The sequence below is a fragment of the Pongo abelii genome, chromosome 3 (assembly GCF_028885655.2).
Source record: "Pongo abelii isolate AG06213 chromosome 3, NHGRI_mPonAbe1-v2.0_pri, whole genome shotgun sequence".
Lineage (NCBI taxonomy): Eukaryota > Metazoa > Chordata > Mammalia > Primates > Hominidae > Pongo > Pongo abelii.
The window spans coordinates 163,905,281-165,058,713 of record NC_071988.2 but is presented as its reverse complement, the minus strand read 5'-3'; the positions used below and the strand labels follow the sequence as shown (position 1 = coordinate 165,058,713).

Genomic DNA, 1,153,433 nt, shown 5'->3' with positions numbered 1-1,153,433 from the left:
AGGCATGAGTTGTAAAAGCAAGTGAAGGTGGTAGTCTATACATAAGAGATAGAGAAATGTAGGCATCGGGGTATATGATTGTAACCTGCATGGCATCGTTAGGTGTAGATTGTCTGCTGTCTACTGAAGGATGTTTGATCTATTCTAATTCTTGCTTTCTACTAGGGTCCACTGCTGACCTCTCTGCTGGGTAAACTTATGCATTCCTCTTTCTCAGCTTGGACAAGATGTGATTCAGATTTTCCCTTCCTGATAACTTGGCCTCTCTTTAGCCCTTGATAGTTCTGAGACACTTTTGAGACTTTTTCACACCCTCCATTTGCCCTTGGCCAAGAATGTTCACCCTGCAAAGCAGCAATAGCTTTGCCCCTGCTATGGCAGATCCCACAATTGGCCCATGGGTTCTCATCCCAGCATCTCTGTCACACAGGAATAGAGGGGCAGCCCTCTATCTCTGTGGCTGACCATGCCTCTCCACTGTCTCCCCTATATTAGATGTGGCCACTTGTTGGTCAGAGGCCACTCTGCAGAATGATGTCCTCTAATACCTTCAAATAGGGAATGTTCTTCCCAACTTGTTACAACCTCCTTATCCCACAAAGCCTTGAAGCCAGGAGGTTGGGGCACAGATCTGATTGCTAATATTCCTGACTTCTATCTCTATTTTCTCCCCCAAACCATGAGGTTGGAAAGAATGGGCTTTCTCTTTCTTTTCCTGCATGATGAAAATTTCTATTTTGTATCCTTCACTTCCTTAAAAGACTTTTGCCTTTCCATTTTCTTAAAGCTATGATTTGAGTGGGCCTAGGGAAATAGAAAACCTGTTTACCAATAGGGAACACACATAAGAATCTATTGAAAATATTTTTATCCTTGATATGCTCTGAGAATTAGAGATTTAGATGAGAACTAGGTGTACTCAGATTTCTGTGGGTTCAGTAGGTTAAGAAAATATGTAACACTTTCTCATAAAGTGGAAGACTAGAAATTAATATTTAACCCAGGCTCTAAAGAGAGAGGATTTCTTTAGTGATGAGAGTTATTCCTGGAAGTGGGGATATAGCAGTTTCATTCTGAGTTCTGGGAACACTTAACTCTTGTGTAGTAACTGAAGATTATACCCTTGTACAATTGCACTTAACTATTCTTCTACTATAATGTCTCTGCCCAAAAGTCTGTCACCTTTAAATTTATATGATTGTAGAGCAGGGACCTTGTCTTTTTTTTTTTTTTTTTTCATTTCATATCATTGTGTCTCCAGCAGTCAGCAGCATAATACCTGGCATGCAGTTAAGTGCTCAGAAGTTATTTGTTGAATAAAAGACACCATTTAAACCTATGGTTAACAAGTAATATTTCATTTTGAAAGTGGCAATATTATAAAAGGCCACAAGATGGGCTCATTACTCTGTGAAAGTTTGTGAAATATTCCTGAATCATGACATTAACCATTTTTAGGAAAAAAATGGGGGAGACTTCATATATGTTTCTGAACCTTAAGGAGGAATTAAAATACTTTTGGTGACAAATCCTAGCAACCTTTAGCCATTTTCTTAATGCATTTAAAAATTGCATTAAAAGAAAAATCACAGTATTATTTAATTATCATTTCCTGCTGCAGCTTTGAAAAACAACAAGGCTTTATCTTTATTGCTCTTACCATATTTTCCTTATTAGGAAACTGAAATATGTGTCTTGCTATTTATGGGATAATAAATTATATTTCTTGTTCTTAGTCTTCAAAATGTTGTTTGTCACTTTTTTTTTTCATTCAAAAGAGTAAGCTTCACCAAAGTGAATAGCCCTTTTTCCTAAACCAATGTGTTTTGAAAATTGACCCTATATTAGGAGATTCTAAATTGTTATCTCATTTGATATTTATTAACCAAATGAGGAAACTGAGGCTCAGAGAGTATAAGATTTGCCCAAGTCATCTATTATATAGCAAAGATGGTACTTAAGCTTAGTTTTGTTGACTATAGGTCTCAACAATTTCATTCCTTCAACCAAACATTTAATGAGTGCCCTGCTGGTGACTGTCACATGCCAGGGGTTTGAGACATGGAACTGAATAAAGCATTGTTTCTTTCCTGGAGAGCCTCTAGGTCTGTGGTGAAACTCTTCAGCATTCCAGAGAATGTCAGATGGTGTGTGTGGTGCTCCCGTAAGGGATTACAGAGTGCAGGTAGGAGTTGTGGGGAGGAAGGGGGAAAGGACTAACTAGTTGGTCTCCTGTCCTCTGTTTGTCTACTGGAGCTGCAGTCCCAAGCCTTGCTCAGGTATTGTAACATTGTCTATTGAATGGGTCCCATGAACTTACCTTTGACATGTTTTATTCATTTATTCAACAATATTTATTAAACATATACTGTGAACATATACTGTGTTCTAGCAGCTGGGTATATAGAGGTGAAGAAGGAGGAAAAGAACTAAATTTTAGTGGGAAGACATAATAAACAAAAATAAAAGCAAAAGCAAAAGCAAAGAAGCAAGAGAATATAAGCTGGTGATAAAACGAGGTGAGATGATAAACAGTGACTGAGGAGCTACTCCAGATGGGATAGCCTCTTTCAGTAGGTGGCATTCCAGCTAAGCCAAGAATGGTAAGGAGGAGCCAGGTTGGCAAATTCTAGGGGAGGGCATTCCAAACAGAGAGAACAGTCGGTACAAAGGCCTGAGGGGGAAAGAGGTTATTGCTGTCTCAGTTTGGGAAGAAGGAGACAGAGCTGTGTGGCACTAAAAGATTCATCCAATATCACCAGCTTGTTATTTAAGCAGCTGACATTAGCCATCTAATGTCCGGGCTTCCCCTGGAGATAAGCAGTCATTGGTGTGTGTCTTTATAACAGCTGCAGGAGTTGCTGCTCATTTTAAGCGACTGGCATGCACTGTCAGGCAAAAGAAAGAACTGCTCTGGAATTGGCTGTTCTTTAGCTGAGGAAATTTAGGATTATGTCCTCTTAGGATGGCTCCAAGCCAAACAGGACATCCTGGCATCTGAAGTCATGAAACAACTGGAATGCTTTTCATGTATTCAGCATGCTCATATTAACTATCTACTGCCAGACACTAAGTATAAAGTAGGAAACAATGTCTCTGCTTTCAAGGAGTTTGTATCTGATGACATTAAGGCCAGTTGTTGCAGAATGGCTTATGTAATTTACACATGGTTTGCTTAGGTTCTCTTTAGTTTATCCATTATTTGACTACATTTAGAACTCTTATATTTATTGGGCATTTGAACAAAGAGGGAAGTGACACCAATTTTCAGGATTTCAATTTTCCCACCACAATACCAGCTGAGCCCACCACAATTTTATAGTGGGAATTCTTCTCTTGAAGATACATGTGGTTTCAGTTATTCTTGCCTATAAAGATCTTGAGCATTACCACTGGCATCATTGATATCTGCCAGACGGAATGTCTTATTTCTACAGTTCCATTCTATAATGTGGATTCAGACTCACCCAGTGCTTTCTCATCCCTACTTAGCTTCTGTCTCTCAGGTCAGGGTCATTTCTACATGGTTCCTGGCCCCATAGTTTGTTATATGAGAAGCAGAAACATATCACTCAATGGCCTAAATCTCCTAAAGCCAATTGAAATCTTTCCATAATTTAGGCTAGCTAGAAGAAAAAGTCAGGGGAGAAAAAAATCAAACTACATCGTACACTAACCTTTTGACACAAGGGATGACATCACCTGTGTGAATATGGTATAATTTATGCCCTCACATCTTACTAATTCATTGGAAAATCCTCCTAATAGAACTTGAAACCCCCATAGAACAGCTATTTTACAATTTTTTCTTGTCATTGGAAGCAAATATTAACAGACTCTGTGTATGGTCTATTGTTCTTAATCAAAGTTTTGTAAATAGTTTCCTATTGCCTTTTGTTAGTTGTCTGTTGCTGCAATAGCAAATTACCACACATGTAGTGTTATGAAGCAACACACATTTATTATCTTAAAGCTCTGTAGGCCAGAAGTCTGACAACCGGTCTCACTGGGCTAAAGTTAAGGTATCAACAGGCTCAGTTGCTTTCTGAAGGCTCTAGGGAGGAATCTGCTTCCTTGCCTTTCCTGCTTCTAGAGGTCATCTATACCGTCTGACTTGTAGTCTCCTTCTTCCATCTTCAAAGTCAGCAACACTGCATCTCCATGACTTTTTAACCCTCACCAAGTCTCTCTTTAACCAAAGCCAGGAGAGTTTCTCCATTTTTAATTATTCATGTGATTAGATTGGGCCTACTTGGATAATACAGGCAATCTTTTCCTCTCAGTGTCTGTAACCTTAATTGCATTTTCAAAGTCCCCTTTGCTTTGCCATGTAAGGCAACATATTCATGTTTTCTGAGGATGAGAATGTAGACATCTTTGGGGCTATTATTTTGCCCACCATACCTTTCTCTAAAAAAAAAATATTAATAAGATGCATTGAAAACTGGATGCACATAACTCTTATAAATCCCCATTTCCAATGTTGATATATATGTATGTCTCTCTAAATAAAGGGAGAAAAAGTCTTCACTTTCTATCACAAATAAAGTGAGGGAAAGTTTTGATTAAGACATTTTGACTTTAAAACTTCCATCCCTTCCCCTCCCCTCCCCTCTCCTCCCCTCTTCTCCCTTCCCCTCCCCTCCATTTTTCTTCCTTTTCCTCCTGAATGTAGATGGAAGGAAATTGAGAGGAATAGCTGTGCTTTTGGCTACTCAGCTTCTCTTGTCTTCTTGTAACAAAAATGTCCTCTTAGCCCTTGGTGGGGGAAGTGTGGGTTCTATTTTTTAATTCATATCATGATATTCTGGTAGAGTTTCCAATCATAGTACTCCTCTAGCTCCTTGTCTCAGGGCTGTGCACGTGATTCAATTCTGTCCAATTAGATTATCATATTCCCCTGGACATTGTGATTGGCTCAGTAGTGGACATTTAACTTAAGCTGAGCCAACCAGAATACTTCCCTGAGATTTGTTTCCTAAGTACCTCTCTGGGGGAAATTTTCTCTTTCTTTCTTTACTGCAAGAAAGCTGAAGGGGTACGATTTAGAGCTGGTGGTTCTATGTCTCTCACCACTTGGGGAAACTAAGACTGATGAGAGATGATCCTGGGGAGTTACTCCTTGAGGTCTTCAAAGCTTCTTTGCTTCCTCTTTGAGTCTATGATTATGAAAGTGTGTTACTAATTAACTCCCTTTTGTTTAACCTTGTTTGTGTTGAGAGTTGTTTCTTGCAGGTAAAAAAGTTCCAATCAGTAGAGGTGGTTTTCCTTCTCCTAATGCCTATTTTCTTTGACTTTGCTACTTATCCTGTTAATTCATTGGGTTTCAAAGCCAAATCTAAAGTTGAGGATGTCTCTTACGGGAAAAAGATTAAGAAGTAATCAGAGGAGATTCTGAAATGAGTCCAGATTATATTGCTTATGCTAATTCTTGGTTACATTCTGGAAAACTTCACCCCCTATTTTATAATCCATTTTAGACTATATAACTCAGGTAATTAGAGAGAATTATGTACAGATGTCAGTAATCCTATGAATACAATGCAGTAATATGAAAGCTTGAAATCGGAACACTTTCTGTTTCCATTCTGTTTCAATTATCAAGGTTTCACAGTGAAATTAAAATCCTTAAAATAAAATCTCCCCTCTCATTTCTTTTTATTTTGCTTCTGGAACTAATATATTCCCAAGAAAACCTTCAAAGGCAAATTATTCTGAACTCGGATCTCTCATGCATCCCATTTTCCAAAGTTCAGTAAGTTACATAAGAACATTTTTATTGCAACCCCATATCTAGAACATTCTGACCCAAATATAGGAAGTGCCAATTTCCCTATATAATTTTGATTTTTCCCAAGAGTATAGTTCTGAGACTCAAAAATGGTTGTCCCTTGGTGTATGTTTTCAACATACAAGCAGAGATCCAGCACGTACTTTTTAATGCATTGCAATATACAATTCCAGAATGAATTGGTGGTTAGAAGAATGGCCCAACAACCATATGAAGTCAAGCTACTCACTTCACATTAAATCACAGAATGACCTCTAAGTGGAGGTGCTCATCTACATTTACTGAATAGGACATCTCTTCCATATTCTTTTGAAGTATGGAAATAATTCCTCTTCTCTAACCTGGGACGATCACCATCACAAAACAAATTTAGCTTTGTGCTCAAAATGATGTAGTAGTACTTCTACTAGCTACTGAATTGAGGGTTTGTCTCAGTTCCCTAAGACAAGAGACACATTTCATGTAGTAAATCAGAACCAGAACTACCTAATCCTCTTGGTAAATGGGAATAGTTCATCTCAGCACAGGTACTTTAATTAATTTATTTATGTAGTTGTTCACCATGTATTTGCTGAACATACGTTAGGTACTTTATATATAAGGTGGATAAAACAGACCTGATTTCTGCTCTCATTGAGCTCCTAGCCTAATTGGAAATGCAGACACCAAACAAATAACAAGTAAAAGTATAATTAAAAATTTTCCTGTGGCAGAATTCTGTGAGAGAGAATAATGGTAGGGGCACACTTTAAGTTGGGTAGCTAGGAAGACCTCTAGAAGAAGATGATATTTCATCTGAGATCTGAATTTGAAGGATGAAAAAGAACTAGTCAAGGGAGGACTATAAGGAAGAGGGTCCTAGGTGTAGAAGGAGCATCCAATGGAGAAGAAATAGCAATGTTAGAGGGTTATGGTTCAGCAAATAAATTGCAGTTCTTAAAGAACCTTATGTGCACTGTGATCTGGAGCTGGTGAGTGAGAGAGTACTAAGAGTACACAGAATGTACATTCTGTGTTTGAAGGAAGGGTAGGGAAGGCAGACAATTATATAATGCTTAGTTCATCTTAAATCAGGTTAAGAGTTCTAAATTTTATTCCAGGTATGTGAAGTTATTGAAATATTTTGAAAATAAGAGAGTCATTATCTCATTTACATTTCAAAAGAATCACTTCTGCTCCTGTTTGGAGAATGGACTGGAGGGCAATCATAGTCAAAGCAGGGAGACTTCTTAGGAGATGATTACAATATACTATACAGGAGATAAAATGACTTGGACTAGAGTAAGGCCAATGAAGATGGGAACAATCAAATGTATTTGAGATATGTATTTGAAGAGAGCATCAACAGATTTTAGTGATGGGTTGGATATGGGGAATGATGTCAAGAAATCTGCTTTGAGTGGCTGGATGGGTAGTGGTGGAATTTAGTGATCTGGAAAAGACTTTTGAAAGAAGAGATTTTGAAGCTAGGGCAAGAGTTCAATTTTAGAAATGTTAAGCTTGAAAATGCCTATGGTACATCTCAGTGGAGACATCAATTAGGCAGCTGCTTATACTAGTTCAGAAGTGAGTTTTGGGCTAGATATTTGAGATCAAAAGCACATAAATTCTGTTTTTTACCTTTTATCTTGAAATAATTTTGGACACACAAAAAATTGAAAAATAATATAAAAATCCTGTATGTATCCAGATTCCCCAAATGTAAACATCTTACATAATCATAGTATAATGATAAAACCAGGACATTACCATCAGTACAGCCCTATCTAACCTACAAACTTTATTCAAATTTTACCAATTATTCTTTTTGTCATCTAGAATCTAAATTTAGGACGTTCTTATGTTCTTTTTGTCATCTAGAATCTAATGTAGGATCACACATTGCATTCAGTTGTAATGTCTCCTTAGTCTGCTTTAATTTGGAATAATTCCTTTGTCTTTCATGACCGTGACATTTTTGAAGAGTATTGGCCAGAAATATTGCAAATGTCCCTCAGTTTGGGCTTGTCTGAATGAATCTATCTGCCTAAGTTCAAAGCATACATTTTTGATAAGCAAAATGTTTCAGAAGCAAAGAGAAGAGTGAACTGCTTGTGCTACTGAAAGAGTGGGAAGATGCGATGTGCAACTTCCATCACTTGCTTAAAAGAAAACTGCTTTCCTTGGATGTACTCCATTTCCTCCTCCTCTTCCCTGTGAATTGGAATGCAGGCAAGGTGATGACCGCTTGGAGCATAAAAATGAGGACAAAACTCTTGAGGTATGGAGCAATTAGAAGAAACCTGGGTCTTGGAAAAACCTCATGGAACCAAGCTGTCTCGTTAGCCTAGATCACTTGTCTATCTCTATGAGGGACAATAAGCTTTTGTCTTTTCACTGTATTTTAAGTCTTCTTTTTCATAGCACCATAGACTGCACCTTAACTAATATAATAAATAAAAGAGTAATCTTTGAGCACCATTACTAGCAGAGGAAGGCCTTCCTGCATCTTACCATTATTTCTGGCTACCAAGCTAGTGGGGAGGGGCAGAAGTGACAGGGTTAGGAATAAAGAGGAAACTCACCACATGTCACTTTTGTCTTTTATTTTTTCTTTTCTTTTCTTTTTCTTTTTTTTTCTTTTTTTTTTTTTTTTGGTGAGGTCTCACTCTGTCACCCAGGTGGGAGTGCAATGGCATGATCATAGCTCACTGCAACCTCTAACTCCTGAGCTCAGAGATTCTCTCACCTCAGTCTCCAGAGTAGCTGGGACTACAGACATGTGCCCCCTATGCCTGGCTCCCGTACCTCTCTTTTGCACAGCAGATTTCTCTTCTGAAGCACCTGAATGAGGATAACCTTTAACTTTTAATGAATTTCAGAGTTTTGACTATTACATGAGACCCACCATTTTAATTACTGAAATCAGATTAGTCTTGGGACTACAGAAATCAGAAGATGCTTATTATTTGAAATGGTGCAAAAGTCATCAGTCCTGTGGTAGAATTTCCTCAGAGGACAAGAAAGAACCAACCTAATACAATTTCAACAGGCAACAGGGGGCAGGTACAATTACTTTATTTGTACTTCATTCAGTTTCTTCTTTAAACATAATAGTTCCATACAAATTTGAAAACAAAAAGATTGAAAAATAATAAGCTTTCAACTAAATGTTAAAAATAACAAAAATAGAGTAAACCCAAACAATATAAAAGAAAGAAAATAATAATGATAGGAACATAAATTAAGAAAATGGAAATCAAACAAACAATATAAAATTAAATAAAGCAAAAGCAAATTATTGGAAATGATTACAAAATAGATTAACCTGGTCCAACACTCAACAAGATAAGCTAAGAAAAGTCATAAATAAACAATAGCAGTAATTAAATAGTAGGCATAATTACGTGTGAAGTAAAAGTAAAATGGTGAAAAAAATAGGAGACTACTATAAACAGATTTATGTTACTGGGTTAAAAAAGAGCTGGGACAAACACCTTTCTGGGAAAATGTAAATCACTAAAATTTATTAAAAAATAATTACAAAACCCAAAAGACTTATAAGCACTAAAAATTTGAACAAGCATTTAAATATCTACACACAACAGGGGCACTGATCTCTGAACCTTCTAAGGATGAGTTTTATGAAGGTTTTAAGGAAAAAAAAATCCCAGTCTTATAAAACATGTCTATACAATAGTAAAAGAGGATATATTCTTAATTTCCTTTAAGTCCAAGAACCTTGATACCCAAAACAGATAAGATACTATGAGGAAGAAAAATTAAAGGTCAGTCTCATTTATGAAGATAGTTGTAATAATACCAAAGAAAATATTTTCAAACTATATTTACTACTGAATAATAAAAATAAGACTTCTTAACCAAGCAAGGGTCACATCAAGAATATAAGGATGGTTTATTTGTGCTACTGAAAGAGTGGGAAGATGTGATGTGCAACTTCCATCACGTAGAACTAAAATTCTATAAAGTAATTTATTATAATCACAGACTAAAGACGGTTAAAACATAATACAGTAGCCCATTTGTCTTGTATTGCTGCTATAAAGAAATCACTACACAGTTATGAGCTTAAAACAACACAAATTTATTATCTTAAAGTCTGGAGGTCAGAAGTCCAAAGTCAGTCTCAGTGTGCTAAAATCAAGGTGTTGGCAGAGCTGCATTCCTTCTGGAGGCTTAAGGGGAAAACCTGTTTCCTTGCTTTTTCCAGCTTCTAAAAGCAGTCTACATTCCTTGGCCGTGGACGCATCCTGTACCTTCAAAACCAGCAGCGTGGTATGGTCCAATCTTGTTCTCTCTGACTCTGACTCTCCTGACTTTCTCTTACAAGGATCCATGGTTACATTTAATTTACCTAGAGAATCCAGGATATTCCTCCCATCACAAAATTACTAAATACATTTGCAAAGATCTTTTGCCATATAAGACAACATATTCACAGGCTATTGGGCTTAGGACGTAGACATCTATGAGAGCTGTTATTTTGCCTACTACATCTTAGAAAAAGAAATCGATAAAATACAACATGCATTCAAAATTTTAAAATAAACAGCAACAAGAAAACTTAGCATTAGGAATAGAAAGATATTTCTGTAGTCCAGTGAATGGTATCTTTAGGAACATTTTATTTTAAAATCAGGAGCTACACAAGATTCTTATTGTCACTGCTTCCATGCAACATTGTGCTGGAGCTCTTATCCAATGTAATAGATAAATAGAGAAAGAAATGATAAAGCACCAGACAAGAAGAAAAAAAATTTTAGACAGTGATTTTCACATAGAAGATCAAAGAAAATCTACAAACAAATATTAGAACTAATATGAAAGAACAGCAAGGCTGCTAGATACAAAATAAATTTATTAACATTGATATTGTTCCCATATACCAGCCGCAAACAAATACAAAAGGCAAAATGTAATTTTAACTTTTATTCAATCCCTACCTTATGTCATACACAAACATCAATTCCATGTAGATTAAGGACTTAAATGTTTAAACCAAAACTATGAAAATTTTAGAATTTTTATACCTTGAAGGCAATGTGAGAAATTAACTTTATAACATAAAGTAGGAAAGAAATTCCTAAATATTATTTTAAAAACGAGACCCATAAAGAAAAGACTAAGTTTGGCCACTTTAAAATGATGAATGTCTCTCTCAAGAGACACATAATGAGAGTGAAAAGACATCACAAGTGGGAAGATATTTTACAACAAATGGAATTGAAATAGGATTAATATTCAAAATACATAATGATCTGCAAATCAACAAAAGAGAGACTCAATAGAAAATGGAGAAAAAGTTGGAATATGCACTTTATAAAAGTGGATATTCAAGTGACTAGTGGAGATGTAAAAAGATACTCACATCATTAGAATTAGAAAAATACAAATTAAAACCACAACGAGATACCACTCTATATCCAACATATGGGACAAAATGGAAAAGCATTTTATCTTTCAGATGCAAAGACGTTTCAACATAAATAAATCCATAAATGTGATACACCACATAAACAGAATGAAGGACAAAAGCTATATGATTATCTCAATAGATGCAGAAAAAAATTTGACAAAATTCAACATACTTTCATGATAAAAACTCTCAACAAATTAGGTGTAGAAGAAATGTATCTCAACACAATAAAGGTCGTGTATGACAGGCCCATAGCTAACACCATAGTAAATGGTGAAAAGTTCAATGGGGGAGAAGCTTTTTCTCTAAGATTAGGTATAATACAAGAACACTCACTTTTGCCACTTTAACCAACATAATACTGGATATACTAGGCAAAGCAATAGAAATAAATAAAGGGCATCCAAACTGGAAGGGAAGAAGTAAAATTGTCTCTGCAGACAACATAATCATATACATAGACTCTGCAAAAAACTGTTGGAGTGAATAAATGAATTCAGTAAAGCTGCAAGATAAAAAATCAACATCTAAAACTTAGTAGCATTTATATATGCTAACAACAAACTATTTGAAAAAATTTAAGAAAAAAATCCCCATTATAATGGCTACCAAAAAAATCGGAATGAATTTAACCAAGGAGGTGAAATATCTGTATACTGAAAATTATAAAATGCTAATGAAAGAAATTGAACAAGACACAAATAAATAGAAAAATATCCCATGTTTGTAGATTGGAATAATTAATATTGTTGAATAAAACTCAAAGTGATCTACAGATTCAATGCAATTCCTATCAAAATTCCAATGACATTTTTCACAGAACTAGAAAAAACAATTTTAATATTTGTGTGGGACCAGACTAGAACCTGGATAGCCGAAGCAATCTTAAGCAAAAAGAACAAAGCTGGAAATATCACACTACTTGATTTGAAAATATACTATAAAGCTATAGTAATCAAAACAGTATGGAACTGGCATAAAACAGACACATAATCAATGGAGCAGAATAGAGATCCCAGAAATAAATCTACACATTTATGGTCAATAGATTTTCACAAAGATGTCAGTAACACACAGTGGGTAAAAGACAGTTTTTTCAAGCATTGGTGCTGGGAAAACTAGATATCCATATGAAGAACAATAAAATTAGACCCTCATCTCTTATCATATAAAAAATCCATTCAAAATGGATTAAATACTTAAATATAAGGCCTGAAACTATAATACTACTACAAGAAAACATAGAGGAAAAGCTCTATGACAGTGGTCTTGGCAATGAGTTTTTTGGATGCGACCCCAAAAGCACAGGCAATGAAAGCAAAATAGACAAATAGGATTACATCAAACTAAAAAGCTTCTTCACAGCAAAGGAAACACTCAACCTAGTGAAGAGACAGCCTACAGAATGGAAGAAAATATTTGCAAACCACACATCAAATAAGTGATTAATATCTGAAATATATAAGAAACTCAAACAACTGAGTATTAAGAAAACAGATTTCTTAAACGGGCAAAGGACCTGAATAGACATTTTTCAATAGAAGACATACAAATGGTAATCATCAGGGAGATGCAAATCAAAACCACTATAAGATTGATATGGTTTGGCTCTGTGTCCCCACCCAAATCTCATCTGGTAGCTTCCATAATTCCCATGTATTGTGGGAGGGACAGGTGGGAGATGACTGAATCATGGGGGGTTTGTCTTTCCATGCTGTTCTCATGATAGTGAATGAGTTTCACAAGATCTGATGGTTTTAAAAATGGGAGTTGCCCTGTACAAACTCTCTTTTTGCCTGCCACCATCCATGTAAGATGCGACTTGCTCCTCTTTCCCTTCCACCATGATTGTGAGGCCTCCCCAGCCATGTGGAACTGTAAGTTCAATAAACTGCTTTCTTTTGTAAATTACCCAGTCTTGGATATGTCTTTGTCAGCAGTGTGGAAACAGACTAATACAGAGATACAATGTCACACTCATTCAGATGGGTATTATAAAAAGATGAAACATAAGAAATGTTGTCTAGGATGTGGAGAAAAGGGAACTCTGCTAGAGGTTGGTGGGAATATAAGTTATTATAGCCATTACAGAAATCTGTATGGAGGTACCTCAAAAAATTAAAAACAGAACTATAATATGATCTGATAATCCTAATACTGGGTGCATATCCAAACAATATAAAGTCAGTATGTCAAAGAGATTTGCACTCTTGTGTTTACTGCAGCATTACTCACAATAGCTAAGATATAATATAAGCAAGGTGTTTGTCAACAGATGAATGGATAAAGAAAATGTAGTGTATATATACATGATGGAATACTGTTCATCCTAAAAAAAGAAGAAAATCCTGTCATTTGTCACAACGGGGATGAACCTGTAGAATATTATGCTAAGTGAAATAAATCAGGCACAGAAAGACAAATACTGCATGATATTAGTTACATGTGAAATCTAAAAATATAGAACTCATAGAAGCAGAGAATAGAATGTTGGTTTCCAGAGGCTGGGGATTGAGGAGATTGGGGAGATGTCAGTCAAAGACACAAAATTTTATCTCAGCAGAAGGAATAATTTCAAGATGTCTGTTTCCTATGTCTATTATGGTGACTACAATTAATCATTATATTTCATATTTGAAAATTGCTAAGAGAGATTTTAGATGTTCTCACCACGTGCAAAAAATAGGTGTTAACCGCACAACGGGTGGGTTCGATCACTTGGTGGTTGACAGTCCAATGACCACAAACAAGGAGGATTTAACACAGGGATTTTATTACATGCAATAAGTTAAGAGGACACCTGGGATATTTCCCAAAGCAGTGCCTCTCCAAATAAAGGTAAAAAATGTCTTGTATTGGACTAGCTAACCTTATGGATGTAGAGGTGCAGTAAAGGCAGTGCAAGCACAGTCACTGATCATGCCTCTACATACGTTGTATGTATAGAAAATGGTGAAAAACTCCTCCATAGGTGAGATCTTAGAATAGTAATGAGGAGAGTTCGCCAAAGTTCATCTCTAATTCAGGCCTTTCTGAGTCTAACTGGTTTTTGTTTTTTTGGGGCTGAACTTCTTCCTGGAACTGTTTTGAAACAATAATAACTCAAGATACAAGTTACAAGTGGGTACTTTTTCACAGTACATACCCCCAAACCCAGGGACTCTGGGTTACATAAGTATGTGATGTCATGCATATGTTAAAGAACTTGATTTAGCCATTCCACAATGTATACATATATCAAAAAATCATATTTTACACTATAAATATGTACAATTTTTACTTGTAACTTAAAAAATAAATAAAACTTTGTGGATATACAGAATTCACCATCAACTCAAACAACTCAACAACAACAACAACAAAACAAATAACCAAAAGCAGGCAGAAGAAGATGGAAAGAGCAGATTTGCTGAGTCTTCTCGCCTTCATCTTTCTCCTGTGCAGGATTCTTACTGCCCTTGAACATTGGACTCCATGTACTTCAGCTTTTGGACTCTCGGACTTAACCAGTGGTTTGCCAAGGCTCTCAGGCCTTCAGCCACAGACTGAAGACTACACTGTCAGCTTCCCTACTTTTGAGATTTTGGGACTTGGACTGGCTTTCTTGCTCCTCAGCTTGTTGTGGGACTTCATCTTGTGATCATCTTTACTTTTTCTCTGGATTGACTAAAAAGGGAGGGGCCAAGATGGCCGACCAGACCAGAAACAGCTGTGGTAGAGGCTCCCACTGAGAAGAAAAAAAACAGCAAGTGAATCCTGCACTAGCAACTGAGATATCCAGGTTCTCTCACTGGAACTGACTAGGCAGTTGACACAACCCATCGAGAATGAGGAAAAGCCGGGTGGAGCAACGGCCTACTGGGAACTACCCAGGGCAAGGGGATCCACCAACCCCAGCCGTGGGATGCAGTGAGTGATTGTGCTACCCTGCCCAGGAAACCATGCTTTTTCCATGGATCTGTGCAACCCGTGGATCAGGAGATTCCCTTGTGAGCCTGTGCCACCAGGGCCTTAGGTCTCCAGCACAGAGCTGTGCAGATTCTCTGCTGCTCAGCTGGAGACTGCCTAAGGCTACCGCGTTCCTGGAGGGAGGGCCGGCTATCGTCACTGCAGCTGCCTGCTGCCTAAGATGACTGAGTTTCTGTGGGGAGGGGCGGCAGCTATTACTGCAGCTTCGGTTGTCCATTTTCCCCTGCCGGTGCTGGGGAGACTGGGCAGTTTGAACCCAGGAGGAATTCTCCACAGCACAGCACAGCACAGCACAGCACAGCACAGCACAGCACAGCACAGCACAGCAGCTGTGGCAGATCATGGTCAGATTGCCTCTTTAGGCCAGACCCGGGCCCATCCCTCCTCACCAGGTGAGGCATCCCTGTGGTAATTTCAGCAACTTCAGCCAGAGGTTTACAAACAGAACCCTGATCTCCTTGTGGTGGAGCCCCAGTGGGGAGGGGTGGCTGCAGCCTCCATAAATCAGTGGACTTAGTCTTTTTCCCTCCTGGCTCTGAGGAATCCAGGCAGTCTGGATGAGTGAGATTCTCCTCAGCACACCACAATCCCTCCACCAAGAGGCAGCAAGAGTACTTTGTTACAAGGGTCCCTGATCCCATGCCTCCTGACTAGGTAAGACCCCCCTAACAGGGGTTGCTAGAGATCTTATACAGGAGCTCGCTGGCATCAGGTCGGTGCCCATCTGAGACAGAGCTCCCAGAAGAAGGAGAAGGCAGCCATCTTTGCTGTTCTGCACACTCTACTCATGACACTTCCAGGTGTGGGAGGGACCCAGGCAAATAGGGTCTGGAGTGGACCCCCAGCAAACCACAGCAGCCCTGCAGAAGAGAGGCCTGACTGTTAAAAGAAAAACAAAGAAACAGAAAGCAACAGCAACAAGAGCATCAACAAAAATGTCCTCACGAAAACTCCTTCCAAAGGTCAGCAGCCTCAAAGATCAAAGCTAGATAAACTAATGAAGATGAGGAAAAAAATCAATAAAAAAATGCTGAAAACTCAAGAAAGCCAGAGCACATCCTCTCCTCCAAATGACTGCACCATTTGTCCAGCAAGGGCACAGAACTAGGCTGAGGCTGAGATGAATGAACTAACAGAAGTAGGCTTCAGCAGGTGGGTAATAACGAACATCACCGAGCTAAAGGAGCATCTTCTAACCCAAATCAAAGAGGCTAAGAACGATGATAAAACATTACAGGAGCTGTTAACCAGAATAAACAGTTTAGAGGGGAACATAAATGACCTGATGGAGCTGAAAAACACAACACGAGAACTTTGCAATGCAACCTCAAGTATTCATAGCTGAATAGACCAAGTGGAGGAAAGAATATCAGTGTTTGAAGACTATCTTGCTGAATAAAACAGGCAGACCAGATTAGAGAAAAAAAGAATAAAAAGGAATGAACAAAATCTCCAAGAACTATGGGAATATGTAAAAAGACTGGACCTATGACTGATTGGGGTACTTGAAAGAGATGGGAAGAACAGAACCCAGTTTGAAAACATATTTCAGGATATTATCCAGGAGAACTTCCCCAACCTAGCTAGACAGGCAAACATTCAAATTCAGGAAATCTGTAAAACCCCAGTAAGATATTCCATGAGAAGATCAACCCCAAGACACGTAATTGTCAGATTCTCCAAGGTTGAAGTGAAGGAAAAAATGTTAAAGGAAGTCAGAGAGAAAGGCCAGGTCACCTACAAAGGGAAGCCCATCAGACTAACAGTGGATCTCTCAGCAGAAACCCTACAAGCAGGGAGAGATTGGGGGCCAATATTCAATATTTGTAAAGAAAAGAGTTTCCAACCCAGAATTTCCTCTCTGGCCAAACTAAGCTTCATAAGCAAAGGAGAAATATAACCTTTTCAGACAAGCAAATGCTGAGAGAATTCATCACCACCGGACTGCCTTGCAAGAGCTCCTGAAGGAAGCACTAAATATGGAAAGGAAAAACCGTTGCCAGTCACTACAAAAACACACTGAAGTACAAAGACCAATGACATTATGAAGCAACTACCTCAACAAGTCTACAAAATAACCAGCTAGCATCAAGATGACAAGATCAAATTCACACATAACAATATTAACCTTAAATGAAAATGGGCTAAACACTCCAATTAAAAGACAGAAAATGGCAAGCTGGATAAAGAGTCAATTGGTGTGGTGTATTCAAGAGACTTGTCTCATGTGCAAAGACACAAATAGGCTCAAAATAAAGAAATGGAGAAAAATTTACCAAGCAAATGGAAAACAGAAGAAAAGTAGGGATTGCAATCATAGTTTCTGACAAAACAGACTTTAAATCAGCAAAGATCAAAAAAGACAAAGAAGGGCTTTACACAACAGTAAAGAGTTCAATTCAACAAGACGAGCTAACTCCCCTAAATATATATTCACCCAATACAGGAACACCCAGATTTATAAAACAAGTTCTTGGAGAACTACAAAGAGACTTAGACTCTCACACAATAGTAGTAGGAGACCTTAACACCCCACTGTCAATATTAGACAGATTGTCGAGACAGAAAATTAACAAAAGTATTCAGGACTTGAACCCAGCTCTGGATCATGTGGACCTGATACATATCTACAGAACTCTCCACCCCAAAACAACAGAATATACATTTTTCTCAGTGTCTCATGGCACTTACTCTGAAATCGATCACATAACTGGAAGTAAAGCACTCCTCAACAAATGCAAAAGAACTGAAATCATAACAAACAGTCTCTCACATCACAGTGCAATCAAATTAGAACTCAAGATTAAAAACTCACTAAAAACCACACAACTACATGGAAATTGAACAACCTGCTCCTGAATGACTCCTGGGTAATTAATGAAATTAAGACAAAAATCAAGAAGTTCTTTGAAGCCAATGAGAACAAAGAGACAACGTACCAGAATCTCTGGGATGTAGCTAACGCAGTGTTAAGAGAGGAGCTTATAGCGCTAAATGCCTATAACAAAAAGCTAGAAAGATCTCAAATCAACACCCTAACTAACATCACAACTAAAAGAACTGTAGAACCAGGAGCAAACAAACTCCAAAGAAGACAAGAAATAACAAAGATCAGAGCAGAAATGAAGAAGATAGAGACATGAAAAACCCTTTAACAAATGAACAAATTCAGGAGCTGGTTTTTGGAAAAAACTAATAAAATAGACCTCTAGTTAGACTAATAAAGAAGAAAAGAAATAAGAATCAAATAGACACAATAAAAAATGATGAAGAGGATATTACCACTGACCCCACAGAAATACAAACAACCATAAGAGAATATTATAAACATCTCTATGCAAGTAAACTAGAAAATCTTGAAGAAAAGCGTAAATGCCTGAGCAATACACCCTTCCAAGACTGAACCAGGAAGAAGTTGAATCCCTAAATAGACCAATAACAAGTTCTGAAATTGAGGCAGTAATAAATAGCCTACCAACCAAGAAAAAGCCCAGGACCAGATGGATTTACAGCTGAGCTCCACCAGAGATATAAAGAGGAGCTGGTACCATTTCTTCTGAAACTATTGCAAACAATTAAAAAGGAGGGACTTCTCCCTAATTCATTTTATGAGACCAGCATCATCCTGATACCAGAACCTGGCAGAGATACAACAACAACAACAAAAAACTTCAGGCCAATATCCCTGATGAACATTGACGCAAAAGTCCTCAATAAAATGCTGGCAAACTGAATCCAGCAGCATATCAAAAAGCTCATCCACCATGATCAAGTCAGCTTCATCCCTGAGATTCAAGGCTGGTTCAACATACACAATTAATAAACATAATTAATCACATAAACAGAACTAAAAACAAGCACCACATGATTATCTCAATAGAAGCAGAAAAGGCCTTCAATAAAATTTAACATATCTTCATGTTAAAAACTCTCAATAAACTAGCTATCAATGAAACATATCTCAAAATAATAGGAGCCATTTATGATAAACCCACAACCAATATCACACTGAATGGGCAAAAGCTGGAAGCATTCCCCTTGAAAATCAGCACAAGACAAGGATGCCCTCTCTTACCACTCCTATTCAACACAGTATTGGAAGTTCTTGCCAGGGCAATCAGGCAAGAGAAAGAAATAAAGGAATTCAAATAAGAAGAGGAAGTCAAATTGTCTTTGTAGAGGACATGATTCTATATCTAGAAAACCCCATTGTCTCAGCCCAAAAACTTCTTAAGCTGTTAAGCAACTTCAGCAAATTCTCAGGATACAAAATCAATGTGCAAAAATCACAAGGATTCCTATACACCAAAAATAGACAAGCAGAGAGTCAAATCATGAATCAACTCCCATTCACAATTGCTGCAAAGAGAATAATATACCTAGGAATACAGCTAACAAGGGAAGTGAAGCATCTCTTCAAGGAGAACTACAAACCACTGCTCAAGGAAATCAGAGAGGACATAAACAAATGGAATATTATTCCATCCTCAGGGATAGGAAGAATCAATATTGTGAAAATGGCCATACTGCCCAAAGTAATTTATAGATTCAATGCTATTTCCATTAAACTACCATTGACATTCTTCACAGAATTAGAACAAACGACTTTAAAACTCATATGAAACCAAAGAGCCCAAATAGCCAAGACAATCCTAAGCAAAAGGAACAAAGTTGGAGGCATTATGCTACCTGACTTCAAACTATATTACAAGGCTACAGTAACCAAAACAGCATGGTACTAGTACAAAAACAGACACATACACCAATGGAACAGAATAGAGAACTCAGAAATTAGACCGCACATCTACAACCATCTGATCTTTGACAAACCTGACAAAAACAAGCAATGGGGAAAGGATTCCCTGTTTAATAAATGGTGCTGAAAGAACTGGGTAGCCATTTGCAGATAATTGAAACTGGACCCCTTCCTTACACCTTATACAAAAATTAACTCAAGATGGATTAAAGAATTAAATGTAAAACTCAAGATTATAAAAACCCTAGAAGAAAATCTAGGCAATACCATTGAGGACATAGGCATGAACAAAGATTTCATGACAAACACATCAAAAGCAATTGCAACAAAAGCAAAAATTGACAAATGGAATCTAATTAAACTAAAGAGCTTCTGCACAGCAAAAGAAATGATCATCAGAGTGAACGGGCAGCCTACAGAATGGGAGAAAATTTTTGCCATCGATCCATCTGACTAATATCCAGAATTTACAAGGAACTTTTAACAAATTTACAAGAAAAATACCCTTTAAAAAGTGGGAAAAGGACATGAACAGACACTTCTCAAAAGAAGACATTTATGCAGCCAACAAACATACATAAAAAGGCTAAACATCACCAATCATCAGAAAAATGCAAATCAAAACCACAATGAGATGTCATCTCACGCCAGTCAGAATGGCTATTATTAAAAAAATCAAGAAACAACAGATGCTGATGAGGCTGTGGAGAAATAGGAACACTTCTACACTGTTGGTGGGAATACAAATTAGCTCAACCACTGTGGAAGACAGTGTGGAGATTCCTCAAAGACCTAAAGACAGAAATACCATTTGACCCAGCAATCTCAATACTAGGTATATACCCAAAGGAATATAAATCATTCTATTATAAAGATACATGCACTCATACTTCATTGCAGCACTATTCACAATAGCAAAGACATGGAATCAACCCAAATGCCCATCAATGATGGACTGGATAAGGAAAATGTTGTACATATACACCATAGGATACTATGCAGCCATAAAAAGGAATGAGATCATGTCCTTTGCAGGGATATGGATGGAGCTGGAAGCCATTCTCCTCAGAAAACTAACGCAGGAACAGAAAACCAAACACTGGATGTTCTCACTTATAATTGGGAGCTGAAAAATGAGAACACATGGACACAGGGAGGGGAACAACACACCTTGGGGCCTGTTGGCGTGTACGGCAGGAGAGAGAGCATCAGGAAAAATAGCCAATGCATGCTGGGCTTAATACCTAGGTGATGGGTTGATAGGTGCAGCAAACCACCATGGCACACATTTTTCTATGTAACAAACCTGCACATCCTGCACATATATTCTGGAATTTAAAATAAAAATAAAAAAGCAAAACAAAACAACCACATCAAAAAGTGGGCAAAGGACATGAATAGACATTTTTCAAAAGAAGACATACAAATGGCCAATAAGCATATGAAAAAAATGCTCAACATCACTAATCATCAGATAAATGGAAATGAAAACTACAATAAGATATACTCTTACCCTATCAGAATGCTATTATTAAAAATACAAAAAATAGCAAATGCTGGTGAGGGTGCAGAGAGAAGGGAAGGCTTACACACTGCAGGAGGGAATATAAATTAGTACAACCTCTATGGAAAAGAGTATGGAGATTTCTCAAAGGACTAAAAGTAGAACTACCATTTGATCCAGCAATCCCACTACTGGGTATCTACCCAAAGGAAAACAAATCATTATACCAAAAAGATACTTGCAATTGTATGCTTATGATAGCCCTATTCACAGTAGCAAAGACATGGAATCACCAGAAGTGTCCATCAGTTGATGAGTGGATAGAGAAGTTGTGGTATATGTATACAATGGAATAATATTCAACCATAAAAAATAATGAAATTATGTCTTTTGCAGCAACATGGGAGAAACTTGAGACCATTATCTTAAGTGAAATGACTCAGAAACAGAAAGTCAAATACTGTATGCTTTCACTTATAAATGGGAGCTAGGTGAAATGTACACATGGAAAAAAAAGTTTGTGGATATAAAACACAATTAGCCTTATACCAGCTGTTTTTAATAATATGGAGCAACAGAAACTCTCAGACAGTGTTGGAGTGTAATTTGGTGTATCACTTTGAAAAACAGCTTTAAATTTGAACATAAGCAGACACTATGATTCACCATTTTCACTCGCAGCCATAGACCTTTGAAAAACCGGTATATTTGCCAGAAGATACTGCCTAGCGTTGTTCATAGGAGCATTATTTGTTTTAGTCCTGAAATGAAAATAACCCAAATAGTTATCTACAGGAGAACGGATAAAATTTGGCATATTCATACTATGAAATGTACCATATAGTGAAAATGATTGAATAACCATCACATGCATTAATGTGGCTGAATTGCAAAAACACGATTTTATTTATAGAGTTGAAAACCATCAAAACCTAATCAATGCATTGTTCATGGGAACATACACAGGTAAAAACACTGTAAGGAGAAGTACTGGAATGTTTAACACAAAATTTAAGATAGAGATTATAAGTGTGGAGGAGGGAGGCTAATAAGATCAGAGAGGAACACACAAGGTTCTGTTAAGTCCTATTTCTTGTGGAGAAGGAAGCAGACGGGTGTTTTATATTGCTGTTTTTAAAATCATGATGTTTCATATATCTTCACTTTGTATAATGTATTTCTTCCTCTGTTTCATTCACACTCACACCCACACTCATGAAATTCCATTCAGGTTAGCAATAAAAACTAAAAGTTACTTAAGAGTAAATCTATAAAAACCACATATAACTTTTATGAAGAAAATTCTGAAAGTTTCTTGAAGGGCATAGAGTGAGAAAATTATGTACAACCATGGCCCTGGAACTCAATATGGGTGAGTGAACTCAATATTGGAAAAGTGACAATTCTCCTCAAATTGTCCTTATAATTTAGTACAGTTTTTTAAATAGATCTTGATAAGCTGACCATACATTCTATTGAAAGGTAAAGGGTCCAATTTAGCCAAGATAAATTTGAGGTACAAGAATAAAGAAGAAAAGGTCATCCAACACGTATCAAGACATCTCATTTCCTTAAAAAAAAAAAAAAAAGACTTTGGGAAATGAAGAAATAGAGGTAACATTTGTAGGCAACTCTTTCAAGAAGTTTGGCTGTGCAGAGGAGCAAGAACACAATTTGTAATTTTTTCTGATACAGAGAAACATTTCACCTTATAGATCAGCTGCTTCCTGTGAAATTGAGATGTAGCTCAGGACACAGATAATGTAGCTCATGAAACAGATAATGTAGCTCAGGTTTTCCCTAACTTCCTAAGAATTGCCCAGGGTTCCTGTCACAGCAGATTCTTTTGTCACATCCTAGACCAATTGCATCAGATTATCCAAGGGTGGGGCCTGGGGATCTTTATTTCCAATAAGCTGCCAGATGATTCTTATGTTCTGACTAGGTCATATAGCACTGACCCCTCCTCCCCCTGGCTTTTTTAAGTCCTGGGATACATGTGCTGAATGTGCAGGTTTGTTACATAGGCATAAATGTGCCATGGTGGTTTGCTGCACCTATCAACCCGTCATCTAGGTTTTAAGCTCTGCATGCATTAGGTATTTGTCCCAGTGCTCTCCCTACCCTTTCCCCCGACCCCCTGACAGGCCCTAGTGTGTGATGTTCCCATCCCTGTGTCCATGTGTTCTCATTGTTCAGCTCCCAATTATGAGTGTGAACGTGCAATGTTTTGTTTTCTGTTCCTGTGTTAGTTTGCTGAGGATGATGGTTTCCAGCTTTATCCATGTCCCTGCAAAGGACATGAACTCATTCTTTTTTATGGCTGCATAGCATTCCATGGTCTATATGTGCCACATTTTCCTTATCCAGTCTATCATTCATGAGCATTTGAGTTGGTTCCAAGTCCTTGCTATTGTAAACAGCGCTGCAATAAATATACATGTGCATGTGTCTTTATAATAGAATGATTTATAATCCTTTGGGTATATGCCCAGTAATAGGATTGCTGGGTCAAATGGTATTTCTGGTTCTATATCCTTGAGGAATCACCACAGTGTCTTCCATAATGGTTGAATTAATTTACACTCCCACCAACAGTGTAAAAAGAATTGTTGTTAGAAATAAATGGTTAATAAAACATGTCTTGTGAAAGTTTAAATATAACTTTAAAATAAAAATGATCATTGAGAGAATATATATTTTCCATGGATGGGAATGATTTCTACAGAATTTGGAGTCAGCTTTAGTTACCAAGGGATTCTTCAGTAAAATTCTTTATAAACGTGTCTAACTTGCCAAATTAAAAAGGAAACTTAGATTTATTTATAAGAGTTATAAATATTTAATTGTGTTAATTGGTGTAGAAATGCTTTTCTTTTCTATATATTTTTATAAAAGAGGGAGACATAGTACAAATATTAGTTTGTGGTTTTATCCAACAAGATTTGTGATTCATGTGTTTGCATTTGTTACATTCAAGAGAGAAGCAGGTTTAGGATGTGGCAGAATAATTATAAAGGTTTCTGTCTCTTCTGAATTCTTACAGCCCTCAATTTGTACTTTTAGTTAAAGAGTGCTTTCATGGTATTTTTTCAATTACACAAATAATGTATGGATAGATTCTCATTGTAATTGATTAAAACTATTCAAAACATTAATAATGACTTACAGATGCGTTGTATGTGCTTACTTGGAGTATTTTGTCATGGATTACCTAATTTAATTCTCAGAATTCTCAGAATTTTGTGAACTATGCCCCATAATTATTTTACAAAAGGGGAATTACAGGTTTCTGCATCTGGAAAATAATAGAACTAGATTTTGAACCCACATAATTTGACTCCAGAGTACACATTATGGACTTTCTAATCTGATCACCAACCATACATGGAAAGAAACTTCAAAAACTCCCTTCATCCCCACCTTCTCTCCCTGACACAGAGATTAGCAGTCTCAGCAACTTTTCTGTGTCCCCTTCTCATTCCCCTTGTATGCATTTGTGTGTATAGCTATACCTATGCATATGTGTCTTTTATTAAACATAAGTGGGATTTATACCACAGATGGTTTCATGATTTGATTTTCTGCAAAATAACTCTTAGAGTTTTAAATTTCATTACATATAATCTACTACATTTTTAAAAAGTGGCTAAATATTCCATAGTACGTATGTAGCAAACCTTTTGAAATGGTTGCTGGGGGAATAGACAGACCCTTTCCAATTTTTCCCAATTATAAATGATGCTCTAATGACCATCCTTGTGCAAGGTGTGAATATGTCTGTAGGATAGACTCAAACAGAATGGCTCATAAAAAATCATATGAATAATTAAAATTCCAATAGATACTGCCAATCTGGACTTCAAAAGGCTGTGAAAATTTACACTCCCTGCCATCAGCAGGTTCATTTTCCCACATCTCACCAGCACTTGATATTATCAATCTCTGTAAATTTTTGCCAATCTAATGAGGAAATTAGATTTGCTACTTTATTTCTTAATTTCCTTTTTGTATCTTCTGTTTAATGCTACACGCATGCACCTGCTAAGGCAGTGCCTGACATATAATAACACTCAATAAATAATTGTTCAATGAATCGAAGAATAAATATATTGGTCATTTGTATTTTTTTGGTAATTTATCAGCTTATGTATTTTTTACCATTTTTATTTTGAGCTATGTCTTTTTCTCATGCTTCATAAGACACTTACATATTCTTGATGGTGGTCATTGTTATATATGCTGCAAATATTTTTTTTCTACTCTATTGCTTGATTTAACTTCATGGAAAATTTTTATTCAGAGGGTTTTATTATTTATTATTTATTATTATTATTATTTTTGAGACGGAGTCTTGCTCTGTCACCCAGGCTGGAGTGCAATGGTACAATCTCGGCTCACTGCAAGCTCCTCCTCCTGGGTTCACGCCGTTCTCCTGCCTCAGTCGCCTGAGTAGCTGGGACTACAGGCCCCAGCCACCACGCCCGGCTAATTTTTTGTATTTTTAGTAGAGACGGGGTTTCACTGTGTTAGCCAGGATGGTCTTAATCTCCTGACCTCGTGATCCGCCCACCTTGGCCTCCCAAGAGGGTTTTATTTTTTAAATATCAAATTTGAGTATCTTTCTCTTTATGCATAGAAAGGCCTTTCTTAGAACCAAAGGTGATAAAAATATTCTAGTAGAATTTATTCTAATATTTGTATAAATTTGTTTATAGTTCTTAAATTTATTTAATGTGTGTATGTCTGTGTGTGTTCAAATTAAGTGTGACTTTATGTTTTCCTAAATAATGCCAATAGCATTAAATTCTTCTACATTCATGGTATTGTTTCTTCCTTTGTCCCTTGCTTGGTTTAGGGATGAAGTATCTGATAAATTAGAGAGAGGTCTGCTGATGGATTAGAAAAGCCTTAAAAAGCTTGCCATGTGCCTTAAATTCTGTCCCCTATGCTAGGGTACTATTTTCAGAAGACCCTGTTCAATCTATATTTGCTACTTGGCAAATATAAAAACTGACATTGTGTCACCATCTTTTTGGGAAAAGCAGACTCTACCATTTCTGCCACCACAGGAACATCTAAAGCTACTTTGTGACTAAGAGTTTGAGTCTCTACCCTTACATTCTTTCTCAGCAGGTACATATTATTTAGTAAATCTGGTAAACTTGGGCCAAATTTTGCAGTAGACTTCTCCCTTGGATACTACCACTATGGGATTTGGATTCTTCATGGGTCACCAGCTATAAAAGGTCAGCCCTGCTTTTATCCCCTGTATGGTTCCTTTACTGCAGAATATTCCCAGCATGACTATCTGAAAGCAGTCTTTCAGAAACTCTACCAAAGAGACCTTGCCACAGATGGTGAAGACACAAAAGGAGGGAAAGCATACATTCAGAGTAGAGTCAGAGAACCTCTAATATGCCTTTTTAAAAATTTCATTTTTTACATTTGTCAATTTTTGCTTCTGTTGCAATTGCTGTTGACGTCTTCATCATGAAATCTTTGCCCATGCCTATGTCCTGAATGGTATTGCCTAGGTTTTCTTCCAGGGTTTTTATAGTTTTGGATTTTACATTTAAGTCTTTAATCCATCTTGAGTTAATTTTTGTATAAGGTGTGAGGAAGGGGTCCAGTTTAAACTAAAGAGCTTCTGAACAGCAAAAGAAACTATTAACAGAGTAAACAGACAACCTACAGAATGGGAGAAAATTTTTGCAAACTATGCATCTGACAATGGTTTAATATCTATAAGGAATTTAAACAAATTTACAAGAAAAAAAAAACAACTCTATAGAAAAGTGGGCAAAGGACATGAATAGACACTTCTCAAAAGGAGACTGCAGAATATTCCCAGCACGACTATCTGAAAGCAGTCTTTCAGAAACATAAATGTGACCAACGATCATATGAAAACAAGCTCAGCATCACTGACCATTAGAGAAATGCAAGTCAAAACCGCAATGAGATACCATCTTACACCAGTCAGAATGGCAAATATTAAAAAGCCAAAAGATAACAGATGCTGGCAAGGTTGTAGAGAGAAAGGAATGGTTATACACTGTTGGTGGGAGTGTAAATTAGTTCAACCATTGTGGAAGAAAGTGTGGAAGACAGAGATTCCTCAAAGACCTAAAGACAGAAATCCCATTCAACCCAGCAATCCCATGACTGGGTATATACCCAAAAGAATATAAATCATTGTATTATAAAGACACATACACGTGTATGTTCATTGCAGGACTATTCACAATAGCAAAAACATGGAATCAACCTAAATGCCCATCAATGACAGATAGGATAAAGAAAATGTGGTACATATGCACCATGGATACTATGCAGCCATAAAAAAGAATGAGATCATGTCCTTTGCAGGGACATAGATGGAGCTGGAGGCCATTATCCTTACCAAACTAACACAGGAATAGAAAACCAAATACTGCATGTTCTCACTTATACGTGGGAGTTAAGTGAAGAGAACATGTGGACACAGGCAAGGGAACAACACACACTGGGGCCTATAAGAGGATAGATATTGGGAGGAGGGAGAGAATCAGGAAAAAGAACTAATGGGTACTACTAGGCTTAATATCTGGGTGATGAAATAATCTGTACAACAAATCTCCGTGACACAGGTTTACCTATGTAACAAACTTGCACATGTACATGTGAACTTAAAAGTTAAAAATTTCATTCGTTTTTCTATCTGTGTGAATACTTTTGCCTATGTCCTTCCAAATTTACATTTTTTAAACTTCTCCCCATTGTGTCTTCTCTTAGAAGTGGAAAAGCTGAAGTTTTGCTAGTGAAGTCTGTGTCCTGAGTTGCAAACTGCTTTTCTTCATCTCATCTCAATCTGAGCTTCCCTTTTCCCCAGTTAAAGGAGAATCTGTCCTCCATGGTTTCTAGCTTTTACTGAATCAAATTTTTCCCCCCCTTTTTTTTTTCTGGCCTGGATTTTCCTCTAATTACACATTACACCGTGACCTCTCAAACCTAAGCCTTATTGTCTTCCTTGGGAGAAGCAGAGGAGTATCAAGTTTATCAATCCTACTTGTGATTTCATCCTTCTGTTACAGCTTCTCAGGTTGTGAGTTGTGATTTCATCCTTGTGTTACAGCTTCTCAGGTTGTGAGCATGTGCCGAAGTTTTATTTCAAACTTACAATAAGGAAGAAGCTTCTAAGAAAGCCAGTTCAAAGATTTCCTCTTGGTAGAGGCATCTTATGGGGAAATGCATGGTTATGTAATCATTATTAGATTATGTATTTTTAAAAAGCATGTATAGTTTAAGATCATTAGGCCTATTACAAGATGACTCAAGCTGGTGGTGTTACTCTAATTTCTCCAAAGGGTTCTTTTTTTTTTTTTTTTTTTTTTTTTTTTTTTTTATGACAAGGTCTCACTCTGTTGCCCAAGCTGGAGTGCAGTGGTGTAATCATAGCTCACTGCAGCCTTGATCTCAGGGGCTCAAGTGATCCCCCCGCCTCAGCCTCCCTGGTAGCTGGGACTACAGGCATGTACCACCATGCCCAGCTGATTTTGTTTTGTTTATAAAAAATTTCCAGAAGAGACAAGGTCTTTCTATGTTCCTCAGGCTGGCCTCAAACTCCTGAGCTCAAGCGATCCTCCCGCCTCGACCTCCCAAAGTGCTGAAATTACAGGCATGAACCCCTGCGCCTGGACTCAAAAGGAGTTTGAATCTTGTAAGAGTTTATTAGAAAATTACTTCAGCATTTTATTATGAATAATAGATATTTTCCATAAGGTGCTGCTAATTACATAACTCAGAGTTCTACCTCAGCTCAGGTATGGGCAATTCTCTCTCTCTCTCTCTCCTTTTTGATTTTTTGATAGAGTATTTCTTTTTTGAAGAACCATCTTGATCAAAAAAAAATTTGTCTTATCGCATTCTATCCTAAGTGTATTATGGAGTTTGTTGCTTAGCCACTTTTTACATCTTTCACAAGTGGTGGAAATTAGACATAGATTTAATTTGCACCATTACAATTGGCAGCAATATTTTTATCCACATTGTTAGTAGGCCATTAAGCCATTTTCTAGTTAACATTTCTAAAATCAGTATATGTCTTACAACTGAATATATATACGCTCCCATGCATACACCCACAGCCACCCTCCACACCCAATAGAGCCATTGTTGTATTGATGTTAGGTCTTAAATAAACTTAAAAAGTACATATAGCATTACACAAACTGGCCCATGTTGCTTTTCATTGTTAGCTTCCTGAAAGTAGGCTGTTTTTTGGGTTTCTTCATTGTTTAATCTCTTTCTTGTGCCTCAACTCTCAGGAGGGTAAGATAATATAGTCTAGTCTCCATTCTGTGAGAAGCTCTCACTGTTTGTTGATTGGAGTGAGAAAGGGGAAGGGAGGATTTTTTTCCTTCTTGGTTGGAGAAACAGGAGTGGCTGCCGCGCTGTGCTCCATATGGTATACCTTCTTCCCATACTGGTGATTCCTGGTTGCTTGGGAGCCTCTTCTCATGATGGAGATTCCGCCCATCCCTGTCTTGGGTTTGCAGTAGTTAATAACTCTATTCTTTCTTTCTTTGGGCGAGGCTACCTGAGTGTGTTTTTAGTCCGTGAGTGTGGAGGAAGGGAAATTGCCTTCATTAGTTCAGCCTTGTGGTAAAAACAAAACAAAACAAGACCCTCCCCCCAGCCTCCCCTCATCCCACCCCCCAAAAAAAGCTATAGAAAAAAATCAAGTTTTACCCTGCCAAGGTGATTGGTTCTTAGTAGTACTCTGGGTTATTATTCTGTTAAAGATGTCTCTCTCTCTTTTCTATCTGAATTATATTATGAAAGGTCCCGTTCCAGCTGGGGGCGGTGGCGCACGCCTGTAATCCCAGCACTTTGGGGAGGCCGAGGCAGGCGGATCATGAGGTCAAGAAATGGAGACCATCCTGGCCAACGTGGTGAAACCCCGTCTCTACTAAAAATATAAAAATTAGCCGGGCGTGATGGTGCATGCCTGTAGTCCCAGCTACTCGGGAGGCTGAGGCAGGAGAATCACTTGAATCCCGGAAGGCAGAGGTTGCAGTGAGCCGAGATCGCACCACTGCACTCCAGCCTGGCAACAGAGCGAGACTCCGTCAAAAAAAAAAAAAAAAAAAAGAAAGAAAGAAGGAAAGAAACAAAGAAAAATTCCCCTTCTGTAATCCCTTAATCACAGACCAGGCTCCTGAAGGAAAGTCATGAGGGCTGACTAAAAACCCTGCAGTGCTGCATATTGTATGCCTCATAGTATTGGGTGTGGTGCTTGACGCACACTTAGCAATGGCATCACATTTTGCTAGTGGTGGGTGCGTGTGGCAGGACTGGTGGCAGACAGGGCTTCTTATCAATATCACCACTGCCAGGAACTACTATTCATCAATCTTGCTATTCTAGAAATGAGATTTTCTCAGTATACTCAGAAATAATTTGCTGCTCCATTGAAGACTCATATTGACAAAATTCACATGATTTTAATAGATATACAAGAATGCTAATTAATTTATATTGGAGCACACCTGTTTGTGTAGTAACAAGAATACTCATAATCCTCTCTCCAAGACACCCTCCTTTCTAGTTATCCAGGAATCTGAAAAACTGAACTATTAACTTGGAGGATAGCTTGTATACCAGGCATCAGAATGAAAGCATAGAGTCAATATTTGGGGAAAATATTTTATCTAAGCTTTAGGAAATAAAAATGAAATCTCACTAGCCTATTTCTTTACCAAAAGTTGTTTTACTGATTGCAGTTGATTAAGATAATTAGTGCCCAAGAGAAAATTGGAATTAGGAAGCAGATAAAAAGGGGTTGAAGAGGGAGCTTACTATTGCAAGAAAAATCATGACATGACCATCTTATTAGTGATTAAAATCCATACATCCAAGGATTTTCCAAGAGCCCCAAACAAAATAATTATCAGCTAGAAATAGACTTAAAAAATCTTGCCTGGGCCTCAGATTTAAAATACAAAAAAATACTCAAGGAAGTAATTGTGAATAGAAGTAAAACATTACAAGAAACTACTTGAATATTAGAAATGTGATGAATTTTAAAAAGTGGTATAACTGAAAAAAATGACAAACCCATTTTTTTCTTTTTTCTTTTCTTCTTTTTCTTTTTTTTTTTTTTTTAACAAAAATAGAGACTTGTGAATGAATCTGTGCCAAGTTTGTTTAAAATGCCTACTTAAACAAGTGGGGATGTCAGAATGTCTGTAATTACTATTTCTGAATTTCCTGTAGAGCCTATTTTGCAATACTGTGTTTGGAAGTCTTTTACCCCAGTTTGTGAGGAGATGAGGAAACAAAGGAAATAAGCAGGCATGAAAAAAGAAAAGATTTAAAAATATAAGAATAAGAGATCTGAGTTGTACAAACACTTGAGATCATTAACATATATAACAGCTCTGTGCCATAAGAAAGTAATGGCTGAGCAGATAAATAATACAATCTGATTTTTTTGGTCTGAGAATAAAATAGTCATTGAATTTAATGAAAGACAGACATTTAGACAAACTGTTTGGATGAAAAAGGAGGGAGGAAAAGCAAGGCTTTAAAGGAAAAAAAAATCCAAATAGGCACCATAATATTGGGAAAGAGAAATTATGTAAACATCAACAAATTTGGATCTGCTATTACATTGTATCTTTTACATATTAGTGATTTTGAGAGAAATGTCAAGTTATCTTTGGTTTCTTGCCTATAAAAATGGGAAAAATATGCTCTTGGAATGGAGATTATGTCATGCTTCATGCTGTATCCTCAGCACCTAGAAAAACATGTAGCCTCAAGCAGGCCATCCAGGAATATTTTTTAACTAAATGAATAAAACTAGCAGTGAGTCTCACCTGACATCTTCAGGAGGATGTCAGGATCATCATGTTACATATGGTCAGAATGATGTACAATCATCAAAATTGTGTGAAGGAGTTTCAAATCTGTAAACAACAGGTAAATGAGGAGCTCTGTTAGAGATGAAGTCACAGCTCAATGGGAAGGGAAGTTGTCAATGCAGGGTGAGACTGGGCAGATCAGGAACTGACTGTGTAAAAAATGGTCACCTTCAATAATCATTGGAGAAATGCAAATCAAAACCACAATAAGATGCCGTCTCACACTAGTCAGAATGGCTATTACTAAAAAAATCAAAAAATGACACATGCTAGCAAGGTTGCAGAGAAAAGAGAATGCTTATACACTGCTGGTGGGAGTATAAATTAGTTCAAGCATTATGGAAAGCAGTGTGGCTATTACTCAAAGACCTAAAGACAAAAATACCATTAAACCTAGCAAGCCCATTACTGGGTATATATCCAAAGGAATATAAATCATTCTACTATAAAGACATATACACATGTATGTTTACTGCAGCACTATTCACAATAGCAAAGACATGGAATCAACCTAAATGCCCATCAGTGACAGATTGCATAAAGAAAATATGGTACATATATACCATGGAATACTATGCAGCCATAAAAAGAACAAGATTATGTCCTTTGCAGCAACATGAATGGAACTAGAGGCCATTATCCTTAGAAAACTAATGCAGGAACAGAAAACCAAATACCACATGTTCTCACTTACAAGTAGGAGTTAAATAACGAGAACACATGTACACATAGAGAGGAACAACACACACTGGGGTCTGCTGGATGGTGGAAGGTGTGAGGAGGGAGAGGGTCAGAAAAAAATACCTATCGGGTACTATGCTTATTGCCTGAATAATGAAATAATCTGTACACTAAACCCTTGTGACACGAGTTTACCAATATAACAACCTGTACATGTACCCCTGAACCTAATAAAAATTAAAAGAAAGAAAATGTTTAGGCAGACAAGTCATTGGAAAGCTCTTCATAAACAAGTTTTAGGAGAACTAAATTTATGTTCATACTGATTATAAGAACATGAAAGTGATTTTTGTTTTTCTAGGAACAGAAACAAACAATTGCTATTTAAAAAAGCAAACAAACACCACCTCTGGATTGATGGTTGTCAAAGAGAAACCTATATATATTAAAATACTTGTGTTATTTTCATTGCTATCATACTGACAAACCTCACCACTTGTACCGACTTTGAAATAGCACTGAAGCAAGAGCAAAATGGTTTTATTTATTCATTTTTGGATGGGTGCTAAGGATATTTTTATCCATAGTCAAGAACTAATTTAAAAGCATATTATTTGGTATGGAGGTGGCATGAAATAAAAAGAATACTAAAAGTTTCTATTTGTTCAGTTAAAAATTGGGAACAGACAAAGTAAATAACATATGTACCACAGTTAAGTAAATAACATATGTACCACAGTTATAGGTTATGGAAATTTAAGAAGAAAATAAATACCTAGGGAAAAGAAAGGAATAAACTCCATGAGAGAAAAAAGAAAAGGGATAGGGATGCTTGTAGGGGAGCAAACTTTCATCCTGAATGGTCCTGGCAGATGGTATCGGTGCTAACTGGCTGGATAGAGACTGAGGGGATGGAGACTTGTTCTATCTGGAAGTACGGAAGTGACTCAGTGCTAGCTCTTTGCTTCTATGGGACTAGGACCTTGTGTTGCCAGATCTTGTTTGTTTTTAAGAGGCATCTGAAATATGGAATGTTTTTAACATTCATACTTTATTTACATGTTGACATCAATTTTAGACTTTGAGAAACAGGGAGCACTCCATATAAAAGTATATATTTGAGGGTTGGATTCTTTAAGGCAAAGAGAGAATGATGGAAAAAGGCATAGGAATTTTGAGGTAAGAGGGGAAAGTGGAAGACAGCCAGGCAAGGAAAAGCAGAAATGAGAATGAGAGAGAGTAAGTGAAATATAAGGGCCTTTATCTCTTGCTCACCCTACCTAGTCTCCATCTCCACACACCTGCTCATCTAGACAGGAAACACCCTTTCCAAAGCCTCAGCTCCTTAAATCAGCTCAAGCATCTGCTCATTTGAGGCAGCGTCATTTTCCTCTTCCTCACCAAGTTGTTGGGTGAAAATGTACACCATGACCTTTAAGTGGTCCCACCAGTTCCACAGGTAGCATCCACAAGTTCTGCTGATGGTTTTGGACATTCTTTCAAAAGCTCCATACATTAGCCAGGCCTGGTAGCATGGGACCATAGACCCAGCTACTAAGGAGGCTGAGACAGGAGGATCCCTTGAGCCCAGAGGTTGAAGGCTGCAGTGAGCCTTGATTGTGCCACTGCACTCTAGCCTGGGTGACAGAGTGAGGACCTGTCTAAAAAATTTTTTAAAATGTCCCTCAAAATTCTTTTTTAACTGGCCTAATAAAATTTGGTTGGTATATGACCTGGCATTCCTTCTGGGCCTTGCAGTTCTTTCTAGTTGAGCTAGCTTTCTAGTCTTTGAAAGGTTATTTCCTCTTATTTATCTCTCTCTTTATTTTCCCCATTTTTCCCCTCACTCCTTTCCTCCTTTCTTCCTTTCCTTTCTCCCTCCTTCCCCGCTTTCCTTTCCCTTCCCTTCCCTTCCTTTCCCTTCCTTCTCTCCTTTCTCCCTTCTTCTCTTCTCTACTTTAAAAAACTTCTTTTGCAAATAGCTCTCTTAAATGGAAAAATCTGCTTTCACATTCCGTTAGCCTTGCTGCATACACAGACACACAGGCTTGGCATTTAAAATTTGACATACATTTATCTTGGGTTTACAATGAACTCTTCACAAATGTTTTTCAACTTCCTGTGGGTTATTGAATTTTTAAATGCTATTATGCAATTTTTCCCCTGACTAATCTTTAAAGATTTTTCATGTTCTTCTTCTATAATTAAATAACTAGGATGAATTTTTTTTTTCATTTTGCTTTCTCTCTTTCACTGGTTTGCTCAATTTAGGTGGCATCATCACGAATATGTATCTACGGCTCACACCACAATGCACTGTGCAAGGTGATGGTGATCTAGGGAACACTGTGATATTGTTCTTGTTTTCAAGTTGCCTGTAATCAATTTGGGATTGATCAAGATGGGAGAAAAGATACACATGAAAAGATAAATGATGATAGAAACTCATATATGCCAGGTGGCAGAAAAGTAGATGAATACTAAAGGAATTCAGTTGCTGAATGATTATTAGTTTGCCTGGGATAATCAGAGGAGGAAGGGTAGAAGCAAACACTCACTGAGCGTTTACTCTGTGATAGGCATTTCCCATGTGCCATTTTTCTTTTCTGTGTGTGTGTGTGTGTGTGTGTGTGTTTTGTGTTTGTTTGTTTTACGACAGAGTTTCATCCTTGCTGCCCAGGCTGGAATGCAATGGCATGGTCTCTGCTCATTGCAACCTCCGCCTCCCAAGTTCAAGCAATTCTCCTGCCTCATCCTCCCAGGTAGCTGGGATTACCAGGTGCCAGCCACCATGCCCGGCTAATTTTTTTATTTTTAGTACAGATGGGGTGTTACCATGGTGGCCAGGCTGGCCATTTTTCATTACTTAACTTTTTCAAAAAACTGGTGTAGTTCTAATGTTTTTCAAAATGATGAATCTAAGACTCAGATGGATCAAAGTGACTTTCCCAAGAACACAGAGCTAGTAACCTGAAGATCCAGGATCTGGAAGAAATAGTCATGACATGTTTGGGAGTCTGAGAGAGGAAGAGGATCCTTATGGGGTATAGGAGAGAGAAAAGTTTCAATGATAAAAACTGGATTGTACAATACTTGGAATGCCAACTTCTTAGTGTATACTTAGTGTGCACTAGAAGACGGTTCTATTCTAGTGAAATACTGTGCTACTTTACACAGGTAACATATCTGCTAAAATATTCCAATTTCAAATAGCAGTTTAGAAAATACATTCTACACATCTTTTTATCTATCAATTACTGGTCTAGATATCTACCCTGCAGAAATACTGGCATAGTGCACATATAAGGGGTTTATTATAGCCATTGCTTATAATAGTGAAAAGAGCGGAATTAACCTATGTGGCAGAGACTGGCTAGATGCATATAAAGCTTGTTTCCACTTCCTGGCACGAACTCAACCACATTTCCCAGACCTTTTGGTGGTCTATATGACCAGATCTTGCCAACAGAACTTGAGTAGGAGAGATAAATCACTTCCAGTGCAAGCAAGGCATAGAAGAGTGGGTGTGGCTTCACCTTTTCTCTTTCTTCTTGTCTGCTGGGTAAGGAAGGAGCCTGAGGCCTGAAGGGCCATGGTAAGAAGAACACCCCCTGTGACACACTGGATTGTGATGTGAGTTCAGCCATAAACTTTACTACTCAAAGTTTCAGCATTGTTTGTTTTAGGTGTTAGCCTATCATAATTAGTAAAAGCCGATATACATCTACAGGAATGACTTAATAACTTAGGCTTACTTCCATATTATGGACAGCTATGTGGCAGGTTGCAAGCATTGGGCAGATTTTTGATCCTGTCATAGAAACATCTCCAAGATATGTTGGTAAGCATGAAAAGCATTTCACAAAATAGTATGTGTAGTATCCCACTTATAAACACCTGCCATCTCAAACTGTTTGTGTGTATGTGTATGAGAACGCATACATAGAAAAACAGTTAAAAGAATACTGGACTTGAACAAAGGGGACCTTCACATTTTGCTCTATCTACCGTATTATTGGAATTTTTAAGGATAAAAACGTATGTATTATTTTTTAAATATAAAAGCCAAAAAGTTGTTCAGACATTTTTACAGGCTTGTTGTAAGGCTCAATTAATATAATAATTATAAAAATTATTAGGAGAAGTGCTAAATATATACCAGATGTTTTTATTTTGACAAACCTTTTCAAATATCTCTTGCTAAGATGTCTACTTAGATTTCTAACCAAGCTATAATTTTTTGTACCATAGGAACATTTTTCAAAGTTTCAGGTTGCTAGGCTATCTCAGCTGCTTAGTAAAGAATCACTGTGGTTACAATTTGAGATGCCTCCTGTCCTTTCGTGCTTTTTGCCTCACTCATTTTCCTCTCCCACTCAGTTCTTCTAGAGAGCAAATATTATTAGAGGGAGGGAAAGAGTTCTCTTTCCTCTGAGAGTGGCATATAAACTTTTTCCCAATTAAATAAAAAGATTCATAAATGGGGTTAAGAGGTGCTCACGTGACAGGAGTTTTCAGTTGTCTGCTTTGGAAAGAGAGGTGGTAAATAATGAGGATGTAATAATGTCAGAAGGAGCAGCAGATAATTCTAGTTGATTGGGAGACTTGAAGGCAAATGGAAGTTGTTCTTCTAATTAGTTTAAATAGCAATTAATTCAGAGGCAATTGGTAAGTAGACCAGAGCATAGGTGTAAATGAAAGTCCCCAATAAGAAGAAACTAGAGGAAGCAGCATGGACATGCATCAGAACTCGCCTGGATTTGAATCTTGATTTAGTTAACTACATCATACGCAATTTGGCAGGATAAAATGTTTTTCAAATACTTAAGACTGTGTTTGATACCCATGAGACACTCCATCAGTGTTTTTAAAAATGGGTTTTTAAGAACTGATTTTTAATGAGTATTACACTTAAAAATTATTGTTTATGTCACTATTCTGCTAAACAACTTTCTGTTTGTGAGGGTCATTCTCTTGTTTAGCCAATTTTATTTTGTTTTATATTTTATTTTATTATTTTGAGACAGGGTCTTGCTCTGTTGCCCAGGCTGGAGTGCAGTGGCACGATCACAGCTCACTGCACCCTCAAATTCCCAGACTCAGGAGATCTCCTCACCTCAGCCTCCCAAGTATCTGGGACTACAGGGATGTGCCACCACAGGCAGCTAATTTTTTTTGGGGGTAGAGACAGGGTTTTGCCATGTTGCCCAGGCAGGTCTCAAACTCCTAAGCTGAAGACATCTGCCTGCCTCCATGTCGCGAAGTGGTGGGATTACAGGTGTGAGCCACCGCACCCGGCCTCATCAGTTTTCATTAGTAGGAAATCTTAGGACCTGAGAGGAGGAGGAGGAAGGGAGACTGAGAAGAACAATGAAAGGATGAGGAGGAGATGAAGGAAAGAAAAGGATAAAATGGAGAAGGGTAATAGGAGGAAGAATGGGAGAGGAAGGGGACAGAATAAAGTGAAGGAGAAGGAGGAGAAATAAATGTGATTAAAGTCGCTTTTATTTGTGTGTCTAGATCACAAAAATGTTTTTTTAATGAGATAATAGGATAAAATTATTTCTGTTTTTAATGTAAATTTTTATGACAACTTTTACTTTTACATTGTCTAATTAGCTCGCAACTTATTCCCAGAAGTAATGTCTCAGTGGTATTATTATTTATAATGCTACCTATTTTATTAAAATTTAAATTTTCTTTGATTGTCCTGGCATTAATTTGCTAATCACATAAAAATATCTATGTATCAATATTTTCTGCTAGAAAGTTTAGAAAAGGTGTGGTTCAAATGTACTGATATATTGATAAAAATAAAATAAATTATTAAAAGATTACATCTAATTTTTTTTTTTTTGAGATGGAGTCTCGCTGTGTCGCCCAGGCTGGAGTGCAGTGGCACAACCTCAGCTCACTGCAAGCTCCGCCTCCCTGGTTCGCGCCATTCTCCTGCCTCAGCCTCCTGAGTAGATGGGACTGCAGGTGCCCGCCACCATGCCCGGCTAAGTTTTTGTATTTTTAGTAGAGACAGGGTTTCACTGTGTTAGCCAAGATGATCTCGATCTCCTGACCTCATTATCTGCCCGCCTCGGCCTCCCAAAGTGCTGGGATTACAGGCGTGAGCCACCGCGCCTGGCCTACATTTATTTATTTTATTTTATTTTATTTTTTTCACAGAAGAAATTATTTTTCGGAAAGTAAAGGATACATTCATTCTTTGCCTGGAAAAAGTGATTTTCCCATGGGACTCCAGGCCCTGCCTGGCGAAGTTCTGGGGGCAGATGTTAGAGGAACCTGTGGCCCTCAGTGGGACAGATAGCACAGACATTTGGCTGGAAAAGCACTTACATGATTAACACATTTCCTGTAGCAAAAGTTCAGAAGTTCTTTTTATCCTGAAGATCTTTCTGGTGTCCAAGAAAACATTTATCATTGAAGATAATTTGAATTTGCTAATTGAGCCCTAGGCCAATTGTTTTTTCACACAACTGAGATGACAGAAATTGGAAGCCAATCTCAAGTACTCCTTGGCCACACTCCCATCCTTGTACATGGTGAGATCTTTTAAAATTCTCTCCAGGCCTGATGTATCAAAGGCCATAACCATCCCTAAGCCCAGCATTTGTGCAGTGTTTTTTCCTCCTGTCCATACGCCTTGGAGGCTGGGCTGCCAGCCACCTCCACCCCTCCCCGCCCCTCTGTGCTACATGCCACTGACTCCAAGGCAGCAGCAGGCTCTCACCTCCAGCAAATCCACAGCACTGCTGTTGCCTTGTCAGGGAGGAGGACCAGGTAAACCGCAGGCCTCTTCCCTCAGGTATCAGGCCCCATGTTTTGATGGCCTTTCTTTGGCAAAGGTCACCTCTAGCCCCTCCATGAAGCATTTGGTCCTTGAACATTACGAACTACAGTGTATATAGAGTGTTATTTTAGGGGCATCACCCGAAAGAAAAAGACTGAGCCACATTCTCATGCTATGACACTACAGTTCCTAAAAACTGAGTTAGGGAAGCAGCAGGGAACACCCTGTGCCAAATAGTACAGGAGCTGCTGCTCTCAGCAGCGCTGGCCTGGCAACTGTGCAGCTTCAGATAGATATCCATGCTGGTGTCTCAGCAACAGGCACCCATCCTCCTCTCCAGATGCTGGCCAGCAAGTGCTCCTTCCAAGGAAGCCTCCTGGGAGAATCTAGGGAGCCTTTGAGGAACTGGGCAACGGCCCTGTGTGCATATGCCTAGCTTGAGACATGCCTGTGTGTCAGACTAAGCAGCTCTAAATAAAGATAGGAGCAGAACTGCTCTTTATTCAACAGTGCAGAACTGCCCTTTGTTCAACAGTACAGCAGTTTGGACTTGGGGCTTTTTCAATTCTAGAAATGGCATTGCCTCAAGAAGACTAACCGATGAAGCAAATATGAAGTAGACTTTGTTACAATTGTAATTTGTCACTCTCTAAAACAGGGTAACATGCCAAGACTATTCCACAGCACCTTTGCCAGGGAGACAGAGAACAACCCTTCTCAGAGCCAGTCCCTGCTCCCCAGCAAGCAGGGAAACTGCAACAACCAGGCAACCCACGCCAATCACAGGGGCTCCCACACTACAGGTCCGTTGGCCAAGGCCATTCCTTTCTCTCCAAGCATATCCAACTTGGGGACCCAAGCAGTGCTGCTGTGAAGACATGGCCAGTCCACTAAATGTCTACAAGAAATAACCATCTGTCACATGTAAACATCTTGCTGCTGATCCTCTCTGGATACAAGAGGCTAAGGGTGCTGGTGTTTTCGATTCTGGAGGCTTGGGTTGGGTGAGGCCATTCCTCAGGGTCACTGCAATTGAGAACACCGTGGTGACTTCTGAAACGTGTCCATCCTTCCCAGGACACAAAATGCAGCACCCCTAGGATGTGACCAGTGACAGCTGATGCACTTCAAGAGCTAATTGCAAAAGCTGGGCAGGTTCTTTAAAAACAAAGGTTAGTTCCCTGGCTGGGTGGTCTGACTGAACTGGCTGTCTGAAGAGGTTGTGGTTGGCACTGGAATTCCTCACCTGGAGATTTCCCCTGGCATTGTACTCATTGCCATGGAACCACTGGGGACAGGAGTTGTGTTCATGCTATTAGGGTCTCGCCAGTAGCCTGTATTTTAAAATAGACCAAATGAAAGATGGGCAAAACAATCCCAACTAGAAGCATGATAAAAAAAGACATTCCATCACTGAATTCCACAGTCTGCACCGTTTGTTGGCATCTTTCGAGGAGCTGGGAGCAGTTGCTGATAGGAGGGTCTCTATGCAGTAACTTTCCCATAAAAAGATTTCTGACTGCAATGCACACTCAATATTCTGGTCAATCTCCTTAAAGAAATCCATCAGTTGACTGGTGTGGGCATCAGTGTCTGTGACTGCTATCTGGATTTGGCAGTTCTATGGTCACTTAGGTCTCTGAAAATGAGCTCAGAAGGGGTTTTAGTTCTTTGTGAGTCTCTGTTAGGATCCCATTGTTTTTCACTGGAATCGTAATGGATTCCAAGGCATGTAAGTCTGAAAAGTCAACAACTCTCATGAAGTTGTTGACTTTGATATCTGTGACTTTGCAGCTGTCCTGCAAAGCCAGCTTGTTGAGGCTGTCCTCCTGGGCCAGCCCCTGCTGCAGTGGCACTGGCGCCTGCTCCTGGCTGGTGGGGCTGGTAGGCACTGCTCTTCAGGGCTCATTGTCCCAGGCCGCAGAACCACAGGGTGTGAGGGTGAGTTCCTCAGAGGAGTGCCCATTGGCATTCTTTTTTTGTTTTGTTTTTTGAGATGGAGTCTCACTCTGTTGCCCAGGCTGGAATGCAGTGGCGTGATCTCAGCTCACTGCAACCTCTGCCTTCTCAGTTCAAGTGATTCTCCTGCCTTAGCCTCCCTAGTAGCTGGGATTACAGGCATGTGCCACCACACTCGGCTAATTTTTGTATTTTTAGTAGAGACAGGGTTTCACCATGTTGGTCAGGCTGGCCCCTTCTGTGAAAGGAGGGGGTTCCTAAACGAAAGCTCACACAAAAACACACGCGGAGCAGCCAACCCCAAGGCTTGTAAGGGCGGGGCCCCAACATTCCACAAAGGCAGAACCTCAGCCACGTGGGGTCAGCCTTGGACACTCAGGGTCACCGCCCGTCCAGCTGCAGAAGGGTCGCCCAGGAGCCCGGGAATGGTGGCTTGGCCCCAAACCAAGGAGCGAGACAGACTGGGAAGCTGAGCCCACACAGACCCCCTAGCCAGGACTGTGGACCTCTCCTCCAGGCCAGGTACCTCAGCCAAATTTAAATTTATATTGTTGGAATTGTTAGTGACAGAATATACAGGTCTTATATAGGTTGGTGCAAAAGTAATTGCGATTTTTGCCGTTACTTTTAATAGAGCTCGTTGAGATGCCATGGTTTGTGATTTGTTGGTTGCATTGACTATTTCTCTTGTTTTCTCAATTCCCCATACCACACAAGAACTATTTTAGGTGTGTTTGTGTCTTAATATTAACTGTGCCATTTACCATTGCTACTTTATGTGTTTAGGTTTGTTGATTAAATGTTCAAAAAATTTCTGTGTGCTGCCCAACTTGATCTTGCAAGTGATTACTGGTAGGTAGTGAAAGTCTGACTGTATAACTTTTAAGTCCTTATCACATATGTAAGAGAAGTCTACACAATTATTCCTCATTAATATAAAGTTAGAAATATTAAGAATTCTCATATTTGAAGATAACATAAAGTACAATTTAAAGAAGTAAACTTGTAAATTCACTTGAGAACTACTATTAGTGACCTTCACTATCACACCATTTGGTGTGCAAGTTAAATTGCTATCTTAGAGTCAAAAAAATTTCCTTGATTAGAATGCATCTGCTGGAATACAACTCAGTGTCTTTGGGCCAACTGGCTTATTGTAGAATGAATAAAGAAAAGGCAAATGTAAATTAAGGGTCACGATATCAGCCATATGAGCACAAAATGTTATGGTGAAACTCAAGTAAGAAAATAGGCCAGGCATGGTGGCTCATGCCTATAATCCCAGCACTTTGGGAGGCTGAGGTGGGAGGACCACTTGAGGTCAGGAGTTCGAGACCAGCCTGGCCAATATGGCAAAACCTTGTCTCTACAAAAACTACAAAAATTAGCTGGGCGTGGTGTTGTGTGCCTGAAATTCCAGCTACTCGGGAGGCTGAGGCATGAGAATGGCTTGAACCCAGGAGGTGGAGAGGTTGCAGTGAGCCGAGATCTCACCACTGCCCTCCAGCCTGGGTGATGGAGTGAGACTCTGTCTCAAAAAAAAATAAAAGTGCGTGAAAATACTTTGCAAACACAAGGCATATAAGCCTTGATGAACATGGTTGATGGAAGATATTTCTGACGGCCTATAGGCAACTCAGAGGCATTTTCTTTCTTCTAGAATCTTCCCTGTTTAGTGGAAATTGGATGCCTGGAAACAAAATTTTCAGAATCCTGGCCAGCAGAATTCTGGGTTAGATTCTATCAATGAGAGGCATCTGTGTGTTATTTGAAAGACTAAAGACTGCTTCAGCAGCGGTGGATGGATTCATGAGGAGCAATCTGAGAGAGGCCTTTTTGTAGAGGTCTCTGGGCATTTACTTGAATATCACCCACCATGGAGCAAGAAGACCTATGTTCATTGCCAGCTATATCCTGCAATGCTTGTAACCTTTGAAGTTTCTGAAAGACACTGGTGACCCTGAGAGTTAGTGCTGGCTTTTTCTGACCTTCATTCCACCAGTCCTTCCACTGATTTTGTAATCATCGAAGTTACCAGATGTAACATCCTATTGCTTGAAACAGGTAAAATGAATTTTGCTTTTCTGAATGAATCCTGGCTGATTTGGGAAATAAGTTTTACAATCAAATATGTGACTATTTATTTTCTTTTTATTTGTGTATTATTTATAATATATTTAAGGCGTACAAGTGCAGATTTCTTACATGTATATATTGCATAGTGGTGAAGTCTGGGCTTTTAGTGTACCCATCAACCAAATAGTGAACATCATACCCAATAGGTAATTTTTAAGCCCTCACCTCCCTCCCATCCTTCCAAATTTTGTAGTCTCCAGTGTCCATAATTCCACTTTGTATGTCCATGTGTACCCATTGTTTAGCTCCTACTTGTAATTAAGAACATGCAATATAAGTTATTTCCCTTAAGACAATGGCCTTCAGTTCCATCTGTGTTGCCGCAAAAGATATAATTTCATTCTTTTTATGGTTGAGTAGTATTTCATAGTGTGTATGTGTATAAATAAAATATTTTCTTTATCTAAAATATTAAAATATTTTCTTTATTCAATCCTCTGTTAATGGACACTTTGGTTGATTCCATATATTTGATACTGTAAATATTTGATATTGTAAAATGCTGCAATAAACATATTGGTGCAGGTATTTTTTTTTTTTGAGACAGTTTCACTCTTGTCGCCTAGGCTGGAGTGCAATGGTGGAATTTTAGCTCACTGCAACCTCCGCCTCCCAGGTTCAAGAGATTCTCCTGCCTCAGCCTCCCTAGTAGTTGGGATTACAGGCATGTGCCACCATGCCTGGCTAATTTTGTATTTTTAGTAGAGACAGGTTTTCTCCATGTTGGTCAGGCTGGTCTCGAACTCCTGACATCAGGTGATCTGCCTGCCTCAGCCTCCCAAAATATTGGGATTACAGGCATGAACCACCGTGCCTGGCTGCAAGTATCTTTTTGATATAATGATTTATTTTCCTTTGGGCATATACTTAATAGTGGAATTGCTGGATTCAATGGAAGTTCTCATTTTAGCTCTTTGAGAACTCTCCATACTGTTTCCATAAATGTTGTACTAATCTACATCCCACTGACAGTGTATAAGCATTTCCTTTTCTCCACATCCTCACCAACACCTGGTTTATTTTTGACTTTTTAATAATAGCCATTCTGATTGGTGTAAGATAATATCTCATTGTGGTTTTAATTTGCATTTCTCTGATGATTAGTGATGTTGATTTTTTCCTATGCTTCTTCATCATTTGTATATCTTCTTTGAAAAATGTCTGTTCATTTCCTTTGCCCATTTTTTAATGGGGCTATTTGTTTTATTGTTGATTTGTTTGAGTTACTTGTAGATCCTGGATATTAGCCCTTTGTCAGATACATAGTTTGCAAATATTTTTTCCCATTCTGTAGGTTTTCTGTTTACTCTATTGATTGTTTCTTTTGCTGTGCAGAAGCTTTTTAGTTTAAGTCCCATTTGCCTATTTTTGTTTTTGTTGCATTTGCTTTTGAGGACTTAGTCATAACTACTTTGCATGGCCACTGTTCAGAAGAGTTTTTCCTAGGTTTTCTTTGAGGGATTTTTATAGTTTCAGGTATTATGTTTAAGTCTTTAATTTTATCCTAAGTTAATTTTTGTGTATGGTGAAAGGTATAGGTCCAGTTTCATTCTTCTGCATATGGTTACCCAATTTTCCCAATACCATTTATTGAATAGGGTGTCCTTCCCCTATGCATAGTTTTGTTGACTTTGTTGAAGATCAGTTGATTGTATGTATTTGGCTTTATTTCTGGGTCCTTTATTCTGTTCCATTGAGATCTGAATGTTTATTTTATTTTATTTTTACCAGCATGGCTATAGTAACCATACTGTTTTGGTTACCATAGCCTTGCTGTATAATTTGAAGTCAGGTAGTGTGATGCCTCCAGATTTGTTCTTTTTGCTTATGATTGCTTTGGCTATTCAGGCTCTTTTTTGTTTCCATATAAATTTTAGAATTTTTTTTTCTAATTCTGTGAGAAATGACATTGGTAATTTGATAGGGATTGTATTACATCTGTAGATTGCTTTGGGCAGTTTAGTCATTTTAACAATAATGATTCTTCTAATCCGTGAGCATGAGATGTTTTTCCATTTGTTTGTATAACCTATGATTTCTTTCATTAGTGTTTTGTAGTTCTTGTAGAGATTTTTCACCTTTCTGGTTAAATATACTCCTAGGTATTTTATTTTATTTTATTTTTTGTAGCTACTGTAAGATTGCATTTTTGACTTGGTTCTCAGCTACATCATTATTGGTGTATAGAATGCTATGGATTTTTGCAGGCTGATTTTTTATCCTGAAGTTTTACTGAATTCATATGTCAATCTAAGAGTTTTTTGGTGGCGTCTTTAGGGTTTTCTAGATATAAGATTATACCATCAGCAAACAGGAATAGTTTGACTTCCTCTTTTCATTTTTAATGCCTTTTATTTTTTTCTCTTGCCTGATTACTCTGGGGAGGACTTCAAGTACTATGTTGAATAACAGTGGTGAAACTGGGCATCCTTTCCTCATTCTAGTCCTTAGAGGGAATGCTTTCAACTTTTTCCTGTTAAATATGTTAGCTGTGGGTTTGTTGCATGTTGCCTTTATTATGTTGAGGTATGTTCCTTCTATGCCTAGTTTGTTGAGGATTTTTGTCATAAAGGGATGCTAAATTTTATTGAATGCTTTTCCTGCATCTATTAAGATGATCATATGATTATTATCCTTAACTCTGTTTATGTGACGTATCACATTGATTTGCAAATGTTGAACAGTCCTTGTGTCCCTGGGATAAATCCCACCTGATCATGATATATTATCCTTGTGATGTCTTGTTGGATGGATTTATTAGTATTTTTTGATGATTTTTGCATCTATGTTCATCAGTGATATTGGTCCGTAGTTTTCTTTTTTTGTGGTGACCTTGTCTGGCTTTGGTATCAGGGTGATATCAGCCTTGAAAAATTAATTAGGGAGAATTCCTTTCTCCTGGATTTTTTGAAATACATTCAGAAGGATTGGCATACGTTCTTTTTTATATGTTTGGTAGAATTTGGCTGTGAATTCATCTGGTCCTGGGCTTTTCTTTTGATGGGAGATTTTTTATAACTGATTCAGTCTTTTTACTCATTATTGGTCCATTCAGGAGTTTCATTTCTTCCTGGTTCAATCTCTGGAGCTTGTATGTTTCAAAGAATTTATCCAATAAAAAGCCATTGAATCCCTCAGGCTCTGTTTCAAATTATAATGCCCTACGTTCCCTCAGGCTCTGTTTCAAATTACAATGCCCACAAGCAACTATCCATCTTCTATCTTCCAATATCACCAGATCAGCATAAGGCAGACAAAATGAAGTTCACCCACAGTCAAGCTTTATGAATATGATCTAGTTCCTGTTTCTTCCTTTCCAAGGGTAACTGTCTCCCGCTTTGCACCTGGGGTGATTAACAGTGAAGACATCAAATTATATAACATTTTCTTTTATATTTGGGGAATTGGGAGGGTATTTGGCATATTTTATATTTGTCTACTTGAGAATAGACAAAGTGACTAGCACTCAAAAATTTTCATGATGTTGTGAAATTATCATCAATTTAATTTTTATCCTGTTAATTTTAACAAATTTATTATATCTAGGACTATTTCTATTGATTTCTTTTTTCTCCTGGTTATGAGTCAAATTACATCTAGTAATTTTTTATTGTATGCTTGATATTATAAAAGTCATGTTGAGAGTCAAAATTACGTTGTCTTTCTTTACAAAGGGTCGATTTTTATTTTGGCAGAAAATTGATTTATAGATTTGGTGATACTTTTGAGGCATTGTTTTCAGCTTTGTTTGTGTGGGTCTACAGAGGCCCTACATTATGACTAAGATATGCCCTATTTCTAAGTTATGGCTTTTCCGATGTCACATAAAAAATTGGTTTAAAAGATATTGAATGCTTAGAAAGTTGTATGAAGTCTATGAGTGGTCAGAATCCCAGCATTATATGATCTCTGGAATCTTTATTCAGCTTAAAGACTTCTAGTAGTTGATCCCCATCAGGGCTTGCAGAATTCCACCCTGTGCATATACAACTAAGGATCTGGCCAGGACTCAAGATAACTTCTAATATATTTATGTGTTTCCTTCTTTGCATAACCTCTTCCTCTCTGGCACCCTGTTTAGCCAATTCTTACTGTTTCAGCAATCCTTAACTCTAATATTAATATTATACATTCAGCAAGACTGATTCAGGTTATACCTCTCTCTAAGGCATTTTGAAAGTGTGCATAGAACCAAAACAGGAGCAGAAGTAGAACTTGTGTTATGTGTTTTTCTTCTCCCAAAGATCACTGTCTTATGCTTTCTTTTGTCTAATGCTTGAAAACAACTGCCTCATATATTTGCTCTGCTTTGTTGCTATTTACTGCAGGAGGGTAAACCTGATACCTATTAACCTATTATGGCTGAATTTCCAGATAACTTCTAGAAGTAAATCATATTTACCTTGTGCCATTCTCATGTGTAAATGTGATACAAGGAAGTTCTGTATCATGTTAATAGCATGGAGATGAATCTAAAATCTGAAAGAGATCAAGACCAAAAGAAATTGAGCCCAAAATACTAGATCAAGCCGACCTTGATGAACACCCTATTTCTGAATTTCTAGTTATAGGGAAATATAAATGTTTCCATTGTTAAATTCAATTTGAATTACATTTTCTGTTACTTGTAGGCAAATCATTTTAATTGATATAAGCCCACACATACATTTTTCAAATTATAAGTTAAATCATATTCTAATGAACTGTGAAAAAATATTCAGATTCTTTTTTATACTGAGTTTTTAATGTGTCAAACATTATATGAAATAAATGCTTCATTGGTTGGGGCTGAATACAATAGAAATTTTTCATAAAGTAACATTTACGCTAATTAAATCCTCAATGCTCAACATTACACAAATATTTATGTAACACTCTGCTAAACAATGGCAAAAAATAAAAATATAAAGCATGAGTTTGTGTCTGTGAGCACTTACATATATGTATATGTCTAGAGAAAGTTCTATAAAGATTAAAAGGAAATGCCAAAAGAAGTTACTATGGGTGATAGGATTACAGGTTATTTTTACTTTTTTAAAAGTAAAAGTAAAATTTACTTTTAAAATTAATTAGTAAAAGTAAAATTTACTAATAATTTACTATACTGTTTGAATTTTTAAAAAAACCTTATACTTATAATATGATACTATATTTCCAGCACTGTGATAAATGACACATATTAATTTTCCCTTTAATTTTAATAACAAAAGATAGGATTATATTATTCTCAATTTACTGATGAGGAAATCGAAGCTTTTATTTTAAGTAAATTGTTCAAGATGAAACAATGAAGGAGGTATTACATTTGTAATTAAAAATAGCAAGAAAGTTAATTCTTAAAAAAAATAATGAGGCGGGGCGCAGTGGCTCACACCTGTAATCCCAGCACTTTGGGAGGCCGAGGCGGGTGGATCACAAGGTTAGGAGATCAAGACCATCCTGGCTAACACGGTGAAACCCCGTCTCTACTAAAAAATACAAAAAATTGGCCGGGCTTGGCGGCGTGCGCCTGTAGCCCCAGCTACTCAGGAGGCTGGGGCAGGAGAATGGCGTGAACCTGAGAGGCGGAGCTTGCAGTGAGCCGAGATCGTGCCACTGCACTCAGGCTTGGGCGACAGAGCGAGACTCTGTCTCAAAAAAAAAAAAAAAAATTAAAATTAAATAATAATAATAACGATACAGGGATACATTTAATCAATGGAAAGATGCTTCTGATATGTTACGTGACAAAAAGCCAGTTGAAATACAACTATCTCACTATCTCAGAAGACCCTCATACCATCCTGGTTATAGAATGGGGAGGTTTTTAACATTGAACATGTGGCAATCTTTCTTCTCCTGGGAAAAAAAATGGACCAATGAATTAACATTAGCTTTCCTAAGCTCAGTACCACAACAGTTTAAGAGAACATAGAGGGTTTAAAAGATCTGTATTACAGCCCTGTCTTCTAGAGTTTTGGTTTATAGCTCTTTTAATGATTTTATTAGGGAACAAAAAAATTGCGCTTCAGTGCTTCAGTGAAGCCAAGAAGGTACAATTTGATGGGAATATGATACTGCTTTGAAGAAATTTCCAGATTGTACTCACAAAGTTTGAGTATAAAACCCCCCTTTTTGTCCAAATATTTATCCTGGAAAAGGTCCAGATGACTTGTATATTTGAAAGAGAAAGTCTCACTCGCAGATGGTTGAGAAGCAGTTTAGGTAATATCTGACCCAAACATCTGACCCGTCCTTAGGTCATGACCCAAGTCATGAACATGGGTACAAAATAGACAAACAAATCTGACTGAGCTCTCTCAGTATTCTGAAACCTCTGTTTCATTGTTTTGAAAAGAAATTGTCAGAGAAGATAACCTTGGTTTTGGCAAGAGTCACATGTTGTTTCTGCTAATCTGTGTTTATTCTTTTTTTCTCTAATGAATACATATTATTTATGTAATAAGGAAATGTATTATTTAAGAATTTTAGGATTGTTGTGAGTCTTAGCTATTATCTAGTTCAAACTCCTTTTCCTCCTTTACAGTAGAGTAGCCTGAGGTCTATCGAGAGCAAGTATCTGTCTCACATGGAATTTGTAGTGCTACTGCTTAGTAGTGCTTTGCTAAAGGTTTTGGCTGACACACTCTCTACAAATTTATTTATTACATAATACATTTTTTGCACCTTATCTGAGAGCTTCTTCAGATTTTTTTAAAAAAGGAGAAATCTGAACAATTTTTATATGAGTTTGAAATCTGTAGGCCCTTTAAAGCATTTTCTTTTTTTTTCTAATTGTATGGGGATTTCACTGTCAGAGATTTACGATGAATATTTTGTATCATTTTCTTCTTGCCATTTAAAAACGTTTCTGCTCAATCTCTAGCCCATCCAAAGACATATTTTGTGTCTTTTTCATTCTTAGAAGTTGCACTGAAGTGCTATTTCTGTTTTCTTTTGTGAATGAGATCTTCCAATATGAGGACTGTTTCTTTTGAATGGGGATTTATCTCAGTGGTTTACAAACTCTTAAAAACTTTGCAGATTCTGGCTTTTGAAGGTCAAGTACTCTTTGTACAAATAGCATTTCACTGAATGAGATCTTTGTTAACTTTATTTAGTATTTGTTTCAACTTTATTTTCTCTTGACAGCTTTATTATGATATATGACATAGTTATTTTCTTAGAGGGACCTAAATCACAGCATTCACATGCAGTTTTTTTTTTCCTTCATGAAGATTTTCTAAATTTAAAAAGTTTCTGTTCCACTATCCATTTTTGCATCTTTTATATATGTACTATTCAGGATTTTGTTTGATTGGAAGAGACAAAAATCCTGTCAAGAGTTGCTTAAAATATGTTTTTGTTGTTGTTGTTGTTGTTACATACAAGAAATCCAATGTGTATAAGTTAAGTTACTCAAGCATGTCATCAAATGCTGTGGCTTTTCCTATATTTTCAGTTGACCAACATTTATTGGTTGCTTTTTCCTCATGGTTACAGAGTAATTTCTGAATAAATTCTATCTAAAACTGAGTGAAGTTTTTCAACTTGGGGTTTGTTTCTCCTTTAAGGAAACAATGAACATTCAGTAAAGTGGGGGATAGATTTCAGAGGGGGTGTTTTGAAAAGGTGTTTGAGAAGGTGTAGAGATTGGTGAGAACTTTCTTCTTTTCTCCATCCATCTTTTAACTTTTTGTTTTAATCCAAGCCTGACCTTTGGTACCCATCTCCCTATCAGAAACAGGAAGCTAATCTCTGGAATATTGATGTCTACTGAAAAGTTGGAAACAGCAAGGTTGGATCTTAATCAATCATTAAATGGGGACCTTTTCGGTCCAGACTAGGTAATAATGAATAATAAATGTGTCTCACAAAATCCTGTAATATTGATGTTATCTAGAGCCCTCTACCATTTAAAGATCTGGTTCAACATGTCTGGAACCACCAGTTTACAACTTGTGAGAATCTTCTCCTAATTTCTGTGAATTCCTGTGAATTCTTAATCTTACTTCTTGTTTTTCTCTCTTTGCTTTTTTGCACTTGAGTTTATACTTCTGCACTTTTTCTTTTAAACCTCAAACTTAAAGATGAAGCTAAATTCTCCACAGTTTTTCAGAAAATTCCAATTCAATGTTTCATGAGCTCAATGTTGATATAGTTTGGATATTTGTCCCCTCCAAATCTTATGCTGAAATTGATCCTCAGTGTTGGAGTTGGGGTCTGGTGGGATGTGTTTGGGTCATGGGGGTGGATCCCTCATGAATGGGTTGGTGCCATCCCGGTGGCAATAAGTGTGTTCTTGCTCTATTAGCTGACTCAAGAGCTGATTCTTTAAAAGAGCATGACACCCCTCCCCTCTTTCTTGCTTCTGCTATCGTCATGTGAGATACTGGCTCCTACACCCCTTCCATCATAATTTGAAGCTTCCTGAGGTCCTCACAAGAAGCAAATGCTAGTGTCATGCTTCTTGTACAGCCCTGCAGAACTATGAGCCAAATAAATTTCTTTTCCTTATAAATTACAAAATATCAGCCTCAGATATTTCTTTATAGCAACACAAAAGCAGACTAAGACTATTATCTTCACTATAGGTCTTAGGGACTTTAATATCTATGATTTAGCCTTATATCATCTGGCCTCATGCTTGATACTGCATGGTCCTCTACAAGTACTCGATCAAACTGGGAAATTAATTCAGGCTCCTACCTCAGCTGCTCTTGTGGGGAACAGTCTCACCAGGAAAGCCCTTTTCCCAGATTTCCACACATTTTTGAAAATAAATCATTCTGTAAATTGATAAATCTATTAGCCAGAGATATTTTTGTTGATTTTGACAGAAGCGAAACTCAAAGTAATTAGGGAAAATTGGGAATTTATTAACTCATAACACTGAAGTATCTAGATATAACATTGCCTTAGTCAGAGTTTGAGCCAGGAACTCTCATGGCTGTATCAGAAATATGTTTGTGGAGACAAATCAGAAAAAAATATATTCTTGATACAGCCATGAGTGTTCCTTTTCCTAGTATTGCTTCACTCACAGACAGGCTATATTTTTGTTTGTTTTGTATGATTTTATTTTAAAATTATATTTCTTGAAATTGTTTATATTTATTGGATCTTTGAAAGCATCAATATATGATAGTTGGGAATCTTACAAGTTTTCTATCACAGATCATTTAGCCCCAGGATCTGCTCTTGACCAACTGTGTGGTCTGGATCAAGTCACTTAACCATATCTGTTAAATGGGAATAGTATTACTGGTCTCAGAGGATTTTTAAAAGATTAAATGAGTTGACTTATGTCTTAGTTTTTTTAAAGTTTTTAATTTTAACTTTTTATGGGTACACAGTAGGTGTATATATATATATATATTTATGGGGTACATGAGATATTTTGATATAGGCATACAATGTGTAATAATCACATCAAGGTAAATGGGGTGTCCATCACCTCAAGCATTTATCATTTCTTCATGTTATAAATATCCCAATTATACTCATTAGTTATTTTAAAATGTAGAATATATTACTGTTAACTGCGGTCACCCTGTTGTGCTATTAAATATTAGACCTTGTTCATTCTATCTAACTATATTGTTTGTACCCATTAACCATCCCCACTTCCCTCCCCATCCACTATCCTTCCCAATCTCTGTTAGCTATCATTCTACCATCTATCTCCATGAGTTCAATTGTTTTAATTTTTAGCTCTCATGTATAAATGAGAACACGCAAAGTTTGTCTTTCTGTGCCTGGCTTATTTCACTTAACATGAAGACTTTCAGTTCCATCCCTGTTGTTGCAAATAACAAGATCTCATTCTTTTTAATGACTGAATAGTACTCTAATATGTATATGTACCACATTTCTTTATCCATTTGTTTGTTGATGGATACTTAGGTTGCTTGGGGATGCAGATATCTTTGTTATACATATTTCCTTTCTTTTGGGTATATACCTAGCAGCAGGATTGCTAGATCATATGGTAGTTCTTATTTTAGATTTTTGAGGAACCTCTATACTGTTCTCCAGTGACTGTACTACTAGTTTACATTCCCACCAACAGTGTGTGAGGGTTTCCTTTTCTCCATATCCTCACTAATATTTGTTATTGCCTGTCTTTTGGATCAAAGCCATTTTAACCAGAGGGAGCTGATATCTCATTGTAGTTTTGATTTGCATTTCTCAGATGCTCAATGATGTTGAGCACTTTTTCAAAATACGTGTTGCCATTTGTATGCCTTCTTTTGAGAAATCAGATTTTAAAATCTGAGTATTAGATATTTTTTCCTATGGAGTTTTTTGAGCTCCTTATATATTCTGGTAATTAATCCCTTGTCGGATGGACAATTTGCAAATACTTTTTTCCATTCTGTGGGTTGCTGTTGATTGCTTCCTTTGCTTTACAGAAGCTTTTTAACTTGATGTGATCCCATTTGTCCATTTTTGCTTTGATTGCCTGTGCTTATGGAGTATAACTCAAGAAATCTTTGCCTTGACCAATGTCCTGGAGAGTTTCCCTAATATTTCTTTTAGTAGTTTCATAGTTTAAAGTCTTAGATTTAAGTCTTTAATCTATTTTGATATTGTTTTTGTATATGGTGAGAAATAAGGGTCTAGTTTCATTCTTCTGTGTATGGCTATCCAGTTTTCGCAGCAGCAGTTATTGAAGAGACCATTATTTCCCTAAGGTCCTTGGCATCTTTGTTAAAAATAAGTTCACTGTAGCTATATGGATTTATTTTTGGTTTCTCTATTCTGTTCCATTGCTCTGTGTGCCTGTTTTTATGCAAGTATCATGTGGTTTTGATTACCACAGTTCTGTAGCATAATTTGAAGTCAGGGAATGTGATTCCTCCAGTTTTGTTCTTTTTGCTGAGAATGGCTTTGGCTATACTGGGTCTTTCGTAGTTCCATACAAATTTTAAGATTATTTTTTCTATTTCTGTGAAGAATGCTGTTAGTATTTTGATAGGAATTGCATCAAATATGTATATTGTTTTGGGTAGTATGGACATTTGAACAATATTTTCCAACCGATAAATATGGGATATGTTTCCATTTTTTGTGTCCTCTTCAATTTCTTTCATCAGTGTTTTATAGTTTTCATTATACAGATTTTTCACTTCTTTGAATAAGTTTATTCCTAGGTATTTTATCTTATTTTTAGCTATTGTGAATTAAATTACTTTCTTCATTTCATATTCAGATGATTCACTGTTGGCACATAAAAATGCTTCTGATTTTTGTGTGTTGATTTTGCATCCTTCAACTTTACTGAATTTGTTTAACAGTTCTAACAGTTTTTCTTTTTTTTTTTGGTGGAATCTTTAGGATTTTCCAAATATGAGATCATCTCATCTGCAAACAAAGATAATTTGATATCTTCCTTTCCAATCTGGGTGCCCTTTATTTCTTTCTCTTGTCTGATTGCCCTAGCCAGGACTTCCAGTACTACGTTCAATGATAGTGGTGAAAGTGGGCATCCTTCTCTTGTTCCAAATGTTAGAGGATAGGCTTTCAGTTTTTCTTCATTCAGTAAGATACTAGCTGTAGGCATATTGTATATGGCTTTTATTATGTTGAGGTATGTTCCTTCTGTACCCAGTTTTTGAGGGATTTTTATTATGAAGGAATGTTAAATTTTATCAAATGCCCTTTCAACATTAATTGAAATGATCATATGGTTTTTGTCCTTCATTCTGTTGATATGACATATCACACTGATTGATTTGCATATGTTGAACCATCCTTGCATTCCTGGGATAAATCCCACTTGGCCATGATGGATGATCTTTTTAATGAGTTCTTGAATTCAGTTTGCTAGAATTTTGTTGAGGATTTTTACATAAATGCTCATCAGGGACATTGGCCTGTAGTTTCTTTTTCTGATGTGCCACTATCATGTTTTGGTGTCAGGGTAATACTGGCCTCATAGAATGAGTTTTGAAGTATTCCCTTTTCCTCTATTTTTTGAAATAATTTGAGTAGGAGTGGTATTAGTTCTTATTTAAATGTTTATTAAAATTCAGCAGTGAAGCTATTGGATTCTGGGCTTTTCTTTGTTGGGAGACTTTTCATTATGACTTTGATTTCATTACTTGTTATTGGTCTATTCAGGTTTTAGACTTCCTTATGATTCAATCTTTGTAGGTGGTATGCGTCTAGGAATTTATCCATTTCTTCTAGGTTTTCCAGTTCTCAAGGGGAATGATTCCAGCTTTTGTTCATTCAGTATGACGTTGGCTGTGGGTTTGTTATAGCTGGCTCAATATTCAAGTATAAGAAGGTTATACATCACTAAGCAGAGTCATCCCAAATAAAACTACCTCAAGACATTTAATAAGCAAACTCCCAAAGATCAAGGATAAAGAAAGGATACTAAGAGCAATAGGAGAAAAGAAACGAATAACATATAAAGGAGCTCTAATATATCTGGCAGCAGACTTCTCAGTGGAAATCTTACAAGCCAAGACAGAGTGACATGACATATTTAAAGTGCTCAATAAAAAAAGAAGTTTTATCCTAGAACAATATATCCGGTAAAATTATTCTTCAAACATGAAGAAGAAGTTGGATTTTTATCAAAGGCTTTTTCTGTATCTATTGAGATGATCATAGGGTTTTTGTTTTTAATTATTTTAATGTGGTGAGTCATATTGGTTTATGTGGAACCAACTTTGCATCCCAGAATTAAAGCCTACTTGATTGTGGTGGATTGACTTTTTGATGTTTTGCTGGATTCAGTTCCTTAGCACTTTGTTGAGGATTTTTGTGTCCATGTTGAGGAATTTAGCCATTTCCTCTAGATTTTCCAAAATGTTTGTATAGAGGAGTTCATAATAGTCTCTGGGGGATCTTTTAATTTCTGTGAGATCAGTTGTAATGTAATCTTAGTTATTTCTGATTGTGCTTATTTTGATCTTCTTTTTGTTTGTTAATCTAGCTAATCAGCTATCAATGTTGCTTATTCTTTTGAAAAACCAACTCTTAGTTTCATTGATCTTTTGTATGGATTTTTGGGTCTCAATTTCATTCAGTTCATCTCTGATTTCAGCTATTTCTTTTCCTCTACTAGCTTTGGGGTTGAATTGTTCATTTTTTTCTAGTTCTCCTACTTGTGATGTTAGGCCGTCATCATATCTTGATGTGAAGGCATTTAGTACTATAAATTTTCCTCTTAGCACTGCTTTAGCTGCCTCCCAAAGGTTTTGGCAAGTTGTATCTCTATTTTCATTAATTATGTATATATATATTTTTATTCTACCTTAATTTTGTTGTTCATTCAAGAGTTATTCAGAAGCAAGTTGTTTAAGTTCCATGTTTTTGTGTAGTTTTGAGAGATCTTCTTGGTATTTATTTCTATTTTTACTGCACTATGGTCTGAGTATATCCTTGTTATGATTTTGAATTTTTTGAATTTTTTGAGACTTGCTTTATGGCCGAGCATGTGACTGATTTTACAATATGTTCTATGTGCAGATGAGAAGAGTATGTGTTCTGTGGTTTTTGGATGGAGTGGAATATATATTCTGTGATTTTTGGATCTGCAGATGTCTATTATGCCCAACTGGTCAGTTGTTAAGTCCAGAATTTCTTTGTTAGCTTTCTGTCCCAATAATATGTCTAATGGTGTCAATGGAATGTTAAAGTCTCCCACAATTATTGTGTGGCTGTTTAAGTGTTTTCACAGGTTGAGAAAAACTTCTTGTCTTATATTGGGTGCGTATATATTTAGTTAAGTCTTTAAAAAAATTAAACCCTTTATCAATATGTAATGCCATTCTTTGTCCTTTGTAATTGTTGTTGGCTTAAAATTTGTTTTATCTGATATAGGAATAGCACCTCTTGCTCTTTGTTGTTTTGTGTTTGCTTGGTAGATCTTTCTCCATTCCCTTACTTTGATCCTGTGAGTATCATTACATGTGACATCTATCTCTTGAAGACAGAGGACAATTGAGTCTTGTCTTTTTATCCAGCCTGCCACTCTATGCCTTTTAAGTGGGGGTATTTAGACCATTTACACTCAGGGTTAGTATTGATATATGAGATCTCTATCCTGTCATTGTGTTGTTGCTGTTTGTTTTGTAGACTTGATTGTATAATTGCTTTGTATATTTTGTGGGCTACGTGCTTGAGTGTATTTTTGAGGTAGCAGGTTTCAGTTCTTTGTTTCTATGTCTTCTTTTTAATTTTTATTTATTTTATTAAAAAATTTTTTTTATTTCCATAGGTTTTTGGGGAACAGGTGGTATTCGGTTACATGAGTAAGTTCTTTAGTGGTGATTTATGAGATTTTGGTGCACTCATCCCCTGAGCAGTATATACTGAACCTAATTTGTGGTCTTGTATTCCTCACCCCTTTCCCACCCTTTTCCCCTGAATCCCTGTATTTGTCCATTTTCATCCTGCTGATAAAGACATACCTGAGACTGGGCAATTTACAAAAGAAAGAAGTTTATTGGACTTACAGTTCCACATGGCTTGGGAGACCTCACAATCATGGTGGAAGGCAAGGAGGAACAAGTCACGTCTTATGGGTATGGCAGCAGGCAAAAAGAGAGCTTGTGCAGAGAAATTCCCATTTTTAAAACCAGTAGATCTCATGAGACCCACTCACTATCATGAGAACATCATGGAAAAGACCCGACCCCATGATTCAATCATCTCCCACTGGTCCCTCCCACAACATGTGGGAATTATAGGAGCTACAAGATGAGATTTGGGTGGGGACACAGAGCCAAACCATATCAGTCCCCAAAGTCCATTGTGTCATTCTTAGGCCTTTACATCCTCATAGCCTAGTTCCCACTTATGAGTGAGAACATACGATGTTTGGTTTTCTATTCATGAGTTACTTCACTTAGAATAATAGTCTCCAATCCCATCCAGGTTGCTGTGAATGCCATTAATTCTTTCCTTTTTATGGCTGAGTAATATTCCATTGTGTATATAATCACGAGGTCAGGAAATCGAGACCGTCCTGTCCAATGTGGTAAAACTCCATCTCTACTAAAAATTAAAAAAAAAAATCAGCTGGTCATGGTGGCATGTGCCTGTAATCCCAGCTACTTGGGAGGCTGAGGCAGGAGAATCGCTTGAACCAAGGAGTCGGAAGTTGCAGTGAGCCAAGATCGCACCACGGCACTCCAGTTGGGTGACAGAGCGAGACTCCATCTAAAAAAAAAGAAAAGAAAAGAATGCCAATGAGTCATAGATTTGGTCTCTTTACATAATCTCATCATAATCTCATTTCTTGGACATTTTGTTTATTTTTAACATTCTTTTTTTCATTACTTTTGTCTGAGTTAATTTGAATTTGAAGAACTGGTCTTCAAGCTCTAAGATTCTTTTTTCAGCTTGAACTATTCTGCTGTTGACACTTCTGATTGTGTTGTGAAATTCTTGAAGTGATTTTCTTTTCAGTTCCAGAAGTTCACAGTTTGATTCTTTGTTAAAATGATTCATTGTGGTAGGGAGAGGGCGCTATTTAAAAGTTCACTATATAAAAATATTAGAGGAAATGAAAAATTACTTTATTAAATGAATTCTGACTTCTGTTTTGTGGTAGAGAAAGGGAGGAATTAGGAAATACAGCAGAAGAGAGAGAAACATGTAAAAGGAAAACTGGCAGAGATGGAAATTCTTCCGTTAAGAAGAAAGGGAGTACAGATTAGTAGGTATAAACTATTCTTATTACATTTCAGATTTTACTTAACTTCTGGGTTAGGCATTTCCATTTTTTCTCTTGAAATTCTTTGATTAGGATCAGTAAATATGAGACATTTAAGTTGCAATTTTCCCCCTTTCTGAACACATGGCCGACATTGCTAATACATCTATTCTTCGAAGTCTGTACGTAGCTTTAAAATGTCCTTAACAGGCTGCTCAAGGCAGACTCCACCAGTTAATCGAGTTGACATGCAAAATTAAACCTATTTGTTACCCTGATATTAGATGTACATTCTGACAGACATATAGGATCATGTCTTGGAATATTTTGGCAGCACCTAGTGCAGTGTTATGACATTGAGAACTGAATAAAGTGGATTTAGATTGGGTCCAGCCCATACACTGGGGATTCCTCTTATGAGATATAAGACTGTAAAACATATCCTGAGCTGACTTGGAGCAGTTAGATTATTTCATTCCTAATTATGTTAGGAAGTTAATGGGACAGCCAGCATGTCTTACATTTCCCCAGTCAACTGAATAGAATTCAACTGTTTAATTCTGGGAACTGCACAGTGGTTACTGGAATCTCCTGATTCTGAACTAAATGAACACTAAATTTGGATTAATTTGAAATCAGTAGAAAGAGGATGTTAGTGAAATTTTGTGTTATTTTTGTAAATATATTGATTAAATTTTGTAGAAGATGTTTTCATTTGGAATTGCAAAAGCAGCCACAAAAGTAGGGGGCTGAATGTTTGTAAGTTAAACATTATTTAGTTGGAGAACAGAAAAAAGTGATGTCCAAAAGGAGGACATAATTACTTAAATGGTAAAAAGAATAAAACTTGAAAAATTGCTAGAGGTACATAATGAGTCTGCGTTTTATCATCTTTCTACCATTACTTAAATGGTAATTTGCACCTTGAGTCATTAATACTCCATTTCCTCCAAATTATACTTATTAGATAATGTATCAAAGGTATTAATTTTATTCTATTACATAAAAAGTTCATTTACTTTAGGAAAATTAATATAAAAGATAGAGCATTCCAGTATTCCATTAAAAGTATATGATAAGCAACAGATGGTGTTAAAAACTTCAGACAAGTTTTCCTGGATATCTATAAAAATATGTAAAAAATTAAAACAAATGCTCACTGTTTCTTTAATTTATCAGTTTAATTTGGAAATTGTCAATTACAATTATCAAGTAGCTTTCAGGAGTATAGCCTCTGTCATGTTCAGTGGTGGAAATACTAAAAATATGAACTAACACAAAATAAGCTAAATGTTTATACCAGTGGTCAAAGAATAGGCTTACACTAATAAAGAAACTGGAAGGAGTGATCATTTTCTTGCAGCTTCCTTTTTATGAAAGCATGTGTTTGACTGAAGTGTATGTGTGTAAATTAGAAATTAAAGATGGCTTATAATAACAGAAAATTAGACCTTATATTTTTCATAAATTTTCTTTTAAATTTTAGAGACATGATCTTGCTCTGTCTCCCAGGCTGGAGTGCCATGGCATGATTATAGCTCACTGTAAACTTGAACTCCTTAGCTCAAGCAGTTCTCTTGCCGCAGCCTCCCTAGTAGCTAGGACAACAAGCTGATGACACCCAGCTAATTTTTTAATATTTTTATGGAGACGGAAGTTTCACTATTTTGCCTAGCTTGGCCTCAAATGATCCTCCCACGTCAACCTCCCAAAACACTGGGATTAAGGAGTGAACCACCATGTCTGGCCTGGTATGTATGTTCTTGATTCCTTTTTCCTGTAGCTTGGTTCTCTGAGACTCAGAGTACTGTTTATTTAGTGTTCATAGAAAGCTTCTACAGCCAGCGTCTGGAGAACTAAACCCGTTCCAATACTGTGCCTTTAGATTGAGCTGATCCTTCCACACATCATGTGTCCAATGCACAATAATTGTCGTGGAACTTTGCTTCTTTACTGCATCCTGCTACGTTCTGTGCTTACCTGACCCCTGAACTCTTGGCTTCACATCGTGTTTCTTTTCTTGTGCTTGATCTTGGACATGATGCATTATTTAGTTTCTTTCTGAGACTCTCAGCACAGCACTCTGTTTGTTTTATTTAAATTAGCCTCAGAGTCTCTTGATTTCCAATTGTCCCTAATAATCTTAGCCCAGAAGATCCAGCTGAGCTACCAACAGATGCTATTGCCAGATATATAACTATCTGCCCTGTCAGGCCAGAGCTGAAGCTGCACACCCCTCCTAGGGAAATAGTACTTTGGCAGAACCTCTCCATCTACCTCTCTTGGTCATGGCTGCACCTCACCCCTAGGGGCCTGAGCTGAAGCTGTGCACCACCCCCTAGAAAAATGGTGAATTGGTAGAACTCCATCTGCTCCTCCCAGTCACTGGTGCACTGTGCTCCTAAGGGCTCTGAGCTGAAGCTGTGGACTTCCTCCTGGGAAAACAGTGCCTTGGCAAAGCCATTCCATAGACTTCTCGCATCACTGCTGTGCCCTACCCCCTTGAGAGAGTTGAAGCTGTATACTACCACTGAAGGAAATGGTGCCTTGGCAGAGCTGCTCCATCTACTCCTCACAGTCACTGTTGCTGTGCCCTGTATTGGGGGAATGGAGCTGAACCAGTACACTACCTCCTCAGAGAAACAGTGGCTTGGTGCAGTTGTTCCATATGCCCTTCTGAGTCACTGTTGTACCCCACCCCTAGAGCCCTATGCTAAAGCTGCACACTGCCTCCAAAGGAAATGGTACCTCAGCAGAGCTCCTCAACATACCTCTCCAGGTTGCTAAAGCACCCTGAACCCTGTGTCAGAGTTGAAGCAATGCCAGGCATCCCAAGGAAATGGTGCCTTGGCCACCCAGAGCAGTCACACCCATCTGTGCCTGAGCTGAAGTGGTACCCTGTCCTCTGGGAAAACAGTACCTTGACCTACCAGAGCAGCTATGCTGCCCTTCCAGAAGATGGTGCCTTGGCTTCCTAGAGCAGTCACACATCACAATAACTAAGCTGAAGCAAGGCACTGCATCTTAGGGAAATGGTGCCTGGGCCAGAATAGTCTCACACCCTGAGCCTGAGTTGAAGAAGCATATTGCCTCCCAGGGAAGTGCTGCCTTGGTCACGCTGAGTAGCTACACATCCCAGGGTTAAGTTGACATAATTCCCACATCCTAGGGAAACCGAGCAGTGGCTGAGCTGAGACGCCTTGCCCTACAGGCAAAACAACTCTAGTATCCTGCTTACCTGAAGCTGAACTAGCTCTCTAAAGCCTGAACTTATGACATGCTCCTCTCCCTGGGGAGTGGAGTCATTGGTATGCTGCTCTCTGCCCACCAGAGCCCAAATGACAGCTGTGCTCCACCATGCCGCCACTGCACCTGGTCTCAGTGAGTTTATGATATAGCCACACCTCACCATCCCAGAGTCCAGTGTCACCACTCTACAGTGCCTTGTCCTCTGGGACCTGAGTTGCTACTGAGCCCTATTGGCTCAGATTCTCAAATTACAACCATAACTCCCTGGACTCAAAACTTCAGAGCACTCCTTTTTCTCTGGAGTCAGACAAGGGTTGTTTACTCCCTGGGAGTAAAATCAGAGTTACATCCCAGTACCTGGGCCCAAACTTCTATGAGTGCCTCAGAGTAACAGACCCGGGCTCTGTGGGCAACCAATATCTGACCCTGCCATAGAGAACAAACCTGCAACTCAATATGCAGGTGCCACAATAGGTTCATGAGACCTTGAGCCTAGGACCTGGGCCCCACAGCTGCTCCAAGTACCTGCACATGGAACCCAGCACAGCTGCAGCTGCTTGTAGGCCGTGTTAGACCTGATACAGGGATCCCTTTAGCTAAGTCTCTTCATTTTGGGTAAAATGAGAATAGGAGGTCCCCAAAGCCTTTGTCACTGAAGACCTTAACAACCTATTATGCTGCTGCCACTGCCACAAACTTTTACAACCTATGCCATGGAGATACCCTCAGTTGTTATTACTGAACACCACTGAAGAAGCTGCACAAAAACTATACCACTGTGTCTACCAGAGACAGAGTCACTATACCCTTTCCAACTGGTACACTAAGATATAATGGTAGGTGGAAGTCTTTCTATGAAAGCTACTCTAGAAAACTTAAAAGAGGAAATTATTCCACCAGATACATAGACATTAGTGCAGGGATAAAAGAAACATGAAAAAGCAAAAGAATATAAAGCAACCAGGGGAGCAGAATAAATCTCTAATAATAAACCCCAGTGAAAAGGAAATCTACAAATTGTCAGAAAAAGAGTTTAAAATAATAATCTTAAGGAAATTCAATGACATACAAGAAAATGCAGATACACAATTTAATACAAAGTACAATATGAATAAGAAATATTTTTAGTTCTCTAATGTCCAAGTCCTATGAAAAAGAAACTTAACAAACAGATAGATATCACAAAAAGTAACCAAACAAAAATTATATGGTTGAAGAATTCAATTAATAAAATTAAAATATACAATAGAGAGCTTCAACAGCAGACTTTATCAAGCAGAAGGAAGAATCTTTGAACTTAAAGATAAGTCATTTGAAGTTGCCTCATCAGAGGAAAAAAAATAAAAATAAAAAAGATTAAAGAAAGCCTTCATATTATGGGAGTCCCAGAAAGGGAAAGGATGGGAAAAAAACATAGAAAATCAATTTAATTAAACAATAGTTGAAAACCTCACAAGTCTTTGGAGAGATAATGTACAAATTCAAGAACCTCAAAGATTCCTAAATAGATCCAACCCACAAATGTCCCATCTGAAGTACATTACAGTCAAATCTTCAAAAGTCAAAGACAAAGAATTCTAAAACAGCAACAGAAAAGCATCAAGTCCCATATAAAAGAACTCCCTTTAGATTAACTGCATATTTTTCCACAGAAACCTTATAGGCTAGGAGAGAATGGGATGATATATTTAAAGTGCTGATAGAAAAACAATGATCAGTTAAGGATACCATATCCAACAAAGCTATCTTTCAGAAATGAGGGAGAAATAAAGTCTTTCCCAGACAAGCAAAAACTAAGAATTGATCACTATTAGATTAGCGTCACAAGAAACAGTCAAGGGAGCCCTGTATATAGAAGTTAAATATAATAATTATCATTATAAAAACACCCAAAAGTGTAAAACTCACTGGCAAAGCATATACACAAGCGAGAGATAAAAGAATCAAACTTCATTACTACAGAGAATGACCAACCTACAATAATAATCAATAAGAGAAGAAAGAAATGCATGGCATACCAATAAATAATAAATAAGCCACCAGAAAACAATGAACAAAATGACAGGATTAAGTCCTCAGCTGTCAAGAATAGTCTTGAATATAAATGGACTGAATTTCTTACTTAAAAGATATAGACTGGCTGAATAGATAACCAAACATGACCCAACTATTTGCTGCCTGTAAGAAACTCACTTCATTTGTAGAGATACATGTAGACTGAAAGTGAAAGGATGGAAAAGGTATTCCGTGCAAATGGAAACCAAAAGTGAGGAGTAATTATACTTGTATTAGATAAACAGAGCTTAATTCAAGTGTAGTAAAGAGAGAGAAAGAAGGTCACTATGTAGTGATACAACAATCAATTCAGCAAGAGAATATAATACATATAATATATATGCATCCAACACTAAAGCAGCCAGACATATAAAGCAAATATTACTAGATCTAAAGGGAGAGGTAAACTCTAATAAAATCATAGTTGGAGACTTTAATACCTGACTTTCACAACTAAAAAGATAATCCAGACAGAAATTCAACAAAGAATCGTTGGAGTTAAACTGTACTTTAGAACAAATATACCTAATAGACATTTACAGGACTTTTCATCCCAAAGCTACAGAATACATTTTGTTTTTTTTTTTTTTTGAAACAGGGTCTCACTCTGTCACCCAGGCTAGAGTGCAGTGGAGCAATCACAGCTAACTGCAGCCTTGAACTCCTGGGCTCAAGCAATACTCCTATCTCAGCCTCTTGAGTAGCTGAGACTACAGGAACATGCCACCATGCCTGAGAAATTTTTTGTTTTTTTTTTGAGATGGAGGCTCACTCTGTCGTCAAGGCTGGAGGGTAGTGGCGCGATCTCTGCTCACTGCAACCTCTGCCTCCCAGGTTCAAGCAATTCTCTGCCTCAGCCTCCCGAGTAGCTGGGATTACAGGCACCCGCAACCATGCCTGGCTAATTTTTGTATTTTTAGTAGAGACAGAGTGTCACCATCTTGGCCAGGCTGGTCTCGAACTCCTGACCTCATGATCCACCCTCCTCAGCCTCCCAAAGTGCTGGGATTACAGGTGTGAGCCACTGCACCCGGCCTTGCCTGAGTAATATTTTGTATGTTTTGTAGAGACAGGGCTTTGTCATGTTGCCAGGCTAGTCTCAAATTCCTGGGCTCAAGCAATCTTCCCACCTCAGCCTCCCAAAGTGCTGAGATTACAGGCATGAGCCCACATGCTTGGCTACACATTCTGTTCATCAACACATACAACATTCTCCAGGATAAGCTACATGTTAGGCCATAAAACAAGTCTCAACAAATTTAAAAGAACTGACATCATATCAAGTATCCTTTTTGACCACAATGGCATAACATTATCTATTAATAACAAGAGAAACTTTTGAAACTATATAAACACATGGGAAATGGAACAACATGTTCCCAAATGACCATTGGAACAATAAATAAATTAAGAAGAAAATTTTTGGAACAAATGAAAATAGAAACACAACATACTGAAACCTATAGGATGCAATAAAACCAGTAGTAAGAGGGAAGTTTATAGGAATAAACACTGACATCAAAAAAGCAGAAAGATCTCAAGTAAACAATCAAATGATACATAACAAAGAACTAGAAAATCAAGAACAAACCAAATCCCAAATTGGTATAAGGAAATAAATAATAAAAATCAAAGCACGAATAAAATAGAGACAAAAAATACAAAATGCCAATAAAACAAAAAGTTGTTTTTTAAAAAAGATAAGCAAATTCAACAAATCATTTGCTAGACTAAACAAGAAAAGACCCAAATAAATAAAATCAGAGATGAAAAAGAAGAAATTACAACTCATGCCACAAAAAAACCCGAAGGATTATTAGAGAGTATTACAAGCACCTACAGGTCAAAAAGTTTAAGAACGTAGTAAAAATTGATATGGTTTGGCTGTGTCCCCACCCAAATCTCATCCTGAATTGTAGTTCTCATAATCCCCACGTGTTGTGGAAGGGACCAGATGGAGGTAATTGAATCATGGGGGTGGTTTCCCCATCCTCTTCTCAAGATAGTGAGTTAGCTCTCAATAGATCTGATGGTTTTATAAGGGGCATCCCCCTTCGCTGGGCACTCATTTTTCTTCATGCCACCTCGTGAAGGTGTCTTGCTTCCCCTTTGCCTTCTGCCGTGATTGTAAATTACCTAAGCCCTCCCCAGCCATGTTGAACTGTGCATCAATTGAAGCCTTTTTCTTTATAAATTACTCAGTCTCAGGTATATCTTTATTAGCAACATGAGAATGGACTAATAAAGAAATAGTTAAATTCCTAGACACATACAATCTATCTAGATGGAACTGAGAAGAAAGAGAAGACATGAACAGACCATATGAGTAATGAGAGGGAATAACTAACAAAAAGTCTCCCAGCAAAGAAAAGTCCAGAACTAGATGGCTTCACTGCTGAATTCTACTAAACCTTTGAAGAATAATTAATTCCAACTTTTCTCACACTATTCCAAAAAATTGAAGCAGAGAGAATTCTTCAAACTCACTTTACAAAGCCTGGGTAACCCTTATACCAACACAAACCAACAAACAAACAAGCAAAAAACCAAAATAAAAACCAACAACAAGGACGCAAGAAAAAAGGAAACTACCAGCCAATATATCTGATGAACCTAGATATAAAAAATTTCAACAAAATACTAGCAAACTGAATCCAACAACACATCAAAAACATAATACAAACAATCAAGTAGGATTTATCTCAAGAATGTAAGGATGGTTCATCATATGCAAATCAATAAACGTGATACACCACATCAACAGAATGAAGAACAAAAAATATATGATTATCCCAATAGATGCAGAAAAAGCATTTGCTAAGCTTCAACATATCTTTTTCATAATAACTGTCAATAAATTAAGAATAGAAGGAATGCACCTCAACACAATAAAGACCATATGTGACAAACCCACAGCTAATATAGTAAATGGAGAAAAGCAGAAAGCTTTTTCTCTAAGAACTGGAACAAAACAATAATGCCCACTCTAGTCACTCTTATTTAACTTAGTACTGCAAGTACTAGGCAGAGCAATTAGGCAAGAGAAAGAAATAAAGGGCACCCAAATTGGAAAGGAGAAAGTCAAATTGTTCCTGTTTGCAGATCCAGATGATCTTATATAAAGAAAAATGTAGACTCTACCAAAATACTCCTAAAGCTGATAAACAAATTCAGTAAAGTTACAGGATACAAAATCAACATACAAAAAATTAGTAACATTTCTATACACAACGAATGAAATAGCCAAAAAGAAAGCAAGAGGACAATCTTATTTGTAGTAGCTGCAAAAAAATTTAAAATACTTAAGCATAAAATTAACCAAGAAGGTGAAAGATCACTACTAATAAAAATTACAAAAAATGGATACAAGAAATTGAAGATACAAACAAATAAAAAAACCTCATGCTCATGGATAAGAAGAATTAATATGGTTAAAAATGACCATACTACCCAAAACAATCTACAAATTCAAATTCATGCAATCTGTATCAAAATACCAATAACATATTTCCCAGATATAGAAAACAATTCTAAAACATGTATGGAGCCACAAAATACCCTGAATAGCTAAAGCAATCCTTAGCAAAAAGAGCAAAGCTGGAGACATCACACTACCAGATTTCAAAATATACTACAAAGCTTTAGTAACCAAAGCAGCATGGTAGTGGCATAAAACCAGAAACAGAACAATAAAACAGAATAGAAGACCCAGAAATTAATCCATGTATCTACAGCAAACCGATTTTTGATTAAGGCACAGAAAATATATGTTAGGGAAAAGACAATCTCTTCAATAAGCAGTGCTGAGAAAACTGGATATTCATATGCAGAAGAATAAAACTAGACCTCCATCAGTCACTCTATAAAAATCAACTAAAAGTGGATCAAATAACTAAATGTAATATCCAATACTGTAAAACCACTAGAATAAAATAGGCAAAATGCTTCAGGACATTTGTCTGGGGAAAGATTTTTGTGTGTGTGTAAGACCTCAAAAACACAGGAAACAAAAGCAAAAATAAACACATGGAATTGTATTAAACTAAAAAGCTCTGCACAGCAAAGGAAAGTTATCAAAGAGACAACCTAAAGAACTGGATAAAATATTTGCAAACTATTCATCTGACAAGGGATTCATATCCAGAATATATAAGAAACTCAAACAACTCAATGGCAGAAAAAAGACAATAAATAATCCTATTTAAAAATAGGCAAATGTGCCGAGTAGCCATCTCTCGAAAGAAGACATACAAATGGTGAACGGGGATATGGAAAATGCTCAATATCACTAATGATCAGTGAAATGCAAATTATAGGTTGGTGCAAAAGTAATTGCAGTTTTGCATTGTTGGAATTTGCTCTTTGATATTGGAATATATCCTTAAATAAATGTGGTTATGTTATACATCATTTTAATGAGCATTTCTTGCTTTATTTTGCTAATGACTTATTACTTGCTATTCATTTTATGTTTATTTTAGACTGTGGAAATGATGTTAGCCAAAAAGCAAATTCCACTGATTTTCTTATTCAAATTCAAAATGGGTCATAAAGCAGTGGAGACAACTCACAACATCAACAATGCATTTGGCCCAGGAACTGCTAATGAATCTACAGTGCAGTGGTGTTCAAGAAGTTTTGTGGAGATGAGACCCTTGAAGATGAGCAGCTTGCTGGCTGGCCATCAGTAGTTGACAATGACCAATTGAGAGCAATCTTTGAAGCTGACCCTCTTACAGCTACACGAGAAGTTGAGAAGAACTCAACATTGACCATTCTATGGTTGTTCGGCATTTGAAGCAAATTGGAAAAGTGAAAAAGCTTGATAAGTGGGTGCCTCATGAGCTGACCGAAAATTTAAAAAAAATCGTCATTTCGAAGTGTCATCTTCTTTTATTCTATGCAACAACAGCGAACCATTTCTAGATCAGATTGTGATGTGTGACAAACAGTGGATTTTTTTATGACAACCAGCAATGACTAGTTCAGGGGTTAGACTGAGAACAAGCTCCAAAGCACTTCCCAAAACCAAACTTGCACCAAAAAAAGTCATGGTCACTGTTTGGCCGTCTACTGCCAATTTGATCCACTACAGCTTTCTGAATTCCAGCAAAACCATTACATCTGAGAATTATGCTCAGCAAATCAATGAGATGCACTGAAAACTGCAATGACTGCAGCAGGCATTGGTTAACAGAAAAGACCCAATTCTTCTCCATGACAATGCCTGATCACATGTCACAAAACCAACGCTTCAAAAGTTGAATGAACCAGGTTTTGAAGTTTTGCCTCATCCACCATATTCACCTGATTTCTCACCGACTACCACTTCTTCAAGCATCTCGACAGCTTTTTGCAGGGAAAATGCTTCACACCAGCAAGATGCAGAATATGCCTTCCAAGAGTTTGTCAAATCCCAAAGCATGGATTTTTACACTACAGGAATAAACAAATTTATTTCTCATTGGCAAAAATGTGTTGATTGTAATGGTTCCTATTTTGATTTATAAATATGTGTTTCAGCCTAGTTATAATGATTTAAAGTTCACATTTCAAAACTGAAATTACTTTTCCACTAACGTAAAAAACTACAGTGAGACATCATCTCACAGTAGTTAGAATGGTTATTCCAAAAAAAAAAAATGAAATTCTGGTAAGGATGCAGAGCTAGGAGAATTCTTATACATTGTTGGTATGAATGTAATATAGTACAACTGTTATGGAAAACAATATAAAAAATCCTGAAAATGAAAGATAGTATATAATCCAGAAATCACACTACTGGATATATATTCAAAGGAAAGAAAATCAATATGTTGAAGAGATATAGGTACTTTCATGTTATTGCAGCACTATTCACTATAGCCAAGATATGGAATCAATTTAATTGTCCATTAACAAGTAAATAGATAAAATCAGGTAATATACACAACTTAGCCATAGAAAAGAATAAAATCCTATAATCTTGGCAATATGAATGACCTTGGAGGACATTATATAAAGTAAAATAAGCCAGACACAGAAAGACAAATACTGCATATTCTCATTCATATGTGAAAGAAAAAAAGTTGATCTCATAGAAGTAGAGAGCACAATAGTGGTTACTGGAGGCTGGGAAGAGTGGGGAGCAAAATAGCCGGAGGTAAGTTAGTGGATACAAAATTATAACTCAATAGGAGGAATAAATTATAGTATTCTATAAAACTGTAGGGTGACTATAATTAATAACCATTTATTGTACGTTTTCAAATAGCTAGAAAAGCATATTTTGAATGTTCCCTACACAAAGAAATAAATATTTGAGGTGATAAATATGCTAATTATCCTTAATTATTCTGCATTGTATGCATGCTTTAAAAATCATACTGTATTTCTAAAAATTGTACAATATGTCAATTAAAAAGAATGATAAAAGCAAAAAATCTGAGAATGAGAACAAAACATTTAGCTGATGAAAATTTATCTCCCCAAATAACCAAAAACAGAGGAAAACTGTAACCCAATACTTGCAATTCATTAAACATTTTTAAAAAGTATTTGTAGATGTAAAAAACATTCTTGAATTAGAAATTTCAAGTGCCAGAACAGAACTGGTCAAAAAGAAGACCAAAACCCCAGAAAATAGGAAGATGTAAAAGAAGAGTTTACCAAACATATGAAAGAAATTGAAGAAAAAAACAAAAATTATCTTTAAAATGAAGACTATATGACAAGGAACACAAGGGAGAATGGATTCAGCTGAAAATTTAGCAAGAGGGAATGAGAAAGGCACATAAATAGCCAAGAGAACAAGTATATGATAAAGCAGAAAAGGAATTAGAGAGAAAAATATATAGAAGATAGGCAAAGAAGATTCAATATACATATAATTGCACCTACAATTTTATTCTTGATAGTCAAAAACTGAAAACTCCCCAGGTGTCCTTCAATAGAAGAATGGCTAAAGAATCTTTGGCACACTATCACCACCACCACCACCACCACCGTAAAAATCAGAGTAGTTACATCACTACAAGGATCAAGGATTTCTGAGGGTTTTCTTTATAATGACACCCAATACCCTTCTCACTCCACTATTCCCAACTTCTGCCATCCATGAATCTGTTCCACATTTCTATAATTTTGTCCTTTAAAGAATTCTGTATGAATGGAATCATACTGTTCGTAAGGTTGTGGGACTGGTCTTCTCACTCAGCATAAAGCCCTGGAGATTCATATAAGTTTTTGCGTGTATTATCATTCATTCCTTCTTATTGCTAAATAGTATGGAGCTACCACAGTTTGTTTAACCATTCTTTTGTTGAATAACATCTGCTTTGTTTCCAGTTTTAGGCTATTATGAATAAAACTGCTGTAAACATTTGCATACAGGTTTCGGTGTAAGTATAAATTTCAAATTCTTTTGAATAAATGTCTAGCAGTGTTGATATGATTTGAATATGTGTCCCCTTTAAGTCTCATCTTGAAATGTGACTACCTATGTTAGAGGTGGGCCTAGTGGGTGGTGTTTGCATCATGGGGGTAGATCTGTTATGATTGGCTTGGTGCTCTCCCCATTGTTATGAGTGCATTCTTGCTCTGTTCATGCAAGAGTGGGTTGTTTAAAGGAGCTTGGCACTTCTTCCACTTTCTCTTGCTCTCCCTTGCCATGTGATACACCTGCTCCCCCTTTACCTTCTGTCATGATTGTAAGCTTCCTGAGGCCCTCACCAGGAGCAGGTGCCAGCGCCACTCTTCTTGTACAGTCTGCAGAACTGTGAGCCATATAAGCCTCTTTTCTTGTAAATTACCCAGTATCTGGTATTCCTTTATAGCAATGCAAAACGGACCAAAATAGAAAATTGGTACTGAGGAGTGGGGCATTGCTATAAAGACACTTGAAAAAGTGGAAGCAGCTTTGGAACTTCTGTGTCCTCAAACTCTTCCAAAAGAACGGGTTGATTCTTTCAGAAGAATTTGGAGGGCTCAGAAGACAGGGGGATGAGGGAAAGTTTGCAGCTTCTTAGTCGCTGGTAAGTGGTTGTTACCAAAGTGCTGATAGAAATATGGACAGTGAAGGCCAGGGTGATGAGGTCTCAGATGGAAGTAGCATTTGATATTTTCAATATGTTTTATTTCATCATTCTTGTAAGTGTGTAGTAATGTCTACTTGTCTGTGTTTTTATTCTGAATTTTTCCAATGGCTAATTAAGTTGAACATTTTTTCATGTGCTTACTTGCCTTCTGTATATCTTTGGCAGTGAAATATCTGTTCAAGCCTTACCCTTCTTCTAATTGAATTGGTTCTTTCTTTTTCACTCTTGAGTTTTGTCCATTCTTTATATATTTTAGATAACAGTTCTTTGTCAGATATGTGGTTTGAAACTATTTTCTTTCATTCTTTAGCTATCTCTTATCAGCTTAATAAAATATCTTGCAGAGAAAATGTTTTTAATCTTAATGAGGTCCAATTGATCAATTTTGCTTTATGGATGATGCTTTTGTGTCAAATCTAAAAATTCTTTGTCTATCCCTTAATTCTAAAAAGTTTTCCTATGTTTTTTACATAAGTTTTATAATTTTACATTTAATTCTATGACCCATTTTTAGTTACCTTTTTAAAACATAAGTCATGATTGTTAGGTCTTTCTTCTCTCTCTCTCCCTCTCTCTCTGTCTCTCTCTCCCTTTCCTTCTTTTTGTTATTGCTTGTAGATGCTCAATTGCTGTAGCATGATTTGTTGCAAAGGATATGTTTTAGATTTGGAATTGCTTTTGCATCTTTTTAAAAAAGTCATTTGCATGTATATTTCTGGGTTCTGTATTATGTTCCACTGACCTATGTGTCTATCCTTCTGGTAATAGCATAATAGCTTGATTTTTATAGCTATATAGTAAGCCTTAATATGGAGTAGAATGACTCCTTTTATTTTATCTTTCTTTTTCAAGATGATTTTAGTAATTCTAAGGACTGTGCCTTTCCACATAAGTTTTAACATAAGATTTTTTATGCATTAAAAGTTGATCTGGGATTTTGATAGGAATTATATTAAACTGATATATCAATTTAAGGATAATTAATATCTTTACTATGTTGAGTTTTCCAATCCATGAATATAGTATGTCTCTCAATTTATTTAGGTTATCTTGGATTTTTAAATCAGTATTTTGTAATTTTTCACTATACATTTTATGTACAGATTTTTCTATGTATCTGTATTTTTTATTTCTTTGGAATGATTGTAAATGATATTGTGTTTTAATTTTAGCTTTTACGTAGTCATTGTTAGTATATAGAATGTAATTGTGTGTGTGTTGAGTTTGTATATTGTGACCTTTTAGGACTATATATTGGTTTTTTTAAAAAAATAGTCTTTCTACCCAGCAATCTTATTCTCTTCAAATAAGAACAGTTTTATTTATTTCTCTTTAAACTTGATTAGTTGTATTACTTTTGCTTGCCTTATTTCAGCATCTAGAACATCCAGTACTGTATTAAATAAGTGTGGTGAAAGTGGACATCCTTGCCTTATTTTTGATCTTAGGGTAAACATTTATTCTTTCACCACAAAGTATAATATTTTAGTATGCTGTAGGTTTTCTTGTTATGGCTCTTCACTAAGTTGAGATAGTTTCCCTCTGTTCTTAACATCCTGAGAGTTGTTAAATGACCAAGTATTGGATCTTATCAATATGTGTTTTCTGCATATATTGATGAGATCATATGATTTTTCCTCTTTATCTTGCTGATATGGTGGATTGCATTGATGAATTTTCAAATATTCAATCAGTCTTTCATATCTGAAATATGTAGAATTCACTTTATTGTGGGATTCAATTTGCTAATACTTTGTTGAGGAAATTTTGTCTAAGTTCATGGGAAATATTAGTATGTAATTTTCTTTTATTTATTTATTTATTTATTTATTTTTGTTACTGTCTTAGTCTGATTTTGGCATCAAGACAATATTAGCCTTAATAAATACATTTGCAAGTGTTTCCTCTTTTTCTGTTTTAAGCTGATAACAACTTAACTTTAATTGCATGAAATAACTCTGCATTTTAACTCTACTGCCGACATGCATTTTATGTTTTTGATGTCAGAATTTACATCTTTTTATATTGTGTATTCTTAAACAAATTATTGTGGCTATTGTTATTTTTAATGGTTTTGATTTTAATGTTCATATTGAAGACATAAGTGATTTACACACCACCATCACAGTATTAGATTATTCTGAATATTACCTCATACTTACTTTTGCCAGCGAGTTTTACAGTTTGATATGCTTTTATGTTATTAATTAGCCTCTTTCTCTTTCAGCGTTAAAAATTTCCTTTGATATTTTTTGTAAGGCAGTTCTGGTGATGGTGAACTTCCTTGGCTTTTGTTTGTCTGGAAAAGTCTTTATCTCTTCCTCCTTTCTGGAAGTAAGATTTGCCAGGTAAAGTTTTCCTGATTGGCAGTTTGTTATTTCAGTACTTCGAATACATCATCTCACTGTATCCCTGCCTCCAAGCTTTTTGCAGATAATCCTACTGATAATCTTATCAGGGTTCTCTTGTAGGTGATGAGCTTCTTTTCTATTATTGATTTTAAAGTTCTCTGTTTGTATTAGCCATTTTCACATTGCTATAAAAAATATCTGAGACTGGGTAATTTATGAAGAAATGAATTTAATTGACTCACAATTCTGCAGGCTGTACAGAAAGCATGGCTGGAGAGGCCTCAGGAAACTTATAATCATGATGGAAGGGGAAGGAGAAGCCAGCATATCTTACAATGGTGGAGAAGGAGAGAGAATAAAGGGGGAAGTGCTATACACTTTTAAACAACCAGATCTCATGAGAACTCACTCACTATCATGAGAACAGGCAAGGGGAAATCAACCCTCATGATCCAATCATCTCCCACCAGGTCCCTTCCCTAAAATTGGGAACTCTTAACTTCAGGTGATCCACCTGCCTCGGCCTCGCAAAGTGTTGGGATTACAGATGTGAGCCACCGTGCCTGGCCAATGCTAGCATTCTTTTAATGGTGTATCATAAATTCTTTAGGCTTTCTTTATTCTTTTTACGTTATTTTTGTTTTTCTCCTATGACTAGATTATTTCAAATGATCCGTCTTTCAGTTTGCTAACTCTTCTCCTTAATCAAAATTATTGTTGAAGCTCTTTACTGATTTTTTTTTAGCTCAGCCATTGTATTCTTCAGCTCCCAAATTTTTGTTAGTTTTTAAATTACCTTTTTCTATCATGTTGAAGTTCTGAGTTTGTTCTTGTGTTGTTTTTCTGATTTTGTTAAATTTTTTCTGTGTTTGATTGTAGCTCTCTGATCTTTAGAGCAATTATTTTAAGTTCCTTGTCAGGAAATCTGTGTATCTTCATTTTTCAGAGGGTCAGTAACGGGAAGTTTATTGTGTTCCTTTGGTGATGTCATGTTTTCCTGATTCTTCATAATCCGTGTCGCTTTGCATGGATGTCAGCACATTTGAAGCAGGCACCACTTCCAGACTTCATGGGCTGGCTTTTGTAAGGAAAGGCCTTCATCTGTAGGGGGGTAGGTTATGCTAGGTGCACTGTTGTGCAGACACCAAGTGAGGGATTGTGTAGTGGCTCTGGATCTTGGGGGCAATGTTGTCTCATTGACTCAGGCAGCTGAGGTCTGTAAAGTTGGTAACCATATGGTCTTTGTGTAAGAGGTCTGTAAGAGGTCTGCAGTGGGTATAAGGGCTATTGTGGTCCTCAGTGGCACCTCCAAGTCCAGTGGGGAGAACCTGGGCCAGTCAGTTGTGGTAGGGTTTAGGGCTAGTTATGTGTATGTGCATGAAAGTAGGAGCCATGTTATAGTGCTGGACGCTGGCAGAAAGATTGAGGTTGGCTGTGCGTATGCACACAGCTGTGGGATCAGCTTCACACCACATTGGGACCCAGGGCTGGTAACAGGAGCCTTAGTTGCAGATGGGCATGTGAGCAGTGGCTGCTGTGGTTCCTGGGGACAGGGTACCTATAGTAGTAGCGGATGAGGGTGCTGCTACTTCAGAAGTGAAGCTTGTGAGGGCAAAAATTTTGTGTCTCCATAGCAAAAGTGTGTTGGGGGGTGAAGTGGCCACAAGGGCTATTGAGGTCCTCAATAGTGAAGGCCACTGGGGTCCTTTGCAGAGCAAGCCACTGGAAACCACGCTGAATGTTGCTGCATGGTTGACATTGAAAACCCCTGTCTTTCTTCTTTGTTCCCAGCTGTCTTCAGATGTCTCAGCTTTGTTGGTCTCCCCAGTGATCTGGGTGGAGTGAAGCCAAAGTGAGTTCTTCAGGCAATGCCCTGAAAGGCTGGGAAAACTGGTTGATCACTCTGCTCTCCTTTTCCCTGAGGGAGAGTTCACTCTCAGCACTGAGCAGTGCCATCCTGGGGGATGGGATGATATAGGCAAAAGGAAACTGTTCTTCCTACCTTTTCTGTGTACTTATTAACCAAGACAAGGTTCTTTTGCTCCACTGTGTTGCTGCAGCTTTTTAAGTGGACATCAGAGTGCTCCAAGCTATTTTTGTTTGTGGATAATTGGCTAATTGTTATTTTTTTGTGGGAAAACAAATGCTGGGGTCTTTTACTCTTGTTATCTTGCTGACATTACTCAGCTTTCACTTGTGCCAGTTGTTGCTTAACAGGTGACAATGAACTCTTCAACTTTTTATCAACATATAATTATTTTGCTAACTTACTGTGGTGATTATACATTAGATAGATAATTGAATTGAGTGGGTCATTTGACACCATGCAGAGTGAGTTAAAACCTATTATATAGTTAGTAAATATAAGGCATATTATAATATTATCATATGCTTCTTATTTCAAACCATGCCTACGAAAGATTGTGAGTTTACTCTGATGTGTGAGCATTTTGCCTCATGAATAACCACGAAAGTGTGGTCAGGGCAAAAAAAATTCTATCAAATGACAACTAAATAGTTAGATAACCAAAGAAGCTTAAAGTCTCCGTGTGATAAAATATGACAGTTGTAACTAGAAAGGAAGTCCACTATGAAGGTAATACATATATAAAATGTATTTAGTTAGGTGTTTTATTGTTATTTATGTTTGAGAATAATCAGCACATAATAGAAGTACAATAAAACAGGATGCATTAAATTAGTTGATTTAAGAAACTATGTCTTGGTTAATAAGCTATGTGGAGATACAAGAGATAAGTGGAAGAACTCTCGAATGTTACATCTTTGATCACAGAAATCAGGTGAGCAAAAAAAATTGGGCGTTGAAGCAAAATAAACTGCATAGAACTAAACTGTGCTGACATCACTACTACCCAACCTGGATATGGGAAGCTCTTGCCTCCACCCCATTCATCAATAATAAAAAAAAAGCCACATGCAACTAAAAAAATCATAAAAGCAAAGCAACATGTTGTCTTCAGAGCTTTACCTTGAAAGCAATGAGAAGGCTTTGGGAGTTTGGGAGAGTTTGGAGTACAGGACAAATAATGAAATCTTTGGGGGGAAATATAGGCAGTAAAAAAGAGATTTATTGAGTCTGCCAAGAGTATCCTGGATATGGTGTCTGTCATTTCTTTTGCTGGTATGGTTGGCTAGAATGTTTACCTCTCAGTTACCATGACTCTATGGAAGGAAATCCTAGGGAGTGGAGTAGAGATGCCAACTATAGAAGTGATTTTGTTATTGCTGACATGATGGAGTTGATTTGAGTCTTTTAATCTCTTCCAAACAACAAAGTCCCAGAAGTTCTAATTCTAAAGAGTGTTATAAATTAAAAATTTTGAGAAGCATTGCTGACTGGACTTCAAAGATTTGTGTCCAATTTTCTTCCCAACTGACTTGTAGGTATTGATCATTTGGATGTTAGCTTAGCATAGGGAATTTGGTGAGTTCTGCATTGGTGTAATGGAGACAGAGCAAATTAACTTCTAAGGAGGAGGAGCTCTGAAGTTGTAGGGAAGCTGAAAGCCGTGGGTTTGAAATACAAAGAAGATTTAGCTCAGAAGCAAAGCCAAGGACAAATAAATAGCACCAATGTCCTCATGCAGGTCTCCTAATCTGTAGTCCTAGACAAGAGAGCAATATATCCTGGTATCAAGTTTGGAGAAGTGAGCAATCAAGATAATAAATGATAAATATAACCATGTTACTGAGTTTGGTTTTTGACTCAAGAGTGTTTTCAGAGCCGACTAGGCAGTTGTAGTCATTTAACGTTAGGTTTCCGTAGCTGTGTGTGGTGGTGCCCCTTGCGATAGAAATACCAACAGAGAGGAGAAGTCACCTTGAAGCATGGTGTACTCCAGGTTGGAAGAGCTCTGAAGCCCAGCTTGTTGGACAACTTGAAGACAAATGCAAGGACTGGTGTTTGGAAAATAAAATAAAGAGAAGGCTATGAAGTAGAAGGAGGCACAAAGATAAATGGAGTACTGGGGGATAGAAAAGAAGATGTGTAAATAATATAACCTGAAAGTTCTGCTAGGCAGGAAAAATGTCTAAGTAGGATCCTTTAGGGTTTGTTTAGCTGTGAAAACTAAATGACAGTTATGGCCATGCTTAGTTTGATTATTCAGGTAAAAATTTTTTTCTGTCTCAACCAAACCATTGAGGAAATGTCTAATGATATTAATTAGCTATTTGAGATACTACGATTCACCCTTCATTTGATTAATATTTCGTGTTAGGAAACTAAGTCAGAATGTTTAGTAGAAAGATTTTCATATATCCAGTCCCTAAATTTGTTGGTAAAATTGGTTCAGCCTTTTTAATTTCTGATAATTGAAAACATTGCAGTGCATAGTTCTCATTTGTTATTTGTTAAAAGAATTTGCTTCTGTTGTCTTTTAAAACATTCCAGAATATATCCAAGATCTCTTTCTATTTTTCTTAGTAAAGGAATCTTAACCAATTGTTTTAAATTTGCATAAATTTAAGCACTGTTTTGCATTGAGTAGGGAAATGTGTCTTTTCCTACTTTTTCTAAAAACACAATTTAATGAGAGTAGTATTGAAATATAATGACTATTAGTTTCAAATATTACTACAATATTAAATAACTGGTAATTGTAAAATTTGGCCATCAGTCCTGTGTTACACAAACCCGAGTCACTTCTTATATCAATATCTTGGCTTCAAAGATGATAGCATTTCTCCCTCAAAAACTGCCATTACAGTTAATAAGTAATGTCAAAAGAATCCTTGAGAAAACTTAGAAGATAACATTGCATAGAAATGAAGATATTATTTATTTTAAAATTGGTTGCTTATTGTTTATCTTCATAATTAAATTAATTATGAGGCAGTGCTAACTCCTCAGATTAATATAATCCTTTGAAATTTAAATGAGTCATGAAATAAACTGTCAACTTAATGTGTTATTTTTTTCTTAAATAAAGTAATTTTTTTATTTACTTGCAGATATAATATTCATTGCAGATATAAGATGCTACAGGTTCATCTTGTATATTTTCTGCACCAGGTCTAGATTCAATTGTTTCTCCAAGAGCCCTTATTCCTTTTATTGGAGAATGGTATTACAAACTAAATCTGGGTACTAGATGTGTTCATTGGTATTCAGATGTTGTTGTTTTTTTGCCCTTTTAATTGACAAAGCAAGAAAATACATGGATGTATACTAACATGTGCATACACAACATATGTATAAATATCTACACATTCATATATCTATGTTTAGAAATATACAGAAATATAAACATCTCTGTGTATATCCATCTTTATCATGTTAAGCTAAACATGAGTTCATACAGATGTCTTCAACTCCGATTCATTACCATGCAGATCCTTCTAGCCTCCTGCCCTTCCTTATCTGTAATCTTTCACTCCAACACTGAGAAATTGGCTTTTACTACCTGGCATCTAATTAATTAATTACTTTCATTATACATGGATAGCTGTATCAGAATTATTAATCTGTACTTCGTTGGCAAACAACATTGTCAACTAGAGTACAATGCTTACAGTTTCTTTTGGCTTTCATTTTACAGACGCCAATAATTTCCAAAGTTACTTAGGTCAACACATCCCCCCAGCCCAACTTCTTTAGTGAGGTTGTTTCATATATCATAATACAGCTAGATGGTTTTGTCACATTCTATATTTTATTGTGAGATTCCACTGACCTCCCAAGATTTTTAAAATTTGCGTATATAAAGTCCATTATTTGTGTTATAATTATATATATATATATATTTATATATATATACATAGATATTTATTTTTTGAGAGAGCCCAGGCTGGAGTGCAGTGGCATGATCTCGGCTCATGACAACCTCTGCCTCCTGGGCTCAAGCAATTCTTCTGCCTCAGCCTCCCGAGTAGCTGGAATTACAGGCACGAGCCACCACGCCAGGATAATTTTTGTATTTTTAGTAGAGATAGGTTTCACCATGTTGGCCACACTGGTCTAGAACTCCTGACCGCAAGTAACTGCCTGCCTCAGCCTTCCAAAGTGCTGGGATTACAGATATGAGCCACCGTGCCCAGCCTTATAAGGGTTTTGACAAATGTAGAGTGTCATGTATCTACCACATACAGAGTTTCACTACCCCCAAAAAATTCCTTGTACTTCACCTATTTAAATCTTCTCTTTCTCCAAACACCTGGAAAACATCTAATCATTTAATCTTTAATTATAAATTCCCAAGTCTGAACAAGATGTAATCAAAATGTAAAAGATTTGCTAACAAAAAGTTCCATGTCTTTTTAAGACATTTAAAACTTAATTTAACGAAGTTTCCAAAGGCTTAAATATTTTGTGAGAGGTAGCCAAGAGGAAATGCATATCACCATTTGGAAACTCTTTTTTTTTTTTTTTTTTTTTTTTTTTTTTGCTGTTGCTTTATTTTTACATTAGTTTTATTACAAAATTTTGTAGTAAACATAAAATATTTGTACATTTAAAAAAGTTCTGTTTTTTTTTAAACTGGTAAAATATCATGACATATTTAAATGCAGTTATAAATGATGAGTGGAAAACAATCAGTTCTAAGCACATTTCCGTGTCATAGGTTTTTAATACAGCAGGAGCATTGTTTTTACCGTGATGATGGCCTCCATTAGAATTTTTATATGTACATATTAGAGACAGTGTCTTGCTCTGTCACCCAGTCTGGAATACAGTGGCACAATCATAGCTTACTGGAGCCTCAAACTCCTGGGCTCAAGGGACCCTTCCACTTTAGCGTCCCGAGTAAAAGGGATTACAGGTATGAGCCACTGTGCTCAGCTCAAAATTTGTATATGTATTATTACTGGAAAAACAAACACTTTTTTTCAGTGGCACTCATAATAATGTCAGATGTTTGACCTTCAATGGAATGGATTTCCTAAAGTCTCATTTTGGTTCCATAAGTTTTATGAAAAAAAATCAAATGATTATTAGCATTAACTCATTTTCCACTTGAAGGATCTGATGACACAGATATGAAACTGGCAAAACGAGTTCTTTTCGTGTTTTGCTTCTGCTAATGGGGCCAACCTATTAACAGCTATCACTTTGCTTTTCATACAAATACAGGAAAATGTGTAATGGAAAAATAAGCTAATTTAATATGGAAACAGTGTTATTTGATTAAAAAAAAACTAATCCTGTTCTGGAGAAACCAGAATATATGATTACCTCACTTATCTTCTCAGAATCTCAAAATTTCTTTGTATTCTTTTGCCAGTGTCCTCCTTCATCTCCCAACTTACCATTCTCAGGGACTATTACTTTACATTTTTCAATGTAAAAATTTTTCTTTTTGGAATTTACTTCTCCATTTTTAAATATGTGCAAACTATTCTCATGTTTCTTTTAAAATTTTTAGACACTGTCTATTGACTTCTTGTTATAGTAGATGAGAATTTTCTCTATCTTTTTTCTACTCTAATATAGTTAATGTTACAGTTTTTGGTTAAACCAGTTTTCAGTGTTTCCCTTATAAATGTGTGTGTGCATGTTAGTTTTTTTTTTTCTTTACTGCTGAACTCAAGCATTGTAGCATGATTAGTTTCCAGCCAGATATTTTCTCTTTGAATTTGATAATTGCCTCCCCTCCACCATTGACCTGGTTTTCTTTAAATCAACAACTCTTCTTTCTACCGCTTCTAACAGCTCTAGAAAATATCTCTGAATATAATTTTGAAAGCAGTAAAATTTTTCAGATAATCTGCTAGTAACGGTATCACCGCTTTTATTTATTTTTTAATAAACGCATCCTTTTAGGAAACTTGCATCTTTCTGTGCCCTGATGGTTTTCAGCGTAGGCTTCCTGCACGACTCTCAACTTGGGACTTCTTTTTGACAAGTTTGTACAAATTTCTTTTACCACTTTCCTCTGTTGGGTCTTCTGTTTCCTGGATTCCTGGTCTCTGTCTTCCTTTATGACTTCATTTTAGCGTGGCATACTTTTCAGTGGCTTCCCCAGAAAAAGTGCCTGAAAAGTTAAATTTTTGAGACATTTGATTTTTCCTCTCAACTGTAATACATTGCATCATTTTTTTCTAACATCCAGTGTTATTTTTGTGAATTCAATGCCATTTATATTCCTGGATTGGTGAAAATTACTAGTAAGAAACACCTTAATAACTATTGAGCATGTATATATTAATATGTGTGTAGTCTAGGTACTGCCTGGCTAGTGTTATAAGTAAAAAAAGAAACTAGTTTTGTTACTTGTAAATAAAAGAGTTCTAACAAATATATTTCTGAAAACTCAAAATATTTTACATTAACATTGTGTGTACTTTTCTATGTCATAACAACAAAACAACAACTAAAAATGTTGATACCTCTCTTCTATCTTTCAATAAAGAAAAGTTTTCTGGGCTTTGGTCTTTCTTATATAATATCAGACAATAGATCAAACCCCTAGAATTTGATAACTGGATGTCATCTAGGTGATGACCTATCAATGTTTTTCTTGTATTTATCAAAGATAACACTTTTTTGGCCAAGCATAGTGCCTCACACCTGTCATCTCAGACCTGTAAGAGGCTGAGGTGGGAGGATTGCTTGAGGCCAAGAGTTCAAGACCAGCCTGGGCAACTTAGTAAGACTGCATCTGTAAAAAATTAAAAAATAAAAAAGTTAGCCAGGCATAGTGGTACACACTTGTAGTCCTAGCTACTTGGGAGGCTGAGGCAGGAGGACTGCTTAAACTCAGGAGGTCAAGGCTATAGTGAACTATGGTGGTACCACTGTACTCTAGCCTGGATGACAGAGGGAAACCTCATCTCTATAAAACAAAGCAAAACAAAACAAAAACAAAGACAATCCTTTTTTATTATATAGTAAACACAACATATTTCATTTATTTCTGAAAGACAGTATTCATATAGGATTGTATTTTTCTTTTCAAAAATATTTTGGCCATTTATTCTCAAAAGAAAAGAGTAGCTTTATTGCTTAGTGTGTGTGTCTACACCTAAATACAGACATATCATTTGTATATGTGTGTATATATCTATATAAGTGCATATATCTGTGTAAATATGTATTTATATGTAATGCATATATATAAATTTATGTGGATATAATAAAATGTGACTATAAAACTGACATTTGTTACATTTATTTAATTTTCTGCATTTACCCTCATAAAGATAATACTCAAATAGTCTTAATTTAGATTAAAAAGTGCATATAAATTAAATGTAGAAAAATATTTTAATTGTATTGTGATCATCTCTTTACAAGACATGGAAATTTAGGCAGCCTTATTAATTATTTTCCTCTGCTTTTTATTAAGAAGAATTATAATTGAAACAGCTACATTTCAATACTTTTCCAAAGACTTTCAGGAAATGTAAGCCTTACTGGATTTGTAATTAAAAGGAAGTTTCTGGGTGACACCACCAAAATGGCAAATTAGGAAGCCCCAGAACCTCCTTCCACTACAGAGGCAATGATATAACAACAGAGGCACTGATGAACCAACCAATTGTGAGAAATCTAGAAACAAGTTAAGCAGCTCCTGCACTCCAGATGAATGCAAAACCAGCTGCATTAAATACAGTAGAAAAAAGTCTGTGGCACTCTCATATGGTTTGGATCTGTGTCCTTGCCATATCTCACGTTGAATTGTAATCCCCACGTTGGAGGTGGGGCCTGGTGGCAGGTGATTGGATTATGAGGGTGGATTTCTCATGAATGGTTTAGCAACATCCCCTTGTGCTGCTCTTGTGATAGTGAATGAGTTCTTGTGAGATCTGCTTTTTCTTTTTTTTATTATTATTATTATACTTTTAAGTTTTAGGGTACATGTGCACAATGTGCAGGTGTGTTACATATGTATACATGTGCCATGTTGGTGTGCTGTACCCATTAACTCGTCATTTAGCATTAGGTATATCTCCTAATGCTATCCCTCCCTGCTCCCGCCACCCCACAACAGTCCCCAGTGTGTGGTGTTCCCCTTCCTGTGTCCATGTGTTCTCATTGTTCAATTCCCACGTATGAGTGAGAACATGCGGTGTTTCGTTTTTTGTCCTTGCAATAGTTTGCTGAGAATGATGGTTTCCAGCTTCATCCATGTCCCTACAAAGGACATGAACTCTTCATTTTTTATGGCTGCATAGTATTCCATGGTGTATATGTGCCACATTTTCTTAATCCAGTCTATCATTGTTGGACATTTGGGTTGATTCCAAGTCTTTGCTATTGTGAATAGTGCTGCAATAAACATACGTGTGCATGTGTCTTTTTAGCAGCATGTTTTATAATCCTTTGGGTACATACGCAGTAATGGGATGGCTGGGTCAAATGGTATTTCTAGTTCTAGATCCCTGAGGAATCACCACACTGACTTCCACAATGGTTGAACTAGTTTACAGTCCCACCAACAGTGTAAAAGTGATTCTATTTCTCCACATCCTCTCCAGCACCTGTTGTTTCCTGACTTTTTAATGATTGCCATTCTAACTGGTGTGAGATGGTATCTCATTGTGGTTTTGATTTGCATTTCTCTGATGGCCAGTGATGATGAGCATTTTTTCATGTGTCTTTTGGCTGCATAAATATCTTCTTTTGAGAAGTGTCTGTTCATATCCTTTGCCCACTTTTTGATGGGGTTGTTTGTGTTTTTCTTGTAAATTTGTTGGAGTTCATTGTAGATTCTGGATATTAGCCCTTTGTCAGATGAATAGGTTGCAAAAATTTTCTCCCATTTTGTAGGTTGCCTGTTCACTCTGATAGTAGTTTCTTTTGCTGTGCAGAAGCTCTTTAGTTTAATTAGATCCCATTTGTCAATTTGGGCTTCTGTTGCCATTACTTTTGGTGTTTTAGACATGAAGTCCTTCCCCATGCCTATGTCCTGAATGGTATTGCCTAGGTTTTCTTCTAAGTATTTTATGGTTTTAGGTCTAACATGTAAGTCTTTAATCCATCTTGAATGAATTTTTGTGTAAGGTGTAAGGATGGGATCCATTTTCAGCTTTCTACATATGGCTAGCCAGTTTCCCCAGCACCATTTATTAAATAGGGAATCCTTTCCCCATTTCTTGTTTTTGTCAGGTTTGTCAAAGATCAGATGGTTGTAGATATGCAGCATTATTTCTGAGGGCTCTGTTCTGTTCCATTGATCTATATCTCTGTTTTGGTACCAGTACCATCCTGTTTTGGTTACTGTAGCCTTGTAGTATAGTTTGAAGTCAGGTAGCGTGATGCCTCCAGCTTTGTTCTTTTGGCTTAGGATTGACTTGGCAATGCAGGCTCTTTTTTGGTCCCATATGAACTTTAAAGTAGTTTTTTCCAATTCTGTGAAGAAAGTCATTGGTAGCTTGATGGGGATGGCATTGAATCTATAAATTACCTTGGGCAGTATGGCCATTTTCTCGATATTGATTCTTCCTACCCATCAGCATGCAATGTTCTTCCATTTGTTTGTATCCTCTTTTATTTCATTGAGCAGTGGTTTGTAGTTCTCCTTGAAGAGATCCTTCACATCCTTTGTAAGTTGGATTCCTAGGTATTTTATTCTCTTTGAAGCAATTGTGAATGGGAGTTCACTCATGATTTGGCTCTCTGTTTGTCTGTTATTGGTGTATAAGAATGCTTGTGATTTTTGTACATTGATTTTGTATCCTGAGACTTTGCTGAAGTTGCTTATCAGCTTAAGGAGATTTTGGGCTGAGACAATGGGGTTTTCTAGATATACAATCATGTCATCTGCAAACAGGGACAATTTGATTTCCTCTTTTCCTAATTCACTACCCTTTATTTCCTTCTCCTGCCTCATTGCCCTGGCCAGAACTTCCAACACTATGTTGAATAGGAGTGGTGAGAGAGGGCATCCCTGTCTTGTGCCAGTTTTCAAAGGGAATGCTTCCCGTTTTTGCCCATTCAGTATGATATTGGCTGTGGGTTTGTCATAGATAGCTCTTATTATTTTGAGATACATCCCATCGATACCTAATTTATTGAGAGTTTTTAGCATGAAGGGTTGTTGAATTTTGTCAAAGGCCTTTTCTGCATCTATTGAGATAATCATATGGTTTTTGTCTCTGGTTCTGTTTATGTGCTGGATTACATTTATTGATTTGCGTATGTTGAACCAGCCTTGCATCCCAGGGATGAAGCCCACTTGATCATGGTGGATAAGCTTTTTGATGTGCTGCTGGATTCGGTTTCCCACATTTTATTGAGGATTTTTGCATCAATGTTCATCAAGGATATTGGTCTAAAATTCTCTTTTTTGGTTGTGTCTCTGCCAGGGTTTGGTATCAGGACGATGCTGGCCTCATAAAATGAGTTAGGGAGGATTCCCTCTTTTTGTATTGATTGGAATAGTTTCAGAAGGAAAGGTACCAGCTGCTCCTTGTACCTCTGGTAGAATTTGGCTGTGAATCCATGTGGTCCTGGACTTTTTTTGGTTGGTAAGCTATTGATTATTGCCACAATTTCAGAGCCTGTTATTGGTCTATTCAGAGATTCAACTTCTTCCTGGTTTAGTCTTGGGAGGGTGTATGTGTCGAGGAATTTATCCATTTCTTCTAGATTTTCTAGTTTATTTGTGTAGAGGTGTTTATAGTATTCTCTGATGGTAGTTTGTATTTCTGTGGGATCGGTGGTGATATCCCCTTTATCATTTTTTATTGTGTCTATTTGATTCTTCTCTCTTTTCTTCTTTATTAGTCTTGCTAGCGGTCTATCGATTTTGCTGATCTTTTCAAAAAACCAGCTCCTGGATTCATTAATTTTTTGAAAGGTTTTTTGTGTCTCTATATCCTCCAGTTCTGCTCTGGTTTTCCTTGTTTCTTGCCTTCTGCTAGCTTTTGAATGTATTTGCTCTTGCCTTTCTAGTTCTTTTAATTGTGATGTTAGGGTGTCAATTTCGGATCTTTCCTGCTTTCTCCTGTGTGCATTTAGTGCTATAAATTTCTCTCTACACACTGCTTTGAATTTGTCCCAGAGATTCTGGTATGTTGTGTCTTTATTCTGGTTGGTTTCAAAGAACATCTTTATTTCTGCCTTCATTTTGTTATGTACCCAGTAGTCATTCAGGAGCAGGTTGTTCAGTTTCCATGTAGTTGAGTGGTTTTGAGTGAGTTTCTTAGTCCTGAGTTCTAGTTTGACTGCACTGTGGTCTGAGAGACAGTTTGTTATGATTTCTGTTCTTTTACATTTGCTGAGGAGTGCTTTACTTCCAACTGTGTAGTCAATTTTGGAATAGGTGTGGTGTGGTGCTGAAAAAAATGTATATTCTGTTGATTTGGGGTAGAGAGTTCTGTAGATGTCTATTAGGTCTGCTTGGTGCAGAGCTGAGTTCAATTTCTGGGTATCCTTGTTAACTTTCTGTCTTGTTGATCTGTCTAATGTTGACAGTGGGGTGTTAAAGTCTCCCATTATTATTGTGTGGGAGTCCAAGTCTCTTTGTGGGTCACTAAGGACTTACTTTTTGAATCTGGGTGCTCCTGTATTGGGTGCATATATATTTAGGATAGTTAGGTCTTCTTGTTGAATTGATCCCTTTACCATTATGTAATGGCCTTCTTTGTCTCTTTTGATCTTTGTTGGTTTAAAGTCTGTTTTATCAGAGACTAGCATTGCAACCCCTGCCTTTTTTTGTTTTCTATTTGCTTGGTAGATCTTCCTCCATCTCTTTATTTTGAGCCTATGTGTGTCTCTGCACGTGAGATGGGTTTCCTGAATACAGCACACTGATGGGTCTTTACTCTTTATCCAATTTGCCAGTCTGTGTCTTTTAATTGGAGCATTTAGCCCATTTACATTTAAAGTTAATATTGTTATGTATGTATTTGGTCCTGTCATTATGATGTTAGTTGGTTATTTTGCTCTTTAGTTGATGCAGTTTCTTCCTAGCCTGGATGGTCTTTACAATTTGGCATGTTTTTGCAGTGGCTGGTACTGGTTGTTCCTTTCCATGTTTAGTGCTTCCTTCAGGAGCTCTTCTAGGGCAGGCCTGGTGGTGACAAAATCTCCCAGCATTTGCTTGTCTGTAAAGTATTTTATTTCTCCTTCACTTATGAAGGTTAGTTTGGCTGGATATGCAATTCTGGGTTGAAAATTCTTTTCTTTAAGAATGTTGAATATTGGCCCCCACTCTCTTCTGGCTTATAGAGTTTCTGCTGAGAGATCAGCTGTTATTCTGATGGGCTTCCCTTTGTGGGTAACCCGACCTTTCTCTCTGGCTGCCCTTAACTTTTTTTCCTTCATTTCAACTTTGGTGAATCTGACAATTATGTGTCTTGGAGTTGCTCTTCTTGAGGAGTATCTTTGTGGCATTCTCTGTATTTCCTGAATCTGAATGTTGGCCTGCCTTGCTAGATTGGGGAAATTCTCCTGGATAATATCCTGCAGAGTGTTTTCCAACTTGGTTCCATTCTCCCTGTCACTTTCAGGTACACCAATCAGATGTAGATTTGGTCTTTTCACAGTGTCCCATATTTCTTGGAGGCTTTCTTCATTTCTTTTCATTCTTTTTTCTCTAAAATTCCCTTCTCACTTCATTTCATTCATTTCGTCTTCCATCACTGATACCCTTTCTTCCAGTTGATCGCATTGGCTCCTGAGGCTTCTGCATTCTTCACGTAGTTCTCGAGCCTTGGCTTTCAGCTCCATCAGCTCCTTTAAGGACTTCTCTGCATTGGTTATTCTAGTTATCCATTCGTCTAATTTTTTTCACAGTTTTTAAATTCTTTGCCATTGGTTTGAATTTCCTCCTGTAGCTTGGAGTAGTTTGATCGTCTGAAGCCTTCTTCTCTCAGCTCATCAGTCATTCTCTGTCCAGCTTTGTTCCGTTGCTTGTGAGGAGCTGTGTTCCTTTGTAGGAGGAGAGGTGCTCTGATTTTTAGAGTTTCCAGTTTTTCTGCTCTGTTTTTTCCCCATCTTTGTGGTTTTATCTACTTTTGGTCTTTGATGATGGTGATGTACAGAAGGGTTTTTGGTGTGGATGTCCTTTCTGTTTGTTAGTTTTCCTTCTAACAGACAGGACTCTCAGCTGCATGTCTGTTGGAGTTTGCTAGAGGTCCACTCAAGACCCTGTTTGCCTGGGTATCAGCAGCGGTGGCTGCAGAACAGCGGTGGCTGTAGAACAGCAGATCTTGGTGAACTGCAAATGCTACTGCCTGATCGTTCCTCTGGAAGTTTTGTCTCAGAGGAGTACCCGGCCGTGTGAGGTGTCAGTCTGCCCCTACTGGGGGGTGCCTCCCAGTTAGGCTGCTCGGGGGTCAAGGACCCACTGAAGGAGGCAGTCTGCCCATTCTCAGATCTCCACCTGTGTGCTGGGAGAACCACTACTCTTTTCAAAGCTGTCAGACAGGGACATTTAAGTCTGCAGAGGTTACTGCTGTCTTTTTGTTTGTCCGTGCCCTGCCCCCAGAGGTGGAGCCTACAGAGGCAGGCAGGCCTCCTTGAGCTGTGGTGGGCTCCACCCAGTTCCAGCTTCCTGGCTGCTTTGTTTACCTAATGAAGCCTGGGCAGTGGCAGGCGCCCCTCCCCCAGTCTCACTGCCGCCTTGCAGTTTGATCTCAGACTGCTGTGCTAGCAATGAGCGAGACTCCATGGGCGTAGAATCCTCTGAGCCAGGTGCAGGATATAATCTCCGGGTGTGCCGTTTTTTAAGCCCGTTGGAAAAGCCCAGTATTAGGGTGGGAGTGACCCGATTTTCCAGGTGCCGTCTGTCACCCCTTTCTTTGACTAGGAAAGGGAACTCCCTGACCCCTTGCACTTCCCACGTGAGGCAATGCCTTGCCCTGCTTCGGCTTGCGCACGGTGCGCTGCACCCACTGTCCTGCACCCACTGTCTGGCACTCCCTAGTGAAATGAACCCGGTACCTCAGTTGGAAATGCAGAAATCACCCGTCTTCTGCGTCGCTCACGCTGGGAGCTGTAGACCGGAGCTCTTCCTATTCAGCCATCTTGGCTCCACCCTGAGATCTGCTTCTTTAAGAAGTGTAGCACTTTTCCTCTAGCTCTCTCTTGCTCCTGCTCAGGCCATATGACTGTGCCTGCTCCTCCTTTGCCTTCTGCCATGATTGTTAGTTTCCTTAGGCTTCCTCAGAAGCCAATCAGATGCCAGTATTATGCTTCCTGTACAGCCTGCAGAACTGTGAGACAATTGAATCACTTTTCTTTATAAATTACAGATATTTCTTTATAGCAATGCGAGAATGAATTAACACATACTCATTGGCCATAGTTCCTCCCCTGGCTCAGTGTGGCACAATTAGGAGAAAAGCATTCATCTCCTGGCTTCTTTCTGGGGAGGGAAAAAGAAGACTAAAACATACATTCAAGAATTAGACATTTTAGGTGGCTACCCATAGGACTGGTTTCTGTCTTGCCTGAATCTAAATGCTGACAAGAAAGAGCATCAGACTAAGGCTTCTGAGAACTAAGGCAATGGTTTGGACTACTATACACTTGCCATAATTCTTCACTCCACTTAGCATGAAATCAGCTGGAGAAAATTCCAATGCCTGGCTGCTTTAAGAACAAAAAAAAAAAAGAGTGCTTCCAATGTTCTGACTTTTGAGGAGACTTCCTGAGGTACTAGTTTCTGTCTCACCTATCTCCAGATTACTGATGGAACCTGACACATTCTAGAAGCCTACAGGCTTCTGAGACCAAAAAGAGATTGGGCAGCTTGTAGCAGGTTAGAGAACGTACAAAACCCCACTAGACACCAGAATAAGGAAGAGATTATGAGCTCCTGAAAAAAGAAACTGGCACATCCCTCCAATTGGGAATTTACATGCAAAAATCCAGAGAAGATTACATACACAGATAGGGTTTGAGAAGCTTTCAGAATCTCTAGCCAGGATGACTGGAAAAAGTCTTTCTTTGTACAAAAGCAACCTATAAACACTGAAAAAGTGGCTATTTTTTTTTTTCAGATACACAGATCCCAACTCAAAGTTACAAAGCACACAAAGAAACAGGGAAATGTGGTCTAATCAAAGAAATAACATAAATCTCTAGAAAGTCACCTGAAAGAAATGGAGGTATATATGTATTATCTGACAAATAATTCAAAATACCATATTAAAGTTGCTCAATGAGGCATGAACAAAATGAGAGTATCAGCATACAGATGGAAAATACAGAAAAGAGCCAAGCAGAAATCTTAGGGCTAAATAATGTAATAACTGCACTAAAAAATGAACTAGGGGGGATCAACAGCAGACTTGATTGGGCAGAAGAAAGAATCACCTATCTTGAAGGCAGATCATTTGAAAGTATTTAGTCAGAGGAGGAAAAAGAAAAAAGAAATAAAAAGAGTAAGGAAAGCCTAAGGTACCTATGAGACAAACATCAAATGGACCTATGTGTATTATTGGAGTTATAGAAAAAGAAGAGAGAGAGAAAAAGGAAGAAAACCTATTTGAAGAAATAATGACTAAAAACCTTTCAAATCTGGGGATGAAGATGGATGTCCAGATTCTGGATCCCAGTGCATTTCAACTCGATAAACCTAAAGATGTCTACACTGAGACACATTATAATCAAATTGCTAAAAGTCAAAGACAAAGAGGGAATTCTGAAAGCGGCAAGATAAAAGTGGATCATCACATGCAAGGTATCCTCCATAAGACCGTTAGCAAATTCCTCAGCCAACCCGATGTAGGCCAGGAGGGAGTAGACTAAGACATTCAAAGTGCTGAAGAAAAAACTGCCAACCAAGAATGATATACTGCATGAAATGGTCCTTCATAAATGAAGGAGAGATAAAGATGTTACCAGGCAAACAAAAGTTCAGAGAGTTTATTACTGCTCTAGACCTGTCTTATAAGAAATGCTATGAGAGTCCTTTGAATTGAAACAGAAGGATGCTGGACATCAACACAAAAAGATATAAAAGTACAAACTTACTGGTAAAGGCAAATATATAGATAAACACAGAATAATTCTGTAATAGTGGTGCATTAAGCACTTTTAATTCTGGTGTAGAAGTTAAAAGACAAACTTATTTAGAAAACTAATTATGAAAATATTTTAATGGATATACAATATAAAAAGATGTAATTGTGACATCAATAACATAAAATGTGTGGAGGAATAGAAGTAAAAAAGTAAAGTTTTGTATGCACGTGAGGTTAACTTTTTATCAGCACAAAGTAGATTGTTATAACTATAAGGTATTTTATTTAAGTCTGATAATCTTAAAGAAAATTCTTATTGAAGATACACAAAAGAAAATGAGAAAAAAATCAAAGTATGTCATTACTCACAAAAAATCCCTGCAAAAGAAGACAAGAAAGGAAAAGAAGGACGAAAAAGCTACAAGACATACAGTAAATACTAGACAAAATGGCGGTGGTAAGTACTTCCCTATCAGTAATTAGTTTGAGTATAAATTGATTAAATTCCTCAATCAAAAGCCATAGAGTGCCTGAGTAGATAAAAAATAAGATCCAACCATATACTGTCTACAAGAGACTTACTATAGATATAAGAACACACAGAGGCTGAAATTGGAAGGATGGAAAAAATATTCCAAGGAAATGGTAACCAAAGGAGTGCAGGGTAGCCGTACTTATATCAGAAAAAATAAACTAAATAAAAAACTATAAATAACAAAGATGGACATTATACAATGACAAAAAGTAAATCACCAAGAATTTATAACAATTATAAATGTGTATGCACCCGACATTAGAATACCCGAATATATGAAGCAAACATTGGTAGAACTGAAAGGAAAAATAGCAACACAATTGTAGTAGATTTCCCATTTTCAATCATGGATAGAACATCCAGAGAGAAGATTAATAAGGAAACAAAAGACTTCAACAACAATAGAGACCAACCCAACAGCAGCAGAATACACTTTCTCCTCAAGAGTACAGGGAACATTCTCCAGAATTGATTGTGTTAGGTCAAAATACAAGTCTTAACAAATTAAAAAGCATTTATGTAACACCAAGTGCCTTTACTCACCACAGTGGAATGAAACTAGAAATTAATAGAATAAGGAAAACTGGAAAATTCAAAAATTTGTGTAAATTAAACAATACAACCTTGAAAACCAATGGGTCAAAGTGTAACTTCTAAGATTAATTAGAAATATATCGAGATATAAATGAAAACAGCATATCAAAACATGGAGTGCAGCAAAAGCAGTACTGAGTTATAAATGCCTACACTGAAAGAGAACAAAGATCTCAAGTACACAATCTAATTTTACACTTTATTACCATTTGACCTAGCAATCCCATTACTGGGTATATACCCAGAGGAATATAAGTCATTCTACCATAAAGACACATGTACACGAATGTTCATTGCAGCACTGTTCACAATAGCAAAGACATAGAATCAACCTAAATGCCCATCAATGACAGATTGGGTAAACAAAATGTGGTACATATACACCATGGAATACTATGCAGCCATAAAAAAGAGCGAGATCATGTCTTTTGTGGGAACATGGATGGAGTTGGAAGCTATTATCCTTAGCAAACTAATGCAGGAACAGAAAACTACCGCATGTTCTCACTTATAAGTGGGAGCTAAATGATAAGAACTTATGAACGCAAAGAAGGAAACAACAGATGCTGGTATCTACTTGAGGAGGGAGTTCTGGAGGACGGAGAGGAATAGAAAAGATAACTGTTGAGTTCTTGGCTTAATACCTGGGTGATAAAATAGTCTGTACAACAAACCCCCCATGACAGGTGTTTACCTATGTAACAAACTTTCACATGTACCCCAAACCTAAAATAAAAGTTTAAAAAATCTAGAAAAGGACAAACTAAATAGAAAGTTGGCAGAAGGAAGAAAACAATAAAGATTAGAGCAAAAATGAAATACAGAATAGTAAAACAATAGAAAAAATGAATGAAACTTAAGTTGGTAAAAAAGACCAAGATTGACAATTCTTAGGGCTAATTAAGAAAAAAGAAGACTCAAGTAAATAAAATCAGAAATGAAGAGGAGACATTACTATTAATACCGCAGAAATAAAAAGGATTATGAGACCACTATGAATAATTATATGCCAACAAACTGAATAACCTAGAAGAAATAGATAAATTTCTAGACTCTTACCACCTACCATGATTGAATCATGAAGAAATAGAAATTCTGAACATATCTACAACTGTTAAGTGATTGAATCAGTAATCAAAAATTCCCTACAAAGAAAAGCCCCAAAATCAAATGGCTTCACTAGTGAATTCTACCAAACATTTAAAAAAGAATTAATGCTGATCCTTCTATAACTTTTCCAAAAAGTTGAAGAGGTGGGAACACTCCCAACCTCATGAGGCCAACATTACCCTGATACCAAACTCATACAAAGACACCATAAGATGACCAAATCCCCATAAAATACTAGCAAAACAAGAAATAAAATACACCATGTCATATAGTATTAATGCCTGTGACATAAGGATGGTTCAGCATATGAAAATCAATCAATGTGATACAATACATTAACAGAACAAAGGATAGAAACCACAAGACCATCTCAACAGATGCAGAAATGCATTTAATATAAATCAATACTGTTTAATGATTTAAAAAAACTCAACAAACTAGGGAATAGAAAAAAAAATACCAATACATAATACAGGGCAGAAATAAAAGGCTCACAGCTACTCATCAACGAAAAACTGAAAGCTTTTCCTCTAAGATCATAAAAGAAGCAATTATGTCCTCTCTTGTTACTTCTATTCAACATAATATTGGAAATCACAGCTAGAGAAATTAGGCAGGAAAAAAAGAGGCATCCAAGTCACAAAGGAAGAAGTAAAATTATCTCTGTTTATAGATTACATAATAAAATTTGTAGAAAATCTCTTAACCCGTTATCAGATATATAGTTTGCAAATATTTTCTTCCACTCCATAGGTTGTCTTTTCAATGTTTTTTGAGTTTATCGATTCTTTCTTCTCCTTTGTCTAGTCTTCTGTTGAATCCTTCTAGTGAATTTTTCAGTGTAGTTACTGTATTCTTTTACTCAAAGATTTCTGTTTAGCACTTTAAAAATGCTTTCTAGCTCTATGTTGAAATTCTCATTTTGCTTATACATTTTTCTCCTGAGCTCATTGAGGATATTTATATGGTTAATTTGAATTATCTGTTAGATAAATCATACATCTCTGTTTTATTAGAGTTGGTTTCTGATGCTTTATATATTGTTCCTTTGTTCTGGCTGTATTTTCTTTTCTTTTTTTTCTGATAAAATGGCTTTTATTAATCTTCTAATGTTTTTATTTTGTTCTAGAATTATGATTAGTTTCAAGAGAGTAGCAAACAGGTTATGATCAGAGTTGAGTATTATTGCTATCCAGATATATTTGGTTAATGCCTGCTGTTTATTTCTTTTTTTTTTTTTGCAAGGTCCAAGAATTTTATTTAACAAAATTCAATATTTTTATTTTTTTATTTTATTTTTTTTCTTTTTATTATTATTATTATTATTATTATTATTATACTTTAGGCTCTATGGTACATGTGCGCAACGTGCAGGTAAGTTACATATGTATACATGTGCCATGCTGGTGCGCTGCACCCACCAACTCGTCATCTAGCATTAGGTATATCTCCCAATGCTATCCCTCCCCTCTCCCCCCACCCAACAACAGTCCCTGAAGTGTGATGTTCCCCTTCCTGTGTCCATGTGTTCTCATTATTCAATTCCCACCTATGAGTGAGAATATGCGGTGTTTGGTTTTTTGTTCTTGCGATAGTTTACTGAGAATGATGATTTCCAATTTCATCCATGTCCCTACAAAGGACACGAACTCATCATTTTTTATGGCTGCATAGTATTCCATGGTGTATATGTGCCACATTTTCTTAATCCAGTCTATCATTGTTGGACATTTGGGTTGGTTCCAAGTCTTTGCTATTGTGAATAATGCTGCAATAAACATACGTGTGCATGTGTCTTTATAGCAGCATGATTTATAGTCCTTTGGGTATATACCCAGTAATGGGATGGCTGGGTCAAATGGAATTTCTAGTTCTAGATTGTTTCTTCATTTTCCTTGACTTTTTGTGTTGGCATCTGCATATTAGGAAAAATAGACATCTCTACCAGTCTTCACAGACTGGCGTTGTATGAGAGAAGACCCTCACCAGTCAGCCCAGCCAGAGATACTGGGGGCCTCTCAAATGTCTCTGTATGCATTTTATCTGAAGTTGTGTTATCCAAATTAGCTGGATTTGCCAGCTTTTTTTTTTTTCCTTCAGGAGTTTGTAATCTCTTGCTCCCTCTGGTGTTCTGTGCTGTGTGGGTCTTCTTGGGCAGCAGCATGCCCCAAGCTCTTTTTCTGTGGTTGTTCTCAACAGTCCTTCCTAAGGCACCTAGAGTATACTGGGTCCTGTGGGTATTCTGAGACAGGTGAGAAAAACAAACAAACAAACAACAACAACAACAACAAAAACCATCCCTGAGGCAGTCCCTGGACAATTTGGAATGATGAATGAACAATTCAACTCTTTCTCTCTCCAGGGAGAAGTTGGGATTTGAGGGTTTTGCTCCACTCACTCAGGACTGAGCCAGAGGGAGGGCATATGGAAAGTGTGTGCATGCAAGTCCAACCTGCTGCTTTTGTTCTCAGTGGCTTCCAACTGGGGACCCTTCCTGACAGCATTCAGATTCAGCCAGGCAGAAATAAACCTTGGGCAGCACCCAGAAAAGTCATAACTTTTGAAGTATGGTCCAGTCCTTTTCTTATCTCCCCACGTAGAAAATTGGGAACTGGTTTTGTTATTGTTGTTGTTGATCATGTGGCTGAGAGGAGGGAACCTTGAATTTTTCCACCATCTTCAATTAGGCTTGTGTTGCTCTTGCCTGTGGTTTAGGAGCCCCTCAGTTCGTTTCCGGACTTCTCATACAGGGAATTGGTCCATGTATTGTTATTGTTGAATTTGTCTGTCTATGGGGAGGAGGACGATAAAATGCTTCATATTCCCCCATCTTTCTGATGTCCCTCCTTTTTGCCTTTAATTTAAAATTATTTATTAATTTGCTACTGTGTGCTGGGGATTGCACTGAACTCTGGAGACTCTGAGCTTAAGTTTCATTACACAACTTTCATGGTGTTTTATTCTTGTACTTCTGATTTTTTCTGTTTATGTATTGGTTTTCATGATAATTATTTGTTTATTTAGCATCTTCCTATGGTAAACATTGGCTCCTTTTCCTTTTTTGTTGTTAAAACATCCAAGATTTTAACATATTAGATACATTTCAAATTATTACAGTCAATATTCCTATCCATGCTCAATTTATTTCATTTGTGAGCTGTGGTACCCCTTTGAAGCTAGCTCCTGAATCCTTTTTATTGATATAATCCTAGAAAGCAGCAAGAGCCAAGACAAGGTCTGTTATTTCACTGCCCTTCTCCCATTTGTTCTCCTCTTCTCTGTCTATCTGCTGAATAGGCTCCCACAGGGATGGGGTGGGGTGCTTGGGGACTTCGAGAGAGTAACAAAAGCTTTACCACTCAACTATCATCGTCACTGATGTCTTTGTGAGCCGCAGACTGCCGATGTTAATTCTTTGGAGTGCCACAGAGACTTCTTCACCATCCTGGCAGTGTATCTGAGGTCCCTAATAGTGACGTCCTCTGGTTGTTCTCTTGTGGGGCACCTTTAAGACCATAACACCTTTTTAAAATAACTTCTAGTGAAGTCCCTCTTCTGCTGCCCTCTCTCCTTGTTCCTACTTTTGCCACCTGCTCAAGTCAGCTACACGGAATATGTGGCAGGTTCTCCCAAAAGCTCTCTTACCACAGTCTCCTCTGCATCTGGCAGGGCCAAGGTCCATATATTCTACGCTAATCAGACAGAGAAGGGAATGTCAATCGCCTCTTCCTTTAGGCACTCCTAATCTCTATAACTGGTTCTCTTGGACTGTCTCCTTAATTAGACTGAAGTGAGGAAATGGAGGGGGAAACCCATTATACTCTTCTCTCTTGGCTGACAGCTCACACCTCAGTTCAGTTCTGCAGTACATTAACTTCCTTTAGCATTGCTTTCTTTTAAAATAAGCTGGACATGGGTAAATGGGGGTGAAGGGATCAGGTCTGATTCTGATATCTTTTAGCAAGCCCACAGTGGATATTTGGCAAGTCCTTGATATTCTCTTTAAAGCAAAGTTTCTTTGAACATTTATCCCAAAGTCCCAGACCACAGGAATGTCTAATTCAAAATCCTATTTCATAAAGTTTTGATTTTTTCTTTATTTGTTAAAACATTTATTTTCTTAGAAAAATTATATATCATCTTGGCTTTTTGCTTCATAATCATTTTATGGAGTTATTTAGTGGGTGTAGTATATTTTTGTTTCAGCTCTTCACAATTGGCTCTTAATAGCCATGACATAAGGAACTTAAAATTTTGCTGAGGTAAGAATTTGGACTGAACAAGTCTGGGTCTGGGTCCAAAGCCGCTTTTATCTCATTGTGGCTTTGTTGTTCTCTACTTGTCAACAGTAACTTTGCAAGTGATGAAATGTGTGGTTCTTTGAGCAAAATGGCCATTAAGTGAGAGAAAACTTCAGCACAGTTTGAAAAGGCAGCAAAATTGCTGGGCAAGAATGTGCTGGGAATCACAGGGCTTTTTACTGAGGTATGATTTAGAGGAAAGCTGAGCTAATAGCTCAGTATTTATCATTCTGGAGAATAATGAATACCTCACAATATAACCAGAACAAAAGTCAATGCACTAACTATGCTATATCATATATATGTTTATTTTTTAAGTCTCTTTTATGTTTGTTGTTACAGTCTCTTATATTTGTGTGTGCATGCTTTCTTTTTTATTTCTTAGTATTAGTTTTCAGGGTTATACATAACTTTTCCTGGGAATCAGTTCTCAGTTTACTGATTTACCAGTTTCTGCATTTTTCATCAAATTCTTCCAGATGTTTGCTTGTTTTGCTCACTTCTGTCTTTCAAATCGCTTTTCAAATGTCACCTGTTCAGATAAACCCCTGTGAGTATTTTATCTAAAGTAGCTATTTCCTCCTATCCTATTTCCATCTCTGACTCCTTATCCTATTATATGTTTCTTTACAGCATTGATCTCTATATAATTGTTATATAAGAACTTGTTTACTTTTTACTTAGTTTACTTATTTACTTATTTATTGCTTACTAAAATGTAAGTTCCCTGTATCCTCAGTGCCTAAACCACTGTCTGGAACATTATAGGCTTTGTCAAAATATTTGCTGAATAAATGATGAATAAAGAGTAAATGATTTTACTCATCCTGTTTTCTTAAATGTTTTTCCCCTCACCATTTGGAGTTGAATTATGAGTTCATTTACTTCCATTTTTATTTAATAACCAGACATTTAATTTAAAAAATATTTTATGATTGCAGTTTTTATTTCTCTGTTCATCCTAGAGTTATTGAGCAAGGCAATTTTACATTTACAAGTGATTTGGGAGTTTTTGTTTAAAAGTTTTGTTGTTGATTACCAGTTTTCATTTTCAGTCAGAGAATGTGAACTGTAAAATATATTGTTTCTTGGCATTTATTGAGATTATCTTCATGAACAACTACATAAAAACATTTTCAAAATGTTCTCTGTAGAATAAAGTTTACTTTGTCTAATAAAAAACCTTACTAATTGTACTATTGAAATCCTTGTAAGACCTTGGTCAGTCTTTGTTCTATAAAAGAGAGTTTTAAATTCTCACAACAAAAATAATTTTTCTATCAGTGTTTGCCGTCTACTGCCAGCAAAGAAGTTCATGACCGATTTATCTTCATTGTAATTTAAATTGCTTATCAACAGAAATGACTATCTTTTTAATAGTTTACTAAATTCAATTTTACTTTGTTTGAAATTAATATTACTAGTTGCTTTCCTTTGGTCTGATTTTGCCTAGTCAATCTTTCTGTTTCCTTTTGTTTTTAGCATTTTGGTGTCCTTGTGTTATGTGTGAGTTTTGAAGCTGAACATTGTTAAATTTTGTTTTAATAGGCGAGTTCAGTTAATTTATTTTTTGTCCAAATTCTTTTGAGTGATCTTATTTCTTTCATCTTTCTTTTTTTATTTAAAATGTTTCTTTGCTGTTGCATAATTTTTTTCTCTGCTTCTCCTTTCACTTTTTCTAGTGATTGAAAGATAAACATCTTGTTTTATCTTCTTCAAATGGAAATTAATGTTAAAACTAAACTTTTTCTAGTTTAATATATTTAAAAATAAGAATTTTTGAGTCTAAATAAAATGAATGTTTTGGCATATATTTTTCTATTACTTTTTCTTGATTCTCCAAAGTAATCTAGATTTCTGAATGTGAATTATTATTTTTATTTCATTACAGATTTCAACTTTGTTTCTTTTTCATGCCTCAGTTTTGTTTTTAATTTGGGCATATATTAAAATTTAATTTTAATATATGGCAAAGACAGTAGTTAGCAAATTGAACATCAGTATTTGTTATCCTCAGCTCTTTAAAAAAATATACCTCTCCTTCATACATACAGATACATTCTGAGTTTTAATTGGTCATGTGTCCACTCAATTAGAGACTGTAGTTTCTAATCTCCCCGCAGCTAGGTGAGATCATGTGACTAAGTGTTGCTCCATTGGATGTGAGCAAAGCAACGTGTGCAATTTCCAGATCAATTTTATGTAAAGAAATTGATTGTTTTTTACCCCATCTTTTTCCCAGTTTCCATGGCCTAGAATATGGACATGATTGTCCATGCGAGCTCTCACCTTATTCATGAGGATAACACTGTCAGAGACGGCAGAGCAATTATACCGAAGGAATTGGGGTTTCCATATGACCTAATGGAGTGTCTGCCTCCCACCAGGAACTGGCTTCCTATCTCTAAACTCTTGTAAGAGAAAGTAAGCTGCAGTCTTGTTGCAGCCCCTGTATTTTGCAGCCTTTTGTTTTAGCTTCTTAACCTTTTCTCTAATACATCATATTTGCAGATATTTAATATTTTTAATTGCTTGACATAGTCCTTTTATACTTCTAGTTTCTCATTGTTACTTTTGGTTTTGCTCTCAATATTCTGATAACAAATTTTGTTTAATTTCAGGTAGATGTACTTAGGTGGTTACAGTCTCTGAGCCATTTGGCCATGTTATCTTGTCTGGGTATAAAATAAGTACCACATCTTTTATTTCCCCCAATTCTGAACACAGTTCTGGTATTCTGGGTTGAATAAGGCAGGCTGGACTTTTTTCAATTCTCCAAAACTATTTTTGTTGTCTTCCTGAATTTTTACAAAATCTTATGTCAGACTTTAAAAAATTTATACAGTTTATATTTAATTTAGCCTACTTTATATTAATTTTGTCTAGAATTTGGTAACCCTTTTTGATATATCAACGTCTATGCTTTAATTTTTTTCACTTAGGACATTATATTTTTCCTTTCTAATATCTCTTTGATGATTGCTTCTCTATTCTTATTTCTTTCTCAGTGGTGATTATTCACATGTTGAATTTTCTCTTTCACTGTGTTTATGATTTTCTTAGAGAACTTCTCTAGGTTGTTACTGATTACATTATTTGCAGTCTTAGTTCTGTCCTTTACATGTTCCAATGCATATTTTAATTATTCTATATTTTATTGTGCTTCTTTGGGATTTCTCTGTATTTTTACTTTTTTTTGCCAGATCAATTTTCATCTTATGTTTTATGTTTTACTTCACTGAGTCCATGATTACTTATATTTCATTGATATAATAAAACCAAAGAGAAAATAAGCTTTTATTTTACTTATTGGATAAATATTATTTAGAGATAGATATCTCTATATTTTCAGGGCAATAGCTATGTTATTTCTTACATATCACAGAGGGTTTTTTTTTAATTTTTAAAGATCCCTTTTTCCCCATTTCTGTATGATTTATCAAACTTGAATAAGAAATTATTTTTCTGGTCCTGGTATTTGTCAAGTAATGTGATAGTTTAATTCTCTTTCAGTTTATATATTACTATACCTTTATTGCTAGAATTCCCTTACGAACTCTTAAGTTTGTAACCAAGTTTGTGAGCACAACCTCTAACAAATTTCTGGTATATAGCAGACATTCATTTAGGGTGGCTTTGTTATACAAAGTGAGATTTTTTTTTTTTCTCTGAGTTTTTGGTTCTTAAAGTGTGAAGAAGTAAATTTATTTTTGGATATTTTGAAATTTGAATAATATGTTAGAGATAGTTCATTACCAGTACGATCTCTAGAGAGCCTGCTTCACTCTGCTTTTACTGAAGGCTGAACTTGCCATCAAGTCCTCTATGCACCACTACCTATCCTCTACTTAGTATTCAGCACTAGAAGTTGTTGCTTCCTTAATGAATGGATGTAGAGAGGTAAAGATGAATGTAATGAAACAATCTGCATTATTAAGTACCTAAGTGATGTGTTATGACCTTTTTCAATTCTTTCCCATAAAACTGAATTGCCATTTCAGAGGTCTTGTCAATGATTAAACCTATGGAAAGCATAATTGAGGGTAGACGATTGATTAATAATTGTTTTTTTACAAGTTTCTATTGCTCTTATCATTTTTCTCTTTTTTCTTTTTCTTTTTCTTGGCAGATCAGAAAATATGTGTCAGTTTCAGTTAGTTAGCATCATTGTAACCTAAATGTTGTAGTATTTCTCCTGAATTTTGTTTTATGCCTTCTGTGCTTTAGGGAGAATAGTTCTTATTTATTGGAACTAAAAAAAAGAATAGATTTGAAATTCAAGCTCAAAACCATGTAGAGCTGTCATTGACTTTTCCTAAGGTGTTTAATTGCCTGCAGGAAAGACTTGTTTTGTTTGAAAATTCTCTGAGCGTTCATGGAAATTCATAGTGGTCAATTTTGCATGTCACTCGGAGTATTGGGACTATTTCTTAGGCTTCCCCAGAAGTAAGTAATGTGTGGAAATAGTCACAGCGTCTTTAAACAAACATTCCTACAAAGGCAAAAATGCATTCAAAGACTATGAAAGATACAAATGTTTCTAACAGTTTAAGGCATAACCATTTTCTATCTCAAACTTTAAAATGCTTCAGTCACAAACGTTTTCAGGCATAACCTCTTACAGGATTTATAGAAGGATTCCCAGGAACTGAGAGGGCATATTTACCCTGGCTTTGAATGTCACATCTAACCAGATTAACACATTTAGCCTTTGGTTTTAGGTCCCAGGCTATCATATTATGGAACTGGTTTTTTTTCTAGAAGGAAGTGGCCAAGCTGTATTTCCTGCTCTTGTTCTAGTTCACTACTCCTCATCTTTGTCTCTCAAATTCTCACAGCTCCTGGTCTCAATGTGCTGACTTGTCTTAATCTTTGGCAACTGCATTATCTATAATCCCTGATTAAATACATAGTTTTTGGCCTCTAATTCCAACTTTGTTATCAGTTTCTAGCCTTCTTCATTACCTGACCTCTAACTTTTATCCAAGCCATACATTTGGTTGTCTGAATTTGGTTCTACTCCTAATTCTGTGATCTTCACTGCTGAAAGTCTTGAAATAACAAAACCATCGGCAAATTAATATTCAGCGTATCTGTGTGTTTACGTGTATGAATGTGATTATATCACAATTTAACAAAATGTTGATATCGCAGAATTTCCAAAACAGTGTCCACGATAGAACTGTCATTGAAATAAAAAACTAACAAAACAAAACAGCAGTACTTTTTGGACATGCACTCCTCTCTGTGACTTTCAAAAACTCAGTAAATTCTTTAAAGACGTCAGCATTGCAGAGAGAGAAGATTCTGCATGTACAACTCTTTGGATTGCCTCAGGCTCTAACCCAAGACCACACAGTTATGCACTATGCACCTCCTTTTTCAAGTTAGGGATTACTAAAGAATATTTTGTGTTATATTATTAGCCCCCAACTATATACACACATTGCCTGAGAAGTAATAAAATTACCAAATTAAAAGTATTACTAAGTAGAAAGAAAAGAGAAAGAAGAGGATTGGTAGGTTATATTTATGCTTGGGAAACTAATGTATTCAAAAAATAATGTTCTTATCTTGATAAACCTATTCTGCCTTTTAAAATAAGGAGGTTAATCTAGCTTAGTTGGTTTCTGGGGATTAATGACTGGGTTTTTAAAGATAACTTACTAATAATTCATATCCTCATAACATTTTTCATCTCTGTAGAATCATATTGTTCTTGTATAATCTATTTCATTTTTGAAATGTTGATAATCTATTCTAGGGAGCAAATGAGTCATGAGAGTGCAGGTGTATGACATTTAAGTGTTGGTGAACTTAATTTAGCACAGTCAGCATTTACTCTATAAGGGAAAAAAGCTAGAGTAGAGACCCCTAACACAGGCAGTAGTAATAGTGAGTAGAGGCTAATGATGAGTCTGTTATAAAGGGTAACTTACTGTGATTTTAATTTAAATATATCTTAGCATATTTATAAGGTAATTTTTAAAGTGTTCTGTATTTTGCTTTAAATAAAATTTAAAATTTCTTTGTGTATATTAAAGGTTTTTTTTTTTTTTGCGGTTTCACTCTGTTGCTCAGGCTGGAGTGCAGTGGCACAGTTGCGTCTCACTGCAACCTCTCCCTTCTGGGTTCAGGTGATTCTTGTGCCTCAGCCTCTGGAGTAGCTGGGATTACAGGCACATGCCACCACACCTGGCTAATTTTTGTGTTTTTAGTAGAGACAGTGTTTCACTGTGTTGGCTAGTGTTCACTGTGTTGTTGGTCAAACTCCTGACCTCAAGTGATCCACCCACCTCAGCTTCCCAAAGTGCTGGGATTACAGGCATGAGCCACCGAACCAGGCCAGCCAACATACCTGGTCAAAACATTTCTATATTTTACATAAATATTATTCTTCTCGGTTTATATTTGGAATTATTTTGATAAGTTTGCTACTTTCTGTTAGATCAACTTTTAACAATTTTCATTATAAGATTATCATTCTTGCTTTAGGGTTTTTTCGTCTTGTTTTTGCTTAGTTTGCCTTTTTAGTTTCTCAGTCATCGTGATTTTATCTTTCTGTCTCATCTTTTCTCAGTTATTGTGATTTTATTCATTTGAATTAATTTATCATTGATCTCCCAACTTTACTATTGTCTTTCATTGTTAATGTAGTGCTGGAAATGAAGCTTGTATTCTGTACGGTTGTTAAATAAAAGTAAGATAGGTCATTCATTGGGGTAGAGCTTTCTACCTCAGAATATGACATTTCTGTAGTACTTGTGATACCTAAATAGCTGTGAAATATCGAAAACAAAAGGCTCTTATGGTAGAGAGCAAGTATGACAAGGTTGCAAAGTACCCACCTCATGCCATGGTGACAAGAATACCAAGCCTAATATTTACTCACTATGGAGGAGAAGTGATGCACCCACTAATCTCTTGAAGTTTTATGTTAGTGTGCAATATTGGGCACAAGGAAATTTATTTATAAACTCATATAGGTTCTCACCAATTAATAGGGTGGTCAAAATAAAAATTGTTATAACTGAAAACTCCAGGGGCCGCTAATAAGAGAAACATAATATTCAATTTGCAGAAAGCTTCTAAGCTTGCTTCTGTGTACAGTAAAATGTTTTACTGAGCAAAGTAAATCAATAAGGATTAAGAAACATAATATGTAATAGAATACATATACTAAAAATTCTTTCTTTTCACATGTGGATTATTGGCTGGTTAAGATATTCTTCAGTATGCAACAGGATCAGACAAAACCAAAATGATATAATTTGTATTACTCTTTATAATTTGTTTTTAAAAATTAACAATTCAAATTTTATTTGAGAATTGAATTATGGTATCTATACGTGGCTGTAGTCTCAGTATTTTCCTGAGAGAGCAAATAAAGTCACAAAATAAGCCCGCTGAGTTATCATACAGCCAAGCTGTTGCCAAGCAATTTGGCTGAGATCTTCACCTTCCTTAAGTAGCTGAAACTCTTATAATTTTAAATCCAAGATTCAAAAACACATTTTGGAGCTCTTCCTACTGTGTGAACTTTCTTGATTCTTCCCCCCATTATTTCTGCCCAATAATCCAGTAGAGTTTGCTACAGTAACCTTGGGGCATGGAAAGAGGAAGCCATTAAATCAAGCCCTAATCCTCCTTTTGTAATAAAGCCTGGCCCAACAATCAGCTCATGTCTAAAAGATCACCATATTAGCATAATAACTAATGATTTTTTGTTTCATTCTCAGCATAATGGTTTTAAATTTAATATATTCAACTCATAGTCTCATTAGGGGCTGTTAGTACAACAAGGATGTTTGTGGAGCATAATTAAACAATGATTTAATCATAATATACTGTAATGCATACATTAAGGGGTTAGGCACGTTAAGTGGTTTGAGGAACAAGAAGAGAGATGTATAGAACCTTTAATTCTATAAATTTAGGCTGCACTTTTCATTTGAAAAAGTTTTGAATTAATTCATTAATTTCTTAAATTCTAAGTGAACCGCCTTCTAGTTTCAGGCTCCAAGAGGTCCAGCTCTGTTCTGAACCAGTTGTTTGTGAGGACTGTTTGGCTTTTCCTGGGCAGTGCAGAGGCTGCTCATGGATGCACTTCTTCTTTCCTAGGGTACTGGTATGGTCCACTTCACCAGCTTGGAGTATAAAGGAGTTCACATCTATTTTATTTTTCACATTGACACTGGCTGGGTTATTCATGTGCACAAATTACTAGAAAGTCCAGTATCTGATTCAAAAATTTTCTTCTTTTCCATCAAATTAAAAATTACTCATAATCCTTCAGGAGCTTAGTCAAAAGGATAGCACAGTTCTAAACTGTCACAGGAAAGAGGACATCATTGTATTGTGCTGATTTTGTTTCTGTTTTCACACGTTGCTGCTAAAAATGGAAAGTCTTATAATTTCACTGGCATCCAATTCACTGTTGCAATGCCACCACTGAAGATCTAGTAGTTTTCTAGTGTAGGGAGGGGATGTTTTATAGGTTTCTCCCTACACTGTTAAGCCCAGCTGGGCTCCCACTACTTATAATGATTTTAACATGAAGGATGGGGCAGAATTTGAGAGACTGTAGAGGTACTTCTAGAGAAGATGATCTCACTCCCTCATTGTGACACTTTGCAAGGGTGCTTCAGACTTGGGCTGCCAAGTTCAGCTTTAGTTCATATTCATATGCTCAGCTATTATACTCCAAATATGGGCACCTGTCAGGGAGCAGGCTCAGCAAGGAAGTCCATCCACAGATGCTGCTATGCTGCAATTAGCCCTTCCACCATGAATTATTGGTCCTGGCTGTGAGCTAGCTTACCAGTCCAGATGCCTTTCCCATAATGGTAATGTCATCCTTGGGGACTATTTTAAGTCATTCTTACTAGTGATACCATATTGAACAACAAGAAAGTTTCTAATAACAACAGTCTCAAAGAAGAATCAAATCTCAATGTCTGTGTTCCCTGGAGCTCTTCAACCTTACTCCTATGCAGTCGTATGCTTACATCCTCCATAGAGAACAGCTCTCTATACTAAAAGGTGTTAGTAGCAGTGGCTTTCATCTAATCACACAAATGCCATGCTCTACCATTCCCCCAAGGCATGGGGTGCCTACCTGCCTTGCATCAACATTACTAAGAAGTTCACTCAATAAAGAAGATAGGTTCTAAGTCTGTTTATATGTTTATTAAAAAGGAAATCCATGCACTGGATTCACCATTCCAAAAGTCCAAAAGGGCTTATTTTAAAAAGCAAATATTTTTCTTATTCTGTCCCTTGATCATCTAGTTCCCTTTTCCAGAGGTATGTATATTATTTAATGATACCATATACATATTATATCCATATATACACACACATATATACATGTTTAAATATATGCAACTAACCTATGTAGGTTCTACACTTTGATTCTACACTTTGATTTCTGCACTTTAAAATATCAAGTTCGTGTTAGTATATGTTAAAAAGTTGTGGTGGAGCTCTACCTGTCTTGCAGAGATCTACTTCTCTTGTAGCCATCCAGGACCACACTTCTGCCCATCTTCAGAGAGAAAACACTGAGAGTCAATTAAGAGGTGAGGTAGATGCTAAGGCTGAAGAGGGAGGAAGCTGGGAGCCCTGCGTAGAGTTGCTGAGTGCCAGGATGAGTTCCTGGTTATGAACAGCTCCTAGGGAATGGGAGCTGTGAATGCTCTGAAATACAAAACAGCTGTGTCATATTAAGTATTGCTCTGGACCACATTATGTTCCCTCAAAATGCATATGTTGGAGCCTTAACCCTCAGTGTGATGATATTTGGAGACTGGGCCTTCGGAAGCTAATTAGGTTGAGATGAGTTCATGAGGGTGGAATTTTCACGATGGGATTAAGTGCTCTCACAAGAAGAGACACCAGAGAGTTTACCCTCTCCTTCTCTTCACTATGTGATGACACAGAAAGAAGGCACTGTCTGTAAGCCAGTAAGAGAGCCTTCACCAGAACTTACCCTGCTGGCACCCTGATCTCAGGCTTCCAGCCTCCAGAACTGTGAGAAAGTACATTTCTATTGTTTAACCCACCCAGTTTATGGTGTTTTGTTATGCAGCCCAAGAAGACTAATATAAAGGTTGATTAGAAGTTAAACAGACCTCCTGAATGCTGCTCTGGAGTAGACCCTTGTTACCACCTGACACAAATTAACAATTCATCCTTCTAAGGCTAAAGCTTATACTGGCCTCTGAGTGGGCAATGGAAAACAATTGCTTATACAATGAGCTAATTGAACTCCTCTGAATACATTTTAATTGCTCTTTTGATAGTGAAGGTAACACTTCAGATCTTGAAAAGTTTTATGATTATGGGAGTTTTAATATTTATGGCTTTCAGAGCCCGAGTTACATTAGAGGTTGAATATTAGGACATATTAACTAAAGAGTCATCTAATTCCCCTAAATTTATAGACACATTCCTAAATAGGAAAAAATGGGAGAGCAACAGTGGAAGATACAATAGAATGTATACTTTGGAGCTGTGAAGAGCTAAGGCACCCATGTCTCTCATATTTGAGAAATACTGGATACTTTTTATGGTAAAAATACTTATGGACCCCCAGTGTTGACATAAATTACTATTTGTATAATCTTACATTGCTAAGTACACATATGTTTTATTTTTATCAAAATCAAAATTAAAAATTAAAAAGTTTAAAAATCTCTTAGAAAATCATTAGACTTATAGGAATATGCTCATTTATCCTCTGAGGTCTATGGACTTCCATTTGAGAAATACTGGTTTAAAACAGAGCACTTGAATAACCTTTTATCAAGTTACATTTAACCTACTAAAACTTTTGCTTATTAGTGATTTTTTTTCTTAAAAACTGAACAATAGCCAAGTTTGCCATGGTGCTACTCTCCTTAAACTTCCTCAGACTTGCCACCTTAGAATAATTTTTCAAGTGTTTTTCCTTTCACTCTGCCCTCCTTCTCCCTTTGAATTCCCTCTCTCCCTCCTTCTCTCCTTTCTCCCTTCCTTCCTTCCTCTTAGGTGCTATGTACCAGACCCTATTTCAAGTGCCTTAATGGAGCTTTCATATTAATGAGGTAATTTTGACAATAAACATGCAAATGGATAATGTGTCAAGTGGTCACAAACAATGAAGGAATTTAAAGCAGGGTAAAGGGAGATAGGGATTGCTGGGTTATTATTTTATAACTTATTTTATATATGATGATCTAGGAAGAGTCTTGGATAAGTTAACATTAGACAGAGAAGCAACTAAAGAAAGTGAGCATAATAGATAGCTGGGAGATATTCCAATGGTTAGTCAAGGTAGGAGCATACATGGCATTTTAAAGAACAGTAATGATGATAGTGTGGCTGCAGCCGAGTGGCTAAGAGTGACAGTGGTAGGAGATGAGCTCTAATAGAGAACAAAGGATAACACCTCATAGGACCTTGCAAGCCTTTACACTGAATTTGGCTTTTACTATAAATGAAATGGAAAACCATTAGAGGGCTTTAAGGAGAGAAGTAATTGTTGGGACAAAATTTCCCAGGAGTCTTTCACATTTCTGTACATCTTCAAAGGCATTAACAGATAATTTGCTCTGAACTATCTGTTTAATGATGTTTACATAGCAAGTAACCTAGAAAGATGGAGTTTTTTTTTCTTTTCTGGAGCAGATTTGTTTATATTGCTGAGTAATAAAGAAAGAGATATCTCCATCTGGAAAGGAGGAAAGGCAGTTTTGTCAGCAGCTACTCATATAACACCAGGACTTCCTAACATTTGTGCCCCTATCCTATAACAGACCTCACTTCATGTGCTGTCAATACCTGGCCCTACCTCATCCTGTGAGAATTGGGGCTTAGTGAACCGGTATAACAATGTTAGACTGACTATTATTAATGTGAGTAATAAATTATCTTTTGTCTCTGACCCAGTAGTTTTGTGTCTTCTCCCATTATTATGAAACTGCAGCAGGCTAACTTATTAGCTCAGAACACTAACACTTCCTGTTCTGACTGTAATCTGATCTGACTTACATTTGAAAGCACCATCCTGGCTTATGTGTGAAACATATGGTGTAGAAGGCCAATGGTGGAAGCAAGGAGATTGGTTGGTAAGCTCTTATAATAATTTTGGAGAGACATAATGGTGGCTTGAACCATTATGTTTGGTAATAGACATACCAAGGGTTTGGTAATAAATTTCATGAATGGTCTGAGAAAAAGAAGAATCAAGGATGATTCCAAGGTTCTTGGTGGGAGCAACTAGGAAGAATGAATGGAGAAGACTGTAGAAATCTTGGGGTAGAGATGGGGGAATTAAGAAATCCATTTTAATTATGTTATTTTAAAAATAACGGACATCCCATTAAAATGTAAATATACTATGTTTACTTATTATTAATCCCATAACAGATATGCAATAAGGAATTATGACATATGGCTGTTGGACATGTAGGGTTGGAGTTCAGAGGAAAGTTCTGGGAAAAGAAGATATATTTGGCAGTTATCCATGTATAGATGATTTTTCTTTCTTTCTTTTTTTTTTTTTTTTTTTGAGACAGAGTCTCGGTTTGTCGCCCAGCCTGGAGTACAGTGGTGCTATCTCGGCTCACTGCAAGCTCTGCCTCCCAGGTTCACGCCATTCTTCTGCCTCAGCCTCCCAAGTAGCTGGGACTACAGGTGCCCAGTATCACACCCGGCTAATTTTTTTTTTTTGTATTTTTAGTAGAGACAGGGTTTCACTGTGTCAGCCAGGATGGTCTCGATCTCCTGACCTCGTGATCCACCCGCCTCAGCCTCCCAAAGTGCTGGGATTACAGGCATGAGCCACCGCGCCCGGCCATAGAAGATTTTTTAAAGCTATAAGACTAGATTTCACCACTTTTGGAAGACTATAGATAAAGGAGGGAAGGTGTCTGATGACTAAGCCCTGAGTCATTATAATATTTATAGGCTGGAATGAATAAAAGGAAAAAAAAAACAGAAGAGACCCACAGTGAAGTGGGAGGAGAAATAAGAAGTGATGTTCTGGAAGCCTTGTGAAGAAAATGTTTCAAAGGGGGAGTGGTCAATTGTGTCAAATGCTGATGATAGTCAAATGAGATGAAGACTAAGAATTTATCATTGCACATACAATGGTGTGACAACTGGTGGCCTGATAAGCATAGTTTCGTTTAAGTAAAGACAAAAGCCTGTATGAAGTAGGTTAAGGTAAGAATGACATTCAGGATGGAATATTAAGTTCACCTATAAAGTAAAATAGAGATATGAGGCAATAAAGAAGGAAGAAGGATAAATATTGGGGTGATGTCTTTGACTAGGTGTAAGAGGGGATCAGACCTAGAGCACAAGAGAAGGGGTTAAACTTAGACAAGAGCATGTTATGATTTCTAATAACAAGAAAAAAGGCAGATATAAAGATAGATATGGCAATAGAACTGTGAAGATTTCTCTTTTGATATCACCGTATTTTCAGAGAAATAGAAAACAAGGTTATCAGTTGAGGGGAGATAGTATTGGAGATTTGAGGACAGAAAAGACATGAAATAATTATCTATGCAACTGGGAGAGTGAATGAGCCAGGAAAACAGCATGATTGCTGAGCAAGAGCCCTCTTGAGTTTAGGGATTATGAAATCAAAGGGAGAGAGTTGTGCATGGTTGTGTGTTTTTCTTCAGCCTCATTCAGTTGTTTAGGTGCAAGGGTGAAGTGGGTGATGATTTGAGCTTAGGGAACAATAGTATTTAGCCAGGTAAATATGTTGGAAGGAGAGGGGGATAGGCCACTGGGGGCATGTGAAAAGGAGTGATTATAATGGTGATCTATGGAATGTAATTTGTGTAGGCAGAGAAGTGAGAACATAATGGAGATGAAAGATATAAAAAGGATCAAAAAACTCACTAAAGCCAAAGGGAAAAGTTAAGCTGGGAACTGGGTTATGCAAACCTGCCTCCCGTTTTGTTCCTAAAAAGATAGATACGAAGATAAAAAAAAGCTACATACCTTCCTCACAATTTCCCTGCAAAGAAATTCCTCATGGGCCCCATGATCTTTATCCTAAAACAGTTCTGTTGAATTTCACCCTGGCAATGTAAATTGATAGCTTATCTTCATAGGTACGGGGCAAAGGATAGAACCTAAAGTCATTCTTCTGCTCACCTGAGACAAATGCATATCTATCTGTTGCTTCCTCTACCCTATAATTTATTTTATGTAAAAATGAAGATTCACAGAGCTAGATGATGGTATAAATGACTATTTCTCTATCCCCTTCTCTAATGTAAATTGTGTATTCAGTGAAAAGCTAATCAAAGACTCAAAAGAACGCAACCACTTGCCTCTTATCTACTCATACCCTTTAAAAAATTTCTTCCTCTTTCCCCGATACTCACTCTTTTTCCTTTAAATATTGTAGTTCCCAGACCCTCTTCAGAAAAACAGTGGACCACAATTTTTCCTGTAGATCTATGGTCTTTCCCGGGTGTGTCCTTAATCTTGGCAAATAAACCTCCTAAAATGATTGAGACTTGTCTCTGTCATTTTCTTTGATTTACAGGAACAATAAAAAAGTTGTTGGGATCAATGGATTTAAGGCAGAGGATTGATGTATTATCCTCTTGAGAGTGGGAGAACAAAAGACTGGAGGTTTCGGTTGAAGAGTTTATGGAAGGAATGCAGATCAGAGTGCAAGTCTGTTCTATTTAATCCATTTTGAATCCTATGTCCTGGTGTTTTTATACTTATAGCCCAGTCTGTATACTCGATTGCCTCATGCTTGAATTCTTTTTATTGCCTTCTCTGTTCTGTAAATGATGCTACTCACAGATCAGTGAGAAGCATCTTTCTAAAAAGCCAGTTTGATCTACAAATTTTTGTAGAAGTCTATAATGATTCTGGTCCATTTTCAAATTAAATTTTAATGTTCTTTACAAATAATATCCTCTATAACTTCTTTGTACTGTGGCCCTTTCCACTCCATTATAATTTTTTTCCATTTTGTACTTATAAATACAGCATGTTTTCCAGGAGCTTTCTAAATTAAAAAAAAAATAGTTTTCTCCTTTTATCTCCCTTCCAAATATATTGTTTCAAGAGAAAGCAGAAGCTTAGTCCTAAGGTTTCTTTTTTGCTGTTCCGTGGCACTTTGTGGTATCTTTTTACCACCTCTCCAGAGTAATTGCAACACAACCTCAGACCTTGATCTCTAAATTTTGATTTATTCTTTTGTGTGATATCTCATAGGCTTAAAGTGGAGAGAGTCAGGTTGTTTTTATCCAAATATGTGGTAAGATTCAGCAGGGAAGGCTTCACACATGCAGTGGGCTTTGTCCTTTCCACTCCCTCTGGCGTCTGTGTGCTGGTGGTTCTCTTTGATGTGTTATCAAGTAGTTCCAGACGGATACCTCACTCTTGTTTGCTTTCATTACTGTACATTGCTCCAGGTTCAGTGCTCTAATTGGTGTCTCTCTTTTTAAGGAGACATGGATTAGGACCTTGAGCTATTTTTTTTTCTACCAATTTGTTATTTGAAGTGATTAGTTCTCACTCCCATTTGACCTCTACTGTAGAACTTTGGGACTAACAGTACTTGGGTAATTTTTTACATGGTGAAATTTAAAGTTACTTTTATCTCAGGTCCACTCCCATCGGTTTTCCAGGATTTTCAGATAAACCACATTCTGTTTACAATGACAGTTTAAGAAATATTTTTCCTGGTATTTCCAAAGAGGGGTGCAGGCTCAACAAAGCTAAGTTCTGGCAGAAAATGATACTTCTGATTTTTGATTTATTCTTAAGATGCCTAATATAAGAAGCATTCAATAGTTACAGGATTTACATCCCTTGTTCCTTTTGGTGGGTGTATTAGTTTCTTAGGGCTGCTGAAACAAAGCACCACTAACTGGGTGACATAAAACATGGACATTTATTCCCTCACAGTTCTAGAGGCCAGAAGTCCAAAATTAAGGTGTTGACAGGGCCATGCTCCCTTGGAAGCCTGTAGGGAAAAATTGTTCTTGGCCTCTGATTCTGAGGCCTCTGCAGCCATGTGGAACTGTAAGTCCAATTAAACCTCTTTTTATTCCCAGTCTCTGGTATGTCTTTATCAGCAGCGTGAAAACAGACTTCTACAGTAAAATGGTCCCAGTAATGTGGGGTGCTGCTGAAAATATGGAAGTGACTTTGGAACTGGGTAACAGGTAGAGGTTAGAACAGTTTGGAGGGCTCAGAAGAAGACAGGAAAATGTGGGAAAGTTTGGAACTTCCTAGAGACTTGCTGAATGGCTTTGCTCAAAATGCTGATAGTGATATGCACAATAAGTTACAGGCTGAGGTGGTCTCAGATGGAGATGAGGAACTTGTTGGGAACTGGAGCAAATGTGACTCTTGTTATGTTTTAGCAAAGAGACTGGTGGCTTTTTGCCCCTGCCCTAGAGTTTTGTGAAACTTTGAACTTGAGAAAGATGATTTAGGATATCTGGCAGAAAAAAATTCTAAACAGCAAAGCATTCAAGAAATGACTTGGGTACTGTTAAAGGCATTCAGTTTTATAAGGGAAGCAGAGCATAAAAGTTTGGAAAATTTGCAGTCTGACTGTGGGATAGAAAAGAAATACCCATTTGCTGGGGAGAAATTCAAGCTGGCTGCAGAAATTTGCCTAAGTAGCAAGGAGCCTAATGTTAATCCCCAAGACCATGGGGAAAATGTCTCCAGGCCATGTTAGAGACCTTCATGGCAGCCACTCCCATCACAGGCCCAGAAGCCCAGGAGGAAAAAGTGGTTTCATGGGCTGGGCACAGGGTCCCTGTGCTGTGTGCATCCTAGGGACTTGGTGCCCTGTGTCCTAGCTGCTCCAGCTGTGGCTGAAAGAGGCCAACATACAGCTCGGGCTGTGGCTTCAGAGGTTGGAAGCCCCAAGCCTTAGCAGCTTCCATGTGGTGTTGAGCCTGTGGGTTCATAGAAGTCAAGAACTGAGGTTTGGGATCCTCCACCTAGATTTCAGATATATGGAAACTCCTGGATGCCCAGGCAGAAGTTTGCTGCAGGGACAGGGCCTCATGGAGAACCCCTGCTAGGGCAATGCAGAAGGGAAATGTGGGGTCAGAGCCCCCACACAGAGTCCCTACTGGGGCACTGCCTAGTGGAGCTGTGAGAAGAGGGCCACCATCCTCCAGACCCCAGAATGGTAGATCCACCTACTGCTTGGACCGTGTGCCTGTAAAAGCCACAGACACTCAATGCCAGCCTATGAAAGCAGCTGGGAAGGAGACTGTGCCCTGCAAAGCCACAGGGGTGGAGCTGTCCAAGACCATGGGAACCCACCTCTTACATCAGCATGACCTCATTGTGAGACCTGGAGTCAAAGGAGATAATTCTGGAGCTTTAAAATTTGACTGCCCCACTGGATTTTGGACTTGCATGGCCCTGTAACCCCTTTGTTTTGGCCAATTTCTCCCATTTGGAATGGCTGCAATTACCCTATACCTGTACTCTCATTGTATCTAGGAAGTAACTAGCTTGCTTTTGATTTTACGGCCTCAGAGGCAGAAGGCACTTGCCTTGTCTCAGATTAGACTTCAGACTGGACTTTTGGGTTAATGCTGAAATGAGTTAAGACTTTGGGGGACTGTTGGGATGACATTACTGGTTTTGAAATGTTAGGACATGAGATTTGGAGGGGCAGGGGTGGAATGATATGATTTGGCTGTGTCCCCATCCAAATCTCAATTTGAATTGTAGCTCCCAGAATTCCCACGTGTTGTGAGAGGGACCCAGGGAGAGGCAATTGAATCATGGGGGCTGCTCTTTCCTGTGCTAGTGAATAAGTCTCATGAGATCTGATGTGTTTATCAGGGATTTCTGCTTTTGTTTGTTCCTCATTTTCTCTTGTCACCACCATGTAAGAAGTGCCTTCGCCTCCTGCCATGATTCTGAGGCCTCCCCAGCCAAGTGGAACTGTAAGTCCAATTAAACCTCTTTTTCTTCCCAATCTTGGTTATGTCTTTATCAGCAGCATGAAAACAGACTAATACAGCCTCTTCCAGCTTCTGAAAGCCCCAGACATCCCTTGGTTGTAATAATATAACTTCAGTTTCTGCCTCTGTCTTTCTTCTGTGTCCAATTTTCTCTCTTCGTCATCAGTCCTATTGGATCAGGGATCACCCTAATGCAGTATGGCTTCATTTTAACTGCATACATCTGCAAATACCTAATTTCTAAACAAGGTCACATTCTAAGGCTCCAGGGGGAAATGCATTTTGTGGGGACATCATTCAACCCAATAGAGGGATTTAGAAAAGAGATCTATAAAAATTGTATTATAATCATTCTGTAGGAAGGTGAATGCTTCAGAGTGATGCTGTGCAATTTGGAACCCCCTTCACCACTCCCATCACCATCACTTAGCCCTTTTTTACATAGAGTTGACATTAAGGAATGTCACTTAAGATGCTTTTCTCTGAAAACTTTCTCCAAATACTAGGAAAATGAGTGCTTTGAGGATAAAAATGGCTTTGATAAAATATTAAGGTGAAAACATGAAGAAATGTCCTTTACTGGGTAAACGCCCTTTACCTGTGGGAAAAAAAATAAACTGTGAACATATTTTCAAGGCTTTAATTTGATCCACTTCTCTTCTCCTTAGTAGATGACCTAACCTATTACTTTACTAAAAAGCCAGCTTAAGTGAGCCCTGTCATCATGTGGCACTGCTTTTAGGGCCTTCAGTTTTTCATCCACGGCTCTGACCTCCTCCTCATTTCTCTCATGCCCCGCCGAGAGGAAGTGCCTGTCTCCTCCTGGCAGAGGCTGACCTTTCCACTTACGCTCTTAATCTAGACCCCTTTTCTTTCTCTGAGATCTTATTCCTTCAATTTTTCTCTTTTTTCTTTGTAAATTTAATCTTCCTCTCTACTAGCTCTTTCCTGTATGCCAATAAACACATTTAGGTCTCCATCTTCTGACAGACAACACTTTTTGACTCTGCCGCTAACATTTTCCTCAGGTCTCAACTTTTTTTACACTCTAAGCAGCATTTGACATCTTAACCATCTCCTCTATGATCTTTCTTTTCCCCATCTCTCGTTTCTTTTTACCTTACTAATGTTTCCCCCTCTCTCTCCTTCACGGAGTCCCCTCTCTCATACTGTGTCTTAAAATGGAAGTAATCCAAGATTTTCTCCTCAAAACTTAAAAAAAAAATTCTTTGATGATTTCTTCCTCTCTCACATCTTCAATGAATATCTTCCAAACCTAAACTTTTTACTCCCAATTTTTCATAACGCCCAGAAGACACAATAGCTGTAGCAATAAAAACAGTATTAGTTACTGTTTAATGAGTATCTGAGATGTGCTATCCATAGTGCTTTTCCTTTTCTTTTTTTCTTTTTCTTTTCTTTTTTTTTTTTGAGACGGAGTCTCACTCTGTCACCCAGGCTGGAGTGCAATGGTGCGATCTCGGTTCACTGCAAGCTCCACCTCCCAGGTTCATGCCATTCTCCTGCCTCAGCCTCCTGAGTAGCTGGGACTACAGGTGCACGCCACCACACCTGGCTAATTTTTTGTATTTTTAGTAGAGATGGGGTTTCACCGTGTTAGCCAGGATGATCTCGATCTCCTGACCTCGTGATCTGCCTGCCTCGGCCTCCCAAAGTGCTGGGGTTACAGGCGTGAGCCACCGTGCCCGGCCTTCCTTTTCTTTTTAAATAATATTATCTTATTTAATTCCCCAGTGAAGTATATAAGTTGGATGTTATTATTCACATTTTTTCAGAGAAGAAAACAGGCTTGAGACATTAAGCTGTTTTCTCAAAGCCACATAGTAAAAAAGCAAAAGTTCTCTGCATAGACTCTAGAAACATCTTAATAAGCTCACTGCATCTGCCTTACTTCCTATTTTTTGTTAATTACAACACTTGACTCCTTATTTTATTAATTTCAGGGCTCAGGTTCTAAATGTTAGGGTTTTCCTCCATCTTATCCTTCATAGGACTTCACACCATAACATAGTTACTTGCCAAGTTGTTCCTAATGTCTTGAATCTAGCCCTTCTTCTTCAGTTTGAACATTGCCACACTGTTTCAATCCTACCTTGTGTCTTATCTATTACAAAAGTACCTTTATTGTTATTACTCCCTTTTGCATCCTGTACTTAATGCTCTTACATGATTAGCCTTCCAGAAGCCCAGCTAGAGAGTGTCATTCAGTTTCTTGTGGTTCTTCAAAATTTTCTGCTGAATTAGATACTGATGCCTCAGACTAGGGGCAATATATAACAAATTAGAGTTTATTCCTATGATAAAATGAGAAAGTACACATAAAGTACCTAGCATCATGCTTGCATATAGAAAGGGCTTCATAAATATTTTATAATTATAACAACTTTGTGCTCTTCGCAATGTAATCTAAACTTACTCTTCCAGCTTACGTGTTCCAAAGCCTTCCCACCATACCTTCTATTCTAACAGGACAAAATAAGATGTATCAATTTTTCTGCTGTAGTGCTTTTATTTATGTTGTTTTCTTTCCTGAAATGTTGCCCTCCTTTCTTGTCATTGTTTATTTCTGCATTTGAAATCCTATCAATTACAGGTCCTTCTCAAAGGCCATCCTCATGAAAGTTTATTTTCCTAAGTGAATAATTTTTGGTCCAAACTGATAAAACTGTTTCCTTCTATAATACCATAATGCCTTGTCTATAACTCTCAGATGACAAGCAATGTAGAATGTATGGTAATACAATTATTTGGGTACTTCTCTCATTATTTTCTGGATTATAAAGCTTCTGAGGGCAGAACTTGCTTCTAATTAATTCTGCATCTTTGTAGAGCTGAACACAGTAAATTACCCAATACTTGCACTTGAAATAAGTTTGGATTTAATTTCTCTCATCTTCTCCAAATGTGCTAAGATAATGATAGGCTGCTACAGCAAAAAGACCTGGCCCCAATGAGATAGAAGTTAATGGCCTTGAGGGAGGCATGGGTCCAGGGGAGGTAGAGCACTCTGCTCCCTCCACAAGCTTACCCGGGACCCTGTGTGCTCTGTCTTTGTTTATCAGTCATTTCTTTGGTTGTTGCCTCATCTGTATGGTTGAAGCTAGCTTATCTGCCTCTTGTTTTCAATACGACTTGTGGGGAGAGAAAGAGGAAGTGGAAGAAAAGCAATTCCCTTGTAAGGAAGCACCACAGATGTTACACAAAAGACTTTTATTCACATTCCTGTAATGAGGGTTTTGTCACATGGCTTCATTGAGCTACAAGGAAGTCTGGGGCATGCAGTTTCCAGATGAGCATGTAGTCGTCTCCCTAAATACACAGGACATTTCTATTTCCCAAAAGAAGACTTGGAGAGTGAAAATTCAGGGACAATTAGCAGTCTTTGCCATACCTTCTTGTGAAATGATTTGCCATGTTAATATGTTATTTTTACTTTCATTATCTTCTTATAAAAAGAGCACTTAAAGATTGAATCAGTCTGAATAACTGGGGTTTTTTTTTTGATAGATGAATAGGTATTCATTAAGGCACAAACACTTTTTACTTGGCTCTTCTCAACAGAAATTGTTCAAAATGTATTGCCTCTTCAGTTAAATTACTGAAAATAATAATTTAACTTTTAAAATCATTTCTTGGATATTCAGGATCCTCTTTATAAACATTAACTATTTTACTGAGTTGAAGTGATGTCCTTGGACATGATGCTTCAAGTTCCTCTTTATAAACTTTCACTACTCTATTGCGATGTAATAAACTGATGCCCTTGGACACTCAGCAGGCATTTGTTCCTATACTCAATGTCCCCAGTTCTTTTACCTATTTTAAAATAATACCTCCCCTGCCTCCATGAAACTTTTAGTGGATACTAATGGCTTGTGTCAGTGCAATTTGCCTACAGAAACCCTTCTCTCTCTTTTTTCTTGCCTTTTATAATGTTTTATGAGCTTAGAAATTAAACAAACACCATGTGCGTGGCTCGGTTTTATGTGTTGTACATATTTTAACTCATTTTACTCTCATAACAACCCTATATGAATTATTATTATTTTCCCCATCTCATGAGTGATCTAACAGAGCATTGAGTTTAATTAACTTGCCCAAAGTCACAGAGTTTGTAAATAGCAGAGTCAGCATTCAACTCAGTCGAACTCCAGAGCCTGCATTGCACTGCCTTTAGGCTTCTTAGAATTCTGTCCTAACTAAAAATAAACAGATTCTGAAAGAGAGTGAGGGACATTCTTATATAAATGGCACTTTTAGCCTTCCAAGCATTTTCTCCTTGCTCTATTGCATACAGATTGACTCACAAGATAGACAAGCTTCATGTAGGTGAGGTGTTTTGGCCACTTTGGTTGTTTGGGCAGTTATGTTAGAAAGCAGTGAGAGCTTGTTCTATGCTATGAAAAGAAGAAGAATTATAAAGCAGGTGTTCAAAGGTAAAATGAAGTATTTCTTTTTTTCTACATTTGATATCACTGTCATTGGAAGATGATTTATTCTTTTTCTCACAGTGGCCAAACAGCAGTTTGCTTAATGGCTTCTGATTTGAAACCCACAGACTACTGTTTCACATATTGATTGTTTGCACCATCAGGAGAGAAAGTTTCAGGGGAAGAAAAAAAAAGTCTAGGGACTGTCACCAGTGTTTTTCTTTGCTGCTATAATATAGAAACCAGTTTCCAAACATGACTGATTCAAAGGAAAAAGGATTGTCTCTTGGTTGAGGAAAAAGGTGTCTACCTAATGTACAAAGTTGGTACTCTGGAAGGAAATATGCATTTGAAAAATGCAATGTAAAATATATGGCAATGCTTCTAACCTGAAGTAAAATGTGACACAGAGCATCTTAGAGTAAGAACATACTAGCTGGGAACACTGCCAAAAACCAAAGAAGAAAAAAAAAAGTTCTGTAAATGCTGACAGTAGAGTAGACGCTAAGATTGTTATAACCTCCACAAGATTGATATTTTTCAAATGGCTTCAAGGCTTTGCTAGGTTATTTTGATAACTAACATCAGGTTTTGGAGTGTGTCTTGGGTGTTTACTTATTTTTCTGATTTAAAAACAACCCAGAGCATTTTCTTTATAGCAGAGGTGAATATAACTGATTGAAAAATTAAGAATTCTCATCTCTTAGCTATCTCTGTCAGTGGTTTTATTATGAGACAGCAGCACATTTTGGAGGTCCACAGTTTGGTTTATTACAAAACAAGTATGATGGTAGAACTCCTGCACCTCATTAGCCTGTCAAAATGAGTAGTTACATTTATTTTTTCATATAACAACACATATAATTATAGGTTATAAAACTTGGACTGAATCATATAAAGGAAATAAAGTAGCCTCTATGGTATCAAAATGAGATGAAGGGTATAGTAGTCTAGTGGTAAGAAATTTTATATTTTCGAACTTGATATCATCAGACATGAATATTTCAACTTCAAACCATTAGACATCCCTATCTCCTTCTATTGCTTCCCACCTCACTCAGCTATGAGAACGTAAGTGTACCTTGATCAACACAGAGTCTCTTGAAAAGAAAAAGGACAATATTGAAGTTAATTCTTAGCCTATTGCCAAAATGTCTTTCAGCTAATACAGATTTTTTTTTTATACTTAATGCAATATGTGCCAGTGCCTATTTTCAAGCCTGGGCTAATAGCTTCAGAGTATTTAAACCTTTTTTAGAGATTACATCACTATTTTTAATGGGTGTAAGAAGAGATTGACCAAGATCAAAGTCAAATTGCTTGAGTTCTTATTAGAATTTTAAGTTGGTTTATTTAGCAATGTATATTGCACAATCTTGAGCACTTGATTTTATAACTTTGGTTTGATCTTTCGGATGGGATCATTGTTCCTTTGATCTGATCATCTGTATCAAATTACCTGTCAGAGGATGAGGTCATGCTTCAGCTGCTACATTCCTTTACAGGAAGGCTAAGTGCTTTCATTACAATATGTGATCATGAATATAAACCCAGATGCTAGCTGTTGCCTTGTGCTCTGGCTTTTGCGTTCATGATTTTTGTCTCAGTTTTCACCCCATGTAAGCCTAGATTTTAAAATCCATAATTTCACTACATTGCAAGAACAAAAGTACCTACTTACAACACACTTTAATAAATTTCCTAGAACTGATTGGAAATTTTGAAGTCACAGAGGTGAGTGCATTGTCATGGTCCTGCTTGCTTCATTTTACCTTTATTTCTTTCTGTGTCTCACTCTTTTTCTCTTATTTTACCTTGGAAATATCCAAACTCTGTCTTTCTATTATGTAGAATAATTCGCCCTCTCCTTCCAAGCTTTCACTGGCTGATGTCTAGGTCCTGGGGAGTTTAACTTTTACTCCAAGGACCACTCATAATATTTTTCCAGCAAAGAGAGCCTTTGTCCTTAGAAGAATGACGGGGTCAGCTATTCCAACTTTTAAACATCCTATTGTGGGTTCAGTAACTTTATTAATTTCTTTCTTCTTACATCTCTCTCTTCTCATTTCTTCTTCTTCCCTTTTCCTTTCATTATGACCCTCTCAGCCTCCATTCCCTTCTTTCTTTTTTCTTTTTTTCCTTCCTACTTTGTGCACCTAATATATACTAGATATTCTTTTAGGCATAGAGATAAGGAGGATGTATAAGACATGTCTTCACTTTCAAGAAGCATCAGCATAGAAGAGGAGATGAAAAATATACAATGTGGGAGGCAGAGAGGGAGGAGGAGGATTTAAAAGTCATTTTCATGGTTGCTAACGGTCATTTCAGGATTGCTTTGATGGAGATGCTATCAAGAGAAAACATGAGAGAAGGAGAAAGATTTAGGCAGAAATGATAAAGTTGGCTTTCAACATGTTAAAATTTTATGTATCTTCAAGACAACTAAGAGAGAAATTTAGTTTGGAGCTCAGGAAAGAGATTAAAGGTAGATTATAATTTTAGGAGTCACCAGTATATGTAGGTGAGATTCCCAGGGAGGAAAAAAGATAATAAAAGGAAAAAGGTACCCAAAAGGATAGAATCTTAAATAACACCATAGTTTACAGGTGGTCAGAAGAAGCAAAGGCACTAAAAGTAAAAGTAAACAGTAAAAGTTAAAAAAATTATGTGGAAACTAACCCAGACCGTTTCTAAACTCTTGCCTTCCTTGTATGACGTTGAGACCATGGACACCATGGATACAAAGGGAGTGATTTGCAAGGTAGGATGAGAACAGAGAATTGTACCTTAGAGGATGGACGTGGTTGTTCAAGAAGGAGGGAGTAATTGACAGTGTATAATGTTTCAGAACACTGAGTTCACTGAAGACTGAAAAGGGACGACTGAGTGAGCCTTAGCTCCTATTTGACCTATTGTTGTTGTAGATCATTTCTTCTTTCATTTCCAGTGGAGATGGAGGGCGGATGGTTACTATCTCTTGCTTTTCTTGCCGATGATTTCTTCATTGTTTCCTAGTCAGCTTCATTCTTTAAGTTTTGTGAGCCTTCTCAGAAATATATTCATTGCTTACTTCTCTGAAATCCCCATTGCATCTTTATCTCGAAAGAGTCTCACTAGTTGAATTGAACCTAATGCTCCATTTAACCTCTCTATGCTTTTATTAATTCATTTCTAAATAGCATTTGCTTAGAAGTATGCTGAACTCCTGGATTATACTCAACTTTTTGTGCCCTGTGATCTCTTGTGATCTTTTGTTTACATTTCTACATAGGCCCCAATGTTAGTATAACATAAGAACAACTTGTTTCAAATACTATTACAGAAAACATGAGTTTTTTGTTTTGTTTTATTTTGGCTGGCATGTGGAGGGATAGAGACTGAGTAAATATAGTTGAAAAGACAAGATAAAGACAATTACTAAAAAGATTTTTCAGTTAGCAGAACTCACACTGAAGGGTTCTAAAAGCATAATCAGTAATCAGTAGTCTTTTCAAATTGGTTATCATAAATTGGCTTCTCAGTCCTGCAAGGGCACAAGAAGTTGAAGAGATTAAATGCTTAGAGAGAGCAGAACATTGTTTTATCTTAAGTGATAAATTTCTTTGCATCTGACATCTCACAAAAAGTGATTTTATTCTGCTGTTTTCTATAAAATATGTGAATGGTTTTGTGATCATTTTACATTATTTTATTACTTTTATAAGGATCCTTGCAATAAATTTCAGTGTATTTTTTACAAGGAGAACAAAAAGATAAAATTGCAATGGAGCTGAAATAATTCTTCTTACATCTGAACATTCATGTATATGAGTTTATGTAAAACTTTGTGAGCACAACTCTAAAGATTTATTTATTTATTCCATCCTTTTTTTGGAATAAGGAAGGAATATATAGTATATTCCATATTCTTGTTAAAGTTGGGTGCCGAGGTTTCTATGATCAAGACTCTAGTCCAACTCTTAAACAAGTCAGCAGTGTTGGAGAAGAAGTTGCTGGTTATCCTGGCCCCAAGTCTTCAGGACCTTGAAGTTTTCCTTTAGACCCACCCATCTGAAGAAGATGCAATTGGTGGTAAGTCTTTAATCCAGAAGAGTTTTTCAGGCAGGTAGGTATGAAATGCTGGGTTTTTAAAAAATCATTTTATTATAATATTTTTCAAACATACAGCACAGTTAAAAGGACTTTACATTGAAAAAATATACAATCACAGCATAATTCTATCCTTTATATTGTCCTATAGGTGCTTTATCACTTAGGTATCTATGTATTCCCTTATTCATTAATCCATTTTATCTTTTTGATGCATGTCAGTGTAAGTTTCAGATGTCAGTGCAGTTCCCCCTAACTATTTCAGTATGCATCTAATTCACTAGGATTCAATATCGGGTTGTTGTTTTACTTTTTAATTTCATTTCTTTTTTTTAAAATTGAGAAAGAGTCTTACTCTGTTGCTCAGACTGGAGTGTAGTGGTGCAATCACGGCTTACTGCAATCTTCACTTCCCTGGCTCAAGTGATCTTCCCGGCTCTACCTCCCAAGTAGGTGGGACCACAGATGTGCACTGCCATGCCTGGCTAATTTTTTGTATTATTGGTGGAGACAAGGTTCCACCGTGTTGCCCAGTCTGGTCCCAAACTCCTGAGCTCAAGTGGTCCACCTTCCTTGTCCTCCCAAAGTGCTGAGATTATAGGCATGAGTCTCTGTGCCCAGCCTGTTTTTATTACACAAAATATATAACTAAAATGTACAAGTATTACCAACACCCTCACCAAGTTTTGACCAATCCATACACTCGTTGAAAGCAAACCCATATCAAGATACAGAACATTACCACACCCAAGAAAATTTCCTCAGGACCCTCTCCATACAGACCCTACTTCTATCCCCAGAAGAAAATACTCTAATTTTTTCTACTATAGATTAGTTTTTCCTATTTTAGAATGTCATATGAATGTAGTACAAAAATATGTAGTCTTTTGTGTCTGGCTTTTTTCCACTTAGTATTATATAATGCTTTTGAGATCCACCAAATTTGTTCCATGTATCTGTAGTTTATTCCTTTTCATTAGTGAATAATATTCCATTATAGGGATATACCACAGGTTTCTTATTTATTCTTCTATTGATGGGCCAGGACTTTTCCAATTTGGGGTCATTATAAATAAGATTTCTATGAATGTTATTGTATAAGTCTTTGTTTGTATAGAGAAATGGCATTCTCAGAGCTGGTGATGGTTGAAGTCACAGCCTGACTTGAAGGCCAGGTTGCCAGGAATATCTAGTGGGTGTCACAGTCTGTCCAGAATTGGTGGGTTCTTAGTCTCAGTGACTTCAAGAATGAAGCCACAGACCCTCGAGGTGAGTGTTACAGTTCTTAAAGATGGTGTGTCCGGAGTTTGTTCCTTCTGATGTTCGGACGTGTTCAGTTTCTTCCTTCTGGTGGGTTCGTGGTCTCGCTGGCTTCAAGAGTGGCGCTGCAGACCTTTGCAGTGAGTGTTACAGCTCTCAAGGCGGCGCCTCTGGAGTCCTTCGTTCCTCCCATCCAGAGTTGTTCATTCCTCCCAGTGGGTTCGTGGTCTCGCTGGCCTCAGGAGTGAAGCTGCAGACCTTCACGGTGAGTGTTACAGCTCATAAAGGCAGTGCGAACCCAAAGAGTGAGCAGCAGCAAGATTCATTGCAAAGATCAAAAGAACAAAGCTTCCACAGTGTGAAAGGGGACCCCAGCAGGTTGCCGCTATTGGCTCAGCCAGCCTGCTTTTGTTCCCTTATCTGACCCCACTCACATCCTGCTGATTGGTCCATCTTACAGAGAGCTGATTGGCCCATTTTACAGAGAGCCGATTGGTCCGTTTTGACAGAGTGCTGACTGGTGCATTTACAATCCTTTAGCTAGACATAAAAGTTCTCCAAGTCCCCACTAGATGAGCCAGACACAGAGTGCTGATTGGTGTATTTACAATCCTTTAGCTAGACATAAAGGTTCTCCAAGTCCCCACCCGACTCAGGAGCCCAGCTGGCTTAGCCTAGTGGATTGGGCCTGGGGCCGTGGGCGGAGCTGCCCGCCAGTCCCCCGCCCTGCGCCTACACTCCTCAGCCCTTGGGTGGTTGATGGGACCAGGGGCCGCAGAGCAGGGGGTGGTGCCCGTTGGGGAGGCTTGGGCGTGCAGGAGCCCACCGCGGGGGGCTCGGGCATGACAGGCTGCAGGTCCTGAGCCCTGCCCCCCAGGGAGGTGGCTGAGGCCCTGTGAGAATTCAAGCACGTGGCACAGGCAGGCCGGCAGTGCTAGGGGTGGCAGTGCACCCTTCACAGCTGCTGGCCCGGGTGCTAAGCCCCTCAGTGCCCTGGCCGGGCCCGCCGAGCCCACGCCCACCTGGAACTCACTCTGGCCTGCGAGCGCCAGTAGCCCTGGTTCCCGCCTGTGCTTCTCCCTCCACACCTCCCTGCAAGCAGAGGGAGCTGGCTCTGGCCTCGGCGAGCCCAGAGAGGGACTTCCACAGTGCAAAGGCGGGCTGAAGGGCTCCTCAAGCTCAGCCAGAGTGGACACCAAGGCCAAGAAGGCACCGAGAGCGAGTGAGGGCTGCTAGCACGTTGTCACCTCTCAACAGTCCCTTAGAAACGATGAATTTAGTAATACAGGGTATGGGGGATAGGGTGGGAAGAAGATTTGCTATGCTGCTATTGATAGCAGAAGCCGTGGATATTGGTAATTAAAAATGAAACATATCAAAGAAAGGCAGTGTAACTGATACCTACCTTTTTTTGGAAGTAAAACCTATAACCTTTCTATCATTCATTCATTCAATGCATATTTTTTGATGGCCTACTAATTCCCAGACTGTGTTCCAGGGGCTAGGGGTACATCAGTGAACAAAATAGCAAAAAATCCCTCATAGAGCTTACATTTTGATTTGTGGAGACAGAAAATGAAGAAAATAAATAGGCAATTAGTTAACATGTTATAAGACAGTATTATGGGGAAAATAATTCATGCTGTGGGTGAAGTTGTAAAGGGAGGGTCTCATGAAGAAGACAGCATTTGAGCAAATTTGTTTTTTAAGAAGGTAAGAGAATACACCATGTAGAAATGTGGGGTAAAAGTGTCCCAGGCAGAGGGGCAAGAGCTTGGTGGGTGCATTGCAGGAGTAGCAAGGAGATGACAAGTGAGGCTGAAATGAAGGGAATGAAGCACAGAACCATCGATGAAAGCAGAAAGGTAGAAGAGATACAGACCTTGCAGGGGGCTTGTCTGCTGTTTTAAGGACTTTGGGATTTATTCAAAGTCAGCTATTTATTCTGCAGAGCCACTGAAGGAATGATGAGATTGATTAGACATTTCTAAGATGGGTCATTCTGACTTTTGGTTGGGAATGAACTGAAGGGAGGCAAGAGTGAGTGGAGAGATCAATTGAAAAGATTCTTCACTAGTAAAGGCTATAGATGACTGCAGCTTGGCAAATTTATTTAAACTCTGAGCCTCAGTTTCCTTACCTATAAAATTGGACTAATAACAGCATTGACCTCATAGGGCTGTGAGTATTCGGTGTGAGGGTAAGGTGCAGCCATAATGCAAACTGCCTATCATAGTGCCTTTCCTATGGTGAGCACTCAACAAGGCTTCACTGTTTTGATATTATCATTGACTCAGGCTTCTGCAGGGGCTGAGATTGCTGCAAGAACAGTATGATAATTAATATGACAATGTTCTTTTATGTTGGCTGAATTGAGAGTGAAATAACATATTCAGAAGAAAATCTTTTTATGTTGAGTTGGAGTGTGTGTGTGTGTGTATGTATGTATGAGATACTGGTATTTCATGTGGGAGGGTGTTTAGATTTTATAGTTAGGTCTGATTATACCTAAATTTGAGCATGAGTAGAACCTTTCCTATGGCTAACGGTACAAGAATGTTGGGTGTAGTACAGATAGAAGGGGACAAAACGGAAGCTACAATGGGAAAAAGACAGCTCGGGATTCTTTTGGGGAAAGACTATAGTGTGTTTGTGTCTGACTTGGTAGTTCGTGTGTGTTTCCTAATCCTGTACAAGTTTTATTCATGTTTATGGTGAATGAATTTGCAATTGTGATTTATCTTTGCCCCTTGATACTTTTTGAAGTTTTGTCTCTGTATTTTAAAAGAATCTTTTCTTGCTTCAGTTATATCTAGTGGCTTATCTCAGCGAATATTTGCCCAACTGTCTCTGAAGAATTATTGTAACTCTACTCAAGCACAAAAGTTTCCCAGAAAACAAACAATAATGAACCTGACTAGGTATTATGTTGGGGCTCCTTCAGAAGTAATGGGCTAGACAATCTCAGAGGTATAATATTTATAAGACCATGATTCAATAGAAATTAACTAAGTGTTTAAAATAATAAATATTTTATGTCTAAGACAAATTGGATTTTAAAAGTCATCTAGACTATAGAATTGAAGTAAATAGTAAGACAGTTCACTCTTTGCTGCGAGAGTATGAGAGTAATGTGAAGATATCAGGAAAAATGAAATAGGTAGACAGGAAAAATTACTCATCAGGCTTAACTCTTCCTGAATTGCAGTTATAGGAATTAATTAATAATTAAGATGATCAAACCAATAGGAACATACACTTAAAGCAATTTTATAGGTATGTATTTAATTTACCACAAATTTAGGAGTTTAAAAATATGATTTTATTTTCCTACAACTGAAATTAATTTCTGCCCTGTTCTATTCTGCCTACTGGCACAAATTTAACCATTGTCACTTTAAGATAAACTTAGTCATTTCAAGAACTTCTCAAACCATACAGGATTTTTCCCTTTCCATTCTCCCCAAGAAGGTGTGTGTGTATACATATACATATACATATACATATGGTTTATTTATCCATCCTGGTACCAAAATCACACTGAACTAACTCTAACTCTTCAATCCTCTTCTGATTTGAAACTTTTTGATTGACCTATTTATTTTTATAGTCTTTGTCAATTTTTATTGATGTATAGCATACATATAGAAAAGTGTACTCTCTCTCTCTGTATATATAATACTTATACACACACACACACACACACACACACACACACACACACACACTGGGAGCTTCCTCCAGTGCTTAGCGCCAGAGGGCAGGGCATCTACTCCTCAACCATCAACTGTCCGTGCTGGCATCTGTTGTCACACCTTCCATCGGCTGATTTAGTTGTTGATATCCATTCTCATGCAAAAGCTAAAATCTGACCTTTCTGTTCTTTAAAAACTGTAATTCCTCTAGTGATGCAAAGGATGTTACTGACTCAGTATGAAGCATGTCTGTAAGAAGGCTGGCATCACTTTCATTCTTCCTTGTACATGAATGCTATTTCCTCTGTAAGTGATAGCCTATTTCATACTTCTCCCCTTAAATCTGGGCTGGCTTAGTTGACTCGCTGGACCAAAAGAAAGGGCAATAGTGGTGTTATAAGACTTCCAAGGCTAGATCATAGGAAGTATTGCAGCTTTTGTGTGGATCTCTTGGAATGCTCACTTCTGGAACACTGGCAATCCTGAGCTGCTATATAAGGAGTCCAGATACTCTGAGACTGCCATTCTGGAGAAGCCACAGGTGGTTATCCTGATTAACAGTCGCAGCTGAACCCAGGCAGCCTTGCAGTTATTCCAGCCGAGACATTAGACATATAAGTGAAGCTGTCTTGGACCCCATGGATAAATCCATTCACAAACTGTGTAACATCAAGTTACAGCTACTAACACTGTGGAGCATGAAGAATGCTCAGCTAAGCCTGCCCAAATTCCTGGCCCACAAAATCATAAGAGTTAATAAATTAGTTGTTTTAAGCCTCTAAACTTTGGGGGCAGTTTGTTATGTAGCAAAAAACACGAGGTGGGCAGCACCTTAATTTATATCTCAGATTTTAATTCTACTACCTAGTCAATACAGTCAAGTTGATAATGTAGCATTGATTTCACATTCTTTTGAGCATTGGGACCCATTGTCAGGGAAGTGGTCTTTTCCCCAGAGAACAAGGTTCACTCTGTAACTCTGTACTTAATCATTGTCTGCTGCTTTCATGTGTCACCGCTTGCAGACTTTCCAGAAAGCCTTTCTTAGGAAACCTTCACCAGAGTTCTTCTTGAGTTAGTATCCATTCTCTCTGCTTTGCATCCACTCCCTCAGTTTCTCTGTATGTTTTGATTATTTTGCCTAGTATTGTTATCTCTTTTCTTCTGTTTGTTTGGGCTCTGAAGTTTTCCAAGTCATGGACTAGTATCATAAATCAAATGACCCTACAAGTGTGCTTCTGATATTGGACACTCTATTCTGTTTCATAGGTTTATTTGCCCATTCTGGTGCCAAAATCACACTAAACTAACTCTAACTCTTCAATCCTCTTCTGATTTGAAACTTTTTGATTAACCTACTTATTTGTATCATCTTTGTCAGTTTTTACTGACATATAGAATACATCTAGAAAAGTGCACAAATCTTAAGTGTATAGCTCTATAAATTTTCAAAATAAACACACTTTTGTAACTACCATACAGATTAAAAATAGAATATTTAATAGTACCTGGAAAGCTTCCTTTTGCCACACTTCCACTCAGTACCCCACTGTATTTAGCATTTTAACTTTTATAACCATAAATCAGTTTTGACTCCTCTGAACCTTATGTAAATAAACTCATGCAGTATGTATTCTTTCATGTTTGGATTCTTCCATTGATCTTCCTGTTTGTGATATTTGTCTGTGTTGTACATGTGGTAATTATTCATTTATTTTAATTATTGTATAGTATCCCATTGCATGAATATATTACAATTATTAATACATACCATTATTAACAAACATTCAAATCCTTTACAGGTCTTGACTATTAAGTATAGCCAAATATGAATATTCAAGAGTATAAATAATCGAGTACATGACATTTGTACACGTTTTTGTCTGATATGTATTTTGATGTAGAATTGAAAGACCATAGGATATGTGTACATTCATCTTTGGTAGACACTCTAAAGCCATTTTCAATTTTCAGAAGAAGTTGTGCCAATTTACACACTTACCACCAGAGTATGAGAGTTTTTGTTGTATCATAGTCTGACCACTGTTTGGTTTAGTTTTTTGGTTTTTTTTTTAACTGTTAACTACTCTGGTGTATTTGTAGCGATTTTTTTATTTTGACTTTAACATTTATTTTACTGAAAGAATAATGATGCTAAACACCTATTGATTTGTTTATAACCATTTGATATCCTTTCTGTGAAGTACCTGTTTAAATCTTTTTTCCATTAATTGAGTTGTCTATATGTTTTTTATTGATTTATAGGAGTTCCTTATATATTATGGAGTGGAGTTCATTCTTTGGATATATGGTTGCAAATATACTCTCACACTTTACAGCTTGCTTTTTTACTCTCTTGATGGTAATTTTGGTGAGCAGAAGCTCTTAATTTTAGTGAAGTTAATTTATCACTCTTTTTCTTTATAGTTAGTGCTTTTATGCGTCCTATCCAAAAAATCTTTGCCTACGGTAAAGTCATTGTGTTAGTTTTCTATTGTTGCCAGATAAACTCAGCAACTTAAATAATATGATCTCACTGTCTCTATGTGTCAGAGTCTGAGGATGAATTAGCTGCTCAGGGCCTCACAAGGCTGAAATTAAGTGTTGGCTGGGCTGTATTCTCATCTGGAGACTTGACTGTGAAGAATCTACTTCTAAGTTAATTCAGGTTTTGGCAAAATTAATTTTTCTGTGACTGTATGAATGGATTTTTGCTGGCTTTCGGATGGTGGCTAACCTCAGGTGATGGAGGCCACTTGTAATTCTGGAGGCAGCTTGCACTTCTTCATCATGGAGACTTCTTCAATCAATCTTCTTACGTCATCAAGTCAAAAAGGAAAGTCCCTTTTTTGAGGAGGCTCCAGTCCTTCTTTTAAAGACCTTCACTTGAGTAAGTCAGACCATGTGGGATAATGTCTCTTTTGATAATAACTCCAAGTTAGTTATTATTTGAGGCTTTAATTACATTTGAAATTTCTTCACCTTTGCCATGTTCTATTAGTTAGAAGCAAGTCGCAGCAAAGGGGATGGGACTATATATGATGTGAACACCAGGAAACAGGAATTGAGGGGGCCCTGTAAGGGTCATGTCCACAGTCTGGAAGATTTTTTAAATGTTTTAGAAGTTTTACTGTTTTACATTTCACATTCAGTCTTAAAATATATTTGGAGTTGATTTTTATGTGAGGTAGGAATTAAGACTCATTTTTATATCATGTAGATTAACAAAAGACTCAGTAAAATTTATATGTCATACATCAAGTAAATATTTATGTTTGCTTCTTTTTCTGGATACTGGTTTTTGTTCATTGGTCTGTTTATATCTCCTGCAAGAAAATCGTGATTTCTTATTACTGAGGTTTATAATATGTCTGGATGTCTGGGTAGTGTAAACACTCCAAATTTATTCTTTAAGTTGTTTTAACTATTCTTTGTTTTTAGGATTTCCACATAAATCATAGAATAAGCATGTCAAGTTCTATAAAAACTTCTTGTGAATTTTTTTGGTATTCCATTAAATTTACAGATCAATCTGAAAGGAATTGTTAACTTTCAAAATTGAGCCTTTCAGTTCTTGGAAGCATTTGCTCTCTCTCTCTCTCTCTCCCCCTCATCTTTTAAAATTTATCTTAGTAATGTTTTATCGTTTTCTGTATAGAAGTCTTACTTATTTTTCATTAGGTTTATTTCTCTAGGAAGTGAACCAGTGGTTCTCTATGAGATTGGAGGTTTTCATTGCTCTCAGAAGAGCACATTTTTGAAGCATGAGGTAGTATTGAAAAAAAACACAGCTTTGCTAAATTCTTTAGTCAGAACCTTAAAATATAATCTCATTAATATAAATTGTGAATGCTCAGAAAACTAGAGACTCCAATATTCACATATATGCAGACTCAATTCCAAACCAAATCTAATAGCGGTGACACTGACAATAAGATATATATTCCTACGTATTTTATTTTGAATTCTGTTTATGTGGTGAATCACATTTACTGATTTGCATTTGTTGAACCAACCTTGCATCCCCAGAATGAAGCCTAATTTATTGTGGGGAATTAACTGATTGATGTGCTGTTGGATTTGGTTTGCTAGTATTTTGCTGTGGATTTTTGTGTCTATGTTCATCAGGTATATTGGCTGGTAGTTTTTGTGTGTGTGTGTGTGTGTGTGTGTGTGTGTGTGTGTGTGTCTTTGCCAGATTTTGTTATCGATATGATGCTGGCTTCATGGGATGAGTTAGTGGGGCATCACTTCTAGATATTTTTTGGAATAGTGTTAGTGAGATTGGTACCATCTCTTCTTTGCAAGTCTGGTAGATTTTGGCTGTGAATTTATCTGTTCCAGGGCTTTATTTGGTTGGTAGTTTGTTTTATTAGTGACTTAATTTTGAAACTTTTTACTGGTCCATTCAGGGTTTCAGTTTCTTCCTAATTCAATCTTGGGAGGTTGTGTGTTTCCAGGAATTTAGCCATTTTCTCTAGATTATCTAGTTTGTGTGCAAAGGGGTGTCATTAATAGTCTCTGAGGATTTTTTTGCATTTTTGTGGGATCAGTTGTAATGCCACCTTTGTCATTTCTAATTATGCTTATTTGGACATTCTCTCTCTTTTTCTTTGTGAATCTAGCTATCCTGTTCACCCTTTCAAAGGATACAACTTTTCATTTTATTGATTATTTACATGAAGTTTTGATCTCAATTGCGTTTAGGTCTGCTTTGATTTTAGTTATGTCTTTTCTTCTGCTGGCTTTTGGGTTAGTTTGTTCTTGTTTTTCTAGTTCCTCTAGTTGAGATGTTAGATTGTTAATTTGAGATCTTTCTAACTTCTTGATGTGTTTAGCACTCTAAACTTTCCTCTTAACACTGTTTTTGCTGCACCCCAGAGATTTTGGTGTATTCTGTCTCTTCTTTCATTTATTTTAAAGAGTATTTGATCTCTGCCTTAATTTTGTTTACTCAACAGTCATTCAAGAGCAAGTTGTTTGGTTTTCACGTAATTGCGTGATTTTGCGAGAACTTCTTGGTATTAATTTCTATTTTTATTCCACAAGGTCTGAGAATATGCTTGATATGATTTCTATTTTTTAAATTTATTGAGACTTGCTTTATGGCTGAGCATGTGGTTGATCTTAGAGTATATTTCATGTGCAGATGAGAAGAGCTTACATTCTGTAGTTGTTGGGTGGAGTGTCCTGTAGATGTCTATTAGGTCCAATTGGTCAAGTGTCAAATTTAAGTTCAGAATTTCTTTGTTAGTTTTCTGCCTGGATGATCTGTCTAATGCTGTCAGTGGGGTGTTTAAGCCTCCCACTACTGTTGTGTGGTTTTCTAAGTCTTTCCATAGGTCTACAAGTACTTGTTTTATGAATCTTGTTGCTCCAGTGTTGAATACATGTATATTTAGGATAGTTAAGTCTTATTGTTGGACTGAACCCTCTATCATTATGCAGTGACCTTCTTTTACCTTTTTTGTTGTTGTTGGTTTAAAGTCTGATTTATATGATGTAAGAATAATGACACTCGCCTTTTTTTCTTTTCTTTTTGTGTGATAGATCTTTTTCCATCCCTTTACTTTGAGCTTATGGGTTTATTACATTTGAGATGGGTCTGTTGAAGATAGCAGAAGGTTGGGTCTTATTTTCTTAATCGAACTTGCCACTCTGCCTTTTAAGTAGGATGTTTAGGTCTTTCACTTTCAAGATTAATTAATTTGTGAGGTTTTGATCCTTCCATGCTATTGCTAGCTGGTTGCTTTGTGGTCTTGATTGTATAGTTTCTTTGTAGGGTCTGTGGGCTATGTTCTTTGTTTTTTTTTTCTTTTTGGAGGTGGAGTCTCACTCTGTCGCCCAGGCTGGAGTACAGTGGTGCGATCTTGGCTCACTGCAACCTCCACCTCCCAGGTTCAAGCAATTCTTCTGCCTCAGCCTCCTGAGTAGCTGGTATTACAGGTGCCCGCCACCACATTCTGCTAGTTTTTTGTATTTTTAGTAGAGACTGGGTTTCACCATGTTAGCCAGGCTGGTCTTGAACGCCTGACCTCAGGTGATCCACCTGTGTTGTCCTCCAAAAATGTTCGAATTACAGGCGTAAGCTACTACGCCCGGTCAGCTATGCTCTTTTGTGTGTTTTTATGGTAGCAGGTATTGTTCTTTTATTTCCATTGTTTGGAATTCCCTGAAGGATTTCTTCTAAGGCTGGTCTAGTGGTAATGAATTCCCTTAATGATTGCTTATCTGAAAAATGTTTTATTTCTCTTTCACATATGAAGCTTAGTTTGTTGGGACATTAAATTATTAGTTGGAATTTCTTTTTTTGTAAGAATGTTAAAAATAAGCCCTCAATGCTTTCTGGCTTGTAGAGTCTCTGCCAAGAAATCCACTGTTTGACTGAGGACGTTTTTCTTTCTTTATTATTATTATTTTTTTTCACGTGATCTGGCGCTTTTCTCTAGCTGCCTTTAGGAACTTTTCTTTTACATTGACATTGGAAAGTCTGATGACTATTTGTCTTGGGGAAGGTCATCTTGTATAGTATCTTGTAGAAGTTCTCTGAATTTCTTGAATTTGCATGTAAACCTCTAGTAATATTGGGGAAATTTTTGTGGATTAAATCCTCAGATATGTTTTCCAAGTTGGTTACTCTCTCTCTCTCTTTTTCTCCCAGAATACTAATGAGATGTAGGTTTGGTCCCTCTACATAATTCCATATTTCTCACAGATTTGTTCATTTTTAAGATCTTTTTTCTTTACCTTTTTCTAACTGGATTGATTTGAAGATCTGGTGTTTGAGCTCTGAAATCCTTTTTTCAGCTTGGCCTAAGCTTGTTGTTAAGGCTTCCAGTTGTATTTTGAAATTCCTGTAATGAAATTTTCAATTCCAGAAGTTCAGTTTGGTTCTTATGTTGTATTTCAGCTGTTGGACTGTTTTCCTGGCTTCCTTGGATTGTATTTCAACTTTCTCTTGAATCCCATTGAGCTTTCTTGCCATTTAGATTCTGAATTCCATATCTGTCATTGCAGGCATTTCAATCTGTTTAGGACCCATTGCTGGAGAGCTAGTGTAATCCTTTGGAGGTAAAGAAACACTCTAACTTTTTGAATTGCTGGAGTTCTTGTGCTGATTCTTTCTTATCTGAAGGGGCTGATATTCCTTTTTATTTTTGAAATTGCCGTCATTTGGAGAGGGATTTTTGTTTTTATATTCTTGTTTTTCCTCCTTCAGGGTTTGGCTGTGGTGTATGCTGTGTATAGTTGATTTGCAAATTTTCTGGGTGCTTTCAGAGGGCCAAGGCTCTGTTCAGGTCTCTTATCTTTGGATAGTTTCCTGCATTGCATTTCACGGGAATTGCAGGTTGAAGGAATTTACTTTTGTTTGGTGGTAGAATTCAGACTGTGATCTAGTAGATGGGCCAGCAGATAGGCTTTTACTCAGGCATGCACCTCTTTTCTATTTCAGTGTGTTTGCAATAGTGCTGTGCACAGAGGAGATGATGGTGGGGGCAGTGACTTCCTCACCAAGTCTGTTCCTGGGTCTTGGGGTATCTCCCTTTCAATTACTGGCTCTGCATCCACATTTCTTAAGTGGACTGCACCCCTTTTCCCTTAGGGGTGATCTGAGTGTAAAGTTAGGTCACCAGGAGACCTGAAGTACTCTGGGGACCTGCTGGGCCTCTGAGCTTCACAGAGTCAGAGTGGATTGTGGGGTATGTCTGTTGTTGGTCTGGTGATGCAGTGGGTCAGCAGGGAGGATCCCCAGGCAGAGTATTTGCGCTGCAGGTGTGCAGCTGTGTGGTGCCCATGGCTTAAAGTTTTTAGCCCAGCAGATGACTGTGGTCCCTACATGGCTCACACTCCCCTGACCAGATCTTCTTCCGTTATCTGTCCCTGGAGCAGGCCTGACCAGGTAAACTTGTCCAAAGCATTCTCTGTCCATATTGTTGGACTGTTCCAGGTGTTACAGGCCTTGGGGATCCCTGGGGCAGAAGCTGCAGCTGGCTAACCAGCTACACCCTTCCTGGACCAGGCTTGTTAAGGGAAGGATGCCCAGCTCCTGTGTCAGCACATGAACCTGATCCACATTCTTCTCAGTGTTCTGAGAGCGGGGGCTCCTCCTCTGCTCAAGTTCAGACCACACAGCTCAGCTTGAGACCCCTGTGAGGTGTGTTCGAATCCTGAGGTGTTGGGACTGGGCATGTGGTTTTGTCCTCTGGCCCCTCAGGGTTGAGTGTTGGCTGTGCTGGGGGGCTGAATTTCTCCCAGATTTGCTAGTCAAACACTCAGCCAGGACAGTGGAGATTTTGCTGTGGGCACTCCTGCAGGAGTGACCAGGTAGGCAATCTTGGTTGAGGGGCCAGTGGACAAGGGGTTGCATGGATCAGATGTGCCCTGGTCCTGTGGGACAGGCAGCCTTGTTATCTCCCAGCCTGGCAGTAGCAGGGGCAGCAGACGCCAGACCAAGATAGAGAGCCTTGGGGGCTGGGCTCCTATGGTTGCATTTTATTGCAGGGGCTCTGCGCGCAGCATAAAACCTTCTCAGTTCTGCACAGGTTCGAGCTTTGACTCTGCCTGATCTCTGAGCAGTTCCCCCTTCCAATTCAAATGTGTATGGGGATCATGGGATCTCTTGTAGCTAGCATCCCAGAGGTCCATGGTGGGAGTGTGGTGCCATGGAGTTCCTTCCTCATTCCTTCCTTAGGATCTGTTTAGGACCAGGAGCTGGTCCTGGTGCTCAGCATCTCCATGCAACCTTCCCAGTTTCCTCCCTCTTAAATTGCAGTGTCTGCATTGTCTGTCTATTGACTTTCCGTGTTTTCTCTCAAAAGATCTGTTTAAGTGTGATGGTTTACTCAATATTTTGGTGGTGAGGTGGTTCACAGCTGCATCTACTCTACCATCTTAGTTTCTCCTCAAACTTTTTTTGTAAAGGGCAAGCTAGTAAATATTTTAGGCTTTCTTGGCCATAAAGGAAATTTTATTTCAAGTCCTTTTGTAGCATGAAAATAATCATCAAAAATATTTAAAATGAACAGGCATAGCTATGTTTCAATAAAACTATACTCACAAAACAGGTACGGGCTGGATTTGACCCAAGGGCTATAGTTTGCTAGCCTCTTCGTCTTAGACATTGTTTAGAAAATACTGAAATCTGATTGCAGTCCATCTAATTATAGGTATAGAGTGACTAAATGGTAAACTTTCCAAGCCACTGCAACTAGGGAGTATGCTTAATGTCATTCCAAAAGTATAAATATATCCACATCTCTGCTCAGTTGTGCGATCACACTACCTGACCTGACCTGTAGTGTTTGCAGTCTACTGTAAAGGGGAAAGAATCTGGGTCAGAACAGAGGTCTTTCCTTTTTTTGTATTTTTAAATTTATATATCATAGTTGTACATATTTTGGGTGCATGTGATATTTTGATACATACAGACAATGCATAATGATCAAATTAGGGTAATTGGGATATTCATCACCTCAAACATTTATCTTTTCTTTGTGTTTAAAACATTGCAATTATAGAACAGAGATATTTCTTGGCCGTATTCCACCAAGGTTTTTCACTGATTTTTTAATGAAGAGGGAAAGGAAAAGGAGATACCTAATATATATACAAATTCACATGTAAATGTATATTAGCACATATACTTATGCTTGAATTAATATACAGTAAAAATTCCCCTACATATTACATATACTTTTATTTCATTTGTGTAAACTTTTCTAGAGCTAGTTCTTCTCTTTGAGTATAAATCTTTAATGTACTTATTATGTGTAATTTGACTTATTTGTGAATATAGACACTATTAATGAGTATAAATAATTTGAATTATAGGAATTTTGCTACACAATTTTTGGTGTGCAGTGTTTTAGTGTAAATACATACAGAGATACGAAGTTATGAACTCAGAAGCTATTGATGGGAGGATGGGTGCAGTGCCTCACACCTGTAATCCCAGCACTTTGGGAGGCCAAGGGGGGCAGATCACCTGAGGTCAGGAGTTCCAGACCAGCCTGGCCAACATGGTGAAACCCCATCTCTACTAAAAGTACAAAAATTAGCTGGGCATGGTGGTGCATGCCTGTAATCCCAGCTACTTGGGAGGCTGGGCAGGAGAATTGCTTGAACCCAGGAAATGGAGGTTACATTGAGCCAAGATCATGCCACTGCACTCCAGCCTGGGAGACAGAATGAAGCTCTGTCTCAAAAAAAAAAAAATTAATCATTTAAAACAGTATATATGTTTTAATTACAGATCATAAAAGATGAGTAATAGTGGTAGAGAAAATACTCCCTGAAGCTCAGATACACCCTTGGTAAATAGGATACAAATTTGAATATTTGGAATACATATTAAGATAAATAGATAGCCTATTATTTCCTAAGAATTTCTAAAACTTTTGGCTCTCATTTTTGTCCAAGGAAACACATGGTGCAGCCTGTATATGGTCTGGGTTTATTTAGTGAGCTAAGGAATCAGGGGAGCAATTTGTGATTTCTATTTTTGGGACTCATTATTTTAACTTAAGCACCTTCCTTGACATACTGATAAGAATTTTGCAAAACACGGGCCATTAATAATTACCATGGAAAAGAGGATTTGTAATCAAATCAATGTATCATTCTTTCGATACTATTTCCCTCGGTTTGAGACTCACCATGTTCATGAATATATTAAGTGTTTCAAGAAGTCTGGAAGTTAAGAAATACTTTCATGCTTAGCCAAGGTTTCTTTCAAACTTTTTGGATGATGAAGTAGTTTTTTTTCCCCGATAGAATAGAATACTTATATACTGAAGTGCTAGTGTTGCAAGGAAGAAAAAAAAAAAACCCTTGGGAAACAGATTTTTTTTGTTGCTTGTTTGTTTTGTTTTGTTTTGTTTTTTTGAGATGAAGTCTTGCTCTGTCACCCAGGCTGGAGTGCAGTGGCTTGATCTCAGCCCACTGCAACCTCTGCCTCCCAGGTTCGAGCGATTCCTCCTGCCTCAGCTTCCCGAGTAGCTGGGACTACAGGTGCCCGCCACCATGCCCGTCTAATTTTTGTACTTTTAGTAGAGACAGGGTTTCACCATGTTGGTTGACCACCAGGCTGGTCTCGAACTCCTGACTTCAAGTGATCCGCCCACCTTGGCCTCCCAAAGTGCTGGGATTACAGGTGTGAGCCACCACACCTGGCTAGAAGCAGCTGTTTTAATCCATAATTTATTGTCCTGTTGTTTTTCAGAACTTCCTTTTCTTGTTTCTGACATTTCCAATCAAGATAGCTGTATTATTTTTTCTATCATTTCTAATAGATTTCTGGAATTGGTTGTCTTTCTGAATAACTTGGAGAGAGAAATTTATTCTTCTCTATATGTTTACTCTTCCTTGGTTGAAAACATTATAGAAAAGTCATATGTTGTGTTTTTATCAGCAATATTAAAAAGTGTTTTGACAAATAAATTTATTCCAATAAGTATACTGATTAGTAGTGACTTAGTTGAGTACTATATAGTACTTTTTATGTCTATGGTTTTAAAATTTATACAAATAATCTGTGGTAATATTCTCATTACTAAAAAATAAAATAACTAAGACATTTTTAGAATAAATATAAATTTTCCACTCACTAAAGATAATCTCTGTTATCAGTTTGCATTCTTTGGGGCCTTATAAAGTGCATTTAAAATATTTACTTTATGGCTTTTGAGTTTTATGATGTATGTAGAAATGTTTCCCTCTTCCTATGGTTTTAAATAAAATAATCATATACTTTGTCCTTAAACAAGGTTATCAGAAAGTCTGGAAACACAAGTAAGTATGCATAATAAATGGATTATTGATATTGTATTATAATGGATATGTTTCATGACATTGCATGATATGTTCAATGTGTTGTCACTCTTTAGTGCCACGTAGTTCAATGCATTATAAACTTGCAACTAATGTGTTTCATTGACATTATATTTCCATCAGTCCCTGAACATGCATGTGTGATGTGCTGATTTGTGTCTCTGATTTTCCTGAATAAACCTATCCCTTTGGCATATCTTAGAAGATATTATCAAAGCAGTTCAGTTTGTCTGTCATCTATCTATCTCCAAACTTATGACTATGTTGTACTTTTGTAGAAAAACTTTTTAAGACATTTTTTTCTGTAATCCACCTACAATTCAATTTTGTACATAGTGTGAAGATAGAATCTGCATTTACTTTTTTTTCCCCAAATGGTCAGTTGTTTTTATACCTTATATGGAGCATTCCACATAGAATCTATTTACAGGTAGAAGATAAAGGTTTATTAATCATCCACAAAGAGAAGAAAGTTGAAGATGTGAAGGCAGATGAGATGTTGGGGAAGAAAGTAGATATAGAGAAGGACCAAACATGTATCTTGAACCTTAGGACATATTTATCTTTAGAGAAAGGGAGCAAGAAAAGGAGTCATGCATGAAGTAGACAGAAAATTCAGGGAAGTTTCAAGATGAGGTCAGGGCAGCAGTAACTAGTGGAGAAGAAAGAATTTGTTGTGAAATGGGTAAAACAAAACATTTGATACATCCCTTATGCAGTTAATTGAATTCTGTGGTACAGTGTGGAATAACTGGATTTTAGATTATCTACAATGTATTCCATTGTTTCTGTCCGTGGACACAGATAATTTTGAGTTAACTGTAGACATAGTCTGTCTCTGGGTAATAAAGTCAAATTTTCTAAACAACAGATTTTAAAATGTTATTTTATTAAATTTTTATTTTTATGATGCAGTCAAAAATATTTTCAATGAAAACCAAGTGAACATACTATGATACAATGTCTATAAAAGGGCTTTCAATCTAAACAATCTATAAACATAAAAGATGTGATGTGTATATGTAACTCAGTTAAAGTATGTGGCATATTTGGCCAGGCCTCTTAGTATCACCATGTTTGTCAGCACCACAATATGCGATACAAGACATTTAAAGCTTGCTAATTCTATGTTTTTGTAAGCTAGTATTTCTGTCATCTCTTTGTGCCTCACTTTTTCCCACTTCTGTCTTCAAAAAGAGATTGAGAGAGGTAGTGAATGTATCCAGGTTTAGTTTGGACATACTGTTTGATCAGCCTGTAGCCATGCCTCAAAAGTGATTATCACTGTATAAATACACAGCAACACAGAACCACACTAGCCTTTACCAGCTGCCCTGGAAAGCAGCCAGTGTGCAAACAGTGCCGTGTGTGCCTCTTTGCCTGGTTGCACACTGGCTGAGGATGGATGCTCAGGACTCTGGAGCAGCTGCTTGGTGATAAGATGGGTGAAAAAAACCTCCACAGAGGCATTCACCGAGAAGCCCATCCGGAAATGTTGACATGACACCCAGGGGCTGCCATTAGTGATGAATGAGGGGTGTTGTCAGTGAGCTGACATGGCACATGGCATGTGACAGGGGTGTCTCATTTTGATTCAAGGTATTGAGCAGCCTGTGAGGCTAGGAAAATCAGCAACAGTGACAGGCCCTGCCTTGGTATGTGCAGTCAGAAAGCTGGGTTTGACCAGTGAAACTCTCTGTTTGGAGTAGGTTGCAGTTTCTTTAAAAGCTACATCCATAAATGTGGAAAGCAGCATTGCCAGAATCATTAACATCATATGTGAAAGAAAATGATGCACATCCATAAATCATACTAATGAATGCCAGTTAATAGTGATGTGCTGGATGCTGTGTTCCATAAAAGTCTTTCAGTCATTCTCTATCTGCTTATCCTTATTTATTTTCCTCATTGCTTCATTTTTGCCAGATATTTTATTATATGTGTTTATTTTGTTATAGGTTATTTCCTTCCAATCTCATCCCAAATGGAGGTTGCAGCAGGGTGGAGTCTTTGGACAATCTTGTTTACTGCTGCATCCCCAGTGTCAAGAATGCTGCCTGAACATAGAAAGTCTTCAATATGTATTTGCTGAAATAAAAGTAAAAATTCAGTCCGGTAAGTTTCTAGTGATCTCTCAGAATATTAGGGAGGTTCAAAACATCAATTTAGAATAAGAAATATGTTCATTTAATGAAATGTTTTTCTTCAAAGAGATTCCTAAATAGCTGAGTTTTATAGTATTCAAAATGTGTAATGCTGTATTTTTTTTGTAAATAGCTGTTTCTAATGGATTTATTAGTTAGCATTACAAATTTCACCAGTCAACTAATTGTTTTTCATGCACATTGCCACATAACAGGTTTTGACTAGATTTTCCTTTTCCCGTTTCCATTCCTCCCATCTTGCCCTGAAGAGAATGTTGTCACAACACAAAAACTATTCCAACTCACTGTCGATACGTTGATTGTAGGAAAAAAAATTATGTACTTGTTTTCATAGATTAGGTTTGTTTATATGCAAAAGGAGAGTGGAGAAATTTGAGTTTTTCTAGGTAGAGAAAACAGAATATTTGTAATTATGTTGTGGGGAGTGGTTGAGCTCTTGGCTTAGAGGTGTCCAAGCAGAGATGGTCTAAATTCTATTAGGGAAAGTGAGGCTGAGGACTGCTTCCAAGCCAGCCTGGGATTCAGTATTATCTGGGGCACACTAATAATCAGGCAAACACCACCCCCAGCCCTGCAACAGAATGAAACAAAATAAAACAAAAACAGATTACAAACCCCGTATTAGTCAGGGTCTTCAGAGAAACAAAACCAGTAGGATGCATAGAGATATACACAAAAGAGACCTATTATGAGGGATTAGCTCACTCAGTGATGGAAGCTGAGAAATCCCACAATCTTTTGTCTTCAAGCTGGAGGCCCGGGAAAGCCTGTGGTATAGTTCCAGTCCGGGCCCCAAAACCCGAGAGCCTGGGGATCCAGTGATATAGGTCCTGGTCTGAGTCTGAAGGCCCAAAAACCAGGGGCTCTGATGTCACAGGACAGGAGTAGATGGATGATGTCTTCGCTAAAGAAAAGAGAGCAAATCTGTCCTTCCTCTGCCATTTTTTTCTATTTGGACCCTCCATGGGTTGGATGATGCCCACTGCATTGGTGAGGGTGATCTTTACTCAGTCCACCAATGCAAATGTAATCTCTTCAAGAAACACCCTTGCAGACACACCTAGAAATACTGTTTTACCAGCTAACTGGGTATCCTTTAGCCAAGTTAAGTTGACATAAAATTAACCATCACAGCCCCTAGAGGTTCTTCTAATTCAGTATGTCTGGGGAAGAAGCACTGGACTCAATATAAAAACAGAAATAATGCACCAGGTGATTTTAATGAACATAAAATATTAGGAACCACATAAGCTGGAATTGAAATTTCAGGTAGAAAGTTGGACTGGATCAGGTTTTCTCAGATATTACCTGAGAGCACTTGTAATCATTTAGTCAAGGCTTTTTGCACTGAGAATTCTAATTCAGATTCTAGAGTTTGAATTCAATTATTTTTTGTCAGTTTATAATTTTTAGACATTTTAAACATGCTTTCAGATGATTTTTATTTTCAGGCACATTTGGGAAACATTCATCTAGAAGACCTTGAGGTCTCATCCAGCCCACATATTCTATAATTATTCAGATGCTTCTCTACCTTATCTGTGTGTCGACTAGCCTTTAAGTGTTTTATTTTTGCATTGGGAATCATATAAGTAAATTCATATATAGTGGTTTATAAATTGGGCAGTTTATGCTCAGCTTAACAACACATGCAGAAGAAAAGAGGGCTCATTTCATGTAAACTTCACTGTGGAATGAAATGCCCTATGGATCACTGGGCCCAGTAACAGTTTTCATTTATTTGCAAGCACGCTGTATAGTCTTGCAGTCTGTGGTGTTCAAAGGTTAAATTCAACAGCTAGACAAATGATGACAGTAACAAAGTTTAAATAACAAAAAGCTTGATGCATGAAAACCAAAAACCAATCTTGAATCCCTATAAAGCTACCAGTGCCAATTCCTCATTATATTTTTAACTACATCATGATTCTGCAACTTGAAATACCCTGCAAGTTGAAAAACAAATAGCCAGGACTTAGGGTAGTATTTCTCAATGACTATTCTGCTTTGAATTTTCATCTTATTTCTTTTTTACTATATATTTCAATTGAATTAAATAGAGAATTTTAATTAAGAAAAGAGTTCAGAGCCCTATTTTCTTCTCAGATGCTGTACTCTGTGGTCTAGTAAGTACTTTAATGAATTGTAACACTGCAAGATGTTTCCAGTTCCTTTACATCCTGAACTCCATTAGCATATATTTCTGCCAGACTTTCAAAATGGATTCCATTTCCCAAAATTGATATATTTAAAAAAAGAGCTTAGTGTAAAAACTTATTCCTATTCTAGTCTTATAAAGTGCCTAATTTAAGGTGTAAGTCATTCTTAACTCCAAGTAGGATTGAGCTAATTTTCTTCCTAGCTGTTTTACATAGGTATTCATACTGTGGAAGTCTTTGGGTAACTATTTAATCTTAATTTTAGGTCTCTAGATACTGCAGGTAATAACTACAGAAATATAGAATTTTGGAATTTGAAAGGATGTTCAATATAATTTATTATAACACTCAAATTTCACAAGTGAGCAATGAGATTCTGAAGGACTGAGTGACGTGCTCAAGGCCATTTAATTCATGGAAAGCCAATGCTAGTGCCTGGGAATTCAGAAGCCAGGTTCTAAGTTCTCCTCAACCCTCATCGACTTTAAGTGCCCTTATCCTAGCAAGACTTGTTGGTCCTGGATAATTTGTTTAAGGTATTCAAAAAGATCATTTTTGGTGATTTTGAAAATAAGATAATTCTGCTTATATACTATGTGCAAATATATTTTTATGTACACATATTATAATAATAATATCCATAACACATATTACATGTAGTAATAAAATGCCTCTGCACATCCAGGCTTAAAGATGATTTGCTTAAAGAAATATGTGGCTTTTGTGGTGTCTCTTTCCTTCTTTCCTCCTCTCCTCCTCCCGAACCTTTATGTCTCAGTTTAGGCATCCCTTCCTTAGGGAGCGTTTATGCGAATACTCTGAGTAGGTTCAGGAATGATTATTATATGTTCTTATAGCACCTTTTAACCTTTCATCACAGCATTTCTAACAATTGTGATTTTATGTTTGTTTGTGTGATTACTTAATTAATGTCTACCTCTCCCCCACTCTACACTGACTCTAACCATGTGAGGACTGAGGCACCTGCTGTTGCTCATGGCTACAACCTCAACTTCCCCCCCAGCTCCCCAGTACCTGGTTCAGTGCCTGGAACATAGTACATTCTTAGCATTTTTTGAATGAAATAAAAAATGAGTGAAATATCCTCTCTCCTAAAATTGACATGTTCTTGAAGTTACTGTTCTGTTTATTTCCTTCCTTCTAGTATCACATTTATGAAAATTAATTTTGATTAGTGGTTCTTACTCCACCAACTACAAATAGGCTTTATTCCAAGCACTTCCAAGTGGCCGCTGGCTGGGGTTCTCCTTAGTGGGGTGTTCCAGGGCATGCTGATCTGCAGGAATATCAAAGCCAACTTCCTGGTGTCCTGGAGCTAAAGAGAGGGAGGGAGGAGACCATGCATGATAACAAGAGTAAGACACTCTGCAGTCCTCTTAGCAGAAGTTTAGCCAGTGAGTAGAGCTCACTGTTCAATGTGGATTGTTCAATGTGGATCCTCAACATCCATCCTAGTCTGGAGGGGCATTGCCCAACACCTAAAGATGAAAGTTCCTGAGGCTCTTCTTACATACTTATAAAGTGAGAATATCCACCATTTAGTGTTAGCCGTAGGGAGATGACCATTTCCTTAGAGTGTTGAGGACATTCAATGGACACTATTGAGATAAGTCACAGTGACCCCTTGAGCAGACTGAGGCAGATGAGGTCCTGGAAGAGGAGTGAAGACGTCAGCCTGATAACTAGGTGGTTGAAGAAAGGTAGAGAGATGGGATAGCTGTGCCCATGACACCTAATCGAGGGTTGGCAGAAGATGTCACTGTACACATTTGGTCTCAAACCAAAGTGCAGAGGAAGATCAGCAAAGAGCATCCCCAGAAAGATCAGGTGTCCCCTCTTCCTTGTGGGATTGAGACCTCTGCCTGACCAGATCCACATGCATGCTCCCTGGAATGCCAGAAAGAAATGCCACCTATATGCTGTAGGCGACTTTGCCTGTGAAATACCATCTTTTGGAGCCCTGCCCTGAGTGTACATGTGCTTTGAATAAAAAACTAAGTTCCTACATTTCAGGGGAAGATTAATAGAGAAGGGCAGCCATCTTTGCAAGGGATTGCAGAGAAACTGAGAAGGTGAACCATGGACTGGAGGACAGGTACGATCCTTCTTTGTTCTGAGGCTGTGAAAGTCAGGCCTGGATTTCACAGTTTAAGATGTACAAGGTGCCCCTGCCATGTGGGGATGGTGAGAAACCCTGAGACAGATTCTGAACACAAGGTGGCTTCATGGGTCCAGGGGCAGCTGTATCAGGAAGTAAATTAGTTATACGCTAATCTGTATTGGGCTTTTTGTTATCTATGCATGCTCTGTGGAGCCTTGTGAAAGGTTGATATAAGCTGTGCTGTGGGGAAGTAAAGGAGGTTCCCATCTCCTGAGTGTTAATGGGGGTGGGTAGCCCTGCCCCTTTTCAAAGGTGGTGACAACAGCCCATCCCTATGGAGGCCTTCAGAGCCTAGCAGAGTAGTTCCCAGAGGAGGCTCACTGACAATGGTGTTGGCATTATAAGACTTGACCAGAAAGCTGGAGAACTCACTCCTGCACATGCACAAAAGCACTGTGAGATAACAGGGAACAGATTAGCTCCAGAAACCGGGCATTATGTGCATATTAAATAGGAACGTGACATCCTTGGTGCGCACTGGTTGGTGAAGGACAGACATCTACTGACAGTGAAAAGACTGGAGCTTAAGCCATATGAATTAATTTATCTGACACACAGTGTCAAGAGCACTGTGTCACAGTTCATTCCAAATGGTAGCTAACATTAATTAAGCACCTACTATCTGCCAGGCACTACTCTAATGGCTTCATGTGTATCGCCTCAGTCAATCCTCATAACCATCTTACTAGTTAGGTGCTTTTATTATCCCTGCTCTGCTGATGGCACTCTCTTGCTCAAGGATGTGAGTAAGTGAATCAGAATATGAATCCAGTGAGTCTGACTTCAGCACAGTGCCCTCAGTCATTACCTATAATTCCTCTCTACATCAGTCCGCCTCCATAGACAAAACTCAGTTTTGGCTTGAGTGTTCATATAAATAGCTCACTCAACAACAGACTACCTCCTGGTCATGTTGACATTATCTGGCACACATGGAAGAGTTCTCATCCTAAGCCAATCACCACTCACTGTACTAATTGCTCAGCAACTATAAGCACAGCACAGCAAAGGCCAACACTTACGTGTGTATGGCATGCAGGCACACACCTTGCCCACTCTTTTTTTTTCCAAACACTTTTAAAATCCTTCTCACTCATCATGTGTTCTTATCTCAATTTTTTTTCTTCAAACATGTTTACTTCCATGGCACCCTTCTCTCTTGGAGTTCTTTTTAGAGCTTTGCAAAATTTTATCAGTCTGCTTTATGGACTCCCTGCTCTCCTCCTCTTCCTGCCTTTCAAATGTTGATGTCCCAGGATTCTGTTCTCCTTCTACCTCTCTTGTCACTGTCTATGCTGTCTATGCTATCTTTGGGTAATCTCAATCACTTTCATGGCTTTGCCTATGAACAAGTTGCTCATAAATCCCATTTTTCTCTCTCATCTCACATCTTTTTCCTACTCTGGGGTTTATTGAGATTTAACTAAAAAAGATGTATGACATGTGGTCTTTTCCCTCAATGACATTTTAACTTAATTGCTATTCCATGTATTAGTGAGAAATAAATACTTACAGATGGCTGTACAGATACCTACTATCTTTAGGTATGTATTTAACTATTCAAAGTATTTTGATTTTTAGTTGACTTAAGAATATAACAATGAACATTTTGTAGTGTATTCAGATCATAACTATGTTAGATATTTAATGTGCACATTTAATTTTTATTGGTAATAAAAACCATAATACTAAAATAAGAATTAAAAGCCACTTCAGGGAATATAGAAATCTTAATTAATAATATTTTAGTTACATTTAATAGAATGATTCTTTGAAATTACCTTGTCTCAAAATTAAAACATAAAATGAACTTACATATATCCAGTTTTTAAAGCACTTTTATATATAGAAAATATACACAAAACTTAGTCATATGCAAAGTTTATATGCATAAACTTTGTTTTGCATATGTGGAAAACATATTTTCTCTGTAGCCATCTGTAAGTATAGTAACCAATAGAAAATGGAAAATTGTACTTTCTTTAGTCTGTAGATACATCCACAGGAATTTTTCCTTTTTTAAAATATAAAAATGAGTTAATTCTCTCAGAATTTTCTGTTACTAGTTAGTTCCTCTGAAGCTATATTGGCAGAGAAAAAGTGACTCTGGAATTATTCAGATAATTCCGGAAAATATTTTAGTTCCACACAAAGTGTTTAGTTTAAACCATGCAAGTTTGGGCTTCGCCTTTTCTCAAAGTTTTAAACTCAATTTTATTTGAATTTAATTTTTAAAAGTTGTCTACAGGCGATTTGGGCATAGAAGACAATTTAAGGACAAGCCGAGGAAATAAGTTATCTATTGTGACTCAGCATCATCATCTGCTGAAACCGTAAGATGACATATGCTGAAACATTCAAGTCACAATCTGTGACATCTTTACAAATTTCAATAAATAAGACAGAGCAAAATATTGTGCAAATATGCAAAATAACACTGTGTCGGCTCCTTGTAATCAGTGAGGCAAGTCTGTTTTAACTCCAGGTGTCTCCATAATCACAGCGATGGCCTTGTAAACAGGTAGTGATGTGGACAGAGCCATCTGTGCTGCTCTACAGACCCGCACAGAAGTCTACTGGAAGGGAGGAGCCCAAGGCGAGTCCACTGAACGTGGGCACTTCCCAGTAAGTACTCCAGCTGACACCCAGTTTCTCAATATTTGAAGAGAAGCTTTTGGAAATTAGGGGGCATGTGTGTGTTTGTGTGTGTGTGTGTTCCTGGAGGGGTATGTAGGGGTGCTCTTGCTAAAAGAAACCAGGCTTTCAAGGCTGTTTTCTCACTATGAATTGAACAAATATGACTTAACACTCAAATCTGAATAATTTTTTTCCAAGGTATTATGGGTTCTTCCACGAAAGCAGTAAAAACACTTGATTCACTGCATGAGAGAGCTGTAGGGAATTAAAAATACACGGTTATATTAGTTTTAAAATATTGTAGCCATTACACATGTATCTAGTTTAATGTTACCTTCTGAGTAGATTTTCTTTTTGTGATCCTCAACTCTCATAACATTTTTATTTAACTGTTTCAGTGTGATTTTTGCTGTGGTTTGGACTGCAGGGTTTGGACCAGAGCATTAAATGTGGAACAACAGTATTTTCTACCCTTGGCAGTGGTAGCATTGGAATTAAGAAAAGGAGAAAATGATCCCAGGGAAAACACAAATGAGATGTGAGGTCCAGCTGCTATTCTTACATGAGGAACCTCTTCCAATGCCATCCTTGAACATTCTAGAATTTATTTTTAATAAAAGGTGTGATTTGTATCCAGAAAAGTTTAATGCCTGGCAATATTTTTACTATTTTTCAGACTGCCAATATCCTACCTGTGTGTTACACTGACTGTGGAATGCAAAATATGCATGATTACACAGAATATTGTTATAGAGGAGATTTCATATGAAGGTTGATCTGCCACGTAGGCATTCTACAGGATTTTAAATCTTATTATATTGTTAAAGATGACATTTCATTTTGGCTTGTGCTTGGCATTCTGTTAAAAGTCAAACATTAATGAGAACTTGCAGAAAATTGTAGCCTGTTATGTTTGCAGAAGTGTGTTTTTCTGATAATGAAAGGATATTTGGAGACCTTCATGTAAGCTGTCTCCAAATGCCATAGCTTGTGTCTTCGTAACATTTCGTGATATTCTTCCCTACCCATCCCCTCTCTTGCCTCATTTCCACTTGACACCACTACTGACCAAATAGGGTAGGGAAAGGTTTTTGTTTTCTCTTTTTTACTTTGACCCAAACATAGACACACATGGTTTTCCTGAGTGCACCATAAAGAAATTGTGAAAGAACATTCAGATAAGAATTTCTTATGGGCTAAGGCAGTAACCTGCTTTATAAGCTATGGCTTCCTCATGTTCAGCTTGGCTTCTGAGTTTCCTTGCCTCACTGTGACACTAGTGATTAACTTAAGGAGTTTTACACTAGTCCTCCCATCTAATGAGAAAATGAGAGAGAACCCATTGAAAGGGGTGACAGCCAACCGGGACAGCTTCTGAAATACATAAATACATAGTAGGACACACCACTCCTAATTTTGTTTTAGTTGCATCTTTAAGACTAATAGACAAGAAAAGGGACAAGAAAGAACATTGAGAAAAAGAGAGATCAACAGGAGAAAGAATAAGAGTGTCAAAGAGGGATGCAGGAGAGCAATGATCAAGGAAGTGAGCCAGCAAGTATAGGTGTGATGACAGAAAGAAGTCTATATGACTTTCTAAAACTTTAATAAAGTTTCCATGTTTGCAAATTTTGTTATTCCCTATTGTACTACATGAGTCTGTACCTGTAGATCAATTAGAACTACCATGTAGAGAGACCCAATAAATGTAAATTCTGGGCCTTCCCCAGATTGTTCATATTTAATGTCACGAGATTTTTCCTTTCAGAAAGTTCTCATATTTCTGTTCCATTTGTGTCTGCTCTTACCTGTATCCAAATGCCACCTTATTTTCTGTTTTATTTCCCATGCTCATCTATTGGACCTGACCAGTGGTGCAGCTTCTTCACTTCTGAAAGTTGGTTTGCCTCTACCAGTTTGCCTTTGTCCTTTGATGGTAGTTACTTCTGTTTGTGTTAATAACCAAGACAAGACAATGGTTATTGTTATGGATACCATAGGTAGTCTGCATGGTGTATTTCGCAGCTTTGATTTGTTAGTGGGTAAACTCAAGTACCTTCTTAATCTCTCTAAACAAACTAGACAGGGCTCTATCAGGAAAAGATGGCACATTCAAATTGAGTAATTTGAGGAATGTACTGGTTTGCAATGATGGTTTGAATTCTTTATTCTTCCCCCACTTGTCCCCTCTGATACGTGATTTTGCAGAGTTTTTTCATTATAGGCAGGGTGACCTACCATATCTCCTTACCTCTTTTTTCTTTTGGCACTGGGCTCAACCTTGTGATTTGCTTTGGCCAAGGCAGTATTAGCAGAATGGATACAAATAGAAACCTGTGCACTGGGGCTTCCTTTCTTATGCCTCTTGCAACACCATGGGAGCATGCCCGGGATAACCTCCTGAAGGTCAAGAAGCACGGAGAACGGAGCTGAGGCTGTCTGAGATCAGCTATCAGACAGCTGTCAGACATACCCGCAACCCTGACCAAGGGTTCACTAGTTGATAGCCTAGCTGATACCTGAGATTCAAGCAATAAGTGCTTATTGTTGAATGCTACTGAAGTGTTGCAAATTTTGTTACACAGTATTGTGACTATAACATGAGAATTTAATTTGGGGACTTTTTACAAAAGTATGTGGGTAGAGTTTAGGAAAACCAGAGTTTAGAAGTAGTAATGGCAAGGTACATTTACCATGCCTATGCCTGAAGGGGCAAGGGGAAAAGGTGGTTACTAGAACTTAGAAAAAGAGAAATGTACATGGAGACCAGAGCTGAGAATTTGAAGTAAGAGAGGCAGGCAGCCTGTGATTACATTGCAGGGAGTTGGGGGAATAAATACCCTGATCTCACTCTCTCCACTGGACCCAGTGATAAATTGTTAGAGGAACTGGAGCCAAGACTGCATAAATATCCTTTCTGGGCAGTAGTGGTGTTTCAGTGACTGAGCTTAGCAGCAGATCAGAACCAGGGTCTAATAAGCCTCAGAAGGCCTGAGTATTTTCCTTTTCTTAGTGCATAGTCAACCTAGTAAAATGGCCACAGATATGTGTCTGGGAAGGACTGGGAAACACTCCTCCTTGTCTTGTATGGACCTTCCCCGAGGGTCCAAGCCTCTCCCTCAGTCAAGGCAGCGCCTCTGAGTTTGTGAATTTGATTGCCCTGGTTGGATAAAAGACCGTAAATCCCTACTCTGGTGATTTAAATTTCTGATGACCATATCCAGAATATTTCTGCCAACACACGTACAGATATACCTTAATTTACAGCCCATCTGCTTCATATCTAGGGATTCCATGATCAATTTACCATCCCCACAAATCCCTCTGGGCCAAAACAGTCTGGCCCCATTTTTCCCAGAGGCTTATTGTTTAATTGCATGTACCTTATTGCTTATGGTTAGTGCAAATGCCTTGTCTCTACCCCTCTGGGATCCCATTATTTCCACTGAAATCAGGAAGACAAATTTTAATGCAGCATCATTATCTCTGGCCAATACAGTTTTTCAGCCTCTTGGTGTTGTTCTCATCAATGCCTTGGTAAAGGAAGCATTCTCTGGGCAGCCCGTGGATTATGGTTAGAAATGTTAAGCAAATTACTTATAACAGATTCATTCCAGTCTCTCATTTACCATCAGAGCTTCTTCCTCTCTAGTACTCAAAATGTTCCAGCATTTTGACCTCAGTGATGCAGAGCAGGGGTCAGCAAACATTTTCAGTAAAAGGCTAGACAGTGAATATCTTAGGCTACGAGGACCATATAGTCTCTGTCTCAGTTGCTCAGCTCTGTCATTTTAGTTCACAAGTAATCTCAGATAATATGGAAATAAATGAATTTAGTTTCATTCGTATGAAGCTTTATTTACAAATACAGATGATGAACAGGATTTGGCTCATGGGCCATAGTTTGCTGACCTCTGACATAGATAATTTTGAGATTCAGCTTCAATTGACCAGCTTATCAGACTATTAACACCACTGCCATGTTTATGACCTAGTACATTTTTCTTTTTTTTATTTTTTATTTTTTTATTTTATTATTATTATACTTTAAGTTTTAGGGTACATGTGCACAATGTGCAGGTTAGTTACATATGTATACATGTGCCATGCTGGTGTGCTGCACCCATTAACTCGTCATTTAGCATTAGGTGTATCTCCTAAAGCTATCAAAAAACCAAACACCGCATATTCTCACTCATAGGTGGGAACTGAACAATGAGAACACATGGACACAGGAAGGGGAACATCACACTCTGGAGACTGTTGTGGGGTGGGGGAAGGGGGAAGGGATAGCTTTAGGAGATAGACCTAGTACATTTTTCTTGAATCCTGGGTGAACAGACTCTTGACAATTAATTCAGCTGGGTCAAACCTTATGCCTCATTCTTCCTGATACTCAGAATCTACATCCATTCATGTTTCCCTGCCCTGCCATACACGTTGCATCTCTTTCAGTGTGTAGACTCTATCCTTTGGAGCTGTTCTTGTATTAGTCTGTCTGAATTATGTAAGGGCTCTACCTCTTGTTAGGGTACAGAGTCCATGAGAGAATTTGGGGTGAATCATGAGAATAGGCATTAGTTTGTGAGGGGGCAACTATTTCTGGCCAGTCATCGAAAACCTTTTATTCAGGAATCAGCTAGGTTACTCTGTTTCTGTTTCACCATCCTTTCTCTCTCTCTCTCAGTATATATATTTGTATTTATATGGGCTTATTTTCCTTATGTGTGTTTAAACTTTTTTTCCTGAGCCATTTGTAAGTTGAGACTTTGTACCTTTTTATCCCTCAATAATTCAGCGCGTATTCCTAAAAAAGAACATTATCTTTATTGTCAAGATCAGGAAACTTAATATTGATACAATGCTATTATCTAATCTACCGGCTATTCAGATTTCATCAGTCTTCCTATCCAGTGTCTGTTATGGCTTTTCCCTGGTTCAGGATCTATTCTAGGAGCATGGAAGTTCTTACGTCTCTTTAGTTTCAATCTATCTAGAACAGTTCCTCAGCCTGCATTTTTCTTGACTTTGATGATTTTATTATTATTTTGTAGAATAATTGAGTTAACTAAATTATTTTGTAGAATGACATTTAACTGGGGTTACCTGATGTTTTCTAATTTTTTTTTGTATTTAGTTATTTTTGGCAAGAAAACAACTGAAGAGATGCCATCTACTTCTTAGGCCATTGTACCCAAAGCCACATGATATCAGATTGTTCTAATACTGGTGATGTCAGGATTCTCCACTGTAAATCTACTTTTTTGGTAATTAATCAATATCTATAAAAAGATATTCTGTGAATACATAAAAATATTGTTTCATAGCAAGATTTTACTTCCAGTTTTAGCATCCATTGATGATTTTTACAGTCCATCTTTCTTTCTGCATTTATTAGTTGTCATTATACTATAAGGGAGAGATTTTCCTTTTATTTACTTACTCATATCAGAATGAATTCATGTATTATTTTATTCAGTGGATTATAATCCATTACCATCATTAGTTTGCTGCTCAGATTGTCCTAGATTTGGCCAATGGGCCTTTCTTTAGGCTGGCTTCTGTGACTTTTTGATGTGGTCCTTTGATTCTGTCAACATTTCCTGACTTTCTGGATAAACAAGATGTTCCAAGCTCATCTTGTACTTTCCCTAAAGCAGCCCTGAAATCAACCATTTCTGCAAAGGATCTCTGGATCGTTTTGGTAAGAAATGGCATTTAGAAAGCAAAAACTTGGCGTGAGATTTCTCATTGCTACTATGAGTCATTGTTTTTAGGCCTTCTCAGTAGGCAGAGACAGGGTAAATGTGTGCACTATATATGTATAAATCTGTGAGGTCTGTAATATCTTAGACACAGATCAGTTATAGCAAATCCTTCTCTATTCTGAGGATACCCCTTAAGATGGTAGTCCTGTAGACTCAGGTAACTTTTAGGAGTGCTAGTTCTTGGATACTTTATAGTTCTTGAAGGATCCCTTATTAATCATATAGACACACAAAGTTTATTTGACCTAACTTAAATAACCAACAAATATTAATTGAGAAATTACTATGTCCTTCCCTCCCAGATTTAGTATTATTTTTAAAAAATCACCTAGTGATTTCAGAATGCACAGAGACGTACTGTAGGAAACACATTCACACAATTCCAAGAATATGGTGAAGTTACCAGAGTAAATAATTTATATCATATCTTTGAAGAAAACTCTCAAGCATAATATGAGATATAAAAGTTTGCCTTAAAAATCAAAAGAATTCGTTAAAATTATTTCTGCTTCTAGTTTTAGTTCTTGATTTAAAAAACAATGCACTATAACATTTTGTTGTCTGATTATGTAACTATATAAAAATTAATTCTTCCAGTGGACATTTGAGTTGTTTCTGTTTTTTTTTTATTGTGAACAATATTACTATGAATATTGGTCTATATATTTCCTGGAGTTTCTCTTAAGAATTATAAATACATTACAAATACTTTAATGCCAAGTTGTGGTCTAAGATTCATGTTTCAATTTACATCTTTACTAGAAATATATGTATAAGAATCCTCATTGCTAGTCTTACCATTTCTTATCAAACTTATTAAAAAATTGTTTTTGCCAATATCACAGTTGTGCAGTGTTATTTCTTAGTGACTTTAGTTTATATTTCTTGCAGAGATGTTTTCATTTTTTATGCCTGGAGTCTTTGGGTTGCTCTTGATAGGGGGCCACCTGAACCTCTTTGTACAGCCAAGTGGGACTGTAGTTCAGCTCTTCCACCTTGAGGAGACGAAAATAGGTTTCTGACCCATTGCTATTACCAATTTACATTGACTCCAACATAACATTGGCATTTTGTTTGCTTGTTGCTGACATTTCTAACCTTATTTTACTATTTTCCAATAGATTTTTCTTTCTTTCTTGTACCCAGCAATGAATTATAGTATTTTATCTGGGACCTAGTTGTATTAATACCGTAGTAGAAGAGAGCTCAGAGAATCTCTCCCTTTTAGGTCCAGAAGCTGAAGTCAATGATGTACGTACTGTTTTGGTTTTTTTTTTTTTTTTTTTTAAAGCAATATCCATAAAGATCACAAAACATTCCTTTCTCCAAGCCTAAACTTTCACAGTCTGTTTTGAATTTCATCCCTCTTCCAACTCAGAGCTGCATCTACTCACATTGAATGCCAGGAGAGTAGAGTAAACATTGTCAAGATTGAGAAAGGAAATTTACTTATTTTAACCTTTGCTATTTGCTCAAAAGCTTCTTGTGTCTTGCAATCCTTGGCATTCAAGATTGAAAGATTCAGGCTTTCCCAGTCACCAGTTTAATTATTCCTTCCTCAAGGCCAACAGTTAAAAGCCTTGAATCACATGATTCCAAAAGAGTAGGAAGTAGAGATAATTGGAATGGGCAATGGAGTGAGCTCTGTTTATTGTGTAATGAAATTCAGACTGGGGTATACCCTGGTGCACACTTGGGGACTCTAGAATATTTTTCCATTTCTGTTGAAGCCATGTTCACAAATGGAGCCCCAACAGATTCTTTTGGCCTCATGTTCTAACCCTGACCCCACGCACTCAGTGCTGTTAACCACATGGAATGCTTTATACTTCACCTGATACAGAAGACATTTTCCACCTGTTTTGCTGGTGCTGTGCCTTTTGCATGGACTGCTCTCCTGCTCTTCTCTTTCTGGTAAATGCTAAACCTTTCTTTCTGGTTCAGGTTAGATTTTCTCCTTTTTGATCTTTTTCTTGCTTCCATGGCACTTTTAAAACATTGAATTATGTCCCCCTGGTTTGAAAGTACATTTCAAAGCCTGGGAATGTGACTCCCCAGAGCCTTACACAGAACTGAGTATGAAATAAGTGTTAATAGTTGATAGGTGTTAAACGAATAGCTGAAAAAATGAAGAAATAAATGGCCAGATTACTGCATTTTTGGAGGGGATTTTGAGGCCAGATTGAAGCCCTCCAGAATGATCAGAAGAGTGAGAACTATCCTTAAAATCTGCTTAATGAAACCTGTGGAATGAGGAAAAGAAGCTTCTCTGGTTCTTCACAAGCCATAAGTCCAATTGGACAGTGTCGTTCTTTTGCACCCCAGAAAGTGAATGGATGGGAACTAAGTGTGTGGCTGCTTCAATTTGGTGTGTAGGTGGACATTCAGCAAGCTCTCGAGGCTCTGCCAGGGTACTCTCCCAGGAAACATCAACAACACCTAAGAGTGTGGAGCATGTTACAGATAGAGCTTCAGGACCTCATGTTCCCTGCTGGTGGATGGGAAGAGTGACCTGCAACCCTTCTAACCTGTTTCTGGTAAGGTCTTGGCCTTTACATTCTAACATTTTTCTTTGAGTTAGCTCTGACTCAGATTTCAGAAGCAGACTGATGACCACTTTGTGTCTGAGATTCTGGCCAACATGTTTTAGACATTAGGGTGTCATCAACTTTCCATCAAATTTCTGTGACCCAGAACCTCCATGCCCCTTTCACATGCTCACAATGGAGCTTTCTCCACTCCTCTTTCAGCAATTCTTTGAGTGATGCCATCTTTTTTTTTTTTCCTCCACAGAATCTCACTCTGTCGCCAGGCTGGAGTGGACTGGCGTGATCTCGGCTCACTGCAACCTCAGCCTCCCAGGTTCAAGCAATTCTCCTGCCTCAGCCTCCTGAGTAGCTGGGATTACAGGGCCTCACCAGCATGCCCAGCTAATTTTTTTGTAATTTTAGTAGAGATGGGGTTTCACCATGTTTGGTAGGCTAACCTCAGGTGATCCGCTCTCCTCAGCCTCCCAAAATGCTGAGATTACAGATGTGAACCACCACACCTGGCTGTGTGATGCCATCTTAACCCTGTGGGGCGAAACTGGGGCCTGGGAATAAGTCTTAGAGGTGTGACCCAGCTTCTTGTTTCTCTCACTGCTAGGCTTCTTCTGAGTCTTTTGATAATGAGGAGAAAGATATGGAGCAGAAGTGATTAAATGATTAGAACTCGCCTTGGCTTCCAGACACTGAAAAGCTGCTGTTGACTTCTCCGTGTGTAAACTACCTGCATGCCTGTGCTGGATAAGCCTTTGTATGGAAATTGATAGCTGAGTTCCTCATCCAAGATTTTTTCTTGCTAGTTTGACATGTTCTTAGCTGTAGTCTTAAATGTTCTCATGAAATTATTCATTTTCTAAAACAAAGTTTTCCTTCCATGAACCAAACAGGAAAAATCCTTTTCATTCTTCGGTCTCTATGGCCCAAAATTCAGCTGAAATTCAACCACTTAAAAAGTGCTAACATTGGGGCCGGGCACGGTGGCTCACGCCTGTAATCCCAGCACTTTGGGAGGCCGAGGTGGGCGGATCACGAGGTCAGGAGATCCAGACCATCCTGTCTAACACGGTGAAACTCCGTCTCTACTAAAAATACAAAAAATTAGCCGGGCGTGGTGGCGGTCGCCTGTAGTCCCAGCTACTTGGGAGGCTGAGGCAGGAGAATGGCGTGAACTGGGAGGTGGAGCTTGCAGTGAGCCAAGATCGCGCTACTGCACTCCAGCCTGGACAACAGAGCAAGACTCCATCTCAAAAAAAAAAAAGTGCTAACATTGGGATGGATTCATTCCAGTTAGGAGGTGATAGTCTGGTGATCAATTTAATCAACAAATATTTGCTAATAATCTCCCTCCTTCCCTCTTTCTCTCCATTATTTCCTTCATTCCTTTATTTCTTCCTTCTCTTATTTTCACAAATGTTTATTGAACACCAAGTGAATAATACAAGCTTTCATGTTATAGACAACTGTTAATCTAATGGTGAGGTGATTGAAAAGTACTTTCTGGGATGGGTCACTCCATTCTACTGCAAATAGACTGTAATTCCCTAGGTTTTAAGTGTTTCAGTGTTTTAAATTTGTAGGGCTCTACTAATATTGCTTAGCATTGAGTGACCTAGCATAGAAAATCCCTTCTTTCAGCTATCTTGATTTCAGACTTGATCGTTCATCTCTCAGAATAGTTCTTCACCAGTGTTCTGTTGGGTAACCTGAATAAAGACTGCAGATTGTACGCTTCATCATGTGTTTTTGTCTAGACCTGTGTTTCTCAAGGTCATCAGTCACATGAAAGTCTTGTTAAATCACAGATTTGGGGGCCTTACTACTCTGAATCACTAGCTATTAAATTTGGTTCAAGAATTTTCATTTTGAACATACTGAAGTGATGCTGATGTTGCTCATTCTGGGAAAATGTTTAGAAAACCACTGGCTTACAACATTGTGACCAACTTAGTCCATTTTCTGCAGCTGATGATGTGGTGTGTTGGGACACAGGCCATGCTACTGCAACTAAGGGAGACTCCCAATACACAAATTCAATCAAGAGAGAAGTTTATTTATTTCTAAAGTAACTGTCCAGTGGAAAGTAGTTCATTGTTAACGGGAAAGCTCTAATTTTCTCAATCTGTGGTTTCCATCGTTGTCCCAATCATCTCTATTTCTAAGGAAATGATAAGGTGTATGGAGAAGGTACAGGGCAGGCAGCACTGGCTCTTAGGAGATACCTGGATGTTGCATATATCACTTCAATTCCTACCTCATTAACCACACTGTCACTAGCTATACCTGGCTTCAAGGAGGCTGGATCCAGGTGGTCACAGGCCAACCAGAAATGTTGTGGATCTTATTACTAAAAGGAAGAAAGGGAGAACGTATCTGGGTAATAACTTGTTGTTGCTGCCTCAACAGATATCCAGCAGGTAATATCTATAAGGGCAAATGATATGAGATAATGACATGGAACCCACAAACCTTGTATGCTGGGAGGAGTTGGTTTCTGGATTGAATTTGTAAGTTGGTTTAGGATTAATTTGGAGTAGGATTTTGACGTGAGTATTAGTTAACCTGGGGTGCACTCATTAATCAGAGAGAAATTATGCAGTAAATGCTATTCTTTTATTATTAAAACTTATAGTGACACTCAAAATTTATTTTTCTTAATATGTGCTGTTGGCCAGTGGTATGGTTTGGATTTGTGTCCTCACCCAGTTCTCATGTCAAATTGTAATCCACTTGGTAGTGGATTGGTAGGGCTTGGTAGGAGGTGAGTGGATCATGGGGGCATATTTCTCCTTTGCTGTTCTCACGATAGTGAGTGAGTTCTCATGAGATTGCATTGTTCAAAAGTGTGTAGCACCTTCCCCTTCTCTCTTCCTCCTGCTCTGGCCATGGAAGATGTACCTGCTTTCCCATTGCCTTCTGCCATGACTGTAAGTTTCCTCAGATCTCCACAGCCATGCTTTCTGTAAACCCTGCAGAACTGTGAGCCAATTAAACTCTATTCTTTATAAATTACCCAGTCTCAGGTATTTCTTAATAGCAGTGCAAGGACAGACTAATACAGTCAGTCATTATTTATTTTTGTTAGTTTATCTTACATCAATAACAGCCTTTTCAGTTAAGATCTGCACTGATGAAAAGACAAAAAGTCTAGAGAGGTTATTGGTATTAGAAAAGTGTATTTTACTTCATTCAACATGGGTAGCATTTTCAAGCTCTGAAAAGGACTTTTCTATGTACTTAAAAACGTCTTAAGGCCTCATATTTCTCCTCTAATCAAGTAGCAGGGAAATGTATTTACTTCTATTCATGAACATCTAAATGCTATTGTTGGTAATTCACAATAATTTGATAAGAATTTGAAATGAAGGCAATATTAAAACTACAATGTGCACAATAATAAAAAGTGTAATGGTGGTTTTGACATTACCATTTCTGGCTAATATTAGGATTGGTGCCAAAAAGAGATTATTTTGACACTTGAAATATTATAAGAATGATGAATTACATCTACTTGACATTATCATTTATGATGATGCTTATTTCCCTTAATTTTAATTCTGAAGGGTAAGATAAAAAGTTAGTCTTTTTTGGATGATTAAAACACATTTTTAATCTAATTTCCCTAAGCCAAATAGAATGAAGATTTGAGAAGTTATGTGGAAAAGTCAGCAATATTTTTAGATTACTTTATAATGTACACACTGCTACCTTATTTACTTTTCATGTAGTACCTGGGCGTATCATTATTTTTTCCATTTTACAGGGGAATTAAGTGAGGTTTAGAGATATTAAGTACAATAATTCATTCAATAGAAAACATTCACTTGGTAGAAAAACCAGGGATAAGGTGATTTCTGTCTCCAAATCTTGTGTACTTTGTATACCACTCTGCTTCTCATTATAATTAACAAGTAATCATGATAATTTATACTTAAACATACACTCTACTATCTGTCAAATTACTCAACTTATCACCTTAGTTTCTAGTACATATTTCCAAAAAGAGAGTATGGCATGCCTTTCTTCTAAGATTAAGCTTCCTGTAACTGTTATTAAATGTGTTCATGTTTATGATCCATGTTGAATGCTGTTCATTGTGTCTCCAGATTTGAGCTCTGGGCAAAGATTAATATGCTCAAGATTTATAGATAGAGTCCAGGCTCCTGCTGGAGGGTTATTTCTCAAGTTCTAGCATCTCTGTTGACTTAAGGACCAGTCAACATGAGAAAATGGAGCCCACTAATTTTGGTAAGTTAAAAACATTTCTTTACAATTAACATTTTAAAATTAAAAATTAAACCAATTAAATATAAAGCATAGACTTTCTAAATTTATAGTTTCTTTTTTCATCTCAGTGAGATCACATTGCTTTAACCTTTCCCTAGAATAACAATATCTGGTTCAGCGATGGATATTTTGAGCTGCTGGTTAGGATTCACATCTTTTTTTTTTTTTTCTCTTAATTTCTTTAAAACCTCTAATTTGCAGGGGTTTAGGGAATATGTCAAAAGTTCTAGATATTCAGATCAATATATATCTAGTGATTTTGCAGATTTTTTTTTAACTGAAGACAACATTAATTGCTCCATTAGATACGGTTATAAGCAGACCACACTCAGAAGTAGGGAAATCAAGGAAATGTTTTATTTTGGGAGGTGAGGTTGATGGGCCTCTAAATTTACTCTGCAGTTTCATTTAACTCTGTTCTGTATCAGAATTTACACATGATAATAAAGTGTTTTATAACATGTAGCATGCAAAACATGTTGTCAGTTTCTGTTTCTTGGTGTGAAGAAAATTATCCAACGTTATAAAAGTTAAACCCTTAGAGATAAACCATTTATATCACAGTTTGTTTTTCTTAAGAAACCCTGATATCTTGTCTTTAACATGTGGCAATGTAGTCTCTTGTCCTTGCTGACCATTTCTTTACATAGTATGCTGAAAATAAAGTTCTCAGAGTCTCCCTGTTTCGGACATTGGTTACATTTTGCCTACCTAGCCCCTTTAGCACTTCAGTTTGATGAATGAAATACAATCTGGTGGGACTCGTTATCAGGTCCCCGTCTTCTACAATTTAAGGTGAAATATTTTAATCTTGTGTAGAGGTAAAAAGAGAGTTAAACAGCTGGCCTTCTGTCTCATCCCAGCGGCAGGCTTTCACCAGCCTGGTCCTGATTTGCCACAAATGCTGGACTTCTGATTCTTAGCGTCGGGAGCTGATTTCATTCCTTCCCATTCTCAAAGGTCCTTCTGTAGCCTGCCATCAATTCTGTAAGCTTTTTTTTTTTTTTTTTTTTTTTTTTTTTTTTTTTTTTTTTACCATTTTAATAAGTTTACTTTTATCTAAGTCAGTCAGAAATTGGTTTGGTTGTTTGTAACTAAAGAACTTTAACCTAATTATATTCAAAATAATTGCTATTTTCTGCAACACTGAGTCAACCACATTTTTAAAATGAATACATCAGGATATTTCACTGATTTTTTGGTGAAAAAGCTTAGTAACACCCTTTCTTGCTGCATAGCTAATGATTGTTATTTAAGTGCTAACCCCAACACACCCTTTCTAGACTATGCCATCCCTCAAAGAAAATTGTAGCTAATATTTTTAAAAAGGTCTTTTGTCCTTTAGTATGAAATCTTAGAGTTAAATGTGATAAGAAGTCATTACTTTTTCCTCTTAGATAATTAAATTATCTAATTTTTAATTGTTGAAATTTAATTAAAAATTTATTTGATTGTAATGGATTATTTAAACTTACCATATTATAAGAACTGATTTATAAATACATCAGTGGTTTCATCCAAATGCAAGATAATATACATCTATGTTTGTAACTCCACATTTTGTGCCACTGATACTAGGTGATATCCAATAAGTTCATTTCATAAAAGGAATTTTACCAATAACATAGGTTCTGTTTTCTTTTTAGCACAATATTTTTTATTAACTTTAGAGACTTGTTATGAGCAATAAGCTTTCTCTATTTTCACTAGATGATGTGCAATATGAATAATGCTCCTGTAGTTTTGTCTCTTCTCCATCTTTAGTAATATAACCAATTTTTTTTCCGTCAGTAGCATCATATTGTAATATCTCTGGAAAAACACAACTGGTTTGCGAAAGAGACCATGTGATTTATTTGAAAATGAAGCAGAAGCCTTTACAATGTTTTATTGAAACTGCCATGGGGACCAGAAGTGAATGGATCACAGGTCCAATAAAATTCACTATCGAGGCTTATACAAATAACCACAGCTGAAGATGCAATTGTCCCAGCCTATTCTGTATATTCATATTCATCTTGTACGTTTATGATATTATCTAAGCTGTAATATTTAGGTTAATATTTTCTTCAGTACTATTATGCTTTAATAAGTCAACTCTAAACTATAATTTCTGCTTTCATGGTTTAGCAATTTGACATTAGCAATAGTAATGATAAACTGCAGTAGAAATAACAAAAATTCAAAAATAAAAAATGTAAGTAATAAGGACACAATTGATGTGAATACATGTTTGTTTAAATGAAATACAGCCTGTTAACTGGATGTTAGCTATGATTAATAATCAGCAGAATACTCCTAATATATATGCATATTTTAAGGATAGAGTGATTTCCAAGAAAGTAAAAGAATTCTCTTTGAATTAATAATGTACATATATATGTGTGTGTGTATATATGTGTGTGTGTGTATATATATATATGTATGTATGTGTGTATATATATATATGTATGTTATTGGTTTGGCTTCTCTGGAAAACCCTGACTAATACACCAAGGTCTTTGGTTTCTTCCTGTTATGACTCTGTCTTTCTAAGATCTATTTTAAAAATACCCAAAGCTATAGCTTGATGGGCAGAGATACACTAAGGTTACACCACATTTTTAACAGAGTAGGTTTCTGACATTATAAAGCCACTGAATCCATGGTTGCGAGTACACCCCACAAAGACATAGGAAGTCAGAACAATTTGGCATATCCAGGCCATTTATTGCATCAAGCTGCATCATATTTGACCGGCAACCTGGTCAATATAATCTGCTGTTGAGATCACCATCACAAATAACTATGTCAGGGGAAGTAACATACAAAAAAAATTTGAATTTGTGTGGACTGCAATTTTTACAATTATGTGGTTAAAAGGACTCATGAGACTCTTCATGCATACTCAATGATATGGTTTCGCTCTGTGTTCCCACTTAAATCTCACCTCTAATTGCAATCCCCATAATCCCCACATGTCAAGGGCAGGACCAGGTTGAGGTAATTGGATCATAAGGGTGGTTTCCCCCATGCTGTTCTTGTGATAGTAAGTGAATTCTCATGAGATCTGATGGTTTTATAAGCATCTGGCATTTCTCCTGCTTGCACTCACTCTGTCCTGCCACACTGTGAAGAAGGTGCATATTTCTCCTTTGCCTCACACCGTGATTGTAAATTTTCTGAGGACTCCCCAGAAATGCAGAACTGTGAGTCAACTAAACCTATTTCCTTTATAAATTATCCAGTCTCATGTATTTCTTCACAGCAGTGTGAGAACAGACTAATAAAGAGAAAGGATATGGTACAGCAAGAGAAAGAAGATACAAAACCAGAGAGTCACAAAGCTTTCTGGTAGAGCTCCCAGGTTCCTTTCTTAGTCACATAGGACTTACTCTGTCTTTGGATTTTTAGCCACCAATATATACGCAAGTTGCCTTGATCTTTGGGAAACCAAAGTCCTATGTAAGATGTCTTTTAACCCTCTCTGGCCACATAGCCCAAACAAGGCTTCATGACCAAGCTCAAAAACAGAAACTAAGAGAACAAATAGAAACTAGGTACAAACTATACTTTATCTATAAACAATGCTAATAAACTGGCACAGGTTGTTCCTGTCTGTTTTGGATTCTAGCTCAGGACTACATTCATAGCTACTTAGTACATTTCATTCAAGTTTTGCCAGTGATCAGCCCTGATATGGTTTGGCTCTGTGTCCCAACCCAAATCTCATCTCAAATTGTAATCCCCATGTGATGAGGGAGGAACCTGGTGGGAGGTGACTGGATCATGAGGGCAGTTTCTCCAGTGCTGTTCTTGTGATAGTGAGTGAGTTCTCATGAGAGCTGATGGTTTTAAAGTGTGGCGCTTCTTCGTTCTCTCTGTCTCCTGCCACTATGTAAGATCATGCCTTGATTCCTCTTTCCTTCCACCATGATTGTGAAGCCTCTCCAGCCATGTGGAACTGTGAGTCAATTAAACTGCTTTTGTTTATATAATAAATTACCCAGTCTCAGGTAGTATCTTTGGAGCAGTGTGAAACAGACTAATACAAGCCCTATCTATGACTGAAAACATCTCTGGAAATAAAGACAGCGTTGCAATAGATTAGTGGGATTAAACCTGTTCTTATACCATCCACCCCATGACTCTTAGTTGAGTTTTCTTAATTACAAATTGGCCATCGTTGTTCTTCTTTCCACATTTTATGACATTTATAGAACGGAGAAAACAGAAATATAAATACTAAGCTACAAATCATTTGTGTCATTCAATGAAGTGTAGTTATTACTTTGAAGAACCATTCAGCTTTTCAAAAATATTCCAGCATAAAATTGTTGATAATTATATACAAGCCTGAAAACTCTTGTTTTTATATTAAAAGATCATGAGTAGAGTATTAGACTACAGCAACTGGGGAAGTAGAAGATCCACGTTAGGAATGCACAGCAAATTCTTACGTGTGAATATTTGAGTGAATAGATGGAGCATGGTGGCAGCATGGAGTCTGAAAGAGGCAATGGGAGGAAAATAAAGATTTATTTGGCCCAAGGAAGATCAGGAAGCAGGTGGAGAAAGGACTCAACCACAGAACCATAGTTAGGAAGCAGTGTTCTTATTCACAGGACCATCGCAGAGCAAGGCAAGACCTCAGGATGGACATCAGTCAATATCTCAAGATTCACTAATTTGAATTTAGTTACAAGAAGGGTTTGGTGCCTAGGGCGGAACTAGGACATTAGAGAATCTATTAGTTCTTTCACTTACTTGTTCATCCATTTTTATTCATTCAATACATATTTATTGATTAGCCAGTATTTGTCAAAAAATTAGGTACAGAATACATAGAGTTGGAAAAGACAGAAAAATTCCTGTTCTCAAAATGTATAGTCTGGTGAGCAGCTAAGGAAAAGATTACCTTGATTTTAAGCCAGTGAGCTTCTGATGTAGTGCTGCTTTAATCCTTCCCAAATAGGAATAACATGGGTTTCAGGGCCTAGAGTAGGAAGGATGCTGAAGGAGAAGGCTTAGCCTCCCTAAATTTGGGCTTTAGAGAGATGTTCAGGCAGAAATTCAAGCAGATCACTTCACTGCCTACCTCTTTAGAATGGGAGCTAAGAAATTATACAGTTTGTGTTGAAAATCTAAATTAACATAGAAAATTCAGACTCCCAAATCTTCTATTCCCATGCTAGAATTATGTCTTGATGTAACTGGCTGTTTTAACATTTCACTTGCCTTTGTTATTATAAACCTAGACTAAAATGAAGCACAGACGGAGAAAGTGTATAAGTTTTTCCTCCACTGATGGCTGTTTTTAAAAGCAGATGTTTAACAAAGACTCTGTTCAAGCATTGCAGATCTGTTATAATAGTCAAACTTTAATATAATCCTGCTTTACCACTCAATATGATAAGTACTTACTATATACAAGCTCTATGGGTTAAGAGATTCAAACTTAAAGATAAATATCTTCTATCAACAACAGAAATGTAGCTTTTATATTATCTTACTTCCTGGAGCTTTCAGAAGCTGACTTGTTTATTTCACTTTTACTTTATTTTTAATACTAAAATAGTGAGCCCCAGTCCACATAGTTACACTTGATAACAGTAAAATCAGAAACTTGGCTAGCCAATCAAACTTCTCATTGCTTAATGGTAAGGAAAAGAAGCTTTATTTTCATTTCATTAAAACATTGACTGCTACTTTATTCTCTTAAAGAAATAAAATAAATTTTTAAGGAATTAGTTGGCAGTTTTTAAGACTCTTATGCAAATTGGTAGCAAAGCTCAAGCAGTTATAAAAGAAACAGATAACTATTAGAAATATTAAAAACTGGAGTGCTTTTACTTATATGCACATATGTGGCTACATTTAAAGGTTGAACATGAACCAAAAGCTTTCTTAGGAAAAAAAGAAATTTCTGAAGTACATGTAGTAAGAATAAAATCAGAATATTTGGGAAGAAAATTTGAGGGAGAAAATGCAAAATAAATATTCTGGGACCTTAGAGAAAAAACTGGAATAACAATAGATTGTCAAATAATCAGAATGTAAAGGGTAAAAAAAGAAGGCATCAAATGAGAAAGAGTGGACTCATGACAACTTGGGTAGTTCCTGTTTTTCTTTGATAGAAACAATGGATCTCACCATCATACTCAAATCTGTAATAATAGCTCCTTGTCACAAGAAATTCATCCTGGATTTGTATTTTGGTTTATGCATTTAAATGCCACTTGTTTTTCTTTTGATGAATGACCTATCTATATTTCAAAAATGTAGACCTTATTTTCAAAAGCTATCCTTAAATAGTATTTTGAAATACAGTGATATATTTTGAGAAAAAAACAAACAAATAACAGATTTTCTAACTCTGGAATTCTTGGCTTATTTTTCATTTGTTTCAATTATAGAATCTAATTGAACAATAATTCCTGCACATTTCATTATAAGAAAGACTATGTAGCAGATGCCAAGGTTAATTATTGGATGATTGAGTCCACCAATGAATGGGGAATGTTGTAATTAGGTACAAAAAAGTGTGAAATTGCACTTTTTGTGATGTGCGAAGCCATATTTAAAATGCATATGGCTACAAATAAACAATGAGGAATAGAAAGCTTTGCATTCAGTATCTTTAGCTGGGCTTGGCATGCACCAGTTGGTTCATAGGGAGAAAGCTTAGTTGGCATGTCTCAATGCTGGATTGAGGTCTATATTTAGGAGTGGACTTTCATTCCTGGGAGATTAGTATCCAGGCAGTGAACAAAACATTACAATATAAAGCACAACTTTACCATGGGGAATAAGAAGTTTGAATTTGAAATGAAATGAAACTGGCTTAGTTATATAGCCTCCTTAGGTATGCTTACGAATTTTTTGGATCTTGATTTCTATAAAACAAAAATGTTGGATTCCATGGTCTATAAAGTTTTTCATAACTCTAAATTCTGCAATTTGTTTCTAAATTCTATAGCTAATACCCTTTCTAGACAACTCTTTATTGTGAAAGAAAAATCAGATTTCACTTTTGGCCACTGATACTTTAGAAGAATGAGTTAGACAGATTTTAGATACTGATACAATTATATTCTGCCCACTTAATTTTAATAAAAGGATTGGTTCCACTTCTATTAATATTAAATTCTCATATCAGAGAGTGTCATCAGTAAGATGACAAAATAGAAAATACCCTGGCATCACTGCCCCCACATTATACAACTATAAACTATTCAAAGATGAGAATGCCACCCAGACCAGAACTCGGGGGAGAAGTGGAGAAACCCCCTAGACTCATGAAATCAAGAGAAGTCATGACTGGTAAGAGAAATGGTAATTTCAGGCTGTATCACCCTGTCCCCCAAGCCAGCATAATGCCATTCGCAAAATGTTTTCTTAGATGCAAAATTTGCTAAGGTAAGAGTTGGGAATTAGAGGTAAATATTCAATTTCCACACTGGTTTGAGAATTTTCATAAGAAGCTCACTCTGGTTCTGTCCCATAGGAATCACTGAGAGTGCCAGGAAGACTGAACAATGTGGGGTAAATTGGGAAAAGAGCAGGTCACTAGTTGCAGTGACTGGCATGTGGACCGTAGTGGCTATTCAGCACTCTGATTATCAGGGACACCACATTGAAGAGACTGACTGGTGCCATAGTGCTTCAGGGGACACAATACATAAGAAAACCTGAATCCCTAACCAGATTTTACACAAAGCCCGGGTTTTTGCTTGGAGACTTATCATGGCCCAGAGAGAACTAATAGGTTCTATGTTTTGGTGCCTGCTTAAGTTCTCCTCAAACTGAGAAACAACAGCAGGGCAGCAGTACAGTTCCAGAGCAGTATTTGAGCATCTTTGTTCAACATAAGTCTTACCCAGACTGAGAAACAATGACAGGGTAGCAAGTTACGGCCAGTGAAATGTGCTTACTGTAAGTTCTGGTGCTTACTGTAAGTCTTCCTCAAAAAAGATGTGTGTTTAAATACTGATCCTAAGAAGTAAAAGTCTAAGCCCACGAAAGAACATCTTCAAAATGTGGAAGGGGTGGATGCCTCCTCAAAGGCACAGAATCAGCATAGAGATACAAGAATTGTGCAAACTTGGGAAAATATGACACCACCAACAGAAGCCAACAAAATTCCAGCAATAGACCCAGAAGAATTGAAGATCTGTGAAATGTATGGCAGAGATTTCAGAATATCTTCTTAAGGATTTTCAAGGAATTACAAGACAATATAAATAAAAAACTGAATAAAATTTGAAAACAATCCAAGAATGAAATGAGAAAATTGACAGATAAATAGAAACAATTTTTAAAAACCCAACAGCATATATATATATATTTTTTTTAAATACAAAAACTGAATTGAATACAAAGACCCATTTGAAAGCTTAGACAGCAGACTTGATCAAACACAGGAAATAATCAGCAATCTTGAAGACAGAACACATGAAATTGCCCAATAAGAGGTGCAAAAAGAAAAAGGAATAGAAAGAGTGAAGAAGGCCTACAAGAATTATGGGACACCATCACATGAACTAACTGTCGCATGATTGGAGTTCCCAAAGAAGACAAGTAAGAAAAGGCATTGAAAGAATATTTAAAGAAATAATAGCTGAACATTTTCCAAATCTAGACAAAGATGATAGCATCCACATATAGGAAATTCAAAGGTCACTAATGACATTCAACCTAAAGAGGAATTGTCTTAGGCATATCATAATAAAATTAGCAAATTCAAGGATAAAGAAAGATATTCAAAGTAACAAGAGAAAAGAAATATATCACATTCAATGGAGCACAAATATAGCTTTCAACAGTTTGCTCAGCAGAAACCTTACATGCTAAGAGAGAGTAGTATGCTATATTCAAGATACTAAAGGAAAATATTGTCAACCAAATATACCATACCCAGCGAAGCTATTCTTCCAACATGAAGAAGAGATAAAGACTTTTCCAGATAAACAAAAGCTTAAGGAATTCATCAACACTGGAACTGTCTTACAAGAAATGTTAAAGAAAGTTCTTCAATTGGAAAGAAATGGACACTAATGTGTAACAAGAAAATATCTGAAAGTATAACTGTCACTAGTAAGAGTAACAAAACAGACAAGTTCAGAATACTGTAGAACTGTAATCATGGTAAGTAAACCACTTACATCTTAAGTAGGAAGACTAAAAGACAAAACTTAAAAACAATAATAACTACAACAATTGATTTAGAGATAGGCAATATAAAAAGATACAAATTGAAACATCAAAAAGTCAAAATATGTGGAGGGTATGATGTTAAAATATAGTTTGTTGTTTATATTTTTCTTTGCAATCAAAGTTAAGACACTATCAGTTAAGAATAACCTGTTAGAACTGTAAGATGTTTTTTTGTAAGCCACATGGTAACCACAAAGCATAAATCTATAATAGATACATGAAAAATAAATAGCACAGAATAAAAACATACTACCAAAGAAAAATAACCACAAACAAAAACAGTAAGAGAGGACTGAAAAGGAAGAAATGATCTACAAAATAACCAGAAAACAAGTAAGAAAATGAAAATAATAAAACCTTACCTATCAATAATAATTTTGAAAGTAAATTGATTAAATTCTTTGATTAAAAGACACAAAGTAACTAAATGTATTTAAAAAGACCAAACTATATGTTTTCTACAGGACACTGGCATCATTCACCTTAAAGATATGCACAAACTAAAAGTGTAGAAATGGAAAAAGATATCCTAAGCATATGAAAACCAAAAAGAGAAGGAGTAGCTGTACTTATATCAGATAAAATGGGCTTTAAGTCAATAATGATTTTTTAAAAAAGACAAAGCAGGCCATTATACAATGATAAAGGAGTCAATACAGCAAGAGGATATAATAATTGTAAATATAGATGAACCTAACTCAACATTGGAGCACTGAAATATATAAAACAAATATTATAGACCTAAGTGGAGAGATTGCAATGCAGTAATTTTAGGGGCTTGAACACCCTACTTTCAGCAATGGACAGGTTATCCAGAAACAAAATCAGCAAATAAATTTTATAGTTAAATTGCACTCTAGGCTAAATGGACCCAACGGATATTTACAGAATATTCCATGCAACAGCTGCAGAATACACATTTTTCTCAATAGCACGTGGAACATTCTTCAGGATAGACCATATGTTACATTACCAAACAAGTCTTAACATGATTTTTTAAAAAGTTGAAAAAATCAAATTTGTATCAAGGATCTTTTCTAACCACAATGGAACAGAACACTATTCTAAAAATTAATAACAGAAGGAACATTGGAAACTTTACAAATTCATGAAAATTAAACAACATGCTTCTAAACAATTAATGGGACTGTGAAGAAACTTAAAAGGAAATTCAAAAATTTCTTGGGATAAATAAAAACCGAAACATCATACACCAAAATTTATGGGGCGTAGCAAAAGCAATTATAAGTGGGAGGTTTATAGTAATAAGCACCTACATCAAAAAAGTAGAAAGACTTCAAATAAACAACCTAATGATGCACTTCCATGAACTAGAAAAGCAAGAATTAACCAGAGTTAGTAGAAGGAAAGAAATAATAAAGATCACAACAGAAGTAAATGAAATAGAGACTAAAAAAATACAAAAGATCAATTAAATAAAAATTTGTTTTTTGAAAAGATAAAATTGACAAGCCTTTAGCTACAGTAGGAAAAGAAAACCTAAATAAATAAAATAAGAGATTAAAAGGGAGATACTACAATTAATAACACAGATATACCAAGGAGTATAAGAAACTATTATGAGCAACTATATGCAATCAAACTAGAAAACCTAAAAGAAATGGATAAATTCATAAACACATAAAATCTGTGAAGATTGAAAAACGAAGAAGTAGAAAACCTGAATATATACAATGACCTACAATGAGTAAAGAGATGGAAGCAGTACTAAAAAGTCTGCCATCAAAGAAAAAACAGGACTTAATGGCTTCACTGCTAAATTCTACGAAACATTTAAAGAAGAACTAATACCAATTGTTTTAAAAAAAGAGGGACAATGTACAAATTCATTCTATGGGGCCAGCATTACCCTGATACCAAAAGCAGACAAAAACAAATGAATGAAAAAAAGAAAGAAAGAAAGACCAAGAAAACAAGAAAGAAAGAAAGATAAAAGAAAGAAAAAAGAAAGAAAAAGAAAGAATCAGAGCGAGAGAAAGAAAGAAAACTACAGGCCAATATCACTGATGAACATAGATACAAAAATCATCACCAAATGACTAGCAAACTGAATTCCACAACACATTGAAAAGATCTTTCACCAGGATCAAGTGGAATTCATTCCAGATATGCAAGGATGGTTCAACATATGCAAATAAATAAGCATAATATATCACATTAACAAAAGCAAGAACAAAAGCCATATGATCATTTCAATAGAGACTGAAAAATAATTTGACAAAATTCAACATCCTTGTATGACAAAAACTCAAAAAACTGAGTACAGGGGAAACATACTTCAAGATAATAAAGTCCATGTATTACAAACCCACAGCTAATATATATTGAATGGGGAAAAACTGAAAGCCTTTTTTCTAAGATATGGAACAAGAGAAGGATGCCCACTTTCACCACATTTATTCAGCATACTTCTGGAAGTTCTGGCCTGAGCAATTAGTCGAGAGAAAGAAATAAAGAACATCCAAATAGGGAAGGAAAAAGTCAATTTATTCTTCTTTGAAAATGACATGATCTTATATATTGAAAACCTAAAGACTTCACCAAAAAAAAAAAAAAACAAACTGTTGGAACTAATAAATGAATTCAGTGAAGTTGCAAGATACAAAATCAACATACAGACATCAGTAGCATTTATATGCACCAACAGTGAACAACGTGAAAAAGAAGAAAGAATCCCATTTATAGTACCTACAAAAAATAAAGTAGGAATAAATTTAACTAAAAAAGTGAAAGAACTGTATAAGAAAAACTATAAAACACAGATGAAAGAAATTGAAGAGGACACACTAAAAAGTAAAAAAAATTTCGCATACTTATGGTTTGGCTGTGTCCCCACCCAAATCTCATCTTGAATTGTAGCTCTCATCATTCCCATGGTTGTAGGAGAGACCAGCAGGAGATAATTTAATCATGGGGGTGGATCCCCCATACTGTTCTCCTGGTAGTGAATAAGTCTCACATGATATGATGGTTTTATAAGGGGTTTCCCCTTTCGCTTGGCTCTCATTCTCTCTCTTGCCTGCTGCCATGTAAGATGTGCTGCCATGTAACATGAATGGAACCAGAGTTTGTTACGTTAAATGAAATAAGCCAAGCATGGAAAGACAAATATCATGTGTTCTCACTCATATGTGAGAGCTGAAAAGTTCTCACTCATATGGAGGTAGAGAGCAGAATGATGGTTACCAGGGGTTGGCAAGTGTAGGAGAGGGGAAAATGAGAGGTTAGATAGAAGTTAGATAGAAGAAATAAAATCGAATGTTTAATAGCACAGTAGGGTGACCACAGTTAACAACAATTTATCGTATATTTCAAAATTGCTAGAGAAAAAGATTTGGAATATTCCCAACACAAATAATAAATGTTCGATATAATGAATATTCTAATTACCTTAATTTGATCATGACACATTATATACATATATTAAAATATCACATGTGGCCGGGTGTGGTGGCTCATGCCAGTGATCCCAGCACTTTGGGAGGCCAACGCGGGTGGATCACCTGAGGTCAGAAGTTTGAGACCAGCCTGATCAACATGGTAAAATGCCATCTCTACGAAAAAAATACAAAAATTAGCCAGGCATGGTGCCAGGCACCTGTAATCCCAGCTACTCAGGAGGCTGAGGCAGGAGAATCACTTGAACTTGGGAAGTGGAGGTTGCAGTGAGCTGAGATCACACCATTGCACTCCAGCCTGGGCAACAAGTGCGAAATTCCATGTCTAAATAAATAAATAAATACACCTCACATGTACTCTATAAACATGTATAATTATTATGTATGAATCATTATATTTGCATTCCAGACAGCAAGAAGAAGAAAGGAAGACGAGCATATTTCCCTTTAAGGACATTTTCTGGAAACTGTAAACAACATCTCCACTTACATTGCAGTGGCCAAAATTTAGCACTTGGCAATATTAAATCGCAAATTAGGCTGAAAATGTCATTATTTAGAGTAGTCACATGCTCAACTAACAATTAGGGGCTCTAATAAAAAGGTATAATGGTAAAATAGATATTAGGAAACACTGCCTATTTAACTGAATAAAAAGCAGAAGCTACAAATGTGGGAAGTGACCATTTTTTCCTTAAGTTAGCTAGTGCTTTTAAAAAATTAAGAATATGAATAAAGCACTAGCTATATTTGGAAAAAGTAGTGAGAAAACATATGTGCACAGAAAAGAAAATATCAAAAAGTGAGAAAGTACAAATATACAAAATAAGAATGGCAAGGCAGGATAACTTTTGTAAGAGTAAAAAATAGAAAATGTAAGAGATTACTTTGCAGATCTCCTGTATAAAATATATATTTAAATGAATTAGATGGTTAATTTTTATGAAAATAGTTTTATCCAGCATGTTACCTTTTAGATAGAAAGGTTAGGTAGATCAATTTGTATAGAAGAATGAGACAAAGTTATAGAGGAATTACCCCACAAGAAAATATTGGGCCCAAATGCTTTCATAGTGAAAATCCATCAAAATCTAAAAGATCAGATAGCTCTAATGCTATACAAGTTGTTTTGAATGATAGAAATCAATGAAAAACTTTACATTTCTTTTTTTAAACATAAAATAATGATATGTACCCTTGATAAAAATAGTACAAAAGAAAAAGTCACAGAACAATTTCACCGATATTGATACACAAGTCCTAAACAAACTATTAGTGAACTGAGTTTAACAACACATTTAGAAGATAATGTGCTAGGGCCAAATGGAATTCATTCCAAGAATGCCAGATAGATTCCAAATTAGGAGATTAATTAATATAATATGTCATATAAAGTTCTAAGAAGGAAAATCTTATGATTATCTCAATAAACGTTGAAAAGCCTTTGACAAAACTAAACTCTTATTCTAGATAAAAGCAAAAGCATACAAATATAGGAATTAATAGATACTTAACAAGTTTTTTAATATTATATATATGAATTTATGAGATATATAAATTACATACAGCATATAGTTTTCTGTGTCTACAAATCAATCAATTGATCTATTGATCTATCATTACACATCTTAATTCTAAAGCTAGCATTTTACTTTATGGTAAAACTAAAGGAATCTTTACAAAAATACACAGAAAAGAATACCCATTACGTCCATTATTATTTAACACTGTACTGGACATATCAGCTAATGCAATTGTACAAGAGAAATAAATTAGTGGCATAAACATAAGAAAAGAAAATGTAAAACCATTTTACTTCTATTACACATACCATGGAAATATATCTGAAAAATGCTAAAGAATAAATAATAAAATTCAACTTTTATGATGATGATTAATGATACCTCAAACAATAAAATAATTTGTAAATGTAGCAAGATATAAAATTTGCATACAGAAATCAGTAGTTTCACATACACAAATTATAACCAGTAGAGGGTATAATGGTTGAGAAATGCCATTCACAATGAAGAACACAAAAATAGTTATAATTCTGGCTGGGTGCAGTAGCCCACACTTGTAATCCCAGCACTTTGGGAGGCCAAGGCTGGTGGATTGCTTAAGTCCAGGCATTTGAGAATAGCCTGGGTGACATAGGAAAATTCTGTCTCTACTACACATTACAAAAATTAGCAGTCATGCTAGTGTGCGCCTATAGTCCTAGCTACTTGGGAGGCTAAGGTGGGAGGATCACTTGAACTCCAGAGGCGGAGGTTGCAGTGAGCCACAATCATGCCACTGCACTCTAGCCTGGGCAACAGAACAAGACTCTGTCTCGAAAAAAAAAACAAAAAGAATAAACCTGAGAAAAATATGTAAAATTTATGTGCAAAAAAAAACCTCTAAAACATTTTTGAAAGAAAGAATTAGAACTGAATAAATGAAAATTTTTTTTTTATTTTTTGATAGGATGATGCAGCATCATCAAAAAGTTTTTTCTCTGTGATTCATTTAATGCAATCTCAATTTTAAAACTAGTCTTTTTTTTTTTTTTTTTTTCTGAAGCTAGACAAGTTAATGCCAAAGTTTATGTAGAAACATAAACATAAACTGAGAGTGGATGAAGGGAGGACACAGATGCTGGGCTGGAGGGGGTGGAAGCTGGAAACCCTGCATGAGTCTACCATGCAGTGGGACTCCTTCCTATCCCGCAGTGACTCCTGGGGAACTAGGGAGTTGAGCAAGCAATGAGAAACTCTCTGTCGCCACGGATCTCTGGAATCCTGCCAACGGGAGACTCCATGACCCCCACAGACACTGGAGCTGACAGGGAAAGCTGCTTAGAAAAATAGTAGGGACTGAACTCTAGACAGTTGGGAGCCCAAACAGTTTGGCATGGGAGCATCTGTAGTGGAGCATGCCCAGGACACCCATCCCCTGAGGCTCGCCTTACTCCTCCAGAAGACTTTAGCTCTAGAAAAACTGTTGGACCTGAAAAGTCAGGATGGTTTTGTCCATGAGATGAGGCTGGTCCAACCTGGGCATCCCTTTGTCTGCTGACTTCTCCTGAGGACCCAGCCTGGCCACACCTGCTTGCAGTGCAACCTCAGATTCCCAGGTTGGAGGGTTCCTGGGGGCCTGCATCATAGCTCCTGCACAGATGGACTATACTTGACCAATGGAGAACTTCACTACAGCACCCCGGCAGATGCGCACAGGCATGCCTGTGGCCTCCCCCAACCACAGCCTCCTTGGAGTTGCTTGGCCTGCATGCACTCACACATGGCCATCCCTCACATTACTCTCCCACCATGTGTGCATGCTGGTGCACCTTGCCTTCCTTTCCTTGTCAGCATGCATGTGTGCATGCACCCTGCCCACCATGCTACAGCTGCTGGCATGAGTACACCCCCTCCCCCAATTCGCCTGCTGTGCCACCATTGCTGTTGGAGTATTTGCAGGCACAGAGCCTGCCAGTGCCCCACCCAGCACCAGTGTGAAACTAGGCAGGGAGAGCAGGAAATCTGTCCTCACCCTCAGCAGTAGCTGCTGTATGTGTGAACACGTGCATAGAGGGTACACAGGGCACTGGCAGGCACAAGACTGTGCCTGCCAGTGCCCTGCCCCTGTGCTAACACTACTACCAGTGCAAACATGCACACAGACGATGGCAGAACCCCTGGCCCTCCTGTGCTGTGCTTCTACCACTGTCACTGTGAATGCCCACATGGAGGCTGGCACCCCTCCACCTGCCAGAACCCTGCTACAGCTTATGAATGTGCACACTACTGTGCTGCTGCTGCTGTTGCTGCCACATGCAGTTGAGGACAGATGCTGCTGCTACAACCTTACAAAGCACTGTGGCTGGAATCACTCATTGGAGTGTTCTGAGTAGTGGTCCAGGAACAACTCAACCCCTCCAGCATGGCATGTTCCTAACCTTGTGGGGACACAGAGCAAAGCCAGAGGCCAGATGTCAGCCCCCAAGAATTAGAGCTTGCAGTCCAGGAGTCCTGAGCTGAGCCTTGGCTTCCTAAAATTCTCCAGAAATGAAGACAGTTGACAGAACCCACCTTATACCACAATCAAACCCCCAAGGACATTGAATAGGATAAAAGAAAAAAAAATCGAAAGGTCAGCAACTTCAAAGATTGAAGAAACATCAGCCCACAAAGATGAGAAAGAAGTAGTGCAAGAACCCTGGCAACTCAAAAAGCCAGTGTCTTACCTCCAAACAACCATATTAATTCCCCAGCAATGGTTTATAACCAGGCTTAGGTGGCTGAAATCACAGAAAAAGAATCCAGAATATGAATAGGAATTAAGATCATCAACATACAGGAGAAAGTCATCCATTCCCATGAAGTTAAGGATTACAATAAAATGATGAGCTAACAGATAAAATGGACATTATAAAAAAGAAGAAATAATCTGATCTGATAGAGCTGAAAAACACTCCACAAGAATTGCATAATACAATCATAAGTATTTACAGTAGAATTGACCAAGCTGAGGAAAGAATCTCAGAGCTTGAAGACAGGTTTTCTGAAATAACTCCATCAGAAAGAAATAGAGAAAAAACAATAAACAAGAATGAACACAATCTCTGAGAAATATGGGATTATGTAAAGATAAAAAATCTACAACTCATTGGCATCTCTGAAGAGAGAGGGAGAGAAAGCCAACCAACAATATGGGAAACATATTTGAGGATATTATCCATGAAAATTTCTCCAACCTCGCTAGAGAGACCAGCATTTGAATTCAGGAAATGCAGAGGACACCTGAGAAATACTGCATAATAAGACCATCTTTAAGACACATAGTCATCAGATACTCTGAAGTTGAAATGAAAGAAAAAATGTTAAAGGCAGCTAAGAGAAGGAACAGGTCACCTCTGAAGAAAACCCCATTGAGCTAATAGCATGCCCATCAGCAGAAACCTTATAAGTCAGATGGAGGTCCTAAATTCTGCATTCTTAAAGAAAATAATTTTCAACCAATAATTTCATATCTGGCCAAACTAAGCTTAATAAGGAAAGGAGAAATAAGATTTTCTCAGACAAGCAAATGCTAAGAGAATTCATTACTACCAGACCTGCCTTACAAGAGGTCCTGCAGGGAGTGCTAATGTGGAAAGGAAAGACTGTTATTAGCCATTACAAAAACACACTTAAATACATAAACCAGTGATACTATAAAGCAACCACACAAACAAGTCTGCAGCTAACCAGCTACAACATGATGACAGGATTAAATCCACACATACCAATATTGAACTTAAATGTAAATGAGCTAAATGCTCCAATTAAAAGGCACAGGGTGGCAATTTGGATAAAGAAGGAAAACCCAATGGTACGCTGTCTTCAAGAAACCCATCTCACATGCAATGACACACATAGGCTCAAAGTAAAGGCACTGAGAAAAATTTGCTAAGTAAAGGGAAAACAGAAACAGCTGGGGTTGCTATTCTAAATTCACACAAAACAGACTTAAAACTAATAACGATCAAAGATAAAGAAGGACATGACATAATGATAAAGAGCTCAATTCAATGAGAAGACCTAACTAACTAAATATATATGCACCCAATACAGGAGCACCCAGATACATAAAACAAATTCTTAGAGGCCTATGAAGAGATTTATACAACCACACAATAATAGTGGAGATTTAACACCCCACTGACAGTATTAGGCAGATCATCTAAGCAAATTAAGAAACATATTTGACACCTTAACTCAACCCTTGAGGAAATGGATCTAATAGACATCTACAGAACTTTCTACCCCAAACCAATAGAATATACATTCTTCTCATCTGTACGTGACACATCTAAAGTTGACCATGCAATTGGTCATAAAACAACCCTCAGCAAATACAGAGAAAAAAACCCTCAAAATCATACCAACCACACTGTTGGACCACAATGCAATAAAAATATAAATGAATGCTAAGAAAATCACTCAATCCATACAATTAAATGTAATCTGCTCCTGAATGACTTCTGGGTAAATAATAAAATTAATGCAGAAATCAAGAAATTCTTTGAAACTGATGAGAAAAAAGATACAACATATGAGAATTCCTAAAATACAGTCAAAGCAGTGTTAAGAGGGGAATTTATAGCACAAAATGCTCACAACAAAAAGTTAGAAAGATCTCAAACTAACAAGCTAACATCACATCTAGAGGAACTAGAGAAAGAGGAGCAAACCAATTCCAGAGCTAGCAGAAGAGAAGAAATAACCAAAATCAGAGCTGAGTTGAAGGAGACTGTGACATGAAAAAACACACAAAAGACTGGTGAATCCAGGAGCTGGTTCTTTGAAATAATAAGATAGAAAGACTGCTAGCTAGATTAATAAAAACAAAAGAGAAAAAATTCAAATGAACACAATTAGAAATGACAAAGGAGACATTTCCACTGACCCCAAAGAAACACAGAAAAGCCCTCAGAAACTATTACAAACACCTCTATGCACACAAGCTAGAAAACCTGGAAGAAATAGATAAATTTCTGAAAACATACAGCCCCCCAGATTGAACCAGGAAGAGACTGAATCCCTGAACAGATCAATAAGAAGTTCTTAAATTGAATCAGTAATAAAATGGCTACCAACCAGAAGAAGCCCAGGACCAGATGGATCTATAGATAAATTCTGCCAGATGTCTAAGAAAAAGCTGGTACCATTCCTACTGAAACTACTCCAAAAAATTGAGGAGGAGGGACTCCTTCCTAACTCATTCTATGAGGCCAGCATCATTCTGATGTCAAAACCTGGCAGAGACACAACAACAAAAATTTCAGGCCAATATCCTTGATGAACATAAATACAAAAATCTTCAAGAGAACACTGGCAAATGAAATCCATCAGCACTTCAAAAAGCTAATCCACAACAATCAAGTAGGCTTTATTCCTGGGATGCAAGGTTGGTTCAACATACTTAAATCAAGAAATGATATTCACTACATAAACAGAACTAAATGCAAAACCACATGCTGCAGAAAAAGCTTTTCATACAATCCAACATCATGTTAAAAACTTTCAACAAACTAGGCATTGAAGAAACATACTTCAAAATAATAAGAGCCATCTATGAAAAACCCACAGCCAACATCATACTGAGTGGGTAAAAGCTGGAAGCATTCCCCTTGAAAACTATAACAAAACAAGGATGCCTTCTGTCACCACTCTTATTCAATATAGAACTGGAATTCCTAGCCAGAGCAATTGGGCAAGAGAGAGAAATAAAATGCATCCAAATAGGAAGAGAGGAAATCAAACTACCTTTGTTTATCAATGATATGATTCTATGCCTAAAAAATCTCATCATTTCTGCCCAAAAGCTCCTTGATTTGATACACAACTTCAGCAAAGTTTCAGAATACAAAATCAATGTACAAAAATCAGTAACATTCCTATACACCAACAACATCCAAACTGAGAGAAAAATCACAAATCCAATCCTATTCACAATAGCCACAAAAATAATAAAATGCCTAGGAATACAGCTAACCAAAAAGGTAAAAGACTTCTAATATGAAAATTACAAAATACTACTCAAAGAAATCAGAGATGACTCAAACAAATAGAAAAACATTTCATGTTCATGGATATAAAGATTTAGTGTTTCAAAACGCCATACTGCACTAAGTAATTTACAATTTCAATGCTATTCCTATCAAACTACCAATGATACTCTTCACAGAATTAGGAAAAGCAATTTTAAAATTCATATAAAACAAAAAAGAGCCTGAATAACCAAAGCAATTCTAACCAAAAAGAACAAAGCTGGAGGCATCACATCATCACACCTCAAACTATATTACAAAGCTACAGTACCCAGAACAGCATGGTCCTGGTACAAAAACAGACATATACTGCAATGTAACAGAATAGCAAAACCAGAAATAATGCTATACACCTATAACAGTATGATCTTTGATAAAATTCACAAAAATAAGTAATGGGGAAAGGACTCTATTCAACAAATAGTACTGGGATAACTGGCTAGCCATATGCAGAAGGCTGAAACTGGATCCCTTCCTTATTATACCATATGCAAAAATTATCTCATGATCAATTAAAGAGAAATCTAAAACCAAAAACTATAAGAACCCTGGAAGATAACCTAGTGTATTAGTTCGTTCTCTCATTACTATAAAGAACGACTTGAGGCTGGGTGGTTTATAAAGAAAGGAGATTTAATTGACTGACAATTCTGTAGGCTGTGTAGGAAGCATAGCTGGGGAGGCCTCAGGAAACTTACAATCATGGTGGAAGGGGAGGCAGGCATGTCTTACATGGCTAGAGAATGAGGAAGAGAGTAAAGGGGAAGGTGCCATACACTTGTAAACAACCAGATCTCATAAGAACTCACTCATTATCATGAGAAGAGCAAGGGGGAAGTCCATCTCCATGATCCAATCACTTCTCACCAGGTACCTCCTCCAACCTTGGGGATTACAGCTTGACATGAGATTTGGGTGGGGACAAAAATCCAAACCATATCAGTCTGCCCCTGGCCCATCCCAAAACTCATGTCTTTCTCACATTGCAAAGTATAATAATCCCTTCTCAACAGTCTCCCAAGTCTTAACTCATTTTAGCATTAACTCAGAAGTCTGGAGTCCAAAATCTCATCTGAGACAAGGCAAGTCCCTTCTGCCTATGAACCTGTAAAATCAAAACCATGTTAGTTACTTCCAATATACAATGGGAGTACAGGCATTGGATAAATACACCCATTCCAAAAGGGAAAAATCAGCCAAAACAATGGGGCTACAGGCCCCATGCAAGTCAAAAACTCAACAGGGCAATCATTAAATCTTTAAGCTCCAAAATAATCTCCTTTGACTCCATGTCTCACATCCAGACTGCATTTATGAAAGAAGTCAGCTCCTAACGGCTTGTGCAGCTCCGCCTCTGTGGCTCTTCAGGGTATAGCCCCCTTAGCTGCTTTCAGAAGCTGGCATTGGGCACCTGCAACTTTTCCAGGCACAAGGTGCAAGCTGTCAGTGGATCTACCATTCTGGGTTCTGGAGGATGGTGGCCCACTTCTCACAACTCCGTTAGGCAGTGCTCCAGTGGAGTCTCTGTGTGAGGGCTCCAATCCCACATTTTCTTTCTGCACTTCCCTAGTAGAAGTTCTCCATGAGGGCTCTGCTCCTGCAGCAGACTTATGCCTGAACATCAAATTGCTTCCAGTTATCCTCTGAAATCTAGGTGGAGGCTCCCAAACCTCAAGTCTTTCCCCCTGTGGACCTACAAGTTTAATACCACATGGAAGCCACTAGGGCTTATGCGTTGTATCTTCTGGAGAAGTGGCCTGAGACATATCTGGCCATTGTTGGAGCTGGAGAAGCTTTAAGCCATTGTTGGAGCTGGAGAAGCTGGGATGTGGGGAGCAGTGTCCCAAGGTTGTGCAGAGCAGCAGAGCTGTGGGCCCAACCCATGAAACCATTCTTTCCTTCTAGGCCTCCAGGCCTGTGATGGGAAGGGCTGCCTCAAAGGTCTCTGAAATGCCTTTCAGGCATTTTCCCCATTGTCTTGGCTATTAACATTCCGTTCCTCTTTACTTATGCACATTTCAGCAGCCAGCTTGAATTCCTCCCCAGAAAATGAGTTTATCTTTTCTACCATGTAATCAGACTGCAAATTTTTCAAACTTTTATGCTCTGCTTCCCTTTTAAATATAAGTTCTAGCTTCAGATCATCTCTTTCTTCATGCATAACAAAAGTGACCTTGGCTCCAGTTCTCAATAAGTTCCTCATCTCCATCTGAGACCTCCTCAGCCTGGATTTCATTGACTGTATCACTACCAGCATCTTGGTCATAACAATTTAATGAGACTCTAGGAAGTTCCAAACGTTTCCTTATCTTCCTGTCTTCTTTTGAGCTCTCCAAACTGTTTCAACCTCTGTCCATTACCCAGTTCCAAAGTTGTTTACACATTTTCAAGTATCTTTATAGCAATGCCCCACTTCCCAGTACCAATTTTCTGCATTAGTCCATTCTCACATTGCTATAAAGAACTACCTGAGACTATATCATTTATAAAGAAAAGAGGTTTAATTGACTCATAATTCCACAGGCTGTATAGGAAGCATGGCTGGGAGGCCTCAGGAAACCTATAATCATGGTGGAAGGTGAAGGGGAAGCAGACACATCTTACGTGACTGGAGATGGAGGAAGAGAATGAAGGGGAAGGTGCCACACACTTTTAAACAACCAGGTCTCATGAGAACTCACTCACTATCATGAGAACAGTAAGGGGGAAATCTGCCCCCATGACCCAATCACTTCCCACTAGGCCCCTCCTCTAACACTAAGGATTACAGTTTGACATGAGATTTGGGGTGGAAACACAAATTCAGACTATATCACCTAGGAAATACCATTCTGGAAGTAAGACCCAGCAAAGAATTCATGACAAAGATGCCAAAAGTAATTGCAACAAAGATTGACAAATGAAACTTAATTAAACTGTAGAGCTTCTGAACATTAAAAAAAATACACACAAATTTAAAAAAAACCTATCAACAGAGTAAACAAATAACCTACAGAATGGGAGGAAATTGTTGCAAATTATATATCCAACAAAGGTCTAATATTCACTATCTATAAGGAACTTAAACAAATTTACAAGCACAAAACAAACAACCCCATTAAAAAGTGGGAAAAGGACATGAACAGAAACTTTTCAAAAGAAAACATCCATGTGGCCAACAAGCATATGAAAAAATGTTCAACATCACTAATCCTTATAGAAATGCAAATAAAAAACACAAGGAGATACCATATCACATCCATCAGAATGTCTATTATTAAAAAGTCAAAAAATAACACATCCTAGTGAGGTTGTAGAGAAAAGGGGATGCTTATGTACCGATGGTGGGAATGTAAAGTAGTTTAGCCATTGTGGAAAGCAGTTTGGCAATTTCTTAAAGAACTTAAAACAGAATTACCATTTGACCCAGCAATACTATAATTGAGTATATACCCAAAGAAATAGAAATCATTTTACCATAAAGAAACATACATGCGTATGTTCATTGCAGCGCTATTCACAATAGTAAAGATATAGAATTAATCTAAATTCCCTCAATGGCAAACTGGCTAAAGATAATGTTGTATATACACAATAGGGAATACTATGCAGCCATAAAAGTGAATGAGATCTTGCCTTTTGCAGGAACATAGATGGAGCTGGAGGCCATTATCCTAAGCAAACTGACACAGGAAGAGAAAACCAAATGCCACATGTTCTCACTTATAAGTGGAATCTAAATGTTGAATATACATGGACACAAAGAAAGAAACAAGAGATATCAGGGCCTACTTGAGAGTGGAGGGTGGGAGGAGGCTGAGGATCAAAAAATTATCTATCAGGTACTATGCTTATTACCTGGGTGATGAAATAATTTGTGTACCAAACCCCCACAATGCACAATTTACTTATGTAATAAATCTGTACATATACCCTCCTTAACCTAAAATAAACTTTTTTTTTTTTTTTTGATAGAGAGTCTCGCTCTGTTGCCCAGGCTGGAGTGCAGTGGCACGATCTCGGCTCACTGCAAGCTCCGCCTCCCGGGTTTATGTCGTTCTCCTGCCTCAGCCTCCCGAGTAGCTGGGACTACAGGTGCCCACCACAATGTCCAGCTAAAATAAAAGTTTGTTTTAAAGAGTATCATACAATAAAAGGTAGAAATAAGTAAAAACAATTGAATATAAAAGAATAGTAAATAAAATTACTGAAATAGAAAAGTTATGGAAGATCTAGACCTTCAGATATTAAAATATAAAATTATAAAGCCTCCATAATTGAAACAGTAAATCACTCATAAATAAATAGCTTTGCAGAATCAGATAGAAAGTCCTGATACAGACCCAAATACACATGGAATTACTGAATATAGGAGTAGTGGCATTTCTAATCATTTGAGCAAAGATGAACCTTAAATAAATGGTGCTGGTATAACTGTACAGTCTTCTGGGTAAAGATAAAGTTTGATCCATGTCACACGCACACAAAAACCTCCAAATGGATGGGAGATCTAAGTATTAAAACAATACGAAACCATATAAACACTAGGAGAAAGTGTGGGTGAATTATTTTATAATCTGGGAATAGGAAAAGGCTTTCTAACTGTGGCTCAAAATTTAGATGCAATAGAAAAAAGATTGATAAATCTGATTACATTAAAAAACCTTCAGCCTGGGGAAAAAACCTTTTTTTTTTCTATATTATTAACATGGTAAAAAAAACTACAAACAGGGAGATAATATTGACATATATTTAGAAAAAGAACTAATATCTTTAATACATTAAAAAACTTAAAAATTGAAAGAGACCCTTTAAATTCACTAGGTTGACTATAATCAGTAAGACAATGAAAAATATTGGTGAGGATTTGGAGAAACTGGAATTCCCCTTCATTGCTGGTGTGAATATGAAATAATAGAGCACTTTAGAAAATAGTTTAGCGGTTGCTATGCTTTGAATATTCTCTCCAAAACTTATGTTGAAGCTCAATCCCCAATGTAACAATATTTAAAAATTGTGTCTTTAAGAGGTGATTGGGCGATGAGGGTTCTGCCTTTATGAATGGATTAATCCATTCATGAATTAATGACTTAATAAATTAATAGGTTATCATGAGAGTGAGTCTGATATAAAAGCCAGTTTCGTTGTCTCTCATGAGTCCTTTTGCGATTTGTTTCCCTGTGCTAGTTTTGGATGCTGCAGAGAGTCTCCAACAGCAAGAAGGCAATCACAAGATGCAGCCTCACAGCCTTGGACTTACCAGCCTCCAAAGCTGTAAGAAATAAATTTATTTTCTTCATAAATTACTGAATCTTAGGTACATTGTTATAGCAACACTAGATGGATGAAGACAGCAATTCTTCAAAAATTTCAAGAGTTACCATACGATCCATAATTCTACCTCTAGTTGTATTTTATTTTTATATATAATATATATATATATATACACACACAAAAATTGAAAACATATGCCCAACCAAAACTTACACATGCATGTTCACAGCAGCATTATTCATAATCGCCAAAAAGTAAGAACAGGGCCAGGTGAGGTGGCTTATGCCTATAATCCAAGCACTTTGGAAGGCTGAGGCAGGAAGATCACTTCAAGCCAGGAGTTTGAGACCAGCCTGGGTAATATAGCGAGACCTCATTTCTTAAAAAAAAAAAAAAAAATTAGTCAGGCATGGTGGCATATACCCGCAGTCTTAACTACTTGGGAGGCTGAGTGGGGAAGATCACTTGAGCCCAGGAGGTTGAGACTGCAGTGAGCTATGATTGTGCCACCGCACTCCAGTCTGGGCAACAGAGTGAGACCCTGTCCCAGGAAAAAGAAAAGTAACAGCTGAAATGTTCATCAACTGAGGAATGTATAAATAACATGTTTGTGATATATCCAAACAATGTTATAATATTTGGCAATAAAAATGAATGAACTTACAGTATATACTGCAAAATAAAGTAACCTAGAAAACACCACGCTATATGAAAGAAACCCCCTACAAAAGGCTACATATTGTATCACACCATTTATAAGACATTTTCTGTGTTTTAGAGCATTCAGGCTGCTATAACAGAATACCATAGACTGAGTAGCTTATAAACAACATAAATTTATTTCTCATAGTTCTGGAGACTAGAAAGTCCAAGAACAAGGTGCTGGCAGATTCAGTGTCTCGTGAGGGCCCTCTCTCTTATTCATCAGCTGTCCTCACTATAACCTCACATGGCAGAAGGGGCAAGGAAGCTCTCTCCAGCCTCTTTAATAAGGGCACTAATCCCATTCATGAGCCCTCATGACCTAATCACCTCTTGAAGACCCACATCATCACTTTGGGGGTTAAGATTCAACACATGACGTTTGGAGGAACATAAATATTCAGTCCACTGCATCCAAAATAGGCAAATCCACAGAGACAAAAAGTAAGTTTGTGGTTGCCAGAAGCTGAGAAGAAGGGTTTATGGTGAGAGTAACTGCTAAGGATGAGGGTTTATTCTCAGAGTTACAAAAATTTGGAATTATATATCTATCTGAAATTACAAAGTAGTGATGGCTGCACAATTTTGTGAATATACTAAGAACTACTGAATTGGACACTGTAAAAAGATGAATTTTGTGGTATGTGAATTATATCTCAACAAATTATTTTTAATGAGGGGGAAATCCCAAAAACTAGATCACAAAATCTGCAAATGACATTCATTTTAAAATGTAGATTTTGTAAAGACCACTACCAATATTTTTCTCCATACTAATGATCTATTTAGATTTATCTCTCTTTTGGAATCTAATTTGAATAATTATGTATTTTCTGAAAAAAGCTAATTCATTCAACTTTTCAAATTTACTTGAATGGGGTTTAGCTCATAGTTTTTCTGTGATATATTCTAAAATATTGGTTTTGTTTTGCTTCTCGACTTAGGGTTGTTTAAGACTAACAACTCACAGTTAGTTCTTAAACCAGCAGCAGATCTGGAATATGGTTAGCAATGAAGAATGTTGAATCCCACTCACCATCTATCTAATCCAAGTCTTCACTTTGACATGTGATCTGCAGCAGGTCTTCTCTCTGGTTCATTATATGTATAGCTTTATATATTTTCCTGGGCGTTTGAGAAGAAAGTGTTGACACCTAACATATTGTTGAATATTTATCTGTTAGAACTACCTTATGTGTTGTTAGTTAGAGTCTCTATCCCTTACTTTTTTTTCTCCTTGTTCTCATAGAATAGGAAAGCTAAATTTTTTTTCATTTTGTTTCTATATTCCTGGTGTTTTCTGTAGTTTTTCTTTATTACTTTTGGTGCTATGTATATTCTGTAATACACAAATTCATGACAGTTTATCATGAATTTTTTCACCAGTTTTGTTGGATTTTATTACGTAGTGTTTTCAAGAATGGTTCGTGGTGCTATATTCCTTAACTTCTTTACACTGGAAATTGTTTCCTTTGAAAAATTCTTGGCGATTTCTATTATTTCTCTGTCAACTTTGTTGAATGCTTCCCAATATTCTGCTGTTAATTCCTATGAATAATTTTGAGGCCAGCCTAATCTTCTCCCTTAAAAATGAGTTAGTCTCTTGCTTGTATGACCAGAAGTTTGCCATAGTTTGACCTGCTGCCCTAGGATTCGGTCTGATTTCGCATTTGCCTCACATTTTTTATTTTTATTTTAAAATAAAGTAGTATATAAATAGTTGCATGAAAATAATCTTGGATGAATTTTATAAACTTTCACTCTATACTTCCAGCCTCCACTTTGAAATGTGCTACTTATGCATGTACAGTGAGCAGAGTTAACATACAGTTAAATCTAAAGGTTGACAGGCAATAACACATTTTACTAATTTTGACTCTTTCCATATATAACGTGATATCACACTTCCCTTTCAAGTTCAGTAGGTGGGGCATGTGCAGTTGAGCACAGATAAATACAAAGAGTAGGGATAGCCAACTCCATTGGTCTCCGGTGATGGTGGGAAAAATATTCTTTGCTGCTGTCTCTGCTTGGCCACTGGTGCACTAGTCAGTTGTACTGTGGCCTGTGCCGAATTTGCCTTTGAGCTACATAAAGCAGCTTTAAGAAGAGAAGTTCTTTGTAACTCTTGTAGAGAAATTCTTGCAGTAGCTCAGACCAAGGGCAGAGGCTGTGCTGGATATATGGAGATAATTGGTTGCATCAGTCAGGAATTCCTAGAACTCAGAGAAGCCTGAATGCCCCAGGTCTTTTTCCTCATGAGTTGACATTTGCTCTCCCTCAGCAGCTACATTCCTGATTGCCATCTTCTTTTTCCCCTCCATTCTATGGCATCTGCTTCCGGCAAAGGTGGTATGTCTGTCTCGCTCATTGTTCAGCTGTCCTCTTCTCACTCAGGGCTGTTGAATTAGGCACAGGAATGCATCTGGTCTTCTCATATTCTTAGCTCCATGCAAGGGTCATTGGTTTACTTCCTCATGGTACTTACTTTTGGGGAGCTCCTTAGGGTGTTTGAAATTTGCATAGAAATATGCTCTTCTCAAAATCTTTTCTTGACTTGGTCTTAAATTTGGTAGGTGTTTTCAATAGATTCTGGGTTAGGCTGTGTTGTTTCCTAGTATCACTAAAAATTGTTTTTCTCTCTGCTTTTAATATTTGTTATTTTCTCCAGGTTTTGGTGAATAAAATGGGGAAGAGAAATGCCTTAATACCTCTGTTTTAACTCTATTTTGGCTTCCCGGTGGGCTTTTTGGTGGCTATTTTTCCTGTACAAAGACCTAGTCTAACCTACTACCTTGTTTTCCTCTGGATTAATTTTCTCTCTTTCCATACTTCTCTCTTTCTCTAATACATATACACATACTCAGACATATAAACTCACTCTAAGATCAGAGTAGAAAATGCTTTTTTTTTTTGGATGAGGTAAGTAGTAAATACTTGTAGGTTAGCAGTGAAGAACTCTGTGATTTCATAGTGAAACAGAATAAGAGGAAATAAATAGCACAAAAAATTGCTGAGATTGACTTAAGTAATGCTTTTTGAACTCTATCAGCTGAAGTAGGCTTTTTCTCTCTCTCTAAATCTCTGTTCCAGCTTATTACCTTGCAAGTCTGATGTTGCCTAAATAAAGAACAGATTCTGCGAGTCTTTATAAATGAACTTACAATGTCCTTCAAAAAACACTGAACTATGATTTCTCAAGGAATTTTGAAAATAAAATAGGTCCATTTCCACTTAACTGCTCTGATACTGACACTCACAAAATATAAATAAAAAGAAGAGATACTGGAACTTTGTTCAATAGTTCTATGTTCATTGGCTTCTCTTTTAAAGGTGAGATAAATTTTAGAAAAGTACTTTAAACACTAAAATCATAGGATGCATTCTAAGGGAGACCATATTTCATCTAAATCATATGGAGAGTTATGAATAATTGGAAGGATTTTGACCTTTAGTTTGAGTGAAATAAGAAGCAAGTGTGAAGTTTTGAAGAGTAACACAATATGACATAACAGGATCACTCTGGTTGCTGTGTGGAGAAAAGACAGTGAGTGCAAAAACAGAGACATCAATTAGGAGGCCAATGAGAGAACTTAGATAAGAGATGATGCTGGCTTAGATCAGGGTGGTGGCAGTGGAAATAGTAAGAAGTAGCAAAGTTAGGAACATACTTTGAAGACAGTATTTGCTAATGGACAAGATGTAGGATGTGAGCAAAAGAAGGAAGTTAGGGATGAGATTTAGCTTTTTGTTCTGAGAAACTGTAAGAATAGAGTTACAACTACCTGAGAAGAAGACTGTAGAAAAATCTGGTCATGAGGGAAATAACAGGAACTCACTTTTGGACATGTTTTGTCTGAGATGTTTATTAGACAGTCAAATAGAGCAGTTGCGTAGGCAGTTGGGATATATGGATCTAGAGTCCAAAGAAAAGGTTTTGCCTGGAAATATAATTTGGTATCATAGCATATAGATGGCATTTAAAGCCATGAGTCTGGATGAGATCACTACGGAGTGAATGTAGAAGGAAAGAAGAAAATCTTGGGTACATCCACTTTTAGAGTTTGGTAGGTAATGAGGAACCATCTAAGAGATAGAGCAGAACAAAAGGAAAACCAGGAGAATGTAAGGTCTTCCTTCAAGGAATAAGGAGTGATCAACTGTGTCAAATGCTGATGACAGGTCAGGTAAGACAGGGACTAAGAATTGAACATTGCATTTAGTAATGTGGAGATCCTTGGAGATTTTGAGAAAAGCTGTTTATATTTACATGTGCATATTTTTAAATTAACTTATTCTCTTTTATGAGTATCCAAGCACCACAAAACAGACACTGTGTTTTCTTTGCTCACCAGAATATCCACCACTTAATATAATAAGCATGTGTAAGTATTTGTTGAATAAGCATATTCACTGAGGATGACCAAATTTTTATCTTTATTTCAGATCTTGTTCTGAGTTCCTAAATAATATATTAAACATTCATGGGAAATTCTCTCCCTGGATTTTCCACAGTCACCACCAATTATTAAGGGACTACTACAGACCAAACTCTGACCTTGGTCTTGGAAGTAGAGAAACAAATTAAATAAAATCACCTTCCTAAAGAAGTTTGTCATAACTGGGGAGACAGACAAATGAACGGACAACTAAAATGCCCTTGGATAAGTTTAGTGATGAAAGTGAGGGAACTTTGTGAAGATGTGGAAAGAATACCAGGTGGGCCCAGGGGTGAAGGTAATGGGAATGTGGGGAGGTGAAGACTTCTCAGAGGCCACATCTTTGAGCCTAGTTAGCAGGCATCATCCAGGTGAAGGCATATGGGAAAGGCAAACCACAGAGCAGCATGTGTGAGATATGTGGGCGAGAACAGACATATCCTACAAATAGATACATATATTTCTTCTCAGCTTTTTTCTGGTGTGAACCCACCCTCCCATCCCTATGCCTCCCATCTTCTCTAGCTCTATTCTAGGTTTTTAAATTCCTAGTCTGTTTACTTCTTTCCTCTTTCCCCCTGTTCTACCCCCTTATTTGTGGCTGACTCCTCTTTCTAGCATAGTGCTTTTTCTGATTTCCGATTTCCTAGGCAGAAGCTTACTTCTTTGATTTAACTTTGAGTTCCATCTGATAATTATCTTCCTCCGTATGCAGCCCTGAGTGATATGCCTGGACTTTAACTCCTTCTCCATTTTTTCCTTCACTCCAGAGGGGCCTGAGACTCACATTGTTTCTCTTTCCTCTTTCATGTCTTCTTCAGAATCATATTCTCTAGTAAAGCCTGACGACCTGAAGTTTCCTAAATGTACCATTCTATTTAAAGCTTCTGAATGTCTCCTATGCCCACCGTGAGCTTCCTCCCCAGCACACACTGCCCTCCTCTGGTGACTTACTTACATTCATTCTGCAAGGTAACTAACACATTACCTCTACAGTAATGCTTTATCAATATAGGTTAAATTAGGCTACAGTAACAAATACAATTAAAATCTGTGATTTAACAAGACAGAAGTAAATTTCTTGCATTTGGAATATCCTGCATGAGTCTGAGAGATGATCTGAGGAGGCTGTCCTTTTTGTAGAGGCCTAATGTTGCAAGATCTTTTGATCTTGCAGGAACTCCACATCAACAATGGGAGCAGGTTCCCATTGGAGCAGGTAAAGGCCATGGCCATGGGGACTGGTAAAGAGAGCATGGAAAATTGTGCACTGGTCTATTAAATGCTTCTGCCTGGTAGTGACATGTGTTGCATTTGATTACATTTCATTGGCATGTGTCCATGCATATATTCAAAGAGGAATGTGCCCTGAAGGGAAGGAGAACCAGAAATCTTAGTGATTACCAGTAATGTCTACTTTGTGGGACATATTAGTAAACAGTATTAGTGAAGACAGCAAAGGAAATTCTGTGGCATATTGGTTATCATTAGTAACTTATTTACTCTGTAAATTATATAATTTCTCTCCACCTTTGTTTCCTCAGCTCTAAAAATTGGAAAAACAAGAGCACCTACCTTAAAAGAATCATTGTGAGAGTTAAAGTGCTTAGAAAAGTACCTAGCACAAATTAAGTTATCAGAAAAATCACCATCAATTTTTACTATGAACTCTTCCTTGAGCTACTTGCCTTATCACCCCACCTTGCTGAATGAAATATTTTTTCCTCTATGTTTTTACTTTTACTTTTTTTGGTGCGCAATCATACATAGGTCCCTTTATCTCGCAATTGATTATTTGTTTGGATGAGATTATGAGTTTCCTAAACCCCAACAATTTTGTCTATTCAACACTGTACTCTGGAATTTAACACAGTGCCTACCATAGAGTAGGCAGTCCATATATGCCTTGTGCATGAATGAGTAAGGAAACAAAGGAATGAATGAGCTTGTAGTTTCAAAGCTCTGCACTGGTGAATAATAATGTTTAGTCTTATAAACTCTTCCTATCTTTTTTTTCTAAAGTTCCACCATTTGATGATATTTGAATTCCGAAACTACTTGTAGACAAATGTTAAAAGAATGGAAGCATTTTTTGTCTGGATATTTCCATACTTACAGGTATGCTTTCCTTATTCAAGACCTCAACTATGCTACTCACCATGGCCCACCAGCTAGCAGCCTCAGTATCACTTGTGAGTTGTGATGCTGAGACTTACTGACCCCACACTAGACTTACTGAACTTCAGACTCCACCTTAGACTTACTGAATCAGAATCTACATTTTAACAAAATCCCAGGTGATACATATGTGCACTAAAATTTGAGAAGCACTGGTTTACAACACTTACTGGAGTTGCCAGAATGAGCTTATGTACCGCCCCATTCATGTGAGCTAGAGACTGAGAGAATTCAGCTACGGTGAAGTTGTTTTGGTTGACATTGTTTCTTCTGGTTGATTTAATACTGAAGAAAAAGCTTGCTTCAAATAGATCTAATATTAGCAGAATATGTTTAGTATTTGGGGCATTATGAATTTAGAAATGCTTTGCTTGGGAAGTTAAAGGGTTTGACAGTTAACTTGATTAGTATTAATTGACTTTTTTGGGGGGATCACTAAATGTAAAAAGCATACCTGAGAGAATGAGGAGGGGGGAAGGATGTTGTGTAAGTAACAGGTGGCTTTTGTCAGATGGTTTTATGACACGTAAGGTTGAGGTATTTCTTCTATACATTAGCTGACCCTTACAGTGTAGAAGATTTTATATTGCTTCTTCTATAAATTAGCTGATCCATATATTATGGAAGACTTTATATAAGTTCTTCTGTAAATTAGCTGACCCTTTATATTGTAGAAAACCCTGTATAGGTTCTGTGAAAGAGCTCAGGCAGCTTGACTTCATGTATGTCTATAAAGTGAGTAGTAATGGATCCTGGATAAAACCTTAAAAACATATTTTTAAAGTGTGCACAAACTGTACTCCCTGCTGTAAGTATCTTTTATGTGAATGATTGACGGTGACGCTTGATGTCTGCAATGACTCAAAGCAGGGAAGAGACTTGCCACAACTAGCTCACACATGAGCGGGGAACAATAGGGAAGCCAACAGAATCCAGCCAAAGAGGGATTTGGCGTTATTTTAAAGTTTCTATTTCAGGGACCATCAAATGACAAGTTTTACCCACAAGGTCTTATTTCATGATCTTCCTTGAAAGTCTGTGTAGAAGGAAATCTCCTATCCGCCCTCATAATAAGTAATACACTGCAGCATAGGAAATGCTAGTGCAGGGTTATGTGAGGAATTTCTTTTCTATGTGAAAAATTGCCAGAAAATTTCTTACAACTTTAAGGGTGCTTTGGGTTTATAGGAGATAGTACAGGATACTGATAGGGTTCTATATACATGTGGTCCATAGTTTTTTTTTTTTAAGTAGTCACCTCTACCTAAGAATCATCAGGCTAGATTTGATCCCCATAATTGCTATCTTGTTCTTAGTAGCTGTACATTTCTGGGCTGCTGAGATTGCGATATTCATTTTGTTTTACTCACAGATAGAAAAGCCGTTAAAGATTTATTGGATAATATATTCATAAGCAAGTGATAAACATTCAATATTATCTATGAAATGAAAAAACACATGCTGATTTTTATCATATTTTTCTTGCTTCTTTAGCATACCTATTTCCTAGAAAATGTACCAAACATAAAAGAAACATGTTTACCAGGAGATACTGCTGCATCTTTTTAGCAACCATAAGAAACAGTTTGGCACAGCTATTTTAACTTGTTTTGATGGATTAAGTGGTACTTATGACAGCAATTTCCTGAATAGTTGATTATTTTGTAATGTTATTATGAACAATATATGGAAAACATCTTTCTGTTATGAGAAAGATCAGACATTAATGATGAAATAACTGAATGGAGATATTTCTGCCTTAACATTTCTTATTGATGTGTTTGCCAAAAATATTTCTATACTGTTATCTCCATGACATGGTGCTAAATATATATACTTTTTACAAAATCAAATTTGTCATGTTCATATATAGTACTTTATGTACATTGTCATATCCCTACAGTTACCAGTCTATCATAGTGGCTCATAAACAAAGTTTGTGTTTTCTCCTCTTTGTTGTTATGTGAAAAACAAAGCACTTGCATAAGTTAAAAAAATAACGGGTAAATGAAGCTTTGAAGGCAATTGCTTGTTTAAGAAGTAAACGTCAACTATAAGTGAATAGAAAAGCCCAAAATAGTCAAAACAATTTTAAAAATGACAACGTTGAAGGTCACTTACATTCCAATTTGAAAATTTATTTTAAAGAAATTCCAACATTCCTACATATCACCATGTCTGGTTCTGATGCCTGCTCTGTCTCTAGCAACTGTATTTTTTGCCTTTGGTAGGCCTTGTAATTTTTTCCTTGTAGCCAGACATGATGTACCAGGTTTTTGTTTTTTTGTTTTTTTTGAGACGGAGTCTCGCTCTGTCGCCCAGGCTGTAGTGCAGTGGCGCAATCTCGGCTCACTGCAAGCTCCACCTCCCGGGTTCCCGCCATTCTCCTGCCTCAGCCTCCCGAGAAGCTGGGACTACAGGCGCCGCCACCTGTAGTGTTTTTTTGTGTTTTTGTGTAGAGACGGGGTTTCACCGTGTTAGCCAGGATGGTCTTGATCTCCTGACCTCGTGATCCTCCCGCCTCGGCCTCCCAAAGTGCTGGGATTACAGGCGTGAGCCACCGTGCCTGGCCTGTACCAGGTAAACAAAATCGCTTGAAATAGTCCTTTAGAAATGTGGCAGTGAGGTGTTGGGGGAGGCAAGCATCATTCTATAGTTTTGTGATTAGGTCTTTCAGTGGACATGTGCCACTGGACTTTGAGCTTCACAAATGTTTCTTGATTTTTAATTCCCCCTTGCAAGGTGGAGGTGGTTATTTCCTTCTCCTGCAGGGAAAGCTAGAGCAGGTTGCACTCCCCTGGAGTTTTTAGATCTCAGAGTTGTCCACACTGAGCTTCCAGAAATTCATCAATGACAGTTCAGGTTTTCCTACCCTAACACTGATTCCTGCCGTGGTTTCCTGAGTGTCTGCTATGGTAAGCCATGACTCCCTTCATTGTCCTACCTATCTCTCCAATCCTGGGGGCTGCAGTTTGCCCTGTGTCCTCAACTCTTTTATGGATGCTAAAAAAAAGTTGCTGATTTTTCAGTCTTTTTGCTTTTTTAGTTCATATGAGGACAAAGAGGCAACTTCCAAGCTTCTCACATGCAGAACTGGACCAGAGTATTTATTAATATAACTTTATTGAAGGATACTATCGACATCATATAATTCATCTATTTAAAGCATACAATCTAATGATTTTTTAACCAAATTTACCAACTTGTATAACCATTATCATAAATAAGTTTTAGAATACTTCCATCACCCTGATAATATCTTTCATATTCTTTTACTGCTAATCCCCATCTTCATCTCCCACACCTTGTCCTAGGCAATCACTAATTTTTTTCTGTTTCTATAGAGTTTGATTTTTCTCAATATTTCACAAAAATGAAATTATACAATATGTGATCTCTTGTGTTTAGCTTCTCTCACTTAATGTAATGTTTGAAGATTGGTTAAGAACCAAATGTCAGTGATGAATAAAAAGACCCAAAATAGTTATGTCATAACATGTATCAGTGGATGTTATATGTCATTCTTTACATAACATTCTGTGTACATGATACAAAGAATGTATTATTCTTTCTTATTGCTAAATGGTATTCCATTGTACAGGTATACTACATCTTATCTATCCATTTGTCAGCTGATTGATACTACATTGTTTCAAAGTTATGGATATTATAAATAATACTGTTAAGAACATTTATGCACAAATCTTTGTCTGGATATATGTTTTATTTTTTTCTTGGATAGATACCTCAGAGTGGAATTCCTGGAGCATATAGCAAATTTATGTTGAACTTTATAAGAAACTGCCTAATTGTTTTCCAAGGTAGTTGTACCATTTCATGTTCATATCATAAAGTAGGAAGCTTCCTGATCTCTATATCCTGGCCAATACCTGGTATGGTCTATCTTTTTGAGTACAGCCATTCTAGTTGGTATGAAATGGCATCTCATTGTGGTTTTAATTTGCATTTCCCTACCAAATAATGATATTGAGCATCTTTTCATGGGATTATCAGCCATCCATACATTGCTTTTTGTAAAATATTTATTCAAATTTGTTGTTCATGTATTTGTTTAGTGGCTATTCAAATGTTTATATGTCATTATTAAATTGTATGTTCTGAATATACTTAAAAACTCAGATAAGTTTTGCATATATTTCCTTCCTTTCTGTGGTTTGCATTTTTATTTTTTTAATGGTATATTTTGAATTTTGAGGAAATCCAACCTAGTACATTTTTTATAAACCATGCTTTTGGTGGTGTATAGTATTTAAGAAATCTTTACCTAATCCAAGATCTCAAATATTTTCCCCTATGTTATCTTCTAAAAGTTCTATTGTTTTGGCTCTTTAAATACATGACCCATTTTGTGTTAATTTTTGTGTATGGTGAGAGGTGAGGGTATAAGTTCATTTTTAAATTTTTTGACATATGGATATCCACTTGTTGAAGCAACATTTGTTAAAAAGTGAAATGAATGTCTATAAATCTATAAACAAGAATATGCTTATTCTTATGCCAACAACACACTGTTTTGTTAACTGTAGTTTTATATTACTTTTTTTTTTTTTTTTGAGATAAGGCCTCATGCTGTCACCCAGACTAGAGTGCAGTGGCAAGATCGGGGCTCACTGCAGCCATAACCTCCCTGGCTCAGAGGATCTTCCCACCTCTGCCTCCAGAGTAGCTGGGGCTACAGGCATGTGTCACCTGGTTAGTTTTTTTTTTTTTTTTTTTTTTTTTTGGAGAGATGGGTTTTGCCATGTTGCCCAGGCTGGTCTCAAAGTACTATGCTCAAGCAATCTGCCTGCCTTGGCCTCTGTATTAGTCTGTTTTCATGCTGTTGATAAAGACATAGCCAAGACTGAGAAATTTACAAGAGAAAGAGGTTTAATTGGATTTACACTTCCAATGGGTGGGGAAGCCTCACAATCATGGTGGAAGGCAAGGAGGAGAAAGTCATGTTTTATATGGATAGCTATAGGCAAACAGAGAGAACTTGTGCAGGGGGAACTCCTCCTTCTAAAACCATCAGATCTCATGAGACTTATTCACTATCACCAGAACAACACAGGAAAGACTTGACCCCATGATTCAATTACCTGCTACCAGGTCCCTCTCACAACATGTGGGAATTCAAGATGAGATTTGAGTGGTGACACAGCCAAACCATATCAGCTTTCCAAAATGTTAGGATTAACATTTAAGAGTGAGCCACTATTCCTGGCCTAGTTTTATATTACATTTTGAAATTGAAAGGTTGAGTCTTCTCACTGTGCTCTTCTTTTTTAAAAAAATTAATTTAATTTAATTTAAAGTTCTGGGATACATGTGTGGGCATGCAGGTTTGCTACATAGGTAAACACGTGCCATGGCAGTTTGCTGAACTTGTTGATTTCTGCCTTAATTTCATTATTTACCCATCAGATCTCATGAGACTTATTCACTATCACCAGAACAGCATGGGAAAGACCTGACCCCATGATTCAGTTACCTCCTACCTGGTCCCTCTCACAACATGTGGGAATTCAAGATGAGATTTGAGTGGGGACACAGCCAAACCATATCAGCCTTCCAAAATGTTGGGATTAACATTTAACAGTGAGCCACTCTTACTGGCCTAGTTTTATATTACATTTTGAAATTGAAAGGTTGAGTCTTCTCACTGTGCTCTTCTTTTTTAAAACAATTAATTTAATTTAATTTAAAGTTCTGGGATACATGTGCAGGGCATGCAAGTTTGCTACATAGGTAAACATGTGCCATGGCAGTTTGCTGAACTTGTTGATTTCTGCCTTAATTTCATTATTTACCCAGGAGTCATTCAGGAGCAGGTTGTTCAATTTCCATGTAGTTGCGTGGTTTTGAGTGAATTTCTTAATCTTGAGTTCTAATTTGATTGTGCCGTGGTCTGAGAGACTATTTGTTATGATTTCAGTCCTTTTGCATTTGCTGAGAAGTGTTTTACTTCCAATTATGTGATTGATTTTAGAGTAAGTGCCATGTAGTGGTAGGAAGAATGTATATTCTGTTGTTTTGGGTGGAGAATGCTGTAGATATCTATCAGGTGCACTTAATCCAGAGCTGAGTACAGCTCCAGTATTGAGGGATTTTTTTTTTAAGTTTATTAAGTGATCTTTGTTGGTTTAAAATCTGTTTTGTCAGAAACTAGGATTGCAACCCCTCCTTTTTTCTGCTTTCTACTTGTTTGGTAAATTTTCTTCCATCCCTTTATTTTGAGCCTATATGTGTTTTTGAACATGAGTTAGGTCTCTTGAATACAGCACACCAGTGAATCTTGACTCTTTATTCAGCTTGCCATTCTGTCTTTTAATTGGGACATTTAGCCCGTTTATACTTAAGGTTAATGTTGTTATGTGTGAATTTGATCCTGTCATCATGATGCTAGCCGATGTAGTTGCTTCATAGTGTAATTGATCTTTGTACTTCAGTGTGTTTTTGCTGTGTCAGGTAATTGGTTTTCCTTTCCATATTCAGTGCTTCCTTCAGAAGCTCTTGCAAGGCAAGCCTGGTGGTGATGAATTCCCTCAGCATTTGCTTGTCTGAAAAGGATTTTATTTCTTCTTTGCTTGTGAAGTTTAGTTTGGCTGGATATGAAATTCTGGGTTAGAAATTCTTTTCTTTAAGAATGTTGAATATTGGCCTCTGCTCTCTTCTGGCTTGTAGGGTTTCTGCTGAGAGGTCTGCTGTTAGTCTGATAAGCTTCCATTTGTAAGTGACTTGGCCTTTCTCTCTGGCTGCCCTTAACATTTTTTCCTTCATTTCAACCTTGGAAAATCTGATGATTATATGTCTTGGGGTTGATCTTCTCATAGAGTATCTTAGTGGTGTTCTCTGGATTTCCTGAATTTGAATGTTGGCCTGTCTTGTTAGGTTGGGGAAGTTCTCCTAGATGATAACCTGAAGTATGTTTTCCAACTTGGTTCTGTTCTCCCTGTCACTTTCAGGTACCCCAGTCAGTCATAGGTTCAATCATTTTACATAATCTCATACATAGTTCTTGGAGGTTTTGTTCATTCTTTTTTATTCTTTTTTTTTTTTTAATAATCTTGTCTGTCTGTCTTATTTCAGTATGATAGCCTTCAAGCTCTGAAATTCTTTTTTTCTGCTTGGTCTATTCAGTTATTGATACTTGTGATTGCATTGTGAAGTTCTCGTGTTGTGTTTTTCAGCTCCATCAGGTCATTTATGTTCCTCTCTAAACTGGGTTATTCTGGTTAACAGCTCCCGTGATGTTTTATTATGGCTCTTAGCTTCTTGGCATTGGGTTAGAACATGCTGCTTTAGCTCAGTGAAGTTCACTATTACCCACCCTTTGAAGCATACTTCTGACAATTCATCCATCTTAGCCTCCATCCAGTTCTGTGCCCTTGCTGGAGAGGTGTTGCAATCATCTGGAGAAGAGGCACTCTGGCTTTTTGAGTTTTCAGCATTTTTTTATTGATTCTTTCTCACCTTCATGAGTTTATCTAGTTTTGATGTTGGAGGCCACTGACCTTTGGATGGGGTTTTTGTGGGGACACTTTTTTGTTGATGCAATTGTTGTTGCTTTCTGTTTGTTTGTTTTTCTTGTAACAGTCAGGCCCCTCTTCTGTAGGGCTGCTGTTGTTTGCTTGGGGTCTACTCCAGATCCTATTCTTCTGGGTCCCTCCTACAATTGAAAGTGTCACCAGTGGAGGCTGCAGAACAGCAAAAATGGCTGCCTGCTCCTTCCTCTGGAATCTCTGTCCCAGTGGGACACCAACCTGATGCTGGCAGGAACACTCCTGTATAACATGTCTGGTGACCCCTGCTGGAGGGATCTTACCCAGTCAGGAGGCACGGAATCTGGGGCTCCCTTAATGAAGCACTCTGGCTGCCCCTTGGTGGAGGGGGTGCACTGGACTGGGGGAAATCCTACTTGTCTGGGCTGCCTGGATTCCTCAGAGCCAGCAGGGGGAAAGACTAAGTCAGCTGATCCATGGAGACCATGGTCACTGCTCCTCCTAGGGGCTCAGTCCTAGGGAGTTTAGAATTCTGCCCCTAAACTCTTGGCTGGAGTTGCTGAAATTCCTGCAGGGAAGCCCCACCTGGTGAAGAGGGATGCATCAGGGTCTGGTCTAAAGAGGCAGTTGGGCCATGAGCCACAGCCACTGCGCTGCATTGTGGGTAATTCCTTTTTGATCCAAACTGCCCAGTCTCCCCGGCACCAGCAGGGGAAAAATGGCAGGCTGGAGCTGCAGCGGTGGCTGCCATCCCTCCCCTCAGGAGCTCAGTCACCTTAGGCAGCAGGTAGTCACAGTGATGATGTCTGTCCCTCCCCTGCAGAGCCTCATAGTCTTAAACAGTATCCAGCAGAGTGGCTGCTGAGAATCTGCATAGCTCTGTGCTTGGGACCAAAGTCCTGGTGGCTGGCATAGGCTGACGAGGAGGATCTCCTGATGCACGGGTTGCACAGATCCATGAAAAAAGTGTGGTTTCCTAGTCAGAGTAGCACCATCATTCACCACCTCCCTTGGCTTGGGCTGGGATCTCTTCTTGCCTCTGTGTGGCACCCAGATGGGCCTTACCACCCTGTTTTTCCTCACTCTTTGTGGGTTGTGCCAACTGCCTAGTCAATCCCAATGAGAGAACCTGGATACCTCCGTTGCCGGTGCAGGATTCACTCATCATTTTTGTTCTTCTTGGTGGGAGCCACCAACCACAGCTGTATCTAGTCGGCCATTTTGGCCCCTCCTTACTTGTGCTATTCTTTTCAGAATTGTTTTGTATATTCTAGACATTTTGCAATTTCATATACATTTAAGGTTATCTTCTCAATTTGTGCCCCAAAAAAGCCCACTAGAATTTTGATATATATTGTGCTGAAGCTATAGATCAATTTTGGGAGAATACAGTCTTAATGCTATTGAATATTTCAATTAATATATAAGGAAAGTCTTCCTAATCATTTAGAAATTAATTTTCTTCAGTAATGTTTGTAACTGTTAGTGTACAAGTCTCTCACTACTTGTGTTAAATTTATTTCTATGTATTTATAAATATATATATATTTATCACATCTGAGTATTTTGGAGTCTATTATGATCAGAGGTGGTTTTTAAACTGTGTATCCAGATATTAAAAGTGCTTATGTATGATAATGTAATAAGAAGTGCAATTTTATTTTTAAATTTTGACCATATTTTCCAAAATTTCCAGAAAGTTCATAATTATTTTTAAGCTGGTGACATTCCAAACATAATAAATCAACAATATAAAAAAAGAAAGGGAAAACCTTAGCAATAATATTAAAGCTATTACATATTGCACTCTTACTATGTACCAGGATTTTTTCTAAGCACTTTATATGTTTTACCTCACTAAAACCTGTCAATGATCTTGTGACTTAGGTCTATTATCATGTCTGTTTTATTGATATAAAAACTAAGGCACAAAGTAGCTAAGTGATTTGCTTAAAGTCTCAAGGTTAATAAATGATAGAGCAGTATTTTGAACTGGCTCTTGATCCTATGCTCTTAGCCACTTAATATTGAAATAAAATCCATCAAAATATTAATAGTAGATATCTCTGTGTAGGTTATAATAGGTTTTCTAAATTAAAAATGCTTTTCTGAATTTACCAAATGAATATTAATACTTCTGTAATTATAGTTTTTTAAAAAACCACGAATAATTTAGTGGTGAACTCTCTTCATGGAATTTTTTTTTTACCAGATAGATCAGCTTGAAACTTACAGTCATCAATGGTGATTCAATGAGAAAAAATCTTTTATGTTTCTCTATAAAATACCTATTCTGTCATAAAAAATTTAAACTTAGAACTTGTGTTACTTTAACAAAACCACAAGTAATATCAATAGCAATTATCAGTAGGGTAACAAAAAGTGCACATTCACATATTCAATAAATATAAATAAGAAAAGGAAATTCAAATATTTTTAAACAATTTATTTTTCAAAAAGACATGCAACTCATTTTCTTTTATTCATATACAGTTAAACAAATTTTATGTAACATTTGAATTGACATTTTCCTTCAGGTTTCTTCTGTTTTTGTGTGTTGTTAGTGGACAGGCTTTTTAATGTCCCAGAGTCATAATGTCATTGGAAAAGCATTGTATCCTATAATAAAAAATTGCTACCTCTCTAGTTGTTTTGCTCAGCAAAGGCATAGGGCATGGTGTCTTTTAGAGACATTGCTCCTGAGATGGGAATAAAAGATTTTGACCTTTTATTATAGCATTCACGAGTCAGAAGAACTTCATTTATTTTAGGTAAAAAGCAAAAAGAGCAAATTGCCTATTTTCAGTAATTCAAGAGTGACTGGAGTCACCTACAACTTGCCAGTCAACAGTTTTTTTAATAATGTTTCTCATTTAGAAGAACTATTGTTTCACTTGTCTTTAAAACATCAGCGGCCCTTGGCTAGCAATTTGAATATACATACATTGCACACACACAACTATATGACCATAAGCACTGGTGAACTGTAGTCATAAAGAGTACTACAAGACTGTGTGAAAATTTTTCTCCTCTAATGGATAGGACATATTCTTCAAACTGAGAAATAATTCAGAAATTGACTCTTTTTTTAATTACACTTTAAGTTCTGGGATACATTTGCAGAATGTGCAAGTTTGTTACACAGGTATATACAGGCCATGGTGGTTTGCTGCACCCATCAATCAGTCATCTACATTAGGTATTTTTCCTAATGCTATCCCTTCCCTAGACCCCAACCCCCAATAGGCCCTGGGGTGTGATGTTCCCCTCCCTGTGTCTATGTGTTCTCATTGTTCATCTCCCACTTATGAGTGAGAACATGCGGTGGTTGGTTTTCTGTTCCTATATTAGTTTGCTAAGAATGATGGTTTCCAGCTTCATCTGTGTCCCTGCAAAGGATATTAACTCATCCTTTTTTATGGCTGCATAGTATTCCATGGTGTATATGTGCCACATTTTCTTTATCCAGTCTATCATTGATGGGCATTTGGGTTGGTTCCAAGTCTTTCCTATGATGAATAGTGCTGCAATAAATATATGTGTGCATGTGTCTTTATAGTAGAATAATTTATAATCTTTTGGGTATATACCCAGTAATGGGATGGCTGGGTCAAATGGTATTTCTAGTTTTAGATCCTTGAGGAATCACCATACTGTCTTCCACAATGGTTGAATTAATTTATACCACCACCAACAGTGTAAAAGTGTTCTTGTTTCTCCACATCCTGTCCAGCATGTGTTGTTTCCTGACTTTTTAATGATCGCCGTTCTAACTGGCATAATATGGTCTCTCATGGTGGTTTTGATTTGAATTTCTCTAATGATCAGTGATGATGAGCTTTTTTTTCATGTTTGTTGGCTGCATAAATGTCTTCTTTTGCAAAGTGTCTGTTCATATCTTTCACCCTCTTTTTGATGGGGTTATTTGTTTCTTTCTTCTAAATTTGTTTAAGTTCCTTGTAGATTCTGGATATTAGCAGTTTGTCAGATGGATAGATTGCAAAAACTTTCTCTCGTTCTGTAGGTTGCCTGTTCACTCTGATGATAGTTTCTTTTACTGTGCAGAAGCTCCTTAGTTAAATTAGATCCCATTTATCTATTTTGGCTTTTGTTGTAGTTGTTTTTGGTGTTTTAGTCATGAAGTCTTTGCCCATGCCTATGTCCTGAATGGTATTGCCTAGGTTTTCTTCTAGGGTTTTTATGGTTTTGGGTCTTACATTTAAGTCTTTAATCCATCTTGAGTTTATTTTTGTGTAAGATGTAAGGAAGGGGTCCAGTTTCAGTTTTCTGCATATGGCTAGCCTGTTTTCCCAACATCATTTATTAAACAGGGAATCCTTTCCCCATTGCTTGTTTTTGTAAGGTTTGTCAAAAACGGATGGTTGATCAGATGGTTGTAGATGTCTGGTGTTATTTCTGAGGGCTCTGTTCTGTTCCTTCGGTCTATATATCTGTTTTGGTACCAGTACTATGCTGTTTTGGTTGCTGTAGCCTTGTAGTATAGCTTGAAGTCAGGTAGCATGATGCCTCCAGGTTTGTTCTTTTTGCTTAGGATTGTCTTTGCTATATGGGCTCTTTTTTGGTTCCATATGAAATTTATAGTAGTTTTTTCTAATCTGTGAAGAAAGTCAATGGTAGCTTGATGAGGATAGCATTTAATCTATAAATTACTTTGGGCAATGTGACCATTTTCATGATACTAATTTTCCCTATCCATGAGCATGGAAGGTTTTTCCATTTGTTTGTGTCCTCTCTTATTTCCTTGAGCAGTGGTTTGTAGTTCTCCTTGAAGAGGTCCTTCACATTTTTTCTAAATTGTATTCCTAGGTATTTTATTCTCTTTCTAGTAATTGTGAATGGGAGTTCACTCATGATTTGGCTCTCTGTCTATTATTGGTGTATAGGAATGCTTGTGATTTTTCCACATTGATTTTGTATCCTGAGACTTTGCTGAAGTTGCTTATCAGTGTAAGGAGATTTTGGGCTGAGATAATGGGGTTTTCTAAATATACAAACATGTTGTCTGCAAACAGAGACAATTTAACTTTCTCTCTTCCTAGTTGAATATGCTTTATTTCTTTCTCTTGCCTGATTGCCCTGGCCAGAACTTCCAATACGAGGTTGAATAGGAGTGGTAAGAGAGGGCATCCTTTTCATATGCCAGTTTTCAAAGGGAATGCTTCCAGCTTCTGCCCATTCAGTATGATATTAGCGTGGGTTTGTCATAAATAGCTCTTATTATTTTGAGATATGTTCCATCAATACCTAGTTTATTGAGAGTTTTTAGCATGAAATGGTGTTGAATTTTATCGAAGGCCTTTTCTGCATCTATTGAGATAATCATGTGGTTTTGTCATTGGTTCTGTCATTGGGTGCATATATATTAAGGATAGTTAGCTCTTCTTGTTGTGTTGATCCCTTTACCATTATGTAATGCCCTTCATTTTCTTTTTTGATCATTGTTGGTTTTAGGTCTGTTTTATCAGAGACTATGATTGCAACCCCTGTTTTTTTTTTTTTTTTCCTTTCCTTTTGCTAGGTAAATATTCTTCCATCCCTTTATTTTGAGCCTATGTGTATCTTTGCACTTGAGATGGGTCTCCTGAATACAGCACACTGATGGGTCTTGACTCTTTGTCCGATTTGCCCGGCTTTGTCTTTTAATTGGGGCATTTAGCCCATTTACATTTAGGGTTAATATTGTTATGTGTGAATTTGATTCTGTCATTATGATGCCAGCTGGTTATTTTGCTCATTAGTTGATGTTATTTGCCCGTTAGTTGATGCAGTTTCTTCATAGTGTCAATGGTCTTTACAATTTGGTATGTTTTTGCAGTGGCTGGTTCCAGTTTTTCCTTTCCATATTTAGTGCTTCCTTGAGGAGCTCTTGTAAGGCAGGTCTGGTGGTGACAAAAAATCTTTCAGCATTTGCTTGTCTGTAAAGGATTTTATTTCTCCTTCTCTTATGAAACTTAGTTTGGCTGGATACAAAATTCTGGGTTGAAATTTTTCTTTTTACAGATGTTGAATATTGATTCTCACTTCTTCTAGCTTGTAGGGTTTCTGCAGAGAAATTCACTGTTAGTCTGATGGGCTCCCTTTGTGAGTAACCTGACCTTACTCTCTGGCTGCCTTTAACATTTTTTCCTCATTTCAACCATGGCGAATCTGACAATTATGTGTCTTGGGGTTGCTCTTCTTGATGAGTATCTTTGTGGTGTTCTCTGTATTTCCTGAATTTGAATGTTGGCCTGTATTTTTAGGTTGGGGAAGTCTCCTGGATGCTAACCTGAAGTATGTTTTCCAGCTTGGTTCCATTCTCCCCATCACTTTCAGGTACACCAATCAAACGTAGGTTTGGTCTTTTCACATAGTCCCATATTTCCTGGAGGCTTTGTTCATTCCTTTTCATTCTTTTTTCTCTAATCTTGTCTTCATGCTTTATTTCATTAAGTTGATCTTCAATCTCTTATATCCTTTCTTTCGCCTGATTGATTTGGCTATTGATACTTGTGTATGCTTCACGAAGTTCTTGTGCTGTGTTTTTCAGCTCCATTAAGACATTTATGTTCTTCTCTAAACTGGTTACTTTTGTTAGCAATTACTCTAACTTTTTTCAAGGTTCTTAGGTTCTTTGCATTGGGTTAGAACATGCTCCTTTAGCTCATAGGAGTTTTTGTTTCCCACCTTCTGAAGCCTACTTCTGTCAATTTGTCAAACTCAATCTCCATCCAGTTTTGTTCCCTTGCTGGTAAGGAGTTGTGTTCCTTTGGAGGAGAAGAGGTGTTCTGGTTTTTGGAATTTTCAGCCTTTTTGTGCTGGTTTGTGCTCATTTTCATGGATTTATCTACCTGTGGTCTTTGATGTTGGTGGCCTTCGGATGGGCTTTTTTGTGGATGACCTTTTAGTTGATGTTGATGCTATTCCTTTCTCTTTGTTAGTTTTACTTCTAACACTGAGGCCCCTCTGCTGCAGGTCTGCAGGGGTTTGCTGGAGGTCCATTCCAGACTCTGTTTGCCTGGGTATCTCCAATAGAGGTGCAGAACAGAAAAGACTGCTGCCTGTTCCTTCCTCTGGAAGCTTCATCCCAGAGGGTCACCACCAGATGCCAGCCAGAGCTCTCTTGTATGAGCTATCTGTCAACCCCTGCTGGGAGGTGTCTCCCAGGAGACCCGGGGGTCAGGGACCCACTTGAGGAGGCAGTCTGTCCCTTAGTGGAGCTTGAGCACTGTGCTGGGAGATCCACTGCTGTCTTCACAGTCGGCAGGCAGGAATGTGTAAGTCTGCTGAAGATGTGCCCACAGCCGTCCCTTCCCCCAGGTGCTCTGTCCCAGGGAGATGGGAGTTTTATCTATAAGCCCCTGACTGGGGCTGCTGTCTTTCTTTCAGAGATGCCCTGTCCAGAGAGGAGGAATCTAGAGAGGCAGTCTGACTACAGTGACTTTGTGGAGCTGCAATGGGCTCCACCCAGTTTGAATTTGCAGCTTTGTTTACACTGTGAGGGGAAAACCACCTACTCCAGCCTCAGTTACGGCAGACGCCCTTCACCCCACCAAGCTCAAGTGTCCCAGGTAGACTTCAGATGGCTATGCTGGCAGCGAGAATTTCAAGGCAGTGGATCTTAGCTTGCTGGGCTCCTTGGAGGTGGGATCCACTGAGCTAGACCACTTGGCTCCCTGGCTTCAGCCCCCTTTCCAGGGGAGTGAATGGTTCTGTCTTGCTGGCATTCCAGGTGCCACTGGGGCATGAAAAAAAAAACTGCTGCAGCTAGCTTGGTGTCTGCCCAAATGGCCACCCAGTTTCGTGCTTGAAACCCAGGGACCTGGTGGTGTAGGCACCCAAGGGAATCTCCTGGTCTGCGGGTTGGGAAGACCTTGGGAAAAGCATAATATCTGGGCTAGAATGCACCATTCCTCACAGCACAGTCCCTCTAGGCTTCCATTGGCTATTGAAGGGAGTTCCCCAACCCTTTGCCCTTCCTGGGTGAGGAGATGCCTCGCCCTGCTTTGGCTCACTCTCCGTGGGCTGCACCCACTGTCTAACCAGTCCCAGTAAGATGAGCTGGGTACCTCAGTTGGAAATGCAGAAGTCACCTGCCTTCTGCATTGATTCACTGGGAACTGCAGACTGGAGCTCTTCCTATTTGGCCATCTTGCCCAAATTTCTTTCCGGAAATTGACTCTTACATGTAAAATAACTAGCACTTCAAGCCTCCATTGAGTTTAATGTTTAAAGGTGAAAAAAAGTCTTGAGATCTATTTGATATTAAATCAATGGGCTGACACAACTTGCTCATATATAAAATTAAGTGCATGCATACTGTTCTGCACCTGCTTTAATTTTAAAGGAAAAAAATAGAATAATAACTGGAAACCTGTAAGAAAAAATTTTGCCCATCTTAATCTCCAAGTTGTATTTTAAAGCCTTATGTAAATAGAAAGCTGTATTCTCTCTTGGGCTTATTTGGACCACATGGAATTATTGACCTAAAAATTATATAAATTCAGAAGGTATTTCAATTATCCTGTATCTGCACAGGCCAAGAAGAAGCAAGTCTTAGTATGGCAAATGTTGTCAGTAGGATTCACCACTGCCGCTCTCAACAGTCCATATAAATTGCCGCATAATTAGCCCAGCTGCAATATTCCATCGATCACGAAGACAAGCTGCAGAGAACCAAAGCCATTGATTTTGCCTGCTGTGTCGTACTTTGCTAACCATGTGCAGACCTGGATTTAAACACAGGGGAATGCAGAGCCCACCATGTGGCTTGCTTCTGCATTGGCAAACAGTGTGGGAACAATTAAAAAGGGAATTCTGAACAACTAGAAATGACTGTTTTCAAAAGCCTGAAAGTACATGGGGTGTCCTTGGAACCAGAGCTATCTGAGGGGCCCACATTTCCTATTACTGCTGATTAGGAAGATAGAATTAATTAATGCCTCTCTTAGTCAAGACCCCTTTAAAAGAAAAGAAGAGTGACTTAGGGATGATAGTGGTAGTAAAGGAGACTACATGTTGTTTTTAAAAAAAGCATGGAAAGAAAAATTTTGAGTGATATTAATAACTTGGGAAAATTATGTAATCTCAGAAAACTAACCTGGAAGCCATCCAAAACTTATTTTTAGAATCAAACATGCCAGACACATTTAGACAAAACCAATATTCTAACTCATCAAAGATAGAAACTTTGCAACTATATGCTGGAGACCTAATCTCAAAAATATATATAACAGTTGTTTTAGAACAAAATGCATATTTTATTGGTGGCAAAAGTTACCAATTTAACAAAAATGTCAAGTACAAATAAAACGAAATCCTTACCTTCCTTACCTAATCTATATTCAAATTGATATTGTGCATAAGATCAAGAATATAATCTGTGATAGACCAGTTATTAGGAAGATTCAACATAGTTTGACAAAGCTACTATTTTCTCCATGCTCCTTTTAAACTCTGGTATGGCCAGCACAGAAGGGTCCTAGGGTAGTGAGGATAAATTTAATCTGTATGTAATTTATTGACAGAAAAAAAAACTTTGAAATCGAATTACATGTAGAAATAAGCTACATCGTTTGTTTTGTATGAGATTCTTCAGAATTTTTTTTTTTTTTTTTTTTTTTCTGAGATGGAGTCTCGCTCTGTCACCCAGGCTGGAGGTGCAGTGGTGCGATCTCGGCTCACTGCAAGCTCCACCTCCTGGGTTCACACCATTCTCCTGCCTCAGCCTCCCCAGTAGCTGGGACTACAGGCGCCTGTCACCACGCCCGGCTAATTTTTTTGTATTTTTTAGTAGAGACGGGGTTTCACCATGTTGGTCAGGATGGTCTGGATCTCCTGACCTTGTGATCCTCCCGCCTCGGCCTCCCAAAGTGCTGGGATTACAGGCATGAGCCACCGTGCCCAGCCAGAAAAATCTTAAAATCAAACACAAAGACACCAGAGTAAGTCAAGGGGTTTGAAGGAAAAGAGATTCATTAATTAGGGTAGACCCAGTTAACTGAGAATGGATCAGCACAATTAATATTCTTTTGGAAACAAGAAGAAATATTTGAATCAGAAAAAGTATACAGCTTTGTACATGCATCTGATTTAAAAGGAAGGTTCAAGATATTGTTTAGTTTCTGGATATGACTTGATAAATACTAATACCAAGTCATACCAAGAAACTAAAGTTTATAAGAGAGGAAATGGATTTCTCTGAGAATTTGGAATAGTAATTTATTTAGATTAATGCCACTAAGACTTATTATCAATAGATCATGAGACTTGATACAACATAGCATTGAGATTGGATATCTTATCAGTGCCTGAGATCTTTCTGTGGGGTAAGTGCTGTGAAGACAGCAGCAGAGGTAGGAAATGCTCAACCTCGTAAGCAGAAAGCTACGTGCACTTAGTATTACCAGGAGAGGCACACAGAAATGCTCCAGGAAAGTAGTTCTTATTGAGGAAGAGTTTTAATACCAAATAATAGGATGGTGGATATTTATCTAATGGATGGTATGAACAGCCTAAGAGCTGTCAATGTAAGGACATTTAGCAAGACAGATAGGTTGACATCAGGAAATCTTGTCAGCAGGTAGCAGGGTTCCAATCACAGGAAGTGTCCAGGGAGAGAACTGTCATGGATAGTGCAGACTGGCTTGCTCAGAATTGATTCCCACCTCTTTCTAGTGCGCCTTTCTACACTGCAGAGGCTGTCGAGCTAAAATCTGCATTTCCCACATTTCTGGATGTAATGTATGCTCTGCCAACCAAATGGCCTCACATAAGACTTAAATCTAGAACTGAAATAAAAACGAAGGGAAACTCAACAACATAAAACCCAAAACTCTAATCAAAAATGGAAAATGGACTTCGATAGACATTTCTCCAAAGAAGATATACAAATGGCCAATAAGAACATGAGAAGATGCTCAGTGTCACTAATCACTAGGGAAACGGAAATCAAAGCTACAATTTGATACTCTCTCACACCCATTAGGATGGCTACTATTGACAAAATAGAAAATAAGTGTTAGTGATGATGTGGAGAGATCGAAACACTTGTGCACGGTTGGTGGGAATGTAAAATGACGCAGTGCTGTGGAAAACAGTATGGCAGCTCCTCAAAAAATTAAAAATAGATTTACCATATGATCCAGTGATTCCATTTCTGTATATACATATAAATGAATCAAAAGCAGGGCCTTGAGATATTTGCACACTCATGTTCGTAGCAGCATTAGTCACAATAGCTAAAATATGGAAGCAAACCAAGTGTCCGCTGATGAATAAATGCTGCAAAATATGGTATACACATATGAGGGAATATCATTCAGCCTTCAAAAGGAAGGAAATTCTGATATGCACTACCACATAGATGAACCTTGAGGACATTATGCTAAGTGAAATAAGCCAGTCACTGAAAGACAAATACCACATGATTCCACATATATGAGGTACTTAGGGTAGTCAAAACCATAAGAGACAGAAGGTAGAAGGGTGGTTATGAGGGGCTAGGGGGAAGGGGAGATAAGTAGTAAGTTAGCGTTGAATGAGTCGGGAGTTCTAGTTTTTATAAGATGAAAAGAGTTGTGCTGATGGATGTTGGTGATGGCCGTGTAACAGTGTTAATTTTACCCAAATTTTAAAAATTAGACAAAAAATAGAGGGAAAGGTGGCATGAGGTGCCTACTTTTGCTGGTGCAGATCAAAGTGGGAGTGCTTTGATCTTGAGTTAGCAGCTGTCATCATGGCTTATTGATTTACCAGGCAGCTTCCTGATTATGACCATGGCAACAGCATTTTGGGTGGTCCATTTCAGCATCATGATTTAAGAGATTTTTCTGGAAGATCAGTCTAAAGTCTCTTCAGTTTATAAACAATTTTATACACCATTTCACAACTCATAAAACAAATTTCTTTCTGTTGACACAACCTAGAGTGGTTTTTGTTCTGTACAATTAAATCCCAATAGAGTAATTGCTGTCTCCAGTGGTTGCAAGCAACAGACTCTCAAAGAAATGAGCTTCTGTGATTGGTTAGCTGACCAGTTTGAACTGCAGACAGCTAAGATTCTCTGAGCATTATAATTGGTACATGCTGTTACTATATTAACTTACATAATCACTTGGGGTTGTTTAGAATAAGAAATCTATCAAAGGTGATGTTTTGAAGTGTTAAGTAATGCTGATCATTATGGGAAAAATAAAGAATGTAATGATTGTTGTGTGTGTGTGTGAGGTACTGAAGTTTTTCCTCTGTTTCAAAAAGCTTAAAGAAGAAATGATAAAATGGGACTTAAAGTTCTCTGTTTAAAGCATGGTCAGATAATCAAGGAACTTCTATGGTTGCCTTCAAGAATCTCCTCTGTCTTGTAGTTGCTGAACTGACAGAGCCAAAAAGCAGAACCAGTGTGCTTCTTAAGTTGCTAAACTGCAAGGCAGGATGAATTCATACATTTAAAAAGCTTTCTATGTGAGCATTAGGACGTTTATTGGAAAGAATGGGACCAGGAAAACTGAACCAGGGACATGTGATACATTCTTATGTCTCCAAGTACCTTAAAAACTCAAATTTCACTAAGTATTTCATTTTATTTTATTTTATTTTACTTTAAGTTCTAGGGTACATGTGCACAACGTGCAGGTGTGCTACTTACTTATACATGTGCCATGTTGGTGTGCTGCATCCGTTAACTCGTAATTTACATTAGGTATATCCCCTAATCCTATCCCTCTCCCCTCCCCCCACCCGATGACAGGCCCTAGTGTGTGATGTTCCCCACCTTGTATCCAAGTGTTCTCATTGTTCAGTTCCCACCTATGAGTGAGAACATGCGGTGTGTGGTTTTCTGTCCTTGTGGTAGTTTGCTCAGAATGATGGTTTCCAGCTTCATCCATGTCCCTACAAAGGACATGAACTCATCATTTTTTATGGCTGCATAGTATGCCATGGTGTATATGTGCCACATTTTCTTAATCCAGTTTATCATTGATGGACGTTTGGGTTGGTTCCAAGTCTTTGATATTGTGAATAGTGCCACAATAAACATACGTGTGCATGTGTCTTTATAGCAGCATGATTTATAATCCTTTGGGTATATACCCAGTAATGGGATGGCTGGGTCAAATGGTATTTCTAGCTCTAGATCCTTGAGGGATCGCCACACTGACTTCCACAATGGTTGAACTAGTTTACAGTCCCACCAACAGTGTCAAAGTGTTCCTATTTCTCCACATCCTCTCCAGCACCTGTTGTTTCCTGACTTTTTAATGATTGCCATTCTAACTGGTGTGAGATGGTATCTCATTGTGATTTTGATTTGCATTTCTCTGGTGGCCATGATGATGAGCATTTTTTCATGTGTCTGTTGACTGCATAAATGTCTTCTTTTGAGAAGTGTCTGTTCATATCCTTTGCCCACTTTTTGATGGGGTTGTTTGATTTTTTCTTGTAAATTTGTTTAAGTTCTTTGTAGATTCTGGATATTAGCCCTTTGTCAGATGGGTAGATTGTAAAAATTTTCTCCCATTCTGTAGGTTGCCTGTTCACTCTGATGGTAGTTTATTTTGCTGTGCAGAAGCTCTTTAGTTTAATTAGATCCCATTTGTCAATTTTGGTTTTTGTTGCCATTGCTTTTGGTGTTTTAGTCATGAAGTCCTTGCCCATGCCTATGTCCTGAATGGTATTGCCCAGGTTTTCTTCTAGGGGTTTTATGGTTTTAGGTCTAACATTTAAGTCTTTAATCCATCTTAATTAATTTTTGTATAAGGTGTAAGGGAGGGATCCAGTTTCAGCTTTCTACATGTGGCTAGCCAGTTTCACCATACGCAAATCAATAAACATAATCCATCATATAAACAAAAACCATGTGATTATCTCAATAGATGCAGAAAAGGCCTTTGACAAGATTAAGTATTTCTTGAAAGCAGAAGCAAACCTGTTTCCTGTTTTATGAGGCTGTTTCTTTTTGGCCTGAGGGCCCTGCAATAACCTCACTGGAGAGAGTTAACCCACAAGGAGGTGTCAATCCTCTCTACATGCCCTACCCTCTAGCATTTCCTTCCAATCCTTAACTAGAATCAAATCCAGCATGGTGATGTGGTGGCAAACAAACACCAAGTCAAAGCTGAAGGGATAAGTCTTACCCAACAAAAAGAATCACAAGAGTTTGCTCATATGCAATGGCAAAAACCTGGAATATGTGTGGCAGTGGATTTCAGTGGCTCCAAACCAGGAAGGGAGAAGCATAATTTTAGATTGGGTTGAATATTTTGCATTGAGTGCACTTGCCAGAGATTCTGGGTTCAATATGCTCACTTGAGCAGCTCAGAGTGTTTGATAGAAATGTGGGTGCATTGGCAGTCAATGCTTAAGTTATGATGCCAGAAATTTCTTGGGATAATGTAGAGAAATGGATGCAAACATAAGGAAACATTGGGGTATATTTATCACATGCAAATCACTCATCTATACTAGTTATGCCTCACAAGAGGGCCCAGAATTTACCTTCTTCATTGAGGTACTACTTTCATCAAGAAATAACTTGATAAGTACCAGAATGGCTGTCCTCTACAGGCCAGACCTGATGGTTGTAGGAGCAGCTGCCAAAGAAAAGGACTCTCTGATTTCCATAGTGGGATGGGGACCTAGGTAACAGAATGATTTCTATGGGGAGATAGGGGCTTAGATGGCAGAATGCAAAGGACAGCACAATGATAGGGCTCAAAGACAGAGGAAAAGTAGGTGTGGTTACTGTAATATAACGATAGTAGAACTTGAATGATGATCACAAGGTTTGACTGGGAGTGGCTAATGGAGTGAGAAGTTTCTAGGACTGAAAGAGGAATGCAGCCATTATCATCCCCTTTGATCTGTATAAACTGAAACCAAAGCAAAAACAAAACTCTAGGTGATCTGAGGAACTACAATGAAGAGTTATGGTCCTATTACTGGTTCATAGACCCACCGCCCATAAATGACGGGGAAGCCAGGAACTCTTGAGGAAGTACCCTATGACAGTGCCACAAGCATGTACTGTACATCTTCATTCTCATCACCTCCTGAAAAGGACTTGTAGTCATCTCTCAGCAAAACGAACCACCCAGATCTCTGGGGAATTACTGACATGCGCTCTAGCTAATATCAACCCTGGGGGATCCAGAATGCCACTGTGGTCCTCTACTCTGAGGAGGCTTATAGGGGTCAGGGAGTCTAAGTAGGGATTTTGTCTATGTTTGCCTCACAGTGGGACAATGTGGACCCATTGGTGAATTTTTCTGCATTTACTTCCTTAGTTTCCATTTGCAAAGTTGGAATAGACATACTCGTCAACATCTCCACATCGGCTTTCTGAATCACGGAGTGAAGGCTTTGAAGGGCCAGAGAAAGCCTCTGTGCTAAGGATACTACCAAAATGCCACACACCTGGAGGGGTTGTAGAGATCAAGGTTGCTATTAAGCAGCTGGAAAAGGTAGGGGTCATAATTCTTATTACATCCCCCAATTTCTCCACATCCTCATTAGGTTCTTGCATCCTCATTAAGCTTTCCCGTTTGACTGGTGAGAAAATAGATGGGTCTTCGGAATAATAGCAATGGATTATCACAAACTTAATGAGAGAGTGATTCCTGTTGAAGCCACTGTTCCATATGTGGTTTATTTTCTGGAGCCAGTCGGCACAGACTCTGATGCCTGATATACAGAGTTATCTATCAAGTTGGCAAATGCTTTTTAAAAAAATACTCCAATAAAAAGAGACCGCAGAAGTAATTTCCTTTCAACTGGCAGGAACAGTAATGGACTAAGGGCTACATCAACTCTCTCTGGCTCTATGTGACAATTTAGTGTAGGGATTGGCAAACTTTTCCTGTAAAGGGCCAAATAATAAATATTTTAGGCTTTGCAGGCCACATATGGTGTCTGTTGCATATTCTTCTTCTTCTTTCTTTTTTTTTTTCAACTTCACAAAACAAAAACCACTCTTAGCTTGCAAGATTTACAAAAATGGGGTGCAGGTCAGATTTGACTTCCAGGTTGTAGTTTGCTGACCCCTAGCTTCGCTCACATGGACTTTGGCCATCTCACCAGTCCACAAAACATCACACTGTTAATTACTTTGACACCACTATTAGTATGGAACCCAATGAGCAGAAGGTAGCTTAGATGTCTTAATAAGACATTTTGATGTCAAAGATGAAAGATAAATCCTTTGAAAGTTCAATGACCTGTCCAAGATATAAAGCCAATTTTCAAAAAGTTGTTTTTAATGTGGGGGTTCACCAACAAGGAAAAATATAGTCAGTAGAACTGGACACAGGCTCTGGGAGGGATGAACAATAAATGTCTCAAACCTGGCTCTTCCAGTATCATGTGTCTGTCTTCAACACCCTCTCATGAAGGGCCTTTGGAACTGAGAAGTGTCAAAAGGCTCAGCTGCAAGGAGAGGAGAAATGCAGTGGCCAGGAACTGCAGGCTTTGATAAAACAAGTCTCTGAAATATTGATTTTGAGCCTCTTCACCAATAAGCCATTTGGTTTGGGAATATTGTCTGTCACTGAGATAGAAGCCAGTCACATTTACCTTTAATTTTATTCCTCAGATTCCCAGAAAAAAAATCTACCTACAGGTGATATAAAAATAGCTACGTCTCAAGAAAATTTAAAAGAAAGAAACATTCAGAGATTGCTGAAAACTATGTAATTATGTAATTGTGCAAGTAGGAATGGCTTTTCTTCTTTATTCAAGAACAGTTTAAATTGGCTTGTACATTATAAAAATTTAGCCTTTCATCAATACTTGGATAAATAAACTGCAGCTTCCCTGGAATATAGATTATCAAGAGACAATCAAGCTGTGGTTTACTATTTCAGATAGTATGCTTTCTCTTTCAGAACTAATAAAAGCCACAACTGCATGTTTTATTATAGAAAGCAGAACAAAGACCCGGCAGTGTTCCTCTCATTTTAGAAAGATAAAGCTCCACAATTAATAGCATATTAGGAGTTTGACCTGAACGGTAAGAGATTTGACTTTCCTATGCTGTTTTGGCTTAACCCCATCTATAAGTGTGGTCTGTAGTGGTGACAAGTACTTGAACCTCTCTCTTTGATTCCATGACCTTTAGTAGAAACATATTTCACTGTATGTGTGTATGTTTTCATCAAAGGCTACTTTCTTATGTGAATGTGTATTCATTTCATTAAGGACCTCTGTTAGCCTGGTGGCTAATATCCCCTTCAAGCTGAAATCCCCAGCTCACAGCTCTCTGCTCTCAGACACAATGCTAGGATGCTCTTTATATTTTTATTTTTATTTTTTGAGGAGTTTCATTCTTGTCACCCAGGCTGGAGTGCAGTGGCGCAACCCTGGCTCACTGCAACCTCCACCTCCTGCATTCAAGTGATTCTCCTGCTTCAGACTCCCGAGTAGCTGGGATTACAGGCACCCGCCACCATGCCTGGCTAATTTTGTATTTTTAGAAAGACAGGGTTTCACCATGTTGATCAGGCTGATCTCAAACTCCTGACTTCAGGGGATCTGCCCACCCGGCTTCCCAAAGTGCTGGGATTACAGGCTTCAGCCACTACACCCGGCTAAGATGCTCTTTAGAGCATGGACATCTGATCTAAGGCTAGCTTACTCATGAATGGGTCTGCAACCTATGAGGCAGCTTGCTGCAAGAGGCTCTGTTTTTAACAGGAGAGATGTTAATGACCTCAATCTAATGCTATCCTTTGCAATTTAGACTGAGGAGAATGGAGATCATTCAGTTAGTGGGAGGAGAGGAAAGGGTTAATTCTAAATAGAAGCACAGTCAATGAAAATTGCTGAGAAGTATTAATTATCCAAGGGAAGCATGCAGAAGATACCAAGACTGTGGTCCTGGATGGCAAGTTCCCCAAGTTTTCCTCATTCCTCCCCTCATAGCTATGTAGTAGAAAGTGACTGGGACCCCAGTAACACCAATGCCAGCAACTTCTCTGGCAGAGAAAAATAACAGATACAGGGAGAGGGGACCCACAATTACAGGCCAAATACCGCAGACTCCTAGTATTTCATGTTTGCCCAGTGTGTCTGTATTCCTTGTAACTATCACCCAAATGTTTGCAATTTCTTCAGCTTTCAAGGATCACACTTCCTTTAACAAACAAGATTAGTTAGGGCTGGCATCCTGTTTTATTTTAGGGAGTCTAGTATTTTTTTTTTTTGATTCAAAAAATGTTTATATATTCCACCCATTTGTTCTGGTTTGGAGAGCCCCTTTAAATAATCATCTTCTGGTTCCAACACCATGGCTGGTTTCTCCAGACTGTTGCTGCCTCCTTTGCTCATCCTGGGAAGGAACAAAGTTATCAGGTTAGGCTAAGATTCTGTGACTGACTCTACTTTGCACCTGGGAGATGGATGGTAAGCACAGGAAGGAATGACAGTGGAGGAAGAAAAAGAAAAAAAAACATGCGATTTCTTAGTCTTCTATACTTCTAAAGTCCTTCATGAAGAGTACGTGGGATGAGGAGTGTTATGCATTTAATTTAATGTTTTTTCCTTCTTTCCAAATTCATATGTTGAAATTCGAATCTGCAATGTGATAATCTTACGAGGTGGGGCTTTGGTTAGTAATTAAGTAATTAAGTCATGAGGGTGGAGTTCTCATGAATGAGATTAGTGTCCTTATAAGGAAGAGGCATGAAGAAATGATTAGTCTGGCGAGACCACGTGAAGATATGATGAGAAGATGGCTGTCTATGAATCAAGAATCAAGACACAGAACCTGCCAGCACTTTGATCTTGGAGTTTCCATCCCCCAAAACTGTGAGCAATAAATGTTTGTGGTTTAAGCCACCCAGTCTATCATATTCTGCTGTAGCATTCTGAGCTAAAATATGGGGAAGGAGCAAATGGGGGTGCTGAAGGGATGCAGCTTGTTCTGCCAACATGTTACAGGCAGTATTTCCCAGTTTTGAAAGAAAAATACCTTTGGTCATGGGTTCCCTTCCTGGGGTCCCGTTCCCCTAAAGTCTTTTGACGTCCCGCAAGAGGCAAATCCAGTTTCTCCCTTATCCACTAACCCTATCCCTCAGTTCAAAACCTTCCTCCAAAACACATCATGCTCATAAATTTGGTAGGACCCAGAATCATCTAGAAGACAACACTTTTCATCATCTTACAGAGCTGTTTGCCCCTTCCCACTATTTTGGAACTCCCACTGTAGAATAGAATTATTTTTGACTTTACCATTACAAAAATCCACAAAGTACTTTTTCCTAAAATAGAAAAAAATTTGACCACATGGTTCAAGTTAAACCTCCATTTGGAGAACTTGATAAAATGTCACAGTTTTAAAATAGTGGTGCTTCCCTTGCCTTCTGTTCCCACTCACCCCGGCATATCCCATCTATCAAAGTTTTAAAAAATACTTGAGTCTACTCTCAGCTAGAGCTTTTGGGTATAAAACCAGAAAACGGTAACTCAGATGGAGGGGGAAGTTTATTTTTATATTACAGAAAGCATTAAGTGAATCATTTATTTGTTTTTATTATAACTTTCATGAAACTAAAATTCAGTCCTGTAAAATGTAACTTTATTTTAGGCCAAAGAAAATGGTTGTCTTTGGTTGTCTATTCACATTGATGAATTTTCTCAACGTTTTTCTCATGTTTCAAATGATCCTATTTGCCCATAAGTGCTGTGTTTCAAAGGAAAAACATTTTTGAGCTATCTATAATGATTTCCCAGCTTTTAACTTAGAGAATGTTACAGTGATTCTGTGTGAGAAGCTTATATTCTATTTACAGAGAAAAATATCTGTAACGTTATATTTTTCTGGAGTATGCTGTAGACACAAACACTCCAGTGTATATAAAAAAAGTTACTCTGGAATGTCTAAAGTTTTAAAAAAGTTAGTGATTCCACATTTGCATACACAATATACATACATACACAGTCACATATTTGTGTAACAATGGATACTGCTTTTGAAGTATTCAAGATGAATTTTCTCCTTGTGGTAACAAATTCTTTCTCTGAATCTACTCTCTGATTATCGTCCCAAGAAAGGGAAGCACAAGTGACACCAGAGAAAGAGGAGGAGATGATGTAGGAGCCTTGGCGAATAGGGTGGGAAAGTAGAAAGCTGGGAGAGGAGAAAGGGCAGAAAATGAGGAGAAGGAAGGGCAGGAGAATGGGGATTTTCCTTGTTCCTCCTTACAGGTTGATTGGCAGTGGGAGAGAGTAGATATAACAAGATACAATATGAAGAACTCCAATCACAATGGGTCTCAGAAGTCTCACACCCCGCATGGTGTAACATGCTAGAGAGTGTTGGCAGAGAGAAGTATCTGGACGGATATACCATGCAGAGATGCAAGGTTCCTGATGACCTGGTGGAGCAGGGAAGGGTGCTGAGAAAGCCATGGATCAAAAGGTGCTGATCTGTGGTGCGGATCCCCATCCAAATAGGGAGTCCAAAACAGCCAAAGAGGACCCCCCAAACTGACAGATTTTCAACAAGTTAGTGAGAAGTTCAAATTGGATCTAATTTCACTTAAAAATAAATAAATATAATATTCCCTGGATTTCAAGCTTTCAGAATTTTCTGGGGCCTTTGTATCTGTTGCATAAACCTAAATAAAACATGGTTTTACTCTTAGAAGGAGCTTGCAACCCAGTGAAGGAGACAGATGGGTAAACAAATACAGTGCAGTAAGAGATACAACCAAGTAAAATGCTCAGTGCTAGGAGACCACAGAAAAGGATTAACCAGGCAGTCTTCATGGAGTAGGTGATGTCCCAATCAGACCTGAAGGATAAGTCTACCAGGAGGGCCTTACTCATGCCTGTGATGGGATGCCTGCCAATTATGTTCCCTGAAATTCTCCATCTATCAAATGCCGCTTCATGAAGATTTTTCTGATCCTTCCAACTCGATTTGGTTTCTCCTGCCTTCTAATATTCATGGCACTTCCGCTTACTCTATTGATACATAATATCTCACTTCATTTTGTACCTATTTGTATACTTGCCTTGTCCCCTCAACTAAATTATATCTGCTCATCCCTGTGTTGCCACATCCCCTTACCTTGTGTGTGCTAGACACTGTTAACCTAAGTAACAAACACAGAGAGGCTCTCTTAAAGAAAAAGTTACTTATTTGAGAATAGAGCATTGCAATGGGAATATGTGTGCATGTCATAGAAACCATGTGCATATTCAGGGTGGTAAAGAAAGTCAAAGGTTTTTAAAGGAAAAAGGAGGAAGATTACACAACTGATTCGAAATGATATTATTTGGCTACAAATACCAGTACCAGGGATGATTCCAGGCTGGGTTGAACGGGCAGTTGCAAGGCAGATGTCCATGCAGAACTATTTCTTGTGTAAGGTTGTGATGGCCTAAAGTGCCAGATTGTGCTTTTTGCAGAGCTCTTTGTGATAGTTTTGTTATGAGGATACTAGTGTGGGAACCCTTTCTTCACGGCCTTCCCTGGCTCTATTTGTTAGGGAGGTTTTTTTTTCTTAATTTAACATTAGTGTTTGACATCTGTTATGGGCTGAATTGTGTCCCCCTCACCCCAGAATTCATATGTTGAAGCCCTAGCACTCAGTGCCTCAGGATGTGACTGTATTTGGAGATAGGACTTTTAAAAGATGCTTAGGTTAAAATGAGGCCATTAGGCAGGCCCTGATACAATCTGACTGGCATCATTGTAAGAGGAGGAAATTTAGACACATACAGACACATCAGGGTTTCACATGCACATTCCATTTTGATACTGATAACTTTCACACACTCAATAAATATAATGTTAGAGTAAACCAAATAGGAAATAAATAATAGAAGATAGGTTTACGAAAATCAACTTTGACTCTACCAAACAAGGGAGACAAAATGTGTGCCCTTTTCACCTTTTTATTCCCAGAGCCAAGCACAATTTGTGGCAAGTAATAGATGCTCAGTGAACACTTGTTAGAACTGAATTGAAGATGTAGGAAAGAGGGTTGTAAAGATAGACTGAGAGTTAGAAGTGGTTCTGCCGAGAGTCTCTGTAACAAACTCTCTGGAAAATTCTTCTCTTATATGGCATGGACTTTAGCCAGATTCTCCAGAAGGGTGTTAATTTTCACAGGTGTGGACCAATATTTCTATGACAAATGTGAGGTTGTAGGTAATGGTGAAATAGCTAGCCTAGAACACAAACGTTGGAGGATTTCATGAGGACATTCTGCTGTTGCCACGTTCATCTCCATCTTCTTCAGTCTCAGCAAAAGACTATGGGTAAAAAAAAAAAAAAGTAGCACAAGATGGACAGCAGGTCATGTCCTCGTAGTGTCTTCAATTTTTGGTCACTCTAGGAGGAAGGGACTATTAGCCCTAGTTTTACAGATACGGAAACAGAGGCTCAGAAATTTTAAGGCACTTAGGAAAGGTCACACAGCTGGTGAATGTGGCACCATGAATGGAGCCCTAATTTGTCCAATTCTGAAGCACGAATTTTGCCTTGATGAACAAATGAAGGAGAGGAGTCTCCAGAGATACAGGTTTAACTAAGAGGTTCTAGTTTCTCCTGACATCTGACCAATTCTTCTGACTTGCTCTGGTGATTACAGTTGGTCTATTTCAGCCAAAATCAGGTCACCAGGAGATGACAGAGCTGGATTATACCAAGAAAAAGAGACCCGGGATGGTATTTTGACAAGATGATTAGATATAGAGAAAGTTTTGAAAATAGGTGAGAAGAATCTATTTATGTCTTTAAGTGTGGAAGATAAGATAGAGACATTGATGAAGAAAATGTAACAAAATATTCAGAGGTAAGATGCTCACTTCTGGAAAGAACGAGTGGCTCTCATCAATCTCTCTGATTACCGCAAACATTTCCTAAAATGTGTCTGATATATAAGGTTCTTTTCCATTTTATGCTGTTAGTGACATAATTAGGTAATAAAAAAGTGTTTGGATGAAAATGGGGAGAGTAAGAAAAATAATTAATTCAGATGCTTTCTTTTTTGAAGACTTCTGTTAAAAAAAAGCTTCCTACTTCTTGAAATGAAGCAGCATAATGCTGTCACCTTCAATCCCCCTAAATTTGAATATAGCTGTCTTTACCTAATGCTTATCTATAATTTTTCCATTTGTGATTTTATTCTTTTGCTGGCATTTGCTAAACATAATCATGTAAGCTATTATGTTGTAACTTACAGATACTACTCTCTTTAAGAAAACAGCATTTCAGGACCAGATGCGGTGGCTTATGCTTGTAATTCCAGCACTTTGGGAAGGCCGAGGCAGGTGGCATCAGGAGGTCAGGAGATGGAGATCATCCTGGCTAACACGGTGAAACCCCATCTCTACCAAAAATACAAAAAATTAGCCGGGCATGGTGGTGTGCACCTATAGTCCCAGCTACTCGGGAGGCTGAGGCAAGAGAATGGCGTGAACCCGGGAGGCGGAGCTTGCAGTGAGCTGAGATCGTGCCACTGCACTCCAACCTGGGTGACAGAGCGAGACTCCATCTCAGAAAAAAAAAAAAAAAGAAAGAAAATAGCATTTCAAACAATACATCAGTTGAGAATTATATATATTAGCAGATTTTTTTTCAGTTAAAAATATTTTTCCTACAACGAGCTTTAAAGAATCAGATCATCTAGGACAAATATTCTTAATATGGAATCATAGATGCTATTCAGGGGTATCAGTGAGCTTCCTGAGAAGGCATTAAAACATGAAATATAAAAGGATATCAGTTAAGTTTTTAAACCTTGGATATAAAAAGTGGAACATAATTTTTCTACCATAAAATTAACTTAATTAAAAGCCCCTATTTGTACTCAGAAATAGCAAATTTAATTTAGTTTTCTTAGTTGTATCCAGTAATCTAAACCAAGTCTACCCTGGTTTAAAACTTACTCAGTTTAAGTATTGCTGCCCCTCCCTTTTTTCCTTCTCCTTTACCTCCAGGGGAGCTTGTTGGTACAGGGGAGACTTACGCAGCATCATGACACTGGGGGACATGTCTGTCATTTTCTGAAGAACTGACTTGGCTTCCATTCTAGAGGTGTGAATGAAGATGGCATTACTCTAGTGCATAGCCACTGACTCTTCTGAGGTCATTTCCATGGCAATTGTAGCCATACCTTTATGTTTCCATAGACAGGCCATGCCCTTTCCTTGGCATTTAATCTGGTTGCCCTCCCAGGGGACCTCTTGGTGATTACCTGTCCTGCTGGCTGTCACTCCTAACTTCCAGGCCTCCTATAGCCCAAAGGAACCACAGCCTCTTCCTCGTCACTTAGGCAACAAAATCCCAGGGATCGTTAGCCCTTTAGGATACTAGATAAGGCATGCTAGCATTTATATTCCCACTTTACACCCTTGCCTTCTCCATACTCCAAGGGGAAAAGAGTACAAGTATTTACTCTTGGGTCTTCTTTACATAAGGGAGAAATTTATATCCAAACTTCATCCCCAGACCCTTTCTGGAGTTTTTGTAGTGCACATTTGTTATGGGCTGAATCTTGTCCCCCTCAAATTCATATGTTTGAAGCCTTAGCACCCAGTATCTCAGAATATGACTGCATTTGGAGATAGGGCCTTTAAAAGACAATTAGATTAAAAGAGGCCATTAGGGCAGGCCCTAATCCAATCTGACTGGTGTCATTATAAGAGGAGGAAATTTAGACGCACACAGACACCAGGGCTGCAAATGCACACAGGAAAGACCACCTGAGGACACAGCGAGACAGCAACATTTGCAAGCCAAGGAGACAGACCTCAGAAACCAAACCTGCCTATTCCTCAGCCTTTGACTTACAGCCTCCTGAACTGTGAGAAATACATTTCTATTGTTTAAGCCACCGAACCTGTTGGTAATAGGTTATAGCATCCCTAGTGGACGAATACAGCATTCCCCACATTATAACTCTCTCCCCTCATTCTAAGAGCTCAGTCTTCATTTCCTACTACAGCTTATTTAGGATTCATTGGAGCAGGAGCTGGTGGAAGAGGGAGCTAGTTCCCTGCATTCACATATGTCCCCCACCCCAATCCATTTTTTGGCTTGTACATACTGGGCATTTTGAAGGTTTTAAGAATCTGGAGTCTTTATTTCATTTGTTCAAATAGAAATGACTGGGGGAAGACAAGAGCAATATAAAGTGTTAAGTTCCAGATCTCAAATAAATATGTCATATAACATCCCATTGTAACTGTGTGTGTGCATGCTCATATTTTTCTGGGAAATGAGTCCACAGCTCTCCTCAAATTCTCCAGTGGATTTATGACTGCAAAAATGTTAAGATTCACCACCCTATTATATTTGAAATATGACTCATTTTCAAATATATGATTTACATACAATTTTACAAATATAACCACTATGCAAAGTGCGAGAGCCACGAATATTTATTTTCAATAAATGTAAAATTCTAGCACACTCATTTGTTTTATTTTAAAAATCTCATTTAATTTGCCATGAAAAAAGAAGCTAAAGTAAACTGTCTGTGAAAAACTTGATTTCTTTCTCGTATTCACCCAGCCCCATGCCGAGAGATCATAAAATCATACTGCTACTTATACTGGGAACAGCTATCTTCGAGTACTACCAGCAGTAAGAGGCATTCCATCTTATTCAATATTCAAACATGCATATGCATTAATACACCATAGACATTATTGCTTTTTTAATATTTCTTTTTCCTACTTTCTTTTGTCTTTTGTGTCAATGTTGATGAAACAACCAGGAAGAGGAGATAGTAGTGGTCAGGAATGACCTGTATTCCTCCCCTCATTTTGGAATTTTCATCCTTTTTCTTCTTGTTCAGCCTACCACTATAATCTACCTAATTACTACAGTAGGTGCTATGAAAATGTCACTTGATTACTATCCCTGGCCAAGGTTGTTGGCTGGGGTTTGGTAGCTGGAAGAATCACAGTACTTGGAGAATTTAGAACTGGTTCACAAGTTATAAAGCTTAAGAGTCGTTAGCCACCATGCAATTTAGTGCACACCAGAGAAGCAGAGAGAGAGATAATGTATGTGGGGAGAGAGAGAAAGAGGGAGAGAGATAGAGAATGGAACAGTTAGTGTAGTGGGGGAAAAAAGACAGAGAAAGTTCTAATGGTCTGTCTCTGTTTCCAGTCATTCTTAGTGCCCAGTTGCATTCTTGTTTTGGGGTTCCGTGGGGCAGCCAAGTATGTTTACAGTCATTTACCCTTTTTACTTAAGTTAGTTCTTATTTCTAACAACATCCCCCTTAATTTAAATACACACAGACATACACACACAATCATACACCCAAGAGATGATGGTAATGTATACATACAAAGTTTCTGTAATTTTTAAGTTTTTAAAAATTGAGATGAAAACAAGGACTTACTTTACAAATTATCATTAACATAACTGAATAAGCATTAAAAAACCTATATGATGCTTGGTGCTATATTCTAGAAGAGATTTTGAATAGTGAAGGATCATAAAAGTAGATATGATATCATATTAATCTCACCTGAGATAAAAATCTAGAGGAACAATGAATCTATGGAGAGAGTGTAGGCTGCTTCACTGCGAAGGCGAGTGTGACACCAGCCCTGTAGATCCTGGCTTGATTTTATTGCTTTAGACAGCAAGGTAACTACAGGGTACAGGGAATCACCTTTGACTTCTGGCCCTACAAAGATATTTCGAAAGGAAATGAAAAATATTTTGTCCTTCATTGGCAAACGGAGTTATGTTTTGGGGGTACAAATGGGCAAAAGTTCAAGGTTTGTAAAAGTGAATGCTGAATGAGTTTATTAAACCATGGAAGCATCTGAATCCTCCAGGCTTATTCAAGGAAAAAGCCACCAAATAACTAAAACAGGTAAATATCAGGATGATTGATGGATTTTTAAAAATGCCTTGTGGTACATGCATCTGATGGCATCCTGATTCATATTTTCTCTTTTCCCAGAATTCAAACTTCCTACATGATGTACACAAGCAAGTCACATATTCTTCAGCCGCCCTGTAAAAGGACTTTGTCAGCATGGTCCATGTCTGGACTTTAATTATAATAGGGTCCTCTAAGCATCTCACTTTAAACATTCATTTCCATAGAATCAGTAACTGCATTTATTTTACAACTCAGTCTTTTAGGAGGTATGGTTTGGTATTTCTGGCATTGCTGCTGTAGTCTTCATAAACACACACATGCGCACAGACACACACACACACTCTTCCACTTAAAGTTAGAGGACAGATATGTTAACCATATTTCCAATTTAGTAGCAAAGCTCTGACATCCTAATGTTCTGATATTATTTCAATCTCTCTCTATTGTGAGAAAAATCAGAAACTGCCCAGTGAGAAAGTTGTATCATCTTTCCAGCAGATCTCTGTGAACACGGCTTACCCATTGCCTGGAGATGGGTGTGTTCAGTGCTGCCCCATGGAGGAGAAATCTAACTGTGTGAAGGCTTCTCAAAGCTGATCCACATCTTGACAGAGATTATTTGTTCCTCACTCTCCTATCTCTCTGCATTCAGCTCACTTGGGATAGAGGATGAGCATAGGAGAAAAAGCTTGAAGAGAAGCAAAAGGAAGGGATTCAGGGGCGTCAAGCAGTTTCTGGCCTATAGTGCTTATTAATTGATCCTATAAACATTCATTGAAACTACAGAATATTAGGTATTGTCCCAAGCTCTGGGAGCAGACTGGTGAAAAAAATAAATGAAACGAACAAACAACCCACCCCCCAAAAAACAAAACAAAACAAAAAAACCCAAAGTCCCTGTCCTCATTGGCAAAGCTTATAAGGTGGTGGTCAAAGGTTTGAGGAGTGAAAGGATGCCTAGATGCAGGCAGTGACAGCAGGGGTGACAGCTGGGTGTACATACAGCTTCCTGGTTTATGAAACTGTTAAGCCCCGACTTAACCCAAATTGATTTCACTGTCCCGACTTTGAGATTCCAGTCTTTTTGCATGGCAAATGTAACACTTGTGTACAAGCATTCGTACACTGCTTTATTTAAAATGTGAATTTAAAGCGCCCTCAGGGAGAAGGGCTGGGGTGTCTTGATGGGCTGGCTCTGGGCACCTTTACCTTTGAACGGCTCCGTCAAAACCTTTCCGAGAGAGCCGCCAGGTGGCACCTGTAAAGCGCAGATGGGGAGAGTCATTTGCCCCACACCCTGCACAGCCGGGAATAACCAGGGTGCGTGCTTTCCCCTGTGGGCTTGTTGGCTAGGAAGTGGGGGAGTTTTAGTCTCAGTCCAGACTGCTTGCTTACATACCCCGTTTTCCTGATACCCCAACACACTCAGGGCGGATTTGTCCCCACGCACCCGGGATATCAAAGGCATGTCATACGCTAGTTGGGAGCATCTCGGCCTCAGTCACCCACCGCGACGTGGGGACTGGCGGTGGGTGGCCGAGAGCTGCTCTGAGCTGGTCTCCTCAGCCCGACCTCCGCCCGGGGCAAGGGGGAGGAGGCGCAAGAGACAGAGGTCCCAGCGCGGCTGCAGACGGGGGTCCAGCAGGCGTGAATGGATGCCTAGACGCAGGCAGTGACAGCAGGGATCCCAAGCCCCTTCAAAAAACCCTCGGTCTAGGGACTGCGCTGCCATAGGCCGGGGTCTGGGGCGCTTTCTTCCTCCCGCGGGTTCTTTCTCTGTGCTTTCTCCTGCCCCCGCAGCAGCGTGGCGGCCTCGGGTCCCCCCTCGTCGCGGTTGCGGTGATCCCACAGCCCAGTCTGGGTGGCCGACCCAGCGGGCAGAGGGGCCGCAGAAAGGGGTCGGGGTGCGGGGTGTGAGCACACGGAGCCAGCGTGGTAATTTCGGGGTGGGCAGCCGGGCCACCGTCTCCGCTCTATCAGTAGCGGGAAGCGAGCAGCGCCAGTTGCGCGACGGTCGCTGGTGACATTGGGAGGAGACCGCTTGGAGAGAGCAGAGGAGGAGGAAGAGGAGCGGGGAGGGTGGGGGTTGGGGTGGAAGAAAGTAGCAATTGTGCCAGGGGGCGTGTGAGCAGCCGGAGAACCAGCCGCGCTGGTGACAACTTCTCTGGGGCGCGAGCGGGGCTGGTAGGCGAGGAGCGAGCAGGGAGCGCGGCCGAAGCCAGAGGCTAGGAGAGCTGCTGGAGCCTCGTGAAGCTGCGGCCGGCGCCCTGCGCCGTCGCCGCCGCCTGCTAGTTTCCTCCGGGTTCTCAGCCCCGGGTGCTGAGGCTTCGGTCTATAAATAGCAGGTTACAGCTCCTCCTGGGCGCGCACACGCTCACACGCTCACAAGCGAACGCAGGAAAGTCGGGCTAAAAGTGTCTGCTGCTGCTGCCGCCCCCTACTCCGCCTCCGGGAGAGGTAATTACCCGCCTGGGATCCTAGGGCTTGGTGGGGAATTTTGCAGGGTGGGGTGGCTGATGGTGGGTAATCCGGGAGGCGAGGGAGCGTGTCTGAGAGCGTGGCGGCACGTCTTGGAGGGGGGAGCCTGTCTGTTTTGCATCAAGTTTCTCAGTCTTGCAGCCTCCATCACCCCTCCAGCTCTTTAGCTTAAAGGGTGGGGTGTGCTGTCTCTCCTCGGCTACTGGGGTACCCCTGTCACCGCGCCTACCCTCTCGCCCAGCGCCCCTCTGCCCAGCGCGCGCGCGTTTTCGCATTCTCACTCACACACGCACACTCTCCGGGCCCCCGTGGAACTCTGAGCTCTGGCCTCGCTGACCTTCCAAGGCTGCGCCCACCTGCGCTGTCCCTGAGAGACGCTGAGGTTGGCCGGGGCACTCGCTCTCACTCCCAATCCTGATGATCGCAAGCTGCCGCCGCCGCCGCCAGCCTCCAAAGAAGTCCTTAAGGAATAGAGGCAGTGGTGGGGAGTGAGGGTGACTGATGTTGGTGGTCCCGGTTGCCTTGTTTTTTGTTTTGAAAATAAAGAGCCCATCTCCTTGACCACCTTCATCCCACCCTCAATAACTAATTCTGGCAGAGAAGCCTGGCATGTCTTCTCTCGGCCATCAGGCAGCATCTCTTGTCCTACCCCAAAGAGATGTCGCTGAGAGGTTAGGGCCTTGGCGCGAGAGTGCCTGGGTTTGGAGGGGGGAGGTCATTGTTTCGGGTCTGAGAACATGCTGCAGGCTCCTCAAGCTCTCTGGCACTCTGGCAGGGCCCAGGGCCGGGGAATGTCTGGAAGCCTGGTTCCTGAATGTACTTTCAGGCTGGTAGCTGATTTTTCAGCTGGTAGCTGTTTTTCCCCCTCCCCACGCTTCTGAATTCTCCCTTCCTTGGGGGCAGTAGTTTCTGCTCCTGGGGAGGCGGTGGAGAGGGGCCCAGCAGTTTCTCTTTGGGGACAAGAGGGTGAGGAAGCACATATTGATGAGGTTGTCGCTGCTGCTGCACAAAACTTACTGGAAAAACCCGGTAGCATTTTCTATTACTCTTGTTTTAATGATGTAAATTTGCTCCTTTTCCTCTTTTATCTTCTCCCTAACCAGAACTAGTTTTCCTTTCTCTTTCTAGAATGTTATTTGAGGTCATTACATTTTATGACTCCAGATGTTACATTTTGCATATTTCCTTCCTCTCAGTATGACAGACAGAACTTGTTTATAAAGGTGTGGCTCTGTAAGTAAAAGCCTAAAGACAGAGGATAAATTCATCTTCTCTCTCTCAAGATGAGCTCCAGATAGTTCTTCTATAGGTGTACAACTACATTTCAAAGACCTTGCTTGAAAAAGGAATTTTCTTAATGAGTTCTGGACCAGAAATGGTAGTAATCTGACTCAATGATAAAGCAGCACATCAGGTGCAAGGAATCATCAACAGGGCAGCTGGCTGATGATGTGTAAGAAGTTGAGTAAAGCAAGGACTGGGCAAGTGGGCATTGTCAGTTCACATACTATACAAAGAAATGCATCCTCTCCTTTACGCATTGATGCACATACATGCATTCTATGTTCCTTTGTGATATAATCCTGTAAAGCATTGATAGGAAATGATCAATAGTTTTGTGAAAGGTACATGGGCATTGAAGGTTGAACCTCGTGAATTTGTAGTAATGTAAAATGCTATTGCAAAATGGATTGCTTTTTCAGTGTATTTCCTTAAAATGTGATTTAGAAGATTGTCCTTGAAAGGTTATGAAATGTGTGTGTGAAGATAGGCTAAATGCTCAGTGACATTAAGAAACATGTTTGCAGATTGAAATACTGCTCTTATTCTAGAAGAGTTTTCTCTTTGATTAAGCAAATCAATATTTATTTTTGATAAAATAATGATCATTATGATGTGCATATTTATAACTCAAATTTGCTTTTGACTCTTTATAAAGTGTAAGAACAACCAGATAGACCATTTAGTCTTGTCCCTCTATTTAAAGTAGCATGCAGTCAAAGGTATAGGCAGAAAATACTTTTAAAATGTTGTGTTTGAGCTTCAGTTTGGGGCTGCAAATTGAATGGCTTCATGTCTCATAAGATTTTTGTCAAAATACTAAATCGCTCTAATATCATAGACTCATCAGTTAAACTTGATTATAAAATAATGCTATTATATTTTAGTTGTGTGAAATGGAAAATCATTAAGCTTAGGGAAAAGCCAGATATTCGTTCTAAATTGTGCAAATTGAAAGTAATTAATTCCTTTCTGAAACCTTGGAGCATTTTCTAGTATAAGTACCATAAATCCCCAGATGGGTAACAAAGTTAACTTTCACTACCTTGAGGGAGAACCCAAGATGACAATTCTCTGAAAGACAGAAAAAAAACCTGCCAACTGATCTTAAAACTCATAGTGACCAAATGAGTGGCAGTTTCTAGGTAAGTATTTGACATCTGAGAACAAAAAGTTAAAGAAATTATGGAATCATAATTAGTGAGTAAATTGCTTACTGAATATCTATTACATTTTCTTATTTCATAGTGAGTAATGCCAAGTAGTACTAATATTAGGTATACAAATATCATACCTAATCTGTATAAAATAAATTCTTGTCTTTCACAACTATGGGGATTTTAATAGATAGAAATGCCCTGTTTTAAATAATCTCAAGTTAAATGTTCAGCTGAAAGCTGTATGAGTCTCTTCTGTATTATGTACCTTAGTTTTTCAACATGTCCTGTATATCTTTCTAAAGCCTTAAGGAATCTTTTCCATAGGCCACTTTGTTAATACTTTTAAAAAATGTTGAGTTAGAAACCTTTGATTAGAGAGCTCTTTAGAGCACACTCTAATCATATATACTATAATATTTAGGCTTCAGAAATGAGATTATTAAACAAATAATTTTAGTTTAAACATTTATTTTTAGATAAATCCAAATGATGATGCTATGATTGAATTTTGTTGTGCAAGATGCATATCGTCTTTGTGTTCTAAAAACTTTAGAGCAGTATATACCTAGAAGAGATCTGTATATATCTAGAAAAGACATTAAGATATGTGCAAAAATTTTAATTACTCTTTCAGTCTCAGGCACAATGGTCACTTGAATCAAGCTGTGTTAGTTTATTGTTTTAAATATATTTTCACTATCTTGTAGATTAAAAGAAGCATTTAAAATGTTTAGGAAATTTTATGGACTACATTATATATAATTTATATACATATATTTATATATATCCAGTATATTATATATAGTGTAGATATAATTATATATCTGAATATATAATCATATATTTTTACATATATCATAATTTATATATATTTTGATATATATGATATATATAAATTTATATATATCATATATATCATATATGTATTTATATAATTATATATTTATATATACCAGTATATTATATTATGTTAGGATTATTATATATAAATATATTATATATTATATTAATATATTATATTAATATATATTAATTAATATATTAATATATTATATTTATATATTAATATTATATTATGTTATGTTATATATTAACATAATATATTATGTTAGGATAATTATATATAAATATATTATATATTATACATATAATATATACAATATCTATATCATATATATCATATATTATATTATATATTGTATATAATAGATATATTATATATTATATATTATAGATATATAATAGTTTTTTATGTAAGGCACAGTTGTACTCACTATCTTATTTCTTATTTCTTGGAAGTATCTTGCTATCAATGGTATACCATAAGGCCAATGGAATATCTAGGAGCCAGAACTTTAGATTTTTTTCAATGGACTGTGTAATTTCAGCAAACATTAGCTATTACAATAGATGTCATTCCAGCATGATGTGAATTGGGTTTCAATACAGTATATGTCCTTAAATAATATATTTCAAACTGAGTTTCTTGAGTTGCAATATTTTGAGTAAATTCTACCTTGTGTATTAGGCAGCCATGCCAACTTGGTGTCCCGATTTTAAACAGCCCTATGAAGAACTAAGTGAAATAGAATTGGCACTAATTTGTTTAAATTGATTAAAGGAAATTTTGAGAAGTTTTTCAAATCATGTGGTTATGGTTACACATTTCTTTGGGAATTATCTAAATCAATAATATTCAAGGGAATGAAAGCAACATCTCCTCCCTTAAAAGGAGAGCATCTATCTATCTATCTATCTATCTATCTATCTATCTATCTATCTATCTACCTACCTATCTATCTATCTATCTATCTCTATCTATCTTTACATGCTCTTCTGGTTATGAAAATAAAGCAATACAACAAACAATGGTGAAATTACTCAATGTTTTTCTTTGTTGTTTTACAAGGATATAAAAGTTTGTGAGATACACAGACAACTTTAATTGTCATGCTGACTTCTAATGATTGGAGTAACCGCATCAATGTAAAGCATCTTCCAAGATCAAAAGAAAAACATAATTTTTAAAAATTTTCATTTACTAGTTGTTTATAATAGATCATTTATTTATACATTTTAAATAGCTTTGAAGGAGAACTTCGAGATTTTTATGTTTCTCAAAAGAGAGTGTGAATTTTTAAATGTTAAGCAAGAATGATTTACAGGGAATCATCTTAATATTTTTTACTATGAAAAATTTGACAGAAATATGAGCCTTTCACCTTTCACCTTAGTTCTTAGAATAGATAGTTGTAGTGCATTAAGTAGATCAGACTTGGGGACTACCATTTTAGCATACAATGAATCAAATAGAATATACTCCCTGACCATCAATAGCAATCTTTCCTTTAGTTCTTTCAAAATCGTTCTCATTCATTTTCATGGGGCTTTCCTTTCTTAGCCAAAAGATCAGAGATGTGCTCTAGCCATTAGAACAACCAAAACACAAAAACTATTCAATCCTGGGAAAATAAAAAATGAAGTAGGACTAAAATCCAGTGGGATCTTTAATTGAAATTAGAGCCTAGAGGTGCGTGGAGATTATGGCTATCTCCAAGGAAGCTTTAAAGTACTGTTAGTGATCAGTTAACACTCTATGATGTCTTTTTCGACATCTTCTTATGTGAAACTTGCTAGATAACCACATATTCCACTTAGAGATTAGCATACATCACATTCATAAGAGAATAGCTGCATAGTTGATGCACAGTAGTTAAAAATCACTTTTTTTAAAAAAGTAAAAATTTCTTGTTTTCATTAACAAAACCTGCAAATCACTTTGTTTTTAAAAAGAGAGGATGTCTTTATTAACAAAACTTGCAATTTTTTATATTAACTAATCCACTCAGATCTTTTAAATTTTAATTTGAGATGGGTATGATTTTATGGTATATGTCATTGCATTTATTTCTAATAGCATTCTTATTTTGAAGGAATAATGAATAAATTATTTTAGACCTGTTGTTCTGAATAAATTTGGTTTAAAATATAGCATTTCCACTTTGTTGAAGACATCCATTGTGCATTTGGTGTTAAAGAGACATTTAGCACTAGGTGGCAGTGTGCAATGCTTAGAAACCTTGAGTCATTTTAAGTGCAATATATTCAGTTTTTTAAACTTTTCTTTTAAACATAATTTATTTATATCACAGTGAGTTAATAAAGTTAAAGTCAACAGGCACCTAAATTCTTAGTAGTATATTCAGAAGATCGATTATGGGTAATACTTTAAAAATTTGATTGTAGTATTTAACACACTCTGCTTTTATGTGAGATCCGCTTATGTGAAGAACTGTTAGGAATTAATTAAATTAAATATGCTAAAATTCTGTTTGCGTCTGGGTAAGAGAAAGGAAAAAAGAAAATTAAATGAACATGATAGAAAAAAAACCTTATGATTATTCTAAAATAGATATTGTATTAACCGTTTGCATTTTTAATCCTAATCCCCTCACAGCATCTGCTGAGCAAATTCTTTTTTTCTAGAAGTCAAAGACTATAATTATTAATTTTTTTCTGTTGCATTGCCCTTGGAAGAATGCAAAAAAGTGCAAATTACCTCAATGACACTTCAGCAGATCCCCTAATGTCCTCTGTTATAGTGATGACCTGGTCACCAATGACCAAATTGAATCAGCCATGTAGTACTATAATTTATTGGTTACAATGACAGCTGAAACTTGTTTTACAATTTCTTCTTGGTTAATCTGGATATATACACCCCTGCCTTTGGCTGAATAATTAAATTATGGGACAGAGCAGAGTAAATTAATTTATTCTGTCATCTGTGCATCAGAATGCGATCTCTGTATTGTTTAAGTGTCTGGTTGGAATGTCCTCAAGATCAATGTGGTGGACATTTCAGCTGTGTTCACTGGATGTGGCTATTGTAAGAATGGAGAACAAAGAAATTAAGTTAATGAACCCAAATTTGGCATAATTAAGAAATGCATTTCCTTTTTTAAAAGCTTTTTATTATGTAACATTTCAAAGGTAGAAAATAAGAGTAGTACAATGCACTCCCACATACCCATCAGCCAGTTTCAATAACTGTCAAATTGTGGCCATTCTCATTTCATTTACAATCCCACTCACATTTTCCCTCTTAGGAGTTTTTGGAAGCAAACCTTAGAAGTTACATCAAAAGAAATACACTTACAAAGCAGTTATTTACAAATATATTTATCATACAAAGGAAAATTTAAAAACTAATTCCTATAGTAAAAGCACTACATATTTTACTTTAAAAGTCCAAACTCTTGGCATTAGGCAAATTAAGTACTTGAATTTGTTACATGATTGAGGTATAGACTTCAGTTTATGTTGTATGTCATTTTTTTTTTTTTTTTTTTTTTTGAGATGGAGTCTTGCTCTGTCACTCAGGCTGGAGTGCAGCCTCTGCCTCCCGGGTTCCAGTGATTCTCCTGCTTCAGCCTCCTGGGTAGCTGGGATTACAGGTGCACACTACCATGCCAGGCTAATTTTTGTATCTTTAATAGAGATGAGGTTTTACCATGTTGGCCAGGCTGGTCTCGAACTCCTGACCTCAGGTTATCCACCCGCCTTAGCCTCCAAAAGTGATGGGACTACAGGCATGAGCCTACCAGACCCAGTCAAAGTTTAACTTTTATAAGTGGCAGACATTATAGATCTAGCAGACCCATGGAATACAAGAACTTAGCTTTTCATGAGTCAAGGTTTTACCACCCATCTTTAAAGGTACATGACATATAGTAAGCTATAATTTTACTGAGGTATGAATTTAAGTCACATCCTTTTGGAGACTGAACTTTCAGTGAGTGAGTCCAGCTAGTGGCCTGACAGCCACACCCTCATGTAACTTGAAGCACTGGTTGACATATTCTGTCACTTTCTAGGGCAGTCTGTGGTGAGTGTGTTTGAGAACTAGGGAATCTGAGAAATTGTTTGGTTCTCCCCTTGGAGAATGTCATTGATCTCCTGAAATACACCTTTTGGATTTCATATAGAGTTGAAGTTTTAAATGAATAGAACTTTTTCAGATTTTAAAAACTTGATGATAACTACTATGTATGAATCTTTGTGACATTAAGTATCTAAAAGCAAATATAATTCCATTGTAAAAAAATTTGTAATTTGTACCTAAAGGTTTTGTGCCATGGCATGTTTTTTATACTTCCAAGTTATATAGGGAGCAAAGCATATGTATAATTTTAATATTAGATACATACTTTTTTGACTTTTTTTGAAATTTACTGCAATATTTTTTTCATAAGGTATGTTTTAAAGACTGCCTCCCAATTTATTCATGGTATTCATATCCTTTTTCCCATTTTATATTTTGGGTAGAAGTAGAGAAGAGTATACACTCAGATTAGTGTAAGCGAAATAATTGATACAGCTGGCTTCTACTCAATTTCTAGGATTTCTTTCTTTTTTTTTCCTACTCTCTATTTTTCTGATTATAAATGTACTAAGTCTCCATTGAAAAAAAAATGGGAAGTGGAGAAAAGCCTAAAGAGTCAGAAAAAAATCATCAAAAACAATATTGTTAGAATTATATCATATTTACTTCTAGAGTTTTTGTGATTCTTTTATATAAGTTGAGATATATTATGTGTGTGTGTATGTGTGTGAAAAATGAATGCCTGCTTTTTGTAGCTTAGAATTCTATAGTTCAATTCAATTGAATTATTGATTGAGTCTCACTATTTGCCAGGTACTGTGATAAGCTCTGTTCTGGTTCACAGCAATAAATACTTAAAAAAAAAAACAAAAAACACCACTTTCCCATGGCTGTAAGCACTTGTCTAACTTTTCATTGCTGTTTAATAGTTAGGCCTATGAATTATTCTCAATTGTTTAGCCTTCCCTCTCAACTTAGACCTTAAGATTATTGGTAATGTTTTTGCTATCACACTGTGATGGATATTTTCTGTATGATCTCATTTTTTTACATTCCTTGTCTATTTTTCTCATTATTTTTCTTAGGAGTGATTCCTAAATGTGATATGCTGGATAAAGGGTATGAACCTTTTAAAAGTGCCTTATACATATTACCAAATTGCCTTCCAGAAAGCTTGCACTCATTTCATTCTTTTTTTTAAAATTATTATTATACTTTAAGATTTAGGATACATGTGCACCATGTACAGGTTAGTTACATATGTATACATGTGAAATGCTGGTGTGCTGCACCCGTTAACTCATCATTTAGCATTAGGTTTATCTCCTAATGCTATTCCTCCCCCCTCCCCCCACCCCAAAACAGTCCCCAGAGTGTGATGTTCCCCTTCCTGTGTCCATGTGTTCTCATTGTTCAATTCCCATCTATGAGTGAGAACATGTGGTGTTTGGTTTTTTGTCCTTGCAATAGTTTACTGAGAATGATGATTTCCAATTTCATCCATGTCCCTACAAAGGACATGAACTCATCATTTTTTATGGCTGCATAGTATTCCATGGTGTATATATGCCACATTTTCTTAATCCAGTCTATCATTGTTGGACATTTGGGTTGGTTCCAAGTCTTTGCTATTGTCAATAGTGCCGCAATAAACATACGTGTGCATGTGTCTTTATAGCAGCATGATTTACAGTCCTTTGGGTATATACCCAGTAATGGGATGGCTGGGTCAAATGGTATTTCTAGTTCTAGATCCCTGAGGAATCGCCACACTGACTTCCACAATGGTTGAACTAGTTTACAGTCCCACCAACAGTGTAAAAGTGTTCCTATTTCTCCACATCCTCTCCAGCACCTGTTGTTTCCTGACTTTTTAATGATTGCCATTCTAACTGGTGTGACATGATATCTCATTGTGATTTTGATTTGCATTTCTCTGATGGCCAGTGATGATGAGCATTTTTTCATGTGTCTTTTGGCTGCACAAATGTCTTCTTTTGAGAAGTGTCTGTTCATATCCTTTGCCCACTTTTTGATGGGGTTGTTTGTTTTTTCTTGTAAATTTGTTGGAGTTCATTGTAGATTCTGGATATTAGCCCTTTATCAGATGAGTAGGTTGCGAAAATTTTCTCCTATTTTGTAGGTTGCCTGTTCACTCTGATGGTAGTTTCTTTTGCTGTGCAGAAGCTCTTTAGTTTAATTAGATCATTCTTTCTGGAAGATATGAATCATTTTGCCATCCTCACCAGTATTGAGAGATTTTTTTTTAAAGTTTGTTAATTGGAAAGGTGAATGTGATTGTAACAACAACAACAAAAAAAGCTAAAATTTATTGAGCCCCTCTTATAGACAATTTACCATGCAAAACCTTTATGTTATCTCATTTACTGTTTGCAACAACATAAAGGGTGGACAATATTTTCATTCTTATTTTAAATGTTCGAAAACTTATTTTTTGAGAGGTTAAGTGACTTACCCAAGATCACACAGCAGGTAAGTGATAGAATTGGGTCTTGGACCAAGATCGATTTTACTCAGAAGTCTAGGCTTTAAAGTCCTATGCAATATATCCATGTAACAAGACTGTATTTGTACTCCTTAAATTTATACAAATAAAAGAAGTACTATGTTCTTCTACTATTGTTTGAGATTGAACATTTTTGAAATGTGTATTTTTATTTGTACTTCATTTTGTAGTGCTAATTCATATCTTTAACCTGTTTGCATATTGAGACCTTGGTTTTCCTTTCATTATTATTATTATTATTACTATTATTTTTGAGACTGGGTTTCCCTCTTGTCATCCAGGCTGGAGTGCAGTGGAGCAATCTCAGCTCACTGCAACCTCTGCCTCCAGGGTTCCAGTGATTCTCCTCCCAAGTAGCTGGGATTACAGGCACGTGCCACCACGCCCGGCTAACTTTTGTATTTTTAGTACAGGCAGGGTTTCACCATGTTGGCGAGGCTGGTTATGAACTCTTGACCTCAAGTGATCCACCCGCCACGGCCTCCCAAAGTTCTGGGATTACAGGCATGAGCCACCATGCCTGGCCCTTTCATTAATTTTTAAATGTCCTTTACATATTAGGGTAAGAATACCGACCTGTTGTCATTTATGTTATTAATATATATTTTTTAACATACAAAAGTTGAAAATGTGTTTATGGATGAGTTGAATGTCGTATCTCTTCTGTGTGTGTGTGTGTGTGTGTGTGTGTGTGTAGACAGTACTTTTTCATTTACCTAAACTAGGTTTAAATTTACCTAAATTGTTTTTCTCTTAGAAAAATTTATATCTAATTCTTTAATTATTTTTTTCCTCTCTAGTCTATACAACACTTTTTTTGTTGTTGTTATATGATGTGAGATAAGGATTAAATTGATTTTCTTCTTAAAAATAGTTAAGCGTTTTTCCAACAGCAGTTTTTAAATAATTCCTCTATTTCCCACTTGTTTGTGTTTCTATTACCTCATATTACATTTTATTTTTCTAGAGGTTTACACTCACGCGCACACACACAACACACACTTACACACTCTCACCTAGATTTCTGGTTCTGGTACATTCATTTAGTTATACCAAACAAGCTTAAATGTCATTGCTGTTTCCTTAATATCTGATAGGATTGATACCTTGTTCTTCTTGATTTTCTCTGATGTGTGTGTGTGTTTGTGTGCCCCTTTTAAGACATTCCCACTGATATTTCTTCCAAACTAATTTTAGAATAATGTTGTAAAGCTGTGCCAAAATATTTTTAGATTTTAATTGAAGTTTCATTGAGTGAATAAATGGAATCGAGGAGAATTAGATTTCAAAATTTAGTCTTATTATCCAGTAACCTGTGGTATCTCTCACTAAAGATTTGATTTTTGGGAACTTTTCATGCCATATGCAAAGACTCATGCTAGACATCAGTGATTTTGCCAAAACATTTTCTTTTTTCATGCTTCACTCTTCAAAAAGACTAAAGAATTACGCACCATACTCTATGCCCCATAGCCCCCCGTTAGCTTCAATCATTCGTGTTCACATGTTTGGCCTAATGGTGTCTCATGGTCCTCCAGGAAGGGAAACATGAAGCTTGAAAATGTTTCTTTACAATTTCTAGGCCACAACTCTGCTCTTGACATATATTTGTCTTAAATTATTTTACTTACATTAACCTAAGAAGATATACTCGGTATAAATATTTAAAGAATGAGTACGAATAATAGTTAATTTCTTAAACAGCTCACTCAGGTGTCATAACATTGTCCAAAATTATCTATTACTTTGTATAACAACAAAACACAATGCAGCAAACATTGCTCAGTGTGATATTTTGTTTCCATTTCAAATCTGACAAAATTATCCCGAAAATAATAGACTTTTGGCCCATTACAATAGAGTAGAGAAGTTGGATATCTAGCCTGAAACTCTAGTTCATGTATTTGGGTCTATATTCTAGTTATAGACATTTTTTAAAATGAAAATAGTCCAGAACTATTTTCATACATATAAGCTGTTTATGTATTTCTTAAATGCTGTATAACTATATACTATAGTTCCTTTCTTTGACCTTGGTATACGAACAAATTTACTTATTAAAATCACGCAGGAGAGAAAGCCTTGCTTTTGTTAAGAGCCCTGTGGTTTATCCTGAAGCTGAGATTTATTTATCTCAGGCTAGTGGGCCCTACATCTCCTAGTGCTCTGTCTCAGGAAGCTGCATATAGATAAGACGGATAAATATTGTGTGGAAGCATCTTCAGGACTACTTATCTACTCCTCAATTCCAGCTGTGTTGTTTCCAAGGGCAATTCTTCTGTGTGGTGGGAATTGTGTGTCTAAATTACATGCGAGCTATGAGCTTTGGGAATGTGGAAGGACCATATTTACCTTTCTGCCTAAAACTGCAGGGGATTCCACATGGGTAGGTTACCAAGTCAGATTCTACTACTAACATCCACTTTCCTTTTCATAGGCTAGATAATTGAGCTCAGCAACAAATGAAAACAGGTGAAGAGCTTATAATTTCCTTTTGTTAAGATTCTAGAATTTCCATGCTTCGGTTTACATGTTTCTTTTGGGTTGAGTGTTTGAAGCAACAGGAACAATGCCCTAGCAGTGATGAAAAGCCCCTCAAAACCTCAAGGGAGTTTTTCTCCCACTTATTTAAATTTTCTTGTCAGAACCTCTTAGGCGATGTGGTACCGATAAAGAGTGCGTGTGAGAGAAAAAGAGATCAGTGTAGATACTGCAGAATAAAAACATTGCAATGGGATTCTAAATCATACTACATTTAACTTGGAATCCTAACTTATACAGCCATGTATTTTCTGTTTCCAACATATTGGTCCACAAAAACATTAATTATAATAAAAAAAGAGAAGATTTTATGGAAAATACAGTCTTAGTTCAAGAAGGTACCCTCAAGGACCTCTAGTTTTACTATTCCCATGCTCCATTTTAGGATGACCAGCATCTCGATTTGGTTGAGACTGAGGAGTTTCAGTGCCAGCACCAGGAGGTACCCAAGCAAATGGAATGGTTGGCCACTTTGTCTCCACAAACAAAAAAGTATAGGGAGAGCAACAGGTAGCAATTTTTAAAAAGTCCGTTGTAGTTAGTAGAAAGGAGTGACAGGTTTTGGTATTTGAAAGTGTTACCTGAACATCCTATGAATAATAATCACCTCAGAGATGTTACAAAATCTGGATTCATTGTCCTTTGCTGGCAGAAACTGGGTATTTCTTATTTATGTGCTTATCCTTATTTATTCATAATTTATTCCTGGCATACTTCCAAAAGTGATTTGAGATGGCTTACAGTAAAACCACATATAAGAATATCAAGTTTTTACGGCAGTTCAATAATAGTGTAAAATATATATTTTGGAGCTTGGCTACACGTTAGCATGCCTTTAGAATTAAATTTGATAATATGAATACTAACTAGTACAAAATCTGAGGTGCTTTAGGTAGAAAAATATATTGGGACATTCAAAAATCACTACCCAGATTCCCATGATTTTGGATAAAAAGGTAGCTATTATTTGAGCAATTATTTGGTGTTATAAAGTTCCCACCAGATAGTCTGGGTGAGCTATTGAGGTGAGGCCTGGGATAGAAGAGCTTTGGGCTCATCTAAATAGGAATGGCAGTTTTGTTCACATGTATGCTTTTGATTTTGGCTTTGCACATTCTAGCATTAGAAACAGTTGCTGGAATGCAACTGAACAAACTTGCATTTATTAAAAAGACCTGGTGCTGGCTGAGGTGGGAGGTTCGCTTGAGCCCAGGAGTTTGAGTCCAGCCTGGATAACATAGCAATACCCTGTCTTTAAAAAAAAAAGTCATTATATTCTATCTGAGTCTTTTTTTCTCCATATATTGTATAAGGATAATAACTATTTCACAGATTTGTAATAATAATTAAGTGTGATTGTCTAAAAATGACATACATATAAAATTATAGTATTAATAATATCAACAGCTATTAATATAATTGTTATTGTTATATTCTATACTCGATGATCATTTAGGATGCAATTACAGCTTTACCTGTATTCATGAGAAACTATATAAATTCATCTTGGATGATGTGGGTGGCTGAGCATATTTAATGGAGAAGAATATTTACTCTTACTTAGCTGCCTGTTAAAATGTTGAATTACAAGTACACTCAATTGACTCTATGGGTATCATAAATAAAATTGCTGCATTATGTGTAGTACCCACCTAGAGCTTCTAGATGACAAAAACATATTTTTTTTTAAATTGAACTTAACTGTCTTTAAACAAACTATGTCTATTCACATGTCATGGTCTCCACCATTCCCTATTGTTATATACCTGACCCACTTCACTTGTGTATATTATTTGCCTGTCCCTAAAAAAACTTGAGTCTTCCAAACTAGAAAAAAAAAAAAAAAACTAGAAAAAAACCTTCCAAACTAGAAAAAAACCAAATGGATTACATTTTCCCCAAACAATCCTTTGTGCGTATTATCACGTAAAACAAGGCTTCAGCAAAAGGGAAGCAACATACACTTCACTGTTATGTTTTCTGACAGTGTTTTTATTCAAATACACTTTATGGCTGCTTAAGACCTAAAACTTGACTTAAAAATGATTGGTAGACTTGACATTCTTTTGTGAAATTTAAAAATCCAGTAAAAATTATTTGTGTGTGTGTGTGAAATGGATTAGGTATAAGACAATGGGGGGGAGTAGAGACTGTGATATGTGAATAGACATGATCTGTCTAAAAGCAATTAAATTAAATTTAAACAAATATTGTTACCCTGATCTGCCTAAAGCAGTTTAAATTCATATACTGGGTGTTCTTCACTTGAGCTTCAATTGATGGGAAAGAAAATGCCCTTTGAGAGTGGCTTACCACTGTGGTGGCCGGGGCCAGGTGGGCTTCTCTCCCTTGCGGTTATGAAGTTGAAGGTGACTTCCAGTTCAGAAAGGCTAAAAGCAATTTATGTATCTGTAGGATCCTTTGCTTTGCCATTTGTCTCTTCTTTAAATTGGAAAATGGTTATTTAGCTCTGACTGGATCAATCTATTGAACATCTACATGCTGTCTGAAGATCCTGTGATGACAATCATCATAAAATTGCCCAGGAATTGGAAATCTTTAATCATGCATTTTGAACATTCTAGCCATTTTTTTTTCATGGCCTAAAACACATTATAGTTGGAAGGAAACATCTGTTGCTTTTCATGAGAGCTTTGCAACGCAATATGCTTCATTTACACGGTCATTTTATGTGCATCAGGCACACTTAAAAATTTTACTCGTCACTGAATTTTCTACTCGGCACATTCCACATAAGTAGAAATAAATGTTAACCTCCGTCAAATCCACTGGTTAAAGTCATCCGTAGAAATTGGCAGCTAAATGTAGAAAAACCACTGTACCTGCTGGATTGTTTTTCCCTCCTGCTGTCTTAGAAGATATATCTTGAGCACAAAATATATTTTATTTTTAGGAAGGATTTGTTTACGCTGGATGGTGCTAATGCTGCTAAGGTTTATTTGTACCATAGCTACTTATAGTGCAGATACCATGGGAATTTATACATACTGTAAGGACAATATATAGGAAAAAAATAAGTACACCTTGGGTGGTAACTCTTCATTAAAATAACCATGGATTAAATCTCATTCTATGAAGCATCTTCTATTTCTTAATGGAGGACTGTTGTGAACTAACATTGCATGAACATTGCAGATTTATTTGCTGATGTGTGAGGTGAAGTTTGTTTGCAGATTATTCAACATAGAGGCTTAATCTTGGGAGGAGGAAAAAATGCTTTTTGAAAAATATGAGAGGAATTTGTGTTTTTAGCCTAATCATAATTCATTGAAAACACAAGAGAATCTGTATGTACCATGTTCTTTAAATTAATGGATAGTGAGGAATCTTTCTTTACCCTTGTGAATCCTTGTAGAAGACATTTGCAGAGAAATTACCAGAGCTTCTCTCCCGTGGGGAGATTAATGTTTTAATATGCAAAAGCAGACAAGTCACAATTCTTTTGCTCAATGGCACTCTGAGCTGCACAGTTTTACTGCTTTATTTTTCCCTTATATCCTATCTTCCTGAAGACTTCTGTGCAGTCAAATAGAGCCACTAAAGCAAAGCCATATCTGGTCTGCACTTGAAGACTCTGCTATATAGAACCATCAAGCAACTGTGACTTAGATCTCATGGAATAACTATCTACATGGCAGTGTTGAGATTTTCTTGCTTATCCATTTCTTTGGAATTTATTACTCAATTTACTGGCATCAAAGCTGAGTAGTAGAAAATGGGTGAGGGGAGGATGTATCTTTAGGTCCTCTCACATCTTTGTTTCCAGAAAAAGTAGAAGGCAATAAAAAGCAGTTCCTTTAATAACCCACCACCCAATCTACTACACTCTTGCATCTATTTTTTTTTTCCCCCTTTTTTGAGACAGGGTCTCACTCTGTCACCCAGGCTGGAGTGCAGTGGTGTGATCTTGGCTCACTGTAGCCTCTGCTTCCTGGGCCCAACTGATCCTCCCACCTCAGCCTCCCTAGTAGCTGGGACTACAGGCGTATGCTACCACACCTGGATAATTTTTTCTTTTTTTTTGCAGAGACAGCATTTTGCTATGTTGTGTAAGCTAATCTCTAACTCCTGGACTCAAGCAATCCTCCCATCTCTGCCTCCTAAAGTGCTGGGGTTACAGGCATGAGTCACTGTGCCTGCCCCACTCTTGACTCTTGTTGCCATTCTCTTCTTTCTGCATGGGTAAACTAAGCCCTGAACCTCTGCATTCAATCCTGTTTCCTCCTGCAGTCTCAGGGATCTCTATGTGGCCATTTTTCCTTGTCTCCAGTATCTTCACCTCTCCTTCTCATCTGCCTCTTTTCTTCGAGCAGGGAATACGCTCAAGATTTCTACACATTAAAAGATTAAGACTTCCTCTCCACTCCATATTCCCCTCTAGCTAGCCTCTTTTCTCTTCCATGGCAGAGCCAAGGATCTTGGCAGAGGTGGTCAGCATTCGCTATACCTTTCCATTTCATTATAGTCTGGACTCCACCTCCACAACTCCAATGAAATTGCTTTTGTCAAGATCACTAAAAGAGAGAAATTGCTTTTGTCAAGATCACTAAAAGAGAGAGACTTCATATTACATTTCATAGGTACTTCTCTGTCTTCATTTTACTTGACCACTTGGCAATATTAAATTGTGTTAATCCCTTAGAAAAATTCTTGGTTTGGTTTTCTTGATACTGAATTTTCCTTTTATTAAATTTAATTTTTGAATATAAAATATCTTGGAGATATATATGTATCTATATATGTGTAGATACATATATCTATAACCATGAGATCAGTTTGGGTAGACCTGACCTCTTGTAATGTTGATGATAACCTTTGTATTCATGAACACAATACATTTCTCTCTTCCACAATGTCTTTCAATAGAGCTTAAACATTTGCTCTAGAAAGGTCCTCTACATCCTGTGCCAGATTTATTCTTAAACATCTCATTTTTATTGTAGTTATTAAAATGGTATAATTTTTAAAATTAAATGTTTTAATTATTTGTTAATGGCATATAGAAATATTATTGATTTTAATGTATTGACTTTATCAGTCCCTTTACTAAATTCTCATGTTAGTTTTTTTCTGTAACTTTGGTATTTTCTAAGTAGAATATTTGTTGTAATAAAAGTCTGTTGCTAGTAAATGTTCTTGATTTCTGTTTATCTTAAACTGCTTTGTATGGAGTTTGCTGTTGAATGATAATGTTATACAATTTCAACTTGACAGTTTTTCTTTCAGCACTTTGAGGATCTTGCTCCACAGTTTTCTGGCTTCTATTGTTACTATTAAGAATTTCACTGTCAGTGTAATTGCCATTTCTTTGGAGTGCTCTGTCTTTTCTTTCTGGTTAGGATAAAGGCTAACCACAAGGAATAGTGCAGAAACTCAGGAATAGCAGCAACAGAACTCTAAGTGAGGGAGAAGTCACTGGAATTAAGAAGAAGGGAGGCTTTGTGGAGCAGGTCCACGTAGAGGGAGCAATGACTTCTGTCAAAAGGCACAGCCAGTCCTGGGGACCTCACAGGGCAAAAGCCAAGGGCATAAATACCCGGACTCACTCTCCCTCCTCCCTCTGATCTACCTGTGCTCCACATTGGCTAAAGTCCATCAGAAGTGAGGGGTCATTATATGATTGCTGCGATGATTCCTACAGGTCAGCTTTCTGATGGCAGAGAGCATGGTGGAAAAGCTGAGAAGAGTGGATTCAAGTCAACATAAAATAATCAGCCCATGATATTTTCTTTTCTCTTCAAACTTGTCTAGCCATTTTTGACTTCTTCCTCCTTTTTCGAATTTTAATTCTGTCTCTTATTTCTTTGGGCACTTCATGCATAGTTATTTATGTTGTGTCTGTTAGTTCTGATATCTTAAGTCTCACTCTCCCTCCTCCCTCTGATCTACCGATGATCCACCCTGGCTAAAGTCCATCAGAAGTCAGGGGTCATTATATGATTGCTGCGATGATTCCTACAGGTCACCTTTCTGATGGCAGAGAGCATGGTGGAAAAGCTGAGAAGAGTGGATCCAAGTCAACATAAAATATTCAACCCATTATATTCTCTTTTCTCTTCAAACTTGTCTAGTCATTTTTGATACTTCTTGCTCCTTTTTTGAATTTTAATTCTGTCTCTTATTTCTTTGGGCACTTCATGCATAGTTATTTATGTTGTGTCTGTTAGTTCTGATATCTAAATCTTGAGGTTCAATAACTTTTGGTTGTTTCTGCTATCTCTTGCTCATTATGGCTTGTTTTCTTGAGTTTATGTTCATTTTTCAGTGTGAGCCCACTCTTGTCTAAAATTAATCTCTGCTATTCTTAAGGGATCTGAGTTGAGGAACTTTTTCTCCAACAAGGATTTGCATTTTTTTTCTGTAAGATATCACGGACTTCCACTAGCCCTCTCTGTCTAAACAGTCTTTTAAACCTTGGACTCATGTAAAAGAATGACTATATGTACAGCATTTTAGATAAGGTTATCAATTTTTTTCATGCTCAGAACTATGGTAGAGATCAACAGATTTCTTCAGCTGTTCCTTTTTTGATAGGCAGAAGTCTTCCAGCCCAGCTTTTATGGACGATATTTCACTTTTGAGTATTGTGTATGCTATATGGGGCTCAGGTCATCCACTCCACATAACATAGATTTAAGGCCTTAATATCTATTCTCATATACCTGGACATTAAACTCCCCAAAGGCCTAGTTTCCTGGCATTTTATATTTGTCTTATCCTTTTTAAATTTATTTTAATTTTAATTTGCCACGGAGAGATTTTCTTTAATTTCTTGTGAGCTCAGCATTGTATATGTTATGGCAATTTGTCTGAAATCTAGGACTTTGATGTGAAAGAAGATCATCAGTTCTCCCATTTATTCACCCTTTTTCTTGCCTTGTCACCCTTTGCAATATCATTTTCCTGATTATCCTTTAAGTTTTGGGTACCTCAGAGTTCTGTTCAACTCCCTCTTTCTATATCACCTTACACTTACAAATTCATTATTATTTAACTCACAAACTACCGTAATCTTTATGTGGGCGGGAATTGTTTTGGTATTTTTCACCAATATCTCCTTAGTGTTTAGCATAATATCTAGCACATAGTTCTTGTCCAATTCATATGTGTTGAATGAATGAGAGAAAGAAAGGACCATTAACGTGTCTCAACAGAAAATGATTAATTTGTTTTTTTCTGTAGATAGGGAGGGTAGAACAGCAATGGAATCGTAATGGATAAATATTTTCATTTTACTTCAGTTTCCTGAAGTTTGCACTTCTCTTCAGGAAATATATTTCTGACTCTAAGTTTGTCTCTACCTTCATGCTATAGACAATGTTAAGTATGTTTACCCCTTTCTTAAAAATATGTACAGCTGTAATGTACTTGGGCAAATTCTAAATTGTTTCTGTTCATGATGAGACTTTTCATTCTCCCCAGGGGGATATTACTGCACCTTTTTTGGTGAATGGTAACAGATCATTATTGGCTTTTTTCCAATTTATACGAGGACCTTCTAGTTTGTGTGTGACTTTGTTAAGTTGGATGACTGGACTTGAAGACTTAGGTTCAAGTGGAGCAGATAAAATAAAATTAAGTTCTGCAAATATTCAGAGAATACAACACTAGAATATGTAGACGAGCACTTGAAGTGCACAGAGGGATAGGAGTAGGGTGAAATCTGACTTTATCAATATTGCATGGCTCTTATGCTAACAACATGGGGCTGGCTGGTGTGTTTAAGATTCTTCCCACAGAGGATAGTATGAAGAACAAGCTACTGCTGTGTGGGGTGAAACCAAAGACTGACCCTCAAAATAAAGCACTTGCGGCTTTTCCAAACAACAGGCCTAGAAAGCGAATGACTATTAGGCACAGTTTGGCAGGCCCTGATTTGCGTTCTACAGTGAGGTTTGAAAACAATGGTGGAGAAGGTGACTTTGGCATAATAGGGGCTACCGAAAGGCACCAATAGGCCTGTGGGCAAAGAGATGCTGCTGCAAATTTCAGTAGCTACACAGGAAAAGCTATTTCAACAACAGCGACAAGCTTCCAAGGGCTTTTAAGGACGAAAATGGTTATTGTGCTTCATCTGGGCTATTTTAAAGAGCTTGCTGGGTCATTCATTCTTTCTGTATGTTAGAAGCTGAAGAGTTGAGTTTGTGAAGACCAAAGTGGAGAGAGCTCTTATCAGAGTGAATGGAAACACAGGCTTAGCTGGCTGTGAGTTTCCACAGAGAAACAGCAGTTGAAAAGAACAGTATCTTGGGTGAGGACACTGTAACCAAAATATCAGAGAGGCAGAACTTGTTCAGGAGGGCAGATATTGTAAAATTTTAAATTTTAATTTAAAATTTTAAGAGATTTGAATGGGAAAGTTTTGTTTGTTTGCTTTGGTTTTATTTGTGTGTGTGTGTGTGATTTTATGAACACAATTTAGCATTAGGAGAATGGAAAAGGGGACAGGATTCAGTGCCTACTGGGACTCAGATTTGAGGACACCAGGCAAAATCTGCAAGGGCAAATCTAAAGGACATGTACTTCTTAGGTAATAGGCTGAAGCCAATGCTATTGATTCTTGTGCAGTGTCCTGAAATGCAAGAATAGTAAAAACGAAGAACTTGGCCTATGAAACTTAAAGTGTAGCTTAGCCTCATTCCCTTGTGCAGCCAAATAAATTTACAAACGTAACCAGCTGAATTCTGGGGAAAAGATACATCATGTTCAAATTTTGGCTGTCAGAGCTGGAAAAAGAAAGATGTGATTACCGTTTCTCATATATGTATGTATTTCATGGATGAATTTGTTGAGTAACTTTTACTCAAGCTATTTGCATCAAAATTACATTTGAGCCTATCAATGGCAATGCGACAACACAAACAAATTAAAAATCAGTGTTTAGAACAGGGCATATAAACAAAGGAACATGTGAAAAGGGACATTTATTTTCCATATCTGTAAAAACACGAGATAAGACAAAGGGTTATTGAGATCTCTTCTAGCTTAAGCATTATAGGACTTTTAGACTCTACATTTTACATTTTAGTTCTTATTTCTTCTTTGCTGTACCCTATACTATAGCCAGATAAGACTACTTGATTTTTCCTAAACACATCTCCTATTTTTTTAAATATTTTATCCTTTCAGAGCACTCTTCTATTCCAATTCTGCCTCTCAAAATTCTACCCATCCTTTAAGCTTCAACCCAGTTCATATGCCAGCTTTTCCACAAAGCTCTCCCCATATGCTCTAACTCAAGGTGATCTCTAGGTGCTATGCACAAAAGCACTTGTGGCTCTAATACTTTCTACATGCTTCTTTGTAGTATGGTTATTTCTTTATATGCCCACTCTTAATAACTCTACTAGATTATAAGCTTCTTGGGGTCAGAGATTCCACTGTTGGATTTTCAGTGATACATGATATGATATGATATGATACATATATATAGTGCCTTTGCACATATATGTTGACTAGAAAGTTTAGAAAGAAAACAACTTGCTGGTAATAAAGTCAACCAGACAAAGTTACAGTAAAATCTTCAACCTACGTAATACATTTAGTGAAAACATTCAAATTTTGTGATTTAGCATCTAAAACAAGTGAATGGGAACTTTCCTGGACATCTCTATTTCCAGATGGTGATAAGTTAGATTATCAGTACTTACATTGTAGTAATTGTAGTAACCACATCCTCTCTTGGAACAAAAGTACTAAGGCAAAAGAAAGGCAAAAGAAGTCAAAGGGAAGAAAAGAGCCTATTGCATTCACAAAATGCAAATAGCCTGCCCTTTAAAATATGTCAAAGGAGCATGGTTACTAAAAAAGTCTGACATGTACTTTAGTTCATCAGTGAGAACTAGCACACAAATCCAAGGATGCAGTGCTATTTCACAAGGTTGTCATAATTTTTTTCTCCTCCAGTATATTTCCTAGTTTAAATTCTCTAGTGCCAAAGTGAAAAAAACTTAAAAAAAGTCAACACTTTGTCAGTGAAAGTATTTGCAAACCCAAAGACAAATATTTCCATTTTAAACTATATATTTCCAATTTATATTATAGAAATAAAGATATGATTTTTTAAGTTCTAAACATTTTTTAACAAAAAAGGATCCTTTTTATTTAAAAAATTCATTTCTGTAAAGTAGAATAATGTTGAAGTAATCAAACCATCTTTTTGAGAGAGAGGCATTCAACCCTTGTATCTGAATAAAGAAATGGGGAAAATGAATCAGAGTTGAGGTTGCTATGACAGCTCATAACTAAAGAAATTCATTTTTCTGATACTGTGCAGAGAAAGCTTCTGGATTGTGCCTTTGAAGGGAGTGATTCATACCAGAAAAGTCATAGCTCTTGGAGTTAGAATTACAGTTATGGTTAACTCTCAATTTTAAAGTAATTGCTTATTTAATTGAATAGGTTGAAGGCAACACTTAACAACTACTCTTAGCCTGTTATAAAGTGTTTTAGAGCCACGATGATTTAGAGGATGACAAGGTGGAAAAGAGCCTAGAGGACTATTTTGGCCAGGGTTCTCCAGAGAAATAGAACCAGTAGGAGAAAGAGATAGAGATAGACAGATAGATAGATAGATAGATAGATAGATAGATAGACAGACAGACAGATAGATAGCTAAAAGAAGATTTATTATGGGAATTGGCTCACATGATTATGCAGGCCAAGAAGTTCCACAATCTGCCATCTGCAAGCTGGAGATCTTGGAAAGTGAGTGGTATAATTCAGTCTGAGTCTACAGGCCTGAGAACCTGGGGGGTCATGGTTTAAGTCCCAGAGTCTGAAGGCCTGGGAACCAGGAGCTCCCATGTTCAAGGGCAGGAGGAGATGAATGTTCCAGCTCAAGCAGAAAGAATGACTGTCTATTTCCTCTCACCTTCTGTTCTATTCAGGCCCTCAATGGATTGGATGATGCCTTCTCACATTGGTGAGGGTGGATCTTTTTTACTCAGTGTAGTAATTCAGTGCTAATCTCTTCCAGAATCACCCTCACAGACACACCCAGAAATAATGTTTTCTGGCTATCTGGGTATCCTTTAGCTCAATCAAGTTGACACACAAAAATAACCATCACAAGGACTGACTGTTCTTCCATACTGCAACCTTTGCTTTCTCATTGGAGCCTCCAAGAGTAGCAAGAATAGCTTTTATCAAAACACTATCATTCTAACTGGAAAAATCAAAAGTCAGTTGTGTCCTAAAGACAGCATACTTTTTTGTGAATTAGTTTTGAAAGTAGAGATCATTTGAAAGACAAAATATTTGATGACTTATATGACCTATAAACAGCAATAAAGCTGTTAATGGAAAATGAATCTTCATCATTTACGCTATCAAGATTAACAGAAATTTAATCTATGATTTTGAAAAGACTACATGTTAAAATTGTGTCATCATCTTTACTCAAGTGGATTGTTTTGGGAGTGAACAGATACTATTATATTCTTGCAGTATTTTTCCATCTTTTATTATTATTATTATTTTATTTCAGATGCTTTGGAAGTATTTTACATCTTAATGGTTTGTGTTCATGTTAGAAGAAACTCTACTTTTTGAAGAGGAATAAATGCTGTGAAAGAGAAATAAATGAACAATGTTATCACTATAGTATGCTACTACAAAAAGTCCACTTCATTAATATCTTGGGGAAAATATTTTAGCTTGCTTCACCAAATACTTCTGGCTCTCTGCCTTCTGAGCTTCACAAGATTGTACTTCCTAGCCCCTTGTGGGTGGGTGGCCAAGTGACTAGTTCTGAGCAGTGACTTGTGAACTAAAGTGGCCTTTGTGTCACTTCTTTACCTGAGCATTTTACTGCCAGTGTGTCACCCTCCAGAGCTCGTTTGTCCTTTGCTATGATTACAGATACCTTTTGAGATGGTGGCCACTCCGTCAACCCAGATCCAAGAGTAGGAGATGCAGAGCAGGTCCTGGAGCCAACACATGAGAAACGTGTAGTGAATGAGAAAGAAACCTGTGTAAGAAGACAGGAAGATTTTGGAATTGTTTGTGAACATAGCATAACCCTGCATATTGACTGAAACAGAAGGAATTCCAAATTTTAAGACTAGGCTAGGAGACTATGTAAAAATGGAGAGAATGTCCACTGTTATTGTTGAGGGGATCTGAGTCACTTTTTTCATGTAACAGAAGGCAATATATTCTGTCTGGTCCTTTAAGACAGTGGTTCCTATCCTTTTTGGCACCAGGGACCAGTTTCATGGAAGATAGTTTTTACACGGATGGAGTCGGGGTGGTGTAGATGGTTTCAGGATGAAACGGTTCCACCTCAGATCTTCAGGCATTAGATTCTCATAAGGAGTGCATCCCAGAACCCTTGCATGCAGAGTTCACAATAGGGTTTGCTCTCCTATGAGAATCCAATGCTGCCACTGATCTGACAGGAGGCAGAGCTCAGGTGGTAATGCTCACTCTCCTGCAGCTCACCTCCTGGTGTTTGGTCTGGTTTCCAACAGGCCACGGACTCGTACTGGTCCATAGCCCAGGGGCTGGGAACCCCTGCTTTAAGGCACAGTGTGTAAGCCATTGTTTCCTCATCTATGAAATGGGAGTGATCATCTTAGCACTTACCTCCTGAAGTTGTGATGGTTAAATGATAATGCACTTAAAGTGCTTGACATAGTGCTGCACAGTAAACATACCGTGAGCTTTAGGTTTTACTGGTTTTTGTGATTAGAGTTGAAAGGAGTCTTGAATTCTTCTAGCCAAACTTCCCAGCTGCTTGAGAAATCCCTTTTGTAATATTTTTGGTGGGTAGCTCTCCAGCTTTTGCTTAAAATCTCCAGTGACAGGGAACTCACTTCCTTGTAAGGCAGCTGACTCTTCTTCCATATGTGGGAATGAAGGCCATCTTCCCATGGCTTCCACCTATCAGTTCTCACCCTGGCCTTTAGGGACACACAGGTAAAAGCTAATTTTTCTTCCAGAAAATACTGCTAGTTCCTTTAGCCGATCATTAGATAACAAGACTTCCCCGCACCCTCACTTCTTCTTTGACGTAACAGTGACTCCTTTTGGTGTGTGTCTAGACTGAAATACAGACTGCTGTACTAGCATAACAGTCAGACTAGTGTTTGTTGAGGGCTCACTACCTGCCAGGCTGTGTTCTCTCCACAATTCTATGAGGTAATTCTTGTTATTATATTCAATTTATGTTTAAGAAACTGAGAAAAGTAAAAAAGATATCGTTCTATTTGTTTATTGTTGAATACATAGGAAAGTATTTGTATATCTAGTTATAACTGGAAATTCACAAAATAAAGAAAATAAAAAATATGTTAAATAAGGCTACATAGTTATGGCAATTTGAAAAATAAAATATACCTACTAATATCATGTTAATATTAATTAGGTAATAACCAATAATATAATGTAGAAAATGTACGTTATTGTTATGCTTATATTGGTAACATTTTGGATTATTCTAAGCAACAAAGAAAGAACGTTGTCCTCCAAAAAAGGTATAGCCACCATGTGGTGTCATTTTAATTAAGGCAGTGTGTATTTCTAATATAATGTAAGAAAATAGAAAACTAACTAAAATATAAATCTAACTGCTCCATGAGAAAATAGTATATAAGTCAAATAAATAAATCCACTCAAGAGAACTTAGGCTCAAGAGAGTGTAATAAATAGTATATCTTCAGTGAAGTTTTTAATAATGTTATTACTAAAAATGTGAACTAAAAATAAAGAAGCAATTGACCAAGTTCTCAAGAGGCATTATAATTCCTAGAGAAATAACTGACCAAAGGAGCAAGCCTGCATATTGTGAAGATAATTCACACAGCTTACTAATAAAATGCAGGAGACAGACAAAATTCTTAACTGACTATAACCAGTATAAAGTTGTAATAGAAATCATGAGAAAGAGACCACTTAAAATTCATCAAATACACACGATCAACTTTATAAGACAAAGCACTGAAATTAGAATAAAAGGACTCAGACTAAGCTAAATAAATTCTTTCCTTAAGCTTCAAGGGTCAACTTTTCTACATAAAAAGATGAAAAACAAACAAGAAAAGCAAGCCAAGTGATTATACATACAGAAAAGGAGCAAAGGGAGAAACTGTTACAATACATTGCAATCATTCATTTGAATAAAGCATTCCTATTTTCCTCCTAAACACTGTCACAGCTTGGATGGGCAATGAACTGGCTAACTGAAATATGGGAAGTTCTGCCTTTGTATACAATATATTTGTAATTCTAAGAACCTACTCAAAATTTATTACATTTATGTGACCTCAAAATGAGGAAGGATTTTGTCTTAGTCCATTTTGTGTTGATATAAAGGAATACTTGAGGCTGGGTAATTTATAAATAAAAGAGGTTTATTTGGCTCACAGTTCTGCAGGCTGTACAAGAAGCATGGTGCCAGCATCTGCTGTGAGGGCCTCAACTGTTTCCACTCATGGCAGAAGAGGAAGGGGAATCAGCGTGTGCAGAGATCACATGGTAAGAGGGGAAGTGAGAGAGAGAAAGCAAGGGAAAAGAGGGAGGTGCCAGGCTCTTTTTAACAACCAGCTTTTGTGGGAATTAATAGAGCAAGAGCTCATTCACTCTCCCTTCCCCAGAGAGGGCATCTATTCGTGGGGTATCCACCCTCATGACCCAAACACCTTTCATCAGGCCCCATCTTCAACACTGGGATAAGACTTCAACATGGGGTTTGGGGGGATGAATCTCTAAAGTATAGCACATTTATTCCAATACAATCTAAATTAAGCCAAAATAATTCAGGTTTTGAGACAATAGCCTAACCTGGAGGTACACTGTTTTATGTTGGACTTTCAGGAGCAGAACCTGAGACAAGGATTCAGGTGCCATTATTTATTGAGGGAATGCTCTTCAGAAAGAGGCTATGAGGGAGGAGGTGATGCAGGCTGGGTAAGGAAGGGTGATTTCAAGTAAATTTTAGCCTTGGCTCGAGGTAGATTCACTGTGGGACTGAGAAGAGGGACTGTGGAGGAATGAAACACACCATAAGCCACGTTATACTTTGAATTGCCAGCCAAGGGTGTCTGTCAATAATTGGCTATGAGCCCTATGAACTGTGTGTGTGTGTGTGTAACTTCCCTGGTGAGGTGGCCCCCTATTGGCACTGGCCTCATAAAGAAAGATCTGGACAGGACATCAACAAAACCTCTACCACATACATGTTTGAATTTTGGTTTTACCAACTTACTACGGCCTTCAGAAATACATTTCCTATATGCCCTTCCCGAGAGAAAAGGAATGCAGATAGAATTTGCAGCACAAAAATTATACTAGTGTTTCACCCAGATTGGTAGATAGCTGTAGATTTGGATGAAGTGGGTAACAGTCTTCATTTTGAATTCCAGTTTCATAATCCCCTAAGATTCACTTTGAATTTTCTAGTTGCCATTTTAAGACCTCCCATTTTGTGTGCTCAGTTTCTTGCCTTGTTGCTTGGTGACTCAGATGTGAATTAGACCCTGTGTTCTGCTGTCAGTAGGGACAAATCTTTCCAAGTTGGTTGGAAATGGATGAAACTTCTCAGCACAATTTCTGCAGGCCATGTGATAAGGACAGGGTAAGGACTAGGAGGACCCCAGATGTAGCCCTTTAGGCCTTTTGGTCTGTCTTTGAAAGGGAAATTGTTTACTCAAGCTACTAAAGCTGTTTATTACTTTCATCAGTATATACTGTGTCCTCAGTTCTTGATATTTCTTTTACCCCAAGCATTTCTACCCCGAAGGGTGGGAATACAAGTGTTCGGGCTTCTCTTCCTTCTAGGGTAAATACTAAAGAGTAATCCCAGCACACAATGCATGACCGGAGCCCTTCATCTCTCAACAAAGATTCATCTTGAGCCTATGGGAGCCAACTGCTCTTTTGGTGCTGGGTATAAGGCAATAAACCAAATTGGAAAAGTGCTTGTCCTCTTGGCATACACGTGCTAGTGGACCAAAAACTCATAAGCAAATATGACATCAGTGGAAGAGACACACTCTGGGTAAAAATGCAACAGAATGAAGATAAAAATAAAACAGGAATGTTGGGTGGTTGCTATTTTATATAAACTAGTAAGGGCGAGGGGCTCGCTGATGTGAGAACAATTGAACAGTGACCTGAAAGAGTTGTGGTGGTAGAAGATAGTTGTAAGCAGCAGGCACAGCACTTGAAAGTGTATAGAGGCAGCTGCTGGCTACACGGATGGGGGCAGGAGGTGACCCCAGGAGCTCAACTAGCCACAAACATTTTTATTGCTAATGCTGTATCAATTTCCTTTCTATATTGTCAATGAAATGTTTATAATAAAGATTTTGAAGTATATTATTTACTTTATTCAAATTTTGATTCCTATAGAAATTGTAATTCTGTTGAAATATAGATATAGATAGAACTTGAAATACACACACAGACACACACACATTTAAATTGCCTTCCTTTTTTGTAGAAAAAACAAGCCCTGGAATAGCCTCTGAGAGAAAAAGCCATGGAAATTTTACTTTGATAAAATGCCAGTAATGGCATAAAAAGCTGCCCTGGTGTTGTTTCTGGGAAAGCAGGCATTTCTCAACGAAGGAGTGATGGATGGTCTTTGAAGTTTGAATGATATCAGAGAGGAAGTGAAAAACTGGCCAGGCAGGGGAGTAGGGGATGCTCAGTGACTACATGCAAGCTGCACATAGTTCAGGTTCTTCTCTCACACTTTTTCATACGATGCCAAGAGGAGCTGGTTTCTTATCATCTTTGCATTCTTTAACATTATTAGAGTTCCATTTCCTTACTATTTCTGAAGACTTGATATTTTTTCTGTCCTGTTGCTTTCTTGTTACTTAAATGTTTTATTCCTCTCAATTTTTCTCTTTCCCTCCCTTTCACTCTCCACTTCTAGAAAGTGGGCCATTTATTTTTCTAATTCTAGTGAAAGGAAAGCAAAATACCACACAGCTAAGTTTATCTAAGAAGTCCCAATTTCCTGGTGTCTTTTGTTGTTATTTTGGTTTCCTTTTAACGTCAATATATAGCAGTTATAAAGTAGGTTTAGATGTTTTTATATTTTTAGTCCAAATAAACCCGAAGTATAAAGTTGCACAATATGATGATGGAAGAGACCCAGGAAATGTTAATGTTAAGTTATTTAAAACTCATTTAGTTCTAGTTGAAAGCTGATTTCCTGGGCGATGTGCTGCCAGTGAGTCTTAATCCCTGGCTTCATGGTTTGTGGTTTATGTGGGCTGGCATGCTAAGCATTTAATCGTTAGTCACCATTCTTTTCTGAGGCCTGTGTGGCCAAGGCATTATTGTCACCCTGTCACTTACCTACACATGCCCCTTGCAAAGGAGGTGAATTGGATCCATTAAAAGTGTGAGAAGAGCTGGGAAAGGTCTGATGCAGCTGTACGTTCAAAGATTAAAGCACTCCATATGCAGTTTGACTTTGTAAAGCTTGGATAATCGAGGAGAAAGCAAGGGGACTGAAGAGGTTTTGAGTGGCCGGCTCACTTGTCTGATGGAAACTCATCAGATACGTGACTGATAATTTTATTTCACACATCTTTAGTATTATGTTTTAAAGTTTTAGAGATGGCTGGAAGCCTCACTAAAAAACTCTCATCCTGTAGTCAGAATGATCAACCACCTTGTTAAATGAATGAGTGCAATACAAGGTATAAGAACAGGCTTATCAACCACTGAGGAACTAATGAAATCCCATTTCCTCCCTGATCCCCATCTTCATTGTTATGTCCTTTATAATTTTTTTATCTAGGACAACCATGTTGACAGAGAAGGACTGGTATGTATTAGTATTTTAAAGAGTTTTATTTAAACTGAAACCATTCTTATATCAATTCTTATTATACTAACTCATATTAACTTTACTCAATGAATCTGCAAAGACCCTATTTCCAATTAAGGTCACATTGTGAGGTCCAGGTAGACATAAAGTTTTGGGGACACTATTCAACCCAGTACACTTCCCCACAAAACTCTAAATGTATTTGAAAGCATGTATTATACCTTATTTGTTTCCCAATATCTTGAGTGGTATTTGGAACTCACTAGGTACTTAATAAATAGTTGTTAAATGACAGTTTTACTTTGAACATCCAAATATACTATTAAGAAAAAATAACGGGTACCTAAGAACATTTCCATGAGGGAAGAGTAATGGCTGAATATGTGTGTGTGTGTATGTATATATATGTATATATATTTCTGTATGCATACGCATATGTAGATATAGGTATATTTTTATATATTTATGCACAACTTTCTAAAGAAGTTAGGCACCATGGGATATTGTTATTATTTGGTTTTTTTTAAGATGAGAAATAATTTAAGTCTGTTGCCCTAGAGAAATGACTGGAAGTTAAGATTTAATGGGAGAAGAGAATATCCTTTAAGATTGTTACTAACTCTTAACTTCAAACGATCTTTAAAGGGAAGATCTTTTTCCTTCTCCCACTAACTCTTAACTTTTCCTATGACAGAATATTTAACAAAAGGGTATGGAAATTATAAAAACATAATTTAAAAGGGTATCATGATAATGTTATTGATGCAATAATTTCTTATGAAATGGAAATTAGCAACTTTGAGTTTACCCTGACAATTTATTCTGAGAAATATCTTCTCTAAATCTTACAACCCTAAAAATGAAGAATGGAAAAACAGCCCTTCAATAAGATATCTATTCCTAGAGGCTCAATCTTGGGTACCAAGGCAGAGGTATTTCCCCAAGAGGGCGTGCTAGGAAGAGAAGCAGAAGACATGCATTTCTTTTCTGTCCTGGAGTGAGTCAGCCTGCTCACTTCTCTGACATCAGTCTGTTGCCACAGAAACACTGGTGGGGACACACATTTTGCATTATGACTTCACAATAGAAAACAGACCTTTATTTTTCTTTTGCTTCTTTACACAGTAGGTGGACAAGGCCTACAGTGAAAGGAAAAAAAGCATCTTGTTTGAGTACAAAGTGAGCAATTTACAAAAGTGGAAATAAAATTAATAACTACCTATAGAAGAAAAATGAGGTTTTCTGGAATAGGTTTCTCACCTACCCTTTAAAGCAGGGCACCTTATTTTTTGAAATGTGTTTTCTTCCAATCACCTGATTTGGGATAAAGAAAAATAAGCAGAGAATGAAGCAAATACATATAAAAATATATATGGAATTAAGCTAATGTTTTGTTAAGCTTTACTTATATAATTTGTCTTCATAAGATTAAAAATCTAATGACAACTAGATCCCTGCAGAAAGACATAGTTTCTGATGTCAGATTTGATTTTTTCATCACAGCTTACATTTAAAAGAATGAATAGCATGAAGGTAATTGTTTTTTTAAACAGAAACCTCTGAGTGGCACAATAGAGTTATGTTAGTATAACTTTAGTTAAAGTAAATCTTATCCTAGAACAGTATGGGATTTACAAAAACATTAAGGAAATAGAGTTTCCATGCATCCCACATCTGATTTCCCCTATTAATAACATCTTACATTAGTATGGTACATTTGTTACAATTAATGAACCAGTGTTGATACATTATTAACTATAGCCTATCCTTTATTCAGATCTCTTTAGTTTTTATCTAATGCCAGTACCTCACATTATATTTTAGTTGTTATGTCTCCTGAGGCTCCTCTTGGCTGTGACAGTTTCTCAGATTTTCCTTGTTTTTAATGACCTCGAAATTTTGAGGAATACCAGTCCAGGCATCTTGTAGGACACCCCTCTAGAGTAATTTGGTGTTTCCTCCTGATTCCACTGGGTTTATGCATTCTTGGGAGGAAGACCACAGAAGTAAAATGTCAATCTCATCACATCATATGAGAAGTACATATTAGCCACATGGCTTAACACTGTTGATGTGAACCTTGATCACCTGGTGAGGTAGTGTTTATCAGGAGTCTCCACTGCAGCACTCCAGCATTACTCTCTCCCTCCTCTTTTCCACATTGGACTTGTAGGAAGGGAGTTACTGTGCACAGCCTACACTTCAGGAGTGGGAATGGGGGAGCTTAGGCTCCATCCCCTTGAGAGTAGAGTGTCTGCATACTTTATCTGCAATCCTTTTTCACAGGAGATTTGTCGCTTCTATATTTAGTCCATCATTTATTTATATCACTGTGGACTCATGCTTATTTATTTTATGCTTTGGGTTATAATTGCATACTACTTTGTGAATTTTATTGCTCCAGCTTTTCCAGCTTTGGCATTGAGAACCCTTTCAGTTGCTCCTGAGTCCTATGTGTAGCTTTTAGGTCAGCCAAAATAAATTAAATGGTCCATGACATCTCTTTCCCTCTTCATACAAAAACAATAACTTTATAAAATAATTTTGGAGAAAAACACAGAGATTACATGGCCAAGGTAGTAGTAGGTAACTGAACTAGATAGTGGTATCTATTTTCTATCTTTGTTTTCATTTTTATCTTAGCATTTTGTTAATTTATACTGTCTCAAGAAAAAATAAACACATTTTTCAATTCATGCTAACATGTTTGCCAATTATTTCATGCTTTAAGTAGTTTTCCTTTAACTTCTGGGATGTTGGGGCAAAGGCTGGGGATGTGGGTGATGAAGAAACATTCTCCCCATTGCCTGCAGCCTTCCACTGACATTTTGTTTTTGCTTGAAGATATTGTACTTAAAATACAATCTCCTCTAGAGAGGATGCATGATTCTCCTTTTCCCTGTTACCTGCTTTCTCACCATTTTTCCCCTTCTGTCTTTTGCACAGTAATGGTGGAACACCCTGATAGGGGAAAGGTATGTCCCATTTTTCAGCTACTTCCCAGTAAGAATCCCCTCAGCCTGCAGCTGAAAGCACTCTCCAGTCAGTCCACATTTGAAGGAAGGTTGAGCTCCTTTCTATAACTTTTTCTTCCTCTCAGGGGTAACACCAAATTGGGAGCAGTCTGGTGATTTGGAATAGAATGTTTTGGGGTTTGATTAGAGAAACTGGTATCATGACTTTTAAAGCAGTTGACACTGTTTTACTGAGTACTCGAATTTCAGTTAAGAATATAAATACTGCCCAAAGACACAAAGTGCAGCATAATAAAAGGAAGGGGGAGATATAAGAGGTTACGTCAGTTACTTTGTTGTTTCCTAGGATATAAGGCCCCAATATATTATAAATCATTGATTTAGTATTCATGTATTTTGTTGGTTGCACTGTGATCTTTTTAGATGAAAGTTTTTATTAGCTCAGATCTATAATCTGTGCCATGAGAAAGCTTTGCCAACTTATTTTATGTGATATTGTTTATTTCTTTATTGCTTTATTGCCAGTGACAAAGTATAGAGCAAAGCTCCATTGAATAACCCCGAACATCATTCCATTTCTTAGTAACACAGGGACAAACGAAAGACAAGAAAAAATTGATATTAGAGAAACATTGTGTTATACTTATTTACTGCATTAACCCAACTGACTCCTACAAGTAAACTCTGGGCTCTGTTCATCCAGAGATTTTTGGCTCCATGTGATGATTTGTCTGGAGAGGTTTGTTTTCTAGGAGATCTACTGGCATTTCTTTGTTTATCTTTTATCAAATAAATGGGGAGGAATGACAGAGCAGGTTGCTATAAGAATGTCCAGAATAAGATATTAGTTTCCACTCTGAAATGACATAATGTTTATGAAAAGATTATAAGGTTGTAAGATAGTGTCATTTTTACTCATCATTGGCTTGGGATATCAACAGTGCATGTATGAGTCTCTTTTCTGGGTTTAGAAAGAGTTCATGTAGTACTAGAATGGAGTGGAAGACATTCCTTCTACAGCGAGACTGCTTTCAAATTTCATGTTCAACATTTTTAGGAGTTAGCTCACAAGAACATGAGAAGCTGAGGCAGGGGATATGGCATTAAATTCCTGGACTGCCTTATGTTATGAATATAAATTTGATGTTGATCATAGCAAAGCCTTTTTTTTTTTGGCATCTAAAGGACAGATGAAAATCCCCCATCTGTGACTGGTAAGATGTTCCAGATGGGTATTCTAATAATTATAAAGGATTGTCATGCTTTTACATATACAACCTATCAAATATACATCAATGGAGAAGGTGGAAATTCTATCATCCTAGAGTCTGTAGATTCTAGAAGTCTTTATTGCTCAAAAATATTTCACTAAAATTAGGTGTTCTAATGTCTTTTTTTTACCTTATTTTGTTATAAAAAAGTATAAATAGGACATCAATAATGTAATATAATTGTTTCCAGTTTTTTTCTTTATGGTAACTTAGATATTACTTAAACCCTTTAAACATCCATGCTGTTTATTTCTCAAAATGAATAGCACGTGCTTATGCCTATTACAATACAGTAGGCAAGAAGACAAACATTTTGGTAAGGATGGGATTGAATAGAATTTAGTGGAATTTGTTAAACAGCTATATTTATTAAAATGCACAATACTATTTTCTAACTTTAAAGGGAGGAAAAGCAAAACAAAAACAAGAACCTTGATGATGAAGCATCTGTCATGACATACAGAGCCAGAAGCAAGTGCAATGTTTCTCTTTGAGAACCACAGCTATGAGAGGAGTGTGGCTTCCGGGGCAGTGTAGGAGAGGTACAGTCCTGAAACCTCAAACTCTTTCTTCACTGACAAGGTTAAAATACCATGGGTGCGTGGGCAGGTGCATGCTGGTAGATATATATCATTTCCTGGAGGGCCTGCTATCACTGGAATATAGAGTTCAGCAAAGAAGTATGCAATAACTATAAGAGGCTTTAATTTTTATTAAGAAGCTCTCTCTCTCATTAGATTTTAAGCTGTTTGGGAGCAGGTATTGGGTAACTACTCATCTTCATACATCCATGCAATTCTCGTGGTGATCTAGGACAGTCTCAAAAAAGATGTTTTGTGAAATAGAATTATTGAGTTTGGATTTAGGGAGACCTGGGGAATGATACCTGGTAGTTAGGTATATATTTATTCAATTATTTAATCATTGATTGCATAATATTTCGAGAACTACTATGTGCCAGCAGTGCGCTTTTCTTTGGGGATATATTGGTAAGCAAACAGAGATATAGGTCCTAATCCTCATGGAGTGGGGAGCTGATGAGAATAAAATGAAGAAATGATATTCAAAATATTAATTGCCAGATGGTCAGCTGAGTTATAAAAATCAATGTCCAAGCAAAATTTTAAACATAATTATTTTATTTTCTAATCTAACTAAGTGACATATCTAAGACTGCTTACCAAGTGCTATAAATAGGAATGCAAATTGTTAGTCACATCATTCTAATAATTTTCAAATCATCAGTTAATTTTTTGATTGTATCAATGTGATATACTATTTCTGGGAAGCTGTCAATAACTAGAATGCCCCTTTCTGAATCATGACATAGCAAATTACATCAAGCTTTCCATTGATATCCCCAGTAAGTGCACCCCTAATCAGCATGTTCATGCAGTTGGAGGGTGGCTGGCATAATGTCTTTGGGTCAGGACAGGCTATGAACCTGGATGTCAGTAATTCCCTTCAGTGCTGGAGCCCAGGAAGACTGACTTGGCCCTCTCCTCTGTCAACAACATCTGCACTAATGCTGCCTTCCTTGCCATCAGCAGTGCTCTCTGCCTGCATTATGCTCCTCTGAGGCAATGATAGCCACTGCCTATGATTCCACTACTACTTTGGTGTGCTGAGCATATATATGCACAGGTGGAGGTAGGGAAGACATCTGCACCTGCACTGCATTGAGCCCCAGTCTCAGCCTCTACTGCTGCAGCAATATCTTTAAGTGACTCCTTATAAGACAGTAAGTGTAGAATTTAACAACTGGATTGAAAGTAGATTAGTATTTTAACAACCAGTGCAGAAAAATGTCAGCAGTGCACTTACGTAACATTTTTCATTTTTAAATGGCTAGAATAGAACCTCCTTCTGTCTGGACATGTATAATTAGTTAAAAACAAGAAGAAATACTTCTAAACCAATGTATTTTTTGAATGACAATTTGTATGCAAGACACTTTTCTTTCAGACAAGAGGATTAGGGGTCAGATCTAAGTATAAGTATAGGATACATAAAATACCAACAAGATTCGGTCATGGAAAATTTCTTTAGTGACTTTAAGATTACAATGTGAGATTAATAACAGCCTTATGTATGACCATACCTACAGTATGAGCATATGGCTTACAAGTTAGTCAACTGTATATTGAGGTGACAGTCAAAGCAACTGGGAGAGTCCTTTTTGCTCCATAGAAATTTAATAGATGTTAGGTGAGCTGATTTTATGAAATCACTGGTTAGGTACTAAAAATATGATTGTATATATTAGCTGTGGCCCGATAACTGAAATGTTAATCTCAGTAGATTACTACTCATACTTATAGCAGTAAAACATTTATATTCTGAATCAATGAATAAATAATGCTGATGGATCAAGGTGTAGTTCAGGATTATGGGTAAAAATGCTGATACCACAGGAACAAAGGCACATTCTGAACTCTGTGTGGATGCATAGTGAACAAATGTGAAGAATACTATTCTATAATTAAATAATAAGTGGCAGCCTCACTGATGCATGTTTGATGACAAATTCTTTTTTATTTTTGGCAAAATATGCATAACTAACATAAAATTTACACTTCTAACCATTTTAATTGTATAATCCAGTGGCATTAAGTACATTCACATTGTTTTACAATTTGATTTTTTTTTTTTTTTTTTTTTGAGATGGAGTCTCACTCTGTCACCCAGGCTGGAGTACAGTGGCGCGATCTCGGCTCACTGCAACCTCTGTCTCCTGGGTTCAAGCAATTCTCCTGCCTCAGCCCCCCGAGTAGCTGGGATTACAGGCACCCACCACCATGCCCAGCTAATTTTTGCATTTTTAGTACAGACAAAGGTTCACCATGATGGCCAGGCTGGTGTCGAATTCCTGACCTCAGGTGATCTGCCGACCTTGGCCTCCCAAAGTGCTGAGATTACAGGCATGAGCCACCGTGCCTGGCCGATGATAAATTCTTAAGACTAAGGCCATGTAATATCCCTTGGATTTTTTTTTTCTTAAACAGGAAAAGCCAAACCTTTTCCAGAGTCATTGGCTGCAACTTGACTGTGTCCTGCTGACTCAGGGAAATCAGTCATAAGGAGAATACAGGTGAAGAAAGACCATGGATAACTTATGCAACATTCACCACTGTTAAATAAGCTCTGATATATATTCTAGGATGTTTGTACAATTTTTTCTTTGCATTTGAGTCAGTACTTTTTTCCCAGGATGACAGAATATAATTACTAGCTTGTAAATGAAGATTCAGTCTGTGAATCTATCCTCCATAATCTCCATTTATACCAAATGGGTGGCGTGCGGTACCTATTACTATAGAGGTAACTGGAGCATCAAACATTTGTCTTAAATGTAATGTTGAAGGTATTAGAGACTAATGGATCTCTGTAACACTTGTTAGAACAGCTGGAATTTTAGAAGGCCTTTGTTTTTTCAAAGAGTGAAATGAAAATTAATTACTAGGTCTTAAGAAATATGCAAAGTCAGGATTAAGATTTAGCACTGCTATTTAGTCCTCTTAACATCTTTTCTTATATTACATCAATGAAAATTAAATAAGAAGGAAGTATATATACCTACTATGTATCCACAAAAATAAAAAATAAGAAATAAAATTATATTTTGGAATCTTATAGGTTTTACATCTTTTTAAATAAAAATATTGACCATTTTCCCTCATGCTTTTTTAACATTAAAATTTTTAGCATTAAAATTTATTCACCATGTGCTTGATTCCAAAACATCATTCACTGATAAAAATCTAATCCATTTACTGATAAGGTTAACATGTAATAAGGTTTTTAATCACTTATATACAAAGATTCCTGCAAATGAAAAATTAAAAGGATTTTGTATATTTCACTTAACAAACTGAATATTTGATTCTAATTTTTGAACATTGTATTCTGATATTAACAAATCCACAATTATTTAGGATAACAGTATTAGCTGTTTAGGCAGTCATGTCATACTAAAAGATATAGATGATTTTCATCCTAAAATTCTTCAGATTCAAAATCTTTACTATAATAAGTAGTGAGTTATATAAATATTCTAACATTAAAAATTAAAACATTCTGAAAAGATTATTTCTTATGTGGCAATTTCTATAGTGTTCTGATTGTAAATTAGGTGAATAAAAATAGAGAATGATAGGGACTTATGTTTGCATTGTCAAAGGCTATTTCCACATAAACAGTCTCTGTTAAGTTCTAGATCCTCCAGTATAACTACCTCTGAGTATACTCAGTTATATTCTTATTAATTACTTATGCATATTATTTATCTAAAGTAGTCTGTTGCCCTGAAAAAAAGATGGGTACAGTGGGAAGTACAGCTGAGATTAGATTCAGTCTCTTAATAAAGGTTGTGTGTTGTTTTCTTCCTGACTAGATGATTCTTTGAGTCTTGAAACAGGTATTATAAATCATTTGAGAGACTTTCTGTCTGTCATTTTCTTATGTATCTTCATCCGGCTTTCAATTTGAGAAGTTTTGTGAATTATCTGCATTTTTACTGTCCATTTAAAAACCTTCAAGAAAGAATCCTAGGAAGTCTCACCTGTTATGAAACCTTATTTGGTAATTATTTTCAACATTTGTTATTCAGCAAAATGAAACAAGAAAAAGAACAACTACTCTCCCCCTAAGAAAGAATCTAGTTGGTGGATGGATGGCTGTTTTTCTTTGTTTCTTTTCGTGTGTGTGTGTGTGTATTTTGTCATGAAGCTCAATGAATAACAGGGCTCCTTTAGAGAAATAGCAAGAGTTCAGTAAAGTCTTTTATTTTAGGTGGTAATGGAAGATGATGGAACTTGGCAACTTAAATATTTATAACGAAGTTGGAAAATCAAAACACCACCTGTGGTACCTGTGCAACCCTTGCATAGTCAAATGAATTTTGAATAACATATAGACAAATCTTAGTTTTCACATAGTTCTAGTATAAATGTTAGCATATTTAGATAAAATATTGTTTCAAAATGCTAGGGCAGCCAGGTTAAATTGATTCTTACACTCTTTTATTCTTACAGCTAAGATACTGTCAGAAAAATAAAAGTTGTGACATTGTAGGCAATCAGGGGCTACTGAAAGTCACTGTGTGTAATTTACTGTGCGTGTCGCTGAGTAGGACACAAAGATGAACCCTAAGGAAATATCGTTCTCATCATATCTCAGTGGATGGTTGCACGCTTTAGTCTTGCTCCTTCCAATGTGTATTCCACATTGCTAACCAGGTGCACAGATGCATCTGGCCATATGTTCTCCCTGCTGATAGATAGTCTGGCTCCACATCACTCCAAGATGAAGTCTAAACTATGTAGCATAAACTGTCTAGGCCTTTGAAAGTTTGATCATTGCCCTCCCCCTCCCATACTCCCTTTGCCCTTTGAATACCACTTTCCAGTTTAGCAACACGTTGTTCTCCAAACTCATCTTTGTGCTACTTTACACATTTATTAGTTTGCACATGCAATCTCGTCCTCCTGGAATGTTCCTCTTCTCTATTCCTATGGTCTGTTTTCAAAATTGGTATAAGATACCACCTCTTTGGGGAAGTTTCTTGGTGCCTTTTTGTTACCTTTATACATATCTATCTATCTATCTATCTATCTATCTATCTATCTATCTATCTATATCCCATGTTTCACGCCTCCCTTACAATATTTGCTACCATGGAAGGCAATGGCTCTGGCTAATAAGCAAAATCAGCACTCAGTGTTTGTTGGATCATATTGAGTTGAACTAATTGTGCTTACGCATCATTTCTAGATGCTTACAGACACAAAAAATTTATAGCAAAGCAAAAGGAACAGCTCATGTAACATCACAATCATGTAGCAAAGCATCAAATATGATTTTTTGTTGGATAAACATGTTGAGGGGCAGACATGATAAGAATGGCAGTCCTTGGAAATGAGGCTGCTCACCCTGTTCAAGCTCTAGGGAGACTTCATGTTTGAATTTTTCTCTCCCTCACTCTTTAGCTTGTTTCTTTTTCTTCTCTTTTCTTTCTTTCTTTTTTTTTTTTTTTTAAACAGGCTCTTGCTGTGTTGCTCAGGCTGGAGTGCAGTGACATGATGTCAGCTCACTGCAACCTCCGACTCCCAGGCTCAAGTGATCCTTCCATCTCAGCCTCTTGAGCATCTGGGACTACAGGCACATGCCACTATGCCAGGCTAAGTTTTTGTATTTTTTGTAGAGACGGGGTTTCATCACTTGTCCCCGGCTGGTCTTGAACTCCTGGATTCAAGTGATTCACCCCCCCTTGGCCTCCCAAAGTGCTGGGATTATAGGCGTGAGCCACCTGTTCCTGGCTGAATTTGTTTCTTAAGATATTATTCTGCAGTGTTTTAGAGAAAGGTGTTTCTTTTTAAAAAAATGTATTTAAATTTTTGAAGAGGTAATACATATATATTATCAAGTGCCTGAAAATGTAGTGCACACACGCATTTATATGTTCTTTTTTCCTCTTTTTTTTGAGACTGAGTCTCACTCTTTCGCCCAGGCCAGACTGCAGTGGCGCCATCTGGGCTCACTGCAAGCTCCGCCTCCCGGGTTCACGCCATTCTCCTGCCTCAGCCTCCCTAGTAGCTGGGACTACAGGCCCCTGCCTCCATGCCCAGCTAATTTCTTGTATTTTTAGTACAGACGGGGTTTCACCGTGTTAGCCAGGATGGTCTCAATCTCCTGACCTCGTGATCCGCCCGCCTAGGCCTCCCAAAGTGCTGGGATTACAGGCGTGAGCCACCGCACCCGGCCTCTTTTTTCCTCTATTTTTAAGCAAAGAGAATGACATACTTATTCATACTCTCCCATACCTTGACTTTATTCACTTAACAATACAGTTGAGCCTTGAACAATGTGGGATTTATGAGTGCCAACACCCGTGCAGTTGAAAATGAATGTATAAATTTTGACTCCCCAAAAACAACAACTAATAGCCTACTATTGAACGGAAGTCTTCCTGGTAAACAGTCAACTAATACATATATTGTATGTTATATGTATTATACACTGTATTCTTACAATAAATTAAGCTAGAAGAAATAAAATGTCATTAAGAAAATCACAAGAGAAAATATACTTATTACTCACTAAGTGGAAGTGGATCATCATAAAGATCTTCATCCTCATTGTCTTCACATTGAGGAGGCTGAGGAGGAGGAAGGAAAGGAAGGGTTGGTCTTGCTGTCTCAGGGAAGGCAGAGGTGGAAGAAAATCTGCATGTAAGTGGACCCATCATTTCAAACCCATGTTGTTCAAGGGCCAACTGTAATTTATATTCCGCTACCTCAGTAAATCTCATATTTATTTTGGTAGTTTTTCATTGGACTTTCTTACTCTAGTTGTATAATCCTCTTATCTACAAATAGTTCTAGTTTATTTCATCCATCTTTTTCTATTTATAATGTCTTTCTACTTATAATTTACTCCCCTAATACATCTTATATAATGTTAAGTATTAACAGTGATTGCGGACATCCTTTTAACTTCTGTAGTGGAATGTCCCCAGTGTTTACATACTAAGAATATTTTTCAGTGAAATTATGTTAAGTATTTAGCCATCAATTTTCTATTTAGTTAAACATTTTGAAAGAATATGTATTTATTTGTCAAATGGCTTTTTAGTGTCTGTAGAGATTATCTTGTGCTTTCTATTCATATTTATTAATATAACCATTCGGTTGTTTATCTTAAAAGATCAGTTGAATGCTGCGTGTCAGGTACTATTGTAGATGAAAGAAATATAGTGGTGATTGATAAAGATAGAGTCCTGCCCTCTTCGAATTTAGGCGAGCATGGTGACTCATGCCTGTAATCCCAGAACTTTGGGAGGCCGAGGCCAGTGGATCGCTTGAGCCCAGGAGTTCGAGATCAGACTGGGCAACATGGCAAAACCCCATCTCTACAAAAAATACAAAAATTAGCTGGACGTGGTGGCACAAAACTGTAGTCTCAGCTGCTTGGGACGCTGAGGTGGAAGGATCACCTGAGCCAGGGAGGTCAAGGCTGCGGTGAGCCATGATTGTGCCACTGCACTCCAGCCTGAGTAACAGAGTGAGACCATGTCTCAAAAAACAAAAAACAAAAAGCAAACAAGCAATTCTTTGAGTCAGTTCTAGAAGGTGATATCAAAATGCTGTAGAAAGTGCTATAGAATAAAGCAAACATACAAGGAGCAGGGAAAGCGAATCAAAAGTGTCAAAGTGAGGGTAGGACGGTTGTAACTTTAAGCAGCACGGTCAGCATAAGCCTTACTGTAAGGGAGACACTTAAGTGAAACAATGAAGGAGGAGATGAAGGATTCAACCCTGTGGTTACTTGAGGGAGGTATTCCAGACAAATAAGCCGGGCATGTTCCTCGATTGTTTGAGAAGCAGCAGAGTGCACAGTATGACCTAGAGAGAATAAGACCCAAACGCAGCAGGTGCCAGATTATATAAACCCTTCAGGTTAGTGTAAGAATTTTGGCATTACCATGAGTGAAATGGGAAGTCTTTGGCAGGTTTAGAGCAGAAAAGTCATGTGATCTGACTTCAATGCTAAAGTGATACATTTATTATAAATAGTATATTTCCTATTAGAATAAGCCATATCTGGTCACGATGTGCTATTTTTTTTGAAGTAATAATGGATTTTGTTTGCTATGATTTTATTTATTTATTTATTTTTTATTTATTTATTTATTTATTTATTTATGATGGAGTCTCACTCTGTCGCCCAGGCTGGAGTGCAGTGGAGCAATCTTGGCTCACTGCAACCTCCACCTCCCGGGTTGAAGCGATTCTCCTGCTTCAGCCTCCTAAGTAGCTAGGATTATAGGCACATGCCACCATGCTCAGCTAATTTTTTTGTATTTTTAGTAGAGACGGGATTCCACCGTCTTGGCCAGGCTGGTTTCGAAGTCCTGACCTCATGTGATCCACCTGTCTTGGCCTCCCAAAGTGATTTTCTCAAGGATTTTTACATTGATAGTCATAAGTGAAATTGGTCTGGATGGTTTGTGTTTTCACTGAGTAATCCTATTGAGGATTAACATCAGTGTCTCGCTTACTTCATAAAAAGAATTGAGAGGTTTCTTTTCTTTTCTTTTTTTTTTTTTGAGTTTTATTGAATTCCCCTGGGAAGCCAGAGACATATTTCTTATATCATCTATTCCTGCCTTAGAACACAGAAGGGAAGTCCCTTTGTAGGGTTCTATCTCTGTAGTAAAATTAAAATATAAAGTGTTAGAGATAGTTTTTTTCCCCTCTTTTATGAAAAAAAAATGTAAAGAAGAGTCTTTGTGTCTTTGTGGAAGTTTTTTCCTTATATAACAAGGAAATAAAGAACTAAAAATGATTTTACTGACAATATTCAGCAATTTTCATGTCAAATTCAACTAATAAAAAAGGATTTCTGAGTATCTACTGCCTGATTATTAAATGAATATATTCTTAAAATTACACTATCTATACTTATTAACTAATTGATGTAATTGATGGCTCCTGCAAAAACCCATTTTATTGTATAAGGTTCTTTAAGGAACTGGTTTTTGATGTTTCATTTCTTTCTTTCTTTCTTTTTTTTTTTTTTGAGACAGAGTCTCACTCTGTTTCCCAGGCTGGAGTGCAGTGGTGCAATTTCGGCTTACAGCAACCTCCGCCTCCTGGGTTCAAGCGATTCTCCTGCCTCAGCTCCTGCCCTGTAGCTGGGATTACAGGTGCTCGCCACCATGCCTGGTTAATTTTTGTATTTTTAGTAGAGATGAGGTTTCACCATGTTGGCCAGGCTGGTCTTGAACTCCTGACCTTAGGTGATCCACCTGCCTCGGCCTCCCAAAGTGCTGGGGTTACAGGGATGAGCCACCGCACCCAGCCTGATGTTTCATTTCTTACATCCTACCAGACACTGCGTTCAACTTCATTATTTTGCACAGGGAAGGCACAAAAATAGTCAATACCACTTTTAAAATTATTATCATTTTAAAAAAAAAGAAACTGAAAGAGGAAAAACTCAGCCCAGGTTAAAAATTGGAGTTTTTCAGCCTCAGTAGGCTGAGTAAGTTGACATCTTAGCCTGTGTTTTCAAGGTAATTTCCATACCATTTTAGTAGGCGAATTCTTTGAGAAAAATGCTAAATTCTTTTGAGATGCTTTAACTTCAGAAAATAGGATTCTTAACAACTGAATGTGGAATTTGGAATAAACAGTGAGAGATTATTTATCTCTCCTATAGCAAGTGAGTGGATAAGGGATTCCAGGATTCCAGGTTCACAAACACAGACCTCTGGGAAGGCTTCTCTGTGATTCTTTGGCCCATCTTTGGGACTCTCAGTCTCACAATATGGCACCAAAGTATCAACATGGCTTCTCATTAGTTCTCACATTCAGGAAAAAAAGGTAAATTGTTCTTCATACTTGTTTTCTCTTTTTATCTAGAAGAAAACCTTAGATACATCTTTGTTGGATATGAATAGGTCAAATGCCTACTGAACAGTCTCTGGCAAAAGGAAGTAGAATTACCGTGACTTGCAGGTACCATCATGATTCACTCTCTGGGGACTTGCCACATTAAAAAACCTGTTGGGGCAGAAAGGGATGTGGCGGAGTGTGGGATGTCTTCTGGATAAGCTTTCAAATATCTGCCTCAATACCTGAAAGCCAAACCCTAGTGACCTCTGAGGAGGATGAGATCGTCTGTGATCTTTTCATTTCTGTATGTGACCAAGTCCTACCAATGATTTTCCTGGTCCCTAACTGAGTCTTTTTTAATCTGTATGTTGATGACACCTAGGTCAATTTCTCCAGCCAAGCTCTCTTTCCTGAGATTCAGATCCATGTATTTATTTAACTATGGAGTATTTACCACAGGCATGTAGCATGATTACAAAAAAAACTCAACAGGACCACAACAGAATTTGATATTTTTTTAGTCTATCCTGCTCCTTCTCTTGGATTTCCTACCTCGAACAATGGCACTGTACCTTCCCAAATACTGAAACTAAAAATCTGGGAGTCACTCTGACTTACGCTTCTCCATTATAACCTATATCCATCACTGAATTTTAAGATTTTTGCCTTCTAAATATCTCTCAGAATCTTTCACTGACATCCGTCTGTACTGGTTTTCTTGGGTTGGCATAATAAAATACCACAGATTGTGTGGCTTAAACAACCGAAATTTATTTTCTTACAGTTCTGGAGGCTGGAAGTCGAAGATGGAGTTGGCAGGTTTGGTTTCTGAGGCCTCTTTCCTTGGCTTGCAGATGCCTCCGCTCGCTGTGTCCTCATACAATCCTTCTTCTGTGCACGTGCAACCCTGGTGTCTCTGCACGTATCTAAATTTCCTCTTCTTATGACTCCAGTCAGATTGGATTGGGGCTTGCCCTAATGGCCTCATTTTAACCTAATTGCCTTTCTAAAGGCCCTTTCTCCAAATACAGTTACATTCTGAGGGACTGGGGATTAGAGCTTCAATATGTGAATGTTTTTAGGATGGGGGGATAATTTAGTCCATAACACTGTCCCTGTTCTACTGTCTTAACTTTGGCCATTATCATCTCCTGCTTAGATTACTGCAACCACCTGTTTTCCGCTTTTGACCATACCTCCAGTTTTTTCCTTATTTTCCAACTATCCTGTTCTTTATGTCTCATCTTCATACTCCATGTTTAAATACCTCCATTTGTTTATTTTTTTCACTATTTTAATCTGCTATGTAAGGCCCTTTGATCTGTCTCTGGTCAGTCTTTCCATCTTTATCTCTTGACAATTCCTCCTCCAGCACACTCTTCATCAAATCTATTTCCAGCCAACATGGATCTACTTCAGATCCTTTAAGTGACCTTCTCTACAGATGGACTCTCAGACACCCCCTTTGTTTGTTACTCATTTCCAAAGTTGAATAATGTGCTGTCTTTTGTTTATTCCCTCTTCTTGAGTTCAAGGCTACCAGTTAATCATCTTTTTTTTTTTTTTTTTCCTATAGTCTAATGGGTCTTTTTATTTGCCTAATATTTTTCTGTTAAATTCACGTACAATTACGTTTATTACATTTAATCACTTAAAGGGAACATAAGAAGTTCCAAGCATAGTACTAAGGAGGAAATACTAAAAGGGATCCCCAGCATGTAACACACAAGTAATTAACATAAATCCCTGAAACAGAAGTCAGTATTATACTGTAACATCCTGTGGTGTTTTAGGGTTATAAGCTAGCTAACATAATAAGGTTACTTAGTGCTTTGCCTTTAGAACTTAAAATACTAAGAGATCCAAGCAAATTTTTAGGGTTTTCCCTTTCCTTTCAGGAATCTGTATATAAATCTCATGAAAATTCAAATTCTTTAATATCGCTTAATATTTCTGGTGCCAATTTCCATTTGATCATACATATATTACACCATTATCTTAACTTGATGCCATGCAAAAATCATTATGATAGGAGAGAAAACATGATTTGTTAAAGCAAATTCTTTACAGCCTTGTAAATAAGTACTAGTAGTTTGTATTTGACTCAGAATCTTTACCTGCTTTACTGCTTCCATGTAGATATGCTGGCCATAAAACAAATGAAACCAGCAGTGTGTTTGTTTGCCTGGTATAAATTATTACTCACTTTTGGGAGAAAGGAGATTGCTATTTCTGTTATTGCTAAGGTTGCTGTACGTACATTCAACCTAAAAGGCATCATGTTTTCTCACTCATTTTCAAAGCGCTGACAAAGAACTCTCACCTATCCCTTTTAATTTTTTGTGCAAAAACATTTTATATAAGTCAAAGAATCACCCTGCTTAAATTATAATGCTTTTCTAATTATTGTATTCAGAATGATCTTTCTATAGTCTAAATTTATTGGACTTCTTTTAGATTCAGTATTTATACTTCTGGAAATTTAAGCTGTGAAAATAATCCAAAAGAGGCAAAGATTTTATGTATAAGAGTGTTCATTGCATCATTATTTATAATCTGAATAATTGATATATTGGAAGAACACAAAATACTTATTGTAGAACAAGAGTTCATTAAAATTTGATAAATAAAACATGTAAAAGATATTCATAAAGAAATTTATATGTGGGAGGAATACTTTTGTTACAATATTTAGTAAAAACAAAATAGGGAACAAACTTGCAGATACACTAGATCCACTATTAAAAACACACTATGTATAATATATACAGGGAAAATATGTGGAGAAATATGTTGCAATGTTAAAACTGAGCACCTTCAGATTATAAAATTATGAGGTTTATTATCTCTTCTATACTTTACTTTTTGAATTTTCTACATTTTTATTTACTATTTTATAATCCTTCAAGATTTACTTAAAATGGTATTTTAAATTAATAGTTATTTTAATAGCATACATATTTTTATATTATTTTTTTGAAAGTAGAATGCAAAATATTAGCTGTGTTGTAATTTCAGTATGTTAAATAATAGAGATAATTGCCAAAGTATCAAAAGTGGTTGCTTCTGAAGGGTGGATTATGATCATTTGTAGTGTATATTTTTTGGAATTGTCTAATTTTTCCACAAATATATACCTTTTTATGTGTACAATTTAAAACTGTTGAAAAATGCACATGACTGTTTGAAATATATTGAGACCGATGAGTTTTAGAAACTAATGAGGAGAAAGTAATCCTGAAATATATATGGGGAAAAGCAGAACAAGGGGTTGTGTAAGTAGCATTTATAAATAATGTTAGTCTTAAAGCTTTTAACAGAGATTGAATTTGAGAATTCCTTTTTTATAATGATATCCCATGGACATTCGTCCCAATATTTAACTCTAGTGTTTTTGTAAAATTTAATTCATTCTTTAAAAAAAATTAGCAATGTATTATGTGCTCATGGGTAAAGTCCAGTACTACCAAAGTGTTGATCAAGGAAAGCACCAGTCTCTCATGGTCCGCATCCTACTGCTCCTATAAACACTTTAACCATCACACCATTTCCGGTTTTTGTTCTCCTATTAGTTAATGCTATAACTTTAGTATACTTTATACACACACACACACAGAAATATATACACATACATGCACATTGTATACTTTATATGTACTTATATATGCTTTAAATAAATAATATACTAATTGATTTATCAACTTTCGACATTATCTCTACTTCTCTACTTCTTACTGTGAAATATAGTAGTTTATCTCATTATACAATCTCCCCCACACAATTCCTTCCCCTTTTTAATTTTGAATGTAACATATTTCAGAAAAGTTCTTCAATTATGTATCTGCATCACTTTTGATGATACACTTTAATTTCTACTCTTGTTCTGTAGTCTTTATATGGAGACTCCTTATTCTTCATGTTTGGGGGGGATATTAGCACCTCTCCTCTTTCCTACGTATTTACTCAACTCCATCTTCCAACGTCTGTGAGCTATAACTTCACTCGAACATTATTAAGGTAAGTAGAAAACATTCACATTCTGTTCTGAAACCATAATAATTTTTTTTTCATGCTTTAACTCTAAGTAAATGCTAAAGATGATGAGCTAAGATTATTCCTTCTTCATGGGCCCAATTACCCACTTCTTACGCCTCTTGAATCTGTCATCAAGGTCAAATGAGTAGTGTTGTTTTCTTGTACTCTGCTAATTGCTCAAAATCATGCCACATTTTGGGTTGCTTTTTATGTGTAAAAATAGTTTTCTATTTTTCCTAGTGTTTCTCTTCTTCCCTCTCATGTCCTTCCTTTGGTCACAGTAAAGAAATAGGTGCGTTTTTGTAATATCAGTAATTTCATTTGACTTATTTTTGTTATATTCATTAGAATCCATGTAATTTTTGTGATTTGAGATTTTTCTATTGATGGTCCAGTGTTTTTCTGTCCCAATTGAAATCAGTTGTTCTTTAGGCTTTCTGCATAAGTGATATTTCTTTTCACTTTATTCTGGTTTACTTCTGTTGTTGTTGTTGTTATTTCTTGTATCTTTCCCTTTCTTGGTTTCCATTCTTGTTTTGATGAGACCATCCTCAAGTGACTTCCTCAGAGGAGTATATGGCAGATAAATTTCCTGAATTCTTGAATGTCTGAAAACATATTTATTTTACCTCACATTTGAAAATAGACAATTTAGGTTTAAATTTTTTTCCCATAAATTCTTAATGCATTACTCTAATTTTATTTTATAACATTTAATGATAAAAATGGCAAAATGATTGCCATTTTTTTTTGTTAGCAATCTTTTATTATTTTCTTTTACTTTGGAAGCACTTAGGATATTCCCTTTATGTTAGGGATATAAAATGGCATGAAAATTTGTCTAGATTTGTTTTCTTTTATTAGTTTGGGAAATTCGATGATTCCAAATATTTTCTGTCTTCATTTTGTAGGAGTTCAATCACCTAGATATAGATCTTTTATGTCTCTTCTCTCTTAGCTCAAATTCTCTTCTCTTTGCCTTTTTGCTCTGTGTTCCAGGAAAATTCTTTGACTTTATCTTCCTGTTTTTCTGATGGTAATCATGACTGACATTTATGGAAGCTTTTTTTGCAATCTTATTATATAGCAGATTTCTTGTTTTATAGATGCTATGTTTCAAAAGGCAATAGAACGTAAGTCTAAGAATAGAGATTTTAGAACACCTGGGTGCCTATCTTGGCTCAGTCACTTACTGTGTGACATTAGACATGTTTCTTAATTTCTTTGAATCTAGAGTTCTCTATCTGCTTTTTTATAAGGACACTAGGAACATTTCATTAGATTAAGCATGTCAAATTCTCAATTCAGAGCATGGCACATAGTAAGCTCTAAATAAATGCTAGCATTTTGCTTTCTTGAACTTCACTGATGAATATAATCTCAGTTTTTCTATTTGTCTTTCTCTTTTATGGAGGCAGTATGTTTAATTATTTCCAATTTTCTGTTTATGTTTGAGAATATGGAACTAGATTCATCATCTTGGTAGGTAGTATAATTTTGTTCTCTGCTATTACACACACACACACACACACACACACACACATCTGTTTTCCTCATCAGTTTCTGTGAATAGGGAAGCCTTTTGGAAACTCTCTGGATGTGGATAGGTCTTGTAAATATCAACGGATGTTCTAGGGTGAAAGAACAGAAACCTTCCTCCAAGGCTGAGAACTCATAAATCCCAGAATAGGTAGGTGCCAACTTCATTAGCAATAGTCTAGTTTCTGCAGCAATTATTTAAATCTGAAGAAATAGCTCTTTTAGACTTTTTTTTTTTTTTTGCCTGAATATAAATGTTAAGCTGCTGGTGGCTCTACCTTTATGTTTTGGCAGAAAGAGGGGATCTCCATGGGTAGCCTTTCTGCACACAGGCTTTTACCTCTTCTCTGTTCAGCATCCTTTTTCCCTGCTATCAACTGTGTCTGCTGACTTTAGCACAGACCATGTTCAGAGTACTCATTCCCTGGTTACAGTCTCTTCTCTTCTGTTTTATTCTTAACAGGTTTCCAGCAACTTTCTCCCTCTTAGGAATTTAATAATTTGACTGCCGAACCCTTGATTCTTTTAATATATTTTTCCCTTTTATGTTGATTTTTATCATTTTCATGGCACTGTTGTCTTTGAACAAATGAGAGACAAAAATTCTGCTCTGTCCTTCAAATTGAACAAGAATCCTCCAAGTCTGTTTACTTCTCCTTAATTCATTCATTTTACAACCTATCATTCATTCTACAAGCATCTCTTAAGCATGTTTAAATGTCCTTGTCACCTATGAGAAGATGGATGTAGGACGATGATTATCTTCAAGATTCTCACATTTATTATATCATACATGAATACTGTAACCAAATTTAACAATAAAGGGTTTTATTTTAGGAGGAATGGATGTAAAATGCAATGAATATGGAAGGATTGTACATTTTTCTCATATTAGATAATATTCTTAAATTGGAAATAGTGATTAAATTAGGCGAGAACATTTAGGAGGCATATTAAATTGACACAGCAACTATGGAAGTTTTAGAAAAAGGATTTGTAGTGATAAGAACAGTAGGATATAAAAGATTTTAAAGGTAGTTGATTAAAGGTATAATTTATTAATCTAATTTATTTGTATTGGTTGTAGAGAAGATTAAAGCATTGGGTGAGCAGAGATGACATAGTTTTTTTGGCCTCATTGATGGTTGCTTTGGTAATAATAGATACAATGATATTGGTGAGAATAATGATGATAATTAGCATTTTTTAACCTCCTACTATGCGACAGATACTGTTCTAAGCTCCGCTATGTTTTTCACACAGCCTCTTGAAGGGAATACTGTTAAAATTCATTTTACAAACTGAAAAACAGCTTTAAAAAGGAAAAGTTATCAGCCCAAGGACATTAAGAGGAACTTACAACAGCACTACCTCTTTGTTTTATTTTTGTTACCTATTTCAGAAAAACAACAACAAAAAAAAACTATAAAATATGCATAAGGTATACAAAGTGAAAATACAGCAGTTTCTGACACACCCACCACTCAGGCTAAGAAAGAGAACAATTGCCTTTGAAGCTTCTCGAGTGCCCATCCGGTTGGCATCTGTCTGTGCTTCCTAAGACATAAATACTATTTTGAAGTTTGTGGCTATAGTTTCCTTGCTTTTTCTTTAGAGTTTGTCTGCATTTCTTTATCCTAAAGAATATCTTTTTTGGTTTTTCATGCATTTAAAGTTATATAAATGAAATAATTATGTTTGTCAAATTCTTCTGTAACTTGCGTTTTCACTTAATGTTATATGTCTAACATTCATCTGTATTATTGCATGCACCGGTAGTTATTCATTTCTAAACAGTATTCCCCAAAATGAGTATACCATGCTTTATTAATCAACTTTATTCCTGAATTATATTTGACCATTACAAATAATGCTGGATGCATATTCTTGTGCATGCTCCTATGCATGAATATATATATATACACACATGTATAACATGAAAAAAGTATATACATATACACACACACCTAGGATTTGTATTGTTAGCTTACAGTGTATGAATGTCTTTACATCTTACTGCATAATACCAATTTGCTTTCCAAATTACATTGCCCAAATTTCGCGGGTTTTTTAATTGCTCCTTTTGTGAAGAGTTGTGATATTTCTTATTAGTCATTGTTTAATTGATTGGCATATGAACTTTATATATTTATGCTAATATTTTAATATATTACAAATATTATCTCCCAGATTGTGCCTTGAATTTTTACTTTTAAAGTATGATATCTTTTGATAAACAGAAGTTCTCCATTTTGATATAATCCAGGATATCTTCATGATATGGGCTTTTTATGTTTAAGAAATCATTCTTTACCCTAGAGCATTAAGTATATTATGTTCTCTTGTTTTTTTAAAATTGTAAACTTTCATCTTTTACCCTTAGTTCTTTAATCCAGATAGAATTTTTTGAGTATGGTATCAGTAGGCATCTAATGTGATTTTTCTTCCACTTTGTCTCAGCCTCTTTTACTGAAAAGTCCATCCTTTTTCTACCGACCTTTAATTCAGGCCTGTAATAAATCAAGATTCCATATGTCTTTGATCCTGGGTCCTTCTTACTGCTGCCATTCTATTTGTCTATCCCTAATCTCCACCATCTTAAACTACAGCCTGATATTCTGAATACTTTATTTATAGCTTAAAAATTATAAGACTTGATATCTGGCAAGACAGGTCCTCCTACCTTGTTTTTCTTTAGTAATGTCTGGACTATTCTCGATAATTAGTTCTTCCAATAGACACATTTTGGAATTAGCTTGTGACAGATAGATACATACATACATAGGTAGATCCACAGATGGATAGGCAAATATTTAGGTAGATAGATACCACCACTGTCACCAAAAATAACCCACTGATTCTTTGTAATTGTATTGATTCTATAGATCAATTTGAGTAGAACTGACATCTATACATTGTATAATTTTCCAACATATGAATATGGTACATCTATCCATTTGTTTAGTTTCCTTTAATATTTTGTAAAGCTTTATAGTATTTTCAGAAATGTATTGCATATATTTTGTTAAGTATAATCTTAACTACTTTGTGGATTTTTTTTTGTGCTATTTTAAAGTAGCATCTTTATTACATTTTCTGACTCCTTGCTGCTGGTGTTTTGAAATGCAGTTGGTTTTATATTGTTTTGTTTTCAGTAACCCTTCTAAAATGTTTTATTAATCCTAGTAACAAATAGAAAGTGCTTAGCTCTGCACACTATTCGTTTATTTTTTCTTTTGTTTGATGTTTGAAATCACAGTTTTATATGCACAATTGATTAAAGTGCTTGGTATTACCGCCATCCTTTGACTAGGACTTTGAGGCCTCTGAGGAAAATCCTTACAGATACATTTTCTTACTTGCAGGGCTTGAACCCTAGCTGCTGCAACAAGCATATCATTTGCTTTGTTTTGCCCTGAATTGTTTTTGTTCTACTAACCATTGCTTCGGAATATGCATCCTGCTCATAGTTCTGCTTCTCTATTCAGCTTAACACTAACTGAGTTTCTATTGTGGCTAAATATTGGTCCAGACAGTGGATTGGATGCTAGGGATACAAGAATGGACAAGTCAGTTCTTGTTTTCTAGTAACTTAGAGTCTAGTGGACTTTCTGGCTGACTTGTTCCTTATTAATTGTTTATTGCTAAGGGTAATTTATCTTCTTCAGGAAGTTCCACTTCTGATGGGCAGTTACTAGAAGCAAAACATCCTTGTGGGTATTCCATATATTTTTATCTTGGGAATTAAACAAATAAACGTGTGTTATTGATTGGTCCATCCCTGATTCTGTAGCATTTTGTCATTTGCTCTTTACTTCAGAGGGTATCTTGGGATAGTCAAAGAGTTAGAAGATGAGTATTTCGATGGAATGGATGTTGAGTCTTCTACCTCCTGAGTTTGGTTGCCGATGTCTGTCTAGTAAAGGGAGCGTTGGGGCCAAGACTGGGGTATAGAGAACCTTACATGGCCCAATCCATTTTGAGATCTCTTTTGATAATTTTTTATCTTGCATTTCTAAAAATATCGTGGGCACTTCATTTTCAATTTTGAAAGTCAGAGCGGCGTTTGAATTAAGTTTGGTATTGTTTTCACATCAACCCTTTACCTATGATATGGAGAGAATCCATCCCCACTGGCTTTGTGTGGCCTGGAAAGCTGCTGTGCTTAGGTGTGTAGTGATTTTTCCACCTGAGAAGACTCTCAGGACATTTTCCATTCTAAAATTAATGAGAATATGGCCAAGGGATATGTCACTTTTTCTGAGTACATGGTAATGGGCTTATTAGTGTCCCTGTTTAGAATCACCTTAGAGCAGTTTCCATAAGCTAAGAGAAAAAGCCCTTGGGGCAATGATTAAATAAACTATCGTATATTCATATGATGGAAAATCATACAGCACCTAAAAGCATTCAAAGAATTATTAATGTTGTGAGAAAATGTTTGTGATAAAATGCTAAGTGAAATTAGCAAAATGAACCTTTGCTGTGTGTTTCATATTAATATTCACTGAGAAATATGAATGATTCTTGTATTTTTTCTGTTTTTTTCTCTTTTAAGTTTTCTAAAATTTATATGTTTTTTTTTGTCAATTGGAGTAACATTTTCTAAAAAATAATAAAAATTTATGTATTTATTTATAGAGTCTCACTCTGTTGCCCAGGCTGGAGGCACCATCATTGTTCACTGCAGTCTCAAATTCCTGGGCTCAAGAGATCCTTCTGCCTCAGCCTTCCAAGTAGCTGTGGGACTACAGGCACAGGACCACCACATCTAGCTAAAATTTATCTTGGCTCCTCCCCGCTATTTTTTTTAAAAGAAATTATCCCATTAATACAACCAGTGTGATGAAATGAGGCATTGTAGGGTTATTTACTTGGGAAATTTAAGAATTTGATCAACTTTAAACAATTCTCTCTTGGTTACTATAATTTGAAGTTCACTTCAGAATTTCTTGTCAACCATACGTGGGTGCCAGGATTGTTGGAGGTGGGCTGTGAGCAGTGCAATGCGATATGAGAACATCTGGGTGGGAAATCAGTATTTAGGAGGATCAATGACAGTGGTAAGTTTAGATAGCAGTCAATGGATGAGTAAGTAGCAGAGCCTGGGTGTCAGGGTGCACACTTTACAGGAGGGTGGTGGCTCTAGAAATAATTATAGCTGAAAACGAATGCAAAAAAAAGCCATTCATGATCCCTGAGGATGCACCCCAGGGGGCTGAGGTATTAGGAAATTCTTATGTAGGAAGATATGGGTAAGATATTAAACTAGTCACTGAACTGAAGCTAAATCATCAAGAAGAAATCAAGACTCATGTTAGTGGCAAGACATGGTATAGGCCTATTTAAAGCCTTAATGCTGAGTGGACACAAAATAAACTGCGTCATTCTAATCCTCCCCAATCTATCTACCCCTTGCTGGCTGCTGTCTACACACACCTTTCATAGAATTTACCTTGTGTTTGAGCAGTAGATAATGAGCAAATGCTATAGGCAGAATCTCATCTTAATTGCTGCTGTTATAATCTCTGACCCTTTAGTATACAGCCATTTCCTTCTCCTGGAAAACTGCTGAAATGAAATGAAATGAAACAAAAGCTCTTATAGAACAGCAATATTTAACAGTCCCTTTCCACACAGCAGTAAATTTCTGAAATGAAGCCTCCATGCTTTGAAATTAAGCTTTGGTGATAAAACCAGAAAGTCATGCCCTTTCTTCAGCATCTGATTTTAGTCAGATCATTGCAATATTCTCTATCTCTATTTCCTTTCTATAAATTCATGATATATTTTTCTCCAGCTTTGAAGTCCAAGTTCAAAAGGTAATAATGTATGTGAAAACATCAAGTTTCACCAAATAGTTATGTTTTATATAGATGCTAGGTATTAACATTATTATTCTTTAATTAGAAGTTCTTAAATGTGGGCAGGTTTCTGAAAACTTGCAATGGAGTTCGTGTTTGGTGTTAGAGAATGGGAGTGGGATGAAGTGTGGGGTTCATTAACTGGTGCACCCATTTGAGATGTTGGGCTTCATATGTCTCCCTTTCAAGGTCTTAAAGGAGAAAAAAATAGGACATTGCTGGAACTTGGTTTATTTTTAATATAAGGAAAAAAAGGACCTCAATTTAAAACAATATTCTTTTCTGCATCAAATAGAAATAGATATTAATATATATTTTTAAATAAAGCAGTTTAATAGTTAATCAATTTAATTACATAAGGTTTGTTTTTGTTTTTGTTTTTTGTTTTTTTGCTTCAGTTTGTTTCTTTCTTCTATATAGGCCTTGGGCTTTGAAAATCTATTAAAACTTTTCTAGTTTCCATGCCAGCATCTACTATTTTTTGATGTTTTGATTATGGCCATTTTTGCAGGAGTAAGGTGGTATCACGTTGTGGTTTTGATTTGCATTTCCCTGATCAGTAGTGATGTTGAACATTTTTTCAAATGTTTGTTGGCCATTTGTATATCTTCTTTTGAGAAATATCTATTCATGTCCTTAGCTCACTTTTTAATGGGATTGTTTGTTTTTATTCTTGCTAATTTTTTGTGTTCATTGTAGATTTTGGATATCAGTCCTTTGTCAGATGTATAGATTGTGAAGATTTTCTCCCACTATGTGGGTTGTCTGTTTACTCTGCTGACTGTTCCTTTTTAGTTTAATTAAGTCCCAGCAATTTATCTGTGTTTTTATTGGATTTGCTTTTGGGTTCTTGGTCATGAAATCGTTGCCTAAGCCCATGTCTAGAAGGGTTTTTCCAATGTTATCTTCTAGAATTTTTATAGTTTCAGGTCTTAGATTTAAGTCCTTAATCCATCTTGTGTTGATTTTTGTAGAAGGTGAGAGATGAGGATCCAGTTTAATTCTCCTACATGTGGCTAGCCAATTATCCCAGCACCATTTGTTGAATACGGTGCTCTTTCCCCACTTTATGTTTTTGTTTGCTTTGTTGAAGATCAGTTGGCTGTAGGTAATTTGGTTATTTCTGTGTTCTCTATTCTGTTCCATTGGTCTATGTGCCTTTTTTTAAACCAGTACCATGCTGTTTTGGTGATTATGGCCTTTTAGTATCGTTTGAAATCAGGTAATGTGATGCTTCTAGATTTATTCTTTTTGCTTAGTCTTGCTTTGGCGATGTGGGCTCTTTTTTGGTTCCATATGAATTTTAGGATTGCTTTTTCTAATTCTGTGAAGAATGTTGATGGTATTTTGATGGGAATTGCATTGAATTTATAGATTGCTTTTGGCAGTATGGTCATTTTTACAATATTGATTCTACCCATCCATGAGCATGGGATGTGTTTCCATTTATTTGTGTTGTCTATGATTTCTTTCAGCAGTATTTTGTAGTTTTCTGCAAGGAAAATTACAAAATATACCCAACTGCCTTCATTAGGTATATTCCTAAGTATTTTTTTGAAGCTGTTGTAAAAGGGGTTGAGTTCTTGATTTGATCCTCAACTTGGTCACTGTAGGTGTATAGAAGAGCACTGATTTGTGTACATTAATTTTATACACTGAAACTTTGCTGCATTAATTTATCAGTTCTAGGCACTTTCTGGAGGAGTCTTTAGGGTTTTCTAGGTAAACAATCATATCACCAGCAAACAGTGACAGTTTGACTTCCTCTTTACTGATTTGGATGCCCTTTATTTCTTTCTCTTGTCTGATTGATCTGGCAGGACTTCCAGTACTGTTTTGAAGAGGAGTGGTGAGAGTGGCCATCCTTATCTTGTTACAGTTCTCAGAGGGAATGCTTTCAACTTTTTCCCAGTCAGTATTATGTTGGCTGTGGGTTTGTCATAGATGGCTTTTATTACATTGTGGTATGTCCCTTGTATCCTGATTTTGCTGAGAGTTTTAATCTAAAGGGATGCTGGATTTCATCAAATGCTTTTTCTGCATATATTGAGATGATCATCTGATTTTTGTTTTTAATTCTGTTTATTTGATGTATCAACTTTATTGACTTGCGTATGTTAAATCATCCCTACATCCCTGGCATAAAACCCACTTGATCATGGTGGATTATCTTTTGATCAAAAATTGGATAAATAAACTGTGGCATATAAATACAATAGAATACTACTTAGCCATAAAAGGAATGAATTAATGGCATTCACAGCAACCTGGATGAGACTGGAGACTATTATTCTAAGTGAAGTAACTCAAGAATGGAAAACCAAACATCATATGTTCTCACTTATAAGTGAGAGCTAAGCTATGAGGATGCAAGGGAACAAGAATGACACAATGAACTTTGGGGACTCAGTGGGGAAGGCCAGGCAGGGTGGGGGATAAAAGACTACAAATTGTGTGCAGTGTATACTGCTTGGGTGATGGGTGCACCGAAATCTCACAAATCACCACTGAAGTACTAACTCATGTAACCAAATATCTCCTGTTGCCCAATGACCTATGGAAATAAAAAAATTTCAATAAAAAACTTTTCTAGTTTCTCTAATATCTTAAAGACCATTCAAATGTTACTAGTAGGTGACATGGCAGAACGTTTCTTATAAGGCTTTGGAAACCCACAGTTTAGTATCAGGGTTATCTTAGAAAGTCCATCTTCTATTCTTTTATATGAGCATTTTTTAATCTTATACTTTTACTACTTTCAATATGTTTTATAAAAAGTTAACTAAAATTTTATTTGAGAATTATCTTGAATTTTTTGGAATAAAGATGCATTATTAAAGTTATTAATATTGCCTATTTTTTAAATTATTATTTGCTCTAAATGTACTAAGTGTTTATTGGCTTGAATATTATAATTGCTATGCTCTGCGCCACATGGGTCAGCGTTTTTGAGACATTGTAAACAGGATAATGTCTATATTTTATAAGCTGGCTTTAAGGCTTCCCGCAACCAGAAGCGCTCCAATTGCTCCCATCTGAACTCCCAGGGTTTTCCTCCACTTCCTCTGAATTGCTCTACTCTCTGTGCTCATCACATTTCTGCCCTCTTCCCCTCCACCTCTCTAAATCTTGCACTAGTTTCTCTGTGACCTATTTTCTGATTCATCAAGTCTACACCAGTCTCTCAGAATGTTTATAGCAGTTATATTTACTTGGTGCTTATTGTAAATTACTATTTGCCTTTTTATGTGTGTGTTCTTCCACCTCCATTTTGACAGTAGATTTTTTTGGAAGGCAGTCACTATCTCCTATGGGATATTTTTATTCTTTAAACACCGACATACTACTTTACCCAAAGCAGAATCTGGATATAAATTTGTAATTAACCATTGTAATTCCCAACTATTGCTGCATAAACAGGCACAGCTGACTGCTCAATGTATAAAATAAGTTGGTAATATGAATATGAATGAAACCCAGCTTATAGGTGTCTCAACCCATTTCGTGCTGCTCAAACACAATACCAGAGACTGGGTAACTTACAAAAAAAAAAAAATCAGTTTTTCATAGTTCTAGAGGCTGGGCAATCCAGTATAAAGGTGCTAGCATCTGGAGAGGGCTTTCTTGCAGCATCATCCCATGGCGGAAGGCAAGCATGTGAGAAAGAGTAACAGGGGACAAACTTGTTCTTTTATAAGAAACACACTTCCACAATAATGGTATTAATCCATTCATGAGGGCAGAGACTGCATGGCCGAATCACCTCTCACTAGGCCTCACCTCCCAACACGGTTGTATTGCAAATTAAGTTTTCGACACATGCTATTTGAAGGATAAATTTAAACCCTGGAAATAGGATTTCTTATTATCCTGAACCTGGCATTTATTTTAATAGATTTTCTTTTTAGAACTGTTTCAGATTTACAACAAAATTGAGAAGATAGTACAGAGAATTCCTACATACCCCATGCACACAGTTTCCCTTATTTTTAACATTTAATATAATTAATCAACAAATATTGATAGATTATTATTAACTGAAGCTCATCATAATTTACACAGACTTTTAAAGTTTTTACCTAGCATGTATATAGTTTATTTTCCGGGATTCCATCCAAGATACCACATTATATTTACTTGTCATGTCTCTTTAGATTCCTCTTGATTGTGACAGTTTCCCCCTCTTTAAATTTTTGACAATTTTAACAGTTTTGAGGATTACTGGTTAGGTATTTTATAGAATGTCTCTCAATTTAGACTTGTCTGTTGTGTTTTCTTGATTATACAGCAGCTATGCTTTTAGGGGCAGCTGGGAGGGAAATGACAAAGGTAGAGTGCCTTTTTTATCATATCATATTGAGGGTACATATTGTCAACATGATTTATTGCATATAGACCTTCATGCACCTGGCTGAAATACTGTGTGTTGTGTTTCTTCACCGTACAGTTACTTTTTCTCTCTCTCTTCATTTTCATATCAGTCCTTTGGAAGGAAATCACTGTATTCACTCCACACTTAAGGAGCAGGGAATTATGTTCCACCTCCTTTAGGGTAGAGTATCTACATAAATTATGTGAATATGTCTCTTATCTCCTCCATTTATTAATTTATTAAGTCATTTATATCAATATAGACTCTTAGTTATTTTATGCTTTGGGTTATAATCCAATATGAATTTATTTTTTGCTTAAATTGTTCCAGCTTTGGCCAAAGGGAGCTCTTTAACTTGGCTCTTCTGCCCCTTTGGTATAGTCCCATCAATATGAGGTTTTAGTTTCTGTTTTTAAGCACTTTCTTACTTACTTGGACTACAAGATGCTCTAGCCTAATCTTGGATATTTCTTGCCTCAGTCCTAGAATCAACCATTTATCCAAAGAGCCCAGGTTCCTTTCAGTTGAGACTGGTGTTAGAAATCAAGATTTGGGTGCTATGGATATTTGTTTTTGCTGGGGTGTCATTTCATTTAGGTCCTGTCAATTGCCAGAACAAAGAAATATGTTTATGTACTAACCTGCATGCACATGCGCACACTTCACTTACCTCTTGCTTGTATGATTTCAGATGAAAAGCTTGACGTCATATTTATCCCTATTTCTCTAAATGCAAGGTGTCCCCTCCAACCCCCTGGCTTCTTCCAATAATTTCTGTCTTTGGTTTTATTTTGTTTGAATATGACATGGCTAGGTGTCGATTTTAGGGGATTTATCCTGCTTGGTGTTCTCTGAGCTTCCTGAATCCATGGTTTTGATGACTGTCATTAATACTAGACAGTTCTTCCCCCTTGGTACTTTAAACATCTCTTCTGCTCCTTTTTCTTTTTCTTCGTTTTCTAGTATTCCAATTGTATATATGTTATACTTTTTGAACTTGTTTCACAATTCTTGGATATTCTGTTCTTTTTGCGCTTGACATTTTGGTTTTGGAAGTTGCTATTATTATATCTTCAAATGCATGGATTCTTTTCACAACCATGCCAGTCTACTTACAGGCCATCAAGAGCATTCTTAATTTCTATCATAGTGTTTTTGATTTCCAGCATGTTCTTTTGATTCTTTCTTAGCGTGTTCATCTTTCTGCTTACATTATCCATATACTCTTACTTGGCTACTTTTCTCATTAAGGCCCTTAATATATTAATTATAATTATTTTAAATTTTTTATCGGATAATTCTAAACTGTTTTATCTGAATCTCATATCACAGTTGCTTTATGTCTTCAGACTGTGTTGTTTCTTCCATTTAATCATGACTTGTAATTTTTTATTGAAAGACGGGCATGATGTATTGGATAATAGTAAATTTAGGGGGAAGTTTATGTTTTTCTGACAAGGAACTTAGCTGTGTTTAAAGTTCGCTATAGCTATAGGTACCAGAGGCTTAAATTTCCTCTAATTTTCCTGTTCTTTTCTCCTCTGTTGTCTTTGAGTTTCCCTGAGAATTCCTTTTTGAGTAGAATCTGTGTCTTCTTGATCTTCTAAATATAATTCACTATTACTATGCTGGAGCCCTGTTGACATTGCTGTACAGGTTTGAGTAGGGAGTGTATTCTATAATCATTTATTTATTTATTTATCATTATACTTTAGGTTTTAGGGTACATGTGCGCAATGTGCAGGTTAGTTACATATGTATACATGTGCCATGCTGGTGCGCTGCACCCACTAACTCGTCATCTAGCATTAGGTATATCTCCCAATGCTATCCCTCCCCCCTCCCCCCACCCCACAACAGTCCCAGAGTGTGATGTTCCCCTTCCTGTGTCCGTGTGTTCTCATTGTTCAATTCCCACCTATGAGTGAGAATAATCTTATGATTAAGTCTGTCTTTTAGTAGGCTATGTACCTGGGCTGTTACCGCCACAAGTATTTCTTAGCTCTTTTTTAGATTATCTCTGTAAGTGAGACAGGAAGCCTAAAGGGGGCTGTTTTTGAATAATGACCCTGCTCTTAGGTCAGATAAAACTCTGGCAAATTCTTTTCTGGAAGACTTTGGTATGAGGAATGCCATGGATACATTGTAAAAGGGTTACTCTTCTCTTTTCTCTGAAACAAACAAACAAACAAACCAAAAAAACCATTTTTCTCAGATCTTTACTGTGAGGACCTGTTTGGGTTCCTGGAGGTAAAGTCTACCAACTTGTGGGGTCTTCTTAAATTTGGTCTCCAGGAGTTTCTCACTCTCAAGCTAACCTACATGTATCCTCCAGCAATTCATCAAAATCATCAGTTAAATGCTTCTATAAATTGATGGCTCCAGCAGCTTTTGCTCCAGGTAAGCTCTTCTTGGTTGTGACTCTATGTATTTGCCTGTCCTTTCAAATTCTGGGGTGGTGGTTTGCCCTGTGACCTCAATTTTCTGGTCGGTATAAAAAAAGTTCTTGATTTTAATTTTTATTTATTTATTTATTTTTGAGGCAGAGTTTCTCTCTATCACCCAGGCTGGAGTGCAGTGGCATGATCTCAGGTCACCACAGCCTCCTCCTCCTGGGTTCAAGCAATTCTTCTACCTCATCGGCCTGAGTAGCTGGGACTACAGGCACATGCCACCACGCCCGGCTAATTTTTGTACTGTTAGTAGAGACGGGGTTTCACCATATTGGCCAGGCTGGTCTAGAACTCCTGACATCAGGCCATCTGCCCGCCTCAGCCTCCCAAAGTACTGGGATTATAAGCATGCGCCACTGTGCCTGGCCACATTCTTGATTTTTAGTTTGTTCAGTTTTTTACTTGCCCTAAGCATGACAGTGATGACTTCTAAGCTCTTTACATGCTGGAGGTGAAACCAAAAGTCTCTGGCATTTTTTTTAGATTGAAAAGTCTTAAAATTTCTTCTTCTTATAAACTAATTTGTCTCATTCTTTATAGTCCAGTGATGTGCCTTTACCTGTTTTCAAACATTCTGTCTTTCCTCTTACCCTGCTCTACATTCACTATTTGCCACCCAGAATCTGGTACATTAGGTGCTTAACCCACCTCAATAATTGGTAAGAAAGAGGTGGGGAGGATTGGGAGAAGCAAGTAATACGCTACATGAAGTGTCATTACACTCTCTATTCTTTTTAATGCATATTTCTGTCATTTTAATGTTTTGCAGAGTACACAGAGGATTCTAAATTTTTGTTTATCATAATCCCAGTGTTGCAAAATGTGATATTTAATAAAATTAATCTTCCACAAGGGATACATAAAAGTGAAACTAGAAACTAAAAACTAAGAGAGAAGAGGGGAAAGGAAGCCAGGTCAATAAAAACCGTCTATGCATGGTGCTTCAGTACTTCCCGTAACATAAATATTGCCAATATGGAAGATACCCAATTCCAATTTAATTTAACATAAGCTTGCTTTAAAAAAGGTTAGCAAGACAAAAGTGAGAATAAGTCATTTCAGCTGAACCAGTGACCAGTAAGTAAAGCAATGGACTTTCTGTAGTAATTCTTTAAAGGGCAGTAATTAGATTCTTATTGTTACATGCTTATTTTCTTATGCAAAGTCCATTTCCATGGGGATTTCTTTTATTTTAGTATTATATTCTATATGGTTAATATTGCAGTATCAGTGGCACACACCTTACGTGACGATGTAAATCCTAATTTATAAAGATTTATTTTCCACTGGATGTATAAATTGTATGATCCTTTGCAAAATCATCCAATTTCTAATTTTATATCTTTGGTTTTTTAATACTTCTCCAGTTTCACTAAATCACAGATGGGAAATTTTCATTAATTCTACTACAATCAATCCAATTCATGTTTTTATATTATCCATGCCAATAAATGGTCTGAATATTTCTGGTGGCAGGAAACTAATCACTTCTTAAGATGATCCATTCCATAGTGAACCACCCTGGGTGTTACATGGTTCTCTCATAAAGTGACTGAAAGCTGTTCCCTCCTTTTTCTGTCTTTAAGGGGTGAGAGCCTGTTCTCAGCAGTACAACCAGTGGGATGTGGGGAGGTGAGCCCTGCCTATGGAAATAGGATCAACACTTGAAAGATGACTCATCAGCAGAGGAAACATGTGGACAGGAGAGTGCAAGTCTCCTTATGATGTGGAGGGAGAAGTAATCCCTTACATCCTCATAGCAGATTTGGCGGGAGAAGTACTCCCTTACATCCTCATAGGATAAATCTCTAAATGAAACACCTCATCCTGTTCCCACTTTCCTAACAACCACTCTTTCATTGACACCCAGCCCCATCACTATCTTGTTGAAAATCTGCCAAGTTTTGAGAATATCTCACATGCACCTAAAGAACCACAGTAATGATACCATGCATTGTTATAGCACTTTTTAGCTCACAAATTCAGTGAATATTATGAGATTGATTTCTCTAATGCCTCTAAGGTCTCGAGATAAATGAGCTCATAGGCACTTTCTATATTCTCATTAATTTTATATTCACAACCGAAAAAGAAGCAATCACATAGCTTCTGACACCTTTATGAGAAGTATATTAAGATCGGATTCAGTCTAGACAGAATCAAATTTTGGTTAAAATTGGAAATTCTCTTTTTTTTGTGTTTTGAGATGGCGTCTCGCTCTGTCGCCCAAGTTGGAGTGTAGTGGCGTGATCTTGGCTCACTGCAACCTCCACCTCCCGAGTTCAAGCAGTTCTCTGCCTCAACCTCCTGAGTAGCTGGGATTACAGGTATCCACCACCATGCCTGGCTAATTTTTTGTATATTTAGTAGAGACAGGGGTTTCACCATCTTGTCCAGGCTGGTCTTAAACTCCTGACCTCGTGATCTGTCTGCCTCGGCCTCCCAAAGTGCTGGGATTACAGGCATGAGCCACTGTGCCTGGCCTGGAAATTCTCTTTCTTGAATTTATTAATGCCTTAATTTCTTAGTGCTAAGTGTATGTGTTCACAGCATGTATCATGTTAAATGTGCTGTGATTTTATGTTCTATTTCTTTCACCATTTCATATTTTGATTAAGTCCTGTAGATTCTATTACTGAAAATTCATTTGAATCCATTTCCTTTTTTCAATTTCCTCTGATATTCAACCTTAGTTGAAACTCTCATGACCACTCTTCTGGGATGTTTTTGAAGGTCAGAGATGAGAAAGTCTACTTGCTTTTATCATAGTGAAGATACAGATACTTAGCTTTATGGAATTGACATTAATAAACTGTGAAAATAATGTTTACTTTAAAGAAAAGATATAATTATGTCTAAATTGAACCTGAACTTATCTAAGCTGTCATTGAGGTGGCAGAGGTTGCTCTATTCTTTCTTGGCTGTGAATATAAAAGTAATGGCATTTATTTAGTAAATATGGGCTCATTTCTCTGAAGTGCACTGCGATTTGGACACATCTTCTCTGATCTGCTGCAGCCTTATTTTCTGGCTCAACTGCCTTGAAGTTTAGTCTCTGGTTCCCTTTCACTCCCTTTTGTGATCTCTGTCACTGTGACTCTCTTCTGCCACACAGGTTTAACTATTAGGTTGGTGCAAAAGTAATGGCAAAAACCTCAATTACTTTTGCACCAACCTCATATATTTTCTTGGTTTTCTTTTTATCTTTCTTCCTTTCCCTCTTTCATTCCTTTCCTCCCTTTATTCATTTTTATTTTGTTACAATCAAATATTTAGTTTTCTGTTGTTTAAAAACCAGATGTACCCTCCTGATCTCTCAGATGGAACAAGAACCAGTGTCTCATGGTTTTAGCCACTACCTTTTATGTTATAAACACGGAACGAAGGACAAGAGGGAAGGGATGCCATACCAGTATTGACCTCAGTGTACCATGTTGGTACAGACTAATAAATAATAATAGCGGCGAGTCATGGATTTGTAGAAAGGATGGAAGGAAAGACTTTCTGATAAGATAGTAAATGTATCACTAATGTGTCATTTTCTTTTATTACAACTTCCTTTGGTCTGTACTATTGATGGTTTTAAATGTTATGAATTTGTGTAGACCCCAAATCATGTGCAACGGGCATTCCAAAATTTTGTTTATAAATTACTGACTTGGGACTTTATATAATTAAAACATTCTTACCAATGTTGTTTGGGGTCCTAGGATACCCTAAAAAATATCATTCAACACACAATAATGAATCTAAGATATATATTTAATACTTTTAATACTTGTTACTGGCATTTATAAAATTTTCTCAGAAAAAAAATATTGAGTTTTATCTCAGTATGCCAAGGAGATTTGGCTGTGATTCTGTTAGGGACTGAGTTGGAAGGGGTTGTAGGAGTGAGTCACCTAAAAATCAGAGGCATGTTAACTCTATTTATGCATATAGAAAGTTATCTTTTCCATTTACATAAAAATATGCAAGCTGGTAATTTGGCTTACTCTCTAGCAGCTACATTGATTCCTATATTCATGGGGGTGGACAAGTATAAATGCTTTGAATTTAGACCCTCAATTGCCTAGCTGTATGTATGAACCAATCTCACATCCTAAATTATGTCATATGTTGCTTACATGAGATTTTACATGGTCAGGAAATCACAAGTCATGAAAAACTGTAGATCCAGAAAGAATATATTGAAAATTAAATAACCCTCTACATCCTTGGAAGGTAAACTATATGAAATTCTTTCTAAAATAATGATTTTCAACAAAGTAGTGGTGGTAAGTTGCATGCTTGCCTTGTCAGAATCATAAACAACGTGAAAGATTGCTTTAGTTCTTAATGTCTCCTTCCAACCCCCAAGACACACTCAGCTGAGAATCTTCTGTGGTAACTCACTGATACTGATGGAAGTGTGCCATATTGCTCAGGAGTACTGGTTAGGGAAAATTCTCTAATGATGGGTTTATAAGAGAAGGGTAATCAAATGACAGAAATCTATGTTGGAAACCTTGAGATGTTTCAGAATTTGTGCTATAAAACTTTATGTAACTTGCTGATTTTTTAAAATAATAAAACAGGAATAGATACCTGAAAACAAGTCATGAGTCTCAAAAGAAATAATTTTGCTTGACCTGTAGCCAGCGTGTTCTTGGATGATTAAAATTCCTATATTAGTTGTGTTTGGAGAAAAAAAGATGAGTAAGGAAGGATGGGTGCTTGAGGCTGATGGCTCAATAAAAAGCAAAGACTGAAAGAAAGACAAAAAAATCAATATATATTGAATACCTATTGCTAGGTCAGAGACTTCCACATATATCATCTATTTTAAATTTCACAATTCTCCGTACTGAAGCTTACAGCATGTTGTTTTCTCCAAATGAGTATGTTGAGGTTCAGCTTAAATAATTTTCTCAAGGCATGGCTAACATGGTATAATAGTAAAATCTGGCCTCATGATTTTGAGACCTGTGCAGTTACACAAGGCCATCTTCTTAGATGGGCCCCAAACTTAGACGGGCTCTGCTGTCACCGTCTTGAAATTCTTAAAAATTTTTGAACAAGGAGCCCACATTTTCATTTCATACTGAGTTTTACACATTATATAGCCAATCCTGCTGGTAGGCTGTGCCACTCTTTCCATAGATAATCTCTAAAGACACACTGTGAAAACTCTTTCCTGTAAAGCAGATGTAGAGATAGAGAGCCCCAGGGCAGACACAGCCAGAACTTTGTGTTCTGGAATCAAGATTTAGGCTTGGGGGATGTGGCTCCCTCAGAAGAAGTATCATTGCCTCATATGGTTGTATAAGTAGTTTCTGGGTGCTAATGTGGCTTGATGCATTAATCAGTTTTCTATGGTTGTGTAACAAATTTAGTGACTTGAAACAACACACGTTTATTATCTCACAGTTTCTGTGGGTCAGGAGGTTGGGCATGGCCTACCTGGATCAGAGGCTCAGGGTGTCACTAGGCTGCAATCAAGGTGTTGGCTGGGCTGCATTTTTTTCTGGAGCTTAGGACCTCTTCCAAGATCATGTGATTATTGGCAGAACTCAGTTCTTTGGTATTGCAGGACTCAGGCCCTCAACTACTAGAGGCCACCCACAGTTTCCTGATATGGGCTCCTCTCTCCATAGGCAGTTTACACATGATTGCTTCTTTAAGGCCAGCAGGAGATTCTCTGCTTCTCTCTTTATCTCTCTCCAGTCTTCTGTCATGTAATTACAAGAGTTACGCCCTATTATCTTTGCCATATTCTGTTGGTTAGAAGCAAGTCATAAGGCAGGAGTTTATGCCAAGGTCTTAACACCATGAGGCGGGGAGTACTGAGAGGTCACCCTAGGGGCTGTCTATCACATATAAAAGTCCATAGTTGTAGAAAGCTCTGCCTAGTTGAGCCACTGCCTTAACACAGACTGGTAGGACCACCAAATTTTGGACATGCATTCATGAGTGTAAAGAAGGCAGTGGGGAAACTCACTCCCCATCTTCACCTCTATCATGTATAATTTTTGCATTGCTTTTTAGTTGCTTCAGGAATAAATCAGATTAAAAGCAACCTTGAACTGAGTTCCAGTCACTACTCATGATCATTTTCAAATTCAGGCCAGAATTCATGTGTGGACTAGCTCGCTAGAGCTTTCCTAGAGCTTAATCTCAGGTTTGTGTGACTCTAAATTTTATACTCTACACTGGGATAGATCCATGTCTCTAGGCTCTGAAATTTATACAATTTGTGGTGTCCCATTTGAGCAAGAGAACACAAAATTATAATGTACAATATTCAATATGAATAGAATGTTTAAAATGGAGGAGAAATCACAACAAATCATTCAAACCTTGGAGACTTGGGTGTCTATTTTCTAAGATATCTAAGCACTTTGCCAGAAATGTTTATGTAGAAATACTTCCTGTTTGCAGCCCAGTTTCCTTGCATATATCTAGAATATTCTATAGTTCCTGGCAACTTCCAATACCCAAGAAAGCCAGTGCAAATGATGAGCACTGAAGCTTCATTAGCTTCCCTGGAATTGTGCCTCTGCTTCCCACTATATCCTCAATATTCAACAAGCAGTCCATGGACCAACAGTGTTGTCACTTGTGGGAGTGTATTAAAATGCAAAATCTCTGGCCCCTTTCATACCTGCTGAAGAAAAACCTTCATTTCAGTGAGATCCTTGGTAATTATATGCACATTAGTGTTTAAGAAGCACCACCACATTATACCACATACTGAGCAGCACTACTTCCTCTATGAGCTACACTCAACTTGTGTTTTCTTGGTCAAAGTGAGTGGGTAATAGACCTTAGCCCACAGCTGATAACAATCTTGAAAAGACATAATAAGAGCCAGTCAAACTGCTTTGAATTAATACAAGTCTCCAGGGTCAGCCAAATTACATCGTTGGGGTAGAGAAATAATTTATAGCTGTGATTAGAGAAGCACTGCCAGTAATCTGAAGAATCACAGAGAACCAGAGAGGTGCCTTTTTTTTCAAACGAACAAAAAGATGAATTCTGAAAATAACTGGGTAGTGAGCCTTAACAGCAATTTCCCACAAAACTCTGGAAAGAACTATTAAACGAGTAACTCATCAGCTCTTAGAAATAGAAATGGCAATCACCAGGAATCATGCCAAATTAATTTCATTTGTTTTTTTATAATGTGCATCTAAAACTGGTAGGATCTGGCAAATCTACAGGCATGGTAGTTTCTAATGATACCTTTACAGATTATATGCAGAAATGTGGTACAAATAATAGCACAGCCAAATGAATGCATGATTGTTGAATAATTGTCTAAGTTGAACAAAAAATAGTTTAAGGAAAGAAGTTTGAAACAGTTTGAGGAAAGGAGTGGGTCCCTGTGTCAGTCAGAGTTCAATTATAGGAGGAGAACCCCTAGGAATGATAAGAAATAAGGGATTGCTTATAGGGATTTGAGGTTATGCAATTGTAGGAACTAGCTGAAGCATAAGGCTGTTGCTTCTGCATTTGGTGCTCACCTTGAAGTGAGCATGGCAGGAAATCTGGAAGAAAAGATGGATGTGAAATGGGAGAGAATGAGGAAAAACCTGAATGTGTGAGGATGATTTGGATCCTGTGTCAATCTCTCTAAGTTTCCAATTCCAACGATGCAGGTATCTGGAAGGAAACAGAGTAGCTGAAGGAGCTGTAATCTTGGCAGCTGCCATGTGCCGATGAGGCCAGCTAGCAGATTCAGGACAGATCTGTAGGAACTGCAACAGGGCTTAGTCCTACTCCAAATCTTCCCAGCATCAATATGGCCGCTGCTTCCCTCTTGACTTCCAATCTCCATAAATTTCTCTTGTGGCCAATCTTAACCACGATGGAAAGGAATTATGGGAAATGTAGTTCCCACATAGCTGAGTTGACACAGTTCAAAGCTATAGAGCCATACAGCCAACAGAGCTCTGTCCTTGGCCCTGTCCTGCTGATTGCACTTAATAATGCAAAGCTGTAAATGATAAAAATATGCTAGATGGCAGAACTCAAAAGATAAATCTTGATAAACTGACTTCTCATGCTTCAAATATCACATTTAATGTGAGAGGCCCTTCTTGACCATGATCAATGAACTAGCATCTCAGCCCTCAGTGTTCCCCCATGTATTCCCAGACATTGCTCTATTTTTTCATAGTACTTATTATAATCTGTTATATATAATTTTTTATTTATTTATGTTTTGTCACCTCCATTAGAATGCAAGTTCCATGAGAACAAGGACATGGCCTGTTCTGCTCAATGCTCAATTCCCAGTACCTAAAATAGAGGGGCACACAGAAGGCATTCAATACACACTTGTTTAATGAATATTTAATTAAATTTGATAAGAATAATTGTCAGATTGTATATTGAGAAATAAAAAATCAGCTATGTGAGTAGAGAATGGAAACTATCTAAATCAGAATAATTAATGAGAGAAAATAGTTTTAGGCTTTTCTCAATAGCAAGCACAAATTGGGCATCAGGGTATTGAAAAATTAATACATATATCACTAATATTAGTATAAAGGAAGTAATAGTCACATTGTTACAGGATTCCTTTTGTGCCACTTCACCAGCCAGAAATATCTGCAGCCACTGCCACCTCTGTCTGGTCATCACTTGGGCCTACAGGGCTCACTCTGCCCACTTGGATCCCATGCCTGCTGTGGCACTGAGCTCAGCCTGTGGATGGACTGGGCGTGCCATGAGCAGCTTCCATGTTGGGCTCTGGTACCTAGATGAGAGGAACATGGTGGGGCCCGAAAACTTGGAGATACCAGCAATTGCGGAACCCCAAGGGGTGTTACAGCTCTTTCTCAGGGTGTCCGAGGTCTGAGTCCCCAAGAAATATTACAGCTCTTCACTCTGGTAGCTTGGCAAGTGGAAGCATGTTACAGCTGTTTTATTCCTGCTGCCTGCAGCTCTGCGAGTTCCAAGTTTTTGTCCTGAAACCAAGAGGGATGAGGTGCACAGACACCAGAGGGTGAGTAAGGCAGAGAAGAATTTCACTGAGTGACAGAAGGAACGCTCTCAGCTGTGAGAGGGGACCCTGAAAGCAGGGGTAGCTCTCTGTGCGGCTGAGTCTGGGCTTTTTATGGGCTTAACATTGGGGAGTGCTTGCTCATTGGTCCATGGGTGGGCTTGGAAAAAGCACCATCCGTTGGTTATGGAACCAATATATATACAGAGAGGGTAAGAGGGGGATAGAAGTTCTCACTTTGGTTGTGGACTCTATCTGGAACTGGCAGCTCAGTTTTCAGGCTTTAAACTGTCTTTGGCTTGAAGGTTGGGTTTCACCAGGGACCCATCCCTGTCTGTTTAGGAATTTGCCTGTCTCCTGTCGATATCAACATAGTACTCTATATCAGTACTCCCCAACCTTTTTGGTACCAGGGACCACTTTCATGGAAGACAATTTTTCCACAGACTGGGAAGGGGTGGGGAGGTGATGGTTTTGGGATGAAACTGTTCCACCTCAGATCGTCAGGCTTTAGTTAAATTCTCATAAGGAGTGTTCAACCTAGATCCCTCACATACACAGTTCACTATTATTCGCATTCCTATGGGAATCTAATGCCACCGCTGATCTGACAGGAGGCAGAGCTCAGGCGGTAATGCTTGCTTGCCCACCACTGCCTTCCTGCTGTGTGGCCCAGTTCCTAACACTCCACAGACTGGTACCAGTCCACAGCCTGGGGGTTTGGGACCCCCATATACGCTCTATATGAAAAGACATAGATATATTTTAAAATACAAAGATCCACCATATCAATAGGCTAAAAAAGAAACATTGTATGATCATATCAGTTGATGCAGAAAAAGCATTTGACAAAATCAAATACTCATTTATCATAAAAACTCTTACCACATATGAATAGGAGTATTCTCAAAATATCATCTGCAAAAAAACCTACAGTAAACATCATGCTTAATAATGAGAAATGAGATGCTTCCTTCCTAAATAACATATCTGATAATGGACTTCTATCTAAAATATATAAAAAACTGAACATTCAAACAATCTGATTTTTTAAATGGACATAAGATCTAAATAGACATTTCACTAAAGAAAATATACAGCATGGTGGCTCATGCCTGTAACCCCAGCAGTTTGAGAGTCCAAGGTGGGAGGATTATTTGAGTTCAGGAATTCAAGACCAGCCTGGGCAACACAGTGAGACCCCATCTCCATTAAAAGGAAGGAAGGAAGGAAAGAAGGAAGGAGAACAGAACGGAAGGGAGGAAGGGAGGAAGGGAAGGGAAGGGAAGGAGGGAGGGGGGGAAGGAAGGAAGGAAGAAAGGAAGGAGGGAAAGAAAATATGCAGAGGGTAAATAAGCATACAAAAGGATACCCAACATATCCATATGGATATAATAAATGATTTAATAAGCACATAAATGGTGGACAAAGACAAGTATCTGATGCAAATGAATTCTAAATATTATATGCTGATACTCTACCTTCATGAAGTTTGAGCATAACTATCCATTCTTTAACTGTGTGCTCTGTATAATGACATTGGTTCGAAGAGTACAGTAAAGAAGAATGCATGGAGGAGAGTAACTTTACAAAGGAGAATCCTGACAACCACTGTCTCACCAAGTGATCAAGGTCACCATCAACAGTGATAAATCATGTTCATGGTATGTTCCCTTGATACAATATGATGAAAATAGCACTTTTACCACTGGTTTACCTCCATAAGCCTATAACCCTATTTTAATCTTAAGAAAATCATCAGACAAATTTCTGTTGAAAGACATTCTACAAAATACTTGACCAGTATTCCTCAGAAGTATCAAGGTCATAAAAAACAAGGATCCCTGAGAAACTGTCACAGTAAAGAGGAGCCTAATGAAATAGCTAGATGAAATCTGGACATTAAAAACTAAGGAAATCTAAGTAAAGTACGAACTTTAGTTAATATATAATATCAATATAGGTTCACTAATTGTGACAAATATCTGTACTAATGTAAGAGGTTAATAATAAGAGAAACTGCATGTGCAAGGTATATGGGAATTCTGCCCTATTTTTGCAATTTTTCTGTGAGTCTAAAACAGTTTCAAAATAAGGAACTCATTTAAAAAAGAGACAAACATGATGTGCAGAAGACAAAATCAATAAATAACTCTGGTAACTTGTAAATGGAACAGATGATTAAAAAATGAAAGAGATAATATTGATGAAGTACTTATAATCAAATAAGTGTTTATGAAGTTGTTGTAGGTGAATTACTTATAATTACTGCCTTCAAATATTTTAGATGTTGTATGTAAAGGGATCATGATCACTTTAGTTTCCAGTGGCAGAAAAAGAACAAATTGAGCAAAGTTCCATGGGAGCAGATTTCAACTTAGATTGAAAGAATAATTTTATGATTACTAAGCTGTCCAAATATAGCTCACCTGCCTTTGGAGAGGATTGCAGCACTACCTTTTAATGATCTTCAGACATAGGCTAAAGAAATGTCATAGTGAAGAACAGTTGTACAAGAATGAGCCTGAAGGTGTCTTCATCTCAGATGCTGTGATTACTGGTGCGTTAGCCAACACCTCCACGATTGCACTGGTTCAGACAGCTCCAGGCAGACCTCAGAAACAAGTTATTTACTTATGACATCCAGATGGCAAGTTTTTCTCTGATCATTTTGGAATTACACAGTCTGGATAGAAAGGGAGAAATAATTGTTGAGCACTGTGAGGAACGGATTAAAGAAAAGCCTCTGAGATTTTATTTATGTACATGCACTCTTCTTTTCTCTTAAGAAAACTAACAAAAAGTTAAAGGTGACAAAATTAAGACATAAAACACCACCACGGTTTTAATATTGGATGTTATCATCTCAGTTTTAAATACTATGTGGTAAAATGATGCTTGAGGCTAATTCCAGTGAATAGGAATAACTTTTGGAGGGCAGCGCTACTGTTATCCATGGAAACAGATGGCTCTTACTCTCCAAAAATCCAGATCAATTTAATTCTCTTCTGGGGAAACAACAACAGCAGAAATTTTAGTCACCACCCTTCTGATAATACTGGAGAAATAGTGTTTTCTTGCTTATGTGTTTCCATGCCTGTGCATTTCTTCTTCACACATCTCTACTTTGTGACTCATGCTTTAAAAAATTACAGAACCTCAGGAATACAGAAATGAATATGAAATTATGATGTCTTATGTCACATCTACCCTTTAAGAAGTGTATTGCATTGAAGCTCAAGCTGCTTTAAAACTTTAGCTCTTCCAGTAAAAATAATTGAGCTTGTAGATAGTAAATCTTACATCAAGAAATATCCTAGTATACCGAATGTATAGAGAGTAATGTGTGTACATTTGTGTGTGTGCATATGTGTAGCTCACGTGAATTTTAATAATGAACTGTATATTCCATTAGACAGTTCTGCCACTTTAAAATATAAGTACATGGTAAGTAGAAAATCTGTCATTTATAAGCTCTGTATTTGTTGGCAGTGGTTTGCATACAATAATAAATGTCAGTAAGGTAATTTTTTAGTAGAAGATACCAACCTTTGGATTTTATGTCTGCTCTTGTGCCACACTAGAGTTCTAATATATTTTGCTAATACTATTTATTAATATTAACTCATTTCTTCCTTATCTCTAGTCTAGGAGGATGCTTTCATTTTTACTTTCCAGCATCAGTTTCTAAGAGCATCCATTTCCTAAGTCCTTAAGATTTAGACCCTATTAACAATTGTACTGTTAGATTGTGTCTTTATTTATTTTTTTAATTTTTAAACTTTTTTTTAGACAAAGTTTCACTGTCACCCAGGCTGGAGTGTAGTGGTGCAATCTTAGCTCACTGCAACCTCTGACTCCCGGGTTCAAGCAATTCTAGTGACTCAGCCTCTCAAGTAGTTGGGATTACAGGCGCATGCCACCACACCCAGCTAATTTTTTGTATTTTTAGTAGAGACAGGGTTTCACCATGTTACCCAGGCTAGTCTCGAACTCCTGAGCTCAGGCAATCCACCTGCCTTGGCCTCCCAAAGTGCTAGGATTATAGGCGTGTGCCACCACGCCTGGCCAGATTGTGTCTTTAAAGCATCAACTTTCATAGGGTGAATTTTCCTTCATACATTACCCGCACTCCTTTGGACAGCCACTTTTATTGTTTACATGCCAATTTCCCTATGTAGACCTTAGGCTCTTTTACTGTTGGGTTTGTGTTGTGTTTATTCGTTTATTCCTTCTTGTGCTGTGATGGGGTTTTGCATTTGCTTTTGCACCTTCCTGCTACTGCCCACACTGGACTTCAGCTCCTTCCCTTTTCTTCCACCTACTGATATCTATGCATTATTTAAGGGTCATCTGAAATGCGATAGTCTGGGAGAAACAGATTGTTCACAGATTGTTCAGTTGGAATTAATCACAACTTCAACTCTACTTTGCTTCATTCTCTTTCACAGCTATTTCCTTCTGCTGTGTATTTTACTTATTGATGCCTCACTCCCACCCCAGAGACACACGCCTCCACACACTCTGCTGTAAGCTCCTTAAGGACAGGCCTCCTGGTTATCCCAGCACAGGATTAGTACCTTCTTCACACATCACAGATACCTCATAAGTGTGAATTGAATGAATGACACATTTCAGGGCCTTATTAAGATCGTTTCAAAACCATCTATTCCCTGGTGACTCACAAATTTATATCTCCAACCTGGACTTCTCTTTACCTATCTTGTACTCACATATCCAAGTATCTACTTAATCCCTTGGCTGTCTAATTAGAATCACAAACTTAACATGACCAGAGAACTCTTGAGTTTTTTTTTCTCTCCTTATCTCAAGTAAAAGTCCATTTGCAGCCCTGCAGTACTGTTCTCTCAGCTCATTGACAAATCTGTTTTTCTTCAAGTGAGAGAGAAGCTCATAGAAAATGGGAAGTCATTGGAGACGAACTTCATTATTTTAGCTCTTTGAACTCAGCCTTCAAATTCTGGTATGATTTGTGATGTGAAAAAAAATTACATTAAAAACTGACTGAGTTATCCTTGCAGAATACTGATAACAGTTGTTTGCTTAGTTGGTTGGTTGGCTTACAAAATCAGATCATTTCTTGGTCACAAGAGTTTCTCTTGTGGTTTTCAGGTACAACCAGTTATAGCACTGCAGTACTGCTCAGGCCAAACCTAAGCATAAGCCTTGATTTCTCCTTTCCACACTGTATTCATGAATAAGTCCTGTCAGTTCATTACCAAAATATATCTGAGTCTTACATATTTTTACCATCTCCTTTTCCATAGCTTTGTTCCAAGCCACCATCATCTCTTACCTGGAATAGTACCACCATATTCTTTCCTGAACTACATTCAGAGCCTCCTGATTGGTCTACCTGCCTTCATTATTACTTCCCTAAAATTGGTTCTCCATACATTTGCCAGAGAAACTTCTCTAGGGTGTACATCAGATCATAACATTCCCATTTTAAAACTTCTCCAATGGCTTCTACTTAGAATTAAATGTAAATTTCTAACTACATTATCCAATGGCCCACTTAATCTGACCCCTGAGTAACTTCTAGCTTGTCTCTCTCCTTTTTGTTCATGTGGTATGGTGACATTTATCCACTTTCTGTCCCTCAAACATGACAAGGTAATTTTTTCTTGTATAGGAACTTCGTCCTTACATTTTGAGCTCAAAATGCTTTTCTTTCAGAGCTTCCCCTTCAAGTCCTCAGAAGTCTTCCCTGACCACCTTGGATAATGAGCACCCTGTGATTTCAAATTCTCTGTAGCCCATAATGGGTGCAGGATGCGTTTGTTACCTGCACTTTCCAACTAGAATGAGATATCTACAATAGTGCTTGCCTTAATATGCATTTATTGACTGACTAACTGCTAGACTAATGCCATCTCGGTGACAATCTGCCTTGCTGTCTAGATGGCCGGATCCTTTTCCTGTGTTAAGAACTGTGCCCTGTCTTGTAGCTCTCTATGCACATCACAGCCTTTTCTTATGCTTGACTGTGAGCCCCTTGGAAGCGGATACCACACTTATATCACCACTGCCTCTCAGAGAATGCGGCACAGATGGAGGATGTGTTTTCTCTTTAATTCTGTAATCACTCTTTCCTCTTTCATTCTTTTTCTAATGGAATTTCTTGTTTGTTATAGGAAACTTAAATTCCTATTAAAACCTTTTAAAACTGAGATTGGGGAATTCATGAAGCCTATAATTGGTAAAAGAAACTCTGACCTAAGGTACTTGCCTAATGAAAGAATGTGGTAGGAGGGCAGTGGGAATAGTTTCACTTAATAGAGGAGATGAAGATTTGATGCTCCTGGTGCCAGTTTATTAGGCAGGAAAACCAACGCTATTAATTCACTGAAAAAAATGATCTGTCAGAAAAGTTCGTCTTCTCTATAAGCTGAGAGACTGGCTTAGGTCTTCTCACAAATTACAGCCCTTTTACTTACATTAACATGATTAAATGTTTATCTTTATTATAAAATTTTAGATAATATAACTTAATATTATACATGAAACATTGATATTGGACCAAGGTTGCTGGCTTTACTTCCAACCAATGGAATACTTCAGGTTCTTTGGCCAACTCTTGTGACCAAGAAGTGATCTGATTTTGTAAACCAACCAACCAACTAGGCAAACAACTGTTATCAGTATTCTGCAAGGATAATTCAGTCAGTTTGTAATGTAATTTTTTTTCACACCACACGTCATACCAGGATTTGTAGGCTGAGCTCAAAGAGCTATAGTTGGTCTTCAATGACTTCCCATTTTCTATGAGCCTCTCTCTCACTTGAAGAAAAACAGATTTGTCAATGAGTAATAATACCCAATGTGTGGGTCCAAAGGTATTTGCACTTTTACTTTTATGATTTTATTTTTTATTTTTTTGAAACAGGGTCTCACTCTGTCGCCCAGGCTGGAGCACAGTGGTGGGATCTCAGCTCACTGCCACCTCTGTCTTCCTGGCTCAAGCGATCCTCCCACCTCAGCCTCCTGAGTAGCTGAGATTACAGGGGTGCACCACCACACCTGGCTAATTTTTGTATTTTAGTAGAGATGGAGTTTTACCATGTTGGCCAAGCTGATCTCAAACTCCTGACCTCAGGTGATCCACCTGCCTCAGCCTCCCAAAGTGTTGGGATTACAGGCGTGAGCCACCATACCTGGCTGGTATTTGCACTTTTAAAGTAAAAATTCCTGAGAAGAACAATCACTTAAAAGGAATGAATCATCCATAGGGGAATTTCAGACATAACGTTAATTCACATCATATCGTTAAACACCCACGTGCCATGGTCCTAATGTCTACTCTAACGATAATATAGTAAATTAGCGGAGTTAAAAAATGGTTGCATGTAGCTTAGTTATAGTTTACTAAAATATCGCAGGTGTACTTATTAAGGTCTGGTTTCACTTTGGGATCCAGAAAAATCCTGCAAAGTGCCTAGCAGAGCATCGTGGGGACCCCTCTGTGCCTTTCTCACCTCCCTTTGGCTGAGTTCACAATGGACATGAGTAGAGCAGCTGCAGAGAGCATGCACTAGGTAGACCCTTCAAAGCCAAAAGATTCAAAATGAGCTCACTATTTTCTTCTTCCTTCTTTAAGACGCATGTCCCTTATTTATTTCCTGTTTGGTTGACAGCATTGCTAAACAAGCAACCACTTAACACAGAAACCTGGGGTCATCTCAGAAACGTGATTCTTTAATTTCCATGTATATCCGGTCATTAAAACTTATAAATTTGACCTCTTTTCTTCACTACCACTCTTCCAGATTAGTTCAGATCTTCACAACATTTACCTTGGGCGATTGTAATAGAATACCATCTCATCCTTTCTGTATCCAGTATAGTTTTCCACAAATCGATCCTCCATACTTCTAGCAAGTTCCAAAAAACAAATCCTTTCCTTGTTCCCTGCTGCCTGTAGAATTAATCTCAAACTAAGGCAAATGTAGCTCTTTATTCTTTATGACCACATCTTGACCTCTTCATGGTACAGCTTTATTTTCTGACAGTCAGCGATGGAATTCAATGTCTTGACCTCTTTGATCCCCTGGCTGTTCTCTAAAAGCTTCATGTTCTTTCTTGCTTCTGTGACTTGCTTCTGTATATGTTGCTCTCAGTACTTGAAATGCACATCTCTTGCTATGTGCCAGCTTTGCTCTAACCACTTGACATGAATTACTTTATTAAATTCCTACAACAATGCTCTGAGGCAGATAATACAGCCACTGTCTTGTGTCATTGTGACTTAACTCTGATTTCAGTCATCTCCATGGCCATTCCTGAGGCCACTCCTACGTGACTGCTAAGATTGTGTTCAGATAGCACATCCTCTGGGAAATCTTTCTGACTGCTATGATCTCTGGGCAGAGTGTGTTGCTATCTACTTTGTGTAGCAATTATACCCAATGTATACGTTTATCTTGATGTCTAGTGCTTTGACTGACAAATGCTTCTTTGCTGCCTATAGTACACTGTGAAGAGACTGAGAGCGGTCTTTAGTATTTATTTATTCACTTAATTTATTGTTATTATTTTTGTATCACATGGTACAGCACCTAGCGTCTGGTAGGCACTCAGTAAATGTTAAAAAGAAAAATCACAGCTGACATAATTGATCCCTTGCTATATGCCAGGTTTGTTCTAACCACTTTACATAAATTACTTTATTAAGTCCCTACAACAATGCTTTTGAGGTAGACAACACAGCCAATGCTTCCAGTGCCCTGTGTCACTGTGACATAACTCAGATTTCAGCCATCACTATGGCAGAGAGTTTTCTGTGAGCTCAGACTTGTGCTGAGTGTCTCATCCCATGCACAAGTATCAGTCTGCCTGTTCAGGCCTTCTCTAAGTGCAGGAAGTCACTAGATCTTTTTAATGTCCTAGCACAGAAGTGAAGTGGATTTAACATTCTCAGGGCAACCCTCAACCACAGATGCACAAGAGCTGGTGGGTAAATTCTCTAGCTTCCCACCCTTTGAATGGACACTTCTAAGAGGCATTCTGTATACTCTTGGAAGTCTCAGCTGAGTCAAACTTCCATTGCTTATAGAAGCAACTTCTATAATTTACTCCTATTATAGCTCTGTCTCACTCTTTTCATTCATAACTCCTTCCAGAGGCATCTCCCAAGCCAAATACCTGCATCCAAGATCTTGTCATGTTCTATTTTGGAGAAACCCAAGTGAAGATAAGTACTACTATTATCCCCAATGTATTTGAAACAGAGGCACAGAGAGGCTAAGCTAAGTAACTTGCCTAAGACTTTACACCTGGAAAGTGAAAGAGACTAGATTTGAACTCAGATAATCTGGCTGCAGAGCCAGCCCATTCCTGACGATCACTCTATGCTCAATGAGGTTTATAACAGATGTAGGGGTCTCAAACTGTCTAATATTACCTACCTACCCTTATAATGTTTAAAACTTGTCTTGGCTGGAAGGTTAAGTTTTCATATGTCTTTCCTAGGTTTGGAAGCAAGGGCATACTGCTTCTTTAGATTTTCACCCTCTTTCAAATGAATTGCCACTTTTAAGCTCCAAAGTGTTTCCCCACCCCCTCCCCCGGAAGAAGAACAATCCAAAAGAGTGACAGAGCAAACATTAAAGTATTGTAACTTCCCACTTTCAAAAGCTCCATGTTTAAAATCTCACATTGGAGGGCTTTGAATAGAGGCAGTGTGAAAAGTGGAATGAGTGTTTAGATTATCATTGAGGAAACCAGTGTTATCTGAATCGCTAACTAGGTTCATCACCTTGGGTGGCTTTATACCCCAATCTGGGCCTCAATTTTTCCTATTGTGTAAGATAAAGAGTTTGAGTTAAAGTGGCTGCTCTTACTGTTTTTAGAGTCATTAAGGATCTTCTGAACTCTATGTATATCATCTCTATTATTTCTCCTCCCACTCTAAATGCACATCCACATGTACATGTATTCTTCCTTGAGTAATTTCAGACGCTGGTGTCATCTGTGGATCCTCCGGGGTTAAAAATCCATGGACACAATCTCTAAATCCTATTCCAGTTCCTATGGTCTTAGATAAGGAAGCACACATTGATTTCATTTTGCTTTAGATTTTTTTTTGAGAAAATACTTTATGGCTGGGCATAAAGGTTCATGCCTGTAATCCCAGCACTTTGGGAAAGAATCACTTTGGGAGGAGAATCACTTGAGGTCAGGGGTTCAGGACCAGCCTGGCCAACATGGTGAAACCCTGTCTCTACTGAAAATACAAAAATTAGCTGAGCGTGGTGGTGCACGGCTGTAATCCCAGATACTCGGGAGGCTGAGGCAGGAGAATCACTTGAGGTTGCAGTGAGCCAAGATCGTGCCACCATTGCACTTCAGCCTGGGTGACAGAGTGAATGAGACTCCGTCTCCAAAAAAAAAAAAAACAAAAAACAAAAACACCTTATGCTTTCTGCTGTCAGACTCACCATAAATGAATTATTTAATGAGTCCAGGTGATTTTTAAAATAGACATTAGTGAGAAGAAACAAACATTTATATATTACACCTTATTCTGTTGTTATTCTGTGTTTGAATATTTTATTTTGCCATGACAGTGGATATGTAAATGATTGACTGATAGGCACACCCTACAAATAATGTTTGTTGTACAATATAAATAAAATTTAATGTAATGAGAACATGATGGATAGGTATTCTGATATTTCTATTTCTGATTCCAATATCTGTGATTAAGATGTTTATGCAAATATTTCACTGCTCTGGACTTTTCTATAAGTTATATTGATTCAATATCTCTATTTTCTTTGGAGAGGAAAATCTCATTAAGTGAGAATCTAATGGGCTGGAAAAATTCAACAGACTAACCTCAGATGAAGTAATATATTTGTTGAAAAAAATAGCACCTGTTAGCTGGAAAATAATGATACATTGACTTACATTGTCCTGTATTTGATAAAAAAAAAAAGAAGCTTTTTGCTGAGTTTCTTGCACAAGTTTTATGAGCTGGATTATAGCTTATAAGAGATGATGATCAGAAAAATAATGCTGGATTTTAGTTCATGTTTATATAAATAAAAGAAAGATGTTGGCATACTATGTTGTTAACTGGTTTAACTGATATCTCCCTTAGAAGTGACAGAAAGAAGTTAACAGTGAAAATCCTTATAATTTTCTGGATCTATCCAAAGTCAGTTCTATTTCGTTAATTTTATCTTCAAGCAAATTTTCTCTCACATGATTGTTTGGAGGAGAGTGGGGAAATACATCTGTTTTCAATTACAAGGACCACCTTCCACCTGTCTACTGATTTTCCATTACAACCCTTCCTCTAAATGCAGTCAAAGTGGTTGGTCCAGTCTGAATTTCTGTGCTGTATTTGGAAAGAGTGTTTTGGTGCAGTCCACCACTTGCTGTGCTTTAGGACTCATGATATACTCAGGTGGTCACAACTCTTGTGTAATTTTATTTTGCAGAATTACACATCCAGCCCTTCAGTGCCACCCCCACCTATGAGCGCCTTGTAGACTTCATTTCCCTCACCTGTGCTTCTGGATCCATGCTTAATCTTTTAAAAGCTTCAATATCTTTATTGCCTTGCTAATCTCTAATTCGGGGTCATTCCATTATCAACTTTTTTCACTGTCAGATTACTAAGCTTTGTTGCAGAATGCCATGACATTTTTTGGACTGAGGTCTGTGCAGCATCATGATCTCTCACCTCTGCTGTATCCTCACTGTGGCTTAATCTCCTATTTCTCTTACTTTCTAGGATATTTCTCAAAGTAATTGCACCAGATGTTTTTCACTTTTTTCAAACACCTGATTGCACCATCCCCAGAGTAGATTATTTACTCTTAAGTGAGTAAATCTCATATGTCCCTAGTCTTAACGAGTTTCATGGTTCCCTTTGTCTTTTCTAACCAAGCGAACGTCTTAGCCTCATATTTAAGAGCCTCCGTGGTCTAGCCTTAAGCTCCGTGTTCTAGCATGTGTATCTGAGGATCTCCAGCCTGTTAAGGGTCTCTTGTCTTCAGAGTAGATCTTGATTAACATTAATGTCAGGAGGTGGGAGGGTGGGGTAGAGAATGGAAACTAACGCTGGGTGTTGCATAATAAAGAAATCCTCAGAGATTTAGGACATTGTCCTCTCTCAGAAATATCTCTGGAGGAATAATGGCTGCTATGAATTCTGATATGTTCCTAGGAGAACAGCTGGTTTCTCTTTGTTCTTGTCAAAACAAAATGGTTATGTTCACAGGGTGGGATCTCAGTATCATTAGAGCCCCAACTAAGGGTTTTTTTTTATTTGACAGTAACTATAACATCAACAACTTCTCTGATGTCAGCCCAGTATGGTGCTGTGCCAGCTATTTTCTGACAGTTGCCTTGAATTTTTTATTATTGTGTAAAGCAAGAAATGACCTTTGAGGATTTCAGTATCTGTTTGATGTATGTGTTCATTCATATACTTTTCCAACTATCATTTTAAAAGTCAAGAAATGAACCTAAGAGTTTAGTGAGAAAAGAGCTTCTATTGTTTTCGGTTTGCTTGTGAGTTTTTACTTACAAAGTACAGATTAAATGCAGTTTGTATTTCAGATGTAAATTATATATTTTTATTGCATATGCATGTGTAATTTTGTCTAACACATCAAAAAGGGGAATAAAAAATATCTTGAGGATGTGATGAAACTTTTTGGAGAAAAGAAAAATTTACACTCTCATAAATAACCAGCATTCTGTCATAACTTTTTGAACTTGAAATAAAACATCTTAAAATGAATAAGCTCAAAGAATTTTAAAGAGCAGATTGAGCTTTTAGGCAGCATCAATGAGTATGTTGAATCATTAATTTTCTATAGAATTTCCTTTCTGTTTCAATTTTATGAGAGGTTAGATAATTTCATGTCTTGACTATTGACATTGCTTCTTTGCTGATTTTTTAAAAAAATTTTTACAAAGCAAAATTTGTAATTTTGTCTTTAGAAAATTTCCTAACCACAGAGATGTATGGCATAAAAATTGAACCATAGTTAAAATTGGTTCAGGCATCACTTTTACTTTGGTAGTATACACAGCTAGCACACTGATTGGTGGTTACTAGTTTCTTACTTCCTTATGATATTATTTATTTGTTCTTTAGACAAGCAACAAGTACAATTTGAATATATTTATGGCTTCCAAGTTTTTCCTTAAGATCTGATGTTATATTATGTTGTAATTCTCAAGCTCAGTTTCCCTTCTCAATCATGGGTTGATTTTTCTGGTGAAACTCTTCCATCCTGTTTATTAGGACAATATGTTGGTTCTTCATAATGTTCTGTTGTTTGTTTCTTGGTTTTACATATTGTTATTTAGTGTTAAGTCTAATCAAGGGGAAAATTAATTAATATCTATCAAAATATTATTTCTCTTAAATTTGCCATTTTAATTTCATCAGTAAAATGTGTTAATGACTTTTAAAAAATTATGAAAGACTTCTGTTAGTGTTAACAACTTAACATACTTGGAGAGAGACTTAGAATATATTTAAATGTAGGCTTCTAAGCAATTTTCACAATATTATTTAAGATTGAAATAAGATAATGTAGTTGCAAGCAAGTAGAAACTGATGCTTAGAGAAATTAAAGGACTTCTCCAAGATGACAATTGTAGTCCATTCACATGGCTGTAACAGAATACCTTATGTTGGGTTATTTGTAAACGACAGGAATTTATTTCTCACAGTTCTGGGACATCCAGGCTGAAGGCAGCAGTAGATTTGGTGTTTGGTGAGGATTGCTCTCGGCTTTCAAGATGGCGCTCTGTTGCTGTGTCCTCACATGATGGAAGGTGGGAGGACAAAAAGAATGGACAGCTCCCTCACACCTCTTTTATAAGATCATTAATCCCATTTGTGAAGGCTCAACTCTCATGATGTAATCACCTCCTAAAGGCCCTACCTCTTAATGCTATCACATTGGTAATCAAGTTTCAACATTCAGACCATAGCAGTGACACAGTTACCTGCTAAGATTTCATTCTTGTTCTGATATTGTTTCTTGCTGCTCACATATCCTCTTCAAATATATGGCACACACACCACACCACATATAGAATGCTTTCTACTGCAGTGATGATGGACGATAACGTACTTGTTGCTTGTCTGTTAGAAAAGTACACTGCAGTGGGTTAGATCTAAACTAACAAGACAGGGAAATTCATGGACAAATTTGATCTGGCTTGCTGAAGAGTGCTTCTTGTAGGATTGCTTTACTGCTCAGCAATGTGCCATAAGCGACCTTTATCCAGAGGCAGTGTCACTCAGGACAGCTATTTTTACTCTTGAATAAGCTCACCTCATAGGATTATGGTGGCTCCCACAATTATGCTGAAAATTTTTATCACTAGGATGATCTGTCTTCCCAAAGTTTTTCTTCTGACCTTAGGGAAACTCTGTGCATATGTATTTGTGTGTGTGTTTGGGTTGGGGGTGCAGTTAGAGAAGTGAGGTGGGTGTGGTGATGGCTTTCTATTTCTCCACTCTAGTATTAACCAGTGTTTCCACGAGCCCTGAAGGCTCTATGATGCTTACAGAATTTGAGGGAGTTGCAGAATGAGAGCCAGGGCACATAACACAGACATGTAGAGTGTGTAGAGTGCATCAAAATGAAGAAATGAGAAAAAGCATGGTGTGTCTGCATTTGGCATAACATCACAGACAACTCTCTCTGCCTGAGAAGATTAAGGGCAGTCAACTCCAAGCCATGGCCTCAAGTTATGCAACACATTTTTCTTTTACATCCAATTGTGTCGCGGTTTCATATTGACTCTAGAAGATCAGAAATGATCATTTTTGGCTAGGAACCATAATCTGGCTAGTTCCCATATCTACACAGCTGGCCCTCCTGTATTTTGAGAGGTTTTAGGAATGGTTTATGCTCCACCTTGGCTAGAATTATGTTATCTTGTCTTAAGTGTCTGAATGTGACTGATTTGTATTTGAATATATAAAAAGTCTGGGCTGCCCCAATGTTCCCTTTTAACAGAGAATGTCTAATGTAATTTACTTAATGTAATATCTGACAAAAAGGGCTGGTGCAATCTTTCTATTTCTGTCAATGTGTAGAAATAGAAACAAATATAACAAGTGCTTGGTCAACTTGACAATGACTTTCAATTGAATTTTTCTATTATAGTTTGGGCTTTAAAAATCTCTTACAACAATTATTACAATGGCATCCACTGTGAACACTCTTTTTATAAAATTCAAATTTAGTAGAAAAAATATGACTCAGTTATTTGGCAAATATTGGTGTGAATACTAAAATGAACACATTTCTCAATCTTGGCCACATACTGATGTACGTTTTTGTGTAGAAAGGTTTTCATGGTACCAATTTAAAATAAATTATATGATATAGTACATTTTTTCTATTCTCAAATGGGGAGATCAATATGGAAAAATGTCAAAAGGAACCTATGCACAAAACTTCAACACATTTTCCAACTTGCAGAAGGACTGAGGACTCCTGTTAGCATGACCAAGAGGCAAAGTGGAGAAGGCTGCAGAATACGATTACAAATGTTCAATAAGGTGTGGATATTTTTTAGCAAAAAGCGAAAAACAAAAATAAAAATTACTTATTTTATGACAATGTATTTATATAAGCAAAATAATTAGGTCCATATCATGGACCCACGATAATGAATGCTACGTCCTGGGCCAGAGAAGCTTCTGTGTGAGTGTGTGTTCATGTTGCAAGATTTGGGAGAATACGAATAAATAAGAAATAACAGAACACTGTGATGTATACTATATTAGTGGGTGAGACCAGGGTGCTAGGTCTAGTGTTCATTTTGGGGAATACCTAACCCGGCTTTGGGAAGAACGTTCAGGGAAGAATTCTTGAAGGTAATAACTTGTCATCTAAAACTTAAAGAACGAGTACAATTTAGGCAAAGTAGAGGAGTTGAGAGTAGAGAGAAATAATTGCCAATGATGTTCCTGGATGTGGTAGCACCATTGCTAGGCCAAAGGCAAAGGAGAAGGCATGGTTTGTTCAGGGAACACTTTTCTTCATAAAAAGTCTGATTTTCAGTGGTTTTATACAAAATTTAATATAAGAATAGGTAGAATCATTAAAATGATCAGATTCACTTTTTTTTCAATTAGCTGTTCTTATGTAACATGACTTTCCCAGTTTTTTGAGTCAGTAGTTGAAAGTATGATTTTTCAGCATAATTGATTGCTCTTTAAGAGTATTGTGGCTCTTCAGCATAATTGATTTCATCTCTGGAATTGGTTTTGCAGGCTTTTACATGTGTTGCCACTAACTAAAAGTATACAGCTGGTCATTTATGTAAATTGTCTATTTGAATAAAACAATAACCTTTTACAATAATTTATATCCTTTTGCTATGTTTTTCTACCAAGATCTCTGATTTTAGTTTCCTCTCTGAATCTCTTTTGTTATTTAAAAGATGTTTTGTCCTCCCCATGTGTGACATGGCAGAGAAGCTATTAAAATGATATATTACTGTTCTTAAATATGATGGCATAAGAATAGCATTTTCCAGATTTATTTGTTCAGAAAATGTGTTCTCAAGTCCATGATACTATCTACTTAATGAGAAATGTAGGTTTCTGGATATTTGTGAACTTTGGCAGTTGTGTATTTAGCGACTGCACTGACAGATCTTGGTTTGAGGTACTTGAGCTTGGCTTTAATTAACTGAGGTAAAATATCATAAAAAATGCCAATAAATAGATTTTCTGGTTTTCTGTCTGCAGAGAAGAAAATCAGAGGACTTTTCTTAAACGTTTTTTTTAAGTTTAGGAAAAAGCCCCCCTTTTCTTCTGCCCCTTGGAGAGCTGAATCAATAATTCACATGTTCTTTTTTTGTTTCTTATTATCTAAGTATGTACCAGAATTGCTTCACAGGACAATTAAATTTTTTTTTTTTTAAAAAAAAGCTCTATATAAGCTCTGGGGTAAGTTCTGGTTGAGAGGCAAATTACCTTTGTGATCTTGGACACATCACTTAACTTCCTTGTGGCATAGTATGTTTGCTCCATTCATTTATTGAATCAAAATATATTGATTGTTTACCATGTGCCTGGTGTTATATTCAACTTTTCAGGGGGACTTAGGAGTGAATTTTAGAACTTAGTAGCAGAAATGAGACACATACAAAAATTGTTATTAGGCAACACATACACACACATGTAATTCATGCAAAGCAGAACATTTTAAGTACTACAAGAGACTTAATATAAGATGCAGTAAGACTTCTTGGGATAGGTAATTCATTTTGAGTTGATGTCATCAAAGATTTGAGGAGGAAGGATTTGGACTAGTTCTCTAATAGAGTTTGGGTTCAGGAAGATGTGGAGAGAAGATGAAATGGTGTTAGAATCTGAAAGAACCATTTTAATGTAAGCCTTGTTGCCAGGAAACTTGGAACTTGGAAGGAAACTAAGGTTGAAAATTAAAGTTGGTGACAGATCATTGATCTTGAATACAAAACAGGGGTTTAGCGTTTATTTTGTAGAACTTCTCTGAGATGTCATTAAGGGTTTGGCTTTGTCAAGACATTGGTTCAAGTGCTTTCTCTTCTACATACTAGTTAAATGCTTTAAGTAAGTCAAACTAACTCTTGAGAAACTTGCTTTCCTCATCTATAAAATGATAATAGCCATCTCATCTTTCTAGGTTTCTGTAAGAATTAGTAATAGCATGCATAAAGAGACAGTCACATAGTAGTTGTTCACTTTGTATGAGCAATTGTAATCTATACAATGAAAGGCTTTTAACAAGTGAATTTTTTTTTTTTTTTGAGACTGAGTCTCACTCTGTCTCTCAGGCTGGAGTGCAGTGGCACATTCTCAGCTCCCTGCAACTTCCACCATATGGGTTCAAGCAAGTCTTGTGCCGCAGCCTCCTGAGTAGCTGGAACTACAAGTGTACACCGCCACACCCGGCTAATGTTTGTGTTTTTAGTAGAGACGGGGTTTCACCATGTTAGCCATGCTGGTCTCGAACTCCTGACCTCAGATGATCCACCTGCCTTGGCCTCCCAAAGTTCTGGGCTTACAGGTGTGAGACATTGTGCCCGGCCTTAACAAGTGAATTTCAAGGTTGCTTTCTTTGTCATGTTTCTGTGATCTCTATGTGACATATTTGCTCAGAATATCATAGAATTGCAGAGTCCATAGGAACCTTAGAGGTTTTCTAGTCCACTCCGTGTTGAGGGCAAGTGTCCCCTTTACAACCTTCCTGATTTTATTCTATACTATCATGGGCCTCTGGGGGAACTTACAATTATGAGAGCATTCACTCTTTTCCAAAAACTGTCGTTTTCATTGCTGAATATTTAATGGCTTGAAAAGTTTTCTATCTATTGATCTGAGATTCTTTTGCCTGGTAACATTCATACATTAATTCCCTAATTCTTTTATTTCAGAGATAACAAATGACAGCAACTCTTCACATGTCAAACCTTAACTATTCAACATAAATATGTTACTTTCTTTCATGAGTTCCCCCTATGTCCTTTCACTTCTAGACCAAATATCCTTGGTCTTTCATCTATTCCTCCTATGCTGTGATTGCAAGATTCTTCACTTTTATGGTTGGCCTCCTTCGGCTGCACTTCAATTTTTAAATATCTTTTTAAAAACTATTATCCCAGAACTAAATAATGTCCCACTGATGAAATCTATTCAGAGCTAAGTACAACAAATCTTGCTTAATCTAGAATCTAGACCAGTGTCACTGCCTGTTGCCTATGGAGTTTAAAAAATGCACAAAGCCAAGTCCAATCCAAAAATATTCTGATTCACTAGGTCTGGATTTGGGCCCAGATATTGGCATTTTAAAAAAGCACCACAGAAACAATAGGAACTTTCACTCATTGCTGGTGAAAATACAAAATAGTGAAAATGCTTTGGGAGACAGAGAGTTTGCTACAAAGCTAAATATATTCTTACCCTAAGATCCAGCAATCATGCTCCTTGGTGTACACCCAAATGAATTGAAAACTTATGTTCTCATAAAATCTGCACATGGATGTTTATAGATTTATTCATAATTGCCCAAATTTGGAAGCAACCAAGGTGACTTTCAGTAGGTGAGTGAATAAAGAAACTGTGGTAAATCCAGACAATGGAAAATTATTCAGTGCAAAGAAGAAATGAGCTATCAAGTTAGAAAAAGACACGGAGGAAGCTTAAATAAATATTGCTAAGGGAAAGAAGCCAACATGAAAAGGTTATATGCTGTATGATTCCAACTACATGACATTCTGGAAAAGGCAAAACTATGGAGACAGTTAAAAGGTTAGTGGTTGCCAAGAGTTTCAGGGAAGAAGGGATGAATAGGCAGAGAATCAGGATTTTTAGGGCAGTGAAGCTATTCTGTACAATATTGCAATTGTAGGTATATGTCATCACATATATGTCAAAACCCATAGAATGTACATCAAGAACAGACCCATAGTAAGCTATGGACTTTGAGTGATAATGATGTGTCATTGTAGATATCCGTTGTAAAAAATATACCACTTTGATGTGGTTGGATAAAGAATGAGCTTGGACTGTTGATAATATCAGGGTTGTGTGTTGTAGGGGAAGGGGATATATAACAACTCTGTGTACTTTCCACTCAATTTTGCTGTGAACATAAAACTGCCCTAAAAATAAAATTTACTAATTAAAAGCTCTACACATAACTTTGATATCTATCTGGGGCTGGAAGCCATAGATCTAGACACTATATTCAATTAATGAAGGTAAGATACCATAATGTTTATTGATTGCAGCCATACAACACTATTCATTATGTACCAGATTTGGGAATAGTTAAAACCAGTAGGACTCCTTTTTAGATTTTTCCAGAATTTGTACACTACATTTTCTAGGACATAAATCTATGACTTTACATTTATTCTTATTACATCTCATCCTGGCCATTTGTAGCCATTATTCTATATTATCATTGTTGTTTTCAATTTCATGTGCCTAATTCAGGTTATCCTAAAAATTCATTAGTTCTGGATAGGCATTCCAGAATGATAAATTTTACAAAAGCTATTAATTCAGGTCTGTTCTTTATTTATCATACACTTTTCTTATGATTATAGTGTGTTGTCCTTACTCATCTATATTTGACATATCTGTTAGTATGCCTAATACTTTGAATCACCTTTCCTTTCTAAGTTATAATAATCCATGCCCACAGAGTTTGGAGCTGATAGAGAATGAGCTTGGAATGCCGTAGAGTAAGAGAAGGAGCCTCCAGTTTTATCAGTAAAGTTAGGCATTTTACAGCTGTTATCAAGGATCTTATAAGATGATATTGCTGTAGCTTAGTTGGGATGATTTTGGCTGCAAGTATTAGGATCTCAACTTAGAGTGTCTTAAATAATAAGAGGATTAATTGTCTTACCTAGCAAGAACCCTAGAGGTAAGGCAGTTTCAATTTTGTTAACTCTGCAGTTTTGTAATGTCATGAAAATCTTACTTTATTTTCATCTTTCTACTCTGCCATCTTCAGCAATTCCTTTCACGCTAACTTCCTTCATGGTCCCAAAATGGCTGCTACAGTTTCATAACATGTAGACATGACAACATCGAGGAGAAAAAGAGGAGCTCTTTCCTCTTCATCTCTGTTTAGAATCTTTTCATCAGACTTCCTCTCTTGTCTCATTCATTCGCCTGTACTATATCAGATACCCCAGAATAAAGCAATCACTAGCAAGAGGATCTAGACAAATTTTGATTCCCCTCCAGGGTCGAGGGCTGGGACTGGATCTAGAGATAAGGCCATTGGAGGATGAGATACCTAGTAAAAATTGGGGTTTAATGAACAAGACCTAAACAAAATCGAGATTCTGTGAGCAATAGCAAAGGTGTTTGTGGGGAACAATTTCTTGGTGAGAAACTACCAGTGTTTGTTATGCTACTAAAGCTCAAAAACATTTTCTATTTTTAAAGAGTATATATTGTAATTATGCTACTAAAAATGTTCTCCAAATAGTTGAGATTCTGGCTTTTTGCTGAAGACCAAGCAAACATTTTATAGGGCAAAGTTAACAGGATAAACTATTATACTGATCACATGTTACCATTTTATTTCTTTTTAAAGGAAATTAATTAAAGCCCGTTTTAAAAAAATAGTTTGTGCATGGCTCCAGATTAATTTTATATCTGTGATTGTTGGCTTTATGTAGAGTATTTCATCCTTGCTCAGAAGGGACCTTTAGCTCTCAGAAGTAAGAGCTTCTTTGTTTTTTTTCTTTAGTCTCTCTTACAATAACTCTTTTTAAAAGGAGTGAAAATTATAGCTTTGTGATTGGAAGTAATGGAAAAATAGGACTAATTGAGACTGCTGACAGAGGAAAGCATCTGGGAGAGGAAATATAACTTTCAATGAGCTGGATAGTTACGCACAAATTAAAAATTTGTTTGAAAAAGTTCATATGAAGTCAATGCAATATTATTTTTAATTGATCCTAGTGAAATCTAGGGTCCAGAAACAGATAATGATATAGACATAGAATATAGTCTGAGGAATTCATACACCATGAATTATTCAATGCCCTTCAGAAAGAAAACTCTAGGTGAATGAAAGTCAGTAACTATTACTTAATTTCAATGCTAACTTAAAGAAAAGATTAACAGATTTATGAGGATACATAGAATAGAAATGTGTACCACCTATAGAAGAAAATGGGATCAGTCATCAGAATGAGAGTTCCCATTCATTGTGATTGAAGTATGTGTGCAGGAGTCACCCGCATTGTTTCATTTAATCCTTACAACCCTTTGAGGCAGGTGCAATATGAGGCAGGTCTAAATCATACAAAATTAAGTAATTATAAATTGTGATGTGCCATACAAATGCAACATATTTTTAGTCCATGTTTTTCTGCACACATGTCAGTCTATTGCTGGGCCTGCTAGCTCCTCTTAATTCTAATGTGAATACACAAAAAGCCCATGGATCAGAGTTTAGCTATATAAGAAGCATTAAGCAATTTTATCTGACACCTATTCTCAATACCTCATCATATTTAATAAATTCACTAAATCAGGAATGAGTTTCCAATCAAATTCACTAGCCAAACCACATTTTGAGACTGAATCTGTTCATGTTACAGATATGCATATAGTTTTAAGGTTGGCAAATAATACAAGAACCCCCATACCCTGAGATAATAACTTTGAATTTAAAAAAAAATTTTTTGATTTGGGAAAGAATACATTTTGCTAAGTAATGTAGACCTGTGTTTAAAATGCTACTCCAAGAATTTTTAAAGACTGGATATGGCATAACTGTTAAAAAAGATACAACATGATAGTGAATATTGACGTAGGCAGGGAGGAGATACAGAATGAAAGAAAAAGCAGATATATACCACAACATGCATTAGGTTTATTCACATACAGACACATGATTTGGGTTCCAAGCAATTCTTTTTGTTGCTTGTCATTACTTGGGGTCACTGTTACTTCAGCCCAAATAAAAAAGCTCACTAGTAAAAGATGTCCTGGAGAACAGCATGACTCATTTAATTGAGAAATTGAATGCAAAAGAAATTCTGTAGCTAATAATATTTTGGAGTTATGTTTGAGAATCCATGGAATTATTAAAGGTATAAAAGGAAATTCTGAATGAAAAATTCACACTCATCATTCCAGATCAGCGAGTTTGGAAACAAGCACAATTGGCATCTATGGCATTAAATACGAACTTACTTGGAATTGCACCATTGTGATTCTGATTTTTCAATTGCTGAAGGTGGAAATCAGTCACGAAGGTAATGCCTTCTAGGCTTTTCTTAAAAATTATTAAGAGCTGGATTGGGCGTTTGTGAAAAAAGGAAGGAAATGAAAGAAAGTGGAAGGAGAATTATACTTGAGATTTCAGGAAAGTGGGAAATGCTATCTTCAGAGTTTTTAAAATAAAATTACATGTAATAAGTATATTAGCTTTTTGTAATAATTTGCATAAAAATGATATGATATTGTTCTTAATATTTTCTTTGTCATAGTCATACTGATATAAAGCTCATCTTTTTTGTACATAGGAGGGAAAACAATTTATTTAAAATGTTTTATTTTCTCTTTGAGAAGCATATTCTACTATAGGTGAGGTTTCAACAGTAAAATTAATCCTTAAAGTAAATTTATGGAAGCTTTCGGGTTATCTCTATTTGAAAAGACATGTACTCCCAAGTGTCCCTAGATCGCAGTAAGCCTTAAATCTGGTCAAGAGCAAATGGAGAGGGGGGGATCACATTTGTTTTGAGAGATTCTCCTGGGCTGACCTGGTCTTTATCATACCAGCTGGATTGCTGATGTTGAAATGACAATCAGTATATTAACAAAAAATCAATTTCAGCTTCACTATGAAGTAGGTTCAAGAGTAGGAGTAATCCAACAATATCAAGCTAGCTACCAAGTAATATTGGATATATTTAAATATTGTGTGATAACGAGAATGAGAAAGACATACTACATTATTATTTTTGACCACTCCTCCATGTACATTTAGAAGTTTAACCTTGAAAAAAGTAAGCATTTGAAATAAAATTGTCACTTTATTACAGCAAGATGTAACTAATTGGTATAAGTCCAAATCTGGTTGGTGTAAGAACAGTCTTACAAAACTATTGTGTTGAGTATTTTTTAAATATTACATCTCAGTAAAATGCTTATTCTTACTAAAAAGTTCTGATTCTGTCAGAATAAAGGCTTTATCACGTGTCTTGAGGCTTGGAGCTCTCCTCTGCACTGAGCTGTTTCTGCCTAGGCAGGGTGTGCAAGAAATTATTTATACTTTTCTGAACCAGATCTATAGATCGTCACTCAATGCCTGGCTCAAAGAGATACTTAGGAAGTGCTTCCTGGGTCACTGAATTCTAGTAACTCTCTATTAATACATGCTGTTCCTTCCTTTGTTCATAGGAAAAAAGGAAAATTTGCTTTTCTTCAAAGACCTCTCAGGATGTACAGGAAAATGTGGCTGATAAAGAAGACACATCTGGTCTTCCTTTGTTGGGGAATTTATAGGAGGTCGAGTCTCAGCTGTCGGGCCGCTAGTAACTGATAATGTAAAATATGACGTTATGTGAAGAATTACAGAGGCTCTGTAAGATTCCTGTACAACTCTTGCTGCCTGACAGCTGCATTCTGTAACTCTTCCAAGGAAAAAGAAGGACTCATTAAGTCCAGAATTTCCTCAGCTGGTTGCTTAAAATCAAACAGTAAAGTTGAGAAAGGACAAAGCTTTCCTCTTCTCCTCCAGCAACCAGCAGGGTGTTCACTTTTGACACATGAAAGATGCATACTTTCAAGCCTTAGGGACAGAAGCTTGGGTGGAAATTCAGGTTGTGATTCTTGAGTCTAGAGAAGTTAGATCTGGAAAATATCAGTAGTTGGGGAAACTGAAGACCCGTGTGGCAATTCAAGCCGATCTTTAGGAGAGGATTGCCAGGACAGCTTCCTCCTGGATCAGAATTTTATTTCCTAGGCCCACATCTCCTTGCCTGTGAGGCACCTTTGGCCTCCTAAATCTCTGCTCTCCACAGGGAACAACTTCATTTTCTTTTTCAGCTGGATGTGATGTGATTCACTGATCTTCACTTTATGTGGCTAGCTTCCATTGTACAGCTCTAAAAAAAGTCTACTTCCTTAAGTAGGTCTTAGAGGAAACTTCAACTTAGATGCCTCTAGGCTTATAGAGTTTGTGTTTTAGCTTTATATATTACAAGGCAGGCCCCTAGATAAAAATAAGATAGAATTACATGTTCCAAAAATGTTAAGTTGTTTAAAATTTAGACCTTTTAAAAAAGTGGTTGTATACAAGATATGATACGCTTTGGGGAGGGTGAAATAAATTTCAGAAATACTTGGAAAAATACTAAAGTAGAGATATGGAAAGCAGGAAATATGCAGAGTGAAGCACATCTAGATTGGCAATGAAGCAACTCAAATTTCAAACTAATTGTCTCTTTTGGACAGTACATCAGGCCTTGGGGATAGTTTTGTAAGAGGTTGTCTCTTCTCTGTGTCTGAGTGATATTGTGTAATGATTGAAAAAATTATAGTGTCAAATGTGGAATAAGTGATAGAATCGTGTCTATCACATCACTGTTCTCTGATGACTGACTGGTATGTTCCAGCTGACTTCAAGATAGTTCTCTCTTTCATCATAGCTCCATATACTCCAGGCAGAAGCTATCTGCTTAGAAGACAGCCTTATTGAATAGAGCATGGCATATTAATAGAATCACAGAATCATGTGTCTTGAGGAGGCTATTAGGAAATGTGAATTTAAAAAGCAGAGTGTTACTGCTTCTTGAAGATTTTCAGGGATGTATATTACATAGGTTTTTGGGGTAAAAGAGAGAGAGTGGGGAGAAAGTATGTGTTAGGAGATGCTTTTTTATCTTACAGAAAAATATACCTTGTTTGCCTGTTTAAACCCATTTTATATTGCACAGTCCTCCACAGATGTATTGCAAAAATCAGCTAATCAGCATCTGTCTCCTTAACACTCCCTCTCCATACTTGAGGTCAATTGTCGTCATCAGGCTTGTTTTTTTTGACACAGTTAACTTCATTACTTTGGCTTTTTATGAAAACAAGGAAACAAAACTTTCTGTTTGCCCGTTAATTCACTTATACTATTCTTAGAGCTCACTTTTAACATTTGATGAGTGCAACTACCTTCACATAGTTCTAACATGGAGCTTACATGGATCCCTTTTTGTCATATTTCTTCTCAGTATTTCTCAACATCATGCTATTTTTACAGCTGTACTCAAAATTTGCTATTTGGCTGCAGTGTACTTAGGTCTTTCTACAATAACTGTATTTAGTTCTTTTGCTTACTGTATGAATTCCTAACTCTTCTGCTTTTTGAGAATGTTCCTTATTAAGTTTTCTCATCTGATATTTTACATTTAGTCTCCCTGTTTCTAGGTTATCCCGTGTGTTTCACATTAAATGATGTAAAAGACAATAGTATTGATCATAACCCTCCACTCCTCAGAAATTGTTTAAATAATGTTTAAATTCTATAACTTGGCATCCAAGACTGCCCATTATCCAACTTAAGAGTTACTCAGCATTCACTTCCAATCTGATTAGACCCATCTGTCAAGGGGCCCTTGTAATTGGACCCCTCAATCAAGCAGCAATGCTTATGCTGCTCCAGCACCACCTGCTCTCAGACCTCTTCCCATTACATCCAGGTAATCTGAAGCTCACCCAAGCTTTGTTCCCAGCTTATGTGCCACTTTCTTAGTGGAAACCTCTTCTATGTATCTACATACATATCATGACAAACTATGAGTGAGAGTTACTGGTGGCCATAAATGCTAGGTTTAGTGAAAGAGACATCCTTCCTGACACTTGTCATTTAAAAAAAATCATACACACATTAAAGAATGATTCTTTAATCATTCCTCTTTCATGGGGCAGTTTGGTCATTTTTTATTACTTTCAATTATAATGGTGCTGTACACATGATTACACCTGTGAAGTCTTTTCTGTATTTTTCAGTCTCTATATCATTAGTTCATCTGCTTTGTGATTTATCTGGAGAAAGTTGGCCTTTGAAAATTTACATACTCCCTAAATATTTTGTAGGATCATTTTTTTCCACATATGTATTGATATTCTATATATCAAAGTTTTATCTTTATTATATTACATTTTAGTGTGCAATTTTAAAATGTACTTTATCTGGTGTCTAATGATTGTGCTTCATCTCTTGAAGAGTCAAGTTATTGTCTCATTTTCAGATGGGATGAAAAATACTGTTTTTATATTAAAATTGGTTTTAATTATTTGATGCTTTTGAAACGCATAGCCATGAGGTGGTGAATTATGAGTTTATAACATTTTTTCCACACTGACATCTTTAGTAGTAGTAATTATTTTTTCATCTATTATTGTGTTGCTCTGATTTGGGATTTATTAAAGTTTTATAATTGTTTGATTTATTTTCTTGACTATCTGTTCTCTTGTATTAATTTAATTTTCTATGTTGAATACTTATAGTTTCAGTAATTGTCACTTTGTAATGTAGGTTAACATCACATAAAATAAATGTGTCACAGCCTTAATATTATTTTTATATGATTTTATCTGGGTTTTTCTTCCAAAAGAATTGTATCAGCACTGTGTAATATTGTTGTTCTTGTAATCCTATTAATTTTTATTTTATACAGCAAGGTGGACACGACTTTAGAATTATTCACCGTTACATTTTAAGGTGAACTGGATCTTTTATCGAGTGGATACCTTTTTATCCCCAGTACTGCCTTTAGTCTTAAAATGGATTCTTAAAATGATGGCTACCTCATTTTCTTTTACTTCTTTTAATTGGTTTACTCTTTTGATTCATCCTTTGTATCCAGTATTCCTTTGTAAGTTTGACTCTTTTGAAGACCATATTGTTAGATTTACTTGGTTACTTTTTTGAAGTCAGAAACTTTGTTTTTTAAAGAACATGTTTAGACCACTTTTATGTATTGTCTTACCATATATATATAAATAAACATATATATGTTTTATATATATGGTAAGACATTATATAATATATATTATATATGGTAAGACATTATATATATGTTATAGATTATATATGGTGAGACATAATATATATAATATATATTATATATGGTAAGGCATAATACATATAATATATATTATATATATGGTAAGACATAATATATATTTTATATATATATATATTTGAGACAGAGTCTTGTTCTGTCACTCAGGCTGGAGAGCAGTGGCACAATCTTGGCTAACTGCAACTTCTCCCAGGTTCAAGTACTTCTTGTGCCTCAGCCTCCCAAGTAGCTGGGATTATGGGTGTGTGTCACCACACCTGGATAATTTTTGTGTTTTTAGTAGAGATGGGGTTTTGCCATGTTAGCCAGGCTGGTCTTGAACTTCTGGCCACAAGTGATCTGCATGCCTTGGCTTCCTAAGGTGCTGGGATTACAGGCCTGTACCACTGTGCACGGCCTGTCTTAGCTAATATATTTGAAAGTCCTTCTGCTGTTATTTTGTGCTTCCAATTTGTCTTTTGTGTTTTTTCCCCTTATACTTTTTGTTTTTCCTCTTTCTGCCTTCTTTCTCGGTGGGAAAGTTTCCCGTTACTATTAAAGTTCTTTAATAGAGGGAAGAATATCATTCAATTTTCTATTTTTTTTCTGATTCAGTTTGGATAAGTTGAGTTGTTTAGGAAATGTCCATTCCATTTGTTATTAAATTAATTGACATAAAGTTGTTCATTATATTTTATTTTCCATTTAATATCTGTAGAATCACTAGCACTATGTATTCTTTAATTATTAATTTTTACAATTTTGTTTCTTCTTTTTTCTGATTACTTTGCTGGGAGTTTACCAATTCTTTTTTTTTTTTCTTTTTTAAAAAATTTTTTTTTTATTACTATACTTTAAGTTTTAGGGTACATGTGCACAGTGTGCAGGTTAGTTACATATGTATACATGTGCCATGCTGGTGTGCTACACCCATTAACTCGTCATCTAGCATTAGGTATATCTCCTAATGCTATCCCTCCCCCCTCCCCCCACCCCACAACAGTCCCCAGAGTGTGATGTTCCCCTTCCTGTGTCCATGTGTTCTCATTGTTCAATTCCCATCTATGAGTGAGAACATGAGGTATCTGGTTTTTTGTCCTTGCGATAGTTTACTGAGAATGATGATTTCCAATTTCATCCATGTCCCTACAAAGGACATGAACTCATCATTTTTTATGGCTGCATAGTATTCCATGGTGTATATATGCCACATTTTCTTAATCCAGTCTATCATTGTTGGACATTTGGGTTGGTTCCAAGTCTTTGCTATTGTGAATAGTGCCGCAATAAACATACATGTGCATGTCTTTATAGCAGCATGATTTATAATCCTTTGGGTATATACCCAGTAATGGGATGGCTGGGTCAAATGGTATTTCTAGTTCTAGATCCCTGAGGAATCGCCATACTGACTTCCACAATGGTTGAACTAGTTTACAGTCCCACCAACAGTGTAAAAGTGTTCCTATTTCTCCACATCCTCTCCAGCACCTGCTGTTTCCTGACTTTTTAATGATCACAATTCTAACTGGTGTGAGATGGTATCTCATTGTGGTTTTGATTTGCATTTCTCGGATGGCCAGTGATGATGAGCATTTTTTCATGTGTCTTTTGGCTGCGTAAATGTCTTCTTTTGAGATGTGTCTGTTCATATCCTTCGCCCACTTTTTGATGGGGTTGTTTGTTTTTTTCTTGTAAATTTGTTTGAGTTCATTGTAGATTCTGGATATTAGCCCTTTATCAGATGAGTAGGTTGCGAAAATTTCCTCCCATTTTGTAGGTTGCCTGTTCACTCTGATGGTAGTTTCTTTTGCTGTGCAGAAGCTCTTTAGTTTAATTAGATCCCATTTGTCAATTTTGGCTTTTGTTGCCATTGCTTTTGGTGTTTTAGACATGAAGTCCTTGCCCATGCCTATGTCCTGAATGGTAATGCCTAGGTTTTCTTCTAGGGTTTTTATGGTTTTAGGTCTAATGTTTAAGTCTTTAATCCATCTTGAATTAATTTTTGTATAAGGTGTAAGGAAGGGATCCAGTTTCAGCTTTCTACATATGGCTAGCCAGTTTTCCCAGCACCATTTATTAAATAGGGAATCCTTTCCCCATTGCTTGTTTTTGTCAGGTTTGTCAAAGATCAGATAGTTGTAGATATGTGGCGTTATCTCTGAGGGCTCTGTTCTGTTCCATTGATCTACATCTCTGTTTTGGTACCAGTACCATGCTGTTTTGGTTACTGTAGCCTTGTAGTATAGTTTGAAGTCAGGTAGCATGATGCCTCCAGCTTTGTTCTTTTGGCTTAGGATTGACCTGGTGATGCGGACTCTTTTTTGGTTCCATATGAACTTTAAAGTAGTTTTTTTCCAATTCTGTGAAAAAAGTCAATGGTAGCTTGATGGGGATGGCATTGAATCTACAAATTACCTTGGGCAGTATGGCCATTTTCACCATATTGACTCTTCCTACCCATGAGCATAGAATGTTCTTCCATTTGTTTGTATCCTCTTTTATTTCATTGAGCAGTGGTTTATAGTTCTCCTTGAAGAGGTCATTCACATCCCTTGTAAGTTGGATTCCTAAGTATTTTATTCTCTTTGAAGCAATTGTGAATGGGAGTTCACTCATGATTTGGCTCTCTGTCTGTTATTGGTATATAAGAATGCTTGTGATTTTTGTACCTTGATTTTGTATCCTGAGACTTTGCTGAAGTTGCTTATCAGCTTAAGGAGATTTTGGGCTGAGAAAATGGGGTTTTCTAGATATACAATCATGTCATCTGCAAACTGGGACAATTTGATTTCCTCTTTTCCTAATTGAATACCCTTTATTTCCTTCTCCTGCCTAATTGCCCTGGCCAGAACTTCCAACACTATGTTGAATAGGAGTGGTGAGAGAGGGCATCCCTGTCTTGTGCCAGTTTTCAAAGGGAATGCTTCCAGTTTTTGCCCATTCAATATGATATTGGCTGTGGGTTTGTCATAGATAGCTCTTATTATTTTGAGATATGTCCCATCAATACCTAATTTATTGAGAGTTTTTAGCATGAAAGGGTGTTGAATTTTGTCAAAGGCCTTTTCTGCATCTATTGAGATAATCATGTGGTTTTTGTCTTTGGTTCTGTTTATATGCTGGATTACATTTATTGATTGATTTGCGTATATTGAACCAGCCTTGCATCCCAGGGATGAAGCCCACTTGATCATGGTGGATAAGCTTTTTGATGTGCTGCTGGATTCGGTTTGCCAGTATTTTATTGAGGATTTTTGCATCAATGTTCATCAAAGATATTGGTCTAAAATTCTCTTTTTTGGTTGTGTCTCTGCCCGGCTTTGGTATCAGGATGATGCTGGCCTCATAAAATGAATTAGGGAGGATTCCCTCTTTTTCTATTGATTGGAATAGTTTCAGAAGGAATGGTACCAGTACCTCCTTGTACCTCTGGTAGAATTCGGCTGTGAATCCATCTGGTCCTGGACTCTTTTTGGTTGGTAAGCTATTGATTATTGCCACAATTTCAGATCCTGTTATTGGTCTATTCAGAGATTCAACTTCTTCCTGGTTTAGTCTTGGGAGAGTGTATATGTCGAGGAATTTATCCATTTCTTCTAGATTTTCTAGTTTATTTGCGTAGAGGTGTTTGTAGTATTCTCTGATGGTAGTTTGTATTTCTGTGGGATTGGTGGTGATATCCCCTTTATCATTTTTTATTGCGTCTATTTGATTCTTCTCTCTTTTTTTCTTTATTAGTCTTGCTAGCGGTCTATCAATTTTGTTGATCCTTTCAAAAAACCAGCTCCTGGATTCATTAATTTTTTGAAGGGTTTTTTTCATCTCTATTTCCTTCAGTTCTGCTCTGATTTTAGTTATTTCTTGCCTTCTGCTAGCTTTTGAATGTGTTTGCTCTTGCTTTTCTAGTTCTTTTGGTTGTGATGTTAGGGTGTCAATTTTAGATCTTTCCTCCTTTCTCTTGTGGGCATTTAGTGCTATAAATTTCCCTCTACACGCTGCTTTGAATGTGTGCCAGAGATTCTGGTACGTTGTGTCTTTGTTCTCGCTGGTTTCAAAGAACATCTTTATTTCTGCCTTCATTTCGTTATGTACCCAGTAGTCATTCAGGAGCAGGTTGTTCAGTTTCCATGGAGTTGATCAGTTTTGAGTGAGTTTCTTAATCCTGAGTTCTAGTTTGACTGCACTGTGGTCTGAGAGACAGTTTGTTATAATTTCTGTCCTTTTACATTTGCTGAGGAGAGCTTTACTTCCAACTATGTAGTCAGTTTTGGAATAGGTGTGGTGTGCTGCTGAAAAAAATGTATATTCTGTTTATTTGGGGTGGAGAGTTCTGTAGATGTCTATTAGGTCCGCTTGGTGCAGAGCTGAGTTCAATTCCTGGGTATCCTTGTTAACTTTCTGTCTCGTTGATCTGTCTAATGTTGAGAGTGGGGTGTTAAAGTCTCCCATTATTATTGTGTGGGAGTCTAAGTCTCTTTGGAGGTCACTCAGGACTTGCTTTATGAATCTGGGTGCTCCTGTATTGGGTACATATATATTTAGGATAGTTAGCTCTTCGTGTTGAATTGATCCCTTTACCATTATGTAATGGCCTTCTTTGTCTCTTTTGATCTTTGTGGGTTTAAAGTCTGTTTTATCAGAGACTAGGATTGCAACCCCTGCCTTTTTTTGTTTTCCATTTGCTTGGTAGATCTTCCTCCATCCTTTTATTTTGAGCCTATGTGTGTCTCTGCACGTGAGATGGGTTTCCTGAATACAGCACACTGATGGGTCTTGACTCTTTATCCAATTTGCCAGTCTGTGTCTTTTAATTGGAGCATTTAGTCCATTTACATTTAAAGTTAATATTGTTATGTGTGAATTTGATCCTGTCATTATGATGTTAGCTGGTTATTTTGCTTGTTAGTTGATGCAGTTTCTTCCTAGTCTCGATGGTCTTTACATTTTGGCATGATTTTGCAGTGGCTGGTACCGGTTGTGCATTTCCATGTTTAGTGCTTCCTTCTTGAGCTCTTTTAGGGCAGGCCTGGTGGTGACAAAATCTCTCAGCATTTGCTTGTCTGTAAAGTATTTTATTTCTCCTTCACTTATGAAGCTTAGTTTGGCTGGATATGCAATTCTGGGTTGAAAATTCTTTTCTTTAAGAATGTTGAATATTGGCCCCCACTCTCTTCTGGCTTGTAGAGTTTCTGCTGAGAGATCCACTTTTAGTCTGATGGGCTTCCCTTTGTGGGTAACCCAACCTTTCTCTCTGGCTGCCCTTAACATTTTTTCCTTCATTTCGACTTTGGTGAATCTGACAATTATGTGTCTTGGAGTTGCTCTTCTTGAGGAGTATGTTTGTGGTGTTCTCTGTATTTCCTGAATCTGAGTGTTGGCCTGCTTTGCTAGATTGGGGAAGTTCTCCTGGGTAATATCCTGCAGAGTGTTTTCCAACTTGGTTCCATTCTCCCCGTCATTTTCAGGCACACCAATCAGACGCAGATTTGGTCTTTTCACATAGTCCCATATTTCTTGGAGGCTTTGTTCGTTTCTTTTTATTCTTTTTTCTCTAAACTTCCCTTCTCGCTTCATTTCATTCATTTCATCTTCCATCACTGATACCCTTTCTTCCAGTTGGTCGCATCGGCTCCTGAGGCTTCTGCATTCTTCACGTAGTTCTCGAGCCTTGGCTTTCAGCTCCATCAGCTCCTTTAAGCACTTCTCTGTATTGGTTATTCTAGTTATACATTCGTCTAAAGTTTTTTCAAAGTTTTCAACTTCTTTGCCTTTGGTTTGAATTTCCTCCTGTAGCTTGGAGTGGTTTGATTGTCTGAAGCCTTCTTCTCTCAACCCGTCAAAGTCGTCCTCCCTCCAGCTTTGTTCCGTTGCTGGTGAGGAACTGCATTCCTTTGGAGGAGGAGAGGCGCTCTGCTTTTTAGAGTTTCCAGTTTTTCTGCTCTGTTTTTTCCCCATCTTTGTGGTTTTAACTGCTTTTGGTCTTTGATGATGGTGTTGTACAGATGGGTTTTTGGTGTGGATTTCCTTTCTGTTTGTTAGTTTTCCTTCTAACAGACAGAACCTCAGCTGCAGGTCTGTAGGAGTTTGCTAGAGGTCCACTCCAGACCCTGTTTGCCTGGGTATCAGCAGCGGTGTCTGCAGAACCGCGGGTTTTCATGATCTGCGAATGCTGCTGTCTGATCTTTCCTCTGGAAGTTTTGTCTCAGAGGAGTACCCGGCTGTGTGAGGTGTCAGTCTGCCCCTACCGGGGGATGCCTCCCAGTTAGGCTGCTCGGGGGTCAGGGGTCAGGGACCCACTTGAGAAGGCAGTCTGCCCGTTCTCAGATCTCCAGCTGCGTGCTGGGAGAACCACCGCATTTAAGTCTGCAGAGGTTACTGCTGTCTTTTTGTTTGTCTGTGCCCTGCCCCCAGAGGTGGAGCCTACAGAGGCAGGCAGGCCTCCTTGAGCTGTGGTGGGCTCCACCCAGTTCCAGCTTCCAGGCTGCTTTGTTTACCTAAGCAAGCCTGGGCAATGGCGGGTGCCCCTCCCCCAGCCTCGCTGCAGCCTTGCAGTTTGATCTCAGACTGCTGTGCTAGCAATCAGTGAGACTCCGTGGGCATGGGACCCTCTGAGCCAGGTGCGGGATATAATCTCCTGGTACGCCGTTTCCTAAGCCTGTCGGAAAAGCGTAGTATTGGGGTGGGAGTGGCCCGATTTTCCAGGTGCCCTCTGTCACCCCTTTCCTTGAGCAGGAAAGGGAACTCCCTGACCCCTTGCGCTTCCCGAGTGAGGCAATGCCTCGCCCCGCTTCGGCTGGCACACGGTGCGCTGCACCCACTGTCCTGCGCCCACTGTCTGGCACTCCCTAGTGAGATGAACCCTGTACCTCAGATGGAAATGCAGAAATCACCCATCTTCTGCGTCGCTCACGCTGTGAGCTGTAGACCGGAGCTGTTCCTATTCGGCCATCTTGGCTCCTTCCTCGGTAGTTTACCAATTCTATTAAACTTTTCAAAGAACTAACCTGTGTTTTTAAATTTTCTCTATCATTTGTCTATTTAATTCTTTGGCTTCTGTTCTGATTTTTGATATTACTTTTCTTTTCCTTACTTTGGGTTAAAATTGCTCTTCCTTTTTTCATTTTTTTAAGTCAGAAACTTAGATTTTATTTTCTAGTATAGATAGGCATTTAAAGCTACAAATCTTCTAATCACCATGCTAGTTGTGTCCTCTATTACTCTGTTGCATTCTTAACATTAAATTTCAAACATTTTCTAAGTTTCTTTGTGATTTCTCTTTGGTCTATGGGTTATTTAGAAGTGGGTTATTTAATTTCTAATTATTTGGGCTTTTTGTATATATCTAATTGTTATAGATTTTTAAGTTAATTTCAGTTTAGGAAGAGAACATACTCTGTGAAAATTCATTCTTTTAAGTGTTTTAAAATTATACTTTAAGTTCTGGGGTACATGTGCAGAACGTGCAGGTTTGTTACATAGGTATACATGTGCCATGGTGGTTTGCTACACCCTATTAACTCATCATCCATATTAGGTATTTCTCCTAATGGTATCCCTCCCCCAGCCCCCCCACCTCTCTGCAGGCCCTGGTATGTGATGTTCCCCTCCCTGTGTCCCTGTGTTCTTATTGTTCATCTCCCAGTTATGAGTGGGAACATGCAGTGTTTGGTTTTCTGTTCTTGTGTTAGTTTGCTGAGAATGATGTTTCCAGCTTCATCCATGTCCCTACAAAAGACATGAACTCATTCTTTTTTATGGCTGCATAGTATTCCATGCTGTATATGTGCCACATTTTCTTTATCCAGTCTATCACTGATGGACATTTGGGTTGATTCCAAGTCTTAGCTATTGTGAGCAGTGCCACAGTAAACATACATGTGCATGTGTCTTTATAGTAGAATGATTTATAATCCTTTGGGTATATACACAGTAATGAGATTGCTAGATCAAATGGTATTTCTAGTTCTAGATCCTTGGGGAATCACCACACTGTCTTCCACAATGGCTGAACTAATTGACACTCCCACCAACAGTGTAAAAGTGTTCCTATTTCTTCACATCCTCTCCAGCACCTGTTCTTTCCTGACTTTTTAATGATCGCCATTCTAACTGGTGTGAGTTGGTATCTCATTGTGGTTTTGATTTGCATTTCTCTGATGACCAGTGATGATGAGCTTTTTTTCGTGTTTGTTGACCACATAAATATCTTCTTTTGAGAAGTGCCTGTTCATATCCTTCACCCACCTTTTGATGGGGTTGTTTGATTTTTTCTTGTAAATTTGTTTAAATTCCTTGTAGATTTTGGATATTAGCCCTTTGTCAGATGGATAGATTGCAAAAATTTCCTCCTATTCTGTACGTTGCCTGTTCACTCTGATGAGAGTTTCTTTCACTGTGCAGAAGCTCTTTAGTTTAATTAGATCCCATTTGTCAATTTTGGCTTTTGTTGCCATTGCTTTTGGTGTTTTAGACATGAAGTCTTTACCCATGCCTATATCCTGAATGGTATTGCCTAGGTTTTCTTCTAGGGTTTTTATGGTTTTAGGTCTTACGTTTAACTCTTTAATCCATCTTGAGTTAATTTTTGCATAAGGTGTAAGGAAGGGATCCAGTTTCAGCTTTCTGCATATGGCTATCCAGTTTTCCCAACACCTTTTTTTAAATAGGGAGTCCTTTCCCCATTGCTTGTTTTTGTCAGGTTTGTCAAAGAGCAGATGGTTGTAGATATGTGGCATTATTTCTGAGGCCTCTGTTCTGTTCCATTGGTCTATATCTCTGTTTTGGTACCAGTACCATGCTGTTTTTCTTACTGTAGCCTTGTTATATAGTTTGAAATCAGGTAGCATGATGCCTCCAGATTTGTTCTTTTTCCTTAGGATTATCTTGGCTATGCAGGCTCTTCTTCATTCCATATGAAATTTAAAGTATTTTTTTCTCATTCTGTGAAGAAAGTCATTGGTAGTTTGATGGGAATAGTATTGAATCTCTAAATTACTTTGGGCAGTATGACCATTTTCATGATATTGATTCTTCCCATCCATGAGCATGGAATGTTTTTCCATTTATTTGTGTCCTCTCTTTTTTCCTTGAGCAGTGGTTTGTAGGTCCCCTTGAAGAGGTCCTTCACATCCCTTGTAAGTCATATTCCTAGGTATGTTATTCTCTTTGTAGCAATTGTGAATGGGAGTTCACTCATGATTCCACTCTTGTTTGTCTATTATTAGTGTATAGGAATGTTTGAGGTTTATTTTCTAGTTAGCATATGTCCTATCATGATGAATATCCCATGTGTTTTTAAAGGGAATGTGTGTGTAGTATTTGTTGAGAATAGTATTCTATAACTACCAATTAGGTAAAGGTGGTTAGGTAGTGTTATTCAGATTTTTTTCTTAATAAAGAAATAAAGAATAAAGACTTTTCATCTCTTCTTATATTAATTACTGAGAGAATGGTTTTACAAACCTTCAACAATGATTATCAATTCGCTTATTTCTGCCTCTAGCTTTATCAGTTTTTGTGTTATGAATTTTGAACCTCTTTTATTAGGTGCATACATATTTAAGATTTTCATATCTTTCTGATGAGTTTACTCTTTTATTATTTTGAAATACTATTTTTGTTTCTTGAAATAGATTTTGTCTTTAGATCTATCTGTCTCATATTAACATAACCACAACAGCTTTCTTATGATTCCTGCTTATACTATATATTATTTCCATCTTTTTATTTTCAACTTATTTGTCTTTTCAAATTTAAATTGACTTTTTTGTAGGCACTCTTATTATACAGGACACTTTATGGGAACTGAAAAGTGACATCATAATTCCCATAAAGTCTCCCGTATGGAGTATTTATTCCAAGGGTTACCAAATGTTTTCTGTGAAGGGCCAGATAGTAAATATGTTAGATTTTGCAAACCATACAGTTTTTGTCAAAACTACCGAATTCTGCCATTGTAGCATAAAAGCATTTATAGAAAACATGTGAATGGTCAGGCGATTTTTTTCCACAGATATTTATGAAACAAGTGGGCAAGATTTTTCCTGCAGGACATAGTTTTTTGACCCCTTGTTTAGTTTTAGTGTAGTTACATTTCTCTCTCTGTTTACATTTCATGTAATTATCCATATGGTTGTGTTCAAGTCTATCATCGTCCTATTTGTTTTCCTTTTGTCCTTTGTTTTTGTTTTGTTTTTGCTCCTTTTCTATTTTGGGCTAATTAGATATTTTTAAATATTCTGTTTTATTTACTTTATTGGCTTCTTAGCTCTTTTAAAAAATTCTATAGTGTTTAAGGTTAATGCTATCCTATTCTCAACTTTTAAGATCTATTTAGATTCAGTGTTATTCCACTTAACACCTAACCCTTCACAGTTCCAGCTCCAAACCTGATGATTCCCACTTCTCAGTTTCTACTTCCCATTTCCCAAATATAATAAACATTCAACAGTAAAATTCTGTTAGCTTGTCCCTTATCCATTGTACCTTCTTTTGCACATCTTTTTTGTATACTAAAAACTCTACCTTGTGAAACAATTATTACTTTTATAAAAAAATAGCCTATCTTTTAAGAAAATAATGAGGAATAACATATTTATGTCTATTTATTTTTATGACTCTTCCCATCTATGGACATGACTTTTCATATAGTTTAATTTTCCCTTTTTTATTTAGCATTTTTTGTAGTTTATGTTTGTTGCAAATAATTTCTGATCTTTTGTTTATAATAAAATGCCCATTTTACCTTATTTTTGCAGGATATTTTTATTAGATATAAAATTCTCAAGTATTTTTTTTAGCATGTTAAGGATATTGGCTCGTTGTTAGCTTGCCTACCTTGTTTAGATGAGCAGTCAGCAATTATTTTTTATTATTGTTCCCTGTAGAAATGTTCCTTTTCCTCAGATTGCTTTATCTGTTGTTTTCAGTGGTTTGATCATGACGTGTTTGGGGATTTCTTTAATTTGATCTTTTTTAGGATTTTTTCAAATTCTGGATCCTATAAGTTGATTTTTCCCCATCAAATTTAGCATATTTTCAGCCATGATTTCTTTAAATACTTTATATTCTATTTTTTTCTTCCTAAGACTACAATTATACTTATGGTACTTATTGGATATTGTCCCCCATTTCTGTTCATTAAAAAAATAAATTGTGCCTTTATCCTTCAGATTGCAGAACTTCAGCTGATTTCTCTCTTACCTCACTGACTCTTCTACTATTTCTGGCCTGCTGTTAAACTCATCTAGTGAATTTTACATTTCATTTATTGTTCTTTCCATTATAGAGTTTCTATTTCCCTTTTAAAATAGATTTCATTTCTTTTCTGAGAGTCATCATCTGTTCTTTCATTAAGACTATATTTTCCTTTAATTCTATGAACACATTTTCTTTGGTTTTTTGAATATATTTAAATAGCTGATTTAAAGTCATCATCTGCTAAATGCAAGACCCATGCCATCTCTGGGTCAGTTTCTTTTGATGGCTTTTTCTTTACTATGTGTCACTTTTTTATGCCTATCTAGTAATCTGGTAATATAAGCAGTTATACATGATAAAAACGTTTAGTAGATGATCACCTTGAACTCATGTATCCCAGGGTATACATTTTGTTAGGGCAGACCTTTGGAAAACCTTACATGTGTCAAAAGCCACTCTAACTGTTTCACTTAATCTCTGAACTCTATGTCTCCTGTAGATCTTGTCAAGATTTAGCTTTAAGTTTGTTAGGGTGAATCTAAAACATATCTTACTTTAGCTCATTATCTCTACACACAAAGCACGACTCATAAAGCAGCCAATTTCTCAGCTTGCTGCCTGGGGTATTGGACTGCATTAATGAGGTATCTCCGCTCTGGGTGACATGAACTCCAATATCCACTGTCACTGCTTGACCTCTAATTTCTCTAACATCTCTCATGCATTCTCAATCAGTAGCAGTAACTCTCTAAAATGCCTCATGTATTCTTGTCCTGGACATGTATAGCTCAATCCTTGGCCAAGAACTCACAGGGAATTCTGCTCAGATATCTGAAACCTCCCTTCTGAGCAGCTACTTCCTTTCTGGCTTCTTGCCTTGCATATTCCATTCACTTCAGCTTCCTTGAACTCTAATCTCTGCCTTCTAAGAGCTGCAGGCCCCTTTGCTTTGCTTGGATTCCAGCTTGCTTTGCTGAGGTTGGAAAGTTATCACTAAAGAGATAACTGGGACTATTATGGAGCTTTCGTGTTACTCATAAAGTACAGTTTTGTGCTGCATGTTGTGCAATGCTTGAAAATATTTTCCCAATATATTTTGGCCACTTTTTGGTCGTTTGTACAGAATGGACTAATCCAAGACAAGTTACTGTTATAGCCAGAAACAGAAATTCCTCATGCCTTCTTTCTGATTGAGGTTTTCTATTTTCTTCTGTTCACTCTGCTGGTTTGAAGTTAATACACTTGAATTCTATTTTATAGAAATTAACCTTAGAGTCATTACTTTCATAATCGGATTCTAAAGTTAATTCGTCTCTCTCGTCTCCTTCTCAGTATTGCAAGATATTATAACGAAAATTTTATCACCTCCCTCTTTTTTGGTACAATCACTTAGCTCTACATTGTTTTGTTGTTTATTGAATTAAACATGATTACTTTAAATAGTTATTGTTGATGAAGTTTACCTACCTATTCACTATTTTTTCCAGTTCTTCTTATATCTCATACTTATCTGAGATTCTTTTCTTTCTGCCCCCAAATCTTTCTTAAAATTTCCTTTCCCATGGGTCATTTGGTTGTAAACTTTGTTTTGATTCATCTGAATATATATTTACTTCATTTTTGTTCTCAAATGATAGTTTAAGAATAGAGTCTTAAGTGACATTTTTTTCTCACTACTAAGACTATATTTTTTCTACAGCCTTCTGACATCCGTCATTGCTTTGAAAATCTGTTGATATATGATATATTTGTGATTTGTTTGCTGGTAATTGTCTTAGTTTGCACTTACTAGAGCCAACTCAAGATGGAGATTCTCAGTTTTGTTAGTTGGAATCAGAAAAATAAAAATAAAAAAAAAAAACAAGATAGAGCAGGAAAATCGCAAGTTAAAGATGCAACTTAGCAGAAGATCAGCCTGGTCCCAGAAGCAGCTCTGCAACCTGAGGGTTCCACAAAAATGTCCCACATTCATGCTAGGGTACTGACCTTTGGTATCCTTTTATAAGTCATGCTTTGGCTGTGGGCTGTCCCTAGAGGGAGTATGAAACTTTTGAGACATTTTCAGTGATATGAGGACAATTATCAATAGGAGGGTGAGTGTGGGTCTACTGTTTTGGTGAAGGAAATCTGGGTAGGGCACCAAGAGTCAATCTGTTATTTCAGGCTGTAAGAAGATCTCTTTGTCCTTGGTATTCTACTGTTTTACTAGTTTCTTGGTGCAAATTTCTTTTTATTTATTCTGCTTGGAAAACTTTGTTTCCTGAACCTGAAGATTTAATTATGGAAAATTGAAACTTCTTTTTTTAATATTTGTCTTCTAGATGACAAAATTTAAGAGTAAATGCCTCCTTAAACTTTTTGCCCTATTCCCTTGCCATGACCTAGGCCTGGCCCTGGTCTCTCCATTCTCTCTTCTCTCTTCTTCAGGGAATCTGATTGGTCACAAATTAGAACTTCCTATTTTCTCTTCCATCTTGCATAGGTTTTATCACTTTTTCTGTCTTTGTTTTATGTAATGATTCAAATGTATTTTTCAGTTTATTAAGTCCCTCTCTGAAGTTGTACCTAATTTTCTTCAATGCATCTATGTGATTATAATTTATTTATTTAATTTTTAATTTCTAGAAGTTACTTTTAGTCTTTTAAAATTCTAATTGGTTTTAATATCCTGTTATTTCTTTGTTATATCTTTAGTTTCTGTAAATGGTTTGCATGTGTGTTTTCTCCAAATGTCATGTTGAAATGTAATTCCCAGTATTGGAGATGGGACCTGGTGTGAGGTATTGGATCATGCGGGCAGATATCTCATGAATGACTCAGCACTATCCCCTTGGAGTAAGTTCTAGCTCAGTTAGTTCACATGAGATTTGGTTGTTTAAAAGGGGCTGGCTCCTCCTCATCTCTCTCCTACTCCCACTCTTGCCATGTGATGTGTCTACTCCCACTTCACCCTCCACCATGTTTGTAAGCTTACTACTATCCTCACCAGAAGCCAAGCAGATATTGGTGCCATGCTTGTATAGCCTGCAGAACTGTAAGCTAATTAAATTTCTTTTCTGTATAAATTACCCAGTCTAAGGTATTCCTGTATAACAACACGAGAATGGCCTAATACATTTCCTTTTTTATACTCTTAGGGATTTTTAACACACTGATTTTATTTTGTGTTATCTGACTGTACAAAATCAGAATTCCTTGGCAATCTAATTCTAGTGTTTGTTGCTTCTTTGGACTTTCCTTTATAAAGGCTTACTTTTGGGTAGGTTGTGTAATTTTGGATTGTGAACTTATTATTTGTTTATTTAAAATTCTGGGAATCCTGAGATGTCTAAGATGAGATTATATTCCTTTGAAGAGGATTTACTTTGCTCTTTTAAGTTAATTTATCTTCTGGAAGACTTTTGGGACTTATAAACACTAGAAAACAAAGTTCAAAAGCCATGGGGGAAGGATTGTGGATTATGCATTTTTAGAAGAATTCCTTTTTTTGCTACTCCAAGCCAGAAATGTCACAAATATTTCCCTTGTCACTTACCCCTGTTAAGGGGCAATTTTTTTTATTGTCCACCCTTTTGGACTTTGAGTGTTATAAACTCCAACAGCTCATCTTCTGCAAGCCCTAAAATCTTCTCCACTATTTCCTGTAAGGCTGTTAAAATCCAAGTTTCCAAGATCCTAGTGTTAGTAAACACCACCAATGTACCCATAATTTTTGCACTAGGATGTTAACCATTGTTTCAACTCTGACTTCATTTTGCCCTTGTGAGATCATCCTTACTTTTTTAAAATTCCAAAGTGCTTTTTAAAGTATGTTTGTTGTGTTTTATTAAGCATTTCTAAATGTTTTGAAGCAGAAGAGCGTTTTAGAATTACTAGTGTCTATATTGCCAGATGCATAAATCTACTTATTGAGCACAATGTAGTTTTTATTTTTGTTTCCTTTTTCTGTCATACTTTGATAGTGGGATATGGAAGTATTCAACTATAATTCCATTTGCTTAGATTGTTTATTTTCTGAATTTAGATTTTTTGGGTTTTCTGTGCTTATGTGCTTTCCACATTGCAAAATTTGTTTCTGCTGAATTATTTCTGTTGTTTATGTTCTCCATCAAAATTGTTGAATCCTAGAAGAATAGAGGCAAAGACTGACAGTTAATTTTATCTAATTTTTAAAATGTTAATTCCTTTGCACACCTAAATTTGCATACTATGTTTTATACATGCTTTAGTGCATTATGCACATAAACTACCTACTAGTAAGAGTTCCATCCTCTTTGGGCTAAATCAGAAATGTTATGAAAATGGGAAAAGTGTTCTTCATGTCTCTTTTCAATAGTTATTGTGAAGAGTAAGAGCAATAATATATATGTAAAAGAAATACCAAGTGATTAGTTTGAGCAAAGGCTCAATAAAAGGTGCTCGTAGCATTTCTTAAATATAATGTGTTATTTCAGTTACATTGTGGATCCTTAAAATAACGTATTATTTTTTCTTTCATTGCTTTTAATCTAATGACCTAATGAGTTATTGGAGCCTCCTGCATTGATGCTAAAATTTCTGTGCTATTGATGTCTTTTCTAGGCTCTTAATGTTCCTCTTTCTGTCTGTCTTTGTGGGATGTGTGTAGTGCTTCTGTCTTTTCACATTTTGTGGTGGTGGTGTGTGTATACCAGTATATTACATTGATAATTTTTTTGATATTTCAATCGAATTTACTGAAATATAAATCTCTAAGAGATAAATATATTCATTTTACATAACTCTGATATGGTTATCACATGTGACACAATTAAAATTAACTCATTACCATCTAATGCCCATTCTATAGGCAAACAGTTCATATTTTCCTATTGGACAAATTCTAAACAATTACTTTCCTTGATACCATATACTCAAGTAAATTAATATTCTTATCCTACTTAGCTCATATATTGGAAAATCATTCAAGAACCAATGCAAAAAGATAAAGTGATAAAGAAATTTCATAATTTCTAACAAGATATGGGTACTAGAATTTTGTTAAAACAGTGAAAAGCACTTACCAACACAGAATTTTGCCTTAATTTAAAAACTGAAATAAGATTGATTTTCTTTTGCATTAATTTACTGTTTTTGAAGTTTATTTGATGGTTTTCAAAGGGGTATTTCTCTTTGAGGGTTTTATTTTGTTATTATATTTGGTTTTGGACATTGTTGATGGTGATTGTTTTAGCCAGAAGCAAGAATCCTGTATTACTACTAAGTCATCTTTCTGCAACTTCTTCAGGACAGCTTCTACAAAAAACAAGAAACCCTTAGGGCAACTCGTAAGTGAATACTTGATAGCTAAGAAAACCTGAGAAGAATTTCCACAAGACTTAAGATGAACATTGTGAATACAGCAGATAGTATAAAATCACACAGGATTTTGAGAAAATAGTAGCTCCTCTACTACTGATCTTTTAACTTAGGAACTCTCATAGACATTTACAAGGCTATGCACTGGAGCTAAAGTATGTCAGTTCTGTGTATTATTTCCAACTGATAGCATTTGTAGACACATATGGGGAATACAGAACCTTTCAAACAACTAGTTTTGCAGACAGCCCTTGGAATCTAATATGTTTATAAGAAGAGAAGCTTCTTTTTTTTTGTTTTTATTATACTTTACATCTTAGGGTACAGTGCACAACATGCAGGTTTGTTACGTATGTATAGATGTGCCATGTTGGTGTGCTGCACCCATTAACTCGTCATTTAACATTAGGTATATCTCCTAATGCTATCCCTCCCCACTTCCCCCACACCACAACAGGCCCCAGTGTGTGATGTTCCCTTTCCTGTGTCCATGTGTTCTCATTGTTCAATTCCCACCTATGAGTTAGAACATGCCGTGTTTGTTTTTTTGTCCTTGAGATAGTTTGCTGAGAATGATGGTTTCCAGCTCCATCCATGTCCCTACAAAGGACATGAACTCATCATTTTTTATGGCTGCATAGTATTCCATGGTGTATATATGCCACATTTTCTTAATCCAGTCTATCATTGTTGGGCATTTGGCTTGGTTCCAAGTCTTTGCTATTGTGAATAGTGACACAATAAACATACATATGCATGTCTTTATAGCAGCATAATTTATAGTCCTTTGGGTATATACCCAGTAATGGGATGGCTGGGTCAAATGGTATTTCTAGTTCTAGATCCCTGAGGAATCACCATACTGACTTCTACAATGGTTGAAATAGTTTACAGTCCCACCAACAGTGAAAAAGCGTTCCTATTTCTCCACATCCTCTCCAGCACCTGTTGTTTCCTGACTTTTTAATGATCGCCATTCTAACTGGTGTGAGATGGTATCTCATTGTGGTTTTGATTTGCATTTCTCTGATGGCCAGTGATGATGAGCATTTTTTCATGTGTCTTTTGGCTGCATAAATGTCTTCTTTTGAGAAGTGTCTGTTCATATCCTTCGCCCACTTTTTGATGGGGCTGTTTGCTTTTTTCTTGTAAATTTGTTTGGGTTCATTGTAGATTCTGGATATTAGCCCTTTGTCAGATGAGTAGATTGCAAAAGTTTTCTCCCATTCTATAGGTTGCCTGTTCACTCTGATGGTAGTTTCTTTTGCTGTGCAGAAGCTTTTTAGTTTAATTAGATCCCATTTCTCAATTTTGGCTTTTGTTGCCATTGCTTTTGGTGTTTTAGACATGACGTCCTTGCCCATGTCTATGTCCTAAATGGTATTGCCTAGGTTTTCTTCTGGGGTTTTTATGGTTTTAGGTCTAACATTTAAGTCTTTAATCCATCTTGAATTAATTTTTGTATAAGGTATAAGGAAGGGATCCAGTTTCAGCTTTCTACATATGGCTAGCCAGTTTTCCAAGCACCATTTATTAAATAGGAAATTCTTTCCCCATTGCTTGTTTTTGTCAGATTTGTCAAAGATCAGATAGTTGTAGATATGTGGCATTATTTCTGAGGACTTTGTTCTGTTCCATTGGTCTATATCTCTGTTTTGGTACCAGTACCATGCTGTTTTGGTTACTGTAGCCTTGTAGTATAGTTTGAAGTTAAGTAGTGTGATGCCTCCAGCTTTGTTCTTTTGGCTTAGGATTGACTTAGCAATGCAGGCTCTTTTTTGGTTCCATATGAACTTTAAAGTAGTTTTTTTCCAATTCTGTGAAGAAAGTCATTGGTGGCTTGATGGGGATGGCATTGAATCTATAAATCACCTTGGACAGTATGGCCATTTTCATGATATTGATTCTTCCTACCCATGAGCATGGGATGTTCTTCCATTTGTTTGTATCCTCTTTTATTTCGAGCTATCTATGACAAACCCACAGCCAATATCATACTGAATGGGCAAAAACTGGAAGCATTCGCTTTGAAAACTGGCACAAGACAGGGATGCCCTCCCTCACCACTCATATTCAACGTATTGTTGGAAGTTCTGGCCAGGGCAATCAGGCAGGAAAAGGAAATAACGGGTATTCAATTAGGAAAAGAGGAAGTCAAATTGTCCCTGTTTGCAGATGACATTATTGTATATCTAGAAAACCCCATCGTCTAAGCCCAAAATCTCCTTAAGCTGATAAGCAACTTCAGCAAAGTCTTAGGATACAAAATCAATGTGCAAAAATCACAAGCATTCTTATATATCAATAACAGGCAAACAGAGAGCCAAATCATGAGTGAACTCCCATTCACAATTGCTTCAAAGAGAATAAAATACCTACGAATCCAACTTACAAGGGATGTGAAGGAGTTCTTCAAGGAGAGCTACAAACCACTGCTCAATGAAATAAAAGAGGAGAAGCTTCTGTTTTAAGGTCTCAATAATTAACTCAGTAAAATTAAATAATATTCCAGGCAGGAAAGCTGATAAGGGAGTGAAGCATTCCATATTATTAATTATAACAGACTAGAACACTTAGTGGTAAAAAAAATTACAAGAATAAGTTTCATAGAAATTAGGGAAATAAATTAGTTGAAGGAAGAATTAAGAAAGCCCTAGTTTAGAGCACTATATCATCTAAAGCAAGTTTCTGAAACTTTAATATTCCTTCTGATCATCTGGCACACTTGTTGAAATGAAGAATCTGACTCAGCTGGTCTGGGGTGGAGCCTGGAATTCTGTATTTCTAACGAACTCTAGGTGATGGTGATGCTGCAGTTTATGGATCACCATTTGAGTATAAGAGATCTAGACTCTCAGAATTTGACTTTGGCAATGGTGTGACATAGAAGATAAGAAAATATGTAATAAAATACCTAAAATGCAATTCAGAGAATAGTAGTGGATGTGTGTGTGTGTGTGTGTGTGTGTGTGTGTGTGTGTGTCTGTGTGTTGCAATGTATAGAATGATATACGTAAATTTGTTTAAACTCCTAGGTGATAACTACTTTAAATTAAAGATATAATATGTTTAAAATTCTAATGAATGCATGAAAATATAGAAAATAGCAAAGGCATACAAAGAATAGAATTTGTGGGGGACATACATTTAAAGTAAAATGAGAAATTTCACAGTAAGAAGTAAGAATACATTCCAATAATAAGACATAAGGACAGAATTTGTGTTAGAGTAACAGGTGCACGTGTGGAAAGAACTGCCGCACATTAGCTCAGCTGAGAAGTCAAAGGATCGGGGTTTGTGGCAGCTCCCTGACTTCAAATCTTACCTTTGTTCGATGGCTGTGGCTCGGGCAACATGGTAACCAAACTGTGCTTCAGCTTACTCATCTATAAAATGGGGATAATAGTGTAATCAGCCAAGAAGGTTGTTATGAGTATTTAATATGCAAGACAGAAACTTAGAGCAATGTCTGGCTTCTGTTTGGCAGTACTGAAGGATTAGTTTTATTATTACAATAATGATCATAATGTTATTTCTAAAAATTTAAGACTAAGAGATTTGAAGGATAGTTAGTTCTCAGAAGATAGAAGCTGGCCAGGCATGGTGACTCACACCTGTAATCCCAGCACTTTGGGAGGCTGAGGTGGGCAGATCACTTGAGGTCAGGAGTTCAAGAACAGCCTGGCCAACATGGTGAAATCCCATCTCTACTAAAAATTACAAAAATTAGCCAGGCATGGTGGCACAAGCCTGTAATCCCAGCTACTCGGGAGGCTGAGGCAGGAGAATTGCTTGAACTCGGGAGATGGAGGTTGCAGTGAGCCGAGATCACATCACTGCACTCCAGCCTGGGTGACAGAGCAAAACTCAGTCTCAAAAAATAAATAAATGAACAAATAAATAAATAGAAGCTTTCTTGAGTCCATATTGCTGCTAAATTCTCTATGGGAGAAAAATGGGGTTATTTATTTAAATAAACAATAGGGAGTGAAAAATTATGATTAAGAAAATGAAATTATCATTGACAGAGTATATCATTTAGAGAAGGATGTTGTCATCAACTAGGTAAAAATCTGATTATTAACATTTAAAAAGTAATGGTAGACTTGAATTATTCTTAGGATTCAGCTTCTCCATGTGCTTTAAACATGGGACTTAGCTTTGTTGTCTTTGTTATTTTATTTCTTCCTTTCTTCTGGCATGGATTAAGCATATATTTTTAAATTCCTGGGCCTTGATCATTACCTTTGTGGTTGTTCATTATTGATGATTGATTTAAGTATAATTATAATTCAGTAAAATTTTTTCTATCTTATTGCTTGTAGACAGAGACAAAGAGGTGTTTATTGTATTTCTTTTTCTATTTGTATTTTCTTTCCAAAGTTTAAATGCAGACTTCTAAAAACCTACAATTACAAACATTTGCTTTACTTGTGTTTTTCTTTTCTGAAAAAAAAAAATCCTTCATAAACTTAATAGGCAAGAGAAAATTAGATAGGAATCCAATTGGTAGAATATTTAGTGTTTACAAAAGGAAATAATTTCAGAGGTCAGGCATAGCACTGAAAGTCTGATGCTGGGTATTTCCTGGCTAAAGTTGCCCAAATTTTAAGAATTTCTCAAATATATATACTGTTAAGTATACAAATATGCTTTAAAATTGAATAGACATATATTCTATGCTAAATTAAACATACATAAAGATGATTAAATAAACTGAGGAGAAATCTAAGTCAAAAATATTAAAAACAAAATGTATTCTAGGGTAAGACTGCTGTCTTCAGGCGCAGCCCTGAAAGGTGGGTTCTCCAATGATCACACCTGTAGTGCTAATGAAGAACACCTGCAGATTGAAATCTTCCCTCTTGTTTCTTCCTGGTTACCTTTAAAATCAGGAATTATTTAAATAATCGGCCAGGCATGGTGGCTAATGCCTGTAATCCAAGCACTTTGGGAGGCTGAGGCAGGCAGATCATCTGAGGTCAGGAGTTTGAGACCTGTCTGACCAACATGGTGTAACCCCATCTCTACTAAAAATACAAAATTAGCTGGGCGTGCTGGCGCATGCCTGTAATCCCAGCTACTTGGAAGGCTGAGGCAAGAGAATCGCTTGAACCCAGGAGGCGGAGGTTGCAGTGAGCCGAGATCGCCCTATTGCACTCCAGCCTGGGCAACAAGGGTGAAACTCCGTCTCAAAACAAACAAACAAACAAAATCTAATAGTGCCCATTTTTTAAGGGCCATAGACAGATGAATTTGGATCTTAATGTCACTTGAAAAGTGTATCGAAGGAAAACATGCATACGGAAAAGTGAGCAAAGCTTAAGTGTACAACTCAATACATTTTTCGCAAAAGGAATATACCTGAAGATCAAGAAACAGAACATTTTCTGCACCCCAGAGGCTCTCCTCATGTCCTCTTTCAGGTACTGTATCCTCCTCAGAGTGTTTCCTCCCACTTTTATATAAATGTATACTAGTTTTTCAGGGCTGGCATAATAAAATACCATAGATTGGGTGGCTTAAGCAACAGAAATTTATTTTATCACAGTTCTGGAGGCTAAAAGTCCAAGATTAAGGTGCCAGCAGGGATGATTTCTCTCAAGGCCTCCCACCTTGACTTGCAGACAGTATCTTCCTGTGCCCTCACAGCCTGTGCTCATGCATCCCTGGTGTCTTTCTCTCATCTTACAAGGACACCAGCTGTATTAGATTAGAGCACCACTCTAAAGACCTAATTTAACCTTAATTTTCTCCTTAGAGGCCCTATTGCCAAAGACAGTCTAACTGAGTGTTAGAGTTTTGCCATATGAATTATGAGGGGATGCAATTGAGCCCATTACAGAATGTTTTCCTATAGTAGATACTTTTTCCGTGTGACTTCCTTCTTTAACATGGTTTGTGATATTCATATTGTTCATGTAATCAGGGCTTCTTCAGTCTCATTAATGCATAGCATTTCGTTGCATGAATATATCTTAATTTATTAATCAGCTTTACTGTTTATGGAAATTTGGGTTATTTCTAGTTTATTCTTATTGCGAATAGTGCTACTGAGAATATTCTTGTACATAATATTCAGCAACTTTTATAGTGGAATTGCACAGCCATAAGGTGAGATACTACCAAAGGAGAGATACTACCAAACTCTTTTCCAAAATAATTACATGAATTTCTACCCCTACCAGCAGGATATGACAGTACCATTCTTCCACATCCTTGCTAACTCTTGCTATTACCTTTTTTTTAATTCAGCCTCATTTGTCTGCTTATAGTGATATCTCATTGTAATTTTAGCTTACATACCAAAAGACTAATAAAGGTGAGGGATTTTTAGGATGTTTATTGAAAATTTGAAAGTCTTCTTTTGTGAAGTTTATATTTATGACTTTTGCCCAATTTTCTATTCAGTTGTCTCATTTTCTTATTGATTTATAAAAGTTTATTATATATATTCTGAGTATTGCAGGTTTCTTTTTATACTCCATGGCTTGTCATTTCATCTTCTACTTGGCATCTTTTGATAAACAGAAGTTTTTAATTTAAATGCAGTCAAACTTTAATGTTTTCCCTTGACGGTTACCACTTATACTGTTTAAGAAATCACGGTCTGCCCCAAAGGGAAAGATATTTTCTTCTAAAAGCTTTATTGTTTTGTTTTGAACATGTAAATGCACAACCTTCTGGAACTGATTTTTGTATATGTAGGAGTCAGGATCCACTTTTTCCCCACAAATGGATGTATAATTCATTCAGCACCATTTAGTAAAGAAATTGCCCCTTCTCTACTGTTCTACATTGTCAAACTTGCCATAATTTACTTGTGTAATTTGTTGTTATAACTTGTGTGGGTTTGTTTCTGGACTTCCTCTTTTGTTTCATATATGATTTGTCTGTACCAGTTACTGTCTTAATTACAAAAGTTTTATAATAAGTTTTGATATCTGGCAATTTAAAAATTCTAGTTTTGTCTTCCTTGGCTAATCTTGGTCCTTTGTATTTCTGTACAAATTTTAGCTTGTTAATTTTTATATTAAAAAAAAGACTACTGGGATTTTGGTTGTGATTACCATGAATATCCAGATTAATTTGAAAATTGACATCCTTATAATATTGAGTCTTCCAATGTATGAGCATGATGCATCTCTCTCCATTTATTTTTGTCTGCTTTATTTCCTTTAAATACTATTTTGTAGATTTTTGGTGTAGATATCATGAACATCTTTTGTCAGATTTTATTCTGAGTATTTGAGATATTTAATTCTCTTTTAAATGTTATAATTCTTATTTTTTATTTGTTCATTATGGTAGCTTAATTTGTTCTTGTAAAATAACTCTGAATTCAGTAACATTGCTCAATTTACTAATTAAATCTAATAGTTTTCTGCGGACTCTTTAAAAATGTTATTTTCATTTTAAATATATTTCATCATTTATTAAAAGAAATGAATTAAAATTATTTTCATTGATATTTCTAGTGAAAATAAAATTGGAATTTTTATTTTAAAATATTAATTGAATAATAATATTAACTTATAGTGAAAAGAAAAGCTGGACTATAGATGAGAGTGTGGGATAGTTCATCAGCATGTGAGTAGATGCTAGAAAAACTGGAACCATTGCCTGTTCTCTGTCTTCATAAGCATAATACTCTTCAGTAAATAAGTCTGCCATTCTGGTCTTTAGTTTTTATATCTATAAAATAATGATACTGTACTACAGAAGTTTAAGTTCTTTTTTATCTGGGATGGATGACTGAGATAACTTTTTGCTAAATGATTGTGCTTTAGACTTTTTTCCTTTTCTGCTTTTTCTTTTATAGTCTTGGGATGATGGGGATAATGGGCCTCATGTGATCTCATTCTGGGACAGGGTACTAGGTGGGACAAAGTCCACCTGCACTCCCCTGTCTCCTATTCACGATATTTGAGAACGTCTATTGCTCCTGGATACCAGGTGTTGGCTATTGAGATGATGCAATTTTGTCTCAGGTTCATCTCTTTAGAGACTGTCCTCCACTAATGCACCCTAAGTGTTCCTATATCATGTTAAATGTTGGATGATGTTTTTTTCCCCTAAAAATCTCAAGTTCTTTTGAGTCTATGTCCTGAAAAGCCATCTGCTAGTCCTAATGCTTCTATTACCTTTATTCCACTTTCTTGTGGGGGGTTTCACTTAGAAAGAAGGGAAATGAGGTCTTCATGTTTGACCTCCTCTGTTTCTTTTCTTCTTGCCTATGCTCTTGAGCCTGGGGTAGTTTTTTATATTCTTTTCTCCTCTTTTAGCATGGCAAAAGTCCTTGATCTAGTTTTCTAAGTCTGAATTCTAATATTGTAATGGAAACAGGAAAAGCCTTTTTATCAAGATCATTGTCTTGCTATATGGATCCAGAATTATTGGCAGACGTCAAAATGTAGACTGCCTTTTTTTAAATTTTATTTATCTTGTAGCAATCTTGATCTTTTTAGAGGCAAATGCTATGCCTGGCAGAAAGGTGAGGTCAGACACAGAGAAATGCAAAAGGATTGCATTCAGATATATTTCCAAACAACATCCTTGTTATCCTTGTTATATAATGTCATATCATATTTCTCATGTTATTTTGTTTTCTGCTTCTTTTCCATCTGACATGTCCAAATAGTGTTTAAATGTAATGTGGCCACGGACACAGGGAGGGGAACAATACACACTTGGGCCTTTCAGGGGAGTGGGGCGGGGAAAAGGATACCATCAGGATAAATAGCTAATGCATGTGGGGCTTAATACCTAGGGGATGGGTTGATAGGTGCAGCAAACCAGCATGGCACATGTTTACCTAAGTAACAAACCTGCATGTCCTGCATCTGTATCCTGGAACTTAAAATACAGTAAAATTAAATTTTAAAAAAACTTGGTGTGGCAACAACTGCTATGCCACTGCTATGAAATTTCTGTCATAGGACATGGAAGGATATTATGCCACATAAGTCAACTCTGTCTACCTACATTAATAGATATTTAATAGATAGCAATTGTGTCTGCACTTAACAGGTACCTTCTCCATATATGCTGATCATTGAGTTTAGCACAAAAGGAAAAAGGTGAGAGGCACAAGTTATAACAACTGTCCTTGAAGAACTTAAAATATATCTGTGGAGACATGACAGCACAAGACAACCCAAGAAGGCAATGTAAGTTATAGACATTGACTATAATTGCTGCACAAGGTAGAAGAACGATAAAATCAACAGAGTCCAAAGTACCTGGAGATCACTTTCTGGAGAAGTTGTCCTTAAAGCTTTGACAGGGCAGTAAATTTGGAAGGTGCTGGAAGTAAGAATTGAACCACAAGCAGAAGGAACAGACCTGAAGAATGGAACTGGGATAGAACAACGTGGCAGCTGTTAGACACTCTGCTTGACTGAATAACAGAGATTATGTTGAAGAACAATGTAAAATTCATGGAATGTATAGGACATCTTTAAAAAAATAGTATATCCAGAAGACATATTGTATAATTTTTAGCTGTTTCCCCCATGAGTTTCTTAAAACACAAATTGTGAAAAACTAATATCATATGATGTAAAATTGGAAAACTTTGACCCCTTAAAGCAATAGCTATCATCAGATACTAATGTGATTTATAAACCAGATCACCTTGTAGAAATTCCCTAGTGGGAGTGTAAGAACTGGGTAGATACCTCCTACATTTCCAATCCAAAAGGGCTTGGAGATCTGGAGATGAAAGGAAGATTTTATGGAGTGAACTGAAGGTGTACTCGAAATATACACAAGGAGAGATAGTGTAGGGTGTTTTCCCCCTCAGAACTAGAAAGAGCTCTTCAAGGAGACTCTCTAGGGAGTTTAAAAGGTATCTCTTGAAGTTTTGAGGTTTTAGTGGAGACAATGGACTGGTTTCTGATTAATTCAAAGACCAAAGATGAGGTGGTGAGCAGCTTATGGTACAGCAAAGTAAAGATTCTGAATGGGGATTCATCTGTTTTTCAGGGGTTGTTAGATTCCTCTGGAAGAGAGGTGGGCCACGAATATGAAAGAGCTGTCATGAAGTTGTCCTAGGTATTTCCTTAAGGCTTCCCAGCAACTGAACTGGTCTCAGCTGACTAGTGACTGTGGATGGAGTAAGTAACAAAGTGAGACAGTATGACCTGCATCAAGCATAGTACAGGTGAAAGGTCTCCAGTGATTGGAGGTGAGGATTACTGAAGAACCATGGAAAGCTCAAACGGGGAGAGAACCAACTTTGCGCCTGCCCCAAAGAGGGAGCCTTCTTGCTTAGTGAGCAGAAAGTAAGCACTTTCCTGCTTCATTTACCTCTTGTTTCCTCACCTTTCCTTTTTCACTCCACTGCTATATTCCAGAGGCATCAGGATCCAAGGTTCACTAGCTGGAAAAGAAGGACATGGGGGAAAAATAGGGACCAACAAATTCCTTTCCATTGGCTATTGGCTCCCATTTGCAGCAGATTCTAGCTACAGGAAACTGTTAAAACTGTAAGTCAGTTTGTCATGTGCAGCTGGGTGTTCTGATTTCTAAATTGAGAATGTGTTTGATGAGCTAGCAGGGGTCCCCAACCCCCAAACTGTGGACAGGTAACTGTCTGTGGCCTGTGAGGAACCGGGCCACACAGTGGGAGGTGAGGGGTGGACCAGCAAGCATTACTGCCTGAGCTCCCCCTCTTGTCACATCAGCTGCGGCATTAGATTCTCATAGGAGCATGAACCCTCTTGTGAGCTGCACATGCAAGGGATCTAGGTTACGTGCTCCTTATGAGAATCTAATACCTGATGATCTGAGGTAGAATGATTTCATTTGGAAACCATTCCACCTCCCCCATCTTTAGAAAAAATTGTCCTGGTGCCAAAAAGTTTGAGGACTACCAATTAAAGTAACCATAAGATTTTTTTAAAAAAATAAGTTCTAAGTGATCAGAGTCTAGATAGAAGCCTGATTCTGGTTGGCCAAAGACACATGTTGTTAGTTTCTTTGGCTGCCATAACACATTACCACTAATGGAGTAGCTTAGAACAAGAGAAATTTAGTGTCACATTTCTGGAGACTAGAAATCTAAAATCAACGTGTCGGCAGGGCCCTGCTCTCTCCGGAGGCTCTAGAGGAGAATCTGTTTGATGCCTTTCTTTTAGTTTCTGATGTTGCTGGCAGTCCTCGGCATTCCTTTGCTTGTAGATTTATCACTCCAATCTCTGCCTGTCTTGTCATATGGCACTCTGTTTGTGTGTGTCTTTGTGTTCACATGGCATTCTCTTCTCCATGTATGTCCATCCCTCTGTCTCATCTCTTCTTATAAGGTTGCCAGTCATACTAGATTAAGGGGCCACCTTATTCTAGCGTAACCTCATCTTAATTTACATCTTAATTGCATAAAGATTCTTTCCAAATAAGATCATATTCAGGGTAGGACTTCAACGTATCTTTTGGGAGTACATAATTTAACCCACATCAGATGTTATGCAGATTTTTGTCTACTTGATGCCTGCACCTGGAGTTAGGGATTGTTGTTGGTATGAATCAAAGTTTCTTCCTAATTTCTTTATTTAGAAGACATATATGCTGTACTCTTTCAAAATATACAGTGTGAGGTTCTGAGTCTGAACCAGTGTTTCTTAGTCAAGCCCAATCAGGGCTCAGCTATTAGAAATGCCACTTTATATTTTGTCCATTTCACTCCCAGTGCTGTTACTAATGTTTCTCTTCTTTGACATCCTCTGAGCATTTTAACAAGAAATTGAGAAGACTCCCAATGGGCACGGTAAGTGGACCTTACATTAATGTGGACTTCCTTTATTTTATGCTTCCAGTTTTTGTATGCATTACCCCATCTTCCTGGAAAGACATACCTGCTTACCTGTCTGTTAGGCTTAGTACTTTAGAGTTCTCTTTTGTGAAATTTTCTTAGACCAAACAGTGCTGACTGTCAGCCATGTGCACCAGTTCAGCTATTCTGACTGATTTTTTGGCAGGTGGGGGACAGGAACTCATTCTGTTGCCCAGGCTGGAGTGCAGTGCTGCAATCTCCGCTCACTGTAGCCTCTGCCCCCTGGTCTTAAGTGATCCTCCCATCTCAGCCTTTCGTATAGCTAGGACTACAGGTATATGCCACCATGCCTGGCTAATTTTTGTTTTTGTAGAGACAGGGTCTTGCCATGTTGCCCAGGCTGGTCTTGAACTCCTGGGCTCAAGCAATCCTCCCACCTTGGCCTTCCAAAGTGCTGGGATTCCAGGGGTCAGCCACTGCACCCGGCCCTGACTTATCTTTTAAGATTATGTTTTAAATCCTTTTCTGACTCCAGAATATTCTTTTAATACTTTCTGCTCCTTCAAAATTCTATGTACTGTCTAATGATGATATTTTCACCAATTACTTGACATATTTGTCCACAGATGTGTTTCCTCCACTAAACTGTGCTTTTCTTGAGTCTCTTTTTGCTTGCTGTGGTTTCTTCAGTCTGTCACAGACGTTGGCTTGCAGTAGGGGCTCACCAGGTGTTTTCTGAATTGGATGGAGTGTTCATAAGAGTAGATAAGGGCCAGTTGCTTTAAATGAGTCTTGAAGTATATCACAATTTCTTGAAGGCCTTCTTCAAGCTAAAGTTCTCAGCAAAATCAAGGGGAACCACTGCAGTCGAGCAGTTGACAGCTTACTAATCTTCTTGAAATACTGCTATTCAATCTTTTTCACCCACCTGCCTGAAAGACCCAGAAGGACTCTTTCTTCCTTCATCATCACAGTCTAATTAATCAATAGGCAAAATAGGTGATGTCCAGTGTGATATGACTTAATCATTATATTGTGTGGTTCACTAGGGCAGTGATTCTCAATGGAATAGTAAGCCTTTTTTGTTGTTGTTCTTTAAAGGACAGTGATAATAATAGGAATAATAATAATGATATTATATTAGCTAATGCTTTCTCATGCTTAGCTTGGTACTGGGCTATGTTCTTTATCACCTCCGTGGGGGATAGGAAAAAATACCATTCCCATATTACAGATGAAAAATGAAGACTTACAGAATTTAATTTATTTGTCCAAAATACACAATTGCTGAGATGTAGTGATTGCAGTTGTATCACTATTCTTATGACTGCTTTAGTCAATTAATCAATGTTGTTTTAAACTGTTAGCATCTTCTATTCAGCCAAATAACTTTCTTAAGGGGTGAATTTAAAATTCTTACCTATCTATGTGACAGTCCTTTCTGGAAAGCTATTGCTCAGGCTTGAATTTTGTATCCTCCAATCTGAACATTTAGATAATGATGCAATAAAATATTGTATGGGATACTCCTCAAGATTGTTATACGTTAAGGGAGGGAATAAGATATATTTTCGTAACTTTTGACTTCGATAATGTACTTTCCTCCTCGTTGCAGCACAGAAAAGCTCTGAAATTACATCTCATAAGGAAGGTAATCTGCAATTATTTACAGTTATCCCACAATACCTCATTTTATTACTTTGTGGAAAGACCCAAACTTTCATGAATATTTTAAAACCCATGCTCACTAACAGTGGAAGGAAAGTCAGTTTAGATAATTTTAAATTCCATTTCAGTCCATTGTATTCCAAGTAAATGTTTTGTCCTGACATGGCTTACATCTCATCTTTTGAAATGATCGAAGCTAATGCCTTTTCTCGCTCGAGTGCCAGTCTTGTTCACATGTGAGAGAAGAAAGAGAAGCAAAGAAAACAGGGCTGAGTATCTGCTGCAGTCACCCACGTTCTCAGCTGTAAGGGAGAAAGGACATTTGGGGAAGTGATTTGGCATTTAAAGCAAGTGTTTCCTGAGGCAGCTGCTGAATGGAGCTGAATATTTTGTTAAATGATTTTCTTCTCTGACCTTTATTACTAATGAATCTTCTTTAAGAAGCATTTAAAGAGGAAAAAAGAAAGGTTGTTTTTATTAATCTTCTTTCTCTTTTCCCATAGAACACAAAGAAATGGTGTTACCTGGCAAGAGATCTTCTGTCTTTTATGAAAAATTAGACAAAGGTAATGCTTATTTTGAATTGATATTTTTTCAGTCTGTATAACTCTACATGAAACTAGTTGGCTTTCCTTGATTATTGGTTTTAGATATTGAATTACCCATCAAAAAAGTAAATTATTATCTGAAAAGCCAAGGGAAGGCCTTACGATGATCATCAGATTGATAAAGTGAACAGTACATTTTTAGATATATAATAGCTTTTCAAAACATTGTGGGTAGTGGTTAATTTTCTGATACCATTTTGAAGTTTATGTTAACATATAAACAGGATCTTGAGTATTAGATTGCAGTCTCTTTGGAAATAACTCCAATTAGTTTATCATATTTACAAATGATAGGTAATAACAGCATTAGACCCTTGTTAGGGTACAATGATAAGATTCTTTGTGCCTTTATTTGGCATTAGTCAGATGACTTTATGTATTTTTTTGAATATACAAAAAAATTTCAGTATGAATTTCTAGAAAATGTCATCAAGCTTTATGAAGACACCCTCATACAAAATACATATTTTCTTTGGAAAGATTGAATTATATCATGCAGTTGTTGAATAGCATGCCTGATTATGCTTAACAGATTGCATATTTAGTTGCTAAATTTTCAAATCACTATGTGAATTATTTACATATGTTGTTCTAAGAATATGAAAACTCATGCAAATATTCTAATGACATACGCATGTACACAAAGTGTGAGTACGGCTGCAGATAAACAATGTGTGTATGTTTTATGAATAAAGCTACTATCTCAAAAGAGATTTTTGCAGAAAAGTTTCAGACAGTTTAGAATTTTGAAGGAAACTGAGACATCCATTGAGTCCTGTCTACTTATATAGCTATGAAGATGTGATGACACTGTACGTTCATGAACATATATATTAATGAAATGTATTATATATTTTTATATTAACTAGAATTCACTGGGTTTTATTTTTGACAAATTGCTGAATTTCTAAAAATAAATGAGTGCTGAAATAAAGGTAGCATTTAAATGTAATGGACATCAGCAGAAAACTTGTTTCTGAACTTTGATTTGCAGTTGAGCAAAAATAAATTGTTAAATTTGAATTACAAATGTGATATATTTCCACATATTTCTGGCTTCTAGGTAATTCTTCAAAACAGGTGTAAACCCCTTGAGAAAATAGCTTCTTTTCCTAAGGGTAGTCACCCTATCCAAGTTTTATCTATACTGAAATGTTAATTCAAATTAAAATATTCTTAAATGGTTAATGAAGTTAATTGAGGATTGTCTTTTACATAGAACTATTAGCTTTGACTCTCTAAATAGGGACATTATAAAGAGATCAAATTCCTAGACAATATGTGGGAGAGGTTGAAGCTGAGCTGTGTGATGTAGGCATAGGGAGATAAATGTTAGAAAAGTGCTTGTTGAAGGCGACTCAATGGAAGATGGCACAGTAAAGAGAGAAAGAGAAATATCCTGAATGAGATGAAGCCAATGAGGAAGGTCAGGGATCCATGTGCTTTAGAATATAAATAAAGCAGGCAGAGAGCACAGACTCTCCAGGTTGCATTTGTGTGAATTTTTCTTTTCTCAGAGATATGTATATACTAATATACTCATTTTTAGGCTTTTATTTTATTTATTTAAGCAATATATAAGCTTATTTTGAAGTGAATGTAACAAAGGAAGACTTAGGGTGAGGGAAAGTAATTCCCATTCACGGGATAGAATTTTCAGCATCAGTATACCCGGAGTAACAAAATTTTTTTTCCATTATGAAAATAAAGGAATCATTCTGTGTATTGCCAAAAATTGGCATGACACAACTCCCAAGGTGATTATGATCCAAGATATGTATGTTGTTGTGGAGGTTGGAAGTGAGATATGGAGGAATAGCTAGGGATGGGAGAACTATGGCCAGGAGAAATGACGTTTATGTCAGTATCTTTCTGGGCTGGTCCTATAGATTTGTTCAACTGGGGGTGTTTGTAATCTCATAAAATTCGTATTAATAAGATAATACACGCTAACGTACTAACATTCTGCCTATTATCTCAGATGGAATATGTGCCTTTAAATTTCAATGTTTAAATAGTGGAAGTTTAAGACATACTAGTGAAGATGTTATTTTTAAACAAATGGAACCATTCAGCTTTTCTTAGTATACATGATGACTAACACATTCGTTTTGTGTAGGATTAATTCTGGCAATGGGCTCAGCATGCAATCTGTTGGATTAACAGACACTTTTATGTGTGCAGATACCTGTGAGTTCTACATTTGACTCTTTTAAAAAGGGCATTTAAACAACTTTTCATGTAGTGTTTTAATGTGAAGTTATTGGTTATAAGTTATAGTTACAATTTTCTTAATTTTGTCATCCAAAGACAAAGGCAACTTCAATTAGTCAGATTAAAATATCTTTCAATATACCCGGTAGGTATACCGTGGTAGGATTACATGTAAAAATAGAGACTGTGATTCTGTTGAATTTTTACATAGGTTTACATGTCCTGGAAATAGATCAAATTTCAATTAAGAAAATTTCATGGCTGTAATTATATTTTTATTATGCAGGAATATTAAATTTTATTCTCACATATATTGAATTTTTCTGGAGGAAATTGAAATAGCATATTAAGAATTCAGCAATTCTTTTATGTACTGTAGGTTTACTATATTTAAGCTTTCTGTAAACACAATTTTGAAAATTGAAAAGAAACTGGGTTATAAGGCTACTGTATAGGGTTACTTATGTTCAAGGACAGTAAGAAATAAGTTGTAAATATATTGTTTACAGATTGGTTTTATTTTGGTTTATTATCTGATGTAGGAAATGATAGAGATGTGATACATGTTGAGATTTAAAAGGATACAAATCTTGTGATATTTTAAGAGTTTATTACAGATTATATTTTCTATTATTTATCGCATATCTACTATAATAACAAATGAAAGTACAGCATCATAACTTGCAGGTTGATTGATAAGTTAATGACCATGCATTTAAATGAGAGTTAGAAATAGTTTAAGGCTAGTGATGAAAAGTACATGTAAATCTCACAATGCCGAAATTAGGTGCTATGTCTCATATATACCATACAATGCTTTACAAAAACATAGTTATAACATCAGGCACAGTATGCTCCCAATGAGTATTTAAACTGCAAATCAGAGAATAAATCATTGAACATTTTTATGGAGAAATGATTAAAAAGTAATTATTAAAGAAAAATTTACATGAAAAGAAGCTGTTATGGTAGTTTTTAAGAATTTGGCTTTTATGATTTTTTTCATTTGCAAAAAGTTCTTGGTCTTCTTAACTCTTCTGGGTATTAGTTTCTGTGCAATATTTTATCTGTTTGAAACTCTCAGAACTATAAACCATAGCATTGTCTAGAATCAGCTCCTGCTACTGTTCAAGTTCTTCCGTCAATTCCTCAGCTATGTTTCTTACCTTATTTATGTCTCTCTTAACCCACATACTCCAAACATTCTTGTCTTTGCTTAGGTTTAAACTCGGCTTTGAATGTCCGGTCTGCTTCTTTCTTTATTCCAAAAACTATGTAACCTTAAAACTTCTCTTTAAGATGCTTTCTGAAACCTTCATTATATTACAACTATCTTTCTCCCTTAGCCAGCCTACGCTACATTCACTCACATTTAGTTGTGGTATCTGCTATACTGTCACTGATTTGCATATTTTGGTATATTCTTGTGTGTATACATATGTATATGTGTGTGTATATATATAATTTGATATCATATATAAAGGTGCACACACACACATGGATTTTTTTCTTCAATATAATTGTAAAAAAGATCTTTCTGCCAGCCACGTTTACTTTTCCTTATGAGTAAAGCAGACAAATTTTGAGTGAATGAGCTCCTTGAATCTCTAGGATTTCCATTGAAGGTATATTTAAAAGATCTCTTTGTAATAAGAAAGTTATAATTTTGCTATGTTTTGTATTAATTAGGACTACCTGGAGAACCTACTCTGATTTTATGACATCTTTTTTTTTAAGATGGAGTCTCTCTCTGTCACCCAGGCCGGAGTGCAATGGCGCGATCTCAGCTCACTGCAACCTCTGCCTCCCAGGTTCAAGCGATTCTCCTGCCTCAGCCTCCCGAGTAGCTGGGACTACAGGCACGCGCTACCACGCCCGGCTAATTTTTGTATTTTTATTAGAGACGGGGTTTCACTGTGTTAGCCAGGATAGTGTCAATCTCCTGACCTCATGATCCACCCACCTCGGCCTCCCAAAGTGCTGGGATTACAGGCGTGAGCCACAGCGCCCGGCCTTATGATATCTTTTTAATAAGAATAAAATCTAAATTCAAATCAACTAATTTATAACATCACTGCAGGAACACATTCTCTTCACCAAAGGGAGACAGCCTAATTCTATCACTCACTGGCTTTGTGCCACTCCATACATCATTGCAGAAAAATCTATCCTGCTCTACCCAACAAAGGCATTTTTGTGCAAGAGCATACACTCTGCTCTATAGTGGAGTCTCTCTAGGCTAAGATCCTAAAAGTACTTAAATGCCAGGTATGGAAATGGAGTAGGGTCATGGTTATTTGGAAAGCTGAAAAGAAATTAGGCCTCTTGGGGTTGGGGAGAAGCCTTTGGGAACTGGGGCTCTCAGAGAATTGGCAATTCCCAGTAAAGGACTAAAGTCTTTGAGGAAATTGGTTCCTTTAAGGCTTTAGCAGATCTGTTCATTTTTATTTCTGGTTTTGCAGCACTAAGATTACTTTGGAAGGAGAATCACATCATTGAAGACAAAGTGATCTGGGCTACAAATAATTGGTAACATGTCCACTAGATTTTGCAAGTACACGCTTGAACATAAATGTGTGTTTGTTCTTCTCTCTCTCTCTCTCTCTCTATATATATGATGCTGAAAATCACACACACACACACACACACACACACACACACACACACACACGCGAGATGCACTCCAGCCTGGGTGACAAAGTAAGACCCTGTCTCAAAAAATAAAAAATAAGAAAACTGTATATATATATTATATATATATATATATAGAGAGAGAGAGAGAGAGATTTTATATATATATGTATATATATACACATATACAGTTGGCCGTTCATATTAATGGGTTCCACATCCACAGATTCAACCAACTGGGAATCAAAAATATTTGGGAAAAAAAAGACAATAAAAAATAATACAAATTAAAAGACAATGCAGTATAACAACTATTTACATAGCATTTACACTGTAGTAGGTATTATAATCTAGAGATGATATAAAGTGTCTGGGAGGTTGTGCGTAGATTACGTGCAAAGACTATGCCGTTTTATATAAGGGACTTGAACATCCACATATTCTGGTACATTGGGAAAGAGGAATCCTGGAACCATACCCCACCGGATAATGAGGGATAGCTCTCTATATTTTTAATGAATTTGATGTTTTAAAAAGTATGCCACTAGATGTCAGCAGCAACCTCCTAGGGTTTCTGTGACCTTAATTTGCTAACGGTAAAAAATGGTACTTCATTAGAACATCTTACCTGAGAATAGTAGGTACTTAATTTGAAAGTTTAAGAACTATTTTTTTGCCGTACAAAGAGTATGAGTGCAGGCATAAAATATTTTTGAATTATTTTCTAAACCAGTTTCTGTTTACATGTAACAAGTTATTTTTACTTCCAGTATTCTCTGTATCATTGAGATGGCAATGAAGAATTGTGGGTGAACTTGAGTAATTTGTCAGGAATTGTACCTGATGCCAGAGTTCTAAACTTCTGCTTTGATGCTTTATGATTCATTTATGCCATCATTGGATGAGTATTTGTGCTTTGGTTTTGTTTCATTCTGTTTTTGTAAAAGCATTTGGTGCTATAGCCCATCAGAAGATTGTGTAGTATTAATTTTTTGGCATCCACTTCTGTGCCCTTTTTACTTAGTAAATTTTATCTTTAATTTTTTTCCTTAATAATTTCTAAACTTTCATGGATCTCTGTTCAGTTGTTACAAGGTACTCAACTTCTGGATAGATGCCATAGAGTATTATGAATGTTTGCTCATGAGTTGACAACATAATCTAGAAATAAGAAAAAATGATATTTTCCATGAATTATAGTACATATAATTTTTTAGTCCTTAAGAATGAGTAAAATTATCTCATTTTTTTCAGAAATTAATAAGAAAATTATAGGCTGGGTTCAATGGGTCATGCCTGTAATCTCAGCACTTTGGGAGGCCGAGGCGTGCAGATCACTTGAGGCCAGGGGTTCGAGACCAGCCTGGGCAACATCGTGAAACCCCATTTTTACTAAAAATACAAAAATTAGCTGGGCATGTGATGGGCACCTGTAGTCCTAGCTACTCAGGAGGCTGAGGTGGGAGGATCGCCTAACCCCCGAGAGGTCGAGGCAGCAGTGAGCTGTGATCATACCACTACACTCCAGCCTGGGTGGCAAAGTAACACCCTGTCTCAAAAAATAAAAAATAAGAAAATTGTAGTATTGGCCAATGTTCAATAGATACTAATAATGTTATTTTAAATAATGCCATTAATTTTTTATAAGGTTAGGTTTACATTAGCAGGAAGATTCAGTCTAATTTGTTGGATCTCAGGCATGATTTAGAAATCAGTCATAGGTGATGGGGTGTGAGTCAACCAAGTGTAAAGCAGATTTGTAAGTGATAAAGAGAAAGGAAGAGTTGTTCCCATTTCTCTCCCTTGGAAAAAAATCTGCTTTAAATCCATTCAAGATGTAAAGATAATTATAAAAACATTTGCTTTCCTGAAGCACATTGTACCAAGGAAAATATTAATGTTTCTTTATCTTTATCATGTTTAAGATTTTTTTAGTTGGTATAGTGAAATGGGGCTAACTGAGCTAGTTCATAGGCTCAGGGAATATGTACTTTCATACTGAAGTTGTTACATTTGAGGATTATTGGTTTAACTTCATAAGATTAACACTGAGTTTCTTAAATCTTACTGAGTTTTGCATTTCTATTTTAGAACTACCAGTAAAAAGGACTTAACAGGATTTTCCCCAAGACTTTTATTGTTATTCTTTAATTATGTTTACAGGTGATGAGGCAGACATTTGAAATCATGCTATAGTTACTTGGCATATGAACATCAAGCTAATGCTGTACCTTTCATTCATGAATAGCACTTGCTCATGGCCCTGACTACCTGTGCCATGAGAAAGTGCTATTCATGAACAGAAGGCACAGCGCTAGCTTAATGTTCAGTAAGACACTCTTATCATTGAGCCTGATGCGGAAGCACAAGTTTGCTTGATCTAGAATAGTCCAGCCTATGCTTCCCATACTTAACTCTCTAGAAGGGACAAGGAATAAGATCTGACTGGGGCATCTGTCTTCAGTCTGCCACTTTCTTCATAATTTATTGTTAAATGACAACTGCTCATGAGGTATTTTGAATAGAGAGGCTGCCAATTTTAAACAAACTGTTTTAACTCCACTTAAAAAGCTAACTTCCATTTCTATATGTATCAGTGCATTTCTTCTCAACATGTTCATTTGCTTGTACATTTATGTGGATTAAGTTAAAACAGAGAGAAGGGGTTTTCCTTTGGGCTATTTCATAAATTCAAACACCTCAGTCTGACATTCAAAGACTGCTTTTCCGCTGCTGCATTCTAAATTTTCTCAACCTCATTTCCAGTCGATTCCTCACCCAGATGTTGCATTGTAGCTATACAGCCTGGTTGATCTCATATGTGTATGACTTACTTATTTCTGCCTTGATGGCTTTGCATTTACCATTCTTTCTACCTAGAATTTAACTTTTTTCTCCCCTTTCCTAACATCTTGTTCTTCATTTCAGAGACAGCAAGGTGTACAAGGGGCAATTCTTTTTTTTTTTTTTTTTTTGCTTTCTTTTTTTTTTTATTATTTACGTTAAGTTCTAAGGTACATGTGCACAATGTGCAGGTTTGTTACATGTGTATACATGTGCCATGTTGGTTTGCTGCACCCATTAACTGGTTATTTACATTAGGTATTTCACCTAATGCTATCCCTCCCCCAATTCCCCACCCCACGACAGGCCCTGGCGTGTGATGTTCCCCTTCCTGTGTCCAAGTGTTCTCATTGCTCATTTCCCACCTATGAGTGAGAACATGTGGTGTTTGGTTTTCTGTCCTTGTGATAGTTTGCTGAGAATGATGGTTTCCAGCTTCATCCACGTCCCTGCAAAGGACATGCACTCATCCTTTTTTATGGCTGCATAGTATTCCATGGTGTGTATGTGCCACATTTTCTTAATCCAGTCTACCATTGATGGACATTTTGGTAGCCAGATAGTTTGGGTTTGAATCCCAGACTGGTAACTTCTTAGCTTATTGCTGCCTGGCTGAAGCAAGCTATTTAAGCTCTGTGTCTCATATTGCCTTCTTCTGCAAAACTGGGAAAGAAAGATTCTTACATAATTTAGTTACTTAAGTGAGGATATTAATAGAAACTTAGAATAGTTACTGATACATAGTAAGTAGTTAATGTATATTAGCCACTATGAATTCCATCAAGTCAGTTTCAAAATTCATCCTCATAAAATTTAGTCTCAAAATTTACTGTCCTTCATGCAGCCACTAATCTCGTTAACATGTATTTCAAGGTCTACCTGCCCACCCTACCAGTACTTTTACATTTGGTAATCTATACATTTTAACCACTTGGTATATTAATTTCCTCATCAATAAAAAGGACAATAATACTTGCCATGGTCATACCTAGGGTTATTATGAAGACAAAACTAGAAAATAGAAATAATAAGATTGATCATAGTAACCATTTATCCTGCTCTTATGTGTGAGAAACCAAATTAGAGGTTTTACTTATGTTAACCTATCACTTAATACCTTATCGTCATGTTGGTAGCAGGGTTCTAAGAAAGAGAAGGCAGAAATGTGAAAGAGCTCTTGAAGCCCAAGGTTCAGAACTGACACAAATTACTGCATGCTACTGACCATTACAATTGGTTGGATAGAAGAAGCAGGAGAATTGAGGTAGTTTCACAATGAATATGCCAGAAATCCATCCTACATATGAAAAAACTTAAACACAATGAGATTTAAATACTTGCTGCTAAAGTAGACTTGGGACCTCTACCTGGCCTATTAGGAAACTTTACTTTTCAGGACCCAGTGATTCTACAAGGATTGGGCATGTGCCCTGAGCAGAATTATTCATAGCCATAACATGAGAAATGCTATTTAAGAGAGAAAGATTCTTCTTTTAGGATCAAAATTGTCAGGATGTTGACTTACGGCAGCCAGTACTTTTTTGTTCTGCCATTTGGGGAAGATAATGAGACAGTTAAAAAATTAAAAGAAAAAAATTGAGAGATAAGAAAGAGCCACGATACAGAATGAATGAGCAAGTATTAGGAAGATGCGATAGTATCATTTGGGTCATTGAATCTAGCCATACTTGAAGCCTATAGCTTGCTAATTTTTATAGAATATGTATGTGTATGTTATTAAACAGGTTTGACTAAGGTTTCTTTTATTTGAGCCCTAAACAATTTTAATTAATGACAATGGATTAGTTTGCAAAAATGGCCACAGCAATGTCTCCAGTCTCACATGTTCTTCTGGAACCTCGTTGGCATCCCCATCAAGAGGTGAGGACTATTTTCCCCTCCCTTGAACCTGAGTGGGTTTTTGTCTGCTCTGATAAGCACTGGAGAAGTAATGCTATGTGATCTCCAAATGTAGGTCATAAAGTTGACATAGAAGCTGCTTGCCTCTCTCTTTTTTGGGACACTGTCCTTAGAATCTGGCTATCATGTTGTGAGAAAGTCCAGGCCTAATGGAGTAACCATTTGTAAGGTGTTCCGGCTGACAGTCCAGCTAAGGTCTCTGCCAACAGCCAGCATCATTTGCCAACCATGTAAATAAACAAATCTTCAAATGGTCTCAGCTCCTAGCCTTGCCACAGCCCAAGTGATAATGAGCGAAACAGAGAAAAGCTATCTCCCCACGGTCCCAGCCTAAAATGCAGGTTCATTAACAAAACAAATGTCAATATTTGAAGCCACTAAATGTTGGGATAATTTGTTAGGCAGTCATAGCTAACTGAACACTAACTTCTCCCAGAGCTCCTTCCCACGTCTGTCTTCTGCTACACTTGTCAGACCCTGCTCTACCCGGTACTGCCATTCCACTTTCACCTATGCCTTTATTTCTACACACTTTGCCTTATCAGGTGGTTATAGACATTTTGTATTCAGTATTGTATTTCACCGGCTTTGTGATATGCTCTTCTTGGATGAAAACGGGGTTGGAAATCACCATGTTACTCTATGCCCCCTATTAAAAAGCTGGTATTCCAGCTTGACAAATTCTACTCCTACTTTCTAGCTCTATGCTAGCGAATAGCCACTAGGCACATGTGATTATTCGAATTTGAATTAAATTCAAATTAAATAAAATTGGGAATTTCTTTACACCAGCCACATTTCAAGTGCTCAATATTTATATGCAACTACTGGCTAACATACTGGACATTGCAACATTATAGAGCATTTTAAGCAACTCACTGTTCTATTAGATGATACTGCTCCAATTTGCAAATCACACTTGTAGCCCAAGGCTAAATCCTTTAAATACTAGGATTCAATGATGAAAATCTTTTTACCTAGAGCAGAGAGCTCAGAAGGATTTGGTCTGTCTTACTCAGGTTTGAGCTCTGGGAGAGGACAGAGATGAAAATCTCTACTTCAGTTAATAGGGTTATGTTTCATTTATATTCACATGAAAAGACTACCTTTGGTAGACTTATCTAATTTATTTCCCAGCCACTGGACATTTGGACAATTGTTTATTTTCTTGTTAACATTAGTTATATATAATAACATTTCTTATTAACATTAGTTTCTGTTCGTCAGTCCAGTCTGATTTGTAGAAGAATTCAATTCCCAGAAGATAACCCAGATATCTTTTGCAAATATTTGGGGCCCTTGTTCTCCCAGCAGAGGGTCCTCGTGAGCACATAGGGCTCCTGTTGACTTGAAAGTGAACTCTGGCTGTGGAGTGGATATTACTCCCTTAAAAGAGAAAAAGAGTAACTTCAAGGCAAAAAGGGCCTTTATTCTCCCTGGGTGTAAGTTTCCTTAAAAGCTTGTTTATTGATTTTTCTTGTAACAACTGAGCTTGCAAGCTATAAAACAGAAAAACAAAAACAAATAGAAGCAGGGAAATAATATCAACGATCAACAAGTTTATTCATCAGCTTTATCTCATTTGTAGTCAGTCACCACAGGCCTGTGAAATAAAAAGCACCACAAGCTGCAATCCCAGTTTTTATTATGGAATCCATAGACTTTAGCTGATCAAAAGGGAAAACAAACACTTCAATTTTCAAGCAAGGGTCCATTGTCATTAAAAGTGATTGTGCCTGAATTTATGTCAACATGTGAGGAAAGTGCAGAAAGTGAGTGAAAAGAAGAGAATACGGTTGAGGGCGTGATGCCTGGTACAATGACAGTGGCACCAATTTTGATCTCTAATTAGTCTCTCAAATTGCCTGAAATACCCTCTGCTAATATTGTTCCTATAGGAAGACATATTCCTAAATTTATGACCCATGTGATAAACCTTTAAGAAAGTCCTCTCATCAGGTAATTTTGGAAAATGCTGAATTTTATATCCCCCTCCTGTAATTTTATGATGCACATTAGAATATTAGTCTCTGAGAAATCTTGCTGTAAAGAAATCTGTTTAACTTTGTTTAACCCAGCATTTTCTCAGGTTGGTGGACCATTAAGCCTTCTATATTTTAGTATATGTTTTCATGTAATACTCATTGCATCTAGTGGTACTAGCTTTCAATGAAGCACATTGTAAAATGCTGCTTTAGAAGAAAACATGGTTTCCTAAGTGGGCAGCCCAAAGTTTACCCAGGGAAAGGGTAACACTTTAACACATTAGCATTTGTTTAGACAGATTGGCTTTCCTAAATGAGCAGGATCTTAAAACCCCGAGGATGTAGAAGAGGCCAGCACATATTTCCTAAGGAGCGCTGTTTCAGGGGACTCCAGGGACACTCAAGGGTGGACAACCATATCTGGCAAGGCCTTTTATGGGACATGAGGCTTTCAGAGCTATGTTTCTGGAAAGGTTGATTTTGGAAGGCATCAAATGGGAGATTATTAGTTCAAGAAAATTTAATAGTGCCACTGTGTGACTTTCAGAGAATGTTCAATCACTTCCTTTTCTCTTTGAGTAAGTATTTCTCAGAAGAGTAGACTTCTCTGACTGTTTCTGCTTTCTCACCAACCATTTACTCTTTGATCCACAACAATCTTTCACTTACTCTCTCATTCCAATAGAACACCACTTTCTCAGATTTTCCACTTGCCAAATGCAGTAGACTCTTTCTGGGTGAACTTACTAGCCTCCTCTATGATTCTGTATTCTACCTAAATGCTTTTGACTTCCATATTTCTAGCTCTAGCCCAGGCTACACTTTGAGCTTCAAAATTGTATCCCCAGAGACATCTCGAACTAATGTTCAAAATTGATCCCATAAACTTGTACTTTCAATCTCTTCCTTCTATAGATTATTTGAAGACCATCATCCACCCTCTTAACCAAGCCAGAAACCTTGGAGTCATCCTTAATTTCTCTTTTGCTCTTAGCCTCTTCACAATTGATCAGCAAGTCCTACTGGTTTTGACAATTGTCAAAATATTGAGATATATACATGAGAAATGCTGTTTAAGAGAGAAAGATTCTTCTTTTAGGATCTGTCCCATAATTCCCATTTCTTTCCTTTCCTTAGGCTCTAGCAAAACACTGGCCTCAGAGTCAAAACACAGCTCTTCCACCTGATATATGGAGAGCCTGGACATGTTTGTTATTCCCCTTAATGTCTTATTTTCCTCATCCGTAAGATGGAGATAATAGTAAAACCTAAGGGAGTGATTGTAATTTTGTGAAAATTAGATGAGGATAAAGTGGGGATGTTGAGAGAAAATTAAGTTGTTTTCTTTCCTCTCCCTAGGAATGAGGGCTGGGGAGAAGTACTTATTTATTATTAGGGGAAAAATCTTAGTGGGTTAGTTGACATTTATATAGTAACAAATATCTCTTTAAAATGCTATAGTAGTGAATAAAAAAGAAAACAAGTACGTTTGTGACTGGCTAGAATTCACGAGACAATAATTTATCAATTTTTTTTTTCTTTCAATATACAATGGTGGGCTGTTGCCAGGAAAATAAAAGAAGGAAACTAAACTATCTTTAACACGTTTTAGGACAATAGAAATGATCTCGTGTGTGATGGAGTAGATTAAAAGGAAGGACCCAATGGCAGCATACCTTGGACATTTGGATTATCTGTTCATCCAGGCTCATGTGTAGGTATCTGCACCTTGTAGGGTCAGCCAGCAGGAGCACAGTTAAGGGTAGGATTCAGATGTCCTCATCTTTTAAGACCTGGCTATTAATTTCAGTCAATTTCATATAAACACCTCTTATTTTTGCCTAGTGGCTATCTTAGTCACCCTACTGCTATGACAAAGTGCCTTAGCTCGGTTAATTTATAAACAATAGAGACTTATTTCTAACAATTCTAGAAGCTGGGAAGTCCAAGATCAAGGCATATTTGGTGTCTGGTGAGGGCTAGCACTCTCTTGCTACATCCTCACATGGTAGAAGGTGCTAAAGTGATGAACATCTCTTTTGGATCTCTTTTATTTATTTATTGTTATTATTTTTGAGACAGAGTCTCACTCTGTCACACAGGCTGCAGTGCGGTGGCACAATCTCAGCTCACTGAAACCTCCGCCTCCTGCATTCAAGCCATTCTCATGCCTCGGTCTTTCGAGTAACTGGAACTACAGTCATGTGCCACCATGGTGGGCTAATTTTTGACTTTTTAGTAGAGACAGGGTTTTGCCATTTTGCCCAGGCTGGTCTCGAACTCCTGCCTTCAAGTGATCTGCCTGCCTCAGCCTCCCAAAGTGCTGGGGTTACAGTCATGAGCCACCGTGCCTGGCCTACACCTCTTATATAAGGTCATCAATTTCATCCATAAGGGCTCTGTCTTCATGACTTAATCACTTTCCCAAGGCCCCACCTCTTAATGCTATTACACTGGCAAATAAGTTTCAACATATTCATTTTGTGGGGACACATTCAGACCATAGCAATGGCTAAGAGTCCTTTTTAAAACTATTAGTGAGAGATAACTGAATAGCATAATACACATAGCCATGTGTACTCTTGGGTCTACCATGATAAGCATAATAATAAATGATTGATGATAGCCACTCATTCTTTTAATAAATATTATTAGTCTTTTTCTATGGGCCACTGATTCTGGATGCTGGGAATATAGCAGTCTACAAAACAGAAATTACTGTGCTGCTCAATCTTACGATCCAGTTAAAGAAGACAGGCAGTAAACAAATAAGTATAAAGTATTCTATAAAGGGGCTATGGAGAAAAGTAAAGCTGGAAAGGGGTTCAGACTATGTTGTGGTGGGGCTGGAGTTATATATTTAAATACGGAGGCCTGGGAGGCCTCTCTGAGAAGATTCTATTTGAGCAAAGACTGGAAGGAGGTCGTAGGACCAAAGAGTGGTTTTGATAAAAGGAATCAAAACCTTTGATCTGACTTTCCTTTCACTAAGGCCACTCTAGCCACTTTTGACAATCAACAGAAGGAAAGATCTAGGCAAGAGACAATAGTAATGGGGCCCAGAAGAATTGTTGGAAGGGACATGTTGCAGAGATAAAGTTCAATTTTAGTGTATATGGCTTCTCTAAGGCTCATGCTCTCTTCTGCAGAAGTGCCAGGATTTGAAGAGTAGTGTCAGGGAGAGACACCAAGGAACAAAAACTAGAGAGAAATACCAGAGTGATGGGAAGAGAATCATTTGTGTTGTCACAAAAGCAAAGACAGTGCAAGTTTTAACAAGACATGAACAATGTACACCACTGCAGAGAATTCAACTATGAATGTATTATATCTGAAGGAGATACATCAAATTTGACAAATAGAAGTTAATTTGTGGCATTTTCAAGGGTAGTTTTAGTGGAGTTACTAAAGCAAAAACAACTGATTGAGATTGGGAAGTAATGAGGTATAGGTGGAGGATATAGATTGCTCATTCATGAAGCTTGGTAGACACAAACAAGTGGCTTTCAATATGTGAAAATAATATTTTGTTACCTGAAAACTACTTTTTATATGTGCAGTACACTCATATTTTCCATTCTCTTCTTTATTATCTTTTTTAAAAAATGCTATATTTTATTAAATTGATTTTATAACCCACTCTAGGGTTTTGACTCATGATTTCAAAAACATGATCATATGTAGCAATCAGGGATAAAAGATTGCCTCTTGGAACCATCGTCCACATCCTCTACCATGTTTATCAGTATCATATCTTGGCCATTTTGATGAAACTTTCAGAAACATCATCTCTCTCTTACATATACAATTTTTACCCTTCAGTGAATAGTCACAAACTGGAAATCAATAGGAAAGCTAATCCAAATGTATTCTAATATCATTAAGACTCAGTATACAGTTAAAGGCATTGGCTGTGCTCATAAATTTGTCCTGCCAACAAAAAATATGGGCAAGTTTCCCTACTTTGATTTTATTCTGCCTCTCTGACCTCTGAGATGGACATCCATGGCCTAGAGCAGACAGAGTTAACTATGCTGGAGAGCTTTCATCCCTATTGAGATCTGGAATGTACCCTTCTTGAGCAGTGTTTGGCATATACTAGAGGCTAATACAGATTTGTCAAATAAACAAATAGCATTAAGTAATATATTTTTTGAAAGTCCGAAATATTGTATAGGCCAATAGAAATGATTATTTCCTCCTGGGCTGTAAATCTATGCTAATGCAATACTAAAGCTTATAGAACAATATGAAAAATAAACTTGAAAGGAAATGAGAGGTGGGCAGTAGATAGAGGGGGTTACAGATCAAAGGACAATTTCCCCTCTGAGACAAAGCAGGTAATAAGTTGAAAAGAAAGGGTATTAGTCCATTCTTGCATTGCTATAAAGAACTACCTAATACTGGGTAATTAATAAAGAAGGAGGTTTAATTGGCTCATGGTTCCACAGGCTGTACAGGAAGCATGGCCAGGGAGGCCTCAGGAAACTTACACTCATGGTGGGAGGAGAAGAGGAAGGATGTACATCCCAGGAGAAAGAGTGAAGGGGAGATGCTACATCGTTGTAAACATCCAGATCTCATGAGAACTCACTATTATGAGAACAGCAAGGGGAAAGTCTGCCCCCATGATACAGTCACATCCCACCAGACCCCTCTTCCAACACTGGTGATTACAATTTGACATGAGATTTGGGCAGGGACACAAATCTAAACCATATTATTTCACCTCTGGCCTCTCCTAAATCTCATGTCCTTCTTACATTTCAAAATGCAACTATCCCTTCTTAACAGTCCCCCAAAGCCTTAACTCGTTTCAGCATTAACTCAAAAGTCCACAGTCTGAAGTCTGATCTGAGACAAGGGAAGTCCTTTCCACCTAAGAACCTGTGAAATTATAAACAAGTTAGTTTCTTCTAAGATACAATGGGAGTATAGACATTGGATAAATGCACTCATTTCAAAAAGAAGAAATCAGCCAAAACAAAGGCACTACAGGCCCCATGCAAGTCCAAAACCCAGCAAGGCAGTTATTGAATCTTAAAGCTCCAAAATAATCTCATTTGACTCCATGTCTCACATCCAGGGCACTCTGATGCAATGGATGAGCTCCCAAGGCATTGATCATCTCTGCCCCTGTGGTTCTGCAGGGTACAGCCCCCTCCACTGCTTTCACAGGCTGGCTTTGAGTGGCTGCAGCTTTTCCAGGCACATGGTGCAAGCTGTTGGTAGATCTACTATTCTGAGGTCTGGAGTATCCTTCTTCTCACAGCTCTGCTAGGCAGTGCCACAGTGGAGACTGTGTCTAACCCCACATTTACCCTCCATATTGCCCTAGTAGAGGTTCTCCATGAGGGGTCCACCCCAGCAGCAGACTTCTGCCTGGACATTCAGGTGTTTCTATACATTCTCTGAAATCTAGGCAGAGGCTCCCAAGCCTCAACTCTTGCCCTCTGTGCACGTGGTTTAACACCATGTGGAAGCCACCAAGGGTTATAGCTTATACCCTCTGGAGAGCAGCAGCCTGAGATGTACCTGGGGCCCTTTTAGCCACAGGTGGAGCTGGAGTGGCTGGGATGCAGAGAGCAGTGTCCTGAGGTTGCACAGGGCAGCAGGGCCCTGGGCCCAGCCCACAAAACCATTCCTCCCTATGGGCCTGTGATGGGAGAGGCTCCCTTGAAGTTTTCTGAAATGCCTTTGAGGCATTTTCCCCGTTGTCTGGGCTATTAACATTTCATCTTTACCTATGCAAATTTCTGCAGCTTACTTGATTTCCTCCCCAGAAAATGGGTTTTTATTTTCTACCACATGGTGAGGCTGCAAATTTTCTAAACTTTTATGCTCTGCTTCCCTTTTTAAAAATAAGTTCCAGTTTCAGATCATCTCTTTGCCTACACATATGAGCATACGTTGTTAGAAGCAGCCAAGCCATATCTTGAATGCTTTGCTGCTTAGAAATTTTTTCCACCAGATACCCAAAACCATCACTCTGAAGTTCAAAGTTCTCTAGGGCAGGGGTACAATGCCTCCAACCTCTTTGCTAGTGCATAACAAAAGTGGCCTCTGCTCCATTTCCCAATAAGTTCCTCATCTCCATCTGAGAGCACCTTAGCCTGGATTTCATTGTCCGTATCACTATCAGCATTTTGGTCACAATAATTTAACAAGTCTCTAGGGGGTTCCAAACTTTCCTTTATGTTTCTTCTTCTGAGCCCTCTAAACTGTTCCAACCTCTGTCCCTTACCCAGTTCCAAAGGTGCTTCTACATTTTCAGCTATCTTTATAGCAATGCCCAGTTCCTGCTACCAATTTTCTGTATTTGCCTGTTCTTGCATTGCTATAAAGAACTACTTGAGACTGGGTAATTTATAAAGAAAAGAAGTTTAATTGTCTCATGGTTCCACAGGTTGTACGGGAAGCATGGCTGGGGAAACCTCAGGAAACTTACAATCATGGCAGAAGGCCAAGAGGAAGGAGGTACCTCTTACGTGGCTAGAGCAGGAGGAAGAGAGTGAAGGGGGAGGTGCTACACACTTTTAAACAACCAGATCTCATGAGAACTCACTCACTATCATGAGAACAGAAAGGGGGAAGTCCACCCTCATGATCCAATCACATCCCACCAGGCCCTCTTCCAACATTGCAGATTACAATTCAACATGAGATTTAGGTGGGACACAAATCCAAACCATATCAGAAAGACATAACTAAGGGGCCTTGATAGAGACAAGATAATTAATGGGATGGCACTGCATTAGGAAAAAAGGTGGGAGGATTCCTCTTAAAGAAGAGAATGGCCACCTCTCCTTTGAGGTTGAGGGGTTCCAATTATACTTAAGTTTGTAGACTGAGAATGGGAAGACAAGGAGGTTGTTTACTAATATCTCTAAGTTTCTATATAAATTAGGATCTTCTGCTGAGAGTAAGAGAGTGTATGTCAAGAGTGGTTGAGGATAACAGTGAAGTTTTGGAGAGTAATTGAGTAGAAGAAGATGCTGATCCAGTGCAGGGATTGGTGGACTTGACAGTTTAGTACTTATCTATTCACAACTTACAATTCTGTCTCCTTTCTCCTTGGTTTAAAGTTAAGATTATTAATTGATAATTCATAGGAGCCAGACAGAACCCATAGATTTGTTTTGTTTGTTTCCTGTTATTTTAATAAGCCAAGTTTTAAAATAAAGAGCTTCATATGCAAATTTTAGATTTCCAGGTGTAAAGAATAAGCCGGAAGATCTGAAATAATTCACTGGAGTTGAGCAACATCTAGTGTCTTTAGACAAGGCCTGTATTCTCCTTTAAGCTCAGCCCCTTACATTACCCAGCAAATGCGTAGCGTATAATGCATATCACTCATCTGTGAGGCTTGTCTGGCCTGTGTAGGTGTATGAATGTGAGATCCCTGCTTTAAACTTCAGCCAATGGGATTTGTTTTTGAAGCATGCAGTAAAGCCAGGCTTGCTTGTTTAGCCTTAGCCTAGGATGATTGCAGCTTAATGGATTAGTGGTTTTTAATGTCAGGTCATCAGCTCTGGTGGCTGAGCTCTGGGTATTGAGTCATGTCAACAAAACACACGAAACAGATGGATAAACAAACACATACCCCTAGCCAGACTAGACAAAGGACAGGATGCTCCTTTTCTCTCTATAAGGCCATTAAGCAGCCGAACTTATTGACTGATTGATTGATTGATATAGTGTCTCAAAATTGTTATCAAATATCAATCATGAACCAAGTACAAAGGTAAACAAGATACATATCCGCCACTCTCTCACAGAGTTTAAAATCCAGAAAGGGAGACAGACAGCCAAACAAGTGTAGCTGTGCTCTGGGTATGCCAAGTTGCTATGCGTATTCACAGCCAAGGTAATGGCCTTGAGGGCTTAGGCCTGACAGTGTTAGCCAGGCAAACAGGAGTGGGAAAGATGTTCAAATGTGGATAATTGCATTTGCAAAGTTTGGAGATGTGAAAGCATGAAGTTTAGGTAGAATGGAAGCAAATTACCTGTGAGTATAACAGGACAGGAGGAAAGGTTGAGGGATGAGGCTGGGAGTGTGGCAGAGGCCAGGCCATGAAGGAGCTGGTGAGTCACCTTGATGGACTTGGATTTTGTCCTCTGTGTAACAGGAGCCACCAAATGGTTTTAATTTGGTAGCTTTATTACATTTCTATTTAGGACAATCACTCAGGTTGCACTGTGGAGAATAGATACCAAGGAGTAAGGCTGGCAGCCTGGAAACACTGTCTAATGCAGTGTACTGAGTGCTTAACTATTTGACAGCATTATAACAATTGTACATTATCTTGTACATTATCTCATTTAATTATTAAGGTAATCCTGTGAGGCTGGAGTTTATAATAATGCCAGCTGTAAAGAAGAAGAGATGAAAGCTTAGAGACATTAATAGATTGTTGAAAGTAGCACCGTGAATGAGTGGCAGAGGTAGGAATCAATCTCTGCCTTAGAGACTCATGCTCAGAACCATTAGGACATATCACTCCAATTGCAGCTTCCCAGGAGCAATATATGATCGAGGGTAGTAGAATGGCTGAAGAGAAATAATCTACTCTTGGAAATCAGGAGAATATGATTGACTTTGTGTGTGTGTGTGTGCGTGTGTGTGTGTGTTTGGGGTGTGAATGGGTAGAGAGACTTGGTAGGAAGAGAAGGATAATATGCAGAATTTTTACTGATCAATTAAGTTCATGGCTTCAGTCATTCACTGAGATACACAAAAAAAGGAGAGTCAGTCTATGGGAGATGATACATTCAGTGAATGTGCAGGATTGAAAGCCCACGCAAGTGCCTGTGGAAGCTGTCAAGCGGAGAAGCATGATCTGGATTTGCAATAGAGAACTGATGGTCCTGAACATCACGGTTCCCATCTAATCCAGGGCAGTGGAGGACATTTCCAGGAAATATGTGTAGATTGGAAATAAAATATGACCAGGAAGGAATAGTAGTTTAAGAACAGTCAGAGGAAAAAAGAGCCATTAAAAGAGATTGAGAACAAAAGTCTGAGGGAAAACCAGAAAGGGTATGGTGAATTTCAAGGGGATAAAGGCCAATAAGAGTAAATGTTTCTGTAATGCTAAATAAGATAAAAACTGAGAAATGCATTAAATTCAGTGGTTAGTCAAGGGACAAAGTGATGGTTAAGCAGGCACTAATCAGGGAAGGTAGGAGCAAAAGCCAGATTACTGTGACGTGAAGGATGGGTAGGGGGTGAAAAATACATACGAAATTGGCATTTATGTCAAGAGGTTTGTGAGTGGTAAGAATAAATGCAGTGACTATCAGGAGCAAGGGCTTGAGGGAGAGTTGTTCTTGTCATTTGTTAAGAATAAAGGAATCATCAGCATGTTTACGTGGCGATAGAGAAAAGTGAGTAGAAAACAACGTGAAAGATGCAGGGAAAAAGAATATGCAAATGATAGTGATCTTTGAGCAATTGGGAAGGGTATCGTACAGAGCATTGGAGGGAGATTAATTTTAAATTTAACTTCCCCACGGTAATGGGAGGAATGAGTAAAAAAATGTGTAGAAGCCTATGAATGTGTAAGTTTTGTGGCAAGAAGTTAAGGGAATCCTGCGTAATGGAGGAATTCATTCTGTGAAGTCATAGAGGCCATACATGTCTTGTTTAGACAGGATTTAAATAAAGTTGATGTCTCAAGGGGTAGTTTTATCAAATTATATGTAATTCATATATCATTGTACTCACCATTATATAACTCAATGCAATTAATTTTTATAGTAAATTCTTGTGGCAGAAGTTCTTTACTGATTGGTTGCTGAAAATTAGCTATCTCAAAATGTTTCCAATATGTTATTTATCAGTCTCACTCTGTGCCTCCCCTCCACCACCTCACCATCATGCCCCAGCTTGTTTTGTTTTGTTTTTAAAGGTTTTCTTCATACATGCTCTCGAACAAGTTCCTGCGGTTTGTTCATTCCGGCCGCCTTATCTTGCCATCCTGTTGCATCCTGTGTTGCTGGTGAGGCCTTGAGTCCTCTGCTCTGTGAAACACAGCTTCTTCTAATAGATATTCCTACTGCTGCACTCTCGTTGGTTTTGGGGAGGTACCACCCCATTTTGCTTCTAAGGTCAGTCCTTTCTCCTGGCTAGTTAAGTGCCAGATTTTGGATACACCATCTCCTTCCACACTTTGAAGGGAATGTTCTCATATTGGGCTGCACCAAATGGTGGAGATCCGGCAATCAGCCACTCTTCTGAGTTACTGGTCTGGTACTGCTAGTTCACTTGTTGCCTGAGTTAGCCCCCTTTACCTACTGGAATGCATCTGGTCTTCTTTATGCTCCAGAGTTTGGTACCAATGCATTCTGCCCTCAGAGAGGAGCCCATTTTTATCCCAGGATGAACTACTTCTTAGGGGTATTAATAATTGCAACATTCATTCTTTCGGAAATGATGAGACATGCTGTAGTAAATTAAGCTGCCCCAGAGAAAACAAGCTTTTTATTTATATACTCATAAACATCAAACCCTGTGTTCCAAACCTGCTAATTTGTTTAATGGGACTCACTGGACTCATCACCAAATTTGGGAGCACATTTTTCTTTTATTCTCCTGAAGCTCTTGTTCTCTCTAGCCTTCTTAACAATCTGTTTAAGGCTAGCATTGACATCTCTGCCCCTCATAATGTTCCTTTAACAGTACTTCTGCCATAATAGTATCGTGACCTAACCATTGAATCTAACTTGCTGCAGAATGTATTATCATTATTGTAAGGTATTTATCTTTTTAAAAACGGAAAACTATTTATTAATTTAAAATTGTGAGATTTCAAATACATATTTGTTATTTATGAGAAAGTGGCTATGTTTGGAAGGCCCAATACAACAAGTTGAGGACATTGTAAGAGTTTCATTTACATTAACTAAAGGATAAAAATGGCCTTGAAAGACTCACAAAGAGGGCAGGAGAGAGAGTAACAGGTTCTGTACCAAGTTTTTTCACAATCTCTTCCTTTTAATCATTACATATTGTCTTCCTTTGGCAGGTGAGGAAATCGAACTGATACAAGTTAAGTAACTTGCACAAAATAACATGGCTACTAAGTTTCTGAGCCAGGCTTAAACTCACATCTTATTAATTCCAGAGCAAGTGCTCTAGATAAACTCGTTTTTCTTCAACATGATAGATATTAGCACTTGTTGATAAAAACATCTTCTTCAATGTTATCTAACTTCAGATGTAGTCAGCACCAAAATCACTAATGCTATGCAACCAAATTAGGGAAAAATTTTTTTTTGCAGAAATCAATCTTTATTTAAAAATGTTATAGTTTGTGAACCCAAAGTATATTCAAAGTTCATTCTTTTTTTTGCGACAGAGTTTTACTTTTGTTGCCCAGGCTGGAGTGCAATGGCGTGATCTCGGCTCACCGCAACCTCCGCCTCCTAGGTTCAAGTGATTCTCCTGCCTCAGCCTCCCGAGTAGCTGGGATTACAGGCGTGCACCACCACGCCCGGCTAATTTTGTATTTTAATTTTAGTAGAGACGGGGTTTTTCCATGTTGGTCAAGCTGGTCTCGAACTCCCAACCTCAGGTTATCTGCCCTCCTTGGCCTCCCAAAGTGCTGGGATTACAGGCGTGAGCCACCATGCCTGGCCTCGAAGTTCATTCTTTAAATCATAATCTAGTGAAGAGATTTCTATTTTTATGTTTTTGAAATAAGTAATTAGGCTTTCTGGAATATGATAAAGACTGGAATAAAAAAGAGTAGATGATTTTTAAGAGGGCCTCATCAGCAAGAATTCTGTGAACCACACACAAGAAATAAACTTTACCCAGTGCCTATATGGAGTCTTTTGTGTCTAATTGTAACAGACAATTTGAACTTGAAAGAATGATTTTTTTTTAAAGAAACTGCTAAAGCTTAAAGAGGACAAAGCTACGAAGCACAGAAAAGATGACAGGGTCTGTGTGTGGGGTTACAAGCCAGGAAAACCTTATACTGGTTAAGACTTCTAACAGATTGCTCAGGCTCCTAACTTAGGCTTGACTTGGCTAGGCTTTAGTGTGAGTGGGAGCCTAACTCTTTCTAGTAGTCTGATTTCACCTAGTTCATTTTGTGTTGAACTCTCATAATATGTAATAAATGTGAGTACATTTTTAGTACTAGTATATATAGTATAGTAGACATCAAAATATCTAGAATATTTGAGTAAATACAAATATTTATTGTGTTCATTCAATGTTGAGAAACTTCTGTAGTTCACCTACGTAGTCAACCTACCCAAGTGTCTATTTGATAGATGTCTAGAAGGGCTTATCACCTACAGGACCAGATTTTCAGGCTCTGCATAGTCGACTGTGTCCTCTGCACATCAGGGTAGAGGTACTAACTCCTTACTGCTGAGTTTGATTATAAGCAATGGTTCAGGAAGGTATCTAGTAGAAGAAATGGTAACTTTCAAACTAGTGTTTAACACAAAACTCCACAATTTCATATATATTAATGTGTATTTGGTGAAATAGAAACAAGCCCAAACTGTTACCAAGACAAATCCCTTTTTCTTTCCATGAAACTTTACCTTTTTTTTTTTTTTTGGCTGCTCGGTGCTGCTTGTTATTATTTTTCATTTTCAGCATGTATCTGATGATCATGCCAGCCTGATTGCACCAGTTAGAGTGTGGCTGCCTTTGACCTGATTGGATCCGTGTGGCATTCCTTTAAGGAGCCTTAGAGTTGACCTTCCTCATTCTCCTGGCTATAATACATCGTTTCCACCCTCTGTTTTGGGGCATCTCCTACTGTGGAGAGGCTGGCAGGAGGGAGTACCTACTAACCACTATGGAAACCAAATGGGTGGGATATCCTCTCCTCTTTGGAACAGTCAGTGGCAATTATGACATACCTTGTTTACACCTGCACTTTTCTGAAACTTTCAAGTAGAGGCTGCTCCAGGAGTGGCAAGCAGACCGGTTTGCTCTTGCCATATAAACTTTTCTGTGATTTCTGCTTTCTTGGGGCTCCATTCCTCCCACCGTTTCCCCAAGACTGGCCCTCTAGCCTTCCATTAATGCTGTTATCTTTCCAATAAATTTTCTTATGGATTAAGGCCAGAGCCTATTTCTTTTGTTTTTGATCTATAGCCCTGACTGATACATGATCTTAACCATAATGTGTTCTGAGATAATAAATGTTTAAATCATCTGGGTATCAATATTTTATAAGATTTTAGGTATAATATTATCTAATAATCCTTGGCCCAGATAGTTTTTATATTGAAAACTGGTGTAAAAATATAAATTCATTTCACTGATGCGCAAACACAAAACCACACATAATTTCACAGAAAGGTCATGTGACCTACTTCTAAGAAAAGATTATAATCTGAGATAGGAAAATGCACCTGCTGCAAAAATAAAAAAAAAATGTTTCATGCAAATAAGACAGGGCAAAAACGTAGTTAAAAATTGGGCAAGTGTACAATGACTACTTGTTTTCTTTAATAAGATTGCTCTTTTCTTTCCCAAAAGATGGAATGAAGGGGTTAATAGAATTTAGAACAGATACTTTGAAGAAAAGAAGCAATTCTCTATCCTACTATGGAAATAAGTACAATTCTATAGGAATCTGATTGACTGGTTTCATCTTCAAATCCTATAGATTGAGTTGAAGGAATACAAGATACACACAAAAAAGAATTATAAAAACCATATTCAACTCAGTACTGTGAATTTATAGAAAAGAGAAGCCATAAATGTGTCCAACTAGTGCTCTCATTATTTAAGTTAAATTTGATGCCTTCATTTTAAATAATAAAAAGTTTATTATTACCCATATCCATGTATTGTTCAAATTCCTCATTTATTGTGACACTAGGTTTTTTTTCTCCCTGTTGCGGTTTTAGAAGTTACTACTTGGCATCATCAAACTTTTGATAAAGTGATGAGTGCCAAAGCTTGATTGGAATGGTTTCAAGAAAGGATTGGAGAAGAAAATTTGAAAGCCATGAGTATAGGCAAATCTAGTAAGATGCTTTACTATACAGGGAGAGAGAGAAAGAGGGTGGTTGCTGAATAAAATTTTTTTGTTTTGTTTTTTTAAGATGGGAGAAGTAACAGATTATTTGTATACTGATGAAAAAGAACTAGTGGAGAGGGGAAAACTGTAGAAAAAAATGCTACAATGATGCCCTTGAGTAGGCAAGAGGAGTTGAGATTTAGTATAAATTGGAGTTGGTTTTAGACAAATGCATATAGAGTTGACTCACAATGATGGAGAAAAGGCAAGATATACAAGTGCAGATGAGGTTGTTAAAAGGGTCTAGATATTGCATACCTTCTGATGGGAACTTGCATATCTTCCAATTGCTTATATTTTCTTACAGAAATAGGAAGCACGGTGTCAGAGAGACATAAAGATGGAGGGTGTGTCAGATGTTTAATAGGAGACAAAAGTATTTAATAGAATTTGAGGTATATGCAAGAGTGAATGGATCAAAGATGTATAGTATATTTGCCATTGAAGATAGAGATCATGGATATAAAGCAACGCTGGCCAGTATGGTTATGGAATTTTCTCCGGATGCATTCAACCACACAGGTAAAAGGACAGAGTAGGTGGAGAGTTAGTTTTACCAAGCTCATGATTTTCCCAAGTGAGCATAATGAAGCGCAAGAGAGTCATGGTAGTTTGAGGTATAAAGATGTGGCTGAATGCAATAAACAACCATGACATTTAAGCTGGATAAGAATGGAAATGAGGACATGAGGAGGGAAGGTATATTGAAAAGCTGGTTGTACAATGGATTGTAGACGTCAGGGGCCAAGCTGAGCTGGAGAGAGCCGTGCTGTGCTACCATGCATCAGAATAGCTGATTATGACAATAAACCATAATGAAATAACGGTCAAACATTTAATCACTCACTGTGATAGTATAAGCAACAGGCTAAACCAGAGAAAGTTCTGACCACTGTCTCTACCACTTTCCACTTCCACCCCACCCATGTACCGCCTCTGTCCATTTTACCCGTGAAACAGTACTGGATATCTGAGGGTCAAGTCAATCAATAAACGTGGGGAATTGCTTTACTGCTGAGGGAGTCTTGAACAAAAGTCTCCTTTAGTTTTATATACTAGGGGCCCAGGGAAAAGGGTGAAAAGGAAGGGGTAAGAGTAAAAAATTATTGAGCTAGAGTGGAGAAAAGTGTCTTCAAGGTTCCCCTCCAGCTCCTCCAAATGATAAGTTCTTAGCAGAGGTTCCTGAAGGCCTTCTTGCTGAGCTAAGAACACGGATGTGCATGAGAGCATGGCCAGCCCTGGGGGCTTGAGTCTGTGACTGCAACTCCTTTCAGCAATGCACTAGCTGCACACCGAGTCTGGTACAAGGAATGTAGTTCAGGTCTGCCAGGAAAAGTCTCTGTAACTGCCTGGGGTTAGGCCTGAAAGATCACAGTAGGTTTTTAGCCAAAACCCAGATTCCTCAGTAGATCCTGATGCAGCTTAAAGATTGTTGGACACAGAATGGGAGTTAGAAAAATTAGGAAATGAGATGCTTGTGATTGAGATCTGGAGAAAGTCCAGATATTGGTAGTGACAAGATCTAGGGTCTGGTAATGAAAATGAATAGTCCTAATAAAGTGGAGACAATCATTTAAGACAAAAGGCAAGATCATATCTGTGGCTATTGAAATCTCAAATAGTTATGACAAGAATAACACTGGAAGGAGAAATGGTGACCTGTCCTTTCAGTGCTAAGATTTAAAAATTAATCTCATATGTCTTTTTTTCTATGAGAAATAGTTTATGAAAACTCTATTGATTTCAAATCAATAAAAATGATGGATTTGTTTCAGAAAAAAATTGTTTATAAGTTGTAAGATCTGTAACTGAATTGTTTTCTGTTACTGGTAAGGGCATGTTCATGCTAACAGTAGCCCTATAGCTGTGGCTACTTATCTTAATTAAAGCCAAGATTTATTTTAGCTTGAGTGTTTTATAAGAAGATTAGAATTTTAAAATCTTCACGGCCAGTCTTCATGCATTATACTCTTTTTAAATTCAAGCATGTTTCATATTATAAGAAGCTAACCTTAAATTATAGCCCTTTATTTTGTTAAATATTCAGTATTCTAGGAATTTGAAATTCTCAAATGTAGTCTTTAAAACTCTGAGTTTATCTGATAAGGATTTTATTATTATTGTTATTTACATATGAATACAGGAACAAAAAGTGATTTAAGTAAGTCATGGCCTAGAAGGGGATTTGTAATGTCTTTGCCCTGTTTAAGAACTTTTACCCATGCCTCATGATCTAGGATTTCTACTTGATCCAGCTTGGAGATCTGAATAACTCATGATATTGGGAAATTTCCATGACGGCATTTTCTTCAGTTCCTTGCTCATAGCTCACCTTTGTCTCCCGTTTTTCTTGTAGGTTTCCAGTATATGCTTTGGCCATATAAAGTAATAAAGCAAATAAGTTCCTATCATTTAATCATATAGAAAAGCCCACTAAGAATCCATTGTCCAAATCTTGTTTGATTGAGATTGATTGACAGTTTTATGTAATTGGATGACATTTTTAAGAGAAAATCAACAGAACATTATCACATGGTTAAAGCCTACTGCCAGAAACAATAAGCTTGGCTTACCTATTTTGTTAGAGTATTATTTTGATTTATTCACTCATGTATATAATTCACTTTCACAGTTGATCCCAGACTCTGTTTTTATGAATGGCAACTCAGAGAATTTAGGTAGCTTTTCTGGGAGCAAGGTTGATGGCATTGATGTGGGTTGGGGAAAGCCTAACAGTATTAAAAGGGAGAATGATATAGATGTTGTTCGTCCCATGTTCAGTTACAGATGTGTTTTCACCAAAACCATATAATTTAAATGTCTCCTTTTCCTGGAAAATATGAAGCATTGTACAACAGGTAATTTTAATAACAATGTAACTTAGGCTGCTTATGATTGACATCAACATCACATGCATACAATATGATTGCAAGAATTTTTTAAAATGCATCATTGGGATAATAAACTGTAGCTGACATCCTTTTAAACTAAAAGCAGGTGAAAGCTTGCCAGCTCCCTTACTGTCTTCCACTCTCTCTGACTTACTGTTCTAAGAATAAACACATACAGTGGAGTGTGCGGGGCTGCACACTGTGGTTTTATCTACTTCCTTGCTAGAGGAAAGCACTGTTATAAAAACAAGTAAAACATGCAAAGGGAAGTAATTTAATAAGTAATTTTACAATAAAAGAATGGAACTATAAACTTGTTTTTCTTGGACAGCCTTGGTGTTATCCAATTTGCCCTCTTACTAAGCCTCTTTACTGGCTGGTTGTAAAGGACGTGGTGAATTAGGATCAGAAGTCGATGGCTGTGTAGTGCCTGGTTTTGAAATGTTTGGAGAACAACGTAAATAGTAGCTGATGGCAAGGCAGAGGGACGCAGGATTGAGTGAGCACTGCAGATGCCAGGATGACCCAGTTTCAGTGGGTGTAAGCAGTGAAGTAAGCAACAAAGTTGGGCAAGCACTGAAGGTGTAGTTTGTGTAGGAGACAGATGTCAGGGTTGGGGTGGGGAAAGGGAGTATCTGTACCACAGAATTAGAGCCTGGGTCAGTTAGTGCCTTGCACTGATATTTGTGTATATTTTGTCCCCTCAGCTAGATGTTATTACTCTTTGGGGGTGGTATCCTTGTTTTATAATTGTTCCCTTGACCTGCTGGGCACAGTTATGGAACAAAGTGGGTTGTTGCATGAGGATCTCTTAAAAAGTTCTCTTGGGGCTTTCTGGCCCCTTGAGGATGGTAGGACTATGCTAGTAGGACCAGGCACACTCTCTGTCTTATCAGACATATGGAAAAGCGCACAGAGGAAATGATCTGTTTTAGAATCAGAGTGTGCCTTAATCCATCTAATGTGCTGGTGTCATTATTTGACTTCCTAGACTGTAAACACTGCCCTTCTAGGCTCCTGGGACCTTTCTAACTTTTCCTTGTCTGATAACTTTGTCAATACTCAACATTTTCTTGCTCAATCCAGGGGCACCTGTCTAATTCTCATAGTCCCAGCTGGCTCTCCTTGAACTTGATCTGTCATCTGATCCACAGTGTCTAGGTTTTGGGTTCTCCTGGCCCATCTTTCCCTTGAGATCCCACATCAAGATAAGAAACACTGCCTTGAGCCTATAAGGGTTGAGGGGAATTTGTAGTCCTCTGGATATCCATCTTAAAATATGCCAATTAAGTATATTTTGGGGTAAAATATTCTGATTTCCTTCAAGCATTATGCCTGACAACTAAGATTTGATTGTAGCAACTTAGTGCTCTGTTGGATAGAGCACTGTCATTGTCTTAATGAGCATTATATAACTGATTTAAATTCTATTGCACAGTTTATTAAATCGTATCTGTTGGGGTAGGTTCCTGCCTTTGAGGCATGCTGCTAACAACATGATGGAACATCTTATTTTTCTTTCAACTAGTTATTTTCATCATAAATTTGTGCATAGTATTTTAAAAATAAACTAATTATTTTCAGATAATTATATTAGGAAAGTGACAGCTGCATTACATTCTATCCTTCACTTGAAAAGCACAGTAAGAACTAAGACATTTAGATGTTTTACATAGGAAATAATATTTTTGGCATTATTAAAATTCACTTCTATGTATTAATTTAAAAATTTTTATTTTTAGGGAAACAAAATTGCTATTCAATTTGGCAGAAGGTTTGTTTTGGGATTTCTGGCTAACAGAATCTTTGCTTTAACTTTGGCAAGGCTGTTTGAGAATTAGCTTCAGATTAGGGATCCTTCAGTTCCTGGGTCATTGTTGAAACTCAGTTCTAGAACTTTATTATCTTTGTGCTATTCTGAAATAGGGTCAGTGATCTTGATGTCTCCATAAGGGAACTTATTTTGTCAGGTAATGCTTTGTACAATTTATACATAATTTTATAATTTTACTACTTGGGAATAAGTGTTAATACTGAAAAAAAGTGAATGATTATGAAGGTGTTGTAGGTACATTAACTTGTGTTGCTATTTGTGCAAATATCCTTGACTTTATAGATGCAGAATAATACCCCCACCCCCACCACAAGACCCTATTTTATTACTGGATCAATAGTGACATGTAGGGTTTTTAAACCAGAAAGTGGTTTTTCTTATGTTTTTGCTCCCAGTAGAGAAAATATTTTTTCTGAGGGAATTTTTAGTTGATATCTCTCCCTATACATGAAGTAAAAGCAAATACTTTTTCAAAAATGTTAAGGGAAAGTGTAGGGGCCATAGGCTCTTCTCAGGGTGAACCCTCTAAGGGTTCACTGAAAAATTAGTACAATTTTAATTAAGTATCAGATGTGGAGCTCACCACAAAGGACAAAGCTGCAGATAATGTCTGACCCTTCCCATCATAGTTTACCCTGCCTATTAGTTTAGAGCCTAGAATCGAATGCCTCCAAAACAGACAAGTTAAACAATTCTAAAAAATATTACAGAAGTGGTTTATAACCTTAAAACAAGTAGCAAAGACAGTATCTGACCTGCCTGACCAGTTTTGACCAAATGTCTAATTTGGAAGACATTTTTACTTTATCAATAATTTTAAAATTAGCTTTATTTATTAAAGATTATTAAAGTCATGTGAACTAAAAGGCATTTGAGTTAAAGCATTTTTTTTTTCTTTTTTGTTTTTTTTTTGAGACAGAGTCTCACTCTGTCACCCAGGCTGAAGTGCAGTGGTGCAATCTTGGCTCACTGCAACCACTGTTTCCCGGGTTCAAGCTATTCTCTTGCCTCAGCCTCCTGAGTAGCTGGGATTACAGACATGTACCACCATGCCTGCCTAATTTTTGTATTTTTAGTACAGACGGGGTTTCACCATGTTGGCCAGGCTGGTCTTGAACTCCCAACGTCAAGCGATCTGCCTGCCTCGGCCTCCCAAAGTGCTGGGATTACAGGTGTGAGCCACCATGCCCAGTCAGCTTTCTTTTTTAAAAAAATTTTAATAAAATGCTTGATTTAAGCACTTACTTTTTCTTTAAACCAATAAATTAGAGCCCTTTTATTTATTTTAGTAGTAAAACATCACACATTACCAGTGTAATTACGTAGACATATAGACACATAGAGAGAAGCAGATCTTATAAATTTGTAATATTTTTAATTTGCCAGTTTTCAAGGCATTTTCTTCCTACTTTAGACTGTCAATTTCTTGTTTATCTGTTACTTTGCTCTTGGTAATTGTTAGCTAGGCAACCTTAAGTTTGCATTTTTAAAGGAACAGCTAAGATAAAACAACATATATCGTTTGAATTTTGATATTTTGAAAGCATAGCATTAAGACATTAGGCCTGAATATTGTACCATCATTTGTTCAAACCAAGGGAAAAAAATCGTGTAAGTAAATTTTAGTTAAGAAGGTGAGGAAAAGCACCTCAAATAAAGGTATAGCTTATAAATTTAAAATAATGGTTAAGAGTTTAATGTATGCAAGCAGACACCCTTACAAATGGAGAGTTCCTTAAAGATGTCAGGATTTTTTTTTTTTTTTTTTTTTTTTAGAAAAAGGCGTTTTAAGATAGCCAGCTAAATGCCAGAAAGTTGTAAAATGGCTTTTTAACTTAGCTTATTTCTTAATTAGATTACTGGTTTTAGGGTAGAGCCCTTTAAGGAACTCAGCCTAAGAAAGCAGTCAGTCTTTAGGGCCTAAAGGATGCTTTTCTTATCCAAACACTCAAAGAGGAGCACCCTGTAGTAATAACTGTTCACTGTAAGCAACTGCCATCAGCCATTCTAAAAGTGTATTTCTCACCTAGCCATGACACATACCAAGGTTAATTTTTTTCATAAAGTAATTTCTGGTACCCCCCAAAGCCAAGAAGATCAGGAAATGCAATACAAAAGAGAACAGAATTTTAGATCTGAGATGACTCTGCCCATTTACAGCTCTGGGGATTCCCTAAGGAAAAATAGCAGTTACTACCAAAAAGGAACATGTGGCACCTTTTTCTGTTAATTTCTCTCTTTTTTTTTTTAAGGCATCAAGTTGTTAGAATTTACTATGTATGTGTCTGTCTGTCTGTCTATCTATCTATCTATAGAGAGAGACTAGCCTAAATATAGGTTTTAATTAAGTCAACTTTTGACAATAGAGCTCTTAAAAAATCCTCTCAAACCTCTTATTACCAGAATTTGGCAGGGACAAAGAGTCGATATTTTAAATCACACAACTGTCAAACCAGAAAGGACTTGTTCCCTGGCCAGGAATTGAACCTAGGCCACCACAGTGAAAGGGCAGAACCATAACTCCTGGACACAGAATGGAGTGGTCTCCGTTGTTCTTCCCAGAAGGAATGTAAAGCAGGCAGTTTTGACCTTGAATAGGATTTTAACTTTGTTTTAGGTCAGATCTGCTCGAAAGAATAGCTATGACATTACTTTGTGTCCATTTAATTTAACCTTTCCAACAATTGTTTAGAATAAAAGATCTTTCAAGTCTTTTTTATTTTCAGTGATGTACCTAACTCCAACGGTGGCTCAACCCAAAAGCCTTTTTATATAAAGCTCAGGTGTTAATTTTTCAGGTTTTTGCCATATTAGCAAGAGGTATTCCTGAAGAGGGTATAGAGGAGGCAATTCCCATGATCCCTAAAAATTTACCTAAGAAATAGACTTAAGATAGCAAAAGACAAAAGCCCAGTATGAAAGGGATCTTTTAATATAAAACTGCCCTAAGAAGTTGACATGTTCAGAACGAAGAGTGTGCTGTTTAAAATATTATGTGTCTCAGACACCTCATCCTTTCAGGCAGCCACGTGAGGTGAACCTGAAAATTTATACCCTCTGGTTGGTGGAGACTAAGAGAGTCCCCCACTTAGTCATAAAGTCAGGCTCTCAAGGACATAGACAAGAGGGAAACCTCATCTGGTTTTTATTTCAAGGACCCCAGCAAGGTTTGTCTTAACAGACCCCAGTCAACTCAACCATTAAACTGACTAGTCTACAGGGCCAGCTCAAACAGCAGGCTTATGGGGTTCCTAGGCCCGAGTTCTACCCTATAGAACCCTTTTTTATAACAGAACCAAACAGAAAGATAAAGGCAAAGAAAAACAGCAACGACAACAAAAAAAGGCTATTTCTGAGAGCAAAAGGGATCAAACAGTATGAATATTCATAACACAAAGTACCAAAAGTATACCAGAGTCACTACAGCTCAAGGCTAGTCATACAAATCCTTTTTTCCCATTAATCAAAGCTTTGCAGAGGAGAGAAGTGGAATTTTTACTGCCCACTCACCAGAATGCACAGAGAGAGAGATGCCAGGAGCCTGGGCAGGGAGCAGGGGCAGGTAGCAAGAAACTCTCACCCCTTTGCCGGCAAAGCAGTTTCCTGGTTTCTCTTCACTTTAGCTTCCAGGAGAGAAAAGCAGCTTTGAGATTCTGCTCATAGGTGGAAGAGACTTGCCTTGTCCCAGATGAGACTTTACACTTGGACTTCGGACTTTTGAGTTAATGCTGGAATGAGTTAAGATTTTGGGGGACTATTGGGAAACCATAATTGTATTTTGCAATGTGAAAAGGACGTGAGACTGGGGGGTTGGGAGCAGGGGCAGAATTATTATTGGTGGAAGAGATCTGAGTTACTAGTGGTGTATCCATGTGGGTTTGCAGCAGCTTCAGTCCTTGCCTCCTCAGAAGAAAGAATTCGACTGAGGGGCATAAAGCAGAAAAAGAGACCGAGGCAAGTTCCAGGGCAGGAGTGGAAGTTTATTAAAAAGGCTTTAGAACAGGTGACAAAAGAAAGAACCCTTGGGAGATATCCAAATGAGCACCTGAAGGTCAAAGAGAGAAAAAAAAAAAAAAAAAAAAGAGGGCGTTTAACCTTAATCCTAGGACTTCATAGGCTGGCCTCTTTCCCATGATTCTTCCCTTAGGGTGGGCTTTCCGCATGTGCAGTGCCTTTCCTGCCCTTGGGAACTGAGCATGTGCAGTGTGTTTAGGAAGTTGTACACATGCCTGTCTGAGGCTTTCTTCCTTTTATTGGTGGAGTATAAGCAGAAGGTTATATTTATGTCGCCATTTTGTCCTTAGTGCGCATGCCCAGGAAAGTTATTTTCTTTTCCCCCCGGCATCTGCATTCAATCAAAGCTTTAATGTTAATAGCTGTGGATCATCAGGAAATGGCCTCTCCTTGGTCCCTTGGGTGGGCTGCTGAATTATCGTTTCTAGAGAGGCAGTATGATAATTGTCAAATCATCACTTTGTATTCCTAGTGGGTGGAGAGAGAGCCCTCTCCTGCTCCGCTCATGCCTAAATATAGTTTGGATATTTGTCCCGCCCAAGTCTCATGTTGAAATGTAATCGCCAATATTGAAGGTGGTGCCGGGTGGAAGGTGTTTGGAGCATGAGGGTGGGTCCCTTATGAATGGCTTGGGCCATCCCCTTGGTGGTAAATGAGCACTGACTCTGAGTTTACATGAGATTCCGGTTGTTTAAAAGTGTGTGGCACCTCCTTCACAATGTTCTCTTGCTTGCTCTATTACAGGAAAGGGGTCCCAATCCAGACCCTAAGAGAGGGTTCTTGGATCTCACACAAGAAGGAATTCAGGGTGAGCAAGTCCGCAGTGCAAAGTGAAAGCAAGTTCATTAAGAAAGTAAAGGAATAAAAGAATGACTACTCCATAGACAGAGAAGCCCCGAGGGCTGCTGGTTGCCCATTTTTATGGTTATTTCTTGATGATATGCTAAACAAGGGGTGGGTGATTCATACCTCCCCTTTTTAGATTATATAGGGTAACTTCCTGATGTTGCCATGGCATTTGTAAACTGTCATGGCGCTAGTGGGAGTGTAGCAGTGAGGACGACCAGAGGTCACTCTTGTCATCATTTTGGTCTGGGTGGGTTTTGGCTGGCTCCTTTACTGCAGCCTGTTTTATCAGCAAGGTCTTTATGGCCTGTATTTTGTGCTGACCTCCTGTCTCATCCTGTAACTTAGAATGCCATAACCATCTAAGAATTCAGCCCAGTACATTTCAGCCTCATTTTACCCAGCCCCTGTGTAAGATGGAGTTGCTCTGGTTCACACGCCTCTGACACTTCTGTTTTCACCATGTGACATGCTTGCCTCCCTTTCACCTTCTGGCATGATTGTAAGCCATAATGAGGGAGTCCTGAGACCTCCCTAGGAGTTGAGCAGATCCTAGCACCATGCTTTCTGTAAAGCCTGCAGAATCATGAGACAATTAAACTTCTTTCTTTAAGTTACCCAGTCTCAGGTATTTCTTTGTAGCAATGAAAGAATGACTTAATAAAGGGCCATAGGCTCTTGGCCCCCTAAAAGTTTGCTGAAAGGTCACTGACAATCAGCAGACTGATAAATAAAAAGGCATATAAATGTATTTAATGTGTATACATGAGAGCTTTCAGAATGAAGACCCAACTTCTCAATGAGTTATAGAAACTTATATATTATCTTGAGGTTACAGAAAGAATGAGAGCTTCTATCTTGGTAAAACAGATTACAGGAGAAGGGGGAAGAGGAATCCTATGGAGGGCAATAAATAATCACTAAGGAGAATGAATGACTGAATTGGGGAACAGAAATTAACTTGTAAATAGTTTTCTTTAAAATTTAAATGGTCCTTAGAGACAGTCATTATACTTATAAAAAGGTCTGTTCATGTGTGATCACCTCTTGGTCATCCTTTCTACAGTAAATCTTAAAATATCAGAGAGAGGAAAAAAAACCTGTTGTTCTCCTTGGTGAGTCTGGATCTTAGGCAGATAAAGAAACTTCAGTTTCTTTGGGAGGGACAGTTGTGAGGGAGGGAAGGCCAAAAAGACCTTGAAGCTTCTTTAGTTCATTCAGTATGTCAAAATGCCATATTTTCAGGCATTAGTCTCTGAGCCTCAACAAAAGCCAATTTGATAACTTTATTTTTTATTTTGGTTTTTTTTTTTTTGATTTTAATTTTTTTTGGAGATGGGGGTCTCGCTTTGTTGCCCAGGCTAATCTGGAACTCCTGGGCTCAAGTGATCCTCCCGCCTAGGCCTCATAAAGTTGCTAGGGTTACAGGCATGAGCCACCCCACCTGGCCCAATTTGATACCTTTAATCTGAGAAAATGTTTAGGGTAACTGTAAATCTTGTTGGCAAATAGAAGGTGAAAAATTATTAAACATTGAAAGGATACTTCCTATTAATATTCTCTATTTTTTATCCTCAATATTTATTTCTACTCCAGTATTTTTTGTTTGTTTTAGTGATCTATTTAGAGTAACAATAAGGCAGGTGAATCTGCCTTTTATCAGTTGATTTTTCAGTGAAACTTCACAGGGCAAAGTGGAAGGGTCCCCTTGGCCCCTTCTTGATAACCTAATCTGATTTGTGTCATCTGTGGCCTCTGAAAAAAAAAATCTTTAGTGGGACAGAGAAATAATTAACATCTTCCATGAGGTTTCTTTTTCCTGTGAAGACCCAGTATGATTCTGTTTTGGGAACATTCTGTAATTCTTCATAGATTTTTAAATTAGAAGGGAGTGTCTTAGTTTCTCTTATTTATCCTTCTCCTTTCAGAGGAGACAGCAAGACCCAGAAAAGTGAAGAACCTGCCTGAACATGGTCAGTGGCAGAGTCAGAAGTGGAACTCAAGCCTTTTGCTTGTCCCTCCATGTTTTTGATGCAGAGTTTTTATATAGCTCCTCAATGGGAGGAAGGGACAGAAGGGGCCCTGCAGTCCAAGGTCCGTGGTTTAGAAAGTTGGTAGTTGAGAAGGATCCATGTCACACTCCCTGTTTCCTGAGCTACCCCCAGGAAATACAGAGAAGAGTTTACTCAGTGATCAGAGAGTAAATGGAGGTTTTCTGAGTCAGGTAACCAGAATTCTGAGTTTGTGTTGTTTCTAAATCTGGGTTGTTGATGGAGAAGTAGACTGGATTTTATTAATACTTGCAAGACACAGGGTACATTTTTTTCCAGTGGTTTTCTTTCCCTTGTTTGATTTTTATAAAGGTACATCATGGTACCCTTGTTTGATTTTTATAAAGGTACATCATGGTACAAGCTGAGGAGTACATTATTCATCAGGGGAAATTTTTCTAGAGCATCTGTTTTTCAAACATAGGCCTAGGATTGTGTGGGTCCTGATAAGCAAAAATTAAAAAAAAAAAAAAATCTTTGCCCTTGTCGGCATTTTGGACCCACTGTTTTTGACATTTTTTCAAAATGCTTCAACCTCACATTCAAGTCTCAGTGTAAAAGGGGCTATAATTTTCCTTTGAGTTTTCTCACTGGGCTTTTAGAGTTTGATAGGAAACATGGTGATAGTTGCAACTAAAGAGAATGCTGAGATGAGAAGGAAAAGAGACACATTGGGGGGCTGAGATGCGCTTAGAGCTCCATGGTCTCGTGGGAATGGATTTAAACCAATGGTTCCCACCGAGTTCTTAGTGCTGTCAAGTTCTGCAGGTCAGCTAGTCATCACAGGCTGGATCATATATTTTATGCGCATTCAGCATTATATTCAGAACTTGAAATAGCAGTGTGAAAAAGAGATAGATGCTTTCTATAATCAGCTTCTGGGTATGCATTTCTAAAAATAGCTTTGAGGGACAAGGTCCTGGACTCTGTGATTTCTAGTTTCTGGTGGTGGGGGTGAGGAGGAAGGTGCTGGGGTCCTCAGGACTTATTTCTAAACCCTTGCTGTGCTGTACAAAAAGGTCAATTTTAGTATTCACTGGGATAGAAAAGTGGGTATTGGGAGTCATTTAAAAAGTCTAATGAAAGTTGAAGGCACCCGGGGAGGTTCTCTTGGAGGAGTGGGAGGCAACAATTTACAATTCCTTCTCCGGTCCTTTTTGCCAGTTCTCCAGCAGTTCTCTGCAGGGGAGCCTGGGTTTCTTTCAAGATTGTTTCAATGTTAAATTGACACTAAATCAAGAGCACAGTAAGTCCCAACCTAGTCTTTTTAAGTGGAGAAAATTTTGAAGGCAGCCAGGGCTCCTGTGGGGAGTGGATGCAAAATCAAGGAGGCAGCAAATAAAACCACTGAAGAGGGTGGGAAATTGGAAGCAGAAATTAAAAGGCTTTTACATTTCTATAAAAATATGTTGTTTGTCCTCATATGTCTTTTTCTCACTGCATCTTCTAGTATTATTTGTTTTACGTGGTGAAGAGCTTCCCTAGTCCAAAAGAACAAACATTACCTTTAAAACATTTTCTCCATGCTATGTTCCTTTATCTACCTGCACAGCACCTTGTTGGCTCAAGCTCTCAGCCCGTGTCTGCGTGCTTTGCAACACACCTGAGTCATATATTCATGGATCAATGAAAGACGCCGCATGCTATCTTAAGAGGGTGCTAAGAATCAGATCCTGACTTGAAGTCATGGTGCTGATTGATGGTGACTAGATCTCTTTTTGGTAAAATATAGCTAATCATGTCACTCAGTTGCTTAATAAAACTCAAAAGCAATATACAGGACAGTGCATCATGGAAACGATTATTAAATATATGTGTCACTTAATTTTGTTATGTAGACAGTAGTTGCGATCTGTCTATCTTGCAAGATAAGGAAAATCTGTTTGACTTTTTAAATTGCATGAAACCAGAACTTAGTACTTAGTGAGAACTTGGTTTTATAGGAAAAGGGGAAAATAAATCTCATTTTAAAAAATAATTAGTCTGCTGTGCATAAACATGTATATTTATGTACGGCAGAATTTGCTTAATCACAAATGTTTATCTCTAAAAACTGTGAGATATTTTAATGCTTTAGAAAGGGAAGTATATTATGGGTCATTTTATACCATCCATTTAGGTTACCTCTTTAAGAAGTTTCATATAACAAGTTTGCAGAATTAATGTTGCTAGGTAGAGAAATACCACTAGCTCTTCAAATATTTTGTTGCTTTTTGTTTCAAAATGACCCCTAAACAAAGAGTTTTGGAAACTGTTAAAAGAATAATAACTTCTTGGTTTAAACCTAACAAAAAAGTTATCATGGGCAATTTAGCACTGATTGTTGAAATCACTAGTTGAAAGTAACAGATTGCAATTTCAAAAAATGTCATTTATTTCACAAATATTCATTGTTTGCCAATGTGCTGAGACCTTCATATGGTCCTGGGTGCTATTCCATACCCAACAAACATGTAAATTAATTGGTGAGAATGATTTGTTTCTTTGTAGTGGAGATACAAGATGCAACAGGGATGTAAATAAAGGCAATGTAAAGAGTGATGTTTTTTGCCTTCATCATTCTGGATGGAAAGACCGTTTGCCTCCTGAGAATATAACACCCAATGGGTTCTCCTTGCCCGCTGCCTAGACAGAGTTGATTTATTAAGGGAGAAGAATTGCAATAGAGACAGAGTTTAGCTGGCTGTATGGGAAACCAGAGTTTTATTATTACTTAAAACAGTCTTTCTGAAAACTCAGGGTTAGGGGTTTTTAAGGATAATTTGGTGGGTAGGGGGTTAGAAAGTGGGGAGTGCTATTGGTCGGGTGAGAGATGAAATCATGAGAAGTCAAAAGCTGTCCTCTTGTGCTGAGTCAGTTCCTGGGTGAGACCAGATGAGCCAGCTTATCGACCTGAGTCATGCCAGCTGATCCATTGAGTGCAGAGTCTCCAAAATATTTCAAGCACTGATATTAGGTTTCACAACAGTGATGGTATCCCCAGGAGCAATTTAGAGAGGTTCAGAATCTTGCAGCCTCCAGCTGCATGACTCCTAAACCATAATTTCTAATCTTATGGAGAATTTGTTAGTCCTACAAAGTCAGTCTAGTCCCAGGCAGGAAGGGGGTTTGTTTTGTGCAAGGGCTGTTATCATCTTTCTTTCAAATTTCCTCCCAAAGTTAGTTCAGCCTATGCCCAGGAATGAACAAGGACAACTTGGAGGTTAGAAGCAAGATGGAGTCAGTTAGGTCAGATCTCTTTTACACTCAGAATTTTCTCAGTTATAATTTTTGCAAAGGTGGTGTCAAGAAGGCTTCAGGGCATGTAGGAGACTGGAAAAGATATGGGAGGACTTTTGGTTGGGTCTTGAAAGATAAATGTTTTCCAGAGAAAAGTATTATGGGAAGGAATTTCAGAACAAGCAAATAACATGTACAGAATGACGAAGGCAAAAAAAAATCACTCATGGTGTATTTGGAGGAACGGTACACAGTCCTGCTGTGTTTTCTGTTGAAAGTTTGCTCTCCTTTCAGCACTCACAGAGAAAACAAATTCTCTTTGTGTATGAGAATAGAAAGACAAGGAAATAGTCTTCAGTCGCCTACTAAACACGATGACTTCATATTTATTATGTAGTTGATTCTGGTGATGAAGTGAATCTGGAAATTGTTATAAAGAGAAAACTAAAATAATCGTAATACTGTATGGAAGGGTTAGGCCCCTTCAGCGGAAAGCTGAGTACAGCTTTGGTATCTAGCTAGAGCCTGTGGGTCATGAGTCAATGAGTAGGGAGGATAGTGTTTTCAGGTAAGATTTGTGTTTCTTTCAAGGCAAAAACACAAAGAATGAAGTTTAGTCAAGTGAGTGATAGTGGAACAAGGGTTTCATAGGACAGGGTAGAAAGGACTAAGTGAAGAGAGAAACACATGAGGGTTGTTGAGGGGACAAGGCGGAGATTGGATAGTGTCATCCTGGCAGCTTAGGTGATGCCAGAACCTGACAAGGATGAAAAGTTTGGATCTCGGGTAGGCGTATGGTGCCTGAGAGTCCCCCAACATCCACCCTGCATAGAGTGTCTCAGCAAATGTCAACTGTGTCATTCAGTCATCAGGGCTGTGTCTTCTATTCCTGGTAATTCCATGCCTCCCACTTACTTGCTCTTTCTGACTGTTATCTCCCTGCTCAGCTTTGCCCTGCAGAACCCTCAAAAGTCACAGTACCTGGGCTAGCCCAAGGCTTCCGTTTTTCCTTCAAGGATTTTTTTTTTTTTTTTTTTTTGGAGGAAGGATAATTGGGAAAGAAAAAAAAATTAGTGGCCTCACTATTCCTGCATCCTGTTTTGCTTTGAATCCCAGAAAGTTTAAAGCCAAATTTGTTTCCCAGCTCAACAATTCTACAAGAGCTTGTGCTTTGCATTTCTTTGTGCAAGTCCTAACCAGACCCTTATTTAGTTACCTATAGTTATTTTTGCCTTTTCTTGATTTTCTCATTCCTCAGTTTTGGGCTTTGGTATTGGAGTTATTTTTAAAAGCGCTCTGAAGCACTTTTGGAATGTGATGAAAATTAATAAGTAAAAATAATCAAAAACCTTTCTAAGTTTATGAGTCCTCAGGTATAATCCTCCCAGTTCTCTGCTTTGGAGCACATTCTTGATTCCTCATCAGTCGGTCAATTCATATGCTCTTTTGTTTGGTGCTTTTTCTTAGTAACTCTTAGCATCCACATAGCTTCCAATAAAAAAGTCCCCCATCTTGTTAGAAACAAAGAAACCCTTTGTTTCTTCCCAGTTTTCGCAAGAATCCCCAAGAATTTTTTTTTCTCCTGAAATTATCGCTGTTTCCCACATACCAAAAAGAATACCTTGCCTTTTTCTCGCCCCAAAATCTATTTTACTCCTAAGAATAAGTCTTGGTCTCTATCCCCTATCTCCAGTGAAATGAACATTTTCTGTTTCCAGTTTTTCATGATTTGGCTGTCCTGCTTTCTCATCTCTAGAGTAGAGGTAAAGGAGGCACAGAATCATCTCTGTAGGGGTCATTTTCTCTTAACAAAGGTTGATTTTTTCAAATTATAAGTAGCACATGAAATCCAGGAATAAGCAAAGATTATAACTGATAAATAAAACTGTTTTTGAAGTATGCTATCTGATCTATGAAATGCATTTTGTACTATAGAAGCTCTACAGTATTTGAGGATGAAACTTAGTAGTGATGTTCAAGTTCAGAATGATTAATAGAAAATGTCAAAGATGTAACAATATTTTGGGGATCCTTGATTTTTCTTTTGTGTTAAAATGGTGTGAGGTGGTTATTGCCCTGTATTTTGTTACATGACTCAGTGGCACATTAGTTCTTTGACCTCATCTGTGCTCCAGCCTTCATTAGGAGTCCTGACCACTGATTGTCAGGGTAGCACACACAGAGCCAACTAGACTGTTGGTCTGGCCCTGAACTTGGGTTTTTTTCTTTTGGCTTTGTCCCAACATGCCACCATATATTGCTTATTCAAATTGGCAGCAAAGGTTATTAGAATCAGCATTTCTCCCTAATAAGGGTTCTTAATTTACAATTGAGTTTTTGGCTTTGTCATTCTCTGCTTAAGCTTGTCTTAACTTTCACTTTTTGTTATTTGAGGCCTTGACTAACAGCCTGTATTGTTCTAGCATCTTGAATTCTAACATTCTAGATAATTTCACAAATTCTTATGGGTCATATAGGGAGTAGAAAACGCAGTCCTAGACTCTTTGAAGCCTTTGCAGTCCCAATTCCAACCTGGCTGTAGAGTCATGAAAGTCCAGTCAACAACCTATAGGGATTTTGGTGTATTCAAAATTCAAAGCGAGCCTTCTAGGCTTTGTTAACCTATGATTTGTAGTTTGCTGTAAACGTCAAAACTCTAGTTTTCTAAATCAAATATTTATTTATAGCTTATGTACTCAATTTAACCAATCTTTTGATATTTATATAGCCATGTATAATTTTTATAGACTTACCTATTTAAGTCAGTTGTCTTGACACATATTTTAAAAATGTTATGAAAAAATGTGCACATGGAAACCTATTTATTTATTGAATAATAATTTTTTTTGAGATAGGGTCTAACTCTGTCTCCCAGGGGGGAGTGCAGTTGTGTGCTCACAGCTCACTGCAGCCTTGACCTCCCTGACTCAGTTGATTTTCCCACCTAGGCCTCACAAAATGTTGAGATTAGAGGTGTAAGCCAATGTGACTGGCGGAAACCTATTTAATTTTAGACCAAGTATAATTGCTTTGGAAATTTAAAGGTGGCTTTGCTTAAAAGTGAAACTCTTGACCACTTGTATTTTTAGAAATGACTGAAGATAGCAGAATTTCAGCAGAAGTAAAGTAGACCATATGAAAAAACTATACTGTGAAATTTGTCCCATGGAAGTCACTAAAATATTTATTGTTTATACAATACTTTTTTCACCACTGAATAGTCTTTGAAATATTACTCACTAAAAATGTCTCCCCAATGAAGGATTATTCTAAAGTGCAATTGGCTTTTTTTTCTCCTCTCTTCAGTCAAAGAGGATCTATAAAATGGTAAATATTCAAATGTTCTTCTTGTAAAATACTATATATTTGCCTGTCTCAGGCAAGTATAGAACTCTGTTGGCAGAAGTCAGCTTCTGCTTATTAAGTAATATTGCTATGGCTTGTAAAATTGGAAAGAAGCATATCTGAAGCTGCAGCATTCCTTTGATATATCACTGACTGTTATGCCTTTCGGAATTATTGAGGACATACTTAAGTCTGAATCAGGGAATAATGTCAGAGAAAATAAATATCTACGTTTTGGCAGCAGTTTAAAATATATTAAATTTTAGAAATGTTCAAAGTCACACACATGTTCTTTGATTTATTCCCTTTTATTAATATATAACCAGCATGCAGTGTTCAAACTGACCTTTTGAGGTTTGGATTATCACTCTGGCTAATTTTTTTGTAGTCTTATGCCAATTTTGTCCAATTATAATTTTGCCAAGTCATTAATAATGTGAAAGTGCCTTTTTTTCTCATATAAGAATAATGTGACCAAGACATATTTAATTAAATATATCTCAGCTCTTCATTTTAATCTGAATATCAAGGATACCTTTTCAAAATATCCTTTTCAAAGGCTAAATATCAAGGATACCTTTTCAAAAATAATGTCCCTGAGGATTCAGGAAAAGGCAATTAAATATTAATGGCATGTACTAAACCTTAAGTTATTGGCTTTTTTATTTTTAAATTATTACATTTCTATCACCCTCCTAAATTCTCAGACCTTTCTCAGTTTTATGGCTGTTGAGCTATTTGGGAATTATTGATAGTGGAGTCATTTTGCCTAAGTAGGAGGGAGTGGGTATGGGGGAGAGAGGAGAAATTTTTATTGAAGACTTCATTCATATCATTAACTTAGACTGATCTCCCGTCTGAGAATATTCTCGTATTTCTGCAAATAACCAAGCATGTGCTCTTGGACAAATTCTATGAGCCTTTTTGACTTTTCTATGTTGAGTCTCCACAAAGGGATTATTCCCATGCAATCCCTTTTGGGAGCGCTATTCAGTAAGGCCCATATTGTGTTCTAAGGATGTCTCATTTTGTATCGTTTCATAAAACCCACTAAAAATCTTGGCAAACCTATATACTGGGCAACCTTGTTGGCTGGCAGCAACTCTCCCACTTGCAAACATGATGACCACAAAAATTCCAAACAAAGTTTTATTATTGCATACAAATTGGAGGAGTTTTGCAATGAACAAATGAACAAATCCAAGTTATACCTTTCCAAACTTATTTCTTGTCTTTTCATCTCCATATATCCACTATGCTTTAGCCTCCCCAAATAACAGCTAGTCCTGGAACACACCATGTTCTCCTTTGCCTTTGTATGTTTGCCTGAAATCTCCAAAAATCCTGTCACTGTCTGATAACTATATACTTACTCAGTTTTCCTGACTCAACTCAAACACCAATTATTCTGTGAAGTTTCCAAAATTTCTCTCCCTTTCCCAAGCACAGAATGGTTTTGGTCTTCCTTTTTTTAAATCACCTTATACTTATACGTTTTGCAGTACTTAATAGATTGTATGAAGACTTACTGGCTTGTTTACACATGTGATTCATATGTCCTCAGATCTTTCCATCCTAGAGAGTAAAATATAGGTTCACAATAACTGGCCAGAAAGGCATTGTCTGACTTCATTCCCAAGAGTTGGTAGTCATGGGGTTGTCTCCCATGAAACCTATTAAGAAACTTAAGAAACCTGTGCAAGAAACTTAATAGGTTTCATGGGAGACAACTCCATGACTACCAACTCTTGGGAATGAAACTAGTCTTGCTAGCTTCTAAGCGGTAGATAGCATTTTTCTCTTCTACAGCATGTTTCTCTGATGGCCCTGGGAAGCCACCAAAGCCAGATACTCTGTGCTGCATCTGTTTCCCTCCACATGGAAACGTGTCTGGTGTCCTGTTTAAATGACCATGCTCATTTTGTACACCAGTGTCCTCCCATTGCCTGATGGGGAAAGTCCTTTCACTCTCTCTAGTACTTTGTTTTGTTCCACTGTTACAAAAAAGTCCTGTTTTGTGCTCTCAATACCTTACATAAGCTTTTATAGAACAACTGGTATTCCTCCTCTCCTGCCAAAGAAATACAAACAAAGCACGTTGAGAAAAGATATCCTTTTATTTCAGGGTGACAACATTTAATTACAAGGGGTTGCTTGTATATCTAATGTGCATGTTTTAAAGGAGACTTAGGAGTTCATGGGCATTATGACTAACGAAGCAAAAAATGAATAAGACAAGCTTCAGCTGAGCTAACCTTTGCTTATCTAGGAAATCATCTATCTCAAATACTAAGAGACACATCTTTTTGAGACTGTCCATTCAGCACATATATATGTGTATATGCATATACATAATATATAATTATTACAATGCATTTACTGTACAATATACTCTCCTTTACTGTTCCAAAAGCTAAAGTACCATTTTTATACCTACTAATCGATATCTTATAGATGCCAAAGGTACTTTATATTAAGTATTTTTTATAACATGAAATTTCCAAAACAGAATACTCTTATTTTTGAGGATAAAATCCCAAATATCAATTCATTGCCTTTCTCTCAGAGTCCCATGATCAGAGTCCCTGGATGGAGCACATTTTTAACTTCACACATTAATACTCTGAGAGAATATTTTCTGCTCTCATGCAATAGAGAAAACCTTTCATGCAAAGATACAGTCGTTATAGTCTTTGCATGAAAGTGACACTGTTTTAGGTATAAAATGTTATTGGTGAATTAGTAATGCTATTTTAGTGAAAAACACAATATAATAATTATTTTATCAGTGATGTAATTTAATTACTTTCAAGGATATTATTGTATTTGCAATATATTATAGAAATATCCCTTCTTTTTCAGAGTTTTTTTTTGATTGACACGAATGACACAGTCTTCAAAAAAAGATATAACACTTTAGATTTTTAAAGAAAAGCCATTTCTTTTATAATCCGTGTTCAAGCTTAGATTGAGTAGGTATTGTTTTAGAACTAAAAGGGAGGAGAGAGAAAGAGAGAGAGAGAGAGAGGGTGAGATTAAGATTCTTGCCAAGTAATTACATTAAATATTCTCTCCGGAGGGGAAATGTGTCAAAAAAAAAAACCTAGAGAAATTGTGGAAATTGGTAGAATAAATTAACTTCTTGTAAAATCATTTTTCCACATCATTATAATATTTGTTTTCAAATGTCAGAAGCAGATGAAATAATTTTCCTACAGATATTGCTTCAAGGAAAAGGCTAGAACTCACAGAGCACTAGAAGAACAAAGGATACAGACATCCCAAAGGTGTACATTAAGATTAAATTTGCACGTTGAACAGGAGAAGAATTACGCTTTATGACTGAACTTTTGAGTTGTTTCTGCATGAATTTTAGGTAGGTATACATAATGAAATATGGTAAAGCATAGACAGCAATATCTGCCAGCCATATTTATTAAGATGGAATGCACATGGAGCATTAGGATGCCATACAATACAATTTGTCATGTTGAATTTTAAGAAATTTCAAGGCAGATTATTAGAAAATTAGGACAAGTCACCTGCCTTCTTCTTCTTCTATTAACATTCCTAGTATTGCTATTTTTTCTCTCTCATCATTAGCAACCTTCATTTCTTTGGTGTTTGCAGACATCCACTACCTTGAAAAACCTTTTGGTTTTCGTTTTCTTTCTTTCTTCCTTCCCTTCTTCTCTCACTCTCCCTTCCTCTTCTATCATGCTCTCTCTCGCTCCATCTCGAGTTATCCAGATGTTTTCTTTAATGCCAAAATTAATGCCACTTTTAAATTTATTATTTGATTTTAAGCTTTAAACACCTGACCTTTTCTGCCTTGTACTTCACCTGTATTTAGAATTTTGTGAAGTCTAGTTTGGTTCAGTGGGCTCTTCTCCATTTAAGACCTTAGGTCCTGGCATCTCCAGGTTAGGTGGAATCACTTGCTCTGAACAGGATGCTTCTCTTCACTATGTGATCACAGGCCTATAATGGCTGTGCTAGGAAACGACATTGACTTCAGATCCATGGCTCATTAAAACACTGTACAGAGTTTCAAAAAAGGATGCTAACATAAGTGTGCCTTAGACTGTTTAAAGGGCCATGTAATTGCAGTCAATAAGAATATATACTGAGTAAAACTATAGGAAAGTAGGATTTTATGCATGCAGCTGACATAATGTAATTACATGCATTATATATAGACTTGAATGAAAACTCAACCACCGCAGCAGCCTTTCGTATAAATGGGTCTTGACAGGACTATTCTTCTCAGCTCCTGAAAAGGGGTTTCCTCAAGAGAATTTATTAAAGGGGAAATAATATTTGGATTTTCTGACTTTCATGAATGTCTGTAAAAAGTGTCTGGCTTACTTTTGTGTCATGGATGTTTGAGTGTCGTGGGTGTTTGTAAAGCCCATCTACTATGATAACCATGGGAAGTGAACCATGGCTGCCTAATCAGCTCCAGTTTGTCCTGGTGTTTCAAGAACCTAGTCCTAAGCCCAAAGCCAAAATGAGATGCTTGGGAGACAGAAATAGGGAGACAGTTGGTGGAAAGGACATTTTTAGTATTGGCAGCCTAACTGTAGAACTGTATTTGGTGAATCAATACATCTCTAGTAAAAATAATTAGTATTAAAGGTGCTTTTTTAAAAAGTGACTTCCACTTCTAAATAGCATGCAGGTAACTCGTTAAATAAAGAGGCTTAAATTATGTACTTGCTGAAAACTGTTTCATGTCAAGTAGAACCCTTTGATTCTAGAATTTTGCATCTTTTTATTTTCATGGTTATTTATAGATAAATACCCAGCTATAAACAAAGAATCAGGTTGTTTAGCAATGTATATTTTCGAGGGAGAAGTAAATGCCTTTTTGATTTGGAAGCAAAGTTAAAACAAATTATCATGTTAGCTGAAGTGCTTCCCTTGAGGGATATGATAGGTAAGAATGGGCAATAGCATTTGGCACGGTGTAGGTAATTTTGGAATGCAGTGTAGCTAAGAAATATTTTGATTTGCTTTCCTATTGATTTCTTGGCTGGGGTACTTGGCACAAAATGAGGAACTCAAATTAATATAAATATGTGGAGTTTTAATATTTTATGTTAAAATGCCATTTTAAAATTAGTCTAAAAATAATGAAGTCTAGTTTGAATTCACTGGCTAAGATTTGTAACTAGTTTCATGCACAGTGATGTTATAGCTCTAAATCAGAACTCAAAGTGGATGAAGGGTATGGCTAGCTAAAACCAGCCAGCTTGTCCATTGCTGAATATAAAATGGAATAGATAAAAGAGAAGCCAGGTCTTCACTAAGAGTTGCCATTTATTTCTAAATTTGATTGCTGAAGTCTCTAATGTCTAGATAATACCATCGGGTATCTATTTTTTTTTTTTAACGTTTTGACACAGGGAATACTATTGAAGGGTATACAGCTCTATTAATGCCCACTTGCCTGACTGAGAGATAATTCTCTCTTGGTAAATGATGGTGATCATTAGTATTTCCTGAGTCAGCATTGAATCTCATATAAATAGCCTGAAAAGTTATCCGATAGTACTCTCTGCTAGATAAGGGCATGTCAACTTTTCATCTTATAGATCTTAATCCTGTATATGGGTTTGAGGTGTTGATGGTGTCACAGAACAGACTGCCTATGGTTAAATGCATGCCAACCACATGTGACCCCTGTAATGGTGTTTATTTTAATTGTCACTTCTCTACCTTACTACACAACAACTATATTGGAATACATGTGTTACTAATGTGAAATAAAATTCAGGAGTAATACAATCTACCTATACATAATTTTAAAAAACTCTAGTGCCATAAATTAAACATTAAAAAGGAAATAAGCTATTATAAAATAATGTGCCTAGCAATAGGTAAATACCCATGCAAGACTTTGCCAGAGGACAAACAAATACCCTCGCTATTTCCAAGAAACTTTTAGGGGACTGCACTAATCTCATTAGGATTCCTCCTTTAGAGAAATTGTACTGTGTCTTATCAAGCCTTTGAGGTCTAGATAGATGTTTTCCTGACTTGCTAAGGCAGCAGGACCCTTTCCTCCAAAGAAATCACATGCAGGTGTATAATATATAAACCTGTCTAAAGCACATAAAAGCCCTCCTGTGCTTCCTGTAAGTTGTAATGGCTTCTTTCTGAGAAATCTCTGGTCCAGGGGTCTGGATAGCTACTTGTGTCAGTGGTCTCTTGAGAGGTAAAAATAAACTGAAGTAGATGAAAGGAAATCTGTTTTTATTAGTAAGGAAATGACTTCTTCCTTAAACTTTCTTTTCCTTTTTTGGTTAGAACAGTAGAATAATTTCCCCAGTCTTATTACTGAAAGGAATTTTTAAGGATTAGAGAAGATAAATTAATGTATCTTGGAAAGATGATTCAGGAATATTTTATACAATTAATTATTTGTTGCACAGCTAAAGGAAAAAAAAACAAAAACACCACAACAAATGTTTGAGTAGATGAGACATTCAACTTTCTAAATGCTCCAAGGATGGTCTAACTTCAGATCAGCTACTCATGTTTAAGATGAAGCCATTTGAGGACAATCTTTCTAGCATTTCTTCCAGTCCAAAACACAGATTAAAAATTTAACTTGTGAATGGATGTATGATATAAACAGTTTTTCTTTCACTAACCCTTTTTATATCTTCTTATGTTGAGTGTCAAGTCTGTCTTCTAATTAGTCTTTCCTGGAGCAGCGTGTCATAGAATCATAGTCTTTTAGAGCCAAAATAAACCTAAGGGATACCTAGTTCAAAATCTAAATTTTTAAAATAAGTAAATGAGGCCAAGAGGTACGAAGTGATCTTCTTAAGATCACACACACTCAGTTGTCTAATGGGAGACATGTATGTGCTGGCTACAGACTATAACACCATCTAATAGACCCCCTCTCAGGAGGGGTTTGAATATTTGTTACTACTTGCGTATTATTGGGTATCATGAAGTAAATATTTATTCTAGCAAAATAGGATTTGTTTTGTTAACTGGCAGGAACCAGGCTTGTTACAGGACTAGAGGGCTAATACGGTAGACCCCTCTGAACTGACTCAATTTTTATTATATCTCTAATGGCCAATTATTAGGCCTGTGGGTTTAATGTAGGCAGCCTGTCATCATAGTATTCTAATAAATAATGTCATAATAGTCTGCCTTCATATTTGTATTTCTACTGAAAAGAAAAATTTATATTGTTACCATTAATTGGTCTCAACATGACAAGACTCTTTCCTCATATGCTCTACACCTTTTTTTAAAGTTATTTTTCTTCTTTTAAAAGTTTTTTTTTTATTATACTCTAAGTTCTGGGATACATGTGCAGAACGTGCAGGTTTGTTACATAGGTATACGTGTGCCATAGTGGTTTGCTGCACCATCAACCCGTCATCTACATTAGGTATTTCTCCTAATGCTATTCCTCTCCTAGCCCCCAAACCCTGGCAGACCCCAGTATATGATGTTCCCCTCCCTGTGGCCATGTGTTCTCATTGTTCAACTCCCACTTATGAGTGAGGACATGTAGTGTTTGGTTTTCTGTTCCTGTGTTAGTTTGCTGAGAATGATGGTTTCCAGCTTCATCCATGTCCCTGCAAAAGACATGAACTCATCCTTTTTTTATGGCTGCATAGTATTCCGTGGTGTAATGTGCCACATTTTCTTTATCTAGACTATCATTGATGGGCATTTGGGTTGGTTCCAAGTCTTTGCTATTGTGAACAGTGCCACAATAAACATGCATGTGCCTGTGTCTTTATAGTAGAATGATTTATAATCCTTTGGGTATTACATGGTAATGGGATTGCTGGGTCAAATGGTATTTCTAGTTCTAGATCCTTGAGGAATCACCACACTGTCTTCCACAATAGTTGAACTAATTTACACTCCAACCAACAGTATAAAAGCGTTCCTATTTCTCCACACCCTCTCCAGCATCTGTTGTTTCCTGACTTTTTAATGATCGCCATTCTAACTACAGTGGGATGGTATCTCATTGTGGTTTTGATTTGCATTTCTCTGATGACCAGTGATGATGAGCTTTTTTACATATGTTTGTTAGCTGCATAAATGTCTTCTTTTGAGAAGTGTCTGTTCATATCCTTTGCCCACTTTTTGATGGGGTCGTTTGTTTTTTTCTTGTAAATCTGTTTAAGTTCTTTGTAGATTCTGGATATTAGACGTTTGTCAGATGGATAGATTGCAAAAATTTTCTCCTATTCTGTAGATTGCCTGTTCACTCTGATGATAGTTTCTTTTGCTGTGCAGAAGCTCTTTAGTTTAATTATATTCTATTTGTCAATTTTGGCATTTGTTGCCATTGCTTTTGGTGTTTTGGTAATGAAGTCTGTGCCCATGCCTATGTCCTAAATGGTATTGCGTAAGTTTTCTTCTAGGGATTTTTATGGTTTTAGGTCTTACGTTTAAGTCTTTAATCCATCTTGAGTTAATTTTTGCATAAGGTGTAAGAAAGCATTCCAGTTTCAGTTTTCTGCATATGGCTAGCCAGTTTTCCCAACACCGTTTATTAAGTAGGAAATACTTTGCCCACTGCTTGTTTTTGTCAGTTTTCTCAAAGATCAGATGGTTGTAGATGTGTGGTGTTATTTCTGAGGGCTCTATTCTGTTCCATTGGTCTATATATCTGTTTAGGTACCAGTACCATGCTGTTTTTGTTACTATAGCCTTGTAGTATAGTTTGAAGTCAGGTAGTGTGATGCCTCCAGCTTTGTTCTTTTTACTTAGGATTGTCTTGGCCCTATGGGCTCATTTTCAGTTCCACATGAAATTTAAAGTAGTTTTTTCCAATTCTGTGAAGAAAGTCAATGGTAGCTTGTTGGGGATAGCATTCGCTCTATAAATTACTTTGGGCAGTATGGCCATTTTCACAATATTGATTCTTCCTATCTATGAGCGTGGAATGTTTTCCCATTTGTTTGTGTCCTCTCTTTTTTCCTTGAGCAGTGGTTTGTAGTTCTCCTTGAAGAGGTCCTTCACATCCCTTGTAAGTTGGATTCCTAGGTATTTTATTCTCTTTGTAGCAATTGTGAATGGGAGTTCACTCATGATTGGCTGTTTGTCTGTTTTTGGTGTATAGGAATGCTTGTGATTTTTGCACATTGATTTTGTATCCTGAGACTTTTGCTGAAGTTACTTATCAGCTTAAGGAGATTTTGAGCTGAGACAATGGGGTTTTCTAAATATACAATCATGTCATCTGCAAACAGAGACAATTTGACTTCCTCCCTTTCTGTTTTAATACCCTTTATTTCTTTCTCTTGCCTGATTGCCCTGGCCAGAACTTCCAATACTATGTTGAATAGGAGTGGTGAGAGAGGGCATCCTTGTCTTGTACCAGTTTTCAAAGGGAATACTTCCAGTTTTTTCCCATTCAATATGATATTGGCTGTGGGTTTGTCATAAACGGTTCTTATTATTTTGAGATACATTCCATAAATACCTAGTTTATTGAGAGTTTTAGCATGAAGGATGTTGAGTTTTGTCAAAGTCTTTTTCTGCATTTATTAAGGTAATCATGTGATTTTTTTCATTGGTTCTGTTTATGTGATGGATTACACTTATTGATTTATGTATGTTGAACCAGCCTTGTGTCCCAGGGATGAAGCTGACTTGATTGTGGTGGATAAGCTTTTTGAGGTGCTGCTGGATTCGGTTTGACAGCATTTTATTGAGGATTTTCACATTGATGTTCATCAGGGATATTGGCCTGAAGTTTTATTTTTTTGTTTCTTTCTCTGCCAGATTTTGATATCACGATAATGGCCTCATAAAATGAATTATGGAGGATTCCCTCTTTTTCTGTTGTTTGGAATAGTTTCAGAAGGAATGGTACCAGCTCCTCTTTGTACTTGTGGTAGAATTCAGATGTAAATCTGTCTGGTCCTGGACTTTTTTTGATTGGTAGGATATTAATTACTCCCTCAATTTCAGAACTTGTTATTGGTCTATTCAGGGATTTGCCTTCTTCCTAGTTTATACTTGGGAAGGTGTATGTGTCCAGGAATTTATCCATTTCTTCTAGATTTTCTAGTTTATTTGCATAGAGGTGTTTATAGTATTCTCTGACGGTGGTTTGTATTTCTGTGGTATCAGTGGTAATATCCCCTTTATCATTTTTATTGCATCTATTTGATTCTTCTCTTCTTTATTAGTCTGGCTAGGCTAGTGGTCTATCTATTTTGTTGATCTTTTCAAAAAACCAGCTCCTGGATTCGTTGATTTTTTGAAGGGTTTTTCATGTCTCTATCTCCTTCAGTTCTGCTCTGATGTTAGTTATTTCTTGTCTTTCACTAGCTTTTGAATTTGTTGGCTCTTACTTCTCTAGTTCTTCTAATTGTGATGTTAGGGTGTCGATTTTAGATCTTTCCTGCTTTCTCTTGTGGGCATTTAGTGCTATAAATTTTCCTCTAAACACTGCTTTAGCTGTGTCCTAGAGATTCTGGTACGTTATCTCTTTGTTCTCATTGATTTCAAAGAACTTATTTATTTCTTCCTTAATTTTGTTATTTACCCAGTAGTCATTTAGGAGCAGCTTGTTCAGTTTTTGTGTAGTTGTGCAGTTTTGAGTGAGTTTCTTAATCCTGAGGTCGAATTTCACTGCACTCTGTTCTGAGAGACTGTTATAATTTCCATTCTTTTGCACTTGCTGAGGAGTGTTTTACTTCCAATTATGTGGTCAATTTTAGAATAAGTGTGATGTGGTGCTGAGAAGAATGTATATTCTGTTGATTTGGGGTGGAGAGTTCTGTAGATGTCTATTAGGTCTGCTTGTTCTAGAGCTGAGTTCAAGTCCTGAATATTCTTGCTAATAAATGGCATATATTTTTAATGTTACTACCAAACTCACTCTAAACACTCATGGTTTTTTATCAGGAGTAAACATCTTAAATAGCTGGGGAAATGCAAAGGTTGCATAAGCCTAGACTGTACCTCAGACTTACTCAGAGAGGAACTCTAGAGATGGGATGCATGCAGGTACATCTTCAGACAAAAGACCCAGGAAACAGATTCTGAGCAGATTTACATTCAGGAAGTTTATTGGAAAGTACTCTTGGAAATGATCCTGCATGAAAATGGGAAAAGCAGGTGGGCAGAGGGAGAAGTTGAATTGAAAAGTAATTGCAATAGAGGCCTCAGACCACCCATAGGGAGAGGCTTGGAAAGTCCCTGGAATGACCAACCCTTTGAACTTGTCCTGGGATTAGAGAAAGGACAGGGCTTAATTACTGGATGCAGACTTTTTCTGGGTAGAGGTATAACTTGAAAGAGGCAGCTCCCATCTGCCATCTAGGTTGTGCCAAGAGAAGGATGCATCTATAAGCTATTAGCAGCCAACACTGCTGGCAGCTGTGGCAATGAGTTCCTGGGACCTGAAAGGGTAACCTAGGTGCTGTATCATGGGTCCACCCAGATTCACTTGCTTTACATAGTAATTGACCTCATCTAGGAATAGCTCTTTCTGGATTAGAGGTAGTCTCTCATCCTGGGGAAACATAAAAGAGGAAAATTAGTCTGACGAACTTGTTCTGTGCCTGCAGCAAAATTTGAGGCTGCAACTGACATTCAGGGTGTCCTTCATCTTCTGTTCATTCTGATTTACACTCACTCTAGACTGGAACCTCTACTGTTCAAGGCCTTACCTGGTGGACTGACCCAAATCCCTAACAGGTCTGAGCCCCTGATTCCTATGACCTTCTCAGGCCAAGGTACACTACTGCACTTGTGTATTTACCATTAACATTGGGTGGGAGAGTACAAGGAAATACCCAAGGGATCATCAGGTTGCAAACGTATTATTCTCTGCCCCAACCTTCTTGTGGCAATTAGGACTGAAGACATTAAAAGAAGTGTGACTTTTTTTTTCTTTTTTGTCTCCTGGTTTATTGGCATGAAGAGCCCAGAGTGACTAGCAACACTCATACGGTAATATATAATAGGACTTTCTCTGAACTTTATAAATGCACTATCTCTACTTTAAAAATGAAAATAGATTCAATGCAATTTCAATCAATATCAAAGTTATTTTAATAGAAATTGGTAAATTGATTTTAAAATCTGAAAAGTCAAAGTAACTAAAATAGCCACAATAATATTTTCTAAATGAACAACGTTAGAAAATTCACACTGTATGATTTTAAGACTTTGTATTAACTAGAATAATTCAGTGAGTGTGGTCTAGGTAAAGAACAGGTATATAAGTGGCTAGAAAAGATTGGGAACTTCAGAAATAGGCTTACAGAAATAGGATGGCCATGTGATATTGGCAAGGGTGCAAAAATAATTCATTGCAGAAAGGCAGTCTTTTTAATAAAAGATACTGGAAAAACTGGATATCCATTTGCAAGATAATGAACTCCAACCTATACCTCACATAATATACAAACATTGACTCAATATACATCATAGACATAAATAGAAAATCTAAACCATAAAACTTCCAGAGGAAACTATGGAGAAAGTCCTCAAGACTTTTGATTATGTAAAGATTTCCTTAGCTATGATACTAAAAGCAAGATTCATAAAAATTATAAATTAGACTATCAAATTTGGAATCCTCTGCTTCTTGAAAGACATTATTAAGAGAATTAAAAGGTGGGAAGTAAATATTTGCAAAACACATGTGATATGGAAATTGTGTGTAGAATATATAAATAACTTTCAAAATTAAATAAGAAAACAAAATAACTGAATATAAAGAAACATATTTAAAGAGACACTTTGCCAAAGGAGATATACAGATGGAAAATAAGTACACAAAAAGATGCTCAACATCATTAGTCATTAAAGAAAAGCAAATTGAAACCACAAGGGAATACTACTAAATCAACTAATGTCTGCAACAAACAAACAAACAAACACCACCAAAAAACCACTGTACCTACCAAGGTCTGGCAAGGATTTAGAATAGCTGGAAGTCTCAAACATTGCTAATGTGAATGCAGATGGAAGAGCCACTTTCAAACACAGTTGGGAAATTTCTTGTAAAAGTAAACTTACACTTATCGTATGACCCACCAATCTCTCTCCTATTCACTGAAAACAAATGAAAACTTATGTTCACACATAAGTACAGAAACACTTGTAAATGAATATTTACAGCATCTTTATTCACAATAGCCCAAAATGTAAACTATGAAAATGTGTTTCAACTGCTCAATTGATAACAAAGTAGTACTTTCAAACAATGGAATACTACTTAGCATAAAAAGGAATTAACTACTGATATATTTAACAACATACAGTATGGGAAATGAAAGACATCAGACTCAGAGGGTTACATGTTTCATGATTCCATTCTGGAAAAGACAAAACCATAGGACAGAAAATATTATCAGTGGTCGCTAGGCATCGAGAATAGAGTAGGAGTTGACCTCAGAGGAGCATGAGGCAATATTTTGGGGTGATGGAATTGTTCTATATCTTGATTTAGTGGTTACTCAATTAAGATACTTGATAAAGCTAGTCAAATTATACAGTAAAAGGGTAAATTTTACAGTATGTAAATTACACCTCGGTAAAATGAAATTTTAATCACTTTGATGGGAATTTTATTATGCCCTCTGGTGGAAGTGTTACTATCTTGGAACTAAGACCTCCAAACCTGCTAAGTCTAAAGCTATGAGGGTGATATGCACAAATTTCCCAAATGTCACTGGCAATAGTAGTAAGTGGGACAACTTCTACTTTATCCCTTGGTTTCTGGACCTGCAAATTCCACTGAACTGGTATTGTAGCACCATATAATGAAATTGCATTTGAGATGAGCCTTGAAGGAGCCAGTTGCAACAAGTTTATAAGGTGGGAAGGATTCCCAAAGGAAAAAGCATTGTAAGAGCAAAATATTGGAGGCAGGAAAATACACAGTGTGTTTCAGAATCCATTTCATTGGAGCACTAGTTACACATAGGACTATATTGAGATGAAGGCTGCAAAGGAAAGTTGGGTCATATGATGTTGTGCTGAAAAGGTTGTATGTAATTCTGTAATCCATTCAGGGCTTTGAGAGACAAATTGGCTGATGATAGCTGCATTTTAGGGAGATTGGTGGATCGCCAGGCCTTAGTATAGATTTACATGGTTCAAGAGAAAAGGTGGTTATAATGATCCTCTGATTTTCCATATGACAAGCCGGCAACCTCTCAAAACTTTGGTGTTTTTACCTACATCTATGTTCTTTTCCCCATCTAGTGCCCTAGAAATAATTATCTTCCACACTGGGCAAAATTTAAGAGCTAGTTTAACGTTTTAGGTAAATTTACATTAAGATTAGGGTAGTCTTGCTTTTTCCCTGTAACTGACTGTATGTCTAATTATCTAGGCTTCTAGCTTCCCCTCTCTCTTTAAAAAAATTAATAGATAAAATTGTATGAACTTACCATGTACAGCATCATGTTTTGAAGTATATACATATTTGTGGAATGACTGAGTCTAATTAATTAACATGTGCATTATCTCACATAGCAATCATTTTGGTGGTGAGAACAGTTTACATCTACTCTCTCAGCATTTTTTAATAATACAATATATTATTAAACATTGTTGCCATGTTGTGTAATGATCTCTTGAACATACTTCTTCTATCTAACTGGAATTTTGTATCCTTTAACAACATCTTCCCAATCCCACCCGCAAACCACCACAGCCCTTGATAGTCACCATTCTACTCTCTTCTTCCATGACATCAACTTTTTTCTATTTTACATATGACTGAAATTTATGTAGTATTTGTTTTTTTTGTGCCTGACTTATTTCACTTAACATAATGTCCTTCTGGTTCATCTGTGTCCTCACAAATGACAGAACTTCCTTCTTTTTTATGACTGACTAGGATATCATTGTGTATAATACCACATTTTTTTCTTCACCTATTTATCCACTGATGGACATTTGCTTAGGTTGATTCAGTACCTTGACTATTGTGTATAATGCTGCAATAAACATGGAAATGTAGATACCTCTTTGGGATCTTTATTTTAATTATTTTGCATATATAACCAAAAGTGGGGTTGCTGGATCATATGGTAGTTCTACAGCAGTCCTCCCTTATCTGCAGGACATGTTCCAAGGCCCCAGTGAATGTCTGATACCACAAATAGCACCAAACCCCATACATACTATGTTTTTTTGATCTGATAACTTAGATGGCTACTAGGTGACTCTTAAGTGAGTAATGGGCAAGTAGCATATACACTGCGTGTATGTGTATACACAGCATGTGATTTCAAACTTATGAATTGTTTATTTATGGAATGTTTTATTTAAAATTTTGACTATACTTGACCACCAGCTATGAAACCACAGACAGTTCAACTTTGGAGAAGTAGGGGCTCCTGTATCTTCAAATTTTTTGAGGAATCTCCATACTTTTCTCAGTAAAGGCTGTACTAATTTACATCCACAACAACAGGATACAGGGTTCCCTTTTCTCCATCTTCTGCCCAACACTTGTTATCTTTCTTATTTTTGATAATAGTCATGGCTATGGCTACTGCTTTTGCTGCCTGTGCTTTTGGGGTAGTATCCAAAACGTTACTGACCAGACCAATGTTACGGAACTTTTCCCCTATATTTTTTTCAAGTAGTTTTATAATTTCTGGTTTTACATTTAAGTCATTAATCCATTTTGAGTTGATTTTTTTTTATGATGAGAGAGAAAGGTCTAATTTAAGTCTTCTTCATGTGGACATCTAGTTTACCCAATACCACTTATTAAAGAACTGTGCTTTATTGTATAATCTTAGTGCCTTTGTCCAAAATTAGTTGGCTGTAAATGTGTGAATTTATTTCTGGGCTTTCGTTTCTGCTTCATTGGTCTCTGTGTCTGTTTTTATGCCAGTACCATGCTGTTTTGGTTACTACAGGTTTGCATCATATTTTAAAGTCAGGTAGTATGATGCCTTCAGCTTTGCTCTTTTTGTTTCAGATTACTTTGGCTGCTGGGGGTCTTTGTGGTGTCATATGAATTTTGGGAATATTTTTTATTTCTGTGTAGAATTATATTAAAATTTTGATAGAGATTCAATTGAATTTGAAGATCACTTTGGGTAATATGAGCAATTTAACAATGTTAATTCTTCTAATCCAAGAACACAGGATATCTTTCCAATATCTTTCCATTTATTTGTGTCTTTTTAAAGTTCTTTCATCAATATTTTATGGTTTCAGTGTACAGATCTCTCACCTCTTAGTTAAATTTATTAATGATCATTTTATTTATTTATTTTTATTTTTATTTATTTTCTTTTGAGGCAGAGTCTCGCTCTGTTGCCCAGGCTGGAGCACAGTGGCACAATGTCTGCTCATTGCAAGCTCCACCTCCTGAGTTCACATTCATTCTCGTGCCTCAGCCTCCCGAGTAGCTGAGACTACATGTGCCCACCGCCATGCCCGGCTAATTTTTTTTTTTGTATTTTCTAGTAGAGATGGGGTTTCACCATGTTAGCCAGGATGGTCTCAATCTCCTGACCTCGTGATCTGCCCACCTTGGCCTCCCAAAGTGCTGGGATTACAGGCATGAGCCACCGCGCCCAGCCATGATCATTTTATTTTTTAGTAGTTATTGTAAATACAATTGATTTCTTTTTTGGATAGTTCACTGTTAGTGTACAAAAGTGCTACTAATTTTTGTATGTAGATTTTGTATTCTGCTACTTGTCTGAATTGTTTTTCTAGTTCTAATAGTTTTGGGGTGGAGTCTTCAGGATTTTCAATATGTAAGAACAAGTCACCTGCAAACAGGGACAATTTAAGTTATTCCTTTTTGATTTGATACTTTTTATTTCCTTTTCTTGCCTAATTGCTTTGGCTAGGCACTCTAGTAGTTAAATAACTCTAGTTAAATAGAAGTAAATATGAGCATCCTTCTCTTGTTATGGATCTTAAAGAAAAAGCTTTCAACTTTTTTCCAGTGAGTATGATGTTAGCTGGAGTTTTGTCATATGTGACCTTTATTTTGCTGAGGTTCATTCATTCTATACCTAGTTTGTTTGTTTGCATAAAAGGAAGTTGGATTTAAAAAAATTTTTTTTGCATCTATTGAAGTGATCATATGTTTTGTACTTCATTCTGTTAATGTGACATATCACATTTATTGACTTATGTATGTTGTACCATACTTGCATCCCTGGGGTGAATTCCACTTGATCATGCTGTTGAATTCAGTTTGATATTATTTTACTGAGGGTTTTTGCATTTATGTTAATCAGGGATATTGTCCTGTAGTTTTTCTTTTTTGTACTTTGTTTGGTTTTGATATCAGGGTAATGCTGGCCTCATATAATGAGTCTGAAAATATTCATTCTTCAATTTTTGAAGAATTTGTATTAGGTCTTCTTTAAATATTTGACAGAATTCAGTAGTAAAACTGTCAGGTCCCAGACTTTTGTTTCATGGCAGAATTTTTATTACTAATTCAATCTCTTCTTACTTGGCTTATAGCTTTTTATATGACCAAGATTTATCCTTGAATCATCATCATAGCACTTAGTTTCTGATTTGCACCTCTATACTCAATCCTTTCTATTCAGTCATCTACTGTGAGGCCTCCTTCTTGAACAGAGAGATTGGAGTCTGTCTTCGTTCTTCATTATCTCAATAGCCTTATATTCTTCGCTATCCTCCAATGTACTACTCCTAGATCCAATTAGCAAGGGCTGGCCGTATGTCAGGATCCTATTTTGCAATCTCATTTAATTCTCAAAATAACCCCCTAGAGATATGCTCTTAGATGGAGACACAGGCTCAGGGAAGTTAAATGACTCATTTTTCTATGCAATTTGTAAGCAGCTAAGATAGGACTAGATAATCAGTAGTTTGACTCCATAACCTGGATTCCTAACATCTCTAATGTCCAGGTTGCAGCCATATTGAAACAGGCCAATACAGTGCATTATAGTTATTGAGTTGGTAGTCTGCACTTTATGGAGCCATATTCTGCCAGCATCAAGAGGTAGATGATGGTGGAAGCAGCCTCCAATATATAGATATCAGGTCGTGACCAACTGGGTCAAGATTCTAGAGAAACAAACTGCAGCACAGAGCAGAAAACAAGAAAAAACTGAAATGTGAAGTTTGAATAAATACAGCAGGGACTGAGAAGGAGGGCTACAATTGAGTAGACACACTGATTCTGAGAGATAATGCTTTTCATACTATGTAGGGAATAAGTTTTACTGATGCCCTCATCTGATCATGGTTTTGAGCCTATTATGCTGTTAGTATGATCAGCATTGCCCCAGAATTTAGGCTTTCAAATGCCAGACCACAGTGATTGATCCAGGCTAAGGGAGGTAGATGTTGACAATACATATCATGTTAAGTGATTTCTTTTATTTATAAAGTCCACGTTTTAAAATATGGGTGTACTTTTGTTTGTGATTTACAACTGAGCTTCAGCAGCCATTGAAATCTGACAGAACGCATGAAAAAAGTCTCAGGTTGTGTTGACCTTCCATTCATATAAATAGTTTGTTTATTGAACAAATGAATATTAAGGGTTATTAGTCTTTCTTAAGAAATGTTAACAAATTAAAAGGTTGATAGATTGCATTTGTCTTCATCCTTTTGTTCTCAAAGCCAGTGCTGGTGATGTAATTGGACATTAACAAACAGTAGGTGTTCAACAGCAAGAAAAGTACACACACATGTGCACACACACACACACATAGAGAAGGCCAATACCACATTAAAAATTTTAATTTTCAAGAGCTAAATATTGAGATATTCTAATATTTGGTAGGGTTCTTTTTTGCTTGATATTGTATTATAAGATTTTCATTAATATAATAAAATATTAAGAAAAAATCTGATTTTATTGGCCATATAATATTGTTAAATAAATATTTGTTAACTCATATAACTTTGCTTTTGTGAAAGTGACAGCTTTATCTCTGATTACTTTTTGTTTTTATTTACCTCTAAACTCTTTTTTATCTTTGTATTTTTAAGCTTTACTTTTTATATGCATTTCTTGTAAATAGGTTTTTAAAACTTTATTAAATGAATCTAAAATTGTATATACATTTTTACTCTTGTTGCAAAAATAAAGTGTTTCTTGCAGAAAAATTAGGAATTATGGATCAATTACACAAAAATAAGCAATACCTTCCTAGTTCTTAATATTTTGATTTATACTTTTCCATTTATACATATATATACACACACACAGATATATACACATACAAGTATATGTAGTAGTCCCCCTTTTTGTGCTTTTGCAATTTGCAGTTTCAGTTAACTGTGATGAGTACCATATAGTAAGATATTTTTAGAGAGAAATAGAGAGGCCAGATTGACATAACTTTTATTACAGTATCTTGTTGGAACTATCCTATTATTTGTTATTGTTTTTAATCTCTACTATTCCTTGTTTATAAATTAAACCTTATCATAAGCATGTATACCTAGAAGAAAACATAGTTCAGTGCTATCCATGGTTTCAGGCATCCACTGCGGGTCTTAGAACATAGCCCTCATGGACAAGAGGGGACTACTGTACACACACATACTTATATATTGATTTATCAAGCAAAATAAGTGTTATAAATATGACATTAGTTATTTTTGGTGCTTTTTTATTAATAAAATCTGAATTTTTTATCATTTCACATAGGTTATGAAAATATTTTCAATGGCATACAGTATCCCACTTGTATCATTTTTTTACACTTCTTTGACTACGTTATTTCCATTTTTTGCATTGGTAAACAAAACTGCAGTGAATGACCTTGTAGCTAAATCTTTGACACATCAATCATTATTTTTTTGGAATAATTTTCTTTTTCTTTTTCTTTTTCTTTCTTTCTTTTTTTTTTTTTTTGAGTCAGAGTCTCGCTCTGTCACCCAGGCTGGAGTGCAGTGGCATGATCTCGGCTCACTGCAAGCTCCGCCATTCTCCTGTCTCAGCCTCCTGAGTAACTGGGACTACAGGTGCCTGCCACCATGCCCAGTTAATTTTGTTTGTACTTTTAGTAGAGACAGGGTTTCACTGGGTTAGCCAGGATGGTCTCCATCTCCTGACCTCATGATCCTCCCGCCTCGGCCTCCCAAAGTGCTGGGATTATTAGCATGAGCCACCGTGCCCGGTCGGAATGATTTTCTAGAAGTGAATTTGTGAGACAAAAGGCATATGGAAGTATGGTCATGTGCCACATAATGACATTTTGATCAATGATGGACAGCATATCCCATGGTGGTCTGATGAGGTTATAATATCATATTTTAACTGTACGTTTTCCATGTTTAGATATGTTTAGATATACAAATGCTTAATTGTGTTACAATTGGCTATAGTACTTAGTTCAGTAATATGCTATACAGGTTTGTAGCCTAGGAGCAATTGGCTGTACCATAGAGCCTAGGTGAATAGTAGGCTATACCACCTCAGTTTACATAAATACACTCTATGATATTGGCACAATGATGAAATTGCCTAACAATACATTTCTCAGAACATATTCTGCTGTTAAGCAAGGCATGACTACATAAGGATTTTGGTTGAAAAAAGCAAAATTTAATTTCTTACTTTATACATCTTGTTTTCTGTTTTCTGTATTTTCTTGTAAATTTCTGTGCTCTTAGAATTCTGTTTTTTATATTTTATTAATTGAAATACATCTCATTTCTATTGATGCTTTCCTTTAAATTAAAAAAATTCTTAAAACTTAATTTTTATAATTATAAGTATTACAAACTGATTATTTTACTGTTGTCTTTAGTCTTCATTATTTGTTATTATTTGTTGTTAGTCTTCGTGTTTCTGAATGGAAGTGACGTAAACCTGATTTTGGCATTCTAATGTTTTAGAAATGATCTAGTATCTCACCTTTGGCCTTTGAATTGTCCCATTTATATATTATGCAGTGCCAGGTATTGGATGGCAACGACCTGTTCTAGGCACAGAAGGGGACAGCCCAGACTTGGGTGAGACCTTGGTGGAGTATTAGACACAAGGTTGAAAAGGGACCTGGCCTTAGTGGGGAGAAGAGATGGCAAAGAGAACCAGGGGCCAGCAAGCCAGGTAAATAGCTTGGGTTGGGCATAGGAACATCTTGGCAGTGTGGGACATGGCTTAGCCTGCTACTGTCAAAGTCCTGGCATGGCTGGCATGTATGGTGGTGAGTAGGGAAAATCTATAAGATGCCTCTCATAGTCTTCCTGATTGGGCCCAAACTGAAGCTGTTAAGTGGGCCAGGTAGATCCCTCAAATAGATAATTAGAGTCTTCAGGCCAGAGAGTTAAGTGCATGGCATTCCTCAGATGAAATCGAGTTCATGAATTGCCTCAAAGAATGCAGATAACCAAGTCATTCCTCTGATACATTTCATTTCTTAGTCATCTTTTTGGAATATCTGGAAATATTTTCCCAAGGTAATTACTTCATTTAAGCAAACATTTTTTAAAAATACATCTTGAGTTTCTTTCTATAATTCATCATCTTTTAATTTTATCAGAGTGAAAATTTCCACTTACTGAAAGATTTTTCTAAATTTTCAACACATTTGTCTGAAAATCTGAAAACTACGGTGACAGTTGCTATAGAAATTCTTAGAAATGAATCAAAACACAATTAAAATGGTCTTTCAGCTTATAAATTTATTCAAATATATTAATTTTACTTTATGAAAAATAAATGGTCTTTTAAAAAATATTACACATAATTACTTTAGCAGCTTGGATATATTTCAAAAAATATACAGTTAAGTGACCTTTTAAAAAGACCTGCTCCTTATATTGAAGAAAACCTGTCCATTCTTACTCTCTAAACAGAGATGCATTTCTTACATTACAATGTCAACTTAGACAGTTCTTAAAGATGTCATCCATTTAATTCTTATCTCTCATTTTGTTTCTAAGCTTCTATTTCTATTAATATATCTATATTAAAATGTGTAATCACAAATTTCCTTGAACTTCCAAATCTAATCTTAAAGACAAATGAAATTAATTTTATTATCCTTCAATATACAGACCTGTTCTCATTATTCTAATTTATTAACAATGATATTGATTTGTTTCTCTTAGTTCTTGAATATTTTTAAAGAGATGTAACATTTTTTTCTGCCGTGACCTTTTAACAGATAAACAAAATAGATATTAAACATTTCAATAAGAAAATGGAAATGGAATAACTTGCCTGACTACTTCTGATCTAGAAAAACACCCATTGTACTTCATACCTTTCTCCCACTTTCACCTCCATCTATGCTTTTAATGTCTTTCAATTTCTCAGTTGGTAAATTAAGTTTTTCGTTTATTCTGATAATTTGTTTCAACAAGAGACCCCCAACTTGTTCCAGTAACTTTTAATGCTTAGGAAAAATGTGACTATTAATATTTATTAAATGTTTTAGACTAATGAGATGACTTTCAATCGTTATAGCATTTTAATTATGAGACCAGCCCATGTATTTTAAGATTATAACTATTTCTCAAACCTTTCCATAGCCAGGAATTTTTAAAAACTCCAATATGTCAAATTTTCTTTTACTTTACTTTTGGATTTGGATTTATAGGGTTACTCTAGCTGCTCCAATGAATAAACACCAAATTTTTAATTTTTTACTTCTTTGAGTCCAATATGAATATTTCTGATTAGTGGGCAGTTTTTCTCCATGGAATCATTCAGGGAACCCAGGCTCTTTCCACCTTTTGATTCCACCATACCCTGGTGCCTCTGAGTTCTCCATCTCAGATCTATCTGCTGCTTAAATGCTTTCAGCATGGAGGTGACACAATCTCTTCTCAAGTTCCTTTGGTGGGGGCTAGCACATGGACAAACCTGAATCCAGGGTAGCTAGGAAGTGTATCTCTAATTGTGCAGCCACCTCCCCATGTCATCAACACCATGCTCTGAAATAGAGAGGGGAGAATTTTTGGTGGACAATTAGTTATCAATGCCACAGAAAATTAAAAATGTGAGTACGTACCCCAAAGGTAATATAGGTGATGCTCTCTAATAATGAGACAATAACAAGGGAGCATTAAGATTGTGCAGAGTTTTCAAGAACATGACCACACATGTGCAGTGTCAAACTTTGTTCAACCTCTCCCACTCTTTTTTTTTTTTTTTTGAGGCAGAGTTGCTCTGTCGCCCAGGCTGGAGTGCAATGGCGCTATCTTGGCTCACTACCAGCTCTGCCTCCCAGGTTCACGCCATTCTCCTGCCTCAGCCTCCCGAGTAGCTGGGACTACAGGCGCCCACCACCACGCCCGGCTAATTTTTTTTTTGTATTTTTAGTAGAGACGGGGTTTCACCATGTTAGCCAGGATGGTCTCGATCTCCTGACCTGGTGATCTGCCTGCCTCGGCCTCCCAAAGTACTGGGATTACAGGCGTGAGCCACCGCGCCTGGCCAACCTCTCCCACTCTTCTGACCAATTATGCTTTAGGGTCCTGTTCACCTCAGTCCCCATCTGATCATTTGGAAGACTTCAACCTAAGGTAACGTCTCCTGAGCTCCATATGCATCTACTACTAGCTTCAGATGGACTGTCTCCTGTTTTGAAGGAAAGACTTACCGTATCTGTAACTTAAGGTGAAGAAGTCTTTTCTCATTGTTTCCTAGTTAGTAGCTGTAGTGCACTATACCTGAATGAGGTTGAAAGATTTCTGTTTTAGTCATCCTTAAGATCTAACAAAGCATGAAAGAAAGATCCCGTTGTATTTTTAAAAAGGGTTTATTTAAACTCTGAAAAAATTGCTAAATTTAGAAGTCCACAGTGTTTAACTATTATAAAAGATACAATATTGCAGGTGGAGAGACTCTCAAACGTTACCTACTACTGTGATTGTAACCTATTTTTCAAATTCTACCACATCTTGTTTATATCCATTTTAAGAGCTTAGTATTAGGAACCTATTTAATGTACGACTAAAATTGTTTATGCTGTAATTAAGCTCATTTCTTCTTGTGCTCTTCTCCTACAGAATACAAACAATCGCTGGTTACAGTTGGCCTGTTGAAATTCATTTTATTACTGCCCATATGTTTTTATGTTCTTATTGATAAATGTAAACCTCCCTGGTATTGTAGGACTTTTCTTAGTTTAGCTAAAGACTGGGTTCTTGTCCATCCCAAGGCCACAAAAATTTAGGCTCACAGACAGTTTAAAGGGTAAGCAAAACAGGGTTTTATTGGGTGAAAAGGGAAAAAAACGGGTGGGGGAAACACCTGCCTGGCGTTCGAATCCCAGGTCCACACAGGAAGAGGACGAGGCAGGCTCCTCCCTGCTTCAAATGGTGTGAACTTCCCAAGGCTCCACCCCAGTGTGCAGGCTGCTTGGAGCTTCTCCAGGAATCCCCTCCCACTGGCTGTCTCATTCCCCCCTCTAAAGAAGTACATCTAACTGTGGTTAGATTGAGGATAAGGATGAAGACTGATCTTAACCGCTTCCTGCTGACAGGGGGCGCTGTTTTGGGGAAATGGCAGTCAGAACTCCCTCAGAGGCCGATCTAAGGGTTCCTGGCAGAAGGGGCCATCTTCAGAGGCTCTGGTTGCGTGACTGTTTGGAGTTTGATGGCCTGAAGGTAAGAACAGACAAACCCAGTTATTAGAAAACATGTATCAAAATGTAACAAGGGGAGGGGTAAGGACAGCTCAAAAATCCTGAGGCCCTTTACCAGTTTGCATGGGGAGAGGGAGGCCAAAAGCCTGACTGGTTAAAATCTTTACCCTTTTGCTGGCATGTTGGGCTTCTGGGCTCCTTCCCCTGGGCCCAGTCCTAAGGCAACCAGTTTCAGCTTTGGGGAATTAACTCTTTCCAGTTTGGAAAATGCATCTGAGGGGAGTGTCCCATAGTACAGAGACACAATTAAATATCAGTGAAGAGAGAACCAAGGAGGAGAAAGGAATAAAAAGAAGATGCCTTTTAAAGGAGTTCCAGGAGTTCAGGATACATTTTTAAGGGGTACAGACTGAAGATGAATGACTACCCATCTAGAAAGAGGGGAGTAGCCATCTCTAGTTCCCTTCTCTTCCTAGCAGATACCCAGGGGTAAGTGAGGGAGAGAGAGAACAGCATCCTCTTTCCCTCTTCCATCCTTGCATCCCCAAGTCCTGGTGACCTTGGCAGGTCTCGCCATGCAAAGCAGCTTGTACCCATGAAGTGGGGGGTGGGGAGGGGGTGGCTAGAGAAAAGGAATTATCTGTTCTCACCTATGTCTCTTTCCCACCTAATGTCGGTAGCCTTGGAGTTCCCTAGACCTCATTTATGCCATGGATATTAACCTGGAAGCTTGGGGTTGGCTTAATTGGCAGAAATCAGCCACACTCACCTGCTCTGTGCCTTTTAACCTCTGTTGTTATCTGCCTCTGGATCCCTTACATCCAGTTTTCCTTCCTAGGGCTTTGAACCAAAGCTTAGAATTGAGTCTGGGACAAAACTGTATCTCGGGGTGGGGGTGGGGTTGCATGGATGCCTTATCATAAGCCGAATGCTAAGGTGAAGCTGTGGAATTGAGTCCTCCTCCAACAAGGGAGAGGAAAGGATGTCTTGTGAGACACCCAGATGAGTGTTGGCGATAGTTATGCTTGCTAAGATTTGGGTGCGTGGTGCTTGGCTTTGGTTAGCTCCATTGGTTTTACTTTACCAAAAGGAAACCTCTGAGTGATGGGCATCCTATTTATTCCCATCACCTGGCAGGATTTGAAGGATAATTACTCAGAACTAGAATATTTATCAGGATTTCTACATCACCCATCCCTCATGTTCTTTCTGAGCTGCAGCTAGAGATTGCTGGTTGGTTCATAGGAACAAGCAGGGTTAGTTTCAAATGTAGGCAAAAAATTAAAAACACCTAATGAGTTTAGAATTTAATGACAAATATATAAGTTTTGAAACAATTTCTCTCTCTCCAGTCCTCATTTTTTTTTTTTGAGACACAGTCTCACTCTGTCACCCAGGCTGGAGTGCAGTGGCGTGATCTTGGCTCACTGCAAGCTCCACCTCCCGGGTTCATGCCATTCTTCTGCTTCAGCATCCCAAGTAACTGGGACTACAGGCACCCGCCACCACACCCGACTAATTTTTTTTTTTTTGTATTTTCAGTAGAGACGGGGTTTCACCATGTTAGCCAGGATGGTCTCAATCTCCTGACCTGGCGATCTGCCCGCCTCGGCCTCCTAAAGTGCTGGGATTACAGGCGTGAACCTCCACGCCTGGCCCCGTCCTCATTTTTGTTAAAAAAAATTATAGGACTGAATGGTTTGCAAAATAGAATTTAGTCTTAAACTTGGCCTGATTATTTGCATAAAGTGCAGCAAGAATGATTATTTCTACATAGGCCTTTTGGATTGGCTTTAAAGGAATTTTGTTCCACAAGGAGTCTCAGATAAGAACTTTTAAAGCCAAGCCCAACCATGGGTTTGTGTCCTCAAACACCTGTGAGTTGGGTGCTTCTGTCCTCTTAAGGTAGATAAACTTGGAGCTCCTAGAACTGTTAGAAAGTGACATTCTTTATTGACCACAGGTCAGGAACCCTGTACAGGGACTGCATAGATGAGGTATGAGACCAGTTTCCCCACTGGGCTTTTATTGGCTCTGCAAGTCAAGATCATCTACTTGAAGGGAAGCATATCCTTCTAGTTAAAGCCTTGGTAAAATAACCAATTCTTCCAATTCCATCCGGTTGCAACAGAAAAATGGATTCTTATTGCACTGATGCAAACAACTATAATGCCATAAGTTAAGAATGCTCACAGATAATTTCAAAATTCTAGAGGAACCAGGCGGAGAGAAACAAACATGCTCCATATCTTGATCACAGGATTATACCTTGCTTAATTCTTAAAGGCTGTAAATCATTCAAAATAAGTTTCCTTGACAATGAAAAACAGAACAAGGATAAGCAATATTTCAACCAAAAGTCAAAAAGGTTGCTTTAGTTTTCTGAGTTTAGTCCATTTAGTTAGCCCTTGTTTTACTTGATATTTGTGAACATTTCAGCTCTTCATGAGTCCTGTACATTTTCCTGTATTCCAATGTTACAATATCCAAAGTTATCAGAAGCCTGTATTTAAGAGCACCTATTACAGTTTTGTAGCTTATTATAAACCATTTTTTGAAAAGGATTAAAGCAAGACAAGAATTGTCTGTGAAGAGCAAAATGTTCAGTGAGTTACAGTTAGAAACACAATTGACAAATTTGGTTATCTTCATGGTTTATAATAACATAACCTTAATTGTGATTGATAGCATATTGTTAGACATTAGAATTTTAGAAATCCCATGCAATTTTGGAACATATGTGAACATTATTTTCTAAGAAGATTGAATAACATTTTGGCAATCCTATGTACCTAAACATGTCAAATGATCCTGTTTACCTCTCTTTTTTGGACACTTCGGGGGCCTTCTGAAGTAATTGAAAAACCAAGTGTCAAAAAAGACAATTTTGAAACTTAAATTTGATTTTCGGAAGCCATTAAATATCTTTCAGGTTTGAAACACTTGATATTATGAAATAGAATTCCAGATTACCATGTTATTTATTTTTCCAAAATGATGACTCAGAAATTTTAAAGCAGCAAAAACATTTTATAACCTATTTAGTCAATATGTTTACACAAAGAACCTCTTTGAAAGATTAATTTCCACAGTTCTTTCACCACTTCTTTGAACCTTCAGCTTTTTCCTAATTTAACTCAAAACAATTCTTTAACCCTAGGCAAAAGTTTACATCTTCAAGCCTTCTTATAACCTTTTACTAAAAAACACATTTTACTGTTCTTACACACACTGCATGTAAATCTATTTCTAGTAGTTTCAATTAACTCCTAGCAATTTTTAACTTTAAGATAAAACTTGGTAAGTTGCTTTGTGTGCTAAGTGCAGCCAAGGTTTGTGTTCTTAGTTAAGGGCGTGATTAGTTCCATATGTCCACACCTTACCAGTTGTGAAGCTGGCAAGTCGAATAGATCTCAAAACCCAAAAAGCAGTTTGTAACCTCAAAACACTTAACAAACCTTGCATCTGACCTGAATTTTACCAGTGGTCTTTAGGGCTGTTTATATTTCTTAAAGATTAAAGTCATGTGAACTGAAGGATACCACAGCTTTTATCTTCCCTTTAAAAAATATTAGATCCAAGCGCTTGTTTTTCTTTAGGCCAAATTAATTAGAGCTCTTTTTACAGATATCACACACAGTACACACATAGGCAGAGGACCACCCAGTCACTGGGTGCAGCCCTTTAAGAGGCAGTGCTAGGAAAACATGCAGATGTCTAATCTGAGAGGGCTCATCCCCTCAGACAGGATTGCTAAACAAAGCCTTGCCAAGTGGCTACTGGCCATGCCCCCAGGATGTAAAGCAAGATGGAAGCTTGCAACACAAACCATACAGACGTGTAAAGTACACCAGATTGGCCACAGCCAAAGACTAGCACCACAAATCCTTTTCCACAACCAAAACTTTACAGAGAGTACAAACAGTGATAGTTGGGGGGCCTGACCCAGTAAAAACATCTTCTAAAAGGAAAAAAAAAAATCTTTAAGGGCTAACTTGTTGACGACGTAGAGAAGGAGAAAGAACAAAAAAAGCAGTTTAAAAATTCCTGGGGAAGAACCTCTTATTCTTGTGCAAATGGTTCCTCCACCAGGGAGACAAGTTTAAGCTTAATTGCCGTCCAATAGAGTTACACCCCTTGGCCAAGGAAGGGGAAGACTGCAGCAGTGGCAAGTGGTTAGGACCAGCCAGCCGGCTGTGTGGGATCCTTGGGCCATGCATCCCAGTCCCAGCAAGGCAGGCAGCTGCTGCTCAGCAGTGGGTCCCGAAAAAGGAAGGAAAAGACCATGAAAAGGCCCAGGAGCCACAGGGGGTAGGGGCATGGTTTTCCCCACTGTCAGAAGTCCCAGGATGAAAAGGCTTAGAAGCAACAGTGAGAGGTTTTGTGTCCCTATTTCACTCACCACTTCTCGAGCCCCATGTTGGGCGCCAAAAATGATGCAGGACTTTCCTTAGTTCAGCTAGAGATGGGATTCTTATCTGTTTCACAGCTATGAAAATTTAGGCTCACAGACAGTTTAAAGGGTGAGCAAAACAGGGTTTTATTGGGTGAGAATGGAAAAAAAGTGGGCAAACTGGCCAGAGTCTCTCCACTAGAGCACTTCCCACCTGGTGATCAAATCCCAGGTCCACACAGGAAGCGGAGGGGCCAGGCTCCTCCCTGCTGCAAATGGTGTGAACTTCTTGAGGCTCCACTCCAGTGTGCAGTCTGGTTGGTGTTTCTCCAGGGACCCCCTCCCACCTGGCTGTCTCACTACAATTATGATTTAGTATTGCCTTTAATATTCAGTATTTATTTTACCTGTATGTTGTATTTCAGAATTAATGATTAATCAAGTATACAAATGTCATTATGTCACTGTCAATATTTAAGGAATGGTATTAGTCATCTAATTAACAGTAGGTCTGCTTTTGAAAACCAACAAAAGTGCAAGAGGCTTTTGAGAGTGCAAGTAAAAATAGAAAATAAATTAGAGTAGTTGGAATCTCCCATACCCTTCACGTGGACTTTAAAAGGAATAATGTACACAAATGAAAATAACCAAGTAAAATTATTAGGAATAAGTTTGTAATCTACAGTATGTTGCCACAGATTCCAATTTTTTTATACTCAGATAATTGTGCCATTCATTAGCTTTAAAGAATCCTTTTAAGTCTTGTTACTTAATCATAGACTCATGCTAGTTAATTATAGAAAATGTAAGGTGCTGGGTTTTTAAAAAAAAATATAATTCATTCAGGTACCTGAAAGCACTTAACATACAGGTTGTACAAATTAGCTGCACTTCACAGATAATTTTGAAGGCAAATATTAAAAATGAGCATATGGATGATCCTTTTACTTAGACTTGGGCGAAGTCTGAAAGAGTTGGGTTCATTGAAACCATGGTATGCTCCATAACACAAAGAGGACTCACTGAAGATGGAAAATTTTAATCTACTATTCCCTGTAAATGAAAGCTTAGAAAATAAAATGACAAGAATTGAATAAGTGTGAAGATAATGGAGCTCACCTACTGGAGCTTGACCATCAGGTGAGATGATTTTCATAAGCATCACTCTAACCAGAAAAATTGACGCTATACAGCAATGATAAAAGGATATCTAGGAAGGTTTTTTATTGTTGTTTTTTGAAGAACATTAACTACTGAAACTATGCTTTCATGCAATGAATTAGAAGACAGAAACTCTGAATTCTAGATCAAATTTGTAACTTTTTATCTTACTGTTGCTGTGAGAATTGAGCAAGATAATGTATCTGAAGGTGACTGTTGCATATACTAGATTCAGGAATCCTTTCAATTAAGTGCTTTCTCTTTTTGGGAGCTATATAAAATCTTATCCCCCATGGGTGCACAGGGAGTGATCCTCTGTGTATTGGACTGGCTTGAGTAATTGTGTCACTTTGTGCTTTGGAACATTATTTTGAAGACAGGGTCTCTACCTTATTTACTATTTTAACCACCTCATTGCTGAACACAGTTCTTAAATATCCTCAAAATTATTTACTGACTTTAATTGAATAATTGAGTTTCAAATTAAAATGGAACTGTGGTCTGACTTTGTCTCCTTGTCTCCTTTGTAATGTTAGATGGAAGAAGCTATTCAGGGAAGGAGTGACTTCCAGCTTTGAAACAAGAACTTTAGAAACTTCAGAAGCATATGGAAAAGGAAACAAGAAAAATGTAATCAAGCAAGCCTCTTGAAATGATACAATAATATTGTAGCAGAATTAGATCCATAGAATTTATACAATTAAATCCATAGAGTTTGTAACTATCCTTAAGATCAATTTATTATCACTGTGTCTGCAAGGAAGTGTGGAGAGCAGAGGAAAGTGACCAATGCCCTTTATGGTCTCAGTTCTCTAACTAATTTTATTTTTTCTTTTTTTTTTAATTATACTTTTAAGTTCTAGGGTACAAGTGCACAATGTGCAGGTTTCATACATAGGTATACATGTGCCATGTTGGTTTGCTGCACCCATCAACTCGTCATTTACATTAGGTATTTGTCCTAATTCTATCCCTTCCTGAGCCCCCCAACCACTAACAGGCCCTGGTGTGTGATGTTTCCCGCCCTGTGTCTTAAGTGTTCTCATTTTTCAGTTCCCACCTATGAGTGAGAACATGCGGTGTTTGGTTTTCTGTCTTTGTGACAGTTTGCTGAGAATGATGGTTTCCAGCTTCATCCGTGTCTCTACAAAGGACATGAACTCATCATTTTTTATGGCTGTGTAGTATTCCATGGTGTATATGTGCCACATTTTCTTAATCCAGTCTATCATTGATGGACATTTGGGTTGGTTCCAAGTCTTTGCTATTGTGAATAGTACCGCAATAAACATATGTGTGCATGTGTCTTTATAGTAGCATGATTTATAATCCTTTGGGTATATACCCAGGAATGCGATCATTGGGTCAAATGGTATTTCTAGTTCTAGATCCTTGAGGAATCGCCACACTGTCTTCCACAATAGTTGAACTAATTTACACTCCCACCAATAGTGTAAAAGCATTCCGATTTCTCCACATCCTTTCCAGCACCTGTTGTTTCCTGACATTTTAATGATTGCCATTCTAATTGGTATGAGATGGTATCTCATTGTGGTTTTGATTTGCATTTCTCTGGTGACCAGTGATGATGAGCATTTTTTCATATGTCTGTTGGCTGCATGAATGTCTTCTTTTGAGAAGTATCTGTTCATATCCTTTGCCCACTTTTTGATGGGGTTTTTTTTTTCTTGTAAATTTGTTGGAGTTCTTTGTAGATTCTGGATATTAGCCCTTTGTCCAATGGGTAGATTGCAAAAATTTTCTCCCATTCACTAGGTTGTCTGTTCACTCTGATGGTACTTTATTTTGCCATGTAGAAGCTCTTTAGTTTAATTAGATCCCATTTGTCAATTTTGGCTTTTGTTGCCATTGCTTTTGGTTTCTTAGTCATGAAGTCCTTGTCCATGCCTATGTCCTGAATGGTATTGCCTGGGTTTTCTTCTAGGGTTTTTATGGCTTTAGGTCTAACATTTAAGTCTTTAATCCATCTTGAATTAAGTTTTGTATAAGGTATAAGGAAGGGATTCAGTTTCAGCTTTCTACATATGGCTAGCCAGTTTTCCCAGCACCATTTATTAAATAGGGGATCCTTTCCCCATTTCCTGTTTTTGTCAGGTTTGTCAAAGATCAGATGATTGTAGATGTGTGGTGTTATTTCTGAGGACTCTGTTGTATTCCATTGGTCTATAAATCTCTTTTGGTACCAGTACCATGCTGTTTTGTTTACTGTAGCCTTGTAGTATAGTTTGAAGTCAGGTAGCGTGATGCCTCCAGCTTTGTACCTTTTGCTTAGGATTGTCTTGGCAATGCAGGCTCTTTTTTGGTTCCATATGAACTTTAAAATAGCTTTTTCCAATTCTGTGAAGAAAGTCATTGGTAGCTTGATGAGGATGGCACTGAATCTATAAATTACCTTGGGCAGTATGGCTATTTTCACAATATTGATTCTTTCTATCCATGAGCATGGAATGTTTTTCCATTTGTTTATGTCCTCTTTTATTTCGTTGAGCAGTGGTTTGTAGTTCTCCTTGAAGAACTACAGTTCCTTCACGTCCCTTGTAAGTTGTATTCCTAGGTATTGTATTCTCTTTGTAGCAATTGTGAATGGGAGTTCACTCATGATTTTTCTGTTTGTTATTGTTGTTTAGGAATGTTTGTGATTTTTACACATTGATTTTGTATCCTGAGACTTTGCTGAAGTTGCTGCTCAGCTTAAGGAGATTTTGGGCTGAGATGATGGGGTTTTCTAAATATACAATCATGTCCTCTGCAGACAGGGACAATTTGACTTCCTCTTTTCCTAATTTAATACCCAAATTTCTTTCTCTTGCCTGATTGCCCTGGCCAGAACTTCCAACACTATGTTGAATAGGAGTGGTGAGAGAGGGCATTCTTGTCTTGTGCCGGTTTTCAAAGGGAATGCTTCCAGTTTTTGCCAATTGAGTATGATATTGGCTATGGGTTTTTCATAAATAGCTCTTATTATTTTGTGATACATTCCATCAATACCTAGTTTATTGAGAGTTTTTAGCATGAAGGGCTGTTGAATTTTGTTGAAGGACTTTTCTGCATCTATTGAGGTAATCATGTGGCTTTTGTCATTGGTTCTGTTTATGTGATGGATTATGTTTATTGATCTGTGTATGTCAAACCAGCCTTGATACCAGGGATGAAGCTGACTTGATCATGGTGGATAAGCCTTTTGATGTGCTGCTGGATCGAGTTTGCCAGTATTTTATTGAGGATTTTTGCATCGATGTTCATCAGGGATATTGGTCTAAAATTCTGCTTTTTTTGTTGTGTCTCTGCCAGGCTTTGGTATCAGGATGATGCTGGCCTCATAAAATGAGTTAGAGAGGATTCCTTCTTTTTCTGTTGATTAGAATAGTTTCAGAAGGAATGATACCAGCTCCTCTATGTACATCTCATAGATTTCAGCTGTGAATCTATCAGGTCCTGGACTTTTTTTTTGGTTGGCAGGCTGTTAAATATTGCCTTAATTTCAGAGTCCGTGATTGGTCTATTCAGAGATTCAACTTCTTCCTGATTTAGTCTTGGGAGGGTGTTGTTTCCAGGAACTTATCCATTTCTTCTAGATTTTCTAGTTTATTTGTGTAGAAATGTTTATAGTATTCTCTGATGGTAGTTTGTATTACTGTGGGATTGGTGGTGATATCCCCTTTATCAGTTTTTATTGCATCTATTTGATTCTTCTCACTTTTTTTCTTTATTATTCTTGCTAGTGGTCTATCAGTTTTGTTGATATTTTCAAAAATCTAGCTCCTGGATTCATCTATTTTTTGAAGAATTTTTTGTGTCTCTATCTCTTTCAGTTCTGCTCTGATCTTAGTTATTTCTTGCCTTCCACTAGCTTTTGAATATGTTTGCTCTTGCTTCTCTAGTTCTTTTAATTTTGATGTTAGGTGTTGGTTTTAGATCTTTCCTGCTTTCTCTTGCAGGCATTTTAGCGCTATAAATTTTCCTCTAAACACAGCGTTAGCTGTGTGCCAGAGATTCTGGTACATTGTCTCTTTGTTCTCACTGATTTTAAAGAACTTATTTATTTCCTCCTTAATTTTGTTATTTACCCAGTAGTCATTTAGGAGCGGGATGTTCAGTTTCCATGTATTTGCACGGTTTTGAGTGAGTTTCTTAATCCTGAGTTCTAATTTGATTGCACTCTGTTCTGAGAGACTGTTATGATTTCTGTTCATTTGCATTTGCTGAGGAGTGCTTTACTTCCAATTATGTGGTCAATTTCAGAAGAAGTGCAATGTGGTGCTGAGAAGAATGTATATTCTGTTGATTTGGGATGGAGAGTTCTGTAGATGTCTATTAGGTCTGCTTGATGCAGAGCTGTATTCAAGTCCTGGATATGCTTGTTAACCTTCTGTCTCATTGATCTGTCTAATATTGACTGTGGGGTGTTAAAGTCTCCCATTATTATTGTGTGGGTATCTAAGTCTCTTTGTAGATCTCTAAGGACTTGCTTTATGAATCTGGGTGCTCCTGTATTGGGTGCATATATATTTAGGATAGTTAGCTCTTCTTGTTGAATTGATCCCTTTACTGTTGTGTAATGGCCTTCTTTGTCTCTTTTGATCTTTGTTGGTTTAAAGTCTATTTCATCAGAGACTAGGATTGCAACCCCTGCTTTTTTTTTTCTTTCCATTTGAAGGTATATCTTCCTTTTTCCCTTTATTTTGAGCCTATATGTGTCTCTGTACCTGAGATGGGTCTCCTGAATACAGCACACTGATGGGTCTTGACTCTTTATCCAATTTGCCAGTCTGTATCTTTTAATTGGGGCATTTAACCCATTTACATTTAAGGTTATTATTGTTATGTGTGAATTTGATCCTGTCATTATGATATTAGCTCGTAATTTTGCCCATTAATTGATGCAGTTTCTTCATAGCATCAATGGTCTTTACAATTTGGCATGTTTTTGCAGTGGCTGGTACCGGTTGTTTCTTTCCATGTTTAGTACTTCCTTCAGGAGCTCTTGTACAGCAGGCCTGGTGGTGACAGAATCTCTCAGCATTTGCTTGTCTGTAAAGGATTTTATTTCTCCTTCTCTTATGAAGCTTAGTTTGGCTGGATATGAAATTCTGGGTTGAAAATTATTTTCTTTAAGAATGTTGAATATTGGCCCCTACTCTATTTTGGCTTGTAGGGTTTCTGCTGAGAGATCCACTGTTTGTCTGAGATGGGCTTCCCTTTGTGGGTAACCCAACCTTTCTCTCTGGCTGCCCTTAACATTTTTTCCTTCATTTCAACTTTGGTGAATCTGACAGTTATGTGTCTTGAGGTTGCTCTTCTCGAGGAGTATCTTTGTGGCGTTCTCTGTGTTTCCTGAATTTGAATGTTGGCCTGCTTTGCTAGGTTGGGGAAGTTGTCCTGGATAATACCCTGAAGAGTGTTTTTCAACTTGGATCCATTCTCCCCATCACTTTCAGGTATATCTATTAAACATAGACTTGGTCTTTTCACATAGTCCTATATTTCTTGGAGGCTTTGTTCATTTCTTTTTATTCTTGTCTTCTCTAACCTTTTCTTCTCACTTCATTTCATTAATCTGATCTTCAGTCACTGATACTCTTTCTTCCACTTGATGGAATCGGGTATTGAAGCTTATGTATGCATCACGAAGTTCTTGTGCCATGGTTTTTAGCTCCATTTAAGGTATTCTCTACACTGTTTATCCTAGTTAGCCTTTCATCTAACGTTTTTTCAAGGTTTTTAGCTTCCTTGCAATGGGTTTGGACATGCTTCTTTAGCTCAGAGAAGTTTGTTATTACCGACCTTCTGAAGCCTACTTCTGTCAACTTGTCAAAGTCTTTCTCTGTCCAGCTTTGTTCCATTGCTGGCAAGGAGCTGCGATCCTTTGGAGGAGAAGAGGCACTCTGGTTTTTAGAATTTTCAGCTTTTCTGCTCTAGTTTCTCCCCATCTATGTGGTTTTATCTACCTTTGGTCTTTCATGTTGGTTACCTACAGGTGGGGTTTTGGTGTAGATGTCCTTTTTGTTGATGTTGGTACTATTCCTTTCTGTTTGTTAGTTTTCCTTCTAACAGTCAGGTCCCTCAGCTGCAGGTCTGCTGGAGTTTGCTGGAGGTCCACTCCAGACCCTGTTTGCCTGGGTCTCACCAGCAGAGGCTGCAGAACAGCAACTGTGGCAGAACAGCAAATATTGCTGCCTGATCCTCCCTCTGGAAGCTTTGTCCCAGAGAGGCAGCCACCTTTATGAGGTATCTGCCGGCCCCTACTCGGAGGTATCTCCCCATTCGGGTACACAGGTGTCAGGAACCCACTTGAGGAGGCATTCTGTCCATTCCGAGAGCTCAACCACCATGCTGGGAGAACTACGGCTGTCTTCAGAGCCATCAGACAGGGACGTTGCTGCCTTTTGTTCAACTATGAACAAAAAAGAAGCTGTCTGCTGCCTTTTGTTCAACTATGTCCTGCCCACAGAGGTGGATTCTATAGAGGCAGTAGGCCGTGCTGAGCTGTGGTGGGCTCTGCCCAGTTTGAGCTTCCTGGCTACTTTGTTTACCTACTCAAGCCTCAGCAATTATGGACACCCTTCCCCCAACCAGTCTGCTGCCTCGCAGTTTGATCTCATATTGCTGCACTGGCAGTGAGTAAGGTTTCGTGGGTGTGGGACCCACTGAGCCAGGCATGGGAGAGAATCTCCTTGTCTGCTTGTTGCTAAGACCTTGGTAAAAGTACAGTATTCGTGTGGGAGTGTCCTGTTTTTCCAGGTACAGTCTGTCACAGCTTCCCTTGGGTAGGAAAGGGAAATCCCCCAACCCCTTGTGCTTCCTGGGTGAGGTAACACCCCACCCTGCTTTGGCTTGCCCTCCATGGGCTGCACCCACTGTCCAACCAGTCCCAGTAAGATAAACCAGGTACCTCAGTTGCAAATGCAGAAATCACCCATCTTCTGCATCAATCATGCTGGGAGCTGAAGACCAGAGCTGTTCCTATTCGGCCATCTTGGAACCCACTTACGTATTTTTCTGCTAACCTATGCCAATGCAGTTTCATAGTCTTGCAGTGGAGGCAAATGTTACTTAGGGAAACTAACCCAGGAAATACTTTTTTGTAGAGGAGATGGTGAAGAGAAGCAGTGAGTTCTTAAGAAATTAATTTTAACTCGTTTCAGATTTTGGGTCATTTGGAAGTTTAGAGTTGAACTCAGATTGAATGGTGGAGGAAAAGAGAAAGAGAAAGAAAGGGAGGAGGAAATGTGTGCATGTACACAGTCAATCAACTGATAGTCACTTACTACAAATGGTGGAAAACAGCGGTAGAACAAAAGAAAGTAACCTTCATTAGCATCTGCTTTGGTCAAAGCCCTGAGCGTGGTGCTTTATATCTGCAGTCTTACTTGATTCTCACATCAATCCAGTGTGGGAGATATCATTACCTCCAAATTGCCTGTAAGAAAACTGGTGAAGTAATTTGCTTCAGCTGACTATGCTGATAAGGGAAAGAGGGGATTAGAATTCAGATTCATTTCAATGTTCATGCCCTTTTAGCTGCACTGTGCTCCCTCTCTCTAGCTAGGTATTTTTGAATTTACTGGTCTCACACATGGTTATCAGCAAGCAGGGAAGAAAGAAAACACCTCTCGGGACACTGTCTATTTCTCCACACACAATTGGGCAGGTGTTAGGCACCATTGTGAAGTGGGTGAGCATTGTCTTCCATCCCCTCAAGTTATCATTGATGGCCTTTCTACTCTTTCTTGGCGTACTTCTTCCTTCATGCCCTCTTTCTATCTTCTTGTACCAATAAAAGTAGGAAAGGGTTGGTGTCAGACATTATATGCACAGGTTTCAATCCTTGCATTAACTGAATTTCATTTCCAAATTATTATTTTTAAAGTAATACATGTGCTTAGTTAAAATTTACCTGAAGATAAAACAACAATGAAAAAAAACCAGCAGGCCCTGCTCTACCCTTCCTGGACCCTGATTCTCATGTTTCTGAGGGAAATTTGGTCAACTGCTTTGGCCATTTATTTTGGTATTTTCTTATTTTTTCCTTAGTAACAGGCCTACACAGCTGCATCTTTATTTATGCTCTTAATTTTAAGCATTATCTATTAACTTCTCTTTATGGAAGATGATCCTTATTTAGGCCTAAGATTTTCCCCTATGCAAAACTTTTTTATCCACCAGTAAAGTTATAATTACAGTCCTCAGTGAAATCATTGTATTGTGTTTACAGTTTAACATGTTGCTCACAGCTGAGCCACCTAGTATGTTAAAATTTCATTCCTTTTTGTGTAAATCGTTCTATCTTCCTTGGTGTTAATAACTGCTGTGTTTGGTTTGCTTAGTTTTGTATGGTCCAAACTTCTGAAGAGCACCCTTGCTCCTTAGAGAGGGCCTTCCTGGAGCACTCTGTCCTGGTTTCAATCTAGATTGGTTACTTTCTACACCTGAAGTCCAGTGGTCCTGCAATTTCCTCTCACTGAGGGATTTCTTTGCACTTTTCTTTGTTGCAATTCCTGTTACCTGAACCTGTCATGTTCTGCATTTTTTGGTTTATGCTTTCATTGGTGAAACACATTCTCCGTTATTTTTTAATAAATGGATACTTAGGAAGTAAAGCCTTTGAATTCTGGCATGTCTGAAAGTGTCAACATTCTGTCCTCATAATCAACTGTCAGTGTGGCTGGGACTAAAACATTTTTTCACAGAGTTTTGAAAGTATCACTTCATGGCATTGGAAGGTGTTTCTTCTAACATTCCAATATTGCTATAAAGAAATCTGATACTATGCTGATTTTGGATCTTTTGTCTGTAATCTTTTTTCTTGTTTTTCTTCTTCTTTTTTTAAAATAGGATCTTCTTTGTAGCTGATAGTCTAAAAATATTATAATGACTTACTTTGATGTAGATTTCTGTTCATTCTCTGTGTTAGGCTGTTAGTTGTGTTAGTTTTTTGTGTTGATGTTTAAAATTTTTTTAAAAATCAACTTCATTGAGATATAATTTACATACAATAAAATGCACCAACATTAAAAATACCATCCAGTGGTTTTGATAAATGTATATACTCATGTGACTATGACTCCAAACAAAATGTAGCAAGGGTCCATCATCCAAAAAGGTGCTCTTGTTCTCCTTTGCAGTCATCCCTCAGTTTACCCCTGGCCAAGGGGTACTACTGATCAGGTTTCTGTTACTATAGAACCACTAACTGCATATTTGGGTTTCTTTCTGATTGTATAACACAGGTCTCTGTTTTTTCATTAAAGTCCCAGCCTTTGAAAATGTGTTAGTCTCTCTCTTCCTAAAAAGGATCTTTTGTTTTCCTTATTTCTTCCTCCTTGTCGCTGCTTAAATTCTCAAGATGAGTCAATGCTTACAGTATTAATTAGGCCAGATTCCATTTTCGGGGGGAAAAAAAGAAACCAAAATGGCAGTGGCTTATAGATAGAGTTTATTTCTGCCTTCTGTAACAGTGTGAACAAGAATTCAACAGCTGATATAACCGTTCCAATGGCAGGAACTCAGACTCCTTTTATCTCATTGTTTTGCCAGCCTTAACATCCGGCTTCTGCCTTGTGGGGTAAAAATATCTCTCTAGCTCAACTCCTCATGGTTGCTTTTCTAAAAGTGGGAAGGGGAGAAGAGGATGTGGCTAGCACAGAAGTTGCAAACATCACATTCTATTGGCCAAAATTTAGACACATGGCCACACATAACTGCAAGGAAGAGTGAGAAATATCGTCTTATTAGGAAAGCCACATATCCAGCTAAATTTAGGGGTTTTATACTAAAAGAAAAAGGAAGAATGGATATTTGGAAACAAATTAATGCCTCCACTGCCTTGATTTCCACTCAATTTTTTTCTGACTTCTGCCTCTACTGTTGTACTGACATTATCCATGCTAAGAGAACCTCTACATCCTAATGGTCAAATCATGTGACTGCTTTTCAGTTGATAGAGCATTTCTTTTATTAAAATTTTGTCCAATTCTATTGATTATAAATTTTCTGAAACTCATTATCATCATTTACAAATGTCCTTACTTTTTGTATTGTTTAAATTATGAGACAGAATTTAAAATTAACAAATGAGTCTTATTATTTAATACCTCCGTATATTTTTGTTTGTTGATGACTAATAGCATACACTGTCAACAAAGTTTTAGATACATCTTGATTTTTAGTAATTATATAATCATCCATAACAGATCTTAACATGTACTTTTTCTTTCTCCATAGTATAAATTAGTACATAAAGCTAAGATGTTTGAGATGTTTCTCTTTGCTCTTTTTTTTTTTTTTTTTTGAGATGGAGTCTTGCTCTGTCACTCAGGCTGGAGTGCAGTGGCCTGATCTTGGCTCACTGCAAGCTCCTCCACCACCCAGGTTCAAGTGATTCTCCCTGCCTCTGGGATTACAGGGGCCTGCCACCACACTCCACCAATTTTTGTATTTTCTTTTTTTTTTTTTTTTAAGTAGAGATGGGGTTTTGCCATGTTGGCCAGACTGGTCTTGAACTTCTGACCTTAGGTGATCCACCCGGCCTACCTCGGCCTCCCAAAGTGCTGGGATTACAGGCATGAGCCACTGCACCTGTCCTCTTTGCTCTTTAAATTCAGTTACAGAATGAATAAAAATTTTTCCTGGAACTGAACGTTCTGTCACTGAAGTTAACTAAAGCTAGTTGACAATAATATCATTTTAATCACCAAACTTTGGCAAAATAAAAAAATCCTGTCTTAAACAAAGTTTTAGTAATCTAAGCAGAAACCATTATCCTGTGATATAACTTCTTATCTCTTTTTGGCTCATAATTGGAAAGATCTTGAGATAATCAGACTGCAGTGATCCTGACAGGATAAGCAGAAACAGATCTTCTTTCCTCCTTCTCCCCCTCCTCCTCCTCCTCCTCCTTTTCCTCCTCCTTTTCCTCCTCCTCCTCCTCCTCCTCCTCCCCCACTCCTCCTCCTCCCGACCCCCTTCCTTCTCTCTCTCCTCCTTCTCTTTCTTATTTTATTTTATTATTTTGTTTGAGACAGTGTCACTCTGTCACCTATGCTGCTGGAGTGCAGTGGTGTAGTCACAGCTCACTGTAGCCTCCAACCCTTGGGCTTAAGTAATATTCCTGCTTGTCTCCCAAGTAGCTAGGACTATAGGCACCTGCCACCACACCTGGCTAATTTTTTTAGTTTTTGTAGAAACAGGGTCATGCAATGTTGTTCAGGCTAGTCTGGAACTCCTGGCCTCAAATGATCCTCCTGCCTTAGCCTCCCAAAGCACTGGGATTACAGGCATGAGCCACTGCACCCAGCTCCAGATATTCTTATGCGGGAAGTTGATGTAGCTTTTCACTATTGTTTCAGTTTTCTTGATCATGCTGTGTTCTGGTGTGATTCCGAATGGAAAAATGCCATTCAGCACCATACTTACTATTTAATAATTTGTTGCTTTAAGCTTTTAAAATTGTATGAAATCCTCACTTAAACCTCTGCCCAATTAGCTATTAAGTATTTTCATGGCAAGCTTTGAAGAAGGTACAGGCAAATAGGGCTGAGCTGGTTATATTCCAAACAATGAAGTGAGATGAACACTGAACAAGGAGCTGTTACAGAGTTATCTTTTTTGAAAAAAAGTTGAAATATAGCAAAATATAGAAAAATTCATAAAACAGAAAACTTTCTTCCCAATGATTTATCAAAGTGAACACCCCTGCAACCATCATCAGGTCAAGATTGCCAGCGCGTTAGAGGCTTACTGTCACCTCCATTGAATTGCTCCCCTCCTTAAATGTAATAATTAGCATTACTTCATTTTATTCACATCTTTTGTTTTTCTTTATAGTTTTACTGGATAAGTATGTATCCCTAAATCACTTTATACGGCACTTTCTGTTTTTATCTTCCCTGTATATAAATATTATAAAGCATACACTATTCTTGTCTATCTTGTTTTTTTCCACACTTTTTACAATATTCATCATGTTGTTGTGAGAAGTAGTTTTTAAAATTTTTGGCCCTGTTTGCAGATGGCATGATTGTATATATAGAAAACCCCATCATCTCAGCCCAAAATCTCCTTAAGCTGATAAGTAACTTCAGCAAAGTCTCAGGATACAAAATCAATGTGCAAAAATCACAAGCATTCTCATACACCAATAACAGATAAACAGAGAGTCAAATCATGAGTGAACTCCCATTCACAATTGCTTCAAAGAGAATAAAATACCTAGGAATACAACTTACAAGGGATGTGAAGGAACTGTAGTTCTTCAAGAAGAACTACAAACCACTGCTCAATGAAATAAAAGAGGACACAAACAAATGGAAGAACATTCCATGCTCATGGATGGGAAGAATCAATATCATGAAAATGGCCATACTGCCCAAGGTAATTTACAGATTCAATGCCATCCCCATCAAGCTACCAATGACTTTCTTCACAGAATTGGAAAAAAACTACTTTAAAGTTCATATAGAACCAAAAGAGAGCCTGCATTGCCAAGTCAATCCTAAGCTCAAAGAACAAAGCTGGAAGCATCATGCTACCTGACTTCAAACTATACTACAAGGCTACAGTAACCAAAACAGCATGGTACTGGTACCAAAACAGAGACATAGACCGATGGAACAGAACAGAGGCCTCAGAAATAATACCACACATCTACAACTATCTGATCTTTGACAAACCTGACAAAAACAAGCAATGGGGAAAGGATTCCCTATTTAATAAATGGTGCTGGGAAAACTGGCTAGCCATATGTAGAAAGCTGAAACTGGATCCCTTCCTTACACCTTATACAAAAATTAATTCAAGATGGATTAAAGACTTACATGTTAGACCTAAAACCATAAAAACCCTAGAAGAAAACCTAGGCAACACTATTCAGGACATAGGCATGGGCGAGGACTTCATATCTAAAACACCAAAAGCAATGGCAACAAAAGCCAAAATTGAGAAATGGGATCTAATGAAACCAAAGAGCTTCTGCACAGCAAAAGAAACTACCATCAGAGTGAACAGGCAACCTACAGAATGGGAGAAAATTTTTGTAATCTACTCATCTGACAAAGGGCTAATATCCAGAATCTACAAAGAACTCAAACAAATTTACAAGAAAAAAGCAAACAACCCCATCAACAAGTGGGCAAAGGATATGAACAGACACTTCTCAAAAGAAGACATTAATGCAGCCAACAGACACAGGAAAAAATGCTCATCACTGGCCATCAGAGAAATGCAAATCAAACCACAATGAGATATCATCTCACACCAGTCAGAATGGCGATCATTAAAAAGTCAGGAAACAACAGGTGCTGGAAAGGATGTGGAGAAATAGGAACACTTTTACACCATTGGTGCTAACATAGTCAACTGATCTTTGACAAGGAACAAAGGCAATACAATGGATCAAAGATAATCTTTTCAACAAATGGTACTACAATAACTCAGGCAAAAAATTATTTTAGACACAGATTTTATACCATTCATGAAAATTTACTCAAAATGAACCATAGACTTAAATGTAAAATGCCAAACTATAAAATGCCTAGAAGTGAGCATGGGAGAAAACCTAGAACTTGGGTATGGTGGTGATTGTTTAGATGCAACACCAAAGGCACAATCCATGAAAGAAATAATTGGTAAGCTGGACTTTATTAAACTGAAATTTCTGCTCTGCAAGACAATGTCAAGAGAATAAGAAGACAAGCCGTGGACTGGGAGAAAATATTTGCAAAAGACAAATCTGATGAAAGACTGTTACCTAAAATATATAAAGAATTTTCAAAACTCAACAATGAAAAGACCAACAGCTTAATTTTTTTAAATGGGCAAAAGACCTAAAAATATACCTCAAGAAAGAAGATATATAGATGGCACATAAGCATATAAAAAGATGGTCAACATCATGTCATTAGAGAACTGCAAAATTAAACAACACTGAGATACCACTACACACCTTTTTGAATGGCCCAAATCCAAAACAGTGACAACACCAAATGTCGGTGAGCATATGGAGCAACAGGAACTCATTTGTTGCTGTTAGGAATGCAAAGTTATGCAGCCACTTTGGAAAACAGCTTGGCAGTTGGCTACAAAACTAAAGATACTCTTACCATAAGATCCAGCTATCATGCTCCTTGGTATTTACCCAAATGAATTGAAAACTTATGTTCACACAAAAACTTGCAGATGAATGTTTACAGCAGCTTTATTTATAATTGCCAAAATTTGGAAGTAACCAAGATGTCCTTCAGTAAGTGAGTAGGTAAATAAACTGTGGCGTATTCAGACAATGGAATACTATGCCATGCTAGAAAGAAATGAAGTATCAAGCCATGACAATACATGGAAGAAATTCAAATGCATATTATTAAATGAAATAATCAAATCTAAAAGGGCTACAAACGATATGGTTTTAAATATCGGGCATTCTGGAAAAGGCAAAACTATGGAGATAATAAAAAATGAGTAATTGACAGGGCTTGCAGGGTCAGGAGGGATGAATAGGCATGACATAGGCAATTTTTTTGCGGGGGGCAGTGAAACCATTCTGTACTGTACTACAATGGTGTATATCCTCATTATACATATGTCAAAACTCATAGAATATACACCAAGAGTGAATCCTAAGGTAAACTATGGACTGGATGATAATGATGTGTCAATGCAGGTTTATCCATTCTAACAAATGTACCATTCTGGTGCAGGATGTTGATAATGGAAGAAGTTTTGTGTTCAGAAAGGGATGGTACATGGGAACTCTATGTACTTTCTGCTCATTTTTTGCTAACACCTAAAACTGCTTTAAAAAATAAAGTTTATTGATAAATAAAAAATAAATTTGAGAGTATGACCCATTTAGCAGAATTTGAGTAATGTACTTTAGCCATGTTTTTAGAGTATTTTCACAATTAAAATATCATCTATAGGAAGAATCATTGAAAAAGTGTTGTCAATTGTAGCCATAAAATAAAATCCTACAATTACAAGTAATTTTATAAAAATTTAAAGATAAGAAGACCATATTCAATAAAAATAATATTTTCAGGAAATACCAGTGACATGATATTAGTGGGAGAAAGGGAGCTAATAAATGGACTAAAGTATGTGAATATATAGCAAAAGTAATTCTGCTTGTATGATTTTTAAGATTTAGATAATCCATATAGAATATTTTTTTTACGTGTATACCATTTTAGGTTATTTACATTTTTTAGGAAGAGTGTGATGGAGAAAATTGACCAGGAATATTTTATAAGTCCACTAATAAACTAAAACTAATACCTCTTGGTCAATAAATCACTATTTATTTAGTGCCTTCTTTCACTGGACTAACAATAATTTGGCTACCCTATCTATGAATTGGGAAAAATTTGCAACTCAATGATACTGAGACTTTTAATTCATGAAAATAATGGTTCCTTCTATTTACTTAGGTTTTCCTTAGTTTTTCAAAATTTTTTATTTCTTCATATAGGTTGTACACATTATTTATTATATTTATTTCTAGGTATTTGACTTCTGTTGCATTTTAATGTAAATATTACCTTCTGTATTAGTCCATTCTCATGTTGCTATAAAGAAATACCCGAGACTGGGTAATTTATAAAGAAAAGAGGTTTAATTGACTCACAGTTCTGCATTGCTGGGGAGGCCTCAGGAAACTTTCAATCATGGCAGAAGGCACCTCTTCACAGGGCAGCAGGAGACAGAATGGATGCCGAGTGAAAGGAGAAGCCCCTTAAAAAACCATCAGATCTTATGCGAAATGACTCACTACCACTAGAACTGCATGGGGGAAACTGCCCCATGATTCAGTGATCTCTACAGGGTCCTGCCCTTGACATGTGGGGATTATTATAATTCAAGGTGAAATTTGGGTGGGGACACATATCACCTAAAATTATTTTTATTTCTGGCATATAGAAATGCAATTATTTTTGTAGATTTTGTAGAAATCTTTCAAAACTTATTAATTTTTTTAAACTTTTATTTTAGGTTTGGGGTACATGTGAAGGTTTGTTTTGTAGGTGAAGTCATGTCATGGGGGTTTGTTGTACAGATTATTTCATCACCAAGGTATTAAGCCTAATAACCATTGGTTATTTTTTCTACTGCTCTCCTTTTTATCACCCTCCACCCTCAAGTAGACCCAAGTATCTATTGTTCCCTTGTATGTGTTTATGTGTTCTCCTCATTTAGCTCCTATTGACAAGTGAGAACATGCAGTATTTGGTTTTCTGTTCCTGTGCTATTTTGCTAAAAATAATAGCCTCTAGCTCCATCTGTGTTCCCACAAAAGATACAATCTTGCTCTTTTTATGGCTGCATAGTATTCCATGGTGTATATGTACCACATTTTATTTATCCAGTCTGTCATTGATGGGCATTTAGGTTGATTCCATGTCTTTGCTATTGTGAATAGTGCTGCAATGAACATTAATGTGCATGTGTCTTTATGGTAGAATGATTTCTGTTCCTTCAGGTATATATTCAGTAATGGGATTGCTGGGTCAAATGGTAGTTCTATTTTTAGTTGTTTGAGGAATTGCTATACTGCCTTCCACAATAATTGAGCTAATTTAAACTCACACTAACGGTGTATAAGTGTTCCCTTTTCTCTGCAACCTCTCCATCATCTGTTATTTTTTTAACTTTTTAATAATAGCCATTCTGACTAGTGTGAGATGGTATCTCATAGTGGTTTTGATTTGCATTTCTCTAATGATCAGTAATATTGAGCTTTTTTCCATATGTTTGTTGGCCACATGTATGTCTTCTTTTGAAAAGTGTCTGTTCATGTCCTTTGCCCACTTTTGAATGGGGTTATTTTTCTCTTGTAATTTTTTTTAAGTTCGTTATAGATGCCGGATATTAGACCTTTGTCAGATGCATAACATAACTAACTTGTTAATTTTCATGCATCATAGAATCTTTTGAATGTTGTTAAGTACACAACCATATTCCTGGTAAATAATAATATTCTCATTTTTTTTCCAATTCTTATACCTTTTATTGTTTTTCTTATGTTATTATACTGACCAGAACCTCCATTACAGTATTGATAGAAGTGGTAATAGTGGTTGTACTTTTAAAAATTTCCAGTCTCAAAGAGAAATCTTTCAATATTTCACTATTGAAAGTGGTATTTTACATAATTTTTTCACAGATCTTTTTTAGCAGATTAATGAGAGCATCTAAGAAATTTTAATCAGGAATAAATGGTAAATTTGGTAAAATGTTTTAATATATATGGAGATAGTTATATGATTTTATCTTATATATTCTGTTAATATGCTGAATTGCAATGTTAATTTTTACGTGTTAAGCTCACCTTGCATTCCTTGGTTGAACTTGGTTGTGTTGTATTATAATTTCTATATGTTGTTGGACTTGATTTTTCTTACATAAGGTTTACTTAGTATTTTTTGCATCTATGATCCTGAATGAAATTAGACTGTCATTTCTATTTCTCAAAATGTTCTTGTTTGGTTTTGGTTTTAAAAAAATGAAGAATTTGAAAAGTGAATTAGAAAGTATTTTCTCCTTTTCCTTACTCTGAAACAATTTGTGAAAGAGGTGTATTTTGTCTTAAGTGTTTTATAGAATTATCAGCGAAGCCATCTAAATCTGGAGTTCTTATTATGGGTCTAATTTGCTAATAGTGATAAGATTATTTAGATTTTCTATTTATTCACGTGTTAGGTTTGGTAACTTTTAAGTAATTTGCATTTCTCTTAAGTTGCTGAATTTATTTGCATTAAAGTGTTTCTAATATCTCCCCCCAGTCCCCTGCCTTTTCCCCCCACCTCCCTCCTTTTTATTTGACACACGGTCTTACTCTGTCGGTCAGGCTGGAGTGCAGTGGTATGATCATGGCTCACCAGAGCCTCAACCTCCTGGGCTCAGCTGATCCTCCTGCCTCAGTCTCCCAGGTAGCTGGGACTACAGGCACATCACCATGCTCAGCTAATTTTTAATATCTACCTTTTATCTTTTAATGGGTTTTTAGGGTTTTTAGTGGTGCTTCTCTTTCAATTAATCTATTTTATGTTATTTTATCATTCTCTCCAAGTTTTTATCAATTTTGTGTCATTTTACCTTTTTGATATTCTCTAATGTGTTTTATCCTGTATAATTTTACCTCTTTATGAGTTCCTGCCTTTTACTTTTTAAATTTTACTCTCTTCTTCCAACTTCCTACTGAACAATTTGCTCATTGCTTTCAGTCTTTTTCCTTTCCCATTATATCCATTTAGGAATATAAATTCTCCAACAATCATGATCTTAGCTGCTTAAATGCACTATGTACACATACTGTTTTGTATAATTTTAATTCCTTTAAGTGTGTTAAGATAGTCCAGCAAGTGATCAGCTTTGGCAAATATTCCAGTGGTTTTGGAAATAAGTTTGTTCTGCAGCTTTTGGGAAAAGTGCTCTATGTTTTTCAGTTAATGGTATTGTTCTTCTACTTGTATTTATCTTCAGTATTTACTTATTTATTATTTGGTCTATTTTTTTTATAGTGAGAAGGCTGTGTTAAAATTTTGAATTGTTATTGAGTAGTTTTCCTTTTTTCTCTAAATATTTGCTTTCTATATTTTGGAACTATAGTATTAGGTGTTCACAAATTTAATATACTTTATATATTCCTAGTGAATTAAACCTTTTGTTGTTATGAAGTGTCTTTTTTGTCATTAGCAATTTTTCTTGACTTAGAGATTGCTTTTTCTGATAATTATATGATTATACCAGCATTATTTTGAGATTATTTGCATCACATATATATTTCCCTTCTTTTGCTTTCAACTTTCCTTTGTCCATATAGTTTACATGTTTTTTAAATTGATATGTTTTTATTTGATCTTCTTTTATGTTTAAGATCCAACCTGTTTATGTTTATTATTATTTAAATTTTGTTTTCAAATCTACCATCCTTCTGTGATCCTTCTGTCTTTCCTTAACTGTCTTATAGTGATGAAGTATTATTTTTTATCAAGTTGAAAGTTGTATATTCTTCTACTATTTTTAGAATTTATTCTAGATCTCACAACATGCATCTTTTACTTCTGAAAATTTAATATTAGTTGATATTCTTCCTTCATTACTGATAATATAAGAACCTTTGAACATTTTAACTCAATTTATTTTGCCTTTTAGTATATGCTATTATCATTGGGTATTTAATTCTTTTTCTATATTTAATCTGAAAAGTTAATATTTGTATTTTATAGCATTGATATTTATGTAGATATTCTCATATTTATTATTTTTATTGCTCTTTATTTTATTGTAAACTATAGTTACCATACTGATCTATCAAATGCTAGGTCCTATTATTTCTTCTGTCAAAGTGTATATTTGAACCCATTAATCAATCTCTCTTCATCTCCCCCCTCCTCACAACACTCCCCAATCTTTGGTAATCACCAGTCTACTCTCTATCTTCATGAGATCTACTTTCTTAACTCCTACATATGAGTGAAATCGTGTAATATTTGTCTTTCTGTGCGTGGCTTGTTTCACTTAGCATAATGACCTCCAGTTCCATCCATGGTGCTGTAAATGACAGAATTTCATTTTCTTTTTTTGGCTGGACAGTATTCCATTGTGTATGTGAAAACAAAGGTGACCCCATGTTAGATGCTAGTCTGCTGTGCTGACTTCTGTTAGCCTCAGTCCCATGAGTGCCTCCTAATTCTACTTAATTTACTGTCCTTAGTGTAAGAACATGTCAAACCTTGTTGTTGTCACACAAATTATAGGCTATGACGCACATAGCATTCTTGCCTGTTTGAGAGAATGACAAGAATTGTCTTTAACTGTCTTGCTGGAGCACATATACCCTTTCCCTGTGGTATATAACCCTTGGGTCTGGGAAGTAACAGTGTGGAGATCTGTCTGTCTTGCTGCCTTTCACAACCATGCTTCTGTCTGTAAGTTCCCTCAATATATCACCCAACACTGACAAAATGAATTTGTCTGCCTCTTTTTTTAGTTTCCTGGCTCCTTTGGCACTTAAGGGTCACTTTGCATATGTGGCCCTTTCAGAGAACATTTATGTATATGGGTCTGTTGCTGACAAATTTTTATAGATTGAATTTATTTGTAATATCTCTGTTTCACCTTCATTCTTGAAGAATATTGTATTTTGGTAGAGAACTCTAGGTTGGCATGTATTTTTAAGCATATTAAAATATTTTACGTGTTCAGCTTCCTTTTTTTTATAGATAAGTTAGCTGTCAGCATAATTGTTGCTACTTTGAAGTTAATCCTCTCTTTTCTACCTCTTAAGATATTTTCTTTATCTTTAATTTTCTGTAGGCTTACCATGATGTATTTAGATGTAGATTTTTTTAATTTGTCATGGTTCCAGTTTTGTAAGATCTCTTGAGTCCATGGCTTAATGTCCTCAATAAATTTTGGAACGTTTTTAGTCGGTATTGTTTCCAATAATGCAATTATCCCTTTCTCCTTCTCTTTTTGTTTTGTTCCAGTTACCCAAAATAATAAACCATTGCATTATATTCCCTGTTCCTTACCTTCTTTTTGGCGTATTTATCCTTTTCTCTCTTATGCTTCATTCTACACATTTTCTTGCAAGTCATTTTCAGGGTTACCAAATAGTTCTGCAACTGTTGCTGTTTTGCTTTTAAACCTATCTATTGAGTGTTTAATTTTAATTATCATACTTACTAGTTCTAGAATTTTCATGTCACCATTTTTTATGGCTCCACTTCTCTGCCAAAATATCCAGTCTTGTCCTTCTGTCTCTTTGAACATAATAAGCTTAGTCACTTTAAAATCTATCCTGCTATCTAGAGGTCATATTACTCTGTTTCTCTTGTATGTTGTACCTGGAGGGTTTCATCCCTGTTGATTTATGGCCTTGTGTCCATATTTTGGATTATATGGTAAAATAGTATTTTTTAATTGGAGAAATAATTTGAGTCCTAGCATGATGTCATTTTTCTGCAGAGAGGATTTATGTTAGCTCCTGCCAGGCACCTGTTCACACTAGAAATACAGGAGTGCCTCAATTCAATTCTAAGTATGATGGCTTGAAGCTAAGCTGCAGTCCCAGTAAAGAGATGTTCACTTTTAATTCAACATTACTTCTAAGATTAAGCCTTTTCATGTCTCAACCCAAAGAGATAGATTTACCTACCACCTCAGCATAGTAGGTAAGAGTACTGTACCTCAATCCCATTTTTCGTAGTGCTGTGAGGCTATATAAATTACTTCTTAGCTGAACCTCCAGATTTCTCAGAAAAGTAGCTCCAAAAGTCAGGCTTATCTTCCTCTTCTTCTGTCCTCCTAAGTCTCCTGACCTGGTAATTATTCACTTTCTTGTTGCTCTGAAAAGACTTAAAATGCAGTATTTTTTATAACATCTTATCCAGATTTCTAGTTGCCCTCAGTAGCAGTATTAATTTGTATTAACCAGCCCGTCATTAACATAAGTAGAAGCCTTAATAGAGTTTATTCAGTTTACATGTTAAAAACCTGAATGCTATCTCACCTCCCAGAAGAACATAAACATCACTAATGTGTTTAGAATATAAAAATAAAGTTCCTGAAAATTTTTAAATATTTAATTTGATTTAAAAAATAAAAGATAAACACAAAACACAAATGTACTGTTTTGGCTGCAAGTAACAGAAGTCCAATTTTAATTAGCTTGGGTATGAAAGCATTGTCTTATTTAACCACATTCTTAGAAAAAACTATAATAGGAACAACTAGATTAAAAGCACAAAACACTGAGGAAGATATCTCCCTTGGTTTTCATGCCTCTTCTGTTCTTTAGATGTTGAATTTACCCTACTTTGGACAAGCTTTTTCATCATGGTGGGAACAGAACTACTGATCGCATTGGGCTTACATATTGCCATCAGAAAGGAGAAAAGAAGCTCTTTTCCTTCACTTCTTTTTCCTTCCATCAAAATTCAATAAGAAGAATCCTAGCAAATGTTCAGACAATGTTTAGTGTAGGCCCTATGCCTGTCTTTGGATCATCACTGTCCTCAGTTTCTGTAGTTTGGCTTAAATCCTACATCCAACTTTGGACGCATTACTCTGGTCAGTTTTTCTAGAAGGGGCTATTCTAATTGGCAGCAGCAGATGCTAGCCTCGGAATCAGGATCTGTATATGGAAGAAGAGGCATGCAGGTGAAGGGCAATTGGGCAGAGGACAAGAATAACCCCTATATTATGCTGCATCAAACATTTCACAAACAAGTTCCATCCTGCTTCCAACATTACATTTTACTATTGCCCCCTCACACCTTAATTCTTGTCACAGTGAACTTCTCACTTTTCCCTCCAGGTGTGTCATGTTTTTTCATGGCTCTATATTGTTTTCTTGACTAGAAATATGTTCTGTTGTGCAACCTAGCATTGCCTGAATGTTGTAAAGGCCCAGCTTAACAAAACACCCCAGTGTGTTCTCTCTGCCCCTCAAACACACACACATACACACTCATGAATACACTCACACACTCTAGGGTTTCCTTTATCTCATCTAGAAATAAACAATCTCTCCTTCCTAAATCAGAATCTCTGTATTTATCCTGTTGAAGCTAATATCATTCTTGTTTATTTTCTTATACCAAACTATGATCAACTCCAATTTAGTTGCCATTTCTTATCTCATATATACTCTCTTACAGTTTGCCACACCTAAAACAATCCATAATCATTTGTTGAATAAGTAAATGAAAACTGGTGTTTTGCAGGAATTCATGCTCAGCTCAATAATCATTCAATATTGATTGACTGCCAATTCCCTGGGAAGCAGTTTTAATATATGCTCCAGAATCTCCTCACTTTTCCAGAAGACTTGGGCTGAGAGAAGAACCACTGGGCACGCTCTTTACCTATTAATTACTTTTGTTTACATCCTTAGTCCTGGAAGGGAACAGCATACTCTCATCAGAATAGTATATTCTGTTTCTGGATTATTAATTGCCAGAAAGTGGGTTACATTCTGCTTCCATAAAAAATGGGTGAGAATAGAGAAGAATAAATAAAATGTGAGAGAGGTGGATTTTGTTTCTTATGGACATATTTTGACTGCACAGTACTGGATTATTTCTTAGGAAAGAAGTATTTTGTGTTATCTCTGATACTTTGTTTGTGCTCCTCCCCAGCACACCTTCCCTGTGATGCAGGCTGTGCGCTTATTTGCGTTTATCTTTTGTTTGGGCGGAACTCCTATGGGAGAATAAAACTGTCATAGAGAATGAATATATCTTCTCTGCAAAGAAACTAAACATTAGGAATTCTGTAATATTGTGGGGCCATATCTTATGAAATGTCTATAAAAAAGACTGAATCAAAGAAAAATATAAATAACCTATGCACCCATGGGAATAATCACGGCAGGAAAATGGTGCGGTAGCAAGTGACAATCAAAGAACAAGTCTTAAGAGTGGTGCAATTGACTGAAGTGCACTGACACTGCACAGAGGTACCGAGACTGGAGAGTGTCATTTTAGGTCACTTTATAGTGTCACAGTGAAGGGCTGTTGTAGTAGGAGACTGTGTGTCAAAAACTTCAGTGATAGAATATACAGCCTCTTACAAAAGTCTCCCAAGCAGGATCCTTTCATCATACCTAGCTACTTAAGGCTTTCATTTGGATGAGAAACACATCGAGAAAACACAGCTTTGTGGGTGTTTTTGGATAGTGATATATACCAGAGAATGGAAGAAATACCTTACAGCATCAAACACTACTAGTTTATTTGAGGAAATTTCAGCAAGTATTAAGAACAATTAACTTATTCTGCCATTTTGGAGGAGCTAGTTAGGATTTTTCAAGTAGAAAAAGACAGAGTGAATATGTTGGTTTCTTCTTTTATTGGGTAGCAAATTCTTACAAACTCAGTGGCTTAAAACAATGTCTACGCATTTGTTCATGGTTCTATAGGTCAGAAGTCTGGGTGTGGTGTAACTGGGGTCATTGCCCATGATCTCACAAGGCTGAAATCAGATGTGAGTGGAGTTTAATTCATACATGGAACTTAGAGCCCTTTTCCAAGTTCACATCATTGTTGGCAGAATCCAGTTACTTATGATTGTAGAACTGAGACCCCTGCTTTCTTGTGGGCTGTTGGCTGGGGGTTGATCTCAGCCTCCTGTGGCTTCTCTCACATCCTTGCCACATCACTCTTTCATTTTCAGAGCCAACGTTGGAGAATCTCTCATGTCAAATCTTTCTGACTTTAAGGAGATCCCTGTCCCTTTTAAGGATTTACCTAATTATGTCAGGCCAGTCCAGGTAATTTTCCTTTTGAATAAAGTCAACTGATTATTAGCCTAATCATGGGGATGATAGTCCATCATGTTCACAGTTGTGCTCACATTCAAAAGGAGTGAATTATACAGGCATGTATAATGAGGAATGGAAATGTTGGGACTGTCTTAGAATTTAGCCATCACCATGGATCCCTGTTTTAGGAGAGTGACTCTGGCAAAATATGAAGGACAGGTTAGAAAGGTATGAAGATATTGCCAAAAGGTGTCAGCTTGTGTATCAACTCCAATCATGTGGTGAGGACTTTCTGGGGCATGGTGCTAAGGGTTCACCAAGCCAGGAAGATTCCTGTAATTAGGCAAAGAAGGTAGGAGTGGCAGCAAATGCACTTTGTTTTCCCCACCCTTTTAGGGATATTCCAGTAGTCCTAGAAATGGATGGTGTCAGACTGAATTGAAGCAGGTACAATAGGAGTAGAGAAGATGCAGAAGATATACAGACTCTGTGTATATTAGAGACTGTGATAGATAAGCCTCAGATAAGGAAATCAGAGGGAGAAGTAAAGGCGATTTGACTCTGGAGTTTCCATTTTCAAGTGATCTCCATAGGTCACCTCAGAAAGTCAGAAGCGTAGGAGAATCTGGGATATGAGGATATTTAGGAGGCTATAGAGGAGTGTCAAGGGCCAAAACATCTCTTTGGGCAGTAATTTATTCCCATTGGCTTAACACATAATTTTTTAATTGATTGAGGTGAAGGTTGCACAGTGCTATGAATGTATTTTGTATGCTTTAAATGGGTGAATCTTATGATATGTGAATTACATCTCAATAACACTGTTCCAAAAAATTTCTGTAGTACAGGACTCAAAATGTGTTTGACAGCAGAAATCTTTTTTAACAATAACAAAATAAGGGTCTAAGATGTCGCTGAGGTTTTATAGTAGACTCTATTTTCTACAGAGACCATGATTGGTTGTGCCAATCAACCAAGTTCCTTCTCTTGGATCACCATTGATCCTCATTGATTGTCTTTGAGGTTTGTCTTGCTCCCCTTGCCTGTCATCTTCTTTTGGTCCAAGGAATTTCCCGCATGATATTTTCTTCTCCTTCTCCACTTAGGCAGTCTCATTGTCTCTTCTTGCATTAAGGCTATTCATTTACAAGGATGGAAGTGCAAAAAGTTTTATTTGCTCTTCATTGTATGCCCCATCTCTTTTATCTGCCCAATTCCCTATTGCTTTAACCATTACAAGCAAGTATGACATGCACACTGAGATGTTGGGAGCACCTGGGCATCTTGGTACAGGGCCCTGGAGAGAGGTTAAGGGATGGAGACTTTTTTTTTTTAATGGAAGCTTTTACTGTTGATTCACATCAGCATTATAAAGAAATCCCTGACTTTATCGAAGGGAAAATGTAACGAAAAGTATCAGTGTTAACAATATGGTTTTATTTACATCATTAATGTTTGTAGCCTGGGCCCACATTGAGCTTTTTGGGAGTCCAATGAGATTAGTTTGCCATAAAAAATGCAAAGCTGCAGTTACAGCAGCAACCATTAATTGAGCATCTATCCTGTGCCAGGTCATTTATACATGAAGAAATAATGATGAAGCTGTTTAAGCACATGGACTTTAGAACCAGAATGTTTGGGTCCAGATCTCAATTTTCAATTTACTTACTGTATAACCTTCATTAAGTTACTTAATCGTCTGTCTTAGTTTTTCTACCTATAAAAGTAGGCTATTAACAACACTTGCCTCTGGATTTTTTTCTTCAGACAAGTAAGTTATACTACTTAAAGCATTGAGAATAATCATGTGCAACATGGCAAACAGTAAATGTTAAATATTATTGTTTATATACATAATTATATTTTATCACATAATATTTTTATACAATTATAAGGTACATGTGATATTTTGTTATGTGCATAGAATATGTGATTACATCATATTTAATCCACATCATTATTCAGCAAGGTAGGATTTTTCTATTTGTGAGAAAACTGAGATTTAGAGATGTTAAAAAATAAATGCTTGTCAAATCTCTCAGAGTGAGAAGAGAGTGAAGTTGCAATTTAAATCCCACTGAGTAACTCTTACAATCATGTCCTTTCCACTCTGCCATGATCTGAATTTATCTCTTATATTAGTATTAAATACAGATGATTGACATCCAAAAATATTTCTTTTCCTTCTGAATCTGGGCTAGATATAATTGACACCCATCTAAAGCAATTTCAAGTGCATAGGGACTGTATAAGTGGTGGGTGGTTGTAATCATCATCTATTTTACCATGAGCTATTTAGAACTGGCCTAAACAGATATAATTTTCTAAATCTTTTAGTAGATCTACATCACTTACCTGTCTACTGCTAAGTTTCTCACAAACAGTATTCTATTTTTTTGCAGATTCAGTCAATAATAATAAGAAGGATTTACACTCCATTCTTATTTCTTTATTTTATGTTTATATTTGGTGGTAGAAAAATTGCATGATAAAGTAGCAGACCACTCAATAATCAGAATCAGTGAATAATAGACAAAGGAGCTAAAATGTCCTGCATTTTGTTATTGATTTCCTACTGGATATAACTAAGACATTATAGTATGAAAATCCAGATACACTAGATTTAAAAAAAAAAAAAGCTCCTTCAATAGCATTTAAGGATTTTTTTATAATTTACTTTTTTGATTTATAGTTCTATGAATGTTAACACATGTATAGACTTGTATAACCACCAACACAATCAGAATACAGTACAATTCCATCATCTAAAAAACTCCCCGAATGGTTATGTTTTAAGTGAGTCTTTGAAAAAAGTAAAATGGTTAAAGTCAGAAACACAAGAAGTAATCTGAAAATAATGAAAAAATTAAAAACTTGAACAAAATCTGAAAACTTGAATTTTTCTTTTGACTCTGCTGCTAATTAGTTGTAAAATTCTATGGGAATTCTTAACTTTTTTTCATTTTTAATACTCATATCTTTATTTTTTTAACTCTTATTTCAGTTTAATGCGTACATGTGCAAGTAGGTTCTGCAGATAAATTGCATGTCATGTGGGTTTGTTGCACATATTATTTCATCATCCAGTTAATAAGCATAGTGCCTGATAGGTAGTTTATCGATCCTCACTCTCCTCCACTCCATCCTCAAGTGGGCACCAGTGTCTATTGTTTCCTTCTTTGTGTGCGTGTGTACTCAAAGTATAGCTCCCATTTATAAGTGAGAGCATGCAGTATTTGGTTTTCTGTTCCTGCATTAATTAACTTAGGATAATGGCTTCCAGCTCCATCTATGTTGCTGCAAAAGACATGATCTCACTCTTTTCTACAGCTGTGTAATATTCCATGGTTTGTATGTACCACATTTTCTTTATCCAGTCCACAGTTGATGAGCATTTAGGTTGATTCCATGTATTTGCGCTTGTGATTAGTGTGGAAATGAACATATGTGTGCATGTGTTTTTATGGTAGAGCTACTTACATTTCTTTAGGTATATGCCCATTATTGGGATTGTTGGGCCAAATGGTAGTTCTGTTTTAATTTCTTTAAGAAATCTCCGCAATGCTTTCCACATCCCCACCAGCAGTGTATGAGAGTTATCTTTTCTCTGCAGCTAGCATCTGTTATTTTTTGACTCATAAAACCCAGTTTCTTCATCTTTAAAAAACAAGGTTAGGTTAAATTAGTCCTACTACTCTTACTTGGTTTTAAATTTTAGGACTATGATTCTGTGTTAAATCATGTGAGCTCAAACATTTCAGAAAGTATCCTTACTTTGTTGCAAAATAAATGTGTCTCTCTTCCTTTCCTTTCTTATCCACTTCTGAGATATAATCTCTAATCTCATATTCATTTCTTCTTTTGGGGGGTATTCCTGTGGTAATAACACTTAACATGATATCTGCCCTCTTAACACATTTCTAAGTGGACAATACAGTATTAACTGTGGGCACAATGTTATATAGAAGATCTCTAGAACTTAATAACCTTGCATAACTGAAACCTTATACCCATTGGATGGCAATTCCCTATTTCCCTTTCCCTCTTATCCCCTGGCAACAACCATTCTACTCTCTGGTTCTGTGTATTTGAACCTTTTATATAACTCCCTGACTCTTTTATATAACTCCTTTAAGTAGTATTATCCAGCATTTATTCTTCTGTGACTGGCTTATTTCACTTAGCATAATGTCTTCAAGGTTTATCCATGTTGTTGCCTATGGCAGGATTGCCTTTTTTTTTAAAGGCTGAATCATATTCCACTGTATGTATATACCATATTTTCTTTGTCCCTTCATCTGTCAGTGGACATGTAGGTTGTTTCGACATCTAGGCTATTGTGAATCATGCTTAGTGAGCATGGGAGTGGAAATATGTCTTTCAGATCCTGATTTCAATTCGTTTGGATAAATATTCAGAATCAGGATTACTGGATTATATAGTATTTCTATTTTTAATTTTTTTTTAGGAGTCTCCGTACTGTTCTCTACAGCAGCTGCCCTATTTTACATTCTCAGGACGGCACAAATAATCAGTTTCTTCACATCCATGCCAATACTTCTTATTCCGTCTTTTTCGATAAAAACCCACTTAAGAGGTGTGAGGTGATATCTCAATGTGGTGTTGATTTGTGTTTCCTTGGTGGTGAGTGATGTTGGGCAGCATTTCATATATCTGTTGGCCTTTTGTATGTAGTCTTTGGGGAAATGTATATTCAAGTCATTTGCTTATTTTTATTTGGCTGTTTGTTTATTTATTTATTTATTTTGCCATTGAGTTGAAGGATCTATTTTGGATAGTAATCCCTTATTAGATATAGTATTTGCAAAAAATTTTCTCCATTCCACAGATTGTCTTTTCATTTTGTTGAGTGTTTACTCTGCCGAAGCTTTTTAGTTTGATATAGTCCCATTTGCCTAGTTTTGCATTCATTGCCTGTGCTTTGGTGTCATATGCAAGAAATCATTGTCAAGACCAATGTTATGAAGTTTTCCTCTATTTTTTTATGAGTATTACATAGTTTGGGCTTATTTTTAAGTGTTTAATCCATTTTGAGATTTTTGTGTGTATGTGTATAGTGTAAGAAAAGGGTCCAGTTTTATTTTTTGCATGTGGGTGTCTAGTTTCCCCAACACTGTTTGTTGAAGAGACAATTGGCCTTCCCTTTGGCATATCCTTGACACCTTTATCAAAAATCAGTTGATCATACATGCGTGGGCTTATTTCAGGAGTTCTCCATTCTGTTCCATTGGTCCATATGTCTTTAATTATGCCAGCAGCATACTGTTTTAATTAGAATAGCTTTGTATTATATTTTGAAACCAGGAAGCATGATTTCTCCTGCTTTGTTCTTCTTACAATTGTTTTGGCTATTCAAGGTCTTTTGTGGTTCCATATAAGTTTTAGGGATTTTTTTTTCTATTTCAGTAGACAATACCATTGATATTTTGATAGGTATTGCATTGAATCTGTAAATCAGTTTGAGTAATATGGGCATTTTGACAATATTAAGTCTTTCAATATTCATTTCTTAATGTTCCCCATTGGATATATTGCTATAGCACATAAAGTATATAAAATCTTTCTTTAATTCCCTTTTAAAAGGATGATTTGAATTACCATTCCATCATTGTAATGACATTTAGCCATAATGCTTCTTAAGCATGATATTTTTATTGATAAATTATAATAATTTGGACTAGCTCATTTCAACAAAAGGAGACAAAACCTGAAGAGTGACAAGTGACATGAGAATCTCCAACTTTTATGCTGTTATCTCTATTGCATTGCCTGGAAATTGTGTTAATTCAATCCAACCTGGCAAGGTGAGAGATGCTAAGTGCATCCTCTAAACAGGGTTTTCTATAGGATTTATATTGTGACTATTTTTCAACAGGTGACTTAATCAGGGATATTCTCCCTTTTCATCTGTGCTGTTTTCTCTGAACTCCAAGAGTCACGTGCTTGGGAAGCAGACAGACAGTGCCTAGGATAATGCCAGCTCGTCGTTTATTGCTCACCGGCTAACCTTTATGAAATTAATGGCAGAGCCTTCTCTCTTTATGTTACCCAAACTCATGTCCCTGATAGCTGCTTAGCATCCACTCGGGGTGTGAACATTGTGCTAGAGTTGTCTCTCCAGCTGTGAGCTTTTGCCTCTGATGCTGTCCTGGTCTTGCTGAAGGGAGGGGAGATTATATTCTGAGCAGCAAGCAGTGGTTGCTGCCCTTGAGCATTTTACCTCCAGCTGTCATCCCTGTGACCTGAGGGAAGGTGGGTGCAGATCAGCTATGGGTGTGTGTGAGTTGGAGCGAATGCATGTCAGCTATGTTCATCTTTCCACAGCCAGGGAATGGATGAGATCTGCCTTTTTTGTGTGTCAATTTGTCAATAGAAACAGTGCGGCTCTAGGCACAGAGTATTCTGGTAGGCTGGAAACTCCTGATATTCCAGGAAAGCCACTGAATAGAATAAATGATAATGGGTTAGGAGGGTGAGGGTTCTCAGTTTATGCATGGTTGAGCAAATAGAGGGCTTATTTTTTAAATTTTTATTCTATTTTTTTAGATCTTAGAGGTAAAAGTATAGTTTTCTTACAAGGATAGATTGTGTAGCTGTGAAGTTTGAGCTTTTAGTGTGCCCATCACCCAAATACTGTACAATGTACACAATAGGTAGTATTTAATTCCTCATACCCTTCCTACCCTCCCCACCTTTAGGAGTCTCCAGTGTCTATTATTCCACTCTGGCCACTCATATATACCTGCTCTTTAGCTCCCACTTACAAGTAAGAACATGTGGTTTTTGGCTCTGTTTCTGAGTCATTTCACTTAGGATAATGGCTCCCAGTTTTATCCATGTTGCTGTAAAAGACAAGATTTCATTCTTTTTTATGGCTGAGTAGTATTCCATGGTGTATATATAGCATATTTTAAATTCAGTCATCCATCAATGGACACTTAGGTTGATTCCATGACTGCTGTTATGAATAATGCTGCACATGAAAAGATGCTCAACATCTTCAGCTTTCAAGGAAATATAAATTAAAACTAAAATAAGACAAAGATGTATGCTCACCAGAATGGCTAAAATTTAGAAGTGTTGGGGTACAGAAAATAATTCCCCAAAATATGGCTCTTTAACATGCTAATAAGCACCTTAAAAACTGAGAGGTCTCAGAAATAAGCCTCAGAACCACTGGCTCCCTCCGACCTCATCTTGCCTCCCTCTCTCTGATCCTTTTTACAGAAGCACTGGGAGATATTCTCTCTGAAGTTTCTTTATCTAAGAAAGCTTATTTCCAAAAGAAATGTGTTGTTTTAAGACTCCCTCTCTAGGAATCTCATCAAATAACCGGGAAAGATCAACTACCAGAGAAGAGAATCAACTGGGAGTCATCACCACACTGAGACAGACATTTCATCTATTCTGAGGGCAGCACCAAGAGATTTCCTTGGGTGAGGGTTGGGGGGCTTTATCTGCATAAAAATGTCAATCTTCGTTTTTATGTAGTTCTGCCCCTCACCTTGTCCATCTAGCTTCCAAATAGAAACATTTATAAAATAATATCTAACACCTGAGTCCATACATCTCTCCCATATAAAGAGATTATTTAAGCCTCAAACATATGGCCCCTCTTTAAGTCTCATATTTTGTATATGACTTCTGTGTTTAGGCACATTATGAATTTGTATGCCTTTTTTTCTCCTATTAATATGGCTTTTGTCAGTTTATTTTCAGTGAACCTTCAGTGGGCAGAGAGGAAGCATTCTCTCAACCCCTACGAAAAAGTGAAACTGTCAAGTTGTAAACTAAAAATAAAATCTTAAGTCCCCCACTGACTGAAGAGACACCTTCTTGGCCAAGGGGACCTCAGAAAAACCTTAAAAACTGAATTCCCAGCCATGATGGGAAGGGAGGTCAGACATACCTTGTTATACCCTTTCCCTTTTGGAGTTTAGGCACAACTGACTTGCATTAATAAAAATTAATAAAAATAGAGATCATGAGACTAACTAGATGGACTCTTTGTGACAGTAAGATACCGAATCATAAATAGGACCTAAGGCCATGCCAGACAAGGGTTAACTCACACACACCTACAGGTCACTCTGACCTAGTTTATTGGTTAACGGACTTCCTTATCTTAACTTAAAACATTCCTTTCTGCTGACTCCAAATTTGTAGACAAAGCTTTACTCCTTTAACCAATTGCAAATTAAAGAATCTCTTAATCCACCTATAACCTGTAGATATCTATCTTTTTGGACCAAACCAACATATAACTTCCATGTATTGATTTATTACTTTGCCTGTAACTCCTCCCTTTCTAAAATGTATAAAACCTCCTCCCTTTCTAAAATGTATAAAACCAAAGTGCAGTCTAACTTCTGCAGATGCACTTTCTCAAGATCTCTTCAGATTGTGTTCCTCAGTACACAGTCAGTCACACTGATTCAGAACTAACCTTTTAAAATAAAAATAAATAAACAAATAAAAAATGAATAGTGCTGCTATAAACTTATGAATTCAGGTTTCTTTCTGATATAATGATTTCTTTTCCTTTGAGTGGATACTCAGTAGTGAAATTTCTGAATCAAAGCATAGTTCTATTTTTAGTTCTTTAGAAATCCCCATACTGTCTTCCATAGAGGTTGTACTAATTTAGATTTCCACCAATAGTCTATAAGCATTCCTTTTTCTCTGCATCCTCACCAACATCTGTTGTTTTTTGACTTTTTAGTAATAGTCATTCTGACTAGGGTAAGATGGTATCTCATTGTGGTTTTAATTTTCATTACTCTTAAAATTACTCATATTGAGCATTTTTCCCACATGTTTATAGGTTACTTGTATGTTTTCTTTTGAAAAAATGTCTGCTCATGTCCTTTGTCTACTTTTTAATGTGGTGGTTTCTTTTTTGTTGAGCTGTTTGAGTTCCTTTGGTTCTGGATATTAGCCCTCTGTCAGAAGCATTATTTTCAAATATTTTCACTAATCCTGTAGGTTGCCTGTTTACTCTGTTGATTATTTATTTTGTTGTGCAGAAGCTATTCAGTTTAATTAAGTCCTATGTCTGTATTTTTGTTTTTGTTGCATTTCCTTTTGAGGACTTAGTCATAAATTCTTTGCCTAGGTCAATGTCCAGAGGAGTTTTTCCTAGGTTTTCTTCCAGAAGTTTTATAGTTTCAAGTCTTACATTTAGGTCTTTAATCTATCTTTAATTAATTTTATATACTGAGAGATAGGGGCCCACTTTCATTCTTCTGTATATGATTATCAAATTTTCCCAGCATCATTTATTGAACAGTGTGTTCTTTCCCTATAGTATATTTTTGACAACTCGCTTGTAGGTATGTAGCTTTATTTTGGGTTTGTTTGTTTATTTGTTTGTTTGTTTGTTTTGAGACAGAGTCTTGCTCTGTCACCCATGCTGGCTGGAGTGCAGTGGCCTTCGCCTACTGCAAACTCCATCTCCCGGGCTCAAGTGATTCTCCTGCCTCAGCCTCCTGTGGCTTCTTTGTTTTGTTCCATTGATCTATTTTTATACCAGCACTATACTGTTTCAGTTACTATTGAGGACTTATCTTGATATTTATTTGCTACCCCTTCCTATAACCATCACCACTGTGTTTAAGTTTGTATTAACTAAGAATCTTACTATAACATGGTGGGATGCAGTGGAAGTTTGGCTCTCAATACAACAAACCCTTTATATTTGTGAATTTGGCCTTGGAGGACTTACCATTTGCAAATAACCTTGAAGATCATGATATCTGATTTTTTTCCATTTAAGGTATGTGAGTAATATGCACCATGAGGCTGATGTGTAGGACTAAGTTATTAAATGACAAGTGAATCTAGCCAAGCACCCAGCATCTAAATATTGATGTTTTTTACGTTCTCCATTTGTTATTGTATAGTTTTGTGTTAAATGACTTAAACATTTCTCTTTGTAATGTGATGGAAGGATATATTCACAGAACATGAGATTCTGGACAGAAATTATGTCTATGAAAAGTCAGGGGTCTTTACAAAGATACATGTGTTGTGAATTTTAGATTTCCCAAGGATCTGTAGCCATAGCTACATACTGAGAGTCTACTGCAGTATAATCAGTGTATGTATGATGGTAACTCATGAAATTCTATTGATTTCCAGATATAGATGACCTTGGCAGGAGCATGTAACAGTCTTTTAGTTTTGTAATCTCCAAACTATTTTATTGTATATCCTGTGAAAAATAAAGAGCATGCATTTGTTATCTTCATATTAATATATACCTTATAAAATGTACTACTCACAAATCTATATGTATCAGTTTCACTTATGTTCAGCTGCATATTGCAGAAATAGTATTTAAAACAAATAGTAGTATATTAAACTAGATGGAATTGTATCTCTTTTCCGTGTGAAATCTGTAGGTTGACAGTCAAAGACTGGTAGATCTCTGATCATCAGGGAGAAAAGCTCTCTCTTTATTGAATGTCTGTTCTCAACATGGGTCTGCTCCCTCATGGTACAAAGCAGCAGCTGGATCTCTAGCCATTACATTCACATTCTAATTAGCAGGAAGAAAGAAAGGAGAAAAAAGGCCACACTTCCCTTTGAGGAAGTTTTCTATATGGCACTTACATTATTTCTGATTGCATATAGGGGCCAAAACTTAGCTAGAAATAAGTCCAGGAAATAATAACTTTTAATTCTAAGTGACAACATATTGAGCTAACAGTCAGGGTTCTGTTACTAAGTGAGGAGAGTGCTATAGACTGAATGTTTCTTTTCCACCAATTTCATAGGGTGTCAAATCCTAACACTCATGGTGATGATATTTGGACATGCGGCCTTTGGGATATGATTAGGTCATGAGGGTGGAGCCTTCACAAATGAGATTAGTGCCCTCATAAAAAGGCCCCAGGGAGTTTTCTTTCCCTTTCATCCATGTGAGGTTATACTGGTCAGTGCATAAATAATTGCAGTTTTGCCATTACTTTTCAAAATGGCAAAAACTGCAATTCTTTTTATACCAACCTAATCTCAGGATTTCTGTAAACCAGGAATTGGGCCCTTACCAAACGCCAAATATGTTGGTATCTTGAACTTGGACTTCTTGGCCTTCAGAACAGTGAGAAATACATTTCTGTTGTTTTTAAACTACTTAGTCTATGGCATTTTTGTTTTAATAGCCAAGAAGGACCAAGACATAAAGAACAGATATTGCAGTAGGCAAATAGCAGTCTCTACACACTATATGTTAAAAAATTGTGAGGCCTAGTTACTTTCTTAGTTATTCTATAAAAACTAAATATAAGCAAGAGTCTTAATATTTTCTTTCTGCATAAAAATGAATCATCTCATTTACCAAAGTGTGGATCACTCACTTCAGAGGCAGAAGCAGCAGGGAGAGTGAGCTTCCTTTGCCAATTCCTTGGCTATTCCTAGAGAGCTGCAACTAGCAAACACTCTTCTCCTTCCTCCATTTTTTTCTCCTGAAGGTGGTTAATTGGGCGGAAGAGGGGTGATCACCATACCTGCATGTGCAAATAGGGTATGCAAACCTATTGAGGTCCAAAAAAATAATGCATGTAAACGTGTGTATGCTATACAGTGAGCTACAGAAACCTGTCCTTAAAGAGGGAACTTCCAGGCCAGATGCAGTGGCTCATGCCTATAATCCCAGCGCTTTGGGAGGCTGAGGCTGGTAGATCACCTGAGGTCAGGAGTTTGAGACCAGCCTGACCAATATGGTGAAACCCCATCTCTACTAAAATTACAAAAATTAGCCAGGCATGGTGGCATGCACCTGTAATCCCAGCTTCTTGGGAGGCTGAGGCAGGAGAATCGCTTGAACCTCGGAGGCAGAGGTTGCAGTGAACCGAGATCACACCACTGCACTCCAGCCTGGGTGACACAGCCAGACTGCAGCCTGGGTGACACAGCCAGACTCCATCTCAAAAAAAAAAAAAACATGGAACTTCCAGAAGGAAAATTAAGTGTTTGAAAAGCCAATTTATTTTTTGCACACAAATAATTTTTTTTTACAAACGAAAAAATAAAAGATATATATATTTTAATGTTAGGCCAGATAAAAGTGTTTAATTCATAGTTATGAGTATGTTATATACTTACCATTACTTGCTTTTCCTTGAAGCTAACAAAACCAAACAAACATGAAATATTACAGATACTTATAAATACCAGCATATATTCTGGTATGGTTTGTGTCTGTGTCCTTGCCCAGATCTCACATCGAATTGTAACCCCCAGTGTTAGAGGCGGAACCTGGTTGGAGGTGATTGGATTATGGGTGTAGATTTCTCATGAATGGTTTAGCACCATCCCTTGGTGCTATTCTCCTGAGAGTAAGTCAGTTCTTGCAAGACATGGTTGTTTAAAAGTGTGTAGCACCTCTCCTCTCTCTCTCTTGCCCCTCCTCTGTCATGTAAGACGTGCCATGCCTGCTTCCCCTTTGCCTTTTGCCATGATTGAAAGTTTCCTGAGGCCTCCCTGGAAGCCAGGTGGATACCAGCATCATTCTTTCTGTATATCCTGCAGAACTGTGAGCAAACTAAATCTCTTTTCTTTACAAATTACTCAGTCTCAGGTATGTTTTTGTAGCAGTGCAAAAATGGACTAATACATATTTTGTGGTGGTCCAAGAAAGCTTTTGAACTAAGGTTTCAGCATCAAAATCCTAGTAGATTTAAAAATTGGTGAACTTGAATCTTATTTTTTTTTAAAATGATGCTTCCATTGGCATGCAACTTTTCAGTTTGTAATGTGTGGGTATGTGTGTACACATACATATATATATTTCTCAGTTAATTTTCAAAAATATTCTCAGGGAAATAAGTTTAAGATCAATATAGAATCAAATAATTTCAAAGTTGGTGATCACGTGTTCTAAACTTTTGAGGTCCATAAAAATAATGCAGTTTTTCTAATACCACACAACTAATTAGGAGTATAGCTATAAACATAGATATAGGGAATACTCTGTCTAAATTTTTTTAATTTACAAATATGAAAAGCATATGCTGTTAAAATAAGTGTCATTTTATTCTGAGTCTTATTTATTTATCCTCTTAATTTTTATTAAATATACAATCTTAACAGTGTTGGTTATATTAAAATTACACCATCTAATGCAGTAGTCACTACCCTCAGATGGCTATTTGAGGTTAAATTAATGTATTATTCTGTTCTCACACTGCTAATAAAGACATAGCCAAGACTGAGTAATTTATAAAGGAAAGAGGTTTAATGGATTCACAGTTCTACATGGCTGGGAGGCCTCACAATCATTGTGGAAGGCAAAGGATAAGCAAAGGCACGTCTTACATGGTGGCAGGCAAGAGGGCTTGTGCAGAACTCCCATTTATAAAACCATTAGATCTCGTGAGACTTATTTACTACCATGAGAATAGTATGGAGGAAACTGCCCCCCTGATTCAATTATCTCCACCTGGCCCCACCCTTGACACATGGGGACTGTTGCAATTCAAGGTGAGATTTGGGTGGGGACACAGCCAAGCCATATCAATTGACTAACATAAAAAAATCTATATCCTCAATCCCATTAGCTAAATTTCAAGTGCTCAGTAGCCAGATATGGGTAGTGACTACCATATCCACCAGTGCAAATTATACATTTCCATCATCTAGAAGGTGCTATGTTAGAAGGCTATTCTATTCACTACTTCTTAGGAAATTATAATTACATTCTGTTTCAGCTGGTGCATGGGAGTGTTATGAACAGTGAGCAAGCAAACTAGCAGTATCAAAAGGGCTGAGAAAACAGTTGACTCTTCAAGAAACAGTTTTCCTATTCAAGAGAAAATGAGTATGTGTGAAATTAGAATAATAAGTGCAACTAAGCAGATAAGTGGTTTTTAGGAAGTCAGCATCATGGATATTTATAGATGGTATCTTAGATAAGCTTTTTTTGGAGAAACATTTTGAATCATAATTTTTATCAGTGATAAAGCCTTTTGGAGATAATATTAGAAGTATTCATTTCAGGGACCTGTCAGTAAAGTTTTAAAGACTTTGAATTAATATGATATCTAACAATGTGAGGCTAACATGGTAATCTTTTGAGAAAAGGGGAAAGGGAAGTATCCCAGAGAAACAGGAGAGAAAACTGTTTTTTTTTTCTTTTAGAATAAAAACGCACATTTACTTATGTGCACAGAATTACATACTTAAAACCTCCGTTCTTTTTGAGCTGAAACATTCAAATTGATTTTGGCTGATGAATTAAATGAGCCTCTCAGCAATTAGTAGGCAACCTCAGCATGCTCTGATCCTTCCACATGCAGCCTTTTGGTCTTAGTGTTAATTACAATAAACATAAATATTTTAATAATAACATAAATATAAACATAAATATGTTTAATAATATTTTCCATTACTGGAAAATTATTTGGAGCTGTAAGCAGGGAATCTAACTGAAGAGAGAAACCTCAGAAAAGCAGTAAGAGAACAAAATTATTAGGAAATATGGATTCAAAGAAAGGAAATCTCATTATAGAGTAAGAAGAAAAAGGCACTTCATGCAGCGAGACTGAACTTCCTTTGAAGCATAATAAGAGTTTGAGAGGGGAAAAAGGAAGGGAGGCTCCTCTAAGTCGGGGATGAGCAGTCCTGAAGATTCAAATGTACACATAATATGACAAGAGTAGAGATTGGGGAACAGACCCTGAGGAAGCATGATGGGAACAAAAAGTGTGTGTTTGAAGTTAGTATAGCAGCACTGGCTAGAAAGGTGAGATACAGCGAAGACAGAGAGGATCTTGAAAGTAACAATTAATGGCTGTGCATGCAGTTGTCAAAGGCAGCCTCTGTTGAGATTTTGGTTGGAGAGGGACTCAACCAAACTGGTCTTTCCAGATGATAAGTCCTGGAGGGTGTTGTACAGAGTAGGTCAGAGGGAGAGCGAGTGGAGACCAGAGGGTACTTCTGTAACCTAGGAAGTCCACAAATATTTAATGAGCACCTACTATCTTCCAAGTATTTTTCTAGGCATTCTAGGCATTGGCAATACAGTAGAGAATATGCCAGAGATGGATTTCAAGTGCAATGGGTGGAAGATTATAGGGTATTAAGAAAGAAAAACATAGTTAGAAGCTATAAAAAACTCATAAATCCTGCATGTTCCAGAATGTTGGCACCAAGAAAAGATATTTTTTAGGCCATTAACATTGACATGTTTGTTTTTAATACATTTTCTTCCAACTCACTATAACGCCAAAGGTGTGGTATTTTCATGAAGGTGAGAGAGTAATTGCCTTTATTATTGACTTTTGTCTTATGCAAAAGAGTCAATAAAGGAAAGAAGTCCTGGTAATGCTGCCAGAAAACTCCAAAAGGAAACCTCTGCCTTCATTTTTAGGAAATCATTAACTAATGGGCAGGTGCAGCAGTCACTCTACTGTTCATAATTAGAAGACAATAGGCCCTTGATGATTCATTCATTTATTTAAAACAAAAAACCAAACAACTTCTTTAATGCTTATGCTCTGAAAATATAGCAGTAATTATGTCAGATAATGGAAAATGTTTGGGGTGGCAGTGTGCCTGGGAAGCATGGAACAAGGTTGGATGCAGATGTCCTGGGAAGGTTTCGTGGTGTCTTTGTCCATAGAGGAAGCTATTGCCATTTGCCCCATAGAACAGGAATATAACCATTCATGTTGAGAAACTGATTTATCGAGGAATTGAGGGCAATAGTGGAATAATGTCTTTTCCTCATCCCTAGCAGGCTTTATGACTTCAACTCTCTTGATCCTGGAAGCTAATAAGTGTTCTTCTTTTTTAAAAAAGTATATTGTTTGTCTTAATTTGTATATCTTCTCTATAATTGCTCTGTAAAGCAAGGCTAATGTGAATGTGCAAAATAAAATTGAAAGTACTGTAAATCTGTACACAGAGCATTAATATATTAATTTTAAACTTGTACATAGACATCTGGAAAAAATAGTGTTATATTTTTATTTTGGATCAGCTGGACAGACCAGAATCCGAATCCGATATATATTTTCTAGAGACCAAGAGGTTTGGATGCAGACTAATAATGATGGTATCAAGCTTTATGTCAGCCAAGACTGGAGCACTTAAGAAACATGTAAAGCTACATATACATATAAATAGGTGGCAATTTCTAAATGCCTCATATTAACTTACCTAACTAGAGGATGTTCAGAGTGTATAGTAATGAAAAAGCTACTGCTATAGCCTTTAATAGAGTAATTCATTTAAACATTTGCATATATTTAATTAACTAGTTTTATGTAAATAAAATCTTATCTGCTTTCCATATAGTACCACAACATTCAACAAAAAGGGAATGATCAATTTAATTATTGAATATCTACATGATAGATTTTACACAGCATTAAAGTTTGTCTTTTTATTTTTTATTTTTTGTTGAAAGATGTGGGGATATATTTATGCAAAAAATGTTGAGCAAACAAATTTGGATACAGTATTATATTTTCATTATAATACCGTATATGTAAAATAGAAAACAGTATTACCAAATATAAGTTAATAATCATATTAACATAATGTTATATAGATTTATTTATTTATATATTTAGGTTTCTAATTATAATGATTATACATTATTGTTTAATAAGTAAAAAAGCAAAAGTAAAATTTAAACAATCTATTACTTTTCTTTGTGTTTTAAAAAATTTGCCTTTGATTTTCAAATACTTAAAAGACATGTATGCACCACAGATAATTGAAATTGTCATTTTCAGTAATTCTTACTTGATTTGAGTCCAGAGTAAACTGATTTTAGTATTTTTGTCTAATGAAACAGAAATATTGCCAGCAGCTTCCTCATGGAATTTTAGCACTTTCAAGGCCAGAGTGTTGCATATGAAAGGACTGAAAAATTCCTTTAGGCAAACATTCTTAAGGATCCAAAATATTTGAAAATGTGTATTTGAACAGCTGTGTTTTAATCTGATATTTTAAAATTGTTTAATGCTTCTTTTTTACCCTTTTATTGATATATAAAAATTTACACATGTATAGGGTACATGTGAGTTTTTTTATATGCAAAGAATGTGTAATGATCAAGTCAGGGTAACTGGGGTTTATCATGAGTGATAAACCTTGAGTTGCTTATTATTTTTTTGTGTTGGTATCGTTTCAAGTCCTCTCTTCTAGTTACTCTGAAATATATGTAATATTGTTGCTAGTACCTTGATCTGCTGTCAAACATTTGAACTTATTTCTTCTATCTAACTGTATGTTTGTACTCATAACTGACCTCCCTTCATATATCCCTTCCCCACCCTTCCCAGGCTCTGATATCTATCATTCTAGTTCTATTCTCTATGTCTATGAGATTAAAGTATTTTAGTGCCCACAAAGGATTGAGAATACACAGTGTTTGTCTTTCTGTGCCTGGCTTATTTCACTTAACCTAATGACCTCCAGTTCCATCCATGTTGCTGCAAATGACATGATTTCATCCTTTTTAAATTGCCCAATAGTATTCTATTGCATATGTATACCACATTTTATTTATCCATTTGTCCACTGAAGGGCCCTTAGGTTGATTCAGTATCTTTGCTATTCTGAATAGTGCTGCAATAAACATGCAAGTACAGGCAGTTCTTTGATATATTGACAGATATTTGGATAGATAGTAGTGGGATTGCTGGGTGGTGCAGTAGTTCTGTTTTTTTGTTTTTTTGAGAAATCTGCATACTGTTTTCCATAGTGGTTGTACTAATTTAGAGTCCCACCAGCAGTATATGAGTTTCCTTTCCTCTGCATTCTCACCAGTATTGTTTATCACCTGTCTTTTCTAACTGGAGTGAGATGATGTCTCACTGTAATTTTGATTTGTGTTTCACAGAAGATTAATGATGTTGAACATTTTCTCATATATCTTTGACAATTCATATGCCCCCCTTTTTTTTGAAAAATGTGCATTCATGACCGATGCTAACTTTTTAATAGGATTACTTGTTTTTGTACTATTGAGATGTTTGAGTTCTTTATATATTTTGAATAGCAGTCCCCTGTTGGATAAGTAATTTGCAAATATTTTCTCTCATTCAAGAGGTTGTCTCTTCAATGTGTCAATTGTTTCTTTTGCTGTGTAGAAGCTTTTTAGTTTAATATAGTCCCATTTGTCTATTTCTGTTTTTATTGCCTGTGTATTTTAGGTCTTAGCCATAAAACCTTTGCTTAGCCAGTGTCCTGAAGAGTTTTCCTTGTGTTTTCTTCTACTAGTTTTACAGTTTCTTCTAGTTTTACAGTTACATGTCTTCTATTTAAGTCTTTAATCCATCTTGAGTTGACTTTTGTATATGGTGAGAGATAGTGATTTAGTTTCAGTTTTCTGCATATGGTTATTCAGTTTTCCTGGCACCATTTATTGATAATTGGTCAGGTCACAATTTTTGTTTATTTGGAGTCAATCTTGGTAGGTTGACTCCAAATACATGTTCCTGGTGACTTTGTCAAAGATCAGTTGGCTATAAATATGTGGATTTATTTCTGGCTCCTCTATTCTGTTCCATTTGTCTATGTGTCTGTTTTTATACCAATAGTGTGCTGTTTTGGTTACCACAGCCTTCTAATAGGTTTTGAAATTAGGTAGTGTGATGCCTCCAGCTTTGTTCTTTTTGCTTAGGATTTGTTTGGCTATTCAGGCTCTATTTTTGTTCTATATGAATTTTAGGATTGTTTTTTCTAATTCTGTAAAAAGTGACATTGTTGTTTTGATAGAGATTGCATTGAATTTGTAGATGGCTTGGGAAGTATGGTCATTTCAACAATATTAATCCTTCCAATTCATGAGCGTGGGATGTCTTTCCATTTGTTTACGTTCGCTTCAATTTCTTTAATCAGTGTTTTGTAGTTCTCCTTGTAGAGACATTTCACCTCTTTGGTTAAATTTATTTTCAAGTGTATTTTTTGTAGCTATTATATATGGGATTATTTTCTTGATTTCTTTTCTGACAATATCAGTATTGGTATATAGAAACATTACTGATTTTTGCACATTGATTTTACATCTTGCAACTTTACAGAATTTATTTGCAGTTCTAGGAGTTTTCTGTTGGAGTCTTTTGGTTTTTCTAAATATAAGATCATGTCATCTGGAAAGAGACAAATTTAACTTCCTCTTTTCCAATTTGGATGCTTTTTATTTCTTTTCCTTGCCTGATTGCTCTGCTAGAACTTACAGTATTATGATAAATAGGAGTAGTAAATTTGGGCATCCTTGTCTTGTTCCAGTTCTTAGAGGAAAAGCTTTCAACTTTTTCCATTCAGCATGATGTTAGCTATGGGTTTGTAATATATGGCTTTTATTATTTGAAAGTATGGTTCATCTATACCTAGTCTGTTGAGAAGTTTTTATCATGAGCAGATGTTGAATTTTGTCAAATGCCTTTTCTGCATCTATTGATATGATCATAAGATTTTTGCCCTTTATTCTGTTGATGTTACATATCACATTTATTGATTCGCATGTATTGAACCATCCTTGCATTTCTGGGATAAATTCAACTTGATCATGTTGTATTATCTTCTAGACATGTTGTTGAATTCAGTTGACTAGTACTTCATTGAGGATTTTTTGCATCTATGTTCAGCAGGGGTATTAGCCTGTACTTTGTGTGTGTGTGTGTGTGTGTGTGTGTGTGTGTGTGTGTGTGTGTGTGTTCTTGTCTGGTTTTGGTATCAGGATAATTCTGTTCTTATAAAATGAGCTAGGGAGAATTCCCTCTCTTTCAATTTTTTTGGAATAGTTTGAGGAGAATTGGTATTAGTTCTTCTTTATATGTTTTGTAGAATATTACACTGAATCCATCTGGTCTTGGGCTTTTCTTTCTTTGGAGACTTTTTTGTTACTGATTCAGTCTTGCTACTCACTATTGGTCTGTTTAGGATTTCTGTTTCTTTCTGATTTTATTTTGGTAAGTTTTATGTTTCCTGGAATTTGTCCATTTCTTCTAGGTTTTCCAGTTTGTTCTCATATAGTTGTTCATAATAGTCTCTGATGATCTTTTTTTCATTTCTGTGGTATCAGTTGTAATATCACCTTTTTTAATTTCTGATTTTTTTTGTCTCTTATCTCTTCTTAAATGAGTAGGCATTTTATAAATTTTGTTTATCTTTTCAAGGAATCAGCTTTTAGTTTTGTTGATCCTTAGTATTTTTTTTCTTTTTTTCAACTTTTATTTTAAGTTTGGGGTATATGTGCAGATGTGCAGGTTTGTTACATAGGTAAATGTGTGCCATGGTGGTTTGCTACCTGGACCATCCCATCGCCTAGGTATTAAGCCCAGAATCCTTTAGCTATTTTTCCTGATGTTCTCCCTCCCCCCACACCCCTCTCTGACAGGCCCCAGTGTGTGTTGTTCCCCCAATGTGTCCATATGTTCTCATCATTCAGCTCCCACTTGTAAGTGAGAACATGCGGTATTTGTTTTTCCTTTTCCGCATAGGTTTGCTGAGGATAATGGCTTCCAGCTCTATCCATGTCCCTGCAAAGGACATGATCTTGTTCCTTTTTATGGCTGCATAGTATTCCATGGCATATATTTACCATTTTCTTTATCCAGTCTATCATTTCCTTTGTCCAGTCTATCACTGATGGGCTTTTAGGTCGATTCATGTCTTTGCTATTGTAAATAGTGCTGCAATGAACATATTCATACATATATCTTTATAATAGAATGATCTATATTCCTTTGGATATATACCCAGTAATGGGATTGGTGGGTCAAATGATCTTTCTGCCTCTAGGTCTTTGAGGAGTCACCACACTCTCTTCTACAATGGTTGAACTAATTTACACTCCCACCAACAGTGTAAAAGTGTTCCTTATTCTCTGCAATCTCACCAGCATCTATTGTTTTTTGACTTTTTAATCATAGCCATTCTGACTGGTGTGAGATGGTATCTCACTGTGATTTTGATTCACATTTTTCTAATGATCAGTGGTGTTGAGCTTTTTTTCATATGTTTGTTGGCTGCATCTATGTCTTCTTTTGAAAAGTGTCTGTTCATGTCCTCTGGCCTGCTTTTTAATGGGGTTGTTTGTTTTTCTTGTAAATTTGTTTACATTCCATGTAGAATAAATTTTAAAATAGTTTTTTCTAATTCTCTGAAGAATGTCAATGGTAGTTTCATGGGAATAGCATTGAATCCATAAATTATTTTGGAAAGTATCGCCATTTTTACAATATTGATTCTTTCTATCCATGAGCGTGGAATGTTTTTCTATTTGTGTCCTCTCTGATTTCTTTGAGTAGTGGTTTGTTGTTCTGCTTGAAGAGATCCTTCACTTCCTGTGTTAGCTTTATCCCTAGGTATTTTATTATTTTAGTAGCAATTGTGAATGAGAGTTCATTCATGATTTGGCTCTCTGCTTGCCTGTTATTGATGTATAGGAATGCTAGCGATTTCTGCACATTGATTTTTTTATCCTGAGACTTTGCTGAATTTGCTTATCAGCTTAAGAAGCTTTTGGGTTGAGAAAATGGGGTGCTCTAGATGTAGATCCTTAGTATTTTTAAAATCTCTGTTTTATTTTTTTCTTCTCCGATCTTTATTATTTCCTTTCTTTTGCTAATATTTTTTTTTTTTTTTTGAGGTGGAGTCTTGCTCTGTCGCCCAGGCTGGAGTGCAGTGGTGCAATCTTGGCTCACTGCAAGCTCCGCCTCCCGGGTTCACGCCATTCTCCTGCCTCAGCCTCCCAAGTAGCTAGGACTACAGGCCCCTGCCACCACACCGGGCTAATTTTTTATATTTTCAGTAGAGACGGGGTTTCACCATGTTAGCCAGGATGGTCTTGGTCTCCTGACCTCATGATCCACCCACCTTGGTCTTTCAAAGTGCTGGGATTACAGGCGTGAGCCACCGCGCCCAGCCGTCTTTTGCTAATCTGGAATTTGTTTTGTTTTTGTTTTTCTAGTTCCTTGAGGTGCATCATTAGGTTGTATATTTGAAATCTTTCTGTTCTTTTTTTTTTTTGACATACGAGTTTATTGCTATAAACTTGTCTCTGCTTTTGCTGTGTCCCATAGGTATTGGTATGTTATGTTTCCATTTTTATTTATTTTAATAATTTTTTTGATTTTCATCTTAATTTCTTTATTGCCTCAGTAGTTGTTCAGGAGCGTGTTGTTTAATTGCCATGTTTTTGCATAGTTTCCAAAACTGCTCTTGGTATTGATTTTAATTTTACACCATACTGTTATGAAAATTACTTGATATGATTTTAATTTTTTGAAAATTTGTTGAAACTTGTTTTGTGGCCTAACATATAGTCTATCCTGGAGAATGTTCCATGTGCTTACAAGAATGTGTATTCTTCAGTTGTTGGATGAAATGTTCTGTAAATGTTTGTTAGGCTTATTTGATCTAAAGTCCGGTTTTGCTTGCTTAAGTCCAATGTTTCTTTGTTTATTTTCTCTCCTGATAATCTGTCTAATGCTGAAAGTATGATGTGGAAATTCACCCATTATGGTTGCATAAAAGTCTCTCTCTCTCTAGAGCTGGTAAGATTTGTTTTATGAATCTGGGTGCCCCGGTTTTCAGTGCCTATATATATTTAGAATTTTTGTATTGTCTTGGTAGATAGATCTCTTTATTATTATATAATGCCCTTTTTTGCCTTTTTTTCCCCGCTGTTAGTACTTAAAAGTCTGTTTTATCTGATTTAAATATAGCTAGTCTTGCCTGTTTTGGGTTTCAGTTTGTGTGGCAGTATACTTCTCCAACCTTTTACTTTATATGTGCCTCTATAGATAAAATGTGTTTCTTGGAGGCAGCATGTAGTTGTATCATTTTTAATCTAATCAGTTTGTCTATATCTTTTAAGTAGAAAATTTAATCAATTTATATTCAAGAGTTGTTATTGATATGTGAGGTTTTGTTTCTGTTGTATTATTAATTGTTTTCTGGTGGCTTAGTATAGTCTTTATTCTTTTTCTCTTGATCGTCCTTGTGATATGCTTTTTCTATGGTAGTAACTATCATTTGAGTCTTTTTTATTACTTATTTGTACATACTTAATAGTGAGTTTTATATTTTCATGTGTTTTCATGATGATAACTATTATCCTTTAACTTCCAACTTTAGGATTCTCCTGAGCATTTCTTGTAAGTCAGGTCTAGTGGTATTGAATTACCTCAGCATTTGCTCATCTGTGAAATGGTATTTCTTTTCATGTATGAAGGATAATTTGCTTGATATAGTACCCTTGGGCATTAGAGTTTTTTTCAGCCTTTTGAATATATCCTCCCATTCTCTCTTGACGTGTAAGGTTTCTGCTGAGAAAGAGATCCAAGTGGGCAACTTGAAGAAAAGGTGCCTATCATTGATTTTAGACAGTTTGACTATAATGTACTGCAGAGAAGATTTGTGGCATTGTGTCTGATTAAGGATTGCTGGGCCTCCTGAATCTGGGTGTCTAGATCTCTTCCTAGATTTGAGAAATTTTCTTCTATTATTTTGTTGAATAGTTTTTTGCACCCTTTTCTCTTTGCTTTGGGGGACATCAATAATTCACATATTTTGTCACTTTATAGCTTCTCATATATCATGAGGACATTGTTCATTCTTTTTATTCTTTTTTATTTTTATTTGACTGGGTTACTTCAAAAAAACATGTCTTTAGGTTTTGAAATTCTTTCTTCTGCTTGGTCTAGTCTATCATTGAGTGTACCTTGTATTTCATTAAAGGAATTCTTCAGCTCCAGAATTCTATTTGGTTCTTTTTGAGATATATATCTCTGGTAAATTTCTCACTCGTAGTATAAATTGTTTTTTTCTGATTTCTTTGTATTATTTTTCACAATTTTTTTATCTTACTGAGATTTTTTGTATGTTTGAATTCTTTTTCTGAGATTTTGCAATTTTTCTTTTATTAGGATCTGTTGCTAAGAAATTCTTATATTCCTTTGGATGTGTTATTATTTTCTTGCTTTTTAATGCTTCCTGTGTCTTTATGTTGCTGTCTGTGTTTCTGGTGTAACAGTGGCTTCTTCTAGATTTTCGACTTTACTTATATAGAGGAAGACTTTTTCCTGAAGTTCTAAAAATTGTGTTGTTTGGGTAGGGCTCTTTGGCTTTGATTTTGGGTGTGTGCCATAGCATATTCTCTGTATGATTTTTTTTGGCTGTAAATAGTAGTATCTGTGATTTCCTCAGTAGTTTAGGGTACAGTTATTAATGAAGGCTATGGTGAATCTTTGCTGAAGACAAAGATGCCAACTAGGACAGTCTTTGGGCCCCAATTGGTGGCAGCAATGGGCTAATATTGGGTGGCTTATGTTGGCACTGGTGTTAGCAAACAGTCAGACTGATGCTGAGCTTGCTTGGATTTCAGTAGTGGCAGCAGTGGGTTGGGTGGGTAAGAGGGTACTCAAGAATCTGGGAACCATTGTGGTGTAGTCGATGGAAGTAGCTGTGGCAAGATGATCAACTGGGTCCCAAGACATACTTACTGGTATTGGTAGTGACTGTGGTATGGTGTCACTACTGACAGCCCCAGAAACACAATTATCAGGCTCTCTCACTCTCTGTGGCAGCAATATCACAACACTGTACAAAGAAGGGGATGGATCCCACCTTTCACATGCAAGCCTGAGCATGGAGGCCATGCAACCAGCAAGGGTGCAGTTGGCACCCTCAGCCCCAAACAGGCAGCCCTCTGATTCACCTACCTCAGCCTCTAGCAGCAGCGGTAGTGGTAGGCCTGCAGTACTGTGTGGAGGGGCAGAAGGAGTTCTGCTCTCTGTGCACGAATCTGAGCACAGAGGCAGCTCACAGTGGGAGGGGCTCTCATTCTCTGCTTACAAGGCCAAGCACAAAGGTTGTGCTGCTGCTGAGGTTGGGGTTGCTTGTCTCAGCCCCAAAGGGAGCTCCTGGGCTCTAGAAACATGTGCTTTGGTTTCCTTTGCCCTAGGGGCTGCAATTTTGGGCATTTATACTGTCATTTCCATGAGGAATTGTACTCCCTGTGGGCTGGAGTACTGGGGGTTCTCCAGCATCCTTGGGTCTAGCCAGTGCTGTGCCACTGTAGTCCTTTGGTGGGAATGGGAAATGTCAATGGGGACTTACAGGATGTGGATATATGTGGGATGTTCCCAGGCTGGATTCTGTCCTGTGATGGCTACTTTCTCAAAATGGTGCCCAGTTGCAGCTGCTTAAGTCTCAGAGGTGAGGAGGTGAATGACCTAGTGTGAGTTCCCTGTCTGGTATAATGCCCTTGTGGTGTCTCCGAATCATCATCCACAGTAGTGTCAGGGGTTTATGTGAGTAAAAGAACTCTCCTTGGTTGGGATTGCAGCAGGCTGCAGTGGGGATGTGGACCACTGAAGTTCTCTCACTTACCCTTTCCCTGTAATACCAAGCCCCTGGGGGCTCCTGGCCAATATCAGCTGAGCTGGCTGCATGCTTCCCTCTCCTTCTGTGCCTCTAGTGGTCCCCATGAGTTCTCTGTTGGACTCTAGTGTCCTCTCCTAGGTGTTCTATTCATGGTATGATTATTCGTAATTTTGGTTTTTCTTTCTGGGGAGGACAGGTGTGCAATGTTTCTAGTTAGCCATCTTGAGCTAGAATTGCTTCACTTTTCTTGATGCAGGAAGACTGTCTTCATTTGTTTGTTTGTTTTGTTTTGTTTTTTATACTAGAATAGTGACAATTCTACAATAAATTTTCTGTGGAGTTGGGAACGTTTTGTTTTCAAACTGTAAATTCTTGTTTATAAAAGGGAATTAGCTCCCAGCTTGGAGGTATTTTAGTTGCTGTTGCCTATTATAGATCTTGTTGCTTCAGAAAAAGACACAGTAGTCTTAAAGATAGATAAATAGATATTCTATCACAGTGTATATAAACTGTTAATGAGTTACCACAGATTCTTAAATGACTTACGATAGTCATTAAGCTTCCCCAAATAGAAAGGGGCTTACAGATTCAGGGATTTATATGCAGCATGTCTGATTTTGAAACCTGCTGACAACCACCTTCTAGAATTTAATCCTACCTCAGAGGGGATTTTCTAGTTTAGGATAAAGAGGAGTTCTGAGTGATTCAAGGAGTCATTCAAGTGAAAAATCACCTAGTAGGCTTCACTCATCTAAGGCCTACTTACCTCATTATTTATCTCAATTATTATTTTTCTGACATTATCTGAAAAGCATAGACAATTTATTATGAAATGTTTAAGAACAGCTAATCCCTACCCCCAGTAAATGGTGTCACCATTGATCCACATAGTTAAGATAGTTCTGTTAGTTCATTGTTCTCCATGTGTGAAAACATGAAATCTGCAGATCTTAAAGACTCTGAAGAAATCAGAACCTTCTTCATTTGAACATTAAGACAGATAATAATAAACAGGAACTCCTACAAGTTCTGGGGGTAAGATAGTCCTTGAATTGCAGTCCTGGTCCTGTCAGTTACTATTTGGGAAAACCTGGGCAAGGAATTTATTTTCTCCAATGTCACCTATATCTCTGTGTTTTGGGGAGCTGGATAAGATTATGTAAATCCTCTAGTCCAATACTTAGTCCATCATAATTGTAGCTTTTACTACGTAACAGTGGCTGTGGAGCCTAGGCAGGAAAACATGTTGCTCATTTGAGGGTAACTGAGATGACAGTAACTTTGGAGGCCAAAACAAAAAGCAGAAAATAAAGTACTTCAATCTGCGTATTGTGAAGCGTGCAGGGATATGAGAATGGTCCCTGACTTGATACAAACTCAGTCTTCTACTTTATTGATTTCTACAAAGAACTGGCCAGGGCAAGCTTGCTGCTTTAGCTGATAGCAGAGAGGCCATGGGCTAAGGATTGTGGTGGTTTTAAAACCTGCACAGTCTTTAAAACTTGGTATTTTAGATGAATCCCAAATGGCTTTATTGTTGTTATTAAACTACAAGTATAAATGGGAAGTTATCTTTCTTACCTTTTTTCTCCATTTGCAATTTTAAACATTGTTTATCACTTATTATATAACAAACTGACCAAAACATACTGGCTTAAAACAAAATGTGAGTCACTTTTCTCACAAGTTTGTGGGTTTCTTGGATAGCTCTTCTGCTGGCCTTACCTGGGCCCAGTCACTCAGCTGGTGGTCAGCTAGGGCTAACCTTTGCTAGGACAAATTGGCCCAGCTACTGAGGGCTTCATTCTGAGCTTCTTCGTATGTCATTGGTCTCAGGGCAGCATTTTAAGAGGATAAAGGAGGAAGCTGCAAAGTGCCTGGAGGCCTAGGTCCCAAACATCACATAATATCACTTCCTCCACATGTTTCTGGCCAAGGCAAGTCACAAGACCAGTCCAGATTCAAGGGAAGAATATAGATTTTATCTTTAATGGAGTAAGTGGAAGAATCATATGACAAGCAGGCATGGGAATAATTATTGTGCTCTTTTTTTTTATTAAAAAAAGAAATATGGCTGGGTGGCGTGGCTCATGCCTATAATCCCAGCACTTTGGGAAGCCGAGGCAGGCATTTGAAGCCAGGAGATTGAGACCAGCCTGGGGCAATATGGCAGAACCTTGTCTCTACTAAAAATACAACAATTAGCTGGGCATGGTGGTGTGTGGCTGTAATCCCAGCTACTCAGGAGGCTGAGGTGGGAGGATGGCTTGAGCCCAGGAGGTGGAGTTGCAGTGAGCCAAGATCGTGCCACTGCACTCCACACAACAAGACTCCATCTCAAAAAATAAAAATAAATAAATAAATACATACATAGAATCTACCTCAGCTTTTCATAAAGAAGTAGTCAGGTAGATTTATAATAAGGAAAATGATGCTAAGTGACCAAAAAAGCAGGGAAAGCTACTGCTGTGAAGAGCAAAGCAAAATTTGCTCCCTCAAATGACTTAATTACTTGTACATTGACAAGCTGATTGTTTACCTTGGCCAGGGTGACTGTATGTCCAGGTTTGTTCAGGGCAGGTCTGTTTGTTTACTTTCCCAAAGTAAAATAAAAAATAGTACTCTCTCTTCTTCTCAAAATAACCAATTTTTGCTGGATAAACATAAAATAAATTTTCTGTTCCCATTAAGTATAGTTCAACTGTATACATTTGTACTTTGACATTCCATCATGCTATGATAAAAATAATTTTGACTAGCCTTTGTCCTTTATACAGTACCGAGGACATTTTCAAGGACAGGTGTATTCACAGAGGAGAAATTTTAAAAATTCCACCATTCTAGGGCCTCTGTCATTAATATATTAATTTGTAGCTGTAGAATCTGTTAGCAAGAAGATGGCTGTTGAGCCCAGACTCTTTGTGGGAGCTGCCTAAGGAGTCACTTCATCCAAGGGCAAGAGTCAGGAACAAATAGGCAGCGACAGGAAATACCACTAAGAGAGTAAATGCTCAACATCTACCTCCCTATAACTAAAAATTAGGTAATGTACCAAATTTATGTAATTTCCACTATTACAGAAAACTTATGTAACTAGGCATTTTATGTAAAATACAAACAAAATGCAAAATAATGACAATAACCGAAACAATGGAAAAGTCATTACAGCTAATAGTCAAAGAAATAAAAATGAAGCAACTTTGAGATAGTGTTTACTGCATTCTTGCTCTGCCTTTTTTTTTGAGACGGAGTCTCACCCTGTCTCCCAGGCTGGAGTGCAGTGACGTGATCTTGGCTCACTGCAACCTCTGCCTCCTGGGTTCAAGCAATTCTCCTGCCTCAGCCTCCCGAGTAGCTGGGACTACAGGTGCCCACCACCATGCCTGGCTAATTTTTTGTATTTTTAGTAGAGATGGGGTTTCACCATGTTAGCCAGGATGGTCTCGATCTCCTGACCTCATGATCCACCCGCCTCGGGCTCCCAAAGTGCTGGGATTATAGGCGTGAACCACCGTGCCCAGCCTCATGCTCCCCTTTTATTGTCCTCCAGAATTATAACATCTAAATGTTTGATATAATACATGTAGCTAATCAATGAGAGGCAATAATAAATGGCCTAGCTCCCCAAAGTCAGGCTGTCTGTATTTAAATCCAGTTTCACTCCTTACTAACCATGTAATTTGGAGCAAGCTGCTTTCTCTCTGTGTCTATTTTCTCATCTGAATAAATGGAATTGACCATAATATCCACCTTACAGAATTTTTGTAAGAAACAAATGAATTAATAAACACTTGAAAAATATTAGCTATTATTTTATTGCTGTGGGTCTCGGACATTGATGCAAACCTTTTAAAATGTAAAATGGCAATGCATATCAAGCACTATAAAAATGTTCTTTACTTTGCCTCAGTAAACACATTTCTAAAAGTTTACCTCAAGAAATAATTCAACAGAAGAATAAAGATCTACACTGGGAAATGTCTGGTGCAATGTTATTTCCTCTTTATGACAAATGCTGTCAATTGTTTCATTTTCCAACATTGTTTACAATGCTTGAGTTAACTGGAATTGTTAATATTTTTATTCTCATGTTACAAATTAGAAAACATGAATTCAGATTCTGGTAAATTTCTAAATGTGCACCAATCAGTAACTAGTTCAATTTATTATGGCATACCAATAAAATGTATACTATCTAGTTATTAAAAAGAATTAAGAAAATCTGGTTGTAGAGATATGAAAAGATCTAAGATATAATAAGCAATAAAACAAATAGTTCAATACCATTTAAAGTGTGATCCTGTGCATGTGTGTGGGGGTGTGTGTGTGTGTATGTGTGTGTATTTATGCTGAGAACATTCTGGAAGAATATATAAATAACTATGGAGTGGGAAATAGAGTGAAGGGATTCTTTGACTTTTTGTTTTATATGCTGCTTATTTTCTTAAATGAACATGGAATAATTCAACGACAATATTGTTATAAAAGGAGAAAAATAAATTCTATGGAGAAAGAGAGAAAGTGGAAGAATGGAAAGCATGCTGTATTCTAGGTCCCATTATGGCTAAAAGTCCATGGAGTTTTACTGGCACCAGGCTACAGGGTGGTGATTTTTGCCAGCCGTATGCAGTGGCCTAGGGTCCAGCAATGAGAAAGTAGAGAGTTGATTGATATAGGATTGAAGTTTATATCAGGAAAGTGAGATGAGAAAATTGAAGATATTGGCCAGAGAGTCATTAACATGATGGGTAGTTCTGTAGATGGGAAGAATAAAGGTCAAGTGGGGGTTGATAGGGAGAAAGAAAGAGGTCAAGTGGTGATACATTCTGAGAAGTTTAAAGAACAGAAGTATAAGAGGTGACTGAGTGAGGAAACTTGCAGGGGAGGGCGAGGAGGTCAGTTACAGGCATAGAATGTTTGAAATAATCCCTTCTAATCTCTCTATTTTACCTCATCATCTGTGAGGATTAAGCTTCCTCTGACTCCCTAATGCACTGTTACTACCTCAAATTTTAAATAAATGGCAAAAATTATGCAGACTAGTTTTTCCCCAAAATCCTCCCTTTCATAATTTAATTTACACTACCACCTTTTTTTTTTTCTTTTAAAACAGGATCTCACTGTATCACCCACGCTGGAGTGCAGTGGCATGATAATGTCTCACTGCAGCCTTGAACTCCCTAGCTCATGTGATCCTCCCGTCTCAGCCTCCTGAGTAGCTGAGAGAACAGGCATGCACCACCACACTTGGCTAATTTTTTGTTTTTATTTTGTAGAGATAGGGTCTCACTATGTTGCCCAGGCTGGTCTTGAACTCCTGACCTCAAGTGATCCTCCTACCTCAGCCTCCCAAAGTGCTGGGATTACAGGCATGAGCCATCGCACCCAGCCTACCATGGTCTTTGATCCTATAAATTCAGCATTTCCTTACTCCAATCCAACAAGAATAAAATCAGTCTTATTTCAAGGTCTTTCCTGAAAAAGGCTTCAATTACTTTTCCACACTATGCTTCCACTTAAAAAGAAAAAAATGATGACTGCCTAAGTTCAAATCTCTCATACAATATTAAAAGAAAATATTTCTAGTCTATGGGTAGCAGGAACCTTGAACTGATTCCATAGAAATAGAAAAAAGAAAACTTAATATACACTCATTTACTTAAATTTGTTTATTGAATGATGGTTATTTAAGATCCTTTGAACAAATAACACAGATCTTTGTCATTTGTTGCTTTTTAAATAACTTTCTTATTAGTAGAAAAATAAGACTTTTTTATTTGAAAGTATCTGTTGAATTGTTTCATTTACCTTAAAAAACAAGAGAAGACAGCCAAGTGTCAATGTGCTAAGTGCTAATTATTATTTTTCAATCTTAAAACAGTGAAGTCGAATATAATAGGAAGCCTCTGGAGAAACCATTCTAAAAGCAATTGTATATTGGAGTTCTAAGGAATGGTTGGTTTACACACCTACATTCTTGGGCTGTCACCTGGGAAAAATTATTTGGAAAAACACATATTTGCTGCAACTCAGCTTTAAAATAAACTTTTAATTTTAGAAAAAATTTAGATTTTCAGAAAAGCTGGAAAGGTACTATGCAAAGTTCCCATGTGTCTCATATAAGCCTTCCCCTATTATTAACATTTTGTGCAAGTATGGTACATTTAGTATAATTAGTGGACTAATATTGATACCTTATTTTTATCTACAGCTCATACTTCATTCAGATTTTCATAGTTTTACCTTTTTGTTCCAGGATTATATCCAGGATACTACATTTTATTTAATCATCATGTATCCCTAGTTTCTTCTTGGCTATGACAGTTTCTCACATTTCTTTGTTTTTATGACCTTGACAGTTTTGGTCAGGCTTTTTGTAGAATGTCTCTCTACTGGAATTTGTCTGGGACTTTTCTCATAGGTCAGTCTAGGGTTATGTGTTTTTATGAGGAAGACCATTCTCATCAACATCATATCAAGGGCACATATTATCAACATTACTTAGCACTGTTGAGGGTCATGTGGATCACTTGGATAAGACAGTGTTTGTCAGGACCTCCCATGTAAATTTACTCTTTTTTTTCTTCTTGCCATAGTACTTTTTGGAAGGAAATCACTGTACATAGACCACATTTAAGGAGTGGGGAGTTCTGCTCCACCTCCTTGAGGGCTGAGTTTCTACAAACATTATTTGGAATTCTTGTGTACTGAAGATTTGCCCTTTCTCCATTTATTTGTTCAATTATTTATTTATATCAGTATGGATGTTAGGTTATTTATTTTATACTTTGGGTTATAATCTATTATTGCTCTATTTATTTAGTTGCTCAAGTTTTTGTAACATTGGCCACTGGGAGCACCTTCAATTGGCCCCTTTGTTCTTTTGAATAAACCTATCATTAATTTTTTTTTTTGAGGGGTGTGTGAGAACAGGGTCTTGCTCTGTCGCAGTGGCTCGATCTTAGCTCATTGCAGCCTCGACGTCTCAGCCCACCCCAGCCTCTCAAGTAGCTGAGACTGCAGCTATGTGCCACCACACCTGGCCAAATTGTCAAGGCTGGCTTAGAACTCCTGGGCTCCAGTGATCTGCCCACCTTGGCCTCTCAAAGTGCTGGGATTACAGGTATGAGCCACCAGGCCTGGCCTGAGTTTTTTCTCCTTTTTTCTTTGATTACTTCTTTTCTCTCTGGAACTACCAGCCTCACCTTCTATACTTCTTTTCACATCCAGAAAATTTTCTATTCATCTATTTCTCTAAGTATCCCTAGTTCTTTTGTTTTTTGTTTTTTGTTTTTTTTTCGGAGAATGATATTAGAAGAACCAAGATCTGGCACTGGCTGTGCTTTGTTGCTATTGAGGTGTCATTGCAACTAGACCCTGTTTCATTGCTACTAGACTGTGTCCATGGACAAAGTAAGGAAATGCATGTTTTTAGGGTAATCTGTATATATATACACATTTATGAATATCTTTTTATGTAACCTCTATATATTATATATAATATTAAGCTAAATATTAGTTTATACCTATTAATCTAACTCTAATCCATTAACAGATGATCATTCTAGCCTCCTCCTATTGCTAATCTGTAATCTCCCTTTCTAACAATGAGAAATCTGGCTTCCAACATACGTCATGTGTGTCCTTAATTTTTCAATTTTGGCATACACATATATTAGTATTAGAATTGTTAACCTAAACTCCTATGGGCAAAGCAATTTTATCAACTAGAGTATAGTGCTTATATACAGATACTTTTGTCTTCAGTCTTAATCACTAAACACATTTGTAAAGTTGTTTGGTCAATACCTTCTCTTACCACTCTCTTCAGTGAAGTTGTTTTATACATTTGTAATATATAAATTCTGCATTGTATCTTGGGATTCCCCTGATCTCCTAATTGATTTTATAACAATTCTGCATATATTAAGTTTCACTTTTTGTGCTGTGAACTTTTATGGGTTTTGAAAAAGGCATAGTGTCATGTATTCACCATTATGGTGTCCCACAGAATAGCTATGTAAATACTCCTCTAAAATTCCCCTGTGCTTCACCGATTCAGTCCTTCCTGCTTGTCTCATCAGTTCCTGGTGACTAATGATCATTTTGCTATATTTATAGTTTTGTCTTTTTTGGAATATCATATGTAGTCTTTTCAGAAGGGATTCTTCCACTTAATAATATGTACTTAAGATTTATCTGTGTCTTTCCAAAGTCTAACAGCTTATTTTTTAATTGCTGAATATCTCATTTTATATTTCATAGATGTACCAGTGTTTGTTTTTCTGTTTTTCTATCAAAGGTCATTTTGGTCGTCTTCCAGTTTGGGGTGATTACGAATAAATGTGCAATAAAAATTTGCATGTAGTTTCTAGGTAAACGTGCTTTCAAATCAGTTGGGTAAATATTTGGAAGCACAATTACTGGGTCATATGGGAAGGTTATCTTTAGCTTTTCAGAAATTGCCAAATTGTCTTCCAAAGTAGTAGTACCATTTTGTATTCTCACCAACAGTGAGTGTAAACTACTGTTTATCTGCATCCTTACTAGGAATTGGTATTGTCAGTCTTCTTGGATTTTAGTTATTCTAATAGGCATGTAGTGGTATCTTGTTGTTTTAATTTGAAATTTCTTGAGGAAAATTTATGTTGATCAGTTTTTCATATGCTGTTTGACATCTGTATTCCTTTTTAAATGAGCTATCTGTGTAGATCTTTTGCCCACTTTAAAAAATTTCTTACTCTTGACTTTTAAGAGTTGTCTGTATATTTTGGATATAAGTCAGATATGTGTTCTGCAAATATTTTATTCTAGTCTGTGTCTTGTCTTTTGATACCTTAATAGTGTCTTTTGCAGAGGAAGTTTTTGATTTTAACAAAGTCCAATTTATCACATTTTTATTTCACAGCTTGAACTTTTATGCTTATATCTAAGAACTCACCACCAAATAAAAGGACATCAAGTATAGCTTTTGCATTCTACATTTAGGTCTATGTTTCTTTTTGTTATGGAAGCCTTGTGCTTGGTTATTTTTATGTATATGGATGTCCGGTTGTTCTGACACATTGTTGAAAAGACTGTCTTTTCCCTGCTGAATTGTCTGTTTCTTTGGAAAAAAATCAGCTGGCTATGTTTGTGTGGGTCTAGTTCTGGGTTATCTATTTGTTTCATTCTTCCATTTTTGTCTACTCTTTTGCCATTACAACACAATGTTGATAACTGTAGTTTTGTAATAAGTCTTAAAATGAGATAGTATGAGTCCTATAACTTTGTTCATCTTTTTCAGTATTGCATTGAGTATTCTATTTCTTTGGCTCTTCCATAAAAAATTTACAATCGGGTTGCTGTTGTTGATATCTACAAAATTAATTGCTGAGATTTTTGGGGTTTTGTTGAATCTATAGACCTGTTTGAGAAGAATTAACATGTTGATAATATTGAGTCTTTCAATCTATGAGCGTGGGATATCTTTTCATTTATTTAGAACTTCTTGTATTTATTTCATCAGATTTTTATAGTTTTCTGCATATAGACCTCACACATATTTTGTTAAATTTATTCTTATTTTATTTTTTGGAATTAATAATTATATAACATAAAATTATAAAATTTATATATTATAAAATTATAAAATGTTTAACATGAAATTCAAGTTGTTCATTGCTAATGTATAGCAAAGAAATTGACTTTTGTATATTAACCTCATATCTTGCACCAGTGCCACACTTCCTTATTTGTTTCTGTAGTTTATTGTTCTTGTTATTAGTTCTTTAGTGTTTTCTACATATAAGCCATGTCATTTACAACAAAAACAAAAGACAAATTTATTTCTTCTCTTTACATTTGGCACATTTTATTTCCATTTTCTACCTTAACTGTCTAGGAATTCCAGTATGAAGTTGAATAGGAATGGGTAAGAGGATATTTTTGCCTTTTCCCTGATTTTAGAGGAAAATTATCTAGTTTCTTACTATTAAATATAATGTTAACTGAAGGTTGTTTGTAGATAAGTTAAATAAATTCTGCTCTGTTACTACTCTGCTGAGAGTTTTTATTTTGAATACATGTTGAATTTTATAAAAATGTTTTTTCTGTATTTGATTAAATCATATAGTTTTTCTTATTTTTGCCTGTTGCGGTAGTGAATTACATTTATTTTCATATGTTGACCCAGACTTGCATAACTGAAATAAATATCACTTTTTCATACATAGTTAGATATGATATTCTATATATTTTTGTTTAGCATTTTTGCATTTATATTTATGACAGATATTGATCTATGCTTTACCTTTCTTCTAGTGTCTCTATCTAGTTTTTGTATTAAAGTAATTCTGTCATAATAGAATAAGAGGAAGTGTTCTTTCGGCATCTACTTTCTGGAAAGGATGGTTAAGAATGAATAAGATCTAATATTTGATAGCACAACAGGGGGATTAGAGTCAAAATAATTTAATTGTACATTTAAAAATAACTAAAAGAGTATAATAGGATTGTTTGTAACAAAAAGGATAAATGCTTGAGGTGATGGACATCCAATTTACCCTGATGTGATTATTATGCATTGCATGCCTGTATCAAAATATCTCATGTAACCCGTAAGTATATGCACATACTATTTACTCACAAAAATTTTTCTTAAAAAAGAATTGGTATCATTTCTCCTTTTAATGTTTTGTAGCATTCACAAATGAGCTCATCTGGAACTGGTACTTTTTTTTCAGAAGGTTATTAATTATTGATTCAATTTTTTAAATAGATAGAAGACTTTTCAGATAGTAAAACCCATTTATAAAAGGGCATTCTTTTTCAGCACCATTTTAAAATCACTACAACCCAGGTAAGATCAAACATCATAAATGTATACCTAATCACAACCACCAAAAATGGTAGGTGTTATGGAAACCAGTGATATAAAAAAAAAATGACCTCTTAAAAATGGATGGGGTATTATCTTCTTTCTTCCTCTCATTTTCTCTCCTTACTACCCACTGGCCATTAGAGGATAACCCTCTGTGTTCCCTGTGGTTAGTTTACTTCTATTTAAAAAATCAGTTAATTCATAGTGGAAAAAGATTCCACCAACTCAACACAAATATATCCATAAACTTATTCACAGTTTACCATGTGATTCCCATCAAAGCCTCCCCATTTTGAAAATAGCATTCAAGGTCCCATATGCTCTCTGGCCTCAGTTCTCAATATACCTCTTCTCACATCCTACACTTCCACCATATTTCAGAATTTGTAGTCTTACTAACAAGCACTGCCCTCCTTGACTTTCAGGCTTTTGTACATGCTATTTCTTTACTTGTAGCACTCACTTGCCTCTTTCCTGGCTAGTTCAAATACACTCTTCAGATATCACCTTGAATATCACTCCTCAGAAGTCTTCCTTGCCTTCTCATCTCATTAATTCTCCCCTTCCTCCTCACAGGGTAAAATAAGTGCCTCTTCTATATACTTTCTCAGTATTATATATTAATTTCTATAACTTAAAAATACTGAAACTTCTTCCTTACCAGCAGTACTTAAATACCACTAGCCTGTGTGTTATTCTGAGTTTATAATCCCCAGCACCTAACTGTTAGCCTTGTGTGTTGCAGGTGCTTGTTAATGGAACAGAATGTTAAAATGTGAGCCTTTACCTGTTTTCAAAATGCTGTTGGGAATAATGGAGAAGGCAAGAATCTACCACTTTTACAGAGCATTGTTAGTTCATTTATCCAGGACTTGGAAAATATATGGTTCCAAATAGGTTCTGAGACATTTTGTCCCTCTCTTGCCTCTGGGTTATACACAAGGAGACTTAGGGATTCTATTTTGTTGTTGTTGTCATTGTTGTTGTTGTTTTGTTTTTTGAGACAGGGTCTAGCTCTGTTGACCAGGCTGGAGTGCAGTGGTGAGCGATCTTGGCTCAGTACAAACTCTGCTTCCTGGGCTCAAACAATTTCCCTGCATTAGCCTCCTGAGTAGATGGGACCACAGGTCCGGAAGCCATTATGCCCAGCTAATTTTTGCATTTTTAGTGGAGACAGCATTTTGCCTTGTTGCCCAGGCTGGTCTCCAACACCTGAGTTCAAGCAATCTGCCTGCCTTGGCCTCTCAAGGTGCTGGGATTACAGGCATGAGCCACCACTCCTGGCCCAATTTAAGGATTCTGTAGAAAAGTGTTTAGTTATTTCTCCTAATACCTAATGTAAATGATGAGTTGAAGGGTGCAGCAAACCAACACGGCACATGTATACCTATGAAACAAACCTGCACATTGTGCACATGTACCCCAGAACTTAAAGTATAATAATAATAATAATAAAGTGTTTAGTGTAATTTTTTTTGAGGATAGTCATAATGTTATCTCTAATCTCTTATGCTCTCTACCTCCTAACTCAAGTCATGGAAAGAGATACTTCAAAGAAACAACTCATGACCCTAGAGTGTGGAGGACACATGGACCACCGCTTGATTTACATGTAGTAAAATCTAACTGTGAGCAGCTTTCTGGAACTTCTCCTGATAGCGAAGCAAGAGGAGGGGGCCACGTGCTGGACTTTCTCCAATAGTTGAGCAAGAGTATATGACAGTGGATATGACTACTTGTCCTGTGGGCTTGCATAGCTTTGAAAATGCCTCAGACAAGAGATTTGCTGTCCTGGATGATCCCACAGAGAGAGTTTGTGTGGGCTGTCCCACCAGAAGCAATATCTAAAAGGGGAGGTGTAGGTGTTAAGCCAAGAGAACATCAACTGTGCTAGGAATGTGTGGTAGTAGATTTCCAATAGGCACTTCTCTGAATAAATCATAAAAGCACTCCATAAAGAAGAAAGAGCATCTTCCAAAAAGTGAGCATTTGACAGCCAAGAAAGAAACATAGGCAGTATTAAATAACTAAAAAACAAAACAAAGATCTTGTTTTCTAACATCATTCTTGAGTGAAAGGAACCAAGAACAACTGAATTTAGCTTGAGTCTAGGGCTAAGACAGTGAATGCACAAAATAGGCCCTAAGCATCTCCTCCTTCCAGAAAGTGAGAAAGTAATAACACTACCAATACCACACAACAACAACAGCAATCCCATCCCTTCATTCCTCCCCCACCACCACACACAATGCTAGGGGTGTGTCGAAGGGGTCCAGGAGCCAACTGAAAGAACTTTCAGTGGTCAAAGCTGGAAGAATTTTAGCAACAAAATGAAGTAATTGGCTTATAACTCAGTTTAAAATAAGTACCCATGATTCTATACAGTTATGAGTAAATGACTGAATAAATAAATGCGGGAGAATAGCTAAGTCTCTCATATAGCAAAATTCTAAATAATTTCTGTAGATACTCTGCCCTCAAGGAGACGGAGCATAACTCCCACTCTTATATATGGTCTGCACTTAGTGACTTTTTTTTTTCCCAAAAAACTACCATAGGGAAAGGAGAAAAGAAGGATAACTTTAGAGTAGAGAAACCAGACAAAAAATGCCTTATCCAGGTGATTAAGGTCAAATCAATAGTGATACGTCATACTGATAATATGTGCCTTTGACATGATGTGATGAGAATGATACTCCACTTCTGTGGACTTCCTCCCCAAATCCTGGTTTAATTATGAGAAAAACATCAGACAAATCTCAATTGAGAGGCACTCTACAAAATAATTGACCAGTCCTAAAGCTTGTAGTAGAAAACTGGAAAAGTCTGAGAAAGTCACAGACAAGAGGATCCCAAGGAGATACAATATCTAATTAAAAGAAGGTGTGTGGGATGGAATCGTAAAACAGAAAAATGAACTAAGAAAATCTGCATAAAGTCTGAACTTTAGATAATAATAATGTATCAATGTTCATCAATGTAGATAATAATGTTCCTAATTATAACATATGAGCCATATGAATGAAATATGTTGATAAGATTAGAAACTGGCCATGGGATATATGGGAACTCTCTTTACTATCTTAACAATTATTCTGATTATCTAAAACTGCTCTAAAATAAAAAGATATATTTATAAAAATGTTGTTGTAAAGAAAAGAAAAAAAACTCTTATTCTCTTTTCCTTTATGCTTGCTCCCTGTTATAAAAGGAGAGTACAGGGCATATAGAATAAGAAGGGCCAAGGACAGAACCTATACCCTCCTTTTCCCCCATAGGTTTCTAAGGCTGAGAGGCAAGAGCTAGCGAGGGATGAAGAGAAGAATTAAACTTATTGAGAGATTGAAGTTTTAATTTTGATTGGAATAGAATTATTTAATCATTAAATTAAATTAATTATTTAATATCTAATAATGCCACTGTTAATACCAGAAAAAAAAATGGAAAATGCTATGGGAACTTTCTGAGATACAATTTGGGGAAAGAAAGGATTACCCCAAAAAAAGTAGAATTGAAAGTTACTTTATGAGCAGAGTAATATTGTTTCTTGATTCCACTCTACACATGTAAGTAGTTCAATATACTTGTTAAATTAAATATTCGTCGAGTAAATGAGTGCATCCACACATAAACAGGCATTTCAGCTTCACGCACTGTTTGAATATTGTACCCACCTTACAGTCATCACCATTGTTTGTTTGCATTCACATAGTTGCTCAGGACCTCGGTCTGGAAATCGGAAAACCTTGATGAGGTTTGCTTGAGGTGAGGGACTGGAGAAGCCAAATGGTTGGAAGGGATGGAAGGCATTTCTTCTCCATTCAGCTCCATGACCTGGGTTGATACCTTATGGAAAGAGAAAGAAAGCTCAAAATAATTGCTGCAACAGTGCGGGCAAGGCTACCTTTTCCTAGTGGGATTTAGCCAGCAGGAGAGGTAAGTGGGGCAGGAATGAAAAGGGAGAATAACTGCCGTTGGTAAAGTCCCTTTCTAGACTCTCAAAACATAATTGACAGCATCTGTGACAGGCGCTATTTTCTTGGGTGGGCAGGTAAGGTCTCAAAGTTACTGTAGTTTTGACCTAAAGATAAATTTGACCCCATCTGAAATGTAAAATAGCATGGCTAGCAACATTGGGGATACGCATGTATTTTATTTGATCACTTGGTGTAAGAGATCCAATGTTATTCTTATATCCATTTTTATGACAAAGAAATTGAGGTTCAGAGTTCAGATTTCCTTGAGGTCACACAGGTAATAAACTAGTAAAGGTTAGACTCAGTCTTAGCAATTCATTCTCTGCATTTCATATATAAAACTCAATATAAATTGTCATTAATTTTTGGTTAGACAAAATTATACATTGGTTGAGCATCAATAACAGGACACGCAGTAAGCAAAATGCCAAACTTTCAGTGTGTTACCACATGTTCATGGGGACTGTATTAATCATTTTGGTTTTATAGGGAACTTATGGGGGCAGTTGTTCAGTTGTTTGTTTCTGACTTTAATTTAGCAGCCACAGATCAGCAAGTGTGGAAAATGCCAGATGGGGAAGCTGCACTGTGCCTCCAGTGAGTGGCCTGGCCCATGCCCATTTCATGAGAGTTTGATTTCACACCCGCCAAACTCATTATTGCAAGGTTTTTACAGAAGACCTCCTTTCCTCTTTGGTTAGACCATTTTCTTCATAGATTGATTAAGCTACTATTCATAGCTAGCACCATCCCCTTCATGAGTCATTGAATTCTTTCTGGAACATCTTGAGTTCCAGGTGACATAAATTTCAATTTGCATCTTTTCTGCCCAGCTTCTCCCACACACATGAGAAAATATTGTTCGAGCATATTACTGAAAGTTTCATAGACCTCTGGTTACCTGGGTTTTTACCATCCACTTGAACAGAACCTAGGTAGAGGAAAAATAAAACTGCCTATGCTCCTTTCTCTTATATATTTTTGTGGCTTCACTTGACAGCTTTAATAAATGTAGGATACAAATTCTAGGTCCACTCTTGTACCTTTGAAAGCTAATTTACACTTTAGTAACATTTACTTTTTTACAACCTATAGCCATTTGTGAGTAGATTTTTTTTTTTTAATCCATTAGATGATTATGTTTTCAGCAGATTAGGGAAATGAGTGGAGAAGGTGTTCAAGACCACTTGGGTTTTTACAGTAAGAACAAATTGGCAGCAGCAGGTGTAATGTGTTTGGGAAGAGAAGCAGCATGTACAGCATGTGCATGCCAAATTGCTAGCTAATACAGCAGTTGCTGGCTCCTACAATGCACAGTTGTAGCACATATATATATTTTTAAGTAGGTTTTTTTCCTCGCTGTGATTAATTTTCTTCCATGTAACACAATTGAACAAGACTGTGAGCCTCTCTCATGCCAGCAATTACCTCTTGTATTTTTTAAATAGCATCTACAGCCCCATTCCCTGCCCCTGTGAATTCAGGATCAGATGGTATAGGAGTCTTATCATTACAGGTCTCTGGGATAATCTCATATGCAAAATGATATGCCTGTACTGATGCTCAATTTAGAATAGTTGTAGTCCTCTGTTTTCCCATCAGGTAATCTGATGGAAAATGAATTATTGGAAATAATGATAATAGAAAGAATGGAACTTCTATCTATTTCCAAAGTTCATGGATAATTGTTGTCCACTGACCTTGATGATTTGAAAGCTAGTATATCAATCAATAACCTATTAATTTGACAGTAACTTGGGTAGTTTGTTTGCTTGCCCTTGATTTCCAGTAGGACTTGGGAAGCTGGATCAGAGAGATAACAGCTGTGTAGAAATACTTGAGTGCTTTTCCTGTATAGCACAAAACTTGGAGAAACAGCGTCAAAAGCTTTTTGAGAAATATAAAATATGTACTTATTTTTGTCCTTCTGGATTTTATATCCTTTCTGCAAAGAGTAAACAAAAGTATATTTTTTTAACCTGATGCATTTTTCTCTGCTATGTTATTTTTGGTCCTTTTCTTTATACCCCCAAATAATGACAAAACATGGCACTCTTTTGCCCCTTCAAGAAATAAGTCCACATGTATTTCTGACATATTCCTTCCAGAAATCTCACAAAGACAAAGTGAGAGAAGAGGTCTAAGTTACACTTTGCTCTAAGGATAAATCCCATACATATTGTACAATTAGGACATGTCCTGCACCTGGGCCAGACTCCGTGTAATAAGATATAGTTCCATATAACAATGCATGTATGAAGCCTGATGAGTTATGAAACAGCACCTTGTAATCTACTACAGAAGCTGAAATTGTGTGGGAAGTGGATTAAATGATTTTGACCCAATTTATTTAATGTATCTCCCTCTGTCAGGTTTAACTTTATCCAGTAAAATAGAATAGATTCTGCCTTTTCTAAGTCTTCAAAAATGTCTCAGGCATTTTGGGGGGAGGAGGTGAAGCTAAAGAGAAAATCTGATTTTCAATACATGTTTTGTCTTCTTGTAATATTTGAACACCAAAAATGGACCACATGAACACATCCTTTGTAACCTGTGTTGGGACCATTTTTCTGAGTAGAACCAACACCTAGATTTTCATCACAGCTGTCGTGTGAAGTCTTTAATTCTCAGTTCTCTCAAATTAACTATATCTCTTAATTAGAGATTCCTAAGAAAAATTTAACTATTAGAATTATCTCTTCAGATGCATGTTTAAAACAGGAAGTAACATAAAGAGAGAAAATTGTGTGTTGGGTTGTTTCATGTTAAGACTGCTAATATTTGCTGAGCACAATGTGACAGATGCTAAGTACCTAACATGGTTTAACTCATGTAATCTACAAATGCAATAACCCTTTGCTGCTTTTGAAGTTAGAAAATTGAATCTTAGCTAGCACAGCTAGTAAGTGGCAAAGATGGGATTTGAACCCAAGTATTTTCTCCCCACCCAGTCTTCTAGTCCTGGGGCCTACTTTCTTAACCACAATGTTCTCCTGGGTAATTCCTGTATGTGTCAGCTACTAGATGGCATCAAAAAGAGCTGGACTATTTTCATTCCACAGCTCCCTCCACCCCATTGCCTCTGCACCATATTTTCAGGTCCTCAAATAGAGCAAAGTCTGCGTATCTTCCCTTGGGGGTCTCTGCATTTGCTGGTTTCTATGTATTTGAGTTTCCCAGAGAAACAGAATCAATAGGATATCTATCTATCTATCTATCTATCTATCTATCTATCTATCTATCTATCTATCCATTCATCCAATCTATCTAATTTATTATGAGGAATTGGCTCATGTGATTTGGAGTCTGGCAAGTCCCACGATCATCTGAGTGAGTCAGCAAGCAGGAGACACAAGAGAGCTAAGAGTTTAATTCTAGTCTGCAGGCTGGCAGTCACGAGACCCAGGGAGAAACATGTTTCCATTCATGTCTGAAGGAGGGGAAAAAGCCAATGTCCCATTCAAAGGCAGTCAGGCAGAAAGAATCCTCCATTACTTGGGGGAGGGTCTAACATTTTATTCTATTCACTTCCTCAACTGATTAGATGAGGCCCACTCACATTACAAAGGGCAATCTGCTTTACTAAGCCTACCAATTTAAATGTTAATCTCATCAAAAACCAGCTGTATAGAAACACCCAGAATAATGTTTAACTAAATATCTGGGCACTCCATGGCTTAGTCAAGTTGACACATAAAATTAACTATCATAGTTTGATTTGGAACCACTCTTCTTTCCTTCTTTGCACAATCATCTCTTTCTTATGCTTTGAATGAAATGTTTCTAACTCTGAAAGGCCATCTTTGACCACTCTATATAAAACAAGTTTCTTCTCCCCTTAATCCACTGACATTATCTCCTTCACAGCATTTATCACTTTTTATAACTCACATTACAAATGGAATATGCATTTATTTGTTTACCTATTTAACACTTGCTTCCCTCCCTACTTCCCCCATTTAAATGTTGGCTGTATGAAAGTAGAGAACATGTAGACTTTGTTTTAGGAACTCTATTCTATTAAATAAATGAAGGCAGATGTTCAATACAATATTTAACACATTAGGTTTAGCAAAATTGTGGTTATTGTTTGTATGTGTGTTTGTCTTTTTTGGTAGAAATAGGCAATAAAACATATTCACTTTTTAGTTACAAGAGACCACAGTAACAGATTCCCTGGGAACTTAAATTTAAGAGGACTATAATTTCTCTCTGAGACTTAAAATTTCACATGAAAATGTAATAGCTCATAGTCAAGATGCTTAAATCACTTTAAAAAGTTGTAGCAGTAAAGTGAGGTCCAATTGTAAGCTCATTCATATTGTAATATTTCTAAAGGACAGCATTTGTTAAGGGCTGAAATATGTCCCCCCATTCATATATTAAATCCCTAACCCCCAGTACCTTAGAAGATGACTATATTTGGAGATAAGCGTTGAAAGAGGTGATTAAGTTAAAATGAAGCCATCACTGTGGCCCCTAATCCAATCTGACTCGTGTCCTTATAAGAAGAGGAAATTTGAACACACAAAGAGAGACCAGGGATGTCTGTGCTCACAGAGGAAATACAATGTGAAGATACAGGAAGAAGACAGCCATCTATAAGCCAAGGAGAGAGGTCTCAGGAGAAAACCAACCTGCCAGCTCCTTGATTTTGGACTTCTAGCGTCCAGAACTATGAGAGGATAAATTTCTGTTAAGTCACCCCGTATTTGATATTGTGTTAGGCAGCCCTAGCAGACTAATACAGCATCTAATGATCAGAGAAAAGTTGGAATCATAGAAAAATAAGATAGTCACAAGGCAAATCTCATCATTACAGGTTTAAGCATCACTCAAGGAAGAAAGACCACGGCATGTGTGTATCCATTTTGTTGACAAGATTTTCTGTGATAAAGATGAGGTGAATTCATCAGCCAGTCTCAGCCTGATGCCCTCACATCTTCAATTTTTTTGTCATTCACAAAATAAACATCATTACGTATATGGCAGACAAACTGCTAAGATGGCTCCCATAATCCTCAGCTCCTGGTGTTCACACCTTTGTGTGGTTTTTACCTCTCCTAGATTGTGGGTAGAACCTGTGACTTTCTTCCAACCAACAGAAATTGGCAGAAGGACAGGACTCACATGGTTACATGAGTGTAACATGTTAAGTAATATGTGTTTATGTTGCATGAGATTATAGCATCCATCTTGCTGGAGTCTCTTTTGCTGGTTTTGAGAAAGTAAACAGCCATGTTGGGGAACCTATGTAAGAAGGAACTGCAGATGACCTCTAGCGACTGAGGGCAGCCGCTGACCAACAGCCAAAAATTGGTGATTTCCAATCAGAATAAGAGAGACAAAGCCAGCATTTATTAAGTTCAAGGCACTGTTCTATATGACTCACAAAAGCAAACTCAATTCTAAAGATGGAAACATAAATTATGCCCCTTTTACATACAAGAAAAGCTAGCACTGAAGGCCAAAATAACATGTAAGTTCTTATAACTGGTAAATGATAAAGCTGGGACTTTGTGCTGACTTTCATATAGCAAAATGTCTTTCACAATACAACTAGTCTCAATCCATGACTCCATGAATTATTTTCTTCTTTCTCTTCCCATTTATATTTCCCCTAATAGACAGAAAAACTCTTCTAGGACAGGAATTGTGTTATGTGATTGTATGTTGTCCATAGAGAATAGCATAGAATTAGACATAAAAAATGCACTAAATTTTTTTGCAGAAAAAGCATACAATGGTATCTTACTGAGTATCTCTTCCTAATTCTGCCATCAGTGATCTCACGTTGGTAGGCTTGAAATTGGACATGACAGGAGGATTTTCACCACAGACACTGAACACTACACATCAAGGCTTGACTTACTGTTTTCTTGATTATCTAGATTTAAGAAAATGGTGAACAATATGTTGATCATGCAGATTAAAGGTAAAAGTGTTTAGCAACACAAAAAATGTGCATATAGTTGAATTGTAGTTATAGGTTGGTATGGATACAAGAATAGGCAAAAATCTAGGAAAGCATTACTTAAGAAATCAGTGACTATATGAAATTTAATAGACTATTGGATACTTCATTATTTGTAAATTATGTGACACCTTTGTATCTGTAAGATTTATAATAAACGTACATACATATTTATGTTTACATGCCTATGTGTATGTGTACATGGACACATCACTCTTAGTGCAAGTTACTAGTTTCTTTATAGCTTTTTAAGTAAAATGTTTACAAATAGCATAAACCTTACCATGGAAAATATAGCACATTCTGCGGATATCTAGAAGGTGTGTTAAATACTGTTATGTTTGAACTTTCCTTGTATTTAAACATTCTAGATTTGGACTTGATATTTGTATTGTAGTGGGTGTAGAGGGATCAGATGATAGGTTGTAGTGCAAATCCTTGAGTGTCATTGCAAACTACAGGTGTGCTTTTGGCTTAAAAGGTGTAACTGAAAGGGCCTTATAAATGACTTTGGTGCTTTTTTTTTCCCCTTGGAGATATGATTATATGAATTTCTTTTATGGCTTTGGTATTTCTACTTTAAGTTATCTGTAATATTATCTCCAATTGTCAATAGATATTTCTCATACTGTATTTTTTGTATATTATTTTCAAGTGGAATCCATGGTGCAGATAAGGAAGTTAAAAAACATGTTAGGAAAAAAAAATTGGTCATAATGTAGAAAGACATACCTATGATCTTCCCAGGTAGATTGCATAATGTTGAGGTAAAAGGCAACTTTTTATTTAAAAAATACCTTTTCTTGAAATGTAAATGAAGTTGTACTTTGGGCTTAGTAGACACCATTTCCAAAGAATAAACACTTTTATTTCTGCCCTTTACAATTCTGGAACGTTCCTCTACTAGAATGCAATTGTACTAGATCAGGGATGTTTCCCTGCTTTTTTCACTGCCATATCCCAGCACCATGTAAATATTTGGTGCATATTAGAAGCTCAATAAATATTTACTAAATAAATGAATTAGCCCCAGGTAGATATTGAGTGGAAATGCAGCTGTGTTACACGTAGGCTATTGGGAAATCAATAACAATATCTAGGCTAGTTAAAATACATTTGAACGCGGACCCTACAATGTGGTGTATTTGTAACAGCTATGAAAGGGCACAGGTGGGAATTCAATCTCTTAAATGTAACCTGAGCACAGACAATATGTGGTTTTGCACACAGAACCTTGAGTTACTTGAGTAACTAGGCAAGTGATATTTACAGTAACCAGAGGGTGAAAAGGATGTAATGGTAGAGTGTAATTATCATAGCTTCTTTTTTGTGACATAGCATTGTTTATGTCATATTTGTACTACTTCTGGTTTCATGTCAGCTTTTCAGGAAGATCTATATTGACATGGGCATGAAATTGAAGCAGATGATACTAGCCAATAATAGTAATGTTTATTGAGTGTTTCCAGTATGCCATCCCTGTCCTAAGCACTTTACACTCATCTCATTATCTCATTTAATACTGACAAAGGTTTTGTGAATTACCTATTCTGATTATTTCATCATGTTGATGAGAAGCGAGGAACTCAGAGGTGTTTATTATTTTTCCTTGTAGAGCTTTTAAATTCATGATATAGCAGCAACAGAAATATATGAGACAGATAGTAAGGTATGGTGGAGAAAGTAGAAGGTTTATAGAATTAGCTAATTAATCTTTGTCAACTCACAACGCACCCTGGACCTCAGTCTTCTCATCTGTAAAATGACAACAGGTCTTCAAAATCCTCTGTAGTTTGAAAAAACATTTCTATGACTCTTGTTTTGATTTTTTTCTTGAGTGAGTCCACCTATTCTTTCTGTCCAATGGAAACTTTTGTTCTTCATTTCCCCCTTTTTGTCTTTTTTCCTTCTGTTTGGCCTCTCATCACGATTTCACTGCACTATGGGTCAAATTGTATTTGGGACTGAACTGAGAGCCAAATAACGTGGTTAACATTTCCTAAGGGCAACCATATTTCACAGTAAATTTTCCTTCTTTCGATCCTTATAAGAATTGAAAATCAGTTCAGCCAGTTTAAGGATTAACAGTGCTCTTGTTGGATAGCTCCAAACTCTCAGTGCTAGCGAAATGTTATTTAGGGAAACTGTTCTGGTTTCAACTAAACCTACATTTTCATTCATTCATCCATCCAGGCATTTCCTCACCCAGTCACATAACAAACATGCACTGAAGCCTGCCTGTTTGAAGCTTCATTCATAGTGGGTCACAATGAGTGTTACCTGCCTTCCCTTTAGGGAGCTGTGCAGCTGAAGGCAGGGCACCACTGTATAAACAAACAAACAAAGGTATGCTAGCTTGTTCAAGTACGTGCTGTATAAGAAGCACGCACTAGTTATTATGGCGATATGAGAAAACTTGCTGAATTATTACTAAAAGAGTCAGGGAAACTTTATTGAGGAGAAGATATTTGTGTTCAATTCTGACAATTTTGAAAAGTATTCTGTTGACACATTGGTAATTTTCTGTTCCCCAGTGACAGCATAACAGAAAGTGACATGAGAACATGGTGTTTCAGGGGAAACTCACTCTGTAAGCTTCAAGTAACTTTCTCTGGCCAGGGTAAGGCTGAAAGTGACTCAAGATAGCATTTAATGTTAGTAGGGCCTAGTCATAATGCCCACATGAGAGAGAAAATAACTGCACAGAATTCTGAAGGAAGAGAGACCATGACGGTCTGTGGCAGTGTGAGGAAGCTTGGAGGGAGTGAGGGATTTTAATGGGACCTTAAGCAGATAGAGGATTGTCAGAGATTTTAGGTCAGGAACAGAATAAGGAGGCTGAAGAATATACCATGTTGAGATTGCAGAGTACAGAGGAGGAAAACAGTTCCCTCCATGAGTTTGTAACTGTGGAAGACTAGCTTTACTGGAGTGGAAAACTTAGCTGGAAACAGCTGGATATCATGTTGGAAATGGATGAGTCCAAATTTTGTAATGTCTTGAAAGTCTTATTAAGGCTTTTGGTATTGATGAAAGCAACAGTCCAAGAGTTAAATGGTTTGAGTTAGAATTTTAGCAATGGGACTTTTTACCCTTTGCCTCTGTCACGGATAATGTCATATTTCCCCATCAGTTTATTTCAGGCAATCAAAGAATTGCCTGAAATAAGAATATATATAATATAGAATATATATATAAATATAAGAATATATATTCTTATATTTATATATATAAATACAAATATATATTTATATATATTTATATATATTTATTTATATATTTATATATTTATATATTTATATATATCTATATATTTATATATCTATATATTTATATATTTATATATTTATATATTTATATATTTATATATATTTATATATTTATATATTTATATATATTTATATATATTTATATATTATATATAAATAAGAATTTATATATTTATATATTATATATAAATATATATAAGATATATAAGAATGTATATATAAATATAAGAAAATATATTCTTATATTTATATATATAAATATGAATATATATAATATATATTCATATTTATATATATAAATCAGAATATATAATATATATTCTTATATAAATCAGAATATATAATATATATTCTTATATAAATCAGAATATATAATATATATTCTTATATAAATCAGAATATATAATATATATTCTTATATAAATCAGAATATATATTATATAAATCAGAATATATACAATACATATTCTTATATAAATCAGAATATATACAATACATATTCTTATATAAATCAGAATATATACAATACATATTCTTATATAAATCAGAATATATATTATATAAGTCAGAATATATACTATACATATTCTTATATAAATCAGAATATATACTATACATATTCTTATATAAATCAGAATATATACTATACATATTCTTATATAAATCAGAATATATACTATACATATTCTTATATAAATCAGAATATATACTATACATATTCTTATATAAATCGGAATATATACTATACATATTCTGATATAAATCGGAATATATACTATACATATTCTGATATAAATCGGAATATATACTATACATATTCTGATATAAATCGGAATATATACTATACATATTCTGATATAAATCGGAATATATACTATACATATTCTGATATAAATCGGAATATATACTATACATATTCTGATATAAATCGGAATATATACTATACATATTCTGATATAAATCGGAATATATACAGTATATATTCTGATATAAATCGGAATATATACAGTATATATTCTGATATAAATCGGAATATATACAGTATATATTCTGATATAAATCGGAATATATACAGTATATATTCTGATATAAATCGGAATATATACAGTATATATTCTGATATAAATCGGAATATATACTGTATATATTCTGATATAAATCGGAATATATACTGTATATATTCTGATATAAATCGGAATATATATAATAAAGTATATATAATAAAATTTATATATAATATATAATAATATAATACATAATATTATAATAATATATATAATAATATAATAAATAATATATATTATATATAATATATAATAATTTGTATATATTGTAAATATATAATTTGTATATTGTATATATAATAAAGTAATTTGTATATTATGGAATTCTATGCAAATAAGTAGATACATAAGTAGCCAAGAAGTTTTAAGTAGAGAGATATGAGAAAATTGGAGAATGTAAACAGTCAATGGAATGCAAGGTAGATTTGATAAGGAAGAGATTAAGGTCAGGAAAACAGGCAATGGTGGCAGTAATCCAATATTGGAGAATGTATTCAGTGATGTTTTTTGTGACTGTGCTTAAGCTAAACTTGGTCAATGTGTGATTTAGCACAAGGAACCTGTAATGATGTGCTAATTCCCCACCACGCAACTGCATCCTTTTACCAAACTAATATGGCCCAATCGAAAGGTAATAGATGGAGGTTTTTAAAAATGGAACTTGAGGGTGGAAAGCTGACAGATACAGTAAGATTTAGAAACAGGCAATAGAGATAACTTATCTCTGAGCCAGGTATATGAGTGATTTTTTAAATTTTCTTCTTTGAGCTAGAAAACCATGATATTCTGACCCAAGAACAAAATTCTCCTCTTCCTGCTGTACTATTTTATGTCTCTGATATGGATGCAAGACCTAAATGGTTGTGGGTCCTTGAGTATGGAAGAGAGGGAACGGTTTTTTAAAAGAAAAAAGGAACTGGGTAGCACAAAGTGCCGTGATGTGGCTTGGCTCTGTGACCCCATCCAAATCTCATGTCCGGTGTTGGGTGAGGGACCCGGTGGGAAGTGAATGGATCAAGGGGGCGGATTTCTCCCTTGCTGTTCTTGTGATAGTGAGATCTGGTTGTTTAAAGGTATGTGGCACTTTCCCCCTTAGCTCTTGCTCTCTCTCTCTCTCTCCCCTGCTCCTCCATGGTAAGACGTCCTTGCTTCCCCTTCACCCCTCTGCCATGATTATAAGTTTCCTGAAGTCTCCCAGCCATGCTTCCTGTAGCCTGTGGAAATACGAGTCAACTAAACCTCTCTTCTTCATAAATTACCCAGTCTCAGGTAGTTCTATAAAGATAATTGTAGGGAGAGAAGGATATATATTTATGTATTTATACATCTGTATATTTATATATAATATATAAAAGCGTATATATGTATATGTATTAACATCTACTGAGTACCTATTTAATGCTTGTTAGCTATTCGTTGTATACTTACTGAATCTCAATCATGGTACTCATAAACATGGAAGGTAATTATTATTTTTCTCACATTGTACAATTAAAGAGGGGTACTGAGAGTGTAAGCATCGAATCAAAGAGTTAATAACACATCATTAACTTATTATCTTTTATCTGGGAGCATTCTCACCCAGATAAAAAATTCTGTTTTCTGAAAAATCTGGGATCACTAAATCCTTATTCATTTCTCTCTATCCATTCTAATCCTACTACAAGCTGAGAATTAGAGTCATTTTCTATAAATAATAACATGCAAATTGCTCACTGATTTGTGCTTTTGTCAAAATATAGTGTTGTGGTTGTTAGAAGCAATGTTGTGGTTGTATTTGGTGTCTTTCCAACTTCCCACCAACTCTTCAGTATCCTTAAGAGACTACTACACCAGTGTCAGTGTAACTTCTCACTTCTTACTGGAGAAGCATTCAGGAATGTAGATACCCCACAGCTCTCTCCACAGGTACACCTTGTTCTCAGGTTCTTTCTGTGGGGGACACAAATGCGCCAATGCTCAACCCTTCTCAGGAAACTTAAGGTAAAATCATATCCTTGCACTTTAGCTGTTGAGCAGAATTTCATAGTTTTACATGCCAGTGATACAGAGCTTTCTAGACCTAATTGAATTCAACAACAGAGCAGTATGACAAGCAATCTTCAAAGACACAAACGGCTTTGGAAAGAGAAGATAAAAGTAATGAGACCTACTACTGACAATCCAAGAAAATGAATCTTTAGCATTGGCTGTCTCTCTGGAGCAGCAATATGCAACTGAAGAATGGAAAAAAAACGGGGAAATATTCACAAACTTATTTTAGTAGCCCTGGTACAAACCAAAAAAGCAATTCATTCATTTATTCACTGATTTATTTAATTTGCAAATATTTACTGAGTGCTTTCTATATACCAGGCACTGTTAAATACTGAGTAACAACATAGCCTTCAAAAATACCAATTGGCTAAAATACGGGTCTTAAAAAAAATAAATAACTTGTGCTCTGTTTACTTTTGGAATAATCTGATTCAAATTGACTCTTTGCCATTCTTTGCCAAAACCCTCAAAATATTATTTTATTTAATTCTATAATTGTTAGCAAAACTTACTTTTTCATTTGTTGGGACAATGTTTCCAGTCTATAGATAGATGTGAAATAGTGTTATTTTTTGCTTTTTTATTGCAAGGAAATAATTATGCTACTTATGTAAGAATTTATAAAGACTGAGCACATGTAGTAAGAATAAAGTATTGTTATCAAGTGAAACTCAGAACAAAGTTTCTCCGGCATTTATGATTATATATAATCATTACTGGCCTGCTTTAAGGATAAATGTTATCAGTATATGTGAATAATGATTAGCTGACTTCTTTCATATAACCAAATTAAATGGAAGTCAATGCATAGGTTAATTTGCTTGACTACAGTAATCATTTCACTGTATACATGTATATCAAAACATCAAGTTGCATGTCTTTACACAAATTTAAAACTTTTTTTTAAATTGCTCAGGATAACTCGGTTGCTGGGGTTATAAGTCAAGGTGTGGGATCCAGATTAAGAATGAGTGGGAGGAAGAGAAGAGAAAAATGAAGGCAGGAGCTGGGTGGATTGGAAGCTTTTCTGGGGGTGCCAAAGCCCCCTTCCTCTTTTCCCTCTTCACCCTCTGCCCCATTCCATGCTCTGTCATTTTTTTTTTTTTTTTGAGAAACATGAAAAGACTGAGTGAGGACTCCTGTAATTCTTTGGGATAGTCTCAGGAAAGGGTAATTTCATGAGGTAGGGGTAGGGTCATGAAAGGATACTTTTTAATGGGAGACAGGGAGAAAAACAGCAAAGCAATTATAAGATGCAACGTTAGAATAAGAGAGAAGGTCTGATGGTAGACTTCGGGTTTTTATAGGGTAAAATATTAGTATGTCTTTCTTAGGGGTGAAAGTGGGGTTGAAGAGATGTAGCAAAAAAGAAATTAGGCTTGACATGAAAGGAGAAGGGAAGTAAAATTCATTAACATTAGGGTTGGGTGTGCTACAGGTATGCAATGGGTGGTGAAATCTATGATTCTGAGTTCATCTGAGGTCTGTAAAAGCATTTTGTTATTTGAAAAAAACAGTTAAAATGACTTAGATTGTTTAAAAATTGCTAACAAATTTTTTTATTCTTCTTTCAATATAGTTTAAATGGCTTAATTATAGAGCATCTTCTGGGTGTTAGATTTCCTATCAAGTTCAGAATCAAGTCAGATCGTGCCTTCATGTAGCTTATAGTCAATTGTAGGGTATTATCTCCCCACTCAAATTAACTAAAAATTATTTTTCAGCCAAACTTTCCATTTGTATTTTATTCCTTCCCCACCCAATTAAAACACTTTAAGAAATGTTACCCCATTACTTCCCAATGGAAAAAAAATACAATAAAATATTACTTAATTAATTTTTTTATTGTGTTGAAAATTTTCAGTGGCTATAGGAACAAGTGTAATAAAAGCTGTAAGTTAATTTTCAAATGAATGTTCAGGGATTTAAAAAAAGAGGAAGAATATGAGGCTTTTGGGATGTGGTTGTTTAGCAAGAGAACATATTATTAATGTCATTGAAACTCACTTTATTATTGAGTATGAAATGAAATACATAAAGAAGCAATGTTAGTTTATTTCTGTTGGTTCATAGACACAGAAAAATGATGTGACTTCTTAAGTATATATTGTTATTCTCAATAGGGAGGCACAAACTAATTTTTCTCCTTAGTTTTATTTATTCTTTACTTCCTGCATTTTTGGAAGAGGGGTTCTTGTTGATCCTTGCACCTAGCTACTCAACTAAGACAATAAATTATATTGGAGGAGGAATGGAAGAAAAATAATGTTGATTTTATTTTATTACCTATGTATTTTGTACACACAGAAAATTTACATAGAGAGGTGGCATTTGTTAAATATATGAATTTTTAATATATTTAATCACTGTATTCTTTGTCAGTGGTAAGAGGAAAGCATCCTTCATTTTTCATGTAGACCTTTGTTTTATATGAAAGCTTTTCAGGGAAGAAAGCACAGATTCAATGACCTATCAGAATGCGAATTTGGATGTTAGTGATAACTTTTACATTGCAATGAATCTTCTTAGAATATAATCCTCAATTTTGAGTTATCTATACCTTAGAGAAATTTTTACAACTACATTGCAGAGAAAGGAGCTAACCATCAGCATACACAGTGTTAAGGGTAGAGATCCCGTTAGAGACTGCCTGAGTTTCAGTCCTGTCTCTTTTGCCCAGTTTCTCCCTTCTGTAAAGTAGTCATGATAACAGAGTTCACCTCATAGGTTTGTTTGTTATGCAAATTCAGTGATTTAACATTTATGAAACACTTAGAACAGACTTGGCACATGCTTAGCACTACATGGTTGGCTGTTAATAAGCAAAAGCAAGTAAACCACTCCTTTGTGGGGTAGAAACATATTTCAACATAGAGAGGAATATGTTGTTTTTAGAAAAAAAAATCCATGTTTATTTGCAGTGGTAGATATTTTGCATGTTCATTTGCTTTTCATTTTTGTGTACTGGTTTCCAATAATGTGATATTTTTATAATATATTTCTTAGATGCTGATGTTATCCCAAAAACTTTTGTTTCTACTTTTTTTTCTTTTTGAGTTTGCTACATATTTTATTTATTTATTTATTTTATTTTATTTTATTTTTTATTATTATTATACTTTAAGTTTTAGGGTACATGTGCACAATGTGCAGGTTAGTTACATATGTATACATGTGCCAAAACTTGAACATGGCAGATGGTTTACAGTGCTACATAAGAAGGACTTTTGTCTAATAATGTTTTCATTAGGAAATTGGCTCTGCTGTGGTGGTAATAAATGGTATAGCATGGCTAAGAAATTTATATTGTCTGTTCTACAAACCCATGACATTGAACAAACAATGGACAGAATTATCCCTCACCTTTCCTAAATACAAGGCCAAAGTTAAGATAAAGGAAGGCTATGTACTTTTCCCCTTTCTTCTTGCCATCCAGTGACCATCTAGAATTTGTAAGGCAGAGAGACAGACTGTGTATGTGTGTACAATTGTGTGCAGTGTAGCAAATATTATTTCCCATTATTATTCATACAGGCTAAAAATTTACATGGTGTATTTAAGTAATTTGTTAATCTTATCTCTGATTTATCTAAAACATTTTAGGTAAACATCACAATGTTTAGTTTAAATTCTAGTCTCACCAGTTACATTTGAAAAGGTTAAGTCTTATGACTTGTCAGTATTAATAATCCATTTGCAATTACCATACTAATTTGTTCCATATACCTATAAAATATTTCTCTGAGCTACTAAATTATCACCTACTGAGAAGTTAAAAATATCTATTTGATACTTTTTCCAACAGAGAAGCAATTCTGCTTCAATCTTGAGTGGTGCTAAATTATATATTGAAATATATCCTATTAAGTAATATCACCTTTGTAGCTGTTAATCATATCCATGATTATCTAACAGGATTATTAATGTATTTTTTTCTGCTCTCAATATATCGATGATGGCAAAGAGACCTTTTTTTGAGACTTGTCACTGTTCTAATGTGGATATTTTTGGAAAAATACATTAAGTACTCAGGTTTCATTAACTTCTTTGGGATACTTAGATATGTACATGATATAAAAGAAAGTGAATAAGGAAGTGGTGATGATAACAATGAAGTCCAATATCTAAATCTTTTCCTTATTTCTTCATTTAATTATTGCTTAAACATTTCTAAATCCTATTTGTATATGAGGGAAAACAGGAAGAGTTACATGCCAGCAAGCCGATATCTGGGTGATTCAAGCATTCAGGTAGTTCTGTGGCAGACTTTGGACCTTGGTAAGTCACCAGAAGTGAAGAAGGTTCAGGTCTTACAAAGTAAGGCCAGAGTTGGGAAACACCTTGAAAATGAAACAAACGACTTGAGAAAAAGAACTTCCTTGGTAAGATCAGACTGCTCTTTCTCCCTATAATTTATAATTCTGTCCAGCAGCAAATGGAAAAAAAAAAAGAATAAAAAAAGGAAAAGGGGAAAGAATAATCAAAGCCAAACTAGAATCAGAGGGAAAGAATGCAGAGGGGAAAGGTTCAGCCTTGAGCTCACAGTCTCTCCCAGTTTAGCTCTGGAACTGTAATCCTTTAATTGAAGCCTTGCTCTGTTCCAAAGCATTCAGCTCATATTAACAAATCTCATGAAATATTTGAAAAATATGATTGTTTGAGCCAAACAATGTCTTAGGTAAATTTGTGTTTTAATTGCAAGCAGCTAGAGTATGCCTTGAGACTACTTGAATTGGAAATGGTTTTCTTTTTTTCTTATTCCTTTACAGGAGCATAAGTAAATAAAGAGCAGTAATGGAAAATCTTCCTTACAGTATGTAATGAACTACAGTTAGAGAATTATTTAAGAATGTGATTACTTTGTCTGTGGTCATTTACAAAGTGCTGTGTTTATGTAGGAGATATGCTTTTTAAAGTGTACCTCTTCCAATATGTATATATCTATTTCACTGTTATTACAGGTATCAGAAATAAGAAAAAATATTTATTGAGATAAACTCACTTATTTCAGCATATATTTATTCAACATTTTCATGTATTACCTAAAATGAAAGACATTTCTCTTGTTCATTCTACCTTTTCTACAGAAGGGCTGAGCCTCCCTGCTTCTTTTAACTTCATCATCTTCCTTTATCAGAAGGCTGAAGGGGGAGATAATGAGCTAAAGAACAACTTTCACCACCCACTGGGAGGGAACTACTGGAAGAGTGACTAGTTGTAGCTAGTGATCAGCGACGTCTGCCCTGCCCTTCCTTTCCTGTCAGGGCAGCTGTGCTCTTGGACCCAGTGTGTGAAGTGATGGGTCTTCTGCCCACCCTCTGAGCTGACCTCAGTTGTGTTGCTGTGTATGGATTCGAATTTATTCAAAGAACGATGTACTTCTACAGTGTAGTTATTCAGAATGCAACACTTTTGCCATTTTATATAGGAAATGACCGAAAACTCTAGCTCCTGACTGCTCTTAAAATAGGCTGAGAGACCTAGTGAAAATTAAATTACTTATACCAATGTCTTTCCCATCTAACCTACATATAAATATTTGTGCAGGATCAGATACCTGATCTGTAAAAGGATAGCGTTTGAGGGGATGGTCTCTGAGATGGACCAGGCTCTGACAGTCAATCACGTGACTATCAAAAACCTTACAAGGCTCTGAACGTAGTCCTTACTTCTATATAAAGCCCAATGGAACTCACAGATGAAAAGGGAGCTTCACTTATTCTTTGGCTTTTTAAAAAAATGAGCTGGTTATAACTTTGCACATAAGTCTAATTGTGCACTTAGAAACTGATAGTAATAGAGGTTTACGGTTCTTTTTAACCTCTTGGAGAGTCCCAATACACACAGAACATTATATGGGCCAAAGAAACTTCTGAACCTAGAAGTGGGGTTTAAATACTGATTCTGCCTTTTACTGGCTTTGTAACACTGGACAAGTTACATATTCTCTGTAAACCAAGTGTCACATCAAAGGCAATCATTCCTATGTGTTATCCCTCTTTCCCAGATAGCAATCTTACCTTTTCTGCTGCCTACTAGACATTCTCTTTAGGATATCTCAATAATACCTTCAAATATCTGGCTAAAACAGAACTCCCTTCTTTGAAAGTACAGGATCACATTCCTTCTGCTTCCATTGACTCATCTTCTGCATAGACACCCAGGTGCCCAGTTTAGTAAATAAGACTCTTTTTTCCCCTCCTTTTACATCTCCTTCACATTCAATGAGTGCAAAAATCATTGTCATTATTCTTCATCTTATTTCTGTGTTAACTTTCCTTTTCTCCATTTCTATGGCCATTACTCTGGTTGAGATTATTATGACTATGTGCCTGAAATAATGTAATAGATCACTTACAGGCATCAATGCCTTCCATAGCTTTCATTTCCACCCCCTTCATTTTGTATCCTACCTTCTGAGGCCAGTTTAATCTCCTTGAGGCACAGTTTTCATCCTGTCATTTTTCTTCTTAAAAGTCTTTAAATGGATCTCTTTGTGAACTGAATGAAGGCCAAACTGAAAGTGCCTCTAACACATATGAGTGTACGTACATTGGTGTGTCTCTTATACTAGGTCGATGAAGCTCTGACATTCAATGCACTTTCTCTGATGTTTTCTCATATTTAAATTCAGTTTTGCATTTTTGGCAAGGATACCAAAAAGTGAGGTTGTGACCTTCTCAACATATCTTATCCGAAGACTCTTGATGTCAATTTATTCCATTACTGAAAATGTTAACTTTGATCACTTGGGGAGGGTGGCGTTTGCCAGATTTCTTCACTGCAAAGGCACTATATTTCTTTGTACTCTATAAATATCTCATGGGAAAATAATTTGAGAGAATTTAAATATCCTGTAATTTATCACACCTTTGCCACTAATTTTAGTACCTGTTAATGATTCTTGCCTGAAACAACTATTACTGTGGTGTTTGCCAAATGGTAATTTCCTGGTTCAATAATTCCTTAACTTAGATACAAGTTGAAGTTTTATAGTGAGGAAAAGTTTTCTTTTCTCCTTTACTTATTCATTCATTCATTTGTTCACTCATTTATGTTAGTACAGACACATGAACCCTTATGTTATTCCATGGGTTATAATCCATTATGAACAAGATTTATTTTGTTATTCAGTGTTTCCATATTTGACCTTTGGGATCACCAATCAAGTTGGCTACTTTGTCTTTTTGAAATGTGCCTATTCTTTCTTTCTTTCTTTTTTTTTTTTTTTTTTTTAACTCTTTGGTGTTTTCTAGCACAAAATATTTCAGGCTCATCTTATTTTTTCTCCTTTAGCCCTGGATTCAGCTGTTTCTCCAAGGAGTCATAGTTTTCTTATATTGGAGAGTGGTATTTAGAAACCAAAGTCTAGGAATCAGTTGGGCTCATTGGTGCAAGGGCATTCAGAATACCTGGCCAGTACTCATGAAAATTGTCAAGGTCATAAAACACAAAGAAAGACTGAGGAACTGTTTCATATTTAAAAAGACTAAGGAAATAGGACAACTAAATGCAAAGTGTGTGTTTGGATTGGATCCTGATCCAAAAAAGAGCATTGGTGGAACAATTGGAGAAATTTGAATATGTTCTATAGACTAAGTAATATTCCATATTATATTATAACCTTATATATTTTGTCCATACCAGAGACTGATTTAAGAAAAATCAGTCTTAAATACTGACCTGAAAATAATATGAGAGTGCCCGAGTTACTCCATTTTTTTAAACCACTACTGGACTCCTCCCATTCCCTACAGTAATATTTTTCAAAGTGTGGTCCATGAACAACCTGCATCAGATACTCCAACATTCCATATTAAAAATGTAAAATTTAAAAATTTAAAGCCCAAAGTCTGGGCTCCATCAAATTGCTGAATCTTAATTTATGGGTAAGAGAGTCCTCAAAATTTCTATTCAGGTGATTTTCATGTGCCCTACTGTTTGAGGACTACTGGCCTAAGCCTCTATCAATATACTTCAATCCAAGATATTTATGGGAGCCTCCAGTCTTCCATGGTCTGGTTCTTACTAACTTCTGAGTTTCTATTTTTTCTTTCTTTCTTTTTCTTTCTTTCTTTCTCTTTCTTTCTTTCTTTCTTTCTTTCTTTCTTTCTTTCTTTCTTTCTTTCTTTCTTTCTTTCTTTCTTTCTTTCTTTTTCTTTCTTTCTTTCTTTTTTTTGCCATTCCTTAAGATGCTACATGTTTCTGCTATAAATTCCTGTACCTCCCTGCTTATGCCTTGCTATTTCACTTCTTTATACCTTTATCATATCCTCTGCCTGACATAACTGTCCCACCTTACTTCACTTGATCCACTCATCAATCTATTTTAAGTCCTCACTGAGGTGTTCTCTGCTCCAAGCCTTCCTGGCTTCCCCGGGTAAACTGCAAGCCTCACATTACGCACCAGGGAGTTCTGTTTCCCCAAAGGATTATGAATAAGCTTTGTTAGCGTGCTTGCACATAGTTCCTATTCAGTAAAGTTTTAGCAAAATGGGTTAATAACTAACTGACTTGCGGGAAGTTTCTATATGGAGTCTATCTACTATCTTTTGTTGTGTGAGAAATCATTACTAAACTTAGGGGCTTGAAATAACAACTGCTTGTTTGGCTCATAAATCCATGGGTTGGAAATTTGGTCTAGGATCAGCTGGGTAGTTCTTCTGTTGATACAATTGGACTAACCCATGTGTCTGTGGGCAGCTGCTGGTCAGTGAAAAGCTCTGCTTTGGGGTATTAGCTGACTGTTGGGTAGAGCCATAGCCATAGCTGTGCCATGACTCATCCACTGGAAGGCTAGACTGGACTTGGGCTTGTGCAAATGGAGGTGGCGGGTTCTCAGAAAGAGAGATAGAGAGGGAGAAGTGAGAAAGAAACTGCAAGTTATTTTCACGCTTATGCGCAGAGCTAGACAATATCATTTCTGCCACTTTCTATTAGCCAAAGCAAGTCCCAACACCACCCCAAATTCAAGAATGGACAAATAGACTCAAGTTCTTGATTGGAGGTACTCAAATGTATTATGGCCATTTTTGCAATCAACTCCATGGCTCTAATGCATATGAATTGATGATCGTAGTTTACAATGTAACTATAAACTGGATTCTAATTTTCTATTTCTATCATTGCTCTATTGCCTTATAGATAGGCCTCATTTCATTTTAGTCTTCAAACCATTCTGTTACAAAATGTTGCTGCTGCTTTTCCAGCACTGTCACCTTATTCCTCTTCAATTTGCCTATTCTGGAGAACCCTTTGCATCTATTTATGGGAAACACAGATAAGGATGTACTATTCATTTAAATACTTGGATTTAGTTACATCTTAAAATGAAGCCAACACTCTCAAACACAGCAAACTGTGGACTCTAAGTATGACACTGGACATGTTGCCAATAAAAAAACACATCATTTTTGTAACCTTGGTTTTTTCCTTTCATTGTCAGTTGTTCTGCCTTAAAAAAATTGACAAAATCCTGCTTTCATTCTGTCATATCAGTTGACCTATTTTCTTTGTAAAAGCAGTGTTCATCTTTCTGCCTAGCAGAGGTACTCTTCACTACTAAATACAGCTGTCTTTAAAGGCACAGCCATCTTAGGGGCATGTCCCTTGGCCTCTTTACTGGTAGGGTGAGAGGTGCTTTGACTTCAGTTTGTGTGTTAAACTCTAGCATTTATTATTGACATCTGCACCTTTGTATCCCAATTTCCACAGTCATTCTGGGAAATTCAACTACACTGGCATTTAGTTTGATTTTCTTATCCACCTTAGAAAAAAAAATAGCAATATCTAACATTTTGCAAGTAACATGAGAAGAGAGAATGGCATGGAAATTATTAAGAACTTTTGGTTTTCTACCCTAGGGACTTTTTCTTTTTTGCCTATTATCTCTCTATTTTTTTTCTTATGGATTCTAAATAATACTCGTAGAAATCCTTTGTTTTGTTTAACACAAAATGGATTTTGTGCAACCACTTGGGAACTGGACAATTTTGTTTTCAAAAAGCAATGGGATGTCTTTCTTATTTTTCAAGGACACCTTGGCCACAAGTACTTTCCTGCTGTTGGTCTCCTTGAAGCTTGGCATCCAATCCTGGTATTCATTGAGGGAAAAAGTCCTAGAATTTGCTTTGTGACCTGGGCTGTATGGGATGTAAGCATATGTTACAAAACTTAATGCATAAATCTGCTACTTTTGATACAGTCTGGCTCATGGAGAGATGGGATTTAGCTTCTTGTAATGAGAATTTGATGTGGCTGGAAATTGAACAGAAGCATCTTTTTGTTGAAGGTACTGAGGCTTATAACAATCATTCAGTGGCAGAAGTTATTGTTTTTCACATTACTTTTCAAATAGAAAACCTTTCAAAGCTTCACGAGAAAATACCTATCTTTGTTCAAGCAACAAAACGCTTGGTAACTTTTCCTTTACATCCACTTAAAGCAAAATGATGTAGTGAGAACTTCCTACTCTACTTTAAAGATATACCTCAGTTTTCCTCTATCTTAAAACCTTCTTTCCTCTTCCTAGGTCAGAACTGCCCTTTTATAAAATTTCGCTTTTCCTCTTTCTCCCCCTGTGAGAAGTGAGGATCTTAATCAAAAGAAAAAAGGAAAAAAGAAAAAGAAAAAGAGAAGGAAAAAATAATGCTAGATATAATACTGCCGAAGGTTTGAAATGAACATAGAAACTCTTTGCAAAAAAAATTATTTTTCAGGCTTTAGACAGAACCTTTTTTACAGTGCGCACATAAACATTTCAGTCTTACAGATCTTAAAAGAAGATGAGCACCAAAAAAAAAATTAAATTCGATAATGAATTGACGTTGGAAGAAAGACATTCTATTTCTTTCTCCATTCACAAATCAACTTTAGAAACTTTAACAAGTCAGCCAGGCGCGGTGGCTCACGCCTGTAATACCAGCACTTTGGGGGGCCGAGGAGGGCGGATCATGAGTTCAGGAGTTTGAGACCAGCCTGGCCAATATGGTGAAACCCCGTCTCTACTAAAAATACAAAAATATTAACCAGGTGTGGTGGCTCACTCACATCTGTAGTCCCAGCTACTCCAGAGGCTGAGGCAGAAGAATCACTTGAACCCGGGAGGCAGAGGTTGCAGTGAGCTGAGATCGCGCCACTACACTCCAACCTGGGCAACAGAGCAAGACTCCGTCTCACAAAACAAACAAACAAACAAAAAAACAAACAAACTTTAACAAGTCATGTAAACTTTCTCCTTCAATGTTTCCATTTATAAAATGGGTATCTAGACAAGTGAAATAATTTTGTGAATTAATTTCTTCCTCAAAAGTATTTTTTAATCTCAAGTATCTTTTAAAACAGTATTATATTTTATTCTTCCATAACAGAGGCTACATCTAGAAAAATCAGTGAGTAGAGAATTTTATAATTATTAATTTGGTCTTCTACCACATTGAATAAAAAAATTAAATTATGATGTTTTGCAGAAGTGTAAATTATACTATTAGTGAGTTTAGCTCTAACATGTATTTTCTGTTATATTTAAGTGCTGTCTTATTAAATACTTTTTTGGGGAATTCATAATATGGATTTAGCTGTAATTCCCTGTGGAAAAAACAAATGATAATGAAAAGGTCTTTTAGTTTTCACCAAAATGACAGTCAAGATTTCATCAACCTATGTGAGACTGGTTTTTTAAAAATTAGTAGTTGTGATGGTTAATATTGAGTGTCAACTTGACTGCATTGAAGGATGCAAAGTATTGTTCCTGGGTGTGTCTGTGGGAGTGTTGCCAAAGGAGATACATTTGAGTCGGTGGACTGGGAGGGGCAGACACACCTTCAATCTGGGTAGGGACCGTCTAATCAGCTGTCAGCACAGCTAGGATAAAGCAGGCAGAAGATGTTGGAAAGGGTAGACTTGCTGAGTCTTCTGAACTTCATCTTTCTCCTGTGCTGGAGGTTTTCTGCCCTCGAACATCAGAATCCATGTTTTTCAGCTTTTGGACTCTTGGACTTACACCAGTGGTTTTCCAGGGCCTCTCGGGCCTTTGGCCACAGATTGAAGGCTACACTGTTGGCCTCCCTACTTTTGAGGTTTTGGAACTTGGACTGGCTTCCTTGCTCCTCAGTTTGCAGACAGCCTATTGTGGAACTTCACCTTGTGATCGTGTGAGTCAATTCTCCTAATAAACTCCCCTTCATATGTACATCCATCCTATTAGTTCTGTCCCTCTAGAGAACCCTGACTAATACAGTAGTAGTAGTATTTGTGAGCTTTCAGAATTAAGAAATATCTTAAATTCCACAGACGAGCCTGATTGTCTTTTGCCCATGCAGTGTCACAGCTTTAGAAAAGAGGGCCGTGTCTAGGCTGACCCTTTTCCGGCTCAGCATGCTTAGGAGAGGCACGTGGCTGAGGCGGGGAAGGAAAGCACAGGCTGTTAGCATTGAGGATTAGATCTCACTATAGTGCTTCACTTCCATAGCAATCTCAATAGAGAAAACATGTCTTGATAAACCCCCTTCTGTGAAACTGGAGAGGAACTATTTGTTTATGTTTATTTCCTGCTGCTTATCTGATGTGATGTCCTGAGATGTGATGAGGCTTTTAGAGATACCAGTCCTCATATACCACTTAGATGCCTCTAGGCAAGTGAGATGGACAGAATGGCATTAGCTCTATTCTTATTGTAGATTTTTAAAGTGTATAAAAACTATGTTCATGAGTGAAATGTAAATAAGTAACAAACTTTTTTTCAACATAGTAATAGGAAGAATATCAAGCAAGAATAAAGGGAAATTCAATGGCTTTCTCTTCTTATTATTTTTAGTATACTCTTGGCAGAATGTTCAATTTATACATTGAGAGTTTAAAGTATTTTAATGACATGTCTAGTTAAACTAGTGACATAGATTATATATATATAGTTATCATAGGTTTGTGTTTAAAGGGCTATGATTACAAGATAAATATGTGTAGAAGTGTGGGTGACACTCCAAAATTAAATCACAATATTGATAAAAACTTATGCATATGGTTTTGCTGTTTTCAAACCTGCTGTCATGTTGAAATAATAAAAATAGCAAGACATCCTTGCTATTTCATGCTTTTGAATGTTATATGCTATTACATGTAAAAATGAGAAGTAAGTGCCCCATTTTGCCTCTCATTTTTTAAATGAATTTCAAGTGAGTCTCAAATGAATCTCAAGTTTCATTTTTTAATGAATCTTGATTCATTAAATACAAGGTACATATTAAGAATTAAATTTGAATAATTCTGAAGCCACAAAGATAAAAGAAACAAAAGCATAACAGTGAAAAAAACTTGCAACATCACCGCCACTCTCTGATATCTTAGGTTCTCTCAGTTTTTGATGAATGCACTGCCATTTTATGACCCTATTAGTCCATATTCATTCCTTTTTATCACATTTATTGCAAATCACTTTGTTTACTACCAACTAAAAATAAGAAGCACTATAACAACTGAGAGTTCATTAATCCTTTAACTGACACAGTTGCAAAAATTCCAGAGTTGTGTCGACTGAAATCATTGTGCACCAGACATTATTAGCATTCCTGACCTACAGTTCTCCACTTTTGGCTGCATGGAGAAGTTGGGCTTCGCAGCATTCTAACAGATGGGTGGGACTCTGTGTCTACTTCTAGTTAATGAGCTGAGACAGAAGGGGATATATGTCAGTTCCAGGCTGAGGCGGTAAAAACCCCATGTGATTATTCAGTCTTCACCTGACAGGCGATCAAGGACACATACTCCTGATGAAGCTTCAAAAAATTGAGCTTTTTTTTTTTTTAGAGGGAGTCTTGCTCTGTCGCCCAGGCTATAGTGCAATGGCGTGATCTCCACTCACTGCAAGCTCCGAATTGAGGCTTCCTTTAACCCAGGCCTCCAGTTTCTACACATAGTAGATTTTTCCCCACACTGCCCCCACCAACACCCACTGAATTATACCAAGAAGGAGAAATAAATGTATCTTGTGTTAACCCACTGAGATTTCCAGATGAATTTGTTAACAGTGGCATACCATAACCTGAATAATACCTATGGATTATAGAATTTCTTCACTTTTAGGCTTTATATTTAGATATATTAGTAATAACTTTTTCTAAAAGAAGATCTATTTCCTCCTTAACTTTTGGTTTTTGTCTTTCTTTTTTCCTTTTTTTTGCTGCCAAAACCAAATTGTCAAAGTCTTATTTGGGGCAGTCAGGATGATTAAATTTGGAAGTCAATGGGAATATAAGGAATTGGGTGCAGGACAAATAAGTGCTATGAATCCAGAGAACAGAGCAAGATAAGACTGGATATCTGTCAAACCACAACAGACAAAATGGACAACAAGTGACCTGAGTACACAGACTGAGCTCAAAATCTAGGGATCAAGGTTTTGAAAAGAGCTTGGACAGAGGAATTATACCGTGATTAAAACTTGTGGGCTCTTCCAGAAGTTTGAGATGATAGGTACAGTACAGAATTTAAAATGAAAGAATGGGACCTGTGTCTTAGGATGGAAATGGGCAAATAGGATTACCATGGTTGGCACCAGAGATGCAGGTCAAGAGCTGCAAAGGAAGTAGAGCCTGAGATGTAGAACTAGGAAGTGAGGTCAAAACAGAGTTTAGAAACAGGATTGACTTTGTCGTTGAACAGTTCGTTTTGTGGCAGCCTTATGGCCCTCAGGGGCAGGACCAGAATGTAGAAGGGGTAATAGGTGAATGAGCCCATAGATAGAACTAGAAACTCTGCAAGAACAGACATCAGAGCTCATTAGAGAGGGGAACCCTACTCTTTCTGATAGACCTATTTTAGGGGGCTCAATTCCTTTTTATATGGAATATAAATTATTTTAGTTGCATCTTATATTTCATCACTGGTATTACTTATTGTTACCTCTAATATTTTTTCTATTTTTTAGATATCTATAACAACTTCCGACATGTTGGGGTTAATGTTTACCAAGGCTGTATCTTAAACAGGTTTTGCGCTGTGGTGTGGAACTGTGCCTGGACATCGGGAGTATGAGTCTGCAATCCTGAGTGTATTCCCAGATTCTGCCACTAACTCTTGCCCATGGACTGCCAGCTGGGCAGGTGGCCTCTCTGGCCTCAGTTTCTTCTTTGTGGAGGCTGTGTGTCTGTGTGTGAGTGGGAGATGGGAGATGGTAGACTAGGTGAACTTCAAGGTCTGTGTGTCTCTCCAGGTCTTTGAAGTAATTCTTTACAGTGAGTCTGACTTTCATAGAAGTTTCATTTCTGGGAACTAAAGGAGCTTTTACATACTCTTCTTGTTCTCCTCTTATTCATGTTGCTCTTAACATCCGAATCTAAATTTAGTTCAATTTTTATCCATTCTTTATGTTCTTCTCTCTACAACTGTTTCCCCGAATTTCCCATCAGCTGCCCTACCCTGGAGAACTGCCGGCCTTCCTTCTCCAGCGTTGTCAGCAGTTGTGAGTGCTTAAAAGATGCTCACTCCTGCACCAGCAAACCTCTCCAGGCAGCCTATTTGAAAGCATCTCTTAGGTGCAGCTGTGTGAAAAGTTGGCGAGGGATATAATGTTGGAGGTTGGCTACTGGTCCTCCAGTGGTCACGACAGGGCAGCTTTGAGGAGCAGCTTTGTGCTGTATTGGTTTTGATGTATCTAATAAAGAGAAGATAAAGCCTCTTCCAGCCCTCTGTCTTCTATTCTCCTGACTGAATATATGAGGAGATAGCAAGGTTTCCTAGGTATCAGCTTAGATGATAAAAACTGCAATCGATACTTTCCCCTGCAATTTGCGTGCTTCTTTCAGGCCCCTATCCCTGCTACTGCAACTGCTAACCTTGTCTTTCCGACTCAAATTGGAAATAAAACTGTCTTAGGTGATTTAAAACATTTTTTTTCCTAAATAACACATCAGCAGGAAATCATCACATGCATACCTCCCCCTCTTCTCAAGGTTAACATCCAAGGCTGGACTAATGGTCTTTTTCTCTCTGACCTGAGCTGCCTCTCCTTCCCAGGGGACCCCATTTTGGTCATTGGTACCCACTTTCATCCCAGCCTCCAAGCCTCAGATTCTTTCTTTATGCCTCTTTCTCCTTTATTCCCAGAACTACCCAAGTATTAAAATATCTTTTTTTTCCCCAATCTTCCTTTTCTTCTATTTAAATTACCATAATTCTAACCCATGTCCTCATTTTAAAAATAACAGTTTTTCTTCACTTACATATAATTAGAACTCCTGTCTGGAGTCAGGGACCCAGTAATGATTTACCTTCATTACCAAGGAGTGATGTGGTGTTGTTCCCACACAGTTGGTGACAGTGGGAACACAGTGTACTTGTGCCAAAGAAGTTTCTTGGTCTTGCTAGTATAAAAAGAAGAGACTCATGTGACTCATGCTCAGGAGCCACACCTTTGACCAACCATAGAAGATAGGACAGAGTCTTCCTCTACCTGGCTAAAGATCTGGATTCTGATTGTAGCTTTGGCTCTTAGTTTGTAACACAATGAAGTTCTGAGCCTCAGTTTCTTACCTATCAATTAAAAGGTTGAAATTTATCCCATCTTTACAATCTTGTGTCTGTATCCTCATAAGTTACCCACAGCTAAGAACTCTCCTCGCTTGCTGAAAAGATACATATAAATCTATATCTAAATACACACACACACACACACACACCACATGCACTTTCTGCTAGTAGACAGAAACATAGAAATGCTTAAATTTTTTTTTTTTTTTTTTTTTTTTTGAGACAGAGTCTTGCTCTGTCGCCCAGGCTGGAGCGCAGTGGCACGATCTCGGCTCACTGCAAGCTCTGCCTCCCGGGTTCACGCCATTCTCCTGCCTCAGCCTCCCGAGTAGCTGGGACTACAGGTGCCCACTACCACGCCCAGCTAATTTTTTTTTTTTTGTATTTTTAGTAGAGACTGGGTTTCACTGTGTTAGCCAGGATGGTCTCGATCTCCTGACCTCATGATCCGCCCACCTCGGCCTCCCAAAGTGCTAGGATTACAGGCGTGAGCCACTGCGCCTGGCCAAAATGCTTTTTAAATGTTTTTAACCATCTTCAAGGTCCTCACCCTATGAAAGTTAGCTCTGGAGTCTATATAAATCAACTGTAAAATACCCATTTACAAATATTCAGTGTCTAATAAATACATGAGATAGACTGAATTGTAGCCAAATCTTACAGATTCTCCCTCCTTAACATCTTTCACATTTGCCTCTTTTCTCCAATGCTATAGCTGCTCTCCTTACAAATAAATATGCTTACACCTCTCACCAGGGCTGCTGAACTAGCTTTCTAAATATGGTATCTTTGCCAAAGCTTTGCCAAAGCTTTTTCAGTCTACAATTTGCCCTTCACAGTGTGCCCGAGTGACCTGTAGAAGTCCCAGTGGCTACACTCTGATGGCTTGAAGCACATCTGCAGGTTCTGTTTCCCACTCTGTCTCATAACCCATCTCTTCTGGGTTGCTATGTTTCACAGCCATCCTGCAGGCTGATATTTGGATTCTTCATGGCTTTTACTTTTAACCTTCTCCAATTGGATGTGTTGGATTCTCCTCAGCTACATGTGGTGCTTCCTGGGGCCAGTCTTTTAAATCCTGATCGCTTGCCATCCCCAAGGCCCTTAGGACCCCAGCATGGATGCAGTTGATGTTAAGAGAGTATATAGGAATTTGTAGGCAAAGAGTTTGGGGCACAGCTTTTCCCACAGAGGGAATGGCATCCGCTGAAGCTCATTGGTGGGAAAAACATGGTATGTTTAATGCATCATTTTTCAAACTCTTTTTGGATGTGGTCTTTGATTACAAATATGTTGTTCATCATGAGTGCAGTACACAAACATTTGAAAGAAAAGTTCTAACAAATAACACTCTTTTTTCTCCTATTACATTAAAATGAAATTATGACTTTGACAAACTAAATTGTTTTCACACCTTACTAAAATCCATTAGTGAGGTTGAAAACACAAAGACACTAGTTTAAGGTTCAGAGTGGATAGAGCCCAGGGTATAAGGGGTAGTTTGATGTAAGGTGAAGCCAGAAAGGGAAGCGAAAACAAATCTCACAGTACCTTGTCCAGTAGTCAAGCTTGCCTTTCATTAGCTTGAAATCCACTAAAAGGTTTAAATAGGGGGCACTTGGAGGGTGTGACATGAGCAGAGTTGCTTTATATTCCTACTGATTTGAGGAGATCAAGAATAGGTATGGGAGACCAATTAGAGGAATTTCTTTTTTTTTCTTTGTTTCTTTTTTTTTTTTTTTTTTTTTTTTTACTATTGCAAGTGAGAAAATAATAGTAATGGACTATGGAGTTGGTGGAGGAGATGGAAAGGTGGGCAATTTGAAGCTCTTTAATAGGAAACATTTGTCATTCTGGGTGATGGTGGATCTGGAGTGGAAGGAAGTGGATGACTCTGGCTTTTTTCTTTTTCTTTTTTTTTTTTTTTTTTTTTTTGAGATGGAGTTTCACTCTTGTTGCCCAGGCTGGAGTGCAGTGGGCAATATCAGCTCACTGCAACCTCCTCCTTCAGGATTCAAACAATTCTCCTGCCTCACCCTCCAGAGTAGCTGGGATTACAGGCGCCTGCCACCATGCCCAGCTAATTTTTGTATTTTTAGTAGAGACAGGGTTTCACCATGTTGGCCAGGCTGGTCTCAATCTCCTGACCTCGTGATCTGCCCACCTCAGCCTCCCAAAGTGCTGGGATTACAGGTATGAGCCACCGCTCCCAGCCAACCTGGCTGTTTAGCTAGTGGAGTACGACTGACGGTACAGCCATTCATTGAGAAATGAACACATAAGAAAATCAAGGGGAAGGTATGTCTTGACATGGTCTTTTTCCAGAAGCAGACCCCAAGACAGGTTTAAGGGCAAATGTTTTATTTGGGGGTTGGGACCAGGAAACACCAATGGGGAGTGAGGAAGTAGGACTGAGAAGGGAAGACCAGCAATAAAAGTTACATTATCAAGGTATTTACCTCTGTGGAGTACAGTAGCTTATGCCTGTTGGGGAACCCTAGAAGCCAGCATGGAATATGTCTCAGCGTATCCCATCTGAAGGAAAAGAGAACTGGGGTATTTATTCCACAGTTCCTCTCCTGTCAATTATGAGTTGACTAGCAGGCAACTAGCAGGCTAGAGTTCTCTAGCCCTTTGGCTTGTCATGTGGGGTAATCACAAAATCATAAAGCCAAGGGGATATGAAAGGGCATAGAAAGCAATCTTTTCTACAAGCTACTTTGTGGAAGGTGAAGATGGAGCCAGCATCTTGAATTTAATTTTAGATTTATTGCACTTGACCTAACTTTTCAGACATATAAATAGAGACATCAAGTTGGATACATAAGTCTAGGTTTCAAAAGAGAGTGGGAATGTGGAGTCTTCTGTGTAGAGGTGATAATGAAAGCAGTGGTTAATATTGTTTATTGGAAGAAACTACAGGGTGAGGAAACAAGAGAGCTTCTGACTCTGCTCTGAGAAATCTGGGCATTGAAGGGCCAAGTAAGGGAATATAGTACTAAAAAAAAGCTGAGAGGAGTTTTAGAAAAACAGAAACCAGAGAAATTCAAACCTTAAAAACCAAGGGAAGATAATAGGGTAATACTTAGAGAAGAAAGGAGAGGTCTTCAGCACATAGTGTTGTTTAGAGGACCAGAAATGTCTATTGTGTCTTGCATAATGGAAATTTATTGATCTCCAAAACAAGCTATTTTGGTGGTGCAACGAAGGTAGGAGATATAGAGAGCATAATGATTATGACTGGACTATAGAGCAGGACTGCCTGTGTTCAAATATCTGTTCAAAGCTGTATGACTTTGGGCAAGTAACCTGCCCTCTCTGAGTTTTAGTTTTCTCATCTCTAAAATTGGGATGACAATTATTCCTGCCTGTAGAGCTGCTGTAATATTAAGACATAATGTAATAAAATACTTACAGCAGTGTCTGACAGATGGTAAATATTAAATGGTAGCAATTGTTAATTTTATTCTTTATATTCTCAGAGAGTCAATGTTGCCTCCTTCTCCAAATTCTCTCTAATCCTTGGTATTGCACTTTCCAAGAATATTCCTAGGGTTTGGTGATATGAGACACCTACAAAAGACTCAAAAACCTACCTAATCACCAATCTGATGTAGGAATTCATTTCTCTAAGCCTGTGCTCTGATAGGCAGTGCAGGGTCCCAGTAAGTAACTTCTTCTTCTTCTTCTTTTTTTAAGACTTCAAGTTTTAAGGAATTCTGTATATAATTAGGTTAGTTTACTTAATAAACTTCAAGGTTCTATATTGTGAGGAACCCAGATTAGCAGCCTCAGCATCATTGGGAAGCCAGTTAGAAATGCATAATCTCAGGTTCTACCCAGACCTACTAATCAGAATCTTCCCTTCAGCAAGAATTCTAGTTGATTCACACGCACATCAAAATTTAAAAAGCATTGCTTTTGAGAGCTCATTTAGCATTTCTTACACTTGGTTTTCTGCCACAAGCATTCAATTTCAAAGAGCCTCCTTACTCAAATTCTGTAAGAGTGATTTCAGAGTACTTTCCACGGCTTTCCTGTGACTCTGTGGTAGAAATCCCAGGACTCTGGTTGATGCTGAGTCAATTGCTACTTCTCTGAAATAGGTCCCCCGCCACTGGACATTTATATGCGTCTAGTTCAGAACTAGAGCAGGGATTTAAACAAGGTGCAACTGTCTATTGCATCAGAGTTCAAATGAACCACAACAGGACCTAAAATACAGCCCTAGTGTCAGCTAGAGTATTTCTCACCTCAAAAATAGATAAAATTGGCTCAAATTACTATTCCATACCCTAGGGAAGTCTTATGCCTTCTTGCCATCCAATTTTTTAAAGTTTTCTATATGTAATTGACATTCTCTTGGCCATATGTCACTCTGAGCTTCTGCTTCCACTGAGTTGGTTTAGTTTATGTATCAGTTTGCCAGTCTAGCATCCTGCTACAGTTCCACTGCATGATAACACAGATACAGAACTCAACACTTCTCTCACTTTCCAGAAAAACAAATAAACAGAAACACTCACACAAGACCTTTGTGTATATGACAAATTATAATAGGTTTGAGGAGATGGAAGGGATTTACATCACTGAAATGCAAACAATTTAATAGTAAAACATTTAGGCAATCATCATTTTAAAATGTGCTTTTGGACATTTTTACACCTTGAGACCCGGGTTCCTGCCTTGTCTTGTTACCCTCCCTCTCTCCTCCCTTTTATTTCTGTGCAGTCCAAGAAAGGAAATCACAAAAGGAAAATGGCCCCACGAGTTCTTTCCATCTTTTAGTTCACTTTAATTTAGTATTTAGGCTCCTTTTGTAAGCCCGGACTCTGCTGAAGCTTTGAAAAGGCTACTTGCCATGCCATGTAACCAAAAATGGAGTCAACCCCCTCAGAAACACATGGATTGAGTATGGGGACAAGGGCCTCGTCCAAGGAAACTGGATGCTGTTGCCAGAGAAAGAATGTGTGCTTGCTGGGCAGCCATAAAACAACAAATGGCCACTTCATAAAACCACAAATGTTCGCTTCTTCTGGGCAGAGTCGCCTCCTCTTTCCTTTGTTTCCGTGACTCTTTACGATTCCTTGGTTAGAATATTTACCAGTTTGTGTTATCACTTCCTATTTTGTATCAAGTTATGTCATATGTGCCAGGCAAACTACTTGTGATTTATGTACTTTAACTCTTTCATACTCACAACACCATCAGCAAGGTAAGTATTATTTTTGTCATTTTATACTTGAGGAGACTGGAATTATGGAATTTAAGTTTTACCCATAGCGACACAGCCAGATAATTACCCAGATAGTTTATTTGCGTATCTCTCTCCCTAACTAGACTGGGCTTTTGTGGAAGTAAGAACCATGTTTTAATATGTGGCTTTGAAGTACTTGGTCCCCTAGTACTTTGCAGGGCCTCAGTAATTGTTTGAATTGAATGAACACTTCAAAGGTACGAGGGATGAGAGAAAAATCCAGTTTCTTGCCAGTAAAGTAAAAAAATGTATATATATGCGTGTGTGTGTGTGTGTGTGTGTGTGTGTGTATTATGACAAAAGTGAGAGATCAAGACATAGGAGAGAAAAAACTTGAAAAGAATTTCTATTCTGGATAAGTTCCCTTATCTCAGAGAAGTTGAACTCTCCTACCTCAAAGAGATTAAAATAAAGAATAAGGTATGCCTGCCCTCTTGAGCCACTTCTCTACCAAGATTACTAACATCCTGGTTTGCTCATTTTGAGTTCACAGACCTTAATTATGTACCACACAGCATGAATCATCCTGTCTGTTCCTATGGAGAATATCAATTTGTCTTCTAGACTATGCAGCAGAGCAAAGCTTCCTTCTGGCACTACAGGAAAGAATGAGGAAGAAAGCACAATAGAATCTCCTGTGCCCGCCAGGTAGTGAGCATTTTCTACCCTGAGATGATAATAACCTGACCTATGACCACCACTTGGAGCACTAGGCTCTAATACTTGACTGTTTTAATCAGAGGCAATATCCTTGTTGTTGTGGCACCCTAGACAGGTCATTTACCCCCTGGGAGCCTCAGTCATCATTTTAAACAAAAGGACAGTTGTTCCTGACAGTGAAAATTCACCAACCTGCTAGAACAGGCTCAAATGCACCTGGCTTTTAAAATGCCATTTCCCTCTCCTCCTAATACACTGGGCTATTGCCTTATCTATTTATTCACATGGAAACCAAAGCATAAAGTAACATCTCACCTACCTGGAATTTAATTGTTCTGAAACCTCAAAGAGCTCTGGAACAAAGCCAGGAAGAGATATTTACCAGGAAGTAAGCAAAGATTTCTAAACTGCCGTAGGCCCCTGCGTCATAACCCATGCCTATTACCTGAATGTAAGCCCATCAGGTTACTTACCAGATCTCAATGACACCCCTGTTTAACCATCCAAGGAGTGAGTTCTTTTCTAAGCCAGAATTAAAATAGGATAGTTGAGGGGCCATAAAAAAGGCACACAGTCTCTGCCCCTTTCGTTGTACTTATTTTCAATATATGATCACCCTGGAGAAGGTAAAGACATCTTAGTCATTGGAATTCACCCAGATCACTTCCCATGGCTTGCTCCTTCCAGCAACTCATACCTGGTGTTTGGTTTCTGCACCTACCCCTCACTTTGGCTCTGCACCTTCAACTCCAGCATTTGGTTAGACTCCTTCACTGGGGAGCCAGGTTAGATCACTCTCCTAAATCTTCTCTGCACATGCTCCAGAAACTGACATCCAGTCATTACCCTCTGATGGTCATGGGCTCCCGTGTCCTCCCACATTCCAGAACTGCCCCACCTATCATTACAGTGCACAGTATGGGAGGATGATATTTCATCACCAACAATAGTGACGGGAGTGAACATAGACCCTAACCAGGGAGAAGAGAAAAAAACTACAAAAGGCAGCAGAAGAACAAATGAAAGCATAGGTGATGATGCTGTGCAGTGCAGGTTAAGTGAAAGGATTCTGGATAAGAAGTTGGGAGACCTGGGGTAGATAACTGTTGTGTCCACTTAATTAAATCACATCACTCTTCTCTCGACGTTAGTGTCCTCATCTGTAATTGAGAAGGCTGGACAAGCTCTCAGGTCCCATTTCATTCTGACATTGTGTAATTCTAGAGGCAATAGAGAGTACCCATTTTTGAGGGCCTCACAGACATAATTTTATTATAGCACAGTATAATAATTAATATTCACAATGATGACTTTGGGCCATCAAAGAAAATTGCATTATGTTTAATGTACTTTTAAGGAAGCCTTATAAAATTTAATACATTTTAGAATGATTTTCTGTCAAAACATTAAATTAATATATATATATATGTATACACACACACACACAGAGACACATCTGTATGCACTATATTTGGTACTTAAATAGGTAACCCCTCTGTTATTCTGAAGACGTGTCATCTTGGATGACTCACATTTCAAGGATTCTGTAGAATGAAGCTCTATTGTATCTACAAAACAATTGAGCAAAATGACTGTTTCATACTGAGGTGTTTACCAGTACCAGAAAAAAATGTTCCAAATTAAATAATTTAGGTGAGTTGTTATGGAGGCAATTAAGTTTTAATATGTTAACTTCATGTCATATTTCTTCCCTCTATAAGACAAGAGCACTTGAATTAGCTAGCCTCTTCTAGGAATTTATATATGGATCTTTTCATTTTTATTTCAGAAAGTAGACTTTTCCTCTGATGACCTTTTTTGCCTCTCTGTTTGGATGTTTATATTCTTTGAAATACTTTGACTGTTGTTCCATTACTAACAGAAGGGCTTAAAACTCTCGGGTCACTACTTGCAGTTTCTACACATTAGCCATTGAGTCTGTGACTCTCTCAACATTCTCTCATGCTGGAAACATTGCTCTGTCATGACTAGTACTTGGCAACTTGGTTCTTCCACCATTTAAGCTTTCCAAAGAGATGTCTGCCTCTATTGTACAGAAGTCTGAGAGACTGTCTACTTTCAAAGCTGTTCATTTGGGCTTCTCTCCAAGCTTAACGTTGGCCAGAGTCGCAGCCTATTTTCCCGCCTCAAGTGTAACCTCTATTAATAACAAGCCTTAGCTTGTAGCTGTCTTGAAGAAAAATGTTTTAGCTTTTCTCTCAATCTTTAAGAGTTCAAGCTCTCAAATAAAACCTGGTGGCAATAAATTCATAAACTTGCATTGTTTTTGCCTGAATATTCCAGGACCAATGATTTCTTATGAATTCCCATAATATTTTAGTCTTAAGAAGAGACCAAGGTATGATACATGAGGTTCTAAACTGGTCCCTAAATTTGTTTTCCACAGATAAGGAAATAGAACACAATAAAAAGTGAGGAGTCGTTTTTTCAATGTAAATTATTAGAGATGACATTTTCCTTTCAGGAAATGTAAAAGCAGTATTTTTCTACTAGCCAGTGTTTGAGCCTCATTCAACACACTGTCGCTTCAGCCAAGTCACTTAACCTTCATGGTCTTCAGTTTTCCTGAGACATAAAATGGGGCATAAACTCTGTGACCTCCCACAGTCCATTTGGCTCTTTTACTGTCTGATTTGCTAGTGATCCACAAGGTGAAGGACACTTTTCTCTTGCCAAATTTTGCTAATTGGGTTGCAGAAAATTAGTGCAGGGTTTTGGAACCACTCATAAGTATTTATGTCTAGGTATTGCTCAGGCAGTCTTTCAAGACTTGAGGGGTCAGAAGCTGAAGCATCCTTCATTAAATCTGTGAGATCCCCAGAGCTTGGTGAGAGGGTTAGGGCATGCTCTATTTTGTCAGGATATTTTATTCTTAAAAAAAAAAATCTTGGTAGCATACTTAGAGACCTCAGACTCCAGAAATACTACTTGCACACAAAACACTTATTTGGGGATATGCTCTATGAATTTGCAGGATGTAATTGTCTAGCTTTTTGCAAGCTTATTTACAGTCCTCATTGCCATGGGAAAGTAAAAAAAAAAGCACTGGGATCAGGAAGAGGGGAATAAACAACATATGTATTGCTATACAGTAGGAAATATGCAGAGAATCAAAAGTATGATTTCAAAGAATCTTGAATGAAACAAATGGTCAAAATATTAAGTTAACTGAAATAATCTAGGTAAAATAATTTATATTATGATCATAATTTTGAAAAAGAGCATAAAATGTTGCTTACATCTGGATGGTAAAGTTGTAGATACTTTCTATATTCTTTATGTTTATCTGTAGTTTCTTAATATTACTCAGCAAGCATGTTTTACTTTTATAAATGGGAAAGTTAGTTGTATTAGGAATTCAGCATCCCTCTCAACCACTACTACTACATCCTCAAAGATGCATTTTGTCCAAGTTGCATTAGTGTTGAATGGTGGGACTTTTTTAAATTAACAGACAATATGAAGACTCTACTTTGAAATATTGCTTTAGTATTCCCATATTTAAAATTAACAAAATTACTAAACAACATTTAAGCACTGGCACTTTCACTATCAAGCGTGACTCTTAGAATATCTCCATGTTGACATGTAATCATAATTCTCCTAACTTATTAGTGGCATATCAAGACAAAGAACCTGGGATTCTGACATCTGTTCTTCATGATGCTATCTAAGGCTTCAGGTTTCTCAATTTTGGACATGTACTATGGTTGAAAGTCGTTCCTTTGTGGTATCTTACTCTATCAAATATACAATTTCTAGATAAGGCACATGCATGCTATGTTCATTGTGTATTATTCACAATAACAAAGAAATGAAATAATCCTAAATGCCCATCAATGATAGACTGGATAAAGTAAATGTGGTACATATACACAATGGAATACTATGCAGCCATTAAAAAAACAATGAGATCATGTTCTTTGCAGGGAGATAGATAGAGCTGGAGGCCATTATCCTTAGCAGACTTACACAGGAACAGAAAAACCAATACTACATGTTCTCATTTACAAGTGGGAACTAAATGATGAGAACACATGGACACATAGAGAGGAACGACACACACATTGGATCCTTTCAAAGGTTGGAGAGTGGGAGGAGGAAGGGGATCGGGAAAAATCACTAATCGGTACTAGGCTTAATACCTAGGTGATAAAATAATCTATACAAAAAACACCCATGACACAAGTTTACCTGTGTAACAGATCTGAGCTTGTGCTGCTGAACTAAAAATAAAAGTTAAAAAAAATGTATTAAAAAAACTGATTCTTGAAAGATGAATGTCCCAGTCATGACCATTATATATATATATATAAAATCTAATATCTCTTGTTCTTTGCGCAGGCTAGATAAAATAGTATGTGAAAATTGAACATAATTGCATACAAAGGAGGCTTTCTGAGAACTAGAGGATGGATAAGTAATTGTGGGCGTATGAACTTACCTTTTAGGTAAAAATTTAAAAAAGAGCTCTATGATGGACTTAGCCTCGTTTTCTCTTTGGTTATCGTAGATATTGGTTGAGTTTCATCTCTGAATCTACCTGTCACATAGTACTAGCTCAGTGACCCTCAGTGAGTCACTCAGTTACCTTTTCTGTGTTATAGTTACCTTCTCTGTACAATGGGGATGATAGCGTTACCTACCTCATAGCGTTAATGACAGCATTATGAAAATTCTCAATATAAAGTACTCAACAATAGTCAGTGTTTGGTACAAAATAAATATATAGCACATGTTAAATATTATTAAGTTTAAAACTGCTATATAGTAACCACATTAAATCTTTGCCTCATTGTGTCCTGAACTAATATAAGTGCCATTTTCCTTGATATATTTTATTATAATACTGTATACCAATTACTCTTGGAACATTAACACAGATACACTTAAATAAAACAATTATTTCTGTTTTTTTCTTACACACATGTAATCAGCATCCCTGCAATTTAAAATATAGATTTGTATAAACAATGTAAGTAACTGGTACAACTCTTAGAATGTAACCATAAAATTTACATGTTTTTTTTCCCAGTGTCTATATAGAATATATTTTAGTAAGAGAAGTTTTTTCCCCATTACTGATTGAAAACTTCAACAGGTTTATTACTCTTGAGTAATAGGAAGTTCTAAGGTCACTTTCTACACAAAATAGAGTCACAATTCAGAAAATAGGTTGTCTAGTCCAATTTATTAGTCAGCACTCAATCTTCATTTAGTCCCCTCCTCTGGCAGGGGCAGTCTCAATTGACCACCTGTCTGTGGGGAATCAAGTATGGTCAGCCTGCCCTGTCTCATACGGGCCTCTCCCTCCCTCTCTGGAGTTGTTGCTTCCAACCTTCCAGAGTCACAACATGATGGCAGGAAGGAATATAAAGCACGAAGGTTGTTCTTTCTTGAGTGTAACATCATAATATGCTTTATTCTTTCTGTTCTAGAAAATATTTTTAAATTTTTTTTCTCTCATGTATGCTTCTGATGGTTCTTTGGAAGGTCTCATGTGATGGCAACCCCATGACTTGGGAAATGCACTGCATCCTCCAGCTGCAGCAACCAGCACAGCTGGCTGTAGGCCCTTCAGGGTGGTCTCTTTCCATGCTCTTTCCTGTGTTTTTCCACTGAGAAGAAGCACCTCTAGAACAGCTTTCTGTCATGGGTTTCCACATCTTATCCACAATCAAACACTCATGAATTTGTTCCAATGCACTTTGAGAGCCGGATTGATTCTAACACAATAGTAACGCTTCTGGTTATTCTGCTTCTTAGTCATGGCATCTCTCATTCTGTAGACTTTACAGGAAGAAGTCAGATCTCAGTCCACTATGTTCCTACACACACATACACACATACACACACACACACCCCCATGCAGTATTTGTGCATTACACTTCCTGAGTAGGCCCCAGAGTCTCTAACTAGGTTTTAGTTGTGTAGCACAGCTTTCTCCAAAGAAAACTTCTACACATATTCCTCTCCATAAAAATCCACTTCTTCTGCCTTTTTAAACCTACATGTAGGATGAAGGCTATATCAGCCAAGCAGCAGGCTTTCGGGATCTTGTTCTGAGGCTCACTTCTGGGTGGACATTCCTGTACTTACTCTGATATCTCTTTTCATTAGTATCTTGGTATCTTAATTTAAAATCATATGTAAAATATAAGGAACAGCTAGGACTTTTTAATACAGTTTTAAAATATTTAAGAAACATTTCACTAACTATATACAATATATTTTCTGTTGAGATTCCAGGTTAAAAATTACCAGGGCCACAAAAAATCTTATGGAATTCAAACTTTGGGTAATAGTTAAGATTTAAAAAGGAAAAATGCTGTGCAATGAAGAAGAGCAAACATTACTGAACGTCATTAGAAGGATTTTTTTAAATGCTGACTCTACAATTGAATTTTAAGATTAAGAAAAAACCACTTATATTACAATGAAGTAAAATGACCTTTTAGCTACACAGTTTGAAGTTTCACTAATGGATTTAGCTCCGTCAGAAAGAAAAGTTTCATTTCATTTTCTGCCTATCATCCACAAATATAATAGATTATTATGCTAAAGGGGAATTAATCCTGTGACAGTGGAAATGCTTTTGCATAAAATTCATTTACTTGGAAACAGAAGCACTCATATTTACCAAATGTGCAGTTAGCTAAGAAGTAGAATGGTAACAGGACAGTTAAGCCTTGGTTAGAACAAGCACACCACTAAACTTAATTGGAAACAGCATTTATTTAGTGATTAAAATAGAGAGACTGAAAATGTGAGCCACAGTAATGCAATGATTCCTCTTGGGATTAATACATTTAAATGTAAGAATATTGTGCTTTCATTTGTATGTGTAAACAAGGTGCATTCTAAATTGTGCACATACATCAATACTTTGAGAAATAGGTTCCAATTCTGTTAATGTAATTTTAGAACCTGAAAGTATGATATTTCCAGAGGGTGTTTTCACTAATAATAATAAGATACCCCTTTAAGCATACATATACATTTTTTTCTTTCTCTGAACATCTACATTTTTTCCATTACGTGATCAAACCAGTTGATGTTGATTTTGAACACAGAAGATTTACAGTGTTGCCACTATAAAAAAGGCAGTTTCTTTCAGTGAATTGTCATTGGTATATGTAGCATCTTATTTAATCTTACTGAGTTATGAGTATTAGGAGATGACAATCTAGTTATTGATTTGACAAAATGGCTTTATCGCTTTATAGTATTTCTAATGTGAGAAGGAAATGAGCTTCATATGAAATTGGTTATTGAAAAAAACAAGTGTCAAAGAGCTATGGCTCTGGACATCAAGATTAATTTGCAGTCCAAGAAGGAAAAACTACTTCATATTTTATTCTTTAATATTCAACTCCATAATCCTGGAATAAGTTTCAGATACTATCCTAAGCAATTGCTTCATGTGTATTAATTAAGTAAAAGCAAGAAAGATTATTTAAAGATTAGCAGAAATTTAAATGTTGTATCAGACACATAAAATTTGCTAGTTTTTCTCAAACAGTTTTTATATAATGAGATGATTTATTCACTTTCTGACAAAGAATGCCTTATTTTCCTACAATGGGGAAGAATGTTTTTGATTATTGTATCAATGAGTTTCTAATCAGAACATAGAAACCATACATTAATTTGAACACAGCAAGTCTCATACAAGAATTATATCTATAAAAGGGGATCGGATTAACGAATAAAAAGGACTCTAAGAAATATAAGAATAATATATGTTAGTAGCAACCACTATTATCCAATAATAGATGTAAGGAGATGGAGCATCCAAAGGGTTTCATCGCTCCCTCCTGAGATCCAGAACTTTTTGGAGAGGGTCAGCCATGGTCATGGGATGACAGAGAAGTTACCATGGTGCCATGCAGGCAGAACTTGCTGGAAATGTGCACTCTGGAACTTGCAGGAATTCCACCCTCTAGGGTTCTTAGGGAAACTGTTCACAGGGAAGCAGTATCCCCAGAGGCACTCTTCTATAAAATCTCTTGAGAGTTTTGCTGGGAGAAGCTAGTGGGTGGTGGGTAGTGGTGGCCATCATGATCTTCACGAGCTGGTCCCTGGAGAAGCAGCCAATAATGCAGGAGCTGGGCACTGGGGAAGCCACATGCACTGCAGAAATAAGCTGGAGCTGAGAACGTTACATGTGCTCCAGGAACTGGGTGCTGGGGAAGCCAAGCATGATATAGGAGTTGAGTGTGTGAGAAGCCAGCATTCATGCTGCAGGAGCTGAGCAAGCACACAGGAACCAAGAAGAAGAAGTCTGCAGTGCCCTCTACCAACAAAGCCTAGCATCTTACTCACTGGCAAAGAAGAAAAATATATTTCAAGAGCTCAGCTTCATTTCTGCAAAGCAAGCATTGAAGGGTAGATTTGGAGTTGTGAGGCAATAAATTGATAAGCAGCACAAATATTTAAAGAAAAAAAGTGCCTAGTCTTTTGGCCTCAAATTGGACAGATTCTTTTAATCCCTAGGGGTTTGTGCATTGGGGCCAACCCCTGTCTTTTCTGGGCTCCAGTGTACAAAGGGATTTAGTGAAGAGTAGTAGCCAGCCAGAACCCTTGTAGACATTTGCTAGTACCTAACATCTTTCTCTGGAAAGATGTTAATTTTCTACTTATTGCCAATTGCCTGGATTTAAATCTGACTTACAGCTATGTGAAGATTTCTCTACACCTCAGTTTCTTTATTCATAAAGGAGTAATAATTGTGGCACGTACTTACTGTTTTTACTTTTTTGAGGATTACATGAGCTAGTTAATTCAAACTATTTGAGACTTTAATTCTCTTTAAATGTCATCTATTTATGATCATCTCAATATTAGTTATTGATACTGGTTATGACAAAATCAAATCAGCTTTTGTCCTGAAGGGATGTTGTCTTTAGGAAGTCTCTTCTAATAGTTCCATAGGATGTGGACTGGTAGCATCCCAAACAATGACTACCATGTCTTGCTGTCTAACATAGTGGTAAATCATCTTTCTTACTTTAAATATATGCAAGAAGTGAAAAAAGCACAATAAAAATATATTTGTTTGTGGCCAGAACATCTAGTTTTCAATCTGTAACTATTATCGGTGTGATTGATCTTTGTTTAACTATTTAACCCCAATGTTTTCTTCTGTAAAGTGAAATAGTGTGTGTGTGTGTTTATGTGTGTATGCATATAGAATATGCCTTCTCTCTCTCTCTCACACACACACAGACACACACCTTACAGTGCATAAAATAAAATGATGTATTTAAAGCACTATGCACCATTCCTAGAATATTTGTAGCACAACAAAGATGTTCAATCCATATTAGTTACTTTTAGTATAAAGTAAAACCTTCTGTAGACACACAGACTGCCTCAGGACTTCATCTGGATGGCAGATGAGTATTTCTATTCCCAAGTTACTCTTACACTCTAGAATAGTTGGAGAAAACAGAGAAATGAGGGTAAGCTCAGTGTGGAAGATATAAAAACTAGAAGCAGGATTGCTAGATATTTTAACACAGGTTCAGCATCTTCACACAGAATCTTCAGATGTGATAGCTCCTGAGAGTTACCATTTTCAGTATCACCCTATGAAGCCTCCACAGGAAGGTTTCATTGAGCCTGGGTGAAAAAAAAAAAAAAAAAAAAAAAAAAAACCACAAAAAACTTCCCTCTTTTCATACAAATGTGATCATACTATTTGGAGATTAAATAGTTTGGCCTCAGTAAATGAAAGGAAATTTTCCTTTTTTGTCTGGATTTTATTATTCAGGGTCTCCACTTTAATCTCTGTGACATTCAGGGTGATATGATAAGGTAGTGTGTTTTTCTGATCTTCAAATGATAAAATGGTTTTGGAGTTCTTTTTATTTCATTCCACTTGTATTAAAATAATAACTGAAGCTTGTCTGGTATTTAATAGAGGAACTGTGTAAAAAAGTATTTCTCCCTAAAAAAGTGATTTGGAGTTAAAAAGGACAGAAAAAGAGGAATTGAAGTTGAAATGTTGAAAAAGATATGTGTTTCCAGTAACTAGCATGAACATTTTATTTTCATATTCAATTTCTTCCTGACATTGTTCATTTCACTAAAAACTTAGTAATTTTTTTCTCTACATATTGATAGTACTTCTAAAAGTCATCTAAAGTGCGCTAATTCATTTTATCATAATTACATAGCCCATCTCTTGCTGTCAGTTCCTGTTTGTCCCAAGGAACTCTTTAATTGAATAATATATTAAACAAAATAACAAAATATAGAACAGATTCAAAACAACAAAATATGTAACATCAGAGCTGGCGAATGATGTTTATTCGGTTTAACCAATGTCCTGCTCAACAGTTTTTCACAGGCTTCCGTGGAGAACCACGGAAGAAACTTTGAACGTTGGAGAAGGTTTTGTTCTCACAACAGCAAGATTCAGTATGAGAAATAATAAACTACAGCAAAAGGAAGGGAGCAGCAAAGGGAAGAACACCTTAAATTGTGTTCTTTGCTAAGACCATTGATCAAATATTTAGATTGAACCATGTGGTCAGTTCAATAAGTCAATGCAGTTGAGCTCCAGTAATGTGACTTCCATGGAATTGATGAGCTATTAGAATTAACCTCATTGATGGGTTGGTTGACTAAACACAGATAAATCTTCAATGATGAATAGTTCTTCCTAGCAAAATTCCTCAGTCAAATATACCTTGAAGCATATTCTGCTTCACTAGGGAACATTTTTGTTGTTGTTACATTGTCACGTTGATATGCAAAATAAATGCCATCTGACTTTGACTTTCTCAGAAACTCAGGAATCTGGCAGTATATATATATATTTTTTATTTTCTCAAAGAAAAAAATTTGCTACTTAGAGGGAAATAAAATCCTAAATTGTTTATATATATATGAAAAATAACAATTTTGTAATTATATATAATCACAAAAAGAGGCCTGAAAAGGGCCAGGATCAAGTTTAAACAGTTTTTTTCGTTGTCTTGTACAAATATTTGAGGTTTACTTTTAGCTTTTTTGAGGTATAATTGATAAAATTTCCAGCCTCACCATTGTCACTAATTTTATCTCTCTTTTTTTTTTAAACGGATTCTTTCTTTTTTACCACATTGGCAAGAAAATGCATGGTTCATAATTATAAGTTGAAGGAAGTCTTATTTCAGTAGGACACATGTTTTGTTAAAACAATTTTGGGAAAAATATTTTTACTTTCCTTAACCTTCACTTCCATGCCTGCAATATGAACATGTAAGTACCCACTACTTATATTCAAAATAGAATTTCAAAGTGGTTTCTTCACCAGGGTGCAATTTCTGTACTTCTCAGTGTTCATAAGAGAACACTTCAAATTACTTTAAGATAATATTTAGCATGAGTTATATTTTCTTCAACTGGCATAGACAATGAAGGTATCCTTTTATGATATCACAAAGAATATCATATCTAGTGTTATTGGCATTTAGCATAAATGTGAGTTTGCTTAAAATATTATGGTTGAAGTATAAAGGTTCATGGTTGTTTTAATTCCCGTTACTACATCTGTGTTTTAATATGTATATATACTCACATGCATATAATTCTGATGAATTTACTATATCATAGTTACGATATCAACATTATTTTGATACATTTCTGCCCTGTCACAGAATTTGCAAGAAATTATTGTCAATGTCTCACCACTTTTGCCACACTCCAGATTGTTGGCTGCCCTTCTTGCCATGTGGATTTAACCAATTTAGCAATCAGTGTTGAATAAGTTCTGTGTTTAAAAATAATGCTTACAAAGAAGGAGTATGGGAAACCACTTACATGAGGATTTAGGTGGATAATTAGCAATCAAAACCAAGCTGTGCTATTTAGTGCCTGTTCTATAAAGGTCATGCATAATAAGCATGATTGTTTTCCAAAATCCTCAGGTCTAGGTAAGGGTTTTGTTGTTATTTTTTAAGGTATGAAAGTTCTCCAACACTTTTTAAAGTTAAGGTATTAAAAATGATATTCTTGAAACAAAAGTTTTTACATCCTGAACTCTAGCTTACTTCAGTTTTCCATTGCTTACTCTAGCTTACTTCGGTTTTCCATTGCTTCCTCTTTGAAACCCAGATTTGAAAAATTCAAAGTAAGTTTTGCAATAATTATTAAATATTTATGGGGTTCCTGTGGTAAGATGCTTTTTGTATTTTCCCCCTCCGTAAATGCAGTCACACACACACACACACACACACACACACACACACTCATATACACATACATACTCACAGACACACATACATAAGCAAAGTGTTTAATGCAACCAATTTTTTATCTCTCACCATTAAAATGAAATGAGGCTGCAAAAAACATTATTCAAGGACCTGTTGTCCATCATTTTGCCTGAAGTTTCAACTTCTAAAAACCTATAACCTGTCAACAACATTAGGTGAGGACTTACTTTACGTGTGTGTATGTGATTGTGTGTGTTGTGAGGACTCACTTTATGTGTTTGTGTATGTATGTGTATGTGTATCTCTCTCTCTCTCTCTATATATATATATATATACACTGTATGTGTATATATATATATATACTATATGTAAAATCTCTGGTCTCTGATAACTGGGTTTTTTTTTCTGTTTTGTTCATTTCAGCAACATCTTAGACACAGGCACTCAGCCTCCATCTAAGGTATATACTTTGATCTCCCTTTAAGAGCCCTGTCCATCCACTCTCACATTCTACCCAGGTCCTACTTCTGCCACTTCCAATACCATCTCTAGAAGCCTATATTTACTGGCCACTCAGGACTCTGAAGCTTTCAGTTTGAATATATATCACCAAAGTTTTCCCTTGCTACCTATGAATCGAACAGTTGTCCTGGCCAGGGGCGGTGGCTCATGCCTGTAATCCCAGCACTTTGGGAGGCTGAGGCAGGTGGATCACAAGGTCAAGAGATCAAGACCATCCTGGCCAACATGGTGAAACCCTGTCTCTACTAAAAATACAAAACTTAGCTGGGCATGCTAGCACGTGCCTGTAGCCCCAGCTACTTGGGAGGCTGAGGCAGGAGAATCACTTGAACCCGGGAGGCAGAGGTTGCAGTGAGCTGAGCTGAGATCACGCCACTGCACTCCAGCCTGGTGACAGAGTGAGACTCCGTCTTGAAAAGGAAAAAAAGAACGGTTGTCCTGATCATTCCCCTGGTGATTCTGCCTGTCTAGTGCCAAGTTCATTGATAATCAAAGGGGCAGGCTACCAGGGAAGTTTCAAGCCTTCTGGGTACTGAGATGGCCCCTTCCCATCTTTAGTGTCATTGCCTAGATTCCTTAAGTTCTGATAGGAACTGTTTGGTGAAGTGCAGGAAGAGACAACTTCAGCTCTAAAAATGCCAGGGCACACCACTCTACGTGCAGCTGCCACTTCTTTTTCTTTGAGAAAATAACAATTTTGCTACTTAGTGGGAAATAAAATCCTAAATTGTAGAAAGACAGAAAATGATGATGATATAGCCTTTTGTTGATTTTCAGGTGGTTAATTATCAGCTGAATTAATGGTCATTTATCTTTTCCCTGCTTAGAAATGTTTCGGTTTCAATTTTTAGAAGTTAAAATCAGAAATGCTTTCTGAAGCAGAGAATGGAGAAATGGAGAGCAGCTAATTATCAAGGCACACAGAGAAAAGAGAGTTTAAGCAAATCAGTCAGCATTGTTTATAGAAATATTAAATATAAGACTTTGTTAGATTTCATGAATCAAGTATTGAATGTTAATTTTAATTCTTATACAGATAATTGGGAAATTTATTTCTATGCTATTAATCTATCAACAATCTTACTTACCCCCTAAAAATTGGGCAATTGTGCTATAATTATATAGTGATGAGACCTCTTGGTCCTGCAGAGTCTTGCTCTGTGGGGAGAAATGCAGTCAAATTAAGGATAGAGCAGAACCCTCTAAATAGGTCCCTAATGCAAAGGCCCTCCTTGCCTAAGTCTAAGGACAGTACAGGGCGGGGGATACAACGCATGATGTAGACATAAGGAGTCTGAGAAAAGGATGGGACATCCAGTTGGAAATGTTCTAGAGGGAACTGAAGATATCAGCCTGGAAATTAGAAGTACACGTGTAAATTTGGGAAACTTATTTTAGAGTTGATAACTGAAGACTGAAGATTGGATGAGATTTCTATGGAAAAGAGTATGGAGTGGAAAAAAAAGAGAATGATGATTGAATCTAGGAAATATCCACACACATATTATTAATTGATTTAAACAGTCATTATCATGACAATAATTATAATGTATTGATCCCCTACCATGCACCAAACAGTTTGTGTGGATTAGAACGTCTTATCCTCACAATCCCTTGAAGTAAGTGATATTATAAGCCCTTTATTACATATGAGAGATTCACTATAGCTCAATTAGTGTTCTTGCATTTATTCTTGATATATCAGGAGTAGCACCTGTGGCTGAGCAAACTGCTCACTTTTGCTACGCTGCAATAGAGTTAGCTCTTACTTATGTGCAGATCCTCCCAAGGAAAGTCTAAAGATCTGCCATATGCACAGAAATAGGTAGTGAATTGCCCAAAGTACAGGAAGTATTAAATCTCTGCTTGGAATTTTGTTTTTGTGAAAAGGACATAAAAATTGTTGACATTTATCTGCAAGCAAGAAAAACAGATGTAGCCAGCTCTGTGTAGGAGGATAAACTAAACTCTCAGCTTTCCTGTCTCTGAGTTGTTACTTAACTCAAGGGACAACATCAGACAAAAGATGTGTCTCTAGATGCTCAGGGACTTTTGTTGAATCATCAACTGACTCATGAAGTGCCTAATGTTTGGCATTGCTGAACAAATTATACATAAATATAGTCATTTATACAGTCCCTCAAGATAATGTGTACTTCCTTTTGATAATGTATGATAATTGATGTTATTTCAGATATTGTTAATATAAGCATGAGACTGGAACATGCTGTAGAATAAACTCTTACTTCCCCAGGGAACATATTTTAATAACAAATTGTATTATTTTCAATAACAAGTAAATAGTGCTATACCTGTAATAAAGGGTAAAACAGATGTTTTACTTACTCTTAGATAATTATAGAAATACATGCAGATTTTCTTCTTAGGTCAAAAAAACATAAAAGGAAATTTAAGAGCAAGGAAATTAAAGAATTTTGAGTACAGAGAGTACAGAAAGGAATTCTAATGAATTGAAATCTGATGACACTCTCCAAACTTTGCATCATTAGTCTCTTTTATTCTATTTATTTAAATATTTATTATAAGTATATAATTTATTAAATAATATATCCTATTCATACCATAAGTAATTATACTTATAAATATATAGGCATTTGTCATAGTCCATTTATGCTGCTGTAAGAGAATACCATGGACTGGGTAATTTAGAAAGAACAGAAATTTATTTCTCACAATTCTGGAGGGTGAGAAGTTCAAGATCAAGTCATCAGGCTCTCTACTTCCAAGATGGCCCTTGTTGCTGTGTCCTTACATGGCAGAAGGTGGAAAGGTAAGAGAATGCTCCTTCCAACCTTGAGCACTTTGATAAGGGTGCTAATCTCATTCACAAGGGCAGCACCTTCATGACTTAGTCACATCCCAAAGGCAACATCTCTTAATACTGTTGCACTGGGGATTAAGTTTCAACGTAAATTTTGAAGGTGTCACCATCATCCAAACCATAACACCACCATAGCACAGCAATTGAAATTATTTTTCATGACTTGAGTTTCCATATATATATATATATATATATATATATATATAAATTCAGGATGGGCTAGGTTATGCTAGAGAAATGAACCCCTTCAACTTTAAAGGGCATAAAACACTAAAGGCATTAATTGTCAATCAAGATACATATCCACAATGGGTTGGCTGGGGCTCTGATCCATGTCTCTAAAATTAGATACCCAGGATCAATGAGTTTCTGCCATCTGCAGCAATGCCAGTGCAATGGCAATGAGAATGGAACTTGGCAAATTGTCCACTGGCTGTCAAAGCTTCTATCTAAAAATGACACCCATAAATTCTACTAACATTTCATTGGCCAAAGCAAGTTTATGACCATGCCATCCTAATCAATGCAGTCCCACCATGTTCCCAGAACTTGCACTGATGACTACCACATTAGTTGTCCTAACTATATATTCAAAGACACAGATGTGGGATTTTGGATTTGGGTGTTCATGAATTGCCTTCACAACTTTTCAAAGTGGGTCGTCTTCTTATAAACATGGTTCTTTATTTGCTTAAGCATTTTGCTAATGCAGTCAAGGTAAAATTTTTATTATGTTTTTGCCCTGATTCACTAACTTTGTTCCTGAATCTCGAACTGTTTTTAGTCTAATCTTTTATAAAGTGTGATACAGTAATTATGATGAGTAATTGAGAATAGATTTACTCCTTAAAAATGTCAACAGCAGTTCCTACTATGTTCTTGGGGTGTTGTTGAGTCATCCTGTATTATAAAGCTCAACATTATTTTTGTTTTTTAAAATAAATATTTTTTATACATTTTAGAATCCAGGGCAACAGTAATTCTTCTTTCTTAAAAATCAAAAGAGATGGTTGAGAGCTTATTGAGTTGAATCTTTATACCAAGCAAAGATCAGATGAAGACTCAACATACAATCTTCCTAAAAGGAAGTACCTTTTTTCCTCACACTGATGTCAGAGTAGATTCTGTCTTTTAAGTAGAGCTTTGCGATTGCTACAGAGCAGTGGAAACATTTGTCTTTTGTATAATGCATACAACTGAGATTGAGCTCTTTCACATGGTGAGACTGATGATATACTTGTAGTATATTTTGAACTTTGACCTCCAAAGATAAAATGAATGCCATAATCACATTTCAGACCTATAATTTTAGGGCACTATAGTACTGGAATGTTTTTCTGATTCGCTTATTTTAACTGAGATCATATTTTTGACATGCCTTTCATTTGCTTTCTAATGCATTAATTAGTGGCATCTGAATCTCTCTCAGCATTAATATTTAAAAACTCTAATTCTTGGCGTTGTGATTTACAAGTGCTAACATAAAGCAAAACAAAATTGTAAGGTTTTCTAAAAGTCCACAAGGCAGTAGGTGAGCAGATGAATGAACTTTGAATAAGATTTAAAAAATCTGAATTTACCCAGCCTGTCTTTTTACAAGTGTCCATTTCATAATTACAGTTTATAATTTAAATATCTACATGTTGAGCATAGTTTTTACTTTAAGTATTTTGTCATATTCCATTTTTACACTCATTCTTCTTTTGATAGATGTTTTACTTATTCTGTTTTTGAATAATTTGCATATACATTTGTTATTCATCAAGTAGTCACTGAGGTCCTATCTTATTCTGGCGGGCTATTGTTGTTCCTTCTCTATTGAAGCTTGAAGGCCAGTAGTGAGGGAGGCACCATTACTCAAATAATCACACAGATTGGTTGAAAGTTGCTATCTTGATGAGTGCTATGAACTAGGGAAGCCAGGGATGATTAGAGCATGTAACGGAAAGATTTCACCTCCTTGGATGGAGGTTAGGAAAATATTCCCTGAAAAAGTAAAGCAGAATGGCCAGAGACTTGAAGGATAAAGAAGAGGGTATGAGAGTAAAAGGTGTCCCAGCAGGGAAACAGCCCCTGCAAAGATCTTCGACTGGGAGGGAGCAGAGTTATTCCTGGAAAGGCCACAGTGAAGAGTAATGAGAGCAGGGGGTGCTGCTGCTGAAGTGGATGGAGAGGCCAACTGCAGGCATATGCAGGCCCTCAAGTGGTTTTTTTCATTATCTTAGGAACAACTGGAATCCTTTGAAAGTGTTTAAGCGGAGGGAAATGTTACCTGATTTGCGTTTCTAAGAGGATCCTTCCTACTACTTTGTTGAGAAAAAGCAGAGCGGGATAAAAGTGAATGCAGAAATCAATTTGAAAAATATTGCAGCAGCCTGGGCTACAGATGATTATATGAACCAGGATGGTGGTGGCAAAGAACAGGACAGGTCAATATGTCTTAATGATAATTAGAAAAGAAAATTAACATGGTGAAATTGGATATTAAAAAGTAAATCAATAATGTTTATATTTATCAGTTATATTCAGCTTACTCAATATTTTAAAATTAGTATTTTGAGAAGCAACTAAGAACTGGCCGTTGTAAATGTCACTAACAAATTCTGGCTCCTTTGTTGAGAAATGGTCTACCACTGACTTGTATCTTACTATATTTGGGTAGGGTCTTTCCCCTTAGTCTGAGACTGTGGAATTGACAGCAAATATGACCTTCAGGCAGGTTTGTTAAAAAAAAAAATCTACTCAAAAGAAATTTTATTCCATTCAGAGAATAACTGTTATTTTACTAAAGTGTGGATTATATAATAAATCATGTTGTAATAATGTCGAAATCTACATCATCAACATAGACTCAGAAAAGAGAAATTATTTCTCATAGACGACACAAATGTCCACAGGCAAGCTACATGTGGCAGCTTTTCCCAACACCATTTCAAGTTTTTGATGCTAGATAAGCATGTTTTGATTACATGTGATTCATCATTCTACTGACTGATATCCAACACTTCCCTAAATCACAGAATTAATTTTCCAGTAAAACCTATTCATTCTGGTACAAACATATTTCAACTGAAAAGTTAAGCAGAGACTTCCCCTCCCTGTCTCCCCTCCCTTCTTTCCTTTTTTTCTTCCTTTTTTTTTTTAAATCATCTCTTCTTCTCTTCCCGTTAAGAGTGACCCCTTTTAAGTCATGACTATTAGTAATGACTTTCACACCCACATCAATCTATTAGTATATCTATTGACTTTATTTTCAAACTGTAGCCAGAATCTAGACAATTCTCCCCCCCTCTACCTTAAAGCTCTAGTCCAAACCAACATCTGCTCCTTCCTTTGTTATTATAATTACCTTCCAACTACTCTTCTGGCTTCTATCCTTGCCCCCAGGGTTATATTCTTCCCACAGCAGTCAGTAACCTTTAAACATATAACCTGTATCATAACACATCTTTTGGTTAATGACTTTGTGGCTGCCCACCTCAGAGTAAAGGCCATGTCCTTATTGTCATCCTGATAGCTCAATCTCTGACCTGTTCTCCTCCTCCCCTCCTCCCCTGCTCTCTAGCCCACACTGGCCTTCTTGCTCCCTCAGACATTTCAAACATTCTCCCACGTTAAGGCCTCTTCAGCTGCTGTTTTCAATGCCTGAATGTAGTTCCTCCAGATATTTTGATTTGTTCCTTCACTTTATTCAGGCATCTATTCGATTGTAGTCTGATCAGAGAGACCTATGATGAACACCCTATCTAAAACAGCAGCCATCAAATCGTTCTCAATTATTTTTTTCTGCCTTAATTTTCTTCCTTATGTGTATGTATGTGCGTGTGTGTGTATATATATATATATATATACATATATATATCGTTTAATATCATTTTCTGATAATCATGGATATTATCCTTTGATACTACACAAGAATTCTGTGATAGTTTCCCAAAGGTTAATAGCGACTTAGAATCTGAAACCATATGAACAAACTTTTCATATTGTTACATCAGATCCATTGGTCTTGCACTTTAAATGGATACATGCATGATTCCGTAAAAGCATCCATTGGTCATTTTTAAAACATTGGCTCACTGTGGTTTCACGGATAGGAGAAATGCCAACACATTTCATTTTGCAACATCGAAAACCCACATTCTTTAATATTGCTATCAATTTCCTTAGAAAAAATTTTCTTTCGAAAAATTGTTTAGACACTGCTGCCAGATACAGGTTTTCCAAAATTCTAATATTCATTCAAATATTCAAAATCTGTAATTGGCAACAAACACAGTCCATTATTTTCCTTGAAGTGACAAAACTCACTTTTTTCATTTTCAAGAAATACTCAATTCTGCAAATACCTGCAAATACCCAAGCCTGAATAACTATAGCTTGTCTGTTAATTATGTTTTCAGGTAAAAACAGGTTTAAATAAGAAGAGCATCTAGTTCAGCTTGCAACACGGTCACACAAGTGCTTTGCTTGGAGATGACTATTGTGGGAGGGGAATTCTGACTTGGTCTCACTGATCCTGGCTCATGATCTTGTGTAATTTCCTCTCCTTCAGTATGGGCTGAGCCTAGTTACTTGCTGCTAACAAATAGAATATGACAAAAGTAAGAAGGTGTCACTTCTATGATTAGATTATAAACGACTGTGATTTCTGTCCTGCTGGACTTCTCCCTCTAGCTCTTCCTCATTCTTGCCTGGATAGAGGGCAATTTGCAAGGAATAGAGAGTGGTCTCCAGCCAATAGCCAGCAAGGAACTGAGGTCCTTGGACCTAAAACCTGCAAGGAACTGAATCCTACAACAACTACATGAGTAGGTTGGAAGTGTGTTCCTCCCTATTTAGGCCTTAAGATGACTCTCGCCCCAATTAACACCTTGATTACAGCCTTGTAAGCACTTGAGCCAGATAAGAAGTGTATGAATTCCTGATCCACAGAAACTGAGATAATAAATGTTTGTTGTTTTAAGCTGCTGTGTTTTGGGGTAATTTGTTACACAGCAGTAGATAACTAATACAGTTCTCTACTTCACCATGTAATAGAAGTACTTTATATACTTTACGCATACTTTCAACTCTTGTCATGTAAAATAGTAAAATGAGTGTTTAAGGGCCAAGACAATAAAAGTAATAATTTTATTGTTTCATCAAAGATAGTCTCGAGTGAAACTAGCATTTTAGTGCACGATAGTAAATTATGCAAGGTCTACTTGCACATCTTGGTTCTATTGCCTTGATTTATTCTAAGGCAATTTTACCCACCATTGTATTTGTACCACCAGTGCAAATACATATCAACAAAGTGAAAAAGAACACACGTTAACACAGCTAAAAAAAAGGAAAAGAAAAAAAATTTAAGACAAATAATGAAAAAAACAGTCAATGTAGTAAGAATTGCCTTGACTTCAAAGACCTCCTGAAAAAAATTCTAGGACCCCTATAGATCTGAGTATTACACTTTCAGAACTGCTAATCTAGATGATCTCAATTATTACATCAGATGAATTGTTAATTTCCTATCCCTAGTCTATATGTTACAACATAGTAAAATTGCCCTAGGGAAAGGCAATTAATGCTCAATTCTCTTCGTTTTAAAAAAGAAAATTGGATTTTATAATGTTTTGAAATTCTCTCTATAACTAACTTTGTTTATCAATTCATGACTGTTGAAATGTTGCTTCACCTCAGTGTTCACTGTCCACTAGTCCAAGATCAAACATATCGAAGAACAGTTTTGACTCTCACTGTTAACTTGCTGCTAATGCTTTCCGCATCTTATTAACTATCAAGAAATATATTGTAGATATGTTTTTGGTATATGCATATATGTGTGTGTGTATGTATACCTGTTTGATTTTTATTTTGTACAAATTCTATAAAAAGGTTCTGGTACGAATTTGAATATGATTTAAATATACTTACACATACATATTTTATTTATATTTTATTACTAATATTGGTATAGTTAATAATATTACTTATGATGAGGAATTTAGAAAATAACTATGTTTAAATGAAAATATTATATATTATCTTTTCACCAAGATAAAATCATTGCTAGCTGTTTTGTCTTTCATGCAGTTGAATTTCGTATGGGGCATATTTTAAATTTTCTATTACAAAATTAATAGGCAGTTTCAACTTTAGAACTTGTTTCAAAACTTCTAGCTGTGGTTGTAGATAAATTAAATAACACAAGTAAATTGATTTTATTGTGAAGAATCATAATTTCACATCACAGCATTATCTGTCTAAAATATTTGAAATTTTAAAGCTTTTTCATTGCAGATTAATTTTGCCTATATCGTTAAACATGTTACATAAATTGAGAATTTTAAAATATGTTTTATTGGCCTACTTTTTACATGACATCTTATATATTTTATAGATTTTGTTTCACATGTATGCATGCATGCAATACAGAAATTATACAGCAAAAGGAAAAGCATACTGAGAAACACTAAAGAACTAGCTCATATTTATAAATAGTAGGAGTGACATGTTTCAAACCTCTGAAAATTGATTTTGTTTCATTAAACATGGATTTGCGGATGTTACAAAGAAGTTCACACTAGTTTAAAATCCAGGTGATATCTCCGTGTGCATCCTGCTCCAGAGCATGCCATGGTCGATTAACTTATCTCTGATGTCTATACAATTGATCCTGTAGCCACGGCTCAACTGATCCTTTACAGCTGGAATTGATGCATTATGGCCAAAATTAACTCACTGGTCAGGTCTCTGACAGGTTATTGAAGGGAGAGCTCTCATTTCCCCACCTCCACTTCCACCACAGAATCAATACAACTAAAGAAATACTGTGGAGAAATCTGAAAATAGATAGCACAACAGGGTGACTATAGCAAGTATTTTGTGTGGCTGGCTACTGCTCTACTCTTTGTGCACTTTTGCAGCTATTGCATACGAGATGAAATTTGTTTTATAGATAAAAGGGCTTTTAAATAGTACAGATACAGCATGTTCTTTGCAGACTGCTGTCTTTCTGGTGCCAGAAAGGGAAGTCACTAGATACACACATATTGATAACTATTTTATATTTAATGGCCAGGGATTCCTACTATTAAAATCTGGGTTCTAGGCTATTACTATTTTCATTTATTATTGATAAAGCACTGTAAATACACATGGTATTTAATATTACATGAAATCGTGCCAGACAAATTACCTTCCCTGCAGATACTTAAAGCTAAAAGCAGGAGGAGAGCAATGCAGGAGGGACATTGTGGGAAGAGTGGAGACTGATTAAGGGTTACAACCCTGGCATTGCTTTGCCAAGTAGGTGGATTGCAAGGAGAATTTGAAAGCTGAGAAATTATTCTGAGATTGGGAAGCTTTTCAGCAAAATAAAACCTATAACTGAAAGCAAGTAAAGACATCAGAAAAGAAGAATTTCAGCCCTTTGCATGACAAGTGTACATCTTCAGTTCTGATATTCCTCTTACATCATGTTCGCCTTGTGTCTCAGCATCACCTCCCACTCATCATACTCCAAACATGCTCCATCATATTCTCAAACCTGAGTATGCATTCGAATTATCTGGGGGCTAGTTAAAACATGAATTGTTAGTCCACATGTCAGAGTCAGAGTTTCTGATTTAGTAGGTCTGGGGTTTGTATTTGCATTTGTAATAAATTTTCAGTAATTGTTGTTGCTGTTCATGCTGGAACAACTTTGAGAACCTCTGTCCTAAACCACTACCTTCAATTTTTGTTATATCTTGTCCTCCAAACCACAGCTTGGAATCAACTCGAATTCTCATCTTTCTAGTCAAGTGATGCCCCAGTTTACCTTTGCTTTCCTAGGAATTCCATCTTTTCTTTTCAAACTGACAGCTACTAATCAGACATGACTGCTACTAGCAACAAGAAATCACATGATTTCAATACTACTATTTTGAACACCATTTACGTGCAAGATACTATGATAGCCACTTTAAAATATAGTAGCTTGTTAAATAATACTATTTAGATAAGTTGTATTAGCTTCATTTATAGGTGAGGAAATTCATTTGTAGTAAGATTAATTCACTTGTAATGGGTATTACAGAAAGGATATAAATGAAGGTCAGTCTGACATGAAAACCCATCTTCTTATTGTGTCCAACTTATATTCAGATGCCACCTGAGGCCACCACTTCTTTCAGGCAGCCCTTCTTGTATGATTAAGCAGGTGATATAGTAAACTTTCTCCTTTCTCTCATCTACTAGTGATATCCCCTTTATTATACAGACTTGGTATATGATGAGGTAGCATTGGAACTCAGTACCAAAGGGATAGATTAACCAAGAAATATCATTGGAAAGGCCAGGAGTGGTGTTGATTACCTGTAGTCCCAGCTGCTCAGGAGGTTGATGCATGAGGATGTCTTGAGGCCAATTCAAAGCTGCAGTGCTCTGTGATCATGTCTGTGAATAACCACTTCACTCCAGCCTGGGAAACATAGGGAAATCTCATGTCTTGGGAAAAAAGAAAAAAAAAAAGAAGGAAAGAAATGTTCCCGGGACAATTAAATGTCTACATGACACAATAGTAGATGGAATAAAATTCTCAATTTGGAAAATAAAACTGAAAATTTTAGAAGAAAACATGAGATACTGAAATACAAACTTTAAAAATTGATAAACATAAAAACCTGTAAAAATGCAACAAAAGAAATGGTAAATAAAATCAAAGGTAAATCATAAACCAAAAAAAGTTGGCAATATTGTCATTGTTTTACATATATGCATATTGAATCCAGCAGAGGAGAAATAACTTGCTCAAAGCACACAGCCAGTCAAGTGACAGGGCAAGATTCTAATCCACTGTTGTGATATAGATATTAGGATGAAGAATGTTTTAGTTAATTCACCACTCTGTGTTTTTAAATGATTTCTCAATACCAAACAAATTAACTCGTATTTTGTGGACTCTATTTATACAAATACAATTTCTCAGTTAAAGCAGACAAACTAACTCTATATGCATTATCATAGATATACCACATAAACGTAAATATTGAATAAGACTATTAAGACTAGTAATTCACAATGTGTACAAAATGATATTTTTTAAGTTTAAAACACACAGAAATTTTATGTATTATTTGTAAATACAAATATATTAATCAAAAGTCTAAAATCATGGACAAGAAGAATGCATACCAATTTCAGAATACTGGTAATCTCTGAAGAAGGAAGAAGGAAACAAAAGGGGTCAGGGTGGCCTTAATTGCATACGTGATGTTTCACTATTATGTAGCTTTAAAAATCTGAACCAAATATGGCAAAGTGCTAATGCCTGTTAGATTAATGTGGCCCATACTTGTTTTAGTTTTTTCTCTTCACTTTTCAAAAATCTGAACCAAATATGGCAAAGTGCTAATAATGCCTGTTAGATTAATGTGGCCAGTACTTGTTTTAGTTTTTTCTCTTCACTTTTCAGAATTTTTGAAATTTTTTATGGCTAAAAATAGAAAATTTAACAAAGGTTTTTCATGGGTTGAAATAAATTTTGGATATTCTTGGTTAAAATATGAGAATTTTCTTTGCTGCAAAACTTTTCCATCATTAATATGCTAATGGAAATATGAATTGCCAAGAGGATAATGTGCTATGAAATATTTCCCAAACTTATTTTATCATGGAAGCCTTTTATTTTTGTCTTAATGAAACATCTATTAACAACTCATGGATATTTTGGGAAATGCTGTTATACATCACAGCACTTAATTTTCCCTAATTGTTTCGTGTAATTTAACTTAATTTTCCTGATTATATTTTTCATCTCTTTGATACCAAGACTGAAGTCTTGTTCCTTTTAGGTAGGCATATAATGGATATAAAAGTAATACTTTGATGGGTTTGATTGATTTTTCTGAAAAATTATTGTGTAGGTCATCATACTTAATGTAGGTTTGGGGTCAAGGGAGAGAATTAGTAAAAATTGCCTTTGCACACAGTTTTCTATGGCACTAAAAAACAAATCTGAGGAATGCAAAGATCATAAGGTCAATGGTATTTATTTTCAAACAAATGGAATATATTTATGCCAAAACTTTGCCAGACCTGTTTCTGTAGACATCTGTCCTTCATTTATTCATTCATTTATTTCAACAAGTATTTTCAAATAATCTGAGGAGAAATTATACTTTAATAATATATGGGTAGTAGATAAAATTCAGTGCATCAGATTTCTCAGAATTATGTCATCAATAATTTCTCAGAGTAATATAACTCAACCCTTTTAAAACTATATTAAGCGTAAGTCCAATTTACCATTGTATTTAAATAATTGATTCATTTAAATATTTTTGAATACTATACACATCTTAAATTCATTGGTTAGCAAGGGTACAATTTTAATACAATAATAAATAAAATAAATAGAATTGACTAAGCAAAAATTTATTGACTTGACATTTTATTTCTTACGTATTGCCACACATATAAGGCTCCCTTAGCCAAGTTAATGTCAGAAGCAAACACCTCTCATTCCTACTCCTTCAATAATTTATAAATGTATTAATATGGGTATTAAATGAAAATATCAAATTTTTAAAGTTATGTTTAAAGATCTAGTACCTATGATGAATAGCTAACCCTTGTCTATCTTAATGTTTCAGAAGAGCAGTCTGTGATTCTCGTTTCCTAATGATTACCTTTTGTACCATTTTGTATTTGGTAAAATTATGCTGCTATTTGTTGAAGGATAAAACGTTTAAATCTCATTTTTTATAAATTTTATTTTGCTATAATTCATGCTGCTCTAAAAGTTGTTTCATGGACTTATACAAAAGAAAACATCTGTGCTTTGCAGAAATATAATTTGTATAGAGTTAAAATCTTATTGTAATATAATTTAATACCTTTAATATTGTTTAGGTTAATTTAGAACCCAGATTTTCATAGAAGAAATTTACATCAATTCTAATAAAATAATCTGTGTTTTCAAACCATTATTGTATTGGAAACTAATACTGAAAACAGTTTTTAATCAGTTCATTACAGAGATTATTCAGGTATCCAAAAGTTTTCAAAGATGTGATCTTTCATCTGCTTTGTCGTTTTAGTCTTGGAAATATAGTGATATAAAGAGTAAATGTTTATCTTCTCAAATTTTGTCATATTTTAACATTGATCTGAAATGTTAATGATAAATTAATTTTTATGTAAGACAAAGGACAGATGGAATGAATAATAGATTATGTGCTTTGAGTGCTTCTGGTAATGTTAGTACTTTAGCATTTTTATATAACGTGATCATGACTCATAGTGAAGTTACAGTTAATAATTGTGTAAAAATTTTCTGCTGCTGAAGGAATTCATATTTGCTTTAAACTGTCTTGCTACAGCTTATCAGTATTTCAGGCAGATGTCCCTCTTAACTGTGTAACTCATTTGTCTCACTACCAGCTGAAATAGTATGAAACAACTCAATTCTGCCAGTTAGCAGAAGTCAACGACAAGACATTAACTCAATGCTTATAACCACCTGGGTAATAAAATTATATCAGCAGTAGTCTGCTTATGCTACTGTAAGAAAATGGAATGATGTATTGTGCTACAAATTAATTAGCATATATACGTTAATGAAGATTAAACATGTGATATTTAATTTTGTGAATAATTTCTTGTATGAGGAAATTTTACAGATGGGCCTCATTATGTATGCAGGTGTAGCAATGGACACAAATACCTTAGAGTTTTAATTCCTTAAAAGTGTGTGATTATCAAAGTGTACACACCCACCTATTGCTCCTAGATATTTTCCTGTGCTCCTATACGGAGGACTTGCTTGAAAGATGGTGGTGTGTATGTTAGGGGGTGGCAGAAAGGATATATACACATGCAACACAAACCTTGTATAGAGTAAAAAATTAGAATGAAGAATGTCTTAATTATCTATTGCTTTGTACCAAGTGGCCTCAAAACTTTGTGGCTTATAGCAATGAACATTTATTATCTCACACAGACTCTGGGGATCCAGAATTCAGGAGTGGCTTGACTGAGTGATTCTAGCTTGGCAGCTCTCATAGGGTTACAGTGGAGATGTCAGCTGGGGTTCCAATCATCTGAAGGCTTGACTGGAGCAAGAAGGTCTGCTACCAAGCTTGCTTAATTATGTGATGGGCAGTTGATGCTGGCTCTCAGTTTCTCATCACATGGGCCATTCCACTGAGCTACTTGAGTGTCTTTTTTACATTGCAACAGGTTCTCCTAGAGTGAATGATATGAGAGAGTAAGGTAGAAGCAACAATGACTTTTATAAACTAACCTTGGAAGTCATACACTCTCATTTCTGCATATCATATTGGGTATGCAGGTTAGCTCTGATCAGTGTCGGGGAGAATTATGTGAGCGTGTGTGTAACAGAATGTGACAATCATTAGAGGAAGTCACCTTAGAGATTGGCTACCATTGGTGGGGAGGGAAAGACATTGCATGCATATAATTTTAAAGAACTGCTCTATCTTAATTATAATTCAGGGTAATGAAAATATCAATCACTAAAAATAATTTCTGACTGATTTCTGCTAGGTGAAGTGTCACATGCTTTTTTATATTAATGTTTGTGCTTATAAGTCACTTGTTCATGCCAATAACTGTCAATCAGGTTATGTGGATGGAATTTGTCATTTTATACTGGGAAAACTCTGGTGTCACACATCAAGATGGTGCCAGAGTTATAATTAGAGGAATGATATTTAGGGTTTCTGACTTTTAATCTTTGGTCATTGCCTCCTACCAGCCCAGGAGTGCCCCCAAGAGATTATTTTAATGCTAATTGCTGAAATAGATCAATATATTATGGATTCACCTCCAGCCATTGCTCTATGAAATTGTAATTCAGGAAGATGTCAACTTATTGTATCTATTCCACTGGTACATGGTATGTGCTCCTACGTTTTAAGACCTTTGTGACACATTGTGATAATTAAACAATAAGATTTATTAGTAAAGACAGTGAGTAATTTACCTCTACATACATTTCACTATAAACATCAAGATATGGTAAAAGGAAATACATCCATCGATACCAGACCTGCTGAATTTTAGCTATGAATCTGTACTTTCAATATAGAAACCAGAAGTGGAGGTGTGAAGAGCTATTGGCACTATTAAGGTATATTAGGGGAGAGGGAGGGAGTGGTGGCCATGTTTTTTAAAAATTGTGGCTCAGGGTATTGTTCTTACATCTCTTTCAATGGAAATAGACTCCATTCTCATCGCTAGGTGGGCTGCTAAAGTAAATGGCAAGAGCAACTTAAGATGTTTTGAGGAGGAGATGTTAAGGTCAGTTTAGAAGCTCACTTTCTTTGTTTAAGGCTAAGACATATTCATAAGATGCACTGTTTCTGATGAATGGCTAATTTGATTGAGGGGAGTGCAAGGATGCACCTGGTATCTCTTTACACCATAGGATTACATTTCCTGGATGTATTTTACTACCCAGTTCCAGGAAGCCAACTATCTAGTATTGTCAGCTGCATAACATTAGATATTTTTGTATTTAATTAGGCTAAGTGTCTGATTTACAACACCTGAACCAAGGCTTCAGCATGGTCATTCAACTCAAAGAGACCAACACCCAACATGAATAACTCTGTTACTGTCCTGCTACTTGACACTCATGGTGCTTTAATAGACCCAATGACTATTATTAGAATAAAAATACTGTTCTACTTGCAAACTTCAATTACTGGAAAAAAATTTGAAGAATAATTTTCACATAGGCTTGTTGTGGGAGCAAATAACTCCTTTTTGACTGCTGTAGAATTTATTTCCTGGGCCTGGTATGCAGAGGGTGGAAGGTGGGAATTGTGAAGGTTATGCTGCATTTTTTTTTGTCTAGTCATATGCAAACTAGATCAAGAAATTAATGCTCTGCTCAGATTCTTGGAATGGTGAGTTGAGAAAAGTTTAATAAAAGAAGTATTTACAAAGATGTGGTTAGAGTTTAGGGAAAATAATAGACCATGGTGCAATGCCTCTGTGAGTGTAACAGTAGCGAGCTGTTGCTATCTCTGGGTGATTAGGGGATGATTAGAGTCCAGAGTGGACTGTGTCATTTGACAGGAGCTGTAGCTTTCAACAGAGGGATGCAGCCAACCAGTAGTAACCTGACGGGGTGGGGGGGGGGGGGGGAAACAGGAGAATGAATGCCCTGACCTCATTGTCCTTTCACCTCTAACTGATTCTGTCCACACAAACTCCAGGGCACAGAGCAATGTGTGGATCCAAAGGGACAAAAGGAAGATACCAAGCACAAAAGCATACTTAAAATTGGCAGGATTAATATCTAAATGCCTTTGTTTGCCTTATTTCACTGAAACTAAACATTGTGTGGTGATCTCTGGAGCTAGATTGTCTGGGTTTGTATTCTAGCTCCAACACTGACTTTGGGCAGGTGACTTACTCTCTCTGTCCCACAGCTGTGAAAGAAGATGATTATGGGGCTAAGCTGACAGGGTTAGAGTAATGAATAAATGAACCTATGTGTGTAAACACTTGAACTAATGCCTGGCCCATAGTAAGCATTATACCTCTTTACTGTTATTATTAAATCCCATATCCTGTAGTTGCTTGCTCCTTTTTAAGACAAATAATGTATACTGAATTAAGTTGGATTTCTGTTCATAGTGACTATATTTCAGTATTCCTTTGGTATTGGGCTATATCCTGGGATTAAATATCCAGTTTGCAGTAATAGAATTGAGATCCTCAGAGTCCTCACTTTCAGCAAAAGAAGAGATCTTTTGCTGAAAACCTTCCCCTGAATATCTTCATGACAACCAAGAAATCTGGTGAATTTCTTTTCTGGAAAAGTTGACTGACTGGATTGCCCCTTTGAGAATTAAATTTTTGGATGGAAAAGTTTAGTCAACTGCTCCTGCTTTCTCCAATAAATGAATCCCTTCAGGAGCAGCATTTTAAATGTGTTTATTGCACATAATGGTAGAAAAAACAAAAATGAATCTTTGACTTAGAACAATGCCTTTTCATGAGATTTATTGTCTAATTAAGCAATTTCCAATAAAACAAGCATTTAAATTTTTTCAAGAACAAACATCCATAATAATATTAAAAAGTAGCATGAGAAAATCACACTATAGTTTAGAGGGCCTGCATTCACATCACTGGCTCTGTGGTTTTCAGACTTTGGTTTTAGCCATGGAACCCTTTGAACATCATATCCTTACACATATGAATTATATGAAAGAAGGAGCCTTCTGGCTCAAGCCCACCTGATGAGCCCTGTTTCCCACTGCTCTGAGTTAACTCCAATGGAGGGGGGCTGGGTTGCTGAGGAGGACAGTGTGAGGGCTACCTTATGAGTCTCTGAATTCCCTTATATCCTTGGGTGCAGGACTTAGTCACCCCCTTGTCTTTTGGAGTCCTATTTCAAGTGCAGAGTTCTGGACTTCAAGACAGTCTTCTCTGGAAATATTTGTGTTAGTGTGAAAAAAAAGTCATTTAATGAGGGCTTTAAGAACAGAAGGAAACACCAGAGAATTTAGATAAGTTGATCAGCATTTCGTTTTCGTGACCCACCATGATTGCATTGGAAACTTGACAAGAAGCCTGTGACCAAGAGTTAGTGGGTTTCAGGAGTTCAGGCTCCCGACATCCCATGTTAAACAATTCATCTGAGTGAAAGTTGATGAATAGCCCTTCTTAGATGACGACACACAGTCTTCCAGGCAAGAGTTTCAGGAGGCCATTCAAAGAGTAATTTGGCATAACTAAATTGAACCTTGTTTTTGCTACTACTAAGATCTTTATATGCATACAATATTTAAAACAACCTCAAGGCCAGGCATGGTGGCTCACACCTGTAATCCCAGCACTTTGGGAGGCTGAGGCATGCGGATTTCCTGAGGTCAGGAGTTTAAGACCAGCCTGGCCAATGTGGTGAAATCCCATCTCTACTAAAAACACAAAACTTAGCCAGGTGTGGTGGTGGGTGCCTGTAGTCCCAGCTACTCAGGAGGGTGAGGCAGAAGAATCACTTCAACCTGGGAGGCAAAGGTTGAGGTGAGCCAAGATCGTGCCACTGCACTCCAGCCTGGGTGACAGAGTGAGACTTCGTCTCAAAAAAAAAAAAAAAAAAAAAGAAATCGGGGTGTGTGGAGGGGATGGCAGTGTATACCTCTCTTTCTCGCTCCCACTATTAATTTATTGGAAGCTTGTTTTATGTCAGGCTATAAGCTGAGTTCTCTACATCATATTTTATAAAACTAATAATATTATTATTGTGATAAGAAAATTGAAGCTGACCTAAGTAGCTTCAGTAAGATCTTACCATTAGCATCCATTCATAGCCCATGCTCTTAACTACAGCACTAAATGCATTATACAAACTTGACAAACTTCAGCTCTACAAAGTATCACAAAAAATAACAGCAATATAAATTTGAAATGTCAAGGATCATAGTAAATTTATGGTAAAAATTTATGGCAGAAAACAAAAGACAACACAGATTTTATTCAGATTATATGTTTCTACACCATTGGTTGAGAGTTTAGGGAGGAATTTGGTCATAGCAGTTCTCATTGTGATTGGTGAATGATGTAACAAAGGCATTGGCTTCTAAGTGGCTTTCAAAGAAAGGATAAATTAAAATCGAGATGGACCTTGAGGAAGACCACATGAGGGCTGATGGGGAAGAGGCATTTGAAGGTTTGCTTATTCTTTTCCTGTACCTTCATGAAGATGTCTGTTCCAGGCAATTAGGAATATTCAGGAAGGTAGCATTATTCCACTTTTCCCACATTTTCATATGCTTGAGAGTTTCATATGGCTGATTTCTACTTACCACTCCGTTCTCGTATCAAACATTGCTTACTTGGAGATGGATATTTCACAGGCACTTCCCCCTTTCTCCTCTCTAGCCAGCTCCTCTCAAGATGTTAGAATCTTGTGACTAGTTTTCTTTCTCCAAAACAAGAATCACTATCTGAAATTACCTGGTTGATTTTTTTTAATTGTCTGTTTCTACAAAATAGAATATAAAATCCACAAAGCAGGCATCTCGTTGCTGTGGCCTAAGTGCTTGTGCTTCCCTAGAATTCATATGTTTAAATCCCAATCCCCAATGTGATGGTATTAGATGTTGGGGGCCTTTGGGAGGTGATTTAGTCATGAAGGCAAAGCCCTCCTGGATGGGATTAGTGCCCTTTTATAAAAGAGACCCCAGGCCGGGTGCAGTGGCTCATGCCTGTAATCCCAACACTTGGGAGGCCGAGGCAAGTGGATCACCTGAGGTCAGGAGTTCTAGATTAGCCTGGCCAACATGGTGAAACCCCGTCTCTACCAAAAATACAAAAATTAGCTGGGAATGGTGACAGGTGCCTGTAATCCCAGCTACTCAGGAGGCTGAGCCAGGAGAATCGCTTGAACCCAGGAGGTGGAGGTTGCAGTGAGCCGAGATTGCGCCATCGCACTCCAGCCTGGGGGACAAGAGGGAGAGTTCGTCTCAAAAAAAAAAGAGAGAGAGAGAGAGACCCCAGAGAGCGGCCTTGCCCCTCCTACCATGTGAGGACACAGCCACAGTTTACCAGACACCAAATCTCCTGGCACTTTGATTATGTACTTCCCAGCTTTCCCCCTAACACCCCCCAGAACTGTGAGAAGTAAATTTGTTTTTTCATAAGCCACCCAGTGTATGGTATTCTGGTAAAGCAGCCTGAATGGGCTAAGACACTTGTCTTTGTTTCTTTCAGTGTCCGCAGAATCTAGAATAGTGTCCAGTACATAGAAGCCAGTGCATACATATTTGCTCATTAAATTAATATTCTGAAGCTCTTGAAGTGCCCTGTCATATTATGAATTTCAGCCACATACCATTTTAAATGAAGTTTATAAAGAGTTCTTAATGACATTTTAAAATTCTTAATATATGTTGTGAAAAAATTAAAAAGCTATATGTCAAATTTTTAACAGCTTTTGCTTTCAGATACCTTTTTGAGTTGCACATTAGAGACTGCCTAGGTAGTTGTGACAATTACAATAATGGTATGATGATGATGATGATGACGACTAAAGTGAGACATAATAAAAGACAGCAAAGAAAGGAACAGAAAATTATGGGGAGGTGGGGATATAAGAATTATCTGCTACATTTTTTTTCTCATAAACTTGCCCAAGCTCAAGTAGTAATATTTACATTATCAGTCTTTTCTTGGTCTTTTAGAAGATGGGATATAGAAAAAGGTATAGGAAAATCAACCAACACAATCTGAAAATGTTATATTATTTGGACAAATGGTGATTAACTTGGAACTTGATGTATTACTAATGTTTTAGTAATATCGGGTTTATAGTGAGTATATAGATGAGATCATAATCTTTGACCTGAGTTACAAAATCAGCTAGCTGGACTGTAAGTTGATGAGGGTAGGAACCCTGATTTTTTCAGTTGCAACTGTATCCTCAGGGTCTGGCATGGTGCTGTATACCTAAAAGGTACTTAGCTATTTTTTAATGAGTAATAAACTGGTCATGGGATTTTATTTCAAGATATGAAGACAAAAGTTATTTTCCTGCTGTATTACGATATTCTTATACCAAATTTTATACTATTATCTTGCTTTTGAGGAACTCAGATTGAGCAATGACTGATTTCTTTATTTCACCTAGAGTCAATTGAATTGGGTTAGCAATTCATATTGCTTCATAATTTAGTGTCTTATAAATGGCTATGGCAGATCAAATTGCTCCAACTTAGATATATAAATGTATCAAACAAATCTCAAAGTTTTGCTGGAGTATTGTAAGAAAAGTACAAAAATTTAAAAATCAATTTTAGAAGTAACTTTAAAGCTCATCTTAAATGTTATATTAAGGGTGTAGAGGAAATTGTTTTATTCTAGCCATCAATTATGAAAATACATGCAAATATTCTTTTAACTCTATCCTATAGTGGTAATTGTTATGAAGCCTTCTATTTTTTAAAGCATTGGTTCTCAAAATGGTTGCATATTGGAATCACCTGGGAGAGCAATAAACAATACTAATGCCTGAGTCCCAGCCTAAGTGTTCTGATTTAGTTGATCTGGGGGGCAGTCTGGGGACTGGAGTGTTTCAAAGCTCCATAGGTTATTCTAATGCCCAACCAAAGGTAAGAACCACTGATTTAAACTCTTAACACACTATCTACTTACACTGTAGCATTGTTTTCCAAAAAAATACTGACTTTTATTAGCTCACGACCTGTAATGGGTTCTGATTTACAGGAAGTGTCCTTCCAAACAATGTCTACAGAGGATTTCTAGATGATAAAAAATTTCTCTTTTAGATAGAATGACAAGCAGATTATTTGCCTTCCTGTTAGGATTATTGTAAAGGGTAATTCCATAGCTTCTGTAGCTATGCTGCTCTTTATGATAATTTTTTTTTTAGTTCTTCTTAGCATTATGTCCTGATCTGTACCTCACTGAAGTTACACCTAATGTCCTCCTTTTCAAAAGTACATTAGGGAGGACTAGCACTTTAGAGATTTTATTCTTTGACTTGAAATTTTAGAATAAAATTGAAAAAAAAGAATGTATGAGAAAGTTAAAATAGGAATAGTATATTGAACAAACCAAAATGTGCCCTGCGGAGCTCATAAAGAGAAAAAGAAATTTGAAAATTTTAATACAACTCTGCTTTATACAGGAATAAAAAATGAGGTGAAATATCCTTCATTTCCCAGGAATTCAGAAACTTAAGTCAATTCAATTTGGAACTGACAAGTCTATCTGAAGAAACAATTAGTTTAGAAAATTTGGAAGTAAAAAATCCATTGTATTTTATCTTTAGGTTTATTTTAGTTTGGTGATTTTAAAACATTCTTTGCCTATTGTTTTAAAAATTAATTGTTGAGTGAAAACTAATGGGATTTCATAATTTTACTTATCATATACTAATGCATTTTAAAGTTTCAACTATAGTTCTTGAGGAAACTCAGATAATCTTGAACACACTGAAAATAAGGAGTAAGACTAATACAAGTAATAGAAGCTCTAAATGTGGGACAAATAAAAATATAAGGCATGATATTTAAGGTCTGTTACTCAATATGTAGTTGATGAAAATGCATTAGAACTCTATATTACATAATAAGCCAAATTAATTTGCATGTGAGCTACCTACAAATATTTTGAGCTAGCTTATCCTGATACAGGTTTTCAAGCTATGTGCAAAAGAGGCGTTTAATTATTTTATTGTGTATTTGCCAAATAAAATGAGATCAATGTACCACAAGTGAATTAAATTTATGTTTGTTCTTTATTATTGCTGTAATAACTGCTTTTTTAGTAAATGAAAATGAAATCAGGTAACCTACTAAAGTTTTCTTGCCAGCTACTGAAAGAGCATCTGCAAATTTAGTAATTTCTCTAAGGAGAGTATAGGCTAACTGAAGAGCTATTCCTTTGTCAGTGATATATGATAGCTGGTGGCATCCTGTGTTGGATTAATCAGTTATTATTGTGTAAATAAATGAACTGATATGAACCTCTAAAGCAGATAATGGCAAAGTGGCAGTTAATTATTCTATATAGACAAATTAAACATCTAATTAGATTCTTACTAGGAAATACTTTCATGTTGATTATGAATCCAAAGTGACTCAGCATGCCCACAAACTAGATTATCTGGATCTTAAGTTATCATAAAAATAATGGTGTTGGAAGAGTTGGTTTGCTCTCAAAATATTAAATGATAGGCCTAGACTTAATTAGATACCATTTATTTCCTCATTATTTATGAAGTAGTAAATTCTTAGATTTCCCATTTTCTCTTCTTAATGTTGCTTTGTATTATCATACATTGAGTGCTTACTGTGAGTCAGATACCGGGTTAAGCAGTGAGCATGCATCATATTATTGAATCTTTACAAACATGCTAAGAGGCAGGGGCCATGATTCCTCCTTTATACTCATGAGAAAAATGAGCCTGAGAGTTCAATAACTGGTCCGTGGTTTTAGGCCTTACATTTAAGTCTTTAATCCATCATATTTAAGTCTTTAATCCATCTTGAGTTAACTTTTGTATAAGATGTAAGGAAGGGGCTCAGTTTCAGTTTTCTGCATATGGCTGGCCAGTTTTCCCAAAATGTGGCACATATACACCCATGGAATACTATGCAGCCATAAAAAAGGATGAGTTCATGTCCTTTGCAGGGACATGGATGAAGCTGGAAACCATCATTCTCAGCAAACTAACACAGGAACAGAAAACCAAACATTGCATGTTCTCACTCACAAGTGGGAGTTGAACAGTGAGAACACATGGACACAGAGAGGGGAACATCACACACTGGGGCCTGTCAGGGGATGAGGGGCAAGGGGAGGGATAGCATTAGGAGAAATACCTATGTAGACGACGGGTTGATGGGTGCAGCAAACCACCATAGCACTTGTATACCTATGTAACAAACCTGCACGTTTGGCACATTTATCCCAGAACTTAAATTAAAAAAATAAAAATTAAAAATAACTGGTCCACGTTGCCACTGTCAGGAAGTGACAGAACCTGCACACTGTCAGCAAGTGGAACATGTTCTGAATCAAGCAAGATATGGACTTGTTTAGTGTTAACATCATTCGATACTCTGTAAATTGTATTGGTTCCACTCATGTTTCTCAATGGTATTCTCTTCAAAAGTTATTTATCAGTTGCTGGCTTTTGTTGTGTTTTGGTGTGGGCTTTTTGGTACAACCTCATTTCCTTGACCAGGATGAAGCCTAGGAAGAGTGCTCTTAGGAGTCTAATTATGTATAGCTGAGTTTCCCAACCATGGCTTTAACATTTGGATTAAATTATTCTTCATAGTGAGGGGCTGCCCTGTGCATTTTAAAATGTTTAACAGCATCCCTAGACTTTACCCAGTAGATGCCAAACTTCCTCGTTTTTTTTGGGAAAACCAAGAATGTCTTCAGAGAGTTTGCCAGATGTCCTGTAAGGGGCAAAATTGGCCTTGGTTGAGAACCACTGGTTTATATAATCAAGAAAGGCTATTGGATAATTTTGCCTAATCACAACTATCATACCACTATGCCATGGTTGAAACGCTATAAGGTGTTGTCAAAGAAAAATTGCACTGCGTGGAGTTAAACAGGCAGCGAAACTTTTTACAAGACTATTGTAAGCCAGGCGCAGTGGCTCATGCCTGTAAACCCAGAACTTTGGGAGGCCGAGGGGGCAGATCACTCAAGGTCAGGGGTTCGAGACCAGCCTGGCCAACATGGTGAAAACCCGTCTGTACTAAAAATACAAAAATTAGCCAGGCATGGTAGCACGCACCTGTAGTCTCAGCTACTTCGGGAGGCTGAGGCAGGAGAATCACTTGAATCCGGGAGCAGAGGTTACAGGGAGCCAGTTGCACCACTGCACTCTAGCCTTGGTGACAGAGCAAGACTTTGTCTCAAAAAAAAAAAGACTATTGCAATAGGGGAGAGTGATTAAATTCAACTCTGCTGAAACAAGAGGCAGAAGAGTTTTTAAACACTGGACTAGCTAGTGGAAATGTGCTAGAGGATTGTAGGGGCAAGGCTGGTCAATGTGATTAGGCCATCTGTGTTTATTACTAATTGGAGCTCGTGGAAGTTAGGCTCCTACCCTCGTTTCTTGATGCTTCCATGCCAAGAAGATGGCCCCTAAATCCTTGAGAAGGACATTCCTTGGTTGTAAAACTGGCAAGAGACTGAAAGAAGATCTATATCTCAAAGTGGTAGCAAAAGAATTTACAACCTTAAGTTTTCTAAGGTTGTAATGCTTTAAGAAAAGGGAGGTCAGGGGCCTATAATCTGTAAAAACCTGTCTGAAGTTTAGTCTAGCTGAAGGGAATGTTAAGGCCATTTTGGGTTATGATAATACTTACATAATTAGAATGAATCTGGATATGTCATTAAGTCAATAGTCAGGTTTGGAACTTATGGAATCATCACATACTCTCAGCAAAGGAAGTCTATGGAGGGATCTGGTATTGAAGCCTAGGCCTGCTTTACTGCCCTGAGACTATTCCTACCTCAGTTTCTGTATCTTTATCTTGTAGAGCTGGCAACTCACATCCAGAGTTCTGCCAACTCCAAGTTCAAGCTGCTGATAGTCTCAGCAATGATGATCATGCATTTCCCAAACTGAGATTCATTTTAAACAATTGCGAATTGTTTAAAGGAATCGGGTAGATGCTGTGTCTTTTTTTATCTTTCATTCCCAAGGCCTGACACGTAGTAGGAACTTTATCTAGTTGCTTGCTTCATGCACAGATGATACCTAGGTCTCAAATTTCCTGAATATTTATCTATATTAGAGTTATCTTGCCTCTTACCTGTTAAATCACAAGAAAGCAGAAATAGTAGTCCCCTGTCCAGGAGACATTTTCTGGATTTATCCACCAGAGGCATTGGAGCACAGCAGATACAACAAAGTTCTGGAGTCTCTGACTGATTTCAACAATCAATTTATTCCATGGCAATTTAATGAGCTAGTACTGAGTATTTAGCTTGAGCAAAATACTGTGCTAAACTCTGGAAATAAAACACAAATAAGACACCATGCCCATCCTGAAGGATCTCACTGTTTCAGAGGAGTCTGACTATCCTCGTGGCTATAATACTGTATGATCAATGGGCTTTAAGGGCTATAGGAGCACGGAAGAAAATATGAATTCATCTGGAGACATTATCAAAGACATTATGGAAGCAGGATCGTGGAAGGTGAGACTAGAATGCTGGGAAGAATTTCAAAAGAGAACAATGTATGTGAACAATGTCAGCCACAGCAGATGGAAGAAGTACTGTTTCTTAAGTTACCAGTCAATAAGGGATAATTATGAAATAGTCTCATCTTTTCTCCAACCACTGTTCTCCAACAGGCTTTGTTGGATCTCCCTTCTCTGCCCCTGGAGAATATCTCAGAAAGATCACAGAGCTTTTTTGGAAATAATAATAGAGCAGTCATTGGATATTAGGACTGTCATTTTCAAATATTAAAAATATAGTATAATCATATATCATAACTTTCACCTCTAATCCCATTGAAGGCATCTCCCTGTCTTTCTAGCTCAGTTCTGACACAAGAATTCCCCAGACCCACAGTAAGAAAGGAGGGTCCTTGTCTTTTTTCACTCTTCCTCCACTTTGCTCTTATGTTCCTTTTCCCTCATACTCCAGCATGGAACTAGGAAACAGAAGTAATGAGACAATGTCTCCCTGTCTGGTGCTCTTGTAAGCCGGCCTGGTGCCATGTGCTTCAGACGCCCAGTTGCTTAGTTTTTCTATAACAGGCTGCTGCTTGAGCATCATCTGAAAGTGAGGAGGTGAAAAGCTCAACCCTTCTTTCTTCTAGGCTAATAAGTTTTCTCGAAAACTCCATTACCTAATCAACTTTATATCCATTATATAGTTGGTGATAGGTGAGGAAGAAAGGAGGAAAGGACATGTTTAGATTTATCTCAGCAGGTCTGGGTGGGAGTGCCTGGCACCTCTCTATAGAATGTGTGAACATTTATCATTTGCTGTCCTCAATTTTAGGACCTCTGCCAAGACTCTTACGGCAATGGAAATTTCCCATTAAATATCCTGCTACTTTTAAATTTGTAGAATATTTATTGTTTGTGGGACACTTGTATACATTGATGGCAGCCAGCTTTATTAGAAAAAGTCTAGGGTTTGGAACTAGCCATACCTAACATTAAAACAAACTTCAACACTCATTAAACTATGATAATATTAATTTCTTTATCTTCAAAATGGGGAAAATAGAACATACATTTTAGTGTTAATGCACATAACACAGAGCCTGGCATGTGGTGGGTGAAAAAAAGAAATGCCTCTACCTCTTCACTAATAGCAACTCTTTGAGTAGGTATTGCAGGAATTGTTTGGAAAATAAATACAATATCTGGTTATAGGAGAATTGTTGAAATTAGATGAAAGACAGATTTTGAAGATCTTGAATGCCATGCTAAGGATTTTAACTTTCTTGTATACCAAAACAAAACCTAAGAAGGAGGATTTAAACATAGTATCATGGTTTCCAATCACTTACACCTGAACCTCAAAATCATCTTGCTCTCTGCCTTTCCATCTACTCTAACCGGGACCCAAATCTGGCCAATTTGCAATAACTACAATAAGAATGATAGTATTAACAAAATATTTATTGAGCTCTTACTATGTGGCAGGCAGTGCTAAACAGTTTAGTTACATTGTTGCATTTTATTTTCACAACCTTACTTCATGGATGAGGACATTTTGAGCCTGAAAAAGTGAAAAATGCATTGGGGGTCTTACCTCCAGTTGGTGACAGAGCTGGGATCTGAACTCCAGCCATCCAGCACCAAAGCCCATGGGCCCACTCCTTTCCTTTTAACTCCTAAACATAGCCAGATAAATTTTCCTAGTCACCGAGGAAAAAGCTTTTAAAACAAAAGTCATCACCATTTTTAATGATAAAAATTATATTCACATATGTAATTATATTCACATATGTAATTTTGCATATTTGCACAGTTTTCTTTTCTTTTTTTTTTTTTTTAAATAGAGCGTCACTCTGTCACCCAGGCTGGAGTTCAGTGACACAATCATGGCTCACTGCAACCTCGAATTCCTGGGCTCAAGGGATCCTCTTGCCTCAGCACCCTGAGTAGCTGGGACTACAGGCATACCACTATACCCACCTAATTAAAAAAAAAATTAATTTTGTAGAGATTGGGTCTCACTATGTTGTCCAGACTGGTCTCAAATAAAACTCCCACCTCAGACCCCTGAGTATCAATTTTTTAATACAGTATCTTTCCTATTTTTTTCTTGGCCTGATTTCTCCTTGTCCTCAATCTTCAGCACAAATCTCTATAGCAATCACATCACATCACGTCACGCAAGCAAGGTAATAATTGCTTGTGTCGTCCTAATGTTTATTCTTCCATGTTTCTCTTCATTTCATATACTATTAATAATATAAATATGTTTATGTGATTTGTAATCATTTACATTGCACATATAGGTGATGTTTTACACATTTTTCTGTATCTTTCTTTTCTGATTCAACAATATAGTATGAAAATACTTCTAGATCAACTGGTAAAGCTCTCATTCATTCTCTTTAATGGCTGAATGATCTCTTATTGTGTGGTATATCATCACTCTTTCAGCCATTCTTTTATATATGAGCATTTGCTTAACAAGGTTTTGTCTCTGTGTTTATTTTTGGTCAAATGAACAGAAGAACAATAATCATCTCCTAGATAACTATTGATGCACTAGGACTTTTATTCTATAGGGCATATAGAAAAGTATATGTACTTATAATTCTAACATGTTGCTAGATGGCTTTCCAAAAAACAAGTCATCTTCACACTTCACACTCCTGGAAGTGTATTAGAGTTTCTTTTTTCCTACATCCCTGCCATTATTTGGTGTTAGAGCTTTTTTAATTTTTGGAAGTCTATTAGGTATAAAGTGACATTTCACTGTGTTTTATTTGAGTTTCCCTCTTGGTAAATTTAAACATCTTTTTTTCCTCTGTGAATTGTTCTTTCATAGTCCTTTCTATGAAAGACTATTTCTATTTCTATTGAGTTGTCTTCTTATTAATTTTAATAGTATTTTGAGTTTCTATTTCTATTTCTATTGAGTTGTCTTCTTATTAATTTTAATAGTATTTTGCATATTGTGGATAATTAACCCTTGGTCTACCATTTGCTTGGCAAATATATTTTTCTAAATCTATCATTTGTCTATTGACTTGTTTGCCTCAGAAAATACCATGTAATCAAATAGGTATATAAGTTATGGGATTCCAATTTTGTCTAGATTTTCTTTTCTGTTTATCATAGGTGCTGTCTCCTAATGTTTTTGTTTTGTTTATAATTAAGTCTATAATGAATATGGAATTTGTTTTTTGTGCATGGTGAAGGATGGGAATAAATAATTTTTAGATACCTAGTTGTGGCAGCATATTTATTTAATAATCTGTTCTTTCTCTACTGATCTTATATAGCAAGATCTATTTCTAGGTATTTTCTCATTCCATTGATCTGTTTATTTCTATACCAGTGCACATTGATTTGGTAATAATACCAAATAATTTGGCTTTATTATAAGTTTTAATTACCTCCTTATTGGTCTTCTATTACATGATTTTATTGGCTATGATTAGGCACCTATTCTTCTTGTAAATCCCAGATTATATTATTCCAATCTGCTTTAAGTCCTATTGGGACTCTAATTGCAATTCCATTAGATGTATGTGCTAATTTAGGGGAAAGATATTATTTTCATACTATGTCTTCCCAACTAAAGACCTTCTTATTTGGTTCAGATATTGTTTAATAACTTACAATACAATTGTATGGTTTTGTTCCACATAGCATATGTCTCATACTGTTTTTATTAATTTCTCAGTATTTTGTAATGTTTATAAGTACTATAATTATTATATTTTTCTCATTTTAAAGTTTATTATTGCTAAAGAAGATAAAGGCTTTTTAAAAAATATTTATCTTGCTTCAAACTGCCCTACTGTACTCTTTCATTAACTCTTACTTTTTACTGTCCCAGCATTCATGATCTGGTATGTTTGACCCAACTATTTCAGCCCACTCACAAGTATTTGGTTGATTCTTCTTCCCTCATTTTGAGATTTCTGATTTGGTTGTTTGGTTAGAGTATTTTTACAAGTATTTTCTTTATTCACCGTACATGAATGACACTCTATATATTATTGCATATACATAAATATTGTTATTTCACTCTAGTGAGTAATGGATATCTCGGCTGGTAAAACAATTCTGGTGTTGCCAGGCTTGTCTCTCAATTTATTATAAATTTTATTCCAATGTCTTATAGCTTCCAAGGCTTCATATGACAAATCTCAGTTATTATCGAACCAAACTAGGGTTCCTCTTGCCTGGCAGAGTAAAGTCAGATATCCATGCTGAGTTTTGCAGTAGGAGAAAGGGAGGTGTTTATTTGCAGGGCAGGGAGCAAGGAGAATTGGAGAACTGATGCTTAAGTTCTGACCTTCCTGATGGCTTGAAAGTAAGGGTTTTTAAAGGTGTGGATAGCCAGGCATGGGCTCACACCTGTAATCCCAGCACTTTGGGAGACCGGGGCAGGTGGATCACCTGAGGTTGGGAGTTCGAGACCAGCCTGGCCAATATGGTGAAACCCCATCTCTACTAAAAATACAAAAATTAGCCGGGCGCCCACCTGTAATCCCAGCTACTCGGGAGGTTGAGGCAGGAGAATCTCTTGAACCCAGGAGATGGAGGTTGCAGTGAGCTGAAATTACATCATTGCATTCCAGCCTGGGCGACAAGCGCAGAACTCTATCTCAATAAATAAATAAATAATAAAGGCAGAGGTAAATTCAGGAAAACAGAAGTTGCAAACAAAATTATAAATCAATAATACATGGAGTTTACATGTTGGTTTTGGCCCAAAAGGGTGGGACATCTTGAAGCAGGAGATTACAGTTCATAAGTACATTCAAAGATTTTCTGGCTTTCAAGGCTAAGGCTAAAAATTTGGGTTCAGCAGAAAAGAACGTTAGCTTTGGGTCCTGGGTGTGACCTCCTCCAGGCGCCTCAGGAAGAAGTTTAGAACAAGAAACAGTGGTCAGAGTTCAATCCTCAGTTTCCCCTTATCTGAAGCTTAGACACCAGAGGATCTGTTTGGTGGGGTCTTGAGTTTCTGAAGAACAACTCGGGGACATATATTAAGATGTTACCTTTAGTTTTTATAAGGAACCAAACATCTGACAAATCTGATGTCCTTAGCTACTGTTTTAAACTGTTATTTTACCTTCTTGCTTATCAAATCACTTATTTACTTCTTAGAGCTAGCTAGGTGCCTGGAACTTCCCTTGAAGGAAGTAGAGATTTTCCTTGACTTCCATGCTCGCTGGTGGAGGTGGAGGGGGACTTCATGGGGAGCATAAAGGCTTCTAAAAGGGATTCCTACTCTATTTCATGGTCTGGTATTCTTTTTTCTTAGGTAACTTTTTCTTTGTGTTTTTAAGCTCATACAGTATTTTCTTTGTTTTCCAACTTCTGGACTTTTAGTTGCACAGGCCCAGGGATATATATCTTTTTTATCATGAAGTCTGGAACTTAGTGAACCACTTCAATTGCTTATCTAGATTTTTTCTTCACCTCAAGAAAATTCTCTTCTATTATTTAATTGTCACTTTGCCTTCATTAGTTCTTTTTTCTCTTCTTAAAATTCCTCTTATTTGGATATTAGATCCATTGTATTTATTTTTCAAATCTTTTATTTTTTTCCTCATGTTTTCATCTCAATTGCTTTTTGTTCTGGATTTTATAACTCTTGATCTTGATCTTCTAAGACACTCTTTTTGTTTCTGGCAGTGATAATTCACTTCTTTACTTCATTTAATAAAGTCTTTAGTTTGGAAATCAAGTGGGATTTTATTCCAATTTCCATTTGTCTTTTCCAGAAATACTACTTCTCTGGGCAGATTGCTCTTTCTAATTTTCCTGTTACCTCTGGCTGCTAATCAGTTAAAATGGTTTGTGAGTCTTCTTTGTTGTCTCAGTTCTTGTTATTAGGATATTCCACAAAGGGTTAAAGGCGCTGGCTTCTGTATTTGTAGGCCTGTTATATAGGAGCCAACAACTGGCAGTCACCTGATGACCTAGTGAACATTAGCAGAGGTTGGTAAATGTGATTAGGCAATCTGTGTTTACTAATTGATGCTTATGGAAGTTAGGCACGCACCCTTCTACAGAGACTGAGAGATTGGGGCACTATCTTTTTACTGTTAGTATGTTTTATTGTGGTAAATATATGTAACATGAGATTTACCGTTGTAACAAATTTTTAATTTTACAATACAGTATCGTTAACCATTAGCAGAATGTTTTATGGCAGATCTCTAGAACTTTTTTATCTTGTATAACTGAAACTTTGTATTTATTGAACAACTCCCTATCTCTTTCTTACCCTAGCCCCAGGCAACTACCATTCTACTTTCTACTTCTATGAGTTTGTCTACTTTGAGTAGATCATATAGGTGGAATCATGTAGTATTTTTCCTTTTGTGCCTGGCTTATCTAACGTAGTAAAATGTCCTCCAGATCCATCTATGTTGTTGCATATGACAGAATTTCCTTCTTTTCTAATGATCTTGAAGAGATATTAGCAGTCCCATGTTCATTGCAGCATTATTCACAATAGCCAAGGTGTGGAAACAACCTAAATGCCCTCCGTGGGTGAACAGACAAAGAAAATGTTGTATATACATGCAATGTAATGTTATTCAGCTTTTATAAAGAACACACTACTTTTCCTGATGCTTACATTTCAAAGGGATGACTCCCAGGTTCTTGAGAAAGGCATTCCTGAGTTATAAAACTGGCAAGAAGCTAAGAGAGACTTATATCTCAAAGGAGTAGGGAAAGAATTTACAGGCTAGAATCTACAATTACTACTGCTCCTGATAAAGCCTCTCAGTTTTCAAGTCTCTAGTTTTCAAGTCTCTTGTAATGTCCTGGCCTTAGGGGCAAGGAGTCTCACCCACCTGATGGAGCTACTCTATCTGACAAATGTTCAGGAGACCCAGCAGTCAGCCTTCTTAGGAATATATAGGTTTTAAGTGCCAAGTTTATCCTCAAAAGCAGTTTATTGGGCTTAAGTGAAGTTCCTCAGAATTTTGCCAAGGTCTTCCCTCTAGAGAGAAAAGCTCATTAGCCTCCCTAGCTTGTGATAGTCCTAGCCATTAGTTTGACTCAGAATTGGCCAAATGTTTAGAGCTTGTTGTGGAGGAAAAGGGAGCTCCTGGATTTATTTTGGTGTATTTTTAGAATCCTCTCTATTTCTCTTACATTTCTAAGGCTGGGACCAGGCAGGAGATTTGGCCTCAGGCCGTCATTAGTGTTTTCAATGAGGGTTGTATTATGGAGTGATAGTGATAGGGTTTTGGTCAGATTGCAAGGTGGGTTAGGAACAAAGAAGTAAAGGTAGGGGGTTTATAGATTACTCTTTGTAGATGTAACAGGTTTTAAATAATTTCTTAACAATCTGGGAGGTCTGATCTTTTCTACTGGTTAAAGGGAAGGATACTTGGAGGATTGTTGAATTAGTAATTGGTATCTTTCAGCAATAATGACTCCTGTGGGTTGATGGATGACAACATCCTCAGAATAACTCTAGTTTCCTGTTACGTCTGAACAGTCACATATTCAGTTTCTTGATAAAATGGTTCTTATTTCTGTTCAGTATGTCTTAGACAAAAAAAAAATAGTTTGTAAATGTAATCACAAGAAAATGCAAAATTATCTCATAATTTGAGTAACACATTAAAATCTTAATCGCCTCAATGAGTCTGTCCAATAAGGCATACTGTAGTTTATATATACAAACACAATTTTAACCTATTCTAAATTGTGTTTTGAATTATTTTGTGCCTTCGTGAGTTTCTTGTTAAAATCACTTCTAATCAAATGGGCTGTGCTAACAATAACTCCTTGTTTTCAGATATTTGGTTATTATTATTTTGCATGGTTGAGGCCTTAATTACATATTTTTTTTCTCTGAGTGCTGGATTATTTGCTTCTTGCTAAGTCAAGTGAACAACCAGAGCAGTTCCCCAGTGGCATTAAAACTCAGTTTCAGCTCCCTAGATAGAATAAATGTTTTTATGGAGTATTTTTTCTTTATCTTTGCAGATCCAAGGCAGATCACAGGAATGAAGGAGTGTTTTCTGCTTTACCCAACTACAAAGGTCCTGATAACCAGTCCCTACAGGGAAAAGTCTTTCCAAATAACTTTTTGGAAGGCTTTCCACATTTTGGAAAATTGCATTCCATTCTTAAACTCTGAAAGTAAATATTTACAGAGTCACACAGATTGCATCTATATTTGACAATCTAACTCACAATTGCGTCTTCCAGTGTTCAAATAATACATTGTAAAGAGTATCTTCTAAGCTAAATCATAGTATTTTAAATTAATTCCTTTTTAATTTTTTAAATCAATTAATTATTTTTAATTGCCAGTATAAGACACATTATTTATTTTCTTTTGAGACAGGGTCTCCTTCTGTCACCCAGGTTGGAGCAGTGGTACAATCTCAGCTCACTGCAACCTCCCCATCCTGGGCTCAAGCAATCTTCCAATCTCAACCTCTCGAGTAGGTGCTACTATAGGCAGATGCCACCACACCCGGCTAATTTTTTTGTGTTTTTTGTAGAGACGGGGTTTTGCCATGTTGCTTAGCCTGGTCTCGAACTCCTGGACTCAAGCAATCCTCCCACCTCCACCTCCCAAAATGCTGGGATTACAGGTGTGAGCCACAGCACCTGGCCTAAATTAGCTCCTTTTTTAATAATACTTTTTAAAAGGAAGATTCTCTGTAATGACAGTTGACTGTCTCAAAAAATCACAGTCATCTTCAACTTTTAAGGTAGCTCTAATTGTCTCAGTTTATTTCCATCACAGTGCTTTGTGGTAAATGACTTTTACCCGTTAGAGGAATTATGGGTAGGGGTTGGTAGATCTGAGTTGTGATCATGTGTTGCTTGGGTTTGCATTTTTGACACTGACTTATTCCCCTGATGAACTCTCTCACGAAAAGTTTATATGTGTGTATATATGTATACACACACAGACACACACACGTGTATACACACACATATGTACACATGTATACATACACATATGTACACATGTATACATACATATAGGTACACATGTATGCATATATGCACACATGTATACATGTATGCATACATACATATATGTACACATGTATACATATAGGTACACATGTATACACACATATAGGTACACATGTATACATACATATAGGTACACATGTATGCATATATGCACACATGTATACATACCTATAGGTACACATGTATACATACATATATGTATACATGTATACACATATGTGTGTGTATATATATACACACACACACAAAATACATTGCAAGATAGAAATAAGGTAGTTGTGCTATAATTTCAAGTTCCTTTAAAGGCTCATAAAAATAAATTGTATATGCATAACATATGCTTTGACTACAGTTTTCTCTTTTCATTCACAAATACCTTTCTCATTTTCTGGGCCAAGTGAGGCACAGACCACACAATTCCAGGTAGTCATCTACTTCAGCTTTTTTTGAAATGATTTTTTTCATCTTCTCTACTTGTTTTAGATGTGTAGAGGGTGGACTCCTTAATGGAGGTTAAGCCATGGCATTTTTCAGGTGGCAGTATGCCAAGAATGCTACAGGCTTTCTATGCAGTGACTGAAGCTAGTGACAATATACTGGTAGGAGAAAATTAGGACTACTACTGGGAAATATTGTTGTTTTAGAATAATTTTGAAAAAGTCAATGAAATTAAAATCAAACCAATAATTTAGACATAGTTTTACTTATGTTTAAGTATAATGCTGCTTATTGATTTAATTATTTATAACTTTGATGCTTTTAGCCTGTGTTTCAGCAATAAAGCATTTGCTTAAATTTTAGGTGAGGAAAAGATTAAACACTATGAAAAATCTTGTGGATTTATGAACCTACTTGGAAGTATTGGAGATCATAATCACTTCTATATAAATTTGAGGTTTTCATTATTAACAGATGTAGCTTTGATTCTGTATTATACTTTTTTGGGAAAATGATTTGGTTATGGGAACATATTAGACTAAAAATTGGTTTTAATGAATGTCAAGATAACTATAATTTATCATATTGCATTGCTGGTTGGCTTGGCTTTGTTATTCTAATAATTTTAGTGAGGCTAGGAGATGTGGGGCTCAGCATCATTTCTCACCTCACATTAGTCACAACTAGAGTAATGGGATGTGACATAGCTAATAAAGCATCAGGTAAAAAGGCCTGTTTTATGTGGGCATGCTAGAGAAACAGGGTGGCCACAAACATTCAGATGTGGCTTTTTATGGGAGCCAATGTGATGCAGAAAAACACAACTCTAACCAATCCTCTAAAACAAACAAAAAGCCTCATCATCCTGTTAATGATAGATTCATCTTATTCTGATTGTATAGCATGAAACAGCATTTATACAGATATCCTTTTTTTCTTCCCCCCCTTTTTTTAGCTATTTGCCAGTTTATAATTCTATCTCCTCGAAGAGTGTGAGTGAATCTACATTAGTCCTAATTTGCTTTATAAATCCCAGTCTTAAAGTATATCTTTTGATAAAACATTCACTGTTGTGATGAAGTTAAGACAATTATTTACTCTAATGAACTGAAGCAGAGATGTGAATAATTGAAAGTATGAGTAATCCAAAGTCATTTCACATTATGTTTCCTATAGCTGGAGTTAAAACAGAAATAACCAAATATACAGGAATACATTTGCTGCAAGTATGGCAGAATTAATACCTTTATTACATAAATAATTTATCTAAAACAATAGGAAACAATACTCTCACAAAGAAAGGAAAGAGGTCTGAGAGAAAATACAGCCAATGGAATACATACAAATGGAAAGTCTCATGTGTTTTTTGGCTGCATAAATGTCTTCTTTTGAGAAGTGTCTGTTCATGTCCTTCGCCCACTTTTTGATGGGGTTGTTTGTTTTTTTCTTGTAAATTTGTTGGAGTTCATTGTAGATTCTGGATATTAGCCCTTTGTCAGATGAGTAGGTTGCGAAAATTTTCTCCCATTTTGTAGGTTGCCTGTTCACTCTGATGGTAGTTTCTTTTGCTGTGCAGAAGCTCTTTAGTTTAATTAGATCCCATTTGTCAATTTTGGCTTTTGTTGCCATTGCTTTTGGTGTTTTAGACATGAAGTCCTTGCCCATGCCTATGTCCTGAATGGTAATGCCTAGGTTTTCTTCTAGGGTTTTTATGGTTTTAGGTCTAACATTTAAGTCTTTAATCCATCTTGAATTGATTTTTGTATAAGGTGTAAGGAAGGGATCCAGTTTCAGCTTTCTACATATGGCTAGCCAGTTTTCCCAGCACCATTTATTAAATAGGGAATCCTTTCCCCATTTCTTGTTTTTGTCAGGTTTGTCAAAGATCAAATACTTGTAGATATGTGGCATTATTTCTGACGGCTCTGTTCTGTTCCATTGATCTATATCTCTGTTTTGGTACCAGTACCATGCTGTTTTGGTTACTGTAGCCTTGTAGTATAGTTTGAAGTCAGGTAGTGTGATGCCTCCAGCTTTGTTCTTTTGGCTTAGGATTGACTTGGTGATGCGGGCTCTTTTTTGGTTCCATATGAACTTTAAAGTAGTTTTTTCCAATTCTGTGAAGAAAGTCATTGGTAGCTTGATGGGGATGGCATTGAATCTGTAAATTACCTTGGGAAGGATGGCCATTTTCATGATATTGATTCTTCCTACCCATGAGCATGGAATGTTCTTCCATTTGTTTGTATCCTCTTTTATTTCCTTGAGCAGTGGTTTGTAGTTCTCCTTGAAGAGGTCTTTCACATCCCTTGTAAGTTGGATTCCTAGGTATTTTATTCTCTTTGAAGCAATTGTGAATGGGAGTTCACTGATGATTTGGCTCTCTGTTTGTCTGTTATTGCATGAAAAAATGCTCACCATCACTGGCCATCAGAGAAATGCAAATCAAAACCACAATGAGATACCATCTCACACCAGTTAGAATGGCAATCATTAAAAAGTCAGGAAACAACAGGTGCTGGAGAGGATGTGGAGAAATAGGAACACTTTTACACTGTTGGTGGGACTGTAAACTAATTCAACCCTTGTGGAAGTCAGTGTGGCGATTCCTCAGGGATCTAGAACTAGAAATTCCATTCGACCCAGCCATCCCATTACTGGGTATATACCCAAAGGACTATGAATCATGCTGCTATAAAGACACATGCACACGTATGTTTATTGCGGCATTATTCACAATAGCAAAGACTTGGAACCAACCCAAATGTCCAACAATGATAGACTGGATTAAGAAAATGTGGCACATATACACCATGGAATACTATGCAGCCATAAAAAATGATGAGTTCACGTCCTTTGTAGGGACATGGATGAAATTGGAAATCATCATTCTCAGTAAACTATCGCAAGAACAAAAAACCAAACACCGCATATTCTCACTCATAGGTGGGAATTGAACAATGAGAACACATGGACACAGGAAGGGGAACATCACACTCTGGGGACTGTTGTGGGGTGGGGGGAGGGGGGAGGGATAGCACTGGGAGATATACCTAATGCTAGATGACAAGTTGGTGGGTGCAGCGCACCAGCATGGCACATGTATACATATGTAACTTACCTGCACATTGCGCACATGTACCATAAAACCTAAAGTTTAATAATAATAAATAATAATAAAAGAAAAAAAAAAAAAGAAAAAAAAAAAAAAAAAAAAAAGTTGATTTCCTTGCAGGTGGATACCATAAACATGGTGAGGTTATGCTAATGCCTCATAGAGTGCTATATGCATAGTAGCACCTTGATATAATTGGGGAAAGAATGACCACATGCTAAATGAAGGAAGTAAATAGGGACACATTACAAGCTTTCCATTCTTTCTTCATTAAATAGCAATATGACACATATATTAAATTAAAAAAAAAAAAAAAAACAAATGGAAAGTCTCATATGCTAATGGTAGAAAAGTAAATAGAAACTACCATTTTGGAATCTTGTTTGACTGTAGCTACTAAAGATAAAAATATGTGCGTGCCCCATAATCCAGGAATTTTACTACTGTATACATTTAATAAACATGTATTTACATATTCACAGGATACATTTATGATAATGTTCAAAGCAGCACTATTCATCATAGCCACAATGTGAAAATTTCTCAGATACTAACAGTACAATACATAAATAAATTTTGGTGTAATCATACAATGGACTAATTACAGTAATGAATATGAACATGCAAAAAATAGATGAATATATAAAAAGAACAATATTGAGCAAAATTAACCAGGAAGAAAAAAATACATACTTTGTAATTCTACTTATAAAAAATTAAAAACAGGCAAAACTAAACTTCTGCTTCAAAGTAGACTAGTGAGTAATGTGAGGCCAAGAAAACTGCTGATTAAACTACAAAAGCTGAATAAATTACAAAAATCATATTGTTAAAGATAACAGAAAACTGAGAAATCAAGCAGTACTAGATGCACTAAAAGTTCAGACAGGCGAAAACATTTCAGAAGTTGCTGAGGATCAGCAGCTGTTTGTTTCCCTGGGGCATTTGCCTATATGGGCTGAAGCATGAGGATTAGGTATTCACCTAAGCAAAGCATCACTCCTGGGAGAAAAAGATCAGCAACGTTTTGGTGCCCACTCAGCACAGAAGTAACAAAATCAGAGAACAGATAGCTGGTTTATAATTCAATACATTCTGAGGTTTTGAATGAAACTAAAGTGCTAAAGCAAAAGCCTCTGAAAGTCATAGTAAAATTATTCTCACCTTTATGATGATTAAAAGTCTGAAAATCCTGGTGGTAAAATCAGTAATGGTGAAATGACAATGCAGAGTGCTGGCACCTTTTTCTTAAGGATGCTTAAGGATTTGGGGGTTAGCTGGAGGATAAGAATCCAAAGTAACCAGAGGCAGAAGGTGGCTACCAGAGGACAGAGAAACCAGAAGAATATATATATATATATTTGCCATTTATCAACTCACTATTTTACTATTTATATGATTAACACACTGTCATAATGTTTACCATAACATTGATACAACTGTTGTGGAAATAGTTTGGATATATATTTATCTAAAGATATATATGTGTTTGTGTGAGCATGTATATGTGTGCGTGTGTGCGCGCTTTATATGTGTATATATAGAGAGAATTCTTTTGTCTCAAAACCGATTAGATTTGAGGAGAGAAGTTTTTTGGTATTTTCAAGAATCAGAAATATTGTCCTATTTATTAATTTTTCTAGGAATCAATCCCGAGGAAATGTTACTAAAGTTTCTAAGAACTAGTTTTATAGTTTCACATATAATAGATAAAGATGCTTAACTAACATATGTATTAATTAATACAAAAAAGTTTAATGAAAGCACTACATTGGAACTTTGTAGAATATTAGTCATTAAGATGTCTGTAGAAGATTTCTTCGATCCTTGAAAAAATAACTGCTTTCCAAGCTATCCTTCCACTGTACAAAACTACAAAACTGGACAAAATATAGTGACTGCCTACAGTTGTTGGGCAACAGACATTGAGCTAATTTATGCTGTTGAATGGGGAAAAAATGAGGTTCATCTCACATTGTTTTAAGTTCTCTGACTTGGAGCAAAAGAAGAGATATTAAGCAGAGAGTGGAGATCTAATTGAGGAGGTAGGGCAAAGACTGAATTTGGGACTGAGGTATCCTATGAAAAGATAGAATGAGATTTATGTGGGACTAACAATAAAATTTTTAAAAGATGAAGAAAAAATATTGAGAGCAGCTGGGGAAAAATGCATATTACCTAGAGGACAATTATTGTCCAAAGATAATAACAGCCAGGAAACAATAGAATCGTATCTTTAAAGTTTTGGAAAGAAAACAAAAGCTATCAATCAGAGTTCTATATTTAATGAATGTATGAAACAAAACTGAGAGTAAAATAGAAACATTTTCCAATTTGAGAGAATTCTTTGTCTGCAGAATTGCACACAAGGAAAGCTAAAGTAGGTTCTGCTAGCTGAAGAGAATAATAGTTGTATTGATGGGAAAGAATGGAGAACACAAGAAATGGTAAATCTCTCTTGGTAAATTTAAAAGCCTGTATTTAATGGTTTTATTATTTTTCAACTGAAAACTGTTTAGAATAAAAATAATATTATCTATAGTGTTTATAATGTATGGCAAGAACAGCACATTAATAACAATTAGAAGTAGACAATTCTAAATTAAGGGTGCAAATTGCAATCTTCAGAGTCATGTATTAGTCTGTTTTCATGCTGCTAATAAAGATATGAGAGACTGGGTAATTTATAAATGAAAGAAGTTTAATTGACTCACAGTTCAGCATGACTGGGGAGGCCTCAGGAAACTTACAATCATCATGGAAGGGGAAGCAAACATGTACTTCTTCACATGGCAGCAGTAAGAAGAAGTTCTGAGCAAAGGCAGAAAAACTCCATATAAAACCATCAGACCTTGTGAAAACGCACTGTCCCAAGAACAGCATAGAAGTAACCACCCCCATGATTCAATTATCTCTCACCAGTTCCCTCCCATGACACATGGGAATTATGGGAACTACAATTCAGGATAAGATTTGGGTGGGAACACAGCCAAACCATATCATTCCAACCCCTGGTCCCTCCCAAATCTCATTTCCTCACATTTCAAAACACAATCATGCCTTACCAACAGTCCCCTAAAGTCTTAGCTCATTCAAGCATTAACCCAAAGGTCCAAGTCCAAAGTCTCATCTGAGACAAAGTAAGTCCCTTCCACCTGAGCCTGTAAAATCAAAAGCAACTTAGTTACTTCCTATAAAATGGAGTTACAGGCATTGAGTAAATACAGCCCTTTCAAAGGGGAGATTGGCTAAAACAAAGGGGCTACAGGCTTCATGCAAGTCTGAAATCCAATAGGGTAGTCATTAAACCTTAAAGTTCCAAAATGATCTCCTTAGGTTCTGTGTCTCACATCCATGTCACACTGATGCAAGAGATGGGCTCCCACAGCCTTGGGCAGCTCTGCCCCTGTAGGTACAGCTCCCCTACTGGCTGCTTTCACAGGCTAGTATTGAGCGTCTGTGGCTTTTCTAGGTGCATAGTGCAAGGTGGCGATGGATCTACCATTCTGGGGTCTGGAGAATAATGGCCCTTTTCTCACAGCTCCACCAAGCAGTGCTCCAGTGGGGACTGTATGTGGGGGCTCCAACCCCACATTTCCCTTCCACAGGGGTTCTCCATGCCCTAGCAGAGGTTCTCCATGAGGGTTCAACCCCTGCAGCAGACTTCTGCCTGGACATTCAGGCATTTCCATAAGCCCTCTGAAATCTAGGTAGAGGTTCCCAAATCTCAGTTCTTGACTTCTGTGCACCCACAGGTCCAACACCATATGTAAGCCACCAAGTCTTGGGGCTTGCATCCTCTGAAGCAATGCCCTGAGCTATACATTGGCATCTTTTAGCCACAGCTGAAGCTGAAGCAGCTGGGATACAGGGCACCATGTCCCAAGGCTGCATAGAGCAGGGGTGCCCTGGGACTAGCCCAAGAAACCATTTTTGCCTCCTAGGTCTCCAGGTCTGTGATGGGACAGGCTGCTGTGAAGGTCTCTGACATGCCCTTGAGACATTTTCCTCATTGTCTTGGTGATTAACATTTGGCTTCTCATTACTTATGCAAATTTCTGCAGCAAGCTTGGATTTCTCCCCAGGAAATGTGGTTTTCTTTTCTATTGCATCCTGAGGCTGCAAATTTTCCAAACTTTTATGCTCTTCCTCCTTTTCTATGCTTTGCCTCTTAGAAATTTCTTCCATAGATACCCTAAATTATCTCTCTCAAGTTCAAAGTTCCACAGATCTCTAGGGCAGGGGCAAAATGCCACCAGTCTCTTTGCATAGCAAGAGTGACCTTTACTCCAGTTCCCAACAAGTTCCTTCTCTCCATCTGAGACTACCTCAGCCTGAACTTCTTTGTCCATATCACTATTAGCATTTTGGTCAAAGCCATTCAACAAGTCTCTAGGGAGTTCCAAATTTTCTCACATCTTCCTGTCTTCTGAACCCTCCAAGTCTCTAGGAAGTTCCAAACTTTCCCACATTTTTCTATCTTCTTCTGAGCCCTGCAAAAGGTTTCAACCTCTGCCTGTTACCCAGTTCCAAAGTCGCTTCCACATTTTTGGGTATCTTTAGAGCAGTGCCCCTCTCTCTGTGGTACCAATCTCACACTGCTAATAAAGACGTACCCAAGACTGGGTAGTTTATAAAGGAAAGAGGTTTAGTTGACTCACAGTTCAACATGGCCAGAGAGGCCTCAGGAAACTTACAATCATGGCAGAAGTGGAAGCAAACAAATCCTTCTACTCATGGCGGCAGCAAGTAGAAGTGCCTAGCAAAGGGTGAAAAGCCCTTTATAAAACCATCAGATGTCATAAGAACTCACATGAACAGCATGGGATTAACTGCCACTATGATTCAGTTACCTCCCATGGGGTCCCTCCCAAGACACATGGGGATTATGGGAACTACAATTCAGATGAGATTTGGGCGGGGACACAGCCAAACCATGTCAAGTTACTATTTTTAAAATTGTATAAAAAGGTATAAAAATAATTTAAAAGCAACAAAAGAAATAGAATATATGCTGGTCTGTCCTCCAGTACTTGTTACCTCTTGCCCTTTTGGCAATAGCCATCCTAATGTGAAGCGATATCTTACTGTGGTTTGAATTTGCATTTCCCTAGCGACTAGTGATGGTGAGCATTTTTTTCATATACCTGTTGTTCATTTGTACGTCTTCTTTTGAAAAATATATATTCACACTCTTGGCCCATTTTGTTTTTCTTTGAGACAAAGTCTCACTCTGTTGCCCAGGCTGGAGTGCAATGGCACAATCTCGGCTCACTGCAACCTCTGCCTCCCGAGTTCAAGCAATTCTCCTGTCTCAGGCTCCCGAGTAGCTGGGATTGCCACTGTGTGCTACCATGTCCGGCTAATTTTTTTTTTGTCTTTTTAATAGAGATGCGATTTCACCATGTTGGTCAGGCTGGTCTTGAACTCCTGACCTCAGATGATCCACCTGCCTTGGCCTCTTAAAGTGCTGTGGCCCATTTTTTAATGAGGCTTTAGTTGCCTGTGTTTTGGGCTCACATATAAAAAATGTTTGTCCAGATTAATGTCAATAAGCTTTTTCCCTATGTTTTCTTCTAGTAGTTTTATAGTTTCAGATCTTATATTTAAGGTTTTAATCCATTTTGAGTTGATTTTTGTATAAAAGGTGAGATAAAGATACAGTTTTATTCTTTTGCCTTGTACGGTGTTAATGGCAATGTAAATTATTATAGCCATTGTAGAGAACAGTGTGGGGGCCCCAAAAAAATTAAAAATAGAACTACCTTATGATCCAGAAATTCCACTTCTGAGTATATATCTAAAGTGTTTGAAATGAGTATGTTGAAGAGGTATTTGCACTGCCATGTTCATTGCAGTATTATTCAAGATATGAAAGCAACCTAAGTGATCATCAATGAATGAATGGTAAAGAAAATGTATATATACACAATGAAGTATTATACTATTCAGCCTTAAAAAGTAGGGAATCCTGTCATTTGCAATAGCATGGATGAATCTGGAGGATAATATGCTAAGTGAAATAAGTCAGACACAGAAAGACAAATATTGCATGATCTCTTTTATATGTGAAATCTAAAAGAGTTATAAACTCATAAAAGCAGAGAGTAGAATGGTGGTTACCAGGGGTTTGAGTGGTAGGCTGGAGTAGAGAATTGTGGAAATGTTGGTCCAAGGATACAAAATTTCATTTGGACAGCAGGAATAAATTCAAGAAGTGTATTGTATAATATTGTGACTATAGTTAATAACAAGATATTATATTCTTGAAAATTGCTAAAAGAACAAATTATAAATGTTTTCACCACAAAAAATGATAATTATGAGGTAATGGATAGGTTAATTAGCTTGATTTAGCTATTGCACAATGTATATGTATATCAAAACATTGTATTTTACACCATAGATATATATAATTTTTATGTGTAATTTAAAAATAATAAAAAAAAATAGACCAGGCATACAGGTGGTTATTACAGGTGGTTCAGGCCTGTAATCCCAGCACATTGGGAGGCCAGTGCTGGAGGATCACTTGAGACCAGGAGTTCGAGACCAGCCCCGGCAACACATCAAGACCCTGTCTCTACAATATATATATATATATAAAAATTAGCTTAGGGTAGTGGCATGCATTTGTGGTCCAAGCTACTCAGGAGGCTGAGGTGGGAGGATCAATTGAGCCTGGGAGGTTGAGACTGCAGTGAACCATGTTTGCTGTTTGTGCTCAGGCTCATGCCAGCCTGAGTAGCAGAGCAAGACCCTGTCTGAACAAAAAAAAAAGGAAAGAAAATAATTATAATAAAACCATAAAACCAAAACCCTCCTTCCCCCCAAAAAAAATGCTGTCTATAATACAAAGAGATCTATATACCTTGAAGTAAAATGATGGGAAAATATATAACATGCAAACATAATCATTAGAAAGTTGATTTAGCTATTTTACTATCAGACAAAGTGAACTTTGAGATAAGGATTATTACCTGAAAAGGAAGATAAGAAGGTCAGTATATCAGATGTCATAACTATTCTACATTTGAATGTACTCTAATAACAAAGCTTAAAAATTAGCACAACCAAAGAAAGAATACACAAATGCCCATAGTATTTTTAACATTCACTCTCAGAAATTGGTAGGTTCACTAGACAAAAAAGCCTAAACACCATCTACGCCAGGTGTGGTGGCTCACATCTGTAATCCCAGCTCTTTGGGAGGCCGAGGCAGGCAGATCACTTGAGATCAGGAGTTTGAGACCAGCCTGGCCAACAGGGTGAAACCTTGTCTCTACTAAAAATACAAAAAATTAGCAGAGCGTAGTGGCACATACCTGTAATTCCAGCTACTCAGGAGGCTGAGGCATGAGAATTGCCTGAACCCAGGAGGCAGAGACTGCAGTGAGCTGAGATTGTGCCTCTGCACTCCAGCCTGAGTGACAGAGCGAGACTCCATCTCAAAAAAACAAAAACAAACAAAAAACACCATCTATCAAATTGATCTAGTTTATATACGTAGAATACTATTCCCAACATCTCCAGAACACACATTTTTCTCAGGTGCATATAGAGCACTCACCAAAATAGAGCACATGCTGGGCCATAAAAGAAGGTTTCAGTAATTTTAAAAAGATAGACATTTTGCAGAGCAGTTTTCTCTAGCTACTGTCCAGTAGATTTAAACTAGGAAAAATTAAAAGACATCTGAAAAATTATCAAATATTTGGAAATTAAGTAGTATATGACTAAATAATTTGTGGGTCAAAGAAGAAATCCCAGAGAAAATTAGAAAATGCTTTAATCTAAATAAAAATTAACACATAGATATTAAAATTTGTGGGGAGAAGCTAGAAAAGTGTTTGGGAACAAATGAACATTTTTAAATGCTTAAAATAGAAAAGATAGCACACTTGATATTAGTTAACTAAGTTTTCACATTAAAAGGCTTGAAAAGGGAGAGTAAATTAAAACCAAAGTAAGCTGAAGAAAGAAATCATAAATACTGTAATCAGATAGAAAAAGTGAAGAAAAAATAAAAGATTAGAAGTTGTTTTTTAAAAAGATCAATCAGAAGGATGCACCTCAGCAAGACGGATTAAGAAAGAAAAGTACACAATACCAATATTGGGTTTGACAGAGAAGACAAATATGCTAAAGATATTAAGAGGAATATAGGGAGTATTATGAACAATGACCAACTTTAGGCCAGTAAGTTCTATAATTTTAGATGAAATGAAGAATTCTCTTAAAAAATCACAACTTAACAAAATTGACATAAGAAAAAAAATATATAAGCAGTCCTGTAACTGGTAAACAAATTACATTTGGAATTCAAAACATTCTCATAGAGAAAACTCCAGGTCAACAGGGCTTCACTGGTAAATTATAGGAAACATTTAACGAAGAAAAAATTACAGTCTTATATAAACTTTCATAAAGTATAAGAGGAATGAGCACTACACACCTGATTTTACAAAGACATCATGATTCTGTAATCAAAGATATTTGAAGAAAGTACATTCCATTATCCCTCATCAAAAGAGATAAAAAGCTCTTAACAAAATATTGGAAATCAATTTAATTATATATAAAGAGGATAATATGTTATGAGCATTTGGAATTTTTCCCAGGAATTCAAGATTGGTTCAACATTTAAAAATTAATCATGTATTGTATAACATTAGCAGAAGAAAGGAGGAAGTTATATGACCACCTCAATGAAGGTAGAAAAAGCACTTGAAAAATTCAACATTCATTCATAATAAAATCTCTCAGAAGTCTAGGAATGAAAACAATTTAATCTCATGTGCACATCTATCATATAAAAACTCTACAGCAAACATTTTTAATGGTGAAATTTTGAATACTTTCTAGCTAAGGTCAGAAACAGGTTGTGTCTGCTTTCTATTCAACATTGTACTGAAATCCTAATCAATGCAAAAAGACGAGAAAAAGAAGTAAAAGGCATCACAATTCAAAAGGAATAAGTAAAACTGTCTTTATTCACAGAATATACGTATTTGCAGAAAATCTTGACAAATCAAAAAGGCAACTAAAAGTAATATGTGCATATAGAAAGACTACAGGATGCAAGGCCAATTTTATACAAATGTATTTCTCTATTCATACAGAAACAATCTGCAAATAAATTTTAGATTAATTGTTTATGATAACATCCCCCAAACATAAAATACTCTGGGAAATTAATAAACACGTGCAAGATTTCTACAGTGAAAACTATAAAATGTTGCTTAGAGAATTTAAGATTTTTGTTTCATGTTTATTCCATGGATTAAAAAACTCAATTTTATTAGTTCTCCAAAAATTGATATATAAATTTAATGTAATTTCAATCAAAATACTGACAGATTTTGGGGGGCTAGGGTAGAAATTGACAAGCTAATACTAAATTTATATAGAAATCCACAGGACCAAGAATAGACAAACATTTTGAAGAAGAACAAAGTTAGGGAATTTATATTCTCTACTTTCAAATTTTACTATAATGCTTCTGTAATCCAGACATTGTGGTACTGGCATAATGTATTAGTCCATTTTTGCACTGCTCATAAAGACATACCCGAGACTGGGCAATTTACAAAAGAAAGAGGTTTATTGGACTTACAGTTTCATATGGCTGGGGAGACCTCACAACCATAGCAGAAAGCAAGGAGGAGGAAGTCACATCCTTGCTGCCTGGATGGCAGCAGGCAAAGAGAGAGCTTGTGCAGAGAAACTCCTGTTTTTAAAACCATCAGATCTCATGAGACTTATTCACTATCATAAGAATATCACAGGAAAGACCCACCCCCGTGATTCAATCTTCTTTCACCAGGTCCCTCCCAAAACACGTGGGAATTATGGGAGCTATAAGATGAGATTTGGGAGGGGACACAGAGCCAAACCATGCCACGTAAGTATAGACAAATCAGTCAGTGGTCCAAAACACAGTGTCCAAAAGAGACCTGTATATAGTGGTCAGTTGATTTTTGGCATAGGCATCAAGGCATTTACTGAGGAAATGCTTTGCAATAAATATTTTTGGAACAACTGGATAAACCTATGCAACAAAATGAACACCAGCTTTTATTCTCACTAGATAAATTATATTCCAAATTGCAAGAGCTAAAATATAAAACTTTAAAAAAGAAAACAAAATAGACTATTTTTATAATGCTGTACAGCAAATAGTTTCTAACATATGACTTAAAAAGCACAAACCATAAGTGGAAAACTGATAAATTAGAGTTTCTATATATAAAAAACTTCTGATTTTTGAAAGATACCATTAAGAAAATGAAATGGCAAGCCACAGATTAGGAGAAAATATTTCTGACAAAAATATATATTTGACAAAAGATTGTATCCAGAATATAATAGTAACTCCTATCACACAATAATAGAAAATAAACTTCCTAGTTAAAAATTAAAAAAATATTTGAATAGTTCTCAAATAAAGATGTAACAAATGGGTGACAAGCATAATGAAAATGCTTAAAACTAAAAGTCACAAGAAAAAGCAAATTAAAGCCACAGTTACAACTACATATGGATGGAATATGTAATATTAAGAAGTCTAAATGTTGGTGAGAATGTGGAACAAATGGAATTCTTATACTTTGCTAGTGGGAGTAGAAAATGGTACACCACTTTGGAAATTCCTAAATCTTGGTAGTTTATTGGAATATAAGTTTATTTCTTTTCATATAAATTCCAATCTGGCTATTGCTGGTAGCTAGAAGGCTTTCTATATAGTCATGCAGGGATCTAGGATCCTTTCCTCTTGTGACTTGGCACTTCTTGTCTTCCTCATTCAGCTAATGGAGACGGAAGGAGAACATGGAGGATAGCATAGAGGGGTTTTGTAGGCCAGACTTGGAATAAATATATGTAACATCTACCTGCACTCTGTCAGCCAGATCTCAGTCACCTAATTGCACAGAAGGCTGGGAAGCATTGTTTACATGTGTGTAAAGGAGGAAAGGGGAAAGGATTTGGTAACTAGCCAATTGTAGCCTTATTCGTAGTGCTATTTAATAATGGGTGTATGTGGGAGGTAATTTGTATAATGAGAACACTAGTTTATGAGTGTAATTACCAGTTCTAGTAGTAAATGTATGTTACCTTGGACAAGAAATTTTTTAAATGGTAGATTAAGAACATAGCTTAGAATCACATTTGTTCAGTTCCCTATTTCTTAACCTGAGCCTTTAATTAAACCAGTTTGTGCAATGGATCTTACAAAACAGGGAGCTATTTATGTATTTTCTAGTTCTTAGAGATTAAACTTTTACTTCCGTAAAGTAGAAGTCATAATATTTGCCCGTATTCATACTAGTTTTGTCCTGAAGATCAAAGTAGAGTCTCTGAACTATCAAAACTACATTATGAAAAATGAATTATTTTCCTTCTTAGCTGACAAAGGAGTATTGATCTATGTAATGCTGACATAAATTCAGATCTTGGAAAACAGAGCCCTTGTAGAATGAATATCATTATTTGTTGCTTTTTGTGGCTCAGAGATGAAGACTATTAGCCTAAAAGCTAAATACTTAAGGTTGGTTTGTTTGTCTTTTTTAGGAGAAAATTTTCACTCCAAAGAAGTGTTCTGAAAAGGTTTAAATGAAGATTGAGACTATGCTGGATTCTGATTGCTTTGTTCTCTTCTCTCAGCTTTCTGGCCTAAGATCAAAGTCTCTTCTTTCAAAGCAACTTTGTATCTCCCTTAATGTCAGGTTAAAAAATTTATTGGTGCATGCTTTCTCTGGAGGCTACTTCTATTCCCTAGAAAGAAGCAAACTAATCTCCTAAAATCCCATGCAGAACAGGGATTCTCTGATGAGTGGTCAGATATTTCTGCTTTTGTGCACCCAAGGACAAATTAAAATTCTGAAAACTTCAGTTTCCTTTTGCTTATACAGATATTTTAAAAATATAGAGCTTTATTTGTCAAAAACGAAATACGGGACCCCTATTTGCAATTATTTTTATAACATCTAAACAAAGAGACCTTTTTCTGAGGATTTCCTTAATAAATGATGAGAAAACATGGACACATAGAGGGAAATAACACACATTGAGACCTATCAAAGGGTAGATAGTGGGAGGAGGGAGAGATTCAGGAAAAATAACTAATGGATACTAGGCTTAATACCTAGGTGATGAAATAATCTGTACGACAAACTCCCATGACACACATTTACCTATGTAACAAACATGCACATCCTGTACATGTACCCATGTACTTAAAAGTAAAAAGAAAATAATAATAAATAAGTAAAAATGTTCTGTTTTAGAAAATTACATATCAGCTATTGTTTAAATTGCTTTTTAAAAATATTTTGGAATATTTTGATAAATTGATGATCTATCAAGGCCCTTCTAATTCTAGTGTTTCATTGCCAACAGAAGCCTTACAGGATGGTTTCTGGAGGTTGTGGCTTTCAACCCTAAAGATAGGCTATATACAAGCTTTCCTTTAATAACTGTGTATGACTGAATTTTTCATAAATTTCACACATTTTTATATGCATGTATATTTCCAGAATATTCTTAATTGGTGTTAAAAAATACTAATAATTTTATTTTTTCAAAGCATATTCCTTTGCCCTGATACTTTGAGATTTGTTGAGCAAATCTGTATTAATTGGTAAGTTATCTTAATTTTCAAGTTGCTCATTTTTATATTGTTGCTCTTCTACAGCTTTCGTTTCCAAGTTAGCAAAGTCATACCATTTTAACCTGGCTGCAAATGATAGCTCTCACACTTCATTCGCCTGTTTTAGGTGTTCTTTTCTGCATCTTCTTTAATTGTAAATATTCTTCTTAAGTTATAGTGGTAAGAAGTGTACATGATATCCCAGGACAGGAAAAGTTTTTTGATATTTTTGCATTAATCCTCTCATGATGCATAACAGTCTCTAGCTCTTACCAACTTCTCTATCACCAACATCCACCAGGACCCATGCAGCCATCTAAGGATTCCAGATTCCATCCACCTCTTGCTAATTAATTCAGAGCCCTGGATCCTATGGATATATTTTCTTTCCGGTATCACATTTTCCTTTAATATCCAAATAACAATAACTTTCAGTACTCATTCAACACAATAGCAAGAAATTCAGGTCCCTTTGTAAGAATTTCTGATACTCTCCAGTGAGTATTTTTGAACTCAATAAATCTATTCTGGTTGCTGCTCATCACTTCAGATAAGGCATCTTCCCAGCTTCCGCTAATCATATCATTTCTTTCATCCTGTCTTAGCTCCCTGCCTCCCAGTTTGATCTAAAATATGTACACAGGCTCTACATGCATCCATAAAGCACACAATTTCAACTTTACACAATTGACTAAGACCTAGAGAAACTATGATGCAAAAATAAAAACCTGAAACTGAATATCAGATATCACTGCCCCTTTAGTCCATTAGTAATATCTACTCACAGAGAGTTCGGGGGAGCTATCATGGCAAAGTGGTAAAGATCTTAGCTAAATAAACGGTTGCCACTATTATTTTTTGAGAATGTTCAGCACAATGTCTGAACAGAATTACACTCACAAATGGAGGCTGCTGCTGTGATGTTAGCACCATGATTGTGTGCTTTGAATATCTAACTAATGCCATTGTAAGACCCTTGGCATTGACCTATTGAATGCAAAAAAAAAAAAAAAAAAAAGCATAGCCTGACTCCAGTCATTATTACTGGTTCCTATTATGGGCATTTTTATTTTTATATCACTGGGGACAATTACGTATCTCCAAATAATTCTTTTGCAGACTCCTTATTTTGGGGAGACTACGCATAAAGAAGAAGCCAAAAACTAGCTTTGTATTATAATCTTTGTCCATACTAAAGACAATTTTTATGTCATTAAATGAAATATTGCATTATGTATTTATAGATAATCTTATATATGACAGTCATTATTTCAAACTCTGGAAATAAAATTATTTTAAAATGCACATGATCTCTTCTCCTTATAGAATTTATAACCCAATGGGAATTGTAAACTCTTCATTAATGAATCACACAAATAAATATATGCTATGAGACAAAGGAGAAGTACTAGATGCTGTGGAAGCAAGTGATGGAGAATTAGACCAAGTCAAAAAGGTCAGGAAAGGCTTTAATCTCAGTACAAAGCATTGGCCTATGATTACTCCTCTGGTTTATGGCTGCCATAATAGAAACTGATACATACAGAGCCTATTTATATGCTTCAAAGTGCTAATCAGTGTCTCTTAGAGAAAAGAGAGTCCACCACAAATACAAATTCTTTTACTTTGAAGTTATTAAATAATCAGAAATATTTAGTGTTGAAGTTCTAAGGAGGGATGGTAATCAATACATTTTGTTTTATTTTCCCTTCATGTTTTGGAAGCAACTGATTAGTAGGCATGGGAATCAGGCAAATGAAGTTCTGCGTAACAGCTTTATTAAGGTTAAAAGCTTAATTGAATAATATGATATACTTCATGCTTTCTAATATTTCATTCTGGAATTAACTTATCTACCCAGACAGATAGGCTTCCTGTGTGGAGCAGAGTTCACTGTTATGGGCTTACCATACATAGGAAGCAATAAAGGAAGGTAGTTTCTTCAGAGTAAAACAGAGAAGCCCAAATGAGTAAGGAGGGAAGAGAAGGACAAGAGTGTTCTCTAGTGGAGTTCTATTAGCAATAAAATTCCTAAGGAATAGAAGACCCCCACCCCCAGCCATGTTCTCTTTCTTTCCTTCATGCATTTAGACATAACAGTCAAACCCTATGGCTCACCAGTATTAAAGGTGGCCCTTATGGGAAAGAGACTGTTGGTTCCCAGGAAGTCCTGCTCTCTATTCGTGAAGTTGAGAATAGCACTGCTCCTTTGTGTATCTGATGGGGAGTTTGCCTTTTAATTCTGTAGCTGTATTGTCCAATAAATTAGCCACCAGCCACTTATGGCTATGTAAACTCAAATTACATAGAAGTCCAGTTCCTTATTAACACTAGGTACATTTCAGTGGGAAATAGTCAGTTCTCAATAGCTAGTTAATACTAGAACGGAACAGATTATAACATATTTGCACTATCACAGAACCATCTATTGGCTAGCACTACTCTAGAGGGCACTGAAAAAGTGAGCTCCAGGACCTTGCTGTGCCTTATGCCAAAGCCCATTTACTTTGTTTTTTATCCCAAATTATACCTAGCCACATGCCAATATGTTTCAAGAGAGTTAATACAACTGTAACACATAACAAATATGCTTCGATAATACAAATTCAATAAATAATTTATAAAAATATTATAAAATCTCTAACAAAGGAGAAATTATATCCAAAGATAAAGCTAAAATAAATAATTAAATAAATACACTTCTAAATATTCCTTCCCTCAATTTCTCACTCTGTGCAGTCTCATTAGAGGGATTCCACTCAGAAGCATGGATAGAGTTAGGTGATTTTAGTGGTTGTAGGGGTTTGTAATAGTGTGGTTAGGACCCTATGTTCTACCTGGTGATTCTCTCTGTTTTCCTTTTTCACCCTTTTCAGGCCTTAAATATATGTTGTGTCTTTAGGGGTACTGGAAATATTTTCTTCTACCTCTCCCTTTTTCTAAAGGAGAAAGATCAGTTTCTAGTGTTCATTCCCCCACTGTTCTCTCACTCATTTGTGGTACGTTCAGAAGAGGATTAAACAGTTTAATCTACTTTTTTTTTTTTTTTTTTTTTTTTTGAGACAGAGTCTCGCTCTGTTGCCAGGCTGGAGTGCAGTGGTGCGATCTTAGTTCACTGAAACCTCCGCCTCCAGAGTTCAAGTGATTCTCCTGCCTCAGCCTCCCGAGTAGCTGGGACTACAGGTTTGTGCCACCATGCCCAGCTAATTTTTGTATTTTTAGTAGAGACGGGGTTTCACCATCATTTCTGATGAGCATTTTCACCTTTCATTATGTGACTATAAAAATAACACCCTTAGACATTCCCTCTTCTATATGACTTTTGCGCCAAAGATATTTCTGCTACTTTTCATCCAAAACTACTTTCATCCTGTATCCCTATTGTCTAGTCTCCCTGAAGTGCCTGCTGCTTATAATCACCACACTCTTCTGATTATCCTCTTGTCTTTAGCTATTTTAGATGCGAATTTTACTAAATACCTTATTTATCATCAACTCATTTGCTTTACCCACTTCATTATTTAGATATCTAGAATTTGTATGGACAAATGCATGCTACCTGCCGTGGACCCATTGAGCCTCATAAAAATTTAACTATAGTGGACTATGGTGGAGATGGCCAGATGGCCAGCAGAGATCCTTGTTTTTTTCCAAGTTGTATAATTGACTTCTCAGACTACCTTGCACCAGTTGAGTAATGAGACACTTACAGACATGACCTGTAAAGTACTCATTTTCCCTCATTCCTAGTCTCCTGGCTGGATGCCCATATTGAGTGTGACTAAGTGACCTGTCTGCAGTGTGGTGGGGTCTCTCTCAGGCTAGGTTTCTGAAAAACTTCATAAAGCAGAAAGGATCCTCCCCACCCTCCTGCCTCTGTCAGGCAAAAATTGGATCTATGAATTAATAACATAAACCTAAGTGACTGAGATTTTGTGGTTAGCTATTACTAAAACTAGAATTTACCATAACATATACAAACTAAAAAAATTTTGAACAACTCAATTAGGAGAAAGGATTTCCAATTAGTGTAAGTATAGGTTTTGTAGTCATTTATGTCTTTGCAATCTTTCTATATTTGGCACATGTAGATCTGTTGCTTTCCAAAAGCAGAAAAAAATGACTATCTGGAGTGGCAGTCAGAAGGATAACTAATGATAGTCTATTTTGATTTCAGCTGCAATTAATACTTTTCCTATACATTAGTTAAGAAGGAAATATTCTTTCTTAACTTTTATTTTAGGTTCAGGGGTACATGTGCAGTGTTATATAGATAAATTACATGCCAAGGGGTTTTGGTGTACAGATTATATCATCAACCAGGTAATAAGCATAGTACCTGATACGTAGTTTATCAGTCCTCTCCCTCCTCCCACCCTCCATTCTCAAATAGGCCCCAGTATCTATTCCCTTCTTTGTGTCCATGTGTACTCAATATTTAGCTTCCACTTAAAAGTGAGAATATGTGGTATTTGGTTTTCTGTTCCTTCATTAGTTCACTTAGGATTATGACTTTCAGCTCCATTCATTTGCTGCTTAGGACATGATCTCATTCTTTTTTATAGCTGTATAGTATCCTATGGTATATATGTACCATATTTTCTTTGTCCAGTCTACCGTTGATGGGGATTTAGGTTGATTCCATGACTTTGCTATTGTGAATAGTGCTCCAATGAACATTCATGTGCATGTGTGTTTATGGTAGAATAATTCATATTTATTTGGGTATATACCAAATAATGAGACTGCTGGGTCAATTGTTACTTCTGTTTCAGGTTCTTTTTTTTTTTTTTTTTTTCTTTTGTTTTGAGCATAACACCAAGAATTTATTATATTTATTAAAATGTGTGCATTATTTTGTGTATCTATTTTGATTGTTTATGAAACAAAAAATAGAATGTAACAGTATGTGATTTACCAATCTTTAAACGAGCAATAGCATTTCTGCATTTTTTTTTTTTTTTTAAGCGCAGGTATATTCTTTTTTTTTTCCTCTTCTTGTTCTTCTTCTTCTTCTTATTATTATTATTATACTTTAGGCTCTATGGTACATGTGCGCAACGTGCAGGTAAGTTACATATGTATACATGTGCCATGCTGGTGCACTGCACCCACCAACTCGTCATCTAGCATTAGGTATATCTCCCAATGCTATCCCTCCCCACTCCCGCCACCCCACAACAGTCCCCGAAGTGTGATGATCCCCTTCCTGTGTCCATGTGTTCTCATTGTTCAATTCCCACCTATGAGTGAGAATATGCGGTGTTTGGTTTTTTGTCCTTGCGATAGTTTTCTGAGAATGATGATTTCCAATTTCATCCATGTCCCTACAAAGGACATGAACTCATCCTCTTTTATGGCTGCATAGTATTCCATGGTGTATATGTGCCACATTTTCTTAATCCAGTCTATCATTGTTGGACATTTGGATTGGTTCCAAGTCTTTGTTATTGTGAATAATGCCGCAATAAACATACGTGTGCATGTGTCTTTATAGCAGCATGATTTATAGTCCTTTGGGTATATACCCAGTAATGGGATGGCTGGGTCAAATGGAATTTCTAGTTCTAGATCCCTGAGGAATCATCACACTGACTTCCACAAGGGTTGAATTTGTTTACAGTCCCACCAACAGTGTAAAAGTGTTCCTATTTCTCCACATCCTCTCCAGCACCTGTCGTTTCCTGACTTTTTAATGATTGCCATTCTAACTGGTGTGAGATGGTATCTCATTGTGGTTTTGATTTGCATTTCTCTGATGGCCAGTGATGGTGAGCATTTTTTCATGTGTTTTTTGGCTGCATAAATGTCTTATTTTGAGAAGTGTCTGTTCATGTCCTTTGCCCACTTTTTGATGGGGTTGTTTGTTTTTTTCTTGTAAATTTGTTGGAGTTCATTGTAGATTCTGGATATTAGCCCTTTGTCAGATAAGTAGGTTGCGAAAATTTTCTCCCATTTTGTAGGTTGCCTATTCACTCTGATGGTAGTTTCCTTTGCTGTGCAGAAGCTCTTTAGTTTAATGAGATCCCATTTGTCAATTTTGGCTTTTGTTGCCGTTGCTTTTGGTGTTTTAGACATGAGGTCCTTGCCCATGCCTATGTCCTGAATGGTATTGCCTAGGTTTTCTTCTAGGGTTTTTATGGTTTTAGGTCTAACATTTAAGTCTTTAATCCATCTTGAATTGATTTTTGTATAAGGTGTAAGGAAGGGATCCAGTTTCAGCTTTCTACATATGGCTAGCCAGTTTTCCCAGCACCGTTTATTAAATAGGGAATCCTTTCCCCATTTCTTGTTTTTGTCAGGTTTGTCAAAGATCAGATAGTTGTAGATATGTGGCATTATTTCTGACGGCTCTGTTCTGTTCCATTGATCTATATCTCTGTTTTGGTACCAGTACCATGCTGTTTTGGTTACTGTAGCCTTGTAGTATAGTTTGAAGTCAGGTAGCGTGATGCCTCCAGCTTTGTACTTTTGGCTTAGGATTGACTTGGCGATCCGGGCTCTTTTTTGGTTCCATATGAACTTTAAAGTAGTTTTTTCCAATTCTGTGAAGAAAGTCATTGGTAACTTGATGGGGATGGCATTGAATCTGTAAATTACCTTGGGAAGGATGGCCATTTTCATGATATTGATTCTTCCTACCCATGAGCATGGAATGTTCTTCCATTTGTTTGTATCCTCTTTTATTTCCTTGATCAGTGGTTTGTAGTTCTCCTTGAAGAGGTCCTTCACATCCCTTGTAAGTTGTATTCCTAGGTATTTTATTGTCTTTGAAGCAATTGTGAATGGGAGTTCACTCATGATTTGGCTCTCTGTTTGTCTGTTATTGATGTATAAGAATGCTTGTGATTTTTGTACATTGATTTTGTATCCTGAGACTTTGCTGAAGTTGCTTATCAGCTTAAGGAGATTTTGGGCTGAGACAATGGGGTTTTCTAGATATACTATCATGTCATCTGCAAACAGGGACAATTTGACTTCCTCTTTTCCTAATTGAATACCCTTGATTTCCTTCTCTTGCCTAATTGCCCTCGCCAGAACTTCCAACACTATGTTGAATAGAAGTGGTGAGAGAGGGCATCCCTGTCTTGTGCCAGTTTTCAAAGGGAATGCTTCCAGTTTTTGCCCATTCAGTATGATATTGGCTGTGGGTTTGTCATAAATAGCTCTTATTATTTTGAGATACATCCCATCAATACCTAATTTATTGAGAGTTTTTAGCATGAAGGGTTGTTGAATTTTGTCAAAGGCCTTTTCTGCATCTATTGAGATAATCATGTGGTTTTTGACTTTGGTTCTGTTTATATGCTGGATTACATTTATTGATTTGCGTATATTGAACCAGCCTTGCATCCCAGGGATGAAGCCCACTTGATCATGGTGGATAAGCTTTTTGATGTGCTGCTGGATTCTGTTTGCCAGTATTTTATTGAGGATTTTTGCATCAATGTTCATCAAGGATATTGGTCTAAAATTCTCTTTTTTTGTTGTGTCTCTGCCAGGCTTTGGTATCAGGATAATGCTGGCCTCATAAAATGAGTTAGGGAGGATTCCCTCTTTTTCTATTGATTGGAATAGTTTCAGAAGGAATGGTACCAGCTCCTCCTTGTACCTCTGGTAGAATTCAGCTGTGAACCCATCTGGTCCTGGACTTTTTTTGGTTGGTAAGCTATTGATTATTGCCACAATTTCAGATCCTGTTATTGGTCTATTCAGAGATTCAACTTCTTCCTGGTTTAGTCTTGGGAGGGTGTATGTGTTGAGGAATTTATCCATTTCTTCTAGATTTTCTAGTTTATTTGCGTAGAGGTGTTTGTAATATTCTCTGATGGTAGTTTGTATTTCTGTGGGATCGGTGGTGATATCCCCTTTATCATTTTTTATTGCATCTATTTGATTCTTCTCTCTTTTTTTCTTTATTAATCTTGCTAGCGGTCTATCAATTTTGTTGATCCTTTCAAAAAAACCAGCTCCTGGATTCATTTATTTTTTGAAGGGTTTTTTGTGTCTCTATTTCCTTCAGTTCTGCTCTGATTTTAGTTATTTCTTGCCTTCTGCTAGCTTTTGAATGTGTTTGCTCTTGCTTTTCTAGTTCTTTTAATTGTGATGTTAGGGTGTCAATTTTGGATCTTTCCTGCTTTCTCTTGTGGGCATTTAGTGCTATAAATTTCCCTCTACACACTGCTTTGAATGCATCCCAGAGATTCTGGTATGTTGTGTCTTGGTTCTCGTTGGTTTCAAAGAACATCTTTATTTCTGCCTTCATTTCGTTATGTACCCAGTAGTCATTCAGGAGCAGGTTGTTCAGTTTCCATGTAGTTGAGCGGTTCTGAGTGAGATTCTTAATCCTGAGTTCTAGCTTGATTGCACTGTGATCTGAGAGATAGTTTGTTATAATTTCTGTTCTTTTACATTTATTGAGGAGAGCTTTACTTCCAAGTATGTCGTCAATTTTGGAATAGGTGTGGTGTGGTGCTGAAAAAAATGTATATTCTGTTGATTTGGGGTGGAGAGTTCTGTAGATGTCTATTAGGTCTGCTTGGTGCAGAGCTGAGTTCAACTCCTGGGTATCCTTGTTGACTTTCTGTTTCGTTGATCTGTCTAATGTTGACAGTGGGGTGTTAAAGTCTCCCATTATTAATGTGTGGGAGTGTAAGTCTCTTTGTAGGTCACTCAGGACTTGCTTTATGAATCTGGGTGCTCCTGTATTGGGTGCATATATATTTAGGATAGTTAGCTCTTCTTGTTGAATTAATCCCTTTACCATTATGTAATGGCCTTCTTTGTCTCTTTTGATCTTTGTTGGTTTAAAGTCTGTTTTATCAGAGACTAGGATTGCAACCCCTGCCTTTTTTTGTTTTCCATTTGCTTGGTAGATCTTCCTCCATCCTTTTATTTGGAGCCTATGTGTGTCTCTGCACGTGAGATGGGTTTCCTGAATACAGCACACTGATGGGTCTTGAGTCTTTATCCAATTTGCCAGTCTGTGTCTTTTAATTGGAGGATTTAGTCCATTTACATTTAAAGTTAATATTGTTATGTGTGAATCTGATCCTGTCATTGTGATGTTAGCTGGTTATTTTGCTCGTTAGTTGATGCAGTTTCTTCCTAGTCTCGATGGTCTTTACATTTCGGTATGATTTTGCAGTGGCTGGTACCGGTTGTGCCTTTCCATGTTTAGTGCTTCCTTCAGGAGCTCTTTTAGGGCAGGCCTGGTGGTGACAAAATCTCTCAGCATTTGCTTGTTTGTAAAGTATTTTATTTCTCCTTCACTTATGAAGCTTAGTTTGGCTGGATATGCAATTCTGGGTTGAAAATTCTTTTCTTTAAGAATGTTGAATATTGGCCCCCACTCTCTTCTGGCTTGTAGGGTTTCTGCTGAGAGATCCACTGTTAGTCTGATGGGCTTCCCTTTGTGGGTAACCCGACCTTTCTCTCTGGCTGCCCTTAACATTTTTTCCTTCATTTCAACTTTGGTGAATCTGACAATTATGTGTCTTGGAGTTGCTCTTCTCGAGGAGTACCTTTGTGGCGTTCTCTGTATTTCCTGAATCTGAATGTTGGCCTGCCTTGCTAGATTGGGGAAGTTCTCCTGGATAATATCCTGCAGAGTGTTTTCCAACTTGTTTCCATTCTCCCCGTCACTTTCAGGTACACCAATCAGACGTAGATTTGGTCTTTTCACATAGTCCCACATTTCTTGGAGGCTTTGCTCATTTCTTTTTATTCTTTTTTCTCTAAACTTCCCTTCTCGCTTCATTTCATTCATTTCATCTTCCAGGGCTGATACCCTTTCTTCCATTTGATCGCATCAGCTCCTGAGGCTTCTGCATTCTTCACGTAGTTCTCGAGCCTTGGTTTTCGGCTCCATCAGCTCCTTTAAGCACTTCTCTGTATTGGTTATTCTAGTTATACATTCTTCTACATTTTTTTCAAAGTTTTCAACTTCTTTGCCTTTGGTTTGAATATCCTCCCGTAGCTCGGAGTAATTTGATCGTCTGAAGCCTTCTTCTCTCAGCTCATCAAAGTCATTCTCCGTCCAGCTTTGTTCCGTTGCTGGTGAGGAACTGCGTTCCTTTGGAGGAGGAGAGGTACTCTGCTTTTTAGAGTTTCCAGTTTTTCTGCTCTGTTTTTTCCCCATCTTTGTGGTTTTATCTACTTTTGGTCTTTGATGATGGTGATGTACAGATGGGTTTTTGGTGTGGATGTCCTTTCTGTTAGTTTTCCTTCTAACAGACAGGACCCTCAGCTGCAGGTCTGTTGGAGTACCTGGCCAGCCGTGTGAGGTGTCAGTCTGCCCCTGCTGGGGGGTGCCTCCCAGTTAGGCTGCTCGGGGGTCAGGGGTCAGGGACCCACTTGAGGAGGCAGTCAGCCCGTTCTCAGATCTCCAGTTGTGTGCTGGGAGAACCACTGCTCTCCTCAAAGCTGTCAGACAGGGACATTTAAGTCTGCAGAGGTTACTGCTGTCTTTTTGTTTGTCTGTGCCCTGCCCCCAGAGCTGGAGCCTACAAAGGCAGGCAGGCCTCCTTGAGCTGTGGTGGGCTCCACCCAGTTCAAGCTTCCCAGCTGCTTTGTTTACCTAAGCGAGCCTGGGCAATGGCGGGCACCCCTCCCCCAGCCTCGCTGCCGACTTGCTGTTTGATCTCAGACTGCTGTGCTAGCAATCAGCGAGACTCCGTGGGCGTAGGACCCTCTGAGCCAGGTGCGGGCTATACTCTCCTGGGGCACCGTTTCCTAAGCCCGTCGGAAAAGCACAGTATTCGGGTGGGAGTGGCCCGATTTTCCAGGTGCCGTCTGTCACCCCTGGAAAGGGAACTCCCTGACTTCTTGCGCTTCCCGAGTGAGGCAATGCCTCACCCGTGCTTCAGCTGGCGCAGGGTGCACTCACCCACTGACCTGCGCCCACTGTCTGGCACTCCCTAGTGAGATGAACATGGTACCTCAGATGGAAATGCAGAAATCACCCGTCTTCTGCGTCGCTCGCGCTGGGAGCTGTAGACCGGAGCTGTTCCTATTCGGCCATCTTGGCTCCTCCCCTGTTTCAGGTTCTTTGAGAAATCACCACACTGCTTTCCACAATGGTTGAACTAATTTACATTCCCACCAGCAGTGTATAAGTGCTGTCTTTTCTCTGCTAATTCACCAGTATGTTATTTTTTGACTTTTTAATAATAACAATTCTGTCTGATGTGAGATGGTGTCTCACTGGGGTTTTGATTTGCATTTTTCTAACAATTAATGATGTGGAGCATTTTTTTCATATGTTTGTTGGCCACAGGTATGACTTCTTTTGAAAAGTGTCTGTTTGTATCCTTTGCCCACTTTTTAATGAGTTTGTTTGTAGCTTGTAAATTTGTTTAAGTTCCTTATAGATGCTGGATATTAGAACTTTATCAGATATATAGTTTCCAAATATTTTCTCCCCTTCTTTAGGTTGTCTGTTGACTCTGTTGATAGTTTTCTTTTCTGTACAGAAACTCTTTGGTTTAATTAGGTCTCATTTGTCGATTTTTGTTTTTGTTGCAATTGCTTTTTTTGTCTTCATCATGAAAACCTTGCCGGTTATCCTCCACGGTTTTTATAGTTTTAGGTTTTACATTTAAGTCTTTAATACATCTTGAATTGATTTTTGCATATGGTGTAAGGAAGAGATCCAGCTCATTCTATGAGGCCAGTATTATTCTGATATCAAGACCTGGCAGAATCACAACAGAAAAAAGAAAACTTTGGACCAATATCCTTGATGAACATAGATGCAAAGATCTTTAACAAAATACTAGAAATTGAATCCAGCAGCACATCAAAAAGCGAATCTACCATGATCAAGTAGGCTTTATCTCTGGAATGCAAGGTTGGTTTAACATATAGAAATCATTAAATTTGATTCATCATATAGACAGAAAAACAAAAACCACGTGATTATCTCAATAGATGCAGAAAATGCTTTCAATAAAATTCAGCATCCATTTACATTAATAACTCTCAATAAACTAGGCATTGAAGGAATATACCTAAAAATAATAAAAGCCATTAATGACAAACTCACAGCCAACATCATATTGAATGGGCAAAAGGAGAATTCCCCCTGAGAACTGGAACAAGAAAGATTCCCACTCTCATCACTCATTCAATATAATATGGGAAGTTCTAGCCAGAGCAATAAGAGAAAGAAATAAAATCATCCAAATAGGAAGAGAGGAAGTCAAACTAGCTATTTGCAGGTTTTATAATTCTATACCGAAAAAACTTCAGTCTCTGCCCAAAAGCCTGAGATCTGGTAGACAAACTTAGCCACATTTTAGAATACAAAATCAATGCACACAAATCAGTAGAAATGGCCAGGTACAGTGGGTACCTATAACCTCAGCACACTGGGAGGCCTAGGTGGGCGGATTGCTTGAGCTCACGAGTTCAAGACCAGCCTGGGTGGCATGGCAAAACCCCATCTCTACTAAAAATACAAATATTAGCCAGGTGTGGTGGTGCATACCTGTAGTGCCAGCTACTCAGGAGGCTGAAGTGGGAGGAGTCCCTTCTCTTTAATTTTTTGGAATAGTTTCAGTACAAATGGTATCAGCTCTTCTTTATATATCTGATAGAATTTGTCTGTGAATCCATCTGGTCCTGGGCTTTTTATGTTTGGTAGGATTTGTATTACTGATGCAATTTCAGAACTCATTATTGGTCTATTAAGAGATTAAATTTCTTCCTGGTTCAATCTTGGAAGTTGTATGTTTCCAGGAATTTAGCAATTTCTTCCAGGTTTTTAAGTTGGGTGTATAGAGTTTTTCATAGTATTCTCTGAGAGTTTTTTGTGTTTCTATGAGGTCAAGTGGTAATGTCTCCTTTGTTGTTTCTTATTATATTATCTTTATTTGGATCTTCTCTTTTTTTCTTTATTAGTGTAGTAAGTGGTCTTTTATTCTTATTTATTTTTCAAAAAGCAACTTCTGGATTTGTTGATTTTTTTTTTTTTCATCTCAGTTTCCTTCAGATCAGCCCTCATTTTGCTTATTTCTTCTCTTTTGCTAGTGTTGGGGTTGGTTTGCTCTTGTTTCTCTAGTTCCTCTAGGTTTGATGTTAGATTTTTAATTTGAAATCTAACTTTTTGATGTGGGCATTTAGCACTATCAAATTCCCTCTAAACACTGCTTTAGCTGTGTCCCAGAGATTCTGATAGGTTGCACTTTTATTCTTATTAGTTTCAAAGAATTTATTGATTTCTGTGCTCATTTCCTTGGTTACCAAAAGGTCATTTAGGAGCATGTTGTTTAATTTCCATGTAACTGTATGGTTTTGAGCAATTCTCTTAATATTGTTTTCTATTTTTATTGTGCAGTGGTACAAGAGTGTGTTTGGTATGATTTTACTGTTTTTGAATTTGCTGAGTATTGGTTTATCACCAATTGTGTGGTTGATTTTAGAGTATGTGCCATGTTCCGATGAGAAGAATGTTTTGGGATGGAGAGTGTTCTAGATGATATTAGCCCCATTTGGTCAAATGTCAAGTTCAGGTCTTGAATATCTTTGTTACTTTCCTGCCTTGATAATCATTCTAATACTATTTGTCAATGGGGTTTTGGAGTCTTTCACTATTATTTTGTGGTAATCTAAGACTCTTCTTAGGTATCTAAGAACTTGCTTCATGAATCTGGGTGCTCCTGCATTGCGTGTGTATACATAGGATAGTTAGGTCTTTTTGTTGAGTTTGACCCTTTACCATTTTGTAATGCCCTTATTTGTCATTTTTGATCACTGTTTGTTAACATCTGGTTTATCTGAAATTAGAATAGCAACCCCTGCTTTTTTCTGTTTGCTTGGTAGATATTTCTTCATCCCTTTTCTTTGAGTTTACGGGTGTCACTGCGTGTGAGATGGGTATCTTGTAGACACTACAGTTGGGTCTTGCTTTTGTATCCAACTTGCCACTCTGTGCTTTTTAATTGGAACATTCGGTCCATTTACATTCACGGTTTGATCCTGTCATTGTGTTGTTAGCTGGTTATCATGCAGACTTGATTGTGTGGTTCCTTTATGGTTTATGTACTTAAGTATGTTTTTGTGGTGGCTGGTAACAGTCTTTCCTTTCAAGATTTAGCACTCTCCTAAGAACCTCTTATAAGGCAGGTCCGGTGGTAATAAATTCTCTTAGCATATACTTTTCTGAAAAGTATCTTATTTCTTCTTTGCTTATGAAGCTTAGTTTGGCTAAATATGAAATTATCGGTTGGAATTTCTTTATTAATGCTGACTATTGTCCTCCAGTCTGTTCTGGCTTGTAGGTTTCAGCTGAATGGTCTGCTGTTATCCTAACGGAATTCTCTTTGTAGGTGACCTGTCCCTGCTCTCTAACTGCCTTCAATATTTTTCCCTTCATTTCAACATTGAAGAATCTGATAATTATGTCTTGGGTATGGTCTTCTGGTGTAGCATTTCACAGAGATTCTCTACATTTCCTGGATTTAAATGTTTGTCTCTCTAATAAGGTTGACAAAATTTTGTGAATGATATCCTCAAATGTTTTGCAAGTTGCTTACTTTGTGCTTCTCTTTTTCAGTGATGCCAATGAGTCATAGATATGATCTCTTTACATAATCTCATATTTCTCAGAGGTTTCATTCATTTTTCTCTATTGGTTTTGTTTGTTTTTTGTCTGAGTTAATTAAGAGAAATGGTCTTTGAGCTCTGAGATTCTTTCCTCCTCTTGGTTGATTTTGCTGTTAATACTTGCAATTGTACTATAAAATCATTGAAGTGGATTTTTCACTTCTATCAGCTCAGTTTGTTTCTTTCTTAAAATGGCCATTTTATCTTCTAGTTTCTGTACCATCATATTATATTTCTTATATTCATTGAATTGGGTTTCATCTTTCTTTTGAATGTCGATAATCTTCATTCCAATCCATATTCTGAACTCTATTTCTGACATTTCAGCCAATTCAGCCCCGGTAAGAACCATTTCTGGGTAAGCGGTGTGGTTGTTTAGAGGTAAGAAGGACACTCTGGATTTTTGAGTTGCCAGAGTTTTGCACTGTTTTTTTTCTCATCTGTGTGAGCTGATATTCCTTCAGTCCTTGAAGTTGCTGTCCTTTAGATTTTTTTTGTTTGTTTGTTTTGTTTTGTTTTCTTAGGGTTTTTTTGTTTGTTTATTTGCTTTTATATTCTGTGATGCCCTTGCAAATTTGCTTGTGGTATAAGATGAGTTCAGTCGACTGGTTTTGATTTTATTCTACTCCTGGGTCTTGGAGGTGTCCCCTCCAGTTATTGTCTCTATGCCCAAATTTCTTTTGTTAAGTGTTCTGATCCATGCGGCTCTCTCAGGTAGGGGCCACAGTTGGCAGACTGGCCATATCTTTTCTGGGTCAGTTCTAATCTGCTGTAGTTGTGCTTCCTGGGAGATCACAAGGTTGCACCTGCCCACAGAGTGCAGACAGAAGAAAAACTGCTGGTCTGGAAGCTCTAGCAGGTGTGGCCTATCTGGCTATGAGAGATGGGTGTGAGTGGAGTTTCTCACCCTACCATCCAGGTGGTTTCTGGGGCAATAGGAGGCTGTGGTCCTTGGCAAATTTAGGTAAAAGTAAAACCGCTGGGCTGGAAGCTCTAGCAGGTGTGGCTTGCCTAGCTAAGAGAGGTAGGGGTAGGTGGAGTCACTTATCCAGCCTTCTGGATGTTTCTCCAGACAACAGGAGGCTGTGCTCTCCGGGTGAGTTCACATAGAAGTGGGACTGCTGGGCTGGAAGCTCTAGCAGGCGTTTCCTGCCTGGCTACCAGCAGCAGGAGTCAGTGGGGTAGTCTGCCCTACTGTCTGGGTGTTTTCCTGGACAACAAGAAGTTGTGCCCTCCAGCTAGGTTCACACAGAAGTAGGACTGATGGGCTAAAAGCACTAGTTGGTGTTGTCTGCCTGGATACCAGCAGTGGGAGTGGGTAGGGTCACTCACCCTGTGGTTACTCACCCTGTGGTCACTACCCTACTCTACAGGGTTTTCTCAGGACAACAGGAAGCTGTGCCTGCCTTCTGAGCTCAGACAGCAGAAGGATCACTGGGCTGGAAGCTCTAACAGGCATTGCCAGCCTAGCTACCAGCAGTTGGAGGCAAGGGCAGGGTCAATTACCCTGCTGTCTGAATGTCTCCTGGGACAACAGGAGGCTGCACTCACTGGCTGAGTTCAGACAGAAGAGGGATCATTCGGACTGGAAGCTCTGGCAGGTATGGCTAGCCTGGCTACCTGTAGTGAGAATGGACAGGGTCACTTGCCCAGCTACCTAGATGTTTCCCAGGACAACAGGAGGCTGTGTCCACTGACAGTTCAGACAGAAGTGGAACCACTGGACTGGAAGCTCTAGCGAGTGTTGCCCACCTGGCTACTAGTGGTAAGGGTGGGTGGGGTCTCCTGCCCTGCAGCCCGGATGTTTCCTGGGACAACAGGAAGCTATGCCTTAAGGCTGAGTACACACAGAAGCGGGAGCACTAGGCCAGAAACTAGCAAGCATTGCCCACCTGGCTATCTGTGGCAAGGGTGGGTGGGGTCACCTGCCTTGTCATCTGGGTGCTTCCCGGTATAACAGGAAGCTGCACTTTCCAGCTGAGTTCACAGGGAAGTGGGTCTGCTGGGCTGGAAGTTCTAGCAGGTGTTTCCCATCTGGCTATCTGTGGGGGTCATGGAGTCACCAGCCCTGCTGTCTGGGTACTTCCAAGGACAACAGGAGGTGGTGGCTGCCAGCCAAGTTAAGGCAGAAGTGGGACCACTGGGCTAGAACCTAACAGGACCTTGTCCGGTGAGCTGGGTGGAGCAATCTTACTCCTCTCAGGCACCACAGCTGCAACCTCTGTTGGGGCTATTGTGCCGGTGATGGTCTGCTCTGGGGCCAAAGTCTTTCAGAGTTCCCCTTGCACTTTGAGAGTTGCCTCCAGAAAACATCTGCCTCAGTCTAGAAGCATGGTGGGGGGCCGTGGAGTGGGCCAAAAGGATGCTCTCATTCCCAGTCTTGCGTTTGTCCCTGTAGGTAGTATGTATCCCCAAGAGGGGTCTTACTCATCCTTTTCCATTTTGGAGAGGTTCTGCTGGCTCTACGTTAAGCCCAGACAGGCTGGTGTCCTGCTTTGCTCCTTTCTACTCTCTGTGTTCCTCTGCTGCCTTGATGGATTCTGATGTGGTTGCTCAGATGATCAGCCTGCAGGGTCAGTGCTCACTAGCCCTTTTGTTTCCTCTAGAAGTAGCACTCGTGAGCTGCTTCTAGTCTGCCATTTTGGCCTTTCCCCCAAAAAGGAAATATCAACTACAAATCGGATGACACTGATCAGTTTTATTAATTTTACTTAGTCATGTAGCTAATGACAGGGATCTAATCTTTATTAGAAATCAAGTCCCCAAAGTGTGATGTTCCCCTTCCTGTGTCCATGTGTTCCCATTGTTCAATTCCCACCTGAGTGAGAATATGCGGTGTTTGGTTTTTTGGGGACTGTTGTGGGGTGGGGGGAGGGGGGAGGGATAGCATTGGGAGATATACCTAATGCTGGATGACGAGTTGGTGGGTGCAGCGCACCAGCATGGCACATGTATACATATGTAACTAACCTGCACATTGTGCACATGTACCATAAAACCTAAAGTATAATAATAAAAAAAAAGTAAAAAAAAAAAATAAATAAAAGATCTTATACATATAATTAATCTATCCGAAAATATGATCTTTCTGTATTGCATTGTGCCTTTGTGGACGTCAGTATTATCAAATAAAAATAAGTTCAAAAAAAAAAAAAAGAAATCAAGTCATCAAGTGTTGAGAGTCTAAATTGTCTTTATTATTTATTTTATCTGAGAGACCTTGATTTTATAGGTAATAGGATTTAGGAGCAGTACCAAGACTGATAATTGGTATTGCCAGAGTTCTAGTTTAGTGTAGTTTTTACTATTTTGTTTTAGGCATCTACTTCAAGAAAAATTCATAAAGTAGGAAAGTTTTTCTTTTCAAAATACAAATGTCTGCATTTTGTATTAGATTCCAAATTTCCTTTTAAACTATGACCTCATGCAAGTTTGTATTCTTCTGATGGGAGTCAAAGAAATAATGATCTGAAGAGATACAGTGCCTCTGATTTAGTAATGCACATCTCTGCTTTGGAGCAACAGGTGGCCTATGGAAATCATAGATTGATACAGTATCAAAGGAAAAATTTGTGCAGTAGATATGAGAGTCTTTTGAGTTGGGGAGCTATGTAATAATTCTGAGGCACTGGTATTGGGGATCTAAAATGGGAACATAAAGAATATTCATATATTGGAGATACATTCGGGGAAAAATATTTCAGAAATATATTTTCTTTTTCAGTATTAAAGAGGAACTTTTAACAGTCATATAATCAAGAGACAGAATGTCTGATTTTCTTCCAGAGATAGTACTTACTGGATTCAATATCACTGACAATGACAACTTGGTCAGGGTATGGGGTAAAGGTAATTGAAATGGCAGATGGGTAATTGGACACAATGACTTTTTTTTTTTCCTACAATGATCTTTACAGTACTTTTGTAGCTTAAGATTCTGAGATATGCATGTTTTTTTTTCATTTAATGTTATAAGCTACTGAAGATAAATTAATTGTTCAGATTTTCTTTTTTTCTTCATAAATGTATTATTTTCTCTTTACTAAGTAAGACATACTTTTCCAAAGAATTTAAGAATTCCTAGAAATGTTTAGCAAAGTGAAAATTTCACTGCAGTTTTGCCACCTGTACAGTCAGGTTCCTTAGTTGCAGAGAATATAATCTAGCTTGTTTAAGGGAAAAGGAATTCCTTTGAAAACATTAAGCAGGGTGAACTTATGCAATAAGTGTACTGCTAAGGCCCACAATGCTTTGAAAATCTGAAAAAGAAAATAATTTGTAGGTTGAAAATTTTTTATTACATATTAATATATCTTTATACCAATGCAGTCATAAAATATTATTATATAACATATACATGTGCGTGTGTGTGTATACTATGGAGGAAGGGGCTGGTGAAGGCAAAAGTGCCTAGGATCCACTAAAATCCTAAAGAACAGAGGCTCAGGCTTGGATTGCGGGGGCTCAGGCTTGGATTGCGGGTGCTCAGGAGCTCCAACCCCAGCTAAATACACATGAGCACTGCTCCAAAGAAATCTCACTGTGACTGCTGCTAGCACAGGTACCTCTGCCCACACTGCGGATGCTGGGCCTCAGGGCAGAACCTCTGCCCCCACTGTCTTAAGAGCTGGCAAAGGTGTCATCTCTCAGAATGGGTTGCCAGATGGATTCTTTTTCTGAGCTGAAGTCTTGAACAATGGTATCAGAAAAGCCTAGGCCATATATTTGTTCTGTATGTATAAGGAAGACTAAGAAGTGGATTTCTAGCATCCGTCTTGGTGATGTGTGAACTTGTAAGGTAGGATGTTTCCTTGACGTAGGAGAGATGTTCCAAATGTTTTGGACAGCCAAATCCACCACACAAAAATAACTACTGCCAACACATTGATGTATTCGCATTTAGACTTTCTGGTATGCTAGGTTTTGTTTTCATTTAATGCTTTTAAAAAAAAGCTATAGCTGTAGAAACATGAACACTTACTGTGAGATAGGTACAGCTAACATTGTTTGAATTACCTATTTTGATCATTAATTAAAAATAACAGCATTTGGTGATAGCCAGTATTGTTATTTTCCCATTTTATAGATGAAAAAAGCAGACTTAAAGAAGTTAGGTAACTTCTTCACGGAGATAAAGTTAAAGAATAGTAAGATGGAATTTTACATGGAGTTTTACCTGCTACACAAACCATAGTCATAAATGAGATGTACAATTTTTAATACAGCCTTTTACATTTAACATTTTTGTATAAGCCATTTTAAACTCTTCATTAACGTCTTTTTAATAGTGACCTAATATTCCATCAAGTTAGTTAATGCAATTTATTCAAAGATTTCTCTGTTGTTGAATATTTAGGATGTTTCCATTTCTTTCCTACTTTAGTCATATTGTGGTAATTTGTGTATATAACTTTTTTCAATATTTAGGATTATTACTCTAGAATGGAAACCCAAAATTAGAATTACTAGATCAAAGAATATGAAAACATATTTTGAGAAGCCAATGTCACACTTTAATGATGAAGAAACAAGCTCATTAATTTGTTCAACATTCAACATATTTATTGCATGCCTCCAACATGCTGGCTTTGGTACCTGTAATGTCATGATAAATATTTGACAGTCATTTGTCTAAACAGCATTACTGTACAGTGGGTATTAAAATAGGATGTGCCTGAAATGAGCATCTTGTGCTAACCACATATGGTGAGAATGCTTCCTAGATTTTCTGGGACAGGGTAGGAACACTTTTAGAGTTCTTAGAAAATACTCTTGGGAATGTAGGAAAGTAGCATTCAAAGCAATCTCAAAATAGCATCAAGTATGAACTTTTTCTTCTTTGCCAATTTGTTAGATGAAATACTGTTGATCATTGTTTATAATGGTTATTTCTTTGAGTATTAATGAAGTTGAACATTTTTCATACGTTTATTCATGAATTGTTTCTTCATTGTGAAGCATCTTTTAAATATTTCTCATTTGATAGTATTTGTACAAAATAGATTTTTGTATATTGCCTTTGTTGCAAATAATTTTATATCTGCTTCTATTTTTTTTAACTAGGGAAGTTTTTATGTAGCCCAATCTGCCAGGCATTTTCTTTATAATTTCTTCTAGCACTTATAAGCTTCAGAAGTAGGATTTACCACTCCAAAAAAATGTAAAAATAATCAATTCCATTTTTCTTTATTTTTTATTTTGTATTTTATTTGTATTTACTTCCATAATACATCTGGAATTTATATCCCTGTCTAATGGGACATAATTGATTTTATTCTAAAAAGATAGGCAACTGTCTCAACAATCATTAAATACTTCATTTCTTTTTTATAAATTTGTGGTGCTCACTTTATTATACACTGGGTTTAGGTTCACTGTCTATATGCCACCTTGAAGTCCTATGCCCATTTATATTAATTTCAATTGTAATAAAAATAATTGTTAATTTTTCCCCACCAGACATCTGAAGGAATTATATTGTCCCTTTAATAATTAGTGCAGTGCTTGGCATATGACAGGCATTATATATTTGTTGAATGAACAAATGCATAAAATTGAATGTTTCTGGGATACCCATGTTTTCCCACTAATCTGTAAATCACTTTCTCAGCCATTTCTTCACTGTGTTATGTGTTATGTCACAAAATATATTTTATCATTAGAGCAAAACATTTTATTAATATTCAGAATATTCTTTATGATCTAGAATACTTTCTTCAAATGAACTTTGGAAAATTTTAAGAGCTTCTAAAATTACTTTCATTAGAATTTTCGTTGGAATTATACTAAAAATATAAATTAATTTGGAAGGAATTGATATTTATGCTGTAAATATTTCCCCACTTACACGTGTTACAGTTCTTTACTTCTCTTTATAGCTTCTTATAATTTTCCTTACAGAGTTATTCATAATTTCCCTATTGATTTTGTTGTTACTGCTGTAGTAATTTGGATTATTATTGCTGCTATTGGGAGCTGCATTCATTTGGAAATTTTATTTTCTATTTTTTGCTATTATATAGAAAAGCTATTGCTGCAAATTTACCTTGCATCCTTGTACTTTGAGTTATTTTATTAATTCTAACAGAATTTTTTTCTTTTTTTACAGTTTTTCTGTTGACCTGAAGGCTATGTTGATAATGCCATGTCAGCTTAATTCTACTTTGCCTTTACAATTAGGGATGGAAACTGAGCAACAACTATAAGATTTTTAAAACCTTTGGGAAATTAGATTTAATTTTAACATTTATCTTAAAAATAGTTTAATCTGGATTCTAGTAACTATATGTGAATAATTTCCAAGACACATATTTTAATGCTGGACCTATTAGGGAACAAATGTATGGGTTCTCAGGACCCATGAAAACCTGTCGTCTTAGTTCATTTATATTGCTATAAAGGAACACCTGAGGCTGGATTATTTATAAAGAAAAGAGGTTTATTTGGCTTATGATTCTGTAGGCTTCGCAAGAAGCATCGAATGAACACCTGCATCTGATGAGGGCTTCAGGCTACTTCTATTCATGGTGGAAGGGGAAGGGGAGCCAGTGTGTGCAGAAATCACAGGGTAAGAGAGGAAGCAAGAGAGAGCAAGAGGGGAGGTTCCAGGTTCTTTTTAAGAATCAGCTCTTGTGGAAACTAATAAAGTGAGGACTCACTTACTCCCCCCAGAGAGGGGCATTAATCTATTCATGAGGAATCCACCCCCATGACTAAGGCACCTCCCATTAGGCTTCGTCTCCATCATTTGGGATCAAATTTCAACATGAGGTTTGGAGGAGCTAAGGTCCGAATCATAACAGCCATATTGTAGAATTTGCTGACTTACATGGCATGATCTCTCCTCGATCTCTTCTAAATTCTATCTCACTCAGCTTCTGCCTTTGCTATAATATCCCGAAACCTCTCACTGATGTGGGTCCTTAACCTGGAGTTATTCAGGCTATTTGGGGTCAGCACAAGGCCCAGGTTTCTTCCATGGGGTAAGATAGAAAAGACAAATAGTCAGCTCTGACTTTAGCTATATCCCCATCACACCAGGATCCTGGGGTAGAAAAATAAAAAGGATGTTATGAAAACCTCATTCAGGGCTGTGTTAATTTGCTTTTGTATCATGGTAAAGAAATACTTGGAGCCGGGTAATTTATAAGCAAAAGAGGTTTAATTGGTCCATGGTTTTTCAGGCTTTATAGGAGGCATAGTACTGGAAATCTGCTCCTGATGAGGTCTCAGAAAGCTTCCACTCATGGTGGAAGGCAAAGGAGGAGCAGTCACATGGTGACAGGGGAAGCAAGAGAGGGAGGGGAGGTGCCACTTTCTTTTAAATAACCAGATATTGCATGAACTCAGAGCAAGAACTCACTTATCACCAAGAGAGTGGTGCTAAGCCATTAATGACGGATCCTCTTCCATGATCCAGTCACCTCTGATCAGGCCCACCTTCAACATTGAGAATCACATTTCAACATGAGATTTGAAGGGGACAAACATCCAAACCATATCATTTTGCCCCTGGACCCCGAAATCTCATGTCTTTCTCACATTTCAAAATACAATTCATGCCTTTCCAATAGTTCCCCAAAGTCTTAACTCTTGCAAGCATTAACTCAAAAGTCCCGAGTCTAAAGTCTCATCTAGAAATTAGTTCCTTCCATCTATGAGCCTGTGAGATTTAAAAAACAAAAAACAAACAAACAAAAAAAACTAGTTATTTACTCTCAAGATACAATGGTGGTACAAGCATTGGGTAAACATTCTCATTCCAAAAGGGGAAAAATTGGCCAAAAAGGGGGGCAATAGGCCCCACACAAGTCAGAAACCCAGCAAGGCTGTCATTAAATCTTAAAGCTTCAAAACAATCTCCTTTGACCTCATGTCCCACATCCTGGTGTGAGGGCTGGACTCTCATGGCCTGAGGAAGCCCTGCCCCTGTGGCTTCTGTGGCTGCAGTCCACACGGCTGCTCTCCTAGGCTAGAATTGAGTGCTTACAGCTTTTCCATGCTGAAGCTGCAATCTACTGGTGGCTCTACCATTCTCAGGTCTGGAGGTCAGTGACCCCCTTTTCACAGCTCTACTAGGCAGTGCCCTGGTGGGGACTCTTTGTGGGTCTCCTCCTACATTTCCCCTCCACATTGCCCTAGTAGAGTTTCTCTTTTGGGGTTCTGCACTGGTGATAGGCTTCTACTTGGGCAACCAAACTTTCCTATACATCCTCTAAAATCTAGGTGGGAGTGGCCAAGCCTCCTTCACTCTTGCATTCTGTGCATCTGCAGGCTTAACACCATGTAGAAGCAATCAAGGCTTATGGCAGCTTATGCTCTTCAAAGTGGCAGCCTGAGCTCTACCTGTACCTGAACCCCATTGAACCAAGGTTAGAGATGGAGTGGCCAGGTTGTGGAAAGCAGTGTCCCAAGGTGGATCAGGGCAATGGGGCCCTGAACCTGGCCCCTGAAACTATTCTTTCCTCCTAGGCCTCTGGGTCTATGATGGCAGGGGCTTCCTTGAAGACTTCTAAAATGCCTTTGAGACCTTTTTCCCATTGTATTAGATATTTGCACTTGGCTCCCTTTTAGTCATGCCAATCTCTCTAGCAAGTAGTTGCCCTGCAGCCTGCTTCAATTCCTTTTCTGAAAAATAATTTTTTTTTCCCTCTGCCACATGGTCAGGCTGCAAATTTTTCAAACGTTTACACTCTGCTTCCCTTTTAATTGTAAGTTCTAACTTTAAGTCATTTATTTGCCTTGTATCTGATTTAAGTTGTTAGAAACAACCAGATCACATATTGAATGCTTTGCTGCTTAGAAATTTCTTCTGCCAGATACCCTAAGTCATCAGTCTTAAGTTCAAATTTCCACAGATTCCTAGGACATGGACAGAATGCAGCCAAGTTCTTTGCTAGGGACTAAGAAGGGTGACTTTTATTCTGGTTCCCAATAAGTTTCCCATTTTCATGTGAGATCTCTTCAGCCTGGGCATCACTGTCTGTATCTGTGTCAGCATTTTCGTCACAACCATTTAATCAGTCTCTAAGAAGTTCCAAACTTTTCCTCATCTTCCTGCTTCTTCTGAGCCCTCCAAACTCTTCCACCTTCTGCCCATTATCTGCTTCCAAAGCTGCTTCCATATTTTCTGGAATCTTTATAGTAACACCCCATTCCTTGGTACCAATTTTCTGTCTTAGTTTGCTTTTGTGTTGCTATAAAGGAATTCCTGAGGCTAGGTAATTTATAAATAAAAGAGATTTATTTGGTTCACAGTTCTGTAGGTTCCATAGGAAATGTGGTGACAGGATTTGCTTCTGGTGAGGCCTCAGAAAGCTTCCAATTATGGTGGAAGGCAAAGGAGAAGCAGACACATAGATGGTGAGAGAGGGAGCAAGCTGGCGAGGAGCTGTCACACTCTTTTAAACAACCAAATATCATGTGAACTTGGAGCAAGAACTCACTTATCACCAAGGGGATGTTGCTAAGCCATTCATGAGGATCCTCCCCCAGGATCCGGTCACCTTCTACTAGGCCTCATCTGCAATGTTGGGAATCACATTTCAACCTGAGATTTGGAGTTGACAAACATCCAAACCCCATATCAAAGGCCACAAAAGGAATGGATACAGGGACCAAAGAAGGTGCTGGCCTATATAGAATAAGGTAGAAGCACAATAGGAGGCCACCTCAATTTTTTGGAATGTTCTGCATTTTAATTCTTAACAATAATGTTCAATTCAGTTTAACACCCAGAAGTTGTTTAACATAGAAATTCGAATTTTCTACTGAAAGAAAACTTCTGTGTCCTAATTAAAGAAAATATCCTATTTGGTCATTTATCATGAAGATAATGATAAATGTTAAATAAGGTCTTATTTGCATTAACTCTGTGGGATGTGTACTTAAGGTGACTATACACTTCAGTGGGTTTTAGTAAATATTGGCTCTTGCTACATGATGGGAGCTGACAAGTAATGAATGACCCCATAATGGGTACAAAAAAAAAGTCTGAAAGACTCAGGCTCACATAAGACAGTTGATCTTTCTGCATCATAAACTTTTGTCCTTTGGACTTGCACAGTTATCCAGTTTATATTTGATGTATTTATTCATTGCTGTATAAAGTGTTACCTGTCTTCTGTATGCATTACTGGTATTTAAAAAATTATTCAAGGGCTTCTTTGGACACTATGGACTATATGAGACTATGTTGGCCTCTGTATGTTCATATTTTACTTGCAAGGTAAGCTCATCACCTTTGCAGAAGTAGTGTCAACTAAAACATCCAGAAAAGATGTGCAGTCTGTTCTGTTAATAAGGACAGGACACTGCCATCTACTCTGTACAACAGAGCACAATGCTTAGCTTTGGGTAGATTTGAATAAGATGAAAGTTAAGTTATGATTTTGTTCAAGTGTTAAAATAAAACTATCTCAGACACTTAAGGACCACAAAAATTTAGACCAAAGTGTCTTGTAAATTCTACCTGATGAAAGTTTGATATAGCAAACATATGACTTTTCTATATTATTTTCTGTTTTGAGTTTAGTAATAAATAAATGGTTTGTATTTTCTTTAGTTGCAACTAAGTGATCAGTTTCATGATTTCTCTTATTATGAAACATGTTTTTTTTTTTCTTAGCACTTATCTTAAAAGCAACTCTGGGTCCACTGAGCTCAAAAAATGAGAAATCTAAAGAAACATTGGAATATTTTGTTTTCCCCAAATTAAATGAGTCCTGGTATAATTTAAAGCTTATTCTTTGTAGTTTCACCTTCTTATATTGAAAACAATACAGAATGATGAGAGATATATGATAACGTGAATGAGAAAATTTTACATCTCATCTGCATTATTGACATTACTAGGGGAAGGTTTCTTTCAAATAAGATACAATGGTTAAAGAACAACTTTAATCCAATGAGTTACTACATCTTTTGACCAAATAATATAAAATCTTGGTAACTGATAGTAAATTTACAATTTGAAAACTATTCCTGATAATAAAATAGAGAAAAGAACCAGGTAACATTTTTTATACACATATTGAATTATATATAATAGTAAATTGTTTTCTAAATAGCATGATATATAGTGGTAAAATGCCCAAACTCTGGAACCAGATCAGTGGTTTTAAATTCAAATACTACTCTTTACCTGTGGGACTCTGACTGAATTACTTCATCTGTCTTTGCCAAATTCTCTCTATATAGTAATAATGGTACCTCCCTCATAGAGTGGTTGTATTGGGGGTCCCCAAAACTACCTTTAAGCTGAATGTTTTACTAATATATCAGTCTGTTATCATGCTGCTAATAAAGACATACCTGAGACTGGGTAATTATTTATAAAGGAAAGAGGTTTGGGAGGCCTCAGGAAACTTACAAATATGATGGAAGGAGAGGCAAACATGTCCTTCTTCACAAGGTGGCAGCAAGGAGAAGCACAGAGCAAAAGGGGGAAGATCTTATAAAACCATAAGATCTTGTGAGAACTCACTCATTATCACCAGAACAGCAGCACTGGGTAACCACCCCCATGATTCAATTACCTCCCACCAGGTCCCTCCCACAACATGTGGGGATTAAGGGAACCATAATTCAAGATGAGATTTGGATGGGGATACAGCCAGACCATATCATCTAAGATACAGAAAAGCTGTATAATCATAGTCATGCTTTAATATAGCAAAAGTATACAAATTAAGAATAGCAAAGAGAAAAGTTCATGGTGCAAAGTGTAGGAACAAACTCCCGGGTATCCTCTCCCAGTGGAGTCACATGGAGGTGTGATGAAAGCTGCTGGCAAAATGATATATAACCCATGAAGTGTGGTAAACCAGGGAAACTCAGCCAAGCTTTGGTTTCTAGAGTTCTATTAGATGTCACTCACATAAGCATGCAGCACTGGATGATTCAGACACCAGAACCCCTTCCCACAAGCAAAAATAAATGTTCATCATAAATCACATTTTAGAATAAATTTATCTGATCGAACTGAAACAACATAGCCTAAGGCCTCATGCAAACAAAACACTCTTATCAGGTAGACTTTTCCAGGATTTCAGAGGTTATCTCCCAGAAGCTAGCTGAAGGCCAGACCTGAAGATTCACCTTTCTTTGTGATGGGCAGAGTTTGAGTAACTCAGGCCTGCTGAGTTAACCCTTTCTTGCCAAGTAGTTCTGAGGAACAAATGAGTTAATCCATGTAACTTAAAATAGTGCCTGGCACAGGATAGTACTTGGCACACTTAAGCAGCAAACAAGGATCAGTTATAATTTATTCTAGAGAGACTTTACGGGCTGAATGAAGCTGACTAATTTGGGATAGAAATAAGAAATAGCTATGTTCCATGAATCTTGTGATGATGGTAAATCCCCAAGTTTGAATGATGGGCATTATAAGCATATTAAACACTTTACCTATGGGTGCTTTAGTAAGAAAATTTCAGTAAACACTAAATACTGACTTTTTTTTCATTTTGTTTTTTGCAGAGCCTTGAAATCAGCAAAACAATAATCAGAGAGCAGTTCTGTCAAGGAAAACAACATAAATCAGGTACAAGAGTTATTCTTAACACGTAACATTAACACGTTATATTCATTTAAACTGATGATTAATTCGAGCTTATTAACAAAATATTTTAAGATAATGCCAGTTAGGTGTTTTACCATATGTGTGACTGCATGTTACAGATGACTGGCCAAATTTTATAGATAAATTACTTTCTATAAGTACATTAAACTAATGTTGAGGGTTTTAGTTAGGCCAGGCCTAGCTTAGGCAGAAATGTGAAGAAATTAAGAAATTAATATTATTACTTCTTATTAAATTAATGCATATGCACTAAAGTTTTGTTATTTGGGAAACACTCATCTGTAAGGTGATGTTACAGAATTGGACAAATCAGGCAGTACTTACAGTGCAGTAGAGGAGATTCAGTAGATATCGATATATAAGTAAAAGCTGTGATAAATGCTGTGATGTAAAATAACAGAATTCTATGGGATAAAATATTGGGAGACAAAGAGTCTACTGTGGATTGGGTAGAAAGAGGCTATTTCTCTGGAAGATGACATTTAAACTATAACCTAAAGTATGAGAATAAAGAGTCCCAGGCAGATGGAACAGCATGGAACAAAGAAAATAAATAAAGAAAAAAAGAAAGAAAACAATTGAAAGAATAGTGTGGCTACAGCAAAGTCACAGAAGGGAAGACAGATATAAATGAAGCTGGGTTGAAAATAAGATGAAAAGCCCAGCCCCACAGGCCCTTAATATCCGTTGTAAGATGCCTCTGGACTTGCTCTTCTTGCATTTCTGTGTGATGTCATTTGGTCTTCTCTCCTGGTCCCCTGAATATAGATGCTTTCGAATCTGTCACCTGACCTCACCTTACCCCAGCATGTGTGTGTGTGTGTTTGCACTTTTATTTAACTTAATATTTCCTGAAGTCATTTCCAGGATTATAAGGATTATATTGGGAAATCTTTCAAAAGTTTACCTCTTGGGAATATGCATTTTAAGAAGTTTCTTTTGTACCTGAGACTGGCCTGCTTTTAGGGAGCTTGACCTATCTTATGGCTATGAGCACTAAACTACGTTAGATAATTTTCTAGAATCTAGATAATGCAAGCCAGAAAAAGTCTGTTTGCTTCATTGGTTTATTTTTTTCCAGCTGAAGATTTTTCTTGACCTTAATTATATGGTTAATTGCCTCAAATCCTGATTATACTTCGCATGTGAAAACAGCCTCAGGTATCCAGAACAACTGGAGTAAAAGCTTCCTAAATAATTTTCAACATTAGCATTAGTAATATTGGTTTTCTTAAACGGAAAAAAACTACACAAATTGCTGTTTTCATCTCAGTTAATCTGAATCATATTTCTTTCCTTTGAAAATGCTTATTCTCTTTGATTTATAAAGTTTTATAATGCAGGCTTCTGAAAAAGTCTTAAAGTAAGGCAAATGACTTGGGGTAATGCCTACTTTAGTACTTTGAAGAATGATTTGATCTCTAAGAAATAGCTATGTTCCATGAATCTCACTCTGTCACTCAGGGTCTCACTGTGTCACGCAGGCTGGGTTGCAGTGGCGCAGTCATAGGTCACTGCAGCTTCGACCACCCAGGATCAGGTGATCTTCCCACCTCAACCTCTCTCAGTAGCAGGGACTACAGGCATGCACCACCATGCCTGTCTAATTTTTTGTAGAGATGGAGTTTCAGCATGTTTCCTAGGCTCGTCTTGAACCCCTGAGCTCAAATGATCTGCCCATCTTGGCCTGCCAAAGTGCTGGGATTATAGGTGTGAGCTACCATGTCGGGCCAATGATTTGATTTGATATAAAATGTGGAGATTTTGTCTTTGCAGCACTAAAAGTCTGAAAAACCCAGAGTTGACTTATGCTTATTCTGGAAGAGAAGTTTTCAGCATATGTGTTGGAAAGGGCATCAACTTTTTTAGACCAATTCAGCATCTTCCAATTAAGTTGACTGTTATTAAAAACTGAGACAAACATCACAGAATTTCCTAGGATTTCATAACTTACAGGCAAAACGGCTTGTTTCATTCCAGAAAGACAAGAGACAGCTGCTTTTTAATTACTACTCTTGCCGTTTGCTTTCTACTAGAGATGTGTCTCAAACATGGAATCTAATTAGAAATCTTAATAGAAAATGGATTCTTAAAAAAAGAAAAGAAAGAACATAGACCAACATTGAAACATAAATGTAGGAAGAAAAGCATCATATTCCAGCCGGATTGAATAATCACCCGTCTGAAAATTAGTTGGCGTCTGGGGAGCATGTTATCTGACACCAAACTGAACTTTACTGTTTCCTCTTTCAGGAGGAATTTTCCAAACCAAATAAGGAGTCTTGTAATCTGTAAATTATTGTTTTCAGCGATTATGTTTTTCTCGGGATAAAAGCAATGGTTGTGAATTTTGAAGCCTGGGTTAAATCCCAGCTGCTTTACTTGTTTCTAGTGTGACCCTGGACAAATTTTGTAACTATTCTTAATCTCAGTTAACTCTTCTCTAAAATGGGATTTGCAAATCCTGTTTTTTCAATATTGTTACTGTCTTGTTGCTCTGTTGACTGACACATTGACTGGTATGTAGTAGCATATCTAGATATAGTAAGTTCTAGAAAGGAAGGGAAGGAAGTTAAAAAAAGCAAGGAGGCTAACTTTGAGAACATATATCTAAGACAATATTGCAAATACAAAACATTGAGAAAGTGCTTATTCTGTACACTGGAGGCAAAGACTTAAAGGCACATTCATTTATCCTTTTATTAAAAGTATTTTTTCTTGTAGATGTTCTAGATTCTGCTATCCAGATTTGAACTCCAATTAGAGACATAGTAACGTATAATTTCTGAATTACTCACAGCACATTGCATGCTGCTAAGCTTGATAGATGCTCAATTAATATTTGATTGATTGAGTGAAGCTATGAACTAACAGTGCTAGGACGCAAATAGCCCACATTGTCCTTTTCTCTGGTTTACAAACATCGTATCTAACATCTAGAGTTAGAGAAATTACACTTCTCTGTGATTTTTTTCATTCATTGATAGTAGAGATTCTAGCCAGACTGAATAATCACCCATCTGAAAATGTGCTGCTTCTGCGTGCACTGCTACCATCAGATTGGCCAGTTTGCTATTATTTGTGTATATTCCACATTACTACATTTTTGTCTTTACTCACATTTTTAAATCCTCCATTGTCAATATTCTCTTCCCTATTTTCTTTCCCATTCTTCTTCCTTTCTTCTTCATTTCACTCTTCCTCCTCTTCCTTCCTTTTATCTACCCTCATGTTTTTGATGCAAAAATTTATTAAATTCTTATAAAAATAATTGCCTCCATGAAACTGTCCTAGATATTTCCTGAGATAATGATCTTATCACCTTTTTTTTTTTTCATTTGTTTGTTTTCAGGCACTGCCCTTTGATCCATATCTGTGAAAACTGAGCCTGAAACACAGCCTGAAACACAAGCCACATAATATGTTAATGCCTCTTTCCCTCTATCCTCTACTCTACCCTGTTAACCTTTACTAACAAACAAAAACAAAAACACCAAGGGAATGTCCCACTGGCAAAGCTTGCAGCTTCCTTCCACACTGCTTTCTAGGTTACTGGTGGGATGAATTTAGGCCGTGATCACCAGGCTGCAGCCATATCAGTTGTCTGAGTCAGGGTGGCTTTTTGAATGAGTCCTTAATTTTTGTTCCTGCTTTCCTGAAAGTCAGGAGCCAGGCTCTGCAGCACAGTGAGCTATCTGTCTTAATTCCCAGGACACCTGCCCGCATCACTTTCCTTGTGGCCTTAACTTACTTTGAGTATTTCTCCCTGATTTATGACTTGGATATACACAGAATGCTGAGAACTGCTCTTCCACAGAAGCCTGTTCTACTGTTTCTCTATCAGCCACACCAAACCCAAGGGAGCCTCATTTTTATTGATGTGTATTCAGATCAAATTGAAGTGTATCAATTAAGTCGTGGCGATGGGGACTCTTGGCTCCTTTATAGACGAGTGAATATTTCTGTCCCAGTTTTATCCTTCTTACTGCCTTGTCAAATTGATTTCCGTTTGTTCCTTTTTTTTATTCCTGCAATTCTTTTAATTGATTTCACATTTGTTATTATCAAAGCTTTCGAGTTGTTCCTCTCTTAGGCCGTTTCCCGCTCTCCTGGCCATGTTAATAATAAATATAATTAAAATAAATAATACCATAATATTTAATGACCACTTCTAAAATATTGTTTGTTGTTATTCACTGTTTAAAATTTGCATACAGTAAATTTTTCACCTTTTAGCATACAGTTCTTTGAGTTTTGACAAATGCACACATTTGTGCAGCCACCACTACAATCAAGGCACAGAACACTTAACATTATCCCATAAAACTTCCCTCTTCCTGTCCATCTATGGTCTAACTCTTTTGCTTGCTTACTGGACTTTTTCTATACCTATAATTCTGCCTATTTTATTTATGCCATTAAAATAGAATTATACAGTACACAGCGTTTTGAGCTGGCCACGTTTTACTTACCATATTGTGCTTGATGTTCACCCATTTGTCTCTTTATTCCTTTTTAATTTTATTTTACAGGTTTATCACTGTAAAATTGTCCTTTTACTATTTGAAGATCTTTAGGGTTGTTTTGGATTTTTAGTTATTTTTAAAAGCCACTAAAAGCATCTGTGTCCAGGTTTTTGAGTAATCAAAGATTTCATTTCTCTTGACTAAACACCTAGAAGTTAGATTGCTAAGTCATACTGTAGGTGTGTATTTAATTTTATAAGAAACTACCAGACTGGGGCAGGTATGGTATCTCACGCCTGGAATCCCAGCACTTTTGGAGGCCAAGGTGGGAAGATTGCTTGAGCTCAGGAATTTGAGACCAGCCTGGGCAACATAGTGAAACACTGTCTTTAAAAAACAAAAACAAACAAACAAAAAAACCTACCAGATATTTTCCCAAAGTAACTATACTATTTTGCATTCCCACTTGCAGTGTATGAGAGATCTGTACATTGGAAGGTTGGTTAACACCTTTACCAGAGATTGGTATTGTCAGTCTTCTAGAATGATTGATAGTTATTCTAATATGTATGTAGTGATAGTTCTCTGTGGTTTTAATTTATATATTCTTAATGACTAATGACACAACATTTTTTCCATGTGCTTATTTAGCATCAATATATCCTATATGTTTTCTTTGGTGTAGTGTCTATTTAAATTTTTTGTCCATTGTTTTTTAGTGAATATTTTTGTTTTCTTATAGAGTTTCAAAAGGTCATTAAATATTCCATATTGAAATTCCTGATCACATATAAGTTTTGCAGATATTTTTTCCAATATGTAGCCTGTCTTTTCATTTTCTCAACAGTGTCTTTCACAGAGTGGAAGTTTTCAACTTCAATAAAGTCAATTTTACAAATGGTTTTCTTTTATGGACTGTACTACGTTTTGTGTCATATTAACAAATCTTTACCAAAGTCTATAGAATTTTCTCCTATATTTTCCTGTATAAGCTTTTGGTTTTAGGTTTTGTAATTAGATTATTAATAGTGAGTTGATTGTATAAGGTCTGAAATGTGTTTTTTTTTTGTTCTTTTGCACATGGGTATTCAATTGTTACACTATTTATTTAAATAATTATTTTTTCTATCCATTGTATTGCCTTTGAATCTGTAAAAAAATAATTGATTATGTATGCATGTATTGTCTCTGTCTTATTATTCGGTAACTATTCTTCTTCCAAGGTCTTGTTATTTTTTAAATTAAGTAGTTTGAGTTCTCTGATTTTGTTCTACTTTCTCAAAACTGTTTTTGCTATTCTTTCTTTGCCTTTCCATATATGGTTTAGAATTAGCTTTTTCTTGATATCTACTAAAATTCTTGCTTGGATTTTGATTTATTTACATTCAATCATCTATAGATCAGTTTGGACAAAATTGACCTTTTACCAATAATGAGTCTTCTAATCCATGAGCGCAGTCTCTCTATTTAAATAGATCTTATTTTATTTCTTTCATCAATGTTTATAGATTATAGCACATAGATTCTATATAAAGAACAAAGCGGAATGAAATTTTATGTTCTTTATATTTTATATTCTATATAAAGAACATAAAGAGCAAAACTGGAGGAATCACATTACCTGACTTCAAATTATATTACAGAGCTATAGTAACAAAAACAGCATGGTACCGGCATAAAAACAGACACATAGACCAATGAAACAGAATAGAGAGCCCAAGAACAAAGCCACACACCTAGAGTGAACTCAGTTTTGACAAAATTGTCAAGAACATACACTGTGGAAAAGACAGTATTTTCAATAAATGAGGCTGGAAAAACTGGATATTCATAAGCAGAAAAATGAAGCTAGATCCCTATCTCTCACCATATACAAATCAAAATGAATTAAAGATTTACATCTAAGACCTTAAACTATAAAATTACTACAAGAAAACATTGGGAAAACTCTCCAGGACATTGTTCTTGGCAATATTTCTTGAGGAGTACCCCACAAGCATAGACAACCAAAGCAAAAATGGACAAATTGGATCACATCAAGTTAAAAAGTTTCTGTGCAGCAATGGAAACAGTCTACAATATGAAGAGACAATTCACAGAATGGGATAAAATATTTGCATACTGCCCATCAGACAAGGGGTTAAAAATCAGAATATATAAGGATCTGAAACAACTCTATAGAAAAAAAATCTAATAATCCTATCAAAAATGGGCAAAATATTTGAATAGACATTTCTCAAAAGAAGACACACAAATAGCAAACAAGTATATGAAAAGGTACTCAACATCACTTATCATAAGAGAAATGCAAATCAAAACTGCAATAATGTATCATTTCACCCTAGTTCCACGCTTTTTATCCAAAAGACAGGAAATAACAAATGCTGGCAAGAATGTGGAGAAAGGGAACCCCCATACACTGCTGGAGGAAATGTAAATTAGTACAATCACTATGAAAAACAGTTTGGTGTTTCCTCAAAAGACTAAAAATAGAGCTACCATATGATCCAGCAATCTCACTGCTGGATATATACTCACAAGAAAGAAAAACAGTATATAGAAGAGGTATCTGCATTCCCATGTTTGTTATAGCACTGTTCACAATAGTTGGAAGCAGCCTAAGTGTCCATAAACAGATGAATGGATAAAGAAAATGTGGTACATATACACAATGGAGTACTCTTCAGCAATAAAAAAAGAATGAGATCCACTCATTCACAACAACATGTATGGACCTGGAGATCATTATGTTAAGTGAAATCAGGCAACCTCAGAAAGACAAATATCATATGTTCTCACTTATTTGTGTGATCTAAAAATCAAAACAATTGAACTCATGGACTTAGAGGGTAGAAGGATGGTTACCAGTAAGCTAGGAAGAGTATCTTTAGGGGCAGGTGGGGATGGTTAATGTGTACGAAAATAATTAGAAAAAATGAATTAAGACCTAATATTTGATAGCATAATAGAGTGACTATGGTCAATAGTAACTTAATCGTATATATTAAAATAACTAAAATAGTGTAATTGAATTATTTGTAACACAAAGGATAATTGCTTGAGGGAATGGATGCCACATTTGCCATGATGTGATTATTTCACATCATGAAATAATGAGGTTTTGATACGTCATAAATACATACACCTACAATGTACTCACAAACATTTAAAATATAAAAATTGTTTAAATTGTTTAAACTGTATACCCACAGAATTGTATGTGCAACCATCACGCAACCAATATGGGAACATTTTTATTTTTTCAAAAAGAAACCTTACACCCCTAAAGCCATCACCTCAATTTTGCTCCAACTTCCTCAGCTCTAGGCAGCCATTAATTTACCTTTTGTCTCTATAGATTTGTCTCCTCTGAACATTTTCCATGAATAGAATTATACAATATGTGGTTCTTTCACATAGTATAATGTTTTCAAGTTTCATCCATGTTTGCAGGATGTATCAGTACTTCATTCTTCCCTTCCTACCTTTGTTTTGGTATAATTGAAAATAAAAATGGTATATAATAAACTCACTTATTTCTAACTTTCTTTTCTAGAAAATTTTGGAATTTCTATGTAAACAGTTATGTTGTCGTCTGCAAACAGCAATGGCTTTATTTTTTGCTTTTCAATATGTATGTCTTTTTTTTCTTTTCCTAGCTTTATTGCATAGGTACCGTACCTCCAATGTACAGAGGAGAGATTAAAGTGAACATCCTTGTCTTATTCTTATTTTTATGGGCAAAGAATCAAGGATTTTATCATTCACTATTCCCATTATCAGATTAAGGATCTGGCTGTCAGTTTTCTTTGTAGCTTTTAACTACGAATTCAATTTCTGTGAAAGGCATAGAATTATTCCGGTTATCTGTTTCTTCTTGAGTGAAATTTGGTTGTGTCATTTAAGTAATTGGTCAATTTTATCTGTTTTTTGTTTACCTTCATAATATCAGAATATTTCCTTATCATATTAATGTTTATGGTCTATAGTGATATCCTCTCTTCCATTCCTGATACTGGTAATTTATATATTTTCTGCTTTCTTTGTCAGTCCAGACAAAGAGGTTTTGTAGAGGTAATTGTAGAGGTTTATCAATTATATTAACCTTTTCAAACAATTAATTGTTGATTTCATAGATTTTCTCTATTTTAAATTTTCAAAGCATAGCTCATTTATTTGAAACTTCTTTTCTAATGTAAGCACTCTATATTTTCCTATGAGCAGCATGTTAGCTGCATCCAACAAATCTGATAAAGGAGTGTGTTTCCTGGTTCCCAAATGTTTGTGTCTTCCAGATATTTTTTGTTATTGAATTCTAGTTTAATACCATTGTGGTTTAAAAACATTATATGATTTCAATTTTTTTAATTTTTCATTATTTTATGGTTTATGTCAAAGAATGGGCACTATTCTTTGATCAAAACCACGAGAAAACAAAGGAGGAAAATGAAAACTTCATTGTACTAAGGTTAACTTCTCCAAATTTTAACTCCTTTCAACAATTTTCCTGTTTAACTTATTTTTTTAGAGTCCTTAGGTAGCTTGCTTACTGTATTTACTCCTAATCAGTGTGAAGTATAACCTTTAGCTGCCCTGATGCGTCTTGGCTAGAAATAAAACAATTAACAACTTTGCATGTATGAATTCAATTCTCTCCAAAATTAGATATTACCGTTTTCCCAATTTATTATAAGGGGGACTAAGGAACAGTATGGCTAAGTAAATTGCCCAAGGTCCCAGAGTAAATGAAAAGGCCTAGGCCGTTTGGATCCATAATTGATCCCAACCACTTTGCTGTACCTCTCTCATGTTGAATTACTATAATGATAAATGCCATATGACATGACAGGGATCCAGATGAGCACTGCAGACTAACATAGTGTTAATGAATACAGGAAAGACTCCAAAACAATAAAAAACAGCCATTCAAAAACAAACATGTTAACTTGCCTAGAGAAGGAAACAAAAGCTTGTCAAGAAATTATCAGAGTAGTTCATGAAGTGGGAAAGAATCAGTGGGTTTTAAGTAGTAAACACGTTCAGGGGTTGGGAGGGTATATAGGGAGGTGTGTAGAAATGAGTTTTAGGTTGGTTATGCTAACTAATTACAGATTGAAAGCCAGTACTCTGGCAAGGGCAGAATGTGAAAGGAAACTTTTCTACTTACAACAATAAACTCGATATAGTAGGTGCTCAATAAATTCATATGACATGACTTAATCATGATATTTACTCACTTCTGACACGTAGGGTCAAAACAATCCTAAAAGCTAGTGATCTTTTACTTGAGATTAAGAACATGGGAAAGGAAGAAGGAAAGTCTACATATGTTGTTTTTTTCAGTGTTCAGTGACATAAATCATATCATACTTTTACACAAAATTTGAGCTCCTATCCTTCTACTAGCTCAGTGGCAAGCCTTCATATACCCCAGTTCATCACAGACAATTAACCTATGTTTCACAAGGCATTTGTTAAATTAGTCCATGATTTCCTCTAGTCCCATGAGTTGCTCAGAGAAATGCTGAATGAATTTGCAGGTGGAACAATGGCCTGGAACTTCATTGTTTACTCTATTTCTTCTTGTAGATATTCCGCCCAGTCGAGTTTAGCAGCTAAATTTTTATTTTTCATTTTTTTGCTGTTATTCTCACGTAGAGCAGTATTATTGAATAAATATTTTAAGGTAGACTGCGTGATTGTGTACATATTGAAGAGTAAGGAAACTGCTTGTGGTAAAAAGAATTAAGATGCATTATGTGTATGCAGTAGACAATAGGGAAAGAGAAAACTTAGTTATGTCATATTATATTCTTTGCAGATAACCTCAGGCACTCTATGAACTTCTCTGGAGAGCTAAAGTGAAATTACAATAATCACGTATATATATTTTTTCTTGCCCCTGCCATAATAAAAAGCAGAAGATAAAATTTTAATTAAATTCATTATCTGTCTTACTTTGAAATGTTAAATTTCAAAATAAAATGAGTAATCCATCATCAGAAACTATAGATAATTTAGTCAATACTAATTTGAACCTGAAGTATCATCATAAGGAATTCAGTCAGCTCTAGGAATTAATAATTTGTGATGATGTCTATTAGAAATGTCCTGAGGATACAATCAAAGCTTCAGTTTTAGTTTTGCTTTAGCACATGTATTTAACTGATCTTGGGTACATGTGTATGGCTGTGTGCATAAGGATTTTGAAACATCTGACAGTGCTGAGGCCACACTTCTTTAGAGTCCTCTACTTTGGTGCATGCGAAAAAAGAATCTCCAGCCAAATTATAATTTTCTTTATGTATTTCTGCTTCCTGAGATAGGATGCTAGAAGTCACTGTATTTGGAATTTTCAGTTTGTTTGAAGAAAAGTATCAGAAAAAAACCTGTCACCTTAGGTGTGGACAATATATTATTTTCCTTTACTTAGATTTCCAGAAGATGTCAGAGAAAGGCACTGAAAAGTCCTTATCCATCCAGAAAACTGTTATATAACCCTCATGTTCCATTTTTTTAAACCTTTGTTGTGTGATAGCAATTTTATCTTTTCAAGTATATTTGGGGCTCAAGGCTTCACAATATTTTGTTAAGTAGGCAAAATCCAACGTGTCAGGTGAAGTATTTATAGAAGAAAAAGTTTCCATGAAGTTTGTCTTTTCGAGAACATCCAGTGAAAGTTTCTATCCTTTAGATGACATGTGAGAAGCAACCAAAAGTGTCATACACTGAAGAGCAGAGTAAAAAGCTCACATCAAAACAAAAGGCCTCTTTAATCCCCGTATGGCCACTGGTCAGCTGGATACATGAAAAACTCTTCAGATTTGTCTCTGAGCCTTGGTGTTCCCATCCCTTAAAGGAGATGGCTACCAGTTTCTTTATACCTCTTCAATTCTACGTTCTGTTGAAACATTTTACCCCCGTATTTTAAAGATTTAGCTAAGCCCTTTCGAAGAGCAGATGGAGATTCCATCAAGCATGTGTTCCCATCTTCACTTTGTAATTCTTCAGGATGCTTTCCCTTTTGCTGAATGACACAGAACAAAATCTAACGAGTCAGATGGCTGACTCACTGTATTCCCAAAGTGGGTCCATGTGCTTTTCTTCAGGACATCGGGTCACTGTTGGAAACACTTCAAATTCTGGTTTAGATCTGATACCATTTGAGTTATCACAATTAAGGGTGCCTCGTCGATGAGTTCATGTCCTTTGCAGGGACATGGACAAAGCTGGAAACCATCATTCTGAGCAAACTATCACAAGGACAGAAAACCAAACACCACATGTTCTCACTCATCGGTGGGAACTGAACAATGAGATCACTTGGACACAGGGTGGGGAACATCACACACAGAGTCCTGTCGGCGGGTGGGGGGCTAGGGGAGTCATAGCATTAGGAGAAATACCTAATGTAAATGATGAGTTGATGGGTGCAGCAAACCAACATGGCACATGTATACCTTTGTATCAGACCTGCACATTGTGTACATGTACCCTAGAACTTAAAGTATAATAAAAAAAAGGGTGCCTTGTCACAGAGATAGACAGAGCACCCCCTTCACTTCATATACATTACTCTTATCCTAATTTGAAACAAGTGAATAACAGAACTGATCTCTGATTTACAATGAACCAAAAGCTCAGTGCTTCTGTTTGTTCAGCTGAGGTCTCTGCCTTGCTGCTTTGTGTGCTGTCCTTTTAACTGTCAATATTTTGCCAGTTCCAATGATCATGGATTACTCATTGTGATTTGGAATCGTTTCTTGACTGGGATTGTGATCTCCAAAAGGCCATCCTATAATTTAAAGAAGCAATAAAAGAAACTATTATCTCTTTGTTAAGTAACCAGACTTCTGGGTCTGGAGAACTGGATGTATCCAATCATTAGAAACTATTTTCAGACTGGGTGTGGTGGCTCATGCCTGCAACCTTAGCACTTTGGGAGGCTGAGGCAGGCGGATCACTTGAAGTTAGGAATTTGAGACCAGCCTGGCCAACATGTTGAAACCCCATCTTTACCAAAAATACAAAAAAAAAATTAGCCAGTCATGGTGGTGTGTGCCTGTAATCCAGCTACTCAGGAGGCTGAGGCAGGAGAATAGCTTGAATCCAGGAGGCAGAGATTGCAGTGAGCCATGATCGTGCCACTGCACTCCAGCCTGGGCGACAGAGTGAGACTCCATCTCAAAAAAAAAAAAACAACAACAGCAACAAAAAAAGCAAACTATGTTCAAACACCAGTGATTTTGAATCTTTGTTCTTGATGTTTTTGTTCTGGCTTGTCCACAGAAAGTATATTTGCATCAAGAACCAGTAAAAGAACCAGAGATGAGTATGTCACAAACACACAGGATACTATAAATAAGATCATAAATACACCTATCATGTTTTGATTTTCACTTTTCTGTCTATGGGTTGTAGTACTTGGATATTAAATGCTGCATTGATAGGTTATCCTTTTTTTTGGGGGGGGGAGTTATTTTTAAGAATAATATAAATAAAAACAGCAAATATAAATGTCTTCTAGTCCTCCTTCTTTTTTTCTATTCCTCTGCCCTAATTTCTTTCTCAAGAAATAATAGAAGTTTGAAAATTTTTGTGTGTGAAAAGCAGGTGACATATAGAAAGAGAAAGGGCTCTAGAATTGGAGACTCCAGTTCACATCTGTGTTTCTCCAATTAGTGAGTGGATCCTGGAAGAAATTACTTTGTAATCTTTAGTTTTTTATCTGGAAAGCTGAAGTTACTGAATAAATTTATTACAAAGATTAATTTAATGCAAATAGAATGATAACATAGAGCATGGCACATAAACGTCCTCAGAAAATTGTGGCTACTGTTGACTAAAACGAATTTCACAAACAGCAGTAAAAATAGAACTCTGTGGAGATTATGGATGGATATTAGTAGCACCTCTCCTGATTCGGTATTTCCAAGGAGGAAAGGGAAGTGTGATGTTCTAGTCAATGGTATTTTATAGAATTGATTCTATCTCTGGTCTCTCTCTCCCTCTGCATGTTTCTATGTGTCACACTAGTTTGAACTGCAGCGTGTCCTAAAACCCACATTGCTTTTAGTGAATTGTTAAATTCTAGATGATCCCGCTTTGATGACATTAAGACACTAGTTATTATTGTGAGCTGTGCTTTAACTGTCCTTGCCAACCTCCAACACATTCCTAAGTTTGGCATGCCATGAACTGGCTCTGTTTAGCCCCAGAGGTACTTTGGTCTGTCTTTGCCAGGGGCTGAGTGGGGTGCCAAGGGTTGGGCAGCAGAGCTGAGGCTGGGGAGAGCAACGATGAAAGGGAGTGAGAGCTGGGGACAGAATCTAGCCTGGGTCAGGGCTGCTCTATGGCAAGGGTCCATCACAAAGAGGTCAACTTCTTATAGAGGATGAGAGGGAAGGTGAGTGTCCAGCACCAGGGAGAGAGAACTGAGATTATGACACCCTGGGCAGCCTGGGAAGTGCTGATGGTATGACATGAACCAATTGCTGGAGAGACTGAAGCCTAGGCTAGAAGCCAGGACAGCTCCAGGCAATAGTCTAGAAAGTCTGATTAAGTAAACATGGGTCTGTAGCCCACATTGGCTTTTTATCTGGCAGAATTCCCTATTCATCTCTTTTGCTTTATGAGCCTAGAATCTGAGTGGTCTTCTGTGCCTTAATGTGATGCTTGTCAAGCTTAAGTGTGCATAAGAATCACCTTTGCTAAAACGTACTTTTTTTTTTTTTTTTTTTTTTTTGAGACAGAGTCTTGCTCTGTCAGCAGGGTGGAGTGCAGTGGCACGATCTTGACTCACTGCAACCTGTTTCCCGGGTTCAAGCAATTCTCCTGCCTCAGCCTCCCGAGTAGCTGGGATTACAGGCATGTGCCACCACACCCAGCTAATTTTTGTATTTTTAGTAGAAACAGGGTTTCACCATGTTGGCCAGGATGGTCTCAGTCTCTTGACCTCATGATCCACCCGCCTCAACCTCCCAAAGAGCTGGGATTACAGGCGTGAGCCACTGCACCTGGCCTAAAATGTACATTCTAATGTGGTAAGTCTAGAGTGTGGCTCAAGGTTCTGCATTTCTAATAAGCTTCTGGGTAATACAGATGCTGCTTGTCCAGGGACCATATTTTAAGTGTCAATATGCTTACAGACTGTTACTGTTTGGTTTTGCTAGATCCGTGGGTCTTCTCTGTCTGTTTGATGTCAGTGTTGCTTCCTTGTGGTAAAGAGGAGAACATCACTAACTAGTTGCAGTGTTAGTCTGCAGCTGGACTGCTTGCCTTCAGGATATTTTGTCATACTGGAGCCCTGACAACTCGCATCTTTATTCTTATTGTGACAAAGCAGGTCCTCACTGAATTTAATATTGCTAGCAAAACCATACTGACATCCTGGAGAATTCAATTGTCTCCTGATGCGATTGGTTTTCCTGGGCAGAAACGTTTCCCCATCCATGCATGTACATCCATTGCCCTGACGGGATTTATCTTCTGCCTAGTCAGGGGTCTCCGTGAGAAGCCACCAGGCCTTTAACCTTTAAATTCATGCTTGATTATTTTTTCAGGTAAAATACGGAATTTGCCAATTTATGCCATTTTCCACAATGAGAACCTTTCTCCTGAAACTTTATTTATTTATTTATGTTACTTTTGGATGATGTTAAATTAGGATACATTCCTGTTATTGGGCACAGGGGCCTGGTTGCAAAATTCTGAATATAGTTGTCCTACAATGATGGTAGCCTTCAAAGTAGTTTTCCTTGTTCCCAGTGAGAGGAAAGGAACAGAAAAGACAGAGGCAAATCCCCATCTGGATCGTATTTCTGGTTTTACCTTTTCTTGACATTATTTAGCATTTGGCTGATCTTTACTTAACCAGATTTTCTAGGTGTGATCCTATCCATTCACACTCTATCTTGCAAATTCCAGGTGTGTAGAAGGTTTTTAAGTGATTTGACATTGTGAAATATATCTAGTTTACTAGAATGAAGTCCTGGCTTCAGAAATGTTGTGACGTTGTTGTGACGTGAACAAGTTTAATGCTTCACTGTTGAAAGGTTACATCATCAGCATAACTGAGACTTGCTCAGTGTTTTTTTTTTTTTTTTTTTGGAGATAGATAGGAGATAATAATTGATTCAGCACTTTATATCTAAGCACTGTTTGGAAACCAAAACAAGAGCCATAGGTGTGTAGCATCATCAAGCATCCAGCACTCCATGCCTGGACATCAGCCTGCACAGGCCAGGAAACCTATTTAACCAGAGGTCCATTCAGCACCCAAGAATATAGCTAATCATGTGATGCCTCACATCCCTGTCATCCTGAGATACCACCTACACCACAGGCACTTTCTGTCATTTATCTTTCCCTATTGTATTATCCTCTTTTGCTATGAACTTAGTTGGCCATGACTATCTTCTCCCAATCATCTCACTTTTAAAATATAACATAATGTTCATGGAGTCTTCTGTTTCTATCAAAAACAGTCTCTTTCACCTTCCACTTCTTTGGGGAATGTTTTGTTTGTTTCTTTGTCTTAATAGAAACCTGGCTTTATTCTCATAAGGGCTACCTCCTTGCTGCCTCCTCTCATGTAGGCAGGCCACACATCAGAGAGCCCAGAGGCAGGGTTACCATTTTCCTAGTGCCACAAGATGCCCTTTAAGTTGTAATAATCTCATTTATGATTACAAATGCCTAGCTATACATATCTTCACTCCTATTTATTATGCTTATTGTTCAAACTCCTGGTCCTCCGAACTTTTCTACTAGGCACACAGTCTTTCCCTAGTCCTCAGGCCCTGACGGTGATCCTTCAGGGTGATTTCAATTTTCATGCAAGTTACTCATCTAACACCATTGATGCATAGTTTCTTTGTCTTGCTGGCTCTAGAGACTAACAACACCACTCCATTTCAGCCACTTATTTACTCTGTGCCTGTACCCTGAACTTCTCACTTCTCATCACTTAGACCTGAATACTTCTGTCATCTCCCAATAGATTAAATATATTACATCTTTCTTCCTTAATGGCTTCCCAATCCAGCCTAGAGACCGTTTGGTCACATTGTGAATACTACATTCTGTGCATCACTCTTTTCTCACTGCACTAGCAGGCAAAATCCCAACACTACGTCCACTATACTGTCCTTCTTCTCCAGGCTGCCAAGCACTGCTGGAGAAAGCCTCACAGCTAGTCAGACTGAGGCCCCCACAAGTCTGTGGTCTCCAGGCCCCGCCAGATCCATACAACTTCCTTGACACATGCTGGCTTGTTTCCTCACCCAGTGTTTATAGAAACCAGCTAAAAACTCTGCTCCTACCGCACTGCTTCAGAATTTCCTCTCAACACACAACTCTGCCTCTTTTTAGTTCAATTCATAATGACTATTTAAAACATAACAGATATAAAGAAAAACTTTTTTTCCTATTACCCATTTTAAGAAATAAAACTGTCCTGATACAGTTGAAGAATACTTGTTCCCCTCCCTGATCACATTTATCATGCTGCTCCTTAATTTCTCTGTAATGTACCTCTTGTGTATGTACCCTTAGGCAATATATCAGGTTATTTTTAGTGGAAAAATTAGCAATTACTTTTGCACCAAGCTATAGAACCAAAGAGTATTGTTTTACAGTGTTTAACAATGTCTGTAAGTGCCATTCTCTCTCTCTCTCTGTCTGCCTTCCTGCCACTCACACCTTCTTTTTCCTCAGTACTTTGTGAAGTTTATCTATGTTGCTTCATAAAATGAAGAGCTCCTCATTTTCTCTACTATAAAGAATGAATAAATCACAATATATTATCTACCTTCTTGTTGACGGACACTCAGCCTGTTTTCAATATTTTATTAGAACTTGATTTGCTATAAACATTCTCCTAGTTATCTTTTGATATGCATTTGTAAGAGTTTATCTACATTATATGCTTAGAAGTGAAATTACTTTTTAACTTTACTGGGTATCACCAAATTATTTTTCATTGTGGTTGGAGTACCTGCAGTTTATAAAAGTTTATATTACTCTAAATCTTCATCAATATTTGAGGTTTTGAAACTAAAGTATTTACTTATTGATAGTTATATTTTATATATAATTTGGTTTTAGTTTACATTTCCCTGATACTAGTGAAGTTGATAATCATTTAATATGTTTCTGAGTGATCTGTGTTTAATATATTTGAATTACTTGTTTTTATATTTTGATAGTTTTTTTCCTATTGTTTTTACTTTTTATTGATTTGCTCACATGATTAATATATTCTGGAAACTAAATCTTCATCAACTATGTTTATGACACATATTTTTTTATCCTGCTTGTTTTAGATTTAATTTGCACTTTTTCTAGTTATGAAGTAAAAGCTTAGATCATTGATTTGAGACCTTCTTTTCTGACATAAACATTTAATACAACAAATTTTCCTCCAAGCATATTTTGATACGTAGTTTAGTGATTTTATTTTGGTTCAAATAAATATAAATGTTCTTTGTGACTTTCTTTTTGCTTTATCAATTACTTGAAAATATATTGTTTAATTTTCAAATATTTTGAAATATTCTAGATATGTTTGTTAGTAATTTCTAGTTGAATCTCCTTGTGGTCAGAAAATGCACTTGTTATGATTTCATTTATTTTAAATTAGTTAAGGTTTCTTTTATGAGTCAGCATAGAAGCTGTCTTAGTGAATATTCCATAAGCACTTTGAAAAAATTTGTACTCTATTGTTAGGCAGAGCATTTTATAAGTGTCAGTTAGGTCAAGTTGTCGGTAGTGTTGTCTAAGTATTTTATATCCTCACTGATTTTCTGTTTACTCTGACAATTAGAGGAATGTTTGTGTCCTCAAGTATTGTGGATTTGTCTATTTCACTTCCGTCAGTTTTTGCTTCATCTATTATGAAATTTTTAGGTACATTCACATTTAAGATCGTTATGTCTTCTTGATGAATTAACCATTTTATAATTATATAATGTGCATGTTAGCATTCCTTAATGTGAAATCTATTTTGTCTGACATTGATGTGGCCACACCAGTTTTCTTGATGTTTTGTTCTTGTATTTGATGTTTTTCAGTATTTTTGGCAAATTCAGTCATTATCTGTTCAAATAATTATTCTTTTCTATTTTTTCTTCTAAGATTCAAATAACATATGTACTAGACTGCTTGAATTGTCACAGTCTACCGTGGATATTCTTTTATGCTTTTTTACTTATCATGCTTTTTCACTCTTTGTGTTTAAGTCTGGATAATTTCTTTTTTTCTTTTTTTTAATTATAATTTAAGTTCTGGGATACATGTGCAGAATGTGTAGGTTTGTTACGTAGGTATACATGTGCCATGGTGGTTTGCTGCACCCATCAACCAGTCATCCAGGTTTTAAGCCCCGTATGCACTAGCTATTTGTCCTAATGCTCTCCCTCCCCTTGCCCTCCACACCCTGACAGGCCCTGGTGTGTGATGTTCCCCTGCCTGTGTCCATTTGTTCTCATTGTTCAACTCCCACTTATGAGTGAGAACATGCGGTGTTTGGTTTTTTGTGGCTGTGTGTGTTTGCTGAGAATGATGGTTTCCAGCTTCATCCATATCCCTGCAAAGGAAATAAACTCATTCTTTTTTGTGGCTGCATAGTGTTCCATGGTGTTTATGTGCCACATTTTCTTTATCCAGTTTATCATTGATGGGCATTTGGGTTGGATCCTAGTCTTTCCTATTGTGAATAGTGCTGCAGTAAACATACATGTGCGTGTGTCTTTATAGTAGAATAATTTATAATCCTTTGGGTATATACCCAGTAATGGAATTGCTGGGTCAAATGGTATTTCTGGTTCTAGATCCTTGAGGAATCACCACACTGTCTTCCACAATGGTTGAACTAATTTACACTCCCACCAACAGTGTAAAAGTGTTCCTATTTTTGTTCATCCTCTCCAGCATCTGTTGTTTCCTGACTTTTTAATGATCAACATTCTAACTGGTGTGAGATAGTATCTCATTGTGGTTTTGATTTGAATTTCTCTAATGACCAGTAAACATGAGGTTGTTTTTTTTTTCATGTTTGTTGTCTGCATAAATGTCTTCTTTTGAGAAGTGTCTGTTCATATCCTACGCCCACACTTTCTGATGGGGTTGTTTGTTGGCAGCCTAAAGAATGGGAGAAAATTTTTGCAATCTATCCATTTGACAGAGGTCTACTATCAAGAATCTACAAGGAACTTAAATGCATAAGTCTGGATAATTTCTATTAGCCTGTCTTCAAGTTCACTGATTATTTCCTTGCCTGTGTCAGACCTACTGGTGAGCCTGTCAAAGGCATTCTTCATCTCTGTTACTATGTTTTACTTACATTTCTAGTATTTTGGTTTTATCCTTTCTTATAGCTTCTATCTCTGCTAAAATTCCCCATCTGGTCATGCAACTTGTCCACTTTTTCCACTAGAGTTTTTAGCATATTCCCTTTCTGTTAGTTCTAACACCTGGGTAATATCTGAGTCTGGGTCTCTTGGTATATATGTACATATTATTTTTTTGCTTTTGCTTTTGACACTTTTTCATCCTTCTCCTCTTCTGCCCCACTTTTCCTTCTCTTCCTCTTCTTTCTCCCTCTCCTTTATCTTCCTCTCTTCTTCCTCCTCTCTTTATTCTACTTTAATATTAAATTGTGCTTAGAGTGTGGTTTGGATGGCTGGAGACTGCTCTCCACTCTCCACTCTCTACTCTCTACTTTAAGCTTTCTTAGAAGTTTCTACCTGAGAGAGGTTCATTATTTGTGCTTGCACGCCCCCTCTGGTGGGAGGTAGCCTTCTGTCACTTGTTTCTTGGTGTCTCAGCCTGGTGGTGGGGGCAGAGGCATTCTCTATCGTCATATTTCATGCTTGGTTGTAGACAGGCCCTATGTTCTTGGGTCTTGGGGTGGGACTTTATCAGTGATCCGATCACTCTATAGTAATAAAGGATCAGAGGATCTCTAATGGTGTCATCCCAGGAAGATTTACTGCTCCTCCCTTTCTAATTTCAATGAATCTTCACCTAAGGTCAACAGGGTCTGTCATTTTTGTTCTGTAGGAAAGAGGATCCAAGTGGGTCTTCGTACTTTTCCTGCAATGACTGCTGTTCCCCTTCAGCAGGCATGTACCTCAAAGGGACACTTTCTCCAGGCACCCACTCTGCTTCCAATCATTCTCATGGGCATTTGGGTGAGGTCCATAAAGAACACCCTTTAGTCAGTGCAGAATACTCTTGAGTAAAGGCTCCCAGGAGTGTTATATTCTCATGCTAGCCCACAGATGACATTATATATTTTGGTTGAATTCTTATTACCAGCTTTTTTGAAGTCTGATATGGTTTGGTTGTATCCCTATCCAAATCTTACCTTGAATTGTAATAATCCCTATGTGTCAAGGGCAGAGCCAGGTGGAGATAATTGAATCATGGGGTCAGTTTCCCCCATACTGTTCTCATGGTAGTGAATAAGTCTCACGAGATCTGATGGTTTTATAAATGGGAGTTCCCCTGCACAAGCTCTCCGTTGCCTGCTGCCATGTAAGATGTGCCTTTGTTTCTCCTTTGCCTTCCACCATGATTATGAAGCCTCCCCAGCCATGTGGAACTGTGAGTCCATTAAACCTCTTTTCTTTATAAATTACCCAGTCTCAGGTATGTCTTTATTAGCAGTGTGAGAACAGACTAATACAGGGCCTGACATCTCTTCTTACCATGCTCTGCTCCATGGAGACATGTAAATTTCCTTAAGTATCCAACTAGTTGGTTGCCCTGAGACCTCATCTGTTTTACTAGTTAAGGAAAACTTATGATTTCATGCATCATTTAAGTTTTCCTTGAAGTTAGGGTGGGAGTCATTCTTTATGTCTTTGTACATCCTAAATGGACACTGGAACCTTCTATATTACAAATATATTTTCCTAGTCTGTGGTTTGTTTCCTCACTTTTTGTGACATCTTTTTCCCACAGAACATTTTAATTTTAAAGTAGTCAGATTTATTCATCTTTTTCTTTTTTTCTTCTCTTTTTTTTTTTTTTTTTGAGATGGAGTCTTGCTCTGTCGCCCAGGCTGGAGTGCAGTGGCATGATCTTGGCTCACTGCAACCTCCGCCTCCCAGGTTCAAGCAATTCTCCTGCCTCAGCCACCCATATAGCTGGGATTACAGGCACATGCCACCACGTCCAGCTAATTTTTGTATTTTTTGGTGGAGATGGCATTTCACCATGTTGGCCATGCTGGTCTCGAACTCCTGACCTCATGATCCACCCACCTCAGCCTCCCAAAGTGCTGGGATTACAGGTGTGAGCCACTGTGCCCGGCCCATGTTTTTCTTATGGTCTATGCTTTTGAAGTTGGGTTGAAAAATCTTTTTCTACAGTGAGTTCATAAATACGCTTTTTTATTTAAGAAAACAAATACAGCCATTGGTAAGAGCATCATCAATTTCAGATCATGCTTCATTTTCTACTCACCTTACTTTCTTTAATTATAGTGGATTGTACCAACTGGATTTTCCTTGCTTGTATCTCCTTAATGTTCAATTCTATTTCTCTCTCTCTCTCTTTTCTGGCCATGTTACTTCAGCATTTAAATGTGCTCATGTATCCCAATTATGTAAAAAAAAAAAAAAGCTTTATTATTATTATCATTATTATTATACTTTAAGTTTTAGGGTACATGTGCACAATGTGCAGGTTAGTTACATATGTATACATGTGCCATGCTAGTGTGCTGTACCCATTAACTCGTCATTTAGCATTAGGTATATCTCCTAAAGCTATCCCTCCCTCCTCCCCCCACCCCACAACAGTCCCCAGAGTGTGATGTTCCCCTTCCTGTGTCCATGTGTTCTCATTGTTCAATTCCCACCTATGAGTGAGAATATGCGATGTTTGGTTTTTTGTTCTCGCTATAGTTTACTGAGAATGATGATTTCCAATTTCATCCATGTCCCTACAAAGGACATGAACTCATCATTTTTTATGGCTGCATAGTATCCCATGGTGTATATGTGGCACATTTTCTTAATCCAGTCTATCATTGTTGGACATTTGGGTTGGTTCCAGGTCTTTGCTATTGTGAATAGTGCCACAATAAACATATGTGTGCATGTGTCTTTATAGCAGCATGATTTATAATCCTCTGGGTATATAACCAGTAATGGGATGGCTAGGTCAAATGGTATTTCTAGTTCTAGATCCCTGAGGAATCGCCACACTGACTTCCACAAGGGTTGAACTAGTTTACAGTTCCACCAACAGTGTAAAATTGTTCCTATTTCTCCACATCCTCTCCAGCACCTGTTGTTTCCTGACTTTTTAATGATTGCCATTCTAACTGGTATGAGATGGTATCTCATTGTGGTTTTGATTTGCATTTCTCTGCTGGCCAGTGATGGTGAGCATTTTTTCGTGTGTTTTTTGGCTGCATAAATGTCTTCTTTTGAGAAGTGTCTGTTCATGTTCTTCGCCCACTTTTTGATGGGGCTGTTTGTTTTTTTCTTGTAAATTTGTTTGAGTTCATTGTAGATTCTGGATATTAGCCCTTTGTCAGATGAACGTAACTCAGTGGCCTTATCTGCTTGAGAAATAACAGCTAAGTGGAGTGATGACACTGTTCCCTCTGTTGTTCCTACCTTCTGCTCCTCCCATCACTGACCACGCCTTTTCCAACTAACTTCTTTCCTTGTCCCCTTAAATATTTTTGCACCTTAAGGTTAATTCCTGAGCCCTCTCTTCTTCTCACTATACGCATTTTTTTCAGTGCCTTCATGAATTATTTGGTTTTAACCATTAGCCAAATACACTTAACCAAAGGTACTTCTCTAGACTTAATATTTCTCCTGAAAATTTAGACCCATGTGTGTTTCTATTTTAAGGCACCTCAGAAACAACATGAGTAAAACTAAATTAACTATACTTGACTAAAATTTCTTTTCTTTTATTCTCTCCTGATAGGTTAGTGGCTTGTAATTTACTAGGTAGCATGATCTTTCTCTTTTGCATGAATTCAACTCTGATATCACATCTAATTCTATCACCAACATCAAGTAATTCTATTTAATAACTTAGAATCTAGACTCTGTTCTCTAATCGTATACTTCTATCTTGGCTTAACCATCATTATTATTTTATTTTCCTTGAATATTAACCTCTAAATAGGTTGCTTTTCTTATCAAGCTACCACCTTTCATTACAGTCTTTACTTTGACACTCTAGTGGACTTTCTAAAATTCACATATGATCATGTCACTCTCTTGCGTAAGTATATCTAATGTGGCTTCTTTCTGCTCTCATAATTAAGCTTATTCTCTCTATCCTGGCCTTCAAGCTTTTTCTCTGATCTCCGCTTATCTTGCTAGTTTTTCTCTGGAAGCAATTCTCATTTCAGATAAGGAATAACCACCACCATACACACAAAAATCTAATGGACAACATGAGGACAGTGGTTAATAATAGTATTTTATTCAGAGTTTTTGCTAAATGAGTAGATTATAGCTGCTCTTGCCACAGGGGCCAAAATAGGTAAATGAATAAGATGATGAATATGTTAATTTGTTCCACCATAGTAACTATTTTGCCATATATGTGTATCTTATAACATCATGTGCATATCTTAAATATACACAATAAAATGTATTTATTTTAAAAAAAGAAGGGGATTAAAGTTTTCAAATTGAGTTCTAAGAATGTATTTTTAAAGCTCCATGAGAGAAAAAGCAAGGGCAAGGAGTGAATAACGGGCAGGGGGTTAATAGGGCTTGTATTTCCCAGCCCACCCCAAACAGAGCAGCTCTGCTTTTATCTGTTTTACATATAAGCCATTATATTTCTTATGAAAAAATTTCATTGACAGGATAAAAAAATTAGGAAAACCAACATCTTGGATTTAGCCAAACTGAACTATTTGCAGTTCTCTGACTTGTCATATTCTTATTTTCCCACATCTTTCATTCCTGCTGCTCCGTTGGCCTAGAATTGCCAGGACTCTCCCCTTCACGTAGTTCACTTCCTGGAGCCTCTTCCATGCAGTCATCCTGGATTTATTTGCGCCCTTATTTGGTGCTCTTTCCTTCTGCCCTATACTTTGATAATATCCCTTTCATGGCAGTTATCACATTCCACTGTAACTATTCACTTGATTTCCTCCTACTAAGACTGAATTCTTTTAAAGGCCAATCCTAAGTTATTTATTTCTGTGTGCTCAGTGCCTTGCACATGGTGACTTCTTAATAAATGTTTATTTATACAATAAATGGACGAATAGATTTATCTAGTGTTTATTGGAATCAATCTTGTTGCTATGGGGAAATAAAGAAGAGAAACAAATTTACATTCTGACAGAGTTATTTTATTAAAAAGCAGAGAAAAAAAGTATATATATAAAGTAGAAAATAAACAGTAATAAATTATGTGAGATAAGTTACTAGGGGAACTTAGGAGAGCATGGTATTGCTTTCAGCTGAAGAAAGAGAAGTCATCATGGACGAGGTGGCACTTAAACCTGGCCCATAGAATTTGAAGGTATGTCAATTAGGAATGCATTTGAGGATGATAGAATGGAATGTAGAAAGCCATTGTGTGTAATGTGACCCGTTTCTTCTGCATATTTGATATCATAGGTTGTCATCAACTCAACTCCATAATTGGCTCAGAGAGAGTTTTAAATTTTGGCTAGAAGCCAATAGGGAATACCAACATTAGAGAGTTTCTTTCTTACTTGTATGCTGCTTCATAGGAGGAAAAATTGATTAAACTCTTGAGTTTGTGCATTCTTTTGTTCATGTCTCAGGATTTCTGTTCTGTCAAGAATCAGCCCAAATAAATACACACACATATAGATAGGTACATAAATTAATAAAATGTGAAAGAATCCATGAAAGAGGGAACATATTCCCATAGTAGCATTTACTAAGTGTTTGTGTCAGTTTAGGTCTTTCAGAAACAGATGCCAAGATGAAATGAGACATGGGAAAGATTTATTGGGAGGACACTTGAGAAGGATAAAGGTGAGAGAGCAGGGTGGGAGAATCTTCAGACTGTAATACACCTGTATGACACTTCTGCACAGAGACGGAAGGGGGAGAATTACACAGGAAGAGCCTCAGACTATAGTACAGCTTTAAGAAAGTCTTGGCCAAGCTGATGGGAAGCCCCAGAACAAAGATTGCTTGTTAGCAAAATCCCGTATCAGGCAAAAATGGCCTGACTATAATACTTCTGCCATTTGTAGGCACTGAGAGTGATCCAGGAGGCACATGGCCTCCCTGAGGGCCTTGGAGTACTCTGCAGACATGGAGGCTTGAGGCTCAGACACCCGTATTTCTCACAGCAGGTCTCTTTATGGGACATCTGAGTGGTGCACCCCATGGTCCCACAGTGTGCATTCCCTAAAGGTTTAACTCATCTATAGTTTTTATGTCTGTGATTTATTCACAAGAAATTTATAAATAATTGTTTTAGGCTACCAAACATCTTTACATGTAGAAGGCATTTCATGTCTTGATGGGGTTCTTTGTTTATTTCTTGTAAATTTGTCTAAATTCCTTGTAAATTCTGAAAATTAGGCCTTTGTCAGATGGGTAGATTGCAAAAATTTTCTCCCATTCTGTAGGTTGCCTATTCTCTCTGATTGTAGTTTTGTTTTTGTTTTGCTGTGCAGAAGCTCTTTAATTAGATTTTATTTGTCAATTTTGCTTTTGTTGCAGTTGTTTCGGCAATTTCATCATAAAATCTTTGCCCATGTCTATGTCCTGAATGGTATTTCCTAGGTTTTCTTCTAGGATTCTTATGGTTTCGGGTTTTACATTTAACTCTTTAAACCATCTTGAGTTAATTTTTGTATAAGGTGTAAGGAAGGGGTCCAGTTTCAGTTTTCTGCATATGGCTAGCCAGTTTTTCCAGCACCATTTATTAAATAGGGAATCTTTTCTCCACTGCTTGTTTTTGTCAGGGTGGTCAAAGATCAGATGTTTGTAGATGTGTGGTCTTATTTCTGAGGTCTCTATTATATTCCATTGGTATATTTGTTGGTTTTGGTAACAGTACCATGCTGTTTTGGTTACTATAGCCTTGTAGTATAGTTTGAAGTCAGGTAACATGATGCCTCCAGCTATGTTCCTTTGCTTAGGATTGTATTTGTTATACAGGCTCTTTTTTGGTTCCATATGAATTTTAAAGTAGTTTTTTTCTAATTCTGTGAAGAATGTCAATGGTAATTTGATGGGAACAGCATTGAATCTACAAATTACTTTGCACAATATGGCCATTTTCACAATATTGATTCTTCCTATCCATGAGCATGGAATGTTTTTCCATTTGTTTGTGTCCCCTTGTATTTTCTTGAGCAGTGGTTTATAGTTCTCCTTAAAGAGATCCTTCTTTTTTCAGTTGTTTAAAATATTGAAGGAATGGTACCAGTTCCTCTTTGTACCTCTGGTAGAATTCAGCTGTGAATCTGTCTGATCCTGGGCTTTTTTTGGTTGCTAGGCTATTTATTACTGCCTCAATTTCAGAACTTGTTACTGATATATTCAGGGATTTGACTTCTTCCTAGTTTAATCTTGTGAGGGTGTATGTGTCCAGAAATTTAACCATTTCTTCCAGATTTTCTAGTTTATTTGCATAGAGGTGTTTATAGTATTTTCTGATTGTAGTTTGTATTTCTGTGGGATCAGTGGTGATATCCCCTTTATCATTAAACTAAGCTTATGAAGCTTAGTTTGGCCAGACTTGAAATTCTGGGTTGAAAATTCTTTTCTTCAAGAATGTTGAATATTGGCCCCCAATCTCTTCTGGCTTGTAGGGTTTCTTCTGAGAGATCCGCTGTTAGTCTGGTGGGCTTCCTTTTGTAGGTGACCTGGCCTTTCTTTTTGGCTGCCCTTAATATTTTTTCCTTCATGTCGACCTTGGAGAATATGGTGATTATGTGTCTTGGGGCTGATCTTCTAATGGTGTATCTTAGTGTGGTTCTTTGTATTTCTTGAATTTGAATGTTGGCCTGTCTTTCTAGGTGGGGGAAGTTTTCCAACTTGGTTCCACTCTCCTTGTCTCTTTCAAGTACTCCAATCAGTTGTAGGTTCAGTCTTTTTACATTGTCTCGTATTGAAGATTTTGTTCCATATTTCTTGAAGGTTGTGTTGGTTCCTTTTCATTCTTTTTTCTCTAGTCTTGTCTGCCTACCTTATTTCAAGAAGATAGTCTTCAATCTCTGAAATTATTTCTTCTGCTTGATTTATTTGGCTATGGATACTTGTGTATGCTTCACAAAGTTCTTGTGCTGTGTTTTTCAGCTCCAGGTCATTTATGTTCCTTTTTAAACTGTTTATTCTAGTTAGCAGCTCCTGTAACATTTTATCATGGTTCTTAGCTTCTTTGCCTTGGGTTAGAACATTCTTCTTTACCTCAGCAAAATTTGTTGTTACCCACCTTCTGAAGCCTACTTCTGTCAATTTATCCATCTCATCCTCCATCCAGTTCTGTGCCCTTGTTGGAGAGGTGTTGCTATCATTTGGAGGAGAAGAGGCAGTCTGGCCTTTGGAGTTTTTATCTTTTTTTTTTTTTTTATTCTTTCTCATCTTCATGAGTTTGTCTAGTTTCAATCTTTGAGGCTGCTGACCCTTGGATGAGGTTTTTGTGGGGACATTTTTGTTGATGCTCTTGTTGTTGCTTTGTTTGTTTGTTTTTCACTAGTCAGATCCCTCTTCTGTAGGGCTGCTATGGTTTGCTGGAGGTTCACTTCAGGCCCTATTCATCTGGTTTGCTCCCGCACCTGGAGATGTCACTCGAGGAGGCTGGAGAACAGAAAAGATGGGTGCCTGCTCCTTCCTCTGGTATCTCTGACCTCAAGAGGCACCGATCTGATGCTAGTAGGAACGCTCCTGTATAGGGTGTCTGATGACCCTTGTGGGGGATCTCACCCAGTTGGGTGGCATGGGAAGCAGGACCCATTTAACAAAGCACTTTCGCTGTCCCGTGGTGGAGTGGGTGTGCTGCACTGGAGGGAAACCTGCTCTTCTGGGCTGCCTGGATTCTACAGAGCTAGCAGGAGAGAAGACTAAGTCTGCTGGTTCACAGAGACTATTTCCACCCCTTTCTCTAGGGGCTCAGGCCCAGGGAGATCAGAGTTCTGTCCCTGAGCACCTGGCTGGAGTTGTTGCAGTTCCTGTAGGGAGGCCTTGCCCAGTGAGGAGGGATGGGTCAGTGTCTGGCTTGAAGAGGCAATCTGGCCGTAGTCTGCCACAGCCAGTGTGCTGGGCTGTGGGGAATACCCCTTGGGACCCAGTCGTCCAGCCTCCCTGGCTTTAGCAGGGGAAAAGTGTGGCCTAGAGCTTTAGTGATGGCTGCCGCCCTTCCCCACTGGTAGCTTAGTGTATTAAGTAGCTAGCAGCTGCAATGTTGGCTCCTGCCCCTCCCCTAAGGAGCTCATAAGGCTTAGACAGCAAGCAACAGCAGCAGTGGTGAAGCTGCCCCTCCCCCGGAAACTTGGCTGACTTAGACAGATTCCAGCCAAGTGGCTGTTGAGAATCTGCATGGCTCCGTGGTTGGGACCCTAGGCCCCAGTGGCATGGGTTCATGAGTGGGATCTTCCAATCTATGGGTTGCACAGTTCCTTGGAAAAAGCAAGGTTCCCCAGGCTGGATAGCACAAGTCCTTCCTGCCTCCCTTGTCTGGGTATGGGGGCTCCCCTGCCCTGTATGGCTCTCAGGTGGGCAGCCACACCACACTGTTCTTCCTTTTACTCTCTGGGTCATGCCAACCACCCATCAGTCCTGATGACAGAACTGGATACCTCAGTTGCTGGTGCAGGATTTGTATGCTCTTTTGCTTCTTTTAGATGAAAGCCTCTGATCACCAGTGCTTCTAGTTGGCCATCTTGGCCCCACCCCAACCTCCCAAATAAATTCCTGTACTTTTATTTATCTTAAAGGGATAACTATGTAGGGATTTTTTAAGCATTTCATTAAAAATGATTTTTTTAATCATTTAAATCATTATTTTAAATCAAATTTTTAAATCATTAAAATTTTAAATCATTAAATCAAATTTTAAAATCATTTAAAATTAAAAAAAATTAAATTTGTGGTAGGAATGGCAAGTTTCATTCTTATTGAAAGGACTTTTTTTTCCTTCATATTTTGGTCATGATAAGCACCACTAAGTGAGAGCACAAAACAAAAGAAAACAAAACTAATGAATAAAAGTTTTTAACTTTCTATCCACTACTGTTGAAAACACTTGTGTTTAAGTATCTTTATGCTAACTCCCCTTTTCCCTGCTTCTTTTCCTAAGATAGTGCCACTTGTGTGAGAAAAAGGGTCTCTCATGACCATGTGGCATGGGACAAATGGAACTCCTTGGTCTCATGTTGTTACTGGGTGGATATTTGCTTTTGTCCATTGAGACACAGCAATCCTGGCCGAGTCACTGCTCCCCCATCTGGCTGGAGTAACCTGTAGCCTAAGCTTGCCCAACCTGCGGCCCCAGGATTGCTTTGAATGTGGCCCAACACAAATTTGTAAACTTTCTTAAAACATTATGAGTTTTTTTGGTGATTTTTTTTTTCCTAGTTTATCAGCTATCTGGTAGTGCATTTTATGTGTGGCCCAAGACAATTCTTTTTCTTCCAATGTGGCCCAGAGAGGCCAAAAGATTGGACACCACCCTTGCTACATAGATTGTCCTCTCTCATGGTTTCTGACTAACTGGGCCTCATCTTGTCTCTAGATGGCAGAGAAAACTTACTGAGTTTTGGCCATATCCTCTATCTGCTTCTTGGCCTAGAAAGCCAACACTATAACCTCTGGCGCAGAGTCACCGTATCCCTTTTATCAAAGACATGTGCTAGGTCTCAGCTCAGCTTCCTTTTTATCCACACTTTGAGAGCCAGTAATCTTTTCTCAGGCTCATCCCTGAGTGAGAGGAGCAGAGGGAAACGCTGGGTTTAAACTGAGGCCCTGTCCCTCTGCCCATCTACTTGATGGGCTGTCTTCCACTCCCAGTAGAAAGTTCAATGTTTCCACAGGGACAACCTGAAAGACGGCTCCTCCTATATTTGCAATGGAGACAGGACATCAGTTGCCATCCACCAGTGAGTTCTCCTCCCTTCTGGGATTTAAAGTCCTACAGAGGAGCACCACTCCCTGAACCCTGACTCGGTCTCCCTCACCTGTCTTTGTCTACCTCTGATTCCAACTTCATGGATTTCAGGAGTGTCTTCAGCTCATTATGTAAAAATTTTGGAATTTGACCATCCAGGTACATCACTGTAGTTCACTAAATGAGAGGTAAAGGGTTTAGCACACCTTGTTTCTTCAAACTGGTTTTGCCATTTTCTACACTGGACTAAAAAATATCATGTCTTGGTCTCTATAGATGATAGTGAGGTAAAAACTATTGTAAATAAGTTGCATTATTTAATATTTGCAAAGTGATTGCCCTCATTACAACTTTTTACATGTAATCACTAAGAAATCTGACACCTCTTTTTGCTCCTTTCATCTTCCGTACTTTTTATTTTAATCCCTTTATCTTATTTCTTTTAATCTCCATTTCCTTTTTTTTTTTTTTTTTTGAGACAGAGTCTTGCTCTGTTGCCCAGGCTGGAGTGCAGTGACGTGATCTCAGCTCACTGCAGCCTCCACCTCCCAGGTTCAAGCAACTCTCCTTCTTCAGCCTTGTAATCTCCATTACCTTTTTTAAAAAAGTCTCAAATTTGATGAGAACTCTGGTATATGACACTGTTCCTGAAATATGCTATTAAAAAGGAACCATAACAACTAAGGGCATTCTCCTTACACAAATCTCCTGTACCTGCAATTTGCCACCAGAACACTATCTTGACATGAAGATGCTATTTGATTTACCTATCACTAGTGAGTGAACAGCACTGTACTAATATTGAGCACATCACATTTGCCCCTTCATTATGTAATGTCTCCAATTTTTCGATATGTGTTGTTAGTCTTGTCTTCCTAATTAATAATAACCTTCTTGCATGATTTTATGTGTCTGTCAGATTGCCATTTATAATGTAAGTATACAAAATATTAACAAATATCTGTTATTGTAGTGGTCAGTGAGAAATATTGTTCAATTAAATATAACTGAACTATAACTACCAATCATCTTTTGTCCCTGGGGCAGGGTGAGAGAACCAAGAGTATTTTCTGAGTATGATGGCCATTCAGCTTGTACCTCTTCTGAGTAAAATAAAAGATGTGAGAACTGGCCTGAGTAGAAATATGCTTAAAAGCTATCTCTTTTAAATATGCTTGTGGTATACAACAACCACAATCTATTATTGTGGAAAAAATTTTGCAAGTAGGCACAGAAAATAAACTGTTGTATGTTTTCATAACTATAGGTAAATGCTCTATTTAACAGCTAAAAATGCAGTTACTTTCTTGAGCTTTGTGACTAATTCCTTCTGAAGTGTGTGCTTGGATAACAAGTACCAAATCTTCAGTTTGTCTTCAATGAAAATAAACAGAATATCAAGAGGTTATCTCATAATTCTTGTTTTGTATATTTAACTTCATTCTCTCTAAAATTGAACTTATTTTCACTTAGCGAATTAGCTTTGCATGGGTAGTATGCTTAAAATGGGACCACATTAATGAGCCTTTGTAGACGTCTTATGTCAGGCTTCTCCTCCCATCCTCAAATTATACAAGTGCGCATATACCGATACACAGAGTTATTTATTTCATTAACTATTCACCGATAGTGTGCTGAGGTGTTATTTTGCTAGGATTCATCATACTGCCTCCTTTTCACATTTGAAGATGACTAATCAGGATTGTGGGTTGAGTCTTTGGTCAAGAAATATAGAGAAGTTAACAAATGATATAGTCCTCATGTCCAAGTCACACATGCCTTGCAGTCTGCTACAGATATTATCTCACCATTAGCATTTGTCATAGGTCTTTGGGAGAACGTGGTGCTATGAATGTGTGTGTTCTTATCAGAAAAGACTTCTAAATTTAATGGTAAAAAAATTAGGAAGCATGATCGTTGTTCAAGCTTTATTATTAATTCAAAACATAATTTTCAAATTGATGGATTTGGTCTAATTGATGGTGCAATAGCCTTCTACCCCCAGAAATATTTTTGATTGTATCCTTAGAAGCCAATATGTATTTATCCATAATTTTATTATACTATTTTCTAAAAATTCAAGAAGCTTTTTGAATTTAATTTCTGCCACATTTTTTTAAACTAGAGCTGAATTATAAATGAAGCCACTTTACCAAGAACCGCAAAGAGTGAGGCTGTTGGTTTGTGAAGTTTGAGACATTATTAGTTTTCTAAACCAAACTTGATTACTGCTATCTCATTAGATGGCATTGGGCAGACATTTAAATGTTTTTATACATTTTAATTCAGCTGGTAACTTGATTTAAAACAACACTGATTTTTAAAAAAATTTATTCTTGGTCATATATATCATGTAAATATCAAAATGAATTTGTAAGTATTTGAGGCTGTCTGTATGACAGGGTATTAAATTCTTGGAGACTCTTTCTTTCCCCATGCTAATTTTCATCAATTTTCTATTGCTTTAATTTCCCCTTGAGCTTTAGCTTTTTAGAAGAATGATTCATTCTTTTTAGCATATACCATGATCGTTAAACAATTACACCTTTATCAAGTAGAGCAGCAAAAGACTCCATGGATAATAATGAGGTTGGAAACTCTCCTGTACAACCTGTTGGCTCATCTTGGAAGAAGAATGTCATGCCAAATTATTTTTTATGTGTTCAGTAATCATGTTCTAACAAGGGTGGATGGAGAGATGAGCATAAAGGGCAATTCTAATGGAAAGAACGATAGTAATATTCACCTTGCCAAAACATGGTAATGTCTTGACAAGATACTACATGCCCTTGCTGCTAAATTAGGTTTTATACTAAGTTAGCAGCCCCTATAGCCATCCACTATCTTACAGAATGAACTAGAAGAGAAATAATATACCTTTCATGTTTTAGAAATCTTTCATATAACTATGTAATAATTGCTTTGAGAATACCTATTAAACCTAGACTTTATGATGCATTAACTGTGTGGAATGGTTCTGAAAGTATGAGTGGAGTAGGCAGGAAGAAAGTTTATTTGAATGTAGTTGCAGTCTCTACCTACCTTTAATTTTTAGCTTTATACTGAACTCCAATATGACTGAAATTTTAACTTTTGATGTTTCCTAGGTACAGAATTTCAGAGTGGGATATCAGATCTTTAGTGGGAAGATACATCTACATTAAACCAGAAATCACTAGAAGTGACATTTGGACAAGAAAATTTGGAAAATTTTAAAACTGTGAAGGTTGATCATGGAAATTAAAGAGGAAGGGGCATCAGAAGAAGGGCAGCACTTTCTTCCCACAGCCCAGGCCAGTGATCCTGGGGACTGTCAGTTTACAAGTAAGTATGTGTGTATCCCTCCCTGTTTTTGCATCTAAAGATGCAAATTGGGTCGATGAAACATACACATACATATATGCATTCGTAGATTCATAGGAACTTTGATTCTAACAAATGGCATCAAATTACCAAAATACTTTTCCTTTGCACTGTTTACCTTGGTGGTGTGAGTGTATGATATGCCTCTCATCTTTTATCTTGGGTAAGATAGATGATAGTCCATGAAATGGTTAAATATCAAATTACAAGATCAAAGCTCTTGAACATATATTAAGAGCCCAATGAATACTTTTTAAGTATACCTTCTAGACACTAATACTTTGTAAGAATAACTGGTATTTATATAATCTTATATGGGAATATTTTTTATACTGTAGAAATTCTCTCTTTAAACCCAAAAGGTAGTTAAGTTGAAAGCATTAAGAAAAAAATGGTTACACTAGAAATTTAGACTGTCACTGCCATACCAGAGAGCCCTAGGCCACAAATATAGCGCCAGTGAAGATTTGGCCAAGTTTGCATGTGAACATTAAAATTGGTTTTGTATTACTCAAGTAATTAAAATCTTTGGAAGAATTGTATGTTTTCTTTTATATTTAAAATTCTAGGGTTTGGGTTTTATTGTTTAGCATGAATTATGCCTTTTTCTTTTCTTTTCAGAAGATTCCTGTAGTTCAATTATTTAACACTGGCAAATATATGCCTAACCTTCTCTTTTAATTTACATTATAAAGCTAATCTTTAGAAAATTGTATTGGTTGGATGCATTTTTGAGAAATCTGGTTATCAATGTTTAAAGCAGAGTTAATTGTTAATGACCTTTTAAAAAAACCCAGACATTTCAAGTTCAGAAAAACCTACCTAATGATTGTCACCTTAACCTCTCTTGAAAAATCTAAAATTGTTAACCAAAGCAATTGCTAAATGTCAGCAGGAGAAAAAATATACAGTTACTGTGCAAAAATAAATAATAAATAACTGAATGAAAAGCAGTTAATTTTTATACAAAAAGGTGATTCTTAAAATATACTAGTGACCAAATGCCAGTAAATTTAAATAGTATCTGATGAATGCACCAGCAAAAATAAGCAAGGAAAGGATTTGTATAATATTCTTTCATTTATTGCCAAATAGTTTACTTTTTCATACATGTTAGTTTTGCTTCTTTGGCCACCCTTGAGTTGTAACAAATGGCGTCCCGTTCATACATCCAGTCATCCACTCTTGTTTAGGCAGCTCCTACACTGTATGTGGATTTTAGGCATCTACCCATATCACTTCCCACAATCTGATCACTCTACCTTCCAGCCGTTTGATGGTTCCATTTCTGTACCTTTGTCCCCAGACTCACTTTCCCTCCTAGCTCATCTTAAATTATTTAGCCATCTTATTATATTTTTTAAACATTGCTGACCAAAGGAATGGAAACCTTTTACAAAATGTTGGTTTGAGCTATTAATAAATTAACAGAATAACCAGCACTACAATGTCCATCATAACCTAGCTGAAGATACCTCTTTTGTTATTGATTTACTGTTTACAGCAGGTTAGAGTGGCTTGGAAAAAAATCCATTTAAGAGAGTATTTTGGTAAGGGAGTTCTTTATGAAGGATCCACTTCTGTCTACATTGCATCCAAAAGAGTTAAACACAATTGTAAAATATGTTTTATGTTTGCCGTGGCTTACAAAAACATTTCTTGGTTTCTTTATAACCATACAGATAAAATGACCAATCAAATCTTAACTCACATCTAGTTCTGCAACAAATATTATGCCCTGCCCTGAGAACTGATTATTTATAACCCTGATAAACCAAGTTTATTCATTCTGCCACATATTGTATTTATTCATTCTGGTCACGATGAAGCATAGTAATATATATTGACATATTCTTGATAATTCAATTTTTTAAAAATCTGAATTTGCTCCTATTATTTATAGGTATCCAGAAGACTCCAAATGAACCACAGTTGGAATTCATCCTTGGTAAGAAATTCCATCTTATTTATATCAATAAATAGAAGAATTTGTGTAGTAGTTTGCAAAGTGTAGGTAGATTGCTTACATCAATACATATTTGACAAATTTTTATGAACATTGTTCTATTTTTAAAATTGTTCTATAAGGTAGGTGTTATTTTCTCCAAATTTGTAGGAATTAACTTGCTGCCCAAGGATACAGGGTTCAGTGGTGATAGTTTTGCCTTTCAACCAGATCTACTGATCGCACATTCCATGCCCAGCACTCATTCTAACATAGTGACTGCATTTTGTTGCTAACCAGCATTCCTGCAACTCTGTTTGTCTAATTTTCTATACCTGGCCTGGAGACTGGCCACCTATAATTTCTCTTTGTGTTCTTTATGGCATTTCCAGGATTCTTGCCCATTTCTCTCGTATTCAAGAACGTTCCCTGACTCTTCCGTATTGATTTTTGTGAAAATGCCAGTGACATTTGAGAATTTAACTTTCAATCAAGCTTTGACTTGTTTAAGCAACTCTAAATATCTGTCATGTGTAAAAATTTATAACTTTGTCCAAGAATGAATTAAAAGTGTGCATTTTGAGACCACTCCACTACTTAACTAATGAGTGGAAACTACTTTATATATGAATTAAGTATGGCTGCAAAAATACCATTAGGAAATTAGCTACAAAGAGGTACTTAAGGTAAAAATGTGGTTCATATGAACTATATAGACTGGTCTTTTTTTTTTTTTCCTGTCATGGTTCTGAAATATTTCGGAAAGACAGTAGTATTTTTACATTTTATTTTAAACTAAGTTTTATAGAATAATACATGCACATATTCAATTTCATATACAGAGACCACATATAGTATTATAGTATCAAAATCTTTACATATTAATATATATATTTTCTAAAGTTTTGGGAGCAAATTGAGATATATATATACTCTATACTGAGTTTTAGTGGTCGGAATTTCTAAGTATTTTAGGAACATGCATTTTTATTATGTTTTAAATTTATATTTTTTGCTAAAAATATTTTATTTTAAAATGACTTATTGAGACCATAATTGGTATGTAATTCATTTTTTGAACATTCTTTTTTACAAATATAGCTAAAAATGTGCTGTAAATTAAATATTAAAGATTTTTAAATATTTCCAGGTATTAGAAACAGGCAGAAATGTGAAAAACTCAAAAAAATTTTATAGTATCAAAAATGAGGCCATTATTTTTTTCTCCCTCTCTCTCTAGAGAGTTTTCAGATTGTATCAGATATAAAAAGAATGTGTTTTGGGAAATGGAGCTGAAGAGCAAAAGAAAGGCTAGGCACTCTTCACTCGTACAACTTGAGCTTTCATCTATCCATCTTTCATTTTTAAGAGAAGAAACTCACTGTTTACCTTTTTGACAGTACTTCTGAAATGTGAAGTTTCATTAGAGTGATTTGATATATTTCCAAGCACAAATAAAGCTTTCTTGTTTGCTTGCTGGAGAAAGAGGGAATCTGAAGGAGCAGAAGCAATTAGGGTGGTAATTGTCAGGCAAATGTGGTGGCCAGCCTTCAAGAAATGGCATACTTGAACCAAATACCTGTCTTCTAGTGCAATTAAGAGAATCTTTCTTGTTCAAAGACCTAACTATGCTGTTTGTTTAGAAAGCCAAGTAAATTTCAGTAACAACACCATCATCACTTATATTTCCGGTTTTGAATCAAGAATTAAGAGATTAGCAGCTGCAAGAATTTATTCATGATAATGTTCTTCCAGTATAAAAAAACTTCAATTTCTTTTTTTATATTTATTTTTAAAATACACTAAGAAACAACAACAGATAATTTTATCTTGTCAAATGGCAAGAAATGCTTGATGAGTGAACACAAGTTTACTAAAAAAAATACTATTTCAAGTCATCATGGAACTGTGTTGTTGATCCTAGAAGACACAGTCCCCAAACTGTTAGGTTCCTTAGCACTTTAAGATCTTTAACTACACCATTTCTTGAAGAATTTTTTTAAAAACTACTCTTTCAAGGGTCTTACAGATAAACCCTTGGATGTTTTACTGTCCATTTTGTCATTTTTTTCTTTGAGATTTTTTAATTCCACAAATCCTCCGACGTCACCTATTATTGTATGAGTAACTTCTATTCATTTCCCAATGAAAGAATAATAGCTTCTTAAATATTTTTATCATGTTTAAGGGTGTGCATATTTATTTAATCAGAAGTAAAACAAGAACAAATTCTAGGAAAAAGAAATTCGGTAAGGAAGAGGGCTTTTTCAACGAATTTTAACTAAATCTTTGATATTTGATTCTCTACTCTTAACCAAAGTATTCAAATTATTTAGGAATTTCAATGGCCTTGCTTTTTAAATTAGGAAAACAGCCACACCAATCAATTTGCTAGGTGCCATATTGCTTTGTGTAAGTTATTTTCCATCAAGGATTTGTGTCTGCTTTGTTTGTGTGCTGCTATATAATAATTATGTCTTGCTGAAGTTCTTCTGCTTATTGAATTCCTCTGCTGAAGTTCCTTACTTATTCAAATAAGTAAGGTAGGAGGTACTTAGTCAATTGAGCAAGCTAATTGGCTAAAAGTGTCTTGAGCACAAGATAAGCATGTACTGAAAAACTGAGTATCTCTTGTCCATTGTTAACTGTATTTCTAATGGTTGACTACATTTAAATTAAATAATTCACTCCTACAACTGTAACTCTGTTTCCTCGTATTTTGTTTCTTTGAGTGTGTCAATACTCTTTATTTTCACAAAGAAAGAAATAATTAAATACCTAAGAGAACACTGAGTTTGTTTATGGTTTAATAAAATTGTTTTGATTTCAATAAAGCTGACATTTACGTAGAGGGATCATTTCTTAAAAACTAAGAACATTTCTTTATGGAAACAATTGTGGAAAATGTATAAAGAAGATTAATCTTGACAAGTATATAAAATACATTTCTATGAACTACTTTAAGGTTTTTCTCCTGATAATTATTCGCCTCCACTTATTATGTCTAGGGTCAATAGAATGCTTATGAGAATATGTCTTCATATTTTTATATGTACACCACATATACTATAAATCCAAAACAATAGATATTAATACCTATTAAATACATAGGAAAGAATGGCATGCATATGTTTGCATATGTGTTCCTTGTGTTCTTTCCTTGATGCTCTGAGGTAATGTTCTTGAAATTAATTCCTTGATGGCTAATACTCAATGCAAGCCAAATGACCAGATATGGGGTACAATAAAATATACATTTTGTACATGTCAACAAGCTTTGGGGTTGATTATGATAGGAATGGGGGCTTGGAAGCTAGAGAGAAAGCATTAATAAGCACAGGTCATTTATTCATCTAAATTATATTGGGAGAGGCATAGAAAGCTTGTATATAAAATCATTTCAGATAGTATTAAGTTCTATGTAGACAGAAAGACTAGGCCACTGGATAGAACATATCTGGGGGAGAGGCACTTGACTTGGGCGAAAGAGGGACACTTTAGATATAGTTTTCAAAGAAGACCTCTATGTGCTTATGCAGGGTGTGGATACTAATTTGGATATTGTTCATATTGAGCCTAAGAATTGGGTTACGTTCCAAGTAGGAGGGAACAAGCTATACTAGACATTGAAATGACACATAATAGGGTTCTTATAATGGGAATACTGGGATCGAAGGGTAGTAAATTAGGTTAGTGATTTGACCAGGAATGAAACCAAGTTATACGTTGTTCTGGTTTCGAGGTAAAAAAAAAAAAAAGCCACAGTGAAAATGGCAAGATAGTGGAGGACCATTTGCTGGGCTACTGGAATCCCAAGATCAGAGTAGGACAATTGCAGGATAGACTAGATGCTGAGCTAGTGAGATGTCATTCTCATACTTCTTGTATTGTCCCCTCACTTTCACACTTACCTAAGCTGCAGCTATCTGAATAATGGGATCAGGCCTGGTGATTGGATGCTGCTGAACATCTAGTGAGTAAAGGATGTAGAGACATGGGATTTGAAGCCAACCGCTTGTTAGATCTTTTGCCTTTTGTGGAGCTGTTTTATTTTAAGAATCCATGTATTATGTGTAGAATAATTTTCTTTGAAAAATTTTTTCCTTTTAAATTTAAAATGTGCTGACTCCTTCACCATAGGTTTCACTAGCACATAAAATAGGAGTAACCCATGATTCAAATTATTTAACAGAGCCTTTATTTCTTGGTTTTCTCTAAAATGGGTAAATCTACATTAGCTGGAATAATTTTATATTAATATAGCAAAAATTATCACAAAAATAAATAATAGGCAATGTAGAAACACATCACAATTATATCTAGAATGTGGCCATCCATCATACATTTTTAGACATATTTAACCCTCTTTTTCCTGTTTCACCATCTCACTCCCTGTCTTTTCTTCTATGTCAAATTCAGGAGGGATGAAAGAAAGTAAAAGCCACTGTATTTCATCCCCAACTCAGAGTTGATGAATATAAGTTATTATTTCATTTTTAGAGTGAAACATATATTCATAAGATAGGATATTAATCAGCAATTAAAAATCATTTATCAGAAGGATATTTCATCACACAAAAGAATATGAAAGTTTTAAAAGCAGGATAATATGCACAATATGGCCTTTATTTAATTATCTGTGTCTGTGTGTGCAAGATAACAAGATTGGAAGGTGTGTGTATCTTCAATCATGGTTCTCACCAGTTGGTAGAATTTTTATTTCCTTTGTTATGCTCTTCTATATCTTGTAAGGTCTTTGCAATGTACACATGTAAATTTCATAATCAAGTGTTGTTGTTGTTTTTAATAAATAACCTGAATGCACTGAACAAGAAAAGTGGCATATCTTAAGTACAATTCTACTTTTTGCCTTTAATTAACTCTAAATAGAATTAGAGAAATTAAACTACTACTCTTGAAATCATTAAAAAAACAGTTAACAGCTAAATATTTCCTAGAGTATCTAAGAATATTAGGGATTGCATAAAAATTTTATGAGAAAGAGTAGTCACTGAGGCTAACTAAGGAAGACTGACTAAAGCCAATTTTTGAAGAAAGGAAACAGGATTAGAATAATTAGAGGAAAGGGGAAATTACATTCTAGAGTAGGAGAGCTGTATGAGCAGATGGTTGGTGTTTGGAACAAGATGAAAGCTCCAAATTCAGAACATAACAAAAAAGACACACAATAAATAATTATTTATTATACAAGCTACATATAGAAAGGCCCGCCATCTTGTATTTCTAGAAGGAAAATGAAAACAGTATTCTCCTCAAATAGGATTCTTGATTAATCTACATCCTGATCCTTTGGAAAGAGTGGTAAGTACATAAAAAATACATAAAGGTTTTTTTAATAGGAAATTAACTTCATATTCACTCTGTAAGCCACCACTTGTAGAAGGTCTGTTTTTTTTCTATGGAAGTGGATGATTGTAAAAAGTGTCATGTGGATATGCAATTCAGTATACATCTGTACCAGGTAAATGACGTGTACCGTCCTAGAGTTTAATGATTAAAATTCAGTTTTTTCACAACAATATGTCCTGGTACAATGACAAGAGGTCCTTAGGTAGGTTAATTCAAATATTATAGTGGCTATAAATAAGGAGTGCTTATCCTCTTTGGTGGTTAAGGCTTTGTCCTGGAGGGGGCTGATTCTAAATACTTTGTCTGTTAGGTCATGTATTAAATAATGTGAACTGATTTTGGATTTTATATATGCAGGTACTGTATTTTAGTAGCCCATTTAGGGGGAAAAAAAGATAAAATCATGTGATCAGTTTTCTGTGCTTGGTATTTAAAAATGTATAGAAATGTGCCCCAACTGACAATCTGCACAAGAAAATGTCTCATCGCTTTACAGACACAGCATTTACAACTTGCAAGGGCCTTCATTAACCTGAATGTCAGGTCCATTCATACTTTATGAATTACTATAAATCAGGCATTGTTTTATATGTTTTTCTAAAAGGAAAAATCATAAGAGGCCCAACTTATGAATTATCTTCTATATTCACAATCCTACTCTCTTGCTGGTCTGTGTTCTATAAATGATTATAGAGCTCTGACTTTTTTAAAACTCCAGTGGGAGAATGGAGGGTTTTAGTATATCTTCTTTAGTACTTTTGCCTTCTACATGGCATGCTAGCTGAAGGGAATACCAAGCACAGAGGTATATTTTTGCATTTATTCTATTGATAAAACTCTTACTTCACCACATAGGATACAATAAGAGAAGCAACTGCTAAGAATTAAACAAGGCCTGTGCTTGCCTTATTTAATATTTTGCTGCCTCATTATAAGTTGACTGCCATCCATTTTCTTGATTCTGTTTTTTTGTTTTTTGTTTGTTTGTTTCTTTTTAGATAGGGTTTCACTCGGTCACCCAGACTAGAGCACAGTGGCATAATCATAGCTCACTGCAGCCTCCAACTCCTGGGCTGAAGCAATCCTTCCACCAGCAGCCTCCCATGTAGCTAGGACCACAGGTGCACATGACCATGCCTGGCTAGTTTTTTCATTTTTATTTTTTGTAGAGAGGGGGTTCTCAATATGTTGCCCAGGTTGGTCTTGAACTCTTGGGCTCCAGTGAATCTACCACCTCAGCCTTCCAAAGTGCTGGGAGTACAGGCATGAGCCACCACACCTAGCCTTCTTTCTTCTTATAGTATAACACATCCCTCATAAAACATTGCATTTCCCTGAACTACCATTTTCTGGGCACCTTCTAATGACAAGTCATTGTTCAAAGCCCTAGGAGGACACAGCAACAACTACCATTTTTTCAGCATCTATTATGGGCTTAACTTTACAAACAGCATGTCATGTATTTCTCACCACAACTCTACAGGATAATAATATTAAAAGTAACTAGCATTTATTGATTGCTTACTTGTTTGCCATATGCTGTTCTAAATAATTTACATATATTAATTACTTCTTATCATTTCATTATGAGTAATTGCTCTTTTATCATCCCTGATTTCTATGTAAGAAAACTTAGATATAAACTGGTAAAGTAGTGAGCCTAAGATTTGAACCCAGGAGTCTGAGCTCATACTATAATATCTCTCCCATATTATCATTACTGGACAGATTAAGAATCCTAGATTCTCAAAGGTCTACGTTCTAAAGATCTTACAGAAGTTGAATGATGGAGTCAGGATCTAAGCTGAGTTTTGTCTGATTCGGAGGCTCCTGCTTTTAACCATCAGGCAATATCCCCCTCCTCATTGATTCGTACTTCCTAGGAGTTTTCAGGAGGTGATGAGGATAAACAACTTTAATAATGCCAGGCAGATTGTGGTAAGGGCAAAATAAAGGCATAAACCAAAAACTATGGCAGCGCTGAGCAAGTACAATTCATTATAACAATGGCATCAAAAACAGCATCTCAGAGGAAGAGGCATTTGGACTAAGTCTTAAAGAATGAGCAGGATTTCAGTTGGTTTAGGAGGAACATGAGAGAATTCAGAAAAAAGAAATAGAAAAATACATGAAATCCTAGAGCTCATTTTCCAAGGTGATGCATTTAATGCTCATTTACATTTCTCTCTTTATTGCTTATAATTCCACTGTAAAATAAATTAAAGCTCTAGAAATTCTCTTGCAATATTCCATAATTGTTGCATGTATATCGGAGACTCATTTTAAAATTCTAAATGAACACAAGTCTTTAAACATCTTTATTGCCACCAAATTATATGTAGGTATCATGAAGTATTGAGTCTTACTGCCTCTGGGGCTGTGCTAGATGAAACTCAGAGGAGGCTCAGGCCCTGCTGAGCTGGGGGAGGATTTTTTAGGCAGGCTGTGCCTCTAATTGCCTACTTATATAGACAATAATTTTCCCATTGAGCCTTTCTTTGAGCTGTGTCAATTTTGAGAGCATCGGATAACTAGCAGTACTTTTGAGGGGATATTTTTCAGAACAAGCATTCACCAACAACTCAACAACAAAAATAAAGACAACAAATAGAAATGGATTTGCATTCCAGGCTGAAACTGAGCCTAAGTAGGGAGGCAGTATAGCTTCCAACTAAGAACTAGGAGTATGATGCCAACTTGCTAGTGTTTGAATCCTATCTTTGCTACTCTATAGCTATAAGGCATTAGAAAACTAGCCCAATGTTTCTGAATTTCTATTTCCTATCTGGAAAATGGGAAGGATATTACTATTTACCTTATAAAGTTTTTGTGATGATTAAATGAGTTAGTGTAAGTGGTTGGCTAACATGTGATTAATATTTCCTTGAATAAATCACTTTATCACACTCAAAACTTCCTTGAGCAGGGAGTCTAGCCACTGCACTTTTGTGCATAGTAATTGCCATCACTTGCTGAACACCTTCTAAGCACAAGGCATTAAACACTTTTGACATGTTCTCCTTTGTTCCTATTACAGGCTCAACAGTTGCTTCCCATTACCTGTGTTTCACAGACAAGTTCATTCACTTGTGTGAAGGCCTATATCTAGAATGTAGAGCAATCTGGATTTTAATTCCAAAGGCCATGTTCTTTGTGGTCTATGATTAAAAGTACAGGAATGGGAAACAGAACCGCAATAAAAGGTTATCTAAGGCCTACATGAGGTTTTTGTACTTCTGATATAGTTATTTAATTGAAAGAAGAGAAAATGAACCAATTAGAGCTTCTTTACACATCGGTCGGGTGGGTAGTGGTTTTCTGGTGGCTAAGATTTAGCATGTTCTGCAGTTGGATTGTAGCCTGTTCTTAGTGACACTGGTTTAAATTCTCATTCGGTGCACCCTGCAGATATGAGATATGATACATCAGTTAATAAACGAGAAGTATATAAGACCTCAAACTTTTCTCTCCCGCTTCTCCTTGCCAGGACTATATCATTTAACTGAACTGTGTTGACATAAAATAAATCTATTCTTCTTGTCATGTTTCTTTCTAAGTAATACAATGTAGGAACTTTTTAATTGAGGGATGTCTTTAATCAGGTTTAACTTCACAGGCTTAAATTGATTATTCAACATGAATTAAGCAAATTATTGATCAGTTATTTTTTCCTAGATGTTTCCTTTATACCTTTTTTTTAATTTGTCTTTCATCCATGACCAACATATCCCATACAGTTTATTTCTATTTCTGTGTGGTTCACCTAATTACTTTCTCCCTCCATTGTCTAATTACTGGGAGCATTGCTCACTGAAGCAGATCCCTCTGTGCAGCATCTGTTGCCACTTAGGGGTAATTGAGGAATCAGGACTACCTCAGGGCTTTGTTTATCAGATGCTTTTGCTTTCTGTAAAATCAAAAGCCACCAGGGTTGGGAGAGAGAGGGGTCCCCTGATGTTGCTGTCTGTGTGGTTGAAATTTGTCAGTCAGTCTTCTTGTTGAGCAGATGGCATCCAAATGTATCCTAAGTCACTTGGGGACCATGCCACGGGGACATGAAGAGACCTAATGGAGTGCAATGCAAGATTAAAGATAAGTTCTCTTACATTTCTATTGTACAAAACAGTCTTTCCCCCAAATGCTTCTTATTTGAGCTTTTGCAGTTGGCAAAGGCAATGCTATTCCTATTTTGTAGTGGGAGAAACTAAATCTTTGAGTGGTTAAGTGACTTGCCTGCAGTGACATTTCTGGTAGAAGAAAGCCCAAAGCTTGAGTTCTCTGTCCCTTACTCCTCCATCACCTCTACCAGTGACAAAGAGATTATTCTCAGCTGTTATCCACAGTGATAAGGTGACAGAAGTCCGTTTGAGTATATGGGTATTCCCAGGTCAAAATTTGCTCAAATTTAGAATGTCAGTTTTATCCCAATGCAAATTACTTTTCCCTCTAAGCAATTCCAAGGCCCACAGCCTTAGGTAATATTTATAAGCCTTTGTTTTCAAAATTTGTAACTCTTGCTCTCACTTTTCCACAGAGCTTTCCACTTCCATATTCAACTGGCTACCAGATAACACCACTCGCTTGTTTAGGAGGTATCTTAAAAATTTTAAGATGGCGAAAACCTGAGTTTTTAAATCTTTACTTTTGTCCCCCCAAATATTTTATTCCCCCATTATATCTATCTCTATAAAGCACACCACCATCCACTTAGTTACTCAAATCCCCAAACCATAATGCCTTCTTGATTCTTCTTTTTCTCTAACCTTACATTAAATCCATCATCAAGTCCTGTAAGTTCTAGGTTGAAAATATATTCTGAATTTCATCACCTCTTTCCATCCCCACCACTGTTCTTCAATTCCAACCCATTGTGAACTCTCACCTGCGCCAGCAGGCAAGTCCTCGTGAGTCTGTTTCTATTCTTGTCCCTGCTCAGTCTCTTCCTGATGGAACAGCCAGTCTTCTAAAAATGGAAATGTAATTTCTTTACTCCCCTAGTTAAGATCTTCCAATGGCTTCAATTTTACTTAGAGTAAAATCAAAATGGGTCTTAAGGAGCAGGCCATTCTTACCTTACCTTGTGTTAATTTTCTAGCTCACTATCAACCCATGGGGCTTCTTTCTGCTTCTCAAATAGGTCAGATGTTTGGGTCTTCATACTTATTGTCCCCCCTTAGCTGGTTCCTTGGTATGTTTTAGGTCACAGCTTAAATGCCACCTCATCAGAGAACATTTGCCTGATCTACCAGTCCTTAACACTCTCAAGTTTATTATACTGTTTAGAATTCTCACTGTTTTTTTAAAAAATTTCTTGTCATACTAGACTATAAGCACCATAAAATGGGGAATTTATTTTCTTGTTCAATGCTGTGAAACTGTCATCTAGAATCATACTGGGCACATCTGGACATTCAATAAATGCCTATGGGCTGATATGCATGAATTCCATTGCTTTATCCTCACACATTTATTCATAAAATAAATCAATATATTCATATATTCCCTTGAAATGTTTCATAATTATTGCCAACACAATTATTTGTAAAAAGTAATCCATTTTAAAATTTCAAATGAATATAATTATTTAACCTTTAAAATTTCGTTATTTGCAAATGAATATATTATATTTTAGAGAAATAGAGTCTTTCAGCCTTGGGCTTCTTTTAGAGAAAATTGACAAGAAGAATCAGCTTATAGGCTGAGGTGAACAAGTTGAGTTCTATAATTAGACTGCATATCTGTTGACAGTATACCTGTGTAGAATTGGGGAGCCAAAATTATTGCAATGTAACCTGAAGATTCCTATGTTATGACAGCATCAAAGAAGCAACCAATCTTCTTGCAGAAATGTTCTTAAGAACAGACATATACAAATAACAACAAGAACAGACAACTGAAATAATAGAAATAGACTGACATAGGGAGATTTGAGCTTAAATTTTAGCTTACAACATGTGCCCGTGAGGGAAGTCAGGGCCGGGCTGGTATTTGGGCTGCCAGCCTGAGAGAGACTTTGGATCCTGACACTGCCTCAAAACTCCTGAAAAATTCATCATTCCTGGGTCGTTTTGCAAACTAAATCAGACAGCATCCCTAAAGCACTAAGAATAGTGCTAGATGTGTAAGTGATTCCCCAGTGGTATTATTCTAATTATTATCTTGGGTTAATCCCTTTCTGTCCCTGAAACTCTCATTCCTTATCTGTGAATTTTAGATAATAGTTCCTATTTTGCAAGTTGTTTGATCTAATATAGATGAAATTGAGAAGTATATTACTAATACATTGTTAGGAATTTAATACATTTTTTCACACATTTTATTTAATTGGATCCACACAAGCACTAAGTGAGAATAAACATAATTATCATCCCCATTTCCAGATGAAGATACTAAGACTCCGTAACAAACCCAAAATCACACAGTCAGGACTGAATCTATGGCCCTCAACTTTTGGCAATTTGGGACGTAGAGCAAGTAAGAACTGCCAAGAAGACCTTAAACAGAAGGGAAGGTGCATCATATTCTCATCTTGCCTAGGCTACAGTGCATCCCGGAAGAGGTTCTTTTTAATTTAATTTGAGTAGTGTAAACTACTCTTCTGTTCTGAAACTTCCTGTATGCCTAGGGCTCTGAAGCTTTCTACTTTGAGCTAGCAGCCACTCTGCTGAGCTTTCATTTGAACTGCTCTCCCTGGAGATCCCAAACATTATGAGAAGTATGCTCTTTTTTCCTTCAAACACTGATCCTCTTAGAACTACTCTTTCCCACGAAGTTGTCTGATCTAGGTTGCTTTCACAAACTGTTGAATTGGTGGATTTTGCTCCAAATAATTAGACCCTCTGCTTTCCAGCCAGCCCAGATTTGCTTTCTCACTTATAAACTCCTCCTTCTCTTGGTTCTTATATCCTGGATCACTAGTCATTTCTAGCTTTAGCTTATCTGTATGAAGCTTGTTTTATTTCCTGTGAGTCAACTATCTTATGACAGAAGAATCGACACCCTCAAAGCCCTAGTTAGTCAAATGAATATTGAGATTGTCTTTTGCCTACACAGAATCACACATGATTGATGACTGAAGTGAAACTGGAGTTATCTTCTTTAAGCGCTTCAAAACTGGTTCTTGCCCAAAGGATGATCTAGATGGAGACAATAAAATGAGAAGCTCATTATGCCCCTAGAATGATCTATTTTTCTTATTCTTCCCTATTCGTCTTACTTCCTAATCTGTCTTTTTGTGTGTCTTCAATTTAATAATTTAATTCTACTGGTAAAATATTTGGCATTCGAGCAATAGCATATTGCCATTAAGCCCAAACAAATTTTCAGGAAAAAAAAGTTACTTAAATAATTTTTAACCTTAATTTAGACACCACTTCCTAAAATTCAAGCCCTTAACCGCCATCTGCACAAAGCAATTCTCCTGAAATATTTTGGTTTGGAAAAGCATGCTCAGGATTTGGTAAAACCCAGACCATGAGTCAGTGTGTTGTATGTGAAGTCATCTGGATTGAACAGCTGCCTCCATGTCTGCTTGCTACCTCCTGCCCAAACAAATTCCCTCAGGAGACTGTCAACTCCTCAAGACAATATTCCAGGCCCCTATTTTTCTTTTTTTTTTTTTTTTTTTTTTTTTTTTATTCTCCCTCAAACTCCTAAATACCTACCTGATATCATTTTTTTTATTATACTTTAAGTTTTAGGGTACATGTGCACAACGTGCAGGTTAGTTACATATGTATACATGTGTCATTTTGGTGTGCTGCACCTATTAACTCGTCATTTAACATTAGGTATATCTCCTAATGCTATCCCTCCCCCCTCCCCCCACCCCACAACCGTCCCCGGAGTGTGATGTTCCCCTTCCTGTGTCCATGTGTTCTCATTGTTCAATTCCCATCTATGAGTGAGAACATGTGGTGTTTGGTTTTTTGTCCTTGCGATAGTTTGCTGAGAATGATGGTTTCCAGTTTCATCCATGTCCCTACAAAGGACATGAACTCTTCAATTTTTATGGCTGCATAGTATTTCATGGTGTATATGTGGCACATTTTCTTAATCCAGTCTATCATTGTTGGACATTTGGGTTGGTTCCAGGTCTTTGCTATTGTGAATAGTGCCGCAATAAACATACGTGTGCATGTGTCTTTATAGCAGCATGATTTATAGTCCTTTGGGTATATACCCAGTAATGGGATGGCTGGGTCAAATGGTATTTCTAGTTCTAGATCCCTGAGGAATCGCCACACTGACTTCCACAATGGTTGAACTAGTTTACAGTCCCACCAACAGTGGAAAAGTGTTCTTATTTCTCCACATCCTCTCCAGCACCTGTCGTTTCCTGACTTTTTAATGATTGCCATTCTAACTGGTGTGAGATGGTATCATTGTTGTTTTGATTTGCATTTCTCTGATGGCCAGTGATGATGAGCATTTTTTCATGTGTCTTTTCTGCCTGACACCATTTTGTGCACTCACTCGGAGTCCAACCATCTTGAGTCCACTCCCCTTAGCCATCCACCTTTGGTAACTGAAGCCCTGACTTTCCTGCCACCCTTCCTGTAACCTTTCTCCACCAGCCACACTGGCCTCATCTTTTGGTTCAGAGGTAGGTCAGGGAAGCAGCCCCTCCCCAATAACCTATGTGCACTGCTGAATCCACTCATGGGCCATATGCTTGTACTGGACAGAAATCCTATTGGCTCCCATATCAGTGGTAGTTGTTCAAAAAAATGTTGCCACCTTGGCTCCTGGAGAAAGGGTGGTAAAAGGCTTAATTAAGGTGGTTCCTTGCATTTCTTTTTCCACTTACTTCTTCAGCCTAATCCTAACACTACAGGTTTCCATGAACCGACTCACAGTATTGCTTTTAGTATTCAGGGGGACCTGCTTTCCTTCTTGGAATAACATTTTCATCCTTTCTTAAGCAGCACATATGTTCCCACTGAAAAGAGCAGCAGAAAGCTGCAAACACTTGTTGTTTCCAAAGTGGAACTTGGATTTGGAGCATGCACAAAAAGAGCCAAGTCTGAATGCAACGATAGGCGGTGCTAGGCCAGCTTAGAATTTATGGCGTGAAGTGTGGGATATCAAAACCAGAAAAGATGTGGGCACAGACTTGTTTTTATTTCAATTGCTTGAGGATGGAGTCTCAGCCACCTAGGTAATATTCATGAAAGCAAGACAAAACAGGATTTTCTGAGGACTGACCTGAGAAACTAAGGGAGCAGGGCATAAGCTTGAGAATGGGAGTCTTCTGGTACTGACAACAATTATTTGAACCAAATTTGTTCTTTTCATATGCAAATAAGCTGTCTGCTATACAGCTGGTATCTTCATTTTTCCCAGCACAGACAATCCAAGAGCATTTCCCAAGAGCACCATTGTTCCAGGCAGAGGTTGTGTTGTTTTTCTTTCCCTCTTGATTCTTCAGTGATACTTAAATTGAGAATTGGTACTGGGTGTGAAGTTTATTTTAGTATCAATAATATTCCCAGCTAAAGAAGTGAATTTTATCTTCTCAGCCATTTTTTTTTCTTTAAAAGGCCAGCACATTTCTATTTAACACACACACAGACACACATAAAATATGGTGACATGTTTTAATATTGTTGTGTTACAGGATGGTAAAAAAATAACAAACTTTATTTCAGGGCTTATTTCCCAACAATCTGAATCTAATGTTTTACTTCAAGGAAATCAGTTTAATTTACAAGTGAATCAGTTGTAAAGAAATGTAGGAGCAATGGTGCTCAAATCTCAATGTGGCAAGAATTCTAAAGCAATATTTCTACAATAAAATCTCTTAAATTCCCTCTTGCAAATTATTACCTATATTCCTCAATAACTCCGTCATCTGTTTTCTCCCCATGGTATTAGATTCATCCTTTCCTCAAGTTTTATTTGGATTCTATTATCAGAGGGTTGAGAGTCTTAAAATTCTTGTTGCAAAGCTAAATCACCATTGAATATGCAGACAACCAGACTAAGCAGAATGACATTATTGAAAACAAATTAACTCAGATTGCTGAATACTAAGCTATTGGTTAAATAAAAAGATAGTATTTATCTTTGAGCCAGACACTGTAACCACAAATATTGACTGGCCGGTTAGTTAAAAATATGAATATGGAACTAATGGAACTATGAGGCAGCAATAGGCATGTTGTTCTAGATGTGAGCTAACAGAAGGAAAGGGTCTAAGGCCAATCCTTCCTGGCACATATTAAGCATTTAGCAAATTATGCTTCCTGCCACTCTGCACCCTTTGCATGTTTTATGTATTATCTTTAATAATAAAAACCCTAAAATATGGAAAATATTAGCATTTTATGATTGCAAGGTAGGAATACTAGTATCTAGCATTATTTCAATATGCCTAAGAGATTCTTGCATTAGGATGGCTTTATTTATTTGTCTGTGTGTTTATTCACTCATTTAGTTTATGTGTATATATGTGCTGATTCCTTAGGTTAATTTCTTTTCTTTCGATCTTAAACATTGAATTGCTTTTATCCGCTGACCTTTTAGAAACCTAAAATTAGTACTATTATTTTCCCTTATATGCATATTGTCTTTCTTGGAGAGAAAGACCCTGACTTTGAATTTGGGACATTATTTTTAGAGCTTAGTGCCTTAAAAGATAAAAGAAAACAAACTAGAAAAACCCACACATTTTCTAATTTTTTAATGCCAACTTTGATGCATTTGTTCTTATTTTTCCAACAAATATCTCTTATGTTGGCAGCGATGCATGGTCCTTTAGGAAGTGCATGCTAATTAAAATCTCCCACACAAAAGTTAAGGAGAACATAACACATTTTTGTTTTGTTTCTATAAAGACTTTAAAACCAGTGAACTGAGGGGAGAAGCTGTGGTTTGTTAAGAGCAGTGTGTGCTTGACTCCTAGAGTCCCAAGTCTTATAAAATATGAGTGGTGACTTTGATGACCTCGTCTTTCAGAGTGATGAGAGAAACATATGTTGGAGAGGAAATATGAGATTGCAGAGAAGAGAAGAAAAAAGAATAATGTCGAAGGAAAATTATAAAAAGCCGGCTTGTCCGATTGAAAATAAGCTAAAGTGAGAGGAAGGACAAGATGAGAGCTACTCTCAATGAATTAAAGACTCAAAGATTTTACAGAGAATACAGAAGAAAGATGGGAGGATATATATTCATGGCCATAAATCAACTCAGCATGATATAGAGCCACATTCTTCTAAGAAATAACCATAAACAGATAGTCAGTAGTGAAGAGAGTATTTCCAACTACTTGTGCAATTCTCATTGTGTGGATATTAGTATAGGCAGGGACACTGTACATTCTGCCATTTTACTATATATGATTGAATTATCATGGATTTTAGTGCACTGAGCGTAGGAAGCATCCTCTTCTGAATGTACTCCGGGGATCTGAACTGGAGAGGTTGACATCCTAGGCTTCAGAAAATTGCTGTCTTAAAATTCTTGAGGGGAAGGAAGAATAAAAAACAAAAAAAGGCAAAGGAGATTAGAAATAGAAAAGCATATTATACTAATAAAGTAATTAGAGGGGCTATTAGGCTTTTTAAGTGCTCTATATATCTTTTAATGTATGATGTAAACTGATTGAATCTAGATGTAATCACTGGTATAGAATGGTAACTGTGAAATAATATAATGGAGTCCAACAATTTATTGGACTGGAAACATAACCTAAATTGGCTTATCAGTTGATTAGTGGAATCTAATTTTCTGGAGTACAAAGAGGAAGGATACATATGTGACAGTTTTGAGAAACCCAAACAAACATTAAGAATTTGTGAATAAAAAACTGCCCCCTAGGCTGCAAAAGTCTTTTGCACATCCTTAGGGAAATGATGGTGAGATAAGAATGGTGCTATTGAGGGAGGCGGGAAGCCAAATGGTATTTCCCTAAAGCTCTGGGTTGTTTTGTTTTGTTTTTGAGACAGAGTCTCACTCTGTCACCCAGGCTAGAGTGCAGTGGTGCAATCTCAGCTCACTGCAATCTCTGCCTCCCTGGTTCAAGTGATCCTCGTGCCTCAGCCTCCCGAGTAGCTGGGATTACAAATGTGCATCACCATGCCCAGCTAATTTTTGTATTTTTTGTAGAGATGGGGTTGTGCCATGTTGGCCAGGCTGGTCTCAAACTTCTGACCTCAAGTGATCCGCCTGCCTGGGCCTCCCAAAGTGCTGGGATTACAGGCATTAGCCACTGTGCCTGGCCCCTGTTTGAATTAAGGCCACTTTTCTATTCTAGGATGCCAGTGTCCTCTGTACTCTGGTCCTTTTTGCTCTTAACAGGCATGGATTTATCTCTCCCATTTCTCCTATGCAGTGTCTGTAGAAGGGTATAAGAGGTGAGCTTTCATTAGATTCGAAGGTATGCTTCTATCTGACTATATTGGGCTCTAGCTGTAACATTTAGTTTTAATTGCAAGAAAAAGAAGCTTTATTAGCATCCATAGTCTTCCTTTTTGATGAAGGAAATGTACAGAGCACAGAAGCAACTCTTTCTCTGACCCTTTGAGACATCTCAGTAGTTAAGCAAATGCTCCCCTGTGGGCCATCATCCACTGAGTAGTGGAACCCTAACCTCCTAGTTAAACCCCTGCTTAAAGGGTGAGTTGACCATTTCCATATAGCACATATGCTGGGAGAGAGAAAGTCAAGTTTGCTTTCTCCATTGTTAGTTTCTCATTTGGAAGTACCTCATTAGAGGTGAAAATTACAAGTGCAAGTGTACACATCTGATTTCACAGAAAGAAGCATATTAATGATGCCTCTGATTTTCACAATTAACACATGATCTAGTAAAGAGCTTTTAAAAATGTATATTTAGCTATCTGAAAATAAGAAGGTAAAAAAAATCACAGGTATGTATTTAACAAATGCTTTTATTGGAAAAAGAATAACTTTATATAAAATTAGGACCAATCTGGAATATATTGAGCATATGATTAGTATAAAAATATAGGCTAGATAAAATCCATTTTTTGTGTTAATGCACAGTATAACTATATTTATATTAGTGTCAATAATAATTTAAAGGGATTCATATATTAGCATTCTATATACATTACCTTATTGTCTTTATAGCAAATTTATGAAGTGCATTCTTTTACTTCCATTTTACAGATGCTAGAATAGAGATTCAAAGAGACTGAGTAATTCATCCAAAGTCATACATAGCTCTCTCAAATAAGGTTTTATCTTAAGTCAAAAAAATTTCTTTATCCTCCATTCACTATTGTATGTGGTTTCTCCTCTAAGTCTAAATTTCCTTTGGCTAATTTTGAGTACAGAATTGTAGAGATGTGGAAATTCTTGTCATATCCCCCCCACTGATTCCCACCCACCTGTGGCCACTGCTTTGTTCTAGAAGAAAGAGGATAAATTTTGTTAGATTCCATTAACAATGAATGGCAAGAAGAGAGATGAAGTAAGAGTGAGGCAAGAGAAAAGACCTCACTTCACAGAAGAAAGTTTTCTTAGGGGGGAAAGAGATGGTCACTTGGGGTTGACCACCAGTTCACAGTGCCTCAGTGGTTCACACCACCACTCTCGCGAAAGCCTGAGGCAGGCAGCTGCTTGTTGACACCCCCCTTGTCTAATGTATGCTTTACAACTACTTGAATTCGAGCAGTGTTGCTGAACTCAAAAGCACCTGAATGAACAGTTGTGTTCTACTTCAAATTGATTATTGCTGAGACTGAGCTCTCTGATGTGAGTCAAGAGGTATTTTTAGGCTTCCAGCCAAAATTGGTTGGAATGATAGAAAGGATCATGGACTCAATAGCCTTTACCTGATTTTGAAATAATGGCTACAGGAAGCAGAAACTGATATTTTATAAAAAGCAGTATTTTGGTGTAGACAGTATCTTTGATTTCACAAAAATCCTGAAGAGCCCTGCTTTTTAGCTCTGGGCTCTCCAATGAGAACTACTGGAGCAGAAGATAGTCTGTGCCATCTTCCTAAGAGGCTAGGTAGTAGCTGTAAGCATCAAGACCAGAATTTGGCAATTTCTATTCCTCAGAAAAACTTCTGGCCAAATCTATCAAACAGATGTATTTTGTGCGGCTGTTCCAGTGTTCACCTGCACAGTGACTGGGGATTTCAAGCTTTGGAGAAATCCTAAAATCAAGGACACAGTGGGCCTTCATTTTTTCAGGCAATGACTTTATATAGAGGTTCCATCTTATGTCATAGCGTAAGCTTTCCAGTTTGTTCAGTGCCTAGCCCTCCCTGGACATATTGAGTCTTTATTTATTTATTATTTTTTGAGATAGGGTCTCACTCACTGGAGATATTGAGTCTCTTTATTTATTTATTTATTTATTTATTTATTTATTATTTTTTGAGAAGGAGTCTCGCTCTGTTGCCCAGGCTAGAGCGCAATGACGCAATCTCGGCTCACTGCAACCTCCGCCTCCCGGGTTCAAGCGATTCTCCCACCTCAGCCCTCTGAGTAGCTGGGATTAAAGGCACCCACCACCACGGCCAGCTAATTTTTGTATTCTTAGTAGAGATGGGGTTTTGCCATGTTGGCCAGGCTAGTCTCGAACTCCTGACCTCAAGCGATCTGCCCTCCTTGGCCTCCCAAAGTGCTGGGATTACAGGTGTGAGCCACCGCATGTGGCCCCCTCCATTTATTTTTATTATTATGCTTCCACTGAGGATTTCCTTCTCGTAGAGTGAAAGCTGCCTGGCTCCTGTACAAATATGAGCTGGGGATGCCTGTCGGCATCTCACTCACAGCCACTCATAGTAGAATGTGAACCCTCATGTTTCTAGTTACTATAGCAAAAGTAATCAGGAAATAAAAAGTCACTTATTGCTCTTTATTTTTTTTCTGATGACAAGTCACAAATTATAGTTTAAAAATATATTCCTTCTGTATTATTATTTTTCCCCCATTTCAGCAAAAAATACACTGGAAACAAGCACACTAGAATCCCCACCTATCAACATCCTGCATATTTAAACTCCTGAGTTCTAAGAACACTTTTAAACAATTCAATACTAAACAAAGCCATTAAGAAGGCAGAAATAAAAGTAAAAATCTACTGATGAATGAAGGATTGCAGTAGCATTTGTTTGTTACTGACCGTTAGATTGAAGTGGGTAGAATTCTTAAATAAAACGAAACAGAAGCAAAATCCCAAAGCATTGCTTTCTTTTAGTCTTCTGAGCTGAGGAAGGCCACAGATGCAGGCCACTCCTAGAGTAGAATTATATTTGGTTAATGAGCAGTGGTAAGTATTAGCTGGAAGGCAGATATAACTTTTTATTTATTTATGAGACAGAGTCTCATTCTGTCACCCAGGCTGGAGTGCAGTGGTGTGATCTCAGCTCACTGCAACCTCCACCCCTGGGATTCAAGCGATTCTTGTGCCTCGGCCTCCCAAGTAGCTGGGACTACAGGAGTGTGCCACCACGCCCAGCTAATTTTTGTATTTTTAATAGAGAAGTTGTTTCGTCATGTTGGCCAGGCTGGTCTGGAATTCCTGACGTCAGGTCATCCTGGCCTTGGCCTCTCAAATTGCTGGGATTCCAGGCATAAGCCACCTCACCCATTCACTTTTTTTTTTTTTTTTTCCTGAAAACAGATTTTTCACGATTCTTTATTGGCTGCTAAATAATTCTCATACAGATTAGATTTTATAGTGATCATATGAGTAATATCTTCACAAAACAGTCCAATCACTCATTATTTATCAGCTGTCTGGTGGGACTGATGCAGTATGTACAGATCCATGAAGTGAATAGGTTTCACCTTATGAAATGCAATGACTCATGTACTAATTTAGTATTTATGAAGAAATATTGGACCTGGTAACATCTTTTAAAAAGCTGAGTATGACTGAGTCAATAAAAACAATTTTACACAATAATAAAACACCAGATATTGGTAAATGTTGATATTAATATATATTAGTATGATATTAGTAAACTTTTTTTTTGCATAGAAAAGTCCATTTATAAAAAGGCCCAATTTCCTCACTTCCACCCTGAGAAGTAGGTAGATAGATGAGGCAATTAAGTGTCAGAGTTTGTGACTTACTCAATGCCACAGAACTAGAAAGCAGGAAATCTAGGAGTACAGCTTAGGAATTCTGCCTGATCTCGGGTTCTCTCCAAGATATCATGCTGCATACGACTTAGGGTACAGTAAATCCTCTGAGCTGTAGGAAGAAAAAAGTGCAGCCCAAGATGTAACTATTATTGTTTTCCTGACAACATGTAACCGTATTGTTTTTAGATATGGAATATAATAAAAATACAAAGCATCATCATTATTTTTATCAGTATTAGGGAATGTGCAAATTGGGTTGGACAGAACATTTCAGTGTAATAGACATTTTCTCTGTTTTTATGGGGAGCGAGTGTGAGCGTCTCTCTGATAAAATGGAGAACAGCTGCTCATTTCTGGGAAATAACCACAGCCCACAATCAAGTCTGATAAGAACTCAGAAAAGAAGTGACTTATTTTGAGCAAAGGTGTCATGAGCTCACAAGGTAAAAGATGGGGCTACAAGCAGAAAGTGGGCAAGATGCCTGTATTTGAAACACAGTGGCCTCACCTTTAAAATTCTGACAGATATATGTCAATATCAGGAAACGGAAAAAGAGCTGTTTACTGTGAGCAGAAAACCAACAGTTGAATGTTATGAGCAATAAAATTAAACACATTCATATTGCAAGGAAATGATCAAAATAACCACCAAAGAACAGTGAAAATCTAAATCTAGCTTTTTCTTTCCTTCCGGTGATATGTTGACATTATTGAAACCTGGCATCAGTATTTTTTAAAACTGTAAGTCTCTTGGGTTGAGTAATAATTGTGGTGTGGCGGTGGGTCTTCCAAAGAGAGGTGCCATTGTGCAGGAGAGCAGGTCAGCATTCCAAGAAGAGAAATGAAGCCGGTGGTGTAGGATGTAAGCTACCAGAGAATTCTAGTAATGTAAATGTGAGCACTTCATGTTTCCAAGCCTCTAGTTCTAGTTCTATGTAAAACTGAAATAATTCAAAGCACCATTTTAAGGAATAGAGAGATAATTAGCAAAATGCCTCAAAAATATTAAGGGTTAAATACATTGTAGCTATTATGTTTTTTTCCATACATGCTTTCGTAAGCTCTCTTCTGTTACTAGACGCATGTGGTTTATATAAGGAAAAAAAAGTATATGACAAAATGCCATACAGAAGCAGCAGGATCTGAAAGTCTGGCAAGAAGTTAAGCAGTTAAATAATTTTCCCAGTGTTGCCTAGCTATTTGAACTGGACTAAAACCAAACCTGTTTCATTCCAAAGTTCCTGCTTTTTCTATCTCCTTGTACTTCTAAAAGAGATTATGTGTAAACAATTGAAAGGTGATAATTGAATCTATACTTTCCTTTGCTTTCAAGTTTCAGATTTAAGCCATATTACCTTTGTACCAATGGTAAGGACCTTGCAAGCTCTGACCACAACATACCTTAAATACCTCATTTTTCTCTCCCTTCCTGTTATGGTCTGAGAAGTGGGGTAGGGATGCTATAGAACCCTGCAGGCCCTCACCATGAAGTCAAGGACCCAGGGCTACTTCCCCCATCCATAGCTCCAGCCTGCAGCAAGCCACCAGCCCAAGTTAACTTGAACCACCTCTAGTGAGGGCACTTTACATCTCAGCAACTCAGCTGAGGGGAGTAAAATGATTATTTCAAAGGTGGGAGGCGGGGGTGGTGGGGATAGAGAGGAAAGTCGATTCAGACTTGCTTAAAAGGAATATTTTTCTGGATTTTTCTTCCTCAAATTGGGGGAATGATATGTGAGAGGAGAAAATATTCAAGTAAATATGGTATGGTGGCAAGGATCTGTAATATGAGCCTGGTGTCTCAAGGGAAAGTTCTTAACTTTTGTGGCCCCTGGGCAAGAATTAACCCATCTCTTCCAGGCTTAGCTTGAATTCCAGACCCAGGGCTTCTTAGGACTTTCTTTTTTGACTAAGGCTTGAAATTTTGCAAAGATTGCAAGAAACCCCCCTGCTTTTTTTTTTTTTTTTTTTTAATGTTTTGGCTAGAAGCTGGGAGTGAAATAACATAAAATGTTTGTGTATCTGCAATAAAAGTTACCTACACTAGTTTACGTATAAAAAAAAAAAAAAAAAAATCCTTCCTCTGCTTCCTCTTCCCCTGCTTGTGTGCTGTTGTGGTTGAGAAACTGCTCTCCTTGTTTCTTTTGGTGTGTATGACTGTGGGAGGCCAGTTCTAGTGAATACATAGGTAAGGACCAAGTATGAATTAAAACATTTGATCTAATCCAACGCATGTCAATAAGGAACACCAAAGTTTCCCAGATATGGCCCAAATCAACTTTCACATCCTCAAGGAGTGTGACTTAAAGCCCAGGGCTTAATGACTAATTAAAGTCACTGAGGTTTCTGAGCCATGTGTGCATAGTCACGCATTAGAGCTGGGATCTCAGACCAGTCAAGACTTGCATGAACTGCAAATGTGGTCAGTGGAAATGAACTCTCAATTCAGCTCCACAGCACGTGACTTCCTATTTCTGTAAGGTACTTCCAAGGGACTTCCTCTGTAAAAGCAGCCTGAGCTCCAGGAGTTTTCCTTCAGTGCTGTAGCTAAGTTTACTTTCAGCCCGGCGCAGAAGTTTTCCCTGAGATATGGTGTTAGTTTCTTTTCTTTCTGTCTCCTCTGCCGTTGCCAGCATGCAAGGATCTCGTGGCTCCTGTCCGTGATCGTAAACTGAATACACTGGTGCAGATCTCCGTAATCCACCCCGTGGAGCAGAGTCTGACAAGATATTCCAGCACCGAAATTGTGGAGGTGAGATGCTGTGTGCCTACATTAATCTCTCTCTCTCTTGCTGGCTCGCTCGCTCGCTCTTGCTCTCTCTCTCCCTCCCCCCCCAACCCCCGCCCCATCTCTGGATTTGAATGAACAGCTGAAATAAGTTAGTTCGTAGTCTGTAGCAATGCTGCATTACCATCCTCTGTCATTAAGAAGCACATACCTGAGATTATTAAGCAATGCATTGGTAATTTACTAGAACGAACAAATGACAAAATAACTTGTCTTTTTTTTTTCTTTTCGTAAAAAGAGCTTATTTTTCTCCCAAAGATAGAAAAAAAAGTTCCCACTTTAAATTCTCATATACAGCATAGAATAAAGAAAAACAACATACAGACTTTAAATTGAAATAAATAAATATTTATTTTGAGGAAAAAAAAAGGAAGTTGTACAGTACCCAGAGAAATTTTAAACATGTTAAGTGTTTTTGCTTTTTTTCCCCCCGGTATTCTTTAGTCTGTGGAAACTTTATATTCTCTGCTGTTTGTCTGTCTTTCAACTTACGATGTTTTTCAGGGAAAAGTAGATAATTAATTTGACAAACTATGTTTTTAGGCAAAAGGTATAAATATTACTCATCAGATGGGAGGTTTCCTATTTACATTTATTATTACTAATATAACATTCAAAATGTCAAGAGGAAACTTGTTATTGTGTTGGATCAGATTCAAAAGAGGAAGTGTTTCCCTTTTGATTATTTTGTTCTGATCACACATTTCACAACCTTAATGAATGAGAGATACTTATTTAAACATCTGGGGCTGGAGAAAGTATAATCTAAACTTCTTAAGATTTGCTTGTTTTTCTTAGACTTGTGAGCTGCATATGTTTTGAATGAGGAGTTTCTCTGTAAGAACCTAACTAGCCTGCCCCAGACCTGGCTAGCTCAGGGCTGACCGCCTGCTTTGATGCAGTGGTGGAATAAATGATTCAGACTGAACGGGAGTCATTTCTATAATGGGAATGACCCAGATACTGCATGTAGCCCTGAATATGCCCTTTGGAAACTTTAGGTTCCAGTGTTGGTATAATATATAGTTAATGCTATAGTTCAATTAACAAAAATAATCTTATTCATATGAATACAACTTAACTAAAATTGTAAGTTATTCATTTTATATAAAAAAGTTAAAAATTCTGTTATTTAAAAAATATTGCCAAAATTTACTTATTCGCTCATTTATTTTTGATTTTTTCTTAGTTTTCATTTTATTGTGATAAAATACACATATTATAAAATTTACCATCTCAACTATAAGAAATGTCTTATTTTGGCACATTTTAAAATATTGTATTTGAACATGTTTTGCTGTTTTTGGTTGTTTTATTCACTGCCCATTCCAAAGTGTCTGATGCAGTGCCAAGCAAAATGTATTTGTTGAATAAAAGAATGAATGAATGAATTACTTGGACTTCCAGAAATTTCCATAGACAATTAGTTTATAGAACTCTAGCAAACATCTCCATGGTATTCAGCAATATATATGTATAAAATTTAATGCTGGATGTCAGCTCTAAAAACGAATTCTGAGGCATTGAAATATCCTGTGCACTGCATCCTGAGCTAGTAATTTTATAGCCCCAAATCCACCATATTTAGAGTTTCTTTCATTAGTTTTCAAGTGATTCTGAGGAAAAAAAAAATCATAGCTGAACATCTAAAAACAAATGGACACTATCAGAGCATGACTTTCAATTGAATCATTACAGAAAGGAAATAAATGGAAGCATAAGATTACCACATGGTTCTTTTGGAGAAAATAGCTTCATTTTAATTTGATGAGTCAATATCTCAGATTATTTCCATAAATTACAAGTTACATTTATTAAGTGTATTTTAAATGAACGGACTAACCCTAAAGAAGGGTTCTGTAGATAATAAAAATAAACTTTTTCAAGACAGCTCTGACAATGGTGCAGGTTCATTTACTATCAGCAGTTGTATCACTTCCTTAAGGCCCTGGGCCATGTTGTTGCCCAAGAGCAGGATTTGACAATTCAGATCTCTTCTAATAGAACTATTTCCTCGAAAAACAGACTCAGGCACACTTTCTGCATTCTCATGTGTCACTTGCGTGCTGCCAACTACAGTTGCTGCCTTATTGAATCAAAGTTGTCTGCTTGTGCTGTTACAGGGAACAAGGGACCCACTGTTTTTGACTGGTGTCACATTCCCATCTGAGTATCCCATCTATGAGGAGACCAAAATAAAACTAACAGTCTATGATGTCAAGGATAAGTCTCATGACACCGTAAGTACTGGCACTTCTTTCTTTCTTTGGGAAAAAGTTGTGCTTTTCCACACGATTGGATTTTTTATGTAACTGACATTTTTCAAAGAGGATATTTGCACTGTGTTCACGATTGTCTTATGTTTATCGTTTATTTTTTCCCCCCAAATATGTTTGGCTTGTTGCCAAATTGGCAATTGGTTAGGAGCAGAAGCTTTTGGAACAGATTTTTCTTTTTCAGGAGAACTGACTTGATCTTTTGGTTTACACTTTGTTGTTGTTGTTTTCAGCAGAGTGGTAATATTGTGGGTGGAAAGCAAATGGAAATTAGGCAATATTTAAAACTTTCTTGATAGTGTAATTATTCTAAAATAGGGGATTGACAAAGTGCTCTACTTTTACAATGTATTGCATACCGTATAGAGAGAAACGGACTACATTTTTCTTGATATTGTTACTGGCACCAAAGCAAACAGAAGGTAATTGGAAACAGTAGGAAGAAGCTTTAACTGCTCTCTTCAAGAAGGCCAGGCAAAGTCCCAATGGTCTTTTGTCCTAGATTCTTCAATCTTCCTAACTGGTCTGCATATTCCTCCAATTGAATCATCCCTCCTGGTTAGGCACTATAGAGGACACTCTTAAAATTCTTGGACAGGAGAAAATGCTGTTGGGGAGGTAATGAAAAGGGGAAGGCAGTTCTCTCCTTTAAATTTCTTCCATTAACATGAATTTGTATGTGTCTTCAAGGCAGGGAGCTAAGAGAGACTTGACGGTCAATATTGTAGCATGAGGCAGTAAACTCTTTAATGGCAGGTGGACCAGTGGGTTCCAGGAGAGTTCTGGTTGAAGCTAACGGATGCTGCTGGACCTGGGGAATCCCAGAGTGCCTTGTATAGGGAAAATGTCACTTTGAACTCTGCTCTCACTTCGGCATTCCTGTTTTGCTGGTGACTTTCTCTTCTTTCCATTCTTTACCACAAAATTTAGTCTAATAGTGGGAACATTTAATGGAAAAAAATATTTTATATTGAAGGGATTTCTGTGCATCTTAGCCCTGGAAAAGTTCATTTCTTTAAAATTGCAGAACAAAGACTCAAGTAAATGCACAGCATATGTACATGGAAACAAAACAGTTGTGGCTATCGGGTACAATTCTTAAGAAGGCAGATTCTCAGCCTTATTGTCTGATTCCGTTCCATTTACTGGCTTTGGGAGAGGAAATTCTTGGTTCCCCTGTTTTATCTTTTAAAATACTTACCTAATGGGATTGTTGTAAGGATTAAATTAATTAATATATGTAAAGTGTTTACTGACTGTTACAGAGTAATTAATAAGGGTAAGTTACTGCTATTATTGCTGTTATTGTTTTGGCAGCTGCCTCATGCTTTCTTATAAATAGTAAAAATCAATTAAGGGAATATTAACCAAAATAATTTTCTATATTTACTGATTTTGTTTTTTCTCAAGTGGCCCTACATTTGCTGTTTATTACTTCTTTGAATAAAAAAGGTAAAAATTTGGGTTAAAACTGGCAACTGAAAAATATTTGCCTGGGAGTTTTGTCTTTTCCTTTCCAACCTCTGGTTTTTGAGGTAATGTGAAAAAGGAGTAGACTGCAGCTGGGATATTTAGACCAGCTTTGATAAATTATGCCCAGAGCTCTCACCCACTGTTTATTGTTGTTGTTTTTGTTTTCAACCTTCTGCCAGAGAAGAGAGAGAAATGGAGGAAAAGGTGAAAGAATCATAAAGTTGGGGAGGAAGGAGATATAGTTCAAGTGGAAGGTGGGAGTGGGTGATGCAACTGTGCAGAGAAATGATCAGGACAAAAGGAAAAGCAGAGGAGAAACTATAGGATTTTATGTTCTGCAAAGCAGCTGATTAAATTTAATTCTCCAACAGTCCTAAGACATAGGGTGGGGCATGGAAAGGGCTGAGTTATAGGAACACTGTGCTACAGAAGTGAAAATGTTGCCCCTAAATTCTTGGGTTTGTGAAGTATTTAGAAGTATCAGAGTTAGAAATATTACATGCCAAATGTGTTTCTATCTCCTTCAATCTCCTTCATTTAAAATGTGCATGAATGTTAATGCTTTGGAGGTAGACAACTAATGTACTCATTAATTATGCTTTTTGTTGACTTTAGTTCTGGAAACTAATTATTTGGGGTCTTTTAAAGACTTTCTTCCTTGATCAGAGGTGTTATGGCATAAAAGTACGGAATGAACTGGAACCCCTACTGTGAAGTAAGACTTGTGAAACTTGAACATACTTAAGAAATACAACCAGATTGCATTTATCAAGCACTGTTAATTAAGGCATAACCTCTTCCTTAACATAGCTAACAATTAGCTTTGGTGATGGAAGTGTAAATAGAAACACAGTAGATTAATATGCTAATAGTTCCTATGGACATGTGGTCTTTATCTTTGCCCCTTTCTTTCATTTCTTAAGTTTTTCTTTAAAGTGAATGATGGAGGAAAGCAGCAAGTGGCTTAAAGTACAGCTTATAATTATAAGCATTCAACAACCTAAATATTTTAAGATCGTAATATTCTTAAGGCATAAGAGATGAGATTGTGAATATTTGTATGTTTTGGAAGGTTAATAAATTGTGTGCATGTGTTTTAAGGTAGTTTAAATATTTGGTCCTAGCAAACCATTGATCATACTAGACTGATTCAGGACGAGCAGATCTTCTATATTGGTTGAATACTAATTAGTTGAGTCAGATGACTAAATTGCTTGTGTTTTCCTATTGAGCTTATTACTTAGAGATAACCAGTGAAATAAACACGTTACTTTGCCATTTCATATCATTTGCATACATATTTGTACTAGATGTTTTTAAAGAGAAATGATGGCCTTTTCTCTGTGCTTTTGATGCAGATGTTACCTCACTAACTAGTTGTTCTTGTGCTCCTCTAAAAAACTGGATCTAGGATTGATTATCTTAGTAACTTCAGCAGAAATGCAATTAATCATCATAATAAATGAAGTTGATTCAGAGTAACTATTGTTTCCTTCTACTACATCCTTCATCCTTCCATTCACTGCCATAAGTTGGCAGACGGATAGAGAATGCTTAGCAGGTGGGGGAGGGGTGGGGCAGACGGAGTGAAGGGTCTTTATGTATTAGTATTAGAGTGATCTCTTGATTATTTTCCTCACTATAAGGAAATTATTTTCTCAGGATGAGCTGCCATAACATTCCACTGTCTGATGGCAATTTTAAAGCCTGAAATTGAAGCCCATGGCTAGGCTATGAGAACCCTAGTTCATATAGTAAGGTTGATATCTTCTGGATGTATATTAATTTTAGGCTTTATTTTAAAACTGCTGGAAACTGAAACATAGACAAAAGTATTTTCAGGACATCATTTACAATGTTTAGCCCTAGAGTCAAGCTGTGGGATTCTGAGTCTTTCATATGTTACGGCAGAAACCTAAAAGCAAGAGGAAATTGGCTGGGCACAACGGCTCTGTAATCCCAGCACTTTGGGAGGCTGAGGTGGGTGGATCACGAGGTCAACAGATTGAGACCATCCTGGCCAATATGGTGAAACCCCATCTCTACTAAAAATACAAAAATTAGCTGGGCGTGGTGGCACACGCCTGTAATCCCCGGTAGTCAGGAGGCTGAGGCAGGAGAATATCTTGAACTTGGGAGGCAGAAGTTGCAGTGAGCCAAGATTGCATCACTGCACTCCAGCCTGGTGACAGAGCGAGACTCCGACTCAAAAAAAAAAAAAAAAAAAAAAAAGGGCAAAAGGAAATTTAGAAAGGAAAACATCACCATAAAACTTTGTCTCTTTTTCCCATTCCTCCCATGCAATATGGTGCTTTGGAAGATATTGATGAGTAAGCCTCTTCCAACACCCTCTGAGGACAGCCATCAAATCTGCAAACATATATTAGGTCACAAAATTATTTTTGCCCATGGTAAAAGTTTGAATTTCTACTCTATTTTGCAGAAGTATACATTGACTCCCCTCTTTTTGCTCTGAAAGTAACAAATGTTTGTGGTACCATCAGCTTGTTAAATTCTTTGCTTATAGGACAGAAACTGGTATCCAGTAAACACTGAGCATTTCTCAGGGAAGGATGTAGTCCTAAGACATTTTTTTACTGCCAGTTACTAGCAACCCTGTATTTGAAACTTTCAGAAAAAGTTATCAAGATTGGATGTACATATTACATAATGTGTGTTGTGTTATATGCCCAGGGCAGTTTAGTTCTAGAGCAGTTCCCTAGACAGTAGTATGCAGTTCATTTTTTATGTTTTTCTATGTAAGATAATGTTTTGCATTTAATTTATTTTTATTTCACTTGATTTTCTAAATTGGCTTCTTAAGAAGCTTAAGTCTAACTATACCTATTGAGATACAAATTCTGATAGTTGGCTTTCTTCTTCATCTATAAGATATGGTACAGTGGGTAAGGAAAAATAAATTGAGATTGTTTACTAAGTATATGCCAAGCACTATGTTTAATATGTTTTATATATATATATATATATATATATATATATATATATTTTTTTTTTTTTGTGACGGAGTCTTGCTCTGTTACCCAGGCTGTAGTGCAGTGGCACGATCTTGGCTCACTGCAAGCTCTGCCTCCCGGGTTCACGCCATTCTCCTGCCTCAGCCTCCCGAGTAGCTGGGACTACAGGTGCCCGCCACCAAGCCTAGCTAATTTTTTTTTGTATTTTTAGCAGAGACGGGGTTTCACCGTGTTAGCCAGGATGGTCTCGCTCTCCTGACCTCGTGATCTGCCCGCCTAGGCCTCCCAAAGTGCTGGGATTACAGGCGTGAGCCACCGCGCCCAGGCTGTTGTATGTTTTTTTAATCTCCATAAAACTCCTTTGAGGAAAGTATCATGCCCATTTTAAAGATGAAAAAATTGGTATTCTAAGAATCTGAGGAGGCCGAGTCTGAGATCCTTTATTTTTTCTAGGCTATGTTATGGTACATATATTGTCCATAGGATTTCTCTCACTTTTATTTCCCCACAGTAGTATGGCACTTTTATTTCAATTGATAGTTTCAAAGCACTTTTTTTTTTTTTTGAGACGGAGTCTTGCTCTGTCACCAGGCTGGAATGTAGTGGCTCAATGTTGGCTTACTGCAACCTCCATCTCCCAGGTTCAAGTGATTCCCCTGCCTCAGCCTCCCGAGTAACTGGGACTACAGGCGCCCGCCATCACGCCCGCCATCACGCCCGGCTAATTTTTTGTATTTTAGTAGAGACAGGGTTTCACCATATTGGCCAGGATGGTCTCATCTCCTGACCTCGTGATCCGTCCGCCTCGGCCTCCCAAAGTGCTGGGATTACAGGCACGAGTCATCACACCCGGCCGCACATTTCTTTTGAAGCTTACAAGTTGATCAACTACGAAAACAAGGTCAGTATTCAACTAGAGGAGAAAAACCTATATCCAAAATTTTTAGGCACTTAAGCATATATAACTAATTGAAACTGTCCAAATAAATTTTATAATGAAGTGGTCAATTATTCATGGGAAAAAAAATAGCTGTTATTACCTGTTGTGAAATACCTGAGTTTATGTCTCAAACTTTTGCTTTTGTTCCATAGGCCTTGTTTTTTCCTTTTTTAAAATGTGTACTACGTGGTTCCCTCAACCTGCTCATTCACTCAGCCTCTGCCTTTTGAAATGCTCCTGTCTTCATTGTGACATAGTTTGCAAAGGGAGTTACAGATTCCATGTAGAGGGAGATGAGGCTTCTAAAATGTTGCTACCCTTTATAATTAAGTTCACTTACCTTGTTGATAAGTGGGATTTATTTACAAAGGACATAATTTTTAAATTGAGATATAATTTATATGTAACAAACTGGACAAATCTTAACTGTTCTGTTCCATGAGTTTGACAATTGCATATGCCCATGTCACTTTCATAAGGCAAGATATAGTCCATTTCCATTTTTCTAGAAAGTTTCCTTCTGACTTTCTCCAGCCAATTACCACCCCATACAACCTGAGGCAAACACTTTCCTAAAGATCTGTTTTGTTTGCTGTTGAAATTTATATGAATGAAATCTTATAGTTTTGCACTGTTACATCTAGTATCTTTTCTTCAACATGTTTTTAGATTAATTAATTTCCTGCATGAATCATTAGCCCATTCCTTTTTATTGCAGTCTGTTGTAGTGATATACCACAATTTGTTCATTTACTTTCTTACTGATGGGCATTTATGTTGCCTCCGATTTTTGACAATGATGAATAAAACATCTATGAACATATGTTGACAAATATTGGTATAAAATGTGCTTTTATTCTTCTGGGTAAATACTGAGGAGTGTAATTTCTAGAGTATAGGACAGATTCATGTTTAAGTTCCCTAGAAACTGTCAAATTATTTTCCATATTGATTACATGACTTTTTAGTCCTACTCCTAGTAATTTGAGCTCCAGTTTCTCCTCCAACACATGATATTGCCAAACTTTTCCATTTAGCTATTTTAGTGGGTATGAAGTGGTATCTCATTGTGGTTTTAATTGGCATTTTCCTGAAGACTAATTATGTTGAGCACATTTTCCTGTGCTTACTGGCCATTCCTCTCTTTTTGAAAAAATGAAGTATCCAAGTCTTTTGCCTATTTATTAAAAAAAGTGTTCTTTTTCTTGTTGAGTTCTCAGAGTTCTTCGTACATTGTGGATACAAGTGCTTTTGTTGTGTATAAGTGTTAGAGGGTTTATTAGTCTTTGGCTTAGCCTAATACTTTCCTTAATAATACATTTTGTTGACAAAATTTTTTTTAATTCTGATTAAGTCCAGTTTATCAATTTTTTCTGCATTCATGGTTAATCCCTCTTTTTAAAAATACTGTAGTAAGAACACTTAACATGATATTTAACCTCTTAAAAAATCTTAAATATACAGTACAGTATTTTTAACTATAGGGATACTGTTGTACAGCAGCTCTCCAGAACTTATTCTTCTTGCATAATTGGGACTTTATACTAATTAATTAGCAACTCCTCATTTTTCCCTTTCCCCAGCTCCTGGCAATCACAATTTTACTCTCTGATTCTATGAGTTTGACAATTTTAGATACTTCCTCCTGTAATTAGAATAATGTAGTATGCATCCTTCTGTGATTAGCTCATTTCACTCAGCATAATGTCTTAAACTTTCATCCAGGCACATATTATGGGATTTCCTATTTTTTAAGGCTAAATAATATTCCATTTTATATGCCACATTTTCTTTATCCACTCATATACTGATGAACGTTTAGGTTGTCTCCACATCTTGGCCATTATGAATAGTGCTGCAATGAATGTTGCAGTGTTAATATCTCTTAGAAATCCTGCTCTGTTATTTTGGATAAATACCCAAAAGTGAGATTGTTGTATCCTATGGTAGTTCTATTTTTAATTTTTTGAAGAAAGGTCTGGGAAAAGTCTGTCAACTCTCGGATTTTGTTTTATTTTGGTTTATTAAACTCGGTTTCCTGATGAGTTTAACAAAAACTATTATTTTTATAGTTCGCTTGACTTCTCAGTGTTAGAATGGGGGTAACAGTCTCTAGCAACTTTTAATATTTTAAGCAGAAGCAGAAGTATTACATATTTATGTTATTTCTTTTAGCATTGATACTACTATCCATACATTTGCATTTTCATTTCTGCCTCTTTCATTTCCTTTTCTCTGGAATTTACATATCAAAGTACATTGCACTCTGCTGATGCTCTTCACATTGTTTCTCCCTTTCTGTCATATTCCTGTCCTCTCTGTTTTACTATTATCTGCACTCACACAGTAGTTGTTCTCTATCATCTCTTCAAAAACTATGTTTGCTTTGCTTTTTTGTTTTGGGCTCTCACAACAGAGGAAAGGATAAGCATTGACACTTTCCACAAGGAAATAATGATGTTTGCATGGAGAAAGACTGAATTTTTGATGGTAGAAACGGAAGTAAGTTTAATTATGAATTTCTTAAAAAATAAACTTTGGTCATGAAACTAAAAGGAACTAGAAGAAAATGTAGGGGAAAAGTTCCGTGACATTTATCTGGGCAAAGATATTTTGGCTATGACCCCAAAAACATAGGCAACAAAAGCAAAAATAAACAAATGAGATTGCATCAAAGGCTTCTACACATAAAAGGAAGCAATTAATAGCATGAAGAGGCAACCACGAATTGGAAGCATTTGCAAATCATACATCTGATAAGGGGATAATATTCAAAATATGTATGTAACTCAAACAACTCAATAATGAGAAAACAACTCATTTAGAAAATTGGCAAAGGACCTGCATAAACATTCCTCAAAAGAAAATATACAAATGGCCAACAGGTATATTAAAAAAATGCTCATCATCACAAATCATTAGGCAAATGCAAATTTAAACCATAATGAGATATCACCTCACACTTGTTAGAATGGCTATTGTCAAAAAGACAACAATTAATGAGTTGTCAGCAAGGATATAAAGAAAAGTGAAACTTTGGCCGGGTGCGGTGGCTCTAGCCTGTAATCCTAGCACTTTGGGAGGCTGAGGCGGGCAGATCACGAGGTCAGGAGATTGAGACCATCCTGGCTAACACGGTGAAACCCCGTCTCTACTAAAAATACAAAAAATCAGCCGGGCGTGGTGACAGGCGCCTGTAGTCCCAGCTACTCGGGAGACTGAGGCAGGAGAATGGCATGAACTCAGGAGGCGGAGCTTACAGTGAGCTGAGATTGTGTCACAGCACTCCACCCTGGGCGACAGAGCGCGACTCCATCTCAAAAACAAAAAAAAACAGAAAAGTGAACCTTTGAACACTGTTGGTGGGAATGTAAATTGGTACAATCATTACAGAAAAAAACACTATGGCGGTTTCTCAAAAACCGTATGATCTACTGCCATATGATCCAGACATCCCACTTCTAGGTATTGTTAAAGGAAAAACTTCAGCCAAATTATATTTAAAGGAGTCTAATTGAGCAATGAAAGATTCAGAATCAGGCAGCCCCCAGAATCACAGCAGATTCAGAGATTCCAGTGCAGCCACATGGTGGAAAAAGGTTTATAGACAAGAAAAGGGAGGTGGCATACAGAAATCAGAAGTGAGGTACAGGAACAACTGGATTGGTTACAGATTGGCATTTGCCTTATTTGACCACAGTTTGAACACTCAGCAGTGTATGATTGGTTGAAGTATGGCTGCTGGGATTGGCCAAGACTCAGCTATTGTTGCAGACACATACTCCTAAGTTTTCAAGCTTGTGGTTGCCGTTCATCCACAAGGACGCAAATATAGGGCAGCGTTCTTCTCAGGCCGTATTTGGTTTGCTTTAACAATTCCTCTTTTTTGGTCATTTTCTCAATTTTGAGAGATTGACCAATACTTTAGTCATTAATGTCACTCTTACCAGCGTAAACCCACTCGGAAACAGTAGACCAGTGAGTTTTGCAAAGGTAGGAGCAAGGACTTGAATAGAGGGTACCTCCTTATGCTGAAACATCCTGTTTACAGGAGAAAAACCAAACCTGGTCTGTTCTAGGATCTACGTGTCTCCTTAAAGTCTTAGTTTGATTATGTTATATTTAGCATAAGTGACTCCATTTTGGTTTGGTTTGGTTTGGTCTGTTGGGTCCTAGTGCATGAGCTCGGTCCAAAACAATGGCCTCCCATATATATTTTTTTTAGTTCCCCCTTTTTGGTCAGGTTTTCACTTAGGTGAGAGTGTGACCAAAACTCAGGGCCTTGGCACCACTCTCAGTTACCATCATTTGGGGTTTTCAGCCTCGGCATGTCATTCATAAGTTAAATGTCTTCATGGTCTTACATTTCTTTCAGCTCTTGTCATTCCAGTTGAAAAGAGACCATTTGACATTTTAGAGATGGGTTCATATAAACATTTAAAATATTTGAGAGAGTACAGCACACCAGGGAGATTATTTTTACAACTATCAAGAGGGTAATACTAAGAGTTTGGAGTATGCTCCTTACCCAGGGTCCGCATAAACCACATCACCTAAAACCAAATAAAGAATGATGTAGACAAAGAGTCTGCTCCCTTAACTAAGTGGTCTTTTTGTTAATCCCCTGCAACTGAATTGCTATAATACCCAATGTTTTCTCCGTAGGTCATAATTGTCAGCAGCTGCACAGATACTTTTCTGTTTAGCCAACTCTATTATTTAGCATAACTTTGACAGGAGAATTTAAAGCCTGTTGTGTAAGTATAGCCTTTACAGTAGAATCTGCTATAGAGCCTATTGTAAGGGATACATTTCTAATCATTGCCTTTTTTACTCCAACCATGGAAAATAGACCTAACAAATGATGCCCTTCTAGAAGAGCGAAAGCCTCCCGGCAATGTTCTTTTTAACCCATGCTGTGGGTTAAGAGGAGTGAACCAATGTTCTGTTTCTGACTGATTGTGAGGCAACATATGTACCATTAAAGTTTCTCACCTATATTGAGCCTTCATCTTTATCAAAGTATAAGGTTATCCATGTATAAGGCTGGCTGCAAAATCCTTCACAAATAAAAGTATACACCATAAGTGCACGTAACAGACCCCCTTTTCATTTCTATTGTTCATAGAGGCATAAACAAGGAAAAAATATTCAAAGATAAGAGTCTTATGATAGTAGAAGTCTTTATCTATGATCTTGGGAAAAACTGTTCACATCAAGGATGCCATCTTTTTCTGGGAAGAAATTTTCCTGGTTAGCTTTACCTAAAGGGGTTCCAGTGGGTATACAGTTCCAACAGTGTGAAGGGACCATTCTCAGTTGTGAGATTATAAACCCAAGGTTCACAGTCCTGAAGTTTTGCTGTAGTGTGGATGTCAAAGGCAGTCTTTCTCTGATATTCTCAGAAGATTTGATCTTTGGGTTCTAGATTGCGAAGAGGTTGACTGTCCTCAGTGAACCATAAAAAGCTTTCTTTTTCTGCTGAAAATACACTGTAGCATAATAATTTACTTTTATAACATCAGCCCTCTTCCATGGGAAAGCATTTATACAATCAGAAAACATGCATTGAAAATCACAATTGAATAAAATCCCTTTATAAAATGTTTATAAACAGCCCATCAGGCAACCAAATGTACCTGAAGCTTTGATTGTTTTCTCAGGAATATGGGTTGACAAACCAAACATTGGTTATAAACTATTTTAGGAATTTAGAAGTCACTATGGCAATATATTCAATTTGGACTATTTTATCTTTTCTGTGATGAATAATGGAATGCAGAACTTTTAATAACAATAGCTTTGAGGACTCAAGAAAGATAAGATGGCCATCCCGGTTCTCCAAGAGTACATGGGTTCTTTTTGTTTTTGTTTGTTTCATTTTTTGTTTGTTTGTTTTGAGACAGAGTCTTGCTCTGTGGCCCAGGCTGGAGTGCAGTGGCATGATCTCAGCTTGCTGCAACCTCCGCTTCCTGGTTTCAAGTGATTCTCCTGCCTCAGCCTCCCAAGTAGCTGGGATTACACATGCCAGCCACCACACCCGGATAATTTTTTTCTATTTTTTAGTAGAGATGGGGTTTCGCCATGTTAGCCAGGCTGGTCATGAACTCCTGACCTCAGATGATCCACCCACCTCGACTTGCCAGAGTGCTGGGATTAGAGGCATGAGCCACCATGCCCAGCCGAGTCCATGTTTAACACTGGACTTTTTCCTCTTGAATACCAGTTGTTTTTCCAATTTAGGTGCCTAGCACTGGTAACTGATGGGTTGTTACAGGTAATTTAGCTTAGACCATGGAATTTATTCAAATTGTATATCTAAACAATTTTAGTATTAGCTGATTAAGTATGAAAATCTGACAAAGTATTTTCTTGGTATTCAAATAATTTTTGTTATACTTGGGTTAGCAGTTTTATAAAGCAGTCAGTCTTTTCATTAAAGTTTCAGGAATTCTTACCAGTCCAAATGACATGAATTTAAAGTTACTAGAAACCTGTATTGAAGAGTGCTTTTCAGGGTCCTTTCCATTCTTTTATGAACCTCGTAAAAGACACCATATTCTAGGATTTTGCATGCTTGCGAAGTTTTCAGAAAGTGCATCAGCATTATGCAATTAACTGTGGAAATGACTCTAAATGGTCATAGTTAAAGACACAATTGACAAGGCAATTTGATTATTTCTGTGGTCTACATTAACAACATAATAACTATAATTATGATAGCATATACTCAGACATATTAGAATTTCAGAAATCCCATTCAACTTTGGAAGATATTGATGACATACACTAAAATATAACCCAGAGAACATTAAACATTATGTTTTATTTTGAGAATGCTTCCCATATATCTAAACATGTCAGATAATCCTGTTTACCTCTCTTTTGAATGTTTTAGGGGCCCTCTGTAGCATCTCAAAAGTTGTAAGTCAGAAAAGATAATTTTGAAGCTGAGATTTGATTTGGGAAGCCTATCAAATATGTTAAATGTTTAAAACACTTGATATTATGAAATATAATTTCCATAGTCCAAGTTACCATAAGTCATTCATTTAGCCAAAATGTGTGAAAAAATTGTGAAAGTGCAGATTAGTGCTCTATGAAATGTCTGTTTGGCTTTTATTCCAATGTTCAATTTACAGAAAAACTTAATACCCCTTTGACTTTAGCCAGTGTCCACACAGGATTTTTTTACAAGTTTAATTTTTACAAACCTTTTACAACTTGTTCAAACTTTTAGCGTTACCTAGTTTAAAACAATCCTTTCATCCTCTAGGCAAAAATGTACATCCCCATGCCTTTTTATAATCTTTTACCAAAAACACATTTCACTCTCCTCAGACATCTTGCATGTAAAACTATGTTTTCAGTCGTCTCAATTACATGTTATCATGGTAACTCTTAGCAAATTTTAATCTTGGTAAAAAATCTCATAAGTTATTTTAATTATGTACTAGGTGTTGGTGAGGTCTGACTCTTTCCAGTATAGTTTGGGATGTGGCTGTCCACATGTCCCCATGCCTTATCTAGACTCTAAGGCTCCAAAGTAAGTAAATTGAACAATTTTCAAAAGCCAAAGATGCAGTTTATGATCTTAAAGCATTCAACAAACCTAATATCTGACCTGCCTAATTTAGACCAAATGGCTTTATTTTTGCTAACAATCTTTAAAACTTATTTCCCAAAGATTACTGAAGTCACGTGAACTAAAAGGCATTACAATTTTTTTCTTTCAAAACGTTTGATCTAAGCGCGTATTTTTCTTTAAGCCAATTAATTAGAGCTCTTTTATAGAAACATTATACACATGACACATATATAACTACATTGAAAGAAAAAGATCCAGTAGTTGAAAGATTTTTCATTTACCAGTTTCTAAGTTTCTTTTTTTTTTTTTTTTTTCTGAGACGGAGTCTTGCTCTGTCACACAGGCTGGAGTGCAGTAGGGCAATCTTGGCTTACTGCAATCTCCACCTCCCGGCTTCCTGCAATCTCCACCTCCCGGCTTCAAGCAATTCTCCTGCCTCAGACTCCCAAGTAGATGGGATTATAGGCACCTGCCACTGTGCCCAGCTAATTTTTGTGTTTTTAGTAGAGACAGGGTTTCACCATGTTGACCAGGCTGGTCTCAAAATCCTGACCTTGTGTCCACCCACATTAGCCTCCCAAAGTCCTGGGATAACAGGTGAGAGCTACCTCGCCGGGCCTCTAAGTTTCTTAATTGGATTACTGGCTTTAGGGTGGAGACCTTGGAAACACAGGCTTAGGAAAATATGCAGTTTCTACAGCCTAATACAAGGCATAGCTGAAAGGCAAAACAGATCTCCAAAATTGAGGGCCTCATTTTTACATTGTATCTTGGATCCCCAAAAGGAGAAGATAGTGCAATTCTTTTACTGTGCATTTTATTGCATGGCAGCCCAAAGCCAATCAGCCCATTTTTTAATTAGCCCATCCCTAAAAGTATATTTTCTACCTATTTATTGCACACTAAATTAAAGCTCTCTCAAAATGCGAAGCAATCTCTAATACCTACCAAAGTCAAAAACATCAGATAACTCAATACACAACAGAACAGAGCCTTAGACTTTGAGTGGGATCTATTCACTTTCAATTCCTGGGGTTCCATGAGGAAAATGGGTTTTTCCCAAAACGGGTTCTATGGCTCCTCCTCTGTTTTTTCTAAGGGGTCCCAGGCTACTAGAAGTTATCTTAGGGCCTCTCATGTGTGCATTAAGAGTGGCAAGACAAATGGAGAAAAATAATTTAGTCAACTGAGAAGGAAAAAAAAAAACCCTTTTTCCAGAAAAATAATATCCAAGAAGAGAAAAACATAGGCCTTTTAAATATACCTATCACTTGGATAGCCACTTCTAATTAAGCTGACTTTTAACCATAGCACTCCTTTAAAAATGCTCTTAAATTTCTTATTGCCTAGCTTTAGCCGTGCCGACTGGCTAGTAGTCCTGGATTTTAAGCTCACAGGTGAAAGCAACAAACCTTAACTAAGGTTATAACTTAACCACAAGTATACAAGGTATTTTCAAAGTGGTGGTAAGCAGTTTTTATAAAATCTAGAATCTTTAGAGGTAGCTCGGAGAAAGGAAGATTTAAGAGAACTTGGAAGTTGTTCGTGGAGGGGGAAGAGAATCAGCAAATAATAAAAGTCGCACAGACATTAACCAGATAGTTTTCATTCTCTAAGCCAGGATTGAACCTGGGCTGCTGTTGTAAAATGGCAGAGACCAAGAGAAAGTACTGCCATGTGGTTACAATGTCATGCTCCCAAGGACATGACTGACCAGTTTGCTGGGCCATCTTGAACAGCGGGCTTATGGGGACCTAGGCCCACATTCTATCCTAAGGTACCCCTCTTTATGTTAGAACAATACAGAAAGACACACAAAGCACACCAGATTCACTACAGCTCAACATTAGCCTCACGAATCCTTTTTCCCATTAATCAAAACTTAACAGAGGATATAAACCGTGATTTTTACCATTCATCCAACCGATTTGCACAGAGAGAGGCCAGAAGTGTGACTGATAAGAACTTTTACCCTTTTGTTGGCATATCAGGTTTCTGGGTTCCTTTCCCTGAGTGGCTCTAGTGACCTAATCCTGCTTGTCACACTATATAACCTTGGAGGCCAAACGCAACACAAAAGAAAATCTTTTTTTCTTTCTTTCTCTTTTTTTTAAATGCACTTCAGTGCATTGTTGTTCATTTGGAATGTTCCACTGTAAGTTATCTTTAGCAAGATTTTGCCCTTTCTGTAAGACTTTGCTGCCTCCTGGGCCTAATGTATATGCCAGAAGGAAATCAGTTTTTTAGAAATTAAGGACCTCATTTTTATCTAAAATATTAGCTTTTTCTCAGGTTCCCTTGATGACTTAGCCAATGACATTTCCTACCTAAGCATGCAAGAAAAATGAAACAAAGGGGTAGAACACAAAAATCCCCATGAATTTTTAATGGACAAATTTTTACAACCACTGCAACATTACCATTTACTACCAGTTTCTTTCTGAACCAGTGGGATGTAAGAGGCCTCTAACTGGATCTAAGCCAGTTAATTACCGGATCAAATCACATCCTGGACCCAGTCCACTTTCTGTCATGACTGTCAAACCCAGTTTGGAACAGAAATTTGCTCAAAGAAACTCAGAGAGCTCAAAACACAAACCCGTAGAGCTCTGAAATCCAAGAAAGAACTTACCCATGATACCCAGCTGCTCTGAGAGATCGATGGATACAAGTGGGTCCAGAAGGTACCTTGCTTGTTCACTCAGTGCTCCTGGGGGTCGTTAGAAGGTCTATTTCGGACCCCACTTCTGACACCATCTATTAAAAGAAAAACTTCTGCCGAATTAAATTTAAAGGAGTTTAATTGAGCAAGGAATGATTCACGATTTGGGCAGCACCCAGAATCACAGTAGATTTAGAGAGATGCCAGCGGAGCCACATAGTGGAAAAAGATTTATCAACAAAAAAAGGGACGTGGCATACAGATGTCAGAAGTGAGGTATAGAAACAGCTGAATTAGTTACAGCTCGGCATTTGCCTTATTTGAACATGGTTTGAACACTCAGCAGTGTTTAAGTGGTTGAAGTATGGCTGCTGGGATTGGCCAAGACTCAGCTATTGTTACAGGTGCATACTCCTAAGTTAGGTTTTCAATCTTGTCTACCTATTAAGTTAGGTTGCAATTCACCCATAAAGACTCAAATATAGAAGCATGGAGTCCTTCTCAGGCCCTATTTAGTTTTCTTTAATAGTATATACACAAAGAAATTGAAATCAGTATATTGAAGAAGTATCTGTACTCTCATGCTCATTGTAGTATTATCACAATAGATTATTCACAATAGCTAAGATATGGTAGCAACCTAAGAGTTCATCAATGGAAGAATGAATGAAGTAAATGTGGTGTATGTACACAATGGAATACTATTCATCCCTAAAAAAGAAAATTCTGTCATCTGTGACAACAAGGATGAACCTGGAAGACATTGTGTTAAATAAGGCAGGCACAGAAAGACACATACTGCATGGTCTCACTTATATGCAGAATTTTAAAAAGTTGAACTCATAGAAATAGAGAAGATAGTGTTTTTCAGACACTGGGGGAAGAAAGTGCAGAGAGGGGGAGATGCTGATCAAAGGGATAAGCTTTAGTGATCTGTTGCACAGAATGGTGACTATAATTAGTAATAATGCATGGTATATTTCAAAATTGCTAAAAGAGAAGATTTTAAATATTCTCACCACAAAAAAGTAACAACTATGTGAGATGATTATTTGTTAATTATCGTGATTTAATTATTCCACAATGTGAACATATATCAAAATATCACGTAGTATATAGTTGTCATAAAAATAACATAATTTATTTTCAAAAGTCAATAAATAAAAAAATACACAAATAAGTAAAATCTCTTGGCTGTGGCAGAATGGATGCTTGACTGAGGGGTATTTCATTGTTATTTTATGAAGGCAAACAGAAACGTAGTTTAGTACTTTCACACTTACATGTCTACAAATGTGTAAATTGCAGAAAAATTGCTCAACGTATTTTAAAATGACAATATCCAGGATTAGTTTTCACTTTTTCAATTAAATATAATGGTTTGGTAAGACCACTTCCTGTTCTGTATTCAGAGGTGGACAAGTTATTATAATTAATCACTAGATAGAGAAGCATACTCTACTCTGTTTTTCTGTAATGGAATGCTGGCCTAAGTTCATACTGAGCTCTACCTCCACTGAACATTCAAGAGTGGCTTTTTTTTTTAAAGCTCCATATCACTGATCGTTAGAGAATACAAATCAAAATCACAGTGAGATACCATCTCACACTAGTCAGAATGGCTATAATTGAAAAGTCAAAAACAACAGATGCTGGCAAGGTTGCAGAGAAAAAAGAACACTTATACACTGTTAGTGGGAGTGTAAATTAGTTCAACCATTGTGGAGGACAGTGTGGTGATTCCTCAAGATCTAAAGACAGAAATACCATTTGAGCCAACAATCCTGTTACTGTGTATATACCCAAAGAAATATAAATTGTTCTATCATAAGGACACATGCATGCATGTGTTCATTGCAGCACTATTCACAATAGCAAAGACATGGAATCAACTTAAATGCCCATCAACCATAGACTGGATAAACAAAGTGTGGTACATATACATCATGGAATATTATGCAGCCATAAAAAAGAATGAGATCATGTCCTTTGCAGGAACTCATATGTAGCTGGAGGCCATGATCCTCAGTAAACTAACATAGGAACAGAAAACCAAATACTACATGGTCGAGGGTGGGAGGAGGGAGAGGATCAGAAAAAATAACTATTGGGTACTAGGCTTAATACCTGGGGACAAAATAATCTGTACAACAAACCCCCATGACACAAGTTTAACTAAAACCTGCACATGTATCCCCTGAACTTAAAAGTTAAATAAAATAAATTAAAGGGCATTATAATCAAGAGATATACAGTCATGCACTGCATAATGATGTTTTGATTAATGATGGACTAATGGTGATTCCATAAGATCAATGGTGATCCTGTAAGACTCTAGTACTATAGGTGTACTGTATCTTTTCTGTGTTTAGATATGTTTAGATATACAAATACTTACCATTGTGTTACAACTGCCTGCAGTATTCAGTACAGTCACATGCTGTACAGGTTTGCAGCCAAGGGACAATAGGTTATTTCATAAAGCCTAAGTGTGTAGTAGGCAATACTATCTAGGTTTGTGTAGGTACACTCTACAAAGTTCACACAATGACAAAATCTCCTAATGATGCATTTCTCAGAGTCTATCCCCATCATTATGCAATGCATGACTGCAATTCATTGGAATGTAATTTACTGAAACTGTTACTAACTAATTGAGTTAATACTTGTTTTTTCTAAGGTATTTCTTTTGTCTTAACCCACACATACTGGAATTCTTGAACATTTTTAAAAGCTATGTCAGATTGGAAACTTACTGATCACACTTTTCTTCCCAAGATAGCTAACTCATCCAGAATGTGAGTATAGGTGGATCTTGAGGTCCTCAGAGCTGAGACAACTTGAGACAACTTGCTCAGACACCTGTTTAAATGTCTGCGGGATGGTTGGCCAAGTGCAAGACATCGCATGAGCTTCTTGACAGCTGCACGATGATAACTTAATGAGACACAGAACAGTTTTCTTGTGAAATAGCTGGACATGCAGAGAGGTCACATGAATAATAAGCTCACACCTGTGTTCCCCCCAACACAGATATTATTCAAAGCAAAAAACATCATACATAAAGTCAAGGTCCTCTATATCCCCCTTCTCAATCTCCTCTCCTTTCCCTCCTGCCTGTGCAACCACTGTTGTGAATATTAATGATTATCCTTGAAGCTTATATTTCTGAACTATTACTATACATGTCCAAAAACAATAGATTTTTTTTCTGGTAAAAATATGACTTTTTTTTCTCTTATCAGTGTTTGAATAGTGAGCAGTTTCATTTTTAAACATCATGGGATACCATTGAGAAAAGTGGTTGAATAAGTTGCAAGGCAGATCTAGTTTGAGCCTATTGTGTCCACAGATTGGAATTTTGACATTTCCACATAACTCTGTTTTGATGGGTGTCTGCTCAGAAGATGTTAGGAAGCTCATCATAAGGAAGTAGAAATTTAGGCAGTTAGGTTTGACCCACAACCTCATAGCCTAGGTGGTAAGCAGTTACTCTTTCAAGCACCTTTTATGAGTATTGTAATAGAAATATTTGAAACACTGGTACATAAGCAGTATGACTGTGACTATATTGGGAAAAAAAGAAAGCTTCCAAAGTATATTTTATGAAGACTAGGTATGTTTAATACTAAAACCTAATGAATGTTTTTTTAACAGCTATAATTAAATTTCAATTAAAAGCATAGGTGGAAAGATTATAAATGTAACAGTGTTCAGTAGGATTAATCTATGAAGAAAATTATACTCGGACGAAGTAAGGTTTAATTCAGGAAAGCAAGAGTGGCTTAATATCAGTATATCTATCAACACAATCCATTTTGTTAATAACTAAAGGAGAAAACTCATTGCTAAGAGGCATTTAATAAATCTCATGGCCACACTTACTAGAAAAAGAGAAATATAAGAATATAGTAAAAATAAGTCCTTAAAAGGTAATATAAATATTCTAAACAATTAAATGCTTAAATTATTTCTGCTAGACACTAACTTAACCACTATCATCATTATTATTCAATATTTTCTCGGACTCTGTAGGAAAGATGATGAGAAAATTATTTAAAATCTGGGAGGAGTACACAAAATTATTTCTGTTACTATGATTGAAATATCTAGACAGCCCAAGACACCTTGGTAAATAAAGACCTAATGTGTTCATTTAATAAGTTTGTGGGTTACAGGTAAATGTATTTGTAAATCAATGACCTAATTTTATATGTATATAAAATTTATATATAATATATATAATTTATTTAATTTATATATTATATATAAATTATTATATATAATATATTACATACAATATATTAATATGTCATATATTATTATATGTAATATATATTACATATAATATGTCATATATATTACATATAATATATATTACATATATATTACATATATAATATATAATATATTGTATATAATATTATATTATATACAATATATAATATGTATAATTATTATATATTATATATATAATTATATTATATTATTATATGTAATATATAATATATATAATTATAATATTATATTATTATATGTAATATATATTACATATAATATATCATATATATTACATATAATATATCATATATTACATATAATATATAACATATATATTACATATATAACATATAATATATTGTATATAATATATGTATTATATATATTGTATATAATATATGTATTATATATATTATATATAATATATGTATTATATATATTATATATAATATATGCAATTTATATATAATGTATATATAAATTATATATATAATGTATATAATTATATATATAATTTATATATACATTATATATACATTATATATAATATCTATAAAAATATATATTATATATAAATATATATAAAATATGTAAATATATATATTTATATACATATATAAATATATATGTATATAAATATATATTTATATGTATATAAATATATATATTTTATAAATATATTTTTATATATTATTTATATGTTTATATAAATTATATATATATAAATTTATATATATATAAAATTTATATTATATATATGTATATGTGTATGTATGTTTTTTTGTTTTTTTTGAAATGGAGTCTGTCATCCAGGCTGGAGTGCAATGGCACCACCTCAGCTCACTGCAACCTCCGCCTCCTCGGTTCAAATGATTCTCCTGCCTCAGCCTCCTGAGTAGCTAGGACTACAGGCACCTGCCACCATGCCCTGCTAGTTGTTGTATTTTCAGTAGAGACAGGATTTCACCACGTTGGCCGGGCTGTTCATGAACTCCTGATCTTAGGTGATCCACCTGCCTTGGCCTCCCAAAGTATTGGGATTACAGGTGTAAACTACTGCGCCAGGCTGAAAAGTATAAAATATTATTGAACAATATACAATAAGATCTTTACAGATGGGACTACATATCTATTGAAAGAAAAGCACAAATAGAAACTGTCCCAAATTCAATGCATGAATTTAACATAATTTTAAATAAAATTTCAAAAGTATTTATGGAGAGGAATGTTGGGGATTAGATACATTTTTTTCTTTAAAATTATGGGTAAATATCAATATCCAAGAATAGCCAAGGAATTTTAAAAATAATAGTAAGACTTACCTGATCAGGCATTGAAACATAAAACTACAATCAAATCTGCATAGTTTTTTAATTGTAATAGACAAAAAGAAGAGTGAGGAAAAATATTGAATCCTGAAGCAGACTGCAAGATTCATGATAATTAACTATGATTTTGATGGTTTTAGTTAATAGATAAAGAATGGGTTATTTAAGAAAAAAAGTGCAGGTAAAATGACTGTCCATCTAGAAGAAAATAATATTCAGTTTATTATATTCTATGTGTAAAAATGCACTTCATTTGGATTATTTAAGTGTAGAAAATTAAACTACACCACAACTTCTGCAAGTTAATCTGAAAGACTATTTGTACAATCTAGAGGCAAGGAGTAGGGAAAGTTTTCTTAAGAAGTCCAGAAAAGACATATGTGGTAATTTATGACTGTATCGTAATCTAAACATTTTATATGTATGGCATAAATAAGATGAAAATTAGATATGAAAAGTTATTTGCAATTCAGAGGCTAGTGGTTTAATCTCTATAATATATAGAGAGTTCGGATTTCAGAAAGGTCAAATATTGATCAAAGGATTTGAGGAAGCTCTCTTCAGTAAAACAAATCCAAATCAGTAAAATAAAAACAAGAAACATGAAAAAATGCTTTGTCTTTTCTTAGAAACACAGAATTAAAATAGCAATGTGATTATCAATATTCACTTATAAGACTGGCAAGAATTTTAAAAACCTTGCTGGCAGGATGTGAGAAAAAGCGTACTCTCATATATTGCTGATTGAATGTAAATTTTTCCATCTTTTAAAAAAATCTGCCAGCAATTATTCAAATGAAAATCAGTGTACATTTTGATCCAGCAATGTTACTTTTAATTTTGAACCTCATAGAAATAAAACACCAGGACTTAAAAATATATGGAAAATCGTGGTTGAGCATTGCTTATAATGGTGAAAAATTAGAAAGAATGAAGGCTTATCAGTAGGGGAATGTGTGAATAAATTCTGATGCATCCACATGAGGTGATATAGTGAAGCCTTATAAAAAAAGAAGGATGTAATAAATTGGAGCTCTAAAAGCAGACTTCGAAGAACCACAAAATATTGCATGATTGGGAAAAGCAGGATGTTTCAGAAATAGTATTTAACATAATTCCACTTTTAAAAAACTAATAATGAAAAATGTATTTAGTTATGTTTATTTTTGTTTACATTTACATGATATATATTATATGTGACTATTATGAGTATGCAGAAAAATATGGGAGGATACATATAGTAGACGGAATAAGGAGAATTAGATGAGGAGGTGAGAGAAAAATAAAAAAGAAAATATGAAATAATAGCATAATAAAACAGTTATGTTAATAGCCTTTCTGAAAGATTTTATTATTTCTAATAAAATAAATATCACTTAAAAAGAAGAGTGCCATTCCCATTACTTCTACACAAAATACATTGTCCTGAGAGAAGTGTCTCTTTTACATCATGAAGATTCAATACATCAGGACTGCCACAGTTTCCTATGGGAGGGACTGTTTTGAGCAAGTGATAGCCTGGAGAAATACTGATGGGTGTGAGACAGGGCTGTCAGTGCCTAGGGATAAGTGAGGGGCCTGCTCAACGTCTGTAGAGAATGAAGCAGCAGCTGAAAATATTACCAAGGTGGGTTGGAGCAGAAGAGGAAGAAAGTGACAGCCATTTGCAATACTTGATGAAGCCTCAGGGAATGCCTTGAAATAACTAGGGGAAACTTTAAAGGTAATGCGAAGATCTGCAACAGCATGTAGGAGCATGATCCTTTGCCATGTTTTAGTCAGTAAACAGGATAAGTAATTCATGCTTCACAGTGGATCTAGGAGCACTTATCATTCTACCTGCCAACGCCAATCAAGCGATCTGATAACTGACCACTGGGATTTGTGAGTGAAACTGGGACCGTGAACTTAGAGTTTATTTCTGCCTCAAGTTATTTCCCTGGACTCTGAGATATTTACTTCATTCTTACAGCTTTCAAGTACTCTGCAGTTGTCACCATTTGCCTAGTGGCTTAGGCCTCCAGCACCTGGCTGGCCAGCTCTGCCTGGTCTTGCCTACACAGTAACATTCCTGGCACAGCTGTGAGTGCAGGTGGATGCATATGAACCCTCAATCTGATGGTTGTGATCCCTTACACAGTGCCTGACATGGACACTGAGGACACGTGTCTTGCATGGCTTCCCATTACTGCTTGGCTTTGCCAAGCTGATATGTGATATGTTGCCAAAATATTTCTTCTGACTAGAAAAGAGCAGAAACTAGTTATTTATAAGTAATATAAAATGTTAGTCTGCTTTGGCTAGGAATAGCTTTTAATTACTGTAAGGTTTTATAGGCTGCACAGCAGGAACAAAAGGAAGTTTTAAAGAAACACAGGCTTTCCTTGGACTCGTGAATGGAATGATAATTGCAACTAGGTTGGGGTTGGTATTTAAATTCATGTGAAAATTATTTTTAAGCTTACTGAAAAAAGTTAAGTGTACCAAGGCAGAAGGTGATGTCACATGCTGAAAAATGTTAGGGGACATCTGTTTCCACCTCACAAAGAATTTCTTCTTATATTGCCATGAGCCTGATTCCTTCAGTTTCATGGCATTAAGTAAAGCTGTCTTTGAAGATGTGCTCATTGAGAACGGAGCTAAATGCTGAGGTTGCAGCTGCTCACTATACCATGTCCTAAGGAATTCATTGTGTGAATTCACAAGGATATTGGTCTTTCTTACAAACTTGGGTAATGATGATAGAGACAGCAGCTTTTGGAAAGCCCTAGATAGATTTGTATAAGAAGATATGGGGCCTATAGTGATATTTAAATTTTATATAATGTACTGATTTTTAAAAAATTGCCCTTTTGGGTTTTTTGAAAAGGGCACTGATAGTTATATTGGCATTTTGGAATGTGAGGAAGCAGCTTCCTAAGAAAATATTAATTGGATAGGATTTAAGTACAAACAAGAGCTCACTCACCACAACCCCCACCCCCTACCCTACTCAGGGAGTTTGAAACATATGTTAGCACTACTACATTTGCTTTTCATTTTTGAATTTAAGTTGAGGCATAGTGAAATGTGCATAGCTGCTTGTTGTGGCTTCATAGCAACAAGGATAGTGGGGCCTCATGTTGGAAACTCTAGACATGTGGTTGTGTATTCACACATACACAGTGTTTTAATTATAAGCATGTACATTGAGTGATATTCACAAAGTTCTATGTATATGTACATTAAGTAAGGCTTTAAACTTTAAATCCTAGGCTCAAGTTCATTTGTAGCTGAGAAAAGCCAAAATAGTCATAGGGCAATGTTAATATTCAGAGAAATATTCTCCTCTCTAAAGAGAGAATCTGTTCAATTAATGTAGGCTTAAAGACAGGAACATGTCTTTCAGATTCTGTTTTATTGCCTTCCCATTCTGCCTTCCCTAGCATACATGTGGAATAAATAGTTGCTTGCCCTTGGCATTAGTTTGACTTTGAACTTGCAACCTACACAAGTGTCTGAGAAAAGATAATACCAAACTGGATATGAGCTATTACAATAGACTGTAAGAGGCACTTGAAAAACCCACCAATGGGTGCCCAAGCAAGGTTTTTAAACACTGTTATGGGAAAATCAGGCTCACATAGTGTTGGAAACAGCTGTACCTAGGGGTCAAGGCTACAACTCTGTTTGCTCACAGATTCCTTCTCAATCATGACGGCACACTGAGAGAACATAAAATTTAGAGCCAAAAGTTCTAGTCTCAGATCGGCTGCTTACTATGTGACTTTGGACAAGTTATCTTTTTTGAGTCCCAGTTTCTCCAGCTCTAAAATGGAGACTTCAGCACCTGCTCTGTCAACTACTGGAAGGAAAATAAGACACACATGTAAAAGTACTTTGGAAACAGGAAATACAATAGTAGTGCAATTATCAGCATTATTTACTACAGATATTTTTCTTCAACTCAGGGATTCTTTCCTAGTGACACTGTGTATTTCCAAGATAAGATTTAGCAGTTTGATGGTATCTTACTCCAAAAGGTTGCTTATGTTCTCAGTGTATTGATCAGGCTGGATATGTTACATATGTTTTTGTCAGGGGACTTGTGGCTGGGTGCAGAGTTTATACTGGTGCACCAGGGTTGTTTGAATTTGAAATCTATGAAGAGTAATGAATAAGTACTTATTTTTCTGTATTTATTTTAGTATTTAATTACTCTAATACTCTGCATTCTGATAGTCCAACATTCATTTCTTGAGTATTTTTTTCAAAAGAGAGAAACTGAAAAACATGATTACTGCATATGAATGCTCATATTTTCCATCATAATAATGTCATTTTGATACCTGATTCTCATTTCTGCCTACATTACGGATGACAATGTGCCTATGGTTGTGTCTTCTTGAGCCACACATAAGAAAGAATAAGGAGAGAAAAACCCCTCTTCTTCCAGATTCACTTTCGAAATCATACTTATTTGAGCAGCACGTCACCTTGTCCCTCTTTTTCACTCTTCTGACTCTGAGTCATCATCCAGTTTGATATTTGAGACATCATTCAAACTGCTCCAAATGAAAGGCTTTTGTAGGATTCTTTGACCTTGGACATGGCAGAAGGTAAAAGCAGCAGATAAGGATTTTTTTTTTTTTTTCACTTTCCTCACAATCCTACTTTGCTTCCTTCTAAGACATTTGTCAGAAGAAACAGATCAGCAAAACGTTTCTTCACTAGCCTGAAATTTACGAATTTCAGGAAAAATTCATGATATGTACCAATGTTTAACTAGGTTAGATTGTTTGGAGCCACCTAAAATTTGTTTAAAAAAATTGTTTTTTTTTCCTGTGAGAAAAAAATAATTTAACCAGTTAGACTCTTGGAAACATTAAAGAAGAAATCTAATTAAGACTTAAGTGCCATTACTTAAACATCAAATAGGAGTATAAGTGGTGTTAATGCACAAAAAATTAAAGGAAATGGTAATGTAACATTATGGCTATACATAGCACTTGCAGCAGTGTTAACTCGATTTGTGACATTACATAAAATAGAGAACAAATAAATGATTTAAAACTTCATTAATTACAAATAATTTGTACAGAGAGCACCACATTTGATCCTCAATAGGGACCCTGTCATATTACCATGTGGATTAGGGAACTGGAAACTGAATTTGAGTAATTTGCTCAAAATCAGATTGAAATGTGGGCCAGATTCAAAGTTTTCCACCATGAATCCATTGAACTATAGGAAGTTTCTCAGGAATAGTATTAAGGTACATAACTCCATTAATAATTTGAGTTTGGTGATGATTTCCGTTTAGCTCATTGCTGATGATAACCATACTTGTGTCTAGAGTAACTGTGTTAGATAACACATCAAGCTCAGAGAGTCAGTGGATCTGAAAACCCATGCCAAAATGCTCTGATGACCTTTCAATTGTTCAATTTTGATAACGCTACCTTCCATTGCTGTGTAATAGCTATCATCATTACAAGAAGTCAGTATTATTCGGTGCCTGTTTTAGGTTAGCTGGGTTATATATGTGACTTCAGTGTAGAAGAACTGACATCTGAGAGGAACAAAGCCATGTTGTCAAGTTGTCATGAGATCTCATCCCAGGATGCTGATAATATCAAGATGAAAATAGTCAGGTGGGAAGAAGAACTATATATCTTCATGCTATTTCCACTAATTGAAAGTTCCTAGAAATTATATTTGCTACACTAGGGTTCAGTTGTGTCACAATTTATTAATTTACTTAACTATTTCAATACTTATTCCATATAAAATGCTACCATGTATTAAGAAACTATAAAGAAATGACATATGCACAGGCTTCTTTATATCAATTTGACTTTCATTATAATAAATTTGTCATGCAGATGGATATCCATGTAGAAATATCAAAGCAATAATCTGGAAATAGGTGAATGGAATGAAGATACAGTGACAAGATTTTTATTGTCTAAAGACATCTGTCTAATAGTAGCTTAAATGATTAGGCTTTATTTTTTCCCTCGCGTGGCAAAAAGTCCAGGTGTGAGCACTTGCTGTTATTGAGTCAGATTCCTAATGATATTATCAAAGGCCCAGGATTTTTCTCTTTCCACTTTACTACGCTAATCATCTTGACTTTTAGTTCACATGCTTGTCTCTCACTGCATGATTGCAAGATAAATGCAAAAGTTTTAAGTCCTTATGTTTGCTTTATAAGCCAGGAAGCAAAGGGGAAAGGAGTAGTACCTCTGATTTTGTCCCTTTTTTTCAAGAAAGTACACCTGTCTTAGACTTTTTTCTCTAATTTCATTCACCAAAATTGTGTCCCATGGCCACCAATAGTATCAGGGAAAGCTGATAAAGCAAGTATCTCTACTTCCAAACTCCTTAGAGTGGGATATGCAAAAAAGCTGGTTGGAAATGACATTTTTATTAAGCAAACAGCCACAGGGTTTGGAATAAAGATTTGGAAGGCATCCTTACAGAAGTGATCTTTGAAAATGACTCAAGAAATGAACATTGAAGGAGAAAATGATCGAAGAACCTTGAGAAATACTGACACTGACATATGGAGAATGAAAAGATCAGCTTTCAGTTACAAGATTAAGAATAGTAAGAAAAAAAGGGTGGGGGGAGGGAAGCAAGTAGTGCAGTGTCCTGAAAAACATATTATGGAAGAATTTTAAGACAAAGAGAAAGGTTGGTCAGTGTTGACTAGTTCCACAGAGCTGTCAAGGAAGATGAAAAAAAAATGGATTTATTGATTGGGAGGTTACTGGCCTTTCAGAAAATAGGTGCTGAAAAGAAATTAGAATCTGAGAGATTAAGGAGTGAGTGATTAGACCGTATAAGATGGGTAGCAAAAAGAAGGAAGAGAAAAGGAGTGTGAATGAACACACAGAAAGGTTGTATTAGTTTAGGGTGTTTAAGTGAGGGTTCCAGAACAGAGAGCTGGAGATTTCTTGGTAATCGTTCCTACCTTTACTAGAAGTCACTGCTTTTATTTTTTAAGTTTAGATTATAAAATTTCTTCTACAGTATTATATACATTACAGTTCCTTCCTTGGATCAATTTACCAAATGAGAAATAATAAAATGCCTCACTTAGACCTACCTCATTGAATAAAAAATAGAATTGATAATTATTTTTCATGACATATTTGGAGATTCTGGTTGGGAGTAAATTGTGTTATACGAAGATCACCAGTAATGTGACTTCCTTAAGAAGCATGAAGAAATTAGTGTTGTCTAGTCATTTCTTAACATTAATAACAATATCAATAAAAAGATGATTTTGATGAGCTTGACAAAACTGAAGGATCCAAAGTAAATGTAATTGAAAAACTCATGTAGAATAATGAAAGAATATATCAGAGTTTACATTCAATAGTGGCATATATGCTGTTTCCCATACCATCTCAAAAATTTGCAATATGGAAAGCTCTCTCCCACTTCTCCCTTTCTAAAAAATCTTCTCTGTTCTACATCTTCCAAAATGTTTACCTATCTGGGTAAGCTTTGCTGAGAAATCTAGATGACTGAAAGAAAAGTTATAAGAAAAAAATTATAGCATACAAAACGCATCTTTGCTTAGAACAGTGGCCTCTAACTTTGTGGTTAAGAATGTGAACTGTGGCTTACCTGAATCAGGGTTTATATCCAGACTTCAACACAATTCTGTAATCATGGGCCAGTTACTTAACCACTGAGAGCCTTACTTTACTTATCAATAAAATGGGGGATAATAAGAGTGTGTATTACGTAGGGTGGTTGTAAGGACAAAATGAGATAATTGTTGTCCCATTTTATCTACAAATGTGTTCAAACACACCCTAAACTAAAACAATCTTTCTGCATGTTCATTCACACTCCTTTTTTCTTCCTTTTTTTTGCCACCTGTTTTATATGGTCTAATCACTCACTCCTTAAGCTTCTGGTAGAGTGCGTGTCATACAGTGGCTGCGCAATGCATGATAGTTTATATTGCTGCTGTTTTTAATATTATTACATGATTTTTATTTATATTCCAGTACTATAATTAACTTTGGAAAAGTTGCTTTTTGTTTATTTGCTTTAACAATAACCACGGGAAAGCTCTCAACTGGGAATATAGCCAAAGATAATATTTCCTAAATGACTCTTTATTTATATTAAAAATGTTCTATATTTATATTTTAAATATGTACTTGTCTTCATCCTTACCACAGGAACAAACTCTTAATAACACTGCTCTGTATCAGTCACATTTCTCTAGGCCTTACATATTTGTTCATTTAATCCTCACAAGAGTACTAAGACATAGATACTATTAGTGTCATTCCCATTTCCTAGATGAAGAAATTGAGGCACAGAGAGGTGAAGTAGCTTTCCCAAAGTCACAAATCTGTGAAGTAGAACTGGATTTGAACCAGGCCATTTAGCTCCAGAGTCTGTGCTCTTCTTAATCATCACACTCTAAGATGACTAGAAATGACATAGTAAATATTATTTATTGTTCAGATACCTATTATATTTTGCAAGGAGTGTTTTTAATTATATATTTTAAGTCTCAAAGGGAGCAATTCTAACAATTTCACGAAAACACACTTTTCTCTCAGTACTTGAGATTTATAATCTTAGATTGTCAGAACCTTAAAAGGTCAAATGTTGTTACTCTATTCATCTCAAACACTTTCTGCTTTATGAAAGGGCACCAATCTATTCAATAAAGATGCAAAAATAGAATTTATGACACATACAGGACTTGGCTCTTCAATCAGAGCTCTTTCCACTATGCCGCATAACATGGAGTCGGATTTTCAAAATAGTCGTTGTTAGAGCCTGCAGCTATTTGAGACTGATTTCTATTCTGGCATAGAATATAAATGATTCAGTTTAAAACCATCTGTATTTCAAGTCCAGAAGAGAAGTGCACTACATGCCCCTGTGTGTGTGTATGTATGTATTGTGTAGGCAGTTACGGAAGGTAGGTCATTGGTTCAAGGCCTAGATTGAAGTAAAATGTACTTAATCATATGAATTCCTATTTGTGAGACTAGGAAGGCAGCAGGAGTCAGTGTAGTCAAGATGCTTTAGTTTGACTTCCAGTACTAGAAGACTGAGCTAATTACTCCTTCCTGGAGAGGAGACACTTCAGCTGATGATGGAAATGGAAAGGATGCCGTCAACCTTACTTTTTGCACTTGAGAATGTGTGAAACTGCTCTGTCAGAGGCACACATTTCTACCAGCTGTCAGAAGTTGTACTGGAAATGAAATAAGACCTTGGGAAGAGAGATGTGCCCATCATTGAAATGCTTCCCAACCCTCTCTATCTTTTCCATTGCAGAACCCAATGCATATGATATTTTCTGCTTTTATTTTTATCTTCCTGTATGCATATAATGATTGTACGTATTTATGGGGTACATGTGATATTTTGATACAGGCATAGAATGTGTAATGATCAAATCAAGGTATTTACAATATTCATCACCTCAAACATTTATCATTTCTTTGTGTGGGGAGCATTTCAAATCCCTCCTAGCTACTTTGAAATAAACAGTAAATGATTGTTAACTATTGTGCTGTTGAACACTATAGCTAATTCCTTCTATGTAACTGCATGTGTGTATCTATAAACCATCTCCCCTTCCCAGACTCTGGTAACCATTATTCTACTCTCTACCTCCATGAGATCTATATTTTATCACCCATATAGGAGTGAGAACACATGATATTTGTCTTTCTTGCCTGGCTTATTTCATTTAACATAATGACCTCCAGTTCCATCCATGTTTCAGCAAATGAAAGGATTTTATTATTGTTAATAGATAAATAGTATTTCACTGTGTATATACACCACATTTTCTTTATCCATGCATCCACTAATGAACACTTACATTGGTTTCATTATTTTGGCTGTGAATAGTGCTGTGATAAACATGTGGATGCAGGTATCCCTTTGATATACTGATTTTCTTTCCTTTTGATAAATAACTAACAGTAGTGGACTGCTGGTATGGTAGTTCTATTTTTAGTTTTTTTTTTGAGAGACTTCCATACCGTTTTCCATAATGGCTGTACTAATTTACATTCCCACCATAGTGTATAAGAGCTCCCTTTCCTCACATATTTGCCAGCATTTGTTATTTTTTGTCTTTTTGATCATATCCGTTCTCACTGGGGTGAGATGATATCTCATTGTGGTTTTGATTTGCATTTCTCTGATAATTAGTGATGTTGAGCATTTTTTCATATACTTGTTGCAATTTGTCTTCTTTTGAGAAATGTCTACTCAGATCCTTTGCTCACTTTTTAATAAAATTCTTTTCTGTTTTTTGTTTGTTTTGCTATTGAGTTGTTTGAGCTCCTTATATATTCTGGATATTAGTCCTTTGTCAGATGAACAGTTTGCAAATATTTTCTTCCGTTCTACAGGTTGCCTCTTTAATCTGTTTATTATTTCCTTTGCTATGCAAAAACATTCTAGGTTAATATAGTCCCCTTTGTCTAATTTTCTTTCTGCTGCCTGTGCTTTTGAAGTGTTGGACATAAAATCTTTTCTTAGACCAATGTCCAGAAGTGTTTCCCCTGTGTTTTCTTCTAATAGTTTCATAGTTTCAAGTCATATGATTAAATTTGTAATCTACTTTGAGTTGATTTTATGTATATGGTGAGAGATTGGGGTCTAGTTTCATTCTTCTGCATTTGGATATCCGGGTCTCCCAGCACTATTTATTGAAAAGGGTGTCCTTTCCCCCAGTGTACATTCTTGGTACCTTTGTTGAAAATTAATTGGCTGTGAATTTATTTCTGGGCTCTCTCTTCTGTTCCATCGGTCTATGTGTCTTTTATACCAATACCATACTGTTTTGGTTACTATAACTTTGTGGTGTATTTTGAAGTCAGGTAGTGTGGTGCCTTCAGCTTTGTTCTCTTTGGTCAGTGTTGCATTGGCTATTTGGGGTCTTTTGTGGTTTCATATGAATTTTAGATTTTATTTTTTTCTACTTCTATGAGGAATGTCTTGGTATTTTGATAGGGATTGCATTTAATCTGTAGATTGCTGTGGGTAATATGACTATTTTAACAATATTCTTCTGATCCATGAGCATGGGTTGTTTTTCCATTTGTTTCTGTCCTCTTCCTTCTTTTTCTTTGATGTTTCTCAATTTTCATCATGAAGGCCTTTCACTACCTTGATTAAATTTATTCCTAGGTATTTTTTTGTTGTAGCTGTTGTAAATGGGATTGCTTTCTTGATTTCTTTTTCAGCTAGTTATTTCATATAGAAATAGTACTGATTTTTGTGTATTTTGTATCCTGCAACTTTGCTGAATTCATTTATTAGTTCTAAGTTTTTTTTTGGTAGAGTCTTTAGTATTTCTATATATAAGATCATGTCATCTACAAAGAGGGACAATTTGACTTCCTCTTTTCCAGTTTGGATGCCTTTTATTTCTTCTTAATCTTTCTGTTTCTTCAATGCATAGCATTATATTATGTAGACATAAATTTTGAGGAATCTAAAGTCTTAAGTACTTTTATCAAAATGATTTATTTTAAAGGAAAATCTAAAGTAGTTTTAGGACTCCAGACAATCTCCACGGAGATTTATTGTGCAGTGGTTAGTGTGCTTCATGAGAGTGGGTCAGTATTCAAAACATACTGCTGGACACTGTCTCTGGCTAGTAATTGACTATTACAAAGACATTTATTTATATGTGGATGATAGACATTGGTGATGACTTGAGTTTGAGTATTTTTTGGCTGTCTGTGACCTTGAGCATCTAACTTCCCTGGCTATCAAGTTTTCTGTTAAAGGATCTATAAATGAGAGAATGCATGTACATTCCAATACTGTTTAAGCAAGCAATATGTTTACTACAATTGGTCTACGATTGATATATCAGTATGTTCTATCACAAGTTCCCTAGGCATGTGACCTAAGCTAAGGCAATGAGGCACTCCCTCTACTAGGATTTTTTTTTTTTTTTTTTTTTTTTTTTTTTTTTTTTTTGAGATGGAGTCTCACTTTGTCCCTCAGGCCTGGAGTGCAGTGGCACCGTGTTGGCTCACTGGAACCTCCGTCTCCCGGGTTCAAGCAATTCTTCTGCCTCAGCCTCCCGAGTAGCTGGGATTACAGGTGCCCACCACCACACCTGTTATTTTTTTAAATATGTTTTTAGTAGAGATGGGGTTTCACCATGTTGGCCCAGCCGGTCTCAAACTCCTGACCTCAGGTGATCCACCCACCTTGGCCTCCCAAAGTGCTGGGATTACAGGCGTGAGCCACCAAGCCCAGCCTTTTTTTTTTTTTAATTTTTTTATTTTTGAGACAGGGTCTCATTCTGTCACCCAGGCTGAAATGCAGTGGTATGATTACAGCTCACTGTGACCTTGACCTCCTGGGCTCAAGTGATCCTCCTACCTCAGCCTCCCAAGTAGCGGGGGACTACAGGCATGCCACCACGCCTGGCTAATTTTTGTGGAGATGAGATTTCATCATCATGTTGCCCAAGCTGGTCTTGAACTCCTTGGTTCAAGCATTCCTCCCTCCTCAACATTCCAAAGTGCTGGGATTACAGGCATGAGTTACCACACTCGGCCTAGGAATTTTTTGTTTTTATCCTGGAAATATGGGGGGATGAAGCCTCTCTTAGAAATGAGGTGAGGCTCTCAGAAGTTATTTTGTTGTCTCTTGGAAAGAATCTGAGAATGTTGCTAACAAAGAGAACAATCAAAACCCCAAGAGTGCAGCAGATCTAGGTGTGCCCACACAAGTGTAACCCCTGGATACTTTAGGAGAGCTAACAAATTCTAATGTTCCCTACTTTTTCAACATTTTTCTTCCTTTCCTCATTTCTTGAACCCTTCCTCCCAGCTCCTCTTCTTCCTCCTTCTCCTCCTCCTCCTCTTACCATCACGTGTAGAGAAATGCCCAAGCTCCTTACCCCAAAACACTAGTTTCTTCTTGAAGTGATCCAAGCTTAACTCGGCAAATGTCTCCTTTTACTCTCCCACACTCACTTGGAATCCTGTGTTTCCCCCAAGGGCTTGTTCTTCCTAGATGATTGGGCATCCTATCATGTGTCTGTTTTTTGCAGTCACTCTTTTCTCTTTCACTGATTGTCTTCTTACACTCACCTGCCCATTATTTCCTGTGCAACTCTTTGGGAAACATTCCTTGATTTTTTTTTCCTATTAATTTAGGTCGTCATTTTCTCTCGTCCCATAACAGTTTATACAAACATACATTTCAACAATGAGTACTGGGTAGTTTGAACATTCTATTTCCTTGCCTGCCTCCTTAACTGATATGCCTTTGAATCACAGGTAGTATCTGTCACTGCTCTGTAGCTTCGGTGTGCCTCAAATTGTGTGGTTTATGAAAGAGATATGCACAACTTTTGTTTTGTGAATGGTTACATGCTATTTAGATATCAGTTATTATATAGATGATGAAAAAAAGACATTATTATTAATGTTTAATGACTGAGGGAATAATGATGCCATTGCCCCAAAAGGTGAATATTGGAAGAAAATGAAATTATTATTTGGTTTCAGAGACAATGAATTTTTCGTTGTGATACTATTTTTTAAAAAAATACAGAATTAAACTCAATGTTTGGAACTATAGATACAGAGAAGAATCATCACTTGATGACAAACCATTTATTATTATAATGATAACTTTATTTTACTAGGTTAGTTTGAAGACATATAAGAAAAGAATCAGCTATTTTAATGTCAGTAGCTCGGGCAGTGGCCTTTATTTTAATGAGTTATTTTATATTTGTAAATTATTCCTATTATTTGATCTTGGAGAGCTTACACGGTTGCAAAGGCAGCATAGCTTGGTAGAAAAGTTACTTCAGGCAACAGTGAGCTTTTTGGATGTTTGTGTTTCTTAATACGGAGGGACAGGAAATACACTGGGTGATAGGCACATTTGTTCATTCAAAAGTTTAGCATGTAATATTTCCAACTTCCTGTTTTCTATACCCGTGGTTTATTGCCTTTGCCCCAAGATTAAATTCATAAGGAAAACTAGAATCCTTCCAGCTCAGGGAGCACGTTAGAATCTGGCCAAATAAATAAACTGTGTACAATTGCATAGCAGAGGTAGATCTCTAACCTTATTCTAGTGTCAGAACTATGAACCTGGCACAATTCTCAGACTTTGAGTCTGGCATCCCTTGTGTGACTGGGGAAGATGTATTATGGATGCATGAATTGCGGACAATAGAGCATAATGTTAAGAACATAAACCTTCATGACTATCAAATCTAGATTTGAGTCTTGGCACTGAGAGCTACTAAACCTGTGACCTTGGGCAAATTAATTAACATTACTAAAGCTTCAGTTTCCTCTTCGTGAAATGGAGACAGGAATAGCACCCTCTAGACAGACTGATAGTAAAACGCATTAATAAATAAGTATCAGCCCTTAGTAGAGTCCATGCCATACTAAGAGTTCCACATGTAATTGTTTTTATTTCTACTGTACATCATCTGACAATATTTGTTAGAAACTGTATATGAAAGCTGAGGTAGGGAATTAGGAGGAAGTCTAGGGAATTGTGTCCTAAAAAAGTTTACTGTATCAACTTTAACCTACTTCATCCAAGAGGTAAAAAGAACATAACAAAGTCAAATTAGATTTTCTCTAATGGCTGGCAAATACACACACACACACACACACACACACACACAGATTACATGTATACACACACACTATTTATAGCCCCCACCCCTGCTGAGGTTCTGGGATTGGCTGCTTTCATCTCCTGCCACAGTTCCTGTCTGGTCCTGCAGCCCTACTTCTGGCTTCAGCTCTCAGCAAGTTTTTAGTACATATGGTTCTTCCCTTTAACCCTTCCCAGTAGGGGTGAGCAGAACTGATCACATTCTTTGGGTACATTGTTTGGTGTTTCACTAGCACTTCTTGCATCCTTTGACCTTCCTATGGCTCTATAAATGGTCCTTTCCTTTAATCCTCTTCAGCGAAACCATTTTGAGTTCACCATCTGTTTCTCATCAGGCCCTGACTGATACAGCAAATAGGACTTTCTTTTAGCCAATGAATATATTGGTTTGTTACATAGCATTTTGCTGACAGAGATACTGACAAACTTTCACTTTTTCCTCCTTATTGACTATGTCTTATTTATTTTTGCATTTCTGAGTCTAGAGCAATCCCCAACACATTGTATCCCTGTAAGATGCTGTAAGAAAATCTTTGTTCAGTTGAACTCAAATTCACACTGACTCCTTCTATTTTTATTCCATCAGGCACCATGCGTGATGATGTTAAGCTGCACATAGATTATTGGTGACAATTTGCCTACATAAACTAAAATAGTCATTTATATAATCATGTTTCACTTTATTTCTTCTTTTTAATTTATGTGATTTACCTTAGTTATTCTTATGCTAAAACTCAATGCGTCTTTTAATTTAGAAATGGCTGCCTCTAATAATATTTTATTAGAGCCATTTATTCTTTAATATTTTATGCAAAATTTATGGTTGTCATTTTTTAATGTGAGAAAACACTTTTTTTTTTTTTTTTTGTGAGCAACAAGGCTGTTTATTTCACCTGGGTGCAGGCCAGCTGAATCCGAAAAAGGAGTCAACAAAGGGTGATGGATTATCATTAGTTCTTATAGGTTTTGGGGTAGGTAGTGGAGTTAGGAGCAATGTTTTGCAGGCAGGGGGTGGATCTCGCAAAGTACATTCTCAAGTGTGGAGAGAATTACAAAGAACCTTCTTAAGAGTGAGGGAGATTACAAAGTACATTGATCAGTTAGGGTGGGGCAGAAACAAATTACAGTGGTGGAATGTCATCAGTTAAGGCTATTTTCCCTTCTTTTGTGGATCTTCAGTTGCTTCAGGTGTTCTGGACATACATGTGCTGGTCACAGGAGATATGATAACACCCCCAAAAATTTTTGCTGCCCCAACACTCTACCACCATTTCATTTTGAGAAAACGTTTTTAAAATTATTATTGAATTAAGGTAATTATAAGGTCAATTTGTATAATCAGGATGGAAGGTCAAATCAAAGTTACCCTGAGTAAGTGAAGAAAAAAAATTGGTTATTTTGACTGGCATCAATAATTTGGAGAAAAAAAAATTGTAAAAATTTAATATTTGTTAAAAATAGTGGTGTGTGATCTATAGTGATGCTTTGTGGTTTTATGCCTCACTGAATCTTGGCTGCCTTTGCAAGGCACATGCATTCTAATGAGCTGCTGTGTGGAGTGACTAATGTTGTGAATACACATCGCATTTAATTGATGTAGCCACATGTCTGAAATAAATGTTCCTTGTAGTGTCAAGTGTAAACCTCTCTAGATTCTTCAATGTGCATTGCCCACATATGAGTGTAAAAGAAGGAATCTGAAAGCTCAAATACTGCTGAAAGAGAAGGCTGCAAATGTTCACTTCTTTGTATTCCACCTATTACTTATGAGTTGTTTTTATTTCAGTAAATCATTTCTGTGGAGAAGCACAAATAATATTCTTCTTTCACTGCTAAAACTCACCATTCCTTCTTCATGATCTCAGTTGAGTTTTGCATCTGCATTTATCTAGATTATTGAGAAGGCTTAGCTCAGTGGGCATCAAACATGAAATGCTTTTATTTTTTAAAAGCCCTTGCTCTCCTATTGTTTATGTCAAATTCCTCCTCCCAGCTGACTAGGAGATCTCTTAACAAGATCCTAGGCATATTCCATTACTTTCAAGGCATTTTTCATTACTCAAATTCTGCCCAGTTGAAAACTCTAATTTCACATCTTTTATAAAACTTTCCTTTCCAATGCCGTGGATCAGACTTGGGGTCCCTTGATCCATGGGGAAGGTGTATGACTTTCTTGTCTACTCCTCCTATCCTTACCTCACTTGGGAGCCTAGGGTAGGACTGGTTGGCTGACCTTTAAATATGTTCTTTCTCTCCATTTTCTTGTGTGGCGAGGTGGGGAGAAAGAAAAGGGAAAAGGTACAGTTAGTTGTCCCTTGCATGACTGGTGCTTTTCTAATTTTCTTTGTTGATTGCTGCTGCCTCCCGGGCTCACTAGTTGCATAGCTGATTCTCTCTTGGGGAGCACACATGAGTTTGTTGGAGGGCTCTGTTGGGGGACTTTCTTACTGCACAGTCTCCTGAATCTGATCCTGTTGGCACACATGGAGTGTGTGCCTCTTACTACTTGAAGCTCCTCGCCTGGTGAGTAGTCCTTTTCTGTGGGATCCGTCCAGCTTTCTTCCAAGATGCCCACTTAACTTTGAGAACCAAGTACTGGAAGTACAAGTTGCAATACTGAAATCACTTTCCTTTGTCTTTTGTCTTTTTAAAATTTGCTTTCCCTTGGCTTAGATGGACACAGGGAAGATAAAAAATACCCTGCACAAATGGAAATCACTGAAATTCTAGAACCCCAATATCTATTAGGGATTCTTTTAGATCCCTCTTAATTAGCATGTTGGACAAAGGGTAGGTTTTACTTTCCGTGAGGCCAAGAGTCTATTGTAAGTGTCTATGGCTTTTGATGACCTCTTCAAAGTCTTCTTTCTCATTTTTTTTAAATAAATAAGGAAAGTCAGGAGGCTAGAATGACATTAATTCTACTTCAGCTGTCTTAGAAAGCTCTGAAGATGAGTGACCCTATTGTTTGCAGTTCTCTTTAGAATAGGGGGTACTTTTATTCTTTCTGTTCTTAGCATTACACATTAATCACCATTTTGAAGCAAAAGGAGAAGTCCTATTGAAGATTTTGTTGCTGTTCTCTCATATTCCCAAGGGCAGGAACACCAGAGAGAGATGTTAGAAAGGAAAATAATGAAATAACAAAACTATATCGCTTTTCTAGAATCTTCCCACCCTCACTCTCCCATCCTCTGCTACCTCTACTCACAAAATTCTCATTCCCAAATCGATGGAATGAGCCCAAGGATGGGAGCAGCTGGCATGAATTCCAGTCTGATTGCTGCGTGAGCTCAGCAGCACACTGTGACTTCACCCTTTCTCCACTCAGATCATCCATCTTGGGGAATGCAGATGAACCTACCTTCCCCTACTTATCTTTCATGGATGTTGGAAGACAAATGAGATAATATCTGAAAACGCTTGGAAGAAATGTGATGTATAAATCTAGGGCAACATTATATATGAGACACTACCTTAATCATTCTTTCACCTGCTATAAGAGGAGATGACTTTGTACTCTTCTAAATGTAAAAGAAGGATGACTGGACTCAATGAGTTTTGAAATTTTGGTTCTGCTTGGCTTTGAGCATCTATTTCTTTAGACAAGTGACATTATCTCTTTACATATACTTCCATATCTAAAAAATGTGCAGCAAAATAACATTTACTCCTCAGAAGCATGTGAGGCTCGAGTAACACAAGTGGTAAGAAAAGTCTTTGAGGCCTAACACATTAAGGAATATATCTGAGCATACATATATATATATATAAATATATACACATGTAGTAATAATATAGCTCTATATAATTATATATAATATATCCTTATACTTTTTGGCATGTGTGTACACACATATATGTATATATATATTTGTTTATATGCCCCTTTTTGTGTTAATTTCATGGCACAACTGGAGGAGTAGCCCTTGAAATTTTTAAAATTGACATATACAAATGAAATAGGCTATTCATTGCAATTTTTAAATAATTTGAAAACTTGTTATGTATGCACACATATGTGCGTATGTGTTTAATCAGACTCTCACAAGTAACTAAAACTTGATTCTTAGCTCTAATTCTGTACCTTCCCTCTACTGATGGTTCTTGAGCTAAATGGAACCAAAGGCATTTAGAGAATAAAAGTACAGGGAGATCACAGACTGCATTCAGAGATAAATTACTTTTACCTCTCCACATTATTTTCATTACTGTTATTTTAAATGTTTGATTTAGGGGGTACCTGTGCAGGTGTTTTACAAAGATATATTGCATGATGCTGAGATTTGGGCTTCCATTGATTCCGTCACCCAAATAGTGAACATACTAACCAATAGGAAGTTTTTCAGCCCTTGCCCTTCTCCCTCCTTCCTTCTTTTTGGAAAACTCAATGTCCATTGCTCTCACCTTCATGTCAGTGTCTACCCAATGCTTAGCACCCACTTATGAGTGAGAACATGTGATATTTGGTTTTCTGGTCCTGTATTAATCTCTTGGGATAATGGCCTCCAACTGCATCCATGTTGCTGCAAAGGACACGATTTCATTTTTTTATGGCTGTGTAGTATTCCAAGGACCCTTCACACATCTTGTAGGCTGCACTTTCTTCATTTCTCTCCTGTTTCACGTTTCTATTAAATAGCCAATCATCTAAGTTCTTACCCTTATAACTAATTATTATGCTTTTTATCTTTATTGATTCCCAATTTGGACATAAATAATTTTTAATAGTATTAACTTCCCTAGCCCACCCTCCCTGAAAATTTTGATAGAATTTATGTAAGATACCTATCCTTTTCCTTTTCTCTCTTTCTCTTTTATCTTCAGTGTGTTTTGTTAAATCTACCTTGTTAAAAGCACACTTACCCTTATTCCAAACTGAGTCATCATCCAAACTGAGTGCCTCAAGGTAAGGGGTTAAAGAAGTGAACAAAAGGCATGATATATTTGTTTGCACCTACTCCCTGTTCTTCACACACAACCTGAATTTTTGGGGGATGCCTTCTGAGTTTCTCCCGCTGAGCTGAGTTGGCTCCCACCCACACACCCTCATGAGAGTTTTATTGTCAACTTAGATGTTAATTCTCCCATAATCTCTTCCCAGCATCCCAGTTCATAGGGATCTCTCTCTCCTCTAAACTTCTCTAACATCTGTGTCATACTTATGACACCTGTCATACATTATGGTTGTTTGTGTTCATGTTTTACTTTTGCACTAATATGTGTCTTTCTTGCTGGAACTAGCCATGTCATATTTACTGTTATATCTCCTACAGTGTGAAGAATGATTGTTTAAGCAAAATAAATGTGTCGCAAATGTTTACTGACATAATAGATTTATAATTTATAATGTTTGATAATTACTTATAAAATGAATTATTTTCATTCTTTTGTCTACTATCATATATATAATGTGATAATAAGAGGCAACAATATCCACCTATAAATAAGGCAGAAACAGTCATTACAGAACTTGCCGAGGGATCAGACACTAACAAACCAATAAATACATGATATAATTACAAATTTTAATCAATGTTATGAAGAAACGGGATTTCATGAGAGAAATTAACAATAAAGAATCTAATTTTATATAGGATAATTAGAGAAAGCCTCTTTAAGCAGTAATATTCAACTGGAAACTTGAAAGAAGGCCCTTAGCATATATATTCACTTACACATCATTGGCTGAAATCTGATAGCCAAATCTAACTACAAGGAAAACTGGGATAAGTGCCAATCCTAACAAAATTTGGATTATTACAGTAAGGAAGAAGTGGCAAATTGACATAAAGTAGGCAAATAGCGGTGCCTGTCCCACCTACCAGTACTATTCTAGGCCCTTTTCACAGATTAGGCTAGTTTCAGATATTAGTTTTCAGAGATTAGAGATATAAGTAGGGCCAGTTCATAAAGGGTTTTGAAGATATTCTAATTTAATTTTATCTGACTTAGGAAACTACTGAGTGGCTTTAAGTAGAGGAGAAACATAAACCTATTTGTACTTCTAAATGATCACAGTAGGCATGATGTAGAATATAGTTTACATGGGGATAGAAGAAAACAGAACAGATGATGGTGGGTGGACCGGTGTATTGGCAGTGGAATGGAGAAAAGGGGTTGGATTTAGATATACCGAGGAGGAAAAATCAAATGGACTTAGTAAACAATAGGATAAAGTAGCTGAAGTAAAGAGAAAGCATCAAGGATGACACTCAAAGAGCAAACAATAGCACGTGCACACAAACTATACAAAATAACATGTATATAGATATGTATATATAAATATTTGCCCTTGGTGAAACTCAGCTCTTACAGCAGAAGTACTGATACAGATTTTGAGTCACTTTGGTAGGTTTTTGTATTCGTATGACAATTAGAATCTACTTTTTCCACCTAACATGTTGTAAATGATAATCACTATTTTTGTGAATTGACATAATTAAATGGCATTCCATCACTGTAGTCACCATAACCATCATCTTGACTATTATGCAAAAGTATGGTTTTCTTTCCTGCAGTGTATAGATCTCTGACCTGGATCCTGTGAGATTTGCAGAATTAACATAGATATTACACTATCACTGAAATGACCCAAATTCTTCACAGCCTAGAAAGGGATTTTAGCATTAATTATTTTCAGTGTATTAGTAACTACACTTGTCTTTGTAAAATGGAGTAGTCATTGGAAATAAAAATCTGTGATATGTACTTTCAGGGTAACCTGTGAATTTCCCAGGTCTCAACTATGTTTGCTTCTGCAATGACGATTTTGAACCACCTTGACTGTTGGCATCTTTTTATGCAGCACAAAAACCAGATAGTTTTAGGTAACCACCCACTTCTCTGGAACAAAACAAAGTACTAAATAATGTTAAAAGTCTTAAGTGAGCAAGTTTTGTAATTTGACCCTGGTTTTATATCTGCCAGATTGGCTACTCATTTACCCTTATAGATAGCGGTCTCTGAAATGGTTCATCATAATTACTGGTTGTGTGTGTATTATATTTATATGAACATTAGAATCAGAAATCATACAAATGTTAACAGAATCCTGATCTCAGGGTCTATAATGGGGTCCATTTTATGGTCAAAATTATCTAAATATTAAAATTATGCTATTTCTTTTAATATTTCTTTAAAGGCCCTCTTATATATGAAATTTAACTCAAAAAGAAACATATTGTAACATTCTAGTATAATTTTTAAAGCTTTGAAGTTCTTTCTGCAATCAATATCATGTCATAATAGTTTCCAGAAGTTCCATTTTTTAAAATGGGCACAGAAAACAAACCTAGAGAAAATGGGATTAAAGTTCAGCATGACCGGACAAACTTTGACATGAAAAAGAATTTCCTGATTTCCTGCCCAAAAGGGTTATTTTAACTCTACAAGTTATTAAAGTAGGTATGGGATACCAAAAGCTAGACATCCTTGAAATGATTGAATCTGAATAGCATAAAGCATAAAGCTAGACACAATCAATGTGTTATTATCTTCTCAACATTACTTATTGATAATCGTGGCAAAAAAGGAGAGGAAAGTACTTAATATATTTTAGAAAATATGTAGAATTTGTTATCTGATAAATAGTTAAGAATTTTGGTATTTTACTGCTTTGTTTTTCCTTTGTTACAATCAGTGAAAATAAAGGAATAGGAATTTGGGTGGGTAAAAATGGGACAAAGTTTAGATGATAAAAATGTAAGAATACTTGAACGAGGGAATAATTGAGAAGTGTAAATTGGTAATAGTAATACTAATAATCTTTCTTCAACACTTAAATTCTAGGCATTTATAATTATTTAATCTGTGACAACAACATGAGGGTAGGTACTATTATTATTGTGACTATTTTTACAAAAAGGAAACCTGGGCATGGTTAGATTAATTGCACTGCCCAAGATTGCAATTAGTTGTTTAGTGGAGCCTGGATTTACCAAGGCTGTTTGGCTCCAGAGCCTTTTTTTTTTTTTTTTTTTTTTTTTTTGCCAGTGTTCTTTACAGTCTTTCAAAGAAAGGTAAGAAAGAATTCTGTGGCTAGACTCTCAAAGGTTATTTCCTGGCACAATGGACAATATGATATGTACCAGCAAACAGCTACTTTCTATACAGCTCCTCCACAGGCTGGGATCATTTCCTGATGATTTCTGAACTAATTTTTCCAATACCAGCCAGACCCAGCATTGCAGTACCTAGGTCAGAATAGCCCTCTAAAACACGGAAAGTATCCAAAACGGCAAGATAACTTGCCACATTGATTGCTCCAACAAATAAGGATTTTCAAGTGGCTCTAAAGTAGCCCTCTTACCACTGCTCAGTTGAGACACAGCAATGTTGCATCTAGGCATATACCTGAGGCATTGTTAAGCATACAGCTTCCCAAGCCAGCTGCTGAAGAGTTTAAAGTGTGGGCATGTGCATTTGTAACAAGTATTCTAGGTGATTGTTATCATGGGAGGAATTTGAGAGATACTGCTTGACATGGTTCTCAACCTTGGCTGCATGCTGGAATCACCTGGGAGTGTTTTTTTTAAAAGCACTGATGTCTTGACCCTACTGTCAGATATTCGAATTTAATCATTCTGGGGTATAGCCTGCCTGGGCATAGCAGTTTTTTAAAAGCTCCTGGGAAGATTCTAATATGCAGCTAAATTTTAGAATATCTGTTCTAGAGTAGAGCTGTTCATCCAGTGTTCCTGGAACATTGCTATGTTAGAAATTGAGACGTTTGCAATCTATTGGGATTTGAATCTTCTCAGCTCTTGGGGTGCTGGGTGTGCTTGGTGAGGCAGACGTGGCTGGTCCTCTTTCACAATCTGTTAGTAAACTTTTCTCTTTACCCCAGTGCACCCTATAAATATTATTTTCTAGGTCTACCATGATGTAAAAACAAAATGGAATGCATACTTCTAGAATAAAGCCTATGTATTTTTTTAGGCAGTATTGCCTAAAAAATGTTTAGGCAGATGTTTAGGCAGTATTGCCACCAGTCTCCCAGAATTTCTTTGCAATATTTTTTTTGTATTAGTATAAAATTTCAAGAAAACCAAAGGTTCATTAAGATGTAATATATAGATAAATTGTATGTTCACACTGTCAAAGCAGTTGATATGAACAAAATCTCTACATACATTGTAAGAAACATATCAAATATCCCTCTACCTACTATTAATCTAATTGTAACATTTTACCATATTCACATTAGTTTTACTTTTAAAGGAAGATGTAAAGAAACATATCAAGTCTTTTGTGTGTCCTTTCTTGATCCTATTTTTCTTACTTCAATTCAAAAAATATCAACTGTCCTCAATTTAATTTGCATTATTCTATGAATATTTTATATCTTTCACAAACATGTATATCCACAATAATGCGAATATGTTATTTTCTGTAGTTGTCTGTATATTTGAAAATAATTACAAACTAGTTAAGAGGTCAGGGATTTACTATAGACAAAATAATAAGATTTACTAGAGGCAAAAGCACAAAATCATAAAATGCTAATGCCAGAAAAGACTGTGAAAATCATCTATTTAATACCCATCTTATTCAGTACTCATGTTGATGAATATGAGGACTTTCCTAGGTAAAGATGAGGCCTCTCCCCATAATCTATAGGTTTCACTATTTCTGAGGTTTGTCTGAGGAGAAAGGGGAGGTTTGAGTGTCTGCCCTCCAATTTATCCCTACAAAAGTAGTAGAATTGCCATGTAAATATATGGGAAAAAACCATTTCTTGTCACCATATTCACACTCACACTCAACACTTCTGCGACCAGATGTGTGGGTTTTCCACATCAAACAATTCTCCCAATCCCTGTGGACATCAACTGTGTGTTCAGCAGCTTAATTCTAAGACTAACCAGTGCCGTTAGCAAAGACCCCACGTTAAGGGCTCAGTACCACAAGACTGCCCCTCACTTCAGATGCTAATCACAAGTAGTGGGTCCCTAGATTATTCACAATTTCTGCCTGACTTGGCTACAAATCAGAGGTTCCCACCATCCCCTTCTTGTGTTGGATAATTTCCTAAAGTGGTTCACAGAACTCAGAAAAGCAATTCTACTTACTATTGCTAATTTATTACAAAGGTATTTTAAAGGACACAGCTGAACAGCCAGATGAAGAGGTACATACGGCAGGGTCTGGCAAGATCCTGTGTGCAAGAGCTTTTGTATGTGTAAAGTTGGGGTGCGCCCCCTCTTGGCACATAGATGTATTCACCAGCCTGGAAGCACTCTGAGCTCAGTAGTTTAGGGTTCTTTATTGAGGCTTCATCAAGTAGGCATAATCAGTTTTTAAATCAATGTGTAATCCCTCACCCATTCCTGCAGGATGAGGGCTCTGGCTAAAAGCTCCAAACTTGTAACCATGCCTTGGTTTTCCTGGTGACCAGCCACCATCCAGCATCCCACCAAGAGTCACCTCATTAGAATAAAAGACCCTCTGATCACCCAAAAAGTTCCAAGGAATTAGAAGCTCTATGTCAGGAACTGAGGCCAAAGACCAAATAAAAGGACAAAAGATGCACCTAACACTTCTATCACTCAGGAAATTACAAAGGTTTTAGGGTTCTGTGCCAGGAACTAAGAGCAGAAACCAAATATGTTATTTGTACTATGCCACAACTGAAACCTTACTAACTCAACAGCAACCTTTTATCCTCCCAGCTCCTCATCACTCCTGCGGGTCCTGGTCTTTGCTCTCCTGCTAACCAGGGTCCCCAACCCTTGAGTTCTGGATGGAAAGCTATCCAAGCTTTCCTCACACTTCCTTCTCATATCATTTCAAACATTTATATAAGATTTAGATTTCTCCCTTACTTGACCCCTGTCTCTGAGAAAAGTAGGCCACACATCTCTGTACATTCTCATTCTTACAAAACTGAATTACCCTTTCCTATTTTTAAATCAACACTCACTGCTCTCCTCTCTCCCTTTTATCTAGAATGCCTTTCTCCCCTGGCAAAACTTTTACCCCATCTTTAAAGGTATTCTGCAAATATCATCTCCTTTGTACATTTTCTAGATTAACTAATATAATCTTTCTCTTTTGAACTTGTATTGTAATTTGTACCTTCTCTCCAGCACTTTATCATTTTATACATTGTAAACTAATTGTGTCATCTTATTTTTTGCCCTTATCAATATGAAACATTGGGGGAGGATAAAACTACATAGTTCTAATTTTTGTAGCCCCAGTAGTATCTATTGGAGTATATGGCATTTTAAAAATATGTAATCTCATTGAATTCTGTCCATTTCTCTTGAGGTTAAGAAAAGACTCAGTAGCTGAAGAAGTGATCAAAGCTATCCTTATGTTAAAAAAAAAAAAAAAAAGGCTTCTCTCCATGAAATATATTGGCCTATCTGAGGATCAAAACTTTGACTTCATTCATCTCATGCTCTGATAAGCTGAATTGCTTCACAAAGTTTGCATGATTCACACTGCCTGCCTTAAGTGCTTTAGTCTTGCCAGAAACTGGTAAATTTTGAATATCCTTTGTGTTGTTATATAAAGATTCTCTGTGCAAAAGTAATTGCTTTCCTCAGCTGAGAAGGTCATGACTTTTCACAGTAGACAAGAATATGTGCTTAATAAATAAGCTGACCAAGTCTATTTTAGTTTCTATGAAACATGCCTGTGCCTACTTTTTTCTCCATTGTTGATTGTGGGTTTAGTGAGTGCCAGTTATGATGCAGACATTGTATAAAAGCATAGCATTGGCATGGGTTTGATTTGTTAGAAGTCAAAATACTGAAATATCTGAATAAATAAATAAATGACCTGTAACATCACTTCTATCCTTAAATACATATTCTGTTGGGGGAAAAAAAAGAGCAAATCTGCATCTCATTCAACTTCCTGATTTCTCTCTGTTGTCCGGATATGTTAGATTAAATACGACCACAGATTCTTTGCAGCTCCTCCTATAAAGAGGTGGAGTCTATTTTCCCACTCTTTGATCTGTCCTTGTGACTTGCTTTGATAGAATGCAACAGAAGTGATATAATGTGGCTTCTGAACTTCTATTTTAAGACGCTTTGCAGCTATTACTTTTGCCTTCTTGGAATACTTCCAGAATCATATAAAAAGTCCAGGTGAAACTTTGCACAGAGACAGAGCTTCCCAGTTTTCAGGGCCATTCCAGTCATCCTACCGAGGCCCTAGGCATGTGAATGAAGCCATCTTAGAGCCCCAAGCCCCACTCGAGCCACGAGCCACGAGCTGTCTGAACCCCATGAGTGAGCCCAGATGAGACAAATGTAATTGCCTAGTCAACTCACAGAACCATGAGAAGGGATAAATCACCATCAAGGCATTAAGTCGTTGCTTTGTTATACAGAAATAGATAACTAGCCATATGTTAGTTAGGTATATTTAGCTTGACTCTCTAATCTCTGGAATATGCAAAGGCAGAATTTCCCATTCACCTTTCCCCATTATGGCAAAGCACATACTAACATCTAAAATAAGCTCAAAATAAAGGTCATTCCAATGAAAGATTGGACCTTGCTAAGTTTCAGTTTTCTAACTAGTGAAGTAAAGCTATTGGATTAAATTCAATTTAGGATTCTCTTTGTCCTACCTCCCATAACACCAGCTCATTTTGTTAGGTGAATTCTCTGGAAGAATTGGAACTAATGATTCTATTTTATTTTTTGTCTTCCATCTGAATTTTTCTGGCTGGTTTATTTCTTAAATGCCCAAGATAGATAAAAGATACCAAATGGAAATAAACAAGAACTCCAAGTCTGTGGGGGACACAAGAATCTTCCACTCTGCTTTTCCTGTGAAAATTCTGTTCTTCCTACATATAAATGAGCTGTACTCATCCAAACCTGTGTTTAAATTGCACATAGTTATGGGATAAAGATCTGCTGGCACATTCAGGAAGATGATCTGTGCTTCTACTGAATTTTTAGGTCTAAGAGTCAGCATACACATTTGCTGAGCCCATGTCCCAAGGCTCTGAGAAGGTTCGTGGCACAAGATACCCAATATGCTAGATAAAAGGCAGATTGTGACTTTGCTATTTAGATTTGTCTGCTTAGGTGGTTTTGGCTATTGCATTTGAGATCTTTGCAGCTGACTGGTTGTATGCATTTGACTTGAATTTTTATGTGCTTGCTAGATGTTTTAGGTTTTGCTCTGTGACCTTGAACGGCATTATGTCAATTAAATCACACAGTGGGGAAATGACTTAGACCACCAGGAGTTATTGAACAAAATTTCATTTAGCATTGGGAAGAAATTGTTGAAGATAAAAACTCATAGAATTTTGGAATCAAAAACATTTTAGAAACTATTTAGTGAGGAGAGTGGGACTCACAGAACAGGGTGATCTGCCCAAAGTCACTAAGCTAGGTAATGGCATTCTGTGCAACTTTAAAATAAACAAACTCTATACTATTTGCAAATGCTATTAGAAATTAGAGAAAGATCTTGGGTGCTGTGATATTATGGGCAGTGCACCGAAAAGCCAAATATTCCTTCGTACGATATTTATCTTCAAGGACATGGACATAAATGGCTAAGCAAAGGCAGTGATCAGATAATCCTAGATGCAGTTGTATATGCATCTGTATGTATATATGTATATGCACGTATATATACAGAGAGAGAAAGAAAAAGTAGTTTGCCAGGGCAGAGATTTAGTCTGATTGCCACCTATGGAAGGCATGGAGAGCCTGAGAAGAGAAGTTATTGCTTATGCTGACCTTTTAAAAACTTCTGAAAGCTTCAGTCCTACAAAACATGGTCCAATCAATGTCCTGGAATCTGACCAGCTGGATCAGTCTCTCTTAGGGGAATGGAATTTTTTCCTCTTTTCTTGACTTAGCAGTTAGAAAATCTAAGGGGAAGAGCCTAGCGCTCCCCCTAGAGGCTAATATTTATGCTTGCAACTTAAAAAGCATTGCAATATAAGGATCTGTTTTCAAAGTCTTGAAACTTTCCTGAGGAATATATTATCACGCTCTCTATTCATTACCTTTAGACGTTTTAATAAGATGAAAGTAGACTATTCACAGCTGCACCTCATTAATAAAAGGTTGAAGACATCGTTTTTTATAATGGACTTTTAAAAAAGTATGCATTTAGTGACTTTTTACCTTCTAATGCTTTTTACCTTTTACCTTTTATCCTCGGTGGTAGCACATTGGGCTTCTATGTTCCAAAATACAGATAATCTCTAAAGTCAAGTGACAGGAGTTTAGTTATATGGGTAGTGAGCTGAAAAAACACCACCTATATTTCTAAGTGACTATATTTGTAACTGAATAGGCCACTTGTCATCAGCTAAAGTTTCCATGGATAATGTGGCACGTGACTTTTATAGGATATTGCCTCCTACACAGCAGGCTGTATTCAGTAATAAGTACAGGCAATTCGGATGCTGTTATAATATTTACCATGAATTTCTCAAGGCAAATCCTGATAATTTTCAGTTTATGAGTGGTTACGCTTTCATAGGTGTTTAATTAACAAAATGTAATTAGAGAGGTGGAAGGGTTTCTTTTGTTTTTCTCATTTCTTACTTTGTTCTCTGTTAGTGGTGTGCCATAAACCCCCAAAAGGGAGTTGAAGTATGATCCTATTATATTAAAGTAGCAAGTTAATTTGTTAAAGTCTTGATAAGACATGTACACATATGGGTTGGGAATATTTTTGGTGTAGAAAAGTAATATATATATAATATATATCTATATTAATTTATAATTATAAATATCATTTTCATATCATACAGAATATGATAGGTACTACAGATATAATTGTACTTTTAATCTATGTGTGTGTGTTTCAGTCTTGAGGATCTGGAAACAAATGAGGAGAGAAGAAGGAAAGTTGATGTATTATTTTTGTAGCCTTTGTTTTCACTTTCTTTTGTTGTCTTAATACTGTCAATTGTGGAAGAAAGCCATTTGGGAAGTATTTGTGGTGCTTTCTTCAACTTGATTAGGCTTTGCTGCCAGGGCCTCCAGTTGTACTATACAGGAATTCCTGTAATTTGCAGGAACACAAAGCGGTCTTTAGAAACACATTCACTGAGCAGACAGGAGGGAAAAACACACTATTTGGCCAACCAGAGTAAGAAAGCTCATGTCTGGAAAATTTTACTGAACACCCCATCAGGAAATTCATTACTTATATTCTAAACAGCAGCTTCCAAGATCTGTTTTTATATTTATAGAATATCTGGCAGCAAGCAAATGTAAAAGAGAGCTATATTGCATTTAGTATTTTGCTTTTGCTTTTTCAATTCCACTTTTAAAACTATATGGGAAATAATGAGCTCACAGGTATTGTTTTGGCATTCTTCAACGTGCTCACATTTAACAGATCATGACCATTTATTATACTGCAAGAATATGGAATGCATTTTAACCCCAACTCTTAATACTATTAGAAATTATTGAAATTGAAGAGCCTTGATGTGAAAATTAAGCTGGGGCTTCATACAAAAGATTTGACTTTAATAGCCATGTTCATCTTGGCCAACCTATTTATTTTCTACGTTTCTTGACTGGATATGTAGAGCATCTAGGAGAAGAGTTTTATTCAGTGTCCAAATGGAAGTAGTTTCTATGGAAAAGGTGCTAGAATTGGATTTGATAACTGAGTCCAAGTCCCAGGTTTTTCTCTTACAAATCAAGTGATTAACAAAATGTTACCCTTTCTGAAATGGGGACAAAAATGCTTTCTCTAACAGCCCCTGCAGGGCGATTGAATCAATCAGGGTCCATCAGGGAACAGAAACCAGACCAGTTATTTGAACATAGATATTAAATGTAAGTAACTGTTAACTAGATATAAGATTGTTGTTAATAAAGTAAATGAAAGGGTAAAAGAGAACTACAAATAATCACAGAAGTGGCAACTGTAGGATGCAGCTTCCACCTCTAGAGCTAGGGAACAGAGAGAAGACTTTGGAGTTATTAAAACTTAGAATCTTGGAGGAAAGGACCAGTAGAGCTGAAATTTATCCCACTAATGGTGAACCTGGACAAGACCCATAGACCTGCAATTCATTCTGCAGAGGGAACATGGGTCAGGCTAGCTCTGGTATCTCTGAAAGCTGTGCAATAGTACTGCAAATATTGGAAGTATTGCAAACTGGTTTCAGCTGCTACTACAGGAAGGAGCAGCTGCTCCTTGGGCAAAGAAAACAGCTAGGGTGATGCTGTTAGGAATAGCAGGCAGTCAGCTAGCCCACAGGAAAACAATGTTTCTTCTTTCTTCACGAGGCTTTTCAGTTTCCATCTGGGCTCCCTGTTAGAAGAGCCTAACATACAGCCATCAGAGTCAGGATAAACATGGTTTTGAGAGTCTTAACCATAGCATCACAATGAAGATTACAGAGCGGACAAATAGATTGGGAGCTGAGAGATAATTTCTTGCACAACTTTATGTAAAATGCTTTCCAATGTAGACAAAAGTAAAATATAATTTTGCAGTGTAAAGGTAGAATTTTATTTTCATTAACATTTTTGCTCTTTTAAATCTTGGAAAATAACAGTGGCTTAGACATTCTTAAATGACTTCTGTGTTGTAAAATATCTTACCAATAGCGGGGTACTTAAAGTTTACACCACACGAGGCCTTTTGGTTGAGGCTCAATGGTTTATGAATAATATACTTATTCTGCTATAGTAAAGTAAGGATTAGAACATTAATGCAGAATGAGGTAAACCTGGGGAAAGGGGAAACGTGGTGAGAATTTGAATTACGTTAGTATTGGTGGTGTGTAAGGAAAACTGATGTAGGTCTTAGTTTTTTGTTTTACCAAAGAAAATAATTGGAAGAATGATCACCAAGAAGAGAGAGGTTGAATATTATGCATTATTTACTCTGACTTATCCTTAAATTATCAAACAGAAATGACAACTGCAACGTGGACAAGCAATTGTTGAAGAGAAAATGGGACTACAGTGATTCCATTTTTATTTTTTGCTCAAATAAAGCAAGGACATACCATATGTTCTTGAAGTACCATTACAGATTACATCTCTGAACACTCAGAGAAAGGCTAATAGTGCGGACTGCTCTTAATAGTGGAAAGCAACATACAATTCGAGTTCTTCAGCCTCATATCTCATGGTAATTTTCTTTCTTATGTCTTATTGCATTCTAAGCACAGAAGAGGTAGCTTTCATTGTGGTAATAATAGTCTGTGTCCTAAAGCAAGACTATTTTAAAGGCAATAGAGTACCTTTTTAGAAAACCCTTTATCTCTGTCATACATTGAAGAGAATAAACAGATATTCAGTGGTTTGATAGTGGCAGTAATGATGGATTTTTTTTTTTTACAACTTATCTGACAGTATTGGTTTCAGAAAGATCTGGAATTACTTGAGCATAAAATTCTTGCTTTGTCTATTTTTTAAACTATAGCCGAAAAATCAGCTCATGTGTGATTATTTGATTATTGGGGAGGGAAAGAATCTAAAGATGTGCCTTTTATGAGAACAGCTCTTGATATTACGTTCAGATAGTGATTAACATTCTTCCTTTCCTCTGCTTCAAAGAGAAGAGTATTTTGTGGATATATAGGGAATTTTCATAAAATATTTTATTTTCATAAATTATTGATGTCAAAAAGGCCTGTATTTTATATTTAAACTGAAACATTCTTCACCATTGCAAGAAAACAGAAAAGCTGATCAATGAGATTCTACTTACATCTAAATCATTCTCCAGTTTCAAACTATTTGCTAAGAGAGTGGTTGGACTTTGATTCTCTTAGAGGACCACTTAGTGCTAAGCTACTGTAATAAAGTAGATCTTTCTTCCTAAGCATTTAACTTACAAAGAGAGAGTACTACATACAATACAGAAAAAAAGGAAGTATCCCTTTTATATTATCTTTCTTCTTTCCACTCATTTGGAAAGTAATTCACAATATTTCTTTTATCTCTTGTATATCAGTTGTCCTTATTCTCTGGGGGGAAATAAAAAGAAGTATGCTGACAATGACCTATCTTCTGTGGTGTTAAAGTTTATACAGTATCTAAGTTAAGATAGATTGCTGATAATTGACTCAAGTTAATTTATTTTAGCTTAGATTGTAAATAAATGACCGTTGCCATGATGATCTTGGCTACTAAACAAACTGTGTAGCAGTATCTAATAAACAGGCAAATGTGATAGAAATTTGGAAGACAAATAAGAAATCTCTCTTTCCAAAGGAGTGTAAAAATACTGGAAAACTAACATCTGCTCCAACACTCTTCCTCATTGGTGCTGGCAAGGCTGAGCTGTAAATACCAGCTTCCCATAACATCATCCTCCAGCCCCCTGCACTGAGCTGGCTGCGAAGTGCCTGAAATCACTTTTCCCTCCAGCAGAACAGCTCCTGGGATTAGGCACTCACTGAACTTGACATCTGGGGAGTCTTATGACAGATAAGGTTTTGCTCTGGTAACCTTCTGTGGCTATAGAGGGAAGGACTCTTCCTTCAAATTGTTCACTAGGGACATTTTAGACAATCATTGCTCTGAGTTGAGCCTGTTGTAGTTTGCAGCCTTGGAGCAATGTTGCTTTAGATTAATGTGTCACCAAGCTCTTATTGAGAAAGAAGCTCTTTTATTTCCTTATAGCCTGGATTTGCACTTGTCAATTGTGTGGATGAAGAAAAGAGGTTAGAGAAGGGGCCTCCCACATACTGATGATTTTTAGTGTCTCTTCACCATCTATATCTGGGGAGAATTGGAGGGGCAGGAGGGAGAAGCTGGTGCTGGAACTCAGTAATTAACCTGATTTGAGTCAGGTTTAATGACTTCTCTGTTTAAGGTAAAATATTCTGGAAAAAAATATTTTCCTTAAACAAGACCAAATATTAAAGTGACTGAATGGTGGATGCCTTACTTCCTCAAAATGGCAAAGGTCACTGCATTTTTATCTCCTGCCAAGCCAATCAATAATGAAAGGATTGACTTAGGGGCTTGTGGAGACAGGCTCTTCAATGACCTTGTTGTAGTAGCAGGGTTAGGGTAGGAATCTACCATGCGCCCTCCTCAGCTCTAATGCCATTGTCCATTTCACCCCTGTATCATAAGCAAAGGCTACAAGAAGCATATTATTTGCAAGATGGAGCTCATAGTTTATTTTTGTTGATGGTGGTGATTTTGTCAAATTGTGGTGATGTTTATGCAGTCACATAATGGCACTATGAATTTTGTTTTATAATTACATAGCAGAATTTATGGATGATCACATTTACATGTTCTATCATGTTTCTGACAATTATAGTTCATTGCTTCCTCATCTCTTTCCTTCAGGGTATCAGGAAATTATTGTGACTTAGAATGGGAATCTTTAGCTTTGAGGTGGGAGCAGCTTGACCCTATTTCAACATTTTTATGAGAGTTTGTCTCCCTTCTCTGAACCACCTCTGCTGCTATAGATGCACCTAAATTCAGAAAAAAATATTTACCTAGTGCCATCTCTATCTCATGAATGCTTTCCTTTTCAGTCTTTTGTGTTATCAGAGAGATGTCCATAGAAAAGTTTACATAGAAATTATTTACCCAAATATTTTAATTAATGAATTTTTAAACTATTTTTATTGAAATTTAATTTCTATTTTGATATTTCCAAGTTGGAAATTAAATGAAAATAATAGCATCTTTTCTAATTCAGTTCAGGATCAACAGATTAACTTCACTGTGAATTTTTTGAACCCTGAGGCAAGTGTTCAAACCAGTATTGACTTGGCTTCTTCCAACCTTCATTTTATGTGTCAGCTGTGATGCAATACTTCAAGTGCTTCATAAAGATAAGGGCTGCACTTTTCCCTCACAGCACTGGCCAAATAATAATCAGGTAATTAGAACGTATGTAGCACTTTCATCTGAAAAACTCACTCCTCAGACTTTTTTTTATGTTATCCCTATTAAGAGGTTGGTTGAAGAATTTTGGGTCTGGGTGGAGGGAGCATAGTAAGTATTCAACAGATATTTAATAGGTTGACATCATCTTTTATTTAAGTCTTGCTAGGTTAATTTGAAAAAAATTACTATATGAACTTACAGTTGAATGGCATTAAATGTGATGAGATAAAATGAAATCAAAACTACATCTTTTTCTTATCATTTTAAAGATATGGTTGGTTATCTAGGCATCCCAACACAACACATTAGTTAACAGAGAGGTTGTTTCAACATTCTTATAAGGAAGGACTGGGCTATATCTACTCAAAGCAAAATGGAAAATTAAAGCAAGTAGAGAATATCAGTATGCCTGGCATCTTCACCTATTAAATCTGAATCAGTCATGAAATTGAACCTGGTTAATAATAGGATGGCTGGTGCCACCATCATGGAACTGGCTCTACCTCTTAGAATGTCATTGTTCAACACTTTTATTCCACTCAATATTGTATCTTTATATAAAATGTTGAAAGATTCTGATTTATACCAAACGTTTCAGTTATCTAGATAGTGTAGGCTTTAATTACTTAATATTTATCTAATTTGATCTATTTTACTGAGTTGTTAGAGCCATAATTGCATTTAGGAAAATTTATCTTTTTTAAGTAGCTCTCAAGCCCTCTGTTTCAATTTTTTTTGTAGTATTCTTTGTTTCTCTTTATTCTTGGGCATAATTTACACTTTTTGATTATCATTGTTCACCTAGATAGTACCTCTTATCTCTTATTTATTCGGATGCTATTTTGTTTTATGAAAGAGACTTTTATCTTTTTCCACATTATCAATATGTCACTTTTTCTAGTCTAATTTCATTTCTCTTATTTCATGTTATTTCATATTTGAACATTTTTTGCCTCTTTGATTTCCTTTCTAAGCCTTCTTGTTCCCAAAGTCTCCTTAAACTATGGAGTGATAGACAGCAAGAGTCAAAAAGCAGAAAAGTGAAATGGAATAAAGCTAATGACCAGTTTATCTTAAGTTTTGATGCTTGGATTTAATTACAAGCCCACAGGGAAGATCCTCTTGGAAAGGAATGAGAATGTGTTGTTAATGTTTTAGTTCATAAATCCCTAGGCTGTAGAGACCATGTCTACTTAAATTCAGTACCCAGCTCAGCACCACGTAAGAGGAAGATAATGATGTACGATAAATTACAGCTACTTCTACCACTGTGTGTTCCTTTCTACAATGCCACTTCCTTGTTGTTGTGACTATATATGCATGTCTTAATGAGAAAGATTTGCAACTGCGTGTTTATATCAGCAAACTGAGGTGGACAGCTGGGACGAAAAACAGTTTATCCAAAAACTGCCACAATTAATGAAAAAGAGAAAGATCTAGAAGCCATTTTTTTCAAAAGTTCATTTACTGGGGTAAGAGTACACTGATGAAGGTGAAATACTAGCAATTATAGGGAAATGTACAATTATCAGCCCTACATGCATGTAAGCATAAACCCTCTATTTTCTTTTATTATTCTGGTCCTTTTGATCATTGTTAAATTAAGTTAAATGTTAATTACTATAGCTCTATTTTTTTTTTTTTTTACTCTGGAGACTGTTGGAATATATGGGAATTAAACCACTTAACTTGAATGAAATGAATTGATGATCTAGCTCTGCTCTGATACTACGCTCTCTAATTAATGTGCTGTGATCCATGTTTTGGTTTCCCACCAAGTATGTGCTTGTGTCCATGTGTACTATTCCCATTTCAAAAAGTCATGCACATTGAGTGACATAACTACACCCATTTAACCACACACATGGAATTTCAGAGCTGCCTTTCATACCTCTCTGAATTCATGGTATAAGTATTTCTTTAATTTTGTTGTCACTAGCTTTCAAATGCTTTATTTTTCAACAGTATTTTCCCCGTGGTCTTAATTTTAAATTAGGGAACAATTATCTGATGGTGAATATAGATCCTTTTCATAAAAAAAAGCCTTCTCTTTCTAGAAATCTGTCACCTTTTATGTGTCTCATCATAGAATTTGATTAGTTATAAATGTATCTGCTGCTATATAATGTCTTTTATTTACTAAAGAATAATATCATGCCCTGTAATGCATAGATTCTTCCATAAAGATATTTTTATTGTGTGTATTTCCCCAAATAAGAATGAGTTAGGTGCACTTTAAGGTTATGAAGGTATGAATTTAAGACTGCACAGAAATAAGCAGAACCCAGCAAAGGTATCTTAGAATAATTTGAGAAGTGCTTATGGTGCACTTCTACCCAAATCAAATGAGATGGTAGAAAACCAAGAGAGCAATGTATTATTTCAAGGTATTCACTTAGAGAAAATACTGTTGTGTACTAACTACATGACACAAAATGTTTTAAAAAGTGGAAATTCAGGATTATTTTATACCTGATATATATTAATTCTTATTTTAAGTTCAGGGGTACAGGTGCAGGCTTGTTACATAGGTAAACTTGTGTCGTGAGGGCTTGTTTACAGATTATTTCATCCTCCAGGTACTAAACCTATGTCCACGCGTTATTTTTTCTGATCGTCTTCCTCCTCCCACTCTCCACCCTCTGATAGGCCTCTGTGTGTGTTCTCCTCTATTTGTCCATGTGTTCTTCCATATACCTTTACATTTAAAAAAAAAAACGATTAGAATTTTGAGTGATGGGCCCTTATCATATTGTCAAGTAATATCTTTAAGTTCACTGATAAGTGTACAACTGGAAAAAGGTTGATTTTTCTTGTTGCATCTGATAACTTTTCCCATTCGTGTAAATTTACACCTTATAGGAGTATCTGACTGTCAACTCGGACTTTGCTGAAATACAAAACAGGCATGGTGGAAATAGGAAAACTCACCACACATACATTTTCCATTATAATGCTGATCTCTGAGGTACTAACCCTTGTAGTTTGGCTAAAGGGCCTTTAAAAACACTTTACATTAAAATATATACATAGCATACAATTTTATTTTAAAAATATACATATGTCCACAGCTTCCCTTGTTTAACAGCCTGCATCTGGCTACAGCACCCTACTTCTAAGGAGACTAATGCTGTCTTTTCCAAGTGCAAAGATATCTCTTATTTCTGTGGTTATTTCTCTTTAAATCCGTGCTCTTCTTCACAAAAGAGCAGGACTATCTTAGATGGTATGAATGGATTCAAACTAATTTATAGCTATTATTAGAAAGATAACCAAAACACATTCAATATTAAAAGTGGCTGAATGGTGACATCTTGAATGCACAGGAAATCTCAATGATAATAACTGTTATTATAGTTTAGCTTATTACTTAGCAAAAGTGATACTTAATGAGCTATTTATGGTCCAGAAATGATAATATTAATATTTGTGGTAATTTTATGTTGAATTTACATAGTGGCTTACTGTTTTCAACGTGCTTTCCATATATTATCACTTCTGATCCCCTAAACAAAGGAGTGGTGTAAAAAATGGTTTTTCTCTTTTACTAGAAACTAAAAAGGGTCAAAGAGATTTAGTGGTTTGACTAAAGTTACAATTAGTTAGTGGCTGAGTTATCATTAATAGCTAACAATTAAACTTCATTAGCATTCCAGTTGATGAGGAGGAAAATAAATCAGAAGGTAAATAAAAGTAGTCATAAAAGGGATGATTTTGAGCTATTGGTCATTAGTCTGTCAGATCAGCTAGGATTTCTGATTATGGAATTCATGTAAAAAGAAAAAATAGGCAAAATTGCAATTCTCCATTTTGGTAAAAGACCAATTTAAATTAGTTTGATTTATTATAAACTCTCAGGGTTTTTTTTTTAAGCCTTCACAGGTATAGAAATTTATGTGAATTCAGAGGCAAAGAATATGCTTATGATCCATTAGATAAATGCCCTATATCTATCTACTCCTTCATCTCTAGAGAATCAATATCTTTGTCACTACAGAATACAAAATCCACCCCTTAGAATGCTTTGTGTAGTCTACTTGGTTCTTGAGACCCCTGGTAATTTACCAGTCAGAATATCAATTTCAGTGGGACCTGTTTGTTCCATAGGAATGAACTGAGACCATAAAATTGTTTTACATCAGCTCCTATGCTGGCAATATTCAAATGTCTTCTAATTAGCATGTTTGAGTTGACAGCACATAACTGAAATCCTCTATCTTCTTTTTGATGATGATTCTTATACTGAAATTGGAGGATGGATGAAATTTTAGTTTTCTCTTAATGATGTTGATTTGTACTTGATTCACTTAAAGTACTAGTCATTCTTTGCTTTGCATTTCTCCACTAATAACACGGTTTCTATCCAAATTTCTTTATGATAGCATTCACTTATAAAAATGGTTTATAGAACATTTGGAAGGAGGCCACTAACTATTCCAGTTTTAAATGCATCCACATAAGTAATAATTTATTCAGTATTGGTACTTGCTTTTTATTGGTAATTAAAATGATCTGAAATCAAAATGAGAGTAATAAATAAAGCTCAGTTTCAGAGACTAAGGCAGTAAACAAGATAGTTCAGACTGCTATTAAGGAACATGAATGCTTTTTTGGGAAAATTTCTTTATACAAAATTTATGAAGTCTATTTTGAGATTGTTACATGTTATGAAAATGCTTGCATTCTGATAGTTCTCTGTTATTTTAATTTAACTCCTTGTGAAAATATGCAACAATTCTTGTATTCTGGAACAAGAGGCAATTTTGTTTCTGGTGTGGCTGAAGCTAAGATTCTCTACCTGAAAATATATTTCTCCATCCTCAACATAAAGTGCTGCTAAGAGAAACTGAATACCTAAGAGTTGAGATATTGGGGAAAGAAGGTGGAGAGGGCTTGCAAAGGTAAGGGGAGGGTACTCAATATTAATTTCTTTTATTTCTCAATTTTGTTTAGGACTGGGCCAAAAATTAGATTAGTAAAATTAAATTTTGTCAAGTTTGTGGTTAACCAGTACTCTGTTTGATTGTATATTAATGATTAACACTAATAAAACTCACTTTTTTCTGAGGCAATTATTTGTATTTACTCTTCCAAGATTTAACTTTTTAATATGGTAGTGTACTGTAATACAATTACTACCAATTTCCTAGTGCTTTCCATGAACCAGGTCCTGGGCTGTATGTATGTAGTGCATTTAAATGCTCACAACTACTCTGGGAGGCTCTATTATTTTTATTTTACCCAAAAGGAATCTGAGGATTAGAGAAATTATAACAAATTACCACAAATTTAGTAGCTTAACACAATATATATGTATTACCTCACAGCTTCTCTGGGCCAGGACTTAGCCTTAGCACAGTCCTCTGCCCAGAGTCTCACAAGGCTACAGTCAAGGTGTTGAATGGGCTATGTTCCCATCTGGAGGCTTAACTGGGGAAGAATCTGTTTCATTGATCACTCCCCTTATTGGCAAAATTCAGCTCTTTTTGACTGTATGACTGAAGACTCCGGATTTCTGCTAGCTTTTGATTCATCTCAGGTCCTGGAGGCCACCTGCAATTTCTTGCCATATGACCCGCTCCAGTATGGCTACTTCCTATATCAAGTCCATAAGTACCAGTTTGCTGGCACTAGTCTGCTAAAACAGAATCTTATGTAATGGAATATAATCACAAGGTGACATCCTATCACCTTTGCCGTTTAATATAGACATCATGAGAGTAACATCCTATGACCTTCGCCATAGTCTAGGTTAGAAGTAAATCACATGTCTTGCCTACACTCAAGGCCAGGAAATTATACAAAACAGGAACACTGGGAATGGGGTTGCTGGGGGAGTCATGAGAGCTACCCTGAGATCTCTCTGCTGTATTAAGTAAATTAACCAAAGTCACACAGCTACTATGATTCACAGCTAAATGTTACTGACTTAAATGCCTATGTATTAACCACTGTGTTTTTTCATCTCAACAGAATGCAAATATAACTTTATGTCTGTGCATACGTTGCTAGGTTTTTTTAAGTATAACTTAAGTAATATAATTTGTATATATAGAAACTTTGTTTATCCTAATTTACCCCTTAAAATATGTGCATGTTACATCATGTCTGTTTAGAAACATAATAACCATAATGTCAAATTAGACATCAAATGGCATTTACATAAAGAAGTTCACTTTTGCTTTATATAAAATGTTGAGTGAAGTCAAAGGAGAGATGAAAGTGTCAATTCCAATCCAATAAGTATATTTTTATATTCACTATAAGTGCATTGGAAACTGTGTTGGGTTTTCTGTTAAAAAGTTTAACTTAATTGTTATCATCATAATGTCCAGTAGAATAATGGCAAATGCATTAAGAGATGCCCTTTAAGTTCCTGGAGAATGATGTGGCTATGAAGTTTGAGTTCTCTAGGTCCTTTTTCAGAACCAGATATGATAAAACAACAGAGCTGCAGTTTTTTTCTCCAGATGGTACTTAAAGACCTGTTAGAAAAAAGCTCCTCTATGATTTTTTTTGCCTACTCTAGAGGCCTGCTCTAGGTGCTTTAATTTCTTCCTCTTTAATCATGTCACTGATTACTCATAGAGGGGAAGAATAAAGCCGAGGTTTGCTCCCCACTGGCAGGCTAAAGAGAAGGACCCTGGCTGGGTATGGTGGCTCATGCCTGTAATCCCAGTACTTTGGGAAGCTGAGGCAGAAGGATTGATTGAGCCCAGGAGTTCAAGACCAGCCTGGGTGACATAGTGAGAACCTGCCTCTACAAAACAATTTTTTAAAAAATTAACTGGGCATGGTGGCACACATCTATAGTCCTGGCTACTTGGGAGGCTGAGGTGGGAGGATCCCTTGAGCCCTGGAGTTGGAGGCAAAAATGAGCCATGATTGTGCCACTGTAGTCCAGCCTGGGTGACAGAAAGAGACCCTGTCTCTAAAAATTTTAAAAAGAGAGAGAAAAAAAGAAAGAAGTGCCTTATATGGCATCATGGTTTTTAAAAAGGGGAACGTTGTTACACAGTGAAGAAAAATGGCTGGCTCTCATCTCCACAATTGCCTCTGCTACCTGCTACAGCATCTAGTAAGTTGGGGAGCAAGAGATCGTAAAATTAAACATTTCTGACTTTTTCATGTGGAAATTAGGCCACCTTTTCTATCAATGAACAGATGGAGAGGCCTCCATGGTTATTTCCCTCCCAAGAGACACCTTATGTATTTCTAGTGAATAATTTCAGTTAGTAATCGCTCTCCATGCGATGTGCTTTTAGTGGTATTAAATATACCCCAGTTTGGAGAGACTTTCATTTCTGTAATATGAAAACAACACAGCTTTTCCTTTAGAAGACAGTCTTGTAGCTTAGAAATAAAAAAAAAATCTTTCTTTGTAGCCCCCGAGGTATATCTATTCATGTTGCTAATTATAATTTGTTCCTTTTTTCAGTTTAATAATTGCTTTTTAGTTTTGTGTGAGCTACAAATGAGAGGAGATACTTATTATTTTTAATACTACATCAAAGCATGAGAAAATAAGAGATCTATACAATGAGGAACAGATGAATAAACATCAAAACTGCCTTTTCTTCTTAGGGAGAGAGAAAAAAATGGTAAGGGAGAAAAAATTCTGAATGAAGTTCAAAGTCCAGCATTCATTGGGTCACTTGAGACATAATTCACTTTTCTGTACAAAATAATGTCTCCTTTCAGATTTAAAATGTGGTAGTGAAAATGAATGAACAAGAGGGTGCTAAAAATTATTGTGTGAGGGACGTGCTTTCCACCAGACCCCTGAATGCTATTCAGCTGGCAGACAATGATTGGGGTCTACAACCTAATCCTGGTAAAAAGAACCTATCATTTTAAAGGGAAGAATAATTGCGTTCTTTATTACTTTTCATATTCCCAGGGCCCAACATAATTTTTATACTCCCTGATTATATTCTCTGAGCTCTATAGAAAAAGAGTACTTGTGCTTCTATGTGCTTTGTATATGAGCCTAGGAAAGCAGCACTTACAATAATCTACCTTAATGCTTTGTTTTGCTTCTCCTTTTGCACACAAGCATGGCTATTAAGTCTGTATCAGTCAGAGTCTCAGTAGCAAACAGATGGCACTTGCAAATTAGGATAATTCCTGGAGGGTTTATTTACAAAGGGACTGTTTGCAAAGTAGAACCACAAAGAATAGTGCAGTAACCTGGTTTAATAATGGTAGAGGTATTATCACTCCTAGGTCTAAAAGGAAAGGGAGGGAAGAGTTTCCAGAAAACTGAGAGAACTGAGTAGAGAAGGCCAGCTTGGTCAAGAGACACAGGTTCTTGACACAACGAGTCAGAAGCTACCCAGCAGGAAGAGAGCAAAGGGCAGGTATGTTCCGACCTCCTTCTCCCCTCCTGGACCCTCCGTTCTCCTGCCGGGACCTATACTGTGGAAACTCAACTGAAAGTCAGAGGACAAGGAAGCCCTTTGAGGTAGTTAACAGAGCCCATGCTCCAGTGGCAGAAGGCAAGATGGAAAAGGGTAGAGTGTGGGATCCGAAGGAACAAGTAGAAGAGCGCTTGGCTCATTTGGCAACAATTCCAATATGTGAAAATTAGAATCAGGAAATGAAAGTCTTTAATGGCTTGTGATAATCATAAGAGATAAAAATATATAGATAGCATATTTAGTACACATGAGGAGTTTAGGCTTTGAGAACCTTGTTTTATTGAATCTGAAAGGCAGGAAAAACAAAAGCCAACTCATTCATTAGTTGGGCTTATGTCAAGGTAGATGAGCAGATTTCCATATAGCAGCAATATTATTGTTTTTAAAAGTTGCCTGGTGGCTCACACCTGTAATCCCAGCACTTTGGGAGGCTGAGGTGGGCAGATCACGAGGTCGGGAGATCGAGACCATCCTGGCTAACAAGATGAAACCCCGTCTCTACTAAAAATACAAAGAAAAATTAGCTGGGTGTGGTGGCGGGCGCCTGTAGTCCCAGCCACTGGGGAGGCTGAGGCAGGAGAACGGTGTGAACCCAGGAGGTGGAGCTTGCAGTGAGCCTGGATGGCACCACTGAACTCCAGCCTGGGCCACAGAGCTAGACTCCATCTCAAAAAGTAAAATAAAATAAAATAAAGTTGCCCAGGACACTTGGATAGACTAGTCTCTCATATGGCACTTAATCACATAATTTTTTAAAGTCAATTTGTTAGATATACGTCAGTACTAGGTGTAGGGGTTTTGTGGAAGGGAAAGTTTCAGACACATACCAAGAGTATTAAAAGCATTTGCAAAGCAATACAGGCAATTCTGGGTTGATATAGTTGAAATCAGATATTTAAGTGCTGACAAATCACTTCTAGAGTGCAAAATTGGACATAATGATATTAGGTACATTTTCAAGAAGTAGTCTCTTAAAGGTATACAATTATATACTCCTTTTTCCCCTCACTTTGTCATACTGCTTTCAAATATGAATGTCTAAGAGAGGTGAAAAAGACACCATAAAAAGAGACAAGTTGTAGAGAGAGGAAGAAATTTGCAACACATATAAATTGCAAAGAACTAAGATTCATTATATATATAATATATATTATATATATTACATAAAATATATAATATATATAATATATATTACAAAATATATAATATATATAATATATATTATAAAATATATAATATATATAATATATATTATAAAATATATAATATATTATATAATATATAATATATATTATATATTTTATAATATATAATATATATTATATAATATATATTATATATTATAAAATATATAATATATTATAAAATATATAATATATATTATATATTATATAATATATTATATATTTTATAATATATATTATATATTATATAATATATAATATATATAATGAATCTTAGAATTTTATATAATATACATAATAATATATATTATGTATATTATATAAAATATAAAATATATATATAATGAATAAAGGATGCCTACAAATTAAGATGAGATAAATAACTATAGAAAAAAAAAGAACAGAAGATTTGAACCAGCACTTTGCCAAAGAGAAAAATCAAATGGCCAGTAAACATTTGGGAATCGACCTCATTAATAATCAGATAATTATTAATTAAAAATACAGTGAGATATAATTACATATCAATGGTTGGTAAAAACTCAACGTCTAACAATTTCAAGTACAGATAAGGATGTAAAATTTTCATATGGTTTGAGGGTAAATAATATAACCATTTTGAAAAACAGTTTTGCATTCCAGCCCAGTTATAGATGTAATCTCTAAAGATGCAGCAATTATTCTCTAGGGTCTGTACCCTAGAAAGTGATTTACACATGGTCTCCAGATACACGTGTGAGAATTTCATAGCAGCAGTTCACTGCAGCTAATAAATGAAAATAACCTAAATAACCATCAAGAGGAATAGGGATAAATTGTAGTACAGTCAGGCAATGAATTACTATCTGACAATGAAAATAAATGTACTTTAGCTATATGCAACAACATGGATAAATCTAAAAGAAATTGAGTTAACAAAGAAAGACAAAGGAATATATATAGTATTTATGTATTTTACGTAAAGTAGAAATGTAGAGAAAAAGAAAACCCACACTGTTGTGTTTAGGGGTGCATTATTTGGTGGTAATACTCTAACGAAAAGAAAAATTATTACAAAAGGACAATGATTGTCTCTAGTGGAGAATACTGGGGTTGTATTAGGAGAAAGTCTCAGAAATGAGGTTTTCTAGTTTGCCAGTCAAGTTGCATTTTTTTCTACAGGAAATGTTGACACAGGATCCTTTCAGTGCCACTTGGCCAACCAGAAATCTCTGTGGCTGGCCAGTAACACCTCTGCCTGGGGCCTTGTTCAGCTCTGTGCTTACTGCTGGGCTTTCTCTGCCCACTTGGCCTGGCACAGCCTGTGACTGAGCCCAACATGCTACAATTGGCTTCTGCCTTGGGCACCAGCATCTGGACGAGGAGGGGAATCACAGCCATGCCCAAAACTCAAGAGATTCCAGCAACTGCGAAGCCCCAGGGGGTGTTATTTCTCTCTCTTCTTCCCCCAACCCCTGGTGCGGCAAACGGTGGGGGCATATTACAGCTTGTTCATGTTACAGCTTGTTCATGTTACAGCTCATGTTTGTTCCTGCCTCCTGCAGGGCAGCGAACAGAAACATGTTTGGTCCCGCCAGCCGTGATTTGTCGGATAGGGGCATGTTACAGCTCTGGCTCAAGGAGTCCTAAGGTCTGGGCCTCCAGAAGTGTCACTGCTCTTTTTGCTCCCTCTGCCTGCAGCACAGTGAACAGAGGTGTGTGGCTCCCAGCGGTATTTTCTCCCCGACTAACCCTCAAGTGGGAGGGGGGGTTATGGTATTACAGCTCCTTTTGTTCCTGCCATGTGGCAGGTTCCAGGCTCTTGTCTCATATCCAAGAGGAATGAGGTACATGGACAACAGAGAGTGAGCAAGGCAGAGAAGAATTTTATTAAGCAACAGAAGAAAAGCTGTCAGCGGGGAGGGGACCCGAGAGTGGGTAGCCCTCTGTGTGAGAGCGGGCCCAAAAGCAGATAGTCCAATGGGTAGCTGAGTCTGTGGTTTTTATGGGATCAGAATGGAGGAATGCATGCTGATTGGTCCATGGGCGGGCCTGGAAAAAGCACCATTTGATTGTCTAAGAGACACCACAGAAGTTCTCACTAGGTCGTGGACTGTACCAGAACCGCAGCCTGGTTTTCAGGCTTCAGGCTGTCTTTTTGCTTGAAGTTTGGGTTTCACTGGTGATCCTGCCCTTGTCTGGTGAGGAATTTGTCTGTCTCCTGCCACTATCAGTGGTTACACATTGGTGTTACTTTGTGTTTATTCATTAAACTCTACCTATGTGAGTATGCAGGTTTCTTTCTGATAAAAATAAATCAACCATTTTTAAAAGCCAACTGACTAAAAGTTAACTGACTTTCCTCTATGTTCTGCCCTTTGATGATTGACTCTGCCTATCTCCTAAGGGTGCTTAGTGTCACTGTTTTTAAATTTCAGGTTGCATTTTATTATTTGAGAATCTAACTATAAGTAGTTTAACAGGAAATGTGAATATACGTAAATATCCATTAGACTTGCACCAGTATTTCTTCTCCTCTGGTACTTAGGAAGCAAAGACATCCTTAAGGTATACATGGGAGATTTGGGGTTATGAGGAGTAAAATAAATGCTGGTATTAATGGCTAAATTCTAAAAGATAAGATAATTGAGGGAGTATGATGAAAAGTAAACCCAAGGTATTTTGGACAAGAAAAATAACGGGACCAGAACTGACGTTAGAGAAGAAAAGCATCCTCCACCCCAAGTAAATATTAGGAATCAGTTGACTAGATTTTTTTTTGTTTTTGTTATTGCAAGTTTTAATCTGAGTCACTATTAATAAAGAAAATGGGAGAAGTGAAGAAGCTCTCATGGAAATGGTGAAATTCCTTTCTTTTTATAACTCCTCCAGCTGCTTTGGGAATTTGTGGATACTCAGACTTTTTTTTTTCTTTCATTTTTCCCAGGAAGTAGCAGACAGAGCATTAAGCAGCCTGCTGAGTTATAGGCTTTATTCTTAGGAGGTCTTAGAAGGCCAGAATTATAGCTGGCTTTCAGGGGAGTGTTTGCCCCAGATGTAGATGCTCCCTAATAGATTTATCCTTTCACTATTTAAAGGTAGCTCACCATCAACACATGAAAAGGCAACCTATAGAATTGGAAAAATATTTGCAAACCATGTATCTGATAAGTGGCTAATATATAAAATATATAAAGAACTCAACAACTCAATAGCAAAACAATAAAAAATAAAAAAACTGACAACAAATAATTCAATTCAAGAAAGGGCAAAGGACCCGAACAGACATTTATCCAAAGAAGACATAGAAATGGCCAAAGGTATAGAAAAAATTGCCTAGCTTCACTAACAACAGGGAAATGCACATTAAATCCACAATGAGATATTACCTCACACCTGTTAAACTGGCTATTATCAAAAAGACATGAGATAACAAGTGTTGGCAAGGGTGTGGAGAATAGGGAACCCTTGTGTATTCTTGCTGGGAATATAAATTGGCACAGCCAATATGGAAAACAGTATGGGGGTTCCTCAAAAATTTAAAAATAGAACTACCATATGACCCAGCAATTCCACTTCTGGGTATATATCCAAAGGGAGCAAAGTCAGTATCTCAAGGAGATCTCTTCATGCTATGTTCATTGCAGCATTATTCACAATACCCAAAACCCAAGACAGGGAAACAACCTAAGTATCCTCTGATGGATGAATTAATAAGGAAATTGTGAGAGAGCTATATACACATATATACACATACATACAAGTGTATGTATTTGTATGTATCATACAAGTATATGTATGTGTGTATATATGTGTGTATACATATATATAGTGAAATATTATTCAGGCAAGGAAAAGTAAGAAATTCTATCATTTGCAACAAAATGGATGAATCTTGAGGGCATTATGCTAAGTCAGACAGAGAAAGACACATACTTTATGTTCTCACATGCGGAATCTAAAAAAGTCAAACTCATAGAAACAGAACAGAATTAGAATGGTATTTGCCAGGGGCTGAGGGGAGGAGGAAATGGGAAAATGATGATCAAAGGGTACAGACTTTCAGTTATAAATCAGTTCTGGGAATCAAATGTGCAGCATAGTGAAGATAGCTAACAATACTATATTGTATAATTAAATGTTATTAGGAGAGTAGATCTTGAATGCTCTCATCACACACACAAAAACGTAACTAAGGTGATGGACAGGTTAAATAGCTGGTTCGTGGTAATCATTGCATAGTGTATACATACATCAAAACCTCAAGTTGTACACAGTAACTGTATTTAATTTTTATTGTCAATTATACCTCAATAAAGCTGGAAAAAAAATGAAGTCATTGGACCAACTGAGTTAATGTAGTCAGTCCAATACAAAAAAAGAATAAAAAATAGTTGAATTCAGTACCTGTAATAAAGACAAGATCATGCAGTTAACTTACACTGTTGAATTATATGATATTTATCTACAAGTCTTTCTTTCCTTGTATATATGAGAACCCTATTTTGCTATAACATCATAACATATAGGTAATATATTGTAACAAAATATACTATTATTTTTCCTTCTTTTTAGTTTCTGCAAAACAATATGAGAGATAAAAGCGAGAAAGGAAAGATTTGGTCTTTTAGAAAACATTCCTTCATTTTCAATGAATGCATCAATTGTTTCAGGCTTCTCTGACTTTAATGTACTTAGGGAACACCTAAGGATTTTATGAAATGAGGATTCTAATTCTGAATTCTAATTCAGTGGTCTGGGGCAGGACCTAAGAGTCTGCATTACTAACAAGCTCCCAAATGATTCCAGTGCTGCTGATCCAACAATCTCATTTTAAGGATCAGGAAAAGAGAAAACAAAGCATATGACCCCAACTAATTAAATCAGACAAGACTCACGTGGCCCCTGCTCAGCACCTGTGATCGGAGTGGGTCCTAGATTGGCTCTTCCATGTAATCTGTCTCTGTTTTATGTATTTTCATTGCAATTGCATGTCTGTGGTTTTAGAAGGTTTTTTTTTTTTTTTTTTTTTTGAGATGGAGTCTTGCTCTGTCGCCCAGGCTGGAGTGCAGTGGCGTGATCTCGGCTTACTACAAGCTCCGCCTCCCGGGTTCACGCCATTCTCCTGCCTCAGCCTCCCACGTAGCTGGGACTACAGGCACCTGCCAACACGCCCGGCTTTTTTTTTTTTTTTTTTTTTTTTTAATTTTTAGTAGAGACGGCATTTCGCCTCGTTAGCCAGGTTGGTCTTGATCTCCTGACCTCGTGATCCACCCTTCTTGGCCTCCCAAAGTGCTGGGATTACCGGCATGCGCCACCACGCACGGCCCCATTTTAGAAGGTTTTAAACAAGAAAGCATTTTCTAGGCACAGATCTGTTATGATCTAATTGTGAGACTTGGGACCAGTCATTTAACCACCAATAGCCTCAGTTTTCTTAACTTTACGTGAAAATGGTTAAATTAAATTACTTCTAAAAGTTTATCTAGCTCAAACACCCCTTTTCCTTTTTTAAGCAACTTTTTTTTTTAACTATATATGCTTTTTTTCCCCCCTTTAATAAGTGTACTCATTTCTCAAGGACATTGAGAACTATTTCTCTCTTGCTTTATAAAAGCCTTTAATGCTTTTCTATCCCATTGCTGTTTTCATGAATATTGATATGCCCATGAAGGCTACTAACTTAATTATTATTACAAAATCTGTACTAAATGTCTAGCTGTAGTTACCTCCACCTTTGGTTTTATTTTAAAGGGAAAATAAAGCCAAGAATAAAGGGTCTCATTATAGTGTCATATATTTTTTCTTTTTAAAAAATAAAATCATCTGAGGTCCCTGAAACATGGTATAATATAAGCACAGATTGTCATGTTAAATAGCTTGGTTTGGAATAAGCTATGAAATAAAAATTATGCAAGACAGCTGTACTAAAAATTAGCTTTTCTTAAGAAGGCTACATTGTCTGTATGGAAAATACACTTAAGGAAACCTCTATGGGCTTAATTGGAGCACATTTTTAAAATTCCTTAATGGATGATTTTCCAAGTTTAGACTTCAACACAGAAACCCTGGTTATGAGCCTATTTATGGGTCAGGGGATGCACTGACAACCTTAGGTTTTCCCCCTCCACCCCCCACCCCCCCCAGGTTTCTGGTACATTCTTGTAAGAGTACTTTTCCAAACATTGCCTCATAATATGATCTGTGGCCTGTAAGGATCACAATTAGAAGCTCCAAAGATAGAGAAAATTTTGAAGCATTCAGCACTAGCTGCCAGGGCACTTAAAACTGACCCTGGAGCACAAATATGTCGTGAGACTGATTCTGGTAAACCAGATTCTTGGCGTGCATCTTTCCCATGGCCAAAGTTTCCACTGGTTTTAAAATAATTCCTTAGCAATTACTGGGAATCTGATCGAATAGATAGTACTTGTCACCTCTCAAAGAAACATGTAAATTCTATTAAGCTTAAGCCTAATTAAAATCATTGATTTCAGAGACATGGTTTTATCATATCATCTGGCATGTGAGAGGGGGGATGATTGTATTTTCAAACTATTGATTGTAATATACTTGTATTTCACCAAGATGTTTCTGGACTTGATCCCTATGCCAGTTGCAGCCAGGTTCACAGTATACCAGGATCCCAGTAGATCTGGGTCCCAAACACTTCCATGCAGTTGACTTCTCCAAAGTGATGCCACAGTGGTATGCTGGGGCCTGCTCTACTGTCCCTGGAGAGCTGACCCTACATGTCCCTTTCCAATTCTGTGGTCAGCGATCTCGAGCTAGTAGCTGGAAATGGGCCAGCTGGGAGTATTTACACCACAGAAATTGCTTGCACTATTAATGGTAGCTCCCTCCATCCTTGTCCTTTAAAAGCCAATTGTTATTTATCTGCACACCACTCTTCTTAAAGACAAAATACCCATCCCACGTAGATTAAATCCCTTGAATTTCCTTACCTGTGGTTTTATTTGGTCTGTGCAAATAAAGAGCAACATTATCTGAAAATGTTTTAAAGCTTCTTTGTGACAGCATCAAAGAAAAATTCACTTCAAGAAGTGAAAAAAATGAAAGTACAACTTTCGATAGGACAAATTTATGAAAATACTCCTTGCTTCTCTTGTTCCTGTGAATGGGCATTGCTTAGTGCACTTAGTTTTAAGTAGTTTCCTCTAAAATGCCTGAACCCATTAGCTCCAATTTAGTTCACTTCTTTAAGCCCTGAGGCAGCAAGAATACTGAGTGTAAACCCACTTTACGCACAAAACATACATTATAAATGACAAATACATTCCAACTATTAAGAATTTTAAATGTTAAAATTCAAGGTTTCAAATGTAGTTTCCTTGAGACACTAAAGTCCTTAAACATCCCAGATGATGTATTTTCAAATCTTTTGAATGGCTTAAGGGAACAGGAACATTCTGACATTTGACAGGAACATGGAATTGAATTGCTTCACTGAATATGTGTGTGTGTGCATGCGCACGTATGTGTGTGTGTGTGTGCACATATGCGTGTGTGTATGCATCCCTGGTTCTGACAGGCAGTTTACTTTGTAAAACAGAAAAACTGATAAGAAAGTAAAAGAGCCATCTCACAGGCAGTTACCACTCTTGCTCCAGTGCAGATGAAGAATGTTTCACAACTTTAACTTAAAAAACCCAGAGATGGAGTTTCAAGATATTTTAATCCAGGCCCAATGATATACAAAATTGTGCCCAGATAGAAAGATACTTCTCAAAATTCCTGTTAATAGGCCTCTTGGTGCTAGAAAGAAAGGGTTTGTTTTAAAATTAAAGGGGCTCTTCTATTTTGTATTCTTCCACACATGCGTCATTATTTGCTATTCATGGGTCTTTGAATCATTGCTTGCTGATATGATTCAAATGCAGATAAGTAACAATGAAGATATTTTCTATATACTACTGCCACAAGTGCCTGCCAGAAGAGCTGAAGCCATCCATAAACAATTTTATTCATAGAGCTTTCATTAGTAATTACAATTCTGTTATTATCATTCAGCTTGTTTATAAATTTTTTCCAGAGAATTGAGTTTCCTCATGTTTTAAGTTAGAATGCTTTTTCTGAATGCTTTTTCTGAATGCTTTTTCTGAATGCTTTTTACTTCATAGGCTTTAATATTTACAGTGTAAAAAAAAGTGTAAATAGTGGAATATTTATTATTTAGCACTAAATTTATTTAAATAATTATTAATCCACAAGTATCCTTGTGACTAGTTGAGCATTATTGTCCTCATAGATGAATATAATTATATTTAGAGGAAATTTATATGTTCACTTTAATTCTCTGTCAGTATTAAACTGCTTTCTATAAATATTTGGAAACAACTCAAGGCTACCCAGTGATTATTCCTCTAAAAACCTGCATATCTAGCTTGATCCTGACTCTAGGAAAAAGTAGAGGAATGATGATAAATAAGCTGTAATTTGTAAATGGCTCCTAATTGCTTATCCTTCCACACTTGATCTCCTGCAGTCTGTTCTCCACACATCAGAGTAATATTTTTAATGCATGACAAATATCACATCACTTTTTGGCTTAAAACCCAGCTAGAGTTTCCCATTGTAATTGTAACATAAACCCTATGTTCCCAGAGCCCTGCCTTTCTTCCACCCAACCTTTCACTTCTTTCCCCTTTTTTCTCTTTGGTTTTTCAGCCACTTTGGCCTCAGGGCCTTTGCACTTGACGTTGCATTGGCCTAAAATACTATTCTCCCTTAGTTTCTCTGAGCTGGCTCCTCTGCGTTATGCAGGTCTGAATCAAAGTTACCCGCTCAGGGAAACCCACCTCAGGGACAGCTGTAGGTAAAGCACTCCCACCTCGTTTCACTGTATTTTATAACCCTATTTTAATATTTTACTTTCTTTACACATTTTGATATTGTCCGTATCTTCCTGATGCTAGAATGTAGTTCATAAAGTGATTATTCCTTGTTCATGACCATATCTCTTGTACTTAAAAGGACAGATCAGCACATGCAAAGGCATGGAGGGATGTGAGAGCAAGGAAAGTTCAGGGAGTCTTAGTGGTTCAGGCTGGCTGGATTATTGGGTGTCTGTGGTAATCATCACATCCACCTCTGAAAGAGACTCTGGAAAGAAGCTGTCTGAAAAAGGGTAAGATTAATGTAATACTGAGACCCACCATGGCAGTGTTTCTCAAACTTTTGGTTTTAGGACCCTTTTACATTCTTAAAAATTATCAAGAATCCCAAAGAGCATATGTTTATACAGTTATAGTAATTATGAATATTTTCCACATAAGAAATTAAAACTCCAAAATTTTAAAAATATTTATGAATTCATTTAAAATGGCAAATAATAAACTCATTATATGTTAAATAACACATGCTTTTGAAAATTTTGTTTTGGAAAACCAAAAAAATATATACTGAGACAGTGACACTGTTTTACATTTTTGTAAATCTCCTTAATGTCTGATCAACAGGAGAGACCTGCATTGTCATGTCTGCTTCTCTGTATTCAATCTTTTGTGATATCTCATGTCTTTTAGCATATGGAAAACTCCACTGTACACTGGTGAAGGAATTAGAGTGAAAAAGGAAAATACCATTTGAATATTATTGTGAATATAGTTTTGGCCTTACAGATCTGATTGGATCACACTTGAGAATAATGGCTGACCTATGGTTTGAAATGTAGGAAATTGATCTCTCAGCTGCCATCCACAAGGACTTAGGTTTCAGTATGTAGTTTATTGTAGTAAAGAAGCCCTCAACATAATGAAATTTTGTTCTTAATTTTGTCAATCTTTTGAAGCTTGAAATACTTTTTTTTCTATTGAAACGCTGTACATTTCCTTATTTTCTTCCTCAGAAGAGTTCATGACATTGAATTTAATACCTTTGCTCTTTTAAAACAACACTGAGTTAGTCATGCAGTGGGCCACAGACACGGCAAAACAGTGTTTCTTAGAGAAAAGCATGGTTCTAGTGCCTGTTTAGAATGCCACTATCACAATTCCCTCTGTTTCAGGAAAACTGGGATCTTTGCTTTAACTTCCCTCTGCAGTCTTTGTGTAGTAGACTTTTGCTGTGACTTCAGCCCTGAGTTTAGGCAACATAGGAGAGGGTTAAAAGCATTGGTTTTGGAATACAGCAGATTCAAGTTGAAATATTCCCTCCTCCACTTATTAGCCACATAATCTGGGAAGAAAGTTAACTTCTCTTTGAGTATTATTATTTATTTTACAGGTTGAAAGTTAAAGGTTGAGCCCCAGTTTTCTCACAGGGTTGTTTTGAGAATTAGGTAGAGCAGTGAAAGAGAATGTTGAGTGATTAGAATGGTCCAGTTAAAGGAGTGTAAACAAGTAGGGCCCTGGAATCAGCAGTTTTTAAAACTTCTTCAGGTGATTCTAAAGTGCAGCCCATGTTAAGAACCATTGATTAAACTATTAGATGCTTTGGTAGAATTCTATAGAGAAAGAAACTATTGTGACAGTAGAATAGATCTACTGCAGTTATCCCAGTTTTGCCTGGACACAAACAGGACTCTTCGTTGGAGAGCTACCTTGAAAGCCCCTCCACTCCATGCCCATATACTTTTTTTTTTTTCCAATTCATGTAAATACATACTTTGTAGGCTGATTATGTAAACCAATTAATTTGTATGAGGGGTTTGGTGATCTTCTTTTGACCACAGTTATCAAAGTCCAGGTTGTCAATGATCTGGAATACATAAGCTGTATCACGATAGTTTTGTTTTAAAGCTACTTAGAAATTATTTAGACTTATATTGTTGGGACTAATGACTTTCAGTGAGCAACAGATTAATAGACATGTGCTTTTGTTCATATTACTGTTTTCTGTCTAATGGCTCGTTCATTAACTCATGACTACAATCTTAATTGGGGGCTGTTAATACCTAACGATGGTGTTTTTGAGTCTGGTAGTGTGACAAATTGTGTCTGTTTCTATTCCCTGAGGCTAATAGATATTTGCTTTTTAAAACTCTAATTAAGCAGCCCTAGGGAAGACAAAGTCACCGTCAGTCTGGCTCTGAAGAGGCACACAGCCATGGAAGAGGCACAGATTTTGGAAGGAGACTGTTTAATGTCTAATCTGCAACTTGCTAATGAAGTGGCCCTGGGCAAATTATCCCAGTTTCCTGAAACCCAGTTTTCTCATCTGTAAAATGGGCAAAGCAACAATAATACAATACAGAACTATAATGAAATAATACAAGTAAAAAAAAGACATGCCCTGAAATAATTAACCCAAAGGTTAAACATAGTTATTATTTCCTTGCTTCCATTTTTCTTATATATCAACTATAAGTTTTACAGTATTTCTAGGGCAGAAAGTTTCTAGGGTAGCCTGTCACCATCCAGGTCTAATGCTGAGGATAATGGATGGGCCATAATGATTCTCCACTTTTTATAATGATGGTACAATTATTTTTGCTTATTGAAGTGGTAGACAAAGAGAGGAAATGGATGGAGGCAGTGGTGGAAGTTTGACCTGATAACAACTGTTAGTAGAGTACATGAGCTTTGAATTGAGCTCTACGTGTGTTTCATATGTTAATAATATCCTCATGTGAGGCTTTGGGAGTCAGCAGGAATGGAGTTCTCAGCTTTATAAAGAACAGTTGTTTAGCAAGTTATCAGCTATTATCTTTAGTGCCTATAAAACACATTTTTAGATTGTGGCTTTCCAGTGCGAAGAGCTCCTTTATTTCTATTTGTAAAATATGTAAACATCCCTTACCAGTTAAAGGAAAACTATTGTCTGTCGTACTTTGTACAGCTTTTTAGAGGTTTCTCCTTCTTGCTTTAGTTAAGTCCACAGGACCGGACTTGGCTCGTAACACATAGTGCAAGAAAACCGATGGGGTCTGCACAATGCTAGTGTCCCAGCCTACTGTTCACTTCAGGAAGAACCAGAAGTAAGTAGTATGGAGGACAGAATCTCTTATTCTTAGAAAAGCTGTAAGGAGACCTCTTTGACTTCCATGAAAACAAAACCTCTTATCTAGCATCTCTTATTTTCAGCAGAACCTGTATCTTTCAGTGATTCTCTGATAAAGGAAGGTGATGTCTACAGATATTGTTGCCATTCAGTATTCTTTCACCTGCTTGTAATAGATCTCTGTAATAGTCGGAAAGGGAAGTGGAATAAAATGTGGGTAATGGCAGGGATACTCAGAGTTATATGACTCTGGAGCCACATTTGCAGTCACTATTAACCTAAAGAACTACATGAGTCCTGTATGACTGGTAGAATTTAGTATAATGGTGCATTCATATAGAGAAATTAGAAGTTTTAAGGAGCCACCAATTAAACATAAAGAGACCCATGTGACGAGGAGCTGTGGTGTGAACATCACTGCTTTAGAGAAATGGAAAACATCTAAGGTTAGAGCATCCAAACTAAAAGAGTGCTTTTATTTGTCTTTTTTTTTTTCACCTTTAAAAGCTGACATTTCTTTTTTTTTTTATTGTACTTTAAGTTTTAGGGTACATGTGCACAATGTGCAGGTTAGTTACTAGTATTTCTTTTTGGCGTGGAAGCCTATGGAATGGACTTGTATACATAACTTGGTAGAGTGTGCTTTGACATTTGAAAGATGATCACATTTAGTGAGTAAAACCCAAGGTAGCATATCCCTCTCAACAATTATTGTTTATCCAAGTTGGTTAATTGGGATTGTGTTTAGGCTTCAGGGTAAGCTCTAGTCTTACCAAACGAACCACCTGTCATTATGTATTTGTAACCAGTTTGTCAAAGACATAACTCAACAGACAGACCAATATTTAAATGGCATTTTTTTCCTCTCCAGTTACATATAACCATACTTTGTTGAATATCATTTTTCATCCCTTGACCGCATGTTTGGAAGATTTCTTAGCTTACCAATAACTTTTCTGGATATTAAGGAGTTCGGTTTGGGTAGGATGTGGTAGGTGGGACAAGCACTGCTCCTTCTGGCAATACCTAGAAAAGAAGCTAGGCTAATTGCAAAAATCACATGTTTGAAAGCACCATTAAGCTATCAGAGCAAAAATAACTAGAGAGACCAAATTTCCAAAGCAAGGAGAACCTTTCAACACTGAGCTATCAGGAGCCATGATTTTTGTCTAGGGGTATTTGCTGACTCTGAGAGTGGGCTGAGGAGTAGGCCTTTGCCTAGACAGAGAGCTGCTGCTTGGAGAAAGAGAAATCAGCAAAGCTTTCAACAGTTGTGTTGGATGAAGTCAGAAATGGAGACTTCAGGGGCCTCAAGTAAGTGGCCATTCTTTTCTCAGAAGAGACTTGGTGAATTCTGACACTTTGCAGAAGGCTAAAGAACCAGGTCAAAGGCTTCCAAAAAGCAGAGTGGAAGTCCCTATAGTTTCACAGTGCTTGGGAAATGAGAGAGAGAAACTGACAATGGGCAAGAGATGCCGTAGGGGGAGTGCTGAGTTGACACTGAGAAACTAAAAAGTCGTTTTTCACCTGGAGGTATTCACAGAGTCTCCCTGTGTCTAGAAGTCTGAATATCAAGGTTTTGCCAAACAGAAGGTGGCAACTGGCAGGCATGACACTCAGCAGAGATTTGGGTTTTCATGTATAGTTGGAATGACAGTTTTGGAGTCCAAAGGAGATTCAAACTCATGGCTGGTCTCCCTCTAAAGACTTTTGTCAGATTCTGAGGCTGTGTCAGGTATAATGTTAAAGAAGTATAGTGGAATGTCTTAACAATATACACTTTTTCAGGGCTGAGAAGCAAAGGCCAGTCAGGCTGTTGGTTGAAAACACAGAGGGCCATACCAGATAACACAGGTAGACTTAGAATCTTAGTTGGCTAGGGCTACTCATAAGAAATACCATAGATTGGGTAGCTTAAGCAACAAAAATTTATTTTCTCACAGGTCTGGAGTCTGCAAATCCAAGATCAAGGTGCTGGCAAGGTTGGCTTCTCCAAAGCCTCTCTCCTTAGCTTGTAGACAGCGGCCCTCTTGCTGCCTCTTTGCATGGTCTTTCCTCTGGGCATGGGCTTTTCTGGTATCTCCTCTTTCTTACAAAAACACCAGTTACATTGGATTAGCACCCTATCCTATGGGTCTCATTTTAAATTAATCACTTCTGTAAAGGCCCTATCTCAAATAATTATGTTCTGAGCTACTTGGGAGTAAGGGCTCCAATGTATGAATATTGGAGAAACACAGTTCAGCCAATGACGCTGAATTGTACCAACCATTCCAGCCCAGCTCTGTCCCAGATCAATCTCTGACTTGATTGAAGAGTGAGTCCCTACCCCTCACCTTACCTGCCATTTGCCTCACATAAAAAGGGGGCACCTGTCTGCTGGAAGGTATCATCTGGAGCTTTTACAGTGGCTTGACATTAAAAAAAAAAAAAAAAAAAGATCGGCCAGGCGCAGTGGCTCACGCCTGTAATCCCAGCACTTTGGGAGGCCGAGGCGGGTGGATCACAAGGTCAGGAGATCGAGACCATCCTGGCTAACATGGTGAAACCCCGTCTCTACGAAAAATACAAAAAATTAGCCGGGCGTGGTGGCGGGCGCCTGTAGTCCCAGCTACTGGGGAGGCTGAGGCAGGAGAATGGCGTGAACCCGGGAGGCGGAGCTTACAGTGAGCCAAGATCAGGCCACTGCACTCCAGCCTCGGCAACAGAGCGAGACTCCGTCTCAAAAAAAAAAAGTCTTCATAACCGTAATAATGAACCTCATTTCTATTTCAGGCACGTTTAGGTGCAATGAAGACCTGTTCTCATTATGACCCATTTCACTCATGAGCATTCTTCCAAACCAGAGCTTCTCAAACACTAATGTACACATAAATGAATTGGGAATCTTACTGAAATGAACACTATGATGCATGTGTCTGTGGTAAGCCTGAGATACTGCATTTCTAACAGACTTCTAGAGAAGGGTCTGGAGACCATCCTCCTGACCAGCTGTTGACCAGCAGGTGATGAGCATGCACACTAAAATTTAAGGAACCTTTTCTAAAAATGTCTAAGGGCCTTCTAGCTCTGATAATCTGTTAACTTTTTTTGTGTGTCCTTTTCAAAGGGAACCATATTTGATGGCTTGAACATGGCGCAATATGTTTTAAGACTCCTCATAGGACTTAGAGCTAGTTTGTGAGTCTCATTCTTACCAAAAAGTAATCTCATTTATTTTATAGCAATAGTTCTTTACTTTAACTTTGGCTGCACATTAGAATCAAGTGGAGTATTTGCCTTAAAAATACTGATGCTTGGGCCCTTCCCTTGGACGTTCTGATATAATTATTCTGGGGTGTGACCTGTGAATTGGCATTTAAAACAAACACAAAATCAAAAACATGTTACAGGCGATTCTACTGTGTTGTCAAGATTAATAACAACTGTTTTAGGGTAGCACATTTTAAAAAATATTTTTACTAATATAGTAGTGGGCTTGCTTTGGCCCACTCACCTTAGTTACAAAGCATGTTTCTGGTAAAAATCAGCATATGGTAACAATAGCCCACTTTCAAAAGAATTAATATTTACCCATTGTTAATATTTGAAGAAGTATTTCTCAGAATTTTTTCAATCCGTTGAAGCTGGGTAGTTGTCACTTCTTATAGACTAGAAATGTGATTCCATTTTGCCAGAGTCCTCTCCAATTCCTATTGTCTCAAACACCCAGCCCACTCCTTTCATTAATTTTACCTACCTGGAGCCTGTGGGCATGTGAGTTTGTAACACTACCTTTACGATACTGATTTGTGAGATAGTAAGCTAGAAATTCCAAATGTTGAAGAAGAAATGTTAAATGTACTTCCCAGGAATATTTCAGATACAATTTTCATATTGCCTAGTTTTTTTTTTAATTAACTGAGAGATTCCTTCCATCTCTAAGATTCTGTGGCCTAAATCATTTAGGTTTGTACATGCATCATTTTCTCCATGCAAGATTAAAATTAAACAACTAGAAAACTGTTATCTAAGACTGGCTGATAGATTTTAGAAAACTGAAGATTCTTAGCAATTATTATTAGATGTTTGACTCTTACCATGCCATTGTTATTGCGTATCAATGAAATATACCTTGTCTTCTTAAGCTCTTACTCTCTGAGATTGCCAGTGCTTATAATAGTGGCTGAATCATAATATGTGCTTGACACATGTTTGCTGGCCTTAAAATAGTAAATGAAGATTTAATGTTGGCTATTTTGCTTTATTTTCTCATAACCATATACTAAATAAATCCAAAATTTCGTTAGAACAAATCTGGAGGCATTACATTACCCAACTTCAAACTATACTATAAGGCTATGGCCACCAAAACAGCATGGTACTGGTATAAAAATAGGCACATAGACCAATGGAACAGAATAGAGAACCCAGAAATAAAGTCAAATACTTACAGCCAACTGATCTTCAACAAAGCAAGCAAAAGTAGGGAAACATAAAGTAGGGAAAGGACACTGTATTCAACAAATGGTGCTGGGACAATTGGCAAGTCACATGTAAAAGAATGAAACTGAATCCTTATCTCTGACCTCATACACAAATCGACTCAAGATGGATCAAAGACTTAAATCTAAGACCTGAAATCATAAAAATTCTAGAAGATAACATTAGAAAAACCCTTCTAGACGTTGACTCAGGCAAAGAATTCATGACCAAGAACCCAAAAGCAAATGCAGCAAAAACAAAGATAATTAGATGGGATTTAATTAAACTAGAAAGCTTCTTCACAGCAAAAGAAATAATCAGCAGAGCAAATAGACAACTCACAGGGTGGGAGGAAATCTTTGCAAACTATGCATCTGACAAAGGGATAATATTTAGAATTTACAAGGAACTCAAGTCAGCAAGAAAAAAATCAAATAATTCTATCAAAAAGTGGGCTAAGGACATAAACAAACAATTCTCAAAAGAAATATAAATGGCCAATAAGCCTATGAAAAAATGCTCAACATCACTGATTATCAGGAAAATGCAAATCAAAACTACAATGTGATATCACCTTACTCCTTCAGGAATGGCCACAATTAGAAAATCAAAAAAATAATAGATGTTGGTGTGGATGTGGTGAAAAGAGAACACTTTTACACTGCTGGTGGGAATGTAAACTAGTACAACCACTATGGAAAACAATGCAGAGATTCCTTAACAAACTGTAAGTAGATCTACCATTTGATCCAGCAATCCCACTACTGGGTATCTACCCAGAGGAAAAGGAGTCATATGAAAAAGACACTTGCACATGCATGTTTATAGCAGCACAATTCATAATTGCAAAAATATAGAACCAGCCCAAATGCCGATCAATCAATGAGTAGATAAAGAAAATGTGGTCAGCCATAAAAAGAAATCAAATAATGGCATTCACAGCAACATGGATGAAGGTGCAGACCATTATTCTAAGTGAAGTAACTCAGGAATGGAAAACCAAACATAGTATTTCTCACTTATAAATGGGAGCTAAGCTATGAGGACACAAAGGCATAAGAAAGATAAGTAGATTTTGGGGACTTGGGGAAGGGTGGGAGTGGGGTGAGGGATTAAAGGCTACACATTGGACACACTGTACACTGCTCAGGTGATGGATGCACCAAAATCTCAGAAATCACCACCAAAGAAATTATCCATGTAACCAAACACCACACGTTCTTCCAAAACCTATTAAAATTAAAAAGAATGGAGGGTCTAAATTATTCTGACTGTCAAAACAAATGTAAACATCCAAATTTTAGTGTGTTAGCACAATGGAAGTTTATTTCTTGATTATTGTGGTAGGTGGAATTCTAAGATCGTTCCCAAAATTACCACTCCATGGTGTAGCATCCCTGCATAATCCTCAATACTGTGATATGGTAGCATTTACTCTTATGATTAGGTCATATTATATAGCCTAGTTGAAAGAGAGATCATCTGAGGAGAGCCTGACCTAATCAGGCAATCCTTTAAAAGAGAGTGAGTTCTTCCTAAAAACAGAAGTTGGAGAAGATTTGATGCCAAGGAGATTCTCTGTTGCTGAATTTAATGGAGGAGGGAGCATGGCAAGGGCTGCTGGTGTGTGGCCCCAGGAGTTTAGAGCATCCTCCTGCGAATAGCCATCAAGAAAATGAGGACCACAGTTAAAGAGTTGCAAGAAACTAAATTCTGAGAACAGCCTGAGGGAGCTTTGAAGCACATCTTTCTCCAGTGAAGCCTCTAAATGAGGACACAGCCAGCTGACACCTTGATTTCAGCCTCGTGAGATTTGAGTGGAGAATCCAGCCATATCATGCCTGGACTTCTAACCTACAGAGCCGTGAACAAATAAATGGATGTTGTTTTAAGCAGCTAAGTTTGTGGTAATTTGTTACACACCAGTAGAAAACTAACACAATTATTTAACAGTCTACTACAGTAGTGGTGGTTGGCAGATGGCTTTCTTTCATGTGGTAATTTTGGGACTCAGGTGCAGCTCAGCCACCACGTAAAGACTGGACTCCTCTATGTATGGCCATTGGAAGAAGAATGAGACAGTGGAGAGAGTGTACTATATTCACTTTTGCAAAATCCAGCAAACATCATTTGCATGTACATTTCATTGGTGAGAACTAGCTACATGGCTGCACCTGGGATCAAGGGTTCCTAGGATATGGAATCCTGGTTGAGCAGCTTCCTTCCAGAAAATTCATACTGTGAAGTGGGGCAAAACGTTTCTGTTGTAGTCAAATTTTAATGTTTGATTATTAAGACACTTATGTGTCTCCTTCCAAGTAGAACAAGTAAATGTGATGATATATTCTAATTTGAGATACATAGAGAATTAAAGTAACACTTTTTTTTTCTTTTAAAGAAATGAGACACATTCATTATCAGAGACATTTTCAGGTGTGACAGTTTTCTAGGAAGAGCATCTGGGCTCTATCCCTGCCGAGAGGTGTTCCTCCACTATAACCAATGTCTTTCCCTCTGCCTGCCAGCTGAGACTGTCCAGAGGGAGGATGCTTCTCCCTCACCTACCAATGAGCAGATGCACTTGCATGAGGTCCAGGTGCTGCCAGCCTAGTGTGCAGACTCAGGACAGCATGGCCTTTTCCTTCTCTGGGTCTGGATCTCCAACAGACTCCTAGCATTTCAGGCAGCCCCATTGCCTGATTTTCAGCTACTCACCTACAAAAAGTGGAGCAGTCCTCACTCTCCTCCCACCCTCAGGACAGCAATGCCCATGCTCATTGTAACAAGGTTGACTAGTCTGAGGAGTATGTCTTGCATAAATATGAGCATTAAAGTCCTATGTTCAGCTGCTGTATTGGTAGCTGAAGCAGCCTCTTGTTGGGAACAGTAAAGATTTGTGAATCTTTATATGGAATCTATAGGAATTCCATGAAAGAGTGAGAATAACCCACTGTATGCTACCTGGTTTTGTTTTTAAGATAAATTTAGTTAGCTTAATTTTGAACTTCTGAGGTTGATAGAGAAGGAAATTTGTTTTAGATGAACCTTAAAAAATATTCAAGATGGAATAGGAAACATGATTTTCTACATGATCACTACCATTAATTGGTCTGCCTTGCTTTATTTGACATCATAAAAGTCTAGACAAAAGGAAGCTGTAAGAATGTTTTAAATTTGTAGTCAGGAAGACATTCTTATATTCCAGGAAAGGACAGGGAGGGGAATGGTGAAGAAAAATAGAGAGAAGAAGTGCTGATAAGACCAAAAAAGGGAAAATGAATTCCTAAGGAAGGCTTGAAATTCTCAGGAGGCATGACATTGTCAGTGAACCAGAATATTCCAAATGCTACAGTCACAGCCTTTGCTTCATCCCTTCCTCACCAAGAGGTCTCATCTAAATCTGTTTAGGCCTTAGTATTTTTTAGTGACATATTCCTCCTTCTCTCTCTTCCTCCCTGTCTCATGGTCCTCCTCCCTTCCCTCCCTTCCTTCCTCTGCCTTCCACTCCTTCTTTCTTTACTCCCCTCTTTCCTCTTCGTTTTCTCTCCTCCCCCCATTTCTTTCTCACACACTTTGTCCTTCTCTTTCTGGGTCAGGTACTGTTTGCAGTGCTGAAAAGGATAGAATACAACAACCTTTAGGGTCTATTAACCCCATGTTAAATAACTGACACAAAGGCTGAAAGGCAACTGGCATGAAGAGGTTCAATAATTTTCCCAAGGTGACTTGGGAAGATTTGGGATGTGTCAAGGGTTCTGGTCATGCCACTCCACTATTCAATGCCTTCCCTGATATCCTATTTCCTGGAATATTTCAGTGGAATAAAACTCCACTTCTGTAACATGGGAGACAGCCCTCTACAGTAAATGGCCCCAATTCCCCAAACGTATGTAACTCCTGCCATTTTCTGCAGGGCCCCAATAGCATCAAAAGAATACTTACTATTTCCTGAACACAACTGAGCTCTGGTTTATGTTTGTTTGTTCATTTTTGTTTTGGTTTTTGCATCTTGGTGATTATATTTATTGGAAGAGTTGGAGGAAAAGTGCCATTTAGCTTAAGAAGTCATGAGTTATCTGCAAATCAATTCATTTCCAGAGTGGAAAAATCCTCAGAATTATTTCTTAATATCAAAATGTATGCAGGTTTCTCTTTCAAATGCTTTGTACATTTAAAGAGGCAATTGTACAAAGTCTCCTATTTTCCATACAGGACAAATCCTTTGTGTCAGCCAGCTTTCAGTGGAGGGACAACCAGGACAACACCATCTCCCTGGATAATGAGCATTGGAATACTCAGTTTCATTAATTTACATATCCCTTCGTATGTTTATTCATCAATTTCTATAGTAGCCACAGTTTCTTCTACATCTCCCAACATCATATTTAAATGTTGATCATAAGCATGTAATCTGCCTTGAAGCCATCAGTCATTTCCCATTTTCATGTAAATTTGCTCATCTAGGCTGAGCCTGATAAGATCCAGGGGCTCCTCTGTGGTTTTGGTAGTTTGTTGCTGGCCCACATAATCTGCCACGTTTCAAATCCTGCACCCTTCCCCCTGAACTCTTACAACTCTATGACAGATGCTTGTTACATAAAACTCTGCTTGTTTTATCATATCCTTCCTTGCCTAAAACTCCTACTCGTCCTTCAAAACCCAGACCACCTCTTTTGTGAAGCCTTTCCTGAAACTCACAGGATAAAATATTCTTCATTCTAAATGCCCACAGGAAAATGCCCATATTTCTATTATAGCACTTATTGCATTGTGCTAAATTATTCACACATGTGTCTCACTCACTAGCCTCTGAAGTCTCAACAAGAAACAATGGGGCATTATTCACTGGCAAATCCAGTGCTTGCTACCTAGCTTGTGTTTACTGCAATGGAGGGTATATTTTACGTAAGAAAAGCATTACTGTTATAACCTATGTACCATAACATCAGTAATAGGATAAAGAATATTAATTGTCAAAAATTTTCTACCTTTGTCCAATATTAAAACACATACTTTTATATTAATATTTGTGACCCAAATCAAATACTTTATACAACTCTATGTATATTGACCCTCTTACCAATTTCTGACTTTTTCTTTTCACTTTATTTGTAAATTTAAGTGTATATCTTTGGAAAATGTTATTTGGCTGTCAATTTTTAAAAAAATTAATGTATATAATAGTACACATATGTGCATTATATGGTGCATGTTGTGAGTATTCATTATATGTATAGCACTTTATACTAATACGTATATATGTAGTATAATAAACTATACATATACATATAGAGTTAGAGGGAGAAACCATATTTATACATACTATGTATAATCCATGCACAGACAATACATTGTCCACCACCACTATTTGTATATAGTTTCCTTGTCCTTTGAGGCCAGCTGATGGCTTTCAGATAATGAGACTGAATGGTAATCTGGGCCAAAAAATGTTAATGCAGCTACCAAACTGCTAATGCTCTTAGCCAGCAAGTGCTGTGTCATGCGGTCCTGAGTTGAAGAGTTGAGTGTGTTCTACAAATTGTGTTTACTCCATTGGGATCTCTCATGTCATTTATTTTGTGCTGGATGAACAATTTTGAGTTATAATGACTGACAAATTGTACAAGCGATAGTGCTGGATCTGTCATAAAGAAACAAAAAGTATTAAGCTAGAAGTTCAAATGCACATTTTATTGTAGCTTGCTGCTTTTTTCAAGGACTTGGCAACTGTGTTCAAGATTAGCATGCCATGAGGAGCTAATTCAAGTCTTTTAATATTATTAGTGGTATTAGAAGCATCCCTTCAATCTGGGAGGATTGACCTGGTATGGTCAGGTATGTCAAGACTTATGGGATTTGAAGAGAAGTATGCATAAAGGGATTTTGTTAAAATGATCCCTTAAAATGTTGATCCTTTAAGTGTTTTAGGCTGTTGCCCTGATTCTTCCCCGCCAATCCCCTTTCTCTCCAAGTAGACAGGATGTGCTTGTGTATTGCTTTATATTCATTTAACTTGTTTAACTCATCTTTATTTAAAATTAAGACATACTAGATATGTTTCTTGTTTTTTCTTACGTTCCCTATCGTTTTCTGAAGCAAGAAAGGTAATCACGATTTTTTTTTTTATTTGAAATGTGTTTTCTTAAGAGAACCATAGAGTCAGTAGCTGTACATTGGAAGCAGAATATCTGGGGGCATGGAGGAGCACCAAGAGTTTGAAAGGGTCCCCAGGTGATTCTAATGTACAGCCAGAATTGAAAATCACCACTCAGTTGAAGATACATGTCTCTTGATTATATAAGGAGTTAGTGTTTCAGCTAGAACACCTTTTTGGAAAGCTTGCCCAGATAGCTGGTTCTTTTACATTACTCCCCCTCCCACAATTGAGAATTACTTTTCCAGTAAATTCAGATGATGGTATCTGTTAATTTGGCCCAGAATTCTCAAGTGGGAAAGATAGCCTATAAGAAGCATGAGTGTGGGCGCTCATCCAGAGAATATTTTTTTAATTAAAAAAATTGACACATAATTGTACATACTTATGAGGTACATAATGACATTGCAATACACGTAATGTATTGTGATCAGATCATGGTAATTAGCATATCCATAATTTCAAACATTCATCATTTCTTTGTGTTGGGAACACTCATTGCGCATGCATGGAATTGCTTTCTCTATACCAGCTCTTCCCTTTCCCTGAATGTTGAATGAAGATTGCCTTTTTAGGAGATTAAAGAGATCTGCCTAAATCCCGGATATATCTGTATTAGATAAAGAGATGGAGTGAGGTTCCAGGCAGCTCTGTCCAGGAAGTTCAGGAACTGTAACAGCACAGCTTCACTGCACTGCCGCAGGTGTTGCACACAGGTGAATTCATTAATGATTAACCACAGAGTCTGAATTGACGCGAGATGAAGGAAATTGAAACCCAGCACCTGTGCGAGGCTTCTGCACTAGTTTCTACTCCAAAGTCTTACAGAAAATGTTTTTCTCCACAGGTTCGAACCAGTGTCCTACCAGAACATAAGGATTCCCCGCCAGAAATTGGGGTAAGTGTTTCTTATGTTTCAAGAAGGCACACACATCGCTTCTAAATTAATCATTTGGATTTTCTCTGGCCTTCTGCTTGGTAACTGACAAATAAAATTGAATTACATTAACAGGGTATGGCTCTTCGAGGAGGCACTATCACATATTTGCTGAATTGCATGGAATTCATTTTTTTGTTGTTTCCTGAAAATCATCCTCAAGTGAATGCATATTTAGTTCAGCTGGCTAGAGATGAGCCTAGACTTGGCCCTGCAGGTAGTTGAACTGTGATTCAGAGCCAAGATTCCTGGACCAACAGGAGGTGAGGGAAATTACAGATGTGATCTCTACCGCTTCAGGAAGGAGGAAGAGAACCAGCCATAGGATTGTGGTATTTTCTGTTTCCTGCCACTTAAACACTGTAATGAAGGTCAAAAGAGAGGCAGCCACCACTGTTCAGTCCAATGTTGCAAAATCCTGCTGAGGTTTTCTTGCTGCACTGAACTGTTGCCTCTCTAGAATTCAGAATTTGGAAGAACAAGAAGGTACTGGGTGCTTTCTGCTTAGACAAGGCTAGAGTAGGCGGTGGCAGCTCCTAAAAGATACAGCCCCACAGGCTGAATCCCTGCGATCTGTGTGTTCAGAGAGGAGGAAAAAGACCAGAAGTAAATTAGGTCTAAGAAGCCCTGGGGCTAAGCCAACTGGAAGAGCTGTTTGAAATACCCTGAAATCCTACAGGCACTTGACAACCTTCTTCCAGTCAGTGTGTAGGGCACTGTACTAGGTACCATTCATTTTCTCATTGAACACAGTCACTTTCTCAAACCTGCCAAGGAAGGACTCCAAAAATAGGCACCAAAGTTTGACTCGACTGAGCAGAATGTCAGTTATCTCTGCAGCTGTTAGTGAAGAAGCAGAGGGAAAAGGGCGATGTCTTGCTTTCTCATGCCTAACACAAGCCTCTCATCTCTTCCTCAGAACTAGTTGAGTAACTGCTTTGACTTGAGAGAGTCCTTGCAGTTTTTCTGCCTGTCCCTTCAACCTCTTGTGCCATTCACTTCCACTGCCAATCTCTGTGCTGACTACACAAACCTTCATTTAGTTCTTCCAGTGTGTCCAGAAAGTTCACCCCAGCCTCAGGCTTCCACAGACACAGGCAGATGGCCCTCTGTCAGCCTGAGCTGCTGCACCTTGTGGGGAGAGGGCTCCTTTCCACAGCTCAGGGCCCCGCTCACATGTTTCCACTGCTACCACCCTGGGGCCCTGCTTCCAACTGGACCCTCCATCCTAAATGCATGCTCTCATCACACTGCTTTTATGGCACTGCTTCATAAAATGTGAGACTTTTTAAACTATTAATATGGGTAATACGTTATCCTATCAAGGTGTTCCGTTTATTTATCAAGGTTCAAGGAAGCTTAGCTGGTTTAATTTTTTTCTCCTGTGTTCACTACCTGCCCCGACCCCACTCCACCACTGCTCTTGTGTTGAATCCCCCTTGCTTGAAGCTTTAATGATATTTTGGCCCAATTGTGTAGATTTCTTCAATTTTTTTCTCTCACTCATGTTCTTGGGAATCCATCTTAATTATTTTAAACCTTGAGTCTCTTTTCTGATTTTATTTTCTTCTACCTCCTCCCACTGTTTCCCTGTACAGGCTAGACTTTCTGTGACTGTAGCAACGTGCAGTGGGGAGGAAGACTAATGTGAGTCCCACACATGTCCTGCCCTTTCTTCTTTTGATTCCTCGGTTGTGGCAGCAAAGAGGAAGGAGTAGGGAGACAGAGGTTCATTCTGGGCTTGCCCCTGGTGAGGGTGAGGTTTTCTTACTGCTAGACTTGATGCTTCTCAGGCAATGGCTGCCTGTTAGAGTCCTCTATGTGGCAGATACTGATTTGCTGGCTCTCTGATGGGCACAGGTATAGATATTTCTGAGGACCTTGTCAGGTTCTCCCCATAGCATAATTGCCTACCATGGGGGACCTGGCTCTGGGCCCACTTCCTCCACTGCCCACCCCCATTCCACAACCTCTTGTTGTGAGATTTACTACTCAAGCACATGGCTCCAGGTCAGCCACTTTCTGTGCTGTCCAAATACATAAAACTCACAGGTACTTGCCATCCCACATGGAAGAAATGCAGGCTGTTCCATTATGTGATTTCCTCTTTCGGCTCAGCTGTCTCTCTGCTGATCCTTTCTACGAGCGCCAGCAGCTTCAGGCACTGGATCATATTCAATGATTCTCAAAGGAGAGACAATCAGTTCCCAGTGGCGGTAAACATGGTTTAGACACCTCTAGGCTTTATAAGTGATTTTTGGCACCAGACCCTCTTGGCTTCAGCTTTGGGGATAAAGATATTTTCCTGAGGGATGATTAAGAGAGATCTTAATCACATCTCTGAAATCAGACACCTTCCTAAATGCTGACCTCTCCTCTCTTCTAGCCCGAGCTTTATATTAACTGGATATATTGTGGCTACTTATAGACTAGCGTCTCTATACTGGCTCCTCATCAAGCATGTTAATGAGATTGCTGGCCTCAAACACTGAAGGTTCTTTGAACATACAATGGGGTACATTTATTACATTGTGTCTTCATCTTTGAAAAAACTCGGCTATAATTCCTGGACTAAAAGAGAAATCTCAATTGGTATCCTGTGACATGCCTATTTTTGCAATTAGGAATGTACCCTAAGGCAAGTAACGTGACAAACTGGCTTAAAATTAATTAATGGGTTTGTTTTTCTCATGTTATAGAAGTCTTGGGAAAATTGTCCAGGGCTTCAGCTACTCAAAAGTGACTTGAAGCAACCAGACTCTGCATTTTCCTGGTCCTTCTTTCTTAGAGAATTGCACAAACTGGCCATGGTACCACAGTTATCACATTCTGGGTTGAGTGAAAAATAAGGGGCAAAAAGCTCAGCTGGCCTATTCCTTCAATTCTGGAAAACAATAACTTCCTGGGAAATTTCATTTTGTATACTGTCACTTACATAGTATTGGGAAGAGCCTAAGACCTTAGCTAGAAGAGAATCTGGGTACAACTCTCATTTAAACAAAATTGAGGTGCTATTAGTAATGAAGAATGGGCAGAAAGCGTGTTAGATAGGCAATTAGTCATGTCTTTACACTCCTGCTAGATGTACTCCATGAGAGCAAAGTCTCTATTTCTAATATTCCTGGCTTTGTGCTTGGAAGCTAGCAAATCTATGATCTATGTATTGAATAAATCAAAAAGCACACCATGATTTTATTTTGCCAACCATTTTATGTATTGTTAGAACCACCAGAAATAAATGGGTGGGGGATTCTAGAAATGACTGTAATAATACAGTAAAAAAATCTAACAATTTTTGAGTTCTGACCCATCAGAACTCAAAATGGCAGGTAAGATTTCAGAACTAAAGTTCAAGCACAGTAAGAATAAGTCTAAAAAGGAACAATTTAGCATGCATTGACTTCCTAACAACCTCAGATTACATGTTATTTTGGAGAGAGAAGTTAACATATGTTGACCACCTGTGAAGTACCACTTGTTAATATACATCCTATCAGCGAATCCTCAAAATATTTTCTTGGACACCGCAAAACAGGTCAGAGAGTTTAAGCTCTTGGCCAAGGACATAGAGCTAGTAATGGCTCTGTCATTACAACATACAAGGGCTTTACTCTTCAAGTACTCTAATTTTTTTTAAAGGAGTTGAGATTTGTTATTGTAATCTTTCAAATATGTTAGGTGTGTTTCTTTGCATTCTCAAACAGAACTTAGTGGATGCACCCAAATATTTTCTTGATAACTTAGTCAAGCAAATACTAATATGTGCTCTTAGACCTTTTGAGGTATATTCACAAGTAAAGATACAATTCTGTAATAAATGACTTTACCTTAAAGTGCTTTTTAATGTTTCCTTTGGGCTATTCATCAACTTTTAATAGATTTCTTCCCAATTATTTTTTCTTTTTGATGTATTTTTCAATGTTAATAGTTCACTTAGTCTTTTTCTCTTCCTATGGGGTAGGAAATAATATAACCATACCTGTTATGGTTTACAGAAAATAAAAAGTACCTGGGCTATGAAAAGGCCTGCCTGTAAGTTATGTGTAAGAGATATTGTGTAGCAGTCTTATGATACAAACTTCAACTTTTCAAAGACCTTTTAAAACTTATACCATAGTTCCTGTGTGTTGTTTTATGATGACAGGTCAAAATATTATTGATATATTCATTTAACCTCTAAACCAGCAGTGTTCAATGGATATAACATATGTCACAAAATGCATGCCGCATATGTAATTTTAAATTTTCAAGCAGCTGTGTTTTTAAAAAGTAAAAAGAAACTGGCTGAATTAATTTTAATATATTTTATTTAACCCAGTATATGCAAAATATTATTCCAAAGTTTAATCAATACAATAAATTATATATTCATATTTCTTTTTTCATACTAAACATTCTAAATTCAGTGTGTATTTTATACTGAGTGTACATCTCAACTTGGAGTAGCCACATTTTATGTGCTAAAGCTAGTGACTACCCATTGGATATCACAGCTCTGGAGGGTAGTTGAATAAATTTGAGGCTGTCCATGCAAATTGTAATATTAAAAAAAAAAAACCTGTGCTTTGAATACAGGCTTTGTGAGAAGAACATGAATGATGGAGGTTTGGCCAGCTGTGTCCATACGTATGGTGTTGTACCTTCTCTGACCCCCTTAAAGGTGACTGGGGAGCCACAGAGGATCTGCTGCTTGGAGATGTCAAATCCTAGTGAGCAGTCTGGAGATCTGTGACTTGGCTGCAAGGGCTAGTGGGATACACTATTCATGTGGACACTCCCTGTAGAGAGAGGCCAGGGATTCTGACAGATGCACCACTTTTTTTCACCCTGTTTGATATTACTCTCCAGCTAGGTGACAGTGATTGAAATCATGCAGCAAACAATTTAATGATTATCTGCTTTGGGGTTCTTGCACCAGAATAACTGAGTGTTGAGTTGTCATGAGCAGGCAAGAAAGGTTAGAGCTGCATGTCGTGCAGGCAGAGAGTCTGTCAGAAGGAAAGGGAATTGCCACCTGTCCTAGAAATGAGGCGCAGCGTCGTGGGGATGAAAGAATGCTGGACAGAGAAGCAAGAAACCTGGGTTCTAACTTGCCTTCTGCAGATTAACTAGTTCTGTGACATGTGTAAGCCAGTTTACTCTTAGAGGCCCCAGTTCCTTTATCTACAGACTATCAGGGCCTTAATCCTTAAGGTTCTTTAAACATCCTGTGTAATCTAATACCACTTACAGCTATAAGGGATCATAGGTAACATTTTCTCAACAATAATATTCATAACTATATAGTACCTTTTGGCCTTTGTATCTTTTATCATCTTTTTTTCTAAAATTTCTTCTAAGTTATATTTCCCCCAAATCTCATATTTATTTTTAAAGATATATTTTTCTTTTTGTAGTGCAGGCATTTCTCATAGACTTTTTAAAAAATACTTTGCCTTTTCCCAAAAGTGTTTAAGCTGCACATTAGATACTTTTAAGGCATCTGACTTCTGGTTATATGATCTTAGTCACTATGCAAAGTTCTATTTATGGGAGATGTTTTATTTTCCTGGCTAGATGCTTTCTTTGCCTGGATTACTTTAATTTTCTCATAGCAATAGCTATGAGAAAGGTAAGTTATCATATGCATTTTTTTTTCAGCAACTAAGGCCTAGAGTAGTGGAGCGACTTGTTCAAGACCACAGACTTCATAAGAGAGAAGACAGGGAAATAAGAAGTGACAATGCTTAGCAGTAGATGGTGAGCCTGGGGGCTGGAAGAAGTAATGTAATTGTCCAGATTTTCATTTTTGGACAGAATAACTGATTTAGAGCCACACTTCAGACCTCTGAGCTCCAACTCTAGTGAAGCTTTCCCTTTTTTGTCTTTATTTTCCCCTGATAGAAACAGCACTAAAGGAGATTCAGAAAACACTGTCCCTGAATTATATTTAAAATATTAAAAAATTAAATAAATTATCTTAAATTATATGATTATAATGACAGTGATAGCAAAGATACAATAGCTTTACATTAAATTATTCTTTTACATTAGCATCATGTGCTATAGAAAAGACTCTTTTCTCATTCATTCTTTTACAGTGTGTTCAGTGAGTATTCACATAGATTAAAGATTTATTTTCTAACTTTGGGGGTGGGAGAATCCTTCTTTTATTTGTACTGAGGTGAAGAAAACAAGAAACCAGCTCGAAAGTAAATGTATAGGCAATCCCATTGTTTGTTGTTGCAGCATAAAACAGTTGTCTTCACATTTTTTGATTTTATTACTGTAGTTTATACAACATGCAGTCCTGATATACAGTTATTTTTAGGATTAAAAAAAGGATAGCATTGGTACACAAATAATACCTCCTCTTGTCTGACAAGTTTACAAAATGTAATGGTATGATGCCATTGTTATCCAGATTGATTTTTAACAGATTTTATTATTTGTGAGCATTTTCATTATCCTTTGAGATCAAGCAAGTGGCTGACAGTTGTAATGGATAAACCTGACTCATGGGCATTGTTCTTGGCACACTGTATGCACTCACAGTGCAGCCCTCTGTTCCAGACACTGGGCTCAGCTAGGAGATGGACAAGCCAAGGTTCTGCTTCCACAGGAGCTCCTGGTCTGGTGAACAGGAGAAACATTCAATGGCTTGCGGTCATAAATTTTACTTGCAGCTGTGCCTTATGGTGAGTCCACAGTTTATGTCTGAAAATAGCAATTCCACCTGTCTCTAGCTGCTACATTCCACTGTGGGGTGTTTGCTACTTTTATTGCCAAAAAGACTGCAATAATCTCATGACATGTGTAGCCAGCTTTATCAATTTTAAAACCATCCATACCTCCAAAATCTTAAAAGACAAATAGAAAATAATTTGCAATTTTGGAGTTTCATAAAATTTATGATTGCTTTAAAGTTTTCTTTGAGTGTGAATAATGAGTGGGAATTTAATTTAAAAGCTATGATTATCAGTGAAAGAGAAGGTGAGATCAACATCTCTTTAAAATACAAAATGCTAAAATAAAATTCACTACAGCAGTATACGATCTGCATACTATAAAATTGTTTTGATTTTCCACAATTCAGTGAACAGTAGTTTATAAATAGCTGCAAAAGTAGCTTTTCTCCTATATGTAATAGAACCACTTACTTAAAGGCTAGTGTCTATGCCATTTGTTCATTCATTCATTCATTGTCAGTAAATATGTACCAGATACCTACTGTGTGCTATGCAGCGGGAGGATATCAGTAAACAAAAGAAAGCTCTTTGTAGAGCTTCAATTCTCAATTATTTTTTGGAGAGGTGCAAAATAAATATATAATATGTCAGGTGGTCATAAGTGTCAATAGAGAAAAATAAAACAGGAATAGAGAATAGAGGAGTGTGTATGTGGGAGGGGAGTGTGCTTTCGTATAGGGATGTCTTAGAGAGCATCTCTGGTGAGGTGACATAAATACTTTTATTCAGGAGGATCTCTCCGAGTCCTCTCTGCCCCTGGCTGAAAAGTCATCCTAATTTCTGCATGCTTTGCTGATACAGCTCACAAACTTCCTTCTTTATCTTGATTCACTCTACTTCATCACTCATGGACCTATCATCAGAGCTTGTTTCCACAAATCTATTTTTTGCCTAATGTTCCTCACCTAATAATTTGGTCTCAGATTTTTCAGGCTTTGGTGACTGTGTCTAAACCAGCTCTTTGAATTTTAAGTCAACTAATTGGGTTTATCATTAGCAATATTTTGGTATCTCCTTCAGAACCGAGTTGCCTTTCCTATCCTTTCCTTTCCTTTCCTTTCTTTTTTAGAAATGAGGTCTCATTCTGTCTCCTGGGTTGGAGTGCAGTGATACAATCTTAGCTCACTGCAGCCTTGAACTCCTGGCCTCAAGCAATCCTCCTGCCTCAGCCTCCAGGGTCACTGGGATTATAGGCATGACAGGAGTGAGCCACCATGACCAGCGTGTTTTACCGAATGTTTGATTTTAAGCCTTTTAGGACCAGCTCATCTAAGTTAAAGATTTTTAAAAAGGGAGAAAAATTCCGACTTCAAGCTTTTCTTTCCTCTGCCTAGCAGTCTCTGAGTGTGGATGTAGCCTTTCATGTATGAAATAATTTCCTATTTACCTCAAAAAAGATGCCATTAACCTCAAATTCTTTGTCCAGCCTCTCATTCTAGTGCAGCTCGGCAGCAGACCTACGATGAGAGACTGTTCTGGAAGAAGTAGCATTGACTTATTGTGGAGTATTTACATTTTGTTAGGCTGCAGTGGCATAAGAAATAACATGGGTTTGTTATTTTCATATTTACTCCTTGACCTTAAGGGAAGAATGAGAGCTCTTTTTCATGTTATTTATCCCATAATATTGTGACTTTTAAGTCAGAAGTAGCCAGGGATATTAGAAACAGATGATAGGTTTTTTATCCTGGGAAAGAAAAAAAAAACAATTTGGAGTTTTATTCTTTACATTGAGTCAAAAAGAGTAGAAAGCAGATATTCATAGGTCATCAACACCTAATATAATAGGCGAAAAAAGCAATTTAAAAAAATGTAACTGAATAAGTGCCATTCTCTTTAGTGTATTAGAATGAAATTGTCCCATGCTAGTAAAGAAATAACAAAGGAAAAATGCTTTTAAACATTGCTGTGACGGGGGGAAAATATAACATTTCTATTTATAACTTGTACAAAGTCCCACATAAAAATAGCTGCAACTAACAGATTTGCTCATATCTGGAATACAAAGTTGTTACTGCCAGTGATTTGAGGAATTCTAATAAGAGGAACAACAGCATTGGTAAATATGGAAAATATATCATCTTTTATTTTCCTTCAGTTTTCATATGCAGAGAAAATTATAGTTAGTGAAACAACTCTGGGTGCTGTATTTTACCTCTTGTTATTTTCTAGCCTGTTGGTCTCTTTTCTTTTAGTGAAAATGATACATTTTCACCCTTTAATCCTACCCCATGAGGTAGATATATTACTGATAATTTTATCTCTGTTATTGAAATATTTGTCAGGCCAATAGATTTAATATTTTATTCTTCTAAAGACTAATTTTGTTTGATTGATGTGACAGCAAAAATATTAAAGAACCTCAAGTTAATGAAACCATTCTTTCTGTTATTTTCAGCGAAGTTTCTTGGGCTATGCCAGTTTTAAAGTGGGAGAGCTGCTGAAGTCAAAGGAGCAATTGCTGGTCCTGAGCCTGAGGTGGGTCTCTTTGTTTGTAGAAATACTGTTAAAGTTAATAAGTGATGTTTATTGATGGCCAGTGTGTTTGAAAGTCACAATTCTTGCAGATGTTAGATGTCAGCTCTCAAATAGCTAATGTTCTCCACTGCAACAAGTTATAGTGAAACAGCAATTATTCAAATTCGCATTGAAGTTCATGTTTCAGGTTGTGAAATGTTATTAGCCCTTATAAGAAAAAACAATATTACATTATCATTAAAGTGATGAAATTCTTTGAAAGTAAGAAAGTAAATATAAATTATGATCATGTTATTAAATATTTTTTCTCTTACTTATCAAAATGTTACTTTTTAATCAAATAACTTTCCAGATTTGAAATATATTAGAGGCAATATTGTACTTTTATGATAATAGAGAGTAAGCTGATTATTCTTTTTTCAGCCTATTTTGGTGCTATACTATTAAATATAAACCACTTATCAGTTACAACACATTCTTTCTTGACGCAGACAGTAGATCGTAGCTAATTCTGAGTACAGTTTGCTTTGAAATAGAAGATGAGACAACAGTCTTTAGGAAGTCACACCATTTTAATTACTAAGAAGAGCGTTAAATAAAATAAATTTTTCTTTTTAAATTCAAAGTAAATTTGAAAACACATAAATTTTGAAACAATTGTTTTCTAATCATATAGTAACTTTCATAATTATGCATACATTGGGGATACTGCCTTGCACTATTTTTATGGTATAAATGAATACAAAAATTGCATAGAATACCATTTGTAAATCTTAAGACTTTCTTATTTTGATGAAACATGGAGACCACTTTCAAAGAGCTGGACAATGTCTTAAGTTTGTTTGTCGCCTTCCACCAAGGACCCACTTATAACCAACAATTTATTTCAATAAAGATATGGCTTATGCTAGCATCTCTACACCAGGATTTGTCCTTTTCTGATTTTTTCTAATCCTTACAGCTCCTCATTTTGATTTGATAAGATAATATAATTTAAACTATGTAATACTTCAAGCAGAGAAGTAAGTTGTGGATTCTAATGAGGCTGCCGTCTGCTCTAGCTTTCTTTAGGTTATGTCTCTTAAACATCTGGTGTCGGTGTTGATATTATACTTTGTATGGGAAAACATATAAAAATCCTTATAGTTTTATGATATTATTACCAGTACAATTTTGCTGCTGTTATTGTTTTCAGTTTTAGGTGTAAAGGGTCAGCTAAAAAGGCTGGCTATCAATGTCACAGATAACCTAGAAAATATCATCATTCTAGCCTGACTATTGAATCTGACCCATATGCCCCTGGATTCACAACATGAGATATCAAACATTGAGCTGTCTTAGGACTACTAGCAGTCCACATGTTTTCTAGATCAGATGCATAGCATGTTCTTCTTCATCTTACTGACTCACAGGCCCCAGTATTCATTATAACATAATAGTCATTAACATTAACATCAGGAGCATACTACACAGTAGTGCAACATTTAGACATTGGTTTGAAACAGAAATCAGGGGACAAGAAGTTCTTAGTAAAATTAAAATTAGTGAACACACAGTACCTTAGAGAGAGGACAAGAATGGAAGGGTCAAGTTTAGGGTATTACCCTTGAAAGAGAAAAGAAATACCTAAATTTCATATTTAGATGAAAGCAAGACAAATTTCTTCACTTTTGATTTTAATACCCCTGATTCCTAGTCATTTGATCTTGATTATATAAAACAAATTCAACAACGAAGAATTGACTTTTCTAGAAAAAATGTCAGAAAACCAATTCTGAAATGGCTAGGTTATCATTTTTCCCAGTTTTGTGCTTTGCCAAATTTGTGGTTTTCTCTCCCTATGAACCAGACAGATTATACATTTATCATAGCCTCTTGATTTCTGATAGATGGCTTTTTAAAAAAATTCTGATGTAATTTATTTTCTTTCCACTGATTCTGTCTCTTAAGTATTGAGTTGGAGTCTTAGGTTAGCCTTAAGAAGCATTTTTGTTTTGTTTCATATTTTAAAATATTCCTTTGCACTGATTATTTCTGACTTTTATTTTATAGTCATTAATTTTAAAACAATAAAATTCTCCGACTTCTGTAAAACAAATTCACAGAAGTAAGAGCATTCTTTGATAATGAATAAAGTTCCTTTTCTTCATGGTTAATTTGAGCTTCCCCAAATCTTACAATTGTGCTTGTATTCACTGTTTCTTTGGGGGCTTCTTATGTGATAATTCAGATTCTAAAACTTTCAAACTAATTCAGCCGAGCACTGTGATTTAATATAGCTTCCGTGTCATATGTGCTTTGAACTGGAGATCAAGGGCAGAGGATATATTGCTTTTATTTTTTCCCTGCAGAAAACTTAAAGGAACAAGACATGTGCATCTAATTTATAGATTTAGACTCAAATTTAATGAATATGATATTGTGTATTTTTAAAGATGTAGAGTAAAATTCGTTTATATATATTGGGGAAAATGTCTCTGATGTATAAAGTCATTTCTATTCATATGTCACCTTTAGTTAAATGCAGAATTTACTATGTTTCTGAGTGTTCTAGCATCTCAAATGGACTTGGTTCTCTTTAGTAATATTGTCTACATCTTTATATTACATCCACTCTGTTTCACTACTGTGCATTTGGTAGTTCCTGTCTCCTCTTACTTCTTTTTTATCTCAATTATATTTTCTGTTTTTGTTTTCTAATTCATTGCTGTGTAGTCCTGACTTCTGGACTTGTAAACAAAGTAGAGTTTGTATATGGAGGATTATAATTGTAGCTGTGAAAGACATTTGATAATATTATAAGAATGATAATAAGGATGACAGTAACCAACTACGTGCTTTGTGCTCTGATAATTATATTAGAGATGTCTCATTGACCCTTATCAAATGAGATGCTATTATTAACTTCCATTTCATAAATCAAGAAACTGAGGTATAGAAAGCAGTTAAGTAATTTGTGTAAAGTTATAATGCTGCTCTTCAATGGGAAAGGCAGGGTATGAAACCACACATTTCTAACTGCAAAACCCATGATTTTAATGACCGACATTTTGTCTCTTTCAACAAAAGAGAAAACAGAGAACTAGTTGAAATTCATATCACATGTCACATACCTTACTAATGGCAGAGCAAAGCAAGAACTCAGGCCCAGAACCAGTTTTTCATGGTTTCTTCCACGTTTGACTTCACCACCGTGCCTGGGCTTACAGAAGGTGATGACTAGAAGAGTGGTCCTATGCCAGGGAGAACTTGGGAATGTTAATCATGATGGAAAAATGCAAAAGGGCCTGTTAGTTTAAGGGGGAATTGAAGGCTGAGGGAAACCTATGGAATGTGTTCTTATCCCAGAACCATGACTGTATCCTGATCTCGATCTGGTTTGCTGCCGAAACACCTGACAATCCTTTGCCCTACCAACCGGACATAATTTTTGGGGGACCACATAAGCAGAACTTTGGAACATTGTAATAATGTCTTATAAGTTGATGAATATAAAAGTTAAATATAAAATAATATAAAAGTTGATTCTCTCTGTGGAAATGATACTAGCAGTCAGGAAAAAAAAATTACATTGATCTTAAAGTATTTAAACAACCACAGATGCAAAACAACAACAGCTACAAAGGTAAAATTTGTTTCCTAGGAAATTCATCTCAGGGGAATGGAGACAGAGGAAAGTGTTCCAGCCTTGTCACAGCTTTGTTGTGTGCCTCTGCACAGTTTGGATTTCACTCAGTGCTCATTCATTCAGCAAACATTTACTAAGAGTTTTTTATATTCTAAGTACAGGAGTAGAGTTAATATTTTCCCATTGATGTTACCAATTATGTGTTTAATGAAAAAAAATCTCATTATTTATTGAGCATCTGCTAGCATGAGAGGAATATGTGAGGTACTTTTCATGCATTATCTTATTTAATCCATGTGGCATTATCATCTGTCTTATAGCAACTTGTCTAAAATTCTACAGCTGCTGACTGTGCAAGTGGGATTAGAACTCAGTTTGGTCTGACTCCAGAGCCTATTCTACTTTTATTTTACTACCTAGTAGGAAGCTCAAGATCTAACAGAATTTTTTCTTCCTTGCCCATTTTATATTCTTTTGTTTAATGGGTTTTAGGAGTCTCAATTAATTTTTATTAATGTTTTATATTAAAATTCAATTTTATCTGCCTGCAACATAGTAGAGGTTTAATAATTATTTGTTGGAGTTTCGATTCATGATGATTACTTCCTTATACTTTTATGGATGCTAAATGTAATGCTAGCACCAAGACTTCATTTCTGGGTGTAATCCATCTAAATTGGTGAATATTATGCAGTCTAAGCATTAGAGTATATCTGAGGCAAGCAAATTTCAGAGTAATAGTGAAGGCTGTAATCTGTTTTAAAAGCTGAAAATCTTAGAATCTACATTTATTTCAGTATAGGGCACTGTTACGTTGTCACAGAAACTTTCAGCTCATCTTAACAAGGACTTTATTATTTCTTTTGTAACCTTCTACATGTCACCACACCCCCACCCCACCAATTAAACAAATTTTATATCATTTTATCAGGGTGAATATGATAACACTTTTTCTTGAATAGAGATGTGCAAGTATTTATTCATACAAAGGGACTATGCTTTTCATTTATTACTTCTACCACATTTACAGTAGTGCTTTTTATGGGACAAATAACATAAAACACTGATGATCTTAAATGGATATATAGTTACATTTTATAATGTATAGATGTATGCAAGATGCTATGAAAGAAAAACATTTAACTTATACTGTTTTTTAAATTTCTCCTATTTTATGTAGTATTTATGCATATACCTATGCATGCATATATGTACATGTATTATAGATTATGTGGATGAATATGTGTTTGGGCATCTGTATCATTTTAGAACATTTTGCTTCCTCACAAACTATGAATATTTACTTCCTATTTTTGTCAAATGTTTATGCCTAGAGATGTAAGATCCAAATTGTGAGGTTTTTAAGTTTTTATTTTTTGGCATTTTGCTTAATTAGCCTCCTTAAATACACACACAAATGTACACAAAGTTCAGTTTTGTAGTTTCTGTAAATAAAAGAACAACAACAACAAAAAAAAAATTCCACATATTTTTAATGTAATCTTCCAAAGGTGTATTCCTAACTCGAGAGCCAGAAGCCAAGGAGAGGCTCCATTGTCTTCTATACAAGCATAGTCAGAGTGATAAAAAGATAAAACTGCTAGTAGCACCTCTCAGGTTGGGAGGCCAGGCATGTTTTATAGGCCACAGGGCAGTGGATTGAAATAAGTTTGTTGCTGGAATCCTGTAAGTTGGTGTGAACCCCCACAGTGACCTGAAAACAACCTGGCCATAGATAGACAACAGGGTTTTAAATGACAAATTTTGTTTTCAAATGAATTAAAACATTCTTAGACTTTTGATTTTCTATTCCTACACTTTTTTTGCACACAAATAAAGTTGATGTATGTCTTCTTACTTTAAGCATGGAATCTATTTGTTAAATTGTGTGTATGATGAATACTTCTATAATGGCATTTTTTCCTATCAATATCTACTTAAACTTCAGAGATGACTTTAAAAAATCATATCCAAGCCCCTTAATAGTCATGCATATTTGGCATAAATTTCTTTCTCTTTTAATTGTCTTCCAGTTTTTTTTGGCGGGGGGGGTGGGGGGAGGTACCAGAAACTAAGATTCTAGTCGTCTCCACAAAAGTAAGAGTTTTCCACGTCTAAAATATTTTGTATATTAAATAAGGTCAATAGAAAGTGATTGCAGCCAATAACCACTCTTTGGAAGAGAGTAGCATATATATATGATTAACTATAAAACAGAACAGTGTTATACTTTGTTGAAAGCATGGATGGAAAGCATGGGAAAAATTAGAGGAAGAGGATGGCACATAAGTAGCTAAGTTTATGCTTTTGTGTAGAAAAAAAAAAAAACTAAAAACTTCATAAGACCTAAAAGCAATGCATCAAAACACTACATTTTTTTTCTTTGAAAATGAAAAAGGCCGCATGCGGTGGCTCACACCTGTAACTCCAGCACTTTGGAAGGCCGAGGCAGGAGGATCCCTTTAGCTCAGTGGTTCGCAACTATAACATGCCAAAACACCATTTCTACAAAAACTACAAAAATTAGCTGGGTGTGATGGCGCATTTTTGTAGTCCCAGCTATGCGAGAGGCTGTGGTGGGAGGATCCCTTTTTGAGCCCAGGAGGGTGAAGTTGCTGTGAGCCATGATCGTACTACTATACTCCAGCCTAGGGGACAAGAGCAAGACTCTGTCTCCCAAAAAAAAAAAAAAGAAAGAAAGAAAAAAAAAGTGAACAAGCAGGAAAACATGTGAGTCAACAGTAAATGCACACTAATGAGTGATCCAGGCACACACATATGAGCAAGACTCACTGTGCTTTTGGCATGGTGACAGGAAGTTCCTCCATGACAGCTCTGACACTGACTTGGACCTCATAAACATGTAGGGAGAGGTAAATAACACTCTTTGGAGTTTATGATGGGTTAAGAATTTCAAATGTTTTATCATAATCTTCTGTTCGCCTCAATCTTCTAAAAGATGGCATTAAAATGATTTTATTTCTGCTTCACAAATAAGCAAACTGAGGAACAACAGGCCAACTTCTTAATGTTGCACAGCTGAGAAGGAATGGAGATTATTGAGAAGAAGTGTTCTTGATATCAAGTATTTTTCAGAGAATATGAATTTTGCTTAGAATTTTAGGATGCAATTATTATTATCTTTTTTTTTTTTGAGACAGAGTCTCGCTCTGTCACCAAGGCTGGAGTTCAGTGGTGCAATGTCTGCTCACTGCAACCTCTGCATCCCAGGTTGAAGCAATTCTCTGCCTCAGCCTCCAGAGTAGCTGGGATTATAGGTGCCCGCCATCATGCCTGGCTAATTTTTGTATTTTTAGTAGAGACAGGGTTTCACCATCTTGGCCAGGCTTATCTTGAACTCTTGACCTCGTGATCTACCTGCCTCAGCCTCCCAAAGTGCTGGGATTACAGGTGTGAGCCACCGCGCAAGGCCACATCAAATTATTTTAGAGACCAGAGAAAACTTTGAACCTGGCCCTTCAGCTTCTTCTTGGACCCCTTTCATGACAGGAGACTGAAACTCAGAATTTTTCCTCCCGTTTTCAGACAGGTGTAGTGTTAGAAAAGTATTTCTATTGTATCTCAAGTTTTATCTCTTTACCACAGTCCCAAGTCTTCTTTGTGGAGTTAAGTAGAACAAGGCTCATCATGCTTTTTCTCTATAACCACATTTGAAAGCAGCTCTTTTGTCCAACTCTAAATCTTCTTTCCTGTTTTATTTTTCCCCCCTTAGGAAGGTATGTGAGGTAGTAGAAACAGGACTTTCATACCAGACTTGGGTGCAAGTCCAAGCTTAGTCACCACCTGCATCACCCAGGCATGTCTCTTTAAGATCTATTAATGGAAGTAGTAATAACTCCCTTCCAGGGTGGTTCTGGGCAATTAATAAATGCAGTGAAGTTCCAAGCATTGCCTTTTGCATTAGAGAAAAACTCTATAAATATCATTTCCATTTATTCTTGCATGAAACTTACTAAGTTCCTCAGCCATCCCTTACTTTTTGCTTGGTTCACTTGCTTAACTTGTTGAAATTCCTTTTTAGAATGTGACAGCCACCTTCTCTAAACTTGGTGTGTTAGGCTGCATTTGCATTGCTATAAAGAAATACTTGAGACTGGGCAATTTATAAAGAAAGAGATTTAATTGGCTCATGGTTTTGCAGACTGTATAGAAAGCATGACACCAGCGTTTGCTCAGTCTCTAGTGAGGCTTCAGGAAGCTGTTACTTATGGTAAAAGGTGAAGTGGGAGCAGTGGTCTCACATGGCGAGAGTGAGGACAAGGCAGGTGGGAGAGGTGCCACACACTTTGAATCAACCAGATCTTGCAAGAACTCACTCATTATTTCTAGGATGGCACTAAGCCATGAGGAATTTGCCCCCATGACTCCAACACTTCCCACCAGGCCCTGCCTCTGACAGTGGAGATTACATCTTAACATGAGATTTGGAGGGGTCATCCAAACTATGTTACCTGGTCAGTGGGAGAGGGGTTGACTTAACCCTGGATCTGGATATAACATTTCTATTATCCAAGGAAGGGGTGCTTACCTGAAACCTAAATTCTGGCTTTAATCTCTCTGGCATCATATGGCTTATTGCCAGATAGCAGCTACCAGCAAAAGAAATATGGACAGCAATTTGGTTGAATCAGGCAACATGCCAGAGTTGGGAGAAAAATACTTATTTAGACTAAAAACTTTAGCAATAAAAGATTGAAATCAGGACAGAAATTCATAAGTGTAACACAGAGTTTTGCTTTTAGAGGTTGCTGATTCATTTTATTGCTGAATATATCAAAAACTGTCCAGAGAAGTAAATTCAAGTGACATTTCTTAGGGTTGAACTGTGAGAATGAAGGGTTACATCAAATACAGAAGTAGGAACATCTTCTTATAAAACTGATTATTTTATGTTAACTATGTTAAAGGCCCTTAGGGACACAATTGCCTGAAATTTTCAAAAGGCTCTAACATGAGCCATTGTGTAATGACTTAAAATTCCATCAATGTATAGAACTTGGGGCAAATGCAAAGCATGCAAATGTGAGATTAGGACAGTAAAGAAGTAGAAAGAGCAGATGATTTAGGGACATATCTGTGCCCAAATCCTGGCTCTTCTGTTGCCTAGCAGTATGGCTGATTGTTCTGAGACTAAGTTATCTTATCCGTGAAATGGGGATGCTAATGGTACCTACTTCATGGGGTTCTCTGTGAGGATCACATGAGTTACTAATGTGAAATGCTTAAAACAGTTTCTGACACATAAGTCCTTGATAAATGTTAGCCATTATTTTTATTTTTAGTTGATCAGCTTCTCTAATGCCGGTTTTTGTTTTCCAAGACAGGATAAGACACATTGTACACAAACTATCTGAAATGGCATCTAATGCAAAGCAGGTCCTCATTGTACTACCTACTATTTAAATTATTATCATCAGTACTTTTATTTCCCATTTCATTCAACTAGACTGTTTTTCATTATAATTTAAATGGCTCTGCAGTTATATGTTCTGTATTTTTCTTTATGTTCCTAATCCATTTAAATAAAGCTGCAGGTATGACCATGGAAACCAATTAGCACTTTCTTAGTTTGCATTATTCAAAAGGTGTTGGATTTGTCAGATTGCAAATTGGTTTAGAGTTCTCAGTCACTGAAGGGACAACACAAACCAGAGTACACTTCAATAGCTCCTCAATTTGTATAGAAAAGCCTGAAACCTTTCCTTTTTTAAAATGCAAATCACGTAAAGTTAATATCTGTACACAAAGACCTACCCGCTTAAGAAGTTTGAGAGCTAATTTAGCTTTGAAGATAATTTGAAGGAATGATAGGGCCTGAAAGGAATTATATTTGACCTGAAAATTTTGTATTGGATTTCCCCATATTTACCAAAGTCAGTTTCATTATTATCACTGTGTTTCTGCTTCACTGGACACATTTATATCTGCTTTTTCCAGTGTTGTTTTGTAACACCGGTATCCCTTTGGTTATTAATACATGTTTTTTGAATAAAGGAATTCTGTGGCCAAATAAGTTTGAAAGTCCTCTAAAAAAAAAAAAAAAAAAAAAAAAAAGAAAAGAAAAAAAAAAGGAAAGTGAATTTCTTTCCTGTAGGACATCTCAGAGCCTTCAGTAGCCTTTCAAGGCCCTTGAAGATGCTCAGAGGACACGTGTCGCCTGCAGCTTTTCTTAAATTAATTTGAATGCAAGAAGATTTCATCATGGAATACTTATCAACAGCTTATTAGACACTATGTTCCAAGAAACACAATCATGTTATTCAGAAAATGCTGATTTAGAAGAACAACAAAAATGTATTTTTCAAAGAAATGTGAGTGGTTGTCTATGTGTATTTTCTGCCATAAGCATATTCTGTAACACACACATCTGTAGGCAGGCATGTGATCCTCACCCAAATGAACACTCACCCCTCAATTCCCCACACATCATGCCTCCATCCACATGCAGGTGCTATACCCCCGTCCACAGTCATTGACAGACCTGTGGCATCTTATACTCATGCCCATGCATGAGTTTGTAATATTTGTACAAGAAGTATGGGGAAAAGTGGAAAAATACTCACTGTTTCTTTGATGTTCATTGACAGATTCTTTTTAAGCTTGCATAAGTGAACACATATTTTTGTAATTACCTAATATTTTACCTACCCGAAACTGAACTTAGCTCTTATGCTGAAAGCTCTGCCTTTTGTTTGTTTCAGGTTAAACTAAGACCCTTCCTACATTCAGGTACCCTAAATGTAGCCCAAGCTAGAAATTTCTGCATCATTTTCAACTTGTCCTTTCTAAAATTCTTATCTGGTAATGTTCTTTTCTTTTTTGAAACTTTATATGTCCTCTTTCCCTTCCCCACACCGCTCCTCTTTCCTCAATGAACATGAACATGAACATCTGCACATCTGCTCAGCCCAGGTATACAAGGTGCTTCATCCACAGCCTGGCATAAGTCTGCTTTTTCAGTTTCATCTCTACCCACATTATTCTTGATCCTGACCACCTCTTCCTACCTCATTTATGGTGGCTTGTGGGTACTTAACACTTTCTAAAGGTGAAATCAGAGTTCCTGTATTTCTCTGGGATCCCTATTCTCATGCTTTTTGAGCTCAGTTTCAACTTCATCCAGCAAGAGAGCACACTTTTGTGTGCAGATGGTGTACCTTAGATTGTTCCCCCTACAATGTCCACTTTTTCCCACCATTTTTTGATAACCCTTGCCCAAGGAAGATATCTTATCCACCTGGTATTCTCCAAATTTACTCGTACTAGGAATTGAGAGGTAATAGTCTCCAGGCATGTCAGTGAGAAGGTCTAGTCACCATCCCCCACCACAGCTTACCATTGGCCTCTCAATTTCCTATGACCAATGACTGTCTTTTCATCATCAACAGCTTTAGGGGCTGGAAAAAGGATGTCAGAGCTCATCATTCCTACTCCAGTTAAGACGCTTAATGATCATTAGAAGGTCATCATTTTTTAACTGCTTCCAGTGAGGTTTTATTTTGCATTTCTATTTATATATTTTGTTTTTACAATACATTTAGGGGTTACAAAGGTAGTTTTGATACATGATATATTGCATAATGGTGAAGTCTGGGCTTTTAATGTAACCGTCCCCTGAATAGCATATATTGTACCAATTAAGTAATTTATCATCCCTCACCGCCACCTCTCCCTCCTACCCTTCTGAGTCTCCAGTGTCTATTATTCCACATCTGTATCCACGTGTACACATTACTTAGCTCCCACTTATAAGTGAGAACATGTGGTATTTTAACTTTCTTTTTCTGAGTTATTTCACTTAAGATAATGGCCTCCAGTTCCATCCATGTTGCTGCAAAAGATACTGTCAGTTCTAAGTGTGAGTTGTACTGAAGATACCATCCTAAAGTGGAGATAGGAAGTTACTTGCCTCTTGGCAATGTATTACCCTTTGTCGCATACTCTAGCTCAGGAATTTCTACCCTAAACCATTAAATGACGTTCACTGTTTTCTGTTATTCTGTGGCATAGCATAGCTATTTCATAGTAAAACAGTGGCTAACAGAGATTGTTTGCAATAGTGCTTCAGTAAGATAAAGGATTGAGTCAGGGAAAAAACAAATACTGTTTAATTCATGGAAGATAGGGAAACATAGAAAACTCATGAAAAATAATAGACAAGACAGATTTTAAGAAGGCAGAAGAGAAGGATGACATCAAACAAATAAAAGATGTAGAATAAGACAGAAGTAATAGGCAAGTTTATGTTGTTTTACTTGAATACATTTAGTGCCAATATAAACAGATTGCTTTTTTTTTTTTAATGCTGTGCTGCAATGGAGGATGATCACTTTGCATCCAGCCTATAGTTTTGTGGTTGATCCACTAAGTTCCCTGATCGATGGACTTAAGCTTAATAGAAATGCCCTGTAATCCAAGCACTTTGGGAAGCTGAGGTGGGTGGATCACCTGAAGTCAGGAGTTTGAGACCAGCCTGGCCAACATGGTGAAACCCCATCTCTACTAAAAATACAAAAAATTATCCGGTCGTGGTGGCAGGCACCTGTAATCCCAGCTACTTAGGAGGCTGAGGCAGTAGACTCTCTTGAACCCAGGAAGTGGAGGTTGCAGTCAGCCAAAATCACGCCATTGCACTCCAGCCTGGGCGACAAGAGCAAGACTCTGTCTTAAAAAAAAAAAAAAAAAAAAAAGATATAAAAATTAGGTAATTACCTTTTTTATAACATCATCTTGGGCTGATTAGTTTATTGCATTATAGGACAGTTTTACCATCTTGCATAGAAAGTAAAGTTTTAAAATTAACAAATTATCAAATGAAAGTTTAATTGAACCTGACTGAAGTGTTACTAGGTATATATTACATTATATAAGAAAAACAAAAGACCAGATTAGCTTGTAGAGACATGCCAAATGTTACTTCTTTTTTCTGATGTTTACACATGTAAATTGGGAAGTAAACACACTTCTTTAAAGCTTAATATAAAAACTGATTGATAAAAACAAATTTAAGGTATCATAATAAACATGGTCTAATCCTCATCTATCCATTGATGACCAGAGCAGATCACTTGAATTTTATTGTACTTTTAAATCTTCCCTTATATTTCTCTGATGCAGTCTCTCTCAGGGAAAGGATTTAAAAGTTTAAATCCTAAACTTAGAAATGGTGTAAGTGGGGATTATTTTTCTCTTATCTAGAATCAAATTGAAGATTTTCCAGGACTCACACAATAAATAACAGAGATGGTCTCTAATGGTTCTTGGGTTTGCTTGTTTGTTGGGCAATCTGCCAACTAACACTAAATTTTTTGGCTATTGACGCTTGCCTCTAGTATCAGGAAAAATGAATTGCTTCTATGACCAAGTGAGATATTGCTTTTAAAGCACTTTCAGGATAGGCCTGTGATTGTAACATCGAAGAAAGTTGGAGTTTCATCACTGTTACCAGGAGTTCATTACTTTGCTTAAATGTCCCAGTCTATCTGGTAGTGATAATAATATCACTGAGATTACTTCAAATTGTGGTTTTATAAGACAGATTTAAAGAAAAGGATCTCCTATACTTTAATAGAAAAATAAACAGTTTTCAAGCTATTCTTTCTTTCATGTCATTTTTCCTTTCTCAGTACTCCCACTAGTCCTTGAAACAAGTAGTATTTGAGTGATGTTATCTTTCCCACTAAGTTCATTTGAAAAAATATATTGAGACAAAAATACATATAATATATGAAAGATCCAGGGATAGGGAATGTTAAAAACAAATATTACTGGTTTTGTATTTGCTATAAAATTGTGTCATTTTCTCAGAGATTGTCTTTGTAATGCCTTTAAATTATTTGAGTCCAAAAATGCTAGTCATGGATAGGAAATGATGCAGCACAATTTCCTTTCAGTTTCAGGGCTAAGTGAAGAAAAAAATGAAAATATATTTTTTAGGAAATATTTTTTCTTTTTTTACACCTTATAGGTCCATTCCTCAATTAGAGCTTTATGAACTTTCTACCTAATGCCTTCCCTATAGAGAGATGGAGTCAGAAATGAAGGCTAATGATTTTCCAAGTGACAAAGAGGGCTTCCTTCTGGAGCCAATTTTAAGAATAGGATGCTGGGGAACTGTGAAGCGAGAAGACGGTCTGGGAGTAGAGAGCAAGCAACATTTTATAACAGTACATGAATACCCATTCTAGGAATGAGTTTCCCCTTCTATGTGAATATTCCCCTATTCACATTTAGGAATTGTGTCTAAGTTCTGCCATTAGTTAGACACATCACTTCAGAAAGTCGGTCTTTTTTTGTACCTCAATTATGTCATCTCTAAAATAAAAAATTTGAGTTAGATGAGCTTTCAATCCCTAGTGTTAGTTGCCGGATGATTCTCTCCATCTTGTAAGAGATGGGAGGAAGGAAGTAATTTTTGCATTACTTAAGAGACATGATTAGTGAATTATATAAGGAAAAGCTTTTGGTCTTTATCGGGTAACTCCTATGTTCCTGGAAGATAGCCCTTCTAGGATCAGATTTAAAGAATAAGTCTTTAGAAACAGAGGCACTGACAGAGTTCTGAGGGCTTTTCACAGCCTCATCTATAATTGGGACTTCTAAGAGAAGACTGTGTCTCATAAGGCTGATTTGAGATTTAAAAAAAATAATAATATGTTCAAAAAAATTGAACTAGTGCCTGGTACATAGCCACCAATAAATATTGATCATCATTCCTATCCTCATCATCAACTTGAGTGTCTTAAAACACTGAGCCCTGAATAGCCCCTACATTCTTTGAAAATAAATATCCAGCTCCAGGTTGTTTGATGCCTAGCTGTCTTTGATAATACACACCACATCCCCCATCTATGGCCAGCCTGGTCCAGTGGGTGATCAGTGCCAATCTCATTGGAAATGTGGCATTAGAGGAAAAACTTAAAGGAGAAAATAACCATGTAGACATCAGTTGGGAAGTGGCAATGGTGGTGGTGGTAGTGTTTCAAACTAAAGAAATTGCTAGTGCAAAGGCCCTAAAGAAGGAGTTTTATTGGTATATTCGAGGAACAGTAAAAAGTCCAATGAAGCAAGAGTTGAGTGAGCAGTGCATGGAGGAGAGGTAAAGAAATAAGGCCAGCAGGGCACGGTGGCTCACACCTGTAATCCCAACACTTTGGGAGGCCGAGGCAGGTCGATCACCAGGTCAGGAGTTCAAGACCAGCCTGACCAAGATGGTGAAACCCTGTCTCTACTAAAGCTACAAAAAAAATAGCCCAGAGCAGTGGCAGGTGCTTGTAATCCCAGCTACTCAGGAGGCTGAGGCAGGAGAATCGCTTGAACCTGGGCAGCAGAGGTTGCACAGAGCTGAGATTGTGCCACTGCATTCCAGCCTGGGCAACAGAGTGAGATTCCATCTCAAAAAAAAAGAAAAAAGAAAAAGAAAGAAAGAAAGAAGGCCAAGGTGGTGATGAGTTCCAGGAGGTATGGAAATGAAAGCCACTGTGCCCATTTCATCCTTTAATCTGAGTGAAGCTTGGAGCCATAGTAGAGTTTTGAGCAGAAGGGTGACCTGACTTATGCTGTGTTGGGATCAGAAGACTGAAGGAAAGCAAGAGTGAAATCAGGGGGACCAGTCAGGAGGACTCTGTCTTAATTCAAGGGAGTAGTGATGGTGGTTTGCAGGGAGGTGGTAAGACATGGTCACATTCCGGATACATTTTGAAGAAAGGACAGGTAGAACATTGTGACAGCATGAATAATGTGAGACTTCAGAGAAAGAGAGGAAACAAAACTGAATTAAATAGTTTTGGTCTAGATTTGGGGAACAATGAAGTTGGTGCTGAATAGGGGAAGCTGTGGTAAGACAGGTTTTAAGAGAAAGATTGGGTCACCATGGAGTACTATACAGCCATAAAAAGGAATGATATCATGTCCTTTGCAGGGACATGGATGGAGATGGATGCCATTATCCTTAGCAAACTAATGCAGGAAAAGAAAACCAAGTACTGCATGTTCTCACAAGTGGGAACTAAATGATGAGAACACATGGACACTGTTGGGGAAACAACACACACGGGGCCTGTCCAAGGGAAGGGGGCTGGGAAGAGGGAGAGGATAAGGAAGAATAGCTTGTGGACGCTGGGATTAATACCCATGTGATGGGATGATCTGTGTAGTAAAACACCATGGCACACATTTACCTATGCAGCAAACCTTCATGTCCTGCACACGTACCCCTGAACTTAAAAGTTGAAAATTTTAAAAAAGAAAGATTGGAAGTTCAGTTTTAAACGTTATCGAGTTTAGATGAGTTAAGTTTTTAGGAATGAATTAATGAACTAATATACAAAATAATGAAGGAACCCTGGAAGGCCTAGAAAAGTATTTTAAATTACAGTCAAGAAAAGCAAATTTCTGAATAGAGGAAATAATAGAGAAAAATCATCGCCATATTTTAAAAATTCACGGCTAAAAGTATATTTTAGAAAGTCTCTGTCTGATGCTTTCATCAGACAGTCCCATAACACATCAATTTATTAAACAATACCAGAATGGAGAGGAGAAAGTATAATAAAGATAATAACGTAATGGTTTAAATAAAAAACATGTTGAAAGTAAGAAAGAGTAATTTGACACTGCAGAAAACTAAATCAGTGAAGCAGAAGATAAACCCAAGCAATATTCCAGAGTTCAAATAATATACTTGAATCCTTCACTGATTCTGCATCTTTCACCACCAGAATACCAAGAATGTAATAATAACTTACTGAATGTTTGCACACATTGTCTCATTTAAGCTTCAAAATATCTCATAATATATTATTATCCCCATTTTACAGATGAGAAAAATAGGTTTAGAGGTATTGAGCAAATTACCCAATACTATATTGCTGTTAAGTTTCCGAGAAAAAGAAAAAAAAAATAGGATGACGGAGAAGAAAATGTATAAAGCAAGGGCAATGCATAGAACTGTAATTAAAGGCTTATTTTAGGGAAGATAGGCCAGATTCAGTAATCAGCCTTTTCTTTTTTTTCTTCCTGAGACAGAGTCTCACTCTGTCGCCCAGGCTGGAGTGCAGTGGCCGATCCCAGCTCACTGCAAGCTCTGCCTCCCGGGTTCACACCATTCTCCTGCCTCAGCCTCCCGAGTAGCTGGGACTACAGGCGCCTGACACCACGCTCAGCTAATTTTTTGTATTTTTGGCAGAGATGGGGTTTCACCGTGTTAACCAGGATGGTCTCGATCTCCTGACTCGTGATCCGCCCGCCTTGGCCTCTCAAAGTGCTGGGATCACAGGCGTGAGCCACCACTCCCGGCCTAATAATCAGCCATTTTAAGATAAAAATTTCTAGAGATTTACAAATACAAATCAGTGTTTTCTATGTTTGAAGCAGAAGAAATAATGACCAATATTAAATCATATGCTGGCAATTTTTAAGGTTTGAGGTTTTAAGAGTGTTATGGATGAATTTTTGTGTTCCCTCCAAATTCATATATTGAGGCCCTACCCTCCAATGTAATAGTGTTTAAAGATGGGGTCTTTGGGAAGCAATTAAGTTTGGATGAGTTGATGAGTGTGAGGCCCTCATGGTGGGATTAGTGCTCTTATAAGAAGGGATGCCTGAGAGCTTACTCTCTCCCTCCCATCTGAGGCCACAGCTAGAAGGCAGCCATTGGCAAGCCAGGAAGAGAGCCCTCGCCAGAACCCAACTCTGCTGAGTTCAGACTTCCAGCCTCTAACAACTATGAAAACAGAAATGTCTGTTTTTTAAGTTCCCCAGTTTTATATGCTATTTTGTTATGGTCATCCAAGTAGACTAAAATAAAGATTTATTATATTCTAATAGAGTTTGTGGAATAGAGCTTTAAGGCCCTGTTCTTATTAAGTCAACTGTGTGTTCTTGTTGTTATCTCTAATAATTATAATTTTAAAATTATCACTGTTGCCACAGGTCTGTGGCAAGCCCCAGGCTAAGGGCTTCTGTTCCACAGGGTGGGGTTTTCAATGGTTGTCAAGAATAACGCCTACTTCAAGATTCAAGAGATACCAAGTGAGATTTAGAAGAAGGCAGAGGGTAAATTAATTGTGATGTTCAGAAATGCTTAGTAAGCCAGGACAAAAATAACACAACATGCCCAAACTCAGGGTGACAGTTTGCGTAACCAACAGAGAACTCATTTGTCTGACTGTTATGCCTACAGAAAAGGGGATGTAATCGTCTGAACAGCCAACGCTTATGAACTCCCAAAGTATAGTGTGGAGGTATTTTGTATTTAGATGCAGCTATTACCAGAACTACCACTTAAACTTTTAGGGACTCTGATGGGAGCTATGGATGGAAGCTTGTCTGTCCCTCAAGGTAGTGAGTGATTTCCTGGTTATAATTCAGAAAGTAGGGAACTCAATGCCAGAAACTTCAGAAGCACATCATAGATCACAACAGATCCATTGGAGATTACATGCATAACCTAATGGAAGATGAAGATGCTTATAGGAAACATTTTTCTCAATTCATAAAGAATATTGTAACTCTAGACATAGAGGAGATGTATAGGCAAGCTCACACTGCTTATACTCATCTATGAGAAGAAGCCTAAGAAAGAAATTAAAGAGAAGAGGAAAATGTCTCTAGCTCAGAAGAAAGATCAAGTAGCTTAAAAGAAGGCAAGTGTCCTCGTAGCTCAGTAGTGGGCTGTTGAGACACAAACCAAACCATCAGAATTGTCTGTAAAGACTTTTAGATAAAGACAGTAAACTAATTGATCAAGCAGCTAAAACAAGATCAAAAAGATAAAAAAGTGACCACCACTTTATATTTTGGTTTTCAGAAATAAATTTTTTAAAATTAGATGCATCTTTCTGATTTCTTCTACTCTTGGATAAATCCTAGCACTGCTGATGACTTGTAAGATGGCCTTAAGCCCTTCATGTAACCTCTCCGGGCCTGTTTCTACAAAATGCATTGAGTGATACTGAAGGTTATTCTCTTCCCTAAGAAGTCTGATTTCAGTCAATTCTGATACAAAGAATTCTAAGAAATTGGGGTCATTTAAACAAGTAAACCTTTTATTTAAAATACAAATTTTGTATCAATTCTCAAAGATTTACAAAAATATATATAGCAATCTCTCTGGAATTGGAAATTTTAATTCTATAACTTTTAGTTTTTACTGTCTTTCTACTTCCTATTAGAACCTCTATCTGCCAAATACCAAAATATATTCTTTTTCTTGTATGGATTCTTTTATTTAGAGATGACAGAGGCCATTTAACTACTAATAGATAAATTTTCTTATAATCAGAAATCTCGAAATAATGTTCTAAAAGTGAGCTATTCATAGAAGAAAGTAGATGGCTTTCCCATGTACTTTATGATGAATAAATGGATGCAGGACATTTGATTTATTCCCACTGATCTCTACAATCTATTTAGCATGAATTAAAGCGGAATACTGTTTCCACGTAGCTGAGTATTTTGAACTTTGCTTTAATTACTTTTTCTCCTTTTAACAAAAAAAGTCCTGTAGGAATCTTTATTGTTCTATATAGACTGCTTAAATCATGAATCAGTCCCATTTTGACCTCTAAAATAATTACCAGATGATTTAGTAATGCAGAGTTAAGACTACAGAGCAGAACAAGTTAAAATCAGGAAATGGAAACTTTCAGATCTTTATATTATTTTAAAATTAACGTCACCCTGTCTGCCCTTGCATATTTTGCCTAGCTAAACTGAGTTTCTTTATTGTCGTCATAATTGTTACTCATTCTCAGGTGATTTTTCACTGTGCAGAATCCCTGTATTCCTGGGTCATCTTTCATCTGCATGGCGGATCATCCTACCTCTCTGTCCACATCCTACTCTGGCTCTAGCAGCCTCTGCTCTCCAACTTTACTCTGATACATGAGGTCCATCCTCAGCCCAATGACCTCTCCTCAATCATTCCCCTTTATTTACCTAGAAACTGGCTCTTTTCCCTGCAACCCTGCCAAATGGCTGCCCTTCATACCTGGTATAGGATAGGCATCCTCTGAAAACACCTCTGGATTGAGCCTCATGGCCTCAGACATGGTATATCTGAGGCCATGAACCTCAATCCTTAGGTCACCTAGAGATGTCACCTCCCTTCATGGTATATCTGAGGTCATGAGTCTCAATCCATGGCCTCAGATATACCATGTCGGAGGCCATGAGCCTCAATTCTTACGTCATCTAGAGATGTCACCTCCCCTCATTTCATGAAAATTTTTACTTGGGGTGCACTCTGTCTCAGTTCAGCATTACTCCTCCCGGACTTCTTGTGATTCAGTAGCCACAGGGGTGCCCTTTTCTCAGCTCAATGGCCTCTCAGGCTTTTCTCTGCCCTATTTGAGTACCCATCCTCATTGTCATCTTCGAGATCTCATCATTAATCCCAATGCTCCAGAGTCTCAATTTTAAGCATCCTATTTTCTGAGTTCTATCGCCTCTCTTTCCAGTACACTCCCTCCAGTTGCTCTTTGATTGTCCAGAGTCATTGATGTGAAGTCTTGCTCTGCCCTACACAGCCCCTCCCCCACATCCACTTTTCTTACCCATCACTGAGAAATCACAAAACGATTCCCTTGCATATACCCTCAACTCCTGCACCCTGCTTTCCTGTTGCTGTATTCCACAAGCAAAATATAAATTGATTAACTGATTAATTCACTGATTTAAAAATTACAACAAAAACTGTGGCTAAGCCCAGCGTTTCGCATACCTATTTCACACTTGTATTTCTGTAGCTGAATGGTCTGGGGAAACTTGACTTCCGTGCTTACAGGTTTTATTTGGTACACGACCCCTAGGTATACCTAGCAAGGGTATAGGTACCCTTGCTAATACTGTACCCGCCATGCTCCCCTGATTCATTCACTCTCCCACTTTTTGGGACCACTATTTTACACCTCCACATTCCTAAGAGCTCTAAAATATCTCTCCTCTTCCTCTTTCTCTGCTGATTTATAGTTTCTGTTTCACCGAGAAGAGGAATCTGACAATTTCCCACTCCACATTTACCAACCTATCAGCCGATTTATCTGATTTTCGTTTCACTGAGAAGAAAAATTTGACAATTTCCCATGCCATGTTTACTAGCCTACCTGCACCTTCTCTACCTTTCTTCCTGTTATTATACAAAAACTCCCTTTTCATTTCTAAAGTCACCTCTTCTGTCTTTTTAGATTCTATCTCTTCTCACTTATTCGAGAACGTTATTCCAGCACTTATGTCGTTTTTCTTTTGCATCATAAATTATTCTCTCTGCTAGATCATGTGTATCAGCATTAAAAAATGCCATCAAATCTGTTTATCTTTCTAACTTATGTCCCATTTCTCTGGTCCTCTTTATAGCAGAACCAGAGTAAGAACTATGTCTACTTTGCCTCCCTCCTCTGATTGTCTTTTGAATCTATTCTCATCAGGTTTTCATTCCTATTACTTTAGCAGCTAAACAGCATTTGTCATGATCAGTAATGGCTCCATATTGCTAAATCCAAAGGATAATTGTCAGTGTTCCTCTTCCTTGGGATATCTGCCCAGTGGATCAATTGCTCACTCCTCAAAACCTATTCTTCCCTTGTTATCTGGGACACCAGACTTCATTTTCCTGTGGTCATTTCTTCTCTGTTTCTTTTGCTGGTTGCTCCTCATCACTATCACCTATAAATGTTAAAGGGTCCTATACCTCAGTTTAGGATGAAAAGTCTCCTCTTCACTCTTCATTCACTTTCTTCCATCTAGTCTTAAAGCTTTTAATATCATCTGTATTCTGATTATTCGTATATGCTTATGCATCACATAATGATGTTTTGGTCAATGACAGACTGCATATACAACCAATGGTGGTTCCATAAGATTATAACACCATATTTTTGCTCTACCTTTTCCATGTTTGGGTACACAAGTACTAACCATTGTGTTATAATTGCCCATAGTATTCAGTACAGTAACATGCTGTACAGCTTTGTAACCTAGGAGCAAAAGGCTCTCCCATATAGCCTAGGCGAGTAGCAGACTATATCATCTAGGTTTATGTAAGTACACTCTATGACATTCACACAAGGACAAAATTGCCTAATGGCATATTTCTTAGAATATATTCTGTCGTCTAGCAATGCATGACTGTTCTTATAGCTCTAACCTTGGCCAGTTCCTTGAACTCTTGACTCTAATATCCAACCACTTAATGATAATTGAACACTAAATAAGTGTCTCAAATTTAAAATCTGCTAAACTGAGCTCCTCATTCCTGCCTGCTGCCCACCATGCCCCCAAATTCTGTTTGTCCTCACCGTCTCCCCATGAAGGAAATTGCAATTCTATCCTTCCTATTGTCGAGGGCAAAATCTATGTAGTCTCTGATTCCTCTTTCTCATATTCTCTGTAGCCAGTCAGTCACAGTATCTTATTAGCTCTACCTTAAAAATAAAACTAAAATCGGATACGTCTCCCCTTCCTCCTAATTTCTCCAGACTCATCTTCATGATCCTCTCTGCCCCCTACAGTTTATTTTCTATATTGCAGCCCAAGTTGTGTCTTTAAAACTTGTCCGTTCAAAATCTTCTGTTGATTATTTGACCTCACTCAAAGTAAAAGGTAAAGTTCTTACAGCGTTTTCTATAGAGCGCTACATCATCTCACTCCCCATTGCTGTGGTAATCAGAATGCTAAGATGTTCCCCAAGATTCTCATCCCCTGGTGCAGCTGCTCTACATAACACCCTCCCCTTGAGTACAGGTTACACCTGTGGATATAGGCTGCCTGTAATTATACACAGGTAGCTGGGATAACCATGCATGATAGTGTCTTAGCAGACTGGAGATGGAAATTCTGCTGACCTCAGGGAGGCAAACCACCATGTTGTGAACTGCCAATGTGGAGGGCCTTGTGGCAAGAATGGCCTTGAGACTGAGTGTTATCCTAACTGATAACCAACAAGAAAATGGGAACCTCAGTCTTAAAGCCACAAGAAAATAAGTTCTACCAACAACCTGAATTAGTTATAATGTGGATTTTTCTAAGACTGCATTCCAGCCTATATCTTGATTTCAACCTTGTTAGGCCCTGAGTAGAGGACTCTGACTGGACTTTTGATTTATAGAAACTGTGAGATAATAAGTCCAGTCAGAGTTTAGGTCAGTGGGTTTATGGAAATTTGTTATGTAGCAATGGAGAACTAATACATACCCATCTGAGTTGGTCTTCTAGTCCTTTCTTCCCCACCTATCTAGCTTTAGCCACATTGGCATCTTTGCTGTTTCTCAAATAGGGTAACCAGGATTCACTTCAAGGCTTTTGGATCATCTGCTTCTTTCTGCAAAAATCTTGCCCCAAGAAGGATGTATGACTCATTTCTTTACACTTTAGGTGTGTGTTCAATTGTCATCTTATTAAAAAGCCTTTCCCAACCACTGAAAACAAAGTAGCAGCCCCAACACAGCAATCATCCACCTTTTACCCTGCTTAATTTTTCTCCATGGCACTTTTCATATTTTGATATATCACATTTGTTTACCACTAGAATATAAGTTCCATGCGGGCAGATAATTTTGTTTTGTTCTGTTACATTATTGTGCATGGATTAGTGTTTAATAGTACTAATAAGTGCTTAATAAATATTTGTACATTAATTAGTATTTTCTGTAATTTTGACCTTAATTTTACATCTTTATGGCGTTTTATGTATTTTAAAAATGATTTTATCATGTGTTGTCAGAGTAAATGAAAATTTAAAAATTTTAAAAATCACAGGATTTTATAACTGAGTAACAAACATTTAAAACAAATCCTAATGCAATTAAGCATAAAAATATAGGGATTAAGAGTTGCTCAGTTTCAGAGTACATGCCTCATTGTGTAATGTAAATAAATAAAAATAAAAGCTCAGTGAATTTCTGGCTGCACACGTTTGAAATACATTACACTCTAAAATTATGTTCAATACTGTATAATGTTGACCTTTTAATACTAGCTTTTATTTTAGAGATCTCTTTGCATTCTTTCCTACTATTAAAAAGACATAAAACCCAAAAGCATACAAACTCTATATATATAATTCAAAATTTGAATATTAAATATTGTCACATCACTAGCATTTAATACTGATTGTTTAATAATTTAATACTCCAGTTCTCCATACCTGTTATCTATGGAATGTTTTCAGAGTGTCTAAAAGCATTTTGATTGGTTTTGTGATGTTTACAAACCATTCATGTAAAAAGTTTTTGTTGAAGAAGCAAAAAAAAAAAAAAAATGCTTAGCTATCTATCCAGACTGTTTTCACCTGGCCTTGTAAGTGTATATATTTTTTGCTTCTGAAAATTTCCACAGGAAGTCAGGTATTCCCAGTCATCTATCTATAACCTCCTATAACATATTTCTTTCTTGCTGCAATCATCTTCCTCTCCCACTCTCAATAGTCTGTGTTTAAGAGGTGTAGCACTCTTTTCCTCTTTCTCTTACTCAAAATTAAAAATTCAAAAAAATAATGAAATAAATGAATCTAACAAAAAGTCTCAGCAACAGTTTCTTTTCTGTAGGCCTAAATGTGATAATTTTAGATGATAGGTGGCCAGCTGACTTACGCGTCACTGGCTTGGTAAATATATTGCACCTCCTGAATGAGAATCTAGTCTCTGATGAAATGCTTCCTACTATTCAGGTGAAATTTCTTCCTTTCCTATATGAAATTTCTAATGTCTTTAGATATTTTGAATTTATACTGCATGGGATAAAATCCACACTTTAATCCAACATCCCAAGTAAATGTCAGAAATTAGATTGGCTTGACATGGAAGAGGATAACATTTTAATAATGTGGTTTCTGTATTCCCAGACTAAATGGCTGTGCGATTTTTGTTTGTTTGTTTGTTTGCTATTGATTTATTATCAGAGAAAATGGATGTGTCCTTTCTCATTTATCCCATTTTATAAATTAACATAGAGTAAAATTGACTTTTAATTGTTGTACAGTTCTATGAATTTTAACACATGTATGAACAGAGTCTGTATCCACAGTCCAGATACAGAACTTTTCCATTACCACAAAGAAACCCCTTCACACCCACACCAACCCCTGGCCACCACTGATCTGTTGTCCATCAAAATAGCTATTCCTTTTTGAGAATGAAATTGAATACATTGAATCGTATAGTATATAATCTTTTGGGATGACTTCATGCATTCAGTCCAATGTCTTTGCAATTCATCCAAGTTGGTGGTGTATCAACGGTTTCTTTTTATTGCTGAGTAGGATACACCAAAGTTTGTTTAACCATTTACATTAAAGGATATTTCTATTGTTTCCAGTTTTTTGGCAATTATGAATGAAGCTGCTTAATTTCTCATGTATAGGTTTTTATGTGACCCTAAGTTTTCATTTCTCTAGGGTAAATATTTGGATTGGGATTGCTGGGTTATATAAGTGTGTGTTTAACTTTATAAAAAACTGCTGAGCTATTTTTCCTTACAGAGATGTATGAGAGTTTCAGTCAGTCTTCATCCTTGCCAGCCATTATAAGGGTGTTAAAGTGGTGTCTCATAGTAGTTTTAATTTTAATTAAAACTTAATGGCCAATAATGTTCAACATCTTTTGATGTGCTATTTGCCATCCGTATATCCTTTTTTGAAACATATCTGTTCAAGTATTTGGATCATTGATTAATTGGGTTGGTTGTTTTCTTACAACTTTAGAATTTTAAGAGCTCTTTATATACTTTGGATGCAAGTTCTTTGTTAGATATGTGATTTGCAAATATTTTCTCCTAGTCAGTAGCTTCTCTTTTTATTATTGTAACCATGTCTTTCACAGAGAAAATCTGCAGTTTTGACAAACTTTATTTTACTGAGGTTTTTCTTTTATAGATCACAACTTTCGTGTCACACTAAAGAACTCTAAGAACCTAAGTCCAGTTCACAGAAATTTTTTCCTGGGTCACTTTTAAAGTGTTACATTTTTATGTTTTACATTTAGGTGTATGAACTACTTTAAGTTAACTGCTTTTGTTTAATTTGTAAAGTTTAAGCAGAGTTTTTTTTTTTTTTTTTTTTTCCAAATGGATGTTTAATTGTTCCAATACCATTTGTTGAAAAGACTACTTTTAGTTCATTCCATTGCCTGTAACTCTGTCAAAAATCAATTGGTTATATTTCCTCTTATTTGTCAGTTTGTCTGTCCTATTTCAAAACCAGAGTTTAATTACTCTAGATTTACAATGTATCTTAAAATCAGTTAGTTCAATTCCTTCATTTTATTTTTTCCAATACTGTTTTGTCTTTCCTTGTTACTTGTCAAATCAGCTTGTTGATATCTACAAGAAATCTTAGTGGAATTTTGATTGGTATTACATGTAGATCACTTTGAGGAGAATTGACAGCTTTTAAAGTTGCATCTTCCAATCCATTATCATAGTATATGTCTATATGTCTATTTATTTAGACCTTCTTTGAATTTTTTATTAGTATTTATAGTTTTCAGCATAAAGATCTTACATATATTTTGTTATAGTCACTCCTAAACATTTTATTTATTTTGGATCTACTGAATTTTTAAAATTTCAATTTCTAATTGTTCATTGCCAGATATTTGTGCATTAACCTTGTGTCCTGTGAAAACTGGTTTCAATCTCACTTCTGTTTTCCAAATTTTTATAGTGTTATTCAGACCTGTTCCTCATACTTGTCATCCAGGTGACAGCCAAGACCTTTGTGGTGTTCTGGCTCGTAGATTATTTCTCAAAGTCTCTTACATACTTTTCAGCATCAGACCTTTCCATGCACAACTTTGGGTGAGCCCAGAGTTCATGAACAATATTAAGAAGTCACTTTCTGGAGCTTCCCCCTCTCCACAATCTCCTCCATACTTCCTGTTTCCTGTGGCTTCCTTTTTTGATCCTCCAACCAGTAAGCTTGTGTTTATTTACCTACTCTCCTGTACAACTCCACCTTTTTCCTGGGGCCATGAGAATAGACAAAAATAAAAGGTAAGGGGAATTCGCCACACTCTCTTGGGATCATAGCTTCTCCAATCAGAGAGGTAACTTTTTGCCCCTCATAGTTTTAGGTCCCTGTGAGCCCTAAATACTGCCATCATTGCCACTGCAAGACTACTTGAGAGCTGGGGCATGAGAGAGTGGAGAGAGAAAAAAGGATCTCCCTTCATTTTTCTGAGTATTAGGAGACCACTTTCCTGCCCATGAGTCAGAACTAAAAGAATTCTCCTGGAGCTCTCTCTGTCTACACTAGTGCCCACACTTGCGTTTCGAGCTGTGTCTAATCTAGGTTGGGAGAAACCAAAGGGGAAGAAATGGTAAACTCACTGCTGGTTCAATGATATTTAAGATTCTGATCTCCTTCCCCAAAATGCATGGTGCTATTTAGTTTTGGTCCTCAAATAGCTGTTCCTTGTGTTCTGTTTAGGTTTTATAGCTGCATTCAGTGTGCACAATGCTGTAAAGTGTGCATACTACATGTTACCTGCAACTGGAACCCAATGGGCAGGCAGATCATGATGGCCATGCATTTATTATTATTTTTAAATAGGTGTTTGAGGAGCAGATGGTGTTTGGTTATATGAAAAAGTTTGTTAGTGGTGATTTCTGTGATTTTGGCACACCCATCATCCAAGCAGTGCACACTGTACCCAATGTATAATCTTTTACCACTCACTCCCCTCCTACCCTTTCCCCCAAGTCCCTAAAGTCCATTGTACCATTCTTATGCCTTTGCGTCCTCATAGCTTAACTCCTACCTATTAGTGAGAACATACGATGTTTGGTTTTCCGTTCCTGCGTTACTTCACTTAGAATAATGGTCTCCAATTCCATCCAGGTTGCTGCAAATGCCATTATTTTGTTCCTTTTTGTGACTGAGTAGTATTCCATGGTGTGTGTGTGTGTGTGTGTGTGTGTGTGTATGATATTTTCTTTATCCACCCATTGATTTATGGGCATTTGGGCTGGCTCCATATTTTTGTGATTGTGAATTGTGCTGCTATAAACATGCACGTGCAAATATCTTTCTTATAGTGAGTTATTTTCCTCTGGGTAGATACCTGGTAGTGGGATTGCTGGATCAAATGGTAGATCTACTTTTAGTTCTTTCTACACTGTTTTCCATAGTGGTTGAACTAGTTTACATTCCCACCAACAGTGTGAAAGTGTTCCCTTTTCACCACAACCACGTCAACATCTATTACTTTTTTTATTATGGTAATAAAACAAAGATAAATAGATGGGACTTAGTTAAACTAAAAAACCTCTGCACAGCAAAAGAAATAGTCAGGAGAGTAAATAGACAACCCATAGAGTGGGAGAAAAATCTTTGCAATGTATATGTCCAACAAAGGACTAATATCCAAAATCCACAAGAAACTCAAACAAATCAGCAAGAAGAAAAAAAAAAGAACAATCCCATCAAAAAGTGGGCTAAGGACATGAATAGACAATTCTCTAAAGAAGATATACAAATGACTAACAAACACATGAAAAAATGCTCAGCATCACTAATTATCAGGGAAATGCAAATCAAAATCACAATGCAATACCACCTAACTCCTGGAAGAATGGCCTGTTAATTTTAATGCAATTTTGGAATTCTGACGACATTTACAAGATGCCAACCTTGTTTTCTCACCTTGCTGGTAAAATATTTCTTAATTCAAGGAGCTAGAGCTAGTTTATATTTTACATTTAGCATTGAAATATTTCCAAATATATATTTTTAATAGTGTCATGAGAAAGGTAAAAATTGCTTTATCTTATTTGTATTTGTATAATTCCTCATATTTGGACAGTACTGTTTATAGCAGTAAACAGTAATCTACAAGCCAGTTAGTCTGAAAAACTGATGATCAACATTTCTACGTCACGCTCTTGAAGCTTTGTGGCCCAGGCTATATAAATGATACTACTCATTTCCATATACTAAAGAATTTTTATATTTAAACCTAAGAACTTTTCTTTTTGATCACATAAGTCTTGTGAGATAAGTAGGATGGTTTACAATCTTTATATTTTATAGCTGGAAAATCTTTACAGAGGCTGAGTTGCCTGCTCATAATTACATAGCTGTTTACTGTATAGAGAGAGTCAGCACTATAACCAAGGGCTTTGTTACTCAACATTCACTGTGCTTTCCACTAAACCATACTTCATTATTTAATGGTATGTGATGAGGTGGATCAGTGTGAGCCAAAAATACTGAGTGTCCATAAACTTTGACAGATCCTGATACAAAGACTTGAAAGACAGGCTATGTAGTTTAGCCCCTTTGAGTAAGTACTGGGCAATGTCTAAGGACTTTTAATAGGAAAAAAATAAAATAGTGAAAGCAGAGCTTTAAGATGAAAACTTGACATGAATGAAATGGAAGGAACAGATACTGGAGGAAGGGAAGTAGTTTCTTCAGGTATAACACAGGAGAAGTAATAAAACTAATTGGAATGTTGCTATTGGGAGGGGACACATGAAATAGACATTACGGAGGAAGAATTGGTAGGACTTAGTGACTGATTAGAGGGGAAGGGCAAGGCAGAGGTAGAGGTGGAATATTCTTGGTTTTGGTTTTTGAAGAATGATGTGCTACTAATGTGAGTGAATTTGAGTTTGAGAGAATGGAAGGTTAGGTCTTAAGCTTGTGGAATGTAAAATGATGAGATCAGAATAAAGGGAATTTGGAGTTCTAGATCAGAAAATCAAGATCAAGTTGGGAATATGGGATTGGGGTAGATCTTCATAAAAGGAGAGGTAAAGTTCATGATGATGGATGGAATGTCTGAAGATGAGCCTATACTGAGAAAAGAGCAGAAAACTGAGAAATAAACCCTAGAGTTTAAGCTATTAATATTAAACAATACTGAAAAGCTTTATTTTACTATTAATTTGAAAGCATTATATGGCTTCTGACATTTGTGAATTTCAGCCAGAATAGAGGTGTGTTTAGTTATACATACTTAAATATAAATCTAACGTCTGTGAGCCCTATGTAAATCCAGCACTGCTATATAATTGTATTCACCAGAAAGATCATCAGGGTGCAGTCACTCACTCAGTGAATCTGTTTGTTTACTTATGGCCCTTGTTTATTTTTATGTTTGGGTGAGATTTTCATTTCTGGTTACATGTCTAGATGGTTTAAATGCAGGGCATGTCTCCTAGCTGAAGACTCCTGTGCATAGTACCAATACTACTTTATATTCACTAAGACTGACAGTGCTAATGATGGTTTGTCCCTGGGTGTTTACAGAGTCATTTTTTGGTTTGTATCTCTGTGCCATTTCCAAAATCGAGAAGTTATTTACATTTTGCTGTTTAATACTTCTGGAGATGTTTTTCTTTTTTCTTTTTTTCCCTCTATTAATGATGGCAGAATTGGTGAGAAAGAAGTTTTGAAAACGTGTCATTAAATTATCCTTTGTTAGAAGACTGTTTTTTATTCCCTTTCCTTTAGTCTTCTAAAAATATTCATGTGTTCCAGCATGTGAGATTGAATATTTCATTAGGAAGTATTAGGGGAGTCATTTTAAAGGCAAATTTTAAAGAACCTTAATCACCAATATATTATGTATGCTGAAAACCTAGGTAAGAAGGGAGTATAGATTTGTGTGGCTGAAATTTTCCCCATCTTTGTCTTCTGTATCTTTTTGTTGTGGTTAAATATTTAAGTCTATCTTCTGAGGGAAAGAGAAACTTGACATTGTGATTGAAATACTGCAGCCGCCATGAACTGCTTATCGTTTACTTCTCTCTCTGCTTTCTGCGTTAAACAGTGGTAATGACCTGGCAATACGCTATCTGAAATGACATGGTTTTTTTCCTTAAGTAGATTGAGATATTGATTACTGCAGCCCCATCTTATTGCTACATGAATTGCTAGGAAAGGTAAGAGTATGAAGATCACTTCTGTTTTTGGTTCAATCAAATTTGTATTCCTGTAAACATACCAAGATCCAATGTCATAATTGCTATATACATCTGTATGACATATATAATATGATATTATAAGAAAAGCTAGCTCTTTTTTAATTTGGTTATAAGTGCTAAGTCACTTTCCAGATTTGTCATGCATTTGGTTTGTTTGGCAGAAAGTGGAATGGGAAGGTGTAGAGTGAGGAAGAGAGGCTAGAATTGACCTGAGATTTTTGTTGAGTCCATATAAATCTGTGATGCCCTATGATGAAATCACAGGAGTGATTAGAGCATGGGGTTTGAGTGCTAATAGTATGGAACAGCTTTTAGGACCAACTCTTTGTTTTGCAGTAATGGAAACAAATCCAGAGAACTGAAGTGATATGCACTTAGTCACATAGCTAGTTAGTGGATGAGTCAGAAGTAGAACCTGGATTTCTTGATTCCTAGCACAGAACTCTCTTTAATATATTTTCTATGCAGATGTGATGAATTTCCATAAGGTAAAATTCAGTAGAATTTTGGTGATGAATAATGATTAAGCTATTATTACTAGCCTTTCCAACTTGATAGGTGATAAATTGAAAGCATAATTTAGCATTTAAGAATTTTTTTTCCTAAATCTTTAAGTCATCTTTGAAAAAATCTTTGGAAACGTGAAATAGATATTTCATTTGTGACTCTCCTAATTGACAAGAAGTGTGGATATCTGTATTCTTTGTATGGTAAATTTTAACGGAATAAATAGGGAATGGCTTCTACATTTTACATTCTAGTTCAGTGACAGGGTGAACCATACTTTTGGATGTCTTGGGTTTAGTTCTTTAGTTTATAACCTGGATTTACCATTCTGTTTTTTCCACAAAGTTCAGTTGAGGAAACATGCTTTAGGGCATGTAAAAAAGCTGCCCATCCAAAATGGTTTTGGGGAAAAATTTATGCTAGAATTCTATAGCATCACTAGATTAAGCATGTTCCTTGCTTTGATTCCACCCAGGCACTAAATGAAAGCCTATAGAAGATAAGGAAAAATAGGAAACCCAAAAGGAAGGAAAATCATTGAAAAAGTAGCCAAATGCTTTAAGAAAGGGAATAGATAGAGCTAAAGTTCCAAAGTTTACTCCCATATTTCATTGATTATTCATCTATTTTAGTATTTTTGAATGATTCACTTGCATTGTAATTAGTAAATTTGTGTTCTCTGCACTACTAGGAATGTAAACATCATAACATCCTCTTATTACAAAGTCTTTGTATCCCCAGTAAGCATTTAATCACTGTTGAGATAGCATATGCCATGAGATCCTATAGCCTTTTACTATAGTCTCAGATATCGATTTCAGTAAAATTTCTTGAGAGCATCAAATTAAATATAATGTACATTAATAACAGTAACAATTCTGTTTTTGCTGCTACTGTTACTGTTCCAATACTACTATTAGGATGATGGGGGAGAAGTGGTAATTATCTCGTGTAAGACATTGTGTTGAGCACTTTACATTAATTATCTCCCATAATTTAATTCTTAAAACAAGGCTATTGTCATCTCCATTTTACAAATGAGAAAATCAAAGATTCATGTGGGTAAATGACTTGCCCAAAGTCACACAGCTAGCAGGTAACTCAAACTCTTGAGTTCATACTTTTAACCAACATGACATATACTGTTTATTACACAGCCCTTCTGTTTCAAATCAGTAGGTGCATTATTTGGATTAGTTCAGTGAAAAAATTTAGACTATCATACATAGGCCTTGTGCTTCTAGCAATTAAGCTAACTTAGTTTGCCCAAGTAAAAAGTTTAAAAAAAGCCTTTTGAGAAGAAAAGTGTGTTTAGTTTTTCTAGATAAGCAGTTTTGATGAAAAAGAAATCTGCAAATATCTATAAAATTAACTTTTAAGTAGTACCCATGAAGGTCCTTATTATATGCTTTATTTAACTACTAAGTACTGAAGAATTATACAGAAACATGCTGCACCATTACTTATGACAAGTTATTATGTCATATTCAAATGAGAATATGACACACTGGAAAACTGATATAATGAATTATTTAAAGCCATCCCAGAATTGCAGTTAATATAGTTTTCTTCACAGATCATGCTGTCACCTGCCTACACATCTTCTTTGTGATAAATACTTGCTTTCTATATTAATTTCAAACAACTGAATCAACATTATAATTTCCACTGATTTCAAAATCACCAAGAAGCATTTCACTTCATATTTTAGTAAGAAATCTATTTAACAATAAATCACTTTTATTTTTGTTTTAATTTTCTTTATTTTATTGCACTATGACATCAGCTGTGTACATGCTATCAGAAATTTTCTCTTTTAATTTTCTTAAAAACGTAATTCAAAAGTTGTGTTTTAATTTGTACCTTATCTGGTAATAGAGTCAGTTTTTCTTTTCACCTAATTTATTGATTATTTTAATTAGCATTTTGGTAAACTACTCATAGAAATGCCCCTTCTCCTTTCTGACACTTTTATTTTTGTAATTTATTTTATTTTATTATTATTATACTTTAAGTTTTAGGGTACATGTGCACAATGTGCAGGTTAGTTACATATGTATACATGTGCCATGCTGGTGTGCTGCACCCATTAACTCGTCATCTAGCATTAGGTATATCTCCTAATGCTATCCCTCTCCCCTCCCCCCACCCCACAACAGTCCCCAGAGTGTGATGTTCCCCTTCCTGTGTCCATGTGTTCTCATTGTTCAATTCCCACCTATGAGTGAGAACATGTGGTGTTTGGTTTTTTGTTCTTGCGATAGTTTACTGAGAATGATGATTTCCAATTTCATCCATGTCCCTACAAAGGACATGAACTTATCATTTTTTATGGCTGCATAGTATTCCATGGTGTATATGTGCCACATTTTCTTAATCCAGTCTATCATTGTTGGACATTTGGGTTGGTTCCAAGTCTTTGCTATTGTGAATAGTGCTGCAGTAAACATATGTGTGCATGTGTCTTTATAGCAGCATGATTTATAGTCGTTTGGGTATATACCCAGTAATGGGATGGCTGGGTCAAATGGTATTTCTAGTTCTAGATCCCTGAGGAATCGCCACACTGACTTCCACAATGGTTGAACTAGTTTACAGTTCCACCAACAGTGTAAAAGTGTTCCTATTTCTCCACATCCTCTCCAGCACCTGTTGTTTCCTGACTTTTTAATGATTGCCATTCTAACTGGTGTGAGATGGTATCTCATTGTGGTTTTGATTTGCATTTCTCTGATGGCCAGTGATGGTGAGCATTTTTTCATGTGTTTTTTGGCTGCATAAATGTCTTCTTTTGAGAAATGTCTGACACTTTTAATAATAATAATAAAAAGCAGCATTTAGAAGGAATTAGTTAAAAGAAAGATAACATTGGTGTTCAGCTAAAAGTTGAAAACAAATTGCATGAAAGATGTCACTAATGAAGAAAATGAGACGTTACATGACTATTCAGTCAATTCTACTTAAATAGAAGTTACAGCAACACATCATATCTAGGTGGCTTGCTACCTATTTTCACAAAAGGCTCAAGGGAAAAATATTATATGTTGCAGTGTTTCCATGGTATAATGGCACTATTTATTCTGTAGTTTTTCTTGCTCGGAAAAGGAAACTAGAGAATCTTAAAGTGTGGCTCTTAAACTTAGCTTTAGCTTTCATTATTATTGCTAAACATAAAATTTTTGTGCTGCTAAAAATAATGATGGTGAAAATCTTATATTATTATCATTGAATATAAAAGAGTTGTCAGTGACTTGGAGAAGATAGAAACCTGAAATTGCCACTTCGTTACCTTGGAAGGGTCTTTCCATCTTTTTGAGTCTCAGTTTCTTTATCTGAAAAAGTAAAGAGTTGTACTAAATGAGCTTTGGGTTATGTTCTGCTTTACATGTTCTTATGTTTGCTAGGAGAGAATGTTTTGTACTTAGTAGCATGTAAAGAAAAATGTTAGAGAAAAGGCACAAAGTCAGATTTTGTAGCCAATAGCCCAGTCATAGAGGAAGATAAGTATATTTATACTCTTTTCTATTTTACTTGGCCGGTTTCTGTGATAGACACATACGTATCTCATGCAGTTAGTATAGATGGGCTGCAGTTTATGCTGTTTTAGATTTGATGGTTCCAAATGGGGTATTGATCTATGACACAATGTTCTTTCCTTGAGGGCACCTCTGAGAACGTTTAGGAGGTTTCATCTTCCTAAGGTACTTTTCAACAGTCCATGCTCTTACCTCACACATTCATGGATAATTTTAATTTCAGATTAAAAACAACACACAGTAGCTCATGTCTGTAATCCAAGAACTTTGGGAGGCCTAGGTGGGTGGATCACCTGAGGTTGGGAGTTTGACACCAGCCTTACCAACATGGAGAATACAAAATTAGCCAGGCGTGGTGGCACATACCTGTAATCCCAGCTATTCGGGAGGCTGAGGCAGAAGAATCACTTGAATCTGGGAGGTGGAGGTTGTGTGGTGAGCTGATATCACACCATTACACTCCAGCCTGGGCAACAAGAGTAAAACTTGATCTCGAAAAAAAAAACACACAAAAACCAAAAAACACGTACCCTATTAACATGTTTTGCTGTGTTTTATGCAGATGTTGTCTTATTAAGTAAATAACAATGCTAGTGGTTTTCAGAAACAAATGTGTTTTGGATATTTTTTGGGGGAGAGAGAAGCTTCTTACTTTTCCATTTCGTGTATTTTTTGTTGCAGAACTTCAGATGGTGGCAAAGTGGTTGGCACCATAGAAGTCAGTGTTGTGAAGATGGGGGAGATTGAGGATGGGGAAGCTGACCACATCACCACAGATATACAGGGACAAAAGGTAGGCTCTCAGTCTGCTCATTGTACAAATTAAATTAAAAATGATCAGCTTTGCCAGATACCTGTCTCACTAACATCTCTGTGGGGTTTGAAATCTCATTATCAAAACCTAAATGAGACAACAGCTCTGAAATTGGAATACAATATGTGTGTTTCAGCCTCTGAATCAGAGGGCCTATTTGCTTGAAACTATGCAAAGCAATGCTCCCTTCAGAAGCACCTTCCTCTTCCCTGCCAGCTCCCTGGTTGACACTGCCTCTACAGTTAGAACAAAAGTTCTACAGTTAGAACAAAAAAGTTCTACAGTTAGAACAAAAGTATTGATCATTGTCGCATTTTACCATAATTAACTCTATGTGAGATGCCAGAAGATTCTGGGATGGCTATTGCCCAAAATAACTTGTTCTCTACTCCCAAAACCCTCTTTGGAAAGATATGCAATTTTAATTTGTATTTCACCTTTACGTGAAGGAGGGCAGATTTAACAAGAAGTTCCTGCCTTACGAAATTGAGGAGAGAGAAGCAGGAAATAGTATTCATTGAAGGAATAGCTCTGGAGGAGGGACAGTGGCAACCGAAGGAGAAGCTGCTTCCTGAAACACAGAATAAAGGCCTGATGCATATAAATATGTGTCCAGGATTCTTTCTTTCTTTCTGTTCCTTTTCACTAACGCAGAGAAACTATATAAATATTAGCCTAAATTTCTTTCTTAGGAATGCAATTGCTTGTTTTATTGAGACCATAGAAGCACATGGGGTAGACTTAGAAACTGCTAGTAGTTTCTCTTAGGAAAATGAATTTTATACACTATAATTTCTACCTTTTAATAAATGAGCATTTTTTAAAAATTATTTTTAATAAATCATTGTATATACTTCTGGGGTACAATGTGATGTTTTGATATATATTTACATTATGGAATGATTAATCAGGTTCATTAACAAATCTATCGCCTCACATACTTATTTTGTGTGTGTGGTAAAAACATTTAAAATTTCTCCTTGTAGCAATTTTGGAATCTACAATGGACTATTATATAGTAACCATTTTGCTCAATAGCTCACTAAAGCTTATTCCTCCTGGCTAACGGAAACTTGTACCCTTTGATAAGCACCTCCCATTTCCCTAAACTTTCCCTCCCCTAGCCTCTGGTAACCATCATTCTGCCCTCTACTTCTATGAGTTTGACTCTTTTAGATTCCACAAATGTAAGCTAAAAAAATGACCGAGGTAGGTCTCAATTAATTTAGATGTTTATTTTGCCAAGGTTGAGGCTGCACCTGGGAAAAAACACAAATTAGAGGAGCATCTATGACCCCTGCCTTTTCCAAAGAGGGTTTTGAGGACTCCGATATGTAAAAGAGAAAGAGGAAGCAGGAAGGGAAGAAGAGAGGAAAAAAAGAGGGGGGAGGGTAGGCAATGAGGTAAGTGGTCCCATAGTGAGGCTTTCATTAGTGCTCAGTGAATCTACATTATATATGTGAAAGGGAGAAGAGGAATAGTCAATTATGCATTCCTCTCATATTCAGTAAATCCACATTTTACTTAAAATAGAAGAAGTCAATTACGTGTTTGGCGCAGGGTGGGCAGAGGGATGATTTTCTAGTCTTGTCCTTGTCCCCTCCCCGTGGACATATAAGCTGTTAATTTACATTGTTAGGGTGAGAGTCAACAAAACTCTGTATTAAGGCTATTTTATAGGGGGGTTATATATTCTGAAAGAGTTGGGGCTGACAAGGAATTGTGAGCAATTCGTGAAGGAGGGCATCTGGGGAGAGATGTGGGCTTCTATCATTGCAGCTATCTGTTCGTCGGGGGAAAAAACAAAGGCAGTGTTTTGTGTGTTTCAGTTCCCAATCTTAACTTTCCTTCCGATATAGTGAGTTTGGGGTCCCAAGAATCTGTTTTCTTTCTCAACATATAAATGAGATGATTCAGTATTTGTTTTGTGCCTGGCATATTTCATTTAGCACAATATCATCCAGGTTTATCCATGTTGTCACTAGTGACAGAACTTTCCCCGTTTTCAAAGCTGAATAGTTTTTTATTGTGGGTATATGCCACATTTCCTTTTTCCATTCATCTGATGATGGATACTAAGATTGCTTCCACATCTTAGTTATTGTGAGTAATGTTGCAGGGAACATGAGTGCAGATATCTCTTTGGCATATTGATTTCAATTCCTTTGGAATACCCAGAGTGGGATTGCTGGGTTTTATGGTAGTTCTATTTTTAGTTTTCTGAGGAGCCTTCATATTGTTTTCCATAATGGTTGTATTAATTTACATTCTCAACAGTGCATAAGGGTTCCGTTTACTTTACACCCTCTACACCCTCACCAGTACTTATCCCTCATCTTTTTTGTTTTTTTTTTTTTTGAGACGGAGTCTCTCTCTGTCGCCCAGGCCTGAATGCAGTGGCGTGATCTTGGCTCACTTCAAGCTCTGCCTCCTGGGTTCACACCATTCTCCTGCCCCAGCCTCCTGAGTAGCTGGGACTACAGGGACCCACCACCATGCCTGGCTAATTTTTTGTATTTTTAGTAGAGACGGGGTTTCACCGTGTTAGCCACAATGGTCTCAATCTCCTGACTTCATGATCTGCCTGCCTCGGCCTCCCAAAGTGCTGGGATTACAGGCGTGAGACTCCGTGCCTGGCCTCCCTCATCATTTTGATAATAGCCATTCTGACATGTGTGAAATAGTATCTCATTATAGTTTTAGTTTGCATTTTTCTGGTAATCAGTGATGATGAGCGTTTTTTAATATATCTGTTGGCCATTTGTATGTCTTCTTTTGTGAGTTCTTTTTAGGTCCTTTGTCCATTTTTTATTGGGTTGTTTTCTTGATATTGAGTTGAGTTTCTTGTATATTTTGAATATTAGCTTCTTATCAGGTGTATAGTTTGCAAATATTTTATCCCAATCCATGAGTTGTTTCCTTATTGTTTCCTTTGCTGTGCAGAAGCTTTTCAGTTTGATACAATGCCATTTGTTTATTTTTGCTTTTGTTCCTGTGCTTTTGGGGTCATATTACAAAAATCTTGCCCAGAACAATGTCATGGAGCATTTTTAAATGTTTTCTTCCTAGTACTTTTATAGTTTTAGGGCTTATTTTTCAGTCTTTAACTCATTTTGAGTTGATTTTTGTGCATGAGCATGGCATGAGATAAGGGTCCAATTTTATTTTTCTGCATGTGGACGTCTAGTTTTCCGAACACAATTTGTTAAAGAGATTGCCCTTTCTCCATTCTGTGTTCTTGGTACTTTTGTTGAAAATGAATTGCCCATATATGTGTGAATTTATTCATAGGCTTTCTGCCCTGTTCCATTGGTAAATGTGTCTGTTTTTATGCCAGTAACATGCCATTTTGATTATGATAACTTTGCTTTATAACAGATTTTGAAGTCAGCTGACATGATTCCTCCAGTTTTGTTCTTTTTACTCAAGATAACTTTGACTCTTCAAGCTCTTTTGTGGTTTCTTAAGAATTTTAGGATTTTTAACATTTATTTCCATGAAAAATGACATTGAAATTTTGATAGGGATTCATTTAATCTGTATATTGCTTTGGGTAGTATAGACATTTTAACAGTATTAATTCTTCCAATCCACGAGCATGGGATACTTTTCTATTTATCTGTGTTATCTACAACTTTTTTCATTAATGTTTTATAGTTTTCAGTATACAGATCTTCCAAATCCTTGGTTAAATTTACTTATAAGTATTTTTTTAATGTGAATGGGATTGATTTCTTAATTTCTTTTTCAAATAGTTTGTTGTCAATGTAAAGAAACATTGACAACAATGATTTTTGTGAGTTGATTGTGTATCCTTCAACTTTACTGAATTTATCAGTTTTAACTGATTTTTTTTCTTTTGGTTGCGTCATTAGGGTTTTCTACATAAAAGATCGCATTATTAGCAAACAAAGACAATTTCCCTTCTTCCTTTCCTATTGGATACCTTTTATTTCTTTTTCTTGTCTGATTGTTCCAGCTAGAACTTTCAGTATAACATTGAATAGAAGTGGTGAGAATGGACATCTTTGTCTTATTCTTGATTATAGAAGAAAAGCTTTATAAATGAACGTTAAAAAAAAAAGGCCCATTGTGACTTATTTTCTGGTTTAGTGTCTCTTATCTTGGAGCATGTTTGATTTTTCTTACCCAGGAAACTGCTGCATGGAAGATGGTATTTATCCAACACTTAACAAATTATTAACTTTACAAAAATATTAAATATTTTCTTTCAAAATTTGTTTTCTTTTTCCCAGAATAGGCTAGGGTCTTCTCTGCTACCCTAAACCTTGTTCTTCTCTGTTACCCTCCCTTCTCCTTGGAATATATCGCACATTATAAAAATATTTTAAGAAGGCCCAAGGTTTAAATCAGGTTATTAACTAATATCAGGGCCGTGGTAAAGTTTTGGAGCAGACTTTCTTGGGTTTGTGCATTCAAAACCCTGTCTTAGGGCTGGATCCCTTCATTCCATCCTTGTTTGTTTTGTAGTTCTATATAAGACTCATCTTTGTCACTATCACATGAACACTTGCATCAAGATCAAGGAAGGAGGATTCGGAAGCTAAACTGGGGACACAGAGCAGAAATATGCAGATAATTATGCCTAGACCTGTAACTGTGTACCAGGAGACCAGTAGCAGAAACACTTCCCATTTCAAAGTAGAGCTCCTTTCTCTGATTCTAAATATATTACCAGCCACTTTTCCACTTTCCTCAAAACTAGCCCACCCTTTGACTCCAGACTATGTCAGTACAGTATAAGGTAGTGGAAATTGAATTATACTCTTTTCATAAATGGAGAACTTGATACCTAGAAATATGCCCCCACCCGAATCCTACATAGTGTTTCTGGCTTAGGAACGTGAACTTAAAAAAGACTTAACTGAGCTGTTCCAGAAATAGGAGGTGGCAGTGGCAGTACACACCGTGTGTGAGTCATAAGCTGACTAAAATGGTAAACACATCAAACATTTTGGCATCAGCTCTGCCCTGTCTGGATTATTTGTAAACCTTGACCTTTTTTGCAAATTTTTAATAAAGTAACTGTAAACTCTCTTAGCAATCTTTAAGAATATCGATGTTTGAGATATATAGTAAGGCCCAACATGCATGATATTTATTGTGTAAATAACTTTATCTCAGCGTTTTTCAAAGTGTGATTAGAATCACCTAGAGTGTTTTTTAGAACTGCAAATGCGTGGACCCTTGTACATCTACTAAATAAAAATCCATAGAAAATCAATTAATATTATCTGTTACTAATGGTGATTTAAGACATGAATGACTGTCATTATGGAAAGAGAAAGTAACTGAAATAGAAGTTATTCCTGAAATAACGTTGCTTTCATTGGTTTGCATGAGCTAGGGACAAAGGAATGAAACTTCTATTAGCACCATAGTCATGTGCCATGAAAGTGACACATGTTATCTAATGTAGACGTAAATAAGAGAGTGATACTGATATTGCTTAGCTTGGGCTGTCATGACAAAATACCATAAACTGTATGGCTTAAACAACAGGAATTTATTTTCTCACAGTTCTGGAAGCTAGGAAGTCCCAGATCAAGGTGCCAGCCTGTTCAGTTCCTGGTGAGGGCTCTTTACTTGGCTTGCGGATGGCTGCCTTGTTGCTACCTTCTCAGATGGTCTATCTTCTGTGTGTAAGCAGGAAGGGGAAGTGGGGGGAGGGAGGGAGGGAGAGAGAGGGAGAGAGAGAGAGAGAAAGAGAGAGGAAAGGAGAAAGGAAGGGAGAGAGGGAGAGATAGTGTTTTGGTATCTTCTCCTTTTCTTGTAAGAATACCAGCCCTGTAGTATTAAGGCCCCATCTTTATGACCTCTTTTAATCTTAGTTACCTCCATAATATAGGCTCTTATCTCCAAATATGGTCATATTGGAGGCTAGGGCCTCAACATATGAACTTTGGAAGACACAGTTCAGTCCATAACAGTACCTTTATATAAAATACTACATTTTAATCTTGAGTCTTAAATTCCAGAGCATGGAATAAAATATAAGTGAAAATCCAAACTCTTTCTTCTCACATACGTTTGCTTTCTTTTTCTTGTTTCCATAAATCATATTATGAACACATATTTATTATCAAGGGAAGATTGCTCAGAGGGTCATTTACCATATTAGATTGTTTCAAACTTCCATATATACACATGTAGAAATAGAAGATAAAGCATTAAAACCACATAGTAGTAGAAAGAAAAAATTACAAGAGAAATACTAAAATTGTCTTTTTTCAAAACTAACATAGTAGATGAATGTTGCATTATGTATCCAAAACATTTTTTCTTTTATTGGAGTCATCTTTGACTCCTTTCTGCCTCTCATAAACTCACAGTTAGTATGTCAGCAAATCCTGTTGACTGCACCTTTTAAATGAAACCAGAATTTAACAACTTTTGGCCCTTTCACTGCTACCAATGTTGTCTATCACCTGGATGTTTACAGTAATGACTTAAAAGTCTCCCTGATTTTTTCCTTTTCTCTCCCCGATCTGCCACCCCATGTCACTACATCAGTCTATTTTCAACAGAGCAACAAAGTGATCCTATTTAAATGAAACTTAGGACATGTCTTTCCTCTCACAGCTTCTCAACTCTCTGAAAGTATAAACTCAAAGCCCTTCAGTGACCAAACACAGTCTTACAGGAGTCTCCCCGTCCCAACCCCGGGAACTTCATTACTTCTTTGACCTCCTCCCCAACTCCTCTTTTTTGCTCACTACACTCCAGTCACATTGTCTTCCTTGTTGTTCCTGAGCATTTCAGGTACATTGCCAACTCAAGGCCCCTGCACTTTGTTTTCCCACCTACCTTTGAAGTGTTTTCCCCAGGTAATTTTGTGGTTCACTTATTGCCTTCTGGTCTTTATGCAGAAATGTCACCTCCTCACTGAAGCCTTTCCTGCAACCCTATCTAAGATTGCAGTGTCTACCTCAAAGCTTTCTATCTCCTTTCTCTGCATTATTTTTGTAATTAGTACTTGTCATTGTTCAGTGTCATATATATATATATATTTTACGAATTTATCTCATTTGTGGTCTATTTTCCTCACTAGTATTAAACTTCATGAGACAAAACTATTTGTCTATTTTCATTCCCTCCTTTATCCCCAGTGCCTGAAACAGTCTAACTCAGAAATAAATGAATAAATGAAGTCAATTTTACTTTAAAGAAGTAAAGAATTAAAGCTAAAAATTATCCTATAGAAGAGAGAATATGTGGCTGCATATAACTCCATAACAATTGGTGGATCAATAAATAAGATGGCATGTTGTGAAGAGTGTAGGATTGTGGAAGAAAAATAAAGAAACTTACAGAACAACTTTTGAAGTAGTCAAAGACAATGCTATTAGAGAAAGGATAAGTAGGAACCAAATAATCAAATCAGGTGAAAAATGAGAAAACCCAATAAGTAACAGCCAAAAGGATTGCTTGAGACAGGAAGAGTCCGTCCTCTCATTGAGCACAGCCCTTCTTTGCCTGCAGCAGAGATGATCAGCTTCCTGTCAGGATTGAAGCATTGTTAGGAGCATCCTCCAGTGAGGCACGGGAGAGGCTTAGTTTAGTTCAGCCCGTGCCTTGCCTCTCCTGTTAGTTTAAGATCTGTGTTGTATTGGAATGCAGCATAGCACAAGTGACCAAAGGGACTGTGATTTCTACAAAAGGAAAGAAAATGTCTTACTTATTTATGATACCAGCAAAAATAGTATAAGTGGAATACAAATACATCCCCTTCTGAAAACCTTCTGCTTTTCTCAGGCCATGTTGCTCCTGTTCTTTGAAGTACTGTTTTCATTGTAGTTTATCAGCAGTGCTCAGAGGAAAGGTGGAGTCTCTGAGTAGCTAGGGACCAGTCTCAGAAGGTCTTATCCCTTTATTTCCTCCAAATATAACTTTGAAAATATTATAATCAGCCTTAACTTATAGAGAATATTTGTAGGCAAATAATCATCATTCATTCATCAAAAATATCACCTACTAAGTTCTAAGCATTCTACTAGGTTCTGGGGATTCAGCAATGAACAAGAGAGACACAGATGGTACCTTCAGGGAAAGTACACAATTAAAATAACAGGTAATATATTATTGATTGGTGCTATATGCTGTATAGAAAAAAAGATAGGGTAAAAGGAATAGGTGGTGCTTAGGCATGGTTGTTTATACTAGGTGTTGATTAAGGAAAGATTCAATGATAATGTGATGTTTGAGCTGAAACTTTCAGGAAATAAGGGAGTGAGATGGGGATATATGTCAGGAATAAGAATTCTAGGTAGCATCAATAGCAAGAGCAAAGGCCCCAAGGTGGCAGCATGCTTTTTGTGTTGAAAGAGCAGCAAGTAGGCCAGTGTGACTGGAGCTAAGGGGTCGAGGAGGAGTGGTTGGAGTTGAGGGCCGAGATTCATGGTGCAGGGAGAAACAGATCGTGTACTCCCCTGTAAGCCATAAGACTCTGAGCTAAATAAGTAGTTGTTATTCATTATAGAGTAGAACACTGATATGATGAATATAACATTGATGAAAAATTATTTTAACAGCCCTGTATATGCTAAAAGAATTAGAGGAAATGTTGAAAATAGGAAAAATTAGAATTTTATGTATTTCTAGTATCATTGAACGTCATTCTAGTGCTTTAGGAAGTGCATTTCCAAAATTGCTGTGGATTAGAGGAAGTGCACCTCTGACTTCGGGGTGGTCAGAAATGTGATTTAGAGAACATCAAATTTTAAGAGCTATTTTCAGTCATTCATTCTTTCAGTCAACTAGGACCTCTATACAGAAATTATGAAAGCACTTTTGTACCCCATCAAAAAATTTACTGAGTAATGTCATGAATATTATGGTTGTGGAATAAGCAGTAGACTATAAGAAAACAAAGTAACGTTTAAATCAGTGTTTTGAATTCTTTGTCTTCTTCCTCAAAATGTTTGAGGAACGTATACATTCCACTGTTAAAAGTGACCTCAGTGTACATGATTCTTAAAGAGGGCCAGTGCCTGGGGAAGGAGAGGTGGAGAGAGACAGAACAGTGGGGAAATAGCTCAAGCAAGGCTGATAGAGCCTTGGAGAAGCTTGTCTGATCCCTCAGAGCCCCTTGAGCAGAGCCATGCAAAACTTACAGAAGGATGGCTGGTTCCCTTAGACCTCGTCACCAAAATAACTTTCTGCAATTTTTGTGCGTATGTTTGCTTTGTTATGTTTGCATTTACTTGTTTATATTGGGTATATTTACTCTAAAAATTCACTCTCCTCTTCCCTGTCCCCACTCCCACCCCCATATTTTTTTCTAAAGATAAAAGGAAACTCATTTGAAGACACAAATGCTAGAGTCTGCCTATGTGAAAATAGATTTTGTCCAACTCCTGGGGCCAGAAGAATTTTGTTTCCTCTTTCCATTACAGTTTCATAGGAAGCTGAGGGAGAGTACCACATTTAGTGAGGAATTGTCTGGGACATTCTCTCCCATCATGGTTCATTCACTAGGAACATGTCCATGTGCTCTTCTGTATCTCTTCTCTCTTTCTGTTGAGAAATTGACCGTACTGTAAAGGTCAGGAGCTTAATCAATTCATTATGGATTCCAGAGATCAGCTTATTTATAAATGATCCTCATACTTTTTGAGCAAGTGCTTGCATTGTTTTGCTGGAGACAAAATAATCTTTTGCCCTATATAACTAGTGGCTTCAACATATTTTGTCTTTTATTTAAAGTTGCAATTATTTAAACTCTAGAAAATAATTTGCTTTCTATTGATCTGAAATTAGCTCAGGTGAAAGAAATACAAAATGATTCAGCTTGTCAAATATGATTTACTGTGCTAGGAACATATCTCTAGCATGTTGGGGATAATCATTTTTCTCGTTTTAATTTTTTCCCTGAGTACCCTCTACAGTTATATAATATAAGCATGTTATGTATACATTTAAGTAAATCACAAGTGAAACACTCTTCGTAGTAAAGATAAAGCTAGAAATAGTTTTTAAAAAGTGTTTTATTCAAAACTTTTTGAAACCATGTACATAGCCTTATGTTTTGCAAATAAAATAATATCATTTCTTATTTTGATTGTTTTCAAATTTTTTTTTTTTTACATTTTTCCTAGTGTGCCCTGGTATGTGAATGTACAGCCCCAGAAAGTGTGAGCGGAAAAGATAACTTACCTTTTTTGAATTCAGGTATGTAACTCAGTTTTAAGTACTTAGTTTCATGCGAAAATGAATTTTAATTTTATGTAAAATTAACACTGAACCAGCATTCTCACAGTTGTTTGTGAAACTTAGTAAATACACTGGGAAATCATAAGGGGCCAGCAGAATGGGGGAAGATTGTACAATTCCACAGGAAAGATAAATGTACTAGCTATATTGCAAAAACAAATATGGTCAGCCAGGCGCGGTGGCTCACGCCCGTAATCCCAGCACTTTGGGAGGCCGAGGCGGGCGGATCACGAGGTCGAGAGATTGAGACCATCCTGGCTGACATGGTGAAACCCCGTCTCTACTAAAAATACCAAAAATTAGCTGGGCATGGTGGCCCGCGCCTGTAGTCCCAGCAATTCTGAAGGCTGAGGCAAGAGAATCGCTTGAACCCGAGAGGTGGAGGTTGCAGTGAGCCGATATCGCGCCACTGCACTCCAGCCTGGAGACAGAGTGATACTCCATCTCAAAAAACAAACAAACAAAAAGCAAATATCATGTGCTGCATAATGACATTTGGTCAATGCCAACTACATATATGACAGTGGTCTTATAAGATTATAACACATCTAAAATATTTCTATTGCCTAGTAACATCTTGATGATCCTGACCCTGTGTGGGCCTAGGCTAAGGTGTGTGTTTTTGTCTCAGTTTTTAATAAAAATATTTAAAAAGTAAAAAAAAAAATTAAAAAGTAAAAATAAGGAAAAGTTATAGAATAAGGAAACAAGAAAAATTACTTTTGTATAGCTGTACAATGTATTTGTGTTTTCAGCTAAATGTTTTAAAAGTGTCAAAAAGTTAAGAAAATTTAAAAGTGTATAAAGTAAAAAAGTTACAGTAATCCTAGGTTAATTTATTATTGAAGAAAGAAAAGATTTTTTAAATGTTGTAGCCTACGTGTATACTGTTTACCAGGTCTATGGTAGTGTATGGTAATGTTCTAGGCCTTCACATTCACCCACCACTCACTCACTGACTCATCCAGAGCAACTTCTTCTAGCCCTGCAGGCTTCATTCATGGTAAGTGCCCTTTACAGGTGTACCATTTTTAATCTTTTATACCATATTTTTACTGTACCTTTTCTATGTTTAGATATGTTTAGGTGCATAAATACTTACCATTGTGGTACAGTTACCTACAGTTTTATGCACAGTAACATACTATACAGATTGTAGCCTAGGAGCAATAGGCGATACCATGGAGCATAGGTGTGTAGTAGGCTGTACCATCTAGGTGTCTGTAAGTGTACTCTATGATGTTTGCACCATGACGAAATTGCCTAATGACTACTTTCTCAGAACATATCCCCTTGTTAAACTACACGTGACACATGACTGTAAATTTATTTTAGCTATTGGATCATGTATTATCCAAAACAAGAAACACTAGAAGACAGTGTGAAGCTCTTGTTTAGTTTGATTTCCTAATTGTGTAACTCATAAAGCTGTTAAAACAATAGATATATGGATTCAGTAGGAAAACTTAATAATCACATTTGTACATTCTTGGGTATATAGGTGTGTACTGCATTATTCACATAATATGTTTGCGTTTCAGCAAGGTATTAAACTATATACTAAATGTATTTATGAATAAAATTGAGACATATAGTACAGTTAAAATATATGTGATAATATGAATATGTAAAATTATGGAACCAATTTTTAAATGATAATGTAAATTAAATGACCATTAGTAAATAATGACTACTATATTGACAGGCAATATGCTCATACCTTATATACCTTGTCTTAGATAATCCTCTGACATGTGCTATGAGGAAGGTACTATCATTATCCATATTTCACGAATGAGGAAGTCTTCAAGATCACCTATGCAGTAAACAAGAGGTCCAGAATTTAAACCCACTTTGATTCCAAGGCCTTTGCTCATAAGCAATAGGCTGTGGTATTACTAAGAAGGCATTAATCAACAAATTGGTGTCACAATAGAATACCTTACTCTTTTTTCTAGCCCTGCCATGTTGTACATTTAAGCAGTGACATAGATAGCATGATAATCAGGTTAATGAATAATACAGAACTTCAACGGCTTACAAATACATAACCCCTAAATTATTAGCAGTTTTCTCTTGCAAGAGGCAGCCAACAATAGGGAATGGGGAAGGAGAGGCATCCCTTTGGCTCTGTTTATACACACAGATAAACAAAATACAATTTAATTGAGAAATATGTTTAAAAACATCAAGTCCACTTACACAGAATGAAGAATTAACCCAAGGAAGAACAGGTGTTTCTCAACCTACAGGCAAATGAGATGGGATTTTTCTTATTTTTTATGAAAGATATAATATTGTGGGGTATGTACTACATAGTGGTTTGAAGGGTCTACCCAGACAGCTATTAATAAATCAACCATACATCCTAAAATTATCTGAGTTATTAGTGCTCTTAAAATATTTAAAGTATTATCAAAGGGTCCTCCTCACATTTGTATTTCACCTGAAAGTTGACTAAACCTTTAGTTATTTACTTTAATATGTTCATAAACCATAATTTATGTCATTCATTAAATGTTAATTTTTAAAAATAAATTTGAGTGGGATATTAAGTTCATGTTAAATACAGTTTGATTCAAGTTATCACCAAAATCATCTATACTGTAATTATAAGACAAATTTTCATGATTGACTTATGTGAACCCCATAACTTTTTTATATACACAAAAAGAAGTGGCATTTTGTAATACTTATTGGTTAAGTATAAATTTCAAGGAGAAAGAGAAACATTACTTTAAAATCAAGCAAACATATTACTTATGGAAGAAGAGACACAGAGATCATATTGAAAAATAGATATTTACCTCTCCATAGCTGTGCCATAAACTCTGTAAGGCATAAGTCTTGGAAGCCATACTCATTCTTCCAGATTACTAGGGTATTTGTTTGTTACATATAAATTGTAATATGACAAAAACTACTGACATAAAATTGATGGTAGCAGCTGCATTCTGCAACTTAAATATACTTTGTGGAGTGAAAGATGATTAATTATTGCTTTTCTCCTTTTATGGAGGTGACAGTTTGGTGGTGACAGTCCACTTAGTTCTGAATATATTTCTAAATGTCTTTAGTCCAGTCAACCTGGAGGACCACTCAGAACCTAGGATATTTGCCACAGATATTTTCTTGGAGTCATCTTTTATTAGGGGAAGATGAGACTAAATGAAAGTCAAATGTTATAAAGACTGGATTTTTAAAAACCTTATAAAAATACAACTAAGTGCTATTCATAAAATGTTTCTGTTCAAAATATAAAGGTGCATTTTGCAGATATAGAGTATGTATATGACTTTGGCCTGTGTACTTTAATCTTTTGTTCTATTTATTTATCTATCCAAACTCAGCAACTTTGAAATTAATCCATTCTATACCCATGTGATATTTCTTTAATCTGTAGGCAAAGTAAACTGTTGACATTCTTCTCAAGTCTTTGTACTAATGTCTTAAATGGAGCTTTTCAGTCTCCAGTGAGTTATGAAGTACTTACTGAGTGGGAGAGAATGTCATATCTCATATCAGTTCGTCACTATTCTATTTACATCTCTAGAGATTTTGGTATAAATCAGGAAGTTCATTTATCTGTTGTAAAACTAAGAAGGAAAACACTTTCCCCTAAGGCCTCACCCTTTTCATGCCCTTGCAAGTTGAATGTGTATGTTGGGAATCTGGGGAATTTAGGGTGGAAGGAGAGAGAGAATAAGGAAGAGGTGGGACAAAATTTACAATTCCATAAGAAAGATATATAAGTACCTTAATTACATGGGAATACAAACAAGGCACACTAGAAGACACAGTATGTAATAGACATGTGAAGCTCTTACTTAGTTTGACTTTCTAACAATATAACTCATAAAATTAAGTTGTTAAAAAGTAGACTTATCTCTAATTATTTGCTTATTTGTTTAAGTAAAATAGTACTAAGAAAACTTTGAACTATTTTCTATTGGAGGTGAGGTGGAAATGGGAGTAGGGGAAGTGAATCTTGACTGTATAGAAGGGGAGGTGGTAGGTCTTTCATATAGTCATGGAGTTTGGTGCCTAAGTCACACTAACTGAGGCAGCTTGTCTGCAGCACAGCAATGATAAATGGGCTCTGGTAGTATTAATACAAGAACACTGGATGCGCTGACAGAAGAAATGATTTTAAAGCCTAGGTTTTTCAACCAGCAGTTTCATCCTGAAAGACAGTTCAGCTTCTTTGCCTTTCAATTATTTTAAAATGACCAAATTAACCTAAACAGTTTTTGACTTCCTTTTTGGCTCTCAAATGTTTGAAGCTGATGTTGCATAGGTTAGCGTTTGCATTGTTCTCCTTCTTTTTAGAAACACTTCATGAAAGCACTCATTTTCATCAGTTTTATATGGAGGAATATTTGGCATTTATAGTTATCTTTCTCAGGGGTTATTATTTACAGTTAAAAAGTCTGACCGGTGATAGAACATTAAAAAAATGTTTTAAAGACAATTCTGTGTAAATTTCTTAATTCTCTCTTTTTTTGGTAAAATTATTATATAATTGTACAGAGTACTTCAGCCCATAGACCCTCAAATTACCATGCCAAATCTAAGAAGCTAGTAGACCCTGTCACAAAGTTTCCCATTATGGTCCCATTTAGAGTGGCTTTCCCCCACTCAGCAAGCATTAGATGTGACACAGTATTTTTGTATACCTAACAACCATGATTTCCATGACTGTGTGAGGTAGAATCCAAACAAAGATGAGGAGACTGTGCTGCTGTTAATCATGAATATGTGCAGTTCGCCCTCCTATGTGGAGAACTTACTGGTATTTGTACTTCTTGCTTCACAGCTTTGATTCTTTTTCACCAAATAGGGTTAAACCACCTACTATTGTTGTTTTGAAGAAGATACTAGATTGTAAGCTACTTAGGAGGAAGGAACATTGCTTTTTTATTTGCAATCTATATCATTTTATGTTAACCTCTGGGCACTAAAATGTTATAAATTGAATTCTTCATTATTTAGCATGTACCCTCTCCCATTGATCTAGAAATCTCCTATCAGTTAGAATTTGGTGAATAATTTATTGGCAAAAAAAATTCATTACAAGGAATAAAAATTTCCAACCCTGCTGAATGTGCCCCTGAGATTTCAAGAGAACCAAGCAAGAGAGTTGATTTCCCCACATGGCCCTTTAAATAATGGTGACTCCTAAGCCTAAACACATACACACACACACACACAGAGTGAGAGAGAAATCCCAGCAATTTGGGAGGCTGAGGTGGACAGATCACCTGAGGTCAGAAGTTCAAGACCAGTCTGGCCAACATGGTGAAACCCTGTCTCTACTAAAATTACAAAAAATTAGCTGGGTGTGGTAATGGGCACCTGTAATCCCAGCTACTCAGGAGGCTGAGGCAGGAGAATCACTTGAACCCGGGAGGCGGAGGTTGCAGTGAGCCGAGATCACGCCATTGGACTCCAGCTTGGGCAACAACAGTGAAACTCCATCTCAAAAAAGAGAGAGAGAGAGAGAAACACAGAGACAGAAAGATAGAGAGAGGGAAAAGAGGGAGAGGAATGGGTGCTTTTCTTTCTTAAATCTCATGGGGAAAAGGCTTCAAAAATTGATAGCCTTGGAGTCTGGATATAGATGCAATCCATTCACTGATACCCTCTTAAAGGGAAAAATGCACAGAGCTAACCTGATCTTGGGATGGGGGTGGTCAGCAAAGAGTGAAGCATCATTCTGGTGATGTACAATATAAACATATCCTGGGAGTGGAAGGTGCCTAGAGTAGATGGGAGCACAGTACGCTGGAGGGCAAGTGCGGGAGGGGTGGGTGATGCCTTCCTTCCCTCCTGAGCACACAGAGGCTCTTCCATACAAGAATACAGTAATACTTGTTAAATGGTAAACAACAGGTGTATCTTATCTGAATTTATACTTCAGATAACAGAAAACTCAATTATTTTTCTTTCTTTGAGAAAGATTTTCAAATGTAATTATTTAGGTTTGGAATAAAATAATTTATTACTTTCCTTAAGTGTCATTAAAAATTTTGTACTGCCTCTAACTAAAGGAGAGAGAGACACAAAAAACCCTTCCAAAAGTCAATGAATCCAGGAGCTGGTTTTTTGAAAAGATTAACAAAATAGATGGACCACTAGCCAGACTAATAAAGAACAAAAGAGAGAAGAATGAAATAGACACTATAAAAATGATAAAGGGGAGATCACCACTGATCCGACAGAAATACAAACTACCATCAGAGAATACTGTAAATACCAGTATGCAAATAAACTAGAAGATCTAAAAGAATTGGATAAATTCCTGGGCACGTACACCCTCCCAAGACTAAACCAGAAGGGTTGAATCCCTGAATAGATCAATAACAAGTTTTGAAATTGAGGCAGTAATTAATAGCCTACCAACCAAAAAAAGACCAGGATCAGACTGATTCACAGCCTAATTCTACCAGAGATACAAAGAGGAGGTGATACCATTCCTTCTGAAACTGTTCCAAACAATAGAAAAAGAGGACTCCTCCCTAACTCATTTTATGAGGCCAGCATCATCCTGATACAAAAACCTGGCAGAGACACAACAAAAAAAGAAAATTTCAGGCCAATATCCCTGATGAACATTGATGCAAAAATCCTCAATAAAATGCTGGCAAACTGAATCCAGCAGCATATCAAAAAGCTTACCCACCATGGTCAAGTTTGCTTCATCCCTGGGATGCAAGGCTGGTTCAACATACACAAATCAATAAACATAATCAATCACATAAACAGAACTAATGACAAAAACCACATGATTATCACAATAGATGCAGAGAAGGCCTTTGACAAAATTCACCCCTTCATGCTAAAAACTCTTAATAAAGTAGGTATTGATGGAACATATTTCAAAATAATAAGAGCTATTTATGACAAACCCACAGCCAATATCATACTGAATAGGCAAAACCTGGAAGCATTCCCTTTGAAAACTGGCACAAGTCAAGGATGTCCTCTCTCACCCCTCCTATTCAACATAGTAATGGAATTTCTGGCCAGGGCAATCAGGCAAGAGAAGGAAATAAAGCCTATTCAAATAGGAAGAGAGGAAGTCTAATTGTCTCTGTTTGCAGATGACACGATTCTATATTTAGAAAACCCCATCGACTTAGCCCCAAATATCCTTAAGCTGATAAGCAACTTCAGCAAAGTCTCAGAATGCAAAATCAATGTGCAAAAATCACAAGCATGCCTATACACCAATAATAGACAAACAGAGAGCCAAATCATGAGTGAACTCCTATTCACAATTGCTACAAAGAGAATAAAATAGCTAGGAATACAATTTACAAGGGATATGAAGGACCTCTGCAAGGAGAAATACAAACCACTACTGAAGGAAATAAGAAAGGACACAAACAAATGGAAAAACATTCTATGTTCATGGATAGGAAGAATTAATATCATGAAAGTGGCTATACTGCCCAAAGTAATTTGTAGATTCAATGCTATCCCCATCAAGTTACCATTGACTTTCTTCACAGAAATAGAAAAAACTACTTTAAATTTCATATGGAACAAAAAGAAAAAATAGCCCATATAGCAAAGGCAATCCTAAGCAAAAAGAACAAAGCTGGAGGCATCATGCTACCTGACTTCAAACTATACTCCAAGGCTACAGTAATCAAAACAGCATGGTACTGGTACCAAACATATATATATATACACACATATACATATACATATACATATACATATACATATACATATACATATATATGAACAGAACAGAGGCCCCAGAATAACGCCACACATCTAGAACCATCTGATCTTTGACAAACCTGACACAAACAAGCAAAGAGGAGCAGGTACCATTCCTTCTGGAACTATTGCAAACAACAGAAAAAGAGGGACTCCTCCATAACTCATTTTATGAGGCCAGCATCATCCTGATACAAAAACCTGGCAGAGACACAACAAAAAAAGAAAATTTCAGGCCAATATCCCTGATGAACATCGATGCAAAAATCCTCAATAAAATACTGGCAGTGGGGAAAGGATTCCCTATTTAATAAATGGTGTTGTGAAAACTGGCTAGCCATATGTAGAAAACTGAAACTGGACCTCTTCCTTACAACTTATTCAAAAAGTTAACTCAAGATGGATTAAAGACTTAAACATAAGACCTAAAACCATAAAAACCTTGGAAGAAAATCTAGGCAATACCATTCAGGACATAGGCATGGGCAAAGACTTCGTGACTAAAACACCAAAAGCAATGGGAACCAAAGCCAAAATTGACAAGTGGAATCTAATTAAATTAAAGAGCTTCTGCACACAAAAGAAACTATCATCAGAGTGAACAGGCATCCTAAAGAATGGGAGAAAATTTTTGCAATCTATTCATCTGACAAAGGGCTAATATCCAGAATCTACAAGGAACTTAAAACAAATTTACAAGAAAAAAAAACCCATCCAAAAGTGGGCAAAGAATATGAACAGACACTTCTGAAAAGAAGACATTTATGTGGCCCACAGGCATATGAAAAAAAACTCATCATCACTGGTCATTAGAGAAATGTAAATCAAAATCACAATGAGATGCCATCTCACGCCAGTTAGAATGGCGATCATTAAAAAGGAAACAGATGCTGGAGAGGATGTGGAGAAATAGGAATGCTTTTACACTGTTAGTGGGAGTGTAAATTAGTTCAACCATTATAGAAGACAGTGTGGAGATTCCTCAAGGATCTAGAACCAGAAATACCATTTGACCCAGCAATCCCATTATTGAATATATACCCAAAGGATTATAAATCAGTCTACTATAAAGACACATGCACACGTATGTTTATTGCAGCACTGTTCACAATAGCAAAGACTTGGAATCAACCCAAATGCCCATCAATGATAGACTGGATAAAGAAAATGTGGGCTGGCCGTGGTGGCTCACACCTGTAATCCCAGCACTTTGGGAGGCTGAGGCGGGTGGATCATGAGGTCAGGAGATCGAGACCATCCTGGCTAACACAGTGAAACCCTACCTCTACTAAAAATACAAAAATATAATTAGCCAGGCATGATGGCGGGTGCCTGTAGTCCCAGCTACTCGGGAGGCTGAGGCAGGAGAATGACGTGAATCTGGGAGGCGGAGCTTGCAGTGAGCCGAGATCGCACCACTGCACTCCAGACTGGGGAAGAGAGCAAGACTCTGTCTCAAAAAAAAAAAAAAAAAAAAAAAAAAGGCACATATACACCATGGAATACTATGCAGCCATAAAAAAGATGAGTTCATGTCATTTGCAGGGACATGGATGAAGCTGGAAACCATCATTCTCAACAAACTAACACAGGGACGGAAAACCAAACACTGCATGTTCTCACTCCTAAGTGGGAGTTGAACAGTGAGAACACATGGACACAGGGAGGGAAACATCACACACTGGGACCTGTCGGGGGGTGGGGGGCTAGGGAAGGGATAGCATTAAGAAAAATACCTAATGTAGATGACTTGTTGATGGGTGCAGCAAACCACCATGGAACGTGTATACCTATGTATCAAACCTGCATGTTCTGCATATGTATCCCAGAACTTAAAGTGTAATAATAATAATAATAATAGTTTGTTCTACCTCATGTAGCACCATAGATTTTAATTGACTTTCACAATACCACACAATTGAGCTAAATATTGAGATAACTTTCTCCTCATTACCACCCCCATCCAAAGCAATGCATGATTCAGAATATTTTAAGATTCTCAAAACTAGTTCCTGCTATACTCATTTTGAGTCCTGATGAATTCCAGACAAAAGCAAATGCCAAGTTTTTCCCTGTTTTTCCTTTCATTAATGCATTACTAAATTCACTACCTTGTCCAATATCAGAAGATATTCATTTCATATTAACAAAAATATATTTTCTCCATGTGATTTAAATGGATGTTGCCTCAGTGTTTGTAAGTGTCTGGTATGTAAAATTTAGGGCCATCTTGGCTTATAACATTGGCCCTTGATCCTTTTCACTTCCTCCCTAGATTTATTTGTCCTCTGCTGTTTTAACAAACGTGATGCAATCCACTGGCTTTGCTCTTTTGAAATATGTTTTCATTACTGAAAACATATTTTGTTTATATACATATATTTTGTTTATATATATATTTTGTTTATATATATATGTTTTCATTACTGAAAACATATTTTGAAGTATGTTTTCATTACTTTGCTCTTTTGAAATATGTTTTCATTACATATGTTTTCATTACTGTGTGCTAATACAGGATTTAACTTAAGGTGTTAAGTAGCTTCAAATGGAAGAGTAAACTTGACTATCTAATAATGAATAGAACCATCTCTTAGATGACTTTAAATGCTTCAACTATCTTTCACAAGTCCATTTATCCCCTCCTCTTCCTCCTTTAGGTAAACTAGAAGAAAAACAATATAGGCAAGACAGTGATAATAGTCAAAAAGTTTACATTTTGTGGAAGAACATAAAGAGGTCTTTCAGTTACAGTTAATCTTTTCCTTGATTCTGATCCCTGTGCTCTCTCTTGCATTGGGGCTTTTAATTATGCTCTTCCCTCTTGCATTTTCCCCTCTCAATTTCCACAATTGGTGGTGTTGTACCTGCTCTCTTCATGGGGAGAGTAATGACGAGAAACATCTGAGTTGCCAGATATAAGGCTCATTTCTGTGGAATGTTTATATTTACTGGGCATTATGTTAAGTGCAGGAGGAAAAAAAGAGAACAAGAAAAAACACACAGCTCTCTCCACCACTCCCCCCACACATAAAGCTCATACTCCCGTGGGAGACGTGGACCACTAAACAGACTACTGTAGTACAGTTGGTAAGAACCAAGATAGAGATGGGGGTGTGATGTAAAAAGGAGAGACATCTATATAGGGAGGGAGGTAGTAGAAACTGAAGAAGGCTTCCTGGAGGAGGTGATAGCTGAGCTAAGTTTATAGGATGATTACATGTGGTTAGGAAAGTGGGGGGTTCCTGTGATTTGCATGGAATGCCTTGACCAGAGGCATACTGGCAAGAAACAACTTGATGAGTGCAATAGAGTATGGGTTGTCCTGGTTTTTTCAGCACGGAATAGAAGCTAGCTTCTAGCTTTACAAGTTGTATCCTTCATTCAGTGAAACAGAATGAACAGAACTAAGGCCAATCCTTTTTCTAACCACCCAAGATCTAAAATCCAAATTCTACAGATGAAATTCACCAATTGTCACCAACTGCAGACAAATAATACATTTGTGTTTTATTATGACATCTGTAATAGTTTTTCTTATTTTTGGCCAAGAGCTTGTGGGTTTGGCTGGATTCAGGATATCTGTTTGCTGTATTTTCTGAGCTCCTCTCATGTTTTTCTTACCCTCACTTTTCTGAAGCCATGCTAAGGATAGTGTCCAGTCAACCCACTGATATTCCTAGCATACCTTTGTTTACAGAAACAGCAAAGAGAAGGCCATCCCTATGATATCTCTTTGGTTTATCTTTTCTGCTCCAAGGTTACTTGAGCAGCAGTCTTTTCTATCTGTGTTGGCTTTGTTGAACATTTCCTTGGCATCCTTACTTTGGATAATTTAGAACTGCAGCAGTTTGGCTTTCACAATTACTGAATCCCATGAAAAAGCAGGTGCCATGCTACCTTGTTAAATGTCCCTATTACAGTCTGGGAGAAACAATATAAAAATTTGAGTTGTGCTGCAATTTCAAAGGAAAGAAAAATCTGCAGTTTACTTTCCTTCTATGTGTTCGTCTCAAGGGGTGGATCTCAAGGGGTGGACCTCATGGGGAATGTGTCAATCAAGATCTGGACTAGTTTAGAACTTTACTTACATTGTCATCACATACAATGATATGGTCCAAAATATCTCAACTATTTTTCTTTTGATATGATCGGTCACATGATATTTTTAGCAATTGTATGGCAAAAGCAGTAAAAAAATTAAGATGAGAATACACACAGGGCTCTCTTTAAAAAGAACTTATAATAGGTATTACATAGTTATTGAGATAAGCCTATTGTATGGATAGCAAGCCATCTCCTGCATAAATAAATACTTAATAAATACTTGCCACCATGGTGAGCCAGAGATGAAAGTCATTCACACAGTCATTTGCTTATTTACACAGCTGGAGTGTGTGTGAGCAGAGTGTGTATGCTATAGAGAACACTCTTTTTTTTAAAAGTTGACAAAACATTCATCTTTTGTGGCCCATTGTTCAATATTCGATACATGAGTACCATACCTTTCTTTTATGTGTGATAACAAAACCGCCCCATCATCAGACTATCAAGAATTTTGAGTTGAGAACATTTTATTTGCTCTTTGTGTAACCAGTGCAACAAATTTGCATGGTATTTAAAGTTCAGACCCAATTTCTTCATTTAAAAAATAATACTCTGTTATACTGTATTTTATGATACATAGGAGGTATTCTTGCATCAGATATGATAGGCGTTAAATAAGCAACACTGCTGGGTCAAACTGGGTTGCAAAGTAGATTCCATTATATCTACATTGAGATAATGATAAAGATACGCAATTTAGTACTAATGTTTGGAGACCTATGAGTCTCAAAAGATCAGAACCCCTAACATAAAAGTTAAATAGGCAACATCACTGGCAATTTTTTGCATGATTAAATTGCCTGGTTTTTAAATTGTTACAAGTATTTTCTTTATAAATAGCAGCATTCCTAGAGAGTCCTTGGATGATGTGTACCTGGTAGTTACAGGAGAGTTCTGGAGTTCATTAATCAAACCACCCTTGATTTCTGTTTAATCTATTTCAACAAAGGTTTATATTCAGAGTGCATTGAAGAGTATTAGAATGGAAACAATAAGGCCAGGCATGGTGGCTTGCACCTGTAATCTCAGCATTTCGAGAGGCAGAAATGGGCGGATAGCTTGAGCCCAGGAGTTTGGAGTTTAAGACCAGCCTGGTTAACAATGGTGAAACCCTGTCTTTACAAAAAAAAAAAAAAAAAAAAAAAAAAAAAAAAAAAAAAAATGGCATGCTCCTGTAGTCCCAGCTACTTGGGAGGATGAGATAGGAAGATTACTGAGATCACACTATTAAGCCCCAGCCTTGGTGACAGAGTGAGACCCTGTCTCAAAAAAAAAAAAAAAAAAGAAAACAATAAACTAAAAATTAGAAGGATTTGTTTTGAGATCAACAGAGAAAAGGAAGACATTTATATTTTGTGACATAATTAAAAATAAAGTTTTTCTAAAAAATCATTATTGATGTATAAAAGGCAAGCAAAATCCAAGGATTTTAAACCGTGCTTTAGGAGATACAAAAGTTCTGTATAATCATTAAAAAAAAAAGAGGTTGAAAAATAGCACTTATACTGAGTCTAGATTAAGTAACTAAATATTTATATATGTTGCTAAATAAGAAACAATTTGGCCATTTTAAGGACTGAAGTTTGTCTTACCATGAAACGATGCATGCTTATTCCTAACCATGTTAGATATATTGGGAATTCATGAGATCTCATATTTAGTATATGGACACCATAATGAATTTAGTACATATTTTTTCTCTTCCTATTCCAGAGATACTATAATAGAAGCAGTAATCAAATTCTTATATCTTTGAAACACTGTCGCTTTACAAATGAATAAAACTTTTTATTTTCTTTTATTGATCGGCTGTAAGTTCTTATATTTCAGGCAAAAGAAAGTAAAGATAATGAACTCTAGGTATATATTCTGTAAACAACCAAATTGACAAAATTTAAATATTGTGCTTATATTCAAAAGATAATCTTTGGGAGCATACAGCTCTAGATTTTAAAATGCAGTATTTTCTCTCAACATGCTAGAAATAGTGTACTTTCTTCTGGCTTTTATTGGTGCTGTTGAAAAGTAAGCACTCTAATTCTTGGCAGGAGGTATGTACGTGTACTACAAGTTTTGAATCTGGTGGTTGAAGAATGGGATGTTCGAAATCGAAATTTCCATTATGGTACCAATTTTGATAATGATAATGTCCCTAGTGTACCTTTGAGAATGGATGATTGCAGAGGAATGGATGAATAGATCCTCATTTCAATGTTCAAAAAGATATTTTTACCCAAGTAGTGAATGAAATATGGTGTTCTTACAGACCCTAAAATTTTGAAAAGAACTTTTCCCTGTACATTGAGAAGATCTAGCCCACATACCATGTTCAGTATTATTTAAAACCTTCTACTTCAATATCAACTAATGTTTTTAATTAGCTTTATTGTAAACTGAAGCCAACTAATCATAGATTCTTGACTGGTGACTGACTTGATATTTTATGCCCACTAAGCTTTGGTGTGTAAGTGTGACATAGGCAATCATTGCTGAAGAGCAATGGAAATGAAATTCTCCCCTGATGACTTGAAAGTGTGGTATGAGTACTGGCTTCACTAATAAGTATCAAACGTTATCATAATATCTAATCCTATACACTTTTTCTGAAGTTTTTTAAAATTTTGGTTACATGACCTTGTTACTTTCCGCTCCACCCTAAATACAGTTTCGTCATAGTCTCTCTGCCTTGCTTCTGATAATACATGGTTTCAGGAAAGTGTGTTATTGACTCATTGGCGCTAAAGTATGCTTGGTATTTGAATTTTAACAGATTTTAAGACGAAAGAGTGAACCTTTCTGACATGTAAGGAATAACATTTTGTAAGACCTTTTGGAACTCTTAACATATATCAGTTTGTGACCTGCTATGTGAATAGGTAAAGTTGACTAAAAGTGATCAGAAGAAATTCAGAAATATATTTGTTCAAAGTGTATATTAGGTGTACATACTTATGCTTTAATGTATATTTGTAGACACATACACTTTATAAAACTTTAGAAGAAGAGAAGAATCAATAGGTAGTAAACTAGAAAGCCACAGTGGCCACATTTATGATTTGGAGTTTGATGTATAATTTTTTTTAATTTAACAAAGATTATATGTCTCAGAAGCTACTGAAAAAAATAAGATGTCAAAATAAAATTCTTAGAAATTCAGATACACTAATGGATTTTGATTTAAAAAAAGACATTTTGGATCAAATGAATAATAAAAATGCTACCTTGATTAATGGTTTTATTAATTGGGCTTCACCTGATATGCATTTGCTTAGAATTTAACTGTTATTTTTTCTTTTTTTTTCCAGTGTTAAAGAATCCAGTATGTAAATTATATAGATTTCCCACATCTGACAATAAGTGGATGCGAATTAGAGAGCAGATGTCAGAGAGCATTCTTTCCTTTCATATTCCTAAGGAATTGATTTCCCTTCACATTAAAGAAGATTTGTGCAGGTAAGAGAAAATAACTGTTGTCTCTGATATTAATTATTTTATATCATTTAAAAATTTTTAATTTGCAAATTATATATAATCTGTGCAATGTTTTGAAATATGTATGCATTGTGAAATAGCTAAACTGAGCCAGTTAACATTTGCCTTACCTCACATACTTATCAATTATTATTTTTTCTCTAGAACATTTTTTCTAAAGGCATAATGATAACATAAAAATCTAGACCTGAACTGTCCACTATGGTGGCCACTAGTCCCATGTAATGACTGATTACTTGAGATATGACTAGTCCAAAATGAAATGTTCTATCAGTGTGAGATACACACCAGGTCTTTAATTCTTAGCCACACTTGCAGATGATTTAATAACAAAATGTTAACTTGGATATATTGGGGTTATATAAAATATATTATTAAAGTTAACCTCACCTGCTTTTTTATTTAAACTTTTAAAATATGGCTACTAGAAAATTTAACATTACATATATTACTTTCATTTGTGGTTTGAGCTATATTTCTGTGGATACCTTGGTATCTGGCCAATAATTTGAGCTTTGATCTTGTAATAATTCTTGTGTGTTTTCCTCAACTGCTTATGGTTGCTGTTTCTGGAAGTAATTCCTATTTGACTCTCCTTTGGACTTCTCATTTGTAGCAAGACTTTCAGAAATCTGTTAGTCTAAAAACTACTGGAGATGACTGAATAAAACATGCTATGCTAATGGACAGTATTGTACAACAAAATTAAATCAGTTGCTATAATAAGGTAGAAGGATTTGAGAGCTGATTGGTTGACAAAAGTGTCTCTGGACCATGACTAATCAATTTGCTTCTCTGCCTTTTAAACAAACCTGTAATAACATTAAAAATGCTGAATGCTACCTTATATAAAATACTGTTAAGCTTCTAAATCCCATTAAATTAGCAACTTTTAAAGTGTTAACACTTTATAATTGCTGAAATCTACAGCAGAGTGTGAAATTTCTAGCAATTGGGTTCCTGCCTTATGCTCACATTAGTACACATAGTTATTTAATAGTATTTTACTCTTTTGGTAGACTCTGAAGCCCCCAGGGATTCCATATTGACCTAAGCCAGTGAGGACACCATAGACAGGGCAGGTCAAATTGGCAACTATTAACAAAATTGGTTAGGGTAGGCATGACTGCAGAAATATGAAAACAGAATCCCAATTTCAGGGAAATTAGACAGGAAACTGGATTATTAAAATATGATCTGCATCTGGGGAAATAAAGGCTAAAAATGAGACAGAAAGGTGAATATTTGAGAGTAGCAGAATGAGGATAATAAAGCCAGAGAAATCAGACAATGTGTATTGACTCAGGCAAAGAGAAGCTATGACATGTTCAGGAATCTAAGCACACTGCATAAGAGCCAACTGCAAGAAGAAGTTAAGAAGCCAAGTTATCCTGAAGTGGGTTTTCAACATTATCCCTACCTAATACTATTAGGCAGTAGACAATAGACAAAACACATTACCTGGAAGGATAAAGCAAGCTTATGTATTACAGTAGAAGCACAAGGAGTTTGGATTTTGGAAGTCATATAACAGTCATTATGCTCAACATGGTTGCGTTCTAGACCACTGGACACCAAGACCCACTCTTACTAGAGCCATGTAATGATCACCGTTTTATCCTGAAGGGTTGAAGACAGTAGCTAGTCCTCACAGGAGTTATGTAGAATAAAGAAAGACTCTAAGTAGACAAGCATGAGATTCCAGGCAGGACCTGAGAAACACAGAAGAGGAGCTGCCAGATGAAGCAGACTTAAGAATTTAGGACTAGGGCTTACCCTTTAAATGGCTCCAGAATAGCTACATCTAGTGTAGCCAAAACTAAATTTCTATTTACAGTTAACAATAATTTATTCTATAATTCCAAATACTTAGAAGAATTGTGATGTTCACCACACAAAGAAAAGATGAATTTTTGAGGTGATGAATATCCTAGTTACTCTGACTTACACATCATATACAAGTATCAAAATATCACATGTACCCCCAAAATATATACAACTATGATATAGCAATAAAAAATAAGATAAATGAAATAAAGTGTCTGTGAAGACAATATAAAATAATGACATGTCGGCCGGGCGCGGTGGCTCACGCCTGTAATCCCAGCACTTTGGGAGGCCAAGGCAGGTGGATCACGAGGTCAGGGGATCAAGACCATCCTGGCTAACACGGTGAAACTTCATCTCTGCTAAAAATACAAAAACAAAATTATCCAGGCGTGGTGGCGGGCACCTGTAGTCCCAGCTACTCGGCAGGCTGAGGCGGGAGAATGGTGTGAACCCGGGAGGCGGAGCTTGCAGTGAGCCGAGATCGCGCCACTGCACTCCAGCCTGGGCGACAGAGCGAGACTCTGTTTCAAAAAAATAAGTAAATAATGACATGTCATAAAACACTGAAATTCATTAACATATATTCTTTAACATAATATATTATTATACTATATATAGTATTTAACATAATAACTAATTTTAGCCTAATATTTTTGGGTTGAAAATCTTAGTTGATGGATCATTAACACCACTTCATTTAAAAATTCAACAAGCTAGGAAACGAAAGACTAAAGATAAAGACTCCGTCTTGTGCCCCTGTCTTCGGTCTTCAGTTTGGAAACCTCTTAAAAGATGAGCCGCTGTCTTTCTACTGCTTGTCTGCTACTTTTGAGTCCTTCACAGTGCTATCTTCAAAGTCCACCTCTATTTTCACTAATACTCCTCTGTCTCCATTCAATGATAGCAAATCAAGGGAGAAAGAATGAGTAGGGATTTGGGAGAAAGAAACTAATAAGCTATTGAATTTTTGTAGGCATAGCCACTGTCATTACTGTTGTTATTTTAACACATCAAAGTATTATCCACCTACCTTCTTCTCTTTTTGACTTTCTCTGTGTCTCTTTTGTTATTTCCATATGCTTCACATCAAAACATTTGCTAACACATGGAAGGGGCTGGTGGGCAGTTTTGGGAAAGACAAATAAACACTGCCTCCCAATATGAAGTTCCATTGCCAGAGATAAAATTAGAAACTGGAGTTGTTCAAAGAAGAAAATTACATTTTAATTCTACAAAAACAAAAGATATGAAAGCCTGATAGATTCCAAAAATTCACCAGGGTCTATGATGACCAGGCTGTATAGATTTGGCTTTCTCCAATACCTTTTCTGTATAAATCTCCTATCATTAGAATTTATTTAAAAATTCAACAATTAATATTTAACATTTTATAACGAAAAGGAGATTTTTAAAATTCATCCTGGAGACTCAAAGGGGAAACAGGAAAAGCTTGTAGGAAAATTGGCCAGCTGTCTCAGTAGAGTGTAAGAAGATATAGTTATTGTAAAACAGAATAAGAAATCTATACAAAGAGAACCATCTAAAGAAAAAAGGTCATGAAGAAGAGTGTAATGCACTAAATAATGAAATTTTAAAATGCAGTGGCCACATTAAATCCACAGAGCCAGCAGAAAAAGATTTAACACTAAGAAATCATGTCTGTAATGTGGAAGACAAACACAATACGCTCTTCCTAAATGCTAAAGAAAGGTGAAAAAAAGTTCAAATGGATGAGAGAAAAGGTGTTAGATGTGCAAGACAAAGAGCTGGACATAGCTAAATAATTTTAAGTGTTCTTGGGGAAGAACAGTTAGTGCAAAAACTTGATAAAAAGCATTAAAAAGATTACTGAGTCTACAGTTTTGTTTTTTCTTTTACATGCTAAAATCAGGCTAGCATTAGACTTCCCTGTAGAACCCAATGGAACAGTATCTACTGATTTCTGAGAGAAAAAGGCAGTGGTTTTACATTATTATATAGGGTTAGGTTATAAATTTTTTATGGATGAAGCCGATGTACTTGCATATGCAAGAGCTCAGAAACCATTACGCACAAAACATTCTTGAAAATCCTACTTGAAGATATATCCTATCCAACTGAGAAAATAGTTTAAGAATTACATTTGTAATATAATATAAAAATTAAAGTATATTATGATATAAAATTAATATACCATAATGTAAGAATTAAATTAGGCATGTTAAGAATGGGAAATTGTCCTGTAAAAGAACCTGAAGCATTCTTCTTGGTGTAATCTCCAGGGCAAAGCTTTACTCTGAAGTTTTTTCTCAGCTGCTCTTCCACTACTTCTACTCAGATCCCAGAAAGTGTTTTATTTGTACCAACTTCCCTCCCAGTCTCACAATTCAGATAGACTCTTACCTTGTTTAATGAAAATGACAGGTGCTTTAGTACCATTATGCTCCAATAGTTGCAAAGAGTGCAAACCATTCATTTATATGCTTGGAAATCCAAACTGGAAAATTTGAAGCTGACAGACATTGATTCATGAACTTTAAGGAAAGAAGCCCTCCTCATAACATAAAAGTACAAGGTGAAGCAACAAGTGCTGATGGAGGATCTGCAGCAAGTTATCCAGAAGATCTAGCTAAGATCATTGATGACAGTGGCTATCATTGATGAATGTGGTCTGAAACTGATTGCACAATATCTCTCAGGTATGCATGTGTGTGTGTCTGTGTGTGTGTGTGTGTGTGTGTGTGTATGTGTATTCCCACAGGTCCTATACAGAGCAATATATGAAAGGGAATTAGACACAGTTTGTATCTGCTACTCATTGGTTTACTGCTCTTCACCAAAAAAGTTACAATTTAGTTAATATTTATGTTAAAAATCCAAACTGGATTTCCAAACTGGAAAATCCAAACTAAGCAAAAACTTTGCTTGTTTTTTTTCTCCATAAAGACAAAAGTATTGCCTGAGAAACTTTATGTTATAGTCATTTACACAGCTAAGGAAACAAAATAACTATTTTCTGAAATTTTAACATAAATATTAACTAAATTGTAACTTTTTTGGTGAAGAGCAGTAAACCAACGAGTACTAGATACAAACTGTGTCTAAGTCCCTTTCATATATTGCTCTGTATAGGACCTGTGGGAATACACATACACACACACACACACACACACACACATACAGACACACACACATACATACCTGAGAGATATTGTGCATTCAGTTTCAGACCACATTCATCAATGATAGCCACTGTCATCAATGATCTTAGCTAGATCTTCTGGATAACTTGCTGCAGATCCTCCATCAGCACTTGCTGCTTCACCTTGTACTTTTATGTTATGAGGAGGGCTTCTTTCCTTAAAGTACATGAACCAATGTCTGTCAGCTTCAAATTTTCTTCTTAGGCTTACTCACCTCTCTCAGCCTTTATAGAATTGAAGAGAGTTAGGACTTTGCTCTGGATTAGAATTTGGCTTAAGGGAATGTTGTGGCTGGTTTGATCTTCTATCCAGAAAACTCAAACTTTATCCACATCAGCAATAAGGCTGTTTAGCTTTCTTATTATTTGTGTATTCACTGGGTAGCAATTTTAATTTCCTTCAAAAACTTTTTATTTGCATTTACAACTTGGCTGTTTGGCAAAAGAGGCCTAACTTTCAGCCTTTCTTGACTTTTGACATGCCTTCCTCACTTTAATCATTTCTAGCTTTTGATTTAAAGTGAGAGACATGTAACTCTTTTTTGTTAACACCAAGAGGCCATTGTAGGGTTATAGGTTGGCCTAACTTTTATATTTTTGTGTTTCATGGAATAGTGAAGCCCAAGGAGAAGAGGGAGGCAGATGGTGGAATGTCTGATCAGTTGTAACAGTCTGAACACACAACATGTATTGACTAAGTTCACCGTCTTTTGGGTGTGGTTCATGGCACTCCAAAACAATTACAATAGTAATATCAAAGATCACTGATCACAGGTCACCCTGACTGATATAATAATGAAACATTGAAAACATTGCAACAGTTCTAAAATGTGACACAGAGACAGGAAGTAAGCACATGCTGTTGGAAAAATGGAGCTGGTAGATCTTCACGAAGGATTGCCACCAATCTTCAATTTGTAAAAACAAACAAGCAAAAAAACGCAGTATCTGTGAAGAGCAATAAAGCCAAGAACAGTAAAACACAATAAATATATATGTAAAATATATGATTTTTAACAAAAAATTAGTAAATACAATATGAACTCATTCATGCCCTACATGAGGGGTAAGCAAAAACTTTTTCTTAAAGGGCAAGATAATAAATATTTTTGTCTTTGAAAGGCATGTGATCTCTGTCCTTACTACTTAGCTCTGCCATTGTAATACAAAAGCACTCATAGACAATATTTGCATGATTAATTGTAGCTGTTTCAATAAAACTTTATTGACAAAAGCAGGCCTGCCTTTTTAATTACCAAGATGATGAATTTGTAACCATAGTCAATCCTTGACTTCTATGAAGTCAGGATTTTTTAAATCCTATACTTTTTTTATAATAACTTGACCCTTTACCTCTTTTTTTAATCCCGATTTGAAACATTTATGTATAAGCTGATGAATAAACAATTGTGAGTTGGAGTGTTGCCATCTCTCTATAGAAGTGTTTAGACAATTATTTGAATATTTTCTTACATAACGGTCTCTACTTTTCCAAGGGAGTGGAAAATGGAGAATTTAAAAGGCTGCTATGATTGATATCAATTTTTTCAACTCACAGATAAAGATTTCTTGAATTTTTACTGTAGATTTACTTGTGAAGGAAAATAGCAAAGGAATAGAATTAAGAAAATGTTATATAGAAATGTCTAAATATATAGTCAAACTATATATTAAAAACAAGGTATTATTAGTGGTTTCATAGTGTTTTTAAATCAGCGAGAATGAAATCCCACTCATAACATTAAAGTATATTATTAACTTTCACACATCTGAAGTTGGTGTATACCTGAAAGCGTAAGTCCGTGTGAGTCTTGTTTGCAGAAATCACGTATATGTGCACTGTTTGCTTATTTGTGTAAAGCATACACATATGTAAAATTGAGGAGAATGGAGGAAGTTATTCTTTGCAGCCAATCCTGACATTGAGTGGAAATGTCGTTGGCAGGGACATAACGGCGCAGCAACTACTTTTGCATCACTTGCACATAGTGTCTGTCTTGCCTGCAGCTGCCATCTAAAAACACTCTTGCTATTAGTCTCTTAGTCTCACAGTTAGTGTGACATTTGGACTCAACATGAACTGTTTTTATTAAATTTGAGATGGTACGTACACAAAGTCTCAGGGCTGTGATAGACTTTAAATCCTTTGGGGGCTCCCTTCGATTGGCTTAAGCATTAACACCTTCTGAATTCAAGTTTGAAACATAGCAGTTTTTGAATTGGCAGTGAAGTGTTCTCATAACACTATACTTTTTTAATATTATGGTTTAGTTCCAAAAAATTCACAAGGAGGAAATGTTAGATATCACTCAAGTTGTTTACTGCTGTGAAGAAAGGCTCATATGGGGGCTTAGTAATTTTCTGATTCTTTGCTCCTGCAGCCACAGTTACAGATATATAAAATATATATTGAGTTTTTGCCATGAAAATAATACATGCTCACTATGCGAAACAGTAAAAATACAGAAAACTTATAAAAGAGAAAAGATAAAATCACTTCAAATCCACACCAAGGAAGGCAATTTTTTTTTTCTTTTTTTTTTTTTTGAGGTGGAGTTTCACTACTCTTGCCCAGGCTGGAGTGCAATGGTGTGATCTCGGCTCACCAAAACCTCGCCTCCTGGGTTCAAGTGTTTCTCCTACCTCAACCTCCAAGTAGCCAGAATTACAGGCATGCGCCACCACGTGCGGATAATTTTGTATTTTTAGTGGACACGGAGTTTCTCCATGTTGGCCAGGCTGTTCTCGAACTCTCTACCTCAGGTGACCTGCCTGCCTCAGCCTCCCAAAGTGCTGGGATTACAGATGTGAGCCACCGCTCCCAGCCTTGTTTTTATTTTCTACATCTACTGTCATCTTCATGAGCCTCACTGTGGTAGAGAGAGGTTTGTTTCCTGTGACCATCACTCTCTGTTATCATCCTTAATTTTTCCTGCACATCTGAGTTATGTTAGCCATACATCTGTGATTCTTTGTATAATGTTAAATAAAACTGTAGGCTACTAATCAGTTAAAAATATTTTAATTTAATACATTAAAAAGACTAGAAGGAAGTATACTAACATATGAACAATGGTTATCGCTTGGTGATGGATTTAGAGTAGTAATTTGTTTCACAGAAAAATAAAATGAATACACGAACCCTTACAAGTAGCCTAGGCTATTTAGACTTGCCAGTTAGTGGTACCTTGGTTTCTTCTAGTTTAAATAGCTTACTTTCCATCTAAATATCAAAGTCTATTCAAAATTTAGCTTCCCCTCAGGCTTGGTTTGGAAAGTTTGGATGACTCTATCTTTTTAGAAAAATTAGCAGTAATTTAGAATTTTACTTTCCTTCTTCCCTATCCCCCAAAAAATATACGGGTAAATGAGGTCGGCTTACTATGTCTTCATAGCATCAGTAACAGAGGGATTCTCGATTCCTTGTAGTATCCTTTGGATGCCTAGGGGTTTCTATTATGGGATGACCGATAATCATGGAGATGCATTAGCTTCATCTGGCTTTTGAGTGATATTCTGGCATCTCTATTGGTACTTCCTTGCATCTGATCTTGAGGTGCCTGCACTTGAGAGTTGCTTGGTCCTGATCATATGCCTCTATCAAAACATTGACATTTTCAGGACTTCCGTAAGCCCTCAATGGGATGTGTATAATCTTTTAGATTTCTTATACACCATTCACCGGCCATGTGGGAAGCAGGGTGTATTCATCTACCTACCACCTTCCACTATCAGTACCACAAATGGCTTATCTATCATCTTGAATAAGGCACCATTGTCAAAGCCTTGTATAGTTCATGTATTAATAGTGCTGTATATTCTATATAGGAATCTAAATACTTTATTGAAAATCACACTATGCTTCATTTTATAACTATTTTTCCCCGTGTATCATGTATATTTTGACATCCTTCACAAATGGTTCCCTACAGTGTGATTTGTAATGGTTATATGATGTTCTGTCATAGAACTGCTCCATAAGGGAAATATAAATTGTTGCTTAAATTTATATTATACATCAATATATATTATACATATTATATAAATAATTTAAATGTAGAAAACCTTATAAATACATATTCATGTACATCAGTATTCTCTAGGTTTAAATACAATAAGTGAAATTACTGAGACAAAGTGTGTATGTATTTTAGGGCCTTGGTTTTATATTTCAGCTTGCCTCCAAAAAGTTTGCATCAATTTTACCTCCATCAATTACATAGGCAAAACTTAAACTCTTATTACTTTTTAAAATTATAGTGTTTGATTACCTGTGTGGTTGAACATTTATCTATATATTTATTACAAATAACCACACAAATACACATAAATGCTTATGTGGAAACTGGGATATTCCCATTTTTCCTTTTGATTTACAAGAGCTACTTATATATTTAGTATATATTCAGTATATATTTCATGATATATATTTTTCAAATATTATCTCTAATTGTATATTTAAAATTTTATTTTTATTATAAAATTGCATGTGTATTTTTTCTATTGTACTTAGAAAGTTTAACTTTATTCTGAGATCAGTTCAATATTAAACAGTAAACATGTTAGTTATTTGGAATTTATTAGTTAGCATGTTGTAAAAGTAGATGTCATTTAGTGCATTTTCATTTCTTTCTCACCTCCTTATAATACTGCCAACTTTTTATATCTCCTCACTGTCTTCACCAAAGTAATTAAGAAAAGTAAACAGTGACAACAACAACAAAATTCCTTTTAAAAGAACTGATAGCTTTGGATATTCATTTTTTACATTTAAGTATATGGTCTGCTCAAGACTTCTTTTCTACATACAATGTGCTTTTATAGTTTTGTTCCTATAGATTTTGCATTTTTTTAAAAAAGTAATATATTTGATTTGTATTGATCTTTTAAAAAAATTCTTTTATTTATTTATTTATTTATTTATTATTATACTTAAGGTTTTAGGGTATGTGCGCAATGTGCAGGTTAGTTACATATGTATACATGTGCCATGCTGGTGCGCTGCACCCACTAACTCGTCATCTAGCATTAGGTATACCTCCCAATGCTATCCCTCCCCCCTCCCCCCACCCCAGAACAGTCCCCAGAGGGTGATGTTCCCCTTCCTGTGTCCATGTGTTCTCATTGTTCAATTCCCACCTATGAGTGAGAATATGCGGTGTTTGGTTTTTTGTTCTTGCGACAGTTTACTGAGTAAAGACACATGCACACGTATGTTTATTGAGGCATTATTCACAATAGCAAAGACTTGGAACCAACCCAAATGTCCAACAATGATAGACTGGATTAAGAAAATGTGGCACATATACACCATGGAATACTATGCAGCCATAAAAATGATGAGTTCATGTCCTTTGTAGGGACATGGATAAAAAAATTCTTATAGATTTATCAATTCCACATTTCCTGTTGTCTTAATTATTTCTTTTTATCTTTATTATCTTTATTCTTTTTTAAAATACAGACTTCCTGCATGGACTGCATGCTGCTTTTATTTCTATTCTGTCTGTTTAAATGAAGAAACTATTTAAAAACTATGTGATAAAAAAAAATTGTGATGAGCAGATCTTAGATCACATACACAAACCTTGACGTGCATGTTTCCATTTTTAGTATTTTTGAAAGTCTTTAATTTTGGTTTTATTCCATCCTTGACCAAATGTTATTCAGAAAATTTTCTTTTTGAAGATGTTAGAAATTTTGTTTTTACCCTTGGTTTAAAATTTTTAAGTATATTCTGTTTTCCTATTTAGTTTTTCTTGAAACATACTATTTAATTTTTTTTTTTCTTTTTGAGGTAGTCTCCCTCTGTTGCCCAGGCTAGAGTGTAGTGGTGTGATCTTGGCTCACTGCAACCTCTGCCTCCTGGGTTCAAGCAATTCTCCTGCCTCAGCCTCCCAGGTAGTTGGGATTACAGGTGCCCACCACCACACCCAGCTAATTTTTGTTTTAGTGGAGACAAGGTTTCATCATGTTGACCAGGCTGGTCTCGAACTCCTGACCTCAAGTGATCCACCTGCCTTGACCTCCCAAAGTGCTGGGATAACAGGTGTGAGTTACCATGCCTGGCCTAATTTTTTCAAATTTTTCATGAATACATTAAAATATATTGCATTCTATATCTGAGATGTAAAAAGCTATAATAACTCATTAACTTGAAATTATCAATTATATTTTTAACGTTCTTTCTTCATCTCTTTTTTTGTTACTTATACTGTCAGAAGTTAAAAGGGCTGTATGATAAAAATCGTGCAATGACAGCTTTATCATTAAATCCAGTGTGCACTCCATACCCCTCATATTTTTGGCATCCCAGCAGCATTCAACTGCTTCTTGGAAACAATCTTCCATCAGATGCTGTGGCTGTGCATTCTCCTGGTAGTAAGATGACCTCCCTTGCTATGCGTTCTGTGTCTCCAGAGTAGACTCTTCTTTTTCTATCCATCCCTTACAGACTGGTGTTTCTTTATGCTTGGTTCTAAGTATCCCAGCTCTCCCACTCCATTTGCCCTTTGTAATCAGTTGTATCCACTGCCATGGAGTTCATCATTACCTACATGCTATTGTTTTCTAAATCCTCCAACTCTCACTTGTATTCTGAGCTCTAGATACCACTACAGAACCACCTGCTGAATGTTTCTGTTTGTCTTGCAGTTAGCTCCAACTCAACCTGTCTAAAGCTTAACTTACCTCTTTCCTTTCAAATTCATTCTTCTTCAATTAGTTCGTATCTCAGTTCATAATACTACCCTCTGCCTACCCAACAGTTGAGTGTAGGAGTGTAGAACATGTCCTTTTGTTTTTATTTAACTACATGTAACCACATTCTACTTGATCAATTTCTTATTCTAATTCCACAATTTATCCCAAGCCCATTTAATTTTTATATCTGCTGTTCCCCATACTCATATTACACTACATCGTTTCTTTCCTATAATAATGCAACCATCTACTAATGGTTTTTCTGTCTACAACTTTACTCTTTTCATTAGAATTCATGACTCATGTTGCAGGCGCACAAAATCTGATTGAAAATGTTATAAAATGCAGATTTACAGTAGGAGTTTTCTGGAGACAGCTTTGATATTTAACCTCTTAAGAATTATATTGGAATTATCTTTTAGGAAGGGAAGAGTGGGCAAATAATATTAGCTCTAAAGCACTGAATATAACATCTTCTTTTTGAGAAGTTTAATAAATTATTCCATAATCATGATATGTAAGGGACTAACTGTCAAAAAACAACCTCTTTGATCTAGCATAATTGAGAAATGGGAGAAATGACAGCTGGTTTATTGTGGAGTAATTATGGTGAAAGGAAGAGAGCAACATGTTGAAAACAGCATAGAGATCCTATGTGTATTTAAGGTCTGTGTGTGTGTGTGTGTGTACTTATATGTGAGTGTGTTTGTTTGTATAATTGGTGCTTCAAACTTTATAGTCCTTCAAGCTTGGGTTGAGTGCAGACAAGTTATGTAGGTCTTGCCAAACTACCACCAGTAAAACTTTTACAGTATGTTTTAATGTTGCCATATATTTTGTTTATGTTGAGTATTTTCTTCAAATTTTGTACTATTTCAAAGGTTTGCTGTGCTCAGCCTACATTGAAATATGTTAGTTACTAGATAAAATGATGGGACATGTATAACTTAAACTCCATGACAGCTACAAATGTTTTGTTATATCGTGTGCGCCTTTATATGTTCAGATGAGAGACCGTGGTAGCCACAAAATACTGGCTTTATCAAAAAAGTATAAATTCCTAGGCCTAAAATAGTGTTAGAAAACCTATCATGAGCACAAAATGTTTTCAAGTAACACCTAGAAATATTTCAGTGGAAATGAACCTCATAACCAATAAAAGTTCCCAGGAGAAAATTAATTTGATCTACGTCATATTTTTTTCTCCTTTTCTCCTGCCCCCTTTCATTCCTATATACAATTTTCATCATTAATTCAATAAATGAGAAGTGAGGTGGGAGGATCTTTCTAGTATATAATACAAGGACTTTAGAGGAAAGGATACGAATATTCCAAACAATGAACTTAAAGCCTTTCTTAAATTGCATAATATATATATATATATATTTATATATATACTTATACATATATATATTTGTGTGTATATTAGGGTTCTCTAGAGGGACAGAACTAATAGGAATATGTATATATGAAAGGGAGTTTATTAAGGAGAATTGACTCACATGATCACAAGTGAAGTCCCACAATAGGCCGTCTGCAAATTGAGGAGTAAGGAAGCCTTTAGTGGCTCAGTCCCAGCCCCAAAACCTCAAAAGTAGGGGAGATGATAGTGCAGCCTTCAGCCTGTGGCCAAAGGCCAGAGAGTCTCTGGCAAACCACTGGTGTAAGTCCAAGAGTCAAAAACCAAAGAAATTGAAGTCTGATGTTCGAGAGCAGGAAACATCCAGCAAGGGAAAAAGATGAAGGCTGGAAGACTCAGAAACTCGGTAGCTTCTTCCACCTTCTTCTGCCTGCTTTTCTAGCCACTTTGGCAGCCGATTGGATGGTGCCCACCCACATTATGGGTGAGTCTTCCTCTCTCAGCCCAGAAACTCAAATGTTATCTCTTCTGGTAACAGCCAGAAACACCCAGATATACCCAGAAACAATACTTTGCATCCTTCAATCCAGTCAAGTTGACACTTAATGTTAACCGTCACTTTAGTATAAAAAACACAGTCGAGTTTGGGACATATAAACTTTAAATATAACATTTTATGGGCCAGTTCTTTGAGAGGATACACATGCCTTATCTTGGATATCACAGTTTGCGAATGTTGTACGTATACTAGATTCATGGTGATAAAATATTTTTTCAGTGATAAACATATACATTTTGTTTAGCACTAAATACTTCAGATATTCTGTAGTCTATATTTTAGAGCTATATTTTAGAACAGTGATAAATATATCTATGTATGTATCTATATCCTAAATCTATATTTTGATCGTTTCATATTATTATGTATGAAGAAGATGACCGATAAGAGTCTTTAAAATCCCAGCTTTGAAATCCTAGTTGCTGCACAAGGAAATATGTTAAAGAGACACATTCTCTGTGTTTACTTAAATGTTTTCATATAATGTAGAATTGGTTTTCTAAGCAGTAAAGCTATTCTGAGAGACAGAAGATAATTTATTTTCTGATTCTACATCTTAAAACATTTTGTGACTATAATTTAAACGATGGTTCATTTTATTTCAAAATGATAGCATTTCAAGAATACCTTTTAAAAATATTAAAAATATATATTAAAAACTCCAAATCAAATTCAGATTTATTTAGGTGAATTCTATATCAAAAACATCTTCATTATGCAAAAAATAGTAGAATTATATTACATAGTGACCCAGACTCTCCATTTAGCATGATTTGACATTCTAAGATTTAATTTATGTATTTTGTCAAAATATATTTATCATCAGACAAGGGTTCCTCTTCACTTGGCCTACAAGGTAGGCATGATTTTATATCTAGCTATTTCTCCAGCCTCACCTTGTGTCTTGATTTTTTTTAGCATGGCTGAAGCACATGCATTTTGGGATGTCTGTTGACATTTGAATACTTAGGTAAACAAATGCACAGTGAAAATCTTTACTGACTTTAAAGAAACATTGATTTGTGGGAAAAGCAATAAGGAGCAGCTAGTCTGTTTAATCTCATATATATCAAATAAACTTCATAGATGTTTTTGTAGTTTTCTGTCTTTTTCTCTGTTTGTCTTTCTTGCTTGCTCTCTCTAAGAACAAAGAACTAAGGATCCAAAAAAATGCATTAAAAATATCACATCAGGGCTCTACCATTGACTCATACCTGATTAATATTATCTCTTCTGTTCATTCTTCTTTATGCAATGTTGATGCACAATTAGAATACCGTGTGGTATGGTATTCATCATGTAAAGTATGTTTGCCCTACCAGCTCCTAGTATTGAGGGCAGATGCTGTGTGTCATTAAGTTCAGTGTTATGGATTCTTGGTATCACTTAATGAGAGGTCCTGTAGCGCACTTAGTATCACCAAGCTGGTGATAGAAATATGTGTTTTATTCTTCTATTTGGATATTAAAATATCCCCACAGGAAAGAATAAGGCAAAACTCATTCAGAAACACATTTTTTTTTCAATTGTGCCAAGATTTTTGTATTTCAAGTGAATGGAGGAGGGAAAAGTGTATGGAAATGACAAAAGTACAGAATGAGAATAAATATAAACCTCACTCAAAATATATATCTACTACTTGGCACATAGTTAAAATTTACAGAACATTATTTGATCTCTCAGTTTCCTGATTTTTATTTTATTTTTTGGTTGTACCACTATCATCTGTCTGGCAGAGCTGCTATAGTAATTGAGTGATCAAGAGAGTCTAGCACTTAGGACTATAGGGTGTGTGTGTGTGTGTGTATGTGCACGTATGTGTGGAACAGTCCTGGGTTTGAAAGCTGGCTGCCCCAAAGCCACTTAATAGCTATATGACATGGCCCAATTTACCTAGCCTCTCTAATTTTCAATTTCCTCAACTATAAAAAAAGAGACTCAATACTATATGCACATGGTTATTGTGAGGTTTAAAATAAACTATTGATAAAAAAAATCTGGTTCACAGATTCATATGCCTTTAAAATGTGGAAACCATGATTAACATTTATGTAAAGAACCATATACATGGTAAAACAATGTATCAGAGCTACTATGATAGTTCTTTTGCATTTCAGCTGAAAGTTGGTTCTGTCTCAGATACAAATCTGAGTCTGTGATTTATTTTAGTCTCCTCTGGCTTACAAACCTAGCACACTTCATAGATATGCTGACTATACTATGCCACGAATTCCCAGTGGACAGAAGAGCAGACAGGGCATGCCGTCTGTCCAGAAAGCTGGTGTGTTTGGAGCTGAGACACTGATTTCAGAGTAATACTCAGGCTTCAGATTAGTTAGGAGCTGCTGAGCAACATAAAAATAATTCCTCAATTTTGTTATTTGTATTATTCTTGGAACTTAGCACAATACCTAACATGTAATAAGTACTCAATAATATATTTTCCCTAAGAACAATTGAAATTGTTAGCACAGGGCAACATGATTACGTTTAGAAAATGGGAGAAAAGTGTGGAGGGAAAAACAAGTTAGGAGATACTATGGGTGCCTAGGCTTATGATGATGGTGGCTTAGATCAGGGTAGTCATGTATATAAATTTCAGCTTTTGTAAGGAACTAAATCAACAGAACTTGGTGATGGATTACATTTAGAGGGTGAGTGTCAAGGATGACTCAAGCATTCTGGCCTGCATAACTGAATAGATAAGTATAATTCATTGGTGTAAGAAATAGTGGGTAAGGGCTGGGCACGGTGGCTCATGCCTATAATCCCAGCACTTTGGGAGGCCTAGGCAGGTGAATCACCTGAGGCCAGGAGTTCAAGACCAGCCTGGCCAACATGGTGAAACCCTGTCTCTACTAAAACTACAAAAATTAGCTGGGTGTGGTGGCACCCACCTGTAATCCCAGCTACTTGGGAGGCTGAGCCAGGAGAATGGCTTGAGCCCAGGAGGCAGAGGTTGCAGTGAGGCGGAGGTTGCAGTGAGGCAAGATCGTGCCATTGCACTCCAGCCTGGGTGACAGAGTGAGGCTCCATCTCAATAAAACAAAACAGAAAAACAAGAACAGAAATAGTGGATAAGCACAAGGTTAAGAAGGAAAGGACCTCATTGACTCTTAGTTGAATCATCTAGAACTGAGCTATCCCATACCATAGTCACTTGCCACATGTGGCTATTTAAACTTATTTAAATTTTTAAAAATTAAATAAAAGTAAACATTCAGATTCTCAGTCACCTGCTTACATTTCAAGTACTGAACAGCTACATGTGGCTAGTACCTATCATACTAGGTAGCACAGATATAGAACATTTCCAACATCATGAAGAGTTCTACTGGTCAAGACTGAACTATGGTAAATAGCTGCAGCATCTGTAATTTATTTAAAAAGAACTATAGTAACATCAAAAAAAGCCTCCTTTCTTAGGCCCATTGGAATTTAATGTGAAAAATGAAAAGTCTGGCATCACACTATCTACTCAATCCTTGCGGGCAAGATAGAAATTTGGTGTTTGGTTTGTTTTGTTTTGTATTATGTTTTCCTCAGATTGGTAATGTCAAGATAGACGTTCTCTGCTAAGGTTTCTAGTGGAAGAGGGATTGTGCTATATTTCTTTTTCTTTTCTTTTTTTTTTTTTTTTTTTGAGACAGAGTCTTGCTCTATCACCTAGGCTGGAGTGCAGTGGCGCAATCTTGGCTCACTACAAGCTCCGCCTCCCAGGTTCACGCCATTCTCCTGCCTCAGTCTCCCAAGTAGCTGGGACTACAGGCGCCTGCCACCACGCCTGGCTAATTTTTTGTATTTTTTAGTAGAGACATGGTTTCACCATGTTAGCCAGGATGGTCTCCATCTCCTGACCTTGTTATCTGCTCACCTCGGCCTCCCAAAGTGCTGGGATTACAGGCATGAGCCACCATGCCCGGCCGGATTGTGTTCTATTTCTAATAGAGAGTCCACACAGCATAGCAGTTTAAAGCATGAGCTCTGTTCTGGGCTGAATTGTGCCTTGCCCCTGCCAAATTCACACGTTGAAGCCCTAGCCCCAGTACTACAGAATGTGACTATATTGGAGACAGGGTCTTTAAATAGGTGATTAGGTTAAAGAGAGGCCATTAGGGTGGGTTCTAATCCAATCTGACTGATGTTCATATAGGAGGAAATTCGGGTACGCAGGGAAACACCAGGGAGTATATGTACACAGAGGAAAGACATAGTGTGAATACAGTGAAGAGGTTGTCATAGGCAAGCCAACGAGAGGGGTTGCAGAAGAAACCAAACCTGCTAACACCTTGACCTCGGACTTGTAGCCCCTAGAACTCTGTGAAAATAAATTTCTGTTGTTTAAGCCGCCAAGTCCATGATGTTTTCTTATGGCAGTCTTAGCAAACTAAAACAGGCTCCAAAGCTAAACTGCCTGGACTTAATGTCAGCTCTGCCACTCACTAGGTAGGTGACCAGGAGTGGATCGCTTAACTTCTCTGGTTAACTTCTCATTTCTAAAATGAGAATGATAATAATTGTGCCTATTTCAATGAATTGTTATGAATGGCAAATGAGTGAATATTTGTGAAGTGTTCAGAATAGTAGCAGACATAGAATAAGCACTATATAAGTAATTGTTAAATAACTAGAAAGTAAAATAAAAACTTTGTTGTGTTGGTTGGCTTTCCAGCAGTCGCTATAGCCAAGACTGTCTGTCCAATGCATATTCAAAGAAAATATTTGAGCTGGCTCAGTTGAGCTATATGAAAGTTACATTCAGATGAGTCCCTCAGGTGGGAGCCTCTAATCTTGTCCTTCTATTCAGAGACACTTTCGTAGGAGAAGCTGTACTCCCCCAAGAATTTAAATAAAAAAGATAACAGGATTTGAATTTCTAGGACCTGAGTACATGTCCTGAATCTACCATTTACTGGCAATGTGGCATCAACTAAGTCACTTTACTTCTCAGTCATTTGTCTAGAGTGATATTGTCCAAAAGAACATTCTGTGATGATAGAAATGCTCTGTACTGTACCATCCTATAGGATAGTCATGTGGCTACTGAACATTTAAAATATACCTAGTATGACTGAATTTTTTATTTTATTTGGTGCAGCTGTGGGGCAATGATCTCAGAGGATTGTTATAAAATCAAAGGAAGGGATCTTTTCTATGCAAAAGTAACCTTGATTATCAAAAGGGATAACACCTGGAAAATCTTATGGTGTCTACTAACCAAACAAATTTGACATAGAATATCCAATAGAGCCTGCTGAATTCCTTCTACCTAAGCAACTGGACAACATCCTCCATCCAAGTCCAGGGTTAGAGGAATTTAAAGGGGTGGTATCCAGAAATGTTCTCTATTTCTGAAATTATGGGCACAAATTATTAAAATGTGATGAGAATGCTAGCACTCTTTCTTGTTTTAACAGCTTTTAAGTACATTTCATGATTTCCATGGCTACCTAGAATGAAAAGGCATGTAATGAACATAGGTGGATTTGTGAGAAACCTTCACACAGTACACCTACCATTGCTTTAGACAATAAGTGGAGCACTAAGCTTTAAAATACTAAAACATAAATGCTGGCCATGTTTCATAACTTTAAAGCAAACTATGAAGGGTAAACTAGATGTTATTTAGAAGTGAATAAATACCAATTTAACTTTATCAACAAGAACAAATAGATTCTTAGTCTGGAAAAAGACATACTTATTGTTCTTCATTTTTTTCTAATGCAGTTACCTAAAATTAAATTATAGAATCTGGCTGTTTATCAGATACAAACAGATTTTGTGATTGCAACTAAATCCTGTAATAACTGCGTTCCAACTGTCAGTCTTTGTATATAACTTAAGGCTTTATTGTGTATAATAAGCAGTTATTTTACATTCAGGTGAAAATTGGAGTGAACGACCACTTGGAATATTCAGTTGTTTTTCCCTGAAACAGTGGCTCATGGCTTGCAACATTAACCACATTGTCATTTATAAGAATGTATTTTAAAAAATAGGCCTGTGATTTATGGATGCAATTTTTATCCATGTATGGGTTAGAGCACAGACATTTTGAATTGTAGGATGAATATACTGTGAAACCTGACATCCAGTTGAACTTGGTTCAGTTTTATGGTGTCACCCAACCACTTTATGAAATTGAAGCCACCTACCAGTCATTTATGTAGTCTATTCTTCACTGACTATTTAGTATTTAATTTTTTTCCTAGTGAATAAATTTTTTATGACTTCTTTTAAGTTTGATTTAAGGTCTAATTTTGTTTAATGAATGAAAGCATCTTGGCTGTTAAACTTTCTACCCATGCATACTATGTGTAGTTTTACTGTGTAGTAACTACCAAAAGGCTTTATTTAAGTTCTACAGCTATTTTTATTTTTAAAAATGGTATTATAGAGCTCATTGTGGAAAAATATTTCTATTTACTTAAATTATAACGGTCTCAAATAACACTTTTATATCTCTCATACTGGGCTACATCCTTTGGTGTATACATTTTTATCAGACTATTTTGTCTTACGAATTTTCTGTAAATGAATTATCTATTATTTTCAGATACTCGTTATTACAATAATTACCTTCCATAATTTCTGACATTTTTAAATTTATATACCCTGATTTTTAAAGTTTGCCAATTCTGGTTCTCACTTCCAATATCATAGGTGTTTGCACCTAGAATGTTGGCCTCAGAACTACAGAGATTTCTTGTGCATGTCCCTTAGACAAGTCCAACATCGCTATAGTTGTTTTTCTTTTGAACAAGTCAGGAGAGTATTTGTAAAATGTGGTAGGAGGGATAAAAGCCCATGGAAGAGCCTAAACTATATTCTAGATAATTTCCTTCCGTCTCCCTCCCACCACCACCAACTGGCCTGCCTCTCAGCTGCTTATGCCCTAAGCAGAGAGAAATCAGTGTGATGGAATCCCAGCATAGCGTATGGGTCAGGGTTCCATAGAGAAACAGAATAGAACACACACACACACACACACACACACACAATTTATTAGAAAGAATTGGCTCACATCATTATGCAAGCTGACAAGTCCCAAGATTTGCAGGGTGAGTAGGCTAGCTGGAGACCCAATAGAGCCAATGGTGTAGTTCCAGTCCAGTGTGTCAGTCTGAGTCCAAAGGCAGGAAAAAAGCAAAGTCTCAGTTTGAAGGCAGTCAGGCAGGAGAATCCTCTCTTAGTTGGGGGAAGTGTCAGCCTCTTATTCTATTCAGGCCTCCATCTGATTGAATTAGTCCCACCCAAATTAGAGAGGGCAGTGGGCCTTATTGAGGCTACCGATTCAAATGTTAATCTCCCTCAAAAATCCCCTCATGGAAACACTCAGAATACTGTTGACCAAATATCTGGGCACCCTGTGGCCCAACCAAGTTGATATGTACAATTAACCATCACAGTAGGAAGTGCCATATGAAGATAAATTTTTCAAATCTTTATCCCTAAGGAAGACTTGCTTAATCTAGGATTACAGACCTACATCATGCAAGGGTAGAAGACTGAACCATGTCTCATTTCTCCATTGAAACTTGGCAGAGCTTAGCACTATACTTTAGGGTTAGTCTATATTTTGACTTTATCCTAAATTTTAGGAAAATATAAGAACAACAATCTGCAAGCAAACTTCATTTATTCAGTCAACAAGCCCATCTCGGATACTTCCCATGGGTAGGAGACTGTGGTCGGACAAAAAGATGAATAAAGCTAGTCTCTGCCACTCACAGGCTCAAAGCACATTTACCCCATGTTGGAAATCCCTCCTTGAATATATCATCAGTGGGCTTTAATGCTATGTTTTAAATAGAAGCTTTAAATAGAGCTACAATTTTCTATTTTGGTGATCTTAAGCCTTCTTCTTCTTTTTTTTTTTTTTTTTTTGCCCCAGTAATGTTTATTTTCCAAACAGAATTGTACACAGAATTCCAATGTAAATTAAAGAGATATAATTGGAGCTACTGGGTGGGTACAGTAAAGGAAAGAACCTGAGGCCTATTCATTTACTGGCCCTAATTTGTCCAACACTTTCTGGGTCCCTATACCCACAACAGCCCCAGGGGTATAAGGAATAAAGTTTAAAAAACACTTATCTGTTTAATATTCCTGCCAATATTTTATGCATTATATGTAACAAAATTAAAGCACATTTGGTTACTTTTCTCCCAGTTCTTCTATGATTCACTCTGTACTTAATTATTTCTCTTTATTCTTCACAGAGTTGTTTTGTTTTGGTTTTTAATCTCATTTTCTCTTCATGTTTTTAAATAGCTTGTGTTTTAAACATGTCATATAATTAGTAGGGTGTTCTACATTGTGGAAGGTTCAGAGTATATAATGACTTCCAGGAACTTGCAATTTTACTGAAAATAAAAAGCATGTGTTTTTGAAATATTTAAACACAGTAAGACAAAACGAGCCATATAGACAAAAAGTACTTTATAAGGTTATTTCCAGAGATCTGTATGAATATTTCATCAAGTATCAAGAATGTCATACTTTGCTGTTGGAATGCCAGGATCTATAGATCACTAGGTGTTTCCTGAATAGGCCTTAGCAATTATATATCTCCTTTGGAGATTTATTTTGTATGATTTGCCTTTTATTTTTGTAGTCAGCAAAGGGAAATGGAGCAGATGGAAGTAAGTCCCAAGAAGTGTTTACTGTGTAAGAGGCCTAGGCTTATTAATATTTTATTATTCAGTCTTTTCTCCCTAACTTCTTGCGTCAACTTCTTGGACTCTTGGAGAACTGGGAGAAGCTAGAGACAGGTTAGAAGATTTGTTTTGGAGATAGAACTCTAGTGAGAGTAAAGCAATGAATTCATGAGATTGTATGTGTTTAGCAAGTGGCTGGATTTTCCAGGAAGAATTATTTTGTTGTTGTTGCAAAGTGGTGATTGAAAGAGAGAACTTTCGAAAGTAGAAGCTGTTGTGACGGCGAGTAAAATGAGAATGTTTACAGATAGGAGTATTCTAAAACCTATTTTTCTATGAATTAAAAATGCATTTATGTAGCTAATCTCCTTTGCTACTCATGCCAAAGGCTTTGTAATGGTATGCAACTGTTTAATTATAACATTAGTGTCAGATTCCTTCTTTTTTTTTTTTTGAAATGAAGTCTTGCTGTGTTGCCCAGGTTGGAGTGCAGTGGTGCAATCTCAGCTCACTGCAAGCTCCGCCTCCCGAGTTCATGCCATTCTCCTGCCTCAGCCTCCCAAGTAGCTGGGACTACAGGTGCCCACCACCACGCCTGGCTAATTTTTTGTATTTTTAGTAGAGACGAGGTTTCACCATGTTAGCCAGGATTGTTTCGATCTCCTGACCTCGTGATCTGCCCGCCTCGGCCTCCCGAAGTGCAGATTGCTTCTTATATCAATGAAGCAACATGCAGAGACTGGACCACAGGGTGCTGTTATCTTTGGGTCTTATAATGCTGGACACCATTATGCTCTTGAATATGTTTTAGAAAATTTCAGTTATCATGTAGTAACTGGTAGGCATGCCATTCAAACTAAAATATTCAGGAGTTAAAAATCCCAAATAATAATTTATCTTTTGTTCAGGTTTAGTTTTTAAAGCACATGAAAGTTTACAAATGTAGTTCTGTAAATCAATAGCCCAGGTTCCAAATCCCACTCGCAACCTACATTAATTAAGTACACTCTGTTTGTTTGCTGTTTGTTTTTATTTTTGTTGCTGTTTGTCTTGTGTTTCTTTGTTGTACAGTGGAGAATAATATGAGGTAAGGGAACAGTGGGTTTGGAGATTACAGTCTAAAAGCTTTATGGTATTCTAGTGACTCTGAGATAAACAAGCAGTTTTTACCTTAGCTTCTCCATCTGTGAAACAAGAGGTTTCAGGTTATTCTCTGACTTTCCTTCCAACCGTAGCATCCTGGGAGTTTATGATGCTTATACGAACTCTGATATCCTATAACTTAGACAATCTAGTATACATATTTTGAGAATAAAAGTAGCTACTAATAATTACAGTGGAATAACAGGTATAAACTGGCATATGTGGTTGCCACACCTCTAACATATTGTGGTACGATGACAAATAATGAGGAAAATAAGTAATATAACACATATGTGTACATACACAATAAAGGTCTTTTTTCACCTATGCAAATAAACAATTAATGTGCTGGGCTGGGCACGGTGGCTCATGCCTGTAATCCCAACACTTTGGGAGGCTGAGACGGGTGGATCACCTGAGGTCAGGAGTTCAAGTCCAGCCCAACTAACACAGTGAAACCCCATCTCTACTAAAAATACAAAGATTAGCCAGGCGTGATGGCAGGCGCCTGCAGTCCCAGCTACATGGGAGGCTGTGGCAGGAGAATCACTGGAACCAGGGAGGTGGAGGTTGCAGTGAGCTGAGACCACGCCACTGTACTTCAGCCTTGGCAGCAGAGCGAGACTCCATCTCAAAAAAGAAAAAAGAAAAAAGAATTGATGTGCCTTGAACTATATTTATGGTTCACCTATCATTAAGACCTTTTGTCTAGTGCTTAACCAGCCGCTAATCAACCCCTTTATAAATATATGCTAAACCATTGAGTTAAACAGCAGAATGTGACAAGTGGGGCCCATTTGAGAAGGACATCCCAGAAGATCCAGACTGTATTACAAATCCTGGGGTTACAAAGGAGAGCCAATGGGGCTGAAAGTGTCTGTGGTGAGAAACAACTCTGCTATGTGGACTCTTTAGGAAAAGCAAATAGGAAAGTGTCGGTACAGACCTTTAGAGTTCTGGAATGTACTAGTGCTTCCTGCCTCAGGTAGCTACTTCTCATTTGAAAAATAGCTCCCTTTGTAATACTGGGCTTTAGTAGAAACTGAACCCTTGATGATGGGACACAAAGGAACTCTGTGACTAGAGCTGCCCATTGTGAACTTGGTATTGATTTACCCCACTGTATGGCATAGAAATAATATATTGTTACATAGGAGTGATACATTTGGAACATTGGATCAATTGGCTCCATACATTTGAGCTCAAGCAGATCCACAATGTATGACCATATATCATGAAGAGGTGTCCCAGAGTCTCCTATCATCTGTCCTACTGCACCGATGGTTCTTTCTCAACTCACACCCTTGGGAGTTCCCTGTGATTCACTCATGGAGGAGGAAAGAACTTGCACTGGTATAAAAATGGGTCAGCCTGACATGTTGGGTGGACTTCAAGGTCAATAATGAAGGAAATTTACCCAGTGGGAAGATCAGCAAACCATTTACTTGGTATTCCTTTCATGTAGAGAAGGAGGTAACCTGAGGTGCAGATGTATATTGAGCTTTGGCAGAGCTAATAATCTGATGGGCCTGAAAGAAATAAGACTAGAAAATAAAATACAAGGAATATGAGCAAGAGACATGTGAATGGGGTTGTAGGAGTGAGCACAATCAAAATCATGCCTGTCAGACAGTAAATACTGCAGAGGAAGCTTTCTACTACCAGGTGGACATTGTCATGTGTCCACTGGATATTAGCCAGCCTCCTTTCTCAGTTACTCCAGGGTTTGTGCAATAGACCCATGAAGAGAATGATCTATTGTGGTTGGACTTAGATCTTAGTGACAGAGGCAGGGAATATGCATGGACCCAGGACATGGCCTCCCTTTCCAAAGCTAATATAGCTATTGTCACTTCTAACTATTAAATGCCAGAAACAGACTGACAATGAGCCACTGAAATGGTACCATTCCTCTGGGGTAAGATAGAGACCCAACACCTGTTGGGTGGCAGGCAAATTAAGTTGCATCCTCTCCACTTTGGAGCGGGCAGCAATTTATCCTAAGTGGGTGAATTATGGTCTAGATATGTGTTTGCCTTTCCTCTCACAGTGCCTTCATTGGCATCCACATCCGATAGCCTAAGAATGCCTAATCCAATGATATGGTGCCCCACATAATATTGCTTCTACTAAAGGACATTTGCTGCTGTATCAAAGAAGGCACAACAGTGAGCTTACAGTCATAATGTGTTTCAGCACACAACAGCCACAGGCCTGAGGTACAGTGGAATAATATTAACCATGAAAAGGTCAGCCAAGACACAAGCATGAGGAAAAACCTTAGAATTGGGGTGCTGCCTTCTAGGATTGGGAAATATGCCAAACCAATTGCTGATGTAGAATGCTGTATTTATCATACCCAGCACTCACAGTTCTGGGACTAAGGGTAGGCCCTTCCTACAATCAGTAGCAGTGATCCACTTGTGGTATTTGCACTACCTTTCCCTACAACCTTATACTTTGCCAGTTAGAATCCTGGTTCTTGTGGTGGAGTCAGGGGAGCAGTGCTGTTCTGTCAGGGGACACAATTAGAATCCCACTTAAGTGGAAGCTGTGATTGGTTCTATCTGTGATCTGGTTACTATGTGTTCCTCATGACAATAGACCAAAAAAGATGGTGTGAGATATCCATACTCACCACCATGAGAAGATAGGGCTACTGCCACAAAATCTGAGCAAGAAAAAACATGTCTGAAACTTAGAAGTACTCCATGCCCTGATGGGAAGGAGAAATTGCAGCAACCAAGACTCCATAGGAGCAAGAAAACTAAGGGCTTAATTCATCTTGATTTAGGTCTGCAACACCCAGCAGCAACTCAGACCACCTGAAATGCTGGTAGAGTATGGGGGAAAATCTGGGATTAGTGATAAAGGAGATAGGTGATGAATATCAATTAAGGCCTTGGGGACTAGTTGGAGGATTGGATATTGTGGCTGGATTTATTACTGCTCTTTTAAGTCTCTGGGGAATCGCAGCTTGCCATCACTCTAAAGGACTGTACTTAAACTCTCCTCTTGGGAAAGATGTGAAGGATCTTGTTTTGTATGCTATTGGGTTATCAGTAGATGGTGCAAGTACATCTGAGTTGTACACGGGGTTGTCTGTCCTGGGCCCAGTTTGTGTGCTTTTCTACAATGGCTAAATCCTAATCCTAAGGATTAAATCCTTATAATCCTAACATGTCTTCACATTTTTGACCACTTGCTCAATGGTGAGCCTCAGATATTGCCACCACTGTCACCTTATCTCTTAACACCATTAACTATATCAGCCTCTCTTAAGGTGAAGACCAGGCGTTAGTGTATCCCCAGTAGCAACCACCATGGAAGGATTCACAGTAGTTTTGGCAACTGTCATATAGGGACACACCCAGGAAAGTTCTATCTCCATTAGAGTATTGTTTCCCCAGTGGCTACACAAAGGGGCAGATTATAAAATCATAAAGGCAGAGGACTTAATGACCTGTAGGATGAATCTTTATCAATGAAACATAGAGTATGGCAAGCAACTGACATATAAATGTCCCTCTGAGTAACTGTTCCAAGGTACAAAGGTTCCAAATGACTTCTTTAGATTTATTTCACATGACCAAATAACCAGCTACGTTTTCTTGTGAAGTTCTCCCCAGCTCAGTCATGTACCACCTTGTGGCTGCTTTCTTCTCTTCCCTGTATCACTTATTTTTTTACTTCCTTGTGGTTGTCCTAGCATTGCTTGATCTCAGGCTGTGCTCCTAGAGAATCTGAATTGAGATGCCAAGGAAAGGTTTTAATTAGGAAGTTTTTTGAACATTGAGTGACAAATGAAAATGTCATTATGAATAAATGGCCCTAGGCTTCCTGATTGGAAAGTTTACCAATTTTCATGAACCAAGTTATCTTCTATCCTCATCTACTTTAATGTGTGAATGTACCTCTCTTCTTTACTTTAATGAAATTAGTGTGCTTATTAATTTCTTTCCTTTTTAAAAAATGCGGTGACTCTCTTACTCTGCCCCATTTTGTTTTGCAATGTTTTCATTACTCTGCCTGGTTTATTACACTTTTATCATATAGTTCCCCTATATTGGAACTTTTCTCATTGCGGGGAGACAGTGTGCTAGTTGTTTGTCCTTTTCAGAATGTGTACCTTTTTTACTGTCACCTCTTAGAACAAACAGGTTCATCAGTATACTTCTCTATATAAATTGTGGCATAATGGAAGAGTGCAATAAATTTTAAACAAAAGTTATGGAGTCCTCACAGCTTGTATGAAGACACTCCTCATAGAATACTAAACTTTTCTGATTACATTTTGCCAAACTTATCTTAGGCAAGGAAATGTACACCACCCCCAGTATCCCAGAATGTAGTCAGGGGCTTCACTATCACTCTTCTACCTTCCTCGTCATCCCCCCTTTACTTATTCTTTCTGATAATAATTTAGAGATAATATAAATTGTAACCGTATGGTGCATCTATTAGTATTAAATAAAAATTGTTAGCTAATATTTTCATTATAACTGTATATTGAAAGCAAAGCTGAAACTTTGCATATTAATTTGATATATTATACTTGCTGTATATCTCAGATTCAACCTAATTGCTCAGATTCTTCTAGACTCGGATATATCAATCTTTTGGAATTACTTGTTTGCTTTAGTGGTTGTTGCTTTTTTCCTGAACTTGTACATCCTGCCATTTGAGTGCAAACAGAGAATTCAACTCCCCAATCTCCAATCTTCTCTTTGTCTCTCCTTTGGTCATGATTTTTTTTTTTTTTACTCTATTGTCTATTGATTAATTACTTTTTCTCCCATGAGTGTTTCATCATGAATACTAATCTTTGGAAAAGTTGAGAGTGAGATGAATGTTCACAGAAATTATAAAGACCTCATATGAAAATTGCAGCAATTCTAAATTGCAATCCCATTGGAACAAAACAAAGACTGCTACAACCATTTGAAAGCAAGTCACATTTTTGCACACCATCCATTATTCTTGCATTTAACGGAATGTTAAAGATTCTACAGCTTGTGAATTTATGAGCTTGGTATTTAGCATGTTTCATGGCCAAAATAGCAAAGAAGCTTCATTATTACTGGTTAAATTAGCCTCATGAAAATGTTGTTGGTAAAAGGTTACAGAAATGAATAAGAGATCTAACCAAGCAGCATATTGGACCATTTATCACTATAATTTTAAAAAGGCATTCTGATGATTTAAATTAACTTGGCTAAAGGGTAGAGATTTAGATAAAAGTTAATAATTGAAGCCTAAATGACATGGTTAGCTCTTCTTTTTGATAAAGAGGGAGCAACGCATACACATACAGTAGTTTCGTACATTGTCCTTTTGGCAGAAACTGAAGCCAATAAAACCATACCTGACAATACCATTTATTTATTATTTGGGCTTTTTTTTTTTTTTTTTTTTTTTTTGAGACAGAGTCTTGCTCTCTCACCCAGGCTGGAGTGCAGTGGCACAATCTTGGCTCACTGCAACCTCCACCTCCTGAGTTCAAGCGATTCTCCTGCCTCAGCCTCCCGAGTAGTTGGGACTACAGTCACGCACCACCACGCCTGGCTAAGTTTTGTATTTTTAGTAGAGATGGGGTTTCGCCATGTTGGCCAGACTGGTCTTGAACTCCTGACCTCAGGTGATCTGCCCACCTTGGCTTCCCAAAGTGCTGGGATTACAAGCATGAGCCAACGTGCCCGGCTGGGCTTTTGTTTTTTAAAAAAAATATTTGTAACTATATTGTATATAAACTGAATTACCTAAGTATCTCATGTTTGCTTCCAACATGGTCAGATAGCCCTTTCCACATTCTTTGATTTTGTACAGTTGAAACTTAAAAACTTAGCCATCTTTACATAGAGGTTTTACAATTTGCTTTTTAACTAAATGTCTTCCCTATGTATGTAAGAATAGGAAGTCTGCCATCTTTGTGAAAATTTTATCAGGGAATTTAACATTTCTAATGTTTTGCCCTTTGACATAATGTTTTTATTTGTGTGGTTAAGCTATTCATATTTTTTGTGTGCTAAAATAATTTTTTAAAAATATTTAAGCTAATAAGCTCATAGAACTTTCCTGGGAATTATGATGAAATAATTTCTTATTATCTTGACAACTCTGACTAAGGGTTATGTGTTTATGGATTTAAGATAAAAATAAAGTTTCTCCTCTCTTCCACTCTTAACAGAAACCAGGAGATAAAAGAACTTGGTGAGCTTTCTCCACATTGGGACAATCTGCGAAAAAATGTCCTTACTCACTGTGATCAAATGGTGAACATGTACCAAGACATTCTGACAGAACTTAGCAAGGAAACAGGTGTGGAAGCAATGACTCTGCTTACTCAAGTGAATTGCATTTCCTGCATGTGAAATGAAAAAAAATAATAAACAGATTTTATGTAGATAGGAGAACTGGAGATTTTTTTAAACTCTTTTATTTCTAACTTTAACATCTTAAAACAAAGAAAAAACTACCCTATTTTACCTTACAGAATTATTATATGAATAATTGAGACAGTTTTTTAAAATACTGAATTTCTAAAAGAAAAGCAACTCATAAATATAGGATATGTTTTTCTTTCTGAAGTTCTTTTAACATTTTTCTGTCAGGTTTATCTTCTAACGCACATCTTAATTTATCATTATTTACTAATAATGTTTAATTTCTGGTTTCCATCAGGGTCCTCTTTCAAATCAAGCAGCAGCAAAGGAGACAAAACATTAGAATTCGTTCCAATAAATCTACATCTGCAAAGAATGCAGGTACACAGCCCTCACTTGAAAGGTATCATCACAAATTATTCTTTTAAAAATAGCAAATTATGTTACAGTGTGTACTTCTGTAAATAGCTTGACTATTGGCAGAATTCAAAAGTTTAACAATTATATAAAGTTGAAAATGAAACAACTGAACCTCATAATGACCCTAAATTCTGTTAAAGAGACTATGATATTTTTGTTGCTGTATTTTTGAGAAATACTTTATGAATGTGGCACCTGGATTGAGGTAGAGATGAAAATGCAAACTGAGTAATAGCACCCTTAATTAGTATTAATGGTGGCTAATAGTTAACATTTAAGCTCATTTGAATTAGAAAAAAATAAATAAAAAAGAAAATTTGTTCATATTTTTCCTATCTTGAGAAACCAAAGCCCCAAAGTGGACTAATATGCCAGGTTTTTTTGACTTACTGATAACTATCAATAGAAACTCCCTTTTCTATGGGAAAAAAGTGAGTATAGTAAGGTAGAAGGTGGTAGAGTATTTAAATGTACTCAGTTGTAAGAAAATTTGTCAAGGAGAAATATATAGGTTTTTCTGAATGTACCTGAAAATGGTCCAGAATGACCAATATGGTGTCACATTTATTACCATTCTACATAATCTCTTGCCATTTATCAAAAATGTGTTTTCCAATGTCTTTTCATCTCCCTTTTTCATTAACTTATTGCTATAGCAATTATGCAAATTTACGATGACTATATGCCCTGGTTTGCTGGCAAAAGTCCTAGATTATGTCCCTGTCCTGCATATGCCTATGCGCACTGTTAATGATACCCTCACTTCCTTTCCTTCTTAAAAGTCTCCCTGTTTAAACCAGTAATGCTGTGGTCATCCTACTAGTACCCATCTTTCAGGGGGCCCGAAGTTATCAAATTCTTTAGGGTAAGTACATGAAAATGCATACAAACATACTTAGAGAGACATCTAAATTCTCATTCTGACACTCTCTTTTGTAGCCCTTGTCACAACATAGTAGTTACAGGTTTAGAAAGGTTAAAACACAAGAGCAATTGTACACCGTTCATGAAAATGTAAACTGGTGTAGCCACTATGGTAAAAACAAATATGGAGGTTCCTAAAAAAACTAAATATAAAGCTACCATAGGGTCCAACATTCACACATCCGGGTGTTTATCCAAAATAATTGAAATCAGGATCTCAAAGAGATGTTTGCTGTCCCACATTCATTGCAGCATTGTTCACAGTAGCCAGGACAGAGAAATGTCTATCAATGGGTGAAAAGATAAATTGTGATATGTACAAAGATTGGAATATTATTCAGCCTTATAAAGAAGAAAATCCTGCCATTTGAGACAACATGGATGAACCTGGAGGATATTATGCTAAGTGAAATAAGCCAGGATACAGAGGGACAAATACTACATGATACTACTTATATGAGGAATCTAAAATAGTCAAACTCATAGAAGCAGGGAGTATAATGGTGGTTTCCGGGAGCTTGGGGAGGTTGAAAAAAGGAGGTATTAGTCAAAGGTACACAGTCGCAGTTATGCAAAATGAATAAGTCCTAGAGAGCTACTGTACAGTATACTGTCTATAGTTCACAGTACTGTATTGTGTACTTAAAAAATTGCTGAGGGGGTAGATCTTTTGTTAAGTGTTCTTATACACATACACATTAATAATAATAGTAATATTAAAGAGAGTAAGACGAAACTTTTGGAGATGATGGATAGGCTTATGGTATAAGTCGTGGTAATGGTTTAAAGAGTATATATTTATGTCCAACGTCATCAAGTTGTATACGTATATATAGCTTTTTATTTGTCAATCATACCTCAATAATGTGGTTTTAAAATGTGAAAGTGAGATCTCAGTTCTGCTTTAGAATTGTCTGAAATTTTATAATCTGAAAAATTAAACTTTATTGCTTTCTAGTGTTTGCATACCAATCATATATATACACCACCAGCTGATTTGCAAGTTTAAGTGTGATTATACTTACTCTGATGTATTATGTTATTATATTTGGTGATCAAGTATATGAAATTTTAATTTAGGTCTTATTCACCACAAATTATGTCAAGTGAAAGAACTGAAAAAAAAAAAAAAAGAGAGAGAGAGGTGGATGGGCCCAAGGCATTTAGAAGCTGCTGTGGCCTGAATGTGTCCCCCAAAATTCGTGTGTTAGAAACTTAATCCCCAGTGCAACAATGTTGGGAGGTGAGACCTAAGGGGAGGCATTTCGATCAAGAGAACTCTACACTTATGAGTGAATTAATGCCATGATAAAAAGAGCTTTCAGGAGCAAGTTTACCCTCTTTAGCTCTTTTGCCTTGTAAATTCATAAAATGTTCTCTCTTGCTTTTCCACCTTCTACCATGTAAAAGCATAGCAGAAGGCCATCATCAGATACCAGCGCCTTGATCTTAGACTTCCTAGCCTCCAGAACTGTTAGAGAATAATTTATATTTTTTTATAAGTTACTCAATCCATAATATTATGTTATAACAGCACAAAATGGAGTGAGACAGTAGTTCTTCCTTGATTACTGAGTGTCTGTCAATAGCTTGAATAGAACAGTGGGTAATGATTTTTAAAATAACCAAAAACAAAGTGTTACAAGTATTAAAGAAGCTAAAATACTTAAGAACTATCTGACAATCAACATAATGTTATTCTAATAGGCAAAATGAAAAGCCTTTTATGATGCAGTAGAATGTTTATATTATTTTAGAGTGTAACAGCCCTGGGCTTGAATTGTAGCACTACCACTTTTTACATGAGCTGAGGCTGCTATTTAATCTTTCTAAGCAATTTCATTCTCATTCCTGATTGAGTTAGGGTATGTAAAACACATAGAATGATAAAATAATAGTAGCTTTATTATACATGTGGCGTTTTCCATCACTGGAACAAAATGGATCTGTTTTATCAGAGCTGATGAAATTGGAGAAAATTGATCAAGTAAGAACCTATTAAAAATCAACGAAGTCTTGAACTAAGGAAATAGCCAGGTTTAGATTAAAGATGACTTAAAGATGCATTTTGAAGAAACCATCACATGCAAATACTTACTGACTGATGGAATAAGGCAAGGAGGGAAAAGGATAATTTGCTTTACAGCCATGGGTAGATGACAGTGTCATCAAACCAGATAGATTTGTTTGGGGCCACATACATATGAATTCATATTTAATTATGTATTCAAATGTTTGTTGATTAACCTTAAAATACTTCCACCAAACAAAGAGAAACTATGATCAAAGTGGCATTTTATTTATTTTTTTTTTATTATTATACTTTAAGTTTTAGGGTACATGTGCACAATGTGCAGGTTAGTTACATATGTATACATGTGCCATGCTGGTGTGCTGCACCCATTAACTCATCATTTAGCATTAGGTATATCTCCTAATGCTATCCTTCCCCCCTCCCCCCACCCCACAACAGTCCCCAGAGTGTGATGTTCCCCTTCCTGTGTCCATGTGTTCTCATTGTTCAATTCCCATCTATGAGTGAGAACATGCGGTGTTTGGTTTTTTGTCCTTGCGATAGTTTACTGAGAATGATGATTTCCAATTTCACCCATGTCCCTACAAAGGACATGAACTCATCCTCTTTTATGGCTGCATAGTATTCCATGGCATATATGTGCCACATTTGCTTAATCCAGTCTATCATTGTTGGACATTTGGGTTTTTTCCAAGTCTTTGCTATTGTGAATAGTGCCGCAATAAACATACGTGTGCATGTGTCTTTATAGCAGCATGATTTATAGTCCTTTGGGTATATACCCAGTAACGGGATGGCTGGGTTGAATGGTATTTCTAGTTCTAGATCCCTGAGGAATCGCCACACTGACTTCCACAATGGTTGAACTAGTTTACAGTCCCACCAACAGTGTAAAAGTGTTCCTATTTCTCCACATCCTCTCCAGCACCTGTTGTTTCCTGACTTTTTAATGATTGCCATTCTAACTGGTGTGAGATGATATCTCATCATTGTGGTTTTGATTTGCATTTCTCTGATGGCCAGTGATGATGAGCATTTTTTCATGTGTCTTTTGGCTGCATTCTTTTGAGACACTTCTTTTGAGAAGTGTCTGTTCATATCCTTTGCCCACTTTTTGATGGGGTCGTTTGTTTTTTTCTTGTAAATTTATTGGAGTTCATTGTAGATTCTGGATATTAGCCCTTTGTCAGATGATTAGGTTGTGAAAATTTTCTCCCATTTTGTAGGTTGCCTGTTCACTCTGATGGTAGTTTCTTTTGCCGTGCAGAAGCTCTTTAGTTTAATTAGATCCCATTTGTCAATTTTGACTTTTGTTGCCATTGCTTTTGGTGTTTTAGACATGAAGTATTTCATATTTCTTTCTTGAAAATGAAAGAACCATGTACTATGCTGTTTTCCAAGGTACCATCTGAAAAATAGAGTAAAATACGATGAGGACAATATGTTTAGTTTCTGATTCTCTGATTTGAAAGAAACAATCTGGCAACTAAAATAAAGAAATTTAGAAAAGCAAACAAAAGGGGTGTGTGTGTGTGTGTGTGTGTGTGTGTGTGTGTGTGTTTACACGTGAATACACTTTCTAACTTGTTTGGTTTGGGATATGTATTAGTTTTCTAGGGCTGCTATAACAAAGCACCACAAACTGAGTTGCCAAAATAGTCAAACTTATTTTTTTCACAATTCTGGGAGCTGGAAGTCTGAAGTCAAAATGTCATCAGGGCCATGCTTCCCCTTAAACCTATGGAGTAATCCTTCCTCGTCCCTTCCTGGTATCTGCTGGTTTGGTGGCAATCATTGGCCTGCTAATGTAACATACCTATCCTCTATCTTGCTCATGGTGTTCTCCTGCCCTCTATGTATGTCTGTTTCTGTATCCAAATATCCCCTTTAAGGACAACAGTTATATAGGATTAGGATCCATCCTAATGGCTTTATTTCAACTGGATTATATCTATAAAGAACTTGTTTCCAAATAAAGTCACATTCTGAGGTATCTTTCTTGCGAGGTACAAGTAAACCCACAAGAGGATTTAGAAAGGAAATTCTTACTTGTAATGACAAATATCAAGCAATACAGAAAAAAAATTTAATGTTACAGATTAGGGTACAACCCAGAAACTAGAAGATTTTTGACAAAGCAGTTAGCAGAAAGACTGGTTCTGGTCTTTGAAGAGCTAAGAAGAAAATATGGGAAAGGGCTAGATATCCTAAGAGCCACATTAATGGGAAAAGTACTGAATTGTATTGCATATATAACAGCGTGCTAAATTATCAAGCTTATGTTTTAAAAATATGTAATATTAAAAGTTATTGTTTGAAACTGGAGTTCAGATTAAGTAGCTGCTATATAGACTAGGTCACCAACTACATGTTATAATACAGGTTGAAAACTCCATTGAAATTTTGGGTCCTTACCACTTACTACTTTGACTTTAACCATGTTATTTGACCCTTAGTGTCATTTTATTATTTGCAAAATGAAAACGTTAAAAGTTGTCATAGGTGGTAGTGAATCAAATTTTTCTACTTTCTTTTATAACATGTATTTAACAGATTTTGGATTGCAGTTAAATTTATTTAAGTTTTGTGGCTACTGATTTGAATGTTTAGCTGAATTATTATTGCAAGGTAATAATGCAAGTAAGATGGGCTAAGCCTTGGCATTTTACTGGCAAGTTATCTGGATGTGGTCAAATTTTTTTTTTCATTTTTACCGTTAGTAAATTGTGCTTATTCACATTTGATTAATAAGCCTGCTATATTTGGAGAGGAAGCTTTGCAAACAATAGCTGGCAGAGTCACCAAATACAAGGCTAATATGTAGCTCTTGAAATAAGTAACTGAGCAGAACTAATGTTGTCATGTCTCATACTGACAAATGGAATAACCTGCAGTTAACTTAGGGTGCCCTGAAACTCATTAAGTTAAGTTTTTCATCCTTATTCATTACTTAAACTAAATGCAACAAGTGAGATACTCACCACAATAGATCTTAGCCAGCAGTGACAAGAATGAAACATAAACCCCAAAATTAAAAACAAAAGTTTTTATACTAATATACTTTAATAAATTTTATTTTCATAGCACATCAATTGTGAATATTATGGAATATAAATTCTTGTAATAGTCTGTTTTATTTTATATGCTATAGATATACAATAGAAAAATATTATATTTTGCTATAAAATTTAATGAATTCAAACTAAAGCAACTATTTTGTTTCACAGCAGAAGTACTAAAAGCCTTCTTTATATAACTCTGCATTATTAATGTATAGCTAACTCTAAGCATGAGTGTTTTGTAAATATTAGCTGTATAGCTAATTTTGTGAGCCTGGTCCCTTTAGATATAGCTGCTTGAGTGATCACAGTGCCTGACACAGCATGTGCAAAAAAATAAAAAGAGGGTCTGGAGTGATCACTTCACCCAAGCTGAATCAATGGAATTTCACTCGTGGATTCCCTTTGGGGATTCAGAGACAATCTCTCCTTGTGAATTTAACTCTAATTGTGTTCTAGGGAACCAAAAAGTGCTCATCTTTTCCATGGGGAAGAAAAATCAGATGTACAGTAATAAAGGAGACCACAGAAAGAGAGGAAAGGCAGAGATAGTCTCTCATGGCTTTTCAGTTCCTGATTTGAGCCCACAGGGAATGAATGGGCTTGCCCTTAGTTTGCATGAGTGAAACACACCGGTCAAGCATGGCCCCGCCCACTCTCATTGTTTTTGTTTGTTGTTTTTCAGATATCTCAAGTGGGATTCTGCAAATTGATATGAAAAGAAGCTTAACTAATATATGTTTAAAAAAATGAGTTTATATCATAAAGCTGTAGTTGAAATCAGGTCCAACAGTAGCCAAAATTTACTGTGTTAACTATGGAGGAGTCAGCTAACCTCTCTGGCCTTTCATTTTATAATCTCTACATAGAAGGAAGGAGCAGAAGAGAGGAGCTTCTAGAGCTCTCTGATTTCTGTATCTCAAGAATTTGAGAGTATCACCTCATCAGTGAAGCATAATTATGTTAGATATATTTAATAACGATGTCAAATTGCTTGGACTATTTTGACACAGATTTCCCTTAAAAATCCCTAAAGGCTTGCAATTCCTGTCAAAGGCATATTACATGCCATTTTGAAATCAGGGATTATATTTAAATTGTTCCTTGATATGAGGTCAACATGTCTTCATTTTTGACATTAGCACTATTTTATAGTTGTAGGAATTTTAGAAAGATCTTCTGGGAAAAATAGAATTATTATCTCATTTCTATTATTAAATGGCTTTTAAAAGGCTACAAGGCAGCCCTATTATTAAATCTCCAATCAATCTGGTGTCTTTAGCTTGACAAGACTCAACAACTTAAATTCTACTTCTCTAATACTTTTTATCTATTACTTTGGATGCTATGCAATTTTCACAAAGCCTAAGACAATTTTTGAGACACTATAAAATGTCAAAAAAGGAAGACACATTTAAAAGAAAAAAAAACATATTTTTTTTGCTTAAATTTTCTATAAAAAATTCCCACTTAGATTTTTATAATTGTCTCTTGATACCAAAAATCTGAAGACTTTTATTACACAGCTAAGGGCTATTCAAATCACAAAGATACATAAAGAATAGGATATGGCCATGGTAAAAGCTGTTCAAAAAATCATAAAGAGCAGGGTACAATAAAAATATTTTTTAAATGATAATACAGATTTTACCTATCAAATTGTTACTTTAGAATTTTAATTTTGTTTTCTTATAGGTATTGTTACCTTAGAATTTTAATTTAGTTTTCTTATAGGTTAATTTTTTTCTTGTACATTTTTTCTCTTTGGAGGAAAACAATCAATTGCAGTTAATTCTAAATTTAAAGGAATACAATGGCCCCAGCTAAGAATGAACATGGTACTTTAAGTGTATACCATTCTTCATCAACTGAAGGGACCAGGAAATAAATCACATGGTATACATAGATCAGTCTACTATTTTGTAGTAGTTACAAGTGAAATTCAAGGCTGAAAGGGCCAAAGGAGATAAACCATGCTGTTTCACATTGAGATATTGGTAGCTGATAATTATCAAATGACAATTCAAAATATTAAGAAGATTACCTAAGATAATAAATTTGCAATTTGCATAGAAAGTACTGGTATTTTAACAATTTGAGTGACCAGTTTTAAATGTGAGGGAAAATATCTCAATTAAAGTTAAGGATTACACAACTGTACACAATGTTATTTCAGACCATGTGACAAACCTAACATACCCATAGCTGGAGAACAAAGCTGTTTCCTTTGGCTTAAATTCATGTCAGTTCTGAGAATAACATTCAGCAGCTGCTTTCCAATTGTTTCCTTCAAAGTCACTCTTTGGCTATCAAAGTTAAAAGTATAAAACTTAAAACCAGTTTTTTGAAGACCTGAAGTGTAAAAATGCTATTTAAAGCCAAACTCTTTGAACTTCTATAAAATATGCACACAAAGATTCAAGCTTTTTGAGGAGTGGTCAGAATCAGAATGGAATAGAGGAAATATAAAGACAGGGAGACTTTGTTTGCTTTATAAGTATCTAGACATAAACCATATCTAGTGTCATAGTAGAGAAGACCTCTTGATATTAACGGAATATGATAGGTTGAAAATGCCTTTCTAGAATTTAGATAAGATGCTACACTTCTGCTAGCTGTGAGAGTTTGTCAATTTGAAATTTATTCTATGAAGTTCAAAACTGAAGAATGTTTGGGGACATTTCCCCTATTTTTGCTCTCTAGTACTTTCACATTTGAGAACACACAAGTGTGCCTGTTTTTCAAATCTTGATTGTTTTGTTGCTTATCAATATGTCTGTCTTAGAATTTCTTATCCCCAACCTGCTTTATTTTTAACTTACTTTTATTGTGTTGTTTAAGTGATAATAAGTGATCAATAAAATTATAAAAATGATAATAAAAAGAAAGAAAAATAAAGAATAGAGGCAGATAGGGAAATAAATATGGAAGTATGTATACGTAATTAGTATAGGACATGTATTTTCTAGTCCTAGCTACTGAAAGGGAAAGCAGTGACACCATAGTAGCAGTGAGCATAACTAGTCCTCAGTGCTTGATTTCTAAACGCTATTCTCTAATAAAAAGAATCAAGGTTTATTGGAAAGTTGGTTGATTGCAGGGCTGGGTCAGGGAAAATACAAGATGATTCTGGAGCATCTTGTGGCTCTAGAAAGTAATGACATGCTAGAAAAAATTTTTTTAATAGAATAGGTATACATAAAGGGCACAACAGCCAACCTTAAGGAGCTCCCAAAACACAAAGCTGGCACAACCTGAACAGCAAAAAGATATTACTGAGTCATTAACCAAATAAAAAATTCCCATGGGTCTATATTAATATTAATAGATAACTGAATAAGTAAATGAGTGGAGGAGAAGAGTCAACCATGCCTTTCAGAAGAATTCTAATTAATAATGTGAGAGAAATGAAACAAAAAATTACTATTCAGATATATCAGTAAAAATTCAAGATCCATCAACGAATGCAAAAATTAGTGAGTAAAAGTTTAAGCAGAAAAAGGATATTTGCATAGTCTCCAAGTATGTCCCCCTAGATTTTTACTAACTTTCTAGGGGAGAATTAACTGTCAGTACTGGCAGGCACTCCAATGCATCAAGGTTAGCCTCAAAGTAGTACCGAAACATACACTGATATGATGCTCTGAGAAGGGCACATCACCTCTGTAGTGTTCTACTCCATATTGCAGAACCTAAGTCTAATGACAAACCATAAGAGAAACCCAAGCCGATGAACATTCTACAAAGTAACTGATAAGTACTCTTCAAAAATGTCATGATTATGAGAGACAGTGAAAGACCAAGGAACTGTTATAGATTGGAGGAGTTTGAGAAGACCTGACAGCTGAATGAAAGGCAGGATCCTAGAAGAGAAAAAAATGTGTGAGTGGAAAAACCAACCTGAATACATCTCCTTAAAGGAATTCTATATTCCTTCCTATTTTAGACAGCATATTAAAAGTTAATTCAAATTCCATGGAAATATTGATAGCAATTTAGTTATAAGCTCTTTGATCTTTTATACACTATGATCCAGAATATATATACATATATACACACATATTCCTGAGATGTGTGTGTACATGTGCATCTTTGTGTGTGTGTGAATGTGTAGCCAGATTCTAATGTTTTTATTGACAGTGTATATAAATATTTTATTCATCAGTTAAGAATATTAATTCCCTGTATGATCTAATGACAAGACAAACCGAATTGAGCATCTAAATATTTATATATTTTTTAATCGACATTGCTGAACACCTACAACGTTACAATGATTTCCGTTTGGAGAAAAAGACATTAAATGCACAATGCCATATTTTACATTGTGTGAAGCCTAGAGAAGAAAGTAAATTAACTATCGAAATTATTTTATGCGATATGAAAACTAATACTCTGATAAAGATATGAATTTAGGACTATGATAGGAAAGAGGAAGAAGTAAGTATTTCTAGCTGGATACATTACACAAAGATCTCTGTGTAGGAACTAACTTAGCAACTAGGCCTAAGTATGAAATTTACAAGGGTAAAAACACAAAAATGAAAGAGGGAAGGGCAGTTTAGGTAATGGGAAGAGCCTTAGGAGAGTGTGAGAACTGGAACAGGATTAAAGAAAAGTCATTTAATTAATTGTGTCATTTACCTTCTATATTCTGACATCTTAACAGAATATGTAGAATATTTTTCCATGAATTATATTGAGTTAGAAATATGAATCATAAATTCATAGTTCACAAACTGTGAGTAATTCAAGGGATTATAAATAAGACATTGACCCTCTGAAGCAAAGGAATCCTGCAGGGAACACAGGGAAGGAAGCCAAAAATGAGAACAAGAAAATGAACAGAGTGGAAAGAAAAGGAAATTGTGGATATGACAGAAGATTGTGGAAGGATTTTTTTTTTAAGTAAAAATAGGGAAAAAGCATGGGAGAAAGCTGGAAAAGAACAGCTTAAGAAAGAAGTATTCTTTTTTTAAAAAAAAAGAACACATGAAAACTATAACAAAAATAGAAACGATACCAGGATGAGAAAGATAATTAAGATCAAAATTAATTTTGCTTATAATTTAAGTGTGTACCTAGTTGCTGCTGTAGTAAATCATACTGAAACCTCTGTATGTTTGATAAATAAGAATTACATCAATTCTAATACAGAAATTTTCCGTCCTTAATTTTAAATATTCACAGGAAATTAGGGTAACCCTTGAAAATAGTGTGTGTTCAGTGGGTGTTTGTTTAGTGAATGAATAAAGATTAGGATAATATAAGTCAGGTCAGTTTAATCATTTTTTTTATTTTTATAAATTGCAAGCTTTTGTTTGCCCTCTGAGACCACAATTAACAATGAATGTTTAGTCTTCTTTTTGATGTGATCACAAAAAATCTCTATTTTAGAAATAAACATCTACAATGTTAACACAAATCAGCTTTATTGAGCATCCAGTATATGCTCATTGTTGCTGCAGCTAATGGAAAATCTAAGCGTGACTAAGACATTGAAGGTTGTTTACAGTATAAGTTTTTTTGTTTAGTGAATCAGACTTTGGAAAATATATCAGATCCAAAACTTACCAGCATAAGACTAGACAAATTATTTAATCTCATGGAGAATCTGTTTTATTATCTATAAAGTTGGGGAAATAATACTTATCTTATAGTATTATTTTGAAAATTAAATGAGATCCTGAAAATAGAGTACCTACTAAAGTAACGATTCAGGTATGCACAGAGTAAATGCCAGCTGTTGTCGTAATTATTCATTCATTTAGTAACTTTTATTGTGATCTTACTATATGGTTGCCATCATTATTATTAATGTTATTTATTAAATACAATTCTTATCCACAAATAACATATATCCAGTGAAGAATATGAGTCTTAAAGCAATTGTAACAATTTTATGACCATATTCATTATTTTATTTGAATATAGAAACTATCATAAGGAATTAAATCTTCAAGGTAAAGACAAAGCAATGTGGAAGTATAGATAAAAATTATTATTCTGACTGGAATATTCAGAAAGGCTTCACAGAGAAGGTGGTAATTGAGTTTGATTGCAAACGAGCAGTGGAATTTCAGTGGCAAAGAAATGGGAGGAAGGTTAGGATGGAAAAATATCCAAGTCAGAGAACACAAAGATGAAGATGTAAACACTTCGAGAAATGTGGAACCGCTGTTGTAACTGGGCAACAGGCAATCATGCTATAAATGAGGAGTACCTCCCGTGTGCCAAGGATTGAGGATATACTCTTGAAAATGAATGACTACAATAATTTTCACTTTCTTTCATTTTTTTTTTTTTTTTTTTTTTTTTTTTTTTTGAGATGGAGTTTCACTCTTATTGCCCAGGCTGGAGTGCAATGGCATGATCTTGGCTCACTGCAACCTCTGCCTCCCAGGTTCATGCGATTCTCCTGCCTCAGCCTCCCCAGTAGCTGGGATTACAGGTGCCTGCCACCACCCCCGGCTAATTTTTTGTATTTTTAGTAGACATGGGGTTTCATCATGTTGGCCAGCCTGGTCTCAAACTCCTGGCCTCAAGTGATCTGCCCTCCTCAGCCTCCCAAAGTGCTGGGATTACAATAATTTTCACTTTCATGGTGCTTATAATACACTGGATGATGTGACCAAGGAAGAATTGGACTCAGGTCATAAATGACCTAAATATGTCCTTGAGATGTTTTAATGTTCTTCTATGAACATTTATAAGGAGGAATTAAATACTGAAGGCTGTGTTTCAGATAGAGTAACCGACCGGCCACTCATATAAAAGTGAACTACTGCATTGTGGATGCAGAGAGGCTAACATTGAGAGGCAGTAGTCATCCTGACAAGAAATGGGGAAGGTAAGCACTAAGATAAAGATAAGTAACATGAACAGAAAGAATTAAATTTTTGTAACAGAATTGTTAGAACTGGTGAGATATAATGATGAGGGAAGAAGAGTCGAACATGATCTTGAGGACTCTACTCTTGGAGGCTTAAAGGAATGTGTTGTTTGTATTTGTCACAGGGAATCAGGAAGGAAGAGCCAGTTAGGGTCAAGCGTTAGAATATGTTAAGCTTAATAGGCTTTGACACTCAGACGTGCCCATAAAGCAGTTAGGAATTGGATTATTTTGTTTGGAAGAGGTCAGAACTAGTCAAGAGATTTCATAGTCCTTGGTAAAAATATGGTGTGAAAACCCTAAAAGGGATGAGTTCATAAATAGAAAATAGAATGAAAAGAAAACGTCAGAACTTACAGAACAGCTTGTTCATAACTTTAGGAGTTATAATATAGATGGTTCTATAGAAACACAAACTCCTTCATTTAGATTTAACAATAAACAATCAGCTCTTTTTTATGAGAGGAGGAGACTATTCAAACAACATGCTTCTTCTCCTTTACCTTCTATTTCAAAATGTCTCGTTTTCTTCATAGATGTCTAGAATTCTTATGAGCAGTGAGGTGGATGAATAGAGACTGTTTCTGTTCCCAGAGAGTAGCTTTGGAGGATGCTAAAATTATGGATGAATTGAAGACACAGATTCACCGTAAAGCTGAAACAGCTAAAGTGTCAGGGCCTGCGACTTGCATAGTCCTCTTATAAGACACTACAAGGAGTTATAAATATGCTTGTGGTCAAATGTTTTTGCAAATTTGGCAAAAGTTAGTTATTTAAACTTTCATTAATTCAGAGTTCTGTCTCTATTCAGATTTCCCCTCCCTTTTCCTTCCCTTCTTATTGGGTAGTTCTAGAGAGGCTACAGGCCATGTTTTGGGGGAAGTTGAAGTGAGAATACATTTAGTTTAGGCTTAGTGGAATATATGTCTATATTTTTTAGAAAACAGCTTTACCGAAGTAAAATTGACCTACAAAAACCTTCATATATTTTTACAACTTGAAGAATTTGGACGTAGGCGTACCCCCATGAAACTATCACCACAATTAAGGTAACAGACAAATCCATCAAGTCTAAAAGGTTTTTTTGTGGCCTTTTTTTGGTTGTTGATGCTGTTTCAAGAACACTTAACATGAGATATACCCTCTTAATACATTTTTAAGTGAATAATGCAGTGTTATTAACTATAGGCACTATGTTATACAGCATGTCTCTGGAACTTATTTTGCGTAACTAAAACTTTATGCCTATTGAATAACAACTTTGCATTCCCCCTCTCCATTTCTTGACAGCCACCATTATATTCTCTGCTTTTATGAGGTTGACTATTTTGAAAACCTCATGCAAGTGGAGTGTTTGTCCTGGAACTGGCTTATTTCACTTAGCATATTGTTCTCCAGGCTCATTCATTTTGTTGCAGATGGCAGAGTTTCCATCTTCTTAAAAGCTGAATAATATTTTTAGTCATTCTGTATATTGTTGGTATTGCTGGTCACCCAGTTTTTGGCAGAAATGCCGCATATTTTGTTGCATTGTTATGATAATTTGTCTTTTTGCATTTAAATTAACATGGGAACTCATTCCATTCAGAAGACTGAGCCCCAGCATCATTTTTCTTTTCAGACTCAAAAGTTTATTTTTATGGGGAAATAGACAAAAGTTAATATACCACCTTTCTTTAATTGGTGGGATTGTTTCTTATACAGAAAATAATAATCGTAGATAACATTTACTAAATGCTTACCACTTTTAGCTACTTTCAACTACATTTTATAGGTGAGGAAACTGAGACATAGAGAAGTTAAATAAGTGGCAGATCAGGAATCCAAAGCCAGCGACTCAGGTTCCCATCAGTAACTTAAACCACCAGGGAACACTGACTCTCTGTCTCTGAGTTAGAAGCCAGAAGTCCCTGAGTGTAAAATCCTTCGGGTTTTAGACAAAGCAGTTAACTTCTAATGATCTTCAGCCTTCTTATCAGATAAATGGACAAAGCAGTTAGCTTGTAATGATCCTCAGGATTCTTATCAGATAAATGAAGGTGGACTAGAACATAATGTTGATAACTTTGGGGTGATCTCATGAGCCTTTGAGAAAGCTGTGATCCCTTTCCATGACATAGAACAGTTGTAATTATGTAATTAGCAAACATTCTTGGACACCCTGAAACCAGTATCTTAGCCCTAGGTTAAAATCCCCTGGACTAGAAAACATTTAAATTTCTTACAGATCTAATATTCTGCTATCTTAATAAGAGCTGACTTCTAGTTTATTAGTGACTTTTTAAAGAGGACACAGTGAACCATTGAGTGATTTTCATTGTATGCCTTATTGACGGGTTGGTTTGTGTTGTATTCTTTCTTGTGATCTTGCATTTTCTGAATGCTGCTGACATCTTTCACTTGAAGACTTTTTTTTATTCAAAGAAAATTTTAGATGCATCTGGATTGAACTACTCTGAAGAAGTTATGGTGTTTACCTGAAGCTAATAAAATAATTTATGTTTTCCTAGTAAATGAGATCTGAAGAACAACTGAAGTGTCAATAGCAAAATCAATTTGAAAAGGATCTACTATGAAATTAGGTTTCTCAAATAAAATATAGTTTAACAAGAGAGCATTCACTCTGTCTTCCTTCTTGTGGGGATACTTTGCATTAGAATGTAAAAATGATGGCATGTTTTGAAGCCATAAACTTAATATGTATCAAACTTCATGGCTTTCAAGATCAAAGGATTAAGTTTCAATTTAAGTGTATGGATTTTTTGTTATAAAAACGAAGTGTCTTACTAGAAAACAGAACAAGAAACATTTTGTGTATTCTTTCTATGTCACCTAAGGAAATTGCAAAAGCATCTATTTGAAGTGTGTAAGATTTAGTATACACATCAGGAAAGCACTCTGTATAGATTTGCAAAAATGCACTAGTACTAATCTGCCCTTGAGTCAAAATGCTTAATATTTTGTTTTTTTTTCTATGTAAAATTTGGTTGAAAGATTGTTCATTATTGTTGAATTTCAACATGATTGCAAATTAAATGATGCAAAACTCAATAAAGTAAAATACACAAAAGAGCAATTAACATGTTATCTCAGTAAGTATATAGAATAATGGGAGAACACACTGTTCTACACTGTAGCATATAATTAAGATGTAGTCATAAATCAGGAAAATATTATATCTTGTTTAGGTGCACAGGTGGCTTTTAGAAAGATTGATTATTAGCTCCTCTTTCTCCCTTGAGATGTGAGTTCATAGTTATTCCTGCAAAACTAAACAGAATAATTTCTCATACTTCCTACAGTAGGTATGCTTCAACGCAAACAGCATGATGGAGATAAATGTTTGCAAAGTGTTCATCTCCTTGTCTGTTTCCATTCCAGATGCTCTCTACGATGTCATCACTGTGGGAGCCCCAGCTGCCCATTTTCAGGGATTTAAGAATGGTGGTCTTCGGAAACTACTCCATAGATTTGAAACAGAAAGAAGAAAGTAAGTAAAGACAGGAGGAAAGCACAGATTCCATTAATAACATCTCCCCTTTGGGGAAGTCTATATACAAGGCAATTGGTCTATCACAATGTATAGTTCTTGACATCTTAACCTATTTAGTAACATAGAGTTGTTAAATATCTCAAAACTACCAGAGAAGAAATTAGATTAAACAAATTGCCTAAGTGTCTTGCTTACTGAGTGGCATTGTGATGGCAGAAAATCTTCCGGAAGTCATATGACTAAGGGGTGCTATTCTAGTGTCAACTATTGCTTGCTCAAAGGAGTGTTCAGAGATTTAGCTAGAAATACAGTCTGACTTCACTGTGGAGCCAAAGATACTGAATGGAGAATATGGCTCCTAATTCATGATTTTTACCCTACTAGTAATTTCCATGCTGGCCTGAGGCACATTTAACTGTGCCACTTGAAAAAGACACAACAATACAGAATTCTATGTTCTGTTCCTTAGGGAAAGGCATGAGTATTACCACTATTATTTATAATTTTAATATACTCTTTCCTCAGTTTTTGTTTTTACATGCTTTTAAATATTGCCTTATAAAGCTTTTGCAGCAGTAGTTTATTGTTCTCCCCCATGTCTCATCAGTTGAGGTTATCCTATAATATTCTCTGGCTATGACTACGCTCATGTAAAACGTAAAGTGCATTATCCAGGTATGAAGAATAACTACTTTCCTTTTCAAACAGTTACTCTTCTTAAGTTAAGAATCCCAGGGTTTTTTTGTTTTTCTTTTTTTTTTTTTTTTTTTTACTTTTAGATTCCAAGGGTATGTGTGCAGGTTTTTTTCTTTTATTTATTTTCTTCTTTTTAACCATGGTGAATTGCATGTTACAGGGATTTGGTGTACAGGTTATTCTGCCACCGAGGTAATAAGCATAGTATCTAATAGGTGGTTTTTCAATCCTCACCCTCCTCCACCCTCCACCCTTGAGTAGGTCCTGGTGTCTGTTGAAGAATCCACATTTTGAAAGTTAGGGAAAAATAGTCATTCTTTAGTCACAATTGATTTAGTAATAGTATTAGAAAATCTGTTTGAGTGCCAAAACCAGAAAATTTTTTAAAGTTTTATCACATTTATCAAATATGAAATTTGTTTTTTGGTGCCCAGATGTTTAGGAAGAAAGCATTTAAAGGAGGTTAGAATTGAATAACTGACTTACTATTATATAAATATATAAACTACCAATACATATATATTTTTCTTTTTTCCTTTTAAGGAATTGATTTTCGTACAGTATTAACTCAGTTATAGTTCTTATTCTGATTTTTCTAGTTTTTTGTTCATTTTTGTTTGTTTGCTTTTTGGTGGGGAAAGGTTTATAGTTTTATAAAATTATATTGCATGGGTAGATTAGAGTAACCATCACTATTATAAACATCATATATAACTGTTTCATCACCACGAAGAAACTCCCTCAGGTTACTCATTAATATTCACACCCTTCTCACAAATATTATTGCAGTGGGGAGTGGAAGCCAAGGTTTCAACCATGGGCTCTGCAGGGGAGAGGCATCTCCTATTTACTTTATGGGAGTTGGAAGTTAATTCAAACCATAGGCCCCATGGGGGAAGGGATGCCATCCCTACTGAAGTCGGGGTATGAGTGGAAGACAGGGTTTTGCCCATGGAATCTGAGTAGGGATGAAGGGTGTTTCTCACTGATTCCCTACTGTACCATTCTTCTAGTGGGGGAGTGGCATGAAGTTTTTCTGGTATTCACCCCCAGAACAGGTTGGTATGGCTGGGCCACCCTGTTCCAGGTTCTTTGGCTTTTTCTGGGTGCTATTTTTTGTTGGTGCTTTGCTGCATTGAGAAATTCTGTGGCACCCAGTTTAGGACATTATAGGAGGCAAGAAAAATCCCGTGGAACTCACTGTCATATCATTCCTTAAGTCCTGAGGCCCCTAACCAATATACCTCCTTTAGTCTACCTTTTAGAGTCTTTTGATAGGTGACATATATGTTTTGTCTAGAGTGTTTCATTGTGATTAACAGGGGAAGTAAAATAGATTGCATTTACTTCATCTTGTCTGGAACTATGTCTCAGCCTTGAGAGTTGACTTAATCTATTTTTTTTCCTCAATTAAATTTTAAAGTATATAACCCAATTAGAAGACTCAAAACTGCCCACAGGGCAGTCGGAATCCTGTTGAGCATAGAAAGTATCAATATGTGAAATATGGAACCTAACCCTCTAATTTTATGAAACATATTTCTGTTAAAGACAACTGTTGAGTTCTATGGTTAGACTCTAAATAATATTTCTTAAGGTTTAAATGTTTGCATAAATATTTGAATCCTTCACTTTTCTTCACTTTTCACTGGGATGTTACATATCAGCACACACACACACACACATGCACACACACAGACACACACACTCTTACAGATCTTGGGTTAATTTTAAGATAAAAGTAAAAACGTGTTCAATGCTTGCAAACACTGATTGCTTTAAATTTTTCATTTGTGTTTCATTGCTTTATTGATAAAATAAGATAAAGATTTTAAAAGAAATAAAAAAGAACTTTGTGGATCTTAAAAGAATTCTCCATAGGGCAGTGGTTTGGGACAAATACAGCTTGCTGAGGCAATATACTGGTGAGCATGGCTATCAGCCTACCCGTTAAATTAAGAGCTGACTTTAGCAGAGACTTAATGATTACAGAGTTATCACACCATGCCCATACTTTTTCTGCAGGCTTTTTCAGCAACAAATATTGCATTTGTCAGTCAACAGCAATGTACAGAAGTAAAAATGACTATGTGAAATGAGTAATTTGGGCTTTAGGTTAAAGTAAACAATGACATTTTGCAGGACATGAAATCACAAGTGAGGAAATTTTTCTTTGCCTCATCTTTCATTTGATATTGCCCCCCACCAAAAAAAAAAAACAAAAACAAAAACAAAAACCAAAAAACCCAGATAGCCAAGTCTTTTAGACCAGGTTTTTTGGGAACTACTACAGCCATTGTACTATTTCACCTTCGTTTATTTTTTTCTCAGCTAAGCCAATAAAATACTGTCGTCTGAGAAAAGATGTAATTTATGTTTATGTCCCTTGGTGATCTCTTTTGTGATTAATACATTGGCCACATAATAAAAAGGGTTTTAGCATAAGAACATTGCTTATAGTATTTATATAAAGCAGTTCAGGTCATACATCATACAACCATATTTATTCAAAGTTGCAAGATAATTAGGGAGACTGAACTTTTAAAGCACAGTATCTGAGTACCTTACTCTTGTGCTTAGGAACTTTGGGGAGTCCATACTTATCCACTGGGCATTCAAAGCATCCATGATTTTGCCCACCAATGTCTACCCTCATCACCCACTTCTTCTATTGTTGTTTCTAAAACGCTATATAAACTATTTTCTAAATGGGCTTCATGTATTTATACCTTTTCCTTTTTCCTCGTTCTGTTTCCTTTTACAAGAAATTATTCTGTTCTCTTCATTTCCTACTATTTTTCATTTCTTTCTGTGAAAGCCATTTACATAATCCTATTCAAAATTCTACACATGGTCCATGTGAAGATTTCACCCTTATAATTAGGCATTCCTGATTTTTCAAGTTGATTTGGCTCTCCTCCCTAATATTTTACTTTTGCTTCTCTTGTAGCCTTACTAAGCCACAGTAATGTATTAGGTTTTTTCTTGTACGACGTTTCTGTAATACATTGTACTTTCCTTGAATAAGAGATGGAGCATCTTGTATATATAGGTATGCTATAAATCAAATACAACAGGCATTGGAATTCACATAGAAATCAGATATGGTTGCTGACTTAAAAGTGCTAAAAACTAGAATAGGAGAAAAAGTTTCACAAATAATCATAATGCAATAAGATTAATAATATAGAGAGCAGGGGTTACCAACCTTGGCTGCACACTAGAATCACCTTTGGAGCTTTGAAACCTTTTATTTATAACAGGATATCACCCCAGACAAATTAAGTCAAAGCCTTTGGTACTGGGACCCGGGCATTGATACATTTTAAAAGCTTCCCAGGTGAGTCTAATATGTAGCCAGGGTTGAGAACTACTGATATAGCTATGAGCGAATAGTGCTATCTGAAGACAGATAAAAGGTTTGGAGAATAAAAACAGAAATAGCTACACAGATGAGTTGAACTTGAAAAACTATATAGAACTTCAATTGGTATACATCGAGAGAAAAGGAAATCTAAGTAAAAGAATATTTATTGAGATAAAGTGTTACAACTCACTTACTGGAAATTTTTGTTTAGAGAATCCCAAAACTCATTAGAGTGTTGCAAAATGGAACTGAATGTGAGAGTAAAGCTATAAGAATTTTGATCTTGGACAATCTGGGCTTGAGTAACATACAGACACATACAATTGAACATACCATAGAGGATTTCATACTGAAAACTTGATATCTTTCTAGGATTACCAAAACTCTAATTACACATTTTTTTAATAGACCCAAATCAGGATGTTTGTAACTTATGTATTCTCTTGTAACATCAAACGTCTACTTGTACCTACTGTCAGTTGATTTACTTCAACATCATGTGAAAGCTTATGGATTTCTCCCTCAAAATATGAATCAAGTTTTTACTTTTAGTATTGTTTAAAAGAAAGGAAAATTTATTCCTACAACATATATTTTGCTTTCTTTAAACTTTTTCTTTTTCTTTTTTTTTTTTGTTTTGTTTTTTTTTGAGATGGAGTCTTACTCTATCGCCTAGGCTGGAGTGCATTAGTGCCATCTCTGTTCATTGCAACCTCCACCTCCTGGGTTCAAGTGATTCTCCTGCCTCAGCCTCCCAAGTAGCTGGGATTACAGGTGCACACCACCACACCCAACAAATTTTTATATTTTTTTTGCAGAGACAGATTTTCAACATCTTGCTTAATCTGGTCTTAACTCCTGGGCTCAAGGGATCCGCACACGTTGGTCTTCGAAAGTGTTGGGATTACGTGCATGAGCCACCACACCCAGCTTTTTTGTTCTCTTCTCTTCTCCCTCTTCTCTTCTCTTCTCTTCTCCTCTTTCCTTGCCCTTCTCTTCTCTTGTCTTTACAGAGTTTTGCTCTTGTTGCCCAGGCTGGAGTACAATGGCAAGATCTTGTCTCACTGCAACCTCTGCCTCCTGGGTTCAAGAGATTCTCCTGTCTCTGTCCTCCCAAATAGCTGGAACTACAGGTGCACACCACCACACCCTGGATAATTTTGTAGTTTTAGTAGAGATGGAGGTTTCACAGTGTTGGCCAGGCTGGTCTCAGACTCCTGACCTCAGGCGATCCACCTGCCTCAATGTCAGGAACATCAGATTCAGACAGAACTTTCATTAAGTGGGATCATGACCTAAAAGCCTAACTCTTTCATTAACACAAAAAAGTAACTAATTAAAACCAAGATGCTTTGTTAAAATAAAAAAATTTTTTAAAAAGCCTGTGAAGGACATGTTAGCTTCTTGAGAATTTTAATTTGTTACTATCTGTGTATTCATTTGGAACAACAGAACTAATGCCCTGCAAGTGGTCCTAATTTAAATGCCTGTCTTGAGCAATTACCCTAGTTACACACCCACCTTCCCGGAATATGCTCCAGATGCTCATAATGAACATTTGCTTCCCCCAGATTTCAGTCAGAAAAGAGAAAAAAATCACCTGAAAAGTATTAAGAAAGTAAATTAAAATGTTACTGATAAGACTGTGGCAGGCTGTACTTGATCTTGCAACAGCTACAGCCTGTGTTGGAATTTGGGGACTTTTTTTTTTTTTTTTTTTTTTTTTTGAGATGGAGTCTCACTCTGTCACCCAGGCTGGAGTACAGGGGTGCAATCTGGGCTCACTGCAACTTCTGCCTCCTGGGTTCAAGGGATTCTTCTGCCTCAGCCTCCTGAGTAGCTGGGACTACAGGCGTATGCTACCATGCCCGGCTAATTTTTTTGTATTTTTAGTAGGGATGGGGTTTTACCATATTGACCAGGCTGGTCTGGAACTCCAGACCTCGTGATCTACCGCCTCGGCCTCCCAAAGTGCTGGGATTACAGGTGTGAGCCACTGCACCCGGCCTGGGGACCTTTTTTAAAGAAAAGTAAAACAGGGTTTTAGTCTGTTCCTGCTGCTAACAAAATATCTTAACTAGGTAATTTATAAACAACTGAACCTTACAGCCCTCAGTTCTAGAGAGTAGGAAGTCCAAAATCAAGGCACCAGCAGATTCAGTGTCTGATGAGATCCCATACCTCATAGATGGCACCTTCTAGCTGTACCCTCACCTGGTAGAAGGGCAAGGCAGCTCTCAGGGGCCTCCCATTACAAGGACAGATTCCTCATGACCTCATCATCTCTCAAAGGCTCCACTTGCTAATATTATCACCTTCATGATTAGGTTTCAACATACGAATTTTGAGGAACACAAACATTCAGACCACAGCAAACAGCAACACAAAGAGTTAAAGCAGCCTTGTCACCTATAAGATCAGTGGTTAAACAGTCACAGGGCAAAAACTCTGGGACTGAAAAGTTTTCTTACTACTGTAAGGAGGAATAAGGGTAGATATTTTCTTATTCTCTATTATAAATAGGAGGCTTTTTGCATAAAAAGGGGAAAATCATATCAGGGAAATAAGCTGTCCATAACCTATAACATAGTAGGCATCCGATAAACCAGGAATGGGAGAACTGGAGACAAAACCTTATACTGTTACCTTTGAAATGTGTTTTTCTGATAGAATTATTAACCGCTAATTAATTTGGGAGATGCAAAACATAAATTCACATTTCTATGCCTTCTCCAGTAACAAATGAGCAGACTAATCAGTAGTTACAAAAATATTTGTTTTAATCACCTTCACTTCCATTCTTAAGAATAAAAATTTTTATTTCTTTTTATGAAAGAGTGTGAGTGATTTTAAAGCATTCAATGAAAGCAATGTGATCATGTTATTTGATTGGAGATGGTAATTCTTTTTTACCCTACTTGGAATTTTTTCTTCTACTTCTAGCATGATCCCTAGATTCCACTTAGACCTTTGACTTGTCAGTCATTGACAGTGCAATTTAGAGTCTGAGATCTTAACTATGCTTACTATTTTGTATGAACTCATATGTCAGGTCATATATATATATATATATATATATATTTTTTTTTTTTTTTCCGAAATGGAGTCTCGCTCCGTCGCCCAGGCTGGAGTGCAGTGGTGTGATCTTCGCTCACTGCTAGCTCTGCCTCCCGGGTTCACACCATTCTCCTGCCTCAGCCTCCTGAGTAGCTGGGACTACAGGTGCCCACCACCACACCTGGCTAATTTTTTGTATTTTTAGTAGAGACAGGGTTTCACTGTGTTAGCCAGGATGGTCTCAATCTGCTGACCTCGTGATCCACCCGCCTCGGCCTCCCAAAGTGCTGGGATTACAGGCATGAACCAACGCGCCCGGCCAAGCCATATATATTTTAAGTAGAAATACTTTGATCCTTTATTGATATATATTTTAATAAATAATTTCACTGATAATTTTCCAGTTTTGTAAAGAAATATGCTTATTGGAAAATGGAAAAATCAAAAGACAGAGATTAAAAGCGTACTTGTAATATTCCTCCTTAACAGCAATTACTGGCAGCATACTGGGTGCTCTCTTCCAGTCTTTTTTTCCACATATAATCTACATCCTTATATTTTTTTCTTTTAAAAATTTGAAACTGCAAAACTGTTTAAAATGACTAATTTTTAAGTTATATACATAATACAGCCCAGGTGTGATGGCTCATGCCTGTAATCCCAGGGCTTTGGGAGGCCGAGGCCAGTGGTTGGCTTGAGCTCAGGAGTTTGAGACCAGCCTGAGCAACATGGCAAAACCCTGTCTCTACAAAAAAATTCGTCATGCTTGGTAGTATGTGCCTTTAGTTCCAGATACTTGGGAGACTAAAGTGGAAGGATCACTTGAGCCTGCAAGGTGGAGGTTGCAGTGAGCCAAGATCACCCCAGTGCACTCCAGCCTCTAGGTGACAGAGGGAGGCCCTGTCTCAAAAAAAAAAGTGTGTCTTTGTGTGTGTGTGTGTATGTGTGTATATATATATGGTATGCAAATGTATATATATTTATATATAGATAGATATACACACACAGACACACACACATACACATAATATGAATGTAATACTCTTCATTTATAAAACAACTTAAATCTTTGTGTTTCTTTGGAAGTCATGTCCAATACTCCAAATTTAAAAATGTCAGTCTCGTAGGCTATAGCTAAAATTTATCTCCCATTCACTTTCAATATTTCAATAAAGTATATTTCAATAAAAATATATTTTATTTTTTTCTTTTCAGAAAGAACATTTTCTGTCACAAAATTTTCTTTTAAAAATTATGGTAAAATTACATGGGCACTGTGGAAATAAGAATAATTTAAATAAAAGCCCCTGTCAGTTCCTTTTTTTCTTTTGGACTGTGTTCAGTAGCTGACAATATATCATTTTGAAGGAGATGGTAATTAAAGTTTTTCTTTTGATTATAATTTGATTCCTTGGGAGTACATTTTTTTTTTTCCTCCTGTGAGTTAGTTCCTTGTTGGCTACTCTCGGCTCTTAACTTTGTTCATATTTTGGCAAATACGGGCTAGGTCTGCCAAAACTGCCCACCAGGTTTCTCTTCTCCATGTGGACTTCCCTATATACAACTCCTTGTATATAACACCAAATCTTCATAGAGAGAGAGTAAAGTGCTTTTAATTAAGTCGTCATGCTGAGGCTTGAACATACTGTACAAAGTAAATAGTGAGGCCTGCAAAGCTTTGAACTAAATGTGGTACTAAGTAAATGGAAGGATTTTTGCTCAATTTCACATGATCCTGAGTGAATTTGTAATAAGTGAATTTGTAAGGCAGTTTTTCCTCCTTATTTTCATTGTAGCTGTATACAAAAACAAAATTTGTTTATGGCCCACAAATTCAAAGAATAAAGAGGCTTGTATAGTTGAAATCCTACCTGTCGTAGTCCTCTTCTTTAAAATAAACCAATCTCAGCAGTTTAATCTATTTTGCAGCAAGATTTCTTCTTGGAATGTCAAATTATTTAAGTTTTAGCAGTGATTCTCTTAGTCCACAAACACAAATGTTGAAAATGTAATGTTCTTGACTTTTCTGTAACTCTGTTTAATTTTTCTGTCCCCTATTCTGGGACAGGCAGAAACTTTCATCTCAGACAATATATAGACTCCACTCCCAGTGTAGATTTGAATTCTGATTGTCACATACTGTCTTTGTGACATTAGTCAGATTACCACACCTTTCCGTACCTTAGTTTTCTCATCTGTAAAGTGGAAATAATATTTCTTACCCCAGAGGGTGGTTCTTAAAATTCGATGAGTTTATATATGCTAAGCATTTATAACTGTGCCTGGCACATGACGAGGTCTTAATTGATATTAGGTATTATTTATGTAAATATATAGAAATGATATATTTCCACAAAAAATGTTTAGGCAGTTTCTCAATTTAGTGCATGTAAATCTTATTCTTTCTGAAAACTGAGTAGGATTTTACTGATTGGATTTAACATAATTATCTAACCAATGCACTATTGATGGTCATTTAGATTGTTTCTAAGTTTTTGATTAGAACCACCTGCACTTGCAAGGTATATCCTTATTCATATATCTTTGCAAATTTCTGGGTGTTTCTTCTAGATAATTTCCTACATTTAGTATAACTACACTTAGTTAAGAGGACTTTTTTTTTTTTTATGTTTTTAGACGGAGTCTTGCTCTATTGCCCAGGTGGTAGTGCAGTGGTGCAATCTCGGCTCACTGCAAGCTCCGCCTCCCAGGTTCACACCATTCTCCTGCCTCAGCCTCCCGAGTAGCTGGGACTACAGGCACCTGCCACCACGCCCGGCTAATTTTTTGTATTTTTAGTAGGGACAGGGTTTCACCGTGTTAGCCAGGATGGTCTCGATCTCCTGACCTCGTGATCCACCCGCCTCGACCTCTCAAAGTGCTGGGATTACTGGCATGAGCCACCGCGCCCGGCCAAGAGGACTTCTTTCTTAACTAAGAAACTGAGATTTCTTAGTTAAGAGGTAGTTAAATTTTAGAAGTAATACCACCAAAAAGTTGTATTAATATGCATAATATGCGTAATTTCTCATTCAGTCTTGAGTACTGAGTTTGGATATTATTCATGTGTGAAGTAGAGGTATGGCTGATGAGGTACATATGTATCTATATATTTATAAATATATATCTAGCAGGTAGCTCCACTTTACTCGTATCTTCCATACACCTCAAGATTGAGATATTGAATCATTTTGCATCCCTTCGCCTCTCAAACTTGCTTCTTTTGGGGGTTATTTTCCTTAATAAAAAGGTATGACCATCCACCCCACTGTTCAATGTAGCACCTGAAAATCCTTGACAACTTTTTCTCCCTTGCTTTCACTTAAAATTAGTTTACTTTCTTATATATCTGGAAGTTATGCATTTTAATCATGAAACATGGGTTAAGATAATCCTAGCCCATAGAACCACTGTCTTTTAAATATTCTACTACCAAACCTCTTAATTACCGTCCTTCCTTCCAGACTGGCTCTCATCCAATCAGTTATCCTCATCTTGGTTGGAATTATACTTCTTAAAGGCAAATATTCTTGTGTTTCATAATTTTAAAAATTTCTTAGCTGCCTCTTGCTTGCAGGAGAAAATCTAAGGTGCAATAATATATACATGTGATCTGGCCTTGGTTTCTTCTCCAGCTTCATCTCGCACCATGACACCATCATCTTTCCCTCCCCTCTACCCTCCATAGTGAACCAGAAGAGAACTTTCTCACCACCACAGGTCTTCACTTAAAATCATTTCTGCCTGGAAGCTTCTTCTGACTCCTTGTCTAAGCCAAGTCTGCTTTAAGTCTCCAGTGTACAAAATCCCTCTAGACTGTATGTGCTCTGAGAATATGAAATGTGTCTGTCCAGTTTACCACAGTATCCCCAGGACCTGACTTGATAAGTGTTTGATGAATGGATATATATATGGGGAAATGAATGAGTAACATCAAAGGATTGCCTGCCGTAAGAATAAAGGGAAGAACCAATGACTATGCCTGAAGAAGAGATCAGTGTGATAGAATTAGGTAGCAGACACAGAGACTTTTTGTGGAATTAGGAAAAAGAAACAGAAACAAAGAGACACTTGTGGAAAATGTCTTATAGGCTTTGAAAACAACTATTTGGCAGGTATAACATTAGTGTTTCCTTGCACCTCACTAGCAAGGGAAAATATACTTTTACGTCTTCCGAAAGAAGAAGGGAGACAATTTATATAAAAATGGCTAACTTAAAAACCTGATTCAATATCAGTAATGCAGTAGTGACTTTAACACTTCCAAGTTGTGACATTCTTCCAATAACCTGTCCAAAAGCTTGTGAGGCAAAGAATGATCTGATATTTAGGCAAGAGACACTGTATATAGTGTGACAGTTCAGAATTTAAAAAAATTAAATATTTATTTTAAAGAAAATGACTTTAATTGTAAATGACAAAATGTGTTTGCTAAACTGTCCCCAAATTTTTAATGATATCAAATTTGGTGAAGAGGGCAGTCTGAAAATGACAAAATACATAACCACTCTTGGATTTTCTTGTCTTCACTATAGCTGTGGCTACATGTGTATACCTAGAGATATATCAGAAAAAAAATCAACAAGAAGATTAGAGTTTAAAAGTAAAAATGTGAAGTCTAATATGAAAATTACAGAAAAAATACATTTTTTCTGTTTATTTTTAAAACGAAATATATAAAGATAATATGATTTGAGGATTTATTTTCTGTAAATCAGAAGTTACATTTCTCCTTTGCTGTAAACTGAAACAACATTTTAAACCATGACACAGTATGTTATCTCAGAAGTATTCACTGAATCCAAGGAGGAACTTTTGAACTTATTAAACTCCAAGTGATTTCCAGAATATTTTTAAAGCTGTCTGTTGTTCTAGATATTTAATAGTCATCATTGCAAAGGCAGCATACAGCAGAAAAGAAAGTCATCTATAAATAAATTGCCAGTCATCTACAAATAAAATATACTATATTTTTCAGAGCTTTGAAAGCTAAGTGTAGAACATCTCATTTTTTTATAAGATTACAAACTTTAAAAAACTGTATATATGGAATTTATGTCATGGAAAAATCAAACAATTGGCTGTGTTACATGATATAAATACTGTTATTGCAAAATCTTTATTAGAGGGGACTTTGCCTGAATTATTTCAATGTCCTCTTTCTTGTGATGAGGCTTACATTAATAATTGATTATTGTGGTAACCCCATCAGAGAAGGAAGATGGATTGGCTTATAGTGTCAGCACAGATGGAGAGAAGATAAATTACAGAGGTATTTAGGGGCAACTTGGGGGTTGTATGTGTGTTACGAGTGGAGGTAAGAACCCAGAGGTATCAAGGAAGACTCCCACATACATCTGGGGAATGATAGTGCCATTCACTGCACCCTGGATTATAAACTCCAGCAACACAGAGCAGCTGCTAGAGTGTAGGTGAGTGTGAAAGGATGTTAGGCTGGGCAGGGAGCAAGGACCAAATCTTAAACAATTATTTGCTATGTCAGTTCCTGGCAGTTCACCCTTTAGGCTACGGATACTGCAATTGGTAGGTTTTCAGCTGAAGATTGCCATGATCATAGTATTTGGAGTGACAGTGTAGAGAGAACAGAAGAATGGCAAAGAATTAGACTATTATAATAGTGGCATGAGGGAAGACAGTTACCTGGGGAGTTGAAGATTTTAAGGAAATATCTAACAGAATTTAAATCCAGTTGGCTGAGGGCTTGAGGGAGCCTAGGCAGGATTGAAGGACTTAGGTTTCTGGTTTCTATAACTGGGTAAATGCCAAGACAGCTGAGAAAGGGGATACAGGAAATAAGCCATTCATTTCCATTGCTTAATTAATAAGGTCAGTTGTTTATACTCCATTAAAGAGACATTTTGAGAAATAAGAAAATAATCTTGTTGAGTCTGTGCTTTTTTTCACATTAAGAATCTTTTTTTTTTTTTTTTTGAGACAGAATCTTGCTCTGTGCACCAGGCTGGAGTGCAGTGGCGTGATCTCTGCTCACTGCAAGCTCCGCCTCCCGGGTTCAAGCAATTCTCCTGCCTCAGCCTCTCAAGTAGCTGGGACTACAGGCACCCACCACCACGCCCGGCTAATTTTTTGTATTTTTTGTAGAGATAGGGTTTCACCGTGTTAGCCAGGATCGTCTCGATCTCCTGACCTCATCATCCACCCACCTTAGCCTCCCAAAGTGCTGGGATTATAGGCGTGAGCCACCGTGCCCAGCCAAGAATCTTTTAAATCATAGAACTTAGAGAGGATCCCACAGACCATGAATTCTCCTACTTATTTTATTGATGAAAATACCAAGGACCAAAGATTGAGTCACCAGTGCAGCTAATGACGGAACCAGAGCTAGAAAATTAGACTTCTGTCCTTAGTCTCAAGTTCTTCCATACTCATTTACCCTCAAGCAGTCAAAAGATGTTCAACACATAACATCCTCTTAACAAATGTGCAATGTTAGCTTAGGAAGGGATTTTGCTATCCACCAGAGAGAAATAAAATGTAGTTGGTCTAGTCAATTCCTTATGGGTCTTTATGAGAATGTAATTTTTTGAATAAATTATTTGTGCTATTAAAAAACATGTGAATTGATGTGATGATTTGCACTCAGGGTCAGTTACTATATTAATCTGCCTAAAGTTGTTCTGCCTAGTAGTCAGTAAAAATATTTTTAAAGCTCCAGCCTTATCAGTTTTCTATCTGCAGCCCTCTCAAATACACCTTAGGAACACCACTTTTTTAGGAATATGGCCAAAATAAAAATAAAAGGAGTAAATTTTTCACAGATGTTCATAGATTACCATTCATAATACTAAAATATTATAAGCATTTTGAATGAATGAATGAATGAATTAGCAAACTATTCTGCATCACTAAAGTTGAACATTATGTAGCCATTTCAATTATTTGGTGGATTATGAGGCATGTAGAGCTGTATGTAAACAATGTGCCTGAAAGAAAGTATGACATGTGTGCAAAAGACATCAATCTAAACATATCAGTGAATGTGTTGGAAAGGTTAATAAGTTAGAGTGCCACAGATAAATACAGTTATATTTATTTTTGAATATTTGTTTTGTCTTTTTTCCTTTTTTTTAGTTGTAAAATAAGAGAAATGTTTTCATACAATCTTTTTACAACTTCTACTTCCAGCAAATATGGAAACTAGGTAAGAAAAACATTCTGCAATCTCAGAGTACCTAGAACAGTTGGATGCAATGTGCCATCCTTTTCCCTTCCTCTCAGGAATGAAGGAACTTTAGTGAGGAGTGGTTAGTAAGCAAGCCCTGAAACTACAGCTGTCCTCAGGATATTCACAGACACCAAGCATCTAGATAAAGCCTTAGGTTTGCAAGCTCTTGTGGGAAGAAGACTCAGACAAAATAGTTTTTCCCTTTTTCTTCTTTCTCACTACCAGCCCTTCATGTAGCGCTTAGTGGGCTGGCATCATCACACATGATCCCCTGATTACCTTGAGTACCCCTGGTTTTTTGCTTTCCTTAATTCATTGACTGAGTAGTAGTTATTAAATATTTGTTGAAAATAATTTACTGTGAGACAATTCTGAAATTCTTTAATTTGTGTTACAAAATAGAATCATACATCTCTAATGAACTTTGTTTTAATTAGGTGAGAACTTCTTTAATTATATTTTATTTTAATATTTATAAGTGATACTTATTCAATTAAAGATGTTTCCCATATTAGTTATAGAATTTTAATTTTTCCAAATTTAAAATGGATTGATACTATGTTCAAGAGATAGTAAAACATAATTAGGAGTTCAAACTGTGTAACAATAAAGATCCGGGTTTGAACCTGGTTTTAGCATCTGTGCTAGTTTGTGTGATCCAAGTCAAGTTACTTAACCTACTCAGGCTTCAATTTCTACATCTTGAATTAATATTTGTTCCTCAGAGGGTTGTTGTCAAAATTAAATAATATAATCCCTGAAAAACTAGCATTTAACATAATGCTAGGTCCATAGCATATATGTACCCAATGATTATTATCTATTAAAGTGATAGAGGAGGAGATTTAAATTATTAGCATAAATTATATAGTATAAAATATTGGCTTTATTAGGCACTGTCTTAAAGTATTGTCAAATTTAACATGGAAAAAAATAAAATGGCTTATATATGTACCTTCTGGTTTTTTTGTATTCTTATTCCAGAATCATAATCATTAGTCTATAATATCATATGTTGGAATGATTTGTTTTTTTCTAAAAGAAATTTATTATAGTATAGTTTGTCTAGGATAAAAATGAACTATTGTAAGTATATAATTCCAAGATTTTTAGTAAGTTTACAGAGTTGTGCAGTCATCATCACAATCCCATTTTAGGACATTTTTGTCACCCCATAAAGGTCTCTCATGCCTGTTTGCAGTCAAAGGAACTTTTATATTTGCAGAGTATTGGGGTATGATATTTACTCCTGGACCTTTCTTACTCTATACTTTTATTAAGTATATTAGGGCATAAGGTCTAGGATGAGGCTGAGAAGTTTTCGAGGTTGGAAGGAATCAGGAGACCAGGTTTGGGTATTATCTCCACAGGGACAACATGAAAATACCAGAAGCCAAACTAGGCAGAAATAGAACTGACTAGACCTTGGAAGGTGACAAACGAAATCAAGGCAAATAAACTCATGGACAAGTGGAAATAGGCCAGGAAAGGAAATAAAGCATGTTGGACTGTGCTTATTTAAAGGTCATATAATAGTACCTGGAAAATTTGAATTAAAGCAAGAATAGGGCTAAATAGAGGATGTACATAAAAAAGAGGTTTCAATGGTTTAGAAAGTACAAGTAAGAACTTGCAAACTAAAAAATGGAATAGTAGAAGCCACTGTGATCTGAACCAATAAACACATTTTCTTAGAGGGGGAATTTTCAGCAGAAATGAATGTTATTTTTTTTCCTATTAGCATCGTTTTTCACAGAGCTAATAAATGGCAGAATCAACTTTTGATTCACAATACTCTTTGGCTCTAAAATTTTCATGAAACCATTTTTTTTTTTTTGAGATGGAATTTTGCTCTGTCGCCCTCACTGGAGTGCAGTGGGGTGATCTTGGCTCACTGCAACCTCCGCCTCCCAGGTTCAAGCAATTCTCCTACCTCAGCCTCCTGAGTAGCTGGGACTACAGGTGCACGCTGCCACACCTGGCTAATTTTTTGTATTTTAGTAGAGACAGGGTTTTGCTATGTTTCCCAGGCTGGCCTCGAACTTCTGAGCTCAGGCAAGCTGCCCACCTCGGCCTCCCAAAATGCTGGGATTACAGGTATGAGCCACTGCACCCGGCCCAAAACTGTGACTTTTTTTAAAACAGGAGTAAAGGTAAATATCAATTTAAGTACAGATCATATAACTCATTTAATTATATAAGTGAAGTCCAAAAGAGGTAAAATACTGTTTTGTTTTGTTTTTTTCTAATTCTTTTCTCCAAACCCCACTCCCAGTAGAAAATGGAAAGGGTGCGTTGGGGAAAGCAGAGAGGCATGAAGCCCGTTATTAAACCCTGTGAGACCAGAAGGGTGTGTTTAAGTACACTATAGTGTGAATTTTCTTTTGTGATCCATATTATTTTCTTCTCAGTCAGAACTGAGAGCATATATATCCCTTCCTCTGGATTCAAGAGACCACATTTTTTTTTTTTTACAAGTAGTGTTTGAGCTAGAAAAAAAATAAGTGGAAATAGTTCTAGATTTTTTTTTCTCTGGACACTTAATTCTGCCACAGGAGAAGAGACACACCACTCTAAGTCATTTTTCCCTAAACTCACCAATCCTAATCCCCTTCTATTCATGCCCCACCTTCCCTGTCTTTTCCTTCTTGTTTTCCTCCTTGCTTGTTAATCATCTCTCATCTGTATTTTTTAATGGCTCCACTGCACAAAACAGTAGCTTGGCTGAGCAAACAGATTAAGGAGTAGAGGTAGCAATGGAGTGGGAAGGGAAAGGATGGATAAGTAACAGAGTAAGTCCCACAATGTGCACTTGTGGTCAAGGAGTTAAGGAAAATAAATTATATTTCTCTTCTTGTCTGCCTCCTGCCATCTTCAAACCCTAACCATAAGTCAAGGACTTCAATATCTGAGAGTATTATTTATCTTACAATAGATAAGTTTAAGTACAGAGGTATGGAAACCAGTTTGTGAGCTATTACAATAATCCTAGTGGTAGAAATGATGGGGTGGTTGCAATGAGTGTAGAAATAAGTGGTTGGATTCTGGGTATATTTTGAAGGAAAAGACAAGACTTTCTGAAAAGTTGGATGAAAGATAAGAGACAAAGAGTCATAGACAATATTAAATGGACCTGCCATAATCTAAGATGGGGAAGAGTGCAAAGGAGCTGGGTGTTGAAAGTGGGGAGCAGATCTCGGGATCAGTTTGGGACAGGTTAAGCTGGAGCTGTAAACAGGAGAGCTTTAGTTTTCATTGGAGTTCAGCGGGAAAGTCTAGGCTAGAGATGGAGATTTGGAAATCATTAGTGCAGCATGTGTATTTAAACCATGAGATTACTTACGAGGGACATATAGATAAGAGTTCCAAGAGCTGAGTCTTGGAGCAAGAGGATAGGAAAATAAGGAAGACCAGGAAAAAGGGACTGGGACAAATATACACTCAGGAATATATAAGTCCTTGTTTTAATTGTATTTTCGTTAGCAATTAGAGCTTATGAATGTAAATGTTACTTCATTATGTGCTTTATATTTTTTTCACATCTCCAAGATATGACATGGATAGTAACAACGTATACACACACAAACATGTAAGGATGGGGATGTAGGTGTACATTCTAATGAAAATAATATTAAATATATTAAATAACCATATTTAAATGAATATATTTAAGTATATAGTACACTTTAATTCACACTCTCCATAGAAAAATATTATAAAACTAATTTCAATTTTCATTATCTGTGATTTGCAGTACTATTTATATTCTATAAAATATTTTGTCCAAGTAAATATTTTGCCTTTCTTCCAGAGTTGTCTGATTGATCATTGACTCAAGTGTTTGGATCCAGTTTAAATTTCATACTACTATAAAATAGAGTTTGGTTATATTCTTTTTATCTAGATAATTAAATTATACTTATTACTTCCCATTTAAGAAGCTATAACTGTTAAAATATATGACATGTTTAAAGAGTAAGGCACTGAATAGGTAGATAAAATTTATATATACTTAAAATTATTTTGTGAGTGGTGATTTTTTTTCCATACCATACTATTTCATCCTTTCATCTTGGACACCAACGTTGGCTTTTATTATGGAAAATGAATCTTTCAGCCTCACTAGGTGAGGTGCTCATCGTTAAAAAGACTTCATCAGAACAACCGATGCATGCTACACAACTCTGCTCCAAAGGAGACTGAATTAGGAGAAAGAGGCAGGAGTTAGGATTATGTCCCATCATGGTGATTGAAGAATGTATTGGGGAGAGGAAAGGGAATATATTGGGAGGGAAAAGATGAAATCATGATGAAAAAGGTTAGGAGAGCAAACACTGGCAATGAGGAGGGAACCAAAGCAACTTGTGTGAATAAGATGGGTTGTAAAAGTAGCCTTGTAAAAGGTGCTAAGAAAATTTGAATACCTTAAGAACGAACTTTTATGAGAGTCCTTGTGTAGCATGATCAAGGGTTTAGAGGGGATCTCAGTCACAACAATGACAGGGTATCTCTAAAGATGTTCCGTCCCTGCGTCCGTATCTCTGGAGGTGCTTGTCACAAATGCTACAGCCTACTAAAGCGGAATCTCTTAGCAGATGTTGCCAAGGAATCTGCATTTTTTTCAATAAACATTGAGGCCCTGTCCTCATCACCAAGGAAATCTTATTGTGACTGCTAAAATTTGAGCACCATTCAACTAGGGCATAAATAAAGAACATGTGCAGAATAAATATTAGAAATGTGTGAATTAGAATAGAATGGAGTGGAGACTGTCAGGGAATTTGATAATGAAAGTAGTAATATTCAGGAAAATAGTAACAGTGAACTTCTGGGAAAGAATAATAGTAAAGAAGGAAGGCAATAGTGATAGGAGTAAAATGGAATGGATAGAAGTGAGCGTATGAGAGGCCAGAGAAGACACATTCAGAAAGCAATCATATGGTTTTTTCCAATTCTGTGAAGAAAGTCATTGGTAGCTTGATGGGGATGGCATTGAATCTATAAATTATCTTGGGCAGTGGGGAGGGATAGCATTAGGAGATATACCTAATGTAAATGATGAGTTAATGGGTGCAGCTCACAAACATGGCACACGTATACATATGTAACAAACCTGCACGTTATGCACATGTACCCTAGAACTTAATAATATAATAATAATAATATAATAATAATAATATTAATAGTATAATAATAATAATAATAATAAAAGAAAGCAGTCATGTGAAGAGAGAGATGGAAGACCCCACAAGGCCATGAGCATTCTAGCTTTCCAAAGGCTAAGCCATGGGGAGCCTGTAAGTAGCCATAGGAGGACACAGGAAGCGACCTCTGATGACAGGATAGCAGACCTGCAAAGAGGGATCACATAGCAGTGACCACATGGCTCTGCATTGGGTCTGTAAGTAGGTCCTGCTTTCTGCTCTCGGAGCTGCTGGGTATCAAACGTTGTTCAAATTCTGGTGACACGTCTGTATCTTTAGAGAATCATTTTCTTTACAAAAATAATGTGGAGCTGTTTGATTTATTAAAGCCTGTTACGGATTAAACTTTACATCCAGCCTGAGTTCATGATTTCTTTTGTAAAGTCCTTAGTACACTCTTGCATGATATCTGTCTCAACCACTCAAGAAGCCAGAAAGAGACATAGAGAATTGGCTAGGACTACTGTTTCCTTTCCCCTCCTCGCAATTGTTTTTTTTCATTTACTTTAACTTGCGTTAAGACATACATAATAGCAAATTAAGGTACGTTTTATCTGAAGCCCCTCGCTTCTGACATTTAAAAGTCTACAAGTAAACTAGTAATGTGTTTCTTAGCCTTCATAAATCTGATACCTTCATTGACTTCTTGTTCAATCTTCTGAATAGCCCAAGCCTCAAAGGGCGTTTCTTTTAATCTTCTACTAAATAAGTAAATAAATAAAATAGGAGGAATATTCATTATATGTTTGCAAAAAAAAATTGTTTCCTTAAAGATTCTGATAATTTTCCCCTGAAAAATCACTAGTGTGAGAGGAATAGGACAGATAACGCTTCCTAGATGTCAGTTTTTCTTAGTGGTGTCTGAGGTTTCAAGATGAGAAATAAAATTATGGAATTTAAATAATTGAGCTGATAAAAATGTAGGAGACATATTCAGTAAATAACATCGACTGCAAAGTTTTTTGAAAAAATGTCTTGACATTTGGGTATAATGGGATGTAAGCAAGTTTACACGAATCTTGTGCATGCATGAGCCATTACTTCCCTCTTCTTTCCTTCTGGCAACTGTTTTGTTGTTTTGCGGCTTTCCTGCTGGAGTGCCTCTTCCTAATGAAATGGATCAAAGATTCCTTCACTCTAAAGAATCCCTGCTCCCATAATGTGCTTGATTAGTTCCTGGATGATAATTATAAAAGTCAATAATTCTCAAGCCCGTAATCCCAGCACTTTGGGAGGCTAAGAGGAGAGGATGGCTCGAGGCCAGGCATTCAAGACCAGTCTGTGCAAACATAGTAAGACCTAGTCTTTATGAAAAAAAAATTTTTAATTTAATCAGGTGTGATGGCTTGTACCTGTAGTCCCAGCTACTCAAGAGGCTGAGGCGGGAGGATCATTGCCTACCAAGAGTTAGATGATGCAGTGGACTCTGATTGTGCCACTGTACTACAGCCTGGGTGACAGAGTGAGATGCTGTCTCTTAAAAAGAAAAGTCAATAATTCTTTAGTTAATAACCAATTTTGGATTTCTTTGTATGTTAAATGGAAAACCATAAGAAGAAAAAGTGTCGTGATAAAATAACACTATGTAATAGCATTCTGCTACTAATGTCCTTTTTCTGTCCAATAAATTTGTCCATGTGCCCACTTGACATTAATTAATTTTCTCCTCATTTCTCAGCTATTAAAATTTACTTCCTCCATACCCCTCACCTAGTAACATGGGGGGAAACGTTAGGTAGTAGGTATTGAATGCTATTTCTGTGCCAAGCACAATTTTAGGCACTTTATATGAATGACTTCTAATGTTACACACCTCATAGAATTGTTTAGATGATTATTCCCACTTTCCTGATGAGGAAGAAGGCTGCCCAAAGTCACCCAGCTAGTTAGTGACAAACCAGGATTTAAGTTGAGATTGGCTTGAATCTTTTCCCACTGGCTTATGTGGCTTCAAGTTCATTAAAAATTAATAGTAATACTAATTTGTTTTGAATACTAATACTTGACATGATTACATATATGTAATTACAATAATGTAATCATGTCAAGTATTAGTATTAATCTTCCCAGTGTTTTAGCAAAAAAAGATTACCTAGTTTTAAAAAGCATTTTCGTCACCTTACATAAAAATTGCTAGTGCATTATTAAAAATCTCCTAGGGCAGTTCTTATCAATAGGAAAGAGTGATACTTGGAGTTCTGTTTATCATTTGCCATCTGATATTAAGGGCTGAACGTTCGTTATGCTGTTTGTGTAACTTATTTTTATCTTTGTTTTTGCAGTACCGGATACCAGTTTATTTACTATTCACCTGAAAACACAGCCAAAGCAAAGGAAGTTCTCAGCAACATCAATCAACTACAACCTCTTATAGCAACCCATGCAGACCTACTGCTTAATTCTGCAAGCCAGCATTCTCCAGACAGCTTGAAGAATTCTTTAAAGATGCTTTCAGAAAAAGTAAGATCCAAATCATCACTATAGTTGGGAAAATGAAATACTCAAATTCCCATTGGTCTGGCTTTCTGCATACATTGCCTTTCGTAGCATCTGGAAATGTAAAATAGAGTAGGTTAAAAAGTAAGCTTCAAAGTATTGCCACAGGATCAAAATAAATTGGCCTCATTCTCTGTTCAAATCTTACTGAGTACTCTCTTTTTTTTTCTTAGTAGGAAATGAAACCTGTTATTGGTTGGTATATATCTTCTCTTTTCCTTGGCATCTTTCATTTTCTTTGGTTTATGGTCTTATTAAGTGAATTAAATTAGATTTTGAAAATTACTTTATTTTCCTCTGGTGATCACCTAATTTTTATGCAAATAAAGCTTTACATTTGAATAGGAATGCCACTTCATTTGAAGGCAGAACTTTGATGTGGATTTACATCAGTCTGTATGGGGTACTTCCTCTGCCTCAGTTTGCTCTCTACATTATTTACTGAGGATAGGTTCCAAAAATTTCCAAATGTGTTAGTTATTCGAAAAGCGGTATAATCTAAGCCTTAGTTTTTCCAAAGGTGACTTGTTCCTTTATCTGCAGAAAGGAGAGCTAGTCTGGCATGGGGTAGACACTCAGTATCAACTTCCAGAACTAACGAGGGTGGCTAGCTGTGTGATAGACAGAAAGCTGAGATAGAAAAAGACAAGTGACAGTTGATTTTCAATGTAAAACCAGTGTCCACTTCCAATGTGTGCATCCTTCACCTCTGCATTTTAAGGAGATCATGTAATTTTTTATGAGATACTTTCAATAAATCTGCTGTTGAAGAAACTGATCAAAGAAAATTCTCATAATTATAGAATAAGACAAAAGTGTAGTTTTCCACCTCTCTGAAGAACAGATTCATAGAAACCTGGATCTTATGTATGCCCATACTTTTTATTCAGGTATGTTAATTTATAATAATATCTTATGCTTATTTAACATTGCAGTTTGTACATTTTTATATGTTATTCTCATAGGAGAAAACATACCTATTTTCATGAAAAAATAGTTAATATCTATTCAGAAAGTTCGAGTGAATTGTCTAATAAATTAAAAAGTGAAAAGCCAAACTCAGAGCTTCCAGTTCAAAATGCAGCATTCCTTCCATGCCAGAACATATGCCTCTGGCATGAAAAGGGAGGAAAATATTGACCCAAATTTTGCAAGTACTTACTTTGCATCAAATAGGGCAAGGGGCTTCACACTTTATGTCATTTTATTTAATCATCAGACTTATGGAGAACATATTATCTTCATTTCACACAGAAATAGGCTAAAGCTCAGAGAAATTTTAAAAATGTGAAAAGTCATGCAGCTAGAGTCAAACACAGGATTCAAACAAAACCTGGGTTCAAACCCAGATCTGGATGACTCCAGAATGGAAGTTCTTTCTAGCGTCCTCCGTCTAATATATGGATTTTGACATTTCCTTATTTAAAAGTTTTTTTTAAAAATTTTCGTTAGACAAATGCCTTAGTAACACCTAAGTATTCTGATATTCAATAAGTATGTTTTTCTGGCTAGGGAAAAAGAAAAAAGAGGAGGTTGTTGCATACAGTAAAATAATATAATTTCATTTTGGTTCATTTCTTTTTTGGATTTATAGATGAGGTGAGGTTTTTTCTGGGTTCACCTAAGCTGAAAATTTTAGCGAATAGCACACCGCTGCAGTGATTACAGAGCAGTATTTATATTCTTCTTGTGCACTGGGCAGGGATTTGTCATTTCATACATCATTTACAACTTGCTGCAGTGATTTTGGTGATGGGGGGAGGTTAGGATGGGCATTTTCTGCTCCTTGAATCCAGCATTGCTCCAACTTTTTCCCCTATGTTTTCTCTTTTCTACTGAGTAGACAAGCTTAGTCGACTGATAAATCTCTCAGTCCTTAAAACTAGGAGGATCTTTTTTTAAGTTAAGTTTGCAAGCCATGCATTCTTTTAAGAATTCATGACTGGAATTTCAAAGAATTATCTAAGTTAACAGTTTTGTTTAGTCTATGAACGCTGTTAGTAGCTCATGGTTTAGAACAAAGTATGATCCATGAATTCAGGTATGAAAGAGAGAGAGTTTTAGTGGTATTCTAAATTTAAATATAATTGAATATTAGTGGGATGTAAGCTTTAAAAGTTCTGTTTTTGAGTTTTGGGCTTGTTATATACTATGGATTATAAAATAAAAATGTTTACTTCATGGATAGTCCCCTGGTTTCCTTTACTGATTCTGAACTGGCGTGTTTGGAAAATAGGTACCTAGTGTTGTTTTCTTAGGGACTTATCCGTATAGCATATTCAAGACATTAAGGAGTTATCTATATTCATGCCTATCAGGGAAATGTGAAGGTTTTATAGCCTTTGAGCACCTGAACATGGAAGAGTTTACTGTCATAGACTTGGGGTACCTGGGGAAGGCTGAGGGCAGCCCAGGCAGTGAAGAAGGAGGTATTCTATTTGGTGATGAGATGACATCACTCCTCTTAGGTAAGACATTGCACCTGAAGACAATAGCCATGAAATCATTATCAATTAAACACATAGTCTGGGGGAAAAGCAAGTGGCAACAGAAAAATTCAACTTGCTGAGAGGGCATATTCCAGGAGTCTTTGAGTAGGCAATATTTGTAGATCCAAAGGCAATTTACATCATCTCTACTGCTACTGAGAACCAAGGCACATGGACAGAGCTCCCCAGCCAACATTCCATCCATCTAAACACTGTTGGTAGAGACAAACACACACAATTTATAAACTAAAAATAATTCCTGAATTCATACTATTTGACAGTCACTGTGCTCAACAGAAAAGGTGGAAAAATGGAATAAAACACAGGGCTGTTCTTCCCAGGAACTCCAAGACTCGATAGTAGTGGTTATGACGATGATGAAGTGACAGTAATAGCTAGCATTTATTGGTGGCTTAATAACTCTGAGAGACTCTTATAAGTGCTTCAATTTTCAGAGTTCCATGAGGTGGATAATATTATTTTAACATTTAGTCTTCCTAATTCTATGAAGTAAGTATTGTGAGTAGCCTTAGTTTACACAGTTGAGGAAACTGAGGCAGAGAAATATTAAATTTACTCACAATCACACACCTTGTGTTTTTGGCTCCAGATTCTGTGAGCCTGACCAGTATACTATGTCTTCAGATTACTATATGGATGCTTGTACATAGGACTAAGGAAACAAATGTGGGGGCAGGGAAGGAGTACTACTAAAATTTCACAAAAATCAATACTTTTAATGTTTCATGTTCTAATATGCAAAACTCAATTAAATTGTATCATAATTTTAACATTCTTGGTATGCCTTCTTATGGATAATTGGGTTTGGTTGTTGCATATTAGTTCAAGAAAATATTAAAGAATAGTATAATCTTATGGTGTAAGAATCTAACAAAAGGCAAGCTAAGTTTATCTGAATAATTCCAACAAAAAAGGCAAAAGATAGACCAAAATTTTAACATATAGTATGAACGGTTAATAATAGAGTGAGATAAAAATGCATTTCCTTTTTTCTCAGACTAAAAGTATGCAATTCTATGAAGGAAAAAAAAACAAGGAATAGATAAAATAAATTCAAACTAAAATAAATAATGTTTTTAAAGGCCTGAATGTGGACAGTGTTTAGGTATCTCTCGTAGCTCAGAAATCTATTAGTGTTCAAACACCCATCACTTTCTCTATTCCATTGGGATTGATAGACCTTGTTTAATAAGTCATTATTATCCTGCTCATCAAAAAGCGCTATTGAGCACTTAATTATGTGTGGTATTGTACTTGATGCTATATGACAAATACTACATAGATATGGCCCTTAACTTTTACAACCTAAGAATTTAAAAGAATGGGGTGTTTTACAATATTGCATTTTTTAAATAGTTAAATAATGGCCTTTATTGCGAATGTTAGAGGCTATACTCACAGCATATTTGAGAAATTCTCATAGCTTATAATTCCTACTGTTCTTTCAACTTCAATATACTATACCAAACGTTCTATTATATTCAAAGAAAAATAAAAACTTTTGTATTCTGAAACATATACAATCAGGATGTTTTCAAGCAATGTTGTTTTCTATAATAGCAATGCCAGGCAGCTAGTGTGCTAAGAAGTTGAAGATACCCATAATAGAGAGAAGAATGTTATGTTGATTACTTACAACTGAGAATAACTTTTTTATTGTTTATTCACTGTAACCACTCTTAGGTCTATCTCAGTCCCAAACTTTGGGAAAGAACTTAATGAGTAGAAATTTTGTTTGTTTTTTTTAAGGTTGGTGAAAGTATGTATTAGGAGTCTAAGGAAACTTGAGACTAAATGGTTTAGATAAAAATGAAATTTCAGGATAGAACTTATGTTGCTGTTTTTCATAATTGCCTTTAAATGGTAATTATTTAATTGGTGAAATAAGTGATAGTATACAATAAAAAAATTGTTGTTAGAAAATTGTACAATAAGCAAAATAAAGATAAGAATGTAAGATAATATTGACAATGAGGCTATATATAAAATTTATGGAATCAGAACTTCTGCTGTTTATGATGGATTAACATGGACGCTCCCACCTTAAACAACAAGAAAGTGGACAAAATGTAGACATAATGGTTTTTAAGCACTGGAAAATAGGTAACAAATTATGTGATCCTTATAACTACCTAGATTTCTTCCTAGGGCAGTTCCTAGGCTGTAGCAAAAAGGAACCTAAACATTATCTTCTCAAGGTGAAGAGACAGAGATTAGAGTTTGGGAGGCCAAGATTGCTAGAATTCACAGAGCAGAGTACCAGAGAGGAAGGAGCCTCACACAGAAGGAACCCTGGAGATTTGTAAATGAGTGCCTTTAACTCTTTATGAGTACCAATCTGTGTATGCATGAGAATAAGCTACCCATGTCCACAGAAATAAATATTAGGAATAAGCTTATAAAACAATTCCTGGTGGTCACACAGGCACGGTAATAGTTTATCTTTCCACCAGTAAAGTGGTAAGACCTTTTAATACACCAGGAATTGAGTAAAGTCCTCAGAAGTGTATGGCCCTAGTAGTGGGACTAAGTTAGTCTTAGGTTAGAGGCTGCTCTTAGTCTACCCTAACAAGGTTTGAAAACAAGGCTTGAAAGGATCCCACTGATTCTGAGTAATTTTACTTTGCTATAGAAAATCCAACATTATTTAAAGGAATGCAATAAAATCTGATAGCCAAGAATGTAAAGTCAAAATGCCTGCCATCCAATAAGCACATACTAAGCATGCAACGAAGCAGGAAAATATGATCCGTGACCAGAAGAAAAATCAAGGAATATAAATAGAAATGACAAAAAAGGGAGAGAGGGAAGCATACAAATACTGGCAGAAATCATGGTCAAAGTTTTTCAAAATTTAATGAAACTACAGACCCAAGAAGCTCAATATACTCCACACAGAATAAATATAGAAAAATAAACTCAAGTACATCATAATCAAGTTGCTGAAAAACAGAGATAGAACATTGTGAAAACAACCAAGAAATAAAAGAAAAAAAGGGCACATGTTTCGCTGACATTCACCAACAAGAATGATAGCAGACTTCTTATTAGGCTTTATGCAAGCCAGAAGAAAATAAAGTCACATCCTCAAGCTACTGAAAAAAAAAAAATCCTGCTAACTCTCAAAAATAAAGGTGAAATGGAGACCATTTCAGGCAAACAAAAGCTGAGAAATTTCATAACAGATTTGTACTACAACAAATCATAACGGAAAGTCTTCAGGAAGAAGGAAATGATACCAGGAGATATTTGAATGTACACAAAAGAATAGGCAATGCCAAAAATCGTAAATATGTGAATATATTTTTTATTAATTCAAACATGTTTCTTATATATATATTTACTTTTCCAAATAAAAATAATACCAATGTATTATGTCCTTTGTAACATACTAGTGTAGCAAAGGCATAAAGTTCAGTGGAATAGAATAGAGAGTCTAGAAATAAACCAACACATGTATGTTCAAATAACTAGACAAAAGCACAGCAGAAATTCATTAGGAAAACAGTATCTTTTTAAAAAATTTAATGTGAAGTTCCAGGATACATGTGCAGGACGTGCAGGTTTGTTACATAGGTAAACGTGTGCCACGGTGGTTTGCAGCATCTATCAACCCATCACCTAGGTATTAAGCACTGCATGCATTAGCTGTTTATCCTGATACTCTCCCTCCCTACCATACCATCCTCCCAAAGGCCCCAGTATGTGTTGCTCCCCTCCCTGTGTCCATGTGTTCTCATTGTTCAACTCCCACTTATAAGTGAGAACATGTAATGTTTGGTTTTCTGTTTCTGTGTGTGTTTGCTGAGGATAATGGCTTCCAGCTCCATCCATGTCCCTGCAAAAGACATGATCTTGTTCCTTTTTATAACTGTATAGTATTCCATGGTGTGTATGTACTAAATTTTCTTTATCCAGTCTATCATTGATGGGCATTTGGGTTGATTCCATATCTTTGCTATTGTGAATAGGGCTGCAACGAACATACACGAGCATGTATCTTTATTATAGAATGATTTATATTCCTTTGGGTAGATACCCAGCAATGAGATTGCTGGGTCAGATGGTATTTCTGGTTCTAGGTCTTTGAGTAATTGCCACACTACTGTCTTCCACAGTTGTTGAACTAATTTACATTCCCTCCAACAGTATAAAAGTGTTCCTATTTCTTCACAGCCTCACCTGCATCTGTTGTTTCTTGACTTTTTAATAATCACCATTCTGACTGGCATGAGACAGTATCTCATTGTGGTTTTGACTTGCATTTAGCTAATGATCAGTGATGTTGAGCTTTTTTGTTATCTGATTATTGGCCACATAAATGTCTCTTTTGAGAAGAGTCTGTTCATGTACTTTGCCCACTTTTAATGTGGCTGTTTGTTTTTTTCTTGTAAATTTGTTTAAGTTCCTTGTAGATTCCGGATATTAGACCTTTGTCAGGTGGATAGACTGCAAAAATTTTCTCCCACTCTGTAGGTGGTCTGTTTACTCTGTTGATAGTTTCTTTTGTTGTTCAGAAGCTCTTTAGTATAATTAGATCCCATTTGTTAGCTTTTGCTTTTGTTGTAATTGCTTTTGGTGATTTCATCATAAAATCTTTGCCCATGCCCCCATGCCTATGTCCTGAATGCTATTGCTTAGATTTTCTTTTAGGGTTTTTATAATTTTGGATTTTACATTTAAATCTTTAATCTATCTTGTTAGTTTTTGTAAGTGTAAGGAAGGTGTCCAGTTCCAATTTTCTGCATATGGCTAGCCAGAGGAAAACAGTATCTTTTCAACATATTTTGCAGAAACAATTGGATATCCATGAGCAAAAAAAAGAACAATTAACTTTACCTCATACATATATAAAATTTAACTTAAAATAGATCATAAACCTTAATGTACAGTGTAAAAGAATAAAATCAGGCAAACTTCTATAAGAAGTCATGAATTGGGATAAAATATTTATAAAATATGCATATGTTAAAGGACTTGTATCAGAATATATAAGGCATTCTTAGAACTTAATACAACAAACAGCTCAATTAAAAATGGGCAAAAGAATTAAAAATATACTTCACCAAAGAAGACTTATGAATGGTAAATAAACACATGCAAAGTTGCCCAGCATCATTTACCATTAGAAAAATGCAAATTCAAACTATCATGAGATGCCCTTAGCCACCTACCAGAACAGCTAAAATCAAAAAGGCTGAGGATAAAAAGAGCGGAGGAGGATATGGACCTGCAACTTTCATGTATCACTGTTATGTACACAATTATTTGCACACTTTGGAAATGTGAATGTTTCAGCAATGTTTCATAGCTTGAAAAACACCGTATAATTTGGTCATCTAACACCTAGTTATTGATTCAAGAGAAATGTTATTCTGTTGGCACTGAGAAGGCTGTTGAATGAGGAAGGATTAGATACATGTTTTATGAAGGTCATCTTTATAACAATACATAGGCTGAGTTAAGATACTGGATTTGAATTATTGAACATTACTGGGCATCACAAAAGAAAAGTAATGCTTCTGGGGGACTTTGCTAAAAATACAAATTCTCATTTATATTTGTATTTGTATTGTAGTTCAAGGTTGGAACTCAGAAGTATATATTTTAACATTGGTGGCCTTTGATAACATCGTAAAGGAAAGACAAGTTAAAGTGAACCAACCAATAAAGAGACTGTGGAAAGTATCCCTATGGAATGTAGAAAGGATCTTAAGTGGGACTAGCTGTGGAAATGTAAGGATCGAGTTTTGAAATTATTGTAAAAGTATAAGTAGAATAAATTGCTGACTAATCCAGAAAATAGGCATTAGTGAGGATAATTCAGAGGTTTGGACTCTGAGTTGTTGAATACTAATGATATTACTGAAATGGAAAATCTTGAAAGGACAAAATTACTGAAAATAAAAAAACAACAACAAAATCTTGAGTTCAGCCTGGCATTTCTGAACTCTAAGGGCTTTTCAATGAAAACAGTTGATAGAGCTGGTTCAGGAGATGGATAGAGATGGATTTATTAGACCTTGGTGTACAGCTGACAGTTGAAGCTATGGGAAAATGGATTACCTCACCACTGAAAAAAGTGCTTTTGAGAAAGTGTGGGCTGACTTACTACATTTTGGTGAACAGAGAATGATGAGTCAAGAAAAGAAATTGAAAAGGTCAATCAAGAAAGAGAAGCATTAGGAAGGGCACAGTAGCTCATGTTTTTAATCCTAGCACTTTGGGAAGCTGAGACAGGAAGATCACTTAAGGCCAGGAGTTTGAGACCTGCCTAGGCAACATAGTGAGACCCTGTTTCTACAATAAAAATAAAAATAAAAAATAAAAGTAAGATAAAATAATAAATAAATAAAAAGACCATCAAAGAGTGCACTTGAGGGTTTACAATGAACTCCCATATGAGTTTGAGAGGTAGGCAATTCCTAATTTTATGCAAACTAGGAAAAATGATTATGTGATTTTTCCAAGGGCAAATGGATAATATATATATGAGCTGCCCAGATGTTAAGTAACCTCCTAGCTGTTAGTCTAATATGCTTTCTTTTAGGGAATGTTGAAAATACATCAGTGCACTAATGACAGAGTATAGCACTATTCCTATATCAAGTAATTTCAAAATACCAAATATCAAAATAAACAGGATTCTTGCTGCATAGATGATTACTAAAATAATAATCACTTGCATATGCCATTGGCTGCTTCTGTATTACAGATGGAATTAGGTATTGCCTTAAATTTTTTTCAGCGAGAATAAGGAGATTTCTAGGTAGAATAGAACTTTACTTTGTTGAGATCTCTAGTGAAAAAGAGTGGTTTTAAATGAACATGTCCTAACTATTCCTCTGCCATTAATATTCAGGAAACTAGAAATTCTCTTCATTCATCCCCAGGAGAAGTAATTTTTAGTAGTTTTATGCTTGCAGATAATTCTGTGTGTTGCTTTGAAGAATAGTTGTATGGGGATATGAATTGGAAAAATGTCAGAAGGCTAGAAAACATTTCTTTTTTTAAGGTAACATTTCTCTTTCATTTTCTAATATGAAAAAATAAAATAGATCTGCCTTATGTTCAGAGTTTATTCTTTTTACACAATATTATTAAGCTGATATTTTAAATAAATTGTTTGGCCTACTCTTATGATAACATTTAGATAGACTTTCTTTTTTCATTTAATGTAGTTCACGCTAAATGAGAAAAGGAAAAGGTTTTTCAGAAGAGTCAATAGGCAACTCGGTGATATGGTCACATCCTTTCCATGACTTCAACTTTCCTAGTATCGTCCCAGTTGAAAGAAGAGCAATACAATAGTTCCCCCTTATCCACGAGGATATGTTCCAAGATGCTCAGTGGATGCCTGAAATCCCTGATAGTACCAAGCCCTGTATATACTGTTTTTTTCCTACACATGCATAGCTATGATACAATTTAATTTAAAATTAGGCACAGTAAGAGACTAACATGAGCTAATAATCTAAACAATTACAACGATATACTATAATGAAAGTTATGTAAATGTGGTCTCTCTCAAAATATCTTCTTGTACTGTACTCACGTGTCTTCTTGTGATGTTGTTTGATGGTACAATGTCTACATGACGAGATAAAGTGAGGGGAATGATGTAGTGTTAGGCTTCTACGTCAAGGCTACTTGAACATGAGCACTGCAATAACCTGACAGTCGATCTGGTGACCCAGATGGCACCTAAGTGACTAATGGGCTAGTAGCATATACAGCATGGATACACGGGGTGATTTATATCCCAGGCAATCTGAGGCAGGATGGCACAAAATTTCATCACTCGACTAAGAACAGCTGCACAACTTAAAATTTATGAATTATTTATTTCTGGAATTTTCTATTTAGTTTTTTCTTTCTTCTTTTTTTTCACTTAATATTTTCAGACCAAGGTTGACCACAGGTAATTGAAACCATGGGAAAGCAAAAGCACAGATTAAGAGGGACTACTGTATACAGCTGTGTTGGGATTTAGTGACTACATTAATCTTTTCAAGATGATTTATTTGACTGTGAAACATCAATGGTCTACACTGGTCTACATCACTAAGTAGTGCTGGTCAAAAAAAATTAAATTTTTTTTCAGGTTACATGGATATTACAATGGGACATTTGAGTATTTTCTAAAAAATATGATTCTATACACAGGATACTGGTGATCCAGAGAGTTTCCAAGAAGTCAGATAAATTTTGTCTGTACAGACACAAAGTGAAAGATTAGCTATTATTATGTTTAAGATTGTAAGCCTTGTATTCAGTTATCCAAAAAAAATTCTGGGTTTTAAAACCACAAGACCCTCCTGGATGATCTCCCTTGCCTTTGGTGGTAAATCGACTCAAATTAGATTTGAATAAATGAAGTGGAATCTCTGCATGTGCATGTGATGGAAAGGAATTGATAGTGATTACAAGTGCTAGAGAAGATTTCACTGAGTGTGAATGAATATTTAGCTACATGGCAATTATATGAGTATTGTGGAGACTTGAAATGTAGTAACAGGAATTCAAAGAAGGCAAGTTGTTTGGCTCTAAAAATAAATCAAAAGAACTTATTGAAACCATCAACAGAGAAATTGTTTAGTTAAGCTGAATGGGAGTAAATTCATGCTTTTAATATTTAAAGTCACACTGATAAGCACATCCATGCTATATAAAAAATTATGTAAATGACATGTTTCCTCATTTTGCTATGACTACACTGACTTGTTTGAGTACTGTCTAGCCAATTTTTCCATCAGTTTTTTTTATATCTTTCATTCTCATTTTAATGCTTCATTGTGAACATCAGTGAACACTTCTTTTTGTGCCTATCTAGTATAAACTGCTTTTTATTTTGTTTTTCTGATTTATTCTGAAATATTTTTCAATCTTTTATTCTTATAAATTATGTTTTTCATGTTTTGTTTTCTTACCTTCAAAGTGGCTTCAATGGGACTAATAATAGGATGTTTAAAATATTCAACAAAATTTAGCAGTAAAGTAGTTGCACAGGCATTATAGGCACACTTTATGAGAACTGGTAGATGTTCAAAATACTTGGAAAGTTGGGGTTAGGGAAGAAGAGGAAGAAGGACAGAAACATCTAGTTTTATGGCGGGTGGTGATTAGTGTGGAATAAGGGAGAAAGCTGCTGATTTGTTAGAAAGCTTCATTCCTGTTCCATTTGTGCTGCCAATACAGTATTCCCTAAAACATATCACCACACTTCTTTCTTAGTTTTCTCATCTTGATTAATGAAGAGGTCAACTTTAAGATCCCTTTCACCTCTAGAATTTTATGATCTATGGCAAATAAGTAACTATGCATATATAACAAAGTCTTACTGGGCACCTGTTTTGCATGGGGCTTAACTGGTTTTCTTTAGTTGCTGATGCTCACAACGAGAAGATTTAGAGTCTACTCTAAATAATTTAGTGACTGCTAGTTAGGCTTGGAACTGTTGACTGCATATTGAGAGTGCACCAAGAAATAATGATGTTGACTTATATCAGTGGTGAAGCCAGCATTATCAAGAGTGTCTCATTAAATGGTGGCAATATCAATTATTATTCAATATAATGCTATGAGTTAAAGGGTCCCTTCCTAAGAGATTACAGAGTATGACTATGTTAACAATATGGGCCATTACTTGACTTACATCTCACTCTTTGAACAGATTGTTAGGCCACATGCATGCTAAGTGTAGTAATTACTGCACCCTTCAGTCTATTACAAGGTGAAACTGTTAAACATTTCATCAGGAAATTGCAAAGTACAGCTGTAAAGTTCTTTATTGTTGGGAAGCCTTCATTGCTATAGTATGTACTAGGTATTTGCCACCAGCTTGTAAAATCTACATGCCAAGTTTCACAGTAACCTCGTTAACATTAAGCATTACTGAAACAATTTAGTGGAACAGAGCATTTAGGAGGTGATAATAAGGAAAACAGGCCCGATGTTTTCATGAAGAAGTCTGCCTATGCCATTTCTACTATTGTTGAGATCTGTTTATGATACTAAAAAAAAAAAAAAAAAAAAAAAAACTCCTTTAAGGACGTATGTCTTTCTTTAGTCTTTAACTGTTTAAAATATATTAGGCCAGTGCAAAAGTAATTGTGGTTTTAGTAAAATATACGTAGCCTGATTGCATCTTCTTTTCAGGAGTGTTTGGAATGACTTGAAAGCTGCAGCAGGTAGATGTTGTTCAAATGATTGTCCCCACTGAAATTCATTTCCAAAGACAGGATTTGTGAAACTAAAAGGGAGAAGGTTGAGGAGACAGACGGTGTTTATTTTGCATTTAAAACCTCAGCATTAACTTTAAAATAGCAGGACTTAAGGCCTTGGCAGCATCCCAAAACCAAACTATTTTCCATTGATTGGTATGAATCATTTTCTCCCCTTGGTGTCTGTACTTTTTCCACCATACACACCACTTAAGTACCAACAAATCTGCAATTGACCTTTTCACAGCTCTATGCTGAGATGCCTACCAAGGTGTTTCTAATCCTTGTCAATTTCTTTCCAGACAGAGCTTTTTGTACATGCCTTCAAGGATCAACTTGTCAGGAGTGCTCTTTTAGCACTCTACACTGCAAGGCCAGGAGGCATTCTTAAGAAGCCACCCTCTCCTAAGAGCAGCACAGAGGAGAGCAGTCCCCAAGACCAACCCCCACTGATGAGAGGGCAGGATTCCATACCACATCATTCAGACTACGATGAGGAAGAGTGGGTAAGTCTCTTGTATATCACTTGCCTCTCAATGTTTAGCGATGAGAAATAAGGTAGAAATGATCAGATAGCTCTGCTTTTCATTTTAAAAAATGGAAAAAAGTTATAACAGATTGTGGATAAATAGGCCACATTTTTCCTTAGGGGCAATTTTTTTGGAAGTTGAAATCCTGATAAAATTTACTTGCTAGCCAATGAATTGTATGTATAAGTGAGAATCTGTCATCCAAGTAAAGATGCCACAGTTACAAGACTCTATGTTTCCTTATTTATTGCCAAGCTACCTAACACATGAAAGTTATTTTTTAGAAAAAGAATAAAAAATCCTCCATGTTACTACTACTTGGATGCAACAAGTATTTTCATTGTTGCAATTCAGTGTTTTGGTTCTGGAAGTGCTTTTTAAAATTATTCACATTTAAACGACAGTAGACATAGATATCTCACAAATCCCTCTTGCTCAACATTCTATAATGTAAGATGCTGCTCTAGATGCTCTAAAATTTACAGAAGAATGGCCTCATACAAGGATATGAAAAAATAGCTAGGAAAGATGAATAAACAAAGGAAATAAATATGGTGAGAGAAATTCTAGTTGGGCCGAATACAATGGGAGAAACGTGAAGGTGCACCATGGCAGTGGAACAGGGTGTTACTACTGAATCCATACATATAAATTATTCAAGAATTCTCCAAAGTATATGCATATTACACACACACAAAGGGAAACCTATTACTGTATCATATGTTTAACAAAAAAAAATAGTGTGTTAGCTGTATTAGATGTTAAGCTTTTAGTTAACAATTACTTTTCTTGCCACCCTAGAATTTAAGAACATTTGGGGAGTAAATTACTTGAAAGGCACAGGCCTCTCAAAAAAAAAAAAAAGTTATCTGAAAGGCTGTGAGGTGATGCCTGCTTTTTCTTTTGGTAAAATTTCTATCACAAAAAAGATAGAGGTGGGCTCCAAGAGGTAAATGCTGAGTAAGTGTTAGTCGTTGGTGATTAAAATTGCATTTCTCCCAATGAAGCATTTTCAAAGACCATATCTAGTATTTCTTTCTCCCTTTTACCTTCACCTTCTTCAGTTTTTTTTCACAGTTCCAAGTGTACACACCTCTTAACCTCTCTGAAGTTCAATTTTCTCAACTGTGAAATGAAAATAACAGCACGTGTTCTGTTAGCTCTCAGAGTGGTCATGAAATCAATGATTTACCCATGTTATGATACTCCATTTCCTGGAAACGCCAAGGCAAATGCATTATATTACTTTAGTACTATCGTTATGTTTCTTAAGTAATATAAAGTATATAATCTTATTATGAAGATTAATACTATCCCTTGAGATAAGTGGGGAAACTAGATATGTCATACAATGTGGATTGTGAATTTTGAAGAGTTCGAGTGCATACAGAAAAGAGGATATATTTTATTTAATAAACATACAGTGTTAACCTTTTGACAAATAATTACCATTTTATATTAAATCAAGTGAGACTTTTGGAATTTCTCCCCCTCATTTTAACTCACTGTGTTTTACAAACCCTCCCCCTCACCTTGACCCCTTCTTCCTGTTGAAAATAGTCCCTCTCCTTCCTTCCTTGTTTCCTTTTCTTTAGACAATTTTTGAAACCTTTTATTAAGTATTTCAAGTGGGAAGGTAAGTAATGTTAGATCCTTAGTTTTGGGGCTCAGAGTCTAGTGATAGATAAAAATATGTTAACAAATAGTTAAAACATTTTGCAACAAATCTTAGAAAGAGACATGATAGAAGACAGTTTCTGCTAATATGGCTTCAACTCAAAATTTTAAGTCCAGAACTGTCTTATGGGCAAAGAAGGAAGAAAGTGGGGACTGTATCATTAGTTGAGAAGGTTTACAGAGCACTATTCCCTTCAGTCAGTGTTACTGAGTACCTGTTCTGCCTTATTCACTGTGCCACATGCTGGGGACAACAGGTGAACAACGTGGGCCTTCAGTTACTCCACACCCTATTCAGGGCTGTAGAAAGACAAATGACAATCGTGGTGCAGCCTTAGAGATGTACATGGGATACAGCAAGAATGTGGTAGCCATAGTGGTGTTGCCAGAAGTAATTCTGGAGATTTAAATCTGAGTATAAGTTAACCATTCAAGAAAGAAGATGTGGTGCCCTTTTAGATGGGTCATAATAGCTGACATACAGAGAGAGGTAGTTATTGTGTGTGTTTGTGCCTGTGATTATTATTATTTACATGTTTTGTTTTAAAGTGAGTGAAATTTGAGCGTGTTATATTCCAAAGGCTATGTGAGGGCACAGAGGTGATAACTGATGGAGCAAGGTCCTTACAAGAAAAGGGAGAAAGTCAACGGTAGGGTCCAGGTGGAAGAACAGGCCCTTCTCCTGAGACTGCAGGGAGGATGTGAAGATGTGAGGGTGGGTGGGGCTGGATGGCTGCTTTTATCCATAAAGTAGAATCATGTGCTAAGAGAAAAAGATGGGGAGGACTGGAGGGAGTGGTGAAGGTTTCAAATAGGCACCGAAGAAATGAGTACTTGAGCTAATGAGTAAGGTGAAAAATTTGAGAATAATTCCAGGCTTTGTGATGGACCAGCCAAGTCTGGAGTATCAGGTGGCATGGTTGTTTGTTTAGCATTCATTATTCTTTTGGGAATATTTTCTAGTCTTCCCACCAGGAAAAAAGTCTTTCTGATTCTTTTCTCCAGTTGATGAAAGGGTGTCATCTCAGTTTCTCCTGTTGTCCTTCAAAGGCAAAAGGGTTGGGTAATAATGAAGGGCTGCATTGCTCTCTGCATCTCCTTAATGTCATTTCTAAGCCTCCTTCTGAACTCATTGTTTCTGGAAAGCATGTACAAGCTTTGTCTAAATTTACCATAATTACAAGAAAAATCTTTCCCACTCAGACAAGTTACTTCTAATTCTCTCCTTGTAATATAATTAGTCTTTTTGCAAACAATAACCGAGTTTGTTTGGTATATAACATTTTCATTGATTTTCCTTAGCAACCGCTTTCTACTGAAAACATTCCTTCATCAAAGGATAGAAATCCCTTATAAAAAGATAGAAACAATATTTCACCAGAGTCATAAACATTTAACATTATTCTCAAAGCTTTATCTAACTTTGATAAATTGAGTAAAACTAAAGAAAATGTAGCTAATTGAAAATGCCTTTAGAGACTGTGGTATTAAATGAATTAGAAACATAACTTTGTATACTCCTTTTTTAATTAGTTGTTAGAAAAGTTTCAGTGCTGATTACAAGTCTAGTCAATGCTGGTAGTAATTCAGTGTTTTAAATTAATTTACTTGGGTTTCTGTGATATTATGAGAAGATATTCCCTGATCACTTAAATTGGCCTGCGTTTGCAAGTAAGGTTACAGTAATTCCATTAATCATTTTTTGTTTGTTTTACTTAATTTCTAATAGTGACTGTAATAATTACCTAACTCGAACAACTGTATTTAGCTTCTTATAATAAGTATTTGGGAAGCAAATAAATGGTATTAGATTACACTTAAATCCTACCTGGCTGATGCAGGTAAGAACCATTCTTTGAAGTCAAAAAAGAGAATCCTGTTCACTCTAAATCACTATTAGGCTGTGCTTTCTCTTTTCAACTTGTTTTGTTGACAAAATTGATGGCATATGAATCTGGATAATAATTATCTAGTCAATATGGTAAAGATTGAAACTAAAATGAATGTTTACAAAAAAGTCCATTATTTGCTGAATTTTACTTATTAAATAATGGAATGCTTTGAGGGTTTATTTTCCTGAAAAGTTAGTAAACAATTAAACCCCAAAGGAATATTTAGGATTGTATAACAATCTGTGTTAAGGAATAGACTAACATAGCGTTCTCTTTTAGCCAGTTAAGATGACATATTACTTTTCTTTCTCTACATCTCTGCAACAGATGCTTCCAGCAGCTGGGATCCCAAGATCAGTTTGTCCAAAATATGAAAGCATGTCATTTAACCAAACTATTAAGTTGACCTAGTTTTTGTGGTTTCTAATAATTCTGAAATTCTGTGGAACACTGTGATTTAATTTCAAAATTACTATAGTGATAGGTTAAGGGCTAAATCTGCCTACTTCTATTCAAATCAATTGTTAAAAAAGAAACTTCTGATCCTTTATATTCTGATCCATTCTAGCAAAGTACAAAACTAGAAAAACAATTCTTAGTATTTAGACATACACAAAACCCATTTTGAATTGAACTACATTTCTATATCAAGCGGCATTTCAGCATCCAAATTATCCAATTAATTCCCTTCATGTTACAAATATAAACCAAATTTAAAATTTTAGTCTTCTTTCTTAAGCTAGGCAAACATTTGCTATTTCTTATTATGTTAAATGTGTTTATGTTACATAAACACAATGGATGATCCGTCCATATTAATTTTTCAATAATTTTATAGACTTTAGAAACAATAGCACAAATTCATAGTCATATTTATGTAAAACATCCTATTAATAAACTCCATAGATAACCTAAAAATTTGTGGCCATTCTGTAACTCAATACTACCGAAGATTGTGTTTGGGAATAAGATTTATATGAACCATCTTCTGATATATTCCTTACAAATTTTATACAGTTCATTTTGTACTATACCTTTCTTTAATGATGCCTACAGCAGATGTGAATGCTTAACCCATTTATGCCTGAGGTTGCAATTTTTTGAATGTCTGCATGAGTGAAAAATCAGACCTTGGCGATGACCTTGAGCAGTAGGATATAAATAACTCTGCATGCTTAGCATTCCAATAATGGAACACTAGGCATAATGGGGCCAAGCTTGACAGGAGCATTGAAGAGCTATTTATACTGCCATAATTGGTAGCAGTGAGCATCGACAGTTGCAAGCATTGTTAACTGTTGAGGATAAAACATATTTATCCAGGTATCTCCACAGGAAATCTGTAGTGATCTATATTCCCAACTTCTCTTGTCCAACTACTCTGTCCATCTTAGAAAACATTACCTCTACAGAAAAACATTGAGACCATGCATAATGCAGAGGTACCTGTGAAAATTAATATTCAAAAGATTTTGTTCAGTTATCTGATTGGCTAGATGTGATTTAAAACCATTGTCCTGATCTTAATAAGAAGGAGGTAAATCATTCTCATTCTTTAGAAGTAACAAATTTTTATAGACTACTTGATATTAGTCTATGATTAAACTTTTTCAAAGTAACACCTTATAGCTTGGTTACCTAAATGAGTATTATGTCTACTAAAATATGGCCATTTACTTCCAAATTTTGTAAGTAATAGACAGATGCATATATATGTGTGTATATATATTAATGTATATGTATATATATATCCAACTTCAAATCATTTTGTATAATAAAGCATTATTCTTATATTACAGGAGCACATAGCCTAGTGAACACTGATTATAATCAGTTGTTTATATGTCTGTTTTATCCGTGTGTTCATGAACTTTATAAGCTCTAATAGGAAAAAAACTGTCTCATTCACTGTTGCATTAACACAGTTAGTGAAGCATGTGAACACGAAAGGTACTCAATACATATTTATAGAATAAATTAATGTCTTTGAAATTTGTCTGCAGATTATTTTTATTTGTCTTCTTATTTTGAAACAGAATATTTCAGCTTAATATAATTCTGCACTGTGTCCAGTAGCTTTTCTCCCACTATAATTCATGAGTCCTTTTGAGGATTTTGTTTCTCCCCTTCAGTGAAGAGTACCCAGCTATGTCCTTCTCTTCTTGGTTCTTACTTCCCAGTGTCTTAATCAATTCTAAGATGACTATTCTAGCCATCTGCAAAATATCCCCCTCTCCCTAGTGCATATTTCCTAGGGTCTTAATCAACTCTGTAGTGACTATTTAAGTCATCTTCAAAATATCTTCAAATATAGAAAGTAGTAAAATTCAAGATAGACACAGAAAATCCGAGATTACCAAAGCTAAGGTCATGACTAATGAAGGCCTTCGGAAGCCTCCAGAAACCAGTGATGGCAACTTTATTTAATTATTAATGTGCAGATAACAAAGGTTCTAGTTACGCAGAAATGATTTCTTCAGAAGTTTCCCAGCAAATACAAATTGAAAGCGACTATTTGCCCCTTGTCCCAGCTTTTTCTTTTTTTTATCCCTAAGTCACACATAATAGGGTTATATGGTTTTGTTAATCTTAAAAGGAGGAGGAAACACTCAAAGCTTTCACTCTCACCGTCAGAAAGGGCAGCCAAAAGCGGGGAGAATGGGGCCAGTTGTTCCCTGTATGGCAACTGAATGTGTTCTATCCTCTGTTTTCTTGATGGATGGGAAACATTCCTGAACTTCTCCAGTCCATATCACCCAAGAGAAATGTGCTTTGAATACTTATCCAATATTAATGTCCACAAAAGGTGATTAAGCAAAGTTCATGACTGTCCAATAAAATGCAAAAATGTTCTATTAAAGAAAAGAAACCCCAGATGAAATCTTTATGTGCATGCGTATTCATGAAATCCTGCCAATTTCTAGATTTTCCCACATGCAGTTAATATTTTCACCTATAAAACCCCTGTTTTATAACACCTAACACATCCTATACATCCTAGCTCAATGTCTTTTTCAGAGTTAATGTAGGAATAAGTGAATGGATAGACTTGCTGATATCAGCAGCTCATCCTCCAATTCAAACCTGTATTTTAATAGATATTTTATTTCTATTAATGTAATGAAATAATGTAATGATTATGTAAAACAATGTAATGATTTTCCTGCAGTTCTATATTGGATAATGTCATCTCCCTTGGATATTTTCTAGACATTTATAATGCCTGGTTCAATATCAGGTATTTTGATGTGGCTGTGTATAATGAATGTGCAAACTTGCATACGTACACTTTCAAGTGCCCTCAAACTTTAATATATTCTATTTTGAATAGTGAGATATTGTTTCCCAAACAGAAATTTTTTTAACTCCAAAATTTAGTGAATAAGTGAAGGAAACACTATGGTAAATATAGGTAGACTGTTGGCTTGATTTATCAAGGTTTATACGATTAAAAAGAATTAGTGTTTGAAAATGGTGTGCACAACACACTAACTGATAATGTCATACATTTCAACCAGTTGTGCAAGTATCTAATGGTGTGCAGATAACATCCCATTACCAATTTAAAGTTAAAAGCTTTAGTCAATCAGTGGAATTTTTTTACTTATTAAATGTTTTATTTAATATTTGCACTGAATTGAAAGCTTTAGCATAATGTGGCATTTATTAGGTTGAATGCAGCCATTCAGAGTAGGAACTTGGTTATAAATTCATTTGAAGATGCATGTAATGAGAACTTCTTATAGGATAATTTATTTTTACTACCAAATAACAGATTAGTAAGTCAGTCAATAGATATTCAATATGTATAAACAGTATGCAACAGTGGTATAGGCACTTATATGAAACCTGAGCTTAACAGTCATATCATCTCATTTAAGTAAGATGACTAGAACTCATAAAATGAGCAGAGGTATTGAAAGATGTTCCAAGGATGCAGGTGATTGTGTGATACACATTAAAAATGCCAAGCCAAGTGTGGTGGCAGACACCTGTCATCCCTGCTACTTGGGAGGCTGAGGCAGGAAGATTGCTTAAGCCTAGGTGTTTGAGGTTGCAGTGAGCTATGATCACCCCACTGCACTCTGGTCTGGGCAACAGAAGATCTTATCTCTAAAAATAAAAGAAAGAAGAAGAAGAAATTTTGAAATTTAAAAATGCCAAAAATATTCAGTGTCGTTATGTGACAGTCGGAAAAGATGGAAGAATTATCCTCTTTTTCTTTCTTTTATTCCTGTATCCATTCTTCTTTTATTCATCTATTTCCTCTCTAGGACTAAGACATGAGAATGAAAGGATTAAAAAATAACAGTCATTTCATTTATAGAGCACACAGTCTATTAAAAAGAAAAAAATGCGCCAGGCGCGGTGGCTCACGCCTGTAATCCCAGCACTTTGGGAGGCCGAGGCGGGCGGATCACGAGGTCAGGAGATCGAGACCATCCTGGCTAACACGATGAAACCCCGTCTCTACTAAAAATACAAAAAATTAGCCGGGCATGGTGGCGGGCGCCTGTAGTCCCAGCTACTCTGGGAGGCTGAGGCAGGAGAATGGCATGAACCCGGGAGGTGGAGCTTGCAGTGAGCCGAGATTGCACCACTGCACTCCAGCCTGGGGGACAGAGCCAGATTCTGTCTCAAAAAAAAAAAAAAAAAGAAAAAGAAAAAAAAGCGTGTTAGGCAAAGAGAAAGGAGAGAATCATGAAACATTCTTGGAGATGGTGAGATTTGAAAGGGCAAGAATTTAGATTGATGGAAGATAACGGAGAAAGTATTCTAGGTATAAAAGCCGACATGTTTCAAGATATTAGAAATATTAGATCTTCCAAGGTTTCCTTCAAATCTTTGTCGTTTAGCGCTAAGCCAGCATATAGCAGATGCCTAGTAAATATATGTTGATTTAATGCAACCGCATATTTCTAAGACTGCAAGAAGACATCTGGATGAAGGTTTCATTTTGAAGACTAATGAGAAATAAGAATTATCTAGGTCTACCCAACTATAGATGTGCCTCCAGGCTGAGAGAAGAATGTAATATTGGCTGTAGTACTAAGCCTGCTTTTGATTAGAAATAATCAAATGAAGAGGGTGATCAATGAAGATTAATGTGGCACTCATAGACAGACCTGATTTTGTGATAGCCTATAATACAGGCCTGGGAAAAATCCAAGCCAGGGGAATATGGAGAGGTCAAAATTGGAGAAACAATGGCTAATTGAGTCCATTTTTGTTACAAGGGATTCCTTTCCCAGATAAGGCCAGAAGCGAATTTTAAACTGAGTGTAGTTATTGGGAGATGAAGGTCAGGTATTTTTACATGAGGAAATAGGTGAAGTTAAAGCAGGAGGACCAATAGGAAGCAAAGATCAGGGAATCTCATCTGGTGGATGTTTGTCTGGCTATTTTTAGTGAATGTGTGTGTGTTGATGTGTGTATGTTGATATGTGGCATGTGTGTGTGTCTGTGTGCGTGTGTATGTGTGTGAAAGAAAGAGATACCCTAGGCTATACACGTGCCAGTTTGAAACATAGAATATTTTAAGTGTAACTCAATTTACCTAACAGTCTGGATAAAGGGTTCAGAGAGAAAAACTATCCAGCTCTTGAAAGAATAAAGGTTTGCAGTATTATAGACCTTGGCCAGTATAGAGCATATTGCTGTCAGTCAAAATCAAGGATAAATGGAAGCTTCTTTTTAAAGATGGGATTGGCCTTGTTAATTCACTGACTGTTTCTAATCAAAGTCCTCAGAAATTGATAATGACAAGTGAGAAATTATTCATGGAAATACAGATACATCAGGCTATTTTGTACATCTATATCAGCTCTGGCTTAGTCTTCACATTCTTTCTGATCAAAAATTGGCCTTAGAAAAAGTTGGTTGGCTAAGCATTACGGAATATATTTTTTAAGTTAACTACTGCTCCAAAGCAGTCAGGATTTCTCTTGATGCTACTAAGCTCACAATTATGTGACATGCTGAGTCACCATCATGCTGCCTGCCTTCATGGCTCATCTGCCAGGTGTAATGTCCCCCTGGCTACAACCATCAACATTTTTGCATCTACTGCCATTGGGTTTGACCTGCATGTTACCTTAGGTTGTAACCCAGAAATAAATGAGCACCTGACTCAGTGTGAAATAAATATTGCTGCTGGTTCGCCACTGACTCCATGCCCTTATTGATCAGGAAAAGTTTATAGCCAGTTCACCTCCAAGGAGTAGGGTTGTTGTGAAGGCTCCATGGAGGTTAAATACACCAATTTGGCTCCATTGAATAAAGATTAGGCTTTAACCTACCGATTCCCCATTACTTCCTTCATACAGTAGGGGACCTAGCAAGATAATAGCTGCTATTTCTGGGGAAAAGTCCCAGCAATCCATTTCTCTGATAGGGGGTAGTGGTTGTTTTTAATCCTCTCATGTAGTGGGGAGCTAAGCAGGATCTGGAGGGGCTGGAAGCACCACATACTGCAGCCACATTCTTATGCTACTGTTGTCTTCCCACTAATCAGCCTTTCTTCATCATGGGAGCAATCTGAAACTAATTGTGTGATTTTAGTAGAGAAGAAAGAAGAGTAGGCCCTAGCCTCATACCAGCAATCTAGGCATAAGGCATTTCCCCTGTGGACTGGCACGGTGAGTAAAAATCATCAGAATGAGAATGTATTTTTGCTGGTAACTTTCCTCTGTGTATGTTTTCACAAAAATATAATGGAAAGGGGCTTGTTTAGGAAAGAACTCAGATATTCAAGGCTTCTCTTTAAAAATCTTTCTTACCCTTCTCTAGCATCGTAGTTTCAAAATAATTGACTACCATGTAGTCCGGTCTTCTAGTAATTGAATTATCATCTTTCCTCCTTGTTATCTGCACCTTGCTCTATATCCTGGTCACATGAATGGATCTGGGACCTTGATCCTGACACTCCTTTATTAATGCAGGCCACTTATGTCCTTTGTGCCAAACTGAATGACCCTTTAACCAAGTGACTGCTCTATCCCTGCTTATAAGACACCTTTGATCTCAGACTTGAGGGTCCATGGGACGGGACCAGCCAGTTCATTTTGTAGACTTATCCTAGGATCCACCATTGGACTCATATTTAAGTCTCAGATAACTAAAACCTAGTCTTGCCCCTGTAAGGTGGCACACACCTCTACCTGACCCTTCCTGGGTTCCTTTATCTGTTTTTTTTCTGCTTAGTTTGTGCTGTGTACCCCATTTCTGTGGAAAATCACAGTGGAAGAATCAAGTCTTTGGAGCCAAACAGAATGGAAGTTCTAGTCCATTTATACCATTTTAATGTTGAGTTTTATTAAACATCTCTTACCAGAAGTCTCTTTATCTCTAAAAACTGAGTCAATAACAGTAACCTTATTTGGTGGCTTTTGAACATTAAATTAGCTAATGTGCATATACAAAGTGAATATAAATACCAGCCGTTAATCTGTCTTTGGAGTCACCTCCTTCTCTTCCCTCTCTTGCTTCCTCCCTCTTTCTCCACCTGCCTTCCTTTCCTCCAACAAAAATTACTGAGAGCCAGGCCCTGTGCCATAAAACAAGAACACAGTTCTCAAATAACTCAGTCTAATAGTAGAGACAGAGACACACATCAGTACCGTTAGTAACTGCTACTAAGTAGTAATAACTACTTAGTAAAAGGCCATAAAAGAGAAGGAGGCCATGACCAGCAAGGCTGAATTCTCTCACCACCAGATAGGCAGCATCTCCTCTCCAACAGACAAGGAATAGAAGGAGTCTGCTTAGGGTCTGCTGCTGAGTGTCCCCTCAAGCAAATATTTGACTATTCATAAATTATGTATTAGTATCACAGAAGAGACTGCTCAATTTCTCACCCTAACAAATATTGTCTCATCTCCTGTGTCTCTAAACATTAATGACTAATTTTTTTTATTCTGCCTACCATATATATAACCCTTTATGACATGCTTATTGGTTTTAGCCAATGAACATGCTTCACTATGCTCCTCAGACCAACGAAGATCTCTTTACAGGCTACAAAGGTGATTTTTCTATGAGCGAAATCTTATAACCTGAGCTGTTTGGAAAGGAAGAACAATATATACGTGTGAATGTCAAATTATCTTTTAAATACTTTTATTTTCAGGCTCTTCAGGGATGTGATTAAGAGAAGTTGATCTATCCCTTACATTCCCTTATATAAGAAAAGCAACATGCAACTCGACTTGATCTTTGATCAAAATATAAAGTTCCCTGAGGTGCAGTGGCTCCTACCTGTAATCCCAGCACTTTGGGAGGCTGAGATGGGTGGATCACTTGAGCCCAGGAATTCAAGATCAGCCTGGGCAACATAGTAAAACGCCATCTCTGCAAAAACTACAAAAATTAGTTAGGTGTGGTGGGCATGCCTGTGGTCCCAGCTACATGGGAGGCTGAGGTAGGAGGATCATTTGAACCCAGGAGATCAAGACTGCAGTGAGCCAACTGTGCCACATACATGCACGCACACACACACACACAAATACACATACAAGTCCCTTTCAACATGGACAACAGCAAGAGAGTTGACAACTTATGAACAAAGCTAGTCTGGAAAATTGAGGGGAACCTGCTCCCCTTTTGTTCTCAGTAGCAGAGTTGATTTCCAGTTTTAGCTAGAGAGTTGTTTCATTTTTCAATTTAATCACCTTAAAAATGCAGTTGGTGGTAGTGATTAAGGCATATTCAAAAGAGAGGGCATGAATTTGTTATTGTGCTCCAGAATGGAAGCTCCTCACCAAATCTCAATCCAGATGTCAAGACCATCAGGTTACTTACCCTTCCCCAGCATTTCTTCCTGGAATAAATGAGCTTCCTTAGCTCTCCTGGCTTATGGTTCAGAGGTTGCTTTACACCATTTTCTCAGACAACAGGTAGATGATAATGTAATCTATGGATGTGATTGGTGTTTAAATTTTTCTTAGAGGTAAAGTGCTTTCAATTCTTTGTGGAAAGATCTGACTTTAGGGGAAAGATTGTTACAGTCACTGGTGGTTAGTAGAGTACTTCCTACTCAAGGTTACAGGGTGAGGGGAAAGCTTGATTTACTTAGGAAAGCCAGTAAGTTTTGGATGTGATTTTTCCAAATAGTAATAATTTCAACAAGTGCCTTCATAGAAAACACAGCATTTGGCTCCCATTGTAGCTTGGTGAGGTAGTTAGAGCAAGAATTATCATTCCAACTGAGACAACTGGGCTTCCCCAGGGAGGAAGTACTTTTCTCAATGTCTCCTAGGTAGCATGTCACATAAGGATCCAAAATTACCTGTGCTAACTTTGAATGTTCTGCTTTTCTTTCAAACCCTATTACTTCCTCAGCTAAAGTAGGCATGTCTGTGCACTCCGTTTTTACAACATAGCCATCACATAATCTGAATTCAACTTTAGTTTCTATTCCTTGATTTATCCTTTCCAAAATTAATTTATATGTTTATGAAGTAACAAAATTAGCTTAGGCAAAAAAGTACATTTGAGAAAAAATGTACAAACCACTAAGGAAATACTCGAATTTAGTACTATCTTTACATTAAGTGGTACTCCAGTTTCCTGGGATAGCTCTATTATAGAGAAAGCACCCACTGAAAGGTTGTTCTGTGGTGTGATGCAGGGAAAACACCATAAATCTATCTGGGTATTATGCCTGGAGAGAGAAATTAGGAGTCAATGCTAGATGATGTAGGAAGAGAAGCACGAAGGAAGTGAGGAATGGCAGTCATCTATCGTGATATCTATATTCAAAATAGTATTTAAACAATTAATAGCAATTTTGTGAATCAAAGAATTAAGTTGCATGCATTGCCTTAAGCAAAAATGGCTACTAATGAGAACTGGGAAGATTAGTGGCAAAGAGGCCCGTTAGTGGTACAGGCTGCTTCCTGGGAAATAAATCACTCAAAATGACTTATTATGTAGCTCTAGTGTATAATATTAAGTAGAGGTTCTAAGACAGTATGGTCAGAAGTATCTGAGCAATTTGTCAAAATTTCAATTCATTGTGCCTTCCTCCCAGGGTTTCTGATTCAATTGGTGAGGACCCAGGGATCTGCATACTAATTTTCTGGGCTGTTCTGTTAGAAGTGGTCTAAAGACCATACTTCCAGAATTTCTAGTACCTAGAATAGTCAAATTCACAGGGACAGAAAGCAAAATGATGGTTGCTAAGGGCTGGAAGAGGAAGGAATATGAAATTCATGTGTAAGGGGTGCAGAGTTTCAGTCTAGGAAGATGAAAAAGTTCTGGAAGTGGATGCTAGTAATGGGTGCATGACAATGTGAATATACTTAATGCTACTGAAATATATATATATGTGTATATATATATGTATATATAACCAAAAATACTCCAAGAATTTCTAACACAACAGGAGGCCATTCTTTAAAAATATTGGTGTGTGTTTGCTTTCATAATAAGTGTTGATAAAGAGAATAGATACCTTCAATTTAAAATATCATAATTTGTGCTCAATTATGGATTAATATTGTATGATGGTCATCATTTCTTTATGACAGAGTGAAAATAATGGACTAAATAAAAGATTTATAATACTTCATTTTTGCTTCATTAAGAGAACATAGATTTATTATATATCCACAGTCTGACCAAATTAATGGGAATTTAGAGCTACTCAATCTGCATTCTAATGACTACCCTTCCAAATGCTTCTCTAAAATAGATTTATCCGACTTTGCCTTATCTTGTTTTTGTGACAAAAATATGTAGTGATACTCATGCTTTTTTCAGGACAGGGTGTGGGCCAATGTGGGGAAGAGCCTGAACTGCATTATTGCTATGGTGGACAAACTGATTGAAAGAGATGGTGGCAGTGAAGGCAGTGGCGGCAACAATGATGGAGAAAAGGAACCTTCATTAGCAGATGCCATTCCCTCTCACCCAAGAGGTAAGAAATCATTTTTTTCCCAATCATTTACTGAGTAAACAAAATGAGAAAGTCATGAAAAAAAATGATATAGAAGAAGAGGAGTCAATAGTATCTTTGATGAAAGTGCTGATAGCATGCTTTTCCACTGCTCTGGCTTGGATGATGGAAGGCTATTTATCAAATTGCATCTCAGTTATGTTTTCGGAACTGCTAGCAATGTTCTTTTTTTTTCTTATCTAACCACATAAAAACCTTGAAAAAAGAACAGTGTTTTAAGGATCTGACATAGTTTAACCTACCTTTACACCTTCCTCCAAAATTTTATTAGAAAGATAAATAAGCATCTGCACTTAACTCTTAGAAACATAGAGGCATATCAAGGACACAGTATCTCACAGTGGTTTCTTAATAGAATGTAATCAGATAGGATGATTTTTGCATTATTCTGAGAAATATTTGTGTAAATTATCTCCAAAACATATGGGAAGATTTGATTGTAAGGAATATGTTAGCATATTGCTCTAAAAAATTATATGACAAGTCTAGATTTTTGTGAAACCATGCACACACATGTGCATACATGTGAGTGCATGTGTTTTTCTGTGGAGAGATAGGTGGGTAGGTAGGTAGATAGGTAGGCAGATACTTTCAAATGTATACCTTATTACAAGGTTGGCTAGAAAATACAAACAAAATTTTAACTACAAGTGTGTCCCTATAAATGACTTTGAAATTTTCTTTTTGTTGATTTGATTAATGTTGACACAAAAACCAAGGCAAATGTCTGCATCTCTTTATGGCAGTAGGAACTGCTGTTAGGGTTGAGTCAGACTTTCTTGCTGGGTACCTTAAGTGTTTGGAGAGAATAAGCAATACTACCCCACTCTCTTCTGCTGAAATCTGTTCTTTCTTTTACTTTTAAAAAAAAAAGAGTCATAAGAAAATACAAACATTTATAAAATTAGATTTATGTTTCCTCAATTTGTTTTCCTAATTTTTCATTAGTCACATTTTTGTCAGGAGTTTAATTATATAAAACATTAATCTTTCATCACTTGATTAACAGTAGAACCATTTCTAAATTATATTTGTAAGCTATGGCTTTCTAAAGTATTCTTGTTGTAGATGGTCCCTCTTGCTCTGTCATACATTCATATAGGCGAAACATTTATGCTAATATTCTTTATGTTCACACTTACTTGATCTAACTGTATGTAGGGATTTTCTTTTTTAACAATACCAGTTTTTATTTGTTAATGAATCTTGTCTAGCTTCATAACTTTACATGAATCAAAATGAAAGCTTGTCATAGCTATGTCATAAAGAAATAGCACACTTCAATTTTCTTTAATTGAACAAATATTGATTATCAAGTATGGGCCAAACACTGCTGTCCTCCAGAAAATGAGGTAAGAAGAATTCATTTTAGTGACTTACTATGTCCTTTGATAGATTTTTTCAAGCCATATTATTTTTTAGCAGAAATAACATAAGGGACACTGGATTTTGTTATATTTTTTGTTTAATGTTGCCAAAACTTCTCACTGAAGACGATAACATTCCAAAATATTTGAAATTATAGAGTGTGTGTTTGTGTATCTTGTATTTCATCAGAAGACTGCATCTGGGCATTCAAAATGCATTTTAAAAGGTAAAATATTTGGTAGATAAATCATCTGTAAGATTAGATGAATCATTTTTATTTGAATATGAGACATTGTGTAGATATAGTCTAAAACCAAGTAGAAGTTGCTGCAAAACTGGAATTCACAACTAGATCAATCTTGTGGATGGTTAGGGTCAAACTACAACATATTGCCCTCTAATTTATTTTCTTATTTTATTATCTATGCTTATTTCACTCATCATCAATTCTTTCTTGTGTTAGAATTTTTTTAGGAGAAGTCACTATTTAAATGTGTGAAATATGTTACTTTTGTCTGAATAGTTCCTCATAACCATTCTCCAGAACGCATATTATAATGACTGTAAACGAATTCATCAAAATAAAAGCCATTATTTTAGATTTTTAAGTACTATCATAGTGCTGTAATTAACATATAAGCATCTTTGATTCTCTAAGTCTTTAACTAAATTTTATTTCCCCATAAGTTAGATTGTTAGAACTGGAATTATTTTGTAAGGAAGAGTTGCCCCCTCTCTCCTATGTATTTATTTATCCATTTTTATATCAATGTGGACTCATGAATACTTATTTTATTTTTAACTTAAATTTTAATTATATTTGACACATAATAATTGTACATTTTTATGGGGTTCACCGTGATGTCTCAATGCATGTGTATGTGTGGGTGAATGGAAAGCTTCTCCTTTTGCCCTCTGAAAAGTTATTGAAAAATTAATTAATAAAAAGGCAGATTTATAAGAGAAAAGGAATATACATTTATTGCTATCATGTGTAAGGGGAGAATCACACTGTGATTACCTAATATCTCAATGGGGTACAGATGCTTATATACCCTACATTTTAGGGGAAAGGGAGGGGAGAGGTAGTGTGGATGATTTTAGGAAGATAGTCAATAATTTTTAGGATAATTTAATGGGCTTGAAGAACATACAGTGGTCTGTTGGGCCTGTTGGTTTGTGACAAAAATATGTCCAGGTTTGTTGACAACTTTAGTGTTCCTCCTGGGATATGGGTTCAGTTAGTAAAAACTCAAGGAATGGATCACAGGTAATTTTTTTTTGGTTTTTTGTTTGTTTGTTTTTGAAGATCTGGAGTTTAGGCAGTTAAGGAAACTTCAGCCTGTGCTTTTGAAGAGGTAGAAGATTGAGAGACATGGGGCCGAGGAGAGGAGAAACAACTCTTTTCCTTCATAGGTCTGCCCCGTCTTTATGTAGATAGGGAAAAGTCTGTTCTAGCATCTGTTGATCTCTAAGGGACTGTAATTCAAAATATTCATTATATCGGGGAGCCATATTTTGGTGTAAAACTCCACTCCGTGTGCTCCTTTATTCACATAATGACCACATCAGAGTAATTACCATATTCATCACTTTAAATGTTTATCATTCCTTGTGGTGACAACATTCAAAATCTTTTCTTCTTGTTTGAATACTTATTATTTGGTTAAGAATCCAATACTAATATTTATTTTGGACTCAAGTTGTTTTCTCTTATTCAGATTGATTTCTGTGTCCTTCTGATGACATCCTCCCATATGTTGTTTACTCCCTTACTTTCTTATTTCCCTTACTCATTTTCTTACTTGTTTTTACTCACTGCCTTCCTGTTTGGCACCATAAGAAGCTCTAGGCTTATCTTATATTTTCCCTACCCCAGCTCCAGGTTCAGCCAATTTCTAAAGAACCCTGGTTTCATTTTATTGGAGAACAGCATTTAGAAATCAACATCTGGATGGATAGAAACATTTTCATGGTTCTCTATAACAAAAGGCACTCTAACTAACAGGATCTAAAAGCACCCTTATGATTACAATCTTCTCAGCCTTAAATATTTTCACTTATTTCATGCCACTTTGGGTGAAAATATCATGTTGTAATTTCTTGTTTCTGTGAAGTTTGACATTGTATAACATGTTACTATATTCCAAAATATTATTTTTGATAATAAAATGTATTTCTTCAATAGTCCTAAATTTATCCCAGCCAAAAGCCATTTTGCTCCTTTCTTTTTCACAATTAATTAGTGAATTGATTAGGTGAGCAATTTGAGACGTAAAGTATTTATTACAATGTATGATATGATAAATACTGATAAGCATTTGTTGGAGCATTATTTGTTAGTGATGTTATTCTTCATGTTGTATTACTTCTGGTTTTTTGTTTATCGGATTCTGTATCTATTTTAAATCAAATTCTGGAATTTTGTTTTATTTCATAGGGTTTTGATTATTGTGATTTATGTTGGGATACATTTTTAAATTTGGAGTAAATCAATCCTATGACAGTTTTTCTTTTTCATCACACTCCTTTATTTTTACATTGTAGCTATAATTTGTGTTTGTTTTGCTGCTGTGTACTTAACATGGCTAAACAGATGGTCATCTGGGTTGTGCTACTTTTATCCACTTTCTTATGTTGTTCTATAACCTACAGCTATTTCTCTTTTCAAGTTGCAAATTTTCCTTTTAGTAATATTTTAAATCTGTAATTTTGAAGGTTTTCTGTTTGTTTGAGAACCAAGGTTTTACAGTATATCTTTGGCTTGCTTTATAAATTTCTTTTTAGGGTAAATGCAGATAGTGCTGAGAGATATAAAACTTTCTGTGCTGTTCTGAAGAGAAATAATAGAATAACTATTCCAAAGTTCTACAGTTTATGTATATTTATGTGGTTTCCTAATGAATGAAGATTGTCCTTTTATTTGTAGTACACTCAAACACCTTTCTAAGCATCTGCTGTCTGTGTAGCACTACATGCCTTCAGTTTCATAAACTGCTGACTCAAAGATAAAATCAGTGAATATTAGAATCTTAGATTTTGACGTCATCTTAAAGATTATGTAATTATACCTCCTAAAATATGTTAAGAAGCTTATCTACAATATCTCTGCCAACTTTCCACTGCCTATGAGGCACATCTTCAGTTATAGAAAACTCTTTTTATCTTCTAGAGCAGCATACTCCAGACCTTGATCCTTATATGTTTTCTTTCATTGTACGCACTGGTCCAGATATAATCCTTTGCAATAAAAAACAAATTTACTTTTCTTTCTTTACATTAAACCTAAGGTGTATCTGAAAGCAACTATCATGTCCCTTTTGAATTGTCACCTTTTCAGTCATTTTTCAAAGGAATAGCTTCAAGCATATCCAATAGTTTGCATTTCTCTGAACATCTTCTAGTTTGTCTCAGCAGTCTGCAGAATTAAGCACAGTGATACAAATACGGTTAATAGCTGCAGAGTAACCCAGGGGGATCACCTCCCTACTTTTAGGTACTATTCTAATATTAATGATATCTAAGCTGACATTCACTGTTTTGACACTCACGTTTTACCACTAATTCTATTGATATCCATAAGCCTTGCTGAATTTGACCTATCCTTCAGACTTCTAAAGATTCAAGCAACATTTAAGCACCACTATATACTAGACATTATGAAATATTGGGGGCATGAGAAGATTAAAACAATCTATCCCAATTCTACTGAAGAGATGGATGTTTAAACCCATGACTGACTAGTATAAAATGCCTTTGAGTACACTCTAATAAATACCTGTTTCTTTCATCCTTCATATCTACTGACCTACTCAGGATGATTTTATTCACATTTTATATGCATTTTCTGTCCATTCCTAGAAGTAACAGATAAAAATGATTAGAAAACAGAGCTACATAGAGATTCTTAAGGCACATCACTGAAAAGAACAGTATGCATTCCAATATGCCAGTTAATCACTACCCTTTGGGGATGTGTGTTCAACCAGCTCTATGTTCACCCATTTATATCATTGCATGGCCTATATTTCTCCATCTTTCACAAGTATATCATGAAGTGCCCTGTAAAAGGCCAAGTATCCTATGCCATTGAATTATTTTTCCTAATCTATCCAGCTGTAAATCCTGTCAAAGATAAAGTTCCTCTGAAATAATTTTCACTAATGAGGCCACATAGGCTTCCAGTCATCACTGCTTCTTTCAAAGGTGGTAAACCTCCATGTAGATCATCGAATTAGTCCACATATCATTGCTTAGAATTTGTTTCTAGTTTCTTGGTACTCATGTCCTTTTTTGCTTAAAAGTTTCCTTTTAACTTGTAAGGCACATTCCACATTTCCTCCTGGGATCTGATAATTCACTATATTTACCTTATATTTTACTTTATCTCTGTCTGCCTTCAGTTAACACAATCATCTGGGCCAGTTGCTTTGGCTCACACTTGTAATCTGAGCACTTTGGAAGGCCAGGTGGGTGGATCACTGGAAGCCAAGAGTTTGAGACCAACCTGGGCAGCATGGTGAGAGCCCATCTGTATACAAAAAGTAAACAAGCAAACAAACCGAAAAATGCACAGCTGTCTGCTGGTAACTACTAGAGGTTTGCCAGTGATTTGTCACCAGTTATCAATGTCTTGCTGGTGCCAAAGATTTTTCATCCTAAAAGTGCACCCCAACCTTCAGATAGGAACACATATAAGGCTGTAGTGAATTGCTCCTCTTTCCCATCTTTTGTCTTTGGTTCCCTAGATTAGCTATCTATCTAATACACTTAAAATAATTAAAGACTGGGCCGGGCACGGTGGCTCAGGCCTGTAATCCCTGCACTTTGGGAGGCTGAGGCAGGTAGATCACTTGAGATCAGGAGTTCAAGACCAGCCTGGCCAACATGGGGAAACCCCATCTCTATTAAAAATACAAAAATTAACTGAACATGGTAGCATGTGCCTGTAGTCCCAGCTACTCGGGAGGCTGAGGCTGGAGAATCACTTGAACTTAAGAGGTGGAGGTTGCAGTGAGCTGAGATCATGCCATTGCACTCCAGGCTGGGTGACAGTGAGACTCTATCTCTAAAATAATAATAATAATAATTAAAGACTAGAACAACTCACTAATTAATGAAATTATATATAAAATAGTTCAGGCATTAAGCCTCATGGAAAAACACTAAATTTGTGTTGGTTGGAAAAGAAAGAAGAAAATTCTTTCATTCATTCCATATTTGTTGAGTACTTACCCCGTTCCAGTCACTGTATCCAGGAACACGTTCAGTCATGGCCCTGTCCTTACAGTCTAGTGCATGAGTAAGTTGTATTTGAAGGGATATACCTAGTGAGAGATCTTCCAAAGGCATCACTTACAATATAAAAGACTTAGGAAAGGAAGTAAACATTTGGGAGGCATCAGCAGATAGATTAAACTGGATAAAATGTAAAGAGAAAGAAGAAGAAAAGATGAGCAAAATCTTTATTAGCCTTGGGGCATGAGGATTACTCTCATACGAGGTGTAAGAAGCATCAAGGGATGAAAATCAAATGCAGTTTGGAGACCAAACGAGGTATCAAAGGAGGGGTAATAACCACATTAATAGCTGACACTTAGTGCACTCACATTTATGTGACAAGTACTTTGATGAGCTTTTACATTCTTTCCTCTCTTCCTTTTCACAACAAGCCTGTAGGGGAGTTTCTGGTTCTATCCTCATTTCATAGATGAAGGGGTTAAGTAATTTGTCTAAGATCACAGAGCTAGTGGGCATCCAAGCAAGAATTCAAATTCAAGCAGAGTGACTCTATCTGAGATCCTCAGAATATCTGTTGGAAAAAGGAATGATTAAATTTTAAGAGTAGTTTTGTATGTAGATTTACCTGCCTTTAGGTTTGCCCTTGATATCTTAATGAACTGTTTCTCGGATAGTCATATCTTATGCTTCACTTGTTTGCCAAGCTTTCTCCCTCTTTTACAAGGTCCTAAATTCCCTTACCACCACCTGCCTCTTCAAGACACTTTCTCCCTTTTTTACAGGCCCTACATTTCTTCACCCCCACCTGCCACTTCAAGGCACTTTGATATCTCCTTTCACCTCACCCTGCCTCATCTTCCATGATCCAGTCATGTTAAACTCTTCTGAGAACTCACCTGGTGCTTTTCATTCTGAGCTTTCAAAGCTTTCCCCATGCCCAAACTTCACATTATCTGGGGTGCCTTCCCTGGTCATCCAGGCTAAGGCTGTGAGTGTGAGACCAATGTGGTCACACATGGCCTGTCACTCAGCAGAGCCCTGTGCTCTGAGATTAATGCTCTGAGTTGCCATCCTGAAATTCCAAATAATTTTATCTTTGCATCTGTGTTTTGTCAGTGAAGTCCAATAGGGCGATAAAGCCTGTGCCCGGGCCTTGGAGGCTTGCCTCACCTGCAGTTCTGCAGGCTTCTCCAGTGCCTGCCGGACCTTCCATCTTCACGCCAGCCCAATGATCACTTCCCACCCCCACCTACCAACATGCCTGGGTGCCAGTGCAGAAGAGCCAGGGTGAGGCCGAGTGCCTTTGAGGCTCTGTACTCACATAGCCCCACATCCAAGGGAGTATGGCACAAAAGAGTAAATAAAAAGCACCCTCCGGGCACGGTGGCTCACACCTGTAATCCCAGCACTTTGGGAGGCCGAGGTGGGTGGATCACGAGGTCAGGAGATCGAGACCATCCTGGCTAACACGGTGAAACCCTGTCTCTACTAAAAAATACTAAAAATTAGCCAGGCATGGTGGCAGGCGCCTGTAGTCCCAGCTACTCAAGAGGCTGAGGCAGGAGAATGGCATGAACCTGGGAGGTGGAGCTAGCAGTGAGCCGAGATTGTGCCACTGCACTCCAGCCTGGGCGACAGAGTGAGACTCTGTCTCAAACAAACAAACATTTAAAAAAAAACAAACAGACAAACAAAAAACACCCTGACAGGTCTGGAGCAATACCACTGAGGGAAAAAAATCTGATTTACTGCTTTTTGAATAGGTCCTCCTGTTTTTATTTTTTACTGGATTCTGTCATTTACGTTGTCACACTTTCTACAGGGCTTGCAAGGACAAGGGCCCATAGGCATCATGTGAAGTAATATGAATGAATCAAGTGAAGTGGACAGAAGCCAGAGCAAAGTAGAGAGTATATGTTCCTCCAAAAGGGGGTCACTGCTCCAGCCCAGCCAGTCATTTCCATGGAGAACATGGACCTAAAGTTGTCATCCCTTCTGATTTTTCAAAGAAATCTGAATGTTTTTGTAAAATACCTCACTTGTTTTTAAGGTTAAAAATTGCTAAGACGTGATAAATTCCAAATAAAATTTGCAGGCCATATAAGACTGGTCTATAGACCACTATTTTGAAACCTTTGAATCTCTGATTTATTGCACATGCCATCTTAAATGTCATTTCCCCTGTTAGACTTGGCTCTATAAGAAAATATGCCAAGTGTTTGTGATTTGTTCTTGCGTCTCCAGAACCTAACATAATTCGTAGCAAATAATAGAGGCCCAATATTGTGGAATGAAGGCCTAGTCATATGGATCTACCATTGCTGTTGACACTTTTGAGGTTTTCTTGATATTAATAAGTGAATGTTGTTCAACATTTATGCAAAGATACTAATATTCTCAGAATTTATATTCAACATTAGACAATTATTTCAGTGGTTTTGTAGTTATAACAAGTCTTTTATTTTGTAAAATACAAACATACAACATACAAGTACCAAAGAATCTTTTTCACTAGAGGGCTTAAATATTAATATTTTGAATTTCATAAATTTATACATATTAATGTTGAGAATTTCATTGGAAAAAAAATCAATGAATGAAGCTTTAAAGAATTAATAGTTCTCTAGCTAAAGCAATTTTTTTTTTTTTTTTTGAGACAGAGTTTCGCTCTTGTTGCCCAGGCTGGAATGCAATGGTGTGATCTTGGCTCACCACAACCTCCATCCCCCAGGTTCAAGTGATTCTCCCGCCTCAGCCTCCCGAGTTGCTGGGATTACAGGCATGCGCCACTGTGCCCAACTAATTTTTTGCATTTTTAGTAGAGACGGGGTTTCTCCATGTTGGTCAGGCTGGTCTCGAACTCCCGACCTCAGGTGATCCGCCAGCCTCGGCCTCCCAACTAGAGTATACTTACAAATTTTTTAAAAACTTAAATAAATAATCAAAATATGCCATATAAAGTACATTTTTATTGTAAGCCTAGAATTTCAATAACATTTTTACAATATTACATTTTAAAATATCTGTTCTTACCAGAAAATGAATGCTGTTTTCCTTAAAAATTGTACAATGAATTATGAAGTAACAGAGTAACATGGGACTCAGATCCAGGATCTTGGCAAATCCACAATTTGGTACTTATTTGGCTTCATGGCCTTTGTCAAGTCATTTACATTCTCTGCATCTCACATCCTTTATTGGTAAAATAATGTACAAAGTTTTAAGGTCCCTTCCAGTTCCAAAGTTTTATGGTCATAAAGAGGATGCCACATTTTTAAAGGTGATATTAATTTTTTTCAGTCATTCAACATATTTTAATTATCTACTATGTGCTAGGCACTATTTTACACCCTGAGGACTACAAAAATAAACAGAAAAGGTAAAACACTGGCTCTCCTGAAGTTTATGCTCTAGTAGCAAAGAGACAATAAAAAGTAACACAAGAAATAGGGGCATTGCATGGTATAGTAATGGTGACAGAGGCCGTAGAAAAAAATATAGAGCAAAGTAAAAGAGTTTTGATGTAATGTTGTAGGGCAGAGATTGTAGTTTAGTTGAGTAGGCAATGTAGGTCTCATTTAAAAGCTGATGCTTGAGCAAAGACACAGGAGGTGAGACAGTGAGCCATGTGACTATCTAGGGAAAGGATATATTGGTCATAGAAAATAGCTATTACAGCAGCCTTGAAGCATAAATGTCGCTACCATATTCAGGAAACAACAAGCAAGCCAGTTTGGATCAAATAAGGATAATGATGGTAGGAGAGTAGAAGGTGACATTAAACAGGTAACTTAGGGGAAGGACCATGTAGAGGCTTTGTGTAATGTTGGCTTTTACTCTGAGAAAAATGGGGAGCAATTAGAGAGTTCTGAACAAGAGGATTAACCTGATTTGGCTTAGATATTAACACCTAGGCTATTGTGTTGAGATTAGACTACACATGAAGAGGGTAAAACCAGATATAGGCAGTTAGAACATGAATACAGTTGTCAAGGTGAGGCATGATGAGCTTGGATGAAGAAGATGACAGGTGGGAGTGATGAAAAGTAGTGAGATTCTGTACCTATTTTTAGGGTAAGACATTTGAAATGTTAAATTTGACATGGAGATATCAAGTTTGCAGTTACATATAAGAATAGAGTTCAGGAAACATATTCAGGCTAAAGACATTAATTTGGAAATTGTTATTATGTAGATGGTGGTTAAAGACACAAGACTGAATAATAACAGCAGGGATTGAGTGTACAGAGAAAGGGGAAATAACCTATAGATTATATATACTTGAGGACATTTCAGTGTTGATATGTCAGAAATAAGTGAAGGAACCAGCAACAAAGTTGGTCAAGAGACGGCCAGTGAGGTAGAAGGAATACAAAGAGAATATGCTATCCTGAAAGCCGTGGTTAGAAAATAGGTCAAATAAAATAAGGACTAAGAGGTGGCTTTGGATTTAGCAGTATGGATGTCTTTGATGACGAGAGTAGCCTTACTAGAGTGGGTAGGAATTAAGTAGAGTGGGTTAAAAGAAAGAGGAAGTAAAGGAAGTAGAGACAACCTGTATAGACAACTCTTTTGAGGAGTTTCATTGTGAAAGGAAATGGAGAAATAAAGTATAGGAGCTATAAAGGGATTAGGGTCAAAACAGTGATATTTGTTTCAAGATGAGGAGATAATAGCATGTTTGTTTTCTGACAAGAATGATCCCATTAAAAAGGAAATATTGATAATGTGGGAGGAAGGGAGAGAATTGCTAGAGTGACACTCTTAAGTAGGTGAGAGAGGATGAGATCTGGTATACCAACAGAGGAGATGGTCTGAGCTAGACAACAGTTCATCCTCAGAAATAGGACAGAAGGAAGAGCATAAAGAATCAATGCTGGTAGGAGGGCAAGTGCAAAGTATCATGTAGAAATTACTTTGTTGATTTGAATTGTTTTAACATAGAAGCTCATATTTATGGATTACTTGATATGTGGTAAAAAAATTAAATATTGACTGCATTAACTCATTTAATTCTTACAACACTGTAGAAGTAATTCTACAAAATTAAAGGATGAAGAAGTAGAGAGTTGAAGTGACCTATGCACAGCCTGGGTTCTAACCCTGGTGGTCTGGCTCCAGAGCCTGCCCTCTTAGAGTCTATGGTGCATTGCCTCTGCTCTCTCCAAGAAAAAAAAAAAACCTCCAATCTTATTCTCTACAAACATATTCCCTAGCACCCTTTCAACAAAATGTTGAGTTGTTTCAGGCACAAATTTGTGATGCTATATGATAACTTCGTGAAAATCAGTCCCTTAGGTATATCTTAAAGGCTTACTGTGGAATCATATGCAGAAATTAAGAATTCATAATTACTTTGAAAAATTACTTAACTTTCTCATAAATATGGTGATGTTCACACCCACAGAGAAACCGAGATAGAGGAAAAGGGAGATGATAGCTCCCATCTAGGAACTTTAGGGCATGTAATGTTTTTTTGTTTGTTTGTTTGTTTTTTTTGGGAATAAAGTTTCACTCTTGTTGCCCAGGCTGGAGTGCAATGGTGCAGTCTTGGCTCACTGCAACCTCCACCTCCCAGGTTCAAGCAATTCTCCTGCCTCAGCCTCCTGAGTAGCTGGGATTACAGGCATGCGCCACCATGCCCATCTAATTTTGTATTTTCAGTAGAGATGGGGTTTCTCCACATTGGTCAGGCTGGTCTCCAACTCCCACCCTCAGGTGATCCGCCCGCCTCGCCCTCCCAAAGTGCTGGGATTACAAGCATGAGCCCCCACGCTTGGCCGTAGGGCATGTGATTATTGAATGAAATGGCCTAAGAAATGTACTGTTTACATTGTTTGGTTACTTGACTGCTTACTCAGCATTTATAAGTTAAATCTATGGACATGAGGCCCTATTGTGTTGGCAGAATTTTGTTTTTAAACTAGTGCAACTACACAATTCATGCATATAGCAAAATTGCACTTGTATAAACTTATGCTCCAAAAAATTGATGTACTATATTCCATGGTCTTGAACATTACTAGGAACCTTCTATATTCACCTAGTTTACTTCACCTACATTCACCTAGTAAAAATGTTGCACCTCTTTACTTCTCTGATTGCCTGTACTCTGATAAGGATTCAGTCAACTCAGTATCCACTGCCTCTCTTCTCAACCTTAGATGCTGGCCAGTATTTAAATGACAGGAGCTCACTGATGTAGACATATTGATAATCTCAGATTGCTCAAAGACCTATGACCTATGCAGCTTATTCTTAAATACCCAGCCTGTTCGAGGGCCAGAGTCCTGAGATTACAGTTTATTTAAGGCCAAAAGGCAACAAAATAAGCCCAGTGAATGTGGATGTGTGACTCCTCCAGTCAACACATAACCTGAATTTAAATCTTTTGTGCTACAACAAATACAAGGCTTGTTTGATTAATGGATTTGGTTCCTGGAAACTGTCTTAGCAGAATTTACTTAAGGCTTTCAACTTTGTGCTACGAAATAAGAAGTTTAACCAGGATATCAGTTGATGCATTTCCTTTGCTATTTTCCTAAGAGCAAGACTGGAAAGTTTTATGACACTGTGTTCTCAGGCTGGCACGGTTTAAACAAACAAGGTTCCCTGGACATGAGGAAAGGTTGCCTTTGTTCTTGTCATAACCGTTTGTCTTGGGTTGAGCAGTGCAGTCATTTCTCATACGTGTGGAAGGTACTAAGATCAGTCATTTACCTTGGATCATAGTTCAATGGACATTACACTAATTACATTTTAAGATACATGTTTGTTCTTTATGTGAACATCCTTAGGGCCGTTGAGGCTGCCCTGAGATAGAGGCAAGGGAAAGTACATTCACGTGCTACCTTCCTCTCGGGGTTAACATAAACCTTGTTTCTTCATTTACCCTGTCTGATACGCAGTTTCTGATTTGGCCTTGCTTCTTAGCTCTTGCCCTATTCACATATCCTCTGCACCGCCCTTTATCCCCACCTCTATCAACCTCCATTCCCTATCCCTACCATGGTGACTGCCTATACCTAGACTTCCATTGGTTTTATTCCATGGCTTCAGCTTAACATTTACTTCTGTTTTATTCCTGCCTTCTCCAAATCACGGAGTGATCTCAGTCATTTATTTCCTCTCTTCCAGTACCCCTTGTTTCTCATTCTGGTCAGTTTATGCATTTATTTATTAGATTTGCCATTACAAAACCAAACACTCCTCTCAGTCTCTATTCCTACAAAGCCTGACTGTGGGTGTCTACTACCTGCAGTCCAGGCAGCCTTCCCTGGGCTCTTTCCACATGTGACTTCCTTTAAGTGTGCAGTAAATGCTACAGCCGTGAGTGAACACAGTCTTTTCACCAGAGATGAATTCTCTTGCCTCTAAACTCTCTCTCTTCTAAAACTCGTTTGGTCACTGTCCCAACTTTTGTAGCTGTTATCATACCGCCTTATACTGTAGGTATTCCTTTGTACTTCTTACCTTTCCTTCTCAATTTTAGCTCCTTGAAGGAGGGGGCATGAGTTAAAAATATTAGTATCACCCACAGCACTTCACATAGAAGACACTATCTTTGTCCAATGAATGAGTCCATTTCTCATGACGTCAGTGAAAAAGGAGGGAGCAATGATATAAGAAAGACACATTAGCATTTATTAAAAGAAGACAAATAAAAATAGATTTGTCAATTCCTGTATCAGAGACAGGCAGTAGATTATAAAGACAGGAAGAGGGTCAGGAAGGCTTGGTTGGAGAAGGACATTCTGAGTGGCCTGGAAAACATTAGAAGCAGCCAAGTTTCCACAGGTGCTTTTCTTTTCCTGATTACTCTTCTATTGTCTGGAATTAGCCTAGTTTCTAGGCCCTGTGTCCCTAGGATATGTCCAGGTATTTAGAGGCTTCCTATGGGCAGATGTCTAGGGTCTGTGACCAAAGTTGGCTACGTGTATTATGCCCATACAAAGGAATTTACCTATAAAGTGTCTGCAGAAGAAACCTTATTATTAGTTGATCCCTGCATGTTATTAACGTTCACGCTGCAAAATTGTGCCTGAAAAACAAGAACTTCACTCACAGAGGCACACAGGTACCCTTATTTTGGTTGATGTAAGGTATAGGTCCTTCAAAGTCAACAAAAATTTTATAAGCGGGAAATAACCAGCCCCCAACCATGAACCGGTCACCATTTCTGTGCTACCTGGGGTTCAGGCATAGATGAAAACCCCTACTGGCTGCAAGTTTGGTCTGTGTTCACTTCATGACCTTGGGAATTTTATTGCCCCCCCTTAATGGCCATTGTAATTGCTTGGCTTCACAGTTCATCATCTTGTTACCTTAAGAGAATCCTAAGAGCTGGCTCATTTCTTCTGTTATCTGTTTGCATAAAGTTTAATGGATGTGCAGTCTTTTCACTTTTCCTTTCTTCTGTGTCTGAAAGGTTGCGATAACAGAAATAACAATAGCTACAAGCTTTTGTGAAGTCAATTATTTTAAATGAGCAAAGAAGACCAAGCACCTGAGAAGAAAATGGCTCAGAAATTGTAAAGAAAGCATGATGCTCTGCTACAGTTGGTTGATATTTGGCTCTTTTATTTTTCTCCTGAGTAACATAAGAGCGATTGAGCTCAGAGGACGTGAACATCCTGCACAGGAAATAGATGATGTGTGGAGGAGGTGAGGGGGGCACCCAGCAGCCATTCTCTGAATCCTTCAGTGAGCTTCCCTTGAATATACTGGAGAAGCAAGTAGAGGGCTAGAAAACAGAGGCTGTGCTTGGATGGCTCCCAACACACTTCACAAAGCTCAGGAAAAGCTCAGCTAAGCCACATGCATTTTATGTTTTCCTGAGGAAAGACTCTGCTTGTTGGTCTCAGGGTTAAGGAGTCTCAGCAAGTTCTTATAGACACACTAAAACATTCTCTTAGTATTTTCCTCTGTCATGGAAAGGAGCCCAGGGAATAAAAATCACACTTAGTGCCTGCTAGGCTAGTTGGCTCAGGGGAGAGATAGCAGGGCAGTGACTATATTGTGGGGCACCCTTAGCTCCCCAGCTTCACGAGGTTTATAAAAAATGTGTGTGTGTGTCTGTGTGTGTGTGTGTATAAAAGTACGAAATCCTGAAATACACACATCCACTCTTCTGAGTTTAGTTTCTTCAAGTTTCAACTAAGATCGTGTGTGTGTGCACACACATGTATATATGTGTGTATATACATACACACACACACATACATATATATATATATGAATGAATACTACCTTCATCTTTATCAGGAGGACCAAATAAACACCATGTAAACTGTAAGGTATGGAGAGACACAAAGGTGAAGGGCAAGTGACAAGTCTGAAAACTGTCAAGAGCTGAAGCTTGGTTTTTTTTAAATTTCCCCCAAAACATATTTTAAAGCAAAAAACTAAAGCATTTACTTTTCCTTTGTGAGAATGATTTGGGATGTTCATTGGAGCAAAAAGGCCATTTGTGAACTGACTTTGGCCTTGCTTTGGCTTGTCATAGTCACTGTATTTATTTCAGAACCTGAGATTTACACTGACTACATATTAACAGAGAAGAAAACCTGGAGTCATTGGCATTGGAATTTTCCAGTACAATTTTCCATTATCTGCTCAACTTAAATTGTTTCTTTTCTAGAAAAAAAGATGTATTTTTAGCTTTTTCACTTATGTTCCTCCCTAGAAGGCTTACTACTATTTTAAAGACATTTTACCTTGCTCACAAACTTGTAATTTTCTCATTCATAATTAATGCTTTCCTATATTGTCATTTTCCTGAAATTTTAGCCATAAAAAGTACATATAATTATGCTAAATAGAGACACTGGAATATTGTTAGTATCAGAAGTGTGTAACACTGTTCCTAGGTTTAGAATGTTGTGTGTTCCTTTTTTCCTGGGTTTCCACTTCCAATCTAGTGAAACTGGAAACCAGACTTGTTTTGGTTTTGTTTTTTTGGTCATCTGATTGTAATTTATACTTAAGAATCAACTGGTTAAATAAGTGAAGATGGAAGTGAATAAAGCAACTATCCTTATGCTAATGAGAAAATCTGCAAAATTTTCTCCTTTAAATACTTTTAAGAGAAACAAATATTTAATTAGAATTGTCACTTAATATCTTGCAAGAAAACAAATGTGCTCACTTAAGTTATTTAATTTTCTAACTAGAAAAATCATATAAAGTATTGACCAGTTGATTCAGGATAGTACCATGCAAGATGCTTAAACAATAAGTACATGCTGTTTGGGAACTATCCAACTGCGTACAAAAGTAAAAATCAGTTACTTGAATGCAGTAAGTGCAAAGTAGTTCTGCTTCAGCCTGATTAAGCAGCGCCACCTACTGCACAGAAGATGTATTTTATGTTTGGGAATTCTCTAGTAGAAACAAATCTCTACAGAGCTAAGCACAGAACAAAATCAGTTTTCAGTCTGTTATCGTTTAAAATTTACATCTGGGTTAATTTATTGAAGTTTTTTCTAGTGTTTCCCTGTGTCTATTAGTCTACCCATTCATATTGAGAACAACAATTAAATAAAGTGAGAGAACAGGAGATAAAAAATGTAAATATGAAAAAATAGGAATATAGGATATTCATTCTTGGTATCTATTGATTTATCTCTTATTATGAAAAAAAGTTCAGTGTACCTCCATTTTCCCTTTTACATATGACAATGACATAAGAATCAATAGTTAACCAATGCTTGTTTAAATTGAACCATTGTTCACATTTTATTCTAGGCTGTCTACAAGTTTGTCCAATATTAAATGATCATGCATTAATAGGGCTCTGTTGCATTCCTCTTTCTCTATGTTTTTTATCCTCATAATAGCACATACATCTACAATATTTTTAAAATAATAATTTCTAACATTCTAATGTATCTTACATTATGGCATCACATAGGCATTTCATAGAGTATTAATAAGAACGTATCTTTTTATTATGTTGGGGCCATTAATTATCCTTTCAACCCTTTGGGTTTTTTTCATCTAGTCTATTATACCACAACGTAAAATAAATAAGTGACAGTAGCCATGGTACAATAGTGATTATGATTCTTTTTATTGTTCCCTGTCACTCTTTCAAGGTCTTAACTGGTTATTTACCACTCACATTACTCACAATGATGCTTGCACTTTTATGATGAGGAGATCATATCATTTCAGTTCCTGCTTTATAATTAATTTTGCAGCATGCACTCATTCATATCAAATCGTATTTGTCATCCATTAATTTATTTATATATTAATGGAATGTCACACGGTCAAGAATTTATGATAGTTAACATTTGCCAGGGCTTTGATCTCCAAATTAACTGAAACAGAACATAAATTGTTTCTATATCATGCCAAAGTCATAATTATATAATTGATGCCTGTTAGAAATCTAGACATACAAATAGCACAACGGTCTCAATTTTGCATCCTCATTTGAAGAACAGCTATTTGAATCCCAAATACTGCCCAAAACTTGACTTACTTATACTTGTCTATATCTTTAAAACTTTTTATATTTATTGTAACTTTTCTCATTCAATTAAAACTTACTGAATATTTACTATATGCTAGGCACTATGCTAGGTTCTAGTGATTCGGTGATTAAAAAATGAATTCCTTGCCCTCAATGAGTTATCTTTCTTGCAGAGGAAAATGGTGAGTAGTGTGTGAGTAGTCCTGGGACAGGAAGATATAGGCACAAAAGGAAGTAAACTCAACCCAATCTTCAGGGAACAGGGAAGTGTAGTAAGGGGGAAATGAAGGAAGACTTCCTGGAGAAGAGAAATCCTGAATTGAGCTTGCAGAAGAGATAAAGCGTTTGTCAGGGAGATAAGTAGAAAAAGAGTGTTCCAGGAGAGGAGATGGGATTTGCAAAGACATTGAGATGAGAGAACAAGATAAGTTTAAGGAAATACATGTGGTTCACTTCATCTGAGACTCAAGACAGCAAATAAAGTTCTGAAAGATGAGATTAGACAAATAGGCAAAGTTTAGATAATGGAGACTCTTTCAAGAGTTTGAACTTTATTTATTTATGAATGCTTTAGTGGTTTTTTTTTCCAAAATATTTTAAGAAGTGAGGAGTGATTATACAATCAGATACAAACTGACTAGAAATGTTTCTGGCAACACTGTTGAGAAGGGAATTCAGTAGAGTGTGACTGGAGGAAGGGAGATGGGTTAGGGAGTAGTCCAGGAAGGAATCCAAGGGAGAGCAATAAACAACGATGGGCATGGACAAGGAGAAGATGCATATTGATGGACTGTTACAGCAGTAGAACTAATTTAATGACCAAGTTAATGTGAAAACTGCGAAAGAGGAAGTCCAGTAAAACTCTGTTTCCAGTATGAAAAAGGTTTGGTGGCACCACTCACTAAGATACAGGCAGTGCACAGATTAGAGGTGAGCAGAGAAGAGAGATCTGCTGCAAATATGTTAAATGCATCCACATGGAGAGGTCCGATGGGTGGCTGCTTATGGACGTTATGGAGTTCAGGGGAGAGACTTAAATTAGAGATCTTAAGCTCTAATCTTTGTGAATCCTTAAGAATATGTCTAACTTACTGAAAAATTAAAAATAAGTTGGAAGTTGGTTCTGCATTATATTCCAAGACCTTCCTTCATCTATTGCACTGTTCTTACACCCCCTCCCCCCAGAGGACTGGTATGAACAGTTGTATCCCCTCATCCTTACCCTGAAGGACTGCATGGGAGAAGTGGTGAACCGAGCCAAGCAGTCCCTGACGTTTGTGCTCCTTCAGGAACTTGCGTACAGCTTGCCCCAGTGTCTGATGCTGACGCTAAGAAGAGACGTCGTCTTCAGCCAAGCAGTAGGTGCCTGTTGTTATTGTTAGTACAAAACAATGCCGGATTGTTAACATCCTATCCTTGATGATGAATAGAATTCTTATTGGGACAGCTTTATTTTTAAAAAGATCTTTAAAGTTTTGGTATCCCATGTTTCTTATTCATGATAAATATCAGCTGAATATCCTAAGCAAAGAGTTTATGAGACCTTAAGTATTTATTTCTGAAAAGAGATGGCCAAGTCTCTAACATGTAAATTCTGCTTCACAGGGCATGAAGTCCGTGAAGGAAGTGGTCGTCATCTTTGTATTATGCTCTGGGATCTACATAAGTGTAAGGGAAGGGACTGTTGCCTTGCACTGCGGGTGACAAGCTAGGACTTGGCAAAGGGGATCTGTTTGCAGCTGTTTATTTGTACAGCTCCCCCATGAATCCTGGGACAGGGTTTCGCAATGATCTCTTATTTTGTTTTTAAAATAAGTTTTCAGGGCAGTAAGGCTCAAATGGGAGGTCTGACAGGGCCACCTTCTTTGCCTGCACCCAACATGATTCATAATGCCAAGGCCTGCCTCCATCACGGTGGCTGTGCTGGTGCCTTCCTTCTCCCAACCTGCCTCCATCCTTATGGCTGAGTTTTACAGACAGGGCATATGGAGGGAAAGAAAAAGAAGACTTCTCTTTCTAAACATTCTAGGAAAAGGGAATGTTTTAACCAAACTGTCACTTTCCCCCACTATTTCATGAATGGTCCAGTGGCACATGAAGCTAACCAGGTGTCGGAAAATATGCTCTGCCTTATACATACATGTTTCGTCATTGTGTTCTTTTAATGACCCTGTGAAATGATTATTATCATCTCTATTTTACATGTACAAAAAATAGTAAGATTTGAAAGTGCTTAAGTGTTTATGATTTTACTGTTAGAAAGGGTAGACGTAAGATTTGAAGACCCGTCAACCTGACTCCTGTCCATGTTCTTTTTCCCTTTGCACTTCTACCTTCCCCAAGACTTTTATACACAGCAATTCTAGATCAAAGACTGTCAACTTGTTTTACTATGCCTACCAAATAGTTGTAGTTTTGTTATACATACCTGAGAATCGAATCTGTGATGCCTCAGAAGTCTTAAAATATTTCAAAATAAAACAAATTCGTTTGCTAACTGCAGTAAATCTTATCAATTTTTTTTTTTCAGCTTGCCGGATTGGTTTGTGGTTTTATCATCAAATTACAGACAAGTCTGTATGACCCAGGCTTCCTACAGCAGCTTCACACAGTGGGGTTGATAGTACAATATGAAGGACTGCTAAGTACATACAGTGAGTATTGCTTTAGTACAAGTTAAAATCACATTTCTATTCATAAGGATATTTAATCCATAAATTTTTCAAGAAAACATTAAGAAGTAAACCTTTATTGCTCCAAGTATTACAAAAATAATATAACTTTCAGTTTTTGCATTCACCTCATAACTTACTTTTGCCTCCTATTATGCTTTGAAAATGGAATTATAGATTATTTCCGAGTGGACTCCTGAGCAGCCATCTGGCTTTTTTAATATAAAAGGCTCTGTGCCAACATAGTTGCAATGACTGGATTTTAAAGTCTCAACCCTGTAGTGTCTAGAACTGCACTGTTCAATATAGTAGCCTTGCCTGACTTTTGGGTACTTGAAATGTGTCTGGTCCAAATCAATAAGTACTAGATATGCGTACCAGATTTCAAAAACTAGTTTTAAAAGGTATTTTATATTGATAATTAATAATTTCATATTAATTTACAATTGAAATGGTATTTTGGATATACTGGATTAAGTAAAATATATTATTAAAATTAATTCTACCTTTTTAATTTCACTCTTTTAAAAAATGACTACCAGGAAATTTAAAATTATGTATGTGGCTCCCATTATATTTCTTTTAGAGAGTGCTGATCTGGAATCTCAATGATCTCCCTGCCAGGCTTCATTTGTTAATGTATGGAGATACAAAACTAGCATGAACCTGGGTCAGTGATGATCAATTCAGCTACCTCTGTTATTTCTAGACAACACATATCAGTCCTGCCAATAGAAAGAAATGTACACAAATCATAACGGGGTTAAAACCTCTCTCCAGCCTCATAGCAAATGTCCACATTCTTCCTTTCCTCAAAGGGTAGATTGACTTCTGAAGTCCATTGAAATGGTTCTCATTTCACTAAGAAACACCTTCAGCCTCTGAGGAAAAGTGTCTAGAGTAGGTTCAATGCATTCAGAAACTCATTCAATAAAATGCTAGAACAAATTCCAGCAGGGAGGCATAGTAGCTAGTGACATTTTCCTCAAATGTTTGTTTGTAACTAAGTGCCTTTTCTATTGTTTAGGTGATGAAATTGGAATGCTAGAGGACATGGCTGTTGGCATTTCCGATTTAAAGAAAGTCGCATTTAAAATAATTGAAGCCAAATCCAATGATGTGTTGCCAGTTATAACAGGAAGACGGTAAGCAGTGCTCACTTCCTGAAGACCAGGCTTTGTTAGACATGTCGTATCAACTCCTGTCAGAGGAGGCAAGGAGAATTCAGGTTTGATTTGGGAATTTTTCTTTTGTTTTCTTTTCCTTTTTGGTAAGAAATAAACGTGGATGATATGATAGGGGACAATCTTGAAAAACTCCTGGAAGTCTCATGAATGTTTTAAATTGTAGTGAGTTGAGTATAGCAGTACTCTCCCACAAAATACAAGAAATTCAAAATAATAGCCTGCATGAGAACATTTTTCTCCTTATTACTATCTCATCCAAAGCTCTGGTGATTTTACTTTTGCGGGAATTGTTCAGTTAATAGACTCATAATTCTTGAAATGACTTTAAATTAAATTCAGTTAAAAGCAGCAACATTTTAGAAAAGATATATTTCTGTGTCAGGGGAATATACCACCATTTTTCTTAATTATTTTTGACAACTTACTCTCAGACTGTGAGATTTCCGAGAAGGGTTTTCAATAAATAGCTTCGAAGGTCAGTGTATGATAGGCAAAATATCAGAAATAATTAAGAAAAATGATGGTGTGTAGAACAGACCTCCAATAGAAGAGGTACCTCTTATAGTAAGTTGTCTCAATCAGAAGTCCAAACTATTCTGGTGTTAGTGCTTTTAATTGCATGAGGATATTTAAAATTTGAAACATTCTGAGGTCATGTTCAAAACATATGAATATACAAAAGGGAGAGCCTTTACATGCTAGAGAGAGATGCAAAACACACTGAGCATAAAGTTCAAAGTAAACTTGTTTTCCTGTTGATAGTAAACATATAATAATTATTTTAAATGTTGTGAAGGATACCCAGAACCACGTAGTTGACTGAAAGGTGACTTTCTTACTCACAAAAATACCCACATCCTCAGAAACCAAATATTTACCTAGAATTAATGCTTAACTTGCCATTCATTTGGGAGAAAAAGAATAAAATTGCTCATACGCACACCTGAAAAACAATACAATTCTATATTTCTCTCAAGTTTACTATCAAAAGTGAAACACTAATACTTATATCACAATGTTTAAGGGAAGCTTACCAGGCCATTTAGTGTAGTTAGAGTACAGCATGCTTTTTCTGAGGAAGTTCTTCAAGCAGTATTGAAACACAAAAGTGATCATGCAGGTAGGGGCGTGACTCCTAGAATGATGAAGTGAGCAGCTTAGCACACCCTCTCTCCAAAAGCAATATTACAACTGGAAATAATAATCCAAAACAACCATTTTAGGATAAACAGAATAAATCGGATGCACACCACAAATTCAGAAGTACTTATTTGTGAGAAACTAGTGAACACTGGGCAGCATCAGTAGGAGTCTGTGGCATTTTGCTGAGGACTGCTCCCGTCAACCCTGGCCCTGTGAACACAATTTCCTAGGGCAAGGCCATTAACACCAGCAGCTTCACTAACAGAGGGGGCTGACTTGACTTGGATTGGAGTAGGAAATAGCACAATCCTGAAAGTTGTCAGAAACAGTGGTGGTTTAGATTAACAAGTCTAACTTATAATCACATCGAAAAGAATAGGTATAAACTTAACAAAGTTAGTCTGAATGTTGTACACAGAAGACACAAAATATTGCTGAGAGAAATTAATAGGATCCAATAAATGGAGAGACAGCCTGTGTTCATGGATTAGAAGACTCAATATTGTTTAGTAATTCTCCATAATTGATCTATAGATTCATTGCAATCGCTGTCTAAACCTCTGTATTCTTTTTGCAGAAATTGGCAAGCCTAACCTAAAATTTATATGTAAATGCAAAAGACCCAGACATTTCGTAAAAGAAGAACAAAGTGGAAGAACTTACACTTTCTGACTTCACAAATTACTACGAAACTATAATAATCAAGACATTGTAGTATTAGCATAAGTATATACATGTAGATTAATAGAACAAAATTTACTGTCCAGAAATAAACTATTATCTTTAAAGTCAACTGATTTTGAACAAAGCTGCCAAGGTAATCCAATGGAGAATGGAGAATCTTTTCAAAAAATGATGCTGGGACAATTGGTTTATCTATAAGGAAAGAGAAGAATTTACACATATACAAAAATTAGCTCACAATAGATTATAGATCTAAATGTAAGAGCTAAAACTGTGAAACTTCTAGAAGAAAACTCAGAAGGAAATATTTGTAAGTTGGGTTTAGGTAATGAGTTCTCTACATATCTATCTATCTATCTATCTATCTATCTATATATATGTACTTTAAGTTCTAGGGTACATGTGCACAATGTGCAGGTTTGTTGCATATGTATACATCTGCCATGTTGGTGTGCTGCACCCATTAACTCGTCATTTACATTAGGTATATCTCCTAATGCTATCCCTCCCCCTTCCCCCCACCCCATGACAGACTCCAATGTATGATGTACCACATCCTGTGTCCAAGTGTTCTCATGGTTCAGTTCCCACCTATGAGTGAGAATATGCGGTGTTTGGTTTTCTGTCCTCGCGATAGTTTGCTCAGAATGATGGTTTCCACCTTCATTCATGTCCCTACAAAGGACATGAACTCATCCTTTTTTATGGCTGCATAGTATTCCATGATGTATATGTGCCACATTTTCTTAATGCAGTCTATCATTGATGGACATTTGTGTTGGTTCCAAGTCTTTGCTATTAAGAATAGTGCCACAATAAACATACATGTGCATGTGTCTTTATAGCAGCATGATTTATAATCCTTTGGGTACATACCCAGTAATGGGATGGCTGGGTCAAATGGTATTTCTAGTTCTAGATCCTTGAGGAATCGCCACACTGTCTTCCACAATGGTTGAACTAGTTTACAGTCCCACCAACAGTATAAAAGTGTTCCTATGTCCCCACATCCTCTCCAGCACCTGTTGTTTCCTGACTTTTTAATGATCGCCATTCTAACTGGCTTGAGATGGTATCTCATTGTGGTTTTGATTTGCATTTCTCTGATGGCCAGTGTTGATGAGCATTTTTTCGTGTGTCTTTTGGCTGCATAAATGTCTTCTTTTGAGAAGTGTCTGTTCATATCCTTTGCCCACTTTTTGATGGGGTTGTTTGATTTTTTTCTTGTAAATTTGTTTAAGTTCTTGTAGATTCTGGATATTAACCCTTTGTCAGATAGATAGATTTTAAAAATTTTCTCCCATTCTGTAGGTTGCCTGTTCACTCTGATGGTGGTTTCTTTTGCTGTGCAGAAGCTCTTTAGTTTAATTAGATCCCATTTGTTAATTTTGTCTTTTGTTGCCCTTGCTTTTGGTGTTTCAGACATGAAGTCCTTGGCCATTTCTATGTCCTGAATGGTATTGCCTGGGTTTTCTTCTAGGGTTTTTATGGTTTTAGGTCTGACATTTAAGTCTTTAATCCATCTTGAATTAATTTTTGTATAAGGTGTAAGGAAGGGATCCAGTTTCAACTTTCTACATATGGCTAGCCAGTTTTCCAAGCACCATTTATTAAATAGGGAATCCTTTCCCCATTTCTTGTTTTTGTCAGGTTTGTCGAAGGTCAGACGGTTGTAGATGTGTGGTATTATTTCTGAGGGCTCCGTTCTGTTCCATTGGTCTATATCTCTGTTTTGGTACCAGTACCATGCTGTTTTGGTTACTGTAGCCTTGTAGTATAGTTTGAAGTCAGGTAGCATGATGCCTCCAGCTTTCTTCTTTTGGCTTAAGATTGTCTTGGCAATGTGTGCTCTTTTTTGGTTCTATATGAACTTTAAAGTAGTTTTTTCCAATTCTGTGAAGAAAGTCATTGGTAGCTTGATGGGGATGGCATTGAATCTATAAATTACCTTGGGTAGTATGGCCATTTTCACAATATTGATTCTTCCTACCCCTGAGCATGGAATGTTCTTCCATTTGTTTGTGTCCTCTTTTATTTTGTTGAGCAGTGGTTTGTAGTTCTCCTTGAAGAGGTCCTTCACATCCCTTGTAAGTTGGATTCCTAGTTATTTTATTCTCTTTGAAGCAATTGTGAATGGGAGTTCACTCATGATTTGGCTCTCTGTTTGTTATTGGTGTATAAGAATGCTTGTGATTTTTGCACATTGATTTTGTATCCTGAGACTTTGTTGAAGTTGCTTATCAGCTTAAGGGGATTTTGGGCTTAGACGATGGGGTTTTCTAGATATACAATCATGTCATCTGCAAACAGGGACAATTTGACTTCCTCTTTTCCTAATTGAATACCCTTTATTTCCTTCTCCTGCCTAATTGCCCTGGCCAGAACTTCCAACACTATGTTGAATAGGAGTGGTGAGAGAGGGCATCCCTGTCTTCTGCCAGCTTTCAAAGGGAATGCTTCCATTTTTTGCCCATTCAGTATGATATTGGCTGTGGGTTTGTCACAGATAGCTCTTATTATTTTGAGATACGTCCCATCAATACCTAATTTATTAAGAGTTTTTATCATGAAAGGCTGTTGAATTTTGTTGAAGGCCTTTTCTGCATCTATTGAGATAGTCATGTGATTTTTGTCTTTGGTTCTGTTTATATGATGGATTACATTTATTGATTTGCATATGTTGAACCAGCCTTGCAATCCCAGGGATGAAGCCCACCTGATCGTGGTGGATAAGTCTTTGATGTGCTGCTGGATTAGGTTTGCCAGTATTTTATTGAGGATTTTTGCATCGATGTTCATCAGAGATATTGGTCTAAAGTTCTCTTTTTTTGTTGTGTCTCTGCCAGGCTTTGGTATCAGGATGATGCTGGCCTCATAAAATGAGTTAGGGAGGATTCCTTCTTTTTCTATTGTTTGGAATGGTTTCAGAAGGAATGATACCAGCTTCTCTTTGTACCTCTGGTAGAATTTGGCTGTGAATCCATCTGTTCCTGGACTTTTTTGGTTGGTAGGCTATTAATTATTGCCTGAATTTCAGAGCCTGTTATTGGTCTATTCAGGGATTCAACTTCTTCCTGGTTTAGTCTTGGGAGGGTATATGTGTCCAGGAATTTATCCATTTCTTCTAGATTTTCTAGTTCATTTGCATAGAGGTGTTTATAGTATTCTCTGATGGTAGTTTGTATTTCTGTGAGATCAGTAGTGATATCCCCTTTATCATTTTTTATTGTGTCTATTTGATTCTTCTCTCTTTTCTTCTTTATTAGTCTTGCTAGCGGTCTGTCAATATTGTTGATCTTTTCAAAAAACAGCTCCTGGATTCATTGATTTTTTTGAAGGGTTTTTTGTGTCTCTATTTCCTTCAGTTCTTCTCTGATTTTAGTTATTTCTTGCCTTCTGCTAGCTTGTGAATGTGTTTGCTCTTGCTTCTCAAGTTCTTTTAATTGTGATGTTAGGGCGTCATAATTTTAGAACTTTTCTGCTTTCTCTTGTGGGCATTTAGTGCTATAAATTTCCCTCTACACACTGCTTTAAATGTGTCCCAGAGATTCTGGTATGTTGTATCTTTGTTCTCACTGGTTTCAAAGAACATCTTTGTTTCTGCCTTCATTTCGTTATGTACCCAGTAGTCATTCAAGGGCAGGTTGTTCAGTTTCCATGTAGTTGAGCAGTTTTGAGTGAGTTTCTTAATCCTGAGTTCTAGTTTGATTGCACTGTGGTCTGAGAGACAGTTTGTTATAATTTCTGTTCTTTTACATTTGCTGAGGAGTGCTTTACTTCCAACTATGTGGTCAATTTTGGAATAAGTGTGATGTCCTGAGAAGAATGTATATTCTGTTGCTTTGGGGTGGAGAGTTCTGTAGATGTCTATTAGGTCCTCTTGGTGCAGAGCTGAGTTCAATTCCTGGATATCCTTGTTAACTTTCTGTCTCATAGATCTGTCTAATGTTGAGAGTAAGGTGTTAAAGTCTCCCATTATTATTGTATGAGAGTCTAAGTCTCTTTGTAGGTCTCTAAGGACTTGCTTTACGATTCTGGGTGCTCCTGTATTGGGTGCATATATATTTAGGATACTTAGCTCTTCGTGTTGAATTGATCCCTTTACCATTATGTAATGGCCTTCTTTGTCTCTTCTGATCTTTGTTGGTTTAAAGTCTGTTTTATCAGAGACTAGGGTTGCAACCCTTGCCTTTTTTTGTTTTCCATTTGCTTGGTAGATCTTCCTCCATCTCTTTATTTTGAGCCTATGTGTGTCTCTGCACATGAGATGGGTCTCCTGAATACAGCACACTGATGGGTCTTTACTCTTTATCCAGTTTGCCAGTCTGTGTCTTTTAATTGTAGCATTTAGCAATTTACATTTAAGGTTAATATTGTTACATGTGAATTTGATCCTGTCATTATGATGTTAGCTGGTTATTTTGCTTGTTAGTTGATGCAGTTTCTTCCTAGCCTTGATGGTCTTTACAATTTGGCATGTTTTTGCAGTGGCTGGTACCGGTTGTTCCTTTCCATGTTTAGTGCTTCCTTCAGGAGCTCTTGTAAGGCAGGCCTGATGGAGACAATATCTCTCAGCATTTGCTTGTCTGTAAAGGATTTTATTTCTCCTTCACTTATGAAGCTTAGTTTGGCTGGATATGAAATTCTGGGTTGAAAATTCTTTTCTTTAAGAATGTTGAATATTGGCCCCCACTCTCTTCTGGCTTGTAGAGTTTCTGCTGAGAAAACTGCTGTTAGTCTGATGGGCTTCCCTTTGTGGGTAACCCGACCTTTCTCTCTGGCTGCCCTTAACACGTTTTCCTTCATTTCAACTTCGGTAAATCTGACAATTATATGTCTTGGAGTTGCTCTTCTTGAGGAGTATCTTTGTGGCATTCTCTGTATTTCTTGAATTTGAATGTTGGCCTTCCTTGCTAGATTGGGGAAGTTCTCCCGGATAATATCCTGCAGAGTGTTTTCCAACTTGGTTCCATTCTCCCCGTCACTTTCAGGTACACCAATCAGATGTAGATTTGGTCTTTTCTCATAGTCCCGTATTTCTTGGAGGCTTTGTTCATTTCTTTTTACTCCTTTTTCTGTAAATTTCTCTTCTCACTTCATTTCATTCATTTGATCTTCCATCACTGATACCCTTTCTTCCACTTGATTGAGTCGGCTACCGAAGCTTAGGCATGCATCACATAGTTCTCGTGCCATGGTTTTCAGCTCCGTCAAGTCATTTAAGGTCTTCTCTATACTGTTTAATCTAGTTAGCCATTCGTCTAATCTTTTTTCAAGGTTTTTATCTTCTTTGTGATGGGTTTGAACGTTCTCCTTTAGCTTGGAGAAGTTTGTTATTACCGGTTTAGGTAATGAATTCTTAGACATAACACAAAAATCAAGACCCATAAAAGAAGAAAATAGATAAATAGGACTTCATCAAAATTATAAACATTTAAGCATCAAAAGAACAGCATTAAGTTAGTAAAAAGACAAGCCACAGATTAGAAGATAATATTTACAAATCCTATATTTGAAAAAGGACTCATATTCAGAATATGTAAATAAATGTTACAACTCAATAATAATGACACCAAAAATCTAATTTAAATGTGGGCAAAAAGTTTGACTAGCCATTTCACCAAATAGGATATATGAATGTTTTATAAGTATAAGAAAACATATTCAACATAATTCCTCACTAGGAGAATAAATTTAAAACCACAGATACCAATTCACTCATACTAGAATCATCAGATAAGAGCAAATGTTGGTGAGGATGTGGAAAACCTGGAACCCTTGTACATTGCTGGTGGAATTGTCACTTTGAAAACAGTTTGGCAGTCTTAAAAAGTTAAATATAAAATTACCATATGACTCTTAGACATACCCGCAAGAGAAAATGAAACATACCTCCATACCACAGCTCAATCCTGCATGTTCATAGCAGCATTATTAATAATACCCCAAATCGTGGAATAATCCAAGTGTCCGTCAACTGATAAATGTGTCGACAAAATGTGATATCGATACAATAGAGTTCTATTCACTAATTAAAAGGAACAAGCTACTGATACATGCCACAACATGGATAATTTCAAAAACATTATGCTAGGTGAAAAAGGCCAGACAGAAAAGATTACATACTGTATGAATCAATTCATAGGGTATGTGCAGAAAAATAAAATTCATTCATAGGAAGTAGAGAGAAAATAGATGAGTGGCTTTCTGGGCTGGCGGTGGTAGTATAGTTGACTATAAACAGGCACAAGGAATCTTTTTAAGTTGATGGAAATGTACTAAACCTGGATTATTGTCATGATTGTATAATTCTATAAATTTGTTGAAATCATGAATTATATACTTAAAATGCATGAATTCATATCAATTTCTTAATAAAGCTGGTAAAATTATCACAAAGAAATTATATGTTTCACCTTCAGAACAAGTTTAAAGCATGAACTGACTCGTTGATGCTTCTCATATTCCTGAAAAACTGTTAGCCAGGCTATTGTAAATGGCATTGAGAGCAATTAAACAAAGATAAATAATGCGCTCATTCATCTGAAGGTAATGGTAACATCCCTGCTTGCTAAATTCATGATATTTACCAGGTCTCTATTTCATAGCTAGAAAGAAACAAGTCTCAGAGTCAGTGGTCCACACTGTTTATCAATAATGTTATACTAGGAGAAATTAAAAAGATTTTCACAAAGAGGCTCACTATTTGCCCTATGCTTATTTCCCCAGTGCATATCTTACAATGCCACCGCTCTATATAGTTCTTGAAACACATGGATTTTCCCAACCTCTGGGCAAAACTTTCTAAATTTCTGTATTCAATTCACACTGTATCAAAAGATGTAGCTACTCTTATTAATCATATTGTATTAATCCTAACTTAAATTTCCAACATTAAAAAAAGGGGTAGTTTTTAATGGACATTTCCAATGAAAAATGCTCCTGTGATATGTTAATGTTTCAAAATGACCAGAATTCCCAAAAGTTTCATTCTAAGCAGTAAAACCATTACCTTTCCATCAGCCCATCATAAACAGAAACACTCATCAATAGTGATAACAAACAGGCCATACCAAAAAATCATATAAATTATTTGGTTTATTTAGCTTCACTGTATTGGAACAGCAGTCATTAAATTATTGTTCTTATTCTTAGGACTGATTGAGTTTTAAAAATAATTAAATAAATAAAAAAAATTGAGGCTATCAATACACATGACCCTGGGTATACAAAAATGAACTAAACATTTCTTTCCTGAAGGAATTCAGAGTGAGGTAGAGAAATCACACATATAAATGAATTCTTACAATTTTTTATGTCAAGTAATTTAATAAGGAGATGAATGAATGAGGAATATAAGCATATAGCAAACAGAAACCTAAATCAGTGCTATATTCCAACCCTTTTAATGTTTTCTTCCAATAAATCTAAAATAACACAAAACAAATAAGTAATGTTGCTTCCCTTTGTCCTCTGCCTTCTTTAGAGAACATTACGTGGTAGAGGTCAAGCTTCCAGCCAGAATGTTTGAGTCACTACCTCTGCAGATTAAAGAAGGACAGTTGCTTCATGTGTATCCAGTACTTTTTAATGTTGGAATCAATGAACAGCAAACTCTGGCTGAAAGGTAAGCTTTGGTGTAAGAGTGGCACTTGAGATTTTTCTTTGTTCCTTTTAGGCATATGATGAGAAGTCCCATGTATCTGCATGTAGAACTAACATCGATTTATGAATAACATTTTTCTTTTTATCAGTATCAAATTATTTGAGATAGAAGGTAAATTTCCATATTTAAGGAATCCTGGCCCAAGTCAAATTTAAATGTGGCAAAAACATTGAGGAAAATCTTGATGCCAATACTAAATAAAGCATTTGCATGGATTAACCTTCTTTGTTTCCAAACACCTATGTGTATATTAAATTTTAGAATTCATGTTTATATATATCTCAATATTGTAAACAGATAATAGCATCAAATTTTTAAATCTAAAACAGAGTCTTTCTCTTTTTTTGTGTTTATTTTAATGGCTATTATTTGGTAATGTTAGCTTTTTTAATAATGACTTGCTCAGTCAGCAAATGATTGTACTGTGATCCCATAAGTCACTGTTAAAGTCATTTTTTTTGGCTGGGCACGGTGGCTCACGCCTGTAATCCCAGCACTTTGGGAGGCAGAGACGGGTGGATCACCTGAGGTCGGGAGTTCAAGATCAGCCTGGCCAACATGGTGAAACCTCGTCTCTACTAAAAATACAAAAATTAGCCAGGCGTGGTGGTGAGCGCCTGTAATCCCAGCTACTCAGGAGGGTAAGGCAGGAGAATTTTTTGAACCCGGGAGATGGAGGTTGTGGTGAGCTGAGATCACGCCACTGTACTCCAGCCTGGGTGGCAGAGTGAGACTCTGTCTCAAAAAAAAAAAAAAAAGAAAAAGAAAAAGAAAAAAACCTCTTTTTTTGAAAGACTTATTTTTACATCTTACGTGGTTCACATGTAGAGATTACAGAAAATGTAGATAACGGTTAAAGATCATAGAACAGGCCAGGGTCGGTGGCTCACACCTGTAATTCTAGCACTTTGGGAGGCCGAGGCAGGTGGATCACCTGAGGTCAGGAGTTCGAGACCAGCCTGGCCAATATGACAAAACCCCAACTCTACTAAAAATACAAAAATTAGCCAGGCATAGTGGCGGGTGCCTGTAATCTCAGCTATTTGGGAGGCCGAAGCAGGAGAATCTCTTGAACTGGGGAGGCGGAGGTTGCGGTGAACTGAGATTGCACCATTGCACTCTAGCCTGGGTGATACGAGTGAAACTCCGTCTCAAAAAACAAACAAAAAAAGATCATAGAACATACTTTTGAAATATTTTAGAGAAAGAAGTTATCATCTTGGCTGTAGGGGCTGGCTGGAGAAGTTCCTTCACAGGCAACAATTTGGGGAATTTGATAGTCTTTGGTATTATAATATTTAACATGCTTTCTTATCTATAATTCACTCTCCAAGTGACCCCTGCCCCACAGGTAAGTTTAAAAGTACCTAGCATATTCCTTGCCTTGATAATTAAGTGCTTTTGAAAGCTAGTGTCTAGGATTAGATTATATTCTATTTATCTGTATATATTTGTCTCAGCAAATTCAATGTTTGAGATGAATGATATTCCTGAGCATAAACTATACAAGTTGGAGCAGGGGAACAGCACTCCAAATTGCCTCTTCTTCGGTACACTAGAGTAGAGTGTTTTGAGTTGGAATTAATAAGGTCTGTGATTGTGATCTTGAGAGAGATATGAGACTCTTCCATTTACAGACTTTTCAAAGACTAGTCAGCATTATATTTTCAAGGCTTCTAAGATGGACTAATTTGCATCATTCATGTTATTGTGACTGTTTTAGTTGTCAGTCATTTTATTTAAGAAGTGTCCTTTCCTTCCTTCTCATCTCTCTTGCATACTAAGAATGCACTTTTTTGACACGTGGAAGCTGTACAAGACACACAATACTAGAAAAGGAGCAAAATGGCAAAGTAGGGAAACCCTGAGAGAAGCAGGAGGCCTGAATTTGAATAGCACTCTGACATCAACAAACTGTTAATTTGAGCATATTGCTTACTCTCTGTTCTCTGAACCTCCTTTTTCTGATTCTGAATTTTGAGCTTTACCAGCAACATCTACATGTTAGATATGCTGTGTAATCTAGAAGTAGTATTTCACTACTGTTTACTCAAATTCAAAATGTAGATGTTGTATATGACCGTTCTTAGATAAATAAATACTATTAGTCTGCTTGGGCTGCTGTAACAAAATACTGTAGACTGGGTGGCTTAAACAACAGAAATGTGTTTCTCATAGTTCAGGAAGCTGGGAAGTCCAACGTCAAGGTTCCAGCCAATTTGGTTTCCAATGAGGGCTCTTCTTCTGGCTGTCAGACAACTGACCACATTCTCCCTATATGCTCACATAACCTCTTCTTCGTGCCTGTGGAAAGAAAGAGCCCACGCTCATAATCTCATTTAACTTTAATTACCTCTTAGAGGCCCTATCTCAAAATACTGCCATTGCCATTTGGGACTTAGGGCTTCCACATATGAATTTTAGGACAACACAAACATTTACTCCATAACACTAATGTTACTCCAGCAAGGGTGGTATTTTTTAAATACCAGTTGATTGCAGTGTCTGAAAACATTAGAAGAATATATTTCAGATTCTATGGAAACTCCTCTAGATTTTTGGGGTCTGTATCCCTGTTCTCCAAGTTGAACTCAGTATAGATACTGAACACTGACTCTGTACCAAGCACTGCTCTGCCAAGCTATGGGACATAAGAGGAATACATGGTAACAAGAAGCGTGGAATCAGCTTCCTATCCTGAAAGAAGGTGTAATCCAGTGAGGAAGACAAGTCAACAAACATTACATTACTGTTTGGCTCATGCAATAATTGAAGGTGTGGAAGGAGCAGGAATAGTGCATAAAAGAAAGTGATTCACAGATGGGAGATGAATCCGTGGGGGAAGTATCATAGAGGAGATGAGCCAGGCTTTAAAGATGAATCAGAATTAATCAAGCTATCAAGGAAAGTAAGACATTCCAGTCAAGAGTGGATAGAATGTTAAAAGCCCCAAAGGCATTGAAATACTGCTGCTAAGGGAGGACAGTGTAACTACATTCCAACAAGAGGTTTTGGAAGCCTTTGTGGAAAGTTAGATGCTAAACTAGGGAGATTATAAGACATCATCCTTTCAGGGAGGAGAGAAGCATTGAAGTTCAGTGAGCTGATATGATGAAATATATGTTAGGTTAATTTTTCCAACATTTCATTTATTGCATGGTGCAATGTATGGTACATAGTTGATGTTAAATATTTTTTGTATTGGTGAATTCATTTTTCATTGACACTGAATGATCTCACCAGGGTCCAGAAAGTAAATTGGAAGTGAAAGAGACTAGAGGCATAGTTCTGTGGTATTTGGGAAGCTTTAGGAGAATCTAAACTGGATATAATTAAATATCTTAATATATAATGACAGTGGTTGAGGAAAAAAAAAAGGAAGGGATACCAGAGATCCGAAAAGACTGAGGAATAGTGGGTAAGGTGAGGAAAAGAGGAAATCCAAAATGATGCCTAGATTTTGAACCTGAATTAATGCCAAAATATTAGGGACATGCTTAGAAATGGTTCAAAGGAGGAAGCAGTTTTAGTTTTGGATCATGTTATATTTGAAGTGGAGTTGGAAAATGCACATTGAAATTTTCTATTGACATCTAGAAATATAGATTTTGATGAAGATACATATTGAGAGCCATTTACATAGCGTCATTTTATAGGGAGAGAAGTGGGTTTTACGTTTGAACTTGGGAAATTCTCAAAGAGAACACAAGGTTAGTGACACACAGGTAGACAGGTTTGTCTTGAACAAGAGGTGGAAGACTATGTGTACAGAACCATTTAACTTCACAGTATGAACAGAAAAAAATGTCGGCAGAAATGACCTACTGTCTGGGGAATCTGGCTCTACGTGTGCCTATAGCAGTTGATAGTGTGGGCAAGACTGTGGGCAGGCCAGTGTCAACTGCTGGTCTTCTGGTCCCCTCCCTCAGCTGCCACGAGTGAAATGGATGGTTGGATAGATAGTAAGAAAAGTTTTCTAAAACACATACAGGGATACAGCCCTGCAGCGGAGGTGTGGAGTAGGATAGGGAAACTAATATCAATTATGTCCATGCACAGAGACTGTTGTTTTATACATGGTATTTTATCTAGGTTTACATTTGATGATTGTGAGGATATTTAAGGTGTTAGAAGCGAATAGTGAAATCAGGGCCAGTGGAGATTGGAATATGTTTGAAATCACCATTGTGCATTGTAGCTTGAAAAATGAGAAAGACTTTTTCCTTAGGAAATTATTCGAATCTATTTAAAAAGGAAAGGTAAAATGTGTTACATTTTGGTACCGTTTTATAACCCATAGCTGTTTTCTTTCTTCTGTTTGTAGGTTTGGAGATGTCTCTTTGCAAGAAAGTATTAATCAGGAAAACTTCGAACTTCTACAAGAATATTACAAGATATTTATGGAAAAGATGCCTCCTGATTGTAAGTATGTGAGTTAGAGAAGACAGCAATAATAGCTTCTTGATTATAAATCTTTAGAAGAGGTCAGACATAGAGGTCAGTGGACTACAGAAGCAGGGGTGAGGATGTGAGAGTGATTTTGAAATTATCTGATCCAAAAAGACTGATTGCCAAGGTGGCTTGGCCAACACCTGCATCATTCTCTTGATTGCCTTCTTGAATGTGTCCTGCTGTTCATTCTGAGACATTAATTTCATTGCCACTGGAAAATGCCAAATAATAAAAATATGGACCTTATAATTAGACATTTTAATTAGTCTGATAAAAATTTTGTATAATTCTTAACCATATAAAAGACTCTACTAAAGATTTAAGTCTCCATTTATAAGCAACATCAGATATAGGACACACATGCAGGAGAACATCAGATATAATACCAGTTACACAAAATAATACTAAGTCAATGTGAATGAGGGAACTAACTTATTAAATATATGTATTGCAATATTTTATGCAAAGAAAGTTAAAGCACCCAAGCCTTTAAAAATGTGTTTTACATGTTTGGAATTTGTTTTGGAGGGGGCCATTGTTCAATTCTACATTTCTTTTCCCCATCTTATTAAGCACATAACATTTGGGCAGTCCAAAATCAGAGAGCTGGGAATGTATGTGGAATTCATCTATAAATAGTATAAATATGTTGAGATATTCACAATGATAAGAAGCTAAGTTTTAATAAAGTAGGAAAATTATAATATTTTAACCAAAAACTGTAATCAAAGTCTACTTGTTACTATTTGTTGTGTAATCATGAACAATTTGCTCACTGGTTTATATTCTGTTATTTAGTGTGAAATAGCTCAGGTGGCATAGTGTTTATGTCTTCATAACCTAATGAATGTGGTATCCAAATATTACAGTGGCATATGCGTGCCCATGTGTGGATAGTTAAAAAATGTCACTTGCAGATTTTATATTATGATTTATATTATTTTATTTCAAATCAAATATTATTTTTTGCCAAAATGAATTTAAGTACATGGAGATTCTTTGGCAGCAAGCATACTTTGAGTATTAAATTTGTTAATTACCTGAAAAGTTAATAATGTAAGTAAAACTATTTTTCTTTAGCAATTAATGAAAAAATAGTTTATTATAACTTGGATGTTAATGATTTTTTTAACAAATTACTTACAATTTGGAAAAAAGTCTCAGAATTTTTGCCAGTAGCTTGATAAAAATTATATTTCTTATATTAATTCTTGAAAAGTATATGTGGTCCCCAGGCCAGCAGCATCAGCATCACCAGGAAACTTGTTGGCAATGCAAATTCGCAGGCCACACTGTGAATCTACTAAACTCTCCCAAGTGTGTGTTTTAATAGGCCTTTGAGGTGACTTCTGATTCATGCTAATGTTTGAGAACTAATAATATGCCATCCTTACTCAAAATATATATTACAAAGTAGGTTGTTGGCAAAGTCTGTGAAGGGTTTCAGTACTATACTTAAAACAATCATATTGCTAAAGAAATATGTATAGGTACTATTGAAATACAAAATAATTCTATATTCAAGTAACTTAAACTCTTCATAGGAATATAAGTTTAAAAAATTTTAACCCGGGCAACATGGTGAAACCCCATCTCTACAGAAAATACAAAAATTAGCTGGGCGTGGTGGTATGTGCCTATGATCCCAGCTACTCAGGAGGCTGAGGGGTGGGAGGAGGCTTGAGCCCGGGAGACAGAAGTTGCAGTGAGCCAAGATTGTGCCACTGCACTCCAGCCTGGGTGACATAGTGAGACTCTGTCTCAAAATAATAACAACAACAACAACAACAACAACAACATGTGATTCTATATATTGCCAATTAAATATAAACAAGTGTTTTTCAAAACATGTAAATTTACTTCTCTCCTTGCAAACAAGATGGAATTTTGTATAAAACCAATTGCATTTCATTGCTTACACAGTTGTCTGAACATACTGGATTTTTTTCTGATATTTTGTTTCCTGTATTTTTGAGACAACTCTATTTGACACAGAATGAAGTTGTAGTATGGCTGTGGTTGTGCTCCATAACAAAAGTACAAATCTAATCTATACAATTATAATGACATATGGGTTTATTCCTCCTGTAGACATATTGCAAGCCAAAGAATGATTTGAGTTGTGCTCTATTTAAGGAAAAAACATAAAGCTTTTATAAGAGTATGAGTAGAGGTTAGGCCATTTGCTAGGAAGGAAAGAATTGTCATGCTGGGTCATATCCATAATCCATATAATCTATTATTTTCCTTCTTTCATAGTGAAATCAAGGGATAATTTGTGTCAATGTTAAAGGGTAGGTTAATTTCTTAAACATATTGCTGTCACTTTTTAATTCATTATGGATGTGCTGACTATTAATTTACTGATCCTCTTTTTAAATGATTTATGAAGTAAGTAGGTGAATTCTATTTTTGAAGTAAAAAAATGTTTCTTCTCCAAAGATTTTCTTAACTTTAAGGGCTATCCCTGACTTTTGTGATATCAGGACTTAATGATAAATTAATTTTAGCTTATATATTCACTCCCACTCAAGTGGCTCTCATCGTTTTACTCTTCTCATATAGAAACATTTGTGGACCAAATATTCTTCCCAAAATGTCTTCTAATTCTGTTATATATGTAGCAATTTTAATTTATAGTCACAATTCAGCAATCTACAAACATGGAATAGTTTTTTTTCAGTAACTACTACCGGTTATGAAGCACTCATCAACCTTTAGAAGTTAGTAATTGGGGATAGGGGAATGGATAATTAAAGTTGCCAATCAGCATGCCCTTTCAGTATGTTTAGCATGGTCTAGTGCTTTTAGACTATTTAAAATCTCAGTTTCATTTGGAATAAATATTCACCAAGTTCAAATATTATTATCCTCCACCCCCATCTTCCTTGCAACTGTAGAAAGGCCATTAGTGGAAATCTTGGTAGGGCAGGGTGGCCTCTGTGTCTGTCTTTCTTTTGGGGAATTCATGGAATCTAGAACTGGGATGTGCCTGTTACAGAGAAAGAGGCCACATATAGGAATCCCAAAAGTTCCTTTCCTGTAAATCTTTGCTGAATCTTCATCTGCAGAAAGTACTATATTGTTGGTCCTCAGTATCCGTGTGTTCTGTGTCTGCAGATTCAATCAACCCCAGATCAAAAATATTTGAAAAAAATAAAAATAAATATGCAATGACAAAAATATTATTAAAATGTTTAAAATATAGTATAACAGCTATTTACATAGAATTTGTATTGCACGAAGTATTATAAGTAATCTAGAGATAATTTAAAGTATAGGGGATGATGTGCTTAGGTTATTTGCAAACACTGTGTCATTTTATATAAGAAAATTGAGCATCTGTGGTTTTGGTATCTTCTGGGGTCTTGGATCCAATCCTCCTTGGGTACCAAGGGACAACTTATATATCTGATAGACAAAGCTGTTGATGACTACTCTATCTGAGCACATGTATTGTGTGTTTCTCCCACCAAATCTCCTTTGTATGTGATGCAGCTCTCAGACAGTTGTTCTGCTGACTCTAAGGCAAAAGAAATCTTCAGAAGTTACTTCCCCTCAGGCCCTACCTGTGATATTCACTGGCCCCTTTGACCAGCCTGGGAATTCCAGTGTGGCAGTTATTAGTGCTTCTCCCTTTTCTCACTCTAATCTTCCTGTTGGGCTTGATGATCTCAGACATCTTTCACGTTCCCTTTTGTGCCTACCTAAAGCATTCAGACACTTACATTTTGTGTTAGAAATAATAAAATAGTACTTCTGTAAATCACTAACACAAACTGCTCTGTGTTTAAAGTCACCACCGCGTCTCATACATGAGTCAGGGCTTCTGAAGGAAGTGGGTAAAGCCCCTTCTGTCTTACTCTTCCCTTTAAGGGAGAAGGGACCAGCTTTCAAAGTATTACAGCTGAATTATCTGTCCTTTCTCTAATAATAATGCCCATATCTTTTGTGTTTTATCTGAAACAAAGAAGAGAGATATTGTCATATGGCTCTAATTTCATCTAATGAAATTGTACCATGATGATTCCTATGCTAGCACTATAAGAGTGAGCTTACTAGCACTGTGAGCTAAGAAAGAAAAACAGGGCTTTTTTTAACCTGTTCTATACTTTTTATACAATATTTGACATTCCAGTGTTTTATATATAGTGTTTCATCAACTACGTCAATAAGGATTGTATACAAAATACTTTTTAGAAAAAAAAATTTAGTATTGTAATGAGGGTATGTAGAATGTAGTGTGTGTGTGTGTGTGTGTGTGTGTATGTGTGTTTATGAACAATTTTTACTGTAAGCCTCACATTAAATTTAGCAGATATTGGTGGAGATAATATTATGTGTAAAAGTCTGTTCTATTCAGTTTGGATGATGAAAGATGAGTAAGATACGGTCTATGCCCTAGTAGCTTTCAATTTAATGACTCAAGGTAATCAAAGAATAATCTACATTAAGGCTAAACCTCTTTCTGAAACAATAGTTGCTCTTTTGGAGTGTTGATTCCTTTTCTGAATAATTTAGTTTTGTTGTTGCTGTTGTTCAAAAAATTTTACTTTCTACCAATCATTTCTGACACTCGTTGTATAGATATGCATTGTCACAGATTTTATTTTTGCACCAGGAAAAATAAAACATCATCTGCGTCACTTATATTTATAAAAATAAGGAAATAGGATAAGAACCCAATATTTTATAGATAACTAATTTCAGGGGAATTATTTGAGTAGTTTTCTATATGGTCCACATAGAAAACGTACATTATAAAATGAGAACATTCATAAGTGTAAGGAAAGGAGGACTAAGGATCCCAGAAAAAGTAGAAATTATTGGAGATTGAGTCAAATAAGCTAAATGAGAAGAGTACCATCCACTTGAAAATGAGCAAAAATATCTAATGTGTTGATGAAAGAAGAATGAGGATGAAAGTGAAGCTATTGGATTTGATGATTGTGAATCATTAATGGCATTTAATGGAGTCTTTAATAAAAAGCATGGACTGAAATCACATTACAGGCCATTAAGGAGACAATGCATGTTGTATAATTAGAGAAACAGAGTGTGAAAGCTACTCCCTTAGGAAACTTAACAGCGGATACACATAGAGAAATTAAAATATAAGCTGACCGCAATAGAATCAAGTGAGAGAGTTTTTCTTGAGTCTTTATTTTTCCAAGGTGGTAAATTGATGCATGTTTAAAGACAGCTGGAAATTTCAGGGTGGAAGTTATGGGCAAAGGATCTATACTTGATCCTGCTAAGAGGTTCTAGGGAGGTAACAATGATGAGGCCCTCTGAGACTAGCCAGAAAGCTAACCAGAAGCCTTAAGACAGAAGAGGACTAGGCCTCTCATATGATGTAGAGACTGAAAACGTAGTACTCTGGCTTCCAGGGAAAAAGAAATATCTGCCATACCTGGCTGAGGCCCTTTAACACCTGAAGAATTCCAGCAAAAGGTCACAGAAAACTCTTGAAGACTGATACAAAGGTTTTGAAAGAATCCTAAATGTAGTCTGGGGTTGGTCTTCAGACCTCTGCTGATAACAACACTTTCTCTCACGTCTCTCACAGTCCTTTGGTTGCTTCAGAGGAAAAGCTTCAAAAAAAAAAAAAAAAAAGACTTTGTTAACATCCACCTTACCAACTAAAAATATGATCAATCATGGTTCTCTCTGTTGTCCTTTTAAATTCTTTTAGAATAATTATGAAGCTATAACCCTTAAATGTAATTTGTAAAAGCTGTGAGTGCATGTCAAGGTCTTAGGTTTAGTTTAAGTAAACTAAAATTTAGTACATTTAGTTAATAGGGCACAATTTATTTATATTAAGGTATTCTGTGCCCTTTGAACTTATATTTTTAGTTAGCATTTTCCATTTTTAGTATTTCAGTTTATCTTAAATCTTATTTAAAATATAGAGTCATGGAGCAAAGATGGCTTCAGTCAAGGTACAACTAGAAAGAAAATTATAGAAACTAAAAATAATATGAAATTTATAAAAAGTAAAAGGACTCCATTGGGACAAGTAAACCTTCCCATGAGAGGATTTCACAGAAGAAGGTGAGAAGGAGGAGCTTTACTCTAAGTACAATGTGGAATATCTAAAATTGAATTTTATTAGGTCAAATAATGGAGCAACTCACCCCTAATATTGAATACTCTGTCCAAACAGCCATTGAATATGTACCAAATTTTTCCAACACAGGAGAGAACTCTCTAGTACATCAAGATAATTTTTCCAGAACAAGTATGTGATAATGCTTTTCTGAATGAGATTATTAGATTTTGTTTTCAAAATGAAAGAAAAGAACAAAGCTACTAAGATACACAGAATCATATTCCATGTATAATAAACTTACAAATTGATACACATGAGGGTAAAGCTGAGAATCAGAAAACTAGCTGCAACATTTATAACACAGATTGTGCTCTGGAAGAAATCAGCACTAGGTTTTGGCAGACTTCTTTAGCAAACTGCACTGTTGGACCCTCCATACTGTTCCAAAGCCACAGACTGTGGAAAAGCAATCAGTATCACATGTTGACAGATACCTTGTACTAGAAAAGGATAATATCACTGAGAAACAGAATATAAATTGATATATAGTTGGTACATATATCAGAAAGAAGAGTTGCACTACATTTTATCTGTCTAACGATGAGAATTAAGGCTACTTAAGTATTTCCTTCATAGGTGATTTGATGAGCTCTGTCACAGACCCCAAAAATAACTGGTGGAATCAATACTGATAGCACCAGCTGTGTGTGCCACATAAATGGGCAATGCTCCATAAACAAAAAAGGGTGCATCTGAATACCAATCCACTTTCTGCTTATTTACCTAAAATTAGAATCCATGTGTGTTGATACTCACAACATCCCAATGTGGCTCATTGCTGCCACAAATTTCAGTGTGCTGCTTTCACTTTCTTAGAACATGGTATGGTTGATATTTCTCATTTCTGCTTTTCAGAGCCCTTTATCCTTAGAAACTATCACTTATCTTGAGCCTGGATTCCCAGACTTCACCTACAAAAGGTCTTCAATCAATCAGATTGTTTCTGATTAGCACAGAGACTTTCTGATATAAGTTAACTATTTCCCAGGTTCTACAGTAATTTCTAAGTTATTAATCATTTTTCCATACATGGTAATACTCGGTTTCCTCTGAACAGTTCACATTTATATAAAGAGATCCTTTCTGAATGTTAAGAGAGCCTCTCCACATTACAGAACAGTGACTTCAAAGGTGGTCATTTCTTCTCTCAACTAAGGTTCAACAGTGACAAAAAGCACTGTTAAACTTTGCCCCTTCATCATCATGCTCTCCCTTCCAAATATCTCTTTTCTCTCTGCATCATTTCCACTGTCTGTTTACTTTGAGGAGGAGGTCAAGCTTATGAAAGAAGGGGTTAACCTGCAAACAAGATCAGGAAGAGAAGGGCAATTGAGTTAGGATATTAGCCTAGGCTATACTGAGGTAAAATTAAAAAATAATGCGAAGTTCTCAATGGTAGTATTCATCAGTCCCCAGACAGGAAATCAAGAAGTCTAGGAATTTACAAATTAAGCAGAGTTTGGTGAAGTCAAGTCACCAAGAGTTTAGCAATACTGAGTTGCTACTAACCCAGATGCTAAAAGGACAAAGGTAGTGTCACCAGAGGCCAAAAGCTGGGGCTATACATCTGGATCTAGAGTGTTGTTGAGGACTGTCTAGCAAAACCTGGGACTGTGAATGGAAAAGTTTCCCAGTGGGAGCTGGAGCCATAGAAAAGACACAACCACTTCCAGGGGCCCATAAGAAACAGAAAGGTGGGGAAGCAACAGGCTGGCTCCTATCTTCCTCCTGTCCTTGACTCTCCCTCTGGCTCCTCATTGCCCAGAGTTAAGTGTAAGTTAGCCTGGAAAATGAGGTTTCCTGTGATAAAGAGCAGAATGGGGAATGGTACATATAGAAATGAGGGCATATCAGCGATTGATCAGCATCATCGACCCCTGTGCTACTCAGTATCTTTCCTTGCTTTTTACACATACAAGAGTAATTTCAAACAAATCCATATCTGGCTGTGGAGCCAAGACTGTGTGTTTTAACAAGCCCTCCTGGTGATTCTGCCTGCACAGTAAGACCTGAGAACCACTTGCTTGGATTTATAAGATGTGATAGAGTTAGCTGTCAAATTTTAAATGTTATGTTTTTGCACTGCATTACACTCTGGACATGAGTGTAAAAGAAGATGAAATTTCCCAGAATGTTAAAACTGTTCATCTTTTATTTATCTATTGTTTTAACAAATATTAATAGTTGAATGACCTAAGCAAAACATATATGTAAAACAACTCAGTAGTAATGATGATTCTGTTCAATGTGAGATTACCTTGATTTATAATGTTAAGCTAAGTAAGTGTGTCTAAATTTCCTAAACACAAAGAATAATCTGAATATTACAGGGCTTTATATGGTATTTTTAACAAACTTGAAGACATAAGGGTTTAAAGATATAAGAAGATATAAGGATTTTCTTAAATTAACACATGAATGTCATTCCAGCAGAAACTATACATTAGACTATTACATAGTAATAAACAAAATTTACTTCTAATAACTTTGTTTTATAAACATCTCAACTGTCATACCATGTAGACATCCAAATATATAAATGAAAAATCCAGTCAGTTATCCAAATATTTTACATATTTTATTTAAAACATATGTATATTTGGAAACATTGAGATGGCTGAGGAATTCTTCATATAGTGTTCATATTTGTCATTGCACAGACACATAAAAATGTGTAAAAGGGATTGGCAATAGAGAGGAATATTATGTTATACTGCAGGACAAGCTTAAGTTTGAAAATGTCCCAAAAAGAGTAGATAAAAGTGGAATTAAAATTTTTCACCACCCATTTTTTCACCTAAACTCATTCCAGTAAGTCTTTTATCCATGTAACTTCATGGAAACTGTTTCTGTCAAGAGCCTACATTGTTAAACCCAATGCTCAGTCATTTGTCCTCATCTTCCTTGATCTAGTAACAAGTGTGACATAGTTATTTCTTACTTCTTTCATCACTTGGCTTCCCAGCCACCACACTCAGTGATTTCTCCTGCTCTATGGCTGCTTCTTTTATATCTCTATTCCTCATTATCTTTCCAACGTCTAATGTTGGAGTGACCTAGGATTCAGTCCAGGCATGTCTACTCTGCTCCCCAATTGAACACAGCCTAGTTGCTTTAAATACCTGCTATTAATTATCAATATTCGTATCTACATCTCCAGCCCATCTCTCTTCCTTAAATTCTTGTATCCTGCTTAACACCTTAATCTTTGTTCCTGATAAGCCCTTAAAAAGCTGTTCTTCCTACAGTCTTCCCCATCTACATTTATATCAATTTCAACCTTTTAGTTGCTTTGGGGAAAAAAATAGCCACCCTTGAGTCACCTCTTTCACATCCCCTTTCCAGTCCATCAGAAAATCTTACTGGCTCCACTTCCAAAATATATGCCACCAGTTCTCACCACCTGCATTGCTACCACCCTGTGCAAAACCCTTCTTACCTCTTCAAGGTTTTGGCAGCAGCTTTCTCCTAGCATCTTTGTTTCTTCTCTCACTTCTCATTCAGTCCATTCATATCCACTACATCAAAAGTGACTGTTTTAAAATGAAAGTCTCATTATGTGTCTCCTAAAACTCTTCCAGTAACCCCCAATGTTGTTAGTTTTTGTTGTTGTTTGTTTGTTTTCAGAATAAAAACCTACATTTTTACGGTGGCCTCTAAGGCACCACACAGTCAACCCCTTTTATCCTTTGATCCCTCTCCACCGCCTTCTCTCACACTTACCTCACTCTGTTCCACACTGACTTCTGCCCCACATGGACCTCTTGCTGTTTCTTGGGACTTTTTAGTGGCTCTTTGCTCCATCTTAAATGCCTTCCCCCTTATAAGTCACTCACTCACCTCCTCTGAGTCTTTGCCTAAATGTCACTTTCTCAGTAAGGCTTTTCTTAAACACCCTCTTTAAAATTGCAATCTCTTGCCCGCCGGAACCCTTCTCTCTTAAATTTTTTCTATAGCCTCTATCATCATGTAGCATGCAATATGTCATCTACATTATTTGACAGGGCTCCTTACCAGAATGTAAGCTTCAAGAGGATGAGCACGTTGTTTCTATTCCATTAACATTTGTTGAATGCATGGTATAAGTTGAGTCATTTAGTTGGTTGTTTTAAAGAGTCAGAGAACAGCAGAAAGCTGTTGGATCTTGGAAATAATTAATGAAGACTATGAAAAGTAACACTAGTTCTGTTAATAATTTTTGAGTGATACAAGGATTAAATAGTGAAATTATTTTGGAATTCACATTATCACATTGAAGGTTCTGAGAAAGTCTGTAGGATGGCTGGCAAGGTTTTTCTGTAAAGAGCCAGAAAGTAAATAATTCTAGCATTGTGGGCCATATGATCTCGTCACCACTCAAGTTGGCTACTATAGGGCAAAATAAGCCATAGACAATATGCAAATCAGGCTGGGCATGGTGGCTCACACGTATAATCCCAGAATTTTGGCAGGCTGAGGTGGATGGATCACCTGAGATCAAGAGTTTGAGACCAGCCTGGCCAACATGCTGAAAAACTCTCTCTACTAAAAAATATAAAAAATTAGCCAGGCATGGTTGCAGGCACCTCTAATCCCAGCTACTCAGGAGACTGAGGCAGGATAATTTCCTGAACCAGTAAGTGGGAGGTTGCAGTAAGCCAAGATCACGCCATTGCACTCCAGCCTGGGCAACAAAAGCGAAACTCCGTCTCAAAAAGAATAAATAAATAAAATAAAATAACATAAAATAAAACAAACAAAAATGGACATGGCTGAGTTTTAAAAAAAATGTATTTCCAAAAATAAAAAAATGTATGACCTGGGGTTAGCCTGCAAGTCATAGTTTGCTAACCTTAATCTATAGTGTCTGAATTAATTTTGTTTAAAATAGCTTTTTTTTCATTATGGGAATATAAAAAGTTATCTGAAACCCTCATTTGCATTTTTTAAATAAGTGTTCCCCAGGACATAGATTAAGAAATACTGACCTAGTCCAACCCCATCATTTGCTATGAGGGACTTGGGGTCGTTCACATACCCTTTAGTAGGAGAAGAGAGACTAAATTCCATGTTCTCTGACTCCCAGTCAAATGTTCCTTTAATTTATATGCTGCTGCTCCACCATTGCTGTCTAATGGCTTCTGCACTGAATTTAAGATTGTAGATTTTTAAATATTGGAATATTTCCAGCACCATACTTTTATTTTCTGTACATATATTTTTACACACTTGTAATTACAAATTTATTTTAAACTCATTGCAGAAGAAACTCTGATGCACTAACCTTTTGAAGTTTTTAATGCTTTTTTAGCATTAAAAAGATTGAGAGAACTTTTTAACTACTATCTTTAGAAGCACTTCTGTTTCTTTTTAAAAGAAAAAGTGAGAAGAAATAGTATCCAATTTTTATTCCTCAATGCATGTTAAACTACAGACATAGACCTTTAATGTCCCTTAAATTTTAGACATGATCAAATTATGAAATACAAACAGCAGTACAAGCAACAAAGATAGACACACATACACACATACAAAGGTCCACCTGCTTGGCCAACTAGACATTGATCTATGTTACTATCTATGTTGCAATGTCTGTGTTACTTAGTGGTCTTCATAAATTATAGTCACCCAATCTTTTAGCTAGCCTTATTCTGCCATAGTGTGTGTAGGTACAAACTTAGATTTTCTTGCCTTTCAATCATCCTTACATTTTCTTCATTATTTCCTCTTCACTGAGGCTCTCATCTTGTTTGAATGTCTAACTGTTGCATTCCAGATTCTACTACTCATCAAAGATTGGCTGGCCTCCCAGTATACCAGTCTAGTAAGTCTGCACATAATGGCATGAAATCAAAAGACATAAATTCAATTGAAAGCTCACTTAGGTGAGTCATTTGGTGTTTTCAATGCCTGCATTTCATTGTCAGCCAAATGAGAATAATTACTTTTTATACATCTTGTACTTCAAAGTAAATTCTACCATTATCTCACCAGGGAAAAGAAGTTAATATTAAAATTTCCACTGTCAATTTCTGTGACTAAAAAGTGTCACATGTACTTATGAATATTAGAGAGATGGTTAAGATGGTAATTGTGGTACACTTTGAGCTTTTCAACAGAGTTATATTTCTGCTGTGTACAAACAACAGAAACAAACAACAATCTAGTTAAATTTGATCGTGAAGCTTTTTCAATAGTTTGAACCAAACTTCGTCTCTTCTCTATCCAATAGCCTGTCTCCTTCTCTGTCATTTCTATAATCTTTGCAATCTATATTGAGTCATCTTAATTTTTTCGTGAAATCACTGATTCTCTGATAATCTTTCAAACAAAGAAAACTTTTTTCTTTCTGGAATGCCCCTATAGGTGAGCTCCTGAAATCATCATTAGGATAAGTTCTTTGGTCTGACACTGCAAAGTAAGATGGATACTGAAAATATTAAGACTCATCATCCCTTTTGGAAATAAATATCTGAATTTAACTTCTTGTTAACAAGAAGTTGTTAGTATGATGTCCAATCAACAGAAAAACAATTAAAGGTGACTACGTTAGTTCTAACCTTGAAAGAAACATCAAAGTAAAGACAATTAACAAATTCTTATTTCACTTTTTAGATCCAGTTTTCCAACTCTGTAATTCACTCAGCTATTTGGCATAGCACTCTTCCAAACACTCACTCTTTATTTACCATTCTCCTCCTCCCTGAACCACAACTGCAAGGCCTTTTGTTTCCAGTCCACTTTTTCTTCCGCCTTGATTTTTTCATTCTCCCAATTCTGCATCACAGAATGTCAGACAGAGTAAAACTCTCCTTAGAAGCTAAGTAAGGGTGAGAAATTGAAGTCTCAAGGATAAAGTTATCTTTATCAAGTGGGTCAGAAAATAACAGTGTGAGCACATTAATAGATTAATATGTTTTGTTGCCATTGATAAACTGTAAATATATGAGTGTCCCACATTACCAAATCAGAGACCACATCAAGTCAAAAAAGGGAGCCATATGAATGGAATAAATTATAGGTTTCATATTCTTGTTACCTCTTTCCTCATTTTGGAGCCTTCCAACACAGCTTTATTTTCATCATCTTCCTGTATTTTACCTCATTTATACCTAATACCTCAGAAATTATTAATTTAACTTATTCTATATAGTAAGAAATATTCAAGACCTCATTCTTCCTTGCCTCCAGGAGCCTGAAGAGGTAGGCCACATACTGTGACTATTGGAAAAAGCCCCAATCTTCTCAACCATCTCCCTTTTTCTCTGACTTTCTTACAGTTTGTGATTTAATTCCTTCCACATTATAGGCAGCAGGAGAGGCATGGAAAAGGTGAGCCCTTGGTTTTTGGAGAAGGGCTGGTTATGTGTCTGCCTCCCTGGGCTGTCATCTGACCTTGGTGTATTTCACTAGCAGTCTGGCTCTTGCACGGGCAGGGAGGTAAGGCACTGAAATCACCTCAAAAGCTGTGTCCCTTCTCTGCCTAAATTTTGAGAAATCCATTCTTAGTCTGCTTTTCAGACTTCTGTGTAGAGAATGCACTCTCAAGGGGCCATTTATTGCTAGGGTTATTGTTGGGGTAAAATGCAGGGACTAGGGAGTTTGACTAGGTGAAACAAAGGAGGCCATTCAACTGCCTTCAGTGCCAGCACCTAGGCCACTTGAATATGGGCAAAAGTAGTTGTTCACCCAGTTTAACTTGGCTCACAAGAAGAACTGAACTGGGGATTTGTGTAAAGCCCTTCTCATACTCCTGTTTCCTTTACCACTCTGCTCTATCGTCTGTGCTTGAACTATCTTAGGCATCTTGAGGAGACTGGAGTTTAGAGTTGGAGAGCCATTTAACAAATCATCTTTAGATTTTTTGACATGACTTTAAATTGTTTGGAAATTCTGAAATCAAATTACGAATGCTGTCTTTAAAAAAATATAAACAGGAAAAAATATGTTATCGTTGTATTCTTCTCCCTGCACACCATATTCCATGGTCTCCAATGTATAATGTTGATTGAGGAAATTTCGAAGAATGTTTAATATATTGCTTTGGATATAATTTAAAAATTACTTTTAAAGTTTGTTTTTTCCTTTTGCTATGGGTGATGCAACCTTGAAATTTGTTTAAGACAAGACACTGAAAGTGTGTAGGTCAAAAATATTCAACTCAGACCAGGATGGGATCTTGACATTTGATTTTTTTGTATGGCCTTCTTCATAAATTGAAAATTGGAAATGCAATTTAAATAAAGCTGGTTTCAGTGGAGTTTTGTCTGTTCTTATTTTTCAAGTTTTACAGTATCTAAAACAACATAATTTTCAGTTTTAAGATATCTTAATGGCTTTTACCTAATTGCATTTGTCTGCTTGCTAGTACAATTAACTATAATTATTTTAGAATTAATTGTAGAAGAGACTTGATGTTACAGAATATAGTACTCACCAGAGTAGGCAGTGAAAGCAGTGTTCATCATGTTAATTTTTTCATACTTAGAAGTACAAGCTCTTTAAATTGTTTTTATTGTAGCTGTTCTGTTCTAGTTGTTTATTGCCAGATAAAAAGCTACCTCAAGTTTACTGTTATAAAATCAGAATCATTTTATTTATGCTCACAGATTCTATGGGTTAGGTATCAGAAAGGAAAACTGGGATGGTTTGTCTCTGCTCCATGGTGTCCATGACCTTCAGATGGAAGGAAGAATACCTGGGGGCTGAGAACTGGAGGCATCTGGAAGTTTCTGTACTCACATTCTGGCACCTGGGATAACCTCACTCAAAGGCTGGGCTCAGCTGTGACTGTTGACTTAAGCACCTAAACAAGACCTTCCATGTGGCTTGGGCTTCTTCCAGCATAGTGGCGGGGTTCTTATAGGGAGCATCTCAAAATGAGGAATACAGTCAGCAAGTTCCAACAGAATTAGCAGGCAGGAGAGGCATAATCAATTCAGACCTGGCCTCAGAAGCCACAGAGCATTACTTCTGTCATACTTCATTAGTCAAAAGACAGTCCGAAGCCCACCCAGATTCAACCTGAGGAGACATACATTCCATGTCTCTCAATAAAAAGTGTCGAAGAATGTAGGACTATGTTTTAAACCCATCACTGCAGGTGTGGTAGATTCGCTGCCCTCCAGAAATACTCTGACTTGTCCTTTCCTCATTCTAAATCAACAGTACACATTTGTACTGTGGCTGGTCAATGTTGAATATACATATATAACAATTTACTTACCTTAGAATGCTTTTGATTGCAAATGACAAAAACTCTTAATTCAAACTGGCTTAAACAATAAAGAAAACTTGCTGATAAACCTCACTGAAAATTCTAGCAGTAAGGCAGGTTTCAAGAGAGGGTTGGTTCAGTGACTCAGCAGTATAAAACAATATCTCAGGATGGGCGCGGTGGCTCACGCCTGTAATCCCAGCACTTTGGGAGGCCTAGGCGGGTGGATCACCTAAGGTCAGGAGCTCGAGACCAGCCCAGCCAACATGATGAAACCCCCATCTCTATAAAAATACAAAAATTATCCAGGCATGATGGCAGGTGCCTGTAATCCCAGCAACTCGGGAGGCTGAAGCGGGAGAACCCCTTGAACCAGGGAGGCAGAGGTTGCAGTGAGCCGAGATCACACCACTGCACTCCAGCCTGGGTGATAAAGTAAGACTCTGTCTCAAAAAAACAAAAACAAACAACAATATCTCCTTTGTATTTTATCATTAGGCTGCTCTTATCTCTTATGTTAATTTTATCCTACATCTGGTCTCCTACATCTGTGGCTAAAAGATGGCTGTCATGAGCCAACCCCATGCTCAACCAAAGGGCTAAGAAGAGGTTCCTTTCCTCTTCAGGAGCTTCACTCAACTGGAACAGCACAGGCCACTTGCATATCCTTAAAACAATTGCTGAGATGAGAGTTTAGTGCCAACTGGTTTAGATCATGTCCATTCCTGAACTAGTCTTGATTTCAAGGGGTATGGATCATGCCAGTGGACGTCAGAGTGGGAGTGTGGCGCATCCCATGGCAATTTTGTATCTGCCACTTAGTGTGGGAAGTGAGTAGATTAGGGACTGGGAAGGCAGCCATAATTTCTGATTCATCTTGGAACAGTTTCTGGCCACACAGTTATTTGGCCATAAGAGAATGAAGCTATTTGACATCATTAGCATCACAGTTCAGTGAGCTAAAAGGCCACGGTTCCATTCCTGTTTACTTACTAATACCCTGCCTGTGATTCAGGTCAATGTCAAAGTCAGAGCTCTTCTTGTTGAAGAAACCTATTTGACCTAACAAGGAGGATATAGGCCCTAAAACCTGACTCTCAACTTGATTGTTCTGTTCCATTGGGGAGGTAGGAGAACAGTCATGGGGTTTGTGAATGTTTGTGACTGGGGTATGTGACTGCATGTGTGTGAGGAGACTGTTTCTTACTTTGGATACATTCTGACATTTACCTGAGAAAGTAGGCTTCCCATCTGAGGCTATGAACTCTTTTTTAAGTGCTACTAATATCTTCTTCTGTTTTTCAGAGGTGACACAGAATTTAATAATGTAGCCTTTTCTGCCAAGACTTTTATTCATTGTTTTCCACTACTAGTCAATGACGCATGACCAGATTCTTGTCCTTATTTTGCAGTTGAGGAAATAGGGACAGAGGGTTAAGCAATTTGCCCAAGACTACATGTCAAAGCAGCAGTAGAACTGGCATTAGAAATCATTTTCCTGGAATCTTGGCTCAGTGCTGTTTTTGAAAAGCAGTTATAAAAGTTTCAAACAAAAAAGAACAAATCATAAATAGCACGCATTTGGGAACCCATTGCTCAGCTTTGGAATTTTCGTAAGAAACAAATATTTACAGATAGGGTAAAAGCTCCCTTTGTACCCCTCCAGGTTACCACTCTTAATCCTCCCCTCCTATGAGAACACCAATACCCTGAATTTGATGTTTTACATCCTCATACACATTTTACTCTATATCTATGTATCTATAAAAATATGGTACAATTTTGCACATTTAACTATATTATTGCTGTTGTTCTGTATGAATCTTTCTATAATTTGTGCTTTTTTGCTCGATGTTGTTTTTGTGATATATCCATGTTGACACATACGACATTTGTGTATCCCTTTTACTTATATTACTTTGCATTAATATATTGGTTTATTCTTACTCTTTATGAATATATTAAAGCTTTTTTGCTATTTAAAATTATAAACAATAATGCAATAAACATTCTTGTAACTTTTACCTCTGAATACTTTCTTAAACTCCATTTAAAAAAAAAAAGAATACTATTATGGAGATATGCATAGAGACTCAGCTGCCCTGTCTAAATTTTGTGTTAGAATAATGCAGGAGTGAGTAGCAAAAGCAAGACTTTTTGGCTATATTTACATTTGAGAAGACACAGTCTAAGCCTAAAACCAATTCATGTTCTGTGTACACCACAATTTTCAGTTGATACATCAGGATCTATCATTACATCTTGAAACCTCACCTATTAACAAATTGGCTATTTTTAATGACACTGCTTTCCTGAACCAGACCTGGATTGCTGTGGTCTGCAGAATTTTTATTGGGTTGAAAAAAAAAAAAAACCTGGCAGCAACCCAAGTATTGGGTTGACAGAGGTGTGCTCTGAATAAAGCAAGTTTTGTCACTATAGAAATACAAATAGTGGCCTAAAAATGTTTTAAAAAAATCAAAATTACTTTTCTCGTAAGAAGCACACCATGGGAGGAAGTGAAATTTCCGTGAGACATCATGCCTGTCTATTCTAACACACTCTCTTTATGAGGTGGGAATGGGGAAAGGATGGCCAGGTGCTTGATTTACATTTAGGATCCTTATTGTCTGTTTAAAATGGCTTATTAAAACATTTCCATGTCTACAATGAAACAAAATTATTTTGATAAATCATGCTCTGCTCTGGAGTCTCAGCGTTCTGAAGAATTTGGTCTATTGTGTTAATACCAGAGCTGGTTTTAGTACTACCAGTGGTAAAACATCAGCAGAGATTTGGGAGAAATTACTGGTACAACACTTAAGAGACAAAGTTTTAGCCTTGACTCCTCCTCTGACTATGAACTTTGTGAAAAAGTCACTTCAGTCCTAGTCACTTTGGACATGGGTTTGCCCTTACTCAGGGCTTTGCAAATGTTTTATGTTGATCCTAGGAAATGTTAAATAAATGAGGTGTGTTGGAACTACAATTTTTCAAAAATTATGAAATAGAAAAATTTCGTGTGCAACGTATACACTAAGGGTAAATATCATTTCATAAGATTTTTGTTACAGAGGGGTGTGTGTGTATGACTGCTGTGAGATGTTACGTAAAGTAAGCTTTTTTCTTTTCATAAATTGAGGTATTTTTGATAATTAAGGATTATGTATACCTAAGGCATACAATTTGATGATGTATTATCCATTATTAAATAATTACCGTAGTCAAACTAATTACTATTTCATCACCTCAGATAGTTATCACTTTCTCTGTGTGTGTGTGTGTGTGTGTGTGTGTGTGCATGCGTGTGTGGTGAGAACATTTACAGTCTACTCTGTTAGCAGATTTCAAATACATAATAAAGTATTGCTAATTAAAATTGCATTGTTATGCATCAGCTCTCCAGATGTGATGTCTTCATCTTGTGTTAAAGGAAACTTCTTATTCTGTATTGCTTTCAAAATGGTTTGAAAGCCATTTGTACAAGCCTGACTTCAGAAAGAAGCTCAGGGGCTTTCCAGAAGTGATTAAGCCCTTGTTTAAAACTCAGCAGTTGCCCGCATTTTCTAGGATGAAGCCCAGATTCCCCAGCATAGCAGAAAATGATTCTCCTTCGTAAATCTTGCCCCAGGACTAACCACTCCAAGGACATTCTGAACTGCACACTCCGTGTTTCTGCAGTACTGGCTCATGCCTCGTGCCTTTGCTATTTTCCCCTCAGCCTCAAATGCTCTTGGTAGACGCAAAGCATTATCTTTGCTAGATGCCCTCCCGCACCCACCAATTCTTATAGAATTGTCCAGTGCTTCCCTTGCTTCACAAATCTTTACTGAGTTATGTCATAGTCTGCAGTGTACTTTTCTGGATTTAATAATAGTTTAAATATCCATCCCACCCTACTAGACTGTGGAAATTTTGAATTCAGGTCTTTATATCATAAGAATTTAGGTTCTTCAGGATATAATGAACTGTTCTACCATGAAGCCAAGGAAAAGAATTTAAGTTCTTTCCTTTTCTCATGCACATTCTCTGTTCCCCATTGCTCTTAAAATCATCTTATTATTTAAAAGCAATATGTGTTCATTTAAAATGATATGAAAAGGCAGTTGAAACATTACACTAAGTTGCACAGCCAAAAGATGGCCACTGTTAATATCTAAACTAATGTTTCACTCTGCCTATATACACATGCCAAGAGAAGCCAACATGCACACAGGCATGCATGTGCACATGCACACACACACACACAAGCACACATTGTTACACAAATAAGTTTATTCAGTAATCCGGCCAATTCTTCTTTTCAGCAATATCAAGGATACTTTCTATGTCACTGATATACCTGTACATAATTTTTAGTGGCTGCTTATAATTCTAATTTATGGCTTCCCTGGATTTGTTTTGGTTGCCATTTATCAACATTAAAAGCAGTGATGGTGGACTTGACTTCTTATTTCTTGCGTGCCATGATTATAAATTAAAAAGCAGCCTTATTGTCCTTACCTTCTTTGATTAGCCACCGAGTCCTGGTCTGATTTTATAACTCCCTTCAAGGCATTCCATATTTGGCCTCCTTCCCTTTATCTTTAGGCTATCTTTGGGCTGTGTCCTGTTAAAATTCCTGTATATCAGAGAACCTTCTACCTCGCAATGCGATGTCTTCAGTCAAACTTTCTCTTTTGTATGAGAATCATCTGTAGTTATATAGTAAAGATATGACTGTTGACAACTTTCTCTTTTAGAAACAAATTCAGTGGAATCATGCATGTATTTCATATGACTATTTTGAACCTCACTTCCCTAAACCTATCTGAATTGTACCCAACCTTCCTCTATTCTGTGATCATAAAATCCAAGATGTGATATAATTATTTTCAATGGAAATTCCCCCCTTACCAACCGCCTCTGCTCTTAGATGTATATCACTAGTATAGTTCACTGGGATACTTCCTCTCTTCTCTGGAGCTAAAGTCACAAACTAGAGCTATTCAGATATATTATTTTGCTAAACTGCAACATGTGGTACAAATTTGAAAAAGTACAAAGCCTCATTACTACTAAAATTCATTTATGTCAGTTTTTGTGAACTTGTAAGGAAGACGTCATCTATTTCTTCAGTGAAACTTGGTAACGTAGGTGTAGTCCATCTTATTTTCTCCTGTTTTTAGCCTCAGTTAAAGCTCTCAGGAATTTATCTCTCAGTTTATGGATTCAACAGTAGAGTGTATTTTCATACTATATAGTACTTACCCAACCATTCACTTAGACAGTCTTTTTGTTTCTATGACTGTAATATTGAATCCCATCTCACCAAGTCTTGGGGACATTTGTGTCATAACGTACATTGTCTCCGTTTTTAGTATAAAGTGTATGCCGTTTATTACCCATCCTTTAGTTGTTAGCATGCAGAAATCTAAGCAACCAGTGTCATTTCCTGCTTTCTACCCAATTATCTCATACTGTGAAATACAGCCTCATGTTTTTCCTCTTTCTGTGTCATATCTGTGCTTCTTTATAGCAGTGGTTCTCAAGCAGGATATATTTTTCTGTCCGAAGACATTGGCAGTGTCCGAAGGCCGTTTTTACTGTTACCTTGGGAAAGCTGCTACTGGCATGTGAATGGTAGAGGCCAGGGATGCTGTGAAACATCCTGTATTGCACAGTATGGTCTTCCTCCCAGCAAATTATTACCTGATTCAAGAAGTTAATAGTGCCGAGTTCAGGGACACTTGCTGTATAGCAACTGACTTCATGTGTCTTATTTGAACTTTCAGATTTCTCCCACCCCTGAGTTGTTCAATTTAATATATTCTCTTGATTCAGACTAGCTACTCAATGGCAAAAAAAGGAAAGTTATATCTCATGACATCTATGTCTTATGCTTTCGTTAAAGTAAGACAGAAGCCAACATCTTTGTCCAAAATGCTGGTAAAATAGTACTGTAGGACCACTTGATATTACCATAGTTACACAGAATAGAGAATGAGAGAATTAAGCATATTTGTAAGTAAAGAATAAAACCAGATAAATTAATAAGTATGGTTATCCTCAGAAATCCTTTGCTTCAAATGATATTTGTTCTTATAAAATTGTGTTTGAGGCTGGGTACGGTGGCTCATGCCTGTAATCCCAGCACTTCAGGAGGCCACGACAGGCAGTTTGAGCTCAGGAGTTTGAGATCAGCCTGGGTGATATGGCCAAACCCTGTCTCTGCAAAAAATACAAAAAGTAGCTGGGCATGGTGATGTGCTCCTGTAATCCCAGTCACTTTGGGCACTGCGGTGGGAGGATCACTTGAGTCTGGGAAATTGAGGCTGGGCTGCAGTGAGCAGAGATTGGGCCCCACTGGCACTCCAGCCTGGGTAGGCAGAGCAAGACCCTGTTTAAAAGAAAAGTTGTGTTTGCAAATAAATGTATTGAAAAAACTCCATGGGCAGCTTAATGTGAACACTGTCTCATTTTATTTTTCTCCTTTGTTTTTTCCCCCTTCAGATATTTCACATTTTCAGGAACAAAATGATTTAAAAGCATTACTAGAAAATCTCCTTCAAAATATCCAATCCAAAAAAAGAAAGAATGTAGAAATTATGTGGCTGGCTGCAACGGTAAGCACTCTCATGTCAAATCTTATTTCCTGCCATGTCATAACCAGCAAATATTATCAGTTCTCTACTGTGCAGAGTCCAACCTCTGCACTTTGGGTTACCAGTGCAGAGGTGTCATCGTCTATTAGTCCATGGATTAGGCATTTTTACTCTTGTTGGTAGTTCTATCCATAGACTAGAACATAAGATGGAAGAAGATGCACTCAAGAAAGACTCTTGCTTATTTGCTATTCTTACCAACCTTGAATGTGTTCTCCACTCTGAGGAAGTGTCTGTGAGTTTCTTGATGTTGCGTGTTGCAACGTCAATTGCCCGTATCACCCAGGATTTTGAACTGCTGCTTTAGAGACATATGGTTTCAACAGAATGTGGTTATCAGATCTCTGATTCACAGCTTCAATAAGGCTCCTGGACATATTGTTCAGTTAATGAGCTTATAAATGTGTTTGTTAATTTAGATGTTGGCATAGAATTCATTACTGATGGATTGCTCTTAGGGTAATGAACTATATTTTGTATAGCTCTTTCTCATTTAATGGTGCCCTTGGGGTAAAAGAGCTACCTGTGTTCTCACCCCAGCTTTCTGTAAGAATTAGAGATAAAAAAAAATGCCTGTATTTTTAAGGCTCTTATCTGGTAACCGTTGAGGCATAGCTCACATGAAATTTATGAATTGTGTTAAACATTCAGACCCAAACATCCTTTCATTAGGAATGCATCCTTCCATCAGGAATGGTACATGTCAAAGATCTTTATAATAAATGCCATGTTTGCAGTTTCTGCAGTGTTACTCTTATAATTTGGAGCTCAGATTAACCATGCTTCTAGCATACTCTATTCATTCTCTAGCCATAGCATTTAAAACAGAAAGTTTTCCCCTACTTCCAGTGCTTCAATTATAATTCAATATCACTTACTTTCTTCTGGGAAAAAGGAATGGATAATTTACCATGAGCCCATATGAAATAATTTACCAAAAGCAAGGCAGAGGAAAGCTTCTTTAGTTTCCCTTCCTGCCTTCTTGGAGCCCCAGGGAAGAACATCAAAGGTAACAATATGAAATATTGCTTTCAGGCAGCTCATTTACACTGGTTCCCTTTAGCACCATACTATATTACATGAAGGTTGTTTTTAATAGTGTAGCTGCTCTTTGTATCTTCTAAGACCACTACGGTTGTTAATTCTAACAAAAATTTCACAATGGTAGGTCATAAATTGTGTTTTCTATTTTACTGAAAACATGACGGCATGAAGATAGTTTGATACTCATGCCATCTGATGATTTACAAACATATAAATGTGTCATTATGTACATATTGTGAAGTTAAGTAAATAGATAAAGGATACACATGTATAAACACAAAAGTATATTTTCTTTTAGTATATGCAATTTCCCATTTTAATGTATGAAAAAGTTTTCCTATAAATCCCACACATTTCTAAAATATTTTTTTGAAAAGTGTATACTGACCAAATATGATTTACTCTCAATTCACCACTGAATGAATGATTAGTAGCATTTCTGTTAGCTAATGCCTCAGTTTCAATATTCTATTTGTAAATCATGGGCCTATTTATGATACTCTTAAAATAAAGAAATACAGAAATTCCTTTTGATATTTTCCAAAAATATTTTGTTAATATTTGTTTTTATTTTATTTTCCTTTCTTTTTAAAATCTATTTAGTGAAATACTGCTTCAGTTAATGTTTTCCATTCTAATTGAAAAATATAAAGTGGCCAGGCATGGTGGTTCACGCCTGTAATCTCAGCACTTTGGGAGGCTGAGGCGGGTGGATCACGAGGTCAGGTGATCGAGACCATCCTGGCCAACATAGTGAAACTCCGTCTCTACTAAAATACAAAAATTAGCCGGGCATGGTGGCGCATGCCTGTAATCCCAGCTACTCAGGAGGCTGAAGCAGGAGAATCGCTTGAACCAGGGAGCTGGAGGTTGCAGTGAGCTGAGATTGCGCCACAGCACTCCAGCCTGGTGACAGAGTGAGACTCCATCTCAAAAATAATAATAATAAAAATAAAGTCATTTGGTTTTGTCTTCTTTAAGTTTAAATAGTAAAAGTGAAGATTTAAAGAGGACAAATGACAATCAAATGTGTTAAATCAATAGTTCAGGTATTGTAGAAATCAAGGCCTAACCTGTGTACTCTGATGGAAGTGCCCTTACCTCCACTAGACTTTAAATTTAGAACATTAAATATTCTAAGTAGGACAAGTGCATGTGATAGTAACAATAAATTTTAAAGAATATTAACTCAATTTAAAAATCATATCTCATAAATAGCCATTATGGTCTGTTTTATTATTATAAATATAGTTAAGAATTTTTAAAAATGAAATACTATTTATTTGAAAGGATTAGAATTTTTTAGATGTAAAAAGATTGTATGGAGAAATCATGCTCTCACATTTTTCTAGCCACTTATATTGGAAATAGAAGTACCAAAGTTCTGAATTAATAGTGATGTATAAATTCAAGTTTAAGTATAAGAAACACAATTAAAACATGGTAATAAATTCTAGATTAGCTATATTATTTTACCTTCTTTTAAAAGCGGACAACTTTTAAAGACTGCTTGATGACAGATAATAAAGAAGACCTTTGTTATTTCACATTAGATTTATTTTAAATGCACACTGATTAGCATTGTAATGCCGAAGTTGATTATTGTTATCTCATGTTAGAACCCTACCATGGGATAGAAGAGAAAGGAATGGAATGATTCCCCTATTACTCATAAGGCAATGAGACAAGAGACTATTGATGCTCAGTGATTTTTCTCTGACTTAAATCAGAATAACAAAAAGAAAGAACCGTAGAGGAAAACAGAAGATAACAGAAGTTAAAAGACTTGATTCTTGAACTTAAGTAGAGTTCTGTTTGAATCCTGGTTCTGCTCTGCTATGTGCAAGTTACTTAACCCATCTAAACCTCAGTTTCCTCATCTATAAAATGAAAACAATTATACCTTCCTCTAGAGTTCTGCGAAGTTTATTTATTTACTTTTATTGTTAATTTGGGAGGTTTTTTTTTGAGACAGGGTGTCACTCTGTTGCCCAGGCTGCAGTGCAGTGGCATGATCACAGGCTCGAGTAATCCTCCCACCTCAGACTCCCAAGTAGCTGGGACTACAAGCATGCATCACCATGCCCAGCTAATTTATTTATTTATTTTTTTGAATAGAGAGGAGGCTTTGTTATGTTGCCCAGGCTGGTCTCAAACTCCTGAGCTCAAATGATCCTCCTGCCTTGGCCTCCCAAAGTGTTAGGATTACAGGCATGAGCGGCTGTGCCCAGCCCCTGTGAAGTTTATTAAAAAGAGCAAATGTGTGTGAAATTTCTTCGTGTTGTACCCTAGAGCACGGTCAATTTGCAATAAACAGTGGCCGTTTCTATTGTTCTCCTTTTTAGTATTGATGAGTAGTTCCCTTATCTGTTGTGAGGCACCATGAGGATGTTTAAAATCTCATAACCTAAAGCCAAGACTAGCAAATGTTTCTTAAATGAAAAATAAGAGAATATTAGCTATATACTATTTGAATCAACTGTTTGATCCAGGGAATATAGTTTTTTGTTTGTTTTTTCCTCTTTACAATGAAGGTGTTATTTCTGAGCTGGGAATAGTTTAGCATTGTCATACACTGCAGACCAGGCACCCCCCTTGGGTAGTGTGCTGCGTCCTCTGCTGGATATTTTACATCTTGTATGGCTTCAACAGTTCCATGTCTCATGTACAAAGAACTAAATAAATTGGGTCCATTGCCTTGGCTTTTGAAATGAAAAGGTAATGGTTTTACATTTGATGAGACCGATTGAACCAATTGACTATCATAAATTAACAGAAACCCAAATTTATATTTGATGTGTTTAGACTAGAAGTGTTTGGAGGAGGCCAACACTTTACAGTATCACAAATGAACAATAAACGTTCGTTTTTACATATGTTACAGATTTGCCGCAAACTAAATGGTATTCGTTTCACCTGTTGTAAAAGTGCCAAAGACAGGACATCGATGTCAGTGACACTTGAACAATGCTCAATCTTGAGAGATGAGCACCAGTTACACAAGGACTTCTTTATCCGAGCGCTGGATTGCATGAGAAGGTATCTCACATGTTTTTCAAGTTTTTTTTTTCTTTTAAGGTCATTTTGAGTTGTTTTTATTTTTTTTTTCAAAATACATATTTTATTGGAGGACTAAATATTTTAGAACTTTACTGTATTTTCATGGCTTATAGCTTATGACATGAGAGATAATTTTCTCTACCTGTATAATAATTTTATCTCTATCTATATTTCCCCTACTTATTTTAGGCTACTTTTCTAAACTTTTCATTTTTAGAAAATGTGGCTGTGTACACATTTGATGATATGCATCATTATATATGATATTATATATTTTATCAGCTCATTGGCTCAAGTTAAGGGGCCCCGAAAATCTCAAATATAACACTGTAAGAGCAAATTTTCATGATGCATAAGTATTCATGAGTACTTGCAAAATAAAACTAACTCATTATCCAAACAAAAGCTTTCCAAATTACAACTAACAGGTGATATTCCCATGGCCCACAGAGTCTCTGGGTCAGTAACCTCCTTTCTAAAGTTATTTTCACATCACTCGTCATGAAGATGGGATGACACTGATACTTTAAAATAGAGAATTAATATGGTTACTCTGCCGACATTTAAAATGCTGTGCCTGAAGTCATGTTTCTTGATTCATTTCCACAGTAATTAAATCTAAACTCTAAGCCATAATGGGAAGGAAAAAGTGCTTCATTCACAGTGTCTATCAGCAAGGACACACGTTAATTAAAAAGTTAAGCGAAATTGTCTCTTTGCTGCAAAGCCTAGCTCAGAAGCACACTAGGAAGCATGGGACAGGCTCTGGGTTCCCAGAAAGGAATGTCATGTGATTCACTGGAGAAGGCTGCTTCTTATCTAGCCTGCCATTAGCTATCAGTTTTCTTTTAACTGCTGCAGTCTTTCATTGGCGACATTGATGTTTGCTTGTGCTTGTTCTATGCCTCTATGTTTTCTCACTAACAAGAGGTTTCTGAAGTTCTGTATTTCATCCCATTTCATGTCTCTTGGCATTTTCATTCTTCAGTGGAGCTCTATCATAATTTTTTGATAAATGTGTGAGGATGTCTTAGAGGCCTGACATGAACATCTCAGCCATATACAACATGTTTGGTTGATATAAAAACTTCTTTCAAAAAATAATATCTCAGCACTAATGGTAAAATACCAAATTCAAGTATGAAATCTTCAAATCTGCAGAAAAAGAACACAAATGTCACTATAGATGGAGCAAAGGTGCTTGGTGAGAAATGCAGGAATGCATGATGTTATACGTCAGGTACACCATGGGACTAAACTGATTTAGGTAACAAATCTTCTGGAAGATGAAATTGGTGTGCCTGTTTATTTAAGATAGAAGAGGGGACCCTTAAATTAGACATAAAATAATTCAAACAGGTAAATAAAGGCTCTATACATACTGGACATGTTATATTATAGAATAATATATTTTGGTATTGCCTATGATTGACATTATATATGCAATATATTTGCTCATGATATAGCATTTGTGATGATTCATTTTTGTGTTTTTAAGGTAAGGCACTAGAAATTTAATCTAAAACACTAAAGGCTTAACTTCAAATCCCTAGTATTCTGGTGATCTTCTTCTTCTTTTGGTTTTGTCTGTATATGAGGACTGTGCCAGAGTGTGAGTGTTGGCCTGTATCTGTGTACATGTATGCATGCATTTAAAGAAAATAAGATGCGTTCTTTTCTTTAATAACTGCCTTCATTTCCCTCTGGGTATTTTGCCTTACAACACAGGCTCATAGGTTTACAAGCTCTGGCAACACAGCAGAGTAGATAAGAGCATGAAGTTTGGGAGCCAGCTAATTTGAATCCAGGCTATATGCCATGCATTACGCATAGGCAAGTTAGTCTCTCACTGCCTCTTAGTGCCTTAGGGCAAGTTACTCAACCTCTTGTACCTCTCAGTTTCCTCATCTTTTAAAACAGATATGATAATAGTAGTTCCATTTTAGGAATGTCTCGAGGATTAAATGAATTGATACATGTACAGGAATTAACAATGTTTGGCACATGGTAATCACTAAATAATGTTGGTTAAAAAAATAAAAAAATCAAGGGCTGTGATGTTAATACTCTGATTTTCCACGTGCAGTATAATCTAGCTAATTATGATCCTTGTAGTTTTGTGTTTGTGAATACTTTATGACATAAGGTTGGACTACAGTAGCATATATTAAAATAAAGTGTCCTGGCAGCTCTTGTAAATAAGGTTTCAAATGCAGTATCTTCCCTATTTAAGAAAATCAGCTCTTTAAATAGCACTTTAAAAATGTGCAAGTGTTTGCAAATGCAGTGTTAATTATGTAAGCATCACAATCGCTGAATAGGTTTTTAATAAACATTTTTGATGCTAATGTGTATTATGTATCTGGAAATAATCATAGAATTTAAGATAAAGAAGTCACCTTAGAAATTTCTTAGAAATATTTTTATACATATAACTCTTATAAATTTCCTACCCCACATGCAACAGTCAGTGGTTCATGAATAAACATTTCTCAAGTTACTGCTTAATGCTGATTGATTACTGGGGCCCCAAAATTCTGGATTCTGACAATATTTTACAGTTGAGTTTTTTGAGAGGAAGCAGATTTGCCCAGCTCCTCACTCTACCATCTAGCAAGTCCCACCCTTCAGACAGTGGTTTTTAAATGAACATCAGAACCACCTCTGGAAATTTAAAAAATACATATGTTTGATTGGTGTGTTAAAAGGTGGAAGGATGGGAAGGGAGTGAGGGATGAGAAACTACCTGTTGGGTACAATGTACACTATTCAGGTGACATTTACACTGAAAGCCCAGACTGCAGCACTATGCAGTATGTCCATGTAACAAAGATGCACCTGTACCCCTTAAATCTATTTTAAAAGATATATCAAGACATAGTTTAAGTTATCATCATGTTGGGTTCAATTTTATAATAAAACAACATGTCCTATACTAAAACAAAATACATATGTTTAGACCTCACATGGATTATAATTGAGAAGATCTGAAGTGGGTCCCAGGATTTAATTTTTTAAGAACTTTACAGACATTCTGGGGAACAACTCTGGATTTTTAAAAATCATTGTTTTAAAGGAATTTGATTTGTATGTTTTTGAATTTACTGCAACTTTTAATTTTATTTAACATCAATTGCAGTTTATTTTACCTTTGAATTATTCCAATCACCTTCCAGGCTATTTTCTCTGGATTTCTTAAAAATTCACCAAGGTTTCTTCATCATAAAAATTCAAGGGAAAAATAAAGTTCACCAAGGTTATCATATCACTCTTTATTTAGTTTTATTTTGTCCTTATCTATATTATTTTCTGTTGTGTTGTGCTTATCTCTGTAGCAGTTTCAAATTATTTATGATGAGCAAAGGTATATAAATGAAAGTAAATAAATAAAGCTCCATCTGGCTCTTATTCAGAAATCCCCCCACAAGAAGCAGCTCTCTGAAGGTAGAGATTTTTGTTTCTCTTTGTTCACTACTATATTTCCAGTACCTAGAACAGTACCCAGCGAACATAGTATAATTTTTTTCTCCATAAATATACAATAAAGGAATACATGAATAACATGGGTTTCTAAAACTTTCGGATCCTATGTATTTGGTTGTATTGTGCATATATAGGCATTTTAAATTAAGCATATGAAGTTATCACTTGATTGTGACGTATCGCTAAGTACAAGTTGCAGAATATGAAAGTAAAAGTCTTATTATTCTAATTCAAAAACAAATACGCAAATATTATCCTAATTCAAAAACAATAGAAGCCATTTCAGCTCACCACCTGAATTGACCCTTTGTACAACTGTCAAAAAATTCAGACTTCTTTTTTTCTACATATCCAGTATTACTTTCAGCTGCACACTCCTGATGAGGCCTTCGGATACCATCTGTTTGATGAAATGGCATAAATGCCTCTTCAGATTAGAAAATTAACACAAGGTGTCTGGGTGATCTGACTCTGTAAGGATCTCTTAGTGGTTGCCTATATCATTAAGATCAAAACAGTGATTCTCAACCCTCACTGCCCATCAGAAATCTAGAAAACTTTTTTTTTTTTTTTTTTGGTTAAAGGCAAAGTCCCACCACATACTAGTTTCTGGGATGAAACCATGATTGAGAACCACTTGACTAAAGTCTATTTAAGCCAATTTTAATTTAAATCAGTAATTGATTTTAATGACATTATGACAAGACTATAAACCAGGTATGTCTATCCTTTCCTGGAGTTTTGAAATGTATGTGTATTGCAAAATTCTGCCTTGATCACCTATGGCACAAATCGTACCACAAAGGTGGCTCAATAATTTGCAGGTTTTTTTTTTTTAAGAAAGGGAGAATACTTTATCAGAATTCAGTTTTCAGTTTTGGACTCTCCATGGAATGCTAAGAGCTCTCTTGTCCCAATGCATTTGCAGAAAGCATTTTTAGTAGGAACTTTCAAACTTCCTATTAATCAAACATATTTGATTAATAGATTATTAGGATTGGACCTTAAAAATACAATAATAAATTTGACTGGATTTTAAAATGTCATATCTTAACAAAAAATAATTGTATATGGAAATTTAATGCCTCTATAAAGTAAATTAAAACAAAAATACTATTGTACTGTTATTTTTCCTTAACAGGAACTCTAGGATGATGACTATACAAAGTAGTAATGTGACACCATAGTTCTCAATTGTCTTGTGTTTTATACTACGTTGCTTTCTCAATCTGTCATGGCTCCTTAAAATTAGGATAGTTAATATGCCATTAGTAAGAAGACTCAGGGTAAGTTTCAGCATATACCTATGTAACACCCTTGCAATACAGGGCTTTAGTCATTCTATTTCAGTAAATATTGAATATATAAGAGACTTAAAAGGCCCATTGGCCTTATTGAATTTCATTTATTGAATGTCATATTCTCAACATGTTGCACCTATAATTTATCTGTTGGGGGAGCATAATCTATGAAGTATTCTGCTTTATAAGTAAATGACTCATAACCAATTGATGTCAGTAAAAGATGTATTTGCATGACTTCCTCCCTTATAGGGTTCACTTTTAAGTAATGTAGTTCAACTATTGTTGAAATAAAAAAGTTTCTTCCTTCTGTCTTTAGTCTTGTTTCCACCTGAGCTTATTTTTTTCTTTGTTTTTGATTGTACTTTTAGAGAAGAACTGCTATTATTTCATATTATATCCTATTTCAAATATTAAAGAGAATTATAAGCATTGTAAGCATAGGTAATTGAAGTTTGCAGCTATTTTTTGACTACTCGAAAGGGATGTGTTTGTAGGGAACATCGTAATTGGGAACAGTTTTTCCACGATTGCTAAGTATTGTCTCCTCCCTTGAGAGTTTCAGTGGTGTGTTTGCTACATTACTTCAGTCAGTATTTGCAGCGGATAACAGGAATACGCGGAGAGAGAGAGTCACCTTCATCTCAGGGTTATTTATAAAAACATGAAAATTTACTTTATTTGGGATGTTTTTACTTCAGCTGAAGGTGAGGTGAAAGATACTGCAAAGAATACACATACTTAGAAATCATGTTAGAGCAAGTAGCTTTTAATAAGCCATCCACTATAAACCCCAAAAGAGAACTGATCTTTCTGGGGAAATCAAAGAATGGCCTACAAAGGACTTCAACTTCCTGAACAAAATGTATGTGCTAATTTTAGTCGAACTTCTTCCTATATTCATGCCTGACAAGACTGTCATAGTATTCTACTGACAGAAAAATGATGATTTTGAGGTCTCTTTCTTTCCTCTAATTTCTTTTGTTGATAGTGTTTGTTTTCCTTTCATAGCAACTTGAGACCCTGTGTGTGTGGAGGCCATAGTCCAGAGCAGCCATCAGCTTTATCCACACCTTTCCAAGTCAACCACTTCTTTCAACTCCCAAAATTATTAACTAAGTGCCTAGACATAGAAGGATGTGAAATATACATTTTAACTTAATAAAATCAAATACAATGTAAATGAATCTAATTGAAACAAATACATTTAACTTATGCCACAAACACAGGTTTTTAAATCCAGAAAGACCTGGAATTAATTCCTTATTCTAACACTAATTATCTGTGCAGTGGTGGACACATTAATTAATCTCAAGGCCTCAGTTTCCTAATGTGTGAACGTGAGATGATGCTCCATTGTCCTCTTGTGAGTGTTGTGATAAATGAGATCACTTACTTAAAGTCTCTGCACCCAGTGGGCATGAAGTGTTCTGCTGAGAAATGTTATCCTTGCTCTCTACACTCTCCCCATCTCTATCGACCCTGCTTGTTCTTCCTTAAAACATTTTTCTCTAAAAGTGCATCCTTGGATATTGCTAAAATGGGGAAGTTCTCCTGGTCTTCAAGGTCTTAGGAAAAAAGTCTCAGGATTAGCATTTGGCTTCTAAAAGGCTTAAATTGTCTCTCAGTGACAGTGGGCTAGTGGGCTACAGGGTTTGGAAATCTTGCTAGAGCCCTAGCTACAGCATCAGGGAATCTAGAAGCAGCTAAGCTTAGAGTCAGGGTTAGTGCATATCTGGGGCCCTCAGAGAGCAGCATTCGCACTCAGTTTGTGGAACTAGTGAATGTCTAACTCCTGAATTCCCACAGCTTTCACTGGCAAGTTAGGATATGCTGTAATTAATGTGTCAGGAGCCCCACCTCTGGAGGTGAGCTGGGAAAATAGGTCATTAATAGAAATATGTGGTCATCATTTTCATAGTCAAAAGTGAACATCTTTTGTATATCTACTATGGCAGAGTAACATGCTATACAAATGGAGAAACACATTTGAAATTGTAATAGCCACTAATAGTCAATGAGGACGTACTATGCACTAAGAATAACACTAAGCATGCTATATGGGGAAACTGCTAATTCCCACAAGAACAGAATCAAATAAATGAGTCCAGAGCATAGAAAGTGTTCATTATTAAGTGGTTCAGAGGATAAAAAGAATCACTGTGGCCAGGAGGTGTCCTGGAGGAGGTAGAATCTGAACTGTGTCTTAAGGATGCATACAATTTAGGTAAGTTGCCAGGAGTTAGGAAAATCTATATTAGAATTATCTAAGTGGATAAGAGTAGTGCTTATTCATTCATCCCACTTGTCAAGTGATTTTGCTTACGTAAGTGTTGTAATGTGTGACACATTGAACAACTTATTTTCTTCAGCTGGTATCAAGTTTTTGAGATCTGTGTTTATTTATGTTATATCTAGTTATCTTCTTTTAAACTTGTATAACACTCCCTTGTATAAATAGACCACAATTTATCTATTGCTCTAGTTAATTTTAGGTAATACTGTAATAGATATTCTCTCATGTATATCCGTGTATATAAACCCCTAGGTATAACGGGTGGTAAGGCATTTGTATTTTTAATTTTGCTAGATGCTGCCAGATTGCTTTTCCAAATAGCTATACTAATTTATAAGCCACAAGCCATGCACGTGTGTTCCCATTTCTCCACACGTCCCAATACTTGTACTGTAAGAGTTTTTAACCATCTGATGGATGAAAAGTGCTACCTTTGTTTAAGTTATATTTTCTCAGTAACACAAAATAAGATTAAATATCTGTCTAAACATTTATTGGCCATCCAGATTCTCACTCATCTCATCTTCCGTGTTTCATATAATGGAGTTTTGCACATAATTGCAAATTAGGAAAGGTTTCCAGCATTTATAAATAAACCACTGGCCTATTGTGTTTAAGTTACATTTAGAAGACCCTGTTTCAGGAGCGGTGTGTTTTTTTAAAAATGTGCTTTATTTTTATTTTTTAAATGAACGCACAGTGGAATAAGACAGGAGCATCCCTTGGGTTTGGACAGAGAATGCATCATGCTATGACAGGAGCCTGTGACATGATGTGAGGCTTTTTAGCCGGGAGGGGGACAGGGCTCCACTTTAGACGAGGGAAAGACACTTCCAACTGAGAAACAAAGACCTATAGTTGATTAGGGAGATGATTGATGCCTTTGCACTTGGAAAATGAGGTGTAGCAAGAACTAGTCCAAGAAAGGTCTCATTTTCACTAAAGAAGGCTGAGATGCAGGCAGCCCAAACCTGAATGATCTATGGAGAGCAGTTATGCCAAAACCTAGAGTCTGTTTATGCCCCTGGAAGGCTGAGGCAAGAGAATCAAGGAAGTAATTTTCATTTCACCACCTAATGATTTTTTCTACAAACACCAACAGCCTTGTCCTAGCCAATGATATCCATGAATTCATATATTCAATATGCCTATTATGTTTGTCCTCATATACAAAGAAATCCAAAATTATTAATTCAATGAATTATCATTATACTGTCTAAAACTTCTTTTCTTCCATCAGAACGCTTGCTATACTCTGGTAGACACTGTCATAAAATGGTTTCAACCCGTCTTCTAACTTGAGTATTGGTTATAGCACTCTAGACACTGGTTCAAGGGAACAAATTGGATGGCTTCACAGGCCAATTTCTAAAGAAAACTGGACTGGGAGTCAACTGTATTTATGAATAAGTACCCAAAATGTTGCAAGCTTTTCTCCTGATCAGAAGACCACAGATGACAGAGAAGTTCAAATGCTGGGCATAATATATTAATGTTCAAAGGATAATGGCCTAAAGCCCTATGAGCAAAAATGCATTATGCATAATTATACCCCATTCTCTTCCATTTAGTGAGCCTATCAGAACTCATATGAGTGTGAATGACATCATTATGGGGATCAAAACTGTAATTTATAAAGCATATCATTTGTAAAATTGGTATTTTATTAGTAACAAATCACATGTGATAGCTCTCAAATATCATAGTATTATTTAGGGGTAATCACTGCTCTGAATACCCTAAAATCTAACAATTAGGCCAGCTCAGCAAAGAGCAGGCTGCCCCCCTATGGCACATAAAGTGGGTAAGAGGAAGGACTTTGGAATTGGACTGCCTGATTTCTCCACTTCTTAGCAGTGGGAATGAAATTCTAAGAGGCCTTAGGTTCTTTATCTGTAAAATGAAACAACATATATAAAGAAATTGGTAAGTGGGTATAGTTCATAGTAAGCAGCTGGTAAACTCAAACTTATTTTGTAGTGATAATTTCACCAGCATCCTCATCTAATAGGGTTGTCATGAGCGCTAAAAGAGACAATGAGCACTGATGCACTTAATATGGTACTTGTAACACAGTGAGGATCAGTAAATATTAAATGCTGTCATGGCTATTACTGATGTGTGGTGATGACTGTTATTACTGTCATTATTGCTTCTTTGTCATGGCAGCTTCCTATCACTTTGTTTTTACTAAACTGTAAATGGTTGTGATGTCCTCAAACTATATTGAGGAAAGGTTAAAAAAAAAAAGTCATTTCCACTATTCATATCATCTGTTGCATTGGTTCTCTTTTATTTACTTATTTTTTTTTATTATTATCCTTTAAGTTCTAGGGTACATGTGCACAATGTGCAGGTTAGTTACATATGTATACATGTGCCATGTTGGTGTGCTGCACCCGTCATTTACATTAGGTATATCTCCTAAGGCTATCCCTCCCACCTCCCCTCACCCCACAACAGGCCCAGGTGTGTGATGTTCCCCACCCTGTGTCCAAGTGTTCTTATTGTTCAATTCTCACCTACGAGTGAGAACATGCAGTGTTTGGTTTTCTGTCCTTGCGATAGTTTGCTCAGAATGATGGTTTCCAGCTTCATCCATGTCCTTACAAAGGACATGAACTCATCCTTTTTTCTGGCTGCATAGTATCCCATGGTGTATAAGTGTCACATTTTCTTAATCCAGTCTATCATTGATGGACATTTGGGCTGGTTCCAAGTCTTTGCTGTCGTGAATAGTGCCACAATAAACACATGTGTGCATGTGTTTTTATAGCAGTGTGATTTATAATCCTTTGGGTATATACCCAGTAATGGGATGGCTGGGTCAAATGGTATTTCTAGTTCTAGATCCTTGAGGAATCGCCACACTGTCTTCCACAATGGTTGAACTAGTTTACAGTCCCACCAATAGTGTAAAGGTGTTCCTATTTCTCCATATCCCCTCCAGAACCTGTTGTTTCCTGACTTTTTAATGATCGCCATTCTAACTGGTGTGAGATGGTATCTCATTGTGGTTTTGATTTGCATTTCTCTGACGGCCAGTGACGATGAGCATTTTTTCATGTGTCTGTTGGATGCATAAATGTCTTCCTTTGAGAAGTGTCTGTTCATATCCTTTGCCCACTTTTTGATGGCGTTGTTTGATTTTTTTTCTTGTAAATTTGTTTAAGTTCTTTGTATATTCTGGATATTATCCGTTTGTCAGATGGGAAGATTATAAAAATTTTCTCGCATTCTGTAGGTTGCCTGTTCACTCTGATGGTAGTTTATTTTCCTGTGCAGAAGCTCTTTAGTTTAATTAGATCCCATTTGTCAATTTTGGCTTTTGCTGCCATTGCTTTTGGTGTTTTAGTCATGAAGTCCTTGCCCATGACTGTGTCCTGAATGGTATTGCCTAGGTTTTCTTCTAGGGTTTTTATGATTTTAAGTCTAACATTTAAGTCTTTAATCCATCTTGAATTAATTTTTGTACAAGGTATAAGAAGGGATCCAATTTCAGCTTTCTACATATGGCTAGCCAGTTTTCCCAGCACCATTTATTAAATAGGGAATCCTTTCCCCATTGCTTTTGTCAGGTTTGTCAAAGATCAGACAGTTGTAGATGTGTGGTATTATTTCTGAGGACTCTGTTCTGTTCCACTGGTCTATATCTCTGTTTTGGTACCAGTACCGTGCTGTTTTGGTTACTTTAGCCTTGTAGTGTAGTTTGAAGTCAGGTAGCGTGATACCTCCAGCTTTCTTCTTTTGGCTTAGGATTGTCTTGGCAATGCGGGCTCTTTTTTGGTTCCATATAAACTTTAAAGTAGTTTTTTGCAATTCTGTGAAGAAAGTCATTGGTAGCTTGATGGGGATGGCATTGAATCTATAAATTACCTTGGGTAGTATGGCCATTTTCACGATATTGATTCTTTGTATCCATGAGCATGGAATGTTCTTCCATTTGCTTGTGTCCTCTTTTATTTCATTGAGGAGTGGTTTGTAGTTCTCCTTGAAGAGGTCCTTCATATCCCTTGTAAGTTGGATTTCTAGGTATTTTATTCTCTTTGAAGCAATTGCGAATGGGAGTTCACTCATAATTTGGCTCTCTGTTTGTCTGTTATTGGTGTATAAGAATGCTTGTGATTTTTGTACATTGATTTTGTATCCTGAGACTTTGCTGAAGTTGCTTATCAGCTTAAGGGGATTTTGGGCTGAGACGATGGGGTTTTCTAAATATACAATCATGTCATCTGCAAACAGGGACAATTTGACTTCCTGTTTTCCTAAATGAATATCATTTATTTCTCTCTCCTGCCTGATTGCCCTGGCCAGAAATTCCAACACTATGTTGAAGAGGAGTGATGAGAGAGGGCATCCCTGTCTTGTGCCAGTTTTCAAAGGGAATGCTTCCAGTTTTTGCCCATTCAGTATGATATTGGCTGTGGGTTTGTCATAAATAGCCGCTATTATTTTGAGATATGTCCCATCAATACCTAGTTTATTGAGAGTTTTTATCATGAAAGGCTGTTGAATTTTGCCAAAGGCCTTTTATGCTTCTATTGAGATTATCATGTGGTTTTTGTCTTTGGTTCTTTTTATATGATGGATTATATTTATTAATTTGTGTATGTTGAACCAGCCTTGCATCCCAGGGATGAAGCCCACTTGATCATGGTGGATAAGCTTTTTGATGTGCTGCTGGATTTGGTTTGCCAGTATTTTATTCAGAATTTTTGCATTGATGTTCTTCAGGGATATTGGTCTAAAATTCTCTTTTTCTGTTGTGTCTCTGCCAGGCTTTGGTATCAAGATGATGCTGGCCTCATAAAATGAGTTAGGGAGGAAGACTCCCCATTTTTCTATTGATTGGAATGGTTTCAGAAGGAACAGTACCAGCTCCTGTTTGTACCTCTGGTAGAATTTGGCTGTGAATCCATCTGGTCCTGGACTTTTTTTGGTTGGTAGGCTATTAATTATTGCCTGAATTTCAGAGCCTGTTATTGGTCTATTCAGGGATTCAACTTCTTCCTGGTTTAGTCTTGGGATGGTGTATATGTCCAGGAATTTATCCATTTCTTCTAGATTTTCTAGTTGATTTGCATAGAGGTGTTTATAGCATTCTCTGATGGTAGTTTGTATTTCTGTGGGATAGGTGGTGATATCCCCTTTATCATTTTTTATTGCGTCTATTTGATTCTTCTCTCTTTTCTTCTTTATTAGTCTTGCTAGCGGTCTATCAATTTTGTTGATCTTTTCAAAACAGCAGCTCCCGGATTCATTGATGTTTTTGAAGGGTTTTTTTGTGTCTCTGCCTCCTTCAGTTCTGCTCTGATCTGAGTTATTTCTTGCCTTCTGCTAGCTTTTGAATGTGTTTGCTCTTGCTTCTTAAGTTCTTTTAATTATGATGTTAGGGTGTTGATTTTAGATCTTTCCTGCTTTCTCTTGTGGGCATTTAGTGCTATAAATTTCCCTCTACACACTGCTTTAAATGTGTCCCAGAGATTCTGGTATGTTGTGTGTTTGTTCTCATTGGTTTCAAAGAACATCTTTATTTCTGCCTTCATTTCGTTACATACCCAGTAGTCATTCAGGAGCAGGTTGTTCAGTTTCCATGTAGTTGAGCGGTTGTGGGTGAGTTTCTTAATCCTGAGTTCTAGTTTGATTGCACTGTGGTCTGAGAGACAGTTTGTTATAATTTCTGTTCTTTTACATTTGCTGAGGAGTGCTTTACTTCCAACTCTGTGGTCAGTTTTGGAATATGTGTGATGTGGTGCTGAGAAGAATGTATATTCTGTTGATTTGGGGTGGAAGGTTCTGTAGATGTCTATTAGGTCTGCTTGGTGCAGAGCTGAGTTCAATTCCTGGATATCCTTGTTAACTTTCTGTCTTGTTGATCTGTCTAATGTTGACAGTGGGGTGTTAAAGTCTTCCATTATTATTGTGTGGGAGTCTAAGTCTCTTTGTAGTTCTCTAAGGACTTGCTTTATGAATCTGGGTGCTCCTGTATTGGGTGCATATATATTTAGTATAGTTATCTCTTCTTGTTGAATTGATCCCTTTACCATTATGTAATGGCCTTCTTTGTCTCTTTTCATCTTGGTTGTTTTGAAGTCTGTTTTATCAGAGAGTTGGATGGCAACCCCTGCTTTTTTTTTTTTGTTTTCCATTTGCTAGGTAGATCTTCCTCCATCTCTTTATTTTGAGCATGTGTGTCTCTGCACGTGAGATGGATCTCCTGAATACAGCACACTGATGGGTCTTGACTCTATCCAATTTGCCAGTCTGTGTCTTTTAATTGGAACATTTAGCCCATTTACATTTAAGGTTAATATTGTTATGTGAATTTGATCTTGTCATTATGATGTTAGGTGGTCATTTTGCTCGTTAGTTGATGCAGTTTCTTCCTAGCCTCAAAGGTCTTTACAATTTGGCATGTTTTTGCAGTGGCTGGTACTGGTTGTTCCTTTCCATGTTTAGTGCTTCCTTGAGGAACTCTTGTGAGGCAGGCCTGGTGGTGACAAAATCTCTCAGCATTGTTTTGTCTGTAAAGGATTTTATTTCTCCTTCACTTATGAAGTTTAGTTTGGCTGGATATGAAATTCTGGATTGAAAATTCTTTTCTTTAAGATTGTTGAATATTGGCCCCCACCCTCTTCTGGCTTGTAGAGTTTCTGCTGAGAGATCTGCTGTTAGTCTGATGGGCTTCCCTTTGTGGGTAACCCAACCTTTCTCTCTGGCTGCCCTTAACTTTTTTTCCTTCCTTTCAACTTTGGTGAATCTGACAATTATGTGTCTTGGAGTTGCTCTTCTCGAGGAGTATCTTTGTGGCATTCTCTATATTTCCTGAATTTGAATTTTGGCCTACCTTACTATGTTGGGGAAGTTCTCCTGGATAATATCCTGCAAAGTGTTTTCCATCTTGGTTCCACTGTCCCTGTCACTTTCAGGTACACCAATCAGACATAGATTTGGTCTTTTCACATAGTCCCATATTTCTTGGGGGCTTTGTTCGTTTCTTTTTATTCTTTTTTCTCTACACTTCTCTTCTCGCTGCATTTCATTTATTTGATCTTCAGTCACTGATACCCTTTCTTCCACTTGATCAAATCGGGTACTGAAGCTTGTGCATGTGTCACGTAGTTCTCGTGCCATGGTTTTCATCAGGTCATTTAAGGTCTTCTCTACACTGTTTAATCTAGTTAGCCATTCGTCTAATCTTTTTTCAAGGTTTTTAGCTTCCTTGCGACGGGTTTGAACATCCTCCTTTAGCTCAGAGAAGTTTGTTATTACCGATCATCTGAAGCCTTCTTCTCTCATCAAAGTCATTCTCCATCTAGCTTTGTTCCATTGCTGGCGAGGAGCTGCATTCCTTTGGAGGAGAAGAGGCACTCTGATTTTTAGAATTTTCAGCTTTTCTGCTCTGGTTTCTCCCAATCTTTGTGGTTTTATCTACCTTTGGTCTTTGATGATGGTGACATACTGATGGGGTTTTGGTGTGGATGTCCTTTCTGTTTGTTAGTTTTCCTTCTAGCAGTCAGGACCCTCAGCTGCAGGTCTGTTGGAGTTTGCTGGAGGTCCACTCCAGATCCTGTTTGCCTGGGTATCACCAGCGGAGGCTGCAGAACAGCAAATATTGCAGAAGGGCAAATGTTGCTGCCTGATCCTTCCTCTGGAAGCTTCGTCTCAGAGGGGCACCCAGCTAATATGAGGTGTCAGTTGGCCCCTACTGGGAGGTATCTCCCAGTTAGGCTACTTGGGGGTCAGGGACTCACTTGAGGAGGCAGTCTGTCCGTTCTCAGATCTCAAACTCCGTGCTGGGAGAACCACTACTCTCTTCAAACCTGTCAGACAAGGACGTTTAAGTCTACAGAAGTTTCTGCTGCCTTTTGTTCAGCTATGCCCTGCCCCCAGAGATGGAGTCTACAGAGACAGGCAGGCCTCCTTGAGCTGTGGTGGGCTCCACCCAGTTCCAGCTTCCTGGCTGCTTTTTTACTTACTCAAGCCTCAGCAATGGCAGATGCCCCTCCCCCAGCCTCACTGCTGCCTTGTAGTTTGATCTCAGACTGCTGTGCTAGCAATGAGCAAGGCTCCGTGGGCGTGGGAACCTCGGAGCCAGGCATGGGATATAATCTCCTGGTGTGCCGTTTGCTAAGACCATTGAAAACGCACATTATTAGGGTCAGAGTGTCCCGGTTTTCCAGGTACCATCTGTCACGGCTTCCTTTGCTAGGAAAGGCACATTGGTTCTCAAAGAGTAATTCCAGCATGAGCATCTTCCAAGAACTTGTTAGAAATGCACATTCTCTGGCCCTTCCCAGAACTACTGGACCAGAAACTCTACATGTGGGGCCCAGCAATCAGTGTTTTAATTAGCTCACCAGGTGATTCTGATGTACACTTAAGTTTGATAACCACTAGTCTAGTGTAAGGATATTGTTACATTTTTAACATCTTTTTTGAGATACAATTCATATATACTTACCAGATGATAACACCCACCCATTTAAAGTGTTTGGTGTAGATTGTAGAATGTGATGTTTCAGAAGAAAATAGAGATTATGTGATTACATATAACTTTGCCTTACAACAGTGTTGTAGCGAGGATTTAGTCTTGAAGTTTGAATTATTATAGTACATAGACATTGTACATAATTAGAAATTAATTCTAAATCATGGGGCATTATTCGGGGTTCAAATAAGTCTATTTTCAGAAAATTATACATTTGATATTCATGTGATCATGAGACTCTTCCCAGAGAGGGTCGTGCTCTACACTCTTGGGGGAAAGGAATGCTAATATCGTGAAGCTTCCCAAAAATCCAAGAGAACTGGGTTCAAAAAGCTTCCAGATAGCTGAACACATGGAGGTTCCTGGAGGGCGGTACACCCAGGGAGCGCATGGAGGCTCCGTATCCCTTCCCTCATACCTTGCCCCACACATCTCTTCATCTGTATTATTTGTAATACCTTTATAATAAACTGGTAAACATATTAAAGGGTACAATGCAGTAGTTTTTAGTATATTGACAGAGTTGTACACCTATCACTACAATAATTTTAGTACCTGTTCAGTACTCCTAAATGAAACCCCATTTCCATTACCAGTGTCTCCCCAAATGCCATCCCCCCAGCCCTTGGGAACCACTAGGTTTGCCTCTTCTGGACATTGCATATAAATAGATTCATACAATTTGTGGTCCTATGTGAATGCTGTCTTTCATTTAGCATAACATTTTCCAGGTGCATCCTTGTTGTCAGACATTTTTTATTCCTCTGTAAAGTTCCCTCTTTGTGAGTATTCTGTGCAGTCATTCCCAGAGTATTAACATTCAGCTAATGAACGATTCCCCACAACAAAATAGGGGCATATGTGCATATGTGTTTGTCTGGGGTGGGGCGATGTGTGATTATATTTGTACATGTGGGCTTTAATTTTGTAGTTTCCTTTTTCTAGAGACTACTAAAAAGCTCAGGGCCAATTTTGTGATTCATCTACTTCAAATGTATAGCATTCTTTAATAAGCTTTCACTATATATGTGTGTGTGTGTGTATGTGTGTGTGTGTGTGTGTTGGCCTCATTCTTAGCTCCATTTTATGACATTACTCTTGCATTTACTATTTCTTTCTCACTTTTTATTCCTGATATCTTACTGAATTTGATGTATCCATGTAAACTGCCTTAAATTCTTTTTGGAATATGGCAGGGTGTAAATACTTAAATAACAATAAAATCACATAAACTACTCACTATATCCTATACTCAAGACTCTTCCTAAATTTACTCTTAGCAACCTTCAATACAAGCTGAAAATACTAAATTTTTTCAAACTGCAAAATATCTGTTTTCTTACATCTGAATTTATGTGTTTTCAAAATGATGTCTGTTTTCTCAACTATTTGAGAAAATCATGCCATTATATTTATTATATGCTTTAGAGTTTTCAAATCACTTTGACTGTTCTTTTGTTTTTGAAAATAGAATTACAATAGATGTCATCTTTTGTTCAGTTTTGTTTCATAATTTAATTTTATAACATAAATTCCAGAATTTTATAACACTAATAGCTTTATTTGATTTTGTGATAAAGATTTTTTCTATTGAAGAAAATAGACTAGAACAAAAGTGAGAAAAAGACATATTAGAGCTGTCAAGATATATTATTTTTGCCAGAAAAGAAGGGGAAAGATGCCTTCCACTTCACAAGAATGAGCCGATTTTGTAGCAGCTGCTCTTGAAATAGATAGGTTTATTGAAAACTCCTAGTATCTGTAGTTGCCATTTAAAAAAATACCTTTCATATAACAAAAAGCTCATATGCATATGTTCAGGGTACATATTGTTAAGTATTACCTGGTCATAAAGTTAAATGGCAACCGAGACCACTGTGTAGACCTACCATGGGTTCAGCTTGACCATGAGAAACATGTGGTTGACAGACTGTGGAAGCCCATATTCCAACAAGCATTTGATGAGCTTCATCTTTTTTTCCTCTGTGGTTTGACTACATACATACAATTTTATTGTGTATGTTAATAACTTAAAAGCTGCTAATGTATCATGTGGTTCCTGAACAGAGAATTGAGCTGATTTTTGATACACTGAATAATAAAAGATGTGATGTTTCAGAAGAAAATAGACATTATAACTTTGCCGTACAACAATGTTGTAGCAAGGATTTAGTCTTGAAGGTTGAATTATTATAGTACATAGACATTGTACATAATTAGAAATTAATTCTAAATCATGGGACATTATTTGGGGTTGAAATAAGTCTATTTTCAGAAAATTATACATTTGATATTCATGTAGTCAGTTATAACCTTCCATTATGCAATCCTTAAAGTTAGTTTATAAATTAAAATTTCATCACAGAGGTTATGATTTCAGATCATAATGGAAAGTGGAAACTCTGTTGCATTTCTATTTATGGCAAGGTAAAAGAAAGTCACATTTCTTTGCAGTATGCTTTATTTTGTTTTATCATAAATATTTATATGTGTAGTTTGCTATCTTTGCCCACATCCCCTGAATAACAAAAGTACCCTAATAACCTTGGCACTAGTGCTAAGATGAAAGGAAGATGAAAAATATCCCATTTTTTAAAAAGCCTTAGGGATTTTAGGATGTCAGCATACTAGTACTAGGGAAAATAAATTTATGTGTGTATATTTTTAAAATTTTGAGCTCAATTTTAAATTTAGTAGTTGCCCTTTGAATAGCTTTACCTCCAACTAAATGTTAAAATGGCATTAGCATGTTTTGTCAATATGTTTCTGAACATATTTTCTTCTGGAGTTTGAAAAGGAAGCAAAATTTCAATTTATCACAATCAAGGAAAAAACAAACTAAAAGAGTCTTGGAAGAATCTAGACTTGTGTGTGTGGAGGACTGGAAGAGAAAAAGAAGCTTTTTAATTCATTTAGGGTCTGACGAGGTAAAAGCATATGTGAACTTCCCTCTCTAATTCTCATGGCTTGGGCTCCTGGGCAGGGTGGATAGTATGGGTCTTCAGTCAGGCAGGGCATTCTTTTCCCTACAAAGGTAAGCTTTCTGTTCAGGCAGATCATGTGGACTGTTTCCACCAGCAGCTAAGAAAGAAAGTTGCTACAAGGTAAGTAGTCAGCACTCCTCATAGATATTGACTTCTCCTCTAAGGAAAATGCTCAGCAATCTGATATTTTTGCCACATCCCTGCAAAAAATAAATGTTGAATCAGCATTCTTACATATAAAAGAAGGCTTTTGCATCTTTATCCTTGTATAGCTTTATGTCTCCATTGGAACCAATAAATCTAAATTCAAGGTTCAGTATTTCAACGTTAAACAAAAATTATATTGAAGTGCCTACAAAAGTGTAGTTAACGTATTTCCCCATTTCTTTTGGAATATGTACCTGAGGTCTATAGATATGTGTTTCTGTTGGATCAGTGTTGAAAGGCAAACTAGATGTCTTCTGGTCCAAAACTTCACAGTGTCTTATGTTAAGGTGTATATTCGTCTAATAAAGTTTTTTTTTGTTTTTTGTTTTTTGTTTTTTCTTGCGGGGGGACAGAGTCTTGTTGTGTCATCCAGGCTGGAGTGCAGTGGCGCCATCTTGGCTCACTGCAACCTCCGCCTCCCAGGTTCAAGCGATTCTCCTGCCTCAGCCTCCCAAGTAGCTGGGACTACAAGTGCGCACAACCATGCCCAGCTAATTTTTGTACTTTTAATAGAGACGGGATTTCACCATGTTTACCAGGATGATCTTGATCTCTTGACCTCAGGTGATCCACCCGCCTCGGCCTCCCAAAGTGCTGGGATTACAGGCATGAGCCACCACACCCAGCCTAATAACGTAATTATTTTTTAATCTGGATATTGTTCTTAACTCTGTACTAGCCCTTCAGTTGAGTTTTGTGGTAGATTTTTCAATTGAAGACTCTGCACCTTGAATCTAATATGAAAGCTCTGTGATTCTCCCTGGTATGATGGTGTGATGGTGTGGTGCTGTGATGATGGTGTGGTGGTGTAATAGTGTGATGGTGGGCAAGAGCAGACACACTGGATGCTGTAGGATGTTCCCTTTATGCGCCTGAACTGATTCCACTGCAAGGAGTTATGCTTTTCTGAGTAATTTATACAGAATTACTAGAGCAAGCTTAGATCTCTGTGTTTGAGGAAATAGTCTAACTAAAGTCATTTCAAAGAATCACTTTTGTTTGACAAAGTGAATTTAGCATACTTGCAAGACTTGTGATCCAAATAAAGTAACTGAAATTGAAAAGTAAATTGGAATGAATTTTTTCATATTACTTTTACTTGCTTTGGAGACCAAAGTTACAGATATATATATATGTGTGTGTGTGTGTGTGTGTATGTGTGTATATATATATGTATATATGTACATATATGCATTTATATATGACATTTTATATTTTCTATATTAATATATCATGCTATACATTGTATTTAGAACATACAATATATAAAAATTATTTAAATGCTTTTTGCTTAAATCTAATTTGATCATGTTTATAAACCTCATTTTCATTCAAATGACCCGATCATTGTGACTCCTGAGATATATATGTGTATTCTTATGCTATCTTTTCAGCCACTAAATTTAATATTAATTTTAAAATTCCAACATTTCTGTATCTCATTAAAATAAGACAAATTGAGAAAAGAATAGGTATAAATTAACCATTCCCAAATATGTCGGACTATATACTTTGCTTTTTATTTTCATGGGGTAATGAAATGTCACAAGTTTCTGGTAACAGAATAAAATGTTTATTTACACATTAATTGTTATTCTCTTAAAAGTCAATTTTCAAACTCCTTCCATTTCTATGTACTTGTAACTTTTTTTTGCTAATGGTATTTTAAGACTGCAGCATTTGGAAAGGACCTTGGAGATTACCTAGTGACCCTGCCAAGTAAGGCAGGGATTCTTTTTACAACATCCCTGACAGATTGTCAGCTAACCTTTACTTGCACATGTACGGTAGCAGGGAGTTTGTTACTTTGGGTATCAACCCATTCCATTTTTGGACAGCTATATGATTTATAAAACTTATCTTCTTGTTAAGCTGAAATCTGTTAACCCATAACTTCCAATTATTGATCCATTCACCTGCCTGGATCAACCATCACCTTCCTTAGGTGAGCCTGTCAAATATTGGAATATGGTTTCTGTGTTCTGTTTAATTTTTAAAATCCCTTTAGGATGTGAAAGTCGGTCCAACTCCTGCTCTTCCTGAAAGATATTGCTACCATTTCTCAATGCAGTCTTCATTTTAATACTCTTTATAAGTAATTACGAGCAAAATCAAATACCATGTTCTAAATTTAATATGAAGAACACAGAGTAAAATAAGGCAAATGTCTGCCTGTTTTCCCTTTTTCCTTCCAGTTGTACAGTGCTTACTAAGTAGCAAGCACTTTTCTAACTACTTTACAGATATTAATTGCTCTAATTCTAATGGCTGAGACCCCTTGGCAAGGGTAGGTGGTAGGGACTCCAGACAGGCAGGGTGTTATCTGTGAATTAAATCTTCTAACTTGTGCATTAACTCCATGGATTTTTAACCTATGGATTAAGTCTTAAAGAAACAACCACAGAGGGGTTAAATGACATGCAAAAGGCCTTACAGCTAAGACGTGGTGGAACCAGGCCCTCTTACTCTGAGTCCTAGTTTCCAAGAGCCTAGGCTGATAAACTTACACTCATGTCTTTATTCCTGGATCCATAAAATGCATGACCTTTTTAAAGGAACTTTGTCTCACTGTGTAATAAATTTAAAACTGTAATCCTTTATGGTATATATTGTCATCTAGCAAGGTTTCTCCTGAGTTATTCTGGGGTACTTGATACTGTACAATGAAATATAAATTAATACATTTTTATTCTAATTGGCTCTAGCCATCAAGGAAGAACGGTGGCCTAAATGAGCATTATATATTTCCTGTGCTTTAAGAAATGGGGCTGAGTTTTTTGGTAGGATATACTTATACCCAATGATAGCTAATTAATAAATGGTTTTGGGCTCTACAACCAAACACTTATATACGTAAGTAAATAAATTTTTAAAGTAGAAATCCCATGGGCCAGTTTCGCTGGGCAGGGTGAGATTCCTGCATTGAAAAATCGTGAAAGGTGCAAAACCAAAAATCAGTCACGTATGTATAGCAAGTAGATATTCTATAACTAATTTGTGGTTAATTCTTGAGTTAAGCCAGACCACAAAATCTTAACTAAAATCTTGAAGTAGGTAATTTAACTTGGTTCAAATTCACTTGAGTTTCCTACTAAGTAGCACAATGCTGTCAAAGGGAACAGAATACCAGAAAATAGTTGCAGTTACCCAGAACCAGCTTGTCTTCAAGAAGATCCACCCAGAGTACAGAATTGGAAAGTGAACTGGCAAGTCAGTCCTGAGCTAGCTATATGTTATGCCATTGGTAGAATGGAGCCATGTCTCAAGGGTCTACCTACTGCCCCAAAATGCTTTAGAGCCTATATAGGCTGACCTTGGTTGATTTAAGTTGACTATGAGTTGCTTCTTCCAAAAATATGTTATTTTATCCTAGATTATTATTCCACTATGCCAGAATCCATATACCATAAGGAGTGTAAGGTTCTGGACACTCTCTTTTATCAAACAAGTAAGCAATTTTTGAGTGCATATTATTTACCAAGCACAATGCTTTGCGTTGAAGATGCATATATGAATATGTTGTGTTCCTTCTCATGAAAAACCTCAAAATCTACTAAGAGAGAATCACATACAGATACATGATGATAGATTAAGTCTTTTAGGGTATTAAGTACAAACTACTTAATGGAAACAGAATTTCTGCTTTTGGAAACAGAAATAAGGGAGTGATTAAGCAAGTAGGAGGGGTAAGAAAAATATGGGACACTGTCAGGGGCTGCAGGGAGAAAGCGAACTTTAAGCTGGTATTATTACCAGATAGGTAAGTTTAAGAAAGAACACCCTCCACCCACAGGAGACATTGATGATTCTTGTTTTTTAAAAGTTATTGCTTACTCTAGAAATGTCACCATGTTTTGCTGGATGCCTATGACTGGGATGTATTGACAATAAATATTAAAAGTTGATTACTTTATCAAGTTATGTTCTCTGACAAAGTAATGACCTTAAGAAAAACTAGAAAAGTGACTAAATATCCAGGTTTATACGCCCTTATCTCCCTCAACAAACACATTGATTTGGTTTTTAGGTGATTTCTAACCTGCCTGCACTTTTCTGCTTTATAGTTTATCAGACGGCAGCAGGCAAGACTATATTTGGGTGAGAAATCTGTGAAACAAAAACATAATCTTTCCCATTATTTTCAATTTTAGTTGTGACCACCTCTCAATTGTTGTAAACACCATCACCATTCAACCCAATCTCAATCCTTCATTCTTAGAAATAGGGAAAACTGTATTAGAACTAGACATCTTACAACAGATAATAAGTTGATTTTGTCCAAGAATCCTCCTCAACAGGTTTTTAATATTGGATTAAAAATTGGCAGTGACATTTAAAATATTACTTCTGAAAAGTAGAATTTTTAGTTTCCTATTTTGTTTTTAAAAGTCTTGAACCCTTCCCATTTCTGAGTATTTCATTCATAAGTGTTAAATGGTATATGAGAGTGGTATATGAATTCTGCAGTGCCTTAAACGTAATATTGAACTGGAGAGTGTGTGGTCTCTTGTACTACTGTATGTTTTTGGAATAGACAACAGAGTGGACCTGAAATTGCTTCCTCAAAGTTGCTTTCAGGGAAAAAGAAAAAATCAAGCACAATCTGAGAAATAATGGCACAGTAATATTGTGCTGTGTATTTTAAAACCATTTTTGAAAATGAGGAGTTGTTTTTATTTGAGTGAGTCCAAGACACCAGAATTAGTCCTCAATTTCAAGGCTTTTTAATAATATGATCTGATGAAAATGTCAAATCAGTATAAAATATCAAATAATGATTACCCTCAATTTAAATATTGTGATCGTAAGCTTCTGAAATTTATTAAGATATAATGCACTTATTTATGGAGCAACTAGGTTATGCATGGCCCAAATACAGGATACTGTTAGAGAGAACAGCACTTAGTTCCCCTAGAGGACCTTGACTTGTATGGTATTTTTATATATGATTCTTTAGTATATGGCACATTAGGTAGATAAAATATGTTCTTTGCCCTAAGCTAACTCCAGTATAGTAGGGGAGGCAAGAAATACAAAATGGAGAAAATGCAAGGCTACATGCTGTGAATGCCATCTGGTTGAATCCAGAAAGTGCAATACATGCTCACAGGAGGAAGCTGACACCCTATGATGCTTTCTTTGCCTGGAGCATTTGAGTTGGGTCTTAAGGAATAGTAGATATAGATATATAGACAGAGAGATAAAATTTTTGCTAAATTGTAGGCACTGTAGATTCTAGAAATGTTTAATAAGCAGAATGGGCACTACACAAAGAGGTAACGGATATGCAGAAAGTTTTAAGGAGTAAAAAAGCAAATTTTGATATAATTTTAGCATGAATAGTTCAAGGAAATAGAATATTACCAGTTCTGGATTTTGTGCCTTCATTGTTTGCCTGTGAATATGTGAGAATATCCATAATCTTTATACACAGGCAAATTAGAAATAGGCTAAACTATTTCTTGTTTAGCCTGTAGGTCTTTGTTTATGTTCATACCAATACCAACTGACCTCTTAATTTCAAGTCCAACACTGGGAGTGTATATGTCAAACTATCTTTTAAAATACCTACTTAGACTTTATCTTTATCATAAGTGAAAATAGATAAATTCAGCTTTATTCTCACATTCCATCACTAACCAACACTGAGGAGGAAGAATAACAAAAACTATTTTAAGAGGCAGCCAATAAAGAACTTGATTATAGGTTACGTTTCTGTAACTTTAGAGTGAAATAAGCAGATAAAATACTGCAGAAAGGAAAGGCTGATGAGTGATTTTTAACATCCTATTAAAATGGAATATTTATTGTTACAAAAGATCGTGTGAAATGTGCTACTACATTTCCTAATTTTTGATTTGTGTGATGAGATATTTATATGTTCCCATCTTCTCCCAGTGTAATTACTTCCATGGTGCCTGTCTTTCTGGAATATGTGTATGCTGCCATCACAAACAGTACGATACTCTAAAATTTAAAAGAAAACTTGTCTCCTTAGCATTTAGCACAAATGACCTCTCAACCATGTGTGGTTCACAGATGAAGGGTGAAAACTCACTAATCAAACAGAGCCTTCAGAGTTCCCAAGCAACCAGGACAAGAGACAAGGTATATTTGAGTTGTAAAATGCAGCTCAAAAGTTGGTGTCTCCCTAATTTACTCTTTTCACTAGTATTGTTCAGATTCCCCAAGGCAACTAGAGGACAGTAGACCTCCAAGTTAATGAATGTACCCTATTATCACCATGGACATCAAGTATTAATGTCATCAACACTTTGCAGATTTAGATTTTCCATTTTAGCCCTTGAGGCTGTTCATTTCCTTGTAAAATATGTGTGTGTTTTTAGGCTTAGCTGCTTCCAGATATTTTTGGCACTTTGTTACCAACCAAAACATCTGACAAGTAGCTTCTTTCTGAGGCCTGAATCTTATGTTGTTCTGGGAATCAAAAGTCCTTGAGGCTGACTTTTTTCATGTTCCTATCACTTACTTCATTAGTGAGATTAAATGTTTCCAGGTACCACAACACCTTGTTATATTTATATAGCCTCTGTTACATAAACCAATGTGCCTAATTCCCTAACCAAAGGTTTCCCTGAAAGTTTAGCATTCAGAAAAGGGAGACAACTGAATATTTTATCTTCTGTAGCTTGAATTCCTTTTTAAGTCAGATTTACTTAAGGTAGCAATGTTTAGAGAGTTCAAGCCTCTCTCACATAAAAGAAAATATTTCAAACTCAGCCTATTCAAATACTAATTTCTTTTGTTTTCGCTATCTTGGTTTGGTTAAAGCAGGGGTTCCCACTCCCCTGGTATCACATCTGTGGCCTGTTAAGAACCAGGTCACACAGCAGGAGGTGAGCAGTGGGTGAGCCAACAAAGCTTCATCTGTATTTACAGCCACAATCTGAGCTCTGCCTCCTGTCAGATCAACACAGACATTCGATTCTCATAGGAATTCAAACCCTATTACAAACTGCACATGCAAGGAATCTAGGCTACGTGCTCCTTATGAAAATCTAATGCCTGATGATCTGTCACTGTCTCCCATCACCCCCAGATGTGACCATCTAGTTGCAGGAAAACAAGCTCAGGGCTGTCACTGATTCCGCATTGTGGTGAGTTGTATAATTATTTTATTATATATTACAATGTAATAGAAATAAAGTACACAATAAATGTAATACACTCGAATCATCCCTAAACCATCACCCCTACCCCCAGGTCAGTGGAAAAATGGTCTTCCATGAAACCAGTTCCTGGTGCCAAAAAGTTTGGGGACTGCTGTGTTAAAGGATCCTTCTAATATTCCATGAACACAATTTTCTGTAAAAAAAAAAAAAAAAAAAAAAAATTTAATAGAAAATTGAATAAGATTATACAATGTTGAACAAATGCTATTTAAAACACTTAAGATTTAACCACTTTATGATTACTTATCCTGATGCCCTAGGATATGACATAGCTATCAAAGTCCTTTGAGTTAACTCAAACATCTGCTTAATTTCATTTTTGTAGTATTTTTAAGAATGTAATGAAAGTTATCTAATTTTAAAGTGCATATAAGAATCACATAAACAATAGGAAATAGTTTTCCTATTTGACAATGACCTGCTTTACTTTATGAATTGGGGATAGATGATTATATTTACCATAGCTTATTCTGCATAAGTTTGAAGTCCATCTGTACCTCAGATTCATGTGAATCACTATAAATGACAAGAATGAGTTCAGTGTTTCCATCTCTTTTTAGGTGGTGCTTTTTAGAAATCAGTGATTATCATTAATTAATAAACCATTAATAGTGGTTTATTTAACCATCAAACTTTAATGTATCACACTATTGAAAAGGGTGTTCTTGGTTGTTTTCTCCATGCCAATCAGTTCCATAGTTAGTATTACTTTGGAATTATAAATGCAAAAAGTAGGTCCACAAAAAAATTAATTATTAAAATAGTGACAACATCAGGAATCTTGAAGTTTCAAACTAGTAAGTGGAGTCTAACATACACACATGCACACACAAACATATACACATGTACATACCTGGCCGCTCTTATCTCTTAGTAGGCAATCTTTAGTGAATGATTATAGTTGAAATTGACTGATTTTAAAGCAGCCACACAAGCTGAGTGGAACACATCATTCTGAATAAGTTAACACAGATATAGAGACTTTCATCTATTCTGCTCTTACAGACAGTACATAATAAAGATTAACTGTCCCTTATGTGTATTGTTATCTCCATCTCCCAAATACTCGATGCCCAACAATGCCATTAGCTGTCAGTGGATGTATTTAAGCATGACATAGGAATCTTTTGTGACTGACTATCCAGTCTCCTGTGAGCACAGCACTAGTCTTAGCAATTGATCAGAAAATATTAAAATAAATGTTGTAGACCCAGTCCAGTCAATCAGATACCCACAATTAAGTCAGTTCACAAGAAAAAAAAAATGGGACCCTCTGGACTATCTTTGGAATTATCTCACTTTTATATTATTGTGTGTATGTGGTGAACTATCTGAAATGCTGTTTTCAGCTCCAATGGCAATCATTCTCCCTATCATCATGAAGCATCTTTTCTCTAAGCAGCACAATAAGGATAGCAAAACCCATTTCAGTCTCAATTTAAGTTTAATTCCCAGGTGGAACTTGAAATGAGGCTGTAACGAACTTGAACTTGCAGCAGTGATTATCTCATACATGCATATAAAAGTGTTCAGATACAGTAGTGGTGTTTCCAGATGCTAAAGTCACTTCTTCAGAAACAGGTTAAAAAAAAAATTAGGGTGTTGTGGTTGGGCATATTGTTGCATTGAGCGTGGGGCAGCCAGCCAGGTTTTGTTTTATTTTACTTTATACTTAACAGAGATTGACAGAGCAGCATACAGTATGATCAGAGAATTTTTTAAATGACCTGTATAAAAATATTTCCTTCAGAAGTTTCCAAGTGAATGTATAAAACAGCAATGTTATCCAAAGACAATACATGAAGGTGAGAGTTGATTAGAATTATAAAATAAAAAACAGAGCAGATCTCCCCAGTGTCCTAAGAATTGCCTAAAACCATTTGGGCTTTTAAGAAAACAAACTCATTCCTTTAGCTGTCGTATTTTATTCTAAAACAAACACTAAATTATATTTTGTGAGCAAGAATGATATATTCAAGTGCGAACAGATTAGGCCTCAAGCGGATTAGAGAATGGTCACTGGAGTCTATGTCACCGATAAAAATCAGCCCAAGAAATCAAGGAATACCTGAATTGGGGTTCTTATTGTAACATTCTTGCTCTCTGGTAGAGGTTAGCAATTAGCACCTTACTATCCTCCCACAGTTTTCTAGGTCTAGTTTATCGTTCATGGTTTCTTGGAGAAAAATTGGGAGATTCAGGTTAATTTTGAGTGAAACTCTCTGGCATATCTAAAGTATTTTCTGAGAAAGTGGGCCATGACTACAGGTACAATTTTAACTTTTCTCTGTGTGGAAATGTGGTAGCCATCCTTGGGACCTAGGACTAAGTCAGGATGACAATTTTTCCCAACAAAACAATGACACTAGCACCAATATCACCAATGTTTGTTTATAAAATACATGTTTCCTTTCTGTTAATGATACAATGTTAATGTTTTTGGTAGATCCAGCCTCACCACCATCTCTCTTCAGGTTCTCTCTCCTCATTGCCTTCTGGAAGCCTTGACTTTGTATTAGCTTTCCAAATACTTATCTGATCTGTGCACCAGCTGCTTAAGAACAGTTCAGTGGCCTGTCATACGGTTCTCCATCTCCCTCTCCTTTCCCTTCTCCACAATTTTTGTCCTCCCAGCCAACCCTCCAGGTCCTTGAAGTCACTGTCTTTTTCACACGCGGTCCCTGTTGGCCGTGTCCTTTCCCCTTCTCTGCCTAATAAACTCCCACATCTCTGTGAAGTCTCTCCCAGACAATACCTCTTCTGTGGCAGTTCATTGTTCCTTTGTCTATGCTTGAATGTCACTGTACAGACATTCATCTCTACAGTGATGTTTTAATTCATCTGTACAGAGTGATGTTTTAATATTGATTTGGGTATCATTTCCCCCTTTAGTCTTTGAGCCCTGAAGGCTGGAACTTTATCTTTCCAGCATCTAGTACAGTGCCTGGTACATGATGAATGAAGAGTTAGTTAGTTAGTTAGAAACTAAGAGGTAGAATTCGACAAGCAAATATAGAATTGCTGAAGTAGAATAGACTGTAGGCTTATAGAGAGTACCTAGGCCAATTCTCCCAAATACCATTTTAGTAAGTCAAGTTTAAGTAAGTACACACCACTAGTCAGAGCACCAAGCTCAGAACCCACTTCCCCAGTGTGTCCTGCTACTGTTCTTTTCTTTGCATAAATATGGTTCCCATTTGCCAAATCCCATCATTTTTAATGCATTTCCCCAAAGGGGAAAAAAGGCTTACATTTCATCAACAAAGTTCTTACACTTGTTAAAAAGCTCTAAAATGACTACACAAAAATCTGGGGGAAATTATTTGTACATGTCTTGTCTGTTGGAAATGCTCTATGTCTGTAAATGTTTCCAAAAGTGTAATATACAATACTTATTTAGCACAGCAAAATTGATGTCATGTTTTTTAGAAATACATCTGAAGAATAATAAAAATGGTTTAACACAAAAGAATATGGGTTATACCTCAGGTAGCAATTTTTGGGCAAATTTTAAGTAATTCTTAGGGAATAAATAAGCTAGTTTAATAAAAAGAGCAATAGCATTTCTCTTTAGAAATTATTATGCATGTTAATTTATTCTACATCTAATCTCTTTAATTTTCATTATCTAATTTATAAGACATGGAGTATTTAAAGTTATTAAAGGTATAAATATTTGGACAATTTGTGAGGTCATTTTGTAAAATAGTTGAAAGGTATTTAAATATAATGATAGTCTGATAAAAATAGTTTATTCTTGATCAAAAAAGACCTGAGTGTTGGTTCTAAGGAAGTCAGAACATTTTATTTCAGTCTAATGTGTCATTTTATACTTTTTGCAAAGTAAAACCATCAAAGAAAAATGAAGAGATGAGAAGAGTGTTATTACCTTTACTTGTAATTATAAGGAATCCACATTGCTTTCTTGTAATGATAGGTTCTGGACCCACAGATTTTTAGGAGAACCCTAGATTTCATCCTTTTCCAAGTGAAAAAACTGAAACATTTATTTAGGTTAAAAATCAAAACAAAATGATATCTAAATGTATGCATACAAGAATAATACACTTTTGTAAGAATTATTTAGACAGTTGAATTAATCTTCTGCTTAGCTTTGTGACCCATCACGATCGTGGTATATGGATATCAATTTAGGTAAATGGTTTATTTTCTAATTAGTTGGTGGCTTTAAACGTCTTTTAAAACCCTTGTAGAGCAACACCACTGATGTTAAATATGTGTACCAAGAGAAAATTATTTTTAATCTATATTGCCTTAGAATATCACAACATACATTATATATATGACTTTTTTATGTATTTAAAGTGAATAAAAAATAGATGTACATTTCAAAAACATAATTATAAAGCAAAAACCGATGAAACCACCACCCAAGTCCAAGAAATAGCATGTTGCTAGCTCCCAGAAGTCTCATTTAGATATTAAAGTCTTAGGAAAACTCTGCCATAAAAGAACTTAACTTTTGTTAACCCAGCATCTAGTATTCTATAACAATACTGATGGAATACTATATAGGAAAGTCTGTCTTAGAAAACTAGGCAATTTAAGCACTATGAATTTTAGCCAGTAGATAAAATAATGGTATTATGTTCAAAACAATGTTTAATGAAAGTATTCAATGTGTTCTTGACTGTAGTATCTTTTTGAGGATTAATGTTCTTTTATAAACGTGCTTGTTTGTGGAGGAGTAGAGGGAGAAGAGAGAAACCCATATATTTATTTTAACTTACACAAATATGCAACTTGTCTAGTTTAGTTTACATATCTCAACACAGAAGAACATGTATTATACTCAATCAGGTAGCAATTTCTAGAGAAATTTTAAATAATTCCTAGGGAATAAATAAGTTTCGAAGTCATTGTGTACGTTAATAATTTATTCTGCAGATAATCTCTTTAATAATTATCTGTATGTAATTAAATCTATGCGTTCCTCATCAGCTGATGAGTGGTTGGTTGTATCTGTGGACCCAGAGGGCTGGCTGTAAGGGACTTGAGCATCTCCAGATTTTGTTATCCATGGTGGTCCATCCTGGAGCCAATCCACCTGTAGGTAGCAAGGGATGATGGTATTTAACGTATGCCAGACACGCTAAAGATACTGTACATGTTCACGTTTTTTTGTGTGTATACAAATTTAACTTTCACATTAATCTACTAATGATGGTATTATCATCCCTATTTTAAATATTACAAAACGAATATTTACCAAAGTATAGCTCATCTAAATAACACAGGTAGGGAGAGAATAAACCCGATTCAGACCTAGGATTGTCTGAGTCCCCAGTAAATAAGCACTACACTATAAGCCTGTATACAATGGAGTTGAGAATCCCATAATATATATAGAATCACTGTGTGCTGTGTACAGTGCTATCTACTGAAAATTTCTAAAAACCTGATATTTATAGAATTATAAGAATCCACTAGCTAATAATCTTTTTTGTTTTTAATTATTCTTTTCATTGAAATACTTCTTATTAGAAAAATGTTAAAGTAATGAGGCAGCTAATTCTTCTTTTACCAGAATGACATCCTTTTGGTTACAATCCCCTAAAACAAAAGGATAAGAAACCTGGTAAATTTTAGCTACAGATTTCTACATAAGCATGTTTTAGATAACTATTAGATTAAGTTTGGAATCTCATTTGTACTAAAGTCAATTCTTCCCTATCCCCTAGCCAACTTCTTGGCAGCAGTTTTCAGTGAATTATTTGCTTGTATTTAGAAAAAATGAATTGAAAAAATAAAACTATTTGAGCCATGTGATGTGGGAGCCTAACCATGGTAATTCATCACCTGATGAAAAGTCATAAAATCAGCTTCCAATATCATCAATGGTATTTTACGTGGATATGAACATAGGCCTTTAGTTGATTGTTTTGTGATTTTGAGTAATGAGATATGGTGTCTGAATTGCCTTTCATATTTCTTGCTACTTTGTATTTTAATGTATCTTACAAATTGCCATTTATTAATTTTGTCACAAAATGAATTTCTGCTTATTGATAGATTCATCTTTCTGGAAAGAAATACGTTTAGTGCCCACCACATAATGACAAAACTCACATTTTAGTCAAGTGTATCTATTGTACCAAGTCTTGAGTACGAATCGTAGGTTATATGGTTAGTTTTATTTCTTATATTTCTTCATTCTTTTTTTCTTCCTACAGAATTTGACATACACAACATACACTTCTTGATGCAGTCGCAACTACTTACTATTATTGTTGCTTTTTTAAATCTATTTTCTTCCTATCCCTTTACAGTTTTACTTCCAAACCACCAGTCCGCTTAACCTATACAGTCATAGATAACTACTTGCTTGTCAAAGCCAGTAATGTAAAAAGCAACCTTATTTGTATTAGGTTTCTATTTCTCAGCTCAAGTCATAAATAGACCTCTTTAAGGAAAAGTAATTATTGCATAACTTCTTTCAGGCATAAATTATCTTTATTATGTTTCTTGTAGATATACAAACATAAAACCAGACATAAACTTCCTGTGTCTTTAGTTTTCATGTAACTATAAGCCAAAACAAATGTACAAATTTACATAGAACAAAACCAACAAAATTTGAGCTAGCAGAATTCATATACTTTGACATGATACTCTTTTGCTGAAACTAAAATACATGTAACAACAGGTCAGATTGCCTGTTTTCTGTGCTATATGATGATAGGATTCTTCCATTACATTCTTCCCTGTGCTATATGATGATAGGATTCTTCCATTACACTTTTTTAAATTTCTGTAAAAAATGCTTTCTGGTAACATGTGCTATAATTTTGGTTTGCTGGCCAAAACTTCCAAAACTTCATGAGTGCAGTAAGCCAGCTTCTCTTATTCTGTCACTGCCCATGGTGATAGCATCTCAAAGTTGTTGACAATGTAATTGCAAACAATGATGTAAGTCTTAATTACTAGTCTGTTGCCCAAAATTCTGCCATTTCTTCCCCCTCGATGTGTCCTTTGGCATTGATACGTTCTGCCACCCTGGTCCTATTTTATTTGCCTCACACCTTGATTATTTCAATATTCTTTGCAATAATCTCACTGGCTTTTCTGCTTCCAACTGCTCTGCTTCAATCTACCATGCACAGTATTTTCAAGCTAATATTTTAAATCCAAGTATATCATATATAATCCTATGATCTTTTTTTTGTAATTTACCAATGATTTATTTACTATTAAATTACTTACATGTACACCGTTTTTAATCTGCATCAAAGTGTACATTTAGTCATTTTCCACCAATCATTTCGTTGTATTTTTATTTTATTTTTTATTTTTATTTTTTTTGTTTTATTTATTTTTTTTCTTTTTATTATTATTATTATACTTTAGGCTCTATGGTACATGTGCGCAACGTGCAGGTAAGTTACATATGTATACATGTGCCATGCTGGTGCACTGCACCCACCAACTCGTCATCTAGCATTAGGTATATCTCCCAATGCTATCCCTCCCCCCTCCCCCCACCCCACAACAGTCCCCGAAGTGTGATGTTCCCCTTCCTGTGTCCATGTGTTCTCATTGTTCAATTCCCACCTATGAGTGAGAATATGCGGTGTTTGGTTTTTTGTTCTTGCGATAGTTTACTGAGAATGATGATTTCCAATTTCATCCTATGATCTTGCAATAGCTTTTCTTTACCAGCTCTCAAGCTGCTTTTGCCTCTGCTGGTTACCCACCTCATCTGCTCATCCCTTTATCAGAGCACACCTCTCTGTTTATCTCCCCGACTTATCGTTCACCCTTAGTTCACATAAATACCTGCCCCTTCCAACTTATATAGCAAATATGTAACACACAAACATAACAAACCTTTGCCTCTCTTTATTTCTTTTTCTCTCTTTTTTAATGCTGTCATCTTTCACCAGATGCCCTTCTTCCATCCTTCCATGTAAATCCTGCTGGGACAATAGGTAACATCACAAGTCACCCTAAGCCTAAGCCCACTCCGATAACTCTTTAGGTTCAGAACATATATTTCATTTACAGAGAATACTACCTATTACTCTCTAATTATGCTGAGTATTGAGCTGTCCTACATATTCTGTAAGGCCATGTGTGCAAGTACTATAATCTGCAGAGTTTCTCGTGCAATGGAGAATGTAGGAAAAAAGTATAGCACAGTTGTTAAGAGCACAGACTTAGGTGTCAGAAGGAACTGGATTCAAATTCTATCTCTACCTCATATTACCAGTGAGTTTGGACATAGTACCTAATATCTCTGAGTTTTCCAATTTGCAGAATGGATCTTTGTACCTACTTCACAGGAGTGGTATGAAAGCTAAAGGTGACCACTGGGGTGAAGTGATCAGCATTTGTGAAACAGTCAGCGCTTAATACATAGTAACTTTTATGATTGACTTTTTATGAATTTAGTTGATGCTTTTGAATGAGTGTTAATTTCCTTTCTTCTGTATCCTGGAATTCTTAGTGGCTTATAAGTTGGTGCAACAGCAGCCACAGTGTCAGGTTCAGAAAGGCTAATTTCATCCTATAATTATCTAGGAAAAGGAACGAAAATACTATGGGGATTGCTGGGGAATAGAGAGATTTTGTTTCATATCTGTGCTATCTCTGTCTCTGCTCCCATGCAATCCCTGGGAGTATTTCTGCACAGGAATGTCTCAAGATATATAAAACCTGAAAAGTACGAAACCAGCTCTTTCCTCTCTGTTACAGATGGGGCATGAGAGGAGAGATTCTGCTTTATTTTGTGGGAGCCGAAGAGTATCATTAATCTAATTGTTCTGCACATAATCTCCACTCTACACCCCATGGAGTACTAATGAGATCTCGGTCCTTCTCTGGAGGCCTCTGCTTTCTCATCTGAAAAATGAAGGGGTTGGACCAGGTGATCTCTAAGGGTGCCTTCTGAATTTAACAGTCTGAGTTGAAGAAAAGCTTTGAGCAATTTAGCAGAAGCCTAAACAAAAAGTCAGGGGAAAAAAATACCCTTTTTCCAAGCTCTGTGTCTTCGTGTCTTATTCAATTGAACAGAATAGTCGATACAAAATGTCATTTCTGACTGATGTGCAACAAAGCACAAACCAAATGGATAGAAAAAGAAACTGTGGTGCCCTTAGAATTCTCTTGGCTCTATTAGAATAAAACTACTGAAACACTCTTTATTTCTATCAAAAAAGTTAACTCTGAGCAAATTACCACTGTTGGCTCCAAGTGATATTTTGTACTCTCCCTGATAGCCATCTTCTTGACAAACAACACAGCCATTTCAAGCATTATTGCAGACAATCGTTGCAAGTGTCAGAAATGATGGCTCTGTTAGACCCAGTCTGATTATCTGCTTCAGTGTAGTTATAAAAAGAGAGAGAGAGAGGAGAAAGGAAAAAAAAATGTACCTGAGATAAAATACTGTCTCCTCAGTCTTGGAGTTTTTAATTACTGCCTCTGTCTATAAGCCTTGTAAGGTGAGCTCTCTAAGATGCTAATTCACTCACTCCCATCTTTAATACATGGTGTCTTGTTCATTTCCTCCTCTTGCTTTGCTCCAGACCTTTACGACTTTTCACCGGGACCACTGCAGTAGTCACTTAATTCCCTTTTCTCCAGTCCTTTATTTTCCAATCTACTTTCCACATTCCCATCAAAGAGTAGTTTCTAAAGTTCAAAAATGGTCATGTCTCTCCCCAGTACATACAGAGTAATTTTAAAATTACCTAGAATTTAGGGGCCTCTGCCATTTCCGGATCCATCAGCTTTTCCTACCTTATTCCCTCATCTTTCTTTTCACTCTAGCCTCTATTCAGTTTGGATTATTCACAGTTACCTGCATATATGTCTTTAGTTTTTCCTAATACCTTCGTTCATGCTGTTCTTTCCTTCTCCTGAGTTGATTACCCAATTACCCACCTCCTTCAACTGTACTACATTCATACATCTTTTAGGCACCAATTTGGCTTTCACAAGAACCCTTGGAGATGCCCATGAATCCCCAAGGCCAAGCTAATCCCTTTCTCCTCTGGGCCAGCACTTAGTTCTGGTGCTCTCATCACTGTCTTCGATTGTAGTTGATTTTAGTTTTAACAAAGGTCTAAAGCATCGTATATGCTCAACAAATATTGTTTCTAAAATTAAATTGGCATTCCAGGTCATCTTGTCAAACTTGTTCCTTAGCTTATAATAAAAGTTTAAGTTGCTATAAATAACACTTTTTCTTATTATACAATAGTTATTACTAGAGCCCAGATTTGGAAAGGTAGGGGAGCAGAGTAGTTTGGCCCTTCTCAAAGTTTGTTTTGTAGAATATTGATTTACACAGTTTTTTATTACCAATAAAAAAAAGTTGCAGGGTGAAGCATTGAAAATGCTCCTTCTTTTGCTCACCTCCTCAAAACAGGCTTTCCCTGATCAATTTATTGAAAAAAAGCCCTCACCGCTCACTGCTTTCAAGCCCTTTGCACTCATATTTTTCCTCAGGGCTTATTACCTAAAATAAAATTTGCTTACGATCTGCCTTTTTGACTAGAATATAAGTTTCATGAAAATAGGAAATTTATCTCCTTTACTTTTGTATCCAGGTTACTTAAAGCCTAGCACAATGCAGATGCTTCATTAATATCTCTAGACTAAATAAGTAAATTAGAAATTCTGTATGAGTTTTCTAACCCAGCATTTCCCAGCTTATTTAATTACACACATTTTGGGAAATATTCCATGGAGCTGTATTCCCTATTCTTAGATGGGCTGAGAGGTAAAGGTCAAAAATGGAAAGAGATTAATAAAGATTCACAGCCGGGTTGCTGTAACTTACAGTGGGACAGTACCAATTTTAAAAAAGAAAAATGCTCAGTATTAGAAAAACAAGAGGAAGTAGCCATCTGGAAACTAGATGGACCTCTTTATTAACTCTGAGTAGATACTGAAGTTCTGGGAAGCCAGTTGTAAGGCTTTCCCAATGACTATAATCAGAAATAGTATGTTGGATACAAAATCTAGTTCCAGGTATTTGAAAATCATTAGAGTTATTAGATATTAAAAGGCCAGTACAAAGCCATTCTGGCATAATCGTTTTGACAGTCATTGGTGTTAATAAAATGTTCCTAATTAGTAGTGTTGTGTTTATATGTTCATCGGAAGGCTTTAAACCAAATTACCATGTGAAGAAGGGATCAGTTCAGGAGATGTATACACTGCATTAACATTTATATAGGTATGTACGCTCTTGAGATTTTCATAACATTGGGCTTTAAAATTATATGCAAAGATGCTACTTCAAACACACTTAGCAGCACAGGTGTTCTAATTTATTTTGAGATTAATCGTTAGGTGCTCAGAAATTCAATTTTGGCTTTATTTTCTTACTAAAGGACTGAGAACATATTGCAAAAATTTCTGATTGTGTCACAAAATGGAAAGGTGAGTTTTCTAACTGGGTTACTTTCCTACATTCCCTGCATCCTGCCCCTAAACACCTTTCTCTTCAGTTTCATGTTCAGATGAATCAGAGAATGCTTTGTGGTTGTGGACTCTGACTAAGGACTTTTTGATAATCAGTGAAACTTATCTATTGTATGGCTAATATCTAACCCTGAAATATCTTTTGTTCTCCCGAGAAACAACAACAAAAAAAAGATGATGAAATATTCCATATTATTCTTGGATCTTCCCTACTTACCCCTTTTTCTCTGTGCCTCCAAGCATCCTCATCTCATATATCCTAAAACAGTTTCATCAATCCTATTGGCTGGGTGAGGTTCTGTTTTTTTTTTTTTTTCTTTCACTATCAGTGCTCTGAACACAGTAGTTTCCATGGAATAGAATGCTGCCTTCCATTTCTTCATTCATCAGCTGCTTGTAACCTAATCCCTATTCCTAAAATTTGACTGAAAGTCACAGGCTACAAATCACAAAATCATGGAATCTGGTGACCTTGTTTCCTTTGTGGCCTCCTTGCTCCAACTGCAGCATTTGACACATACTTGCAGAGTAAGTCTTTGAATCTATGACTGTTTTCTATGTCACTCTTTACTATCTGCCTTCTTCTCTAGCCATACAAATGTAAGCATTCTCTCAGAGTTTTGCCCTCAGCCCTTGTCTGTGTGATGTATTCTCTACATGGATGATTTCATCTAATTAATCTACTTTTTGCATGAAATATAAGGAATAGATCCATGGCATAGATCCTGTCCAAACCTACCTTTTTATTATCTATATCTAATTGACATCATACATCAAACTTAGCATGTTTAAATATAATGTATTTTTTCTAACACCTGAAAATAATTTTTTAAATTTTTTCTTTCTGATCTTCTATCTGAACTCTTAATTGTCTTCTATTTTTAAATTACTTGTTTTAGAATCTGTATCTTCCTAGTCTTTCCTCTTCATTCCCCAGTTCAAGCTCTCACTATTTCTTGCCTTTACTATTGTAGTAGCCTCCTAATTGGTCTCCATGTCCCTAGTTTATTCAATTCTTGTCCCTCAGTCCTGGCTCAAGCCACCCTACTTATTCATGCTAGGTGCCAGCCTACAACACAGCTAATCCCACCACTTTGCTGCTCATGAGCCTTCAGTGTTTGCCCACCCTACATCTAGAGAATGATGTCTAAGTGTTTGTCGTCAACCACAAACATTTACAACACAGCCTCCTCTCATTTTATTGAATTTCTTATAGCCAATGTTTTAGAAAATGTATAAAATAGATAAGCAACAAAAATATCCTAGCATTTAATTTTCCTTTCATTTTTTTTTGCCTCATCATTATGACCAAACCTAGCTGTGAATCATTCCCAAATACATCTGCCATTCTTCTTTCCGTGCCTTTCCATGTTTTATATACCCCTCTATCTCACCTAATTTCTAATCCTTGAAACCCTATCCGGCCTTCACTATACATCACAACATTCTGTTTCTCTAAGAAAACTTCCCTGGTATTTGAATCTTTGTAGAAGAAATGAATGATGATATATGTAAAGCATTTTGAGCTATATCTTGGAAGTTATTCGTCTCTGGTATATTTTATATTTTGCCTTTTTCATAGTCATGTAGCTGCTGTTGTTTTAAGCCATGCACATGTTATTCCAAAACTAAACCTTAAGATTCTTATTCTCTTTCCTAGGATTTGCATCACTTCCAGGAGTTGATAACATAAATTGTAGCATCATGATGTTTGCATGGTAGAGTGGATTTAAAGAGAAAAGTTAGGAAATAGAAGTGGGAAAAGAATAAATGTGGAGGAAAGAGAGAGACCCTATCCTTTTAGGGAGATGATGAATCCTCTAATACTTCCAAGGACAAAAACTTCAAATTTATTCTTTTGGAAGGTCTGACTTAAAAGAGTGAGTTGAGGTTAATATTTGAGAATATACAACAGTGGGAATGGTGGTGTTTGATGTTGAGCCAGTTCATAGTTAGCTCCATCCATTTCAGATGCAGCAAAAAAGAACAGAAGCAAGATTCTATCACTGGGAACATTTGGTAGCATTCAACCCTAATAGAATCATCTGGGCTCGGTGGCTCATGCCTGTAATCCCAGCACTTTGGGAGGCTGAGGTGGGCGAATCACAAGGTCAGGAGTTTGAGACCAGCTTGACCAACATGGTAAAACCTCATCTCTACTAAAAATATAAAAATTAGCCGGTCATGAGGGCACGTGCCTGTAATTCCAGCTACTCAGGAGGCTGAGGCAGGAGAATCGCTTGAACCCGGGAGGCGGAGGTTGCAGTGAGCTGAGATCACGCCACTGTACTCCAGCCTGGGCAACAGAGTGAGACTCTGTCTTAAAAAAAAAAAAAAAGGCAGTGGAAAAGGGGGTTGAAAAACTTGAGAAACAAGTTTAAAAACAAGAGATTGTGCAGAAAGAGGCTGTAGATAAACTTCCTCCTTGAGATTCAAGAGCTCCAATCTCTTGTTGATGAGCAGTTGAAAATATTTCCACTTTCCTGCAGTTGGATAAGCACCACTGCTATTTTGACAAGCTTGGCTCCCTGTGTGTAGCTAGGATACAGCTGAATTTTGATTCCATGAAAGCTCTTCGGGAAGTATTTTTACTATGCCACTAGCATTGTGCATTGGTTGCTTTGCTATGTGTCTAAATGGATATATTAGGAGCTAGTGAAACTTAATAGAGGGGCAAGCATGGTAAAAGACAGGAAAACAGCTTCTGACAGTAGGATAACAAGTGATGGTAGATGACAGGCAGTAGTGGAGATCTTGCTGAATGGTCTGACTTGTTGATGGATGGCTATGGAGTATAGAGAGTACAGAAGCATCAGGGAGGACTAAGGTGTTTAATACAGATGTCTGAAAGTGGGTGAGTGTCATTTCCTGTGATAGAAAGAAAGGGAAGAGCTGATCTGAGGTGGCAGCAGAGTAAGCAGGACTTAAATTATGTTTTAGCCTTGTTACCCTAACATGTCTGTTAGACAGCTAAGTGGAGATGCAGTACGTGTGTCTGTAATGCAGCATCAAATGACATTAAAGTCTGGAACTGTTTGAACTAAATAAAATATATGTAAAACAAAGGATGCTGTGCTGAATCCTGAGGCATTTCAATATTAGAGAAAAAAGAGCCAGAAATGAGCAATGGCAAGGTACTCACTGTCTGTGTAAGAACTGAGATTTGGCACAGGAAGAGAAACAAAAGGGATATTATTATTAATTTTTTTTTTTTGAGATGGAGTTTTGCTCTTGTTGCCCAGGCTGGAGTGCAATGATGTGATCTCGGCTCACTGTGACCTCCACCTCCCAGGTTCAAGCAATTCTCTTGCCTCAGCCTCCTGAGTAGCTGTGATTACAGGTGCCCGCCACCAAGCCCAGCTAATTTTTGTGTTTTTAGTAGAGGTGGGGTTTCACCAGGTTGGTCAGGCTGGTCTCAAACTCCTGACCTCAGGGGATCTGCCCACCTCAGCCTCCCAAAGTGCTGGGATTACAGGTATGAGCCACCGTACCTGGCAAAAGGGATATTAAATTTTTTATTCATTTATTTTTACTATTGAGCATGTTCTGAATACCTTTACATAATTCTCACAATAATCCTATGGGATGGATGTTAACATTCTCATTTTAAGGGGAAGAACTTCAGACTTAATGGAGTTAGATAACAGGGAGATGAGCTAATTTTTTTCATGTTACTCATATCCTATTTTTTTTTTTTTGTTATTGATTTCTGCTAAATTTCCCAGGCTACTTTCAGAACTTAGGCTATAATCTAAGGTACCTGTGGACTTTTATTTTTATTTGGGAGCTAAGAGCAGCCCTGGAGTCAGACTGCCTTCTCAGCTAGGTTTCTTGCTTCACAAGGGAAGCCAGGTGTCATGATGAATTTACCTCTTATTCTCTGACTAGTGCTTATCAAAAATAGAATCAGAAGGCTTAGACAGTAATGTCCTCTTAACTGGGAATTAAAGTTATCCCAAACTCCAGGAGAATGACAAACTAGAGCAGTGAAACATGATTGTTTGCATTTTAAAGTACCTTAGCAACAACCACACCTACAGAATGTTTAAGACACTAGTCTCCTTCCTTTTATCTGACTGTTATTTTCAAGCAATTAAAACTAAGTCATCTTGTTGGAGTTTCTGTACAGAGAAAAGCATAATTACATGGTATTGGAACCAGAAAATGAGTTCTAGATCTATATCTATACCTATTTCTTTGTAGAAATCCCCATTTATCTTTCTGCTAAGATATGTCAGATATGTATTTTTGTTTTGTTTCATTTCTTTCAAAAATTTTTCTTTCAACAAGCTTCATTATATATTTCAGCTCCTATCTAGCAAAGCGGGTGGAAAGTCAATCTCTATTATTTTACGCTGTCCTCCAGCCACAAGTGTTCCCTTGCACTGAGCTTTGAGACTTTTCTGTATCAGTCATTAGCCACTGATGTGCCCCATTTCCTATACATCATGGTACCATCACACCTTTTCATTTCACTTTATCTGAGCCTAACTCAATACAGGAGAATCTTTGGGGAGCTGATTAATGACCAAGGGTCAGCCATGCATCCTGCAGCATTCCCATGCTATTGGGCTCCCTCACCAGGCAAGTGAACAACGAACAAGGCTTCACCCTCTTGGACAAACACTGCCCCTTGTCTTCTCTCCTGTCACTGCTGTATCTGTGATTGTCTCTCCCTCTCCTTCCTCCCTCTTCTTCTTCCCCCACTTCTCCCTTCTTTTTCTTTTCTGTTTCTCTTTCTCTCTCTACCCTAAAAGATCCTTTTATTCTGTATTACCCACCCTGCAATGGAAACTTCAAATTTTCTGTCATGAATAAAGGATAAATTAATTTAGTTCAGGCAGCTATTGCTTCCAGTACTGCTAAAATTCCCTTGGGCACACGTTTTAAACAATAGCCTAAAAAAGTAAAAAGAAAAAAAACAGAGCAAAATAAAAATTGATATATCAAAAATTTTACATCTTACATATATTTAAATACAGTGATCATATCACATATTAGCATTCTTTTATGCAAACAAAACTAACCTTAAACACTTCAGAAGATTTTTTTTTCTTGGTCCTTTAATCATTTGTGATATTTCTCTGTAGACTTGATCCAAATATTTTCGTTTGTAAAATTCAAAGATCAAAACTGGAATCAGTTCTTTGAAATGATTTAATGGAAGCAATTATACTCTCAACTCATTATGTCTCTCTTTCATTTTTCCTTTTAATAAAGCACTTTTTAAAATTTCATACCAGGCCACTTTCCTAACTGTTCTTGAGTTATAATTCTGGCCATAGGTACTTCTGAAATTTCTCTTCAAAGCAATGTTTAGACATCCTCTGAAATTATTATTACTTAGTACCTGGCTTCTTCTGATGAGAGGATATTCCTATTTTCTAGGAATTTTATAAAACAAAAACATTGAACTGGAACAAAAGGTATAAAAAGTGATAGTGAAAAATAATTAATACATTTAAATATATTCATGTAGTTTTGTTTTCATTTTCAATATTGAAGTGGAAAATAGATAAGACTGAGCATGAACAATTTTAGAGACCAAATACAATTTCAGCATGCTTTGTATCCTTCGAATTTGCCCCCAACTCCACTATTTCTTATTGAACAGTCAAGTATTCTATTAGTAGAAAAAATATGCATCTCTGGAGTACTGCAGTTATGTTTTCATAGGATGAAAGAATCACAGGAAAGTAAAGATGAAAGTAATTTTAGAGGTCACTGAATCTAATCTTACAACTGGCAGGAAACCACATCTCCCTGCTTCTGAGAGAGAGGTAGCAGAAAACCTGTGCTTAAGGGATCTCAGTCATGAAGTGAAAGGAATATGGTTTTTTCATTAGACAGACAGGGATAAAAGCCCTGATCTGCTACTCGATCAAATTTTGAAACCATTTTGAGCTTATACAAAAAATAATACCAACCAGTACGACTGCTTGCAGTAAATGGAAAAAATATCTAAAACGACGTTGTATTGCATGATAGGACATGATACATAGGTGATCTCTCCCTACTTCACACACTTGCACTCCTTTCCAAGGCAGCCTATGCCTTATACTACATAGCATTTGATTATTTGAAATCAACAACCACTTAATTACAAATTTTCCTCTTCTCCAATGCAATGGATTTTTCTCAATCTCAATGTCTTCAGTATTTCCTGATCTGCCAGGTTTCCCAAACCCCACCATCATCACCTTTGTTACCATGCTCTGGTATCCTCTAGTTTACAGGAACCCTTCCCTTAGAATACCATGTCAAGAAAAGCACACATATGGGTAGAACTCACAACTCCCATGAGTGGGCATTTTGCTTAATGTTGCCCAAGATTGCTCTTTCTTTTGTAGCAAACTTGTCCATAATCATCAGAAACAGTCTATGATGTTCAAAGCAGTGACACTGACTTATGTCTTTTGAGTAATTTCTTCATTTAGGGGCTTTTCCTGTGATTAACATAATATATTCTAAAATCCCGTTAGAAAAGAAGACAGTTTAAAAGGGGCTGGGGATCCTGTGACCACATAGGCTATGCTTACATTTAGGCCAATGGGAATTATCTGACTCATGATATTCCTTTATTAAAATTTTCACAATATTTAAATAGTTGCAGTTTTTGAAAAGTCCTGAAACTCTATTTTTAGTATTCTAATTATAAATGTAATCTTTGGAAAGTTTAGGTAAGATAACAAATTATCTAGAGTATTTCGAGTTATTTAACTTCCTGGACATTGATCTAAACTAAAAATGAAAATCCTTCTCCATTTCCTATCAGACTATGATATAAGCAAACTGTGAATTAGGGAAACTACATTCTCAAGATTCTTTACTATTTGTTACTATGGAAACTTAAGAAAGATTTTTAAATTTATTTCCTCGTCTAGAAAAGGTGTACGTTCAACTCGAAGACTTTTTAAAGCCATTTTTACATCTGAGAATCTATGATCCTGTGATTTCTTGTGCCACACTCACAGCTCTTATTGATACCAGATTCATTATATCCATTTTTACATAGATCTGCAGGATTTAAATCTGATACAATTCAACAGTCCGGGGCCTGCAACATGGTACTCTGTTAATATTGATCCATCAGATGAATGTTGAGTCAAATAAAGCTCTGCAAGATATTGGCTCTAAAATCCTGGCTCATAATTTCCAGATGGTATACCCATAGCTTCAAACTTGAAGCATGTAATTAAATGTGAAATGTTCTCAATTTTGTCATGGGAGGAAATCAGGTTGGTGGTCAGAAGGAAAGATTTTTCAATTCAGTTTTAATTGGTAATTTTCCTTTGGGAAGCTTGAATAGCTATAGTTGAAGGAATAAGATATCAAATAGCAAACCTATTAATGAATAACTACCCAGCAGGAGAAGATAGGAAGACTGACTTTTATTTTTAGAAGTCAGAATGATTTGAGAGAGTATCTGTGATGGGTGTGACTTGTGATCTGGGATACAGCATAGATACTTGCAGAAAAGAAAGTGAAATAAGCAAATGTCATCAAATCATGCACGTTGGATTATATTTACGGATATATCTCCTCATGTAGGCAGTGATGTGTTAAAAGTGAGACATGTCTTTTTACTTGTTTCTATTTTAAGTGACTGCTTTGACAGGTCTTAAAAAAATAAATAAAAAAGATCATTTTCTATCCTGCAGATTTAGCAACTGCCCTTAAGTGTCTGATCTTGTCACATTTTCAGTGGAAACAACATTGTGATTTGCTTCCACAGTGATGGCCAAAACTAATGACATTGGAATGCCAGAGTACCTCGCAAGCTACTGATTAATTATTTGTCATAATCTCTTAGTGAGGAAGTTACTAATGTTATTACTTAAAACATCCCTTGCATTTTGCACTTGCAGGGCACTTACAGATTCATTGGTGGCCATGAAGAAATGACCATTTGTACTATTCTTAGTAGGAAGAAATCCCAAAGTCACCTGTGTCTACTCTGATACAGTCATGGGGCTCAAGCTTTAGGTTCTGAAGCAGCCTCCTAGGCCATGTTGCTTTAAATTCCAGCCGAATACAGGATGATTACATGTGAGACATCTTTAATATGTCTAATTTCCAGAGATGGAAGTTAACAACAAATTAATTCCGTTGTAAAACTGCCCCTCTACAACAAAAACAAAAACCTTTTAATTTAGTGATTTTCACTTAGAAGACATATACAACATGCAGACGGGAAAATTTTAAGTATTCCTTGGCAGTTGTAAAAAATAAAGCCATCTGGCATAAATTATTCCCCTATATTTGGAGTAAGGACCATTCTAAGATATTTTCAAATTACTTTTCAGACTTTTGAATGCTCTACTCCTCAGCCAGGAGGCATATCTGTAGGGTGGCTCCACTGAGAAAGAGTATTTCTCTACTATTATGTTGATAAATTGTGGCCAATATGTTAAGCTAAATTTATGATCAGCATGTGATATTTATACCATGATGATTGATTGATTGGTTGATAGATGATTCTATACTTCTCTCCTAACAGGAGACATTGAAAAGGAATCAAGATTTCAATAAAGTTATTAAGATTTGCTACAGATAACCTTCACCTTAAAACTAGACAGATTAGGAGGTTGTGCTAGGATGATATTAACGATAATAGCAACCACAATACACACGAAAAGAAAACCAAATACCCCACGTTTTCACTTATAAGTGGGAGCTAAACATTTAGCACCCACGGACATAAACATGGGAACAATAGACACTGCACACTATTAGAGGGGGAGAGGGAAGGAGGGGAGGGTGGTTGAAAATCTACCTTTTGGGTACTAAGCTCACTGTCCAGGTACAATATACCCGAATAGCAAACCTACTCATGTATGCCCCTGTATCTAAAATGAAAGTTGAAAGATTTTTTAAAAAACTATATCTTGCCTCCTCCTGCCCCTCTCCCTACCTCCCCAACACATGCCTGCATGCGTGTTCTGTGGCTGAGCCCCCTACACAGCTGGCTGTGGGTGGAATGAACTTATTTGAAAAGCGTTTTCTCCTCATTGCCAGAATTGTTCAAGCATGAGATAGACCAGTTATTTTCAACTATTCTTTGCAACCACAAAGACCACAGCATGATTGATTTGGTATAATTCAAATTGCTGTGTCATCTGCTTGAAATAATTATGACTATTGTTTACCCAAATATGGCTTGGGGTGGTACATAAATACTTTCTTCTTGTAAACAATTGCTGCTGGTAAGACCAAGCTGCACATCCTGGCCCTCTGCTCCTCCACCCACCCCCTGGTACATCCACTTTTGAACACTAGTGGGCTAGGTTAGCGGCTTGCAACCTGGTTTGATTATACATATCTACCAGTTAAAAAGGTTCTAGGTGAATAGTATCTTTATCTAGTTAAAAAGATTCTAGAGAAATACATTTTAAAAGGTGCCAATGTAGGTGCACAAAATATCTCGGCTCACAGCATCTGTCCCATCCAACCCACCTCTGGGACTTTGCAAGCCAGCTCTTTTTGTGCACCTACGTTGGGACGATCTCATTCATCCTAACCTCACTTTCCAAGAAGGGAAATGGAGGCTTGAAGAGACAAATCAAATCTCTCAAGCAGGCAGAACTAAGAGGCCAGGTAGAATCTGAAGGCGGACTTTTGGCCTCCAGATCCCTCGTATTTAGCCAAGTGGGGCTGCTGGCCTGCCTCCTCGTGTTGATGTGAGCCTTAGACAAATCCTCCTGTGCCAGGCTTGATGCCAAGTGCTTCTAAGAGGTAGAAAGATGAGCGAGACAGGGAGACACAGACACAGACCTGGAGGGCTTCCTGGAAGCTGTGGTACTTGATGGATGCAAGAAGTGAGGAGGGCAAACTAGTCAGAGATGGTATATGTGTGTGTGTGTGTTCCAGGTGACAGAATTGGCACACACGAGGATGAGGGTGCCCCATCCAGGAGGGTTTAACTTCATCAGCAGGCCTAGAAAAGCCATGGAAGCTTCCAGCAGGAAACTGATGCTACTAGAGCCATACTTTAGAAAGGACAGGGGAAGTTAGTTATGAGTAACAAGGGTAAGAATGAGCATGACTGCAGTGGCTAGGAGGAGGTGCCTGGTGCTCTGAGCAGAGGACATCATAAAACAAATCTATGGTTTCCTGACCATATATGGTCTGGATACAAGGGAAGGGGTCCGGTGTGACTCTTGATGTCTATGAGGGTAGACTAGCAGGGATAGAGGAAGGGTGGCAGTGGTGAGCCTGGCTGTGCAGGCTGTGGTCAGTCAGGCTGTGGGGAACTGAGGGCTGGAAGGGAGTTGGGCATCGTTTATGGGTGTGGCATGAGTAATAGATTTCCTGATGGAGACAAGAGATGTGGAAAGAGAGAGGTAAGAGGGGATCGCGGGGGCAGAGCGAAGTATGAAATACAGAGCTAGGGCCCAGCCTCTCTGCTATGACAGCAGTGACATTCAGGCTGGATGACTGTGGCAGGGACTCTCCTATGCATTGCAGGATGTTGAGCAACATCCCTGGCCTCCACCTACTAAAAGGCCAGTAGCAGTACCCCCACTCCTATAGTTATGACAACCAACAATCCTTCCAGATATTGCCCAATGTCCCTGGGTAACATCACTTGGTTGTAAACTACTGTCTTAAACAATAAAAAGGTTAGATAGATAGGTTATAGTTGATATATTTATATGTACATATAGAGAGAGTCTCATGCTAAAGCAGGGTCTCTCAGTCTCAGCACTGTCAATATTCAGAGCTGAATGTTTACCATGGACTGCACAGTAACCAAACTATTGACTTTATTCTCTGAAATGTTAGCTGATTGGCCTGATAAGTAGAGTATCAGTACTCAGTAAGAATAAAGTAGAGGCCAGGCACAGTGGCTCACGCCTGTAATCCCAGCACTTTGGAAGGCTGAGGCAGGAGGATTGCTTGAGCCTGGGAGTTCGAGACAAGCCTGGGCACCGTGGTGAAACCGCATCTCTATAAAAAATACAAAAATTAGCTGGGCATGTTGGTGCACACTTATAGCCCCAGCTACTCAGGAGGCTGAGGTGGGAGGATCACTTGAGCTCGAGAGATAGAGGCTGCAGTAGGCCATGATCATGCCACTGCACTCCAACCTGGGTGACAGAGAACCTGTCCCAAAAAAAAAAAAAAAAAAAAAAATGAAATGGAGAAGTTAGGAGATAGAAAGAAGCTGAAGGCATGCTCTTTCTTCAAAATCTATCAGACCTGGAAGGAAAACCATGTATGAAAGTGACCCAAAGGAAGTTGAGGAATGCACAGAATGACCTCTAGAGGTTCCTTTCAGCACTAATGATCAGTGAAGGAGACTTACAGACCCTCATGAACTGACCCCAACCAGGCATTGGCTTGCTGCTTTTTTCCCCTAGGTTGGCCGGTGCTGTCACAACACTCATTACAGCAACTCCTTCCAACGCTGCCTTGCCCTCAGCCTCTGCTGCTGGAAATGACCACTGGCCCATGGTCCAGAGGGTGTGGCTGGCACAGTGGAGGGGGAATGTGCCTGACTTGTATATAAAGGCAGCGCAGCGGCTGGGCAAGACACAAAACGTGGACAGAACCAAGTTTATGGACCAGCCTTCCATGTGAAATTTGACTTTTCCCTCTTTGCTGAATTGGCCAGGTTAACAGTGGTTACCCCTGCATTACAGGAAGGGCATGTGCTACACATGGCCCTCAGATGAGCAATTGTTCAGATTCCTTTTCTTTTTCTTTTCCATGGGAATAAGGTTTCCTCTCTGCAAAGTACATGTTTTAGGCTTTTTTATTTTCTTGCTACTCCCAAGGGCCTGGTGATATTTTTCTTTACCATGCATTAAACAGAATCTGTGAGTCTTTTCTGGAAAAAAAAAAAAAAAGGCAGGAGGGAACATACTAGTTAAAAAGTTTCTAGGTACACTACCAAGATGTACCTATTTATTGATATACAATGGCATAAGTTATTTAATGCTTGCTATAGGCATTCTCTAAGAACTTTATAAGAATTGACTTACATGAGCTACTTCATAGCAGTTCGATGATGTACGTATCGTTGTTATCTCCACTTTACGATAAGGAAATAGAGACACGACATACTGAATGACATGCTCAACACCACTCAACTAGCAAGTGGCAGAACCAAGCTTGAAACAACTGGTCTGACTCCAGAGTCTGTGCTCTGATCTATATCACAGCTGTTTCTATATGTGCTATTCTACTAATATATACTTTTTGAGATACATGAAAAAGGGTAATTTTAATAAAAGGGTAATTTTAATAGAATGAGATACATATTGGCAATATTGAAGTTCTCATACTTTTGTCCTCTGCTCCAAAGAGCCACCTAGAACCACCTCAGATCTATATGGCCTCCTTCCAAGATCATCTTGAAGGGTTCTTATAGGGGAAATTCAAACTGCTACCCTCACGGGTCTTACTGTCCTTGTCTCTATTTGGATTCTGTAATGGAAATGGGGTCCATAACTGTACAGTCTGTCCTCCAGTTTGGTCTGCCATCCACTAGTTCAGGTCACTTCCCTCCCTACCTGTCTGCTGCCCCTGGTAGCCTGGGCTTTCCCACTGAGACCCAGCCAGGCAGAAAACACCCTCCCAGTATTCCTTCATGCCCCTTTGTCCTCCAGCCTAAACTTTCCAGTCCCATTATATCAGGAAGTTACTAGGTAATGCACTAGCTCAATGAAAAATTAATTTGAACATCAACATCACTCCTTCCCTTTCTATCTTCAATTTGTGATCACATGTTACCTTCTTGTGAGAACTTCTCTAACTTTCCTATTTAAAATTCTCTCTCTGTCTCTCTCTCACACACATATGAATCTTTTCCTGCTTTACTTTTCTTCATGGTGCTTTTATCAGATGTTATTCTTATTTTTCTATTCCTGCTCGTCCAACTCAAAAATAAACATTGTTGAAATCTCTATCTGATGTATCCAACCTTGTATTCCCAGTGCCTACACAGCAGAAATTGGTTCATAGTAGACACTAAAAACTTTGGGTTGAACAACTGAATAAACTCCTTCTCTGGGATTAACAATTAGGGATTTGAAGCCAATAGAAGAAATAATGTAAGGGGAGCTTTTTCTTAGTCACATTCAAAAATATCAATGCCTAAAATACTGTACATTTTCTACCTGGTGTGCTGGAAAAAGTTGAATAGTAACCAAGTTACTCATACAATTGACAATAGGAATAAATGTAAATCCAAAATAAACCCCCTTTTGCTCAGTAAACCATTTGTTTTCCAGGCAATCTTTTACTTTGTCACTGATTACATAGTCCTTAGGTTCTATCAAACCATGAGGATATAACAGAGCACAGCACAACATGGTTGATTTGGTGTTTTAAACTAATTCATATTGTATGAAATAATTATGATATTTGTGTAAATGCTGACACTGGTGTGGTCAATGCCTGGTCAAAAATTTCTGTATAGGACTTGTTTGGGGATTGGGAAGGGCTAGAAATCAGCCATGGCTAAGGAGCTTCGTTAGAAGTTTCCTTTGAAAAGTTCCACTTTTCATGAGACTGAGCCACAATCAGTTTTTTGCCTGAAAACATAGAAGAGCTAATAGAGAATATACCACCCCTTAACCACTGAATGTGACTGAGATTCTTAATACTCTGAATACTGATGAACTAGAGCATAATTATTTTATTTTCAATTTATATCAATATGGTATATTTCAGACTGGCCATAATTGGAGCTGCTTTTGAGCAGAATTATAAACCAACCCACTACTTTTTATTTACACAGAAAGTAAACAATCTAGAAATGAAGTCTTTTATTTTCTGAGGTATCACTCTGTAAATATGGGTCTCTTTTCAGATGAGATGTCCATAGGAGATAGATTTGGCCCTATCTAAGGAAGATGAGCAAGGAGATAGATTTGGCCCTATCTAAGGAAGATGAGCAGGAGGCGATATAATTTATGAGCTGAACTAACAGAAGGGTGCTGAGTTGGATTTTATTAAACTAATATTATGGCTGGCAAGGATGGCATGTCAGATGTCTCACTCATTTTAAAGACTGTGCCATTTCAATAAATCATTTTTATAACTTTAAGTACATTATATAGGTGCAATATATGTTTAAATATGCCAGACACATTGGTTTGCTTCACTACATCCTGTGTTGCTCATTTCATTTTCTAAAGATGTAGGTATCAGATTATTTTCATGAGCTAATCCATGTTTTAGTTGTATTCATAAAGTCTTGATTTGGTGCCGTTATTCTTATTTGATTCTTCCTTGTACATACGTAATCAACCCGTGTGAATATCATTACAGTGTTTCTCTCTTCCTTCTTTCACAAAGAGCTAAAGGAATCTCCTGTTTTAATTCCTTTGCCCATGTAGTACAATGAGAAAACAATACACAAGATGCATTTGGGGAAATTTACCATAAGATTTCATCTGAAAGAGTTGTGTTATGTAAGATAATGCATTGTATTTCAGAATATTTAAGGCTGAATTTTTTTTTACTGTGTGAACTCTATACTATTTTCTTTTCCCCCCCAACTTCCCCTCATTTAACAGCAGACAAACCCAGGGAGCACTGAATGAATCCGATGATCCTGAAACAGGCTGTCTAACTGATAACAAGCCAACTTCTCGACACTTCTATCCTGTCGCCTTGCTGCTTGTCAGCTCACACCTGCTAGTTGTGTGGCTTATTTTAAGTCTGGCGTTACTCTTAGCCAAATACCAATAAGTTTTATGTTGTATTCCTTTTTCTTTTCTACAAATGACAATGAACTTTAAATTATGGGGACAATGCTGTAATATTTTTACATTTTCAAATTCACAGAATTTAAAAAAAATGTTTAAATTGTGCTTAGTTTGTTTTTCCTAAAATCTAAAAAACAAAAAGTACTATGCATTAAGTGGATTATTTTGCTCTTTTGTTCATGGAAAAGTGTTTCCCACTGTTAACTAGCTCAAGAAGAATTTTTAAATTACTGTCTTTGGAATAAGACAAAGAACAGAATCCTGAAAGCTTGAAGTTCTGAACCTCCTGTCCTCATCCCATTAAATTTATTAAAGAAATTAAGACTGAATTTGCACAAACACTGAAACCCTGAGACAAGTTCTAGAGATGTGGGAGGTTGCAGACTTTATTTCCACTGTGCTAATATCATAGATGCCATCTGCTGATAGAAAATTTTTTTTAACCTGTTTTACTTCTTTGCTGCAATTAACTCTTTTCTGTCAAGTAACTTTATGGAGAGAATGGCTATTTATGTTTTGTAATTAAATTACCTGTTTGTATCTCTTGTTTGGGTTGATTTGGCTTTCAGAGGACTTTTCTATTCTTTTTAACAAGGTCTTGTTTGTGTCTTGATGTACCATTCCCAGCACTTGTGACTTTTGTACTGTCCGTGGACAAGCACTCTTCCTTTATAAAGCTGAGACTTGGCCCAGGCTGTTCAGAAAGCCATTTTCTCTCTTCCTTGCACAGCTAAAATAATAAAATTAAAATAGAGATGAAATTTTTCTTTAAAAATCTATAGGGCCAGACTTAATAAATTAAATGCCTTATTTCTAGAACCTGCATCCTTAGGGCTACATATAGATTTTAATGTGTTTTAAAGAGACTGAGAAATTAATTTGTGGAAATGTTATAAAAAGGCAGATATATTTATGAAACTAAAGTGGAGCTGTATTGTGGAGCAAATTATATTTAAAGAGTTTATTAAATTTTAAATGTCTGTTAAGAGTAAAGAGACTTAAGTCATCTCTTTCAGAGGGCAATAGTGGTATTGGGCCTGGCCTAGGATTTAATTTTGTAAGATGTATCATCACTTGTGGAAAAAAAAAATGTAGAGTTGAATCTTTGTTATTTTTACTTGGACGGTTGCTGCAACTCTGCATTAAACAAATAAAGCATATTTATTTATTCTGTGTTTCATGAAGTTGTACTTTTTCCCCTTTCACCAGAGAAGGATGCCGCATAGAGAATGTACTGAAGAATATCAAATGCAGAAAGTATGCTTTCAACATGCTACAGCTGATGGCTTTCCCCAAGTACTACAGACCTCCAGAGGGGACTTATGGAAAAGCTGACACCTAAGTTTACCAACATGTTAATAAACAGGAACACAAATACATTTCATTTGGATAATCTTCACCTTGGTCTTTTTTGTTTGTTTTTATTGTCATGAATTTGTGATGGGGGAGATGATCACAGATGTTTGCCAAAATCTAGGAACTACTTGAATTCATTGTCAGCATATTGCTCTGAAAGAAATCCATTTTAAAAAATCTTACGTGATTCAGTACTGTCATTTCTAGTTCTAAGCTTCTATGTGTTGAGCCTAGCTGATTGAGATTGGTTCACAAAGTGTAAATTTCATTCATGAGTATTTAAATGTTTCTGAGGAAACATGGATCATTTCAATAGGACTAGGGGTGATTCACAGAGCACCACTCTCCATCCAAATGGAAGAGAAGAGAGGGGGGAAAAGGAACAGATTTTTTTTGTGATACAACTTAATAGCCTATGAGACCACAGTCAACCTGAGACTCAATGTAAGGGATTAAAAAAATGTGTAGCCACTCAATTAGGTAGAGTTAACTCATGATCTGGAATACTGAGGCAGTTTGCAGGTATGTTCCACAATGATCTCTATCATCCAGTCAAGGTGTGACTCCTCCTCTGCAACAGGCATATATGCATGGAGTGAGTGTGACTCCTCCTCTGCAACAGGCATATATGCGTGGAGTGAGTGTGACTCCTTCTCTGCAACAGGCATATATGCATGGAGTGAGTGTGACTCCTCCTCTGCAACAGGCATATATGCGTGGAGTGAGTGTGACTCCTTCTCTGCAACAGGCATATATGCATGGAGCGAGTGTGACTCCTCCTCTGCAACAGGCATATATACATGGAGCGAGTGTGACTCCTTCTCTGCAACAGGCATATATGCATGGAGTGAGTGTGACTCCTCCTCTGCAACAGGCATATATGCATGGAGTGAGTAAAGTGGTCAACAGACCTTTTAAAACCATGGCATCTTTTCAGAACTCTGACTTGGTTTGTGTGATCTGGCTGTGAATGTAGCAATATAGAACGTTTAATAGAATGATAAGCAAAACACTGCAATGATCTAAAATTGCAAATAAAATAAAAATGAACAACATTTTGATACCCAAAATGAAAATTCCCATCAGCCTGAACTTTATGTTGTGAAGTTCATGAATGTCAGTGAGGTATCTCTGAGATGTTTTTTAGCAGTCATCTTGGTGTAAGCATGCAGTTATGGCATGGGTTTGTGTGTGTTAATAAGTCTTTAAAACATGTGCAACCACAACAAATGATAAAGTAAAACAATTACTTTCTGTTGCCCTGAATTTCAAACTTGCCCTTGCCCTTACTCAGTAAAATAACAACATTTATAAGTTTTCCAAAATCCCAAAGTAGAAGTTTCCTTTAAAAATCATCTTGAATAATACCAGTATTCAAAAATGGGTAAGGTTAATCACCCCCAATCACCCAGGAGATAGTTGCAGAATTTGAATTACAATCTCTTCTTACTTTCCTAGCCTGTGTCTTGTCCCTTCTCCAAATTGCTGTGCTAAATATGCATGAAAATTGAGGGAGAATGCTAGTTAGAAATTAGGATTTATCACTGGAATTGAAACTAAGAGTACAAAAGTCTGAATGAATGAAACTTTTCTCCAAATTTTACAAATTCTTATTCCTTTCTCATTAGAAGAGCATGCTATCAAAAGCATAAATCTCCCTTGAAAATAACAGAGGCTTATTAAGCCCTCTCTTAGCTATGATCAATGGATGATATTATGCTTTCCATAGCTAATGTGATAGCTCCTTGCCTAAAATTCCTGTTGAAATAAGGATTCTAGCCCCATGTTAAGTTTTTCAAATTACTACAAATTTTAGATAAGCATTTGGAGCTTTTTACACTAGAATTATCAATTTTTTATTTTAGCTAATTACCTGTGGGCATTATACTTGAGGCAGGTACCAAACTACTTACAGCCTTTTTAATGAAAATGTGCTGTGTACTTTGAATCCATTCGTAGACAAAATTACCTTGATGTTCTCTTAACTCATTCTTTATTTTAGTGATTAAATACAGCCTTTGAGTTGTTCAATATCATTTGACAATGGTAGGATTTGTGGTTATTTTCATTACCCCACTGGATTTAAGATAAAGAGGCTGGGATGACAGAGGCCTCCTTGAATAGCTCTGAAGCCTCATTCAGCATATCAAATGGTAGTCTGAGTTCTAAGAAACCTTAAGTAATTTATCATTCTGTAAATACTCTTATAAGCAATAATTTTTATTTGTATTTTTAAAAACTGAAACCGCTTAACTCAAATATGGAAAAATATTAACTGGAAAGCCAACAGTAGGGTTTTCTATTTTTAAAAGACATTTCAAGGATTTCCTGTAATCCCAGCACTTTGGGAGGCCAAGGTGGATAGATCACCTGAGGTCAGGAATTGGAGATCAGCCTGACCAACATGGTGAAACCCCATCTCCACTAAAAATACAAAAATTAGCTGGGCGTGGTGGCACACACCTGTAATCCCAGCTACTCGGGAGGCTGAGGTAAGAGAATCGCTTGAACCCTGGAGGCGGAGGCTGCAGTGAGCCGAGATCACACCATTGCACTCCAGCCTGGGTGACAAGAGCGAAACTCCATCTCTAAATAAGTCAATAAATAAATAAATAAATAATTTAGAAGTCTCAAATTATAATGCTTACTGTAATACAAATGCTTATGAATGTTCATTCATTAGCATAGTCATCTGCATTTCCTTATAGAAAGCCTGTACTGGTGCAAACTTCTAAAAGTGGATTTCATTAAGAAAATGTGTTTCATAGAGACAACAATATTGCTTTTTTCCTGAGGGACAGTTCAAACATTCTTGAACAACCACTTCACTATTTCTTAAGTTATTAAGGCTAAATCAAAGAGCAAATGTTAAAGTGTTTAAATCTCTCTTGAACAAACACAGCCACAGTCATGCTACTCTGTCTATATTTTCACTTAAAAGATACTCCAGCAGACCTATTTTAGGAGGTCATATTGAGCCAAAAAATGAACTGAGCAAATGACATTTCCAAACTCTTTTTTTGCTCAAAAATAATATGTTCCCCTTTGATATTAAATGCAGATATCAATTCTGGATTAGCTATTTACTGAGCCCTAGGAAAAACATATTTAAAGACAAGGAAACCATTCATTTACATCTCATCTCATTGCTTTTTGCTTTTAAATATTGCCTTGAGGTTTGTCTACACTCCGCCAAAACAATCCCTGAACATAGTTTGGTCAGCCTCATAATTCATTGAGTCGAGCAACCATTTGATCCAGGTGATAAATTGTACTAAATGACAAACTGCCCAATCAGGGCAGAGCTCCATGGACCCAGCCTCCAGCCCTTATTTTATAAGACTAACCCCTGTTCTGAAAAACTCTGAAGGCTTACAAGGTAGCATTTGGATGGAGGATACTTCCTTTTTATCCTTCAGCTATGTATGGCACTTTACATAAAATAAGAGGTAAAAAAAGGAAAGAAACTGATTTGTATGAAGTAATGCCTTTCTTCCTGAGCAAATCAAACCTCTCCCTGTGTAAAAGTTGATAGTGTACCAAGAGACACCTAGCTCGTTCTGATGCATAAAAGTTGATAATTAAATTACCAGAAATTTTGTAAGCTAGTTGTTAAACATAACCATTAGTAAATATGAAATTATAAAACACAATGGACTACATTAAAAACCAATGTAATAATCAAATCATACCACTTCCCAATTATTTTACTACCTTATACTATTGATCCGTACTCTTGAGTCTATTTAGGTCTATTACATCTTTACAGTGAAAACAGGATACAATATTGTGCTACTGTGGGTCTCTTCCTGACTGCAGATTCAGTAACATGGTGTTAGCTTGAAACTGTCCACAGTGGGAGTATTTACACCATAGAAACTGGCTGGCAAATGCTACAAACTAGCAATTTTAATTCCTGGAAAGGCAGTTGTTGAGCATTTACCAGCACACAATGAATGCCATATTCTTTTTTTTTAATTAGGAAATAAATTATAGGAGGCAGTATAAAATTATTAAAATGGTATCAAATGCAATCCCTTATCTTCAGATGGCTGTAATTTTGTTTTGGTTTTTACCTTCTTTAAAGACTCCTATTAGGTTAAAAGTCATATTTGATGACTATATTTTATCCATAATTATTAAATCACATTTTCTCCTGATAATGCTTTGCCGGAGAATTCTTAGCAATTCAACTGTAGTCTAAGCAATAACTCAGGGCTAAATTCAGGGAACTGTTAGCCCAATCGGATATCACTAAAAATGTACTTCACCATCTATTTTGGAGTTTATAATTTTGGCATTTGCTAAAAGTAGGAAAAACAGTAACATATTACTGTGCCCAGATTCTAATAAATATAGCTCAATTGAAACCAAAACGGTTACATTAAACAAATTACACTCTGGCACTATGCTAAATCACCACAGATGTTTTAGGTGTTTGATTTCCAAGCAGGATGGTATATCATTTGTTTGGTTCAATATACGAGGCACCATTTGTAGTCTTTTAGGAAATAAATTAGCTTTTATAACAGATTTAGGAAACTTGTCTAAAAAAACTGTGATCATCAGTTACAGAGGGAAGGAAACATATTGAACACAAGGCATCATAGTAGCTGGAGGCCTTAAAAATTATGCACGACTAAAAAGAATGATTTGGTGAGAGATGTGTAGCTGATTGACAATTTTAGTGTGAATTCACATTCATTTAACCCAGCAGCAATCTACATAAGCTATGCTTTTTCCCGCCCGTATTTATGTTTCTTAGCTTATGAAGTCCCAATATATTATATCTTTTGTTGCTTTGGCAGTTTTAATTTAGAGCTCTGCATTCACAGAGATGCCACCTATAGCAAAAACTATCTTTAAGAATGGGAAAATAAAATGAATGTTTTAGATAAAATATTGCAAGCCATTATGTGTAGAGTTAATGTATGGAAATTTGCATTTGTTTTTCTGAATCATGGTGTACATTAATCACTCACTGAATTTTATTTCTAAGCAAATAAGAGAATCAAACATTTGTAAAAGGAACATATGTCTTGCTATTAATAACAAGGAGACAGGAAAAATAGTAAGGTAATGTAAGCAAAAAAAAAAAAGTAATGAATTTAGCTATCCTGAGTTGGAATTTTTACAGATTGCATGCATACTTAGAATTTTAAATTTTTAAAAGATTTACAATTGAGTATGGTACCCACAGAGAGTGAGTACCAAGGGAAAGAAGACCTAATACAAGTGATGTTGCCTGATAAATCACATCTTGCCAAAAAGTATATATATTTTAGTAAATACAGTTCTTTAGGAAGAAAAATGTTGCCCTTTCACACTCACAATGTAAATACATTCATAATATCCCTTCAATCATCTAAATTACTGCCAGGTCATGAAAGGACACGAGCAATGATGACCTATTGCACTCACAGGCAACATTGACTCAAATTTTAGCAATATTGCTATATTATCTAGATAATTCTTGTGATGTTTTTATGTCACTATCAATATTAAAAATATTTTGTTAAACAACTATGAAACTTTCAAAAGTTTGCATATAACTGTATGGGCACTCTCATTTCACTGCATACATACAATACTTTGTATACACATACCTCTCGTGTGGATATTTTATTATTTTATTTAATCTAACATTTAACTTTTAGGTTTTTGTGGTACTCATCTGAAAGGTTGGCATTTGTTTTCTTTTTATGTTATATATATATTTTAGGTGAACCAATGTGTATTCCTAGAAATTTTTTCTAGGCATAAATAGATTAGATCGTTTTATATTGGCATTTAAAAGACGTATCATTTTTGTTTTATTGTTCTGTGTAAACCATATTCATTGTACACTGTGTGTATATTTTTGTTTAAATAAATGATTTTTATTTTTTATGTTTCTGTCTTTTTCTCCCCATTATACATTGTTTCCATTTTCATCACTACAGAAATGTTTAAACCTTAATTAAAATATTAGAAATGTAGCATAAACAATATTCCAATTCCCAGTTAATTTTCTACTGGGCTGCAATTACAGTGAAAATTTTTCATTGATGCCAGGTTAATCTCATTTTCACCAGCAGAATTTACTTTTCAGGATGGCTATTCCATGGAAGCAAGATCAACCACAGTTTGCCCACGCATGGTGGCTCACGCCTGTAATCCCAGAACTTTGGGAGGCCGAGGTGGGCAGGTTACTTGACGAGTTCAAGACCAGCCTGGCCAACATAACGAAACCCCTTCTCTACTAAAAATCAAAAACAATGGCTGGGTGTTGTTGCATGCGCCTGTAATCCCAGCTACTTGGGAGGCTGAGGCAGGAGAATCACTTGAACCTGGGAAACGGAGAGGTTGCAGTGAGCCAAGATAGTGCCACTGCACTCCAGCCTGGGTGACAAGGCAAGACTTCGTCTCAAAAAAAAAGTATCAACCACAATTTTAAGAAGGTTCAGAACCAGGTGTTAATGCTTTAACATGGAGCAAATCATTAATCTTTGTTGCCAAGATTATATGTAGAGTCATTTAAACACACCAAGATAATTTTTTCTTACAGACTATTTAGGTCTAATCATTTATAATTTGTTATAGCAATTGATAGTAAAAGGCAAATTCCAAAGAGTTCTAATTAGATCATGTTGCAGAGGAGTTAATCAAATGAAGCTCCTGCTTGCTTGCATGAAAAAATGAATTTTTGCCACCTGGAGATTTTCAAAAACATATCTGATCCTGCAGCAAGAAATATTCCTCTTCTGTAATGTCTTCATCAGTGAATGTTAGTATAACATGTTTTTCTATAGCTGAGCAGGAATAATGCTGAAAGTACCTCCTTGGTGAAACAATGCATACTGAATTCTAGCAAAATGCTGCCTGCTATGAAACCAGAAGAGTAGCCTGAATGAAGTAGTAGTACTCTTAAACATCCATATAAAGATTCCTGTGTTTTAAGGGAATGACATACCACTCAAAATCAGAGTACAACAAAGGATTCAGAAAATTTGTCCCAAGGCTTTATTTTGGTTTTACCAGAGGGTAGAATCAGGAGAGCAGGTAGATGTGGCTGGAGTTTGTCAATCTAGAATCTATTTTCAGCCAAAGCAGCCACGTGGGTATGACTGTAACTCTATAACTGCATGGAACAACACACACTGAGTTCTCTGTTCTCTCAATGGTCTTGATGCATAACAGGAACTCAGGAACCTAAGTCTTTTAATAAACTAAGTCCAAAGAGAAGGCAATGGGGAAGAGCACATTTGGGTAGAACTCCAGGAATGTGGTACTCAACCGTTAAAAGCTATCTTCTGTCTCTTAATTCATATGACTTGATTTTCACCATAGCCCTCAAATAAATACAGTATTAATACTTCTATTCATATTAACAGAATAACAGTGAAAATACTGACCTGCCTTTTGCCTAGTATGATGGTTTCTCTGTTCTTAGACCAATTAACCATAGACTACCATCTCCTTTATAATTCACCTCCTTTGACTTTGAGTATGATACACACTTCCAACACTCTCTAGTCTCAGCTACCACTTCTGCTTCCTTTCCCTGTTTCTTGAATTTAGGAATTGCCCCAAAATCTAGACTTGATATTCTTTGTTCAGTTAACGTTCTTTCTTGAGGTCTACAGCTGTTATTTCTAAGGCGAATACTCCAGCACAGGGCTAAAGAATGTCAGCTTTTAAGTTAGAATGCCTGGATACAAATCTTGGTTCCCACACTGATTAGAATGTGGATCTATGTCAAGTTACTTAATGTTTCTGTATCTTCACATTCTTATCTAGAAAGTCAGTGTAGCAATAATATGAATTACCATTTCTTGGTGAAAAGTGAGAAAATGTGTGTATAGCCCTTTGCGCAATGACCATTGTGCTGCGTCTTCTCTGCCAGCAATCAGCATGTTTTCCAATTATATTTTATGTCCCTGGAGTCCCACCACCTAAAAGAGAAGGGCTGGAAGACTAAAAACTCCCTTTCCCTGGCACACTTACCATGAGAGTTCATGATATGATACAGGGTCTGCCAATGAGATCCACTTATACCATATTTGGAAGGCAGAAAGGAGTGGGAGGCAATTTACTATTAATTTTTTTTATACCAGTGTGCACAAACAAGTATATTGCAGTAGAATGTAAGCAGCAGTTAGACTTCCATATCTATTATCCACCTACTAGGTTGTCAGTTGAGGTGGCTATATCAGCAGTGGTGGCAACCATAGAGGTAACATTTTCCTGACCTCTGGCTAGCAATAGCACTTGGTAACAACTGGATCAGAGACGTTTGAATCCAGAAGACTGATAAGGGTCTTGCAACATAAGGTTCCTCCATGTTTTCCAATGATTTTATAAACATCTAATTCCCTGTAATAAATGTTCTAAATTATTTTCTTCTAGCAATAACTGGATTTTATATTCATAACTGATACCCTTAGTCTAGAGTATATATTTTCAAGTTTGAAAGTTGTTGCTGATTAACCTTTTGATCTTCTATTTTTATCTGGGCTCCCGTATTACCTTTACCAAGTATCTGCTGGCTATTTGTGAATGTATTAATATATGTATTTAAATATTCACAATTTCATTGCACATACAGCCTTCCCAGGTTTCCTGTTCCTGTTAATGGAATCTATATCCTTGTCCCAGAAGTTCACAAGTTTGAATCAGCTTTGACTCCTCCATCTCTGTCGACATATTCTGTTTGTCACAAAGGTTTGTCAATTTTACCACCACCTCTCCTCATACCTTTTACTTTCTTATTCCTTTAACAAAGCAATTTCCTTTCTATCCATTCTTTATTACTTTTATAACTATAGTTCCATCCAAACTAAAACTATAGTTTCATCCAAACTTTCACTGTCTGGTAGTCGATGAAATCTACAGTTTGGCCTCACTTTCCCTATTGAGGCTTATTTTCCATCCCCTGTGGTTTTATCCTCCACACACATCCATACTAGGAGTCTATGCACATGATAAATATATCATAAACACACACACAGACACACACACACTGTCTTTCAGGTTTTCACTGATATGATTTCCTTTCTTTCCACCATTCTTGAAGCTACTGCTCAAAGACTAGCACATATGCCTCTTTTTCCCAAGCAGTCTTCCCATATCACTCTAAATGGAATCATTCTCCTTTAATTCTTCTATATCATGCCCTGTATAATTCATTTATTCATTTTTGTACTCATTTGTACATTCAGTAGATCCTTTTGAGTATCTGTGTAGCTGGCACTGAGGTAGGCACAGGGTGTTAAGCAGTAGTAAAGAAATTTCTTCCAGTCATGGAACTTGCAGTCCAATCTAGTGATGGAGACCAAAAAAAACTAAATGACAATTATTAATTATCACATACAATATGAAGTACACGACCTAAGAGTTTTGACAGATAACCATGATGTTGGTCAGGAATTACTTGTTTTATGTAGTGTAGACAGAACTGAGCTCCCTGAGGAGATGTAACTTAAATTGAGCTATAAGGGAGGCGAAGCATCTAGCCAGAAAAAAAAAAGGGAAGGGGCAACACAGGAGCAGCAGCATGTGAGGAGGGCTAGAGTATAGGCCACATAGTTTGGGACTGGATGAGAGACAATACTAGAGTTATCAAAAGTATTTCAGACCATAAAAAAAAAAATTCAAGATTTACCTTACATGCGATGGGAAGCATAAACAAGGTTCCAAGCAGGAGACTAAAGTGACCTAGTTTATATTTTTAAAAGATCATTCTAGGTGCTATGCAAATAACAGATTATAGGGAACCAAGGCTGAAAGTGGTGAGGCATTTGGAAGGATATTGCAATACAGGGAGAGACAGCATTGTCTTGGACTGAGGTTAAGAAAGTAAAAATGAAGAGTAGAAAGATTCATGTAACTTTTGGGGAGAAAGAGTAGCAGGTCTTGCTGATGGTTTGGAGTTGAAGGAGAGTGAGAGGAAGCAAGTAATCAAAGTGAGTTTCAGCTTTCTGATGAGCAACTGAAAGGTAGTAGTAACTCACTGAGATACAGAAATGTGAAGCAGAAATAGGTTTTGGGGAAAAATCAATTGTTTGGCTTCAAAAATGTTATGTCCAGCTGTCTCTATTTCATCGAATCCAAGAAGAAAGTCAAGTATATTCACAGATACTAATCTAGAGTTCAGAGGAGAGTCTAAAAATGGGAATGTAATAGCGTAAGCTGTCAGCATATGTGGATGAATAAAAACAAAGTAGTAGTCACTACTTGTTGCGTGAAAGTGACAAAAAAACTAGATAAAACAAAAAAGCAATTTCTTGACTCAAATTGAAAAAGAACAGAAGTTGAGTTTTAGGCACATCTGCTGCCTGATGGTTAAATGATATGAGTTCTCTGTCTCTGTCTCAATGTAATATAGTTTGACTGTGTCCTCAAACAAATCTCATCTTGAATTTCCACGTGTTGTGGGAGGGACCCGGTGGGAGGTAAGTGAATCATGGTGGGGCAGGTCTTTCCTGTTCTGTTCTCATGATCTTAAATAAGTTTCACGAGATCTGATGGTTTTATAAAGGGAAGTTTCCTTGCACAAGTTCTCTTCTCTTGTTTGCTGCCTTGTGAGATGTGCCTTTCACCTTTTGCCATTATTGTGAGGCCTCCCCATCCATGTGGAACTGAGTCTGTTAAACTTCTTTCTTTTGTAAATTGCCCAGTCTCAGATATGCCTTTATCAGCAGTGTGAAAACAGAATAATACGCTGTCTCCCTCTCCACCTTAGATCCAACTCGTCATTTAGTTGTATTTTCTTGTCTGCCTCCTTCACTAGATTGAACTGTATGTGTACAATATTATATACTATATATGCTATATATTTAGCATTGTTGGGGAGAAGGGTGGTTGGCTATGCTTCCCTCTTTTCACGCCATTTTTCAGAAAGTCCCTGCCAGCTCTAGGCTTACAGGGTACTTTCAGTTTGTGCCTCACAAGGGAAAAGAAATTCTTTCCCACCTACCAATCGTATCAATCCCTAAAAGGACTCTGCTCAGTCACTGTGTGTGGGAGGAGACTCTAGAGGGCCAGCTTGGGCTATCTTTCCACCTCTGTGGCAGGTGAAATGGGCAATTAAATGGTAGCTCCACCATGTCATATACCACTGGGAAGGAGCAATTCCCAAAAGGAGATGACATGTGAAACAGATATCCACTTCATCTGGGGAGCAAGTATAGTGAGAAAAAAGCCTGAGATCAAGCTCCCAGGGGCCCCAACATTAAAAGGTTGGGTTATGGAAAAAATGGCCTGCTTTTTAAGATTTTACTGTGAATTTGCATTTCACTTAGAGTCTAAAGTTTCTAGTAAGATAAAAATAAAAAGCAATTTCACTGAGAAATAAATGTAACTAAGCAAACAGCTATAATCCTACAATGAGAGGCAAGAGGCCTAAGGGTGTCTTATTTTGCCACGAACCCTGAATGAATCTGTTCACTGTTATTTTCCATTTTCCAACATGTAAACCGAATATAGCATTTTCTGTGCCTGCCCCTTGATAGCTCCATGAACAAGTACTGAATCCCCTTGAATTCAAGGATTCTATGAAACATACATTGTCTCTTAAATGTGGTTTCATTTCAAAGGTCCCTGACTTACTTCTAGAGAAAAGTGTGGTTTTAAATTTATTTTTAAAGAGGAGAAAATGTAATGATAAATACCCTTTTATCTCCATTTCATGTTTTTAAATGAAGAACAACCTCTAGGATAATATTTGTGGTCTCTCATGACACATTACACAACTAGCCATTCACTTAGCGACTTATTTGACTGGCAAATGTGGGGAAAGGAAATACACATTGATAGGCTACCCATGATCTTTCTTCCTTTTAGAAAGGAATTCAATTTTCTTTTAGAAAATTGAATAGGAGGACATGTTTTCTAACTTATTTGATGAGACCATTATTACCCTGATACCAAAATCAGACAACAACATTACCAGGAGACAAAACTGCTAACCAAAATTATTTGTGAAAAGATGAAAAAATACAAAAATTTTAGCAAATCAAAATCAACAAGTGAAGTTATCATAGGATAATATGGTTTAACATCCAAAAATCAACATAATCTGTCATATAAACAAACTAAAAGTGAAAATATGATAATCTCTATAGATGTGTAGAAAGCATTTAACAGAGTCTAAATAAACTGAGAAAAACTATTTAAGAAAACTAGAAGTAAAATGGAAACTCCTCAACTAATAAAGAACATTCTGTGCAGGCTAATATGAACAATTTATTTAACGGGAAATAATTCTTTCACTCAAATCTGAAACAAGACAAAGATGTCTACTGTCACCACTTCTATTTGACGTTGTACTGAAGGTTCTAGCCAAATCAATAAGGCAAAAATGGCAGATATATTCAAACGAAAGATGTTTAAGTTGTGTTTATTTGCAGACAATGTGATCTACTATGTAGAAAATCCAGTAGAATCTCTATAAAAGCTGGAAGTAATAAATGAGGTAACAAAGTTGCAGAGCATAAGATCAATATACAAAAATTAATTGCTGAGGGGATAGAGCAAGATGGCAGAATAGAAGGCTCCACCAGTCATCTCTACCACAAGGATATCAATTAAACAATTAACTATACACACACCCCCCAAAGAAAACACCTTCATAAGAATAAAAATCAAATGAGCATTCACAGTACCTGGTTTTTAACTTTCTATCCCTGAAAGAGACACTGAAGAGGTAGGACAAACAGTTTTGAATCACCAACACACCCCTCCCCCATCCTATAGCAGCAGTAGCATGGCATGGAGAGTAATACTGTGCACTAGGGAGAGGGAGATTACGGCAACTGTGAGGCATTGAACTCAGTGCTGCAGTGTTATAGCAGAAAGCAAAACCAGTCCAAGCTCAGCAGACACCCACCCATGAAGGGAGTATTTAAACTAGCCCTGGCCAGAGGGGAATCGCCAAGCCTAGTGGTTGCAACTTGTGTGCCCCCAAGTCTTGCCATCACAGGCTATATTGCTCTGGCACTCAAAATAAACTTAACAGGAACTCTAGGACACAAAGATTGCAACAACCAGGCAAATCCTAGTGCTGAACAGGGCCCAGAGCCAGTGGAATGGGGGTAACACAGCCTACTAAGACACCAGCTGGGGAAGCTAAGGGAGTACTAGCATCACTCCTCCCCTATTCCCAGGATACACAACTCATGGCTCCAAAAGAAACACCTTCCTTCTGCTTCAAGTGAGAAGAGAAGAGTGGGGAGGATGTTGTCTTGAATCTTGGATAGCAGCTCAACCACAGCAAGAGAACCACAGCGAGAGAAGACACCAATCGAGTCATGAGGCTCCCTTTCCATGCCCTACCTCACAGATGACATTTCTAGACACACCCTGGGCCAGAAGGGAACTTTCTACCTTGAAGAAAATGATCCAGTCCTGGCAGGATTAATCACCTGCTAACTGAAGAACCATTGGGTCCTGAATAACCAGCAGTAATACCTAGGACTACATAGAGGACCTTGTGTGAGACTCTGTGACTAGATGACTTCAGGTGAGACTCAGCACACTCCTAGATGTGGTGGCTATGGAGTGAGTATCATTTGATTTTCTTATGCAGAAAGATTAAGTAACAGGGGCTTTGTCATGAACTTGAAGTACCAGCTTAGCCAGAGTTGGGTAGAGCACCAAGTGGGCTCGTAAGGCCCTAATTCTAGGAGTTGGCTGTTGGACAGCATTTCTGGACCTGCCTTGGGCCCGATAGGAGCCCACTGCTCTGAAAGGTGAGTTCCAAGCCAGGCAGCATTCACTACAAGCTAACTAAAGAGCCCTTTGCTTTAAGGGGACATTGGCAGTAGTCTGGCTATTCTCCCTATTGGCCTGCAAGGGCAGTGGCTATGAAGTGAGGCTCCGCTGCCTTTGGAAAGAGAAGGGAAGATGAGGAAGGTCTCCTTCTTGTGGTTTGAGTGCCAGCTCAGTCATATTACAATAGAATACCAAGAAGACTTGTAAGAATTTTTTTTCCTTGCTCTGTCACCCAGGCTGGACAGTGGCACAACCTTGGCTCACGGCAACTTCTGCCTCTGGGTTCAAGGGATTCTCTTGCCTCAGCCTCCCAAGTAGCTGGGACTACAGGCACATGCCACCACACCCAGCTAATTTTTTACATTTTAGTAGAGATGTGGTTTCATCGTGTTGCCCAGGCTGATTTCAAACTCCTGAGCTCAGGCAATCTGCCGGCCTTGGCCTCCCAAAGTGCTAGGATTGCAGGTGCGAGCCACCACACCTGGCCGACTTCTAAGGTTTTTGACTCTAGTCCCTGGCTTTCAGATGGCATCCCTAATGGGAAGAACACAAGCCTGGCTGGCTTTTTCTCCTGCTGATTGTAGAGCTCCAGGACGTTGAGTGAACGTAGGCAGTAGCCAGGGAGTGGCTTGCCCAAGGGCAAGACCCAGTGGAGTGCTGGCTTCAGGTCTGGCCCAGCACAGTCGTGGTCATGGTGAGCACAGAGGTGCTTGTGTCACTCCATCCATAGCTCCAGGTGGCTCAGAACAGAGAGAGAGAGGCTCCATTTGTTTGGGAGAAAGTAAGGGAAGAGAACAAGAGTTTCTTCCTGGTAATCCAGAGAATTCTTCCAGATCTTGCCCAAGACCATCAAGGCAATAACTCTATGAATTCACAAGAACCACCGAGTTACTGGGTGGCCCCTAAAGCAGACACAGCTTAGATCACAACACCCAAGTCCTTTTGAATATCAGGAAAGCCTTCTAAAGACAAGTGGGTACAAACAAGTCCAGACTGAGAAGACTACAATAAATACGTAACTCTTTAATGCCCAGATATCAAAGAACATCTAATTAGCAATCAACACCATCCAGGAAAATATGACCTCACCAAATAAACTAAATAAGGTACCAGGCACCAGTCCTGGAGAAACAGACATGGAACCTCTCAGCATTAAAGATAGCTATATTGAGGAAACTCAAAGAAATTCAAAATAACACAGAGAAATAATTCAGAATTCTATCAGACAAATGTAATGAAGAGATTGAAATAATTTAAGGTAATCAAACAAAAATTCTGAAGCTGAAAAGTGCAGTTGGAATGCTGAAGAATGCATCAGAGCCTTCTAAAAGCAGAACTGATCAAGTGGAAGAAACAAAATAGTGAGCTTGAAGACAGGCTATTTGAAAATAAAGTCAGAGGATACAAAAGAAAAAAGAATAACAAACACTGACGCATTCCTGCAGGATATAGAAATTAGCCTCAAAAGGGCAAACCTAAGAGTTACTGGCCTTAAAGAGGAGGTAGAGATAGACATAAGGGTAGAAAGTTTATTCAAATGGATAACAGAGCACTTCCCAAACCTAGAAAAAGGTATCAGTATCCAGGTATAAGAAGGTTATAGAACACCAAGCAGATTTAACCCAAAGAAGACTACCTGAAAACATTTCATAATCAAACTCCCAAAGGTCAAGGATGAAGAAAGGATACTTAAAGCAGCAACAGAAAAGAAACAAATAACATACAATGGTGCTCCAATACATCCAGCAGCTGACTTTTCAGAGGAAACCTTACATGTCAGGGGGAGAGTGGCATGATATATTTAAAGTGCTAAAGGAAAAAAACTTTTACCCTAGAATAATGTATCTGGTGAAAATATATTTTAGACATGAAAGACAAAGGAAAACTTTCCCAGAAGTATAAAAGCTGAGGGATTTCATCAACACCAGGCCTGTTGTAAAAGAAATGCTAAAAAAGAGTACTTCAATCAGAAAAATATGGACTTTAAGGAGCAAACAGAAATTATCAGAAGGTACAAAACTCACTGATAAAAGTAAGTACAAAAAAAAAGCAGAATTTAGAACATTGTAACTGTGGTGTTTAAACTACTCTTAAGTAGGAAGAATAAATCATGAACCAATAAAAAATAATAACCACAACAACTTTTTAAGACATAGATAATGCAATAAGATATAAACACAACAAAAAGTTAAAAAGTTGGGGGGTGAAGTTAAAGCATAGAGTTCTTATCAGTTTTCTTTTTGCCGATTTATTTATTTGCTTATGCAAACAGTATTAGGTTGTTACAAGGTTACAATAATGGTTATAAGATAATATTTGCAAGCCTTATGGTAACTTCAAACCAAAAAATGTATAATGGATACACAAAAAATAAAAAGTAAGAAACTAACCCATATCACAACAGAAAACCACATTTCCTAAAAGGGAAGATAGTAAGGAAAAAAAAGAAGAAAAAGAAGAGAACAAAACAACCAGAAAGCAAATAACAAAATGGCATTTGTTATTGATATTACTTATCAATAATAACATTGTACATAAATGAACTAAACTCTCCAGTCAAAAGAGATAGAGCATCTGAATAGATAAGAAAGCAAGACCCAATTATATGTTGTCTACAGGAAACACACTTCATCTATAAAGACAAAAATCGACTGAAAATAAAGGAATGAAAAAAGATATTCCATGCCAACAGAAACCAAAAAAGAGCAGGAATCACTGTACATATGTCAGACAAAATAGAGTTCAAGAAAAAAGCTGTAAGAAGAGACAAAGAAGGGTCACTATATAATGCTAAAGGGGTCAGTTCAGCATGGGAATATAACAATTTTAACCCAATTTGCACCCAACACTAGAACACCCAAAAATATAAAGAAAATATTATTAGAGCTAAAGAAAGAGATGCCAATACAATATAATAATAACTGAAGACGTCATCACCCCACTTTCAGTATTGGACAGAACCAGACATAAAATCAACAAAGAAATATCAGAGTTAATCTGCACTATCAACCAAATGGACCTAATAGATATTTATGGAACATTTCATCCAATGGATGCAGACTACACATTCTTTATCTCAGCACATGAATCATTCTAAAAATAGATCAAATGTTAGGTCAAAAATCAAGTCTTAAACACACACACACACACACACACACACACACACACACACACACACACAAAAACCCTGAAATACTATCAAGTATCTTCTCTAACCATAATGGAATAAAACTCGAAATCAATACAAGAAGAATTTTGAAAACTACACAAATTCATGGAAATTAAACCATATATTCCTGAATGCCCAATGGGTCAATGAATAAATTAAGAGGAATAAAAAATTTAATTTTAATCTTCTAAAAAAATTAAAAATTTATTGAAACAAAGTATAATGGAAACATAGCAAAACCAGCAATAGGATACAGCAAAAGCAGTACTAAGAGGAAAGTTTATAGCTATAAGTGCCTACAACAAAAAAGAAGAAACACTTCAAATAAACAACCTAATGATGCATCTTAAAGAACCAGAAAGAGCAAGAGCAAACTGAATGCAAAATTAGTAGATGGAAAAAAAAAATGAAGATCAGAGCAGAAATAGATAAAATTGAAATGAAGAAAACAATACAAAAGATCAATGAAACAAAAAGTGTTTTTTAAAGTTAAACAAAATTGACAAACTTTTAGCCACACTAACCAAGAAAAAACAAAGAACTAAATAAATAAAATAAGAGCTCAAAAAGGAAACATTACAACTGATACTGCAGAAATTCAAGGATCACTAGCGGCTACTATGAGCAAGTATATGCTAATAAATTGGAAAATATAGAAGAAATGGACAAATTCCTAGACACACACAACCTACCAAGATTGAACCATGAAGAAATCCATACCCTAAACAGACCAATAACAAACAACAAGATTGAATCTGAAAATCCTGGGACCCTATGAATTCACTGCTGAATTCTACCAAACATTTAAAGAAGAACAAATATCCATCCTACTTAAATGATTCCAAAAAAAAAAATAGGAGGATGGAATACTACCAAACTCATCCTATGAGCCCATTATTACCTTGATACCAAAACTAAAGACACATTAACAAAGGAAAACTACAGGCCAATACCTCTGATTAATATTGATGCCAAAATTCTGAACAAAATACTAGAAACCAAATTCAACAAAACAATAAAATGATCTTTCATCATGACCAAGTGAGACTTATCACTAGGATATAAGGATGGTTCAACATACTTAATCAATGTGACACATCATATCAATAGAATGAAAGACAAAAATCCATATGATCATTTCAATTAATGCTGAAAAAGCATCTGATAAAATTCAACATCCCTTTATAATAAAAACTCTCAAAAAACTTGGTATAGAAGAAACATACCTCAACATAATAAGAGCCATATATGACAGAGCCACAGCTAGTATCATACTGAATGGGGAAAAAGTGAAACCTTTTCCTCTAAGATCCAGAGCATGAGAAAGATGCCTACTTTCATCACTGTTATTCAACATAGTACTGGAAGTCCTAGCTAGAGCAATTATACAATATAAAGTTATAAAGGACATCCAAATTGGAAAGGAAGAAGTCAAATTATCTTTGCAGATGATATGTTCTTGTCTTTGGAAAAGCCTAAAGATGCCACCAAAAAAAAAAAAAAAAAAAAAAAAAAAAAAACTATTAGAACTGATAAGTAAAGTTTCAGGACACAAAAATCAGTAGTATTTCTATATGCCAATATTGAACAAATCTGAAAAATAAATTTAAAATAACCCCATTTACTACAGCCATAAATAAAATTAAATACCTAGGAATTAACAAAAGAAGAGATCTCTAAAATGAGAACTATAAAACACCAATGAAAGAAATTGAATAGGATACCAAAAACTAGAATGATATTCAATGTTCATGGATTAGAAGAATCAATATTATTAAAACATCCATACAGGCTGGGCACGGTGGCTCACACCTGTAATCCCAACACTTTGGGAGGCCAAGGAGGGTAGATCACGAGGTTAGGAGTTCAAAACCAGCCTGGCCAAGATGGTGAAACCCCATCTCTACTAAAAAGTACAAAAATTACAGCATGCCTGTAATCCTAGCTACTCGGGAGCCTGAGGCAGGAGAATCATTTGAACCTGGAGGGCAGGGGTTGCAGTCAGCAGAGACTGGGCCACTGCACTCCAGCCTGGGTGACAGAGCTAGACTCAATCTCAAAAAAACAAAACAAAAAAATCCGTACTACTCAAAGCAATCTACAAATTCAATGTAATCCCTGTCCAAATTCCAATGGCATTCTTCACAGAAATAGAAAAAAAAAATTCCTAAAATTTACATGGAACCACAAAAGAGCCAGAATAGCCAACGCTATCCTAAGCAGAAAGAACAAAACTGGAAGAATCACATTCCCTGACTTCAAATTATACTACAGAGCTATATAACCAAAACAGCATGGTACCGGCATAAAAATAGACAATGGAACAGGATTGAGAACCCAGAAACAAATCCACACACATACAGTAAACTCATTTTCAACAAAGGTACCAAGAGTATACACTGGAAAAAATACAAACTTTTCAATAAATAGGGCTGGGAAAGCTGGATATCCATATGCAGAAGAATGAAACCAGATCCCTATCTCCCACCATATATAAAATGAAATGAAAATGGATTTAAAAGACCTCAAACTATGAAACTACTCAAGAAAACACTGGGGAAACTCTCCAGGACATTGATCTTGGCAATATTTCTTGAGTAGTACCCCACAACAGACAACCAAGGCCAAAATGGACAAATGGGATCACATCAAGTTAAAAAGCTTCCACACAGGAAAGGAAAGGATCAGCAAAACAAAGACACAACCCACCGAATGGGGGAAAATAGTTGCAAACTACCCATCCGACAAGGGATTAATAAGTAAAATATATAAGGAGATCAAACAACTCTATAGAAAAAGAAATCTAATAATCTGATTAAAGATGGGCAAAATATCTCAATAGATATTTTTCCGAAGAAGATATACAGATGGCAAACAGGCATAATAAAAGGTGTTCATCATCATTGATCATCAGACAAATGCAAATGAAGACTGTAATAAGATATTATCTCACTGCAGTTAAAGTGGCTTATATCCAAAAGACAGGCAATAACACATTCTGACAAGGATGCGGAGGAAAGTGAATCCCTATGCACTGTTGGTGGGAATGTAAATTAGTGCAACCACTATGGGAAACCATTTGGAGTTTCCTCAAAAACTAAAATAGAGCTACCATACGACCCAGAAATCACACTGCTGGAAATCAGTATATCAAAGAGATATGTGCACTCTCATATTTGCTGCAGTACTGCTCACAATAGCCAAGATTTGGAAGCAACCTAAGTGTCTATCAACAGACGAATGGATAAAGAAAATGTGGTACATATACACAATGGAGTAGCATTCAGCATGAACAGGAATAAGATCTTGTCATTTGAAACGACATAAATGGATCTGGAGGTCATTATGCTAAGTGAAATAGGCCCGGCACAGAAAGACAAACTTCACATATTCTCACTTATTTGTGAGATCTAAAATTCAAAACAATTGAACTCATGGAGATAGAGAGTAGAAGGATGTTTACCAGAGGCTGAAAAGGGCAGTGGGAGGGTGAGGGCTGGGAGGTGGAGATGGTTAATGGGTTAAAAAAAAACATACAAAGAACGAATAAGACAGAATGAATATAACAAACAGGGTACCACAGTCAATAATAATTTGATTGTACATTTAAAAATAACTAAAAGAGTATAATTGTTTGTGACACAAAGGATATATGCTTGAGGTGATAGATACTTCATTTTCCATGTGATTATTATGCATTACCTGCCTATATAAAAACATCTCATGTACCTCATAAATATGTACACCTACTATGTACTCACAAGTTAAAAAATTAAAAATTGAGTTTAATTTCTAATAATCACTTTAAAAAGTACCATTTATAAAAGTACAAAAATAAATTAATGAAAAAAGTTGTTTAACAAATGATGCTGAAATAATTGGATGTGCATATATAAAAAAGTAAACCTTAATACCCCAAACATTATACCAATGTTTACTGAAAATGTAAATGTAAAACATAATACTATGAAGCTTTTAGAAGAAAGTATAGTAAAAGTATTTTTGACCTTGGATTAGGCAGAATTCTTAAATGTAACATCAAAAATGTAAGTCATAAAAGTAAAATAATTGATAAATTGAAGTTTACTGAAATTAGAAACTTTTGCTCCACATTCAACATAGTTAAGAGAAGGAAGAGCCTAGCCACAGACTGAGGTAAAATATGTACAAATCACAAACTAGGCATCAAAGGAACATTCCTCAAAATACTAAGAGTCATCTATGACAAACAACCAACATCATACTTGATGGGCAAAAACTGAAGAGGCGTTCCTTTTGAGAATTGGAACAAGACAAGGATCCCTGTACAACATATAAACATGTTATATTTAACATAGTACTGAAAGTCATAACCAGAGTAATCTAGGCAAGAGAAAGAAATAAAGGGCATCCAAATAGGGAAAGAAAAGTAAAACTATCTTTTTTCACAGATGACATGATCCTATACCCAGAAAAATCCTAAAGATTCTGCCAGAAGCCTCCTGGAACTGATAAATGATTTCAGTAAAATTTCAGGATACAAAATCAACATATGAAAATCACTAGCATTTCTACACACGAATAACATTCAAGATGAGAGCCAAATCAAGAACACAATCTCATCTACAATAGCCAAAAATACAATAAAATAAAATACCTAGAACTACATCTAACCAAGGAGGTGAAAGACTTCTATAGGGAGAACTAAAAAACACTGCTAATAAAAATCACAGATGACACAAACAAATGAAAAAGAATTTCATGCTCATGGATTGGAAGAATCAATATCATTAAAATGCCCATGCTGCCCAAAATGATCTACCAATTTAACACTATTTCTATCAAAGTAGCAATGTCATTATTTACATAACTAGAAAAAACTATTCTAAAATTCATATGGAGCCAAAAAGAGCTCAAATTGCCAAAGAAGAACAAAGCCGATGGCATCACATTACCTAACTTCCAGCTATACTATAAGGCTATATTAACTAAAGCAGCATGGTTCTGGTACAAAGACAGACATGTAGTGCAATGGAACAGAAAAGAGAACTCAGAAATAAAGCTGCACACCTACAGCCACCCAATCTTGGACAAATTCAACAAAAATAAGCTAAGTGGAAAGACTCCCTATTGCAATCAATTGTAGAAGATAGCTGGCTAGCCATTTGTAGAAGAATAAAGCTGGACCCCTACATTTCATCATATACAAAAATTAACTTAAGATGGATTGGAACTTAAGATGGATTAAATATTTAAATGTAAGATATCAAACTGTAAGAATCCTAGAAGAAAACCTAGGAAACAACATTCTGGAAATCAGCCTTGGGAAAGAATTTATGAGTAAGTCCTCAAAAGCAATTGCAACAAAAACAAAAAATTGACAAGTGGGACCTAATTGAACTAAAGAGCTTCTGCACAGCAAAAGAAACTATCAACAGAGTAATCAGACAATCTACTAAATGGAAGAAAACATTCACAACCTATTCATCCAATAAAGGGCTAATATACAGAATCTATAAGAAACTTAATTGGATAAGCAAAACACAAATAACCCCATTTTTAAAAAATGAGAAAAAATACATGGAGACACTTCTCAAAAGAAGACATACAAGTGGGAAACAAACATTAAAAAAAATGCTCTGCATCACTAATCATCAGAGAAATGCAAATTAAAACCACAATGAGATACCATCTCACATCAGTCAGAATGGCTATTATTAAAAAGTCAGAAAACAACAGATGCTGGTGAGGCTGTGGAGAAAGGAGAATGCTTATATACTGTAGGTGTGAATGTAAATTAATTCAGCCAATAGAGAAAGCAGTTTGAAAACTCCCCAGAGAAATTAAATCAGAACTGCTGTTTAACCTGCAATTCCATTACTGGATATATATACAAAAGAAAATAAATATTTCTATTGAAAAGACACATACACTGGCATGTTTATTGCAGCACTATTTACATTAGCAAAAACATGGAATCAACCTAGGTGGCTACCAACAGTGGATTGGATAAAGAAAATATGGGACATGTATACCATGGAATACTATGCAGCTATAACAAAGAACAAAATCATGTCCTTTGAATTAGTATAAATGCAACTAGAAACCATTATTCTAAGTGAATTAACACAGGAACAGAAAACCAAATACCACATGTTCTCATTTATAAGTGGGAACTAAACATTGAGCATACATGAACATAAAAATAGCAACAATAGAAACTAGGAACTATTAGTGGGGGAGAGATGAAAGTGGAAAAGAGTTTTATTGGGTACTATGTTCAGTACTGGGGTGACAGGATCATTCATAACTCAAACCTCAGCATCACACAATGTAACCAGATAACAAATGTGAACATCTACCCCATGAATCTCAAATAAAAGTTTTTAAAAAAAGAAACTGTGGTGCATCCATACATTGGAATACTACTCAGCAAAATAAAACAATAAATTACTTATATTCACTACATTATTTATGAATTTTAAATTTGCTTTTGCTAAGAAATCATAGCCTAAAACCATTTACTACATGCTTCCATTATATGGCATCTTGGAAAAGGAAGACTATATGGATGAATAACAGGTAAGTAGCTGCCAAAAATTGGTGGTGAGAAGAATTCTCGACTGCAAAGAGATTTGGGGCTGATTGAATTACCTTATGTTTTGATTATGGTAGCATAGAGAGTACTCCATGTGTTTGTCAAAATCCATGATCTGTATAAAATGGGTAGGTTTTACTGTGTCCGTTTTCCTAGATTATGTGTCAATTTTTAAATTAATGTTTTAATAATTGTAATTAACTTCTACAATAAAATAATAAAATGCATATTAAAGAACAAAGCTGGAGACATCATGCTACCTGACTTCAAACTATACTACAGGGCTACAGTAACCAAAATGGCATGGTACTGGTACAAAAAAACACGTAGACCAATGGAGCAAAATAGAGAATGCAGAAATAAGACTGCACAGCAACAACTATCTGGTCTTCAACAAACCTGACAAAAAACAAGCAATGACGAAAGGATTTTCTATTCAGTAAATAGTTCTGGGATAACTGGCTAGCCATATGCAGAAGATTAAAACTGGACCCTGTTCTTGTACCATGTACAAAAATTAACTTATGATGAATTAAAGACTTGAATGTAAAACCCAAAGCTATAAAAGTCCTGGGAGACAACCTAGGCCATACTATTCAGGACATAGGCACAGGAAAAGATTTCATGATGAAGACACCAAAAGCAGTTGCGACGAAAGAAAAAAATGACAAATAGGATCTAATTGAACTAAAGAGCTTCTGCAAAACAAAAGAAACTGTCAACGGAGTAAACAGACAACCTACAGAATGGGAGAAAATGTTTGCCGCAAACCATGCATCCACAAAAATCTAATATCCAACATCAGTAAGAAACTTAAACAAAATTTACAAGAAAACCACCCTATAAAAAAAAATGGGCAAAGGACATAATCAGAAACTTTTCAAAAGAAGACATCCATGCAGCCAACAATTATATGAAAAAAACCTCAACATCACTGATCATTAGAGAAATACAAATCAAAACCACAATGAGATATCATCTAATGCCAGTCAGATTGTCTATTATTATAAAGTCAAAAAACAGTAGATGCTGGTGAGGTTATGAAAAAAAGAAAAGAAATGCTTACACTGGGAGCGTAAATTAGTTCAGCCATTGTGGAAGACAGTATGGTCATTCCTCAAGAACTAAAGACAGAAATCCCATTCAACCCAGCAATCCCATTACTGGATATATACCCAAAGGAATATGAATCATTCTATTATAAAGACACAGGTACATGCATGACATGCATGTTCATTGCAGCACTATTCACAATAGCAAAGACATGGAATCAGCCTAAATGTCTATCAATGATAGACTGGATAAGGAAAATGTGATACATATATACCATGGAATACTACTATGAAGCCATAAAAAAGAATGAGATCATGTCCTCTGCAGGGACATGGATTGAGCTAGAGGCCATTATCCTTACCAAACTAATACAGGAACAGAAAACCAAATACTGCATGTTCTCATAAGTGTGAGCTAATATGATGAGAGCAGATGGACACATAGAGGGGAACAGACACACTGGGGCCTTTCAGAGGATGGAGAGTGGAAGGAGGGAGAGGATCAGAAAAAATAACTAGTGGGTACTAGGCTTAATGCCTGGGTGATGAAATAATCTCTACAACAAACCCCTATGACACAAGTTAAACTATTTAACAAACCTGAACTTGTATCCCTAAACTTAAAATAAGTTAAAAATTACAAATAAAATTCAAAAAAAAGCGCAAAGAGATACCTCTATATTTCCACAACAATTACTAAAATTGAGATTTTACCAAGTCTTGACAAGAACATGGATGAATCTCAAAATAATTATGTTGAGAGAAGCCAAAGTAAGAGTTCATATTATACAATTATATTTATATGAAGTCTAGAGAATTACAAAATAACCTACAGTGATATAAAGTAGATAATTGCTTGCCTGGAATGCAGTTTGGCCAATGGAGGAATGGACTTTAAAATGGCATTAGAAAGGTTTGGGAGCAATGGATATCCACATTCCCTTGACTGTGCAGACAGCTTCATTGTATATGTGTGTGTCCATATATGTGTGTGTGTCCATATACGTGTGCACGTCCACATATACATGTGTACATCCATATGTGTGTACGTCCATATGTGTGTACGTCCATATATGTGTGTACGTGTGTGTAGAGAGATCAGGAAGATATAAAAATTAAAAACAATAAATGGAGCTTATCAATAAGTGGAGGATATACCATTATCAAGAATCATAAGATCCTACGGTGTGTGCAAAAACTAATCAAATTACACATTTTAAGTAAATGATATGTATAAAAACTACACTTTAATAAAGCTGTTTAAAAATGACACCAATCTTAAAAAGAAAAAAACTCTTCCAAAAAATAGAATAAGGTTGAATGCTTTCCAACATGTTTTATGAGTCCAGCATAATCATGACAATACTTGGAGAAAATAATACAAGAAAGGAAAATCATTGGCCAATGATTCTTCTTAAAACAATTACAAATATTCTACTCACAATATTAGCAATTGAATCAATTGTCTATTTTTAAAAATGTGCTACAACCAAGTTGAGCTTATTCCATAAATGCAACGTTGGAATAACATTCAGGTTTCCATCAATATAATTCACCACATTTGGAGAACAAAAGAGTAAAATCATATGATCTTCTCAATAGATGCCATAAAGTACATATATAATAAAATTCAACACCCATTTATGGCAGAAATTCTTAAACTAGAAGTAGAAAGGAAGTTCTTTTATCTTATAAAAACTATTTTCAAAACTTATGCTGAAGGTTGAAATATTCATAACAGGGACCTAAAAAGAATGTTCTGTCTCTCCACTTTAGTATTGTATTGGAGGACCTAAACAGTACAATATGGTATAAAATGCTATGAAACTCTCATACACAGGCAACATGAGTTTTTAAGAGAAAATTCATTAAAAATTAGATATAAATTATTAGAATTAAGAAGTAAATGTATCTAGTGATTGAATATAAGAAATGTAGAGAAAGCAATCCTATTTCCACATACTAGTAACTGAAAAAATAGAAATATAATTTTTAGAAATGTACAATATTCACTAGGAAAAATCAAATACAATAGAATTTAACAAAATAAGCACATGACCTCAATGCAGAAAATTATAAAGCATGAGTGAGGGGAATTATAGAATATTTCAATAAATAGAAGATATTCTATCACCAAGAATCGTAAGATGCAATATTGTAAACATGCCAATTTTTTCCAAGTTAATTTTTTTCAATGCAATCCCAAGCAAAACCCCAGCAGGCATTTTTGTGAAAACTAACAAGCTGATCTTTAAATTTATAAGAAAATTCAATGATACCAAAAAAAGCATGAGAAAATTGAAGGACAAATCTGTAGCACTCATGCAGTGAAATATAAAGACTTATATAAAGGTATGTTAATTAACTATTAGTTTAAGCTTAGATTAAAAGAATAATATATCATTGAAAGTACGGAAACTAACTCATATATATTCAGTCATTTAATTTGTAATAAATCTGCTACTGCAGGGTAGTGGAAAAAAGAAAGTGCATTTATTAAATGATGCTAGGTAAATTGGACAGCTTGACCGTTGCCTTACTCCACATTAAAAACAAATCAATTCCAGGAAGACTTTAGATTTACCTGTGATAGATAAGACATTAAAGCTTCTGTATTATCTTTATGGTGACTAGTAGGTAAACATCTTTCAAATAGGACACAATAGCCCTAACCATCAAAGAAAACATTGATAAATTTGTCTGTACTAAAATGAAAATCTTCTGTTTTTAACAGAACGCAAAAGCACTAACCATGGAACAAAATACTAATAAATTGCAATTACAGTCATGGGTCATATAACAATGTTTCAGTCAACAATGGACTGCATATACAACAGTGGTTTCATAAGATTACAATGGAGCTGAAAAATTCCTATTGCCTAGTGGCATCATCGCTGTCATAAGCCACAGTGCAACACATTACTTACTGGTGGTGATGCTGGTGTAAACAAACGTACCATCTTGTCAGTCATATAAAAGTATATCTCATATAGTTATGTACAGTACCTAAAACTTGATATTGATAATAAATGATGATATTGATAATAAATGATGATATTACTGGTTTATGTATTTACTATATTGTACTTATTATTATTTTGGATGGTATACTTGTATTTTAAAAAATCTTAACTCTATAGTATCCTCACGCAGGTCCTTCAGGAGGTATTTGAATTATAATAATAATTATAGGAAATGACAGCTCCATGTGTGTTATTTCCCCTGGAGACCTTCCAGGGGGACAAGATATAGAAGTGGGAGGCAGTGATATTGATGATCCTGATCTTATGTAGACCTAGGCTAATGTGTGTATTTGTGTCTCAGATTTTAACAAAAAAGTTTAAATAGAAAAATGCTCACAGAATATGGGTATAAAGAAAATAGTTTTGTTCAGTTGTACAATGTGTGTTTTTACAAAGGTCACAAAAATTTAAAAAGTTCATAAAGTAAGAATGTTACAGTAAGCTAAAGTTAACTTATTTTCAAAAAAGAAAAAAGTAAATTTAGTGTAGCCTAAGTGCACAGCGTTGAGCATGTCTATAGTAGTGTACCGTAATGTCCTAGGCTTTCACATTCACTTGCCACTCACTCACTCACTCACACAGAGCAACTTCCAGTCCTGAAAGCTTCATTAATGGCAAGTGCCCCTATACATTTGGTAAGTGTACCAGTTTTTATCTTTACAAATATTGTATTTATTATAAAATATACATAATGTAAAATTTACCATTTTAACCATTAAGTGTACATTTCAGTGGCATTAAGTACATTCATGTTATTGTGCAACCATCAGCACCATCCTTCTCCAAAACCTTTTTTATCTTCTCAATTGGAAACTCTGTGCCCATTAAACAATAACTCCTTATTCCCACTTTGCCCAGCCACTGGAAACCACCATTCTACTTTCCATCTCTATGAATTCAAGCACTCTAGGTAGCTCATTTAAAATGGAGTCATATATAGTATTTGTTCTTTTGTGACTGGCTTATTTCACTTAGCATAATGTCTTCAAGGTTCATCTGTCTCATAGCGTGTGTCAGAATTTCCTTCCTAAAACACCAAAAGCAATTGCAACAAAAGCCAAAATTGACAAATGGAATCTAATCAAACTAAAGAACTTATGCACAGCAAAATAAAATATCAGAGTAAACAGGCAACCTAGAGAATGGGAGAAAATTTTTGCAATCTACCAATCTGACAAGGGTCTAATATCCAGAATCTACCAGGAACTTAAACAAATTTACAAGAAAAAAACAACCCCATCAAAAAGTGGGCAAAGGATATGAACAGACACTTCTCAAAAGACGACACTTATGCAGCCAACAAATATATGGGGAAAAAAACCCTCAGTTTTTATCTTTTATGCCATATTTTTGCTGTATCTTTTCTAAGTTTAGATATGTTTAAATCCACAAATACTAGTGTTACATAGCCTACAGTATACGGTATACTAACATGCTGTGCATGTTTGTAGCTTAGGAGCAATAAGCTATACCATAAAGCCTAGGTGTGTAGTAGGCTGTACCATCCAGGTTTGTGTAAACACACTCTGGCGTTCTTATCACAAAAACCTAATGACATTTCTCAGAATGTATCCTTATCTTTGAGCAACACATGACTGTATTTTAAAAAGAGGTACTCTATTTAGCAAATGACATTATTAAGAGAGTAAAAAAAGTAACCTCTGAGTGAAAGAGGGTATTTAGAATACTTATAACAAAGTAGTTAATCCAGAAAATGTAAGTAACTACTACAAATCATTTTTTAAACCCCACACAGATAATTCAATCAGGGTTAAAAGTCTTAAACTGTCACTTTACAAAAGAAGATGCCCAACATGTATACAATATTTACTCTGTTTAGTAATTTGGCAAATGCAAATTAAAACCACATTGAGCTGCCATTATACACTTATCAGAATAACTAGCGTAAAAAACCTGGCAGACCAAGTACTGATAGGAAAATACAAAACAGCTGGGAATTTTCTATATTGCTAGCAGAAGTGTAAATTGGTGCACTAACTCTGAAAACTGGGAAGAATCTACTAAGCTGAACATATGCAACCTCTTTACCAGCAATTCTACTCCTAGGCAGTGGCATACCTAGAATGGAGTGGTGGAAGAAATCAGCCCTGAATTAAGGAAATTAGAGTGTGCCTTGCATTTAGAGAGTTGAACAAAACAACTAAAACAGAAAAAAGAATAAAAGATGGTCTGATTTTTTATCATTCATAATATTTCAAAATAGTAAATAACACAAAAGTCCATCAATAGTGGAATAAAACTTGGTATATTCAATGAAATTTATACAATAAAAAATAAACTAGTGTTACATGTAAATATATATGTGAATGTCTCAAACATGGTTATGCTTTAATAAATTGTATATGCCATATAAATATTAATTCAGAAAGCTCCCAGTTATATAATAGCGTGGACTCATTTGCATGTGTTTATCTGAGGAGTAAGTTTCTTACAGCTCAGAATTTTAAAATTCATGTCTCTACTCTTGTGATACTATGTATTTCTGCACAAAAAAAGCATTAGAAGCTGGGCACAGTGGCTCACGCCTGTAATCCCACCACTTGGGAGGCTGAGGTAAGCCGAGCGTCAATGGCAGGCACCTATAATCCCAGCTACTTGGGAGGCTGAAGCAGGAGAATCACCTGAACCCTAGAGGTAGAGGTTGCAGTGAGCCGAGATCATGCCATTGCACTCCAGCCTGGGCAGCAAGAGTGAAACTCTGTCTCAAAAAACAGCTTTAAAGATTATTGATAAAATATATTTTGTCTAAATTATGCAGATCAGATATTAGGTTTGCTAAATGATTTAAGGTCATAAACTGCTTTGGCTTTTGAAAACTGTTCGATTTATTTTAGAGACATTGAAGTGAGGCCTGGGGATATATGGAATCAGCCATGTCCCCTAGCTATGCAAAGAAGTTTATAAAGAAAAGGCATTTTATATGAGAAAGGATGTTCTATGGCAAATTCTTGTCCTAAAGTAAAATGACTGGTTGTTTAAAAAGAGGGATGTTTAGGAAATGTCAGAAAGTCTAAACATGTTGTACATGGTCTGTATAAGTTGTGAAAGAATTTATGAAAAGGAATTTATGCCAGAAGTGTTATATAATTTAAAGGTGATTAGGCCTCCTAATGCTTCATAAAATGCCACTATAACTTTTAACTGTTCAGCTTACCTGCTTTACATCTAGGTAAGGCCTGGAACATGTGAAGTTAAATGCTGAAAAGAGTCAGACCTCATCTGCATTTCTCTCTGGGTCCTAGGCTCCACACTTACTACGTAATTAAAATCCTTACTTACCAATGTTTTCACCCAAAGTAAAAGTTGCTAAGAATTAACATTGCAATATGTAATTGAGACTACTGGAAAAGTAGGTTTACATGCAAGGTGTGTAAGGTGAATGAAATGTGTTTTTTATAAGATATTATAAGAATGTACAGGAATGTAAATTTTTGCCTAGGTTATAGGGTTAAAGGATTGTTTTAAATAAAGCTAAAGATTTGAACAAGGTGTGAAAGGTTCATAAAAAATTAAGAGTAAAAGAGTCTATGTTTGAACATATTGGCTAAAGTTAAAATGGTATTGAGATTTTTTCATTAATTGGATCAAAAGCAATGGCAACAAAAGCCAAAATTGAAAAATGGGATATAATTAAAGAGCTTCTGCACAGCAAAAGAAACTACCATCAGAGTGAACAGGCAACCTACAGAATGGGAGAAAATTTTTGTAATCTATCCATCTGACAGAGGGCTAATATCCAGAATCTACAAAGAACTTAAATTTATAAGAAAAAAACTACCCCACCAAAAAGTGGGCAAAGGATATGAACAGACTCTTCTCAAAAGAAGACATTTATGCAGACAACAAACATTTGAAAAAAAAGCTCATCATCACTGGTCATTAGAGGAATGCAAAACAAAACCACCATCGGCTACTATCTCACACCTGTTAGAATGGCAATCATTAAAAAGTCAGGAAACAAAAGATGCTGGAGAGGATGTGGAGAGATAAGAACACTTTTACACTGTTGGTGGTAGTGTAAATTAGTTCAACCATTGTGGAAGACAGTGTGGCAATTCTTCATGGATCTAGAACTAGAAATACCATTTCACCCAGCAATCCCATTACTGGGTATATACCCAAAGGATTATAAATCATTCTGCTATAAAGACACATGCACACTTATGTTTACTGTGGCACTGTTCACAATAGCAAAGACTTGGAACCAACCCAAATGCCAATCAATGAAAGACTAGATAAAGAAAATGTAGCACATATACACCATGGAATATTATGCAGCCATAAAAAAGATGAGTTCATGTCCTTTGCAGGGACATTAATGAAGCTGGAAACCATCATTCTCAGCAAACTAACACAAGAACAGAAAACCAAACACTGCATGTTCTCACTCGCAAGTAGGAGTTGAACAGTGAGAACACATGGACACGTGGGGGTCAGGGAATCACACACCAGGGCCTGTTGGGGTGGAGGACTACAGGAGGGATAGCATTAAGAGAAATACCTAATGCAGATGACCGGTTCATGGGTGCAGCAAGCCACCATGGCACGTGTATACCTGTGTAATGTATATACCTGTACATTCTGCACATATACCCCAGAACTTAAAGTATAATTTTAAAAACATAGTTTATTTAAAAGGAAAAAAAATGTAAAACTATAGCAGTATCTCAAATGTCATTCTGTGAGACTAGAAAGTGTAGAATGGTGAATTTTCCAAGTATAGTAATTGTATTTCCAGATAGGGTAATTATTCTTTAAAAGAAAATTTCTACTAATTGAGCTTAACTTCATAGATCATGAACTCCAGATAACCAGCATTGATAAGCATCCTGGCTGGACTAAAATCAGTAAGGTTTTCACCATCTTTTATCTTTAAATGCTGTTTGAATTTCCGTTACAGCCTTTGTCAACACCAATGACTAGATTCTGATGAAGGGGCTAGAAGTAGCTTAATTTTAAACCTAATGCCAGGTACTGACAATTGTGTATGTATTTCTTAGTAATTCTTTGGATGCTTAAGTGAGAATATGAGAGACTTGGCATTAAACTAACCTCTGGGGCCATGAAAGAACTATGCCTGTTCCAGCGAGAGCTCAGACTGCATCTGCTTCAGAAATGCCACCTCTACCCAGATATGGAGGACCCCGTGGGCTGAGACTGAGCAGAATGATAAATTGGTGAAGTCTTAAATTCCTCTGGATTTGCAACTGATAAGAAAAAGATAATTTGAATTTGCACTTTAAAATTATTTTAGATTTTGACATTTTAGCACTATAATTAACAAAAGGATTTAGCCTGCAGGTTGTAAGTATCCTCTAGAATTTAATAATAGAAATAAATTTGGGCATCTTTATTTGTTGTCATTTTATATAGGCTAACCTTTACATTATCATTTATTCTTATTACGGAAACTTTAATATACTATTTTGGACAAGGCTGCTGAGTCTAATTGTTAAAAAACAAAACGAGAATGAAACACAGGGGCTTGGAGTTATTGGTATTCTATTCTGACTCATTTAAGGGATTTGTAGTGGCAATACAGTGATATTAGTAGTATCCTCCAAGGAACTTTGGTGATTTTAAGGACAGCAGCCTTAGGAAAGTGAAAACAGAAACTCATGGATTGCTAATTTCTTCCTACAGGTTGACTATGGATTTATTGATTGAAATGAATGGGCAAATATGACAACGGTGAGGAATGTTGCTGTGAAGGGAGGAGTGTTTCTCTATTTTTCTGTGGGTGTAGAAGGATATCCATTCCTTGTCTCTACCCTCAACTTACCCCGAAGGGGAAAAGTGATATATTTGAATAATGGATTTGGGAAGAAAAATCAGTATATATAACTATATCACTTCTACTCATCTTGACCTCAGGATTTTCCATCTGTAGAAAACGTGGTCTGGTCTCCTTCCACCTATAACACAAACTTACTGGCAAAGGCTCTGTTCCTGTTGGAAAAACCTGAAGTTTTCCAGGGACTGAGTGGGTAAGTTTGTCCAAATCTGATGTTAGCATTGGTGAGTTTGTCACCATGTCCCTAAGCTATATTTTATTAACTGAACTATCTTTAAAGTGTTGATACTGACTTCCAGTTTCGGTTCAGCAATAGAGAGCTAGAAAGAATGTTTTTCTCACCCTTACAGCAGAAGTAACACTACACAAACTGCAAATTAATGACTTTTCCTCAATTTGTCACACATCTGAGTTTCCATTTAGACCAATATTCACTAACTCCCATAGGGAACAAAGGCATTAATCAACAGGAGAATAGGCAATAAAAACTGTTACCTTAGGGCACTGGTAGAAACCCATGGAGGCTGGGGAAAGAAAAAAAAGAAAAAGAAAAGTAAGCTCTAGCCTTAAAGGAGAGTCAGGAAAGAAAAACAAAAGTAAGCTCTAGCCTTGAAGAAGGGTCAGGAATATATGCTATGCAGAGCACTACAGCTAGAGGAGAAACAGAAGCTAGCAAAGGTCACACACCTAAGAACCAGGGACACACAGCCTGCCTAAAACCAAGACACTTATTCACACCATCACAAACAATCTCTATTTTTTGACCCAACCACCAGACTGTCAAATCTAAAGTAAAAACAAAAGTAGAATACATCTAGAAGAGCTGAATGGAGAGCTGTGCTCTGGAGTGCAGTATAGAGAAAAAATCTAAGGCAAGTTTATTAGTCTGTTCTTGCTGCTAATGCCTTAGACTGCAGTAATTTAATCAATGGAAATGCATTGCTGACAGTTCTAGAGGCTGAGAAGTTCAAGATCAAGGCACTGGCAGATTCCGTGTCTGGGGAGGTTCTGTTTCTCATAGATGGCAATGTTCTCACTTGGTGGAACAAAGCTCCTTCAGTCTTCTTTCATAATGGCATTCATCTCCTCCCAAAGGTCTCACCTCTTAATACTATTACATCAGGAGGTAAGTTTCAACATATGCATTCTGAGGGTTGGGGGAGGACACAAACATTCAGACCACAGCAGAAAGGAAGAAACAAACATTGAGAACATAACTTCTGACAAACCAACCCTCCTGCTAAAAACCAGGAATCACTACAGACATTTGAATGTTCTGGGACACAAAGGATAACAGTGAGAACAACAAAAGTCAAACCCAGGCTAGATTTGGATTAGATGAATACACACTCCCATGAAAAAGGCCTAGAAGAAGGAAAGGCATATTCATTTCCAAGCATTAAAAAACCCACAATAACCTTAGTATTTATTGTCCTAAAAAACATGCCCAGCATTTAACAAATAATTACAAGGCATACAAAAAGGTGAGAGTAAACACATTGCCACAAGACAAGGCCATCAGAACCAGGTTCACATACCAATAATGTAGAAACTCTCAGAAAGGGAATTTAACTTGAACTATGATTAATATGTTGATGGTTCTAATGAAAAAGATTAGAAGTATAAAAAATAAGATGGAAATCTAGAGACATGACAATCACAAGATAAAATTGAATGAGAATGGTGAATATTAAAAAGACACTAAGATATGTGAAAAGTGTCCTTTAGTCCTATTAGTAGACTGAAAATAACCAAAGAGAGATCAGTGAGTTTGAAGATAGTTCAATAGAAATTACCCAAACTGAAAGAGAAAGAGAAAAAGAGGAACACAGCAACAACAAATAAAACACAGAACAGAGTTTCCAAGAAGTGTAGAACAATATCAAAAGTTTTGATATATGAGTAATAGAAGGCCTTGACTGAGAATGGAAAGAAAACAGGACAGAAGAAATAGTTGAAGAAATAATGCCAGAGAAGTGGCCAGGATTAATGACAAACACAAAACCATATGCTAAAGAAATTCACAGAACACAAAAAAGGATTTAAAAAAACTAGGCATATCATATACAAATTGCTAAAAATCAATGACTCAGAGAAGATAAGGAAAGTAGACAAAAAATAAAGCACATTATGTAAGAGGAACCAGAAACTATTCATTATTTTTTTAAAGAAGCTTAGATTGCTTAGATTTCTGATTGCTGATTTTTCTTTAAAAATAAAGTGTGGAATAAATTGCACTGTAAGTGCTTTAACTATATCCTATATATTTAATACATTTAATTTTCAGGTTTGTTTAGCTTAAATTTATGTCTGCCACTTTGCTTTTAGTTTTCTATATTCTTTATCCATATTCCAAATGTATAATATAATCACATGAAAATGAATAGGAAGAAAACGTGTTTTGACTAGATGCATGCTTTATTTTTATGTAAAGAGGAAGGCAACTGTATATAAACACTGCAATCTACTTGATAAATTGTATCCCACATGAATAGAGACTATCAAGTTATACTATCTTTGGACAAATAAGTAATTATTTTGTAAATTTTGAGAACCAAGTTTCTGAGACAGGAGTTACAAAAAAAAAAAAGGCTAAAATATATCTTGTAGTACTGGATTGATAGAGATCAGTACAAATTCATGTTTATATGTAAATATATTCACATACATATATACATACATGTATGCATATAAACATATGTATGCACCCACAGATAAAGGGATATAGAAGTATAGATTCCTATATATATTTGGATATGCATACATTTCTTAGCTCTGTCCATTAAGAGAAACTGGAATACAAAAAGGAAAAAGTCAGCAACTTTATAGCAGAGAAGCCTGGCAGACATCAACTTAACCAGGTGATTAAGGATAAAATCACTAGGAATAAAATATATCAACATTACGTGCCCTCTGTTACATGCAATGAGATGGGTACCTTGTTTCTCTGGTATTCAAAAAAAGGACATCTCTGGAAGAAAGGCAGCACCCCCAGTCAGCGGCTTATAGATAAAACTCCCATCTCCCTGGGACAGAGCACCTGGGGGAAAGGGTGGTTGTTGGCACAGCTTCAGCAGACTTAAATGTTCCTGCCTGATGGCTCTGAAGACAGCAGCAGATCTCCCAGCACAGCGCTTGAGCTCTGCTAAGGGACAGGGTGTCTCCTCAAGTGGGTCCCTGATCCCCAAGCCTCCTGACTGGGAGCCACCTCCCAGCAGCGGTCAACAGACACCTCATACAGGAGAACTCCGGCTGGCATCTGGCAGGTGCCCCTCTGGGACGAAACTTCCAGAGGAAGGAACAGGCAACAATCTTTGCTATTCTGCAGCCTCTGCTGGTGATACCCAGGAAAACAAGGAAAACAGGACCTGGAGTACACCTTCAGCAAACTCCAGCAGAGCTGGAGCAGAGGCCTGACTGTTAGAAGGAAAACTAACAAACAGAAAGGAATAGTATCAACATCAACAAAAAGGATGTCAACACCAAAACCCCATCCGAAGGTCAACGACATCAAAGACCAAAGCTAGATAAATCCACAAAGATGGGGAGAAACCAGCACAAAAAGGCTTAAAATTGCGAAAACCAGACCGTCTCTTCTCCAAAGGATCACAACTTCTTGCCAGCAAGGGAACAAAACTGGATGGAGATCAAGTTTGATGAACTGACAGAAGCAGGCTTCAGAACTGGGGCAATAACAAACTCCTCTGAGCTAAAGGAGCATGTTCTAACCCAATGAAAGGAAGCTAAGAACCTTGAAAAAAGGTTAGACTAATTGCTAACTAGAATAACCAGTGTAGAGAAGAACATAAATGACCTGAGGGAGCTGAAAAACACAGCACGAGAACTTTGGGAAGCATACATGAGTATCAATAGCTGAATCAATCCAGTGGAAGAAAGGATATCAGAGATTGAATATCAACTTAATGAAATAAAGCGTGAAGACAAGATTAGAGGAAAAAGAAATGAAGCAAATAAAGCCTCCAAGAAATATGGCACTATGTGAAAAGACCAAACCTACATTTGATTGGTATACCTGAAAGTGATGGGGAGAATGAAACCAAGTTGAAAAACACTCTGCAGGATATTATCCAGGAGAACTTCCCCAACCTAGAAGGACAGGCCAACATTCAAAATTCAGGAAATACAGAGAATACCACAAAGATACTCCTCGAGAAGTACAACTCCAAGACACATAATCGTCAGATTCACCAAGGTTGAAATGAAGGAAAAAAACGTTAAGGGCGGCCAGAAAGAAAGGTTGGGTTATCCACAAAGGAAAGCCCATCAGACTAACAGCGAGTCTCTCTCCAGAAAGCCTACAAGTCAGAAGAGAGTGGTGGTCAATATTCAACATTCTTAAAGAGAAGAATTTTCAATCCAGAATTTCATATCCAGCCAAACTAAGCTCCATAAGTGAAGGAGAAATAAAATTCTTTACAGACAAGCAAATGCCAAGAGATTTTGTCACCAACCAGGCCTGCCTTACAAGAGCTCCAGAAGGAAGCACTAAACATGGAAAGGAACAACCAGTACCAACAACTACAAAAACATACCAAATTGTAAAGACCATCGACACTATAAAGAAACTGCATCAACTGATGGGCAAAATAACCAGCTAGCAATCATAATGACAGGATCAAATTCATATATAACAATATTAACCTTAAATGTAAACAAGCTAAATGCCCCAGTTAAAAGACACAGACTGGCAAATTGAATAAAGAGTCAAGACCCATTGGTGTGCTGTATTCAGGAGACCCATCTTATGTGCAAAGACACACATAGGCTCAAAATAAAGGGATGAAGATCTACCAAGCAAATAGCAAAAAAAAAAAAAAAAAAAAAGCAGGAGTTGCCATCCTAGTCTCTGATGAAACAGAGTTTAAACCTACAAAGATCAAAAGAGACAAAGAAGGGCATTACATTATGGTAAAGGGATCAATGCAACAAGAAGCATTAACCATCCTAAATATATATGCACCCAATATAGGAGCACCCAGATTCATAAGGCAAGTTCTTAGAGACCTGCAAAGAGACTTAGACTCCCACACAATAGTGGAAGGCTTTAACACTCTACTGTCAATATTAGACAGATCAACAAGACAGAAAATTAACAAGGATATTCAGGACTTGAACTCAGCTCTGGACCAAGCATGCCTAATAGACATCTACAGAACTCTCCACCCCAAATCAACAGAATATACATTCTTCTCAGCAACACATCACACTTATTCTAAAATCAACCACATAATTGGAAGTAAAACACTCCTCAGCAAATGCAAAACAACTGAAATCATAACAAACAGTCTCTGAGACCACAGAGCAATGAAATTAGAACTTAGGATTCAGAAAATCACTCAAAACTGCACAACTATATGGAAACTGAACAACTTGCTCCTGAATGACTACTGGGTAAATAACAAAATTAAGGCAGAAATAAATAAGTTCTTTGAAACCAATGAGAAGAAAGACACAATGTACCAGAATCTCTGGGACACAGCTAAAGCAGCGTTTAGAAGGAAACTTATAGCACTAAATGCCCACAAGATAAAGCAGGAAAGATCTAAATTTGACACATTAACTTCACAATTGAAACAACTAGAGAAGCAAGAGCAAACAAATTCAAAAGCTAGCAGAAGACAAGAAATAACTAAGAACAGAGGAGAACTGAAGGAGAAAGAGACACAAAAAATCCTTAAAAAAAAATCTGTGAATACAGGAGCTGGTTTTTTGAAAAGATCAACAAAATAGACTGCTAGCTAGACTAATAAAGAAGAAAAGAGAGAAGAATCAAATAAATGCAATAAAAATTATATAGGGGATATCACCACTGACCTCACATAAATACAGACTACCATCAGATAATACAATAAACATCTCTATGCAAATTAACTAGGAAATATAGAAGAAAAGGATAAATTCCTGGAAACATACACCCTCCCAAGTATAAACCAGGAAGAAGTCAAATCCCTGAATAGACCAATAGCAAGTTCTGAAATTGGGGCAGTAATTAATAGCCTATCAACCCAAAAAAGTCCAGGACCAGATGGATTCACAGCCAAATTCTATCAGAGGTACAAAGAGGAGATGATACCCTTTCCTTCTGAAACTATTCCAAACAATAGAAAAAGAGAGAATCCTCCCTAACTCATTCTATGAGGCCAGCATCATCCTGATACCAAAACCTGGCAGAGATGCAACAAAAAAAGAAAATTTCAGGCCAATATCCCTGATGAACATCAATATGAAAATCCTCAATAAAATACTGGCAAACCAAATCCAGCAGCGCATCAAAAAGCTTACCTACCACAATCAAGTCAGCTTTATCCCTGGCATGCAAGGCTGGTTCAACATATGCAATCAATAAACATAATTCATCACATAAACAGAATCAATGACAAAAACCACATGATTATCTCAACAGATGCAGAAAAGGCCTTTGAGAAAATTTAACACCACTTCATGATAAAAACTCCCAATAAACTAGGTATTGATGGAACATATCTCAAAATAAGAGCTATTTATGACAAATGCACAGCCAATGTCATACTGAATGGGCAAAAACTGGAAGCATTCCCTTTGAAAGAGGCACAAGACAAGGATGCCCTCTCTCACCACTCCTGTTCAACATAGTATTGGAAGTTCTGGCCAGGGCAATCAGGCAAGAGATAGAAATAAAGTCTATTCAAATAGGAAGACAGGAAATCAACTTGCCTCTGTTTGCAGATGACATGCTGATAAGCAACTTCAGCAAAGTCTGAGGATACAAAATCAATGTGCAAAAATCACAAGCATTCCTGTAAGCCAATAATAGACAAAGAGAGAGCCAAATCATGAGTTAACTCCTATTCACAATTGCTACAAAGAGAATAAAATACCTAGGAATACAACTTACGAGGGATGTGAAGGACCTCTTCCAGGAGAGCTACAAATCACTGCTCAATGAAATGAGAGGACCCAAACAAATGGAAAAACATTCCATGCTCATGGATAGGAAGAATCAATATCGTGAACACAGCCATACTGCCCAAAGTAATTTATAGATTCAATGCTATCCCTATCAAGCTACCATTGACTTTCTTCACAGAATTGGAAAAAACTACTTTAAATTTCATATGGAACCAAAAAAGAGTCTGCATAGCCAAGACAATCCTAAGCAAAAAGAACAAAGCTGGAGGCCTCATGCTACCAGACTTCAAACTATTCTACAAGTCTACAGTAACCAAAACACATGGTACTGGTACCAAAACATATACAGACCAATTGAACAGAACAGATGCCTCAGAAATGACACCACACATCTACAACCATCGCATCTTTGACAAACCTGACAAAAACAAGAAATGGGGAAAGTATTCCCTATTTAATAAATGGCGTTGGGAAAACTGGCTAGCCATATGCAGAAAACTGAAACTGGACCCCTTCCTTACACCTTATACAAAAATTAACTCAAGATGGCTTAGAGACTTAAACATAATACTTAAAACCATAAAAACCCTAGAAGAAAACCTAGGCAATACCTTTCAGGGCACAGGCATGGGCAAAGATTTCATGACTAAAACACCAAAAGCAACTGCAACAAAAGTCAAAATTGACAAATGGGATCTAATTAGAGTGCTTCTGCACAGCAAAATAAACTATCATCAGAGTGAACAGGCAACCTACAGAATGGGAGAAAATTTTTGCAATCTATCCATCTGACAAAGGGCTAATATACAGGATCTACAAAGAACTTAACCTTACAAGAAAAAAACAACCTCATCAAAAAGTGAGCAAAGGATATAAACAGACACTTCTCAAAAGAAGACATGTATGCAACCAACAAACATGAAAAAAAGCTCATCGTCACTTGTCATTAGAGAAATGCAAATCAAAACCACAATGAGATACCATCTCATGCCAGTTAGAATGGCAATCATTAAAAAGTCAGGAAACAGATACTGGAGAGTATGTGGAGAAATAGAAATGTTTTTACACTGTTGGTGGGAGTGTAAATTAGTTCAACCATTGTGGAAGACAGTGTGGTGATTCCTCAAGGATCTAGAACTAGAAATACCATTTCATCCAGCAATCCCATAACTAGTTATACACCCAATGGATTATAAATCATTTTGCTATAAAGACACATGCATATGTATGTTTATTGCGACACTGTCCACAATAGCAAAGACTTGGAACGAACCCAAATGCCCATCAATGATAGACTGGATAAAGAAAATGTGGCACATATACACCATGGAATACTATGCAGCCATTAAAAAAGGATGAGTTCACATCCTTTGCAGGGACATCTATGAAGCTGGAAACCATCATTCTCAGCAAACTAACAGAAGAACAGAAAACTAAACACCACGTGTTCTCTCTCATAAGTGGGAGTTGTACAATGAGTACACATGGACACAGGGAGGGGAACCACACACTGGGGCCTGTTGGGAGCTGGGGGGCTAGGGGAGTGTTAGCATTAGGAGATACACCTAACATAGATGACTTGTTGATGGGTGTAGCAAACCACCATGACACGTGTACCCCTATGTAACAAACCTACACGTTCTGCATATGTATCCAATAACTTAAAGTATAATAAGAATATATATAATTCTAGTTCAATGGTAAATGAATTCAATATTTGATGTGATTAAAAAATCTGTAATGTTTGTCTAATAAATCAGACAGATCCAAATTGAGGAACATTCACACAATACCTGACTAGTGTTTTTCAGAAGTGCCAACGTCATAACAAAGAAATACTCAGGAACAGTCATGGATTGGAGGATACAAAAGAAACATGACAGCTAAATATGATTTAGGTTTCTAGATTGGATCCTGAAACAAAAACATCAGTGAAAAAAATGGGGAAATCCAAATGAAGTCTGTGGTTTAGTTAATAGTATTGTACCATAGTTATATAAGATGTTAACATTAGGAGAAGCTAGATAAAGTTGTACAGAAACTCTATATTATCTTAACAGTTTTTCTGTAAATTTAAAATTATCTCAAATTAAAAAATCAACTCTACATGCTTATACTTTCATCGCTGACATCCTTACTCCTTGTCTTCCTCATCTGTTCAGTGCTTGGTGAAGAAAAAAAAGATGTTATAAATTAACTCTCTAAAATCTCCCTGAAAGTTTTTTGTAAAATTTATTCATTTAAAACTGTAACATAATGAATAACTACATCATGTTAATGTATTTATGTTTAATGCATCTAAACCTTGGTAACACAGTCTTATATTTAGTCAGGCTTTGGGGTTTAGTGTGTGACTTCATTATGTTGTGTAAATTTATCCATTTGTTCTTTGAAACTTCAAATTTTTAATGTCTTTAATTGAGTTTGATTATTTTAATATGTCACCTTTGAAAATGTCATTTTCTTCCTAATAACACTGTACACTGACAATTATGAACATGTTGGTTTTCCAACAGATTGTTTAAATTTGAGTAAATTAAAGGCTAGAAGACTGTATGAGATTTTATTTGATTTTTTAGTAAAATTCAAGTATCTTTTATTTTTTTATTTTTATTTGATTATTATTATACTTTAAGTTTTAGGGTACATGTGCACAATGTGCAGGTTAGTTACATATGTATACATGTGCCATGCTGGTGTGCTGCACCCATTAACTCATCATTTAGCATTAGGAAGTATCTTTTTTAAATGCAATGCTTTAGGAAATGGCTCAAGCAAGACATCACATATAAATAGAAAAATGTAATCGTTTATTATTTTGAAATCCTTTACATGTGAGTATGACTTGTAAGAAAAACATTTCTTGAAATTATTAGCTCTTAGAGTATGTCTTAGGAAACAAACTTCATGGATATTAAATACACACGCTCCTTGACTTACTATGAGGTTGTTTCCATAAATCCATCATAAGTAAAAAATATTGTAAGTCATAAATGCATTTAATGCTGGCCACATAGTAGATGGTCCCTGACTTATGTTGATTTGACTTATAATTTTTTGGCTTTACTATGGTACAAAAGCATATGCATTCAGCAGAAATTGTAACCCAGTTGTAAGTTGTTAAGGAGCTCAATGTACAACGGGGTTATGTCCTGAAAAACCCACCATAAAGTCCAAAAATCATAAGTTGAACCATTGTGAGTTGGAAACCCTTTGTGATTTTGTTCTATACCTACAGAATTGTACTGGAAATTAGTTTTTAACTCTGTATTTTGTATAGACACACACTTTTTTGCCTTTACATTCTTTTTACAATAATGTCTTTGCTAGCATGGATTTTTCAACATTTAAAGAATGAGAGCCTTCAAAATTTACAACTGAAGAATTTTAAAGGCTTTTCTGTACAAATTTAAATGTCACAGATGTTGCATTCATAACTGTTTAAAATCTTTAGATCAGTGTGGACCAACTGCTAAAGATGTTCTGGACAAGGGGGAAAAGCACTTAGAAAAATGTAAGCAAGTGAACATTTGTGACTCTTAATACTTTGGAACCAGAAACCAATATAAGACTAACAAAAAAACTTTTAAATATATTAAGATGCATAACAAATTATCAAGAAGAAGAAAAAAAAAGAATCTGCCTGGAATGCACAATTTACTTTGCTCACAGATGCTGTGCTAGAATAATATTTGAAGGCAAAGTAAATCATCAACAAAGCTAAAAGGCACCTGCTGCTCTACCAAGGTGATTTCCACTTCATTAAATCCACAGGGAGGAAGATGAAAAAAGAGATTATTTAGATTATGCCTTTTAAACTACCTAGAAGATTCAACATGAACTTCAGTGTAAATTTTAATATATTATTAGTATTCAATGACTGCTTATTGAATTGTGCTTTGATTAGGGAAGGCTGTGTTAATGCTAAGATATGGAATAAAATATATTTCTTTGACAAGATAGCATTTGACATTATTAGAAGAAAGTAAAAAGTAAATGGCCACACCCATTTCTGATGAGTACTATGTATTGTACTTCAACTATCCATGAAGTCATTTTCAATATAGGAGTTTATAGAGTAATTTTCTGTTTGTTTGTCTGATCGTTTTTAAATTCTTAGACAGTCATCTGTCTAAAGTGATTGAGGATTTGTTTTACCTGAAGTGGCAATGATCTTTTGGAGTCCCTTTTTGTCCTAACCATTCTTTGTTCTAAGTCTAATTTTTAAACAGACATTTTAAAGGAGAGAAATCAGCAAGATGGCAAAATAAGATTTCTCAGGCTTCCCTTTCACCCCATGGAAAATTCAACTGTAACTATCCACAGCCCTTAGCATCTTTGTGAAAACTCCAGTAACAAGCCTGAGACATCTATGTGGTCCACAGAATTGAATAAAAACTGAATTAGAAGTTTAACAGAACTGGTCTCCTCCCCGAAGTTGGCACAAAGACAAGGAGTGTATTCCCCTGGGTCCAGGGTTTCTACAGGGGGAAAAGAGAACCAGAAGCAACAATCCAGCTATTCTAGCATTCCAAGACCTTTCCCAGGAAGCCCACTCCGGTCTCACCTCATAGGGACCACTGGGATAAGGGCAGGGCTTGAACACCCAGCAGCAGGTAGAAACAAAGAAGGGCAGTGGAACTCACAAGTGACCAGCCCACCGACCTTGGTAGTGCCCCTGTGTTCCTGACAGCTGTGGCATTCTATTGGAAATACCACCCAACTGGATAGCCCAACCACACAACTGAGCTGGCTGCTTTCAGAAGCACAATGAGAAGTTCAACCTGGCCCAAATCCCAAGATGGCTAGTCTCCCCAGTCAGCTTCAGAGCCCAACTCAATCCCCTGCACAGGCAGGGAGATGATGGCCTCTGTGTATTTTGGAGAACTATAGGGTTTTGAGATCCACTGGAAAACAGTAGAACAGGTTTTGCAAGGAGGGAATAAGAACTGAGTAGAGGGTACCTGCTTATGCTGGAACATCCTGTTTACAGGGGAAAAACAAACCTGGTCTGTTCTAGGATCTATATGTTTCCTTAAAGCCTTAGTTTGATTGTGTCACATTTAGCATGAGTGACTCCATTTTAATTTGGTTTAGTTTGTTGTTGCCTAGGGCATGAGCTTAGTCCAAAATAATGGCCTCCCATAATTTTTTAAAAATTCCTTCTTTTTGGATAGGTTCTCAGGTGACAGTGTGATGGAAACTTAGGGCTTTATCGCCATTCTCAGTTACCATCATTTTGAGTTTCCAGTTTCAGCATGTCATTCATAGGTTATGGTGTCCTTATGGTTGTACATTTCCTTCAGCTCTTGTCATTCCAGTTGAAGAGAACCCATTTGATATTCTACAGATGATGCATGCAAACATTTAAAATCTTTGAAAGAATACAGTACACAGTGCACAAGGGAGACTCTTAATATGACTGTTCGGAGGATAATACCAAGAGTTTGGAGTATGTTCCTTACCCAGGGTCCCTATAAACCAAACTCGTTAAAATTAATAAAGAATGAGCTAGATGAAGAGTCTATTTGCTTGACTAACTGGTCTTTTCATTAACCCCCTACAACTGAATTTTTATAATCTACATTTGATGTGTTTCTCCATAGGCCACAAGTGTCAGCAGCTACACAGGTACTTTTCTGTTTAGCCTATTATTTAACATAACTGCCATAAGAAAATTTAAAGTCTGTTGTGTAATGATAGCCTTTAAAGTAGAAGTTGCTGTAGAGCCTATTATGAGGGAGACATTTCTAATTATTGCCTCTTTTCCTCTAAACTATGGAAAAAGGACCTAACAAATGATATCATTTTAGAAGAGTGAAGGCCCCCTGGCAATGTTCTCTTTAATCCATAATGTAGGTTAAGAGGAGTTTTGACTGATTATGAGGCAACATATGCATCACTAAAGTTTCTCACCTACATTGGGCCTTCATCTTTTAACTACTAAAGTATAAGTCTACTAATGTATAAGGCTGGCTGTGAATCCTTCACAAATAAAAGTATACCCTATAAGTGCATATAATAGATTCTCTTTTCATTTCTATTGTTCATAGAGGCATAAACATGGAAAAAAATTCAAAGATAAGAATCTCATGGTAGTAGAAGTCTTGATCCATGATCCTGGGAAAAGCTGTTCACATTAAGAATGCCATCTTCTTCTGAGGAGAAACTTTCCCGGTTAGTTTTACCTTAAGGGTTCCAATGGGTGTATAGTTCCAGGAGTGTGGAAGGACCCTTCTCAGTTGTGAGATTATGAACTCAAGGTTCAAGGCTCCAAAGTTTTGCTGTAGCATGGATGGCAAAGACAGTCCTTCTCTGATGTTCTCAGAAAATCCAATCTTTGGGTTCTAGATTGTGAAGGAATTGTCCTCAGTGAACCATAAAAAGCTCTCCTTACCTGGTGAAAATATACTATAGCATAATTATCTACCACTTTAACAAAAGCCCTCTTTCATGGGAAAGTTTTTATATAACTGGAAAACATGCATTGAAAATGACAACTCAATGAAATCACTTTATAAATGTTTAAATGGCCCATCAAGTAGCCAAATATACCTGAAGCTTTGATTGTCTTCCCAGGAATATAGAACCAAACATTGGTTTTCAACTATTTGCACAATTTATAAGTCACCACATCAATATATTCAACTTGTGTTATTTTTTCTTTTTTATGACAAGTCATGAAATACAGAATCTTTAATAACAAAAGCTTTAAGGACTCAGGAAGGACAAGGTGGCTGTCCTGGTTCTTCATGAGTCCATGATTAACATTGGACATTTGTCCTTCTTGAATACCAGTTGTTTCTCCAACTTAGATCCATAGCACTGATAACTAATGGGTTATCATGGGTAATTTGGCTTAGACCACGGGGTTCATTCAAATTGTATATTTAAACAATTTTAGTATTGGATGATTTAGCATGATAATCTAGAACTTAGTTTGACCATAACGTAAGATTTTTATAAACCTCTTATAACACTTCATAATTTTTTCTCAGAGGAAAATAATGCTCTGAGAAAACTGTTGTGCTTTTAATGTCCAATTAATGGAAAAAAACTGAATACCATTTTAACTTTAGCCAATATGTTCACACATAGAATCTCTTACACTTAATTTTTTATAAACCTTCCATAACTTGTTCAAACCTTTAGCTTTATTTAAAACAATCCTTTGATCTTCTAACTTAGGCAAAAATTTACATTCCCATATCTTCTTATAATCTCTTATAAAAAACACATTTCATTCTCCTTACACACCTTGCAAGTAAACCTACTTTTCCAGTAGTCTCAACTACATATTACAATGTTAACTCTTAGCAACTTTTACTTTGGGTGAAAACATTGGTAGGTAAGAGATTTTAATTATGTACTAGGTGTGGAGCCTAGGACCCAGAGAGAAATGCAGATGAGGTCTGACTCTTTTCAGCATCTAATTCCACGTGTTCCAGGCCTTACCTAGATGTAAAGCAGGAAAGCTGTACAATTAAGAGTTATAGTGGCATTTTATGAAGCATTTAGGAGGCCTAATCACCTTTAAATTATACAACACTTCTGGCATAAATTCCCTTTCATAAATTCTTTCACAACTTACACAGATCATGCATAACACGTTTAGACTTTCTGACATTTCCTAAACATCCCTCTTTTTAAGCAACTAGTCATTTTACTTTAGGACAAGAATTTACCATAGAACATCCTTTCTCATATAAAATCCTTTTTCCTTATAATCTTCTTTGCATAGCTAGGGGACATGGCTGATTCCATATATCCCTAGGCCTTATTTAGAATTCAATCTAAAATAAATCGAACAATTTTCAAAAGCCAAAGCAGTTTATGACCTTAAAGCATTTAGCAAACCTGATATCTGCCCAGCATAGACAAAATGTCTTTATTTTATCAATAATCTTTAAAGCTGTTTTTTTTTTTTCCTGGGTTTTTGTGTTTGTTTTTGAGACAGAGTTTCACTCTTGTCACCCAGGCTGGAGTGCAATGGCACGATCTTGGCTCACCGCAACTTCTGCCTCCTGTGTTCAAGGGATTCTCCTGCCTCAGCCTCCCAAGTAGCTGGGATTACAGGCACCTGCCATGACACCCGGCTAATTTTTGTATTTTTAGTAGAGACAGGGTTTCACCACGTTGGCCAGGTGATCTGACCTCAGGTGATCCACCCACCTTGGCCTCCCAAAGTGCTGGGATTACAGGTGTGAGCCACTGTGCCTGGCCTAAAGCTGTTTTTATTTCCCAAAGATTACTAAAGTTACATGAACTAAAAGGCATTACAGTTTTTATTTTGCTTTCAATATATTTAAGTGCTTATTTTTGTTTAAACCAATTAGAGCTCTTATATAAACATTACACACAATGCATATTACACAGACAGAAGATGATTACTACAGTAGTTGTAAGATTTATAAGTATCTTAATTGCTTATTGACTGTATGGTGGAGTCCTTGGAAGAACAGGGCCAGGAAAAGGGTCTCTCATGCCTCTTGTTTTCCCCAAGGAGTCCAGGCTGTTAGAGCTTGAATATTCGCAATTAATTAAGCTGATTTTAACCATAGCACTCTTTAATAAAGTTCTTTTAAAAGTTCTTATTACCTGATTTTAGCCAGGCCAGATGGTCGATATTACTGGCTTTTGAACTTTACCAAAGGTAACCTCCCAGGTGCCCAGATAAAGGAAATTTAAGATAGTCCATGAAGGAAAAGAGAATAGACAAGGTCATGCAGATATTAAACCAGAAAGGACTCACTTTCTGAGAAAGGAATTGAACCCAGACCGCCAGTGTGAAAGGGCAAAATCCTTAGCTACCGTGCTACATAGCACAGGTAAATCTCTGTTCTTTTCCCAGAGGAAGTTTGGAGTAGTTAATTTTGAGCTTGCAAAGACTTTCAATTACTCAAGATAATTTTTAGGGCAAACTATGACATAAACCCTAAAATTCCTGTTCCCTGGAAGGTGGAGACCAAGAGAAAATACTGCCACCTGGTTACAAGGTCAAATTCCTAAGGACTTAAAACAAGATGGAGACCCTCTCCAATTTGTTTGTTTTAGGGACTTGCAGCAAAGTTTGTTACTGACCAGCTTGCTGGGCCATCTTGAGCAGCCAGCTTATGGGGTCATAAGCCCATGTTTTATCATAAGGTATCCTTTGACACAGAAAAGTGAATTCATACCACAAAATAGAGCAGATGAACTACAGGTTACAACTAGCCTCAGAATTACTTTTCACAGTAAAAGTTTACAGAGGAGATAAGCAGTGATTTTTAACCATTCATGCAACCATTTGCACAGAGAGAGAGAGAAGCCAGAAATCTGACTAGTAAGAAATTCTTACCCTTTTGCCAGCATGCCCGGCCTCTGGGTTCCCTTTCCCTGAGCAGTCCTAGTGATCTAACTTATGGCATCATCACTCTTGCGGGCCAAGCCGCATCATAAAGGAAAGTTACCTATTTTTCATTCTGGCCAGAGCAAAATACACGTAATAAAATACAGACATGAGCCAACCTGCTTAGCACCCAATATCAAATTGGCAAGGTTTAAATTTGTCCCCAGATGAGTCTCATCATCTTTAATCCAACCTCTGATTAGGAGTTTCAACATGTGGTCTCTGGGCAAGATGGTTGCCCTGAGTAACAGAAAAGACAAGAAAGGAAAAGAAGAAAAAGGAAAGTATTGCCTGCGGCAGGATGCAGAAGGTGAAGAGCTCAGGGGTGCCAGAGCAAGACTCATTCATTTCAGTGACACGGAAAAGTTCAGGCAGCCACTTGTTGGTAGTGAAGGGATCTTTTCCAGCAGTCCCATCAGCTCTCAAGTTTCTCCTTTTTTTGTGGGGGAGGAAAAAGCTTGCCATGTCCCATGATGCCACACATGGCTAATCCTGTCACCTACAGCCACTAGCAAAGAGTGCAAGGCAGATTATTCCAAAGAGAATAGCAGTGGATATCCCATAGTGCCAAACCCGTTCTTAGACAAAAGGGACTTTACCAAAAGCCCTCATTTTTAAAGGTACTTCAATGCATTGTTATTCATTCAGAACTTTCCACTGTAAATTATCTTTAGTAAGATTTTGCCATTTCTGTAAGACTTTGCTGCCTCCCTGACCTTATGTAGAAGCCAGAAGAAACTCAGTTTTTCAGAAATTAAGAATCCCATTTTTACCTAAAATATTGGCTTTCCTCTCAGGTTCTCTTGATTAACTTAGCCAATGATTTTTTTTTTTCCTACCTAAGCACTCAAGAAAAATAAAACAAAGGGATAGAACACAAAAATCCCTGTGAATTGTCAAAAGCCAAAAATTTATAACCCCTACAACATGATTGCTTACTATCAGTTCCTTTCTGACCCAGTCAGATGTAAGAGGCCTCTAACTGGATGCAAGTCAGTTAATTCCTGGGTCAAATCCATTCCTGGATCCAGTCCAGTTTCTGTCATGACTCCAAACCCAGTTTGGATCAGAAATTTGCTCAAAGAAACTAGAAAAGCTGAAAACACAAATCCATGGAGCTCTGAACCCCAAGAGGGGACTTACCTACCATCTCCAGGCACTCTGAGAGATCAATGGACGCAAGTGCGTCCTGCAGGTGCCTTGCATGTTCACTCAGCGCTCCTGGTGGGGCTCGCTAGAAGCTCCACTTCAGATCCTGCTTCTGACACCATCTGATAAAGAAAATCTTCAGCTGAATTAAATTTAAAGGAGTTTAATTGAGCAATGAATGATACATGAATCGGGCAGCCCCAGAATCACAGCAGATTCACAGAGACTCCAGGGTGCCTCCTGGTCAGAACAAATTTATAGACAAAAAAAAAGTAAAATGACGTACAGGAATCAGAAGCAAGGAACAGAAACAGTGAGAACAGTTACAACTCAGTGTTTGCCTTATTTGAATGCAGTTTGAACATTCAGCAGTCTATGAGTGGCTGAAACATGGCTGCTGGGATTGGCCAACATTCAGTTATTGTCACAGGTGCACTCTACTAAGTTATGTTTTCAATTTTGTCTGACTACACCTGATCCTTCAAAGAGAGGTACTCATTTTGCAAGTGGAGACTTCTGCCTTGATGTTGAAGGCTGCTGACTAATCATAGTGGTGGCTGCTGAAAATTTGGGAGTGGCTGTGGCAGTTTCTTAAAATAGGACAGTGAAAAAGTTTGACTCTTCCTTCACAAAATAGTTCTCTGTAGCATGTGATTTTGTTTGATAGCATGTTGCCCACACTAAAACTGTTTTCATAATTAGAGTCAAACCTTTCAAACCCTGTCACTATTTTATCAACTAATGTTATGTAATAGTCTTAAGTATTTTGTCGTAATTACTACAATGTTCAAAGCATCTTCATCAGGAGTAAATTCCATCTCAAGAAACCACTTTCTTTGCTCATGTATATAAAGCACCTCCTCGTTTGTTCAAATTTTATCATGAGATTGCAGCAATTTAGTCACATCTTCAGGTTCCAATTCTAATTGTAGTTCTCGCAATTTTCACCATATCTGCATTTACTTCCTCCACTGAAGTCCTGACTCTCTCAAAGTCATGCATGAGGGTTGAAATCAACTTCATCCAAGTTCCTCTTAATGTTAATATTTGGCCTTCTTCTATTAATCATTAATATTCTTAATAGCATTTTGAATGGTGAATCTTTTTGAGAAGATTTTTAATTCAGTTTGCCCAGATCCATAAGAGGAATCCCTCTATAGCAGCTATAGCCTTATGAAATATATTTCTTAAATGATAAGAACTGAAAGTCAAAATTACTCCTTGATTGATGGACTGCAAAATAGATGCTGTGTTAGCCAGCATGAAAAATCTTTAATATCTTTGAGACCTCTTCAATGACTAGGTGCGTGGTCAAAGAGCAATAATATTTTGAAAGTAATCTTGTTGTTCTGAGCAGTAGATCTCAATAGTGAGCTTAAAATAATAGATAAACTATGGCTATAAACATATAAACAGTAAACTATGCCTTAAAAGGATGTGCTTTCATCCAGGCTATGTTGTTCTAGCACAGGCAAAGCAGATTTATCATAATTCATAAGGATCTTAGGATTTTCAGAATGGTAAATGAGCATGGGCTTCAACTTAAAGTCACCTAGCTGCTTGGCTTCTGATAAGAGAGCTGCACTGTTCTTTGAAGTTTCGAACCCAGATATTGATTTCCATCCTCTAGCTATGAAAGTCTTAGATAGCATCTTCTAATGGAAGGCTGTTTTGACTGTATGGAAAATATGCTGTTTAGTATAGCCACCATCATCAATTATCTTAGCTAGATCTTCTGCATAACTTGCTGCAGCTTCTACAGCAGCACTTGCTATTTCACCTTGCACTTTTTTTTCTTTGACACGGAGTCTCGCACTGTCACCCAGGCTGGAGTGCAGTGGGGCAATCTCGGCTCCCTGCAAGCTCCGCCTCCCAGGTTCATGCCATTCTCCTGCCTCAGCCTCCAGAGTAGCTGGGACTACAGGCACCCGCCACCACACTTGGCTAATTTTGTATTTTTAGTAGAGAAGGGGTTTCACCATGTTAGTCAGGATGGTTTCGATCCCTTGACCTCATGATCCACCCACCTCAGCCTCCCAAAGTTCTGGGACTACAGGTGTCAACCACCGTGCTTGACCCACCTTGCACTTTTATGTTACAGCTTTTTTCCTTAAGCTGTATGAACCAACCTCTGTTAGCTTCCTAGCTTCTTTAGCTTCCTTATCTCTCTCAGCTTTTACAGAATTGAAGAGATTCAGAACCTTGCTCTGAGTTAGGTTTTGGCTTCAGGAAATGTTGTGGCTAATTTGATTTCTATTCAGGTCACTAAACACTCTTCATATCAGAAATAAGCCTGTTTCATTTTCTTATCTTGCACATACTTACTGCAATAGTACTTTTGATTTCCTTCAATAACTTTTCCTTTCCATTTACAACTTGGCTAGCTATTTTGCCCAAGAAGCCTAGATTTCCATCTATTTCAGCTTTTGACATGCCTTCCCCAATAAGCTGAATCATTTCTAGCTTTTGATTTAAAGGGAGAAACATGGGACTCTTCCTCTCATTTGAACACTTTGAGGCCATTATGGTGTTATTAATTGACCTAGTTTCAATATTGTCACATTTCAGGGAATAGGGACACATGAGGAGAGGGAGAGAGATTGGGGAATGGCTGGTAGATGGAACAGTGAGAACACATACAAAATTTATCAATTAAGTTCATCATCTTATATACGCATAGCTTGTGGTATCCCAAAATAATTACAATAGTTATTTCAAAGGTCACTGACTACTGGTCACCATAACAGAAATCATCGTAATAAAAACGTTTAAAATATTATAATAATTACCAAATGTAACACAGAGACAAAAGTGGGCATGTGCTGTTGAAAATGAAACCCATTGGCTTGCTCAACACAAGGTTACCACAAACCTTCAATTTGTAAAAAAATGCAGCATTTGCCTAGCACAATAAAGCAAAGCACAATAAAACAAGGTAGGCTTGTATTCATATATCATAGCATCACTTTGTACCCCATACATATATACACTTATAATTTGTCAATTTACAATAAAATTTGTTAAAATAACTAAATAGACCAGGTGTGGTGGTTCATGCCTGGATTCCCAGCACTTTGGGAGGATCACCTGAGGTTGGGAGTTCAAGACCAGCCTGACCAACATGGAGAAACCCCATCTCTACTAAAAATACAAAAATTAGCCAGGCCTGCTGGCACATGCCTGTAATCCCAGCTACTTGGGAGGCTGAGGCAGGAGAATCACTTGAACCTAGGAGGCAGAGGTTGTGGTGAGCCAAGATTGTACCATTGTACCCCAGCCTGGGCAATAAGAGCAAAACTCCGTCTAAAAAAAAACAACAACAAAAAAAAACCTAAATAATAAACATATTAAAGAAAGGAACCCCAAAGATCCAAGTAGTGAAAATATGAAATGGTTAATTTTCCTAAGGCCTTATTAGTATTCCTATGTCAAAAACATACTATCTCTCTTGTTTAGTTTTCCTCATTTTAAATGGAGTCAGTACTTCCATCCAAAATGCAGATTAAAAAAAAGGATTTGTGTTCTTGAAAGAATAGATTATTTATAGAGATCTGCAGCCCTCGGATCTTGGCTGTGACTCATAAATAAAAGACTATTGTTGCATTGTGATTCTTATAGTATTTTTGAGAAATGAAGCTTATATTGAGTGTGTAAAATTGTTTTCTAATTTTTCAATGTCCTTGTAAAAGAAATAAAGTATATCCTTTTATCCTAGCTCCAGGAGGTTACTAGAAATGTCCTGAAGACATCTGCTATCCTAAATGGATGCAATTCTATTGCATATATGACTACTATTAACTAGGAGTTGTATTTTCCTCTATGCTAGCATTTTATTCTCTCATCTAAACTGCCCTTTATACATAATTACTGATATGGCTTGGCAGTGTTCCCACTCAAATTTCATCTTAAACTGTAGTTCCCATAAGCTCCATGTGTTATGGGAGGGACACGATGGGAGGTAATTGAATCATGGGAGTGGTTGCCCTCATGCTGCTGTTCTCATGATAGTGAGTGAGTTCTCTTGAGATCTGATGGTTTTATACGGGACTTTTCCCTCTCTGCTCGGGACTTCTCCTTGCTGCCATCATGTGAAGAAGGATGAGTTTTCTTCCCTGTCCACCATGATTGTAAGTTTCCTGAGGCCTCCCAAGCCATACAGAACTGTGAGTCAATTAGACCTCTTTTGTTTACAAATTATCAGTCTCAGGCAGTTATTAATAGCAGCATGAGAAAAGGCTAATATAGTGAACTGGTACTGCGGAGAATGGGGTGCTTCTACAAAGATACCAGAAAAAGTGGAAGCAACCTTGGAGCTGGGTAACAGGCAGAGGTTGGGACAGATTGGAGGGCTCAGAAGAAGACAGGAAAATGTGGGAAAGTTTGGAACTTCCTAGAGACTTGTTGAAAAAATGCTGATAGTGATATAGACAATGAAGTCCAGGCTGAGGTGGTCTCAGATGAAGATGTGAAACTTGTTGGGAACTGGGGTAAAGGTCACTCTTGCCATGCTTTAGCAAAGAGACTGGTGGCTTTTTGCCTCTGCCCTAGAGAGCTGTGGAAATTTGAACTTGAGAGAGATGATTTAGCGTATCTGTCAGAAGAAATTTTTAAGCAGCAAAGCATTCAAGAGGTAATTTGGGTGCTGTTAAAATCATTCAGTTTTATGAATTCATAAAGATATGGTTTGGAATTGGAATTTATGTTTAAAAGAGAAGCAGAGCATAAAAGTTTGGAAAGTTTGCAGCCTGAGGATGCAATAGAAAATTTCTGAGGAAAAATTCAAGCTGGCTGCAGAAATGTACTTAAGTAATGAGGAGCTGAATGTTAATCCACAAGACAATGGGGAAAATGTCTTCAGGCCATGTCAAAGAATAGCCCCTTCCATCACAAGACTGAAGGCCTAGGAGGAAAAAATGGTTTCAAGGGCCAGGGCCAGGGACCCCCTGCTGTGTGTAGACTAGGGAATTGGTGACCTGCCTCCCAGCCACTCTAGCCATGGCAAAAAGGGGTCAATATTTAGCTCAGGCTGTTGCTTCAGAGGGCGCAAGCCTCAAGCCTTGGCAGCTTACACGTGGTGTTGGGCCTGATTGTGCACAGAAGTCAAGAATTGAGGTGTGGGAACCTCTGCCTACATTTCAGAGGATGTATGGAAATACCTAGGTATCCAGGCAGCAGTTTACCACAGGGATGCGGTCCTCATGGAGAACCTTGGCTAGGGCAGTGCAAAAGAGAAAAGTGGGGTTGGACCCCCCCACACAGAATTCCCATTGGGACACTGCCTAGTGGAGCTATGAGAAAGGCACCACCATCCTCCAGACCCCAGGATGATAGACCCACCAACAGCTTGAACTGTTTGCCTGGAAAAGCCACAGACACTCAATGCCAACCCATGAAAGTAGCCAGGAGGAGGAATTTTCCCTGCAAAGCCATAGTGGTGGAGCTACCCAAGGTTCTATGAGCCCACCTCTTGCATCAGGATGACCTGGATGTGAGACATGGAGTCAAAGGACATTATTTCAGAGCTTTAAGATTTAATTATTGCATCTTTGGATTTTGGACTCAAAAAGGGCCCGTAGCCCCTTTGTTTTGGACAATTTCTCCCATTTGGAATGGCTGTATTTACCCAATATCTGAGCTTCCATTGTATATAGGAAGTAACTTGCTTTCAATTTTACAGGCTCCTAGGTGGAAGAGACTTGCCTTGTCTCAGATGAGGCTTTGAAATTGGACTTTTGGGTTAATGCTGGAATTAGTTAAGAATTTAGGGGGAATTTTGGGAAGGCATGATTGTGTTTTGAAATGTGAGGACATGAGATTTGGGAAGGGTCAGAGGTGGAATGATATGGTTGGCTATGTCCCTACCCAAATCTCATCTTGAATTGTAGTTCTCCTAATCTCTGCATGTTGTGGGAGGGACTTGGTTGGAGGTAATTGAATCATAAGCATGGTTAAACCCATGCTTCTGTTCTTGTGATACTGAGTGACTTCTCAAAAGATCTGGCTGTTTTACAAGGGGCTTTTCCCTCTTTTGTTTGGCACTTCCTCTTCCTGCCATCATGTGAAGGACATGTTTTCTTCCCCTTCAGCCATGATTTTAAGTTTCCTGAGGCCTCCACAGCCATGCGGAACTGTGAGTCTATTAAATCTCGTTCCTTTATAAATTACCCAGCCTCAGGCAGTTCTTTACGGCAGCATGAGAATGGACTAATACAATTACCAAATCACACTTTTTTTTTATACTTTAAGTTCTAGGATACATGGGCACAACATGCAGGTTTGTTACATAGGTATATATCTGCCATTTTGGTTTGCTGCACCCATCAACTCATCATTTACATTAGGTATTTCTCCTAACGCAATCCCTCCCCAGCCCCTGACCCCCCAACAGGCCCCAGTGTGTGATGTTCCCCTCCCTGTGTCCATGTGTTCTCATTGTTCAACTCCCATGTATGAGTGAGAACATGCAGTGTTTGGTTTTCTATCCTTGTGATATTTTGCTGAGAATGATGGTTTCAACCTTCATCCATGTCCCTGCAAAGGACTTGAACTCATCCTTTTTTATGGCTGCATACTATTCCATGGTGTATATGTGTCACATTTTCTATATCAGTCTATTATTGATGGATATTTGGGTTGGTTCCAAGTCTTTGCTATTGTGAATAGTGCTGCAATAAACATATGTGTGCATGTGTCTTTACAGTAGCATGATTTATAATCCTTTGGGTATATACCCAGTAATGGGATTGCTGGGTCAAATGATATTTCTAGTTGTAGATCCTTGAGAAATCACCACATTGTCTTCCACAATGGTTGAACTAATTTACATTCCCACCAACAGTATAAAAGCATTCTTATTTCTCCACATCCTCTCCAGCATCTGTTGTTTCCTGACTTTTTAATGATTGTCATCCTAACTGGCATGAGATGGTATCTCATTGTGGTTTTGATTTGCATTTGTCTGATGACCAGTGATGATGAGCATTTATTCATGTGTCTGTTGGCTGCATACATGTCTTCTTTTGAGAAGTGTCTGTTCATATCCTTTGCCCACTTTTTGATGGAGTTGTTTGTTTTCTTCTTGTAAATTTGTTTAAGTTCTTTGTAGATTCTTGATATTAGCCCTTTGTCAGATGGACAGATTGTAAATTTTTTTCTCCCATTCTGTAGGTTGCCTGTTCACTCTGATGATAGTTGATAGTAGTTTCTTTTGCTGTGCAGAAACTCTTTACTTCAATTAGATCCCAATCGTCTATGTTGGCTTTTCTTGCCATTGCTTTTGGTGTTTTAGTCATGAAGTCTTTGCCCATGCTATGTCCTGAATGGTATTGCCTAGGTTTTCTTCCAGGGTTTTTATAGTTTTAGGTCTTACATTTAAGTCTTTAATCCATCTTGAGTTAATTTTTATATAAGTTGTAAGGAAGGGATCCAGTTTTGGCTTTCTGCATATGGCTAGCCAGTTTTCCCAGCACCATTTATTAAATAAGAAATCCTTTCCCTATTGCTTGTTTTTGTCAGATTTGTCAAAGATCAGATGGCTGTAGATGTGTGGTGTTAATTCTGAGGCCTCTAGTCTGCTCCATTGGTCTATATATCTGATTTGGTACCAGTACCATGCTGTTTTGGTAACTGTAGCCTTGTAGTATAGTTTGAAGTCAGGTAGCATAAGGCCTCCAGCTTTGTTCTTTTTCCTTAGGATTGTCTTGGCTATGCAGACTCTTTTTGGGTTCCATATGAAATTTAATAGTTTTTTTCCAATTCTGTGAAGAAAGTCAGTGGTAGGGTAATGGGGATAGCATTGAATCTGTAAGTTACCTTGGGCAGTACAGCCATTTTCATGATATTGATTCTTCCTATCCATGAGCATGGAATGTTCTTCCATTTCCTTGTGTCCTCTTTTATTTCATTGAGCAGTGGTTTGTAGTTCTCCTTGAAGAGGTCCTTCCCATCCCTTGTAACTTGGATTCCTAGGTATTTTATTCTCTTTGTAGTAATTGTGAATGAGAGTTCACTCATGATGTGACTCTCTGTTTGTCTGTTCTTGGTGTATAGCAACGCTTGTGATTTTTGCACATTGATTTTGTATCCTGAAAATTCGTTGAAGTTGCTTATCAGCTTAAGGAGATTTTGGGCTGAGACAATGGGGTTTTCTAAATATACAATCATGTCATCTGCAAACAGAGAAATTTGACTTCCTCTTTTCCTAATTGAATACCCTTTATTTCTTTCTCTTGCCTGATCACCCTGGCCAGAACTTCCAATACTATGTTGAATAGGTGTGGTGAGAGAGGGCATCCTTGTCTTGTGCCAGTTTTCAAAGGGAATGCTTCAAGTTTTTCCTATTCAGTATGATATTGGCTGTGGGTTTATCATAAATAGCTCTTATTATTTTGAGACACAATCCATCTATATCTAATTATTGAGAGTTTTTGGTATGAAAGGCTGTTGAATTTTGTTGAAGGTCTTTTCTGCATCTATTGAGATAATCATGTGGATTTTGTCATTGCTTCTGTTTATGTGATAGATTATGTTTATTGGTTGTGTATGTTGAACCAGCCCTGCATCCCTGGGATGAAGCCAACTTGATCGTGGTGGATAAGCTTTTTGATGTGCTACTGGATTCAGTTTGCCAGTATTTTATTGAGGATTTTTGCATCAATGTTCATCAGGAATATTGGCCTAAAATTCTCATTTTTTGTTGTGTCTCTGCCAGGTTTTGGTACCAGGATGATGCTGGCCTCATAATATGAATTAGGGAGGATTCCCTCTTTTTTATTGAATGGAATAGTTTCAAAAGGAATGGTACCAACTCCTATTTGTACCTCTGGTAGAATTTGGCTGTGAATCTGTCTGGTCCTGGACTTTTTTTGGTTGGTAGGCTATTAATTATTACCTAACTTCAGAACCTGTTATTGTTCTATTTGGAGATTCAACTTCTTCCTGGTTTAGTCTTGGGAGGGTGTATGTGTTGAGGACTTTATCCATTTCTTCTAGATTTTCTAGTTTATGCACGTAGCAGTGTTTATTGTATTCTCTGATGGTAGTTTGTATTTCTGTGGGATCGGTGGTGATATCCCCTTTATCACTTTTTTTTGCTTCTATTTGATTCTTCTCTTTTTTCTTCTTTATTAGTCTGGCTAGCGGTCTATCTATTTTGTTGATCTTTTCAAAAAACCACCTCCTGGAATCATTGATTTTTTGAAGGTTTTTTGTGTCTCTATCTCCTACAGTTCTGCTTTGATCTTAGTTATTTCTTGTCTTCTGCTAGCTTTTGAATTTGTTTGCTCTTGCTTCTCTAGTTCTTTTAATTGTGATGTTAGGGTGTCAATTTTAGATCTTTCCTGCTTTCTCTTGTGGGCATTTAGTGCTATAAATTTCCCTCTACACACTGTTTTAAATGTGTCCCAGAAATTCTGGCATGTCATGTCTTTGTTCTCATTGGTTTCAAAGAACATCTTTGTTTCTCCTTCATTTTGTTATTTACCCAGTAGTCATTCAGGAGCAGGTTGTTCAGTTTCCACGTAGTTGTGCAGTTTTGAGTGAGTTTCTTAATCCTGAGTTCTAATTTGATTGCACTGTGGTCTGAGAAACAGTTTGTTATGATTTCAGATCTTTTGCATTTGCTGAGGAGTGTTTTACATCCAATTATGTGGTCAATTTTAGAATAAGTGTGATGTGTTGCTGAGAAGAATGTATATTCTGTTGATTTGGGGTGGAGGGTTCTGTAGATGTCTATTAGGTCCACTTGGTCCAGAGCTGAGTTCAAGTACTGGACATCCTTGTTAATTTTCTGCCCCATTGGTCTGTCTAAATTTGACAGTGGGGGGTTAAAATCTCCCACTATTATTGTGTGGGAGTCTTAGTCTCTTTGTAGGTCTCTAAGAGCTTGCTTTGTGAATCTCGGTGCTCCTGTATTGGGTGCATATATATTTAGAATAGTTAGCTCTTCTTGTTGAATTGATCCCTTTACCATTATGTAATGCCCTTCTTTGTTTCTTTTGATCTTGTTGGTTTAAAGTGTGTCTTATCAGAGACTAGGATTGCAACCTCCACTTTTTTTGCTTTCCATTTGATTGGTAGATCTTCATCGATCCCTTTAATTTGAGCCTATGTGTGTCTTTGCACGTGAGATGGGTGTCCTGATTACAGCACACCAATGGGTCTTGACTCTTTATCCAATTTGCCAGTCTGTGTCTTTTAACTGGGGTATTTTGCCCATTTACATTTAAGGTTAATATTTTTATGTATGAATTTGATCCTGTCATTATGATGTTAGCTGGTTATTTCTCCCGTTAATTGATGCAGTTCCTTCGTAGTGTCAATGGTCTTTAAAATTTGGCATGTTTTTGCAGTGGCTGGTACTGGTTATTCCTTTCCATGTTTAGTGCTTCCTTCAGGGGCTGTTGTAAGGCAGCCCTCAGCATTTGCTTGTATGTAAAGGAATTTATTTCTTCTTCACTTATGAAGCTTAGTTTGGCTGGATATTAAATTCTGGGTTGAAAATTCTTTTCTTTAAGAATGCTGAATATGGCCCCCATTCTCTTCTCGCTTGTAGGGGTTCTGCAGAGAGATCCACTGTTAGTTTGATGGGCTTCCCTTTGTGGGTAACCCGACCTTTCTCTCTGGTCACCCTTAACATTTTTTCCTTCATTTCCACCATGATGAATCTGATAATTATGTGTCTTGGGGTTGCTCTTCTCAAGGAGTATCTTCATGGTGTTCTCTGTATTTCCTGAACTTGAATGTTGGCCTGTCTTGCTAAGTTGGGGAAGTTCTCCTGGATAATATCCTGAAGAGTGTTTTCTAACTTGGTTCCTTTCTCCCCATCACTTTCAGGTATACCAATCAAATGTAGATTTGGTCTTTTCACATAGTCCCATATTTCTTGAAGGGTTTGTTCATTTCTTTTCACTCTTTTCCCTCTAATCTTGTCTTCTTGCTTTATTCATGAATTTGATCTTCATTCACTGATATCCTTTCTTCTGCTTGATCAAATCAGCTACTGAAGCTCATGTATGCTTCACAAAGCTCTCGCACTGTGGTTTTCAGCTCCATCAGATCATTTAAGCTCTTCTCTATACTGGTTATTCTAGTTAGCCATTCATCTAACCTTCTCAAGATTTTTAGCTTCCTTGCAATGGGTTAGAACATGCTTCTTTAGCTCAGAGAGGTTTCTTATAACTGACCTTCTGAAGCCTACTTCTGTCACTGGTCAAACTCAATCTCCATCCAGTTTTGTTCCCTTGCTGGCAAGGAGCTGTGTTCCTTTGGAGGAGTAGTGGTGTTCTGCTTTTTGGAATTTTCAGCCTTTCTGCTCTGGTTTCTCCCCATCTTTGTGTTTTTATCTACCTTTGGTCTTTGACGTTGGTGACCTACAGATGGGGTTTTGGTGTGGATGTCCTTTTTGTTGATGTTCATATTATTCCTTTCTGCTTGTTAGTTTTCTTTCTAACAGACAGGACCTTCAGCTGCAGGTCTGTCTGGACTCTGATTTCCTGGGTATCACTAGTGGAGGCTGCAGAACAGCAAATATTGCTGCCTGATCCTTCCTCTGGAAGCTTCACACCAGAGAGGGACCTGCCTGTATGAGGTGTTTGTCGGCCCCTACTGGGGGGTGTCTCTCAGTCAGGCTACACAGGGTTCAGGGACCCACTTGAAGAGGCAGTCTATTTGTTATCAGAGCCTGAACACTGTACTGGGAGAACCACTGCTCTCTTCAGAGCTGTCAAGCAGGGACATTTAAGTCTGTAGAAGCTGTCTACTGCCTTTTGTTCAGATATGCCCTGCCCCCAGAGGTGGAATCTAGAGAGGCAGTAGGCCTTGCTGAGCTGCAGTGGGCTCCACCCACTTTGAGCTTCCCTGTTGCTTTGTTTAAACTGTGAGCATAGAACCGCCTACTCAAGCCTCAGCAATGGCAGATGCCCCTCCCTCCACCAAGCTCCAGTGACCCAGGTTGATCTCAGACTACTGCTCTAGCAGCAAGCAAGGCTCTGTGGGCCTGGGATGCACCTAGCCAGGCACAGGGGGGATTTTCCTGGTCTGCCAATTGTGAAGACTGTGGGAAAAGTGCAGTATTTGGGCAGAAGTTTACCATTCCTCCAGCTACAGTCACTCACGGCTTTTCTTTGCTAGGAAAGGGAAATCTCCTGACCCCTGGTGCTTCCCTGTTGAGGTGATGCCCTGCCCTGCTTCGGCTTGCCCTCCATGGGCTGCACCCACTGTCCAACAAGTCCCAATGAGATGAACCAGTTACCTCAGTTGGAAATGCAGAAATCACCTGTCTTCTATGTCAATCTCGCTGGGAGCTGTAGACCAGAGCTGTTCCTATTTGGCCATCTTCGAAAATAAATCGCTAAATTACACTTCTTAAGATCAGCTGTTATTTCTACATTTATTTTGCATATTTACTTATTAGTAATTGGAATGACTATGTAAGTGAATGAACTCTTTGAGAGGATGAGCCTTTATCAATTAAAAACTCATCTTTTATGATCTGGTTGTGCAGGGTAGGTTTACTGGTCCATTCTGTTAGGTAGAAAGAAGCAGTGACTAGTTTTCTTTTGCAAAGCAGGAAACCAAAAACACAGGGTAGAACTCACAGTCAAGTATGTAGTGGTAGCCTGGAGATTAGTTTATGTCCCTAAACTCAGCCAATTTCATGTTACACATTACACCCTTTGTGAATTACATATGTGGTTATCACTCTCCTATCACTGAAACCTATCATCAGATGCTGAAATCTATCACTACAACACAAATCAGAAATTGCTCTCATAAAAAATACATATTAATGTCCCCTTCAGGAAGCTGTACATAAAGTAGCATTCTTCTTGGACCATTGGAAACTTGGGGATCACTTTAGAACGGTTCTATAAATAGATTCAATGCAGTTCAACAAATGTCTATTAAGCCTGTGTTATGTGCCAGGCATCATGCTAGAGTAGACTCAAGACGAAAGAAGACTCAAGTCTTTGCCTTAAAGATTTTCACAATCTGGTGGATAAGACAGACAGAAACACTACAGTTCTAATATTGTGGGGGCACTTTCATATTACTCAGGGCATTTTGCTAGTCAAAAACAGGAAGATAAAGGAACAGTGATAAAGAAAAAGCTTCCTGGAAGACACTGAGGCTGAATTCTAAAGGATATTTAGGGGTTAGCTAGGAGAATAGATAGAAAACAATTTACCCAAATTACCCCACAAAGTTTTAGAGTGAAGAAGCTCCATGCTTTAAGTCTGGTGGTGGTTGCAAAAAAAAATTACAGACATATTTACAAAAACAAACAGATTTAATCAACGTGGTAAGAGATACAGTACTTCTTTCACCAAGAAGAGTATAACAATCATGAGTTGTCTTTGGCATTTGGGCATTCTTCAGTTTACCATGCTTTTTAATCTGTCTGTTCATATATTAGTATGTGCTTCATTTGAAATTTCAGATAAAAAGCTGATTTTAAAAAATGAAACAACCTATTTATATTTATTTATTCATGGAATTCTAAATGAATGGCAGAAAGGTGTGTTTCAACAGTTAAAGATATCTGTGTGTGTGTGTGTGTGTGTGTGTGTGCGTGCGCATCCCAAACAATACAACTCTCTTTGCATCAAACTTATTAAGTCAAATCAATTTTATAGACATGTGGACCAGAGCTTTGGGACTTAATTCCTATTGATCTTCTGCCTGGTAAGTTTTATTTCCCACTGTGTTTCCTGCAATTTATTTTTTAACATTGTATTTGTTTTGATATCATTATGAAGAAAATAGTATCCTTGACATTGTAAGGTGCAGAAGAGCATTCAGACATTTCAGTGAGAAAGCAATCAAATAAATTCACATATTCAGTTCTTTTGTCACATGGTCAAAGTTAGAAATGCTTTTTATTCATGAAGTCTGGGAATATTTAATTGTTAAGACCCCAAGGGTGTGCAGATCAATGAGCTACATAGAGATAAGGAGAAATATACAGCATACTTCTTATTCTCCAGAAATATATAATTTGTGGAAGTCAGTGTGGCGATTCCTCAGGGATCTAGAACTAGAAATTCCATTCGACCCAGCCATACCATTACTGGGTATATACCCAAAGGACTATAAATCATGCTGCTATAAAGACACATGCACACGTATGTTTATTGCCGCATTATTCACAATAGCAAAGACTTGGAACCAACCCAAATGTCCAACAATGATAGACTGGATTAAGAAAATGTGGCACATCTACACCATGGAATACTATGCAGCCATAAGAAATGATGAGTTCATGTCCTTTGTAGGGACATGGATGAAATTGGAAATCATCATTCTCAGTAAACTATCGCAAGAACAAAAAACCAAACACCGCATATTCTCACTCATAGGTGGGAATTGAACAATGAGAACACATGGACACAGGAAGGGGAACATCACACTTCAGGGACTGTTGTGGGTTGGGGGGAGGGGGGAGGGATAACATTGGGAGATATACCTAATGCTAGATGACGAGTTGGTGGGTGCAGTGCACCAGCATGGCACATGTATACATATGTAACTTACCTGCACATTGGGCACATGTACCATAAAACCTAAAGTATAATAATAATAATAATAATAATAATTACAATAAAAGAAAAAAAAAAAAAAGAATTAGCTGAAATAATAAAAAAAAAAAAAAAAAAAAGGGACGAATAAGCTAATATTTGTTGAGCATCTGTTACATGCTAGCTCAATGATAGGCATTTGTTTTAAATTATTTCATTTAATTTTCAGAACAATTTTGAAATAAGGCTCAGTAAGATCAAACAATCTATTGTCAGCTAGAATTCAAACCAGGACTTCTGATTCCATATCAAGTACTCTTGGTACTTTGACTCATTGATGCTTTCAGCAATTATACACAACTGTGGAGAGTTAATTATTATAATATGGGTTATATTCTTGTGGCTGTGGCCACAAGAAAATAGAATTTAAGAAAACCCAACTTGATGAGATATAAAAATTAGGAGATAGTTTTATTTTAAAGGAATTTGAATAGGAAATCTAAATATCTATTTATTGTAAACATATTAACATGTTTATTGTAAATGTTGTCCTAACTACTTTATGGCAATTATCTCATTTAATCTTCAAAACAATTGTACAAGGTAGATAGCATTTCTATACTGGTGAGAGGATGATATGATATTTATCCCCAGTATGAGGCTGGATCCTGTTTTGCTCCCAACTACTCTACAGCTTACTCCCAGCAATCTTGAAAATGACATAGTCCCTCTCAGACAAATGAAAAGTTGCAGATGTTTTTCATTTAAATGGAATTTAACAAACCTTCTCTTTGTATTCATTCCTACAAACTTCCTAAACTCACTAAAACCTAAGAACTGATATGTTTTCCTGGTCATTGTACAACTATGATAATATCTGCCTTTAGGAAGGATGTCATTCGATTTAAGATATTTGCAAATAAAAATAAAAATAAATTGTATTACTGAAAATAAATAATATATCCTAGGTTAATTCTTTTGTCAAATATCACCCAGACTAGAAATCTTAGACAGGAATCCCATTTGTAAAAAGAGTGTAAGTACACACTCACTAAGTTTTATTTACTGTAACACCAGGTTGACCTGTTTAAGCCTAGTGATGGTAAAAATTGCTCATGTTATGCATTCCAGGGAGCCCAGGAGCCCCATCTCAGTGGCCAGGCCAATCAACGTAGCTCTATTTGCAATCACAAGACGTCATGAGACAGCGAATAAGGAGGGTACCTTTCTGGACCTAATGACCACATGCTCTTTGGTAAACCCTAGGAGCCACTTTTAAAATACTGTTGAGAGAATACAACTGCTGATTTTTATACGACACTGTCACAAATCTTGAGTAGTTTGAAGGGGTAGCTCCTGAGTCCTAGGATATTTATTTTGGTGTTCAAATCTGGAGGAAGCCCTTGTTCTAAATGGATAACAGTTTTTTGGACAATTTTGAGGCCTGGCTCTACAAGTTATGCAGATGGATGTATCCTCAGGCAGACTGGTAACCTGCCAATCTCTCCAGAGACCCATCAAAAGTCCAAGCGCATCCAAAAACTAGTTTAGGAATGATACAAGAGTACCCTGCCTGACTTGCAGCATTCTCTTTTGGTAATATAAATGCAGAAATGGTGAGGAGGTAACAATTGTGCCAAGGTAATCATAGAATTGATCATATAATGCATGGAGCTGAATTTTAGTTTTTAACTGATCAAAGCCCATTTGTCCACCCACAACTAGATTTTTTTCTGATAAATATTAGTAATCTTCGCAAGTTAGAGGTAAATGAGAAGACAGCTCTTCCTCCTCCCCGACTGTTGAATGAAAGTAAGTTTCAGACAGAGTTCTGTCTCACAGATATTTAGTAGTAAGCAGCTATGAAATAGGGAAACAAACCCTTGTGTATGAATGAACAGTCCCTTGGGTGTTCTGACAAACATTAAATTAAAAGTTCACCGCAGGGCAAATGTGACATTATTTTAGCTAACTATGTTAATCTGGGTCATGTGACCAAAAACCTGCTGGAACCACTGGCTAAACACAGGACCATTTGGGAATTAAATCTAGATTCTTAATTCTATGATGAGGGATGAAGAGCTCATTCTAGATTCTTATATTCGATTCATGCAACTTTCTCCACATTTCAGCTCATTGACAGATCTTCAACACCATTCATTTCACCAAAGAAAGATAATCTTTAATATTTGTTTAAAAAAATATGAAAATATAATGTTGGAGAGACATGAAGCTAGCTGAATTTTGTCGTAGCCACATCGAGAATATGTCTTTTAAATTAAATGCTAGCTAGCCTTCTCTGGAATGTATACTAATGATTAAAACATCTGACCATTCCTAGGATATAGACTTAAACTAACATTACTGAAACAGAAACATTTTAATAGCTCAAAAGGATAGTAAGCATTTAGAGGACTTTTTGTTTGTTTATTTAAAATATAAATTGTTTAGTAAGCTCTTCTAGTTTTATTTCAAATATAATCTAATATCTTAATTTGTATAATTCTAAAAACTTTAAATTCAGGGTAAACAACATTGACAGTTATTAACAATTAAAATAGTTATGCCTCTAGCCCATTTGTTCTCTACATCTCATCTAATTTCTTAAAAAGATTGCAGTATAGAGAAAAGAACATTAACTTTGAAGTCAGATCTAAAGTCAAATCCCAATTTTTCCATTTCCTCATTGTGTAAATTGAACAACTTGCTTAAGCAAAATTCATTTCCTCATCTGTTAAATTAGATAATAATATATATGTCGTGGAGTAGCTGTGAGGATTAAATGGAAAAACAAAACATATGTTTTTGGCACATACAAGATAGCCACTAAATAAAAATTATCATGATATTTATTATCAGGAGGGTTTTGAAAATAAAAATAAAATGTTAGGTTTTTAAATTATTTAAATAGGTGGCAGAGCAAGATCTACAGCTCAAAAGCCTTGGAAGATCAATACTATTCTTTGTCCTGAGTGTGGACATTCTTTGTCCTGAGTGTGGACATTAATGTCTTGTGTTTGTAAAGGGAAGTAAGGCAGAAAAGCTATTCAGGCTCCGACCGTAGATCATTCATGTTCTCAACCTTCTTTCCTGCTCTAACTGCCTTCCTCTTAAAATTGCTGTAATTATTATTAGTATTTTACCTATCAGAACTGTAGTATATTAATAATTATACCAACAAGAAGAAAGGAGAGGTTATGTAATGTAGGAAGTAAGTGTTTTTGTTAAGGTGGTTTGTGGTGTTGATTTATTCCATTTTGTTCTATTTCACTGAATGCAGAAAATGAAATTTAGACATCATATGCAAAGTTTTAGGCTTTATTTCTTCTCTTAATATATAGATCAATACCACATCCCTCTACTCTGCAGGTGTAAAAGAGAAAAACTCTCTGAGAAAACTTCCTTGAGGACAGTTCTTCAATACTCTCAGAGTGAAAGACAGAAAATAAAATCGTTAGTCTATTGATTTACCAGCAGGGCTTACAGGGCCATGTCTAACAACAGTTTGTTTTAAAAGGCTGTAATCATCTCATGAGGAAGCTCAGAACCTAATCTGTTAAAATCATTTTCGTATCTTCAAAAGGGCAGGTATTTGCTACTTATTCTCGTTAACCTGATGAGGAATATTTTGACTTTGTGCTTTCCGTTTAACTGCATTGAGAAACTAGAGCTACCAATATGCTTTAGTACAAAACAGTTATGAAGGTCATTTTAGGAATGAATGAAATAATTACTAACATCTGTACTGTAATTTACACTTTATAAAAATTATATAAGCAGGATATATAGCTGCTGTTATAGATTAGTTGCAAATATTTTGAAGGTGATATTTATTTTTCTTCATGAAAGAAGTTCAAATGAAATGATTATATAATTGAATTTGACAGGAGAATGGAAATGCATTTTTTTCTATGTGAATTTATCTGAAGGTAATGAAAAATAATCGGAATAATGCTTTCTTTATCCATTCTTAAGGGGCTAAAAACAAGTTTGCCATTTTATTTTGTTTGTGGTGATCAGCCATTTCTTGAAATTACTCCCTGTGCAATAATTACACTCTTAGAGACAAGAGTATGATGGGGGGTGCGTTCCTAAATTACCCAGCTAACACCTGCTTGCTCCAGCTGTGGATTACTCACAGAACCATGCACTCACAGAGAAGATCTTAAAGATGTTCTCCTAGTCCAGACTCGAGTTTGCTGTTTAAATTTTCTCTGTAGTATAACTTTCAAATCCCCCCAACCTCTCTAGTGATAGAGAACATATCGCTTGGTGGGGTACCACCAAGCCCCTGAAGAATAACAGGGTACTAGGCAAAGAATACCTGACTTAGGAATGAAAAGATCTGGGGTAGAATGCTGACTGGCTTTTACAAGTGTGGGTTGCCTTTGAACTTAACATTCCTTTCCTGATCGATAAAATGGGAAAGTTGAGTTCAGAGACACTGTGAAGAAATTATTCGGCTTAACTGGTTCTGTCATGTCAGTATCTTCAAAATTTCATTGGTCTAAATTTTCTAGGAGCAAAAGTGAAGGCATTGCCATATCTTGCTCAGTTTCACAGTGAGAGTTTTCTAAATTCTGTCATTATCTAGCTGCTTCTTCTATCCTTTGCAATTCCTACAAACCAGAAATTAGAACTACTGTTGAGGTAAGTATAACATTAGTAATGCTGGGTAATGCATCATATCATAAAACTCATTTTCTGGTTGACCAACCATTAGTGGTACTAAGATTAAACATTGTACTAAGGGGCTGAAAAACTATTTCATTGTAGTTATTTTTTCCTCTTTGCACGTCAGAGATATTTAGAAAAGGGTTACATTTGCAGCTTTTCATGTTTCTCATCAATCATTCATGTAGTTGTTTCAGATGATAATTTTTACCTGGATTAGTAGGATCATTAGGAGTTCCAACATGATGATTATGTAATCCAATAATTTATTCTAAATTTGAGTTGGCCTTCGGTATCACCCTTTTATGAAACCTTGTAAGTTTCCTTATAAACTCTATTCCACTACATTCACTATTACTTTGCTTGTTTTTAGAACAGTATCGAACAGCCTATGCACATATTAACATTTAATCTGTAGTGAATCCCAGATTTCTTTATTTTACTTATACTCAGCTAATCATTCCACCATATTTTCAGTTGCATCATCTCTCCTCCAGCCCAGTTTAATCAATGCATGTATTACAAAGGAAGTCTATTCTTCATTGCTTGCTTTTATTAGGCAGCACTAGGGCTCAAAGTGTGTAGAGAACATCATGCTCAGTCTCAGTGCCCAAAATGAAGTTGCCATTTAGTGCATGACATAATTTATTTGCTAAAATGTATGCTTGTAGCTTTTTTGTAACAATATCCATCTCTAAAGCAGAAATTGTCTGTCACCTGGTAATCTCTCCAGACTTATGTATCACACATTCATTTCTAGGCCACAGATTTTTGTTTTTGTTTTTCAGTCAAACTACATATATTTTAAAGATTAAATTGCCTATTTAGTATATTTTCTTTCAATAGACATATTTTATACCACAATAGACATTTAAGAAAGACTTCAGGGCATATGTTAATGTAAAATTTTAAAGCCAATTTTATTATCTCTCTAATTCATCTGATTAGTCACCTAATCAAATAAAAATGTTAAGTAGTTATACAATGCACAGATTATTTCATTAGTTTCCAGCCAAATTTTCATATGACAAGGACTTTTTTATATAGACCTAATTGTTTTCAATTATGTAGAAGGTTTAAGGCATCGATACATTCAAAACACTAGGATGTCTCATTTTTCTTGGCTTTGTGTGAGAATACGTATGTTGTTTTTATTTCCATTGAAAGAGTTAATAGGGTTAACCAGAGTTAATAAGAAATGTTTAAGTGTTCCGAATGTTGGCTTTTTGACAAATGTTCTCTCAATTTAAACTGTTAAAACTTTATAATCATACAAAAGCCACCTTGTCCTTTTAAACTACACAGATTAGTTTCTTCTTTTTCCAAATCACGTTTAATCATTTTCATGAAAGTATTTTAACAAAAATTATCTCTTTTACTACTTGTTTCAAAATATTTGCTAAGAAGGCAAAATATTAAATCATAGAGACAAATTTAGGGTAGGAGACCAACGGTGTGCTGGGTCAAAAGAATTAAAGTTTTTATTTAACAGAAACTGCTTTCTTCCCTTAAAGCCACAGGACAAATGTTAAGTTGCAATTGGTGTTCCCTAAGCATTTTTCTGGAATTTCAAAAACAAGATTGTATGCTTCACGTAAAAAGCTGACTTTCTCATTGGGAACATTTTAATTATCCCAAATGAGTTAATGAGCATTTAAATGAAAAGGGTTGAAAAGGCAGCCTGTCACAATTTATGGCAATTATTTTTTAAAAAAGAAAAACATAAACAAGTAATAACAATTTCGAAAATGTCTCAAGCATTGACATTCTTACAACTTGTTTTGAAGGCCAGGATAATTGGCTTTAGAAGAAATGATACCATTATGCAAGCATTTTCTTATTTCTGATTTAATGAGGGTACAAAATCATAAAAATGGAATCCATTCTTACCACAGTTTAAATACTGTTTTCTCAATTTTATGACCATTCTCTGTTTCCATTGGCTGGTAGAAATGAATGTGTTGAGCTTAACAGTCCACAAGACTATCAGAATTATAAAATATGGCCAGGCACGGTGGCTCATACCTGTAATCCCAGCGCTTTGGGAGGCCAAGGTAGATGGATTGCTTGAGCTCAGGAGTTTGAGACCAGCCTTGGCAACATAGTGAAACCTCCTCTACAAAAAAGACAAAAAAATTAGCCAGGAATAGTACCATATGCCTGTAGTCCTAGCTACTTGGCAGGGCTGAGGCAGGAGGATCGGCACTCACTGCACTCTAGCCTGGGTGACAAAGTGAGGCCCTGCCTAAAAAATAAAAATAAAAAACAAACAACAATGACAATAACAGCAAAAGCTATAAAATATAATTAAAGGATAGGTTATATTTGGAAATTTTGAAATATTTGAGATGAAAGTAAATTTCTTCAATAAACATAAATATTTTCATCTAAACTTCTTAGATCTGTAAGAGGCCAAGAGGATATAAATAGCTATAATGGCGCTGCTTCCTCCCAAGAAACACTGCAGTTTTGCTTTTTTATAAAATATAATCATCCGGGCGTGGTGGCTCATGCCTGTCATCCCAGCACTTTGGGAGTCCGAGGAGGGTGGATCACAAGGTCAGGAGATCGAGACCATCCTGGCTAACACGGTGAAACCCCGTCTCTACTAAAAATATAAAAAACCAGTCAAGCATGGTGACACGCGTCTATACTCCCAGCTACTTGGGAGGCTAAGGCAGGGGAATTGCTTGAACCTGGGAGGCGGAGGTTGCAATGAGCCAAGATCATGCCACTGCACTCCAGTCTGGGCAACAGAGTGAGACTTCATCTCAAAAAAAAAGAAAAAGAGAAAAAAAAATATATATATATACACACACATATGTATATACACACATATATACATTTAAAGCTCAATAAATGTAATGAGTATCTTAATTAAAAACACAACTCAAATATTCTCATCCTCTGTCCATCTGTGTGGGCAGAATTCTAATATAATTAACAGGGAGCATATCTAAGACTTTGGCAACAGCAATTGCAATGCTAGTAAACTTACTGTTACATGACAGAAAGTGTATAGCTTTGGAGTTAGCCGGATGTGATTCATGTCCAAAATTTCTTACTACTTCAGGTGAATTACTGATTTCTAAATCTGTGTTGTAACATTCTTATATCTACCTTACTCTTATTTGAAGACTACCTTACAATTATTTGAAGACTAAATGAACTTATGTTTGCAGAGGAAATGAAGAAACTAAATTTGGGTTTTCATATATAGTTCAAATAGGGAAATGCCAAGACTGGGAATAAACTTCTAGCTTTAGAAATGCAAGAAATGGTGAAACTGTAAGAATGCTGGAAGAAAAAATAAAAATATGTAATTAATTTGATATTAAGAGAAAGGTGGTGAATAGTACACAGCTTTTTGAATCTCCAATGAATGAGAGATGTAATTTTCTGTTTCTGCCTTCTCTGTGCTCATGCTAATGATCAAGCTAGTAAGTTGAGCAAATTTGTCTTTCCAATAAAGGGCTGAGTTGTACCATAACTAGAATATTCTGGGATCAATCTTATTAAAAGATGTTTGGTAACACTGGCTAAATTTGAAAACATTTCTCAATAGCACATCTGAAGGATACTGATGTTTGTAAAAAACAAATGAAAAATATGTGCCATTAAAACATTTTCTTAGAAACCTTGTATCCAATAGTTTATTTACATCAGAATGAATTGGCCTAGAGTTCTCTTCGTTTTATACTTTGCTTATTATAAGAAAAACTATACAATTGACCTTTGAACAACACAGGTTGAACTGCACAGATCCACTTACATATGGATTTTTTTTAGTAAATATGTAGAAATTTGTTTGAGATTTGTAATGATTTGAAAACACTTGCAAATAAACTGTGTAGTGTCAAAATATTGAAAAAATTAAGAAAAAGTTAAGCATGTCATTTCTGTAAAATTATAACTGCATAAGATTAACCATACTATATAATGAACTACTATAATAATTTCAAGCCACCTCCTGTTGCTATTGGGGTGAGCTCGAGTGTTGTGTCTGCTTGAAATACCCTGTGATGATAATTATCTCTATATGAGCAGTTAGTATCTCCACCAAATTGCATATTTCAGTAAAAAGTAATCTCCCACAGTTCTTGTGTTTTTTTCTTCACATTTAGTGCAATACCATAAACGTTGAATAACACCATGGGACCCATGCAAAGTGACACTAATGATGCTTGAAGTGCTCCCAATAATCAAAGAAAAGTCATGACATTACAATAAAAATTGAATTGCTGCATATGTACCACGGATTGAGGTCTGTAGTTGTGGTTTTCCACCATTTCAAGATTAATGCATCCAGCATAAAGACTGCTGTTAAAAAAAAAAAAAGAGGAAAGAAAATTTTTGAAATTATTGCTGCAGCTATGTCAGCAGGCACAAAAACCTTGCCCTTTGGCTGAAATACCTTTGTATCATATATTGAACATGCGTATTTTATGTGGGTGCAGTATTTCTGTAAGAAAGGCATAACTATGGACTTTAATATAATTCAACAAAAAGCAAAGTTACTGTATAACAAAGTAAAGCAAAAGTAAGGTGAAGGATCTAAAGCTGGAGAACTTAATACCAGCAAAGGATAGTTTGATAATTTTAAAGAGAGGTTTGACTCAAAAAATGTCAAGATAACAGGAGAAGCAGCTGCTGCCAACCAAGAGACAGCAGAAAAGTTCCCAGATGCCATTAAGAAAATCATCAAGGAGAAAGGATCTCTGCCTGAACAGATTTTTAATGTGGACAAATGTGCCCAATTCTACAAAAATTTCCACAAAATACATTTTTTAGTTGTAAGAAAGAGAAGCAAGTGCTAGGATTTAAGACAGAAAGACTTGGGTTAACTCCATTGTTTTGTGTAAATTCAGTCAGATTTATAATCAGGACTGCTCTTCTCTATAAACCTGCAAACTCTTCAGCCTTAAAAGGAAAAGACAAACACAAGCTGCCAATCTTTTGAGTTGTACAAATAAGAAAACCTACACAAGGAAAGCCCTTTTAAATATTATATTTCATTAAAAGGGATTTTTCTGAAATATTAGATTGGTGCAAAAGTAATTTGATGGTGCAAATTATCAATTGATCTGTTACTTTTGCACCAACCTAATAGAAATAGAAATATTAGGTTGGTGCAAAAGTAACAGATCCCTTGATGATTTGTCCCTGAAGTCAGAAAATACCTTGCCACTAAGAGACTGACATTTACAATTCTTTTGATATTGGACAATGGCCCTGGCCACCCAGAACCCCATGAGTTCAACAACAAAGGTAGGTGAAGTTGTCTGCCTACCCCCAAAAACAACATTTCTAATTCAATCTCTGGATCAGTGCTTAATAAGGATCTTTAAGGCTTATTATACACAGTACTCTATGGAAAAAAATATCAACACTATGGAAGAGAACCCAAATAGAGACAACATCATGAAAGTCTGGAAGAATTACACCATTGAAGATGTCTTCACTGTTATAGGAAAGTTGTGAAAGCCATCAAGCCTGAAACAATAAATTCCTGCTGAAGAAAACTGTGCCCAGATGTTGTATATGACTTCACAGGATTTATGACAGAGATAATAAAGAAAATCATGAAAGAGACTGTGGATGTGGCAAAAATTGTGGGTGACAAAAGGTTTCAAGATATGGATCTTGGATAAATTCAAGAGCTAATAGACACCACACCAGATGAATTAACACAAGACGACTTGATGTAAATGAGTGATTGTGAACCAATGCCCAAGGATTAGGAAGAAGACATAGAAGCAGCAGTGTGGGAAAACAAATTGGCATTAGACAATCTGGCAAAAGGACTGCAATGATTCAACACTTCTTTTGACATCTTCTATGACATGAACCCTTCTATGATATGGACCCTGAAACAAAAATAAATGGTGGTAAAATGAATGGTGCTGTATGGAAACATTTTTAGAGAAATAGAAAAGCAAATTTGTCAGACAGAAAACAATGCATTTCTGTAAAGTTACATCAAGTGTGCCTGCCTATCCGGCTTCCCCTTCCCCCTCTTCCACCTCTTCTGCCTCTTGTACTTTAGAAGTGCAAGAGACAGCAAAACCAACTCCTCCACTTTTTCCTTCTCCTCAGCCTACTTGGCACCTAGACAATGAGGATGAAAACCTTTATAATGATCCAGTTTCACTTAATGAATAGTAAATATATTTTGTCTTCCTTGAATTTCTTAATAACATTTTCTTCTCTCTAGCATACTTTTTGGTAAAAATAAAGTCTCTAATATACATAACATACAAAATATTTATTAATCAGTTGTTTATATTATCAGTAAAGCTTTCTGTCAACAGTTGGCCATTAGTAACAAGTTTTAGGGAGTCAAAAGTTATACATGGATTTTCATTTTTGTTGCTTTTGTTTGTTTCTTTGATTGGTTGGGTATTTTATCAGCTAATGGTTCTTTATTCATTTTTTTCATAGTTTCAACTTTTATTTTAGATTCAAGTGGTGCATGTGCAAGTTCATTACATGTCACCTGATGCTAAGGTTTGGGATGTGAATGATTCCATCACCCAGATAATGAACATAGGACCCAACAGTTAGTTTTCAAACCTTATCCACTTCCTCCTTCCTCTCTCTAGTAGTCCCCAGTTTCTGTTGTTGCCATTTTTATGTCCACGAGTACACAGTGTTTAGCTCCCATTTATAAGTGAGAATATGTGGTATTTGGTTTTATGTTTCTGAGTTAATTCACTTAAGATAATAGCATCCCCCTGCATCCAGTTTGCTGACAAGGACATGACATAATTCTTTTCTATGGCTGCACAGTATTCCATGCCTTGTATGTGGCATATTTTCTTAATCCAATCTATATTAATGGGCACCTAGGATGATTCCATGTCATTACTATTACGAATAGTGCTGCAATGAATATGCAAATATATACATCTTTTTGGTAGAATGATTTGTTTTCATTGATATATATCCAGTAATGGGATTCCTGAAGTCTAATGGCAGTTCTCTTTAAGTTCTTTAAGAAATCTCCAAACTGCTTTCCTTAGTGGGTGAACTAGTTTACATTCTCACCAGCAGTTTACAAGCATTACCTTTTCTCTACAACCTCCCTAGCATCTGTTTGTTTTTGTTTTTGTTTTTGTTTTTTGACTTTTTAATAATAGCCGCTCTGACTGGTGTGAGATGATATCTCATTATAGTTTTGATTTGCATTTCTCTGATGATTAGAGATGTTAAGCCATTTTTTTATGTTTCGTGCTGCTATTAATAGTATGTCTTTGCTTGAGAACTGTCTGTTCATGTCTTGTGTATACTTTTTAATGGAATTATTTGATTTTGCTTGTTGAATTGTTTAAGCTCCTTATAGATTCTGAATATTAGACCTTTATCCAATAATACTTTGCAAATATTTTCTCCCATTCTGCAGGTTGTCTGTTTACTCCCTTGATAGTTTCTTTTGCTGTGCAGAAGCTCTTTAGTTTAAATGGGTCCCACTTGTCAATTTTTTATTTTGTTGCAATTGCTTTTCAGTATTTAGACACAAATTCTTTTCCAAGGCCAATGTCCAGAATGGTGTTTCCTAGGTTTACTTCTAGGATTCTTATCATTTGAGGTCTTACATTTAAATGTTTAATGCATCTTAAGTTAGTTTTTGTAAATGGTAAAAATAGGGGTCCAGTTTCATTCTGCTATGTATAGCTCACCAGCTATCCCAGCACCATTAATTGAATAGGAATTCCTTTCTCTATTTCTTATTTTTGTCAACTTCCTCAAAGATCAGATGGCTGTAGGAATGTGACTTTATTTCTGAGCCCTCTATTCTGTTCCATTGGACTATGTGTCTGTTTTTGTAGCAGTACTATGCTGTTTGGGTTACTGCAGCCTTATTATATAGTTTGACGTCAAGTAATGTGATGCCTCCAGCTTTGTTCTTTTTGCTTAGGACTGCCTTGGTTATTCAGGCTCTTTTTTGGTTCCATATGAATTTTAGAATAGATTTTCTATTTATGTGAAAAATGACATTGCCAGTTTGATGAAATAGTATTAAATTTGTAGATCAATTTGGGCAGTATAGACCTTTTTAATGATTTTGATTCTTCCTATCCATGAGCATATTTTCATTTGTTTGTGTCATCTACAATTTCTGTTAGTAGTGTTTTGCAGTTCTGCTTGTAGAGTTCTTTCACTTCCTTGGTTAGATGTATTCCTAAATATTTTGTGTGTGTGTATGTGACTATTTTAAATGAGATTGTATTCTTGATTTTGCTCTCAGTTTGAATGTTATTGGTATATAGAAATGCCACTGATATTTTTACATTGATTTTGTATCCTATAACTTCACTGAAGTCATTTATCAGTTCCAGGAGCCTTTGGGGTTTTTATCAGTATAGAGTCATGTTATCACTGAAGATAGATAGTTTTCCTTCTTTTTTTCCTATCTGGATGCCCTTTCTTTCTTTCTTTTGTCTGATTGCTCTGGCTAGGACTTCAAGGACTATGTTGAATATGAGTGGGGAGAATGGGCATCCTTATCTTGTTCCAATTATCAAAAGAAATGCCCGTTCACCTTTGCCCATCCAGTATGATGTTGTCTGTGAGTTTGTCATAGATGGCTCTCACTATTTTGAGGTATGTTCTTTCCTAGTTTCTTGAGGGTTTTTATCATGAAAGAATGTCGGATTTTATCAAAGGCTTTTTTCTGCATCTATTGAGACTATCATATGGTTTATGTTTGGAATTCTCTTTATGTGGTGAATCTCATTTAATGATTTCTGCATGTTGAGCCAACTTTACATAAGAAGAAAGAAACCTACTTGATAGTGGTGAATTAACTTTTTGACGCCCTGCTGGGTTTGATTTGCTACTATTTTATTGATGATTTTTGTGTCTAAGTCCTTCAGGGATTTTGGGGGATATTGGCCTATAGTTTCCTTTTTTTACTGCATCTTTGCCAGGTTTTGGTGTTAGGGTGATTCTGACTTCCTAGAATGAGTTAGGGAGTAGTCCCTTCCCCTAAATTTTTTGGAATAGTTTCAGCAGAATTGGTACTAGCAGTTCTTTGTATGCCTGACAGAATTCAGCTGTAAATCCATATGGTCTGAAGTTTTTTTTTTTTGGTTGGTAAGTTTTTTACTACTGGTTCAGTTTTGGAACTTAATATTGGTCTGTTCAGGGCTTCAGTTTCTTTCTGAGTCAATCTTCAGAGGTTGTGTGTTTCCAGGAAATTATAAATTCCAGAAATTTATATATTTCCTCTAGATTTTCTATTTTGTGTGTGTCTTAGTCCATCCTTGCTTTGCTCTAAAGAAATATCTGAGGTGGGTGATTTATAAAGAAAGAAAGAGAATTAATTGGCTTATAGTTCTGCAGAATGTATGGAAAGCATATGCCAGCATCTGCTTCGCTTCTGGTGAGGCCTCAGGGAGCTTTCAACCATGGTTAAAGGAGAAGGGGGAGCCATCATATCTTATGGTGAGAGTGGAAGCAAGAGAGAGCAGGAGGTGCCACACTCTTTTAAACAATGAGATTTCACATGAACTCAGAGTGAGAACACACTCATCACAAAGACAGCACTAAGCTGTTCATGAGGGATTTGCCCCCATGACCTAATCATCTCCCACCAGGCCCTACCTGCTGAGGATTCCATTTCAACATGGGATTTAGCAGGAACAAACATCCACATGATATCAGAGTGCTTAGAAGTGTTTATAACATTCTCTAAGGATTTTTTTGTGTTTCTGTGCCATCGGTTGTAACACCCTTTGTCATTTCTGATTGTGCCTATTTGGATCTTCACTATTTTTTCTTTGTTCATCTAGCTATCAGTCTATCAATTTTCTTTATCTTTTCAGAAAATCAACTTTTGGTTTTATTGATTCTTTCCATGGAGTTTTGTGTCTCAATTTTATTCAGTTATGCTCTGATATTACTTATTTATTTTCTTCTGCTAGCTTTAGGATTTGTTTGTTCTTTCTTTTCTAGTTCCTTTAAGTGTAGTGTTATATTGTTAATTTGAAATCTTTTTAACTTTTTGAAATAGATAATTGGTGCCATAAATTTTCCTCTGAACACTCCTTATCTGCATCCTAGAGATTTTGCTATGTGTGTCTCTGTTTTCTTTTATTTCAAATATTTTTTTTTCCTGACTTCATATTGTTGTTTACCCAAAAGTTATTCAGGAACAAGTTGTTTAATTTCCAGATAATTGTGTAGTTTAGGGAGATTTTCTTTGTATTGATGGCTATGTTTATTCCTTTGTGGTCTGAGAGTATGGTTAGTATGATTTAAATTTTTTTAATTTATTAAAACTTGCTTTATGGATGAAAATGTGGTCAATCTTGGAGTACCTTCTGTGTGTAGATGAGAATAATGTATATTCTGTGGTTGATGGGTGGAGTATTCTGTAGATTTCCATTAGTTTCAGTTGGTTCAAGTGTTGAAATTAAGAACATAATTTCTATGTTAGCTTTCTGCCTTGATGATCTGCCTAATGCTGTCAGTTGGGTGTTGAAGTTTTCCACTATTATAGTGTGTTTGAGTCTTTTCATAGATCTAGAAGTTGCTGTTGTATGAATCTGAGTCCTCCAATGTTGGTTGTATATATGTTTAGGATAGCTAAGTCTTCTTAGTAAATTAAACGCTTTATCATTATGTAATTTCCTTCTTATCCTTTTTTACTATCTAAAGTCTGTTTTATCTGATATAAGAAGAGTGACCTTTGCTCCTTTTTGTATTCCATTTGCATGATAGCTCCTTCCCCAACCTTTTATTTTGAGGCTATGTGAAATGGTTTCTTGAAGGTAACAGACGAAAGGGTCTTTATATATATGAATACACACACACACACACACACACACACACACACACAAAACTTCCAACTCTGTGCCTTTTAAGTGGGGCATTTAAACCATTTACATTCAAGGTTAGTATTGATGTATGAGGTTTCATCCTATTATGAACTTGTTGGCTGGTTGCTTTGTAGTTTCTATTGTTTGGTTGCTTTGCAGGGTCTGTGAGCTATGTGCTTAATTGGGTTTTTGTGGTAGCATGTATCATTCTCTTGTTTCTATGCTTAGAAATCCCTTAAAGATCTCTCTTAAGGCTGGTCTAGTGGTAACAAATTCCCTTTGTGCCTGCTTCTCTGGACAAGCTTTAGTTCTTTTATGAAGATGGGATATGAAATTCTTGGTTAGATTTTTTTTTATTTAAGAATGCTGTATAAGAATGCTTGTGATTTTTGTACATTGATTTTGTATCCTGAGACTTTGCTGAGACTGCTTATCAGCTTAAGGAGATTTTGGGCTGAGACAATGGAGTTTTCTAGATATACTATCATGTCATCTGCAAACAGGGACAATTTGACTTCCTCTTTTCCTAACTGAATACCCTTTATTTCCTTCTCCAGCCTAATTGCCCTGGCCAGAACTTCCAACACTATGTTGAATAGAAGTGGTGAGAGAGGGCATCCCTGTCTTGTGCCAGTTTTCAAAGGGAATGCTTCCAGTTTTTGCCCATTCAGTATGATATTGGCTGTGGGTTTGTCATAAATAGCTCTTATTATTTTGAGATACGACCCATCAATACCCAATTTATTGAGAGTTTTTAGCATGAAGGGCTGTTGAATTTTGTCAAAGGCCTTTTCTGCATCTGTTGAGATAATCATGTGGTTTTTGTCTTTGGTTCTGTTTATATGCTGGATTACATTTATTTCTTATACATCAATAACAGACAAACAGAGAGCCAAATCATGAGTGAACTCCCATTCACAATTGCTTCAAAGAGAATAAAATACCTAGGAATCCAACTTACAAGGGATGTGAAGGACCTCTTCAAGGAGAACTACAAACCACTGCTCAAGGAAATAAAAGAGGATACAAAGAAATGGAAGAACATTCCATGCTCATGGGTAGGAAGAATCAATATCATGAAAATGGCCATCCTTCCCAAGGTAATTTACAGATTCAATGCCATCCCCATCAAGCTACCAATGACTTTCTTCACAGAATTGGAAAAAACTACTTTAAAGTTCATATGGAACCAAAAAAGAGCCCGCATCACCAAGTCAATCCTAAGCCAAAAGAACAAAGCTGGAGGCATCACACTACCTGACTTCAAACTATACTACAAGGCTATAGTAACCAAAACAGCATGGTACTGGTACCAAAACAGAGATATAGATCAATGGAACAGAACAGAGCAGTCAGAAATAATGCCACATATCTACAACTATCTGATCTTTGACAAATCTGAGAAAAACAAGAAATGGGGAAAGGATTCCCTATTTAATAAATGGTGCTGGGAAAACTGGCTAGCCATATGGAGAAAGCTGAAACTGGATCCCTTCCTTACACCTTATACAAAAATCAATTCAAGATGGATTAAAGACTTAAATGTTAGACCTAAAACCATAAAAACCCTAGAAGAAAACCTAGGCATTACCATTCAGGACATAGGCATGGGCAAGGACTTCATGTCTAAAACACCAAAAGCAATGGCAACAAAAGCCAAAATTGACAAATGGGATCTAATTAAACTAAAGAGCTTCTGCACAGCAAAGGAAACTACCATCAGAGTGAACAGGCAACCTACAAAATGGGAGAAAATTTTCGCAACCTACTCATCTGACAAAGGGCTAATATCCAGAATCTACAGTGAACTCCAACAAATTTACAAGAAAAAAACAAACAACCCCATCAAAAAGTGGGCAAAGGACATGAACAGACACTTCTCAAAAGAAGACATTTATGCAGCCAAAAAACACATGAAAAAATGCTCACCATCACTGGCCCTCAGAGAAATGCAAATCCAAACCACAATGAGATACCATCTCACACCAGTTAGAATGGTAATCATTAAAAAGTCAGGAAACAACAGGTGCTGGAGAGGATGTGGAGAAATAGGAACACTTTTACACTGTTGGAGGGACTGTAAACTTGTTCAACCCTTGTGGAAGTCAGTGTGGCGATTCCTCAGGGATCTAGAACTAGAAATTCCATTCGACCCAGCCATCCCATTACTGGGTATATACCCAAAGGACTATAAATCATGCTGCTATAAAGACACATGCACACGTATGCTTATTGCGGCATTATTCACAATAGCAAAGACTTGGAACCAACCCAAATGTCCAACAATGATAGACTGGATTAAGAAAATGTGGCACATATACACCATGGAATACTATGCAGCCATAAAAAATGATGAGTTCACGTCCTTTGTAGGGACATGGATGAAATTGGAAATCATCATTCTCAGTAAACTATCGCAAGAACAAAAAACCAAACACCGCATATTCTCACTCATAGGTGGGAATTGAACAATGAGAACACATGGACACAGGAAGGGGAACATCACACTTCGGGGACTGTCATGGGGTCGGGGGAGGGGGGAGGGATAGCACTGGGAGATATACCTAATGCTAGATGACGAGTTGGTGGGTGCAGTGCACCAGCATGGCACATGTATACATATGTAACTTACCTGCACATTGCGCACATGTACCATAAAACCTAAAGTATAATAATAATAATAATAATAATAATAATAAAAGAAAAAGAAAAAAAAAAGATTATAATGAAGTTGAAAAATTCCTGCAACCTAGGGATGTCATAGCTGACAGAAGGTCAAGTGCAAAGCATTACTCACATGTTTGTGGAGGTACTGGTATAAATAAACCTACTGTCCTGCCAGCTGTATAAAAGTCTAGCATATACAATTATGTACAGTACATACTTGATAATAAACAACTATGTTACTGGCTTATTATTTTATTGTACTACATTTTATATTGTTATTTTAGAAAAAAAAAAAAGAATGCTGAAAATAGGCTTTCAGTCTCTTTGATTGTAAGGTTACTTGGATTGTAAGTTTGCTGTTGAGAAGTATGCTGTTAGCCTGATGGGGTTCCCTTTGTACATGATCTGGCCTTTTTCTCTAGCTATCTTTAAGAATTTTTCTTTTGTGTTAACCTTGGACAATCTGGTGACTATATGCCTTGGTGATGTTTGTCTTGTATAATATTTCTTGTATCTGAATGTTTACTTCCCTAACAAAATTAGAAAAATTCTCTTGAATTATTTCCTCAAACATATTTTTCAGGTTGTTTACTTTTCCTTCTTCTCTTTCAGAAACGACAATAATTCATAGGTTTGTTTGCTTTATATAATCCAATGTTTCTTGAAGAATTTCTTCTTTTTTTAAATTTTTTTTTTCTTAGTTTTGTCTGACTGGGCTAGTTGGAAAGACCAGTTTTTGAGTTTTGAAATTATTTTCTTCTATTTGGTCCAGTCTATTCAGAAAGCTTCTAATTGAATTTTGAAGTTCCTTAAATGAGTTTTTCAGTTCCATAAAATCTAACTGATTTCTTTTAAATATCTTCACCTCTTCATTCATTTCTTGATTAGCTTTAGAAATTTCTTTGTGTTAGGCCATGCATGGTGGCTCACATCTGTAATCCCAGCACTTTGGGAGGCCGAAGCAGGTGGATCACCTGAGGTCACGAGTTCGATACTAGCTTGACCAACATGGTGATACCGTCTCTGCTAAAAATACAAAAATTAGCTGGATGTGATGGTGGGTGCCTTTAATCTGAGCAACTCAAGAGACTGAGGCAGGAGAATTGCTTGAACCTGGGAGGCAGAGGTTGCAGTGAGTTGAGATCATCTCATTGCACTCCAGCTTGGGTGACAGAGCAAGACTCAGTCTCAAAAAAAAAAAAAAAAAAATGGAAAGAAATCTCTTTGTGTTGATTTTCAACATTGTTTTGGATCTTGTCAAGCTTCCTTGTAATCTGTGCTTCAAATTCTTATTTTTTTAAGTTATAACAATTGAATTAAAACAGACAACAATATAACTTCAAGGGCATACAATCATTTACTTCTTTTTTTTAGTTCAGAGTACATGTGCAGGTTTGCTACATAGGTAAACTTGTATCATGGGGGTTTGTTGTACAGATTATTGTATCACCCAAGTATTAAGCCCAGTACTCATTAATTATTTTGCCTGATCCTCTCCCTCCTGCCACCCTCCACCCTCCAATAGGACCAGTGTGTGTTTTTCTGTTCTATCTGTCCATGTAGTCTCATCATTTACCTCCCACTTATAAGTGAGGACATGTGGTATTTGGTTTTCTGTTCCTGTGTTAGTTTGCTAAGGATAATGGCCTCTAGCTCCATCCACGTTCCTGCAAAGGACATGATCTCATTATTTTTTAATGGCTGTATAGTATCCCATGGTATATATACCACATTTTCTTTATCCAGTCTATCAATGATGAGCATTTCAGTTGATTCCACATTTGCTATTGTGAATAGTGCTGCAGTGAACATACACATGCATGTGTCTTTAGAATAGAATAATTTATATTCCTTTCAGATATACTCAGTAATGAGAGTGATAAGTCAAATGGTATATCTGTCTTTAGGTCTTTGAGAAATTGCCACACTGTCTTCCACAATGGTTGAACTAATTTACACTCCCACCAGCAATCCTTTTTCTCCACAAATTTGCCAGCATCTGTTATTTATTGACTTTTAATACTAGCCATTCTGACTGATGTTAGATAGTATCTCATTGTGGTTTTGATTTGCATTTTTCTAATGATAAGTGATGTTGTTAAGAAGGAAATTTACAGTACCAAATGCCCACATAAAACATAAAACATTAGAAAGAGCTCATTAATGACCTAACATCACAACTATAAAATCTAGAGAACCAAGAGCAAAAAAATTCTAAAGCCAGCAGAAGACAAGAAATAATGAAAATCAGAGGTTAACTGTGATCTGAAGGAGACAGAGACATGAAAAAACCATTCAAAAGATCAACGAATCCAGGAGCGGTTTTTTTTTTTTTTTTTTTTTTTTAAAGAAACTAAGGAAATAGACTGCTAGCTAGACTAACAAATAAAAAAAGAAAAGATTAAATAAACACAATCAGAAACAACAAAGGGGATACTACCACTGATCCCACAGAAATACAAACAACCATCAGGGAATATTATGAACACCGCTATGCACATAAACTAGAAAATCTAAAAGAAATGAATAAATTCATGAACACATACACCCTCCAAAGACTGAACCAGGAAGAAATTAAATCCCTGAACAGACTAATAATGAATTCTGAAATTAAGGCAGTAATAAATAGTCTACCAAACAAAAAAAAAAGCCCAGGACCAGAGGGATTTACAGCTGAATTCTGCCAAATGTACAAAGAAGAACTGGAATCATTCCTACAGAAACTACTCCCAAAAAATTGAGGAGGAGGCACTCCTTTCTTACTCATTCTGTGAGGCCGGCATCATCCTGATATCAAAACCTGGTAGAGATACAATAAAAAAGGAATGCTTTAGGCCAATATCCTTGATGAACATCAATGCAAAAATCCTTAACAAGGTGCTGGCAAAGCAAATCCAGCAGCACATCAAAAAGCTTATTCACCATAGTCCAGTAGACTTCATCTTTGGGATTCAAGGTTGGTTCAACATATGCAAAGCAATAAAGGTGATTCATCACATAAACAGAATTGAAAACAAAAATTACATGATTATCTCAACAGATACAGAAAATTATTTCAATAAAATTCGTCATTCATTCATGTTCAAAACTCTCAGTAAAGTAGATATTAAAGGAACATACCTCAAATATGAAGAACCATCTATGACAAACCTGCAGCCAACATCATACTGAATGGACAAAAGCTGGAAGCATTCCCCTTGAAAATTGGCACAAGACAAGGATGCCCTCTCTCTCACCAGTCCTATTCAACATAGTATTGGAAGTTCTGGTCAGGGCAATCAGACAGGAGAAAGAAATAAAGAGCATTCAAATAGGAAGAGAGAAAGTCAAACTATCTCAGTTTGTAGATGACATGATCCTATATCTAAAGAACCCCATTGTCTCAACCCAAAAGCTTCTTAAAGCTAATAAACAACCCCAGCAAAATCTCAGCATACAAAATCAGTGTGAAAAAAATAATTAGCATTCCTATACACTGACAACAGTAAAGCTGAGAGCCAAATCAAGAATGAACTCCCATTCACAAATGCCACAAAAAGAATAAAATACCTAGGAATACAACTTGCAAGGGAGGTGAAAGATCTCTACAAGGAAAACTACAAACCACTACTCAAAGAAATCAGAGATGACACAAACAAATGGAAAAACATTCCATGCTCATGGATAGAAAGAATCAATATTGTTAAAATGACCATACTGCTCAAGCAATGTAGAGATTCAATTCTATTCCCATTAAACTTCCATTGACATTCTTCACAGAGATAGAAAAATCCATTTTAAAATTCATATGGCACCAAAAATGAGCTCAAATAGCCAAAACAATCCTAATCAAAAAGAACAAAGCTGGAGGCATCACTCTACCTGACTTCAAACTATGTTACAGGGCTACAGTAACCAAAGCAGCATGGTACTGGTACAAAAACAGACACATAGACCAATGGAACAAAATGCAGAACTGCAAAATAAGACTACAACTATCTGACCTTCAACAAACCTGACAAAAACAAGCAATGAGGAAAGGATTTCCTATTCAATAAATGGTGCTAGGATAACTGACTAGCTGTATGCAGAATATTAAAACTGGACCCCCTTCTTATGCCATCTACAAAAATTAACTTAAGATGGGTGAAAGACTTAAATATAAAATCCCAAACTATAAAAACCCAGGAAGACAAACTAGGCAATACCATTCAGGACATAGGCACAGGAAAAGATTTCATGGTAAAGATGCCAAAAGCAATTGCAATAAAAGCAAAAATTGACAAACAGGATCTAATTAAACTAAAGGGCTTCTTCACAGCAAAAGAAACTATCAATAGAGTAAACAGACAACCTAGAGAATGGGAGAAAATTTTTGCAAACTACACATCTGACAAAGGTCTGATATCCAGCATCTATAAGGAATTTAAACAAATTTACAAAAAAAAAAAAAAAAAAACACACACACAACAACCCCATTAAAAAAATGGGCAAAGGAAATGAATGGACACTTTTCAAAAGGAGACATACAGGTGGCAACAATCATATGAAAAAAAAGATTTGAATTCTTTATCTCTCATGTCTTAGTATCCATTTTAGTTAGGGACCACTGCGGGAGAGCTAGTGTGACCTTTCATGGTGTCACTACACTCAGAATTTTTATGGTGCCATAATTCTTGTGTTGGTTTCTTCTTATGTGGAGATTCTGGCACTTCTGATTTTTGTAATTATTTTTGTACAGGTAGGATTTTTTCTTTTACTTTCTTTCTTTATAAAATTAGTGGTTTTCTGTCTCTTTTTCTTTCCCTTTTCCCCCTCCCTAGGGGGTGTGACTATAGAGAATGTTGGGTAATGTCTTTTTGCTTTTGCACTTCTTTTGGTGGGTTTTATACTTATCTGTGCAGTCCAACCTACAAGCCAGTAGATGGTGTTTATGGATAAGAACTGGATGGGGCTAATATGGCTGGGTATATACCTGAGCCTTGTTTACTGAGAGAAGCTCTCTGTTGCCTCAGGCAATGGACTGATCTATGGATTGCACAGTGGTTTGAGCTCCCTGTTCAGCCCTGGGGAGTGAGGACTATGATGGGCAAGTCCAGACTAGGCATGCCCACCTGAAGGACCCTTGATGACAGGCACAAGCACTAGTGCTGAAGAAGAATCTAGTGGGTGGCCTCCAAGCACCCAGAGGTGTGCCTAGGCATTGAACTGATAAATCTTCTCAGCTCCAAGTTCTCTGAGAAGATTAGAAAGGCCAGCCTAAACTCTCAATCTAGGAGAGTGCGTTCCCCAGGTACCTGGAGGTCTGCCTGAGTGGGTAGTGCAGAGGGTGCTGCTGCACCACAATCTCTGCTCCAGGATCTCTGCACAAAAAGGGTACAGTGGCTCAAGCTACCAATCTGGGTGAGCAGGTACTTTGACTACCTGGAGATCAGTCTAAGCATGCAAAAGAAAGGGCCCTGCTGCATCACAATCTATATCCAGGGCAGGTAGGGTGGAACTGCTGAACCAGGTGAGCAGTTGCTCTGAATGCCTAGAGACTTGCCTAAACATAAAGTGGAGAGAGACTCACTGAACCAGGATCTCTGCACAAGGAGAGTGGGATGGGGCAAGCTGATCCAGGAGAATGGGTGCTCTGAATACCTGGGAATATGCTTGGGCATGGCCCGGAGAGGACTCTGCACAAGAAGGATGGGGTGTCTCACATTGCTAGTCAATGTGAATGAGTGCTCCAAATGCTTGGAGATCTTCCTAGGCACAGAGAGGAGGGGGCCCTGGTGTACCATAATATCAGGGGAGCAGGCTGGGACACCCAGCAATGACTCACTTAGACCAGTTCCAGGTCACCAAGGTGGCCCTGGCTTCAAATCACCCAGGCTGTAGCAGCCCTCTCCCCAACCCAGGCCTGCGATGGGGAAGAACTCAGTGACTGCTGCTGAGTAGCTCTTTATAATTCTGGTTGTGGAGGCCCCTACTCCACTCCAGAGCAAGTGCTCCAATCTCTAGTCTAAGATTGAAATGCCTGCAGGGCCATGCTGCCAGGTCACCA

At 36.7% G+C, this 1,153,433-nt stretch overlaps 1 protein-coding gene, 1 long non-coding RNA gene and 2 pseudogenes across 10 annotated transcripts; 2 read left to right on the top strand and 2 right to left on the bottom strand.

The window, feature by feature from the left end:
• Window positions 1–41,002: 41,002 nt before the first annotated feature.
• On the bottom strand, window positions 41,003–41,795 carry LOC100459625 (lysM and putative peptidoglycan-binding domain-containing protein 4-like; annotated as a pseudogene).
• An 84,193-nt stretch (window positions 41,796–125,988) lies between these two features.
• LOC129059090 (uncharacterized) lies at window positions 125,989–171,133 on the top strand. Its single transcript, XR_008524787.2, has 7 exons — window positions 125,989–126,229; window positions 144,990–145,146; window positions 149,390–149,471; window positions 152,023–152,162; window positions 152,573–164,733; window positions 165,636–165,759; window positions 166,564–171,133. It is a non-coding gene; the product is annotated as an uncharacterized LOC129059090 (long non-coding RNA).
• A 62,946-nt stretch (window positions 171,134–234,079) lies between these two features.
• On the top strand, window positions 234,080–1,063,934 carry INPP4B (inositol polyphosphate-4-phosphatase type II B). 9 transcript variants are annotated; one of them, XM_024245636.3, is made up of 26 exons: window positions 234,080–234,354; window positions 364,566–364,628; window positions 630,473–630,536; window positions 664,246–664,462; window positions 666,405–666,449; window positions 690,523–690,641; window positions 692,801–692,917; window positions 781,712–781,762; window positions 790,928–791,007; window positions 826,306–826,417; window positions 836,557–836,629; window positions 851,815–851,962; window positions 881,624–881,754; window positions 882,118–882,222; window positions 898,531–898,639; window positions 920,453–920,630; window positions 933,702–933,905; window positions 948,260–948,416; window positions 967,729–967,901; window positions 969,074–969,197; window positions 970,243–970,360; window positions 979,716–979,856; window positions 984,220–984,317; window positions 1,006,151–1,006,263; window positions 1,010,231–1,010,385; window positions 1,063,745–1,063,934. In XM_024245636.3, exons 4-26 carry the CDS (start codon window positions 664,372–664,374, stop codon window positions 1,063,875–1,063,877), a joined length of 2,775 nt encoding a protein of 924 aa, XP_024101404.1. In that variant the 5' UTR covers window positions 234,080–234,354; window positions 364,566–364,628; window positions 630,473–630,536; window positions 664,246–664,371; the 3' UTR covers window positions 1,063,878–1,063,934.
• LOC112133069 (U6 snRNA-associated Sm-like protein LSm3) lies at window positions 778,938–779,249 on the bottom strand (annotated as a pseudogene).
• Window positions 1,063,935–1,153,433: the final 89,499 nt, after the last annotated feature.

What these genes read in the sequence shown, in the direction of transcription:
- INPP4B (XM_054553361.1), top strand. Translation starts at nt 664,372, where the DNA reads ATGGAAATTAAAGAGGAAGGGGCATCAGAAGAAGGGCAGCACTTTCTT. An exon ending in TAAAGATGCTTTCAGAAAAA is followed by an intron (nt 920,631 to 933,701) that starts GTAAGATCCAAA and finishes ATTTCTTTCCAG; the next exon opens with ACAGAGCTTTTTGTACATGC. An exon ending in TTATGTGGCTGGCTGCAACG is followed by an intron (nt 1,006,264 to 1,010,230) that starts GTAAGCACTCTC and finishes CATATGTTACAG; the next exon opens with ATTTGCCGCAAACTAAATGG.